This window comes from Hemiscyllium ocellatum, chromosome 31, assembly GCF_020745735.1.
Source record: "Hemiscyllium ocellatum isolate sHemOce1 chromosome 31, sHemOce1.pat.X.cur, whole genome shotgun sequence".
Taxonomy (NCBI): domain Eukaryota; kingdom Metazoa; phylum Chordata; class Chondrichthyes; order Orectolobiformes; family Hemiscylliidae; genus Hemiscyllium; species Hemiscyllium ocellatum.
In genome coordinates this window covers 11,550,401-12,380,136 of record NC_083431.1, presented here as the reverse complement: position 1 = coordinate 12,380,136, position 829,736 = coordinate 11,550,401, and the positions used below count along the sequence as shown (strand labels likewise).

The 829,736-nt window shown below is 46.0% G+C and overlaps 2 protein-coding genes across 13 annotated transcripts; both read left to right on the top strand.

The window, feature by feature from the left end:
• Window positions 1–11,030: 11,030 nt before the first annotated feature.
• On the top strand, window positions 11,031–71,873 carry akap1b (A kinase (PRKA) anchor protein 1b). Its single transcript, XM_060848261.1, has 11 exons — window positions 11,031–11,170; window positions 47,244–49,070; window positions 54,446–54,585; window positions 56,160–56,286; window positions 58,052–58,176; window positions 58,982–59,161; window positions 61,090–61,238; window positions 62,536–62,603; window positions 62,955–63,028; window positions 68,114–68,176; window positions 71,417–71,873. The coding sequence occupies exons 2-11, from the start codon at window positions 47,264–47,266 to the stop codon at window positions 71,477–71,479; spliced, it is 2,796 nt and encodes a 931-aa protein (XP_060704244.1). The 5' UTR covers window positions 11,031–11,170; window positions 47,244–47,263; the 3' UTR covers window positions 71,480–71,873.
• A 96,298-nt stretch (window positions 71,874–168,171) lies between these two features.
• On the top strand, window positions 168,172–724,190 carry msi2b (musashi RNA-binding protein 2b). Of its 12 annotated transcripts, none has more exons than XM_060848361.1 (16): window positions 168,172–168,305; window positions 168,668–168,708; window positions 169,113–169,194; window positions 169,610–169,694; window positions 173,696–173,737; window positions 317,618–317,710; window positions 432,418–432,466; window positions 525,732–525,814; window positions 547,051–547,165; window positions 575,606–575,680; window positions 638,664–638,723; window positions 684,778–684,954; window positions 705,382–705,444; window positions 707,952–708,160; window positions 713,420–713,502; window positions 723,946–724,190. In XM_060848361.1, the coding sequence occupies exons 1-15, from the start codon at window positions 168,244–168,246 to the stop codon at window positions 713,459–713,461; spliced, it is 1,278 nt and encodes a 425-aa protein (XP_060704344.1). In that variant the 5' UTR covers window positions 168,172–168,243; the 3' UTR covers window positions 713,462–713,502; window positions 723,946–724,190. The 12 variants fall into 12 exon arrangements, with proteins under 12 accessions (XP_060704344.1, XP_060704343.1, XP_060704341.1 ...); XM_060848360.1 differs by having other exon boundaries at window positions 638,664–638,780; window positions 708,003–708,160; XM_060848358.1 differs by having other exon boundaries at window positions 638,664–638,780.
• The last annotated feature ends 105,546 nt before the right edge of the window (window positions 724,191–829,736 follow it).

The window sequence follows — 829,736 nt, the reverse complement described above, 5'->3', positions numbered from 1 at the left end:
GTTTAAATTCTTTCAGAAGAATCTCTTCTCTGGTCCTATCCATATTGGTGATGCTGAATAGGATCACAACTCACTTCGACCCCCTCCATTGAAGTTTCTCTTCAGCTGTTGATCTTGACCGGGGTAAGCACAGGGATACACCCTCATGGCTGGAGAGAATGGTGTCTATCCCCTGAATTATACTGTCCCTGAACCACAACTATATTCCTGCTTCCCCTCTCTATTTTAGCAAGGTGATGGCTCATTCTCCCAGTCATTCCCACTCTCACCCGTACAGCTTATAACTGTTTGACAATTGTAGGTTCCTGTCAAACTGTCCTCAGCATCTGCCTACCTGCCCCATCTGTAGTCGGTCACACTCTCCTGTCTGTGGTCACAGACTGCATTTGAATTATTAGATCTGAGGATCGTGCCCCCCTCCACCCCCGTGAGAGGAGTGCCCAGTAAGCTATTCCCTTTCCTTGGTCTGGGTCAGAGTCTGCAGCTCAGATTCTCAACTTGGTTCAGTGTTCTTCATGCTGTAAACACTCCAGATGTGCTCACCCTGGATCACATTAGTGTCTTGTAGCTTCCAATGCAGTAACTGTCCTACTGCTATCTTATTTATTAATCACTCTTCATGTGGAGGTACTGGGGTGGACAGAGTCAGAAGTCAAACAACACCAGGTTTATTTAAAATTGCAAGCTTTCAGCGTGTTGCTCCTTCGTCAGGTGAAGTGATGAAGTCTGTTGTTTGACTTCGGACTTAATTAATTGCTATAATATCCATGCTCTTTACAATTCATGATCATTAATTTGTTTACACCTGTATCAATCCTGTACCTACTAACTGTTTGAAAAATGCAAACTGAGCACTTTATTCCCCTCAAGCAGATGATATAAAAATCTGAATACACATACAAATAGATTCAAGAACAGTTTCTTTTCTGCTCTTTTAGACTTTAAAATGGACATCTCAGACTTTAAATTTAATGTTGATCTCACTCTCTGTGCATCTTCTCTACAGTTGTAATGTTGTATTCCCCGCTCTGTTCAATTACCCTAATGCACTTTGTTAAAAATCACACAACACCAGGTTATAGTCCAACAGGTTTAGTTGGAAGCACGAGCTTTCAGAGCGCTGGTCTACAACCACCTGATGAAGGAGCAGCGCTCTGAAAGCTAGTGCTTGCAATTAAACCTGTTGGACTATAACCTGGTGTTGTGTGATTTTTAACTTTGTACACCCCACTCCAGCACCAGTATCTCCAAATCATGACTAATGCACTTTGTACTGCATACAAAACAAACCTTTTTGCTGTAGGAAAAATTAGGAAATTGAGACAATAATAAATCAAATCAAGATTGGAAATATTCACCAATGCCACTCACCATTCAGTTACTTTCCTGAACTCGTGTTACATTGTCGTTTGTAACATTTCTGCTGCTGCTGCTGATCGGTGTTTCAGTCAACACCTCTCCTCTCCAACTCATCTCTCGCTCTGTAGAATCGACTCTTGCTGTAAACCTGCTTTACTGCACCTCTGTCGCCCTCTGCATGGAATCCCCTTTTGTGAACCCATGTACCCGGGATATTAACCTGGAGTTCTGGACTCAGTGACGTTACCGGTATGCCATTGCAAAATTAACCAATCCGGGTAAAAGAATGAATAGCAGTGTTACAAAAGCCCAGTAATGGTTTGATGGACTGAATGGTGTATTTGTTTCAGAACTTGGACAATTGTTAGCTTCTGTCCCCATGCTCAAGTCTAAAACATGAAATACGAGGAAGAGCTGAACTCCACGCAGTTATGAAATGTTAACGTCAGTAATTCTGTTCACAATTATTTTGCAAACATAGCTGTAATGTTGTACAGGCTTAAAAATTGGAAAACTGTATAAAGCAATTGAGCACACTGACACCTGTACACTGCTCATGGGATAATATGGCAGCGTTTGTTGGCCAAGCTAAAAACACATTCATCACTTAACACATGAAATCCACACCTTCAGGTAATGGCAACAAATAGCAGGAGTTTCTGTAAAAATAGTTGGATCCAAGATGGAAATGAGAAGTTGAGACCCTGCTTGATAGGTTACAACAGGGTCTTGAGTCACGAGATAGGAAAACAGAAAATAAAGGGCAGGACTAGGCCATTCAGCCCTTCAAGCCTATTCTGCCATTCAATATGACTAGTGATTAATCATCCAACTCAGTAACCCACTCCTGCTTTCTGTCCCTTACATTACGGTCCTGTCAATTCGATGAATCATATCTAACATCTTCAATGGTTTGCCCTCAACTGTTGGCAAACTGTGACAGAATTACACAGACTGTCTGCTTTTTGGGTGAAGAAATTTTCCTTTCTCTTAGTTCTCAATTAACTAACCCGTATCTTGAGTCTGTGGCCTCTGGTTCTGGACTCCTCAGTCACTGGAGTCTTGCATTTACCCTGTCTCGTCCTATTAGAACTTTAGAGTTTTCTATGAGATCCACCTCATTCATCTCAATTCCAGTGAATATAATCCTAACTGATCCGGCATTTCTTCATGCGTTAGTCCAGCAATCCCAGGAATCAGTCTGAGAAACCTTCGCGGGACTCCCTCCATGGCCAGCACACCCTTCCTCAGAGAAGGAGTCTGAGGCTGCAGTAGTTTCCATGGAACTGTATAAAAGTGTTAGCAGCCATGAGGTTCCTTTAAAACACAATAAGCAAATTTTTTTGTGGGTTTTGACCTAACTGATCTTTGAGTCCAGATTTGTACTCCACAAAAGCAAATGAAAAGGTAAATAATTTAACATTTCTAAAGGTTAAGCACTTTGCATCCATGTTCCCAATATCTAAACTCGCACACATTCCCCAGTTTGCATCACAACTACTGCTGCTTCAAGGCATTTACTTTCAGAACAGACACAATTCCATCAGTTCTCATCACCCTCTGGTACTGAGTAATGCGGCTGGTGGCCACTGCTCCAGGTCTGCAAACACAAAGTCTTCAGCACTGCTGCCTCACAGTGCAAGTGAGCCAGGTTCGATTCTAGCCTCTGGCAACTCTCGGTGTAGAATCACAGAGCTGTACATCACAGAAACAGACGCCTCGGTCCATCCCAACCAGATTTATCCTAAATTAATCTCGTCCCATTTGCCAGCATGTGGTCCAAAGTCGCTAAACCCTTCCTATTCATATACCCATCCAGATGCCTTTTAAATGAAGTTATTGTACCAGTCCCCACCACTTCCTCTGGCAGCTTATTCCATACATGCACCACCCTCTGTGTGTAAAGGTTGTCCCTTAGGTCCCTTGTACATCTTTCCCCTCTCACCTTAACCCTATGCCCTCTAGTTTTGGACTCCCCCACTCTCAGGAAAAGACATTGTCTATTTTGTCCTATCCATGCCCCTCATGATTTTTACACTTCAATAAGATCACACCTCAGCCTCTGATGCTCCAGGGAAGATAGTCCTAGCCTATTCAACTTCTCCCTGTAGCTCAAACCATCTAACCCTGACAACATCCATGTACATCTTTTCTGAACCCTTTTAAGTTTCACAACATCCTTCCTATAGAATGGAGACCAGAATTGCACACAGTATTCCAAAAGTGGCCTAACCAATGTCCTGTACAGCCACAACATGACCTCCTAACTCAATGCCCTGACCAATAAAAGCAATCATACCAAACACCTCCTTCATTACCCTGTCTACCTGAGACTCCACTTTCAAGGAACTATGAACCTGCTCTCCAAGGTCTCTTTGTTCACCAACACTCGCTAGGATCTAATCTTTGACTGTTTAAGTCCTGCCCTAATTTGCTTTTCCAAAATGCAGCACCTCACATTCACTTAAACTCCATCTGCCATTCCTCAGCCCATTGGCCCATCTGATCAAGATCCCGTTGTAATCTGAGGTAACCATTTTCGCTGTCTACAACACCTCCAATTTAGGTCTCATCTGCAAACTTACCAACCATACCATATCTTCACATACAAATCATTTATATAAATGCCAAAAAGCAGTGGACCCAGCACCGATCCAAGTGGGACACCACTGGTCACAGGCGTCCAGTCTGAAAACAACTCTCCAACACCACTGTCTGTCTTCTACCTTTGAGCCAGTTCTATATCCAAACGGGTAGTTATCCCTGATGTGACCTAACCTTGCTAACCAGTCTATCATAAGGAACCTTGTCGAATGAGTTACTAAATTCCACATGGATCACGCAGACCACTCTGCCTTCACCAATTTTCTTTGTTACTTCTTCAAAAAACTTAATCAAGTTTGTGAGACACTATTTCTCGCACACAAGCTCATGTGGACTATCCCTAATTGTGGTTAGCACTGCTGCTTCACAGCGCCAGAGACACCGGTTCGATTCCCGCCTCAGGGCAACTGTCTATGTGGAGTTTGCACATTCTCGCCGTGTCTGCGTGGGTTTCCTCCGGGTGCTCCGGTTTCCTCCCACAGTCCAAAAATGTGCAGGTCAGGTGAATTGGCCGTGCTAAATTGCTCGTAGTGTTAGGTGAAGGGGTAAATGTAGGGGAATGGGTCTGGGTGGGTTTGCGGGTCAGTGTGGACTTGTTGGGCCGAAGGGCCTGTTTCCACACTGTAAGTAATCTAATTTACTCTAATCTAATCTAATCTAATCAGTCCTTGCCTTTCCAAATACATGTAAATCCTGCCTTTTTCTGGATTCCTTTCAACAACTTGCCCACCACTAACGTCTATAGTTCCCCGGCTTGCCCTTACAACCTTTCTCAAACAGTGGCACCACATTAGCCAACCTCCAGTCTTCCAAGCAGCTCACCTGTGGCTATCAATGATACAAATATCTCAGCAAGGGGTAAGCAATCACTTCTGTAGCTTCCCACAGACTTCTAGGGTGCACTTGATCAGGCCCTGGGGATTTATCCACCTAGCTGCATTTTAAGATATCCTGCACCACCTCCTTGATAATATGGATGGTTTTCAAGATGTCATTATTTATTTCCCCATGTTCTCTCACTTCCATATCCTTCTCAGGTATTGATGCAAAATACTCATTTCGCAGCTTCCCTATCTCCTGCGGTTCCACACACAGAAGTTTGTACATTCTCTCTGTGTCTGTGTGGGTTTCCTCTGGGTTTCTTACCACAATCCAAAGATGTGCAGGTTGGGTGGATTGGTCATGGGAAATACAGGGTTATGTGGGACTTTGGGTGGGGGATGCTTTTTGGAGGATCATTACAGACTCGATGGGACGAATGGCCTCTCTCTGCATTATAGGGATTCTAGTTTCACTACCAAGACAGGTATTGACCTGATCTGAACTCCTGCTGTTCACATTCCAGCTGGAAGCTGAAATTAACCAATGCTGCACAGACCAGAATTTGTCAATGACATGGTTTTCGTCACTAACACACAAGCAACAATTTATTAAAATCGTCCTTATAGCACAGGGGTAGTGTGCCTGCCGCTAGGCCAGGAGGCCTGGGTTCAAGTCCCACCTGCTCCAGAGGTGTGTGACAACATCTCTGACCAGGTTGTTTGGAAAATGAGTTTTAAAAAAAAGTCCTCTGCTTGACTTTCTGTTTTGCTATGTGTGTACAATTACACATGTTCAACACTAGATGGAGCACCTTGATCCATTTTTGGGAGATTTTTTTAAAAATTGTGGGCAGCATGGTAAGGCCATCATTTATTGTCCATCCCTTATTGACCTTGAATTAGGCGGCTTGCTCAGTCATTCTGGAGTCACGTGTGGGCCAGGCTGACTAATAGACAGGAGGTTTCCTTTCCTGTGATGAGCCAGATGGGTTTTACAACAATTGATGATGATTTCACCGGCACCATCACTGAAGCTAACTTTCCATTCCAGAGTTTAGAGTACAGCACAGAACAGGCCCTTTGGCCCATGATGTTGTGCCGAGGTTTAATCCTAATGTAAAATATAGTAACTTAATCTACGCACCCCTCAACTCACTGCTGTCCATGTGAATGTCCAGCAGTCACTTAAATGTCCCCAGTGACTTTGCTTCCACCATCACAGCTGGCAACACATTCCATGCATTCACAACTCTCTGTGTAAAGAACCTACCTCTGACATCCTCTTTATACTTTCTTCCTAATAACCTAAAACTATGACTCCTCGTACCAGTCAATCCTGCCCTGGGGAAAAGTCTCTAGCCATTGACTCTATCTATTCCTCTCATTACCTTGTACACCTCGATCAGGTCTCCTCTCTTCCTCCTTCTCTCCAGAGAGAAAAGTCCGAGCTTATTCAATCTTTCTTCATAAGGCAAGCCCTCCAGTCCAGCCAGCATCCTGGTAAACCCCCTTTGCATCCTCTCCAAAGCCTCTGTATCTTTCCTATAATAGGGCGACCAGAACTGGACACAATATTCCAAGTGTGGTCTCACCAGGGACTTGTAGAGCTGCAGCAAAACCTGGTGATTCTTAAACTCAATCCATAAGCTTTCTTAACAACCCTATCCATTTGGGTGGCAACTTTGAGGGATCTATGTACCTGCACACTCAGATCCCTCTGTTCCTCCACACTGCCAAGAATCCTGTCTTTAATCCTATATTCAGCATTTGAGTTCAACCTTCCAAAATGCATCACTTCACATTTATCCAGTTGAACTCCATCTGCCATTTCTCAGCCCAGCTCTGCATTTGTCTATGTCGCGCTGCAGCCTGCAGTAGCCCCCTATATTATCAACGACACCTCCAACCTATGTGTCATCTGCAAATTTACTAACCCACCCCTCAACCTTCTCATCCAAGTCATTTATAAAACCTACAGAGAGCAGAGGCCCAAGAACAGAGCCCTGCAGGACCCCACTCAACACTGACCTCCAGGCAGAATACTTTCCATCTACAACCACTCTCTGCCTTCTGTCAGCCAACCAATTCTGAATCCAGATAGTCAAATCTCCCTGTATCCCATACTTCTTGACTTTATGAATGAGCCTACCATAGGGAACCCTATCAAATGCCTTGCTGAAGTCCATATACACCACATCCACTGCTCGACCTTCATCGACCTGTCCTGTCATCTCCTCAAAGAACTCAATAAGATTTGCGAGGCATGACCTGCCCCTCACAAAGCCGTGCTGACTGCCTTTAATCACACTATGCTTTGCCAAATAGTCATAAATCCTATCCCTCAGAATTCTTTCCATAACTTTGCTGACTACAGACGGAAGAATTCATAAAACATGGGATCCCTTGTGGGATTTGAACCCATATCCCTGGAGCATTAAAGTAAAGTGTTGCAGGTGCTGGACATCTGAAACAAAAACAGAAAGAGCTGGAAGAGCACAGCATGTGTGGCAGCATCTGTGGAGACAGAAACAGGTTTCAGTGTGACTCTTCTTCAGAACTCAGATCAGGAGCTGGGGCCTCTGGATTACCAGTCAGTCACATTATCGCTAATCCATCATTACATGACTTAATAGTTTTGTAATTTAAATGTTTTTGAGGAAGACATTGTCCTCATGTCCAGGACAAAATTAGATTAGATTCCCTACAGTGTGGAAACAGGCCCTTCGGCTCAACCAGTCCACACTGACCCGCCGAAGAGTAACCCACCCAGACCCATTTCCTTCTGACTAATGCACCTAACACTATGGGCAATTTAGCATGGCCAATTCACCTAACCTGCACATCTTTGGACTATGGGAGGAAACCCACACAGACACAGGGAGAATGTGCAAACTCCACACAGACAGTCGCCCGAGGCTGGAATTAAATCTGGGACCCTGGTGCTGTGAGGCCACAGTGCTGACCACTGAGCCACCGTGCTGCCCTGAAGGTGTGCAATGTTTTAAATGTAGTGATGATGTTACAATGAATGATATTTTCTGATGACACAGTGACCACAATCTCTCTTTTCTTAATAAGCTGTAAAACTCTCTTAAGAAAGTGTCTTTATAAAACTAAATTGGTGTGTTTTTCTTGTTGAAGGTCTATACACATCATTCAAATTTTTAGCATTCAATTAGAGTCATAGACATGTACAGCATGGAAACAGACCCTTCAGTCCAACTTATCCATGCTGACCAGATATCCTTATCTAATCTAGTCCCACCTGCCAGCACTAGGCCCATATCCCTCTAAACCCTTTCTATTCATATACCCATCCAGATGCCTTTTAAATGCTTTAATTTTACTAACCTCCACTACTTCCTCTGGCAGCTCATTCCATACACGTATCACCCTCTGTGTGAAAAAGTTGCCCCTTAGGTCTCTTTCATATCTTTCCCCTCTCACCCTAAACCTATGCCCTCTAGTTCTGGACTCCCCCACCCCAGGGAAAAGACTTTGCCTATTTACCCTATCCATGCCCCTCATAATTTTGTAAACCTCTATAAGGTCACCCCTCAGCCTCCGACGCTCCAGGGAAAACAGCCCCAGCCTGTTCAGCCTCTCCCTATAGCTCAAACCCTCCAACCCTGGCGACAACCTTGTAAATCTTTTCTGAACCCTTTCAGGTTTCAATTATTTTGCTGAAATTGATTTCTGAAACTTGGCAGTTCTAACAGAGTCTTAAAGTACACCATAGATTTTGGCCAAATTATTTAGCAGTTTGAAAAAAATAGGATAGGCAGCAAATGCCATTAATCGAAAAAAAAACTTCAGATAGAAACTGAAGCTTACGTATTTTATGCAGATCTTTGCAAAAAAGTAAGAACAGAATTTGTCGATAGCAGAGTAACTAAAAGTACTGTTAAGTGCTTGACTACAGCTGATTTGTTGAAACAACATTAGAGATTGATGGTGGTGTGGGCCCATTCAGCCCCTCAAGCCTGTTCCATCATTGAATAAACCATGGCTCATCTGATTGTGGCTTCACTCCACTGTCTTGCCTGCCTCCCATCATCCTAAATTTCTTTGTCAATCCAAATTCTGCCCGAGACAAAATTTGAATAGTTTAATGAGCCAGCCTCCCCTGTTCCATGTTGAAGAGAATTGCAAAGACTAGCTTCCACTGAGAGAAAATAAAACTCCTCCTCATATTTTACATATTACAAAAATATACTTTGTTCATGATGATATCTTTATAAACATACATAGTCACTAAAGCAGTTCAGTTCTGTACAGTAGCAAATGAAGAAACAAACAAACATTGGAATTTGACTCTATCAAGCAAACAAACCAAAGGCATTTCTTATTTGTGTAAGATGGTTTTTATTGCATTTGAGGCAATGGGAGGGTCTGGTAACTAAACAGGCCCCCATTTAACTTCAGCAGAAAGACCTTCGAGATTGGTCTTTCCCCACTGACCCTTGGCAGCAGCTACCCCAGTCTTTAGTACGTCTCTCAGCACGTGCTCCTGGACCTCGGAATGTGCCAGTCTGCAACAGTTGGTCAGGATCAACACCTTGCTCTGGGAGACCAACAGGTTTCGGGCAGACCACACAGCAGAGTCCTGGGTCATGGAGCTGCTCGGGATGAACCTCAGCAAAAACCACTGTACCTTTCTCCAGACTTCCTTCCTCCTCATATTTGCCTTAAAGTACTCCTCTTATTTTGAAATTGTACCCTACTTCTCAGTATCTATCTTGTCAACCCATTTGAATCTTATACGTTCCAATAAATTTGAAATTCTTTGAAATGTCAATGAATATGGCTCCAGTTGCTCAACTTTTTCTATGACAAACCCTTCATTCCAAGAACAAACTTAGTGAATGTTCTCTAAATTGTTTCCAACGTAACTATATCCCTTCAGATGTGACGAGATCAACACTGTACAGAAACTCCAGATGCAGTATTGCCAATAGCCTGAACAACTGCAATAAGACCTTCCTCATTCTATATTGTAACCTCTTTGCAATAAAGGCCAACATTCCATTTGCCTTCCAACCTACTTACTATAACTGGAAGAAAGTGAGGACTGCAGATGCTGGAGATCAGAAACGAAAAGTGTGGCATTGGAAAAGCAAAGCAGGTCAGGCAGCATCCGAAGAGCAGGAGAATCGACAGTTCAAGTGTCAGCCCTTCATCACACTTTTCAACTGCTTGTCATACTTGTACACTGACCTCTGGTGATTCAGATAAAGTGATTTTAACTCGGGAATTGAGGTTGACCTGAGAGCCAGTGGGTTGTGGTGGAGTGTGAGGGGAAACTACCCAAGGTGAGTTTGACTTGTGTCCCAAAGGTTGGTGATCTCCACCAGGAAATTACCGAACGTCGGTTGACAAAATTCTTAGGGAGTTTAGAACAGCTTCTTCCAAGAACTAACTATTGACTAGAATCTGAAAGTGAAACAGTGTCAGATAACAGATCAACCGAATGGGAAACGTGGACTGATTAGCCCCTGGACAATGATGAAGAAGGTAACAAGATATTGACTGGGTTGCCATGCAACGCCTGGAAATGTGGTGGAGGCAAGTTCAATGGAGGCATTCAAGAGGGTATTGGGTGCTGTTTCGATAGACATAGGGGCAAGGGCGTGGACAGGAAGGCAGTAGATTGGCACCTTGTCACATTGAGGTGTGGCACGATGGGCTGAATGGCCTTATCTGGCGCCAAAAAGGGTTGATTGCAGGGCAGGGGCGGGGCCAGTGACGTATGGATAGTGGGCGGGGCCTCTGGTGCGGAGAGTTGAAATGACCCCGAGGTTCAAACGACAATGGGCGGGGCTAGGAGGAGGGCCGCGGCCAGAGTGCAGCTTGTGGGCTGGTCCGAGGTGTGGGCGGAGCATTGACGCGAGGTGTGGGCGGAGCATTGACGCGAGGTGTGGGCGGGTCCACGGGCGGGACGCGTGGGCGGAGCATGGACGCGAGGTGTGGGCGGGTCCACGGGCGGGACGCGTGGGCGGAGCATGGACGCGAGGTGTGGGCGGGTCCGCGGGCGGGACGCGTGGGCGGAGCATGGGCGCGAGGTGTGGGCGGGTCCACAGGCGGGACGCGTGGGCGGAGCAGTGGCGTTTGGGTTTGGGCGGGCATTCCAGGGTCGCGCGAGACTGGCAGGGCCGCGCCCCGGCGCTGTGGGCGGGGCCTGGGCATGCGCCGTCAGTACATCGCGGCGTGGAGGGGCGTGTCCGGGCCTGAGATCTCGCGAGAGCCGTTGAATGTATCAGTTTGCGGTGGGAGGTGGGAGCACGTGGGCCGGCGCTGGAGCCCGGAGCCTGTGAGAGACCCGGAGACGGAGAGAGGGACCCGGACCCCGACCCCTCAGCCTGGTCGCCTTGTCTCCCCACCCCCGGGTGAGTTAGTGTCCGTGAATACCCCTGTCCTCCGGCTGGGGCCTGTGTGACTGCGGTGGCTCCGGGCTCTGGATTGATGCCGCTGCTGTATCCCCCCCCCCCCCGTCTGTCTGCGGCTTCTCTCTCCCCTCTGGAGCCGCCGCACTGAGCCCGCCCGCCCCGGCTGCTCTGACGCCGCGTCCTCCTGGGGGTGACCCTAAGCCGCTGAGCCCAAGGTCGGGGCTGCAGCATGCGGGGCCTGGGGTGGGAGGTCGCGGAAGGCCGGCTGAGGGGAGACCCTCCCGCGGGTGACGGTGGTGGGAAGGGAAGCAGCAGCAGCAGCAGCAGGGCCCGGGCTGGGTGAATCGGGCGGCCCCTGCTGCAGTCCGGGGGATGGGCTGGTACTGGAGGTCACTGGGCTCGCCTTCACCGCCATATGGAGCGGGAGGCCCCTACTTTACAATCCCATCAAAAACTGCCACACGTCCCGCTTTTTACAGCGTTTTCTGTGGGCGGGGGAGCGAACGATTAGCGCTTCAAACAACAATAATTCGGGCCAAGTCTTTAGTTCTGTCTGGTGTTGTCAGGAATTGGGTTCATTTCACTGAGAGCTGTCTTGTTTGTTTTAGTTTGTGTGAAGAGTTGTTGTTCTCATTGACCATTATTACTAGGCAGATTCTGGAAATACTTGCAATCCGCAAGAACGTGTGCTCACCCACTTTTGTCTGTGCGCTCCCAGTTTCACAATCAAGACATAAATGGTTTGGCATGGGATGGTGCCAGTCATGCTGCCCCACGTCCTGATCTCTGCCCCCTTTTGTGGTAGCAGAATGAGCTTCTGTGCGTATTGTAGCTGCCTTTATGTGGTTTGCTCTTATTTCAGTTTGCCTCATGGTTCAGGCTTTTTAAAAAAAAACAGTGCAGTAAAATGAATTTTACCGATCAGGGTGCCAGTGTAGAATGGTGCCTGAGTCCTCTTGTGCTTTTAAAAACTAGAGCTAAAATAAAACCATGCGAATCTGACTGGTTTGTTCAACTGCTCTTTTAAGCTTTGTGACTGATTTGTGGGTGGAGTTTCAATTTGACAGTCACTGTTTCAGTCTTGCTGTTCGGATTCATAGTGTTATCAGTATTTGTGAAATTTTCATTGCACCACTTCAGGCAGTATATCTAATGTGATTGAAGTGTACTTTTTCTATATTGTAGTGAATGGATAATAGTTAGTTTTTGAAGTTTCCTGCAATTGGTCCTGTCTCTGCCCAGTGTTAAAATCACTGTAATGATTGTGCTGATAGCTGCATCTCAAAATGACTGCTTTTTCATCTCTTTTTCTTATCAGTGCTGTGTTATCAATACCCCTCCTAAAATAAGTTGACCTTGTTTCTGTGCAAGTATACCTTGTGCCAGATTCGGTTTGGTTGTGGTGTTTGTTCACTTTCACTGGTGACTTTAGATTGGGATGGGGCCAATGGGAGTGGAGTTGTGCTGACTGGGCATAGAGAATGTGTGTGTGTGTAGAGGACAGATTAAGCGTGAAGAGCTTTCTTTGTACACAGTTGTTTCCACCTCTTTGTCAACTGCCAATGCACAGAAATACTTTTAAGTGGAGCAATAGGAAGGATTTAGAGGGATGTGGGCCAAATGCTTGCAAACAGGACTCGATCAGGTTCAGATATCTTGTTGGCATGGGCAAGTTGAACCAAAGGGTCTGTTTCCGTTCTGTACGTCTCTGACTCGATGAACCTATTTGAATAGGTTGGTGGCAGTGCAGTACAGAAGTCATAGAGATGTACAGCATGGAAACAGTCCAACTGAGGTTGGATAGGCTGTAGCTGTTTTCCCTGGAGTGTCGAAGGCTGAGGGGTGACCTTATAGAGGCTTATAAAATCATGAGGGGGATGGATAGGGTAAATAGTCTTTTCCCTGGGTGGGGGAGTCCAGAACAAGAGGGCATAGGTATAGGGTGAGAGGGGAAAGATATTAAAGATATCTAAGGGGCAACTTTTTCATGTAGAGGGTGTACATGTAGGCAGTGAGCTGCCAGAGGAAGTGTAGTGGCTTGGTACATTACAACATTTAAAAGGCATCTGGGTGGGTATATAAATAGGAAGGGGTTAGAGGGATCTTGGCCGAGTGCTGGCAGATGGGACTATATTGGGTTGGGATTCATTGTACCTCACACTATCTTTCTGCAGTGTTCAATCTGTGGTGAAGGAGCTGAACTTCTATAATGACAATTTATATTGGACATCTATTGAGTATTGTGCTTTGCAGGCTCTCCATGAAGAAGACATCTTGTGGTGACCAGTTTCTTTGGGGAGGGAAGTGGTGGGGGTGCATGGTTGTTAAACATGAGGATGCTGTGGTTGCACAGCTGGCATGAGGGAGGGAGGCAATTCCAGTCTCTGCCCATGATGCCTTAAGGCTTGGTGACCAGTTCTGGGTGAAGAAGGGGTGGAATACTCATGTTGGACATTTGGGAGATCAGTGTTATATGGGAGAAAGCTCAGAGTGGAAGTTGGGAACATTGGTTTTGTGCCTTCAAAAACTGAATGTTAGCATGGATGGGCAAATTGGGTTTGTTGCAGGATCTGATGTGGACACCCCAGGTTTCTCGACTCTTTAATATAAGACAAAGAACTGCAGCTGTTGGGCATTTGAAACAAAATTGGAAATTGCTAGTGAAACCTGGCTGTTCTCATTGAAGAGTCTCACGACATTGACTTGCCTTTCTTCCCACTGATGTTGCCCTGACTGCTGAGTTGTGCCAGTAATTTGTTTTTAAACATGATGCTTTTGAAGGGTCAGTACTGAAACTGGAATACTGTTGGGAGGTGGGAATCGGGCATTTGCAATGCTAGCTAATATTGGAGCAGGGAGGAGAAGAGGTGCAAGAGCATATATTTATTGGGCACAAGGGTGAGGGAGTTAGCGGTGGATTTTGTCGACTCAATAGATGTGAAAAAGGACTTGTGCAGAGTTTGACTTGGGGAAGGATAAGTTGAAAGAAGCTCTATTCTCGTGACAAATTGAGGTTTTGCTGCAGGTGTTCAGGAAGATTGATGTAGTATCAGGGTTAATGTGAATATCTGTTACTTTACACCAATGGGAAGTGATGCTAGCTGTATGCATCCTGTATCTAATCTTGGGCTTATAATGTTTTAATAATTGATAACACCCCCTACCCATCAAAGCAGAATGCTTGATTGGCACCGCGTCCACTCCCTCCACTGACACTCAGTCACAGGCGTGTGTACTATATCTACAAGGCGCACTGCAGAAATTCACCAAAGACCCTCATACAGCACCTTACAAACTCACAGCCACTTGTATCTAGAAGGACAAGGGCAGCAGATAGATAGGAACACCACTGTTTGCAAGTTCACCTCCAAAGCACTTGGCATCCTGACTTGGAAGTTCCTTCAGTGGGTCAAAATCCTGGAATTTGTTCCCTAAGGACATTGTGGGTCAACCCGTAGCGGGTGGACTGCAGCGATTCAAGAAGGGACCTTCTCCAGGGCAACTAGAGACGGGCAGTCAATGCTGGCCATTCAACTGTGCTCACGTCCCACAAATTTTTAAAAAACCTAATGCACAGATCTTTTTCATGCAACATGGTCCTTAACTGGCAGGTTGGGAGTGAGGAAGGGATGTTGAAGAAAGACCACTTGTGGGTTGTGACTGAAGCATATTCAGGGCAGAATTAAGGGAGATGTACCTGGTATCTGGTTCTACTCAATGTCACTCTTGAATACTATGAATTCAATACTTGCCTGGAGGACCGCGAAACCTCAAAAGCGCATCTTTTTTCCTAGAGCACTACTTGCGAACTTGAGTGCAGTTCAAGTTATTAAATAATTTTTGGAATCTGAGCATTATGACTAGTCAGTTTAGTTGGGCATGTTCTGAACTACACAAATGCGCGCTGTAAGGGTAAGGTACCGTTGTTGGAACGGATCTCTGCTGTCCTGATCTCCAGCAATGGCTGAGGATGAATGGGCAGCACAGCACTCTATGGATTTTTGTTTGTGTTCCTATATTGTTGGTAACCAATCCAAGTATCATTCCCTGTGAGATAGTGTTCCATGTGTTGCGCACCACATTTTGTTTTTAAAATTGCAAGATTTGGTTTTTTGGTTCTGTTAATTTCAGTGGTGCATGGTGACCTTAAAATAGCAATTAATTCAATAGAAATCTGCAGGACAGATCAAAAGGAGGCCAGGTTGTTCTCTTGTGTGATGTTGGTTATCCCACTTACTTGACAGGTGACAGGGCCCTTCTTCAAAATCAGGTAGAAACATCATTGTGAATTGCTATTGCCACCATCAAGAGGAATTGCCTGATTTACCTTGTTAGGATCTTGTGGCACAGTGGTAGTGTTCCAGCCTCTGGGTTAGGAGGCCTAGGTTCAAGTCTCACCAACTCCAGAGTTGTCATAACCTATTCGAACGGGACGATTTAACAATTGCCTGAAAGGTGAGTCAGAATGCCTTCATGATGGCATGACGAAAGCATTGTTACTCTGGGTGTCCATTGCAAGCACTGGTTCAAGTGGAAAAAAATGGTCCTTTGAACCTTGAAAGTGCTTGTGTCTGGAGAACAGCTCCTGTGTAACGGAGAGAGTAAATTTTAATCCGATATCCTGTGTTGCTGCAGAAAACCTTTTTTGTTCAAGATTTTCACCTTTCAATTGCAAAAACAAACCAACTTAAGTATTACTGTGTGAGAGGAGATTACCGATTGTTTGGCAGGAGATTCTGGTGAACAATGTGCCAGTTAATGATGATTGGCAGTGAACTGCCAGGCTTTGATTTAAATCTTAAACCAAGAAGGTTTACTGTGTTCTGAGTGGCTGTCACCTATTTTGTTGAGTTGAAATAGGTGCTGTATGTACGTGTGTTCCTTTTATCTGCAAGAACTGGCCCTGTAATTTAAAATGCAACTTCCAGTCCACATAGGCTATTGTTTTAAGCACTGCTCAAGTTCTAAGTTCACAAATGACCAATGTTATGTAGACTGCCGGCTTTCCAGTAGCCACTCAAGTGAGTTGATGGTTTTGACTCTAGATGTTTCTCGGTCTGGCGTGAAAGCACTGTTCAGTTGGGAGGTTTGATTTCAGGTTGTTGAATCTTTTAGAGAAAATATTTCCTTTTGATAAGATCCAGAGCAAGCCACTGACAGCTTCAGGTTCGAACAATGCTGTTGAGATTATGTCATGAAGTATATGTTCACCTGAAGGTTTGTGGTTACTTGAAACTTCCTCTGTCAATAAAGAGGGGAATCCCAGTGTTTTCAGTAGATGCTAAAATCAGACATCAGAACCAGTATAGGCACCAAAATCTACACAGCTGACTTTATCAAGGAAGGAAGTGCTCCTATGATGTGAGGAGACAGTCCAGAAATAAGGATTTAAAGTTGGTACAATCTTGGATAAGCTTTCTGTTCTTAGTGAGTGAAGACAAGGCACATGCATCCGTGGATGTTATGGGAAGAGTGGAAATTATGGAGGCATTGGTCATAATTGTCATGCCTGCTTTACACTCTGGGGTGAAGACAGAGCACTTGAGAATTGCAAATGTTGTTTCACTGCTGATAAAACATGTAAAGTTGAGCTCAACAACTACAGGCCGATGAACTATATAGTCATTTTGCAGGGAGGAGCATCCAGATAAGGCAACATCCATGTTAATTGGGTGGCCATTACAATCAATGAGTACAAATAGCAGAGACCAAACCCTTTACTGTTATACAATCAATGTTCTTAACTGGATTTATACAATGGATACTTTTCCCCTTGCTAGCTGACCTTGCATACTGAAGGCTTCCAATATTGTTAAATGATTTTACATAATGAATGCTTTTCCACCTTGTTAGTCCATTACCCTTGCCTCCAGCATCCCATTATTAACTAAGTTCTTATCTGATCTGAGTCATGCTCAGCTGAATCTCTTGTTTCCCAAAACTCAGAACTTGATGCTTTCCCTGCCTGCTTATACCTTCTACACATATTCATTGTGACAAAGTTTGCAGACGCTACAGGACTTGGAAGTAATGTGAGGAACGTAGCGCAGAAATCTCAAAAGGATATCGGCAATTTAGTGGAACAAGCAGGAAATTGGAAATTAATGCAGAGAAGTGTGGTGTGATTCAGATTGGTAGCAAAGGGATAACTCTAAAAGTGTCACAGGCGCTGAGAGACCAGGCTGTGCATGGAGATATTGATCTGTTGGAAAAGAGAAGATTAAGAGGAACTTTGATAAGAGCAGTTCAAAATCCGGAGTGCCTCTTGCAAAAATGCCATCCCGTTTTCCCAATTCCTCTTCCTCTGCCTCTGCCGTATGTGCTCCCAGGAGGACCAGTTCTACCACAGAACACACCAGATGGCCTCCTTCTTAAAAGACTGCAATTTCCCTTCCCACATGGTTAAAGATGCCCTCCAACGCATCTCGTCCACATCTTGCACCTCCGCACTCAGACCCCACCCCTCCAACTATAACAAGGACAGAACGCCCTTGGTGCTCACCTTCCACCCTACAAACCTTCGCATAAACCAAATCATCTGCCGACATTTCCACCACCTCCAGAAAGACCCCACCACCAGGGATATATTTCCCTCCCCACCCCTTTCTGCCTTCCGCAAAGACCTTTCCCTCCGTGACTACCTGGTCAGGTCCACGCCCCCCTACAACCCACTCTCCCATCCTGGCACCTTCCCCTGCCACTGCAGGAATTGCAAAGCCTGCGCCCACACCACCTCCCTCACCTCCATCCAAGGCCCTATAGGAGCCTTCCACTTCCATCAAAGTTTTACCTGCACATCCTCCAATATCATTTATTGTATCCGTTGCTCCCGATGCGGTCTCCTCTACTTTGGGGAGGCTGGATGCCTCCTAGCAGAGCGCTTTAGGGAACATCTCCGGGATACCCGCACCAATCAACCACACCGCCCTGTAGCCCAACAATTCAACTCCCCCTCCCACTCTGCCGAAGGCATGGAGTTCCTGGGCCTCTTTCGCCGCCGCTCCCTCACCACCAGATGCCTGAAGGAAGAATGCCTCATCTTCATCCTCGGAACACTTCAACCCCAAGGCATCAATGTGGACTTCACCAGTTTCCTCGTTTCCCCTTCCCCCGCCTCACCCTAGTTCCAAACTTCCAGCTCAGCACTGTCCCCTGACATGTCCTACCTGCCTATCTTCTTTTCCACTTATCTACTCCATCCTCCCACCGACCTATCACCTTCATCCCCTCCCCCGCTCACCTATTGTACTCTATGCTACTTTCTCCCCACCCCCACCCTCTTCTAGCTTATCTCTCCACACTTCAGGCTCTCTGCCTTTATTCCTGATGAAGGGCTTTTGCCCGAAACGTCGGATGCTGCCTGAACTGCTGTGCTCTTCCAGCACCATTAATCCAGAATCTGGTCTCCAGCATCTGCAGTCATTGTTTTTACCAAAATCCTGAGTGGTCAGGACACAGTAGAGGGAAAACCTTTCCTTTTAGAGAGGGACTGAAATCTGGGGGTGTTGATTTTAAGTAATTCCCAAAAAAAAAGCTATGTTATAATGGGAAATGTTTTGGCGTCATCCAGTGGTTGGAATCTGGAATGCAGTGTGTGCGGGATTGAACCAAAATGGCCATCTCCTCTTTTAAAACTACCAAAATCTGGAATGGGAATTTACTAAATCTGAATAATAATACCTGGGGTGATGGTGCATCCCAATCCCATGGAATGCCCACCAGCCTCTAAAGAATGCCTCACTCTGCGCTGTGATATTTGTGACTAATGCTATTTGGGATAGCAGCGGGTACAAAGGGATGTTGATCCAGGGTGGGTGAATTAAGGTAACATACGTGTGGGGGTTTGGTTCAATTAAAGGGGAGAGTACAAGACATGAGGGTCTGAAGCTGACCATAGAAGGAACCCAATAAGTACCAAAGTTCACAGATAATCCTTGTGTTGTCTGCAAACTACCAATTTTGGAAGCCAGTCTGCACACGTTTGAGGTAATGGTTGCCATGTGCCTGGGAGGGAAGAGGAGGAAGTTGCCAAGTGGTCTCACTTGGGATTTAGAACGAAGATGAGGAAGCTCATACGCAAGCTCTCTTATATGCGGACACATATATAGGCTTATGCCCGAAACGTCGAATTTCCTGTTCCTTGGATGCTGCCTGACCTGCTGCGCTTTTCCAGCAACACATTTTCAGGACACATATATACACACACCACACACCCCCATTACTCATACCGACATATGCACCCTCTCACACATACCCCATCACACTCACTTTCACACACTTAACCAAGCTTACACACACACTACCACGCCCACACATGCACACTCAATCTGTCACTCCTATGTGCGCGCACAAGCTTACGGGGTGAATTTGTTTTTGTAGAATTTGTCTTATTTTGCTCAAAAACTGCATGAATCCATGTAAAACTATACAGAAGGTTTGTCAGTGTGACATAGCATTGGGACACAGACATCACACTCTTGGTTAAAAGCCTGAGGTACCTTGAGAATGTAATTTAAAAGCAGTTCTGGGATTTACATATCAAAGACTAGAAGCCAACATATCCCATTGTAAAAGATGAAAGTTTCAATCTAAGATTGTTTACTGAATCACATCTCCATCACATTGGACCCCTTTGGCTATAAATTCTGTCGTCATGATCTTAACCTCCACAACCACCTAATGAAGGAGCAGCGCTCTGAAAGCTAGTGCTTTCAGATAAACTCATTGGACTAAACCTGGTGTTGTGATTTTTTTAACTAAGTTGAGGAAGAATTTCTTCACTTGGGTGCTGATGTATCTCTTGAACCTGGTTCGTCAGTGCAGATATTTAGGACAGGTTGCTCCATTTCTGGGTAATGGAAACCATCGAGGGACAGTATCTACCTCAGCATCACGTTACTGCAATCAGCTGTGATCTGATTGAAAAGCAGAATGGGCTGAATGGCCTGTGTTTCCCCCTGTTTTCCATGTGGCCACATAAGCACTGCTCCTGTAATTAGTCCTTGACGTCTCCCAGGAGTTGGGAGAGTAATTTGCGGTCGGATCTCTGTGCCAGGTGGGCTGACTGCGAGCAGTTGGAATGTAAAAAATTGCCAGGCTTCTGTAATGTGGAAATGAATTCTTGAAGTGGAGTCCTGTCAGCAATCGTGCTTGAAGTGATAATTTTCCCTCAGTGTGATTTTTCTTTTCCTCAGATGTGTAAATGTTGTCCTCACCTCCTTGAGTTGTTTGTTCTGAAACTTCCATTCGCAGTGCAAGTGTCAACAGCACTTTGATAAAAGCGCTGGGAAACAAAAAGTGATGATTTGAAAGGTTAGCAATTGTAAATAAACAGGGTTCAAAGAGCTATGTATTAAAGTGTTAGCGACTGGAGTTGTAGTGGTGGAGCTTTCACTTTGAAATCGAGTGGGTGGTACAGCTGAGGGTCTTGGTGTCTCGCGCGCGCTCTCTCCCTCTCAAATAGCTTTGCCATCCTTTTGTTTTTGGAAGCTGTTTCATCATGCTCACAAATGATACCTTGTTTCTTTAATCATTGGTTATTGTAGCAGTCATGTATCTGGGTTTGCTACAAAGGCACCATCAATCTTTGAAGCTCCACTTTTATGTGGAGAGGCTGGTGTTTCTATTCAGTCAGTAATTTTCAGAATTGTGGCAGTAGAGAAACTGTTTCTTACGGCACCGGGGTTGAGGTCAAGAGGGCACCAGTTAAAAGTAATTGGCAAAATAGTGATGATGGGCTATCCTTTGCCTGCAGCATGTGGTTAGGATCTGGAATACATCACCCAAGTGTGTGCTGGATGTGGGTTGTTCCAATGATTGGAGAGTAACTGGAGAGAGGTGGGTTTTTGGGGTAGAGTGCAGGTTAAGTGTTCTGCCAGAGGGCTGGCACTGATGTGATGGGCAGAATGGCTGTCTCCTGTGGTGTAACCATCCTGAGATTTTTATTTGTGTTCTGAGCATTCTTTGTCACGTGAGGGAGGCTCCTTCAAGCACCATCTTACACCCCCCCCCCCCCCCTTCCCTCAGTGCTGCCTGTGGACAGGCAGGAATACAGTTCCCCTCCATTATTGTGCCTGCACTTCTCTGCAGTCAGGTTTCAGAGGACAGCACACGTGAACAAGTCACACATGCACTTTCTGAAAAGTTATAGGGGATATTGTTGCCAGCATTGGACGCCACAGCAGGAATCAATTACGTAAACATTATTCGTGTTGTATTCAGCAGACTGGTTATTTTAGACCGTTTAGTAATGACTTAACTCTGTGCAGTATTCAGGGCACAGTCTGAGCTTAATGATTTCACTTGGTTTGTTAAATTTTATCATAAGGAAATTCTGAATGTGGTTGCTAACTTGTGGCAAAGTGAGATTGGCTTCGCTCTCCGCATGTTTGGGGCTGTTTTGGATTCCTGTGTGACACTGAGCAGACGCCAGTCCCTCCCTGCGGTCGTGGAGAGCTTATTTCAAGGTCTTCCCAGGTCGAACGATGTTATGGGGCCACCTCAATTCCAGGCAATTACACTGACCCTCATCTGCAGAGAAGTGAGAGTTAAAACAAACCATTCCGAATCTTGGGCACGGCACCTTCACGGACAGTATTTGTTGCAGTGTCTCGGTGGTCAGTGTTGGTGAGTTTGTCCTTTGCGCCACATTGGGGTGGGAACTGTGGCTCCTCCATTTCCAGTATTGTGCAGTAGCCCAAGGTAGGACTGACTTGAAGCAGACACTAATCCCTATAGTTTTATTGTGGGTGTGTTGCATAACCTGTCCACAAATAAACTTATAATCAAGCTGATGTGAATTACACAGACTTGATTTGTACTTTAGTTGGGGCAGACAGCACAAGTTTGTGGGTACTTGTTCCAAATTGTAGGTATCGGTCAGACTGAATTAAGGCTAACAGTTTAAATGGAATATAATTTGTAACGTGGGTAGTCTGGTTGTGAGGATGGTGTGGTGAGCCTCTTTATCTTTGGGTGGTCCTGAACTGTTTATTTTTAGATGCTGTACATATTCCACAGACAGATGCCTGTCCCAGGTGATCAAGTTGCAGAAGCAGTTATTTTAGGTGCTTTTCCTGTCAAGCAGGAGGAGTGTGTGATGAACTCGTTGCCAGGGTGGGAGATATTCCTGTGCCTGCATGGACAGCCCACACTATTAACTCCCTTGACCCTGTACTGCCTTTCAACACAATCATGCCTGTTTGAACTTCCTTTGGCACATATCCCTTCAGACCTTGGCTTAATAAACTTTTATTGATGATAGATTTAAAATTAACAACTGACCTAGCATCCACTGCCATTTCCAAACTTTGACCACTCTCAGAAGTGCTTCCTAATGTCTCTCCTGAACAGTTTGGCTCTAATTCTCAGGCTCAGTGCCTTAGTTCTCAAATCTTCCACCAGTGGAAAGCGGACAAGACCGTAGATAAAGATGAGCCCTGACTGTCTTGAAGACGTTTATCAGATCACCCCTAAACGTCAAAATTCTAGAGAAACCAGACTTCCTTTGTCTTATCCCTTCTCATAACGTAACCCCTCAAGTCCCAGTATCATTGTTGTAAATCTATGTTGTACTCCGTCCAAGGCCCATTCATCTTCCTAAGATGTAGTACCCAGACATGCTGTCAGTGCTCCGTGTGGAGCACTCCAAGTTAGACCAAGTGGGGTCTGACCAGGGTTTTGTGTAACTGGCGAAAGTGAGGACTGCAGATGCTGGAAATCAGAGTCAAGAGAGTGGTGCTGGAAAAGCACAGCAGATCAGGCAGCATCCGAGGAGCGGGGGGGGGGAAACAATCGGCATTTCGGGCAACGGTAATTCCTGCTTAAGGGCTTTTGCTTGAAATGCCGATTTTAATTTTTTTTCCCTGCTCCTCGGATGCTGCCTGACCTGCTGTGCTTTTCTATAACTGTCGCATAACTTCTACTTCCTTCTGCTCCAATATGCTAGACCTAAAGGCCAGCATTCCATTAGCTTTCCTGATTATTTTCCAAATCTTTGTGGTACTTTAAAGATCTCTGCATCTGAACCCCCAAGTCTCTTTGGACACTTGCTGTGTTTAACTTCATGCTATCGAGAAAGTACAAAATGGATAACCTCAAACTTGCTTGCTTTGAACAAGCATCTGCTGCAGTTTTGCCCATTTTCTACCCACTCTACAACACTGCTGTCATCAGAAGAATTGGATCTATGACTTTCTGTCCCATTATTTGTTAACAACTTGGATCATGTAAATAACTGAGGCCCTAACACAGGTCCTGGTGGGGGCCACCTCTGATCATATCCTGCCAGTCGGGGACCCAGCCACTATCTCTACTTTCTGTTGCTGCCACTTAATAATTTCCCAGCCGCGTCAGTAATTTGCCATCTGTTCCCTAGGCTCCTGCCTTAGTTAACAGTCTCTTGAGTGAAGACATTCTTCCTGAGGTGAAAGGCCTGCACCTTATTCTGAGGCTGTCCCCTAGTTGTAGATTTCTCAGATGAAGGGGGAGATGTAAAATGCTTGTAGATATTTTGTAATCATCTTGTTCAGAGGTTTTAGTACATGTGTCCAGAGCAGGTAAGACCTCAGCCTACTGAGGTCTACTCCAACTGTTTAAGAATGTTTTGTCTCATTGAGGTTAAATGTAGATATGTGCAGAACTAAAAATTGGCCTGGTGGAATCCTTTAGGGTGACCAGGGTAATCTATTTAATTAGAGGCTGTTTAATTTAACCTTGTGTTGGGGTGCTCAGACATGCTTCTAATAGCTGTGCTTGTAACACAAGTGTTTGAAGTTCTCTTTGCTTTGAGAGAAGCTGATCAATTGTAAATGTAAGCAAATAGATTCTTTCAGATTCTCCCTTGGCCTCTAGATGTTTGTGTGTTGAAGTGAGTGTGACAGAAATAGCTCAGGGACAGATGAACTAATATAGACATTGCTGATGAAATGGGGAGATTGGAGCTGCCTTCCCCACTACCATTTCTAACCATGCAACTGGTTGATCTGCATTGGGAAAATACTAGATTCATGCTAGCACATTATTGCAGCCTAGGTAAGGTATTTTGCCAACATTGTTTGTCTTGGGTGGTCTAATGTATTCAATTTCCACCTTTTGGGTGTTAGGCCAAATGCAAATTGTCACATTTAAAATTCTATTCTTATGATAGAGCTCCAAATGCAGAGTCGGTGATCCTGCCCCACACGAGCCTCCACACACTTAGTTTCATCTCTCTCTGTCCATCTGTATGTCCTCCAATTCCTTCCTCCCTGATACCGAATTAAATCCAGGCGATTTCCTGCAGCTGCTCCATGTGTCATATTCATAGAGGTCTACCCAGAGCAAGGCCCTGTGGTCCATTGAGTATGCACTGGTCAAAAACTGCCTAGGTATTAAAAATAGGAAGAGACCTGGATTGGGCAAATGGCCTTGAGGTAGATCAGCCATAATCTTGTTGAATGACAGATCCAGGTCAAGAGCCTGAATGGCTCACTTCTTTTACCTGACCCTTGCCACTTTGATTAGTTGAGTTTCTCCTGCTTTCTTAGTGGAATTGTTTAATGAGTGTGATTAACAGTGGGTGAGTGTTACAAAGAACACATTTTAAATAGGCTCGTGGTCTCGCACTGTGTTCAAAGCTGCCAATGTCGAGGAATGTGTGTTGTCCCAGTTTGTGAAGGCTTCAGTTGGTTAATGCAGTGGGGATCAGAATTGGATTTTCCACCTGAGCTACCTGGATAGCGGCTCGCTGCTAACAGGAAAGTGTGGACTGGGTTGTCTATGACTTATCCAGTGCTACCAGTTGAGAAGTGGGTGTGCGTGTGGGCAGGGCAGGATTGACCTTCATTGGGAGGAAAGAGCAGTTGAATTCCTTTGAGTTTTATTCTGAATGTTGCAATTGAACCTACTGCATAGCTCTCAGTTTGGAAGATTACCAGTTTCAATGATGGAGACAGAAAAGGAGCTATTTGCTCTATCTGTAGGTCAGGAATTCAATCAATTTGTGTTCACAATCAATTTCTCACTGTAACCTCCAGCTGATGTTTCAAGCATTGTGCCTTGTTTCGTTGCTTGAGGTTTGATTTTGTTTTTAGTCCAGTTTTTCATGGGAGTGGCAACTGAGGGCTGCTTGAGTGTTTGGTTTATTTCTTACTGGTCTCTCACTGTTTGTTCTATGCTGTTGAAGCGCTGTTCCAAAGAACTGCTTTCATGGGCTGACTTTATATTTGAAACACATTTGAAGCACTGAAGACAGTTCTGGTCATTTTGTTTGAGGAAAGATATTTCCTCCAGAGACGGTTCATTAGGATAGTCCTTGGTATGGAGGGATTATCTTAGCAGCAAAGGCTAAACAGGTTGGCATTCTACTCACTGGAATGTCGAATAATGAGAGGTAATCTCGTTGAAACAGATCGCCTTAAGGGACTTGACAAGGTTAAGTGCTGAGAGGGATGGGAGAGCCTCAGAATAAAGGGCCACCAATTTAAGGCTGAGATGAGGATTTCGTTCAAGGTTGTGTGTGTTTGGAACTGCTTGCCCCCTGAGAATTGTGGGGGCCAATTCCTTGTGCATATTTAAGGCCGAGACAGGTAAATAGATTCTCGATCAGGTGGGGAACCGAGGGTTACGGGGAAGGGTAGGAAGGTGGGCGTGAGGCATGTTCCTGATGAATGGCTTTTCCCCGAAATCTCCTGCTCCCCAGATGCTGCCTGACCTGCTGTGCTTTTTCCTGCACCACACTCCCGACCAATGAGGAATGTCCGGTGAGCCGTGATGCTGTTGGATGGCAGAGCAGACTCGAGGGGCCGAATGGCCGCCACCTGTTTCTGACGGGTGTAGTTGTGGATTTGCAAGTTGGACAATTGACCCACTTTCGTTATTATTTAGGTTTGCTGTACCATTAACTAAGATCATGGCTGATTGGCCTCAACTGCACTTTTGCACTTTACCCCTCAGTTCACTAAAATCTATCAACTTGAGTTGTATACCCGTGTCCACAGCGCACACTAGGGAATGCCAAAAATTCACAACCCTTTTGGGCGAGGGCATTTCTCCTCTTCCATCCAGAATGCCTGATGGTGAGATCGATATCCCAAGTGTTTACTTGTTAATGTTTGTTGAGGTTTGGGTTCAGTTCTAATCCATTCACTTCTCTCATTCATGGTCATGTAGTCAAAACCAGTCAGGTTTTAGTGATGAAAAAGCTCTCCTTTACAAATAAGTCGCATAAATTCTCAACTTGAGAGAGAAAGAGTGATTAAAGAGTTTTCCATTGGTGAGAAGACCATTTGTAGTTGAACAAATAGCCTTTTCAAAAAAAAATGTCTGTTCTTTGCATAGTTAGAAACTTGAATGAGGAGAAGAAATTGGTCTGGGTATTAAAATCTACCCCTGTTTTTAAAAAAGAGGTTTTCCTTCTAAAATATCACTGCCTCTGCACACAGTCTTTTGAATTCACCAAAAATGATCAAAACCTCTTCAAGGATGGTTAACTGAGAAAGCAGGAGGACCTTGTGAATTCAAATAAGCCTCAGTAAAATTGTCAAAAGGTCTTACACTGTATTTTACATTTTAGAAGTTGTGTGGTACCTTTCCTCAGTTCCCCGTCAGGCTTGAACCATTGTCCTTTGCCGATGATTTCTGTGGGAGTTGGGGAAGAGGGAGATGTGTACTGGGAGGGGCAAAAGATGTGGTTCAGCAGGGGGAGCCTGCCAAGCCTGTGTTTTGGGATAGGCTTTGAGCCTCCAGGGTCGGGTACTGTGATAATTTGAAGATGCCACGTGTCCATTCCGAAACTCAGAGGCTGTCTGAAGCCTTTCAGCTGGGGCCTGGAGCCCAGTTTTGGAAGCTCGGCCTGACTGTGAATGGTGGAGGGGTATGTGACGACCAGCTCAATTTGAGAAGAGAGCATTGTGGTAAAGCTGCATTCCCTCAGTACGGCAGTTTTGTTATTCACTTATGGGATGTGGGCATCACTGGCTGCCCAGCATTTATTGCCCTTCCTAGTTGCACTTGAGATGGTGGTAGTGAGCTGTTCTCTTGAACTGTTGCACTCCGCGTGCTGGAGGTAGACAAATAAAGCCGTTGGAAAGGGAAATCAAAGATTTTCACCCAGAGTCTCTGATATATTTCTGGGTCATTGTTTATGTATTTTTGAGTTTTTGTTGGTTTAAAAACCATGACTTTTTGACGAAGATATTGGTGGTGGAATCTTACTGTAATTTGCACCTGGATTTATAGAATAGTTCACAAAAGGTTGAACATTTTTCAATGATATTTGAGCTAATAGCAGAAGAGGAAATGAGAAGTTCTCTTCCATGCGTGAATGAGTCAAGTTTGAAAATTGTTGCACATTGTATATCTGTTGAGAAAGTGAGGACTACAGATGCTGGAGAGTCAGTCAAAAAATGTGATACTGGGAAAGCAGAGTCAGTCAGGCAGCGTCAGAGGAGCAGCAGAGTTGAGATTTCGAGAATAAGCTCTTCATCAGGAATTGTGAAGAGTTTTATGTTTGAAATGCTGACTCTCCTGATCCTCTGAAGATGCCTGACTCTTTGCCTGTGTCTCTGTTGAGTTGTAACTCTGTGTTGTCCAACAGGAGGGAATGTCCCTCATTGAGAGCTGTTGCTTTGTATCTCTAACTTGCAGTTTGAGGTTTTTTGCCCTTGTCTTTTTGTGGGGAGGGGTGTTGCAACTGACTGACCATGCATGTGTTGCAGAACACTGTAAATTGAGTTTCATTTTTAAAAAAGTAGATCTTCCTTTGGAATTTGTTTGCTATAAAGCATTTAGTTCCTAAACAGTCCTTGGCCTGTCAAGTCAAGACTTGTACACAGATTACAATTGGCATATCTGGTCACTGAAGTGATTAATCATCTTGTCCACATGCAATGAAATGGACTTTTCCCTATTTATTATTTTGATTACTTGTAATTCAGTCTGCTTCACTTGCAGAACAACTGCAGTATTGAAGTTTGTATCCTTCTGTACTTTGTCTCCCAAGATTTGGAGTTGACTTCTTTTCAGTCTAACTTCAGCCTTGAGTATCCCCTTATGCTGGAGGAGAAAGTGAGGTCTGCAGATGCTGGAGATCAGAGCTGAAAATGTGTTGCTGGAAAAGCGCAGCAGGTCAGGCAGCATCCAAGGAACAGGAAATTTGACGTTTCGAGGCTTCTTGATGAAGGGCTTATGCCTGAAACGTCGAATTTCCTGTTCCTTGGATGCTGCCTGACCTGCTGCGCTTTTCCAGCAACACGTTATCCCCTTATGCTGTCATCTTCCATGCAGTAACCACCCCAATGACTTTGCTGAGGTTGCTTGCTGTTAGAGAGAGCCAAGCACATTGGGCTCTGAGCAAACTGATTTCACACAGGGTGGTAGGCAGTAATGGAGGTGGTCACCTTAAGTTGGCATTTTTTAATTTAATCCTGAAGCACAGTGAATGAATGTTGCCCCAGTCCTGACTGGCTGTAGACTGCTGTTTCTGTGGGGAGAGACTAGCTTGAGAATCGGGCGCGGTTGAGAAGGGAGTTGTGATTTTGGCAGCCCCCCTACAGTGGTGCTCCATGGTGATGTATTATAAGCTTGGCTGAACCCAGAGCTGCGGCTGCTGGCCTAGCAACTATCACGGTTCAGTGTCTCCCCAAGTATACCTGGGTTTCCTCTGGGCGCTCTGGTTTCTTCCCACAGTCCAAAGATTAGATGGCCTGGCCATTGCTAAATTGCACAATCATGGCCAGGGATGTGCAGGCTAGGTGGGTTAGCCATGTGAAATGCAGGGTTTACTTGCTTACGGTTGGGAGTGGGATGTGCATCAAAAGGTCAGTTGGCAATCAATGGGCCAAATGGCCTGTTTTTCCACCTTGTAGGGATTCTATTCTAATACTTGCTCCTGAGAGCAGCGTGGGTTTCAGAAAAGTGAATGAGTGCGGTTGAATTGCTGCAAGCTGGCTGTGCTGTGGAATCAAAAGGAAGATCAGGACGGTAATGAGCTTCATAAAAATGTTTGAAAAGCTTGCACCTTGTGTATGCGCTTGAGCATCCACTCGCACATTGTGTTGTAGCAACCTCTCCCTCATGGACAATTTGGCTGTTGGCCAGCATTCCCTGAATGTCTTTCTAGTTGCACAAGCCTTCAATGTCGGTGTACGGTTAACACTTGCAAACCGGAAGTCTGTGCCACAATAGTGTGGCTATTTCTTTGGGATTACTTGGCTGACATTGAAGGGATCATTCGGATGTAAAATGCTCAAGGCTAACGTTACAACAGTGACTACACTTACATACTACCTTGACCATAATGTCTGATGGTCTTGGGAAAAGTGCTATATAAATTCAGATCTTTAGCTCTACAGATCGAGCGGTGGTGTTCAGAACTAAACCCAGTCTTGCATTTCCAAAAGGAAACCTGAGGTAATGGTTGAGAGAATTCTGGGCTTTTCCATTTCATCCTCTTCATAATTTTGTCTCATTGCCAACTATGTTCAGGCTGGCACTGACTACAGCTTAGTTGTGAGGAAGCTTCCCTGTTCAGTGCCAGAAGTTTGAAGAGCTCTGGTTTGGATCGGTGGGGCGGGGTGGGGGAGCGGTGGTATGTAAGGAAACTTTTTTACCTCTGTTTGAAAGCTCTTGATCTGTACTTTAAACTTGGTTAATGTTTAAATATTTTCACATGCCAAGAGCGAAAACATTGTAACTTATTGAACTAACGTCAATTAAAACTCAAGTATTCATTAGTGTTGCCAGTGTCTGGCTTCACGTACCTTGGCACAAGTGGTGATTTCACATTGTCTATTTGCAGCCGACGCACTCCAACACAACTGCGTAAACTGGCTCACATTGGCATCCTGTGTTTGTAGGCAGGTCAATCACATTCTGTCCTCTTCTGTGATTATGATGGAATGATCATAGTAATTATCATATTAATCAGATTCCTGCGCAGGGCAAGGCTATTCAGCCCATCAGGTCTCTGCAAGAGAAGTTCCATTGGTGCCACTCCCCCTCCCTGTGGCATTGCAATAATTTGCTTATTAGATTAGATTCCCTACAGTGTCGAAAAATGCCCTTCGGCCCAACCAATCCACACCGACCCTCCGAAGAGTAACTCACCCAGACCCACTTCCCCCTCACTAATGCACCTAACACTATGGGCAATTTAGCAAGGCCAATTCACCTGGCCTGCTCATCCTAGTACTGAGGGAGGAAACCCACACAAACACTGGGAGAATGTGCAAACTCCACACACAGTCGCCTGAGGTGGGAATCGAACCTGGGACCCTGGTGCTATGAGGCAACAGTGCTAACCACCGAGCCACCATTAGTACTAACCGGGCCCGAGTCTGCTTAGCTTCTGAGATCAGACAAGATCGGGCATTTTCAGACTAGAATGCCCAGATGATCCAGTTTTGTTTTTGAAAACCATGGTTGAGTCAGCCTCTACTTTGTGTCTTCTCAAGCAGTGAATTGCAGGTCCTAACCACACTTTGTGCAAAAGAACATTTTGTTACCATCATTTTGTCAGTTTTTTCTGCTTGTCATGTCCCTTCCACCATTGGTGGGAGGGAAGGATCTTTCTATCTGCTCTGTCTAGTTCCCTCACGATTTATGATAGTATTTTGAAATAATTGTAGAATATTACAGCTCAGATAGAGGCCATTCAGCCCAGTGCATCTATGCTAGTTGAATAACTGTCCAATTGATCCCCAATGTTTAATTGCCATTGAAGGCTTGTGAATCAGCTACCATTGCCTCTTTAAGTGCATCCCGACCACACTTGCTCTGCGTTTTTTATTGAAGTTGTTTTTTGATCTCCGGATCGTTATCTGTAATGGTGTCCTCTGCTTGCAGACCCACAAGAAGAAGCTTCTGTTGGTTACTTTATTGAAACCCTTTGTGACTTTGTATCGATCTCTGCTGGACAGTGAACAACCTCGGGTCAACTGAAGTCAGACCTCCTTCCCTGTGTTTTGAACAATAACACAATCTCCTCCCTCTCTAAGGCTTCAACAGTTCTACAGAGGAGTAGTGCTCAGGTTTAGATCCAATACAGAGAGAAACCTCGATTAGCTGGCATTCAATTATCTGAATTTCGGATTATCTGGCAAGATCGCAAGGTCCCAATGCTCAACTGAACAGTTATCCAGCATTCGATTAACCGAACAGAATACCACACACACACACACACACACCCCACCGTTTCCTTTCGATAATCGAGGTTTCTCTGTGTTTATATGGCTCCTAACCAGTTGTTTTTCCCTAAAATGTCCAAAATTCAGCTCAGTTGACATATTGATTTGAATTATTTACAACAATCTCTCGGTCACAAATTAACATCCTTTTATCACTAGTTGATAAATGTTCTTAGGCTTTCACCAGAAAGCTTCCTCCAAGGTCATTAAGGCTGTTCAGAGTGTATGGCTTGCTGTTCTGTAATCACTTGTCCTCATAAATAGGGTCATGACACGTGTGTGTGTGTTATATAGAGAGATGGGAAAGTGGAGCTCTTCCCTTGGAATGTGACCTTCACGTGCCCTTGTCTGTTTTTTTTCCCTGGGGAAATGCTGCAGATGCCCTCTGCGGCCCAGCTCCAGCATGGTTCACCACCCTCAGTAATAAACTTGACCGAAGCTCGACTCGCCAGCAACCTCCATTCCAGTTTGCGTGACCGAACTTTCTCTGGCTCAGAGGTCTTCCTGTTTGGTTCCTGAAATCTGCTGTGGTATGTAATCTGTTGTAACAAGCAGTCAAGATTAGAATGGTGCTGGAAAAGCACAGCAGGTCAGGCAGCATCCGAGGAGCAGAAAAATCGACATTTCGGGCAAAAGCCTTTCATCAGGTGCTTATTGTAACAAATACCCTAGCAGTTGATTTTTTGACCAGTATTGAAAGCCCTGTAAGTTGGATACTGTATACACCCCTTGGTGCAGTTATGACGTAGCTTTAGCCAAGGGAACTATCTTGTGTTCACTTGTATGGGCGGCATGGTGGCACAGTGGTTAGCACTGCTACCTCACAGTGCCTGAGACGCGGGTTCAATTCCCGACTCAGGTGACTGACTGTGTGGAGTTTGCACGTTCTCCCCGTGTCTGCGTGGGTTTCCTCCCACAGTCCAAAGATGTGCGGGTCAAGTGAATTGGCCATGCTAAATTGCCCGTAGTGTTAGGTAAAGGGGTAAATGTAGGGGTATGGGTGGGTTGCGCTTCGGCGGATCGGTGTGGACTTGTTGGGCCGAAGGGCTTGTTTCCACACTGTAAGTAATCTAAAAAAAACTTCCTTCTATTATTATCTGGATGGTGGGGTGTGGGCCTCTTCTCAGTTTCCTCCCTCTTCTAGCTGATGTTAGATCCCATCGCGTTCAGTAAATACTATAGCAAGACAAGCCGGTCATCCGTTGGACTTGGTTGTGTGTCCAGTGCCATGGCAATGTGGTTGACCCGTTACTGCCCTCAAGTGGCCAGACAACCACTTAGTTCACGGTGCATATGAATGCTGATCTTAGCATTGATGTGTACATGCCATGTAAGAACAAAAACAAATTAATGAAGTGTGAAATATGATCCCATGTGGGCAATAAGCAACTTGAATATATTGTCACCATATCCCTGTAGAGCCCACCTCCCATTAAATCTCAGCTGATTAACACTGCTGAAATTTATTGCTTTTCTCTTGGGCCCAACTCTTTCTATTCACATGTTTATCTTCGCTTCCTCAGTTCTGCTATAGATTAGTGCTGATGTTGAGGTAGGATTGTGATACAGGGTCAAGAGTGCAGTGCAGGCAGCATCCACGGAGCAGGCGAATGTATGTTTCAGGCATAAGCCCTGCCCAAAACATGGGTTCTCCTGCTCCTCCGATGCTGCCTGACCTGCTGTGCTTTTCCAGCACCACACACTCGACTCTGAGGACTGCAGATGGTGGAGATCAGTTTCTCTAGGATTGTGATTCAGATTGAGGGAGCTAAAGACACAACTTCTTCCTGTTCTCCATCCCAATGAAATAACCTGGGCTACGTCTACACTTCCGACTTCAGGGCTAACTGCAGTGTGCCAGGAATGATGAATATGGAAACCTTACTCCATCTGTGAGTCATGTCCCTGTAGTTATATCTGCTCAGTCTGAGGGTTTGCATGTGAAATAACTGGGGAACAGGTGGTGTAAAAGGGATCATTGGCATCTGGGCAATGGTCCTTGCCGTTTACACCTGTACAGGTTGTTCTGTATAACATGTATTTCGTTGACACAAATTGGCTAAAATGCAGTTGACGAATTATGGATGCCATTTGGGTAATGTGAATTTCCTGTTGAACAGGTATAGTGATTTTTCTATAACGCGAGAGGAACACGATTGTCACATTATACCAGAACGCTCTGTTTGTAAACCAGGGCACTGGCCAGGCTTCATGTGTAGGGTGCAAGTAACACACGGAATCTGTCACTTTGGCGTGATGGTGGCTAGGTGTTTCTGAATGGCTTGGTGGAAACAATTTGAATCCAAGCTGTTTCTACAACTAAGACTTAGCATGAGCTACAGAGTGACTTAAAACTGACTTGCTGTGAATGCACAGTTAAAGCCCCCTCCCCACATGTCCTGTACTGCACCTTAAACACAACAGACGCCATGTCTGATGTCCTCTTATGAACAGTACCTTCAGTTCCTGAACCTTCTGATGGTTAGAGCAGCACTGATGAAACCTTTTACACTGGATAGTGTTGTTCAGTGGTCTGCCAGCATATCCATCATCATGCAGCACAGAAACAGGCCCTTTGGCCCAACATGTTTAGGACAGCAACAAACAGCGAACTCCAGGTTTCAAATGTTGAGGAAAGCAAGCAGAGCAGTGTTTGCAACATGATACCAGAAATACACCGCAAACCTTGCAAGGCCTAGCAGGGCAGGTAAAATAGATTCATGTTTTGGTTGAGAATTTTCATTTGATCCAAAATACTTGTTTGGATTCCCTGGATAGATGTTTCTATGCGGTACAGTAGAAAGGGAAGCTGAAGTGTGTTCATGGCTGCAGCAGGATTACAGCTGCAATAATAGACTTTGCCTTGACTTTGTAACCAAGTGAAAGTAATCAGTGCTGTATTTACTCAGTTGGAGCTATTGTATTAAGGACCGTATTCTGCCCAGTAAAGTGCTGTTTATCTCTTGGAGATTGCAACTTGCATCAGCCAGACCTTTTATCAATAACCCATGGTTGAGCTTACATTAGTTTTATTGTTTTAAAACTAATCGTTATGAATGGTGGTTGTTAAGGGTTAGAAGTGACTGGGTCACATCTGCACTTGGCAAATGAGCTATCAGGCCAGTGGACATGAAAGCAATTTATAAAAATACAAGGGAGGAGTCCACCCAGTATCTTGGTTCTGCTTTGTGAAATCAATAGGCTGTAAAGTTGAGTTGCCTTCAGTGGTCTGATGTAAAAACTGAATGTCTAGCAGTTGGAGTGGATGTTCACTGAGTGAGAATTTGAATTCCAAGTGGAAATACAAACTAATGTGTATTGATTGCTCTCAATGTCGTGAAATTCTGGCCAGAGTTGGTGCTTGATGTTAAAACGTTTTCTGTGTTGTGCATGTTCTGTTAAAATAACTGTGCTGAACTGCAGAAAATAATTAACAAACGAGCCAGCATCTACTGCCCTTGGTGGAAGAGTGTTCTAAACCTCCTCTTCTGGTCAGCATTTTGTGGAGGTTTTTATCCCCCCCCCCATTAGAATGTTGTTTGCTCTCTTTTATTTGGTCCAGGTGTAGGCCATTTAGCCCTTTGAGCCTGCTCTGCCATTCGATACGATCATGGCTGGTCTCTCAGCCTTGACTCCCCTTCCCTACCTGCTCCTTATAACCCTTCAACCCATTGCTAATTAAAGATCTGTCTACATCTTAAACTTACTTTAGGTATTATTTCATTTTCTTAAGCCATCTGTGGTGTCTCGCTCTCGCTCTCCCTCTCACTTTCTCTCTCTGCCTTGGATCCCACTTGGCTATGGAGAAGGCTCAGGCCGGACTGCCAGTCATTTCCTAAATTACAGTAGTGACCACATTTCAAGAGTTTTATTGACTGCTAAGTACTTGTATATCCTGCCAACCCCCCTTGTAGTGCTTCACTCTCGAAGGTGCAGTCTTTCATACGCAACATGAAACAGAAATCCCTTGGACTCTGGGCAGGTGGCATAAACTCTTCGGCGTTATTGAGGTGTCTCCTGAGATGATGTTTTATCCTTAAGTGAGCAGGACTAATGCAGATGATTGTTTATCACATAGACTGTTAGAGCTTGCTATGTGCAAATTGCTTACCGTAATTCCTACATTTAAAACAGTGACTATACCTCCCAAGAGTTTGTAAAGCACTTTGGGATCCCTTGAGATTAGGAAAGATGCTATATAAATTTACTGTTGTGACAATAGATCTATAAGTAGGGTATGAAAAAAGGCCAGCTTTGTTTTTTGGTTAAAAGATTTGGTACAACAGTATAAGCAGTAAATATTTTCTACCATTTTTGTCAAACTTGCAGTTCCAACGTTTTGACGTCACTGTTTCAGAAGTGAAACATTCGGGATGGCCAGAAAGCAGATAGAACCTGCTACCAATGTCACCTTATGAGTAGAGGAACAGGAGTAGGTCCTTCAGCCCCTCAAGCTTGTTCCACCATTCAGTTAGATCATGGCTTGTCTGGGGCTTAACTCCGTGCATCTGCCTTTAGCCCATATCCCTTAATATCTTTGCTTAACATAATTTTAAAATGGAGATAGATAATTAACAACTTTAATTGTGGCAGAGTTCTAAATCTCTACCGCTCTTGTGTGGAAGTGCTTCTTAACATCTCTCGTGAACTGGTCTGGCCCTAATTTTCACTCAACTTCTCCAATCTCCCAACAAGTGGATATAGTTTATCTACCCTGTCTTTTTCTGTTCATACCTTGAAGACTTCCATCAGATCTTCCCCTAAACGTCCAAAGAAAACAGGTGAATAGTCAAAAGATGGTGCTGGATAATTTAAAACTTGCTGCGTTGTTGGACTGTCGGCACACCTACAATTCCACTGGACTAGCCATCTCCAGTTGAGAAAGCTGAAAAAAAATTTCAGATGAAGTTGGGTTTAAAGAACTTTTGTTTTGTATTGATCAGGATCTAAGTTTCTGACTGTATTGTTATTTAACAGAGCCTTTCAAAGGAAGGAGGAGGAAATGGAAAGCACTGTGCTTTTTCAGTGCCATTTCATGACTGGCTTTCCCACCTTCTCCCTGTGAACGAGTATTTTGACGACAAGTCCCATTTTAAAGTTCTGCTATTGAATTTGGTTCTGATGTCACCCAGACATTAGATTAGATTACTTAGTGTGGAAACATGTTGATGACAGGCTACACAACCTGTACCATAAAGTGTTTGAAGCCACTTGGTATGCAATTAAAATGGGAAGTGATGCACAGATGGCCAGTGTCTGCTTTAACTGAGGCTATTTCCCATATCTTCACATTGTAACAGCATTTGGCACTGGACATCACCACTTCAAGCAGACGTATTGGCCTTGGATGGGGAAGGTGCAGATTTGTCACAATAATAGAGCTTTAAAAAAGAGGTTTAACTAAGAGCCGAGGTTGCATATTCCTTTGAGTCTTGAAGGTTTGGGAGCAATTGAAATGACTTTGAGGAGATTAAAGATTGCAGTAGAGTAGAGGGGGGAATGAAGCGATTTCTTCAGGCAAAGTGGCACAACCTAAAGCTGTCCAAGGATGAGGTCTAGAAATACTTCTCCACAAGAGGACACTGGAAATCAGGATTTTCCCCACGGAAAGCTACTGAGGTGGGGGAGTTGATGGAAGATGTGAAGGAAGATTTTGGTCAGTACACTCGCATGGTAAATAAGTGTTTGAACTAAATGGTCAAACTGACTGAGGGCTAAATGGCTTAGTCCCTTTGCTATACATTTACCTCTTCCGTAACTGTCAAACTGCTCCTAATTCAGACTTTTGACTGTGAAGCAAGATTGGGAGAAAGTGAGGACTGCAGATGCTGGAGACCAGAGTTGAAAAATGTGGTGCTGGAAAAACACAGCAGGCCAGGCAGCATCCGAGGAGCAGGAGAATCGACGTTTCGAGCATTCCTGAAAAAGGCCTTATGCCCGAAACATCAATCCTCCTGCTGCTCGGATGCTGCCTGTGAAGCAAGTTTGGTGAGTTAGTCCTGGTTGACAGGCAATCCTTCATTGGCACTCAGACTGAGGTTTAGAAAATCCCTTCTGCTCCTCCACTGCTTTCTGTGAAGGCCCTCTGAGCAAAAGCTCACGTCTGCCAGCTTTCAGACGAGCAGCTATAGTTGCTCGCTGTGCTCCTGCAGCTCTGTCAAAGCTGAGTTAAATTATTGGCGGCAGTAGTGAGGGAGAGAATGCGGAACGGCCACAAATTGCAGACAAACCCACATGAGCCTGAGGGGAATCAGTTTGGAGGTAAGTGTATATGAAAATGTGTAGAGTTGCATCAACCAGTGCAAATATTGTCAGCAGATGACGTATATTGTCTTAGCTGCAGACTCCAATATCCTTGAACCAGGATCAAAAGTTGCTATAATTTGTTGAGCTAAAGAATGCTCGGTTAAAAAAGGAATCAATAACTTAAGCATAACTTTGCCTCTTCTCTCAGTAGTGTGTAATGCGCACATGCATCAATATTTAAATAAAAGTGCTCTGAAGAACAGGCAATGCAAATTTTAAGTGGACCTTTAAGGCAACATTATTTAAGGAATTCTGGAGTCTGTGGAGCCAGGAACTTGTTAATAAGGGGCTGGTGCTGATTAGTCAAGTGAAGTCTGTCTTTGTGCTGTTAAGCACACGTTTAGTAATCTCATTTATTTTCAAGACTTGGAGATATGATTGCGTATTGTTATTTTGGAGCACCAGCACACCTCACCTGGGTGTTCCTAAGCCTGGACACAGTCGTTGGTTTTGCATGAAAGCATAGTGAGTGAGGCTTTTGAGTTTTCAGACTCTCTCAGCTTGTTTCTGGCTGAGAGCTGACAACTAGCCAGAGCAGAGTGTCTTTCCCAACGCTTGCTGGTCCAGACATTGGCCACTTGTGACAGGATTACACTGCCTGAAATACGATAGCTGGAGTCAGACTCAACTGGGTTCGACGACAAAAATAATGCAGCCATCAGGAAAGAGATTACCAAGTAGTTTTTCTTTCCTTTATGGAGAGGTGGCTGGACTGGAAGTCATGAATTTAAACGTGATGCAGCTACTTAAACGTTGCATTGTGCTGAAGAATCTGCACGTGACGGTCTGCTTTAACACCAGGCTAAATTCTGCTGCTCGTCCCATCAACGTTACTTCGGGAATGAAAAGCTGACCAACAAACTGGCTTAGGGTTCACAAACAAGTAGGAGATGGATGCTTCATAATTCCGATTATTGTAGCTGGTGCATGTGGAGCGAGGAAATGGGCTTTTGGAGAAAAAAAGCTTTCCTGACCTCATGGTGCCCCATAAACAACTTGTGTGTGTTTTTTTTTGAAGCATGACCACTGTTGTAATGGCTATCGCGCTGGCCAAATCTATTTGCAGGTGATGGTAGATGGCTGAAGGGGGCAGATATGCGGTGAATTCTGAAATCTGCTTAGCAGTTAGTGCTCACGGATCAGTTACGTCTCTGCGTAGGACAGACGAGATCCTGATTTAATATCAAGAGGCAGCATCTCCTTTCCCATGTCAATCCCTCAGTGCTGCACTGGAGTCCAACCTGGATTTAGTGCAGACATTAGATTAGATTAATTACAGTGTGGAAACAGGCCCTTCGGCCCAACAAGTCCACACTGACCCGCCGAAGCGCAACCCACCCATACCCCTACATTTACCCCTTACCTAACACTACGGGCAATTTAGCATGGCCAATTCACCTGACCCACACATCTTTGGACTGTGGGAGGAAACCGGAGCACCCGGAGGAAACCCACACAGACACGGGGAGAACGTGCAAACTCCACACAGTCACCTGAGTCGGGAATTGAACCTGTGCTAACCGCTGTGCCACCGTGCCACCCATAGCAATGGGATTTGAGCCCAGAACTTTGGCTCAGGTGAGAATGTCACGTGCTGAGCAATGCCTGGTACCAACTGAGTTATCAGATCTGTTGCCTCTAACATTTATCCTTTAATAGGCAAGGTTAAACTCACTGTTCAATCTGAGGTGGCCAACAAATGCTGCATTTCAATCTTCATTTATCATGCTTTAACAGCCTAAAGCACGTTTACTTGAATTACTGTCTCGTTTTTTTGCACAAGGGGTGTTAACACCAAACCTTGCTGTCCTTTCTGTCGATTGCGGGGGGTCTCAAGATTGAGACGATTGTAGGGCCAAAGACTTGCAACGTTGTCTTCCTGCAAGTGCTTGCATGCATAATTAATTAACTGCAGAACAGCGTACACTTCGGTTGTCCCCTCTTTGACCTTGTGGAGCTCATTGTGCTCAAGTAACTAAATCTTTCCAAACTTGCCATAAATCGACTGCTTAGCTACACTGTTGTAGTGTAGTTGCATTGCTTCAGTTTATACATGGATGGATCCCCTTGGTGTTAAATATCAGTCACTTTGTACATGTCTGACTTTCTAGTACAGCACATGAATGTTACTTTACACAGCAATAGCCAGTGAGATCTCTGTGCCAGCTGAGAGGGTTAATGAGGGCAGGTGGTGACTGCCCGCACAGTTGTTGAGAATAATTGAAGTTAAAGGATGTGTGTTTGTGGTGGTGTAAACGTTGGGAGGGGAAAAGGTATTGCTATTCTTGGGTGTAAATTTTGACTTTCTACATGTCATATGCATCACACTGAAAGCAGTGTGGTATGTTGGGGTTTTTTTTGGGCACTGCCATTAGTCACAACGCTGGGATCATCCTGACATCTTGACCTTGACAGAAGTGTTTTATGGCAAATCATTCCAAACTGCTCACTTTCATCAACTTCAGCAAACTGAGCTTCCTCCTCAGAAAGCTTTAGGCGAGTTCAGTCATTCTGTTGAACATTATCAGTAAACCTTCCTGGAACCGGATTCTAGGTACAAATGAAATCTTGAAGCTGACAGGGGAAGGTGGGCAGGCAATGGGTTGTGTGGGTTTTATTTTACTTTTGTAGCAACGTGTAAAACAAAACTGTGCGACCAGCCCCTGAAGCACTTGTCATCTGTTTCAGCCCAGCAGTGTTGTGAGCCTGTCCATTAAGGGAAAGGAATGTGTGTCCCTTTTTAGTTTGCTGTCCAGCGTATTGCTGACTGTCCTGGGACTGAGCATGTGAGGCTTTCCTTTAGTACAATGCTTCAGGCTGTGCTCCTCCAAAGTAATTACATCACTATCCGACCACAGTTGGATGGTGGAGTGCCTTAGCAAAAAGGATTATACAAACTTAAGTGGTTTTCACTAGAATGTTGGACACTGTGGGATAAATCGATGAGTGGGAAAGTCGACATTTCGAGCAACAGCCCTTCATCAGGAATGGGCCTTGTGCGTCAGGGCTGAGAGATAAATGGGAAAGCGATAGGTGGATGAAGAGGAGGGTGAAAGTGATAGGTCAGAGGGGGCAGTGATGGTCAGGTCTGGAGGGCAGTTCCGGGTTGGAGGCTTAGGACTGGGATAATATGAGAGGAGGGGAAATGAGGGAGCTGTTGAGATCCACATTATTCCCATGTGGTTGCAAGGTGGAATATGAGGTGTTCCTCCTCCCAGGTGTCAGGTGGAAATGGTGTGGCAGTGGAGGAGGCCCAGGACCTGCATGTCCTTGATGGAGTGGGAGCAGGGAGTCTGCCCAACTCTGACCTATCACCTTCTCCCTCACCTTCATCTTCCTATCGCTTTCCCAGCTGCCTCCCCCAAGCCCACCCCCTTCCATTTAATTTTCAACTCCAACCCACCAGCTTCAGCCTTCCTGAAGGGCTTAGGCCCAAAACTTTGATTCTCTGCTCCTCGGATGCTGCCTGACCTGCTGTGCTTTTCCAGCGCCATACTCTCGTCTCTGATCTCCAGCATCTGCAGCCCTCACTTTCTCCAAGGGAATAGAGGGATACGGGTCACGTGCTGGCAGATGGGATTAGTTAGAATGCCATCATGACCAGCAGTAAGGTGGGCCAGTCCCTATGCTGTACTGTTCTATTCTCTACTGAGACCACAAAATGGGCTGAGAAACTAAGAGCTTGTATTAATATTGCACCATGTGTTGTTGTTCCCAAAGTACTTGCATCTGACAAATCACGTTTTATTTTAGGATTTGGTTATCAGTGTAGGTAAATGCAGCTGCTCAGTTCCCTGTGTGAGATTCCACAAATGGTACATGACACAATTGCTGAGTGACTCTTGGGTATTTTGAGGGGTGGTGCATTGAACAAGGAGAAATAGGGAGGTTTGCAAGTGTCAGAGGGATTGTCATATCCTCCCGCATGTGTGGAGCAAGGCCTCCATTTAATATCCAGTTCCAAAAATGATGTGTCCACTCTCAAGACTCAAGGACACTAGCACTGGTTACAGACTTGGGTGGGGGTGGGGGCGTCAAACCACAGTGAAGCTAATTTCTAAAACATTTTCAACCAACGTATTCAGAGGTACTCTCGCATTACCTCTGGTGTAGGTGAGACTGAGTGCCTCACAATACGAACAGTGAGGGCCCCAAATGTTTTTATTTCCGACTGGTCCAAGGAAAATGAAATTTATCGTGGCCGGTATTCAAGCAAACCGATACTTGTTGATTGCTTGGTTTTATACATAGAACTTGAACCTTGCTGAAAAGAAAGAGAAAGCTACAACTTTTCGTCTTGTGCTCATCAGGGTGAGGAGATAAGAAGCTAAACTATAACAGGGAGCACCAATTTAAACAACACGGGAAGAGAATGTTGATTGGCTCAACCATTGTTGAGGTGGAGATGGAGCAGGACTTGCTCACTGCCAATCTTGGTTAGCTGATTAACCTTCACGCAGGTAAATAGACAGGTCAGCATGTTCCCATGGGGAATGAGGTGAGGACTGATCAACTGCAAGAAAACTGCTCAGTGTATGTGTGAACTCCTTCTGACTACATGGTGCACCATGTGAATACATGACTCCAGGACAAATAAATGATATGCTGAGAGCCTGACTGATCTTGTATTAGTTTCCAGTGTGATTCTTGGCACAGTCTGGATCCTTCTGTAAATGTTGTACAGTTGTAGAATTGTGTCCTGTGCATTTTGAACATACTGCCTACTGCGGGCAGTCAAGGAGGCATATCATTTAATATGGGCTGCTGGTTATTGGGTACCCCCTATATACCTGGCATTGAAACTCTTAAACCCCATTATTCATTTGTGTAGTGGGCAGAACATCTTTTTGGATTGACAGTAGCATTGTGTCCATGGAGGGTACCACTTGTTCGGCTTATTGCAGGTTAGCAGTGTGAGACTTTGTCTGATTCTCCAGTTTTTGAGACCCCCTTCCACATTGAGGGTAACCTGTGAAACACTGGGTGCCTTTCACAGAAACGAGAGTGGTACCCAGAGGGACCTGTCATGAGTTGCCATGGCATAAAGCAAGTGAAGGTTAGGGTAGCCATTATCTCTCAGGACAGTTTTTTTGATGTGTCCTGTCTTGGCATTGGGCAGATGTTTCAGACTGGCTTCGTGTGATAGTGTGTTACTTATGAACTGATTGTTGACCGGTGAGCATTGGCTTATGGTAGATAGTGGAGAACCCACTGGCAGGTTGCTCAACTAAGATGTTGAGGGAAGGGAACTTTTTGGTTCAATTTGTGTGGTACGTTTGAACACAGGATGGAGTTTAGTGATGTGTAAAGGAATTCCAACATGGCTAATACAGGTCGTTCTGCTATAATTTATTTTTCATTAACATGAGTTTGCTACAGCACTATAGACAAATTGGGGACACTTTCTAAAGTGTAAAGTTTTCAAGGGTGTATTGTTATAATGCAATTCCAGTCCCATTGGTTTAAATGGTACTGCTATTACACAATTTTCTTCTAACACTGGATTGCATGAGAACGGAACCACTGCGTTATAGTCAGTTCTGCTATAATGAGTTCTGTGCTCTCAGGTCATAGAATCTGACCTGAGGGTGGCACGCTGGCAGTGGTTAGCACTGCTGCCTCACAGCGCCGGAGACCTGGGTTCAATTCCTGATTCAGGCGACTGACGGTGTGGAGTTTGCACATTCTCCCCGTGTCTGCGTGGGTTTCCTCCGGGTGCTCCGGTTTCCTCCCACAGTCCAAAGATGTGCAGGTTAGGTGAATTGGCCATGGGAAATTGCCCGTAGTGTTAGGTAAGGGGTAAATGTAGGGGTATGGGTGGTTGCGCTTCGGCGGGTCGGTGTGGACTTGTTGGGCCAAAGGGCCTGTTTCCACACTGTAAGTCATCTAATCTAATCGCTATTGTGTGGAAGGCAACCATTTGACCCATTGAGTCCACACCAACCCTGAGAGAATCCCACCGAGACCCCTACTGTATCCTGTACTCCCACAATCCACCTCACCTGCACAGCTTTGGGTTGTGGGCTGAAACCAGAGCACCCAAAGGAAATCCTTGCAGGTATAGGGAGAATGTCTGTGTGGTGCTTGCACAGTCACCCTAGGGCAGATTTGAATCTGCGCCCCTGGTGCTGTGAGGCAGCAGTGCTAACCACTGAGCCACTGTGCTGACCTGTAGAGAGTAGTGAGGGCTTCAAGTGTACATGTGATTGGACAGCAGTCCGTTCCAATTGTCCATTCAAAATTTAATGTTCATTCAGCAAGATGCCTTGTCTGACCGTGGCATCTATAGCAGTTGCTTGTATTGACATTGTCCCTTTTCAAGTTATTGAAGTATCCCATAGCCTTCGTAGGGGCATTATAAACTGAAACCTAACACCGAGGGCATGAAGGAAGTCAAGGAGAAAATAACCAAAAAGCTTTAGTCAAAGAGGTTTTATGAAGTGTCTTAAGAGGAGGTTTGGAGAGGTGAGAAGAGAGAACACCCAGGGCCTGGGGCTGTTGTTGCTGAAGGATGTCCAATAGTTGGGTAAAACTGTGTGTTAAATGTCAGCTATGGATGAGGAAGTTCGACATGGGGAGGATTGAGTGAAGAGACCCTGTGTGATGGGAGAAGGCCCAATGGAAGTGGTTGGAATGAAGACTGAATAGAGCTACATTCGCAACATTAGACCCTCCCTGAATTCGGTTGCATTTTACCGGATGTTCGGTGAAGCAGTGAATTCTTTTTGAAGCAATAGTATTCAAAATAAAGTTAGGTTTATTTTTCTGTCTCTTCCTTGATTTAATCTGGTTATTGATTTGGCGTAGAGGGCAGTTTGTCCTATGTCTTGTAGGACTGATTACTGTCATTCTGACCAGTACAAAGTTGGATTTCGAATTAGTGCTATTGGTAATTGAGAGCAGAAGCAAAGCAAAGCGCCAGTCATTACCTTAATGGCTCCTTTATCTGATTTTGTTTTAACCTCAAAAATGATCAGTGGAATTTAGCCTAATGTTAATTTGTTTGTATGATCTCCTGCACTAATGAGGTTTACTGTAAACTGTTGCTCAGTTATTTGGGGTAATCTGTGTACTTTAAGCTTTTGACCCTCCTGTAACCCATCAGTGTAAGTGCTGGAGAAGCTATGTACACCTTCCTAGATATATGAACCCAGCATGTGCAATCATAGGTTAGAGTTGTTTTGAGTGATGCCATCTATGGTTTTTCAGCGACTGTTCTCTCAGTCCTGCTCTTTACTGGAGGGTGGGAGATTAGCTGCCTTTAGTTTATACCAAGATGACAAGAGTTGATGCGCCTTTCCAAAGAATTGACAATCAATAAAGTAACTTCTCAAACTGCGCTTGCTGTTGCAACAAAATGCAGCACGCTCTAGCCTCTCCCCAGATGCTAGCTTTTAATTTGAGCAGACTCTGTCTGTGGACAGAACACTGGGAATTGGTTTCCATCGCGGGGCGATTGTCATTTGCTAGATGTCACTAGAAACAAATAAAAATTGAAAATCACCCTCTTCCCTAACCCAGTAACTCGATTGATGCTTGGTTTCCCCTCTCCCACAGAGAACTTGGATTTGATTCCTGCTCAAAGCAACTGAGGGGGTATTTGTTTGAGATTTCTAGCATTTCACCTCCTGGCACATTCTTTTTGAATGTTGTGATACCTCCCGAAGCAGTCTCCGATAATTCAGTATTACTGAGCTCACTGTAGGGTCTGGACAGACACACAATCCCCAAATGTCAGACTGAGAGGGAGCAAGAAATAATGGGAGAAAAAAAATAAAGGGGCGGCACGGTGGCTCAGTGGTTAGCGCTGCTGCCTCAGCATCAGTCACCCAGGTTCGATTCCCGCCTCGGGCAACTCTGTGTGGAGTTTGCGCATTCTCCCCGTGTCTGTGTGGATTTCCTCCGGGTGCTCCAGCTTCCTCCCTCAATCCAAAGATGTGCAGGTTGGGTGAATTGTCCATGCTAAACTGTCCATAGTGTTAGATGGCTTAGTCAGGGGGAAATATGGGGTCAGTGTCTGGGTGGGTTACTCTTCAGAGGGTCGGCATGGACTTGTTGGGCTGAAGGGCCTGTTTCCACACTGTAAGGGATCTAATCTAAGCCACAATACTGGCTGCAAATGCTCATCCACTTTTTCTTCCTCCCTTGCTTCAAAGGTTCACAATTGGAATTTTTAATCCTTTTGATAAGAATTAAAACTGTTGTATTACAATGCAAACACCACGGTGGGATTACAACGTTTTCAAGGAGGGGCAATTGTTGGGAGATGCCTGTATCCGGAGTTGCAGATCCGTGAGTGCTAAAACCCATTCCAGCAAAGGTTTTCAAATCCTGAGTTTCTTGGGAAGGCTTCTGTATTTGACCCAGAGTTCTTATTGTAAATTGCACCAAGTGCTGCTTTATAGGTGGCAAGCTTCTGATGTGGCTAATCACCTGTGACATGCAATGTACCCAGTGCTCCAGTCAAGGGGCACTGGTAACAATGGGGGAATTGCTACTTGCACAGTAGTTGTCAACGAATGTGCCGTGAGAACTGCCATTTAAATTTTGTGCAGAGCTAATGAAAAGCAGTGTAAACCCAGTTTGAAATATTAATGGATTTGCTGCTTTTTTTTAGCTTGTTGCATGTACTGTGTTGCAATCCTTTCTCATAAGACCATAATGGCAATAAATATGACATTTTATGAGCAGTCAATTCTGCTGAAAAGAAGTGGGTGTGCCACATAATTGTCTCGTTTGAAGTGTGTCGTGTTATTGAAAAGGGTGGGACCACTGTGGCAGAGGGTTCCCGTGTGGGGTAAATAAACAACATTTAGTTTATCGACTACCTCTGAGGAATGGTATGGAAAGTCAGTTCCTTGCGGATTGTCAACCATGTTCCAATGAATAGGTCACAGGGAGCCCCTCTTGTTTCAATCTGCTCGTCTTTCACAATTGTGCAAGTGTACCTCAAATTCACAAAAATTCAAAATTTGCTGCAGGAATCCTCTCTTGTGCTAAGTCCAGAATAATAACTGAAGGACTGTGGAAAATGATCACAAACTTTATCTCCACTTGTGAATTGTTAGAATGGCTTCACAGGACCACGTTCAGTAACCTCATAGAGCTCCTGCCAGCTCTGCTCAGGGCAGGGAGCCATTTGGCAGAGAACACTTGTACTCTGTATTCTTTAGTAGTTGCCTAATAAAGTCATTTGCTACTGAAGTTAGCCATCCCTCATGTTCAGACTAAACAGTGTCAGAGTAGCCATGGTGGGGAAGATGAGGCAAAGTGTCTGTGTGTGTTGTCCTTCGCACTGCAGGAGCCATGATTGGAGAGAGCAATGGGTACTATTTTTGTGCTGACATGAGGTAATTAGCAAATTAATCTTTTTTCTCTTCCTCACATCCTTTCCCAAAAGGAGAAATTGACTTTAGTACGTTGTCAGTGTAAAGCAACAGGGCACACTCGTCTTAACATGAAACCGTCACTGCAGACAGTTTGGAGGTCCAATGCAATCTCATCCCCAGTGCATGTCCACTATTACATATATCCAGCATCAATTAAAATAATAACACAGTGAGCAATTCCATATATTGACAGCTGACATGTTGGTTTTTCAGATGAGTGACGAGATACCAGGATGAGGTTCCGAGCTATCTTCCCATATACTCTGCCCGGGGTGCTGGCCCTCATTGGCTGGTGGTGGTATATCACCAGGAAGAAAACTCGCCCAGGTGGTCACAGCAAAGCTCAACTTACCCCTGCACCTGAATCCATCGCCAAGGCTGGTGGAGGAGAGCATTACACAGCCCCCAAGGATCTCCAGGGTTTTGGTACAACAGCCGGATTAACGACCACCAGTGAGGAAAAGGCAGATGAAAGTGTGGACCACTCGCTGAAATTGGTGCCAGCTCTCCAGGTTGAAACTTCAGAGCATTCGGAAGGAGCTGAGAGCAGATCGTGCCTATTGACAGATAAATGTGACGCCAGTGCGGAAACCAACGCTCAAACGCTGCTTCTGGACTCCTCACCCCGATCTCAAGAGGTTCTGTTCATGTCCAACGTGCAAGGTCCCCTCCAGACGTCACCCAAGGCCGAGAAGGAAAGCTACCCCCATCAGCTGATGGACAAAGTCAGCAGTGATCCCTCTGAGAACTGGCAGCCCCCAGTATGCAGCGCGGTGAAGACGCCCAGCCCTTTCCCCGTCCCAAAGTCCTCTGTTTGCCCGGACGCAGAGATGGGCAACGGCAGAGCTCTGTCCCATCTCGGTGTCGCCGAATGTGAGCCCCCAGTGAATGACCATCCCAACATGGAAAGGCCTGAACCTGAGGGTGAAAATGCAGGCAACCTGACAGAACCCCCCTGCTTCAAGACTACCCTCAGTAACATTAGCCTCAGCCCGTTCCTGATTTCAACAGGTCCCCACCAGGATTCCAACCGGGAAAGCCAACCTCCCAAAGACCCTGCTCTCATCAGGAATGGCTTGCCTGCCGATTTGATCGTGAAGGACGCTGCTTGGGATGAGATTGAGGAGGCGGCTGCCGGCTTGATCTCCGAGGTGATAACTGCGGCGAAGCAGGAACTCTTCGCTTCTCAGTTGGACCCCTGTGTGGAGGGAGTGTGTGGAACTGGGGCAACAGGAAGTAAATTCGCGAATGCCCCCATCACTGCAGATGTCCTCAGCAGGGAGCCAGGAACCGATGAGGTACGGAGGGTCAGTGAAGAGGAGCACTCGGTGTCCGGGACCAGCGTTGTCCAGAGGCTGGAGAGGGCTGTTGGAGATCTTTACAAACCTGATGGAGAGGGTGAACAGGACGGGTTTGCCATAGAGCATCCCACTCCCATTGTGTCCAGGAAGTCTTCGGAAGAGGCGAACCTGACAGCGGAAGATTCTGGCTGCCATTCCGAAGATGGGGCAATCGGGGAGGACCTACCAGAAGGTAGTGCAGCTTCAGATGACCTAAAGAACCACCAAGACTCATTGAGTAGTCGTGTGGTGTCCAAAGGTCACCTGGAACTGAGCTGTGAGGAAAAGCTTGAGGAGCCTGAAATGGCACTGGGAGATTCTGGGACAAGAGGAAATGTTCCAAAGGATTGTATGAATGAGGGAGACCAGAACCACCACACCACGGAGGAGGATCTGAATAAACATTTGGATAAATCGAACGCCATAGCGGGGGATGCTGGTAGCAGTGTTTGCCACTTAGGGGCAGGAGCAGAGGAGCCTATGCTCACCAAGGTAACACCTGCCGCAGAACATCAGAAAACAGATGCTCTGCGTGACTCTGTGACTGGAAGAACTCCCCCAGAGCAGGATCCCAAACACAGGCACGGACCACTGGGGCATCAGGGAACTAAGGTGACCTATGCCAATGGAGGACGTGCAGAAGAAGGTGCTGATGGGAGTTCCCAATTGGGTCTCGAAATGGAGTTTGATCATTCTGGAGGTAAGATGGCAACAGCTGGACAGAACATGAATATGGTGGGCCTGGGATCAACCTGACTTGCATTTCGAGCGCTTGAGATTTTCTCGTGACTGTTGTTTTGTTTTCCCCGGGCTCTTTTTTCATTCTCTGATCCATTATATCTGGGATGGAGTCACCTAGTGCAGCAGCATTACCTTCTGCAATCTTGATGGGGGGAGCAACAGTAGGTCATTTGGCCCATTAAGACTTCTCCACTATTCAATAAGATTGCAACTGTTAGAATCATAGAAACACAATCATAGAATCCCCAATATTCACTTCAATGCCTTTTCTCATGCTGACAACTTATCCCTATTTATTGGTATTTAAAAATCTCCCCTCATTCTCTCTTTCTCAACTGTGAGCTGTCACAATCCTCTGAAATAGCAAATTCCAAACGTTGACAATAAAAAGCTTCTCCATATTTTGAAGTTGTGTCCCTGGCTCTAAACCCTCTAACTGGGGAAACATTGTACCATTATATATTTTGTAAGCTTCAATGAGATTGGCCCTCATTCTTCAGAGCTCAACACCTAAATACCTCAAAAAAAAAAATGGAGCAGCTCTTATAGCCTCAATTTTCCCCCCCCTCCCCCTTGTCCTCCATCTTGAATTACCCAGAATCCATTTGAGGGGAGACTGGTTAGCAAGGTTAGATCTCTTGGAATACAGGGAGAACTAGCCATTTGGATCCAGACTGGCGAAGGTAGAAGATGGTGGTGGAGGGTCGTTTTTCAGTCTGGAGGCCTGTGACTAGTGGAGTGCCACAAGGATCGGTGCTGGGTCCACTAATTTTCGTCATTTACATAAATGATTTGGATGTGGGCATAAGAGGTACAGTTAGTACGTTTGCAGATGACACCAAAATTAGTGGTGTAGTGGACAGCGAAGAAGGTTAACTCAGCACACAACAGGATCTTGACCGGATAGGCCAATGGGCTGAGAAGTGGCAGATGGAGTTTAATTCAGATAAATGCGAGGTGCTGCATTTTGGAGAGGCAAATCAGAGCAGGGCGTGTACACTTAATAAGGTCCTGAGGAGTGTTGCTGAACAAGGAGACCTTGGAGTGCAGGTTCATAATTCCTTGAAAGCAGAGTCACAGGTAGATAGGATAGTGAAGGCAGAGTTTGGTATGCTTTCCTTTATTGGTCAGAGTATTGAGTACAGGAGTTGGGAGGTCATGTTGCGGCTGTACTGGACATTGGTTTGGCCACTGTTGGAATATTGCATGCAATTCTGGTCTCCTTCCTATCGGAAAGATGATGTGAAACTTGAAAGGGTTCAGAAAAGATTTACAAGGATGTTGCCAGGGTTGGAGGATTTGAGCTGTAGGGAGAGGCTGAACAGGCTGGGGCTGTTTTCCCTGGAGCATCAGAGGCTGAGGGGTGACCTTATAGAGGTGTACAAAATTTATGAGGGGCATGGATAGGATAAATAGACAATCTTTTCCCTGGGGTTGGGGAGTCCAGAACTAGAGGGCATAGGGTTTAGGGTGAGAGGGGAAAGCTATAGAAGAGACCTAAGGGGCACCTCTTTCACGCAGAGGGTGGTACATGTATGGAATGAGCTGCCAGGGGAGGTGGTTGAGGCTGGTGCAATTGCAACATTTAAGAGGCATTTGGATGGGTATATGAATAGGAAGGGTTTGGAGGGATATGGGCTGGGTGCTGGCAGGTGGGACTAGATTGGGTTTGGATATCTGGTCGGCATGGACAGGTTGGACTGAAGGGTCTGTTTCTGTGCTGTACATCTGACTCTATGCAAATCGGATATCGTTACCTTAGTAATTCCATTTGCCAGCACTTAGTCCATATCCCTGTAAACCCTTCCTAATCATACACCTACCCAGAGTCTTTTTAAAATGTTGTTATAATTGGTACTAGCTTCCATCACTTCCTCTGGCCGCCCCCTTGGGGGTCGATTTCCACAACCACCCACCCCACCCCCCACCCGTCTCTCCCTCCGCCCGCCCCCTCGGGAGTCTCGCCCTCTGCATCCCGACAACATGGTAGTCACTCCCACTCCCTACAGCACTGTTGTACACTGTGTACCATCAACACTGCAACCATCACTCCTCTGTGACTCCAACTTCAGATAGTGAGAAGGGCGAGGGCAGCCAATGTATTTTGTGACCACCCTGTTCCCTGAATGTTACCCGCCAAACCATCCTGACTTGGCACTATGTTGCCATTCCTTCAGTGTCACTGGGCCGAAATAGAGTCCTCTCCCCTCAGCACTGCGGAGTGTCCCTCCCCTGCAGTGAGTCAGAAACTTGATTCATCAGTGTGTTCTCCCTGTCGGTTTGCTGCTGACACCCTCCTTTCAGGGTTAGGGATTTACAGGGCCTGCTGTGGTAGAGGAAAAGAACTTTCTAAACTTAACAGACGGACCCTCGTGTCTTGAATGAGATGTTGTTTGTGAGCGAGCACTGACCTGACAGGAGCACCGATATGTGATCAGTGTTGTCTGGGTTTGACTGGGATACTGGGTCTTCCTCGTGAGATCTGAAGCTATTCCTCCAAGTCAAAATGGTGGTGTTAGCTCCACCACCACCAACTATGGGTGGTGCTCAAGGTCCTCCTCGATACTCACCCCTTCAGACCCCTTAAACAGCCATCGCCATCTCCAGAGTTGTTCATAACATTCCCAGAGTGTGGAAACAGGCCATTCAGCTCATCAAATCTACACTGACTCTCCAAAGAGCATCCCTCCCAGACCCACCCTGCCCCTGCATTTCCAGTGACTGATCCTCCTGGCCTGCACATCACCTGGCAATTTAGCTTGGCCAAACCACCCAAGCTGCATATCTTTGGACTGTGGGAGGAAACCGGAGCACCCGGAGGAAACTCGTGCAGACATGGGGAGAATGTGCAAACTCCACACGGACAGCCGACTGAGGGTGTAATCAAACCCCAGGTCCCTGGTGCTGTGAGGCAGCAGTGCTAACCACTGAGTGACTGTGCCACCTGGTAGGGCATGGATGATAGTGCCCATGGTGTTTGAATTTAAAAACATAGGTAACATTTCAACTCCGTTTAGTGCAATGATACTGAACAGCTATGACCAGCTCCAAGCCAGGCCAGATTACATTGACTCGTGTCCACCTTGGGGTGCAATCTGCAGGAGTGTGATTGGGCTTCAGCACTGGAGTCTTGTACTGAGTCTCGGGAAAATCATATTCACTATATATGCACCATCTTAGGGTGACTTACAATGAAAAGTGTTCTATTTTTCTTGTAGAAATACATATGACAAATTCTAATAATAATAAAAAACCGTCTATCTGGGATTCTCAGCGTTTGTTGATTACAGATTTATTGATCTAATTTAAATAGACTCCCTGACTTGCTAAATGGAACTCCCAAGTTCTCTCTCAACTGGAGGTGACTCACTTACACTGGCCAGTGTCAGTTTTGTACAAATGCAGTGGGGGAAGAAAGATTAAATCTTTATCCTGTTTGGATGGCTCAGTAGTTAGCACTGCTGCCTCTCACCACCAGGAACCCAGATTCGAGAGGTGGATTCTGCCAAGTCATGCACATCAGAGTGCAAATGGGCTTCCACGTCCCGTCTCTCTCTCTCACACTCTCTCTCTCTCTCTCTCTCACACTCTCTCTCTCTCTCTCTCTCTCACACACTCTCTCTCTCTCTCTCTCTCACACTCTCTCTCTCTCTCTCTCTCACACTCTCTCTCTCTCTCTCTCTCACACTCTCTCTCTCTCTCTCTCACACTCTCTCTCTCTCTCTCTCTCACTCTCTCTCTCTCTCTCTCACACTCTCTCTCTCTCTCTCTCACACTCTCTCTCTCTCTCTCTCTCTCTCACACTCTCTCTCTCTCTCTCTCACACTCTCTCTCTCTCTCTCTCACACTCTCTCTCTCTCTCTCACACTCTCTCTCTCTCTCTCACACTCTCTCTCTCTCTCTCTCACACTCTCTCTCTCTCTCTCTCTCACACTCTCTCTCTCTCTCTCTCTCTCTCTCACACTCTCTCTCTCTCTCTCTCTCTCTCACACTCTCACTCTCTCTCTCTCACTCTCTCTCTGGGCTTTTTAAAGGCTGTCTGTGTCCAAGATCAGTCCATACCGTTGGTACAGATTTGATGGGCTGAAGCGCCTCATCTGTACTGGATGATTTTATGATCTGTGTGCACCATCTTCCAACTGGTGACTTGGAGATGGTGATTGGGAGCGAAACGCTGACTCCCCCCTCCAAAGCGATCGCGGGAGTTAATCCCCTTGCTCTCACTGCCTCAGCTGGCTGGCTATGAGGGCAGCCAGATACTTTGAGTAAAAAATGAGGTCTGCAGATGCTGGAGATCACAGCTGCAAATGTGTTGCTGGTCAAAGCACAGCAGGTTAGGCAGCATCTCAGGAATAGAGAATTCGACGTTTCGAGCATAAGCCCTTCATCAGGAATAAGAGAGAGAGAGCCAAGCAGGCTGAGATAAAAGGTAGGGAGGAGGGACTAGGGGGAGGGGCGATGGAGGTGGGATAGGTGGAAGGAGGTCAAGGTGAGGGTGATAGGCCGGAGTGGGGTGGGGGCGGAGAGGTCAGGAAGAGGATTGCAGGTTAGGAGGGCGGTGCTGAGTTGAGGGAACCGACTGAGACAAGGTGGGGGGAGGGGAAATGAGGAAGCTGGAGAAATCTGAATTCATACCTTGTGGTTGGAAGGTTCCCAGGCGGAAGATGAGGCGCTCCTCCTCCAGCCGTCGTGTAGTTGTGTTCTGCCGGTGGAGGAGTCCAAGGACCTGCATGTCCTCGGTGGAGTGGGAGGGGGAGTTAAAGTGTTGAGCCACGGGGTGATTGGGTTGGTTGGTTCGGGCGGCCCAGAGGTGTTCTCTGAAGCGTTCCGCAAGTAAGCGGCCTGTCTCACCAATATAGAGGAGGCCACATCGGGTGCAGCGGATGCAATAGATGATGTGTGTGGAGGTACAGGTGAACTTGTGGCGGATATGGAAGGATCCCTTGGGGCCTTGGAGGGATCCTCCCACTTCCTCCAAACTAAAGGAGTTGCCATGGGCACCCGCATGGGCCCCAGCTATGCCTGCCTCTTCGTAGGATATGTGGAACAGTCCATCTTCCGCAACTACACTGGCACCACCCCCCACCTTTTCCTCCGCTACATCGATGACTGTATCGGCGCTGCCTCATTCCTGATGAAGGGCTTATGCTCGAAACGTCGAATTCTCTATTCCTGAGATGCTGCCTAACCTGCTGTGCTTTGACCAGCAACACATTTGCAGCAGCCAGATACTTTACTTTGTTACATTCCCTGCTACAATGTTTCAAAACTTTGCAACAGTTTTACTCTGAGCATTCTGGTGCGGATTTTGAAGGTTGCTGTTCGATTTTCTAGGTTCTGATGTGAACAGCATTGATTCGAATGACAGTGGGTGTACTGCAGGTGGACCACAGGCCCTGAGCAAGGATGGAGCAACTTTAAACGCACTACAAGATAAATCAGAACTCACCATCTGGGAGGTCCAGGTGCCGAAGGTGAAATCTTTAAATCAGTGTGTTTTCTGAGAGTGATTCCTGGGAGTTGAAGCTGTCATTGTTTCCATATTCTGTTCAAGCAGAGCAACGTAAACTAGTTGGAAATTTCAGTAGATGACAGTAGGGGAGTTGCTGCTTTACCCTTGGAGCCATAGAGCTATACAGCACTGAAAGAGACCCTTCAGTCTAACTCATCCATGGTGACCAGATATCCTAAATTAAGTCTAGTTCCATTTGCCAGCATTTGGCCTATATTCCTCCAAACCCTTCCTATTCATATACCTATCTAGGTGCCTTTTAAATGTTGTAATTGTACCAGCCTCCATCACTTCCTCTGGCAGCTCATTCCATACGCTCACCACCCTCTGTGTGGAAAAGTTACCCATTGGGTCCCTTTTATATCTTTCCCCTCTCACCCTACACCTATGCCCTCTTGTTTTAGACTGCCCTGCCCCAGGGAAAAGATCTTGGTTATTCACCCTATCTATTCCCCTCATGATTTTATAAACCTCTGTTGGTTCACCCCTCAGCCTCTGACACTCCATGGGAAAGTAGCCCCAGCCTGTTCAGCCTCTCCCCATAACTCAAACTCACTCTCTTGAAAGTATTGCTTTGTAAGCAAATATTTAACCTGATATAATTGCACATGTTGTCAATCGACCACTATTGTCTTACGAAGCAACCCCTCAGCTAAATTTCTGGAGTTTGATTAGTTTTACAATCTTTAAGTTTCCCGATATTTAGTGTAAGGCCAACTTCATAGCATTTTGACAGGGCACTGAGGTCACCTTGTGGTAAGTTGTTGCCATTGCAATTTACTTTCTGAATCATTCTGGAGTCAGGAGAGTGGTACTAGTTAAGGTAGGCCGTTTTTAGTTAACATAGCAAGAGAGAGGACAGGGGTTTCAAAGATGTATGTTTGACTTTAGTTGTGACAACTTGTTCTTTGGGGAGAGAATGTGAGGGAAAGATTTATCTAAATGCTGCTTACTAGTCACACATTTTATGTACCCAGCTGAAGATGAACTCTGTGTCGACCTATTCAATTTTTAGGTTACTTAGTGTGGAAACAGGCCCTTCGGCCCATCAAGTCCACACTGACCCGCCGAAGCGCAACCCACCCATACATTTACCCCTTTACCTAACACTACGAGCAATTTAGCATGGCCAATTCACCTGACCCGCATATCTTTGGACTGTGGGAGGAAACCGGAGCACCCGGAGGAAACCCACGCAGACACGGGGGGAACGTGCAAACTCCACACAGTCAGTAGCCTGAGTTGGGAATTGAACCCGGGTATCTGGCGCTGTGAGGCAGCAGTGCTAACCACTGTGCTGCCCACAAGAGGTGGCTAAATTCTGTCAGGCTACAATCAAGGACTGAGTGAGGCGTCAGGCAGCCTCCCAGTGACTTTGGTACAAAGGTGTTTGCAATGTAAATGAGAGGAAAACCCAATTCCAAAGTGTGGTAAATCGCAAGCTTTGAAGAATCTGAGATGTTCTTGTGTTGCTTCAAACTAAAGTGATCTTCGTGTGATTTCTAATTCATGCCCCTGTCACGCTTCTGTTTACAGCATCTGGTCGGACGGTTAATTGGTAAACAGGGAAGATACGTGAGCTTCTTGAAGCAGTCTTCCGGTGCCAAGATTTACATATCCACACTGCCTTACACACAAGATTTCCAAATCTGTCATATAGAGGGTGAGTCAAGTCCAAATCTGGGAATTTCTTTCTTGGCCATCATAATTGTTCCAGGAGATCAAATAGCTCATGAGTATTTTCATTTCGAGTCATAGTCACAGATGTACAGCACGGAAACAGACCCTTCAGTCCAACCTGTCCATGCCGACCAGATTTCCCAACCCGATCTAGTCCCACCTACCAGCACCCAGCCCATATCCCTCCAAATCCTTCCTATTCACATATCCATCCAAATGCCTCTTCAACGTTGCAATTGTACCAGCCTCCACCACCACCTCTGGCAGCTCATTCCATACACGTGCCACCCTCTGTGAAAATGTTGCCCCTTAGGTCTCATTGGTATCTTTCTCCTCTTACCCTAAACCTATGCCCTCTAGTTCTGGACTCCCCCACCCCAGGAAAAAGACCTTGTCTATTTATCCTATCCATGCTCCTCATGATTTTATAAACCTCTGTGAAGTCGCCCCCTCAGCCTCTGACACTACAGGGAAAGCAGCCCAAGTCTATTCAACCTCTCCCTATAGCTTAAATTATCCAACCCTGGCGACATCCTTGTAAATCTTTTCTGAACCCTTTTAAGTTTCACAACATCTTTCCGATAGGAAGGAGATGAGAATTGCATGCAATATTCCAAAAGTGGCCAAACCAATGTCCTGTGCAGCCGCAATATGACCTCCCAACTCCTGTACTCAATACTCTGGCCAGTAAAGGATTTGATTTTCAAATACATGTCATCTACTTAACTTTTTCCCACTGACTTTTCCAACTTTTTGAAAGAAAATCTCTCATTTTGGAATGTCTTTTGCAGTTTGACAGGTCCCTGATATGACCCATTTCCCTCCTATCATGCTTTGTGTTTTCAGACTAATTTTTGAAGTCTTGAGTACTTAATTGTCTGCTAGGATTGTCCTGCTATCTGTGTTTTTTGTTAAATTGATCCATATACGAGCTGGATTAAGCAATAAGTGAGGTGTGATTTTTTAAACCAGCTGTTTTGAGTATCATCTCTCCTGGTCAGTCAAGTTCTGAGCTGGAGTGATTTTGTTGAGGTTTGCAGTATTTACAGTGTGGTCCATGAATAGACGTTCGAACGATTGGGTGCACTGATAGCGGTTCTGAGCACTATATTGAATTCAGTAAAGCACAAAACTACTCACTGACTGGAGATCTAAGGCCCAATACTTCTGCTCGGCTGATGTTGGTACAACCGAGTAAATCCTGTCAATACCTGGCACAGTTGAAGGTTCTCTCAGTCACAGTTGCCAACAGGAGCTGAAAGGTTTTCCACTAAGTTTTCTCTGAGAGGTGGATCTCTAGTATTTTTACCACAAGGTAAACTTGGCCAAATTATCCAAAAATTTGAAGCCCCAATGTGGAGTAAGGCTTTTCATCTAACTGATGTCTTGGTGATCCACATAAGAGTGCTACATTGCTGGAGGTGCCATCTTTCAGATGAAACTTCAATGTGACACCAGTTTTTTTTTTGTCGTCCCACTGCTGTGTCAGAGATGTCACAGACAGATTCAGCCGATTGCTGGGGAGTTGTTTCAGTCCCAGCTGTTGTTCCACCATCTCTACCCTAGCCCAGCTCTCTGGCTGCTTCTGCTTTGGAGACTCTGCCATTTGGTGACCAGGTGCATTTCTGCTTCTGTCTAGACACTCAAATTAATTGATTGTAAAGCACTTTGTGATATCCTGATGAGACGATTCAAGTAATTAATGTCAGGGTTTAAATTCATGTGGGTTACTTTCTATTCCATAACAGGGAATCAGCAGCAGGTAGACAAAGCACTTAACCTGATTGGAAAGAAATTTAAGGAGCTGGATCTCAGGAATCTATATGTTCCACCTCCTCCTCTGACACTACCTTCATTGCCTATAACCTCCTGGGTAAGTTTTGTTTGATTTGGAGCACCAGTTGCAGGTTGTTTTCCACTCAACACAGTCACTGTCTATTTTGCTGTGATAATTTGTACAAGTTGCTTATCCTGTCCTTTTCAGATTTATGTTTTGACTCTGAGACCTTAGTTTGTATCACTTTAGCTGATTCTTGCTATCCGATGGGAGGGGAGAAACTCTGATCACAAAAGACTTAATCCCAAAATATTGATGGTGAGACAAGAGACTGGACGGAAACCTGTTTACTACAGGCCAGTTAGTCCCTGTCAAGCTCCCTGCATAGTGCACCGTTAAGACAATTTAAGAAAATTAACAGGTCCAGGCCATTTGAGCCATCGAGCCTGTCCTGTAATTATAACAGGATTCAAAGTTTGAGAGAAGATTTGTAGCTCGGGTGCTCGTTGTTGTGATTCTGTTCGCCGAGCTCGGAGTTTTTGTTGCAAACGTTTCGTCCCCTTTCTAGGTGACATCCTCAGTGCTTGGGAGCCTCCTGTGAAGCGCTTCTGACAGAAGCGCTTCACAGGAGGCTCCCAAGCACTGAGGATGTCACCTAGAAAGGGGACGAAATGTTTGCAACAAAAACTCCCCGCTTGGCGAACAGAACCACAACAATTACAACAGGATAGTGACTGATTTGAAATTCCTCAAGCAAGTTCCTTCCCTTTCCCGGTAACCAACTGGTAGAGAGATTGTACAAGCCAGAAAGTGTTTACAAATGTCAGTGTGTGTGGATTGACCTGGAAGTTTTGCCTTTCCTCCTTTGCATCTAATTTTAAGTTGACTTTCTTGTCCACAGCTCATGCTTCCTGATGGCGTAACCGTGGAAGTTCTGGTGGTGAATATTGTCAATGCCGGACACATGTTTGTACAGCAACACACTCACCCAACATGTCATGTACTACGCAGCATGGATCAACAAATGTTCATGCTTTACTCTCAACCGGGAATCCCAACACTATCGCCTCCATTAGAAGTTAAGTGTTTCTACTCTTTGACAAAGGAATCGGTGTATTTCTGGGCTAAAGGCAGAGGGAACTAGCTGCCTTCAACACAAGGCATTTTTTGTGTGTGCGAGCACATGTTCCAGCCAAACGCAGTATCCGATTAATTCTGTGCCTTTCTTCTAACACCTAACTTCTCTTTGGAAGCCAATTATGACACTCTGGTGATCAAACAAGGACCCACAAATGATGGAGATCAGACAAAAACAGAACATGCTGGAGAAACTCAGGTCTATGGGAAGAAAGCAGAGCTAACGTTTCAAGTCCAGTGACTTAATTAGAACAGTTCTGGGTTCAAATACCACTGAGATAACGGGTGATGGAATTTAAATTTTGGGAATGAATCAGGATCTTTATTTTGAAAAGCTAATCTCAGCAATGGTGACCACAAAATTATTATTGTTATAAAAAGCCCTTTTAGAGACAGAATTCTGGCACCTTTTAATGGATCTGATTTAATGTGAATCCAGACTGCCAGCAATGAGGATGATTCTTAACCACCCTATAAAATGGCCTCACAAGACACCCCTCCATTCAAGAGCAATTAGAAATGGCCACAATGTGAGCCTTTGGTTGCTGTGGCCATGTCCCTTGAAAGACAGAAGATGGCAAATGTAGATTTCCATGTTAGGGCACGATGCTTTTCTCAGTGTCTGTCCCTTGGGAATTATGTTACTAGTAGACCATCTCATTCTCCAATACTGACGAGTTTCAACCTTGACTGTTCCATGAATCCTCTAGATTATCCCTCAGCTGAGGAAGCAGTCTATTGAATCGACCTGGTCTTCCCTCCAAGGCAAGAGTGTGCAATTTGCTGAGGTCTACCTTAAGATTATTTCCTTAACTTGACTTCCTTGCCCTGAACCAATTTAACCCCTCGCTCTGTGGTCTTGAGCTAAAATGACTCCTACCTCTGTTCTCTCGTTCAAAGTTTGTGAGGAGAAGTCTGTTCTCTAGTGACCGAGTTTACAGGGGGCTTCATCCCTTGGGGCAATCTCTTAACTGGCTGCTAACGATACGTAGCCCAGATCAAGTAGAGATTCTCTTCCTTTGCACATTTTAGTCAGCCAGAGTGGGACAAGGCTAGTACGGAGCAACATCTGGGCCAAATGCCCTCTCTTCCTACAGCTGTGGATAATCCAATATCATTGGGTTTTGACAAAATATTATTCCAGAGCTAGCCATCCAATGACCAATTTTACTGCATTGAATCTTGAAACTTTTTTCCAAGGAATTTGAGCTTACAGCCTACAAGCTGTAATGCAATCTCCGCAGGAGTCTTAGTGTAGATGGAGCCTGTTCAGCACATAGTGCCTGCACTCGCTCTTTAACTGAGCCTCATTACCAAGTGTCAGTCCTTTCCCCCAATGTCCTTGCACATCATTTTTATCCGTGTGATTGTCAATTGCACTCACGAGTGCCTCAATTGAACCTGCCGCTGCCTCCTTTTCCATGCAGTGCATTCCAGATTTGTATTAATCAGTTTTTTTTCTCATATCACTCTTTCTCCTTTGGCAAATCATTTTACAAGCTGTGCCCTTTCGTTCTCATCTCTTTTGCAAGGGCAATCAGTTTCCTCGATCCTGCCCACTCATGATTTTGCAAACCTGTGTCACATTTCCTCACTGCCTCCTCTCCAAGGACCTTCAGTGTATCTTCCCCTCTGCAGTGCCCCATCCCTGGAACCATTCTTGTAAATTGCTTCTACGCTGTCCCCAGTGCGTTCATACCCGTCGTGTTCTGTGTTGCCCACAATTGCACACAACCCTCCGGCTGGGGCCGAACAAGGTTCTTGTACAAGTTCAGAGTCGCCTGCTCCCCGCTCCTGAAACTGAAGAACTAACTGTTGTCGGTCATGGGATGTGAGAAGAATTAGTCATGTGTCTTTTTCCCTCCTACAGTTGGAATAATCTGTGCAGCTCCAGCGGTCAATGGCGCCTGGTGGCGAGCACAGGTTGTTGCCTATTTTGAAGAGACAAATGAAGTTGAAATCCGATATGTTGACTACGGAGGCTATGAACGAGTTAAAATAGAAGCACTACGGCAAATCAGGTGATTTAGCTGGTCCCCTCTGTTTTGCGTGTCATTCCACTGGAACTAAACCAGTGTGGTAAAGGTGGAGTTGCTGAACTAATGCACAAGAATTAATTGCTTGAGGTCTACAGTATTCTGATGAGGTTGTCCTAAACTTTGCAGGGGTGTGGAGGTGGTCTTCTGCTAACTAGCTTCAAGTGGCTTGGTGTAAAACTGGGAATGGTTTGAACTGAAGAATGCTTGCTTTAATTTCAACCTCAAGCCAAGTTTATGCATGATGTGGGTGGTGTTCATTCAGACCTATCTTCTGGTTAAGTGAAGGGGGTTGGTTAGCTGGTTAGCTATGTCGTGACTCTAGCAGGTTTGGTTTAATTCCTGCATTGGCTGCAATTACCATGAAGGACCCCCCCCCCCCCCCCCCCCCCCTCCACCAACCCCCACAATCAGAGGCGTGGTGACCCTCTGTTAAACCATCCTTAGTCATTTCTTTATTACTGAGAGAGCAGGACCATGGGCTGGGAAGACTTTGACTTTACCTGGTAAGTGGTAGCAATGCTTTGTGTCCTATCCTACCTCCAGTGCAGCTAATCTGTGGGGCAACCTTGAAAGGCCTGGGTGATTGCAAAAGATCCCCATTGGGGATGCCATCTTTCCCATCAGGTCAGCAGGTTCACACTAAGAAAGAGCTGGACAAAGGAGTGATTGTCACAGCGCATGAGAGTGTATGAAGTAATGACCAGTCTTTTGTGATCTAGTTTAGGTTATTTCAGTGCATGGGGAGTATGAGAACAGTGATTTGCAAGTTTTCTATGCTGCTGATGGGCAGGCACATGAAAGTTTGTGGTTGAGTTTGATTGTCACAAATGTAAGGTGGGAGTTTGAGGAGCCCGAAAATGATTTCCAAGTGTCTTGAGTTGTCTTCAGGTTGGCTGCGGATCGAACTCGTGTAGGAGAATGTTCCAGGGTAGTGCTTGGAGATGACACTGATGGATTGTGGGAATCACAAGGTCAGAAAAGGGTCATTGGAGGGTTGCCTGTGAATGTGGGAGGAAGTTGGGTAGTCGGCAGAGTCGGAGGGTTGTGAACTCTGTAGAGAATTATCACTTGGAGCTGAACGAAATATCAGGGGAATTGTCTTCTGTGAATAAGCAGCTAGAACAGTAGCAAGCTGATCAGAAAGCACAGCTCACCTTTTTGAACATGGATTGCACCAACCTATTCCTTAGCCTTTCCAAGCTTTCACATTCCGAGTGCTTGAGGCATAGAAATTTGTGATCTTTCCTAATGTCTGAATGTTTTATGTCTCTGTCAACAGGTCTGATTTTGTATCACTACCTTTCCAAGGAACTGAGGTACTGCTCGACAACATAATGCCTCCCCCAGGTTAGTGACGTCTCAACTTGCCTTCCAAATTATACAATATGGTCGTTCTTAAACTTTGAGTCTTTCCGATTAAAGGCTGTGATGCTTTCCAAAAGAGACCTGTCTTGAAACACAATTGAAATCCACACTTTAATGTGAAAGCCTCACTTCAGTTAGTTGCACCCCACAAAACTCCCACCCCACTAAGTACTGGCTCCTGTATTATTTGCCCAGCTGGCTTAAACTCAATTAGCTGTAGATTAATATATCCATCAGCAGTTCCCTCATTCCATTTGGTTTCAGCCATTCCTTCAGACCGTATTAAATGATAACTAGTATGCCCTTGGTAAATTGTTATTCTGTGATTGACAGGTGAGGACCATTTCTCTGAAGAGGCCAACGCAGCAATGGACGAAATGACCCGAGGTGCTGCTCTGCTCGCCCAGGTCAGATTTACTGGGAAACTGGTGGTTACTGCCTGCTCAAATCGATGACATGATATGTGTGTTTGTCTATGCGAAGCTGATAATTAGAATGAATTATAGTCCCGAGCGCACTGCAGCCTGGTGAGATAACAGTAGGCTGTTCATCGCAATGTAGTTCGCTTGATGTCAGGTGAGAGGTTCCCAGTTGACTCTGAGTTATCGGATTGTATTACAAGACTCTATTGAGTGAGCTCCGTGTCTACGTTTCGAGCCTTTTTACCTCCATTTGTTCCATCGCTCGTATCTGGACGCTGGAGCTTCTATTTGATCTCTTTGTAACCCTGCCTAGTCACTCCAATGTTTCCTTGTGCTTATTTCGTAAAACAAATGTTTGACAAGGCAACAAGCTTGGTTGAAGGGGAAGGATCTAGCTGATTTGATTTATTGCAGTCACATGTATGTACCTGCGTATAGTGAAAAGTTGTGTTTTGTGAACAGCAGATCATATCTGAGATGGTCTGGGCTGTGCTGACAACATCCTGTAGTTTATGGTCCTGGGCAGAGCACTTGCCGTGTTGCTGTTAACCATCTGGATAGTATGCTTTCTCTGGTGCATCTGTACAGGTTGCTGAGGGTCCTTAGGAACATGTTTAGACAAAGTGAGGCATATGGGGTTACATCTGGCGCAAAGCAAGATCAATATTTGATTTGAAATTTGAGAGTTCCATTCGGCAGTCTAATAACGGCAGGGAAGAAGTTGTTCCTGAACCTGTATGTGTTCTGCCTGACTGAAGAGGTAGAAAGGAGGAGGACGTGCTCCTGTCTACATCAATGGAGCGGCAGTTGAGTAGGTTGAAAGAGACACCCCCAACGGGGGTGGGAAGGGTCTTTCATGTTGGTAGGCTTTCTGCAGCAATGAGATGTGTAATCGGGATCCATGGATGGGAGGTTGGCTTCTGTGATGGTCTGGGCTGTGCTGACAACATCCTGTAGTTTATGGTCCTGGGCAGAGCACTTGCCGTGTGGCTGTTAACCATCTGGATAGTATGCTTTCTCTGGTGCATCTGTACAGGTTGCTGAGGGTCCTTAGGAACATGTCGAATATTCTAAGCCACCGGAGGAAGAAAAGGCATTGTGCTGCCTTGATTTGGTGATCACTCCTAGGAGCTTGAAACTTGCAACTCTCTCAACTACCGCTCCACTGATGTGGACAGGAACATGTCCTCCTTTTTCCTGAATTGAGTGATCAGTCCTTCTGTTTTGCTGACAGTGAGGGCGCGAGTATCTCCCTCCTTGGGTGCAGTAAGGCTAAAGGTAAAAGCTGGAGAATTTGTCTAGTAGGTAATCACTTGCGGGATACACCTTTTGTTGAGTTATCTAGCCCTGGGTAGCTCAGGTGGTGTATGACAAGCACGTGGAGCAGGAATCACTGTGATTTTTATCATGTTGCTGAGTTAACTGGTTCTCGCTGGTGACCGCGGGACAACCACCCTGTCGGGGAGCTGAGTGGGAATAAAATAGTTTGGAGTGTTTTTTTGATATGTTTGGTTAGCTCAATAGAAACACTTCCGGGGAGTCTGGAAGAGGGACATCACCTTTGAACAGCTGAACTCTAAGATTCTGGGAGGGAACACTGCTTTGCCAAAGCAAGCGGTTGTGAAAATGTGGAGAAACAAGTGAACTGTTAAATTTGGAACTAAATTGCAAATCCCAAAGGCTGATTGTATACGATGTTAACGAGTAGTGCATTTGGACAGGATTGTGAGCAGCCATCCAATCCAACCTTTGGGTCCGCTACGTGGATGACACTTTTTGTCATGACTAAACAAAACAAATTACAGGAAACCCTCAAGACCATCAATAATACCCTTCCTGGCATAAAATTCACTAAAGAGGAGGAAAACAACAACAAACCGCCATTCCTAGATGTCACAGTAGAGCGAACAGCCAGTGGGGAACTTCAAACCAGCATCTGTAGGAAAACCACACACACGGACCAAGTATTGAACAACAAAAGAAATCATCCCAACACCCATAAATGAAGCTGCATCAGAACATTATTTCAACGAGCCAACACACTGCAGTGCAGAGGAAAATCACCTATACAGTATACTCAAAAAGAAAGGGTACCCAATGAACACAGTCCTCCAATTTCTCAGCAACAAACCCAAACAAGCCGACAAAAAGCATCCAAAAACCTTAGCCACCCTCCCTGCTTCAAAGACATCTCAGAAATCACTACCAGACTGCTCCGACCCCTTAGTGTCATGATAGCCCACCAACACACTAAAACAGCAACTAATGAACTTGAAAGACCCTTTACAGACAACAAGCAAAACTAATGTCATTTACAAAACACCTTGCAAGAACTGTAACAAACACTACATTGAACAAACAGCCAGAAAACTAGCCATAAAAAGACATGACCCTCTCTCACTAGTATCCTTACATACAGATGAGGAAGGACACCACTTCAGCTGGGACAACACATCCATCCTAGGACAAGGCAAACAGAGACACAGACGAGAATTCCTAGAAGCATGGCATTCCAACCGGAACTCTATCAACAAACAGATTAGACTTGGATCCCATTTACCATCCCCTGAGAAAAAGAACTGGAAATGATGTCACCACAGGAAATGACATCACCAACGCAGGGAAATCTAAACACACAAAGCGGGCCACCAATACCTCATCTGGAGTATTACCTAGTATGGTGACAAAATGTCTGAAAACAAGCCTTCCAGCTCAGAGCAAGCCTATATCCAGAACCTCAACCTGAGCTACAAATCTTCTCAAACCTTGGTGTTGACCATTGTGCAATCATTACACCAAGGACATCTTGAACCGTCAGACCCAGGGAAGCACTGAGGATCAAAGGGGCCTTGGGCTTTATGTTCACCAGCCCCTTTAAGGTATAAGGGAAAAAGTGAGGACTGCAAATATTAGAAACCAGATTCTAGATTAGAGAGGTGCTGGAAAAGCCACAGCAAGTCAGGCAGCATCCGAGGAGCAGGAAAATCGACGTTTCGGGCAAAAGCCCTTCATCAGGACTCCCTTCTCAGTGGAGGGATCGGTGATATAAGGGCAGGCGGATCAAGTGGTTAAGAAGATTACTTGCCTTTACTTATCAAAGTATCGAATTCATGGGCTGGATATGCTGGAACTGCCAGAGTATTGTGTGCAGTTCTGGAATCCACATTCTAGGAAGCACGTGATAGGCACTGGAGAGGGTGCGGAGGAGGTTTACCAGGATGTGGCCTGGGCTGGAGAGTTTATGAAGAGATTAGACTGGGGTAATGACTGAGATGGTTAAAATTCAGAGGGCAGCACAGTAGACAGGAAGAAAGTTTTCTTGGTGGAGGGATTGGTGATCAGAGGATATGGATTCAAGGTAAGAGGAAGGAGGTTTAGAGGAGATGAGGGATAACCTTTTCTATCCAGTGGGTGGTGGGAATCTGAAACACTCGGCCTGTAAGGGTGGTATCGGCAGAAACCTTCAGAACAGTTTAATGTTTAGATGTGCTCGCGCAATGCCAAGTCAAGCCAGGATATGGGCCAAGTGCTGGAATATGGGATTAAAATAGGAGGTTGTTTTTAACTGGCATAGATGCAGTGGGTTGAAGGTAATTTTTCTATAGACCTCTAATTCTAAGTATGTAACTTAGCTCGCTGAGCTTGAAGGTTTATTTTCGGACATTTCGTCACCATGACTAGGTAACACCATAGAGAGTCTCCGGTGAAGTGCTAGTGATGCGTCTGTCCTACCTCTATTATAGATCTTCGTTTCATAAGGTGGGTGATGTCATTTCCGGTTCTCTCATTTCAAGGGAAGTTAGATAGGGTCTAAATCGATGTGTTTATTGATGGAGTTCTGCTTAGAATGCCATGCCTCTAAGAATTCACGTGCATGTCTGTTTTTCGTCTGTCCTAGGATGTATTGTCCCTGTCAAAGTGGTGTCCTCCTTTGTCTCTATTTATGGAAACTAGTGAGAGTGTGTCTTTTGGTAGCCAGTTGGTGTTCATGTATCCTGCTGGCAAGTTTCCTGCTAGTTTGTCGGCTGTAGTGTTTTTCTTTTTACAGTTCTTGCATGATATCTTGTAAATGACATTAGTTTTGCTGGTAGTATCTGTTGGATCCTTTAGGTTGATTAGTCACTGTTTAAGTGCATTGGTAGGTTTGTGGACTACCATAATGCCAAGGATCGGAGTGGTCTGGAAGTCATTTCTGATATATCTTTGATCGAAGGTGATGTGGCTATAGTTTTTGGTTGCGTTGTCTGCTTTGTTTGCGTTTGTTCCTCAGCAACGATACATCCATGAGCGCATCAATTTAGATCCCATCTATCTTTCCTTCAAAAAAGAACCGGAAATGACATCACCCACCTTAAACCAAGACCAATGAATAGAGGCGGGACATATCACCCGCACTTCACCAGAGATACTCTTATGTTACCTAGTATGGTGATGTAATGTTCGAAAATAAACCTTCAAGCTCAGCAAAGTAACTTAAATACTTATCGTCAACCTGAACTGCAAATCTTCTCAAAAATTGCTGACCTTTGACTCTATTGCCAATAAGGGGTGGTTATCTTCAAGTACTGCCTGGATATTGTATCGAAGACTCTGTCATGAGCTATATTTGAAGCTGAATTGGATAGTTTTTAGATTGACATGAGTCAAAGGGTTATTGAGGTTGGGCAGGAAAGTTCACCAAAGATGACAATTAGATGAGACATGACCTTATTGAAAGAAGGGGATGGGGTGAATGAATGACTGGTATTTGCTGGGAGCACTACTGCTGGCCAGTTTTCTTGGCTGTGCGCTGAAGTCAGAGGTGAGTGAATAATTACACTTGATGCAGTGCGATGTAGTGCACTCTGTTCCACCCCCACTTGCATGAAAGTAACCCTGTTATTCCTGACCCAAGCGTCTTTGTGCTCGTCTTTAGTGTTATCTCTCAAACTGAATACCTGGCATGATTGCTCTCTTGTGACTTTAAGAAGAGTAATGTGCAGAAATTTGTTTTTCATTCAACAACATTTATCTTGTGAAGATGCATCTTGTTCACGGTGTGATCCTGATCCTAGTTTTGACTTGTTTCAGGTGACTGGTTATGACAGTAGTGGTGTACCCCTAATAAACCTATGGAGTATAATTGGAGATGAGGTAAGTTGAAGAACCTTGAAACTAGCCTTTTGTAGATGAGATATTTCCAAATAATCTGTACTTGACCAGGTTAAAGTGTGTAAAAGTGATGTATGGTAAAAAGGCCTTGATTTAATAATCCGTCTGATCGACTTGGATATTCCTGTTAACTTTCTCCATGATGTGAAGCATATTGATTTCTGCATGATTTGGCTAGTTCCCTTTGCCCAGCTACCGTACTTCTGTGTTCTCCTTCCCCCTCGCTGGCCCTCTTCAAAACAACACTGAGACAGAAGGACTGGCATTGACCAGTCACACGCACGCCCCCCTCTTATTTGACCAAATTGACCTTTTTTTTAAGATTAGATTAGATTACTTAGTGTGGAAACAGGCCCTTCGGCCCAACAAGTCCATACCGACCCGCCGAAGTGCAACCCACCCATACCCCTACATATACCCCTTACCTAACACTGTGGGCAATTTAGCATGGCCAATTCACCTGAACCTGGACTGTGGGAGGAAACAGGAGCACCCGGAGGAAACCCACGCAGACACGGGGAGAACGTGCAAACTCCACACAGTCAGTTGCCTGAGGCGGGAATTGAACCCAGGTCCCTGGCGGCTGTGAGGCAGCAGTGCTAACCACAGTGCCACCGTGCCGCTGGTCGAAAGTAGAAACTGTCTCTGGGATTTGTTTAGGATTACTGAGGTTTAAGGACAACAGACTGGGTTGAAATTTATATTTTGAACACTGACGTCTGTGTAAAATGGTCTAAGGCTATCATGGAGCTGTAGAGCACAGAAACAGACCCTTCGGTCCAACCTGCCCATGCTGACCATTAATCTAGTCCCATTTTCCACCATTTGGCTCACATCCTTGTAAATCCTTCCTATTCATATTCCCGTCCAGATGCCTTTTAAATGTTGTAATTGTACCAGCCTCCACCACTTCCTCTGGCTGCTTGTTCCATACAGAAAACCACCCTCTGTGAAAAAGCAGCCCCTCAGATCCTTTTTAAAATCTTTCCCCTCTCACTATAAACCTATGCCCTCTGGTTCTCCTACTCTGGGAAAAGACCGTGACAATTCACCCTATCCATGCCACTCATGGTTTTGTAAACCCCTATAAGGTCACCCCTCAGCCTCCGACACTCCAGGGAAAACAGCCCCAGCCTGTTCAGCCTCTCCCTATAGCTCAAACCCTCCAACCCTGGCAACATCCTTGTAAATCTTTTCTGATCCCTTTCAAGTTTCATAACATCCAGAATTGAATGCTTAGGAAACTTTTGGAATAATTCAATATCCTGTCCGGCTGCAACATGACCTCCCAACTTCTGTACTCCATGCATTGACGAATAAAGGCTAATGTACCAAATGCTGCCTTCACCACCCTATCCACCTGAGACTCCACTTTCAAGGCACTATGAACCTGCACTCCAAGATCCCTGTTCAGCAATGCTCCCTAGGACCTTACCTTTAAGTATATAATTCTTAAAAACCTTAGCTTGAATAACTCTTTCCTGTGTCGTATGTTCCCCCTGTTGCCTTTCTTTTGGTAGTGGTAGTTGCATTGGGCTGATAGTCTTGAGGATGTAGGTTCAAGGCCCCTCCTTTCCTCGTCCTCCATATCTCGCTCGCTCGCTCGCGCTCTCTCTCTCTCTCTCGCGCGCGCGCGCTCTCGCTCGCTCTCTCGCTCGCTCGATGCTCTTCTCCCGCACCCACCCCACGTGCGACTTGGTGAAATTTATATTCAGTTGATTAATGATTCTGGAATTATAGCTAGTCTTGGTAATGGTGAACGTGAAACTATCTTCACTTGTCATCATGGTCCACCTTTACCACTAATGTCCTTGCCTGGTCTGCTTGACCTGTGACTCTGCTGCTCTCAGCAATGGCCTAGCAAGTGATTTAAACTTATGGGCAATTGGTGATGAGCCACCAAAGCTTGGTCAGTGACCCTCACATCTCTGAAAGAATGAAGAAAGTAAATACTCAAAATTAATAACTTAAAACTGCTTGTTTATTTGCATCCTCACTTTCTGACTTTTCATCTACAACACTTACTTTTCAGGATAATTTGATTGGATCATGCATTCCACACTTGGGGAGGCATTTATCTATCCAGTTAACCAACTTTCTGTTGAGATGGGTGTATCAGGCAGGCACTTGACAATGTTCAAGAAAAACATTTATTGTTCTGTTTCATATCACTGGGACATACAAAGCATTTCTTGCTCAGCAATTCTGTTTGAAGTGTTAATAAATCTGTTGACAAATTGCCAAGGAACCAATGCAGGTGGTTACAGGAAGAGATTACAAACTCAGTTGGTGCTGTCTTATTGCAAATCCTTTACCTGTTTGAAATGGAGTCTTTGGGCATTTCTTTGACCTATTCAGACCTTTGTTTAATCGTGTCTCAGAATTCTTAGAACGTTCTGTTTCTCAGTCGGAGTTGTTCTGCAGGTGAAATTTGTTTGTCAGTCAATTTGAATTGCTCCCACAAATGATCAAAAAACTTGCTTTTCACAACCACCAGGCATCTTTTTGACCAGTGAAGTATTTTTGAGCTATAATTATTACTGCAATGTTGGAAGTGTCGCAGCCAGTTTAAGTACACTGTGCTCCCATAAATAGCAGATGTGTGTTTGGAAGTATCACTCGAGGGGTACATATCAGTTTGGGTATTGGGGAAGTGTCCCTGTATCATCTTGGAAGAAATGCCACGGAACTTTGTTTCATCCAATCGGGCAAAAGAGACCTCCCTAAAACCCTGCATCCTTTCATCTAAAGCACGCACCCACACAACACAGAGCACCCTCAAGTACTGCACTGGAGTGCCAGGCTTGATTTTGTTCATGCTCAGTTCCTAGAGGAGGACTTCACCCGATGCCTCAAGATACAAATAAATAAGCAGTTTTGATTTATTAATTTTGAGTATTTACTTTCTTCATTCTTTCAGAGATGTGAGGGTCACTGACCAGGCTTTGGTGGCTCATCACCAATTGCCCGTGAATTCACTTTCTAGGCCATTGCTGAGAGCAGCAAAGAGTCACAGGTCAGCTAGACCAGGCAAGGACAGGAAGTTACCCTTCCTGAAGGACATTAGTGATGAAGGTGGACCATGATACCAACTAAGCCACAGCACAATGAGAGTTCAGCGTCTCAATTTGAACAAGGGTGTATTTGCTTTGTGAGATCTGCCTGAGTCTGCCTGCTGTTGAAAGTGCTAAAATCATGTTTTTTCTTTCCCTCCTCTCCAAGGTCCTGTTTTTAAACCGAATTCTGGTGGAGAAAGGACATGCGCAATGGATAGAGAGCTATTAGTCTGCGTCTGGGGCTCTTTTCTAGACTCATTTTGCACTGCATTGTAATTCAATCATTTGCTGGCTGTGCAGATGTATATATAAAGTCACTGTATTAATATTTTGTAAGATCTCGATGGAGTACATAAAGGGAACTTTTTCCAAAAAATGATGGTGTCTGATAGGTAAGTGGTTGTCACTCGATTTAAGTCATATCTGATTTAATTTGATATTTAAGAAATAAAATTAATTGTCATTGTACAGAATAGTTTTGCTAGATTACTTGAATGGAATGATATTGTGATCAAGAACTATTTGCTACTTGGTTGTACAGACCTGTAAAAAGTATCAAGAAAAACCTGGTGGAACTGAGCTTGTGTGGTGGTTTTTTAATTATAATTTGGAGCTTCTCACAATCTGTGTGTTTGTCGTTTTTGGCTCGGATTTGAATTGTTGAGTTTGTTATTTCATCCATCAAAACATGGAGCAGGGGATGGCATAGCAGTAATATCACTGGACCAGTCATCTAGAAACCAGACTTCATTTAAATCACATCGTGGTAACTATGAAATTTAATACAAAACCTGGATTTGAAAGTCAGCCTGTCAGTGACCATGCAACAACTGTGGGATCTTTTTTAGGGAAGGAAACCACGGATGTCCTTTTGGGACAGAAATATGCCATCTTTATCTGGTCTGGCATACATGAGGGTGGCATGGTGGCTCACTGGTTGGCACTGCTGCCTCAGCACCAGGGGCCCAGGTTCGATTCCACCCTCCGCAGCTGTCTGTGTGGAGTTTGTATATTCTCCCCGTGTCTGTGGGGTTTCTTCCGGGTGCTCCAGTTCTCAATGCTCCAGTTTTATCCCACAGTCCAAAGATATGCAGGTTAGGGTGTGTTGGCCAAGCTAAATTGCCCACAGTGTCCAGGAACGTCTAGGCTAGATGGATTAAGCATGGGAATTTATAGGGTTACAGGGATAGGGTAGGGAAATGGGTGTGGGTGGATTCGATGGGCTGGATGTCCTGCTTCCACCGTGAGGGGATTCTATGATGATTCTGTGACTCCAGACCTAAAGCTATGTGTTTAGCTCCAGATGATTTAGGGATGACCTGGCCGAACTAGCAGCACACACATCCCACGAATACATTTTAAAATAATATTGACACTATCTTGACTGTTGGTAGTGCTTCTGCTTCGACATTGCAGGTTCATGCCTCGTCTCAGGATGTGACCATATAATCCAAGGTCATGCCTCACTGAGGGAGTGCTTCGTTGTAAGAGGTGCCCTTCAGATCAGGACCATGTGTGAAGTCTTATGCAGGGAGATAGGAGTGTAAAAACAGAATGGGACTAATTAAATGGGAGTCATCAGCTTTATTTTTGTCTTCAAATACCCATCACCGGAACCACATTCTCTGGATATTGAGCTGAGCGTGCTACATCTGTGCCTCTAGTGATGTTAGACTGAGTGTGCAGAATGCACTTTGGGACATTCCCAAGGGCCCTGTTTGCTTATAGGTTGCCCAGAAACATGGGAATTTTGAATCTAATAACGGTGGGTAGGGGCTGGCTCTTGGTTAAGGAACATTTACATTAATACATTCTCAAGTACTGTTCTCCATCCCTCCCTATCCTCTTAATCTTCCTCAAGCCTGGGCAGTGATTCTGGATGTTTGTTTATTATCCTCTGGTAAAATATAAGTTCTCCAGCCTAATTTCCTCCATCCTGGGTTTATCTTATCCAATTTAATTTTACTGACGTTCATCCGTAGTGGGTTTACCTTATCCAATTTAATTTTACTGATGTTCATCCACTCAACCAGTTTAACTTACATTTTGCTTTGCTAATGTTTTCTCCATAATAGACAGACCCTTCCCTTGTAGTCTGTCTACCCTCGGTCATCTTTAATCCATTTGCATTCACCGTGGCAAACACTGAAAGCAAATGGTTCTGGAGGTCTGACATGTACATTGTAAATCCTTAACATAGTCTTCATCTTTGTACTTTCTCTTGTTCTGACTGTATTTATCCCAGCATTCTGTCTTGTCGTTTTACTGGCTTCACATTTGCTTAGATATTGGAAGTGACAAGTCTTTTACTTGCCCCAGGCCCTTTCTAAGTACATCTGAATTCAATTCATTGTGTGTCTGACATTTTATTTTCATGCACCGTATAACACTTTATATTTCTCAATGCTGTTTCATGTTACTACCTAATTTACATCTAAGTCGCGTTGCCAATTTTGAACTGTATTTCGACTCTGCGTGGTGTTTGCAATTTTCTTGGAAGTAAGCGTTCCATTTGTATAGCATCCTTCAGACCCCCAAGTTTTCCCAGCAGCTGAAGTTCTTTAAAGTGCAGTCACTATTGTAATGTAGGGAATGCAGTGATTGATGCAGTCCGCGATAATAACGAATCATTTACTTTGTGGTTTGGGAGGTAAGCTTTGGTGCAGGACAATTGGAGCAACTCTCTTGCTGTTCAAGATATACCTTCAATGTACACATTAAATCTCCAGAGCCATTAGTTCTTTGTACTTTTACAATAACCTGAGACATGTAGCCTCTGTTCAAAGGTAGCACGTTCTATGTCTACGCTGGAGTTGGTCTTGATCTTTGTGCTTGTTGCCTGTTGACCTTGAACACTCAACTGCTAGATTTCAGGAGAGAATGCTCGTCACAGAACCGTAACGTACCCTAGGATTAGAACCTAGTTCACATGTTGAAATTACTGAACAGTTCTAGTCCTACCTGTGTCCAACCCAACTCAGACCAAAGTTTGTGCGAAGATTTGTAGCTCGGGTGCTTGTTGTAGTGGTTCTGTTCGCCGAGCTGGAAGTTTTGGTTGCAAACGTTTCGTCCCCTGGCTAGGAGACATCATCAGTGCTCTGGAGCCTCCTGCGAAGCGCTTCTTTGATGTTTCTTCCGGCATTTATAGTGGTCTGTCCTTGCCGCTTCCGGGTGTCAGTTTCAGCTGTCCGCTGTAGTGATTGGTATATCATACATCAGGAGCGTTTCAGAACTGACAGCCAGACTACTGCGACCCCTAGGACTCATAACGGCACACAAACCAACAGCCACGCTCAGACAACAACTTACTAGAACAAAGGAGCCAATACCCAACATGAGCAAAACTAATGTAGTTTATAAAATACCATGCAAGGACTGCACAAAACACTATATAGGACAAACAGGAAGACAGCTAACAATCCGCATACATGAACACCAACTAGCCACGAAACGACACGACCAGCTATCCCTAGTAGCCACACACTCAGACAACAAGCAACATGAATTCGACTGGGAAAACACTACTATCATAGGGCAAGCCAGACAGAGAACAGCCAGGGAATTCCTAGAGGCATGGCATTCATCCACAAACTCCATCAACAGACACATCGACCTGGACCCAATATACCAATCACTACAGCGGACAGCTGAAACTGACACCCAGAAGCGGCAAGGACAGACCACTATAAATGCCGGAAGAAACATCAAAGAAGCGCTTCGCAGGAGGCTCCAGAGCACTGATGATGTCTCCTAGCCAGGGGACGAAACGTTTGCAACCAAAACTTCCAGCTCGGCGAACAGAACCACTACAACAAGCACCCGAGCTACAAATCTTCGCACAAACTTTGGTCTGAGTTGGGTTGGACACAGGTAGGACTAGAACTGTTCAGTAATTTCAACATTTGAACTAGGTTCTAATCCTAGGGTACGTTACGGTTCTGTGACGAGCATTCTCTCCTGAAATCTAGCAGTTGAGTGTTCAAGGTCAACAGGCAACAAGCACAAAGATCAAGACCAACTCCAGCGTAGACATAGAACGTGCTACCTTTGAACAGAGGCTACATGTCTCAGGTTATTGTAAAAGTACAAAGAACTAATGGCTCTGGAGGTTTAATGTGTACATTGAAGGTATATCTTGAACAGCAAGAGAGTTGCTGATCAGCTTTAAGCAACACAGCATTTATTTAAACATAATTTAGCACGAGCAAAAATAAGGCAGAATTCAGATTAGGTAAACTGTTGGAAAACTTAACTGACCCAATACAGTGACTTACTAAGGAACTGTTCCAATATTGTCACATCCCATAAACACACCCCTTGGCAAAAAGGTAAATTCAAGCACAGATTCTTGCAGGATGGAATAACATCCAAAGAGATTTCCGAGAAAGTCAGTTAGGAATCATTTACTGAAGTTTACAACCCTTCTGAATCGAACATCTAGTGACTGCTACATCTAAAAACTAGAAACCCCGGAACTGGGAGAACTGGCCACTCCCCTTCCAATATTAAACTCTTCTTGAAAAAGAACATCGTTGATTCAGGTTGGCTCCTTGGTCACTTCAGCACCTCTGCCTTTACAACCCCTCCACAGAAAATACCCAGGACAAAATAACCTTTTTAAAGTGCCAGCATTGTCACAGTTCAGCACATTACAGTTGCAAGATTATTAATTTGAAAACAAATAGCTTGTCCTCATGTTTTACCCAGGATTCAAAAAGTTGTTTAGTTTTCTATTAACTTTGCTTGGACATTTGCAATCATGTTATCAATTTGACTTTCACTCAGAGGCAATTTTCATCTGTGAATTATTCCTTGTCATGTATTTCAATTGTACCAACCCATCGACTGTTGTATCCCTCGAGCAGTGAAGTCTTAGAAGGTGATCTAAGTTTTATTTTGTCAAGTTACAAATCACTTGATAAATGGGCAAAATGGGGCATTAGATACTAAATAGGGGAAATAGTTTCATAAGTTATACATTAGCCTTTGTTGTCAAGTGCACTCAAATGAGTGTGGTGAAAACTTTGTAATATTGCCCCTCAGTGCCATCTTAGGTGTAGAGTACTCAGATAAGTAACTTTAAGTTACAGAATTTAAATAGTTTTTTTTGTACTAGCATGGGAATACAGAGTTTAAAAAGTCCAGAATGATTTTAAAAGTATCTTTACTCAAGTTAGTCCTTTTCCACTGTGTCAGTACATGCTTTGTAACAAGCAAATTTAGTATTGTCTTAAAGGATTGTTCTATAAAGCAGAGAGGGACAGGTTTGTGAACAGTTGGATAAACTTCGGTTTACTGTAGTGTAAAATTGGCCAATAATTTCTGTACTGTAAACATTCACACTTGTATTCGGTTCCTTTTGTATTTCCTGTAAGCAGTAGCCCATTGGTTGCATGTCACATATTTTTAAGCATTTGAATTCTGGAGTTGGATTTCTCCAGGGTTACTGTGTTTTAGGATAGCAAGCCAAAGGTCTTTGAAGAGTTTCTAGTGAGGCTAATTACAGATAAATTGTGATGCATTTCATCCCACCAAAAAACGTGGTTATGCCAAAAGTAAGACGGCACAGTGGTTAGCACTGCTGCCTCACAGCACCAGGGACCCAGCTTCAGTTCCAGCATTGTCTGTGTGGGTTTCCTCTGGTTTCATCCCACAGTCTAATGTGCAGCTTGGGTGGATTAGCAATGCTAAATTGTCCAGGGATGTGTAGGCTAAATGGAGCAGCTGTGGGAAATGCAGGGTTACAGGGATAGGGTGGGTTACTCTTAAGAGGGTGCATATCTGATGGATTGAATGGCCTTTATCTGCACAGTAGGGATTCCATGATTCAGGTTACAGAGACTAGAAAACAGATTATGACTTGAAAGTCCAGGTCTTTAGATTTTTGTTGGGTCAAGTTAGTGAGGAACGCAGACCCATAAGATATAGGACAGAAGTAGGCCATTCAGCCCATCAAGTCTGCTTTGCCATTCAATGTGATTCTCGCTGATCTGCTAATCCACGGCACCAATTTCCTGGCCTTTCCCCATAACCCTTGATTCTCGAATTGATTAAAAATCTTTTTCTCAACCTTGAATATACTTGACCCAACCTCAACAGCCCTCTACAGTAAAGAATTACCCAAATTCACAATCCTCAGAAGTTTGTTGTGGTTCTGTTCACCAAGCTGGGAATTTGTGTTGCAGACGTTTCGTCCCCTGTCTAGATGACATCCTCAGTACTTGGGAGCCTCCTGTGAAGTGATTTTTCCTCCGGCATTTATAGTGGTTTGTCTCTGCCACTTCCGGTTATAGACAAGCCACTACAAATGCCAGAGAAAAGATCACAGAAGCGCTTCACAGGAGGCTCCCAAGCACTGAAGATGTCGCCTAGACGGGGGATGAAACGTTTGCAACACAAATTCCCAGCTCGGTGAACAGAACCACAACAACAAGCACCCGAGCTACAAATCTCCCAAACTTTGAACCTCAAGTTTATAAACTAATGAGACATATAGAGTTAATCGTACTTGTCTTTTCCTAAGATTATGTTTTGCGTGAATGGGTTGAGTTATGGGTCTGATTCTGTGCTGTATAACCCTTGTTCCTCCTCATCAGTCTTAATTGTGTGACCCCTTATTCTAAGATGATACCCTCTGGTCCAAGACTCTCCCATAAGGGTGAGGTACGAGGTACCCTGCAGTAAAGTACTGCACTTTATCCAGGTACAGAAAGTTGGAAATGCTGCACTGGAGGGACATTTAATGTACATTTTACCTCCAGACAGTAAATTTCCTCGAATGAAGATTATCACAGTTGGTGAAAATGTGCATGGTATCATATGACAAGCAAATATATACTGGGCAAAATATGAACAACAAGACTCTCCTGTAATAAAGTTCTATCACCAGTTCAATTAGCCCCCCTCCTGATCGGGGTTTGCTGAAAGTTTTGCTGGCAATTCTAAGAAAAAAATGTGCAACTCCTTACCCATTGTCATAGACTTTCTTTTAAAAGATTAACCAGCTCCTTTTTAAATTTGACCCTGATTTCCTTTTACTGACATTTGAACGCACCAACCTGGGGATTTGTCACCTCTTCCTGTAAATGCTGTTCCCGTGCTCTGCCACAAGATGGATATGTTCGCATCAAAATTAAGTTTTTACTGTCTCATGTAAGACCTGGTAATTTCATATCCTTTGTAATTCTCCTACTTTGTAATTAATGACTATCTCGTTTTCTGTGATCAAGTCTTGGGAGGCAAAGTAAACTGGCTCTTGAATTGGTTACCTTTAGCTGAACTTTGTGAGGGAGAGGGAAATAAAATTGGGTGAAGTGTAGAATGTGCTGTCCATTTCACTGCCCCTTTGTTCTCTTGCTTTCCTGATATGTTTCTGCCCTGAATGTAATGGATCTGTTCAACTGATTCTGCACCAATAAGCTACATCAACACTTGTATTTCTTGTGATTCTTCTCTTCCTATTGAAATGCAACGTTATCTGATCCAGCGCCCTCCTTCATTTTCACAATGGATCTTTGTTTCCCCTATAATCTGAAGCGCACCCTCTCCCACCCCATATTAAAATATACAGCAAACTCAAAGTCGTAATTTCTCTGTAGCTACTGAAAGAGCACCGGTACCTCTAAGTTTGCCATCGTGCATTTGCCATTTTATTTGCCAAAAATCTACATGCATTCATATTGAGAAAAATGTTTTTTTTTCTCTCTGCTCCTTTTACTGAAAATGAAGACATTTGTAAAAATACAAAACGCTCAAAAAGTTGCAATTTCAGATTGCACATAAATATTCTTTTGAAGCCAATTTCAGATTGTCAAACATTCTCATTTTATACCCATTGTAAAGTCATAGGGCACTCTGACATTTTGGTCTTCTCTGTCTTCCATTCCACGCCATTTTGGGGGTCTCATTGCACATCTACCTCACTGACACCACCCCAGCCCCCCCAACCCACCACCGAACACATCATTCGGGATAGAGATTTGCATGTTTGCTGTGTGACTTGGGGCCTCATTGGTTGTGGAAATTGCATGATGCGGAACCATACAGAAAAGGGCCTTTGGCCCATCAGGTCTACACTGACAAAAACTGTTCAAAGTCTACACTAACCTCACTTTCCAGCCCTTGGCCTAGAGCCTTGAATGTGATGACAGTTCTTGTCCTCATCCAAGTACTTTCTAAAGATTTAAGGTTTCCATTCTCTGCTATCCTCCCAGGCAATGCATTTCAGTCCCCGTTGCACTCTGGGTGAAAGTCTTGATTTTTCCCCCAAATCCTCTCCAAACTTGCCTTTCCCCTTAATTATGTCCCCACATTAGGTAATGTCTACTCAACCTGTTCAGAGATGTTATCGCACATCTCTGGAGTGGCTAGGCCTCTGATCTGGGCCTCCTGGCTCAGAAGTAGGAACACTACCACAGTGCCACAAGAGCCCTTGGTGCTGACCCTTTGACTGAGAGGAGCAGCTGCTTTCTAAACAACCCGTACATGCCCCTCATAATCTTACACCTCTCTCTATCAGGTCTTCCTGCCTTCTGACTGTAGTAAACAACTTGAGCTGATCCAGCCTGTTGTCTTGGACATCCAGACTGTTCTCCGAATCCTTTGGCTTTCCTTTAGCAACCTCTGGAGTGAAGAAGATGGGTCAGAAGGTCGTGATCTCTCCCCACTCCCACAACATACAGGCGCACACTTCACCAGGATTTAATTTGCTTTATAATAGATGCTGCTAGAGTTAGACAGGGATATGGTCTCTATCAATCTCCATTCACTGGCCTCTAGGGGAAATGAAGGAATGTGGAGCTGAGGCCTTAGTCAGATCTATGATGGCCTTATTGATTGGCTGATGGGCCGAATGCCCACCTCTTTTCCCCTAATTCTTTTGTTTGGTGACCATCACCGTTCTTGATGTTGGCGTTCTGCCTGTGGTAAATGGAGATTGGATATCATCCCTGTTTCTTTTTTTTTGCGGGTACCCTTTGTTTTGTTTCTCTGAGATCAACTTTCAGTGTTAGTTCGAATCCCTACTGAGTGGAAGCAGACCATTTAGCCCATCGAGTCTCACCCAGAACCTGTAACCCTGCATTTCCCATGCCTAATCTACCTGGCCTGCACATCCCTGGACACTACAGGCAATTTCCAATGACCAATCCACCTAACCTGCTCATCTTTGGACTGGAGGAATCCCACACAGATATGGGGAGAACGTGCAAACTCCAGACACTTACCTAAGGGTGGAATCTAACTTGGGACCATCATTGAGGCAGCAGTGCCAGCCACTGTGCCACCTCTGAAGCTGCAACAGTTTCCCTCTGCTCCGCACGTTCTGCCAACTGCATGGGAATGTAAAATTGTCAAGTGCAGTTTCTTTTACTAAGCAGTCAGTGTAACACAATGTCAAACTTTCTACTTCATGTTGGTCTTTTCCATGAAGATAGAGCATACCTGATGTGCCCTTGAATCTGATGCCTTAATATAGATATTTTTCAAACCAATTATTGATGCCAGTCACTCTTCACTAGCTGCCATTGTGTTTGCTAAATAATTCCAAGTCTCCTCCAAAGTGGGTAGTGATTGTGTGAGTGCTTGTGCTTAGCTTAGTAGGCAGATTACAGTTCCCTTTCATAAAAGCAAAATGCTGAAGAAAATCCCATCTATCTGCTGCCCTTGTCCTTCTAGATGGTAGTGGTCATGGGTTTGGAAGGTGCTGCCTGACGATCATTGGTGAATTTCTGCAGTGCAGCTTGGAGATGGTGCACACTGTCGCTACTGAGCATAGATGGGGGAGGGAGTGGATTCTTGTGGATGTGGTGTCAGTCAAGTGGGCTGCTTTGTCCTGGATGGTATCAAGCTTGTGTTGTTGGGGCTGCACCTGTCCAAAGCATCTCCCTTTGGCATTGACCAGTATCACCATCGCTCAATCTCCCACTATACACCTGCATGTTAATATTGACCAGAAATTTAACTGGACCGGCCACAGAAGTAGTGTTATGACTAGAAATTCACTGGCAAGTGTCTCGATACCTGTCCACTACCTACAAGGCACAAGGCAGGAGAGTGATGGAATCATCCCCCCCCTTTAAAGTCAAGCTCCAGCACCACTCGAAGCTTAATACCAAAGGAATTGCTTGACTAGACGCCCACCTGAAGTATTCATTCTGTCAGTCACTGACATTGTGGTAGCAGACTGTACCACCCAGAAGATGCACCTCCATCAACTCCAAAAGATTCTCTTGCAATCTGTAAACTTAGAAGGATAAGAGCAGGCAGTCTTTGGGAGCACCATCCACTTTCCCTTCCTCGAATTTCTGACTCTCATCCAGATACATGGCTGAGTTAAAGTAACTCATACACAGGCACAGCAGGTGATAAGTACAGCAAATGGAATTTTGGCACTTGTTATTCCAGAGGTGGAGTATAAAGATAGGGAAGTGTTGTAAATATATTAGATTCTAGCTGAAGTCTCGCATACAATATAGCATCCAGCCTTCCCTGAGGAAAGATGTAATTGTACTGGAGGTAGTTCAAAAAAGCTCCACAAACTTAATTCCAGAGATGAAAGCCTGCTCTGATGAGGAAACAGGAAATTTGACCCAGCAAGTCTACACTGACCCACTGAAGAGTGTCCCACCCAGACCCATTCCTCTCCATTATTACTCTACATTCCCATGACTAATGCACCTAACCTGCACATCCTCAAACACTCTCGGCAATTTAGCATAGTCAATTCACCTAACCTGCACATCCTCAAACACTCTGGGCAATTTAGCATCGCCAATTCACCTAACCTGCACATCATCAAACACTGGGCAATTTAGCATAGTCAATCCACCTAACCTGCACATCCTCAAACACTCTGGGCAATTTAGCATAGCCAATTCACCTAACCTGCACATCCTCAAACACTCTGGGCAATTTAGCATAGTCAATTCACCTAACCTACACATCCTCAAACACTCTGGGCAATTTAGCATAGTCAATTCACCTAACCTACACATCCTCAAACACTGGGCAATTTAGCATCGCCAATTCACCTAACCTGCACATCATCAAACACTGGGCAATTTAGCATAGTCAATCCACCTAACCTGCACATCCTCAAACACTCTGGGCAATTTAGCATAGCCAATTCACCTAACCTGCACATCCTCAAACACTCTGGGCAATTTAGCATAGTCAATTCACCTAACCTACACATCCTCAAACACTCTGGGCAATTTAGCATCGCCAATTCACCTAACCTGCACATCCTCAAACACTCTGGGCAATTTAGCATAGTCAATTCACCTAACCTACACATCCTCAAACACTCTGGGCAATTTAGCATAGCCAATCCACCTAACCTGCACATCATCAAACACTGGGCAATTTAGCATAGCCAATCCACCTAACCTGCACATCTTTGGGAAGAACCAGAGCACCCAGATGAAATCCATTCAGGCAATTGCCTGAGTCTGAAGTTGCGCCTAGCTCCCTGGCACTGTGAGGCAGCAGTGCTAACCACCGTGCTGCCCTTTTGAGTTGAGAAGGATAAGGGATTGAGGGACATCAGGAGGACAGGCTAGTGGGAGAGGAGAGTTTGAGGGCATTAGGATGTTGGGGGAGGGATTGAGGAACCACTGGAAGGAGGGGAGGAGGGATTGAGAGGGCACTGGGAGGAGGAGAGGAGGGATTATGGGGGTATTGGGATGATGGGAGGGATTGAGGGGACCAAGAGGGCAGGAGAGGAGAGAAGGGATTGAGGGCCCTCAGGCAGATGGGCAGGTGGTAGAGGAGGGAGGGATTGAGGGGCAGTGGGATGCCGGGAGGGTGGACATAGTGCTCTCATTTTTAGAAACAGAGAGATCAGAATTTGTCAGGCAGCAAAGCACATCGGTATTGGACAGCAACAATAAATCTCCCAAGGCTTCAAGCAGCGCTTCCAATAATCGCTTTTCCTTTCTTTTGTGCTCACGTCTGCTTAATCATTCAGCATTACAATCCAAACAAAAAAAACAGAACGAAGAGACTTTACAGAAGCAGATTAGACGTCTAGTTTTAAAATGCTTCTTGTCACTGTGTGAAAGGTGGTAGGGGATTGATTATATTGAGTGTGCTGGATAAACAAGCTACATTTTAGACTGGATCAGAATTTTCCAATTAACCATTGTGTGACTTGAGGCCAGGAATTGTGCAGAATGAGACTTGGGACCGCTTATTGGAATTTAATCCTTGGATCAGCTGTGTATTGGTCAGACTATAAATGAGCTGGAAAGTAACCTTGGCCCCCTATGTTTTCTTTCTTATCCTGCCCCACTCCCTGCTGTTTCACAGAAGGCACAGGCGAAAAGCTGAGGAAATGGTCAGTGTGGTTCCTGTGTGGTAAAGAGGCTTCTAAAAATGCCAATTGCTAGGTCTAGTACAATAACCTGGAAGTCTATCTGTGTCTTTGCGTAAGACCCCATGCAGCTGTTAAGCTCTGGTACAGTATGCTCGCTGTTGAAAATAGCAACTGAGTAATCGAGATTAAAATAACCGTCACATTCAGGGGCCATCTGTAATTGTCAGTACAATGAACTGCTGCTTATCTCTCCTCTGTGAAGTGAAATCAGTCATGTTCACATGTTAGATGTTTGGGATATAAACTGGTTGGAGATCAGGAATGATGGGGCAAACTGGAAAGGTGGTGGTGATGGTGGTACTGAACTAGCAGATGTAGATTTCTCCAGCTTCCTCATTTCCCCTCCCCCCACCTTATCTCAGTCCCAACCATCGGATTCAGCACCGCCCTCTTGGCCTGCAATCATCTTCCCGACCTCTCCGCCCCCATCCCCTCTCCGGCCTATCACCCTCACCCTCACCTCCTTCCACCTATCGTATTCCCAGCATCCCTCCCCCCTACCTTTTATCTCAGCCCGCTTGGCACACCAGCCTCATTCCTAAAGAAGGGCTTATGCCCGAAACATCGATTCTCCTGCTCCTCGGATGCTGCCTGGCCTGCTGTGTTTTTCCTTCAGTCTAGCCAGTCCAACCATAATCCCAAAGTAAATCTTCCCGTTCCTGGCCCATACCCCTCCAAACCTTTCCTATTCATGTACTTTCCCAAATGTCTTTTAAACACTGTAACTGTGCCCACATCCTCAAGAGGTTCAATCCACTTGCGAACCACCCTCTGCGTAAAACATTTTTGCCGCATTATAAACACTTCTCCTCTCATCTGAAAAATATGGCCCTTAGTCTTGAAATCCTCCATCCTAGGGAAAAGACAGCTACCATTAACTCTATCTATACCTCTTATTGTTTTATAAACTTCTATCAGGTCGCCTCTTAACCTCTATGGTCCAGTGAAAAAGTCCTAGCCTATCCTACCTTTCTTTTTAATTCAAACCTCCCATACCTGGGCGGCACGGTGGCACAGTGGTTAGCACTGCTGCCTCACAGCGCCTGAGACCTGGGTTCAATTCCCGACTCGGGCGACTGTCTGTGTGGAGTTTGCACATTCTCCCCGTGTCTGTGTGGGTTTCCTCCGGGTGCTCCGGTTTCCTCCCACAGTCCAAAGATGTGCAGGTCAGGTGAATTGGCCATGCTAAATTGCCCGTAGTGTTAGGTAAGGGGTAAATGTAGGGGTATGGGTGGGTTGCGCTTTGGCGGGTCGGTGTGGACTTGTTGGGCCGAAGGGCCTGTTTCCACACTGTAAGTAATCTAATCTAATCTACCTGGCAACATCCTGATAAACTTCTGATCTCTCTCCAGCTTAAAGTGTTTTTTTTTAAAAATGAGACTGCTGATTTTAACTGGCGAGAAGGACAATCCAGGACACCCCAGATGGAACAACAAAATATTGGCTGCCTTGCAATTATCATATTAATTAAAATGCATTGAAACTCCATGAGGTGTCAAGAAATCTGCATCTCTTGTTTTAATCTCTCTTGTTGGACATACTGAAGATGAAAAGTTACCTACAGAGTTTTCAGTTTGGAAAAGACAATGAAGCTGGAGTAGACAAACAAACCATATTTCAGGAGCTTTATTTGAACAAGGAGAGAGAAAGCGACGTGGACTGAAAAGAGCAAAGATACAGACAGCTCCTCTCTCTCCCCTTTTTTTAAGATTACTTACAGTGTGGAAACGGGCCCTTCGGCCCAACAAGTCCACAACCCACCCAGACCCATTCTCCTACACCTAGCACCACAGGCAATTTTGCGTGGCCAATTTACCTTACCTGCACATTTTTAGACTGTGGGAGGAAACCCACACAGACACAGGGAGAATGTGCAATCTCCACACAGACAGTCACCTGAGGTGGGAATTGAACCCAGGCCTCTGGTGCTGTGAGGCAGCAGTGCTAACCATTGAGCCACCCTTTCTCTTGATCTCAATAAACTAGCTCTGGTGAAGAATACAAATCGGAAAATCCCTGTTGACTGGGAAATAAAGGGCATCTGTGATCTTACCACTCCTGAGGAAAAGGGATAGCAGCTAAGTATTTAGGATTCAGGTTTTACTCTGGCAACTCAAAGTCTGTTAAAATCTAAAAGCTGCCACTGCTTTTTCTTTCCTGTCTGTCCAGGACATTGCACCCCCTCCCCTGACACCCTCCCCACCACCTTTCCCTGTAAACTCATTACCTGTGTATTGTGAATGTGACTGTTGTGCTCTATGACCTTTCTCAGGTCATAAAATTCCACGTTCACAGCAGAAGACCCCGGAATGGCTACTCCTTCATTTTTGATTTTATTAAGTTTAATTGAAGTGTTATAGCTACATGCTAAGAAAGAGAAAATATTGTTGCCACTGACTGAAAGGGACTTTAAACAGAAGGGAGCCATGACCTCTCCACATCTGAAGGAATAATAGGCAGAGAACCTGAATATTCCTTTGTTCACATTGCACAAATTAAGAATCCTTGTGTAAGTGATGGGTTCAGAGAAGATTTACAAGGATGTTGCTAGGGTTGGAGGGCTTGATCTATAAGGTGAAGCTGAACAGGCTGGGGCTGTTTTCCCTGGAGTGTCAGAGACTGAAGGGTGACCTTATATAGGTTTATAAAATCATGAGAGGCATGGATGGGGTAAATAAATAAGGTCTTTTTTTCCCCAGGGTGAGAGAGTCCTTACCTAGAGGGCATAGGTTTAAGGTGAGAGGGGAAAGGTTTAAAAGGGATTTAAGGGGCAATTTTTTCGCGCAGAGGGTGATGTGTGTGTGTATGGAATGAGCTGCCAGAGGACGTGGTGGAGGTTGGTATACAATTGCAACATTTAAAAGGCATCTGGATGGGTATATGAATAGGAAGGGTTTGGAGGGATATGGGCCAAGTGCTGGCAAATGGGACTAGATTAATTTAAGATATCTGGATGGCACGGAGGTGTTGGACAAAAAACTCTGTTTTCATGTTGTACAGCTCTATAACTCTAATGCCCATTATTTGATGGTCCAATTGGGATATTCTTTATACTATTTCCTATGTTCCATTCTGAAGGCTCCTTGAGTTGGGTACTATCTGGATGAGCAACTCAGTCAGGTCCTTGTGTCCCCTGCCAACGCCCAGGGATGCAGCATGTGAAGGAATCTTGTCTGGTCTCATCATCTTGACGTCTTTATGCTCATGGGTGAAGAATGTGCACATGGGTGAGGTAACAATGGGTAAATAGTGGCCATAAAACTGTACTACTGCAATTAATGAATACCTCAATGTGAGAATTAGAGATACAAACAGCTTTCTAAAGTGAAGCTTTCCTTCTCAAATATCCATGCAGGCATATCACTGAAGGCTAGGGGAGATGGCAGCAAACTGGTAATGTCGCTGGACTAGTAATGTAAAGGCCCAGCCTACTGTCCTGGGGATGTGGGATTCAATCCTGCCCTGGTTACTAGTGGGATTTCAATTTATTTAATCAAGCCGGAATTAAAATCTGGCCTCAGTGATGTTGACCACAAAACCATCGTTGATGATCATTACAAAATAAAGTCTGGTTCACAAATTGTCCTTTAGGGAAGGAAATCTGCCATCATTACCCAGCCTGGCCTACATGTGACTCCATGCCCACAGCAATAGGGTTGACTCTCAACTGGCCTTTCAAATAGTCTTGTCAGCCAATCAATTTAAAGGCAGTCAGAGATGGGCAACAAAATGGTCTCGGAGAAAGTGAGGACTGCAGATGCTGGCAATCAGAGACGTCAGTGTGGTGCTGGAAAAGCACAGCAGGTCAGGCAGCATCCAAGGAGCAGGAAAATTGACATTCTGGGCATAAGCCCTTCATCAGGAACCACTATGAAACCACTACTCACATCCCATGAAATAATTTTTTTTAAAGACTTATTTTGCACATTTACATTAGTTTGAGTACTTGGGGAAGGGATTAGTCTAAAATGTACATATTATGTTGCACATTTTGATGTGCATTAATGTGTTTACCTGCCACTCCCGTGCATGCAGTTTGTATAATTTTCTCCCTTCTTTGAAAGGCTGGTCATGACTAACAGACCCTTACACAGAACATAGACATAGACAAATACAGCACAGAACAGGCCCTTCAGCCCACGATGTTGTGCTGAGAATTATTCCTAATCTAAAATAAAATAACCTAACCTACGCACCCCTCAATCCACTGCTGTCCATGTGCATGTCCAGTAATTGCTTAAATGTCTCCAATGACTCTGCTTCCACCACCACCGCTGGCAACGCATTCCATGTATTCACAACTCTCTGCATAAAGAGCTTACCTCTGACATCTCCTCTGTACCTTCCTCCTAACACCATAAAACTATGACCCCTTGTGGCAGTCATTCCTGCCCTGGGGTAAAGTCTCTGGCTATTGACTCGATCCATGCCTCTCATTACCTTATACACCTCGATCAGGTCTCCTCTCTTCCTCCTCTCCAGAAAGAAAAGTCCGAGCTTCGTCAACCTCTTTTTGTAAGACAAGCCCTCCAGTCCAGGCAACATCCTGGTAAACCTTCTTTGCACCCTCTCCAAAGCCTCCACATCTTTCCAATAATAGGGCAACCAGAACTGACACAATGTTCCAAGTGTGGTCTCACCAGGATCTTGTAGAACTGCAGCAAAACCTTGTAGCTCTTAAACGTGATCCCCCTTTAATAAAAGCCAAATCACCATATGCTTTCTTAACAACCCTATCCACTCGGGTGGCAACTTTGAGGGATCAATGCACGTGAACACCAAGGTCCCTTTGTTCCTCCACACTGCCAAGAATCCTGTCTTTAATCCTATATTCAGCATTCAAGTTCGACCTTCCAAAATGCATCTCTTCACATTTATCCAGGTTGAACTCCATCTGCCATTTCTCAGCCAGGCTCTGCATCCTGTCTATGTCGCGCTGCAGCCTGCAACATCCCTTGATACTATCAACGGCACCTCCAACCTTTGTGTCATCAGCAAATTTACTAACCCACCCCTCAACCTCTTCATCGAACTCATTTATAAGAACTTCAAAGAGCAGAGGCCCAAGAGACATTTAAGTAGCCTCTCTGCTTTGTAGTTTTACCACCTTCATTTACTCAGCTCTGTATCTACATTGTGGTTGGCAGGACAATGGGCAATTGTCAAACCATGTCAAGATGGTCCTTGACAGTACCACAATTTATATTGACCCCTACAGGATGGTCAGGCAAATAAGATTCTGTGATGTGTGTCATTCTCCTTAGACAGCACCTTCCAAACCCAGGACAGTAGATAGGTGGGAACATCATGACCTGCAAGTTTCTCCTCATGCTATCCTGATTTGGTAATGCATCACTGTACCTTCACTGTCACTGGGTCAAAATCCCAGAACTCCCTTCTTAATAGTATTGTGGGGGACTGCTATAGTTGAAGAAGGCAGCTTCTCAAGGCCAGCTGGGGATGTGCAATAAATGCTGGTCTAGCCAAGAACGCCCACCTCCTATGAATGAATGAAAAAATTCTTGAATACAGGAACAGTACTGACAAAGCTCAATTGTTTACATAAAGGTCATGATTCCGTTGGGAAATGGCTGAGAAAGGAAGCTGATTTCGCTCGTCTATATTTCACTTGCAGATCTTCTCGGAATGAGGATCATTTTCAGCGAAATTATTTTCTTTTATGAAAATATTCGATAGCAGTGTCACCATTTGAGTCACGTCCACTGTGGGATATCTTGATGTGAAAAACATCTCTGGGGGTTCCGTGAAAATCAGTGAAAGGAAAATTCTGCCAATTTAAATGTCAATCCACATTCCACCACTTGATTTAAACATGGAATAGCTGTATAATACTGTTTCTTCACCACGTTCATAGGCAGCTAAAGAATTGTTGCCATTAACGTACCCGTTCTATAGGACCTGCTACTGAGACTATTTAGTTCCTGACTGAGTTGTTTGTGGTGGGGATATCAAGTTGAGTTTTTTAAAATTCATTTTCAAGATATGGATCTCACTGGCTAGGCTACCATTTATTGCCCTATTTATGTACTATAGCTCTTATCCATATGTTCAGTAGGTAGTGAAGAGACAATTATGTTACTTATGTGGAGTTACATGTAACTGGAAGAAAGTGAGGATTGCAGATGCTGAAGAGTCGGATTTGAAAAGTGTGGCACTGGAAAAGCACAGGTCAGGCAGCATCTGAGGAGCAGGAGGATTGATGTTTCAGGCATTAGCCCTTCATCAGGATTGTGGAGCGAGAGGGGGTCTGAGAGCTAAATAGGGAGGGCGAGGCAGGGGTTGGGGGGATGTGATAGATGAGATGGCAATGAATGCAGGTCGGAGGTAATTGTGATAGGTCAGTGGGAGGGTAGAGCAGATAGGTGGGAAGGAAGGTGGACAGGTAGGACAGTTCAAGAGGGCAATGCCAAGTTGGAGGGTTGGATCTGGGATGAGGTGAGGGTAAGGGAGATGAGGAAACCGGTGAAGTCAATGTTGGTGCTGTATGGTTGTAGGGTCCAGAGGCAGAAGATGAGGTGTTCTTTCTCCAGGTGGTGGGTGGCTTTGATTTGGCGATGGAGGAGGCCCAGGACTTGCATGTCTTTGGCAGAGTGTGAGGGAGAGTTGAAGTGTTCGATCACAGGGCATTGGGGTTGTTTGGTGCTTGCGTCCCAGAGATGTACCCTGAAACACTCTGCAAGTTGGTGCTCGGTCACCCCAATGTAGAGGAGACCTCATCGCCTTGTGGCCAACCACTTCAACTCTCCCTCCCCATGGCATCCAAATCCTGGGTCTCTTTCGCCAGCCAATCAAAGCCACCCACCACCTGGAGAAAGAACACCTCATCTTCCGCCTCAGGACCCTTCAACCACACAGCATCAACGTTGACTTATCGGTTTCCAAATCTCCCCTCCCCTCACCTCATCTCAGGTTCAACCTTCCAACTTGGCACCACCCTCTTGAGCTGAGCTACCAGTCCATCTTCCTTCCTACCTATCTGCTCCCCCCTCCCCACCAACCTATCACAATCACCTCCCGTCTGCTTCCACCAATCACCTTCCCACCTACCTTTCCTCCATCCTCCTATTTATTTCTCAACCCCCATCCCCCTGCGCATTCCTGATGAAGGGCTTTTGACTGAATCGTTGACTTTCCTGCTCCTCGGACACTGCTTGACCTGCTTTTCCAGGACCACATGTTTCAACCCTGGAGTCACATGTTGGCGAGACCAGGTAAGGACAGCAGATTCCCTTCCCTAAACTGAAACAGTTGGGTTTTTTTATGACAACCAGTAATGGTTATATGGTTGCCACTGAGCTAGCTTTTTCAATTCCACTTCTGTTTTAATTGAAATCAAATTTCGGTAGGTACCACAGCGGGATTTAAACCAACATCCTCCAGGACGTTGGCCTGGAATTCTGGATTGACAGGTCAGTGACATTACCACTACACGACCACCTTCCCTATATGAGATCTAGTGGACAGGAAATGTGGGCGCATGTGCAGTTTGATTGTAATTCACAGGTGGCTAATAATAATCGATTGTGACCCTGAATTTCAAATCCCTCCAAAGCCTTGTATCCCCCTGTCAGTGTGTCCCTGTAAACTGTGTGGCTGCATGGTGACAGATTGGGGAATAAACTGGCCGTTCAGAAATAATATTCCCTTGAAGATACAGAGAGGGTAGACCTGTGACAGTTGTAAAGGGAAGGCGCACTGCAATAAGCAGGCTGGGCACAGCAAACCGAAACAAGACAGAACATTGCACCCCATCTCTGTAACCTCCTGTAGCTCTACAACCCTCTCAGATCTCTGTCTTATAATTCCGGTCGCTTGAAAATCCTAGATTTTCATGGCCCACCATTGACAGCCTTGCCAGCTGTAGCCCAAGCCCTGGAATCTCCTCCCTATAACTGCACAAACAGAGACAGAACACTGTAAATCTGAATGAAATAAAATGCCAGGCCTACACTCGAGCTGTGTATTTTACGATGAAGAATTATGGAACGGAATATAGGAAGGTGGAGGTATACAGGCTGATGTTCTATCTGTGTAACAACAGTGTGACAAGTCTACACAGTAATTTTTCATTATAAATGTGGACACTGGGATTTGTAATGGAGCAGTAGACACAAAGGACCAGATGAACTACACACAGCTGTAAACCCACAGTGTATGGACATTAAATACAGCCATTCCCAGAGAATTCGTTAAGATGCTTTTCTATGTTAAAGCAGATGTACCAATGCCAGTTGTCCTTTCCGGTTTATAATGGTCACAACATGGTTCCTCTATGAGACAAACAAACCTAGAAATTGCTGGAAAAGCTCAGCAGGTCTGGGAGGATCTGTGGTGAGAGAATCAGAGTTAACATTTCGAGCCCACTAACCCTTCTGCAGAAGTCAATGTGGAACATCCCGTGTTTAGTTTTCCATGCACCGCAGGAAGCTGCTTTCTTTCAGTTATTTCAGACTCAGTATTGATTATGTGATGCTGCGTTGCAGCTTTATTTAAGTGGAATGCAACGAAGAATTTATATTGATATAAGAGATTACACTCCAGGCTGCTCACTAACCATAAGCAATGCCAATGGCTTTTGGAAAGAAAACTTTAAGGATCATTAAGACGGATATGGCTGATTTCAGTCGTGCTGTGTAACGTGAGGTGAGGATGGTCCAAACACACACCTACACTCCACCTATTCTCAGATTCCAATAAAGGGCATTGGACGATAGACTTTCCTTCAGTTGAATAGGTGGAGGGTGGTGTTGAGGAAGGTTAGGAGAGTGGATAAGGAAGTGGCTGATGGGATAAATTGTGGGAAAGTGTGAGGTGATGCACTTTGTTAAGAAGGATAGAATCCTTACAGTGTGGAAGCAGGCCATTCAGCCCATCAAATCAACACCAATCCTCCAAACAGCATCTCGGTAATCCTGCATTTTCCATGGCTAACCCACCTGTCCTTTGGTCTGTGAGAGGAAACCCATGCAGATATGGTGTGTGTGTGTGTTGGGGGTGGGAGGAGGGGGGGGTAGCGTGCAAACTCCACACAGACAGTTCCCTGAGGCTGGGGTCAAACCCAGGTCCCCGGTGTTATGAGGCAGCAGTGCTGACCCCTGGTCCACCACGCTGCTTTTCTGGATTAGTTTCTAAATGGAGAAAGGCTTCATAAATCTGAAGCACAAAGCCTCTTAAGAAGTCTTAAGATTTAAGATTAGGAGGGGGATCAGGAGGTACAAGGAAAAGACAGGAAAATGGAATTGAGAAACATGTCAGCCACAATCGAACGATGGAATAGATTCAAAGGGCTAAATAGCCGAAACCTGCTCCCACATCTTAAGCTCTTATTTTTGCTACTCCCATGACAACCACCAGGAGGTGCAGAGGAGCCAGTCACAAAGAGTCAGTCTTGACCTCTGCCAACATTTTCCACCAATGCCCCTTTCTTGAGATTGGGAATTTGCTTCATAGAGACTGGAACAAGCATTTCCTTGTCACCCCGTGTGGAGTTTATTGGAGCTGGGCCACATGGGTAAACCGAGACTCTAAAAAACGGCTCGTCTTTGCTTTAGTCTTCCTTAGCACAACGCAATCTCACATAATCAGACTTACCTGCTTAATGACAGACATTAAAAACAGCTCCAATCAAAGCACTTTAAACATGCTGGAAACAGAAGGTGGAATTGGTGCGATTGTCTGAACAGCTCCATCTTACTAATTAATTAATCCTTCAGAATTTCCATCTAATGAATCCCATCGAGTAAATTTGTGAGGCCTAGCCGTATGTGAAGCTCAATACACAGTTCTTGCAGCAGCTCAAGATGTTTTAACTCATGAAATGTTACTAAACACAGTTTTAATCACTTTTCCTCCAAAACTCATAACCCTAAAGTGCAGTGCTGACATTGGCAATCCCGTGGTTATAATGGTGTTTTAGGATGCTGATTCATTAGGTAATTCTTTCTACTTTTTCTGAAGGGACTCGATAGGCTAGACACAGAGCTTATTTCTGCTCAAAGAGTCATACAGCATGGAAACAGGCTGTTCGGCCCATCATGTCCATGCCCACTAACAAACACCAAACTACACTATTGTAATTTGTACACAGCTAGTAAGTTTGCAGATGACACCAAAATTGGAGGTGTAGTGGACAGCGAAGAGGGTTACCTCAGATTACAACGGGATCTTGATCAGATGGGCCAATGGCTGAGGAGTAGCAGATGGAGTTTAATTTAGATAAATGCGAGGTGCTGCATTTTGGGAAAGCAAATCAGAGCAGGACTTATACACTTAATGGTAAGGTCCTGGGGAGTGTTGCTGAACAAAGAGATCTTGGAGTGTAGCTCCTTGAAAGTGGAGTCGCAGGTAGATAGGATAGTGAAGAAGGCGAGTGGTATGCTTTCCTTTATTGGTCAGAGTATTGAGTACAGGAATTGGGAAGTCATGTTGCGGCTGTACAGGACATTGATTAGGCCACTATTGGAATATGGTGTGCAATTCTGGTCTCCTTCCTATCGGAAAGATGTTGTGAAACTTGAAAGGGTTCAGAAAAGATTTACAAGGATGTTGCCAGGGTTGGAGGGTTTGAGCTATAGGGAGAGGTTAAACAGTCTGGGGCTGTTTTCCCTGGAGCATTGGAGGCTGAGGGGTGACCTTATAGAGGTTTATAAAATGATGAGGGGCATGGATAGGATAAATAGACAAAATCTTTTCCCTGGGGTGGGGGAGTCCAGAACTAGAGGGCATGGGTTTAGGGTGAGAGGGAAAAGATATAAAAGAGACATAAGGGGCAACTTTTTCATGCAGAGGGTGGTATGTGTATGGAATGAGCTGCCAGAGGAAGTGGTAGAGACTAGTACAATTGCAACATTTAAGAGGATGGGTATATGAATAGGAAGGGTTTGGAGGGATATGGGCCGGGTGTTGGCAGGTGGGACTAGATTGGGTTGGGATATCTGGTCGGCATGGATGGGTTGGACCAAAGAGTCAGTTTCCATGCTGTACATCTTTATGACGCTATGAACGAGTGGGTCTCCTGGCTCTGAGTTAGGGACACCATCACTGTGCCAAAAAGTCCCTTTGAATATATTTAAGGTTAGGATCAATGGATGTTTGGCTTCTCTGGGAATTAGGGGATATAGGAGTAGGTGGGAGGGTGGAAATGAAATCCAAGATCAACAATAATCATGTTGAATGGTGGAACAGACTTGATGGAGCACATGACCCGTTCCTACTCCTATTTGGGTGTTGTGTGGCCAGCATCTGTTATCCATCCCAGTAGAGAAGGTAGTGATGGTGAACTGGGTCATGAGTCCCTATAGTCCTTGCAGTGTAGGTCACCCCAAAACCCCCTTAGGGAGGGGATACCGGGATTTTGACCCAGTGACAGTGAAGGAATGCCAATATAATTTTAAAGTCAGAATGGTGTTTGACTTGGAGAGGGACATGCAGGCCCCTCAGAAAGTCTAAACTAGTGAGGTTCACTTGTACACGAGGACTTTGTCCTTCCACATCTAAGGTTTGGAAGGTGCTGGGGAGTTTTTCCTTGTTCCCATTTCCCTCCTCCCTGAAGGTGCTGACTCCTTCTGGGAAATAGTGGAACTGTCATCACCAACACAATGTGACGCTGCAGTAGCAGCTTATCACAACACATGCAGGTGGTTTCAGAGCTAACCCTCAATCCCCTTCCACCCGATGCTGTCAGACCTGCTGCGCTTTTCCAGCATTTTTTGCCTTCGTATCTTCAGTTCCATGATCTTTGGCTTCTGAATTTGCAAGGCCTACTCCAGGGCTGAGCTGTTACCCTGGACTGATGCCTCAATGCGTTCCTGAGGCCAGGGATATTAATGTGAGGCACTGGTTACAAAGGCCCAACAACGTCTCTTCTTCCTCAGGCAGCTGAGGAAACTTGGCATGATGGCAACTTTTATAGGTGTGCCATCGAGAGGATTCTGTCTGGATGTATCACTACCTGGTATGGCAACTGTACCATTCAAGATCGAAGATGGGTTATAGAGAGTGATGAACTCGGCCTGGACAATCACAAAGGCCAACCTCCCACCTATAGAGTCCATCTACCAGGCCCACTGACAAGGAAAGGCCGCCGGCATTTTCAAAGATCCATCCCACCCTGAAAATGTTTTTCTACAACCTCTACCATCGGGGAGAAGGTACAGAAGCCTAAACACACCCACCAGCCGGTTTCAAAACAGTTCCTACCCTCCTGTTGTTACAATACTGAACAGACTCACAAACTCTTAGCATTCGCCTGTACCTTCGCCTGTTGTTTTTGCTGCTGTTTACCTATTATTTACTTATCTCTGCTACTTAACTCTGATCTGCCTGTATTGCTCGCAAGACAAAGCTTTTCACTCTGCCTCGGTACATGAGACAATAAATTCAATTCAATTCAATTCAATTCAACTGGTGATTTTTAAAATCCCATGGTGTCATTTAAACTCTCCCTGGGTCCTAGCCAACACTCCTCTCTCATTCAAAAACCAGTCAGAATGCTGACTAGCGCAGCAGGTCAGGCAGCATCCAAGGAGCAGGAGAATCGACATTTCGGGCATAAGCCCTTCTTCAGGAATGAGGAAGGTGTGTCAAGCAGACTAAGATAAAAGGTAGAGAAGAGGGACTTGGAGGAGGGGCATTGGGTATTCCCAACACCTCTCCCCCAAGTCCCTCCTCCCTACCTTTTATCTTAGCCTGCTTGGCACACCTTCCTCATTCCTGAAGAAGGGCTTATGCCCGAAATGTCGATTCTCCTGCTCCTTGGATGCTGCCTGACCTGCTGCGCCTTTCCAGCAACACATTTTTCAGCTCTGATCTCCAGCATCTGCAGTCCTCACTTTCTCCAGAATGCTGACTAACGTGTTATTCATCACGCTGCAGTTCGGCTGGCCTGTTTGTGTTTGTTAGCTGCTCTGACTCAGAATTAAAGCAATTTATTGAGCGTCCATGAGAGAGGCGATATCCTAGTGGGATTATCCCTGGACTATCAATCCAGTGATCCAGATAATGTTCTGGAGATTGGGTTTGAGAGTGGAATTTGAATTCAATAGATATTTAGAATTGAGAACCTAATGTTGGCCATGAATCTATTGTTGGGATTCTCTGGTTCACTGATTCCTTACCTGGTCTGGCCTATATGTAACTCCAGACCCACAGCAATGTGGTTGACTTTTCATTACCCTCTGGGGAATTCGGGTTGGGCAATAAATGTTAGCCTAGCCAGCAATGTTTTCATCCTGTGAATGAATATTAAAAAAAAGCAAATGCTGGAGGTCTGACACAGGAACAGAAGACTCTGCAAATATTAATATTACAGCTTGATGAACCTTCATCAAAACACAGAGGTTAATTAACATGAAACATTAATTCTGTTTCTCTCTCCACACATCTGCCTGATCACTTCCAAAGTATTTAATTATCTACAAAGTACTTTACCGAGCCTAGTGGTTGTGAAAGGCTGATATTTTCCTAATCAACCAGCCCAAGAGTATAACTGCACACCTCTGGACCAGATAAGACCTAAACCCATAACCTCCTGGCTTAGAGGTAAGGGAACTACCACAGCACCAGAAGCGTGTTGAGTGACTGTGAAAGGTACTGCTTATCTGAATACAGCTAGGTGCTGGAGGGTCCTTGTGGTACAGTGGTAGTGTCCCTACCTTTGAGCTGGGGGGAGAACCCAGGTTTGAGTTCTACCTACTCTAGAGGTGTGTAATACAAGTCAGAACAGGTTAATTAAAAATATCTATTAATACATATCTTCTTTTTCACTCTGGATTGTCTCTAATTGTTGAGCAGAACTGTGCAAACAGAGGCTTGGGAGCAGGTCACATTGAATGGATCTGTAATGGTCATGGAGAAAGACAATGAAAATGACTATTACTTATACTGACTGAAAAAATCCATTGGCAATGCCTCTCTTAGATTTCCCAAGATTGTTAAACTGCACAAGAAGACCAAGCCTTTTCCCTTGTTCTCTCTAATTTATAGAATCTTAGAAACCCTACAGTGTGGAAAGAGGCCATTCGGCCCATCGTGTCCACGCCAATCCTCTAAACCCAGCTGGATTCTTTTTCAAAAACCTTGGATTATGTAATGCTCTTTGTTATTGGGAACGCAAAGAAGGCCATTCAGGCCATCACAGCCAGGCCAACTGTCCATGGAGCATCCCAGTCTGTCCCACTCTCCTGCTCTCACCCCATAGCCTCATAAGTTGTTATACCTTAAGTGCCCATGGTAATGAGTTCCAAATCATTTCCACCCAGTTCTCCCACTCCAATTCCTCGAGAAATCTATAAAGTGTAGAGAACCCAGGTTGCGATTGAGGCAAGTGGCAGCAATGAAGGGGATGGGGAGGGGGGTGGGGAGTTACAGAAATGATGACCCCCATCGCAGCACTTATATGCTGCTTCATCAGGACCTGTCCCTCCAGTTTTGTTTCTTAATTTTTATTCTGAAACCCTCCCAGGTTTTGAAAATTGAAGGATGCTTGCAGAAAGCAAATGGACTTTTCAGCCTGACTTTCCCTAACCAGTGAAGCTAATTGAGTATTTGCTCCAGGTACTAGTTACACAGACAGAAAACAGCTCACTGAGAATTTGCTGATGTCACTTAAAGCAAACACATTAATTAAAACGCTAAGCAGGAACGGACGTGCATTGTCAGTGACTGGCAAGCGGCAATACAGCCTTCTGCCATGAGGTGGCATAATGACACCAGCTGCCAGCGATTCACCAGGAAGCAATGAAATTGTCCTCATCCTTGCACACTCAACAAGCGTGAGACACCGTTCCTGTCCCCTTGATGCCTGATTTAAAAGTTCTGTAGCACAACAGCTAACGTCACCAGCAACACAGATACATTGTGGAATTGCGAGGAATGTTCAAAGGGAATGGATTAAATTTCAGAGGGGCTCTAGAGATACATAAGTTTTATGTGTTTGTGTGTGAGACTACATATTTGTGTGTCTGTCCACATGTGTCTATGTGTGTGAGTGTGTGTTTGTGTATTTATTTCTATTTGTGTTTGTGTGTCTATGTGTGTGCCTATGCATCTGTGTTTGTGTATGTGTGTTTCTGTCCATGTGTCTGTGTCCCTGTGTCAATGTGTGCTTGGTGCTTGTGTTTATGTATATCTGTCTATGAGTGTGTGTGTGTGTGTGTGTGTGTGTGTGTGTATGTGAGTCCATGTTTGGCTGTGTCTGTGCATGTATGCCTATAGGTGTCTGTTTGTCTGTGTCTATGTATGTGTGTCTGTCTATGTGTATCTATGTCTCGGTCTATTGTGTGCATCTACGTGTGTCTACATGTTTGTGCCTGTCTGTGAGTGTCAGTCTATGTGTATCTGTGTGTGTGTCTATGTTTGTGTCTATGTGTGTGTCTACATGTTTGTGTCTATGTGTCTATCTATGTGTGTCCGTGTATGCCTGTGTCTGTGTGTCTGTCTTTTTGTGTGTGTCTCTGTGTGTGTTTGTCTACGTGTTTGTGTCTGTCTGTCTATGTGTGCTGGGTGTGTCTGTCTATGTGCATGTGCACTGTGTATGTCTGTGTGTCTGTCTATGTGCATGTGTGTGTCTGTCTTTGGGCATGCGTGTTCATGTTTGTGTGTGTGTGTATGTGTTTGTATGTCTGGGAGTATGTACAAAATTGAGCTTTACAGTGACGCTCCATCTTGCCTGAGGGTCAGAATACTTGGGGTTCAGTTCACATCCAAAGATTGGCCTCACGGACATCACAAGCATTTCATTGTTGTTTTCAGGAGTCAGGGAGGGAGGGAGGGGAGTTGGTGGTGAGGATGGGCGGGACGAAGAAAATGTTCCTAAAGCTTCACTGTCTAATTGGTTAATTTGCATGTGACGGCAAATGTAGTGAGAACACAGCAAAGGTCAGAAAGTCAGTTGTTGCATATCCCTGCTGTGTATACCTGTGGGTCCACTTGGGCCTATAGGGATTTGGAGTGGGATGTGGCTGTAGATTTGGAGGAATGATTCTGTAATGAAGTGTGATCACAGATCCGTTGTCAGGCCATTCCATGACTGTACAGCTCGATGTATCTTGGGCTTGCCTGTCCCCAGTTATTTTGCTTCCCCTCTTTCATTGTCTCAGAACAAAAGAAAACTGAAAATCTGAGACAGTTTGATTTATTGCATGTACCTGGGTACAGTGAAAAGCTTTGTTTTGCGTGCTGTACAGGCAGATTATACCAGACAAAGATCACAGGGTGATTGAACAGAGCGAGGAATACACTGTTACTGCTGCAGAGAAGGTGCACAGAGAGCGAAATCAACATTAAATTTAAAATTTGAGAGGTCCATTCAAAAGTCAAATAGCAACAGGGAAGAAGCTGTTCTTGAATCTGTTGGTGCCTGTGTTTAAGCTTCTGTACCTTCTGCCTGATGGAGGAGATTATAACCGGGGTGGGAGGGTCTGTGATGATGATGGCTACCTTCCCAAGTCAGTGAGAAGTGTAGATGGAGTCAATGATGGAAGGCTGGCTTGTGTGATGGACTGAGCTGTCTTCACAACTCTCTGTATTTCCTATGATCCTTGGCAGAACTGTTGCTGTACATCATGATGCATCTGGATGCAATGTTTTCTATGGTGCATCTGTAAAAGATCTAAGCTTTGGTCTGAAATCTCCTGACATTGTCAACAGGACAGTAACAGACAATTGGCCTCACTCAGGAGAAGTGCAGAACCATATGAATAAATAAACACAATCAGACTGTATTATTTAAATGGAAAAATCTGACTCTATAGTGCTTCTGTATCCTTTTCCTCCCTTTTATGTTATGGACCACATGTGATAGTTAAAACTTAATGCAGGGGTCTGCACTGTTGGAAGATCAGAGAAACAGAACTGCATGCATCCTGAATTTCACAGCACAGAGAGGAAAAGCAATTGTTTACACCTCATTTCGTTCATGCTTTCGATAGGATTTAATTTATTTTTGTATTGTCTGTGTCACACAGCAGGTGTAAGACAGTTTTGTGTTCATCTGAGAAGGACACAAACCTTCACAGTTTATAAGTGCTTCACAAGATCTTGAGTTAATTATTCTTGGAAGCAGTTGTCTGATACAGATATACCGTATATACTCGGGTACTAGTCGATCTCATGTAAAAGTCAACCCCCTATTTTTGGTCAAATAACCTGGAATTTTCCGTACATCTCATGTAAAAGTCAACCCTTGTTCTTCAAGATTACAGATCAATGTTTATGAGTCAGTGTACCAGCCGTCACATCTCGCTCCAGAGCGCCACTTGTTCTACTCTGCGCCCAGTCTTCCAGTCCACTGGCTGTTGTGTTCCTCTCCAGGTTTTCAAAATTACCATAACTCATTTTATTCCTCCCTTCATTCATTTAGAGATCAGTTGGGCTTCTGCTAATGACAAGGTATGAATTTTGATGAGCATGAATTTCACCCCCTCAAAAATAGTATCCATGTAATAGTCGACCCCATAAATTTAACCTTAAAAAGTAGTTTAAAAAAAATCGACTATTGCTTGAGTATATACAGTAGGATGCATGAATGGACGGATGGACATGTAAGGACAACAATAACTTGCATTTATATAGCACCTTCAATGTGTTCAAGGCCCCAAGGTACTTCACAGTATTACAGATACAGGGATGTTACAAGTCATGTTAAGTTTTAACCAAGGGTGATTCAGAATGGAAATGTGTTGCTGGAAAAGCGCAGCAGGTCAGGCAGCATCCAAGGAACAGGAGATTCGAACGTCGAATCTCCTGTTCCTTGGATGCTGCCTGACCTGCTGCGCTTTTCCAGCAACACATTTTCAGCTCTGATCTCCAGCATCTGCAGTCCTCACTTTCTCCTCGATGATTCAGAATGTTAAGGGTGTGGCAAGGGGTGGGTGGAGAAGGTGATTCTCATTAACCTCTGTCTGAGACAGGCCCACCTGATCTGGTTGACATGGAAGGAGAAAACTGAAACTGGGGTTGAAAATTGAGGTTGACACAGCCACTTTTTGGATATGGTGACATTGAGAAAGAGAGAGAGAGAACGGAGTTACTCTGGGAAAGCAGAAAAATACTGCTTCCATCCGCCTGGGTATCAGCCGCCAAACAGGATGCTGGTCAAAGCCAGTTCACAGTTTGTAACAAAAGAAAATGGAACAGGTAGAACTTTTGGATAATTAGGGGAAGGGGACTTACTGAGGTTGGTCTTCCAGATGGAAGGTGTTTACTCAGACAGAGTTGGACAATATTTGAAGAGAGCTGAAAGGTTCAACCTTGGTAATTGGGGGGATGTAGGACTCTCTGGGATACTACTTCGTAATAGAACATAGAACAATACAGCACAGAACAGGCCCTTCGGCCCACGATGTTGTGCTGAACATTTGTCCTAGCTGAAGCACTTATCCATGTACCTATCCAATTGCCGCTTAAAGGTCACCAATGATTCTGACTCTGCCACTCCCACAGGCAGCACATTCCATGCCTCCACCACTCTCTGGGTAAAGAACCTACCCCTGACATCCCCCCTATACCCTCCACCCTTCACCTTATATTTATGTCCCCTTGTAACACTCTGTTGTACCCAAGGAAATGTTGTATATCTGCCGGCAGTTGTGCATTAGTCAGTTAATATAAAAGTACTTTTTTAAAATTTCAGCTTATTTGAATCCTGTTGCAGTAAAGCTTGCATTCATATAGCACCTTGGTTTACATCACTACTTTACAGGCAATTCAAACTTCTGAAATGTGAGCATTGCCATCATAAAGGAAATATGGCAGGCGATGTGTGCACAGCCAACTCTCACAAATGGGAGTAGAATAATGACCAAATAATCTGTTTTTATTTAATGTTATTTTCTTTGAAGGACAGATATTGCTCAGGACACCAGGGAGTGCTCATTTGCTTTTCTTCAAAATGCTGCTTCCATCCGCCTGGGGTAAGACCTTGTGTCTCATTCAAATCCAGCACCTCTGATAATGCAGCATCTCCTCAGTACTGCATTGGAGGGTCAACCTGGATTTTGGGGGTTAAGTCTCTAGGGTGGGACTTAAACACAAAGCCTCCTGTCTCAAGGACCAGAGTGCTACATGTTCAGCCACTTTAAGCACTTCACATCCCACAGATGCCTGGAGGAGGAGCTGCCTTCCTTCACAGAGCAGGCTCCAAGAAGCGGCAATGAGATGAATTGAGATTTCATTAATTAGATTAGATTAGATTAGACTTACAGTGTGGAAACAGGCCCTTCAGCCCAACAAGTCCACACTGACCCGCCGAAGCGCAACCCACCCATACCCCTACATTTACCCCTTACCTAACACTACGGGCAATTTAGCATGGCCAATTCACCTGACCCGCACATCTTTGGACTGTGGGAGGAAACCGGAGCACCCGGAGGAAACCCACGCACACACAGGGAGAACGTGCAAACTCCACACAGTCAGTCGCCTGAGTCGGGAATTGAACCCGGGTCTCAGGCGCTGTGAGGCAGCAGTGCTAACTGCTGTGCCACCATGCCGCCCACTAATTAATTGGTGCTGATGACAGCAGGATCGGAGTCAAGGGGCCAAATGGCCTAGTCCCACTTCTAATTTCTATGTACATTCTTATCCTCTTATCAAAGAAATACCTATCACTCTAAATAGAAAATTATGAATTGAACTTCCATTGACTATTCTCAACTACCAGGTGTCCTGGACTTTTTTTTTATCATTCATTCATAGCCCTTTCTTAATTTTCCAGAGTTGAGCACATTGCTGTGGGTCTGGAGTCACATGTAGGGTCTGGAGTCACATGTAGGGTCTGGAGTCACATGTAGGGTCTGGAGTCACATGTAGGCCAGTCTCAGATTTCCTTCCCTGAAGGGCATTAGCGAACCCAATGGGTTTTCCCCAACAATGGTTTTCATGGTCAACATTAGACTCTTAATTCCAGATTTTTAAAAAATTCAACTCTACTTCTATGGTGGGATTTGAACCCAAGTTTCTAGAATATTACCTGGTCGCTGGCAAGCAACAACACCACGTGGCCATCACCTCTCCACCTTGTGATGGGCTGAATGGAAATGTCAGTTTAGAGTACATGCTCAACTCCAGGAATTGCTCAAGAATCTAGAACCTTCTGTCTCAGAGGCGAGAGTGAGAGAAGCTGGGGAAAAGTGAGAGAGTGCCTGTTTTTCTCTATATCTAATGATCCATTAACAACATTGCCTTTTCAGAAACCCTACAGTCCAGTATTGCATATTTCTGTCATTCTGTGAAGTGGTTATTGTGAGAGAAGAGACAACCATTTTACTATTTCTCACTAACAGAGGGATCCCATCTGCATGAAAAAAAAATTGAAATGATTTGAAAGCTAAATGGAGAGTCCAGAACATGGGAGAGAACTTTAAAAGCAGGATTTTATCTATTATTCAGGAGAGAAGATGAGAAACACTGCTTCAACTGAATTGTGGTATAAGTGTGGTTCTCACTCTCACAGAAAGAACTTAAGTTCATTTCATAATTTCTTTATTTGGGTGCGATGGGTGCTTCCTCGATAAGAGGACATGCATGTGGATAGATATTAGGAATATCTCAGAATCCCTACAGGCCCTTCAGCCCAACAAGTCCACACTGACCCTCCAAAGAGCATCCCAATCAGACCCATTCCCCTATATTTACCCCTGACGAATGCACCTAACCTACACATCCCTGAACACTGGGGGCAGTTTAGCATGGCCAATTCACCTAAGCTGCACGTCTTTGGGAGGTAACCCACACAGACACGAGGAGAATATGCAAACTCCACACAGAGAGTTGCCAGAGGGTAGAATTGAACCTGGGTACCTGTTGTTGTGAGGCAGCAGTGCTAACCACTGAGCCACCGTGCTATAGGCAGTAAGCTGCCTGTCCCTTCAGTCTGTACAATAAGCCATGGTTGATCTGATTATTCCACCTTCCCATCCAACCTCTGAAAACCTATCACCCCCTCACTTATCAAGACTTTATCTACCTCATTCTTAAAAATATTCAAAGAGTTTGCTTCTGCCACTTTTGGAGGAAGAAATTTCCAAAGACTTAGCTGTGACCTGGGCAAAAACGCTTCTCATCTCTGTCTTAAATGGGCCCCCCCCCCCCCACTTATTTTTATCAGTGACCCTCTACTTGTAGAGTTCAGGTGAAGGGATATAGAGATCAGGTGAACAGAAAGATTTCACACACAAATCAGCCACAATCTCATTGGCGGAACAAACTCGAGGGCGTCCTCCGATTCGCTGATTGATGGAACACTTCAACAAACTGCCCGGCAACATGCTTGGTGGGACTTCCACAAGACTCCAGCAGCAATGGAACCATATCACCATCATTACCATTTCAGTGTCAACCTAATTTTTATTACATTACCTCCCAACCTTAAACCTACCCCACCAGACAAGTAGCCATTTGTTAGACTCTTCTGGAATACCTTCATTATTAGAAACATAAATGAAAAAAGCACACATGATTTTTCTAGTTGGGCTTGTTCACAGATGTACCTTGAAGATTAACCTTCAAAGTTCCAGAGACTTCCAGCCAACGCTGGAGAGTTGGCAGCTCAATGGTCCTAATAGAATTGACGGGACAGTTCATAGAATCATTGAAACCCTACAGTGTGATATCAGGCCATTCAGCCCATCATCCCCATACCAACCCTCTGAAGCACATCTCCACTCCCTATCACTGTAGTCCCTGATTTTTAACCTTGCACACCCCAGTCCAACACCAGCATCTCCAAATCATGCACATTTTTAAATTGTGAAAGGAAAATGGAGCACCCAGAGAAAACCCACACAGACACAGGGAGAATGTGCAAACTCCACACAGATAGTCACCCAAGCCTGGAATTGAACCCAAGTCCCGAGCACTGCAAGATAATAGTACTAGGCACTGAACCACTGTGCCACCCCAACTTGATCTAGTGCATTCAATCCAAAACAATGACAGTCTTGTGGAAGTCCCACAAGTGCCTGTACCTGGCAGGAGGCTGGAAGAACACAGCAGGCAGCATCAGGAAATGCTGAAATCGACGGTTCAGGTATAACCTTTCTTCAGGACTGTACCTCTACCGGAACTGTACCAAGTGCCTATACCTGTACTGGACTGTACCAAGTGCCTATACCTGTACCAGAACTGTACCAAGCGCCTATACCTGTACCGAAACTGTACCAAGTGCCTATACCTGTACCGGAACTGTACCAAGTGCCTATACCTGTACCGAAACTGTACCAAGTGCCTATACCTGTACTGGACTGTACCAAGTGCCTATACCTGTACCAGAACTGTACCAAGTGCCTATACCTGTACCGAAACTGTACCAAGTGCCTATACCTGTACTGGACTGTACCAAGTGCCTGTACCTGTACAGTAAAGATATAATGGCTCTAATTTGTGGTCAGACAGAAAGCAGGAGGCAAAAGGAAGATCTGGAAGCCAGAGGTGCTCATAGCATCAACACAGAGAGGCTATGCTTAAGGTCTTGTGCAGGATATTGCACTCAGAGATGCTGAATGACTCTCAGATCTCTGAGTCCATTTCTTTTTCTGTTTTACCTTTTGCACATTTTTTTTTATTGCTTGGTGGAATTTGGGAATTACTGGCTGGCCCAGCATTTATTGCCCATCTCAAAATGCCGTTGAGAAGGTGGGGGTGAGCTGCCTTCTTAAACCACAGCAGTCTATGTGCCATAGGTAGACCCACAATACCCTTAGGGAAAGAATTCCAGGATTTTGACCCAGCGACACTGAAAGATGTATTTCCAAGTCAGGATGGTGAGTGGCTTAGAGGGGAAACTTGCAAGGATTGGTGTTCCCATGCATCTGCTGCCCTTGTCCTTCTAGATGGTATACACTTTGATAGTGCTTTCCAACACATGCACACATTTCACACGAATGGATCCAGGAATGAGAAACCTCAGTGATGAAGATGGATTGAAGGAGTTGGGAGTGTTTTCTTAGAGAGAAGAATGTTGAGAGGAGATCTGATTGATGTTTTAGATGTCATGAGCGGGCTGGACAGAGTAGATAGAGAGAAGTTGTTCCCACCATAAAAAGAATAAGAGAGCATGGATTTAAAGTGATCTGATAGACAAGCAAGGATGACGTGCAGTAAAACTTTCACTCAGTGAGGAATTAGGGTCTGAAATAAAGGGTCTGGAAATGTGGCAGAGGCAGGTTCAACTGAGGCATTCAAGAGGACTATTGAATGGAAAAGGTAGTAAATTGGCAACAGTTAATGATGCACATTTAATGGACCAGTGCACGTATGATAGAACATAGAACAATCCAGCACAGGGACAGGCCCTCCGGCTCTCTATGTCTGTGCCAAACACTAGGTGAAAGTGAGGACTGCAGATGCTGGAGATCAGAGTCTAGGTTAGAGTGGTGCTGGAAAAGCACAGCAGGTCAGGCAGCACCCGAGGAGCAGAAAAATCAACGTTTTGGGCAAAAGCCCTTCACCAGGACAAACTAATCCCATCTGTCTGAACATGGTCCATATTCCTCTATTCCCTACCTGTTCACATGATTGTTTAAATGTCTCTTACACTTTGCTAACATATCTGCTTCTACCACCTCCCAGGCACTTACCACCCACTGTGTTAAAAACTTGCATCACATATCTCCCTTAAACTTACCCTCTCTCACCTTAAACCTGTACCCCCTTGCATTTGACATTCCAACCATGGGAAAAAGACTCTGACTATTCATTCTATCCACACCTCTCATTATTTTATATACTTTTGATTAGACTTACAGTGTGGAAACAGGCCCTCCGGCCCAACAAGTCCACACCGACCCGCCGAAGCGCAACCCACCCATACCCCTACATTTACCCCTTACCTAACACTACGGGCAATTTAGCATGGCCAATTCACCTGACCCGCACATCTTTGGACTGTGGGAGGAAACCGGAGCACCCAGAGGAAACCCACGCAGACACGGGGAGAACGTGCAAACTCCACACAGTCAGTCGCCTGAGTCGGGAATTGAACCCGGGTCTACAGGCGCTGTGAGGCAGCAGTGCTAACCACTGTGCCACCGTGCCGCCCACGGTCTACCTCTCAGCCTCTGTAGAAAAAACAATCCAAGTTTGTTCCAATCTCTTCTACAGTCAATACACTCCAACCCAGGCAAGATCATAGTATACCTGTTCTACCCCCTCTCCAAACCCTCCACATCCTTCCTATAGTGTGGTGACTAGAACTGTACACTGTACTCCAAACGTGGCCAAAGTTTTACACAGCTGCAACTACTTGCCAATTTTTATACTCAATGCCCGGACAGGTCAAATGCCAGCCTTCTGTGTTGCAGCAGTTCTGCCTCTGTAGTCAAACTGCTGCAGGTAAGGGCACTGTAGGTGTTCGCTGTAGGCTCAGTGGTTCATGAATGTGACTGACTGCACCAACGTCTCACGGGCAACGGTGTCTGGGCTTGGCAGGGCAACATTCACATCCCAGGAACCAATCAAAGGAGAAAGAGGAGCTGTGGTCCCAGAAGAGGAAATTGCCGGGGAACAGGTATTAATCGTGCACGGAGAGGGCAGACAGGCCTCAGTGTCGACTGCTTAACTTACTGTGGAGAAAGTAAGGAGGTGCAAATAAGAGTCTGTTCAGACTGTTCTGTGTTTTAATGTAGTTTGTTTGAGAGCAGCAGAGGAAACAAAATGCAGATTGTGCTGTTATGAAAATGAAATGTGCACAATTGCAAAATCTTTTAGAAAGCTATTATACCAACCACTGAATAGTTTAATAGGTTCTGAGGAAGCTTTCAAATTTGTACAAACCTCATCAGTGGCAGAAACACGATTTCATTGATTTTAGTTTTCTTTTCCCACTTTCTCCAAACCCACTGTATAATATTTTTTGATTACTGCGGCAGGTCTTCAGTGACATCACTTGCAGAAGGCTCAAAGGGATACGCTGTTTCTTACAGATAGGAACATTACCCCTTGTGCTACACTGTGTCACTTTGCTGCTGGAGTTCATTCAGAGCAAGTTCAGTGGAGGACACAAAGAGTCTGCAAAGAAATAGCTTTTACTCAGTTGGTTGAGTGAGTGAAAATTTTGCAGATGTGGTATAATGTGGGGATAAACATTGTCCACTCTGGCTGGAAGAATTGAAAAAAAAACAGAGCAACAGAGAGGAGACTGTGAAATGCTATGCACAGAAGGATCTGGAAGACTTCATGCGTAAATCACATGAAGGTTAGCATTGGAAACAGATGGATCTTATTGTGTTTATGGGTTGGAGTATAAAATTAGGGAAATCAAATTTCAACTGTGCAGGGCATTGGTGTGAGACCATTCCTTAAGTACAGCAGACAGTTTTGGAGTCCTTACTTAGGGAGGTACATCCTTGCATTGAAGGCAGTGCACAGAAGATTCCAAGAATAAAGGCGTTGTCAGCTATAGAAAGGTTGAGCAGATTAGAATGTAGAAGAATGAGAGGTGACCTTATTATAACATACAGGCTTCTTACCAGGCCTGACAGGGCGGATGCTGTGGAAATGTTTCCTCTCGCTGGGGAATGTAGAATCAGGGGGCAACTTTCAAAATTGTGGTGTCTTCCATTTAAGATGGAGATGAGGAGGAATTTCTTCACTCAAAGAAACATAAGTGCTTGGATTTCTCTTCTGCAGACTCTAGCTTATAGAACATAGAACAGTACAGCATAGGAACAGGCCCACAATGTTATACCAAACACAAGACCAAATTAAATTAATGTCTTCTGCCTGCCCTTAGTCTATATCCCTCTGTTCCTGGCATATTCATGTGCTTATTTAGAAGTCCCTTAACTGCCCCTGGCAGTGTGCTCCAGACTCCTACCACTCTCTGTGTAAAACATTTGACCCTCACATCTCCTTTCCGCCTCTCAGCTTAAATGCATGCCCCCTGGTATTAGGGTCACTAGATATGTTTAAAGTTGAGGTGGACAGATTTGTGACCAATAAAGGACTCAAGGGTTATTGTGGACAGATGAGAATATGGAGTTAAGGGCAGGTACAGATCAAACAGGAGAATTGGGAGTTTTGTACAGTCAGCACCACTTTGGCCCAGCATTGCTGTTTCATCTTTGCACAGCTGCAGACAGGACTGCTCCTGTGGTGCTGTTGTGGTGTGAAAACACAAGACAGGATCTGTGTGATGGAATAAAGGAAATCCCACATTGCTACAATGTTCTGCAGTATTGATAGTTCAGTTCAGCTGAGAGTGAGGTGAAAGAAACCCACAGCCACTATTTGCTTGGTGCAGCTGTGAAATATTGGAGCTCAGAGAAACCTGGATGCAGTGCCAGCTTATTGAAGCTAGCTACCAGTGAAAGAGCTGAAACTGTGCCTCTGCAGAAATATTGGAGTGAGCCACCAGAATCCAGTATTGGGGAAGAGATTCAATTACCTTAATTTCAGAAGACATTGAGATAGTCTCTGACAGAATGGCTTTGACGGAGTTTCAAGGCTAGATCTTCAGAAGTGAAGAATTGGATTTAGTGAGCCAGTGTTAATATAGTCAGGGTGGATTACTGAAATCCATGGGTTCAGTCTTGATTCCATTGCCCATTTGATGGGCTCTATGAGATGTTCAACCATAGTTTGTCTGTAAACTGGTATTTACCTCATGTTAATTCTGAATTTTAGTGTTTAAGTTATGTATATAAGAGTTTGTTTTACTTTTCTAACCACTGGTGGCACGGTGGCTCAGAGGTTAGCACTGCTGCCGCACAGCACCAGGGTCCCAGGTTCAGTTCCAGTCTCGGGTGACTGTCTGTGTGGGGTTTGCACATTTTCCCCGTGTCTGTGTGGGTTTCCTCCCACTAACCCAAAGATGTGTAGGTCAGGTGAGTTGGCCATGCTAAATTGTCCATAGTGTTAGGTGCATTAGTCAGAGGGAAATGGGTCTGGATGGGTTATTCTTTGGAGGGTCGGTGTGGACTGGTTGGGCCAAAGGGTCTGTTTCCACACTGTAGAGAATCTAATCATATGTAGTAATATTCAGGCTCAAGGAAATTATAGTTTTTTTCTCTTAGTAATTACCAAGGACCACAAACTTGTTCTATTTTAAACAAGAAGTTATTGTTCTTTACCAGATCATAACATAATTTATTTGTTTCAAATGGGATTGTAACATCCTATAGAACATGAATGTTGCTGAAAATAGTGGCTATTCACTGAAGATTTTCTTCTTGCATTCATCAGGACAAAAGCAAGAATGCCAAAATTTCAAACAATCACACTCCTTTATACTATAGGAGAAAAGGATACTGACTGGCTGGCAAATCGACACTAACTGACCAAGGTATTACCATGGAGAACTCTATGCCTCTCACAGTCTCAAGTTATTCAAAATGGCACAAGGCTTGAACAACATCCTATTGTTTGAAGAGAATGGATCCCTGCTTATTAATTTGTTCCACTTCTAGCAAGCAAAAATGAGCCACTTGACAAGCTTGACGTATTATTTTAAACTGGTTGTTAGTGTATGCAATAGCACACTCTATTTTGTTGAGTGTGTGCTGTCCAACTCACATCAAGCAATTGATGGTTTTGTTTTGATTTTGCTAGTATGGCCTGTTTTAATACTATTGATCCTTTGTGCATTTATTCTTGTATTGGATGTGGGCTTCACTGGCAAAGCCAGCACTTGTTTCTCATTCCTAACTTCCCTTAATCTGAAAGGCTTGTATGACCATTCCCAGAGTAGTTAAGAGTAAGCCTCATTGCTGTGGGTTTGAATTGACATATAGCCTGGATCAGATAAGTACAGCGTATGTCCTTCCCTAAAGGACATTAGTGAACCAGATGGATTTTTAGAACCATCAATGATGGTTTCACAGTCACCGTCACTGGTGCTAGCTTTCAATTCCAGATTTATTATCTGAATTTAAATTCCAGCAGCTGCTAAGAGCCCATTTCCCTAGAGCATTAGCCTGGTTCTCTGCCTCATGACATTACCCCACTTTATGCCATTTTAAGGACTGGCCACTAAATCATTTTGGCTTCATGTTAGAGGCCAGTCTTTACAGACTGGAGGTTAAAGAGCGACCACGGGAAAAAATACAAAGAGATTTCCAACTGTATTACGTCTGTAATGGATTCCTGGTTTCAAATGCCTAACCTCTTAACTATGCTGATTTGGAGATGCTGGTGTTAGACTGGGGTATACAAAGTTAAAAATTACACAACACCAGGTTGTAATCCAACAGGTTTAATTGGGAGCATTAGCTTTTGGAGCGCCACTGATGAACCACCTGATGAAGGAGCGACGCTCCGAAAGCTAACGTGCTTCCAATTAAACCTATTGGACTGTAACCTGGTGTTGTGTGGTTTTTAACTCTTAACTGTGCATCCTCCTTATGTACACCACCATCTTGTCAGGCTAAAAAGACATCTCTCTTCGCCTTTCCTCAGAAAACTTCCCAAATGGAAGTTCCCAACAGCAAGTTCCAGCTTTTGTGGAAGAGAAATTGGTGATGGAGTAATTTAAAATAATGATGACATTTGCACCTAGGATTTCTAATTTAAAAGTAAATGCTTGTTGTCAGGATTATTGCTTTAGGCCATGGCCTACTGTATTCTTAGTGAACATCTCTCCTAATCTAGTGTGTGTCCTAGGTGTCACCAATCTATTACCTAAATTACAGAGCAATAAAATTGTTGCAAGCCTAAGGCTGATCTCCTTAACTAAACACTAGTGACAATTCAACCTCTAAAAGGCACACATTGGCTGATTTCATCAATGGGGATTATAACCCTACATGTTAAAAAAATCTGTGAATGATTCTTGAGCTGCTGTATTTAATAAGAACTCAATACTTTGCTTTGACATTGATGTCAAAGACTTGCCACTGTGATTACTACAACTCTGAATTGATTCAAGCATTGTCAATTAAATTGAGTTGAATTGTGTTAAGTACAATAGCAAACAGGTTACAATAAATTAGAGAATTAGCTGTCGTACGCCCAACTATTGGCTGTGAGGTTAGAATGACTAAGTATGAAGAGAAACCTGCTCTTAACATTAACTTGTAGGCGGGGGAAAACATGTTTCAGAGTCAACAAAGCATTTTGTCTTTCCCCTCTGCTTTTCTGCTGTGTTACCTTAATGGCACTGATACACAATAGGGTGCACACAACTCCATGGTGAAGGCTGCTGTCTGACAGTTCACTCATTGCCTGCGCTGCCCAGTGAGAATGGATTGCCCTCTTAACTATCTGAGATATCACAAGGAGTTGACCCCAAATGAGTGTTGTAAACCAGCTCATTTCAAGATGTAAGGTCTACATGCAAGGGACACAATAAAGCTTAGGGCACCAAGGCACATTGGGGAAAGAGCACTGTGTGAGGGCTTCCTGCTGAAGGTAAATGGTGGTCTGTTCAGTTATCAGACCCTCCCAGTGCCTCAAGTGCATGTAAATGTCATCTCGTACAAGTAAGTGATGCCTTTGATTTGTTTGTTGGTTAGAGTCAAACCCCAATGTTTGTTTCAAAAACAGAAGTTGCTGGAAAAGCTCAGCAGGTCTGGCAGCATCTATTGAAGAAAAATCAGAGTTAATGTTTCAGGTCCGGTCACCCTCTCTCAAAATTTGCTTGTTTCCTTGATATGCTGCTGTACACAACTGAACTGCATTTGTGACTCTGTATGCATGTTTGTATATATCTATCTATATATATAAAGATATATTTTATGAATGAAGTAAAATTAATAAAACTCTGTCTGAGTCTAAGGCAGGTGGTTGACTCATCTAATTTTTTAAAATTCTTGCATGGTCCAGTAGAGGCATGATGGACCTAATGGTCTCTTTCTGTGCTGTGACGAATCTGAAATGTGGATGGCACTGGCGAGGCCAGCATTTGATGCCCATAACTAATTGACCTTGAACTGATTGGCTCCCACAGCCATTTCAGGAGGCAATTAAGAGACAGCCACATTGCTCTCTACAGTCATGTGTAGGCCAGACCAGGTGAGGACACTGAAGGACATTGGTGAACTTGATGGGTTTTTATGACAACAGGCCAGCTTTTTAAGGCCAGATTTTTTATTATTGAATTCAAACTTCACTATCTGTTTTGCTGGGATTCACATTTATGTCTGTCCTTTGTCCCAAAGCCTTTGCGTGAGATTCTGGATTACCAATTCTGAAATCATTTACAGCCTTTGCACAATTCTACACTGTAGGGAATCTAATCAAACATGAACAAACGGGCTGAATCCTAGATGTGAGGTGAGTGTAACTGCCCTTGGTGCCACATCTGACCGAGTGTGGCTTCAAGGATCCCTGGCAAATCCAGAGTCAGCGCAAATAGGAGGAAAACTCTCCATCGTTTACAGTCATACTTTTCACCTCGGATGCTGCCTGACCTGCTTTATTTTTCCAGCAACACTTTGATCTAAACATAGGAAGATAGTTGTGGAAGTCAGTCATCTTAGCTTCAGGGAATTGCTGCAGGAATTCCTCAAGGGAGTGTCCTAAGCCCAGTCATCTTCAGCTGCTTCATCAATGACCTTCCCTCCATCGTAAGGTCAGGAGTGGGGACGTTTGTCAATGATGGCACAATTTGCAGGGCTTTCTGTAATTCCTCAGATACTGAAGCAATCTATGTTTAAATGCGACAGAATTTGGACAATATCCAGGCCTGGGCTGACAAGTTGAAAGTAGTGTTTGCTCGATACATGCCAGGCAATGACCGTCCCCAAGAATGTCTGCCCACTTTGTTGACATTCAATGTCATTGTCAGCTCTGAAAGACCCAGTATCTACATTCTGTGTGTTACCACTGGCCAGAAATTTAATTGGAATAATCTAATAAATACAGTGGCCTCGAGAGCAGACCAGAAACTGGTAATTCTGCAGCGAGTAATTCCTGTCTCCTTTTGGCCTATCAACCATCTTCAAAACATAAATCAAGAATCCTACGGAATACTCCCCACTTGCCTGGATGAGTGCTCCTCAAGCAACATTCAAGAATCTCAGCAGCATCCAAAACAAAGTAGGTCACATGATTGACATCCTACCCACCACTTTACACATTCAGTCTTATTCCCATCTACCTCAATAGCAGCATTGTATACTATCAACAGGTTGCACTGCAGAAATTCATCCGTTCTCCTGAGATGACACCTTTTGAACCCATAACAACTTCCATCTGGAAGAACTAGGGCAGCAGATAAATGGAAACACCACCCCTGCAAGTACCCCTCCAAGCCACTCACCATCCTGACTTGGAAATGTATTGTTGTTCCTTCACTGTCACTGGGTCACAATACCCTTCCTAACAGCTTACACTCCAAGGCCTGCAGACGTTCAAGGAAGCTCACCACCATCTTCTCAAGAGCAGCTAATTATATGCTAGCAAGCCACACGCACATTGTGCAAATAAATGAAAAACCATCTCCCCGCCACACGCGAATAACCTCCAGGCAATGGTGGATGGGTAATAAATGCTGGCCAAGCCAGTGATGCTTACATCCTTTAAACAGATACAGAGGAACAAAGAGAAAACAGAAAACTTCCCAAAATAACTTCTTTCATGGCTTCAGGGCTTCCAAAAACAGTTTACCAATAACCCTGTATCTCTTGAAATGCTGTGACTGTTCCAACAGAGGCAGAACCTGACAGCAAAACTCTCAGGAGCAACAAATAAGCTGAACCACCAGCTAATCTGGTTGAGTGATGTTGATTTAGCGATGTGTTAGCCAAGATCTTTTTTCCAAATCTCTTTGACAGACCTGTACTTTTTATTGTGTTTGCTAACACCTCAGACTCACCATTTACAAGGGGAATGTTTATCTTGAGCTTTGAGAACATAAAAGAACACAAGGTCCAGCCAGGAGAAAAAAGCATAGAGTTAAATCTGACCTGAATTCTCCCTTTAGCCAGTTGTATCACGTTTATATTGGGTGACTCCCTGGACCTGCAGGAAAGCCCAATGACTATAATGTGATTTACTGCCAAGCTTTTGCATAGCACTGTGGCAGCATCTCATTTGCCTAGTTAAAGGAAGTGAGCCTGCTGGTCCAATTCCAGATGAGAATATTATCATGTCGGTGTTGGAACAAGAACAGCTGGCTTTTGAGTATGTTAGAGGCAGTCATTCCCTGATCTCTTGTATAGAAGTATTAATAGCAAGGTAGATTACCTGGTGGTGAATCCTGTTCATGCCCCACCTCAGATTTGACTGCATTAGGTTAGGATAGCTGGTTGGCATGGAGAGTTGGACTGAAGGGACTGTTTCCGTGATGTATCTATCTATGACTCTATAACCCTTGTAGTATATTGATTCAGTCCACACTTTACTTCTGCCACTGTGATACATATTCTTCATTAGAGTGACTTTTATCAGGAACCAGTTAGTGTAAACTGAGATAGTGAAGGTTGTTGGAATTAAGTTCACCAGTATGTTTTGAATTTGGTGGCCGTGACTCCAGTCTTCTAAAGAAATTTTCCTTCCTTGACTTGTACCTTTAAGCTTGTCTCTTTGAGCGAATCTTTTGGCCACCAGGACTAGTGGTTCCTTCCTTGGCTCAATGTCATGTTTTGTCTCATTTCCTTTCAGTAAAACACCACCAGAAAGTTTACCCCTTCAAAGGGGTTGTAAAAATGCAGTGTGTTCCCAGTGATAGCTGCCCAATAAAACTATAGAATGGTCACAACTAGAAAGAGGCCATTCATCCCACCATATTCATGCTAGCTCACTGCGAGAGTTTTCACTTAGGCCTACTCTCCCATCTCACATCTGCAAATCATTATTTGTTTGGATACTTAGCCAGTTCCCATTAGAAAGCCATGATTGTATCTGCCTTTAGTGTGTAGGCTATAGCCATCTCCACTTGATATTCCACTTAATTTAAGCGTGGGGACTGAGATCAGTGACTTCACTGCAATATGGAAGGGCTATTGATGTGTAACAGTGTGATCTCTATCACGCGGTTTGTGTCGGCCAGTCAGGTAAATGGGAGAGATCTGCTTCAGCGCCTCCTGCTTTGGCCTGTTTCAAATTAGTCATCATTGCGAGCATGTGCAGTGGCTTTTGACCTCTTGCAACTTGTCTCCCCAAGAGACAGAACTTAGCGTTCCATTTGTGAACACTGTTTTGTCAGAAACAGGCAGACACTCAGCACCTCCTACAAGGTGGAAAAGAAATCTGTCAGCAAGGTGGGTAAACTTTACATTGGCATCAGGTGTTGCGTCATTTTTGTGGACTCCCAGTAGATAGTCCATCTGTCTAGTGGGATTCACTCTGTGGTACCGTATTGCACGGCCTCAGTGTTACAGTACCTGGGTTTGCCAGTAGAGGGTGCACAATCATCCTGGGTTAAGTCTTGGGAAGTTATTGGGTGAGAGTTGGATGCTCATCTGTCGAGTGATTTCAGCAGACTTACATTAAACTGACACCTCTATGGGTGGTGCCACTTCTGAAAGTGCAGCTCAGTACTCTGCTGGGGTTTCTCTGGCTAGTAAAAGACATTTGGAAGGGAAAATGAACTTGACAGGATGGCTGCAAGAGATCTGGTTCCAGCTATTAGTGAGAACCCAGCACGCAAAGCTCAACTTAATTCCTCACTCCTGTCACAGTTAGAAAACAGAACAAAATGTGCAGTCAAGATCTCCATAAGAGCCGGCTCATTCCCAAACTCCAGCACTTGTTACTGAGCCCGGACCAGGTCCCAACTCCCACCCTGCTCGGCCTCCTTTCTCACTTACCCACAGTAGCTCTTGGTTCCTATGAGGCTTCAGATATCAAAAGGAGTCAATCTATCTCTTTCAGTCTCCTCTCTCTCTCCTCCCTACCACAAGGTTTTGCAGCAAACACAGGTGTTGTGCTCCCTCACCGCACGATGGTTACAGTCCAATCCACAGGTGAGAAGGAACACAATCTGAAATTGCTGGAGAAACTCAGTGGGTCTGGCAGCATCTGTGGAGAGAGAAAGCATAGTTAATGTTTCAAGTCCAGTGCCTCAGAATGAAGGTGGAGAGCCCTCAGGGTGGGGAAAGGGGCTTTGCCAAGGGGAGTGGTAAGGAATTCAATTCACGGAGCTCTTGGAATTAAATATTCAGGTGAGCCCTCTCTATACAAAACGTTGACCCTTCCTCGTGTACAGGACAAGTCACTGTATCTGTGACTGGAATCCAGGGGCTGGACACTTAAATAAAGTAAAGAATTGTAGATTCTGGAGATCTGAAACAAACATTAACAGAAACTGCTGGAGAACCTCAGCAGGTCTGCAGAGAGAGAGAAACAGAGTTAGCATTTTGGGTTCACAGCAATAAATGGCCAGTTTTTCCTAGTTAATCTCCGTTCTGATAAAGAGTCATCGGACTCGAAATGTTGACTCTGCTTTCTTCTCACAAACCCAGCAAGTTTCTCCAGCAGTTTCTGTTTCCTTTCAGATGTCTGTCATCTGCAGTTTTTTTTGTTTTATTTCAGTAATAATGAATAAGCTGAAAGTGAATCTACGTTACAGTGGACATGAAAATCCTGCTGTCAGATCATACAAGGGGCATTGTAGATTGACTCAAATCTTTCCGCCATTGAAGGTTTTGGGTGAGAGTGTTGGGGAAAGGGTGGAGAGACAAACTGGGTAAAGAATGATCACAACTAAGCACAGGTGGGAGGGCAAAAGGAGAGAGGGAGAACCTTATACCAGAGCTGGGCTTGAAAAGAGGAATAAGCATTTCTTACCTTTTGTGATATAATAATGACCCAGAGCCAACCAATAAGGTAACTTCAAAATGTGATGTCTGTTCAAATATGGGAACACACTGGCAGCTTGTGCTACAGCATCTGTGGAGAGAGAAAGCATAGTTAATGCTTCAAGTCCAGTGCCTCAGAATGAAGGTGGAGAGCCCTCAGGGGTGGGGAAAGGGGCTTTGCCGAGGGGAGTGGTAAGGAATTCAATTCACGGAGCTCTTGAAATTAAATATTCAGGTGAGCCCTCTCTATACAAAACGTTGACCCTTCCTCGTGTACAGGACAAGTCACTGTATCTGTGGCTGGAATCCACCGTCTAATGAGTGGGAAACTATTTTTTAAAGTGGTGTTGGTCGAGAGATAAGTATTAGAGACAAAAGAACTGCAGATGCTGGAATTCAAAGTGGACAGGCGGGAAGCTGGAAGAACACAGCAAGCCAGGCAGCATCAGGAGGGGGAGAAGTCAATATTTTGGGTGCAACCCTTCTTCAGGACTCTTATGCAGATCTCAGCTGCCCATTTTGTCCTGTATCCTAACTGTGACAGGAGCGAGGGATTAAGATGACCTTTGCCTGCTGGGTGCTCACTCATAGCTGGAACCAGATCTCTTGCCACCACCCTGTTGAGTTCATTTCCCTTTCCAGTATTGGCTGGGACACTAGGAACATCTCTTCTGCTCTTCTTCAAATAGTATTCTTTAGTATACTAAAGGACGGATTCTTTAGTATCTCCATCTGAATATAGTCCAGCCACGACAGTGCGTCAACCTCCCTCCTAGTCCTGTACCGAGAGTGTCAGCCTGGATGATGCGGGTCCAAGTCTCTACAATGGGCCTGCAAACCATGGTTTAAATGTTCACCAGAGCAGAACATTGAGAAGGACAGAGAATGCTACATTAAAATGGGAGACTGTGGAAGATAAGTTTCCCCACCCACATCGCATACTTGGAGCTTTTAAAAATTAGACAGAATGGTGTTGGCCAGTCTAAGAAATAAAATGACGTACATATTCTGCACAAAACTGAAAGGTAAAGGCTAAGGTTGACAGGCATAAGCTCATCAAAGGATAAAATATTCAACAGCATAAATAAAATAAGGCCAGTTTATTACTTTAAAACAAGCTGGGTAAGACATGGATGGAAATAAGTAAAATGTGCACTGAGAACAGATTGCAGGGAAATGCCTCAGCTCAAAGAATGATGAATACTCTGAATGATCTACCAATACAGATAATAAAGTGAAAGACTTTGAGTTATTCAAAATACAATTAGCTGCTATGATGGGAGAGTTAATATAGTTGAGGGGGAGCTTTGATGAGCCAAGTAGTCTTTTATCATCCCTGACCTTTTTCTAAATGTTGTCGTTCATCCATTATGTCAAGTGGCATCATCGGTTCAGCTTGGAACAGAAATAATCTGTTACTTCTTCCAATCTCTTGCTTACCTTTCAGGTTGTTTCAGGTTTTCTGTCAATGCTAACCCACCTTTGTTTTTGAAAACCTTTGCTGGGCAGGATCTGGCAGGCTATTTATTGTCCATCCCTGGTTACAGGGATGGTGGAAGGAGCCAATTATGCCGTGCAGGAGCCACATGTAGATCAAACCATGAAGGACTCTCCTTCTCAGCCACTCCCTTCGCCTGACCCTCAGGTTAAACTGTCACCAGTTGTCTCTCACTAATGACAGAGCAGTCCTATGGTCTGGTAAGACTATGGTGACTTAACCTTCTAGATCAAACTGGGGAGGGATAGGTGTGAATGAGTTGGTCAGGTGTTTGATAGCATTTAGTATTTTAAGACTTCAGTTTCCAAATTTGTCATTGGTGCGATTTGAACTCCCAACCTTCTCATTTCTTGCTTGAAAGAAACTATACTCTCTGGTTTCTTTCTCCAGGCATAGATAGAGTTTCTCAGTTGGTTACTATACAAGTTGAGTTTGAACCAGTCATAAATGTAGTCTGGAACACAGCTACATTTTAAAAATAAATATTAATAGGATGTGGGCAAACATTTATTGCTCATTCCTAATCAACGAGAACTAGTTAAGAGTCAACTATATTGATATGGTGTGGATTCATATATAGATCAGGATGATAGATTTCCTTCCACAGAGGACATTAGTGGGTTGATGGATTTCTACAACAATAGCTACATGGGCTTTTTAGTTCCTGATTTTTATTGAACTCAAATTTCACCATCTGCCATAATGGGATTTGAACCCAAGTCACTAGTGCATTAGCCTGTGTGTCTGGATTACTAGCCCAATGCCAGTAGCACTCAGCCACTGTTGCCCCAACCTCCCTCAGCTCATGGAATGAGTGGGTGCCTTTAAGTTGCATCAAATATTGGACTTCAATGAATATGATCACAGCTCAAATGACAGTGTACATTCTAACCTAGATTGCTCAGTGATAAACACAGGACTAGTTTTATATCTTCTTTAATATTATTCTCTGATAATGAGATAACTTTTGCACGGCTCTCAAGAATGTACAGAGACAGGGGCACCTGGGGGTTCATGCAGCCATTGGTCTGAAGGTGGCAGGACAATTTGAAAGTGTAGTTAGCAATTAGCAAAGGAGATGGGATCTTGGATTTCATGTAGAGGCATTGAGCACAGAAACAGGGAGGTTCTGTTCACCATGTGGCTCCGGCTGGGCTATAGTGTGAGAGTTTTATCCTGTTCTGGTCACCACACTTTAGGAAGGATGTGAGGCTCCCTCTCTGAGAGAATGCCAAAGAGATTTCCCAGATTGGTTCCAGGATTCGGAGGTTTTAGTTACAAAGAAAGGCTGATGGAGCTGATGCCATTCTTACAGCAAAGAAGATTGGGGGAAGATTTTGTTCAAAATTAGGTTCAGGTAAATGTAGGAAAATGAAGGCAGCTCCTATCAGCTGACGGTACAAGGATTAGAGGATGTGGATTTAAAGTTCTGGGCAAGAGCTACAGGGCCAATGACAGGAAGAATATTTCTTCCACAGCGTGTGGTAATTGTCTGGAACTTGCTGTCTACAAGGAGGCGGAAGCAATGACAATTAATGATTTCAGAAGGAAATCTGTGGGCTCGTGAAGGATGTAAGACTGCGAAGTGTGATAAAGTGGGACATACTGGATTAATCCACGGAGAGCTGTCCTGAATTTATGGACTAAATGACCTTCTTCAGTGCTGTAAGGTTTCTATGAGGTCAGTGGAAGACTATAATACCAAGAGCAGTGTGAAACCAACTTGCTCCTTACCTCGCCAGTTTCCCACAGGTGGTGGCTTGAAATCAGTGACTCCAGAGCCAGCACAATTCTAGAAATAGGGTCATAGAGATGTACAGCACGGAAACAGACCCTTCGGTCCAACCCATCCATGCCGACCAGATATCCCAACCCAATCTAGTCCCACCAGCCAGCACCCGGCCCATATCCCTCCAAACCCTTCCTATTCATATACCCATCCAGATGCCTTTTAAATGCTGCAATTGTACAGCCTCCACCACTTCCTCTAGCAGCTCATTCCATACACGTACTATGCTTTGTGTGAAAACATTGCTCCTTAGGTCTCTTTTATATCTTTCCCCTCTCACCCTAAACCTATGCCCTCTAGTTCTGGACTCCCCCACCCAGGGAAGCAACTTTGTCTATTTATCCTATCCATGCCCCAGATGCTGCAGTTTGGGAATGCAAATCTTAGCAGGGCTTTCACACTTAATGGTCCTAGGGGTTGTTGCTGAATAAAGAGACCTTGGAGTGCAGGTTCATAACTCCTTGAAAGTGGAGTCACAGGTAGATAGGATAGAGAAGTAGGCATTTAGTATGCTTTCCTTTATTGGTCAGGGTATTGAGTACAGGAATTGGGAGGTCATGTTGCGGCTATACAGGACATTGGTTAGGCTACTGTTGGAATATTACGTGCAATTCTGGTCTCCTTCCTATTGGAAAGATGTTGTGAAACTTGAAAGGGTTCAGAAAAGATTTACAAGGATGTTGCCAGGATTGGAGGGTTTGAGCTATAGGGAGAGGCTGGACAGGCTGGGACTATTTTCCCTGGAGCATCAGAGGCTGAGGGGTGACATTATAGAGGTTTACAAAATCATGAGGGGCATGGATAGGGTAAATAGGCAAAGTATTTTCCCTGGGGTCAGGAAGTCCAGAGCTAGAGGGCATAGGTTTAGGGTGAGAGGGAAAAGATATAAAAGAGACCTAAGGGGCAATTTTTTCACACAGAGTGTGGTACATGTATGGAATGAGCTGCCAGAGGAAATGGTGGAGGCTGGTACAAATGCAACATTTAAGAGGCATTTGGATGGGTATATGAATAGGAAGGGTTTGGAGGCATATGGGCCGGGTGTTGGCAGGTGGGACTAGATTGGGTGAGGATATCTATTCGGCATGGACGGGTTGGACCGAAGGGTCTGTTTCCATGCTGTACATCTCTACGACTCTGTGACTCTATGCTTGTCACAGCGTATGGTACATTGCAGTAAAAATGGTGCCTCTCTGATTGGACAGTTAGCTGGTTTGTGATGCAGAATCATGCATACAGTGTGGGTTCAATTCCCACACTGGCTGAGATTACCATGAAACATTCTCCTTCTCAACCTCTCCCCCATGCCTAAAGTGTGTGGTGACCCTCAGGTTAGACCCACCACCAACTGTGCTCTCTGCCTAATGAGAGAGCAGTCCTCCTATATTTCTGCATTGTCCCAATTGCACAATCGCCCCCTTTAAACAAGGAGGCATTTAACTCCTGTTAAATATGTCATAAAGTCATAATCTCAAAAAGATCAAGTTTTTTAAATGGTTATTTCGCAAAGTTCACTGGAGGAGATGTAAAGCACAGCTCCTTCTCAGTACAATTTGTAACAGACATAGAGTCGAAGTCAGACAGCACGGAAACAGACCCTTCCGCCCAACTCATCCATGCCAACCAGTTTTTCCAAACTGAACTAGTCCCATTTGCATGTGTATGGTCCATAACTCTCCAAACCTTTCCTATCCATGCACCTGTCCGAATGCCTCTACCACTTCCTCCTGCAGCTTGTTCCATACACATACCACCCTCTGTGTGAAAAGGTTGCCCCTCAGGTCCCTTTTAAATCTTTCCCCTTTTACCTTAAACCAATGCCCTCTAGGTCTGGACTCCGAGTCACTCTCACTTCTCTATCTCCCTATAGCATGCTGAGGTGGCCACGAGAGTCCCTCCTTCTCAACCTCGCCCCTTGCCTGATGTGTTGACCCCCAGGTTGAAGCCACTATCAGTCTCTCTCTCTCTCTCTCTCTGTCTCTACTGAATTGAATTAGCTTTATTGTCACGTGTACTCAGACAAGTGCAGTGAAAAGTTTGCAAATCACCACTAATGTCACTATCTTCGGTACAGGTTTTGAAATACAAATTAAATTAGATTCCCTGCAGTGTGGAAACAGGCCCTTCGGCCCAACAGGTCCACACCGACCCTCCAAAGAGTAACCCGCCCAGACCCATTTCCCTCTGACTAATGCACCTAACACTATGGGCAATTTAGCATGGCCAATTCACCTGACCTGCACATCTTTTGGATTAGTGGGAGGAAACTGGAGCACCCAGAGGAAACCCACGCAGACATGAGGAGAATGTGCAAACTCCGCATGGACAGTTGTCCGAGTCTGGAATCGAACCCTGGTGCTATGAGGCAGCAGTGCTAACCACTGGGCAACCGTGCTGCCTCAATGACAAGTCCCAATTCTTAGGAAGAAAATATTAGGAAGATAGAGAAATAAGCAGTCCAGCTTTACAGACATTCAAAAATACAACATCACTGTAACAAGTTATAAAAATAAGGAAATAGAGAAATAAAAAGTTCAGAGTAACAGTGCTTCCACCATAATATAATAAAAATATTCTTAAAAGGAGAATTTATGACTGAAAACAGTAAAAGGTTGAAATCACAAGAGGTCAGGCAGCATCCATGGAGAAAGAGCAAGCTAATGTTTTGAGTTGAAATGTTAGCTCTCTCTCTCTCTCTCCATGGATGCTGACCCACTGTGATTTCCAGCATTTTATTGTTTTTAGTGCAGCTTCCAGCATCTGCAGTAATGGGCGGCACGGTGGCACAGTGGTTAGCACTGCTGCCTCACAGCGCCTGAGACCTGGGTTCAATTCCCGACTCAGGCGACTGACTGTGTGGAGTTTGCACGTTCTCCCCGTGTCTGTGTGAGTGTGCTCTGGTTTCCTCCCACAGTCCATAGATGTGCGGGTCAGGTGAATTGGCCATGCTAAAATTGCCCGTAGTGTTAGGTAAGGGGTAAATGTAGGGGTATGGGTGGGTTGCGCTTCGGCGGGTCGGTGTGGACTTGTTGGGCTGAAGGGCCTGTTTCCACACTGTAAGTAATCTAATCTAATTTGCTCTGACAATGAATTTAAGACAATGTCCACTTAGTCCACTCTCCTCTGAGATATAATGGCTTTACTTACTTGCCAGCAGCTTGGGATCCAGCTATGGCATTATCGGCAACACCACAGCTTGTGTTTCTTTTGGAAAAAAAAAGGATGCCCTTTGAATATTTGAGTGCATGAATCTTCAGGGGCCACTGCCTTTGTCAGTGGGAAGGGAGAGGATGGGGAGCAGCTGTTCAGCTTTGAAGCTGCAATAATCATTTTATTTTCCTTGTGATGAAATGATGCATTTTACTCAAGTTCCTTTGTTGTGGCATGTGTTTGGCAAGCAAACAAAAGGTTTGCCAAACATTTTTGAAGACTAATAGTGATGTAGGTTCCCCTGATGGCTGAGTGAGATTATTCTGGTGAGGAATTAATCCATTAAGACACAACAGGTCTCAGGTTCACTTTCCGGTCAGTACTGGATTCAATGGGATCCGAGTTACTTTCAAAATTCTGATGTCCTAACTCACAGACATCCATTCACCCATTGTCCCTGTGCTCACTGATGTATGTTGGTTCCTGATCTGTCATCACCTGGATTTTAACGTTCTAATCCTACGTTTAAATTCCTCCAGGGTGTTGTCACTATAATCCTTTTCAGCCTTAAAACCATTCAGTATTGCTGCATTCCTCCAATTCTAGCTTCCTATGTATCCCCAACTTTCACTATCCAACACCATGTACTCAGCCATCCAGATCCTGGTCTGGGGAATCCCATTGTTAAAAACCTTTCTCTCCCTGGACCCTTCCGGGTCTCCTTCCTTCTCATTGACTTAGGCTTTCAACCACTGAAATTAGAGCAAAACAAAAAAAATCTACTTGGGGATACTCATCAGGTCAGGCAGCATCTGTGGCAATAATACCCTTTCAGGATGATGATGACTTTTCATCATTAGCTCAGCATGCACAGTTAGCTCTGTCCCTTTCTGTCCATTGACGCTACCAGACCTGCTGAGTGTTCCAAACATTTCCTGCTTTTATTTCAGATCTCCAGCGTCGACAGTAGTTTTACTTGTGTGTTGATCAGTGTGGAGAGTGTGGCGCTGAAAAAGCACAGCAGGTCAGGCAGCATCCGAGGAGCAGGAGAATTGACGTTTCGGGCATAAGCCCTTCATCAGGAATGAGGCTTGTGGGTCGGGGCTGAGAGGTAAATGGGAAGGGGATGGGGTTGGGAGGAGGTAACTGGGAAAGCGATAGGTGGATGAAGGTGAGAGAGAAGGTGATAGGTCAGAGGAGGCAGTGATGAATGGGTCCAGAGGGCGGTGCCAAGTTGGAGTCTGGGGATTGGGATAATGTGGGGGCAGGGGAAACGATGAAGCTGTTGAAATCCACATTGATCCCGTGTGGTTGCAGGGTCCCAAGGTGGAATATGAGGTGTTTGTCCTCCAGGCGTCGGGTGGAGGAGGTCCAGGATGGCTTGGTAAGGTGAGTTAAAGTCTTCAGCCACGGGGCGGTGGGATTGGTGGGTGTGGGTGTCCCAGAGATGTTCTCTGAAACGATCCACAAGAAGGCATCCTGTCTTCCTGACGCAGAGGAACCCACATCGGGATCAGTGTCTCCTTACGTGGCACATTGTCAAATTGTCTCTGATAATGCTCCTGTTTTAGTCCACTTTTATGAACTGGTAGCAGAGGGTTTTACAGCTGGATTAGGTCAGACAGAGTGTGTTGGGTCAGGTCTGTGACTTCAACTTGGGATTGTACCACTCCTGTCCCATCACCATAGGCCTCACACGATCAATCAGTGGTGTTGGACAGAATCAAACTTTACAAGCAGCTCTAATGTTACTTCTGGATTGGAAGTAACCCACCAACTTTTTCATTGCATCAGTTATAAGAATAACTTGCTTGTCAGGAACTGTCCAGGTTATTGAGAATAGAATAATTTGTCCCACAATACTGCCGCTCCAGTCAAATCCATTTATATGCAAATTCCATTTAAATGCAAGGTGCTTTTAAATCTTGATTTCTCCCTCCATTCCCCCTCCTTGTGTCAATGTCATCCTAATGAATCTATTACTTAGTTTCTGGCGAATGGAAACAGATGGAGAATGAACATTCAGAGGCAATAAAGAGACCAAAACAGATGACTTTTTTTTATGAAAGCTTTCTTCACACACAATGTCTTTATTTCTGCTCCAACAGCCAGTCCAATTCTGATTTCCTTCATCCGATTCTTTCTTCTTCTTCTCTCTCGCGACCTAGTATCCAAATCGGCACAGTGGCTCAGTGCTTAGCACTGCTGCTTCACAGCACCAGGGACCCTGGGTTTGATTCCAACCTTGGGCGACTGTTTGCATGTTCTCCCTGTGTCTGTGTGGGATTCCTCCCATGATCCAAGGATGTTCAGGTTTGCTGGATTGGCTATGCTAACTTGCCCCTAGTGTCCAGTCAAATGCGAGGCTGGCTGGATTAGCCATGAGGAATGCAGCAAGGTTACAGTGATTGGGAGGGATGCTCTTCAGAGAACTAGTGTGGGCCGAGTGGCCTGCTGCCACACTGTGGGGATTCTATGAAAATGCTGGCTTTCACCCGGCTGACCCTTCTTTTGCCTTTTTCATCCTCTTCCAACACAGGCTCATGCTGACAGAGGTTAATTGATGTCTGGAGCAATTGTCAGATCAAAATGCTGGAATTAGTGAACAGGCCAGGCAGCATCTATGGAGAGAGACATGGAGTTACTGTTTCAGGCTACTGACCTCTCCACAGAATGGCCAAATTTCATTTGTCAAGATTAGAGTGGGTCTGGAAAAGCACAGCAGGTCAGGCAGCATCCGAGGAGCAGGAAAATAGACATTTCAGGCAAAAGCCAAAGTTTGCCTCAGATGCTGCCTGACCTGCTGTGCTTTTCCAGCACAATTCTAACCTAGACTCTGATCTCCAGCATCTGCAGTCCTCCCTTTCGCCAAATTTCATTTGTGTTCACCTGGGGAAGGATTGCATTGCTGTGTCCCAAAACTTCAATGTCCCCAAATAAAAACATATTCTTCTGCGATTGCTGGACATGCTTGGTTAGATTCATTCGTTAACTCAAGACTACATTTTGATTTAGTATTTGCTTTGAACTTTGTTGCAGTGACCCTTTAAGGGGCTGATAACTTTTAATCAACCTGCTCAGACAGGGTAGAGCATACCTCTGGGTCAGGTAGGACTTGAACTGGGCCGCCTCCTGACCCAGAGGTAGTGACACTACCATGCACCACAACGGCCCTAGAAGCACTAACTTTAGCTAAGGAGAATTAACACAACTTTTCATTCAGTGAGCTGAATCATTTCTCATAAAGAAATTTGGTTAATTTAGTTTCATTGGTTATTTTAAAACACGTCCCCATTGAGCTGGGTCTTGTGGTAATGTCCGTATCTTGAGAGCAGGAAATCTACATTCAAATCCCACCTCCCCAGAGGAGTGTAATAACATTTGGAACAAGGTGGATTAGAGAATTACACACACGTTGTATAAGCCGAGCTGAAGGCGATTGGAAACTTGATCATTTTACTTGTACAAACTTAATTGTAATGATTTTACTGTGACCCTCACTGATAATTCAGCTCAAGGTGGAAGTTAAACCTGGTTCCTTCTTGATTCTCCTGGGTCCATTTCACACTGGCCGCAACAGATTTTGTGACGTTCACGTTGTGGCTGGTGTGCCACAGGCTGGTGTTCTGCCACAAGTGTAGTGGCATGACCTGTTGCCATCACCTCACTTACCATGATGAGGGAGTTATTGGCCTGTCTTTCCCTCTGCATCAACAAAACTCCACTGCAGTGTCTCCTCATGGTGACATGGCAACTAGGCATCCAACAGCCCTTGGCTGAGCTGCTGGAGGTTTTGTCCCCCAGAGGGGGACCAGGCCTATCAAGATGTGGCAATGCCCTGGTATCCATCTGAGAGTTAGGACATCAGCAGTTAAGGGTCAAATTGCGCCCACTGCCTCAAGAAATTCAAAGGCATGTGACTCCCATCCTGCAACTCCTGTTCACACACCCGAGATCCTGCCCTTGCTCAGTAAGGCCAAGGTGGAGATGTAGATGTGAGACGCCAGTGTCTCCAAATCCTGCCCAGGCTGTGCAGCAAAAAACCAGGAGGTGACACTTGACCCTTTAATAACAGACAGATAAGGACTTATCAGCTGAACCTTTAGGATAGGAGTCCCAAAATAATAATTGGTAAACATTCTGTGTCGAGAACACACCTATCCTTCTTATAAACATTAGCCTAATGCCAGGAGTCTTCAGTAAATATCATCAGAGAGAATGGACTTCTGTCTGCCCACCCTCCTATCCCAGTGATCTGTCTGATCTCCTCTTCTCTCCAACCCAATGCCATCCCTCACCTTCTGACCAGCACCGAACCAGAGACACACACACACACACACACACACACACACACACAATTGTTCAGTAGTGGCCAGGAGACTGAAAAATCTCGACCTGCTGTCAATTCGCCAGAACCTCCATCCTCCTGGATTTACAATCCTCTGATCCTCTTCCTCCCACCCATTCACACTCTTCCCACCTGCCTGTTCTCATCAGCACCAATCTGTCGGCTAACACAAGGGAAGGCAGTGCTATTATTATTGTGAAATAGTGTCTAATCAGTGAGCAACAACAGCTCTAACATTAATGTTTAACAGCAAACAAATACACAAGTCTAACATCCTGCAAGAATTCTTATGGCCTAGAAACTACATTTTCTGTACCAAGTCAGGTAAAGATAATTCCACTTTAAATAGCACAATATATTGTGGGGCAGTCATTTACATTTATGCTGGGTTTCTGGTAATTAATATCTAAGGTATGTGCTCTGAGCATGTGTTGTGTATATAATGGTTTGTTTCAGAAAATGGATGGCATTAACCCATTTAAACATTGAATTGACTGTATCGTGTTGAATATACAGGTTTAAGATTGTAGAAGGATTTGACCTGAAGAAGGGCTCATGCCCGAAACATCGATTCTCCTGCTCTTTGGATGCTGCCTGACCTGCTGCGCTTTTCCAGCAACACATTTTCAGCTCTGATCTCCAGCATCTGCAGTCCTCACTTTCTCCTCGAAGGATTTGACCAAGTCAATGTAGAGAAAATTATTTACACTTACGGAGCAAATCTATGGGACTGTAAATATCGGATAGTCACTAATCATAAGAATTCAGAACAAATATCTTCACTTGGAGAATAGTCAGAATGGGGAACTTGCTACCACAAGGCGTAGTTAAAATGAAAAACACAGGCAGATTGGGAGGGAAGCCAGACAAACCCGTAAGAGAAAAAGGAATAGAAAGGATTGATAGGCTTTAATAGAACAAATAGGTTCATACATTGAAGAAAGACATCCACATACTAGTTAAACTGAAGGACCTGTTTTTATGTTGTTAATTCTATGCAAATTGAAGCATATTACACCTGCTAGTAATTCCAAATTCCTCTTTTGACTATTTTTTTGAAGTAGAATAGCAGAGACAGCTGCCACAAGGACAACAAGTTTACTCAGAGCACTGAGAAACTGGGAGAACAGCAATTGATTCCACTCCTGTGGAGCACTTTGGGGCATTTTACTGCATCAAAGGCGCTATACAAATGCAAGTTGATGCTCTTGCATTAATATTTTACAAGCGATTCCCAAGGGCACTGTTATATTTTGCTCCATCTACCACTCCCCCCCTCCGTGAAAGAAATGGCTATGCTTCAGTCTCAAATAACCCATTCCTGTCCCATTCTAACAGTTGCATTAGCCACATCAGTTTTTGCAGCCTCTCTGAGAGATATTGTCAATTTAATGCTAATTAGTGTCAAATTACGAGCAATTTGTGCCATGGACTTTCATCCACTAGGGACTGAGCTGTGAGTGCCCAAACTTCAGCCTGCTCCAGCTGTCAGAATCAGCAGACAGTCAAACCCATCACTGTGGTCTCAGTCTAAACGTAGATCTGGGGGTGAGGTTCTAACTATATTGTACCAAGCAACCTCATGCAACTTTAACATCTGAATATGATGAAGATAATCTCCCGAATATCTGATGTATAATTCACACTTCCACATATATTATGCTGTGCAATTAATATTCTCCATCTTTTCACACCACAATATGTAAAAGCTATATCATCGATATGTGCGTACACAGAATGTATGGCACAGTCAATTTGTTGCATATCACTTTGTTTTCCTCTGTCGAGCCTTTTTACAACTCGACCTCCCTGTATTTGAATGCAAATACGTGCTTTGGCTTTTTTTGTTGAGTCCCGCATATGCCCAAATCAGGACGTTCAAGCAGAAAGTAATGTGCTGTTTTACAGCTTATGGGTGAATTTGTTCCCTTTTTGAATTGGTTTGGATGGTGTTCACCATTGTGCTCTTAACTCCAGGACCTGGCTGATGCTGGAGAACACCAGCTAACATCAATGGCTGCCAATTTAGCTGCTTTGTGGTGGTTCACACACACACACACACACACACACACACACACACACACACACACACACACACACACACACACACACACACACACACACACACACACACCCTCAGCAAGAGGCCTGTGTGTGTGTGTGTGTGTGTGTGTTTTAATCTCCTTCAGTTGCCAGCTTCCTTTTCATTCCAAGTGCTTCTTCTCCTGTAGCCACTGGCTTGTTGTTGGGATCTAGCTTCATCGCTGTCAATGGACCCATACTCGGTGCTCCATGTGCGGAATGATTTCAACAAGTTTTTGGATTAGGCTACAACAACTTCACCTTGAATTTATGTAGCACCTTTGACATAGTAAAATGTCCAAAGGCACCTCAGAGGAACAAAGAACAGCATAGGAACAGGTCATTCAGCCCACCAAGCTCGTGCCAACATATGATGCCTTTCCAAACTAAAAAAAACTCTTGCCTCTACACATATCCCTCTATTCCCTGCCTATTCATATGTAAAGATGGCTCTTAAATATTGTTATTGTATCTGCTCCTACTGCCTCCTCTGGCAGTGCACGCCAGGTACTTACCACCCTCTGTGTAAAGAAACTTGCCTCTCCTATCTCCTTTAAACTTTCCCCCTTTTACCTTAAACCTAGTATTGGCGTTTCTTCCCTGGGAAAAAAAACCCCTCCAATTATTTATCTATCCATGCCTGTCATAATTTAGTAAACTTTTATCATGTCACTCCTCAGCTTCCCATATTTAAGTGAAAACAATCCATGTTTGTCCAATCCCTCCTCACAGCTAATATTGCCCAATCCAGGCTACATCTTGGTGGACCTTTTCTGTACCCTTTCCAAGGCCTCCACGTTCTTCTGGTAGTGTGGTGAGCAGAAATGTAGACAATATTCCAAATGTAGCCTAATTATGCATTTGCAACATGAATTGTTAATCTTTATACTCTGTGCCCTGACTGATGAAGGCAGCATGTCACATGCCTTCTTGACCATCTTATCCACTTGTGTTGCCACTTTCAGGGAACTGTGGACCTGTACAACTAGATCCCTCTGTACGTTAATACTTTTAACTGCATGCTTCCTTCCTGCCTTAGACTTTCCCAACTGCATCAAGAAATGAAATGTGACGCAGAGACATGTGTACAAGTTATTGGGACTGGTGCCCAGCAGCTTGGTCAAAGCTGTAGGATATAAAAGAGGAAAGAATGGCAGCGTGGGTTTATGGAGAGAATCCTAGAGTGTACGGCCATAGCAGCTGAAGGCCAATGACCACAGGAGTGAGGGTAAACAACCAAACAAGGGACGGGAGAAGGCCATTCAGCCCATCAAAGCTGCTCCACCATCAAATCCATGTTCCATTCTACCCCAATAACCTTTCACCCCGGTTAATCAAGAATCTACTAAGTTCTGTCTTAAAAATATGCAAAGACTGCTTCCACTGTCTTTTGAGGACAAGCATTCCAAAGACAAAAAAAATTGTCATCCCTGTCCTAAATGGATGACCCCTTATTTTTAAATAGTGACCCCTTGCTCGAGATTTGCCCATAAGAGGAACCATCCTGTTGACATCTAAACAGGATCTTATGTTTCAATGGGACTTGGTACAGGTTCAGGTACCAGCAGAAGAGTTTTGGAAGTTCCCAAGCTCTTGAAGGCTACAAGACTGGAGGCTGCCCAGGAGAGGATTGGAATATCAGCAAGTTCTGGCCGTGTTCACACACATGGGGCAAAGGGCAAGGGTTTCTGGATAGTAATCAGGAACCCCAAACCATGCTTGACATTCTCCCTCTTATAGTGTAAGGTGAAGGGGTAAATGTAGGGGAAAGTGTCTGGGTGGGTTGCTCTTTGGAAGGTCAAAGTGGACTTGTTGGGCCGAAGGGCCTGTTTCCACACTGTAAGTAATCTAATCTATGTACTCAGGAGGTGGTCAGTATTGGCTCGGCCATTCCACTTCCCCAGTACCCACCATGTGTTTAATACAATTGATTTATATTTCTGCAAGAGGCCATTGGAGCAGTGGGTACTGGCCCTGCCTCTGATACAAAAGCTCTGGGTTGAAGTCCCATTTTGGGACCTGATGACCAAGGAAGGTGGGTTTGTGATGTGGCCAAACAAGTTGATCATCAACCTACAAATCCTTCCAACCCACGCCAATGGCAGAAGGTAAGAGTGGGAGAGACTTCTGGTCAACCATGTGATAAGAAAGATGTGGGGCAGACTTTCTCATCATGATCAATAGTGTCAGGCCACGATATACGTATATATATATAGAGGTAGATGCTATCAGAGCATCTCAGATTGCTTTGGGCACCAGGTTGGCTGGATAGTCAGCGTGGCAAAGATTGGTGCCAACAGCATAGGATTTAATCCTCCTTCTGGCTTTGGGTGGCATCAGTTCAGGACCTGCCCCAGAAGATGTCATAATGCTATGGAGTAAACCTACCAGTGGTCAGAGACCTGAGGCAGAGTGCTCGCGCTGCCTCTGGGTGGTATTCAGTGGGGGTTGGGGGTCTGTTAGCTTAAATGGCTGCTTTGAAATACAGAGAGACACCAACTGTATGGGTTCAATTCTCACACTGGCTGAGGTTACCATGATGGACTCTCCTTCTCAACCTCTCCCCTCGCCCGAGGCATGGTAATCCTCAGGTTAAGCCACCACCAGCCATCTCTTTCTCTAATGAAAGAGCAGCTCTACCATCTGGTAAGACTGAGGTAATTTTTATTAAATGGGATACATTAATTCAGTAGGGATTAGAAATTATACATAAGGCCTCTGTCCACCACCTGACCAAATCCTTCAGGAATAGTCCAAAGGATTGTGGACCCATTTGCCATGACAATCTTGAATTTGCACATCTTGACCAAGATGTATCGATCATGGACTGACTAATAAAAATTACTCCAATGCTTTCCAAAGTGTAGTTTCTTGTCAAAAATGGTCGGCATCCATTGTCATAGACCTGACCCCATGAAAACATTTTGTCCCACCATTGATAAGTTGGCCCCTTAACAAAGATCTTTCTTCATAAAATGGGCAATTAGGAATGGGAACAAATGCTAGCGTTGCCTGTGTCACCTACATCCTCTGAAAGAACAAAATTAAAACAATTATAAACATAAAATAAAACATTCAGCATATTTCCCTCTTTCTATAACTAATGAAGGGAACTGCTCCCAGAAACTGAAGAAAAATTTTCCTCTTATTTTAAAAATCCCCATGATTTTTCTCCTGCATGTTGTTAGCAGGAAGAGTCCAGGGGATTGATTTTCACTTCCTTGAGACACCAACACAATCCAGAATTAGATTCCTTCCCAAGTGGGTCAAAATTGTACACAGACAAATATCCTTTTTGCATTTCCTCATCCATTACTTCATGACAACGTTCTCCAAATACAACAGTCAACTAATGAGATTATTGCTCAAACCAGATGATCTGGTTCACTGGTGTTGGAGAGTGTCAATGTATCTCATTCCTCCCAAAACATTTGCCCTTTTTTTTTGCCATCCCTGAGAGCTAAACAGTGGAAATATTGAGCTTCTGAAAGTCTCTGTAGACCCATTGTATATCACCTCTAGCCTTTAGCCATCTCGATCTTTGTTTGTAAAGCACCCAAATGGAGCAAGAAGATAATAGACTCCCTAGGCCATCTGGATATTCTCAACACGAGACATTGTGGAAACTGGGCCTTTATTCACTGAAGAATGGGGGTTGACCTCCTTAAAATGCATAGGGCATCAAATGCATATGTAGATCTTTCCCCTGGCTGGTCAGTCTAGAACAATGGGTCATTATCTCTGAATAAGGGGCTGGCCATGGAAAGCTGAGGTGAGGAGGAATTCCTTCACTCACAGGGTAGGGAATCTTTGAAATTCTCTAACCCTAAGAACTGCGATAGCTCAATCAGCCAGGGCAGAAATCAGTGGATTCAACGGAGTTTGGTGCAATGTTGTGTCAGGTTACAGCTCCAGTATCAGGAAGTAATGCCCCCTGTAAGTGTTCTGCTGTAACAACTTGAACGTTCCAGAGACACATCATCTGCACTGACTGCCCAGGTTTCAACATTCGGATGTCTTTTGGCAGGGCTGAGATGGTAAGTGAGACCCCCTGCCTGCTCTCCCAGGGTTGATGTAAAAAATCCCCAGGTATTAATCAAGGAAAAGCAGAGGTTAGGCCTGATGAAGTTGTCTTCCTTGCCTCCAAACTCTCCTTTGATTTCACCATTTCTCTGTAACCATCTCCACCCATATAACTCTTTCAGACTCGTCATTTCTGGTCCCTTGAGCGTCCTTGATTTTACTCAGTCTGCTATTGATGTCTTCCGCTGTCTGGGCTGAAAGTTCTGAAATTCTCTTCCTAAACCTTTCTACCTCTTATCTCTTTCTCCTCTTTTTCACACCCTTCAAAGCCAAGTAGTGGGTCATAATGTGATTCAATGCCAATTTTGTTTATTAGCATCTTTGAAAACTACCTTAGAACATTTTGCTCCAGTACACAGGCTTTATAACTGAAAAATGTTATTGAGGTCCTGACTGATACTTATCATTCAACTGACATCATCAACTGGGCTATGTAGTAATCTGTTTATGGAATCTTCCTGTGCCACATTTTCTTCCTTGTTACAGTGGCTACATGGCAAACATATTTCATAGGTTGTGAAATGCTTTGGGATATCCTGAGGTAGTGAAAGGTGCTTTATAAAAGCCTTTTTTATTCTCATTGCTTGCAATATGTCATCCCTTCTGAAAATATTGACAAAGCCTTAAATAAAAAATGATGCTCCCCAAAGCACAGAAGGCTTTGCAGATCTGAACTGATGACCAGGTAGGGAATATAGACAGAGAAGGCTTGTCACTGGGGCTGTGTGAGTCATGGTAATATTACATTTAAAGTAATTACATGGTGAGGAAACTGGATAATTTCATGAAAGGAATGACTTCACCAATGGCGGTATAGTCTTTCTTTAACCAGCTAATTATATTTTTTTTTTGCCAGCAGTGTAACAAGTTATCTTTTTAACAAACGTAATGTTGTTCATTACCAGTGAACAAACCACCCAACACGCTGTCTTATTGCGGCTTAGGAAGTTGCTGAATTGTGTCCACAGTGCACTTCCAACATAGACGGCTAGCAGTTGAGAATGAGCAGAGGCAATGAGAAAATCATCTCTCATCTGCTTTTTCAACTTGTAGCCCTTTGGGTTTCAGACTGGACAATATAGAGAACGTCAAAGTATGGAAAGTCAACAACCTTCCCCATCCGTCACACTGCCTGTTTTCAGGGAAATTGCCTTGTTTTTCGGTTGCCTCTGTTTTGTTTTCTCGACTTTAAGATCAGGGTCGATTTCCAAGAACAACTGAGAATAACATCAGCTGTGAATCCCCCTGCTCCTACAACAAGTGGCTTATGACAAAGCAGTTGCTATGTTAATGGAACCAGGAGTCCAGTGGCCAGTCTTAAAAGTTTTTAGAATTTGAATTCAGTTTTGAAAAACAAAAGAGGATTGTAAAAACCTGGCCTTTGTAAAAGTGGCCATAAGGCTGCTGGATTATCATAAAAATTAATATAATGGTAAGGTCCTGAGGAGTGTTGCTGAACAAAGAGACCTTGGTTCATTGTTCTTTAAAAGTGGAGTCACAGATAGGATAATGAAGAAGGTGTTTGGTAAGCTTGCCTTTATTGTTGTTGTGGGCGGCACGGTGGCACAGTGGTTAGCACTGCTGCCTCACAGCGCCAGAGACCCGGGTTCAATTCCCAACTCAGGTGACTGTCTGTGTGGAGTTTGCACATTCTCCCCGTGTCTGTGTGGGTTTCCTCCGGGTGCTCCGGTTTCCTCCCACAGTCCAAAGATGTGCAATTCAGGTGAATTGGCCATGCTAAATTGCCCGTAATGTTAGATAAGGGCTAAATGTAGGGGTATGGGTGGGTTGCGCTTCAGCGGGTCGGTGTGGACTGGTTGGGCCGAAGGGCCTGTTTCCACACTGTAAGTAATCTTAATCTAATCTAAGCTTATTGGTCAGTTAATTGAGTATAGGAGTTGGGAGGTCATGTTGTGGCCTACAGGACATTGGTTGGACCACTTTTGAAGTATTGTGTGCAATTCTGGTACCCATCCTATAGGAAGGATGTTGTGAAACTTGAAAAGGTCAGGAAAAAAAATTACAAAGATGTTGATAGATTTGGAAGGTTTGAGGAGTCGAAAAATGAGGTGCTGCAGCTCAGGCAGCCTCTAAGGAGCAGGAGAATTGATGTTTCCGGCATAAGCCCTTCATCAAGAATGTTGGGGAGGGGGACGGGGGCTGAGAGATAAATAGCAATGTGGAGTATGGGAGGGGGTGAGGTAGCTGGGGAAGGCAATAGGTAGATGCAGGTGGGAAGTGATGGTATTAGAGTGGAGGGAAGGCTGGAGTGGATAGGTGGGAAGGAAAATGGATAGGTAGGGTGGTGCCGAGTTGGAGGGTTGGGTCTGGGATGAAGTGGGCGGGTGGGAGATGAGGAAACTGGTGAAGTCAACGTGATACCATGTGGTTGGGGTTTAGGGACAGGCTGAATAGGCTGGGGCTCTTTTCCCTGGAGCGTTGGAGGTTGAGGGGGTGACCTTATAGAGGTTTATAAAATCATGAAGGACATGGGTAGGGTAAATAGACAAGGGCTTTTCCCCAGGGTAGGGGTGTCCAAAAGAAATAAAACAGGTCTAAGGGGCAACTTTCTCACACAGAGGGTGGTACGTGTATGGAATGAGCTGCCAGAGGAAGTGGTGGAGGCTGGTACAATTACAACATTTAAAAGGCATCTGGATAGGTATATGACTAGGAAGGGTTTAGAGGGACATGGGCCAAATGTTGGCAGGTGGGACTAGATTGGGTTGGGTTATCTCGTCGGCATGGACGAGTTGGACTGAAGGGTCTGTTCCCTGCTGTACAACTCTATAACTCTACACCGTTATGAAACCCAACACGTTCACAAATATCCTTCAGGGAAGAAGACTACTGCCCTTATCCAGTCTAATTGATTCCCACCTTTGACCACTTGTCAGCATGTCACATCCTCAAGGACCTGTGGGAAAAGGAGATGTCAGATCACTTCCAGAGCACAGACCATCAAAGTCATTCAGCAAAATGCCTCAATGCCAAAACTTATCAAAAGGCACCGAGACATTGCTTGGCTGCTGGTGAAACCATGTGCACCGTGTCTCACTCCCACCTTACATTGTATTTGAGGTGTCTGTTTTCCGCCTCTTTGTGGAATGTGTCTTTGTGAGGAAGCGCTGGAGAGTGAGAGAGAGAGAGAGAGAGAGAGAGAGAGAGACATGCAGTCATTTTTTATTGAGGTTCAGCTGAGCAACTCCGTGACAGAGGACCCTGTGCTGTAGCTGTTCCAGAGACACACACATCAACTGCACCTGGAGGACCATCAACTCAGAGAAAGACTCTCATTACTTGTGGAATCTGCTGGTGTTGCAGTGCATGGAGTTGTTCTGAATGAGTGTAGCAGCCTGGCACATCCAGGATCCAGCACTACCTACTGAAGGACAGACGCTCTAAAGCTTGGGGCAGCTGCTGCAGAGATCCCTCGAGAGACTAGAAACAAGACGTCAGTGCAGAAGTAGGCCAATTAGCCTGTTGAGTTTGCTCCACTAGTCAATGAGATCAGGACTGTTCTGACAATCCTCAAGTCCGTCTTTTTTGCCTTTTCCCCAAAACCCTTGATTTCCTTACTGGTTAAACATCTTTCGGTCTCAGTTCTCAATATGCCTGACCTTGACAGTCCTCTGTGGTAAAAAAATCCCACAGATTCACCACTCTCTGGAGGAAGACATTCCTCCTAACCTCTGTCTTAAATAGGTGACTCCTTATTCTGAGATTCTGAGGCTCTAACCAACCTCTCAGCTTCCTCCCTGGCAAGACCTCAGGAGTCTCCAATGTCTTTCACAAACTTCCCAAAGTCAAGCCACTGACCTTATTGTTGTATTTCAGGGAAACACAGCAGCCGCTTTTCATAAAGATGACGTTCCACAAACAGGAATGTGATAAATCAGTGACATCAGCTGAGGGATATATATTAATCAGACCATCGAAGGTAACTCCCCTTCTGCCTTTTGAAACATTGCTATGAGATGTTCTACATCGGCCTGAGAGGGCAGAAGTGACCTCATCTCATTGATGTCTCATTCAGATGCTGGTACCTTCGACAGAGCAGCACTCCCTCATTAATGTGCTCCTGTGACAGCATTGACCTTTAACCCTGAAGGTCTGGAGTGGGACTTGACCACTGACTCAGACATGGGAAGAGCAGTTCTGAAAAAACGCCAGACCGTACTTGAAACATTAACTCTGTTTCTCTGTCCACAGATGTTGCCAGATCTGCTGAGTTTCTCCAGCACTTTCTGTTTCTACTTGTTTTCATTCCTGGCTCTAATTTAAAACTGATGACCATCGTTCAGGACTCTCCCTACCTGAGAAAATTGTTTCTCTTTATCTACTATATCAGTCACTTTAATTGACTTAAATTCTGTGTTGAAGATTTATAACATTATTAGTTTTATTATTTGGGAACTTGGGTTCTGGGGTAGGGTGAGGTTCTGAGAAGAGATTTGTATTTTTTATTAGGTTCAGAAACATCTTTTTTAACCGGTGTGTCAAATAATATTTCAAGAAAAGTTGTTGTTTAAGCTAAATGACTAGAGAAGCTACCTGGTAGGATAATCACTGACATGTTTACGAAGTTGAGCTTCCATGACCCAAAGGGTGGCTTGAACATGTCCAGTTCAGATTGAAAAGATCCATGCCAGAGGGTCCACATAGTAGTCAAAATACCTGGGAAAATCCACAAGCTTTTCTTCAAGTTCATTTAGGAAAAGCCTGTGCTTATGTTTGTATTCTGAAAATGCTGCAGCTTTAAGAGGTTATTTTGTCCTGGTTTCTTTTAAGAGAGAGATTGAACTCCAGGTGCTGAGCTGGCTAGTTAATACCTCTTGTTATGCTGCTTTGGAGGCCTTGGGTTTTATTACAGTCTGAATGTCAGCTGTCACAGATTGGGATTTCTCGGTTTTTGTTTCTTAGTTGCATCAGAAGTTTTTGGGGTCTCCACAAAGTTGGAAGCTTCAGTGACTATCTCCTGGCTGCTACTCTCTCTGAGTTTTATCTTGATGTTTCTTTCCCTCCTGGATTGGAGAACTGCATGTGAGAATCTGTGTCTGATTTTTTTTTCGCCAAGGGGTGTGTTTAGATTAGATTCCCCACAGTGTGGCAATAGGATTCAGCCCAACAAGTCCACACCGACCCTCTGAAGAACAACCCACCCTGACTAATGCACCTGACACTACGGGCAATTTAGCATGGCCGATTCACCTAACCTGCACATCTTTGGACTGTGGGAGGAAACCGGAGCATCCGGAGGAAACCCACACAGGCACGGGGAGAATGTGTGCAAACTCCACGTAGACAGTTGCCCGAGGGGGGGATTGAACCCGGGTCCCTGGTGCTGTGAGGCAGTAGTGCTAACCACTAAGCCACCGTGCTGCCCTATGGAATATTATTAATTAGCAACAGTTACTGTATCTATTATTCTATTAAGTTTTCCAATAGAGCTTAAGTTATTCCAAATTCCTTTCTTTGGTTGTATTTTAACTACAATGTTTGAATAAATTGTAGTTTGTTTAACATTGAGTAGTTTGAACAGTCACATTGCATCTGATCAGACATTTTACATCTGCATTTAAAATAAGCAAACGTTAGGGTCTAGGCTACCTTCTTAAAATATTTGAGGGGATCTGGTCAGGTCCGTATTAGCATCTACATGCCTTTTCTCCAAAATAGTGCTATTAGTAAATTCCCACCAAATAATTCCCAGCTTCTGTCACTCAGTAAGAGATTGCATGTTTTAGTTTGAAAGAAGAAGAAAAGGAAATAATAGTAAAGGGTTATTTTCATAAAAGTGCATTTATTACTAATCTTTAATTCAAGTCAACATAAGACAGTACAAAGCATGCAATACATTGCCTCTAATGAATGACTATGTGCAGAGGATGATTTAATTAATATTTGTCTCCTTCTTCTAGTTTTACACAGAGGTGCAGGTGGTAAAGTTCTCTCCTGGATCTCACCCAAAGACAAGACTCCAATTACTTGTAACAGGGTCTGCTCATACGCGTACTCAATTCCCACTGATCCACGCTGCATGAATCACCTGTCTAACTATAGGATGAAAATTACAAAAAAGTGCGATATTGAAATCCTCTCAGGAAAGGATGTGCTGCTTTGTTATATTTCTCTCCGTGGTTAGTCACTTCAAAGTTTACGGTCACTCTCACACCGTCTCCTTTCTACTCCCAAAGTTGTGAACTCACACTGGGATTTGGTTCTCTGATCTATTCCTCTGGTATTCCTCTCCAGTTATTCACGCCTAGTGTGAGTCTACGACAGACTGTTTAACCAAAGAGGGAAGCTGAATCCAGTACCAACTTTGATTGATACAACATAACAAATAGGCCTAAGGTGCTTCGCGGGAGCGTACTGAGACAAAAATTGACACCAGTTTGATAATAAAGATTGCAGGATTAGGGCGTTTGGATCACTTTAAGGAGGCAACCTTTGGGCTGGGAGTGTAAACCCTAGATAATTGACGCAACGGTGAAGAGAATGGGGGGTACACAAGAGGTCAGTGTTGCTTTATCCTCAACAATGATGGCTGGCCACTTATCTTGCAGAGGTCACTGTATGATGAATATGAGTGGTGGCAGTTTGTTTACTTGCTGACTAGCCTAAGAGACAATGAGGCAATCTCACTACCCAAATTATGAACTTTCTGAATCCAGCACTGATCATTTGAAATCCTTCTGCCACAATGCCTTACAATACAGCATGCTTTCCCTAAACCCCATGGGATAGTGACAATACCCTACTTATAACATTGAACCATTCAAGAGCAATGCTTTAATCATAAATTTATAGCTTTATACGTGGCATCTCAATACTCCAGCATACAGTTTATTACTATCATTGATTCCTTATGAAGAAACCTTTTTTTCTGTAGTTAAGTACCTTTTTAGGCTAGTAGTGTTTTTTCAATTCATCTATGACAATTATTGCAATTATAGCATATATCAGGCTCTTAATTCTCGTATAATTTTGCTTCAGAACTGCAAAATAATTCGCTTATTATAATTGCCTGTGAAGCACATGATTCCCTTGTTCTGTAGGAGTGAAATCACAGCAGCATTGATTTACATAATTTAAATCAGATAGGAATGAGAAAAAGGCATTCAGCACATCCAACTCACCCTCTTATTGTGGTCCATATACAGAGCCATTCAGACTCATTCTGTATCTCTGTCTTGCAGAGTTCTCAACGCCAGGCAAATATTGTTACAGTTTAGAGTGTATTGCGTGAAAGAGCATTGATGCAGACTCAATAGTAAGCTTCAAAAAGGGAATTGGATCAACATGTGAAAATTAAAATTATTTGCAGAGCTGTGGTCTTGTGGTATGGTAGGTAGTGTCCTTTCCTGCGATCCCGAAGCTCCAGGTTTCAGTTTGACTCCAGGACTTGATGCTTATGGAAGGTGTGTGTTTGCAATGTGGCTATAGACGATGGCTCATCAACATATAAATCCTTCCAACATGCCAATGACAAACAGTCAGAGTGCGAGAGGTTTCTGGCCGGTCATACTCAATGCAGAATGGTTTCCTTTGAGCTATTGCCCCTGCCTTCGATCTGACAACCTGTTCCAGGAAAGGGGACACGTGCTTCGTCTATCTAATGCCTCCAAATGTGGGAAATCTTCTCAGGCGAGGAAGGGCAGAAACATGGGAGTAACTGGAAAAAGTCTGAATCAATCCAAATGGAATGGCCCAAGTGGCCACAATGTGTGAATCTATGAAACCAGCTATAGGGTATGACATTGATTGCAAATGTATTTGACTCTATAAAACTGTGCTTACTCTTCATATTGATACCTGTACAAATAGTGATCTTGTGTCTTAACATATCAATCTGAGACGGGTACAGTTGAGAACAGAAGCGAGTCAACAGTCAGGGCAGGCAGGGACAAGGTAGGACTAATAAATTAAACTGCATTTACTTCAATGCAAGGGGTCTAACAGGGAAGGCAGATGAACTCAGGGCATGGTTAGGAACATGGGACTGGGATCTCATAGCAATTACAGAAACATTACTCAGGGATGGGCAGAACTGGCAGCTGAATGTTCCAGGATACAAATGCTACAGGAAGGATGGAAAGGGAGGCAAGAGGGGAGGGGGAGTGGCGTTTTTGATAAGGGATAGCATTACAGCTGTGCTGAGGGAGGATATTCCCAGAAATACATCCAGGCAAGTTATTTGGGTGGAACTGAGAAATAAGAAAGGGATGAACACCTTATTGGGATTGTATTATAGACCACCTAATAGTCAGAGGGAAATTGAGAAATAAACTTGTAAGGAGATCTCAGCTGTGAGAATAACAGGGTGGTTATGGTAGGGGATTTTAACTTTCCAAACTATAGACTGGGACTTCCATAGTGTTAAAGGTTTAGATGGGGAGGAATTTGTTAAGTGCATACAAGACAATTTTCTGATTCAGTATGTGGATGTACCTATTAGAGAAGTTGCAAAACTTGACCTACTCTTGGGAAATAAGGCAGGGCAGGTGACTGAGGTGTCAGTGGGGGAGCACTTTGGGGCCAGCGACCATAAGTCTATTAGTTTTAAAATAGTGATGAAAAAGGATAGACCAGATCTAAAAGTTGAAGTTCTAAATTGGAGAAAGGCCAATTTTGACGGTATTAGGCAAGAACCTTCGAAAGCTGATTGGAGGCAGCTGTCCGCAGGTAAAGGGACGGCTGGAAAATGGGAAGCCTTCAGAAATGAGATAACGAGAATCCAGAGAAAGTATATTCCTGTCAGGGTGAAAGGAAAGGCTGGAAGGTATAGGGAATGCTGGACGACTAAAGAAATTGAGGGTTTGGCTATGGAAAAGAAGGAAGCATATGTCAGGTATCGACAGGATAGATTGAGTGAATCCTTAGAAGAGTATAAAGAAAGTAGGAGTATACATAAGAGGGAAATCAGGAGGGTAAAAAGGCGACATGAGATAGCTTTGGCAAATAGAATTCAGGAAAATCCAAAGGGTTTTTACAAATACATTAAGGACGAAAGGGTAACTAGGGAGAAAATAGGGCTCCTCAAAGATCAGCAAGGCAGCCTTTGTGTGGAGCAGAAAATAGGGGAGACACTAAATGAATATTTTGCATCAGTACTTACTGTGTAAAAGGATGTGGAAGATATAGACTGTAGGGAAATAGATGGTGACATCTTGCAAAATGTCCATGTTACAGAGGAGGAAGTGCTGGATGTCCTGAGGACCTGATCAGGTGACCCCGAGAACTCTGTAGGAAGCTAGAGAAGTGATTGCTGGGCCTCTTGCTGAGATATTTGTATCATCGATAGTCACAGGTGAGGTGCTGGAAGACTGGAGGTTGGCAAACTGTTTATGAAGGGCAGTAAGGACAAGCCAGGGAACTATAGACTGGTGAGCCTGACCTTGATGGTGGGCAAGTTGTTGGAGGGTATCCTGAGGGACAGGGTATACATGTATTTGGAAAAGCAAGGACTGATTAGGGATAGTCAGCATGGCTTTGTGCGTGGGAAATCATGTCTCACAAACTTGATTGAGTTTTTATGAAGAAGTAACAAAGAGGATTGATGAGGGCAAAGCAGTAGATGTGGACTTCAGTAAGGCGTTCGATAAGGTTCCCCATGGGAGACTGATTAGCAAGGTTAGATCTCACGGAATACAGGGAGAGCTAGCCATTTGGATACAGAACTGGCTCAAAGGTAGAAGACAGAGGGTGGTGGTGGAGGGTTGTTTTTCAGACTGGAGACCTGTGACCAGTGAAGTGCCACAAGGATTGGTGCTGGGTCCACTATTTTTGTCATTTACATAAATGATTTGGATGCGAGCATAAGAGGTACAGTTAGTAAGTTTGCAGATGACACCAAAATTGGAGGTGTTGCGGATAGCAAAGAGATTTACCTCAGATTACAACAGGATCTTGACCAGATGGGCCAATGGACTGAGAAGTAGCAGATGGAGTTTAATTCAGATAAATGCGAGGTGCTGCATTTTGGGAAAGCAAATCTTAGCAGGACTTATACACTTAATGGTAAGGTCCTAGGGAGTGTTGCTGAACAAAGAGACCTTGGAGTGCAGGTTCATAGCTCCTTGAAAGTGGAGTCGCAGGTAAATAGGATAGTGAAGAATGCGTTTAGTATGCTTTTCTTTATTGATCAGAGTATTGAGTACTGGAGTTGGGAGGTCATGTTGAGGCTGTACAGGACATTGGTTTGGCTACTGTTGGAATATTGCAAGCGATTCTGGTCTCCTTCCTATCGGAAAGATGTTGTGAAACTTGAAAGGGTTCAGAAAAGAGTTACAAGGATGTTGCCAGGGTTGGAGGATTTGTGCTATAGGGAGAGGTTGAACAGGCTGGGGCTGTTTTCCCTGGAGTGTCGGAGGCTGAGGGGTGACCTTATAGAGGTTTACAAAATTATGAGGGGCATGGATAGGATAAATAGGCAAAGTCTTTTCCCTGGGGTCGGTGAGTGCAGAACTCGAGGGCATAGGTTTAGGGTGAGAGGGGAAAGATATAAAAGAGACCTAAGGGGCAACTTTTTCATGCAGAGGATGGTACGTGTATGGAATGAGCTGCCAGAGGAAGTGGTGGAGGCTGGTACAATTGTAACATTTAAGAGGCATTTGGATGGGTATATGAACAGGAAGAGTTTGGAGGGATATGGGCCGGGTGTTGGCAGGTGGGACTAGATTGGGTTGGGATATCTGGTCGGCAAGGACCGGTTGGACCGAAGGATCTGTTTCCATGCTGTACATCTCTATGACTCTAAGACTCTAAATGTCACTCCAGTTCCCTCACTGCCAAAACAGCAGGCCTCATCAGCTTGTTTATAGTTGCCCATAAGCCCTCATCATTTAATTGTGTCTGCCAATAGTCGTTTTCTGGTTCTACTACACAGCTCATGGGTTGGTTCTTGTTTTGGACCCACTGCCTCATGCTTTGAGGCTACTGGCGTTAGCCACTAAAGAAAAGAATTACATTTCTGTAACAGTACTCACAACCTCAGGACATCCCAAAGTGCTTCACAGCCAATGACAATGTCTTCAAAGTGTCTCTGTGAAGATGTTTGAAATGTGGCAGCCAATTTTTGCACACAGTAAACTCCCAATGTGATCATGACTCAGATCATTTGTTTTAGTGATGAGGACTGAGGTACTGGCCAGGATAGCTCTCCTGTTTTCATTGTGGGAGGATATTAATTTTATATTTATCTGACAGAGCATGTGGTACACCAGTTTAATATCTCATCACTTCTGACAGTGTGGCACTCCCTCAGTACTGACTGTCCGACTTTGCGACACACCCTCAGGACCGATCCTTCGACAGTACGTCGCTCCCTCAGTATTGACCCTCTGACAGTGCAGCGCTCCCTCAGTACTGACTCTCCAACAGTGCGGCGCTTTCTCAGTACTGACCCTCCAACAGTGCGGCACTCCCTCATACTGACCATCCGACAGTGCAGCACTCCTTCAGTACTGACACTCTGACAGTGTAGCATTCCCTCAGTACTGACCCTTTGACAGTGCAGCACTCCCTCAGTACTGACCCTTTGACAGTGCAGCACTCCCTCAGTACTGACCCTTTGACAGTGCAGCACTGCCTCATTACTGACCCTTTGACAGTGCAGCACTCCCTCAGCCCTGCTCTCGGGTATCTGCCTGAACCTTTGGTGCTTGAAGTGTTTGGAGTGGGACTCACACCCAATACAATCTGCCTTGTGAAGCAAGAGTGAGAACAATAGAGTCACAACCAATAGCCATAACAGAAGGAGATACCTTGCCCTGAAAGTAACCTTCTCATCTGATGTTGCAATATACACTATTTCTTGTCATTTTCATGCCATTATCTCTGTACCCCATCATTTCCATTCTTCTGTGACAGTATCAAGTCTGTAACCACGTCAGCTGTACCAGGGAGCAGCAATTCCAGAAAAGAAGAAACAATCAAGTGGAAAGTCATTTCCCTTTAAGTTACTTTTAGCTCGAGGCTGTTTCAGCTTATGAGCATGTCTCTTGGACCCCTCTCTGATACAACACAAAGAGCTCCACTTCCATCCCACTGAAACATTTCATGATTCTGAAGTAACTCAGATCAAAACACCACTTAGTTTTCGTTATTCCCAATGAGAATAGATTTACCTCCATAAGCCTTTCTTCTCAACTCATTGATTTCACACTAGCTGTCGTCCTTGTTGGTTACTTTGAACCTTTCTCGATAAATTTTGTGAATACAATACCGTTCTCTGTATAAAGTATACCTATGTGGCCTCACTGAATGTTAACCTTGCTGGTTAGACCTCTGTGGCATAATATACCTCTAATACACCCTGACACCTGGCAACAAGAGAATAGTTAGGAGAAAGTGATGTCTGCAGATGCTGGAGATCAGAGTCACGAGAGTGGTGCTGGAAAAGTACAGCTGGTCAGGCAGCATCCGAGGAGCAGGAGAATTGACATTTTAAGCATAGACCCGATGAATTTACTGATGAAGGGCCTGAAATGTCAACTCTCTTGCTCCTCGGATGCTGCCTGACCTGCTGTGCTTTTCCAGCACCACATTCTCAAACAAGAGAATAATCTAATGTTACTCATATCTGAGTTTGCACAAACACATGCACTTATTTTTATACTATGACAGATTTGATTATTTTTATGCTAATACACAAAATCATGCTTTTCTCGGTATCAAACTCAATTTACCCTTCCAGTTTAACCGAAATTCCTCTGCGTCTCATTGAAAAATATATCATTTGTAGAGGGTTTGACCGGGGAGATGCTGAGCAGTTGCTTCCTCTGGCTGGCAGTTGGGGTTATTCTACAGGTTAAGAGGTTGGCCATTTTGGACAGAGATGAAGAGAAATGTAGTTACTCTGAGAGCTATGGATCTTTTGGGTTCTCTATCTCAGAAGGCTGTGGATGCTCAGTCATGGAGCATCTCCAGGACTATGTCTGATCTATCTTCGGACACAAATGAAATCAAGGTGAAGTATAGTTGAAGTAGAGGTTGTAATCTTATTGAACAGTGGAGCAGACTTGAGGCTCTTGCGCCTATTTCCAATGTTCTTAAATTCAAACGATCAGGTCTTTCCAAGCAGTTGTCATTCACAAATTCTGACATTCTACTGACTGTACATTTGTCAAACTCATTCATTTTTTTTTGGGTCCTGAGAAGATACAGATTTTTCCCTGTGCTCTCCTTCAGAGTGGTAACTAGGAGACAGATGCCAGGGATCTGGTAGAAACTCTGACCCAGATTCCTAACCTGTGCTCCCTCTGCCCTTATGCTACATGGTGTACCGTGTTTCTAGAAGGCAGATCACTGCCACCTTCTCAAGGGCAACCAGGGGTAGGCAATAAATGCTGGCCCAGACAACAATCCCTGCATCCCACAAATCTCTCACTGGGCAATGACAAAACCTGTGAAGATGTCCATTAAGCATCCTTTGGCTTGGTGACTAATGAGTAGTAAATGAGAATCTTCCAGTTCAAGGGAACAAAAAAAGATTCAAGGTGAAATTTGCCATTTTTCTTTGGAGAGTACGGATGAGCGTATTAGCTGGCACCTAACACACCACACCCACCAATGAGATTGTCTACCTGATCACCCACCAATTGGCCCATTAAAAGCTGACAGATGCACAAAGGCAACTGTCTCACCCTATCAGACGCCCTGACGCTGGTGACCTGGGGTTGCTGTGCAATCAGAGGCCAATACCATCTGGCTCCTAGAGTCCACTGGTTGAGGTCTGCTCCTCAGAGGAGATCTAGTGATGAAAAGGCAAGTCATTTTCTCTTCTTGTCATGGGGTGGGATTTGCAGGGAAAGGGGGATTAAAGTAATGACGAGTACGGGGCAGGAAAAGGAGTTGGCTTTCAGATGCTTGTCCCCTATTTGTACCTTTAATTGCCTCCAGCTCAGGATATTTGAAGGCCTCCTACACCCTCACCATTTGGCCAGTTGGTTGCCATATTTTCATGTTTGGGGAGACAGATGATCAGGGAGATGTGATCTGGTGCTCACATGGCCGTGAACCAACCACGGAAGGGCAATAACTTCCAGCGACCTCAGAAAGTCCACAGTGGACCTTCACACTCAACACATGGTTCCTGAGATGGCAAGTGGGTGGGCAGGGACAGGAGGTGGGTTTCTCTTCCTCAAACTAATCACCCTCCAGAGACAGGAAAATCACAGCCACAATTTCTTTTAAGTGTCTCCACTGCTTTATCCAACCCTGGTGCCTCCCTTGTGTCTGTATGGAACCCAACCTAGGTTTCTTATTCGAAATAACACCAAATAAGGATAGGATGTAATGGGGAGGATTTTTAGATTCCCAAGGTCTGCTCTATGACTGGGGTACGATTCTCTCCCAGATGTAGAACCCAGCCTTTCTGCACAGAATTTTAGAATGGGAGGTTAGAACGGGGGATGCAAATTACAACTTGACCACAAGTACAAATCACGATTTATGTATGATGCAAGTGTGGTCAAAATCTCTTACTTTAGATCTTAAGCTGCGCCATTCAGAAAGCTCTAAACTGGGCAGTACTGCGGTTACACTCACTTTGGGAGTTGTCTCACTGGGAAGTACATGGGCAATGGACCGAAAGAGAAAATTCATGGGATGTGAGCAAGGCCGGCATTTATCGCCCATCCTGAATTGTCCATGAGCTGAGTGGCTAGTCCAATGACATTGCCACTACACCACTGTCACCCTGAGACAGCACAGTCCCCTACTTCCGAAACCTCATCAATAGTATTTAAATAATTGAGAATTTAATGAACTCACCTTGATAATCTAAGTTGTCTGAACTTTAAAACAAAGTGCAGAAAGCAGCAAGCCTTTCATTTTTATTCTGGCAATTAAGGAGACCTGCATATTGCAACATATTGTATTCTTCGTGTATTTAGAAGTTTGCAACTGTGCAATACTTCTATTAATTTATAATTTGCTTTATTTTATTGGAATGATTGTCTATAAAAATGTTCTGAATTATGATCACTTGCTTTATTTGTTTTATCATTACAACTTGGTATCTCTCACTCTGATGGCTTTTTGATAAACCAATTATTGAGGTTCTGCACCATTCCATCTGAGCTGCTGCTGGGTTATGAAGAGGAGTCGTATTGGACTCAAACACTGGCTCCACAGATGTTGAGTTTCTCCAGCATTCTCTGTGCTTGTTTCAGATTTTCCATGCATTCGCAGGACTTTGGTTTTATCCAACCAATTGCATAGCTCTTTCAAAGGTTTGCACCAGCAACCTGGGCTGAATGGCCTCTTTCTGTGCTGGGATATTCCATTATGTCTGTGTAAATCTGTTTGGAAGAGCTAGTCGTAACTTATATATCTTTTGACGAACTTAGGAAACAAGTAGACAGGGTGGTGAAGAAGGCTAGGAGAAAGTGAGGTCTGCAGATGCTGGAGATCAGAGCTTAAAAATGTGTTGCTGGAAAAGCGCAGCAGGTCAGGCAGCATCAAAGGAACAGGAGAACCGACGTTTCGGGCATAAGCCCTTCATTGGACAGAGTATAGAATATAGGAGTTGGGATGTCAGGTTGGGGCTGTACAAGACATTAGTGAGGCCACGTTTAGAATACTGCATATAATTCTGGTCGCCCTTCTATAGAAAAGAAGTTATTAAATGTGAGAAGGTACAGAAAGATTTACAAAGATTTTGCCAGGACTGGAGGATTTGAGCTGTAGGGAGATACTGAATAGGTTGGAGTGTCGGAGGCTGAGGGCTAACCTTATAGAGGTTTATAAAATCATAAGGGCCATGGATACGGTGAATAGCCAAGGTCTTTTTCTGAGGGTAGGGGATTCCAAAACTAGAGGGCGTAGGTTTAACGTGGGAGGGGAAAGATTTTAAAAAGACCTGAGGGATAATTTTATCACACAGAAGGTGGTACGTGTATGGAACGTGGTGGAGACTGGTACAATGACAACATTTAAAAGGCATCTTGATGGGTACATGAATAGGAAGGGCTTTGGGCCAAATGCTGGGAAATGGGAAATTGGAATGTTTGGTTGGCATGAATGAGTTGGACCAAAGGGTCTGTTTCCATGCTGCATGTGACTCTAAGCAAACTTCACAACTTAAGCCTATGTCTCCAACCCCATGTCCTACCCCTTTTCAATCTGCAGACTTGCGTCAAAGGAACTGGCCTTTTTGTATTAGTGAAAAATCACAAAACAATATTTAAAACTGACATCAAGTCATTTGGAAATCAGAAACTTAACTTTGAAGTACTTTAATTACCAAGGGCCTGTGCTCCTGATCACTAGCTCGAATGAGTGGGATGGGGTGGGGGAGGACATTGCAGTGTCAGCGGTGACTGGACATCAAATGGAAAGGACAAGTTTGACTCTGTGTGTGATACCTTGAGCAGTTTGCATTGCTTTTCAAGATAATGTCAATTCGAATCCAAGAAGACTTGATACTAAGTTAAGATAAGAATGCTTTATCCAGAACCTGTTTCATTGTAAAATCCAAAACTTTAGGTGGGGTAAAATCTTGGAAATCCACTACTGTACTTCAGTCACGCAGTAGATCAAGGCTGCATCACATAAACCATCCTTCCAATGCTTCATCTGTTTAGCCTTACGAATAAAAACTTCTTCCTTTCGTTCTGAAGATGAGTCAGGCTGACTTGAAACATTAGCTCTCAGGCCTCAGGCCTGCAGTGAAGCATCAGCCAAAGGTAGGAGCTCAGCCCTGCAGAGGGGCTTGCAAACTCAGAAGCCAAATATCAAAGAACTGTAGACGTTGGAAATTTGAAAACAGAAATTGCTAGAAAAAGTCAGCAGGTCTGTGGAGAGAAAGAGGAGTTCATATTTCGGGGTTCAGTGAACCTTTCAGAAGAGATCTGCAAAAGAATCATACCAAAATCAAAATGTTAACTCTGTTTCTCTCTCCACAGATGCTGCTGGATCTGCTGAGTTTCTCTAGCATTCTCAGTGCTTGTGTCAGATCTCCAGCATCTGCAGTATTTTGCTTTTGTTATCGCCTTAGTAATATTTCACCTTTATAATGAAGCATTATATTATCGCGGCAGATATAGGAGCAAGAATAGCCGCACGTCCTGCTCAAGCCTTCAATACAATAGTTGACTTGGATGCCTTGTTTGCTCCCCAAATGTTTCCCTGGAGTTCAAACATCTACTGATCTCATTCATGACTGTTCTCCATATCTGAGCATTCCCCGGGATAGAAAACGCCAATGATTTGCATGAGGAAGTTCCTCTTCATCTCAATCTTAAATTAGCCGGAGATTATGCCTCTGAGTTCCAGATTGCCATGCCGTGAGAAATAACCTCCCAGTGTCTACCCTGTCAAACCTTTTAAGAATTCTGTAAGTTTCATTGAGATCATCGCTCATTCTTCTAAACTATAATGATGGGCGTGCAAACTACTCAGCCTGCCCAATCTGTCACCATAGGAAAACTTTCTCATCATAGGAGTCAACTAAATCTTTACTTCCCCAAGTCTAAGCAAAATATATCACTACTTAGATAAGGAGACTGTTTGCATTATTCCAGAAGGGTTTCACAAATGTTTGATACAGTTAAAGCGAAACTTTCTTTTCTTATCTTATCCACTGCGTTGCCTCCACTTGCCTGGATGGGTGCAGCTCCAACAACACTCAAGAAGCTTGACACCATTCAGGACAAAGCAGCCCACTTGATTGGTACCACATCCTCAAGCATCCACTCCCTCCACCCCGGGTGCTCAGTGGCAGCAAGTGTGTACTATCTACAAGACAGACTGCAGAATTTCACCACCTGCCAATCCAGCAGCCCATTTAGAAGGATAATGCAATAGATATGTGTGAACACCACCCCTGCAAGTTCCCATCTGAGCCTCATACCATCTTGACTTGGAAATATATCAATTTTCCTTCGGTGCTGATGGGTCAAAATCTTGGAACTCCTTTATTAATGGCACATGGACTGCAACAGTTCAAGAGGCAGCTAGGGATGGGTTAAAAATGCTGGCCTAACGAGTGATGTCCACATTCATGAATGCAATTTTGAAAACAAATCAACATACCATTTGCCTTCCTAATTACTTGCTGTATCACATAATCATAGAATTATAGAATCCCCATAGTGTAGAAGCAGGCCATTCGGCCCATCAAGTCCACACCAACCCTCCGAAGAGTATTCCACCCAGATCCACCTCCTCCTTCACACTTGCCCTGTTACTGTGTATTTCCCATGGCTAATCCACTCAACCTGCATATCCCTGCACACTGTGGGCAATTTAGCATGGCCAATCCACCAAACCTGTGCATCTTTGGACCTGCATACTCATTCAATATACCCAAGTCTCTTTGTTTCTCACCATTCTTGTTTTTCTATTCTTCCAAACAAAATGAATAATTTTACACGTCCCTCCCTAATGGTCCTGACAGCTCATTTCCTGCTGACTTAACCTATCTATTTCCCTTGAGGCATCTATGTGCCTCTCAGTTTGCATTCATACCTAGCCTTGTACAATCAGCAAACTTGGACATTATCCTCTGTTTCTTCTTCGAAGCCATTCATATAAATCGTAAATAGCTGAGGCCCTGGCACAGTAACCTGTACTGAATTTCCATCAAGAATCCTAACATCAGGTTATACATTGGGTCACGTCAAAAGGTGATTTTAAAAGAACTTACCATATCTGGCCTTTCGAATGTGGGCAGGGGAACTATCTGAGTCAATGTGACAAAACACTCTTTGCCAGAGATCTGATAAAAGATTGCTAACTCAACTGGCCCATTCATTCTGCTGATAGCCTCAGTAAACATACTTCAGTTATCTAGCTGAGAAGGAAAGGGCTGTTATCAATGTGAAGGGTTACTGCAATCAATGATGTATATACAAAAACTGATGGCTACTTATGCTGGAGCTCTGTTTTTTGGTTGAAAACAAAATAGAATCATAAGTCACAGGAGGAGATCATTCAGCCCTTTGCGCTTATCCCATTATTCAGTTAGACCATAGCTGATCTGTACCTTCCTCTTACCTGGCCTTGTTCCATTCCCTTTGACATTGCTCCCTGTCAAAAATCAATCAATCGCAGTTTTCAAATCTTTTATAGTCCGAACATCACTCACCTACTGGATGAGCAGAGCTAATTCAGGTGATTTACATATTCCCACTTCTCTCTTGTGTGAAGTGGTCCTTTTTGATTTCCCTGTTAAATGGCTAGCTCTTTTATTAAAATTACGTTCTCTCAATCCTGAGTTCCCCATTAGAGAATATAGTTTGTCTGTGTCTATTCTGCTGAATCCTTTCAACAACTTGAACAATCATGATCCCTCCAATCTCCTAAAACCGAGTAAATGTAAGCCAGGTATGTTCAATCTGTCCCCATAGTTTAATCTTCCAATTCTGTTGACCTTTAACTATGCCCAGAGCCAGGCCAATACACTCTTCCAGACATATTGTGCTCAAATCTGTATACCGTCATCCCGATGGAATCTGATTAAGGCCCTAATCAGAGGCATAACTTGCTTCCCTTTGTATTCCAACACTTTTGAATTAGAGGCCAACATTCCATTTGCCTCTTTAATTTCTCTTTGTGTCATGCTACTAACTTTAAATGATTTGTGTACTGTACTTGAGCTGCAAAATCTTTTTGCTCTTCGACAATTGTAGTCTCCCAACATGTAGAGAACAGGCTGGTTTGTCTTTCTTAGGTTCAAAGTGGATGACCTCACATTCAACTTCATCTGCCATTTTAGCCTGCTCACTTAAATAACCTTTGACCTTCTATAACTTCTGGCCACCATCTGCATGCCTCCTCCTGATTAAACCTGTACTGAGTGGCATATCTCATGTCTGTGAGAACTTCCATAACAAATGTCAAAACTCCCACTGACAGCTGAAACTGCTTGTGTGAACTTTTTTAGATTCTTAGATTCCCTACAGTGTGGAAACAGGCCCTTCAGCCCAACAAGTCCACACTGACCCGCCGAAGAGCAACCCACCCAGACCCATTCCCTTACATTTACACCTGACTAACGCACCGAACATTATGGGCAACTTAGCATGGTCAATTCACCTAACCTGCACATCTTCGGATTGCGGGAGGAAACCGGAGCACTTGGAGGAAACCCACGCAGACACGGGGAGAATATGCAAACTCCACACAGACAGCTGCCCGAGACTGGAATTGAATCTGGGTCCCTGGTGCTGTGAGGCAGCAGTGCTAACCACTGAGCCACCTTGGGATGTGTGGGCATCGCTGGGTGGGCCAAAACTTACTGCCCATCTCTAGTTGCCTTTGAAAAGGAGGTGGTGGAGGCTGGTACAATTACAACATTTAAAAGTGCTCTAGATGGATTCATGAATGGGAAGGGTTTAGAAGGATATGAGCCAAATGCTGGCAAGTGGGACTAGATTAATTTAGGATACTGGTTAGCATGGACGAGTTGGACTGAAGGGTCTGTTTCCATGCTGTACAGCTCTTTATCTCTAAGGTGGTGGGGATCTGCTGTAATTGCTACCTCCTGCCAATGGAGGCACTGCTGCTTCCTGTCAGAGTAGACAGACAAGAGGCTGGAAGAACACAGCAAGCCAGGCAGCATCAGGAGGTGGAGAAGTCAACGTTTTGGGTGTAACCTTTCTTCAGGACGGGTCGGGTGGGTTGGTGTGGAGGTTGCTGCAGGTAAATGGGGAGGCGGAGGCAGGGTGGTGAAGTGGGGATAGGTGAAGACAATAGAGGGTATGACCTGGTTGGTCAATGGGACGAATGAATCAGGTTGGTGGCAGGAAGGAGTGGAAGGGAGGGGGAGGCTGGAAAGAAAGTTGGGGTTGTAAAGGGAGGTGACAGCAGTAATAGCTGCTTGGCATGTTTGCAAATGCCCATTGCAAATATGGATGTAGGAATTTACAATGATAAAAGCACAGAAAATATAAAATTTAAACTGAGTTATATCTGATCTGCACATTTAGAATCAATTTGTTGTGTATGTATCTGAAAGAGTTAACACAAAGAATGACCATCAACAACTATCCCTTGAAGCTTCACACATGTGCAGTCGCTCCAATGTTCCTCACATGGCCATTGCTTTCGTGATAATTGTCCATGTTATACTGACCCTGTCCTGAATACCCGACCAGCCCCAATACTCAATGTGATCTGCGACCTCCTTCCTCACCCACCACCCTACCCTCTCACTCACCCAGCTACCATCCTACTCCCTCATCCATTCTCCTTCCACGGTTCCTTCTTTCTTTGTTCGTCAAAGTGTCTTTGGAATCTCTAAACCCCGTAATGCAGCAGGTTCCTCACATGGCCATTGCTTTTGCATGACGATTCTAAAAATTACTGGAGCACACGGGTCTTGGAGGGTCACACAGCTGATAATAAAATTACAGGGAATGCTGTCTGTTAGGACAACACACTGGCATGATCTCACATTATCTTAGGATCTCGAAGGAGTGAAAACTAACTTCTCATCCTCCTCAAAGTCTCTGTAATAATGCTTATCGTACTATTGTAACCAGTAGCCAGCTGCTAACATGCAATAAATATATATTGTTAATGACAAGAAACTCTTCTAATTAGACCATGAAGTGGCTTGCCTCCATCAGTCTAGATGAAGAAGGCCCTTTAGTTTCCTGGATGAAAAGAGGCTTCTGGCAGCAATCTTCAACATGAACAGCACAGTGAGCTGGCATACAGCACAATTATCTCACACCCACTTCTTCTGAAGACTTGAGTCCCTATGTATAATGTCTGGGGAGAATTTCTCACGCTGTCTTACTTGAACAGTACTGTCATTTTTCTCACCCAGTTTTGGACATTTAGGTTAGACATTCCACAGTCTCAGCAGTTCTTCAGGATCCAATCAATTAGTTATGTTTATCAATTTTTCTGTCCAGATTTCTTGAAGGCAAAGCTTTAGCATAGTGGGCCATTCCACAGTATAACTTATCTTCAATACCTCACTATCTGCTGTGGATCTGGACAGGGACCATTGACTTAGCAATTTCCTGGATAAGGATCACAGGTTAGCCTGCTTGCCCTCAACAACAGTTTGTATTTATTTATAAAGCACTTTTAATGTCTGAAATGTCTCAAGGCACTTCATGGTGGAATTAGAAAAGCAAATATGATGCAGAGCCACTTGAGGAGATATTGGTTTCATTGTTGTTGTTATTCATTCACTGGATATGGTATCACCATCTAGGCCAGTATTTATTGTCCATCCCAGAGGGTAGTTAAAAGTCAACCACATTGCTACTGGTCTGGAGTCACATGTAGGCCAGTCCATGTAAGGAGAAGTCTCATCCATAAGATGGCACTTCCAACATTGCAACACTCCCTCAATACAACGGACATGAGAACCATATGTTTTGTTTAACATTAATTGACAGTGGTTACATGCTGTTAATCTAGCATTCAATTCCAGATTTTATTAATTTCATATTTCACCATCTGCCATGGTAGGATGCTGAAAATGTGTTGCTGGAAAAGTGCAGCAGGTCAGGCAGCATCTAAGGAACAGGAAATTCGACGTTTCAGGCATAAGCCCTTCATGCCCGAAACGTCGAATTTCCTGTTCCTTAGATGCTGCCTGACCTGCTGCACTTTTCCAGCAACACATTTTCAGCTCTGATCTCCAGCATCTGCAGACCTCACTTTTGCCATGGTAGGATGTCAACTAACATCACCAGAACATTAGCCTGGGTTATGATTTACTAGCCCAGTGACGTTATCAGATGCCACCACCTCCCCTTATTTACAGATAATTAAAGAGTGATATATCCTGACAGATGTGCTACAGGTTGACTTGGGAAGCCCTGCCGCTCCAACTATGTAATAATTGTCCCTGTCCTGAATACCCGACCAGCCCCAATACTCAATTCCACCTGCGACCTCCCTCCTCACCCGACACCCTACCCTCTCACTCACCCAGCTGCCATCCTACTCCCTCATCAAATTCTCCTTCCACGGTTCCTTCTTTCTTTGTTCGTCAAAGTGTCTTTGGAATCTTTAGACCCCGTAATGCAGCGGATAGTGATGTAAAAAGGGAGAATGTAGTTTGGCCACACATGTTGATCATGTCCTTCACTGGATGAGAAAACGCACTCCATTGTTTCTGAAAAGGTCGAGATTGGAGGCGAAAAGGGCAGGGTGAGTAAATGAGAGTGCAGTGGCTATTTGGTTCTGATTGCCACTCTAATTCTACCATTAGGGAAATGCCTGATACTAGTCAAAAATGTAGGTTTTAAAAGGAAAAAGGGTGGTCAGGAGGTGGAGATGCTTAGGTTAAGAATTCAAGACCTCAGAACTTTGACAACTGAAGGCACAGCCTCCAATATTGGAATTATTAAGATTGTGATGCTCAAAAGGCATCAAATGTATACAAATAAGTTGGATATAATATCCGAGTAAAAAGTGAGGTCTGCAGATGCTGGAGATCACAGTTGAAAATGTGTTGCTGGTTAAAGCACAGCAGGTCAGGCAGCATCCTGATGAAGGGCTTATGCCCGAAACGTCGAATTTCCTATTCCTTGGATGCTGCCTGACCTGCTGTGCTTTAACCAGCAACACATTTTCAACTGGATATAATATCCCACTATTTCTCTATTTCACTCTATCAACTATTTATTTATGCAATGGGAAATCAGATTGTTGTTTTGACTAACCATTTAATTTCATAATTTAATATATCCTGATGTGTAGACACACCCTAAGGATCAAAATTCTAGCAGCAAGTGAATTGTAAGGGCTAACTACTGCTCTTTAACAACTGTCATTCAATAAAATGTAACTGAAGTGGTAGATTGTCATATAATGTCAATCTGATGAAGGAATATTACTTGAAAAGTAGCACCAGCACTCTCCAGCACCACCATAAATTAAGAAGAGATTTATAAAATTATTTACAAACACAGCCAACTTTTGCCTGAATCAGAAATAATAGCAAATTAGTTAATTTTAAAAGGGCACAAACAGACTCAACCCATTATATCAAGATATCAAATATAGATAATAAATCCATATAAAATCTAAATAAATTCAATTCTTTCTTGTGGGCAGATCTCACTGTGTCTGAACAAGCCATGTCAACTTTGAGATATTGGGATTCTAGTTGTATAAAAATCTAACTGTTCATTATTATTATTTTGTTCATCTTAACTCAAAATCAATCTAGTGTCTGGTGCAGTAACTGAAAAGTATTTGACTGGGGTCATTTTCACTGGATTGGTGGCTGGTCAAGGATATGAAATTGTTGAAGGTTCACATCTTTCTTTTTTAAAAGGGATAAAGTCATTTTGTCAGTTTCTCAACTCACTTTCCAGAATCAACTGAAGTTGCCCCAACTAAGAATACAGGAAACCACAGCATATGAAAGAATTGCATGAAGGCTTATGCCTCCAAGCCCAGGAATTTAGCCCAGAACAGCCTGTCTTGTTTCTGATAAAAGGTCTCATGTTTTCATTTCTCCACAGATGCTGCCTGACCTGTTGAATATTTGCAGCATTTTATACTTGTTTTATTTCAGAAGTTCAGTGTCCGAATATTTGTTTCTGTTTACCGTTTTCCTCTCTCTGATCCCCTACTTTTGGTTGCAGTCTGTACCACCCATTGTTTTACAGGCCCTTGAAAAGAAAATGAACAGTTAACACGTTTGTCTGAAATTCCTCTCTTACCCATTTACAGTCATAGAGTCACAGAGATGTACAGCACGGAAATAGACCCTTCAATCCAACTCACCCATGCTGACCAGATGTCCCTAAGTTAATCTAGTCCCATTTGCCAGCAAATGCCTCATATCCCTCTAAACCTTTCCTGATACGGCTATCCAGATGCCTTTTAAATGTTGTAATTGCACCAGCCTCCACCACTTCCTCTGGCAACTCGTTCCATACACACATCACCCTCTGCATGAAAAGGTTGCCTTTTAGGTCTCTTTTATATCTTTCCTCTCTCACCTTAAATCTATGCCGTCTAGTTTTGAATTCCCTTACTCTGGGGAAAATAACTTGGCTATTCACCCTATCCATGCCCCTCATGATTTTATAAACTTCTATAAAGTCATCCCTTAGCCTCTGACGCTCCAGGGAAAAAAGCCTCTCTCTATAGCTCAAATCTTCTTCATAAATATTTTCTGAACACTTTCAAGTTTTACAACACCTTTCCTATCACAGGGAGACCAGAATTGAAGTCAATATTCCAAAACATGGCCTAACTATGTCCTGTACAGCTGCAGCGTGAATGAAGGTATGAGTTTTTGGGTATAGTAAGGCCTTCACTGGAGCAGCAGAGAGATGAACTAGTTAAGCAGTATCATGTGAGCTCTGAGCAGAGAATCTTTGGGGCCCTTGTTTTAAACTTTCAGGTAAAACTGGCAGGAACAAATTGATTGCTCACTTAAATGCTGCTTAATATAACATGCTTATGATTATAGGAGAGGACAGGAGTATATAGGTCTTCTATGCTTAGGTTGCCTTTGTGCTCCGTGTTCCGCAGGGGAGCCATATCCTCTGTGTATCATTAACGTTATCTTTTTGTAAAACTAAGCTATCATTGTTCTATAATGGCACTTTAGAGGAATAAAGCTTCTATACATTTACATGTACTGTTAACTGTGTCCCTTCACCACTGAAATTGAAGCTCCTTTTAAAGTTACTTCTTAGTGTAACCAGGAAATGATTTTTTTAAGCCAATATTGCTACTGAGAATGGATTACCCTTAGTTACAAAATATTAATGAAGATCAGAACAGACCTCGCCCTTCCTGATTTTAAAGGCACGTATTTTCATTGACATTAGTCTATATTCACATTTCTTTTGGGTGCTCTGGTTTCCTCCCACAGTCCAAAGATGTACAGGCTAGGTGGATTGGCCATGGGAAATGCAGGGTTACAGATATAGTGGGCTACTCTTTGGAGGGTCAGTGTGGACTCAATGGGCCGAATGGCCTAATTCCATACTGTAGGGATTTTTGATTGGGGGCTGCACCTTTAGCTGCTAAAGTCCTACATGAAGGAATTCCTTTATAAGTCTCTCTTACCTCCCTTTTGTCCTTTTAAAATGTTTTTGTTGAAACCTACCTCTCACTTATCCTAACATCTCCGTAAGTGGCTCAGTGTCAAAATGTTGATTAATGCTCCCGTGGTGCATCTTGAGATGCTTTACCACATTAAAAGTGCTACATAAATACAAGGTAATATTGTTGTTGCTTGTGTTTCTGACTGATCAGATGGACTGCAGAATCTTTTTTGTTTCTGCACTAACCTTTTCATATTACCCGATGAGGATGCAAAAGGCATTTGCGTTAGTTCACTCTCCTTTAATGAATGGATTGAGAATCATGAAGCAAAGAGGTTAGAATAGGCATTTGATCATCTGCAGCATTTCAGAGTGTTACGTCCGGGAAAGGGTTACCCGCGTTTACAGTTCTATTTAAAATAATATCTAACTGGCTGTCGAGAACAGTCCTGTGGGCTTTTCAAAAACACCAATAGCTTTAGTCCAATTATTTAAAGCAACATTATCACGAGCTAGTAAATAACAATGGCACACAGCCATCAGTATTTACTAGCTCAGGATAACACTGCTCCCATCACCTTAGACACAATCAGCCACAACATACAAGCTATATCATGTTGATGTCTGGTGACACTGGGCTTTGTGTAAAAGGCAGTGTTGATTTAGATAAGGCTTTGAGAGCTTAACAGAAGGAAGTTGACTTTTTTTTCCCCTTCTCTATATCTGATTCCCTCTATTTTCCCTTCTAATTCTCTCTGTTCCTCACCCTTTACCAGCTTATTGTTCTCTTTGTCTATCTGAGTATCTCTTGTATTTCTTTAATTCACAGACATTTCTTCCATTTGTCAGTCTCTCTCTCCCCCTCTGTCTTCTTAGTTCTATTTTTATCAAGATCTTTGCTCCTCTTGGTTCCCTACTTGTATGAATACAAACATTTTTCTTTCCACCTTAGTCTATCACCCGAAATATAATTTTTTTTGTTATCTATCTTTCCTGTCTCACACCGCTGCTTTATTTTGGTTGAATATAATTGATACAATTTATAATCAACTACGGTGTTAAATAATTCAAAGAGATAATTGTAATTGCCGCTGAATGACAGCATGACTACAGCTCTGACCCCAAGCTCATAGCCTGCATCTCTGATCAGTTCACTTTTGCAAGAAGTGCCTTCTCTTTAACCATGAACCAACATTACAGAGGAGTCATGTTAATTGTCTGCTTGGTCCCAAGGAAAAGAATGAACATCAAATTCTGAGAAGGCAGAACTTTTTTTTGGTACTTTTCATTTTAATTTGTTGCTTTTGCAAGATAATTATACTTGCATTGGTATGGTGCCTAATCAGATTGAAGTGTCTTAACACCCTCTACACAATGCATTACATATCTAAGCACCACACTAGAGTGTTAGTTTATCCATCATTGCAGTCGATACAAAATCCTGTGTTTGACACACAAGTCTTGAAAAGCTTCAATCTGAATTAATAAAAGGGCTAAACTTGGATTAATGCCCCTTTCTGGTACGTTAAAGTGAAAAAGCCAAGGATCAAATTTGTTCCTGTTTTTAGCATTCAGTAATGAAATTGGAGAGTGGGGTTAGGAGGTGAGAATTAATGTGGATAATGTATCTGTACTCTTCCACTACACTGAGGTCTGTCTGCAGTTAACTCGATATGATATTTGTGTTCACATCTTCTGGAATTATGCAATATGCTAGATCAAATGAAGAATAACATACTCTGCAACTGAAACACTACAGATAATTACTGTAACACTCGGAAGGTTTACAGTTGTATGTTGTATTCACGATGTAGAGGAAAAAACTCATAACTTTGTTATTGTGCATCATTCAATTAACAACAAATGAGAAGGTGTGGGTGCAGCAGGGGATTTTTTTTTACTATGATAATGATTATTTTCGCACACAAGGCTCAACCAAATATTAATACAATTACTGGCAGGGGTCAAACCATGGGTGTGATGCTTTGTTTTCATTGAATGGCATATAAAAATAACTTTCTCAAGATTCTTTCACTGTTATATAGTTCCAGCCTGTTTAATACTGCACGCAAGTTACAACTTCACACAGTGTGGTACTACTTTAAACAGTGTTTAAACCGAAAGTAGCTATTAGCCTTATCAGCATCAAGCAGAACAATTAAATAAAAGGGAGTATGCAATGCCGTCGGAAATTTAAATGCATAAGAGCGCTGCCCAGTGTGGTACTGTGCCATACAGTGCAGCAAAAGCCATCTTTTAACCATTGCACAGTTAGTTGATGGTGGTTTCACTGTTGTTTTTGTTCTTCAGTTAAGGATCAGCTTGTGTTCCAACTCCTGCAAACTCCCACAGGCGCCAGCTATGCTTTGGTGGATAGCACTCTTGCCTCCAAGTCCCAAGGTCATATCTTCCAGTGCCACTCTGGGAATATGAACATCTAATCCAGGCTGCATAACTGAAGGCGTGTTCTACTGTCAGAAGCAGATGAGGTTTTCAATTAGTCCTTGCCTTCTCTGTTATGGTGTCATTAAAGATACTATGTTACGGAGAACAGCACAGGGAGTTTGCCTGGGTATCCTGACTTATCCCTCAAACAATATCGCCAAAAATATTTGGGATCTTGAATTCTTGACCCCAGCTATGCATCATGAAATGTGTCAGGACCAAGTGTTCCCCCATGGAACTCAAAGGGAAATTAAATGAGAATTGCTGAATAACACTAAGACAGTTGGAGACAATGGCATCAACATTGCAGGCTGCTTTACCTCATGACCTCATGGTTTAATACGTAATGAAAAGGCCAGAGAACAAAGGTTTCCCATATTCTCATATGTATTGAACATTGAAGTGATTGTTCTAGTTAAACCCCTCATTCCTATTTTAAGGAATTCATCTTTGCAGCAGATCGGTGCTTGGTTAGATTTGGTCAGGATAATTGTGGGCAGTTTTGGTCAACTTGTCTCAGGAAAGTCATTATTGCCACAGAGAGAGTGCATTGAAGGTTTACCAGACTTGTTCCTGGCATAGCAAGACTGACCTTTGAAGGGAGATTGGGGAAACTGGGCTTGTATTCTCTAGAATTTTGAAGAATGAGAAGTGATCTCATTGAAATTTACAAAATACTTAAAAGGATTGACAAGGTGGATGCAGTAAGATGTTTCCCCTTCTTGGGCAGTATAGAACCAAGAGGCACAATTTCATAATAAGAGGGCTGAGATAAGGAGAATTTGTTTTTACACAGAGAGTGGTCAATCTATGGAATTCCCTCCCCCATAGAGCCATGAAAGCTCAGTCTGTACCTAAAATAGAGGTTGGTACAACTTTGATTATCGTTAGTGTAAAGGATTCTGTAAAGGCACTGAAGTGTCTGCTTACTGTGATCATTTTAAATAGTGGAGTGGGGTCCAAGAGCTGAATAGCCTTCCTATGTTCCTAACATAGGCTGAGGAATTACCTTATAGAGGCTTATAAAACCATGAGGGACATGGATAGGATAAATAGACAAGGTCTTTTCCCTGGGGAGGGCATAGGTTTAACATGAGAGGGGAAAGATTTAAAAGGGATCTAAGGGGCAACCTTTTCACACAGAGGGTGATGCGTGTATGGAATGAGCTGCCAGAGAAAGTGGTGGAGGATGGTACAATTACAGCATTCAAAAGGCATCTGGATAGGTATATGAATAGGAAGGGTTTAGGGGGATATGCTGGGCCAAATGCTGGCAAATGGGACTGGATTTATTTAGGATGGTCGCGTTGGACTGAAGGGTCTGTTTCTGTGGCATACATCTCCCTGCCTCTATGACATCTGTATAGAAGATCATAGAATCTCTGGCATTCCTGGAACAGCACCGTGGAATGCACTTAGTAGAGAATAAGGAGAAGGATTATTATTGGGAACACATCACGGTGGCCCATTTCTGAAAAATAATAGAACATTACCACACCATACAGCAAATGACTTTTGTTGACAATACAAGGACCAAAGGTAAGATTCCAAAAGGGAAGGTTTGGGATCTTCATTTCACTCTGTGATATTCATCAATCTGCAGAATCCCTGTACACTACATGAGAAAGTAACGCATGTAGATGCAGAAAAAGGTAGTGAAGAAAGTGGTGGCAGACACAGAAAAAGGAGATAATGAAATAGAGGGTGGAAAACAGTTTCAATTAGAGGATAAAACATCTGTGATGTAAAATATGAGCTTCATCTGCAATAATTAAAGCCATTAACGATTTGTGAATCAGAGTTTGCACAACAGGCTACCACACACACAAAGAATGATATGTGAAGCAATTAATGATTGGCATAAGTCACAGGCTCTTCTCCCTGAACAACCCCAGGAGTGCTGCATTGTTGGGGGTGCTGTCTTTCATTAAGTTAGTCTCTTCTTGCCTGTATTGGAAGTTCTGAAGCAATTATAACATTAACTCTATTCTCTCCACAAATGCTGCCAGAGTTTCTCCACCATTTTCTGTGATATACAAATGCCAGTGCCTTAAATTACTGAAGATCTGAGGACACCGAGTGGAAAAAGGGGCAAGTAGCTCAGTGTCATGGCCAAGTTTCCTCTCCCAGCCACAACTAGTTTAAAAAAAAGGGATTAATTAGATGGTCATCCATCAGTTGGCTGTGCATAAAGCAGTTCTTCAAAAGACACCTCAAAGGAATTGGTTGCACAAATGAATAAGTTGGAGAGATTTCTGATACAGACAGCATGCTGCTAACTAAGTGCCTTAGATTTTCCATTCTTTTTTGATGGTGTGTGGGAGTCGAAGAGCTCTGCGAGTAGAACTCCGTTAGCCTGGCTGAAACTGAAAAAGGAACATAAGATGGGGGGGGGGGGGGGGGGGGGGTGAGTGATCAATCGATATAATAACGTCTGTCCAAAACACTTTCAAAACACATTTCCTGGAAATTGTCACGTTGTCAAATAACAACCAATAACTATCAGCTGATTTAAACATAAATATTTTATTTTTTAAAAAAGAAAAACTATTTTTGTTCTTGAGCTGAGATGATTCAGCACGAACTGACTGCACTTCAGTTTAATGATGGGAACTGTCGAGCGGATTGAAATTGGAAATAGCGTGAAAATAACAGATTTTGAAGCAACGATCTATCCCAACCCCTAGCAAAATCAGGAGGCTTTTAAAGTAAATATTAAAAACATATATTTCTCTTTGAATTAATGCTTAGCAAATAAGTTATCTCCGTCGCGATCAGAGGGAAAGTCTACAGTACTTCCAAAGACAGTGTTGATTCAGCCGAACAAAGTAAACCTGATTCACAGTCGAAAAAGCTGGGATGGTGCAGCTCAAAGGATTTCTCAGTATCGGGTTAGTGCCACAACGGCATGTATCTTTCTGTGGTATCCTCTCTCGGTTGCATCCTGAGCCCCCGAAGGAAACGAGAATAGACTGAAACAAATCGAAAGGATCAAAAGGAGGACAAGCCTTGGGTGGAAGAAAGGAGGAAAGCTGTAAAACCAATGCAACTGAAAGAAAGTCTTTTGAAAAAAGGCGACTGGGATGGGAAGGTGAATTGCACTCACCACCCACAGGCACCAATTCATTTATTCTCTGAGTGTGGGGGCTGCAAATCCAGATGTTGTTTCATGGTGCTGCTAATCTTTTTACAGTGCATTTTATGCCCCCAAAACAATTAGCAAATGAGTTTTCTTTCCTTTTTTTCCCGATCGTACAACACTTGGTCGATGAGTTTCTCCAAATAAAAACACTTTGTTTTTATTTTGCAATGCACCTATCAGTCACTTTCGTGAGAGATAGGGGATAAGACTGCAAGGTTCTTGCACTGAAGTGTTAACTTGTTTCCAATTATTTCCCCCACCCCCCCCCCACCTCCACAATTTTTTTTCCATGCAAAAAGGTTTAATTTAGAAATCTCTGGGCTGGACTGTTGTGCAATGACGTTAGTTGCATTGCTGTGCTTTCCATGACAACGGGGGCGCGCCGCGGCCCGAGTGGCAGGAGGCTCCAGGGCCCAGCTGTCAATCAACGAAGATACGCATGCGCACTGGCGGCCGATGAAGAGGATGGGGTGGGGATTCTAGAGGACGAACCGGCCAATGGCTACGGGGCGAGTGGGAGGCGGCGTGTTAGAAATGATGGACAGACAGACTAGACCAATAGACAGCGGGTGAATGGTGGATGTAGCGGGCGTTAAGAATAATGGACGGGCAGCATTAACCAATGGAGGGGCGAACCGGCTGCAGCCAATGGGACGGCAGTATTGTTTGCAGGCGGGTGTTGTACATGACAGACGAGCAATATTGGCGAATGATATGGGGAAATCATCACGTTAGCCAATGGAAATTGGTAACGTCGCAGCGGGTGGGCGTTGCAGTATGATGGACCTGCAGCGTGTCCAATGAGAACGGGCTTTGCGGGCGGGAGCCATTGGACGATGATGGACGTGAGGCATAAACCAATGGTAGGGGGGGCGGCGGCGGCAACAACCAATGGAAAGGGGTGGAGGGCGGAGGCGGGTCTGGATGATGATTGACCGGTATCTAGCAGCCAATGGTAGGGAGGAGGGCCGCCTGCGGGACCAATGGGAGCTGGTGGAGTGGGAAGGGGCGGAGATCCGGTTTGACGGACGTGCGTCGCCGCCCAATGGCAGCGGGCAGAACGCAGGGGGCGGGGTTGGAGTTGGATACAGAGATTGTATGGAGGAGGGGGCGGGGCTCCGGCTCAGGGCCCGCCCACGTGGGGGGCTCAGGCGGCGGCGGCGGTAGCGGGCGCTCGGACTGAGCTGATCCCCACGTGTGACAGGTTCAGTGCCGGCTGCCAGTCGCTCCTCTCAGCTTTCAGGGGCTTCTTTTACTATTTTTATTGTTTTTTCAAAAAAAAAATCTGGGTGGGGGTGGGTGGGGGTAGAGTGAGTTTGTGTGAGTGAGTGTGTGTCTGTGTGAGTGTGTGAGTGAGAGAGAGAGTGGTTCGCTTTTATAGTTGCCAGAGATATGGAGGCAGACGGTAACCAAGCCACCTCTGGCAGTCCAAACGACTCTCAGCATGACCCAGGGTATGTTCTGATCTGACTTTCTCTTTTTTTTTCCTTTCGCTGCTCTCTTTCTTTCTTCTCCCTTTCTCCGTCCCGTGTTCCCCCCTTCCCCACCCCCTTTCTCTTCCTTTTTCTCTCTCACTCTTCCTTTTCTTTTTGCGCCTAGTTTTGTTTCAACTGCACTCAGTGAAATGGTCAGGTTCTCCTCCCCTCCCCAACCACCTTCCCCCCCCCCCCCCTCTCTCTCCCCCTCCTTTCTCTCTCTCTCTCCCCCTCCTTTCTCTCTCTCTCTCTCTCTCTCTCTCTTCCTATTTAAGCTGCAAGTTACACGTCAAAATGGCCGATCTGACATCTGTGCTTACTTCTGTTGTGTTTTCCTCCAGTAAAATGTTTATCGGCGGTCTCAGCTGGCAAACCTCACCAGGTAAGAGAGCCCGGGCAAGAAAGTATTTCTTCGCTCTGCTCGCAGCGCTTTTGTATGTGCCTCTGTGTACAGATATATCAGTATAACCTTGCAAAGAGAGAGGGGGGTGGGTGCTGTAGGAATGGAAGGAGGAGGTGTTGTGGGATTCAGTGAGCGATCGCTCTCTTTAGTTGCAGTTTTACAAGGTTGCTTTTTGACTGCGGCCGGGTTATTGTACAGCAAACATCATGGAGTTCCAGTTTTGGTCCTGCCCACGACCCCTATGCTCAGTGATTGTTTTTTAAGTCTGCATGTTTTTATTTAAAAAGCTGCCCAGTGCCAGGCACACTAACCTGCTTTTTTTTTCTCCCCCCCCCTCTCTTTTTTGTTTTGCCCCCTCTTGTCCTTCCAATTCATTCTCACAGATAGCCTTAGGGACTATTTTAGCAAATTTGGCGAAATCAGGGAATGTATGGTGATGCGAGATCCGACCACGAAACGATCCAGGTAAGATCGTCAATTGACTACTTTAAAAAAAAACATTATTTTTATTCTTGGAAAGCACTTCGGATTTTAAAATAAGTTTGATTTCGACCGCCGCCCCAATTCTTTCTTCCTTTTGATTCTAATTGTGACAGTGTCTCCAACGAGAAGTCCCTGAGCTTATTTTTTGACATTGTGCTGAGGGTTTGGAGGTGATACTTTGTGTATATATGCGTTGTAATTTTTTTTCTCTCGCTACATTTGTAGCCCGTCCCTCTCTCTCTTTCTTTCTCTCTCTCTCTCTCTCTGCCTCTTTCTCTTCCACACATTTTGGGTCTTTGTACAATCGGTGCGAATATTTTGATACTTGTGTTTGATTTCCTCTTCCCTGTTGCTCGTTATTTACTCATCATCATTTTGTTTCTTTGTGTCATTTCAGAGGCTTCGGTTTCGTTACGTTTACCGATCCTGCAAGTGTAGATAAAGTATTAGCTCAACCCCATCACGAATTAGATTCCAAGACGGTATGTTTGTGTGTTTCTGTATTGATTTCCCTCAGTGTGAAACTGTAACAGACTGGTTTCCCCCCCCCCCCCAAGGTCATTTAATACCTGCTGTCTCTCTGAAATAAAAATAAAACAAAAAAAAACTCAATATTACGACCAAGTGTTTAAAAAATCTATTTCGCTGCAACTTTAAGTCCCCCTTTCTAAGGGAGATAAAATAAAATTGCTACCCTCCTGGTACAGCTTCACTGTCAGCTACATAAATTGACAATCAAACCACCTAGTGGCCGATTAAATTGCTAGTTAAATGGAAGTCTTGCAATTAAATTCTAATCGCTTTTCCAAGCGGTGAGCTCAGAATGAAACGCAAGTGGGAGACGGTAAGGTTTGATTTTATGCATTCTCCCCCCCCCCCCCTTCTGTTTAAAAAAAACCAGCCTCTCCCCACTGTAAAAATAAGGATTAAAAAAAGCGACTGCCGTAACTTGAGGTAGAAAGTTTATTAAAACTCAAGAGTGGTAGCGCACAAGCTGAGTTTTGCTGTAAATCGCATGAATGAGTTTCTTGTTGATCATTCTGTGTATCTTGTGTCTGAGCATCTGTTTGTAGCGTTCTATATACCCTTTCGACTTTGTTTTAACGTTCAGGGCATGAATTCGATCTATTCCCCACGGCAGAAGCTGTTGTTTACGGTTGCATTAAGGCATTATTTAGGTAATGACAACTCCATCAGAAGTAGTTTGTTTTCTGTTTTAGTGACTTCTAGAAGACTGTAGTTAGTACATATATATTTTCTTTAAAATCCACTTTACTTAGAGCTAACTAACTCATTTATCTTTAGTATTAAAATGCCTAGTTTATAAATATGTGCAATATAATGGTTTTAGCCAGTGCTAATTTTTCTGTAGTTTTTTAAAAATTGAATGACATGGGAAACTAGTCATGGCTAGATAATCCAGTTTGAGTTCAGAGTTCTTGTACACTTTCCCCTCATCCCCTCTGACAAATGAAAATTCTTTTGGGTGTGAAACTGGTTTCTCAGGCAACTTGCAATGACACTGGGTGAGATCATTAAAATTCTCACTCTCTCTTCACTCTGGCTGACAGACCAGGTTAGACATCCTTGAAGCACACAAGGTATTAGAGTGCACTATAAAGGAGATAACTTAATGTTGCGAATACTGAAGGGGATAGAGACTAACTCCAAAGCTAACAATGACTTTGGGTTTGGGACTTCTCATGGGAATAATTTAGTGAAATCTATCTGGAACTGTTATTAACCTGTTTTAAACACTAGAAGGTGCAAAATCATAGATATATGTCTTTTGCTAAAATCCTGCAAAATAAACGGAACATAAATTTGCATCATTTTCCTTCCTGGCCTTAACCTATGCCCCAGACATGAGGATTGCTTCCCCTCTCCTGATTTTTATTTTCTTTTGTTAATGTTTTTGTCCACCAGCCAATTATTTTGGTATTTGCTGTGAGATTTGAAGTTTGTCAATATGTTGGGGTCGGCTTTGTCCTGTTGTGGTAATAGTTTTGCAAATGTGTTTTAATTGCTGTCCTGAGTAAGTTTGGACAGATTTAAAGTGGGTTTCAGGGTGGTCATTCTGTGTTGTGGTTTTTATCGCTGGATGTGAGGCGTTTGCTATGGGGCTATAATGGATGTTGAGACATCACACTGGTATTGATAAGTACACAATACTGCCTGATGCTGTTAATAGAAGTGTAAGGGGTGAATGTTGCAGGCACCCAGTGCTGGCCAGCTTCAGGGCAGAATGCAATAACATTACTTATTGTGGCTGGTACGGGCTTTGTCTGCGTGTGGGTTCACAGATTTGTTCTGAGATATTGCAACTCCTTTCTCGTGCAACAGGGGTTGCTTTTAAAATGGCTGGAGAGATGATTCCGTCTGATAGTGCCATTTCCCGCACTGATGCTCCTGTCCGAAAGTGATTCTGCCTTCAGCTGTAGGTGGCAGTTTGCAATTTTCTCTCTCTTCACCCCCCCCACCCATAGCGCACACAGATGTACACCCGTTCAGTTTAGCGTTTTCCCCCAGGGTTTAAAGTGGAAGTGAATAAGTGAAGCAGGAGCAATCTGGGGCAGAAGAGGATGTTTTACTGCACTGCTGCTACATGTTCCCCCTGGGTTTGAACACAACCTGTGCAGGGCCTCCACCAGGTGGACAGCTCTGAAGGTCTTGTCTTTGCCCCTCTATCCCCAGAATCCCAGTTTTTCATTTGGACCCCTGTAGCCTTTCACACCTTGCACTTGACCAAGCTCCATGGAGGATCCAATCTTAAGAATCTTCAAACTCTCTGTCACCACGACTGCATCCCTACATATCTTTTCAGGAGAAGGCTGCTGGATTGTGACCTAGTTTGACCAGCTGGGTACTGGATTTCATCCTCCTGCAGGCTCCCCTCCAATCTGAGGCCATTTGGCACCTACCCTCTGTGCCAGGGTTTTTTCATGCTCTGGGCTGTCAGAGCCTACAAGCAGGGCTGTGGTTCTGTCTGGGCTGTGAGGAGGAATCTCTCTCTCTGTTCTACTTCTGTCTTTCTAGCCTTGCGGTTCAGTCACCTTGCTGACCAAGGACGCCTCAAGTGAGCATAGTCGGTGTGATGTTGATCCCCGTGACGTTTCCTTTTCAATGATATTCACCTGAAACGTTGGTGTTGGCCCCAGTACCTGACGTTTGTGACACAATGGCAGAACTGATGGTCCCGTCGGTCCAGGTGCCTGTTCGAATCTCTAGTCCGAAGTGGGTTAGTGACGTCAAGAGGAAAGGTCCCATTTCCCTGTGCTTCATCTCCTGTTGTGGAATGGGGAAGGTGTCACCTGGAGTTACCTAGTTACATGTAGTGGAGCTTCTTAACTGTTGGGAGTAGGGTGGAAATTGAGAGTTTAGATGGATTTGCACTCAAATCGTGTCTTGGCCTACAGCTGGGAAGGATGGTGATCTGAGTAGGAGTTGCTGGGGTTGGGTAGTTACCGTGTCTGGTTGTTGGACGCTCAACTTGGTGGTTCAGGAAAGTTTGCGCTCGCTTGTCTTGTCTTGACTGTGCAGAGCCAGCATGGTGTTGAAAAAGGTTTCAGTGGGCTGGGGAGAATCACTAGGAGTCCCCCTGGTGACAATTAACAAGTGATCCCTTGCTGGAAGTGTGTTTTAATGAGTGACTGGAGATTCCACCCCCCCCCCCCGTACAACAACCCCTCTCAATCACCCCCATGATAGGCTGAGTCACTGGGTTAGCAGTTGGAGAAGGACTCTGCAAATAAATCCCAACTTTGAGTTGACATTTTGAAGGTGGATTGTGTGGACTGATGATTTGCACTAGAACCCTGTTGGCAGCTCAGGTGTACACACTGAGGGAGCTGAATCAGGATTTTTGGTTTTGTTTTTAAAAGGTGCACCTTGTCTTGCACAGCCGTGCTAATTCCAATTTGCTCTCGATTAGGAAATAATGCATCCCCTCCCTCCTCTTGACCCTAGCTCTGTTTCATTCTCAATCTGACCTTGCATGATTATGTCAAGTGCAGCACCTTGTGTTCGGAGGTGTGTTAGCTATGTGAATGGAAGGGACACTGACAGCCCTGGATTCAGTCACCTCCCAGACTCTGCAACCATAGCAATATCTACGACATTCTGTAGATGTGTGAAAATATATGTGGGCTACAGTGACCACATAAAGGTCAGGCTGTGACAGCCAAGAGGGTGAAAAATAACTATACAGTTTCTTGATTATTAATCCTTTAAGAATTGCTTTGCAACAGTAGCAAGTATAAATAATCCCCAAGAGCACAGCTGATGTCTTTAAAACAGGTTTTTAAAAAAAAAGGTACACGACATGAAATGGTGATCAGTCCCTTGCAATTCTTGGACCTGACCTTAGAAACTTTCTGCTGTGATTCATTGCCTGAGAAACATGGTGTTAGTTTTAAATGGCCTGGGGTGTGGGGATGCACCCGATGATTTTTTTTTTAAACCCTTTTCTGATTTGCTTTGACAGATTGACCCTAAGGTTGCGTTCCCCCGAAGAGCACAACCCAAGGTAAGTAGGAGGATTATTGTTGTCATTTGTGTTCTCCCAGACACGGTGAGGGATTATTTGAGGCAAGTGCTCTGGGAGGGGGTCAGGAAGAAAGATGTGTTGATTCTGAGTTGTTAATAAACCTTTAAGCCTGTGTGCATTGTTTGTTTGACGTTCTGAGCTACGGTAGTGGGAGCGTTTGTTACTGTGCTATTTTGCACTTTGCAATTGCAGTCGAATCCAGTTCTTGAGGCTTTTTTTGCGATTTTACAAGTCGAGCGAGGCTTTTATTTATTTGTTGTTGTGATTTATTATATGGCTTTTTGAAGAGTCGAAGGCAGCATTCTGTTTGACCTTGCTGAAACACGACGACGACGGCGGATGGGTTAACAGTAGATATTGAGGTTTGATTAACACAGAGGCTCAGAGTGGGGGCTGTATGGAGGGGAAAGATGCTGTGTTAACAAGAAGTGTGTTGTGTGTTGAGCTGGGGGCCGTCTTGTGAAAATGGAGATGGCAAGACGTGGCCTGAAACCCTCCAGTGCCCTCTGACCTTTCGATTGAGAGGGTCAACATGTGGAGTTGCTTAATGTTGCTTTGAATGTAGGCTGACAGGATGTGAACGGGCCAAAAGCAAATTATGTAAATTGTCTTGGAGCCTGATTGCATTAACGCTCTGTGACTCTGGTAGCCTGGAATGATCTGGTGTGCTTTTCAGGGAAGCCTGTGTTAGCTCTGTATGCGTTTCTTTATTTATGAATGTCTTTATAAGCCAGATTTCCTCCTGGCTACTGGACGAAAAACTCAGAAACTGCCTGACCTGTGGATGACCACTGAGAAGGACTGCTATTTGTTATAGCACCAAGGTGTTTAGGTGTAAGTTGCTAGAGCTGGTTACAGTGAGTGACAGCATCTGTCTTGCCCACGCAACCTCTGAGGGCTGAAAGAGGCGCTGCTCCCTTTTGTGTGTCAGTGTGGTACGTGGTCATTCTTCACCAGAGCAGCAGAATCACACACTAATATAAACCGGGAAGCCAATTGTGGGGGGGGGGTGGGGATGGCCCTACCTGTAAAATACACTCGTTTAACTTCTGCAATTTGCTCACCATCCAGGCTTCTCTGAGGCAGCTTCTCACTCCATCGCCAGCATTTCTGGAAATCACATCTTTTCTTTTATTTAATGGAACATTTTCACAATGGTAACCTACCACTGAACATAATGGGATGGTAATGAAAAGAAAAAAATATCGCACTCAATAGTCCTTGTGTGAATAGCACTAAAATTATATTAAAATAGGGATGGTCTGAACTGTGACAGAGCTTAATGCACATGGTGCTTAACACAAGGTGTAACACAGTCTGATGTTTAGAATGGTCTGTATATAAACCTGCATTCGGCACTTTGATGAAGAGGTGATTGGCCTAAGATTTAAAAGCGCAGTTTTTGAGAGAGGGTGTTGAGCTCCGAGTGAAACTGCCCTGGTCATTTGGGCTTGGCAGATGACAGAGGTGCACGTTCTTTTTCTGCTGCCCGGTTTCATTTGCCATTTCCAGCAGTTTTGTGGTATTTTTATAACTGGCTTTGTGTTTGCTCATTGCGATCCGCCATGGGGATTGTAAAATGAGAAGCGGGGCAATGTAAGGTCACTTCGAGGAGTAGCCTCAGATGGAAGGTGCTGCTGCAAGTTGCAACTGTGTCTGTTTGTTTGTGGAGGTTCACTCTGGTCTCAGCTCATATACAGATTGTTGGTGATTTTAGCATGAAGCAAACTTTGTCTCTTTTGAAAGGAATATTCTGCCACAACTGAACAAGCTGTTATTGATGACCTGCAGCGAGGCAGGGGTGCAGCCTAGCTGACGGCACTCTGTGTCTGATTGCTGCTCTTTCCCTGCTCTCGTGGGGAGAGGTCAGCATTGCAGGATGTGCGGAAGTCAGGATGTTAGCCCTCGGGGCTCTGACAGCCAGCATTTCCGCTGCCCGTGGACTGGAGTGTGCCCAGGCTGTCATAATGTTTCTGGTACTGTGTCATCGGGGAAAACAGCCCTGAAGTCACCTTGCGCACCTTTTGTAGGTTGGTTGGTGCACAGCAGGATCCCATAACTAGGTTCCCACTGCGACCTCATCTTTGAGTTGCCAGAACGCGAGATCCACGGCAGATTTAGTGACGCCTGTGAAATCTGGTGTACACCCTCAATATGAGACGGTCAAAGGCATGTTCTGCTTGCTTTCAGTTTGACTTGCATTACAGAGACACGAGCAGAGGCCAGCAGTTGTCAACTCTGACTTTTTTTGATTCAAAGCCTAGTGGGGATCCTTGATTCTGAGAATAGACTTTCCTGTTTTGCTCCCTCGGGTCTGAGCCTGGATATGTTCAGTGCATGTGTAGTTAGTCTTTGACTGTAGTCCTTAGTATTCAGTGTTGTCTGCACTTCTCACAGAGTGCTACATTTAGCAGTAGCCCTCACTGGAACGAACATGTAGAACTCCTCGCTGACAGCAGTTGAAATGTGCAGGTTTTTTGTGCGTGGGGGGAGTCGTAGTGTGAAGCAGTTGGCATTTGGAAAATTGCTGGTTAATGCACCGAATCACTGGTCAATAAATTAAACCTTCTCCATTTGAGGTATTGCTGTACTTTGATTAGGACAACTTTGGGTCCTTTTTTTTTTGGAAGTGCGGAGAGGAGTTGTAGATTTGTATTAAAAGTCCAATCAGTCCTGGGAGTATGGGATCGCTGGCACTGTGCGATTACACACAGGTGTTCACTGAGAGACTGCTCATAGCTGTGACCGCCTTCACCCCTGCTTAAATCAGGCCCTGCTCACTCAGGTACATTTATATGTGATTTGCAAGCTGAAATTTCTTTGACAACTGCGGCCTCTTTTAAGTCCTGCTTATTAATCAGCAGTGAAACACCGCTTCCCAATGCCTTACCAGACCTCCACCTTCTACAACTGCATTTAATTTAGATCTGCCTTGAAGTCCCTTTCTTTTTATGCGTGCGTGTGTATGTATTTTAAAAAGGCTGTTGAGAAAAGCTTTTAAAATAAGCAGGGGTGACCTAGACGCATAAATCAGTCCCGTGCAATAAAAGGCACTGCATGGAGCAGCGAGGCACCGGAGACAGCTCTAGTGTGAGAGAGTGTCTGTCTCTGTGTGTGTGTGAGAGATGGGCAGCAAAAGGATAGCAGGGAAGGGAGGTGAGGTGGGGTTCTAATGTTGTCTGTTGTTCAGCCGAATCCTGCTCAGTTTCCCACAGCTATTATATGCAATGAAGCCAGCCTGCTTGAACAATGAGCCAGAACTAGGGCCCCGTGACTAAGTGCTGGGAGAAAACGAAATTTTAAATGACATGAGGTTACCAGAACGATTTTGTAAACATGCTCTTGGGTTGGTTTTTTTTTGAGCTGTAATAAGACCCTTCTTCTCGGTTTCTTATCATTTCCATCTTGCTGTTTCACTGAACACCTTACTCTGCCTCTTTTTCTCAAAGATTCCAATCAGGGTTTTCAGCTTTTTTTTTCTCACTTTGTTCCTGCTGGGAGTGTGTTGATTAGTGTGATTTAAAAAAAATACAGTGGATTGAGTCTGTTTACCTGCGTTTGTGGCTCAGCATTTCCCTTCCCAATGACTACTTATCCCCCCCCCCCCCACCCAGTTCCCCCGCACAGCTCTTGCTGAATGACCACCAACCTTTTTAGATTAGCTCTTCCTTAATTTGTGTTTTCCCGGAATTCCACCACGGTGATGGGTACAGGGATCCAGTTTTGTGTATATAATGGGAGGCACTGTCGCTGTTAGAGAGTGGGCATTGCCTGTATTGTTTTCATGCACTGACCCCTCAGAGGGGGTCAGCAGGAAGATGAAACAGCAGAGTTTTGTTGCTTTCCTGCACCGTTTCAGTGCTGCTGACTAATCTGGTCACGTTTGTACTAATGTGATGTATTTAGCCAATTTTAAAAAAAAAAATCCAAGTAACAACAACACAAAAACATTAATCATCACGTTAAAATGAGGTTGCAGAGGAAATGTAACTCCCCAGGTGTATTCCCTAATAGCCTTGCTGTTGAAATCCAGAGGTTCAGCAGTGGGAAGACTGACCTCCATACGCAAATGGAATAGTTGCTGATGGTAGGATCGCAGTGAGGCATTGTGTACTCTTGAGATTTTTTTTCTTTTAAAACCACCTAGTGCTAAGATTATAAATTAATGTCCTTCTAAACATGGGTTGTATATTTGGAGGGCACATTGGATATAACTGTAGGACAGAGCACTTAGAGGTCTGTCTCTGTCACGTATGGTGGCAATTGGAGCAACTTGAAGTCAGTCAATAAAACAGGAGAAGTATTGGCACTGCATTAAAGTGAATTGGATTAAATGTGATTTCTTTTACCTATAAAGGACTTGTGTCGATATGCTAACTAGGACTAAGTGTCTTGGCTGCATCATACACCAGTCTGAAGATAGACCCCTCTCTGCCTGTCTTTCCTTTTTCCCTTTTTGCACTCTCCTTTCTTTTATTGTCTTTCTCTGTCCCATTGTTTCTTCTTTTCTCTATCTTGCTCTCTCATTCTCTTTTTTTTTTTGCCCTCATCCCTTGAAGGTGATTTCAGCCACTGCACTTACAACTTGTCTAACCTGGAGAGGGCGAGCAAATTAGATCTCTCCTTTCTCCAAGAAAACCAGTCTGGGAGTTGACCTAGCTAAGTTGTTTAAAAATAATGGAAGATTTTGATGGTGTAGGTGCAGAGAGAATGTGGGGAAGAGGTTAACCCTAGCCAATAAAGATTAGGCACCAAGAAGTCCAATATAGGCGGTGCCCGCGTTGCGAATGGGTTCTGTTCTTGAGTCTTAACAACTCAATTTGTACATGAGTTAGAGCACAACACAGGACGTTAGCAAATAGCAGCTCCTCTGTACTGGATATGATTGTATGTCAGATATTTAAAATTAAGTTCCTGTTTGACTCCTACATATGAATATTATCCCAATGCAAGTTGCATGTTGGTAAATTGGGGACCCAGGTAGTGAGTTCAGAGAAAACTTCACTTTTTGGTGCTGGTGACCTTGCTGTCCCTGGTGGTGTTTGGAGCAGGTAATCTAGATGTGTTCAAGGGCACCTGGAGAACACTGAGGGAGGGAGGGAGGGAGGAATGGTAATGGTGACAGACTCGGGTGAGGACAGATTGGTGAAGCATCAATGATTGCGTGATATCCTCCAAAACCTCTCCCTCCCCTCCCAGATCCCAGTTAGCATCGTATACACAGTTTTTAAAAATGAAGTTTAGCTTGTTGGGGACCTTGCAGATGTTCGATCTTGGTTTGTGAACCAGGCATGCAGTTTCCCATCACGAAGACTCAGCAATAAGTCTCCACTCCCAGTGATGTTCCTGCCCAGGGAAATTCCCAGAGGAATTCTGCTTCTCTTCCCTGCTGACCATCTCTGCGTCATTTGTGACGAGAGCTGTGATGCTGTGAATTTGAAATAACTTGACAATTCTCTCTCTGTCTCTCTCTCTCTCTGTCTCTCTCTCTCTCTGTCTCTCTCTCTCTCTGTCTCTCTCTCTCTCTCTGTCTCTCTCTCTCTCTCTGTCTCTCTCTCTCTCTCTCTCTCTCTCTGTCTCTCTCTCTCTCTCTCTGTCTCTCTCTCTCTCTGTCTCTCTCTCTCTCTGTCTCTCTCTCTCTCTGTCTCTCTCTCTCTCTGTCTCTCAAATATTTGGGGTTTAAGCACATCACCTTCAACTGGTGGTTGATTTCTTGTTGCTTTCTTGCTGCTGTTGCCTTGTGGAGTGCAGTTCAGTGACATGAGCATCATCCAGCCATTGTGTTCCTCTTGAAGGTACATCTCTCCTGCACACTCATTTCCCCTTAATCCAGTATTTTGAATTGGTTATTCAGTCTCTGAGATCACAGTACGTATGTCTTAGCACCCAGTGAGTAGGAGCACTGAGGCTGGCAGAAGGCACACAGGGGCGTGGGGACTTGTGTGAGCAGTACCCAGAAGTGCTAAGCCAGAGAAGGCACGTGCCATTGCCAGCTAATACCAAGGTAGACTGTGGTGATGCTTGAAAGCTCAGATAGAAGAGTCATTGAATCCCTACAGTGTGAAAGCAGGCCTTTCAGTCCATTGAGTCCACAGCGACCCTCCAAAGAGTCGCCCACAACCCCCGTCATCCTTTCCTTGTAACCTTACATTTCTCACTGCCAACTTGCACGTCTTTGGACTGTGGGAGGAAACCCACACAGATGTGAGGAGAATGTGCAAACTGCACCCAGTTGCCCGAGGGTGGAATCGAACCCAGGTCTCTGGTGTTGAGGCAACAGTGCCAATCACTAAGCCATCTTGATCCAAATGTTCCCTGAATTCTGATTGGTGAAGATCTGGAGGCGGCATGGAAGCTTTAATAGGAGGAGGTGAGCCAAACAGTTACAGGAACACAGAGGAGGGCCATGGGGGGAGGGCTGGCAGTGGGCAAAAGGTGAATTTACGTCTTAACTGGCCTACTCTTCCTGAGTAGGGAATTTTACTTCTTGGGGATTTCTTCCCACTTTTTAGTATCATCCTGAGTTTTGGATGTTGTTGCATGATTGAGAAATGATCCCAGCGCACATTTCCCAGGATTGTAACCTGTGATTGATTTAAAGGGCACGCTAATTTGATTTTAATTGTGCTTATGCAGAACCAATTTTGTCAAACTTTTCAGTTTTCCATTTAGTGTGCGTTTTTCTGCTAATGCTTGGATCCTCAGGAGTTTTCCTGGGTGTATGTCACCATCTGTGATGTGGCCCATGCAGAGGAAGTACCTAGGGAAACCACTATAGGCGAGCTGGCTTGGGGTTTTGCTATTTATTTGTATGCCCTCTGTCCTGCCCAATCCTGTCACTCTTTTGTGCCAGTGACACTCCCAGTAACATCCACATGTCGCCAGTTCAGTACAGGGATGCAAGGTGTGTGTGTCTGCACAAGGGCTATCCTCTGGCTGGCATCTGTTCTGGCTGCAGACAGATGTGAACACCTACTTCCCTCTGGATAGGAAGTTGTAAACATAGCTCCCCATTCCTGAAGCAAGTTGCACCGAGGCAGGTTTGTGGATTCCTGCCGTAATTGCAATGTTTTGATGGATGTGCACTGCAGCTGCCTACCTCAGGAGATCAGTGGCCAAGATGATCAACTTCTGCCAAGGTGCCTCCTCCATGGCCCAGCAGGTTTGGGGTGGGTGGGGATGGGGGCTGGTGAATAAGCAGATGGCCTCTGCCCTTCTCTGCAAAGGTGCTTGTGGTTGCCATTTAGCACAGGGCCAGTAAATCCATTGACTGTGCTGGTGAGATTGTGGCCTGGAATTTGGCTTCACATTCTTATTGGTAGGATGACCTGTGGCCATGTTTGCACAGACATCACGTGCAGCATTACTGCTGCTTCAGTCGTCATTAGAGGGGACCAGGGATGGGCTGTTCCATCGGTTCCTCATCAACATATGGCTACTCCATTGCTCATTCCACTGACTTACCAAAGGCATCCAACTTTCACCTTGAACAGCAGCAAGCTTTTTTTTGTTTTGTTATTCTGATGCTCCCTTTCAGTTGTCTTTAAATTTGTCATGTGTGCAATTTTTAGCTCCTGTGACTAGTGTGTTCATTCAGTTGCTCTCTCATCTCAGAAGGTTCTGGGGTCAAGTCCTGTTTCTAAGACTTTTTTTAGATTAGATTACTTAGTGTGGAAACAGGCCCACAAGTCCACACCGAACTACCGAAGCGCAATCCACCCATACCCCTACATTTACCCCCTTTACCTAACACTACGGGCAATTTAGCATGGCCAATTCACCTGACCCGCACATCTTTGGACTGTGGGAGGAAACCGGAGCACCCGGAGGAAACCCATGCAGACACGGGGAGAATATGCAAAATCCACACAGTCAGTCGCCTGAGCTGGGAATTGAACCCAGGTCTCTGGCACTTGTGAGGCAGCAGTGCTAACCACTGTGCCGCCCACACAAAATTCTAGCCTGACACTTCATTGCAATATGGAGGGAATGTTGCACTGTCGGAATAGTGCTGTTTTTCCAAAGAGATATTAAACTGAGGCCCAACCTGGTTCCTAGGACAGATATAATATCCTGTGACACGATATAAAGGATGGGGAGTTCTGCTCAGACTCCTGGCTAGTTTTAATCCTTTCGATCAACAACAACATCAGAACAGTTAATCTGAACTTGTCACGCTGTTGTTCTGGGAGTTGACTCTGTGCAAAAATGGCTTGTCGCACTTTGTCCAAAGTTGAAAGGACATTCTGAAGTTGTGAAAGGTTTTATACAAATGCAGCTGTTTTATGTGCACGTGTTTGAATGTGTGCTGCAAACTATAATTATGCTAATGAGTAAGCCTTAAGCTTTCTTGCATTTGGCTTCACGTAATGCTTATTTCATTCTTTCAGACATAAGTTTGCGTCTGTCGTGAAAGTTCCTTGCTATGCAATTTGAAAAGAAATTGAAGGGCTCCATTTCACTGGGACAGAATTTGTCAATTCTTCCTGGCTGAATCCACACGTTTCTTGTCATTAAGGAAGAAAAAGCGACACGTAATAAAAGGGCACTGACTGCAACAGGTGGTGCTGCATCTCGGGGGAAACCATTAACTGCGTATTAAGCAGACTCATTGACTTAATCCGAAAGGAGTCTTTCAAAGTTGTTGAGCCTGAGTAATTTGGTGAGGTAAATAGGACGATGAGTAGCTCCATTGGTATGTAGACATGTTTCTCATGTGTCCAGAGTCTGCTGCATATGTTACACTGACATGCCCATACCCTGTGCACTCGTGCTAATGGTTTGCATAATGACAGTGTGATCTCTGTGTGGTCAGGTGTGCTCAGGCGAAGCTCCCTCTGCTCATCTCACAGCAGAGAGGATCGCAAGGTCTGTAGTATTGGAATGGACTGCCCCAGCCAACAGTCAGTGCACTGTCTGCCACATTAATTGCCAACCCATCTGTATCACGTGAGCTTTACACTGTGAAGTGGTGGACAAAACACTGGAACTGTAGCTGCAGAAGGGTCAAGGGTTTGATAACATACAACAGGGTGCTAGGCTTACCCTTTCAACTCTCACTTGGGTGTGTTGGACTTGCTTTCTCTGTAATTTATGTTGAGAACAATTTTATTCTCTCCTGTTGAATCCCTTTTCTGGTTTCAGGATTGCATGTCCTGAAGAGAGGTCATGAAAGTTGATTTAAGCTTTAAGATCTGTGATGTTATGGAGGCCAGTTGTTTATTCCTAGTGGACAGTTGTTTCCGTCCATTACACCCATTCCCCTTCCTGAAAGTGCTTATTGGAAACTGTGTGACTCATAGTGGACACGCTTAGAAAATTGGTCCCTTTCTGTTGTGACATCTAGTTGTTGTCTAGTGGGATGGTGGGAGGAATTTGGCAAAAGTCAATTCTGAAGAAAGGTTACTAGACCTGCAGCATTAACTCTGCTTTCTCCCCACGCAGACCTACTGAGTTTTTCCAGCAATTTCTGTTTTTTGTTTGACTTCCAGCATCCACAGTTCTTTCAGATTTGTTTCTGGCAAAAGTCGGTAGTGAGGCAAATTATTCACCTTGCCAGCCAGTGAGCAGTGGAAGTGATGAGTTAGGTGTCATGAATATGAGTCAAAGTTGGATGAATGACCCTTGTCCAAAGAGTAACTGTACAGGGGGAATACATGAGCAGAGCAGACTGTTAAAATAGACATTTGCGCATGTAGGGATGGCCTAAACAAAAGTGGGCCCTACTGAGCTGAATGCCTGCACCCCCACCCACCAGTTTTATTTTGGTATTTGTGTGTATTGAGCAGTGTGGAGACAACCTCAGCTGCTTAAATCTTCAAAATGCTAACTTTAAATGATTATCTGCATGGTCACCTTTTCTGCCATCTGACCTGTTTATGTGGTTTCCAACATCTTACCTTTCTTTATTTTAGCTGCACTGATTTCTGCATCCACTTTTATAGACCACCTGAAGTATTTTGGCTACATCATCCGCCCCCACTGATTCCGTTGCTAGTTTTCTCCTTATTCCCAAACTCCTGACTAGGGGAATGTGGCCGAACTCAGAGTGCTCTTTACCTCCTTCCCTCAAGTGATTGTGACTTTTGGTTTTTTTTTGTGAACATCAACTGGCAATTCACCCACATTATTGTCCACTCCTCTGCTTCCCCACTCCCCTTCTGTCCCCACCAAGAGGATCTGCGTGGTGTAGTGTTATTCGGGATGTTTTCAAGGCATTTCCCAGCCAGTCTGGTGTTTTGAGAAAACGTGGGTACCTTGTTGGATTGGTGACAGCCGGTGGATGCACAGCAGGATTCCACAAATAGGTGTGACGGTTGCTTTAGATTTGTTTCTCTATATTTTTTTTTTGCATGTGGGATGTGGGCAACGTTGCTAAGGTTAGTGTCTTAGTGACTTGTTGAGTCACTTCACAAGACAGCGAAGAGACAACCACATTGCTGTGGGGCTGGAGTCACGTGTAGGGAGTCCAGGTAAAGTCAGCTAACTTCCTCCCCTAAAGGTAAACAGGGTGGGCCTTTACAGCAGCCAATAATTGCACAGTCACGTCTGCCAAGGTTAGCTTCTAGTTTTACACTTTTCTTATTAAATGAATTTGAATGCATCAGAAGGTGGGATTTGAACCAGTGTCTCCTTAGCTTTGGCCCCTGTTACTCCGGTAGCATTGTTACCATGACTTCGCTGTCTCAGTCTACAGTAATGTTTTTGCAGTGGTACGTACCGATCAGGGAGATGTCCCAGCATCTTGTTATAGTACTGTCTTGGGATCTGAGGACTGGGACTGAGACCTGTCCTGGCCCGGGCATCTGTAAAACGTATTTGAATAGAGTAAGAGGCCACTAGGGAAGCAGCAAGCTGCTCCTTAATGACTACATGTTGTGTCAAAGTTTGGTCGCTATGCCCTTCTGAAGCCAAACTAAAAGGAGTAAGGAATGGGGAGGCAGAGGCTTAGTGGTAATGTCACTGGGCTAGTAACCTAGAAACCCGGGCTGATATTCTGAGGAGCTAGCTTCGACTCCCACAGGCTGGTGGGAATTTGCGTTGAGTACAAGATTGGGCCTGATGGTGACCAAGTAACCCCTGCTGGTTGTCACAAAAACTCATCTGGATCACCGATGCCCTCGAAGAAAGGAAATCTGCCGTCCTTGCCTGGTCTGGTCCAGTGTGGTTCATTCTTCACAGCCCTCTGTATTTGGGATAGCTAGTAAATGCTGACCTAGCCAACGGTGCCCACATCCCACGGAGAGTGGCAGCACACTACTCTGCCTGATCCTGGTCTCTGTGTCTGCTGGACAGCAGTGAAATGCTGATGGCGTGATCTTTTGAGAAAGTGGTGAGGCAACTTGGTTGGAGCTGCGCAGTAACGGGGCCATTGCAGCGACCCAACGTCCAGATGGTGGTCATACTAATGAGTCTGAGCTCTCTCGAATTGGCTGCCCTCTGCTTTCTTTCCAGAATAGATGTGGGGGGAGTTGTACTGTTAATAGGTCTACACTTTGGCTGCTTTTGGGTTACTTTTTTCAAATAAGGAACTTACAATTGAGTACAATTTTTTTTTCCCTTGAACCATTTCTTGCTTCTGCTGTCGCAGTCTCTTCAATTGTCTTTTTTCCCCCCCCCCCCCCCCCTCCTCTTGTGCAGCTGCAAAGTTTATCAGCCTCACTGTGTGATCTCATGGGGCTAGCATTGTTACCAACTCTACTTCTGATTGAGGCAGGCTGCCACTTGGAGTGCTGTGATTGTACTCTTTGTGACACAGTCTTGGGCTGCATCTCCTACACTGCATATAGAGTCTTTAATAGCACTTTCTGGAGATGCAGAATCATGCAGACTCCTGTTGTGCAGGGTTTTGTGCTCCTGCCTGATTACAGTTGAGTGCTGCAGCCTTATCCCCCTCCTGCTTTCACCTGGAAAGGTGTATAACTTTGTTTAAATAGGTAGGGCATAAGTTTGAAGGTGAAAGGGAAAAGTTTAAAGGAGATCACAAAGTCGCTTTGGTGCAGAAGCAGGTCGTTTGACCCATTGAGACCTCACTGCCCAGACCCCCATCCCCCATCCTATCCCTGTAACCCTGCATTTCCCATGGCCAATCCACCTAACCTGCACACCTATGGACTGTGGGAGGAAACCCATGTAGGCACGATGACCGTGTGCAAACTCCTCACAGTCTCCTGAGGGAACCGAACCTGGGTCCCTGGTGCCGTCAGGTAGCAGTGCTAACCACTGAACCATGCTGTGCAAAGCAAGTTATTTTTATACAGAGTGTAGCTGGTGCCTGGAATGTGCCGCCATGGAAGATGGTAGAAGCAAAATGGTCGCAGGGTTTCAGAGGCATTTGGACAGACACGTGACCAAGTGGGGTGGAGAGGGATGTGGATCTTGCAGGCAAATGGAATTAGTGTAGAATAGCGTCATAGTCGGCATGGACATGATGGGTTGAAGGGCCTGGTTTGTGCTGTACTGTTTTCTATATGATGTGATGTGACGTGGTCTTCATGGTTAAACCCCCACCCCAGATGGTTTGGTTTGAAGGAGCTAAAGTAATGACATTGCAGGGATGGCCGTTTGTATAGATGATACATCCAAGTCCATGGCTTATTGGTTTAAAAGGAGGAATGGAAATCCTTTGCAGTTTGAGGAGAGAGCTGTATCTGCTCAAACGTTTGAGCATGTCTGAGAGGGGAGAGTCTATTCACCTGCCCCATCGAGATTGGCTGCTATTTGCAAGATTGAAATCAGTCAGATTTAATATTAAAATTGCATCTGATATGCAGCAAAGATGGGGTGGGGGGTGGGAGTGTTGCTGAACAAAGAGACTGAGGAGTGCAGTTTCATAGTTTGTTGAAGGTGGAGTAGTGGGTGGATAGGATAGTGAAGATGGCATTTGGTATGCTTACCTTTATTGGTTAGTGCATTGAGTGTAAGAGTTGGGAAGTTGTGTTGTGGCTGTACAGGACATTGTTAGGCCATGTGTGTAATTCTGGTCTCTCCGCTGTAGGAAGAATGTTGTGAAACTTGAAAGGGTTCAGACAAGATTTACAAGGATGTTGCCAGAGTGGCGGGTTTGAGCGAACTCCAAACAGACAGTCACCTGAGCCAGGGCTATTTTCCCTGGAGCGTCGGAGGCTGAGGGGTGACCTTATAGAGGCTTATAAAATTAAGAAGGGCATGGACAGGGTAAATAGACAAAGTCTTTCCCTGGGGTGGGGGAGTCCAGAACCAAAGGCCATAAGATTAGGGTGAGTGGGGAAAGATATAAAAGGGACCTAAGGGGGCAACCTTTTCACGCAGAGGGTGATGTGTGTATGGAATGAGCTGCCAGAGGAAGTGGTGGAGGCTGGTACCATTACAGCATTTTAAAGGCATTTGGAGGGGTATATGAATAGGAAGGGGTTAGCAGGATATTGGCCAAGTGCTGGCAAATAGGAGTAGATTAGTTTACGATATCTGATCGGCATGGACGCATTGGGCCGAAGGGTCTGTTTCAGTGTTGGGCAACTATGAAAGAGGGCTGAGTTCTAGAGCAGTCAGAACTGTGTGGAATAGCAGTACTCCCTCAAAGGTCAGGAGGATCTATTACTGTTCTTACACTGAGAAAAATCTCACTATATAATCGCCAGAGAGGAGCGGGAAGAGTTCATGTGAATGCAGTGACCATGCTTTAGACACTCCAATAAAATATTGTTGTATATAAAATAAATATAGCTATTAGTTTGTGTCCTTTGCAAGGAGTTAAGTCCACTCTGTTACCAGGGTGCAGCACAATGAAGGAGTGTTTTTGATGATCATGTTTGGATGCTAACATTATTCCTTTAGCCCTTGAGGACTCTTCTGCCTGACCTCCCATTTAAAAAAAAATTATTTCCTCTCTCCCTGTGTTTATTTTCTGAAGCTCCGGTATCATTTTAACCCTGAGTGTTTTTCAAGAGCTGGTAACCCTGGTTGCATGTATGACATCAATGTGTCACGTGCCCTGGGACAAGAGAGACCTATTAATCTTGAGAAAGTGTTTACTGCCATGTGCATCTGCCGCACTACGGAATCCAAGTCTCTGAAGGTAGCATTGAGACCAGGTGTTGATGTGGACGTTGCATTGGCAAATGTTGTCTGCAAAGGAGCAGCTTTAACCATTTCAGTACTGGATGTCATAGAACATTACAGCGCAGTTCAGGCCCTTCGGCCCTCGATGTTATGCCGACCTGTCATACTAATCTGAAGCCCATCCCACCTACACTATTCCATGTACGTCCATATGCCTGTCCAATGACGACTTAAATGCACTTAAAGTTGGCGAATCTACTACCGATGCAGGCAAAGCATTCAATACCCTTACTACTCTGAGTAAAGAAACTACCTCTGACATCTGTCTTATACCTATGCCCCCTCACTTTTTAAAGTTATGTCTCCTCGTGTTTGCCGTCCCCATTCTTGGAAAAAGGCTCTCCCTGTCCACCCTATCTAACCCTCTGATTATCTTGTATGTCTCTAATTCACCTCTCAACCTCCTTCTCTCTAACGAGAACAGCCTCCAGGCCCTCAGCCTTTCCTCATAAGACATTCCTTCCATACCAGGCAACATCCTAGTAAATCTCCTCTGCACCCTTTCCAAAGCTTCCACATCCTCCTTATAATGCGGCAACCAGAACTGTACGCAACACTCCAAGTGTGGCCGTACCAGAGCTTTATACAGCTGCAGTGTAACCTCCTGGTTCCGGAACTCAATCCCTCTATTAATAAAGGCCAAAACACTGCGAGCCTTCTTAACAACCCCGTCAGTCTGGGTCCTTTCACTCTTGTCTCCTCCTGTGGAATTTCAATATGCAATGTCTGTTTTGTTTATTTTTTGATCCCTCCTCTCAAAGTTGGTTATTTTAATTCCGAACTTTTCCTGACCAGTTGCCAGGAATGGTTCACTCTCTGGTTTTGGTGAGCTGGTGATCCTGCACTGGTGCTCGCCAAAACTCCCAATCAGCAAGGTTTTCCCCCTCCTTCGGTCTGCTGTCAACCAAGGGGCAGCAGGTAAACGAGACAAACATTGGTCCTCCTTTGTTCAGTGTAGTTATATTCTCAACCTGGTCAATGCCATAGAGCGTTATGTTCTGATTCTTTGACTAATATATCTGATTTGACGGATACAAATCGATTGGCCCACTTTGGTTTTTGGCCCTTTCTGGTTTTCAGCCCTCTTAGTTAAGTCAGTCCAGTGGCTAAACTGAGTCGAGAGTGTGGTGCTGGAAAAGCATAGCCGGTCAGGCAACATCAGAGGAGAATTGATCAGGAAACCTCATCATCATCATTCATCAGGAAACATTACTGATGAAGGGCTTATGCCTAAAACATCGATTCTCCTGCTCTTCGGATGCTGCCTGACCTGCTGTGCTTTTCCAGCACCACTCTGTTCTCCAGCATCTGCAGTCTTTGCTTTCTCCCAGTGGCTAAACAGGCCAGGTGGTTCGTTTGTTCGTTGATCGTCAGTCCTGTGCAGATGTTGAGCATTAGTGACTCCTAGCTACAGTCGGCGTTCACTGTGAAGTGGAGGCTCCAGGAATGATTTGAGAACACGTCTGTAGCAAGGTTAATGTGCAGATAAACTGAAGGTACTGTATAAATACACTTGCTGTTCTTGTATCTGAATGATGAATTCAACCTTATTTGAGGAGAAGTGAGATGCATTCAACGTACCTTTTTTTTAAATTAACTTGTTCAAAGATATTGTGTCACACCTCTGGAGTAAGGTGAGGCTTGAATCGTGGCCTCCTTCAGAGGCTGGGATGTTATGACCTCAAAAAGAGCCCTTTGTGAGATGAATTCTACCATTAATAATGTTGTCCCAGCTGTGAGCGATCATAACACAATGGCAACCAAAATTGAGACTTCCTTGGACTGTATTTGGTGCTCCTTGACCATACTCGGGCAGGCACCAGTGGAGGGTTATTATGGAGAACATTGCAGTTGATCCAATAATATGACATAGTAAAGATGGTGTGGCTTGCAATAATTACAGTTTTGTATGGTCCTGATTGATGCATCATTCAAACTGGTTAATGATCAAGTTTGAACTTTGCCAGAATGCAGCTACTGTGATCTGTCGGGAATGATGAGTGTATTTTACAGAGGAAGTGTACAATGCAAATTAGTGGAAGATTTGCATTGGTTAAATCTGAAGATGTTTTGGACACAAATGATTCTTTGCAATTCCTCTTTGATCGATTTTTGCAAAGCAGGGTAGTTTGGTTGATTTGTAAATGTTTCAAGCAGGAGAAAGAATGGAAGAGCTTGCATTTATATACCGCCTTTTATCACTTCCAGATGTCCCAGCATATTTGTGTGCTAATTGCAGGAGATTGAGAGGAAGTTTGATAGAGAGATTTGAAGTTGTGAAGGACTTGGCTTGAATGCAGAGGCTAAGAATACTGCGGAGAAGTAAACCAAACGCCCCCTCCTCCCCCACCCCCTGACTTGGGAGTGTGATGGAAGAATCCCCACTTGCCTGGATGAGACTCTCAAGAAGCTTGACACCATCCAGGACAAAGCAGCTCTACATCCACAAGAATCTATTCCATCTATCACTGATGCTCAGTGCATATAATCTACAAGATGCGCTTCAGAAATTCACCAATGGTCCTCAGGCAGCACCTTCCAAACCCATGACCACTTCCATCTAGAAGGACAAAGGCAGCAGATACATGGGAACACCACCAGGGCGGCCTCAGTGGTTAGCACTGCTGCCTCACAGCACCAGGGTCCCAAGTTCAATTCCAGCCTTGGGCGACTGTCTGTCTGTGTGGAGTTTGCACATTCTTCCCCCGTGTCTGCTTGGGTTTCCTCCGGGTGCTCCGGTTTCCTCCCACAGTCACAAAGATGTGCAGGTCAGGGAATTGGCCATGCTAAATTGCCCATAGTGTTCAGTGCATTAGTCAGAGGGAAATGGGTCTGAGTGCGTTGCTCTTCGGAGGGTCACCGTGGACTGGTTAGTCCGAAGGGCCTGTTTCCACATTGTAGGGGATCTAATCTAATCTAACCACCACCTGTAAGTTCCCTTGCAAGCTCCTCACTATCCTGCTTTGGAAGTATATTGCCATTCCTTCTCTGTCACTGGGTCAAAATCCTGAAATTCCCTCCCTAATGGCATTGTGGGTCAACCCACAGCAAATGGACTGCAGTGCTTTAAGAAGGTAGCTCATCCCCATCTTCAGGAACAACCGGGGCAGGCAATAGATGCTGGGCCCAGCCAGTGATACCACATCCCACAAAATGAATTTTTTTTAAAAAAGGGGGGGGTCCCAGACTTTTAAATGTCTGATTTACAAATGTGATCCTAGACTTGATTTTAAAACATCAACACCTAACATACAAATATTTCCAGTATTGTACAGCTGCTTTCCATTGTCCTGAATGGTGCTTCACCTTGTGTAGCAATCGACCTTTGCAAAAAAAAAACCTCCAGAATGGAACCCACCTACCACCTGGAGACTTCCTCTAGTTATGTCTGCTAATCAGAGGGGGCAAATCCAAAGTTGTTTACTGAAGGATCGCCTGATTCTTGAGCCGAAACTGTTTATGCAACGTAGTTGACCAGGAATCTCTCTCACTCTTACTACCTGCTATTGGCGTGTGTTGGAAGGATTTGCAACTGATAATCAACCTTCTCATCTAGTTGGATCTGGTGGGGATGCCTGATACCAAAGGGATTAGGTTGGGTGATTAGATAACAGATAATTGGGTGAGCACTTGATTGGGCATATATCTGTGGAGAACAAATATATCCTGTTGGAGTTTTGTGATGTGAGGTGGAGCAGAATTCTGCATCGAAGAATACATGCTTGGTCTCTGTCTATCCAGTAGTTAATCTCTGGTGACATAACAAATTTGTTGGCCATGTTTATTCCCAGGATCAAGTCCTATTCGGAACGTCTGGCTTAGAAGCAGGGATGTTACTGACTGCACCAATGCCATTTTTAAATGTTTTGCTGGAACAATACATAAGGCAGCACCCTGAATGTGAGCCCTGTTAGGTGGGACATCGAGTGAGGACTTCTTGATTGGTAGCTGCAAAGCTGATCGTTTGCAAGTTGCGCAAAAATTGCAACAAAGATCCCACAGAGGGCCGTGGGATTTTGTCCATCTCTACCTATAATATCTTTACTCGAGCAGTAAGGGTATAGAATGCCTTGCCTGCAACGGTAGTAGATTTGCCAAGTTTAAGTGCATTTAAGTCATTGTTGGACAGGCATATGGGCGTACATGGAATAGTGTAGGTTAGATGGGCTTCAGATTGGTATGACTGGTCGGCGGAACATCGAGGGCCGAAGGGCCTGTACTGCGCTGTAATGTTCTATGTTGTTTGAGGAATATATGTTGACCTGGATACAGGGTGGAGCTTCCTTATTGTAGTATGAAGTGGTTATTGTAGAATCGCTTTCCATCCATTGTGGGTATTAGGCATCACTGCCAGACCCAACTAGATAAGGTTGATTATCAGTTGCAAGTCCTTCCAGCACATGCCAAAAGCAGGTAGTAAGAGTGAGATATTCCTGTCAGCTCCTTGTTTTAAAGTTTAGTCTGCGAGGGAGGGCTCACTCAGTGCTATTGTGCGGCTATCAGCCTAGACTTATTCACTGTGTAAACTGGGTACGGTCAGAAAGTGTAGCCTCTCAGTGATGAATGCTCCCACTTGCTGTTATATGTTCCCTGAACTCTGGGGCAAATTAATGATTAAAGGCCTCTGAAAATGTTGGTTGACCTTATCTCTTGGATGTGCTGAATATGTTTTGATTGCAGCAGTGGGTGGCATGATAGCTCAGTGGTTAGCACTGCTGCCTCACAGGACCCAAGTTCGATTCTGGCCTCTGGCAACTGACTGTGTGGAGTTTGCACATTCTCCCAGTGTCTGCGTGGGTTTCCTCCCACAGTCCAAAGATGTGCGGGTCAGGTGAATTGGCCATGCTAAATTACTGATTGTGTTATTCAGGGGTAAATGTCAGGAAATGAGTTTGGGCGAGTTAATGTTTGGAGGGTCGGTGTGGACTTGTTGTAGTCCAAAGGGTCTGTTTTCACACTGTAGGTCACCTAATCTAATCTAATTTGAGAGCTATAGAGTCATGGAGATCTACAGAACGGAAACATCACTTTTTGGTTTGTGTGTCCATGCTGACCAGATGTCGTAAATTAATCTAGTTATACTCTGGCAGTTTGAAGCCCACTGATGTGAGTTTTAATCGATTCTTACTGCCTTCCACTTTAAACTTGCATTTTGAACAATTTCTGGTTTTCAAGTCAGAACGTGCCATGTACATTCAGGAAGGCAAATTGGCAGTGCACCATGCACGCATTTATTACAGGTTAATTATTTTCTGCTGTTTTGCCACTGGTGCTGTTGTCTGTGGGAGTTGCTTGTGAGAAGCTTACATGGTAGAGAAGATCACCAGAGGTGGGCTGATGGTGAATGTGGCAGATACACCATACCAGGATGTCCTATCACTCCATTCATAAACAATTGGCTGAACTGTGCACACCCACCAGGGATGACTCTGCTTTAATAACTGGGGGGTTATCTCGACCAGTGGTCCAATCGGAAAAGCTATTGATAGTCTTAAGTGTACAAAGTTTAGGGCATAGAACAAGGAGGGGGCCATTCAATCTTGAGTTAGTTGCACCATTGAATGCACCATCATGGCTTATTTATGTTTAGACTCCATCCTCTTATGTTCCATAATACCCTTCAGATGGCACGACTGACATATGAAGAGAGACTGGATCAGTTCGGACTGTGTTCACTGGCGTTTAGAAGGATTGTGGGGAGGGCATCTCGTAGAATCCCATAAAATTCGAACAGGACTTGACCGCGTAAATGAAGGAAGGCAGTCCTTGATGACTGGGGAGTCCAAAATCCGCGGTCATAGTTCAAGAACGCAGGGTAGGTTTTTTGGACTGAGATGAAGAGAAATCTCTTCACCCAGAGGGTGTAATTCTCTGCCAGAAGAAATTGGTCGAGTCCAGACCATTGAATTTTTCAAGAGGGTGCTAGAAAACCGTTGATCCCTGTATTCCTAAGAGTTGTATGGGGAGAAAGTGGGAACAGGGTATTGAATTGGATGATCCACTGTGATCATTTTGAATGGTGGAGCAGGCTCAGGGCCAAATGGCCAACTCCTGTTTCTATCTTAAAGCTACCCATCTCCGGTTTCAAAAATTGGGATTTGAAGAGAGTCTCAGAATTGTTGGCGTAGTTGTAATACCACTGGACCAGTCGTCTGGTGGCACGGGCTCTGAGTGACATTACCATTGCCACTTGGGTCAGCCATGATAGGCCCATCAAGTCTACTCCGCCAAATGGCCTAATCTTTGCTTGTACGTCTCATGGTCTTACCCTGCCCCTCCTTTAACAGTATGACCAATTATCTGGAGCATCAACAGGATGTGCAGCTATAACCCGATGTGATGGGAAAATACCTGGGGTGGGAGCAGCAAATAGATGTGACATGGTCAAGGGCTAGAACTTTGTAAAGCCAAACAAAAACTATGTAAAAGGTTAGGTGTTTTTGTGAATAGGGGTGTTAGTGGATTGGCAGCAGTGAGTTCAGATTACCTCAGGAATCTGGTCAGTATAGGGGAAGAGAGTTGGTCACTCTTTTTATAGTAAAATTATAGGTGCGCCCTCGGAGTCTAGAAATGTGGTCACCTGTTTCTCGCAGAGTATAACATCCGTGTCTGAAACAGGTGGTGCAGCACTTTGCATAGGCAAAATAGGAGGTGAGCAGCTGTCTGAGGTCCTTGTGCTGCAAAGTTTGACCTGCCCTTGTTAACCAGCACCTGGAAAGGCAGGCTCACATGTAGCCTAACAGCTCAGCTTTTTTTTAGTTTACTTACAAAAGTCTAGGTTGGCTGAATGAGGAGCGGGAATCACGCTACACAGTGGTTCAACCACTTTGTGAAAATGTTGCTCAACCCTCTTGGCTCCCTTTGATGGGCCATCGTTCCTCCCACTCCTTTGGTAGCTATTTGTCATGACTTGTGCAGATCAGGAATGGACGGATGGAATGGGAGACACAACAGCAGAGGAGGGGGTGGTGTGTGTGCAGATTAGCATGGAGACACCAAGGAGAAGAAATAAGAGTGGGGAGGGTACATCTGGGTAGATATCAAAAGCCTCATGATGCTTTAGGGTGAGCAATAACTGAGTGAGTTTTCCCCAGTGTCCAGGCCAGTATTTCCACTTCATTTGAATCAGGTATTTGCTTGTTGTCAAATTGTGGTTTGTGGAAACTTACTATGTGCAAATTGGCTGCTGTGTTTTTCTGTATTGCAAACCATGACCACACTTCAAAAATAATTTGTGGGCTTTAGAGCATCCTGAGGTGCAAAAGATACTATACAAATGCAGGCAGGCTTCATTTTCCTCAGTCAGCTTGTGTTATCCTGAAGTTGAGAGAGAATTATGCGTGAGGGAGCAACACGCCCCCCCCTTTCTCATTCACTCAGTTTATTGTTTAGACTAAACAAATGAGCTGTCAACAATAGGTAAAGCAAGACTTGGTTCCTGGCCTGTTGCACGGTTTGATTGTATTCTGCGTGGAGGCTGAAAATTGTTTTCTTTCTCTCTTGATGGTTCCAGTCCCCCAACCCCACCTCATGAACATTGTAGGCTCTGTGATGCTTCATTCTTTCCTGTGTCACCCGTTATTAAAAGCCATTCAGCATGCTGGGTGGGCGCAGGGAGTTAAAAGCCTGTAACTACAGCACGTCAAATGTTTCATGACAGTTTATTTATTTATAATAACAAAATCATGAAGTCTAGCAGCTCTGGCGAAAATTAAATCCCAATAGGATGGACACATCTTGCTGGTTAAATATGGAGCATTAACAAAACAGCAAGAAATAATGGGTAGAATATAAAATTCCCATTCCTGTGAAACATCTGGCCTTTTTTTTCCAATCATTTAGAGTAGCCCTTAACTGAAGAGGGCAAAGTCATGTTTCCTGCTACCCCTTGTGATTCCCTGAGCATGTTTCCGTAAAGGGTTCTTGATTGTTTTTCAGATCAGGAATACTAATCTCCTTCAGTTGCAGCATGTCTGCTAGAAATACAAAGTGTCCGGTTGGACTTTGAATGGAGGTGGTTTTGCAACCTTTCCTATGCTGTTGGGGTTTTGTGGGGCAGATTGCATTTTCCTTGCGTTTAAAACGAGCCAAATCTTGCATTGAGTTTGTCCTCAGCCGGTCAGACGCTGTTCAAGTTGTCTCTCGGCCTCCATATGGATTGACAGGTGCATACCGTGTGTTTGGAAGGTCACAGAAGCACAATACCGCAGATGCTGCAACGCTGATAACCAGACAATGTGCTGGAAATGTTCTGGCAGTATCTGTGAAGAGAGACAGATGGAGTTAACAGCTGGAGCAGGTGGGAAGAGGTAAATTTTGGGAGAGATGTAGGGTTTTGTTGCCCCCATTGGCCTCTTGCTGGAAATTGACCCCAGAGATATCTGATGATCTATCTACCTTTTTAACCAATTGTGGCCCTTAAATGGCTAATTAAAGACCTGCACCTGACTCTGATGTAGTGGCATTGGATGCTGGTGCCTGTGTCACATGGGTAAAGCCAGGCAGCCTGACATTCAGCTAGGCAGGTGTGGCATCTCCTCAGCACACCCCACATGAAGTCCAAAGAGAATAGTGTAAAAGTCAGGAAGTCTTACTGCAACTCTAGGACCTTGCATCAGGAGGGCTGTTCCCTGTTTCTGTCTGTGTCCCATAGATAGGATGTAAAGCTACTCAGAGAAGATGCACCTGATTGTGTCCTGGAAGGAAGGCTGTGCCTTATGTGGCGCAGGTTAGGCCTGTACCCATGGGGTTTAGAAGGAAGATCTTAACTGAAACATAAGATGCTGAGAGGATGTTTACCCTTGTGGAGGACTCTACAACTAGGGACATGTTGTTAAAAAATATGAGGGATCCCCTGTTTAAGATGGAAATGAGGAAGGACCCTTTCCCATTGAATATGCTCAAAGTCCAAAACTAGAGGGCATAGGTTTAAGGTGAATGGGGAAAGAATTAAAAGGGAGCTAAGGGCCAAGTTTTGTATGTGTTTATGAAATGAGCTGCCAGAGGAAGTGGTTGAGGCTGGTACAATTAGTATTTAAAAGGTATCTGGATGTGTGTGTGAATAGGAAAAATTCAGAGGGGTGTGGGCCAAGTGCTGACAAATAAGACTAGATTAGTTTCGGATGTCTGGTCAGCATGGAGGAGTTGGATAGAGGGGTCTGTTTCTGTGCTGTACAGCTCTATGACTCTGACTATGAGAGCGCACTCCAAGTAGTAAGTGGCTGCAGGGTCACTGGGAATGGGCAGGAAGGTGACGTTGAGGTTCTAAGCCTCAAATGCTGAGAATGTGTTTCCAGATGTTTTCCTTGATGCAGCGATGCTGATGTTACCTCATGTATATGATAGCCTGGCCTCCGATAGATTGTATTGAGGAATGTAGGATTTATTAAACTATGATGTGCCAACATTACATTCCTTGGGTACATTTTGTGTCTGGAGTAGAATACAGTTATTAATAGCAACAGAGAAGCATGTTTCCAGAGAGGGCCATGCTTCAAGTGCTCTGAGGTAAGATAGAGTATGAGACCTACGTGTCCTTTGTGTGACAATACCGTGATGATATCCTGAGCATGTCTCATTGAGCATAAGATACTGAAACACTGCCTCTCATCTGTCAGTGAGGGAGACTGGATACAGACAGGACAAAGGATTTGAGACCATAAGCAGATCGGTGTGACCTTATTGAATGGTTCAGTTCTTCAGTTCTGTATGTGTTCTGTTAGCAACAAGTGGCTGCAACTTCCTTGGGAGAGTGGCTGAGAGTTCAGTGCCAGATGGAGCCACTGTCATCTGAGTTATGCACGGCCTGGCATCACTAGCATGCCTACAGAAAGTGGTCCCACTTGAAAGGGGTGACTTCTGCAGCTTTGTTCCCGAGTGGAAAGGGCGTGTGACCTGTGTGTTTGCATTTCCTGGAGCTGCCTGGAAAAGCCACCAGACCTCCCACTGACTCCTGTGCTTGGATGATGAATTAGGAACTGAGTTTGCAGCTTGCTGGCACTGCTCCTTTTCTACGTATGCGTTTCTTTTTAAAGAAAAGGAACAGCGAACCTGTAAAGAGAGGCTTTTTAAAAAAAAATTTAATAGCGCCTTTCAGTGCTGCCAGGCATTCTGATATGTGGCCATTGTTGCAGGAAATCAAGCAGCCCTCTTTGTTTTACCTTTCTCTGATGCACCTCCTTGTAAATTCACTCTGAATTTGGTCTTTGATGCAACATTGGTAACTTGATTTATCTTTCTGACATTTTGAAATGATCTACCTGGAAGAGTATTTGAGGCAGGAAACCTCACAACCTTATAAAAAGTACTTGGATGAGCACTTGAAACATCACAACCAAGACTCGGGGCTGAGTGGGACCAGTGTGTATTTTCAGTAGTTTTTGCCATTGCAGACACGATGGGCCGAAGGGCCTGTTCTGGACACACTCTTATTCTTTGCAATTGGAACAGCAGGAGGCCATTTGGTCTCTTGAAATCCACTACGCCAGTCAACAAGATCATGACAGATGATCCATCTTGAATCTACTTCCACTTTCCCAACCAATCTCCACATTCTTGGGTAACCGTGAAGATTCTCCTTTTTTTTTTGTTGAGCTTTCCTGGGGTGGGGTGTGACTGCATTCCTATTTCCTTAACCAGATGGAGGTGTTTATTTATAGTGAGGACATTGCATTGTTTGGGAAGTTCCATTTGTGCTTTGGCTTTGAATGAGGTCAACTGTGGGTTTTTCCCTGTACACCCCCTCCCCCATTCACAATTCTGATGGCCCTTGGGATTGATGCTCTGAAGGAAAGGTGCCTGCTGCTTCTTCCCCTATGATCCTTTCTCCTGAACTAACAGGAAAGCTTGTGTACAGTGGCCCGCTGCTGGACTGATGAGCCTAGAGGAGTCAGTTCAAATTGAGGCCACTGGGGAAGTTAAATTTGTTATTTCATTATCAGTAAAGCTGACTCGTATATTGTTGTGAAAACCCCACCTGATTCAGAGAAGGAACTCTGCCATCCTGGTTTTGGCCTGGCCTTTGTGCAACTCTAGTCCCAGAACAATGTGCCTGATTTTTTCACTGCCCTTTGTAATGAGCAAACCACTTGATGATATTAAAGTGTTGGCCTCCTCAGCACCACCTGAATGTACAATGACCTTCAGTTCACTTCCTCCTTGACTGTGAGCCCAGTGCTTGAGGGTGTTCAGCATGGAATGGGATACAGTCCTCTCCTCTTGTCCATGGAGCCTGAAGCAGAGCAGGATGGGAGAATTTTAAATGGATGTTCTGCACCAGCTAGCAGTGGAAGTCTCTCTCTTTCTGATGTTGCGAATTGAGTAAGAGGTGGTAACAGTGCTTCTACTGCAGGGAAGTCTGGCCTAGTCTACATGAAGAAGGATTGAATTTCTCCTGTGGAACTTCAAACTTGAATGTGTTCACTTAATGGCAGGCATGTCAGTACGTGTTGATAGAAAGTGCTCCCTCTTCAATATTTATTCACTGGACAGAAATAGTTTAATTGAGTAGTTGCTGAAGTGGAATTGATGACCAGGAATGTTCTCTTGTCAACTGTGAAGTCTGCTTATGTCTGTATCTCTGCATGTATACATGTACTGTGTGTGTGTGTCTGTCTGTGTCTGTCTCTGTCTGTCTGTCTGTCAGTCAGTCACTCGGTCTGATTTTTTTTTAATATATACTGAAGGCACAGTATGAGGGCTGGTTTTGAGATCAAAGCAGAGACTGTGGTATCTCCCAAGAGAAACTGGGAAAAGACAAGAGAACAGTCATCTTTGGGTATCCCCATGCCCTGGTATATTGTAGTTTTCTTAATGGAATTGGATGGACATTCCAGAGGGTGAGTTCAAATGCTGTGCTGAAGAAATTTTGAACTCCAGTTTATGAACAGCAAATAAAACTGTCATCAGTAAAAATGAAACTGGTTCACTGATGTTCATTTAGGAAAAGATATAAACAACCCTAATGTGCTCAATTGTCGATTTCCAAAGTAAATTGGCCAGACACTTGAAGGAAATAATCATTGCAAGGCAATAAGGATAGAGTGGGAGAATGGGACTGACTGGGTTGCTTGATACAGAGCCAGCAGGGACTCCGGGCTGAATGGCCTCCTCATGTGGCAATCAAATTCTAAGGACTTGTGTATAAAAAATCAATCTTTTATATATAGTTTAGCTCAGTTGGCTGGTTTGTGATGCAGAGTGACACCAACAGTGTGGGTTCAATTCCTGCACCAGGTGAGGTTAACATAAAGGACACTCCTTCTCAACTGCTCCCCTTACCTGGGGATGGTGACCCTCAGGTTAAACCACTACCAGCTATATCTCAAACGAGAAAGCAATGTAATTGTCTGGAAGGGCTATGATGACATTACCTTTAATAAGCAACTATTGCTGATTTGAAATACCTTTGCATTTTTCAAGCCTGATTGGTAGGCCTCAGCTGGTGCAAGAAAATGCTCGCTAATTTTCTGGTACAGTTGCCTTAAGATTGATTTTAAAATCTCCAAAGAGCCACTGTTTGAGATTCGTTGTGCCACCAAGACTGTTGGTTTGTTCTTAAAGGTGCCTTAAGCTTGATCAGGGAGTTCTGCAGCCCAATCTTCAGATTTCCACTGGCCCTCAGTAAATAGCCTGTTGTTTCTGGAAGGTGTGGGGAAAGCCTGTGGATGTGGTAATTGATGAGAGGCTCATTGTTTGGAATCTGATTATCCAGTGACCCTCCCTCACCACCCTGAAGGTTTTTAAATTTCCAGAATAACTTTCTTTTTCTTCCCCTGGTTGCAGTACAGCTGAAATTTCTCTTTTGAGTGACTTAACGATGTGAGCAACGTTTTGTTTTGTTGAAGTGTTCTGGCATTGTGTGTGAGTGAAGAGATTCCCTCTGTAATTGGTGTGTGTGTTGTTTGATCTCATTACATTCTGTTTAGAATAGATACTGCATGCAGTGACGTTGGCGGATGATCTGTCATCTTCAAGTCTTCCGGGAACAACTGCTCTTCACCAAAGCTGAACAAAAGGAAAACATTTAAATCATTGAGAGAGGCTTATGCATGTGAGGAAAACACCACTGCAATTTGAACAGAGCATTCAAAGATCTTGTGTATATGTATGTGTGTGACTGTCTGTCTCGCTGTTTGAAATCCACCATGCGCGCACACAAAGCTGCTCGCGCTCTCTCTCATAATGACAGACACTCGCACTCTACTTACAAACATACACACACTCATACAAATACACACAGACGCAAGAATGATTGGTCAGGAAGGAGCGATTTTGCTGTTTTGATTTCTATTATGACTGTTCCGGAATGAAAGTCAATGGTTGAGATGTTTGACTGAAGGTGGGGAAATTTCCTATCCTTGTCTGATTATCCAGTGACCTTCCCCTCTCCTCTCCTCCCTCACCGCCCCAAAGGCTTCCTTCCCCCATTACCCGTCCTTACCCCCTGAAGTGTGCGGCTTTAGTGAGGGGAGTAGGTGTGATGCCTTTGTTGCTGGACACTCGTTGATGTCACATGAAGTCTTTGACCAGCATTAGGAACTGGTAGGAGCCTCAGGATCTGTCTGCAGGAAAGCATGCACTGTAGAAACAGTTATAGTTCAGAAAGGAGATCATTCAGCCTATGGTGTCTGCATCGCTTGAATAAACTAACTGCCTGTCTGATCCCAGGCTTCAACTCCTGGTCTGTATCCTTTTGTAGGTTCAACACTTTTGGGCTGCAGATCCTGGTTCCTTTCAAATGAATTGAGGATTTCTTCCTCCCTCCACTACCAAGCAACTGGACAGTGAGTTCCAAACACCTGTCCTGCCCACCTCCCTCCTCACCACCCCCGGTAGACCTTCCTCATGTCCCCTCTAAACCTCCCATCTATCACTTTGGACCTGTTCCAACTGACCAGTCTACTATGGGAGACTGTTTGTTTGTCCCAGTCCACTCTATCCCAGCCCCTTGTTGTGAGTTGGTGACTTGTTTCTTCAATAGGCCTCAGCGTTCAGAATACCTACAGTGTGGAAAAAGATCATTTGGCCCCTCAAGTTTTCAGTGACCCTCCGAAGAGCATCCCATTCAGAACCCCCACTCTATCCCTGTAGCCTCCTGTTTTACCATGGATAACCCGTGTAGTCTATCCATTTTTGACAGTGCAGACAGTTAACCAATGCCAATCTGGCTCACCTGCACATCATTGGTCTGTTGACTGACCCAGAGGAAGCATCTTAGGTAAGCATGATGAGAAAGTTTCTTGTGTTGTCAGTGTGTCTATTGTGTCCGCTTGCCTGAAGGGACTGAACCCATGTGTTTGACCTTGAAGGTGCTGCTTGTAAGGCAGGCTTGTCGCTTAATAGGCTTTCTCTTGGGGAGTGAAGGGTTAAAACAGCTTCAGTCATTGACCTTCCAGGGAAGGGCAATGGGTCATTGTTCAACTGTGGATCCTTGCAGCCGTCATGAGGAACAAGAGGGGAAAGTGGCCCTTTTGCTGACATGTTGTGCTTGAATGCTGGATGTCCTCCCCGTCTTAGCAGCACCGAATCACTCGGAGTCTGGTTTCACCATTGACATTGTGTCTTGTGCCTGGTTTTTTTTTTGGTTGTCCCTCCCTCTCCCATCGTATAACACCGACGTGATGGGCAGTGCAGAACGATTCCAGCTCTCCACATCCTGATAAATCTGATGCTAAAATTAGTGTTCGGGCCGCTGCTGAGGCGACAGTGTTGGTGAGATTATCTCGGAATCCTGGTGCTGCTGTACTCCTGTCAGATGGCCTACATTAGCTTATACAGGAGCCTCCCCTCGCTCACTCTGTCTTCTAGTTCTCATCTGTTTGTCAGCCTGGTTTCTCAAGGCAGTCAGTACTGCCTTGTGCTTTTTAGCAGGAGGGAAAGTTATTCTCCTGCACTGTTTGGAGACTGAAAGACGACATTGCGATAAGCCAAAGGAATAAATGGCTCAATTTCCGAAGTAATGATGCATTGTTGATGGACAGTCTACAGATGGATGGAGACAATTAACATTCCTCGGCGCTCTCTATTTTCAAAAGATATTGAAGCCAAGAGCTAACTCGCAGCAAGTTATTTTGGCCCATCACCTCTGTGCTAGCACCAAAGCCAGCAACTCCTCACTTTTTTTTTGTTCCAAAAGGTCCCTTGTCTCTCTCTGTAATGTCTTCCAGTCTGAAAAGTCTGAGATCTTGACCACCTCCAATTCCCTGATCACCATTGATGGCTATGGTTCAGCTACCTAGGCCCTAACCTCTGGAAATCTCTCCCTTAACCTGAGACCTGTCTCTCTCCTCCTTGGCGCCCTCCCCCCACCTCCTGCCTCAATGTGAGAAGGTGAATCAAGTGAGACGGGGTGGGGGAGGCGGGAACATCGCAACACCATTTGCACAATGAAATGGCAGCACAGTTTGTTTGTCACGGGTCAGAAGAAGTGAGAGGGTCAAGACAACTATTCAGAAATTTGCAGACTCAAAGACTCAATATATTTAGAGTGGGGGGAGACGGTGTTTGGGAGATGAGTGAATTGTCTGCCCCTGATGAAGAGTACCATTTATCCATCTCTTCCTGTAAACGTTCGTTAACAACTGATGAGTAGTGACCTTTTGCTCACCTTCCCCATTACTAATGGACGACATACTAACTTTACAAAACAGAAAAATCAGCTGCTCCATCTTTAAGGTGGCCCCAACCCCCGATGTCGAGTCAAACAACTGAAGTACAATTTATCTGAAGGCTGTCCCTTAGAGGCCACGCTGGGGATTGTGGTGGGGGTGGGGGTGGATTGTGGGAGACCCCATCGCCTGAGTGTTCTCTGTGCGCTGGGTCAGGATGTGGCCATCCTCCTCCTGCTCTCTGATAGACTGCAAATGCATTCTGAGCCCCGGGCCTACTACACGGTGATTGATGGAACCTGCACAACAAAAGAGTGAAGCAAGGTCACCTTTAAATCACTGGGACCAGCCGGAGCAAAATCTGGCTGCTTTCAAACTGAACTCTCCTGCAGGTGTGTGCACTGGCTCCTCTCTCTCTTTTTTTCTCACTCTCTCTCACACTCTCTCTCACACTCTCTCTCTCACACTCTCACTCTCACTCTCACTCTCACTCTCACTCTCTCACTCTCTCACTCTCTCACTCTCACTCACTCTCACTCTCTCACTCTCTCACTCTCACTCTCTCTCACTCTCTCACTCTCACTCTCTCACTCTCACTCTCTCTCTCTCTCACTCTCTCTCTCTCACTCTCTCTCTCACTCTCTCTCTCTCACTCTCTCTCTCACTCTCTCTCTCACTCTCTCTCTCTCACTCTCTCTCTCTCACTCTCTCTCTCTCACTCTCTCTCTCTCACTCTCTCTCTCTCACTCTCTCTCTCTCACTCTCTCTCTCACTCTCTCTCTCACTCTCTCTCTCACTCTCTCTCTCACTCTCTCTCTCACTCTCTCTCTCACTCTCTCTCTCACTCTCTCTCTCACTCTCTCTCTCACTCTCTCTCTCACTCTCTCTCTCACTCTCTCTCTCACTCTCTCTCTCACTCTCTCTCTCACTCTCTCTCTCACTCTCTCTCTCACTCTCTCTCTCACTCTCTCTCTCACACTCTCTCTCTCTCTCTCTCTCTCTCACTCTCTCACTCTCTCTCTCTCTCTCTCTCACTGTCTCTCTCTCACTCACTGTCTCTCTCTCACTCACTGTCTCTCTCTCACTCACTGTCTCTCTCTCTCTCTCTGTCTCTCTCTCTCTCACTGTCTCTCTCTCTCTCACTGTCTCTCTCTCTCTCACTGTCTCTCTCTCACTCTCTCTCTCTCTCTCTCTCACTGTCTCTCTCTCACTCTCTCTCTCTCTCTCTCTCACTGTCTCTCTCTCTCTCACTGTCTCTCTCTCTCTCACTGTCTCTCTCTCTCTCACTGTCTCTCTCTCTCTCACTGTCTCTCTCTCTCTCACTGTCTCTCTCTCTCTCACTGTCTCTCTCTCACTCACTGTCTCTCTCTCACTCACTGTCTCTCTCTCACTCACTGTCTCTCTCTCACTCACTGTCTCTCTCTCTCCTCTCTCATGTTGCTTGGTTGCTCTGTGAAGCATTGTGATGTTCTGGGAGGCTGCTTTCATAGCAGGACTGGAGTGGCTGGTTTGGCCATTGAATGGAAATGTGTGGAGAGATGTTGATGGAGAAGAGGAAGTTAACAACTGTCAGCAATTAAATGGTTAATATATTTGTATATGAAACCTCTCTGCCCCGTCACATTAAGGGAGGGCATCAAATTATTTCTCCTAAACCGGTTACCCCTCCCTTAAGCTTAAGAGGCTTTTGGCGTGGACCTTAATAATAAAGCTTGTTGAGGTGTGATTGTGGATTGGGTATCTGTGGGATTGAGGCAGGCAAACCTTAGGCAGTGCTGCAGCAGTAAGATAGACCCTGAAACTCCAATGTGATTTAGCCAGGCGGTGTTTGTGAAAGTTTATTGATTAATCTGAAGCAGAGATAGCAGAGAGAATGAAGGTGTCCTCCAGCCATTCTCTCTCCCAGTTTACTGCCTGCCTGTGCCTCTTTAACATTTTGCCCTTGACTGTTTATTATTATATGTTTTGTCTACAAATCGCTGTGCCTTCTGTTTTAAAGCAGTGCATAAATGGCGAAGCAGAAAATGATGAGCCAGGCAGATTTCAAATACCTGAGAGCGCAATTGCAGGAGTCGCTGTTCCACATAACTGCTCTCACATCCCACCCTCACGTTGTCTGTGCTCCTGTGTGGTGCTCTCTCTGTTACAACTGAGACAATCACTGTCTACATTGGCCTGTTCTCCCACCTTCATGAACGCATGCACACCCTGATGTGTAGCTGGGCTGCGTTGTTGGTGACCCATACCATACTGGTGGAGCAACCCAAATGTCATGGGTTCGCAATCCACCACCAACACCAAGACATTAAATTCAATTGGTTTGGAAGATTGAGCTGACATCGGTTTAACCTGTCAGAGAGACTCTGCCGGGCAGCTGTCAGAGCATCTCTCTAACTCCCTTCCACTGAGGCTGTCACCTCACCCCAATCACACATCCAAGTGACTCCTGCCCAAGGTTACGTGATTGGCTCGTAAAACCCACAAGGTTGTTCTTGCTTGGCTGTGTGGTCAATGTGGTGAGGACAACGCCTCCCTTCCCCAATCCCAGCCCCATTCTGTCAGGGCTTCTCAGCCTGTGGAGTAAACAGATGCCTTCCTGGTTCGCTTCCTGTGCTGAGCAAATGGGGGAGAAACCTCCCTCCGCGTTCACACAGTCCTCTTATAGGGATGGTGGGGAGAGGGAGGGTGGGGGGGAGGAAGAGGGAGGGTTCACCAGAGGTTCTGGGGTATCTACTGCCAAGTGTCAGGGTTGGAGAGGTGGTTGCCTTTTCTGGTTAAGCTGTGTGGGCCTTCCCCCTCATTGTGTCAGCGATTTTCCCTCAGCACCCTCCCCACCCTGAGTTGGCCTTAGCGTTGCTCCTTGCTCCCTAACCCTCGATCAGAGCTCTGTGCCCTGTGGAGCGGAGCCCTGGTTATTGGGCCATGCTACCCCAGATGTAAGGGGAGGATGTACCACTTAGAAGTGGGACTGAGTGGTGGGAATGACTGTGCATGGATAGTGTTTTTTAAAGAGGCAGAGTTTCTGCTGAAACCAGGTTGTTATTGAGGAGCTTTACCCTGCATTATATGATATTCCTAACTCTGCTAGTTTCAAACAGGTGGTGAGGACTGTTATCTCCTGGTTAAAAATAGCACAGAATGAATGGAGTGCGAGGGTGTAAAGGCTTGTAGCTTTGCCTCGTGTTTCCTATCTTTGTAGCCTCCTCAAGCCTACATTCCTCCAATATATCTGCGCTTCTCCAATTCTGGTCTCTTGTACATCCGCTTGGCGCCATCGTTTTCGGCCGTGCCTTCAGCTGCCAGGGTCCTAAGCTTCAGAATTCTGTTCCTAAACCCCTCCACCTGTCTGCTGCTGCTGCAGCTTCCTACTTTTACAATGCTCTTGTAAAATCTGTATCCTTCACAAACCTGTTGTTTAAGTCTGTTCACTGTCGTGACTGTGTAGAGACCTGGGATGTGTTGGGACATCAAAGGTGCTGTACATGTGAAAGTTATCATGCTTTGAAGGTGAGATTCACTGACTGTAACTTGTGTCCCATCTTCTTGTCGCTGTCTGCAAGTGTCCAGCACCTAGAGTGCATCTGTCACAAGTTAAGTGCTGGGTTCTGTTGTGATGATTCAAGGGCCTTGAGAGGCAAATCGAGCAAGCCAGTTATTTCCTGCTGCTTTCACTGATCCTGATAACTAGGCCTCTCCCTAAATCCTGGAGCTCGGGATTTACAAGCAGCTGCTAGGCTTACAGAAACTTTCCTTGATTATTAGATGCAATTTGACCTATTTTGGCCACTCCCTCCCTGCGTACAGACAAAGTCATGATTTGGAGATGTTGATATTGGACTGGGGTGTACAAAGTTTAAAAATCACACATCATCAGGTTATAGTCCAACAGGTTTATTTGGTAGCACTAGCTTTCGGAGTGCTGCTCCTTCATCAGGCCAACCAACTGATTTAGGAGCAGCGCTCCGAAAGCTAGTGCTTCCAAATAAACCTGTAGCACTATAACCTGATGATGCGTGATTTTTAACTTTGTACATACAAAATGGCCTTAAAGGTGTAGATGCGGTTAAGGGAAGCTCCATAGTGGAGCTTGACTGTTATAATTGTGCTGTAATCCCCTGACCAGAGATTAATCCAGTTGGTGATACTGGCTCATTGCTGTTTCACTGTCCAGTGTGACTGTGAATGGTGGAAGGTGGTGGAGTGAAGTCTATCAGCTTTTGTGATTTGAAATGTTGTTTAGCAGAAAGCCCAGGCGAACGTGATAGTGATTTGGGCTTGCCTAAAGGCCAGGTGTGCATTCTTTTTTTCTCAATCATGTTCTCTCTCACTCACACTCTTTCCCCCTCAACACCAGGTTATAGTCCGATAGGTTTAATTGGAAACACTAGCTTTCGGAGCGCTGCTCTATCAGGTAGTGTCACGGCCACCTGATGAAGGAGCAGCGCTTCGAAAGCTAGTGTTTCCAGTCAAACCTGTTGGACTATAACCTGGTGTTGTGTGATTTTTTTTTTAACTTTGTATGCCCCTGTCCAACACTGGCATCTCTAAATCTTTCCCTCTCACGTGCTTACACTCTGACTCTCTCGATGTCTCTCTCATTCACCCTTTCGTGTGCTTGCGTATGCTGACGCTGTCACTCACTGTCATTTGCCTCTACTCTCCCGCGCTCTGTTTCTCTCTTGGTTTGCGTTGTCTCACTCATGTTCACTGTCTCTTGTGCTTACACTCTTGCAATCTTGCTCACACTAGTGCTATCGCTTACTCACTTTTGTTCACGCTTGCCCCCTCGCTCACTTTTTCACACTTGTTCTCTCTCGCTCATTCACACTTGCTCTCAATCACGGGCAACGCTCGTTCCCAGGTTTACATTGAAGGTTTACACAATCAGTGCTTCCTTAAGTAATACAGGATGAGGAATCCATCTACTTTCCCCCCTCTCTCAGAAGGAGTTTTCATTGTTTCACTGCTACAATGCTTTTCATGTCCTTGAGATGTCCCAGAGCATCTCCTAGCCAATTAATTAGGTTTGAAACACAGACACTTTGTTACGTTGGTAAAAGCAGCAGCAATTTAACCACAGCTAACAGCACACAACAGTGAAGTGATCGATGGCCAAAGTGATCACAACAGGTCAATGACAAGACTCTGGGTTCTCTGTACTTTTTTCAAAGTTTGTCACATTCTGCCACTGAACAGGCAGACTGGACCTCCGTTTAACAACTTAAAGATAGGTCAACCCATCGTTCAGTGTAGCATTCTCTAAATGTGTCGGCTTGGTTTATATATCCAAATTCTAGAGCAGGGTGATTTAATCAGGGTATATAATTACCTCCGGGGAGGTGATGGCCGAATGATATTATCAATCCAGAGACCCCAGCTAATGTTCTGGGAAAATAAAAACCGAAAGAACTGCGGATGCAAAAACAGGAATTGCTGGAAAAACTCAGCAGGTCTGGCAGCATCTGTGGAGAGAAATCGGAGGATGTTCTGGGAATGTGGGTTTGAATCTCAGCATGGAATTCAATTTTAAAAGAAAAATCTGGGATTAAGAGTCTAATAGTGATCATGAAACTGTTGCCGATTGTTGGGAAAGTCCCGATGGACTTAAAGGAAAGGAAATCTGCCATCCTCACCTGGTCTGGCCTATATGTGACCCAAAACCCACAGCAAATTGGTTAACTCTCACCTGCCCTCTGGGCAATTAGGGGCAGGCAATAAATACTGGCCTGGCCAGTCACACCCACATCCTGTAAATGATTTTTATAAAATACAGTGACCCTCTGATTTTGAAGGAAGGAGTACCCCCCCAAACTGAGACTGACTGAGTCAGGCCTGTGCAGTCAAGCATATGTATCTGCTCAGACAGCCTTTTCCCCTGGATTTTTGTTTCTGGATTTTTGTCTGCCTTCCTGAGCTGTTTTGACTGGTCTTGACAGGTGGGAGATTGTAAAGGTGCCCGGTACAATCAGTGTGATCAAGATAGGGCACTGGCCTCATGCAAAAGGAGCATGGGAGACTTACCCAGATGTACCCTGGGCTGGAGAGTATTAGTCACAAAGAGATTAGACAGACTTGGGGTTATTTTCCATGGAGCAGAGGAAACTGAGGAGGGGACGGGGGTGTTGTGCTTGGGATGTATAAAATTCTGAGGGACATGGACAGGGTAAACATGAAGAAACTTTTCTCTGTTCTGGTGGGATCAATGACTGGGGTATAGATTAGATTCCTTACAGTGTGGAAACAGGGCCTTTGGCCCAACTCATCCACACTGACCCTCCGAAGAGCAACCCACCCATTCTGACTAGATTGAAGGTAAGGGGCAGGAGGGGATTTGAGGATTTTGTTTTTCACCCAGAGGGTGGAACTCACTGCCCTGTAAGGTTGGGAGAGGCAGGAAACCCTCATCACATTGAAGAAATGTTTAAATGTGTACTTGTGATGCCAAGGCGTACAAGGCTATGGACAAAGTGCTGGAAAATGGGATTAGAATGGTTCGATGGTTTTTGACTGGCGCTGAGGGGCATTTTTCTGTTGGAAACCTCTGACTCTAAAAGGTTTAACTTTACCAAGTTAGCATTTTGCACAGTTGGAGCCTGGGACGTCAGTGCTCTCACCTTGTTTCTCATTCACCCGGAATTGTGCAGGGCCACCTTTACCCAATTGTCCAAAATACTTTCTTTTCAAAAATATTTGGTCATGGATTGTGGGTGTCACTGGTTGGGCCAATGTTTATAGTTCAACCCTTCTGGCTCTGGAGGTGGGGGTGAGCTGCCTTCTTGAACTGCTGCAGTCCTTGTGCTGTAGGTAGACCCAACAAGGGAAGGTGATTCCAGGATTTTGACCCAGTGACAGTGAAGGAACGGTGATACATTTCCAAGTCAGTATGGCAATTGGTTTGGTGGGGAGCTTGTAGGGCAGTGGTCTTCCCATCTATCTACTGCCTTGCCCTTCTAGTTGGAAGTGGTTGTATTTTGGAAGGTGTGTCGATGGAAGCTTGGTAGATTGTTGAAGTGCCTCTTGTAAATTATGATAGAATCTTTGCACGGATCATGAATCAGAAAATCTCTCTTCAACTGTTCTTCAGTGCTGATGGATGGTGCCGTGTCTTGGGACAAGGGAAGTGGGATGTACATTAGAGGCACTGACCACTTCCTCGACTGATTTTGGTGCCTGCTGTGTAGTCAGGATATTCACTGGTACTGCCATTACCAGAGGGTTGTAAGACAGTGTTGCTGCTACTTGGAGCAGGATAGGAACTGTGCCGGGAGTGAATAAGGTTTTTGTATGTGCCTAAGAAGTTAGTAATGACTGGATTCAATGTGGGCCACGGAAAGTTTTTTCCTAGGAATGAGCATCAAAATAACTTGCAAAAGAACCTGTATAGCTCCTTTCACATCCTTAGGATGTCCCAAAGCACTTTTGTTTTAGTTAATACTTTTGAGAATCAATAATCGTTTGTGAGGTGTGGACCAAGCTCCCAATACTATGAGCTAGTGATCACATAATCTCTTTAATGGGCTCAGGTATCATATTGGCCTGCTTACCAGAGAGAGCGCCCTTGCCCTTAAATGCATTGCATCCATCTCAAATGTCAGGCAAGGCCTTGATTTATCTTCCCCGTTCAAAAGACGGCATCTCTGACATTGCTGCACTTCCCTCAAGTACTGCACTGGAGTGGCAGGTTCGATTTTGTTCTTGAGTTTCTGAGGATTTGTACTCTTGTGTTGTCCAACGTTCCTGTGGGATTTCTGTGGTAAACTCAAGGTCAAAGTTGAACTCCTGCATCAGCTCCGCCTTCCCTTGCTCTCCCAACATCCCTTAATTATATCAGGATATTGGAATCTTGGCTGATACTTGCTCTGTGAGCAAATGCCCTGTTTTGTGAGTGGTGCAGGAAGTTTAATTAAAAATAAATATCTGTCGCCGGGTGAAATCTGTTGTGTATGTGTGTACAAGCGGAAGGCAAGGACATGCCCAAACAGAGAGTCGGAAATTGGAGTTTCATTCTGCTAATTGATTTTCATGAGCTGAGAGATCTTCAGTGGATGGAGGTCTGGACTTGACTTGAATGAGTCATAGTAACTAGAGGAGCTGCAGGCTGCTTTTATTTAAAAACTGGTATTGTACAAGAGGCACCTACTGCAGTGCCTCAGATTGTGCACTGGAACAGCCTGTGTATTCTGACTTTGAACACATGTGGGTTTACACCAGAAAATTACCCTATAAACTGCTGCCCTTCATTAGGAATGAGCCCTTCCTGATGCAGGGCTTATGCCCGAAACGTCGATTCTCCTGCTCCTGGGATGCTGCCTGACCTGTGTTTTTCCAGCAACACACACTCTCGACTCTGACCTCCAGCATCTGCAGGCCTCACTTTTTTTTTCTCCTGATTCAATCCATTGACTCTTTGGGAATTGAGTCATTGAAATGATGCAGCACAGAAGGGGGCCATTCGGCCCTCTTGTCCATTCTGACATAAAGACACCCAGATGCCCTTTCTAATCCCATCTTCCTGCACGTGGCCCACAGTCTTGTCGCTTACAGCACATCAGGTGCCATTCTAGGTACTTTTTAAGAGTTTATGGTCTCTACTCCCTGAGGTGGTAGCAGTGGAGGCAAAGTCCAGATGCCCACCACCCTCTGCGTACATAAACTTTTTCCCATGTCCCCCCTCACCTTTCTGTCACTTTTTGCTTTAATCTGTGACCACCAGGTTTTGAACTTTCTGCCAAGGGATGCAGGTTCCTCCTGTCTACTCTATGCCTACCTCTCTCAATGTTATATCCTCAATTGTGTCACTGCTCAGCCTTCCCTGTTCCAAGGAAAACAGCCCCAACCTCATCAGTCTCTCCTTGGAGCTACAATTCTCCAGCCCTGGCAACATACTGGTAAATCTTCTCTGTGCTCTGTCCACAGGAATTACGTCCTTCCTGTAATGTGATGACCAGAACCGCGCACGATACTCCAGTTTAGCCTCGCCAGTGTCTTTGACAGGTTGATCATTATATGCCTACTTTTTTATTGTACACCTCTGCTGATGGAGAGTATTCTATTTGCTTTCTTTACAACCTTAGCTACCTGTACTGCTACCATTTAGGGACTTGTGCACTTGCACATCAAGATCTCTCACTACTTCAACCCTCTCGATATATTCCCATTTATTGTGTATTCCCTTTTACTGTTGTGATCTCCCTAAGACACAACCTAAGAACTGGGAGCAGGAATAGGCCATCTGGTGTCTCTAGCTTGCTCTGCCATTCAGTAAAATCATGGCTGATCTCTTCATGAACTCACTCCACTAACCTGCCTACTCGCCATAACCTTTAATTCCTTTACTGTTCACAAATCTATCTATCTTCACCTTAAAAACATTCAACGAGGAAGCCTCAACGGCTTCACTGGACAGGGAATTCCACAGATTCACAAACTTTTTGGATGAAGAACTTGTTCCTCAACTTAGTCCTAAACCTGCTTCCCCTTATTTTTCAGGCTATTCCTGTTTGTTTCACTAGTCAGTGGAAACAATCTCCCTGCTTCAATCTTATCTATTCCCTTCATCGTTTTGTATGATTCTATAAGATTCTCCCCCTTCATTCTTTCAAATTTCCAATCACACTTGAACCTGCCAACATGCCCCCTCTGTTCTATTTCACATATGACTCCAGTCCCACCTGACTGACTTGGTATGTGTTTTAATTTCTGTGTGTGGGAGATTGCTGCATGGCCTATATGTGAGGGAATGTCTGATATATTCCCATATCGCTAGGGAAGCCCCCTGTCTCTTGATGCATCATTTTGCATCCAGTCTCTGGCATCACCAGCATTTGTTGACCACTTCTTGATCCTATTTTAAATAACCAAGTGGATTGTTTGATCACTGAAGAGCCAGCTATGATGGTGTGGGATTAGAGTCACACAGGCTGAAAGGGACGGCAGGTTTCCATCTCAAAAGAACTTGAGTGAATCAGATGTTTTCACAATTTTTAACGATAATGGTTTCACAATTGTACAGAACACAGAATTTTCTGAAACCAAACGCTAAGTTTGGATTCAAAGTACGTTCACTCTAGATTGTCGGTCAGGACTACTGGCTCAGAGACACAACCACTGCTCTACCTTCCCTGAGTGAGCACCAATAAATTAGTCTCTGGGAAGCAGGTTTGAAATATGTAATAGCCTTGCAACAGAGTGTAAGTGTGGTGTAATTAGGATTATGTCAGTGTAACTGAGCTGTAATGAAGTATTGTAATGAGGGAGATGTGTGTATGACAGATGGTTCTCATCAAATTGAGATGCTTTTAATGGAGGATTGTAATAAGGACAGGTGAATACTATATTGGGAGTGAGTTGCATCTCCAGTTACAGGAAGGTTGCAAGTACAAAGGAGGATTGAAATGAAGGTGGCGTGTGAATTGAAGCTTTTATGGGAGGTGTATTTGTAAAGAGAGGTTAGGGTGTGTAAGACAGGGGATTGTGAATCAGTAAAGTATGAATTGATATGGGGTGTGTGAGATAGATGTTTGTGAATATGGTGAGGTGTGTTATATAATGTTATTTTAATTGGCTCTCTTTTATATGTAATTTCCACAAGAGTCCACTGATAGAATGGCTTGTAGCTTCAACAAAGGAACTGGTTATGTGTGCCTGTTAAGTAAATCCAATTTATTTAGTAGTTTCTCTTGAAAACTTATTTCCAAAAAACCATTCCAAGTAAATAAGTTAGAAACAGGTGCCCGATTCCTGAAGAGAAGGCTTATGCCTGAAACGTCGATTCTCCTGCTCCTCGTTTGCTGCCTGGCCTGCTGTGTTTTTCCAGCACCACATTTTTCAGCGCCTTTACAGGGGCTGACCACCTATTGGTTTTATTTGTTACGAGTGAAACTGTGAATTAGAGTCATTGAGTCATAGAGATATACAACACGGAAACAGACCTTTGGTCCAATCCGTCCATGCCAACCAGATATCCGAACCCAATCTAGTTCCACCTGCCAGCACCTGGTGCATCTCCCTCCAAACCCTTGTATTCATATAGCCATCCAGATGCCTTTTAAATGTTGCAATCGTACCAGCCTCCTCCATTTCCTCTGGCAGCTTATTTCATATGAACACCATCCTCTGTGAAAAAGTTGCCCCTTAGGTCTCTTTTATATCTTTTCCCTCTCACCCTAAACCTATGCCCTCTGGTTCTGAACTCTCCCACCCCAGGGAAAAGACTTTTTCTATTTATCCTATCCATGCTCCTCATGATTTTATAAACCTTTATAAGGTCACCCCTCAGCCTCTGACGCTCCAGGGAAAACAGCCCCAGCCTGTTCAGCCTCTCCCTATAGCTCAAATCCTCCAACCCTGGCAACATCCTTGTAAATCTTTTCTGAACCCTTTCAAGTTTTGCAACATCTTTCCGATAGGAAGGACACTAGATTTGCACACAATATTCCAACAGTGGCCTAACCAATGTCCTGTACAGCTGCAATATGACCTCCCAACTCCTGTACTCCATACTCTGACCGATAAAGGAAAGCATACCAAACACCACCTTCCTATCTACCTGCGACTCCAGTTTCAAGTAGCTATGAACCTGCTCTCCAAGGTCTCTTTGTTCAGCAACACTCCCTAGGACCTTACCATTAAGTGTGTAAATCCTGCTCTGATTTGCCTTTCCAAAATGCAGCACCTCACATTTATCTAAATTAAACTCCATCTGCCTCTCCTTAGCCCTTTGGCCCATCTGATCAAGATCCTGTTGTAATCTGAGGTAACATTCGTTGCTGTCCACTACACCTCCAATTTTTTGGAAACAGATCATGCTATCAAAAATATACATAAGGACGGAGAGTGATATTAGCAAATCTTTTTTTGTTTTGGCCTAATTTTCAAACAGGCTGGTAGGGGGCTCCAGTGGTGAGGTGGTGGTGTCCCTACCTCTGAGCCAGGAAACCCAAATTCAAGTCCCACCTGCTCCACGGGTGCGTAATATCTCTGAAAAGGTTGATTGGAAAACATCTAAAACGTGTGGATTTCCCCTAATGCCGCTTCCTTCAGACTGTTTATTTTGTTTGAGAGGTGCGTGGCCAATTCTGTTTCCCCTCGCCATTTTGAGGCATTTCTGGGTGCTGGAGCCAAACACTAACTCTCTCTACAACGCACATTATATTTCAGAGGTGGGACTTGAGCCCAGACCTCCCTTACGCAAAGGCATAGCACTACCACTGCATCACAAGACCCCATAGTATCTCTGTCTGTCTGTCTTAATCAGTCGGTTACAGAGATGCTATGACAAACCTCTGGAGCAGGTTGACTTGAACCTCGGCCTCCTGATCCAAGGGTAGGGACACTACCAGTGCACCATAGGAGCCTCTTGCTTGGACTTTTTCTTAATTGTAATCAGTCTTGCTGTGCAGTGATTGCGCCTCATTGATCCCATGAGGTGGAATTAAGGAGGTGCCGCAAGAATCTGCTGTTTGGCAACAACACAAGGTGCTCATTAACAGGGAGAGAGGAATTGGCTGGTTGGAGTGGTGGGGGTGGGTTAGGAACAGCGAGAGAGAGAGAGAGAAAAATCCTGTACTTTGTTTTAAAATTACCTGCACCGGATGCACAGTGACAAGTGTGCATCAACTCCAGAGTTTACATAAAAGTTGGATATCTTTGCAGTTTCTCTGTAAAGAATTCAAAGAGAGATAATATTGTTGTGGAGGACGATTGGAGAAAAAAGGAAATTTAGTTTATACTATGGTGCAAAGTTTATTCATGTGAATCCCAAAGTGTTGCGTAGCCCAAGAATTGTTGGCTTAATGTTTCCCAAACAAAGTCCGTCCTGCAGAGGCCCCTTCTCCCCAAGGAACAGGGACAATTCCTGGGCCTAGTGAACGGGGAAAAGGAGCCAAGTGCCACCTTGATTTGTTTTGTTTGCTTGCACGCACGCACTCACTCCTTGAAGTTAAGTGAACACATTCCGTTGGGGTTACTGCATCATGCATTGGAGGCCTGGCTTTTCTTTGTGTGTGAGGGAGTTTCTTGGTCACCATGGCGACCTAACAAAAGGCAGAACCCTGGCTTGACGTCGAGTGGTTGCCGTGGAGTGTCCGGTTGGCAGGTGGTAGCCCCAGTGAGATTGGCAGGGCCCTGTTGAGATGTGGGGGAGGATCTGGAGGGGTAGCTCTCTCATTGACTGCCACCTCCTCCTGAGGCTCACCAGGCATGTTTAACTCCTTCATTGCCAACTGTCAGTCTCTGCAGAGCCAACCCACACTCACAGCTTGGGATCCCAATTTACCTTTGGGGGAGGGGGACCACAATGCCATCGATTCAACCTGGCTTTGCTCTGCTCTTGAACTCAACATGAACCGGGTCACAGCTTCTCTTCCTAAATAAAAGTAACACCCTTGAACGGTTCTCCATTGAGGTTTTTCTCTCGCTCATTGCTTCATACAGTTCAGAAAGGAGGTAGTTGAGCCTCTCCATGACTTTCCCACTCATTGAAAAGTGCAACCCTGCTCAAGCCCACACCCGCACCTTTTGTCTCTGACCTAGCGAGTTCCTTACTTTGTAGTAACCGTCTGGATCGCCTCCCAAATAATTTACGAGGTCAGCTTCTGTCATCGCTTCAAATGAAGCATTCCTGAGTTCTGGATAACTCTTCTCTGGCTGAAGAGCCTGGAATACACAGCCAGAACGGGATACATGTGACTTGGTGTCACTCTGGAATGTTTAGCCATGTTAAAGGTGCTATGAGGGAAAAAATTGCCAATTGTGGTTCACGTTTTGAGGTATTCCTTACAGATGTCTGCGTTTTTACATGGACAGCTAACTTCAGATGTTAGAGATGCCAACTTTGTGTCCGTTGGGTAGGTTGTTCTGAAAGGTAAAATTGCCAGAATCTCCTTAGCCATGGTTGTTTAAACCTAAGGATCACCACATCTCTGAGGGGAGAGGTTGTGGAGGAGAGTCCTTCCTGGTGACCTCAGGAATTGAACACTCACCAGCCATCCAGCCAGGTGAACAACAACAAAGATCCTTTCCCTAAAGAGGCAGAAGTTCAAAACTTCTGAAGGGAAGGGAGGGAGGAGAGAGAGAGATGTAGTTCCTGTTGCACATTGAGGGGTTGACTGTTTAGGACTGAGATGAAGATACGTGTCTTCATTTAGATGTTTGTGATTCATTGGAATTCTGTACCGAGATAGCTGTGGATGCTCAGCCTTTGCATGTATTCAAGGCACAGCTTGATTGCTTTTAGGGAATTGACTCACTGCTAATCTGTATCTCAACTCCATGTGCCTGCTTTGGCCCCATAGCTGTTTGTACCCTTGTCTGGCAAAGGTCTACCGGTTTCTTTTTACTTTTATTATTGAGCCTTCAGAAGCTTTTGTTTTGGGGGCTGGGAGTAGAGGAAGAATGTTCCAGATTTTCACCATCCGATATGAGGAAATCTCTCCTGATATTCCACCTCCAGTGTTCTTATTCCAATTTTGGATTCTGAGGGGTTTACGCCAAAGGTGAATTGATGAGAGACAGCACAGACGCATTTGACCAAACTTCTGCATGGTGCCCATTCTGTGATTCCATGGGGCTATACACCCTTGATTTGGACTGAGACTTCACCAGAGGAGAGAACTTTGTTTTGTTGACCATATGAATAACTTTAACTGTGATTCTTGGCATTTTTTAAAAACTATTTTGATAGAACTAAGTGGCAATAATGGGGCCTAAAGGGGTCGCAAAGTGTTTGTGTTGATAAAGTGCACTATTAAAATGTGACCATTCTTGCAAAATGTTGGGAAATACTGCAGCCGGTTTGTACACAGTAAGATCCCAATAACAAGGTGGTAGTGGACACCTACTCTGTTTTAACCTTGTTAGTTGGGGGATGACTTTCAACCAAGATGATGCCCCATGCCCCTCCTCTGCTATTGGGGTAATATAGTTCTTGTTGACCCAAGCAGGTGGTTTAGTATCGCCTCCCACAGAGGGCAGACCCTCAGCTGCTGTGGTGATGTATCTGCCTAGATTCTCTGAGCAGTCTTCTGAGTCTCTGAACTTAGGCAGGTCTGACCCATGACCCCACATCCCCTACAGTGGGTAGGGGCATGGAAGCAAGTGTTGGATCAACCCGAGCCCGGATGGGGATTGAACCCAGTGGTGCTGACCCCAATCTGGTTCACACTGGCCAGTCCACCCCTGCAGTCCGTGTTGCTGTGGGAATGTGTATACTTTTTCATGCAGGCGCTATAATGGTGATGGTGAAGGCTTCCAATGTGCTTACCTTTGCTTGGTTGGCCAGGAGTCTCTCCTGCTCTTCCCACATGCTGTTGGCATGCATTAGGATGGATGGTTTCACCTGTTTTGTTGTTATGAATGCACCTTCCTGGCTGTGGTGGGATCAGAACCCAGAGCCTCTGTCTCAGAAGTAGGAACACTACCTGCAGCACCACCAGAGGATCTTTCTCCCCCTCTTCCTTCTCCCCCCCCCCCTCATGATCAAGGGATTTTTTAAAAAAAAAGGGTGGGATGAGGGCAGAGAATTTTTATTCATTTCACTCACACTGTGGCAAAGTCTCAAAATGCTTCGAGGAATTAATTACTTCTCAATGACTTTTTCTGTGGACAAGCATTGTTAAAATATCAATGGTTTGGGTGGGAGGGGGGTTGGAAGGAGGGAAAAGCTTTTTGAAGAACTGAGACCCCAATTCCCTTTGGGGGGGGGGAGAAGAGAGATAAATAATACAAAGAGGTGCACTCAGATTCCTCCTGCTGTACAATTCATATCCTGCTGCTGAACTATTTATTTGATTCTGTTTGACAAATGACATTGTGTCTCTTGTAATCCTCTCCGATGAGCGTAGAAAATATCACTCTCCCGTGCTTCCAACGACAAATGATTTTTACACTGGAGATGAACAAAAAAAACCCATCTTCAGCGACCCATACCCAGGATCAAAGGGAAAGGGAAGTGTTGAGTCAGGTCGCAGGGATGGTGGGAGGTGATTGCTGGGACAACTGACTAGTATTGGATTCTGAAGGGAGTGGGTTTGTGATTCTTCCTCTTAATTCTGATCTCTGGTTTCTATGATCCTTTTTATTTTGTTTTTGGAAAGATATATCATGACTGAGGGTCTGTGGTGAAATTGGCAGCGTCCCTACCTCTAGTCTAGGAGCTCTGGCTTTGAGTCCCATGCCAAGGGTTGACAGCCAAGCAAGAGATGTTCATGTTGCCAAGCAGGTTGAACGTCAGCCTGTGAACCTTTGGGATATGGCTGATGGCAGGTGGTAAGCATGAGAGACTTTCTTGGTCAGCCTTTCTGAAGGTCAACAGCAAGCCCTTGAGGTACTTTGACTTGTTCGTGCTCACTGCCATCAGCTTGGTGCCAAAGACAGCCAGTGAAGTTGGAGGCTACTCCACATTTATCAAAGAGTATCAACTGCTTGCATAAACAGTGGAATTTATCTCACCGCTCCCACCCCTCCAGCCAGACACAGAGACGCACGCGCACAGAGATGTCCGTGCACGCGCACAGACAAAGAAATAGAGAGAAGGCGGAAGAGGTGAATTCTGGTAGTGTTGTGATGAAGGTCATCAGTTGCGCTCAATGATTGCTTGAGGTAGCCACAAGTATACAGGTCTTGGTGATCGTAAGAGGCTGAGGGGTTTTCCTTGTGGCAATTTCTTTTGGTGTCATTGCTTAGAAATGTAAACCCCGGTCAGATTGAAAGTGAAAATTTTTTTTTCCCACATTTACTCACCACCCTCAGATTATCAAACCTTACCGGATCGTCCTGAAGTTTCCAAGAATTAAACTTTGATATGTGTCGTAAAACAAGAAAACTGTGCGTGTGTGTGTGGTTCCCCCTCCTTTTTCAAGGGCCATTCCTGAAACTGGAGAGTCCCTTGATGAAATACTTTTAATCAGACTGTTCAGAGATGTTATGACCCAGCTCCCTGGCAGGTGGGACTTGAACCTAGACCTCCTGGCTCAGAGTTAGGGCACACTACTCTTTACTTTGAGAAGACTTGAATATAAAAGCAGGGATGTACTTCTGAGGCTCTGGTCAGACCATGTTTGGAGTATTGTGTGCAGTTTTGGGCCACATATCTCAGGAAGGATGTACTGGCCCTGGAGTGTGTTCAGAGAGGATTCATGAGAATAGTTCCAGGAATGAGAAGCTTAACCTATGAGGAACGTTTGAGGACTCTGGTTCTATACTTGATGGAGTTTAGAAGGATGAGGTGGGATCTAACAAACATACAGAATACTGAATGGCCTGGACAGAGTAGATGTTCGGAAGATGTTTCCATTGATAAGAGAGACTAGGACCAGAGGGCATAGCCTTAAAGTAAAGGGAAGACCTTTTAGAACGGCGATAAGCCAGAGAGTAGTGGGTCTATGGAATTCATTGCCACAGAAGGCTGTGGAGGCTAGGTCATGGGGTATATTTAAGACTGAGATAGATAGGTTCTTGAGTATCAAGAGTTGCAGGGAGAAGAGCAGGAGAGTGGGGTTGAGAAACTTATCAGCCATGATTGAATGGCATAGCAGACTCGATGGGCTGAATGACCTAATATCTGCTCCAATATCTTATGGTCTTACTACTACCACTGTAGCCCTAGCCACCCCTCCCCCTTGCTTGCAATGGATACTATTTCTAGTTGGTTATTTAATTTTTCCATAAAAGCTTGTAGATTGCTGGGTGGGTGGTTGAAAATACATGGGTGAATGACCAAGTAGTTGGTTCAAGGTGAGAGTACCATGACACCAAAGAAACCCCACCGTCTGAGCTGGAATGAAGTTGGCATTGCCGATCTCACACAGGCCCGAGGACGTGATCCAGGCTGATGCTGAGGGAGCACAACACTGCCTGAGATGCTGGTTTTCAAATGAGGCGTCAAACTGTGGTTCTGTTCACTCTCTAGGGTCGCTGTGGAGGAAAAAGAACTGGCAGTATTTCAAGGCAGAGATTGAGAGTTCTGTCCTTTCACCTGATGTCACCAAATATAAAGCTAATCATGTGGCTGTTGTGTCACTCCTGTTTGTGAAGCTTGTTGTGTACAAAAAGATTTTTCTTGCGTTTTAACAGCGACTGTGCTTCAGAGAAGTACTTAATTGGTTGTAGCTTCTTTGGAAACTCCAGAGGTCACAAAGAGTATGATAGAAATATGCAAGTTCCATTGTTTAGATCATGCTTTCATTCCTCTCTCTCTTCCTTGGCTTTGTATTTCTGCACTCCATGTCATAAGGACTGTGAACTGAGCCATTTTCTTTTCAGATGTTTTTTTTGTCTGGTTCTGAAGTGGGATTATGGTGGTAAGCTTAAAATGCCCTGTGAAAGAGCCACTTCAAACATTCTGTGAGGCAGAGTTCTTGCGCAGTTGTACCAAGCAAAATTTCCAGCTTATTTTTTTTCCTCCTTCTCACTCTTCTTCCTCTTCCTCCTCCTTCCCCCACCCCCCTTCTCCCGTGCAACCTCCATCACTGTCCGTCACTGGGCAGAGAGAGGCTGCTTTTACTCTCTTGTGTCAACACAAAGCATCCACAGTGCCAGTTTGTCAGCTTAAGGAACTGGCTGGAGTGGATTTGATGACATCAGGAGCCAGGCAAAGAGAGTGCCCGGGTGAAGGAAGCCTGTGTTGTGATAATCCATAACAGGCCGTGTGCAAAATGAACTGACTGTCATGAATCCAGGAGGTGGAAGTTGGCCACTTGCTGAACGTTTAGTGCTGCTGAGCTTGGTGTGACTCAGAAGTGTGGGTCACTGTTTTACAGTGTGTTGTAAATATCTTTTTTATCAACAAAAAAATAGGAAGTAAAATTATATTTGTTTGGTTGCTCTTAAAAAGCTTTATTGCCAAGGTCAGTATTTATTACCCATTCTTAATTGTCCTTGAAGGTTGAATCACTGTCGTCCTGCTTGGTAGACTGGCTACCAAGGCTAGATCCCCTCCCCCATTTCGCTAAAAGTGGGGCTAGCCAATTGGCTTGAAAGTAGTAGGTAAAAACAATGACTGCAGATTCTGGATCAGTGGTGCTGGAAGAGCACAGCAGTTCAGGCAGCATCCAACGAGCAGCGAAATCGACGTTTCGGGCTAAAGCTCTTCATCAGGAAGGACAGGGTGGTGGTGGCAGGTTGTTTTTCAGAGTGGAGGCCCGTGCCCAGTGACGTGCCACAAGAATAGTTACTGGGTCGGCTGCTTATTCTAATTTTCATATAATGATTTGGATGTGAGAATAGGGGATATAGTTAGTAAGTTTGCAGATGATGCCAGATTGGTGGTATAATGGACAATGAAGAATGTTATCTCGGAATACAAAAGGATCTTGATCATGTGCTGAGGAGTGGCAGATGGAGTTTAATTTAGATAAACATGAGGTGCCACACTTTGGAAAGGCAAATCAGGGCAGGATTTACACACACAATGGTAAGGTCCTGGGAAGTGTTGCTCAACCGAGACCTTGGAGTGCAGGTTCATAGCTCCTTGAAAGTGGAGTCACAGGTAGATAGGATAGTGAAGGTGGTGTTTGATATGCTTTCCTTTATTGGTCAGAGTATTGAGTACAGGAGTTGAGAGGTCATGTTGCAGCTGTACAGGACATTGGTTAGGCCACTGCTGGAATATTGTATGCAATTCTGGTCTCCTTCCTATCGGAAAGATGTTGTGAAACTTGAAAGGGTTCAGAAAAGCTTTACAAGGATGTTGCCAGGGTTGGAGGATTTGAGCTATAGGGAGAGGCTGAACAGGCTGGGGCTATTTTCCCTGGAGCGTCAGAGGCTGAGGGGTGACCTTATAGAGGTTTATAAAATCATGAGAGGCATGGATAGGATAAATAGACAAAAGTCTTTTCCCTGGAGTGGGGGAGTCCAGAACTCGAGGGCATAGGTTTGGGGGTGAGAGGGGGATGATTTAAAAGGGACCTCAACTTTTACATGCGGAGGGTGGTATGTGTGGAATGAGCTGCCAGAGGAAGTCATAGAGATGTACAGCATGGAAACGGATCCTTTGGTCCAACCCATCCCACCTGCCAGCACCCGGCCCAAATCCCTCCAAACCCTTCCTATTCATATACCCATCCAAATGCCTCTTAAATGTTGCAATTGTACCATCCTCCTCCACTTCCTCTGGCAGCTCATTCCATACATGTACCACCCTATGCGTGAAAAAGTTGCCCCTTAGGTCTCTTTTTATATCTTCCCTCTAGTTCTGGACTCTCTGATCCCAGGGAAAATACTTTGTCTATTTATCCTATCCATGCGTCTCATAATTTTGTAAACCTTTATAAGGTCACCCCTCAGCCTCCGACGTTCCAGGGAAAACAGCCCCAGCCTGTTCAGCCTCTCCCTATAGCTCAAATCCTCCAACCCTGGCAACATCCTTGTAAATCTTTTCTGAACCCTTTCAAGTTTCACAACATCTTTCCGATAGGAAGGAGACCAGAATTGCATGCAATGTTCCAACAGTGGCCAAACCAATGTCCTGTACAGCCGCAACATGACCTCCCAACTCCTGTACTAATACTCTGACCAATAAAGGAAAGCATACCAAACGCCTTCTTCACTATCCTATCTACCTGCGACTCCACTTTCAAGGAGCTATGAACCTGCACTCCAAGATCTCTTTGTTCAGCAACACTCCCTAGGACCTTACCATTAAGTGTATAAGTCCTGCTAAGATTTGCTTTCCCAAAATGCAGCACCTCTCATTTTATCTGAATTAAACTCCATCTGTCACTTCTCAGCCCATTGGCCCATCTGGTCAAGATCCTGTTTGTAATCTGAGGTAACCCTCTTCGCTGCCCACTACACCTCCAGTTTTGGTGTCATCTTCAAACTTACTAACTGTACCTCTTATGCTCGCATCCAAATCATTTATGTAAATGACAAAAAGTAGAGGACCCAGCACCGATCCTTGTGGCACTCCACTGGGTCACAGGCCTCCAGTCTGAAAAACAACCCTCCACCTGGAAGTGTTGGAGGCTGGTACAATTACATTCTAAATGTTGTATCAGGATGGGTACATGAATAGGAAGGGGTTAGAGCAATACGGGCTCAGTGCTGGCAAATGGGACTAGATCAGTTTAGGATATCTGGCTAGCATGGAGGTGTTGGACTGAAGGGTTCAGTGTACGAAAGGTTCCCGCAGTGCTGTTGAAGTGACTTTGGGGGGGGAGTTCTTGTGATATAGGGATACTATCCCTAACTCTGGACCAGGAGTCCCAGGTTCAAGTTATATTTGCTCCAGAGATGTGTCATAGCATCATTGAGTAGGTTGATTAGAACAGTTCTTGAGACAGATGGGATTTTGACTTTGTGGCAGTGAAGATATCTTAATTTTCCACCTCAATATTCTCCTCCTCTTTGCCCTCACTCCTTAAGGAACGCTGTCTCTCATTTTCATGTATCAGTTGTATATGATAGAAATGACAAAGAAAAACTACTTTACTCTCCTATGTATGTCCGTGATTTTAGGATCCTGTATCACCCTTGGGAGGTGTGACCTTTTATAGTTTACATCACTTTTTGTTAATAGGACAAAACTTGAGTATTGCTGATTAAAGGACACTTCCTTTTAAAGTTTTTCATCTTGCCCTCGTCAGGACATCGTGCAAGAATACCAATTTCAGCAACATTATACTCCGAGAGGTGTATTGACAGGTGGACTCTGGTTAAAAACATGAACATTGAGAATGAGCCAGTTAATGATTAACCGTTAACAGCAGGCTTTGTTTAAATTTTAAGAGGCAGGTTGACTGATTTAGTCAAGGCGTTGTCTTGAAAACCAATCTAGCACGTGGCTATCACCTGTTTTGTTGAGCTGAAACAGATGCAGTGTGTGAACATGTTCCTTCTGAAATGGTTACCAATGTAATTCTTGGCAAATTTGTGATTATCCACCAAATATGTCTAATTGCAGAATCATGTCCATTGTTGGACATTTGTTTTGCTGTTGCTGGTATGAGCTATCTTCTATGTCTCTGTCTTTCTTGCATTCCCACTACTCCACACCCCATAAACTTCCCTGGGGTGTTAATCTGTACCTCATTCAACTCAAACCCAAGTTAGATTAAATAGTAGAGAGAGTGCACAGTGGGATTATTGATATGGAAGGTCCCAGTGTTGGACTGGGGAAGGCAAAGTCAAAATTGACACATGGCCAGGTTAGAGTCCAACAGATTTATTTGAAAACTGCAACCTTTTGGAGCCCATGCTCCTTCTGCAGGGAGTTGGGCTATAGTACAGTCAATATTGGGGATCTACCTGAACTGTGTACCATGCTCAGTGAAGTAGACTTATGCCCCTCTGCGTCCGCACTGTGCCGGCCCCGTGGTTAATTTCTTGTTTGTATCACTCTAACAGATTTTGGGATATTACAGTTAGCACACTGTTCCTTAGTTAAGTGTTGGGATTGATGACTAGCCAAGGTTCTTTGCATCTCTCTCATTCTAGCTTCTAGCACATCACTGATTAAAGTGCCACTGTGCAACTAAAACATACCGAGTGAATCACATTTTTAGGGGACCCACCTTAAAGTCTCTTTGTATATCTCTGTCACAGTTTTTCAGTGTTTCTGTGAAGTGCCTTGGGACCTTTCTGTGAAAGGTGTTGTATAAATGCATGATAAGAGTTAGCGAGAATTTCTGGAAGAATGGCATTCCAACCGGAGCTCCACCAACAAACACAGACTTGGATCCCATTTACCACCACCAACCCCTAAGGGGGAAAAAAAAACAGGAAATGAAATCACCATAGGAAAAGATGTCACCGCAGGACATGGCATCACCAACCCAAGGAAACCCAAACACACAAATAGAAAGTGGGCTACACCACCAGTGCTTCATCTGGAGGCTCACTGATGTTACCTAGTATGGTGACAAATGAACCTTCCACCTCAGCGAATAAACCTGCATCCAGTATGATCAGAGTCGCTGATTTTCTAGCTATCTCATTGGGTGTGTTCATGCATGGAGTTTGATAGAGGGAGTATATTGAGTTGTGATGCTCTCCACAGTCAAATAGCCTGCTGTTGCCCACACTAATAGTCATTCAGGCCAGGCACAATGTGGGTGATGCAGCCTTTAGGCTGTGGATTCTATCTCTTTGGGAAAGGGAATGTCGACAGAGCACACTCCTTCCTAGATCTTTTTCTTTAGAGATGTGCAGCCGGATAAAGACATTTTGATTTCTGCTTTCCATGAGCTGGAATTGTTCAGTTTGTGGAAGCTCAGAATGATCTACTCAGGAGGCCATTTAGCCCCCACAGTCTTGTGCAAGCCCTTTCGAGAGAGCTGCCAATCTGATCTGCACCCCTGTTCCTTCCCCCTCATTTTGGAAACTCTCCCCCCCTTTTTGTGACTTGCTTCAAGTTTCTTCCATTCAATCTGCTTCCTCTGCTGTGCGTCCCAGATTTGGTAGGTGGCTCAGTTGGCTGGTCGGCTGGTTTGGAATGCAGAATGGCGCCAACAGTGTGGTTTCAATTCCCGCACTGGCTAAGGTTGCTGTGATGGTCCCACCTTCAAAACCTTGGCCTGAGGTTCGGTGTCTCTCTGGTTAAACCACCACCACCACCACCACTCGTGTGTGTCTGTAATGAGACAGCATCCCTGTGGCCCTCTGGGATTGGGCTGATTTTACCTTTAGTTCACCTTTTGTCAGATTGTATGCCACTGAGCTGGAGTCACTTGAAGAGCTGTGGCACAAACTTGGTTCCCGGTACAGATGACGTAGTGGGTGGCTATAAAAGTCATCCATTTCACACAGGCATCACAGATTGCCCTTTTGCTTACCCTTTTCCTCGTCAACATCTCTCAGACCGCCTTTTCAAAACAAACCGTTGAAAACTGGTCTTTTCTAGTTGAGGATGTGGAGTGCAATCTCCCCTGAGTGCTCCTGGTATTCTTATGAAAATTCTGACATTTACAGCTGGCCCCTTGCTAAGTCTTGATCTCTGCATAGCTGCCTTGCTCATTGGTATCTGTCTCGATCTACTGCAGAGAGCAAGTTTTCATTCTTCATTGTAAGTAGGCCAGAGCAGGAGACTGCATGTTCTATTTAGAGACATTGTCTCGTATTTTTTTTAACAATTTGCTTTGTTCCCTCTTGACGAAGTACCTATCTGCAGTAAAATTCCCTCTCCCCTCCCATCTCCTACAATAACCTCCCCCGCCCATCCAAAAAGAAACCCCAAATCCCACCACCTGGGTACTTCCAGTCAAATATCATATCAAACAATTTCTGTGGGTCAGGGGATATTTGGTTATGACGATGGTGCCAGCTGCAATTTGATGGACAGAATTCTGGCCTCTGAGTCTGAAGACTGTGGGTTCAAGCCCCCTCCAGAGATTGGAGTGTAAAACTGAAGGGGGCGGCACCAGCACAGCCCTGAGGGAGTGCTGCCCTGTTGGGGGTGGCGTCTTTTGGGCCTTTCTGCGCTCGAGTGGCTATAAGATTCTAGAGACGCTGCTTTCCAGAAAAGCAGAGGAGTTCCTCTTGGAGTAAAATTTATTTTCCACCCCGAATCCCCACTACCAAATCTGCACCATCACGTAAACAGATGAGCTCATTGCTGCCTGCAGGAGGTTGCCTATGTTTCTTCCTTTCCATCATTGACGGCACTTTGAATGTGCCCAGTCAGCTGTGAAGGGCTCAAAGGCGCTATTTGAATGCAACACTTCCTTTTTAGCTGTCATCTCTGGCTCCCTGTTTTCGAGCTGGTGATGGTCAGCTGTTAAAGTCCAGGTGTGGGAGAGGTACAGAGTCCTAGCCAGCCAGTGAGAGAGAATAACTCCCCTCTCGCAATATTTTATTCCATTACTTCTAAATGACCTGACGGTTTCAGTGTTAATTTCAGTGTTGATTTTAAATATGAACTCGCTTAATTATATTTTCAGGTTGCTCAAACTGTTGTTTTATCTGGCTTGAATCATTTAATTCGCTTTAGTATAATGTTTATTAAAAATTAAAATTGCACTTTGCGCAGATGGTGACTTTCAAATGGATTTTCAGCAGTGTACAAAGGATTTGTAGATTGGGATTGAGTGGTGAAAGTGAATTCGTCATGGGAGTTAACACAGTGGGTGTCCGAGAATTTTCGAAAATCACTTTTCAAAAATGCCCACTTGAGTGCAGTGGATTATAGAGTGTACTCCAAACTATATATAACATACATCTTTTATTTAGCTGTAATGGCTGGTATTACTGTAATACCAGGTGCTGTGTGCCATTAAAGATGAGGCAGTTTTCGACTATATTGCCGTGAATCTTTCCATCTCCTTTTCTCCTTAGAACATAGCAACACGACTGGGCCTTTAACCCCCCTCCCACCAACCCTGTCTGCCATTTAATTAGATCATGGTCGATTTTTGGCATATGTCCCTTCATACCTTTTGCTGAACAAAAAAATTATCTCACATTTAAAATTAACAACTGATCCAACGTCCACTGCCTTTTGAGGATGAGAGTTCCAAACACCTACTGCCCTTTGTGTGTAGAAGTGCTGCCTAATATCTCATGCAGAGTCATAGTCATACATCACGGAAGCAGACCCTTCGGTTCATCCATTCCATGCCAAACAGAATCCCCCCAAACTAAACTGGTCCCACCCGTCTGCTCTTAGCCCTTATCCCTCCAAATCTTTCATATTCATATTTAGCCAAACTTCTTTTAAACACAATTGTACACACATCCGTCACTTCCTCAGGGAGTTCACTCCACATGCGAACCTGCCTCTGTGTATAAAGAATTTTCTCCTCATGTCTTTTTTTTAAATCTCGCCCTCACCTTTTTAAAAAATGTGCCCGTCTCTCTTGAAATCTCCCATCCCAGGGAAAGGACAGCAGCCATTAACTCTACCTATATCCCTCCTTATTTTAGAAACTTCTATCAGGTCCCCTCTCAACCTCCTATGCTCCAGTGAAAAACGTTCCAGCCTTTCTTTATAACTCAAACCTTCCATACCCAGCAACATCCTGATAAATCTCTTCTGAAGATTCCCCAGCTTAATAATATCCTTCCTATGACTGGGTGACCAGAACTGGATACTGTATTCCAGGACAAGCCTCACCAAAGTCCTGTACAACCTCAACATGAGTTCCCCACTCCTATATTCAAAGGACTGAGCAATGAAGGCAAGTGTGCCAAACACCTTTTTAAACACCCTGTCTTTTTGTGATGCAAACTTCAAAGAATTATGTACCAGAACCCCTAGGTCACTCTGTTCTACAACAAGACGCTACCATTAACAGTGAAGCCTTACCCTTTATTGATTGTACCAAAACACAATACTTTGCATTTATCCAGATTGAACTCCATCTCCTGACAGGTCCTGCCTTATTCTCAGAACATTTCCCTCATCCTGGAATCCCCAACCAGTGGAAATAGCACTGTCTTTCCTGTTCATATCTTTGAAGACTTCAATCAGATCACCCCATAACCTCCTAAATTCTAGAGAAAACAGGCCTAGTTTGTATAACCTCTCCTCAGAACATCAGTCTTGAAGTCCAGGTTGTTATTCTTGTATACCTATACTGTTCTCCCTCCAAAGTCAATCTCTCCTTCCCAAGGTGTGGTGCCCAGGTCTGCTCACAGTACTCCAAATGGAGTGAGCAGATTCTTTCTCTGTTGTTGGCAGACCTTGACTGCATGTTAAAAAGATGTACTTCATTGGCTAGCAGAGGAGGTGAAGCTGTTTCACCATTACTTTCCTCTTCCTTGGGTTATCATCAATGCTCCCTCGTGGAAGCATCATCCAAGTGAGTGCAGGAGACTCTGCAATTTCTGACTCTAGCTTTTCTAGTCTGGGTGATAGCTGCCAGTGGTTAAGCCTCCCTGCCATTTTGACGCAGGTGTTTCCAGAAGCATCTAAGCACTTGGTGGGTGTCTGTGTCTCTGTGTAATTTGTACAGGTGTGCGCACACGTTTGTCTGTGTCATTTGTGTTTAGGTTTTGTCTGTGGGCTCACGCGTCTCTGTAGCTTACGAATGTGTGGGCGCACGCGTGTCTGTCTCTGAAATTTGTGTATCTTTGTCTATGTGTGTGTCTCTGTATAGTTTGTGTATGTCTGTGCATGTGTGTGCACATGTGGGATGTGGCCTCCCATATATTCCAGTGCCACAACCCCAGGGCAGATGTTGCTCTAACAGTGAGGCATCAAGCCATCTCCTGTTGCCAAGCAATGAGTCAGAGTCTGGCCTTGAATAGGGTGAGGGCCTTGGAAAGCTCAGTTGCCGCTGGTCTTCCCTTTGCTTTTCAAAAGGGTTCCTGATGGATCAGGTGAAATGGTCCTGTTTCTCCGTAAGCCACGAGTTTATTTTGGAGTTGCCTTTCCTTGGACGTCCCTTGCCTGTAATCATTGCAAAGCTGACAGTGGGACTGTCTGGTTTTGGGAAGGATTTAACATTGGGACATGTAAGTGAGAGCTGAGCATAAATCAACTCAGTGTCATCATCCTTGGTGCTGTTGTTCATTGGAACATGAATTGTATTTATAATTTTAGTGAGGTGGCGGTCATTCAGTTGTACTTCTATAAAAAGGAGCAGACTGAAATTCAGTCAATGGAATTGGAGGTGCATGCATGGAGATCTCTAAGTAAATACTTCCAAAAGTGGGCAAAGTTTAGGTTCTGTTTAGTTTGCATCACTTGGCTATCTGGAATGGAACATTTTGGTTATGTTGTCACGCCCTGTCGCTCACCCCATCGCTCCAATTTAACATTGCGGCTTTATTCCATTGGGCATCAACCTGAGACTGGTTCATTCAACATAGGCCAGGGACGCAGGCTTGGAAGCTTGCTGTGTACGTGGCAGTGTGTGAGTCAGCTGTTGCAAGGTATCTTGCTGTTTGCTAATACAAGGTGTTTACCAGGAAGGGAACACCGGCATCAACCTTACAGGCACATTCTGTTCCTGACAGATGTTGAACTATTTTAGGAATCCTGGTTTTGTGTGCGCAAGAATATAAAATATTGAAGGGCATGTTTAGGGTTAAAATGCAAGGTCTTTTCCCTGGGGTGGGGGAGAACTAGAGGGTATAAGTTTAGAGTGAGGGGGGAAAGATTTTAAAAGGGACAACTTTTTATGCAGAGGATTGGGGTGTGTCTGTGGGATGAGCTGCCGGTGGAGGCTGGTACAATCACAACATTTAAAAGGCATCCGGATGGGTATATGAATAAGAAGAGTTTACAGGGCTATGGGACTAGATTGGGTTGGGATATCTGTTCAGCATGGATGAGTTGGGCCAAAGGGTCTGTTTTCATGATGTACATCTCTATAACAGTAGAATTTATTTGTAATTCTAAAAGGGAAGAAGTTAGCATTTATAGGATGTCTTTTGTATGTTCTCAGGACAGCCCCCAACTGCTTTTGCAGCCTTCTGTGTGGTGTAAGCTCCAGGCTTGACTTTCTTGTCTTTCAAACTCTGCTTTGCTCACCTATCACTTGTGCTCGCTGAATTAACATCCATTCCTGGATCTGCTGATACCTCTGTTTTAAAATTTTTGGCCTCGTTTTCAAGACTGGCTACATGCTCAACCCATCTCTCTGACATCCTCAAACATCCAGGATCTCTGTGCCCTGGACAAATATAGCCCCTTGTACACCCATGGTGGTGGCTGTGTCCTTGGCTGCCTGGGGCCTAAATTCTGGAGTTCCTCCCTCAACCTCAATTTACCTTGTTGAATGCGCTACATAAATGCAAGTTATGATGTAGAACAGTGTGGTCGTCAATTTTGTGCACAGGAGGATCCCACAGAAAGCAGTGCCTTAATGACAGGATTTTGTTTTTGATAACTTTAGTGGATCAACGTTGGTCAGAACTCTATCCCTGCACATCCTCGAATAGTGTGGTTTGAATACTCAACAGTATTCAAACAGTCACCCCACAGTTTCAGCGATGCAGCACTCCCTCGGTACTGCAGCCCAGTTTCAGCTGAGATTACATGTCTCCATCGCAGGGTGATTAGATGACAGCCTTTGACCCTGGACGCTCGAGTATACCTGAGTTGATGAAATATCCGCTATCTCACAGGAGAAAATGAAGACCTTTCTCATTTGATGAGGAACTGTTGTGATCAGGTCCACGTAACTGGGCATTTGCGGTACACTGTGGGGAAATTAGATCCTGCTATGTGGGAAATGTGTGTGTGGTAAAAAGCCACACTTGAGTTTACCATGCCCTGTATTCCTGCACGCCCTCTCTGAGCTTTGGAAAGGAATCTTGGTCTTGTTGGCGTTCACTCTGTGTGCGTAGATTGCGATGGCCTTTAATAGTGCATTTAGGTTTATTTGTTGCTGATGGTGTGACACTGAGATGTGTCTGTGCAGGGCTCTGTCGTTGGTAGCAGTGTTCACTTTTTTTTTCTCCCCAGTGAGGATTTGCTCTGACTCGTAGCAGACATCCCATTGAGCTGACTGGAGTCTGAAGGTCACCCAGCAAACGAGAAATTCATGCAAAGCTTCCTTGAGAGTGACATCATCTTAAAGGGGAAGTGTATCTCTCTGAAATGTTGTCCTGTCTGTGTTATTTTTCGGAAAGGAACAAAAGATTTATTCCTTGTGACATTATAGTTGGCGCCTTGTTTTGTTTAATTCCTTTCCCCTTGGCTTGTCCCCCTCCTAACTGTGCCTAAGATGGTACCACCTTCACCTCAACGTCCGGACGGTATCAATTCAATTCTGACTCCATAGTCTACAACACAAACTTGAGGCTGACATCTAACTGCAATACCGAGGAGGTGCTGCACTGTCAGGGGTGGAATCTTTTCACTGTTAGCCCCAAGGATTTGTCTCCTCTCCCCAGTGGATATTAAAGATCCCATACAGCTGTTTTGAAGAGCAGGTTTATTGAAAGCCAGTGTCTATCCTTCCCATAATGCAGCTAATTCATTAACTCATCGCTCTGTGAATAATGGCTGTCCTACTTACATATATTGAAGTCAACAAAATACTGAAAGGATTTTAGCTATTTAAAATAGTAAAATAAAGGCAATAAATGTTTCATTGGCTGTAAAACATATCATATACTGAGGTTGTGACAGGTGCTAGTCTAATGCAAGTTTACTTTAACATTTTTTTTCCTTGCATGCGCTAGTCATTTCAGGAGGTGTGGATCTTTGGATATTTGTTTATCAGCTGTTCCCTTGGCCGGGAGTAATTTCTTCCCATGTGTGAGGGAGCTGGGTGGCAATCTTGTCCTCATCCAAAGGCATCACTGAGCACAGTTGCCCATCAGGGATTAGAAGCCTTGGGGGTCTTCCCCTCCCTCCTCCCCCACCCCCACCCCCACACCTCACCTTTCCTCCTGGTTGGGATTGATGTGGTTGCACGCCACTTCCCTTCCCTGCCGCCACCACCACCACCACCTCCTCCTCCCACCCCCCCCCCCCCCCAGCCCCCAGACATGCCAGCTGAGTGCAGAATTAATCCTGGCCCCATATTTGAACCAGGGTCCTATCTGCTGGCTATTGTTCCTGTTGGAAATAGGAAGCTCAGACACTTTTTCTGTTGACATTGATGTTTGGATGGAAGGCCATGGATGGGCATCTGTTGTCTGCCAATTTGAGTCACTGGTGCATCTGCAACTTCCTTCATCTCTCAATCAGTGGACCTACATCAAGCGTTCTGCACTTGGGGTGATTTCTCCACTTGCTAAGGTGCTTCTTGAAAACTCTGTTTGGCCCAGTGTTGGAGGGGAATGATATAACAGGGACCTAAGGGGCAAAGTTTTCACTCAGAGGTGGTGTGTGTATGGAATGAGCTGCCAGAGGAGGTGGTGGAGGCTAATACAATTACAGCATTTAAGAGGCATCTGGATGGGTATACGAATAGGAAGGGTTTAGAGGGCTATGGGGCCACATGCTGGCATGACTAGATTCATTTAGGATATCTGCATGTCGGCATGAGCAAGTTAGACTGAAAGGTCTGTTTCTGTGCTGTACAGCTCTGTCTCTACTTGAAAGTGAGCGTTGCAGTTTAGAGTTGAGAGTGTGGGGTTGGAAAAGCCCAGCAGGTCAGCCAGTATCCGAGAAGCAGGAAAATTGACATTTTGGGCAAAAGACCTCCATCAGGGCTTTTGCCTGAAATGTTGATTTTCCTACTCCTTTGATGCTGCCTGACCTGCGCTTTTCCAATACCCCACTCTCGACTCTGTCTCTAAGTTTTTGGTGACCTGTTCTCAATGGCCCCATCATCCAAATTTCTGTCCATTCACTTGACCTTTTGTCGGTTCTTTTTATCCTCCTCATTGCTTACTTTCCCACGTATCTTTGTATCCTGAACAGTTGGCTACAGTTGGGTAAGTACCTTAATCCTTGCTAATATAGATTGTAATTATTTGAGGCCCCTGTAGCAACCTACTAGTTGGAATTTGATGTGAAAATGACTTTTATCCTGAAATTCCATTTTCTGTTGGTTAGCCAGTCCTCTGCCCATGCTGGTACGTCGCCCCCAAGTAAACCTTGTGCAATGTTTTGGCATCTATTAAATGCCTTTTGGAAATCCACATACAATCACACTTACCGGTTTCCCTTTATCCACCTTGCTTATAACAGAGCTCCAATAAATACCTCAAACATGGTTTCCCTTTCACAAAACCATGAAGACTCTGCCTGATTGTATTACAATTTTCTAAATGGCCTGCTATCCCCTCTTCAGTAATGGATCCTAGCCTTTTCCTGAAGGCAGATGTTAGGTTAACTGGCCCATAGTTTCCTGCTTTCCATCTCCTTCCCTTTTTTTGATTATGAAGGTGATTATCGTGAGGCGATCATGTTCTGTCCCAGCCATCTGCTGGTGCCTGCGTTGGTGATTGCATAAACCCACGTGAAGCCATTTGGAAGGTTTCGTTTGGTGTGTGATGCAAGACCAACTTGCATTTACAGTCTTGACGCATGTATGAAACGTTTACAGCCAGTGCAGGAATGGACACAGTATCTTGGGCCAGAGTAAAGCTGATGCCTTCCCACTGTCAGTGACTGAGAGGAAACATGTCTGACTGAATGAGAGCTAGCTCAAATATTAGGAGCTTTTTAAATACAGACCAATGAACAAGCCCACGATGATTAATAGCTAGGCAAGAGGGAAAATTAAACATGATTTATCGCACAGTATCCTGTGTGAGGTGTTGCAGTACTGGAATGCTCCTCAGTAAAGGAGCTGTGAAGAGTGTGAAGGAGTTGGATAGGAACTGCACAGTGCAATCAATATGTGCATTTGCATGATGATAAATGACCCCTTTTATTTATTGAGAGCGGAGTTCAGATTTTGTTATTAAATCTTCTCCTGCAGGAGAGACAGTAGGAACTGCAATGGGGCCTCTTAGGATGGTTCTACAACCCAGCACAGCTACCTATGTGACTCGTTGCAGGTCAGATAATACCAGGACCTCTGCATGTGCGGGCCTTAAGAACCTGATGTTGGGAGTCAAATCAAAAAAGACTTGGCTTCATGAAGTCCTTTAAAAACACAGATAAGAAATCTCTCTGTCTCGTCCCTGGCATCTCACTTGGTAACACTAAAACAGGAAGATCTCAGCTTGGTCATCCTCGAGTCTGTGGGCCTCCATTTGGCTCAAAAGATTTTTTTAATGAGCTCTCTCTTTCTTTTTCCTCATTCCTTCGTGTGGGATATGGGTGTTACCGACAAGGCCCAGTACTTGTGGCCAATCCAGAGTTGCCCTTGCGTTAAATGTCTTGCTCGGCCATTTCAGAGGACAGTTATCAGCCAAGTCGATTGCTTTAGATCTGGAACAGGCTGAACCAAGCCAGGGTGGCAGATTTCCTGCCCTAAGGAACGCGAGAGAACCAGGTGGGTTTTCACAACAATCTCTCTGCGTTCTGTGGTGAAGCTGTGGTGGGATTTGATCCCAATCTCCTGGAGCAATGGTCTGGGCCTAAGGGTTATCAGACTAGTGACATGGCTGCTGTGTCACTGCCTCTCACTAAGCCAGGTCTGGGCCCTCCTGAGTTACAGAAGAACGTTGGTGCGGGGGATTCTGAATGGCTCTTGACTCATTCCCTCCGTCTTTCTCACTGTGGGTCACCAGGAGAGTGCCCCCAGAACGTTAGCCTACGTCTCAGGATTTCTAGTCCCATGACATTGCCTCTCTGCCATCACCTCTGGATGACTCGGCCAACTTATTTTTCTCTGACGCAGCCCCAATGAGAGAATAGAGCCCTCTGAAATGCAAGTGCCCAGTGTCGACACAGCCACCTGGTGAAAGGGTGCCTAGTGCCAAACCGTCGTCAGTTAGCTCTAGCTGTTGATGGAACTCGCAGTGGGAGTGACGTTGAAGAAAGACGGGGTGGCTGAATGCCTCCTCAAGACTTTAAGCAAATGACCATCAAAACCATAAATAATAACTATTTGGATATTTGTGAATCACTTTACTGACGGAGACTGAAGTCTGTCCATTTGATTTATCCTGTTACGGGCTTTAATTTATAGGGGAGGTGTGATGCAGTGACGATGTCACTGGGTTAGGAATCCAGAACCCCAGGTTAATGTTCTGGTGAAATTTGAATTCAATAAAAACCTGGAATAAAAAAGCAGACGATCTAAGTGCTGTTGATTGTCGGAAAAGCCCATCTGGTTCACTCATCCTCTGTAGGGAAGGAAACTTCCGTCCTTACCTGGTCTGGCCTACATGTGACTCCAGACCCACAGCAATGTGCTTGGCTCTTAACTGCCCTCCGGCCAATAAATGCTCATCAATGACACACCATGAATGAACAAAAAAAACATTTTATGAATGGAGTAGGCTCACAGCCAAGGTGAAATCCCAGGGTGGGCCGAGTGTCTGGGTAAAGCAGACCAGCAACATTCCAAAATCTGGAAGTTTATTTGGAAATGGGTCCCTTTCACAGAGCACTCATTGATCCTTTGTGGTGGTTATGATGGAGAGTAACAGCTGGCTGGGAGTGTGTTCAGAGACTGATGCACCCTCCAGGGGTTTCTGACTGTCATTCAAATCTATCAAGTGTGTTACATCCTTAAACAAAGGCCAAGATTTCTCTTTTTGTTCTGATCTCTGTCTCCTTTTTGCCTGTGTGGCTGGTTTTATTGTGGCTTCTGCCTCAACCGTTGTTGTGCGCTCTCCCCCTTTTTCTGTCAAACGGCTTTCATTTTTACTGTTTCCACTTTGCTACCTTTTGATCTTCTTTCTTTTCTTTTCTTCTCATCATTTTCTCCTTTACTCCTTTCTTTGATCCTCCTCCCCTTTCTCCCTCCTTTCCACTCCATCTTTCTCTTGTTCCCTCTCCCCTCTACTTTGCTACCTTCTTGCCCCCATTTTGCCCCTCCTATTGTTGCCTGTTCTTCTTTTCTCTCTCTCCAATTCCCTGCCTTTCAGCTTCATTTTGATGTCTCTGGGCAATAAAATCAATCCCCTGGACAGTGACTCAATAGGTGATTCCTAAGAGAGCGCTCACGGGTGCATTGAAAAATTATTTTTAAATTGCATGTTTTCAAAATGTTCCTTTTGAGGTAAAAGGATGTTGGACTTTAGTGAAAGATGATGTTGGGCTCATGGTTAAGGATCATTCACTTGGGTGACAGACCATTGGGCGCTGGTGAATAATACGTGGGGCGGTCATTGGTGGGATATTGGGGTGGGAGACAATGGGGTAAGGGCGAGGGGCAGGAAACCATGCAGACAAATTTCCAGGAATGTGTCTCCTCAGAGTTGGCAACACAATCGATGTCTGTGACATTGAGGGTCTCTTCTGTGTTTTTCTGTCATTGGGGGGGAGAGTCCTGTGAGGTCTTCCATCCAGAATGGAACCTTTCAAACCTGTGGGGGTTGGAATGATCGATGTTGGTTTGTAATGACTTGCTGTCCGATCCAGGAGTGTGGCCTTGCTGAAATGTTACCGATGTCTGTATTTTTAAAAAAAAATTGTTTCCTCTGAATTTGTGTACTGTACTGTGATGTGTATCTGCCAGCATTTTGCAGTCCCATGCCAACTGTTCATGTTATTCCAGCTCTGATTGTCCCAAGTCCAGCTCTCTTGTCGTTAACTCCTTTAGGCAGTCTTTCCTGGTGGGAGATTGTTGGAGATGTCTTCGTAGCTTGCCTTCATAACTTTTCTATTACTGTTTATCTTCCCAACCACCACCACCTCTTTCTCTACATCTCACCGCTCCCTCTCTTCCCCACATAGACACAGACACACACCCCAATCTCTCACCTTTCTATCATAAGGCTGTGTCCAACCTCTCTGGGGCATTGAGTGTAAGGTCTGTGCTGATGTTCCAGTCCTGAGGGAGTCCTACACCACCCGAGTTGTTGGTGCTTTGGGTGTGGTGCTTTGCCTGACCTGCAGGTGAATACAGGAGGTCCCACAGCAGCATATGTCTTGGGAAAATAACAACCCTACTCCTGGTGCCCTGGGCAATTGTTATCTGTCAACCAACACCTAAAAGTAAACCCATTAATCGTCTCAATGCCAATCGTGGGATCTTCCTATGCACAGCTTGGCAGTGTTTCCTACACAGGTACTTAACCCATTCAGTAACTTTGAGCTATAGTAATTCAAATCTTCCTTGTAGGGTTTGCCCCTACTCTCCCTCCCCCTCTGGGCTGCCAGTTCCATCAGCATTGCTGGTACCTCAACAATAAACGAGCAGAAATTGCTGGAAAAGCTCAGCAGATGTGGCAGCATCCATGGAGAGAAATCAGAGTTAATGTTTTTGAGTCGAATGACCTTCCTCAGAAGTGCTGGTAGCTCGGAAAATGTTGGTTAATGTGCAGAAGGTGGGGAGGGTGTAAGGTGGGTACAGAACCCAAGGAGAGAAAAGAACTCTCTTTGTGGGCGGCACGGTGGCACAGTGGTTAGCACTGCTGCCTCACAGCGCCTGTAGACCCGGGTTCAATTCCCGACTCAGGCGACTGACTGTGTGGAGTTTGCACGTTCTCCCCGTGTCTGCGTGGGTTTCCTCCGGGTGCTCCGGTTTCCTCCCACAGTCCAAAGATGTGCGGGTCAGGTGAATTGGCCAAGCTAAATTGCCCGTAGTGTTAGGTAAGGGGTAAATGTAGGGGTATGGGTGGGTTGCGCTTCGGCGGGTCGGTGTGGACTTGTTGGGCCGAAGGGCCTGTTTCCACACTGTAAGTCTAATCTAAAACTGTTGGACAGACCAAGGAATGGATAATGGTCTGCTGAGGAAGGTGAATCGCTATTAATGGAGACTGTTAATGGCGAACAACATGTAGTGTGTAATGGCAAACTGGGTGATAACAAGGCCTGGTATGTGGGTGTGGGATAGGGACATGGGGCAGCTCAAGCCCTATATGGAGTCCAGAAGACTGGAGTTCCCAAGCAGAAAATGAGGTGCTGTTCCAGCTTGGAGCTGGAAGCAGTGGAGCATTGCAGCAAGCCTGAAGCAGAAACCTTGGTCAGGGAACAAGGTGGTGTTGAAGTGGCAGGCAACCAGGAAGCTAAGGGTTTTTTTTTTGTGGAACGAGTATGTCACCATAGCACTTGACCAATGTTTTGAGAGATTCTGGGCAGTGTGTATCAGATAGCATGGTGACTCAGCGTTTAGCACCACTGCCTCACAGTGCCAGGGACTCTGGTTCCATTCCAGCCTCTGGTGACTGTCTGTGTGGAGTTTGCACATCCTCCCTGTGTCTGTGTGGGTTTCCTTGAGTGCTTCGGTTTCCTTCCACAGTCCAATGATGTGCAGGTTAGGTGGATTGGCCATGCTAAATTGCACATCGTGTTCAGAGATGTGTAGGTTACGTGCATTAGTCAGGAATAATGTCGGAAATGGGTCTGCGTGGGTTACTCTTCGGAGGGCCGAAGAGCCTGTTTTCACACTGTAGGAATTCTGTGGCATTTTGACCAGGTGGGACATTACTCCCTAGTATTACATTGTACTTTGCCAACGTACATACTTGGGCAGGTGGGGATGCTGGTGTGATCAGTAGTATTTCAGCTTCTTTCTGTAGTTTCTTATGGTCCATGTGTCTTAGATCCCAAGACTCATCAATTAAATACTGCGAAAATGGGTACCGCAGATCCTGGAGATTAGAGTCAAGGTTAGAGTAGTGCTGGAAAAGCACAGCAGGTCAAGCAGCATCTGAGGAGCAGGAAAATCGACATTTCGGGCAAAAGCCTTTCATCAGGATCCATCTGTAAAAATTGGTGAACATCCTTAAGAAGATGCTGATGTTCCTGAGATGCCTGAGGATGAAGTGTTGTTGTTCCTCCTTTACTATCGCATGTACTTGGGAAGTCCAGGACAGGACAGTTATCGTCACTCCCAGGCACTTGACACCCTCAACCCTCTCAACCCCACTCCATCAATGTAGATGGGTCATGTTCTCCTCCTTCCTGAAGTCAGTGATCAGTTGTTTTGTTTTGCTGACATTGTGAGAGAGGTTATCATTGCACCACGGTACCTGATACATATATTTATTTAGAGTTGAATTTTATTTTGCTGTTGGGGAGAGGAGGCCTTATTATTTCTAGACTGGTATTATTTCTAGACTGTTAATTCAGAGACCCAGGAGGTGTTCTAAGGATCCCGGTTCAAATCCCACCATGTCAGATGGTGGAATTTGAATTCAATAAAAATCTGACATTAACAATCCAGTGATGACTGTGAAGTAGTTGCTGATTGTTGGAAAACCACCTGGTTCACTCATTTTCTTTTAGGAAGGAAATCTGACCTCCTTAACTGATCTGGCCTACATGGGACTCCACAACAACATGGGCACTTAGGGATAGGCAATAAATGCTGGCCGAGCCAGTGACACTCATATCTCGTGAATGAACAGAAAAAAAAATGCATCTCTTAATCCAGCAACCACCGTGCCTCTCATTGTCTATATACAGCAGATTCAGAACATTTTTAATCAATGTATTGAAAAGTGTGACTACACACCTTCTGGAGCATGTGGGACATGTGCCTGGGCCTCCTGGCTCAAAGGTAGGGACAATACCACTGCACCACAAGAGCCCCTTACAAGATGCTCAATATTCTTTTTAACATAACATTTTTTTACCTGTTCCCTTAATTATTCTGGGCCTGCCAGTGGCTCAAGTGAATCCTCAGTTAATGTCCACCACCTGGGTACTATAAAACACGATTAATACATCCTTCAACATCTGCGTTACACAAGTGTAGAGTTGGGACCAAAGCTGAGCCCGTCCAGATCTGTTGAATCCCTCACTGCTCTGTGAAACCCACTGCTCTGGGTTGTGTTTTGCATATTCTGAACCGTAATAGATGAAGTCGGGCTTAATTTGAAGGGGACAGTTTGGCTTTCAGACAAAACTGCACATGCCTAAACTTGTCTCAAAGTGCTTCTTCCGTATCCCCAGGCACCACATAATTAAGCATAGAAAATAAATTATGTACGAGTGCACTCACTGCGATTTATTTTTGTGCAGCTTCTTAGTTACCTCCGGGTTTGCTGTTAAATGTGCAATGATATGAATTTATTTTTTTCGCCAAAAAGCTGATGAATGTCACCCAGTAGTTGCTGATAAATATACCTACCGAGGTGATTTTCGTTGGGTTATTATCTAGAAGCAGCCATTTTTCACGCACTTATTACTGTCGTCTGTCACTGGATCGGGTTATCTACTATGAGAACAGTTTTATTTTCCTGTTATCTGGTTTAAATAATTTATTGCAAGGTTAACCTTCTGTATAGGGGTTTCACTGACTCAAGGTATGAGATACTTTACTAATTCTGTGTGCTTGCCCTAACAGGAGCTCACTGGCTGTAGGTCACTGTCCTGTATTGCATGAGGGCTGGTTAGCTCAGTGAGCTGGATGGCTAGTTTGCAATGCAGAGTGATACCAACAGTATGGATTCAGTTCACATACTGGCTGAGGTTAACATGAAAGATCGTCCTTCTCAACCTCTTTCCCCCTCGCCTGACCCTCAGTCTAAACTCACCACCAATTATCTCTCTCTTGTGTTCCCTGTACAATGATAGAGCAGCCCAGTGCTCCTCTGAGACTAAGGTAGATTTACCTTTTTAGTATATTGCATTCTGTCACCATTTGCAGGAAGGTTACTTTCTCACCAACCAGTCCCTTCAGTCTTGGGGTGTTTTCCTCATCAGAGTAGGGAAGGAAAAGGAAGCAAAACTTGCTTACACATAGCACATTCTGTGAAGAAATAAAGTTTGAAACGCTTGCGACCCTTAGCTCACTCCTTTTAGGTCGAGTCCAGTATAAGCTAGGCATCCCTGGGTACTAGTTACCATTTAGAGCTAGTTAGCTGTAATTGTAACTGCGCACAGTATGTATCTTGGTTTTTGACTTGGATTGAAGGGGGGGGGGCGTTCTTTTGGAGGCTGATGGTGTTTTAAGCAAAAGGGGAAGTGTCCTGAGAAATGGTGATGGTTCTAAAGTCACAGAACGATAGGGAGCGAGGTTGGGGTGTTGGGAAGACGGGAATGCCCTGGTGGGCCGCACGTCCTTGCGGCTTCTCTCCAAGAGAGGAGGGACTCCGTTCAGACTTCACTGTGGAAGGTGACTGACTAGGACAGGGTTTTATTTTTAAACCCATCAACTTGATGGCAGCTGAAAGGGATTTCTGGAGAGAAGCAGCTCTCGATCTATTAAGAGAGAATTGAGCAGCTGAAAAATTCCTTTGACTTTTTTTATTGTTTTGGATCAATACGACATTGAGATAAGCTGACATTTTGTCCATTCAAAGAAATGTTGCTTGCTTTGAGGGCCTTGGCGAGAAAGGACTGAGAGCGAGAACATTTTGATAACACGCTGAAGAGAAAGAAAGACTCTTGAAAATAAAATGATCCATTTCTGTCGTTTGTGTGTTGCAAGTAACAGGAAATAGACCAGCTAACCTTGAGCCAGTGACTGTCAACAGAGGTACTGTATGGCCTACTCCAGCAACTATTTCTCCTGTTCCACTGGCAGATTGCAATCTTGGCATTCATTCAGTTTTCTGGTTCAAGGTGCCTTTTGTAAAGTTTTTTTTTATTGTCCCTCTCCCAATTTGAGTGTTTCCCTTTTTCCTCTGTCCCTCTCTCTTCAGTGACGGGCGCTGATTTGCTGAAAAGCACCTTCATGACGACAGTTCCTGTCACCGAATGCTCTTGGGCAGTCTTTGGCCAGGAGATACTCCCTGGGATGGAGCACGTTGTCCTTCAGATGTGGTGACATCTGTAGTTAAGGCTCCTTGTTAAAAGGGAGATTAAGTTGAATCTTTAGGAGGAGATTTTCTGCTTCTGATCAGGGCTTCACCTGGGGAGAAAGTGAGGTTTGCAGACGCTGGAGGTCAGAGTCGCGAGTGTGTTCCTGGGAAAGCACAGCAGGTCAGGCAGCATTCAGGGCGCAGGAGAATCGGTGTTTCAGGCCAGAACCCTTCATCAGGAATGAGGCTGGGAGCCTCTGGGGTTGATTAGACAGTGTGGTCAACTGTTTGGTAGCACTTGATTGATTGATTGATTAATCCCTGACTAGTGACCTGGGGATGAAAGGCACTTTCTTGGGCCTCTTTCTTGAGCTTCCTTCTTTTTGTTAATTTTCTTCTTTGTTTCTTTTAAATTTTGGGGGGGGGGGGGGGTTTTGGGGTGTTGGTGCTGAGTGGTGGTAGAGCCTGGAAGGGAGTAGGGATTTACTTGCAGTCTTGGTCACAGCGATACACATCGTAATTGTTGAGTGCACAACCATCAATTGGTGTGCTTATCTGTAAGTATAGTATAGCCACTGATCACTAAAACACTGTGGTTACGTACAAAAAAAACCAAGAATGGACTGTTATGGAATGTCAACCTCCGTATCCAAAGGGCTTGAAAAGTAACGCAGAGGAATATTTGCTGTGGTTATACATCGCCCTGAGGGCTCACGTTTGAACTGAAGAATTCAGTTCTGTGCACACAACCTCAGGATATAAAACAAAGGCAGAAATTGCTTGCAACACTCAGCAGCATCTGCGGGGAGAAAGTAGAGTCAAGTCCGTCGAACCTGACATGAACACCCCTTCCACCCCACAGGTGCTGTCAGGTTTGCCGAGTTCCTTCAGCAATTTCTGTTTCTTTTGCAGACCCCCAGCATCCACAGTTCTTTATTTTACACTGGTACACTGGACTCTGAGGGAGTGCAGAGCAGATTGACCAGAAAGTTGGCAGGGTGGGGATAGTTAGACTTTGAGGGAATATTAAGTACATTTTGTGTTCCCTAGAATTTATATGCTTTTTTTTTAAAAACCTATTTTTCTAATCAACCTGTACAGCGATGTTATTGCCCACCTCGGGAGCAGGTGAGACTTAAACCCGGACCTTTCTGGTCCAGGGCAGGGACACTACCACTTTGTGACAAGAGGGCCCTCCCTGGAATTTACATAACAGCATTTAAGCTGAGGTCAGGTGTGGGTCATCCGCCCTTTGAGTCTGCTCTGCCAATCAATAAGAGCATGTCCTTGAGCTACGTCAACCAGACTCCTGTCTCACGGCCTCAAATATGTTCAATGACCCAGTTTCGGCTGTTGTCTGGGGAGGAGGATTCTGTGGACCTGCTGTTGTGGATGACTTTGAAAGGGTTAATGTTGAAGAGTGGCATAAGCCCAACCCAGTATGTGGGTGTCCCATGGGTTTGGAGGGAGAACTGCTCAGGAGTTCCATTCAGGTCCTCTCCTTTGTTATGGGGACTGTATCTGTCATAGAGTCATACAGCATGGAAACAGACCTTTTGGTCTAACTCGTGCATGCTGACTAGATAGCCTAAATTAATCTAGTCTCATTTGCCAGCACTTGGCCTATATTCCTTTAAACCCTTCCTATTCATATACACATCCAGATGCCTTTTGAATGCTGTAATTGTACCAATCTCCACCACTTCCTCTGGCAGCTCATTCCATACACGCACCACCCTCTGCATGAAAAAGTTGCCGCTTAGGTCCCTTTTAAATCTTTCCCCTCTCACCTTAAACCTATGCATCTAGTTTTGGACTCGCCCCACCCTGGATAAAGGACCTTTTTTAATTACCTAGCCATACAACTTATGATTTTATAAAGTCACCCCACTACCTCTGATGGTCCAGAGAAAAAAGTAGCTCAAACCCTTCAACCCTGGCAACATCCTTGTAAATCTTTTCTGAACCCTTTCAAGTTTCACATCAACTTTCCTATAGCAGCGAGACTAAATTTGGTCCGGCCACTATTGGAAAATTGCATTCAGTGTCCTGTACAGACACCACATGACCTCTCCACTCCTATACTCGATGCATAGACCAACACAGTAAATAGCTGCTCGCCGAGCCCAGACTGGGGATTACAATAGGGCCAAATAACCAGGAGTCGGTGCTGTAAGGAGTCCTGGATCCTCGAGCCATGACCTGTACTGGGATCCCAGGATTTCAGTCCCTGCTACTGATAACTAGATGCTAATAAGAAATGAACTACTCTCCTCCTGTTTGAGCCAATTCCAGTTACACCCGTCAGTGATTTTTCTTCAGCCCCACTAGTCTCAGCAGGCCCTGTGTATCCCTACTCTTAAAAAATGGTGGCAGTAAGGTGAGGTGCAGACTCTATTTAGATGCACGCAGAAAGACCCATTGCTTTGAGAGAAGGAATTCCTCAAATCCCTTTCTTTTGAAATTATCGCCTAGGTCATAGATTCCCCTTGTGAAGGCTACCAGCTCCCTCAGAATCTTTACATGTTGCTATCAGCTCCCTGCTTGGAAATGACCATGAACTTGGTAATGTTTGTGTGACCATGCAGTAGGTAGTCATCCTGGCCATAGCCCAGCACCAGAGAAGCATGTGACTGCTCCGCAGATGAAAATGTTCAGGGCTGACTTGGCATTGTTGTGAATTTGGGTTCTGCAAAGAGGGTGCAATGGAGACATTTCCTCCTTTCAGACATGATTTATGTTTTTCAGTCTGTACAACAAAGTGTTTGCTTCCTGTGGATTTTTTTTATGTTTTTGTAATACATTGAGATGCTCCCAAACCCTGACACCAGATTCATCATTCTGTAGTAAGTGGCAGCTTTGATTAGTCTGATCCAGTGCCCCTAAAAGTGTCTGTTGACAAGTGGCTGGAGACCCACTCATCATCCCCTAGGCCCTGTGCTGGGAGGCATTGGCGTGTAGTTGGATTTGGCTGTGTTCTCCCTTTCCTGGATAGACGGACAGACACGTGACGTGCAAAAAGTGATAATTTTTCGGTGCATGGGCTTGAAGTCACATGCCAATAGGAGGGATGGCCCGAATGTCACATTCTGTCATGTGACTGTACTTGTCACAAGGTAGTCTGGCTAAATGGGCTAAATCTCAAAATGGCTAACTGTGCAAACAGCAGATGGGACGGTGGAGGCCCTCTATGTGGGACATGGTGTGACTGCTTCCTGCCCATCTCTATAAGACCAGAGGAGCAGGAATTAGGCCATTTGATCATGGCTGATGGGTTTTTCACCCTGTAACCTTTGATCCCCTGAACACCCAAGAACACATCTATCTCAGTGATCAGGCCTCCACAGGAAGGCCGAGTGTTATTGGGTGAGCCTCCAGGTGGAACCTGCCCGGGCATTTTACAAGTTCCTCATCAACCGGCTTCGCTGATTGTCATGACACGTGAAGCCCGGCTGATGGTTGGAGCCACCAACCCCCTGACCTTTCTCCTTTGGGAAAGGGAAGCCCCATTCTGGAGAGAATCATGCACTGTGTTTGAACGGTGACTCAGTGATGTGTGATGTTGCCCATTACTCTTTCTCAGTGATTGTGTGGAGTTTAGCTAACGAGTGAGGAGCTAATTAGAAAGAAGCACCTGATGGGAGAATCTTCACTCTACAGGGAGATGGATTCTGAGGTAAACCTTTTGGCTGTGCAGAGCTTCCTTTTCAATGATTTATTTCCAAGAGCAGATTTTCTGGTGATGTCTTTATAAATAATAATCAGATCATCACAGGCGGAGTAAGGAATTGCTCAGTCAGGACAGAGATGCTGAATTTCTTCTCTTGGGTGGTAGTTAATCTGTGGAATTCTTTACTGCAGAGAGCTGAAGAGGCTGGGTCAATAGGTATATTCAATGCTAAGACAGAGGTTTCTGATCATTGGGGAATCAAGGGGTTATGGGTTAAGGCAAGACAGTGGAGCTCAGGATGATCACATCCACCAATTTCTCATTGAATGGTAGAGCAGACTCGATGGGCCAAATGGCCTACTTATGCTTCTGTCTCCCTTGGCATAAAACACCACCCAATAGGCCTGAGCTCAGCACTGAATGGGCAGTAGGTCTCTGACCACAGGAAGTCTGGGTAAGAGAATATGGACAGGAGGTGATCTAGTCTGGCAGCAGATGAGTGAAGCTTTACCTTGCATCTGTCTTCCTGCAGCTGAACTTAATTGTCCCTTTGAGTGCACCCTAACGTCTTTTCATCCATTTGGTTGTCCACAAAACACAGCTTATTAAAAGTAATTTTTCAAGGGTAATGACATCAAAGCTTTGAGGAAACAAAGTGTTCTTTCTGCAGTTTTATATGTGAAAATATAATGAGTACAGAATGCTCTCTGTTCTTACAAACTGGTTCAGTAAGCTGAAGTTTGCTGCTTCAGTCTAGACCACATGGTCGTGTGCATTTATTGAACTTGACATTTGCACAGCAAGAGGACAGACTTGCTCTGCAGTGACTAGGCTGTGGTAACCATTACACACCGTACGCTTGTGGGAAATGGTTGAACTCCATTTTAATGGATGTTACTTAAACTCCTCATGTGCAGGTGCATGTGGTCGGAGTCTCACGCACTCAACTAATCCTAAAATTTTAAAAGGGCAATGTCTTTTGGATTGTTTATTTCCCCCTGTTCTGGTTGTGATTGTTGAGGTGCCTTATAAACCTGTGTGTTTTTTTTAAAGATTTGTTTGTGAGAGAGATATGGGCATCACTGGCTGAGTCCAACATTTATTGTCCATCCCTAATTGCCTCTTGAGAAGGTGGGGGTGAGCTGCCTTCTTGAACTGTTGCGGTCCACCTGCTGTGGGTTGACGCACAATTCCATGATTTTGACCCAGAGAACAGTGAAGGAATGGCGAGATATTTCCAAGTCAGGATGGGGAGTGGCTTGGAGGGGAGCTTGCAGAGGGTGGTGTTCCCATGTATCTACTCTCCTTATCCTTCTAGATGGAAATGGTTGTGGGTTTGGAAGGTGCTGTCTGAGGATCTTTGGTGAATTTCTGCAATGTATGTTGTAGGTAGTAGATGGTAGCTACTGAGTGTCGGTGGTGGGGGGAGTGGATGCTTGTGGATGTGGTGCCAGTCAAGTGGGCTGCTTTGTCAAGCTGCTTGAGTGTTTTTATTATTCATTTGTGGGATGAGTGTGTTCCTGGCTAGGCCAATGTTTATTGCCTGTCACTGATTACCCAGGAAGCAGTTGAGAACAATATTAATTGCTGTGGGTTTGGAGTCATGTGTACCCAGACTAGATAAGGAAGGCAGTTACCTTTTGCATAAAGAACATTAGTGAACCTGATTTGTTGTCTTTTTCCTGACAGTTGACATGGCTTTGTTAGGTTTCTTCTCAAATTGAATTCAAATTCAAACCTGGGTCTCTGGATTAACAAGGCCTATTGGACGAGTGCGCGTGTGGTCTTGTTGTTTGTGCTTGCATTGTCTATGATGGCCATGATGACTGGGATTCCATGTGCTTTTTGTACAATGTTGGCTCTTGGCAGTAATCCCCACCTTGGGAAGTCCTGCAAATTTCCAATTCCGTTGAGGGGGTTTGGGGTTGGTGGACATTGGAAGTTTGAGGAGTTTCTAAACCAGAAGTATGAGGTGCTTGTAGTGTTTTTCATAGCTCATTCTCATTTCAATTCATTCCAAGTTGGGGAATAGTCATGCTGTAGTCTGTCCAGTCACTAGCATTGTGCCATTTGGAGTCACCATGGTAGCATGGCTGTCCCTACGTCCACGTGACTGTGTTTTGTGTGTTGCTCCCACAGTTGGGTGTGCAGGGTGTCACTGGGCATATCCACACCCCATGTCTTGAGCTGGTTGTGGTTGGGTGATATGGTGATGTCGCCCTCCCCACTGGTTGTCTGCAGTGCAACACTCGAGAGATGCTGCCTTGTGACCAGTACAGGCCCAGTGGGTCAAATGGCCTCCTTCTGTACTGTAACAGTTCTGTGCTTCTGTAACAGCGTGTTCTGGGGGGAGGGGAGGAATACCAGAGGAGCGAAGCATTCAAAAAGTGTGCAATGTAAATAAGCAGTCTTAAAACAAGAAGCCAAAGGAAAGACGTGCATTTGTATAGCTCTTTTAATGACTGCTGGTCTTCTCAACAGATTTTGCATTTCTTCAAGTACATCAAAGTGTTGTTGCTGTTGTGCTGTAATGGGCAATTTGTGTACAGTGAGCTTCCACAGACATCAATTTAGTAATGGCTGGGGAAGTTTTGTTTGTGTCATGTTGATTTGAGGACGAATATAGTTTTGGGCACAGGGGATGCTATGCTTCAGAAATGCACCATCCACCTGAGCAGGCAGATGGAGCCTTGGTTTCAACACTTCGTCACGAAGTCAGCCCCTCTGGTAGAGCAGCACTCCCTCTGCGCTACACCGGAGTGTCTACCTGTCTCTTCAGTTGTACTGAAGATTGTGGACCAGGGTGTGACTGATCGGGATGACCCGAAGGTAGCTGTCCCCTTTCCACCGCACGCGAGCCCCGATTTTTGTCTTTAAAATAAGTATTTTAACTCCCCAATCGACACTATCGAGACTAGAAACAGCATTACAGCTATGCCAGAAAAACTCCTTAGAGACTTGTGCGTCATTGTTGAAGAGTTTCTTCAAATATTGTTTGAGTATCACAGAAGTATATAATTAAACATGATTCAAAGCCAGCCGTGTAGACACTGAGCATATATTTATGAGGGTTTGATCTTTTGTGAGTGTATGACAGAATGTCTAACTTTCTGCAATTTGGGAAAAGGCCTGTCAAGTAGATTACTGGTAGTCCATTACTGTTCCTTTTAAATACATGTCTGAAAATATAAAGTAAGAGTTTTTATCTCTTTCTGCTGTTCTCTTAGAAGTGTAACATGGGGAGAGTTTGAGTCCCACAGCAATGCCTGGGTGAACTGGCCTTTGTCTGTGTGCTACCTGAACCTATTTTACATGTTGCCCTTTGACCTTGGTTGCTATGGCAGCATTTCTGCTGCATTGAATGCAAGAACTTTTTTTTTATTTTCTTGTGCCAGTGTCCTTTTGAAATCCCTCCGAATGGTTGCTCTGACTTCAGTACATTGCTTCAAGTGACCCCTGGTTTGTAACTGAAAACGTGTTGCTGGAAAAGCGCAGCAGGTCAGGCAGCATCCAAGGAACAGGAGAATCGACGCTTCGGGCATGAGCCCTTCCGAAACGTCGATTCTCCTGCTCCTTGGATGCTGCCTGACCTGCTGCGCTTTTCCAGCAACACATTTTTCAGCTCTGATCTCCAGCATCTGCAGTCCCCACTTTCTCCTGGTTTGTATCTGCCAGGTTCCCCTCCTTCCTTTGCGAAAGTTGGCATTATTCACTCCCCACCCCGCTCCACCCCAGTGCATCCTGTACCAGTTCTGGCTGCTTTCCTATATCTGCTGTATAGAGCACTTTGGGGCACAGTGTCCGTGGATGTGAGATTGCTGATTTGCTCTGCTGGTGTGGTTTCTGTTGTGGTGAAGACCTTTTTTTCTCTGAGTGTTGCTGGTTTAAGTCGGCAGGAAAGAGAGAGGAAAATCTTGAAAATGCTTCGAGTGTCCTGGAGGGATATCGAACAAAATAGGAAAGTTCTGAGAATTCCTGGGAGTGGGAAGGGACTGTTTACTCGGGAGCTGCTACCTCCCTCCCTCCCTCCCTCATCAGTGACTGTGAATCCCTGAATGAGATCACACACAGATAACACTGGCGGCTTCATGATGTGGAAAAATAAAATCTAAATTTAGAAAGTTGTCCAATGGTAAATAAATCTGCTGTGGGAAAAGCTCTGGGTGAGTTTTTTTTCTCTCTCTCTCTGCTCTCTCTCTCTCTGCTCTCTCTCTCTGCTCTCGCTCTCTCTCGCCTCTCTCCCCTTCAGATCGCAGGGCAAAAACCCAGAACAGATGACAACCTGTTTATTACAGGTCAGGGGATAAAGGAAAGTAAATCTGCAGAGCGTGCTCTTGTGAAGTTCTGGCCATGATTGTGCAAGTGTTTTGCTTTCATTCAGATCCGGCTCTTATTTGAGAATGATGTGGATTTTTATATAGAGTCATAGGGTCTCTCAGCACAGAAACAGACCTTTTGATCTAACCAGTCTGTGCTGACCATAATCCCAAACTAAACTAGAGTCACTTGACTGCACTTGGTGCATACCCCTCCAAACCTTTCCTATTCATGAACTTATCAAAATGTCTTTTGAATGTTGTGACTGTACCTGGGTCCAGCACTTCCTCTGGCAGTGCATCCCACACATGAACAACTCTGTGTTTGAAACAAAATGTCCCTCATCTGCTTTTGAATTCTTTCTCCTCCCACCTCAAAAAAAAATTCTCCCTAGTTCTGAACACCACCCCCACCCAGTCCCTGAGGGAGAGGACCCGTACCATTCAGCTCTCCATGCCCCTCGTGATTTTATAAATCTCTATTAGGTCACCCCGAACCTTCTATGCTGTGGGAAAAGAAGTCCCAGTCTTTTTGGTCTATTTTTATAACTCAAAACCCTCCATTCCCAGCAACATCCTGTTGGATGGGTTTTATTTTCTAACCTACAGGTGACCTTTTCACCCTGTTTATTGCCAGCATTTGTTTTGTCACCACACGGAAGCCTGGAGATGAAGGAAGGTACTGCCAGCTCTGAGTTTTTTTAATCATCAATGCAGGAGGATTGCCAACCTTACATTTCGGAGCATAATTAAGCGATCCCAGTCTGTGCATGTTTTATTATCAACTGTCTGTCTTTCATTTTGCACTTCATTTGACTACACTGGTCAGCACCTACCCTCTTCTCGTCCAGAAATGAGAGATGGGACTCCATTCCCTGAGAGTTGGACCCTTCGAGGGAAGAGCAAACTTGCGTTTATATAGCACCTTTCCCAACCTCTGGGCATCCAGAACCATTTTTCTTTAGTCAGTGAGGTTGGCTCAACAACATCATCATCGTCACCCTGAGAGTAATGAGGGCTGGGCCTGACCAGGGGACAGCCTGACAAATCCCTCCTCTTTCCCCTCCTCCTGAAGGCACTGTAGCCACGCTGGGCTTTACAGTTCAGGTGGCAGTGGGGAGGCAGCATGCCGTTGGAATGTGGGAGAGGCAGCAAAGTGTGTATCGTTTCTGAGCCCATTCCAATTGTGGTGTGATTACCGTAAAAGTAAATGTTGATTGGGGACCAATAATCCTGGGATCTTGTTTGAAGGAAACCACTTAACACTTGGAGATAAAAAGAAACTAGAGTTTTCTTTTATGTCATATCTTTTACGACTCCAGGACATCCCAAAGTGCTTTATAGCTATTGAAGTACTTTCTGAAGTATAGTCCTGGTCGTAATGTGTGCAGTTGGATGTTTGACATTGAGCTGGCAACAAAGGTTGTTTTCCACATTATTTATGGACCATTTGACAGGGGCTGTTCACCGATAACTCTAAAGAACGTGTGGTTTCAACTTGGCAGGCCTGTTATAACCTCAGTAAGACGTGAGGGCAGCCTTGGCTGTGCGATTACATCTGAAGGCCCTGAGTTGCTATAACATTTCTGTGCTCCATTGTATGTGGTATCCCCTCTCAACATCTGACCAGTCATGGCATGGACAGTGAGTGAATACTAATCCATCTGCCTGCACCGTTCTGGAGACCAGCTTCTCCTCCTCCTGTCAGAAATGCATCTTGGCAAAGACATATTTAACCACATGTGAAATAATTTTAACTTGACTGTTGTATGCACCGTGGTGTCCTGGAGCTTCTCTTTAAATTTGTATCTCAAAATAAATCCGGCCAAGCAGGTTTTAACCTGTACACGCTATTAACTTTACACCCCTTGGAAAGGACCGGTAAGCACGGCACACCTCATCCCTGTGTCCCCTCTGGAGGGGAACAGCTCATGATTATAGGTTAATTGTTAAACCTCTGCCTGTTGACCCTTTAATGCAACATGTGAGGATGGGCGTCTGGTTTATCCTGAGGTCTCTTCTGATCCCAAACGCAGCCACTAGGCTAGGAAAGCACAAGGGAAGAGCCTGGATTGTAACCATAAGGTATATTCATCTGACAGGCAACCCAGCTCTTCTCTCTCTCCGCGCCCCCCCCCCCCCCCCATGTGCAACACCTTGGTGAGCTGGATTATACCCATGCAACACAATAGGGTGGAACGGAGCCAGTTCGCATTATCAGAAAAGTCAGGAACACTGACTAATGTACGTCCCTGAGCCTTCAAGAGTCTTGTGAACTCCAGACAGTGATCTGTTCCAGGCCGCGTTCATGGCTCAGTGTTTTTTTTTAAGAAAAGGTAAAATCTATAGAAATTGCCATGATGGTTATTGAGACAAACACTGATCATCAAAGCTCCAGCTGTAAAACTTGAGTTACTGTGCTGTCTGCCATCAGTTTGGGTGTGTTTTATGTTTGAGTTTTTCTGATTTGCGTAGCCTTCTGCTCTTCTTGCCTGAGCTTGCTGTTCAGGTTGAACCCCGGGCAGTGTGCTGGCCTGCAGGGCCTTCCTGTCACCAACCCCACTCCCCCCCCAACACTCTCAGACACACACAGACACACACACCCCCTACCCCACACCCACTTCTCCCACTCACCCTCACTTTCCCCTCCCTGCTCACCTGTTCTTACCTAGCCCTCACTGCCCACCCTCCCCCGACCCAACGTTCACATGTCCCTCCTCCTCTTCCTCATTCCTGATGAAGGGAATATGCCTGAAATGTCATCTCTTACTCTTACTCCTTGGATGCTACTTGATTGGCTATGCTTTTCCAACACCACACTCTTTGCCAACTCCTCTCCCAACATCATCTCCCCCAATCTCATCTCTCCTCCACTCTCTCGCCGCCGCCTCACTCTCTCGCCGCCGCCTCCTTTCTCTCTCTCTCTCTCTGTCTCTCTCTCTCTCTCTGTCTCTCTCTCTCTCTCTGTCTCTCTCTCTCTGTGTCTCTCTCTCTCTGTGTCTCTCTCTCTCTGTGTCTCTCTCTCTCTGTGTCTCTCTCTCTGTCTCACATACTCATTCATACAAACAATGAGGTATTTGAATCATTGCCAGGGACCTTAACTGTTGGAAGCTACCAGGTTTGATTCAAGATTGCTGCTGATTCTTAATAGATTTAACGTGATCGGGGTGGCACGGTGGCTCAGTGTCTCACAGCGCCAGAGACCCGGGTTCGATTACACACTGTGGTGACTGTGTGGAGTTTACACATTCTCCCTGTGTCTGCGTGGGTTTCCTCTGGGTGCTCCTGTTTCCTCCCAGAGTCCAAAGATGTGCAGGTTAGGTGAATTGGTCACGCTAAATTGCCTGTAGTGTTCAGGGATGTGTAGGTTAGGTACATTAGTCAGGGGTAAATGTAGAGGAATAGGATAGGGGAATGGGTCTGGGTGGGTTACTCTTCAAAGGGTCAGTATGGACTTGTTGGGCTGAAGGACCTGTTTCCACATGTAGGGATTCTGATTTCATTTGGCCATTGGGAATGGTTGTTACTAATGTCCTTAAATCAGTAAATGGAATGACCCCTGTCACTGACCATGATCCAGCAACTCTCCAGAGCTTAACCCTTATCCAACCACTGAAAACAGTGATGCCTTATGCAGTAAATTCGTTGGCCTGTACTTAACACTTTGATTAGACAGGGTGTCAGATATCAGCTGGTGCTTGTGAAGTTAGTGGTTGGGGTAGGGGTGCAAATCAGGCATTCTATCCAATTGGCCACTCACTGTATACCCCCGAATGCGAGCGATATTGGACCAGGCAGGTCAGGATCTGGTGCATTGACCCATCTTTCCCCACCCAAGACCTTGAAGACAGGGAAGCTAAGAAAAGAATCTGACAGACTTCCAGAAGGGCTGTAGGGAGAAGTGAAAGCACAAGAGAGATGTCATGTATCACACTCATACAGCAATATCACAGACCACAGAACACCCACAGCAACCACTGGCAGCTACCTACCATTCAGAGCACAGTCTGCAAGGGCCATTCTCTTCCAAGCTCCCCAACTCATCTGAGCTAATCTCAACTTACAGCACGATCGAACATTTCTGCTGTTGGTTTGAAAAATGGAGTCAACGCTAACACAACGAGAACCTAGCCCATTCCTAAACTGAGAATTAAATTATTCCTGGTTATTCGTCTACTTGAGAATATCTCCACATTCGTTGAGAATTTTGCAAATAGTCAAAATGTTTCATTCACTGAGAGGCTGGTGCCTTCAGCCTCTACAGTTCATGTGCTCTGTGGTGGCACTTACAGGATATCTCTGGGCATGATTGAATTGAATGGAGGAAGAAGCTTGAGAGGCTGAATGGCCATCTCCCTAGTCTTTTGTTCTCTGTCTTGGGCCAGCTGATTCTTGGATGATTTGGGGATTGAATCAACGACCTTCCTGATCTGATAAGTTCCATTATTCCCTTACCTGGTAGTCAGGGATGAGCAATAAAGGGGAACTGATGCTAGTGTGTAGCAGAGCATACTTGAGGGGCTGAGTGGCCTACTTGTGACGGTGTTGACATGTGCATCACTCCATACTGGGTGATCTTGATTTCTCTCCCGTGATGGCACGGTGAGCAACTCGTGGTACAGTAGCAGAAATGGCCATAATTCAAGGGCTGGGCACTGACACACCACCAACTGGACTAAGTAATCTCATATGAGACCAGGGAGTGGAGGAGACACCTTCTCATGAGAATGTTATTTGGTTACTCTGGGTCAGATTGAGACTACTCCAGAAGAGACTTAGATTCACCCTATGCTGAGTGGTCAGCCTTTGAGGGATGGGATGCCAACTGTTCAGAGAAAGATGTGGTGTGGCGGTAATTTCCCAGAGCTCTAGCGTAATGCCCTGGGGGCACAAGTTCAAATCCTACCATGGCTAATGGTGAAATTTGAACTCCATGAACTAAAAATCGGGTATAAGAAGCTGACTTCATGGTGACTGTGTAACCATTGATTGTCGCAAAAGCTCATTTTGTTCACTGATGTCGTTTTATTATTGTCCTACCTTACCAAGTCTAGCCTACATGTGACTTCAGACCCATTGCACTGTGATTGACTTTCTTTGGGCAATTAAGGATGGGCTATAAAAGCTGGCCCAGCCAGTGACGTCCACATTCCATGAACAAACTTTTTAAAAAATGTGCGATGCACATCTCCTGTCATGTGACAGGAGGTTGCACCTTTTTAGGAGCAAGTGAGGAGAAAATGAGACAGTGAGGACTGCGGATGCTGGAAGTCAGAGTTGAAGAGTGTGGGAAAGCATGGGTGGTCAGGCAGCATCCGAGGAGCAGAAGGATCAATGTTTCAAGGATAAGCTCTTCATCAGGAATGAGGGGGTGTGCCAAGGGGGCTGGGAGATAAGTGAGGTGGGGGGACCTTAGGGCTGGGTGGGGGAAGGTAGCTGGGAATGCGATAGGTAAGTGAAGGTGAGGGGATGGTGATAGCCAGAGAGGAGGGTGGAGCAGATAAGTGGGAAGGAAGATGTACAGGTTGTGAGGGTGGTGCCGAGTTGGAAGGTTGAATCTGGGATAAGGTCACACCTTTTGTCTGTGTTTCCCCCACTCCTTCCAGGCTGGGCTGGGCACATCAATGGTCTGAGCAGAACCTCCCTAGATTCAGACCCCCATTGAAGGTGGAAACCAAAGGCTTTGTGGCTGTGTTCTATTCTGGAAAGCGGGTTGGTCAAAAATGCTGGTGGAGCCAGTCTTTATTTAGTTTTATGTTGATTTACAGAGTGCACAATTTGCAAATGCTGATCAATATCCTTCACTGTGTCTAATGAAACACAGTTTGTGGGCTGGTGTAGCTTTGGGTCTTGTGATCCCTTGGGTTGTACACACCTGAAAGATTTGGGATGTCTCCTGATGGATTCACTATCTCCCATCCCCTTTCTTCGTATCAATCCAGATTATTGATGCCATAATGTCTTTGGCAGAAGGTAGGCTTGGTCTTCATAAACAATAAAGTTTAGATTAATCTATTTAATAGCGAGTTACATTGTACCTGAAAGTCCATGTTAAGACCCGAGAGTAAGAGCACAATGTTGCTACTGCAACATCCTGGAAGATAGTGGGGAATTAGTCAGCTCATCCCAAGGAATAGTCACCTTTGTATAGTTCCGAAGTAACTCGCTCAGAGATGTTATGACACGCTTCTGGTCCAACTGGGGCTTGAGCCTGGGCCTCCTGGCTGAGAGGTAGGGACATTGCCATTGGGTGAAAGAGCCCTTTGTAACAGTCCTTTCTTGATGGGTGGAGCTTTTCCCATGATATCAGTTAACTCTTTCAGGAACCAGCTATGATACGAGGTCATTAATCTTTGAGCATGTGAGAAGGACATTGATCTTAATATGGATTTGATGTGGAGGAAAGTGGCTGCTCTCCATACGTTTGATTCGGAGGCTTGTGGATTGGGGGTATTGTTCGAAATGGATGTACTCACGCAGTCACTGATGTAAGGGGATGCAGTAATGGAGGTTACCACCCTTTGGGTGAGGCGCCTGGAGGCTGAGGGAGAGTAAGATTTGAAGAGAAGCGGAGTTTTCTTTTAAATTCATACTCATCCAGTGAATTTCCCATCTCTAATTGCCCTTAGGGCAATTAAAGAGTCAACCACATTGCTGTGGGTCTGGAGTCACAGGGAAAGGATGGCAGTTTGTGACCCAGATGGATTTTTCCCACAATTGACACTCGAAATGTTGTGTGCAGTTCTGGTCTCCCTCGTATCAGAGGGTTGAAAGGGCTCAGAAAAGATTTACAAGGATGTTGCCAGAGTTGGAAGATTTGAGCTACAAGGAGAGGCTGAACAGGCTGGGGCTGTTTTTCTTGAAGCATCGGAGGCTGAGGGGTGACCTTATAGAGATTTACAAAATCATGAGGGGCATGGATAGGGTAAATAGACAAGGTCTTTTTCTTGGTTGGGGAGTCCAGAGCTCGAGGGCAAAGGTTTAGAGTTTGGGAGGAGGGGAGATTTAAAAGGAACCTAAGGGGCAACTTTTTCATGCAGAGGGTGGTACGTGTATGGAATGAGCTGCCAGAGGAAGTAGTGGAGGCTGGTACTATTACAGCATTTAATTCTCTATCTTACAGTTGTGCACTCCACAACCATCTGATTGAAGGAGCAGTGCTTCGAAAGTTAGTGCTTCCAAATAAACCTGTTGGACTATAACCTGGTGTTGTGATTTTTAACTTTCAGCATTTAAGAGGAATCTGGATGGGTATATGGATAGGAAGGGTTTAGAGGGATATGGGGCCAAGTGCTGTCAAATGAGACTAGATTAATTTAGGATATCTGGTTAGCATGGACAAGTTGGACTGAAGGGTCTGTTTCTGTGTTGTACATCTTGATGACACCTGGTCATCATTTAGACTCTTATTTCCAGATTTTATTTGCTGTGGTGGGATTTGAACACAGTTCTCCAGAACATTATCTGCATGTCTGGGTTAACAGTCCAGCGATAATACCACTAGGTCATCACCTTCCCTCACACTGATGACTCTCACTAATCTTGTACTCCTTCCTCAGCATAAGGATAGGCAGCTGGATTCTCTTGCTGTGGTTTGCGGGATGCCATTGACTCTCAGTGGCTGTCGGTTTTGCCCACACTGTTGGCACTGCTTTCCTGGAGAAAAGGAATACATTGTGTGAAGCACTTCAAGGTGATTTTAAATGATATGGTGAGGTATGAATGGAGTCATTGTCCAAAGCTGAGCAGGGGAAACATCTCTGTGGAAACCTGCATTCAGTGGATAATAAGCTGATTAAATGCTGGTTTGTGGCTTGTTGGCCCAGTCAAATGGATTCCTGCATTTGTATGGTTCCTTGTGTTATGAGAATGTCTCCGTTTCAGATCGCAAGTAATCAGACTTGAATTTCCAGCACAAGGACAGGCCATTCCATGTAGCAGATATTACATACCGTATCTTTCCCTCACTACCTTGTTGGTATATCCTTCCAGTATTTCCCTGTGTCTGCAAGATTTCCCCTTAATGCATCTGTTAATTTGTCCCAGTGACTCTGTGTTGATAACAGCAGATGGCAGAATTTGAATTCACTAAAGCTCTCGAAATAGGAGTCTAATGATGACCATGAAACCATTGCAGATTGTCAGGAAAAAAAATCACCTAGTTCACAATTGTCCTTTAGGGAAGGAAATCTGCCATCTTTACCTGGTCTGGCCGACATGTGACTCCAGAACCACACCAAAATGGTTGACTCTTAACTGGGCAATTAGGGATGGGCAGTAAAGGCTGTGAATGAATTCAATAAACATTCCACGGGCTCTGTGCACCTTAGATTAGATTCCCTACAGTGTGGAAACAGGCCCTTCGCCCCAACAAGTCCACACTGACCCTCCAAACAGTAACCTACGCTTTCCTCCGACTAATGGACCTAACACTATGGTCAATTCACCTGACCTACATATCTGCAGAGAACATACAAATTCCACACAGACAGTCGCCTGAGGCTGGAATTGAACCTGGGATCCTGGTGCTGTGAGGCAGCAGTACTAACCACTGCGCCACCGTCCCACCCGTCGTCTTCTCTTTGACACTTCTGCACTCAGGCCGTGGTTCAGTCTGTGCATTATGGAGACATGGTGCTTAAAGTTCTAATCACTTCATTTTGAGCTGAAACTCCTTAAAGTAGACATTGCTTGGTTATTGTGATATGTCCCAAGGTGTCCTCCCCCAGCACCTAACTGCCCTATCCAGCGTGTGTCCTTCAACACCACAGTGAGATGATCAGCAGCATCGTTTCATGTTGCACATCTGTGAAGCCAGCTGATTTGAGTTTAGCAAATCAGATTCCGTTATATCGATGTGTTTGGAGCATTATTAAAAGAATATTTCCACACAATTGATTTTTTTATTTTAAATAGAGAGTGATGATAGATTCATAAGTGCACAATACTGTATCCAAATCCCTTTTAAAAGTTGTGTTGAATCTGCCTCCATCATCATCACAGCCAATCCTTTCCAGATTACAGCTACGCATGCAATGCAATATATACATCTCCCCCATCTTCCTACATATATAAAAGGTGAAGGTTTTGTATGATGTGAATTTTTATATATGCAATGAACATAAAATATTAAGAACATGTTTCTCCTATGGGGGTTTTTCTGGGAGACCAGAGTTCTGGCTATTCCAGCTTTGAATGTAGTCAGTGACAGAGTTCCCACATCCTGCAGGGGCAGAGAATTCCAAGAATGTGCAGCTCTCTGAGGGAAGGCATTCCTCTTCCTCTCAGTCCTAAATAATCATCCCCAGAATTGTACCCCTTGCAGCGTAGAAGGAGCCCAGTCAGCTAATCCTGTACTAACTCTCACCCCAAACTCTCAGTGCCAACCCTTCTGGAAGAGTTATCCAATTGGTCTTGCTTAACTCTTCCATCTCTACAACCCTGCCCATAGCAACTCGGGAGCAGGAGTAGACCATATGGCCCTTCAGATCTGCTCCGCCATTTAGTCAGATCATGGATGATGAGTTTGTGCTCATGTCTTCGCTTTTCTGTCAGTGCCCCCTAATCCTTGGCTCTCTTGTCTATCAAACTTTTGACCAACTGAACTATGATCTCCCTCCATTAACTTCTGAAGGAGAGAATTCCACGCCAACTCTTGAAAGAAGTCTCCTCTTCCTTGTCCTAAAAGGGAGAATGGTTACTCTTAAATGTAGATCTATTCTTCCCAGCAAGAGGAAAGATCCTGCTGGTTCTGTCCTATCCAGTCATAGACTCATAGTGTCATAGTCATAGAGCACAGAAACAGATCCTTTGGTCTAACTTGTCTATGCTGACCAGATGTCCCAACCTGACCTATTCCCATTCCCCAGAATGTGGCCCATATCTTTCCAAACCCTTTCTATTCGAACACCCATCCAGATATCTTTTAAATGCTGTAATTGTACCAACCTCCATCACTTCCTCTGGCAGCTCATTTGATACACGCACCACCCTCTGCGTGAAAAAGTTGCCCCTCCGGTCTCTCAATTTTTCCCCTCTTATCCTAAACTTATGCCCTCTAGTTCTGCACTCCCCTACCCAATGAAAAAGACCTTGTCTATTTATCCTATCCATGCCCCTCATAATTTTGTAAACCTCTATAAGGTCACCCCTCAGCCTCTGATGCTGCAGGGAAAACAGCCCCAGCCTATTCAGCCTCTCCGTATAGCTCAAACCCTCCAACCCTGGCAACATCCTTGTAAATCTTTTCTGCACCCTCTCAAATTTAACAGCAACTTTCCTATAGTAGGGAGACCAAACTTGACTGTAGTATTCCATAAGTATATCTGTATAAGACCGCATCACTATTATCAAGTCCAGTGGATGTTGAACTAACCTATTCATCCTTTCTTCCTACAATCTGCTGTTCATGCCAGAGACCTGCTCTGAACTGTTTCTAAAGTAATTCTACCATGTTCTCCCCAACCCGGAGACAAAACTGTGCTCCAGATGGAGTCTCATCAATATCCTGCTGTAAAACATTGATAATGGTTTAAATGTTAACTGCCTGTATATGGTGCAGCTGACATGCCTTCCAATCTACTCTTTATTGGGACTGTAGAGAATATCTTATCCACTTCTCGCTACTTTTATATTCCATTCCACTTGCAATAAACAGCATTTTATTTGCCTTTCTAATCACCTGTTGCACCTGCACACTAACTTTGTGACTGGTGTATTCGGACACACAGATCCCTTTCTCCCTCAAGGATTCTGCGGAAACATTCCCTTCTTACGTGCGTAATCAATTCCCTTTTAAAAGTTCCCATTTAACTATGCTTCCCATCACACCGTTAGACAGTACTGTCCAGGTGTCCAGATCGATGGCACGGTGGCTCAGTAGTTAGCACTGCTGCCTCACAGCGCCAGAGACCTGGGTTCAAGTCTCACTTCGGGCAACTGTCTGTGTGGAGTTTGCACATTCTCCCCGTGTCTGTGTGGATTTCCTCCGGTGCTCCGGTTTCCTCCCACAATCCAAAGATGCGCAGGCTAGGTGAATTGGCCGTGCTAAATTGTCTGTAGTGTTGGGTGAAGGAGTAAATGTAGCGGAATGGGTCTGGGTGGGTTGCTGTTCGGAGGGTCAGTGTGGACTTGTTGGGCCGAAGGGCCTGTTTCCACACTGAGTAATTAATATCATCATAGTCATGTGCCTTTTAAAGTAAACACCTAACATTTTATGATGTAGTTTTGCTGTTTACCTAAAACCTGTACACTCTGGTTACTGACCTGGTTCAAGCAGTGACATTTGTTGCTTCCTGTGTGTACCCTGTCCCCTCACCATAATGTTTGGAGAAATATATTCAATGTGGCATTCAGGGTAGCACGGTGGTTCCATGGTTAGCATTGCTGCCTTATATTGCCAGGGACCTGTGTTCAATTCCATCGTTGGCTGACTGTGTGGAGTTTGCATATTCTCCCTGTGTCTGCGCAGGTTTCCTCCCACAGTCCAAAGGGGTGCAGATTAGATGGGTTGGCTGTTGCTAAATTGTTGGGCATTCTCCAGCTCCACACTTTATTGACTCTGACTCTGACTTTCCAGTATCTGCATTCCTCACTCGCTCCATTGCTAAATTGTCCAGGGATGTACAGGCTAGGTGCGTTAGCCATGGGAAATGCAGGGTTACAGGGATAAGGTAGGGGGCTGGGTCTGGGTCGGATGCTTTTCGGAGTGGCGGTGTGTATTCATTGGGCTGAATGGCTTGCTTTCACATTGTAAGGATTCTATGATTCTATGGTTAATTGTTGTATTGTGCAGTTCCATGTGGTTGGTTCCTCACCTGGCTCTGCCAAAATGTCCATTAAAAGCAAGGCAGAATTTTTGCTCTAAGTATGTTTGTCTGGTTTGAAGACTAATATGGTGGTTTAAAGGTTAAATATCTGCACATCCTGCCTGTGAAGTGTCTTTCAGCGACCTTTTTATCGTGTCTGCAGAGAGTCTCTTGTCTGCTTCACCAAAAGACTGGTCGGGGACCAAAAGACTGGTCAGTCTCCCTGACCCGACCATGAGAGCATTACGGTACTTGCCCGATGGAAGTGTTCCCTTTTGCCCCTTTCTATTGTCACCTTGAGGTTGTATCTCACCTACTGTTGATCTGCAGTATTCACTCAGACGTCCTGATGCTACTATGTCACAGACTAAGTGATGATCTCCAGTCCACGCTCAGTGAATTGGTCTCTGCCTGAGTAAGGGTCACTGGTGGGGCACAGATTGAGAACAAACAAATTAAGGTTCGCTATGATGAGTGGGAGAACAAGGATGTTGGACAAGGTGGGGGGATGGCTGTGATGTACGCTGCAGGGCAATGTCTAATTACTTATGTATACACAGCACCAAACCAGGCCAGGCATGCTGGCATCTGTGCTCCACCCTAGCATGCTTCCCCCTTTCTTGTATTGCCATGAATGTAGTTATCTATTCCTTTCTCCCTCCTGTATTTAAGGGAGAGGTAGAGAGGTTGTTCACCTCCTTGTGGTAGCCTAGTCCATGTTGTTTGGGTGAAGAAAAGCTCCCAGTTGGATTTGTTGGTGATCTTCCATCGTTATATCCCTTTGGAGCTTGTGCCTAAGGGATGGGCACATTGTTGATGTATTGGAGGGCAGCTATTTCACCCAGCAGGGAAGATGGCATCCAACTTTACAAGAGAACTTAAGACAGAGAATATCTGTGGTGTGGGGGGTGAAGGCAGTAGAATGATACAGGGAGTGAAAAATATTTTGCAGACAATGGCAGAAATAATAAAGTGAGTGTTTAGACCAATAAAGTGTGTTGTTCTTTTGCAATGTACAATTTAGATTAAATCAAAATTGCAAAGTAACTGTTCAGTATTTATTTTGGGATCTGACAGTGATCTTTGAACTTCTCATAGAGGCAGATCCATTGACCCAACTGAAAATATTTCCTATGTCCCACTGAGTTCTCACCAGCTGCCAGGGCAGCTGATCGATTCAAAAGTTAAAGGTTTTAAAATTGGAATACATTTTTCTTTTCTCTTCACAAGTGTAAATGTAATTGGCTTCTGAGTGGTTAGCTGGTTCAACCCTGAGAGATGGAAGATAAGAGCTTTGTTGGCTCCTGGAAGTGGAGTCACCACACTTTGGCAGGAGCCATGGATAGGGGAACATAAACTGATGAAATGTCATCCAAGTTGTGCGGAATATTCCGGATGCTTTCCAGAGCGCACCATGTGTTGCAGAGCTGGCACCCAGTCTGTCACATCAAGAGACACAACGTGTTTGGTTTAATTAGACAATCATATTTTGGAGTGAGAAATGTGAGGAGGAGGAGGGGGTGGGGGGTGTGTGGGGGAAATAGAGAGGCTTGTGTTGTTAGTTATTGCTTTTATTCTGCCTAATATTTTCATATCTTGGTGCCAAGTGCCACTTTCCTGTCTGGAATCAGTGTGTTCCTTTGCCAGTCTTTCACTAGGAGGGCAAGTGAGAGACCAATTTTTGCGTGTTTCGCTTACACCTTTCAGGAGAAGTTCATCTTCCCGCTCTCCCATCTCCATTTGTGTTCCTTTCTTACCTCAGCTGAGGAACAAAGTCCTGCATTTATGTTGCAAGTTTCCCAACATCGGAGTGCTCCACAGAATGTTTGCAGCACTCTGTCCTGAAGTGTCTTTGCTATAAGAACGTACAAAACACGGGCCACCCATTTGCATGTGGGGAGCTCGGGTATGCAAAGTAATAACAGCAGCTAGTGAGGGGAAGACAAGAGTGCAACAGCTGGAATTCTGAATTATCATCAAAATTCTATTGGTTCTGCACCAGACCTCGAGTATCCAGGGAGAGAGCGAGAGAGAATTAACCTTTTGACTCTCTGCAGATTCCACCTTGCCCTGTTGTCAATGGTGTTTGATGGATAAATGTTTGCCCAAGACACTGCGGAAACCTTAGCAATGCTGGGGGATTTTGAATGCCTACCTTGGAGGTTAGGTATGAGCCTGGCTTTCTGTATCACTTGGTCCTGTGCCAGGAATGCTGGGATTGATTGTGTGCTTGGATAGTTTAAATCTGCCTGATATGAAGTTAGTGGTGACTGACAGCACCTCCTGTTGGTTAAAAGATTAAAGCTCAATATGAGTAGAATGAAGTCTCCAGATCATCCTTTGAAGAAGCCCCATATAAAGCATTGCCCTGTGCAATGGGACAAGATAACATTGAATAACTAGAAATATAGGAGTAGGCCATTCAGTCTCTTTGAACATGCTCTGTCATTCAATATGATGGCTGATTGATTGTCTAGCTCAGTAACTTGCTCCCACTTTCACCCCATACCCTTTGATCACTTCAGCTCTAAGAGCTGGAGCGTTACGGTGGCTCAGTGGTTAGCACTACTGCCTCACAGCACCAGGGTCCCAGGTTCGATTCCAGCCTCGGGCGACTGTCTGTGTCCCCGTGTCTGCATGGGTTTCCTCTGGGTGCTCCAGTTTCTTTCCACAGTCCAAAGATGTGCAGGTCAGGTGACTTGGTCGTGCTAAATTGCCCGTAGTGTTAGGTGCATTAGTCAGAGGGGAAATGGGTCTGGGTAGGTCACTCTTCGGCGGGTCGGTGTGGACTGGTTGGTCCGAAGGGCCTGTTTCTACACTGTAGGGAATCTAATCTTAAAAAAACGTGTTTTCAAGAAGCTAAATAATCAATGTTTTGAACTCAGCTGCTTTTAGTGATAAAGATTTCCAAAGGCGCTCTGGGTGGAGAAATTTCTCTGCGTCAGTCCAAAATGGGATAAGCCATGTCCTTAGACTGTAACCCTCAGTTCTCGTAATCTATAGTAGTGTTCACTCGCAGTCTGTCAGCACCAATCTGAAATACGGTTGGAGGACAGTCACAGATGGTAATTGCAGACCACCAGGGAGAGCATTCTCTGCTGCTTTGGCCACTCGTGGTCAGTGATGTGACCAAGTTTAAGGCAGGGGTGCGAATGTCAAGATGTAATGGCTGTGACTTGGATTATGATGGTTTGGTTAGGAGTGACTGTCGAGTGATAGCTCAATGAAAACTCAAATCCCAAATTCCATTCCCTGGTCTGAACTGGATCAGTTGAGGGTGCGTTAGCATAGTTAGCATGTTCCTGGGCAACTCATCCAGACATCTGTGCTAAATTCCAGAGAAATTAAATTTAATGAATTAAATTCTGAAATAAAAGACTTGTACAATAGTTTTGGGCACATTAGGCCAGGAGGATGGAATTCCTGTCTTGAAACGGTTAAAAGTGGATAAATCCCCAGCACCTGATCAGGTGTACCCGAGAACTGTGGGAAGCTAGAGAAGTGATTGCTAGGCCTCTTGCTGAGATATATTTGTATCATCGATAGTCACGGGTGACTTGCCGGAAGACTGGAGGTTGGGAAGGGCGATAAAGACAAGTCCGGTAAGTATAGACCGGTGAGCCTGACCTCAGTGGTGGGCAAGTTGGTGGAGGGAACCCTGAGGGTCATGATGTACATGTATTTGGAAAGGCAAGGACTGATTCGGGATAGTCAGCATGGCTTTGTGTGTGGGAAATCATGTCTCACAAACTTGATTGAGTTTTTTGAAGAAGATTAGGGCAAAGCAGTAGATGTGATCTATATGGACTTCAGTAAGGCATTTGACAAGTCTCCCCATGGGAGACTGATTAGCAAGGCTAGATCTCATGGAATACAGGGAGAGCTAGCCATTTGGATACAGAACTGGCTCAAAGGTAGAAGACAGAGGCTGGTGGTGGAGGGTTGTTTTTCAGACTGGAGGCCTGTGACCAATGGAGTGCCACAAGGATCGGTGCTGGGCCCTCTACTTTTTGTCATTTACATAAATGGTTTGGATGTGAGAATAAGAGGTACAGTTAGTAAGTTTGCAGATGACACCAAAATTGGAGGTGTAGTCGACACCGAAGAGGGTTACCTCAGATTACAACAGGACCTAGACCAGATGGGCCTATGGGCTGAGAAGTGGCAGATGGAGTTTAATTCCGATAAATGCGAGGTGCTGCATTTTGGGAAAGCAAATCTTAGCAGGACTTATGCACTTAATGGTAAGGTCCTAGGGTGTGTTGCTGAACAAAGAGACCTTGGAGTGCAGATTCATAGCTCCTTGAAAGTGGGGTTGCAGGTAGATAGGATAGTGAAGGCAGCGTTTGGTATAATTTTCTTTTTGGTCAGAGTATTGAGTACAGGAGTTGGGAAGTCATGTTGCAGCTATATAGGACATTGGTTAGGCCACTGTTGGAATATTGCATGCAATTCTGGTCTCCTTTTGATCGGAAAGATGTTGTGAAACTTGAAAGGGTTTCTTTAAGATTTACAAGGATGTTGCCAGGGTTGGAGGATCTGAGCTACAGGAAGAGGCTGAACAGGTTGGGGCTGTTTTCCCTGGAGCGTCATAGGCTGAGGGGTGACCTTCTAGAGGTTTACAAAATTGAGGGGCATGAATAGGATAAATAGGCAAGGTCTTTTCCCTGGGGTCAGGGAGTCCAGAACTCGAGGGCATAGGCTTAGGGTGAGAGGGGAAAGATATAAAAGAGACCTAACGGGCAACTTTTTCATGCAGAGGGTGGTACGTGTATGGAATGAGCCTCCAGAGGATGTGGTGGAGGCTGGTACAATTGCAACATTTAAGAGGCATTTGGATGGGTGTATGAACAGGAAGGGTTTGGAGGGATATGGACTGGGTGCTGGCATGTGGGACTAGATTGGCTTGGGATATCTGGTCGGCATGGACAAGTTGGACCAAAGGCTCTGTTTCCACGCTGTACATCTCTAGGACTCTATAGTAGTGTGTGTTAAAACAGAGATCGTGGTAGAATAGGAGGAAATGTCTTGACCGCTTGGGAAGCAGGATAGGTACAGGATTTGAGACCAATGCTGACACTCTCTGGAGGACAGTGAAGGCTGGAGAGCCAATTTCACCTGACATTGTGCAACATGACACCTGAGAAAGTGCAACTGGTACCATAAAGTGAGGTGGAAAGACCCATCTGGTTCAACTGTATTTTTAGGGAAGGAAATCTGCTGCTCTTACCTGGTTTGGCCGACACTTGACCCCAGACCCACTGCGATGTGGTTAACTCTTAATTCAGCCTCTGAAGTGGTCATTGCAGAACCAAAGGTGGCTCACCACCCCCTTCTCGGAAGATAATTTTCAGCATCTTCTGCAGCCATGGAACTAAATAAAAATGACAGCGGAGATTTGGCATATCACAAATAACTTCATTACGCAATGGCTATGGATCAAAGGAAATGGACAGAAGCAGGCTGTTCAAGCCTTTTAAGCCCCTGCTCTGTTATTTATCTGGATTATGGCTGATTATACCTCAACACCATTATCCAGCACTGTCCCCATGTCCCATGATGACTTCCATATCCAGGAATACTACCCAACACCCATTCGGCTGCTGTAAGATCTGTAGGTGCATACAAGATATAAGTGAGCTGAAAGCTGTAACCGTCTGCCTGCATTTCCTATTTCTGGCTTGCAGCTGACAATTATTCGTGTGGTCAAGGTTACGTGGATAGCCTGGGGAGCTGAGCTGTTCCTATCTGGAGCAGAGAAAGTTGAAAAGGAGATTGACTTCCATGTGGCTTTTCAAAGGGGCCTTGATATGGTGGATGGGGAGTGGCCCATTTCCAATGGCATCAGTTCTATAATCAGAGGGACAGCGATTTTTCAGTGATCGGCGAAGGAGCCTCAAGTGATGTGCAGCTGTGTATTTGTGCTGCTCTGGAAGGAAGCGCTGACTATGCGAAGGTGGTGAAACCCGATTTGAGTCCTAACTTTCAGGAGATTTGAACAAACACTTTAAAGTAGAAAAGTGCGGGGCCCTGGGGAACCATCAGGGGAGTGGAATTAATGGAATTGTGTAACTAAACAGTCAGTATATGGGCCGAATGGCTCTGCCGGCTCTGTGTTGCGTCATTGTGGTTCTGCATCAGCATTGTCATTGTCCCCAGCAAGACATAGGCCTTCAGGGAAAGAGTAGAGTGAAAAGAAGGTAAGGCTAGAAGGGAGGCTAAAGACCACCATTAACTGGAAAGGACTATTTGCTGCTTCATTCCGGCCAGGTCTGCACCTCCACTCCACCTTCCTGTCTTTATTCCATATCCTTCACTGTCCTTTACCTAACAATAACCTGCTGATCCTTCAGCAGTGCTCAGCATCTCCGCCTGCACCCCTGCGGAGAAGAACCGTGTTTGGAATTAAAAATTACCCTTCCTTCAGAGCTGGGACCTGCTGATCTTAGTCTTGCCAGTTCCAGATGATCCACAGTCTTTTGTTGGGGAGAAGACCAGATCCTTTCTGCTCTGCGTTTGACTCCTGAATGCCCCTTGCAGCAGAACAAGGGGTTTCTTTGTTTTTATCCTTTTTTGTGGTTCTTAACAGTTTACTTGGAGTAAGTTGAATTTCATTAAGTATTGATGGGAGCCTGTGGGAAAGGGTAACCTCAGAACCAGTACAAATCAAGGCTGCCTCCCTTTCTCTCTCTTTTGCATGCTGTCTCTCTCTATCTCTTGCACGCGGTGTGTGTCTGTCTCGTGCTCTCTCTTTCGAGCGCTCGCCTATGCTGTGTCTCTTGTGCTCTCCTGTCTCTATCACTTTCTCTTGTGCTCCCTCTCCCTTGCTTTCTTACAATCTGTCTCTCGCCTTTTCTGACTTTCACTCATGCGTTCTTTTATTCTTGTGTGCATGTTGTCGTGCACTCTTGCGCTCCCTCTCTCCCTCTCCCCACACACACACACACACACACACACACACACACACACTTGCCTTAAAACCTGCTTTGCTCTTAACATAAGAGATTACAGCTGAAGGGAACAGCTAAGGTCCACATAAAAGCTGGTTTGAAAAGGTTTTGATGGCTGCAGAGAGGGCACCCTGCTGTGAATGAAAGCAGCTCTGAGGGTCCCCTTCCTCATTCACTCAGGAGTGTAGCAGCAGTTGTAACAGACTGTTCCTCCCATTCAGCTCCTCCACGTGCTGGCAGAGCGGAGTGTTATACGCACTGAGTAAAGACCAGTCTGTTCACAGAGGAGTCCTGAAGATTGTGATGAGTACTTGGGCTGTTTGTATCTCGATGTCTGTTATCTTTGGGTGAGGTGCCCTGGCAATTAGTATGTGGTTAGCAATTCAGCCTGAAATCAAACCGATTTGAAAATGCATCTAATAATAGCAAGTTGGCGAATGTGTCGTGAATGTTTTCTGTCTGATCCACATGCCTATTGGCAATGAATGCCTGATGTTCAGTGGTGCCGGTGTTTAGTTCCACGAGAGTTTGCAGCATTTCCATTTCCTGTTGCGGAGGGGAAAGTGTATAGGAGGAGAGACGGTCCCTGGCCATTCTGGAGCCATCAATGTTTTCTCATGTTCCCTGTTGAGGGTGATGTGTCCTTGAATTTGGAAGATACTGAGGGCACAATCGGAGTCCATTGATGGCCGAGCTCCGCATGACTTGGCCGCGTGCGTGACCCCTGGTCACCCTCCTACCACTCCGGCCAATTCCAGGCCACGACTGGAACACCCTGTCTCTGCTAGGACCTATTCTCTTCTTCCTCCTCCTCCCCCCACCGCCCCCAAAAAACTCGCGTGCGCATGCGCACACAGACACGCACACACAGACACGCACGCGCGCGCGCACACACACGCACAAGCATTTACATAACGCCTTTCCTGACCCCCATCCCCAGAGTGTTTGACGTCCAGTGAGGGGGCCAAATGGACCTTCCAACTGGGTAGCAAGATCCCACAAGCAGCAGTGTGAGACCAGCCAGACAGATTGTGGCGGTCTCCTAACAGTCAGCCATGTTGCTGTGGGTTTGGAATCACATGTCGGCCAGACCGGGTAAGGATGGCAGATTTCTTTCCCTCGGATGTTAATGAACCAGATGGGTTTTTATGACAATGAACACTGGTTACATGGTCATCTTTAGACTGCTTTATTATTTCAGTTTCTATTGATTTCAAATTTGATCATCTCCCATGGTGGAATTTAAGCCCATTTAGAGTCATTGAGATGTACAGCACGGAAACAGACCCTTTAGTTCAACTCATTCATGCTGACCAGGTATCCCAACCTAATCTAGTCCCATTGCCAGCACTTGGTAACTATCCCTCTAAACCCTTCTTATTCATAGATCCCTTTTAAATGCTGTAATTGAACCAGCCTCCACCACTTCCTCTGGCAGTTCATTCCATACACGCACCACCCTCTGCGTGAAAAAGTTGCCCCTTGGGTCTCTTTTATTTCTTTCCCCTCTCACCCTAAACCTATGCCCCCTAGTTCTGGACTGTCCTACCCCAGGGAAAATAAATTAACTATTCACCCAAGTTAATAGATGTGAAGCTGGAAAACCACAGCAGGTCAGACAGCATCGGAGGAGCAGGAAAGACAGCGTTTCAGGTCTTGGATGCTGTCTATGCTTTTCCGGCTTCACATCTACGGACTCTGACTTCCAGTGCCAGCAGTGCATACTGTTTCCAAGGTGACTGTTCACCCTATCCATGCCCCTCATGGTTACTTGAAGCATTTGACTGGGAATCTGGATGGCTGGTCCAATGGCATTCTCTCTAAGCTGTGGCGCCGGAACCCTGCCCCCCCCTTTCCTCGGGATGTTTTTTCAGTGGAGAGGCTGCTGTGGGCACCTGTCCATTTCTGTAGCTTGTTTTAACGGTCGGAGCTGGTATTTGGAATGACTGGCAGAGCCACAGTGGGTGTCACAAGCAGCCACTGTTTCAGGATGAATTGTGGTGAGATCCACTTCTCGGGGGGGCCTGCCTGTGGAACAGTGAGCCTTTCAAACTTGTCCAGGTTTCCCACTCGCTAACGTTTGATACTCCAGCCCTGCGCACCCCAAACCACTCTTCCCACCCACCCCCCCCCCCCCTCAACCTTTCGTACTGAATGAACAGGAGGAGTACACACTGGAAGGTCCTGTGTAAGCCACCTCAGGCAGCCTTGCTGCTGCAGCCAGTCTCTCTCTGAGGCTTGTTGGACACAACAGTACACTATAACTGCACCACGGAATGGGTGTAGAATACAGCACTCATGTGTAGATAGCCTTGAAAGAAACGTTACATCACGCAGCTGAATAACCATCTCGTGGGGGAGCAGCTACATTTGTGTTGTATCTTTCACAACCTCCGGACGCCCCAGTGCAGTACTTCCTTGAAGTAGAGTCGCCAGACAGCCCGTTTGCGCACAGCAAGATCCCATAATGATGCTAACAGGATCCCGTGCATTTCTTTCCGAAGAGAGAGAAGCGCTCTGGAAGTAATGCCAAGGGATTTCTTGTGTTCATCCGCGAGGCTCACGCGGTGGTTAGCACTGCTATCTCAGGGAGCCAGGTTCGATTCCACCCTCCGGCAACTGTCTGTGTGGAGTTTGCATGCTCTCTCTGTGTCTGTGTGGGTTTGCTCCAGGTGCTCTGGTTTCCCCTCTTGGTCCAAAAGTAAAGTGGATTGACTATGCTATATTGTCCCATAGTGTCCAGGGATGTGCAGGTTGGGTGGATTAGCCATGTGAAATGTGGCATTATGGGATATGGTAGAGGGTGAAGGGCTTTTGCCTGAAACATTGACTCTCCTCCTCCTTGGATGCTGCCTGACCTGCTGTGCTTTTCCAGCACCACACTCTCTACTCTGATCTCCAGCATCTGCAGTCCTTACTTTCTCCTATGGTGGAGAGTGGGTCTGGACAGGATACTCTTCAGAAGGTTAGTGCGGACTCGATGGGCCAAATGAATGTTTTTTATGCTGTAGAGAGCTACTTTCTTTGTATCTCATTCTGCTTGAGTCTCTGTTCATCTCCCATTATCTTTGGATCATTCCATTTGTTTCTGAACCGGGGCCCTGGGAGAGCCGTCTTGGAGATAGTGGGCCTATGTGTGTGTGTGTTTCCTGTTTAAGCCTGGGTTGGCCAGCAAGGTAATGCCAATCTGGTGGCTCTGACACTGTGAACCTCTGCCCGAAGCACTGAACCATTGTACCCAGTTAGGGACTGGTCTGCAGGGTAACATTAACGTCTTCACCCTGACTTGAGGGTCTGCAAGCCCTCAAGGGAACCTCCGTTCAGCTGCTGGAGTTGGTGGTGGGACTTATTGCTAGAATTCTGATTTATGATGGGGTACTGTCACAGGCTGCGTTGGCTGTTGAACTTTCCCTAATTGTATCTGCCAATTGTAATCTTGTTCCCATTCCTTCAGCTCAAACCTGTGGCAATAAAAGCCAGTTGATTACGCGTCTTGAATCCGAGGGAGTGATTTGCAGTGGTTGTTGGATTTTACCGAGAAGGGAAAGGGGGGGTGCAAGTATTATTGGCTCAGGGAATTCCAGCTGAATCTGACTTACTCCTCAGCCAGTTGGCCCTGGCCTTTGCCAAGGTAACACTGTGCTTCATCAAGGGATCTACTGTACAAAAGCACTTTGAATCATTGTGAAGATATATGATGGATCTGTACACAATAGATTTGCATTGCACCATTGCAATCTCCCCAAAACCCACACACCATTTACCAGTCAGGAGTGTGATGGACTACTCTCCACAGAATGGGTGCAACTCCAACAACACTCAAGCAGCTCAACCCCATTAAGGTGAAGTTGCCATAGTCTTACCAGACCACAGTGTTGCTCTGTCATTTAGAGAGAGAGAGAGAGAGAGAGAGACAACTGGTGGTGGTTTTACCTGAGGCTCACCGTGCCTCATATGAGGAGAGTGTCCTTCATGGTCACCTCAACCGGTGCAGGAATTGAACCCATGACTTCAGCATCACTTTGCATCGCAAGCCAGCCATGCAGCCAACTGAGTGAACTGACCAACACTATTCAGGACAAAGCAACCCACATGATCTGTGTATACCCCATCCCCACAGGGCTGCCCGAAATGGGGGCTGGGAAATCTAAGTGGAATCCAAGCTGCGGTTTTGGGATTGTGAGTTTCGAGGCGACTGTGGAGCTTGGACCATGTGCTAACAGCCAAGAGGCCCTTTTACAGCTTCTTTAACGATGGGCCACAGTCTTATGGAGCTGCAAAAAAATTAGTTTGAAAAGATAGTTTAAAACCAGACCTCTGGTGCCCCCCCCCCCCCCCCCCCCCCGCAAAACCATCTGCACGTTCCTCTTCGAAGCACTCCTCATCTTATTAGCGAATTTACCTGGAGCATCTTGGACACCTCCCTCCCCTCCCGGACCTCTCCCCTCTCCATCTCCAAATCCATAAACCAACTAACCATTGACATCATCTACAAACCCACTGACTCCCATGTCTACCTGGACTACACCTCGTGTAACAACGCCACCCCTCATTCCCAATTCCTCTGCCTCCAATGCACCCAGGATGACTAGTTCCACCATAGAAAATCCCAGAAGGCTGCCTCCTTCCAAATTTGCAATTTCCCTTCCCACATAGTGGACGATGCCCTTCAGTGCATCTCCTCTACTTCCCGCACCTCTGTCCTTGAACCCCACCCTCCCAACACAACAAGGACAGACCCCACACCCCGTTCCTCACTTTTCACCCCACCAACCTCCATTTGCCACCTACAAACACACTCCACCATTAGGGATGTATTTTCCTCCCTAACCCTATCAGCGTTGTGGAGAGACTATTTCCTCCACAACTCCCCACCAGCCCACACCCCACTCCCAGCACCTTCCAAAACCACAGCAGGAAGTGCAAAGCCTGCGCCCACACCACTCCTGACACCTCCATCCAATATTCCAAAGGATCCTTCCATATCTGACAGAAACATATCTGTACTTCTACCAATGTCATCTACTGTATCCATTGCACCCGACATGGTCTCCTCTACATTGGGACACAGGACCCCAACTTACGGATCATCTCAGAAAACATCTCTGGGATACTGGCATCAACCAATCCCACTGCCCCATAACTGAACACTTCAAACTACCCCCCCCACCACCAATTCTGCCGAAGACATGCAGGTACTGAGCCACCTCCAATGCCAAACCCTTACCACCCGACGCCTGGAGGAAGAACGCCTCAACTTCTGTCTTGGGGCCCAGCATCCACACGGGATTAATGTGGATTTCACCAGTTTCCTCATTTTTCCCCTTTTTCCCACTCCCCCCACATTATTCCAGTCCCAAGCCTCCAATTCGGCATCACCCTCCCGACCTCTCCATCATCTTTTCCCAACTCTCCGGTCCACCCTCCTTTCTGACCTATCACGTTCACCCCAACCTTCATCTTCATCTATCTATTGCCTCTTCTCTCTCTCTCTCCGCCCTCCCCCTCCCCCCCCCCCCCCCCCCCCCCCCCCCCAATCCCCACAAACCTCGTTCCTGACGAAGGGCTTATGCCAGAAACGTTGATTCTCCTCCTCGGATGCTGCCTGACCGCTGTGCTTTTTAGCATCACGCTCTCGACTCCCCATCTTAACTTGGAATTATATAATTATATCGCTGTTCCTTCACTGTGGCTGGGTTAAAATCATGGCATTCCCCCTCCACCAGCCCTGTGGGTGTTCCTATTCCCAGAGTGTTAGGACAGACCACTACCACCACCACCACCACCTTGAAGGCGATAGACACTGGTTCAATTAATGACACTCCCATCCCATGAATGAACAGTCTTAAAAAGAATAGTCTTGGGATTAATGCTGAGTTGGAGTTCTGTCTAGAAGTAAAATCAGAAATTGCTGGAAAAGCTCAGCAGGTCTGGCAGCATCTGTAGCAAGAAACGAAAGTTAACAAAGCCTTCAAAAGACCCACAACTTAACTCTGATTTCTCCCCACAGATGCTGCCAGATCTGCTGAGTTTTTCCAGAAATTTCTGATTTCATTTTTGATTTCCAGCATCTGCAGTTCTTTCAGTGTTGTTTCTCTTTTTGGAACTCTCTATGTTGCTCCCATGAGTATTCCTAGCCCAAGGATACCATTAGGTCCATTGTTGGATCAAGTACCCACTGCTCTCAACAGTATGATCAACTCTGAAGAGCATGGCTGGACCACATAGTTTTGTAGCCCACTGTACGAGATCCCTTGGCACTATTTGGTCATTTTTCATCCCTTGATCAACAACACTAAAAGAACCTAGATTTTTGGGAAGTTCCCACATTACTGTTAGTGGGAACTTACCAATTGGCTGCTGCTTTGTCAACACTACAGTAGTGACTGCACTTACAAACCACTGGTTCTGGTCTCCCTAGTGGAGGAAGGATGTTGTGAAACATGAAAGGTTTCAGAAAGGATTTAAAAGGATGTTGCCAGGTTTGAAGGTTTGTGCTATAGGGAGAGGCTGAATAGGCTGGAGCTATTTTCCCTGGAGCATTGGAGGCTGAGAGGATGACCTTTATTCAGGTTGATAAAATCATGAGAGGCATGGATAGGGTGAATAGACAACAACTGTTCTCTGGGATGGGGGAGTCCAAAACTAGAGGGCATAGATTTAGGGTGAGAGGGGAAAGATTTAAAAGGGACCTGGAGGCAATATTTTCAAGCAGAAGATGGTGTGTGTGAGAGGAATGAGCTATGAGAGGAAGTGGTGGAGGCTGGTACAATTGCAGCATTTAAAAGGCATCTGGATGGGTATATGAATAGGATGGGTTTAGAGGGATATGGACCAAGTGCTGGCAGTTGGGACTAGATTAATTTTGAATATCTGGTTGCCATGGATGAGTTGGACTGAAGGGTCTGTTTCCATGCTGTACAGCTCTATGACTCTACTGCGTTGGCTGTGAAACCCTTTGAGATGTTTGCAAGCCTTACTTTTCACTTTTTTTTTCTCTCTTTTTCCACTTGCTCACTGTGTTCACACACCTGTTATTCAAACAAAGTAAGGGCTTGTTATACCCAACACTGTGTGTTATTAATAAACTAGAAGTTAGTGTTGAGCTTTGGTATGGGGAGCAGCTGGCGTGTCTGATAAACGGTCACTGTCCTGCGATCTGTGCTTTTCTGTCTCCAAAGCCAACTCAAAAGTTGGTCAAGGTCCTAGATCTCACGAACCTGCCTCAGAATTTTGTTTTATTTCTGGAGTATTCCCCAGGCTAGAATGTTTTCTGGACGTTGAATTTTATAAGGTGGGGCACTATTCCTTTTCCGTGGCGTGTGGATTTTCAGATATTACACAGCACCGGTTCTTCGTCCAAACAGCACCAGGAAAAAAAAGTTTTCCTCTTAAAGCTTTTCCTCTTGGTCTCCTTTGATCCTGTTCAGAACATACTGACCCACTGGCTGGGCTGGTTTCATCCGGACCCTACTCGACGTTCTTCACAAAGAGAAAGGTGGTGGCCTACTGGTATTATCACTAGACTATTGACGAAGTTCTATTTTCCTGCTCCTCAGATGCTGCCTGACTTGCTATGCTGTTCCAGCACCACACTAATCTCCAGCAGCACTTTCACCTTACTAATCGAGAAAGTCAGTTATCGTTCTGAGAACCCCAGGTTCAAATCCGGTCATGGCAGTTGGTGGAATTTGAATTCAGTAAAAGAATCTGAAGTTGAGGGTCTGCTGGTGATCATGAAACTATTATCAATTATCAGGAAAAAAAAACAGCAATCTGGTTCACTAATGTCCTTTAGGGATGGAAGCTACCATCTTTACCTGGTCTGGCATACATGTGACTCTGGACCCACTGTAATATGGTTGATTCTTAATTGCCCTCAGGGCCATTAGATATGACAAATGCTGGCCTGGCCGTGATGTCCACATCCTGTGAACAAATTTTAAAAAAAACAAAGGGGCAATGAACAAAAGCACCTCTGAAATATAAACAAAATACTGGAGAAACCCAGCAGGTCTGATAGCATCTGCAGAGTGAGAGGGAAAGAGAACAAAGAGCGAGTTAATGTTTTGGGTCTGATATGATGACTCCAGAACTCTGCAGGACTGTCCACTTCTGAAGAGCAAAACATTAACAGTCTCTTTCTCTCTTTCTGTGTCTGCAGATGCTACCAGATCTGAATTTCTCCAGCACTTTGTTTTTATTTCCTGTCTCCAGCACTTGCAATACTTTGCTTCTCTTACCATCGCCCCTGACCCCAGTCCTGTCCGCACAGCGGGGGGGGGGGGGGCTCACAGAGAGAGTGACCTGGTGATGCTGTTACCCTCTCTGGGTTGGATTACTGTTCTCTGCAGAGTCGTTGGGTAGCATTGCAATCCTCTTCACTCCTAATTATATTCCTGCTTTCGTGAAACAAGCCGATGAGTCTGCAAACATCTCCCATAAATTCAGTGCTCAGGCCGCTCACTGCACAGAATGATTAGCAAAAATATGTCACATGCATACTTGTACATACTGGCGCTCACTCCCATATACAGCCCTAGGGGGACAATATTGCACAGAAACGTTGCTGACTGAGTGCAGCAGCCATCACTACCATAGCAATTTGTCCCAGTTATTGGCTCCCTGTTTTGTATCAATTGCTGAGGCTCTAGTCACTTTACCCTTAGTTATTGGGTGCCAGGTAATTTTGCGTCAATTGCTGTTATTTTGTTTTGTGATGATTGCTGGTTCCAACTTGTGTTGCAACTATTAAATGAAACGTGATTTACTTTGCACATTATTTGTTATCATTAGGTGCTTGGCTGTCCTTTAGGTTCTGCTGTTGGTTACTCTGTACTGATTATTGCAGCCTGGTTACTTCAGTGCTGCCTCACTCTTGTGTACCAACGACTGTGTGCATTAATGGAACTCCAATAGTTTGTAACTGTTGGGTGAATGCTAAGATTAGATTGCACCCTTGTAATCTGTCCCTAGTGTCTGTTTTTTTTTTGCTGGTCTGTGCGTTTAATTTTGTGGAGGAACAATATTACGTGTTTTTTTTTTAATCGGATGCAGCCATTAGTGCATCCGCCTACATTATACATTCCAAGCTTTACGCACAAGATTCCCTGAGGGGGAGGAGAGGTAACTCTGACGGTCTGACTGCAGGTTCATTGAGAAACTGTGTGTGTGCTGGGTTAATGGGAGAACTTTACCGGCGATCCAGTGCTGCAATTGGCAGAGATTAAATGCCAGCAACAAAAGCAACTTGCATTTATGTAGCATATTAAATGCGATGCTAAGATGCAGTCTGCTTATTTCTACTCTTCCAACTTGATAGCTAAATGCCTGGAGTCTGAAATATGAGATGCCCCAGTGTATCAGCTGAGCAATCCCTGAAAGGACATGGTATAGCCATTTAACTTTCACACTACAAAAAACAAGAGTAGACCATTCGGCCCTTTTGAGCCTGCTCTGCCATTCAGTATGATCATGGCTAATCGTCCAACTCAATATCCTGTTCCCGCTTTCTCTCTGGTAACTTCTATTCCTTTTACTTCTAATAATAGCTAACTCCTCCTTGAATACATCAATACCCTTGACCACTTTGTGTCAGTGAATTCCACTGCGGGCTCGAGGGGCAGAATGGCCTACTCCTGCACCTATTGTCTATTCTATTGTCAGTGAATTCCACAGGTTCACCCCTGTCTGGGTGACGACATTTGCCCTCATCTCAGGCTGTGGCAATGGAAGGCGATGTCTGGGAGCTCATTTGGAGACAGAGTCCTGCAGCCCATCAGCCCAAACTGGTCCATGCTGACCAAGATGTCCATCCACGCTAACCCCATTTTCCTGCACTTGGCCCATACCCTTCTAATCCTTTTACCATCCATGTATTTGTCCAAATGCCTTTTTTAAATGCTGCTAATGTACCTGCTTCAACCACTTTCACGGGCAGCTTATTCCATATGCATACCACCCTCTGTTTTATTTTTTTTTAAAAACTTGCCCCTCAGGTTCCCTTTTATTCTTTCCCCTCAAACCTTAAACTGTTTCCCTCTAGTCCTCGATTCCCCAACCCTGGGAAAAAGATGGAGTGCATTTACCCTTTCCATGCCTCCCATGGTCTTATACACTTCTATAAGATCCCTCCTCAATCTCCTATGTTCTAAAGAAAAATGACCTAGCTTGTCCAACTTCTCTTTGTAACTTGGACAGTGGCAACATCTTTGTAAATTTCTTCTGCAATGTTTCCATTTTAATAACATCCTTCCGATAGCACTCTCATTGACTGTAAAGTGACATGAGGTAGTGAAAAGTGCAATATAAATGCATGTTTTTTTTCAAAACTTAATTTATCGTGAATTACTTTCACTTTTACTTTCATTCATTGAAACCCGGTGCTTATACAGGCTAAAGAAGTGGGATTGTTTTGTTGGCAGCATGATGAGCCAATCTTGACGTTGACCTGAAGTGGGCCGAAGTTTAGTTTTTTCTCTGGCTGTGAGGTAGGCAGCCTGGGGATTGTTGCTTATTCTGAGAAGCCTCATTCTCTCTCCAAGTTTACAGATTGCTTGCCTATAAAATGAGATTAATTTATTAAAACGTTGAGCGTGGCATACCTTTTTACTTCCCATTTTGCATAGTGACATGCAGTAGATTGAATTTCATTGAAAACTGTACTTTGTTCAGCCATGTGTTTCATGTTAAGTAAACACATTAATAGGTTTAGATGTCACCCCTATTCCTCCTGCCCCAACATTCCAGCCACCGCCACCTCAATGGCTCAGTCCCACTATGAAAGGAGGGATGTAGGCTTGCATGGTATAGCACGTTTCTCACCCTTGGATATTAGAAACTGCTTTCAGCTAATGATGTGCTTTCTGGATGTAGCTCTCCTTTTGTAACGTATCATCTGTGGAAGCCAATTTTCACACAGTCACATCCCATATAAAGGAGCAGCAGTGGGCAGTGAGTCGTCTTTTGATGAAGTTGGCTGATGGTCAAAAATTAACTGGGACCCTGGGTGAGCTTTTTTACATCAACAAAAGAGGATACAAGGGGGTCTTTGATTCTTGGGATGAACGAGTTAGCTTATGAAGGGGTGGCCCGGTGGCTCAGTGGTTAGCACTGCTGCCTCTCAGCGCCAGGGCCCTGGGTTCGATTCCTGCCTCTGGCAACTGTCTGTGGAGTTTGCACATTCTCCGTGTCTGGGTTTCCCCAGGTGCTCCGGTTTCTCCCCTCAATCCAAAGATGTGCAGATCAGGTGAATTGGTCATGCTAAATTGCCCTTAGTGCATTAATTAGGGGTAAATATGGGGAATGGGTCTGGGTGGGATACTCTGTAGAGGTTCGGTGTGGACTTGTTCGGCTGAAGGAACTGTTTACATACTGTAGGGAATCTAATCTCATCTATACCCATTGGTGCTTGAAAGAATAATGAGCTTAGCTGATGGACAAATATTCACCAACACATTAGGGAAGACTCCTCTTCAAACTCCTATTGTGGGAACTCTTACACTCTCCCATTGGCAGCCATCCCGATTAGAATTCTGTTGAGGAGGTAACAAATAGAATAAATGAAAGCAGACCACTAGCTGCAATAGCAACTTGCTGGAAAAATTCAACAGGTCTGGCAGCATCTGAGGGATGGAAACAGAGTTAATGTTTTGGGACCAGTGTGCCATCTTCAGAACTATTCTGAAGAAGAGTCACCGGACACAAAACGTTAACTCTGCTTTCTCTCCACAGATGCAGCCAGACCTGCTGAGTTTCTTCAGCAATTTTGGATTTCCAGTATCTACAGTTCTTTTGTTTTTTTTTGAATAGATGCAATTTAACTGTATTTCCAAAAAGCATTCAATAAGCTAATACACTGAGGTTACTTAAGATCATAAGACATAGGAACAGAAATTAGTCCATTCAGCCCATCAAGTCTACTTTGCCATTCAATCATGGCTGATAAGTTTCTCAACCCCATTCTCCTGCTTTTCCCCCGTAACCCTTGATCCCCTTGATACTGAAGAACCTATCTATCTCAGTCTTAAATATACTCATTTGACCTGGCCTCCACAGCCTTCTGTGGCAGTGAATTCCATGGATTCTCCACTCTCTGGCTGAAGAAGTTTCTCCTTATCTTTGTTCTAAAAGGTCTTCCCTTTATTCTAAGACTGTGCCCTCAAGTCCTCATCTCTCCTACCAATGGAACCATCTTCCCAACATCTACACTGGTCCAGTCCATTCAGCATTCTGTATCTTTCAATTAGATCCTACCCTATCCTTCGAAACTCCAGAGTATAAACCCAAAGTCCTCAAAAGTTCATGTTAAATAAGATGAGAGTCCATGATGCTGGTGTAATATCTTAGATAAAGGATTGCTTACCTAATGGAAAACCAGGCGATGCGATAAGGGGGGACATTTTCAGAGGTGTCAACATGTAACTAGTGGAGTGTCACAGATCCCTCCTGGGGTCACAGGTATTCACAGTACACATTAAGGACTTGGATGGTGGTAGTGAAGGAACTTTCACGGAGTTTGCAGGTGACCATAAAGTAGCTGTGAGGGAAAGGTGTGAGGATGACATGAGGGATATAGATAGGTTAAGTGAGTGTGCTAAAACCTGGCAGATGGAATATAACGTGGAATCCATTCTGCCTGTTACCTCTTCAAAATTCTAATAAATTTGTTAGCCATGATTTCCCTTCTATGAAGCCATGCTGATTTTGTGATCATAGTTTGTGTTCCTTTGTCTTCTGCTAATATGTCCTTTATGATAGACCACCTAACATTTTCCCAACAGCAGTTCATGGTCTAAGTGGCCTATTATGTGTTCTTGTGTCCCTCCATTTTTGAATAAGGGTGTTACGTTGTTTTCTGATCCTCTGGGACTGAATCCGGAATCTAAGGATTCTTGCAAGATTAGTACCAGTGCAGCCTGTATCTTTGTAGCTTGAATCTATGGAATTCTAATCAGTTGTCAAGCTGAGTTAAGTGACATTATTTTATGAGATATCTTAGATTAAATTAGATTAGATTAGCTTCCCTACAGTATGGAACCAGGCTGTTCGGCCCAACAAGTCCACACTGACCCTCCGATGAGTAACCCACCCAGACCCATTCCCCAGTCCTATATTTACTGTGACACTATATGGGCAATTTAGCATGGCCAATTCACCTGGCCTGCACATCTTGGGATTGTGGGAGGAAACCAGAGCACCCAGAAGAAACCCACGCAGACACGGGGAGAATGTGCAAACTCCACACAGACAGTCAACCGAGGTGGGAGTCGAACCCGGGTCCCTGCTTAATCAAAGAGAATCAAAGGTTATGGGGAAAATTCATCAAAGGTTTGAAGGTTTATAAGCCTAGTGATGATCTCATTGAATGGTGGAGCAGACTGGATGGGCTGAATGGTTGACTCCTGTATCTTATGGTCTTACCTGCTGCCACTGTCCTCCTCCTTGGAGGTAGGTTAATGGGTTTAGAAGGTGATATTGAAGTGTGTCTTATCAATGGTGTACATTGCTGCTCCTGTGTATTGGTGGAAAAGGAGGTGCCAATCAAAGCAGGCAGCTTTTGTCCTAGATGTTTTCATTAAAAATTATAATCAAGGGTTGTGGGTATTGTTGGCTGGATTAGATTAATTACCCATTCCTGGTTGCCTTGAGAGATGATTACCTGCCTTTTTGAACCATGATGTGGAGGTGCCAAAGTAACATTTGAAGGAGGATTGGGGCTCCAAAAGCCTGTTTTTTTTCCCCCAAATAAACCTGCTGGACTATACCCTGGTGTCGGGTGATGTTTGATCTTGTTGAACTGCTGCAGGCCACCATTTGTTGCAGGTGTAGTCTGTTAAGTGATGGGAGGTTCCAGGATTTTGACCCTGCACCACTGAAGGAGCGGTGATATATTTTGGAGTCAGGATGATGAGTAGCTTGGAGGGAAACTTGCAGGTGGTGGTGTTCCTATGTATCTGCTGCCCTTTTTCCATCTAGCAGGACGAGATTGTGGGTTTGGAAGGTGCTGTCTGAGGATCTTTGGTGAATTTCTGCAGTGCATCTTGTAGATGGTACACACTGCTGCTACTGAGCGTCAGTGGTGTAGAGAATGGATACTTATGGATGTGGTGCCAATCAAATGGGCTGCTTTGTCCTGGATGGTGTCAAACTTCTTGAGGTTATTGGAACTGCACTCATCCAGGCAAGTGGGGAGTATTCCATCACACTTGTGCCTTGTAGATGGTGGACAGACTTTGGGGAGTCAGGAGGTGAGTTACTCACTGTAGAATTCCTAGCCCCTCTCCTGTTCTTGTAGCCACACTGTTTATGTGGTGAGTCCAGTTGAGTTTCTGATCTATGAAAACTCCCAGAATGGTGGGGCCGGGGGGAATTCAGTGATGGTAACACCATTGAATGTCAAGAGACAGTGGTTAGTTTGTCTCTTGTTGATGGTCATAGCCTGCCGTTTGTATGGCACGGATGTTACTTGCCACTTGTCAGCCCAAGCCTGGATATTGTCCAGATCATGCTGTATTTAAACGTGGACTGCTTCAGTATCTGAGTAGTGGTGAATGGTGCTGAACATGGTGCAATCATCAGCGAATATCCCCACTTCAGACCTTACAACAGAGGGAAGGTCATTGATGAAGCAATTGAAGATGGCTGGGTCTAGGACACTACCCTGAGGAACTCCTACAGAGATGTCCTGGAGGTGAGATGACAGACCTCCAACAACCACGACCATCTTTCCCTGTGTTAGGTATGACTGTAACCAGTGGAGAGTTTGCCCATTGATTTCACTTTCTCTCTGGCTCCTTGATGCCACACTCTGTTGAATGCAGCTTTGATGTTAAGGGCTGTCACTCTCACCCTCTCCTCTGGAATTCAGCTCTTTTGTCCATGTTTGAACCAAGGCTGTAATGAGGTCAGGAGCTGAGTGGCCCTGACAGAACCCAAACTGGGTGCCACTGAGCAGGTGCTGCTTGATAGCACCGTTGATGACACCTTCAATCTCTTGACTGATAGAGGGTAGACTGATGGGGCGGTAATTGGCTGGGTTGGATTTGTCCTGCTTTTTATATACACAGGATATACTTGGGCAAATTTCCAAATTGTCAGGTAGATGACAGCATTGTAACTACAGGAGCAGCTTGGCTTAGGAAGCAGCAGGTTCTGGAGCACAAGTCTTCAGAAGTATTACCAGAATGTTTTCAGGGCCTGTAGACTTTGCCGTATCCAGTGTCCCAGACCATTTCTTGATTATCATGTGGAGTGAATCAAATTGGCTGAAGGCTGGTACCAATAATGCTGGCGACCACTGGGGGAAACTGGGATGGATCATCCACTTGACGCTTCTGGTTGAAGGATTGCTGTGAAAGCTTCAGCCATATCTTTTACATTGATTTGCTGGCCTCTTCCATCATTGAAGTTGGGGTATTTGTGGAGTTGCCTTCTCCAGTGAGTTGTTTAATCATCCACCACTATTCACGACTGAATGTGGCAGGACTGCAGAGCTTAGATCTGATCCATTGCTTGTGGGATCACTTAGATCTGTCTATCACTTGCTGCTTATGCTGTTTAATATGAATGTAGTCCTATTTGTTGGCTTCACCAGGTTGACACCTCACCTTCAGGTATGCCTGGTGCTGCTCCTGGTATGCCTTCCTACACTCTCCGTTGAACCAGAGTTGATCCCCTGGCTTGATGGTAATGGATGAGTGGGGAATATGCCAGGTGAATAGGTTACAGATTGTACTGGAGTACAATTCTGTTGCTGTTGGCCCACAGCGCATCATGGATGCCATGCCTTGAGTTGCTAGATCTGTTAGAAGTCCTTCCCATTTAGCACAGCGATAGTGCCACACAACACGATGGAGGTTATTCTCAGTGTGAAGACAGGACTTTGTCTCCACGAGGACTCTGCGGTGATCACTCTGACCAATACTGTCATGGACAGGTACACCTGCAGCTGGCAGATTGGTAAGGATGAGGTCAAGTATGTTTTCCCACATGTTGGTTCCCTCACCACCTGTTGCAGACTCTGTCTTGTAAATAGGAGATGTAGAACTCTTGAGTATTGTTGGAGTAGCACTTCTCCTGGCCAGTGGGGAGCACTCCATCACATTTGTCCCTTTATAGGAGATGGACAGGCTTTGGTCAGTTGCAGCCTCTGACCCCTCATAGCCAGTGACTAGTCCAGGTCAGTTTCTGGTCTGTGTTGGAAGCAGTGGAGCAGACAGACTGTTTAATTTGTCACCTTGAGTTGCTCTGACTGCTGTCAGCCCTCCCGGCGATAGCTCCATAATCGCTCATCTTGTGCTGCTCAGTGTGCTTTCTCCAGTCCCCAGGCCAACTGGAAGGACAGCATCTCTCACGCTCCAGCATCTGAGCGCACGCACGCACACACACACAAAAAAAATCTCCTCCACCCACCATCACACTTTGCTGAAATCCTGGTGACAGTACAGATTCCTCAGTTAGTGTCTGTGTGAAATAAATCATTCTCGTGTCAGGGAGTTTCGTCATTGCAGCAAATGACTCAGCGATTGACAAGCAGGCGAATGGTTTAACAGGAAGTGTTGATGCTGAATGATTTTAGATGTTCCTGCCCTTGCTCAGGTGCAGGGGAAGAAAGAATAAAAGTTGTGGAATTTGGAGGCCCACCATTTGGGATTCATAGTCCGTGGTATTTGATGTGTTTTTTTTCAGGACTGGATTAGGAGCATCAGTCCTAATCTGCAGTCTCAAAGAAATCGAGGAATGTAGAAACAGTGATGTTGAAGTTGGTGATCTGTTTGTATGGTAGAGTTAGCTCGACGGGCTGAATGGCCCTCTCCTGCTTCTGATTCCCATGTTTTTAAACGGGAGATTTTAATCAATTGTAAGGCCCCTGGGTGACTCTGGATTAATGGACTCCTTGACATGTTGCCAAATACAGTGGAGCGGATGTTTCACTTCCACTGGACAGGCCCTGGTTAGACAACACCTGGAGTTACTGGGCACCACACCTTCAAGTGGCTATGTTAGCTTTGGCAAAAGTCAAGTGTGGTTTTATCAGAATCCTGTCTGGGCTCCGGTAGAGATTAAATAAAATCCTTGCTTAAGGGGTAACCTGATCACTTTGTTTTTAAGATGTGGAATGGAACCGATAGTGTCAGTACAGAAAGAGAGACTACTTCCTGCTGGTTGGGGATCATTGGACTATGGAGAAGGAACATTAGAGGTAGACCTTTCAGGATTGGAGCTAGGAGGCATTTCTGTGCACGCGTGGCAGATGTTTGAACCTGTCCTCCATAAAGAGCCACTAATATGAGGGAAGTTATAACAAAGTCTCAGCAATCACAGTTGAAAAATTTGGCGTGTGTGTTGACACCTGCGATATTGTGTGTCAGAACCTGTTGGCTGACCCCCCCCCCCTCCCCCTCCCCTTTTTAGTAAAGGTGACACTAACCACAGGGACGGAGTTAAGGTAGGAACAGGAAGTTTAGAGGGGATTTCGGGCAAATAAAAATCCCTGGGGATTGAGAGTATCTGGAACTCACTGTATGAAAGGGTGCTGGAGATGGGAAGCTGCTGAAGAAATATTTAAATGAGCACTGTAGTGTACAAGGCTACGGAGAATGGGATTGGAATAGATGGATGTTTAATGGACCAAAGGGCATCTTTCTGAGTTGTGAAAACTCTGGCTGTCTATGGTCACTGCGTTATGTCTCCTCCTGGGGGGCATTAGTGTCAAGCAGATTCATTAGAGCATAGGTGATCCCTGATTATTTGAAATTTGGGTTGCTGTGGCAACATGTGCATCCATGTTGTAGCTTGGACATATGGACAGTAACCACCCTCCCATCACATGGCTAACCAGGGATCCCTCCCCCTGTTGGTGGAGTGTCAGAACTGTTTAGTTGTGTCATGGCACCTCCCTCAGCATCAAATCCTGGAGTGAGACTTGAACCTGGAGCTTCTGCCTCAGTGGCAGGGACACAACCTACTGCACCACAAGAACTCCTTGTCATGTCAATGTTGTAGGGCTAGTACAACTATATTAAGTAAAAAATCTCACAACACCAGGTTATAGTCCAACAGGTTTAATTGGAAGCACACTAGCTTTCAGAGCGACGCTCCTTCATCAGGTGAATCACGTCAGTGAGCGAGAGAGGCAGACTTTGTTTCCCAGTGCGGAGAGAGTGCAGCATGGGAGTGTGGAGGGGACAGGAACTGAACATCTACAGCCAGGCTGTTCAGGGTTGAAATAAAGAAAAACTCCAAACAAAGAGGCTCTAGAACCCTCTTTGCGGAGGAAACTGATGAAAGTTGGGGATCAATAGGATTTTTGTTTGGCCAGGGTTTATGGGTTATATAACCAATGTAGGTAGATGGAGTCTCCAGACAAATTAGATCAGGCATAATCTAATAGACTGGTGGAACAAGCCCAAGGGACTTAATTGCCTCCTCCTGTCGTACAATCCTTAGAAACAAAGTTGACTGAAATTTCAAAGTACTTCCACGATTTATCCTTCCTGGGTTTGCTGCAATAAAATGAAGTGTATGAAAAAGACTGACTTCCAGCTGGCTGCTTTTACCGATTCAGTCTCATTAAATGTGTGTGTGTTGTGTGCTTTTCCTGTCGTTGCTCAGCTAATTATAACTTGCGCAGGGAACTGCATGCAAGCTTGTGTTACACACATTTGGATGTATTTTTGATCCTCTGACGTTAGGAGCTCTAGACACTTTCGCCTCTGCTATGTGTTTACTTTGTTGGAAGTTGACTTTCCAGTCATTAGGCCCCAGGCTGGTGAGAGAGGAGGATTGAAGAGATTGTTTGTTTGGGGGGAGGGGGTTCAGTTTGGGACTACAGGGAAGCTGTTGGATGCCACAGTGGAGGGAGTCTTGCATGGTGCCACCAGTAAGTGGAACTTGTGCAGGAGGGGGGGTTAAATTTGGGCAGTCCCATATAGATTTGCAATTCATTTAAGTTGCATGTGTACACCATATGAGGGGTAGGTTTAGCTCAGTTGGCTGGACAGCTGGTTTGTGATACCAAAAGCGTGGGTTCAATTCCCGCACTGGCTGAGGTTACACTCTTCCTTGACCTATCCCCTCACCTGAGGCACTGTGACCCTCAGGTTAAACCACCACCATTTGTGTCTCTGATGAGTGAGCAGTCATGTGTTCTGGTAAGACCATGGCAACTTTACCTTTTACCACACCATGTGAATGTTTGAATCAGCAGGAGTAGGCCATTTGGCCCTTCGAGCCAGCACCGCCATTCAATAAGATTGCTGCTGATCTGATAACTCCACATTTCCATGCTGTACACCTCTATGATTCTTTATCTGTGCCAACCCCCCCCCCCCCCCCCCCCCCCCCCCCAATAACCATCTCCCCTTGCTTACGAAGAGTCTGTCCACTGTTACCTTAAAAAATGTTATCCCTGTGATGTCCTGTACTGGAATGGATGGTATTGAGCACATCTTATCCTTTATTGCTGTTCTTGGCAAGTCGGTGGCATGCATTTGTATGTGGCCCAGTGAGCTTTGAGACTATTGGATACTCAACTGTGATCCAGACAAATCATAGAGACATAGGAGCAGGAATAGGCCATTCACCTACTTGAGCATGCTCCACCATTCAAAGTGATGGTGACTGAACTCAGCACCCTTCTCTCTTTCTCCACATACACTTTAACCGGAAGAACCAAGTCCCTGAAAACATTGTGTTTCTGTCTTAGCTGCTTTCTGTGGTAGTGAATTCTCGAGGCTCCCCACTCTGTGAAGGCATTTCTCCTTATCGCAGTGTTAAATAACCCACCCTCTGTATCCTCAGATAATCCTAATGTAACAAGCGTGTAGTTCAGCAATCTCAACATTGAAACCCCACACTATAGCAAGGATTCGGGTTCTGCTTTAGCCTGTTGAGTTGTCAATTGTGGGAACTGCAAAATGGAATTCCCTGATTGATGCATTGGCCAGAACCACACTGGGAGTTTGTTTATTCCCAGGGATGTGTTGGGCCTGTTACAATCCAAAGCAATTGGACACTTTGCAATGACCAGGCGCGCATGTCAACATTACTCAGGATCAATAGCTGTTCAGCTGATTGGATACCAAGAGTGGAGCGATGCAATAAGACTGTGATGGGTTCTGTTGATTAGTTTGGAGCTGATTGAGAGTGTCACAGTCAGAACTCTCGAGAGGGGGCTGACTCCTCACTCATAACGTTAAATGCTGTGATTTTTTTTCAGGCAAAAAGAAAATTTAGGACGACTATTTTTAGAGAATATCTTCTGGCTAATTAGCTGATCGGAGCTGGCTGCAGATCCATGTTATGGCTGTCAGTCATTGCAGGTTCCATTTGAGTGGAATCTCTGATTAGCTGATTAAATTGTGAAGTGGGTAATGGCTGCTTTCACCATCACCTGTTCCTGTCCTGTGTGGGCACAGAGACCAAATGGCACCAGTTACACTGTATTTAAGAACGGCTTCTCCATAAAGCAGACCGTCCTTGACTTTAGGTTCCTCCTGACCCTACAAGCCTCTGTCTTGTCCGCATCCAGAGATGGTATTTGTGTTGTCTGGGCACTTTGCCCAAATGGTGCCATCCTTCCCTAGCTGTCTGTGGACTCTGTGACCTTGGGTGGCCAGCTAAGTCGAGATGTTAACATGGCTATTCTGCACTGTACCTTGGTTAGACTATGTTACAAATCACACAACACTGGGCTGGTTGTGGAGGCTAAGATCATGACAGAATTTATAGCAAAAGATTACAGTGTCATACAAGTAAAATGATATACGGTATTTAATAAACCTTGATTGTTGTTAAGTCTTTCATCTTTTAGAATGGGTCTCCCTGTTTTTGACCCCAGACGTTGTTTGACCAGCTCTGTGGTACCACTGATAGCACTGGAAGGATGAGTGGCACAGGCCTCGATGTGTACTGATGAAGGTACAACTTCAGACCCTGTGATATGAGAGGAAGAAGGATTATAGCTCTGACACGGATGATCAGCTTTGATCATGTTGAATGGCAGAAGCAGGCCTGAAGTACCACATAGGCCAGTTCAGCTTCCAGTTTCTGCATTTTGATACGGTTCGTGTTAGTGTACTGACAATACCCTCAGCTGTGGTGCTGTAAGGGCAACAAGGGATCATGCCCCCTTTCTCCTGTCTCCGAATACTGACCAACAGAATTGTTAAAATGCAGGAGGCCATTCAGCCCATCGTACCTGGACCGGTTCTATCCAATAGTGCTGATCTCCTGCCTTTTGCCCCCCTAGCCCTAAACACCATTTCTATCCAATGTCCTCTTGAATACGCCCATTGAACCTGCGTCCATCAGGCAGTGCATTCCAGACACAAGCTACACGTCGTGTGAAAATATTTTTCTTTCTCCCATCACTCTCTCCTTATTTACAACTGTTCCAACCAACTGCACAAACCTCCTGAGCAGGCAGGCTGATCCTCTTCTGCGCTGTTATCCCTCTGTCTCCGATTGACACAACACACAGGCTAGAGCGGCGCTGGAAATGCACAGCCAGTCAGGCAGCATCTGAGGAGCAGGACGATCAACATTTTGAGCAAAAGCCCGAAGGCCCTCATTCAGTTAACTGATCTTGGTCAGAAAGTACTTAAGAGTTTCAGTGCCGACCACTCGGGCAAAATGGCCTGTTTTGCTCCTGTGGGAGTCAGTTCTCGACCTGCTTCATCTCAGTCAGGCCAGTATATCTTTTCGTAATGGCCTGAGTTGCCTGGGCAGTTTGGTCGCGATGCCAGCAGCATGGGTTCAATTCCCACACGGCTGAGGTTTACAAGAACAATACCTGGATTTCAGGGGTTAAGGTATGAGGAGAGATTGGGTCTGCTTTCTCTAGAATTTAGGTTAAGTCTTCAAAATATTGATAGCAAAAGACAGTGTAGATAAAGATAAACTCGAAGGACTCTCCTTCTCAACCTCTTTCCCCTTGCCAGAGGTGTGGTGACCCTTTGGTTAAATCACCTCCAGTTGTCTTTCTGTAATGAGGGCAGCAGCCCCATGGTCTGGTAAGACTATGGTGAATCACTCCATAAAACATAGTACTGCTGATGCTGGAAATCTGAAACGGAGGAACTGTCACTGGACTTGAAGTGTTAATTCTGTTTCTCTCTTCACAGCTGCTATCAGACCTTTTTAAAGATTAGATTACATTACTTAGTGTGGAAACAGGCCCTTCGGCCCAACAAGTCCACACCGACCCTCCGAAGCACACCCACCCAGACCCATTCCCCTACATTTACCCCATTCACCTAACACTATGGGCAATTTAGCATGGCCAATTCACCTAACCTGCGCACTTTTGGATTGTGGGAGGAAACCGGAGCACCCAGAGGAAGCCCACGCAGACACGGGGAGAATGTGCAAACTCCACACAGTCGCCTGAGTTTCTCTAGGAATTTCTGCTATTTCTGTTTGTAGCGTGTCCTTTTATTCCTGTCTCCCTCAGTTGAGTAGGTATTCAGCTTCTGCTTGAATGAGTCTGTTGCATCTACACTCTGGCTGCGTATTACGCATTCTCATGGCCGTTCAGAATGTCAGGGACTGTGCTGCCACAGGCCACTAGGATAGGGAATTCCTAATATTCACAACATAGAAACAGCAGTAGGCCATTCAGCCCCTTGAACCTGTTCCTCCTTCACAAGATCATGGCTAATCTGTGACCTAACACCCCACATACCTGCGTTTGGTCATTCCTGATGACGGGCTTTTGCCCAAAATGTCGATTTTCCTGCTCCTCGGATAATGCCTGACCTGCTGTACTTTCCAGCACTACTCTGCTCGAAACCTTTGTTTAACAAAAATTCAGCTCTGATTTAAAATTAACAACTGATCCAGCATCCACTGCTATTTATGTAAGAGGATTCCAAACTTGTACTACTCTATGTATGTAAAAGTGCTTCCTAACATCTCTTCCAATTATCAGACAATGCCCCTCCTTGGAGATTTCCCAGCCATTGGAAATAGTTTACTTTTTTCTACACTGTCTTATCCAATTAATGATTTAAAGACTTTGATCAGGTTATCCATTAACCTTCTAAATTCTGGAGAAAACAGGCCTCACTTCGATAATCTCTTCTAATAACCTTAACCCCTGAAATCCAATGGTCATTCTTGGAAACCTTGTACTCCAAAGCCAATCCAGTCTTCCTAAGGTATGGTGTCCAGGCCTGCTCATAGTTTCCAAGTGGGAGTCTTTCCAGAGTTTTTTATAACTACAGGAGAACTTCTGCATCCTTATGTTCCACTACCACAGATGTAAAGGCCAGCACTCCATTGGCTTTCTTGATTATTTTCTGTGCCTGTTTGTGACATTTTCAAGATCTCTGCACATGACCTGCCAAGTCCCTTTGGAATGTCTCTCTGAATGAGTGAATCATTTCAAATTCTCTAGCCCAGAGGCCCGTGAGAATTCTCATGTTGAGTTTAATTGGTAGGTTTCTGGAGACGAATGACTTCAAGGGATGTGGGGCTAATACAGGAGGATGGCATGATCTGGAATGGTGAAGTAAGCTCGAGGGGCTGAATGGCCTACTCCTGGGTTCCTAACCCCTCGCTGTGTGTTGGAAACCCCCTGAGTCTCTGAGTCGGGAGGAGAATGGTGGGGTTGCAATTCCTGTTGAAAACTGCATCCCGTTTGTGTGTGTCCGTCTGTCTGTCTGGAGTCTGCGTCTGTGTGTCTATCAATACCCTTGACCTGCAACCCCTTCAGTGGTTGAATGAGCCATTGATGGGTCAGAGGAAAGGTCCCCCCCACCCCAAAAAAAAAGGGCCGGAAGGACTTAGTCATGGAGATGTACAGCACAGAGACAGACCTCTCGGTCAAACTCATTCATGCCGACCAAATATCCTAACCTAATCTAGTCCCAATTCCAGCACTTGGCCCATATCCCTCTAAATCCTTCCTGTTCATATACCCACCAGATGCCTTTTAAATGTTGTAATTGTACCAGTCTCCACTGCTTCCTCTGGCAGCTCATTCCCTACACTCACCACCCTCTCCGTGAAATAGTTGCCCCTTAGGTCCCTATCATGTTTTTCCCCTTTCACCCTAAACCTTTAGTTCTGGACTCTCCCACCCCAGGGAAGAGACCTTGTCTATTTATCCTATCCATGCCCCTCAGGAATCAGTTTAGCTCAGTTGGCTAGATTGTTGGTTTACAGAGCAGTGTGATGCCAACAGCGTGTTCAATTCCCAACAACTGTTTGAGGTTATTAGAAGGACTCTCCTTCTCAATCTCTTCCCTCACCTGAGGTCTGGTGGCCCTCAGGTTAAATCGCCACCAGTCGCTTCTCTCTAATGAGAGAGAGCAGCCCCTATGGTCTGGTAAGACTATGGCGACACAACGACAACATGATTTTATAAACCTCTCAAAAGTCACTTGTGGCATCGTACTCCAGTAACAGTTGGAGCCACAAGGTGAAGACGTAGGGTTGGGAGAAGGGGGTTTGATTTGTCACTGCCGCTGCTGCTGTAGAAAGGTCTGACATTGCTCTGCGTGTCCACTTTGTCAAGTTTTGTTTGAGGAGGTTGGTTTATGGCAGTAAACCTGACAATGGCGTCATGGGGAAGAAGTAACAGGGAGCAGTTACAGAGTCTGCCAGAGTGAATTAACAGAGTTAACAGTCACCAGCCTGGTGAAGCGTCCTGGGTTAATGACTGAATCTTTCCTGATATTAATTCAGCTGCCTTACCCAGTCACTGCTCCTGACCTGTTCCCCAATGACGCAGTCTTCACTCAGCCTAGTAAAAACAGTACATTCGGGGTGGGGGAGGGGGTTTTGGGTGGAAGGTATGGGGGGGTGGGGAAGGTTTGGGCATGGTGGTGGGGGGGAAGTTGGAATGGTAATTACAGAATTCCTGGCAGGGCTGGAGCGGAAAGTGAAATTAGACGATGTGTTTGGTCATAAATCTTTTCAACGCAATTGTTGCAAGAGTAATTCTGAAATCCTCTGATTCCTAATGCATCCTTCTCTCATAGCCAAAAATAGAGCTACATTTTCCATTTCTTCTAGGCCCATGCTATAAATAAGGGTTTACTCCACGTGCCTACGCTGTGTGTTATGTGACCCACACGGCCAGCAATTAAAGGGACGCTCCAGACACACACTCAACAACTGCATCATACTGCAAGGGAAGGAGGGTATTTGTCTTTCCCTGAGCAAGTGTTAACGTTTTCCGGTCAGAGCACAGATTGGAATATTGTGCCTAATTCACGCTGCTCTGTCTTGACTTTTTAAAGAAAGAAATGTTGTTAAAATTAACTGGGAAATTGAGACAGGATTACCCTCCCGTTCGGTGTTTAATGCATTCAACATAACATGCCTCTCCATACCGTTAGTGCTCTTACAGACCCATGACCACTTCCAGCCGGAAGGTCAAGGTCTACAGATACATGGGAACGCCACCCCCTGCAAGTTCCCCTCCGAGACACTCACCATCCTGACTTGGGAAGTTTATCACTGTCTCCTCACTCTTGTTGGGTTAAAGTCCTGGAATTCCCTCCCTTTAGGTATTGTGGGTCTACCTGGACTGCAGTGGTTCAGGAAAGCACCACCTCAAGGGCAACTAGGGATGGGCAATGAATGCTGGCCCAGCCATCGATGCTCACGTCCCAAGAGTGAACTTCCATAGTGGGTATTGAGACTCCCCTTTCCTGATGCTGTGGTCCAGGCTACTGTAGGCTTCTGGCCTCCCATGAACTGAGTCAGGTTTGCCCTAATCCAGAGTTGCTGTTTCAAGTCTATTTTTAGCACCACCTCAAAGCCCTGGGTCAGGGTGGAATCGAACCCAGGTTCTTGGCACTCTGAGGTAGCAGTGCTATCCACTGAGCCACCGTGCTACCTGCAATTTTTTTATTGTCACTAATGCATTTATTGGATGATGCAGTCACATGCTTACCACGGCTTGTGACCTATGGTTATTTGAACCCAGCTGAGAAATGGAATTAGAAGAATTCATCAATGGCCTCAATAATCAATTCTCCTTTTAAACTTAAAACTTCCAACATAGAAGGAAAGTATTAAATTCCTTGATAACTGTTATTAAGTCGGTACAAGACAGCAGGCATAAGTTAGCAACGCACTTTTAAAATAACCTGCATATATTTGTACACCCAAAAAGTCATCACTCTAAACACCGCTTCCACAGACTGATAAGGGTATTTCCCTTGTATCTGGCCTTGTTGGTGTTTATCTGGAAAAACGATGAGGACTCAGGAAGCTGGAAATTTTTAACCGAGCAGTTACTACCCTTTTTTACCGCATTTGAGATCACATTCATCAAATTAAATTTAACAATTACACACTGTTCATTACACTGCGGTCCACTGTTATCTCACCAGCCTCCCATATGTTAGCTCCTTCACTTACTTACGCAGCTTTAAGCTAGAGATTCAGCATTTATTTATAAAGAGGTTGCGACCTGAGTGACTTCCTTTTTGTTTGGGATCTGTTATTTGACAGGGTTAAACTGCTGTTCATTTCAGGCTCCTTCACTCCCACAGCCATGACTCCACCAGCACTTTCTCTCCTATGTTTGTTGTTGTTGAGAGAACCAGTCATTGAGTGGAGGATAAGCTCCTCACTGTTTTCTTCCATTCTAGTTATGGGGGAGACCTGTCACCAAGTCTTTTGTTGATTTTTGTCCATTGTCTGTGCAGCTTTCTCGTGATCACTGCCTTCCAGAGTTTTGGGAGGGAGGGAGGGGGGGGGTGTGGGGGTTGGAGGGGTGTGTGGGATTAATAACTGAAACTGCCTCGAACACCCCCACACCAAACGCCCAGTGAATGAGACTGCCAATCAATTGATGTTTGTGCGCGCGCGCACACACACACACGCACACCCGAACTGCCAAATACCCCCCACCCACCCCCATACACACACACACACACAACTGCCAAACAACCCCACCCCCATACACACACTACCCAACCCACCCCCACACACACACACACCCCCAAACACCATGCACACGCGCGCACACACACTGAACCGCTGAATTACTTTTTACACACGCCCTCAACCGCCATGCGCGCACACACAGTCCCCTCCCCATCGTGATTGTCGCTGCCTCTCGATCGATCTTTGCTTCACCACCAGCTCCCCCCACCCCCCCCAAACACCCCAAACGAATAATTCCTGAATGTGAAATGCAGGAATAAAGTGTGGGTTGGAGGAACTTCGGGAAGTGTACAGGGCTCTGTTACTATGGAGCCTTCGTGGCCCTGAGACCATTCAGCCTGTACCCCCATTCTGTTCCTCGAGCCTGCAACTTTATTTTCTTCAACTATCCACCCAGCCTCATTTTGAAATCATTTATTGTTCCTCATGAGCAGTAAGTTTCTGTTCATTGCCACCTGTTACTAACGTTTCCTCCAATACCTAGTGAGCAGCGTAATGACACATCAACCTTGGAGGTCCATGTAGCAAAATCAAGATGAGACAGAGTGTTGCTTGCTGTATAAAATAGTTCTTCCTCACTTTTCTTACATTTATGTCCCATGGTAATTATGCTATTAGTGAGTATGACCAGCTTTTGTGTGTCTGTTTTCTCTAAGTTTGATTATAATCTTTGTATGGTTGGGGCTGAGGATGATGGTTCAGATGAGTACGGTTTCTTCACGTGTGAAAGTGAGCCCTTTGGTGTTTGGTAAACTCAATCCATCGTCTTCTCGATGGACACAGGTGTGCCCGTTTCTTTCATTTGCTCGTGGGACGTGGGTGTTGCTGACTGGCCTACATTTATTGGCCTTTTGCTGGCATTGGCTTGCTAGGTTATCTCCGAGGCAGTTGAGAGTCAACCAGAAGAAAGAGAGGGCTGCAGATGCTGGAGATCAGAGTCAAAATGTGTGGTGCTGGAAAAACGCAGCTCGTCAGCAGCATTGAGGAGCAGGAGAGTCGACGATTTGAGCATAAGCTCTTCATCAGTTGAGTGTCAACCACATTGATGTGGGTCTGGAGTGAAATGTGGGCCAGACCAGATAGGGACGGGAGATTTCCTTCCCTGAAAGGCATTACTGCCTCCTGGTAGATGCTCTCTGGGGGCTGATTTTGGCATTGTCCTGAGATGACAGATGTGAACAGAACTGCTGCAGAGTTTAGATTAAGCAGAGGTGACCCAGTGCAACAGTTCGGAATCCATGTCACAATCCCAGGAGGAACATTTATGTTCATATGCTACACACGATCTTGTCCAATCTCACCAAAATTCTGAAGGTGCACTCACATAGTCTCTTGCAGCTTGGATGTACGTCAGTTGCACTTTTAATTCTTCTGTGTTGACATTGTCTGCATCTGTTGCCCATCACTTTCAGGGGGACAGTGTTCCCTAGACCTTCCAGCTGGGAGAGATTGTGGGTTAGGAAGGTGCTGGCAGTCATTAAGCCTCAACCAATTTCATTATATAAAAAAAATTATCTGTTAGTTTATATTGGTCTTTGTGGGAGCTTGCTGTGTGAGAGAGTAGGCTGTAGATTCCCACAATGTGGCATCCCGACGGGAAGCAGGAATTGGACGGGAGGCATCCCGTCGGGAAGCAGGGATTGGATGGGAGGCATCCCCTCAGAAGGCAGTTGGTTGGAGGGAGGCAGTGGGTCGGACGGGAGGGATCCCGTCGGGAGGCAGTGGGTCGGACGGGAGGGATCCCGTCGGGAGGCAGTGGGTCGGACGGGAGGGATCCCGTCGGGAGGCAGTGGGTCGGACGGGAGGGATCCCGTCGGGAGGCAGTGGGTCGGACGGGAGGGATCCCGACGGGAGGCAGTGGGTTGATCCCGGCTTTACAGGGCTGCTGAAAGTAGAACCACAATGGTGACGTTTCAGAAGTCACTTTTTAGAGGTACCCCATGATTGGCGGTAAGCCATCTTTCTTGACCACCATGCGTTGGGAGATGCATGGCCAGGCCCTGAGAGGGTCCTGTGGCCTTACATTGTCAGGCTTGACCATCCTTAGACCTTAAAGTCAGCCTGGCTGGGTCTGGGGTGAGGAGAGAAATCAACTTAATGTCCAATATAACTTCTTTCGGGCTGGAATTATCTCTGTTTCTCTCTGTCCACACAGATGTTACTAGCCAGTCAATAATTTCTCCAGCATTCTCTATTTTTATTTCAGTTTTGCAGCACCTGCAGTACTTTATTTTAGTTTAGCCACCCCCAGCCTCTGTCGGAGGAAAGGTGGTGTGTTGCTGCTCAGAAGATTTTCCTACCTCCACAACTATGTGAGGCCATTCAACGGGATCTTGATCAGATGGGCCAGTGGGCTGAGAAGTGGCAGATGGAGTTTAATTTTGATAAATGCAAGGTGCTGCGCTTTGGGAATGCAAATCTTAGCAGGACTTGTACACTTAATGGTAAGATCCTTCGAGTGCAGGTTCGTAGGTCCTTGAAAGTAGAGTAGCAGGTAGATAGGGTAGTGAAGAAGGCATTTGGTATGGTTTCTTTATTGGTCGGAGTATTGAGTACAGGAGTTGGGAGGTCATCTTCCAGCTGTACAGGACATTGGTTAGGCCACTGTTGGAATATTGCGTGCAATTCTGGTCTCCTTTCTGTTGAATAGGAGACTTGAAAGGATTCAGAAAAGATTTACGAGGATGTTGCCATGGTTGGAGGGTTTGAGCTATAGGGAGAGGTTGAATAGGTTGGGGCTATTTTCCCAGGAGAATCGAAGGCTGAGGGATTTATAAACCTTAGAGGTTTAAAAATCATGAGGGGCATGGATAGGATAAATAGGCAAAGTCTTTTCCCTGAAGTGGCTAAGTCCATAACTAGAGGGTATAGGTTTAGGGTGAGAGGGGAAAGATATGAGACCTAAGGGACAACATTTTCACACAGAGGGTGGTATGTGTATGGAATGAGCTGCCAGAGGATGTGGTGGAGGCAGGTACAATTACAACACTTAAACGACATCTGGATGGGTGTATGAATAGGAAGGGTTTGGAGGGATATGGGCCGGGTGCTGGCAGGTGGGACGAATTGGGTTGGGATATCTGGTCGGCATGGACGGGTTGGACCGAAGGGTCTGTTCTCATGCTGTACATCTCTATGACTCTATTTGCCTGATGATCTTGGCCGCAGGACTACGTTGTATCACAGAAGAAAGCTGAGACATGGGCCTTGCTGTCTGAGACTGGGCAGGAGCCACTTGGTGTGGATTTGCACCACAACCCCCAGCCACCCCCGTTCCACCGACTACCAAGACGTTTACCTGTGTACTAGGTGTGCCTTGGATGAGGTAGTAGCAGCTTTTGCTTGACCTGGCACAGGATGGCTTTGTTTCAAGTACTGTACTATGGCTGAATTGATAGTCCCAGGAACATTGAGTACCGTACATAGATGACACCGCGCTGCACTGCACTACAGAACATCGGTTCCCCAAATTCACACTGTTGGTACTGGGCAGCACCAGGCTTGCCATTTTCAATTTTTACTTACGCCTGTGTTATTTTATAAAACAATTGCATTCAGTAACTGCTATTCTGTCATCTTGTGTTGGATTTTTGGCTTGTGATTTGTGTTTGGCTCTCTCCTACTGTCAGCGCTTTGAGTCTGTTGGGATTGGGAGTGGCGAGCCAGGTTCTGTTTTGTAAAATGCCCCCAAACCTGTTTGTTTCTTTAACCCACTGTGGCACTCTGCTACAGACACCACCTCACTCAGTACAGGCTACAAAGAGGTAATTGGCACAATCTCTTCATTTTCACTGCCCCAAGGTCAGAGTTTTGGTTTATCACATTTGGCGGTGTGTATACACCCATGCAAACGCATGTGATAAATGCTTATGCATGCAGACATGCAGACATGTGTACATGCGCACCTGCATTGTCACCCACTCCCTCTCCCTCTCTCACTTGTGCCTTCTTTTATTTGTGTCTGCATGTATTCACGCATGTACTCACATGGGCACATGCATGCGCACTCATGCACACACTCACGCACACATTCTCATGCATGCTGCCATGGACGCATATTTGCACGCACACTTACATGCACGCGTACGCGTGCGCGCACACAAACCATGTGCACTCACCCATACATTCTCATGCACGTTCACTCACATGGATGCGCACATTCTTATGCATGCTCACTCACATTGATGCAAAATGGCATGTATCCACACTTGTGCACATTCATGCTCACTTGTGTGTACATTCACGCACGCACGCACTATCACGTTCGCTGATTTGTTCACTCACTCACTCAGTTTGAGGGTGTAAGTGGTTGCCTCCAGCTCCTCATTTGTGCACACTTTGGGATGGTTCTGTGCCGTTTATTCTTCCCCGACCCATGGATGAGGGACTAAGGAAAGCTGGCCAAGAGCAAATATACAATTTTCCAAAAACTGCGTAAAACAGTATGCTGTGTTTCAAATTAAAAATGCGCGTGATATTTATTTCAATAAGACAGAACAGGCCTATTTCTGTCGCAATTATACGTTCTTTTGATGTCAGTGAATGATATTGAGAGGGAGCTGTATCTTTTCAGGTGCCTCTTTCATTGTGCTGAGCTATTGAATGGAAAGATGTGATTTATGGGCTGTGTAGCTGTTGTTGTTCAACTTTAGTCATTTATCAGAGAGAGAGGGAAAAAAGGGAGAGAGAGCAGACGCCAATGTTGATAATTCTCAAGGTTTTCAAAAACCTGGAATGGCTGTTGTCAGTTTGTCAAGAGAAGTTATTTTTCAGGGATTGTGAGGGCCTCTCGTTTCACTTGCCTGGTCTCTTGTCTTTGATAAAGAACCCCGCCACTTCCTTTCTCTTCTTCCTCAGTTGATTTCTTTTCCTTCCTTTCCCCCTCCCTCTCAGCTGAGGTCCCACATCCCCATCAGATCTGTGTGGAAGATCCCACAGCACTGTTTGTGGATTGACATGGGAGCTCTCCCTGATCTCTTGCCTGATGCATATTCCTCAACCAATGCGATGAGAGCGAGTCATGTGTCATGCTGCTGTTTGTGGGATCTTGCTGTGCACTAATTACCTTGCGCGTTTCCTGTGTTGCAACAAGGAATACACGTCAGACATTCCTATTATTGGCTGTTAAGTGCTTTGGAGCACCCTGGCACAGTACAAGGTGCAATAAAAATGCTAGACTTCCTTTACTGTTGCTGCCTTCTCTCTCCTAAAGGGAGTGAGTTGTCCTGAGATCGAGCTCCATGAAATGTGGAGGTCTTTGGACCTTATCTTCTCATTGAGCTCAGTGGGGGGCGGGGGGGGGGGGGCGGGGAATTGGGAGTGAAGGGGAATGGTGGAAAGGGGCGAGCAGGGAGATTGGGGGGGGGGGGGAGTCGGGGAGGGGGAGCGGGTGTGAGTGAGGGTCAAATGGAAGGGGGAGCAAGTGTGAGTGGGGGTAAAGGGGAGGGTGAGTAGGTGAGACATGAGGTAAAATGGAGGGGGCAGGGGAGAGGGGCAGGAGAGAGTGGGGTAAAGGGGAGAGGGGAGCAGGTGTGAATGGGGGTAAAGCAGGGGTCAGGGGGTAAAGGGGAGGGGGGTAGGAGAGAGTGGGGTAAAGGGGAGAGGGGAGCAGGTGTGAATGGGGGTAAAGCAGGGGTCAGGGGGTAAAGGGGAGGGGGGTAGGAGAGAGTGGGGGTAAAGGGGAGAGGGGAGCAAGTGAGACGGGGTAAAGGGGAGGAGGAGCAGGTGTGAGTGGGGGTAAAGGGGAGGGGGAGCAGGTGTGAGGGTAAAGAAGAGGGGAAGAAGGTGTGAATGGGGGGAAAGCAGAGGTCAGAGGGGGTAAAGGGGAGGGGGAGCAGGTGTGAGTGGGGGTAAAGGAGAGGAGGGAGCAGGTGAGGGGGGTAAATGGGAGGGGAGCAGGTGAGAGTAGGGGTAAAAGGGAGAGGGGAGCAGGTGTGAATGGAGGGAAAGCAGGGGTCAGAGGGGGTAAAGGGGAGGGGGAGCAGGTGTGAGTGGGGAAGCACGGGGGTGAGTGGGGGGGGGGGGAAGGGGAGGGGGGAAGGGGAGGGGGGAGCCACATGAGGTATTTGATCAGATGAGCAGAGGTGTAAATGCAGGGTAATAGAATGGAAGGAGATTGAGAGGAGGGGTGTGTGTATGTCTGTGAGGAGGGATATCCAGAGCATGGATACGAAGGCAGTGGGGAGCCTGGACGTCAATTAGAGGAGCAGTAGGAATTGGTAGTGGTGAGAGGGTCAGGTTTGAAGCTGGGTAAATGTTCTCTCAGCTCTTCCAGTTCCACTTTTAACCCTTTTACTGTCAAACTCCTGAATTGGCTGCACAGCAAGTGTGCAGAGAGAATAATTTTGGCAAAGCAGCTCCCAGGATTTGAGGAGAAATCCTGCAACCCTTAGCTAGCTGTTAAAATAACATCACACCCTCCCACCCTTGTCCTATGTGACCTTTGCCCCCAGTGGCATTATAAATTGAGATTCAGCCAATGACATCAATGGAACATTCCAAGGGCACCATATCACCTCAGGAATTTGCAGCTTTCTTTATAAATATTCAGATTTAGACATTCCAGGCCTATCTAATTCTGCTCGCCTTTGTTTTCCCAACTTTAATTGACCCATCATTAACAGCTGTGCCTTCAATCACATTAATACTAGATTCAGATATTCTCCCCCCATCTTCTTCTCTCTCTTCCCCCCCCCATCTTCTCTCTCTCTCTCCCCCCCCCATCTTCTCTCTCTTCCCCCCCCCCATCTTCTCTCTCTCCCCCCCCCCCCCCCCCCATCTTGTCTCTCCCCCCCCTTGCTCTCTTGCACTCTCGCTCATACACTCTCTCCATCCCTCCATCCATCCTTCTCTTTCCCTCTCTCCGTCCGTTTCCCTCCCCCTCTTTCCTTTCCAGAAACTTATCGTTTTGACCAGGTGAACTCGGCATCATATTTTGTTTTCTAACTTTCCTGTGACAGCGTCCTGGGGATGTTTCGTTATATTGAAGGCACTGTACAAGTTGTTGAAGGCTGTGTTTTCCAATACCTCCCCCAAAGAAGGCCGCTCTGAGCACTGTTGTTCCCTGGGGGAGTCCTGATGGGGTTCTGAGCAAAGTATGTGGGGGAAGATCCAAGGTCAGTAAAATTCAGTCTGCAATTTCGAGGGACCCAGGATACTCCATTGTGGCAGCCAGACTCCTTTGGTAAGAGTATTATATGGTCAATGTACACTATTAGGGAACAGAAATGCTATCCTTCTGAATAGGAGGTACTTGGGCAACTCTATACTCAGATAATAAGCATGTTTCCAATTTAGAATTTGTCCGTGAAGTTAATTCCCACCCCTAAACCCGTGTTAAAAATGATATTTGAAGTTTGATTGGCATCCCATCCACCACCTTGAACATCCACTCCCACTGGTATGCCAGCAGTGTGTTCTATCATCAAGGTTCACTGCAGAAATTCCTGAAGAAAAGCTCCTCAGACAGCTCCTTCCAAACCCATGACCAGTTCCATCCAGAAGGGCAAGGGCAGCGGTTACATGAGCTCCCCTCTGTGCCACCCACCATCCTGGCTTGGAAATATATCGCTGTTCCTCTGTATCCCTGGGTGAAAGGTTTGGAATTCTCTCAATAACAGCATGTGGGTCTGGGGAAAAAAATCTCCTACCACTCGTAACAATATACGTGAATTGTGATGGTTCAAGGAGTCAGGTGGCACCCATTTTATCAATGATGGACGAAATCCTGACCCTTTCTATGAATTGAACAGCTGTGTTGGAATATGCTGATGCACTCCTTGAATCTGAGGCTTAGATTTGGACGTAGCTCAAATTGATGAGTTGAATATTTCCTCAGTTTGGTGATGAGTTGAGTTTGAGGAGAGTTAACCTGGTTTGTGTCAATCCAGCTAAGTGGCATTGAAGACTGAGAATTTTATCTTTTGTCCTTGTTTTATCTTAGCAGGCTCTGAGCGTTTGGAAGAAGTGAGTAGTCTGTTTTTCCGTAATTGTTTTCCTCTCGGAAAATCCAGTTAGTCCTCCCATTAGAAAAATAAAATGGCAGTGGAATTGATACCCAGAGGTTGGCTGATGTTAAACGCATTTAACAGGCCTCGCTTTAAAGCATGAAGTTTCATGCTGGCAGTGAGATGCTGAGGGAATGTTTGGCATATACGTCACTGACCATGAGCTGCTACCCGAAGATCACAAGCCTGGAAGATATTTATGTAAGCAGCATTTGAAAACATTTAGCTATGGAATATTTAACATCCATGGACGTATCAAACAAGTTCCTGGTGCATGTAAGTGGATCATTAACGTTCTCTGTGTGTGGCCTGGTATTAGTCTGATAAATGAACAAGGAAAGGAATATCTGATCTCAATGGGTAGCTTTTCCCCTCTTCACTCGCCTTGCCCACCAAACATCTGATGTTCAGTTTTGAGGTTTTCTTGCTTGGATTTAAGCGATGTTTAAAGGATGCAGAGCTGGGGATTAAGTTGCTTGGTGCTGTGTTACAATTGGAACACCCAACTGTAGTGCAGTCAATACACATTGGTACATAGTGGCACAGGATGTTAGGGTAGGTTAGCTCAGTTGGCTGGATGGCCGATTTGCGATGTAGAGTGATGCTAACAGCTTGGTACAAAAGCAAAAGCACCTCCCCAACCTCTTTCCTCACCTGAGGTGGGGTGATCCTTCAGCTTAAACCCCCCCAACTCTCCACAGAGAGTGGTGTTATGGGGCCGTGGCAAATTTACCCTTTAAACTTAAATTTATCACCTTGCAATGTGGTTAAAAGCTGTATGGACTTTCAGGATATTCGATCCGTTTCTCCCTGCTGCTTGTCCTTTAATGAAGAGTAAAACTTGCACTTTTCACTCATTCTGCACTTTCCAGCTGGGATAGTACTTATGAAGCACAGGAACTGGATTCGAATGTAGACCACACTGGGTAAAGATGGCAGACTTCCTTCCCTGAAGGCATTAGTGAACCAGATGTGCTTTTATGACAATACACACTATCTCTGAGACTGGGTTTATATTCCATATTTATTAATTCAGTTGCCAGTATTTTTATTTTTGTGTCTTTAAAACCTGCAAGGAAAAAGGTGTTTTTAAGAACAGGGATTTACCAGGATGGCTGCATAATTCCACAGCGAGGGATTTGGCACTTATTGTGAAATCTGTACTTGTGGGTTCCTGCAACGTCGAGAGTGTGGTGCTGGAAAAGCACAGCAGGTCAGGAGTACCCAAGGAGCAGGAGAATCGATGTTTTAGGCAAGAGCCCTTCATCAGGAATGAAGGATTGATGAAGGGCTCTTGCCCAGAACGTTGACTCTCCTGCTCCTTGGATGCTGCCTGACCTGCTGTGCTTTTCCAGCACCACACTCTTAACTCTGATCTCCAGCATCTGCAGTGCTGGTTCCTGCAATGTGCAGATCATCAGGAACCGAGGAGTTGTTTACAGGTGAAGTTGGTTGGTTCTCTGCTAAGTGAGCAGGTTGGAACTGGAAACAAGTTCGTGAGAGACAGGATTGTGTGCTGTTGCTCACCTGCAAAAGCTGCCTGTTTTCTACAGTTAAAAACCCAATTTAATCTTGAAGAAAACTCGTTTCTTTCCTGCAGCAAATGCTGAGCATGTTTGCATTCATGAATCAGACATTTTCCAAGTGAATCAGTTGCTCTGTACTTCTTACAAACCAGCCGACGTTTGCAGAGAAAGTATTGAACATCAAGAAGTATCATCTCAATATTGGAAACGGGAAGCAAAGGCAACTGAACTGACTCTCCTGTTTTTCTGCCTCCACCAATAATCTGTTTTCCTTATTTGTTTGTCTGTGTGTGTAAGGCTGAATTTATAAGGGGACTGCTGAAGGTTGAGTAACCTTTATAGAGGTTTATAAAATCATGAAAGGCATAGATGAGGCAAATAATAAGGATCTTTTCCTTAAGATGGGGGAGTTCAAAGCTAGTGGGTGGTATTTTGATGTGAAAGGAGGACGATTTAGAAGGAATCTGAGGGGCAACTTTTTCACACATAAGGTGGTGTATATGTAGAAAGATCTATCAGAGGGAGGTGGTGGATACAGTTACAACATTTAAAAGGCAATTGGACAGATGCATGAACAGGAAAGGTCGAGAGGGGGTAAGGGCCAAATGCAGGCAAATGGGACTAGTTTAGCTTGGGGAACATGGTCGGCATGGACTGGTTGGGCCGAAGGGTCTGTTTCCGTGCTGCATGACTCGATTAGGTAATAATGTTAAACGGCAATAGTTTACATCCATTTTATCTGCCTCTTTGGTCAACTAACCCGTGATAAATAGTGATTCTTGATTCGTACAGAAACCTGATTTGTGTTTGTAGCAACCTTGGTTTGAGAGTCAGGGAAACTGGGACACTGCGCATTCTTCCTAAAACAAAAAAACATTTGGCACAACTCCAGGGATAGTGGGCACACAAGATTTCCAGTGCGTTACCCCAGAGGGCTAGAACACCTTTGCAATTGCACAAGCTGCTGCGGTGGGATTTGAACCGTGGCCTATACTGGCCGTGCGACATGACCACAATGGCAACATTCTACCCGGCTCATGCCTTGCTCCCAGTTCTCCGTCACAAACTGGGCACAGAACTCCCTTGGCAAAATGGTGGAAGCTCTCTGGCCCATTCTTCTGGCCAGTGAGCGGTAAACGGAACCATGGCCTTTCCGCAGACGTGAACACAAACACGATGCAGGATGCTAGCGGCTGTGCCCTCTCAGAGGATCACCCGAAAAGCAGCAATCGCGGCAAGTGGCACTGTTATGTCCACTGGTACCGACGCGGTTAATGCCATAAGCTGCCTTTCTCAGCCTGTGCTGGGTCTCTGCTTGTTCTCCCTGTGTGTGTTGTACCAAACCATTGCCTGAAAATTAAGTCAGACAAGCAATTTAATACCAAGTAGGAGGGAGAATGCCCTCAAACAGACTTTGTAGTAAACCTTGATAATTCTGTTTATTGTGAGTTGTAATGATGTTCATTATGAAGCCTGGATTTGCTGTGCTGTTTTCTAATTTTGTGTTTTGCGATTAAATGAAATGAATAAATTGAGCATTCACTTTGTTTACCAGTGGCCCTTATTCAAATAGCCCACAGGTCGGGGTCTAATTAGTGTGTAGAGGGCTGTCTCAAAGAACTCCCTGAACAACAGCAGCTCCCCCTCATTCCCCCCCAAGCAGCTTCATTCTTCTAGACTTAGACAGTTGTGCACAGCTGAGATGTAAAGGAAAGGTAAAGCTTTTCACTTTACTGCTGTTGTTAATTTCGTGTATTTATAAATCTGATAGTTTGTGTCGGTAAGGCTGATTCTTGTGTTTTTGCATCAGTCACTATGATTCTCATGTGTCTGTCATACACTGGATGTGATTGTCTGCACACCAGCACATCCTCCCCATCTATCTGTCTCTTCCTGCTCCACATCTGTTCCTTTATCTCTCAGTATATCCCTCCCTGTGCAGTCTGTGACTTTCTTGCAGCGCGGCATGCACTTTCTCTGTCTTCCTCAATCCTCTGTGTCTCTTGACATTTGAGTTTTTCACTGTCTTTCAGCCTCTCTGTGTATTTGGATGTATGCCTGTTTCTATCTGTCTGTCTATTTATTTCTGTTTCTTTGGATTTCTGTCTGTGAGAGTTTCCACATTTGTGTGTGTCTGTGTCTATCTTTATGTCTCTGTTTGTTGTGTGTGTGTGTGTGTGTGTGTGTGTGTCTAAATTCACATTTGTCAACGATTTTCACCCCACATCTGTCTACTCCTTTTTATACTCCACATTTTTTTGCCTGCTTGTCTGTTTCTGTTTGTCCCTCTTCTGTGAGGAGCTAATTGCCTCTCTTGTCTTTCATTGCAACTCCCTGTCTTTGTCTCTCTGGCCTGATTTTGACTATCTTCCTCCTTTCTTTGTGATAAGTGCTGATCACTTCCTGTCATTGTGTGTTTTAGGCCACCAGCCAGTTTCCCTTTACTGTATGCCTGCACCTTTATTGAGTATGTAGCTTTGTCACTTTTATGTGTTGACCCCCTTTCTCTCTCTCTCTCTGTCTGTATGTGTGCCTGTCTCAGTCTGCCTCTGATCGTGTGAGTGAACTGTCTGCTTCTCTGATTGAAGTGTACAAAAACCTTGGGGGAAACAAGGTACCCATTTACAACAATTCCTGGCTCTGAGACTGGACTCTCCTTGAGGCTGTTGGGAATGAGAAGATGTACAATTTTGAAAATGAAATACTCTTCCTCTGGTCAAATAGTTCGGTTTTCGTGTTTAATAAAAAGAATCAGTGACCCGTTAGCTGCTGACTCGCTTCTTAATGTCCTTAAAATGAGACAGTGACAGCCGCAGGGCGCCTGAGGTAAAGATGGCAGCCTTTTCACCTCACTGCTCAATATTTAAATCCTGTTGTGTTTCACTGTTTGATCAATGCTATGGGAATATGACTTTGTATTTACACCTTCAATGGCCGAGCCCTCCCTGTTGAACCTCATGACTAAGATCTTTCTCTCTATCCTTGCTATTAGTCGGTTTCTCATGGGGAAGAGTTAGCAGTAAGAGGATCAGGCCATTCAGCCCCTCAATTATGTTCTGTCATTTCAGTAAGATCCCAACTGCCTTGTTTCCCAATTCCCATCCAACCACTTGAATTTCTTTAATATCTATTTAGTAAGTGTGTAGACTTCACTGGGCAGACTTCAAAACTTACCCATGCCAGAATGACGCTATGAAAGAGAAACTAATGCCGGCAATTGTCATCGGGAAGAATAAGGAAATAAAGTAAGGCAAGGTAAAGTGAAGTATGAGGGAGGAAAGAAATCGGGGATACTTTAGTGGACTGAGATGAAGAGTTGATGACAGGTTTGTGCAGAATAGAATAATCGTCAGAGATGGTCAATACAAATGGCCTGTTTCCATTTTGTAGGAATCAATGGAGTCCATGTCCAAAAGCAGTAAGACTAGATAATGTCCAGGTTTCGGCTGATACATTAGTATCACAGAAGTACCAGATAATGACCATTTCTGACCAGAATGAATCGAGATTCTATGACGTTACCACCACGAATTGTGGGGGTTACCATTGACCAGAAACTCAGCTGGACCAACCATAGAAATGCAGTGGCTATAAGAGCAGGTCAGGAAATCCTGCAGCGAGTCACTCAACTCTTGGCTCCCCAAAACCTGTCCACCATCTATGAGGTACTTGTCAGGTGTGTGATGGGATACTCCCTGCTTGTCTGGGTAGGCGTAGTTCTAACAAAACTAAGCTTGATACCATCCAAGGCAAAGCAGTCACCTGAGGCACCACATCTCCTGCCTTCTGCATTCACTCCCTTCACCACCAATGAACAAACGCCACAGTGTGCATCTACATGGTGCATTGAGCCAATCTGACAAGATCTCTATAAAGATATGTGCAAGCATACCATCCCTAATGTGAAGAAGGACGAAGACAGCTGATGCATGGGAACGCCATCGCCTGCAAATTCCCTTTCCAAACCACACATTATCCTTGCTTGGAGCAGCAGCAGTTAAGATGAACAGATCAGCGCACGGCCCAATGCCTTATTTAGATCCTGAAGTGGGTTCACAGTCTACTGGACGATAACAGAGCCACAGGTCAGGTTAGAGGCTGGACAAGGTGGACAGTGAAAGAATTTAGTTGAAAATTGTGTGCTGGAAAAGCACAGCCGGTCAGGCAGCATCTGAGGAGCTGGAGAATCGACGTTCCGAGCATAAGCTCTTTATCAGGAAGAGCTGATGCTTGAAACATCGATTCTCCTACATCTCTGATGCTGCCTGACCTGCTGTGCTTTTCCAGCACCACACTCTTCGACTCTGATCTCCAGCATCTGCAGTCCTCACTTTCTCCCAGTGAAAGGATGTAGCCAGGATTATCAATCCCGATCCAGGAGAGAGTTACGTCTCGGTTATTGAATGTCTCTCCCATCTATGAGATGCACTATGTGGGGAGGCAGTAATGAAGCAGTAACCTCACTAGACTAGTAATCCAGCATCCCAGGCTAATGTTCTGGGGACATGGGTTCAAATCCCACCATTGCCGATGGTAACATTTGAATTCAGTTTCTAAAAGAAACTCCAACAACCAGAACTGTAAACAGTACTCCAGAAGGGGACTGACCAACATCCTGTACAACCTCAACATAACATTCCAACTCAAGGTCTGAATAATGAAGATAAAGGTGCCAAACCACCCTGTCTACCAGTGACGCAAATTTCAAAAGAAGCATGTACCTGAACTCCTCGTTCTCCGTTCTACAACACTACCCAGAATCCTATCATCCTACCAAATCCTGCAACACTACCCAGAATCTACAACACCACCCAGAATCCTATCATCCTACCAAATCCTGCCTTTATTTTTGTACCAAAATGCAATACCTCACATTTAACCAAATTAAACTCCTTCTGCCACTCCTCAGCCCATTTGACCCAATTGGTCAACATCTCTTTGCAATCTTAGATAACGTTGTTCACTGTCCACTGTACCACCAATTTTGATGTCATCCACAAACTTACTAATCATATTTTCTGTTTTCTCAACTGAATCATTTATATCGATAACAGACATGAGTGGACCCAGTACCAATTCCGGTGGGAATTTGTTATGGATCATCTGTGAGTGGTCAGTCAGATTGATGAATTTATACGGTTCATTCTGGTTGTAACCTGTATCCGTTATGCACATCCCTTCCAGAAGTTGATGTTTTACCACACTGATCCATCCCCTTTAAAAAACCATGAAATTGTAGTCTCTGGAGCTGTGCTTGTTAAGAACTGGCTGCTTTGTTTGTCGAGTCAGTGATAGTAACTGCACTCCAGAATTAATCCACTGTATGAAGTGCTGTGCGATGCTTTAAGGCACAGTATAACCTTGAGTATTATTAGAACACGACAGCAGATTTCACCCCAGGGCTATGGCATTAGCGCTGTTCCAATGTGAGCCAGTCAAGGGACCTCAAGCGCGTTTAGTGAGAAGGTTCACAGATTGAGTTAAATCAATCTTGACTGTTATCAAACTGAATATACGTGGGGAGTTGGCAACATCCTGAACCCTGAGAGACTTGATCAATCCCTCTGCCCCACTCCCTCCTCCCTACCCCCTTCCCCTCTGCTTCCCCCGTCTACCCCCTTCCCCTCTGCCTCCCACTTTGTCTCCCTCTCTCTCCTCTTCTCCCTCCCCTCTGCCTCCCCCTCCCCCTCTCTGTCCCTCTGCCGCTCTCCCCCCTCCTCCTCAGCAATGCCTATTTAACGGTGAGGGTGGCTCACTACGATGTCAGAGGTTTCACCTTAAAGCACTGAAAATACAAATGATGCTGCTTGTTGTCTTTAAGGCACCTTTGATCTACAAAATGGACTCAGTTCAGAATCTTGGTTCTGTCTCTTATTATAACTTCACCACGAAGCCTGCTATTTAAAAACATAACACTGGGTTCACATCTTACTCCAGGGACTGAAGCTTGAACAATCTAAACCAGTAGTCTTAGTGCAGCGCTGAGGGAGCGCCGCGCTGTCGGAGGGTCGGCGCTGAGGGAGCGCCGCGCTGTCGGAGGGTCGGCGCTGAGGGAGCGCCGCGCTGTTGAAGGTCCAGTTGTTGGTGTGAGATACCAATATCAGCTCAAGTCTGTCTGACCAGGTGTCCTGGGGTTCACTGAAGAACAAAAGTGTGTTGGTACCTTTGGACTTTGACGTGGTCATTTCGGAAACATAGAGCAGGGACAGGAACGGTTGTTACAAGTTCCGAGATTTAGATGTTTTGGTAAGAACAGAGAAGATGGTAAAAGAGGGGGAGGTGTGGCAGTGTTAGTCAAGGACAGTATTATGGTGGCAGAAAGGATGTTTGAGGACTTGTCTACTGAGGTAGTATGGGCTGAGATTAGAAACAGGAAAGGAGAGGTCACCCTGTTGGGAGTTTTTTATAGGCCTCCAAATCATTCCAGCGATGTAGAGGAAAGGATAGCAAAGATAATTCTGAACAGGAGCGCGACTAAAGTGTAGTTGTTATGTGAGACTTTAACTTTCCAAATGTTGATTGGAAATACTATAGTTCAAGTACTTTCAACGGATCAGCTTTTGTCCAACATGTGCAGGATATTTTCCTGACACAGTATGTAGATAGGCCAACAGGAGGTGAAGCCGTATTGGAATTGGTACTGGGTAATGAACCTGACCAGGTGTTAAATTTGGAAGTAGGTGAGTACTTTGGTGATAGTGGCCATAATACGGTTATGTTGACTTTAGCGATGGAAAGGGATAGATACCATAGGGCAAGAGTTATTGCTGAGGGAAAGGCAATTATGATGCGATTAGGCAAGATTTAGGATTTAGAATGCATAGAATGGGGAAGGAAACTGCAGGGAATGAGCACAATTGAAATGTGGAGCTCATCCAAGGAACCATTGATAAGTATGTTCTTCTGTCAGGCAGGGAGGAAGTGGTTGAGCGAGGGAGCTGTGGTTTACCAAAGAAGTTGAATCTTTTGTCAAGAGGAAGAAGGAGGCTTATGTTAGGATGAGACGTGAAGGCTCAGTTAGGGTGCTTGAGAATTACAAGTTAGCCAGGAAAGACCTAAAGAGAGCTATGAAGAGCCAGGAGGGGATATGAGAAGTCGTTGACAGATAGGATTAAGGAAAACCTGACATCTTTCTCTATGGCAGGAATAAACGAATGACTAGTGAAAGATTAGGGTCTAGATTAGAGTGGTGCTGGAAAAGCACAGCATCCAGAGAGCAGGAAAATCAACGTTTTGGGCAAAAGCCTTTCATCAGGAATCTTTTGCCCAAAACCTCGATTTTCCTGCTCTTCGAATGCTGCCTGATCTACTTTGCTTTTCCAGCACCACTCTAATCTAGACTCTGATCTCCAACATCTGCAGTCCTCACTTTCACCTAGAGAAAGATTAGAGCCAATCAAGGATATTAATGGGAAGATGTGCGCGGAGTCAAAGGTGATAGGGGAAATGCTAAATGAATATTTTTCGTCAGTATTCACTCTAGAAAAAGACAGTGTTGTCGAGGACAATACTGAGATACAGGCTATTAGACTAGACGCGATTGAGGTTCATAAGGGGGAGGTGTTAGCAATTCTGGAAAGTGTAAAAATAGATAAGTTCCCTGGACTGGATGGGACTTATCCTAGGATTCTCTGGAAGCCAGGGAGGAGATTGCTGAGCCTTTGTCTTTGATCTTTGTTGTCATTGTCTGCAGGAATAATGCCAGAAGACCGGAGAGTAGCAAATGTTGTTCCCTTGTTTCCCTTGTTCAAGATGGGGCTTGGTGGGGGGGAGAGAGAGGTGGCTAGAGATATCCCTGGTAATTTATAGACCAGTGAGCCTTACTTTGGTTGTGGGTAAAGAAGTAGAAAGGGTTATAAGAGAGAGGATTTATAATCATCTAGAGAGGAATGAGTTGATTAGAGATAGTCAACATGGTTTTGTGAAGGATAGGTTGTGCTTCACAAACCTTGAGTTCTTTTGAGATGGTGATCAAACAGGTGGATGAGGGTAAAGTGGTTGATGTGGTGTATATGGATTTCAGTAAGGCGTTTGATAAGGTTCCCCACGGTAGGCTGTTGCACAAAGTAAGGAGGCATGGGATTGAGGGTGATTGGATCAGAAATTGGCTAGCTGAAAGAAGACAGAGGATGGTGATTGATGGGAAGTGTTCATCCTGGAGTTCAGTTACTAGTAGTGAACCACAAGGATCTGTTTTGGGTCCACTGTTGTTTGTCATTTTTATAAATGATCTAGATGAGGGTGTAGAAGGATGGGTTAGTAAATTTACAGATGACGCTAAGGTTGATGGAGTTGTGGACAGTGCTGAAGGATGTTGTAGGTTACAGAGAGACATAGATAAGCTGCAGAGTTGAGCTGAGGGGTGGCAAACGGGAAACTGAGAGGTGATTCACTTTGGTCAGAGTGACAGGAATGCGGAGTGCTGGGCTAATGGTGTAGATGAGCAGCGAGATCTGTGTCCAAGTACATAGATCCCTGAAAATTGCCATCCAGGTTGATAGGGTTGTTAAGAAGGCATAAGGTGTGTTAGCTTTTATTGGTAGAGGGATTGAGTTTTGGAGCCATGAGGTCATGTTGCAACTGTACAAAACTCTGGCACGGCCACAGTTGGAGTTTTGTGTACAGTTCTGGTCACCACATTCTAGGAAGGATGTGGAAGCTTTGGAAAGTGTTCAGAGGCGATTTACTGGATGTTGCATGGTATGGAGCGAAGGTCTTACGAGGAAAAGCCGAAGGACTTGAGGCTGTTTTCATTAGAGAGAAGGAGGTTGAGAGGTGACTTAATTGAGACGTACAAGAATCAGAGGCTTAGATAAGGTGGACAGTGAGAGCCTTCTTCCTCAGATGGTGATGGCTAACACGAGAGGACATAGCTTTAAATTGAGGGGTGTTAGATATAGGTCAGATGTCAGAGGTAAGTTCTTTAGTCAGAGAGCAGTAGGGGCGTGGAATGCACTGCCTGCAACAGTAGTGGACTCACCAGCTTTTAAATGGTCATTGTGTAAACGTGTGGACGAGAATGGAATAGTGTAGGGTAGATGGGCTTCAGATTGGTTCCACAGGTCGGCGCACCCTCGAGGGCTGAAGGGCCTGTACTGTGCTGTAATGTTCTATGTTCTCTCTTTCACTGTCTAATGGTCAAGCAGCCCCAATGATGATTCTCTGGGACTATGGTGACTTTGCTTTTACTGTGTGTGTGTGTGTGTGTGTGTGTGAGAGATGTTATCATTGAGGATATCTGTGTGTGTGTGCAGTGTGACCCTAATGTGTACGTGTGTGGGGGCTGTGTATGTCTAGCCTGTGTATGTGTCCCTGAATGTGAGAGATCATGTATCTTGGACGTGTGTGCATGTCTCTGCTTTGTGCATGTGGACACATGTGTCTGTGGTGTATGTGAGCTTTTACAACTCTAATATGTACATGTCTTGGATGGGTATACATGTGTGCACAATGCCTCTATGTCTGGGTGTTCCAGTGTGTATATGTGTCCCTGATGTCTTGTGTGTGTGTCTGGGTGTTTGTATTTTTGTGGGTAACAGCCATGTACAGGTATCTATCTTTGGTTTACTGCTGCATGCCTACATCTGTATCCCATCTCACTCTTCAGCTGTTAATATATTTACTTTCACATGAGTTTCTGCTGTTGGCTCCTAATGTGTGGGTGCTGTGAAATGTAAACTTGTTGGATTCACTGTTCATTGAAAGAATCATTTTTATGTCTTCCCCCCCTACCCCCAGCACAGCATCCTTTACCCCTGCCAACCCTGGTCTTCCCTGTTGTGTGTCTCTTGCCGGGCCCTGAGTCTGAAAGGCAGCAACATGAGTTAGTAAAAAATGAGGTCTGCAGATGCTGGAGATCACAGCTGCAAATGTGTTGCTGATCAAAGCACAGCAGGCCAGGCAGCATCTCAGGAATAGAGAATTCGACGTTTCGAGCATAAGCCCTGTTAAGATTCCTGATGAAGGGCTTATGCTCGAAACGTCGAATTCTCTATTCCTGAGATGCTGCCTGGCCTGCTGTGCTTTGACCAGCAACACATTTGCAGCAACGTGAGTTAGGCCAATCTCCCAGCACATTGGCTGTTTCCCTCACTCTGTTGCTGGTTTCAGATTTTTAGATCAAGATCGCAATGCAAGAATAAAAATAATTCTGATCTCTTGCTCTCTCCTGGAAACTCAGAACCTTACAAGCCAAGGGGGAGGTAATTCAGCCCATCGTGCCTATACTGTGCTGTCCATTTAATCCCACTCAGACACTCTGTAGCTCTCTCCCTCTCTCTCATGCTTGTACTTATGTTCTCCCTCATGTCTACTCTCCTGCTCACACTGACTCGCTTGTCTCACTTACTGTGTGTGTGTGTGTGTGTGTGTGTGTGTGTGTGTGTGTGTGTGTGTGTGTATCTCTGTCTCTCTGGCCCCCTTTGTCTATCTCTCTGCCCCACCCCCCTCGCTGTGTCCCCCCTCTCTCTGCCCTCTGCCCCCTCGCTTTGCCACCTCTCTGCCCCGCCTCTCTGTCTCTCTCTCTCCCCCCCCGCCTCTATTTTTCCCTCTGCCACACCCCCCCTCTCTCTCTCTGCCCTTGTCCCTCTGTTTATTGAGAAACATTACCTCTCAGCAGGATTAAGTCTTAAGTCAACTCTAGCTCTTGGTATTTAAGCTGCAAAATCACATGAAAATGTTTCATTGAATTTAAAAAGCCTTCCATTTCACCCCCTCGTGAGGATTTCCAAACTGACTGTGTTTATTCTTCTCTTCCACTCCATGGAGCACTTGTCTTTTACTGCATTTCCCGATTGGGTTATTTGCAAATTATCCGAACTGGAAAGGAAACTGAACATAATGTTGATTTTTTTTTGTTCCTTCTTTTTCAGATGGTCACACGAACAAAGAAAATATTTGTAGGCGGATTATCAGCGAATACAGTAGTGGATGATGTAAAGCAGTACTTTGAGCAGTTTGGCAAGGTAAGAGAACATAAGGACACTTTGGAATGTACAGCATCTGAATAATTAGCTTTAATCCTCTGACAAAGACGGGGGTTTGGGGGCTTCTTATAGCCCTGGACGAAGCTTGTTGGGGGCTGGGATTCGGAAGGGGTGATGTGCAGAGAGTGACAATTGAGCGTGCATTCCATGTGACTCTCACAAACCACGAAGAAAACCCTTCAGCACATCTATGCAGGACAGAAGGTGATCACGTTCAACAGAGCCAGCATCTACTGTGGGAGTGAGTTCCACACCTTCAACCTGCAAGACTGCATTGTCGATATGTATAGTCAGTCACATCTCTGTTACCTGTATGCGAGTGATGCTGTGTTAAGACAAGTGAGTTGGGATCTTAGCGAGTTTTGAGAAGATTTGTAGCTCAGGTTGAGGTTCTGGATGTAGGTTTCCTCACTGAGCTGGAAGGTTCATTTTCGGACGTTTCATCACCATACTAGGTAACATCATCAGTGAGCCTCCGGATGAAGCACAGGTGGCGTGGCCCACTTTTTATTTATGTGTGTAGGTTGCCTTGTGTTGGTGATATCTGGGATCTGCTGGGGACAGATGGTGAGGGGGATTCTCATCCCTCGTTTCCCCGCTCTCTTCAGTTTGGCTGCTCAGGATCCTGGTTTTGCTTCGGTACATCTTTCCTGTCTGCTTCCCATCCACTGTCACAGACAGCACCCGGACGCTTCACCTCCCACGTTTCCCATGGCTAACCCCACCCAACCTTAAACATCCCTGGACACTATGGGACAATTTCGTGTTGCCAATCCACCCAACCTGCGTATCTTTGGACTGTGGGAGGAAACCAGAGCACCCGGAGGAAACTCACGCAGACGCTGGGAGAATGTGCAAACTCCACACAGACAGTCACCCAATGCTGGGATTGAACTCTGGTCCCTGGCATTGTGAGGCAACAGTGCTAACCACTGAGCGACCATGTCAGTGGGGTCAACCATTTAGGACTGGGATGGGAAGAAATGTCCTCACCCATTCACTGGAATTCACTGCCACAGAAAGCAATCAAAGCTAAAGCGTTGTATGATTTGAAGAAGCAGTTGGATATAGCACTTGGTGCTGTTTGAATCAAAGGGTATGGGGAAAATGTGGGAACAGGCTATTGAGTTGGATGATCAACCGTGATCATATGAATGGCAGATCAGGCTCAAAGGGCCGATTGGCCTCCTTGGGCTCCTAATTTCTGTGATGCCCTTTCTATTAAAGGTGACTAAGTAAATAGAGAGAGTCTGTTTTCTCTGGGGTGAGAGTCCAGAACAGGATGCAGGGTCTGAAAACTGGCACCAAGTCCAATTCAGGGATGATGTCTGGAAGCATTTCTTCGCACAAAGGGGAATGGAATTCTGGAACTTTCTCCCCAAAAACACTTTTGAGGCAGGAGGATCAATTGATTCTCAGCTTGATAGACTTCTTGTTTTGATGACGTTATATTAATGGTCGCCGAAGACAGGCAGAAGACATTAAGGTATGAAGCAGCGGTTGAGAAGTTGAATTTTCCCATCCAGTTCTCATTGTCATAGTCTGGAGGGAATGGCGAATGGGGGAGGGCATCTGATTTGATTCCATGACTGCAAGTGGCCTTCACCTGCCTCTTCACGAACTCCGCAAGTTATGAGCAGAACCAGGGGATCAAACCAGGAACGTTTTAGCATGAACTCACTGAGCCACCAGGAAGCCCTCTTCCTGACAAATAAGTCAGTATGGGCTTGTGACCGCAAAATGTCGGAAAGGCGATGGGGCCATGGAACTACTTTCTTCCACTGATGTGGAATGATTCAAAGGGCGAAGGGACTACTTTCTTCCACCGTGCTCTGGAACATGGAATGTTCCGGAAGTTAAATGGGAAGTTTTAATTCTCTGTAGCTTCTGGAGCATGCCCTGGATAGTCTTTTGTCAGAGTGGCCTCATGTTTGTAGATTTCTGCGCTGGTGCCTTTTGTTATTTGAGTTGTTGGTTTGCTAGACAATCCTGATATAGCCTCTGAAACTAACTTTGTTGTGTTTTTCAAATTGAGAGGAATATTTCTGTCCAAGATGTTACTAAAGCATAACAACTTGAAAGTACTGGTTTCAGTTCTGCGGTTGGCAGTTGTTGGGTCATACGGTGTCAGGTCAGAGCTGTGTTAATTTATAGTGGGTCTGGGGAAGTCTGCTTCCTTCTTGCAACTGAACGCTGTGAAGAGCCAGCTCACCGAAACACCTAACCACCTGTTGTAGTAGCACTCCCTCACCGTTTCTGTTTACGTAGCAAATGATTGGTTATTTTACAAGCCTCCGCACTCTTTCAGGTATGTGGCAAACTCTGGTGTTAACTGCCCTGCCTCACCTTGAGAAGGAAAAATATGTAAGAAAGTATTTGTGCCCTGAGTAGAAACTCCTCAGCACTGTGAACTACCTGAACCACAATGCCTGCAGGCTCTCGATTGGCCTTCCCAGGACCTGAGCCCGAGTTGGGGACAACGACTCACCTTTGACCCAATCTGATATTAGAACGCCTGAACTTAGGTCGTTCAGCCCCTCGAGCCAGTTCCACCTTTCAGTGAGATCATGGCTGATCTGTGGCCTAACTCCTCACTCTGCCTTTGGCATGTAACCCTTAATACCCTTGCTCAACAAAATTTCATCTTTCTCAGATTTAAAATTAATAATTGATCCTGCATCCACTGAAGTTTGTGGAAGAGAGTTCCAAACCCCTCCCACCCTTTGTGTGTCCAAGTGCCTCCGATAGTCCCTAATTAGTGTTAGAGTTGTCTGGCTCAAATTCTCAAACAGTGTGCGCTGGTTTTAGAATCCCTAAATGGTTGGAGCAGTTTATATTTGCCTATCCTGTCTTTTTCTGGTAATATCATGGAGTTTTCGATCAGATCACCTCTTGACCTTCTGAACTCGAGGGAAAAACAGGCCTAGTGTAGTTTTAGGGATTGGCACATCCCAACAGGTAACAGATTTGGGAAAAGGATGAGTCCTGCAGAGCCAAAGAATGGCAGGGTGGTGCGTGGGACAAATTGGTCAGCTGTTTGGAAGATGCAGCACAGGCACTATGGATCGCACGGTCTCTTTTTGTGTTGTGTAATACCGTGGTGTTTTGCTGTGAATTTAGTTTAATTTGACATTGCTTTCTGCATGATGCCATGCCGCACTCTTGTAAAACTGACTGTCTGCTGACTTTCCACGGATACAGCCATGGGAAAGTTATTAGCCATTCACCGGAGATGTCTCTTTTTTTGTAGTACGTGTTCATTGCGCTCCATTCATAATACTTCACATTCTCTCAGACTCTTACAAAGAAATTGCGGGGTGAAGGGGGGTGGGGTGGGTTTTTTTTGAGGTAAAAATAGACCACCAATCATTTCACACCAGTTGCTGCCAACTTAGATCCTGAAATTCCTAGGCGTTTCCAATCATAAAACTCTACTCTTCAAAGAAGCGATTGAACTCAGACTGACCTGAGGCTGTATTTACTTAACAACGGTTAGGGTTTATGACCATAAAGGAAGGCAGCTGCACCTTGGCGGCAGAATGACACAGCGCTATGTGGTACAGCACTCTTATCCTGGTAAACCCTTGCCTCTCAGCAGCTCTGCTGAGATGGATAGATGATGAGAAAGCTGTTCTGTTTATAAGTTGTGCTGAAATCTATCAGACAGTGGCTTATAAAAGCTCCGTGGAGGGTTCCAGTAACACTATCCCCTTGTATTTTGGTCAACTCTTGGAATTGCAGGAATGTAAAACTGCCACCTTCCATTGTGAGCTCCCGTGTGTCCTGAGTGGAGTGGTTAGAGCTGTTGCCTGACATCTTAATGCCAGACCAGAAGAGGTCCCAGTTTTGAGTCTTTTATTTTGTGCTGAGTGGGAATGGGGGGGACACTGGTGCCCGAGTCTAGGGCAGCAGCTTTGTCTGAAACCTGATGAAATTGGGTTTGGAACTATATCACACTCCCCTGCTTCTTTCTCCCCTCCCCCATTCCCCCCCCCCCCCCTTTTCCCTTTTTCCCCCCTCCTCCCCTCTTCCTCCCCCCCCCCCCCCCACCCCCCCCCCCCCCCTCTCAACTAGAGGGCATAAGTTTAGGGTGAGAGTGGAAAGATATAAAAGAGTCCTAAGGGGCAACTTTTTCGCATTGAGGGTGGTACGTGTATGGAATGAGCTGCCGGAGGAAGTGGTGGAGGCTGGTACAATTGCAACATTTAAGAGGCATTTGGATGGGTATATGAATAGGAAGGGTTTGGAGGGATATGGGCCTGGTGCTGGCAGGTGGGACTAGATTGGGTTTGGGATATCTGGTCAGCATGGATGGGTTGAACCGAAGGGTCTGTTCCCATGCTGACTCTATGATTGATTGACCATTCAACTCTACCCCCACCCCCCCCACCCCCCCAGGCCTTTAACTCCTTAGCCCTAAGAACCATATCCACAGGCTCACCACTCTCTGGGTGAAGATATTTCTCATCTTCACTGGCCCAACCCCTGAATCCTGAGACTGAGAGCCCCTGCTTCTGGACTCGCTGGTCATCAGGAACATCCTTCCTGCATTTACCCTGCCAGCCCAACAATCTACTCGGTAGCACAGTTTTAAACTGGACTGCAGGCAGCCGTGCCACCAACTGCAGACTGAGCACCAACGTCAGTAAGTGGCTCGTTCCCTCTGAGATTATTACTCAGACAGGCCTGAGAGAATGGTTAAGCTGGGGCACAGCAGGCATTCAGGAAGCTGGGAGGGGGCAAGGATGAAAGAAAAAAAAATGATGGGGCTGAGAGAGATCGAGAAAAGATGGGGAGGAGGAGGAAGAGAGAGAGAGCGCGCAGGAGACAGAGACACACACAGTCGGTCTGTGATTCCCCAATCTGCAATTATCCTTGCAAACCCACCCTCACCCAAATCTTCAATCACAATCAGACCGAACCTGATTAAAGAAGTGGTTTAAAGGTCCCATCCTCTGGAGGTTACAAATTCTCCCTGGACATTCACTCCTGAATTTTCCAAGTAACTGTCTTACCATAGGAGCATTCCAGCACAACACAGGCTTTATAAAGTCAGTTTCTGTTTAACTCACTGTTTCTGACTATACAATATCCTCACGAGATTCTCAACAGTTTTGAATTAGAGTCATACTGGACTTCAGATGTTAATTCTGTTTCTCTCTCCACTGATACTGCCAGACCGGAGTCTCTCCGGCATTTGCAGCTCTTTCTAATTCTGTTAATGAGAATGTTTTGACAGGTCACATCTCTAACTACCAGTAGCATCTCTGAAATCACAGCCTGTTCATTTACGGTGTTGTCCCTGTTGAAACCTGCACCCTGTAGCCATCCTAATTGAGGTCATAGAGCACGGAAACAGACTCTTTGGTCCAAATTGTCCATACCGACCAATCCAGTCTCATTTGCTAGCATTTGATCCATATTCCTCTAAACCTTTCCTATTCAAATACCCCTCCAGATGCCTTTTAAATGCTGTAATTGTACCAGCCTCCACCACTTCCTCTGGCAGCTTGTTCCGCACACGTACCACCCTCTGTGTGAAAACGTTGCCCCCTCAATACCTTTTAATATTTCCCCTCTTGCCTGGAGCCAATGCCCTCTAGTTTTGGACTCCCCGACTCCAGGGAAAAGACTTTGCCTATTTATCCTATCCATGCCCCTTATAATTTTATAACCTCTAAGGTCACCCCTCAGCCTTTGACACTCCAGGGAAAACAGCCCCAGCCTGTTCAACCTCTCCCTATAGCTCAAATCCTCCAACCCTGGCAACATCCTTGTAAATCTTTTCTGAACCCTTTCAAGTTTCACAACATCTTCCGATCGGAAGGAGACCAGAATTACACACAATATTCCAACAGTGGCCTAACCAATGTTCTATTCAACTGCAACATGACCTCCCAACTCCTGTACTCAATACTCTGACCAATAAAGGAAACCATACCAAACGCCGCCTTCACTATCCTATCTACCTGCGACTCCACTGTCAAGGAGCTATGAACCTGCACTCCAAGGTCTCTTTGTTCAGCAACACTCCCTAGGACCTTATCCATTAAGTGTATAAGTCCTGCTAAGATTTGCTTTCCCAAAATGCAGCACCTGACATTTATCTGAATTAAACTCCATCTGCCCATTGGCCCATCTAGTCCAGATCCTGTTGTAATTTGATGTAACCCTCTTCGCTGTCCATTACATCTCCAATTTTGGTGTCATCTGCAAACTTACTAACTGTACCTCTTATGCTCGCATCCAAATCATTTATGTAAATGACAAAAAGCAGTGGGCCCAGCACTGATCCTTGTCGCACTCCACTGGTCACAGACCTCCAGTCTGAAAAACAACCCTCCACCACCACCCTCTGTCTTCTACCTTTGAGCCAGTTCTGTATCCAAATGGCTAGTTCTCCCTGTATTCAGTGAGATCTAATCTTGCTAATCAGTCTCCCATGGGGAACCTTGTCGAATGCCTTACTGAAGTCCATTTAGATCACATCTACTGCTTGGCCCTCATCAATGCTCTTTGTTACTTCCTCAAAAAACTCAGTCAAGTTTGTGAGACATGATTTCCCTCACACAAAGCCATGTTGACTATCCCTAATCAGTCCTTGCCTTTCTAAATACATGTACATCCTGTCCCTCAGGATTCCCTCCAACAACTTGCCCACCTCCGACGTCAGGCTCACCGGTCTATAGTTTCCTGGCTTGTCCTTACCACCCTTCTTAAACAGTGGCACCACGTTTGCCAACCTCCAGTCTCCAGCACCTCACCTGTGACTACCGATGATATAAATATCTCAGTAAGAGGCCCAGCAATCACTTCTCTAGCTTCCCACAGACTACTTGGGTACACCTGATCAGGTCCTGGGGATTTATCCACTTTTTTATGCGTTTCAAGATATACAGCACTTCTTCCCTCTGTAATCTGGACATTTTGCAAGATGTCACCACCTATTTCCTTACTTTCTATATCTTCCATATCCTTTTCCACAATAAATACTGATGCACAATACTCATTTAGTATCTCGCCGTTTTTCTGCGGCTCCAGTCATGTTGAACTGCAAAACGGACTTGAGGGGCCGATTGTTTTCTCTATTGTTTCTCTTTCAGTATTTGGAGCTCAGGGTTGTTTTAGAGATTTTAAGAAGAAAACTTGGGGTAAGGGTTTTTTACTGATCCCTGCATGTAGTGACATTGTACGTGAGCTTGCTCACCATTAGTATTATAAGGTAATCTCTTAGACTGTATTAATGATATGTAACTACCTGTAGCATAGTCAAAGGATCTCTCTCATCCTGAGGGAGTTAGACAGGTTTCCAAAATGCTGACATCCCTTGAAGGAGTTCAGTTATTAAAGCTATGTTCTCTTCTATCTCAAGCTGCCCCCTGACCTTGGGAGCTAGTGAATTGGAGTCAGTCGTCTAGCAAAGCCTGAACTTATGTAGCTCTCAGTGAAGGCCATGACAAGTTCTCTTCTTACCTTTTGCTTTAATTGGCAATTTCTCAAGACTGTTTGTTGTTAACTCCATCAGTGGAGGAGAGGTGACCAAGCTTTGCCTCTGTAAAGGAGGGTAACTGTCTATAATCCTATTGGTGGATCAGTTGCCAACCCAACAGCCCAGCTGCAGTGTATCTCCATGTGCACTCACTGGGTGAACACATTACTGCTACTCTCTTATTAAATAATGCAGAGTCCTCTGGAAAGCTAACTACCTCATCGCATGCAGGACACAGACACACTGATACGGACACACACCAGCTCACTGACACATACTCACTGATCTACACGGACACATGCGTGCTCACTGACATGTGCAGACGTGCACATTGATACGTACACATGGACAAGCATACACTAGCTGACACTTACGGATACACACTCGCTAACATACATGGACATATGCATGCTCACTGACACGCATGGACACGGACATGGATATGCACACTGACCAACTTATGCACACCAACACGCATGGACACGTTCACCAACATGCATAGACATATGCATGCTCACCGACTAGCATGGACGCTGACACGGATATGTGCACACAGACGAATGCATGCACACCAACACACACGGACACTGATGTTCACACACGGACAAACGCATGCACACCAACACACAGGGCCACACGCCCACGGACATGCATGTACATACGCTGTCCAACATGCATGGACGTGCACACTATTAACAAAGGAAAGACTTATTTGTTGTACGGTAGTGTGAAGGAGGTGAGAGCTGTTGTCTCAGATGAAGAGCTTTGTTTGGCTTTTTTTCACAAACAGGGAGCAACACAACTGTATAGGCACAAGATTACTTTCTAAGATATTCTTGGGCACGCTGAGTGCATCTCTCATGATGCTTTGACATTTTGCTTTTCCAATTGTCGGGGTGGGGGGGATGTATACAGATATTTCTGGCAAGTCTATAGTTTAGTTTCTGCCCCTCGTTGTCCCTGAGAGGGTCCTTTAAGGCACTGCATTCCATATGGTGTGGGTGCACCCACAGCAATGTTCCCTCTAGGCTGCACAGACATGTAGCTGCTGGAGGCACTGTGCACACCAATGCATGGTTCCTACTGCTGCCATGCACCAACTTCAGAGGTTCTGCACCGCAGGAGGGAAATTGACAGGGAATATCAATCCAGGCTGTTATAATCTCAGCTGAATTTATTACCAAGCATGTCAGATCCCAGACAGGAACCTAGCTTGATGGTCACATTTTTATTTGTTTGCATTTTAACAAAGTCACCTTTCACTGTGATGACCTAGGGGCATTATCAATAGCCTGTTCATCCAGAGACCCAGACAATTTTCTAGCATTCCCAGGTTCAATTCATGCCATGGCAGATGGTGGGGAATTGAGTTCAATAAAAATCTGCAATTAAGAATCTAATGCTGACCATGAAATTGTTACTGATTGTGGGTAAAAGCCATCTGGCTCACTAATATCCTTCAGGGAAGGAAATCTGCCATGCTTACCTGGTCTGGCTGGGTATATGTGACTCCAGACCCACAGTAATGTGTTTGACTATGCGGGCAATTAATGCTGGTTCAGAATGAATTTTTTTAAAAAATCACCGAACTATAAAGCAACATTTGCAGCATGGCATGCTGAACAAACAGCATGGAAATGATCAATGCTAAGTGAGATCGATAAAGCGAGAGGGGGAATATTTAAAGGAGATGTGTGAGACAAGTTTTTTTTAATTCAGAGGATAGCCGGTGCCTGGAATGCACAGTCCAGGGAGATTGTAGAAGCAGGTACAATAACAATGTCTAAGAGGCGTTCAGACAGACAAGTGAACAGGCAGAGAATGGAAGGATACAGACCATGTGCAGACAGGATGGGGTTAATTTCGAATGACATCATGGTCAGCTCAGATATGGTGGACCGAAGGGCCTGATCCTGTGCTGTACTGTTCTATGTTCACTAATAAAACAAAAGTTTATTCCAAAAGGAATGTGGATAAAATGGAATAATCTAAACTACCTGATGAACGAGCAGCGCTCCGAAAGCTAGTGCTTCCAAATAAACCTATTGAAGTATAATCTGGTGTTGTGATTTTTAACTTAGTTTAGATTATTCCATCTAGTTATAATAAAAATTCAAAGATTTAGGGCGATACTTTTACGATGTGTCAAAAACACTTTATAAATTGAAATGAAACAAAACAGCTTTTGTATAGTACCTAAAAATAACTCCTTGTACAGGACTTGAAGCACTAGTCCTGATATAGCACCACTATGCTTACAAAACTCATACCAGAATCCCTGTCTCTATCACCATGCTAGATTGATATCAACTGTGACTTCCGTGGCTCAGTGGCTAGCACTGCTGCCTCACAGCGCCAGGGACCTGGGTTCGATTCCAACCTCTGGCCATTGTCCTTGTGGAGCTTGCACGTTCTCCCTGTGTCTGCGTGGGTTTCCTCCGGGTGCTCCAGTTTCCTCCCACAATCGGGTGAATTGACCATGCTAAATTGTCCATAGTGTTAGTCAGGGGTAAATGTAGGGGAATGGGTCTGGGTGGGTTGCTCTTCGGAGGGTCGGTGTGGACTTGTTGGACCAAAGGGCCTGTTTCCATACTGTAGGTAATCTAATTTAATCTAAACTGAACTGAAGATAGCTCTTTCCTGGAGTTGTGGTCTCCCTGCTATAGGAAGGATGTTAAACTTGAAAGGGTTCAGAAAAGACTTGCAATGATGTTGCCAGGATTGAAGGTTTTGAGCTAAAGGCAAAGGATTAATGGACTGGGGCTGTTTTCCCTGGGGCGCAGACACTCAGGGGTGGCTGTATAAGGTTTATAAAATCACGAGAGGCATGGATAGGGTAAATAGATAAGGTCCTTTCCCCAGGGTAGGGGGAGTCCAGAACTAAAGGGCGAGAGGGTGTAGGGTGAGAAGGGAAAGATATAAAAGGGACCTAAGGGGCAATTCTTTCACGCAGATGGTGGTGCATGTATGGAATGCGCTGCCAGAGGAAGAGGTAGAGGCTGGTACAATTGCAACATTTAAAAGGCATCTGGATGGGTATATGAATAGGAAAGGGTTTAGAGGGATATGGGCCAAGTGCTGGCAAATGGGACTAGATTAGATTAGATTCGGATATCTGGTTGGCATGGAGGGGTTGGACTAAAGGGTCTGTTTCTGTGCTGTACATCTGTACGTCCTGCTGTTGTACATCTGAACTTCAATGTAAACCGCTTATTTACTACTTCTAGGTTGTTATCCCAACATTTCTGGTCTCGGGCTAACACTGACTCTACAGACCAGGTTATTGAACTCACCAAATCTAGCATTCCCCTCTCTGGATATAGCCATCCTGTTCTCAAGGTCTTCTCAGGAGTAACTGTTCCCAAATGAAATGTTTCTGTCGATTTAACCATAGATATTTCACTTAAGCTTTTAAAAAAAAAGTCCAAACCTCTGGCACAAACGATAAAGGCTCCATTGGGTCGCTGGGTTGCAAAAACATCTCAAATAAACATAAGTCCATTAGAGCACAAAACCCATTCACTCCATAGCCAGATTCAAATCCTGTTCTTAAAAGAAATCACCATGGTTACAGAAATACTTATAAATTAACTATTAACTTTAGATGTACGGAAAATCCCACTGGTTACTAACTTCAGGCCAGAAGTTTAAGCTTACAGCCACTAAAATGAACAATTACAGAAGTAAATCCCATAGTTTACATCCCATGTGTACAGCTAGGGGTGGGAGGATTTTGTCTTGATGATGATGATGATGAGGGAGCAGCAGTATTGTTCCTAGTCATGACAGTGTGCGACTCTGGGATATAGTTCCTCCAAGGAGCTTCAACCTTTGCCCTCCTGGTTTGTAGAGTTTGAGGGTTCTGCTTTGTGAGCATAGGAGAGGAAATGAATCTTTGACATTGACGGTCTTCAGGAGTACACAAGGGTCCGTTTTTGAGTTTGCTGAAGAGATAGGTTCCCGGACAGTAAAAGATTGGGGTTTGTGAGTGAGGTGAGCAAGGGGAATTCGATGCAGAAGATCAATTGCAACCTCATTGAATGACAGAGCAGGTTCAAGGGGCTGAATGGCCATCTGCTGCTGTTTCTGGCATTTGTACAGAAGTGTTGTCAAGTACATTGTTCCACCAGCAATGCACTGGGCTTTGCATGAACAGTAAAAGATGAGCTGGACATTTCTGGGGGTGTCCTAGTCCATAGCAACACCTATAACAAACACCATTTTTAAAAAAAATAAACCACTTGTTCATCTCTCTCAGTTTATTGGATGTTGTTAACAGTGAAATGGCTTCCCTGTGTAACACCAGTCACAACAAATTCTACATTTGTGAGGAATGTTGAGATGTTTTGACAGAGCGATGTGTCGCTATACAAATTGTAGCTGGTTTATTTCTGCCCACAGATCCAATGTTGGTTTCTCTTTTATTAAAGGAGCCGCCGAGTGGCTCTGTTTGTTCATTCTGTGCCGTCAGACTTCGGGTAGGAGCTACATTTTTGAAATGCTTCCTCAGTCAGTTTGGCTAAAGCAGAGCTCAGATTTGTCTTTGAAATCCAATGATGGAGACCAAGTCTTTCACTCAGTGCTCCTCATCCATGGATGAAGTAGCAAGTGGAATAATTAGATCTGAAGGCCTCTCCTTACTCAGTGTTTTAGCCTAATCGGCTTTGTCTGACCTCAACAAAGTGAGCTTATTCTGCTAAGCTTTAGTAACTCCAGTCTCGTCATTTTTTTTTCAAATTCATTTTCTCTTTTATATTTCCTGCCAGAGCTTTTCTTTTTGTATAAGTCATTTCCAATCCAGTGGGTCACTACAATCGCTCCTTTGTAAGGCAGCTGCCTGTGTTCCCAGGCCTCTTGTACTTTCTCTCTCTCTCTCTCTCTCTCCCTCTCTCTCTCTCTCTCTCTCTCTCTCTCTCTCTCTCTCTCTCTCTCTCTCTCTCTCTCTCTCTCTCTCTCTCTCTCTCTCTCTCTCTCTCTCTCTCTCTCTCTCCCCCCTCTCTCTCTCTCTCTCTTTCTTTCTGTCGTGAACGCTGTCTCTAATTACTCAATCCCCTCCCCCTTTCTGTCTCTCTATTTCTGCCCTCGCGCGCGCGCGCTCTCTCTTCTCCACCCCCAGTTTCTTCCCCCCCTCCACTATCCTCTCCTCTTCTCCCCCCCCACTCTTCCTTCCCCTCCCCCCCATCTTTCCCATTCGTATTCCCTCCCCCACTCTTCCCCCTACTTTTTCCCCCTCTCTCATTCCCCCCACTTTTTTTTTCACTCCTCTCTCTGTCTTTTTTCTCGCTCTCTCTTGCTCTCCCCTTTCCTGACAGTAACCCTAGCTCCAGCCTCTGTTGCTTTTACATCTGTTTTAAATGCAGCAAGGCCTGTTCCCTCTCAGTGTCCATGAGAGGGCCTTTGATTTCATCACATGGGTGAGCAATGGTGTGTTACTGCACATGCGAAGGTTTGAAAGGTTGGTGCCAGTCTGTACAAGGAGGAGGCTTCTTAACACTGATGAACATTCAGTTTGTGCAGGTTTGGTCAATGCATAGTACCTATGTTATGGTATATTACAATGTCAATGTCTTGGGAGTCAGTGTGATTGAGAGATTGAACAGAGGCACTACAGAACAGCACAGGCTGCTGCTTTCACCTCCCCTGGGGGGAATCTATACAGCCTGTGTACTCTAATGTCACATGCTTGATGGACGAATGAGAGGAAGCTATTGTATCTGAGGGCTGCCTGTGAATCCCCAAAGCCTTTCCACCATTTATGAGGCACAAGTCAGGACTTTGATGGAATACTCCCCACTGGCCTGGATGGGTGCAGCTCCAGCAACACTCCAGAAGCTTGGCACCATCCAGGACAAAGTTGCTACAACCTACAGCCATCCATTCCCTCCATCACCGAAGTGCACACTGCCGCTGCTGAACAATCTACAACATACACTGCAACAGTTCACCAACGATCCTCAGTTAGCACCTTCCAAACCCACGACCACTTCCATCTAGAAGGACAAGGAGAGCAGATACATGGGAACCCCACCATCTGCAAACTCCCCTCCAAGCCACTCATCATCCTGACTTGGAAATCTATCGCTGTTCCTTTAACTTGGTGGGTCAAAATCCTGGAGCTCCCTTCCCCCATGGCATTCTGGCCGGGCAGGGGGGTGGAGGTAATGACAGCCCATGGGCTGCAGTGGTAGAAGACAGCTTACTCTCCCCGCCCCACCACCAACCATCTCCAGGACAACAGGGATGGGCAGTAATTTCTGGCTCAGCTGGTGGCACCTACATTCCATAAATGAATAAAAAGGGAAAAAATATCCAGGGAATCCTCATGCCTGCTTTATTTATTGATGCACCATATTTAATTGGCTCATGTATGACTTGTTAACGTAACAGTCTGGGAATCCCCACCTCACTGGTCTGTGTGTGGAGCTGCAGGAGGCAAAAGATTTGGACAAGCTTTTTGTAAAACAGCTCTGATCTGAACGAGATGGGAGGTTTCTCAAACTGTCACCTCCTGTTTTAACCTCCACAACTTTTGGTTAATGTAAACAGTTTTAACTAAAAAGGTGGTGAGGTTGGGGGGTGGAATTCTTAATTTAACCCAGTGAGGGACCTCCTTTCGTTTTAGCACAGAGCAGAGGCAGCAGAGGTTCACCTCTCTCATTCCGGTGTCTCAGACTCTTGCTGCTGCAGCTGACAATACAAATGCAGTTTTAACACTCTTAACATGATCGCTGTAGCCCCTTTCCATTGACTGGCTGTCGCCATTATCCCATGACCTTACTGCCTCACGTTGACTTACTTCCTGGTAGTGGCACATTGAACACGCTGGCCCAGGAGGCCGCGGGGATAAAGGCAGTTTTGAGAGTGTGGCCGAGTGGGCTTGGCAATCGTCTTCGCTGCTTCACCTCAAGTCTTCATTTGGGAAAAAAAATCCTCCTCAGGTCCACACACCCCACCAACCCAACCTCCACTCCTGGCACCTTCCCCTGCAACCGCAGGAAATGCAAAACGTGCGCCCACACCACCTCCTTTACTTCTCTCCAAGGTCCCAAGGGATCCTTCCATATCCGCCACAAATTCACCTGCACCTCCACACACACACCATCTATTGCATCCGCTGCACTCGATGTGGCCTCCTCTATATTGGGGAGACGGGCCGCCTACTTGCAGAACGCTTCAGGGAACACCTCTGGGACGCCCGGACCAACCAAACCAACCACCCCGTGGCTCAACACTTTAACTCTCCCTCCCACTCCACCGAAGACATGCAGGTCCTTGGACTCCTCCATTGCCAGAACATAACAACACGGCGGTTGGAGGAAGAGCGCCTCATCTTCCGCCTGGGAACCCTCCAGCCACAAGGGATGAACTCAGATTTCTCCAGTTTCCTCATTTCCCCTCCCCCCACCTTGTCTCAGTCGATTCCCTTGAACTCAGCACCGCCCTCCTAACCTGCAATCCTCTTCCTGACCTCTCCGCCCCACCCCACTCCGGCCTATCACCCTCACCTTGACCTCCTTCCACCTATCACATCTCCATCGCCCCTCCCCCAAGACCCTCCTCCCTACCTTTTATCTTAGCCTGCCTGGCACCCTCTCCCCATTCCTGATGAAGAGCTCCGGCCCAAAACGTCGAATTTCCTGTTCCTTGGATGCTGCCTGACCTGCTGTGCTTTGACCAGCAACACATTTTCAGCTATGGTTCCTCTACCACTGAGGTCAGACTGATTGGCCTGCAGGTTCCTGGTTTATCCCTTGCTCCCATCTTGAATAACGATGTCACATTGGCTGTGAAAGAGTTTTACAGCTCGGGTTACGAGAAAGCGAGGACTGCAGATGCTGGAGACGTCAGAGTTGTTAAAGTGCGGCACTGGAAAAAGCACAGCAGATCAGGCAGCATCTGAGGACCAAGAGTCCGCACTTCGGGCATAACCTGTCCGGATTCTCTGCTCCTCAGATGCTGCCTGACCTGTGCTTTTCCCAGTCACTCTTCATTGACTTATACAGCCCAGAAACGGGCCCTTTGGTCCACATTGTCCATGCTGACTAAGTTTCTGAAGATGAACTACTCCCATTTGCCTGCATTTGGCCCATATCCTTCTAAACCCTGTCCAGATGTCTTTTTAAATTATATTAGATTAGATTACTTACAATGTGGAAACAGGCCCTTCGGCCCAACAAGTCCACACCGACCCAACCAGACCCATTCCCCTCCGTTTACCCCCTGCACCTAACACTGCGGGCAATTTAACATGGCTAATTCACCTAACCTGCACATTTTTGGACTGTGGGAGGAAACCGGTGTACCCAGAGGAAACCCGCGCAGACACAGGGAGAACGTGCACACTCCACACAGTCAGTCGCCTGAGGCGGGAACTGAACCCGGGTCTCTGACGCTGTCAGGCAACAGTGCTAACCACTGTGCCACCATGCCGCCCGTTATGTTGTGATTATACACACCTCTACCACTTCCTGTGTAGTTTGTAACCATATATGCTCTGTGTGCGTAAAGCGGCCCCTCAGGTCTCTTTTAAATCTTTCCTTTCTCACCTTGAACTGCGCCCTCTAGCTTTGGACTCCCCTCGCTCCAGACCTCCCACATCGCTTCTGTGGCCAGAGAAGAATTGAAAATTATTGGAGAATGGGAAAAATGTTGGGGTTTGTTCTGCAAGTTGTGGTGACGGAGAAGTTAGAAAAACATTTACGGGATTAAGGAGGTCAGCATGGTTTTATGAAAAGAAAATTGCACTTGAACAGTTTGCTGGAGGTTTTTCTTGAGAATGTAGCTCATGGAGTGGGTGGGAGAGAGCCGGTGGATTTTGGGAGGGCTTTTTTTCCATGAACCTCCATGTGGCTAGTGGGAGGAATTAAAGCACATGCATCTTTCAAGAGGGATAAGGGCCAAACACAGGTAATAGAGACTGATTTAGTTTGGGAAACTTTGTTAATATGGACAAGTTGGACCGAGGGGTCTGTTTCTGTGCTGTATGACTTTATGACTGAGCCACTCAGCCAGTGTGGAGGGTCAGCTGCCTTGCTGGGCTGGAGTCACATGGAGGGCAAATCGAGGAAGAAGGCTATATTTAATATCCATTGAAGCATGCAATAAAAAGGTGGGTTTTTTAAAAGTGACAAACAATGATAGTTTCCTTACTGATGCTGGCTTTTAATTTACAATGTTATAAATTAATTGCATTTAACTTTCACTGACTGCAGTGGTGGGATCTGAACCTGCGGTCTCAGGATGTCACTGGATTGGTCATTCAGACATTACAACAAAGCCAGCAATGAGCCAGCCAGTGCGGCCCACGTCACCAGTGAATAAAAAAAATCCTGAAAGTTTATTATCCTGGTGTAAATTTATTATCACAGTGTCAACCTCAAACGCTGTCTCTGGGATTAAGAAGCTGATTGTTATCTGACTGAACTACCCAGGTCTAACCTGGTCAAACATCCCAAACTGCTTCAGTGGAGCAAAACTGAGTCACATGAGGTGCTGTTGGGGCTTGGTCAAAGAAGTAGATTTTATGTTTTTTGATCACCGATCAGGATACTGGGAATGGACGTTACCACGAGCCAGTGCTGAAGAGTCCGCGAGTGGGGATGTCCCTCAATCATCGCTTATTTGTGCTCTCACTCATTCTCCAGTTGTGCACTGCAGATTGTTCACCGAATCGCTAATGGCCAGCGATAGGACCTACAGCACCATTTGCTTTGCATCTTCAGACTCTCTGTTAAGCTCAGTAGCTTTCAGTGTAATAATAGCAACCCGGGTCTTATTGACATGTGAAATAACACAACCCCGAAAAAAAAGAAATTCGAGGCACAAGTCTAGTTTTGAAAACCCATCATCATTTTTGTTACCTGTGCCATCTTCCATACAGACTGCCTATTTGTCTATCTCAGGCTTTATCTTGCCCATCTAATGGGGAATGGCCCCACAGCTAATCGTGGCAGTGTGGGGAGTGTGGGGCTACTGTATGTTGCACACTCGATGCTTCTCAACAGCACGTGCCTTCGAATGAAGGAGGGACTCGTTGGTGCTGATTGAAGGTTAAAGGCAAATTTGGCTGCTTTGGGTTTTTATGTTAAACGCTAATTGGTGGTTTCGCTGAAGGCTGGAAAATGATCAATCTTAATTGCTGTCCAGCGCAGCAACGTTTGTCTGTTTGTCCCCTGTACAACAACGCAAGCTGCTTTGTGAGGGCGTAGGGGCTTTGTGAGCCCTTGGGACTGGGTCTGCTGTGGGGTGTAATCTCAGGGAGCGGTATATCTGGTTGCGAGGGGTGGGTGGTCGGGTGGGGGGTTAGTAGGAGGCGTCCGGTCTGTGTCTGTCTTGGGTGAGGGGTGCCTAGACCTAGCCTGTCGCAGGGAGACAGATTCTATATCTATAACCCGAGGAGCATGTACAGTGCGTTCTGGATGTATTTATGACCCGAGTTAATCAGATCATTTTTTCCTGTGTGTTACTGAAATACTCTGTAACAGGCTGTCAGTTACCTCTCGGTGCTGCTGGTAAATCATCTGGGCTGAACTGAGGGGAGATTGGCTGATCTTAAATTGAAGACCTTTTCCCTAAGATAGACAAATAGGCAGTCGGAATGGAAGATGGCAGGAGGTAATAAAAATCATGATGAGTTTTCAAAACTAGACTTATGCCATCAAATTTTCTTTTTCGGGGTGATGTTATTTCACACATCGATAAGGTCTGGGTTGATATTCAACTGAAAGCTGCTGAGTTTGCCAGAGAGTCCTGCAGCCATAAGATCCTGTTGCTGTTTTTTTCCTCTGCACCTCTCTCCTCCGTTGACCTCCGAACATTGTGATTTTTGCTGGTGTCCCATTTCATAGGAACAGCAGGAGGCCATTCCACCCCTCAAGCCCGTTCTGCCATTCACTCGGATCACAGCTGATCTGTGTCTCCGTCTCACTTGCTTTGTTTGAGAGTGTCAGCAACCCTCCTTCCCAGCCCCTGGTTTGACAGATTTTGGGGGGAGCTGAAAATGTGTTGCTGGAAAAGTGCAGCAGGTCAGGCAGCACCCAAGGAGCAGGAAAATCGATGTCTCGGACATGAGCCCTTCCTCAGGGCTCATGCCCAAAACATCGATTCTCCTGTTCCTTGGATGCTGCCTAACCTGCTGCACTTTTCTAGCAACACATTTTTAGTTCTGATCTCCAGCATCTGCAGTCCTCACTTTCTCCTAGAAGATTTTGGGGGGAGACAACTCCAGATTTTCACCACTGTTTGTGAGGAACTATATCTTTGCATCAAACAAGGTTCATAGCTCCTTGAAAGTATCAGGTAGATAGGATAGTGAAGGAAGTGTTTGGTATGCTTTCCTTTATTGGTCAGTGCACTGCATATAGGAGTTGGGAGGTTATGTTGTAGCTGTACAGGACATAAGTGAGGCCATTTTTGGAATATAGCATGCAATTCTGCTCACCCTCCTATCGGAAGGATGTTGTGAAACTTGAAAGGGTTCAGAAAAGATTTACAAGTATGTTGCCAGGGTTGGAGGGTTTGAGCTATAGAGAGAGGCTGAATAGGCTGGGACTATTTTCCTTGGAACATTGGAGGCTGAGGGGCTTGTACGGGTTTATAAAATCATGAGGGTCGTAGATAAGATAAATAGATAAGGTATTTTCCCTGAGGTGGGGGAGTCCAGAACTAGAGGGCATAGGTTTAGGGTGAGAGCCGGAAGATTTAAAAGGGATCTAAGGGGGCAACCTTTTCATGCAGAGGGTGGTACCTGTATGGAATGAGCTGCCAGAGGAAGTAGTGGAGGCTGGTACAATTACAGCATTTAAAAGGCACCTGGATGGGTAAGAATAGGAACGGTTTAGAGAGGTATGGGCCAAGTGCTGGCAAATGGAACCAGATTAATTTAGGATATCTGGTTGGCATGGACGAGTTGGAGCGAAGGGTCTGTTTCCGTTTTGCACATCTCTTTGACTATGAGTGGGCTATCTCTAATTTTAAGAGTATTTTCACTCCCACTTAACCTCGACTGGTATTTCATGAGCGGTCACTCCTTTGCGACCAGGCCTCGATATTGGGTGTTGTCAGACAAATTCCCAATCACGTAGGAATCACAGTTCATGCCCCCCTGCCCCCCACCCTCTCTATATGCTCCCCTTCTCACTTAGTAGATGTCACTGACCAGAGTAAGTTCTGATATTTGATTTGATTGTGCTTAGGTACACATGATAATAAAATCAATGAAAAGCTTGTTTACGAGCAGTGCAGGCAGATCATAGGATGAGAAAAGCTAGACAGAGTCATACAGGTTACATAGTGCAGGGCATGTGCTAGATGTTGGGAGTGAGCTTCAGTGGAGACACTATATCTACTTCCTTGAGTGGGTCTCAGTGCCACACGGGGCGGTGTGCTCGCTTACCCAGCTACTGATGGACTCCTGCTGCCTGGTGGCATGTCTATCGGCCTCTAGGTGGAATTAAGATGGCAAATCAGCCATGACTGTATTGAATGGTTCAGCAGGTTGGATGGACTGAAAGACCTCCTGATGTTCCCATCCTTGTGTTCTTATGCAAGGGCCAATGAGCAAAACAATTTCATCATTTCCAGAAGCCGTCAATGAAAGGTGACGAGGGTTTCTAGGTAATTCCTCGTCCCTCTGTTGTTGCCCAGGGTTACAGAGGTTAATATCATTTCCCCAAGGACCCACCACTAGTGATGTGAGGGAGTTGGCCATTGAGCCCATCAAGCATGCACCCCGATTCTATAAGGTCACCTGATTATAGGCTTCACTCCACTTTTCCATCTGTCCTGGCTAGCACTTGATTTGCTTGGTCAATTGAGGAGCTGACTGCCTCTGCTCTGACAAGGTTTAACAGCCCAGCCTCCAGTGCTGTCTGGGGAAGAGAATTACATGACCTTCTGAGGGACAAAATACTTCCTTATCTCTGTCTTAAATGGGACAACCCTCATTTTAAATCACTATCTTCCCCCCCCCCCCCCACCCTCATGTTTTGCCTTCCCTACAAGCTGAGATAACTTCCCAGAATAACCCTGTCAAGCCCCTCTCAGGATCATGTACGTTTCTATAAGGTCACCTCTCCTTCTTCTAAATTGTAGTGGCCCGACCTGCTCAACGTTTCCTCACAGAGTAATCCCTTCGCCCCAGGATTCAGTCAAATGAACCTTCTCTGCACTACATCCAATGCAATATATTTCTTATGTAAAGGCACTATTTGGCACATCCAGCAGGACCCTCACCAACTTCTACCGATGCACCATTGAGAGCATACTGTCCGGGTGCATAACAGCCTGGTATGGCAACCGCTCTGCCCAGGACCATACGAAACTACAGAAGGTGGTGTGCACAGTCCAGACCATCACAGAAGCCAACCATCCATCATGGATTCCAGTTACATGGCTCATTGTCACAGAAAGGCTGCCAACATCATCCAAGACCCATCAACACTGGTCATATCTCCTACAACATCTTCTGTCACGCAGAAGCCTGAACACACGCACCAGCAGGGTTCAGGAACCGCTTCTTCCCTGCCATTGTTAGACTGATGAATGGACGCTTTAGCCTCAAATAATGCTGAGCCTGCCGATGTTGATCCTACCTAGTGCGATCCCTGTGCAATGTTACCCGTATGCTTCTCTCTAAGTTTTTTGATCTGTATATCCTTGCTTACTATAATCTACATGTACTGCTCATAAACACAGTTTTTCAGTGTACTTCGATGCACATGACAATAGACCAACTAATCAGTCACACAGTACACCGGATTCTTGGTGCAGTTTCACCGGTGCCCTGTACAATTATAATACCATCTCCCTACTGTAATACTCCACACCCCCTTGGAATAGCATTCCATTTGCCTTTCTAATTTGCCTTGCTGCAAGTGCATGCTAATCCTTTTTGTGTGATTCATGTATGAGGACTCCCTGGTCCTTCGACAGCATTCTACAGTTCCTTTCTTCCTGCCAAAGTGATCACATCACATTTTCCCGCTGCCTAATTTTTGCCATCTCATGCTGTCTAACTTTGCAGACTCTTTGTATGTTCTTTTCAGATTTCCTCCCTCCCAGACTTTGTATTATCAAACTTGACTAGAGTACAGTCGGTTGCTTCATCCGAGTCATAATTAAAAATATTAAATAGTTGGAGAGCACTAATCCCTGTTGCACTCCACTGGCTACAATTTGTGAACCTCAAAATGTTCCCATTGAACCAGACTTGTTCTCCTGTTAGTTAGTTATTCCCTCTGTCCATGCAAATACATCACTTCCAACTCCATGGGCACGCGTCTCGTGTGTCCAGTTTTGGCCCCTGCACCTTCAGAAGGACCTCAAGGCTGGAGGAGGTCAACGCTGTGAAGAACCATCTTTGGTCTGCCCCACACCTGCTGGTTCTTTCAGCACAAAGAGTTGTCCTTGACCATGCATTGCAGTCTGGCACATTCTCTGGTCCAGGAGCAGGTGCTGAGGGACCAATGAAAACAAGGGTCAGCTGTCGCCATGGCGCAGTGGAGAAAGGTCATCTTTCTGCCACAGTACGCCGAGGGACAGGATTCTTTGTGGGTTGAATCTCATAAATATTGCCTCTGACTGTAATCTTAGTGACAAAGGTGTACATTATGTTCACACCTTCTGCGATGACAACTTTGAGTGGTCGGGGGATTCACTTTTGAAAATGCGATAAATAAGGTTGCGGATTTGGGAGAGTTTGTAGAGGAGGTTAGCCACAATGTGACAGGAGATTAAAGACTTCACTAACATAGAGAGACTGGCCAGCTGGACTTGTTCTTCTTGAAGTAGCAAAGCATAATGGGAGTTATGTATAATCACTCGAATTCGTGAGAGGTTTTGGCAGAGTAGATCAGGAGAACTTGGCAAGAAGGTAAATTACTAGGAAAAAGTGAGGACTGCAGTTACTGGAGCTCAGGGTTGAGAGGGTGGTGCTGGAAAAGCACAGCAGGTCTGGCAGCATCCAAGGAGCAAGAGAGTCCTTTATTTGGTAGAATCCCTGCAGTGTGGAAACAGACCATTCAGCCCAAAAAGTCCACATCAACTCCCTGAAGAGCATCCCACCCAGACTCACCCTCCTACCCTATCCCTACATTTCCCATGGCTAATCCACCTAAACTACACATCCCTGGACACTGTGGGCAGTTAGCATGACTAAATCACCCAGCCTGCACATCTTTGGACTGTGGGAGGTAACTGGAGCACCCGGAGGAAACCTACGTAGACAAGCGAAGAATGTGCAAATTCCACAAAGACAGTCACCCGAGGGTGGAATTGAACCTGGGTCCCTGGCGTTGTGAGTCAGCAATGCTAATCATTGAGCCACTGTGCTGCCCAAATATAAGACAATTGACAAAAATCCAGGGTGAGGATGGGATTGGTGAGGCAGAGTTTTTTTAAAATTTTAATGAATTACATTAGGCTGGAAGGCAATAATGGAGAGCTCGAGTTCAAAAGGGAATTGACTAGTTTCTCAAAAAAGGAGAAATCTGCAGGGTTATGCAGATACAGCAAGGAATGGGATTAATTTAGTAGCTCTTTCAATGAGCCAGCACAGGCTCAGTGGGCAGGAAGGCCTCATACTGTGCTGTATCGTGAAGAGGATTGTGATAGACTGCCCAGATTAGCACTCGCCTACTGTCACTGTTGGGGTGCAGGCTGGTGCGGAAAAAAGGGTTCAACTCCCAACTACGTAGCAGACCGGAATGAGACAGCACATTCAGTGGAGGAGGAGGAGGAGGAGGAGAGAAACTGGGACACTTGATAATAAGACAGAGAGCGAGTCGGAAAGTTGTGGCTTGCTCCAGAGAAATCCGCTCCCTCGCTGCTTCACGCAGCTCAGTGACGGTGACAGGAGGCCGAGTGTCTGGTAAAAGCACACACTGGGTTCTATTTGTTTGTGAAAATAGCAGAACAATGGTATATTTGGAGAGGGAATTAAGTGCAGCATCTGTCTGTCTAAACAGCAGATAATGAAGCTGCTCCTAATGTCAGAGCATCATTCCCAAATGCTTAATTAGTTTTTATTTCCAGGTTAATGATGCTGGCAGTACTGAGGCTCGGAGGGGGGTGGTGAGGTGGGATGGGGATGGGAGGGGGAGGGGTAGGTGGGAGCACCAGTATTTAATGTGCTCAATGAATTTTCTCAAATTTATCATCCCGGCCCCTCACCCCCATGGTTACCTCAGAGGGGGTTCAAGGAGCTGATCCTGGGTATGGAGGGATTACATGAGCAAAGCTTTAACAGATTCGCTAGGGTGATCCCAAGTACAGAGACCGTCTCCTCAGCAAAAAGTTAAACAGGTTGGGGCTCTAGCCGCTGGTGTTTGGAAGATTGAAAAGTGATCTCATTGAAAGATATCGGATTCTTAAGGGGCTTGACAGGGTCAATGCTGAGAGGGATGTTTCCCCTTATGGAAACTATCCTGGACCAGAGGGATAGTGCCAGAATAAAGGGGCACCAATTTCAGACTGAGATGGGGAGGAATTTCTTATCTCAGAGGGTTGGGAGTTTTTGGAACTCCTTGCCCAAGAGAGCTGTGGCGGCAGAGTCCTTATGGATATGTAAGGGCTAAAATAGATTTATGATCAATTGGGGAATCAAGGGTTAAGGGGAAAGGGAGGAATGTCAAATCAGTGAATTGGCGGAACAGGCTTGAGGGACTGAATGGCCTACTCCTCTTCCTTCTGTGGGAACTGTGGGCCGTATTTGCCCTTCGGTCCCACAGCTGAGCATCTGGTGATGCAACAAGTCAGGTTTGGCGGAAGTTCCATTGGGAAAATTGGCAGCAATGAAAATGTTCAGGACTCTTGTGCTGTGGGGTGAAAAGCTTTCATCAAGAAAGGAATTCTCCTCCCTCTTTGTTGAACTCCTCTTTCTTGGGAAGTACTGAACCCTCTTAGCTTGCTTGGTCCTGGAACCCTTCCTCACAAACAGGGTCCATTGTCATGTTAGCTGTTGCATACACAGTTTTGGGAGGAGGGTGAAGATGGTCTCACCAGCAGCTCTCCCGTACAGGTCAGCCTTCACCTTTAGATTAGATTCCCTACAGTGTGGAAACAGGCCCTTCGGCCCAACAAGTCCACACTGACCCGCCGAAGCACAACACACCCATTCCCCTACATTTACCCCTTACCTAACACTACAGGCAATTTAGCATGGCCAATTCACCTGACCCGCACATCTTTGGACTGTGGGAGGAAACCGGAGCACCCGGAGGAAACCCACACAGACACGGGGAGAACGTGCAAACTCCACACAGTCAGTCGTCTGAGTCGGGAATTGAACCCGGGTCTCTGGTGCTGTGAGGCAGCAGTGCTAACCACTGTGCCACCGTGCCACCCTTAACTCACTGCACTGGTCACCTTATTTCAAAGGAGGGTGTAAATATGTTAGAGACAGTTCAGAGAAGGTTTAGATTACATTTTATATATTTACGCCTGACTAATAGACCTATGGGCAACTTACCTGACCTGCACATCTTTGGACTGTGGGAGGAAACCGGAGCACCCGGAGGAAACCCACGCAGATACGGGGAGAATGTGCAAACTCCACACAGACAGTCACCTGAGGTGGGAAACGAATCCAGGTCCCTGGCGCTGTGAGGCACCAGTGCTAACCACTGAGCCGCCGTGCCACCCAAATACCTGGATATTCTGGTTTATCAGAATAATACCTGGAATGGGCAAGTTGGCTCACGAGGAAAGGTTGAACAGGTTAAGCTTGTATCTCCTGGAGTTTAAAGGGTAAGAGTCGGGGTAGGTGAAACATAAATTCCTGAGGGTAAATAGAGTGAGAGTATTTCCTTTTATAGTCAAACCCAGAGTTAGGATTCGCACTTATAAAATCAGAGGTCATCCATTTAAAACCGAGGTGGAGCATAACATTTCGTCTTGGAGTTATGAGTCTTTGGAACTCTTCCTGAGAAGTGATGGAAGCAGAGTCCTTGACTATTTTTATTGGGAGAGACCTCTCCCTAGCTAGAGGGAAATAGTCTCTTCTTAAGCAGGTAGTAACAGGTGATTGGGAGTAGGCAGGGACCAGGGATGATCAGGTCAGCCGTGACCTTATTGACTGGCCGAGCAGAGTTGATGGGCTGAATGGCCTGCTTCTGATTTGTATGGTCACACACAGCCTTGCAACAGCTTTGCCTTCTTCCAAGTCTGTTTCCTGGTACATCCCTAATTTCCATTGCTCTGTGGTTGTAGGTTCGCTCGCTGAGCTATAAGGTTCATTTTCAGACGTTTCGTCACCATACTAGGTAACATCTTCATTGCTCTGTGATTGGAGGCAACGCTTGGTTTCCTCTCTGTCTCCCTGCCTCACTTCACCTCCAGTACTTCTTAAAAATCCACCTCCTTGATCCAGCTGTTTGTCCTCATCTCTCCTTCGGTTCTTCAGCACCACATTTGACTTGCTTCATGGAACCTTGGTCACCTTGGAATACTCCACGTTGCCGTTTTTTTTTTGTTGTGTACATCACCTTCCATGACTTTGGAGTGCCTTAAAACATTTTGTGGATGACAAAACTACTGCTGTTGAAAAGTTGGTGACCAATTTGTGTTCAGGAAGCTCCTGCAAGTAACTAGTCACGAGGGTAATGACCAGGCCACCTGCTCTGTTTGAGGATCCCCAAAGGTCTCAAGTTGCAATGCAGCCTGATGCTGACTTGAGTTGGGCTGCAGATCAGAGCCCAGCAATGGATGCCAGTATTTATTGACCTCATTCCCAGGACTAGGGAAATGGTTCTGAGGGCCCCTGCTTCTCAGCACCAATCAGTAGATGAGAACTTTGTGCCTTGGGTCATAGGTGTGCTCAAATAAACCCAGACACAAAGGGTCGGGGACTCCTGCCTGCATCCAAGAAACAAGGTCTCAGCCTGAATGGGGACAGAGAGAAAGAGGAGGAATAGGCACCTTCAATTGAATGGGAGCATTTGGAGAATTAGTGGGGATGGATGTTTGGTCTGAGTGCAAAGTGGGTGACCGTGATCCAGCTGCCGTCTCCTACCCACCCCCGACCCATTCCCGCTCAGCGGTATTCACTGTGCAGGATGTAGAATTTGGGAGTTACAGATTGGTGTCACATTCAGAGCTGCTGTCCCACCAAGTCAAATTTCACCCCAAAAATACAGCCCGGTGTGGGAGAGACACTGTAAAAGGGTCAGTGCCCTTGTGTTATCAGAGCCTGCTTTCTGTTTTCCACTTGTGTTGTTGTTGTTGATGTTGTGACGAGGATAGGTCCTGCGGATGATTTTGACACCAAGGTGGGGAATTGCCGTGTCAGCTGTCAGTACTAAATGTGCTCACAGTGAGTAATGAGGAGGTGCTGCTGGGTGGATTGCGTTGCCATTGGCGATGCCTCTGGCCTTCATTAACTGGATTGGCACTGGCTGGTCACAGTGTAGGCAGGTTGCAGGCTGTACCCCACCGACCGTCCGAACCCGCAGGATGATTCCCGCAGCCACTAACTGCGAATGGGGACGTACGGAGCATAAATCTGAAATGAGCGCTGACATCTGTTAAGTTTTTAACATGCGCATGTATCTCACATCTCTCTTGTTTTCTCTCTCTCTCTCTTTCCCTCTCTCTCTCTCTCTCTTTCTCTCTAATCCCCACTGCTTCAGCACTAATTAAGAACCTTCCTTCCAAGTTTCGGTTAATCCGATCATTACTGAATATATTTACGGGGATTTATCTGAAGCTATAATTACAAGGAAAGGTCCTTTTCTTCAGGAAAGAGGAGACTGCGAGGTGACCTGAGAGGCTCCTTCAAAATTCTGAACGGTTTTGAAAGGATGGGTACAGAGAGGTCGCTTTCCTCTTGTCAGAAGAGTGCAAAGCTTGCAGGAAGAGGGCTTCAATCTAAAATAGTCACTAATAAATCCAACTGGGAATTCAGGAGAAACACTTTTATTTACAGAGTGGAATCCACTGCCGGGAGGTGTAGCTGACAGGAATGGTGTTTGACAGGAAGCTAGATAAACATAAAAAGAAAGGGATATGTCAATGGAGTCTCATAGAATCCCTACAGTGTGGAAACAGGCCCTTCAGCCCAACAAGTCCACACTGACTCTCCAAAGAGTAACCCACCCAGATCCATTCCTCTACATTTACCCCTGACTAATGCACCTAACCTACACATCCTTGAATACTATGGGCAATTTAGTGTGGCCAATTCACCTAGCCTGCACACCTCTGGACTGTGGGAGGAAACTGGAGCACCCAGAAGGGATCCACGTAGACACCGTACAAACTCCACACACGGAGAGGCCTGAGGCAGGAATTGAACTTGGGACCCTGGCACTGTGAAGAAGCAGTGCTAAGCATTAAGCCACCAGTCTGTTGAGAATACATGGGAGGAGGCTAATGTGGAGCATAAATGCTAATTTTGTTGGGCTGCGTAGCCTACTTCTGCCTGTAAACTGGGTACATAGAGTGGCAATGGGCTTTATTCAATGAGGATCTGACTCTGGCTGTGCCTCCCCAGATATGCTCTGCACCCCCAGGAACTATTCTTTGCACCTTGCAGATGTGGTGTGGTTGCTGGGAGCACAGGATGAGTGGGAAGGGGCTGTTGCAGACACCATGGAATGTAGATTGAACCAGATGATGTCACCCCCCACACCAATCCCCGTTCACCAATCTGGCATCTGGTTGCAAAATCAATGGGGAGCTTACGGTCTTCCCACTTTCACTTGTTCTGCAGTGTTCAGTGTTGTTTACTGACCTGAGCCGATCTAATCCTGCAGGAGTAATTCCAAAAAGCAGTTGAACTGGAAGAATCCAGGGAATGGGTTGTATTTGGACCAGGGCATGAGCTGACCCGCGTGGAGGCTAGGTGCATTAGCCATGGGAAATGCAGGGTTGGGGGGCGGGGGTTGGGCCTGGGTAGGATGCTCTTCAGAGGGCTGTTGTGGGTTCAATGGGATGAATGGCCTGTTTCCACACTGTAAGGGATTCTATGATAGTGCAAACGTATAGCCATCAGTGGCTATTCCTTAGAAGTTAACCTTTCAAGCACTATAAATGCAACCTGAATATGTATGGCACCTTTAAATGTAGGTTCCTTACTGAGCAAAATGTGACCCTGAGCCAGTTAAGGAGCTACTGGGATGTGTGACCAGAACTCATCAATGAGTTGGACTTTCAGGAATGGGGAAGCAGGGAGGAATGTCACATAATGTCACATCAATCAATGGTGAAACAGTGGCCATAACTGAAGGAGCACAGAGACTTCCGAGGATTATAGGGTTGGAAGGGTGTTACAGAAATGCAAAGGGAAAAGGCCATCTCAGGATTTGTAAACAAGGATAGAGAATTTTGAAATTAAGGTGTCACCAGTGCCGAGGTCGTTAGTAGGTCAATGTGCACAGCAGAGATGGTGAATATTCAATGCTCATCCTCTGACATACCTTTCCATGGAACAGGTAATCCTGGGCATCAGATGCCAGCTACATTTCAGTGGTGGCATTGACCCACTCCAGAGACGAGTTAAAACCTAGTTGGACACTCCAGTGCAATACCAAAGTGTCAGAGGGACCATCTTTCACAAGAAACCTCAAACTCAGGTACTGAGCCTTTCTCTCAGCTGCTGTAAGAGGTCCCATGCCATTGTTTTGGGGAATGGTGGGGAGTTATCCCATTGTCTTGGCCATTATCTATTCTCAATCAACATCACCAAAATGGACTATCTGGTGATTATCACATCACTGCCTGTGGGAGCTTGCTGTGCCCAAATATTTTACAGCTGCAATCGCACTTCCCTGCTTTACGACATCCGGAAAGGTGCTATGTAAATGCAGGATATGCTTCCTTTGAGGATTTTGTTTAGTTGTCACTACGGTGGTGCACGAAGCAGAAACCTGTTGCATGCTCCAGTCCAGGAACATAGGACAGTCCAATACAAGAAAAGGCCCTTCGGCCCAACATGTCTGTGCCCACCCCTGATTCCAGGGAGGTGGTCGTTTGCCTGGGTGGCGAGTGGAGAACACGAAACGGAGGGAAGGAGACGATTGGGCTAAAATATCTGTCCTTGAGCTGCCAATTGAAATGTTGGTTTGATTTAGGGAGGAGCGCAGAGTGAGTGATCTCGCAGTTCCACTGCTCTTTTAGTCGGCTGTCGGATGTTTCCCGACATGTTCCTCGGGGAATGGAGAGACCTGATTTGTCAAATCAGTGCGGCTGGGTCTGCATGGCTGGTTTCTCTCTGAAACAAGTGGCCTTAATTTGACAGCAGATTTGTCTTTCTCCCTGCTGACAGCTGGTGTCCTCTAGTGTAAACGCACTTCCAACTGCAGGCTCTCAGACCAAAACGCTGTCCTAAAAGAGAGGTTGCAAAATGCAGATCTTAACCCGTTAATTCAGAACTGCTCCCACAGTCCAGGGATAGGCAGACCATCAGTGACGTTGGAACTATTCTCTGAGGTTTATCACAGAAAACTTGCAAATGGATATTGCAGCACAGAAATCAAACCATACAGATCCTGCTGGTAATTCTGAACATTTAAGATATTTACCAGCTCTCTGAGAGAAATCCAACCATATCTTATATTTTATGTTATGTAAGCAACTCTGAAATATTTTCTGATTGATTGCTATGTTGTTTATTAACCCACAGAAGTAATATGCTAATAGCAACTTGTGATACCCAGTGTACAGTGCTGAAGTGTTCCCTGTTAAAACTTCTCCTAACACATGATTTGGAGATGCCGGTGTTGGACTGGGGTGTACAAAGTTAAAAATCACACAACACCAGGTTATAGTCCAACAGGTTTAATTGGAAGCACTAGCTGTTGGAGTGCCTCTCTTTCATCAGGTGGTTGTGGCAAAAAACTAGTGTGCTTCCAATTAAACCTGTTGGACTATCTCCTAACACATGCACGGATCTTAAAGCCTGCAGTTAGTTAGACATGGAGTTAGTGTCTGTCTGCTTTACTGACCACACAAGCCTATGGTTCAACCGTAATCACTCAGCTGCAAAGACATTATGGTCCAACAGGGAGCCATTCAGCCCTTTGAGTTCATACTGCCTCTCTGTGGGGCAATCCAATCAATCCCATTGCTATGCTCTACCCTTATAGCCCTGCAAGTTAATTTCTCTCAAGTGTTCATCCAATTTCCTATTGAAATTATTCATTGTCTCCGCTAACAGCTCTGGGATATAACCACTCACTAACTAAAAAGATCTTTCCTGTCTGTCTGTCTGTCTCTCTCTCCCTCCCCATCCCAATAGCTGCTTCTTTGAGCCTTAAATCTGTGCTACCTACACCATGTACTATCATGAAAACAATTTTTGTTTTGTGGTCGATTTTGATAAGGTTCACAGTCTTATTAAAAAGGAAAACTGCTCTCAGTCTTAATCAGCAAGGGCAGATATTTTAGCTCACCTTTCTATTTGCCACCCAGGCAAACAAACCATCTTCCTAGACTGGAGATTGTGACAGATATCGGTCGTGTTCACCATGGCACTGAGGCAAATACATCACATTACAAATATTGTCTGACTCTGTAAGGGGCTTCGGGTCACTGAGTCTTTGATCTTTTTTACTAGATTGCAGTCATGTTCAGCTCAGCAGACTCCTCGAGAGGTTTGTAGTTGTACAAACTCAGGCACTTCCTAAAAGTCCAAATTGGAATGTGACCTTGAAAGCTCTTCATTATGTTTAGCCTCTGTCCTTTCCTCCTCCTGCTTTTCCACTGTCAACCTCTATCTGCGTCCAATGTCACCTTCACCAGCAGATCCCCTTCAACTCCTATGCTACACACCCACCGTGACCCTGACGACGGTAGTGTTTGGGGTTGCTATGCTCCATGTTGTATCTAACCAATTGCCCGAGGACTAGGTTTTAATGGTTATTATGGAGGTTTCTCTAGATCGGGTTTACATAGAGGACTCGAATGGTGAATGAGCTTGACTTTGATGCCAATGAGAATCCACGAGCTACTGCTCGTCAAGGAAGACTTGGGGGCTGATTGAATTTCCTTAACAATCTCCCCATTTGTCTTCACCCCCCCCCCCCCCCCACATTTTTTGAATAGATGTGAGTGTCACTGCATGTGTTACCCATTCAAAATTGTCAGGTACCCTTCCATAATCCTCCTCCATCCTCCCTGCCCTTCCCTAATCTCCCTCCATCCCCCAACTCTTCCATAATCCCCCGCCATCCCCCCGTCCTTCCATAATCCCCCTCCATCCCACCCTTCCGTAATCCCTGTCCATCCCCTGCCCTTCCATAATCCCCCCCTTCCCTAAACCCCCTCCATCCCCCCTTCCATAATCCCCCTCCATCTCCCTGCCCTTCCATAGTCCCCCTTCATCCCTCTGCCCTTCCATAATCCCCTTCCATCCCCCTTCCATAATCCCCCTTCCACAATCCCACTCTTCCATAATCCCCTTCCATCCCCCGCCCTCCCATAATCCCTCTCCATCCCCCCTTCCAACCCCCTTCCATAAACCCCCTCCATCCCCCCTTCCACAATCCCCCTCCATCCCTTTCCCTTGTATAATCCCACTCCAGATTCCCTGCCCTTCTATAATCCCTCTCCATCCCCCACCCTTCTATAATCCCTCTCCATCCCCCCTTCCACAATCCCCCTCCATTCCCCTTTCCATAATCCCCTCCATCCCCCTACACCTGACCATTTAAGAGATCGGTTAAGAGTTAACCTCGTTGCTGTGGGTCTGAATTCACATGTAGGCCAGACCACACGGACAGCAGATTTCGTTCCCTAGAGGGCATTAGTGAACCAGATTAGGGTTTTTATGATAATTGTATGACAGTGGTTTTATTACTGAGACAAACATTTAATTCCCGATTTCACCAATTGAATCCAGATTCACCAGCTGCTATGTTGGGTTTAACTAGACCATTATACTGGGCCTCTGGATTACCTGCCCAGTGACAAATAGCTCACAGGGTGAGGCACCGTGTACACAATTCAGTGTGCAGACATGTTGATCTCCGGTTCGGGAAGTCCCCATAGTGGCGGGGAAAATTCAAGGAAATGCAGATTACCACTAGACTGCTGCCATCTTGCTTTCTGCCTGGGCCTTGCTGCTTGTGATTAGAGTCTTCGCAAAGGAACGTTGGAGTTTTTAAAGCCTTTAATTCCTGTGGATGGAGTGTGATAATGGGAGGACATGAGAGAGAGAGAGAAAGAAAAAAAACCTCTCTTTCAAAGCACTTAAACGCCACCCTGTCACAATATCAGCAGAGGATCACAGATTGGAATGATAATGGAAACTCCTCCACTTTCATTATAGCACTTCTCAGGAGTCAATTACTTCACACATTGAAAGTGTGTGTTGAAGTCAATGTCCAATAACTGCAAGAAATGTAAGCTGTGAAAAAGCTGGGATTCAGGGTCCAGTAACCTCGGAACTGAAGAGCATTGGAGTGCAGTTACCAAGAGTTTGCTAATGAGATTTGGAGCTAGGCTTCCAACAAGGAGTCGAATTGGCTTCTCTCGTGGTCCATCTTTCCACCGACACATTGGGGTCAGAGTGGCCAGCTGAAAAGAGAACATCGTGATGAACCAATAATGCTGTTGGTGTGATCCTGAAATAGTCGAATCCACCAACCCATTAATGGCCACATATCAATAAATCCTTCTGATAGTGACAGACTTCTACTTTGACCTTTACGTATTGTTGTGTTGAAACATTACACTTGGACTTACAGCTCCGTGCAATGCAGCAATTGGATTTCCAGCTAAATTCTGAAGAAAATAAACAATTTATTCAGCATGTCTTACAACATTGCGGAGCGAGAAACAGAATTAATATTTCAGACTGATGAATTTTTAAATCAAAGTTTCCTGTTGCTACTTATTTCACATTTCTGGCATTTACAGTATTTTGCTTTTGGTGTAAGATGTCACTGGGTGGCACAATGGCTCAGTGGTTAGCACTGCTGCCTCACAGCACCAGGGACCCAGGTTTGATTCCTGCCTTGGGCGACTGTCTGTGTGGAGTTTGCATTTTTTTTTAGATTTTAGATTACTTACAGTGTGGAAACAGGCCCTTCGGCCCAATGAGTCCACACCAACCCGCCGAAGCGCAACCCACCCATACCCCTACATTTACCTCCTACCAAACACTATGGGCAATTTAGCATGGCCAATTCACCTGACCCGCACATCCTTGGACTGTGGGAGGAAACCGGAGCACCCGGAGGAAACCCACGCAGACACGGGGAGAACGTGCAAACTCCACACAGTCAGTCGCCTTGAGGTGGGAAATGAACCCGGGTCTCTGGCGCTGTGAGGCAGCAGTGCTAACCACTGTGCCACCATGCCGCCCACGGTGTCCCTGTGTCTTCATTGGTTTCCTCTAGGTGCTCAGGTTTCCTCCCACAATCCAAAGATGTGATAAGTTACCCATGGTATTAAGTGCATTAGTCAGGTGTAAATGTACAAGAATGGGTCTGGGTGGGTTACTCCTCTTTGGAGGGTCATTGTGGACTTGTTGGGCCGAAGGACCTGTTTCCATACTGTAGGGAATCAATCTGATGTCAAGTTATAAAAATATGAAGATAGTGTTTGTTTCAGTGGTGCAGAGCTCGAAAGGCCTGCTAACTAGACACGAGAGGGACTTGGTTATCTTGCCTTACCTGCAGTAAATTAACCTTGTTCCACTGAGGGTCAGGGTGAAAATCTGCTCAATCAGTTGATTAGATTCCCTTCGGCCCAACAAATCCATACCGGCCCTCCAAAGAGCAACCCAACCAGACCCTATTATTTACCCCAACTAATACATCTAACATAATTTAGCATAACCAATTCACCTGGCCTGCACATATTTTGGATTGTGGGAGGAAATCCATACAGACACAGGGAGAATATGCAACCTCCACACAGACAGTCACCTGAGGCAGGAATCGAACCCAGGACCCTGGTGCTGTGAGGCAGCAGTGCTAACCACTGTGCCGCCCTCCATTGGTTTGCTTCGAGGAACACAATCCCACATCTTCACTTCATCTGTCCAGACTCCAGGTTAAGTTGTCTTTATTCCAAGAGGTATCATTATTGATTGCTGTGAGCAACCCCAAGGAACTTTGGAAGTCTTCAGAAATGTCAAGAGAGGGCTTGACCATTTTGATTCAGTGAGAATATGTGGTTATTTCAGCATTGAATGGCTTGGTCAGTTGTGTCTGTTACCGCTAGAGGCAAAGACATGAAGGCTTGCTTATGGCGAAATCACATCATTGAGAGTGGTGTTTCAGAAATACCTCAGGTTTCCATGTAGTTGCAGTGGTTTAGTTGAACTGTGAAGCTCAATGCCTAGCCCAGTGGTTTAGGTGGACAATTAAGATCCCACGGTATTACATGATGAAGCAAGAGGAATGTTCCAGATGATCTGTGCTCATAGAATTCCCAATGTGTGGAAAGAGGCCATTCAGCCCATTTGAGTCTGAAGGCACCAACCTTCTGAAGAGCATCCCACCTAGACCCATCCCTCTACCCAATTCCCGTAACCCCGAATTTCCTATGGCAAACCCAACTGGTCTGCACAACCATGGGCACTGTGGAGCAACTTATCAAGGCCAATCCACCTAACCTGCACATACTGTCATAGAATCATACAGCATGGAATCAGACCGTTTGGTCCAACCAGTCCATGCCGAACATAATCCCAAACTAAACTAGTCCCATCTGTCTGTGCTTGGCTCTTATCCCTCCAAACCTTTCCTATTCATAAACTTATCCAAATGTCTTTTAAACATTGTAATTGTACTCGCATCCTCAGCAAGTTCATTCCACAGGTGAACTACCCTGTGTATAAAAATTTGCCCCTTATTCTTTTTTAAATCTCTCTCCATAACTATATGTCCTGTAGTCAACGATGGGAGTAAACTCATGCAGACACTGGGAGAACATAGAAACTCCACACAGTCACATGGTGGAATTGAACCCATGTTGCTAACCACCGCGCCACATTTGACCAAAAAAAAGAGATAAATGCTTATTCCTTCTTCATGGGGACTCACCACCATGTTTGCTTGTATAACTACAGCAACAGCATTCCATCAGTAATTCATTGGGAATGGTTGTGCAGGCCAGGTGGGTTTGCCATAGGAAATGCAGGGTTACAGGGATAGGCTGGAGGGATGGGTCTGGATGGGATGCTCTTCAGAAGATTGGTGCAGACTCAAATGGGCTGAATGGCCTCTTTCCACACAATGGGAATTCTGAGTCCAGATCATCTGGAACATTCCTCTTGCTTCATCATATAATACCGTGGGATCTTGATTGCCCTTCTGATTGATTGATAAGTTGCTGTACAGGCATAAATTTCTTGTTTGCATCTCGACATTGTATGGTTTGAATTCTGACAAACTTGCCTCTTGCCCTGATGAATAGGAAACAAACAGTTGAACAACGATGCCTGTCACTTCAGCAAGACTCGGAACATACTGTGTAGGTTTTCCTGTTCCTGATCCCTTTTCTAGACACTGTCTAACAATTCAGTGTTGCTCTGATACTTGCTACGAGTCAGAATTATTCTATGGCAAGCCCCAGGCGTTTGCAACGTGATGTCATTGAATGACCTCCTGGCCTGACTGAAATGGCTTTTGGAGGGAGGCTGCATTGGTCTGAACTGAATTACCATTTGTGTGATTCACAGGTGGAGAGCTCTGAGGGAACAGTCATTTCCTGAGTGCAGCAGCTAAACATCAGACTGCTATGTAACCGAAGACAATGCTCATTGATAGGGGGAGTGATTTAGTCTGTTTGGCTAAAGGCTGGAGCAAGAGAGCTTCCTGTTTGACGTGGGGTTTGAAGGAGTGGTTCTAACCTTGAGGTCACATCACCTCAGGAACGTGAATGTGATAGTGGTTACACAGTCACAAAATGGAGGTGATCATATGCAAAAATAAAATGCTTTTGGATTGGGAAAAGTCTCAAAACAGCTCAACCTATTTGATCTCATCCTGTCTTCTCAATATTTTGTGAAACTTGCTTTTCTTTTCACGGAAATGGGTGTCACGGTAGCTCAGTGGTTAGCACTGCTGCCTCACGTTACCAGGGACTCGGATTCGATTCTAGCCTTAGGTGACTGTCTGTGAGGAGTTTCTACATTCTCCTGTGGGTGCAGGTTAGGTGGATTGACCATGTTAAATTGCCCCTAGTGTCCAGACTAGGTGTGTTAGCTGTGGTAAATGCAGGGTTACAGGAACAGGGTAGAGGTGGTTAATTCTTGATGTCACAAGGAATTAAGGGCTACGGGGAGAATGCTGGTGAGTGGAGTTGAAATGCCCATCAGCCATGATTGAATGGCGGAGTGGACTTGATGGGCTGAATGGCCTTACTTCCACTCCTATGTCTTGTGGTCTTATGGATCTGGGTGGGATGCTGTTTGCAGGGGTCAGTGTGGACTCAATGGGCTGATTGGCCTTCTCCTACACTGTAGGGATTCTGAGCTTACTTGTATAGTTGATTGCTTTACCAATAACCTATGGTAATGGGTTATTACCAAATCTTGTATTGTCCATGTTAATAATGTGAATAGTCTATGTAAACATGTCACAGTGTAATTACATCCTTCTGCCAGTAAAGGCGCTGCAGCACCAAAGGCAGGATGTGGATTTACAGTCTGATCAGTTAACATAGATGAATGCCATTATAAATTGACGGGCGCCATAGCAATAACAACTACATTTATGTAGTGCTCTTAACATGTATTAAACATCCAAACTCCTTCATAGGAACATGATCAGACAAAACTCAAATAAGGTGATAATTCAGACAGGTTAATAAGATGGGTCTTGAAGTATTCCTAAAGGAGGAGATAAAGTTGCAGATGTTCAGGGAGAAGATTCCAATGTTTGAGGCTTGGGCTACAGCTGGCAAGACTATCAGTGGTGAAGGAAAAGCTGGAATTGTAGGAGGACAGAGATCTGAGAGGGTTGTAGGGCTAAAGGAGGTTACAGAGGTGGGGTGCAATGTTCTGTCTTGTTTCGGTTTGCTGGGCCGAGTCTGCTTTATTGCAGTGCGTCTTCTCTTTACGACTGACACAGGGGTACTGTCCACTAGATCTCATATAGGGAAGGTGGTCGTGTAGTGGTAATGTCACTGACCTGTCAATCCAGAACTCCAGGCCAACGTCCTGGAGGATGTTGGTTTAAATCCCGCTGTGGTACCTGCCGAAATTTGATTTCAGTTAAAACAGAATTGGAATTGAAAAGCTAGCCCAGTGGTGATCGTGTAAACTGATTATCATAAAAACTGATTGGTTCAGTTTGGGGAAGGGAATCTACTGTCCTTGGGTAAAAAATGAGGTCTGCAGATGCTGGAGATCACAGTTGAAAATGTGTTGCTGGTTAAAGCACAGCAGGTTAGGCAGCATCCAAGGAATAGGAAATTCGACGTTTCGGGCATAAGCCCTTCATCAGGGCTTATGCCCGAAACGTCGAATTTCCTATTCCTTAGATGCTGCCTAACTTGCTGTGCTTTAACCAGCAACACATTTTCAATCTACTGTCCTTACCTAGTCTGGCTGGTAGGTAACTCCAGATCTATAGAGACATGGTTGAGTCTTAATTGCCCTCTGGACAATAAATGCTGGCCCAGTCGTGACACCGTCATCCCATGAATAAATAAAGCTTTTATGTTGGAACAGAGGAGCAGGAGTGGTCTATTCAGGCCTTTAAAGTCTGCTCTTCCATTCTAGATCATGGTTGATCATCTACCTCACTGTCATATTTCTGTGCTAACCCATAACCCTTGATGTCATTCATAACTAGAACTCTACCATTGAGATTCAAAAGGCTTAATGACCTTCTCTGATTCTTAGGGGATCTGATTGTACAACTAAGACTGTTTTGACCACAAATCATTAAATATATGTTTAAACATAGATAGAGACATAGAAGGTAGGAGCAGGCGTAAGCCATCCGACCCCTCAAGTCTGCTCTGTCATTCAATATAATCATGGCTGATTATTGAACTCAGCACCATAATCCCACTCTCCCCCCACATCCCTTTAGCCACAAGAACTATACCTACCTCCATCTTGAAAACACACAAAGGTTTGGCCTCAACCACTTCCTGCAGCAGTGAATTCCACAGGTTCCCCACTCTCTGGGTGAAGACATTTCTCCTCATCTCTGTGCTGATAGGTTGACCCCTTACCCTTAAACTATGACCCTTGGTTCTGGACTCCCTCACCATCAGGAACAACCTTCTTGTCCAGCCATATTCATCTGAACTCAAGTGAATACAATCCTAACTAACTCAATCTCTCTTTATATGTTTGTCCTACCATCCCAGGAATCAAATGTGGTAAATGTTCGCTACACTGCCTCTCTAGCAAGAACATCCTTCCTCAGATAAGGAGACCACAGCTGCACACAATACATCCTTTTTAAATAAATTATCTGCATGCCTCACTCCCTCTATTTTCTTCCGCCTGACCTTGGAGGCTTGGCTTATGTGAAACTTCCATTTGTAGACCAGGTTATGTCCCAGCTAGCCATGAAACAATCCTTTCACTGTGAGAGTGCTGGCATTAACAAGGATGTACATTAACAGCCTGACCCAACCATGTCCTTTACCCAACATCTGAGTACACACACTCCTGAAAAAGTCCCTGGATTGCAGACACCAAACAAAAGCACAGGCTTGCCCCATTCCTTCTTTGCTCCTGCAGTCGTTCCTCAGTTTCACCCAGCAATGAGTGTTTAAACTGAGGTTAGAGACTGCTCTCTCTGGGCTGAGTGGGCATTGATTGACCCACAGCTCAGTGCTCAGTTGGTGAGCTAGATTATTCTAAAGTTGGGGAAGTGGACTCGAAACATTAACTGTGTTTCTCTCTCCAGAGATGCTGCCAGAGTTACTCCAGCGATTCCTGTTTTTATTTCTAATTTCCAGCATGCACAGTCCTTTGTTTTATTGGAGCTAGAGTGTCTCACTGGTTCAGCTCCTCAGACAGTTTGGGGTTCCAGTTTAATTTCAATGACGCCAACACAACTCCTCGTTCATTTATCATTCAACCAACCGTACCATCAGGAATCAGTTATGGCTCAGTGGGTAGCCGTCACGCCTTTGAATCACAGATTAAGGTCCCACTTAAGTATCTTATAATTCAGGAGACAGTCTCTCAGCTACCTTCTCCCAGCCCCACGCCCCTCCCATTTATCTCTCCACCCCCGAGTCTCTCAGCCTCATTCCTGATGAAAGGCTCCAGCGATTTTCCTGCTCCTTGAATGCTGCCTGACCTGCTGTGCTTTCCCAGCAACACACTCTCTATCTTATAATGCAGACTGACTGTGCTGGTACTGATGGAGTGCTGCATTGGTGAGATGTTGTCTTTTGTTTGAGATGGGTGCGGTTTTATCAATTACTATGAGACATCCCCCCGCCCCATGTCACAAGCAATGTGAATCCCTCAACCAACATCACATGAAAATGATCTGCCTGTTATTGTATTTTATTTATTTTAGTGTTTTAAAAAATATTTTTATTCTTGGAATCCTAGAGGGCTAAGGGCTAGCTTGATCAAAGTTTTCAAGGTATTTTGGACAACACGGTAGTGTAAAACAGTATATACTGTTTCCATTGATTGAAGGGTTTAGGACCTGGGTACAGAGTTTAAGAATCTGATCTAGACCGCTCCGGAGTGAAATCAGAGGGCGTTTCTCTACCCAAACAGTGGATCTACTGACAGCTAATAGCAATTAATGCTGGATTGATTTGTCAATTTCAAAGCTGCGATTGTTAAGATTGTTGATAACTGAAGATTAGCGAGGGATAAAGGGACCAGCCATGATCTCACTGAGTTGCTGAAGAGGCGTGAAATGCTTTCCCCCATTGCTGAGCTCTGACTGGGATCCTGCTGTGTGAAGATGGGCTACGGACTTTCTTACACTACAACGGTACATACGCTCTGGGGTGTCCCGAGGTTATGACAGGTTCTGTGGGCATTTGGTCTTCTTTCTCTTTTCTCTAATTTTCCTCTCTTTCTCGTAATTCAAGGGTACACAGATCCTAACTGTCACAGTGGATCCCAACCCTCATGGTAGATCCCAAGCCTCACGCTGGATCCCAACCCTCGTGGTGGATCCCCATCCTCACAGTGGATCCCTGCCATCTCGGCAGATGCCCACCTTCACGGCGGATCCCCATGCTCACAGCGGATCCCTGCCTTCACAGCAGATACCCAGCTCTACAGTGGATACCCATCCTCACAGTGGATCCCCACCCTTGCAGCAGATCCCCAACCTCACAGCAGATCCTTTCTCTGACAAAGTTTGAATGTGGTGGGTGTTGTAGGGAGGAGCTTGTAGTCCTGATGGTGTGATGCTCAGTGGGAATGTTAATGTAAGGGAGCTGGGTTCCTGCTGGTGCTGGGGCCTGAGTTGTGCAGGGTCCAGGCTTACAGGCTCAAGGGAGTGTCTATGAAAACCCATCACTTTGTTCCACTGCCTGGGGTAGGATGACATTCTCAAATACTGATGAATAACAAAGTAGAGTTTTAACAACAGCAAGAACCTGAGTACTAAGTGCTGAATCTAATTAGTGTGAGGGTGGAGAGGTTATTACTACAACAATGATGATGCTATCTCAACGCAATTAGTTTTAGCCAGGGGTCATTTTATTTTTCGTCTCATTTTTCAGCAAAAGTGGATGAGCATTTTTATTTTCATTTGTCACCTCAAACTAGGAGCACTCATTAAATTTAAATAGATTTATTTTCACAGTCAGTGCTTTAATGTCAAGTGTACTGGAGACCTGGTCTTCTACCCTGTGGTGATGTTTGCACCAGTGGGGTGTGTGTGTGAGCGAGAGAGAGAGAGAGAGAGAGAGCAAAAGACTGAGGGATTCGCAATGCATCTTAGTAAACCTTTGTTGAGAGGTTTGCCTGGTAACACTGTCAGCAGTAGACAGTACTATCCCTTTGTCATCACATTGCCTGACATGTGGGAGGAGGTATGTAAACGTAAAGCAGACCTAGTCCCAGAGGGCGATAGGGCTGCTATCTCATGAGGGAGGGAGAAAGAGAGAGATGAGTGGTGGTGGTTTGACCATAGGGTCACTGTACCTCAGGCCAGGGGAGCGATTGAGAAGGTGGGACCTTCACTGTAACCCCAGCCAGTGCGGGAATCAAACCCACACTGTTGGTGTCACACTGCATTGCAAACCAGCCATCCAGCCAACTGAGCGTACAGTGGTCACCAAGCACTCTGAGGGCCCCAACTGACTGGAAGTGGATATGCTTTACCGGGTAACAACAGGTCTGTTCACTTGTCTGCCCTTGAGAGCCTTTCTGCTTTTGTCGTACATTTTGGTGGAACATGGCTAATTTCCGAGAGAATGCCGACTACAATGGTGGTAATGCTGGTGGTGGTGGGGGTGGGGGGAATTGTGACCAGAGTTAGGGCCTCTGAGAGGATTTAATTGGTCTTGCGCATTGAGCTGAGCAGTGGAAAGTGTGGTTCAGTACTGGCTAATTCAAAAACATAATAATACAAATGGAGCATTGAGTGGGATTGGGTTGAGGAAGGTTGAATTTGAGGTCATCCAAAGCTCTGCTGCCCTGTCACATCAAGAGTGCAATTTTCCCTTCCTTGGGTAGGAAGGGTAAATAATTGGGTGAGTTGGCCCTAGAGAGATACTCATCATCTTGATGCCAACTCTGCTCTCAAAAGCTGGGTGAGAAGCTCCCCTGAGGACCTCCTCAACTGCCCGGTAGAAAGACTGTTTTTTCCCCCAGAAAACCAAGCCACCTTTCTCCGTGGTTGGACTTTATTAATTATTCTCTTTTGAAAATACTCTAGACAGTCTCACATATTTTCTAAATCAACTTTTTCAGTGATACAATTACACCTCTGGACTAATTGGAGCTCGAACCCTGGCCCAGAGGTAGAGACACTACCATTGTGCCACAAAAGCCTGTGGCAGTAAATTCCACAGATTCACCACTCTCTGGCTGAAGAAGTTTCTCCTTATTTCTAAAAGGTCTTCCCTTCACTCGCAGGCTTTACCCTCAGGTCCTAGTCTCTCCTACTAATGGAAACTTCTTCCCAACATCCACTCTGTCCAGGCCATTCAGTGTTCTGGATGTTTCAATTAGATCCCCCCCCTCATCCTTCTTAACTTCAACAAATATAAACCCAGAGACTTCAAACATTCCTCATATGTTAAGCTTTTCATTCCTGAGACCATTTTCATGAACTTCATAGAACATAGAAAAATACAGTGCAGTACAGGCCCTTTGGCCCTCGATGTTGCCCCGACCAAAGCCTACCTAACCTACACTAGCCCAATAACCTCCACATGCCTATCCAATGCCCGCTTAAATGACCATAAAGAGGGAGAGTCCACCACTGCTACTGGCAGGGCATTCCATGAACTCACAACCCGCCGAGTAAAGAATCTACCCCTAACATCTGTCCTATACCTACCACCCCTTAATTTAAAGCTGTGTCCCCTAGTAACAGCTGACTCCATTAGCGGAAAAAGGTTCTCACTGTCAACCCTATCTAAACCCCTAATCATCTTGTACACCTCTATCAAATCTCCCCTAAACCTTCTTTTCTCCAATGAGAACTGCCCCAAGTGCCTCAGCCTTTCCTCGTACGATCTTCCTACCATGCCAGGCAACATCCTGGTAAACCTCCTCTGCACTCGTTCCAATGCCTCCACATCCTTCCTATAGTATGGCGACCAAAACTGCACACAATACTCCAGATGAGGCCGCACCAGAGTCTTATACGACTGCAACATGACCTCAGGACTCTGGAACTCAATTCCTCTACCAATAAAGCCCAGTACACCATATGCCTTCTTCACAGCACTATTTATCTGGTTTGCAACTTTCAGAGATCTGTGTACATGGACACCAAGATCCCTCTGCTCATCCACACTACCAAGTAGCCTACCATTAGCCCAGTAATCCATCTTCTTGTTACTCCTACCAAAGTGAATGACTTCACCCTTAGCTACATTGAACTCCATTTGCCACCTTTCTGCCCAGCTCTGCAACTTATCTATATCCCGCTGTAACCTGCCACATCCTTCTTCGCTGTCCACAACTCCACCGACTTTCGTGTCATCCGCAAACTTGCTCACCCAGCCTTCACGCCCCTCCTCTAGGTCGTTTATAAAAATGACAAACAGCAATGGTCTCAAAACAGATCCTTGTGGAACACCGCTAGTAACTGCACTCCAAGATGAACCTATACCATCAACTACTACCCTCTGTCTCCTTCCAGCCAGCCAATTCCTAATCCAAACCTCTAATGCACCCTCAATGCCATACCTCCGTAGTTTTTGCATTAGCCTACAATGGGGTACCTTATCGAACGCCTTGCTAAAATCCATATACACCACATCTACTACTTTACCCTTGTCCACTTCCTTGGTCACCTTCTCAAAGAACTCAATAAGGTTTGTGAGGCACGACCTGCCCTTCACAAAACTATGCTGACTATCCTTGATCACATTATTCATATCCAGATGTCCTCTGAACCCACTCCAGGGCCAGCACATCCTGATATATAGGGCCCAAAACTGCGCACAATTTACCAGGTTTGTAGAAGGGGCCTCCACTTGTCCCAACTTGTGGTCAGTCAGGCATGGATGAGCGGGACAAGGGGGTAGCTGATAAAATAAACCTCTCTGGCCTTACCTCCAACCTGCTGATTCTTCCTCCACCCCAAAACCTACCCACAAATAACAAAAGAAAAAGACATAGTTTCACACCATTGGGTCTCCTGAAGACCAGGCTGCAAGCAAAGTCTTTCAGACCTAAAGTTCAGCAGCCTGTGGCAAGGTGAGAGTACACTTTTGAAGCTCGTGATTGGGATCAGTTGATTGGATCTCTATCCTGTGAGCTTTCACATTGATTGGGGCAGAGAGTTAGCTGTCACTGAACACGCCCATACCCAGAGTTTGATGACAACTTGGGGAATCACACCCCACTTCTGCTCCCAGTCAGCTCACTGCTCACTGACCCCCATTACTTTATTGTTAAACCTTGACTTTCAGATTTTAAATTTTGTTTTCACCTCCCTCCGTGTCTCTGTCATCACTTCCAGTCCCACAATCTAATAAACAATGATGGTTCCTTATGACCAGGGAGTCCTGAATCAGGGGTCACAGTCTAACGATGTGGGGTTGGTCTTTTAGGTGTGTCAGAATCATAGAATCTTCCGGTACAGAACTGAGATGAGGAGAAATGTCTTCACCCAGAGAGCGGTGAGCCTGTGGAATTCTCTGCTACGGCAAGCAGCCAAGGCCAAACATTGAATGTTTTGAAGAAGGAGTTAGGTACAATTCTTAGAGCTAAGGGGGTCAAAGGGTTTAGGGAGAATGTGGAAACAGGGTACTGAGTTGGATGATCATCTATGGTTGTATTGAATGGTGGAATAAGTTTGAAAGGCTGAATGGCCTGCTCCTATTTTCTATGGTTCTATGTATGTAAATGCTTTAAGATTTCTTTTGCTCTAATTCGAGTCTCTTGAGAAGCTCAGATTTTACTAGCTCCATCGTTGATGGCCATGTGTTTTGGTTGACTAGGCTGCAGACTCCAGAATTCCCTCTGAGACTCTCCACCTCCCCATCTCTCTTTACTCTTCAAGATGCTCCTCGAATCCTACTGGTCTTGACCATGTTTATTTTATCAGATTCCTTTGAAACATCTTGTGTCATTTTTACTGCTTCACCGGTTCTGTGTGGCCTCAGAATAAGGGGTAGGCCTTTTAGGAGAAATTGTTGTCACTTGGTGCAGAATCTTTGGAATTATCAAGGACAGAGTCTCCATTGTTGATTATGTTTAGATACTAGTGACATGACAGGACATGCGGAAAGTGCCATTCAGGTAACACATAGCCATAAACTGGTTGAACAGCAGGACAGAGGGACCGAATGGCTTACTGCTGCTTGTTTTGTATGTTGCTTTGTCAATACAAGTGCTGTTATATAAGAGGTTTGTTAGTTACCAGGACGTACACCAGCCCGCCTTGCATGAGCAACTCTGTAATAAACATCTCCTTGCATCAACATCTCCAATGCAATCACAGTGAGGGTCAATTTACCTCCTTTTCCTCTTGGACCCAGAGGATGTTGATAAAATTCTGAAGCTGAGCTTAGCTGGCAGCTCTCCCACATCCAGAAATTGTGCTTTTGTGGGAATACTGTACCCTGATACCCTTCCACAGCCCTTGAAACCAGGCCGAGGGGTTAAAAATAGCAGATGCCATCTTTTGTATAAATAGCTCCATGTAAATGAAGTTACTCTCGTCCTGGAATGACTCTCCGTACAATCTTCCTCCTGTGGGTGAGCTGAGTTTTACAAGGTTCCATCATGCTAAATAAATAAACTGCCTCCCGCCTCCCTTCCCCTCCCTTCCTCGCTGCCAATTATTTAACGATATTTCAAGAATGTATTTTTATCTGCCCGAGACCAACGTTGGGCTCTCGGCTCTGCTCTTCACACACAACTGCTTCTCATATTTTGTTTTCATCTGGACTTAGACAGGACGGACTGGCATATTTGCCCACCTGAGGCAGCGCTCCCCCACTTTATAAACCCCCCCCATACACACAAACAAATCTGCCTCAACTTTGCCTCTGCATTTTTAAAAATGAGGTGTAGGGGAGAAAGAGCCAACAAATCCAGCCTGACACCAGGTCTGGCATGTTATTGCAGTGTAAAAGTTGGTCTGTTTATCTGAGTGTGATCCAGAGAAACAGGAGAAGCTTTTGTTGGGGATTTGGCGATGGGATTTGGGGGCCAAGTCCCAGGCCAATGTTGAGCAACAACACAGTAGCCCCTTGCAGCCTCTGTGTCTGTTGCAAACTGTTTCATCTGAGTCAGAAAGCAGAAGGGTCAAAGACCACCCATGCCCCTCCCCACCTACAGACACAGACAGACACACACACACACACACACACACACACACACACACACACACACACACACACACACACACTCCTGAGAGGCTGATGTGCACGTGGGTAGAGTGCTGCACACATCCATCTCTGTGATTAAACTCTAAAATTCAGGTTGGCCTTTGGCCCACAGGCCATTTATTGGCCTCTTGGTCGCTCTGATTGTCTACCACTTCCTTTGTTTCTTCCAAAACTGTTATACAGATGTTTCTGTTTGGGAATATTCTGCACAGACCCACTCCCAGAGAGCCCACCCACACCCACAGTAAACACTGTCCCATTCCCAGACACTCCCCTCCCCCATTGTAAACACCGTCCCATTCCCAGACATTCCCCTCCCCAATGTAAACACTGTCCTATTCCCAGAGACTCCCCTCCCCCATTGTAAACACATCCCATTCCCACAGTCCCCCCCCCACTGTAAACACCGTCCCATTCCCACAGACCCCCCCTCCCCCATTGTAAACACTGCCCCATTCCCAGAGAAGCCCCTCCCCTATTGTAAACACCGTCCCATTCCCAGACATTCCCTCCCCCACTGTAAACACTGTCCCATTCCCAGACCCTCCCCTCCCCCATTGTAAACACTGTCCCATTCCCAGACACTCCCCTCGCCCACTAAACATTGCCCCATTCACAGACACTCCCCTCCCCCATTGTAAACACCGTCCCATTCCCAGACATTCCCCTCCCCAATGTAAACACTGTCCTATTCCCAGAGATTCCCCTCCCCCATTGTAAACACATCCCATTCCCACAGACCCCCCCCACTGTAAACACCGTCCCATTCCCAGAGACCCCCTCCCCCACTGTAAATACCGTCCCATTCCCACAGACCCCCTCCCCCATTGTAAACACTGCCCCATTCCCAGACACCCCCTCCCCCATTGTAAACACCGTACCATTCCCAGACATTCCCCTCCCCCATTGTAAACACTGCCCCATTCCCAGACACTCCCCTCCCCCATTGTAAACACTGTCCCATTCCCAGACACCCCCCCCACTGTAAACATTGTCCCATTCCCAGACACTCCCCTCCCCCATTGTAAACACTGCCCCATTCCCAGACACTCCCCCCCCCCCCCCCCCCCCTGTAAACATTGTCCCATTACCGGGAATAATTTAGTTTGGAAACACTGAAGAGTTTCTTGGTAACGCTAGTCTTTCACTGTTATTTTGAACCCCGCCCATTAGCTAATGATCACTTTGCTAAAGGAAATAATTCCTTATAATTTCCTCTATCTGAACCCCTTGTGGTTTTTTTATACCTCAGTCAATCTTCACTCTGCTTCCTGCGTTCCTTGGGTCATGCCTCGAGCCTGTCTAATCTTTTCTCAGAGCTAAGGTGCTCCGGTCTTGGTAACATCCTCGTCAATCACCTCTGTCGCCCCTCACTGTGAAGCAGATCCTTGGTGTTATGTAGATGGTCAGGACTGTACGTTGTGCATTAGTTGTGGCTTCTCTAGTGTTTTAAACAGGACCACCATCACTTCCATTTCATACACTTTGACCAATATCCACATGCTTTATCATAAAGCATGCCATGAAGCAAGTTGTTTTATTGGGTGGATATAAATGGGGGGACATGCCAGGGCTCTTGTGACCCAGCTGTAGTGTCCCCACCTCTGAGCCAGTTTTACTCCCACCTGTCTTAGAATTGTGTAGTAAGTTCTTTAAACAGACTGTTCAGAAAATATCAACAAATGGGAAAAACAAGATCGGAACAAGTGAAAGGAGCAGTCAATAATCTCTATCCACAAAAATAGGTGGCTTGGTTTCTGTTTCACAGACTGGCTTGGATCCGGCAATGCCCTCCTCCTGGCTCACAGCTGTTGAGATAATCAATAAACTTCCAGAAACTGCTGTCAACTGCTGGGTCCCCCACCTCCCTTTTAATATGAGCACACCTTGCACCAGTTACTAATGGACGGGGCAGTCCCATGACTGATTTTATTCCAACAAGTATACATAATTCATCACATTCATCAAAGTACATTTCATGACCGTTTATAAAGTTGATATTATGTAAGGTGTGGAACCAAATTAGCTTCTTTGATGCTGTATGTTACTCCCTACATTCACAAGTTTGCTTATTACTCTCAGGAATCATTCTGTGTCATACACAGCCTCTGTATGTTTTCCCAGTTGCCAGCCTCTTGGTGTACTATGGCTGGCAGGTGTTAGGGTGGCACGGTGGCTCAGTGGTTAGCACTGCTGCCTCACAGCGCCAGGAAGCCCGGTTTGATTCCAGCATCGAGCGACTGTATGGAGTTTGCACATTTTCCCTGCGTCTGCGTGGGTTTCCTCTGGGTGCTCGGGTTACCTTTGGATGCACTGGTTTCCTCCCACAGTCCAACGATGTGCAGGCTAGCTGGATTGGCCATTACGGGGTGGCTCTGGGTGAGATGCTGTCCAGAGGATCGATGCAGCCTGGATGGGCTGAATGGCATTTATCTACACTGTAGAGATTGTATGATGCTGTAAGTACCTTTCCCCACAGCAAAACTGTCACCATATAGTTTGAGGCTGTTAGTCATCAATGTACCTGAAATGTTAATGCAAACAAGTATAGAATGATCCAGGCACTTGATGTCCTATGTGTTGGGGAGGGGGTGGAGTGGTCAGATTTTCTCAGAGACCCTCGTAGCGTCAGGCTGGTTTATTACCTAAACCTCCACTTTAATGTGAATCCGAAGGACTAGCTCTGTGAGGATGAGATCAGACTAGTGAGCACTTGAAACCTGGCTGGGATGCGTGTTTGTCGACAGACTAAACCTCAAAACTGAAGGCAAGTACTCCTTGTGCCAATTAGTTTATTTATTAGCTCTGCAGTTGTTTTTGTGCCTTTTTGTGTTGGACTTTGTGAGTTTTCCTCATCTATTTTTAAATATCACCCTTCTGTGTTAAGTTTTCTTACTTTTATGTCTCTTAATTGCTGAGATAGTTCTGCATTCAAGGTCTGTCTTGCTTCGGGACACTGGTGAAATGTACCATAACTGAGCCAGATTGACCCTTTCCTCCACGCTCCATGTACACTTCCATCTTCCACAAAGTAATCCTGCTGCTATTTGCAATGTTCTTAATCCCTGTCCACCTAGGATTGCTCAGTGGGTGTTGAATCACACACAATTGATGCTTTTGTTCTTGTTGGGAGGAGATGAGTCAGATTTACTTCTCTCAAAGCCAGTAATGACCCAGGTGGAGAGGGGACTTTCATTCCATCTGTCTGGGAGGAACTTGCATCCAGAGGTAAAAGCATTGATCCACAACTCTGGGCTGCAGCTGCTTATTACCCGTATGTATTCTACATGTTTCCTAGCCTTTGCATTGACTTCTGTGAGCAGAATGTGGTCTGGCTTCAGCGTAACCTGACCCCCTGGTCTGACATGTGTGCCCACTCACGTGTGCATGCATGTGTAAGCGTGCATGTGCATTTGTGTGTGCACTCCTGGATGAGTGTTTGTGCAGGCCAGTGCGTGCCTGTATGTTGGAAATGGGTGGAGGAGTGGGGGTGGGTAGGTGTTCAGTTGATTAAAGGTCTGGGCTGTGCAATTCTTAAGCTTTAATCATCTCGCCGTTTCCGCCAGCACTGTCTAAGGAGGAGGATTAGAGCTGAACTTCAAAGCTGGTATTTGTTTGATGTGCTGCTAAATGAAGCATCTATTGAATTCTCAATGCTCGGCTATTGAGAGAGACAGTAAAATGGCTATTTGCTTGACTTCCTTCAAAACTCCAACTTGCTACGTTTTTGATCACCTGATTTCAAGGAGAACCTAGTGTAATTTTAAAGTTTATTTTGCTTATTGGTCGCTGACAGTGCAACTGAAATACAGGGGAACCTCAATTATCTGAATGTCACGGGCAGAGTATTTTTTCTGGATAATCGAAAGCCAGATCACACAGTTTACCCAAGCACTGGGACCTTGCAATCTTGTCTGGATAATCAGATGCCGGCTAATCGAGGTTCCCCTCTCCTGCAGTCCTGCAGTGTTCAGGAAGCCACAGTGGGGTTTGGTCAAGAAATTATTGACACTTCTGCGGAGGACCATGCATTAGTGTAAATCAGTGGATCTAACCATCTGACGAACCGTGCCATTCTTGCCTGCCTTGGCGATGAAGAGGTCCCAAGCTTGGAAGGTGCTGTTGCCGTTGCTGCAGTCAGTGCTGCAGATGGGAGATGTTGCAACCATTGGGGTGCTCCTGGGCGGAGGGGGATGTCCCAGGCTAAAGTCAGTCGTACTCCTTGAGCTGCCCTGGCTGGTGCCAGGCTTGTTAAGTGTTCCCTGCTGTTGTGTCTCACAGTCAGCATACCTTAAAGGGACATGTTCATGAAATCATCACCATCGTAGCATGTGACCAGAGAGCATAAAGCCTCCGTACTCCATCTTACCTCCGATCATTCGAAGCATGACACTCGACTGGAAGACTTTTTAACATTATTTTTATTGGTTCATGGGATGTTGGTGCCAGTGTTCATTGTCCATTCCTGTTTACCCAGAGGACAGTTAAGAGTCGACCTGATTGCTGTGTGTCTGTAGTCACGTGGAGGCCAGACTGGGTAAGAATGGCCGATTTCTTCCCCTGAAGGACATTAATGAACTAGATGGGATTTTTATATCAGTCACCATTAGGTTAGCTTTCAATTCCAGATTCTTATTGAATTCAAATTTGACCATATGCCAGGGTAGGATTCAAACCCATGATCAACAACATTCATCTCAGGCTCTGGATTATTAGTGTAGTAACAATATCACAACATCACCACCTCGCCTTTCAATCTCATTAGCTAATAATGAATTAATCTTAATAGTAGCCTTAATAATTAAAACCTTGCAGTTTAATATTATTGAAGGTCTATGTATGCCTGAGAAATGTAGCATTTTTATATAGTGGTTTTATAGGTTATAAAAGGGTGATATGAGCATTGCTGCTGTTGCAAAGTTGGGTAGTCTACTTGTAGAGTAGGAGACAGGAAGTTAGAATTTGGTGTTTGTAAAGTACTGCATTGGGGGTGGGGGGGGGGCAAGAGTATTGCATGGTCCCTTTAAAAGATAATGTACTTTTTCTGTGTTTAGAGATTTAAAATGGTTGCCTGTGGGCAGCAGCTTGAAAGTTTGCAAGTACGCAGAGAGCCTGGATTGAAACATTGATATCAAAAGGACAAGAAGTTAGCAGGCCTTGCAGCAGTTTTTAACCAAGACAACAGGCTTCTGTATTTAGCTAATCAATTTGAACTAGGTACCTAGATACCAAAAACCTATTAAATTTAAATCAGATGGTTTTGACAACATAGGAACGCTCTTATTGTAAGAAACATTGATATGTCATCAAGGGTATAAAAAGAAGGGGGCAGTTGGACAAAGACCCCAGAGCTAGCTGCCATCCACGGAGCTAATAGCCCTCAGCTGTCAAGAGAAAATTGGTGGTTGTCACAGCCTTCTCTCTGTGAAAGCACCACCTAAATAACAACAGTACCAACGGCACAACTAGTTAATTTTCCTGACAGAAGATTTGACAGAGAAGGCACAGAACATTCTGGAAAACATGTAACCTGGCTGTGATTTTGAGAGACTAAATCGTATTTTTGTTTATATGAGTGGGACTTATATTTATTGGAACAGCATACCATTAGAAGTTTGCTTTATTCAGGAATAGTTAGTAAGTCAAAGGGATTTATTCAGTTTGTAAACAGTGTAGTTAATTTGTTCACTGTTAGAGTTAGATAAATAAATTGTTACTTGTTGATTTTAAAGTGAGTGTCAGGGATTTATTTTATTTAACCACTAGAAGTTGCTGAAAAGCAATTTAAACCACTTTTCATACTCCTTTTACAGATTAAGGGGTGAGATGCTCTTTGTGTGTTTTGGTTTTAGTACTCAGAGGGGAGTCAATCTCTGCTTCATAACACTGCATCAGGTAAAATACCCTGTTTAGGGCAAACTCACATCATCTGTCATCCAGGTGGCTGGGTGTTGGTCTTGTTGGGTCTATGAGGCTTTAGGGAGGTGAGTCACTTAACATATATACTATACAGTGCTTTCAGTCATGGTGATGTTACACTGCGCTTCTGTCTGATCATAGAATCCCTACAGTGCGGAAGCAGGCCATTCGGCCCTTTGAGTCCACCCTGACTCTCCAAAGAACATCCCCCTCAGACCTTCCCCATCCCTGTAATCCTATATTTCCCATGGCTAATCTACCTAGTCTGCATATACTTGGACACTATGGGCAATTTCCCATGGCCAATCCTTGTAATCTGCACATCTTTGGACTGCGGGAAGAAGCCGGAGTACCCGGAGAAAACCCACGCAGACATGGGGAGAATTTGCACACTCTTCACAGACAGTCACCCGAAGGTGGAATTGAACCTGGGTCCCTGACACCTTGTAGGTAGCAATGCTAACCACTGAGCCACTGTGCTGCTCCATGTACAGAGGAACCTCGATTATCCAAATGACACGGGCAGGGAGTATTTTGTCAGATAATCGAGATTCCTTTGTATAGAGTGCTTCAAGTCACGGTGCTGTTACACTGCGCTTCTGTCTGATGGGATTCCCCCCTCAGCCATGGTGTTGCTGTTGAATGTTAATGAGTGGAGGTGTACATTTCCTTGTTTAATGGTGTAAATGTTGCTCAGCCCATGCCTGGATGTTGCCCAGCTCCCTGGCTGTCGGCTCACGAGAGCTTATCAACGGCTTCCGAGCCAAGTCTCCCCATGCTCATTCCTACCAAACTTGGCCAAAATCCTTGTCAGGAGGAAGTCAACTTTACACACAGCACTGGCTGTTGTTGAGTGAAATCCACATTTATTCCCCATTAATCTTGTTCCTTTGAGCTGAAGACAGCATGATGATTATGAAAGAGTTCGGAGAAGATCGATGGGTTGTTTCTGCTTTACAGAAAAATTCCCAAACTATGGGCAGTAAATCCTGCTCCCTCCCCGTCCACCTCCTCAATGTGATTGAGGTGAATAGCATTAGAAACGCTGAAGGGGAAAGCTCTTTCTGGTTCCACAACAGGACGGAAGGATGTATTGATGGTGTGGTGGATGATTGTGGGGTGGGGAAAGGAGCCTTGTTTGGGACACAAATATGGGCAGGATATCATGTTGCTTCTAGCCTCCATTCAAGGGAGACTCACTTGATTCAAACTTCTTATTAATGTCAGAGGGACAGGATTAAAGTGGCTCTCAATGAGTCGCAGTTTTTCCAAGAATAGACAGCAATGAAGAAGAGTTGTGCTGCCCCCTGGAGTTGGAAATAGGGGAACTAGGAGCAGAAGGAGGCCATTCAACCCTGCTCCATCTTTCATGGCTGATAGTCCACATCATTACAATGTTCCTGCTTTCTCCCACATGCTTTGACTCTAAGAACCATGTCTAACTCCTTCTTGAAAACATTCAAGTTTTGTCCTCAGCTGCTTTCTGCAGCAGGGAATCCCATAGGCTCACCACTCTCTGGGTGGAGAAGTTACTCCTCATCTCTGTCCCAAATGGCTTGCTCCATGCCATTAGACTTGAGTGAACTGCAAAGTGGCTGGGCAGGTTTCTCCTGGGTGAGAAAAACCAACAGTGCAATGGGACTGGTGTTCATCGGTGAATGGTCTTAGGGATCTCACAACAGGCCAAGCTTTTGGAGCTGGGGTTTCGGATGCTGGGGGTTGGGGTTTGGGTGAGGGGGATGAATGCAGTGGTGAGAACGGGATGATTGTGAAAAGTCTGTCACTCCTTTTGTTATAATGAGCCGAGATTTCATCGCCCATTGTTTGTGGTACACGCGCGCGCGCGCGCACACACACACACACACACACACACACACACACACACACACACACACACACACACACACACACACACACACACACACTCGGGACTTAGAGAGACTGCCCTTGTGATGTATTTGCTGAGTTTATGGCCAATCAACAACAATAATTTTGTGTTTGTACCACACCTACAGTGGAGTAAAACAACCTAAGGCATTTCAGAGCAGCGTTACCAGACAAAACCCAAGTCACGTGAGGAGCTATTTAATTAGCTGATCAAATGCCTGACCAAAGAAATAAGGTTGGACTTACAGGAGGAGAGAATGGTGGAGAGGTTTACAGAGTCACATCAGAGCTTCGGGCCAAGGTAACAGGAGTCATCAGGAGCAGCGGTGGACCATTCAGGTCATCAAGCCTTCTCCATCATTCAGAGATCATGGCTGATCTGGTAATCCTCAATTCCACTTCCCTGCCCTTCCCCATAACCTTTGACTCCTTTACTGAATAAAAACATGTCTCAATCTTGAATATACTTAATGTCCTAACTTCTGTTGTAAAGAATTGCATAGAATCACAACCGTCTGAGAGAAGATGTTACTCCTCACCTCTGCCCTAACTGTGTCACCCTTTATTCTGAGATAACGTCTTCTGGTCCAAGACACACTCACCCAGTGACCAGAAAGATGGCCTGGTCAAAGAGGTAGGCTTCATGATTTGTCTTTAAGGAGGATGGAAATGTTTACAGAGTGTGTTCCAGACTTGACAGCCAGGGTAGGGTAAGGGCCATGTCCAATAGTTGAAGGATTAAAACCAGAGGATGCTAGTGGTCGGAATTGGAGCAGGCTAGAGACTTTGGGAGCAGTGAGGACTTGAAGCGATTCGGGTAAAATAGTGAGAAAATCAAACTGAGGTGCAACAGGAAATTCCTGTCTGATCTTCTTAACAGGAAGTGGAATGCTCTGGACTTAAAGCTTTGGCAGAGCTTCATATTGATCTCGGTGAGTTGTACATGTGAGCATGGGAGGGGAGTCCTCCAACCACCAGGGTGCAGTCTCGCGTGGAATGGCCCTGTGATAGGCCATCAGCTCTGAGGCCTGTCACAGGTGAACTACCTTGTGAAACCATCGAGGTCCACACACATGAACAGTAACCTTTAGAACACGGAACTGGGTGGGGAGGGCTGTGGCCAATCAGAGATCGAGGAATAGAAATGAGCTTCAGGGGAAGGGAGACAAGGTGTAGATTTATGAACAAGCGTTGTACAAAGCCAAAAGCATTGCACTTCAAACGTAACGGGTCGTTTGAAGGGAAATGAAATATTTTAACCCAAGATCCTACATAACAACAGTCGACCCTTAAGTTAGTGACTGTCTACAGATGTACTTTGAAGAATGTACAGACATCTTGAGGATATGAAAGGCGCTATACCAATGCAAGCTCGGTGCAGCTTGGAAGTGTGACTGATATTTCTGTGGGTTGCATGGAACAGGATACACTTGTCACAATCGTTCATTCTACAAGAGAGCCTCAGAATTCCACAATGGCTCATGTTGGCTTGGCTCCCGGAAAACCTTTGAGATTGTGAAGCCTCGTGAAATGAAATGTGTTTTCTGGGAGGTCGGGGAGGTCTGTGGGTGGGGGTGGCTGGGGAAGAAGCCATTCAGCAAGGTCAATCAGGAGGCTGTCCGCTTTAGTATCTTGAGAAATCATGATTGATCAGTCTCTGTCAATCAGATGCTTTACTGAGTATTGGCTCAAGGTGGGGCATTGAAGGGGGCAATGGGGGTGGACCTGTCCCAGTTATTTCAGGGTTTTTGATCATGATGAGAGATAGCCACCAGTGGTCCTCTTAAATTAACATGTTGGCCACCATTTCTGCATCTGATTAAAATGGAAACAACATGAAAAATAAGAACGGGTGTCGGCCATTCGGTCCTTTAAGCACCACCATTGGATAAGATCATGTTCCCACTTTCTCCCCAAACCCTTTGATCCCTTTGGCCCCAAGAACTACAAGTACCTCAGTCTTGAACACTGGGTAGTTGAGCATTCTGCCACCTATTCACTTGATTGGCACCACATCAATTCCCTCCCCCGCCGACGCTCAGTCGCAGCAGTGTGTACTATCTACAAGATGCACCGCAGAACTTCATCAAAGATCCTCAGACAGCAACTTCCAAACCTATGACCTAGAAGGACAAGTGCAGCCATCCGGGATTTGGTGTGAGGTGGAAGGTCACAAGCACTGGGTAGTGTTCAGTTTGGAGGGGACACATGGGAAGAGAGAGAGCTGGAGTAGAACACCCAAAGCTGCAGGATGGAGCCGGGCAGACTTCCCAGGAAATGCTTCTCTCCATTTTCTCACATATCTGTTTGTACTCTGATTGGTGCCTGGGATGATTTAGAACTGGAGAGTGGGATGGTGGGGGTGAAGACAGCTTCGATGAAAGATAGGGAGCAATTTCTTCATTCAGAGGGTGTGAAGTTTTATTTTAGTTACTTGTGGGTCACGGGTGTTGCTGGTTGGGCCACCATTTATTGCCCATCCCTAGTTGCCCCTTGAGAAGGTGGGGATAAGTTGCCTTCCTGAGTTGCTACAATCCGTGTGCTGTGGACACTGCTGCTACTGAACACTTGTGTTGGAGGGAGTGGATGCACTGCCAATCAAATGGGCTGCTTTGTCCTGGATCATGAAAAACTTCTTGGAATCTTTGACATTGTCTACCCGAGAGGACTTTGATGGTTCAGTCATTAAGACAGTGATTGGTACATTACTTGCTGTTAGAGACACAGTGTAGGAAAATTACATGGATGTCGAAGGTCAGCCATAATCTAGTCACATGGCAGAGCAGACTAGAGGGAGCGAATGTCCTACTCTTACTTCCTGTTGCCCTCACAGCTGGGTGAGGGCCTGAGCACTCTGTGTGGGCCTATTCAGTCAGGGAGGGACCACACCTGATCATGGCCTCACCTGGCTTCCAATTGGAGCTACCTCCCAGTGCAGGTAACTAAAGGGCAGGTAGCTCTGATTTCCAACTCCTCACTGCTTCTCTCACACAGCAATGCTTTTGTTAATTGTAACTGAACTACCCACATCCCGGCTGAACTTGACTTTCTTTCTATTGTTGAGAAAGGTTATTGCTCCTGTCAGGTAACTCTGATGTCCAGTGCCTGTGTTGTCCAATGCCAGTGCTATCCAGTGCCTGTGTTATCAATGCAAGTGCTATCCAATGCCAATGGTGCCCAGTGCCAGGTATGTCCAATGCCTGTGCTGCCCAATGCCACTGCTGTCCAGTGCCAGTGCTATCCAATGCCAGTGTCGTCCAGTGCCAATGTTATCCAGTGCCGGTGGTGCCCAATGCCACTGCTGTCCAGTGCCAGTGTTGTCCAGTGCTGGTAGTGCCCAATGCCACTGCTGTCCAGTGCCAGTGTTGTCCAGTGCTGGTGGTGCCCAATGCCATTGATGTCCAGTGCCAGTGCTATCCAATGCCAGTCTTGTCCAGCGCTAGTGTTGTCCAATGTTACTGCTGTTCAGTGCCAGTGCTATCCAATGTCATGGTTGTTCAGTGCCAGTGGTGTCCCGTGCCAGTTCTGTCCATTGCCAGTGCGACCTCTGCCCAAGGCTGAAATCACTGCTGGGTGGACAGTACTGGTCAAGCAGTACCCAGGGCTGGTACCTTGGTTGGCCACGGCTCATATCACTGCTGCCCAGTCAATGCTGACCAATGTTGCTATCACGTCTAGTTCATGTGTGAAACTCCGTTGCCAACATCCAGAGATAACAGCACATTTTTCACCCAATAAAGCAGGTTCCTTATTCAGTGTAGTGTAGTTCTGAGGGGAGGTCCCCAGAGCTCCATAAAACATCATTATGCAAAATCAGTTACTGTATTAAGTGCGTTTGTAAATGCTATTTAAATCTTTCCTAACATTAAATAATTTATACAAAAGTGCAATTGACTGAATATTACTCCTGCTATGTGGGAGAGCTTTAATACCCTTTGGCAAGACAGGCAGAGAGACCGAGAGAGAGCAAGGGAAGGCATTCCAGAAAGATCAGTTTCAACAGGCTGACATTTTTCTTCCACTTGGCTAACACTTGAGGGAGCACAGGGAGGGAGGGGGCACAGGGAGGGAGGGAGCGTGGAGGGGGCACGGGGGTGGGGTGGCACAGGGGGCACAGGGAGGGACCATGAGGGTGGGGAGGGGGCACAGGGAGGGAGCACGGGGGTGGGGGGTGCACAGGGAGGGAGGGAGCACGGTGGGGGGGGCGATGCAGGGCTGTCTGACAGAGTTTTATTTGGGGGGGGGGGGGAACTGTTCATGATGCATGGCAGTGCACAATGCTGTCGGACATCAGGATGTGGCTGTGTCTGTGTACTTGCTCCTTTGCCTTTATGACTAAACTCAACAACACTGTGCCAGGACACAGCGGAGATTAAGGGTTGGTGAGATTGTGCCCATGCCATACCCTTCTCTCTGACACTATCATCACATTTCACACTCCTTTCTTCCTCTTTCTCTTTTTCATTTTCCTCCCTTTCTCTCTCTCTCTCTCTCTCTCTGCATTTCCTTCTCTGTATACCTTTGTCTATGGCATTCTCTTTTGCTCTCTCCATACCTCTTCCCTCCCTTCCCCTCCCCTCACTTCCCCTCCCCTCACCTCACTTCCCCTCACCTCACTTCCCCTCCCCTCACTTCCCCTCACCTCACTTCCCCTCCCCTCACTTCCCCTCCCCTCCCCTCACTCTCCCCTACCCCTCACTCTCCCCTCCCCTCACTCTCTTCTCCCCTCACTCTCTTCTCCCCTCACTCTCCTCTCCCCTCACTCTCCCCTCACTCTCCTCTCCCCCACTCTCATCTTCTCTCCCCTCTCCCCTCTTCTCTGTCCTCTCGCCTCTTCTCTCTCCTCTCCTCTCGCTCTCCTCTCCCCTACCCTCGCCCTCCCCTCCCCTCACTCTGCCCTCCCCTCCCCTCACTCTCCCCTTCCCTCACTCTTCCTTCACTCTCCCCTCACCTCCCCCTCCCCTCCCCTCACTCTCCCTTCACTCTCCCCTCCCCTCACTCTCCCCTCCCCTCACTCTCCCCTCACTCTCCCCTCACTCTCCCCTCCCCCTCTCCTCTCCCCTCATTTCCCCTCCCCCTCCCCTCCCCTCTTCTCTCTCCTCTCACTCTCCTCTCCCCTTCCCTCTCCCCCTCCCCTCCCTCTCCCCTCCTCCCTCTCCCCTTCCCTCTCCCCCTCCCCCTCCCCTCCTGTCATTCTCCCCTCCCCTCCCTTCCCCTCACTCTCCTCTTCCCTCGCTCTCCGTTCACTCTCCCTTCGCTCTCCCCTCCCCTCGCTCTCCTCTCCCTCTCCTCTCCCTCTCCTCTCCATCTCCTCTCCCCTCACTTTCCTCTCCCCTCACCCTCCTCTCACTCTCCCCTCCCCTCACTCTCCCCTCACTCTCCTCTTCTCTCCCCTCTTCTCTCTCCTCTCGCTCTCCTCTCCTCTCCCCTCCCCTCACTCTCCTCTCCTCTCCCCTCCCCATCCCCCTCTCCCCTCCCTCCCCTCCCCCCTCCCTATTCTCCCCTCCCTCCTCTCTCCTTCCCTCCCCTCCCGTCACTCTCCCCTCTCCCCTCCCCTTCCTTCCCCCCACTCTCCTCTCCCCTCGCTCTCCTCTCCCCTTGCTCTCCCTACACTCTCCCTTCGCTCTACCCCCACTCGCTCTCCTCTCCCTCTCCTCTCCATCTCCTCTCCCCTCACCCTCCCCTCACTCTCCCCTCCCTCCCCTCCCCCCCTCCCTATTCTCCCCTCCCTCCTCTCTCCTTCCCTCCCCTCCCGTCACTCTCCCCCTCCCCTCCCCTCCCTTCCCCTCACTCTCCTCTCCCCTTGCTCTCCCTTCACTCTCCCTTCGCTCTCCCCCCCCCGCTCTCCTCTCCCTCTCCTCTCCATCTCCTCTCCCCTCACCCTCCTCTCACTCTCCTCTCCCCTCACTCTCCCCCGCCGTTCTCCCTCCCTCCCCCAGCCATTCTTCCTCCCTTCCCGCCATTCTGCCCCCTCCCAGCCATTCTCCCTCCCTCCCCTCTCCCTCCACTCTCCCTCCCTCCCTCCATTTCTAACCCCACTCTCTCCCTCCCTCCCCCTGTCATTCTCTGCCCCCCCACCATTCTCCCGCCACTCTCCCTCCCTCCCTTTCAACCCCCACTCTCCCCACACCCTCCCCCCTCCCCCCACTCCCTCCCCCGCCATTCTCCCTCCCTGTCATTCTCCCTCCATCTACTCTCCCTCCATCCACTGTCCTCTCCCTCCAATCTCCCTTCCTTGCCATTCTCCCTCCCTCCCCGTTCCCCCTCCACCCCGTTCCCACTCTTCCCCTCATCTCCCTCTCCTCACTCATCTCCCTTTCCTCACTCTCGCCTCAGTCCATTCTCCTTCCCCCCCACCCCCCCCCCCCACCACCACAAGCACCAACCCCCCACAAAGAAAAAGCTGTTTGTTTTTAAACAGATGTTTAAAGTTGACAGCAGCGCGGGACAAAATCTCATTAATTCTAATTTCTAATTTATACCATGAAACCTTTGCTGTGCCTTGTGCATAATTACCTACCTCCTGTGTATGCATCCAGGTCCCCTCTCTGTCTCTCTCCCTCTCTCTTCAGATGCAGCTTTGTGTATGTTTAACTGCCAATCCCAACCCATCCCTTTCCACGCTGGTCCTTTGTGACTTTCCACATAGAACTCTTTCTCTCTGCCTGCCTCCATCTCACTATCCCTTCTTGCTCTCTCCCTCTCTGTCCATCTCTGTCCTGCTTGGTCTGTCTATCTATTGGTGCGTCTGTCTCTATCTCCTCTTTATCTCTCTCTTGGTCTCTCTCATTCCTCATCTCTCTCTCTCTCTCTCCCTCTCTCTCTCTCTCCCCCCTCTGGTCCCTGTCTCCTTTGTCTGTCTCTCGTCTCTCTGTTTTTTTCTCCCTGTCTTTTTCTTTCTTCCCTGGTGTCTTCCCTACCCCCACCTGATTTCTGTCTACCCATTAACCCATCACGTCTGTTCTCACTGAACCAACACTGACTTCTTGACCATAACATCATCTTCCATGTTTTTGCTCTCTCTGCGTGGTCTCTCCTCTCTCCAGTTCTGTAACCTCCTCTTCTCCTACATCTGGCCACTATATCACAACTCTTCCAGTTTTATCTTTCCACCTTTGGCAACTGTTTCGCATGGCAGGGTCGCTCTGAAGTTCTTTAAATAAGCACTGTGTGCAATTCTGATAGAAAAACATCCCAGTCTGCTCAAACCCTCTCCAGTTTAATAATATCCCGGAGTGGGTTCAGAAAAGAATTTACCAGGATGTTGCTGGGAATGGGAGGTTTGAGATAGAAAGGCAGACTGGGACTTTTTTTTTACTGTAGTGTAAGAGGGGTGACCTTGCACAGATTTATAAAATCACGAAGGACGTAGATGAGGGGAATAGCGAGGGTTTTTTGTCCAGGGGGAGGAGTTCAAAACCAGGGGACAGATTTTTAAGGTGACTGGGCAAGATTTAAAAAGGACGTAAAGGGCAACGTTTTACATGGAGTGGTTTGTGTGTGGGATGAACTGCCAGAGGAAGTGGTGGATGTGGCTACAGTTAGGTTTAAAAGACATTTGGATAAGTTCATGAATAGGTAAGATTTGGAGGGATATGAGCCGGTATCCGGTAGGTGGGGCTAGTTTTGTTTGGAATTATGGTTTGCATGGACTGGTTGGACCTCTTGTAGCCAATCCGGCTCGTCAAGTTTATGATCACCTGTTGTGAAATATCTTCTTGTGGCGATACACCTGTTTGATAATCCCTCCCTTTCGGAGATTTTATGATGGGAAAGCTACTATGTTCATGCAAGTTGTAACATTCTTTCCTATGTATGAAGTTTTAGAAAACCAGTTGATGAAAGATGGATCTAGGGCCAATCTGTATGCCCCCTTGCATTTATTTACAGAGTGAAATATTACAGTTGTGCTGCTCCTAACTCAAGCGCACTGCATTTTGATTAAATGTCTCTCCTGACTTTCTTTTATTTTTACACATGTTATGACACACATACAGCGCAGGTGGATCTTCTAAACCAGAGGTAGGGATAATGCCACTGTTTCACAAGAGCCCTTGTGTCTCTCTAGATATTGCAATTCCAACTGAAGCCCTTCATCTCTGCACAATGTACCATTAACAAAGTGTTGTGTGGTTGTAACTTTCTGCACACCTTTTTCTGTAACTGTGTTTGCCAGTCTGTATCACCCTCACTTTCAGTGGGTGGGAGATAGAATGACAGCATGAGTGAATGGATTGTTTCCTTCGTTATAAATCTCTCTTACAATCCGCTGTAGGGCGAGTGTTCAGGAGATGTTAGTGAGCTGCTCTCTCTCGCCTTGTTCCGTTCAATAATAAATGTCTTTAGTTGCAGTTGGCAAATTCTGGATGAGAGAAGGATGGTTTGAACACTGTAATTAATGTGAGGCTAGGCCTCACTCCAGGGATGCTGTTGCTTTGTAAGATTGGTAACTGCCTCTTCCTCACCCATTCGTTACTAGTCAAACACTGCACACAGCTATAAATCCCATTTAAATCGCTTGCTGTTATCTGTAATCTATAGAATGGAGAATAGCTTAGAGCTCTTTTGGACATCAGAGCTACGTTGTGGGAAGTACGGTGGCTCAATAGGTCAGCACTACTGTCTCACAGCGCCAGGGGCCTGGGTTTGATTCCAGCCTCAGGCGACTATCTACATAGAGATGACACATTCTCCCCATGTCTGTGTGGGTTTCCTCTGGGTGCTGTGGTTTCCTCCTGCAGGATGTGCAGGTTAGGTGGATTGGCAATGGGAAATTGCCCAAAATGTCCAGGGATGAGTAGGCTTTGGTAAATGCAGGGTTACAGGGATAAGGGTTGATTCTGGGTGGGATGCTCTTTGGAGGGTGGTATGGGCCGAATGGCCACTTTCTGACTGTAGGGATTCTATGATCCTTCAGAGGTGTGTGAAGAGAACAGGTATCCACGCTCCTTTGACTGACCAGAACATTGCCAACCTTGGTATCTGATGATACTAGGAGCTCCTTGTGTGTTGCAGAAGGTCGTACCCGTGAGAGAAGGCCTCTTAGTTTGACCATGGAGTGACCGCTCCAGTGGACAATGTGGTTGGCAGTCTGGGAAGGGTGTCAGTCATCATTTCTCCACCCTCTGACTCCTCCCCCAGCCTCACTCATTGCAAAATGACACATGTAGGCAGACACAGGCAGAAGTCCTTGTGACTCAGGGTGGAGGGAAGGCGATGGCCTAATGGTAATATCACTGAACTGTTCATCCGGAGACCCAGGTAACGTTCTGGGCACCCTGGTTCAGATTCCTCCACACCCCCCCCCCCCCCCCCCCCCCAACAGCAGCTGTTGGAATTCAAGTTCTATAAAAATTGGGAATTAAGAGTCTAATGATGACCATGAATCCATTGTCAGGAAAAAAAAACCCATCTGGTTCACTGATGTCCTTCAAGGAGGGGGATCCCCCATCCTTACCCTGGTCTGGCCTACATGTGACTCCAGACCCACAGCAATGTGGTCGACTCTTAACTGCCCTCTGGGTAATTAGGGATGGACAATAAATGTGACCCAACGAGAGATGCCTTCATCCCGTGATTAAATTTTTGACAAATGTCAGACGGGATTGTGAACACCTAAGATTTTTTTTCAGCATGGTTGACAGCTTTTTAAATGTGTAAGCTGGTCTTGCTGAAGGATAGATATTGGCCAGGACACCAGTGGAGAATGCTCCTGTTCTTGATCTGGCATCTGCTGCAATGAGTAGATGTGCCTTCGGCTGCCCACGCCCTAAATCTGCACCCCCCCCCAAAAGACATTTCTTAGTATCTTACCTGGAGAAAGTGAGGTCTGCAGATGCTGGAGATCAGAGCTGAAAATGTGTTGCTGCAAAAGCGCAGCAGGTCAGGCAGCATCCAAGGAACAGGAAATTCGACGTTTCGGGCATAAGCCCTTCTTCAGGAATTCCTTATGCCCGAAACGTCGAATTTCCTGTTCCTTGAATGCTGCCTGACCTGCTGCGCTTGTCCAGCAACACATTTTCAGCTAGTATCTTACCTGACCTAACATCTCCTTGTGGCACTCAGTGTCAAATTTTGTTTGATAATGATCCTGTGAACAACCTTGGGTTTTTTTGTTACATTAAAGGTGCTATATAAATGTATAGTTTTGTGTATGTGCGTATATTGTTAGGACTGACCCTGGAGGGGGAGCACTGTGACCTTAGCCACACTGCTGCACGGGTCACAGTTTAAATTAAAAATACTTACCTCAGTTATAAAAGTGTCCGTTTAAGTATTTTATCCATCTTAGGTTTTACACAAAACAATCTGTCAACCAAGTTTTTTTAATTAGCACAATTATTAGTTTATTATCAAAATGAATAAACGTATTCAATAAAAATGCAATAATTGATTAATGTATACAGTCAGTAGTAGAGAAGTGTAAATATTTATCCCTCTGAGTACACACACGTGCATGCACACACGCATAACTCACACGCATACACTCTCTCTCTCTCTCACACACACACACGTGTGCGCACACAGTCCTCAGGAAATGAGAACACAGACATATTTCTCTGCAGAGATGGATTTTCTGAAAAAGCTACATTGGCGAATGGATTACTCTTGAAGGCAAAAGGGTGATGGATGTACACAAGGATCTGGCAGACATAGGCAAGTCACAGGTTGTCCCTGGAGTTTTTACTGACCCAGTTTGTTCAGGGAATACAATATCGAGAAGTTTCTTTGATCACTCTTTCAGAAAAATAAATAGTTTCCACCCTCAACTTGACAAGAAGATTCTTTTCAGAAACAGGAGAGATGAGCTGGGTAGCCCTTTCTCGCTGGCTTCTCGTTCCCTGACCAATACCAGATTCCAAAGCAGCATCCATCCAGTCATTACATAGAATAGCCTCAGCAGGAGCACTTGGCAAGACATGACAGAAATCAGTGCTTCCACAATCCTTCCAAGCTAGACTTTCTCTGAGAAATATTAAATACGCGAGCGAGTGTATGCGTGTTTGCCTGCGCAATACCCATGCACTACACACATATTTCAGAGCCTATGCCTCAGTACTACACTGGGCAGTGGATTTACCTGCTGCGTCACAATGGGATCTTTCTGTGTGTCATCATTGATCATGTGCCTACTCCTATTTGCAACTTGAACAGTCTGTCCTTGGCTCCTGCATGACACCCTCATTATGGTTTGGTCATCACAGCCCTACATTCGAACACATATAAGTGACTTTGGGTTTAAGACAGCATTCCCTCAGTTATACCTTTTATATCAGGGACCAGTAGGTAAGGTGGGGGTGTTGTTGTGACATGGGTCTTCCCTTTGAGGAGCATGTGGACTCAGTAGGGGAGGGGGGCTTTAAAATGAGGAAGGTGGAGGGATAGATGAATGGAGGGAGGGATGTCCAGCACATGGGTGCAACTGTTGGTAGTGTGAGGAGGGGCTGCAGTCAAACCCTGATCAGAGTGAGGGACTATGTCATGGTGCAGGTCTGACAGAGGTTACAAAGGAGTGAGAACTGGCAGTGTTATGATTGCCCTTGAATAGCAAAATGGGAATTAATGAGGGGACCAGATGTTGGTCGAAATCAGCAAGGGAGCAGTGGGGTACCTTGCAGCAGGATGCAATACTGGAGGAGCAGATGTTGAGGTTGGGAAGTCAGCCAGGAAAGGGTTAAATATTCGAGTCTGTGAAGGTGAAGACGGCAAAGGGAGAGGCTTTCAGCAGCAGAGGCAAGGGGTGAAGGCTGTGGGTGTTTGAGTGACAGGCTGCAATCTGGGTCAATACAGAGTGGAAGTGGCAGACAGCATGGGTTTGTTTATTTTGTATCTTCACACACACTTGCTTGTCTTGAGGGAATAGTGGGAAGTGTTGGAAGCATTAGCAGACTGATTATTGACCTATTTGAACTGTGACATGAGCATTCCTTCCCTGGCCATTAAAACCTGGAGTGGGATTCAAACCTGGAATTTCTGGCTCAGAGACAGGGCCACTACCCGCTGCCTCACAAGACCCTGCTCAGTTGTGCAGTTCAGACAGCACAGAAACAGACCCTTCATTCCAACCAGTCTATGCCGAATGTAAACCCAACTAAACTAGGCCTGCCTGCTCCTGGCCCATATCCCTCCAAATAAACCATACATCTATCTAAATGTCTCCAAGTTCCTCCACCACTTTCTCAGGAAATTCATTCCACATGCAAACCACCCTCTATGTCTTTTTTAAATGTGGAACTGAATGCTAGCGAGAGTCAGTGCCTTTAACAGAAAAGGAACACGTTGAGAATGTTCCTTATGGTACAATCTTTGTGAACAGTTCACTTGTTGCCTCTTGATGCTGAGGAAGAGGTGACTGTAACCTCCATGGTGTCAGCAGCTGGCAACCTGGAGCAGTATTCCACCCACTGCAGGTGACTTTCCTTTTAAATCATTCATGGGATATGGGCATCACCGGCAGGGTCAATATTTACTGTGCAGGAGAAGGTGGGAGTGAGCTGTCTTCTTGAACTGCTGCAATCCATTCAGTGGACTCTCAGTACTTCAGGGAGGGACTTCCAGGATTTTGACCGAGTGACACTGAAGGAGCAGCAATATGTTTGAAAGTCAGGATGGTGTGTGCCTTAAAAGGGAACTTGCCGCTGCTAGTGCTCCTCTATTTGTGACGTTCAGATTCTTTGTAATTTAGTGCAAAAGTAATTTGATTTAAGAAAGAAGTCTGATAAAGATTTATAGGCAGATCCAAATTTGTTAGGCAAACATTAACACAAACTAGGAGGATTGAAGCAGAATCCACATTCTCCAACTGCTGAGTGTGTTTGCCATAGGCACAGTGAGTGTGTAATTGTGCACACGCAGGCATGGTAAGTGTGTAATTGTGTGTGCACACACTAACATGGCGAGTGTGTAATTATGTGTCACACAGGCAGGGCGAGTGTAACTGCATGGGCACAGTAAAGATGTAATTGTGCATACAAACAGGCACAGTGAGTGTGTAATTGTGCATACACACAGGCACAGCGAGTGTGTAATTGTTCATACACACAGGCAGAGTGAGTGTGTAACTGTGCATACACACAGGCACAGTGAGTGTGTAATTGTGCATACACACAGGCACAGCGAGTGTGTAATTGTGCATACACACAGGCAGAGTGAGTGTGTAACTGTGCATACACACAGGCACAGTGAGTGTATAAGTTGGTGTGTGCAGTCATGTCAAATATAGCTGTGTGCAAATTTTTGCATGCGCGTGTAGTGTTGATATTTTCACACGCATGTATTGATAGTTTTACATGTATGTATTGATATTCGTCAGCTCACCTTATATGCGTGTGTGATATTTTCTCACGTGTGTGGGATTTTTGTGTGTGGATGTTGTGATTTTCACGTGCATGTTGTTACTTCCACATTTGTGTTGGTATCTTTGCCTGTGTAAGACTGACTGGATCACAAGTCTCACGTTGAGTGTGTATTTGGCGAAGGGAGAAGTTGAAGGAGGATTAGAGTGTGCTCCATGAGCAGCTGCTCTGTAATGCAGTGAGCTGGACTTGTGCTGTAGCTCACGCCTGCCCTCAGTAATGAGCAGGAGAGACTATCAGAAAGTGACATTCACAGACTGCTGTCTGACTCAGAACAAAAAACATAGAGTGGAGCATATTAATGAACTTGTTTGTCTAGCATTCCTTGATGAGTAATTTTCCAGTATATCATTCCCCAGACTAATGGGTAAACATTGTTGGTTGCACCACGGTTTTAGCTATGGCTGGTCAATAGAGTTTTAACCCAGATGACCAATCCAACAATTCCTGTCTCCAAGTTCCTCCTCCCTGGTCTCAGCTTCAGCCCAAGCCTGGAAACCACAATATCACCCTGTTTCCAGCGGAGAAGTTGCTCATCAATCTGCTGCGCCAAACCCAACCTTTTTAGGTTGTGCATGAAGTGGTTGACATGGCTATTTTTAATAGCTTTCTTTATTTATTCATGGTATGAGGGCATCAGTGGCTGGGTCACCTTTATTGCCCATCCCTAATTGCCCGGGGGCAGTTAACCACATTGCTGTGGGTCTGGAGTCACATGGAGGCTAGATCGGGTAAAGATGGCAGTTTCCTTCCCTAAAAGGCATTAGTGACCCAGATGGGTTTTTCCAACAATGAATTCATGGTCATCATTAGACTCTTCATTCCAGATATGTTTTCACTGAATTTAAATTCCGCCATCTGCATTGGGAACCTGGGTCCTGAGTACATATCTGGGTCTCTGGATTAACAGTCCAGTGATAATACCACTAGATCATTGTCCCCCCACTTTGTGGATTTGATTAATGAGTCCAGGTATCTCCTGCTCTCCGAAAGTAGAGCATTCCTGTGAAACCTTTTGGAAGCCAAAATGGCATAAAGCGAAGAAGCATTAAATTATATGGGAAAAAAATGCACCTTTTTTTTGTAAAAGTCAAAACCTTCTTTGGATTTTTTTTCAGTTAGTGAAAACACGTATACTAGTGTAGGTTTCTTGTAAAAGCAAAGTGACGTAGAGCGAACTTTGGCAAAGTCGGGGGATACCTGTAGTGAGGATAATATTAGGAAACTGCACAAATGACAGTTGGCTGGATTTGCAGGAATGATTGGGCTTAGACAGGATCAATGGACCGGCATTCCATGTGTTTGTGTGTGTGTTTAAGGGAAGGTTTTTGATGGAATGGGGCCTGATGTCCCAGGCTGCTGAGTGTTTGGGACTAGGGGGTGAGGTCACTGACCGTTTGATGAACTGGGAGATTTTCTTGTGGTTTTGTTTTCAAATACCTCTCTTTGGGAGTACTGCATTTACCGGGTGGGTACAATGATGTTGGTTTGCGATCTAACCTTGAAGCTGTCCATGCTTTAAGAGCGTGCATGCAAAAGGAATCTGGAAAGTTCCAGCAAAAAGTAAATTTGAGCACATCTGGTTGCACATTTAAGACCGAGATCGGGTGTAATGTCTTCACTCAGAGGCTGGTGAATCTGTGCAATTCTTTACTGCAGAGGGCTGTCGAGGCTGGGTCATTAAGTATATTCAAGGCTGAGCCATATTTTTAATCGGTACGGTAATCAATGGTTATGGGGGTGGGGTAAAGGCAGAGAAATTGAGTTGGTGGTTGTCAGGTCAGCCATGGCCTCATTGGACAATGGAGCAGACTCAGTGGGCTGAATGTTCTACTTCTTCTACTTCTATGGCCAATGTCTGACCTTTGCAGGTCACTGTCTCTCTCCTGATGGCACCACGTTATCGGTCAGTGCTTCCAATGAGATGGACAGTGGAAGGGAATGTTCCAAGATAAATGTTGATTGTCTTGGCTTCTGGCCCATTAAAATAGAACTTCCTTATTAACAAAGCAAACCGTGACTACATGAGGGAAGGATAATCTTGCATTGTTCAAACACCTAATTAAAAATTCCTTGTTGCATAGTTGAATGTTTAATCATCTTATACTCGTTTGAAGCTTCATTTTCTATGCATTCCTAAATAAATTGAGATTGGCCCTGTTCAAATGGGATAATGGTCATGATCGAAGTTTAATTCCATATAGAGGGAAGCCTAGGAACCATTCTGATTCTACTGGGTCAATAACTGAGCTGTCCAATGGAACCTATCTTCCCGACACCTTCTAACCAATTCTCCCGTCTCTTCATCCATCATACACTGCCTCCACACGCCACACTCAGTAGCAGCAGTGTGTATTATTTACAGGATGCCCTGCAGAAATTCACCAAAGCTCCTTGTACAGAACCTTCCAAACCCAAAACCACTTCAACCTGGAAGGACAAGGGAAGAAGGTATATGGGAATACCAAGTTCCTCTGCACCCTGACTTGGAAATATATCACCATTCCTTCCATGTCGCTAACTCCTTTCAGGAAGGCAGCTCACCACCATCTTGTCAAGGGGGCAACTAGGGACAGGCAGTAAATGCTGGACCCGGCCAGTGAAGCCCATGCCCCATGAATGAATACAGAGGAAAGAAAGATGAACGTTTGGAGGCTTTCTTCACACAGTGTGTCTCAGAGCTAGTGCTCCCGCACCCTCCCCCTCAACCCCAGAAGTGAAACAAAAGTCCCGTCCACAGTTTTGGAAAGCCAAAGACTTTTTAGTAAAAAACAACACTGTCCAATAAACTCTTGGAAAATGCCTTGCCCCCGAAGCAAACGAAAATGAAGAAGCAAACAGCCTTGTTCTTCTCAGAATTGTGTCGGGGGTGCACCATGTGTCCACTGGATGGTGTCACTGTGGGTGGCACGGTGGCACAATGGTTAGCACTGCTGCCTCACAGCGCCAGAGACCCGGGTTCAATTCCCACCTCACTGTGTGGAGTTTGCACGTTCTCCCTGTGTCTGCATGGGTTTCCTCCGGGTGCTCCGGTTTCCTCCCACAGTCCAAAGATGTGCAGGTCAGGTGAATTGGCCATGCTAAATTGCCCGTGGTGTTAGGTAAGGGGTAAATGTAGGGGTAGGGGTGGGTTGTGCTTCGGCGGGTCGGTGTGGACTTGTTGGGCTGAAGGGCCTGTTTCCACACCGTAAGTAATCTAATCTAATCCCTGGAGATAGCTGCACGTGCGCGCACGCGCACACACACACACCTCCAACAGTGTAGCTCTCCTGCGCTGCATTTTGGTTGTTCTTTTTGTCCTCGGTTGGGTCTCGAACCCACAAACTGAACCTCACCCTGGGCCCCACCACTGCAGGAAACCCGAGGGGACAACCCGCCTTGTCATTTAGTCTCGCCCGTTCCTCACTGTGCCTCTGTGATCTGCAGTAAGCCTTTGAGTAGCGTCGGTGGACTCAGCCACGTACACACACCAGAGAGACAGAGAGAGAGAGAGAGAGAGAAAGAGACAAGGGCTGAGTTTCTGAGAGTGAAGGTGGTCCATTGACTATGAGGGCAGCCATCATATTGGTGCTGGAGGTGACAGCAGGTTCTGACAGGAGGGAAAATCTTTGTAAAACTGCACAAAGCCTTTGTGTAAGGATGAAGTGTGCACCTTCATGAACAGCTGTGCTTCTAACCACTAACTCTGCCATCCTCTGCCCCTCATGTCGGGCCAGATTAATCTTTTATCTCTGCATCTGCTTAGCCGTCACTGATTGCTGTCATGTGCAGAGGTGTTTTGGCTATGGTATCCATGGCAACGTTATTTAATTAGGACGAATAATTACCCAGCCATCGCCAAGATGCTGTTTGCTTCTTCATTTTTTTTGTGCTTCAGGGGGTGTTCAAGACATTTTCCGAGCGTTTATTGGACAGTGCTATTTTTACTGAAAAGTAAATGGCTTTCCAATCCTGCGGACGGTGTTTTTGTTTCCTTTCTGGAGTTGAGAGATGAGCAGCAAATTAAACCGAGCGACACTTCCGTGACAATTGCCTCCCCCGCCCACCTGCACAAATTGCCTAACTTGTAGAACTTTGCAGATTGCAGTGCTTGAATAGATTAGCACCAAGTTTTAGAACCCGGTAGTGTCTCACCTAAATGCCAATCTTTGGGACAGAGCATAAGCCGTGATCAGTGAACTGCGAAGGGCATTACTACTGAGCCTAGTTGGGTTACTGTCCAGCTGCCCATCCTAATGCCAACAGTGTGGGTTCAATTCCCACACCGGCTGAGGTTACTATGAAAGACTCTCTCCTCCTCAGTCTCTCCCCTCGCCTGAGGCATGGTGACCCTCAGGTTAAACCCCCACCAGTCGTCTCTGGCCAGATGGTAGTTGGGGTGGAGACCTCCCAGTGTGGGGGAGAGGTCAAACCCTGGTGGGGAAAGCCCAGTGTTGAACAACTGCTGTTCCTCTGCCCTCTGCAGCCCTCCCTCGGCACTGAGCAGGGTATAAAGTCGAGAGTGTGGTGCTGGAAAAGCACAGCAGGTCATGCAGCATCCGAGAAGCAGGAGAATCGACGTTTCGGGCAAAAGCCCTTCATCAGGAAGCAGGGTATAGCTCGACAGATTGTCAACAGATCGACAGATACACCAAGTGTGGGTTGTAAGTAGACCACTGTAGGCTGATAACAGCAGACCCTGGGTTGATGGCTGAACAGGGACTGTCATTTTGAACTTAACTTTATTTCTTTATTTACTACTTTATGCCAAGATCAACTGCAAAGTTGTGTTCTTAACTTTCTTCTTTATTTTTCTATTTGTAGCTAAGATTTTGTACCTAGGTACCTTGTACCTCAGATGATATCGGGAGTGGCGACTTTGTACATTTCCCACTGTATCCCTGTACTTGAGTGCACGTGATAATAAAACCTAATTCCTCATTCCCAACTCTAGTGAGAGAGCATTATGGTCTGCTCAGACTGTAGCGACGTTACCTTGACCATTGCAGTACTGTTCATGCGGAGGCTGCTGTCTGCAAATTGGTTGTGGGATTTCCAACTTTGGGCTTACACTTCAAAAACGTTCCCTCGTTGATAAAGGACATTTGTATATCCTGAGGTTATGAAAGACGCTATGGAAATGCACATTTTTCTGCCTTCTGCACCCATCCTATGTCACTGAGCAGGGTATAGCCTGACAGGCAGTGAGTGATACACCAAGCTGTGGGTTGTAAGTAGACCATTGTTGTCCGATAACAGCAAACCCCGGGTAATGTTACAGCTTATAAATGCAGTGTGTTCTCCATTCTGAAACCTCATGGCGCCCGTCCAACACACACTAACGAGACTGGTCCAACAGTAAATGTGTTGGTGCTGTATTTGATGGGATGATCACTTCCCCTCCCTAACCCATTGTCTCACCACTTCCTGGGCTTGTCCGTTAAGCACTCTTGTGCTCCTGCTGCTCACTTCGAGGGCTTTCAATCTGGCACATCGTATATTGTAATGTTTGACATCTGTGGTCTTCTGCTTGTCTCTCATTGGCTCATTCACAGCTGCTCCTGTAATTTTCTGATGTTATTTTAAAATTCATCTCTCTCTCTCTTTCTTTCTTCCCTTGTCTCCTTTCTCTCTCTCTCTCTTCTCCCCGTCTCTTCTCTCGCTCTCACACCCCACTTCCCACCCTCTTTCTTTCCCTTTCTCCCTCTCTTCTATTTTCTCCTCTCTCCTCCCCCTCACTTTCTCTCTCTCTCTCTCTCTCTCTGTCTTAAACTCAATCTCTGCCCCACTTTTGTGTCTCTCCCCCCCAACTCTCTTTCCATCTCATCTCTCTTCATTTCTTTTTCCACCCTCTCTGTCTTCCTTCTCTCCCTCTCTCTCATCTTCACACACTCTCCCTGTCTCTCCCCTTCACACTCTCTCCTCCTCTCTCACTCTCCCCTTTGTATTCTCTCTCTCTCACTCTCCCCTTCACACTCTCTCTCTCCCCTTCACACACTCTCTCCTTTACACTCTCTCTCCTTTACAATCTCTCTCTCTCTTTTACCCCTTTACACTCTCCTCTCGCTCTTTCACACACTGCCTATCTCCTTCACACTCACTCTGTCTCTCCCCATCACACTCTCATCATCTCTTCTTCACATTCTCTCTCCCTCTTCTTCCCTCTCCTTTCACTCTCTTTCTCTCTCCTTCCCACTGTCAGTCTCTCCCCTTCACACTCTTTTCCCTTCACACTGTCTTTCACACTCTCTCCCTGTCTCTGTCACTCTGCCTTCACATTCTCTCTCTCTCCTTCATACTCTCTTTCCCTCATCACACACTCTCTCTCTCCTTCACGCTTCTCTATCTCTCCTTCACACTTTCTCCCTGTCCCTTCCCTTCACACTCTGTCTCTCTCTCTTTCTCTGTCTCTCTCTGTGTGTCTCTCTCTCTGTGTGTCTCTCTGTGTGTCTCTCTCTGTCTCTCTCTCCTTCACACACTCTCTCTGTCTCTCCTCTGACCATTCCCTCTGGTTGTGACTGGGGTTTGTTACTCTGGCGATATCAGGGATGGGGTATGTTACACACAGATGGTGCTTGTGGTGAACAGAGGTTGAGGAGATGACCCTGTGAGGGTGATTGATTTGAGTGTGCCCTCTCTGAACGGCATCTCTGTATCTCCTTGGCCTCCATTAACACTCCCTTTGCCTTTTGCTTGAGAACATTTGTAGTCTGTGCCCCCTAACCCCATCAACAGCAAAAAAACCTACCACTTTCCAGCCCCTTTCAGGTCTTGAATAGAGTCAGACTGAAATATTAGCTCTGGTGGCAATGGCAGCATTGAGAATCCATCTCGTATTATGGGAATGGAGTCACTTGGGAAATCCGCAGAGTGCGGCGGTGGGATTTGCACTGTGGTTTCCTGGCTTACTGCTCCAAGTTCTGGGACTGCTTGCCTAGTAATGGACCAATATGTTTAACCCCAGTAAGAATTGAACTTGAGCCGTGAAAACCATTTGAGATTTCAAAGCTTACCCTGTCTGGTGATTGCAGGAACAGAGTCGGGCATGGCAATGGGGAACGTTATCGTGCTTTCTATCAGGTACTAGCTGGCTGTGAGGTTTCACAGTGTCCCTGATTGATATACTAACAGGAGGAGGTCTCTCGGTCCTTTGAGCCTGCTACACCATTCAATATGATCATGACTCAATCCCCTGTTCCCACTTTCTGCTTATACCCTTTGATCTCTTTAGTCCTAAGAATTATCTCTACCTCCTTCTTGGAGACGATCAATGTTTTGGCCTCAACCGCTTTCTGTGTCCGAGTCCACAGGCTCTGCACTCTCTGGGTAAGGAAGGTTCTCCACATTTCAGATCTAAATGGCCCATCCCATATCCTTAGACTGTTAGCTCTTGGTTCTGAACTTCCTGCTCATTGGAAACATCCTTTGGTGTTTTTCCTGCTGGAATGTTTTATGTTTGTATGAGATTCACCCCCACCTTTCTTCCCTGGCCCCTTGGTCCTGTGTACTGTGAGACTCATAGAATCCCTGTGATGTGGAAACAGGCCCTTTGGCCCATCGGGTCCACACTGACCCTCCAAACAGCAGCCCACCCAGATTGGGTTGACATTCATGTGTTTTCCTCAAAGGAAAACATCTCTCTCTCTCCGCACAAATGATTTACTCTCTGTGCGATAATATCATTAGCTGCCATTCTCCTATCCCCATTGAGTTTGGAATGCTGCAGGTTGTTCTAAGCTGTCTGTGGTGGCGGGGTGTCAGACTTTGGGTTGTCATGGCAACAAGTATGTTGCAGCCGGGAGCCAGGGGTAGAGATGGGGGGAAACTCCAGTGTCACTGCATGGCAGAGACTAGAATTTCTCCAAACTTTACCATCTTTTCCCTGGGGTCGGGGAGTCCAGAACTAGACAGCATAGGTTTAGGGTGAGAGGGGAGACCTAAGGGGCAACTTTTTCACACACACTGTGGTTGGTACGTGTATGGAATGAGCTGCCAGAGGATGTGGTGGAGGCTGGTACAATTGCAGCACTTAAGAGGCATCTGGATGGATATATGAACAGGAAGGGTTTGGAGGGATGTGGGTCAGGTGCTGGCAGGTGGGACTAGATTGGGTTGGGATATCTGGTTGGCATGGATGGGTTGGACTGAAGGGTCTGTTTCCATGCTGTACATCTGTATGACTCTATGACCTGCCATAATGTTAGAAGGGTTTGCAGTTTGATGTTGGGCCGTGGCATAGGCATACCTCCCTCAGCGTCAAATCCTGGAGTGGGACTTGAACCTGGAACCTCTGGCTCAGAGGCAGGGACACTAACTGCTGATCCTAAAGACCCCTAAGTTGCTAATATCGCTAGGATTATTGGTTAAATTATTGTTTATCAATTTGTGACTCGAGATCTCACATCTTCATAAATGAACGAGATGATTTTCATGAGTGTGAGGTATTGAGATAGAATCTACAGGGAATACTGTACTTGACCAGTGATAATAACAGGGAACATTACAGTGCAGAAAAAGGGCTTTTAGCCCATTGTAACCGTGCTAGCCCCTCAAAAGAGCTCCCCCATTTTTCTGATCTTGTCCCGAAGATGTTTGAATCTGCACCTATGGGCTGGTAACTGGATAGGAACTCACACCTCAGTCTGTCCCTCACTGGTCCCACACCACCTTGCCGAACGGTCCCATGAGGTGGCCCTGGGTTGTGAAAGCAGCTTCGTGAAAGGCCCAGTGTTTCAGTCCTAGACTAAGCACAGAGTCCCACTGTGTGTGTTTACACCACTGTGAGAATTGAATCAAATATTGCTGGGTGACCCTGCCCTGGTGCATTATGCATTATTACTTTGTAAACGGTCAGATTAACAGATGAATTACGCTGTATAATTAGCCTGTGAACTTTGTTTCAAAACAAGCAGTAGCTTTCTATTTACTGCTGATATTATATGCTTCCCAGGATTTTTTCAATAACACAATTAATATAATTTCTAGAGTCAAACTGCATAAGGCTTTGCCACAGTCTAATGCAAGTGTGTGAGTATGTGCAATGTGTAAATATTTACATACACTTATATGGATTTATATATATATATATATATATGTGTGTGTGTGTGTGTATGTATGTTTGTCTATATATGTGTGTGTGTGTGTGTATGTTTGTCTATATGTGTGTGTGTGTGTCTGTGTGTATGTTTGTCTATGTGTGTGTGTGTGTGTATGTTTGTCTATATGTGTGTGCCTATGTGTGTGTCTGTCTGTGTTTGTGTGCGTGCCTGTGTGCGCGTGTATCTGTGTGTGTGTGTGTGTGTGTGTCTGTGCTTGTGTGTTTGTGTGTCTGTCTGTGTGTGTGTCTTTTGCACATAACCTTGCTAGCATTTCTTCAGAGGTTAACATTGTGATTTCCTGTTACCAGCTAATAACAGCCTAAAGAAACTGCTGACTGGTTTCAAAGAATTGGGAGATATAGCTGATGGAGGGGAATTGGCCTGAATTGATGTGCAGACTCTGTGCAGTGTTTGATGTAACGAGGCTGTGGGAGACAGTGTTTACATCCATTGGCCTGCACGTGCGTGATGGTTAAACCAGGGAAAAGAGGGCTGATTTAGGGACGAACGCCCGGGCAGGCCCTAATACATCATCAGTCACAATTAATGCTACATGACAGCGAGATATTGGGATGAGGAGGTGAGTGTGCCTCAGGAGATGGGAATGGGTTGGGAGGAGGGGGGTGAGCGTTGGTTGCTGAGAGAATGGTCAGCTCCAGTTCAGTAAGTGTCAGCCAAGCCTTGGAACATTATAGTGCCCTCGCTGGGTCTGACAGGATACATACAGATCAGGCACTGTGCCAGTGGTGTTTGAAGATAACTTTAACAGAAAATGCCCTCAGTATTTTCTTGAATTTCACAGCACCTCTGCCTCTGCTTACTAAAGACAGTGGTAACTGCTTTTCTTCCTTGTACTCTCATCCTCGATGAGTTGTGTTCAAAGGCTGGGGCTCTGTCTGCTTCCCTTGGGTGGGCGTAAGTGCACCCACAGAAAATCAAAAGAGGTTTTCTCAAGAGTCCTGGGCCACTGTTTATCCCTCAACCACCACCTGCCTAAAAATAGAAGTGCAGTTTATTTGGTCGTGACCTCATTGGTGTTTGTGGGAGCTTGCTATGCAGGCACCGGTTGCTGTGTTTTGTAAACACTGGTCGCTGTGCTTTGCAAGTGCTTCAGCAGCTGCAAAACACTTTGGGCCCTTCTTGTGAAAGGAGCTATATAAATGCAAAATCTTTCATTATTTCATTAAAGCGGCCGTACATTACTTCTCTCAGTGGCTGAGGTGGAATGTGTTACCATGGCGCTGAGACCCTGAGGCCAAAGTGTGAAACTGCTTCTCAATATCTGTCTTGTTAATATTTGGGAATGACTTGGCAGTTTTCCTTTAACCTATGGATAGTTTCTGTTAGAATGATCTCCGCACAAAACACCCAGAGGAATCTTTGCAATTAAGGTGACAATATTTCCTGATTGCTTGCGATCTCAGCTGGGCGAGCACATGCAAATCATTCGACTTCCCTCGGATCACATTTCTGCCTCTTGGCCCACCAACAGCTTACAAATATTTTGGGCCTTTAATAGTGAAAGCTATCCCAAGATGCATTGTGAGAGAAGGTGGAGGGGGATGGTGTGTGCGAATGGATGCTGTTTGTCTCTGTGGAATTATCTAGTGCTGACAACATGGCCTCTTGGTCCAGCCTGTCTACACCAGACCAATCTGCACTGAGGTGAGGTCGTGATTTCATGAAATAGAGGTACTCTAGGCTGGCAGTTATTGCCCATCACTCCTTGCCCTGGAAAAGATGGTGGTGAGCAATGTTCCCATTAAATTTTTCCTCGGACCTTTGAGATTGATCTCAGTGTGCATTGCGTTTCCATGCAGTCGAGAGGGAATATTGATGTCGGACTGTCTTCTTAAACCATTTTAGTCTGTGGGATGTAACTTATACACATTGTGTTGTGCTATTGGGGTGGGAGTTCCAAAGTTTTGACCCAATGTCACTTGAAGAACACAGCAACATAGTCGCAAATCAGGATGACATGTGACTTGGGTAGGAAGGGGGAGGGGGGAACTTGTAGGCAGTGGTGTCCCTGGTAGCAGTTGGGGAGAGGCAAAAGGTAGAGGTAGATCTGACTGGATCACCCATAAGTAAGAAGTGGCCTATGCCACCTTCAATCTTTTGATAGAGTCAGGTTAATTCAGATGACCCATGGACCGAGCGAAGATCAAACCAGACACCTTCCAGCTCAGTGTGACTCCATGCCGTACTGGGTGGTTGGGGAGGGGCTTATATTCTGTCTGTTCAGAGGAGAAATGAATGCCAACAGAATCTTGTACACCGTAAGTCTTGTCAATTCACTCGTCCTCCCACCAGTGCTATTGTTTCTGCCCTGTGCTTTTCCTTTTCCTATATTGAAAGGATGTTGTGAAACTTGAAACGGTTCAGAAAAGATTCACAAAGATATTGTCAGGTCAGGTTTGGAGAATTTGAGCTATAGGGAGAGGCTGAATAGGCTGGGGCTGTTTTCCCTGTCCTTCGTGAGGGGGGACCTTACAGAAGTTTATAAAATCATGAGGGGCATGGATAGGATAAATAGACAAGGTCTTTTCCCTGGGGTGGGGGAGTCCAGAAATAGAGGGCATAGGTTTAGGATGAGAGGGGAAAGATCTAAAAGGGACATAATGGGCAACTTTTTCACACAAAGGGTGGTACGTGTATGGAATGAGCTGCTAGAGGAAGTGGTGGAGGCTGGTACAGTTACAACATTTAAAAGTCAGCTGGATGGGTATATGGATAGGAAGGGTTTAGAACATAGAACATAGAACATAGAAGGATACAGCGCAGTACAGGCCCTTCGGCCCTCGATGTTGCGCCGACTGAATCCTACCTAACCTATACTAGCCCAATAACTTCCAAATGCCTATCCAATGCCCGCTTAAATGACCATAAAGAAGGAGAGTTCACCACTGATACGGGCAGGGCATTCCATGAACTCACAACCCACTGTGTGAAGAATCTACCCCTAACATCTGTCCTATACCTACCACCCCTTAATTTAAAGCTATGTCCCCTAGTAACACCTGACTCCATTAGCGGTAAAAGGTTCTTAGTATCTACCCTATCTAAACCCCTAATCATCTTATACACTTCTATCAGATCTCCCCTAAACCTTCTCTTCTCCAATGAGAACAGCCCCAAGTGCCTCAGCCTTTCCTCATAAGATTTTCCTACCATTCCAGGCAACATCCTGGTAAACCTCCTCTGCACTCGTTCTAAAGCTTCCACATCCTTCCTATAGTATGGCGACCAAAACTGCACACAATACTCCAGATGAGGCCTCACCAGAGTCCTATACAACTGCAACATGACCTCAGGACTCCGGAACTCCGGAGGGAGATGGGCCAAGTGCTGGCAAATGGGACTAGATTAGGTTAGGATGTCTGGTCATCATGGCCGAGTTGGACTGAAGAGTCTGTTTCTATGCTGTATGACTCTATACCGTTTCTGTCACTGCCCTCAAGAATGTGATGTGCTGGGCTATTTCAGGGGACCATTCAGAATCAACCACCATTGTTGGTGTGATTTGCTCTTTGGGCCAATTCCAGCATCAGTGAAATTTATTGATGTTGCAGGAAGCAGAAAGCCATTTCCTGACCTGCTGAGCTCTGTTTGATGGCTCTGTTTTCTAGGTTTCTGTACTGTGGGTTTGGGGGTGAGTCGTCGAAGGGGGAGGGGCAGCCTGGAGCCCAGCTCAGGATCTGGACACAGCTGTTCGATGGAGACCCTGAGAAGGTGGGAGGGCAACAGAATGGGAGCTCAGCAATGCTGGGAGTTCCTGGGCTAAGAGACTGACAAACTTAGGCTATGGTGTGTACCTGTTGTTTCAAAGACCCCTTCCCCATTCTTGCTGAAGGATTCATGCCACATTAGCAATTCTTGGAGATTGACCCTTCCCCATCCCAGCAGCACCGGGTCACACAGAAATGTTTAGCAAGTACCTGTCAGCAACTTGCCTTCAGGAGGCTTCACTGTGTAAGCTCCAGGAAGGAGGTGAGCTGGCTCTGTTAGTGCTGACACACCCATTCTCACACTCACTTCCACGCCCACCTCGAACACTCACTTCACACCCACCAACAGTCACTTCCACACCCACTCGCACACTCACTTTCATACCCACCTTGCACACTCACTTCCACACCCACTTCGCACACTCACTTTCACACCCACTCTACACTCACTTGCTCACCCACCACTCACACTCACTTTCATACCCTCTCGCACACTCACTCCACACTCACCTCGCACACTCACTTCACACCCACTCACGTCACTTTCACACCCACTTTGCACACTCACTTTCACACCCACCTCACACACTCACTTTCTTACCCTCTCGCACACTCACTTCCACAACCACCTCGCACACTTTCACACCCACTCAGTCACTTTCACACCCACTCTCACTCTCACTTACACACCCACCTCGCGCACAACTTCCATACCCACCTTGCATACACACTTCCACACCCACTCACACACTCACTGTCAAACCCACTCGTACACTCACTTTCACACACACTCACCATCACTTTCACACCTACTTGCACACCCACTTCCACGCTCCCTCACACTCACTTCCACACCCACTTGCACACTCACTTTCACACCCACTTGCACACTCACTTTCACACTCACTCACACTCACTTTCACACCCACTTGCACACTCACTTTCACACCCACTCGCAGATTCACTTTCACACCCACTCGCACACTCACTTTAACGCTCGTTCGCACTCACTTTCACACCCACTCAGTCACTTTCACACCCACCTGAACACTCACTTTCACACCCACTTGCACACTCACTTTCACACCCACTTGCACACTCACTTGCACACTCACTTTCACGCTCACTCACACCCACTCGCACACTCACTTTAACGCTCGTTCGCACTCACTTTTACACCCACTCAGTCACTTTCACACCCACCTGAACACTCACTTTCACACCCACTTGCACACTCACGTTCACACCCACTTGCACACTCACTTTCACGCTCACTCACACCCACTCGCACACTCACTTTCACAGTCATTAGCACTCACTTTCACACAAACTCGCACACTCACTTTCACGCTCACTCACACTCACTTCCACACGCACTCTCGCACTCACTTTCACACCCACTCTCACACTGGCTTGTCTTCTCACTTTCACACACCCTCATCTTCTCACTTTCTGACTCATCCTCTCAATTTCACACTTGTACACCTTCACTCCCAGTTTCACATTCATTCCCACTTGCTCTGTCACACTCTCATTTTATCACTCCCACACTACTCTCTCACACACTCACTCTCTCACACATTCGTTGACTTTCACACTCACTCCCTTTCACACTTGCAATCTCACACTCCCAATTTCATAGTCACTCTCCCCTTTGCACACTACACACTCTCAGCCTTGCTGCCTCCCCCCCCCTCCCCACACACACACACACACACACACACACACACACACACACACACACACTCTCACGCTCCTGCGCTGTCATGTCACATCGCTCACAGTCCCACTTTCACTCTCCTCACTCTTGAGCTCACACTGCCACTTACATGTGCACAGTCTCTGACGCACTAACGCTATCACTGACACACTCAGTCATGCAGACCAGTGCCTCAGAATGAGCCTGGGGATGGAGACTCTGCCCTAACCCCCAACAGCACTCACCAAGGCTGTCAGACGGATAAGCAGATGCTGGGGGAGACTGAGGCTGCACCTGCCCTGGCCACTGGTTGGGAAGGAGCCCTTGTGTTTTTATCAACCTGCTTTGAACTCCCAGTCTATAAATAAATAGACTTCAATAGGAATAAAACTCAAAAACACAACACTGTAATCATTTTCAGGCGACGCTTGGGGTTCTGTGAAATTCAGGAACGACCCCTGGTTTGCCTGCAGTGTTTGACAACAGGCTTTTTCTCAGATATATAAAGCCTCCGTTAATAATTAACTCTGAAACTTGGAGCTATGATTCTCGTGGCCGTCCTCCCCCCCACCAACCTGGGTTACTTTAATTTTTGTTTTACGGAGTTTTGTGATGATCAAATAAACCACTCCCGACACCCATTCACCTGGACCACTCTCCTAGCTGCCTGTACCCCTAGCACTCCAACCTGGAGAGGCCTTAACCCTTACTCTGCTGTTAACAAAAACGAACAGCTCTGGAGAAACTCAGTAAGTCTTTGGAGAGAGGAGCTGAGTTAATAATGGAACAGAGGAACAGGCCTCGAAAAGCTAACTCTGTTTTTCTCTCTCAGTTCCCCAAGCACTTTATATTTGTTTCAGATTTGCAGAATCCTCAGGTCTTTGTTTTATTTCAAGTATCCAGCCCCTGGATTCCAGCCACGGATACACTGACTTATCCTGTACATGAGGAAGGGTCAGAGAGGGCTTGCCTAATATTTAATTTCACTTTTAAAGAGCTCCATGAATTGAATTTCACATGCACGCACACACATGCACGCATACACACGCACACACACATGTGCGCGCGCACACACAGACACACGCACGCGTGCACAGATACGCACGTCCACACACACAGATACATACACACACACACGCACGTGTGCGCACACACGCATGCCCACACACGCATGCCCACACACATACAGATACATGCACCTGTGCACACACGTATGCCCACACACACAGATACACACATGCCCACACACACACCAACACACACACACACACCCACCAACACACACACACACATAAAACCCTATACCCCTGGTGGGCTCTCCAAGATGGGTCACTAGAGTCGAAACGTTAACTCTGATTCTCTCTGTCTTGAGATGCTGCCAGACCTGCTGAGTTTCTCCCGTAGTTTATGTTCCTGTTTCACATTATTCCTGGTTCCCTTCTGAATTCTGTGCTTGCTGGTGTGTCTGGGAGAGAATCAGTGGCTGGGGTGGGCGAGGAGGTACATGTGAGTATTCTGTAGTGAGGAGGGAGGGGACAGACTGACAGGTGAAGTCATTAGGGCAAATATTTATTTATGACTTGAACAGATGATGATCCACCCCATCACCTCCTTATCGGACTTGATTGTACTGATGCATTTAAATTCAGAAATAGTAATGGGCCTGAAAATTGGACTGTGATTGCCTATGAGCAACCTTGGAGTCTCCATCAGAATGTTTCCATTTCTTTTGAGGATACTTTTAGCGTTGCCGTGGCAACACTCTGCCACTCTATATACTGACCGAGAATGCAATCTTTGCCCGTCGCATGCTAATCTCAGCAGCCCCAGATCGAAAAGTCCACACCGCTGTGGCCTATCAGCGGTGACCCTTACCCCCACAAGGGGAAGCGGACAGGCTGACAACCAGGCTCCCCTCATGGCCGGGCACAGTGAGGCAGGGTGTGCCTTTGCATAGTGCCTTTTACGACCCTCGTGAAACGCTAGAAATATGAAGCGTATTGATTGGTATCTGAAAGCGAGGGATAACACATTACACTTGAGAGACCTTTGACATGTCATTTGCTGGATACTGGTTCAACATTTTCAATAGTATCTGCTCTTAGCAACATAGAAAATAGAAGTAGGCCATTCGGCCCTTCGAACCTGCACTACCATTCAGTATGATCATGGCTGATTGTGCAAACTCAGTATCCCACCCCCACTTTCTCAAGGTGGCTTTTGCTGCTGACCAAACTCCATAAGCCTTTGAGAGAGAGAGGAACGCGGTAAATACGAATGGGGGACGGTGGGGAAGGGGGGCTCTGTTCTGCCTCTCCCACCGAGAATGCCACGCCGTTCGGTAAGATTCTGATAGCCCGCCTGGGGAAAAGGTGGCTGGGCCTGACCTAGCTCTAGCCTTGGCAAAAAAATTGTTCAGCAGCCCCAGGGGCTTCAACCGCCCCCTCGGGAAGGGAGATTCTCACCGATTGTCGAATCTCTGAGAGAAAAGCGAATGCGCTGCTCGTCTCTGTCTCAAACAGGAGACCCTTTATCTTCGTCCGGTCTGTGATTCCCTCCCCACCAAACCCACCCCCCAGCTCTACTCACCCTCATGAGTAGAAGCTTCATCTCTGGCAAACCCTCTGGCATGTCACTACCAGACTACCTTCCATTCTTCTGAACTCTTAACAGGTACCGGCTGTCCCACTGTTCCTCTCGTTTTTAACACACATCCCCCCCACTCCCCCCTCCACCCAACCTTCCAAAATTAAAAAAATCGTATTTGTGGATGGGATTTTATTTTATTTCATTTTATTTTATTTCAAATGCGATCATTTGAGGTTTTTTTACCAACTGAGATCCACTGAGGAACGTCAGCACGAGTCAATGGTTTCTGAAACTGCCTTGATTATTTGCCAGTGTGTACATTAAAAAGAATGATTCTGTACTGGGGCTTAACACTCTGTGGTCAGCTTGGTGAGGAATTCATCAAGTTCTGTTTGTAAAGATGCCGATTCTTTTCAATTCTGTTACTTAGAATATCGAAACGCTAGAAATATGAAGCGTATTGATTGGTATCTGAAAGCGAGGGATAACACATTACACTTGAGAGACCTTTGACATGTCATTTGCTGGATACTGGTTCAACATTTTCAACAGTATCTACTTTTAGCAACATAGAGAATAGGAGCAGAAGTAGGCCATTCGGCCCTTCGAGCCTGCACTACCATTCAGTATGATCATGGCTGATCGTGCAAACTCAGTATCCCACCCCCCACTTTCTCTCCAAACGCCTTGATCTCTTTCGCCACAGACACCATGTCCAGCTCCCTCTTGAATATACCTAACAAACTGACCCCAGCAGCCTTCTGTGGAAAAGAACTCTCTGAGTGAAGGCATCCTTACTCCTCTCAGTTGTGAATGGCTTGCCCTTTATCCTTAGACTGGGTCCCTTGGTTCTCGTCTTGCCCAACACTGGGTGCATTCTTCCAGCGTCTAGCCTGTCCAGTCCTCATCAGGATTTTATGTGTTTCTGTGCAAACTTCTCCCCCCGCCCTCCCCTATTCTTCTAAACTCCACCGAGTACAAGCGCAGCCCACCAAGTCTTTCTTCTTCCGTTCTGTAAGCAGCAGGTTTTTTAGCTGAATCTTTTTTCTCTCCATCCAGCAGCTTGTGTAGAGGTTCCAAGAGGTTGGAAACTTATTGAGAGTGACCAAGGTCACGCAGACCAAGTGACTGCCGACTGACAGGCGGCCTCTCGGCTTGTTTGTCAGACTGTGCCTCAGGATTGGAAGTGGTGCTGCAAGGGTTCCCGCCTCAGAGACGGATTGTGGGGGTTTAATCCGGATTGGGATTGGGTTGGGTCAATGCTTCCTGAACTTTCTTCCCCTGTGACTTTAATGCAAGTTGGATCTACAATAGTTTTAAAGGCTCTGATGGGGTCTTGGAGCTAAGAATTGTGCATGCACAGGTCACAGAACTTCAACCCCACTCCTGCCATTCACCACAGCGTGCGTTCAGTGTACGCCCTCCATTGGAAGTCCATCACTGAGCTGCCTTGACTCTCAGGACTCTCAAAGAGAAAACAGTCCGCAGAGTGAAAAGCTGCAGTATAGAACTGTCGGACCTGCTGAGTTTCTCCATCAATTTCTGTTTTTCTTTCAGTAATATTAGGTATAGACTTATATAGGAATTTAATCATACACTGTCGGCTTGCAGATTCTGTGTGTAGTGTTTGTGTGTGTTGGTGAGTGAGTATATGTATCATATGTAATGGCCTTATACATGTATATGTCCTGTTTATTGACTCTGCTCGTCTCTCTGTGTCCCGCATATTGACCTGGCCTGTGTTTGTGTTCTATATGTGGCTCGTGAATTGGCTGCCCTTCTGTGTGTGTGTGGCCTGTGTATTAACTCTGCCCTGTGTGTGTATGGCCTCTGTATCAACTGCCCAGTGTATGTGTGGCCTGTGTTTTGACTGCTGTTTTGCGTGTGTGTGTGGCCTGTGTGTTGACTCTGCCTCATGTGTGTGTGACCTGTGTATGGCCTGTGTATAGACTGCCCTTTTTTGTGTGTGTCTGTCCTGTATATTGACTCTGCCTTGTGTGTGTATGGCCTGTGTATCGACCGCCTTGTGTGTGTGTGGCCTGTATATTGACTGCCCTTTTGTGTGTGTGTGTGTGTGTGTGTGTGTGTGTGTGTGTGTGTGTGTGTGTGTGTGTGTGTGTGAGAGAGTGTGGCCTGTGTATTTTTGGATGTGTATGGCACGTGTGCATCTATCCTGTGTGCTGGCCTGGACTGTTTCTTTGCCCTGTGTTTGGGCCTGTGTATTGACCTGTCTGCTAGTCTATAGTGAGTCAATGATCCCCTTGCCCTGTGCTTTGAGATTTTCTAGCGTTCCAACAACTCTCCTCAGAAGAATCTCTTTAATTGGTGCCCGGAGAGTCAAGTCGCTGTTTTTGAAACGCTGATGCTCACAACAGATGTGTTTTTGATCCCTTTAATTCTCCTGTGGGCCCTTAAGTACGTGTCTGGGAAAGGCAATGTTTCTAAGCTAGAAACAAAGCTACTTAAAATGAGAGCAGGTCAGTAAAGTGGTACGAATACAGAACTCCTTAACATTGTGTTTACTCTGTTCGAAAATTGAGCCTTGCCTCTGGTTTCATATAACGGGGATGTGCAAATTGTGGATCTGATGGAGGTTAGAGTTGGTTTTACCCATTGAGACACAAACTGGAGGCTACAATGTTTTTTTGTTTAATTGAAGGGACGTTGCATTTATTGCCTACCCATGATTGCCCCAGAGGGCAGTTAAGAGGTGGCCACATTGCTGTGGGTCTGGAGTCACATGCAGGCCAGACCAGATAAAGTCCTCCCTTATTTAGGACATTCTTCCTCCCGCTCCAGTACCCCTGCAGTTCAGATCTCACTTGATATGCTGTGATTTAAAGGGTGTGTCTGCCACTGTCTTAATCAGGGAAATAGTGAACCATTTCAGCTCCTTGTTTGAAGAATGCGTCCAATATTGTCACTGGGCCCAGCTTGGCTTGGTTGTAGTGCTCCTGCCTATTTGGTTGTATGGCAGCAGGCTCTTACCCCATCCCAGGAGTCCAGAATACATGCTACGCTCATACTTTGGTGTAGCCTCTGAGGACAGTCAGTGGTGAGAGGTTACACTGAGGCCGGACTCCTGGCCGGTAGATGGGAAGGATCCCAGGGCATTAACGGGAGGGTTTTCTGGGCACCCTGGCCTGCTGACGTTCCTCGTTCAACTAAAACAACTAAATCAGTTGTGTTGCATGAGATCTTGTAACACACCCATACTTAATAAACTAATCCATTGGTTGTGAAGCATTTTGGATCATGCAGGGAAAACTGGAAAGTGCTGTTTCATAATTAGTGGTTATTTGTCAGGTGTTGGTGCCAGCCCGCATCACTGCTTCATTGTGAAAGTCAACCTGAAATCATTATCCCACCGCAGACTGGCCCCTTTCGCCATTGTTCGCAGGGTCACACTCTCCCGTTTGGACCATCTCCTGGGAGAGCTGCCAACCCAGTGATTAGACATGGGAACGTTTTCATTTCTGCTCTGCCATTCAGTGCGATGTATGGCCATGATGATCATGGCAGAGTTGAATGTGAGTAGTTTGGTTTGTTTATCCTGGCCCTTCATCCCTGTATCTACATCACCAGGAACAGATCCTTAATTACCAACACTTGCTCATAGTGGCTACCATCTCATAATGCTCTAATCTCCACCAGAATCTTGTGGATTCTGTAGTGTACTAGTAACTGTGTTGTGCCTTTATCCACTTGAGGCTACCATCCAGACATATAGCAGCAGCAGAAGTCTTCTGGGAAGAAATAATAAAAAATGATTCATGTTTAACAGCTTGCGCATTTCTAATTTGGGATGTTTCTGGCTGGGTGTATCAATGTTTTTGCCCCAAGAACTTCGCAGCTCCAAGTCACGACACAGCAGATTCCACACACAGTCTAGCCTGTAGGTCCACCGTCAGCACTGAGGGAGTGCTGCACTGTCAGAGGTACTGTTTTCTGCAAGAGAAGTTAAACTGGGTCCCATCTTTCTCTCAGGTGGATGGACAAGATTGCATTGAGTTCTCTCCAGTGTTCCCTGGTCACTATTTATCATTCAGTTACTGAGAAGAGATTATGCAGTCAGCAGAATATTGTTGTGTGTGGAAGCTTGTGTGTAAGTAGCTGCAATGTTTGCTCTGTTAAGACTTTTACAAATTTGCAAAATGAGCCGCAGCAACTCGGAAACCCCCTGCAAAAGCACCTTCTAAAACCACAAACTCTACCATCCAGAAGGATCAGGACAACTGGTTATTGAAGGCACGGCACAAAGTGGGGTAAGTTCCCCTCCAAGTGACTCACCACCCTCACCTCAAACTGCATCGATGTCCCTTCAGTGTTACTGCTTTAATAACCTAGCACTCTCTTCTTGACAGGACTGTGTAAGTAGAGTGTGCAGCTACTTACACACAAGCTTCCACACACAACAATATTCTGCCGACTGCATAATCTCTTCTCAGTAACTGAATGATAAATAGTGACCAGGGAACACTGGAGAGAACTCAATACAATCTTGGGTGTATGTACACCCAAGCGATGGCAGTGGTGTAAGAAGGTAGCTCAATACCTCCTCCACTGAGGTAGTTAAGGATGGAGAATAAGTCATAGAATCCCTATAGGCTCTTTGGCCCAACAAGTCCACATCGATCACCCGAAGAGTATCCCACCCAGACCCATTTCCCTATTTACTCTACATTTACCCTTGATTCATGCGTGCTAACCTACATATCGCTGAACACTATGGGCAATTTAGCCCGGCCAGTTCACTTAACCTGTACATCTTTGGACTGTGGGAGGAAACCCACACAGATACGGAGAGAATGTAACTCCACACAGACAGTCACCAGAGGCAGGAATCGAACCTAGATCCCTGGTGCTGTGAGGCAGCAGCGCTAACCACTGAGCTGCCCCGAATGTTGGCCTTGCCACTAACACCTCCATCTCATGGCTGGGTTAAAGATCACTCCCTCACCTCCGTGCAGCCTGGATTAGATGGAGACTGGTCTGGTGTAGGCAAGTTGGACAGGTGGATATTCTTTGGGTGATCGATGTGGACTTGTTGGGCCGACGAGCCTATAGGGATTCTATGACTTATTCTCCATCCTTAACTACCTCAGAGGAGGAGGTATTGAGCTGCTTTCTTAAACCACTGCCATCGCTCTGGTGTAAGTACACCCACAGTCCTGTCAAGAAGGGAGTGCTAGGATATTAAACCAGTAACACTGAAGGGACATCGATGTAGTTGGACTGAGGGGCCTATTGCCGTGGCGTCAATGCTACACAATTCCACAGAGTCAAGTGGCATCCATTTGCCTTGCCCCACCATCTCTCACAATGCATCTTGGGATACTTTTCACCATTAAAGGCGCAAAATAATTGTAAGCACCCGGCGGGCTAAGAGGCCGAGATGAGACCTGAGGGAAGTCGAATGATTTGTATGAGCTCACCCAGCAGGTATCATCACCTTAATTGCAAAGATTCCTCTAGGAAATTTTTAGTGCAGGACGGAACAGCAACTACACTCAGGTTAAAGGAAAACCACAAAGTCAATCCCAAAATTAATAAGACAGACATTGAGAACCAGTTTTACGGCTTGGCCTCAGGGTCTCAGCGCCATGGTAACACATTCCACCTTAGCCACTGAGAAAAGCAATGTACATGAACTGACAAAAGTCAAGGGGAGCAGATGGATAGGAACACCACCACCTGCAAGTTCCTCTCTAAGTCACACACCAGCGTCATTTAGAACTATATTGCAGTTCCTTCGTAGTTGCTGGGTGAAAATCCTGAAATTCTCTTCATTGTGGGTGACAGTCAATTTGTACACAGCAAGTTCCCACGAGTAGCCTCTGGAGAATCTGGTTTGATTTAATGATAAGTAGTAGCTAGAATGTGAGGGAACATCACTTCACTTGTTTAGAATGCTGCTGTGGGATCTCTTTCATCGCCGTGATAAAGCAGGCAAGTCTTGGTTTTCTACAGCAACCAGAAGGCTATTACCTCTAACTGTGCAGCACTGCGCTGGGGCAGCGGCCTAGATTTCTGTGTGCAACATTGTAGAATGGGGCTCAGACTGAACCCACAGGGCTCTGATTCAGAGTTAGGACCACAAACCACTAAAGCTGTGCCTAAAGGGTGACTCAGTGGTTAGCACCGCTGCCTCACAGCGCCAGGGATTCGGGTTTGATTCCACCCTGGGGTGACTGCATGTGTGAAGTTTGCACATTCTCCCCATGTCTGTGTGGGTTTCCTCCGGGTGCTGTGGTTTCCTCCCAGAGTCCAAAGATGTGCAGGTTAGGTGGAATGGCCATGTGAACTTGCCCATAGTGTCCAGGGATGTGTAAAGTAGATGCATTAGTCACGGGGTAAATGTAGAGTAATGGGAGAGGGGAATGGGTCTGGGTGTGTTACTCTGCGGAGGGTCGGTGTGGACTTGTTGGGCCGAAGGGCCCGTTTCCACACTGTCTGGATTCTAAAACTGAAGGAGTGGGTTACCAATGGGACTTGGTCAGGGTTTAGCAATTGCCACCCGCATCCCCAACATCAGGGAGAGTTCCAGTCTGAGTCCTCTTTGTGAATTGTTGTCTAATGAGTCCCACCAAATGTGTTCAATAGGTGGGTGTGTGTGTGTGTGTGGGGGGGGTGTGTGGTATAGTGCCAGAGGGAATCTCACAGCTTCTAAAGCACAGGGGTTCCCAGCTGGACTCTCTAACCAGCAGCACATGCCTCACCGCACTGTTGCGACCCCATCCTGTCTCCACTTCCCTGGGACAGAAATCTGGACCCTTTACCCCGGGCACCTTCGTCAATTCCCCAACCCCAGCCATGGGAATCATGTCTCTGGAGCTGGGATTACTGTTTGTAGAGCGGAAGTTGGGAGACAATCTGGCTTACATAGCGTTTGCTTTGAGATAAACGTTTCTGCAAATTCAGTGGCTCAACAACTCCTCCCTGGAACTCCTCATTCAGATTGCAGTCTTCGAAGTTCCTTCCTAAATATATTATCTGTGTGTCTTGTCCTTTAAGCTGAACTGAGCTGCCGTGGGAACAACTAATTGAAGAGTTTTTAAATGCAAGATATGGTTATACGTGCCACTTATAGATGGTGCTTTTCATTTGTTGTTAAGGAGATTGTTGCACTGCAGTGGACTATTTGCATGTGACCCGGTATTTTATTAAAACCTGGATTGCTGCGATAACAAAAGTTGTGTCTGAGGAATGTTTGGTTACAGCTGAGGGGCCTTTTGTATCTCCACAATGGGCACAGTTAATATACTCGGCTTGAGGCTTGTGTAGTAATTTTGTGAAGCTGAACAAAAGGAGACTTTGTCTGGAGCCTGAATAGAAAGGAGGAATTGTAACATGTAATCCTTTTTGAAATCAGATCATTCTTGTGCTGTGTGGGAGATTCAGTGCAGGTTAAGCTGTTGTAGCTGAGAGGTGAACTCCTATTAAAATATGAAACCAGGCAGTCCCTGCTGTTGTGCAGTCGAACTCTGATTCAGTGATGAAAACAGCAGTGGCTGGAAAAGCTCAGCAGGTCTGGCAGCATCTGTGGAGAGAAATCAGAGTGAACATTTCAGATTGAGTGACCTTTCGTCAGAATGGGTCCTGTGTTTCATTGGCTCGTCATTTGGGTAACAGGGAAATTTAATTGGCCTGCAAATTCTTGACTTTATTGCTTCGTTTTCCCAAGTTCTCCAATCTTCTGTCTCTTCCCTCTTTCTGTGACTGAGACCCCTGCACAGCTCCAGTTAGACCACAAGACCATAAGACCGAGGAGCGGCAATAGGCCATTCAGTCCATCAGTAGACAATAGGTGCAGGAGTAGGCCATTCTGCCCTTCGAGCCTGCACCACCATTCAATATGATCATGGCTGATCATCTTTAATCAGTATCCTGTTCCTGCCTTATCTCCATAACCCTTGATTCCACTATCCTTGAGAGCTCTATCCAACTCTTTCTTAAATGAATCCAGAGACTGGGCCTCCACTGCCCTCTGGGGCAGAGCATTCCACACAGCCACCACTCTCTGGGTGAAGAAGTTTCTCCTCATCTCTGTCCTAAATGGTCTACCTCGTATTTTTAAGCTGTGTCCTCTGGTTCGGCACTCACCCATCAGCGGAAACATGTTTCCTGCCTCCAGAGTGTCCAATCCTTTAATAATCTTATATGTCTTAATCAGATCCCCTCTGCAGACCGAGTCTGTTTTTGCTGGTCAGTCAGATCATGGCTGATCCGAAAATCCTCACATCTACTGTATTTTCTTTCCTTTTCCCCATAAACTTTGATTCCCTTACTGGTTAAATTTTCAGATGGCTCATTGGTCACTGCTGTCCCAGCACCAGAGACCCAGGTTCAATTCCAGCCTCGGGTGTCTGTCGATGCGGAGTTTGCACATTCTCCCCGTGTCTGCACGGTGCTCTGGTTCCCTCCCACAGTCCAGAGATGTTCAGGTTAGGTGGATTGGCCATGCTAAATTGCCCGCAGTATTCAGGGATGTGCAGGTTAGGGGGGGTGGGGGTTATCAGTGTGAAATGCGGGGTAACAGGGATGTGGTGAGTCTGGGTAGGATGCTCTTCAGAGGGTCAGTGTAAACCCCATGGGCTGAATGGCCTGCTTCCACACTATAGGGATTCTGTGATTTCTATGGAACATCTCTCAATCCCAGCCTTGAATATTAATGACCCAGCCTCAGTATTTCCTTGAGATAAAGAATACCACAGATCGACAGTTCTCTGGGTGAAGAAATTCCACCTTGTCTCTTAAATGCTCAGCGCCTTATGCTGAGGTAATTCTGGTCTGTTGTGGACCCGATTAAGGAATGGTGGATTGGTGGATGCAGGGTTTGAACCTGGGGCATTCCCAACCTGTGTGGCTCAGTTCCAAATCCGCCCCTCAGCCTCACTTTGGTGAATTGCATCGAAGCCAAACTGTGGCCTCCTGTAATGGACGAAGGGGACTCATGTTGACCAAGGGGTCTTAGCTGGGGTACCTGCAGACTGCTAATCAACACCATTCCCAATGGGTCAGTCTGCAGATGAGCCTCATCTCTGTTGGGGGTGTGTTCATTCCTGAAACCAGGTTTTCCACAGTCTCGGAAGAGAGAATTGTAGAAGTCCTAGAGTGCAGAAAGAGGCTGCTTGGCCCACCACATCTGTACCGACTCCCCGAAGAGCATCCCACCCCATGCCCATAACCCCACATGAGGTTTTTAACCATGGCTGACCCACCTAACCTGGACATATTTGGGCGGTAGGAGGAAACCAGAGCATCTGGCAGAGAGTGTGCAAACTCCACACAGACACAAGAGAGTGAGAGGAGCCAGAACAAGATTTGCTTCATCTTGATGTTTAAATCCTCACTGGAGTCAATTGCTGAGGCCCCCTGCACTTTGGGAGTTGAGATTCAGTCTCTTCAAAGGGAGAGAAAGGAGCGCTGTTGGTATAATTAGCCTAAGGATCTTTGATGCTAAATGTTTCTTGTTTCCTATTAAAGAAAAAAAAGGTCCTTTTTTTTGGTCCGTTAACATGAGTAGGATTGTAAATCTGAAAGCATACCAGGTATCCTAAAGCTCATTTACATGTTACCGTGCCTACTGCGAAATCCGAGGGGATTGTAGAGACTTAGCCAGGATTCTTCATTGTGAAACCCCTGAGCTGATGAAGATGAGAGAATTTGTGCTTACGCTGGGTTTGAATAGAAAGGAAATACTGGGTAAGATTTCTTAGAGCTGGTGTAAATTAGGCTCGCAGACTCCCGCCGCCCACCTGACCTTCCTGAGTACTTCCATTGGAGCCTACAATTGATGGTTCTTCAAGGGTTAATGTTGGAGATGTCATTAGGTCCAACACAATCTAAATGTGTCACACAATGTTCAGCTGGAAGAAGAGCAGTCTATCTTCAGACCCCAAGGAAGGCTGATAGGTCATTCCCGGCTCCTGATCATCTTTCTGATGATGCCTGACTAATTGGTGTAACTTCTTCCTATTGCTATCACCTACCTCTTATGGGGAAGACAAATGCCTCTTCTTGTTAAGACTGGATAGTTTAACACTGCTAATTAAACAGGCCCTCAGTCTCACCATTAAGAGGAAGATTTCTATTCTATTTCGATAAGTTTCCATGAACTGTTTGAGTTTGTTTTGTTACATGGCCCACCAGGGGCATTCTAACCTGATTAACATTTGTTATTTTAAGAGTAGGAAGGAGGAATGGTGACAGCACTCTACCTCAACCATAAGTCACTAGTGATGGATACTGTATAATACCCAGTACCAGTAATTGGTACTGTATGATACCCAATACCTGTAATTGGTACTGTATGATACCCAATGCCTGTAATTGGTACTGTATGATACCCAAGACCAGTGATTGGTACTCCATAATACCCAATACCAGTGATTGGTACTGTATAATACCCAGTACCTGTAATTGGTACTGTATAATACCCAATACTTGTAATTGGTACAGTATGATACCCAATATCTGTAATTGGTACTGTATGATACCCAGTACCAGTGATAGGTACTGTATAATACCCAATACCTGTAATTGGTACTGTATAATACCCAGTACCAGTGATTGGTACAGTATGATACCCAATACCTGTAATTGGTACTGTATAATACCAAGTACCAGTAATTGGCACAGTATGATGCCCAAGACCAGTGATTGGTACTGTATAATACCCAGTACCAGTGATTGGTACTGTATAATAACCAATACCTGTAATTGGTACTGTATAATACCCAATACCAGTGATTGGTACAGTATGATACCCAATACCTGTAATTGGTACTGTATGATACCCAATACCAGTGATTGGTACTGTATGATACCGAGTACCAGTGATTGATACTGTATAATACCCAGTACCAGTGATTGATACTGTATAATACACAGTACCAGTGATTGGTACTGTATGATACCCAATACCTGTAATTGGTACAGTATGATACCCAATACCAGTGATTGGTACTCCATAATACCCAATACCAGTGCTTGGTACTGTATGATACCCAGTACCAGTAATTGGAACAGTATGATACCCAATACCTGTAATAGGTACTGTATAATACCCAGTACCAGTGATTGGTACTGTATGATACCCAATATCAGTGATTGGTACTTTATAATACCCAGTACCAGTGATTGGTACTGTATGATACCCAGTACCTGTAATTGGTACTGTATGATACCCAATATCAGTGATTTGTACTCTATATAAAATCCAGTACCAGTGATTGGTACTGTATGATACCCAATGCCTGTAATTGGTACTGTATGATACCCAAGACCAGTGATTGGTACTCCATAATACCCAATACCAGTGATTGGTACTGTATAATACCCAGTACCTGTAATTGGTACTGTATAATACCCAATACTTGTAATTGGTACAGTATGATACCCAATACCTGTAATTGGTACTGTATGATACCCAGTACCAGTAATTGGTACTGTATAATACCCAATACCTGTAATTGGTACTGTATGATACCCAGTACCAGTAATTGGTACTGTATAATACCCAGTACCAGTGATTGGTACAGTATGATACCCAATACCTGTAATTGGTACTGTATAATACCAAGTACCAGTAATTGGCACAGTATGATGCCCAAGACCAGTGATTGGTACTGTATAATACCCAGTACCAGTGATTGGTACTGTATAATAACCAATACCTGTAATTGGTACTGTATAATACCCAGTACCAGTGATTGGTACAGTATGATACCCAATACCTGTAATTGGTACTGTATGATACCCAATACCAGTGATTGGTACTGTATGATATCCAGTACCAGTGATTGATACTGTGTAATACCCAGTACCAGTGATTGATACTGTATGATACCCAATACCTGTAATTGGTACAGTATGATACCCAGTACCAGTGATTGGTACTGTATGATACCCAATACCTGTAATTGGTACAGTATGATACCCAATACCAGTGATTGGTACTCCATAATACCCAATACCAGTGCTTGGTACTGTATGATACCCAATACCTGTAATTGGTACTGTATAATACCAAGTACCAGTAATTGGCACAGTATGATGCCCAAGACCAGTGATTGGTACTGTATAATACCCAGTACCAGTGATTGGTACTGTATAATACCCAATACCTGTAATTGGTACTGTATGATACCCAGTACCAGTAATTGGTACTGTATAATACCAAGTACCAGTAATTGGCACAGTATGATGCCCAAGACCAGTGATTGGTACTGTATAATACCCAGTACCAGTGATTGGTACTGTATAATAACCAATACCTGTAATTGGTACTGTATAATACCCAGTACCAGTGATTGGTACAGTATGATACCCAATACCTGTAATTGGTACTGTATGATACCCAATACCAGTGATTGGTACTGTATGATATCCAGTACCAGTGATTGATACTGTATAATACCCAGTACCAGTGATTGATACTGTATGATACCCAATACCTGTAATTGGTACAGTATGATACCCAGTACCAGTGATTGGTACTGTATGATACCCAATACCTGTAATTGGTACAGTATGATACCCAATACCAGTGATTGGTACTCCATAATACCCAATACCAGTGCTTGGTACTGTATGATACCCAGTACCAGTAATTGGAACAGTATGATACCCAATACCTGTAATAGGTACTGTATAATACCCAGTACCAGTGATTGGTACTGTATGATACCCAATATCAGTGATTGGTACTTTATAATACCCAGTACCAGTGATTGGTACTGTATGATACCCAGTACCTGTAATTGGTACTGTATGATACCCAATATCAGTGATTTGTACTCTATAAAATCCAGTACCAGTGATTGGTACTGTATAATACCCAGTACCTGTAATTGGTACTGTATAATACCCAATACCTGTAATTGGTACTGTATGATCCCCAATACCTGTAATTGGTACAGTATGATACCCAATACCAGTGATCGGTACTCTATAATACCCAGTACCAGTGATTGGTACAATATGATACCCATTACCAGTGATTGATACTGTATAATACCCAGTACCAGTGATTGGTACAGTATAATACCCAGTACCAGTAATTGGTAGTAATTGGTACTGTATGATACCCAGTACCAGTAATTGGTACTGTATGACACACAAGTACCCAGGTGTACATCAGTGCTCCTTCACCCCAGGGAGAAAGCGAGGACTGCAGCTGTTGGAGATCAGAGTCGAGAATGTGTTACTGGAAAAGCACAGCAGGTCAGGCAGCATTAGAGGAGCAGGAAAATCAACATTTCAGACATAAGCCGTTCATCAGGAATCCTGATCCTTTTCCAGCAACACAGTCTCGGCTCCTTCATCCCAGCAGCCTCCAATCACACAGGAGCTTATAGCAAGTACCTTTCATAACCTTGTCTATTGGAGGCTTCTTCACATGTAAGCTCCAGGCATGGGGCAGCTGAATCTGTTAGTGCTGACACTATCAAATTCACTGTCAGACTCACTCACTCTCTCATGTTCCCACTCACTCACTTTCACACTCAGGGATGTCCCACATCCCAGGTTAGATACCTCTGGGTCAGGTGCTCCCACCACCACTGCTGGGTCAAAGTTGGTTGTTGTCATGTTGAAGGCTGCATGTTATGCATTAGACCCAGTTGGTGAGAAGAACTGTCTGTGGTGGCAACCCTGTTACCTCATAAGGTCTGTTCCTACCAACTGCAGAACAGGTTTGCAAAGTCATAGCAGGGGATTAATTTGGAAATGGATGAGGAAGAATGTTGACTGTGAAATAATAATTGGAAAAGCCCATCTGGTCCACTAATGCCCTTTAGGGAAGGAAACCTGGTCTGGCCTACATGTGACTCAAGACCCACAGCAATGTGGTTGATTCTTAACTGCCCTCTGGGGCAATTAGGGATGGGCATTAAATGTTTGCTTGGCCAGTCATGCCCTGATCCTGAATGAATAAAGGAAGTGACACAGCAGGGTGGGTTTAATCTCTGAGCAGGCTCAGGGAGTACAGGAGGCCATGCGAGGTCATCTTGTCTCAGGCTAACAGAACATTGTCCCTTACACCAACTATCACCAGCTGTCTCTCTCTCTCCAATAGTGAGATATTTCCATGGTTGTTTGCAGACTATGCCTAATCATTTAACCAGGCAGTAAAAGTGGCACCCCCAATAGATGAGAACCTTAACATAAAAATTGCTGAGAGCCATAGAAAGTAAAGGTTAAGATGTAGTGGTGAATCTAAAAAAAAACCTGTTCATTCAGTCCCTGCAATTTTGAGATTGTGCCACAGGAAGGACATTGATGGGTATGATAGACGGACCAGGAGACTACCCTGTCTGAACAAATAAAGATCCATCCAATCTTGCTCAAGGCTTCTGCCTCTTCTGCTCCCAATTAAGTTGCCCACTTAAACCACATCTGTATCTTTGTTTTAAAGACCTGCATCATTTAAGAAGTCAAATGGTCACAATAAGCTTTGATGAACCTCTTAATTACATTTTAATTTGCCTGCATTTTGCAAGTCATTGTATGTCAAATGCTGAGAGTTGTTTCTGAGTGATGTGGTGAAGATTCTTGATGAGTCCAAGTCTGTTTTCAGTGTCCTTTTTCTCCTTGTTTTATTTGATTGGAGCAAGGAAATACTTAGCAATGAATTATTTAAACAGCGAGAGTGGTAGTTTCATTGCAGGCACTCACCCATGTCCAGAGGAGTGAACTGTTATAGTTGTTAGGTGCAGATTGATGTCTGAATCCATCCTGTTCCAGATATCTTTACAGTCGCAGGTTTTCTTGAGAGATGGTGACGGTTAATTTTTTGCAAACACATCCCCAATTTTTTTCCCTATTTCCAATTGTTTCAGATGTACTTGTTTAACAAGATTCAAAGAACAAAGAACAAAGAAAATTTACAGCCCAGGAACAGGCCCTTTGGCCCTCCAAGCCTTAGCCGATCCAAATGTACTTTCTAAACCTGTCGGTCAATTCCTAAGCATTTGTATCCCTCTGCTCCCCACCTACTCCTGGATCTGTCCAGACGCGTCTTAAATGAATCTACCATGCCTGCCTCTACCATCTCTGCTGGCAACGCGTTCCAAACTCCCACCACCCTCTGTGTGAAGTACTTGCCGCGTGTATCCCCCTTAAGCTTTCCATCTCTCACCTTGAAAGCATGACCTCTCGTTATTGTCTCATTATTCCTGAGAACAATACCCACTCTTGAATTGTTCTTCTGTTCGATAAAAAAGAGAAGAATATCTTGCATTTATGTAGCAACTTTAATGATCTCAGGACGACCTTGGAGGGTTTTACACCCCTGAATTACGTTTGAGGCAGAGTTATTGTTGTAATGGAGGAAATGTGAAAGACAACTTGTGCACAACAAGCTCCCACAAACTGTAATATGTTAAGAACCAGATCATTTGTTTCAGTATTGATGTCGATTGAGTTATGTGTTGGGCAGGACCTTCTGAAATTGAAATTTTGAAATTAAGGACAGCAGAGTGTTCTGAACACCAGTAGAGGTGATGTTCCTTTTTTGCACAGCCTGACAAAATCATCCACTTTGTATTAAAGCAAATGTTGCCTCTTATTCTGCTTCTCAAGGTATTTAGTTTTGGGTGTGGGAATATTCAGTGATATTAAAAAATTCCTCTAAATTTTTAATGTAGAGGAAACCCAGTAGAGAAACCATTCCGGTTCCTCATCTGCCTCTGAGAGTCTCTCCGTCTCAGGACATCTCCCTCTCAGGACATCTCCCTCTCAGGACATCTCCCTCTCAGGACTTCTCCCTCTCAGGACATCTCCGTCTCAGGACATCTCCGTCTTGGGGTCTCTCCGTCTCGGGGTCTCTCTGTCTCAGATTCTCTGTGCACTTCTGAAACTAAATAAACAATTGAGCATATGTAGTCCTTGTCTCACCATTAAGGTATTTGAACTCGGAGCAACAAACCCTGAACTATTACCCCAGGGATCATCATCATAAGGACCCTCCCACCTACCCCACTGCCCTGACCCAATGACCTCCAACTCCTGTATCCTTCATTTACTCTGTTGTTGCATGGACTATACAGTGTGTAACATCCAGCCCAACCCATCCTTCCTTATGTAACTCCCATCTCTCTAGGCCCTTCTCCCTCATATGTATATCTGGCCTCTCCTTGAGTGCATTCACAGTATTCACCTTGGCCACTCTGGTAGTAATTATCACATCCTCACCACTCTCTGGGAAAAAGGTGGTTCTTCTAAGTTCTCTGTTTGATTCCTTGGTGACTATCTTTATATCGATGGGTTAGAGTTTTGCACTTCTGAACAGATGGAAACACTCTGTGCCTACCTATTGAAGCCTCGATTATATATGGATCCACAGGGCTCCTCACTGTGTTGCCTAGACACTGAGTGCTAAAAGGCCAAGCAGTCGTAGAGGGCATCACAGCTGGGACCGGTGATGACTTCATCCAATGATCCAGTCACATGTTGTTTCCAGCACAGGTCAGTGGACAGTCTTTGAGAGCAGACACCCTGGCTGATTCTATCCCCTATCAGTCCTTAATTATAGCAGCCTTACCCTGTGATCAGCTAACTCAGCACAGGGGAGATATTGATCTTGTGCTCTGCGTTTCTATTTGCCAAACAATGCATCTTATTGACTGCAATTTACTTGCCTTTTAAATGTTGTGGACCCATGTGAATTATCCACTGGACATGTTATATAAATGAGAACTTGATGTTAGTGTTTTGGAGGTTGGGAATGGTGGGTGGGACGTTTATGTCGGTGATGGTGCCATTCTGCTGGCGGTTCAGGCTATATATTCGCTTCCTGTTAGTCTGCTCTGCCAGACTTCTCTCCTCACTGTCTGTTATCCAAGCTTTTGTCCCCACTCACCTCGTGCTGGATTCTGGTTTCTCTGCCTTCAGCCATGGATTCCTGCTTCCTTCTATCCTTCTTATACCTTCCACTTTCTGGCTTCCATTTTCAGCTCTCCTCCTCCTTAAGTCCTGCTATTCCGTAAACCCCTCGCTCCTTCATCACCACTTCCTTATGCTTTCTCTCTCACCCTTAATCTTCTGCTTTCCACTTTCTCATTCCTACTGTCCTGATCTCTTCCGTTTCTAGTTCCCACCATCCTCACATTCCTCATTCCCCATGCCCCACGCCCCACTTAACATGACGCTGACCTCAGTCCCAAACTTATCCAGTGAAAGGAAGCTATAGAGTTACTGACAATAAATATGTTGCAGTTTTTTTTCTGAGGTTCTTGATTACCTGTTTTGGGAAACAGTGCCTAATCATTCTCCTTTTGGGGCGGCACGGTGGCTCAATTCCTCCCTCGTGCAGCTGTCTGTGTGGAGTTTGCACGTTCTCCCTGTATCTGTGTGGGTTTCCTCCAGGTGCACCGGTCTCCTCCCCAATCCTAAGATGTGTAGGTTAGGCCATGCCAAATTTCCCACAGTGTTCAGGGACGTGTAGGTTCGGGGTAAATATAGAATAATAGGGTAGGGGAATGAGTCTGGGTGGGTTCCTCTTTAGAGGGTTGGTGTGGACTTGTTGGGTCAAATGGCCTGTTTCCGTACTGTAGGGATTCTATAATATCGTTCCTCTGTTAGTGGGTAAAATAAATGTCCCTCAAAGCCTCAAAGAGTCAGTTTCTTCAGAATCAAATAGTAAGGGCCACAATGATGACTCCATCAGTCTGTACATCAGGCGAAGATAAAGCAGGCAGTAAGCTGTCCAGTTGGCCCCTGGTCTGTGCAGTGAATGTTGTCGCTTTAAGGACAGATATTTGAACAGATATCGGGAGAGTGAGTGAGAGGGCTTCAATCAGCACTTCTCACTTGTCTGACCTGATGTTTCAGCTGGAGTTATTTTCTTCCCTGTAAAGTAGGGGTGCATGTCCGATGCCTGGGACAGTGCTAGCCTACCGAGTGACCTCTCTCAGCCATGTGACTCCCTCGTAGTCTCTGCGCTCCCTCAATTCTGACTTCCTTTGCGTCCCTGAGCTGAAGTCGCTGCAGCTTTTGTGCACCCAGTGAAGGCAGGGCCAGAGGTGGAAGGCTGAATAAAATAGGAATGGTATAAGGATCAGGAGGAGGCCATTTGATCTTTAAGCCTGTTCCATAACTCTGAGAAGGCCTAACCTGCCACTGCCCCATGCCCCTTTATATCTCCTGATTAACAAAATCTTTCAGTCCCCAATTTAAAATGAAGAATTGACCAATTGTTGATTTTCAAATTTCTTTAAGCCTTTAAGCAAAGAAATGTTTTAAAATTCTACCCCTGAAGCATCAAGCTCAATGCCTCTAGTTTTAGGCCGTCACACTGAGAGAGATCGTTTTTGTATCTAACCCATGTGGTTCTGTTGAAAGCGCCAATTAAATCACAGTTAACTGGCTAAACTCTGTGGAATGCAACTCTACATTTTGGAAAATCTCCCCATAATTTGGGATGGCTCAGTGGTTAGCACTGCTGACTCACAGCGCCAGGGACCCGGGTTTGATTCCAGCCTTGGGCGACTGTCTGGGTGGAGTTTGCACATTCTCCCTGTGTCTACGTGTGTACCCTCCGGGTGCTCGGGGTTTGGTTTAGCCTTGGATAGCGATCAGAGGGGACTGAGAGGGAGAGGTGTCACTGGGAATGTAACAAAGGGCAAAGCCGTAAATTGTAGACCTCCTCTGATTTTACCGTTTCTGAAGAATGGAGGTGTCCCATTAATTAGGAGTGGTGGTGTGTCTGCTGACAGACCCAGGAGAGTGATCTGGGAACTGCGTAAGGTGTACCTTGGCAGGCAGAATATGTTTGCTCAATACAGAAGTGTTCTCTCAACTGTAACTCGAAGGACACCTTTCCAACCATGTCACAGGATTAGGCTTACATTTATCCCTGAGGGAGTGTTTGTTATTGAGTAACACACAAAGATCTCCTGTTTAGTTTGCGACCTGGGTGTTCATCGCATTGCTAGGAGGGAGGTGATCACCTGCTAGAGCATGCTGGGAAATGCCATCTCAGCAAATTGGGCAAGTCTCCCATCAAACCTGGTTCCCACTCTCGACTGGATAGTGCAGGGGGCTTTGAAACAGCAACAGGACTACACTTGACAGGGTGCAGAGGTGCCTGGGGTGGACTCACTCTCGCATGAATCATGCTACAGACAAACAAGAGGATTAAGTCAGGCTGAACTGCTGCATGTGAGTGTTTTTAATATGGGATTTGCACATTGCTGGCCCAGCCAGCGTATATTACCCATCGGACTGGTAACAATCTGCTTTTGCTGTGGGTCTGGAGTCACATTAGGCCAGAAGATTTCTCATCCCTATAGGGCATTCGAGAAACAGAGGTTTTTTTTTAATGACAGCGGTCACCATTAGGCTGGCTTTCAATTCCAGTTTTAATGAATTCGAACTTCACTGTCTGCTGTGGTGGGATTCAAGCACATGTCACCAGGACATTCGGCTGGCATTCTGGATTACTGGGACAGTGACATTTACCAAGGTGCTATCTCTGCTTTGTCACACTCCAAAGCCTGGCTCATGACAGGAAGCACTAACGGACGGGCAGCTCTGAGCAGGCTCTCTGGTTTCGTTTTGGACCAGGCTGGGACTTCTGAGGACATGCAGCTAGTCAGGCCACCTTCCTGTTCACAGGCCTGACTGGGTCCATCAATTGATGGGAATTTTATTGAGGTCAGGCAATTATTGCCTGGGAAACAAACAGTCATTAAAACATTTAGTCACATCTTTCATCAGCAGAGACATGATGGCTTTGTGAGGCACTGGGCTGGAAACCATTGTATTTTTTGTGAGGGTGAGGGCTGGGGAAATGTGTGAGCATGGTTAACCCTTTATTGCACTCAGCCCACTCACTGAACATTTAAGAGATGTAAAGGGGAGTCTGTTCATTGAAAACTTACAGGAAAAACGTTGAGAGCTTGAGGATTGCAGTTGTTTGGCACCTGACTCTGTAGAATGACTGGATGATCATCCCCAGTCTCTGTGAGAATTACGTGAATCTCATGGGGAGTGAATATGGACCGTCTCAAAGTCCAAATCCTGATGCGTCCGCAACACAATAAGACACCAAACTCTGCACCAATGGCACAGATTCATCACGTTTGCATAATAGGTCTAAGCTAGGGTTCCTGCACCACAAAGGCCTGCTCTGACTGTCCCTCATCAACACATCTTTTTATCTCTACGTTTATTTACCTGGCTACTCCTAAAATACCCTCTGCGCTCATTGCACTGTGAGTCAGCAAGTCCCATAGTCTCTCTGTAGTGAGAGATTTATTCTCAGACATATTAGTCTCTAATGCCTAGTTTTGAACTCCACTGCATGTTTGATGTCCATCCTATCAAACTCTTTCTTAATTTTTAACACCTCTATCAGGATGCCAGGCTTTCCTGTTGAGAGAAAAGGGACCCGGGCTCTTTATTCTCTCTCAAGGGTTATATTCTTTTCAGCCTTACTATTACCTTCACCTCTGCCTCTGTATCATCTCTTGCCCTTAGAAAGGTTTGCTGGACCATTTCAGAGAGTAGTTAACAGTTAAGCATATTGCTGTAGGCCTGGAGTTACATAGAGGCCAGATTGGGTAGAGCAAGCAGTGCCCTTTCCCTAAGAGGCTTCAGTGAACAAGATATTTTATGCAGCAATCTTTATTCACTGTCACTGAAACTAGCTATTTTCGTTTCAAGTCAAGATTTGTTAAAGTGTTTGAATTCCCCCTGCTGCTGCGGTGGGATTGGAGCTCCTATTTCCAGAACATTCAGCCAGACTTTTGGATTACTAGTCAAGTCATATCACCACTAGTGTGATGCACCCATTGAACAAGCTAGTTCCTGACTTGGTACAACTGGTGGTCTGAACGTTTACAGAATCTAACCAGGTGTGGGCTTTTTTCCCAAGTGGAAAAGGTACATGGAGTAGAAAGGTTTAGAGGGATATGGGCCAAACGCAAGTAAATGGGACTAGTTCAGTTCCAGACACTCGTTCAGGTTGGGACGACATGGTGGCTCAGTGGTTAGCACGGCTGCCTGTCGGCGCCAGGGACCCGGGTTTGATTCCAGCCTCTGGTGACTGACTGTGTGGAGTTAGCACATTCTCCCTGTGTCTGCGTGCGTTTCCTCAGGGTGCTCTGGTTTCCTCCCACAGTCCAAAGATGTGCAGGTTAGGTGGATTGTCCATGGGAAATTGTCCCATAGTGTTCAGGGATGTGTAGGTTAAGTGCTTTAGTCAGGGGTAAGTATAGGGTAGGGCAATGGGTCTGGGTGGATTACTCTTTGGAAGGTCAGTGTGGACCTGTTGGGCCGAAGGGCCTGTTTCCACACTGCAGGGATACTATGATTCGATGAAATCTGGTCAACATGGATGAGTTGGACCGAAGGGTCTTCTGCATGACTCACATGAATAAAACCCACTTTTGAGTACTGAACAAGGGAGTGGTGACATCTTTGGTGGCAATTCTTGGGAAAGTCGGAGTCATGGAATCCTGGTGTCTCACCCTTTGAAGAGATAGTGGTAGCTGCCCTTGTTTACTGTAGTGATTGGTGCTGGGGATGCACCTGGACGGAGATCCCATGATCTTGTGGAGTAAAAAATGAGGTCTGCAGATGCTGGAGATCACAGCTGAAAATGTGTTGCTGGTCAAAGCACAGCAGGCCAGGCAGCATCTCAGGAACAGGGAATTCGACGTTTTGAGCATAAGCCCTTCATCAGGAAGGCCTTGTGGAGTAAGGCAATAACTTTCAAACAGTCCTTTCTAGTTTCTCGTCCACCCCACCCCTTCAGTCTACCAGGATATAGGGGGAGAAGCTACGTACGCACGAGCCCCCTTCCCTTCTCAACACGTGGTCCATTCCGAGGCTCAGGGGTGCAGTTTCAGGAACCCTCTGGGCTTCTGAGAAGATTTATCCCACTGAAGTAATCCACAAAGAACCATTCCCCTAACCTATATTTACCCCTGACTAATGCACCTAACCTGCACATCCCTGAACACTTTGGGCAACTTAGGAAGTCCAATTCACCTAACCTGCATTTTCTTTGGGCACAGCAGGGTCACTCCAGTTCAGTGTTTGACATTCAAATAAAAGTAAAATACTCCTAGATGCTGGAAATCTGAAGCATACACAGAGAATTCTGGTTGAGCACAGCAGGTCTGGTAACATCTGTGGAGAGAGAAACAGAGTTAATGTTTTGAGTCCAATATATGGCCCTTGTTGAAGAAGAATCACACTAGTCTCACCATCATAACTGTTTCTTAGAGAATACACAGTACTCCACTGATGTACTTCTGACAAAACAATTAGAATATTTACCTCCTTGTCATTTCAGGACTTCGCCCTATCATGTCAGCTTTGCAAATTTGCACCAACCCTGGCATTAATTTTGTGTATCCAGTGTCTGATCTCCTCTTGAGCACTCTTGACAGCGCAGTTTAAAAAAAATTATCTTTTTAAATGTTTGTGTTCATTGAGGCGGTAGATGTAAAGATGTAGAATGGAATTAATTTTCTATCACAGTTTACATTTTGTGTTCCCAGGTTCAAGTGCAGGCACAGACCATGTGTTGATAAAAATAGTCTCTCTCTTTCCCTTCTCTCTCTCTCTCTCTCTCTCTCTCTCTCTCTCTCTCTCTCTCTCTCTCTCTCTATCTCTCTCCCTCTCTTCCTTTCTCTCTCTCCCTCTCTTCCTTTTTTTTCTCTTTCTCTTCCTCTCTCTCTCTCGCTCTTTCTCTCAATCTTGTGGTGCCAGGTCAAAGTGGATTCTTTCTGTGAGGTCATGGATCACCAAGTAGCACTCTCACTGCCGTGCTGTAATGCTATAGGTTCAAGCCTTGCTCCAGAGTCTGGACTGAGGGAGGTGTTGTCTTGGCGGGTGGAAAGCAATCCCTTGGTGCTTATGAAAGAGCTTAGACACATTCTGACACACCTCTCTGAGGCAAATGGGGCTTGAATCCAGACCTTCTAGTCCAGAGATGTGGGCACTAACACTGTGTGTCAAGATTCCAGTGACACATTTTAAAGACACCTGAGGAAGGGCTCCCTGTGTCAGTATTTAATAGGTTCTGTGAAGGGATGTTAAATACCTAGCCATTGAAGGTAACAAAATAAATAAGGTATTGATTTGTTAATTATACATTGATATGAGGATTGTGGTGTTGCAGTGGTAATGTCTCTACCTCTGGATCAGAAGATCCAAGTTCACGTCCTGTCTGGTCTGGAGGAATGTAAGAACATCTTTGAATAGGTTGCTTCGAAAATATGTAATTAAGGTACACTTGAAGCTATTCATAGCTGGTAGACACTGCAGGTATATGAGCTTGGAGGTCCTCTGTTGTAGTATACTGGATAATATTCACCTCCTAAACCAGTGTCAATGACAACGTGTTATCTACTGGTAGTAACTGAGACTGAATGTTTGCAATCTGCTGGCTGATCATCTGCGTTATCAAAGCCAGGATTCTGATCACCATGTGACTGTTTGTCAGTTCTTGTTGTGCCCGAGCTGTACACTCTACATCTGTTCTGGACCAGAGCAGACCCCCTCTCAATATATTACAAGGCAGCCTGGACCCTAACATTTTCTTATTTTAAATGTAAATATGAGGTGCTATGTTGCAGATGTGATGTGACAGGTCAAACTACTTGACATTAAGCAAACCACAATTTATTCAACACTACAGTTACAATACAACAAAACAAAGAGGAATTTTGAATAACCTAACTCTATTGGAAAACTTCACAGAATGATAGATTATTTTCCTACTAAACAGTAAGTGTTCCACTATAATAACATCCCATGAATGCATACTTGGCAAAAAGGCAAATTCAAAAAAATAGATTGTTGCATATACAGTTCTCCAATCCAGGAGGAAAGAACATCAAAAGACAATTCGGAGAGAGAGAGTGTAGCAGCAGGGAGGGATTCACTGCCTTCCACCCCTGCTGAGACCTCAGCAACAACTGCTGAAAGTGAACTAGAAGTCCTGGATCTGTGAGAGCTTAACCAAACCCGTTCAGGCTGCTTCTATTGTTCCAGCTTTACAAAAACCCAAGGCTTCACAAATTATTTATCTTCTCATAGACGGTTCGGCACCTGTCTCCCAGTCCCTCTCTAAAAGAAATCAGGACAAAACACACCTCTTAAAATCACAACTCTGTACTTTTCTTCATTTCAATAATTGTTTTACTCGGTGTGAAGCACTTTGGGATTGCCTTTGGTTGTGAGAAGTGCTCTATCAATGTATTTTCTTTTCCTCCTGCCTTTCATCATAAATCTGGGAGGGGAACCCTGGCTGTGTATCCATGATATTTCTGCTTTGCCTCTGAGCTCTCTTTTCTATTCTGGAGGTCGTCTTCCTCCTTCAGTCCTAAAGCAGTTTGAACTTGGGTATGCTGTCCTTTCAGACTTGACTTTGTTTAAAGTTTAGTAATTGCACTGGAATTCTGGTGCAATCTTATTCTAATTCACAGCTTCAGGTGCACTCTCAGGTGGTTTAAGAAGACAATTCTCATTGGAGAGGCACAGCACCTACAGGTCAAATTGTACGTGAATGGGACTGTAAGAGGACAGGACAGTTAAAATGGGGTATCATATTGTACGGGGTCTTACATGCAAATCATTTACAAAACTCCCAGCAGTGCAGTGTGACATCTCCAGTGTTAGTTGTGTGTGTTTTTTTAAACATGCTGGTGGGTCATGGCTGATATTTATTGCTCTCCAGAGCTGCTCTTGAGAAGATAGCATCTCGCAGAAGATGAGCAGTTTCCTTGAAGAGACATGCTCAGGGTCCCTCACCCTTCTGTGGGATGTGGGATGACACCTAAAGGTCTTAGTCGGGCTTTGTGTCCTTATAGTGTCACCTCCTCTGTGCCAGGAGGCTTAGATTCAACTCCCACCTCTCTAGATGTGTGTGAAAATAAAGAAACGTCTGTAAGGCTCTCGGTCTCCATCTTACTGAGTCCTCTTGCAGCATAGCATACTGAGGGAAGTATGGTACAGTACAATTGAATGGCTTCGCTTCAGCCCAGGCACACAAGTACCCGTGATTGTAAATGGACCTTTGTCGGTACCTAATGATGTAATAAAAGTTCAGTGAATTCTTCAATCCTATGATTCCCACATCTCAGATGTCATGGGAGCTAACATAAATATCACAGCACATTAGAATGATCATGTTCATAGAATCCCTGCAGTGCAGATAGAGGCCATGCAGCCCGTCAAGTCACCACCAACCCTCTGAAGAGCATCACATCCAGACCCATTTCCTGTAACCTCGCATCTGCCATGGCTAACCCACCTAGCCTGCACATCCATGGACACTACAGGCAGTTTAGTATGGACAGTCCACCTAACCTGCACATCTTTGGACTGTGGGAGGAAACTGCAGCACCTGCAGGAAACCCACGCAGACACGAGGAGAACATGCAGACTCCAATAGTTGAATGTATTCAGCCATCACATCAAACAAGAATCATTTCCCAGGGCTTTGGGAGAGAAATTTGTGAGAGGACCTAAATTCAGTGAGCGATTGATGATGCAGTTCCACTTGACTTGAGTTGGTGCTGCGTCTGCTCAGAGGCTTCTCAGAGTCAACAGTACCTTTGTAGGGGAGGCGTGATTGTTAGCACCATCTGGGGCTCAACACTGAAGAACCACGCCAAGACAAAATAAGGCCTTCGTTATCTGTTCATTGGATGTGAGCATTCCTGGCAAGGCCAGCACTAACTGCCCATCATGAACACCTTTGAGCACTCGGAGTGGAGCCCAACCCTGGCTGAGTAACACCAACAGCGTGGGTTCGATTCCTGTACTGGCTGGGCTCATCATGAAGATCCTGCCTTCTCAATCTCTCCCCTTGCCTGAGGATTGGTGGCTCTCAGATTAAACTAACCCCCAGGTCATCTTAGTCTCTAATGAGCACTCCGGGCTATGTCAACTCCTGGGAGGCTTGCTGAGCCATTAAAAGTTAATCCCATTGGTGTGGGGTCTGGAGTCACATAGAGGCCAGACTGGGTAAGGATGGCAGATTTCCTCTTATGAGCAGCAGCTTCTTTTCCAGTACTCTGGAGGTTAAATGATGGTTAGTCGTGAGAATTCTGTTCTATTCTCGTTTTATTAATGAACTGCAGTGAGATTCCTGCAGCCACCATGGGGGACCTGCGTGTTGGTTACCAGCCCAGTAGCATTGCCTGTGTTGTTGCTGCTGATTTATGCCATAGCGTGTGTGCAGTGGACCTGCACCATTTCAGCGTCAAGTAGAGACCTCTGTAACCGTGAGGAAGAGGAGACATTCAGTTTGAAACCAGTGACAGCTAATTTAATGAAAGATTCCTTTATCAGTTGACTTTGTTCATGACTGCAGTTCCCAAGATATGGCCTTTCAGTCTTCTGTCTGTCTGTATCTCCCTCAGCTTGCCACTTGTCATCAGGTCCCCCCGTCTCTCCAGAGATCTGTTTCCCGCTTGATCCTGCCTGTTTGTGCGTATATCCCTTTGGCTGATTTCTATTCCCGGGCGCAGCCAATGTCATTGGTGTTTGGAGCTGGGTGTCTGAGCAGTTTTCCAACTAACAAATTTCAATCGCCACCTCCCCCTTACTTCTCCATCCCATTCCCCTCACCTTTCCAGCCCTTCGATCCTTATTTATGTGATCTTTTTTCATTCTGCAAGGGATTTTCCGAAGTGGCTGCACGTTTCTGGCTGGGTGATCTGTAACAGAGGGTGGTGGGAATCTGGAATGTTCTGTCTGGGAGGGGATAGCCGAGGTGGGTAACCTCACAACCTGTAAGAAGTACATGGATGAACACTCAAAATGTCATAACATTGAAGGCTGTGGGCCAAGTGCTGGCAAGTGGGGCTGGTATAGGTTTAGAGTAGTTTTCTCAGTGTAGACTTGATGGGCTGAGGGGCCTTATCTGCGCCGTATGATTCCATTCTGTAAAATGCTGGCCCCGCACAGTCCAGGCAGCTGAACCGACCCAGGCTAACAGGAACTGACTGTGACGGGGGGATGGGAGATCTACATTTGCATCAGCTATGAATCAGAACCTTCTAGTGTCGAGCAGGAGAGAGTGAGAGTCTCATCGCAGTACTGTGGGTCTACCTACAGCACGTGGACTGCAGTGATTCAAGAAGGCACCACCTTCCCTAGGGCAACCAGGGATGGGCGATAAATGCTGGCCCCACCAGTGACACTGAATAAATGGAATAAGTCGCTGTGTATCAGACTGACATTAGTATGGGAAAGAGGGGGATGGGGTGTTTGGTAGGGATGTGCTGGGGACCAGCACCCGACCTCTAGAAGGAGACTTTGGGATGTTTCTGATGTGGAGTTTGGCAAAGTCGATCAAGTTTCACATTAGCCAGGGGCTTGGGGGGAGCAGGGGGAGGTGGTGAAGGTTTGTGTTGATGCTGGCGAAGCTGCCTCCTGTTTGATAATGTCAGTCTCAGTAAGAATAGAGTTGGCTGGAGAATAGTCCGCTTAATCCACCCTGGTTATTGACAGCTCAGGAACCTGGGACAGGATTCGGAAGATGACGGTAGACAGTGGGATGCAGACAGTAGCTGACACGCTTGGACTGCAGGTGTGCGCCTGGGATTAAGCATTTGGCAATCCATTATTGCCTCGGTCAGTCAGCAGTGAGATACAGCATTTCAAGATAAAATAGGATTCAGGTTGCAAACCATTGAAGTGAATAGAAATTGAGTTGTTATTTCGCAGTGAGGCTCACAGAAAGAATTGGATTTTTTTTTGTATTGAAAGGTATTCTGTGTTAGTTTAAATAAGAGACCTGCGACTGAACTGTAGGTGGAATTTGACATATGATATGTGCACTTGCCTTGTTCGTCAAGGGTCCTCATTTGGGCTGGAGTCCGTGAGCACCTGCTACCCTCTTGCTGTAGGTGACCATTCCTTGAGGATGTGTCTATACCGTGAGGGTGCATATACCATCTTAGAAAATAGAGCATCTCAGAGCTGTACAGGCCCTTCGGCCCTCGATGTTGCGCCGAACTGTGGAACCAATCTGAAGCCCATCTAAACTACAATATTGCATTCTCATCCATATGTTTGTCCAGTGACCATTTAAATGCCCTGAATGGTGAGTCCACTACTGTTGCAGGCAGTGCGCTCCATGCCCCCACTACTCTCTGAGTAAAGAACCTACCTCTGATATCTGTCCTACATCTATCACCCCTCAGTTTAAAGCTATGTCCCTTCGTGCTATCCCCTTCCAGTAGGGAACAATGTGGAACAGTTGGTTAGATGGATTGACTTGTCCTAACCTGAAACAGCGAGGCTAGGTAAAGCTCCTTTGCCCTCCCCATTCCTTTACACGCACTCCCACGCAAATCCCAAATTAAACCCAACAACTCAAGCCGGGAAGCCTGGCTTCCTCCCAGGCTTGACGTTGTGAAGTCTCCATCATCCCAGAGGACCATAGGGCTGCTCTCTCGTCAGAGAGAAACATGACCAGTGGGGAGGTTAAGCTGAGGGGCACCTTGCCTCGGGTAAGGGGTGAGTTTGAGAAGGTGGGACCTCAACTGGAACCCTCACTGTTGGGGTCGCTCTGCATCGCAAACCAGTGTCCAGCCAACTGAGCTAACCGACTGTGCAGCTACATCGGCCCGATGAATTCCATCCAGTTTTCATGGGTTTGACTGGGAAGGCTGCAGAACAGGACAATAGCTGATTAGTGAATGTACAGCCTTTTCACTGGGAACACCGTCTATGCTTCTTAGTTATCACCAGTTATCACCAGCTTGGGTTAGTCCATTTGACTAGACACACACACGCATGCAGAACACAAACTAGACCCCATCAATGTAAGGTAGTCACTGAGAATCGAAGAGAGGATATAGAAGGAACCTCCTTCAGCAAAGGATGGTGAGAATATGGAACTTGCTGTCACTAGATTCATGGATAATTGAGAAGGGAGCTTTGTGTTTGCTGAAGCTGGCGGTCACTCAAGAAGAGCACAAGCGCTGGCATGGATTGGTTGGACAGGGTGAGCTGTTTCTATGCTGTAGAACCTCTGTAGTTCTGTACAACCACACAACGATTGTGCACTTCCTGTGCGGAGACAATTCAAGACATTTGCTATCGGTTAGCCGTACAGAACCTTCATTCTTCCCCTTCCCCCTGCTGTGCTTTGACAGTGGTGTCATCTGGCTCACCTATGCCTGATATAAAAGGAGGTTTGAGCTGTCCGTCATGCAGGAACAGGACAAACGCGTGTTCTCTTGAGTCACTCGGGAAATAGTTGCTCTCCCATCCAAAACCCCGACTGATTAAGTTGAGCAGAACTTATAGAGAACGTTGCCTGAGCACTGATACCTGTCGGTTATACTCACTGACATTACAGGGTCAGAGAGGGCTGGCTTCTCCATACAATGGAGAGAGAGCTCTACTGCTCCACAACACGTTGAGCGGTTTATGGAGCTGTGTCACTCACTGAAAGCCCTGGGTAAAATCTGCCTCTGTTGGCAAGTCGTTTACTGTTTTCCAAGGTAGTGTGGAGCTAGAGGAATAAGAAATATAGTTGTTACAGAGATACCAACTAGACAGTGCCCTGTCAAGGCTCTACACCATTCCCCCTTATTTAGAGCTCAAATGTTCACCTTGATGAAATTTTGTTCAAGTAAAGAAACCATCATTGAAGATTGTGCAGTTAGTTTGGTGACCGAATTGAAAAACACTAGGAATATTCACCACAGATGCTGCTGGACCTGCTGAGCTTTTCCAGCAATTTTTTGGTTTTATTTCTGATTTACAGCATCTGCAGCTCTTCCAGTTTTTATTTGGAATAATTGTTGTTTTATTTTAGTTGTTGAATTGGGTTGGGGTTGTTAACAGGGCAGCCAACTTTGTGAGGCAGTCCGGGTGTGAAGCAACAAACAATTCTGTAGCCATCAACACGAGACTGTTACGCGATTCTGTGATGGTTTACAAAGTTGCCCGTGAACTAGCCACTTAATTGTTTGAGTACTGAATCTTCTGACATTGTACATTATTGCACATGGATCTAACCTGAGGTGCCTTTGTGTCTTGCAGGTAGAAGATGCCATGCTAATGTTTGATAAGACAACTAACAGACATCGAGGTAGGTGAAAGCTTCCAGAACTAAGCCTGAGATTGGTTACAGGTGAACCCAGAGCCCATCTTGTGTTACAGCATGGTGACATGTGGCCATTCACTGCAGTCTGACTGGGTGCGAGTCTTTAATATTGAGCATCTTGCCTTCAATTATCCCCCTTAAAATAATGTCAGCATGCTACATATTGTAGGCCTGAAACTCAATATGTGAAGCCAACTTTGTTGCAGAGGTTTTTAGAAACAGGTCAGCAGAGTTACAGAGTGCTGGGTGTGGGCAGCTCTCTAAATGAACTTTGCTAACTCTGATACCAACTAGACAGCTGCAGAGTGGCACAAGTTCGAGTCCAGAGTCCATCATGAATAAAGCAGCTTGTATTACTGAAGAGAAAATTAAATCTGTGATTAGCACAAAAAGTTTCTTCAGAGTTCCTCTGTAGCTACAAGGATGGCATGATATGACTAAGGCAACATACTGTGAATGTTGGAAATCTGAAACAAACCTGGAGAAAACTGGAGAAACTCAGCAGGACTGGCAGCGGCCATGGAGAGAAAAACACAGTTAATATATTGAGCCCAGATATGACTTTTTCAGTACCTTTCAGACATTTGAATAAGTACATGAATGGGAAAGATTTAGAGGGTTATGAGCCAAATGAATGAAAGTGAGACTAATTTCATTCTTTAGTAATGGAGAGGTCCACGCTGATGTTCTGGGGATATGGGTTAAAATCCCACCGTTGAAAGCTGGTAAAATTAAAATATAACTAATAGCTTTGGAATTGAAAACTGCTGTTAGAAATGACGACCACGAAACTATTATTGACTATTGGAAAATCCCATCTGATGCGCCATCTGGAAGGAAATAGGCCATTCTTCCAAGACCTGCCCTCAGGAATGGTGTAGCAGTCCACTTGGTTCAAGGACAATTGGACATTGGGACCAAATGACGACCTTGCCAGCAACATCTACATCCTAAATTTTTAAAAAATTGTGTTTGAAACTGCGACCCACCTCAGAGCACAGGATCTCCTGCCCCCAGATCGGGGATCTGCTGCCTTCAGTACCCGGGATCTCCTGCCACCAAACTTTGGGATCTCCTTCACTTGATACCCAGGATCTGTTGCCCTCAAAGCCCTGGTTCTGCTTCCTTCAGAGTCCAGGATCTACTGCCTGAGCCTCTGGGATCTACTAAAAATCTTATGGTCTTATTGAAGATGGTTATCTGAAACTTGCTGATTTTAAAAATTTATTCTTTCATGAGACAGGCAGCATGTTGGCACAGTGGTTAGCCCTGCTGCCTCACAGCGCCAGGAACATGGGTTCGTTTCTAACTTGGGATGACTGTTTGTGTGAAGTTTGCACATCCTTCCTGTGTCCACATGGGTTTCCTTCCACAGTCCAAAGGTTCGGTGGATTGAATCCTGAGATCTGCTATTCCCTCCACCCCAACCCCCGGAGCATGGGATATGCTACTTTTAGAACGCAGGATCTGCTGCCTGAGCCTTTGGGATCTACTATGCTTGGAGCATGGGATCTGCATTGTGTATACTCTGGGGCATTGTTGACAAAGGAGCCTGCCTTTTGATGGGGCTGCCTTGGTTAGTTCGACGTGCCTCATCTGGAGCATTCTGTGAGAGTTCTGTGTTGCAAAAACGAGGCAGCAGACAATGCACAAGGTGAAGTTACAGGGATGATAGTGGAATTACCTGGCCTGGCCTAAATGTGATTCCAGACCTACAGCAATGTGGTTGACACTTAACTGCCCTCTGGGGTGGGTAATAAATGCCTAGCCAGCGACACCCACATCCTGCTACAGAGAGGGCTTGAAATGATATGTTGGAGGACGGGTGGATTTGGTGGTGATTCATGTGAGGGTGGATTTGCGATGTTAATAAGAGAGGATAAAGCAATAGAAAGGGTTGGGAAGGATGTAATAGTAGCCAGAGGATGGCAGGAAGGGACAGAGCATACAACCACACCAGTGCATCAGAAAGGAAGATCAGAGCATGGAAAAAAATGGTTAAACTAAGAGTGGGGGAGGGAGACTGAGGCGAAGGGAGAGGGACAAGGAATATACTGATGCTTAAGTAAAGAAGAAGGGTAACAGGCTTCTGTGGAGCACCGTCACTGGCGTGGATCTGTGATGTTGATTGATCTCTTCCTGTGGTTCTCCCGATGATTTTATTCAAGATCCACAGCAACTCTTGGATCACCAATTGGTTCTACCGCACCGGATCCCATTTGCCACGACTCATACCATTATACAGAGGAACCTCGATTATCTAAAGGACTCGTGCGGGGAGTACTTCGTTCAGCTAATCGAATGTCAGATATTTGAACGCCGGGTAACATAGTTCACCCTAGCGTCGGGACCTTGCGATTTTGCTGGATAATCCGAGATTCGGATAATCAAATGCCAGATAATCGAGGTTCCTCTGTAAATTGTTTACTTTTTTGCTACTCAAGTAATAAAACTGTTTGTTAACTTGTCAACAATCATCTATGTAAATTATTGATTCATTGCCAATAACAAAAGCATGGGCATTTTAACATTATAAACATTAATACTGCCTATTGAATAGCAGAGCAGGCCTGAGGGGCCGAATGGCCTGCTCCTATTCCTATTTCTTATGGCCTTATAGAATTTGGTTATCTGAAACTTTTTAATTTTTAAAATGTAATCTTTCATGAGACAGGCAGCATCTTGGCTCAGTGGTTAGCACTGTTGCCTCACAGCACCAGGAACCCAGCGCCAGGTTCGATTCTAACCTGGGATGATGGTCTTTGTGGAGTTTGCACATTCTCCCTGTGTGGATTTCCTTCCATAGTCCAAAGGTTAGGTAGATTGGCCATGCTCGATTGCCCACAGTGTCTAGGGATGGGTTAGCGGTTGGAAAGGCAGTGTGATTGGGTGGGATGCTTTTTGTTCTGTTTGAAGGCTCTCTTGTCTACCTCTTCGTGCCATATTTGGATGAGGTTGACGAATTAGCTGAACGTTGACAAAAACTGCCAAAGGGTAGTGACCCAAGCCTGGCCTCAGACCCTCCTTCACCCGCCTCCCTTTCCTCAGAACCTCATTACGACATCTCAAGGCCGTTGTTTTGTAAATCAGGGAATTACATTAAAACATGACACTGTTGGAGATGTCAAGATTAGATTACTTACAGTGTGGAAACAGGCCCGCCTGCCAAAGCACAACCCACCCAGTCCCATTCCCCTACATTTACCCCTTCGCCTAACACTAGGGGCAATTTAGCATGTCCAATTCACCTAACCCGCACAACTTTGGACTGTGGGAGGAAACCGGAGCACCTGGAGGAAACCCACACAGAAAAGGGGAGAATGTGCAAACTCCACACAGAGAGTTGCCTGAGGCGGGAATTGAATCCGGGACTCTGGCGCTGTGAGGCTTTGACAAAGGGTCAGTTAGACTCGAAACGCCAGCTGTATTCTCTCCTTACAGATGCTGCCAGACCTGCTGAGATTTTCCAGCATTTTCTCTTTTGGTTTCAGATTCCAGCATCCGCAGTAATTTGCTTTTATTTTGGCTAGATTAGCACATTGTGTGGCTATCCGTAAGCAGTTTTGGACCCTGTATCGAAGGAAGGATGTGCTGGCATTGGGGGGGGATCCAGAAGAAGTTTACAAGAATGATCCTGGGGTTGAAGGCCTTGTTGCATGAGGAGTGGTTGAGGACTGTGGGTCTGTACTCGGAGTTTAGAAAGAGGGTAATCTGATTGAAAGCTACAGAAAACTCGGATGGAGAGGGTGTGGAGAAATTGTTTCTACTTCTGGAAATACTCGGACTCTCAGAGTGAAGTGATGACCCTTTAGAACTGAGATGAAGAGGAATTTCTTCAACTTTCAGAGGGTGGTGTCTCTATGGAACTCAATGTTTCAAAAGGCTGTGGAGGCCAAGTCATTGAGTGTATTTAAGACAGAGGGAGATAGGTTCTGTATTAGTTAGGGGATCAAAGGTTATGGGGAGAAGACAGGAGGATGGGTTTGAGGCACGTCAGCCATGATCAAATGATGGTGCAGACCTGATGGGCTAAATGGCCTAATTCTGCTGTTATTTCTTATGGTCTTAAGGTCTCCTTCCTGTAGTGTTTGTCCCAACGAACTGAATAATCTCAAGTTACAACTGTGCATCAGATGATCACAGTGGCAGCATCAAAACTTTCCCCTCCCCCTCCTCCACACTCTTGAAAGGCTTGACTTGACCGTCCCCAACTCAATGTGGATGCAACATTGGGAGCCTTTCACAGGAGCATTTGGTACCAAGAATGATGCCTCATATGATGCTTCATATTGACACCACCAATCGACACCATCCAAACTTGGCTAGCACAGTTTAGTAGATAAATTCTGTCCCTTTATTTTTGGTCGCTGCTTAATGGAACCACATTATCATACCATTCTGACAGAGGAAGAGCTACTTAAAATGTGGGAATCAAGTGGCAGTGATTTGGCGTTAATATCTGTTTAGTCAGAAGAGCTAGCTAAAGTGGTGCAACTGGGAATAATCTAGGCCAAGTTTGGCACTTGAAAATGCCCACAGAACTTAGTCATGCTATCAAGTGGTGGTTTTTGTGGGCACTGTATGATGCATTTCTCTTAAGTTTACATTAATTAGGCTAAAAGAGAATAAGCAATTGCCCAGGTTAAAAAAAAGTGTTTGAACCCATTTCCTGATACTCAAAGATGAGAAGCAGAGAGATTGCACTGTCAGGTTGGTTGTTTATCTGGATTGAATCTGATATAAGGAGTTGGTACAGACGGTGAAATTGCGTGTTAAAATCTGTTCTGGAATAATCACAGAATTGTTACAGCACAGGACCAGGCCATTCAGCCCATCCTGTCGGCACCGGCTTTCTGAATGACCAATTTACTGTGTGCCCTCTCTCTGTCAACTTGCACGTTCTTCCTTTCCAGAAAATACTCCAATGTCAGGCAGCTTCCAAGGAGCAGGAGAATCGATGTTTTCAGGATGAAGGGCTTGTGCCCAAAACATTGATTCTCCGGCTCTGCGGATGCTGCCTGACCTTTTCCAGCACCACCCTCTCGACTCTGATCTCCAGCATCTGCAGTCCTCACTTTCTCCCGGAAGACACTCCCAAGTGCTATTTGAGAGCTTTGATTGAATCCGCCTCTGTCACATCCTCAGGCAGGTCATTCCAGATATTAACTGTGCAAAGACGATTTCCTTCATGAAACCCTTGCTTCTTGAATCATTACTTTCAGCCTGTGCCCTCCCACTCTCAGTCCTTTCATGAGTCGGAAAGGTTCCTGTTATTGAATCCCCTCTCAGCTTTCCCTTTTCCAAGGAAGACAGTCCAACCTTCCACAACCTCAGGATAAATCGTAGTGTTTTACAGTCAGTGAAGGGCCTGTTTTTAAAATGTAATTACTGGAACGATTTAGGAAATGCCACAGCCAATTTGCATACGGCAGGTTCCCACACAAGGTGATGATGGCCAGATGATCAGATTTCTGAGAAGTTGATTGAGAAGCCAGGAGAACACCCCTGGAGAAACTCAGCAGGTCTGACCACATCTGTGGAGAGAGAAACAGAGCTCACCTTTCAAGCCCAGATAGTTCTTCTTCCGAACTCCTCTGTCCTTTTCTGTGCTATGCTTCCACAGGATCGTTGATGTTCACCCGGGAGAGTGGACAGATTTAACCTCTCGTAGGATGGGGATGTTTTCATGTGTTAATGCCTGGTGATTGTAGACAGGTTTGCTTATTCAGGAGATTCAATATTGGATCAGTAACAGGTTTAATCAATGCGTTGGCTGCAGTTGAACCCAAGGCCAGTGATTAGGGATCTTGATGCCAAGATGTGAAAAGTGAGAGATGTGACTCAGCTTGACAATGTAATCGTGAGTCAAGAAGGCTGGTACCTTCTTAAAGAAAAACACTTCCATTGCATTTATCTCTTGCTTATGTGTTGTTAGCTTCTGTACAGCAGTGCACCACTTTCTCTGTCACTGTCCCAGTCGAGGTGTGGACCTCAGAGGCTTATGTGTGGTGTCTGGATCCAGAAGCCAGTGCATCTGGACACCAGTTGTCGTGCACAGGACACAGTGACTTAAAGGAAACAGTGATGCGCTTTAATACACAGAGACTCCTGTAGTTAGCTCCCTCTTACCATCTAATTGATGAAAAGTAGAAAATAGTAGAAATTCACAATGGGTCTGGCAGCGTCTGTGGAGAGATAGTGAGTCAACGTTTCAGGGAGCAGTCAACAACTCAATTCGCAGGCCCCTGCTGCTTGTCATGAGCTTGAGGACATGCTAAATTTGACATCTGAATTGTGACAGAAGGTAAGTGTGACATTATATGCCAGATTTAAAAAAAAACATTAATTGGCTGCATTTGCTTGCAAAATGAATGTCCCATACAGTCACAAACAGAAACAGCATGTTCCAAACCAGTGCTGACATTTCAGATGATTGAAATGCAGATTAGAGATTGTTTTGCATTTAAACAATATCATTTTATTTTTAGAATATGTTTGATAGCCCGCAGAAGCAGAACTGGCTGAGGTAATTTTGCCATCCATTTTACAAAGGGAAACCTCACTTTGAGCAGAGAAGGAGCAGGCTATAATCAGCCTGCTGTATTATTAAATATAGTCATTTTCCAACTTTGTACTCCCAGAGCAAGAGCTTTGTACATGTGGGAGCACTTGTTGGCAAAAATGATGTAGAGGTTAGTTTTTCCAGTTTGAGTTGATGGCTGTTACATTACAGGATCATAACTAGAGTTTGGGTTCAGGCATTATCTAAAACTTTCCAACGTAGAGAGTATGGAGAGCAATGAATGGGGGTGAGGTGCAACATTATTGTTTCATCTTGACCACCCTGACTGTGTCCCGAAGGAGTCAACTGATTAAAACAATTGAGATGGAGAGGGCTTGGGCCAGGAGCTGGAAGCCATTATGACCAATGTGGCCGATCCTTTTGGGCGACAGGATCCACTGTTGTTTCTATATCGGGTCACACCATCTGAGGGACTCTGTGGATGTATGGTCACTGCAACGTGCCTTGTACATTCCCACACCTACCTTTTCAATATTGTGTGATGACTACCCCCCCCCCCCCCCTCCCTCCCCATGTCATTGCACAGCAGACCCCTCAAGGCACTTGCAAAGTATCACCAGCGATCCTCTCCTCTGGTCGGCTGCCCCAATATCTGTACCCTCTCTCAAGCCACCAGTCCCAGTATTCAATGGGCCATATCGCCTGTAGGGCTGAACCATCCTGCTCCCCTCAGCAAAGCAGGAGATGATGCTTTTTATTTTAAAAAACTCATTCACGGGATGTAGACTTCATTGGCCAGAATTTAGCATCCATCCCTAACTGCAGTTGAGAGGCAACCTCGTTGCTGTGAGTCTGGAGTCATGAGGATGAAGGATGTCAGTGGTACTGGATGGAGTTTTCCCCCAACAATCAACAATGGCTTAATGGACATCACCAGACTCTTATTGAATTCAAATTTCACCACCTGCCAGTGGTGGGATTTGAACCTGCTTATCTGGGTCTCTTGAGTAATAATCCAGTGAACGTACCACTAGGCCATCACCTTGTCTGCTTCTGAAGGTGCCAGTGGTTTTGATGATCTCTGACAGGCTTAAGCACAGATAATGATAGATTTTATATCATGCATTTGCTGTGCAATTTCCTTTGTAGATTCATAGTCATCATGCCATCATGATGTGTGATGGCTTAGACATCTCCACCTCCATCTTACTGGGGTCACTTGCAGCATGACCAGCTGCTACAGTGTGTAACTGCATTGCTCAGTGCTAGGCCACAAACAGCAGTGCCTGTGTTGTAATAGACACCTCGAAGTGTACTAAGCATCTATTGAATCTTTAAGCACCACGTTTAAGCACCATACCTAGTTCATATATTACAGGAGCCAACATATGCACAGCCTCATCAGGTGCCAGTAATACACTGGAGGTAAAAAAAAACTCTGCTGAATTTATGGCACATGAAGGAGTGTACCACTCACCCCCCTCTTCCAATAGTACATGCCCCACCAATGGCTGGATCTTTGGATCCAGTATTGTATTGTGCTGTTCAGTCACCTCAGGACCCACAGGCCTAGTTTGGTAACCCCGGAGAGACGGTCCAATATTAAGAGTAGTTCTTCAGCTTCCCTTGAACTCCTGACGACATAGAGTTTGACACTTAATTAAACGACACGGAGTAATGTGCAGAGTTCTGTAGTCCTCATTTTTTGAAAAGAATGTGGAGGTGTGGGCAATGGTCCCTACAAAACATGATTTGCAAGGATAATTCCGGAATGTAGGGATGTTTAAGTATCAAGGCTAGGGTGAACAGTTGGGAATACTTCGTCCTGAGGAAAAAGAAAGAAGACGGCAGATGAATTGAAGTATTCAAAACTATGAAGAGATTTGATTCAGTAGAGAAACAGGAAATGTGAACCCTTGGTGAGTGAGTTGAATTAGCTGCTCCTGTGCCTAGCGCTCTGCTGATGTTCACTTTCTTCATTTCATATCCTCACACTCCATGGTAGCTCGTCTGTAAGCGCTCAGTGATGTTTGTCATCCAGATTACACCCAAGAAAAAGTGAGGACAACAGATGCTGGGGCTGTTGAGTCGAGCGTGTGGTGCTGGAAAAGTACAGCAGGTCAGGCAGCATCTGAGGAGCCAGAGAATCGATATTTTGGACATAAGCCCTTCATCAGACTACATCCAGGCCTGACCCATCTTCCTGCTACTCTCTGCTGCACCCTCTGGGAGAGATCTCTGTAGCTCTTCCAATTCAACTCTGATCAAAAGGATGAAATACTGACAGAAAATTCTGATCTAGCCGTCACTTTTTTTTTCAGTTTTACAATTTCAAGTACTTTTAGCTTTTGCTAGGGGTTGTGGGCATAGAGTAGTCACTAATAAATCAAACTGGGAATTCAGGAGAAAAGCAGTAAGGACAGAAATGGTTACTGCAGGGAATAGTTGGTTAATAGCATCAATGAATTTAAGGGGAAGCTGAATAAACAAAGAAATGGAGGGGGGAGGAATAGAAAGCAAAATGGGAGAGTGTCAAATGCAAAACCCCCCCAGCACTATCCCATTGGTTGGAATGGACTGTTTCCATGCTGTATATTCTGTGTAATTTTAAGTGGCTGATGTTCGTGGTTGGCTCTAATGCTGAACATGTGGAAGTAGATTGATCTGTGTGAGGCCGATGACAGTAAACAGGACATTTACAAACCAGGACTGACACTACAGATGATCTAAATGTAGATGAGCAATCGTTTTGCATTTAAATAATAAAAGTTTATTTTTAGACAGGCCAGCAGCTCGGAAGGAAAGAATTGGCAGAAATCACTTTAATGTATCTGGCAAAAACACTCGCTCTCAACACACTGGCAAGATTATAATCGTGGCGTTTTTTTTTAAATGAAAATGTACTTTATTGCTATTGAATATGAAGTTACAAATTAAATAGAATAGTGGGCCCGGAAGACCCAAAGCTGTTTCTGTCAAATTATGTGTTTGTTGAAATGTTCATCTGCTATTATTCACAGCTTCAGAGCAGATTCCTTGGTGCTAAATTTAGAATTGTTCCTATTTTGTCAGGTTAAAGGAAGACTGTTATTTGTAGTGTAGGTGAGCTCCTCAAATAGAGCCGTACATTTCCATATGTGACGAATTTTGAAACTCGTGAGAAGTTTTTTTTGGAAAAATGTACTTTTCTCTTCACGTGGAAGGCATCAGGTCCTTTTGGGGTGGGGTGGGGTGGGGTGGGGTGGGGTGTCACGGTCTCCTATACCTTGGGTAACTCCAGCCCTTATATACCCCTGCTGTCTGTCTAAGGTCATGTTCTTGCATTCTGTATTCCATCTCTGCACCAAAATGGTGTGGAGCACCAGAGGAAAAGCCTCCAAATGGTGGAAGATTTCCCTCAGTAGGTGGACCCTGGGCTGGCTTCTGATGCTGTGCTTTGTGGGTCGCGAGGCCTAACACGAAGCACATAAAAGCAAAGGATTTCATTTATTTAGCACCTTCATGAGATTCCAAAGAACCTTACAACCAAAATAATACTCTTTCTTAGGTTCCCTTTTTTGAATTTGCTCATGGGCTGTGGGCCATCTTAAGCCAGGCCATTTGAGAGGGCACTTCAGAGTCAACCATATTGCCATGGGTCTTGAGCCAAGTGTAGGTCAGACTGGGTAAGAACATTCAAGGATCCAGTGGGTTCCTTGCCACAAAGAGCTGTGGGAGCAGAGTCCTTGTGCATATTTAAGGCTGAAATGGATGGATTCTTCCCAGGCCAATTTCCTGGAGGATGTTGGTTCGAGTCCCATCATGGCAGCTGGGGAAATTTGAATTCATTAAAACAAAGTTGGAAGTGAAAAGCCAAGCCAGTGGTGACCATGTAAACTGATTGTCATAAAACAAACCCATCTGGCTCATTTTAGGGAAGGGAATCTGCCATCCTTGCAAGATTACAACTGGAGAAATCTGAGTTCATCCCTCGTGGTTGGAGGTTCCCAGGCGGAAGATGAGGCGCTCTTCCATCTGCCATCCTTACCTGGTCTGTCCTCCATGTGACTCCAGACCCACAGCAATGTGACTGACTCTTAACTGCCCTCTGGGGCTATTAGTAACGGGCAATAAATGCTGACCCCACCAGAGATGTCCGCGTCCCATGAATGAATGAAGATGTAGGGGAAATGAAGGATGTCAGGGAAAGTGGATGTGAGGAGCGCGGGCTCTGACGTGGACAGATTGAACGCTGGAATCCAGGAGCTGAATAGCCTTACTCTTATGGAGAGTAGTCAGTTACATGGTCAGTATTCCAGATTTTCACTGAATTCAAATTGTCCCATCTCCCAGCCATGATAGGATCCAGACCCATATCCCCAGAATATTAACCCTGTGGTGTGTGGTGAAATGACCACTGTGCGACCCTGTTTTGTTTGGAAGGGAGTGAAGGATTTGGGGTCAGGCAGGAAAGTGACTTTCAGGCCATAATTAGATCAGCCATGATCTCATTGAACAGTACAGTAGGCTAGAAGGGCTGAATGGCCAGCTCCCATTTCTTTTGCAGTGTGGTAGAACACGGTTACCAGCTTGTATCAATAAGATTACATTAGATTGGATACCCTGCAGCGTAGGGACAGGCCCTTCAGCCCAACACGTCCACACCAACTCACCGAAGAGTAACCCACCCAGACCCATTTCCCTCTGACTAATGCACCTAACACTATGGGCAATTTAGCATGGCCAATTCACCCTAACCTGCACATCTTTGGACTGTGGGAGGAAACCGGAGCACCCGGAGGAAACCCACACAGACATTGGGAGAATGTGCAAACTCCACACAGACAGTCACCCGGGGCTGGAATTGAACCTGGGACTGTGAGGCAGCAGTGCTAACCACTGAGCCACTGTGCCGTTGTGATAATATTGCTTTCTTCTGTGACCAATGTAAGAGCATAGGAACTAAGAGCAGGAGGAGGCCATTCAGCCCCTTGAGCCTGCTCCGCCATCCAATACCACCATAGCTGATCTCATCTCAACCTCAGATTCACTTTCCTGCCTGCTCCCTGTAATCCTTCAACCCAGAAACTGATTGGGAGCTAAATGCTGGCCAAGCCACAAGGGGAGCTCCCCATTTTCTTCATCAAATGACTTGGGATCCTTCCCATCCAACTGAGAAGCCAGTCAAGGCCAGTGTTTAACATCTTAGCTCAAAGACAGCCCTTCTGACAATGCAGCACTCCCTTGGTACTCCCTCAGGGAGGGTCAGCCAAGATTTAGTGCTCAGGTCCCTGGAGCAGAATATAAACCCCAGCCGCTCGAGTCTAAGGAAAGGGTGCAAATCACTGAGACAAACCCAATACTGGTAATTCTGCCAAGACACAGTCATTGTGTTCCTGTGCGATCCCACGCTATATAAAAATCACGCAATACAAATACATTAAAGTGTTGCTGATGTAATCGTGTTATAGCCAACACACATTTTAAAAGTTTGCATTTTAAAAACAGCGTTCCCTATTCACCCGATCATGTTGCAGCCAATTCACATGAATGAAAGACGCATTATGGCAGCACGGTCTGTTCTGGGTCACAGTGTCGTGGTGAAGGCACTGACTCTGCACACATTTGGCCACTCTGGTATCTTTAAGACACTTATTAGATCTCAGCTGGAGCACTGCGTACAGTTCTGTGTGCCACGTTCCGGGAAAGATATGTATTGGAGGGAGCGCCAAAGAGATTTACAAGGAATAGTACTAAGAATGAGAAACTTCAGCCACGAGGATAGATTGAAAAGGTTGGGTCTATTCTCCTTGGAGAGAGGAATGCTGAGGGGAGATTTATTAGAGGCTGTTAAAGTCATGAACAGGCTGGACAGAGTAGGTATAGAGAACCAGTTCCTACTCCTTAAAGAAAACAGAACTAGAGGGCATAGATTTAAAATGATCTACAAACAAAGCAAATATGATGGAAGAAAATCTTTTTCACTCAGTGAGTAGTGAGGGTCTAGAATACACTGTGTGGAAATGTGATGGAGGCAGGTTCAATGGAGACATTCGAGAGGGGCATTGAATGATTATTTAGATAGAAATGGCATACAGGGAAATGGGTAACAGGCAGTAGATTGGTACTAGGGGATAGAACCAGTGCAGGCATGATGAGCTGAATGGCCTCCTTCTGCACAGTAACAATTCTGAGATTGAATCAATAGGAAATCAAAAGTCAGGACACGCACATGAACACGGTTTGTGTGGGAGATAACTCCAATGTTTTATTTTACAGGCTATTAACGTATGAAGCTGAATTTACCTGTGCAGACCACAGTTATCAAAACCTGCAATATATTTGATCCCAATATAAATATGTGATGACCCAAACTCTTAACCCTGTTGGCACTTGGATATTATAACTAATGGAGTGAGGTATACATTTTTCAAATCGTTATTGCTCTGGGTCACAGTAGAAACCCAGAGGTAAACTAAATCAAAGGAACATGCAACTTTATTGACAGAAAAGGGGAATTATCCCTGTGCTCTTTTCGAGTGGCCAAACAAACTGTTTACTCAGCACTAGTGAATCCAGCTGTTGGCCTGAGAGTCCTGTTAAAGATAACACACAGTCGCTGTCAGACACTCCCAGCTTAAAGGTGGTGTTGCACCTCTAAGACTCCTGGATCTATTTTGTTTAACTATAAGGATCAGCTACCTGCAAAGAGATGACCCCTGCCTGTATGACAAGGCCCATACTACAAAGCCTTCAAGTTAACGTCATTGGAAGTAGAGCGCTCCTCAGCTCATCAGCTGATTGCGACATTTTTTAAAAGAATATGTTTTTGGAGCAGTCTGCATATTGGGGTCAAGGGCACACGACTGACTGAGCTCAGTTATTCCTCCCTTGACGATCGATGGATCCCTCACAATGTCAATCCTAAAATGTAAGTGGCTGACTGAGAGAAATGGGACAACCATTAGCTGGGGATGTCCCTTCCCCCGACAGTGAGGGTCAACAGTGGGGCCTGTTGTGCTGTGGTTCTGGATCTCAGCCAGATGTCGTCATGGTTGATTCTCACCGTGAGAAGCTACGGGCATGGAATCAATACGGGGGTGGGGGGGTGGTGGGGGGGGGGGGGGGGGATTGAGAAGGCAAGGCCTTTATGGTGAGCTCAGCCTTTTTGGGACTTGAATTCGTGCTGTTGATGTTATTCGAACAGAACCAGAGTGCAGGTAGTTGGATAAATGTTCTTAATGAGTCCAGAACCAGGGTCACAGTTTGAACTCAGATTTCTCCAGTTTCCTCATTTCCCCTCACCCCACCTTGTCTCAGTCAAATCCCTCGAACTCAGCACCGCCTTCCTAACCTGCAATCTTCTTGACCTCTCCACTCTCACCTTGACCTCCTTCCACCAATCGCATCTCCATCGCCCCTCCCCCAAGTCCCTCCTCCTTACCTTTTATCTTAGCCTGCTGGACACACTTTCTTCATTCCTGAAGAAGGGCTTATGCCCGAAACGTCGAATCTCCTGTTCCTTGGATGCTGCCTGACCTGCTGCGCTTTTCCAGCAACACGTTTTCAGTTCTGATCTCCAGCATCTGCAGTCCTCACTTTCTCCTCGTCACAGTTTACTAATATAGAGTAGGCCACTTGGGACTATGATGAGGAGAAATGTCTTCACCCAGAGAGTGGTGAGTCTGTGGAATTCACTGCCAGAGAATGTGGTTGAAGACAAAGTTTGATTGTTTTCTGGAAGGAGTTAGATATAGTTCTTGGGGCTAAAGAGTATGGGGAGAAAACAGAAACATCATTCTGATGTGGGCAGTCAACCATGATCACATTGAAAGACAGAGCAGGTTCGAAGGGCTGAATGGTCCCTTTCTCCTGGTTTCTATGTTTCCACCTCCAGGAGGCAGCACTGGTTCTCCTCCATGCTGCCTACTCTCAGAAAAACTGCGACACGTTCAGGCCCAGTGTTAACAACAATGCTCACACCTGTGTGGCTCGAGATAAGACCTCCTGGGGTAAACTGGCTTGATCTCCTCTCAGCTGAGATAACTGACACACTGCACAAGAGAGGGTGCAGTCTGACTTGGTGACAGGCACCAATCCCCACCCTCTCCCCTTTGGTGGTTAGTCCATGTGTTCAGTTACTGGTTGAGGACAGAATTCGAAGTCATCTGTGATGCCTTGTACAGTTGAATAGTACATTGTTGAGGCTTTTGCAGAAAGACAGTTCATGGAACCATGTACTCAGAATGGCAGCCACACTCAGCGGATCACAGGGTCGGGGGAGGCAGGAAGCACGTTGTTTCTGAAGCTAGTGAGTGGGAGATTTCAGGAGCTGCAGCTCTGGACGGGTTGCGGTGAGGGAGTGGGGGGAATGGGGGTGAAGTTGAGAGGGGGGTGGTTTGCCCTGAGCGGGATGAACCCAAGGTGTAAAGTTTCAGCCTCCATGAAGAAACTGCAGAAGCTGCGACTGTCCTCCCTGCAACAAGGAAGGTGAGGAGCAGGTAAAATAAAGGTACTCAGCATCATGTAGGGGTTAGAAAGAGTGAGTGAGGAGCAACTGCAGATACCAGATCAGAAACCGGGGGACACAGGGGATTCACACAGGAATGGGAGGTGAAAAGGGAAAGTGTTTCCTTATTGTTGTCTTTGTGAAAAATTGTTTAAAACTAGAAATCAAAGACACCCCTGATGGGATGTTCATTGTACAGGAAATTCCTCTCTCTGGTTTGGAGTTTCAGCAGTTGCATCTTGCCTGGTGTAGCTCCACCATCCAATCTGTGTTCTATGTTCTCACTGTGCTCTACTCCCTTCCCTTCCCAAACCCTGCCTTTGCCGGAGCAGTGATTGCCATTCCCATCTCTTCTGATGTCTGGTTATCTCTCAGATGTTTCCGTAAGATGGTGGAGATGTGGGAGAGTCCAGAGCAAGTGGATTCACCTACAAAGTAACAGGGTCATTCAGGGGTAACTTCAGGGCACATATCTTAACACAATTCCTAGCGGAAATCTGGAGCTCCTTCTCTCCTCCTCATCCTCCTCACCCACCCAATTAAAAAAAAACTCGAAGACTGCAGGGATCAGTTGAGAAAATCCAAATGGTAGTTTCTAGAATTTTGTTCAGCAAGTGTAGCGATTGCATTGACCTCAAGGCTGGTCGATGGGTTCACGGTCCAGATCAATCCTGACCTCGTGAAATGGTGAAACAGGCTTGAGGGGCTGAATGGTCTCCCCCTTTTCCTGTGTTGTTACTGGCTCACATTAGCACTCTGACACCGAGTTACCATCAGGAAAAGAAGCTCTGCAGGAGCCACGCTGAAATCAAAGGTCCTTGTTTGCAGAGCAATTTGGTAAACATTTGGAAATCATAACGAGCCGCAATATTTGATGATCTCACATTGTCCTGCACGGCGCCCAATGATGCTCATTCAAGCGAGTGAGATTGCAGTTCAGGTGCAGAGTACTTGCCAGCCCTATGATTGTATTTCAGGACATGTGGGCAGCAGGGCGGGGGATTGGTATGAAACAAGCTAATCAATAGTAACAACCAACCCGCCGCACTGAGAAACGATCGGCTCTCTCTTTCAAGGGCTGCCCTTATCCATCGCCTTTGTTTCACAGACTCTGCTGCACCTCAGGCTGTCCTCTGACCTGGAGATTTATCCTTACTCACGTACTCCATCTCCGTTTAAGGAATGACTTGGACCTCTGACAAACCAGCCCACGCTTTTCTGTCCAAATGTCAAGATCGTGATCTCAATGTATCGCAGAAAGTTAAAAAAACTTCCTCAAAATGGGATTGGCAGCAAGAGTCTCAATGCGCAGCCTGATTGGATAACCAGAACAGTGACATGTGAACTTAAGAGAAGACCATTCAGCCTGTGTGAGAGTGTGAGAGCTGAAAATGTGTTGCTGGAAAAGCGCAGCAGGTCAGGCAGCATCCCAGGAACAGGAAATTCGACGTTTCGGGCATAAGCCCTTCATCCTGAGAGTGTGGGAGAACAACCTCATTTCTCCAGAGAGGTATTCCCACAGATAATCCTTGCAGACAGTGAGCTGAATGGTATGTGTAGGGTAGTGCGGTGGGGGGTTATCTGAGGAGTCTATACGAGGGGGATCCTAATGGGATAACACTTTAAGCCAGGGTTTGTCTGGGGTTTGGAGCTAAGGGTCTCTTCCCTAAAGTGGTGGGGGTGTCTGTTCAAAAGTAGGGGGCGTATTTTTAAGGTGAGAGGAGAATGATTTCAAAAGGACATGAGGGCATCATTTTTACACAGAGAGTGGTTCATGTGTGGAATGAACTACCAGAGGAAGTGGTGGACGCAGGTACAGCTTAAAAGATATTTGGATAAATATACAAATAGGAAAGGTTTGGAGGGATATGGGCCGAATGCAGGCAGGAGGAACTAGAGTTTAATTTGGGAATATGATCAGCATGGAATAGTTAAACCGAACGGTTTTTTCCATGCTGTATGACTCTATGACCTGCTCCACCAATCAATAAGATCATAGCTAATCATATTGTAACCTTAACTCCATGTTTTTGCTTTAATCTACATAATTCTTGACTCCCTTATCAATTCAAACTCTTATCTAACACAGCCTCAAAGATATTTAATGATCCAGCTTCCACTGTATGCCGTGGAAGAGAATTCCATAAACCATATGGGGAGGAAAAACGTTTTTCTTCATTTTAATCTTAAATGGAAGATCTCATATTTTACACCCCTGTGCTCTAGCTCTAAGCTCATGTGTGAGGGGTATTATTCCCTCAGCATCTGCCCTGTCACATGCCCTACATGTTCCAATAAGATCACCTGACCCACTTTTCCTCATAAAACAACCCTCTCCATTGCAGGAAACAGCTGATATTTCCTCAATGGCTTCCAGTACTATTCTGTCCTTTCTGAAGTAAGGACGTCAATACAGTCCACAGGACTCCAGGTACAATCTGACTCAAGACCCTCACGAAGAATCACAGAATTGTTATGGCTCAAATGGAGGCCATTCATCCCATCATGACTATACTGGCTCTTCAAACAAGCAGCATTCCCTAGTGCCAGCCTCCTGCTTTCTCCCCACAGCCGTGCACACTACTTAGATCCAGATAATTATTCAGGGTTGTCCAAGGTGCAGCAACATTTCCCTGTTTTTGTTCCCGGTTCCTTTCGGAATGAAGACCATTCCATTTGCTTTCCTACTTGCTTGCATCCAGCATGTAAATGGTTGTATAACAGGGTGGAGAGTGTGAGAAATAGACTTCTTCTCCGATCCTTTGGGGAGCAGGAAGATGAGCGTTAGAACTGCCGGCATCTCTTGTCCTGAGCTCCATCTCCTTCCTTAAGCTGGTTCTTTCTATGGCCTGGCCAATTCCTTGAGCCAATCAGTGGTTCCATTGGCTTCCTCCCTGACGTCCTTTTCACCCCCAGGCACGGCACAGCCAAGCTGTGTTACGCCGTTGTAGGATCACCCCCGGCAACCATTACTCTTTTCCCATTTCACACAGTGAATGCCAAATGGGGAAGCTGATTCCCATGTGAGCAAATCCCCTCTTGCCCTCTGACGAGCGCTGTCCTCCACTGTCCTTCAGATGATTCCCTTTTTTTTCTGCCTCCACTTGCTGACCTCAAGAGGCCTTTTCCAGCTGTGAATCGCACTTTGAATAAAAAAAGGCCACATTTTTCATTTGTGTTGTGTCTTTAATGTTGTAAAATGTCATACAGTGCTTCCTCGTAACGCGGGTGAATAAGGTTTGCACCCAGCCTTATGGGAAGATGTTAAGTGACTGACCGAAAAGCTGTTCAAAGAGACTAGGTTCAAAGGGTATCTCAGAGAGGGAGGGAGAGGTTAGCACCTAGGTGGATCATCAAAGGCGGCACAATGGAAATTGGGAATGTGTATGTGCCAGAGTTGGCAGAGCGCTGAGACTCTGGAGCTACTGACAAAGGTTATCTAAACCATCCTGTGTCTTCTTCTGCTGGTTTGAACTTGTGGGCCCCACCAACTACCCTCTCCCAGCTTCTCTTCAAGCGAACTATTCCAAATCTTCTCTTTGCGTGTTATCCTCGGTTGCCATCCCCAGGCTTTTAGCCACGCAGGGAGAACTTAACCACCCAGTTACGATCTGGAAGTGCAATAGATGGGACCACAAGCAAATGGCTGTGGGGAACAATAGGAAGCAGATGAGATCAGAAAGGAAAGCGTGGATATTGCTAGGATGTGGCGACTGCAGAAACAGGGGTCATAGATAAGGGAAAGGCCATTTATAACTGAGATCAGGAGGAATTACTTTGCTCAGGAGGTGGTGAATCATTAGAACTCCCTACACGAGGGCGGAGCTCCGGGTTCCGTACAGAAATTGCTAAGGCGTCTGGACACTACTGACATTGAGGGATATGGAGATGGTGCAGGGAAGTGCCATTGAGGCAATGATCAGCCGTGATCTTGAATAGAAGGGGAAAATGGCTTCCTCCTGCCCCCATGTTCCTACTTGACAGTAAAAGAAAGCTCATGTATGTTCTGCGCACAAAGGATGGTTGACATTGCAACCTCTTTTCCACACACAGCAGTGGATGCTGCATGAGTTGTAAATTTTAAACCTGAGATGGATAGACCTTTGTTCAGCAATGACATTAAGGGAAGTGGGCCAAAGGCCACAGATCAGCCATGATCTCATTGAATGGCAGAACAGACTTGAGGGCTAAATGGCCAACTCTCCTCCATTTTTGGAAGAAAGGCTAATTGAATGGATAATTGTCAAGTGTATTGTAGCAAACTTAGTATTTATGGCCTTCTCCCCTTCCCGTAAAATAGGTGTGCTGGTTAATCATTACATCAATTTAATTAACTCAGAGGATAAGCCTGGCCCACTGATGTAGCAGGAATGCACAATCAAACCACAAATATCCAGGCAGAGTAACAGTGCGTGTCTGCCAGTTTGGTGCACAGCCAATGGCATCTCACCCTGTGTGCGGGGAGAAAAATGTGGTAGAGACACAGGTCAGTGGAAAGTTGTCATCAATTCATAAATGTTGAGGATAATAAATAAAAACCAGCCTCAGGGGTTTGTCGGCTGTCCATTGAGGGTGTTGCAAAATTGGGCCTTGGAACTCACTGAAATGTTTTTTTGTCTGAGGTTTTTTTTTAAATTCATTCCTGGGATGTGGATGTCACTGACTGGGCCCAGCATTTATTGTCCATCCCTAATTGCCCAGAGGGCAGTTAAGAGTCAACCGCGTTGCTGTGGGTCTGGAGTCACATGTAGGCCAGACCAGGTAAGGATGGCAAAACCAGCATTTATTGCCCATCCTGAAAGCTCCTGGAATGAGACTGTGTGGGGAAAGCACCCAGCGTAAAAGGATTGTAATGTCTCTCTTTTAACCTTATTTCTTTATTTCCAAATTTATACTATGAACAACAGTAAGGGAGAACTTTTAGCTTTGTTTTTTCTCCAATTTGTACCTAATCTATTTTAATAGCTGAGATCCATACCTAGATACTTTGTACCGAAGATGGTGCCATGTGGGTGACTTTGTACTTCTCACTGTACCCCTGTACTCGAGTACATGTGATAATATACTCTAATTCTCATTTTGAACTGAGTGGCGCACTCAGTCATTTCAGAGGATAGTTCAGAATCAGTCTCATTCTTGTAGGTCTGGAGTCACGTATAGGCCAGACTGGATAAGGACAGCAGTCTCTCTCCCGAAGAGGCCTTATCAGATTTTTGTGACAATCACTTTTGTTGCTGTTTACCTTCAAGGGGGATCTGATCCAGCTCTTGACTGGGGCAGAGATGGCATTCAATGAAAGTTGCATGACTACCCTTAGCTTTCAACTCCAGATTCTCATAGAATCCCTGCAGTGTGGAAACAGACCCTTCTGCCCAACCAGTCCACACTGACCCTCCGAAGAGTAAACCACCCAGACCCATTCCCTTACCATATATTTACCCCTGACGAATGCACCTAACCGATGTATCCCTGAACACTGGACAATTTAGCATGGCCAATTCACCTAACCTGCACATCTCTGGATTGCGGGAGGAAACTGGAGCAAACCCACGCAGACATGGGGAGAATGTGCAAACTCCACACAGACAGTCACCTGAGGCTGGAATTGAACCTGGGTCCTTGGTGCTGTGAGGCAGCAGTGCTAACCACTGAGCCACCTTAATGTGCCGTTTTGATCAATTGATTGAATTTAAATTCCTCTGGCTGATCATGGTGAGATTTGAACTGGTGTTTGCAGGGCATTAACCCCTGGATTGCTAGTCCGTTGACCTGACAGCTGTGATACCCAGCTACCTCTGTAAGGAATGGTCTGGCTGAACGAAGGGTTAACCCCATCCAGAAAAGGTGGCCTGTGTTTTGTTGTTATTACGTTTTGCAGCATATTGGTTTGAGGGTGGGAATCACTGAGGCGATGCAGAATGTAGACAGTTCTGGTTGAAAGAAAATTATATATCTAAATGCAGATTGGAAAAAAAAGGGATGGATCTCATTTCCGTGGCACTTAGCGGAGAAACCGAAGGTTTGTTGTTCCTTTTTGTTGTCTGTGTGGAAGAGTGGAACCTGACACTCAGCCAGGTATATAAACGGACGTAGAGGAGAGAGCACAGGGGGATAGGCAGGCACAGACCCCACTGACTGTGTCTGAGTGAACATGTCCGGTACAGGAGGCTAGCCGATGTTTATTCACAGATTCATACCTCACAGAGAAGACCCTTCAGCCCATTGGATCTGCACTGACATAACTAATGCTGAAAGTGCACTCAATTTCCCAATTCCCTGCACTTTTCCAATGTATTGGAATGTTTGTTGAAGGTTGTAAGGTTTCCAGACCCCACTACCTTCCCAGAGAGTGCATTCCAGATTCCCACCATCCGCTGAGTGAAAATGTTTTTTCCCAAATCCCCTCTGAATCCCAACCCCCCCCCCCTTACCGTAAAACTGTGCATCTTGAGATTGACCCCTCAGCCAAGGGAACAGCTGCTCTCTATTCACCCTGTCCATATCCCTCATAATATTATTACACTTCAATCATGTCCCCGCTCAGTATTCTCTGCTCTAAAGAAAACAATCCCAAGCCTACCTAGTCTCCTTATAGCTCAGTTGCTCCATCCCAGGCAACATCGTGGTGAACCTCCTCTGTACCCCCTCCAGTGCTATCAGATCCTTCCTGTAGTGAGGTGTCCAGAACTGCACACAGTGTTCCAGTTATGGCCTGACCAATGCTCTGTACAGCTCCAATGTTACCTCCGTGCCCTTATACTCTATGCCTTGGCTCTAGTTGAGGATAAGTTCCTTTACGTTTGAAACAAAATCAGAAATTGCTGGAAAAGCTCAGAAGGTCTGGCATCATCTGTGGAGAGAAATCAGAGTTAACGTTTCAGGTCCAGTGACCTTTCCTCAGACAGACAGCGAAGCAGAGAGAATGAGAGAAACAGACTGGGAAACAGAGAGAATGAGAGGAACAGAGAGGGGGACAGAGAGAGGGAGAGGGAGAGGGATGGACAGAGAGACAGAATGAGAGGGACATACAGACAGAGAGAGTGAAAGAGACAGAGAATGAGAGAGAGTGAGAGGGACAGACCGGGAGACAGAGAGAATGAAAGACAAGGAGATAGAGAGAGAGAGAGAATGAGAGAAACAAGGAGACAGAGAGAGTGAGAGCAACAGACTGGAAGACAGAGAGGGTGAGAGGGACAGAATGGGAGACCAACAGAGTGAGAGATGTTGAAGTGGGGAAGGGAGCCCCAGCTCCAGAGAGAGAGCTCGGCAGTGAGGGTCAATCAGCAGAACCTGTTAAGACAGAACAGCAGTGTGACCCTGTTGGTTTCTCTGTCACCTCTCCACCTCTGTCCCCAACCTCATTTCCCTTTCCCATCGGGGAGCGGACGGGGAAGATACAGGAAAAGGTTTTGAGCCTGGCAAAGTCTCACCTGATGGTCATGCACAGTGATCTGGATCATTGCCGTACAGGAGAGATTATTAAAAACAAGCTGAGAACCGCAGGGTTTGCACTTTCCATACAGAGTGTGAGGTGAAGTTCGATAATGCAACAGTCCTTCGAGGTGTGCTGTGTAATATCACAATTATTGAGAGATTGCCCCCCCCCCCCCCCCATTGCAAACCCTGGGATTATTGATTTGAAAATCAATATTTACCTAAGATGAACTTGCATTTACTTAGCCTCCTCATCACACTTCAGGGAATGCTTAATTTCTCTAAGATTCAGCAGCTCCTGTTATGTTGGTAAATACCACCAAAAAATTCAACGAGCTGAAAAACAGTTTCATCTGTCAGCTGAGAGGAATATTGCCCAGGATTCTTGGGTATCTCCTTCATCCCCTCAGTCCTGGGATCTTTCATTGGCAGGTTGGATTAAATATCTCATCCAATCATTGACAGCTTCAGTAATACACCAAAAACTCAGAACTGTGCAAAATATCAATCTCTCAGTCTCTCTCTGTCTCTGTCTGTCACTCGCACTCTCTGTCTCCCTGCCCCCTATCCTGCTCACTCCCTCTCTCTCTTTGTCTGACTGCCCCTTTCACTCTCTCTGTCTCCCTGTCTCTGTCTGTCTCTCTCTCTCTCTCTCTTTATTTCCCTGTATATCTGTCTCTCTCTGTCTGCCTGCCCTCTGTCCCTCTCACTCAGTCTCTCTCTCACTGTCTGATCCTCTCGCACTCTGGCTCCCTGTCTCTCTCTGGCTCTCTCTGTCTCCCTGCCTGTCGGTCTCCCCTCTCTCTCCATCTCTACCTCTCTGTGTCTGTCAGTCCCTGTCAGTCTCTATCTCCCTGTCTCTGTCACTCTTACTCTCTCTCTGTCTCCCTGTCTGTCTCTCACTCTCTATCTTCCTGCTTGTCTGTACCCCTCACACACTCTCTCTGACTCCCTGTCTCTCTCTCTCTCTCTGTCTCTCTCTCTCTCTGTCACTCTCTCTATCTCTCTGTGTATCTGTCTCTCTCAGTATCTCTGTCTGCCTGCCCTCTGTCCCTCTCACTCACTCTGTCTCAATGTCTGTCCCTCTCACACTCTCTGTCTAAACATTTCACTCTCTGTCACCCTGTCTCTCTCTCAGTCTCACTGTCTACCTGTCTCTCTCTCTCACTCTCTCTATCTGTCAGTCCCTCTCACTCTCTTTCCGTCTCCCTGTCTCTCTCTCTCTCACTCTCCATGTCTGTCAGTCTCTCTCTCTCTCTCTCACTCTCCATGTCTGTCTGTCTGTCTCTCTCTCTCTCACTCTCCATGTCTGTCTGTCTGTCTGTCTCTCTCTCACTCTCCATGTCTGTCTGTCTCTCTCTCTCTCACTCTCCATGTCTGTCAGTCTCTCTCTCTCACTCTCCATGTCTGTCTGTCTGTCTCTCTCTCTCTCTCTCACTCTCCATGTCTGTCTGTCTGTCTCTCTCTCACTCTCCATGTCTGTCTGTCTCTCTCTCTCTCTCACTCTCACTCTCCATGTCTGTCTGTCTGTCTCTCTCTCTCTCTCACTCTCCATGTCTGTCTGTCTCTCTCTCTCTCTCTCTCTCTCTCTCTCTCCATGTCGGTCTGTCTCTCTCTCTCTCTCACTCTCTTTCTGTCTCCCTGTCTCTCTCTCTCTCTCTCACTCTCCATGTCTGTCTATCTGTCTCTCTCTCTCTCTCCATGTCTGTCTGTCTCTCTGTCACTCTCCACGTCTGTCTGTCTGTCTCTCTCTCCATGTCTGTCTCTCTCTCTCTCACTCTCTATGTCTGTCTGTCTGTCTGCCTCTCTCTCTCACTCTCACTCTCCATGTCTGTCTGTCTGTCTCTCTCTCTCTCTCTCTCTCTCTCTCTCCATGTCTCCCTGTCTGTGTCTCTCTCACTCTCCATGTCTGTCTGTCTCTCTCTCTCACTCTCCATGTCGGTCTGTCTCTCTCTCACTCTCTTTCTGTCTCCCTCTCTCTCTCTCTCTCACTCTCCATGTCTGTCTGTCTCTCTCTCTCTCTCACTCTCACTCTCCATGTCTGTCTGTCTGTCTCTCTCTCTCTCTCTCTCTCACTCCCCATGTCTGTCTATCTGTCTCTCTCTCTCTCTCCATGTCTGTCTGTCTCTCTGTCACTCTCCACGTCTGTCTGTCTGTCTCTCTCTCTCTCCATGTCTGTCTCTCTCTCTCTCACTCTCTATGTCTGTCTGTCTGTCTGCCTCTCTCTCTCACTCTCACTCTCCATGTCTGTCTGTCTGTCTGTCTGTCTCTCTCTCTCTCTCTCCATGTCTCCCTGTCTGTGTCTCTCTCACTCTCCATGTCTGTCTGTCTGTCTGTCTCTCTCTCTCACTCTCCATGTCGGTCTGTCTCTCTCTCACTCTCTTTCTGTCTCCCTCTCTCTCTCTCTCTCTCACTCTCCATGTCGGTCTGTCTCTCTCTCACTCTCTTTCTGTCTCCCTCTCTCTCTCTCTCTCACTCTCCATGTCTGTCAGTCTCTCTCTCTCACTCTCCATGTCTCCCTGTCTGTCTCTCTCTCACTCTCCATGTCTGTCTGTCTGTCTCTCTCTCTCTCTCACTCTCCATGTCGGTCTGTCTCTCTCTCACCCTCTTTCTGTCTCCCTGTCTCTCTCTCTCTCACTCTCCATGTCTGTCTGTCTCTGTCTCTCTCACTCTCCATGTCTGTCTGTCTGTCTGTCTGTCTCTCTCTCTCACACACACTCTCCATGTCTCCCTGTCTGTCTCTCTCTCACTCTCCTTGTCTGTCTCTCTCTCTCACTCTCCATGTCTGTCTGTCTGTCTCTCTCTCTCACTCTCCATGTCTGTCTGTCTGTCTCTCTCTCTCACCTCTCCATGTCTGTCTCTCTCTCTCACTCTCCATGTCTGTGTCTCTCTCTCTCTCTCTCACTCTCCATGTCTGTCTGTCTCCCTGTCTCTCTCTCTCACTCTCCCTGTCTGTCTCTGTCTCTCTCTCTCACTCTCACTCTCCATGTCTGTCTGTCTGTCTCTCTCTCTCTCTCTCACTCACTCTCCATGTCTCCCTGTCTGTGTCTCTCTCACTCTCCATGTCTGTCTGTCTGTCTCTCTCTCTCTCTCACTCTCCATGTCTGTCTGTCTCTCTCTCACCCTCTTTCTGTCTCCCTGTCTCTCTCTCTCTCACTCTCCATGTCTCCCTGTCTGTCTCTCTCTCACTCTCCATGTCTGTCTGTCTGTCTGTCTCTCTCTCTCTCACTCTCCATGTCAGTCTGTCTCTCTCTCACTCTCTTTCTGTCTCCCTGTCTCTCTCTCTCTCACTCTCCATGTCTGTCTTCTCTCTCTGTCTCTCACTCTCCATGTCTGTCTGTCTCTGTCTCTCTCACTCTCCATGTCTGTCTGTCTGTCTCTCTCTCTCACTCACTCTCCATGTCTGTCTGTCTCTGTCTCTCTCACTCTCCATGTCTGTCTGTCTGTCTGTCTCTCTCTCTCTCACACACACACTCTCCATGTCTCCCTGTCTGTCTCTCTCTCACTCTCCTTGTCTGTCTCTCTCTCTCACTCTCCATGTCTGTCTGTCTGTCTCTCTCTCTCTCTCTCACTCTCCATGTCTGTCTGTCTGTCTCTCTCTCTCACCTCTCCATGTCTGTCTCTCTCTCTCACTCTCCATGTCTGTCTGTCTGTCTGTCTCTCTCTCTCTCACACACACACTCTCCATGTCTCCCTGTCTGTCTCTCTCTCACTCTCCTTGTCTGTCTCTCTCTCTCACTCTCCATGTCTGTCTGTCTGTCTCTCTCTCTCTCTCTCACTCTCCATGTCTGTCTGTCTGTCTCTCTCTCTCACCTCTCCATGTCTGTCTCTCTCTCTCACTCTCCATGTCTGTGTCTCTCTCTCTCTCTCTCACTCTCCATGTCTGTCTGTGTCCCTGTCTCTCTCTCTCACTCTCCCTGTCTGTCTGTCTGTCTCTCTCTCTCACTCTCCATGTCTCCCTGTCTCTCTCTCTCTCTCTCTCTCTCTCTCCATGTCTGCCTGTCTCTGTCTCTCTCTCTCTCTCCATGTCTGTCTGTCTGTCTCTCTTGGTCGCCCTTGTCACAATGTTATGTTTTTGAGAGTGACCGTGGAGGAAGGACCTCCACTCAGTGATGGGGATGAGTTTTCCAGCCCAGTTACGTTCTCCTGAGCTCATTCCACAACTCGTGCGTGGGTTAAAGGTCAAATTTCAGAGGCACCAAGATCTGGAGAGGTCAGAGACAAGACAAAGAAACAGTGCCATGCTTTAACGAGGGCTCACACGAGGCTGTTGTGTAGGTTGTCCAGGATGCAACTCCTTTTCCCAGTGGATGGCAGTAAGAGGCCATTCTGATGGGCAGGGATAGACTGGATAAAGATGTCTGAAGGCCAGTGTTCCTGGGCTGGCTGGAGAGACTGGCTCCGGGATACAAGAGGATGAGTGATCCACTGTGCTGTACCAGGGTGTGTCCCACTCTCTCCTCAATGCACCATGCTCCTGAGAGTGTGAGTTAGCATTATCAGGTTGTCAGTGTGGAGAATGGTCACACACATGGGTTAGGTGCCAGACATCTCTCTTGGTTATCTCATGTGCTTTCGTTGTCTGTCACATTATTGCAGCTACGAATGTCGAATGTCGTACCTACTGACACTGCAGTGTTCCTGCCTGTCTGCTGTCTTCATTGTTAATACTTCAAAGGAGCTATCATAGTTCACACACCATCATGTCATTTATCTTTCATTGCAAATAGTAGAATCCTGTCAGAGGGTAGTAAATCCATGGAGTTCTCTCCCTCTCAACTGTCCCTCTCTCCCTCTATCCACTCTCTCTCCCAGTCTTTACCACCTCCTCTGCTCCCTCTCCCTCTCTCCAGGCCCTCTCTCCCTCTCTCTCTCTCTCTCTCTCCAGCCCTTCTCTCTCTCCGGCTCTCCAGCCCCTCTCCCCTTCTCCCTCTCTCCCTGTCTCTCCAGCCCCTCTCCCTCTCTCCAACCACTCTCCCCTTTCTTTCCACCACCAGTCTCTCTCACTCAGTCTTTCCAGTTTCTGGGTTCCAGCTTTTAAACTCCAAATATATTTGTTTGGCCTTTTTCACACAGTGGGTTCTGTAACTGGCTACTCCTTAGCAGAAAAGGTGCAGGCACCTGGTAAACTGTAAATTGAGTTCAGGAATGATAGAAATCAAACCCTGAGGCCTTTACAGAGAATATTGGCATCTGGGTTGGAGGGGTGGGGAGATGTCGAGCAGGTGTGCTCAGCAGCAGAACAATACGTTGTGCACTGCCTGTTGGCCATTCAGCCCATCAGACCCATAACAGCCACTCAAACCTTGGTAAGAAAGTACTTTTTACCGTTAAGTTGTGTGGTTCTGGTTTGCCGTGACTATGTTTATGCACAGCAAGTTCCGTTCCTCCCCACCCAACTCTCTACCCCGGCTACTGACGGTACACAGGATGCACCCATCGATGCCCAGCACTGACATCCACACCTGCCATCACCCACTGAGAGACTGCGGTGATTTGGCAGCGTCGGCAGGCAGTGTGGTGTTAGGAGGGGGTGGTTCGGGTGAGGAGGCAGCAGGAGGTAGGGGTGGTAGTGGTGCTGAACAAGCTGTCTCGTCACTTGTCGCATTTGCTCCCGTTTGGACATGCAATCAAAATGCAAATCGCGCAGGGAGCGAGGGAGTGATATTATTGTAATAAGAAGTTAGCAGATAAGAGGAACAACACGGCGCAGAGTCAGTGCAATGAACCTCATCTCACTTTAATTACCCTGACAACACTTGCTCTCAGAAGCAGGCAATTTAATGATGGTTTCTGCAGGAATGCTTACACTGTTTTGTTCTCTCTGCCAAGAAGGGGAGAAAAAAAATTACCAGTGCCAAGATTTCTATATAAATATATTAATAAAAATAGGTAATAAACTTGTTATAATATAAATGGTCTATTATCATAATCTTCTCTAAAATGGTTATTAACATGTCATGATATGATTTTTTTAAAAGAAAAGATTGAGTTTGTCAGGTCGTGAGGAGAATGATTAGTTGATTATTTTCTTCACTTTATACTTTTTCTTGCAAAGCTGCTGTCTCACTGAGTCCTTTCTACTTTGCTGCCATTTATTGTCACCGCTGTGTGTGTGTGTGTGTGTGTGTGTGTGTGTGTGTGTGTGCGCGCGCGCGCGCCTGTTTGTGTATATATGTGACTGTGTGTGTGCGTGTGTGTTTATATGCATTTTTGTGCATATGTATCTGTGTGCTTGTGTGTATCTATGTGTGTCTATATGTCCATGTGTGTAAATGTGTCTGTGTGTGTGGTATATGTGTATATGTGTCTGTATCTATAGGTGTCTGTATGTATATATGTTTCTGTGTGCATGTGTTTGTGTGTATTTTTTTTATTCACTTGTGGGACATGGGCGTCGTTGGTCAGTCTGGGATTTATTGCCCATCCCTAGTTGCTCCTTGAGGTGGTGCGTTGACTTCCTGAACCGCTGCAGTGTGTGTGTGTGTGTGTGCGCGCGCGTGCGCGCCACTGGACAATGACAGTGTTGAGCTGGGCTCTGAGGCTGCTTCCTCTCCCTCTTCCCACCCATCCCGTTGCCAACCTCAGCACCCTTTCTTTGCACCCACCCATCCCCCATCATTGGCGACTCCACACCTGCCTTAATAGTCATACATCTGAATGCGCCATGCCCTATTTCGATCTGCTACCATTGGCAGACTTAACCTTTACTCTTAGCCCCAAGTATTCATGGGGAATTACTTGTATTGTTCAGGTGAAGGACGTACCAGTAGGGGGAGCATTCATTGATTGGGTACCTTGAGTACAGGGAAACCCTGTATCTGTGGATTTGGTTTCCACGGTTTCGGTTATCCACGGTTTACCATGGCCCAAAAATATTACATGGAACCTTCCAGAAGTAATTTCAGGGGAGGTAAGTTTCTCATTTAAATGATAGGGTTCGCTACTATCTAGGGTTTTGGGTATCCGCAGTAAGTCTTGGAAAGTATCACCCATGGGTATGGGGGCACAGGACACCTGTACGTAGAAACAGAGACTGCTGGGCCACTGGATGTTGGGTAGGGGTGAGGCCAACATGTTCAGTGTTGTATTCTGTAAATAAATCAAAAGATTGGTCATAATGTGGAGGTGTTGGACTGGAGCAGACACAGTCTGAAGCCACGTGACAGCAGGTTATAGTCCAACAGGTTTATTTGAAATCAGGTTTATTTCAGATTGTTGCCGCTTTGTTGGGTGAAATAAAACAAAAGACTGGTTTTCTGCTTTATTATCGATCTAATTCAGAGTGAATTAAACCTCTGGAATTCTCTTCGTCACTGTCAGTGCCTCTCCACTTTGTCTTTCTCCTTTAAGACAGTCTGTAAACCTTACACCTTTTGCCAAGCCTTTGGTCATTTGTCCAAATACGTTGTAGGGCACAGTGTCAAATTCTACAGAGTGTTATAGTCTATCATTTGGACAAACCAGTTTGTATCATTGTTTGCAACCCGCAGCAGAATTTCATTAGTGTCTTGTACATCGTGCTACATCTTTTTCTTTCTCCTTCTCGTCTTCGGAATACATCCAAGCTATTTGGCTCCACCAATTCCTCACGTAGTGGGTTCCAAATTCTAACCACCTGCTTTTTGTAGAGAAAAAGGATTCCCCATTGGATTTATCAGTACCTGTGTTGTATTTACAGTCCTGAATATATCTACTGTCTGGAACCCAGACTTCTCCAATAACTGGCTGGAGACTGTCCTCCTGCATAGATTCATGGAGATCTACAGCACAGAGCAAAGGCTATTCGGTCCATCAAGTGAATGCTGGTCAAAAGCAACCACCTAATTACCCTCACACAATCTCTCAGCATTAGGTCCACAGCCTTGTATGCTTTGGCTTCACAAGTCCACATAATCAGCAAAGGTTCATCAGCCAAAAGTAGAAACAAATTGTCTGCTCCCCTCTCTCGTGAAGTGCATTCAGATAAGCAATGAGTGTAGGTTGAAATGAGGGCTGTAGGAGTGAGGCTGCTAGAGGAGGGATAAGGATATCGCTTAGGGAGTGGGGTGGGGGGGCGCAAGGAGCTCGGAAAGCAGCATGACACAAAAAACAGGCATAGGAGGAGGCCATTCATCCCCTTCAGCCTGCTTCACCATTCAGTAAGATCATGGTCAATCTGATTCCACTGTATGGACAGAAATATACTCCGTGGAGGTTTGAATGCCCAAACTGGGGCATTATTCCACCTAATAGTCACGGTTATTGGCTCTGACAACAAATACAGAGGAACCTGGATTATCCGAAGGACACAGGCGGGGGAGTATTTCGCCCGGTTAATCAAATGCCGGATAACGCAGTTTAGCGGACCATTGGAACTTTGCGATCTTGCCGGATAATCCAATATTTGGATAATTGAATGGTGGATAATCGAGGTTCCTCTGTAAATAGCAACCTCTATGATAGTGATTGGTACTAAACAAAATGTCCTTTCTGGAGAGCTGTTTGTGCACCCATTCCTTGCTGGTCAACACTGCTCCGTCTATTTTATCACATTTAGTATCTCTTACTGTGTTGATGTATACTGTTATAAAAGGTGTTGATTCTGAAAGAGTATGATGTACCAATTGCTACCACTCAATGAACTGTACCTTGTTATGTAAGGTAGTTGTTAGGACACTCCCCTGGTTTTTTTTATTTACCTTTCATAACTTGACTGGCCCTTAGACACAGGACAGGATATGTGGGTGCAGGGCTCTCTGGGTGCAGTCATAGTGTCCCTACCTCTGAGACGGGAGGCCTGGATTTAAGTCCCACCTGCTCTTAATGTGTCATAATATCTCTGAACAGGTTAATTAAAGATATCTACAAAGAGGTTAGCAGAAGCACTGTATCCCAACACAGGGCCTGGCACAAACAAAGCACCTGACAGCACGGGTACAGGCCCTTCGGCCCTCCAAGCCTGCGCTGATCCCGATCCTCTATCTAAACCTGTTGCCTGTTTTCTAAGGATCTGTATCCCTTTGCTCCCTACCCATTCATCTATCTGTCTAGATACATCTTCAATGATGCTATCATTCCCGCCCCTAACACCTCCACTGGCAACGCTTTCCAGGCTCCCACCACCGTCTGCATGAAGACCTTTCCACACGTATCTCCCCTAGACTTTTCTCCTCTCAATCCGTGACCCCCAGTAATTGAGTTCTCTACTTTGGCAAAAAGCTTCTTGCTCTCCATCCTGTCTACACCTCTCATGATTTTGTAAGCCCCAATCAGGTCCCCCCTCAACCACCTTCTTTCCAATGAAAATAATCCTAATCTACTCAACCTCTCCTCATAGCTAGCACCCTCTATACCAGGCAACATCTTGGTGAACCTTCTCTGCACCCTCTCCAAAACTCCCACATCCTTTTGGTAATGTGGTGACCAGCACTCTATGCAGTATTCCAAATATGGCTGAACCAAAGTCTTATACAACTGTAACATGACCTGCCAACTCTTGTACTCAATACCCCATCCACTCTACTGACCGATGTTACCACCTTCAGGCCACAATGGACCTGAACACCCAGATCTCTCTTCACATCAATTTTCCTCAGCGCTTTTCCATTTGCTATATAGTTTGCTCTTGAATTGGATCTTCCAAAATACATCACCTTGCATTTGAACTCCATCTGCCATTTCTGTGCCCAACTCTCCAATCTGTTTATTATATTCTGCTGTATTCTCTGACAGTCCCCTTCACTATCTGCAACTTCACAGCGATCATGTCATTTAAGACACATCTATGAAGGTACCATATCAATTGTATTTTCAGCATAGAGTCATAGAGATGTACAGCATGGAAACAGACCCTCCGGTCCAACCCGTCCATGCCGACCAGATATCCCAACCCAATCTAATCCCACCTGCCAGCACCTGGCCCATATCCCTATTCATATACCCATCCAAATGCCTCTTAAATGTTGCAATTGTACCAGCCTCCACCACTTCCTCTGGAGCTCATTCCATACACTAAACAAGGGCTCATCTGGGATTTGAACCTGGGGCCTCTAGCACCCTAAGCGAGGATCATACCCCTAGACCAACGAACCAGCTGATAAAAGTATTCAGCAATGTGAAACACTTCTTGCAGGATTATGACAATAGCCAGGAGCACTTGCTGATCTCATGTCATCTGGAATGCACGGCCTGAGAGGCCAGTGCAAGAAAAACGGATTCAGTACCATCTTTCAAACAGGAATAGGATCCATTGTTGAAAAGGCAAAGACTGCTGGGCTATAGGGGATGGTCAGGGTGTGTGGGGTTAGTTGTATAGTTCTTTGACTTTGAGGGCATACACTCGATAGACCAAATGTGTCGTGTCATTTACTGATCTGTATACTTCCCTTCAAAATCCAAAACCATTGAAGAGAATCTTTGGTTGGTCCAAATATTTATTGGGCAACATTCAGGCAGGGCAGCATCTGGATTAAAGACAGGACAATAACAGACAGACAGGAGATGTGTCCCACCTGGCCTCCAGGCTGACCCACCCTCCTGACTCCCCCTCTACACCTTCACCTCCTCCACCTACAGGCTTTACTTCACATCTGATCTCCTTTAAAAACTGAATTAGCTGATAGCAGGTATAAACACCGTCCTCACCCTGGGCCCCGGCCCACGCACCTGGTTAGGCTGTGAGCCTCCGTCAACCGCCTCCTTCCCCAGTGACCGGTCTTTGCTGAGTGACTGCAGATCTGTGAAGGAGAACATGTTTAACAAAACACCGCTCCCAGGCCCACACTTTTCACCCAGACATTGGCGTGTCATGAGCATATCCCTGATCCTTTATCACTTATAGGCCCAGATTCCTCAGTCGTACCGTCAATCAATGGAGCAGGCTTCAGGCTCGTCTTTTAAAATGGCCGCCAAGCGCCAGCAGGAATCGCAATCTGGCTTTTTCGTGAGTGATGACCATGGAGTTGCTGGCAGCATTTCACAAGTAGCAGCCAGGATTGGGACTGTTTTCCATCTGCCCTTCCTCATTCTGAGGCTCTGTCTCTTTTCAGGGGTGTAACTCTGCATGAGCCGAAGACGGGCCTGCTCCATAAGGCTCCAAGTATGGGTCAAGACTGTTTCTGGGTAATGACGTCAATCTGATGGCTGGAAAATCATCATTTTAGTCTCCTACCACCCTCCTTTTGAATGTAGGCCCCAGAGGCTTCACTCCTAGTCAGGGAGAGGTGATGGCCTGAGTGCTATTATTGCTGGCCCTGTTAATTCAAAGTCCCAGGTAATGTCCTGCGGACTCAAGTTCAAATCCTGCTTCAGCAAATAGTACAGATACAAAAGAGATCTGGAATTAAGAATCTAATGATGACCATGAATCTACTGTTGACAGCTGGAAAAGCCCATAATGTCTTTGGGGAAGGAAATTACTATCCCTTGCCTGGTCTGGCCTACATATTACTCCAAACCCACAAGGATGTGGTTGACTCTCACCTGCATCTGCCACTCTGTGAAGATTGCTTGGAATGGGAGTGTGCTGGGTTGCTCACTTGACGCATGTTTCTTAGAAATTTTGTGAAGGCCCCCCCGCCACCCTTTGTGAGATCAGCAAGATTTCACCCTTTGACTTGGTTGTGTATGTTTTATGATGCAGCGGTTGGTTGGGTCACCAGGTGAATCTCCCACCTATGTCCACCCACATTGCACGTTGGCCAGGTGTTGCTAGGAACTCTGACAAAGGACGTACCTGGTTTGGATCTCTGCTCCTTGCTTCCAAACGAAGCTCACTGTCAGCTCGGCTCAGTCAGTAGCAGATAGCACTGTGGTTAGCACTATTGCCTCACATTGCCAAGGATTCAGGTTTGATTCGAGTCTGGAGTGTGAAGTTTGCACGTTCTCCCTGTGCTCCAGTTTCCTCCCACAGTCTAAAGATGTGCAAGTTAGATGGATTGGCTGTGCTAAATGCAGGGGTGGGGTTTGAGTTTGGGTGGGATGTTCTTCAGAGGGTCATAGTCATACAGCGGTTGTCAATTTGTACAGCAACCTCCCACAAACTGCAATGTGATAGCGACCCTAGTGATCGGTTTCCCTGCTACTGATTAAAGTAGCACAAATATTGACCACAAAATCATGGAGTCATTTCATCATACATCATGGAAACAGAGCCTTCAGTCCAACCAGTCCATGCTGAACATAATCCCAAACTAAACTAGTCCCACCTGCCTGACCCATATCCCTCTGAATCTTTCCTATTCAGTATCTATCTAAATGTCTTTTAAACATTGTAGTTGTGCCCACATCCACCACTTCCTCAGGAGGTTCCACACACGTACCACCTTCTGTGTAAAACATTTGCCTGTCATGTCTTTTTAAAATATTTTTCCTTATCACTTTAAAAATGTGGCCTCTAGTCTTGAAATCCCCCACCCTAGGGAAAAGACGTCTACCATTAACTCTATCTATATCCCACATGATTTTATAGACTTCTATCAGGCCGCCTTTCAACCTCCTAGTCTCCAGTGAAAACTGTCCCAGCCTATCCAGCCATTTTTTTACAACTCAAACTTTCCATTCACAGCACCATCCTGGTAAATCCCTTCTGAACCTGCGGCAGCTGTAACGGGGTGGGGTTCAGGGCAGATTCGATGGGCAAAATGTCCTCTATCTGCACTGTAGGGATTATGTGAACTCTGCCCTGTTCCATGTTATATCTAGCAGAAAGGCAGATGGTTGTAGCCATTTCAATGCCAGGGTAGTGTCTGAGACCCCACCATCTTCAGCTGCTCCCTCAATGTAGTGATGTTTGCTCATGATTACACAATGTTCAGCATCATTAGAAAATCCCTCTGGTACTGGAGCAGCTTGTGTTTATATGCACCAAGAGTGGGAGGTATAGGTCATGGAGGAACTCTAACAATCATTTCATTTCAACGTGTGGGAAGCAGTTCGAGACATGTCTACCAAGCGAGATAACCATCTACTCCTTCAATCAGTCAATACTGTTGGGTTGTCCCCATAGCAATGCGGGAATAGTGCTGTATTATCATCGTATTTCCATTTTGAATTTCCACGTCCCTTTAGAAGATAGTGAACATCAATTACACCAGGCACTTTGAGAGTAGGTTAACAGAGATGTTCATAGCCTGAAGGTCTGGAGTCAGTCTGGAGAAGTGGATGCTGGCTGCCGCTGCAATGCAGTATTAGGGAGTGCAGCAGTGTCAGAGCTACTGTCTTCCGGATAAGACATGAGCCCCTGTCTGCCCTGTTGAAGGTCCCATGACAAGGTTGACATTTAGATAAGTGCATGCATAAGAACAATTTGGAAGGATATAGGCCAGGAGCAGGCAGGTGGGATAGTTTAGTTTAGTACTATGTTCAGCATGGACTGGTTGGACCAAAGGCTCTGTTTCCATGCTGTATGACTGTATGAGTTCATGATTTTGTGGTCAATATTTGCCCTTTAATCAGTAGCAGGGAAACTGATCACTAAGGACGCTATCACATTGCAGTTTGTGGGAGGTTGCTGTACAAATTGGCACGCGTGTTTTTAATATTACAACCGTGGATACTCTTGGCATATACTACCCTGGCTCTAAAGTGAATACGGGCGTTTGGAAGTGATGGAAGATGCTATATAAATGATTGTTTACTGACAGTAATTTAAAGAAACAAACAGTAGGAGCAAGTTGTTAAAGTTCTTCTGACAAATACAGCAGCACTGAAACACTTTGGGAGAAGTTCATGTAATAAAACAATTTGGTGACTCCAGTGTATATCCCTGAACGGGTATTAGGTTTTGAAAAGCCAGTATTTGTGAGTTGGAAGCAGTTTGTTGAAATGATGGAAAACAAGTAAGTCCATGAGGTTTTACAATTGTGAAAGAACAAACTTGATTGGAATGCATCTGCAGTACAAACTTTCACCGGGAACGATGGTCCAGTCCAATCCTATCCTGTCTCGGCCAATCCAATCCAGTCCTGTCCTGTCCTGTCCTGTCCTGTCCAATCCAATCCAATCCAGTCCAGTCCTGTCCTGTCCTGTCCAGTCCAGTCCTGTCCTGTCCTGTCTTGTCCAGTCCAGTCCAGTCCTGTCCTGTCTAATCCAATCCAGTCCAGTCCTATCCTGTCCAATACAATCCAGTCTGGTCCAGTCCAGTTCCAACCCATCCAATCCAGTCCTATCCTGCCCCGTCCAGTCCTGTCCCAGGTTGGCTGTTTGACCAGAGGCTAATCTCCCACATCTCGATGCTGATGGGCACCTGTAATGTTGTGGGGCGTAGCCTTGGATGACAGCTTTCCCGAAATAAAACAAAGAACTATGGATGTTGGAGATCTGAAACAAAAACAGAAATTGTTGGAGCAACCCAGCAGGTCTGGCAGCATCTGTGTGGAGAGAGAAAGAGAGTTAATATCTCAAATCCAGTCACTCTCCTTCAGGACAAGACTCACTCAACCCGGCATGTTAACTCAGCTTTCTCTCCATACATGCTGACTGGTTTCTCCAGCAATTTCTGTTTTTGTTTGAGAGCTTTCCTGATTCATTTGTATTTCTGCCTAATATTCTGAGGATGCAGGCAAGTGGATCTTAGCATCAGTTTCCGAGATATGAGTACATAAAGTAATGTTTTTGTGGATGCCTTGCAACATTGAAAGTATGACAACTAGTTGGGTACTTTAGGTGGCACGGTGGCTCAGTGGTTAGCGCCACTGCCTCACAGCACTAGGGACTGGGGTTCGATTCCAGCCTCAGGAGACTGTCTCTTTGCAGTTTGCACGTTCACCCCGTGTCTCGTGGGTTTCCTCCGGGTGCTCTGGCTTCCTCCCACAGTCCAAAGATGTGCAGGTTAGGTGAATTGGCCACGCTAAATTGCCCATTGTGTTCAAGGTGTAGGTTAGGTGCATTAGTCAGGGTGAAAAATATAAGGAAATGGGTCTGGGTGGGTTACTGTTCAGAGGGTCGGTGTGGACTTGTTCCACACTGTAGGGATTCTATGTAGCCGTCTTCCTGTCATAAAGTCAATAGCAGCACATAAGGAGGCCATTTGGCCCTTTCTGTTTATGCTGCATCTCCGTAGGACAGTCCAGCCAGTCTCATTCCTTCTCCTGATCTGTGTAACCCTTTGGCTCTCATTCCTTCATATTCCCATCCAGTTTCCTTTTGGATTGGTTGACCGTTCTGCTTCTGGCACCTCTCTGGGTTGCGGGTCATGACCCCAGGTCAGTAGGCATCTTGGAGTTGCCAGGAGTATGGCCGTCAAGAGGGAGGTGGGTGGTGAAGGGTCAGGATACAATTTGCTCATGTGCTAGTGAGAAGACAGGTTTCCTGAGCTGAGCTCGGTGAACAAGGCGGGACTGGGGGGTCTTTGATCTGTCCAGGTGTCCGTCCAACAGCCACAGACTGGGCCCACAATAGGTCTCTGCATAGGAACATCCAAATATCAGCAACGTTCTGACACAACCCACCACTTCAAATCTACGCAGCCCCGTAGGAAGGACATAAACCGGTCAACGGTTACACGGTACTTGTCAATGTAAGCCGTTCTAAAACTGTGAAGAGAAAACTATGTAATAAATTTTCGTTCATAAACCGAGGTACTAACGTACTGGTGTCAAGGTTAATACGAATAAATTTCCCAAGTGGCTGTTTCTGGAGTTTCGCCTCGCTGTTTTAAGTCTGTAGAAGTGAATGGAATCTGAACAGAAGGTATTAGGTAACCTCGGCAGTCAAGATACCCTCAAAGGAACAAAGTAGCACAGACAGAAAGATTATAGATCAAAGTAAACCTAACACTCAACTTAAAAATGCCATTACTATATTCAGAAAGTTGCTGTTGGAGATCAGTGAGCCACACCACCATCATCTCTAACTCAGGTTTGCAATAGTGGTGGAAACCATTTGGCTGTATGCAGTTCACACAGTGTAAGCCAGCAATCTGTGAAAATGGTAGCATTCAGGCAACAGAGTTCCCATCATTGCTACATTCACTGTTCCAAAATATTAGCAACTTTAATGCTAGGAACAAAGGTTCAAAGTTATTGCAAAGTTTTCAATAGGTCACTCAGAACAGCTTAAGGGTTACTGACCGGTCAGTTTGATGGAGGCAGTTGGAGGAGAACGTCATTACCTCATTGTTGTTAATCAGTCAGAACTTCAGAGCAGGGAGGAGAGACTCTGTCTCAAAAAGGTACTGCTGTATTAGATTGGGAGCTGTTAGGACTCAGGTTGAAGTCTGAGGAGATGGTAAATGTGACTCCGTATTGCATACAAGCTCAGGAAAGGCCCTGGGAGCTGTGGGGTTCAGGAGAAACCATGTGCCAGTAATTGTCAGGTGTATTTGAGAACAAAGGTGAAGGAAGTCCTCAAGCAGGTACAGGGTATTTACTCCACACAGCTGAACAAGATTCAGGCTCAGAGAAATGCAGTGTCAGCACTAGCTTGGTGAAGCCAGCTGTCTGTGAAATGCTGACGTTGTTTAAAGTCTGTCTGTGAAAAGCTGACGTTGGGCCTGCCAGTAGGCGTTGAAGTACTGATTCCATGAGAGCACAGTGAGAGTGAGCTATGAGGAAGTTATGATTTGGAGATGTTGGTGTTGGACTTTATATTAGATTAGATTAGATTACTTACAGTGTGGAAACAGGCCCTTCGGCCCAACAAGTCCACACCGACCCGCAACCCACCCATTCCCCTACATTTACCCCTTACCTAACACTACGGGCAATTTAGCATGGCCAATTCACCTGACCTGCACATTTTTGGACTGTGGGAGGAAACCGGCGCACCCGGAGGAAACCCACGCAGACATGGGGAGAACGTGCAAACTCCACACAGTCAGTCGCCTGAGTCAGGAATTGAACCCAGGTCTCAGGCGCTGTGAGGCAGTAGTGCTAACCACTGTGCCACCGTGCTGCCCTCTGGGGTGTACAAAGTTAAAAATCACACAACACCAGGTTATAGTCCAACAGGTTTATGTGGAAGCACTAGCTTTCGGAGTGCTGCTCCTTCATCATGTGACTGTGGAGCAGGATCATAAGACACAGAATTTATAGCAAAAGATTGCAATGTCATGTAACTGATGTAACTGTAATCTTTTGCTACAAAATTCTGTGATTTATGATCCTGCTCCACAGTCACATGATGAAACAGCAGCGCTCCGAAAGCTAGTGCTTCCAAATAAACCTGTTGGAATATAACCTGGTGTTGTATGATTTTTAACTTTGTCCACATTTACATTGGACTAATTCTAATTAGATGTCAAGATAATAGATTACCGTTGTATAGATAGTAGATTGCTGTTCAGTCTTTGTATAGTCATATTCATTGTTATTTCTGCAAAATGTTGGAATCATGTGGGTCTTTTTCCCTCAGTAAATACCTGGTTCTCTCACTTTACTTGCTTATAACGAAGGAAGCAAGTGGTCCCTAGCCACATTGTAATGTCATGGTGTGGGCCTGTAACACAGTGTTGCCCAACTGTTAACAGAAGGCACGCTATCTGCTTTCTCTCAAGTTTCAAGACTCTGAGACCGACAGATTTTTGTTAGGTTAGCGGTATCAAGGGCTTTTGAATCTAGACAGCTCAATGGAGATGAGATACCCATCAGCCGTGCTCTAATTGATCAGCAATTGTGTCTCTCCAGAATATCTCAAAGCATCCTTCATGTGCAACAGTGTTGTTGTGCAGGCAAACACCACAGCATTGCTTTGCTCTCACTGATTGCCATGGGATCTTTTATTTGCATAAAGCAGTTCCTGAGCTGCAACGATTGAGAAGTAATTGCCAGCTTGGAAAAATAATCGAAACGCTGCCAGTTACTCGTGCCAAACGCGAAGGAATGAATGACCTGCAAGTGCCCTCTCAGGATTTTGTATTGCCTCATGGCTGGAGGCATGCTTTTGGCGTACAGTGATGTCATTATTATCCACTGCTAATGGATCGATCAGACCCAATACCCATGAAGTGCAGGACAAACATAATTTGCAAAATCCCGTGCAGCGACTGCATTCAGCACTGAGAGCAAGCATCCTCTCAGCATTTACCCTGCAAAGCTCCTCAAGAACCTTATATGTTTCAATGAGATTGCTCTCCTTCTCTTAAACTGCAATGAATAGAATCCCACCCTGTTTAACCTTTGCTCATAAGACTGTTTCCCCCCCCCCCAAACTCCAGAGACCATCCTAGTGGGCCTCATCCTGTGCTCCGAGGAGAAAGTGAGGACTGCAGATGCTGGAGATCAGAGCTGAAAATGTGTTGCTGAAAAAGCGCAGCAGGTCAGGCAGCATCCAGGGAACAGGAGATTCGACGTTTCGGGCATAAGCCCTTCTTCAGGAGTCCATTCCTGAAGAATGCCCGAAACGTCGAATCCCCTGTTCCCTGGATGCTGCCTGACCTGCTGCGCTTTTTCAGCAACACATTTTCAGCTCATCCTGCGCTGCACCCATTTAAGACTTCTGCAATTCTAAGTCCATATAATGAGGTCCGAGTATACTCATCTGTCTCTAATGCAGGCACACCAGTGTACAAATGTCTGTGCGATTCAGTGCTGAGCTAAACAGGTAGACAGCTAGTGACTTGCATCCATGAACACCAACTCACAACCAAGTCACACGACCAACTCTCCCTGGTATCCATCCACATAGACAGCAGGACCATGAGTTTGACTGGGACAGCACAGCGATACTAAGACAGACCAAACAAAGAACAGCAAGGGGAATTCCTGGAAGCAGGGTACTCACCCTCGGACACGCAACAAGCACATTGACCCCGGACCTGATATACAAAGGGAGCAACTGGAATTGGCACTGACCGGAAACAGCTCAAACAGAAGCACATCAATTCGAAGCAGAACAGTACAGCAAAGCTTCACAGGAGGCAACGCAGCACCGATGGTGTCCCTGAGAAAGGGGACAAAATGTCTGCCAACAATCCCCCCGCCACTGCCCCAACAACCAGACCCATGACAAATCCAACCAGCTTCGAAGCTCAAGATCTTCACAAGAACTTTAGACTCAATGCTGTTCACCTGTGAGCCCTGGGCTGAGGGAAGGTTATGGAGAGGAAAGTGGGGATTTACCATGTGTAGTGTATGAACAATCAGTGCTCTAACACTTCAACCTCATTGTGGTAGAGATGCCCCCAAGGTGTTTTGCCGGGTGATCACCGAGTCCCGTCAGGAGGTGACCAAAAACTGGGTGAAAGTGGTTGGGATTTTAAGGAGCGTCTCGAGTGAGGAGACTGTTAGAGAGGAATCGAAGCTCACATCTAGGCAGCTAAATCTAGGGTTGGACTATGTCAAGGATGCACAAGTGACCAGAATTGGAGTGGGCTCGGAGATTTAATCATAGAATGAAGGAACCCCCCCACAGTGTGGAAACAGGTCATTTGGCCCATCGAGTCCACACCAACCCTCCAAAAAGCATCTCATCCAGACCTACCCCTGTAACCCTGCACTCCCCATGGCTAACCCATCTAACCTGCACATCCCTGGACACTATGTGTAATGTCCCATGGCCAATCCACCCTAACCTGCACATCCTTGGACACTATGGATAATTTCCCATGGCCAGTCCACCCTAACCTGCACATCCCTGGACACTATGGGTAATTTCCCATGGCCAATCCACCCTAACCTGTACATCCCTGGACACTATGGGTAATTTCCCATGGCCAGTCCACCCTAACCTGCACATCCCTGGACACTATGGATAATTTCCCATGGCCAGTCCACCCTAACCTGCACATCCTTGGACACTATGGATAATTTCCCATGGCCAGTCCACCCTAACCTGCACATCCCTGGACACTATGGATAATTTCCCATGGCCAGTCCACCCTAACCTGCACATCCCTGGACACTATGGGTAATTTCCCATGGCCAGTCCACCCTAACCTGCACATCCCTGGACACTATGGATAATTTCCCATGGCCAGTCCACCCTAACCTGCACATCCCTGGACACTATGGGTAATTTCCCATGGCCAGTCCACCCTAACCTGCACATCCCTGGACACTATGGATAATTTCCCATGGCCAGTCCACCCTAACCTGCACATCCCTGGACACTATGGATAATTTCCCATGGCCAGTCCACCCTAACCTGCACATCCCTGGACACTATGGGTAATTTCCCATGGCCAGTCCACCCTAACCTGCACATCCCTGGACACTATGGGTAATTTCCAATGGCCATCCACCCTAACCTGCACATCCCTGGACACTATGGGTAATTTCCCATGGCCAATCCACCCTAACCTGCACATCCTTGGACACTATGGATAATTTCCCATGGCCAATCCACCCTAACCTGTACATCTTTGGACTCTGGAGTACCTGGAGAAAGCCCACCCAGATACAAAGAGAATGTGCAAACTCCACACAGACCGTCACCTGAGGCTGGAATCGAACCTGTGTCCCTGGTGCTGTGCGGCAGCAGGACTAACCACTGACCACCGTGTTACCCCTTATCAATCGGTACAGGTTGAACTCTAGTATTCTTCTTTGAAACAGAAGTCGTGGGATCTTTACCATCGACTTGAGGAAGCAGGTGGCCAAGGTCTCAGTTTTTTGTCTCAGCAAGTGTTGCACTACTGACACCATATAAATGCAGACCCGTCCTTTCTGTTGCTACGTGGATGCCTTCATTCCTGCCACGTTCAGTCAGTATGTTCAAAAAGTTCACTGATGAAGTTTAGTTGGCATGGTGAGGGTGACACTGTCTCGTGTGCGGTAGGCACCATCTTCCCTGAATAGCCAGCTGCCTGGAACTGACCGAAGGCTTCCACGATCAGAAAGCCCGTTGATCAAGTCGGGTGATGCTGGCCATGGTCACAGAGGTGGCTTGAGGAAATGTTCTTTACACAGAATGTCGGGTCCTCCTCTACAAACTGTTCTCAAAGCCGAGTCGGCCGGCTCTTCCAGCAGGGAATTAAGGAAAGGGATGTTGTCAGGTATAGAGAGAGAGCAGAAGGGCGTGAATCAGATCACTTGGCACACATAGGAAAAACATAGGCTTGTGGGCTGAATGGTGTGTGTCTGTTGCCGGAACATTCCGCGATTATGTACCGACAGCTGCGGTCGTTCATACTGGAAGCCTTTGTGGATGTCACTAATGAATGCTCCTGTTTGATGATGAGTTATTGGCCTGCCCAATCACTTCTCTTTAAAAGCTGATCTGCGTATTATTACAGTAATCAATTTCCTGATTATCCTGACTTGGAATGACTAGATGCTGCAATGCTATTGAAATTAATCCTGAAGACAATACAATTTACTACAATTATGGGCAGACAGCTGTGAGCTGGTTCTTTGCTGATGGTGAGTGACACATTGGTTGTGGCTCAGTTGCCACTCTGAAGAGCTCCACATTTCTCTTTCCTGCTCACTCCCCCAAGTCTGAGGTGACTTCCGAACTGCTTCCCACTTCCGAACACTGAATATGGCAACTCAGAAACAGGCTGCTCAGCCCAACTGGGCCAACCGACTGCATCTAGTCCCATACCTTTCTATTTCTGTCTTCCTTGTGTGTTTACCTAGATTCCTCTGCAATAAGTGTGAGACGTGACATTTTGGAGAGGCAAATCAGGGCAGGACTTATACACTTAATGGTAAGGTCCTAGGGAGTGTTGCTGAATAAAGAGACCTTGGAGTGCAGGTTCATAGCTCCTTGAAAGTGGAGTTGCAGGTAGATAGGATAGTGAAGGCAGCATTTGGAATGCTTTCCTTTATTGATCAGAGTATTGAGTACAGGAGTTGGGAGGTCATGTTGTGGCTGTATAGGACATTGGTTAGGCCACTTTTGGAATACTGTGTTCAATTCTAGCCTACTTGCTATAGCTAAGATTTTGCAAAACTTGGAAGTGCCCAGAAAAGACTTATAAGGATGTTGTCAGGATTGGAAGATTTGAGCTACAGGCTGAATAGAATGGAGCTGTTTTCCCTGGAGCATCGGAGGCTGAGGGGTGACCTGGTAGAGGTTCATAAAATCATGAGGGGCAAGGATGTAAATAGCCAAGGTTTTTTCCCCAGGGTAGGGGAGTCTAAAACTGGAGGGCATTGGTTTAAAGTGAGAGGGGAAAGATTTTAAAGAGAACTAAGGGGCATCTTTTTCACACAGAAGGTGGTGCATGTATGGAACGAACTGCCAGAGGAAGTGGTGGAGACTGGGACAATTACAACATTTAAAAGGCATCTGGATGGGTGTATGGATAGGAAGGGTTTGAAAGGATATGAACCAAGTGCTGGCAAATGGGATTAGATTAGGTTGGGATATCTGGTCAGCATGGACAAGTTGGAACAAAGGGTCTGTTTCCATGCAGCACATCTCTGTGACTCTGACAAGGGGATTTGGGAAATAGCTGAAAATGTGTTGCTGGAAATGCACAGCAGGTCAGGCAGCATCCAAGGAACAGACGAATCGACGTTTCGGGCATGAGCCCTTCTTCAGGAATGAGGAGAGTGTGCCAGGCAGGCTAAGATAAAAGTTAGGGAGGAGGGACTTGGGGAGGGGCGTTGGAGATGCGATAGGTGGAAGGAGGTCAAGGTGAGGGTGATAGGCTGGAGTGGGGTGGGGGTGGAGAGGTCAGGAAGAAGATTGCAGGTTAGGAAGGTGGTGCTGAGTTTGAGGGATTTGACTGAGACAAGGTGGGGGGAGGGGAAATGAGGAAACTGGAGAAATCTGAGTTCATCCCTTGTGGTTGGAAGGTTCCTAGGAGGAAGATAAGGCGCTCTTCCTCCAACCGTCGTGTTGCTATGGTCTGGCGATGGAGCAGTCCAAGGACCTGCATGTCCTTGGTGGAGTGGGAGGGGGAGTTAAAATGTTAAGCCACGGGGTGGTTGGGTTGGTTGTTCCGGGTGTCCCAGAGGTGTTCCCTGAAGCGTTCTGCAAGTAGGCAGCCTGTCTCCCCAATATAGAGCAGGCCACATCGGGTGCAGCAGATGCAATAAATGATGTGTGTGGAGGTGCAGGTGAATTTGTGGCGGATATGGAAGGATCCCTTGGGGCCTTGGAGAGAAGTAAGGGAGGAGGTGTGGGCGCAAGTTTTGCATTTCTTGCGGTTGCAGGGGAAGGTGCTGGGAGTGGAGGTTGGGTTGGTGGGGGGGGGTGTGGACCTGACGAGGGAGTCATGGAGGGAGTGGTCTTTTAGGAACACTGATAGGAGAGGGGAGGGAAATATATCCCTGGTGGTGGGGTCCGTTTGGAGGTGGCGGAAATGACGGCGGATGATACGTTGTATACGGAGGTTGGTGGGGTGGTAGGTGAGAACCAGTGGGGTTCTGTCCTGGTGGCGGTTGGAGGGGCGGGGCTCAAAGGCGGAGGAGCGGCAAGTGGAGGAGATGCGGTGGAGGGCATCGTCGATCACGTCTGGGGGGAAATTGCGGTCTTTGAAGAAGGAGGCCATCTGGGCTGTGCGGTGTTGGAACTGGTCCTCCTGGGAGCAGATGCGGTGGAGACGAAGGAATTGGGAATATGGGATGGCGTTTTTACAGGGGGCAGGGTGGGAGGAGGTGTAGTCTAGGTAGCTGTTGGAGTCAGTCGGTTTATAGTAAATGTCCGTGTTGATTTGGTCGCCCGAGATAGAAATGGAAAGGTCTAGGAAGGGGAGGGAGGAGTCTGAGACGGTCCAGGTGAATTTGAGGTCGGGATGGAAGGTGTTAGTAAAGTTGATGAACTGTTCAACCTCCTCGTGGGAGCACGAGGCAGCGCCGATACAGTCATCGATGTATCGGAGGAAAAGGTGGTGGGTGGTGTCAGTGTAGCTGTGGAAGATGGACTGTTCCACATATCCTACGAAGAGGCAGGCATAGCTGGGGCCCATGCGGGTGCCCATGGCGACTCCTTTAGTTTGGAAAGAGAAGTTGTTCAGGGTGAGGACCAGTTCAGTCAGTCGAAGGAGGGTGTCAGTGGAAGGGTACTGGTTGGTACGGCGGGAAAGGAAGAAGTGGAGGGCTTTCAGTCCTTCGTGATGGAGGATGGAGGTGTACAGGGACTGGAAGTCCATGGTGAATGGGAAATAGATCAATCTAGGAATAGGACCTGGTAATTCCCCTTTCTACTGACAGTGGTTAGAACCCAGCAGCCTGATTGGATGCTGCTTCAGACAATGGTCGTAGGTCTGTGGATAAATAAAGTATGATGAGCCAAAGAGACTCCATCCTCAGTCCTTCTTCTGTGACCTCTGGCTGTGTTGTGAACCGCTGAGTCATCCTGAATTACAGGTGGTGAGAATTTCCAGGGACTGTAGCTCCAATGAGCTACACCTTTCGCAGGATAAGGTGTGTCGCTGATCTGCAATCGCCTAACATAACTCAGCCAGAAAATTGAAGAAAGACTAAATTCAGGTCATGTTATCATAGATTTTATGAACCTAATAGCTGAATTTGTTCAATATATCCCACTCTTTGAAACTGTTTAATTGACCCCACTGCCATGTTCCATCCCAATAGTCCTATGGATTTTTCCTTGGATTTCCTTTATTTAAAGCTCCTCTTCAATCTGTTTCCAGGCTTTCTTAACAACTGGCTGCCAATCAGGGAAGTCATATTCTATGACTGCTCTCGTTATAATCACTACAGTTGTGATGTCAAAACTGCTGTGGCTGGCTGCCTGTATCTCCCATCAGGTCTCTCCGTCTCTCCATAGATTGTTTCTTGCTTAATCCCATCAGCCTGACTGCCCATATATCCCTCTGGCTGATTTCTGTTCCTGCAGGAAACCTCAGAACCTGTAAGAAGGACATGGATGAGCCTCTTGAAATGTCATAACATTGAAGGCTGTGGGCCAAGTGCTGGCAAGTGGGGCTGGTATAGGTTTAGAGTAGTTTTCTCAGTGTAGACTTGATGGGCTGAAGGGCTGATGGGCTGATGTGCCGTATGATTCCATTCTGTAAAATGCTGGCCCCGCACAGTCCAGACAGCTGAACCGACCCAGGCTAACAGGAACTGACTGTGACGGGGGGGGTGGGAGGTCTACATTTGCATCAGCTATGAATCAGAACCTTCTAGTGTCGAGCAGGAGAGAGTGAGAGTCTCATCGCAGTACTGTGGGTCTACCTACAGCACGTGGACTGCAGTGGTTCAAAAAGGCAATTCACCCTCATCTCTCGAGGGCAAGTAGGGGTGAGAGAGGTGAAGGGCTATTGGGGATTAGGTAGGAGGGTGGTTTTGAGGTTACAGTCACACACACACACACACACACACACACACACACACACACACACACACACACAATCGAATAGGCTGCCAGAGGAAGTGGTGGAGGCTGATACAATAACAACATTTAAAAAGCATCTGATTGGGTATATGATTAGGAAGGGTTTAGAGGGATATGAGCTAAATGCTGGTAAATGGAACTAGATTAATTTTGGATATTTGGTCAGCATGGATGAGTTGGACCGAAGGGTCTGTTTCTATGCTGTACACATAGAAACATTCACACATCCACAGTCACACACTCTCACTCTCTCTCTGTCTCTCACACATACACCTATCATTCCTAACCATGTCACTGCCGCGTGCCAAGGCAATGTCCCTCGAGTGACTGCATTAGTGGTGACTTGCCTATGACTTTGACATCCTCTGGCATGTGAAGTGATTGGCTAAATCTGATTGGTTGATGGTGTTGGCATTTGTCCATGAGCTATTGATGCCATGTCACTGAGATATAACTTTCTCAGAATCACTGATGACACACACACCGAGTGGGGGAAACTTTTGTGAGGGGCCTCTGAACACCCAGCCCCAGCCCTACAAAGGAAACAAATGCCAACTGCATTATTCAACGTTGGAAACACTTCCACAGCCAGTGTGCTCCAGGGCACTGCGCCATCTCTCTGAAGGTGACAATTGGGTCAATGTTTAAAGTAGCTAATGCAGAGCCTGATTGGAGAGGGACGACCTATGTTCCCTGATGAATGATAACCTTGCGGCTTTCTTTTTCAGAACCTCTTTGTGTAGGCCTGTGCAAGTAAGGGGTCAAAGCTCAGAGTTCAAACCAGATGTAGGGAGCTGATGCTTTGGGGAATCAGTGCGACCAAGGTCTCTCATTACCGCACCCTCCTCAAAAAGAACTGTAAATTGTTAAAAACATGAAAGGGACCCAACCCTGCAAGAAACCCCTTGTTGAACAGATTGGCTGCTAACCATCTTGTGTATCAGTAAGGAGTAAATGCCCTGAATTGCCTTTACTCTGCTCGGATAAAATCATTGATTGCTGATTTTGAAGTGATTCTAAATAATGCTCTGAAAGCTTCCAAAAGGTTGGAGTAAAGCAGGGTTGTTAGGACCGGATGACTAGGTATTTTTTCCCGTTGAGCCTGGCCTGATAGTGATACGTTCTGACAGCTGCTTTCAGAAAATATAAGCAGTTGCGGGACACCTCTGCAGATATAATGGATGTGGGTCTTGTGTCTCAGGGTTGTTTTTTTTCATTACTGCGATGCTTAAATTGGTCCTTAAATTGTCCTCCAGGAACTGACTCGATCGAGAGGAGCCTGCAGTCACTCAGTCGATGAGCTAAATGTTGGCTCAAGCCTTTAACCCCTGTCCGCAGTGACTCAGGGGTCCAGAGTTGTTTCTTCGGGTGCTCCCCGGGTTTCTGGAGGTGAAATCCAGAGGGATTTCAGAGCTGTGCAGCCTGCACTGTGTTGCCCCCATGATGGATGGAACCTCCAATGTAGTCAGTGTTGGGAAAAAGGGATTGGGGTGCTGCATCCATGGTATCACCTCCCTGCAGCAGCTCATGAGGCTTTTGGTGTCCGCTAGGCCTCTGGAGCGCTCGCCAAGAGACCCTCCAGCCTCCCAAACGCTCCTGACCCCCAGACCCTCGTCAGCAATGGTGCCCTGTCTCCTCCCCGGACAGAGAGGGGATAAGGCCTTTTGTTGTCCGGCTGTTGGATGATCTTGACCGGTCAGCCAGACGTTTGCCCCATTCCCAATGTTTCAATAATTAATAAATGCAACTGTTCAAAGAAAACGAAAATGAAATGGGCTGCAGTAACTGTCCTACATATTCACCTTCTGATTCCTTGAGACGCATGTACACGCACGCTCTGTTAGGCACACTCATACACACACAATCTGTCAGGCACACACACACACACACACACACACACACACAAACACTCATACGCATACACGCACACACACACACACGCACACTGTCACACATGTAAACTCACACACGTGCATGCCTTCACACAGACACACATAGACATTCACACACACATGCGCTCTTACACACTGGCACAATCTCACACAGACACTCATACACAGGCACACTCACGTGCACTCCTTCACACAGGCACACTCACACACAGGTACACTCAGACACAGGCACACCCACACACATACACTCTCAGACACACAATTTCACACGCACGCTGTCACACAGGCACGCTCTCACGCACGATCGCACTCACACACATACACGCACACATGCACTCTCTCACACAAGCACATTCTCACACACATACACTCAAATGCATATACACACACACGCACGCTTTCACACATGCACACCCTCATATGCAGAATCACACAGGTGTCCACACACACACACACTCACACACAGGCACGCTCTCACACAGGCATGTACCCACACGCATGCGCACACGCACACACATGCTCTCACGCGCATACACCACGTGCATACACACACACATGCATGCTCTCAGACAGGTGCACTCACACACAGACACACACACACACACATACACATACATGCACACTTTCACACAGGTACGTACTCACACACACCCTATAAAGAAAATAAGATGCTTACAATTCCAGTATCACTTCTTATAGAATCCCTACAGTGTGGAGGCAGGCCATTCAGCCCATCAAGTCCACACCCAGCCCTCCAAAGAGCATCCCACCCAGACCCATAACCCCTACCCTATAACCGTACATTTCCCACGGCCATGCCACATAACCTGCACATCTTTGGACTGTGGGAGGAAACCAGAGCACTCGGAGGAAACCCACACAGACACTGGGCGAACGCGCAAACTCCACACAGTCGCCTGAAGTTGGAATTGGACCCAGGTCCCTGCTGCTGTGAGGTAGCAGTGCTAACCACAGAGCCACCAACAGCAACTTAGGTGTACATAGCAACTTTAACAGGAGCATTATAAACCAAGATATGATACAGAGTATCGCAAGGAGACATGAGAGAGACTGAAATGACATCTTGATCAAAGAACCTAGTTGTACGAAGTGACTTAAAGAAAAAAGGTAAAGTTTTGGGAAGGAACTGCAGAACGTAATGCCCCGGGAGCTGGAGGTATGACTGACTGTGCTGGAACAGTTGGAATCAGGCTGTTCCAAAGACCAGAATGAGGTGAGCATCAAATCTTAGAGCTGGAGGAGATTACAGGATAAGGGGGTGTAAGGCCATGGATGGATTTGGAAACAAGGATGTGAGTTTTATAAACAAAACTTTGTTTGATTGGGAACTAATCAAGGTGAGGGAGCAGGGAGGTGATTACAGGCAAGTATAGACATAGGCAGCAAGATTTTATCAAAAGGTCTCCAAGTTTTTCGTCCAGTAAATCAAAATTTAAGACCATAAGACATAGGAGCAGCAATAGACCATTGAAACTATTCAAACTACTCTGCAATGAGATCATGGCTTATCTGATAATCCCCATCTCTGCTTTCCCTGAAGCCCTTGACTCCTTTGCTGATTAAAAATCTATTTTGAATACACTTAAGGACCCAGCCTCAAAAGCCCTCTGTGGTGAAGAATTCCACAGATTCACAACCCTCCAAGAGAAGAAATTCCTCCTCATCTCTATCTTAAATGTGTGATCCCTTATCCTGAGATGATACCCTCAGGACTCTCCCACAAGGGGGAGACCAGAAATACACTGATTCCAGTTCTGCAGACAGAGCAAGAGATGTCATTTTGATTAGATTCCCTACAGTGTGGAAACAGGTCCTTCAGCCCAACAAATCCACTCCGACCCTCCAAAGAGTAACCCACCCAGACCCATTTCCCTCTGACTAATGCATCTAACACGATGGGCAGTTTAGCATGGCCAATTCACCTGACTTGTACATCTTTGGACTGTGGGAGGAAACCGGAGCACCCGGAGGAAACCCACGCAGACACGGGGAGAATGTGGAAACTCCACACAGACAGTTGCCTGAGGTTGGAATTGAACCTGGGTCCTGGGCACTGTGAGGTAGCAGTGCTAACCACTGAGCCACCGTGCCGACCAGTGATTTAGACCGTGAGTGTGGATTGTTGGAATATTCTGTTCTGTTTGGTCTCTTTCATTGAAGCTTAGTTTCCAGTGAGAACTTAATCCTTCATTTCCGTTTTGGATCGTGTAATTTGATCACGAATGCAGACCAAAGAGCCTGTGTTTGATGTCTCAGTTTTAAAGATGGCTCTGTCTAGTCTCCCTCACTGTGCCATTGGGTGGGATCCTCTGCCTGGGCTTTTGTTGAGACATAGGAGAAAGCGGGCACTGCAGATGCTGGAGATTAGAGCCGAGAGTGTGGTGCTGGAAAAGCGCAGCAGGTCAGGCAGCAGCCGAGGAACAGGAGAATCGATTTTTCGGGCATAAGCCCTTCATCAGGGATCTGGGCTTATTCCAAAATGTTGATTCTCCTGCACCTCGGATGCTGCCTGACCTGCTGTGCTTTTCCAGCGCCACATCCTCGACTCTAGCTGAGACATTCCAAGTAGAGCAGATTTCTGACTTGGGATGAAGGGATGGGCTGAATGAATCAAGCAAGCAACGCGAGAGTTATTTTAGTTCCCCTTGTTTTTGTGTTTTTGGAGGCTCTATCACCCTCCTGTCACTGTGACCATGACTTCATTCTGCTGTGAAGCCTGTACACTCTCAGTAACAGTGCGATGGGGCTCAAGTGAAGGAATGCTCTCCAGTCTGCTGTCCGTTTGGATGATACGTATTCCGCAAGATGCCCGTGAGTCTAGCTGGATAATTTGATCCCCAAATTCCAAAACTGGCTTTTCGATGCCATTCAGCCCCCCCCCACCCCGTGCTCACTGAGCCATACCAGGCAGTGCTTCAGTTTCTAAAGTTCTCAACCTTTGGTTTAAACCTCTTCATAGCCTTCCCTGCCCACTTCCATTCCCCTCCAGCCACACATCCCTCCTGGATCTCTGTTCTCCATCCAGTCCTGACTTCTTGCGTGCTCCGGGCTTTCTTCGGCTCTGCCATGGGCCAGGTGGCTCAGTGGTTAGCACTGCTGCCTCATAGCGCCAGGGTCTCAGGTTCGATTCCAGCCTCGGGTGATTGTCTGTGTGGAGTTTGCACATTCTCCCCTTGTCTGTGTGGGTTTCCTCCCACAATCACAAAGATGTGCAGGTTAGGTGGATTGCCTATATTAAATGGGAAATGCAGGGTTAGGATGCTCTTCAGAGGGTCAGTGTGGGCTTGCTCCCACACTGTAGGGATTCTATGATTATTGGGCATGACTTTAGGTGTGTGGGTCCTGAGGTTTGGAGTTCTCTTTGTAATCTTTCCTCCCCCCCTCATAAATGTAAACTAGCCATAATTCCAGAGGACCATGGAGCCAGTCCCTGATTAGAGAGAAGTGGGCTAGGGGTTATTGAACCTGAGGGACACCATACCTCTGGCAAGGGAGAGTTTGGAAAGTCCTTCATGGTGGCCTCACTAGTGTGGGAATTGAACCCATGCTGTTGGTGCCAGTCTGCATCGCCAACCTGCTATCCAGCCAACTGAGCTAAACCAGCCCCCTCTCCCCCTTCTGCTCCTTTAACTTAGTTTGCTCCCCCCCCACCCCCGGTCGAGCTTTTGGAACCTTCTGTGTCTTAGTGTCAGAATTTCTCTTGTAAAGCGCCCTGAGGCAGTTCACTAGGTGAAAGGTGCTACGTAAATGCAAGTTGACATTGTTGTAGTTAAGGAGCTGTAAGCCAATGTGATCGAGAAAACTCACTGCAAAGCGGGCTACTTTGAATAAGTGTACTGGCAACGCATTCTGCAGTCTCTTATTTAATATTCATTCCTTTTCTGTGACTCAGTGAAGAAGTGCCAGTTCAGATTAGAGTTAAACACTGTCACCTCCGGGGCAAAGGCTGATCCAGAAACTTTGTTGAGCTGTGGTGAGGGTGTTGATTGATGTCATACCTTTGACATTTGGAGAATGACTCTGACAGTGCATTCTCCTGAATTGCTTCCAGGAAGGCACAGACTGGCTTTCTCCATCCCTCCACCAACCTGTGCTCCTGACACCCTGTGCCTCTCAGCTGCTTTGTCTGAACGTTTGAGCGCACCTCTGTTTAGGGTGGAGAGATGCAGTATAAAGCCCTCCCAAAGAGTTGATAAGTTGAGTTGAAGCACATAGTAGTAATTATCGAGTCATAGAGTTGTACAGCACAGAAACAAACCCTTCGGCCCAACTCATCCATGCCAACCAGATATCCTAACCTAATATAGTCCCATTTGCCAGCACTTGGCCCATATCCCTCTCAACCCTTCCTATTCATTTACCCATCCGGATGCCTTTTAAACATTGTAATTGTACCAGCCTCCACCACTTCCGCTGGCAGCTCATTCCATACACGTAACACCCTCTGCGTAAAAAAGTTGCCCTTTCATATCTTTCCCCTCTCACCTTAAACCTATGTCATTTGCTTTTGGACTCCCCTAATCGAGGGAAAAGACCTTGCCTATTTATCCTATCCATGCCCCTCATGATTTTATAAACCTCTATAAAGTCACCCCTCAGCCTCTGGTGCTCTAGGGAAAACAGCCCCAGCCTATTCAGCCTCTCCCTATAGCCCAAACCCTCCAACCCTGGCGACCTGGAAGTGGTTGGTCAGGTCATTGAACTGGTTGATTTTGTTGCAAATGTTTTGTCTCCCTCCTGGGTGACGTCATCAGTGGTGTGTAGCCGGGCGCTGGCAGGTGGGACTAGATTGGGTTGGGATATCTGGTTGGCATAGATGGGTTGGACTGAAGGGTCTGCTCCCATGCTGTACATCTCTATGACTCTAAAAAGGCAAATGGAATATTTAGCTTCACTTCAAAAGGGTTGGAGTTGAAAGGGGGTACACAAGAAACGAGTTACTGAAGGTTCTGGTTCAGTGTGTCTGCAGTTCAAAACTAGGGGACACATTCTTTAGGTGAGAGGAGAAAGATTTAAAAAGGACATGGAGGCAATGTTTTTACACAGGTTCATGTGTGGAATGAACTACCAGTGAGAGTGGTGGGTATAGGTACTGTTACAGCATTTAAATGATATTTGGATATGTACATGAATAGGAAAGGTTTGGAGGGGTATGGGCCAAGTGCAAGCAGGTGGGACTAGTTTAGTTTGGGATTATGGTTGGCATGGACTGGTTGGACCGAAGGGTCTGTCTCCGCGCTGGATGACCCTGTGACTAAGAGTGCTGGGTCTTGCCCTACAGGAAGGATAGGCTGGCTTTGGAGGGAGGATTACCAAAGGGATGAAAGATTATCAGGGATATGCGGGAAGGTGGAGTTGAGGTTAAAATCAGATCAACCATGAATTACTTTATTGCTGTCCCATGGACCTAGGTACAGTGAAAAGTTTAGTTTTGCATGCAGTACAGACAAATCATAACATGGAAGGACATGCACACCATAGGGTGATTGAGCAGGATGAGACATACAAAATGATGACTGTTTGGGAGGTATATATCAGCAAGATCACCATTTGTAGAATGGTAATGGTGTGTGTTACAGTTCGTCACCATCACATGCATGTTGCAGTCTGGAGCTATCTCAGTGATGACGGAGCCTCCAATATTCCTACCCTTTTACTCATTCTGAGGCACAGTGGGTAGTGTCCCTGCCTCTGAGGCAGAGGCTCCAGGTTCGGGTCCCACTCCAGGACTTGACAGCTGAGGGAGGTGTGTTTGTAAGATAACCAAACGGGTTGGTGATTAACCCTCAAATCCTTCCAGCCCCCAGCTGTGGACAGTGGTAAGAGTGGGAGTGGTTCCTGGGCATCCAGACAATGGGGAGAATATTGGATACTCCGTCATCACTGACCATAGCCCCAGACTGCAACATGTACGTGATGGTGAGGAACCGTAACACACACCATTACCATTCTACAAACACACAAACAAAAGTAGGCCTATTCCATTCAATAAGATCTAATGTTGATCTTGCTGTTGTATACAGTCCACGGCATTATTTACTCTGTGAATACTCAGCATATTGTTAGCACTGCTGCCTTACAGTGCCAGGGTCCCAGGTTCGATTCCAGCCTCTGACGACTGCCTGTGTGGAGTTTACACGTTCTCCCCGTGACTGCGAGATGTGCAGGTTAGATGGATTGGTCAAGCTAAATTGCTCATAGGGTGCAGGGATGTGTAGATTAGATGGGTTAGCTATGGGAAATGAAGTGTCATAGGGGTAGGGTGTGGAATGCTGTTTGGAGGGTTGGTGTGAACTTGATGGGCTGAATGGCCTCGATCCACACTATAGGATTCTATGATCTAGCTTCAAGTTTATCACCGGTGTATAATCCTACCTGGCCAGATACAACACAGTATTGGGAATAGCAGGCTCATTAAATAAGCAAATGATCTATTACAAACAGTTTAATTCATTACCCTGCATGATTCCTGATGAAGGGCTTTTGCTCGAAACGTCGGTTTTCCTGCTCCTCGGATGCTGCCTGGACTGCTGTGCTTTTCCAGCACCACTCTAATCTAGAATCATTACCCTGCATTCCTGCCCAGCACTCAGCTTATACACAAGCTGCCCCTTTTATTGCTGCTTTCAACACAGGTGCAGGAGAAGGTGAACAGAGATGGCTCCATGCACAGTTCGTTCTGCAAATTGACTGCATCTTATTTCCTACCAAGTCCCCAAAACAATACAAGAACAAGCAGCCCAGTGGTATAATCCTGGCTCAGAGCACAGTAACAGCAGCAGAACAAAACCCTGGACAGATGCTGCAATGAAATTGCCTCTTCATCAATCGCAACTCTACCTAATAACCCTCTTAAATAAGCAACAACAGAACAACAGGTGTCCTGTCCTGTCCCTGCGTGGACGGTGAAGGGAGACTATCGACAGCAATGAGTTAGTGCCCAGACAGTGCAATAACTCCTACTAGCTGACAGGATAAGCTCATCCCCAGCAGCAGCTCGTCACCAGAGAAACCCGTCACACACACATACACACACACACAAACGTGTAGGGATGTGTTGGATGTGAGACTCTGTGTGCGCGCGTGTGTGTGTGTGACCGTGTGCATGTCTCTGTGTGTGAGAGACTGTGTGCATATCTCTGTGTGTGTGTGTATGTATGTGAGAGAGAGAGAGAGAGACAAGCTAATATGTAACAGGATGAGGTGGGTCTCAATTCTCCAGGATTGATGAAGGGATGGTCTCCGCTGGTACTCTATATTAGAAGGAGGAAGTGATGGATTCTGTCCCGTCGCTTTGACAGATGAGTGTCCAGCGATAGGGAGTACATGGTTCACAGTCCTTGTTGGTGTTGTTTCACGTGTGACGTTCCAAGTGCTCTCGATTTTCCTAACCGATCGCTGTGGGTGACGTCAGTGCTGGAGGAGAGCAGTCGCCTCTCATGAAGGTGCTCGACTCTGTTCCCTTCGAATGTCGTGTTTTCTTGAGAGCGTCTGTCCAAGTTTGTCGTTTTTAGTTTAAACTTAAGAACTTTAATTATCACAACTTTGTACAGATAAACCTTTCTTTGCTGCTGTCTTTCTCATTGCAGCTGTCTTTCTCATTGCAGCTGCCTTTCTCATTGCTGGTCTTTCTCATTGCTGGTCTTTCTCGTTGCAGCTGTCTTTCTCATTGCAGCTGCCTTTCTCATTGCAGCTGCCTTTCTCATTGCTGGTCTTTCTCGTTGCAGCTGTCTTTCTCATTGCAGCTGCCTTTCTCTTTGCAGCTGCCTTTCTCTTTGCAGCTGCCTTTCTCTTTGCAGCTGCCTTTCTCATTGCAGCTGCCTTTCTCATTGCAGCTGCCTTTCTCATTGCTGCTGTCTTTCTCATTGCTGCTGGCGCATTCGCTCTGCCTCTTCGCAAGAATATCTCTTTTCAATGAAAATCACACATCACCAGGTGATAGTCCAACAGGTTTATTTGAAAGCACTAGCTTTCAGAGCACTGCTGCTATATTAGGTGGTTGTCACCTGATGAAGGAGTGGCGCTCAAAGCTAGTGCTTCCAAATAAACCTGTTGGACTATAATCTGGTGTTGTGTGATTTTTAACTCTGTGTCCACCCCAGTCCAGCACCGGCATCTCCAAATCTTTTTGATGAAGTTGAGTGCCCACTTGTCTTCAGAGATGTTCTGCAGTTCTATTGTGCGCCTTTCGTAGGGAGCTAGGCCACAGAAGCCTGGGCCAAATCAGACCCTTCGTGAGCTTGGTTAGGTTCCCTCTTCTGTCTTGAGTTGACCTCTTTCTTGGTAACCTTTGCCCAGGCCAATTGCTTAGGGTATCAAATTTTTCATTTCTCCGGCTCCACGATGGCGCATTCCCATGTACTGGGATCCCTCTAGAAAGCTCTGGAGGTTTGACTTTCTGGTTGTCTCTGGGCATCCTGTAGAACAGGTCCCCACCCTCAGCTTCCCTGGACAACAAGGCGAGGATTTCCCAGGATGAGAGCTGGACACCAGAAGCTGGGTGACCTGACTGAATCAATGAAAAGTTGCTTTTGAAATGAGTCAACACAGAGAAATCGTCTCCACTCGTAAGGGTGGTCGATATAGGATAGGCAAGGGCTTCCCGTAGTCTGGGTCAGGAGCCCCCTGGGGGAGGGTTAGCTGTTTGGAACGCAGGCCCTGAGACCACAATCACTGAATCTCTTGCACACACACCACTGTCAACCCTTGACCCGCACTCCCACCGCCCCCCGCCCCCCCCCCCCCCACACACACACACACACACACACACACACACACACACACACACACATCTTGGAACGGCCTCACTGTGGAGAAGGCGGTTTGGGGAGCACTGAAGTAGCCACGAAAGAATCTGGTCAGAAAATCAGGGCAAAATGTTCAATACCCAGAGAATGAGGGGAATGTAGAGCCCACAGGGGAGTGCTGAGGGAGATTTTACCGAACATTTGGCTGGACATGCAAATAAAGGAGACTAGAAGGATATGGTAGATCAGATGAGGAGACTCAGGTGGCATTTACCACTTTAGAGCTGCCTTTTTTTAATATTCCTTCATGGGATGAGGGCACCAATGACTGGGCCAGCATTTATTGCCCATCCCTAATTGCCCCAGAGGGCAGTTAAGGGTCAACCACATCGCTGTGGGTTTGGAGTCACATGTAGGCCAGACCAGGTAAGGATGGCCATTTCCTTCCCCAAAGGGCGTTAGGGAACCAGATGGGTTTTTACAATAATTAATCATCGTTGTTATTCACATGATCACCGTTGAGCTCAACTACCTTTCCCTCCCATATTCCAGATTTAATTGAATTCAAATTTCTCCATTGGCCAAGGTGGGATTTCAGTCCAGGTCACCAGAACATGAGCCTGTGTGTCCAGATTACTAGCCTCGTGACATTAACATTGCACCACTACCTCTTCTCCCACCACCCCATTGCTTGTCAGGCACTGATGGGTAAGGGCTGTGTGCTGAGAGACACCATGTGATGTGCAAGTCATTGTCACACTGAGCCAACGACCTGCGTCATCAGTAACACTTCCAGCAAGTGTTCAAAATTTACCAGGTCCAGGCTTAAGTTCATGAGCATTATTTTAAAATATTTATGAATATTTTTTCAACTGGGGGCACCAGACTCCATCTAGTGGTCTCCATGTGCACAGTGAGTGGTACAGTATTTTAATAAACTTATACCTTCACCAGTATGTATCCTGTTCACACTGTGGGTATGAAAAACAACACATGGACAATACATGGGTACGAAAAACAATACATGCACAAGTACACACCTCAGTGGAGAGATGAGCTCATTTTCCTCTCCCTATTTCTCTCTCGTTCTCTCTCTTTTCTGCCTCTCTCCCTTTCTCCCTCTCTCTTTCTCTTTCTATCCCTCTCTCTCACTCTCTACCTATCTGCCTCTCTCTCTTTCTTCCTCTCTCTCTCTGTATCCCTCACTCTCCCTGTCTCTCCTTTTCACCTTCTCTCTCTTCCTCTCTTTTTCTCTCCCTCTCTCTGTGGACCCCCTTACTGTATTTCTTTCTCTCCCTGTCTCTCCTTAACTCCCTTTCCCTTTCTATCTCTCCCTCAATTTTCTCTCTCCCTCACCTTTCGCCCTGTATATATCTCATTTCTTCCCCCTATTCCCTCCTTCTCTCCCCCATTCATTGTCTCTCCTTCTCTTTTTGACTTTCTCCCTATCTCCCTCTCACCCCCTTTTCCTTCTCTTCCTCACCCAACCCTCCAGCTGTTGCACCTTCCCCAGTGCCTCACGAGACAATTGGATGAGTTCTCCTTTCTCCACGTAATCCAAGCAGCAACAACTCACATTCATATAGCACCTTTAAAATCATGAAAGGTCACGCAGTGCTTCTCTGGAGTGAAATTTGAACTGGCGAAGGGTTACAGACCTAGAGAGGATGAGAGCCGAGATTGCATTTTGAAACAGGGAGAGAATTTTAAAATCCAGCTGTTGTAACCTGTCTCTCCTCTTGCTCTGTACGGGTTGGCTGCTGGGTCTAATTGTTGGAACAAGCCCAACAAAGTAGTGTAATAAAACAACGAACTGTGGATGCTGGAGATCTGAAATACAAACAGAAGTTGTTGGTGAAATTTAGCAGGTCTGGCAGCATCTGTGGACAGAAAGCAGAGTTAACATTTTGAATCCACTAACTCTTTGTCAGCACCAACAAAGTTGTACACTGAGGCTTTCCTGTGGCTCAAGGGTGGGAGGGAGTTTGACTCAGTTGGGAATTTGTTGCTGGAAAACCACACCAGGTCAGGCAGCATCCGAGGAACAGGAGAATAAACGTTTTGATGGGTTCAATCCTCACACCAGCTCAGGACATCTTGAAAGCCCCATCTCTCATCTTAGATTAAGATCACCTCCTGTCGTCTCTCTCACAGAAGAGATCAGCAAAGGAACCAATGGTTTCTTTTACCTGGACTCCTCAGGATCTAGGAGGAAGTGAGGACTGCAGATGCTGGAGAATCGAGAGTTGTAAAGGGTGGCGCTGGAAAAGCACAGCAGGTCAGGCAGCATCCGAGGAGCAGGAGAGTCGACATTTCAGGCATAAGCCCTTCATCCTGCCCGAAGCATCGACTCTCCTGCCCCTCGGATGCTGCCTGACCTGCTGTGCTTTTCCAGCGCCACCCTTTTCAACTTGACTTCTCAGGATTTGGTGAGGCTCTGACACTCCGACATTACCACAGTATGCTGTAAGGGGAATAGACTTTACCTTCTCCCGGTCCACCTTCGCCATCTTAAATATTCTCCTCCCCAGCCGAGTTTCTATCACTGGAGCTGTTCACTGTATTTCAACAGGCTACCTGGAGGCATTTTACTCCATTGTAAGTGCTGCATCATTTCAGTGATGTCGAGAGATTGAGAGGTTAAGACTGTTTGCCGTAGAGAACAGAAGATTGAGAGAAACTTTGACCGCGGTGTTTTGAATCGTGAGGACATTAGACAGAGCAAAAACAGAAATTGCTGAAAAAGCTCAGCAGGTCTGGCAGCATCCATGGAGAGAAATCAGTGTTAACGTTTAGGGTCCAGTAACCCATCCTCAAATAGATGGATTAGGCTCCCTTTTGGAGAGAGTGCAGAGAAGGATCACCAGGATGTTGCCCGGTCTCAAGGGCATTGGCTATGAGGAAAGCTTAAATAGACCGGGAATGTTTTCACTGGAAAGATGGAGATTGAGAGGAGACCTGACAGAGGTCTACAGCATTATGAGAGGCACAGATAGACTGGATAGTCCGAGGCTTTTTCCCAGGGATGAAGTTTCAATTACATGGGGGGGGAATGGTTCAAGGTGGGTGGGGATAAATTTAAGGGAGGTCTGCGAGACAGGTTTTTCAGACAGAGAGTGGTAGGAGCCTGGAACACACTGCTTGAAGAGATGGTGGAAGGACATTTAAGAGGCATTTGGATGGTTCTATGAAGAGGGAGGGAATGGAGGGGTACGGACCGAATGAGGGCAGGAGGTTTGTTTTTTTTAGTTTAGTTAGTGATTGACACAGACTTGGAGGGCCAAAGGGCCTGTTCCTGTGCTGTACTCCTCTTTTGTTGTAGACAGAGAGAGGCCTGTCCTGTCAGCAGAAGGATGGAGAGCCAGAGGGCGCAGATTTCAGACAGTTGCTAACAGCAGTGATGGTGACCACAAAGGGAAAAGAGTGCATGGGGTCGGGAATGTGTTGCCTGGGAGCGTGGAGGAGGTGGGTTTAATCAGGATTTGGAGTGGAAGAGACGGATGTACTGACTTATGGGGAGAGGGAAGCGACACTGTTTTCAGTTATCTTTTAAGCAGCCTGTGCAGATGCAATGGGCTGAATGGACCCCTGTGCTGTCACCGTTCTGTGATTTTGTGATATAAGGAGCCTTTTGTAGAAATGTAAGGTCTTTGTTTCCCCAGCTTCATACCTGGGACCTGCCAGGGCGAGGGTAATGCAGCTGTGTCATAATGATGATGATGCTGTGTTTGCAGTCACTGTCTTTATCCAGTGACGGACGCGACTTGAACACTCAGCAAATTCAACGTTTTCTCCAAAGACTTGTTGTGTGAGTTTTCTCTTCACACCTTCAGTATAAAATCTTTTTTCTGTCTGAGTGTCTGCTCACTGTCACTCAAACGCATGAAACAGGTGCTGCTGTTCCAAAACCGATCAACCTTGAAGGTCATTCCCAAGACTGTAGCAATACGCTCTGTCGTAGTGTAGTGAATTATGGGAGTGTGTAAGACATTCAGCAGGTAACACACTCTGTCGTAGTGTAGTGAATTATGGGAGTGTGTAAGACATTCAGCAGGTAACACACTCTGTCGTAGCGGACTGAATTATGGGAGTGTGTAAAACATTCAGCAGGTAACACGCTCTGTCGTAGCGGACTGAATTATGGGAGTGTGTAAAACATTCAGCAGGTAACACACACTGTCGTAGTGTAGTGAATTATGGGAGTGTGTAAGACATTCAGCAGGTAACACACACTGTCGTAGCGGAGTGAATTATGGGAGTGTGTAAGACATTCAGCAGGTAACACGCTCTGTCATAGTGTAGTGAATTATGGGAGTGTGTAAGACATTCAGCAGGTAACACGCTCTGTCATAGTGTAGTGAATTATGGGAGTGTGTAAAACATTCAGCAGGTAACACACTCTGTCGTAGTGTAGTGAATTATGGGAGTGTGTAAAACATTCAGCAGGTAACACACTCTGTCGTAGCGGAGTGAATTATGGGAGTGTGTAAAACATTCAGCAGGTAACACGCTCTGTCGTAGCGTAGTGAATTATGGGGGTGTGTAAAACATTCAACACACTGCTGGGTATAACCGTGGATCTAGCTGGGCACTACTGACTCGCACCATCTATTTCTCAGTCAGACGTGCAGCGCTCGGGAACCATTCCAGCATCTTGGCCACAAACAAGAGGCTGATATTCCTATATTGTGCTGACGGACCACTGCAATGAGAGAGTGATGCACTGAGGGAGTGCTTCAGTGTGGGAGTGACGCACTGAGGGAGTGCTTCAGTGTGAGAGTGACGCACTGAGGGAGTGCTTCAGTGTGAGAGTGACGCACTGAGGGAGTGCTTCAGTGTGGGAGTGACGCACTGAGGGAGTGCTTCAGTGTGGGAGTGACGCACTGAGGGAGTGCTTCAGTGTGGGAGTGACGCACTGAGAGAGTGCTGTACTGAGGGAGTGCTGCAATGAGTGAATTCTGCACTACGGGAGTGACATACTGAGGGAGTGCTTCAATGTGGGAGTGATGCACTGAGGGAGTGCTTCAGTGTGGGAGTGACGCACTGAGAGAGTGCTGTACTGAGGGAGTGCTGTAATGAGTGAATTCTGCACTACGGGAGTGACATACTGAGGGAGTGATGTACTAAGGGGATGCTGCACTGTGGGAGTGACACACTGAGGGAATGACACACTGAGGGAGTGCTACAGTGAGGGAGTGACGTACTGAGGGAGTGACACTTTGAGGGAGTGATGTACTGAGGGGGTGCCACAGTGAAGGAGTGCTGTATTGAGGGAGTGACACAATGAGGGAGTGCTGTACTGAGGGAGTAACACATTGGGGGAGTGCTGCAGTGCGGTAGTGCTGTACTGAGGGAGTAACACACTGAGGGTGTGCTGTACTGAGGGAGTGCTGCAGTGAGGGAATGCTGTATTGAGGAACTGATGTACTGAGGGATTAATGCACTGAGTGCTGTACTGAGGGAGTGCTGAACTGAGGGAGTGCTGTACTGAGGGAGTGCTGCAGTGAGGGAATGCTGTATTGAGGAACTGATGTACTGAGGGATTAATGCACTGAGTGCTGTACTGAGGGAGTGCTGTACTGAGGGAGTGACGCACTGAGGGAGTGACGCACTGAGGGAGTGACGCACTGAGGGAGTGCTGTGCTGAGGGGGTGCTGTACTGAGAGTGCTGTACTGAGAGGGTGCTGTACTGAGAGAGTAACACACTGAGGGGGTGCTGTACTGAGAGGGTGCTGTACTGAGGGAGTGACGCACTGAGAGAGTGTGGTACTGTGGGAGCGACGCACTGAGGGAGCGATGTACCGAGGGACTGACAGACTGAGCGAATGATGCACTGACAGAGTGGCACACTGAGGGAGTGGTGCCCGAAGGGAGTGGTGCATGATGGAGAGACACACTGAGAGAGTGCTGCACTGAAAGAGGGCTTGATGTACTGAGGGAGTGACGCACTGAGAGAGAGATTGATGTACTGAGGGAGTGACACCCTTTTGTGTGCAGGGATGTGAACGTTAGGTGGATTGGCCGTGCTAAATTACCCCATAGTGTCCAGGGATGTGCATGTGAAATGCAGGGTTACAGGGATAGAGGAGACGGGTGGGTCTAGGTGGGGTGCTCTTCGGAGGGTCGGTGTGGTCTCACTGGGCCGAATGGCCTGCTGCCACACTGTAGGGATTCTGTGAAAACAGCAAAAAAACTTTATCAACCACCTTTCCCATGTAAAACACCTCCAGGAATGTCTCTGGGGTGCACTCGGGTATGAATGATGGGGGAGCCCAAGGGAGAAGCCGCTGAGCTGGTCAGCATTATCCAAAAGTCTTCACAGAGTCCACCCTCAGGATGTGGCTGTTACTGATGCTCCATCCCTAATTGCTCCCCAGGCAGTGGGACTGTAGTATCTCACAGGAGTGCCTCATCGGGCAGGTAGGTCTGAAGGGCATGAATGAGCCAGCTGAGGTTTTATTGCAATGTGGGAGCTTCCCAGAGGCCTTTATCGAGATTAGCCTTTTATTGCAGATTTATTTTAATGAATTGAGTTGAAATGCCTCCAGTAGCCCTCTTGAGATTTGAACTTCATCTCTGGGGTCATTGGCCATGCCCTCTGGATGACGCGCCGAGTAGTAAAACCACTCCGAACATCTTAGCTGACATCTCGGCCTTGTGGGAGAGGCCCAGAACTTCACAACAATATTCTGTCTAAAGATAAAAGCTCTTTTGAAATAAGCGGTGTTGTTATTTCCCTGGTTGTTGGTTTCCTCAGCTATTGATTGCCCTTTGATCAGCAATCTAACATTGTGGATCTGCCCTTGAATTGCCGGCAATGTTTTGTGTTTCCAATTTAATGGCTGCTTCCCTTGAAATACATCGACCGAACGAAAGCCTGGAGCTTTTCCCCTCTTCACTGTGGACTCAGTAACACCTGTATTCATTTGCTGGGAGATAGCATTGGGTTTCAGATGGAGGCCGTGCTTGAATTATTGATGGGGGAGCAGCAAATTCATTCCTGTTTTGTTAAAGCAAATCATGCGAGGTCAAAGAGGGGGAGAATTGTATTTCTTTTAATCAGGAAATACTAATTAGAGCCCAAACGCAATGCTTGTTCCCTCTCATACTGTTTATCTTTTATTTCTAAAGTTGATGGTCGCTGCACATCACCTATGATGCACGCCATCTCTTTCAAACCTTTAAATCTCACTGTCCCACCATTGACAGACCCTCCCAGTCTCACTCGCTCGCTCATTTCCTCCCTCCTGGTCTCGCTCATTCACTCCCTCCCTCCTGGTCCCACTCGCTTGCCCCCTTCCTCCTGGTCTCGCTCATTCACTCCCTCCCTCTTGGTCTCGCTCCCTCCCTCCCTCCCTCCCGGTCTCGCTCCCTCCTTCCCTCCTGCTCTTGCTCCCTCCCTCCTGGTCTCACTCGCTCCCTCCCCCTCTCCCTTCCTCCCGCTCTCGCTCCCTCCCTCAGTCCCTCCCTCCTGCTCTCGCTCCCTCCCTCAGTCCCTCCTGACCTTGCTCCCTTGCTCCCTCCTGCCTTTGATGAATCAGTCTGTACCCCCTGGGAGTCCCTCCCTGAACCTCTCCATCTCGCCACTTGTCTTTAAAGGTGTGCCTAAAGTCCTACCCCTTTGGACAAAAGACTTGCATTTCTCTCGTCCTTCTGTTCTTTTCAGCGCATCCCAGAGCATTTTGCAGTCAACAAAGTATTTTCAAATTTTTCTGATGTCCCCTTCCATGATGTAGTGTCAAAATGTCCTCAGAGAATGTTTCAGTGCAGTGCCTGAGGATGGTTCCCTGCATTAAAGGTGCTATCTTAATGCAAGAAGATGGCAGCAGTTTGGCTGTTTTATTTCCTATAACCATGATACATGATCGTGCTTGAGGTGTGAAACCCTGACCACCTCAGGGATATTGTACACAGTTCTGGCCACCACACAACCAGAGGGATGTGGTACCTTTGGAGACAGTACAGAAGCGGTTTACCAGGTTTGGAGGGTGTTAGCTATCAGGAGGGATTGGAGAAATGTGGTTTGTTTTTGCTAGAACTTCAAAGGATGTGGGGATGACCTCATGGAAGTTTACAAAATTATGAGAGACATGGATGAGAATGAATAGTCAGCGTCTTTTTTCCCAGGGTAGAAATGTTAAGTTCTAGGTTTAAGGTAAGAGGGGGAAAGTTTAAAGGAGATATGCGAGGCAGGTTTCTTGATGTGGAGGATGGTATGTGTCTGGAATGCACTGCCAGAGGGAGTGGTCGAAGCAAATGCAGTAGCAGCGTTTAAGAGGAATCTTGACAGATGTATGAATAGGCAGGAAATAGAGGGATACAGACTGTGAAGAGGCAAGAGTTTTTTTGGTTTAGAAAGGCATCATGACTCAGTGCAGGCTTGGTGGGCAGAAGGGCCTGTTCCTATCGAACGTTCCCTACAGTGCGGAAACAGGCCATTTGGCCCAACAAGTTCGCACCAATTCTCTGAAGAGTATCCCACCCAGACCCAGTCCCCTACTCTACACCTAACCTACTCATCCCTGAACACTATAGACAATTTCCCATGGCCAATTCACCTGACCTGCACATCTTTGGACTGTGGGAGGAAACCGGAGCACCCGGAGGAAACCCACGCAGACACGGGGAGAATGTGCAAACTCCACACAGAGAGTCACCCGAGGCTGGAATCGAACTCTGGTCCCTGGTGCTGTGAGGCAGCAGTGCTAACCACTGAGCCACCGTGCAGCCTGATACTGTGCTGCTCTTTGTTTGTTGTTTCTTTCTGTCACTCCTTTTCCAATGTAGAAAGATTGCAGCCTCTCGGTCCTTCCTTACCAGAACTGTGCATGGGGCAGAGATTCTCCATCTCGACACACACATCATCTGCCTCTCGTAGCTGGATTCGGCGTTCGCTCATTTGTGAAACCTCTGCTGCCCCCAGGGCCCCAGTGTAACCCTGCGGCTTGCAGGTTTCCTCCTCAACTTTGATTCCCCCATTCAACCTTTCCCTGACCCCTGACCCCGTGACCTCTGAACTATGATCATTGCTTTTGACCTGGTCACCACCCTGTTTGACTGTGGCTGCTGGATGGTATTGCTGGTCAGGGTCACTCCAAACATGTTCACCTCACCCTCTGCTGTTACATATAAGTATAATAGAAGCAGGAGTAGGCCATTCGGCCTTTCAAGCCTGCTCCACCATTTGATATGATCGTAGCTGACTATCCATCTCAGTAACTTGTCCCCGTACCCTTTTGATCCACATTGTAAGTGTTGCTCACTAGACCTCAACCTGAGCTGAAAACCTTTTGATCCCTTTAGGTCTAAGAGTCACATCTAAAACTTTCTTCAAACCATTCAATGTTACGCCCCCCACCACTTTCTGTGTTAGACAACTCCAAAGGCTTGCTGCTTTCTGGGTGAAGAAATGTTTCCTCCTCTCAGTCCTAAAACATTGATCCCCTTATCTTTAAACTATGACCCATGATTCTGGGCTCCCTGTCATTGGGAATGACCTTCCCAAATCTAACCTGTCTACTCCCTTTAGAAGTTTATAGGTTTCTAGGAGATCCCCCTCTTTGTTCTAAACTCCAGTGAATATGGTCCTGACCGATCCAGTCGCTGTTCATGGGTCAGTTCTGCCTCCCAGGACTCAGTCTGGGAAATCTTTGTTACCCCGCCCAAAGTGAGTGCATCTTTCTCAGATAAGGAGACTAAAACTGCACACAGTACCCACGGAGGCCTTGTACAATTGCAGCAAGTTGTCGCTGCTACTGTACTCTAATCCTCTCTCTGAAAAGTCCAACTGACCATTTCCCTCCTTCACCATCTGCTGCACCTGCACGTTTACTCTCAGTGACTGGTGTAAGTCCAACACTTACTGTATCACCCCTTTCCCGATCTGTCACTATGCAGCTAATAGTCTACCTCCCTGTTTTTGCTTCTGAAGTGGATACCCTCACACTTACCACATTATATTCCACGTGCCATGAATTTGCCCTTTCACACTGTCACTCCAGGCCAGGAATGTGATGATTAGTCCACTTCCCACCATTCCTGCAGACTGCTCTGCTATATGTGACTGGGAATGATTGTGCACACAATTTGTATTATGTAAGTCCTCTCCACCCGTTGCACGGTGCTGGAGAAATGATCCAGCTTTCAATGGGAGAAGGTGATGTCCTCTATCTACAAGGCACAAGTCAGGAGTGGGATGGAATCCTCCCACTTGCCTGGATGTTTGCAGCCCCAACAACCTCAAGAAGCTTGACACCATCCAGGACAAAGCAGCCCACTTGATTGGCACCACATCCACAAGCATCCACTCCCCCCCACCACTGACACTCAGTAGCAGCAGTGTGTACTATCTACAAGATGCATTGCAGAAATTCACCAAAAATCCTCAGGCTGCACCTCCCAAACCCGTGACCACTACCATCTGGAAGGACAAGGGCAGTGGATACATGGAAACACCACCATCACGTTTTAAGCTCCCTCCCCAAGCCACTCACTGTCCTGACTTGGAAATATATCGCTGTTCCATCACTGTTGCTGGGTCAAAATCCTGGAATACTCTCCCTAATGGCATTGGGGGTCAACCCAGAGCAAATGGACTGCAGCAGTTCAAGGAGGCAACTCAGTGCCACCTTCTCCAGGGGCAACTAGGGATGGGTAATAAATGCTGGGCCCAGCCATTCACACCCACATCCCACAAAATGAATTTAAGAAAAGCCACAAGTCCTGTTGACTGTAGTTTGTGGGGACTCCAAGAAGCACTCAAGGAGGAGATAGAATGAGTCAAAGTTTCAGAGGAAAAGGCACTGGATCTGCAATGTTAACTCTGTCTTCTCTCTACAGATGCTACCAGACCTACTGAGTTTTTTTTCCAGTAATCTCCAACGTTTTTGTTCCTGATTTCCAGCATCTGCAATACTTTGTCCGTTGTTCAGGTTGGGGCGGCACGGTGGCGCAGTGGTTAGCACTGCTGCCTCACAGCGCCTGAGACCCGGGTTCAATTCCCGACTCAGGCGACTGACTGTGTGGAGTTTGCACGTTCTCCCCGTGTCTGCGTGGGTTTCCTCCGGGTGCTCCGGTTTTCTCCCACAGTCCAAAGATGTGCGGGTCAGGTGAATTGGCCAAGCTAAATTGCCCGTAGTGTTAGGTATGGGTGTGTTGCGCTTCGGCGGGTCGGTGTGGACTTGTTGGGCCGAAGGGCCTGTTTCCACACTGTAAGTCTAATCTAATCTAAAAATAATAAGGTTCAGGGAAAATATTTTCTTTCATTGAAAAACAAGGAGTGACTCCCAAATTGAGAAGCTCTGAATGCCAAGGATAAAGGGAGAAAGGGGAACATTTTTTTATAGACAGAGCTGAGTACTGTGGGAGGGCTAGAGGAATATCAAATAGCAGCGGTGAAATTGAAAAGAGAATTAGGAAAACAAAAAGAGGGTCATTAGAAGTTATTGGCAAATCAAGGAAAACTCAGAGCTGTTGTATAAATAAATAAAGAGCATAAGGCTAACTGAGGAAAGAGTTAGCCTATTAGAGAGTACAGCAGAAACTTGTGTGTGGAGGCGGAAGATGTGGGCATGTTTCTTAATGAACATCTTCACATCGGAGGGGAGAGATGCAAACATTGCAATTAAGGAGGAGAATTGTGAAATAATGGATGGGAGAAATGAAGAGAGGGTGGAAATATTGGATGCTTCAGCATCTTTGACGTTAAATAGATCATCAGACGCAATGTAACATATCCCAGGTTGTAAGTCAATGTGTAGAACAGGGTTTCAGAGGCCCTTCCTATCGCTGGTGAAGAAACATAGCAGATAAAGTATGTGGTTAACTGCCTCCTCTACTCCCAGGATCTTGACTGACAGAGTTGACGTCATTGAGCCAGATATTAATTCCAAGCTTTGCAACATGGTGAGCCCTACAGTGAAGGAACACACATATGAGGTCAGAGCCTCATGAGGGCCTCCCTCCAGTAGCACCTTCCAACCCCATAACCCCTCCCCTCTGGATGGACGAGGGCAGCAGTCACATGGGAACACCATCCCCCTGCAGGATCCTCTCCAAGGCACTCACCATCTTGACTTGGAAATATAATCGCCGTTCCTTCACCGTCACTGGGTCAAAATCCCCAAAGTGGGTCCACCCGTAGACTGCAGTGGTTCAAGAAGGCAGCTCACCCCCACCTTCTCAAGGGGCAACTAGGGACAGGCAATAAATGCTGGGCCGACCAGCGACACCCACATCCCATGAGAAAGTTAACTAAAATGAAGCTCCTGTTAAAGAACATTGATGGGTGCTCCCTCCAGGTTTGAAGGAGAGGGCGAGCACATGATTTCAAAACTGTCCAAGAAAGAAAATGAAAAGTAATAAAATGATATTGTTGCACAGAATTTGTTGGAGATGGAAGGGTGGGGTGCGTGCGTTTTCTCTTCTGCCAGTGTTTTGTGCAGAGAACTGGTCTCCATTTGGGGAGGGCTGGTGTGCTGTCAGCTTAGTGGGCGGTACTCTGACCTCTCGAGTTGGAAGATTGTGGGTTCAAGACTGCCTGCAACAACTTACATTCGAGTAACACCGTCAAGATTGCAAAATACCTCACATAATAAAGCGAGCATTTAACACTGAGCAATGTGATTATTTCTGCACCTTCGTGGGCACCCCTGTCTGGACCAGCATTCATTGTCCATCCCTAATTGCCCCTCAGTCTGAGTCATTTGCTCTGAAATGACAGATTTTCCTTCCCTAGGGAACTAGTGTACTGCATGGGTTTTGCCAACCTGGTTACCATTAGCTGTTAATCCCAGATTTACTTTTACTGAGTTCACATTTTACCATTTGCCGTCATGGGATTCAAACCCAATGTCCCAAGAGTTTCGGGCTGTGACTCTGGATTGACCGTTCGAGTGATATAACGGCTGCCCCACATTGGGCAGCAATAGTAGGCCGGAGTGGCTGCTTGGAATTGATTTGCTAGCTGCAGGAGAGAGTGTGCGCCTGCATCTCCGGAGGTGTCACCGTTTTGGCGATTGACTGGGGCAGGAATGGCGGGGGAGTCGCACCACAGCAGGTGAACAAACACCGGGACCCTGTGCCAGTGCTCGCCCTGCCTGATTTACACAGAACCATAATGCAGTGTGATGCCTTGAATACAGAGGAGGCTCCTGAGAGCCCGTCACCCCGCAGAGATGATTGGGATTCTGCTTGATGGAGTAATGAAATGTCACTCTTCATCACCAGTGACAGACACACAGGAAGTCTAAGTCAGCACACCGGTTTAGCTTAATATGTATTAAACGTGTCATGGGACAATTGCTATTAATTCAGCCGGGCTGGAAACTCAGCAGCAGTTCCCCTGACTGTCAAAATGAGGACGGGTTCCAGGACAGGGTTAGATCAGAAAGAAGAATGCAGTGTTTTGTTGTTTCAAGTGTGAATTCAGGGAGCTGTGAATGTGCCAGAGAGTTTAAATATCATTCTGTCTTTGAGAGAGTGGCTCTTTCCTGAGTGATGGAGCCGACCAGCTGGTCCCTGCCCTGCCGTAGCACAGAGTGGAGGTGGCGGAGAAAGTGCCACAATGTTTTCTGACATCTCAATGCCCAGTGATTCCTCTTGAAATGAGTATGTGGCCTCAGAACCCCCTTGCAGCTGGAGGACACATTCATTCAGCACATGCAACCATTCCCCCCCCCCCCCCCCCACCCAACCCCTCGGATTCTGTGCATTTCCCCCCCCCACCCAACACACACACACACACACACACACACACACACACACACACACACACACACACACACACACACGAATCCCAATCGCAGGGGAATTTGGTCAGTGAGGAGGGTCTGAAGGATGGGTCCCGAAGACGTGGATGGCTCGACACCCCTGTGCGCAGAGGATTTGCCTCTCAAAGCCCCCAAAATCCCAGTAACCTCTCCCAGCTGCAAGAACAAAGGCGGCAGGGGTGTGGGAACACCACCGTCGGTCTCTTTCCCTCTCTCTCTGTTTCTCTGTCCATGCACAGACTGCTTGTCGCACTGTGTGTGTGTGTGTCCGTTCTCTGAAATCTTGGTGTCTGTGCAACCGTCCAGATGGAGTATTGAACTCCACCACCACCGCCCACTCCCCCCTCGGTTATATATCCCTCCAGGCCATGCACCATCCTGATTTGGAGGTGTTTTAGGTATTCCTTCATCATCCCTGGGTGTAAACTCCTGCTGCTGTTTACCAAAGAGCATGGTGGTCACACCTCCACCCTACCAAAGGTTGCAGTGGGTTAAGAGGCCGTTCACTATAGAGAGAGGGGCAGTCAACCATTTCTTGCTGTTTTTTCAGACTTTGATGGTCTGTGATGGACTAGGAACCACCAACCCACAGAAGTGTCTGCTTACAATTAACCTCCAAATGACTTTGGGGATGTACCTGATCAGGGAGCATCTGGACAGCTGCTTCCTATAGGGACATGGCAGAATTAAATCCTGTGCAGTTCAGCAGCTGCCCAGCCTCATGTTAAACCACAAATGATGAGGTGGGAGACTCATACCTTCCTCAACATTGAGAAGGCCATCTTCGGTATGTCGCACATTGATAGAATGCTCAGGAGCTGAACTGGACCAAGTGATTAGACACTAACAAGCTCTTACCCTGAGGAATGTGTGGTTTTTTTTGTAAAGTGCAGGAAATTGACTCATAATTCAGAAAAGCAAAATTATACAGGTCACTGTTAAATTGTCTTTCAAAGTGGGATTAACATTTTCACAGAAAGTGCTGAGACTAATTGTTTCATTGGTGCGATTTAACCTAGTTTTGACCCAGCCGTTTAATGTTTAAGGTTATCATTATTGACGTGCTGTAGTTAAAGCCGTGAACCAGCATCAAGAGATCACTGAGGTATCATTAATTTGATGACAGCACATTAGGAGCAAATATCTTTAAAGTCTCGACATTGTGGTAATTGAAAAGATATTTGATAACATTCCAAATGTTCAGCTCGATAGTGCCAGGTCTCTGAGGAAGGCCTCCATGCCTGCAGGAGGCTCCCACCTGTTGGAAATCTAGGCTGAAGGCTTTGAAGGTGTTCTAGGCCCAAAGGGGCTAAACTTGAGTCAAATATGTGAACCATTCAGTGACCATTACAACCTGAAATCAAAATATGTTGCTGCTGATTTATAGACTGGGAGTCTCCTTGTCTCTCTGGACAGAGGGAGAGAGTCAGGATGGCACTGAAGGAGGCCATTCGGCCCACTGAGTACACATGTTCCTTTTGAATTCCTGATTCTTGTCCCTCCATCTGAAGGTTGAGGGTTCAGTTCCCACTCCAGGCGCCAGGGCAGTGTTGTGTTGAGTGCTGCATTTTCGGGACTGCTACTGGGAGGACATTACACCAAGGCTCCCATGACTTCCCACAGGAGGATGTAGGATACACATTAGCACTATTGCAGCGAAGAGCAGACAAGCCCTGGTCCGTCTCCTGTTCCCTCCCCTCCCCAAAACCTCCTCTTTCACCCCCACCCCCTCCCAAAACCACCTCCTCCCCAGTCCCTGATTGACCGGCATTTCTCAGGCTATATTGACAAGTAAGTGACCCGTGACTGTGCTTCACTTCCTGACCACTTGCGATGCCACCAATTTGGGGTGTCCCAACCCTATGACCCTGACACCCTCTGTTTGCTGCAGGCAGGTAGATCCTGAGCTCAGCCCCAGCTAATTGGCAGGTCCTGAGTACCAGATCCCCATCAGCAAAGAGACAGGGCGAAATGGCATTTTTGTTATACTTTTGTCACTTTAAAGTGTGACAATCTGGGATATGTATCTCGAGATATAGGTACCATTGGTAGATGTTTACTCTCTCCCTATTGCTCTCTCTCTCTGTCTCTCACTCTCTATCTCTCATTCTGAGTCTCACTCTCCATCCCTTGCTCTCTTACTCTCTCTCACTTTGACTTTGATTTTATTTATTATTGTCACATGTACCTAGGTGCAGTGAGAAGTTTTGTTTTGTGTGTACACAATGCAGATTATACCGTTAAAAAGTGCATGAGAGTAATGGAACAGAGCGAGGAAGACAATGTTACGGCTGCAGAGGAAGTGCACAAGGAGAATGAGATCTCCTTTTTCCCTCCTTTTCACTCTTTCCGTCTTTCACTCTCTCTCTTCTCTCTCTCTGTTTTTCACTCTCTCTTGTTCTTGCTTTCTTTTACTTCTCTCCCTCTCCTGCACTTTCACTGTCCCTTTCTCTCTCTGTGCCCCTTGTCTCTCTCTCTCTCTCTCTCTCTCGCTGTCTGTCCCTCTCTAATTCTTTCTCCTTTTTCTCTCATTCTCTTTCCCCTCACCCTGTCTTTCCGTCCTTTTTTCTCTCTCTCTTTTATGCTCCCACCCCAACTCTCTCTTTCTCCCTCTCTCTCATTCTTTCTTTCTCCTTTTCTCTCTCACACACTCTCTTTTTCCCCCAACCCCATCTCACTTGATTCACTGAGACAGCGTTCAACCAGTTTTGTGAAGCATTAAAAAGACTAATAATCCTTGCACCCGGAAAATGCATAAAGTGAACGAGAGCAGATCCTATACATAAAACACCAAGCCCTGATATCTTTATGCAGTACTCCCTCAGTGTTCCATTGCAGGTGGGTTCCTTAAGTGTGGGCTCATGTCTCTACAATGGGATTAGGATGGTACAGTGGCTCAGTAGTTAGCACTGCTGCCTCACAGCGGCAGGGACCCGGTTCAGTTCCAGCCTCGGATGACTGTGTGGAGTTTGCACGTTCTCCCTGTGTCTGCGTGGGTTTCCTCCGGATGCTCCGGTTTCCTCCCACAGTCTGAAGATGTGCAGGTCAGGTGGATTGGTCATACTAAATTGCCCAGAGTGTTCAGGGATGTGTAAGTTAGATGCATTCGTCAGGGGAAATGTAGAGGAGTAGGGCAATGGGTCTGGGTTGGGTACTCTTCGGAGGGTCAGTGTGGACTTGTTGGGCTGAAGGGCCTGTTTCCACACTGTAGGGATTCTATGATTACCCGTTTTTGGGGGGCACCAGTTGACCAACCATTCCATTTACTGATTCAGGGAGAAAGCACACTTTAAACGGATATTCGGCTATGTGTATGAAATGGGACTAAACAGGCTGACTCCATACAATTGGAGAAGAGCAGGTCATCGACAGTACCTTGCTGATAATGAGAGCTGGACAGCCAGGCACATGACTGTCAGTCATGAAATCCCACTTGTCTTGGGCACGTTAAGGTGCAAATGTGTGGTGGAGCTGTTTATCTTGCGTTTCTGCTGTGGGTGATTTTACAGCTTTCTTGATGGATGCCAGGCGGTGTGAAAAGCAGCAGCCACTTCATCACTCGTGTCATCTTTGACTTGTGTGCTGTGACTCCACAGGACTGTAGGCTGAGGCCTACATCAATAGGCCTGGAGTTGTACAAATTGCTTCAGGAACAGACTGTGTTCTCAACACTCGAAGCAGCTAATTGACAAACCCAATCTTCTCCCTTCGTAGATTCCCTACAGAGGTGCATATAGAGACCATTCAGCCCATTGAGTCTGCATCGACCCTCCAAAGAGCACCCCTCCTAGACCCACCCCCTACTCTATTACCATAACCCCACATTTTCCATGAGAAATCCACCTAAGGGGTGGCACGGTGGCTCAGTGGTTAGCCCTGCTGCCTCGTAGCACCAGGGTCCCAGGTTCGATTCCAGGTTCGGGCGACTGTGTGGAGTTTGCACATTCTCCCGTGTCTGTGTGGGTTTCCTCCCACAGTCCAAAGATGTGCAGGTCAGGTAGATTGGTCGTGCTAAATTGCCCATAGCGTTAGGTGCATCATTCAGAGGGAAATGGGTCTGGATGGGTTACTCTTTGGAGGGTTGGTGTGGACTTGTTGGGCCAAAGGGCCTGTTTCCACACTGTAGGGAATCTAATCTAACCTGCACATCTTTGGACTGTGGGAGGAAACCGGAGCACCCGGAGGAAACCCACGCAGACACGGGGAGAATGTGCAAACTCCACACAGACAGTCGCCCGAGGCAGGAATCGAACATGAGACCCTGGTGCTGTGAGGGTCTCAATTTTGTTTCTGAATCATAGAACTACTGTCGTACAGAAAGAGGCCACTCAGCCCATTGAGTCTGCACTGACTCTGTGAAGAGCACCCAGCACCCCCACCCTATCCCTGTCGCCCATCCCTGGACACTATGGGGCAATTTTCCATGGCCAATCCACCTTAGCCTGAATTGAATTTAGCCACGTAACCTATCACAGGACATTGACTCCGGTCATGCTATGATTTCCATGATGTGACATTTTCTTTATAAACTTTAGGCTCCATGTGGGCCCACAGCTGTGTTATTGTCACACTGCACCCTGAGCTGCTGCTGATGTTTCCGTGGTTACCACCCAGCGCCATGAACCCTCTGGATGTATTCGGGGCCATGCCTAAGTTTGGGGGAATTCATGTCGAGAAGCTGGACTTGCCCACTTCCTTCCTTTCCCGGTAGTCTGTTGGCCTCAGACAGGGACAGGGTCCGTTATTTCAGGAGAAGTCTCAGCTCCCCTGCCTGATGTGTAATCTATCACATCATACTGGGGATTAACATCCTGTCCTGAAAAAATTACCATCTTCTGCTGGACGTGGGAAAAAAAGCTCTCTGATTTATAGTTTATTGACAGTCAGAGGCACGGACGCACCATCTGTTGTTGTGCCTTTGAGTCCAATGTGACAGCACAGCTGAGCTGTAACTGGGCACAGAACACACAGAAAGAGACCACAGGCAGGACAGCTTGCTGTCTACGCCAGGCATGGCAAATGCACCGTGCTCTGCAAATTAGCTGGGAAAGAGAAGTGGGCAGAACTGAACCCATCACCTCAGCTTTGAGTCTGCTCTACTAGTCACTAAGATCCTGGCTGATCACCCAACCCAGTGACTAATTCCTGCTTCACCCCATACAGTTAGGTCCCTTTAGACTTCGGCTCTCACCCTATCCATGCCCCTCGTGATTTTACAAGCTGCTATAAAGATCACCTGTCAGCCTCTCCCTGTAGCTCAAACCTTTCAATCCTGGCAGCATCCTTGTAAATCTTTTCTGAACACTTTCAAGTTTAAGAACTAGATCCAACTCCTTCTTGGGGGAAGAAAGGTTTTCCACTTTCCAAGGAGATTCTTTAGCTTCTACCTTTTTCTGACATTGATCACAGCCCTCCCTCTCCTCCCCACACACATCATTCTCTCCTCAAGCTCCAGCAGCTAAATGCCCAGCTTCCGCATCGCTGAGGGGCTATCATTTTGACATTCTCCTCCCTGTGTAACAAATCCCTCTGAAGCCTTTCCATCTCTGCAACCTCGACTCGTCCCTCACCCTCTGGGGAGTGTTGCCAAACAAAGAGACAGTGGAGTACAGGCGCATAGTTCCGTGAAAGTAGTCGCAGGTAGACAGGGTGGTGAAGAAGGCATTTGGCACGCTTGCCCTTCATTAATTAGGACATTGAGTACGGGAAATGAGATGTCATATTGTGGATGAACAGGACATTGGTGAGGCCACCTGTAAATTATAGTGTTCAGTTCTGATTAGATTAGATTAGATTACTTACAGTGTGAAAACAGGCCCTTCAGCCCAACAAGTCCACACCGACCCGCCGAAGAGCAACCCACCCAGACCCATTCCCTTCCATTTCCCTTAAGATAATCAGAGGGTTAGATAGGGTGGATAGGGAGAGCCTTTTTCCAAATATGGTGATGGTGAGCACGAGGGGGCATAGCTTTAAATTGAGGGGTGATAGATATAGGACAGATGTCAGAGGTAGTTTCATTACTCAGAGAAAGGGGATGGGATGCTTTGCCTGCAACGGTAGTAGATTTGCCAACTGTAAGTACATTTAAGTCGTCATTGGACAAACATCTGGACGTACATGGAATAGTGTAGGTTAGATGGGCTTCAGATTGGTATGACAGGTGGGCGCAACATCGAGGGCCGAAGGGTCTGTACTACGCTGTAATGTTCTATGTTCTATTTACCCCTGCACCTAACGCTATCTTTCTACAGATGTTGTTAATTTTGACAGGGTGCAGAAAAGATTTACATGTTGAGGTCCCCTGAACCCCTCTTGTATATCTCCTTAACTTTTCCTGAAATAGAGGACCCTGCCCCGATCTGTTAGAGTACAGGCTGAGAAGGATGACAAGGGCAAATAGCTTCATCATCATAGAATACAATGCAGAAATCTCTCCACCCAGAGGGTTGTGAGTGTTTGGGATTCTACACACTACAGAGTCCGTCGGAAACCAGTACTTGTGTGATTGGGAACATAGAACAGGACAGCAGAGGAACAGGCCCTTCGGCCCACAATGATGGGTAAACCGAAGTTTGACCCCATGAGGTGAACTGATGTGTTGTTGGTGTTAAAAATCAGCTAGTCTTTTTCAAGCTGGAGGGACCGAATGGCTTTTTGTTGCCAGCCTTTCCTCTGTTCAGAAAGGGAAGGACCACAGATGGACAGACTATCATCACCGCCCTTGTGCACTCCCTGTGGGTTTTAATCCAATCACTCTGCATAAACCATCATTTGAATTCAAAGGCCCTTTATTGTAACATGTGCTGGTTCACTGCTGCCAAGAGAAAAGGCTTTCCAGCAAAAAAAAGGACAAAACATTGTGCCATAAAAATACAGAGGATCTGTCTCAGGAACCTCTAACCAAGACTCTGTCAGTCTCCATGCAGGCCAAGACTAGGGGAAAAACAGACGTTTCTCACCGTTACAGATAGGACCACGAACACCTCCATGTTAGAGATGGTATATGCAGCATTAAAAAGTAAAATAGCCAACTCAAGATCTATTCAGTGATTCAGAAGGCTGTGATCTGGAAAGTTTTGTAGAGAGGGGAAATACAGCAGGGACAACGCTTTAAATTGAATTGAAGTGAATGTATTGTCACGTGTACTGAGGCACAGTGAAGAGCTATGTCTTGCGAGCAACACAGGCACATCACAGAGTTAAGTAGCATAGAGAAGTAAATAATAGGTAAACAGCGGCAAAACAAAAACACAGGAACAAGTGAATGTTAAGAGTTTGAGAGTCTATTCAGTATTCTAACAACAGGAGGGTAGAAACTGTTTTGACACCGGCTGGTGTGTGTGTTCAGGCGTCTGTACCTTCTCCCTGATGGTAGAGGTTGGAGAAAAACATTGCCAGGGTGGGATGGATCTTTGAGAATGCTAGTGGCCTTTCCTTGACAGCGGGCCTGGTAGATGGACTCTATAGATGGGAGGTTGGCCTTTGGGATTGTCCAGGCCGAGTTCACCACTCTCTGTAACCCGTCTCCGATCTTGAATGGTACAGTTGCCATACCAGGTAGTGATACATCCAGACAGAATGGTCTTGATGGTGCACCTGTAAACGTTGGCAAGGGTCTTCGCCCTCCTGCCAAATTTCCTCAGCTGCCTGAGGAAGAAGAGACATTGTTGGGCCTTTGTAACCAGTGCTTGCACATGAAGAATCCAAGAAAGCTTGTTGTGGATGACCACTCTCGGGAGCTTGATATTCTCCACACTTCAGAAAGATGTCATTGGCTGGAAAGGATCTTGGGATATTCAGATCCCATGACAGATGCTATAAAAATGCAAGTCTTAATTTCCTTGGAGACTCTAGAAATTTCAGATTGAACTGTGGGATTGTGGTGTGGGCAAAAATGCTGGTGAAGTTTGCCATTCATTTGCTGCTCCCTCACATCTAGTTCAGTTGGTAACATTCTTGCCTCAGGGTTGTGGGTTCAAGCCCCACTGGAGAGAGAGAGACCCCATCAGCATGAAAATCCAGACGGTCCCTCTAGTGCAGTACTTGAGGGAGTGCTGCACTGCATGAAGAGCCATTTTTCAGACAGAAATGTAAAATAGAGGTCCCCAAGATGGAGTTCAGTATCCAGTTTTTGTCACACTGATATAGGAAGGATATTATTAAGATTAGATTCCCTACAGTGTGGAAACAGGCCCTTCGGCCCAACAAGTCCTCATCGACCCTCGGAAGAGCAACCCACCCAGACCCATTACCCCTGACTAATCCACCTAACACTACGGGCAATTTAGCATAGCCAATTCACCGGACCTACACATCGTTGGATTGTGGGAGGAAACCCCACACAGACTCGGGGAGAATGTGCAAACTCCACACAGATGGTCACCCGAGGCTGGATTTGAACCTGGGTCTCTGGTGCTGTGAGGCAGCAGTGCTAACCACTGAGCCACCGTGCTGCTCTTAAGCTGGAGAGGGCTTTGAAAAGATTTACTAAGGTGTTGCCGGAACTGGAGGGTTTGAGATATAAGGATAGCCTAGGAGTTTTTTCACTGGAGCGTTGGAGTTGACGGGTAACCTTCGAGGTTTATAATATCCTGAGGGCTGTAGATAAGGTGGATGGATGTGTCTTTCCCTCTGGGATGGGGTGTTCAAAACAAGGGGGTATTTTTTAAGGTGAGAGGAGAAAGATGCGAGGGGCAATGTTTTACACAGTATGGAATGAACTTCCAGAGGCATTTACATCTGCAGGTACAATTAGTGTTTAAAACTCTGTTGGATAAGTACGTGAATAAGGAATGTTTGGAGGGATATGGGCCAGGAGCAGGCAGGTGGAGCTAGTTGAGTTTGGGGTGATGTTCAGCAGGGACTGATTGGACGAAGGGTCTGTTTCCGTGCTCTATGACTCTATGAGCCGTGAGAGTGCTGCCCAGTCTTTTCTGAAGGAGAGAAAAGGAAAGATTGACCTGACTGTGGCGCATAAGCAAATCTCTCACCACGCGAAGCTCCGAGTTATCTTCCTGGTACAGTTACCTGCTGGGAATGGAGTGAACATCCCTGTGGCTGCTCTTTCTGGACACTGAAAGATTAGTCCTGCCCAGGAAGTAATGCACAGGCAATTGGAATGACTTCCAAATGGATTGGGTTGCACTTGTTGTTTTAAGTTGTCCTCCTTTTACTGATTGCTCCCCTGGCCTCCCGAGAGATTTTTGTTTAGCCAGATTTCATTGCAGTGTCTCCCATCCTGAGCTGAATTTCCCAGTTCCCAGCCTCACGCCGAGCTCCGTGCCTGGACCCAAGCCAGCAGATGCTGCAGTTGCCCCATCATGATCTTTAGAGTGTAACAGCAAAAGATGTATAACAATCACTGGTGCCTGTCTCAATATAGATTAACATTTCGTGATTCAGAGGCCAGATGGCTACTGCAACCAGACTGTCCCATCCACTTAGCATTACATTGAGCCTGCCACTGTGCAATACATCCATTTCAGTTTTGAATTGTTATACTCGGAGGGAAATGTTTGTCTCAGGGACGAATGGCCAGGTTCACTGACCTCCCCACTAGCCCCTAGCCCCAGTTATGGATGTTGTGAAAGGCCTGTAGGAGGCGCCATTGTATTTTGTGGCTCCCTCAGAGTCCAAATTCACAGCCACCCGATGTATATTTGAAACCTCCACCCCCCTCAGGGAGAGGTGGCGGAGTTTTCATCTCACTTTCGGGACGAGCATTGTAGGCAAGCCCAGCGTCTATCGCCTGCCCTCCGTTCATCCTGATGCAACACCAGATTCTGGGTTCAAGTCCGACCCCAGGGCCTGCGTGCAAAAAAAGCCACATGCACACACGAAAGCACACGTGTGTGCACAAACGCACAGTCTGCCGCTTCACACTCTCGCACATACTGATCAGAATGCTCTCTGTCCACACCCACTCACCCGGACAGAAATCACAACCCTCACACACACTCAGTCAACCATAATAACTGCCCTGAACAGAAAGGGATGAATTGCCTTTATTTGTTACCTTTCTTGTTCACTGGAGATTTTGAGTTTACTCACTGTTATGTTGTAGAAAAAGCAGCCACTAATTTTCACACAGCACGCTCCCCCTGACAGAAATGTGATAATTAATAGTGCCCGGGGGATACTTGAGGACCATCTGAGCAGGCAGATGGAGCTTGATTTAACTCAGTAAACTCAAAATACTGCAGACGCCAGCAATCTGAAACAAACACAAAGTGTGCTGGAGAAACTCAGCAGGTCTGGCAGTATCTGTGGAGAGAGAATGCTTTGAGTCTGATATGACTCTTCCTCAGAAGTCAGTTAAATGGCTGATCTGAAGGACGACATCTCTGATAGTTTATTCTTCCCTCTGCAATGAGTGGAAGGGGGGGTGGGGGGGTGGCCTAGATTTTGAGCTCCTGTCCTAGAGTGGGTCTTGAACCCAAAACAGTGGCAGAGAGTGACTAAACAAGCCCCCGCTGAAACAACAGAATTGAATACTGGCATTGATAATGTGATTTGCAAGAACAGAAGAAATACCTACCCTGAAGAGGAGCCCATTTTCCTGCCAGCTGCTTTTGGTGTGGAGGAGACTAAATGCTTTGTCTTCATGGGGTTAACAAAGATACTTAATGTGTAGCTGACATTGGGTTCAAAAATACAGATGATGTTATGGAATATTGGTGGAACTTCAAACAGTTTAACTAAACCTGGCATCTTCCTCTCTTACTCTCTCTCTGTCTCTCTCTCTCTCTCTCTCTCTCTCTCTCTCTCTCCCCCCCCCCCCCCCCCCCTCTCACATACACACTCACATTGTTCCCACTCTGTTACCTTTATAATCATATTCTTTCACACGTTTTCCATTCAGGCCAGCATTAACTTCTGTGTGTATTGTTTATTGGGATTTCTGTGCAGCCCCTTCACTGACACTGTCTGGGTCATCCTAAGGTTACATAGTCCGACTCCAACAAACTGAACAGAGATTTTCCCAGGAACTGTCCTGTCTGCATCAGGACTTCTGCAAACCACAGGGGAAAAAAAATAGTCTGCGAATAAAAATCTTTGTCTTCGCCGCCCTTTAATCATTTGTTTGTTCAGTGATTGGGCCCCAATCCGACCAAAAGCCGCAGAGATTTATCCCTGCGGTGATGGGATTAGATTTATCAATAGGCTGAAGTCATTTGGATTGGTACATTCTGGCGCCAGTGCGGGTGATTGGAGTGTAGGAACGCATAGCTCTCTGTCTATCCCCTCTCTCTCACCTTCCCTCTTTCCTTTCCCACTCACACCCCCAACCCTTCATTCCTATTCCCTCCCATCCACCTGACAGCAGAATCATAGAATCCCGATAGTGCAAAAGGTGGCCATTCACCTCATTGAGTCTGTACTGAACCTAAAAATAAAAGCATCCTACCCAGTCCAACCCTCTTCCCATAACTCCACATTTACCATGACCAATCCAACTAACCTACACATCCGTGGACACTATGGGCAATCCCGCATGGCCAGTCCACCTAAATGACACATCCCTGAACACTATGGGCAATTTAGCATGGTCAATTCACCAAAGGAATTGAGGAAACCATAACACCCGTAAGAAATCTACACAGACACGGGGAGAATGTGCAAATTCCACCCGAGGCTGGAATCCCTGGTGCTGTGAACCACCATGCCACCTCAAATTAGGAGTGAGGGTAGACCATTCAGCCCCTCAGAGCATTAATCACGGCTGATCTGCTTGTCTTTCAAATTGAACATTGCCACCACCCCCAACAATTCCCCTGACTAACAAGAATCTGTGTACCTCAGTCTTAAAAATATTCAGTGACCCTCCCCCACTCCCTGTCACCTCCACCACCTTCTAAGGCAGAGAGCACAACCCTCCCAGAGAAAAATATTCTCCCCTCTCTTTCTTTCTCTCTCTCTCTCTGTCTCTCTCTCACTCTTTCCTACAATGCCAAGCCCTGATTTGAATGGTGGAGTGATCTGAGGAGATGGCCATTAATTGACCATGTTGGTGCCTCAGTTGGTGGTGAGTTGCGGAAGTTGCCGCTCAACCTTCTCATTCCAGCATTTCCTCACTGAGACAGTGGAAAGTGGGCGATGGTTTACTCCAGCACTAACTTGCCCCCAGTAACTATTCTCACCACTTCCTTGGCGGAAGAGATTATGAATCACTCTCTGGATTTGCACTAAAGATTCCATAACCTATCTATGGACTAAAAGCTAGAAAGATGGATTTTGGCTGATTGGCTGTTATTGGGCTTGCACAGGCAAGGTGGACAGAATGGACTCCTGTGCTGTCCAGTTCCTCTGGATTAAAGATAGCGTGGAATTGCTGATTCAGGGCATTGTGCACTTGCGCTGAGGAATGAGGTGATTCTCATGTTGACTGCAATTGCAATAGTCATCATTAGACCTCACTGTCTGGAATCGTGGAGGCACGGGTTTAAACTAATCCCCATTCCCCCCTCAATGGCTTTTTCTTTCCTGGTCCCACCTTCTCATACTGTCCTATGGACAAAACAAAAATCGAAGAGGTACAATCTTCTCCTCCATGGCTTTTTATTTCCTTCCGCAATGAATTCCTTTGCCCTGTTCCTGGAGAGTAAAGTCACTGTAGTGCCAGACTGCTCTCCCATTGGTGGTTTAACCTGAGGGTCATCACGCCTGAGGCAAGGGGAGAGGTTGAGAAGGAGAGTCTTTCACGGTAACCTCAGCCAGTGCAGGAATTGAACTCAGACTGTCAGTGTCAGTCTGCTTCACAAACGAGTTGTCCAGCCAACTGAGCTAACCAACACCCCCTTCCTAGATGCCAGCTCAAGTAAAAGGTCCCATGAAAGGCAGGAGAAGGTCCTGATCTGTCTCCCTGTGGATCCTGTCGGTAGATGCTGAGACATTTAGGGGAACACTGAGGCCAGCTCAGTGCTCAGCAAGATCAAACAGTCGGTCTATCAGTTATTGTTACTTTAGTCACTTCAGACTCTCACAACAGGCCTGCTCCTGACTAGGATTTAATGAACACCTCTCACAATGCCCATCAACTTCCATTTCCAACTGCGAGCTTTCACCTTTGATGAGTACCAAGTAAAGTGGCTTTCCAAAATAAAAAGAGCAGGAGTTAAATCAGAAGACATTGGGTGAGAGGAAAGATATAACAGAGATCCAAGGGACAACTTTTTCACACAGAGGCTGGTGCATATTTGGAATGAGCTGCCAGAGAAGGAGGTGAAGGCTGGTACAAATACATCATTTAAAAGGCATCTGGATGGGTATATGAATAGGAAGGGTTTGGAGGGATATGGGCCGGCTGCTGGCAAATAGGACTAGATTAATTTAGAATATCTGGTTGGCATGTTCGAGTTGAACCAAAGGGTCTGTTGTCCAGCCTCCATCACTTCCTCTAGCAGCTCATTCCATACACAACCACCCTCTGTGTGAAAATGTTGCCCTTTGGATCCCTTTTATATCTTTCTCCTCTCACCCTAAACTAACGCTCCTCTAGTACTGGACTCCCCAACCCAGAGAAACAACCTTGACTATTTACCCTACCTATGCCCTGTATATTTTAGAAACCTCGATGAGGTCACCCCTCAGCCTTGACGCTCCAGGGAAAATAGCGCTAGCCTATTCAGCCTCAGACGCTCCAAGGAAAATAGCCCCAGTCTTTACAGCCTCTCCCTCAGCCTCCGATGCTCCAGGGAATATAGCCCCAGCCTATTCACCCTCTCCCTATAGCTGAATGCAGCAACCTCGTGTCACGGACCCATGATATCCCACTCGCTGCTCACCATCACCAACACACCCCCTTTGACAATCCCACCAAATTACAGGACCGTTGCTTATATCTTTCCCCATCATCAACTAGAGATAATATAAGTTATACAGAGGTGATACACATTAGGCCCATTTTTCCTGGAATTTAGAAGGTTAAGGAAGTGATGTGATCGAAGTCTTCAAGATACTATCAGGAAAAGATAGGGTAGATAAAGATAAACTATTTCCATGGTTAGAGATTCCAGAACAAGGGGTATAGTCTGAGAACTAGGGCCAGACCGTTCCTGAGAGATGTTGGGAAGCACTTCGACACAGAAAGGGTGGTAGATATTTGGCACTGTCTTCCACAAATGGCAGTAGATGCTGGATCAGTTGTTCATTTTAAATATGAGATAAATACGTTTGTTAAGCAAAGGTATTAAGAGGTATGGGCTAAAGTCAGGTGTATGGAGAACAGCAATGATCTCACTGGATGGTGGAACAGGCTCGAGGGGCTGAATGGCCTTCTCTGTTCCTAACATTTACCCAAGTTAAAATGAAATAGCAAATAACTTGCATTTATGGAGCAACTCTCCCAGTCACCATTACGACCATATCTAATAGGACATTACCACTTGAATTAGTGGGCTCAAGCCCTTTCCTTGATATCAGTTGAACGTGTGCTATGAACTGTTTCTAAAGTGCAGCGCTGAGTGAGTGCTACACTTCCTGAGGTGCTGTGCTCCTGCTGACCTGTCTTGTTTAGCGAGAGGTAAAGTATTGTAAGCTGTAATTTGAGGAGAAGCTTGGTCAGGTATCTTGGTCAACACTGTCCCTTTGGTCTGCGCTCCCAGAGAGATATTAACCAGCCACTCCCCTGATTGCTGATGGTGGAATCGCACTGAGCGCAACCTGTTCCAACACTCGCCCACAACAAGTGTGTTTGGACTGACATATGTCAACTGCCGGGTGATTTGGACCATGTGGAGGATGTGAAAGTCGCTATGTCAATGCAAGCTTTCCCATACATTAGAGGTCAGACATGCACGCCTGAACTGACCGAGCGCAAACGTTTGGAATGATTCAGGGAACATCTATGGTCTGTACGCACCAACCAATCCCGCCTTCCTGCAGCCAATCATTTCAATTCCCCTTCCCACGTCCCCCCAAGGCATGTCCATATTCTGGGCCTCCTCCACTGCCTTCACAAGGCCACCCGCAAACTGGAGGGGGAACACCTCATCTTCTGCCCAGAGATCCTACAACCACACGGCCTCAATATTGACTTCACCAATTTCCATAACTTCCCGCCCCCCCCCCCACGCTACCTCATCCCAGGACCAACCCTCTGACTCTGCTCTGCCCTCTTGACCTATCCTACCTGTCCATCTTCCCTCCCACCGACCTATCACCATCACTTCCTATCTTCACCCAACTATCGCCATCTCGCCTCCCTTTCCCCCAGCCTCACCTTCCCTATCCCCCTATTTATTTCTCAGCCCCTTCCCCCTCCCCAGTCCTGATGAAGCATTATGCCCGAAACGTTGATTCTCCTGCTCCTCGGATGCTGCCTGACCGGCTGTGCTTTTCCAGCGCTGCACTTTATCAACTCTGTCCTTTGCACGTAGTAGTCAGCACATCCACAGGGACAATTGTTTGGCTCTGGGCATATAACTTTCTCGCTTGCCCCCTTTCAGGGACCATTCTCTCCCAGACTCTGGCCCGTGGCGTGCCTCGAAGTAAAATGCCCAGTCTTCACTCTGGAACCTGGAGAACCATTGTCCAGGTATCAACGTGAAGGGGTCCTACAATCTCCTGATAGCCACCTGACAATGAGTCTGGCCCAAGTACAGTTTATCACCTCACCTCTCCAAAATTGGTCTGTGTTGCACCCATTTTACAGGCAGCCAAACAAATGCAGCAAGGTCTATGGCAGTTTCTGATTTTAACCCAGTCAGCCATCAGCAAAGAATCGTTTCGACTCCCTGTAAATTGCAGGCGCGTATGGGGTCCACAAAGCAGATTAATTTCCAATAATACTCTGTTGTTAACGAACATGCTTAAAAACATAACCTAAGAGGTTAATCTCCGTTCTGTCTTTCAGAAGCTGTAATGTGCCCTAAATTTGTGCAGTTATAATTAAATGTAATTATGCAGCATGCGGGAAATGTTGTGTAAAAAGTGCTATGTTTAGCTCGTCTGTTGAGTACTTAGTGAAGCCTCACTGCAGAGTCTGGTGAATGCAGCATAGCAGAGATTGTATCCTCCTGCCTGATATCACTGGCAGCTCACAGCACTCTTCACTGGGCTCTCTTTTTGGCAGTGTGCTGGTTGCCAAAAGAAGTCCCTACTTCACAAGCCTGTTGGGACCAGCCCAGGCATGTTTTAAAGGTGCCACTATTGACAGCATGATAGCCCTTTATAAGATCCCGCAGTGTGCAAGCAGCTCATCAAGTCCACTCCATACCTTTGGACATTAAGGGCAATTTAGCACGGCCGATCCACCCTAGCCTGCACAACTCCCCATGGCCAATCCACCCTAGCCTGCACAACTCCCCATGGTCAATCCACCCTAGCCTGCACAACTCCCCATGGCCTATCCACCCTAGCCTGCATAACTCCCCATGGCCGATCCACCCTAGCCTGCACAACTCCCCATGGCCTATCCACCCTAGCCTGCACAACTCCCCATGGCCGATCCACCCTAGCCTGCACAACTCCCCATGGCCGATCCACCCTAGCCTGCACAACTCCCCATGGCCGATCCACCCTAGCCTGCACAACTCCCCATGGCCGATCCACCCTAGCCTGCACAACTCCCCATGGCCGATCCACCCTAGCCTGCACAACTCCCCATGGCCGATCCACCCTAGCCTGCACAACTCCCATGGCCGATCCACCCTAGCCTGAACAACTCCCCATGGTCGATCCACCCTAGCCTGCACAACTCCCCATGGCCGATCCACCCTAGCCTGCACAACTCCCCATGGCCTATCCACCCTAGCCTGCACAACTCCCCGTGGCCGATCCACCCTAGCCTGCTGTGGGAGGAAACTCACTCAGATACGGGGAGAATGTGCACGCTCCACACAGACAGCCACCCAAGGTGGGAATTGAACCCAGGTCGCTGGCATTGTGAGGCAGCACTGCTAGCCACTGTGCCACCCACTCCCAGTGACAGCTTGAGATGTGGGCTTAGTTTCCTGTTTGCTATTTGTAGTCCAGCTGACTCATGTGCCAGCCGTGTATACACTGTTTTGACATAGCTGTTTGAAACAAGCCCGTTACTGGGGTATGGTTAAAATGGCACAGCGTGGAGTTAGCCCACTCTTCTCCCTCAAGGGGATGGGAACCAGGAAGGTATGGTTCTATTGGATGTTCTTTAAATACAGCACCAAATGGAAATGGGATTTGAGTATCTGTCTTCTGAACCAGTGTGCCTCCTATTGCATTGTCTATGTTGGCAGATTGTTTGATCCACAGGGTTGCTGGGATCGTATGATGCACCCCATGGTATAATCAGTATTACCACAGGTTGTTTCCAAATCTGAGTACTGTTTAACATTTCCCTGCTCTGTGTCCCAGCCCTGACCCTTCAGAAAGGTATCTCCTGAATCACTATCACACCTGTGACCATGCACTGCCATCCAGTCTGTGGTTTTAAAATATTCTCGTCCCTATTTTCAAATTCCACCTCGCTTGCCCCTCCCTATCTCTGTTAATATCCTGCAGCCTCATAGAGTCCTCCCAGATCTCTGCACTCTGACCTCTTCATCATTTGTGATGATTGATTGCTCTAACATTGATGGTCTAGCCTGCAGCTGCCTAGGCCCTCCCTCAACCTCTCCATCTCTCTATCTCGCACGCTCTCTCCTGTTCTGTTCCCTCCTTACGTGGCCTGTTGTCTCATTTTGTTTGTCCTCCTCTGAAGGGTATTTTGTGAGATTTAATGTGCTATTTAAATGCAGCTTGATGTTGCTGGCCTCTGATCCTTTCCCCTCCATCAAGTCCAGTGGGTCCACGTTCTCTCCTTCACCCTCCTGAGTACACCACGCCAGCACTATCCAGTCAATCCCCACCCTTGCTGCTTTGGTTAGAATTGTCTTCTTGCCAGAAGCAATCTCTTTACTCTGCACCAGACCCATGTCTTGCTGCAGCCCTCACTGACTCTGGTTACCCGCCTGCGTCCCCCCATCACCTTCGGTTCCCTCTCACCCTGCAACTCCCTTCCCCAACCTCTATGCCTCACCATTGCTTTCTAGCTCTCCTCCTGCACACCATGCTGAGCAATGCAATCTTTTCCTAGTCTGATCCTCCTCTCCTCTACCCCCAATCCTTGGCCCTGTCAGTAAAATGCCTCAGAGCGTGCAGCATTGCGAGGTGAGTGCTATGTCAGAGCTCACTTTACAGAAGGGGCAGACATATGAATGCCATGGGACAGAGTGCGGCACACACTCAGACTCAGGAACTTTCCTTTAGCCCTGTGATGATGCTGTCACTTTGACAACAGAATTTCGTCCTTGGGGTTTTTTTTTTAAAAGAGCGGTCTCAAGGCAGAGGTGCTGAAATGTCTGGACAGACCCTAGTTTAACAGTGGCAGGGGAGTGGCCAGTTCAGGTTTTTTCCAGTTTATTTTAGCTGTATCAGAAGCTGCTGCAGTGCAAACATGTCCCATGCTTCAGCAGATGATTCTTGACTGGCTTCTCTCTCTGAAGTCTCTCCTGCCTGTAAAAACCTGTGTTTGAATTTACCTTTAGCCTAGGGGTGTGTTAATGGGATGTTACAGGAATTGGAACAGATCCTTGGTTCAGTTGCTGTGTCGGGTCAGTTAAGTTTCCCAGCAGTTGCTATTCTAAATTCTGTTTTGTTCATGTTTCAACTGTAGTGTTTAAATAAATTCTGTTTTGCTTAAAGCTGAGTGCTTTGACCAGCTGCACCACACCTGGAATACCCACTTCACATTTACCTTGAAAATAAGGAAAAGTTAGGGACTAGGATACCTTCTTGAAATATTTAAGGGGGCCTGGCCTGGTCCATAACACCCTTCCACAGCATCCCTACAGTGTGGAAACAGGCCCATCGGCCCATCAAGTCCACACCGACCCTCCAAAGAGTGACCCACCCAGAGCCATTCCCCCTACCTCATATTTACCCCTGACTAATGCACCTAACCTAAGGGTGTTCTGGGATTTCAAATGGGATACGGAAACAAACGTTCTTTTCCACTGAAAGCACAAAGTGGCAGCCTGATAGCAGCCTGTAGTTATTACGGGTAAAAAATGAGGTCTGCAGATGCTGGAGATCACAGCTGCAAATGTGTTGCTGGTCAAAGCACAGCAGGCCAGGCAGCATCTCAGGAATAGAGAATTCGACGTTTCGAGCATAAGCCCTTCATCAGGAATGGCTTATTCCTGATGAAGGGCTTATGCTCGAAACGTCGAATTCTCTATTCCTGAGATGCTGCCTGGCCTGCTGTGCTTTGACCAGCAACACATTTGCAGCTGTAGTTATTACGGTACATTCATGCTGATTATTGTCTTCGCGAACAACACAGGGCCTTACAAAGCAACATGTAAAGCTGGAGTCCTGAATGGTCTTAAGGTTCCTGATTCCTGATGTATCGACCAAGGCAGGAGTTAAGATAAATAACGCACCTCCAGGTCTATGGAATACAAAAAGGAAAAGGTAGCAAATGAAGATATATAATGCAATGGTCCACGTTTTGGACACGGTCCTGTCAGAGGACTCTCTTGCTCCAGCAGCCGTTATCAGGAATAACGTCGACTATTGTAGGCTCCATTGTATTTTCTTTTTGAAATCTATTTTATTCAGTATTGACTGAAGCAAACAGTCTACAGAGTCTGTTTTTGAACAGTTTCTTCACGTAGAGAGTGGGCTGCGTTAGGTCACTTTACCAGTTCTGATCTGTTTCAAGAAGGTGCTTTTGTGGTTGGTTGGGGTGATTGATTAGAAGGAACCCCACCACGTGCTCCTTCTCTTACACCTTCACTCAGCACCCCCACCCCCCCCAAACTATTCTCCCCATAATCGTCTCTGTCACTGCACAGAACTCTGAGGTCTGCATTTGGCAGCAGTTTTTGGAATCAGAGGCACAGCACTCAGTGTGGACCCTCTGAGGAGGAACATAACCATACAGCTTTTAGGGAAAATTGCTGCTCCCTTCACCCCCCCAACAAGTCGTGAGAAAGTCCAAATGGGATTTTTTTTAAATTTCAAAAATGTACCGTAATAACAAAAATCTTCATATGCATACACAGTCACTGGAACATTGAGTCTGTATACAGTCTGTCCTGATGAAGGGCTTATGCCTGAAACGTTGATTCTCCTGCTCCTCAGATGCTGCCTAACCTGCTGTGCTTTTCCAGCACCACACTTTTCGACTCAGTCTTTACACATGTAGAATGAACAAACTCAAGGTGTTTCTTACCTGTACAAGATTTAATTTACATACAATTGAGGCTCCAGGAGGGTCCAATAACTGAACGGCTCTGCATTGTACTCAGCAGGAAGACCTCAGGCAGTGGTCTTTCCCCACTACTCCTTGAAGGCAACAGCCCCAGGCTTTAGTACGTCCCTCAGCACATGCTCCTGGATCTTGGAATGTGTCAGTCTACAACACTCGGTCAGGGTCAACTCCTTGCTCTGGGAAGACCAACAGGTTTCGGGCAGACCAAAGAGTGTCTTTCATCAAGTTGATAGTCCTTCAGGCACGGTCAATGTTTGTCTCAGTGTACATCCCAGGTAACAGACTGTACAGCACAGAGTCCTGCATCACGGAGCTGCTCGACAAACCCCACAGCATCTTCCTCCAGACTTCTTTTGCAAAGGAAAAATGGGGTCAGTATGGAGAAGGAGTTGGAAGCCCTGGTGTAGAGTGTCTTATGTCAGCATTGTTGGCAGACAATGAGTTAGACAGAGGTAGCCATGCAGCTGGACTGAGCACAATTTGTATAGTAAACTCAACAGTCTGTTTAAATGGTGCACTGCAACAATTATTCAACAGAGCCTCCTTACTAAAAACAAGTCCCACAAACCCATCATTGACAACAGTCAGGTGTGTCATCTCTAAGTGCCACTGCAGAGTTGGGGTCAGCCAATAATGTTCATTCCATCAGAGAATTGTAGCATCACTGTACCTGTCTGTGTTTCTGAGCAACTTCCATTGAACAATTATCTCTCACAAAGTGAGCCCTACAGAGACACAGGGACAAATATTGCCTGCTGTTTGCACATTCCGAGCATTTGTTACATGTTAATAGCCCTTTGGAGACTAATTAAGTGCCCGAGTGGCTGGTGTTTAATGGCTGGGTGTGGATACCTTATGATGTGTCTGATCTCTGGTCCCTAATAGAGAGGGTAAACAATCTGGGTGGCCATCATTAACCAGCTGAAACTAATGTGCCTTTTCTCTTCTGTCTCTCTTTCAGGATTTGGATTTGTAACTTTTGAAAATGAGGAGGTTGTTGAGAAAGTCTGTGAAATCCACTTCCATGAAATCAATAATAAAATGGTAAGTACAAACATGTTCTGAATGAGTGTGACGTAGTACTCATGATGGTGTTACTTTCTGACTGTCACTGCCCTCACTCTCGTAGGTCCCACGGTGGAATGGAAATGTAGGGAACTGTCAGATGGCATTAGATAGAAATATTCCAGGGAATCTGCTTGGTGAAAGCTAGATATTCCACTTCTCTCTCTCTCTCTTTCTCTCTCTCTCACACACACACATATAAAAACCCATGTGTGCACATAGAAACGCAAATACCAATATGCACAGACACACACACATGTACAAATAAACATAAATACACGCATGCACATATCATACATACACGCGCACACGCATATAAAAACCCAAATGCGCACATAGAAACCCAAAGAGGAATATGCACAGACACACACACAAACATAACTACACGCATGCACACGTGTGCACATACACACAAAGACAAATACAAATATGCAGAGACATGCACACATACAGACAAATATACATGCATAGACAGACAGAAATGGACATGTATACACCATACAGATGCCTGCATACACACACAAGAATGTACACAAGTTAATACTTTGACATAAAATTAAATGTACATAAAAGCCAACAGATATGCAAATATACATAGACACATAAACACACGCATATAAATTCATACACACTCATGCATACACACACACACACGGGTACAGATATATGTGAGATAGACGCAAATACATACACGTTTTCATGGCGGGGTGTGTGTGTGTGCGATGGAGAGAACAGTGAAGGGTCTCATCTCACATTTAATGCTTTAAGTGCAGAATCTGTTGTTATTTCAGTGAAAGAGTAATGGGTTAGAAAATAGAAGGAAAACATGTTTAGTCGTAGGAAGTAATTGAAATGCAGGCCAAGTGAAGAATTGTTGAACTCAAAAACTGCTCTGTTTAGGAAACACCTTTCAGCAGCAAGCACATGCTGCTCAGATCTCTGCATTTTCCATTTAAGTCAGTGCATGATCCTTTTAAACGGTGTTCCACCCGATTTGCTCTCACTCACCTCTATAATTTAGTGACAAAATGTGACTTCTCGAAGAAACCTGATAAGCTGCAGAGAAAAGCTGGCAGGCAGGTTCACGGAGCAGAGCTGTCGAAATTACAACACAAATAGAGGCTCCATTGTGAGACCCTCCGAGGCACGGTGGGGGGAGCTGTTCTGTGAGGTCGGGTGGGGCTGAAAGTCATCGGGTCCCTAGAAAGGGCCATTAGCTGTCTCCATTTAACCCAAGCTGCAGAGGGTGAAGTAAGTGAGGTGGAGAGTGTGCTTTGGCGCAGTATTTGGTGAGCTGGCACTCTGACGTCTCTCTCTGGCAAGCTGAAGTCCAAGCTTCAGAGAGAAAAAAAATCAAACAACTGTGGATGCTGGGAGTCAGAAATTGCTGGAGAAACTTAGCAGCTCTGGCAGCATCTGCGGGAGAGAAGGCAGAGCTAACGTTTCGGGTGGAGTGACCCTTCTTTATTCTGGGCTGCAAAAGACTTTGAGGCTTACAAAGATTTTATTTTTAAGTCTGTGGTTTAACATCAGTCTTTAGCTTTCTCCCAGCACAGAAAGTGATCTCCCCACTGAGGCGGGTCTCAGATCCGAACGATGTATGTAATGGGAATTAATCTGTTTGGAAATGTCGTGACACTATGACAGCACAGGTTGGCGCTGAGCCCTGCCTAGCTTTCTGGCTAAGAGGTTGGGACATTACCACCTCGTCGCAAATGTCCCCAGAATCAGCTGTCAGATATTTTCCTCAACAATCTCTTCAGATATATTTTGACACACCTCTGAGGCAGGTAGGACTTGAACTTGGGTCTCCTGACAGAGAGATAGAGACACTACCACTGCACCCCAAGAGCCCTAAAACTCAACTCTGAGATATTTTTAGTTAACCTGTTCAGACACTTGTCTGGAGCAGGTGAGACTCGAACTTTGAACCTCTGGCTCAGAGGTAGGGACACTACCACAGCACTATAAGAACTAGGACTCGGATCTTAAAGATAAAAGACTGAGGAGCATGACCTGGAACAGATCTGTTTGTCCTTTTAAGAGGTTTGCATTTTTAACTCTTGACACTGCCCTGTCTCCCTTCTTGGTGTGAAAGACCCCGTGGGACTGTTTTGAAGAAGAGCTGCTAAATTACCTTCAGTGACCCGGTCAATGACTAGCACCATCTCTCCAAACGCAGCTCACCTGGTTGTTGCCATGCTGTTTATGTAGGATCTTGCTCTGCCTGGATTCACCTCCCTTTTTCCCACATTGCAACAGTGACCACAAAGTGCTTAATTCCTCTCTAAATTCCTTTGTAATGTCCAGACTTTGGGAAATGTGCTAGGGCATTGAATATTGTCCCCTTATTGAACCCAACCCCATTTGGATTATTAGCCCCCAGCAGTCCACTGTCAGACTGCATGGCTTTGGGTTTGCTGAAAATAAGTTACAACAAATCTCTGACTTTAAAGTTAGAGGTTGCAACAGCTCTTGTGCCTGTTTCCTCAAGTCTAGAGTTGGGGGCAAAAGTGTGGGAAATGAGCCTGAAACTATGCCTCTGTCCTTCCCATTCTGGGTGGTTAGACTTCTAGGCCAATGAGTTCAGGGTCCTCACCAGAACCATCTCAGTAGCTGAGGAGCAGCACTCGAAGATAGAACTGGTCAGAAAATAGCAAACAGTGAAATAGGAGCTCGTGACCCCCATGATTACCCTGAGTGAGCTCCAGAAACTCAGCTGCATCATCACATAAACACAGTGACTACAGGAGCAGGTCAGAGGCTAGGAATACTGCGGCAAGTAACTCACCCCCCGACTCCCCAAAGCCTGTCCACCATTGACAAGGCACATATCAGGAGTGTGAGGAATACTCCCCACTCCCCTGGATGGGTGCAGCTCCAACAACACAAGAAGCTCAACACCATCCAAGACAAACTGATTGGTACTACATGCACAAACTTCCACTCCCTCCACCCATGCTCAGTGGCAAGATGCACTGCCAAAATTCACCAAAGGTCCTCAGATAGCGACCATTTCCATTCAGAAGGACCAGGGCAGCAGGTAGATGGGAACACCTTCACTCACCAATCTGACTTGGAAATATATTGCTGTTCCTTCACTGTTGCTGGGTCAAAATTCTGGAATTCTCTCCCAAAGGGAATTATAGGTCAACCTACAGCAGGTAGACTGCAGCGATATAAGAAGGCAGCTCACCCCCACCTTCTGGAGGGTGACTAATGCTGGCCAGCTGGTGATGCTCACATCCCACCATTGAATAAAAATAAAATGCCCCCTTCACTGTCAGCAGTGTCCTACCACAAAAGCAGTCAGCAACCTGTTAGATTGACTCCTCTTAGAAGCATCATGGAGTGTATGGGAATGTCTCCTAATTGAGGTGGTTGACCTGTGTTCCAGGTTGTTCACAATCATGACGTCACCTGTACCACGTTTTTGAAACAGCAACTCGGAGACTGTTGTGATTATCCTCTTGTCGATGTCTGAAGATCTTTCAGCATCGTACATTTGCCTTGGCTCTTGGACCAATCAGACTCCAACTCTCTGGGCAGGCTACTCCCCCGACCCATCACCCACACCCTGGGCAGGTTACCCCCCGACCCATCGCCTACTCCCTGGGCAGGCTACCCCCCCGACCCATCACCCACACCCTGGGCAGGTTACCCCCAGACCCATCACCCACTCTCTCGACAGGCTACCCCCCGACCCATCACCCACACCCTGGGCAGGTTACCCCCAGACCCATCACCCACACCCTGTGACAGTTCACCCCCAGACCCATCACCCATTCCCTGGGCAGGCCACCCCCAGACCCATCACCCACTCTCTCGACAGGCTACCCCCCCGACCCATCACCCACTCCCTGTGACAGTTCACCCCCAGACCCATCACCCACACCCTGGGCAGGCCACCCCCAGACCCATCACCCACTCCCTGTGACAGTTCACCCCCAGACCCATCACCCACTCTCTGGGCAGGCCACCCCCAGACCCATCACCCACTCCCTGTGACAGTTCACCCCCAGACCCATCACCCATTCCCTGGGCAGGCCACCCCCAGACCCATCACCCACTCCCTGTGACAGTTCACCCCCAGACCCATCACCCACTCCCTGGGCAGGCCACCCCCCAGACCCATCACCCACTCCCTGGGCAGGCTACCCCTGACCCATCACCCACTCCCTGGGCAGGCTACCCCTGACCCATCACCCACTCCCTGGGAAGGCTACCCCTTGACCAATTGCCAACTCTCTGGGACAGTTCACCACAGACCCAACACCTACTCTCCGGGCCAGTTCACCCCCAGACCCTATTCCCAGTCCCGGGACATACATAGATCCAACTCCGAATCTCTGGAACAGTAGTATCCGGAATAAGGTAGATGAGCTTACAGCATGGATAGGTACCTGGGACTTTGATGTTGTGGCCATTACTGAGAGATGGATAGAGCAAGGTCAGGAATGAATGTTGCACGTTCCAGGCTTTCAATCTTTCATTAAGATCAGGGAAGGTGGGAAAAGAGAGGGAGGTGTGGCTTTGTTAGTCAAGGACAATATAACGGTGGCTGAAATAACATTTGACGAGGACTCGTCTAGTGAGGTGATATGGGCTAAGGTTGGAAACAGGAAAGGAGAAGTCACACTGCTGGGAGTTTTTTATAGCCTTCCACAGAGTTCCTGGGAGGTGGAGGAGAGGATTGGCAAATTGATTCTGGGAGGAGTGAAAGGAAGAGTGTGGTCATTATGGGGGACTTTAATTTCCCCAACATTGACTGGAAATGCTAAAACTCTCATACATCGGATGGATCAGTTTTTGTCCAGTGTGTGCAGGAAGGTTTCCTGACACAGTATGTCAAAGGGCTGACAAGAGGGGAGGCCACACCAGGGAATGGGGACAATTGAAACATGGAGCTGGTTTAAGGAACAGATATTGCATGGCTTTGATAGGTATGTCCCTGTCAGGCAAGGAGAAAGTGATAAAGCAAGGGAACCGTGGTTTACTAAAGAAATTGTATCTCTTGTTAAAACAAAAAAAAAATTAGTAAAGCCAAAGTACAAAGGGATCTGGGAGTGCTAGTCGAAGATTCTCTAAAGGTAAACATGCAGATTGAGTCCGTGATTAAGAAAGCGAATGCAATGTTGTCTCTTATCTCAAGAGGGTTGGAATATAAAAGCAGAGATGCGCTACTGAGACTTTATAGAGCTCTGGTTAGGCCCCATTTGGAGTACTGTGTCCAGTTTTGGTCCCCACACCTCAGGAAGGACATACTGGCACTGGAACGTGTCCAGCGGAGATTCACACGGATGATCCCTAGAATGGCAGGTCTAACATATGAGGTACGGCTGAGGATCCTGGGATTATATTCATTGGAGTTTAGAAGATTAAGGGGAGACTTAATAGAGACGTACAAGATAATACATGGCTTGGAAAGGGTGGACGCTAGGAAATTGTTTCCATTAGGCGAGGAGACTAGGACCCGTGGACGCAGCTTAGAATTAGAGGGGGTCAATTCAGAACAGAAATGTGGAGACATTTCTTCAGCCAGAGGGTGGTGGGCCTGTGGAATCCATTGCTATGGAGTGCAGTGGAGGCTGGGACGCTAAATGTCTTCAAGGCCAAGATTGATAGATTCTTGTTGTCTCGAGGAATTAAGGGCTATGGGGAGAACGCTGATAAGTGGAGTTGAAATGCCCATCAGCCATGATTGAATGGCGGAGTGGACTCGATGGGCCGAATGGCCTTACTTCCACTCCTATGTCTTATGGTCTTATGGCTTATGTGACGTTGAGATGAGATGGTCCAGATGGGGTGATGGAGAGTTACAGATTAGCTAGGAAGGATTTAAAGAGAGAGTTAAGAGCAAGGAGGGGACATGAACAGTCTTTAGCAGGTAGAATAAAGGAGAAACCTAAAGCTTTCTGTAGGTATGTGAGGAATAAAAGGATGACTAGGGTAGGAATAGGGCCAGTCAAAAACAGATGTGGGAAATTGAGAGTAGACCCTGTGGAGATTGAAGGGGTGCTAAACAAATATTTCTCATCTGTCTTCACTCAGGAAAAGGAGAATAATGTAAAGGAAAAGACTGTGATAAAGACAATTAGACTTGAAAGGATTGAAGTTAGTAAGGAGGAGGTGTTATCAATTCTAGAAGATGTGAAAATAGATGGGATTTTTCCGAGAATTCTCTGGAGCTCGGAAAGAGACGGTCGAGCCTTTAGCCTTGATCTAGTCATCATTGTCTACAGGTTTAGTACCAGAGGACTGGAGAGTTGCAAGTGTTGTGCCCTTGTTCAAGAAGGAAAGTAGAAATAACCCAGGTAACCATAGACCAGTGAGCCTTACATCTGTTGTTGGAAAACTTTTGGAAAGGATTATAAGAGATAGGATTTATAAGTGCAGGCAACAATTTGATTGGAAATAGTCAACATGGATTCGTCACGGGCAGGTCATGTCTCACAAACCTCATTGAGTTTTTTGAGAAGGTTACCAAGTATGTAGATGAGGGTAGGCAGTTGATGTGGTATCCATGGACTTCACTAAAGCCTTTGATAAGATTCCACATGGTAGGCTGTTGAAGAAAATTGGAGAAGGTGAGGACTGCAGATGCTGGAGATCAGAGCTGAAAAATGTGTTGCTGGAAAAGTGCAGCAGGTCAGGCAGCATCCAAGGAGCAGGAGATTCGACGTTTCGGGCATAAGCCCTTCTTCAGGAATTGAAGAAAATGCAGAGGCTTGGGATTGAGGGTCCCTTAGCAGTTTGGATTAGAAACTGGCTTTCTGTAAGAACGCAGAGAGTGGTGGTTGATGGAAAATATTCAGCCTGGATCCGGTTACTAGCGGTGTGCCACAAGGATCTGTTTTGGGACCACTGCTGTTTGTCATTTTTATATATGACTTAGACACAGGCATAAGTGGATGGATCAGTAAATTTGCAGACGACACTAAAGTCGGTGGAGTAGTGGACAGTGTGGAAGACTGTTGCAGGTTGCAGGGGGACTTGGATAAACTGCAGAATTGGGCTGAGAGGTGGCAAATGGAGTTCAGTGCAGCTAAATATGAGGTGATTCACTTTGGGAAGAATAACAGGAAGGCAGAATACTGGGTCAATGGAAAGATTCTTGGTAGTGTGGATGTGCAGAGGGATCTTGGAGTCCATGTACAATAATCACTGAAAGTTGCCACCCAGGTGGATAGTGCTGTTAAGAAGGCATACAGTGTGTTAGGTTTCATTGGTAGAAGGATTGAGTTCCGGAGCCGTAATGTCATGCTGCAACTATACAAGACGTCACACTTGGAATATTGTGTACAGTTCTGGTCGCCCCATTACAGGAAGGGTGTGGAAGCTTTGGAAAAGATGCAGAGGAGATTTACCAGGATGTTGCCTGGTCTGGAGGGAAGGTCTTAGGAGGAAAGGCTGAGAGTCTTGGGTCTGTTCTCATCGGACAGAAGAAGATTTAATAGAGACGTACAAGATGATCAGGGGATTAGATAGGATGGACAGTGAGTTTTTTTTCAAGGATGATGACATCTGCTTGTACGAGGGGGCATAACTATAAATTGACGGGTGTTAGATTTAAGACAGAGACAGATTCTTCACTCAGAGAGTGGTAAGGGTGTGGAATGCCCTGCCTGCCAATACAGTTAACTCAGCCGCATTAGGGGCAGTTAAACAGTCCTTGGATAAGGGTATTGATGTTGATGGGATAGTGTAGGGGATGGGATAAGATTAGGTAACAGGTCGGTGAAACACCGAGGGCCAAAGGGCCTGTCAGCGCTGTATTGTTCTATGTTCTAGGACACCCCCCAGACCCCACTCCAACACTCTGGGACAGGTCACCTCCAGACCCCACGCCAACTCCCTGAGACAGGTCACCCCCAGACCCCACTCCAACCCCTAGGACAGGTCACCCCCCAGACCCCACGCCAACTCCCTGGGACAGGTCACCCCCCAGACCCCACTCCAACCCCTAGGACAGGTCACCCCCCAGACCCCACTCCCACTCCCAGGACAATTCACCCCAAGACCCCACTCCCACTCCTGCGACAGGTCACCCCCAAAACCCCACTCCCACACTCGGGACAGGTAACCCCCGGACCCCAAGCCCCCTCTTTAGGTTGTCCCTCCTTCCCTGTGCCGTGCTGTCCCTGAGAGTGGGTTGCTCTGTTTGGATATGGACACCTAGGATTCCTTTCTCCCACCAGCTCGGAATCATTCAAAATATCCCGATCTCTCGTCAACAGAAACACTCTGTTTCCAGGGCCTTTGGTTTTATATGAGCTGTGGGCCTGCTTTTATTAACAAATTTGGATTTAGTTGGATTTGAATCTAGCTTGAAGCAGAGAGATCTTCGTAGGTGTCAAGTGGGACCTATCCATTAGTGGGTAATTCCTTTTGTTAAATTGTACAGTTAAAGGAAAAAATAGCTTTCGTAAATAGACTGATGGGAACTTCACTCCAATCTCAATCTCTGTGTGTCCTACATTGGGCTGCTTGAGGTTGCATGGGCTATGACCTCCTACTCATTACTGATTCATTCCCCACTCCCCAACTGTACACATCCCCCACAGCACCACACACACACACACACACACACACATGCTCATACACAGACCACACACAGACACACACATGCATATACACACGCATGCACATGCTTATACACACACACGCATACAGACACACATGCATACGCACACACACACACACACACACACACAGACACATGCTTATACAAACATGCAGACACACACACAATCACATGCGTATACACACACGGGCATGCAGACATACACGAGCACACACATTCACATGCAGACACGTGCACACACATATGCATGTGCACAGTCACACTCACAGGTATACACACATACAAACGTACACACTCCCACACATGCCCACACCCACCGACACGCATAGATATACACAATACACACACACTCACCGGCACGCACCCATACATATAATACATACACACTCACTGACACACACCCATACACATAATACACACACACTCACTGACACACACCCAAACACACAATACACACACACTCACTGACACGCACCCATACATATAATACGTACACACTCACTGACACACACCCATACACACAATACACACACGCTCACCAACACGCACCCATACATATAATACATACACACTCACTGACGCACACTCATACACATAATACACACACACTCACTGACACACACTCATACACATAATACACACACACTCACTGACACACACCCAAACACACAATACACACACACTCAACCAATACGCACCCATTCACATAATACACACACACTCACTGACACACACCCAAACACACAATACACACACACTCAACCAATACGCACCCATTCACATAATACGCACACACTCACTGACACACACCCATACACACAATACACACACGCTCACCAACACGCACCCATACATATAATACATACACACTCACTGACGCACACTCATACACATAATACACACACACTCACTGACACACATTCATACACATAATACACACACACTCACTGACACACACCCATATACATAATGCGCGCACACTCACCAACATGCACCCATATGCATAATACACACATACTTACCGACACACACCCAAACATGTAATACACACACACCCATACACAAGATACACCCACACCCATGCACACACACTGACACACATGAGCAGATTCACACCCACACGCACGCACCCACACACATGCATATGTGCAAACACACACACACACATACAACATCTGTACATGCAGCGAGACTGTAAGTTAAAACGAGCTGTTCATTGCAGTTATTGGGAATATAGTGGTTTTATCCAAGGCCTACTGATAACATCCCAGCCCCTGGGGCCAGTCAGAGCCAAACGTGTGGTCTCCAGTTTGTACTGTGGATAATAAAAATAGGAGCTTAATCTTTCCAGCTGTAGCTGGAAAGGATGTGACCATATGGTTTTTTGAAAGGAGGACATCATTTGATGTGATTCTTTTTTAATTGCAAGCTGAAAGTATTCAATGAAGCAATTAGAAAAATGCCCAGTTTCGGGTTCCCTGCTGACTGGGGATGGCAAGGTTAAAGCGATTGAAAGCAGTAGGTAGCTGCAGTGTTCAACCCAACAGCCAGACTCTCAGAAGCTGCTCCCTCTGTGTTTGAGTTGCTGTGTGGTTCAGAAAGGCTTTTCAGGGCAACACCAGAACCCTACATGCTAGCCCAGGGTGGTCGGTATTCTGGGGAGGGGTGTGAGGGGGTGTGGGGGGAATGCACACAGTCAGCGCTGATCAGATTCGGTGTGATTTTCTCCCTCCCCACTGGATGGCCAGGATGATGGGGAGGGGGGTTAATGTGTTTCCCCCACTCTCTCACATACTGCATCCAGAATTCTCCGTGCCCCTCAATGGTCTCTTGCTGTCCCCTCCCACAGTCTCAGTAAAACTTCAACCTGCAACCCCCCCCCCCCCCCACCCCATCAATCTGCCCCCTCAGTGCCATCCTCCCCACTGACTGTGGTACCCTTCTCACACTCTCTGCAGTTGCCCCCTTCTCTCTGCCCCCCTGGCTGTTTTTGCCATTCCGCCCATCCTCTGCTGCCCCCTCACATTCCTCCCTGTCCCTACCCCAGTTTCTATTCCCCCTTTCCATTCTGTGTTGTCTTCCCAGCTCTCTATCATTTCCCTTTTGCCATCTGTTACCCCCCTCCCAGTTACCCCCCCTCCCTGTTACCCCCCCTCCCAGTTACCCCCCCTCCCAGTTACCCCCCCTCCCTGTTTCCCCCCTCCCTGTTTCCCCCCTCCCTGTTACTCTCCTTCTCTGTTACCCCCTTTTCCTGTTATTCCCCTCTCCCTGTTACCCCCTTTCCCTGTTACCCCCTCTCCCTGTTACCCCCTTTCCCTGTTACCCCCTTTCCCTGTTACCCCCTTTCCCTGTTACCCCCTCTCCCTGTTACCCCCTCTCCCTGTTACCCCCTTTCCCTGTTACCCCCTTTCCCTGTTACCCCCTCTCCCTGTTACCCCCTCTCCCTGTTACCCTTCCTCACTGTTACCCCCTTTCCTGTTAACCCTCTCCCTGTTACCCCACTCCCTGTTACCCCCTCTCCCTGTTACCCCCTTTCCCTGTTACCCCCTCTCCCTGTTACCCCCTCTCCCTGTTACCCCCTCTCCCTGTTACCCCCTTTCCCTGTTACCCCCTCTCCCTGTTACCCCCTCTCCCTGTTACCCCCTCTCCCTGTTACCCCCTTTCCCTGTTACCCCCTTTCCCTGTTACCCCCTCTCCCTGTTACCCCCTCTCCCTGTTACCCTTCCTCACTGTTACCCCCTTTCCTGTTAACCCTCTCCCTGTTACCCCACTCCCTGTTACCCCCCTCCTTTCTATTATCTCTCTCCCCCGTTATCTCTCACCCCTTTCCCTGTTATCCCTTTCCCTGTTATCCCTTTTCCTGATAATACCCCCTCCCTGTTACCCCCTCTCCCTGTTACCCCCTTTCCTGTTACCCCCTTTCCCTGTTGCCCTTCCTCACTGTTACCCCCTTTCCTGTAACCCCCCTCCCTGTTACCCTCTCTCCCTGTTACCCCACTCCCTGTTATCCCCCTCCTATCTATTATCTCTCTTCCCTGTTACCCTCCTTCCCTGTAACCCCCTTCCCTGTTACCCCCTCTCCCTGTTACCCTTCTTCCCTGTTACCTCTCTCCCTGTTACCCCCTCTCCCTGTTACCCTTCTTCCCTGTAACCCCCTTCCCTGTTACCCCCTCTTCCTGTTACCCCCCTCCTTTCTATTATCTCTCTCCCCGTTATCTCTCACCCCTTTCCCTGTTATCCCCTTCCCTGTTACCCCGCTCCCTGTTACCCACCTCTCCCTGTTACCCCCTCCCTGTTACCCCCTCTCCCTCCTACCCTCTCCCTGTTACCCCCTTCCCTGTTTCCATCCTCCCTGTTAACCCCCCCGCCCTGTTACCCCCCCCCCCCCTCTGTGTTACCTCCCCCCTACCTCCCACTCACGGTTTCCTCTTTCCCCTTCTGTTACCCCCCCCCTTTCTGTTATCTCCCTGTACCCTCCCCATCTCTGTTCTGTATCCCCCCTCCTTGTTTGTTTATTTGCTGCTGTACATTATGTTCCCAGTTGCTCACGTTCCCTGTCGTGATGTGATCTTTTCCCTCACTCAGCCTCCTCTGAACTCTGTGGTCTGTACACCTGCTGTAAGATGGGTGTTGTCTCCTGGGTGGGGCTGGTCTCATGCAGACGGAAGAGACCCATCAGGAATGATGAAGGGCTTTTGCCTGAAACGTTGATTTTCCTGCACCTCGGATGCTGCCTGACCTTTCCCCCAGCACTCTGATCTAAACTCTGGTTTCCAGTATCTGCAGTCCTCACTTTTGCCGAGTGTGGAAGTGTATCAGGTCATATTCAGTGAAGGGTTGTAGTGGATTGGATCTGCTGCAGAGAGTAAACCCATTGACAGCTATGAATGGATGTACAAACATTGTGACTGATGAATAGGTGTATTTCTTTTTCCGATGATCTGAATGCAGGTCTCTCCATCTATAAGAGAACTTCAAAAGGCTCCTGTTCAGCTCCCTCTTCAGATGCTGCCAGACTCTATCAAGGCTGAACTGAAAATTCACTTGGCTACGATAGAGAATCTTTTGAGACTGAAAGAGCAGGTTTATTGAATGGGAGAGACCTTGTTACCCTGTGATATCCTAGCACTACAGTCGAACTGCTACCAGCTCCCTTCTCTATCCTGATTTCTCCCCTTCACACTTCTTGCTTCACTTATATGCGACGTTGCAGCAGGAGTTGGCTATTCGGCCCCTCTAGCCTGCTATGACATTCAGTAAGATGCTGGCTGTTATATTGGCCTTTGACATAAAGAAATTGGGTCTGTCAGGGGTGTGTTTTTGGTGAGGCCAGACCTGTGTTATGTGCAGTTATAGTTTCCTTATCAAAGGAAGGGTGTTGTGGCAATAGAAGCAGTGCAGCCAAGGCCTACTCGGATCTGACTGTGGCCTCTACTCCACTTCCTGTCAGTCCTCTGTATCCATCGGTTCCTTTAAGACCATAAGAAATAGTGGTAGCCATTTGGCCCCTTGAGCCTGCTCTCCATTCAATAGGATTGTGACTGATCCAACATTCCTCACGTCCATTTTCCTACCCATTCCCTGTAACCTTGATTTCTTCGACTGATCAGGATTCTATTGATATCCATCTCAAACATACACAAACCCCCACAACTCTCTGTGGCAAGAGCCTCAGAAAACACACAACTCTCTGGGAGAAGAAATTGCTCCTCATTCTCAGTCTCCAATTGGTGAGACTGTGCTGTCTAGTCCTAGACTCTCCCATGAAGGGGAAATGTCTTGCTGATTATAAATCTCCCTTCGGCTCTGGTACAGTGAAAGGTTGGCTGATTGGCCAGCACCATCCCCTGTTTAAATGATGCTGCCATCACCTGTTTCAGAGAGAGAGTTGCTGTCGATGAGTCTCAACACACACACACACTCACATTCACACATACACAAAGACACGCACACATATACATACACGCACACACACACACACACATACCCCCACACACAGACAGACACAAACACACAGACAGACATACCCACACCCGCACACAGACACAAACACACACACATATACACACAGACAGACATACCTACACCTGCACACAGACACAAACACACACACACACATACATGCAGACACGCACACCGACACACAAACACACACAGAGACAGACACACACACAGACACAAACACACAGACAGACGCACACACACACACGCACATGCACATAAAGAGAGACGCACACACGTACATAAAGAGTTACAGATACACACACACACACCCCTCTTGTACCTGAGGAATGTCAGACAGACATTTCCAATTCCTTCCCAGATTTGAGGGAGTGTTCCTTTGGGGGAAATGTTCTCACAGAATGGGAGAGGAGCAAACCACAGGAAGCACTACGACAGTGAAGAAGTGACTGAACGTCAAGTTAGGTACTTAGGCAAGGAGGACCTTTTCCTAAACACACCGACACAAAAGCATGTGTCGCTGTCTTCAGGAGACCCCACTGCCCCATGTCCAAGATTTACCTTCACCATCGTTTGGGTACAACTAGAACACACTGTTTAAAAATTAGGGATCTCCCTAAAGAGAAGAGGAACTGTTGATCGACTGTGGAAACCTTTTTTCCACAGAGCAGTGGCTTATATTTTTTTCTTTATTCCTTCATGGATGTGGGTGTCACTGGCTGGGCCAATGTTTATTACCCATCCCTAATTGCCCAGAGGTCAGTTAAGAGTCAACCACATTGCTGTGGGCCTAGAGTCACGTATAGGCCAGACCAGGTCAGGATGGCAGTTTCCTTCCCTAAAGCACATTCGTGAACCAAATGGATATTTCCCACAATAGATTCATGGCCATCATTAGACTTTTAATCCCAGGTTTTATGTTTACAATTGGATTCAAACCCAGGTCCGCAGAGCATTATCTGGCTCTACAGTCCAGTGATGATACCTCTAGGCCATCGCCTCCCCTTATGTTGAATATGACCAGGGCTGAGTTGGACTTTTGATGGACAAGGGGGTCGTAGGTTATGAGTGACAAGCAGGAAACGGGAGTTAAATTTACAAGGATGTCGCCAGGGTTGGAGGGTTTGAGTTATAGGGAGAGGCTGAACAGGCTGGGACTGTTTTCCCTGGAGCATCAGAGGCTGAAGGGTGACCTTATAGAGGTTTACAAAATCATGAGGGGCATGGATAAGGTCTTTTCCTGGGGTGGTGGAGTCCAGAACTAGAGGGCATAGGTTTAGGGTGAGAGGAGAAAGGTTTAAAAGGGACAAAAGGGGGCAACTTTTTCACACAGAGGGTGGTGTGTGTATGGAATTAGCTCCCAGAGAAAATGGTGGAGACTGGTACAATTCCAACATTTAAAAGGCATCTGGATGGGTACATGAATAGGAAGGGTTTAGAAGGATGTGGGCCAAATGTTGGCAAATGGGACTAGATTGGGTTGGACTGATGGATCTGTTTCTGTGCTGTACTCAATGACTCTTAGTGCCCCATTCAGATTGGCCATGATCTCAGTGTAAGACAGGACAGGGTGGAGGGGCCGAATAGCCTGCTGCTGCCTCTGTTTCTTGTGAAGTTAGCTGGCAGTGTGCTCTTTAACTGTTGCCGACCTGCAGGAGGTGGACTGTTGCACCTTTTTGCTGAGCGTGGGGGTCCAGGGAGGTCAGGCTTTGAGACCAGTTGTGTGTAAGGGCCGGAGAATCCCGAGGAGGAGTATGGAGGGGAGGGGGTATGGAGATACCACTTCCTGTTACACATCCTCGAAGGTGGTGGTGTTCCCTCTCCTGGAGGTCTGCAAACACCCACCTTGGGTGTTCTTCCAGAACATTCCAGGCTGCTCCATGGAAGGGGCATGGTAGTTGAGAAAGTCATCTCTCGCTGGTGGAGAGCGTGGGAGTGGGGGGGTTGAAGAATCAGAGAAGCCAGCGATCCTGCCGTGGGCTCTTCCTTTACACTCAGCGGGAGGGGGGTCATCTTGTCAAACGTGGCGACAGTACCGTCTTTGATATGTGACTCCCAGCCCCTCCATCTCTCCCCCTCACCCCCGCCACTCTCCTACCAGGCAAAACAAAACCCATTGTGGCAATAATTTGGTTTCTGACCTGAAGCCCACCTTTGAGCCTCACTGTGTAATGGGAAAGCCAATGGCAGCGTTATTAGCAAATAAAACATTCCAGGCGCATTGTCAATGTAACTTTGGTGCACAGTATTGTGTAGCCCAACCAGAGGACCAGGTGGTGCTGCCAATTAGGATTCTGTCTCGTAATAGTCTGGATAAGATCAAAGCAATCTTCCAGGTGCTGTTTGCAACCACCCCGCCTCTGTATTTGGCTGTAAATCCTGCAGCACAAAGGGAGACCTGGTTGCCAACAACATTAAATGGTGCAAATGAGAAAACATTCCCCTGGTTGGGTTTGGGTCTCTCCATCTGCGACCTTACCGCGGGCTGAAAATGGGAAATGAGATGTGTCTGAAGAAGGTGACAACACTGGCACTTGAGGCAGACGGTTCCTTTCATCCCCAGATGGAGAAATCATTTCCCAGTCGGCACAAAGCTTTTAATCTTCCCCCTAAGGTTTGCAGGCGAAAGTGAGGACTGCAGATGCTGGAGGTCAGAATCAAGATTATAGAGTGTTGCTGGAAAAGCACAGCAGGTCAGGCAGTTTCCGAGGACCAGGAAAATCGACATTTCGGGCAAAAAGCCCTTCAATCAGGAAACAGGGTTCCTGATCAGGAAACAAGCTTTTGCCTGAAACGTCGATTTTCCTGCTCCTTGGATACTGTCTGACCTGCTGTGCTTTTCTAGCAACACTCTAACGTTGATTGTAACAAGGTCAGCCAGGTGGACCTCATAGAATAGGAGTTCCCTGATTGGGGCTGTTAACCTGGTCCAATCAGGGAGCCCTGGCTGACAGGTATAAGCAGGAGTGTCTGAGGTTCTGCTCACTCTGAGAGCTGGCTGTGAGGGAGCTGGATCAGTGTCATGTACTATGCACGTGTAGATAAAGGGGGATTTGATAACAGGATACCGGCCTCTGTTGGTAGAGTTCCTCATGACATGCATTCGTCTACTCTCCCATTGGTTGATATTTTTCTCCCAGAAACCCTGGCTAAAGATGGAGGGGTGAGTTCAGACACACAGGACCGCCATTTAAAAAGGAATGTTAATCGGGTTAATGCACTTCTGAAGATGTGAGACAGATTATATTGGAAAAGGAGCATTCTATATTCTGCTTAACAAGCCCAGCACACCGAAGCCAAGTGGAAAATGTTAACTAACACTTTGATGCACTTTAAAGTCATGTCCCTTTGTTACCTTTAGTAGTTGGCATTATGAGCTACACACCTCATAAAGTGCGAGCGATTTGACTTTGGAATGTGTATTTCTGAACTGTCAGACCAAGCTCAGGGACTCCTCTGCAGGAGTGAAATTTACAGAAGTTGTTAAGTTCGACATTAATAAGGAAAGCTGCCTGGTCGTTTCTGATACTCTGCTGCAGCATCTCATGATGCACAGCTCATTAGTGATCTAACCATCCAGGAGATGAGAGAGAGAGAAGGATCGCAGGACAGTAATAGGGAGCCTCCACTCCCAGGTGTAGTTGGCAGTGCAGCATAAGAGTAAGATAGAGACCAGGGCTGTGGGGAGAAAATGTACTCTCAAAGAGACCAACATCAGTAACAGAGCGGGTTAGCCAGGCATTCCTGAACATGTGGGGCTAGGATTTGTCACACTGCACTACAGGGCAATGTAGCTGAACCTATTGTTACTGAATATTTGTACCTCTCTAAAAGAAAAGAACTGCAGCTGCTAGAGAACCTCAGCAGATCTGGCAGCATCTGTTGAGAGAAACCCAAGTTCTGTGGGGACTCGAAGCGTTAACACTGTTTCTACGTCCAGATTCTAACAGACCTGCTGAGTTACTCCAGCTTCATGTATCATTGTCATAGAGATGTACAACACGGAAACAGACCTGTCGGTCTGACTTGTCCATGCCGACTAGATATCCTAACCCAATCTAGTCCCACCTGCCAGAACCCAGCCCATATCCCTCCAAACTCTTCCTATTCATATACCCATCCAAATGACTTTTAAATGCTGTAATTGTACCAGTTTCCACCACTTCCTCTGGCAGCTCATTCCATGCACGTACCACCCTCTGCATGGAGAAGTTGCCCCTTAGGTCTCTTTTATGTCTTTCCCCTCTCACCCTAAACCAATGCCCTCTAGTTCTGGACTCCCCCGCCCCAGGGTAAAGACGTTGCCTATTTATCCTATCCATGCCCTTTATGATTTTGTAAACCTCTATAAAGTCACTCCTCAGCCTCCGACGCTCCAGCGAAAATAGCCCCAGCCTGTTCAGCCTCTCCCTGTACCTGGCACTTGGTATTCCCTGCAGTGGCACTGAATTGATTTTCATTCCTTTTACTTTTTGTTATCCTTTGGTCCAGTTTAGATATTCTACACTCTCTTTCTGGTATCCTTTTGATCCAGTTTAGATCCACTGCATTCTGTTTTTGATATCCTCCAATTGGGAGATCACCCTACCATTAGGTATGTGGTTGATAGAAGTTAAGGTGTGAACTTCACTCATCTGTGGGATAAGTTGATACTTTGTGGATGCGTGAAGGCTGATGAAGCGACAACGTTTATAGCCCTCGTCACCATGTGCAATGATATTTGCTTGTATGACATTCCTTCAGCGCATACCTTGTTCTTTCCATCACTCTCATCCTGCCTTCTTCATTTTGTTGGTGGTGGGTCTCAAAATGCTGGGATGCTTCCCACGGATTTGGCCTCCACCTGGCTCCAGCCCAGAGCGATGCCCTTGTAGGAGTGCAGCAAATAATGAGTGGGTTTAAGGCCAGCACAATAAACAGCAGAGGGAGAAGGGGGGATGTAAGGGTTTCTAATTGAGCTGGTTAGAGGAGGGTGGGGTGGGGTGGGGAACTCGTATAGAATAGCATTACCGGTTCGGGCTAGCTCCTGCGTTGTCATTGCAATGTAATCATCCGCGATAATGATTACATTTCTCAGTAAAATTTGTATTGGTGCACTTATCGTGGTGTGCTGTGACATCATTGCCGTAGCAACAGTCGAAGGCTGATTGTTGGCTGGTCCCTACCAGCTCAGCCTGTCACAGACTATCCCCTTGTTAAATCTCTGCTTTGTTAAGATGTTCCAGTCTCATGAACAGGATCACTGCAGCTTCTGTCCACATCCTGGCTGATGCAGACATGGATTTAGAGGGCTATAAATAACACTTGTTGCAATAAACTTGTCAAAGCCTCACTCAAAGCACAAAGCAAGTTGACTCACATGCTCCTATTACCTGAGCTGTTTTGTCAAAGTACAAACCCAATTTAATTTTGTTTGATGTGTGGCTTTTCCTCATTATCTCCAGCTCGCGGCTTCTAGAGAGCTCGGGACTTGTGTCTCCGAGACCGGAGCCTGCTGGCCAGCCTAGCTCTTCATCGACAATGCAACACAGCTCCATAGCAGCCATCAATGTCAACCCTTCCCGTTCAAATTGTGAACCCATGAGGTATTTCTAATAACTGAGCAAAAAAGAGAAGTGGCAATAGTTGGGTCACCCAGTGAAGAAGCTAGAGTGTGTTGCTGGAAAAGCACAGCAGGTCAGGCAGCACACAAGGAGCAGGAGAGTCAATGTTTCGGGCATAAGCCCTTCATCAGGAAGAAGCTAGGACAGGCTCAAAAAGCCAAGTAGCTTCTCTGGATTTTTTTTTGGTGTATCGTTTGGTGATGTTTTATTCTTACTTGTGAAGACTCCCACCCACTTCCTCCCCTTTGAGATCCCATCCAGAGAAGGCCTTGGAATGAGAGAGCACTCCCCTGACGAGAGGTTACTGCAGTGTTTGAAGAAATGGGAGGCAACCTCATTGAAACATGTTAGAGAACACAGCTGTCTAGACACTGAGAGTCTGTTTCCCCTTCTGGCTGAAAGAGAGACCAGAACCAAAGGCTTTTCGGAGATAATGGGGACGGTGCGGGAAAGTGATCTGCACAATCTTACTGAATGGGGGAACAGGCTTGAGGGGGTGAATGACGTCTTCCTTGTTTCTCATTTGTTGGGCATAATCACTTTGCTTTTCAAAAGCCGCCATTGGTCTTTTCTCTGATATCCACTACTTGCCATATTTTCTGTTAATTCTTGGAAATCCCTGTGGCTGTGTTTGTAATGGGATGTTTTTAAACATGCGCCCTGTGTTGTTCAGTGAGGTGTAAATGAAGCCAGCAGCTTGAGTTTACATCACGCCCTTTAATGGCAGTAGACTGTTCCAAGGCATTTCATAACCCTGCTGCATGATGGACAGACTCTGGTGCTGGTCTGTGTTATCATTCACTCTGCGAGTCTGGGTTACTGGGGCAACACTCACGTACTCATGTATCATTGTAGGCCAGCACCATGGATGGTGATGGGAGGGGCTGCATCACCGGGCTGAGCAACAAGGAGCTTCAGTTTGATACTGTTTGACCTCTCCATAAACAACACCTTCCTTGTCCACCAGGCCCACAGAAGGACAGGAACGCTGCCCACAATCCTTTCCTTTAAGCTGCTCCTCAGATCTGAGAGCCTACACATGGGAAACGTACAAAATAAGAGCAGGAATAGGCCATTCGGCCCTTCAAGCCTGCTCCCACATCCGATATGGTCATGGCAGCTCAGTTCCCAGGCCCTTTGATCCCTAATGAATTTTATTTTGTACAGAAGTAATTATTTTCTGTGCTTTTTGTTTTTATATGTCAAGTATCTAAGAGAAGATTAATCCATTCAGCTTTTAAATAGTAAAAACTATAGCCCTAAGAACTATATCTAATGAAATATCTGCTTACTCTGACCTTGCTTTCATAGAAACATACAAAATGGAGGCAGGAGTAGGCCATTTGGCCCTTCTAGCCTGTTCAGCTGTACAGCATGACCAATGTTGATCATCCAACTCGGCCCCCTTTTGCCACTTCCTCCTCCATGCCCACTGATCCTTTTAGCTCGAAGAACTGAGTCTAACTCCCCAGAAAGCTTCAATATTTTGATCTCAGCCGCCTTCTGTGGTGGGCGATTTCACAGGCTCCCCCACTCTCTGGGTGAAGACATTTCCCCTCATTCTCAATGGCCAACCCCATAACCTTAGAGTGTGACCCAGCTTATTAATGCCGTTCCCTGGCTCGACCTCCAGCTGCCACTCACTCACAGACCTTGGAGGTCCGGAAGGAAACAAAAATTGGGTGAACGTGGCTGCCCACACTCTTCCACAAGACCTTCTTTGAACAGACCATCGTGACTGTCAAAGCCTGAACTCTTATAATGTGAAGAGCCAAGTCTCACAGGCAGTGTTACTATTCATAACTGCTCTTTCTATCGTTTTTTTGTACTATTTTACACGGAATGAGTTGGTTGTAAAATGTGCCTCAGTTCAGCCCTCAGGTTGATTTTTAAATAAATAAATCTTGTAGAATTAGTTTGACACCATGCCACACCAGCAGACATTTAAGGACAGGTGCTCAGTAAAGTCAGGCCTGTTTTCCTTCTGACTGAATGAGGCTCTTTGTTGTAACACTTGGCTGATTCTGTCTGTATTTTTCTCTCTCTGCATTGCCCTCCCTCAACAGGTAGAATGTAAGAAAGCACAGCCTAAGGAGGTGATGTTCCCACCAGGAACACGGGGCCGTGCTCGGGGATTACCGTATACTATGGACGCTTTTATGCTGGGAATGGGAATGCTGGGTAAGGCCTTGACTCCATTTTAACTCTGCCATTTTGTGGGGATGGCGGGGGGACGGTCTGGGGGTTGTGGGGCCAGTGGAAGAATGTGAGCGGGTTGAGTTTTGGAAGTTTTCTGAAGAGATTTTAATAGAATTGCTAAGGTGTAACCTGAATGAATAAATCAGCAAAAAGGTTGAATGATTTAATTAACATAGCCGGAGCAAACGCAGTTGATTAATCTTCACTGAGTTTCAGAATTAAATTAATCAGATTAATATTTAAGGTTGGAAATTTATTTATTAGGGACGGGGGAAAATCTCAAGTTTATTAATCTGAATTTATCCTGATTTATTCATTAGTGGCATATGGGCATCTCTGACAAGACCTGATTTTTCAATGTATTCACTTATTTATTCAGAAGTCACACAACACCAGGTTATAATCAAGGAGCAGCGCTCTGAAAGCTTGTGATTTCAAATAAACCTGTTGGACTATAACCTGGTGTTGTGTGACTAGTGACCTTGTCCACCCCAGTCCAACACCGGCTCCTCCACATCATTTACTTATTGACTGCAGTCACGTGTGGGCTTGAGTTTGGAGTGGCCTGGTCCAGGTAAAGACAGCAAATTTCCTTCCTTGAAGGATGTTGGTGAACCATGTGGATTTTAAACAATAGTTGATAGTGATCTCATGGATTTTAATTGTAGATTTTTTGTTTGTTTGCTATCGAGTTCACATTTCAACATCCACCTTGGTGGGATTTGTACCTGGAGCCCCAGAACGTTATCTTAGAGGTAGTCTGGATTACCAGTCCAGTGACATTACCACAATGCCATCACCTCGTCAAATGTGTGCTTAGGAAGCGTTAGCTCCCACCACGGGTGACAGAGCAGAGAGAGAGGAAATCTGTTTTCTGTTAACGGAAAGATCTAGAATCAGAAGGCAAAGACTGAAGGTACTTAGCAAAGGAATCATTGGACACAGGAGGATCCTTTTGTAGTACAATGGTAGTGTCTCTACCCCTGGACCGGGTGGCCAAGGTTCAAGTCCCTCCTGCTCCAGAGTGTGTAATAACATCCCTGAATGGTTTGATTAGAAAAATGAGTGGAGACAAGAGGGGAAACTATTTCCTGTGGTGAGTGGTTAGGGTCTGCTCGATAATGTGATGGGAGTTTGATTGTTCTCTGTTCAGTAAGAATACGCAGGGTCACAGGGAGTCAGGGCCTGGGGCAGGGGCTTCATCAGGGTCCAGTAACTGGCATTGGGGTCAGGGCTACAGGTGGCAGGGTTGCTGCCCTGGGGACAAGGGAAGGGTTTATGTGGGGAGAATTTATGGAGTCAATCAGGGAGAGGTGTTTATGTGGTGGGGTTGGGGAAGGAAGTTATGGGGTGGGGTCATGGGGTTTCTGAGAGGGGTTCTGGGGTGGGGCCAGGGGTTGATGGAGTAGGATTGTGGGAGGGTTTATAGGGTAGGGCTGGGGTGAGGGGTTTAAGGGGTAGAGTCGAAAGGAAGGGGTTTAAGGGGTGGGGTTGGAGGAAAGGGGTTTATTGTGTGGGGTTGGGGGAAGGGGTTGATATGGTTAGGTCTAGGGAAGGGGTTTATGGGGTGGGGTTGGGGGAGGGGGTTTATGGGATGGGGCTTATGGGAAGGGGTTTATGATTTAGGGTCATGGGGAGAGTCTGGGAGTCAAGGGCAGAATCAGCAGTGAGGCCGATGATTTCTGTCCCTGGCCTAGCAGGGAGAGGGTGGACGAATGGTACTCGGTACGTTACTTATTTGGAGAGCCAGGGTGAGCACAGAAGGCCGAATTGCCACTGTCTGTGCATAGAACCATTCTGAATTTGTATGTGCAGCTTCACCCAATCGCACCCTAAAGACCTCATTCCACATATGACCAGAGACAATGAACTCTGAAAATCAGCTTGGACAGAAAATGACTCACAATGGGGCAGAACGGTGGCTCAGTGGTTAGCACTGCTGCCTCACAGCGCCAGGGACCTGGGTTCGATTCCAGCCTCAGACAACTGTCTATGTGAAGTTTCCATGGTCCAAGGATGTGCAGGTCAAGTGGATTGGCTTTTCTAAAGTGTCCAGGGACAGATGGGTCATTCAGGTTTATAGGGATAGGATGGGAGTGAGTCTGGGTGGAATGCTGTTTGGGGGAGGGTCAGTGTGGACTTGATGGGCCAAGAGACCTACTTCACAGGGTTGAGGGGGGGGTGGGGGGGTGCGGAAGCGGGGGGAGGTGGCAGTGATTGCTGTAGTCCACTGGTCCCAGAGTCAAAGAACTGACAATGTGGCAGATCTTCCAGCTTTCAGTCCAGGAGTGTCCCCATTGACATCGGGTTGCAGAGGGATGGGGAACTTATTTAGGCCATGCCAGCATGATGCTTTGGATGAAGCACTTTATTTGTGATTAACCCTTGTCTGTCAAAAAAGACAGCATATCAAAAACAAAATTACATTTCATTCCTGCCTCTGTCCCCCTCTTTCCACTCAACCCAACCACCCCCTAACCTGTAAACCTTAGTGTTTCTATTAATATTAATTATAGGATTGGTCCTTTCTCTCTTTGTAGCTTGATAAGGGTTGACAAATAACTGAGGAAAGCTGGCAGATGCAGTCAAAACCTAGAAGGTGTGTTCATTGGCTTCCCAAATGGGCTCTAATTGGATTGAGATGTACAATCAATTCTCCCTAATCAAATCAGGCTGAGATGCTCAATAGGCCCTCCCTGTCTAAACTCCTAATGCAAGGAGAAAGTGAAGACTGCAGATGCTGGGGATCAGGGCTGAAAATGTGTTGCTGGAAAAGTGCAGCAGGTCAGGCAGCATCCAAGGAGCAGGAGAATCGACGTTTCGGGCATGAGCCCTTCTTCAGGAATGATTCCTGGTGAAGGGCTTATGCCCGAAACGTCGAATTTCCTATTCCTTGGACGCTGCCTAACCTGCTGTGCTTTAACCAGCAACACATTTTCGGCAGTGTCCAAGGCTCAGTCCTCTGTGCTCACTGAGGCAGTCGTCCTTGGCTTGAGGGCTGGAGGACAGCGCACTGTGCTCCTGAGGCAGCAGTGCCAGAGCTAAACAGGAAGAGGTTGATAGACCAACACAAGACTAGGGAGGCATGGTGGCTCAGTGATCAACACTGCTGCCTCACAGCGTCAGGGACCCAGGTTCGATTCCAGCCTCGGACAACTGCCTGTGAGGAGTTTGCACGTCTTCCCCATGTCTGTGTGGGTTTCCTGTGGGTGCTCCGGTTTCCTCCCACAGTCCATACCTATGCAGGTTAGGGCGGATTGGCCATGCTAAACTGCCTATAGCGTTCAAGGAGGTGTAGGTTAGGTGCATTAGTCAGGGGTAAATGTCGAGTAGGAGGGGAATGGGTCTGGGTGGGATACTGTTTGGAGGGTCGGTGTGGGCTAGTTGGGCCGAAGGACCTATTTCCACACTGTAGGAATTCTATGATTCTGTGAAGATTGGGGAATGGGATCCAGGTGGAGATGGTGCAGTGCAGCCCCACCACAAGTGAAAGGAAGGTAGAGAAGTTTTGGTCTCGAAGGTGCATATGAGGAAAGAGTAGGCAGGCCAGGCCCACATTCTCTGTAGTTTAGAGAAGCTGGAAGTGACTTAATTGCAACATAGATTCTGAGGGAACTTGACCAGGGTGTGTCAAAAGGATGTTTCCTCTTAGGGAGAATCCACAACGAGGGATCGCACTTTATAAATAAAAGGGCACCCTTTCAAATCAGAAGTGAGGAACGTGCTTTCCCTCAGAGGGCTGAGAATCTTTGGAATTTCCTTCCTCCAACGGAACTCGGTGTAGAATTTTTAAATCATTTTTTAAGGCAGATGCAGTAGATTATTGATTACCAAGATGGGTGAAGGATTATCAGGGATATGCAGGAAAATGGAGTCGAGGTTAAAATCAGATCAGCCATGATCTTACTGAATGGCCAAACAGACTCAACGGGCCAAGTTGGCCTACTCTTCTTCCTTGTTGGTGTGTAAGTGGAAGCAGCCCTGCATTTGTGTGTCGCCTAGCCTCCAAATGATTGGGGTAAGAGGGAGGGAGTGGAGTGTTTTAATGACTTTTTCTACGTCTCTGTCTTGGCTGTGGGATTGCTGGCTTGCTTCAAGAGCTCAGTTTGTATGTCGGGCCTTTCAGGTGTCAGATGAATGGGATGTACTTGTGGGTGGATGTTTCCTCTTGTGGGAGAATCCAGAATCCAGTGAGAAAATGTTGCAGTAATAGTTTAGATTCATAGCAGAGAAATAGAGACCCTTCAGCCCTTTATATCTGTGCTGGTCAAAAACAACCACCTAAATATCCAATTTCCAGCACTTATTCCAGAACCTTAGTTTCACATCGATATGCTACTTCCCTGTGGTGAGGGTTTCAGCATCTCCCACCCTTACAGGCAGTGAGTTCCAGATTTCCACCCAGCCTCTGAATGAAAAATGTTTTCTCAATTCCCCTCCACATCTTCAACCTATGCCCCCTGGTCATTGATCCCTCCATCAAGGGGAAACGTTCCTTCCTGTCTACCCTATCTGTGCGTAAAAAATGAGGTCTGCAGATGCTGGAGATCACAGCTGAAAATGTGTTGCTGGTCAAAGCACAGCAGGCCAGGCAGCATCTCAGGAATAGAGAATTCGACGTTTCGAGCACAAGCCCTTCATCAGGAATGAGAGAGAGTAGCCAAGCAGGCTAAGATAAAAGGTAGGGAGGAGGGACTTGGGGGAGGGGCGATGGAGGTGGGATAGGTGGAAGGAGGTCAAGGTGAGGGTGATAGGCCGGAGTGGGGTGGGGGCGGAGAGGTCAGGAAGAGGATTGCAGGTTAGGAGGGCGGTGCTGAGTTGAGGGAACCGACTGAGACAAGGTGGGGGGAGGGGAAATGAGGAAACTGGAGAAATCTGAATTCATACCTTGTGGTTGGAGGGTTCCCAGGCGGAAGATGAGGCGCTCCTCCTCCAGCCGTCGTGTTGTTATGTTCTGCCGGTGGAGGAGTCCAAGGACCTGCATGTCCTCGGTGGAGTGGGAGGGAGAGTTAAAGTGTTGAGCCACGGGGTGGTTGGGTTGGTTGGTCCGGGCGGCCCGGAGGTGTTCTCTGAAGCGTTCCGCAAGTAAGCGGCCCGTCTCCCCAATGTAGAGGAGGCCACATTGGGTGCAGCGGATGCAATAGATGATGTGTGTGGAGGTACAGGTGAACTTGTGGCGGATATGGAAGGATCCCTTGGAGGTGTGTGGAGGTGTGGGCGCAAGTTTTACATTTCCTGCCCCTTGTACTGATACATCTCTCAATCATGTCCCCCTTCAGTCTCCTCAGTTTGTCCTACCACTCTTCATAAACTCTTCAGCCCAGGCAATATCCTGATAAATCCTCTCTGCACCCTGTCCAGTGCTATCACATCCCTCCTAGAATGTGGATTCCAGAACTGCATGCGATTCCCTAGCAGTGGCCTAACTAATATTTTATACTGTTCCAGCATAATGTCCCTTAACTCCATACCTTGCCTAATAAAGATGAGTATCCCATATTCCTACTTAGTTGCATTATCCACCTAACACCTTCAGAGACCAGTGGACGTGCACACCAAGTGTTTCTAGGCCCCTCCCGTTCATCATGTATTCCCTTATCTTGTTTGTCCTGCCCAAGTGCATCACCTTATACTTCTCTGGATTTTGGTTCCGTCCTTTGCTTGGATCATTTGGGATTAACGTGGTGACATTAAGTTTGTGAACTTTCCGTGATAAGATGGATTTTGAGCACAAAGTGCAGGCAGGGTGACACTCCAGGGCAGTACTGAGGGAGGGCTGCCCTGTCAGAGGCTCTGGATCAAACCCAAGCCTGAGCTGCCCCCTTCAGGTGGATGTAGGAATCCCAAGGCACTACTTGGGAGAGACGGGAATCTTTTCCCTGGGTACCCTGGCCATTGCTTATTTCCAAACATCATCACTGAAAATACAGGTGAAAGTGGGCTGTATTGAATTTTGGGCACACACACAGGTGAAAGGTCATTGTGTTAAATTGGGTGGGGAGGGTGCGGGAGGTAGGGTGGATAAATGAAACATCATTTATGAATTTTTTTTAATAACTAAAGGAAAGAGAAAGAGCAGGCTGCCTATTTCTTTTTAGGTTACTTACAGTGTGGAAACAGGCCCTTCGGCCCAACAAGTCCACACCGACCCGCCGAAGCGCAACCCACCCATTCCCCTACATTTACCCCTTACCTAACACTACGGGCAATTTAGCATGGCCAATTCACCTGACCCGCACATCTTTGGACTGTGGGAGGAAACCGGAGCACCCGGAGGAAACCCACGCAGACATGGGGAGAACGTGCAAACTCAACACAGTCTGTCGCCTGAGTCGGGAATTGAACCCGGGTCTTAGGCGCTGTGAGACAGCAGTGCTAACCGCTGTGCCACCGTGCCACCCATTTTGTTACTGAGGAAATTAATTTTGAATGAAAACAGCATCAACAATTCAAATTGCTCAAAACCCTACCTGAAGCATGAAATAATTCCTTGCAATTAGTAAGACTCAGGCTGTACCCCAGTTGTCTGATAGGTTAAACAACCCCCACCCCCACCCCCTCAAATCTTTCACCGTCCCCTCGCACCTCACCTTTGTATAGACAACATGACCCTTGACCCTCTTCCCTCTCCCCTTCCTCCACTTCACTCCCTACCCCACCACCCTTTCCCATCCAGCGTATGGCTCCCAAGGACAGTCGGACGCGAAGATCTCTCGGCTCAGCTCTTCCCTGAGTGCGTTTTGCATCAGAGAAGTTAATTACTGTGAGATTGACTGTTCTCTGAAAGAACTGGAGCAGGAAAAAATCAATGGCTTGACGCCAAAAGAGGGGATGGAGATCAGAAAGGTGGCTAATGGAAGTAGCGCAGAGGTCATCGCAAGCCATGATTTGGCTCATGATGAAGCATCCTGGTGTTAATGTGCTGCTGATCTTTGAGGCCAATTTGTCCCCTCAGGTCCCACCTCAGACTCACTGGAGTGGAGTCAGGCATTATCGCGACAAATGAACAGGAAAATTGAAGCAATGTTATGTTAGAAATGTTAAGCCTCGCCTTCCTGACTCAGACAAAATTGTGCAACAGGAGATGAAGGAGAGGGCTGTTGCTGCAGTTGCTGGATTGACCTTTCACCCCTTGCTTCCACCGGGCGGGAACAAATTTGTGTCACGGCTTGGGCGGTGGGGGGGGGGGCTCTCAGTCTGCACGGAGCCGCAGTGCCACACAGCTAGATCACGGCTGATCCATTCCTCAACCGTGTTTGCCATGTGCCATAAGCTTCACAAAATCTTTATTGATCCCAATTGTCAAGTATTTTCTTGACGTCCAGCATCTGTAGGAGGAGAAAGTGAGGTCTGCAGATGCTGGAGTATCAGAGCTGAAAATGTGTTGCTGAAAAAGCGCAGCAGGTCAGGCAGCATCCAAGGAGCAGGAAATTCGACATTTCGGGCATAAGCCCTTCATCAGGAATCTGTAGCCTGTTGAAGATTGTCGATTTCTCCAACCCCTCGGTAGCTTCTGATATATCTGGGATCTTAAGTGATGGTTGCAGAGACATGCTCTGTACGACCCCTCCCCAGCATATGCTCTGAGGCAGGAGGATCCCAGATTTTGGTAAACCCTCCAGTGTCGCTGCCACCCTTCCTGCGTCACTCCAAACCCCTCCCAGAGTCCGCCAGGGAGTGGTTATCTGGTACTGGAAGAGGGAGTATTCTACTCCGTTTGAGAGTGGACTGCACTCCCCCTGCCTCCCACAAATCCCATTGGCTCATGGACTGACCCAGAGATACTGGCTGTGGGTTGTCAGCACTAGTTCTAGAACCTGAATCTACAGGTGTGGAAGAAGTGGGTTAGGGAATTGGAGGAGTGCAGTGGGAGAGATCATGGACAAAGGTGTAGACTGCTATACACAAGGCCAGACTCCCCTCGAATATTTCAAGAAGGTAGCCTAGACCCTAATGTTTTCTTATTTTAAAGGTAGATGTGCAGTGGATATTCCAGGTGTGATGCAGCTGGTCAAACCACTCGGCTTTAAGCAAAACAGAATTTATTTAAACACTACAGATGAAATACAAACAAAAGAAAACAGAATTTAGAGTAACTTAGCTATTGGAAAACTTAACCGACCTGATTGCAAAACGTAACCAATTAACTGTTCCAATGTGTGACATCCTATTAACACGCCCCATGGCAAAATGGTAAATTCAAACACAGATTTTTACAGGCAGGAGGGAACAACATCCAGAGAGAGATTTCAGAGAAAGTCAGTTAGGAATCATTTACTGAAGTTTGCAATGCGTCTGGTACTGAAACCATCTGGTGACTGCTACAGCTAATAATAAATTAGAAAAATCCTGACCTGGGAGAACTGACCATTCCCCTTCCATTGTAAAACTGTTATACTCAAGCCTCTTCAGCACCTCTGCATTTACAACCTCTCTTCAGAAAAACCAAGGACAGAGTAACCTTTTTAAAGAGACAGCATCATCACAAGATCAACTAACACTGCAGTGTTAGTGAGAGGTTTACCAAAAGACCATAAGATATAGGTGCAGAATTAGACCATTTGGCCCATCATGTGTGCTCTGTCATTCAATCTTAGAATCCATTCAGTGCTTCAAGTAGGCCATTTGGCCCATTCAGTTCTCAATGACCCTCCAAAGAGCATCTCACCTAGACCCGACCCTATTCCTGTATTTCCCGTGGCTAATCCACCTAGTCTGCACATCCCTGAACATGTCGGGCAATTTAGCAGTGGCCAGTCCACCCCAACCTGCACATGTTTGGACTGTGGGAGGAAACTGGAGCATCCAGAGGAAACCCATGCAGACATGGGAAGAACATGCAAACACCACACAGGCTGATGTGTTTCTGAACCCCATTCTCCTGCCTTCTCCCCATAACCCTTGATCCCCAATACATACTGAGAACAGGCTGTGTGAGCCTGACTCGGGATTCCTAGAGAACACAAGGTTGACGGGAGATTGAACTGAGGTGTTTAAGGTGAACGATAGATTCTAATGGGGGGTGCGGAGAGCTATTTTCTTCAGTGGGGGAGGGGCAGGGAGTCTGGAGCAAGGGAGAAGAATCTTAAAATCTCAGTTCATCCCATTCTGCAGTGGGATCTGATGTATCGTTTCTTCGTAGGCCAGATACCGGAAATCCGGAATACCCTCCTCACGCAGCTGTGGAGGTTTAGGCTGGAAGTCAAAATGGAAAATTTCCAAGCTGTGAGAGAAGGGAATTAATTGTCTTCCAGTTGCATTGGCACAGAGGGAGACTATTCGTCCCATTGAGTGCAGGCGGCTCTCTGCAGAGCCCTCTATCGGTCCCATTCCTTGCTCCATCTCTGTAATCCTGCAGATTCACATCCCTCGAGAGCAAGTCCAATCTAAACTCATTGATGGTCTCCACTTCCACCAGCATCATAGGCAGCGAGTTCACTTATAGAACCATGAGTTGTACAGCACGGAAACAGAACCCTTGGTCCAATTTGTCTGTTCCGACCGGATATCCAAAATTAATTTAGTCCCATTTGCCAGCACGTGGCCCTTATCCCTCTAAACCCATCCTATTCATATACCCATCCAAATGCCTTTTAAATGCTGTAATTGTTCCAGCCTCCACCACTTCCTCTGGCCACTCATTCCATACACGTACCACCCTCTGTGTGTACAGGTTGCCCCTTAGGTCCGTTTTATATCTTTCCCCTCTCACCCTAAACCTATGCCCTCTCGTTCTGGACTCCCCACCCCAAGGAAAAAACTTTGGCTATTCCCTTCCAATCGCTCTGTTTAAAAAAAAGGTCCTTCCCCTCATTCCCACATATCCGACAGATTAACCCTTTGTAAAGACCGAGAGAGCTGCTGATGCTGGAAATCAGAAACAAAAACAGAAGTTGACGGAAAAGCTCAGTAGGTCTGGCAGCATCCGGGGAGAGAGATCAGAGACAACGTTTCAGGTGACCCTTACTCCGAACTTTACCCCCTTGTTCCTGCACCGTCACCTAAAGGGAACAACTTTCCTTTGTCCACCTTATTGAAATTTATCAGATTTCAGGTTGCAGATTCCACATGGAAGATGTAGGGAGTGGCGATGACTGAGTGAATGTACAGGTTTGTGGGGGGGCACAGTGACAACCCCATATTGCTGGGTTCCTAACTGGGCTTGGTATAAACTGCTTAGCTCAGCCTTATCTGGCAGCACTGTCTCAGAGGAAAAGCAAGTCCACTTTGTTAAGTTCACATTAGTTCCACAAGGTTCAGTGAGAGGCAGCGAGAAAGTAATTTGAGCAGGGTGCAATTTGCCAGGGCTCAGTTGTCACATTTACAGATGTCTTCGGTTTGACAACTCGCACAGAAAGGTGAGGGATTTTGAATTACAGCTCCGAGCTTGTGGGTTGCCTCTGTGTGTAATAGACATGTGGGATCCTGAAACAGCTTGAAATTACTTTGGGAAGACTGTTAATATCTTAACCGCACAGGGAATGGATGAAAGACAGTGATGTGGATCAAGGATAAAGGATGAGTTCCGGTGCCTGCATCCTCTCATCGAGCCCACTGTGTTGACCCCACTGGATCCCCTCCTCCCTGAACTGTGCTGGGGTATCGGCCCACAGTCAGCAGGCTCTCCTCACTCCATCCTCTTGTGCCACTCTGTAAAATCATGGTCATCAGGCTGTTCCATCAGTCTCTGTCAAAGCCTCATGCTCTGTGGAAATCCTTTCCTAGACTCTTGCTCACCCAGCACGGGGCGGGGGTTGGGTCTGCCCTGTAGTCTGACTGACGTCACTCTGCAAAGGTTGGGGAACGTTGCAGATTATCCCCGTAGTGTTCAATTATTCCATAATAAAGCAACGATGCTGGAGTTCTGAAGGGAAAAAAAATCCAGAAATTGCTGGAGAAACTCAGCAGGCCTGGAAACACCTGTGGACAGAAAACAAAGCTAACAATTCAGATCCAGTGACCCCCCTTTCTTTAGAACCTTTCTTCTGATCTGAAGAAGGGTCACTAGTCTCGAAACATTGACTCTGCTTTCTCTCTGGAGAAAGTGAGGACTGCAGATGCTGGAGATCAGAACTGAAAATGTGTTGCTGGAAAAGTGCAGCAGGTCAGGCAGCATCCAAGGAACAGGAGATTCAACGTTTCGGGCATAAGCCCTTCTTCAGGATTCCTGAAGAAGGGCTTATGCCCGAAACGTCCAATCTCCTGTTCCTTGGATGCTCCCTGACCTGCTGCGCCTTTCCAGCAACATATTTTCAGCTCTGCTTTCTCTCTCTCCGGAATCAGCCAGACCTGCTGAGTTTCTCCAGCAATTTCTGTCGTCGTTTCAGTCACCGTAATGTTTGATCGCGTGAGTTCACCTTCAGTGATGTTCACTGTGTTTGATTGGTTAAGATGAGTGTGTGACTTGGTGGGTGGTGGCGATGGGGATTGTTAAAGCAACAAGTTAACAAAGCAGGAGGGGGAGCTGGAAATGTGAGTTGGAAGCCCGGAGCAGATATTTTAACACAGCGTACAAAAAAAGGTAAAAACTAGTGACCTAGCCCAAAAGTATAACGTGTGCAATCATCTCCTCAGTCAGACTTGGCTTGACCTATGACGGTTGTTGAGAAATGGTGAAAGCATTTTCTGCTTCTGCTTCTCGTTTCCCCATTGTGCACAATTCTTGCCTTAACCTGCTGCACCTTCCCGTTCATCATCGTCCCACTACAGACCCCACAGCTATAAAAGTAATTTCAGCCATCCCTGCTGTACACTCACAGGTCAACAGTCGACGTTCAACACATTAAATACTAATAAGCAGAAAGACAATAATATTTCACTTATTAAAGTGTTAGATGTGAATGTCCTTAAATCACTTTCTCGGCCAGGATAGCTGCAAGGTAGTTGGTTTTTACTGTCCAGCCTCTCTCAACACCAAGAAACACAGGAAAAAGTCACCTTGTGTCTCTCCCAGTCTTGTATTAAATCAGATTAATTTTGACTTGTTCATCTCTCTCCTGCTGCTGCATTATAATTATTGTGTTTGCTTTCTCTGTACCTCTCACTTATTCATCTGTCTTCAGTTTTTTTTCTGCCTCTTTCATTTTTCTCTTTATCACTCACCTATCTCTAACTGTCACAGGGACATAGGAAATTGGGAACAGGAGGAGGCCATTCAGCCCCTCGAGCCTGCACTGCCATTCAGCCAGCTCAGCACCACTTTCCACACTATCCCCATATCCTTTGATGTAGCTAATGTCCAGAAATCTATCAATCCTGTCCTGAGCGCACTCAACAGTGAGCTTCCACTGCCTTTGGAACAGAGAATTCTCAAAGATTCAGGAATTTCCTCCTCACCTCAATCCTGAATGTCCTGTGTTTTATTCCGAGACTGCGTCCCCTCGTATTCACAAACCCCCTGCCTTTAGGGGAGACACCCTTCCTGCATCTAGCCTTGTGAGAAATTTACATACTTCAATGAGATCACCTCACATTCTTCTCAATGGTAGTGAGTACAGAGCCAGCTCCTCAATCCTTCCCGAGAGCACAGACCCATCATCCCAGGGATCAATCTGGTGAATATTGGTTGCACTCCCTCTTTGCAAATACGGAAAGAGAACAAAACTGTGCACAGTACTCCAGGTGAAACCTCACTGAGGCTTGAACTACATGCAGCAGCTTCAGTGCAGGACCCTGACCCTCTTCCAAGAAAAACCCGCGATATGTGCCTTCCTAGTTGCTTGCTGCACCTGCCACCTGTCCTCTCTCACTTCCTCTCCTGCCCTCTCGCTTGCCTTCTTTCTGCTTGTCTCTCACCCTGTGTTCTAGTTGCTCCATTCCTTATACTGTATCTGCTGTTGCGCCACCCCCTCCCCGATTATTCCTTTCTGATATCTCTTTATCTCTATCTGCCCTTTTTCACCTACCTGGTTATTCCCTCCTCTCTTCCACCAGCACCATCTTCCTTTAATATCTTTTTTACCTCCTGGGATTAGGTCAGTCGACCTGCCAATTTTCTGCATCCCCCCCACTCAACAAATTCTTGACACGTACTATTTTAGCAAGTTGTTCAAATGTCTTTTCTAATCACAGGAATTTGATGGAGTTGTATTAACCAGTCTGCTAAAAATAGCACCTGTTCTAATGTTCCTCTCGATCATTATCCTCGCTATCCCCATCTCTCTGGATTGCTTCGTGTTTCTAGCTCTCTTCTCCAGCTCTCTCTCTGAACTCAGTCGCTCACTTTGCCTTTCCTTTTCCCTGTCCTTCCCTCCACGCTCTCAGGCAAAGTTTAATGTGTTTTCTTTTTCACTTTCAAGTAAAATTGCAATCAGTTAGCAAAACAAAATGATTGCTGATGTTCTTGAACCAGTGCTAAAGTAGCTTGTGTCAGATTCCTCTCTTGCTGTTTTGGTGGTGTTAACAAGTTTAAAATAAATCTCAATTGAAGTGGCAGTGAGATGAGTTTGATATTACCCTGTTAAAAGATCTGTGCAATAAGGTTGCCAGTAGAAATGTCTCTGCCACTGGTAACAGCTTTCGTTGTGATGTGTGCTTATGGGTGCTGCCTTAAACACTCAAAGACAGCTTCAGCCTAAAGCACTAAAATCATTTTTCAGACACAACATCAGTCTGACTGCATCAAGCCAGTAACCAATTTCTTTTATTGACCCACGTTGTCTAAACAACTTGTTAAATCACAGAAAACAAGACCTTGGCAAGGGGATTTGAGCAGTGAAATATAAAACAAGAGTAAAATTGGATTGTCTAAATAATGACTTGGACCATTGTTTCCTGTTACAGACTCTCCCACACACTCGCTTGCAGACACATGCTCTTGCACGTACTTGTACCCTCGGTCCCTCGTGCACGCTCTCTCACCCACTCTCCCTTGCGCACTGTCTCACTCAGATGCATGCACTCCCTCATACTTTCCCCGCCATTCTCTCATTTTCTCCTCCTCACTACCTCACTCATGCTCTCTACCTTTGCACTTTCTACCTCTCACGTTCTCTCCCCCTCTTACCCTCACCCCCTTCATGCCCTCACCCCCTCATGCTCTTACCTCCTTGCAGTCTCGCCCCCTTGCCATCTCTCCCCCTCATGCTCTCTCTACCCTCTCCTCGCACTCTCTCCCCCTTGCACCCTGTCCCTCTCGTGCTGTCTCCCCCTCGTACTCTCTCTACCCCTCCTCTCTTGCGCTCTCTCCCCCCCATGCACCCTCCTCCTCAAGCTCTCTCTATCCTTCCTCACTCTCTCCCTCCCTCATGCACTCTCCCCCCCCCTTCAGACTCTCTTTTCCCCACCCACACCGGCTCACCCTCTCCCGCTGTCCCCCTCGTGCTCTCGCCCCCCTCACATTCCTCCCCCTCCTTGCTCTTTCTTGCCATTTGGCTCACTCTCTCCCCCTCACACTCTCTGCTCCTTGTATGCTGTCCCACTTGCACGCTGTTCCCCTCACTCTCTTTCCTCTTCATGCTCACCCCCATACGTTATCTCCCTCACACACACACTCCCTCACACTATCTCTCCTGCTGGCTGTGTCCCTCGCACTCTCATGTTGCAGGATTTTGACCCCAGGACTCTGAATCAGAAATTGTTCTATCTATAAGTGGAGTTGGTGTGTGTCTCAGATGGGAATTTGGGGGTGTAGATGCTCCAATGGCCTTCAGTCAGTGTCCTCCTGCCTGACCTTGGGGCAGATGAGGAGAAGCAGAGCACAGGTCTGAATGGAGGGAAGGGCACAGGACCTGGTAAACAAATAAACAGGCACCAAAGACAGAGGGCAGAGAGCAAACAGGCCTTCAGGACTCTGGTGAACAGGGGGTGGAACATCCGAATGCAGATAGACAGAGAGAGGCAGAACAAGCCCACTCAGCCTGCAACCTACTGTGAGTTTCAGTTAGAAGGTGCCAGATATTTGCTTTGTAAACACAAACAGATTAACAGTGCTGGAGCTTTAATCGTCTTAGTCTGGTGTTTCGACATGGAACAGAACGAGCTGTGATCGAGCTGTGAAACTCTATTCCACACTGAACAAGTAAACTATAATTAAAGGCACAGTGTGGCTAATCTGGTCAATACAGCCCTATTTACCCTTATAAACGAACAAAGCCACACAGATCCAGCGTTGCGACAGTGACAAACACGGAAAGAAATGCCTGGTTGTCTAGGAAGTGACATCCAGAGATTGTGAAAGGCGCTGTCTCAATGCAAAGTTAAAAAAAAATCACACAACACCAGGTTATAGTCCAACAGGTTTAATTGGAAGCACTAGCTTTCGGAGCGACGCTCCTTCATCAGGTGATTGTGGAGGACACAATTGTAAGACACAGAATTTATAGCAAACGTTTATAGTGTGATATAACTGAAATTATACAGTGAAAAATTGAGCCCTCCACAACCACCTGATGAAGGAGTGGCGTTCTGAAAGCTAGTGCTTCCGATTAAACCTGTGGGCTATAACCTGGTGTTCTGTGATTTTTAACTTTGTCCACCCCAGTCCAACACCGGCATCTCCACATCATGTCTCTATGCAAGGTTTTGTTGTTGGTCAGTTTGGCAAAATCAGCTCAATCTCTGCAAACAGGGGCCATTAAGGTTTGGTGCGTAGGTGTGAGCCGAATGATTCAGTCTTTGGTCTTTAATCTTTACGCAGTGCTGTTCATTAAGCTGCCCAATGTAGCTTAAACCAGCGACATGGATCTGTGTCCTCAAGAGAGCTACCCTCCACATTCAGTCTTCCAATTCTTCATGGGGCGTGGGCATCGCTGGCTGGTCCAGCTCTTACTGCCCATCCACAATTACCCTGGAGGAGGTAGTGAGGTGTTCACTTGAACCACTCCTGGGGATGGGAAGTATATTCTGGCCCAGTCAGCGATGCCCATATCCTGTGGATGAATAAATAAAAATTGGAGGGGAAGTTGCAAATGGCAGTATTCCTGTGGACCTGTTACTCGCGTCCTTCTGCTATCTCCCACACTGGTAGAGGTTGCAGATTTGGAAGATGAATGCTGGTCTCCACGCTACAGGAAAGATGTTGTGAAACTTGAAAGAGTTCAGAAAAGATTTACAAGGATGTTGCCAGGGATGGAGGGTTTGAGCTACAAGGAGAGGCTGAATAGGCTGGGGCTGTTTTCTCTGGAGCATCAGAGGCTGAGGGGTGACCTTATAGAGGTTTACAAAATTATGAGGGGCATGGATAGGATAAATAGACAAAGTCTTTTCCCTGGGGTCAGGGAGTCCAGAACAAGGGGCATAAATTTAGGGTGAGAGCTGAAAGATTTAAAAGGGTTTAAGGGACAACTTTTTCACGCAGAGGGTGGTGCGTGTATGGAATGAACTGCCAGAGGAAATGGTGGGGGCTGGTACAATTACAACATTTGAAAGGCAGCTGGATAGGTATATCCATAAAAAGAGTTTAGACAGAGATGGGCCAAGTGCTTGGCAAATTGGACGAGATTAGTTTAGGATATCTGGTCGGCTTGGATAGAGGGGTCTATTTCCATGCTGTACAGCCATACACTTCTGTTATCCAAGGAGCCTTAATGAGTTAGGTTGGGGATAGGGTTAATTGAGTTAGGTGGGGGTTAAGGTTAACTGATGAGTTAGGTCAGGGTTAGGATTGATTGATGTGTTAGGTCGGGGTTAGGGTTGATTGATTGATGCATTAGGTCAGGGTTAGGGTTGGTTGATGAGTTAGGTCAGGGTTAGGGTTGATTGAGTTGGATTGGCATTAGGGTTGATTCATTAATGAGTTAAGTTGGGGTTAGGATGATTGATGAGCTAGGTTGGGGTTAGGGTTGGTTGATTGCGTTAGGTTGGGCTTAGGGTTGATTCATTGATGAGTTAAGTCGAGGTTAGGGTTGATTGATGAGTTAGGTTGGGGTTAGAGTTAATTGAGTTAGATCGGGGTTAGGGTTGATTGATGAGTTAGGTTGGGGTTAGAGTTAATTGAGTTAGATCGGGATTAAGGTTGATTCATTGATGAGTTAAGTTGGGGTTAGGTTTGGTTGATTGAGTTAGGTTGGGGCTAGGGTTGATTGAGTTAGATCAGGGTTAGGGTTGATTGATGAGTTAGGTCAGGGGTAGGATTGATTCATTGATGAGTTAGGTCAGGGTTAGGGTTGATTCATTGATGAGTTAGGTCAGGGTTAGGGTTGATTTGTCCTGGAGCACAGGTTTTCCCTTCCTCCTTGTTCAAAAACAACAGCAGTTTGCATTTGCATAGTGCCTTTGACATAGTGGAATTTTGTTTCACAGGAGCCTCGTTGGCGAACATGCAATGCTGAGCCACCTAAGAAGGTGTTAGGACCCAAGCCTGATCAAACAGGGATCAGTTTTAAAGTGTGTTTTAAAGAAGTGGAATTGAGATTTAGGGATTGAAGGGCTGAGGTCACGCCCTTGGTAGTTGAAGGTATGACAGCCACAACAGATCACAGGAGACCAGACATTAATATCGCAAAGAGTGGTGCAGATCTGGAAGGAGTGGAGGGCGAAGGCATGGAGGGATTTGAAAACAAGAGTGAGAATTTTAAAACCACGACATTGCTCAAACCAGAGTCAGTGTAGGTTGGCTGGCGCTGATATTGGAAGGGCTGTGATCTCGGAGGGCTCGAGGAGGTTAGAGAGGTAAGGAGGGATTTGAAAACAAGGCTGAGAATTTCCAAATCAAATTGTTGCCAGACCAGACGGCAATGTAGGTCAGCGAGTAATCCTCAGTATGCTGTTCTAACGAGGTGTTAGTCTGATTGTGAGGCTTTGCTTCCATTAAAATAACTCACCAAGAAACACACACTTTAATGTGTTAAGTGTTCATCTGCTAAATCTCGCTAGCAGTGAGATGTCACCTTTCTCCCCTTGGTACAGCAACTTGCATTGCTCTGTCAGTGCTCTGTGGTGTGGAACATTTAGCACCCATCTCTCAAAGTTGAACAGAGAGACCCCCCCCACCCAAGAGGGGGTATAACTTTGTCAATATTCTGTGAGCTGTGACTCAACAGTGTCATTAATGCAAGGGTTTGGGAGTCTGTAGTTACAAGATGGTCATCAATCAACTTATGAGGAAATTCAGGAGTAACAGCGGGAACTCCTTTATTGGGAGAGGGGTTTCAGTTTATTTTTTCACGGATGTAAGCATCACTGGAAAGCCAGATATTCATTGGCTGTCCCTGATTATTCTTGCACTGATAACTAACCTCTTAAATGGCCCAGTAAAGAGTGGGCCTGGAGTCACTTGTAGGCCAGACTGGGTAAGGATGGTAGATCTCTACTGCCAAAGGACTTGAGTGAGCCAATGTTTTGGGGGAAAATGACAATTGATGATGGCTTCACAGTCACCGTTATGGAGATTAGCTTGCAATTTCAGATTTGCATTGAGTGACCTGTGTTGTAGAGGGGTCAGTTAGCTCAGTAGGCTGGATAGTTGGCTTGTGATGCCAGTGGCATGGGTTCAATTCCCACACCAGCTGAGGTGACCATGAAGGGCTCTCCTTCTCAACCATTTTCTTCATCTGAGGTGTAGTGACCCTCAGGTTAAACTCACTGTCTCTAATGTGAGAGCAGTCCGAAGGTCTGGTTGGACTTTGGCAACTTTATCATTACCTAGAGCATGAGTTTGGGCCTCTGGATTAATAATCAACTGTCATTTCCAGTATTCTCCTCCATTTAACAACCCCTCACACGTGCACACACATACCTCTGCTCCCAGAGGGAGTCTTTGACATGAACAGCGTAGAGGCATTTTAAATAGAAGCTGAATAAACACACAAAGGTATACTGATTGGGTGAAATAGAGCATAAGTACCAGCATCGACCTGTTGGGTCGAAGGGTCTTTTTTTGTGCTGTTTTTCCACCTCCTTTTTACGTGAAACCCAAAATAGTTTGGCAAGTGTAGGAATTCACAGTGACTTCTCTTGGATGTTGCAATGTATCACCTGCTCCCTGCCATCTGTACGTAGGAGGGACAGAGACATCAAAACCCCACCTCTTGTTGAAGATGGAATACCGATGGAGTTATGGAAGTTTGATCTCGGTACTGTTTTGTTTTGTGGAGTTGGTCTGTTAGTGGAGAACAGGAACCAATGGGTGCATGTGTCACTGCAATATCTTGATCGTCCAGGAATAAAGCAGCATCTTGTTCCCTGAGCACCTACAAACAGCAAAGAGCTGTCCAACTGCACACTGCCCCGGCGATTATAATGAAGGGCTTATACCTGAAACATTGACTTTCCTGCTCCTTGGATGCTGCCTGACCTGCTGTGCTTTTCCAGCGCCACACTCTTCAACTCTGATCTCCAGCCTCTGCAGTCCTCACTTTCTGCAGTCCTCACTTTCTGCTATAGTCAAGGGATTATTCGTCACCTTCCATTGTCTTGAGATCAGCATCTCGTGGACCTTGTTCCATCTCGCAGAGTGCTCACTGACATATGCGGGTTCATAACATAACTCCTCAGAGGGTGCTATCACATCACCAAGTCACCCTTTATTTAGACAAGCCACACCGACACCTCACCCATCCCTTCCCGTGACCACCACCTACCCCAAGTGTACTAGAGCCTGTGGTAGCCCCATTGGTCTGTCCAGCAACCTACAGATTCACCCAGAGAGTGGGAGAGAGTCATCCTTGTCCGCGTGGGACCACCGATGACTTACAGGTGGAGAATCATTGATAGTGATCCAGTTCCCTCAGAGTCAGCTCTCAGAGTGAGCAGAATCTCTGACACTCCTGTTTCTATCTTTCAGCCAGGACTCCCTGATTGGACCAGGCTAATGGCCCCAATCAGGGAACTCTTATTCTATGAGGTCTGTCTGGCTGACCTCGTTACAATCACTGCAGTTCAGTTGGGCCTTGCTGGATGCCATCACATTGTTCTGAGCTTTCTGAACACAGTGTAACATGCAGCTTTTGAACGGAGCTATCGAGTCACGCACCAAATGGGGCATCCATTGCCTCGATGATTGTCGCTCCTACAAATGATCACTCTTCCATGACCTCTGTGCTCCTCTGGTTCTGACGTCTTACATGGCCCCAACATCTGCCGCTTCACCGTCGGTGACTGTACCTTCAGCTGCTAATCTCTGGGACGCTGCCCCTGAATCTCGCTGTCTCTCCTTTCAAAAAAGCTCCACGGAGCCCAAACCTCTTTGGCCACCCATCCCAATATTGCCTCATCTGTGTCTGTCTGAAGTTATGGCACTGCTGTGAACTGCCGTTGAACCTTCAGTGGTGCTACACAAATGCACATTGTCTTTGTTAGACAACGTCCTAATTTAGCTGTCTCTTGGCAAGAGCCCAGTTCGGGAACTGGAGACAGCAGACCGGAAAATCCAATACCTTTTTCACTTCTTGGAAATGTTAAAAATAAAAGACTACACATTTCCCTTTACTCCCCACAGTGCTTCAAAACCAGCGCTAACTTTTAGAGGCAGTTCCAAGGCATGCTCTTGACTCCTACAACACTCAAAAGGCCCTTTGGCCCTTTGAGTCTGTGCTGACACACTACATGAACACCACTTTCTAACACTTTAGCCATAGTTTTGAATGTTACAACAATTGCTCAAGTGCTTTTTAAAGGTTAGTGAGGTTTCCCATCTCAACTACCCTCGGAGGCGGTACATTCTCACAAACCATGGCAGAGTGCCAACTGGGTGTCGGAACTGGATGGTTCCAAGTGAAGCCGTCAACCCAGCGATTGTCCCGCAGAGTCTAGGATTCAAACTGGATGCTGCTGTCGTGGAAGAAAAGGAGCAAAAATTAAAATAATGATAGGACTGTTCAAAATGAGAGACGAAAACAGAAATTGCTGGAAAAGCTCAGCAGGTCTGACAGCACCTGTGGAGAGAAAGCAGAGATAACGTTTCGGGTCCAGTAACCCTTCCTCAGAACCCGAGGTCTACTTTCTCTCCACGAACGCAGCCAGAACTGCTGAGCCTTTCCAGCTAGTTCTGTTTTGGTTTCTGATTGCCAGCAGACACGTGTTTCAAAGAAAAAGTGACAAAAGTCCTGTGAACAGCAGGGAGGAGAATGGCTGTTTGATAAGCAAGGCATTGGACAAATGTTTGGTGAAACCTCCAGGAACACACACATTCGGATTTGGCACTCCAGATTAGAGCATCAATTCGGCTCAGTTCATCTGAGTCTTTTCTGGGCTGGCTGAAGGAGGAAACGTGATTGCAAAAGCTGCCAGATTCTCTCTCTTCAAACAAAACCCAACAACTTCACTGGTACCTTTCAGCTTGGGGCCTTGGAAGTGGCTATGACACAGGGCCCCCCCCGAACAGTATCATATGTTTCACTGGCTTATTTATGAGGACAGGTTTCATGGACTTGGTTTGTATCCTCTCAAGGGTCAAACTGAAAGAAAACCGTGTGATAAAGTACACGGACACCTGGGAGAAGTAGGCCATTCGTCCCGTCAAGCCAGCCCCACCGACCCCAACAAAATCATGGCCGATTCGATTTTGCCCACAGCTCCATGTTTCTGCCCTTTGACTCCCTCATCATCAAAAATTCTATCCACCTCTACGTTCAAAATATTCAATGGCCCTGCCTCCAACCTTCTCTGGGGAAGAGGTGTTCAAAGACCCTCAACCCTGTGAGGTTTTAATTCCTTTCTTGGTCTGAAATGGGAAGAACCCTGGTTTTTAAATGGCGGCCTGTAGTCCTCATCCATCCCCCCACACAAGGAAGCATCTGTTCAGCATCTCGGTAGTCCTGAAGAAGCTGGTTCCTCTGGTGTGCGGAAGTCCAGACCAAGTGGGGAGAAACAAACAAAAGTCAGGAAATGCTTTCCACAGCTGGAATTCTCTCCGACAAAAGGCTGTATCTGTTGAAAAGTTAAAGACTAAAGTCTATAGATGTTTGCGACAATCATAAAGTTTGTATAAAATTTTACAGCGTACAAAGATGGCCGTTGTCCTGCAATGCCCATGCTTTGATCGTGAAGCATCTATCTACTCCAAAACATATGCAGGTTCGGGTGGATTGGCCACACTAAAATGCCCACAGTGACCAGGGATGTGTAGGCTAGGCAGGTTAGCCATGAGAAATGCAGGGTTACAGGACTGAGTAGGGCTGAGTCTGGGTGGGAATGCTCTTCGGTGGGTTGGTCTGGACTCAATGGGCTGAATGGCCTGCTTCCACACTGTAGGGATTCTATAATTCGACTCTAATCCTGTTTTATAGCACTTGATCCATATCCTTGTGTGTTAAGGCATTTTAAATCCCCATCGAAGAACGTCCTCAATGTATAATAGTTCCTGCCTCTACTGCCCCCTTCAGGCAGTGAGTTTCAGATATCCACCACCCTTCAGAGGAAACCATTTCCCCTTTGCCCCTCTAAATCCTTTATGCCCACCGGGGATTTGAATTAATTAATTAGTTGTTAGTTAAGGACAAGGTTCAAAGGCTAGGACATGGTGTTGAGGTGTCATTCCTCTAACAGTAAGGTTCAAGGGGCTGAATGGCCTCCTCCCTGTGAAGGGATCCTACTGCTTCTATCCACCCCACCTGTGAATCTAGTTTCCACTCAGCCGTCTGACAGTGTTCAAGGGCACTGACAGTTACACCCAGACATCCATCAGCAAAACAATTAGACAAATCTGAGGGGATTTATTTCCGTTTAATGGGTATCATTCTGTTCCTAGTATTTTCTTCAGATTCGCAGTCTGTGCTGAGGGTGGCATTGAGCAGCGTTGGAAATTAAAATTGGAGGAAGTATGAAAAGATTCAAGTTAAATGTAACAAGCCTTTTTTTTTCCTTAAAACCATGAAAAATTAATAACCCATTAAATGAGCGTTGAATTATTAATACACACCATCAAATGCCTGCTAAGATGGCACGTTCAGCCTGCATGCCCTTTCTCTTATTTTAGTCCCATTAAGAATTACTCTGTCAAATCACACTTAACCTTTCAAGCTCTGAATCACCAGTTGCCCTGCAGTGTAGCCTCAGACTTGTGTTAATTGCTGGCAATGGAAATGATCCCAGCTGATAGTATTACTGGACAAGTCAGAACTGGCTGAAACTTGGCTTGAGAGATCATATATTTAATTTTTGCAGTTGTTTAGTCACAGATATACATTCACACAAGGCAGCAGACACTCTAGAACAATAGGACATAAGTTGCTTACACAAAAGAAAAAGAGAACAAACAAAACTGTGGCCAGCAGAGAGAGAGATTTTAGCACAAGTGTCAAAACAAAGTTTCAACCATTTTCCCAACGTCATCCTTTACAGAGAATCAATCCCAAAGAAATGTCACCCCAATCTCAGCTTTGAAGACTTTACTTTCCTTCCACAGTCTCTTTGTCTCAGAGACAGTTTTGTAAATCATCTCCAAGTCAACCAGCCTGAACCTTTCACAGTTTGGATGGTCTAACCTCCTCGTTGTAAGAACTTGAAGATTTCTATCCAAACTCTCCTGGCTTAGAAGACTCACAGGCTAGAAATAACTTCTGGTGAGGTGACTTGTCTCCTTGAACTGAATTGAACTGAGAAACTTGTTTTTTCTGCGAGGATATGAACTGTTCTCTTCTGAAATAAAACTTAGAATCTTCTGTTCTGAGCTCAGAACTGAAATGATTGCCTTACTGTGTTCATCTGTCATAACCTCAATATTCTAAATATTTTATCCATTAACACCACCGATGTCCAATGGGTAGTTGGACCATGAGACATTGGAGCAGAAGTAGACCATTCCGCCCCATCGAGTCAGCTCTGCCATTCAATGAGATCACGGTGCTTCTGATAATCCTCAACTTTGATTTCTAGCTTTTCCCCCATTGTGTTCCCCATTGGTTCTCTTAATGATTAAAAATCTGTCTACCTCAGCCTTGAAAATGCTTAAAGATCCAGCTTCAGCCATCCTTTTTGGTAAAGAATTTCACAGATCCACAACTTTCCATGGGAAGTAATTCCTCCTCATCTCTGTCATAAATGTGTGATCCCTTATTGTGTCCGGCCTTGGATTCCCCCCGTGGGGAAACAACCTTGCTGCAGCTATTCTGTTAAGCCCTCTAAGAATCTGGTATGTTTCAATATAGTCACCTCTCATTCTTGTATATTCCAATGAGTACAGGCCCAATCTAATAATCTTCACGCAACAATCCCTCCATACCCGGGATTAGCCTAACAAGCCTTCTTTGGAATACCTCCAATGCCAGGATATCTTTCCTTAGATACAGGGCCCAAAACTGTTTCCTGTATTCCAACAGTGGGCTGAGTAGTGCCTTGTGCAGCATTGATCTCTGTGGCAGTCCATTCGTTTCAGATTGTCAGACTGAAACTGTCTCCCTTACTCAAACTGTCTGTCTTCTATTGGTTAGCCAATCCTCAGTGCATTCCAGTAAAGCAGCTCCAGCAACAGGGGCTCTATCTAAATAAGCAGTCTAATCTACTCATTAACCACCTTGTGAAAATCCAAATATATTACATCCACTGCTTCCCTTTAATCTATCCTGCTTGTTATCTCCTCAAAGAGTTCCACTAAATTTGGCAGGCATGATATTCCCTACATGAAGCCATGCTGCCTCTGTTTGATCATGTTATGTGCTTCTAAATGCTTTCCTATTGTATCCTTTATAATAGACTCTAACATTTTCCCAATTAAGACACTGAGCTAACTGGCCTCCAGTTACCTGCTTTTGTCTTATTTCCTTTCTATGTAAAGGTATTACATTGACAGTTTTCCAAGAGAGTCTAGAGTTCCTGTAATGATTATTACCAGTGTGTCCACCGTCTCCATTGCAACTTTGTTTTTAATATCCTATCCATCAGGTCCAAGGGATTTATGAATCTTTATCCCCATTAGTTGCCCTAGCACTTTTTCTTGAGAGACAGTTATTGCATTTAGCTACTCTCCTCCTTTTGCCCCTTGAGTGTTTAATAATTTTGAGATTCTATTGGCGTCTTCCCCTGTGAAGACTGATGCAAAGTATTGATTTGACTCCTTGCCTTTTCCTAGTTTCCCATTATTATTTCCCCAGCCTCATTCTCACCCTATGTTCACTTTGGCTTCTTTCTTCCTTTTATTGACATTTTTAAAAAGCTCTTACTATCCATCTTAATATTACTTGCGAGTTTACTTTCACAGTTTAGTTTCTCCCTCTTCATTTTTTCTTGGCTGTTTTATGTTGGCTTTTAAAATTTTCCTAATCTGCTGGCTGCTACATTGTATGCTTGTTCCTCCTAATCTGATGCTACCCTTAACTTCCCTGGTTAACCATGGTTACCTTATCCCATTCCTAGACTCCTTCCTCCTTCATGGAATATATCTTTGCTGTGAGCCATGAACTGTTTTCTCAAATATCTGACTTTGTTTCTCAATCATTTTCACTGCTCAGCTCTTTTCCCAGTCCACTCCATCCAGTTCTGCCCTCATTGCTTTGCCTTTTCACTTATTTATGTTTAGCTCAGTTGCTCATGACTCAGGTTCCCCTGTCTAAAACTGAAAGCTAAACTCGACCATGTCATGGTCACTATTTCTAAGGGTTTTTTGACTGTGCCATCCTGCAACATTACACATCCCCAGAGATAGTTGACCGAAATCACATGTTGTCTTAGAAATGATGGATTTAATTCATTGTCCAAATGATTTTGTACTCTCTTAGCAAAACAAATCAAAATCCATCCTTATTTTAAAAATCCACATTCCAAAAATCATGAGTCGAGAGTATGTGGTGCTGGAAAAGCACAGCCGGTCAGGCAGCATCCGAGGAGCAGGAGAATTGATGTTTCGGGCATAAGATCTTCATCATTCCTGACGATGCCTGACCTGCTGCGCTTTTCCAGCTCCACACTTTCGACTCTGATCACCAGCATCTGCAGTTCTCACTTTCTCCAAAGATCATGAGAATATGATGTTTACCCCAGTGGTGTTGGTTTGGGTGGTACTGCATCTGGGATTCTGTGGATGTTGGCAAAACTGATTCCTCACTTAAGCAAGGGAGGAGATTGTTGGGGGCCCAGGTGGAGATATTTAACACTTGGCTAGTGACAGGTGAAGTGCCAGAAGACGGGAGGATAGCTAATGTGGTTCCTTTGTTCAAGAAAGGCAGCAGGTATAGGCCAGGTAATTACAGACCAGTTAGTCTGACAGCAGTGGTCAAGAAATCATTGGACAAAATTTAGAAAGGACAGGATTAATCAATACTTGAAAAGGCAGAGATTGATCGGGGTAGCCAGCACAGACTTGTTAGAGGGAGAGTCTGTCTGACTAATTTAATTGAGTGTTTTGAAAAGGTGACTAAATATATTGATGAGAGTAGTGCAGTTGATGTAGTTCACTTGGACTTCAGTAAGGCCTCTGGCAGGGTTCTACATGGGAGGCTGATCCAAAACGTAAGAGACCATGGATTCCAAGGCAAGTGGTGAACTGGATCCAAAGTTGGCTTGCAAAGAGAAGGCTGAGGGTGATGGTGGAGGGTTGTTTTCACGATTGGAAGCCTGCAACCAGCGGCTTACCACAGGGATCAATGCTGGGACCCTCGCTGTTTGCTATGTGCATCAATAACTTGGAAGTGAATGTCGAATGTATAATTTGTAAGCTTGCAGATGACACAAAAATTGGTGGGTGTTGTTGACAGATAGTCTCAGGCTATCACAAGGTTGATTTTGATGAGTTGATCAATTGGGTAGAGCAATGGCACTAATAAGTGTGAGGTGATGCATTTTGGGACATCTAATATGGAAGGATGCACACAATGAATGGCAGGTCCCTAGGGAGTACAAGTCCATTGATCCCTGAAGGTGTCAGCACAGGTAGACAGGGTGGGAAAGCAGGCATACGGGCTGCTTGCCTTCATTAGCCAGTGCATAAAATATAAGAGCAAGGAAGCCTTGTTACAACTTTATAAAACGTTAGTTAGGCCACAGATGGAATACTGTGTGCAGTTCAGTCGCCTCATTGTCAGAAGGATGTGGATGCACTGGAGAGGGTGCAGAGGAGATTCACCAGGATGCTGACTGGGATGAGAAGTTTCTGTTATGAGGAGAGACTGGTTAGGCTGGGTTTGTCATCCCTGGAGCAGAGAAGGCTGAAGGGGGGCAACCGATTGAGGGATACAAAGTGATGAGAGGCATTGACAGAGTTAGGGATGGTGTGATCAGTGTAGAGGCTCACCAGGTTAGGGGAGAGGAAAATTGACCAAGATCCTTCTGCCCGTCTCCGTTACTACCTTGTTGACATTTGCACCAGGTGCTGCTGGAAGCTGCTGCATGGGTTAGAGTTCAGGTCAGTTCAAGGTTAAGGAGCAAATGGGATAAGTGTAGTTGGTGTTTGTTGGTCGACACAGATGTGATGGGCTGAAGGGCCTGTTTTCATGCTATATGATTCTTTGACTCGATTATAGTGCTCAGCCGCTTTCCCTGTTGATTTGCTTCCTCAAGGTACCCCTTTATGACCAGCCACACTGCCTTGAGTTACCTAAGGGATTCTGTGCCTGAGGAGTGATCATTGGGTTGGGCTACAGTGAGGTGCCAACAGTGACTGTACAAGGCATTAATGAGACCGCAGCGGGAGGAGTGCGTGTAGTTTTGTTCCCTGTACTTGGGGAGAGAAGTAGTTGCATTGGAGGCAGTTCAAAGTAGGTTCACTGGATTGATCCCAGAGATGAGGGTTTTGTCCAAAGAGGAGAGATTGAGCAGTTTAGGCCGATACTGTCTGGAGTTTAGAAGAATGAGAGGAGATCTCATTGAGATATATGAGATGCTAATGGGGGTTCACAAAGTAGACATGGAGAGGATGTTTCTTCATGTGAGGCAACCTAGAATGAGAGGTGATAGCTTTAGGACAAGAGGTGGAAGATACGTCACTTCTCTCAAAAAGTTGTGAATCGGTGGAAACCACTGCCCCAGAGTGTGGTGGATGCTGGGACATTGAGTACATTTAAGGAGAAGATGGACAGATTTTTAATCAGTAACGGGTTGTAGGGTGTTTGTGAGCATGCATGAAAGTGGAGTTGAGACTGAGCTGAGATCACTCAGGATGGTAGCAAATGGCGCAACAGGCCTGTGGGGCTGAATGGCCTACTCCTGCTCTTAGATCTTAAGTTCTTATGACTACCAAGTATGTTCAAAAGAGGAGGGACAAGACATTCTTAACATCAATATAAACATCCTGTCTTCCCATTTACTTAACCTGTGCTTTGAGCTTATTTACGTTTGTCTTGAAGTCAGCCTGTTACCATCAGCATTGGTGCACACCTACAGAGGAGTATCCCCTCTGCAGACTGAATAAGTGAGGATTTGAATGAGGAATGAATCACCTCGAACTCAGCAAACAAGGAGGCAGCTGCTTGCTTCTACTTACTAAATAATTAGATGAACAGTGATGTTTGTGACATGATATCAAACTAAGGTGCACGCACCAGTTAACAGCTGTTTCATCTAACCCGACATTTTCTTTCTCTCTCTCTTCCTTTCTAAAATATTGTTTCAAAGGCTACCCAAACTTTGTTGCAACGTATGGCCGTGGATACCCTGGATTCGCACCCAGCTACAGCTACCAGTTCCCAGGTACGTAGACCTTGATCGTAGCTTGCAGCGGCTGCCTTAACTCTCTCAAACCCCACCCCCCAGTCACTGTGTTAGTGAGCGTGTAGCGTAAACCATGATGCTCCTGTCTGACTGGATACCACAGTTTTATCCCAGTTCCCTGTGAGAATCTCTGCTGGTTGTTTGTGAGTCATTAGGTGGTGGAGTGTAGGAGCAGGTCGGGATAAAGTGCTGTACTTGGAAAGGAGGGTGAGTTGGCAGATTGCGAAGCTATTGCTTAAATGTCGCAGATTCAATTTAAAGTTAGTTTTACTTTTACACCTCACCTTGCCGTTTGGTTTCACTCACCCTCTGCCAAATAACATTGCTGTCTAAGAGAGTAGGGCCGAACACTAATGCTGTACCTGGAAACCCCAGTGATCCCTCAATCCTCAACACCTGTCCTTCCCCCCAACCAACTTCTCCCCAGGCTTCTCTCTTCTGTATTGGAGCCTGATCTCTGCTCAGTTCCTTTAAAAGCCTTGTTTCTGCCACCCTTGTGACTTAAGAACTTGCCATCTGCAGAAAGACAGTGGCATATCCTCTTGTGAACGTGTTAAATTTAATGGGGTGTTGGCACTGTAGGCAAATTTGGCATCACCTCCCTGCCATCTCAACCAGTGTCCCTGAGACGCTAGTGATGATGGACCAAACACAGCCAGGTGGTTGGCCAAATTATCTCAATGGGCATCAGGGAAGAGTGAACACATTAACAATGGCAACACCATCACACATAGGCCTGGTCAGTCACGGGCAGTGAAATTCCTTCCCTAAAAGTCCTTGAGAAGACCATCTTTTATTAATTATTCATCCATGGAACATAGGCTTGAACGGTTAGACCAACATTTATTGCTCATCCGTAGCTCCCAGAGGGTTCGTTTAAGAATCAACTACATTGATATGACCCTGGGAATCACCTGCAGACCAGTCAAGGTAAGGATAGCATTCCCTTCCCTAGGGGATATTAGTGAGCCAATTAGGTTCCTCCCACCGAAAACCATTGTCACTTGATTCTTAATTCTAGATATTTATTGAATTCAAATTCCACCATCTACCATGGCAGGATTTGAACTCAGGTCCCCAGAATATCACCAGGGTCTCTGGGTTAATTGCCTCGTGATAATACCACTTGGCGTCACCGCCTCAAGGGAGTCTATGACACATGCTAAACATGAGTACATTGGCTGACAGTCGTGTTCTGAGTCGCCTTACTCTTTGTCCCCATACCTAGGGATTTAGCAAGTGCGTCCACGAGAAACAAAATTCCACTCCCAAGTTTGGGAATGCTGTTTCCATTCATTCACATTGTGCAGAAATTCTAATGGGTAGCGTAACACGTTGACCATCAAAATCACCCCCCATCATTGCGCAATACACTCAGAGTAGCCAGCTAACAACCGTTGTCAGGTCAAGACAGCTCTGTACCTTGTGTCTGTCTTCTGATAATGTGTTAGTTTGCAGTTCATGATTAAATGACTGTGTAGCACAGAGAGAGAGAGGGAGAGAGAGAGATGCAGTCTGCTCATGTTTATCTGCACTTTGTGAACATCCTGATCTATCCCGGATGTTCTTACCTTTCTGAGGATTCAGCAGGGTGGGTAGCCCAGATTTATTTTGTAATGAGCTGACCGAGCCATGTAACCTCCAGTGGGGCATTGAAAGGAAAAAAAAAGACAGACCTTTATCTGAAATCGAATTCAGCTTTACTGCCCAAATTCATACGTCGGTGAAGGGTGTTGTGTACTTTGGAGGATGATTATTCTGTCCCTAGCGAGGCATACTCGGAGAGAAATAGATGCCAAGCTCTCAAAATTATTAATGAGATAGCATGCTATTCTGTGAAATTACACTTTAGAAAGTCAATCAGGTCAGCAATGAGGTCACTCAGACTATCCATTCAATTGGATGATGTTATCCAGCTGTAACTAGATGTAAAATTCATTAACTTCTGACTCTTACGATGACTTAAGTTATTCGTTTCTAAGCTTCAGTCATCATAACCTTACCTTTCGTAAAGTTCCTCTGAGTCTGCGCGGCTGTCATCAGCATTAATAGGAAGAGTTAAGTAAAATACATCTTTTAATTCACTCATGGGGATATGGGAGTCTCTGACTAGGCCGAAGTTTTTCGTCCATCTCTAGCTGTCCTAGAGAAAGGCAAGTATCTGGCTGTGGCTCTGGTAGATGTCATGAGGGCCAACTTCATGTCCTCAATTTCTGGGTCAGCGTACCCCATTAGCCATTCACTTGACAGTTCTTGACGGCACGAGGTGGTTGGTTGCGTTTTTAACAGAGTGCCATTACTGAGAGGTCAGCTCATGTTGATACAATCAGTCGGCCGGCCAGGTATAGCTGGGGCTAGTGAAATCTGTGGCATTGTGGTGCGATCATCTGGACTGAACTGTATGTCCTTTGCAGAAATACTGGGTCGATATGATGGTGTTGAGACACTTGGGAGCTGTTGAGATTATAATTGGCTGACCCTTTTCCATAATATTCAGAAGGTTGCCCTTTGACCTTTAGCACCCACAGGGCCTTTTATAGATTCTGGCATTCTCATTCATATAGTGCAGAAAGCCAGCACCAGCTAGCATTAGCCCTTTAAATGCTTGGGACATTTGACTGCAGAACGACTGTTCTACTAGAGTATAGTTGTTGATAACACTTTGGAGTTTAGCAGAATGAGAGGTGATCCCATTGAAAGATGTCATATACTGAAATAGGGGGGTTGGTTAGTTAACTCAGATGCAGAGTGACACCAACATTGCAGGTTCAACTTCCACACCTTATGAGGTTACAATGAAAGTCTCTCTTTCTCAACCTCTTCCTCCTCACCTTAGGTGTGGTAACTCTCAGGATAAACCACCATCTGTCGTCTCTCTCTCTCTCTCTTTCTCTCTCTCTCTCTCTAATGAGACAGCAGCCCCATGATCTGGTAGGACTTTGGCAACTTTGCCTTTATTCTAAGGAGATTCAAAAGGGGAGGCTGAAGGTGGTTCCCTCCTGGGAGTTTCAACATTCAGGAGGAACAGTTTAAAAGAAGAGGCATCCTACTTCAGATGGCGATGAAGTGGAAATCACCTTTCTCAGAGTTCAGAATTCTTTTCTCTAGAGAGCTGTGGAGGCAGGGCCATGTTATTGCTGAGTTAGACAGGTTTTTCATTGACAAGAGAGACTAGAGTTAAGGAGACCAATCAGTAAAATGGAGTCAAGGCCTTAGTTTGATCAGCCATGATCTTATTGGGGGTAGCAGGCCCAATGGACCTAATGGTCTCCAGCTGCTCCTATTTTCATGTCCTCATTGGTACATCCAGATATTTTCTGATGGACCTGTTGCGAGTGGTTATGACACACTTCTGGAGTAGATGGGACTTGAACCTAGGCCTCCTGTCCTAGAGGTAAGGATGCTACCACTGTGCCACAAGAGCCCATCTATCATTGCATTCTGAATATTTCCTAATCAATGTGTGAGGTCTTGCTGCTACATACCTCTGGATCAGGTGGGACTGGAACCCAATCTCCTGACTCACTACCACAGTGACACAAGTGCCAGTCCATCTATGTATCCAGGCGAGTTGGGAATAAGATTATTCAGGTGTCCACCAATCCTCTACCAAGGAGGTGAAGTGTAATCTTAATGAAGTCACTCCCAATAGGTTCATTAGTACTTAATGCTGAGATGGATGTAGTAGCCTCCTACTTGCAGTGGCGGTAACTCCAATGTAATCCGAGACCCTCCAATCGCAGGGAGCTATACTACCTCCCTTCAGTCCAAAGCTCAGTGTTTGTGTTTTTGTGCGTAGATCCCAGGAAAACCCATCTATGGCTCCGTGCCTGGGAATCTCCCAGAACACTGCTCATGGTGTGATCTGTGAGTGTCGAGCTGTGGGCTGTGGTTGGCACTCTCATGCAAGAAAAATGCCTTATAAACGGCAGAAAAAAACAGATACATCTCCTTAAGGGTTCAGCACTCAGTTGAATCACCTGTGCACTCCAACTAGGAACTGAACACGAGACAACTGTTAATAAAATGCAAGGGGGCAATACTCAATGCTGTGTGATAAGGATGATTCTGATATATAGAGTCTTAGATCAACAGCACAGAAAAAGGCTGTTTGGCCCATTGCACCAGCACCTGCCAAAAACAGTAACCTAATTTTTCTAATCCCATTTTCCCATATGAAGGAGAAAGATTGATAGGGACCCATTTGTTTACACTAATGATCATTTCAATCAAGTGAATGAGTCAACTGAAATATTAATATCTATCATAATTCCATCCTACAGGTGAATAATGTTGCCCTATTCCACTGTATAGAGTGTATGGATGTCTAACCATTCTGTCTGGCCCTGGTGATAACCATACCTGATGTCAATTGTGAGGTATAATTCTCGATTTCAGGCTAGTTTCTGTCAGTACATCAAATAATCTGGGATTGCTAGACCTCCCTTGGTTTGTTCTCCTTTGATTCTCTTATACCTCACTTTGATAAAATCACAGGATGGTTATATTGCAAAAGAGTGTTTATCTCCTCTTCCCTGTCAAAAGCCAGAGTTGAAATGTATTCTTCCACATTTTCAGGTAGGCACCAGATCTCAATTACCCACTGCGTCAAACTCCACTTTCTTCCCAGGTCACGTTTTGGTTCTTTTGCCAATCTGTGCCCGAGTGTTCTTGACTCATCTGTCATTAGGAAAGGTTGTCTCTGCCTGGGTCAGGGTGCCACAACCAGGGGTCCATGCGGGGCAGGGGAGGGGGTGTGTGAGAGGACATCGTGCTCTGGTCTGGAGTTGGAGGCCTGGGGTCAGGAGTCGCACCAAGACCCTGTCATTTCAATTCATACCCCTGGTCTAGACCTCCCATGGCTTTGAGAGACATCAACCCCAAGAAAAACCACCCCAACCTTCCCTAATTTATCTCTGGAACTGAAGTCCCTCTTCCCTGCATTGCAGAATACAGTCACAGAGTAGTGCAGCACAGAAATAGACCCTTTGGACCAACTCGTCCACGCTGACCAAGATTCTTAAACTAAATTAGTCCCACTTTCCTGCATTTGGCCCATATCCCTTCAAACCAATTTCCAACTCATACCAATCCAGATGCCTTTTAAATATAATTGTATGCATCTCTCCCACTTCCTCTGGCAGCTCGTTCCTTATTCTTTCCACAGTCTGTGTGAAAATGTTTCCCCTCAGGTCCCTTTTAAATCTTTCTCCTCTCATCTTAAACTTATGCCCTCTAATTTTAAACTCCCCTACCCCAGGGAAAATACCTTTGCTATTCACCTTATCTATGCCCCTCATGATTTTGTAAGCCTCTATAATGTCACCCCTCGACCTCAGACACTCTGATGGGGTTAATGAGTCTGCATCTTGGTGAAGATCTGCACGTTACAGAATATTAAAACATCCTGTTGCTTAATCCAACTCTCTCACGTAGTTGTGCTCCCTGACTCTAGCCCATGTGCTGATGTATCCTGTTGGCCTGAATATGGATTAAAGACACATTTCTGGAGGCCAGTTGACCCCGTTGCCCCTGGAAGCTAGGCGTGTTCCCCCCTCCCCCTCCCAAACTACCCTCCCCCAATCCTATGATCCTTTGTCCCTGTAAACAAGGCTGTCCACCATCATGGGGCCTTCCAAAAATCCAACCCAGATGTTCCAAAGATCGCCAATCACAGTCAGAGAGAGCTACTCAATGAAGATCACTTTCTGACAAATGACGTTATTTACCAACTTCTTTTGAAGGAGATAGTCATGTTGGGACATGAGGAATTTAAGGACCAAAGGGTTGTCTGAGCAAACTGCTCTGTACTGACGGTAATTGTCATAGTCGTACAGCACCGAAACAGACCCTTTGCTCTAACCATCTGTGCCAAGCATAGTCTCCCCACCTGCCTGCGCATGATCCATATCCTTCCAAACCTTTCCTATTTGTGTACTTATCCAAATGGCTGTTGATCATTGTAACTGTTCCTTCATCCACAGTTCCTCTGGAAGCCCATTCCCCATGTACGGACCACTGTTATAAAAAAGTTGCCCTTCATGTCTTTTTAAAATCTTTCTCCTCTAACCTTAAAAATAACCCCCCAGATCTTGAACTCCCCCACCACAGAGAAAAGATACCTGCCATTCACCTTATCTATACCCCTCATGATTTTTAAAATTCTATCAGGCCATCTCTCAGCCTCGTGTCCACCTGTTTCTCTCTCCATCTGACCCTGTCAACATATTCCTCTGTTCCTTTCTTCCACATATTTATGTTCAGTTTTCCCTTTAAATGTGTCTGTTCTAATTGCCACAGCCACTCACTTTTGGGAATGAGTCTCACTACACTCCAGGTGAAAGGATTTTCCCTGAGTTACCCACTGTATTTGTTAGTGATTGTCTTGTATTTCGGAATCTAAGTTTTGGATCAGGGTAAGATTTGACAGTATTGAGCGTCCAGGAATGTGCCGAAAGCAGAGCAGACTTCCTGTTTGTTTTAGTTTTGCTTCCAGGACTGATACTAATGTTTGATACACCGATATCCATGCTGAATTAGGCAACTTTCAGAAATTTTATAGTAAATCTCTAAAACATACATCAGTTTCCATCTTTCCCTGTCTGGATGCCAATCACTCCCCACTTGGGGCAGTGTAAGAACCCAGCTCTTTTTCAGATTTTTAAAAATAATCTAGAATCCCGAGAGTGCAGAAGTAGGTAATTTGACCCATCGAGTCCACACTGACCCTCCTAAAAGCATCTCACCCAGGTAAACAACCCTACACCATCCCTGCAATTTCATATGGCTAATCCACCTAGCCTGCATGTCTTTGGACTGTGAGAGGAAACCTCAAGCAAACCCAGGGAGAACGTACAAACTGCACACTGACAGTCACCCGAGGCTGGAATTGAACCCAGGTCACTGACGCTGTGAGGTAGCAGTGCTAACCACTTAACCACTGTGCTGCTCCAGGTGTATTCAGATGCTCCTTTGGAGCAAGTCGGACTTGAACCCAGGCCTCCTTGGCTCAGAACCTGGGACACTACTAATGCACCACTGTACCGTTCCTTCCCCCCTACCCAGTGCTTTTCTGATTAATAAACCAATCAATTTTTGGTGAATCATGCAGTTTACAGATTATGGCAAGCGCTGTTCAACAGGGGCAGTATACTAATAAGAAACATCTGATAATGAGAGGGAATAGGTCAGAATGGTGTTGGAAGGAAAAGATGTCTCACTCTTGCTCTGTGCTTATGCCCACCTCTCTCACTAAAGGCATCGAGTACAGAGGGTTAGATCAGGCAGACAGTCAGAGCCTGTATCCTCGGATGGTGATGGCTAGCAAGAGGGGATATAGCTTTAAATTGAGGGGTGATAATTATAGGACAGATGTCAGAGGTAGTTTCTTTACTCCGAGAGTAGTAGGGGTATGGAACACACTGCCTGCAACAGTAGTGGACTCACCAACTTTAAGGGCATTTAAATGGTCATTGGATAAACATGTGTTTGACAATGGAATAGTGCAGGTTAAATGGGCTTCAGATTGGATTCACAGGTTGGCACAACATCAAGGGCCGAAGGGCCTGTACTGCGCTGAAATGTTCTATGTTCGATGTTTGTTTAATTTTGAAAAAAGCCTACTAATGAACCACTCAATGAAACAAATGACAATGCAAGCGCTGCCAACCCCTCAGAAGCCAGCTCTTCTATTGAAAGACCCATCACCCAATTAACTTAAAGCAACTCAGCTAGTAACAATCAAAAGGTACTGTCCACTGACAACCGTCAAAAAGGTGGAGAACACGAAGGACGGATTAAATCACGATAATTCACTCCAGCCCTCACAATGCCCAGCTCTCTCCTGGTTAACACTGCTGCCTCACAGCGCCACAGGTTCAATTCCACCCTTGGGCTGTGTGGAGTTTGCACATTGCTCCCCGTGTTTGTGAGTGTTTTCCCCGGGTGCTCCTGTGTCCTCGCACAGTCCAGAGATGTGCAGGTTAGGTGGAGTGGCCATGCTAAATTGCCCGGTGTGTCCAGGGATGTGCAGGCTTGGTGGATCATTCAGGGAAATGTAGGGTTACAGGGACAGGGTAGGATGCTCTTCGGAGGGGTCGGTGTGGACTCGATGGGCTAAATGGCCTGCTTCCACACTGATAAATGCTGACAGCTGAGCTCTTACAAATGTCCAGGGAGCAACACCTGCTCTATAGATCTGGAGTTGCTCTGTTTTTACCTTAAAGGGGACATGCATTTCTAACTCTGACAGGTGATGTGGTCGGGAGGGGGGGGTGCAGAGAGTGTGAAATGGCCGCAAGGTGCACTCTGAGTGCTTTGTTGGTTAGCTCTCCATGCTGTCAGTCAGCTGTGTGGAAGCAGCCAGGGCCCTGGGAGCGGGTGACTCAGGCATCACCCAGAGAGCTGTTTGACATCACTGAAGAGAAGATGAATATAGTGAGGTTTTCCACTGCTATTTTTAGCTCTGTAACAGGCGGAGGCAGAGTCTAAAAATAAAAACACTTCTCCACGTAAGATTTTATTGTCTCAAGTGCAGGCTATTTTTGGGTCCACTGCTGCATTTGAATTAAATAAAATGAAGTGGAGAAGCTTTGGGCGTGAGAGAAAGGTGGGTAATGTACAGGGGAAGGAATGACTTTTCTGCCAGTGTTTAAACTCCCCTTCGTCACTGTCCCACCATGTCCTTACAGACACATTCTGATGAATGGCTTTGTGCATACGCCCTGCTAATAGATTGTGTCTTGCTAAAACAGTGCAGTTGTGGGCAAATGTCAGCCTGCCTCTGAGGTTCAGTGAAAACAAAGTGGCTGGTACTTTGTACACGGTAATGTTACAGCAAGGCCTGTACTAGCAACATTCATTCAGCATGTGTGGGCTAACCAGGAAACATCTCGCCTTCTCTTCCCTTATTGGCTGTATTCCTTTTTGTTTCCCGCCTGTAGAAATAAACGTGCCTCGTGTATATTTTGGATATTTGTGCATAGTTCCTAATTACATTACAAGTGATCATCCACCCCTGATTTACTTATACCTTTTTTTTATTTAATTGCAATTTCTTGGGTTCTTTTAATCCCTTTGGGGTATCGCTCCATTAATTTCTTTTCTTATTTCACTTTTCAGACTGTTTCCAGATTTCACAAGATATTATTTTTATCAACTAAATTATTTTTCCTCTTGCAAATTAGCAAGGTCTCCTGCAGTGTTCATGAAAGCCTGAATGGCTAGCTGTGATTAACTGTTGGCTTTCGCTGTAATTATCTCTAATAATAACTGCCTGGGCCCAACACCTCTTTTATATATAAATATATATAATACTTTATATATTTTTAATTATTTTTTAAGACACATTCCATGGGCTGTCTGCCATTTCGCTTCCTGCATGATTTAGTTGCTTGTAATTTAAATGCTTGCTTTGATTTTTTTTGCTGTATTGTATATAAACATTTGCTGTTAAATGTCACTTCCTTGATTCTATAAACTGTGGATGGCACAGTTTATCTTTACAGTCACTAAATAGCTCCTCCCCCCTTCTCACAAGGTTTCAGTTTTAAAAAGAAACATTCTTATTTTTAATGGTCCCTGAAGTAAAAAAATAACGAAAAATAGAATAGCGGACAGCTATGAATCTGCTGCGCTATCATCTTCTGGGATTTGTTTTTATTAAGTGAGTGGTTGCCACAACAACTTATTGTTAAATAGCGCCTGTGACATCCCAAGATGCTTCATACCAGCATCCTCAAACACATTTTGACGCATAATATATTTTAGGACAGGTAGCTTAGTCGAAGGTTAGATTTTCACTAACGAGCACCCAGCAGTTAGAGGCCTGGGGATGGAGTCCATCTTTCTAAACATGGGAAGGAAAATATTTTTCTTAAACCTGTTACCACACCTCTACGGCAATGGGACCTGAACCAAAATCCCCTGGCCCAGAGCTAGGGACACTACCACCTTGCCACATGAACCTTAAACGCTGCTAGTGTGCCACCAGTCTGAATTTTCTCATAATTGGCCTTTGGGGAAACCCTGGGTAGACTCGATGTGAGGGCTTAGTCTTCTTCCCCAGTGTTAAAAATCACACACTGGCTTATAGCCCAACAGGTCTATTTGGAAATGCAAGCTTCCTTCGTCAGGTAGCTAGCCCCAAAAGCTTGTACCTGCTGTTTGAGTTTTGACTTACTCCAACACTGGCACCTCCACATCGTGTTCTCCTCCAGAATGATTGTGTCACAATGAGACCATAGTGTCCTCAGGAAGGGAAGGAGATTAACTTTAAAGCAGCTTCCCTCTTCTGCACCAAAGAGTTCACATTGAGTTTCGACTGAGAGGGCTTCCATTGCCCAATAACTTGCTGTTGCCTGTGGCCAAAATGCACTTGACAAATGAGCACTCTGACTGAGTGGCAGGATCTGTGTGGCACTGTGTCCTAATGTGCCCTCATGACCCCAGAATTGGGAATAGGGAGGGGATTAGTGGAAGGAGGGGTTGTAAAACTCAGCCCGTATCTCAGGGCTAATGCCAGAAGCTGCAGGGACTTTTAAAAGATTTAACAAAAAGCACTACATGAAAATTTGTGAGAAGTGTGTTGTGTGCTAGGGGTTTAAGTGTGTTTTTAAAAGGAGAAAGCTCCCTTTTCATGGCTTACCTAGGCTGCTTATTTAACCTCCATGAAAGCTGTTGACCAAACCTGAAAACAAAATGGCTGCCTGATAGGCATGTTGCTGTCATAACAACGTTGCCAATTTTAACAACCAATAGCAGGAGAACGTTATCTTTAAATGGTGCAGATGAACAATAAAGAAATTGTTAATAAAATAAAAATACAATTTTAAAAATTATCCATATTCTAATCAAAAATCCAATTATTTTGGTTAGTATTTTTTTATTTGTCATCCAAAGTTAAAGCTTTTGGGCCTACTTGCTGTTGAAGTACTCCATTCCAGGAGTCCAGTTGAAAAAGGCTGAATGAAGTCAGTCAGCTTCTTTAATCTTTACTGATCTGTCCAGTCTGTATGAGCCAGTGAAAAGAAAGCTTTCTTAACTTCATTTTTTTGAAGGTCACTTAATTACTAAGTCACGGAATCCAAACAAGCTTAAATTATCACGTCACTCTGTTCCTGTTAATTAAACATGCTTGATGTAATTAATTGCATAGCCTGAAATAGTGTTGAAGTCACTGGCTTTCTATTCTGTAATTTTTTTTTGTAATGTGAAGACACTGGTCTCTTTGTTACTTCTTATTCTGTGATAGCAGAACCTCGAATGCTGATTGTTGCTTAGTTTGAAAGTGTTTGCGTTTTTTTTTCTGTTGTGGATTAGAATGATCCCTTTTCTCACTGACCTGTAATCATAGCTCTTGTGTTCTGCTTTAAAATTTCATTTTTTTTTCCTTTTTTTTAAAAAAGTATTTCGCTGTACCTAATTTAGACAGACAAATAAAGAGGAATTCCTTTGACAAATCTCATGCAGTATGTGTGTGCGCACTCTCCTCTCTTAACTGCAATTCCCATTTCTTGTTTGACCATTTAACAGACAACAGACCTCTCCCCACCAAGCCTAAATTGGACAGACAAGGGCGTAGTGCGATTCCATTCGCTACTTGTACCATTCTCGATAAAGGTGTCTTGGTTGATCTGAGTGTCTGTAGGCTAGCCACAGTAACGGAGTTGCAGAGGGGAGTGTTAAGAAGAAATAGACAGAGTTCCCTCTTTCCTATTGCGGTCTGGTAACCGTTTATGTGTCTTCGCCCAGCTCCTCCAGCAGAAAAGAAAATACAGTCTAATGGTGATGCTGTACAAGGTTGAATAACTCGCTGGTACCTCCCGGCTGGGCCCATGTGGGAAAGACAGACAGTCGGGGCAAAATACCAGTGTACCATCTGCTGGCCGCAAAATGACATCCCAACATGAGTACACACCGTCGGGGAAAGCCAGGGTCACAAGCAGACACACCCTCGTGCAAAAGTATTTTCTATCATCATCTCAGGACTGTGTGAGCCATTGAGATGGGCCTTCGCACCAAGACTGTGTGGTCATTAAATGGTCTTACGGCACACCAGCTGGGTGGGCGTGTGGGTGTAGCTTAAGGCTGCACTCGCTCCGAAACCGAGGTGTGGGCCAGAGAGTCAGAGAGGTTTTCCCTTCCACGTCAACCCCTGCCCAAGATTGCAGAATTGAGAATGGGGCACCAAACAAGGAGCCCAGCACATTAATAATCAGTGGTTTAAAGATGATGGTGTTTTGTTTCGGCGAGCCACTGCTTTTGTCGATGTGCGGACATCAATTTTCAGGCTGGTATTGTTTATAAAAACTGACCTGGAAAAGTCTTTGCCTAACTGTTGGCGCTGTCACACACACTGATTCAGAGCAGCAGGTATCCCACACTGTCACTGAATTGCTTCTCTTGTATGGGGAGTGATATGGCTGTTAAATGGTTAAATTTGAGCAAATTACCAATGTGCATCATTTTTCACGCTAAATTTGACCAAATTCATGCTGAATTTAAGCTTCATTTGAAGTTGAAATTTCATAGTTTATTTAATCACTAAACAAACACCCTCATCAAATCTTGCATGAATTTTTCTTGCATGAAATGACAATTGCTTTGTTTGGTAAGAGACCTACCCCGGTGTCTGTTTACGTATTTGTGTTGGTGTGTCTTTCTGTGTTCTTCCTGTTTCTGCTGACTCGCCTGCCTTCTGGTTTCCATACAATAGCCACACAGTGTACACACCTACAGAACTCTGTGTGTCTCCCCGTGCAGGGACATAGGGCCCTGCTGGTTCTACCTTTACCAGCACTTCATTGAGTTACAGGATTTTACTGGTTTGCACCAAAAAGACCGTTTGTCTGGCTATTTGCATCCTAGCAGTTCAAAATTCTACTTTAATTGCACCCCTAGCATATGCAGATAAATAAAATACCACGGCTCAAAGTGTTTGCTCAAGCCTCATAGTATCAACATTTGTCAACTCTCTCACCTTTAACCCGCTGAGTAAAGTGGAGATTTTCCAGGAGCAAACAGCGGGCAGGCTAGTAACAGAGCATTCACCTGGGCTATTGAGATTGCTAGGCCAGTTACATTGCCAGGACACACACACACACACACACACACACACACACACACACACACACACACACACACACACACACACTCGTGTCGTGAAAGGTTAGTAACTGGAGGGACCAGGTTTAAAACAATCCGAGGGAGTACTTTTCCGCAGCACATTGTGGAGATCTGGGAAGTCTTGCCTGAAATGGAACTGATTCAGTTTCAGAAGGTTTGAACATAAATGTTTCAGGGTTGTAGGGAAAGGGGCCAATTGGGCTGCTGCTTTTTTAAAGAGTTTGCGCCTGCACAACAGGCCAAATGGCCTCCTCCTGCGCTGCCTCTTTCTGTGAGTCGCAGCAATTGGGTTGAGTAGACAGAACACCCCACAAAACTGCTCCTTTACCCTGCTGGACCGTAGGGACCTCAACACACGAACACAGTGAGTGACCCTAACCCTGCTGAATGAACTACCTGGGGACCTCTGCACAGTTGCGCAGTGAATAGCTCTCAACCCTGAAAAGACAGGAGCATCGCAGGACTGCGCAGTAAGTAACCTCTAATTACCAGCTTTGTACAATGTTAGGACAATGACCACAAAGAGGAGATTTTAAAGTCTTGTTGAGTGAGTGATACTGCTATGGACACATTGAATTCTGTGTGATATTTGAAGTGTTAGAGAGGTTAAAAACTGGTGCATGATGTCCAGAGTCACCTGGAACAATAACTGCCCGAGGGTCACACTATCGTTGTTTGAGAAAGGAAATGTTAACTCTCATGGTGCTGGTTAACTTTATTGCTAATGCAGGGCACAGTTTGGATGGAACAAATAGGGGAGGGGGTGTGGGCAAAGCAGGAGGGAATAAAATGCGGAGCGTGCACCAAGGTCAAGAAGTGTACCAACAATTATTTTGCAGAAATGTAACTGCTCCGTTTTTCACTTGGGTTAAAATGGGGACAGAGGATGTTTTGACAAAGATTCCCATGAACAGGTTCTCGCCCAGTCTGTCCCAATTTCAGGTTCTCTCCCAGTCTCTCCCATTTGTAGGTTCCCTCCCAGTCTGTCCCATTTACAGGTTCTCTCCCATTTACAGGTTCTCTCCCAGTCTGTCCCATTTGTAGGTTCTCTCCCAGTCTCCGAAAAGACCACTCCCTCTGTGACTCCCTCGTCAGGTCCACACCCCCCACCAACCCAACCTCCACTCCTGGCACCTTCCCCTGCAACCTCAAGAATGCAAAACTTGTGCCCACACCTCCTCCCTTCTCTCCAAGGCCCTAAGGGATCCTTCCATATCCGCCACAAATTCACCTGCACCTCCACACACATCATCTATTGCATCCGCTGCACCCGATGGGGCCTCCTCTATATTGGGGAGACAGGCCGCCTACTTGTGGAACGTTTCAGAGAACACCTCTGGGACACCCGGAACAACCAACCCAACCACCCCGTGACTCAACACTTTAACTCCCCCTCCCACTCCACCGAGGACATGCAGGTCCTTGGACTCCTCCATCGCCAGACCATAACAACACGACGGCTGGAGGAAGAGCGCCTCATCTTCCGCCTAGGAACCCTCCAACCACAAGGGATGAACCCCGATTTCTCCAGTTCCTCATTTTCCCATCCCCCACCTTGTCTCAGTCGAATCCCTCGAACTCAGCACCGCCCTCCTAACCTGCAATCTTCTTCCTGACCTCTCCGCCCCCACCCCACTCCGGCCTATCGCCCTCACCTTGACCTCCTTCCACCTATCACATCTCCATCGCCCCTCCCCAAGACCCTCCTCCCTACCTTTTATCTTAGCCTGCCGGACACGCTTTCCTCATTCCTGATGAAGGGCTTATGCCCGAAACGTCGAATTTCCTGTTCCTTGGATGCTGCCTGACCTGCTGTGCTTTTCCAGCAACACATTTTCAGCTCTCTCCCAGTCTGTCCCAATTTCAGGTTCCCTCCCAGTCTGTCCCATTTATAGGTTCCCACCCAGTCTGTCCCATTTGTAGATTCTCTCCCAGTTTGTCCCAATAACAGGTTCTCTCCCAGTCTGTCCCATTTATAGGTTCTCTCCCAGTCTTTCCAATTAACAGGTTCGCTCCCAGTCAGTCCCATATGTAGGTTCCCTCCCAGTCTGTCTCATTTGTAGGTTTCCTCACAGTCTGTCCCATTAACAAGTTCTCTCCCTGTCTGTCCCATTTGTAATCTCTCTCCCAGTCTTTCCAATTAACAGGTTCTCTACCAGTTTGTCCCATTAACAGGTTCTCTCCCAGTCTGTCCCATTAACAGGTTCCCTCCTCGTCTGTCCCATTTATTAGGTTCTCTCCCAGTCTGTCCCATGAACAGGTTTTCTCCCAGTCTGGCCCATTTGTAGGTGCCCTCCTGTCTCTCCCATAAACAGGTTCTCTCCCAGTCTGTCCCATTGGTAGGTTCCCTCCCAGTCTGTCCCATTTGCTGGTTCCCTCCCAGTCTGTCCCATTTATAGGTTCTTTCCCAGTCTGTCCCATTTACAGGTTCTCTCCCAGTCTGTCCCATTTGTAGACTCTCTCCCAGTCTGTCCCATTTGTAGGTCCTCTTCCAGTCTGTCCCATTTTTAGATTCCCTCCCAGTCTGTCCCATTTATAGGTCCTCTCCCAGACTGTCCCATTTGTAAGTTCTCTCCCAGTCTGTCCCATTTTTAGATTCCCTCCCAGTCTGTCCCATTTATAGGTCCTCTCCCAGACTGTCCCATTTGTAAGTTCTCTCCCAGTCTGTCCCATTTTTAGATTCCCTCCCAGTCTGTCCCATTTATAGGTCCTCTCCCAGACTGTCCCATTTGTAAGTTCTCTCCCAGTCTGTCCCATTTTTAGATTCCCTCCCAGTCTGTCCCATTTGTAGACTCTCTCCCAGTTGTCCCCTTAACAAGTTGTCTCCCAGTGTGTTCCATTTTTAAGTTCTCTCCCAGTCTTTCCAATTAACAGGTTCTTTCCCAGTCTGTCTCATTTGCAGGTTCCCTCCCAGTGAGTCCCATTTATAGGTTCCCTCCTAGTCTGTCCCACTTGTAGGTTCTCTCCCAGTCTGTCCCATTTACAGGTTCCCTCCGGGTCTGTCCCATTTGTACTTTCTTCCCAGTCTGTCCCCTTAACATGTTCTCTCCCAATTTGTAGATTCCCTCCCAGTCTGTCCCATTAACAGGTCCTCCCCCAGTCTGTCTCATTTGCAGGTTCCCTCCCAGTGAGTCCCATTTACAGGTTCTCTCCCAGTCTGTCCCATTTACAGGTTCCTCCCAGACTGTCCCATTTGTACGTTCTCTCCCAGTCAGTCCCATTTACAGGTTCCCTCCCAGTGAGTCCCATTTACAGGTTCCCTCCCAGTCTGTCCCATTTACAGGTTCTCTCCCAGTTTGTCCCATTTACAGGTTCTCTCCCAGTTTGTCCCATTTATAGGTTCTCTCCCAGTCTATCCTATTAACAGGTTCTCTCCCAGTCTGTCCCATTTTTAGATTCCCTCCCAGTCTGTCCCATTTGTATGCTCTCTCCCAGTCTGTCCCCTTAACAAGTTGTCTCCCAGTGTGTTCCATTTTTAAGTTCTCTCCCAGTCTGTCCCATTTACAGGTTCTTCCCCAGTCTGTCCCATTTACAGGTTCTCTCCCAGTCTGTTCCATTTGTAGCTTCTCTCCCAGTCTGTCCCATTTTTAGATTCCCTCCCAGTCTGTCCCATTAACAGGTTCTCTCCCAGTCTGCCCCATTTGTAGATTCTCTCCCAGTCTGTCCCCTTAACAAGTTGAATCCCAGTGTGTTCTATTTTTTAAGTTCTCTCCCAGTCTGTCCCATTTGCTGGTTCTCTCCCATTTGTAGGTTCCCTCTGGGTCTGTCCCATTTGTAGTCTCACGTTTTGGTTGCCGGGTTCCAAAGGTCGTCAGGTAAGAGCAGATTCTCGCGGGCAAGCTGCTTAAAGAATCGAGCCAGTATAAACATAATGGGCTGAGTACCAATCCTCTATATCATTCTTTGTGTCCGCAAACTGATTGGCTGTTCTGAGTCCATTTAAAATTCATGCTGCTTTCTGATTGGAGCTTGGTGGTTTCAGAGGAGTTTTCACCATGAGGCCAAACGATTGGCACATCATTGAGGGAATTTGCATTGATGGAGTCATCCAGCACAGCAACAGACCCTTCGTTCCAACCGGTCCATGCCGGACTTAATCCCAAACTAAACTAGTCCCACCTGCCTGCTCCGGTCCCATCTCCCTCCAAACCTTTCCCATTCCTGTCTCTGAATGTCTCTGAAATGCCATCTTTGAGGGCACTTAAATGGTCATTGGTTGGACATAGGAACAAAAACTGGAATAGTTTAGGTTAAATGGTCTTCTGATTGGTGCATATATTATGTTCTATGTTCTATGTAAATGTTGTAACTGTACCTGCATCCACCCCTTTCTTTGGAAGTTCATTCCACACATGAACCACTTGATTGTAAAAAAAAAAGTTGCCCTTTGTGTCTTTTTTAAACCATTCTCCTCTCGCCTTAAAAATATGCCCCCTAGTTTTGAACTACCCCACCCTAGAGAGAAGACCCTTGTGTATTCACACTACCCAGGTCCCTCATGATTTTATGAATCTTTATGCCAGCCTCCTACACTGTAGTGAAAGTATCCCAGCCCGTCCAGCTCCTCCCATAACTCAGGCCCTCTATTCCCAGCAATATCATGGGAGGTCTTTACTGAGGCCTCTCCAGTTTAACCATATCCTTCCTACATCAGGGCGACCATACTGAAGGTCTTGGACAGCCGTCAAAGACTGGAGTTGGGATTGGGAGCCCAGTTATGAAAGTGTTAAGGATGTCCTGTCAAATTATTGCAGCCAGCCTTCATATTCACTTCAGCTTATTCCTCTAACCCATGACCTCTGTGGGGGCTTATTGTGCTGCCAAGGGATTGAGCCTCCTCTGGGTTTGAAGCTGTTGTCTTCACTCCCTTAATAGCATCATGGTCTGTCTCCTTCCTGTGGACTGCAGCAGTTCAAGAAGACATCTCACCAGCTCCTTCTCAGGGGCAGGAGGGACGGGCAATAAATGCTGGGCCCAGCCAAAAACACTGTCATCCCATAGATGAGCTTTTTTAAACAGCCCCCAGAGGAGAAAACCCATCTGAGTAGTGAGCTGTTGGGATTTGGGAATATTCTGCTTGCAGGGATGGTGGAAGCAGATACAATAGTCACTTTTAAAAGGCAGTAGGATATATGTGTATAATTTCAAAAAGAGGGAACAAATACGGATTTTAGAGGAGTGAGATTGAGTGGAGAATGCTTGCTAAGAGCAAGAACTAAGTGGATGGGCTGAGTGACCTCCTGCTGTGCTTCATGAGCAAGAATGTTTAAAGAACGGGAAATGCCTGTCTTTGGTGAGCATTCAGTCCATGGTACCCTGCATTTAAAACCTGAAATCTCAGTTAGGCCCAGAAACCCCCTTGAAAGTTAAGGATTCAGGGCTTCTCAATTTTAAAAAATTGTAAACAATTAATATCTCGATGATTATTCTTTGAGATAAGAAGAATTAATTCTGTGGAATACCACTGGGGAGTCAAGATTCTTCCAAAAGGCTAACAATCAGATTGATACCTGAAAAGGGGGGAGCAAAAGCAGGGTTTTAGGAAACAACGGAGGAGTGGGATTAAATGGATAGTCCTTTCCAGCTTCACATCTACTGGCTCTGGCTTCCAGCATCCTGGATATCGCAAGCAGCCCACCCCCTCCCCAACAAAAACCTGCAAGTTGCCAGACCTGTCCATGGCTGGTTTCGTACAAGTGAAGAGTAAAAAATGAGGTCTGCAGATGCTGGAGATCACAGCTGAAAATGTGTTGCTGGTCAAAGCACAGCAGGTCAGGCAGCATCTCAGGAATAGGGAATTTGTAAGTGAAGCCCTTACGTGGATATTGATTGGCCACTCAAAGGCCTCTCCATCCACTGGCTTTCCCCATACGGACATGATCAAAGTAGGAGACGTGACTGAAAGATCCGTGACCAGAGGGCAGAGAGTTGAGATGAAAGAACCAAGTGAGAGTGGAGACATTTTATATAACAACATGTGGTTAAGGTTTAGACTGCTGTCCTATAGGGCTGTAGACATAGATTCATTTTGCCGCCTTCAAAGGGGAATGGGATGATAAAGTTCAAAAGGCAAAAGGCAGTGGGGAAAGCATATCCTTGATGGGCCCAACAGCCAGATCCTGTGCTGCTTTCCTCTATGAAGTAATTGCAATGCTTTGGCCATAGTTTACAAATCCCTTGCTCTCACACCAAGGGCTGGAACATTTGGTAAACAGAGTTTTGTTGCTATGCTGGGTTACCCATGCAGATCCTAGGAGCAGGCTCAGGAATGCAGGAGCTTAGGAAGGGGTCTGTTTCCCATCTATTTGGGCCTGTCAGTTAATGAGGAAACCGAGGCAGAGAGGTTTTACAAAAAGATGGTGGGAACACAAAGGATTACGGAGTGCTGTGTGATCATTAATTGTATTATGCTGTAGGCCAGAATGCAAACTGTGTTACGAATACTTTATCCAGATGACACGGATATTCAAAATATCACATTAGCATTTTGTTGAGAGTTCTGCAAAGTTTGCAATCAATATATTTGACTGTGGTTAGTTCTGCAGGATGCGTTGGCTCCTTATTGCAGAGGTGCAGTTGTTAACTGCGGTGTTCAAGAACAGGCAAGAGGTGGGACACCATCACTTGTGTCTCTCCTGGAGTGTCTCTGCAGGCTGCTGTGACCTACTTTGGTTGAGCTATTGTGTGCACACCGATACAGTGCTCAGGGGTTTCTGTGAATTAACGTGACATGGAAGCCAATGACGTATTGGTGTGGGAGAAACAGCACCTCTGAAGTTGATTTTAAAATAAGTTTGCCTTTATATAGTGCCTTCCATGACCGCCAGGTGTTTTGAAACGCCTTACTGCTAGTGAAGCACATGTTGCGTTTATCCTGATGAGTGCAAGAAAAAGTTCTTTACAACTCAAGTTCTGTACTAAATAGCAACAGTTTGCATACGCACCAAGCTAGTGTTTCTTTTACTTTATATTGTAGGGTAACCAAAAACTCAGAGTCAGACAGGATAGAGGACAACAATTTGCTCACGAATGTGGAACTGTGAGACACACCTGATCCTTCTAGTCCTCCAAACTTACAAATTACTGAGTCATGCTCCTTTTTAAAAAAGAAAGCCCAAATAAGGAAAATCCCACAACAAAACAGAAATAGCTGGAGAAATTCAGCAGGTCAGACAGCACCTGTGGACGGAGAAAGCAGAGTTAACCCTTTCTCGATCAGTGTGATGCTCCCTCAGATGTTCTGATTTGAGAGTTCTGATCAGGGGTCATACCGGACTCAAGGCAGCGGCCAATTTTCACACAGCAAGATCCCACAAGCAGCCAAGGCCGTAACGGTCGGGTCATCTGCTTTTGTGGTGTCGTATGAGAGGCAACTATTGGCCAGGCTGACTCCCGTGGTCTTTCCTGAGTCCGTGCCCTTGGTATCTTCTACAAGCGGGCATATAATGTTTCAGCTGAGAGATGGCACTTCCAAGGGTCAGCCTGGGTCCGTGTGCTCCAGTGTGAACCTGGAATCACATGACACTGGGGGGGGAGAGAGAGCTGCTAACTGAGGCACGGCTGATAGAAGAAACATACAAAAACACACAAGGAACGGATAGCAGATCAATTGAATCTCACCTCTCACCCCCTACCCCATGCCCCACACAAAAAGAAACCCACAGTGGAGCTGAGAAGAGGAGGATTGTCCCTGTGCTGGAGTTCTTTCAGGTTTGAGTAAGGTGTTATTTTTGCTGGTTTGTCCTGCTGCTTTCTAGCAGGGTCATAGCTCGATCAAAGCCACAGTCTGTGCTTCTGCTGCTGAGGTCATCTGGAGACAAATTATTTCAGTTGTACCTTGAGATGGTTAGATTTTTCTTAAACGCAAAGAACTGCTGGAGTTTTGGATGAAAGAGAGAATGCAAGAGAATCTCAGCAGGTCTAGTGGCATTTGTGGAGAGAGAGAGAGAGAGAGAGAGATAAAGTTAACGTTTTGAGTCTGATATAATTCCTCATCAGAATTTCTGGGGAATGGTCATACCGCGTCTAAAACATTAACTCTGCTTTCTCTCCACAGTTGCTGTCAGACCTGCTGAGTTTCTCCAGTGCTTTCTGTTACTGGATTTTCTGTTTCAGGGCTTTTGCTTTGTAAAAGTATGACTCAGTAATTTGTAAGTTTGGAAGACTAGAAGGAGCAGGTGTGTCTCACAGTTTCCACATTCATGAGCAAATTGTACTCTATTCTGTCTGAGTCCGAGTTTTTTGGTTACCCTACAATATAAAGTAAAAGGTACACTAGTTTAGTGTATATGCAAACTGTTGCTATTTAGTATCGCCAAATCTTTTTGTTCTGCACTCGTCAGGACAAATGCAAGAATGCCAAATTTCTAATGATCGCAACTATTTATACGGCAGGAGAAAAGGTGATGATAGGTTGGTAAGTTGATTCTGATTGGCTGAGGCATTGCCATGGAGAAAGCAGCAAGGGCCAATAGCGTGCCTAAGCTCCTGGGTAATTCCCGGGAAAAGGCACCAAGCTTGATCGCATTCCTTTTGTTCAAGAGAATGGTTCCCTCTGTGTGAATGCGAGTGAGTACAAATGAGCCACGTGACGCAGATTGACTGATAATATTACACTCGTTAGTGCAGCTATTAACGCACTCAGGACTGTTTAATAAAAAGCTGCCCGATCACAAGGTTACATCTAACCTCAGGCTGGGCCCTGGTATAGGATCAATGCTTCAACGCTTTTGAATGATGCAGTTGTAAGGACATAAGAACTGGGAGCAGGAGTAGACCATATAGTCCTCAAGCCTGCTTCACCATCTGACTCGATCGTGGCTAACCTCATCTCGGACCCAACTCCACTTTGCTTTCTGCTCTCCATAACCCTTAACCTGTTAACTAATTTAGAGATCTGTCTATCTTCTCCTTTTAGATTTGACATGCCTGTCATGGCCTTTGGAGGGTTGGCCGATTCCTGGTTAGGGGTTGCTATGGGGCAGGTGGGGAGGTGTCTGCAGGATGGAAGGCCAATGGGAGGCTCTCCAACAATGGGACATCAGCGACCCCTGCACCTGAAGAGATGTCTTACGGTGGAGGTAGCCTCTAAAGGCAGGGTTGAAAAAATAAGCTGGTTTAGAAAAAGATACAGATGCCAGGCTATGAGGGCATGGAGAGCACCATCATTGACTGGAAGGGTCAATGGCCACCGGCACTGTGGAGATGCTCCCTAGTTGGTTGGAGCATGGCCATACTCACATCCCTGCCATGTCCTGAAGGCTGCACTCAAACATGGGAGAAGGATTGTACTGGGGACTCTCATTATCTCAGTTGACTACTTTCCGCTTGTAAATGAATGATCTTCCTACCGTGACCCAGACTTCCCATCAATGGCTTTGGTGGGGGGTATACATTGTGCTGGAAACCTGTGTGCCAGCCATTGGACCAATGTCCCAAGCTCATACCCACCTCTCAGTCCATCCCTGGCAGTCTTTGACATCATGAATCAACTTGGGAATCCAATTTATCGATAACACGCACCCTTTATCGACAATGGTGACTGTAAAACTACTGGATCGTCCTAATAGAAATCCCATCCGCTTCAGTAATATCTGTTTGCACTTTGATGTTTCCACCTCCTGATGCTGCCTGGCTTGCTGTGTTCCCCCAGCCTCCTGCCTGTCCTCTCCTGATGCTGCCTGGCTTGCTGTGTTCCCGCAGCCTCCTGCCTGTCCCTCCTGATGCTGCCTGCCTTGCTGTGTTCCCCCAGCCTCCTGCCTGTCCCTCCTGATGCTGCCTGGCTTGCTGTGTTCCCCCAGCCTCCTGTCTGTCCCTCCAGATGCTGCCTGCCTTGCTGTGTTCCCCCAGCCTCCTGCCTGTCCCTCCTGATGCTGCCTGGCTTGCTGTGTTCCCCCAGCCTCCTGCCTGTCCCTCCTGATGCTGCCTGGCTTGCTGTGTTCCCCCAGCCTCCTGTCTGTCCCTCCAGATGCTGCCTGCCTTGCTGTGTTCCCCCAGCCTCCTGCCTGTCCCTCCTGATGCTGCCTGCCTTGCTGTGTTCCCCCAGCCTCCTGCCTGTCCCTCCTGATGCTGCCTGCCTTGCTGTGTTCCCCCAGCCTCCTGCCTGTCCCTCCTGATGCTGCCTGCCTTGCTGTGTTCCCCCAGCCTCCTGCCTGTCCCTCCTGATGCTGCCTGCCTTGCTGTGTTCCCCCAGCCTCCTGCCTGTCCCTCCTGATGCTGCCTGCCTTGCTGTGTTCCCCCAGCCTCCTGCCTGTCCCTCCTGATGCTGCCTGCCTTGCTGTGTTCCCCCAGCCTCCTGCCTGTCCCTCCTGATGCTGCCTGCCTTGCTGTGTTCCCCCAGCCTCCTGCCTGTCCCTCCTGATGCTGCCTGGCTTGCTGTGTTCCCCCAGCCTCCTGTCTGTCCCTCCAGATGCTGCCTGCCTTGCTGTGTTCCCCCAGCCTCCTGCCTGTCCCTCCTGATGCTGCCTGCCTTGCTGTGTTCCCCCAGCCTCCTGCCTGTCCCTCCTGATGCTGCCTGCCTTGCTGTGTTCCCCCAGCCTCCTGCCTGTCCCTCCTGATGCTGCCTGCCTTGCTGTGTTCTCCCAGCCTCCTGCCTGTCCCTCCTGATGCTGCCTGCCTTGCTGTGTTCCCCCAGCCTCCTGCCTATCCCTCCTGATGCTGCCTGCCTTGCTGTGTTCCCCCAGCCTCCTGCCTGTCCCTCCTGATGCTGCCTGTCTTGCTGTGTTCCCCCAGCCTCCTGCCTGTCCCTCCTGATGCTGCCTGGCTGGCTGTGTTCTCCCAGCCTCCTGCCTGTCCCTCCTGATGCTGCCTGCCTTGCTGTGTTCCCCCAGCCTCCTGCCTGTCCCTCCAGATGCTGCCTGCCTTGCTGTGTTCCTCCAGCCTCCTGTCTGTCTCCTCTGAAATAGCTGAGCAAACTCCTCAGTTGAGTTTGAAAAGACAGCTCACCACTGCCCTCTCAAGGGCAGTTAGGGAAGAGCTGGTTTTGCTTGCCAAATACCCTGGTGTTGATACCACACCAAACTCTGACAGTGAACTAAAACCCCATAAGGTCATTTGTTGTTCCTCTAAGGCCCGAATGCGTATTTTCAAAATAGGTTGAGAGTCCCAACGAAGAGCCGCCAACTGGCGAGAGCCCTCAATGTGATCAACTAAAGGAGTTTAGATATTGTGGAGCAGAGGGATCTAATCACACAGCATCTTTTATTTCGGTTGCTCTGCAGAAGTAGGGAAGAACAAAGGGGTGAATATTTCAGGACCTAATGGTGATGTGGGAAATGCATATCACATGCACGATGGTTGGTCTATTTCCTGTATCATGTATGTTGCAGATGGCACTGTTCTGAAAGGTGGTGTTAATGGTTCTCTCCTGATTCTGAATCCCCGTGGTAGTGTACATTAGTAATGGTAATGCACACTGGTGTTGCGGTCTGCAGCTTGTGGATAACGCTGGTGAAGGCTCCCAGCTTTCTTGCTGTGATGTGGTTGACCAGGAATCTCTCCAGCTCATGCCTCCCACACCGCTCCCCCATTGTCACCACTTTGGCTAGGCTACACCCACCCCATCCATCCAGTCCTGGAGTGGGACTTGAACCAAGAGCCTCTGGGCTTACAGACAGGGACACTACCCACTGCACCACAAGATTCCAGGCGTCATTTCAGAAAAGGCAGGAGCTTGTATCAGTCTGGCAAGACCATTTTCTTCTGCAGCTACTTTGAGACTGTTTTCCCCTTTGATACCTAATTCCTGTCAAGTATGTATTAGGTTGTCAATAATATGAATTGAATTGTGCTTCTGACAAGAGATCAGGATCCCTCATGAATACCAAACTCTTTTCCTCAAAGTGTGAAGATCAATCCAAATCTTAGTGTCATTGAAAATTTTAGTTTAATAGTGTGTGTGTATCTGTAAAGTCATCTCACTTATAGAGTCATAGAGATGTACAGCATGGAAACAGACCCTTTGGTCCAACTTGTCTATGCCGACCAGATATCCCAAGCTAATTTAGTCCCATTTGCCAGCACTTGGCCCATATCCCTCTAAACCTTTCTTATTCATATTTTCTCTCTTTCTCCCTCTCTCTCTCTCCTCATCACTGACCATGTGCTGTCAAGTGCCTGTCCTTTTCCCTTGTTGCTGTTGTTTTGACTTTATTTTTCTCCAAAGTCCCAAAACAAGGCAACATCATATAAAACAGCAATTGCTGCTCCTGGAATTGGAGGGAATCACCTCCAACACCTAAAATACCTCAAAAAAGGAGCAGCTCTTTCAGCCAGAATTTTTTCCCGCCCTCCATCTTAGATTACCCACCAGACATTAGGGCTGCGCTCTCATCAGAGAAAAGCGACTGATGATGGATCCACCTGAGAGTCACAGTCCCGTGGGTGAGGGGAGAGGTTGAGAAGGAGAATGGTAACCTCGTGGTGTTTTTGCACTTACTTTCCAAACGTGTGACTTGGAAATCTGGAGTGCCACTCACGTAGTAGGCCTGACACAATTACAGGCTGGAAAACCACCATTCTCAAACATTTCCTGTTTCTGTAGGTCTGCTATTTTAGGGCATGGATGTTATATTAGGTCACGGATTATTTTGCTACTGCAAAGCGGTCTCCTTTTAAGTCAACAATGCCTGACTGTCACATAAGTTGAGCCTCGGGTCAGTGGGAGTTCAGTGGGTGCTCAGTACTAGGGCCTTTGCTGATTAAAGCCAGCTTTTCAGCTTGAGACTCCAGATCAAAGACAGCGACTAGTTCAAAGTTGTTTTGTGTCTTAAAAAGTTAACCCACTGTTAGCGAGCGTTTTATTTATTCTTTCATGGGTTGTGGGCATCACAGGATTTGTTGCCAGTGCCCAGTTGCCCCTTGACAGGGTGATGCTGTGTGAGTGTTGGTAATCCAGAATGCATTTACTTGCCATTTATCATGTATGTGTACAAATGTACTTGGGAATGTAGAAGGTAGAAGCAGGAGCAGGCCATTCAGCCCCTTGAGCCCGTTCTGCCATTTGATATGATCATGGCACATCAATACCCCAATCCAGCTGCACCCCCATTATCCCTCAATCCTTTTTGTCAGAAGAGTTACAATCACCCCCTTCTTGAAAACACAGCGTTTTGGCCTCAGAAACAAAAATTAAAAACTGTCAGAGAAACTCGGCAGGTATGGCGGAGTGAACGTTTCGGGGCCCTTCTTCAGAGTGGCTTCTTCACAAATGCTGCCAGACCTGCTGAGTTTTCCCAGCAAATTGTGCTCTTGTCTCCGATTTCCAGCGTCCTCAGTTCTAGCCTCAGCCACGTTCTGTGGTAGTGAATTCCACAGACTCGCCACTCCACAGGGTGAAGACATTTCTCCTCATCTCAGTCCTAAAAAAGGTTTACCCCTTATCTTTAAACTATGACCCCCCCTGCTCTAGACTCCCCCATCAATGGGAACATCCTTCCTGCATCCAACTGATCTCGTCATGTTAGAATCTCATAGGTTTCTATTGGATTCTCTACTTGCCCCTCACTGCCACCATAAACAACAGGTGGCACAGTGGTTAGCACTGCTGCCTCACAGCGCCAGGGACCCAGGTTCAATTCCCAGCTTGGGCCACTGTGTGGAGTTTGCACATTCTCCCCGTGTCTGCATAGGTTTCCTCCGGGTGCTCCAGTTTCCTCCCACAGTCCAAAGATGTGCAGGTGGCCATGCTCCATTTACCAGGGATGTAGGTAGATTGGCCATCGGAAATATAGGGATAGATTATGGGGGGTGGTGGTGGTGAGTCTGGGTGGAATGCTCTTCGGAGGGTCGGTGTGAATTCAGTGGGCCAAATGGCCTGCTTCCATACTGTAGGAATTCTATGATTCATCCCTCGGAACTCCAGTGAATTTGTATAGGCACAGAAAGGAAGGTAGATACTTTGAGGTTACAAAATATGTCTGAGATATTGTGATGTATGTCTGAGATAGTGTCCTCCACAATCACCTGATGAAGGAGTGGTGCTCTGAAAGCTAGTGTGCTTCCAATTAAACCTGTTGGACTGTAACTTGGTGTTGTGTGATTTTTAACTATGTCTGAGATAGATTGTCTGAAATTACAGCCAGTTAACCGTGGCCTGGCTGATGGTGATACTGGGCGGTATCCCGGTTTTGACCTGTTAGGGTGCACTGAGTGACCGAATGCTGGGTTATGTGGGGGTGGGGAGGCTGTTGTGTGGGATGGGGAGGGGATGGGGGCACGCAGAGAGGGGTGGGCTTCACCGGGAGGGGCTGGCTGTGGGAACAGGGAGTGAATGTCTTTCGCTGCTTAACCTGCTTCACTTCTCAAACATTGACCTTCAAACTGCAAAAGGTTCGTCAAGGCCATTCAGTTTGTGTTGCCGAGGTAACAGCAGCAACACAGCTGTGTGGGCAGAGCGGACAAATCCAGATAAACAAAAGTTAGCGCGGTGATGTCCTGACCGATAAGGATCTCTTATAGATTGGATAGTGAGGCACAGTTAAATGAGTAATGATTGGTTTCCAGTCACATCAGTCTCAGTGTGTCTGCGAGTATGTGGCGTGTAATCAACAGGGTTTATTTTCTCTCTTCATTTCAAATTATATCGCTCTAATTTTGTAATAATCTCTCAAAGCTCCGGCATCAGCAGGAGGTTTCGTTAACTCCTTCAGAGCTGGCAGTGATTGGGAGGGATGGACGGGGTAGGGCCTGGTGACCCCGAGGTGGATTGTGAGACATGTTTCCTCAGCCGCACCCTCGAATAGTTTGCCAGCGTCCCCTGCTCAGATTGTGGGGGTGAGGTCGGGTTTGGCGGCGATGCCCCACGCCGTCAAATAGCCTTCAATGCCTTGGCTGTTTCATCTCTCAGTGAATCTAGCAGCGTGAAAAGGTCAGGAGGGAGGGAGTCTCTCATCTGTATTAAGGGCTATTGGGATGTGTGAGTGTGTGGTCTAGCGCAAGACATTGACCAGAGGAAGTGGGGGATTGTGGGTCGCAGAACAGGCCAGGGGAACATATATTGGTTCAGAATCATACAAGGAGGAGAAAGTGGGGACTGCAGATGCTGGAGATCAGAGCTGAAAATGTGTTGCTGGTTAAAGCACAGCAGGTCAGGCAGCATCCAAGGAGCAGGAGAATCGACGTTTCATCATTCCTTGGATGCTGCCTGACTGGCTGCGCTTTTCCAGCAACACATTTTCAGCTCAGAATCATAGAATCCCTACAGTGTGGAAACAGGCCCTTCGGCCCAACAAGTCCACACCGACCCTCCCAGGCAGGTGCCCAGAAGTGGTTAGAGTCCCCTGCCCTATATTTACTCCTGACTAATGCACCTAACCTACACATCCTTGAACACTACAGGTAATTTAGCATGGCCAATTCACCTAATCTGCACACCTTTGGACAGTGGGAGGAAACCCACACAGACACAGGGAGAATGTATAAACTCCACACAGACAGTGGCCTGAGACTGGAATCAAACCCAGAACCCTGGTGCTGCGAGGCAGCAGTGTTAACCACTGAGCTACCGTGCCTCCCCAGGTGAGAGATTCCATCCCCAGGTTCAGATGTTGCAATATCAGTGAGCTCACTAGACTGGGTAGGGTGATACGATGCCAACAATGCCATCTCTTATCCCTGTACCAGCTGTGATAGTTCATGGAGACCTTGCGTTCTCACTGTGCCCGTCAAGGTGTACAGAAACGGTGAGATTGCCCTCTCCCATGAGCAGGGAGAACTGGCTGGTGTCTGTCTGACCACCAACACTCCCTGTTTCATGTTCCTGGGTCAAAGAGGGTGATGGTGGGGGAGGAAGGGGGAATGGTGTAAGGAGCCAAACTTCCAATTAACTGAGCCAGGCTTTGTGAAGGGAATGGATAGAAACAAGGTGTTAGAAGGTAGCGCACCCTGTTGGTGGGATGGTTGTGATGACAAATTGACAGCGCTTAAAACCAGGAGGACTGTACCTCATCTTTCAGCAGTTGGGATGATCTGAGCATTAGGGTGGTGGTGCAGAACTCCCTGAGTTAAATCATCCTGCTCCCCCATCCTCCTGCTGATGTACCACTCTGCGGGTACAGAGTGCCCGATCTAAGCTATTTTCCGTGGCTGGAGTTATTCCAACAGTTGAGCTGGAAAATGCTCACCCTCTCTTCCTTTACCTGCTGTGACCGGCCCAATAACGGATTGGACAGGATCTGTTTAGATCCAACCACCCCCACAACCAACATGTTGGGGAGGTGATGCGATAGTGGTATCATCACTGGGCTGTTAATCGAGAGGCCTCACTGACGTTCTGAGACCCAGCTTCGAAACGTGCCACAGCAGATGGTGGAATTTGAATTCAATAAGAATCTACTGATGACCCTGAGTCCATTGTCGATTGTTGGAAAAATCCATCTGGCTCACTAGTGTCCTTTAGGGAAGGAATGGGGATGATCGATGAATCCTGGATAGTTAGTAGGTTACATGGTGATGGGTTATGCTGTCCCTGTCGTGGTGGGATTCCATTGAGCTGAATGAGCCTTCCAGATTTGGCAGGGATGGGGAGTCCCATGAATTTCTCACCAGTTTTATTCTGAAAGAAAGGTTTCTTGTGAAACCGCCCCAAATGTAGAGGTCAACTCCCAATGAATGCACCCCTGCGTTTCAATCATGTGACTTCTCTCTCTCTCAACATCATTGGTTGTTCAACACCTTCATTCTCAAATCGAATTAGGGAGGGAGGAGGGTGGAATTGTGATCCATAATATCTGATTTCTGGGCCTTTGTGGCATGATGACAATGTCCCTGCCTCCGAGCCAGGAGGCCCAGGTTATATCTGCTCTGCTGCAGCGATGTGTCATAACATCTCTGAACTGGTTGTTTGGCATACATGAGTAGGGTCTTGTTAGTCCAGTGATAGTGACCGTACCTCTGAGCCAGGAGGTCTAGCTTCAAGTCTCACCTGCTTCAGAGGTGTGTAGTAACACCTCTGTAACAGGTTGCTTGTGTAGTGATTGTAGCAAGGTCAACCAGTTGGACCTCATAGAATATGAGGTCCCTGATTGGGACTGTTAACCTGGTCCAATCAGGGAGCCCTGGCTGACAGATATTAACAGGAACGTCAGAGGTTCTGTTCACTCGGAGAGCTGGCTCTGTGGAAGCTAGACTAGTGTCAAGTACTATGCATGTGTAAATAAAGGGTGACTTTGCGATGGGATACCAGCCTCTGTGGAGTTATTTCACAAGAAAAAAAGGAAAAAAAAATTGAAAAAAATTAACAGGAGTGTCAGAGATTCTGCTCACTCTGAGAGCTGGCTGTGAGGGAGCTAGTTCAGTGTCAAGGACTCTCCGTGTGTAAATAAAGGGTGACTTGGTGACAGGATACCGGTTTCTGTGGAGTTATTTCAGTTTGGAAAGTTTGCAATGTTTTGTCAGACATTTCAATTTAGGCCCAATTTCCAGGGATTTTGACAACTGAAAAAACCAGGGTGAAGGAAGACATGCCCTATTGTTTTCATGGCCTGGATCATGAGTTTTGCCTCTCCCCAGTTTCTCGGCTAACTGTGCTGCTTATCACATGATTTTAATTTGGACACCTTTACTGAAAGTTCTGGGGTGACCTGAGTTGGTGCTGGCACATTTGCGCAGTGTAGGAGTGTGAGGTTGAGGGGAGGCTGGGGGTACGGGAGGAGTTAGAGAGGAGGCAGGGCCCTCTGCCACACAGAAGGACGCGTGCAGGTCTGAGTGAGTGGAAGGCCCAATATGCGCAACGGCAGTAAGGTCTGCTGACCCTTACTGAGAACAAACAAAGGGATTGACGTAATCAGGAGGAGAGAGAGAGGAGCACGAGGGAATTATCAGCTGAGTGATTGCATTTGAAAGATTTTTCGGTACAGTTACGCCACTTAATGGTGTCAGAGCCCAATTCCCTGGCCCTTTTATGAGCCTGTAATGAAAGCTGCAGCGAGCTGTAAAGGGATATTGTCCCTCCGTTGTCACGGTTACGCCTGTATGCAGCTGATTCAGAGTAGGCCTCAAGGTCACACTGACCATTACAGCAGGACAGATGCCTGTTTTCTATCCACTAGCTGCCCGCACCCTCCCCACGCCTCACCACAGGAAGGGACCCCATTCCATCCCTGCCCTTGTAGTGACGGCCAGTGGGCCCCACTGACACCTTGCTCCAGATAAAATATTTTTCTTTTTTTTTGAGCGAAGAGTCAACAGGCCTCGATCCTGAGTGAGGAGATAACCTTCCCCCCCTTGCTGGGAAGTGGCAGGGTCAGTGTGTCTGGTGTACGCCTTAGTTAAATAGACTGGCCGCCAACAAGGATTACTCACTTGGGCAAGGCACCTAACCACGAGAATATAGATATTTTGTTAAAAATTCAGATCCATCAACATTGAACCTGAAACCTGTGAGTGTGGCCAGAGAATCGGAGGAGGTGTGTTTATGTGTACATGTGGGGTGGCTCAGTGGTTAGCACTGCTGCCTCACAGCACCAGGGACCCGGGTTCGATTCCAGCCTGGGGCGACTGTTTGTGTGGAGTTTGTACCATTCCTCTGGGTTTCCTCTGGGTGCTCTGGTTTCCTCCCGCAGTGCAACGATGTGCAGGCCAGATGAATTGGCTTTGCTAAATTGCCCATAGTGTCAGTCAGAGGGAAATGGGTCTGGGTAGGTTACTCTTCAAAGGGTCAGTGTGGACTTGTTGGGCCAGAGGGCCTGTTTACACAGCGTAGGGAATCTAATCTATTCAACACACACGCACACAGACAAAGTGCACATGGATACACACAGGGATGCACATATTGTCACAGATGGGTGTGCACAGGTAGACATACATACTCATACATATTCAGGCATGTACATTCACACTCACGTACTTGCGCACACACACTGATACATGCACATCCATTCACACATACGTACATGCACACACATGTACACCCTCACATACACATGTACAGGCATTACAGGCTGCACCTTGCCGTTTGCAGTTGTGCTGTAGGCTGTGTCATGGGAGGGTGTGCTGTGAGGCAGGAAGCTGTGGAGACACCCAGGTCTCTGCTCATGGCAACAGCTCAAGAGCCACAGACCCAGAAGTGAAATCGCCGGCTGTGAATACCTCAGACGTGCTTAAAGTGTGAGGCCTCATCAAAGGCTGATTTCTGTCTTGAGGGCAATCATTTTAGTCCGTGATCATTTAATATCGATTTCCTCAGTCTTGCTGCTAGCACAATCATTTCTTATGTAATTACTATGTGAATGAGACTACAGTAAGTGCAGTCCAAGCTTCTAATGCTCTTAATATCTAATATCCACAAATATTAACAAAACCAAATCACCACTGGCTAATATGGTGGTATTAATGTCTATTTTCTTGGGAACTAATCTGCGTTTCATGGTATTTAGGTGCAATTCAGTGGCAGTGAAGTGACAGCTCCACGTATTCTCTTTACCCTACGGTGTAGCACCAGAGATAAAACATAAGCTTTTCATTTATATAGCTGCACTCTCAAAGGTATCCCCAAAGTGATTCACAGACAGCACTTGGCTTTGAGGTAAAGTGACCGTTGCCAAAGCAAAAAAAAATGGCATCAGTCCCTGGTAAGGTAAGGCCGCCATAGTCTTACCAGACCACAGGACTGTTCTCTCACTGGTGAGAGAGAGGGAGGGTGATAGAGAGAAAAAGAGAAGGAAAGAGAGCATGAGAGTGAAAGACAGAGAGATGACTGGTAGTGGTTTAAAATCCAGAAAGAAGTCACACTGTTCCTCCCCGAGATGCAGATAATACAAGTATTGCCAGGAGGCATAGTGGTAGTGCCCTTACCTCCGAGCCAAGAGGTCCATGCTCAATTTCCCACCTGCCCCAGATGTTTCACAACGTGTCTGAGTCGGTTGATTAAAAGTAGCTATACTTGCTGGAGAGGGCTATCGCGGGGTACTGTCCCTGCCTCTGGGCCGCTTCTGTACACACACCTCATTACACACTCCTCATTACACACACCTCATTACACACACCTCAGAACACACACCTCATTACACACACCTCAGAACACACACCTCATTACACACACCTCAGAACACACACCTCAGAACACACACCTCAGTACACACACCTCAGTACACACACCTCAGAACACACACCTCATTACACACACCTCAGAACACACACCTCATTACACACACCTCAGAACACACACCTCAGAACACACACCTCAGTACACACACCTCAGTACACACACCTCAGAACACACACCTCATTACACACACCTCAGAACACACACCTCATTACACACACCTCAGAACACACACCTCAGAACACACACCTCAGTACACACACCTCAGTACACACACCTCAGAACACACACCTCATTACACACACCTCATTACACACACCTCAGAACACACACCTCAGAACACACACCTCAGTACACACACCTCAGAACACACACCTCAGAACACACACCTCATTACACACACCTCAGAACACACACCTCATTACACACACCTCAGAACACACACCTCATTACACACACCTCAGAACACACACCTCATTACACACTCCTCATTACACACTCCTCATTACACACACCTCAGAACACACACCTCAGAACACACACCTCAGAACACACACCTCAGTACACACACCTCAGTACACACACCTCAGAACACACACCTCATTACACACTCCTCATTACACACACCTCAGAACACACACCTCAGAACACACACCTCAGAACACACACCTCAGTACACACACTTGAGCACACACACCTCAGCACACACACCTCAGCGCACACACCTCAGCGCACACACCTCAGCGCACACACCTCAGCGCACACACCTCAGTACACACACCTCAGTACACACACCTCTGTACACACACCTCAGCGCACACACCTCAGCGCACACACCTCAGCGCACACACCTCAGCACACACACCTCAGCACACACACCTCAGAACACACACCTCAGAACACACACCTCAGAACACACACCTCAGAACACACACCTCAGAACACACACCTCAGAACACACACCTCAGAACACACACTTGAGCACACACACCTCAGAACACACACCTCATTACACACACCTCAGTACACACACTTCTGTACACACACTTCAGTATACACACACGCTCATATGTGTATGCATACTAATGCCCATGGCTATACTGACACTTTAACAAATACAAACTTACATACATGTTCATGAGCTAATGTCCGCGCGTGTTTGTTCACTGGATTCCCACTTCTACTCCTCCCTGGGGCAAAGGTCCGTTGCAAAGCTCTGATGTCCAGAGGGCCATGGACTGGCCACAATGCAGAAGGATGCCAATTTGTGCAAGATCAACTGAGCTCATCTCTCTTCACCCCAGCCCCCTCCAGCAGTCACCCTTCATCCCCAAGCTCTGCAAGTACTGCACTTTGCGGTGGATTGGCCATGCGCGATTGTCCCGTGGTGTTCAGGACTGTGCAGGAAAGATGGGTTAGCCACGGTAAAATACAGGGATTTGGGGGACAGTACTTTTCAGAGGGTTGGTGCAGTCCCTATGGGCTGAATGGCCTCTATCTGCCCCATTGGGATTCTATGATTCGGGAGTTTATCCAACTCTCTTGCAAAAACCTTGTTTGAATGTGCTCCCAGTGTCCCATCAGACAGAATGGTCCTGTTCCTGATCCTAGCCCCGGGCTGCTCACACCAGCTGGGCACTCAGTGTGAAGAAAATGAGGACTGCAGATGCTGGAGATCAGAGTCAAAACGTGTGGCGCTGGAAAAGCACAGCAGGTCAGGCAGGATCCGAGGAGGAGAGTCAAAGTTTCGGGCATATGCCCTTCATCAGGAACGAGGGGCTTGGATCAGGAACAAGCTGTGTGATGGGGCATCGGGAACAGATTCAAACAGGGCTTTTGAAAGGGAGTAGGATAAACTCCCGAATCATAGAATCCCAATGTGGCAGATAGAGGCCATTCAGCCCAATGAAGAGTTTTTGCCCGAAACGTCGTCTCTCCTGCTCCTCAGATGCTGCCTTGACCAGCTGTGCTTTTCCAGCACCACACATTTTGACCCTGGGTGCTCAGAGCTCCAATCCCAGGCCCCGAGAGCACACTTTGGGGGCTGCCGATGAAGGGAGAGACAGTTTGAGAGCATAGCCCCCTTTGGCAGATGAGCAGTGAGCTTCACACACACCCCCACCCCCACCCCCCACCCCCACCCCTGCTTCTGAGGGAATGGTTGGTTTGGGAAGCAGAGATACTAAGAACACTTTCTCCGACCCCATCTTGGAAAAGGCTCGGTTAAAGATCGAGGGCTTTGGTTTTTGAGCCCTCCGCCTCTCCCGCCCCTCCACGGGGCTTCAGAGGTTTGTGGAAGCTGTCTTTAGCAGTCTCTGACTGTGGTTAGTCACTGAACTGAATAACATGCTGATGGAAGCTTTCTGAAGATGTGCAGTGCCCCCATTCACATTCAGTTCCCACTTGGAAACCTGAACTCCAGCCATAACCTTTATCAGAAGCTGTTTGGCACTGTGATTGTGTCCATGCCAGGAGACCGCATTTCCATCAGATAATGAGTGAAGGAGACAGTATCCCTTTCATGGGTCTGAATAGATTGAATTCGATCAGTTCCATGCATTATCCTGTGGAAACAGTCTCATTTCTCCATTCGCTGGTTTTCATCATTGCTGTTCTGTTGAATTTAAACCTATATATGTTTTTCATTCTCCAGGCTCTCTCTCCCCTCCCCCTCACAATTCTTCTTCTCCACAGCCTGTTAACCCAGCCAGCACACTGAGGGTGAGGTTTGATGTACAGGGTAGTGATGAGTGAATTGGCACCATTGGCTCTCTCTGAGTTTGGAGGGTGAGAGAGACAGAGAGAGTGCGAAGGGAGAGACAGAGACAATGCAAGGGGTGGGGGTGGGGGGGGGTGGGGGAGAGAGAGAGAGAGAGAGAGAGAGAGAGTGTGTGTAAAGGGCTACAGAGAGAGAGTGTGTGCAAGGGGTACAGGGAGAGAGAGAGTGCCAGGGGGAGACAGCAAGAGAGAGAGAGTGCAAAGGGAGAGAGAGATTGTAAGGGGTACCGAGAGAGAGAAAGCCGGGAGGAGAGAGAAAGAGAGAGAGTGTGTAAGGGGCGACAGAGAGAGAGAGAGAGTGCTAAGGGAGAGAGAGTGTGCAAGGAATGGCCAAGAGAGAGAGAGAGTGCGCGCTGGGGGGAGAGAGAGAGAGAGCGAGAGAGCGCGCTAGGGGAGAGAGGGAACACGCTAGGGGAGAGAGAGAGCGCACACTAGGGGAGAGAGAGAGTGTAGAGGGGGAGAGACCTTCTGATGCTGCCTGGCTTGCTGTGTTCTTCCAGCCTCCTGCCTGTCTAGCTTGGTCCTATATCAGACGGTGTGGGTGAACCTTCTAGCATGCTGCCTGCATTCATTGGAATTTATAAGAATGAGTGATGACCTTACTGAAGCATCCTTTCACCAAGGGGAACAATCTGCCAAACTACTCTATCAATACCACCCCCTAACCCCACCCACCCCCCCCGGGTTTTTGAGCACCTCTGTCAAATCTCCTCTCGGCCCAATCTTCTCCACGGCCCCATGGGACTGAAGCCCCTCAGCCCGGAAACATTCTCTTCAATCCTTCCTGCCTGCTCTCTGAAGCCTTCACATCCCTCTGAAAGGGCAGTGCCCAGAACCAGACGCAGCCCTCCAGCTGAGGCTGCCCCAGTGTTCTAGAAGGATTCACAGGGAGGTGTGAAAAGACCACAAAGAGTTGTGAGGCTGCGTGAGATTGTAATAACGAGGCCATGGAGGGATTGGACAGCGAGGATGGGACATTTCAAGTCAACATATTGCCATCTCAGTTTAGAAGGATCTCGTAGGAACCTCTAAACTTTTAACAGGGTAAACCCAGAAAGGATGTTCCTGATGACTGGATAGGTGGCGGGTGTCCCTAACTAGGAGTTACAGTCAAAGGATACAGGATTAACCATTTCGGACTGAGATATGGAGAAATGTCCTCACCCAGAGAGTGCGGAGCCTGTGGAATTCACTGCCACAGGAAATGGCTGGGGCCAAAACATTGAATGGTTTCAAGGAGTTAGAGATAGTTCTCAGGGCTGAAGGGATCAAAGGGTATGGGAGAGAAAGTGGGAACAGGGTGTTGAGTTGGATGATCAGCCATGATCATATCACATGGCACAACAGGCCTGAATGGCTGAATGGCCTCCTCCTGCTCCTGTTGTTTGTGTGTGAGTCTATGCACAGGTGTTTGTGTACTTGGTGTGTGCACGCATGCATGAGTGTGTGTGTGTGTCTATATGTACGGGTGTGTGTAATAGTGCTGGTGTATGCGTGTGTGTGTGTGTGTGTGTGTGTGTGTGTGTGTGTGTGTGTGTGTGTGTGTGTGTGTGTGTGTGTGTGTGTAGTGAGTGAGGGTGGGGAGGCAGTTCATTGTGCCTGACTGTGTGTGTGTGTGTGTGTGTGTGTGTGTGTGTGAGAGAGCCTCTGTGTATTGAGAGTGGAGCTCTCTGTGTGCCCAAGGCTGGTGGTGTAGGATCATTTCTAAGGTTTAAGAAGGTATTGTGCGTTCCACAAGGAGCTCATCAGGCAGCGGCCAGTTTTGAGAGGAGGGTTTGGTCCCATTTGGATTCTAGGATTGTCCATGGGCAGGAGGAATTGAACTGACTGCTGTAGCCAGGCTGGCAGGGAGTGGAAGGTTCGGACACACAGAGCTCACCCGGAATGTAGCGAGCAGCTTAAAGACCCAGTTAGAGGGAAACTATGCCTCAAATGTTTGAGTCACCGTTCCAAAATCAGTAGCTGCATAAAACAAGCCAAGACATTGGTCTACTAGTGGTGGAAAAAGTAGGGTATGGAACAGGTTAAAGAATGTGAAAAGAGTTTTAAATGAATTCATTCAGAGAAGATAGGAGATATCTGGAGAAGCAGGGTGTATAAAATGACTTTGTAATATGTGTTCAGCTGAATTCATGAATAGGCTGATTGAAGTTTTTATCCTTCCCTCATTGTGAGGTTCAGCACACGTTGAAGGCATTTCCGATTTGCAGCACGATAGTTTTGAAATCATTCCTTGATACTGCTACAAAAGGCACTCAGGCTCTTGAGAAACAGACCAAAGCCACTTGGGTTCTTTTAAACTGCAGATGTAAGATTTTAACACTTCAGAAGATAAGCTCAGTAACCCACCAACCCCCACCTATATTCTACCTCACCAATCCTCCTTCTAAGATTGGAAGCATTTACATAAATCATTATGTAGGTTGCTCCTGGGCAAAAAGGGTCAGTTCTGTGCAGTAAAGCCACTAAGCAGTTTTTAGTGTTTGCATTATAAGCGTTCACAACTTTAATTAGTTCGGAATCTGCCTCTGATAGTAACTTCCTTTCCAGGCTTCCAAATGAAGCTTTGTTAAACTAGGCCTCATTAAAGATGACTGCTTTGTAACAGGCTCAGTGTCACTAACTCACCAGAGGAACATTTCTTTGCTGTTTGAGAGGAGGCTTTTCACGAATGTTTTGGCTGGTTCTCAGTGGCAGCTTACCGTTGCCAAGCACGGTATTGTTTTGGGCGAAGGAGCCTGTGTTGTGAGGACCTCAGGAGGAGAAGCTACTCCCTGAAGGATCGGGAGAAGGCGGTGGTTTGGTAAGGTCTGATAGATAGAACCTAGAAGTAAGAATGGACGTTTCGAGCCCATTACACCATGCAATATGATCGTGGCTGATAAAACAAAATTGAGTTTTCAAAGGGTGGGGGAATGGAGGTTGGCGTGGTGCTTGATGAAGGTGGGACTGGAGGGGGTAAGAGCCTCAAAGCACCAGGAATGTGGTGACAGAAGATTTTGCACCTGGTGGTGGGTTTGGAAAATGCAGATGAGCGTTCGTACTGTAGTGTCTGACTGAAGCCATGGACGATATCTAAGGATGGCGAGACCTGAAGTTGACACAGTTGGCAGTGAGGAACGAGCCGAGCAGGTTGAGGACAAAGATGTGTCATAGCGCCAGCCAGAAATAAAAGGAAACAGTGTCCAATTGACCTATTCCCATCAAGGTAATGGGAGTCATTTGGGCATAACTAAATTCTCAGTATTATTATCTATTCATAAGCCAATGATGCAGCAGACAGGAGTAGCTGGATTGGAATCATGAGGTACTGAGCACTGTAAGACTGAATAATCAATTCACACCACTGATTAGTGTAATTTTAACCCCCTATCTGTTCATGCAGACGTTTTTGAAGCATCATTGGAGAGTCAATCGCTCTGGCTAATCAACGTCTCAAATCTCCTTTTGCACTCCAGATCTGAACTGTCTCTTAATTGGAGCAGTTAAGCAGTGCTGTGTCTCTAAATAGGGTTTGAAGTCAATCAACTCACTTGGCAAGTGTAATAAAAATGCCATCACATTTTGGCAGCCCCTTCTTTTCCCCGTGAACGATATTATAAAGAGAAAAAAAACACTTTTTAGTTTTAAAAAGTCGCAGCGTTTTTGATTTGAGCAAAGTGACTGTGCTGAGTGGAACTGATTTTGGATAATGGTGATTTTTCATCATGAACAGTTAGGAGCCTCTCTGCTCCAGGTGTGATTCTCCCCCTCTCTGTTCAGGCCAGATTGCTGCCTGCTGCCATAACTGCGAGTGAAGCTCTCCGTGGGAGATTGGTGCGGTTTCTACCATCTTTGTCCACGGTTAACAAAGTGTTGACAGTCTCTAAAAGCCTCAGGCAGCACGCCACAGGGTTAATGCTGCCAATGTGGTCATCAGCATGTTGAAAGAAGCCTCCCTACTGAACGAAATAGCATTGCCTAATTCAAGCGATAGATTCTCTTTTAGTATGGAAATCAGGATCAAATTTCCGGCATTCTATTCGATTGAAATCTGCTTCAGCAGAGGAAGTTTGGAATATATGAGAAGCTACCTAAAGTGCTATTTGAGGGTTGTGTGTTGAAAGTGGATTGGATTCTGTTGTATGTGGAGTGTTGCATGCTGGACAGGAATCGCTTTGTGTTGTGCATTGGAGTTGTGCATGTTGAGGATGGAGTGGTGTGTGTTGAATGTGGCATGGCACATGTACTATGTGGAGCATGTGGTGTGCGTGGCATAGTGTGTGTTCTATATAGAGTGCTGCATGTTCCACATGGAGTGATGCATGTGTGTGGAGTAGGGTTTGTTGTGTGTGAGTGGTGCGTGTTGTGTGTGAAGCGGTCGGTGTGTGTGGTGCAGTGCGTGTTGTGTGTGGATCGGCAGGTGTTGTGTGTAGAGTTGTGTGTGGAGTTGTGTGTGTGGTGTGTGGAGTGGTGTGTGTTGTGTGGAGTTGTGTGTGGAGTGGTGGGTATTGTGTGGAGTTGTGTGTGGAGTGGTGGGTATTGTGTGGAGTTATGTGTGGAGCGGTGGGTGTTATGTGTGGAGCGGTGGGTGTTGTGTGTGGAGCGGTGGGTATTGTGTGTATGTGGTGCGTGTTGTGTGTGGAGTGGTGCGTGTTGTGTGTGGAATGGTATATGTTGTGTGTGACTGTTGCGTGTTGTGTGTGGAGCGGTGGGTGTTGTGTGTGGAGCAGTGTGTGTTGTGTGTATGTGGTGCGTGTTGTGTGTGGAGTGGTGCATGTTGTGTGTGGAATGATATGTGTTGTGTGTGGAGCTGTGGGTGTTGTGTGTGGAGCTGTGGGTGTTGTGTGTGGAGCGGTGGGTGTTGTGTGTGGAGCAGTGTGTGTTGTGTGTATGTGGTGGGTGTTGTGTGTGAGTGGTGGGTGTTATGTGGAGCGGTGCGTGTTGTGTGTGGAGCGGTGCGTGTTGTGTGTGGAGTAGTGCGTGTTGTGTGTGGAGCGGTGCGTGTTGTGTGTGGAGCGGTGCGTGTTGTGTGTGGAGTGGTGCGTGTTGTGTGTGGAGTGGTGCGTGTTGTGTGTGGTGTGGTGCGTGTTGTGTGTGACTGTTGCATGTTGTGTGTGGAGTGGTGGATGTTATGAGTGGTGCATGTTGTGTGGGGTGGTGTGTGTTTTGTGTGGAATTGTGTATATGTTGTGTGTGACTGTTGCATGTTGTGTGTGGAGCGGTGTGTGTTGTGTGTGGAGAGGTGGGTATTGTGTGTGGAGCAGTGTGTGGAGCGGAGGGTGTGTTGTGTGTGGAGCGGAGGGTGTGTTGTGTGTGGAGCGGAGGGTGTGTTGTGTGTGGAGCGGAGGGTGTGTTGTGTGTGGAGCGGTGGGTGTGTTGTGTGTGGAGCGGTGGGTGTTGTGTGTGGAGCGGTGGGTGTTGTGTGTGAAGCGGTGGGTGTTGTTTGTGGAGTGGGGCGTGTTGTGTGTGGAGTGGGGCGTGTTGTGTGTGGAGTGGTGCGTGTTGTGTGTGGAGTGGTGCGTGTTGTGTGTGGAGCGGTGCGTGTTGTTTGTGGAGTGGTGCGTGTGTGTTCTGTGTGGAGTGGTGTGTGTTCTGTGTGGAGTGGTGTGTGTTCTGTGTGGAGTGGTGTGTGTTCTGTGTGGAGTGGTGAGTGTTCTGTGTGGAGTGGTGAGTGTTCTGTGTGGAGTGGTGTGTGTTCTGTGTGGAGTGGTGTGTGTTGTGTGTGGAGCGGTGAGTGTTGTGTGTGGAGCGGTGGGTGTTGTGTGTGGAGCGGTGGGTGTTGTGTGTGGAGCGGTGGGTGTTGTGTGTGGAGCGGTGGGTGTTGTGTGTGGAGCGGTGGGTGTTGTGGGTGTTGTGTGTGGAGTAGTGTGTGTGTTGTGTGGGGCGCGGTGCATGTTGTGTGGGAGTTGTGTGTAGCGTTGTGTGTGGAGTGGTGGTTGTGTGTGGAGCGGTGGGTGTTGTTTGTGGAGCGGTGGGTATTGTGTGTGGAGCGGTGGGTATTGTGTGTGGAGCGGTGGGTATTGTGTGTGGAGCGGTGGGTGTTGTGTGTAGAGCGGTGGGTGTTGTGTGTGGAGCGGTGGGTGTTGTGTGTGGAGCGGTGGGTGTTGTTTGTGGAGTAGTGTGTGTGTTGTGTGGGGTGCGGTGCGTGTTGTGTGGGAGTTGTGTGTAGCGTTGTGTGTGGAGTGGTGGGTATTGTGTGTGGAGTGGTGGGTATTGTGTGTGGAGTGGTGGGTATTGTGTGTGGAGTGGTGGGTGTTGTGTGTGGAGTTGTGGGTGTTATGTGTGGAGAGGTGTGTGGAGCGGTGGGTGTTGTGTGTGGAGAGGTGTGTGGAGCGGTGGGTGTTGTGTGTGGAGAGGTGCATGTTGTGTGTTGAGCGGTAGGTGTTGTGTGTGGAGCAGTGGCTGTTGTGTGTGAAGCGGTTGGTGTTGTGTGTGGAGTGTTGGGTGTTGCTTGTGGAGCAGTGGGTATTGTGTATGGAGTGGTGTGTGTTTTGTGTGGAGCGGTGGGTGTTGTGTGTGGAGCGGTGGGTGTTGTGTGTGGAACGGTGAGTGTTGTGTGTGGAGCGGTGGGTGTTGTGTGTGGAGCGGTGGGTGTTGTGTGTGGAGAGGTGGGTGTTGTGTGTGGAGCGGTGGGTGTTGTGTGTGGAGCGGTGGGTGTTGTGTGTGGAGCGGTGGGTGTTGTGTGTGAAGCGGTGGGTGTTGTGTGTGGAACGGTGGGTGTTGTGTGTGGAGCGGTGGGTGTTGTGTGTGGAGCGGTGGGTGTTGTGTGTGTTGTGTGTGTAGTTGTGGGTGTTGTGTGTGGAGTAGTGTGTGTGTTGTGTGGGGCGCGGTGCATGTTGTGTGGGAGTTGTGTGTAGCGTTGTGTGTGGAGTGGTGGTTGTTGTGTGTGGAGTGGTGGTTGTTGTGTGTGGAGCGGTGGGGGTTGTGTGTGGAGCGGTGGGGGTTGTGTGTGGAGCGGTGGGTGTTGTGTGTGGAGTTGTGGGTGTTGTGTGTGGAGTAGTGTGTGGAGTAGTGTGTGTGTTGTGTGGGGTGCGGTGCGTGTTGTGTGGGAGTTGTGTGTAGCGTTGTGTGTGGAGTGGTGGTTGTTGTGTATGGAGTGGTGGGTGTTGTGTGTGGAGCGGTGGGTGTTGTGTGTGGAGCGGTGGGTGTTGTGTGTGGAGCGGTGGGTGTTGTGTGTGGAGTGGTGTGTGTGTTGTGTGTGGCGCGGTGCGTGTTGTGTGGGAGTTGTGTGTAGCGTTGTGTGTGGAGAGGTGGGTGTTGTGTGTGGAGAGGTGTGTGGAGCGGTGGGTATTGTGTGTGGAGAGGTGTGTGGAGCGGTGGGTATTGTGTGTGGAGAGGTGTGTGAAGCGGTGGGTGTTGTGTGTGGAGAGGTGCATGTTGTGTGTGGAGCGGTAGGTGTTGTGTGTGGAGCAGTGGCTGTTGTGTGTGAAGCGGTTGGTGTTGTGTGTGGAGTGTTGGGTGTTGCTTGTGGAGCAGTGGGTATTGTGTATGGAGTGGTGTGTGTTTTGTGTGGAGTTGTGTGTGGAGCAGTTGGTGTTGTGTGTGGAGTTGTGTGTGTTTTGTGTGTGGCACGGTGCGTGTTGTGTGTGGAGCGGCAGGTGTTGTGTGGGAGTTGTGTGTGGAGTTGTGGGTGTGGTGTGTGGAGCGGTGTGTGGAGTTGTGGGTGTGGTGTGTGGAGCGGTGTGTGGAGTTGTATGTGTTGTGTGTGGAGCGGTGGGTGTTGTGTGTGGAGTAGTGTGTGTGTTGTGTGTGGCGCGGTGCGTGTTGTGTGGGAGTTGTGTGGAGCGGTGGGTGTGGGGTGTGGTGTGTGGAGTTGTGTGTGGAGTGGTGGGTATTGTGTGGAGTTGTGTGTGGAGCGGTGCGTGTTGTGTGTGGAGCGGTGCGTGTTGTGTGTGGAGCGGTGCGTGTTGTGTGTGGAGCGGTGCGTTGTTGTGTGTGGAGTTGTGTGTGGAGCGGTGGGTGTTGTGTGTGGAGCGGTGGGTGTTGTGTGTGGAGCGGTGGGTGTTGTGTGTGGAGCGGTGGGTGTTGTGTGTGGAGAGGTGGGTGTTGTGTGTGGAGAGGTGGGTGTTGTGTGTATGCGGTGGGTGTTGTGTGTGGAGAGGTGGGTGTTGTGTGTATGCGGTGGGTGTTGTGTGTGGAGAGGTGGGTGTTGTGTGTGGAGCGTTGGGTGTTGTGTGTGGAGAGGTGGGTGTTGTGTGTGGAGTTGTGTGTGGAGTTGTGTGTGGAGCGGTGGGTGTTGTGTGTGGAGCGGTGGGTGTTGTGTGTGGAACGGTGAGTGTTGTGTGTGGAGCGGTGGGTGTTGTGTGTGGAGCGGTGGGTGTTGTGTGTGGAACGGTGTGTGTTGTCTGTGGAGTTGTATGTGTTGTCTGTGGAGTTGTGTGTGGAGCGGTGGGTGTTGTGTGTGGAGCGGTGGGTGTTGTGTGTGGAGAGGTGGGTGTTGTGTGTGGAGCGTTGGGTGTTGTGTGTGGAGAGGTGGGTGTTGTGTGTGGAGTTGTGTGTGGAGAGGTGGGTGTTGTGTGTGGAGTTGTGTGTGGAGCGGTGGGTGTTGTGTGTGGAGCGGTGGGTGTTGTGTGTGGAACGGTGAGTGTTGTGTGTGGAGCGGTGGGTGTTGTGTGTGGAACGGTGTGTGTTGTCTGTGGAGTTGTATGTGTTGTCTGTGGAGTTGTGTGTGGAGCGGTGGGTGTTGTGTGTGGAGCGGTGGGTGTTGTGTGTGGAGCGGTGGGTGTTGTGTGTGGAGCGGTGGGTGTTGTGTGTGAAGTGGTGGGTGTTGTGTGTGGAACGGTGAGTGTTGTCTGTGGAGTTGTGTGTGGATCGATGGGTGTTGTGTGTGGAGCGGTGGGTGTTGTGTGTGGAGCGGTGGGTGTTGTGTGTGAAGTGGTGGGTGTTGTGTGTGGAACGGTGAGTGTTGTCTGTGGAGTTGTGTGTGGATCGATGGGTGTTGTGTGTGGAGCGGTGGGTGTTGTGTTTGGAGTTGTATGTGTTGTGTGTGGAGTGGTGGGTGTTGTCTGTGGAGTTGTGTGTGGATCGATGGGTGTTGTGTGTGGAGCGGTGGGTGTTGTGTTTGGAGTTGTATGTGTTGTGTGTGGAGTGGTGGGTGTTGTCTGTGGAGTTGTGTGTGGATCGATGGGTGTTGTGTGTGGAGAGGTGGGTGTTGTGTTTGGAGTTGTATGTGTTGTGTGTGGAGAGGTGGGTGTTGTGTGTATGTGGTGGGTGTTGTGTATGAAGCGTTGGGTGTTGTGTGTATGTGGTGGGTGTTGTGTGTGGAGCGTTGGGTGTTGTGTGTGGAGCGGTGGGTGTTGTGTGTGGAGCGGTGGGTGTTGTGTGTGGAGCGGTGGGTGTTGTGTGTGGAGTTGTATGTGTTGTGTGTGGAGAGGTGGGTGTTGTGTGTATGTGGTGGGTGTTGTGTGTGAAGCGTTGGGTGTTGTGTGTATGTGGTGGGTGTTGTGTGTGGAGCGGTGGGTGTTGTGTGTGGAGCGGTGGGTGTTGTGTTTGGAGTTGTATGTGTTGTGTGTGGAGAGGTGGGTGTTGTGTGTATGTGGTGGGTGTTGTGTGTGAAGCGTTGGGTGTTGTGTGTATGTGGTGGGTGTTGTGTGTGGAGCGTTAGGTGTTGTGTGTGGAGTTGTGTGTGGAGCGGTGGGTGTTGTGTGTGGAGCGGTGGGTGTTGTGTGTGGAGTTGCGTGTGTTGTCTGTGGAGTTGTGTGTGGATCGATGGGTGTTGTGTGTGGAGTTGTATGTGTTGTGTGTGGAGAGGTGGGTATTGTGTGTATGTGGTGGGTGTTGTGTGAGGAGCGGTGGGTGTTGTGTGTGGAGAGGTGGGTGTTGTGTGTATGTGGTGGGTGTTGTGTGTATGTGGTGAGTGTTGTATGTGGAGTGTTGGGTGTTGTGTCTTGAGCGTTGGGTGTTGTTTGTGGAGCGGTGGGTGTTGTGTGTGGAGTGGTGGGTGTTGTGTGTGGAGCGTTGGGTGTTGTGTGTGGAGCGTTGGGTGTTGTGTGTGGAGCGTTGGGTGTTGTGTGTGGAGCGTTGGGTGTTGTGTGTGGAGCGTTGGGTGTTGTGTGTGGAGCGTTGGGTGTTGTGTGTGGAGCGTTGGGTGTTGTGTGTGGAGCGGTGGGTGTTGTGTGTGGAGCAGTGGGTGTAGTGTGTGGAGAGGTGGGTGTTGTGTTTGGAGCAGTGTTGTGTGTCTGGAGTGGTGGGTATTGTGTGTGGAGCGGTTGGTGTGTGTGGAGCGGTTGGTGTGTGTGGAGCGGTTGGTGTGTGTGGAGCGGTTGGTGTGTGTGGAGCAGTGGGTATTGTGTGTGGAGTGGTGGGTGTGTTGTGGAGCAGTATGTGTTGTGTGTGGAGTTGTGTGTGTGTGCTGTGTGTGGAGCGGTGGCTGTGTTGTGTGTGTGTGTAGTGAGTATTGTGTATGAAGTGGTGGGTGTTGTGTGTGTGTTGTGGGTGTTGAGTGTGGTGTGTGTTGTGTCTGTGTGGTGAGTGTTGCATGTAGAGTGGTCTGTGCTGTATGTGGAGTGGTGTTCATGTGAACCATGTGTCGGACTAATTCATCCAAGACCATCTCTCTATCCGCTCACCCCTAAAAATGACCTGGATGTCAAACAAGGACCAGGTGGCCTGCTGTGGCCACATTGCTCAGAGTACTCACCCTTCGTACACCTGGTGTGAATGACCCCTCCTGTAGGGTTAGGGGGTAATCAGCACCTTCAATGGGAGTAAAGTAAGATGAAGCTAAAAAGGGAAACTTAAAGGGGACTGAAAGGTTCTTGCCAAATGATTAATCAGCCAGACAGATTTCGAAGTGAGTGTTGATGCTCAGTGTGAGCAGTGACTCAGAATACTGCATCCCTGTGCTGCAAGCAGAGTCTTGGAACGTAGTGACATTTTACCTGTTTACTGTGCTCCGTCAGTCTCTCCTCTCCCCACCAAGTATCACAGACCTACCTCAGCCGGGAATCACAGTGAGCCTAACCTTTACAAACTTGTAACCTTTCCCAATCTCTTTGTATTCATATCACATGAGCTGAGATAAATAGCTGATGATAAAATTGCATTTAAAGTTCAAGTATTTACAAAGAAATCAGAAATTAACATCTTCTGTTCACTTCTGGCAATCTTCTGGAGAAATGTTTCTGTTGGAACAGGGAATGGTGACGTGGCCTTGTGCTGGAGGAGGGGAGGTCTATTGGTCTAGGAGGGAGACTCGATTTACAGGTGGGGTTTAGCGAGGGGAGGAGGGAGTGCAAGAGGTGCAGGGAGAGTGTGACGACGAGGGAGAGTGAGGGGAGGAGAGAGAGTGGGGGAGGAAAGAGAGTTAGGGTGGAGGGAGAGTGAGGGGAGGAGAGAGAGTGGGGGAGGAGAGAGAGTGAGGGGAGGAGAGAGTGGGGGAGGAGGGAGAATGAGGGGAGGAGAGAGAGTGAAGGGAGGAGGGAGAGTGAGGGGAGGAGGGAGAGTGAAGGCAGGAGGGAGGGAGAAGGGAATTGGGAGAATGAGGGATGGAGGGAGAGTGAGGGTGGAGAGAGAATGAAAGGAGGGAGAGTGAGGGGAGGAGAGAGAGTGAAGGCAGGAGGGAGGGAGAAGGGAGGTGGGAGAGTGAGGGATGGAGGGAGAGTGGGGGAGGAGAGAGAGTTAGGTGGAGGGAGAGTGAGGGGAGGAGAGAGAGTGAGGGGAGGAGAGAGAGAGAAGGGAAGAGGGAGAGTGAGGGTTGGAGGGAGAGTGAGGGGTGGGGGGAGTGAGGGGAGGAAGGAGGGAGAATGAGGGGACGATGGAGAGTGAGGGAAGGAGGGAGAGTGGGAGGAGGGAGAGTGAGGGGTGGAGGAAGGAAGGAGAGTGAGGGGAAGAGGGACAGTGAAGAGGAGGAGGAGGAAGAGAGAGGAGAGGATGAGAGTGAGGGGAGGAGGGAGTTTGAGGAAGAGAGTGCGTAAGAAGAGGAACAGTGAGTAACTCACGTGGAGACTGATGGCCTTCAGCGTGCTGTGTGCTCTGGCAGTGGTTTATTATCTATGGCGCCCACTGCAGCAATTCACCCAAGCTTCTCCAACAGCTCTCGCCCAAGCCAGTACCTCTGTGCTCACCCCCACCTACACACACACACACACACACACACACACACACTCTCACCGACGCACCTCCCCCACCCCTCCGAGAGATCGATGGTAGGAGAGCAGGAATGAGTGAACACCACCACATCACTGCATTCTGCTAAATTTAACAGCCACAACAGGCATTTCCATCATCAAACTGTTCCAAGATGGTATTACACAGCTCTGGACTAGGTGGGACTTATACCTAAGCCTTCTGGCTCAGGGATAGGGACACTACCACTGCACTACAAACACCCATAAAACCCAAGGCAGTAATGCCATCAGATATGGGTCACGTGAAATCCCGATGAATGTCATCCAACTGAGTACCATGAGAAACAGCTGATGTGCAGTTGGGTTTTATATGGACTGCAGCTTAGCAGAATGAGAAGTGAGCTTATTCAAACGTACAAGATTCCGAGGGGACTCAACAGGGTACGTATATCGGGTGGTGTTGCCCCATTGCAGGGGTATCTAGAAATAGGGAAGCAGGCTTGCAAAATTCGGGGTTTCCAAATTCACACAGAGGTGGGAAGGAATTCCCTCTGTCTGAGCATGATTGATCATTGATCCTCAGAGAACATAGAATGTGGGTCATTCAATATGATCAAGGCTGAATTTGACAGGTTTTTGATTGACAACTTTGATTTGAAGTCTCCCAACTTGGCTGGGAACCCATTGCATGATGGGACAGACATGAGGGGCCGAATGGCCTACTCTTCATGTTCTAGTGAGATGTAGAATTTCTGCCAAAAAGCCCATTAGGTCAAAAGCATAAGACAGGAGTTGGATGTGTACCTGCAGTTATGGAATATCCAGGGGTTACAGTTAATGCGCAGGGAGAGCAATGCACATCAGCTGGTGAGCTGAATGGCCTCTTCCCATGCTGGGATTTTCCAGGATTCTGCTGAGTCTGAGTAAACGGCATGGGGGAGTGGGGGTGTGCTGAGCCTGGATCTACACACGAGGTGGGGGTTGGTGGGAGAGAATGGGAGGCGCTCGCATTGGACTGCTGAATAAACGTTGTGCAAACTCCGATGGTGCCATCAAGAACACCAAAGGGGGCTGTTTTCAAGGTGAGATGACCCCATCTGGTGTGAAACTCTCCGAGATGGAACGTAGAACAGCACAGCGCAGGAACCGGCCCTTCGGCCCACACTGCTGGGCTGAGCATGATGCCAAATTAAACTAATCCCTTCCGCCTGCCCTCGGTCCATATCCCTACAATCCTGACTTGCAAAATATGGAGTCTCCAACTTCACACAGAGGTGGGAATGAATTCCCTCAGTCTGAGGGTCATATGCTTATCTAACCACCCTGTATGACACCTACCTCCACCACAATCTCTGGCAGCACGTTCCACACTCCTACCCCTCTCTGTGCTTAAAAGAAAACCTGCCCCTCACATCTCCTTTGAACTTTCCCCCTCTCACCTTAAATGCATGCCTCCTCCGGTATTGGACATTTCAATCCTGGAGATGGTTTCAGCAAAGTCTAGGGGAGTAGAGCCCTCCCTGATAGTGTTGTGAGTGAGGGAGGGTTGGGATACCATCGGGACTGAGTTGCACTCCTTTACCCGCCTCTGCTTTGTGCGATATTCCCCCACTGGCAGCGATAGCTCTTTTCATTTGGTAGAACAGGTCCTTTCATTGCCATGGTGATGCGTTTTGTTGCCCTATCGGATCCCAGAGCAGCTGAGCCCTCGATTTGCACATTCACTCTCAGTCCTGTGGTTTGAGCTTGGGAATAAGGCTCAAGAGGATTGTATCGCGTCAGGGCTCAGTGACAGTAATAAGGAAAGGAAAGTGCAAAAAGGCAGCGAGACACACACAAATAAAATAAAATAAACAAGAAGAAAGAAATCAGGGCCTAGAATCTTTCTGGCTTCTAGTTTCCTCTTCCCAGCTCCAGCCCTGTTTGCTGTTCAACACCAAACTGTTTTCATTGACAATAGATTGAGGGAAGACCTTTTTACTTGGTGAATGGTTAGGGTCTGGGATTCATTACTAGAAACAGTATTGATCGCTGCCTTCCAGGGGGAATTAATTCAATACCTGAAGGGGGTATTAAAATCACAGCACTCTGGGGAGAGAATGCATGCTATAGGAGCGACTGGACTGCTCTTCGAAAAGAACCAAGACTGTCTCGGTGGGCCAAATGGTCTCCAGTGCTGCCTCTTGGTTCTCATTCAAGGTGAGGATGGCCATGCAGGGAGGTGACGGCCGAGGCTGTGAATCTAGAGACCCCGGAATGTTCTGGGGGCCTGGGTTCAAATCCTGCCACGGCAGGTGGTGGAAGTTGAATTCAACAAATACCGAGATTTAAGATACGATAGGGGGCGTTTCAGGGAATTTTAGATAAGCACATGAATATGCAAGGAATGGAGGGATACAGACCGAGGGCAGGTGGAAGGGATTAGTTTAATTTGGCGTCAAGTTGGGCACGACGTGGTGGGCCGAAGGGCCTGTTCCTGTGTGCTGTACAGTTCTAAGAGTCGAATGATTGCAGATTGTTGGAGTGAAAACTAGCCAAATCAGGTCAGGTCGGCTACTGTCCTTTAGGGAAGGGAACACCTTTACCTGGTCTGGGCTCCATGTGACTCCAGATCCTGAGCAGCGTGGTTAATACGTTCCTGGGCAATTGTGGATGGTTAATTAATGCTGGCCTGGTCAGTGATGAATGAAAGTTCAGTACCTGCGCTAAAGAACTGTACAGCACTGAAACAGGCCCTTCGGCCCACGAACATGATGCCAAATTCTACTAACCCCTTCCGCCTGCCCTTCGTCCATGTCCCTCCATTCCTCACATATTCATGTAATAATCTAAAAGTCTCTGAAACACCCTGTCGTCTCTTAATTCCAGGGTTTTGTTGAATTCAACTTGCACCATATGCCATGGTGGAATTCCCGTGGGAGACTGCTAAGTGTGATCTGTGCCTGGAGTTCTGCTGCCAATAAGGCAGGAGACCGCAGGTACCTGAGTTTGGGGTGAGTTTGCTCTGCCTCTGATATGACTCATAGAATCCCAACAGTGCAGCAAGAGGCCATCCAACGACAATCACCTGACAAAGGAGCAGCGCTCCGAAAGCTAGTGCTTCCAATTATACCTGTTGGACTATAACCTGGTGTGGTGTGATTTTTAACTTTGTAATCCAATAACAACATCATTTCTAAGATCAAGAAGGATTTTGCTAGAATAAACTTAAAGAATAGACAATAGGTGCAGGAGTAGGCCATTCTGCCCCTCGAGCCTGCACCACCATTCAATATGATCATGGCTGATCATCCTTAATCAGTATCCTGTTCCTGCCTTATCTCCATAACCCTTGATTCCACTATCCTTGAGAGCTCTATCCAACTCTTTCTTAAATGAATCCAGAGACTGGGCCTCCACTGTCCTCTGGGGCAGAGCATTCCACACAGCCACCACTCTCTGGGTGAAGAAGTTTCTCCTCATCTCTGTCCTAAATGGTCTACCCCGTATTTTTAAGCTGTGTCCTCTGGTTCGGCACTCACCCATCACCGGAAACATGTTTCCTGCTGCCAGAGTGTCCAATCCTTTAATAATCTTATACGACTCAATCAGATCCCCTCTCAGTCTTCTAAACTCAAGGGTATACAAGCCCAGTTGCCCCAGTCTTTCAGCGTAAGGTAATCCCGCCATTCCAGGAATTGACCTCGTGAACCTACACTGTACTCCCTCAATAGCCAGAATGTCTTTCCTCAAATTTGGAGACCAGAACTGCACACAGTACTTCAGGTGTGGTCTGACTAGGGCCCTGTACAGCTGCAGAAGAACCTCTTTGCTTCTATACTCAATCCCTCTTGTGATGAAGGCCAGCATGCTACTAGCCTTCTTCACTACCAGCTGTACCTGCATGCTTACCTTCATTGACTGGTGTACAAGAACACCCAGATCTCTCTGTACTGCCCCTTTACCTAAATTGATTCCATTTAGGTAGTAATACCATCTTCTATATCATTAATATATATTGTAAAAAGCTGCGGTCCCAGTACTGGTCCCTGTGGTACCCCACTGGTCACTGCCTGCCATTCCGAAATGGAGCCGTTTATCACTACTCTTTGTTTCCTGTCAGCCAACTAACTTTCAATCCAAGTTAGTACTTTGCTCCCAATACCATGCGCCCTAATTTTGCTCACTAACCTCCTATGTGGGCCTTTATCAAAGATGGTTTTACTTGCAAGGGTGCCTAAATTAGGTGGCGCCTAAATGTCAGACAAGGGCCATTAATGAATTTAGGAGAAAGCTCTTTAAGCAGAGAGTGGTGGGAATCTGGAACTTGCTACCACAAGGAGTGCTTGAGATAAATAAGATGATTGCATGTGAGCCAATGAGATCACTGTAGACCCACTCTCCCATTGGAGGGAGATGAGTGGTAGGGAGTTGACCACGCCTCAGGTGAGGGATGATATTGAGAAGGAAAGTCCTTCATTGTAACCTCACCTAGTGCAGGGGGAATTGTGCCCATTTTGTTGGTATCACTCTGTGGCGCAGACCAACTGTCCAGCCAACTGAGCTAACCAACCCCCTGTGTTTAAATACTTGAGGGAGAATTGACTAGAAGGATCTGCAGAAGCTATGAGTGTGATGTATAAACACCAGCATGGTCCCATTCTCTGCTGCAGTGCTGCTGATGATGAAGGGTCTGAGCTCATTGGGTAGGCTGGTACTGTTTTCGCTGGAGTACAGGAGGTTGAGAGATGATCTTACAAATGCTTATAAAATCATGAGGGGCAGAGGTCAGGTGAATGGCAGATGACTTTTCCCTAGGGTGGGGGAATTCAAGACTAAGTGGGTATATTTTTAAGGTGAGAGGAGAAAGATTTTAAAGAAGACATGAAATGCAACTTTTTTTACACAGAGAGTTCGGAATGAACTTCCTGAGGAAGTGATGGATGCAGATACAGTTACAATATTTAAAAGAAATTTGGTTAAGTAATTGAATAAGAAATGATTGGAGGGATATGGGCCAAGCGCAGGCAGGTGATGAGTTTAGTTCGGGAACGTGATCAGCATGGACTGATTGGGCCGAAGGGTCTGTTTCTGTACTGTATGACTGTATGATTAAGATTGTTTTGTGGAAGATTTGTCTAATTGTTTGTTACTGCAAGACCATCGGTCATAGCTGGTCCAACGATGCGAGTAGTTTGCGATTAATGTCATGGAAGTGTGTGCAATCTGCCTGACTTACATTCTCGAGCCCAGGCTCTTAGACCACAATTGTTTCATTGAAAAAATCCGGTTCCCAACGGTTCAATCCAGTTTAAGCTGGTGTTAATTTGGCTGTGACAGTTTGTGAAGAGAGTGGTTGGATTACTGTTGTGAGGTAGCTCATTCACCAGTTCAACTAAGTCAACCTGGAACTGTTCCCAAACATCCTCCTTGGAACACATCAGTGAATCGCTGGATGGAATATTTCTTTTCCCAGGGGCCGGGAAACCTTTGAAGTTTCTGCGATAAATCTCCCTTCATCCTCACACTGACTGCTGTGTGTATTTGAAGTAAATATATTAATATGCTTTCATAAAAGGAAAATGTCCAGCTGCTACAGTTGGAGTTGAATTAAACGGGTAGAGCTACCCAGGAAGAAATGTTCAGAAAACTGCTCTTTATTAGAAAGAGTTTTTTTTTGTCTGAAGTTGCCAATGACATTCCAGTGAGTTTCTGTGTAATTTATTCTCAGTAATGTGTAAAAATAAACTTGATGTATTGACACAAGTTCCGTTTCACTTCAGTTTGGCTTTGACAAGATGGCTGAGGAAACATACGTGTCCATTTCTTCAGCAAGATTTTTGGACTCTAAACAGATCACATTCGGGTGACTGAGTAATTCACATTCGGTGACTATTTTTTCCCTTTCAGCAAATACTGGCTGTTGTTGGTTGATGAAGCACTCGTCTCTGACCAGGAGACTGCACTCTCTGTGTGGACCACATTGTATGTTGCTCAATGGGTTTCTCTATGAGATTTTCAGACCGTCCACCTTCCTGTGAAAACCACTTTACTTGCTTTGATGGATTCTTTCTGCTTTTAAGCAGCTGCCCACATCATGTTTTTGCGTGGATCTTTCTTGACCATACTTGAACACAGCAAGTCATTTTTACTCACATCCTGACTCCCCCAAAGCCTGTCCACCATCAACAAGGCACGAGTCAGGAGTGTGATGGAATTCTCCCCAGTTGTCTGGATGGGCGCAGCTCCAACAACACTCAAGAAACTTGGAACTATCCAGGACAAAGTAACTGCTTGATTGACACCACATCCACAAGTATCCATTCTCTACACCATTAACGCGCAGTAGCAGCAGTGTGTACTATCTACAAGATGCAGTGCAGAAATTCACCCAAGATCCTTGGACTGCACCTCCCAAACCCATGACCACTTCCATCTCGAAGGACAAGGGCAGCAGTTACATGGCAATGCCACCACTTTCAGGTTCCCCTCCAAGCCATTCACTATCCTGACTTGGAAATATATCGCCGTTCCTTCATTGTCGCTGGGTCAAAATCCTGGAATTCCCTTCCTTGGGGCATTGTGGGTCAACCCACAGCAGGTGCACTGCAGCGGTTCAGGATGGCAGCTCACCCCCACCTTCTCAAGGGGCAACTAGGGACGGGCAATAAACGCTGGCCCTGCCAACGACTCCCTCATCCCACCAAGTGAATAAATGAAACAAAAGAAAACTTCCTAGAAGTAGTTGGTTCTTCGAGTGACCCTCTCAGTATTTCTGATAGCTATGGGTTCTTCAATTCATACATAGGCCTGTAGCTTTCAGCTGGCTGTGCTCGTGACCTTCTTGTAGACTGGCCAATCCGATTTTGCCACCCACTGAATGTGACTGCAGTGGTGAAGATTTATACATCCAACACAACCTGGAGTTGGGGGGAGGAGAGAGGATCACTCAGCCCAAGGTCCCTCATCCACCCAGAATTGCCACAAACAAGGCACCCGACTGCTTGTTGTAGGAGTCGATTGGCTCAGTTGGCTGGACAATTGGTTTGTGAATGAGAGCAATGCCAACAGTGTGGGTCACCTCCACCGGCTGAGACAACCATGAAGGTGCTTCCTTCCCAGTGTGTCCCCCTTTCCTGAGATGTGGTGACCCTCAGGTTAAACCACCACCTGTTGTCCCTCTAATGAAAGAGCAGCTCTGTTGTTCTCTGCAACAATGGCGGCTTTATCTTTACACGGATCCACTCTTTGGCCCAGAGGTCCATGTCACGGGCTCTTAGTCACTCTTAATACTTTCATTTTGTTCGTTCATCGGATGTGGGTGCTGTAACGAGGTCAGCCAGGTGGACCTCATAGAATAGGAGTTCCCTGATTGGGGCTGTTAACCTGGTCCAGTCAGGGAGCCCTGGCTGACAGAGGGATGAATGCCCGGGATATTGACTGTGTTGGAGACCTGTTGAGAGGCAGTGCTGTTACAGAGAGCCCAGTGAATGTGAAGCCGCAAACAGAAGGGTTACAAGATAAACTGTACAGCTGTAAAATCTTGCGTTGTATTCAGTGTTGCAGGATGACGCCAGACCATGGTGTTTATCACACAATAAAGCACTTTTCACTGTATTTATGTATAACACGTGACAATAAATCGAATTCTAATAAATCTGATTTTAAAGGGTGATTGGTGATGGGATGCCAGCCTCTGAAGGGTTACTTCAGATGTCACTGGCTGGGTTGGCATTTAGTACCCATCCCTAAATGAGAAGGTGGTGTTGAGCTGCCTTCTGAACTGCTTCATAGATCCCTGGAATCCTGAGTCCATTTTGTTTTGCTTTCCATATCAAGCAATGAGGATAAAGATAAAAGTCTGGTCACATTGAGACAGCATTTACATATTCACTCATGTTGTCATGGGCTCCAGAGCTACAGGCCCAGAGCTGGGAAACAGCATTGAGGGAGTCCAGTCTTTGCTATCCAGTGCAGACACCAGTGCTCCCTCTAAAATGGGGTAGCAGGCAGGAGGTAGGTTCGTGCAGAATTCTGCTGAACTGGGAATCGTGCTGGGAATGTGTATCCTCTCCAAGTGCACAAAGCACCTCAGGGATAGCCTCAAGGCCTCACTGGGTGAAGTGCAGCATTCCCGCCGACACCTAGGAATCCCTAGCCCAAGAACATCCAAAGTGGAGGAGTGTCCGAGAAGGAGTCAGTCACCTCGAGACTTGCTGTGGGAGAAGAAGCAGGAGCTGGGTGGATACAGTCTAAGGAGCGCACTGCCACACCATCGCCCCACTCACCCCCTCCCTGCGACCATCGCCTGCCCCTAAGTGTAACAGAGCCTGTGGGAGCCCCATTGGTCTGTCCAGCCACTTACAGACTCACCCTGAGAGTGGGAGAGAGCCATCCTCCTCTGCGAGGGACCGCCGATGAAGGAATGAAATCTATTGAGACAGCCTGACCTCCATCCTGACTCTCTCCCCTCGATCAAGCAGTCCAGATGTTGATTAACTTTAAGCACCAGTTCAGCTCAGTTGGTAGCGTGTTTCATAACGGTTGGTGGGTCAGTACTGAAGGAGCACTGAGTTGCCAGAAATATCCCCAAAGTTAGTGACTGGCCTCCTCAGGTGATCAAGAAAGATCCCACAGTCGCTGTTTGGTTGGAGAGTTGACAGGTCCTTAGAGTCCTTCTGACATCATGGAAAGAACAGATTATCCGGTCATTGCCTCACTGCTGTCTGTGGGATCTTGCTGTGCGCAGATTGCCTCTCACTTTCCCCCCTATTTAACTTCTCAAAAATTACTTTGGTTTTGGGGCAGTTTGGGGAATGCTGAGGATGTGAACAATGTCAAAGAAATTCCATTTCAGATGCCAGAGAAAGTTAGATTCACTTTCAGTAGCCTCCATATCATTGTAAACTCATGTCCAGGGATGCTCGAGGGCATTAGCATCATAGAATCCTGACAGTGTGGAAGCAGGCCATTCAGCCCATCGGGACCACACCAACCCTCCAAAGAGCATCCCACCCAACCCCACTGCCTCTGTCCTACAACCCGTGTCTAATCCACCTAATCTGGACGTAATGGATGATTTAGCATGGCCAATCTACCTAACCTGCACATCTTTAAACTGTGGGAGGATTCAAAGCACCCAGAATGACCCACACAGACATGGGGAGAATATGCAAAGCCCCACACAGACAACCCTCCAAGGCTGGGATTGAACCCAGGTTGTTGGCGCTGTGAGGCAGCAGGGCTAACCACTGAGCCACCGTGAGTAGGAATTGATTATCAAAGTGCAAGGCTACGGGAAACAAGTAGGAAGTTGGCAGCAGCTCATGATGGGTTTGAAAGGCTGATGTTTACAGGATATGCTGATTGGCCATGAGAATTCTGTGATGTTACACTGACATACTTCATGATGAGATTCTTGGAAACATAATACCAACAACCACCTGCATTAACAAAACACCTTTTCATTTGGCAAAATTTCCCAAGGTGTTCACAGTCCCAGGGCTATCGGACACTGTCATGTAAAGAAGCGTTGGAAACAGCTGACCAAAAGGGGCTTGGTCAAAGAGCGAGTTTTCAAAGGGCAGGTAAGAGGTCTAAGAGAAGGGGAGGTTCAGGGAGGGACTTTGAGAGCTCAGGGCCCATGGAGTAAAAGGCACAGCTACTGACGTTGGAGGGAAGAAAGTCAGGGGCTAAGAGGTTAGAGACTGGAGCAGAAGTAGGTGGGGAGGAGGACTGGCCAAGGGAGGAGGTACTTCTGAATGGTCGCCCCATGTGAGCAAGGTTCGCCTGACAACAAGCATAAGGACCAGAAATTCGAGGAGGCCATTCAGCTCCTCCAGCTGGATCTGCCAATAAATACGATCCTGGCTGATCTCATCTCAGCCACAACTCCACTTTCCTGCCCGCTCCCCATTACCCTTCAACCCCGTTACTAATTAAAAGTCTGTCTGTCTCCTCCTTAAACTTAGTCAAGTGTCCCAGCATCTACAAAACTCTGGGGCAGTGAATTCTACAGATTCACAACCCTTCGATGTCTCTGTGGTGAGTTAGTAAGATGGATACAGAACTGGCCTGGTCATAGGTGACAGAGTAGTGGTGGAAGCGTGTTTTCTGACGGGAGATCTATGACCAGTGATGTTCTGCAGGGATCAGTGCTGCGATCCCTGTTGTTTGTAAATGATTTGGAGGAGAATGTCATTGGCCTAATTCGTAAGTTTGCGGATGACACAAAGACTGGGGAAGCGGTGGATAATGAGGAGGATTGCCAGAGGACACAGCAGGATATAGATAGGCTGGAGACTTGGGCAGAGAAATGGCAGATGCAGTTTAATCTAGACAAATGCGAGATGATGCATTGTGGGAGATCTAATGCAGGAGGGAAGTATACAGTAAATGGCAGAACCCTTAGTAGTATCAACACTCAGTGGGATCTAGGTGGACAGGTCCACAGTTCCCTGAAAGTGACAACACAAGTGGAAAATGATGAAGGACTTATGACCAAAACGGCAAATCTCCTGCTCCTCAGATGTCTCTGACTGGGTACAGGTTGTGGGTTTGGAAGGTACTGCCTGAGGAGTTTTGGCGAATTTCTGCAGTGCATCTTGTAAATGGTACGCACTACTGCTACTGAGCGTCAGTGGTGTAGAGAATGGATACTTGTGGATGTGGTGCCGATCAAACGGGCTGCTTTGTCCTGGATGGTGTCAAGCTTCTTGAGTGTTGTTGGAACTGCACCCATCCAGGCAAGTGGGGAGTATTCCATCACACTCCTGAGTTGTGCCTTGGAGATGGTGGTCAGGTTTTGGGGAGTCAGGAGATGAGTGACTTACCACAGTATTCCTAGCCTCTGACCTGCTTTTATAACCACTGTGTTTATGTGGTGAATCCAGTTGAGTCTCTGGTCAATGGCCAGTGGTAACCTCAAGGATGTAGATAGTGGGGGAATTCAGAGATGGTAACACCACTGAATGTCAAGGGGCGGTGGTTTGATTGTCTCTTACTCATAATGGTCATAGCCTGGCATTTTAGTGGCGTGAATGTTACTTGCCACTTGTCAGCCCAAGCCTCGATATTGTCCAGATCTTGTTGCATTTGAATATGGACTGCTTCAGTATCTGAGGAGTCATGAGTGGTGCTGTTATGTAATGTAGTTACCTGTACATTGAGTGTGTCTGCATGGTTGGGGAGGTGATAGGCAGCAAAGCAGAATAAAGTTGAAATTCTCAGATACCATAAATCTCTTTGGGTTTCACCCGGGTGACATTTCCAAGATGCCAGACAAATTTTGAAACAGCCATCGAAGCCCAAGTTGTGTTTCCATCGCTGTGAATTTAAAATTTCCCAGCACAGATGTTGAAAGGGTTTGTTTTTCACTTGTGAGTGAGAGACAGCCATGGGCAGTAGAAGTACACAGCAGGAGGATTTAGCTCCTGGAGAGCTCTCGGCTTATTGCAGCCCGCCCATCCTCCAGATGGTTCCTTCACACGCTCCCACGCTCAGTGGGAGCATCGGAAAAGATTTGAATTTGCCCAACATGATTGCAGATCCACCTAAACCATTTAGACTGCTGGCTGTTGGATTGATTGACAGCTTAGGCCTTGTGTTGATTGTTTTCCTGGGGAGGAGCTGATAAATGTGGATATGCCCCCAAACTCTGATTTCCTGAATATTCCTGTGTGGCGGGAGGGATAGTTGAGAGGGGCTGTGTGTTTAACGAAAAGATAAAGATTAGCTTCGATCTCATTGGCTCATGGAACAGGCCCAAAGCCTACCTCCATTCTGGTACATCTCCAACTTTCACCTTTTCCGTTATTTTTATCAATTTTGTCTCTTTCCCCCTTCCATGGGCTATCTTTCCGCATGTCACCTGCTGAATTAAGGTGCTTTTCTTCACACTGTGTGGGGTATTTGGCTGTGGTGGGCTTCACAACCAAGACCAACCCTTTCCCTGCTGACTGCCCACATGCGTGTGGATGACCGTGGGCCAGGATTAATGAAAATGGCTGGTGTTTTGTTCCCCCAACCTCTCAGCAGTTTATACCAAAGTAACATACTTAGTTGTAACCAGTCGAAGTAGGAGAGGTGACCCCTTAACCCTACCCTCCCAACCTCACCCACTTCTATTTCTGAACTAGGAGAAATAATCCAAATGACTCGTTGTACACAGGGAGACCATTAGTATTGATGAACCACCTTCTTCCCAAAAGGTGTATGTCTTAGAGTGGTTTAGAAACCTAGTTTTGTCTGCCCCTCTAAGGTACGGGAGTAGGTATGCTAGGATCAGCCACATCCCCCACCATCTACAAGAAACCCTGCAACAACTCACCAAGGCACCTTCCAAACCCACGACCACTTGTATCTAGAACGTCAAGGATAGGAGATACATGGGAGCACCACCACCTTCAAGTTCCCCTCCGAGACACTTGCCATCCTGACTTGGAAACATAACGCCGTTCCTTCAGCATGACTGGGTCAAAATCTTAAAACTCCCTCCCCAACAGCATAGTGAGTGTTCCTGCACCAAATGAACTGCAACATTCAGGAAGGCAGTTCCTGGGCTGTTCGGGATAGGTAATACAGTCTGACCAAGCTCTACTAAACTTTGGTTAAACCACACTTGGAATACTGCGTCCAGTCCTGGTCGCCCTATTATAGGAAAGGTGTGGATGCTTTGGAGAGGGTTCAGAGGAGGTTTGCCAGGATGCTGCCTGGAATGGAGGGCTTATCTTACGAGGAGAGGTTGACTGAGCTCGGGCTTTTTTCACTGGAGAAAAGGAGGAGGAGAGGGGACCTGATTGAGGTATACAAGATAATGAGAGGCATAGATAGAGTCGATAGCCAGAGACTATTTTCCAGGGCAGAAATGACTAACACAAGGGGTCATAGTTTAAGCTGGTTGGAGGAAAGTAGAGGGGATGTCAGAGGCGGGTTCTTTACACAGAGAGTTGTGAGAGCACGGAATGCATTGCCAGCAGCAGCTGTGGAAGCAAGGTCATTGGGACATTTAAGAGACTACTGGACATGTAGATGGTCACAGACATTTGAGGGTGCATACATGAGGATCAGTGGTCAGCACAACATCGTGGGCTGAAGGGCCTGTTCTGTGCTGTACTGTTCTATGTTCTACGTTCTAAGCCTAAAGTGCTCACATCATCTGAGCAAATTAAAATTATCTGTTGTCTTTTGCTAGGAAGTGCTGATGCCACACACTGGCTGATAGTTCCACCGTTTCAACTGACCGCAACTAATCACAACCTTAAAAAGCACGCAACAGATTACAGAAGAACATCGATTATCCGAACGAGATGGGCAGGCATTATTTCATTCGGATAATTGATTATTTGGTTAATTGATTTCCTCTTTTCTGTGCCATCTGCTCCCCCTTCAGGAGACTAGGCAGTAGTACACTGTGTGCAAGCCCCAACCCCCATATCCACTCCCTACCCAACCCCAACCCTGTCCAACACCACCCTGCCACCAGCCTGCCTCTACCTATTTAATTATATCACTTGTCCTCTCTCTATCTAATTTGGGCTCTCCCTACAGCCCAACACGTCCACACTGACCCTCTGAAGAGTAACCCACCCAGACCCTTTCCCCTACATTTACCCCTGACTAATGCACCCAACACTATGGGCAATTTAGCATGGCCAATTCCCTGACCTGCACGTCTATGGACAGTGGGAGGAAACTGGAGCACCTGGAGGAAACCCATGCAGACACGGGGTGACAGTCATCTGAGGCGGGAATTGAACCCGGGTCCCTGGTGCTGTGAGGCAGCAGTGTGAGCCACTGTGCCACCACCACCACCAGCACCCCCCCCCCCCCAACATCTCTTTTCTGTGATGTCTGCTAGGACTTCGAACACCTTTCATCTTTCCATATTTTTCTTTCATTTTGGTTCTTTTTTTCCCCACCCTTTTGATCTCTCTATTTGTATTTCTCTTGCTTCTGCCATCTCTTTCACTCTCTCTCACATCTATTGCTTCTTTCTCTCATTGTCCCTTTCTCTCTCTCTCTCTCTCTCTCTCTTTCTCACTCTCTCACTGTTACACACAGGAAGCAGATAAGAAACATGAAGTAAGCCGATTCCTGTTTTATCCTATGCTCCTCCACATTTTGAGTCCATTCTGTGCTGTCCTGAGAAGCTGCTGTATTGTCAGAGATGTTATCTCTTAGATAAGAGATTAAACAGAAGCTTCATCTGTCCGCTGATAAAGATGTGACCAAGATCCAACAGCCTCCTGGAAGCAGAACACAGAGATTTCTCCTTATGTGTGTAGGCCAGTTATTGATTCCCACCCCACCAACCATTGTCACTGATGGGGCCGGTAACAAAAGGTTTTACTGTTTGTTGGATTGTGCTGTGCACAAATTGGTTGCTGGATTTTCCTGACATAACAAAAAAGCACGACTGCACCATCGGAAACAAATTGTAAACTGCTTTTTTGCTCTCCTGTGGATGTCAAGAATCCAGTAAATAAAAGTACTTTGGAGTGAGGAGACGCCAGAAGTAACCAATAGGAGAGCTGAAAGCAGGTTTTGTTTTGTTCTGTGAGTTACTGAGATCTGGGTTATGCTGCCTTAAAGGAGGAGAGGCAGAATCAATCATAACTTACATAGAGGGGTAAGTGTCTGAAAAGGGAGGAATTAAAGGGACTTGGTGTAAGAGAGTGTGGGTTGTGGAAACATTTAGTCAGCACATTCAGAGAGCTGACATGGACCCAGAGGCCTGAAAAGATGTGATCTGGTTCCAACTAGATTTATGCACCTTTTTCTCATTTCCTTCCATCCTCTGTCCAAGCTTCCCAACAGCGGTCTAAGGCCTAGTATCTGGTCATAACTGAAACAGAGTTACACATGATTTTGCTCATTTCCTTCCGTCCTCTGCCCAGGTTTCCCAGCAGTGGCCTAAGGCCTGGTATCTGGTCATAATTGAAACAGAGTTACACATGATTTTTCTTGTTTCTTTCCCTCCTCTGTCCAGGTTTCCCAGCAGCGGCCTATGGCCCAGTAGCAGCAGCGGCAGCGGCAGCACGAGGCTCAGGTAGGGGCACCCGTGGAAGAGGCTGCTACATGGCATACCCTCAGAATGTAGGGGCAGGTAAAGCTCTGTCGGTATTCTGTGTGGCCTCAGCTGTCCACCGTCACTCTCTTGTCGTTACTCTGTCGGTTCCTTGTTCTTCTCCTGGGGGTAGTGGGGATTTGGACAGAGCCTGGTGGGGGGGGAGGGTGGGGGAAGGAGGGTCCAAGGTGGGGAAGGACTACATGAATCTACAAGCAGAAGCCCCCAGCGTATGTTGGCCTGGAGCATGGTGCCAGGGAAGGCTGTAGTTACGAACGAGCTCCTAAGCATATCGTAACGAATGGGGGCGGGGCGAGGGGGATCAGGATGGACATGGGGAATGAGATCAGCGAGCTTTTTTCTAAACAGAGAATGAGGATTAAATTGTCAATCCCAAATTATGTTCCATGCAAACGTGTGTTGCTTGCAAAGGATTGCCTGTTGAGAATGATGTGTGCTGGCTTTATCTGTGATGCTGAGTCTGGTGATTGGCCAGTCGCTGGATTAGGCCCCCATTCAATCCTGTCCATTGCTTTTATGAGCAATTTTTTAAAAAACACATTGTTTTGATGAAGTAATCATTAGTTTTGGGATTGCTACCCCTTTCTTAAGTCTTGTTATAAATTGAAACTTATTCCTTTCCCTGTTTTCTTCCTCTTTCATCATCTCGTCTTCCTTCACTCTCTCTTCCATATCCTCATTTCCTCTCTTGCTGCGCCATGTGCATTCTCTGTCTTCACCTGTGCTCCCCCTTCCACCTTGCTCTCTTTCATCTTCCTCATTCATGGATTTCATTTTCCAACTCCATTCTTAACCTATTTACCTCCATCCATGTCCTCCCACTGCTCTTCCTCCTTCATTCTTGTCCACTCTTCCCTTTCTTTGCCACCTCTCTTTTTGCTTATCATCATCGCTTCCTTTCCCACCATCCATTGCTCCCATCATCCCTTTCTTCCCCAACACCCACTGTTCCCATCATCCCTTCCTTCCCCACCATTTACTGCATCCATCATCACTTATTTCCCACCATCCAGTGCTCCCATCATCTCTTCCTTCCCCACCATCCAGTGCTCCCATCATCTCTTCCTTCCCCACCATCCAGTGCTCCCATCATCCCTTCCTTCCCCACCATCCAGTGCTCCCATCATCCCTTCCTTCCGCACCATCCACTGCTCCCATCATCCCTTCCTTCCCCACCATCCAGTGCTCCCATCATCCCTTCCTTCCCCACCATCCAGTGCTCCCATCATCCCTTCCTTCCGCACCATCCACTGCTCCCATCATCCCTTCCTTCCCCACCATCCACTGCTCCCATCATCCCTTCCTTCCCCACCATCCAGTGCTCCCATCATCCCTTCCTTCCGCACCATCCACTGCTCCCATCATCCCTTCCTTCCCCACCATCCAGTGCTCCCATCATCCCTTCCTTCCGCACCATCCAGTGCTCCCATCATCCCTTCCTTCCCCACCATCCAGTGCTCCCATCATCCCTTCCTTCCGCACCATCCACTGCTCCCATCATCCCTTCCTTCCCCACCATCCACTGCTCCCATCATCCTTTCCTTCCCCACCATCCAGTGCTCCCATCATCCCTTCATTCCCCACCATCCACTGCTCCCATCATTCCTTTCTCCCCAACCATCCAAAGCTCCCACCACCCTGTCCCCCACCATTACATCCCACCATTCTTCCATCATTCTTTGACTCTGTTTATTGTCTGTCTGTGCCTCACCTGCCCCATGTTTCCCCACTGTTTGCACCTCCCTAACCAGCTAATCTGGCACAAGACCCGTCAGGCCACAGAGTATGGATAGATTCGTTTTAACTTTGTTTCATTTGTTACATCAGAGTGCTTTTGGTGCCATTTTTAAAAAAGAGATTAAATTAGAACAAAGCATTTGACGATTCTATGCCTGAATCATACTTTTTTTTAAAAAAAAAGTGTTTGTGGGTATTAATAACTGCAATAAACCAAAATCAAATGGAGATTAAGATGACTCTGGCTGGCAGGTTTGAAGGACAGCGGTAGATCCTTGTGTGTTTTTCTGGGTGCTGAGATTGAGGGCTAGTGACCAAACTCCAAAAATTGCCATTTCCATGTTTGTTTAGCCTCATGAGGTGAAGCACGTGTTCCACACACTATCTCTGGGTAGGTTTAAAGTCTGTTCGATGAGATTTAGCAGTGGTTTGTACCAAATGTTCACAACATGCGCTGCACTAAGCATGATGCAGGTGTGTCTTAGAGGGCAGAAACATCAATGTAATTCCTCCTCCCTGCCACAGCAGTCACTGTCCCCATCCAAACGTAAATCAGTGGTGCAACTTCATCTTCATCTCCAAGGCTGGAGAGTGAATGAAGGAAAACCCTCCCCCAAACTCAAGTTGTTTCGTTAACTGGAGATCTAGGGCAATTTAATGTTCTGTTCTCTTTCCTGTTACCCTCTGCGCTGGGCTGGTGCATGAGGTGAAAGAGAGAAAGGGATAGGCACAATCTATCCAACTTAGGGTTTCCCCAGCCTCAACTCCACCCCACCCCCACCTCCCCACTCCATCCGATCTTCCCGTGCCTCATTGCCATCACATTGGTTTTGTAATGGCTTGTTAATCATCAGATGATGGAAAGTTTCCTTCTCACTGTTTCCCCACCCACTGCTCCATGTGGACATCCCCATTGGATACGACTTTGACCAGTTTTAGATGCTGGCTTCGGATTGGGCTGGAGCTTGGGATTTGAACCCTGTGACATGCAGGCAGGAGTGACAACACACCATGGTGTAAATTCCTAAACTCTCTTTCAAAGCTTTTCATTGACCTCACTGACAAGTCAGAGATGGGGCAGTTGTAACTCCTGCCCGTTGCTCCCCAGGACAGTTCCTGCCCTGAGCTCAAAGTGTCCATTTTGTGATGGCCTGAATTTCAAAGTCACTCAGCAAGGATTGGCCCATCTTTTTCCTTTAGCTTAGAGGGTCAGCTGTCATACTCTAGAGCTCCCACAGAGTAGAAAATGTTCTCCTCTCAGTCAGAAGATTGTGGGTTCAAGACCTCCCTGGACACTTGATCCCAAAACCCAAGTTGAGGCTCTCCAACTGAGGGAGAACTCCACTGTCAAGAGCTGAGGTCTTTCCAATAAGAGGCAGGTCCCTAACGGATTGATGTAACACGTCCAATGACACCGTCTTGAAGACGAGGAGTTTTCTCCCTGGGCCAACGTTTATCCCCAAACAACATCACTCGAGCAGATTATCTGGTTTTACTGTGTAGTTTTTTTTTGTGTGGGACAGATTGGCTGCAGTATTTCCAACAGTACAGCACTGAGTCCAGAAGTGCTCAATTAGTTATAAAGTGCTTGGAAACATCCTGAGGTCATGAAAAGCGCAACATAAATGCGAGTCTTGGTTGGATCTTCACCTCTTGGAGCCCCAAGTAGTTCTATCCTTGCCTCCAAAAGCAGTGAACCCCCCCGCTGCTGAGCGAGCCTGAACTTTAGTGCAGCCTCAAACCAACAACAACAAATCAGAAGCTAGGACAGATCTACCTGAGGGTAGACCGGCAGATTACAGATCATCCCAGAACTCAATCGGACTCTCCCTGTGGGAAGGGTGGCTGGGCTGCGATTAGAAAGGTGAAGAAAGAATGGGATAGCTCCCTCTTTACCTGTGGTCAGTTTATTATTATTACTGTAGCTCAACAATCACCTATGTTGAAATCCATTTGGTAGAGTTTTGCCCACAGAACACAATCTGCCTAAAGTTTGGCGAGTTTACATATTCACTGTGTGGTGCACCATCACTTTTATGTGACTTTCCATTCCCAATTCTAAGTCACTAATCAATATGGCGAATATTTGAGGAATTGTGGTGATTCCTCAAAACTGCGAGTAACACTTGATAAACGATAGCAGCACAGGAAGTTGTTATTTCTCTCATAAAAACTGTGCTGGCCTATTCTGTTGGGCTTTGTCATGACCAGTCCAAAGGTCCTAGTCTCCCCTCCCCTCACTAGACCCTCTCTGATCTTCCCTCTGTGACTTCCCTCAAAGACTCCACAGTCAGTCAACCCTGGTACAGAAAGCTCAATCTCTTTATGGCATTTGACTCCGGTATTTTTAATTAAACTTTGGGGTGCGGCTTTTCATCAATTGCCTCAAAACAAGTGGCCAAGTCGAATTGAAACTTTTCGGAAAGTATTCTGTTAAATTCTTACTTTTTCCCAAGTTTAATCAGTGGCACCAAGTCTAGTTCCTACCTCATGGAGCTGTGAAACGTTGCCATGGAGATTCTGGTGTCTACATGCTGTGGAATTCTTCGGCCTTCTGCCATTCTCACTGTAGGGAAGCACTAAGCGCCTGGTGAGGTGGGAGGGGAGGAAAGGTGTTTCCCCCACTAAACACACCCCTTCCCTACTCCCCACCTCTCGGGCATCGCTGTTACATAGCTTTCAGCACTTGACCTGGAGCCAAGGTAACAGAGGTCTGTGGTCAAATCAGCTGACCTCATCCGCTCTGTCTGAGTTGGGATTTCTGACCTTTCCCACTCCCTGAGTTTGAGTTTCTGACCTTGCCAACTCCCTGAGTTTGGGTTTCTGACCTTGCCCACTGCATGAGTTTGGATTTCTGACCTTGCCCACTCCATGAGTTTGGATTTCTGACCTTGCCCACTCCCTGACTTGGGGCTTCTGACCTTGCCCACTCCATGAGTTTGGACTTCTGACCTTGCCCACTCCCTGAGTTGGGATTTCTGACCTTGCCCACTCCATGAGTTTGGGTTTCTGACCTTGCCCATTCCCTGAGTTGGGGTTTCTGACCTTGCCCATTCCCTGAGTTGGAGTTTCTGACCTTGCCCACTCCCTGAGTTTGGATTTCTGACCTTGCCCACTCCATGAATTTGGATTTCTGACCTTTCCCATTCCCTGAGCTGGGATTTCTGACCTTGCCCACTCCCTGAGTTGGAGTTCCTGACCTTGCCCATTCCCTGAGTTGGGATTTCTGACCTTGCCCACTCACTGAGTTGGAGTTCCTGACCTTGCCCACTCCCTGAGTTGGAATTTCTGACTTTGCCCACTCCCTGAGTTGGGGTTTCTGACCTTGGGAGAAAGGGATTAGAAGAGAAGAGAAAGGGAAGGTGGAGGCGTTGGTGAGGGGACCAGGATTGTGGGTGGTTAAAAAAAGAGAGAGGCCCTCAACCCAGAATCAAAATGATCCATGAGCCCTCTGGATTTGGCATCTAGGTTCATTCCCCCCATAGTGTTGGCCCCGTCAGGATCTCCAGGTCGTCTCTCAGATCTGCCAGCTGGAATATAATCATGCGAGCTACATGACTCTGTCGGTGGGTGTGTGAGTAGTTATGTTTTTTTTTGTTGTTGTTCTTTTTCTCGATTGGTTGGGGCCGCTGTGAGAGAGTGTTTCTGAGGCAGTGTATCCCACCTCTCTTACACTCGGACCTGAGCACCTCCATCTCAAACACTCTTCTGAGCGTGCTGAGCAGGAAGGTTTGTCCTTGCCTATTAATCCTGTCAATGTGAAGCTTCCTACGTTAGTTGCATGTCGCTTGTTCTTTACATAAGACACGCCGCACACAAAATCAAACAAAAAAGGAAACGAGAAATCCATATCTACTCTGAGGAAGTGATGTCGTATTTGTTTTCCATTCAGTTTTAACACCTGTTTCTTTAAACCTTTTTCTGTCTGTGATACGCAATGCCTCCAGTTTCATAAACATATCTCCCACTCTCCTCTGCCTGCATCTCCTTTTCTTTAGTTCTGTATGTTTTTTTTATTTTGTGTGACAATGGATCGGAGTTGCATGCTTGTATATTCGATGTGTACCCTTTGACGGTCGGTGTAGCTGGATCTGCTTAGAGGAGAGCATAGAGTACCCCCACTCGGCCCGTTAAGTCCCCTCTAACTCGACGCACTATTGTCTGTGACCCTTCTCCCAGGTTGTTCTCCCCATCCCCACCACATCCCTTTCCCTGAAGGGGCTGAGATCTCACCTCGATGAGGCTGGGGCCTGTGGCCAGTCTCCATCTTGACAGTGACACTGTACTGTGTAATAGTTATGACTGTATTTGACACAAGTTGGTATTTAGCATGCGGCATGCTGAAGCAGTGTTGTAATAAGTAAACCGGGGCAACTGAGATTTGCTTCGCTTGATCTTGGGGGAATGGTTTTGCTGACATTCCCCATATTTCCAATCATCTTTCTGCTGCAAATTTAATACACGATCCTCTCCCATGTTTAATCTTCCTTTGCCTCCAACCCCTCCTCACCATACTCTCACAATATTGGTCTGCACCATTTATCCAACCAGCGCCAACTTTGTATTGAGGGACAAGTTTGAAAACCTGTGTACTGATGATGTTTAGCAATCCTGTGTCAGTGGTTCATCTAACAGGACAGTATTACAGACCTAACCCTGAGGTACTGAACCACATTAATGCCACTTCTTCCAAATACCTTATCAAACTGCCACAAACCTTTGGGTTTTGGGGAGGGGAGCCGCACTTCTCAAAGCTTTGAAAACTGTTCCACCACCACAATTCACCACTGCCGCTGCATTGGTGACGTGACTGGATGGTGAGCATTGTGCATCTGTGCAGCCTCTGTAGAGGGTCACCGATGATCCCCATCCCAATCTCAACCCCAGGATGCCATTGTGGAAGCATGACTCTCCCTACCTCAGGAATGTGGAGGCCAGCTGTAGTTCAGTTGATGGGGATTCCCTGGATCCAATATAGACTGGGAAGGGATAGGGCTTTCCTTTGGAGGGCGGGAACAAGGGATGACGTGACAGGAACATTCCAACTTTTACCTGCTTGAATTTACACGTCGTTTTTCTTCTTTCAAGTGCAATATTTTAGCGAAGTCATTTCTGAGAATTGAGATAAACAATTTTCTGAATGTTCTATCACCTTATTGGGGTTCTTATTTTAGCATGGTTGGACAATCTTTTAATGGATGCCAAGGCCTTTTTTAAAATTAGAATATCGTCCTCTATTCGCCGGAATGCAACCTCCCTGCAAAATGTCAAATTGGACTTGTATATCCCTGAAGAGTGCTCAGATGTTAACCAGACATTATTGATATGATGCCACGTACTGCTGTCTGTGAGCAGGCCTGCACAGTCTCCCTGAGGGTTTCCATTGGTAACCAGGACACAAGGTTCCCTCAGAGGATTCCCAGAAGAAGCCACCCACTATCTCCCAATGTCTTGCATTGGGTTTATTCCTAACTACAGGGGTTGGCATTCAAGTCCCTTTAGCTGAAATCAGAATGATCAGAGCAGATTTGTTGATGAGGAGCCTGTCTGGCAGAAGAGGTGTGGTGGGAGTTGAAGGACTGGTGGAAGGTGTTTCAAGGAATCAAGTGTTTTGTTCTTTTTCTTTACCCAAAATGGAAACTGGTTCCTCGAAAACATTCTCTTCCTCATATCATGTTGCAGCTGTACAGGACATCGGTTAGGCCACTGTTGGAATATTGCGTGCAATTCTGGTCTCCTTCCTATCGGAAATATGTTATGAAACTTGAAAGGGTTCAGAAAAGGTTTACAAGGATGTTGCCAGGGTTGGAGGATTTGAGCTATAGGGAGAGGCTGGACAGGCTGGGGCTGTTTTCCCTGGAGCGTCGGAGGCTGAGGGGTGACCTTATAGAGGCTTATAAAATCATGGATAGGATAAATAGACAAGTCTTTTCCCTGGGGTTTGGGAGTCCAGAACTAGAGGGCATATATTTAGGGTGAGAGGGGAAAGATATAAAAGAGACCTAAGGGGCAACCTTTTCACACAGAGGGTGGTACGTGTATGGAATGAGTTGCCAGAGGAAGTGATAGAGGCTGGTACAATTGCAACATTTAAGAGGCATTTGGATGGGTATATGAATAGGAAGGGTTTGGAGGGATATGGGCCGGGTGCTGGCAGGTGGGACTAGATTGGGTTGGGATATCTGGTCGGCATGGACAGATTGGACTGAAGGGTCTGTTTCCATGCTGTACATCTCTATGACTCTATGGCTCTATGCCACGGTGGCATATGTCCCATGTTCTTGCCTTCCCTTTCTCTTGCTTATTTTGATGATTTATGGTAACTGCAGATGGTAATATCTCAGCAATTCCATAGTCACATCACTCTCCTGTCCCATGTTTCTCCATAAGGGCACAGTTTCTTGAATATCGCCAGAAGAAGCAATATGTTGTGAAACCTTTTTGGTTGAGCTCAATACCTGGCTTTTATGTTTGACCAGTATCATATATTCAGGGACCCATCCTCTGCAAACAAAAGGGATACGTTCAGACTTTTTGAGACTCTGTAGTTACCCATTGTTTTCTCCATGGCAACTTGCTAACCAGTCAGCACCTTTTCTCTTTGCTGTACATTGTTGTGATCGTTTGAGATTTGGCTTTGTTGCACATGTCCTGATGAGTGCAAGACAAAATGCTTTGGCAACAAGTCTTCCTTTTCAACAACACTGAAGTTTTATACAGCTAAGCGATGTATTCCCTTGCTGTTGTTCAGGATCAGGTTGTTTCATGATTACAGACAGTGGTGGACTAGTGCCTCAAAGGCCAGTCAGACATCTTGTCAGACCACATGCTTCTCCGTCTGGCAACAAAGCAAAAATACCAGGATGTAAACGCAAAGAGCACCTCTACATTTGAGCAGCGTATCAGAGGATAGGAGTGGGCTAGGAAGTGTTCCGAGGGAGCAAGGCTTCTCAAGATTGGCAGTGTCCTGATCTGGAAAGTTGCTTTGTGTGCTCACACATCTGAAATTACAACTAGCAGGTTTGACCTCTGATTGCTCAGTGCATTTGTGATATGCTTTGAATTTAAAGCAAGTGTTTAGGTGCCTCTTTTGAAATAGAACATTGAGAATTTCCCACACAGCTCACATAGCGTCACTCCAAAATGGTCATCACCTCAGATCAACACGTTTTGGAAGGAAACATGAAAGTGTGGCTGAAGGGCTCTCTTTCTTTCCTGGTATCGTCACCTGAAGTAATTCTTACCAGCTTCACCTCAGAGGCATTGGAAAAAAAAAGTGTAAAACAATGATTTGCTGGGATGATGTCAGAACTGAGAACTGTCAGGAAATGACACAGCTGGAGTGAGATCCAAAAGGGATCTTAAAAGTTATAGAATGGGGTAGATTTTCTTTTTCTTCAATCATTCACAGACGTCATTGTTTATAGGCCAGTGTTTATTGCCCATACCTAATTACCCAGAGGGCATTTAAGAGTCACCCACATTGCTATGGGTCTAGAGTCACATGTAGGCCAGACCAGGTAAGGATGGCAATTTTCTTCCCTAAAGGACATTAAGTGAACCAGATGGGTTTTTCTGACAGCTGACGATGGTCATCATTTCTCCCCTTGCAGGAGATTCTAGACCCAGAGGGCATCATCTCAGAATAAAGTGGCATACAGAAAAGACAGAGCCACTGGGAAATTTCTTCTATCAGAAGATTGTGAATCGGTGGAATTGTTTTCCACAGAGCGCTTTTGGGGTTAGGACATTAGGTATATTCAAGGCTGAGATCGACAGGTTTTTAATTCTAGATTTCTTTTTATGAATTGGTGTAGGGAACATGTATCCACTTGGAGTCAAAACTGGACCCTGGGGAGTAAATATAAGATAGTTCCTAATGATTTCAATGGAGAATTCAGGAACAAACTCTTTACCTGTGGAGTGGGTAGAATGGGGAGCCTGCAACCACTTGTTTGAGGTTAGTAGTTGTGATGCACTTAATTGAAATCTTGATGGGGGCAGACGATAGAGAAAGCTAGAAAAAATGTCTTGATATGGTTTGGAGAGAACATCTGAGCAAAGACTCACATGAAGCATAGGTGTTAGCATGGATCTGCTGGGCTGAATGGCCTGACTGTGTGCTATGAATTTCAAATAAATACACTGCCACTTTTTTTTTTGTTTGACTATTTCGGGAAGCAAGGACTTGTGCTTTTTGTTGCTTTTGACCAAAACCAGAAAGACAAATTGCTAATAAACTCTCCAGGGGCAGGCAAACCTCAGCGAGGTGCCCAGTCTTGTCTAATTGGCTTCACTCCTACATGAGTCTGTGCAAGCTGCCTCAATAACACGGGCAACAGCACTGCGACCTCACAAAACCCTGGACGGCTTTAGAGCAGACTCCAAAATTAGAAGAAGCCACGAAAGCTTGACAGACGCAGACCTCCTGTCGCAGTTATTCCATCTCGCGATGGAAATCAAAGGAAACGTAGACATGCAGTAAAAATGTAATCCAGAGAGGAAATTAAAGCCATGTTATAACACACACAGCTTGAGGCGGCACCTCCCTCCATATGTGTTGAAGCAATACAGATAGCTGCTCATTAAAACGATTGGCTCTTCAGTTCAAGGTCATGACATGAATTACATCAAAAATGCAGTGCAGAAATAGACCGCTCGGCCCCACTGAGATACTAGTCTTTCATACAAAGTCTCCTTCAATTCCATCTGCTTCATCTCAGACTTAAAGTGTAGCTCCTTAACTCCTCTTCCATCATGTACTTAATTCGTTACCTTTTGAGAGCTGTTCCTGTCAGAGGTGGGCACCTCACCTGCCAGGTGACAGCGGGCACCCCTTCTGTGCCAATCTGCCGCAGGGCATAGCTGGAAATTGTGCCAATTTTGTGCCAAGTCCCTGAGGATGTAAGAACCCTAGAGTAGAGAGTTCCCTGTCTCCTCTGACAATGCCAATCTTGTACAATTGGTTCTGCTTTGTCGACGTTTCTTCAACATGAATTGGCGGTGGCGTGATTGAAGCAGTTGTAGTACGCGAACTTTCCTTTCCTGTATTGGCGATTCCGATCCCATTGGGTTTAAATGGTGCTGCTGTTACCCGATTTTCTTCCAATGTGGGATCATCCGAGAACAGAGCTGCTCCGTTATATCGGAACCTTTTATCAAACCAGATAGGGAGGGCTCTGACAGCCAACGCCCACTCTCAAGTCTTTTCCAAGAGGTTTTGCCTGAACTCCTTCAGGAGATTTGACAGAGGAGAACAGAGACTTGTTTCCCCTTGCGCGAGAGTGTAGACCCAGAGGGCATCATCTCAGAATACAGTGGCAGACCTTTGAGACAGAGACGCGAAGGAACTTCTTCTCTCAGAAGATTGTGAATCCGTGGAATTGTTTTCCACAGAGCGCTGTTGGGGTTGGGACATTAGGTATATTCAAGGCTGAGATCGACAGATTTTTAATCAGTAAGAGGCATTAAGGATTGTCAGGAAAATGGAGTCGAGGATTATCAGATCGGTCGTCATTAAGTTGGATGGCAGAGCAGATTTGATGGTCTGGGTGGCCTACTTCTGCTCCCATGTGCTATGGGAATAGGAGGAGGCTGTTCAGCCCTTCCAACCAATTCTATCGTCCAGTCAGATCTTTGGTCCTGTGAGGTCTCTTTATCTTTAATAGCCTCACCCAATCAATAATGTAAACCCCAATCCTCCAAGTGGAATCGGCTTGTAAATCTGACCCCAATAACTCCGGGATGAAGTAATCTGGTATTCCTGGCTTGTTCAGATCTTGGACTCAAAGGATATTGTGTCCAGAGTATGTTTTACCAGGGAGCTGATGTGAATCTACACTGCAAAAAAGTAAACAATTTACGACAATCAGTCGAGCCTCTAATGTGACTAACCTTTTAGCTGACAGTGACACATATTCATGCACGAGGATCTGTTCACGATAAACAAGAGAAATATGTTCAAGCCTTACACTTCTGTTGTAGTACCAATAGTTTGCTGGTGTTTTCCTCATGGTAACATCTCAGCCAATCAGAGTCAACGTGTCAACAAAGTTTCGGCAATTTGACTTTCCTCAACAAAATGGAATCCAGTCGACAGGACACTTGCAACTAGATCAGTCATCGATGCCATTAGAACAATGCTCATATGATGGACCATATCCTTACCTCCAAGGGTGCCATGCCACTATGTTAAAAGTGTAGATATTCTGTCACGAGAGAGAGTGTTTGATTTCCTGCATGCCTGTCCTCAGCACTGCAAAGGCAATTATTTTTCTGTGAATAGCTAGCTTTTCAAAATCTTCAGGATGTCTGTGTCTAGTTCTGGTCACCTCGTTATAGGAAGGATATTATTGAGCTGGAGACGGTTCAGAAGAGATTTACTGGGATGTTGCCGGGTATGGAAGGGTTGAGTTATAAAGAAAGGCTGGATAGGTTGGGACTTTTGTCACTGGAGTGTAGGAGGTTGAGAGGTGACCTAGTACAGTTTATAAAATCATGAGGGGTGTAGATAAGGTAAATGGTAGGTGAGTTTTCCCTAGGATGGGGGATTTTAAGACTGGGGGCACATACTTAAGGTGAGAGGAGAGAGATTTAAAAAATACATGGGGGCAATTTTTTTAAACAGAGGGTGGTTCGTGTGTGGAATAAATTTCCTGAGGAAGTGGTGGATGTGGGCATAGTCACAACATTTGAAAGACATTTGGATAAGTACATGAGTAAGAAATGTTTGGAGGGATATGGGCCAGGAGCTGGCGGGTGGGACTAGTTTTGTTTGGGATTATGTTCGGCATGGACCGGTTGGACCAAAGGGTCTGTTTCCGTGCTGTATGACTCTTTGACACTAAATAGTGCCTCCAGTGTCACAGAGCTGGGGTTGCCAGCTCTCCAGGAATGCCCTGGAACTTCCAAAAAAGTATTTTCAGTCTCTGTCAATGAAGGAAGAAGAAGATTCATGGAGGGGGAGGATGGCATTAAGCAAGTTGTTTACTTCCCGTCATTTTCTTTGAATGCTGGAGTCTTGTTAGTTATTGGGATTGGCCAGAGCTTTGACTGATTGAGAAGTCAAGAGTTAGCCAAATGGGTCACAGTGTTCCCGTTTGCTTTATGATTGGCTAGGGGAAGATGGAGCTTTGTGATAATGGGTGTGTTAAGTGTCCAGTGATGAAATCTCCAATCAGAGGTGACCATTTTATGAGTAGAATTCTATATTGATGCCTCTGGGGTTGAAACCAAGAATGCAATTAATATCAGGACTCTTATGGTACAGTGGCAGTGTCCTTACTTCTGAGCTAGGTTCAGATCCCACCTGCTCCCGAGATGTGTCATGATATTTCTGAACAGGTTGTCTCGGAAAATAACTCGAATAGACATCACTGTAAACAAAACACCGTGAATTATTGGTGACAGGGTAGTGGTAAGTCACGACCATTCAGGAACGCTTACTAGTAAACAAATTCCATTGAGCATGTTAAAAATTCAACTAGAGCTTACACAACCCCACAGAGGCTGTTGTTTTACCAGTGATGAACAGCAGGAGGTGCTGAAGCATTCTGTACCTTAATGATGAGGTTCTGCCCAATTATCAGTGTCCCAATATTAGAGGGTGGAAGGATCTAGAAATGCACTGTCTGGGAGGGTAGCTGAGGCGGGAAACCTCACAAACATTAAAAATTATTTGGACAAACATTTGAAGAGTCATAACATTCAAGGCTAAGGGTCTAGTGTAGGTACAGGTCATTCTCCTATAACACCATAGTTGCATTCCAGTGAAACCTTGCTTATTAGTAATAATGGAGCCTACGGGAAAAGTGGGGCTAGGGACAGACCATCCAAAGTATCTTTCTTGATTGCTCAAACATCACCCAAAACTCTAAAGCAAAGTATAATCCAGCCTGGATCATGGATGAAATCATATTTATTAACAAAACTAAAGTAAGTTTAACACTGTACATATAAAACTATGGAAGGAAGTTGCTCTCTGTCCAATACCCCTCAGAAAGCTGATGTGTTGGCAGCTGACATCAGAGCATACGCAGAACAAAGTGCACTGTCTATTTACCCTATCCTGTCCCTCATGATTTTATAAACCTCCATAAGGTCCCCCATCAGCCTCCGATGCTCCAGGGAAAACAGCTCCAGCCTGTTCATCGTCTCCCTATAGCTCAAACCCTCCAATCCTGGCAACATCCCTGTAAATCTTTTCTGAACCCTTTCAAATTTCACATCATCCTTCCTACAGCCGGGAGACCAGAACTGAACGCTGTATTCCATGTGCAAGTATCCAACAATCCCTGCTGGAATCGCATGATTGCCAATGGAGGTAAACATCCTCGAAAATATCGTTCCCTAATTCTTCAGTGATGTTATAGGCAAACCACACTGCTGAAACACGTGTTATCCCAGCACTACCTGTAGTGATATACTTTTGGTGATCCAGACTCAATGGGCCAAAGAGCCTGTTCAGTACGTTCTGATTCTATGTGTGGAACAGAGCAACACTACTCAACCCTAATGCTCTGCCTGTATTTGTCCTTTAGTGTTAGAGATGTGATGAGATAAACATAGAAGTCAATCTCATGGCCCAGATAAGGAGCCACAGTCAAAACACAGACCTGATGGTGAGGATTATAACGCTACACTTGTCAGTATGGAAATGTGCATCTTGAGAACAGGTATACCAGTGTAATCCAGGAACAGGATTGTGATTCAGTGTCATTGTTGACACTGCTTTGAAGTATGTTTCCGGTTTCAGATACTTCTGTGGCTATCCTTTGAAATCTGAAAGATGTTTGTTGGATAGTTGGACATGGAATACTGCGTTCAAGTTCTGGTCTCCCTGCTATAGGAAGGATGTTGTGAAACTTGAAAGGGTTCAGAAAAGATTTACAAGGATGTTGCCAGAATTGGAGGGTTTGAGCTATTGGGAGAGACTGAATAGGCTGGGGCTGTTTTCCCTGGAGGGGCTGAGGGGTGACCTCATAGAGGTTTATAAAGTCTATGAGGGGCATGGATAAGGTAAATAGACAGGGTCTCTTTCCTGGTATGGGAGAGTCCAAAATTAGGGGGCATAGGTTTAAGGTGAGAGGGGAAAGATTTAAAAGGGAAGTAAGGGGCAATTTTTTCACACAGAGGGTGATGCGCGTATGGAATGAGCTACCAGAGGAAGTGGTGGAGGCTGGTACAATTACAGCATTTAAAAGGCACCTGGATGGGCATTTGAATAGGAAGGGTTTGGAGAGGGACATGGGCCAAATTCTGGCAAAGAGGACTAGATTAATTTAGGATATGTGTTCGGCATGGATGTGTTGGACCGAAGGGACTGTTTCCGTGTCGTGCGTCTCTATGACTCGATGGGTTTTGTCTGAGACCATTGAGAAAAGAAGAGAATTCTCCTCAAATGCACACAGTAACTTTTTGCTGTTGCTGAGGAATTATCCCCGGGAATAGCTGCAAGTCAGTGGAGTTGTTTTGTGTTTGGGATTGTTACCGGGATTGTTATGGTGTCAGTCAGAATCTGATAAACTCATTGCCAGTTTAATAAACTTATTGTCAGTTTGTTAAATGCAGCACCCGTTTGATTGTTGGTTTAATAAACCCATTTCTCATTTAATCAACTCATCGCTCATTTAGTCAACTCGCTGTTGCTTGATACATTCATTGCTCATTTAATAAACTCATTATTTATTTGATTAACTCATTGCTGGTCTAATTAACTCATCGCTCAATTAATAAACCCACTACTGGCTGGATAAACGTGACGTTAGTTTGCTGGTTTTATGTTGAATTCAGGCTTAATATAATGCAGAGACAAAAATAACCCATTTGCACATTTTTCAGTCTGTTTAATCAGTGATTCAGATATTGACTTTTAACAAATTCTCGGAATAAAACTCCACATTTTACATTTAATTAATTCACCCTGCAATCTCTGAACAAATTTGTGAAAGTGGATTTGAGGGTATTTAGTGCATTGAACATTAAAACCAATAGGTAATATTCTGGGACACATTTTATCCTTGGATTAGGAACTGTGTACAGTACCAGTGAGCAGAAAGGTTTCAGACGGTGGGGGTAGGGAATGATTGGAATGCTGAACAACAGCAGGACTCATACAGTAAGCTCCGTAATTGGAATTCTCTGTTGCTTTTGTGAAAGGTTGAAATCCATTGGAATTCTGTAGCTTGGGGAGATCGGGAAATGGACAGGGATAGCAGAGCAGTGTAAATTGTGGCCAGAAATTGCTGCCACAGGCACAATGTTGTGAAGATGTCTAAGAGAAGTCAGCCCTCACTGAGTGACTGAGCTGTGCCTTAATATTTCCCAATCTGTTGTCCCTGAACACCACCCGCTGTGTGCACTGTAGGCTGAGTCTAAGTGGTGGCCAATAAAGACCCACATTTTTAGAAATAAAAGTTTATTTTTTTTCATTCATATTGCTCTCCCGTTCACCAGCAGTGACTCCACATCATTCAACATTTACTAATCCCGAATCTGAACATTGTATTGTCAGCCATTATTAAGCGTGATATGAAAAATAGGTTGTTCTAAACATAAAATATTGAACTTGTTTTGTATTCACTCACATGGGCCAACATTTATTGCTCATCCGTTGTTGCCTGGAGTGCCCTGTAGGGCACAGGAGAAGTCCCATTTGATCCATCTTCTCCATGCTGCCTGATTCTCCTTATGATTTCCTTGATTGGTCAGAGTATTGAGTACAGGGGTTGGGAGGTCATGTTGCACTGTACAGGACATTGGTTCGGTCACTTTTGGAATATTACATGCAGTTCTGGTCTCCCTCCTATCGGAAGGATGTTGCGAAACTTGAAATGGTTCAGAAAAAATGTACAAGGATGTTGCCAGGGTTTGAGGGTTTGAGCTACAGGGAGAGGCTGAACAGGCTGGAGCTGTTTTCCCTGGAGCATCAGAGGCTGAGGGGTGACCTTACAGAGGTTTATAAAATCATGAGGGGCATGGATAGGATAAATAGACAAAGTCTTTTCCCTGGGGTGGGGGAGTCCAGAACTAGAGGGCGTAGTTTCAGGGTGAGAAGGGAAAGATATAAAAGGGACCTATGGGGCAACTTTTTCACTCAGAGGGTGGTGTGTGTATGGAATGAGCTGCCAGAGGAAGTGGTGGAGGCTGGTACAATTACAACATTTAAAAGGCATCTGGATGGGTGTATGAATAGGAAGAGTTTAGAGGAATATGGGCCAATTGCTGGCAAATGGGACTCGATTAATTTAGGATATTTGATTGGCATGGACAGGTTGGACAAAATGGTTTGTTTCCATGTCGTACAGCTCTATGACTTGCTGTATGGAAAATTTAACAACTTCTGTATCGCTGAAAATGGATCAATCTTTGTCAAAGTCCTTTTTAACATGTAGTTATCAGGGCTTTGAAAAGAAATACAAAAGTTTAAAAAAAAACAACATTTATACTGTGTGAGGTATGTTGTTTAGTTAGGAAGTGGACTCTGATTGGTAGAGGCAGTACAGTGGAGAATGCACCTGTTAATGATGACCAACAGTTAACTGCCAAGCTTTGTTTAAATTTTAAACAAGGTAGGTTCACTGATTGGTCAAGGCATTGGGAAATGAAACAGAGAATGGCTGTCTCCTTTATTCAAGTAAAGCATGTGTGCATGTTCTCTCCTCCTGCAAAGAATAGATCCTGTGCATTAATTTACATAGCTTCCAGGATACCCAAGTGCGCAACACTGAATCCAACTGACAATCCTAAACTGGTTTTCAGTGTAGGTCCTTGCACACTCAGGAGTATGCAGCATATATTGTCCATTTGTGGATTCACATCTGATAATGGGCACTATGTTGTGAATATGTCATCACTATTTATTTTATTTACCAGCGCATTGGTAATAAATGGCAAAGGGAAATCAACCTTTACACTGTATGAGAACAGTGCTGTCTGGTTGGCAAGTCACTCTGATTCGTAGAGGCATTACTATGGAGAATGCACTGGTTAGCAACGGCTGACAGTTAACTACCAAACTTTGTTTACATTTTAAGCAAGAAAGTTTCCACATCACATCTCAACGCCCACACGAGATTTGCTGTGGATGGGAGATGGCACAGATTTGGACTTTAAGTTCATGTGGGCGTGGGGCCATGGATGTTGGGGTGGGGAGGTGATCAAAGATTGTGGATTGTGAGTACAAAGGAGGAAGGGGAAGGGTTGAAAGAGGGACAGAGGGGGTAACTGCAGGGACATGGAGACAGTGCCAACAGGTCTGACCTTGGGACAGTCAGCCAATGCACACCTCATTAATCGTAGTGCCATGCTTTACAAAACCCCACCCGGCTGTGTTGTCACGGTTGCATACTTGGTACGGGATGGAAGACAGCAGAGCCTGTGTGCATTTTGTGATGTACCTTAAGCTGCTGAAGCCAGTAAATGGATTTGGACAGCACCGTAACAAAACCTGTCAATAGCCCTATGCTTTCTCAAACACTGAAATTTTGACAAATCATCTGTACTACAAACCATTAGAAATGCTTATGTGCACAAGAAATGGGGTGATATCAACCGTGAATTATTTAATAAGAATCTTCAATCTTTAATGAGAGAAAGTGTGTCATAAGGCACTAAATCAGAAAACATATTCTTATCTCCGAACGGATAATTTTTTTTTAATTAATGTGGCTTGCATTTGCAATTATACATTATTAAAGGCAAAAAAATGAACTAATTACCACATTTTAGTCCCTGCCTGCTGTTAATCTTGAACAGGATGCGTATCAGTCAAGTCCCCTTGTTATGTGATTGTTAAACAGTGTCTGATAGAAAACATTCTCCCTCCTCTGATGCCCATGGATTGAATTCCTTTCTCTCAATCGCTCACTGCGTTGATGTGTTGTATTCGATGTTTAGCACTTTGGGATCTGGCTTCCTCATCATCTGGGTGATAAATTCCCAGCCTTCATGGCGTTCCTCCATGGCTGGGACCAAGCATCAGATCCAAAATGGTGGATGGCAGAGAATCCTGGGTGTAAGAGCTGTTCCTCTTTTTGAGATTTTTCTCAGAGCTAGAGCTGATTTCCTCGATTTCTTGGAGCAGTACTTACCTGCTTTGTTTTGGGGACTTAAAAAAAAACAAAAACAATGATATTTTAAACTGCAAGAAAGATAGAGACTAGGAGACATAGTTTCAGGAGAGACCACATGGGAGATAAAATCAGGAGGGGCATGGATAGGGTGAATAATCAAGGGTGGGGGAGTCTGAAACTAGATGGCATAGGTTTAAGGTGAGAGGGGAAAGATTTAAAATGGATCTGGGGGGTAACTTTTTCACACAGAAAATGGTGCGTGTATGGAATGAGATAGCAGAGGGAGTGGTGGAGGCTGGTACAATTACAACATTTAAAAGGCATCTGGATGGGTATATGAATAGGAAGAGGTTAGAGGAATATGGGCCAAATGCTGGCAAATGGCGCTAGATTAATGTAGGATATCTCGTCGGCATGGACGAATTGGAATGAATGGTCTGTTTCCTTGTTGTACGTTTCTATGACTCTATGAGACCCAGTGAAATGGGCAGTTTGCCGTGTGTCCCTGCGTTGACTCTTCCAGACATTTGGAAGAACAAGGAGAGGGTGAGTACTGCAGATGCGGAGATCAGAGTTGAGAGTGTGGCGCTGGAAAAGCACAGCTGGTCAGGCAGCATCTGAGGAGCAGGAGGATCAAGGTTCCACGCAAAAGGTGCCCGAAACATCGACTCTGCTGCTCCTTGGATGCTGCCTGACCTGCTGTGCTTTTCGTGCACCACACTTCCGAATTTGGAAGAATGAGAGGTGATCACATTGAAACAGGATTCTTAAGAGGCTTCACAGGGTCAATGCTGAGAGGATGTTTCCCCCTCACAAGACTGTCTAAATCCAGAGGGTACAGTCTCAGAATAAAGGGGCACAAATTTCAGGTTGAGATGAGGAGGAAGTACGTCTACCAGAGGGTTAAGAGTCTTTAGAACTCCTTGCACAGAGAGCTGTGGGGCAGAGTGTTTTATATATACAGGGCTGAGATCGATAAATTCTTGATCAGTTGGGGAAATCAAGGATTATGGGGAAATGGTAGAAAAGTGGGAATTAGAAGTGTCAGATCAACTCTGATCCTATTGAGTGGTGGAGCAGGTTCGATGGGCCAAATGACCTTCTCCTGTTCCTATTTCTTACGGTCTTATGGCATTGGGGCAACTGGGTGAATAGGAAAGGACAATGATGGTGACATTGCATTGAGGAGAATCTTTGTCAAGCCACCTCACAGGAGCAGCTGACAAACACTGAGCTACACCATGAAATACTTGCATCAGTGACAAAAAGCTTAGCCAATGTTTTAAAGGTGTAGAGAGAGCTATAGAGGCTTAGTAAAGGAATTCTTAGAGATTTGGACTTTAGGCTATCAATGGTATGGCCAATAGGAGGAGCTGAAAATGTGTTGCTGGAAAAGCGCAGCAGGTCAAGCAGCATCCAAGGAACAGGAGATTCGACATTTCGGGCATTTCAGGAAGAAGGGCTTATGCCCGAAACGTCGAATCTCCTGTTCCTTGGATGCTGCCTAACCTGCTGCGCTTTTCCAGCAACACATTTTCAGCTCTGATCTCCAGCATCTGCAGACCTCACTTTCTCCCCAGTAGGAGGAGGTAACGGAACGTAATATTGCACAGAGTTGGTGGAATGCAGAGGGTCATATCTGGGGATGACTGTCGAGATAGTGGAAGGTACTCACTCCTGCAGCAAATTGAATACAAGGATGAGAACTTTACGATGGAGGTGCTGCTGGATTGTGTCGTTCAACAGAGATTAGGATGTACCGAAGCTTATGGACAATGGAAGGGAGGAAGCCAACCAGGTCAGTATAGGAAGAGTATCAAGATCATGGATGACATGGTCATAGCAAGAGATGAGTTGAGGTTGAGATGGAGACGGAGGACATTTTTGTGATGGGAGGAGACAGTTGTCCTGAAGGAGTGGACAGCAGGCCAGGGGAACAGTCTGATACAATCTGATTTGGTGGCCGGGGCGTATAGAATGAGCTGCCAGAGGAAATAGTGGAGGCTGGTACAATTACAACATTTATGAGGCATCTGGATGGGTATATGAATAGGAAGGGTTTGGAGGGTTATGGGTCGGGTGCCGGCAGGTGGGACTAGATTGGGTTGGGATATCTGGTCGGCATGGACGGGTTGGACCGAAGGGTCTGTTTCCGTGCTGTACATCTCTATGGATGAAGCTTGGTTATAGACAAAAAAAAAAGCTGCGGATGCTGGGATCCAATGTAGACAAATGGGAGGATAGAAGATCACAACAAGTGAGGTAGCATCAAGAGGTGGAGAAGTCAACGTTTCAGGTATTTACCCTTCTTCAGAACAGGAAGGGTTAATACCCAAAACATTGACTTGTCCACCTCAGGATGCTCCCGTTTGTCTAATTGGATGAAGCTGGTGACTGTGGAACAGATGCAGTGGTGGGGCATTTAAAACAGGGGCTTTAGCAGTCACAGTGTTTAACTGAAAGAAACTTTAGCTCATCAAGATCTGACTGAGGGGAAATGGGACTTCAGTGGCAATGTGGCTGGACTAGTAGTCAAGAGGCCCAGGCAAATGCTGTACTGACATGGGTTCAAATCCTGCTCTGGTAGATGATGAAAACTTAAATTGAATCAGTAACAGGAAGTCTGGAATTGAAAGCTAGTCTAAGTAATGGGGGCCACAGAATTATCATTGATTGTTGTAAAAATCTATCAGATTCACTGGTGCTCAGTGTTATACCCTATAATGGTACACAGCTCACTGGTATAAACTGCACTGATATACCTCGCAATGTATACAACTCACTGTTATCCAGTAATCGAGAGTGTGGTGCTGGAAAAGCACAGCAGGTCAGGCAGTATCCGAGGAGCAGGAGAATCAACATTTCGGGCATAAGCCCTTCATCAGGAGTGTAGGTTCTTGATGAAGGGCTTATACCTGATACGTTGATTTTCCTGCTCCTCGGATGCTGCCTGACCAGCTGTGCTTTTCCAGCACCACACTCTCGACTCTGCGGTCCTCAGTTTCTCCCACTGTTATACAGGACACTGGTACACAGCTCACCGTTATATTTCACTGCACTGCTGTACAGTTTAAGCATTTATAACAGGCAGAATGTACGACCAGGTAGTTTTTCAACTGTTTTCATTCAATGAAGTCTGAGTGCTTCACCAACCCAATGTTATATTTTACTGCAACACCCACAAGGTTATTTGAAATGGTTTGTTTGTGTAACGGGACCATGTTATCGAGAAAGCATTTGATTTATTTCCTGCTTTAATGTGGAATCCACAAACGTTGTGACTGCTGCGAGAGGTTAGGGAATATCAGAAAGCATTGTATTGATGAGTAAGCTAAAGACAGCCTGTTTTCTTTAGAGTCTTTTTTAATGAGAGGCCCATGACTAGTGTGCACTCATATCTGAGACTGCGTAGGAAGACGGAACACAATGTCTGTAATCTGACTATCGCATGCCGCGTGGCTTTACAAGGCAGGTTCACCTGAGACGTTTTAAATTACAAACACCCCACATTTCGACTCGTTTGAAGTGGAATCTCTTTTCTCAGTTTAAAGGGTACACGTACTACAAGCAAATGGTGCCTCACGTAAACATATTATGAGATGTGCGGAGCAGTGTAGGTTCCTGAGCTAGTGTCCATTGTACCCCAACAGTGGGGTCCCATGTCGATTTACACACACATGCCAGAGGTGGAGTTTAACTGATGAACCATCTACCTCTCTGGCCAATTGAAATGACCCCCATGGCCAATACCATGATAACAGCAGGAAGGCAGGACGTGCTACAGCTGAACTACTGGCCAATATTTTTATGCTGGATCAGTGGTGCTGGAAGAGCACAGCAGTTCAGGCAGCATCCAAAGTGCAGCGAAATCGACGTTTCGGGCAAAAGCCCTTCATCAGGATTAAAGGCAGTGAGCCTGAAGCGTGGAGAGATACATGACATGGTTGAAGAGCTTCAGGGCAGAGGAAATGACCTGGGAGTTGCAGTGGGAGAGGGACTCCCTGAGATTCTTGTAGAGAGAGGAGGAAAACTTCTTCAAGGCAGGCATCCTTGCAAGAGGATTCGCAGTAGGGTTAAAATCAACGAGGTAAAAACAATGACAGCAGATGCTGGAAACCAGATTCTGGATCAGTGGTGCTGGAAGAGCACAGCAGTTCAGGCAGTGTCCAAAGTGCAGCGAAATCGACGTTTCGGGCAAAAGCCCTTCATCAGGAATAAAGGCAGTGAGCCTGAAGCGTGGAGAGATACACGACATGGTTGAAGAGCTTCAGAGCAGAGGAAATGACCTGGGAGTTATGCCTCAACTAAAAGTCTTCAAAGACCATTATCTGGTCATTCTCACTTTGCTGTTTGTGGAAGCTTGCTGTGCACAAATTGGCTGCCATGTTTCTGACATTATGACACTTCAGGAAGTACTGCCATCCGTAGGTTGGGTATTTGGAATATCCTGATGGTGCCACGTAAATGAAAACCATTCCAACTTTCTTCTCCAGGCTTGGCCCTTGCCTTCCTGCCATGCTTTAGTCAAGCGATCTCCGAGATCTTGCGAAGAGACCATCCTTAACGGAGTAGCATCTTCATGATAAAAAAGGTTTTGCCCAATTTTGTCCAATTCTTTCAAATATATCCGGTGGGTGAGGTGGGGATGCAAGGGAAACAGCCTTGAGATCAAACACTGAGAAATGGTTGACAGGGTCCTCCTGATTTCCCACTTTGGCTTTGGGAGACTATGGATCCTAGAGGAGCTGTGCTGGAGATCCAGACGTTTGAGGCCAGATGCAGTGAGACTCAGATGGATACCCGGTGTGGAGGTGGTGGTGGTGGTGGTGGGTGTGAGTCAGAGGACCTCCTTATGGGTCTGCTCCTGGGTGTGTGGCCCATCTACAGGTCCAGGCAGCGGGCTGTGGAGGGGACCGTGGTTTCTGACTACCTGCCTCTCCTGCACCCAGGCTGAACTGGAGCAGTTCATCAACTTCACCCACAACTTCCACCCCGCCCTCAAATGCACTTGGTCCATCTTGGACACCTCCCTCCCCTTTCTTAACCTCTCCATTTCCATCTCCAGTGATAGTCTCCAGACAGATGTTTACTACAAACCAACAGATTCACAACTACCTGGATTACATCTCCTCCCACCGTTATCCCAATCCCTCTGCCTCCGCCGCATCTGCTCAGATAAGGAGACATTTCACTCCCAAGCATCCCAGATGTCCACCTATTTCGAACAACGTGCTTTCCCCTCTCTGTCATCCAGACAGCCCTCCACCACACCATCTCTATTCCCTGCTCAACTGCTCTAAACCCATTCCCCTCCAAATGCAATAAAGACAGGGACCCCTTGTCCTCACTTACCACCCCACTAGTCTCCATATCCAACGCATCATCCTTAAACACTTCCGCCAACTCCAACTAGACCCCACCACCAAGAACATCTTCCCCTCCCCACCCCTCTCTGCCTTCTGCAAAGACCGTTCCCTTCGACAGTCCTTGGATTGCACCTCTGTCCCCCAGCGACCACCCCCCCGCCCCCCCCGAACCCTCAGGTACCTTCCCCTGCAACAGGAAAAGATGCAAAATCCGCCTGTACACCACCACCCCCCCCACCTCACCTCCATCCAGAGCCCCAGACACTCCTTCCAGGTGAGACAGAGGTTCATCTTCCTCTCCTCTATCCTAGTTTACTGTATCCGGTGCTCCCGATGTGGTCGTCTCTACATCGGGGAGACCAAATGTAAACTCAGGGAACATTTCACTGAGCGTCTCAGCTGGGCCCATAGGGGCTGACCGGTCCTCCCAGTCACCGCCCATTTTAATTCCCTTTCCCACTCCCTTTCCAACATGACCATCCTTGGCCTCCTCCAATGCCATAACGAACCAAACCGCAATCTGGAGGAAAAACACCTCATCTTCTGCCTGGGCAGCCTACAGCCGAATGGACTCAACATTGAGTTCTCCAATTTCAAATAACCTCTCTTTCCATCCTCCAACTCCCCTCCCTTCCACTCCTCCCATCCACCAACCAGATTCATTGACCAACCAGATCGTACCCTCCACCTGTCTTCACCTATCTCCACTTCACCACCTTGCCCCTGCCACCCCCTTTATCTGCAGCTCCCTCACACCCCGCCCCAGTTCTGAAGAAGGGTTACACCGGAAATGTTGACTTCTCCACCTTCTGATGCTGCCTGGCTTGCTGTCTTCATCCATCTAAAGCTTCTTTGTCTCTGCTTGTTTTTCCCGGCTCTGTTTGAGCGAGTGTGTCCTTGGAGAGGAAGTACATCCATCAAGACTCTCAATGTCTATAGAGAGAAGTGGGTATCGCAGGGTTAAGAGTATATTGTTTTACTCAGCAACTTCATTTTAATTTTGTTCCCTCAAGCCCTTCCCTTTTGTTGCTGTTGCACTGCCCCTGGTGGTCAGTGTCGGTAATTGTTGAATTGGTGACCCTCGTGCTTTGGTGATGGTTTATCAGAAACCACAGAGCTGGGTTTTGAGGGTCATGTGGCTCAGTGGTAATGTCTCTCCTGAAACACCGATGGTAGACATAAATAAAGAGATAGATAGATAATGAATTCTCCCTGTGCGTTGTGACAAGTGCAAACCCCTGGCTGTTGTCAAAGGATTGACTTCTGTAAACTAACCAAGAAAGATCCCACCGAACAGGACTAGTCAGTAAATGCATGTAGGATATTCCCAATGCCTGCGGAGTCCATAACTGGGGTTTAGAATCTAAGGATGTTGAGTAAGCACTTTAGACAGAGATGCAGAGAAATCTCTTTATCCACAGAGTGGAATTCTCTGCCACAGAAAGCAGTTGATGTCAAAACAATGGAAGTTTGAGGAGTTGGATATAGTTCTAACAGCTATATGGGGAGAGGTTTCTCACAGTTATGGGGAGAGGTTTCTAAGGAAGAAATATCAGAGCGAGCAGATGATTCATTACGGCTGAACTCCACTTGGAAACCAGCATTCCATATGATGTCGTGTCTGACTGGGCCTAGACATTTACTCAACTGTTCATCCCACCTCAGTCTCACCGACACACACCCTCCACAGCACGCATCGGGTTCCTTCTAAGAGGTCAAAAGACCACTCAACCCAATCCCTATTCACTCACTGGGAATGCAGACAACAATTCCCATCATGATTATCGTTCCCAGTTTTGAGATTAATTACCTTCTCAGGTGCAGTTGGCAGATGATTGTTAGGACACAGTGGATACAGGACAGGCAGAAGCCATTCCATTGCTCGAGCCAATAAATGCTGCTCCTGCACACCTTCCCCACAACCTTGCTGGGTTTTGTTTTAATCCTTTTAAAGATTCAATTCATTCCCCTTTTGTTGAAAGTTAATTTTGAATCCAATTGTACCACTATTTCAGAGACAAGTGTGGCAGATCTTAATGACTTGCTGTCATAAAGAATTTTTCTTAGTTGTCCTCTGGTCCTTTTGCCAATGACATTAAATCTGCCTCCTCAGCTTAACAAGTCTGCTGCTGGTGCAAACAGTTACACACCGTCTACTCAATAAAAATCCCTTTATGGTTTTGATCAGCTGCAACGTCACCAGCTTTATCCTGTCTGCTTTTAAGGAGATCAGTCTCTGCAGAGCAATCCAAAGAGGTCGATTTGACCCTCAGCCTATTCCACCACTTACTGAAGTTGTGCTGAATCTGTGACCTGACTCACCTTTGCCTTACACCTCTCAATATCTTTATACGTTCCACGGGTCTGCAGGAGGTGGGACTTTTCTTACATTGAGAGCAGTAGCTGCTGTTCTCAAGGAAAATGTCAGACAATGGCAGGAGATGAGAAGGATCATGGGACTGTACTGGTGGTGGATGGGAAGGGTGTAGACCATGTGACTGTATTGGTGATGGATGGGAAGGGTGTAGACCATGTGACTGTACTGGTGGTGGATGGGAAGGGTGTAGACCATGTGACTATTGGTGATGGATGGGAAGGGTGTAGACCATGTGACTGTACTGTGGTGGATGGGAAGGGTGTAGACTATGTGGCTGCACTGGTAGTAGATGGTAGGGTGGCAACCATATGACTGCACTGGTTGCAGATCAGAAAGGTGTAGACCATGTGACTGTACTGGTAGTGGATGGGAAGGGTGTTGACCATGTGACTGCAGTCATGGTGGATGGGAAGGGTGTTGACCATGTGACTGCAGTCATGGTGGATGGGAAGAGTATTTACCATGTGACTGCAGTCATGGTGGATAGGAAGAGTGTAGACCATGTGACTGCAGTCATGGTGGATAGGAAGAGTGTAGACGATGTGACTGCAGTCATGGTGGATAGGAAGATTGTTGACCATGTGACTGCAGTCATGGTGGATGGGAAGAGTGTAGACAATGTGACTGCAGTCATGGTGGATGGGAAGAGTGTAGACCATACAAACTGCAGCAAGGGATCATCTATGACTGAACAGTTTGGGTAAAGTTGCAGGGAAACTGTTGGACTGGAGGAGCAATGGTCTTTTTAACTGAGTAACATTTTAATATAAGCAACATTATCAGGGAGATTGTGGTCTCTGTTTCCATGGCTACAAATTTTATCTCATTTGGTTTACAGATGAGCAATGACTACCCAATTAGAGAGGTCTAAAAATAATACAACCGTTTGTTGCAGATCAGTCATTAATATTAATGAAAGAGCTGTCAAAACTGTTGTAAACATTTGATGTAAATTCAGTTAGCCGTGGCAATGGTGGCGCAGGGTTCATTACAGATTACAAAATAAATAGATTGCTAGTCTAACTGATTCATTTTATTACCTCACCCTCTCCACATATATAGGTTTTATGTAATATATACCATGTTGAGCCAATCAGCTATAGAGCCATAGCTGGAGATTTCATAAATAGTCACCGATAAGTATATGAAAGCCAATGGACATTTGCAAAACTATTTACTCCAACATGCTCTAAAGAGGCTATTCAGAGAAAGGTTCATGTTACTCTGACCTAGACTGTCTCCTGCATAGTTCCAGCATAACGCTCCGTGCTTGTCTCTTTGTTCCTTTCTACCAAGCTCTACCATTCTCTTTAAAAAAGGTTGCTCCTTTTTGGGGAGCAAGTCCAACTCAGCCACCATCTCAGAGTAGTTGGCCCAATGACAGTATTAGCATCCATGGGGTATAACACCCCCACAATCACCAGCCTGGGACTACCATTGACTAGATTCTGGGTTATTTTGTATCAGAATATGAAGAATTTAGAGGGATATGGGCAAATGGGACTAGATTAATTTAGGATATCTTGGATGAATTAGACCAAAGGGTCTATTTCCATGCTGTGCAACTCTGTGGCTAATTCCTTTCATGATCAATTCAGAAAACACTGGTTTGGGATTCATTGCAACAGGCTCCAGGTTCTACTGCGTCAGACAATGACCATGCTTTCTCCAAGTGAGCTCCTCAAGAAACCTGACAGAATTATTGACGTGAGCCTGAGGCATGAAAATCTCCTAGACCAAGGGTGCATTTTCATAGTGAGGAGACTCACAAGTTGATTCTGGTTTTTTTTTCTGTATTTTTTCTTTTTCTTTTTTTACTTTCTCCTTACTCCCACACTATCACCTAACTGCGGTAGTGCTTATTTTTACCCAGCACCCATGTCATGTTTGTGCAGGTGTGAGGCACAGTGAAAAATCTTTATTTAGTTTCCACCACCAGGAAGATAGGAAAACACCCGGGTGGCCAGTGGCAAGCAGTGCCCTTCACATCAAAGGGCAATGCTGTGTGATCAAACAGTGAAGGGGTGGGCAGGGATTAAATCAAAATAGCGTTGGAGGGAGAAATAATACACTCCACTCCCTGCGGCACCCACCTCTCCCTGAAGAACTCCAGAATGTTGGTGGAGACCACATGCTCCTTCTCCAAGGACACCCGGGCTCTAACGTAACCGCGGAAGAGGGGCAGGCAATTGGCCCTAACGACCCCTCCACAGCCCGCTGCCTAGACCTGTTTATGGCCAGTTTTGAATCTGGTTATTTCTTTTTTAGACTGAACAGGATGTCTAACACTCCTGTTCTTTTTTTTCTTTTTTTTTGCCCCCACATTACTGCCTAACTGCGGTAGTGCTTATTTTTTCCCCAGCACCCATGGTGTGTGTGTGCAGGTGTGGGACACAGTGAGAGACACAAGGTGCGCGAATCTTTATTCAAATTTCCACCACCAGGAAGAAAGGAAACAGCCAAGTGGCCAGTGACAAGCAGTGCCCTTCACATCAAAGGGCAATGCTGTGTGAAGGGCAGGGGTTAAATCAAAATAAAATTGGAGGGGGAGATAATGCATTCCACTCCCTGCGGTGCCCACCTCTCCCTGAATAGCTCCAGGGTGTTGGTGGACACCGCGTACTCCTTCTCCAAGGACACCTGAGCTCTAATGTAACCGCGGAAGAGGGGCAGGCAGTCAGCCCTAACGACCCCCTCCATGGCCCGCTGCCTGGACCTGTTTATGGCCAGTTTTGATTCTGGTTATATTGGTCAGCCAAGGCTTTCTGATTGGCCCAGGTTAAAATCCCCAGTCAAGGATCTCATAGTCAGCAGGGTCCGCCTGGTTCCAATCATGACAGGAGCCCTTTACTCATGAGACATACATAGGTTGTTCTGATTATTTGGCATTCTTGCAATTGTCCTGACATTAAACTTCAGCAACATCTCTTTCTTTATCATTTATATTTAAATTCTGCACCGACTGTTTTTATAGCAGCAGAGCACTGCAGATGCTGGAAATCTGAAATAAAAAGAGAAAGTGCTGGAGAAACTCAGCAGGTTTGGCTGCGTCTGTGGAGAGAGAAACAGTTAACTTTTCGAAGTCCAGTATGACCCTTTGTCAGAACTAATAGACTGTTCGCATACGTTGGTAACTGAGAACGGAAGTCCTGTGCCCACTCCCTTGGTGGGCAGAAGGCGGATTTAATTTGGCAGAAGGGTGGTATTTGGGATTCCCACTCAGGCAGTTAGCAGAATTTAAATAGGATTCATAAAACCTGGAATTGAAAGCAAGTTTTAGTAAGGGTGGAAGTAGCATTCTTATTGTGAAAGAAATTGCCGGAAATTGGGCGTGCTTACCTGGTCTGTGTTGCTGGAAAAGCACAGCCGGTCAGGCAGCATTGAGGAGCAGGAGAAGCAACATTTAGGGCAAAGGCCCATCATCAGAGCTTTTGCCCACAACATCGATTCTCCTGCTCCTCAGATGCTGCCTGACTGGCTGTGCTTTTCCAGCACCATACTCTCGACTCTGATCTCCAGCGTCTGCAGTCCTCACTTTCTCCTAGTGCTTACCTACTTGTGAACGACAGCGGCATGCTCTCGGAAATGGCTAAGCAATCCACTTAGCCCAAAGGGCAGTTAGGGTGGACAGCAAGATGCTGGCCTTGCTAGCAACACCAAACATCCCGTGAATTAAGAACTGTTTAAAATACGAGATACATAGAAGAGTTAGAGGGTTACAGCGCTTCATTGAGATAAAACTAGGCTGGGAGGAGGTTCGAGTAGAGGCGTCAAGTTGGACTGTATGGCCTTTTTCTGGGTTTTTCGCTCCATGTGACTCCATGTTGTGTGACATGGTTCCCAGGTTTGGTTGGATTGCTGGGCCCAAGCACACTCTGATGAGCATGAGAATAATGCACCCTGGAGCGAGTCCTCCAGGCCTCCAGGTGGCAGTAGTTCTTGATCACCCAGCAAACCATCGCAGGAAACCTCTCCCCCCACTGCCCCACCAAAGCTCTGGCACTGCTCAAACCCAGGGCACCCCTCATCGGGTTACCAAATTCTCTGACATGCCCCTCAGTGGGATAAAATAATCTATTTTGGAATACATTTCACCACCTTTAGTTTCTTTAATCTTTCATGGGATGGGAGTCTCTGGCAAGGGCATTCCTCAATTGCCCTTGAATTGAGTGGCTTGCTTTGCTTTTTCAGAGGATGGCAAAGAGTGAGCCATGTTGCTGTGGGACTGGAGTCACATATAGGTCTGGCCTATATGAACAGCAGATTTCTTTCCCCAGAGGGGTATTAGTGAACCAGATGGGTTTTTACAACAGTGGATGAGAATTGCCATGGACATTATTCATAGGATCCCTACATTGTGTGAGCAGGCCATTCAGCCCATCGAGTCCACAGCAACCCTTCAGAGTATCTCACCCAGACCCAACTCCCTACCCTATTCCCATAACCCTGCATTTCCTATATCTAATTCACCTGACCTGCACGTCTTCGGATTGTGGGAGGAAACCGGAGCACCCGGAGGAAACCCACGCAGACACGGGGAGAATGTACAAACTCCACACAGACAGTCACCCGAGGCTGGAATTGAACCCGGGTTCCTGGCGCTGTGAGACAGCAGTGCTAACCACTGTGTCACTGAGCCTAACCTTATAATTCCAGATTTTATTATTGAATTCAAATTATATCAGCTGCCATAGTAGGATTTGACCTTGTGTTCCCAGACCGTTAGCCTGAGTCTTTCGATTGCATGCCCAGATATCAGTTCTTATGAGGAGAGAAGGAGCAGGTGAGGTCTCTCTTCACTAGAATTGAAAAGAATTTAAATAAATCTAATTGAGGTATATAAGATGTTAAAGGGGATTGACAAAGTAGGCATAGAAAGAATGTTACCTCATGTGGGACAATCAAGAATGAGAGATTATAATTTTAGGATAAGGGACGGGGGGCCAAATTGAAAACAGAGACGTGGAGAAATCACTTCTCCATAGGGTCCGAATGTGTGGAATGCACTATCCCAGAGTGTGACAGATGCTGGCACGTTGAATAAATTTATGGAGAGGGTAGACAGGAGTTTTAATTAATAATGTGTTGAACGGTGATAGGGAGTGAGCTGAAAATGTGTTGCTGGAAAAGCACAGCAGGTCAGACAGCATCCAAGGAACAGGAGAATCGACGTTTCGGGCATAAGCCCTTAGGCCCGGAACGTCGATTCTCCTGCTCCTTGGATGCTGCCCGACCTGCTGCGCTTTTCCAGCAACACATTTTCAGCTCTGATCTCCAGCATCTGCAGTCCTCACTTTCTCCTCAGTGATAGGGAGTGGGCAGGAAAGTGGAGTCGAGGCTGAGACGGGATTGGCCATGGTGGTGTCAAATGACGAAACAGGCTCCTTCTACTCCTGTTCCTATTTCTAAAGCCACTGTTCCCCCTTCCAGGGCATGTTAAGAAGAAAGCTCTTTTGGCCCAGTTGGTCGGCCTAGATCAGTCATCCAGGCAATCCTTCCCCCACCTCGTCTCCTTACACCAATTTCTGACCTTTCAGCAGCTCTGAGTGCAGTTAGAGTTCTCACCCCACTGAGGGACCAGGCACGCTGCTCTAGCTATTCCTGGTGTCATCAGCAACATTGATTTGTATAGTTGAGCTGTATAGTTAACTAAGATATCAGTAAATAATAAAGCACAATACCGATCTATCCTTTCTGTCAACTGGATCTAAACAAATGGACAGGAGTGAGGAAATAGACAAACTGTCCCAAACAAAATATCAAATGCAGTGAGCAGTGAGTAATTTAATCTACTGTTCCCAGGAGGAATCGCAGAAAGGATGGCGTCTGTCTGGCAGAGGGATTACTACCAATAATTCCCTGACACACATCAGCATTGTTTATATTATAAGAGGAGTTTTTAAATAGCTTTTGACAGAGACTACTTCTTTTTATGTCAGGGGTCAGTGCAGAATGACTAGGAAAAAGCTTTATAAAGTATTCCACTGTGGACTAGGGCCTTGTAGGGTATTATATTCAGCTGAAATCTTTTAAAACACCAGGCTTCAGTCCGGGCCCCATGCAGTGTGGGCCCTATCCATCAGACTGCAGTGTGGGCCTAGTCCATCAGGCTGCACTGTAGGTCCTGTCTCTCAGGCTACAGTCTGGGCCCTAAATATTAGGCTGCAGTGTGGGCCTAGTCTGTCAGGCTGCACTGTAGGTCCTGTCTCTCAGACTGCACTGTGTGCCCTGTCCATCAAGCTGCAGTGTAGGCTGTGTTCCTCAGGCTGCAGTCTGGGCCCTGTCCCTTGGGCTGCAATGTAGGCCCTTTCTCTCAGGCTGCAATGTGAGCCTAGTCTCTCATGATACAGTCTGGGCCCTGTCTCAGGCTGCATTGTGGATCATATCAGCACGTTTGATGGATGTCAATATTGCATTACACTTCCAGCTTAATTAATTAAGCTACTTGGTATAACTCCACGTAAGAGTTGAGCAATATTTCTAAATATCAAAGCTATATAATTGTATTAAACAGCGTAACGTTGGCAGCATAGGTTATGTGTAGTTTGTGAAAGGTAGTGGACACCAGTCAGACCCACAGCAATCAGATTTGGAGCCTGTGTGTGTGCAGCTGGAGGACCTTTGGATCTGAATTGATGAGCTGGGGCCTGAGTTTCAGACGCTGCGACATATCAGGAATGGAGGGAGTTACCTGGACTCCTTGTTCTGCGGAGAAGGAAGGCGCAACCACTCCCCTCAGGCTAGAGTCTTCAGGTTTGCTGTGTGGTCAGAGGTAGGAGGGGTGAGGCAGGATGGAGATGCAGAAGGTAATACTGTGGGGTCTCAGCCCTTTCAATTGTCCAATGGGTTTGTAATTCCAGAAACTAGTGTGGACAAGAGCCGGAACTGCAGAGAGGATAGAAACACAGACAAAGCATAATGGTGCAGGGGGCCATTGAACTGGGGGTGTGGGTGTGGAGGCAGCTAAAAGGAAGACTGTTTTAGTAGGGGATGTGGTTGCGGGGATGGTGTTGTCATCAGCAGCAGAGCGCGAGAGTCCAGGTGCCCGCCTACTGCCAGGAAGCAGATTGTTTCCTCAGGCCCGGACAGAAACCTGGGTTGGTAGTAGAAAGACCTGGTTGTCATGGTCACCATGAGGACTAGTCACATGGGTAGGACTGCTGAGTGATGTGATCTACACCAAAATGGAGAACCAAAGGATTTTAATCCCTGAGGCACAAGCAAGTTGACAAAGGGTGACTAGGATTAGAGAGCCTAAAAGGTTGGTGTGTGAGAAAAAGGTTTTGATTCAGGGGGTGCACTGAGGCAGGACTGCACAAAGTGGGAGCTGCATCTCTGAGAAGGTGTCACCAGAAACAGAAGGGAACAGAGTTCTGGGCCAATTAAATACCTGAGGCTGATTGGAGAGGACTGGGGTGAGGGGTCATGTGACGGGAGATTGGGGTGTTAAAGAGAAAGGACAGTAATGCAGGGTACTGCAGTGGGTAAGGGTAACCCACGGTGACTGGTAGGGACAGAGTGGACGATGATGATAGGGGCCCTTGTGTTTCAGTGGTAATGTCTGTGTCTCCAGACTAGAAGGCCTGGGTTCAGGTTCTACTTGTTATGGAGATGTGTAATAACATCTCTGAACAGGGACAATACAGGAACCTATAGCAGTGATAGGTGAATTGAAAGTGTAAATGAGTACAGTACGACACTCCTGAAGTAGGGGGTTTCACATTACAGGCACACTGCTGGGTGTGTTTTGGGAATGGGGAGGTGTAATAAAGGCTGGATACCAAGCCCACAATCCTCCCACCTACTCCTCAGCTCACTGCCAACCACAGATTGTGAGCAAGTGTCCGAACTGGCAGACCACTCACCGTTTGGAAGTACATAATGAAAAATCTTCTGAACTTGTTAAAAAGCTTCCTGGATCCTAATATTATATTGTCCACACCATGATACGGTGGATCGTGAATGGGTGGGCTTTCTTACTTTGCATGGAACCCTGTACCAACAAATGCAGACCATTGGTTAGAGCAGAGCTGGGGTAATCATAAAATCCCTACACTATGGAAACAGGCCCTTTGGCCCAACAAGTTCATACCGACCCTCCAAAGAGTAACCCACCCAGGCCATTCCCCTCCCTTATATTTACCCCTGATTATTGCACCTAACCTACACATCCCTGTACACTGTGGGCAATTTAGCATGGCCAGTTTACGTAAAGTACCCATCTTTGGATGCTGGGAGGAAACCGGAACACCCGGAGGAAACCCACGCAGGCATGGGAGGATGTGCAAACTCCACACAGACAGTCACCGAGGCTGGAATCGAACCCGGGTCCTTGGTGCTGTGAGGGAGCAGTGCTAACCATTGAGCCACCCATGAATCCATATGGTGCCCTGAATCCATATGGTGTTGGTCTCTTTACCTAAGGAGGTAACACACTCCCATTCGAAACAGCTCAGCAAAGGTTCACTCAGCATGGTTCCGAGGAAGAAGTGGGAATTATGTAGGGAAACATTGAGCAGGGCCTGTGCTGACTGGAGTTTCAAAGAATGGGAGATGATCTTTCTGAAACATTTGGGGAGGGGGTGCTTAATGGGGTTGAAGCTGGGAAGTGGTTACCTGTCATGAGGAATTGATAACACAGGGACACAGTTTCAAATTGCTGTTTAAGATTGTGAGGGGGCTGGGTTGGGGTCGTGGATGGAGAGGAATAACCTTTTCCTGTGAAGATTGTCAACATTTGACATTCTCTACATGCCCTCACCCCACCCCCTCCCAGGGAGCAACAGAGGCTACTTCACTGAATACATTCAAGATGGAGTTAGCCAAAGTTTCGGTCAGCAAAGGAGACGAGGTTTATTGGTTCGGTGGGGGAAGCAGGGAAGTGTCAGAAACTAGAATGCAGTTAAGGCCCCTAATCAGGTCAGCCGTGAGTTTTCAAATAGTGGAGCAGGTGTGAGGGTCCAAATGGCCTACTGTTGTTTCATCAGATCGGGATATTAGGCTGGAGTGTAGGCCCCAATGATAGCGCCAGGGATGGATACTGAATGCCAGACACTGTCTGAACTCGATCCTTTTGTTTTCTTGACCTCTGACCCCGATGGTGGGGTGAGGGCAGCTTAACGTTGCTAACACTGACCGGCATACTCTTGACCTTTCTGACATCTGACTTCGTTCCACATGCCACCCCACTCAGTGAAACACCACCTTCATACGCTTATCATTAGCAAAAACTGGTTTTCCAAGAAATTAGAACAAAAAAAAATGCACAGTATCTTTTAAGAGCGACGGTTTTACTCCTGGCCTTTGTCTGTAGTGGGGCCTAGTAACTCCTGGAGACTTCAGGTATGTGGATAGCTGGCAATCCTGGGGACAACATCAAGGGGGAGAGCAGAATAAAAATATTGGAGGTTGGGAGGGTTTTGAGAGAGAAAGAATAGATGGCCCAGATCCACACTGAAGATAAAATTCCTTCCCACTAAATCATCTCAGGGACAGAAAAGTCACTTGGAAAATATGGCAGGTTTAAAAAAAAATCGTTATGTTTTGGATTTTGTCAAAGCAATGTGTAAGTTGTCTGACATTGTGGTGTCTCAATTACCAACAAACTCCCACGCAACTCGAGATATCCAAATATTTGCCCTATTTTTTTTAATCTACAAAGGGAGAATGGCGTGTAGCCTCCTGCTGAGACATATAAAGTACCTCTTACGTTTACATCCTATTCTCATGCTGCTGCCTCAAGCATCTGACAGCTTGACATAATAACAGATCCCTGGATCCTGCTTGTTTCGAGAGCATTGTGAAGGAGAAAAACCAACGAAGGTGTGCTTTTATATAGTGCCTTTCACAACCTCAGGACATCCCAGAAGCACTTTATATAGCAGTAGGCCATTCGGCCTATCAAGCCTGCTCCGCCAAACTTGCACAATCATGGATGACCATTCACTTGAAAGCCTTTTCCTCACATTATCCCCCTACTCTGTTATATCAGTGGGATTTTGACTCTGACAATCTCTACTTTAAACACATTCCAAGACTAAGTTTCCACAGTGGTCTGGGCTAGAGAGTTCCAAACGTTTACAACCCTCTGAATAAAAACAAATTATTCTCCTTTCAGTCCTAACTGGTTTCCTCCTTATTTTGAAGTTAGAACATAGAACATTACTGCGCAGTACAGGCCCTTCGGCCCTCGATGTTGCGCCGACCTGTCATAGTACTCTAAAGCCCATCCCACCTACACTATTTCATGTACGTCCATATGCCTGTCCAATGACGACTTAAATTCACTTAAACTTGGCGAATCTACTCCCATTGCAGACAAAGCATTCCATACCCTTACTACTCTCTGAGTAAAGAAACTACCTTTGACATCTGTTTTATACCTATCTCTCCTCCCAAGTTGTTCCTCTTGGGCTCCCTGCTACAGGAAAAATGTTGTGAAACTTGATGGGCTGGGGCTGTTTTCCCTGTAGTGTCGGAGGCTGAGGGGGTGACCATAAAGCGATTTATAAAATCATGAGGGGCATAGATAGGATGCTTAGTCAAGGTCTTTTCCCCAGGGTAGGAGAGTCCAAAACTAGAGGGCATAGGTTTAAGGTGAGATGGGAACAATTTAAAAGAGACTGAAGGAGCAACGTTTTCATGTAGACGGTGCATGTATGGAATGAGCTGCCAGAGGATGTGGTGGAGGCTGGGACAGCTACAACATTTAAAAGGCACCTGGATGGGTAAATGAATAGGAAGGTTTAGAGGGATATGGGCCAAGTGCTGGCAAATGGGACTAGATTAGTTTAGGATATCTGGTCAGCATGGATGGGTTGGACCAAAGGGTCTGTTTCAGTGCTATACATCTCTGTGACTCTATGATTTGAGACTACCCAAGCCCAGTGAAACCTCTTACCTACATCCACTCCGCGTGTTTTGTAACTTTCAATGAGATGACCTCACATTCTTCAAAACTCTCGAGAATACAGGCCCAGTTTCCCAATAGGACGGACCTGCCATCCCAGGAACAAGTCTGACGAACTTTCACTGCACTCTCTCTGTGACAATAAGACACCTTCCTGAGATCAGGAGACCAAAACTGCACACACTACTCCAGGTGTGGTCTATTGAGGCATCTATACAACTGACGTATACCGTTAACTGGTGAAATGCTTTTAAAGTGTAGTTCCTAATGTAATGTAGCCCACTTCCCAAGAGCAAGATCCTGCAAACTACAGTGTGATAATGACCAGAGAGTCTGTTTCATTTTGAAATGTTGATAGGAGGGTGAATATTGGTCAGTGAGACCTGGCCCTGTGAAACTGAGCCTCTTCTATCCACTGGCGAGGACTGACAGGCCTTGGCTTTGAATTGCTTCATCTGAGAGAAGTAGCTGTGACAGTGCAGCACTCCCTCAGTACTGCACTGCACTATCAGCCTTGACTACTGTGCTCAAGCCCCACTTGAACCCACAGCCTTCGGATACCAAGGTGAGAGTGCTACCCACTCAGTCACTGCCAGAGTGAAGTTTAGGTAGAAACGAGACAATGATGAATGGAAAAAGATGGCCTGGTCCACACCGTCAGAATAAATACTTCCTCTTAAACCCACTGCACAACCATGTGATCACCTGAGAGCGGCAAAAAAAAATTGAGATAATGTCCAAATATGGGGAAAAAATGGTCTGGACAATGCCTCTCCCATCTACTCCCCCTCAGTGATCAGAGACTCTAGCCAAGGGATGACATAAGGAAAGGAAGAGTCAGGATACTTTTAATTTTTTTTTCCCTTTCCCAATATGAGGTCATCACTGGTTTGGCCAGCACTTATTGTCCAGAGGGCAGTTGAGAGTCAAGCACATTACTGTGGGTCTGGAGTCACATGTAGGCCAGAACAGGGTAAGGATGGCAGTTTCCTTCCCTACAGGGGATGAGTGAACCAAATCACTAATGTTTTCCCACAATCGACAATGGATTTATGGCCGTCATGAGATATTTTTTACTGAATTCAAATATCATCACCTGCCATGGCAAAATTTGAACCTGCAGTTCCCAGAACATTACCTGGGTCTCTGGATGAACAGTTCAGTAATAATACCACTAGGAGAAAGTGAGGACTGCAGATGCTGGAGATCAGCGTCGAGAGTGCGGTGCTGGAAAATCGCAGCAGGTCAGGCAGCATCCGAGGAGCAGGAAAATCAACGTTTCAGGATTAAGCCCTTCATCAGGAATATGCTGTCTGACCTGCAGCACCACACTCTCTGCCCATAATAGCGCTAGACCATCACTTTCTCCCCGTCTGCTCAGATGTGCTAGAGAGCATGTATCTGGGGTAGATGGGATTTGGTCCTGGCTGTGATCGAGAGATAGGGCTTATACCCGAAACCTTGACTCTCCTGCTCCTCGGATGCTGCCTGGCTGGCTGTGCTTTTCCAGCACCACACTTTTTGACTCAGACTCTGCGGCACCTGCAGTCCTCACTTGCTCTCAGACGTTTTACTGCACCGCAGGAATCCTAAATGACAGCCTAACCAAGAGGTTTGATGAAAGCCCGGGCACTGAGGGGAATGGGACAGGACAGGCTTGGCATTTGTTTGTTGTTAAGAATCTTAATTAGAAACATGAGAGACTTTGAATAGTTGCTTGCTTGCCTAATTAGCGACATACACAGAGGAAAGTCCAAACTCCCAAGGCCAGGGAGCCATTAACACTTGTAACAGAGATGGATTAAAGTCACAGAAACCTTTCATAATGATTAAAGATGAGCTGAGAGCTTCCTTTTGTGCAGCGACCCCCTGACTGTGAAAAAGCTGCAGCCAAAGTGGGACTGTTATTTTAGTTTGAGTCAAGCCGAACCAATTCCACAAGCAATAAATAACAGAACTCGATCTGTGATGCTATTATCTAGCAATCAGCCAGGCCTGATTATCAATAACATGAATGACATGACTCTTGATTAGAAATTGACAAAGAGATTATGTGACGCAAAAAAAATTACATGTCATGAAAAGCAGATAAGGGGCCGTGTTAGAAAGAACCCAAAAGATAAAGCGCCTGCTAACTGGGCTCAACTCTTGGCTTCCCAATTTAGAAAAGGTCTCAGGGCCACTGAGAGGGTGCAGGAGGCCTCCATTAGATTGGTGGCAACTGTGAGTGAACTTGAGAATCTGGGGTTGTCTCTGCTCCTCAGAGCAGAGAAGGAGCAGGAGGAGGTCTGAAGGGGGTGTCCAAAAATGTTGTAAATGAGGAGGAACGCTTTGTGAGGCTGGAGAGTCGATAACCAGAGAACACAGCTGGAAGATGTCTGGCAAAAGCAATGTTCGAGGCTAATGAGGGTTGGGCAGTAATTGCTGGCCCAGCCAGGGACTCCCATATCAATTTTTTAAAATAAAACAGGAATTGCCAACTTCTGCTTTGGGAGGTTCAAACTCCAGTGACGGATTCTTTTGGTGCACTGTCTCCTCAGCTCCCACCTTCTTCACTTTGAAAAGGTTGACATCCTCCTGCACTCACTGACTGTGCAGGCCTTGCTGCAACTTTCCATTCTCTCCTCCCACACCTGTATCACCTGTTTCAGAGCTGTCTCGTGGCCTCTATACCTATGCCCTTTCTGAATCCACTTTGTTTTTTTGGATGCAGTCACCACCCCATCATAGTTTCCTGGCCAGAGCCTTTGCTGAATTATCACTTTTGACCAAACCCAGCTCCTTTCACAGGGAGTACAGGCTCTGGCCAACTCCAGCATTGCCTTAAAAGTCATAGAATAGAATCCCTACAGTATGGAAACAGGCCATTCGGCCCAACAAGTCCATTCAGACCCTCCAAAGAGTAACCGATCCAGACCCAAACTCCATTACTTTACATTTACCACTGACTAATGTACTCAGTCTATACATCCCTGAACACTATGGGTAATCTATGGGCAATTCACCTAACCTGCACGTCTTTAGATTGTGGGAGGAAACTGGACCACCCGCAGGCACAGAGAAGATATGCAAACTCCGCACAGACAGTCACCCAAGACTGGAATCGAGTCCAGGTCCTCATGCTGTGAGGCAGCAGTGCTCACCATTGAGCCACAGTGCCACCTTTTAAAAATGGGTCATGACAAACCCAGAATCCTTCACTCTGACACAAGTACACCACGCACGGGAGTTGCTCTCACACTCTGATCTGGTCAAACGAGAAGTGTGGCCAGCTATCCACGCTCTCAGGCAGGAGGTTTCAGGTTGGCAGCTGAGACATCAGAGAGCTTTCATTTGGCCCTGGTACCAACACCCAGACCAAGCCCACTCCCATATACCCCAAGTCACCAGCTTGTGAGACCTCCATTCACTATGTTCCCTCTACACCTGCCTGGGTAGGGTGTGGAGATTCAGGCTAATACCCACAGCTCTCCTCCTCCACCAACAACTTACATTTATATAGCACCTTTGATGTCATGGAATAGTCCAAAGTGACTTGCAGGAGTGTTATGGAACACGTCGTGTCCCACTAGGATGTATTCAGTTGAATGACCAGAAAGTTATAGGTTTTAAAGGAATATCTCAAGTCTCCAGGAACAGATCATTATTGTTGTGGTTCTGTTCGCCGAGCTGGGAGCTTTTGTTGCAAACATTTCATCCCCTGTCTAGGTAACACCTTCAGTGCTTGGGAGCCTCCTGTGAAGTGTTTCTGTGCTGATTCCTCTGGTATTTATAGTGGTTTGAATCTGCCGCTTCCAGTTGTCAGTTGCTGTCCGCTGCAGTGGCCGGTATATAGGGTCTAGGTCGATTTGTCTGTTGATAGAATTTGTGGATGAGTGCCACTGCAGCGGACAGCAACTGACAACCGGAAGCGGCAGATTCAAACCACTATAAATACCGGAGGAATCAGCACAGAAACGCTTCACAGGAGGCTCCCAAGCACTGAAGATGTCACCTAGACAGGGGATGAAATGTTTGCAACAAAAACTCCCAGTTCGGCGGACAGAACCACAACAACGAGCACCCGAGCTACAAATCTTCTCACAAACTTTGAACAGATCATTATTGGATAAACTTTACAAACTGAGCTAATGCCACTTCTGGGGCAGGTACCACTACCTGATTCAGTGTTGGCAGTGAGTTAGGTCTAATATTCCTGCAGTGGGCACTATCCCACCATCTCATCACTTACCATGAATTCAGGGCAAATAGAGGTCAACTATGGCATCCTCATGCCCACTGCCAGTTGGAATCTATCTCTACGCCAGAGCATGGCCAATGCCCCAAGTAGATTTTGCCCGAACCTTCCTCCCGTTACTCTGATTGTGCATTCCTGCCCTGACAGTGGGCAAGAGATGTGAGGCAATTTTTGGAGTTGGGTTCAGTAGGCAGTTGAAGGAGCTGGAGGTGAAGCAACAGTAATGGTAGGTGCCTGTTAGTTCCAGATCATTTGTTGGCTGTAATGAAATAGTTAATGGTGCTTTGAGGACGACAGCCACTCTGAGAGAGCGTATTGTTAAGATGAGAGCGTACTTCTTTTCAGTGACCTCCAAACAGCTTTCTGGCAGAGTTAACAAATGCAATGCCAGCAAACAGGGAGTCAGGGAAAATTTGCCTTTTCTGTAGGAAATTGGGTGCATGCCGAATCTGGGGTCTGCTTGAAGCATGTTTTCTGTGAGAGCACACCTGGGGTATTGTGCACAGTCTTAGTCTCCTTATCTCAAGGAAGGATGGGGGGAGTGCCCTCAAGGCTGATTTGCAGCATGGAAGGACTGACATATAAAGAGCTTAGATTGGTTACTCGATGGAGTTTAGAAAATAAGAGGGGGTCCTCATAGAAATGTATTAAATTTTAACAGGACCAGACTGGATAAACACAGGAAGGATGGTCCCGGGGATAACAGGGGATCACAGTCTAAGGATATGTTGCAAGACATTTAGGACTGAGATGCAGAAGAAATGTCTTCCCCCAGAAAGCAGGGAGCCCGAGTTCTCTGCCACAGAAAGCAGTTGAAGCCAAAACATTGAATGTTTCCAGGAATGAGTTGGATATAATTCTTTGGGCTGAAGAAACCAAAGGATATGGGGGAGAAGGTGGGGACAGGGGACTGAGTTGGATGATCATCTTTCTGAATGGCCTACTCCTGTTCCTATTTTGTTTTCGTTGTTTTATCGCGCAGGTGAAAACTATTTTCCTGACTGAATCTTTGAACATTTTTTAGAGTGACTCAACTTGGAAAGGTTTAACCCGTGACAGACCAGGGTCTTGTCATCATTTTTGTTCAACAGCATTCAGTCACCTAACCCTCCTCACCCTCATTTCCTGTCCAGAGACATTCACCACCATTGATCTTTCTGCAATCCACTTTGGGCTCCCAGACCATCAGCAGCTCCTGCTCCACTCTTGCTGACTTTTGGAACTTCCCCCTCAGCCAGCTACTATGACCCATGAACTGACTGTGTCCAATAAAGGGACTAATTCCCTTCTCTGAAAATAGGCACAATATTGAGGCCAAGTCTTGCCAGGGCTACCTGCTTTCAAATCTGCAATGCCAGGGGAATTTGGGATGGGAAGCGAGGAGGGAACAAGTCAGGATCTCATAGGAATCCCTGGCAAGGCAATCAGCGTGAGGGAACTAATTTGCAGGGTTTTTTAAAATTACATCCTCCTTTTTGGGATGCATCATTTTAGCTTGGCACTGAAAGCACTAGCAACCAATAGGTGGGTTTGTTTAGTGCCCCTCAGTTTTAGCATTGAGTACAATTTAAATGCATTATGCACAGCTCAAAGGTGTCTTCCCTCTCAACTCTTGGTCAATCTCAGGTTCTCCTTTTACATGAAATACAGTCTCTTGAGTTTGCCCTGCTGTTCAACCAGATGTTGGCCACTCAACTTCCCAGTCTGACCCTCTGACCCCTGCCCCAACCCCTTCCATCCTATGAAAGACCAAAGTATTTATCACTGCCCCATCTTCAGTACGTCGAACAATTGAATTTCCACAGCCCCCTGGTGTAGAAGGTGTTGATGGTCCACTGGATTTGAGATATTCTGGGTCCCCATTAACAGTAAGCCCCTTTCCCCTTCCCACTACCTGCTGGAGGCAGATGATAGCCCAAAGCAGGGGAAAGTCCTTAGTACCTATAGACCTCTCCCTTTAGTGGCATGTTTTAAATCATACATCAATACCAAGAGTAGTGTGTGTGCGTCTATATGTATGTATCTGTGTGTGCGTCTATCTGTATTCGCCTGTGTCTGTGTGTGTGTGTGTGTCTCTGTGTGTATCTGTATATGTGTGTGTGTGTGTGTGTGTCTGTGTGTATCAGTATGTGTGTGTGTGCGTGTCTGTGTGTCTGTCTGTCTGTCTGTGTCCCAGAGGCTTCACAAGGTCCCTTTGTCCCTTCCCTGATGAGTGGGTGGTCTTTGCAGTACAGTAACTTGCCTGCCTGCTGAAAAAAGTACCCTGTGACAATTATACAGACTCCCTAAGGGAAAGGTACCACATAGAATCATAGAGATGTACAGCATTGAAACAGACCCTTCAGTTCAACTCGTCCATGCTGACCAGATATCCGAACCCAATCTAGTCCCATTTGCCAGCGCTTGTCCCACATCCCTCTAAACCTTCCTATTCATATATCCATCCAGATGCCTTTTAAATGCTGCAATTGTACCAGTCTCCACCACTTCCTCTGGCAGCTCATTCCATACACGTACCACCCTCTGCATGAAAAGTGGCCCCTTAGATCCCTTTTATATCTTTCCCCTCTCACCCTAAACCTATGCCCTCTAGTTCTGGACTCCCCCACTCCAGGGAAAACACTTTGTCTATTTATCCTATCCATGCCCCTCATCATTTTATAAATCTCTATGTGGTCACCCCTCAGCCTCCAACGCTCCAGGGAAAATGACCCCAGCTTATTCAGCCTCTCCCTATAGCTCAAACCCTCCAACCATGGTATCCTTGTAAATCTTTTCTGAACCCTTTTAACTTTCGCAACATTGTTCCGATAGGAAGGAGACCAGAATTGCACGCAATATTCCAACAGAGGCCTAGCCAACATCCTGTACAGCTGCAACACGACCTCCCAACTCCTGTACTCAATACTTTGACCAACAAAGGAAAGCATACTAAATGGCGCCTTCACTATCCTATCTACCTGCGAATCCACTTTCAAGGAGCTATGAACCTGTACTCCAAGATCTCTTTGTTCAGCAACACTCCCTAGGACCTTACCATTAAGTGTATAAGTCCTGTTATGATTTGCTTTCCCAAAATGCAGCACCTCACATTTATCTGAATTAAACACCATCTGCCACTTTTCAGCCCATTGGCCCATCTGGTCACGATCCTGTTGTAATCTGAGGTAACCCTCTTCGCTGTCCACTACACCTCCAATTTTGGTGTCATCTGCAAACTTACTAACTGTACCTCTTATGCTCGCATCCAAATTATTTATGTAAATAACATAAGTAGAGGACCCATCATCGATCCTTGTGGCACTCCAGTGGTCACAGGCCTCCAGTGTGAAAAACAACCCTCCACCACCGCCATCTGTCTCCTACCTTTGAGCCAGTTCTGTATCCAAATGGCTAGTTCTCCCTGTATTCCTTGAGATCTAACCTTGCTAACGAGTCTCCCATGTCCCTACATTAATGGCCAAGGAAGTGACTTGGTCATTTTCCTGCCATGGGTGCGGGCATCCTGCAGAACAGACCACGAGCAGGAGATGGCCTCAGCTGGGCACTGCCTTCAACACAGTGCAAAATGCCACAACTTCCCTCGGGCATGGGCGGGATCTCAGATCCTCAGCCGTTGCTGTGAGGCTGCTTGCCACACCGTTCGCCAGTCGGTGATTTCCAGTTGGCTCTTGGCTGGCAGATGGATGAGGGCTGTACAACCGAAGAAAGTCCTGAGCTTCACCCAGAATTGACACAGTGAAGCACTAATTCAGAGGGAGATTTCCTTCCTCCCTCTGAAGGAACTGAGCTGTACCTGATGCGTCTAAATGGTGGAGAGGGCGCAGTTGGAAGGAACTAATACAGAGTTGAACCCGGGTTCAATAGAATGTTGGGGGGGTGGGCAGAGTAGTGGGGGTGGAGGGCATGGGTAGTGTCCACAGGCAGGATACAGAGGAACCTCAATTATCCAGCATTCGATTAACCTAATTTCGGATTATCCGGGCAAGAATCCCAATGCTTGGTTAACAATTTGACATTCGGTTATCCGAACAAAATACTGCCTGCCCGTGTCCCTCGGATAATTGAGGTTCCTCTGTATATGGGATGCCTTGATTTCATAGTCTCTGCACCTCTCTGGGAGCAGGGCCTCAATTCTGTATTCCTGGTGGTTTCAGTCTGCTGTGTGTCCTCGTACACTACTTTTCTCAAACCTCGGAGTCCTAGACTTGCTGTTGTTGTACTCGGTGTGTTGTACGTGGGCCCTGAGTGTTGGCCCCTGTTTGTAATGCTGTGCCGGGTGGACAATGATAAAGGCTCCCCCCCTGTGTCTCGCAGGGTTTGCCGATTATGGTTTCTATTCCACGCCCGGCGATCAGCGGGCCACTTTCTCGTTTGCGGACTACGGCTCGGTTGGACTGCGGGCCACTCAGATGCTTCGCAGTGAGCACGCTCCGTCAGCAAGCAGTCCCTCCCTGCACCATCTAACCAATGCGGATCAGTTTAAGAACCCAGGTTTGTGCTCCACATTCATTTCCTACGGTGTGGCGGGGTGGGCGGGGAGGTTGGGGGTGTGGGGGAGTTGGGGGGTGGCTGAGGGATGGGAAGATGGTGGAAGGGGTGTGGGAGGTGGAAGGTATGATGGTGTGGTGAGGCTCAAGCAAAGTGGGAACCACCTAATCTAATCTCAAAGCAATACTGCGGAGGAGCCGGTGTTGGACTGGGGTGGACAAAGTCTAGAAATCACCCAACACCAGGTTCTAGTCCAACAGGTTCATTTGGAAGCACTAGCTTTCGGAGCGACACTCCTTCATCAGGTGGTTATGGAGTATGGCCCACAGCTACCAAACAAAGGAGCGACGCTCCGGAATCTAGTGCTTCCAAATAAACCTGTTGGATTGTAACTTGGTGTTGGGTGATTTTTAAACTTTACTCCAGGTCAATGCCATGTCTCCATGTGTGTCCCATGTCGCATGTTGTTGGGTGGATGGTGGGGACTGTGAGCTGGGGAAGGGGGCCTCGTAATTATTTCTGTCTTTTTCACAAGAATGCAAAGATTTTATACCTCGTGTGATTCCAGTCCACCCACCCCACCCCACCCCACCCAAACAAATGGCCAGCAATCAATCATTTTACACATCGATGACAGTGAATAATTATTTTGACCTGCATCTCAGATTGTGTGCAGAATATGAAGGGGTCTCTCTCTCTCTGGATAGTTTCTGCGCTTTTTAGAAGGTTTACGCACAGATATTTTGAGCGGTCCTGTTTTTGTTTTCTCCCAGAAACATCACAATTTGTAAACTTTTGCAAAACACATACAAGTCTCGAATCACTCTTCCTGCCTGTCAGTAAGCTGTCACGGTGTCGGGGTGTGTGAGCTCTGTGGTTCCCTTTACTGAGGGTTTGGTTCTCCTAATGCGCCTGCCTTGCCTTTTATCTCTCTCCCTCCCCCAACTTGCTACCCATCATTGTCAGTAGTAGGGAGGGGGTTTTAGAGCTGGTATCCCCATTCCTGAGCCAGTGCTGCAGAGTGTCACTAAAGAGGAGACCATTTTGCCTCCTTCCTTGGATCATAGAATCATACTATTCTTACGCTTTCCCCAACTGCCATCAGTTCTGAGGAAGGGACGCTAGACCTGAAACGTTAACTCTGATTTCTCTCCACAGATGCTGCCAGACCTGCTGAGTTTCTCCAACAGTTTCTGCTTCCGTGCCCAGGAATCACACCTGCTCAGTGCGGAAGCAGGCCATTCGTCCCATCGAGTCCACACCGACCCTCTGAAGAGCATTCCACCCAGACCATCCCCTCCACCAACCCCCTGCTCTGTCCCTGTAACCCTGCATTCCCCATGGCTAATCCACCTAGCCTGCATATCCCTGGACACTGTGGCACAATTTAGCAATGCCCAATCCGCCTAACCTGGATGACTTACAAAATTTATTCATTTATTTATTTTTCTTCTACATTCTCCCTGAATTTTGGAGCAACTTCCACTCAGGCCCATTTGCCCCCCCTATTCCTTGTGGGCCTGTTCCTGGTCAGAATTGTCCTCTCTGTGATAAGCAGTGATTTGACAGGCCGCTGATCGCCATTATACTTTGACCAGGGATGAAGTGAATTACTTTTTCCTCAGTTCAACACAGAATATGGGATGGGCCTTGACATTCAGCAGCAGCAACCAAGTATTAGAAATATAATGAGGGTTAGGCTGTGGATCCTCAGCAGCATCTGAGGAGAGGGACCTCAGAGAGTTGACCTCCCTCGGTTAATGATTTATCATCAGAATGAACGTTTGTTGACCTTAGAAACGTTAGCCTTGCCTCTGTCTCCACAGGTACTGCTCATCCTGCTGATAGTTTCTCACATTTTCTTTTTGATATCAGCCATCCAGTGTCTTCAGTCTTCTGCTTTTTGTATTGAGGGCGGAATTGCTTCAGCTCTGAACAGAAACGCTTAAAGGGACCGCGTTGCCTCAGAGGGAGGGGGGAGAAATGAAGGATTTGGAAATAATTTGAAGCAGCCTGAGAAATGTCTCAGTTGGGTGGCACTCCAGGGTCTGATTCTGTGTCTTCATGTAGCATTGCAGAGACGTGAGCCTATAATCCAGGCAGATACTCCAGTACGGGACTGAGGGGGTGCAGCACACTCAAAGGCACTGTCTTTCAGGCATCCTGTTAAACTGGAGCCTGATCCACTGGTTCAGGTGGCTGTAGGAAATCCAGAGAAAATCCACCATTTGCAGCAAGTGTCCTGGGTGCTGATCAAAACACGGTTCAACTCATTTGTTATTTATGGGATCTTCCTGAGCACATGTTGAACGCTATATTTTCCCAGTTTGGGAGAAGATTTGTAGCTCGGGTGCTCGTTGTTGTGGTTCTGTTCGCCGAGCTGGGAATTTGTGTTGCAGACGTTTCGTCCCTTGTCTAAGTGACATCCTCAGTGCTTGGGAGCCTCCTGTGAAGCGCTTCTGTGATCTTTCCTCCAGCATTTGTGGTGATTTGAATCTGCTGCTTCCGGTTGTCAGTTGCTGTCCGCTGCAGTGGCCGGTATATTGGGTCCAGATCGATGTGTTTGTTGATAGAATCTGTAGTGTAGCCACACACGCAGATGACAAGCAAAATGAATTCGACTGGGACAACACTACTATTATAGGACAAGCCAAACAGAGAACAGCCAGGGAATTCCTAGAGGCATGGCACTCATCCACAGCTTCAATCAATAAGCACATCGACCTGGACCCAATATACCGGCCACTGCAGCGGACAGCTGGAACTGACAACCGGAAACAGCAGATTCAAGCCACTACAAATGCCGGAGGAAAGATCACAGAAGCGCTTCACAGGAGGCTCCCAAGTACTGAGGATGTCACCTAGACAGGGGACGAAACGTCTGCAACACAAATTCCCAGCTCGGCGAACAGAACCACAACAGCTACATTTTCCCTTTAACACAACAGTAACGGCGCATCGAAGAGAAAAAAAAATTGCTAATTGCAAAACACCTCAAGAAGTGCAACATGCAGCAATAATGTAAGTGCTATTTGGGTGGGGAGATGTCCATGAATAACATATTGGGTGGTGCCAGCTGCCTCTGGGCTGCAAGCTCCAGGTTTGAATCCCACTCCAGGACTTGACACTGAGGGAGGTGTGCTTGTAACATAACCAAACGGGTTGGTCGTTAACCCTCAAACAATTCCAGCACCGCATCCCACCCTCCGCCACCCTGTGGGCGATGGTAAGAGTGGGAGTAGTTCCTGAGCACAGGAAACAGAAATTGTCAGAGAAACTCAGCAGGTCTGGCGATATCTGTGGAGGGAAAGCAGCTTTAATGTTTTGGGCCCATTGACCCTCCTTCAGAACTGATGGTAGCTGGGCATGGTTGGTATATATGCTGAAGGTAGAGTGGGGGAAAGAGAAGGAGTAAACAATGGGTGGAGCCCAGAGAGAGAGAGAGAAAACCTGTGGGCCAGACAAAGGAGTGGGAAAAGATTAGCCTGGGAGAATGAATGGCTGCTAACAGGGACTGTTAATAGCTGTCAAAAGGTGTGGTGCTGGAAACGGGGTGGCACGGTGGCTCAGTGGTTAGCACTGCTGCCTCACAGCACCAGGGTCCCAGGTTTGAATCCAGCCTCGGGCAGACTGTCTGTGTGGACATTGTACGTTCTCCCCGTGTCTGTGTGGGTTTCCTCCCACAATCCATCGATGTGCAGGTCGGGTGAATTGGCCATGCTAAATTGCCCATAGTGTTAGGTGCCTTAGTCAAAGGGAAGTGGGTCGGGGTGGGTTACTCCTGACTGGAGAGTCAGTTTGGGCCAAAGGGCCTGTTTCCACACTGTAGCTAATCTAAAAAGCACAGTCGGTCAGGCAGCACCTGAGGAACAGGAGAAGCGACGTTTCAAGCATCAGCTCTTCATCAGGAATGTCGATTCTCCTGTTCCTCGGAATGTATGCTTTTCCAGCGCCACACCTTTTGACTCTGATCTCCAGCATCTGCAGTCCTCACTTTCTCCACCGTTAATAGCTGACAATTTTGCTAGCAGCCCATGTGATGATCAGGCCTGGTGTAGGAGAGATGGGGTAAGGACACGGGAGAAGTGCTCAGGCCCTAAAATTATTGAACTTGATACTGAATCCCGAAGGCTGCAGGGTCTCTAAGCAGAAAATGAGGTGCGGTTCTTCCAGCTTGCGCTGAGCTTCACTGGAGCACTGCAGCCTGAGATGTTGGCCAGGGAACAGGGTGGTGTGTTAAAGTGACAGGCAACTGGAAGCTCAGGGTCATTTCTGTGTGCTGAACGTAGGTGTTTTGTGAAGCGATCACTCAGGCTGCAGTCATCCCGTCAGGATTCCTGGTCAGCATATGATGGGAAATGAGCAGGAGTCTCCACCATCATAGAACAATACAGTGCAGAACAGGCCCTTCGGCCCTCGATGTTGTGCCACCCTGTGCACTATTCTCAGCTCATCCCCCTACACTATCCCACCATCATCAATATCTCCAGACTGCAATGTGTTGTTACCGCAGCTCGGACACCAACTGATCTCAAATAGGTCAACCCATCAACCATTACAAATATAAATTTTTACTCAGCTCCTTATCAAACTTATAAAAGTGACAGAGCACTTCAGACCAGCTGCTCCCTCCCCTTGGCTGAGACACAGCTCAGAGTGATCAGAACTAGAAACTTCCCAGCTGTCCTCCCATTCCATAAACACACAGAAGTGACAGAAATACAGGGAAAAGTTCCAGGGCCAGGCAGGGAAAAAATATTCGGGGAAATTTGTCCTCAATCCACGCCCCCTCTCCCACTCCCCTTCTCAGGTGATCAAACCCACTGCAGGACTATGCACATCCCACAGCAACATCTCAAAAGCGCTTCACTCGTTGGGATGTGTTGGCCTCTGTTGACATTTTCTGTTGTATTTAGTGGAATTTGACATGAGCCTGGGATTAATAGTTCAGTGGCATTACCACTATGTCAGCACTTAGACAGAATCTCAGAGTTTGGGATTGAATTAGCAACATAACTATTCAGTAAAATGACGCCACACAATTCCAATTCCCCATTATCAGTGAGCTCATGTTTCACTGTAGGAACCTGTGTACACACTCCATGAGCCTGACTGACTGTAGAAGTTGATAACTTTCCAGACAAATTAATTTCCCAACTGACCAATGGAAGTGAACTCATGGAGAGGATTCCACTTCTTAAGATGTTTACCGTGACAAGCAAATCATAATCAACATTGATCAAACAATTCAGCCAGAGTGCATTTGAGAAACTTAGCAAGTCTGGCACATCAGTGGAAAGAAATCAGACTCAATGTTTCATGTCCAGTGACTTCTTCCTAAAGGAAGGTCATAGGATTCAAAACATTAGCTCTGTTTCTCTCTCCGCCAACACTGGCTGACTTGCTGAGTTTCGCTTGTATTTTCTCAATTTGTAAATTCTGGTATCCTTTGACAATCATTTCTCTCCTCTGAAGTGTCCTTAATTTCTGCAATCATTCTTGTAAATCTTTTCAGTCATTTGAACACTGTAAACAGTGATCAAACTTGCTGATCTTCTGGACATGAGTGTATGACGTTGCTTCAGTTAGTTTGCTTCAGAGAACATATCTCTTCTGTAGTAACAGCACAGTGGCTCAGTGGTTAGCATTGCTGCCTCACAGCGCCAGGGACCCAGTTTGAATCCACCCTTGGGCGACTGTCTGTGTGGGATTTGTACATCCTCCCCGTTCTGTGTGGGTTTCCTCCGGGTGTTCCAGTTTCCTCCCACAGTCCAAAGATGTGCAGGTCAGGTCAATTGGTCATGGGGAATGCAGGGTTAGGTTAGGAGGGATGTGGTTCTAGATGGGATGCTTTTTCAGAGTGTGAATGTGGATTCAGTGGGCTGCTTCCACACTGTAGGGATTCTGTGACAGATATATGTAAATTTGTTGGTGGTTACTGGACAGCAGTGACTTTAGCTGGAGTCAGCTATGAAGCCAGAAAGGGGCTGAGTGACCTAATTCTCATTTTGCTTATAAAGATCTATAAACAGTGATTTCACAATGCTGATATTCCTGTCCTTTTCACCACCATCCCCGCTCCCCCCAGAGCTGTCCCCATCTCCACCAAAAATCTCTTCAAATGTTTAGGCAGAAGATTGATTGTTGGGGTTGAGTTTGGGTTGAGTTTCTCGTTCAGTGTGATAGTGCTGGAGTCAGATTAAAGCCAGTTACACATTATTCCCCCAAGAAAGAGGCTATTTTAATTGCCCAGTCAATAAAGTTCCCTTGTTGTGCTATTCAGTTCTCTCTGAACTGGTTGTCAGCAATGGCACCTCCATTTCTTCATCCAGGAGTGCACTCCTTGTGTGACAATATTGGCCTGAAATTTACCATGTGTCTGTTTGACCCCAAAGGTCACAGATTTTTTTTAAATGTACCTTAGTGGGTAGCCCCCTTGCTTCTGAGTCAGAAGATTTTTGTGATCAAATCCTACATCAGGTCTTGAGTGTAAAACTCTAGCCTCGATTACTGGTGGCTATTTCCCTTCTGCAAATTGGTTGCCACACTCTCTCTGATGTTGATGGTCATCAGCTAATATCAGTCGTCCATCAGGGATTGATTAACTCCACGGGTTAGTTTATTAAACACAGTAAAACACTTTATAAGCAGCCACGTAACTATGTTTAATGCTACCATTAGGTGGCGTAATGCTCCACAGAAACACAGCTATGCTGCGCATGTGACTGCAAAGTGACAAAATGGCTGCTGCCGGGGACCGCATCTGTGTTTTCTGCTTTAAGGTTATTTTCTGGGGTTGGCAGCTCACACAATGCACTTCCAAACTGGCCTCAAGCTCTGCCCATCCAAAGTCCCCACGGACTGTGAATTCGACAAACAATTAGCTGTCCATCGCCAGTTCTCACACTGAGCATGCTCCACGTGTGGAATGAAGTGACGTCAATGACATGTGCGCAGACGCTCCCTGTGACTTGCCGTGACCAGCAGACGGTGCAACTCGTCACTGTCTGTGCGTGGGAGCCCACATCTGACACTGGGAGGGAATAATCGCTCTGTTTTCAGTTTTCAGACTCATAGCAGAGTGACCACCAGGCAGAGTCATAGCATTGTATGTAATTACAACCAACCTGTTCCGAGATGTTATTACACACTTCAGCGGCAGTGAGATCTGGTCCTGGGCTTCCTGACCCAGAGGTGGGGACACTACCAATGCTCACAAGAGCCCCGTGCAACATTGTACCCACATGGCCCAGGGAGTTTTTAAAGGAGAAATCTCTTTAAGGGCAGGTACACATGCACCATTATATACGACAAAACAGTAAGCAATACCATTTCAAAGGTATATGATTGGCTGGATTGCCCTAAGGTTGTGAAAAGCACCATAGAAATGCAAATCCTTCTTTCTTAAATAATCGTTTCCTTCCTGTCGTTAGTCTTGACCAACCTTGTGAGGTCACTTCTCCAACAGCACCTTTCATGTGTTCGGCCTGAACCTCCATCAGACAGGAGACACTCCCTCACTGCTCCACCCCCAACATCCCTCCCCTCCCTGCAGACACTGAAGGACAGAGTCAGAGGCAAGGGTTGGCAATCACTGCCAGGCAGCACTGGCTGTGGTGAAAGGCAGTCAGGAGTGGCCATGATCCTGGGGTTAGTAGTCCAGAGACTCCCAGCTTAATGCTCTGGGTATAGGGCATAGCAGCAACCGGTGGAATTTAAATGCAGTCAATTAAATCTAGAATTGCAAGCGAGTTGTAATCATGGTGACCATGAAATGACCTTCATTGATTGTTGTGAAAAAAAAACTCATTTGGTTCGCAAGTGCCCTTCAGGGAATGAAATCTATCTGGTCTCGCCAACATGTGACTCCAGATACATAGCAACCGCCTCTGACATGGCCGAGCAAGCCACCCAGTTGTGGCAATTATGGATACGCAGGGAAGGTTGTATCTGACAGATGACTTTTAAAAAGAGCTCAGAAAGTTGTCTCACCCCCTGAAGACACCTGACCCAGCACTCTGACTGAAATGAAGGGGAAAGTCCCTGGCAGCGTTTCCACTCAGGGACCCCTCAGCCTGTACTCCTCTCTCTGATCATCCCTCGCATTTCTTTGCTGGGAGGAAGATGGCCCTTTGGCTACATTCCCTCATTCTGCACCCATTCTGATATCTCTGTTACCTCATGGCCCCTGCCATCCTTCCTGTAGTGTGCCAACCAGAACCAAATGCACTAGTCCACTTGTCAGCTCCCCAGAGCAAATTGTATATGAACAAATATATAGATAGATAGATTGTACATCAATTGATTTGGTATATATCAATATACATCGTATTTTAATATATAGTAGATTATATACATATCAATGCATTGTATACATATGTACATATATAATATGAATATATATTGTTCATATCTCAATATAAAACCATAATAAAATGTAAGACATTCGAACAGAAGTTGGCCCTTCAGCCTGTCAGGGCCGCGTGGTGGCTCAGTGCTTCACAATGCCAGGGACCCGGGTTCGATTCCAGTCTCGGGCAACTGTCTGTGTGAAGTTTGCACATTCTCTCTGTGTCTGTGTGGGATTCCTCCCACAATCCAAAAATGTGGCAGTTAGGTGGATCAGCTGTGCAAAATTGCCCACAGTGTCCAGGGACATGTAGGTTAGATGGATCGTTCACAGGGATGCAAGGTTATAGGGTAGAGGGTGTGTTGCTCTTCGGAGGGTCGGTGTGGACTCAGTGGGCTGCTGCCACACTGTAGGGATTCTATGAGTCTGCTCCACGATTCAATGAGATTGTGACTGATTTGATTATCCTCATCTCCACTTTCCCACATAATCCTGATTCCCTTACTGATTCAAACTTTGTCTGTGCATGTAATCAACAAGGAGTCATCACAATTGTGCTGCGCTCTCATTAGAGAGAGATGACTGGTGGGGAGTTCAACCTGGGCATCACTGTGTCTTAAGTGAGGGGTGAGGTTGAGAAGGTGCAGGAATTGAACACACGCTGTTGGTGTTACCCTGCATCACAAACCATCTGTCCAGATTAGATTACTTACAGTGTGGAAACAGGCCCTTCGGCCCAACAAGTCCACACCGACTGCTGAAGCACAACCCACCCAGACCCCTACATTCACCCTTTCACCTAACACCATGGGCAATTTAGCGTGGCCAATTCACTTCACCCGCACACTTTTTGGACTGTGGGAGGAAACCCACACAGACACGGGGAGAAGGTGCAAACTCCACACGGACAGTTACCCGAGGCGGGAATTGAACCCGGTCTCTGGTGCTGTGAGGCAGCAGTGCTAACCACTGAGCCACTGTGCCACCCAACTGAACTTAACGTTGATGGTCTATATCAATGTCTAGTATGTATTTCCCTCTCTATATAAATATATACCATCCCCTTGTAGATTAAGTATGCTGGCTGGATTGAACAGGAAACTGTGTTCACACAGTGGCTCCCCAAGCTCCCACTGCTGCTTATGTAAATGGAGTTTGAATCAAGGGGTGACTCCCAAGGTAGGTGCTAGCCGGGAGCTCTCTGCGCTGTTTCCATTCCCATCGCACAATATGAATATCAGAGAGACGCAGCCTGGTTAAACTGCCTCCCATGAAACTAATGAAAGCCCCCTGTCCATTGGGAGGAGGTGGGGGGGATGGAGTTACTGCTGCACAATTTGACAACTGTCAGAATGGGTGAAATTGAAGAGATTCACACAGGCTTTGAGAGCACAATGGACGGCACAGTGGTTAGCACTGCTGCCTCCCACCACCAGAGACCCGGGTTCAATTCCCGCCTCAGGCGACTGTGTGGAGTTTGCACATTCTCCCTGTGGCTGTGTGGGTTTGCTCCGGTTTCCTCCCACAGTCCAAAGATGTGTAGGTTAGGTGAATTGGCCATGCTAAATTGCCCATAGTGTTAGGTAAGGGCTAAATGTTGGGGAATGGGTGGGTTGTGCTGCGGTGGGTCAGTGTGGACTTGTTGGGCCAAAGGGCCTGTTTCCACACTGTAAGTAATCTAAAAAAAAACTTGAATTGATGTTTATTATAATTTTAGTTCATGTTTTCTTTTCACTCCACTCAAAGAAAACCTCTGTCGTTTTCGAACAAGAGAGACGTTTTCTTTGTACATGACGGATTGCATTCCCCGTGTCCTTTGGGAGGTTTTGCATTTATTTCCTGCATGTGCTAAGTGTTGAGGTGTAAGTGGGCTTTGAGTGAATGTCTTTGTGTACTTGCAGTGAGAGCATTCACTCCCCCACACCCGCCAACCTCCCTTGCCATTGACCTGTCTCTCGTGTGTAGGGGAAGATAGTTCAGACAGAGGCATTGCACAAGGGCACCATACAGTGACTCCCCAACTTACTCACAAACACCATGTCCTCAGATCCCCTTTTACTAGTCATGTTCTTTGGGATAAAGTCACAGTCCAATGACTGCATGGTATTACCATCTCACCACGCCCACCTCTCAAAACAGAATGTGACCTTTGACCCAAGTAGAGGTTGCCAACCCTCTCCCCCCAGGATTGCCTTGTAGTTTCTGGGGATAAAAGATGACTGTTCTGGATATGGTGGAGAAGATCACAGAGCAGTGGAAAGACTGGGGTATTTTGATTTTAATTATCTTTGAGTACTTCAAATGATTAGTTGTAAAGTCATCATTGGATAGGCTGGGAGGAAGAATTTTTTGACTTGGTTGGCTGGAGATTCTGTGGCAAAACCTCCAGGAATATGTCCAGTCAGCGTTCGCAATTCTAGATTCATGGCTAGGCAGTGTTCCCTGGTGAGACAGCGCCTCCTTCAGGGTGTTGTTGGATGGCAATATGGTCACTCAGAGAACTGTCAGCATTGATCATTGGTAGCATTGATTAGAGCTCAAACTGAGGGCCTTCCTGTTGACGCATCATGGTGTCATGATAAAGCAACAATATTCACACATTGTGTCTCTGGGATCACCATGTCTCTCTGTCCTCCACTGCCATAATGCTGCTGTATATTGTCCTATAAAGACCTAAGTGGATTAAAGACTGTACACTGCAGTAAACAACAGGCATTCAGGACCCAGTGCTCCAAGGTTCTAGCATTGCTGGCACATGGTTAGACGGTTACAGCAGCAAGTTTTGGGAACGAATCCATTTCACCAGGAGTTGGGAGAAAGATTCCAGCTCCATGTTCTTGCGGCCTCCCATTGCAGTGTTCAGGGCCATCTCCCATCCACAAGTGTAGTTAGCACATAAAAACTAGGTGCAGGAATAGGCCATTCGCGCTCCCCCTCCCAACATTCAATACAATCCTGGCTGATCTCAGTTTGGTCTCAACTCCACTTTCCTTCTCACTCCCCATAAGCCTTCAGCCCGTTATTAATTTAAAGTCGTTTTATCTCTTCCTTGAGTTTATTCTGTGTCTCAGCATCCAATGCTCTCAGGGGCGGGCAGTGAATTCCACAGACTCGTGACCCTTTGAGGGGAGTCATTCCTCCTTATCTCTCTTTTAAGTCAGCCAACCCTTATTCTAAAAACTATCACCTCTCGTGGTGAATCATGATATTTTGCCAACGAGGAGGGAAGGTACAGCAAGTGAGAGAGAGGACAAGTGAGGGAGGTGTCTCAGAGGACTGCTGCCATTGAGGCAGGATTGGGTGCATGATCTTGCAGAACTCCCTTCGGTGCTCCGACTCTCTGTAGAACAAGGAGCTACGCAGCAACTTCATACAGACTGAAATAAGCAGAGCTCTGCACAGGCCAGGTGGGTCGGCTGACCTGTTTCTCTTCACTGAATTATTTTTCGAGGAACATGGGTATTGTACATATGAACATGATTATTTTAACATGTTTCCTGTCCTCCTTTATTCTCCAGCATCTCCGAACTGTCATACAATCTCTGCATCCATCCGCTGACCAACGATATTGATACTGACCCCTTCATTAGGAGCTATTAGTCCATAAGACATAGTTAAAAATCACACAACACCAGGTTATAGTCCAACAGGTTTAATTGGAAGCACCAGCTTTCGGAGCAACTCTCCTTCATCAGGTGACTGTGGAGGACACAATTGTAAGCCACAGAATTTATAGCAAACGTTTATAGTGTGATATAACTGAAATTATACATTGAAAAATACCTTGATTGTTTGTTAAGTCTCTCATCTGTTAGAATGACCATGTTAGTTTCAATTCTTTCATATGTAAATCACAAAACATATGAAAGAAGTGAAACTAACAAGGTATTTTTCAATGTATAATTTCAGTTACATCACTCTGTAAACATTTGCTCTAAATTCTATATCTTACAATTGTGTCCTCCACAGTCACCTGATGAAGGAGCGCTGCTCCGAAAGCTAGTGCTTCTAATTAAACCTGTTGGACTATAAACTGGTGTTGTGTGATTTTTAACTTTGTTCACCCCAGTCCAACACCAGCATCTCCAAATCATAAGACATAGGAGCAGAGATTAGGTCATTCAGTCCATTAAAGTCTGCTCTGCCATTCAATCATGGCTGATAAGTTTCTCTAGCTGAAAATGTGTTGCTGGAAAAGCGCAGCAGGTCAGGCAGCATCCAAGGAGCGGGAGAATCGATGTTTCGGGCATGAGCCCTTCTTCAGGAAAGTTTCTCAGCCCCAGTCTCCTGCTTTCTCCCCGTAACCCTTGATCCCCTTGATACTTAAGAACCTATCTATTTCAGTCTTAAATGTCCTCAATGACGTGGTCCCACAGCCTTCTGTGACAGTGAATTCCATCGATTCAACACTCTCTCGCTGAAAATGTTTCTCCTTATCTCCTTTCTACAGGTCTTCCTTTCACTCTAAGGCTGTGCCCTCAGGTCCTAGTCTCTCCTACCATCTTCCCAACACCTACTCTATCCAGGCCATTCAGTATTCTGTAAGTTTCATTTAGACCCCACCTCTTCCTTCTAAACTCCATCAAGTATAAACCCAGAGTCCTCAAATGTTCCTCATATGTTAAGCTTTTCATTCCTGGGACCATTCGTGTGAACCTCCTCTGGACCAGCTCCAGGGCCAGTGCATCCTTCCTGAGATATAGGGCCCAAAACTGCACATAATACTCCAAACGTGGTCTGACCAGAGCCTGATAATGCCTCAGATTTGGCGTTTCTGCAGTATTTCCATTGAATTCCTTGTTTTCTTAAGTGGGCTAGGTCTTTCCAATCCAGTCTGTTTTCCGTCTGACACAAACTGATGGTCCCAGAGAGTGACAGCTGTCTCTGTCCAAATGAATTCCAGCCTTTGATCACATCTGTCTGGAATTTCCATTGATGTTTTCCCAATCCCCCACTGTAATGCTAACCAGAAACCCTGGGAAAACACAGGTAGTTCTGCTCAATGTTTGTGGAACTGACAGTCAAATGTTGGGAGGGAATGTTCTTGAGAATGCTGGGAGATCACAATGATCATGCCCACAACCAGAGGTTCAGCAGGCTGATGCAATGAGTTGGATTTATTTACAAAATTAGAGAGGAGTTGTAACACATTGGGGATTTAGAATGTCCAGTTCATTAGAACTCTCACCAGCCCTCCCTCAGCAACACACCGTGGAGTCAGAGCCACCCTTTGCAGTGATACAGAGCTGACGGGTTCCTGTACCGGGAGCTTTGGTTGAACTGCCTTCTGAATCCTGCAGGAACAAAAGCGTCATTAATTCCTGGTTTCTTTGAGGAAGTTATGGAGGTATCAGCCAGGAATAATGGAAATACCATATCAGAATTTTGGACTGGCCTTGATGTATGTTTTGGGCGGCACGGTGGCACAGTGGTTAGCACTGCTGCCTTACAGCGCCAGCAGACCCGGGTTCAATTCCCGACTCAGGCGACTGACTGTGTGGAGTTTGCACGTTCTCCCCGTGTCTGCGTGGGTTTCCTCCGGGTGCTTCGGTTTCCTCCCACAGTCCAAAGATGTGCGGGTCAGGTGAATTGGCCATGCTAAATTGCCCGTAGTGTTAGGTAAGGGGTATGGGTGGGGTTGCGCTTCGGCGGGTCGGTGTGGACTTGTTGGGCCGAAGGGCCTGTTTCCACACTGTAAGTAATCTAATCTATGTGAGGTTGAACACAAACCCAGCAACGAATGCCTTGTGAACTTCACCACGTTGCAACCAGATGAACACAGTGAACATCTGTGGCCAATTTAATGAGTTATACACTCATCCTTGATATTGATACCTTAACTCTTTGTGCAAATTCTCAAAAACAAAGCCCTTTCACGGGTAAATTAACATGTAGCCACTTCTGTTTGAAAGGATAGGGCTGTGTTGTATTATTGCTACCTTTAAAAATTAAGATAACAAATTTGGTGAATTGATATTGAACTTAGCGAAACAGAATGTTGGTGTTCATGTACCACACTGGCACCCTGGCACCCTACTTCAACTGGCATATCCTTCCGTTCCTTTCTCCCTTGTGTGCTTAGGGTCATAGAGAGTTACAGCATGGAAACAGGCCCTTCAGCCCAACTTGTCCCTGCCGCCCAGTTTTCACATTTTAAACTAGCTCCATTTGGTCCACATCCCTCCATATGTATCCCATCCATGTGCCTGTTCAAATGTTTCTTAAATAATGAAATTGTACTCACCTCCACCAATACCTCTGGCAACCTGTTCCAGACACTCACCACCCTCTGTGTGAAAGTAATTATCCCCCTGGACCCTTTAGTATCTCTCCCCTCTCACCTTAAACCTATGCCCCCTCGTTTTAGACTCCCCTATCCTGGGAAAAAGCTGCTGGCTCTCTGCCTTATCCATGCCTCTCATAATTTTCTCGACCCCTGTAAAGTCACCCTTCAGTCTCCTACGCTTCAGGGAGAAAAATCCCAGCCCATCCAACCTCTCCTGATAATTCAAACCTTCCAGTCCAGGAGCATCCCAGTAAATCTCTTTCTGGTTTAATAATATCCTTTCTCTAGTCGGGAGACCAGAACTGCACACAGCTGAAAATGTGTTGCTGGAAAAGCGCAGCAGGTCAGGCAGCATCCAAGGAACAGGAGAATCGACGTTTCGGGCATAAGCCCTCAACCAGAACTGCACACAGTACTCCAAATGTGGCCTCACCAACATCCTGTTCCTCCTCAGCTTACATTACTAGCCCTTAAATGGATGTATGCTACTGTCCATAATCAATTCATGTAGCATCAAATTTCACATTGGCATCACTCATTGGGTAAAAAAGATCCTCCTCCCTTCCTGAATGGATTTATTGTGCGCTACCTTATACTTAAAGGTGTTCATATGGATTACACTGTGGTGCACATCTCAAGAGTAACGTGTGCACTTTGTTGCAGGATTTAATCTGCCTATTTTATATGTGTGATCTATCCTCAAGGAATCAAGTTTTAATCCATTATTATTTTCTTTACCTGTCCCTGAGATGAAGGTGTCACTGACAAAACCAGCATTGATTGCCTATCTGTAATTGCCCTGGAGAAGGTGGGACTGAGCTTCTCCACGTGCTGCAGTCCACGTGGTCCATAACGCTGGTCGGGAGGGAGTTCCACGGTTTTGACCCAGTAACACTGAAGGAATGGTGATACATTTTCAAGCCAGGATGCTGAATGGCTTGGAGAGGGACTTGCAGAGTTCCCATGTATTTGCTGCCCTCGACATCTACGTGGAAGAGGTCACGGGTTTGAGAGCTCCTGTTGACTGAGGCTTGGTTAGTTGCCGCAGTGCATCTTGAAGGTGGTCCACACTGCTGCTAATATGCCCCAATGGTGTAGGCATTGGATGCTTAAGGTGCTGGATAGGGCACCAGTCAAATGGTCTGCTTTATTCTGGACAGCATCAAGCTTTAAAGTTCTGCTGGGGTCTCCACTTTGTTGGCAACTAGGGAGTGTTCCATCACACTCCTGACTTGTGCCTTGTAGATGGTGGGCAGGCTTTGGGGAATTACTCTCTTGCTATATTCCCAGCTTCTGCCCTGTTGAGGTTAATGCTCAGCATTCTCCTCTCTGTAGAGCTGGTTGAGATGATGCAAGCCAATTATTGTCCCACCCAGAGACATTTTTCAGCAGCCTTTTCAATGTGGCTGCACAGGAGAACTTCCCCACCCCCTACTGCCAATACCACCACCTTCTGTAAGTGTGGCAGCAGTAGTCACTTTTGCCTTCAAATGGGTTGACCCAGTGCTAACCATCAGAACCAGTCACCTCAATGCCTAGACAATGCTTTATTCAATCTTGCACCTTTGTCATTCCAGTGCTTAATGTACCTTTGATATTCCTGTAAAAGAAAATGTGATGACAATGTTCAATAATAATGACAATGTTCAATCTCCCTGACTTCACACTACGGTTTCCTGGAGGAACCTATATTCAATGTATCTGGTAAAGGCTGGTGACTTCTCAAAGATCCAGCAGGCCCCCAAGGTCATTTTGCTTCCATGGTTACCTCAGAAGAATCCCAAATTCTTTCTTCCTTCCTTGCGTTTTCTGTACCATTCATTATGACGTTGGTGAGTCCTTGCTGAGGTGAGGTCCCACTTGTGTCGCTATCATCACTGCGCGACACAGTCTAATAAGTTGACGCTTTAGTCAAAAGAAGTTGAATGAAGAGCAGGGGTTAGTGGGCAGATAGATGCCCAACATATTCACACAACGCAATTCACACCAGATGAGAAACCAACAATGGCGGAGGGTGGAATGAGTTGCATTTATTTTGACACAATAATAATACGCTATCTCCAGGAAAGTATAAGTGATGGCACCCCTACAGGGTGCCACTAGCGGTAGAGTCACAGTGTTTGGCATTAAGAGTAGGTTAGCAGCTAGAATTTCTGCCTGTTTAATGAATTCTATCTACCTATTAATATCACGAAAGCATTTAAGAGTTGACTTTAATTATATGCATCTATGATAACTGCTGTGCCTGTGCTTTTGTGATTTAATCAGGCACCTCTGAATGCCTAATGAGTCTGTGTGGGCATGTTTCCCTACTGTTTGGAGGTTTAACAAGGTGGTGATGCTGTGGCTGTGATACCTGCACTGCAATTTATGTTAATAGCCTTTAAAAGTGTGTGTGAAATTCAGAGTGGAAGCACAGGAATCCATTTACATATTGTACCAATTAATAATGGCACGAGGGGTAAGGGAATTTCTGTTAGTTGGTAATTGTCCAGGAACACACGTAAAATATGGTGAAAACCTTTGATTCCACCTTGTGCCGGTAGATTTGGATGGTGCTGCTGTCGACAGGGGGGAGAAGGGGTGCAAATGGGCAGGAGCCAATGGTAGCTGCTAAAGCTGGAGAGATTTCCATGCTCACAACACGGCCAGTTGGCCCTTCGTGCGTTCGTCACCTCTTCAGATGAACCAAACTTAGCCACTTAGCAACCCCCTCCCACCCCACCGCAACAATCCCTGCACATTAGACCCCTTCAGTTATAAGTCCAAGTGCCTCTTGAAAGCTTTAAGCCGTACGCTTTGAAAATTGTAGAGACAGCCCGCGGAGCTCTTGCTTTTAACCTGGCCTCCGCACAGAAAGGTTTGGAGCAGTTCTTTCCTTGTTAATCTTCTGTAGCAGCTAGAGTGTGGTGAAGCAGTATCGAGTGCTCCTTCTGCAAGCCTCATCTCCCCAGCTCTCGAACTTGTACCAGATTCGTCACTGTGCAGAACTAGGTGCCTGCAGCTCCAATAACCTGGGACAGAAAATAGTCACCCTCCAGCCCCAACCCAAACCCCTTCATATGTCCCAACACATTTCCCAGCAAGTGGGGGAGTGAGGGTGTGACATGGAATACGATCTGTTTCAGCATAATGGGCATAAATAAGGTGGAGAGCCAAGTTTCTTTCCCCAGGGTAGGGGATTCCAAAACTAGAGGGTCTAGGTTTAAGATGAGAGGGAAAAGATTTAAAAGGGGCAACTTTATCACACAGAGGGTGGTCTGTATATGGAATGAGCTGCCAGAGGAAGTGATGGTGGCTGGTACAGTTACAACATTTAAAAGGCGTTTGGACGACTACATGAAAGATTTAGAGGGATCTGGGCGGGTAAATGGGACTAGATTAGTTTAGGAAATTTGGTCAGCTTGGACGAGATGGACCGAAGAGCCTGTTTTCTGTGCTGTGTGACTCTATTTACCGTTAGCATGACTACCTTTTACTGGCAAGTGTAGCGTGATGGCTAATGGAAGCTTAGGCTAGGAGTTGGCACGTTTCCACTTGTGAAGAGAGTTCAAAGCTTGGCATCCATAATCCAGTCATGAATAAATTCACTAAGGAATTCAGGAGAAGCACCTTTGATTGTGAGAATAGGGAACTCCACCAGGAGATGAACAGCATGGAAGTCAGATAGAGACAAAGAAGCATCATTAAAAGAAGGTGCCAATGATGGGAGATGGGATAGAGACACTTGTGTAAGTGTAGACTAGGTGAGCTGAATGGTCTGTTTCTGCTCTTTTTTATTTACCCATGGGGCATGTGCGTCACTGGCTGGGCCACCATGTATTGCCCATTTCTAGTTGACCACAAGAAGGTGGTAGTGAGCTGCCTTCTTGAACTGCTGCAGTATTAGAGCCATAGAGGTGTACAGCAAAGAAACAGCCCCTTTGGTCCAACTTGTCCATGCCGACCAAATATCCCAACCTAACCTAATCCCATTTGCCAGCATTTGGCCCATATCCCTCCAAACCCTTCCTATTCATGTACCCATCCAGGTGCCTTTAAATGCTGTAATTGTATCAGCCTCCACTACTTCCCTTGTCAGTCCATGTGCTGTAGGGACACTCAACAGTGCTTTTTGAAGGGGAGTTCTGGGATTTGGGAACAGTGACATTAAAGGAACAAATATATTCTTACAGGTGGTTCCCACCTATCTGCTGTATTGTCCTTTGACATGGTTCTGGTCTAAACCCTATGTGAATTGAAATCGATGATGTTGAGCGCAAATCTCACTGTGCTAAGTTGTGAAATTCCTCACAACTCATTATGATCATAGATGATCCTGTCAGCTTACAAACCCAAGAACTCTTACTGCCATGACACACCCAAATGACACATTCAACACTATCCTCGGTCATGAACTGACCAACAGCACCCACTGCCTTCCATCAGTTTTGGTAAGAGATATTGCCCAAATCCTGTGATCAGGTAGCACAATCGCTGTGATCCAGGACTACAAGGAATGGGGTTGGACAGTTGACTGATACCAGTGTTGTTTCTGTCAGACATTGTCACATAATTTTGGTAAGGATTTCAAAAGGGAATGTGTATCTTCTTGAACTGTCCCTCTTCTTAAGTAAGGAATGAGACTCCCATTGGCATGCACTGCAGTGACACTGCTCCCAGCACTCTGGTGTGAGTGGGCATAATGGTCTCACAGTATTGTTAATACTCTGCCCCTGTAACGCCACCTCTAGGCCCTCTTTCTGCTCCAAAAAGGCCTCTGACCTCCCCAGGGTTCAGCTGAAGTAGTTCTGTCCTTGACGGCCCATACCTGGTGGAGGGGTTCTGGGAGATGTAACATGTGGCAGTGGGTTAATTCTGTTTGGGTTTGGGTTTGGGCTTGGGCTTATGGTGGACAGATAGTTGGGACCTGGTATTGCAACGTGACAGAGTGGGAACAACATGAGCAGGCTGGCCATGTTTCAGAGAGTCTTAAGAGGTTTTCTTATGTTCCTATCAAAAACCACCTTTAATTTATATTATGAGCAGTTTGGTGACATTTTTTAAATAGGGGCTTGCAGCCTAGGAAGTTAGTTATTGGGGTGCAGAGGGGTAGGCAGGATGAGGAGACAGGGGAGGTCCAAGTTGCCGGGGTTCCTCAGAAAAGTGTAACCTTCCCTCTGTCCAGAATCAGAGGTTGGTTACAGAGCTTCACGCTCTAGTCAGGTTAGCTGAAGGATAACAGGATGGCACGCTGGCTCAGTGGCTAGCACTGCTGCCTCACAGCGCCAGTCACCCGGGTTCGATTCCAGCCTCGGGCGACTGTCTGTGTGGAGTCTGTATGATTTCACCCCCCACCACCCACCCCCCACGTCCCCGCATGGGTTAGCTCCAGGTGCTCCGGTTTCCTCCCACAGTCCAACTATGTGCAATTTAGGGTGGATTGGTCCAGGGTTGTGCTGGCTGGGTGGATCAACCATGGGATATGCAGGTTGATAGAGTAGGGGGCTGGGTTGGGAGGGAGCTCTTCAGAGAGAATCGGTATGGACCCTAATGGGCCAAATGGCCAGTTTCCACACTGTAGGGATTCTCTCATAATTGGTGGAGGGTTCAATGAGATGATGTGGACCCATTAAACTCAAAATGTGCACACGTTGTGATTGATATTATTGGATGAGGAGGGGTGGGGGAGTTGTGGGTTGGGTGTGGTACTGGGTACAGTCAAACCTGTCCCAATGGTCACCTAGATTGAAGTCACCTGTCTTAAGCAGCCAGTTCTTCTGAGAACCAACAAATTTCTAATTTAATTAAATAGGGTCTGCACCCGGATTAAACAGCCACCTGCTAACGTGGCCACAACCACTGGTAAAAATGACAGGTAAGCAATGTAAGTAAATTGGAACCTGCATCTTAGAAATTAGTTTGTCACCCTGACACACAGTCAGGATCTCTGTCCTTGTGAGGAAGAGGGTGGGGAGGCCGGGGAGGGGGGTGGGCAATGGCACTGTGCACAAAGATCTGATCTTCTTGATTATTCTTCCCCCCCCCTTTCCACTTCCTTTCCCCATCTTCCACCCCCCCCCTCCCCCCCCACCACACTAACTCAGGGCTCCCCAGCCCCCTTGCGGACTTGGTTCAGGCTGGAGGGTGACTGTCTAATGCAGGTTTCGCTGTAAGTGGAATTTGGAATGTCCTTCAGCGGGAATCGTTATTTCCAGCTTTACTTTGAAGCAAGTGGCCCGGGTTGGGTGGACAACGTCTCCCCCACCTCCCCGAGTCTAATAGTTCTACCACTACTTGGTAAAAACTCCCCCTCCACTTCCCTTGGCATTGAAGTTGGTAGCTGGCATTCTGAAGGGTCAGACGCTCCATTGGATTGGATGCTTCCTTTCACCCTCCTTTGCTGCCATGATGTCATCAACACCACGTGCAACACCCGCTTTTGTGAAAGTCCATGTCCTCGAAGTGGGTTTAGATGTGATGTAGCCAGGTTGTAGTGAGGAGCTAACCTCACAGTTGGAAGAGACTTGTAAGAGTTAACAGTCAGCCTCGGAAGATGGATATCTTGAGATACTGCCGTGGAAAAATTAATATACAGGTATCTCAAATCGACCTGTTGTGGCACATCTGCAGAGCAGGCGGGAATTGAATCTAGACCTTCTGGTCCAGAGGGAGGGACACTTGGACTGCGCCACAGAAGCCCCTCAAAATTACCCTCTCCCTTTACAGGAAAACGCTGATGTTGCGATCAGAGTTGTGACAAAAAAACCAGTCAGTTGTCACTTATAGAGCTCGCTTCATCCCAGCACCCCATCCTGGCGTGACCCTTTTGCTTTGATTTGCTTTCTCCCCCTTTGCCCCCATCACCACCTCCAGTGGAAAAGGTCAACTTTGTTGCATTGCGGTTGTTATAGTAAGAGAATTATCTTCTTGTGTAAGCCGTCACCATGAATTGAAGCCCCAACTCTGAACAGATACTTCTGACTTTCCCAAGCCGAGACAGGCCACCTTAAAATCTGAGAAGCAATGCTTTAACTGACAGCGGAAATTTGGAAACATGAGGGAGGTGGCTTCCAAATGCACATACTGCCTTCCCATGGGGTCTTCCAGTGAGGAGATGCTGTCCCTCATGTTAACCACAAACCATGTGACAATGTCAACCAGAGTGGTTCACTTTGAGAAGAAAGACCATTAACAGGAACTCAGTGTTCAAAGGCTGCGTTCAAAGAAAGGGCCATGTACCTCACCGTGATTCCAAACTTCCACTTGTCTGAGGATGTGGTGGCTGTACCTGCCCCATCAATCACCAAACCAACACCATCCAAACCTGAAACAAACACCATCCAAACCTGAGTCCACCACGATGGAAATTCTGAAGCCTTTTGAACATCGCCAAGTGCTGTTTTACCATCGACAGGGTGGAGGGGAATGGGGGAGTTACTGAGAGGTGGGAGGGGATGAAATTAGTCTCTAGCAATTGCAAACAGTACCCAGTTTTACTGTCACATCTGATCTTTACTGTCGACTTGAGCATGGAAGGGGAGCTGATAGGGTGGTGCCTGCAGACTTATAAACTGGCCTGACAATTTGCTATTAGTTTATATTCATTTATATATTTTAAATCTACTCGTTCAGACGTACTTTTGGAGTAGGTGGGACTTGAACCCAGATCCTCTAGCTCAGAGCTACGGACACTACCACTGCACCACAAGAGACCTTTGACTAATTGTATATTTTCTCCAAAGACCAGTTTCACTCCCAGTGTTCTCGATAGTACTTTGGGATAATCATTTCTTCTCCTTTTTGTTGCCGAGCCCCCATGGTGACAGTTTGTTTTTCCTGTGGGGTGTTTCTCTCCTCATTTTGTTTTTGCACTTGATCCAAGCCCTCCTACAAAATGACCAGTTTCCTCACGAGGCCCTAGACTTTCCTAGAACTGTCGGCTCTTTGTGTCTAGACTCTGGATATCGTTCACTGTAGCTGCCATTTTATTAACATGCTGTGTGGTAGAATTCTAGCTCCTTTGTAGTTTGCATGGGTTGTGAATGCTGTCCCGACACGGCCTGATCTAGAGATTGTTATTTCTGCATGAGCATCAGATCTGATGTGACGGAAGGTGTCTCAACATGTGCCTCTTGGTCTTCTCTGTGTTGGATGACTGTGTTACTTGGGGATGGTTGATGGAAGTGGATCGGGGTGCCTCTGAGCTTCCTAGCTGTAGTAATGAGCTGACTATCTATCTCTCGTAAGTACTGCTGTTGTCTTATCGCATGGCCTTGGATTGAGTGTTAGAAAAATGAGGCCTTAGGCTGTCGTAGTGTTTGGCTTTGATTTTGTGCATGCCTTGCTCGTGCCTTATACCCAGCTCTATTCTCTACACACCAGTCCTGAATAGCTACAGTGCTCAACCGAATTATGGCGCCCCCGCTTCCCCAGCAGGCACCAACCCACCCCGACCCGGTGGATTCCCTGGAGCCAACAGTCCAGGCCCGGTCGCTGATATCTATGGTACGGCCAGCCAAGACTCTGGTGTCGGTAACTACATGAGCGCCACCAGTCCCCAACCCGGCTCTGGCTTTGGACACAGCATTGGGGTAAGTGAGGTTTTGATTCACCCCTCCTCTCTGTTCTCCACCATCCACCTCACCCCTCCACTGCCTTCCCTTCTCTCACTTTCTCTCTCTTGTCTCTTTACTTAGCACTTGTTTTCCACCCCTGGCCTAACACAAGCATTTGGTCTGAAACTAAAACCATAAAGAGCTGAGAGACAATCCAACCCTAACCTCTGACCAAGGCTTCTCCCTTCAATAGGTAACCCCACAGGCCAGTGGTCATCTACAAGTGTCATAAACTTACCCAATATTTGAGACATGAGGCCCCAGGCTCTTCTGAGAGGGTCAACAAGGACGTTTTAAAGTATTTGGTTAAATTGGGTGACAATCTAATACAAGAATGATTACATCGAGGAGCTCAAAGCTCCAAGATTTCTGATTGACAGAATCACAAGTGCAGCCTTTAATATCTCTGAAATGCTGCTTAAATTTGCAGCGCACCCTGAAGTGAGATGATCCTCGTGCTAACGATTGTCCCCTCAGCCCACCCCTCTTTGCGACTCAGTTATCCATCTCCATCAGAGCGCAGAGGTGGCCAATCTCCACCTCACAGACGCCCAGGTCAGAGGTTGGGTTGGCTTTCATCTGGAGTGTGTTATCTGTGTCTTCTGAGCAAATGGACATTGTCACATTCTCATTCTTTTTATTTTGTCTGGTGTAAAGAGGTGAACTTTATTGGAAATTGTTCATTTGAAAGGGGTGGGGGTGGAAAATGGGGCTATTTTGAACAGAAAAGTATAAGTGATGTATGTGTGTGGATTTTAAAAGTTCCATTACGTACATTTTGTCCTTTAGCTGTTAAGCCATGTAACAGTAATAATTTTCATATCCATGGCACAGGCGTCCTGTACAGGTATATAAGAAAAAGTCCACGAAGTACAGTTAGGGCACATCATCCTATTGTGGGTGAATCACAATGTCACACTCCAGAAGGTTCAGTAACTCTAATAATTAATACTGAATGTTTGCTGTTTAACTTGCAGTTTTTTTTTAATTAAATGCATGGTTAGCAACATTTGCTTAAAGAAAAGTGAAACAAAAATATTTCTGTCTGAAAATTGCTGCCCGAGTCCCGGCCATGAAACGCAAAACGAGATTTGGAATATTCGGTGGGGTCGTGGGTGCCCTGCTTATTCCATTGCACAGGATCTACAGATACCACAATATTACATGCAACAAGAGAGGGAGGGAGCATGAAAATGTTACCCACAACAGCCCCAGGAAAGCAAAAGACATTGTAGTCAACAGGATCCTGGATATTATACATTACATCCAACAGAACTCGAGGTATATTGAATGTTACACACAAAAAGACCAGGAAAATCTTCAATATTGCAACAGGTTATTCATTACCATAGGACAGTGACATCAAACATATCAAGAAAACCAGGAAACGTTTACTAGACAATAAATCTGGGCTCTCAGACATGTTATCTACACCACGATCATTCTAATTAACTGCTTCAGGGTTGTATGAATGGGTATTGAGATGCTTGAGCTTAGTGTTACTGTGGTTCTCAAGTTGTAGTTGCAGAGGGGGACATTGGGATTTTTCTGATGTAATTAAAAATGCAGGAATAATCACAATCCTCGATCCAATCTGAAAAGAGTATGTTTATGTCATGGGCCAAATCCCCTGTAATATTTCATCAACACAATTTGGAAAATTTGAATTGGCAAGAGACAGAAATGCTTTTGTTGCATTTTCCTTAAGGCTAGTTTAATGAATGATCTGATACTGTGTGCAGCATGTCTGGCTGGAAGATTGCCTTAATGATGATCCTAGTGGGCAGTGTTTGCGTTGGTCTGTGGAGGCTGCGATGTTTAGCCTTCACCTAGAAATGGTTTCTGTCCCTTCCCTTGTATGGTCTTTCTTCTCTACCCTTTCAGTGGCCTATTTGCCCCTACAGTGTCTCGTGCTGGGTATGGTTCGACCGAGGGTGGAGGGCCGGGGAGAGGCACCAATGTCCAGTAGCTGGCATTGTCCCAGCCTTTTTTGATGTCATGTGCACATCTGTTTTACAGCAGGATCAAATGATGAGGGAGTCAAGGTCCTGTCTCATTTTCATTTCTCTTACTCTGGGGTACTGATCACCACCTCCAAGCTCCTTCCTCTCCATGCTTCCCTCACACACAAACTGAGACCTCTGAATTCAGACTCCTGAACTTCCCATTTCGTGTCTCCTGTTGAACTAGGAGCCATTTCAGCTTTTCAGTCAACCTAAGACAGCATCCCACAGTTCCCCTCTTCCCCTCGGTAGGCCCCCGGTGATGACCTCTTTTCCCACCCAACTAAAACCGTTTGAAACATCTTGCCAGAAAGCAGTTCTGCCAAGTCTTGAGCTACCCTGCTCTACATCGAGCCCACGGCTGTCTCAGCAGTCAGTAGCTACTGTCATTTCTCACACAAATAGACAATGAAGTCTACTCAAGAGTCTCATTCATGCACAGTCATCATACCATTAGCTAACCTCTCTGATCCCATCCCTCAACAAAATTATCCTTCAAATAAAGCTGCAGTTCAGAATGAGTCTCCCTGAGGTTTATGAGGAAGTAGCCTGACCTGGAACTGTCAGCTCATGATGTGAATGCTGATATTTCTTTCCTAAATGTTTTCATTGCTAATGTGAACAGAGGACTTAGCAGCAGCAGTAAACCACACAGCCCCAGCTGATCACCCTGCCTTTAATGACTGATTTTATGCCCTCACACATCTTCCTTTCCCTATCCCTATGCCCTTTAATTGAACATCTAATTTGGCTTTGAACATTGTCAAAAGAGTGAAAATCCCTGAGGCACACAATCTCAAAGATTCCTCGTGAAGAAATTTCTCCTCATTTTCGGTTCCAGTTCTAAATTCACCAGTGAAGGGAAACAGCCCTTTTCAATGGCTACCCTATCAAGGTCTTTAAGTGTGGCGCACCTTCCAATGAGACCACCCTCTGTGCATCTTGACTCTGGAGAACGTAGAACCATTCGATTGAATTTTGATCCAGCCAATATAGACCAATGAAATGAAATGCTGTAGCTTTGGAGTTGAAACTTGCCTTTTAACTGTTATGTGTTTGCGTCAAGATGCTGTGCTGAAATATTAGATGTGTTGGCATGAACCCATATTAATCCTGAAGAGAGGCTGTCAGTCCGAGCAAGATAACTCATTGCCAAACCCCAGCGTATCTCAACTGGGCTCTCACTCTGTGGTGACCCCGAAGATATGCGATGGTACATCGGTTTATGACAGAGAGTCTGAAATTCCTCTGCCCACTTTTCCAAGAGGACCTTCGGCCCATTCATTTTGCCAGCATTGAAAGCTGTGCGGGAGGAATGGAGTGACATTTGATGTCTGCTCATTTCCCAGTTGCATCCTATCAGGATCAGTGCTTTGTAAATGGTGTGGTCACCTCCTGGGACTGGGGAACAGCAACTGCTGTTTCCCAATCCCCTCCCCCATCCCTTGCCACAGATTGATTCTGACTCAGGCCCGTGTCCTCCCCACTGCCCCTTCCCATCTCATCCCCATGATGAGTTAAACCACCAGAATCTTTCTGAGATTTTTTGAATCCACGCTGGGCTGCAGGATTTAACACTGAGCTTCCTGGAGGAGGGGGACTCCTGCTGTTTGCTGGGTTTGCCAGCTTAGCAGTGGGGCTGGGCACCAGACTCTGCTTTCTGTTCTGTGCAGGGGGGATTGTGCATATGTCCAAGGGGAGGGCGGAGATAGACCTAAGAGCTCCTTTGGTTGAAATGGCCTACATTGGCTGCCTCTGCAGAATGGACCTTTTGCCCAAATATTGGAGGGTTTTTGACACCCAACAGCAATGTAAGATCCTAGTCACTAGGGTGGGACATAGGGCAGGATGGAGTCAGTGTACGGCAGAAAGACTAGTCAGCCTTGTCCATCAGTACTGAACTCAGCAAGCCCAGAGTTCATTAATCACCACCCAACGTCTCTCCCCACGAACCAGGCCAAAAGCTGATGGTTTTAAAGGGATACATTTACCAGGACAAGTCGGTCCATTCTATAACCCCACAACTGGTCATCACAACTGAGAATACAAATTGGGAAAACAGATCAGGGTAGACTGGGGATTGACAGCCTCTCCAAACTGTGATGCAATGAAGAACTGGTCAATTCGAATACAATATGTTCCTGGTCCAGATCCCGATATTCCATGTTTCCAATATATATGTGAGCTTCAAAACATGAGTTGTGTGTAATATAATTTGTTGCTTCTATTACTCTTGAAACAGAGATTCAGGTCCTTAAAATTGCAGGTCCCTAATATACAGTGATACAGGTCTCTAATACACAAAGGTTCAGGTCCCTAATGTACAGATGTTCAGGTCCTTAATATACAAAGGTTCGGGTCTGTAATATTTGGAGGTGTATGTCCCTAATATACAGGGGTTTGTGTCCCTACTGCTCAGATGTTCAGGTCTCCAGTGTACAGAGATGCAAGTCTCTAAAACACAGATGTTCAAGTCCCTAATATAAAGGTCTCTTTGCACAGAGGTATACCTCCCTAGTATAGTGAGGTTATAGGAACAGAATGTAGAAATTATACTCTATACTCTTTCCTTAAAGAAAGAGTAGCAAGTTATGGCACGAAGAGCCACTGATCCCGATAACAAAGATGCTGATTGTTAAGGATGTATATAGTGAGAAAGCAACACTTAAATTGATATCTATTTCTAATTTAATGTTGCAATTGTTAACTACTTGGATTATTGTGAGAAGTTGTCTGTAAAAACTGATTTACATACCTGCCTCCCTTTAGATAACAGAGTATCTGTAACTGAAGAGGCCAAATGTATTACATCTGTTGCATTACCTGATGAGTTGGTGTAGAGTTCTACTTAAAATAACATCTTTCCCAAATAGTAAGCAAAGAGTTGAATGGGTTGGAGGAAGATGGTTCAAATGACGGGGATAATATGGATGCTGACAAACTGGGCCGTTGAAACTTCCCAACCCACATTGACTCTTTGAGCTTTTTGAGAGTTTCCCTCATTCCCCTCAGACTTTGCTGGCTTATTTCTGGCTATTCAGTCAGGGAGGAAGATGATTCTGAGAAGGCCATCACTTAATTGACCCAATTCAAGGTGACTTCCTGTAGCGAAATCATCACTTTTGGTGTTTGCAAGTTTTTTCTTGGTTAAAGAAAGTAAAGAGAAAGAGACATGTTTCCTTGTTTGCATTTGTATCAAGCACTGACAGACATAATAACTGTACAATTTTAGGGACCCTTGATCGCGACGGCATTCACAAATGGATACCATTGAAAGCAAACAGGTGGTTGGTTGGTTACCATCTCAGGTTTGAGGTATTGCATATTATTTCTCTATATGTAATATATTCCATCCCATTTCCCCTCCTTTGCTTTTCCCAAGGTAGCTAATCCATCAGCACACACCCCCCCACATTTCCATCCTTCCTTGTAACCCTCATTTACCTAATGACTGCTTTTCCACTGAGACACGATCTGAGGGCAGAATGCAGCAAGGGCCTTGGTTAGTGATAGGTTAGTGATCCAAATCCCTGCTCTCTCTGTCTCCTCTCTCTCTCTCTCTCTCTCTCTCTCTCTCTTTCTATCTGGGTGTGGATAGCACCTGGGCAGTAGATATTTTCTCTTTGGGAAAGGACAGCAATGCTTGCATTGATGTAGCACATTGCGAACCTCCCAATAGAGACAATGGAGAGGCACCGTTGAAGTGTAGTCACCGATGCACTACAGGAAATAAGACAGCCAATTTGCACAAAGCTTGTTCAGGCAGCAGTGGGGCTGAACCTCTTGAGGGATAGATGCTGGCCTGGGCACAACGTTTTCTGCAGTTGGCGAGCGCTTTATTTACATACGGCCCCTTAAAATTTTGTTTTTGCACAGCCACACACGCACGAGACAGATTTGTGCACAGGCAGTGTGGCACCCTTTGGCCAGGACAGTATGGGGACTGAGAATGGTCCGTTTGGCATCCTTGGTACCCATTGAGAAGTCCACAGCTCTATACTTACGGTCCAATTTGGCGCATCTCACCTTGACTAGCAAACAACGACGGACTGATGTGTGATAATTTGATTCCATCTCGGGCGACTGTCTGTGTGGAGTTTGCACATTCTTCCCGTGTCTGGTGGGTTTCCTCTGGGTGCTCCAGTTTCCTCCCACAGCCCAAAGATGTGCAGGTTAGGCAGGTTGACCATGCTAAGTTGTCCCTTAGTGTCCAGGGATGTGCAGGCTGAGTGGATTGGGCATGCTAAGTTGTCTCGTAGTGTCCAGGGATGTGCAGGTTAGGCAGATTGGCCATACTAAATTCTCCATAGTGTCCAGGGATGTGCAGGCCAAGTGGATTAGTTTATCCATGGGAAATACAGGGTTACAGGATAGGATAGGGGTTGGGTTTGGGTGGGATACTCTTTGGAGGGGTAGTATGGACTCGATGGGCCTGCTTCCACACTGTAAGGATTCTATGAATAAACAAAATCATAGTGATTGAACATTGAGGGAGGAGACACTATTGACGTTCACAATCCCTTGATGCTGTATTAAAGAAGTAATCTCTGCAGTGTCCTGAGTCAAACTTATCCCAGCAGCAACACCACCAGAAACAGCTCATATAAAAAGGTAAAGTCACTTACCAGGCCAGAGGACTGCTCTCTCATTAGAGAGGGATGACTGGTGGTTGTTTAACCTGAGCAGCAGTAGGTACCAGGTGAGGGGAGAATCCATCATGGTAACCTCAACTGGTGCATGAATTGAACCCACACTTTAGCATCACTGATCAGCCATCCAGCCAACTGAGCTAGCTGCCCCCAAGAGCTTATACCTGATGTCGTACCTCACTCCAGGTCAAGACCACTTGTCTCTGATTGGCTGAAAACAAAACACTGCGAACTCTGGAAATCTGAAACAAACACAGAGAGTACTGGAAAAACTCAGCAGGTCTGGCAGCATCCGTGCAGCGAGAGCCATTGTCAGACTTGAAATGTTAACTGTGCTTCTCTCTTCTCATGTGCTGCCAGACCTGCTGAGTTTCTCCAGCACCTTTATGTTTTCATTGCTCTCTGCTTTTCCTTTCTCTCATTTCGATGACTGACATAAACATCATTTATTTTTAATGCAAGGACCAGTTTTGTGTCCGGGTCCATGTATTGAAGGTGCTGGAAGTTGCCTAGTTGTACCGGTGAACACGCACTATCTTGTCCTAAAACACTGGCATAAGAAAGCCCTTCAATTTTATCCATGCTTTCTTTTGATGATGGGGAGATGGTCCCAAGGTCAAAGGACATTGAGAAGGTCAAAAGGCCATTGTCAAGGTTCAAAGATATCTTCCATACAGACTACAAAATGGGAAGAAATTTTCACCCACCATCCACCTTCAATGCTCTGTAGGCACACTCCTGCTTAGGGGAGGCAATGGTCTAGTGGTATCGTCGCTAAGTTAGTAATCTAGAAACTCAGCTGGTGCTCTGGGGGATCTGAGTTTGAATCCTGCCAGGACTGATGGAATTTTCGTTTAATTTAAAAAGAAATCTGGAATTATGATTTGGCTGATGACCATGAAACGATTGTTGGAATAACCCATCTGGTTCATTACTGCCTTTAGAGAAGGAAATCCCCCATCCTTACCTGGTCTGGCCTACATGTGACTCCAGACCCACAACAACATAGTCAACTTTCAACGGCCCTCTGTAATGGCCGAGCGAGCCACTCAGTTGTATCAATTGCCACTAAGTCTCAAAGAAATGAAACTGCTCAGACCATCTGGCAATGACCTAGACACCAGAAAAGACTACTGCAGAAATAGCCTCGTCAACCCTGCAAAGTCTTCCTTACTAACATTCGGGGGCTAGTCAAGATTAGAGTAGTGCTGGAAAAGCACAGCAGGTCAGGCAGCATCCGAGGAGCAGGAAAATTGACGTTTCGGGCATAAGCCCTTCATCAGGAATTCCTGAAATGTCGACTTTTCTGCTCTTCGGATGCTGCCTGACCTGCTGTGCTTTTCCAGCACTACTTCAATCTTGCTTCTAATCTCCAGCATCTGCAGAACCCACTTTCACCTATTTGGGGGGGTTATGCCGAAACTGGGAGAGCTGTCTCACAGACGAGTCAAGCAACAGCCTGACATAGTCATACTCATGGAAGCATACCTTACAGACACTAACCCAGACCATACCATCACCAAACCTGGATATGTCCTGTCCCACCGGCAGGAAGACCCAACAGAGGTGGTGGCACAGTGGGATACAGCAGGAAGGGAGTTGCCCTGGGATTCTTCAACATTGGCTCCAGACTCCATAAAGTCTTGGGGCTTCAGGTTAAACATGGGCAAGGAAACCTCCTGCTGATTATCACATACCGCCCTCCCTCGGCTGATGTATCAGTACTCCTCCATGTTGAACAACACTTGGAGGAAGCACTGAGGGTGACAAGGGCTCAGTACCTATTCTGGGTGGGGGATTTCAGTATCCACCATCAAGTGTGGCTGGGCAGCAGGACTACTGATCAAGCTGGTCAGGTCCTAAAGGACCTAGCTGCAAGACTGGATCTGTGGCAGGTGGTGAGGGTACTAACATGAGGGAAAAATATACTCAACTTCATCCTTACCAATTTGTTAGCTGCAGATGCATCTGTCCATGACACTATTGGTGAGAGTGACCACTGCACAGTCCTTGTGAAGACAAAGTCCCACCTTCACATTGAGAATAACCTCCATCGTGTTGTGTGGCACTATTACTGTCCTAAATGGGACAGATCTTGAACAGAAATGGCAACTCAAGCCTGGTCATCCATGAGGCGCTGTGGGCTATTAACAGCAGCAGAATTCTACACAATACAATCAATAGATCTCATGACCCGGCATATCCCCCATTCACCCATTACATCAAGCCAGGGCATCAGCCCTGGTTCAATGGAGAGTGTAGGAGAGTGTGCCAGGAGCAGCACCAGGCATACCTGATAATGAGGTGTTAACCAGCAAAATTGAAAACAGTGGGTATCAGAGGGCAAACTTTCCATTAGTTGGAATCATACCTGGCACAGATGGTCGTGGTTGTTGGAGGTCAGTTATCCCCGCACCAGGAAATCTCAGCAGGAGTTCCTCAGGGTAGTGTCCTCGGCTCAACCATCTTCAGCTGCTTCATCAAAAGCCTTCCCTCCATCATAAGGTCCGAAGTGGGAACGTTCACTGATGATTGCACAATGTTCATCACCATTCACAACTCCTCAGAGACAAGAACAGTCCATTTCCAAACCAAGTAAAAACTTGGACAACATCCAGGCTTGGGCTGACAAGTGACAAGGAACATTTGCGCCACACAAATGCCAGGGTATGACCATCACCAACAAGAGACAAACTAACCACCGTCCCTTGACATTCAATGGTGTGACTATCACTGAATCTCCCAGTATCAACATCCTTGGGGTTACCATTGACCAGAAATTCAACTGAACTGACCACTAAGCACAGTGGCCTAAGAGCAGGTCAGGGGCTAGGTATACAGTGGCAAATAATTCATCTCCTACTCCCCAAAGCCTGTCTATCATCGACAAGGCACAAAAACTGTGATGGAATACTCCCCACTTCCCTGGATGGGTGCAGCCCCAACAACACTCAATAAGCTTGACACCATCCAGGACAAAGCAGCCCACTTGATTGATACTACATCCTCAAGCATCCATTCCCTCCACCACCGACAGTCAGTCACAACAGTGTGTATTATCTAGGGAAGATGCACTGCAGAAATTCACCAAAGATCTTTTGACATCACCTTCCAAACCTATGACCACTTCCACCTGGAAGGACAAGGTCAGCAGATACATGGGAAAGCCACCATCCCCTGCAAGCCACCCACTATCCTGACTTAGAAATATATAGGTGTTCCTTCACTGTGACTGGGTCAATATCCTGGAATTCCCTCCCTAAGGGCATTGTGGGTCAACCCACAGCAGGTGGATTGCAGCAGTTCAAGATGGTAGCTCACCCCCACCTTCTCAAGAGCAACTAGGGATGGGCAATAAATGCTGGCCCCGCCAACGATGCCTCCATCCCATGAATAATTTTTTTTTAATTTCCCTACTCAGGAAGGAAATCTCTTATCCTTACCAGGTCAATCGTTGATTTCCAAAAGAAATCGGATGAGCGTTCCAAAGTAACATTGGGATGTGAGGGTGAAGTGGGGGTATGGGACTGACTGGATTCCTTTACAAAGAGCCATCATGGGCTGAATGGTTCCTTCTGTGTGATAATGACACTAAGTAGCAGCATATTCGAGCCAAAATCTTTGACTTGTGGGACTGAGCATTATTGGTGTAAGACATGGATCAGGCTCCCAAAGACCAGTGAGGGTGTAAACAATGTGGAAAAATACTGGTGAGCAGGAAATGGTTTCCCATACTTACTGTACATTTTTAGAGTGGATCTTCCAGAGACTCCATTCGCTTTTGCACTCTTGGAAAATCAAATAGTTGGGAATCAATCGATGGAAAGCCAAGCTCAGGCCATCAAATTCCTAGACTCCCAATTTATGCAAGTCCTGTATTTGCAATTGATTCAGATAAAGTTGTCTGAATCCTACCATATCATAGGGCTGCTCTCTTTGTTCAAATGGGTGATGGTCACTAGGCCTCAGGCAAGGGGTGAAGTTGAATCCTCATGGTAACCTGAGCTAGTGTGGGAATTGAACCTGTGCTGTTGGTGTTATTCTGTGCTATAAACAAGCCATCCAGCTAACTCAACTAACCAGCCCCAATTAGTAGAGTGCACAGAAGTCCAGCAAGGTGATGCCTGCCCCATCTTTTAGACTTTGCAAAATGCTTAAATAATATGAGGAAATTGTCCCGCGCTGCTGATCCAGATTGAATTCTCACCTCATTGTAACAATAAGCAACCAATTTTTTCTTCTCTATGTTGCATTATCTATGGAATAACAAGCAACCGTGTGTTTTCACAGCCTTAGAATGGAATAGTCTCACAGAAGCCAACATGTCTTTGGAATCCACTCAATGCCTGTCATGTTCTGTCATATCCCCTATTAATGCATTGGCCTTTCTGCCAGTGTCCTGGCTATTAATATCAGAGGAAAAAGTGAGGTCTGCAGATGCTGGAGATCAGAGCTGAAAATGTGTTGCTGGAAAAGCGCTGCAGGTCAGGCAGCATCTAAGGAACAGGAAATTCGACGTTTCGGGCATAAGCCCTTCATCAGACCTTAATATCAGACCCATTTTGCTCCTCCTCCTTACGATCTGGCCTAGTTTTTCTTTGTTTTATTCACTTACAGGCTGTGTGCATCTTTGGCCAAACCAGCATTTCTGGCCCATCCTAAAACACAGCAAGTGTTATTCCCTAATGCCCATTAGTGAACCAGATGGGTCTGTATGACAATTGACAATGGTTACATGGCTATCCTTAGATTTTTGGTTCCAGCTTTTTATTGAATTCAAATTCCACCATCTGCCGTGATAAGATTCGAACCCAGGTCTGCCGAAGATTTCTGGATTAACCAACGAGCGACAATACCACTAAGTCCTCACCTCCGCGTTTGCACGGCACCGGGGCTCAGTGCTGTCCAGCAGTGGACACTCCAGCTCTGAGCACACCACATGACAATCCAAAACAGAAAATGCTAGACACCACAGCAGGTCAGGCAGCATCCATGGAGAGAGAGCGAGCTAATCAGGTGAAGGAGCCATCTAGACTTGAAATGTTAGCTGTGACTTCCAGCATTTCTTTCTTTTCAGTACAGATTCAGCATCCTCAGTAATTTGCCGCTATGCTACTGTCAATGGCCAGCCTTGATCAGAGAGGCATCCTTCAATTTCCCAGCTCGGTCTGTGCTCATGTCTGTGTTCTAACTTGACCAAGTGCATGCCCTTTTGGCTTGCCAGTTAAGATGCTTGCTTTGCTTTTACTGTGTGGTTGCGCAGCCCTAGTCCAAGTCTCATAAAAGCTCACAGATCAGTCCAAGTCGAGCTTCTGGTTGCCATGGTGAATTTCTGTACCTCCCACACTGTACCTTCTGTACCACAGGCTGAGATGGACTAAGTTTTGTCTTCCACTTGGTTTAATTTCCCAGATTGAAGCCCGTTTCTCCATTCCAAAGAGCCACACTTGCCTCCTCCTGCGAAACACATTTGTGAAGAAAATCCAAATTCATGGCCGTCATCGATCGTGTAGTCCAGTCTTTGCCATCCCGGGTAACCATGCTCTGGGATTCCCAGAGTGCTAGTGGCGGAGGCTGCGATATGGAAGGTTACCCAAAAGCTTATCTGGCCCAACTGAACCCAGGCCCAACTGAACCCAGGCCCAACTGAACCCAGGGCCCACTGAACCCAGGCCCCAACTGAACCCAGGCCCCAACTGAACCCAGGCCCCAACTGAACCCAGGCCCCAACTGAACCCAGGCCCCACTGAACCCAGGCCCCACTGAACCCAGGTCCCACTGAACCCAGGCCCCACCTGAACCCAGACCCCAACTGACCCCAGACCCCAACTGACCCCAGACCCCAACTGAACCCAGTCCCCAACTGAACCCAGGCCCCACTGAACCCAGGCCCCAACTGAACCCAGGCCCCACTGAACCCAGGCCCCAACTGCACCCAGGCCCCAACTGCACCCAGGCCCCAACTGAACCCAGGCCCCACTGAACCCAGGCCCCAACTGAACCCAGGCCCCAACTGAACCCAGGCCCCACTGAACCCAGACCCCAACTGAACCCAGGCCCCAGTTTTGCCAGCTGAATGCAGGACTATTGCCCTGAATTTGAAGCTGCAACCCCATACTGGGAAATGCTTAACGTTTACATTTCTGGGTGGCAGAAGCTACAAAGAAAGGCTAATCTACTTCTCAATCAGAGGGACTCCAACTGTACTGTATTTAACAGGAGACCATTGAAAGATTGAAATGCTGCACCGTCAAAATATAACAAGGATCTTGCAATAATGCCAGGAGTTAAGGGCATATGAGAACAAAGAAAACTACAGCACCGAAGGAAGACCATTTGGCCTATCGAACCTGTACTTCTTCTTAGAAAGTGCTCCCCAATTAAACATATTCACTTTCCTTAATTTAGTCGAGGTGTCTATCAAATTATTTAAAATGACTCTGTCACAATAAGGGACAAAAGTATTAGACCAAAGCAATATATTCACACACTGGTGTTACACAATGTCAACACAGGATCAAAATATGTGGGGGAAGGAACCATTGGCTACCTATCAAACTGAAATTGCCTTCATTTATACTGGATTTGTGTAAAACAGTTACACATTAAACTTATCAGGAAGACATGCAGAATAGAAAATAATTAATGCTGTTACATTATTTGTATAATGAAAGCACAATGCTCAGTATATTAATTGTATTCCAAACTTTGGCTCCTTGCCACTCACTCTTCACCCAGATTGTCTGCAGATAAAAATTCCAGACAGATAAACTGCCAAAGGGAAATGGGGTGTTACATCAAGTCAACAAACAGGATTTGTAAAGGGGAGGAAAATGTGATGGGGGTGGGATGAATTGCAGAAGTTCCCATCCATGCTCACCCACACAGGCAAGGAGGTAATGTTGTGGCTTTGTCGCTGGACTAATAATGCAGCAAGCTGAAAATGTGTTGCTGGTCAAAGCACAGCAGGCCAGGCAGCATCTCAGGAATAGAGAATTCGACGTTTCGAGCATAAGCCCTTCATCAGGAATGAGAGAGAGTAGCCAAGCAGGCTAAGATAAAAGGTAGGGAGGAGGGACTTGGGGGAGGGGCGATGGAGGTGGGATCCCTCCATCGCCCCTCCCCCAAGTCCCTCCTCACTACCTTTTATCTTAGCCTGCTTGGCTACTCTCTCATTCCTGATGAAGGGCTTATGCTCGAAACGTCGAATTCTCTATTCCTGAGATGCTGCCTGGCCTGCTGTGCTTTGACCAGCAACACATTTTCAGCTGTGATCTCCAGCATCTGCAGACCTCATTTTTTACTTAATAATGCAGCAATCCCAGAATAATGTTCAGTGGAGTCATGGATTCAAATCACACGGTGGCAGATGGTGAAATTTGAATTCAATTTTGAAAATTCTGGAATTAAAAGTTGGCTTAATGGTGACCATGTAACCATTGCTAATTGTTACAAAAAAACCCCAACTGGTTCACTAATGCCCTTCAGGGAAAGAAATCGGCCATGCTTACCTGGTCTGGTCTACAGTGATGCCCCGAAGAACAAATGCTTAAGCAAACCCACTATAGGTCTCAGTCACAGAGTTGGGGAGATGATGGGTAGCTACAATAAGATTTTCAACCCTTCCACCCCACCATCAAGAGCAAGTAGGAAATCACATGTCAGACCTGGACCATGCTGGTGAGCTATTAATCTGGTCCCTGACAGATGGTAGTGCCTCATGTTATGGAGGGTAGGTAGGAAGGCACAGAACAGCAGAGGAGATTTGCAAGTAAGGAATCGTCATGACACTACATTACCAGTGGGGGAGCCAATGAGGCAACTCCAGGCCATTTTGAACTTGGATGTCAGTTTTCTCATGGTTAGAGATATTCATTGACCCAAAAACGAGGGCAACAATGAGGGTCGACTATGAGGCTCAGCTGGCAAGAATTGAGAGGTCAAACATCAGACCCACTGAGGGGCCTCTTGCAGTGCCTGATAATGTCCCTATCCCTGGACCAAGTGACCCGTGTTCAAGTCCCACCAGCTCCAGAGATGTGTAATAACATTTCAGAACAGGTTGGTTGGAAAAATCAAATCAGACTCTGGAGGGTTGGGGGTGTCGTGACGCAGTGTAGTGTCTCTCCCTCTTTGCTAGAAGGCCTGGATTCAAGTCATGGCACGGTGGCTCAGTGGTTAGCACTGCTGCCTCACAGTATTAGGGACCCAGGTTCAATTCCAGCCTCGGGTGACTGTCTGTGTGGGGTTTGCACATTCTCCCTGTGTCGGCATGGGTTTCCTCCCACAGTCCAAAGACGTGCAGGTCAGGTGAATTGGCCATGCTAAGTTGCCCGTAGTATTAGGTGCATTAGTCAGAGGGAAATGGATTTTCAAGGATTACTCTTCGGAGGGTTGGTGTGGACTTGTTGGGCCGAAGGGCCTGTTGCCACACTGTAGGGGAATCTAATTTGTGGGTGGCACGGTGGCATAGTGGTTAGCACTGCTGCCTCACAGCGCCTGACACCCGGGTTCAATTCCCGCCTCAGGCGACTGACTGTGTGGAGTTTGCACGTTCTCCCCGTGTCTGCGTGGGTTTCCTCCGGGTGCTCCGGTTTCCTCCCACAGTCCAAAGATGTGCGGGTCAGGTGAATTGGCCATGCTAAATTGCCTGTAGTGTTAGGTAAGGGGTAAATGTAGGGGTATGGGTGGGTTGCACTTCGGCGGGTCGGTGTGGACTTGTTGGGCCGAAGGGCCGTTTCTACACTGTAAGTCTAATCTAAGTCTAATCTAATTTAAAGACCTGCCTACTCCAGAGGTGTACAATAATATCCTTAAAGAGGCTGATTAGAAAATATCTCAGACCCACTGAGTGTATCTTGACTTGCTTTTTTACAGTATTCTTTCCCTCTCGGTTACTCATGTAGCATTCTGTGCAAAATACAGTCTACCCCTTCTTCCCAAAGTCCCATACATCCTCCATTGCGTTTGGTTTCCTTGTCTTGTGTAGTGTCGTGTCTAGTTCTTGCTGTTGTTTAAGTAGCACGTCCGGTACTGTGAGTTAACATAATTCTGCTCTTCTCTCTCCCATCCTGTCCCCCTCTTCCTCACCTCACCCTCGCCCCCTCAGAGTTTATCAGGAGCACCTTGCGAGACCGGCCGAACTTTCTGACTGGTCCCATATTCAGGTGATGCCATTAAAGCGAAGAAGAAAACTTTTAACAAAATACTCACAAGCAGGCACTACATCATCACTGAGCAAAGAAAACTGGAGGTGGTAGTCTGTGGACTAATGGTGTTTTTTTTTAATGAAAGAAATTAAATTGCATCATCTCAGTGATCTACTGTATTATAATAACCTTAAGATAAAAAGAATATGGCATTTTAAATGATTAATAATAGTCTTTTTAGTGTTTCTTGATTTATTTTGAAATTTATTTGAATCACAAATATTATTTTTTTCCTGCTATTTGTGTTATGGCTTAGTTATGTAGTTCTTAGACTGTATATGATACATTAATCAGCAATGTAATCTCTTTAAACTTTGTGTGTGTGTGTGTGTGTGTGTCATTTTGACTGGGAAAGAGCCCTGTTTTCCGTTCACAAGAGCCCTACCCCCCCTCCCCCCCCCGTCCCAGATTTTACAAATTCTGAAGACTTGTAAAAGTTTAAGGAGGGGTAGTGATGGGAGGGAGGGGCTGGTGTTGGTGTTTGGAGGGGGAAAGGGAAGGGGAGTGGTGCGGTGTGACTCAGCTAAAACAACAGAAACAGAAGTGAGGAATAAGACAAAAAGAGGTGTTGGGAGGGATGGAACTGGTGTCTCCTAATGGGAAGACTACTGCCTAAAGTCAGTGAAACAGGGCAACGGGGGAAAGACTGTTTCTGTTATAAATGTTACTGTCTAAAAGGAGCGGAAAAGTAATGATCAGAAATAGATCTATTTTTTTGTCCTGCAATTGTATCTTGTTTAGCTCCACTTTTGGCAATAAGGTCAGGACTGTGAGATTTATTTTCCAAGTCCTTTTTCTATGAGTACTGTTTTCACGGGTTTGTGTTTAATTTTCTGGGTCGTCGTTTGAGGCGGTGATTATTGTATAAGGCGTTTATTTTTGTCGTTGAAGTTTGTGAACTCTCAAATACTGTAAATAACTATTCCAAGTGGCTGCACATATTCTATTCGGAGAGAGAGAGAGAGACTGAGAAAAAGTGAGGGGTACAAATGTTTTGGTTTTTTTTAAAACTATGCTTATGGTGCTGCTCAGGGATAGTGGCACATTTGGTGAAATACAGAATCTGTAAGAGGGAAGTTGGAAATGCTATCACGCCTGATTACCTGGGCGGCACTGTAATAATTCTAAGTGTAACACTGTTCAGCTTGCTCTGTAGAAAGCTCCTGATGGAATTACTGACTGTACTCGCGTCATTACCAGTATGTTAATTTCTAGTCAGCTCCAAAAAAGCATCTTCAGTCTAGGGTTGTCTCAATTATAAATACGTTTCTTATTTCACATCGAGAAATGAAAAAAAAAGTTTTTTTTTCATTTCACGGACTGAAGAAATAATCCACGAACAAGTTTGAATTACTTGAATTGATTTTTGTTTGTCAGAATGAACAGGCTGAGAGTTCTGTCTCCAGCCTCGAAATTATAAGTGGCTAAATATTGTCGCGTTTCAACCAGTCGCTTTTCTCTCCTTAATCTGTTGTTAGGCAAGTACCCTGTCAGTCACTGTATTGCCTGAGTGGGGATGTACAGTGAGGCAGTACAAAAGCAGGACTCACACGAGCCTATTATCCATTTTACTCTGTATTACTGAATTGAGAGCAAAAAGAAAGGTTCTTTTTCACGAATACCTCAGTGCTGTATTGGTTTCAGCATAGAAGCATTCTAAAGATTAATTTATTGTAGACTTAAAGATAATTAAAATAACATTTTTTAAAAATCGTTGCACTGTGATTGGTAGGGAGAAACTGACAATTCCTATTTGCACATGTTAATTATTTGGCATTTTTTTATGGTCCTGGATCCCCTTAGACTGGGGGAGATGTATGAAGGATAGTCTAATTTCTTTTTGTTACATTTGTCTTTTATTTTTAAATTAAATTGAGACAAGTAGGGCTCCAACAGCCAATAGATTGACATCTTGTTAGGTGGTGTGATGATGAAGTGGGAATGTTAGTTTATTGTGTTTTACTGTAAGACAAAGCAACAAATCATCTGGGTTTTTTTGAAGAGAAATAGCAGTATTTCTTCAACATGTGAAATTTGGTACTCTAGACTCTTTGTTAATACACTGATTCATAGCTGCTGCACTCCTGGATTATTGTTTCCAGATAGGTTACAGAAGAGTTAGCAATTAACGTACGGCCTGACTAGACACAGAAGCAGGTAACTGTAGAGGCAGTCAAATATTATGACATTAAAACGACAGTGGATCCTGTCAGGGTTGTTTTTAAAAGAGAAAAAAAAACACATTTGTTTTTACTCCCTGTTTTATTTTTGTCTGGTTTGTAAAAACGCTGGATGCGAAGAGATTTTTATAAGTGAGAAAAGATTTGATTGAGGCACGAAATTGACATAATAACACACATTTTAAAGGAAGAAATTGTTCTTGGGAAAAACAAAAAAAACATTAGTTCCCTAAGATCTGATTGTAATCAGGGAACATTTGTATTAATAAATAAATATATATATATTTTTGGGGGGTTTGTTGATAATTCTGAACTGTTTTTCCTAGTTTATTTTATTTTTCCCTCATTCCCTTTCACCTCACAGAGATACATTTCCACATCCCCTCCACCTCGCTTCATTGTTAGTCATTGATGTATTTTTGCTAGTGTATACAGTTGCTATTGTCCTGGAGTGCTGTCTTTGATGCTTAGCGTAGTGATTTTTAAGACAAAATAATTCTCTCGCCAATAATAAATCTTGAGTATTAGTTGTAGATGTATTGTAAGTTAAAAAGAGGAGAAAAAAAGTTTTAAAAAAATTTTTTAAAGGAAAAAAACATAAATACAAGTTATTAGATGTAGTTAAATGAGATCTAGGACCAGTAAGGATAGGATTTCCTGTATTTAATAATTAATAATTAAGAAAAAGGTAATTACTAACCATTATAATGTTGGGGCAATTCTGCTGATCTGACATGGTTTCAACTAACCAAAGCTTTCATGACATTTTAATGCTGGTATATGGAAGGCATTAAGTGGATTCCCCACCCTTGTCTTTTTAAAGGGGTTGCCATACTACCTTAAATGCTAATGCTAGATATGCAAAACTGGGTTTTTATTATTTTTAAGAGGGACACAAGCTATAATTATGAAAATGATTTTATTAAGAAAAGAATCCATATTTTTTTAAAAGCTCAGATGAAATTGATAAAAAAAAGTGATTGTGTGATAAGTTTTAATGTTTATATACACATAAACCACAGTCCCAGTGGCCCACTGCACAGATATTTTTGACGAAATAAAATATGTTTTAATGTGTCTGCCTATATAGTAAGGTTCACTTTAGTTCTCACTTGTCTAGAGCGTTGGATTTGTTAAGGTTTTTTGTGACTGAATATTCCGTCACTTTAAGAAGAGTCCATACAATTTTTATTTTTTAATTTGGTCTTGTAGCTTGGACTTTAAGGTAGCATGGCTCTGTTTTGCTCAAATTTTATTTTTCATTGTACAACAGTTTACAGCTGATGAATGTTACACATCTTGCTTAGACTAGTTTCAATTCATTGGGCAAGTGTTGGTGATTTTTCTGACCTGAAAGCTGTTTGACTGAACTCGGTGCATTTAAGGCACTGCTGTTAGAACTTGAAGCTGAGGTGAGAAGCTCGGGGAGTGGGTGGTGGACGGGGAGGGGGGAATGGGGCTGGGGCTGGGAATATGTTGGGGGGAATCAGGGATGAGCCACAGTGATGGCTGCAGGTTCAACCTCAGCCCCAGGCTAGATGCGGTCAAGTTATGTGCCACCTGTCAGTTTGCCATCACTCTGCAGTTCCCTTGATAGTTCTACATGGAGAATAGATCACCCCCCTCGCCCCCGCTCCCCACCTCACCCGTTTAAATTGGCAAGTAGCTGGGAGGGGAGAGAAAGGGAGAGGACCTAAGATCCACATGACACCATGAAAGGTAGCCCAAGGCACTTGACTGGCCTCATTAGCAAGAGTGACCATTGCCACCACACGTGGGATATTGAAGGAAGATCTTGTACCGATTAATTTCAAGTACTCATGCCACCTTCTCCCTGGCAAATTGCTATGCTGTGCAGATAGGGGCTGTCAAGTTCTTTAGGATGTCCCAGGTCCACTAGGGATATAATTCTTTAATTTCATCTCGTTTCTGAATTTGAGACCTCATGACACTTTGACCTCACCTCGACCTTACCGATAAGAAATAGTAAAGACTCAAACGGGAAGGAAAGGGTTGGTCCTGCCCTCAGTGCAGTGCTGAATCAGTCTGCCTCACACTGTATAAACTCCATGGTCAATCAAACCCAGAGAGGAACTTACACATGGCAGAAATGAGCAATATTTGCACTTTCCAAATTGTGCTAAAACCCATTGACGCGTTTGGCCGTTGGCTCAATTATTTAATGTCTTTGGAATTAATTTGTTAGACCAGGATTTGCTTTAATGTGGCAATTGCAGCCTCAGGCAAGAACCACCAGTGCTCAGCACTAATGCAAATTGACAGAGTCAACATCTTTTTCTTCTTTGCTTTTTGGGAATGCCAAGGGAGGTCAGGAACTAAGGTGGCTGTGATTTAGTTTTTGGGGATAGGCATGGGAGCCATTGTTAGGAGGCTCCCTTTGGATTTCAGTCACCAAGTAACTCAATGTAGATGGGATACTCCATCACGAAGAGATATGGACCGAAGCAAGGAGATTACTTTTATCTGTTTGATCACTCGGTGACACTGCCCTCTGGTCGTTAGGAATTTAGTTCATTCTCAGTCCTGCCACTGAACTGTCTACACGTGAGATGGCCAGAAACAGACAATCTCCAATTCTGACAGCAATTTGAAACAGAGAAGGATAGCTCTGACATGATAGTTATTGCAGACAGAGAATGTTAATGGGATGCTGCACTACATGTCTATTGTAGCTCTGCTGTCAGGAGCTCACTGCCCATTGTAACAACACTACTGCTGCTGTCAGTGCTGCAGATAATTACAGGATATGAGAACCTAGGGCACTAGTTAATTTTATCAATGGAAGATCATTCAGTTGGCTAGTTTAGTTTTACTTATCCAGTTAATGTTTGTAATTAGATATTGTTCATCTTCAGAGTGAAGACTGTTCGCTGCCAGATTAAAGTGTTATTGGCATAGATATTACGGCAAGTGGACAGTGACCACACCAGAATAGACAGTAGTGACACCAGTTGATAGCAAATAGTCCATGGCCACACCCTTTGGTGATGAATGGACAGTGGTCACACCCCTTGGTGATGAATGGACAGTGGTCACACCCCTTGGTGATGAATGGACAGTGACCATATCCCTTGGTGATGAATGGACAGTGACCACACCCCTTGGTGATGAATGAACAGTGACCACACCCCTTAATGATGAATGGACAGTGGTCACACCCCTTGGTGATGAATGGATAATGGTCACAACCGTTGGTTGAGATGACAACACCAGGTCTTAGACTTGGGGTGTGACCAGTTGATCTTAGCAGCTTTCTTACTGAAATTAACATTTCTGGGACAGTTCTTAATTTATGACTCATCAGCCCAGTCTTCTCTATATGTGTCTCAGCACAAGATTGCAACCCATTATACTGCTACACAATTCCTGCAGCAATTTACTTGGCAAACAGTTTCGTGAAAGGGAGAACTGTCAGCCCAGATATGACAATTTGATCCATGATTCCAGATAAACATAGGACAGCCCAGAATGTACACATAGTGTACAGTGCAATGTTTGTACAGACACCGCTAAACATAAAGCAGTCAGTCTCTGCCTCGGGTCCAATTTGGCTCTTGACTGACTCATGGATGGTTTGGCCTGGGAAGGGACTTGAGATATTCCCATGCTGCTGTGCTTTCTTTCCTAGTTTGTTACTGGGAACCTCATTGCTACAAGTCAGTCAGAAGTCAAGAGTTGGTTTTTGAGGTGCGGTTTGAGTTGCTTGCCAATGCTGACTTCAGAGACTGCCATCCCTTGCCGCATCACTCTTCCATTGGTCTCACCTTAAAAGGAGCGGGTGTAACAGGAGGGCTGACCCTGAAACACGAGTCAGGATGGCATATTTGGGATCTGAGCAGAACACTATGCTAGCTGACTCCTTGATGCAGTGGGATCACAGATGTCCATGTGGTTTCTCCAGTGGCACTAGGTGGATCAGCAGCTGAACTGCTGGGTTTCTTTTGTCCTGTGGATCTATTCCTGTCACAGCCGTGCATACAAGACTCTGTGAGTGTTGGACTGATCACTGTTTCATTATTCGATCCACGACACTTTTTACCTCTTCAACAATCTGCCTACAAGTTGTGATTAAGAAGTTCTTTTTTAAACGGTCAATTGGTTTGTGAAATTGACCTGAAATGTACAAATATAAGTTGTTTGCAGTGGATTGATTGGAGATTGGAATCTGATTATGGCCCTGCTGATTATTGTGCTGCTGTCTGGTAAAGACATCTTCACTCTATCTTTAGCTTCTCCTTCTCTTGTTGTTTACTTTGGAGATTGAATTGTAGACTATGTTGAGAAATACAGAGGTGCTTCAGTGTTCCAAAGTCCGTGCAACGTCTCAATAAAGTCTGAAACGACCCAATAAACAGATGGGGTGGAAGGGAGACATACAAAATTTGGGACAAAATAGGCTTTACTTCCAGCATGCCTTCCGCGTTCTCCCCTCCCCCTCCAACCCACATAGCTTTAGGATCACCACAATGAAATCCAGACCCAGATTGAAATTTTCACTGGTATAGTCCCTCCCTCCATAGTTCAAGATTTCGCCCCCTCCAGTCTTGATCCTCTAGTCCAGAAACTACCCCATTTCTTGCTTTATTTAGTGGGGGTACTGGGCTGTTCCTCATGTTCCCATTTCTGTATTTCTCACTGCATTGTTAAATACTCAGAACGAGTGGTTGTGGGGAAACAGAACTGTTTTTTTTAAACACTATCATGGTCGTTGATTGAACCACCACCACCAAGGCTGAGAGAAAGGCAACTGTGGCCAAAAGGGAGCCATCTTTCTCATGTCATTACCAAGTCCCTGGACAGAGACATAACCTTGGGCACAACGGCAAGAAATATCAAGCACACTTGCAGAAGGCAATGCTGGAAACTGGGCACCGAGTTGTGTTTTTAGATTAGATTTGATTAGACTTACAGTGTGGAAACAGGCCCTTCGGCCCAACAAGTCCACACCGACCCACCGAAGCGCAACCCACCCATACCCCTACATTTACCCCATTACCTAACACTACGGGCAATTTAGCATGGCCAATTCACCTGACCCGCACATCTTTGGACTGTGGGAGGAAACCGGAGCACCCGGAGGAAACCCACGCAGACACGGGGAGAACGTGCAAACTCCACACAGTCTGTCGCCTGAGTCGGGAATTGAACCCGGGTCTCAGGCGCTGTGAGGCAGCAGTGCTAACCACTGCGCCACCGTGCCGCCCATTAGGTTCTATGTTCCTCACTATTGTAATGATGGTGCCTGTAAGGAGCATTACCCACACCCCAATCACTGCATCAGTACATTCACTCTTCCCATTTTTGAACTGCTTTTGGAAGAACCTGATTTTCTTTGTGGATATGTCACTCTGAACTACCACCAGCTTCCCGTCTCAAGCTGCATATGATTGTAGCATGTCAGGATGCTTCAGGTGTCCTGTTGAGAGATGGGTGGCGCTCTGCCGGAATACCACATCAATGCAGTGAGTGTACCAGTCTTCTGTTCGGCTACTGACCTGTACATGATCCAGGGCTAGGGCATGATGGCCAATCGCAGGTCAAGGCAGCAGGCTATTGTTCAGCCTGACCACCTGCCCTTCTTCTGCAGATATGTCCCTGGAATGGAAGCATCTGGTGTCCACCAGTGCACTTCAGACCACCCGCCAGTGTAAGGCGCCAAGGGGGCCCAGATCACATCACTGACTCTGGAAGTATAATGAATTTTGATTATAAATTTCCTTTGAAGCTTCTTTGTGCTGCAGTGGGGTAATAGTGGCTCCTTTCTAAAGGTTGGTTCCAGGATCTAAGAAGAGTTAGAAATGAAGAGCAGTGATTTTGCCTTCACTTTGGGCAACAGTTTTAGTTGGTTCTGCAAAAGAGCCTTTTAACATGCTCTGTCCCCTTGTTGGCAACCTCCATTTCAATATTTCTTACAACAGTCTACATTGACTGTAAAGTGCTTTAGGCAGCCTTGAGATCACGAAAGGTGCTATATGAATGCAAGTCTTCCTTTCACAGAGAGTGGGAAAAGCTCACTTTTGGCCTCTAGGTTCCACCTGCAGCATTCAGTGCAGGCAATTCCTTTGTGTGGATGTCTTTGATTTACTTTAATTCCTGGCCGTTTGTTTAGTTCAATTGTGTTTACCATTGCCCTTCAGCCTAACGCAGTCTCCCTCCATATCTCCATGTAAACTGTTACCATTCTGCCCTGAGAACTAAGCAACGTAGCTGTCCTCATGTGTAGGTCACTTTAAACTGTCTTGTCAACACTTTTGGTGGTCAGTGTGTCTTACCACTTGGTCAAAGCCTGAACATGCAAGGAAAGCCTTCCTCTTTTTAAAGTTCCATATTTCAGGCTGCATTGCTTTCTTTCCTAGTTTGTTACTGGGAACCTCATTGCTGCTAATTCAGACAAAGAGAAAGAATTTCAACGGAAAACATTTTAACCAATTTCCCACTGATGGTGATTTGAGCAATGCCCAAAAGGGTGAACGATGGATTCTGTCCAGGCAATATCACAACCTCCAGAAGGATACCTCCTTGATGTGAAATTGTTTTCTGTTTCCAATATTAACTGGTATTAAACAAACATCTTGATGAAGGGCTTTTGCCCGAAACATTGATTCTCCTGCTCCTCGGATGCTGCCTGACCGGCTGTGCTTTTCCAGCACCACTCTCTTGACTCTGATCTCCTCACTTTTGTCTTAAGCAAACATTGCCATTTTGTGCCAGTCCAGTACTGTCGTTCCAAGGAATTAGACTTGAGCCTCTCAAAGCCATTTCTCTTGAGACAATTTATAGCCCCACCAAAACCATTTTTTCTTGTTGGTGCAGAATTGATGGGCTGAAGGGCCTCCTGTGTATTGTAAGACTCTACAACTTTGGCCCTTTCAATCATGGCAGTATGATTTCAGGTCCAAGAGGGACAGGTGTGGCTCATCTCGCCCAAGTTGTGGTCCTTTAAGTCATATTCCACTGCCTTATGTTAAAATCTAGGTTTACTGCAATGCTGAGGGAAAGCTGCATTGTCAGCGGTGCTATCTCTCAGACAAAATGTCTTACTGAAGCCCTGTTTGGCCACTCATTAATGATTCTAAGGCAATACTTTGAATCGGGTTTGTGGGAGAATTTTCCCCTGGTGTGCTGTCCTTTAACTAGCAGTACTGAAAGCAGCGATCCTATTATTATCCCAGCGCTGTTTTAGGACCTTGCTGTGTTTCCATTAATAAGTGCATTCCTTACTTTACAGCAATAACTTCACTTAAAACACTTTATCATCTTTGGGCTGTGAGGTGGCAAATGTCTCCATAGAAATGCCAGTTCTGTCTTCGTGCAAAGTTACTTTACTTGATGCCGTTTCATGAACAATATTCTCAAAAAAGCTGTTAACAAATCAACACCAAGTACAATTACACAATGCTGCAAGCCAGCATTCGTTCAGCGTGTATTGTGAAGACTGAATTGGCAGCGTAAGCAACAACACTCAATGATAAGGAAAGGAGAGGGTTTCATTGTGACAAAATAAGACTCCTGCTAAAAGGGAATAATAAGCCAGACCTCAGGATGAAAGGTCCACTCAAGCTGTCTGTAAAACCAGTCACCTGCTGTGTGTTTCCACTGTCTTCTGCTTTGTCTCATTATTTGTGTTTTGATTTTTACGTCCTTGGCTGTTCTATCCCAGTTGCCTGGTCAGGCACCAATGTCCATACTTCACATTAAGACCGTGTAGCAAACCGTACTGCACTCCAGAAGAAAGCCTTGATCTGGAAAGTACTTTAAGACATTGCAATATGATAGAGGAACATTTCTGTTTAGACAAGGAACTGTCTTATACTGGGGCAGGTCTCCACACCCTGTCCACAGGCTGGCTGAGGACTGATAACTGAGAATTTGATGTTTACACTTGATGAGGCTTGAGTTATTGGAAGAGCAGGGTCATTGACCACTTTTCAACGGAGGTTAGACTTACCGAAACGTGGCATTCTTGGACATCCTGAGACCCTGTACACAGTCTTCCTTCCTCCATGGTTAAAGGGTTTTGAATCCCCCTTCCTTAGAAGGTAAAAGATAAAACCCAGATAAAATATCCCTCAAGTATTGAGTTTCCTACCATTGTTTCACCAAGTGAAGCTCCAGTCTTGGCACCTTCTCTTGTGATTAATGAGCCAGTCCTTGCCTTGAGAGAGGCATTTGCAAAAAGACCTTGTCTTTCCAACTGATGTGGGATCAAAGGGGTGGATGGGTGGCTGGGGATGATCATTGAGTGGTGGGAGACCGAAAGGAAGGATCCCTTTACACATACCACATAGAGTCTTGTAAACTTTGGCCGCAGATCGGGGTTTGTAGTGTCACTGGTTTAAGGTCCTCATATTAGATCAAGGTGGCTTCCTGGAATACATGCCTCAGCTCCATCTTAGCCTCCCAATCGATGGAGAAAAGCAATAGCGTTAGATGAGTATGTGGGCAATGCAGTTATTTGCAGAGAGGCGCTCCTGGTGTTCAGGGTCACTGTGACTCACTCCTCCCTCCCCAGCTCTCACCTCACCATGAAAATCCAAACTGTCAACACTGTAAACACAACTAGTTTTAAAACAAAAAGCATCTTTCAGGTCCCTGTGTACGGCTTACTAAGCCCTGTTGTAAAATATGTGGATGGGGCTCTCTCACATCACAGATGTGGAAAGTATAATTTTATATTTGTATTTTCAAAATAAAAAAATGTTTGTGAAAGGTTTCCATCCTCTACTGTGGTCCAGAAATCAATGTGTTTGTCTGAGATAATAAAAAAGTTTCAAAAATAAATTGTTTTGAACGCTGTTTTTGTCGATGTGTTTTATATTAACCTTGAGAGCCAGTAGGAATATTGCCACATGGAACTGAATCTGACATTATAGAATGGCAGCACACCACACAGTGTTGGCTTCCCTGATAAAGACCATTATATTATTGGCAATGCCCAATATTGATGGACAATATCTGTACAGTATTGACACCACTGTACAATATTGATATGCCCTCAATAGACAATGCCTGATAGAGGCACTCCCCAATGTTAACATGGAATGGACGCCATCCAATACTGAGGCACTGGAATAGACCCTACCTGATATAGACCACACCAGATATAGACCACACCAGATATAGACCACAGCTGATATAGACCCCACCTGATATAGACCCCACCAGATATAGACCCCACCTGATATAGACCCCACCTGATATAGACCCCACCAGATGTAGACTCCACCAGATATAGACCGCATCAGATATAGACCGCACCTGACATAGACCGGACCAGATATAGACTGCACCTGATATAGACCGCATCAGATATAGACCGCATCTGACATAGACCGGACCAGATATAGACTCCACCAGATATAGACTCCACCAGATATAGACCCCACCAGATATAGACCACACCCAGACCACATCAGATATAGACTCCACCAGATATAGAGCTGAAAATGTGTTGCTGGAAAAGTGCAGCAGGTCAGGCAGCATCCAAGGAACAGGAGATTTGACATTTCGGGCATAAGCCCTTCTTCAGGAGTCCAGAAGAAGGACTTATGCCCGAAACGTCGAATCTCCTGCTCCTTGGATGCTGCCTGACCTGCTGCACTTTTCCAGCAACACATTTTCAGCTCTGATCTCCAGCATCTGCAGTCCTCACTTTCTCCACCAAATATAGACCACACCTGATATAGACTCCACCAGATACAGACCACACCTGATATAGTCTGCACCTGACATATACCGCACCAGATAAAGACCACACCTGATATAGACCATACCTGATATAGACTCCACCAGATATAGGAGAAAGTGAGGACTGCAGATGCTGGAGTTCAGAGCTGAAAATGTGTTGCTGGAAAAGCGCAGCAGGTCAGGCAGCATCCAAGGAACAGGAGAATCGACATTTCAGGCATGAGACCTTCTTTCCTGAAGAAGGGCTCATGCCCGAAACATCGATTCTCAGAACACAGAAGATAGAAAAATACAGCGCAGTACAGGCCCTTTGGCCCTCGATGTTGCGCTGATCCAAGCCCACCTAACCTACACTAACTCACTATCCTCCATATGCCTATCCATTGCCTGTTTAAATGACCATAAAGAGGGAGAGTCCACCACTGCTACTGGCAGAGCATTCCATGAACTCACGACTCGCTGAGTAAAGAATCTACCCCTAACATCTGTCCTATACCAACCACCCCTTAATTTAAAGCTATGCCCCCTCGTAATAGCTGAATCCATACGTGGAAAAAGGTTCTCATGGTCAACCCTATCTAAACCCCTGATCATCTTGTACACCTCTATCAAGTCATCCCTAAACCTTCTTTTCTCCAATGAAAACAGCCCCAAGTGCCTCAGCCTTTCCTCATACGATCCTCCTACCATGCCAGGCAACATCCTGGTAAACCTCCTCTTCACCCGTTCCAGTGCCTCCACATCCTTCCTATAGTATGGCGACCAAAACTGCACACAATACTCCAGATGCGGCCGCACCAGAGTCTTATACAACTGCAACATGACCTCAGGACTCCGGAACTCAATTCCTCTACCAATAAAAGCCAGTACGCCATATGCCTTCTTCACAGCACTATTTACCTGGGTGGCAACTTTCAGAACTCTGTGTACATGGACACCAAGATCCCTGCTCCTTGGATGCTGCCTGACCTGCTGCGCTTTTCCAGCAACACATTTTCAGCTCCACCAGATATAGACCGCACCAGATATAGACCACACCTGATATAGATTCCACCAGATATAGACCACACCTGACACAGACCACACCTGATATAGATTCCACCAGATATAGACCACACCTGACACAGACCACACCTGATATAGATTCCACCAGATATAGACCACACCTGATATAGACCACACCTGATATAGACCGCACCTGATATCGCCTGCACCAGATATAGACTCCACCAGATATAGACTGCACCATACATCGATTGCACCATATATAGATATCACCAGAAGTAAACATCACTCAATATATGTATTATCAGATAGGGGCACCACCCACATAGAGTCCAGCTGATGTAGACACTTCCTGATATATACACCAGATAATATTCACATTGCATAATATAACACCATTAGATTATAGACACTGTCTGATTTAGGTGCCACAAGATATAGACCATGCCCAATATATTAGATATTGTCTGATATATAGACTCACCTCAGATATAATCACTCTGATATATACCGTGTCTGATATAAATACCACCAGATATATACACTTCCTGGTACAGACTCCATCAGATGTATACATTGCCTGGTATAGACTCCGTCAGGTGTATACATTGGCTGGTATAGACTCCATCTGATGTATACACTGCCTGTTATAGACTCCACCAGATGTATACACTGCCTGGTATAGACTCTACCAGGTGTATACACTGTCTGGTATAGACTCCATCAGATGTATACACTGCCTGGTATAGACTCCACCAGGTGTATACACTGTCTGGTATAGACTCCATCAGATGTATACACTGCCTGGTATAGGGTCCACCAGATGTATACACTGCCTGGTATAGACTCCACCAGGTGTATACACTGGCTGGTATAGACTCCACCAAGTGTATACACTGCCTGGTATAGACTCCACTAGATGTATAGACTCCACCAGATGTATACACTGCCTGGTATAGACTCCACCAGATGTATACACTGCCTGGTATAGACTCCATCAGGTGTATACACTGCCCTGTATAGAGTCCATCAGATGTATACACTGCCTGTTATAGACTCCATCAGATGTATACACTGCCTGGTATAGACTCCACCAGGTGTATACACTGTCTGGTATAGACTCCATCAGATGTATACACTGCCTGGTATAGACTCCACCAGGTGTATACACTGTCTGGTATAGACTCCATCAGATGTATACACTGCCTGGTATAGGGTCCACCAGATGTATACACTGCCTGTTATAGACTCCACGAGGTGTATACACTGCCTGTTATAGACTCCACCAGGTGTATACACTGCCTGGTATAGACTCCACCAGATGTATACACTGCTAGTATAGACTCCACCAGATGTATACACTGCCTGGTATAGGGTCCACCAGATGTATACACTGCCTGTTATAGACTCCACGAGGTGTATACACTGCCTGTTATAGACTCCATCAGATGTATACACTGCCTGTTATAGACTCCACCAGATGTATACACTGCCTGGTATAGACTCCATCAGGTGTATACACTGCCTGGTATAGAGTCCATTAGGTGTATACATTGCCTGGTATAGACTCCACTAGATGTATACACTGCCTGGTATAGACTCCATCAGGTGTATACACTGCCCTGTATAGAGTCCATCAGATGTATACACTGCCTGGTATAGACTCCACCAGATGTATACACTGCCTGGTATAGACTCCATCAGATGTATTCACTGGCTGATATTGACACTGCACCATATAAATGTGCCAGATATAGCCTCCGCCCAATTTAAATCTGATATAGACATCAGCCAATATTCGCAGTAAACGATATGGACTCCACCACCTGATAAGACCCCATCTGATATCATCGGATTATAGACACCAGCAGGTGGCTGCCAGTATAACCACCACAAGATAGTGACATGATGTATAGATGCTGCAAGATACAGACATGGCCCAACACTGGAGAAGGCCTGAGATAAATGTCACCTAATATTGATGAGCCTGCTATAGGTACAGCCCAATATCAGACATGGGCTAATATAAACTCCAGAATAAGTATTACTCAGATATAGACACTGCCTAATATTGACACGCCCATAATGAGCACAGCCTGATATAGATACGACCCCATATATGTACCACCTGAGATTACACACCCTCAGGACAGATTCCTTCCTGTAAAGAACCAACCAATGTTGACACTGCCCATTTAGACACACATGATATATCAACATATACAGCCATTCAATATTGATGTTTCCCGATGTAGACCCTGCCGGATATTGACACTACCCATTTCAGATAGTGCCCAATAATGACAATGTCTGGTATCAACCACATCTAATGTTGACGGTCATTGTAAATTGGGGAGACCAATTAATGGCCGGAGGATGGGCTCACCATCCAGCTAAGAATGGCAGTGAGCTCTTAAAATTCGTAATCCAATCAGAGAGAGAGGCTGTGATAGAAGCTATTAAAAGGAAAGGATACATTAAAATTCAGAAGGTCCAATCTGTCTGTGTGGAGTTTTCTTCGGGTGCTCTGGTTTCCTCCCACAGTCCAAAGATGTGCAGGTTAGATGGATTAACCATGTTAAATTGCCAAAAGTGTCCAGGTATAGGGGTGGGCTTGTCCTGGTGAAGACCCCCATATTGGGTGGGGAAGGTAGGATGCTCTTTGGAGGGTTGGTGCAGACTCAATGGGTTGAATTGCCTCTTTCTGCACTGTAGTGAGTCTATGATACTGCCCACTGGGCCACAAAACATCCTTGCCATGGGGTATAATTCATAAAGTTAAGAGTGTGGTCTTGGAAAAGCACAGCAGGTCAGGCAGCATCTGAGGAGCAGGACCGAAACTTCAATTTCCCTGCTCCTCGGATGCTGCCTGACCTGCTGCGCTTTTCCAGCACCACACTCTCGACTCTGACCTCCAGTATCTGCAGTCCTCACTTTCACCCTTCATACAGTTCATAAAGTCATTCAGCACAAAAATAGACCCTTCGGTCCAACTTGTCCATGCTGACCAGGTATCTTAACCTAATCTAGTCCCATTTGCCAGCATTATGCCCGTATCCCTCTAACCCCTTCCTATTCATATACCCATCCAGATGCCTTTTCAATGTTGAAATACTAAGCCTCCATCACTTCCTCTAGCTTTCGTATTTGATACACACGCCACCCTCTGGGTCAAAAAGTTGTCCCTTCGGTCCCTTTTAAATCTTCCTTCTTTCACCTTAAACCTATGCACTCTAGTTCTGGACTCCCCCACCCCAGGGGAAAAGACCATGGCTATTCTCCCAAACCATGCCCCTCATGATTTTATAAACCTCCATAAGCCACCCCTCAACCTCTGACGCTCCAGGGGAAATAGCCCCAGCCTAGCCAGTTATAGTGAATCGCACGGATTACATTAAAGGATGGACACATTAGAAATAGTGGGATAAATTAGGAAGGTGGGAGGAGGCTTCTGAGCAGCTTAAACACTGGCATTGATTATACTCCACCAGGGTCTACACCAATCAAGCCCACCCATCCCTGGACATCTCTGGCAATTTAACATGGTTATTCCATCTAACCTGCACACCTCTGGACTGTGGTGGATAGTGTTAAGTCTTTAGGATCACATAAAAACAAAATGCGAGATCTGAAATAAGCACAGAGAATGCTGGTGAAACTCAGCAGGTCTGTTTCTGTGCTGTATGACTCTATGTCTCTGTGAAGTATTCCCCATAACAAGGAGGTCTTGTGGCATAATGAGTACTATCATAGAATCCTTACAGTGCAGAAAGAGGCCATTCAGCCCACTGAGTCTGTACCAATCGTCCAAACAGTATCCCACCATCCCCCTCCCACCCCATATGGGGTTTCAATGAAGGCTAATCCACCTATCCCTAGATACCACGGATTAGTTTTTATCACGGTCAATCCACCTAACCTGCACACCTCTGGCAACTAAACAGAAGTTGCTAATAAAACTCAGCTGGTCTGGCAGCATCTGTGAAGAGAAATTAAAGTTAAGGTGATCCTTCCTCAGAACCGAGGATGAAGTTAACTGTATCTGTGAAGGGAGAAATGTTTCAGTGTGCTGAAAAATATTGGACTCAAAATATGAGAATGTGGGGACACAGTGGTTAGCACTGGTGCTTCCCAGCACAAGGGACCCGGATTCAGTTCCAGCCTTGGGTCACTGTTTGTGCAGGTTTCCTCTGGGTGCTCCGGATTCCTCCCACAGCCCAAAGATGTGCAGATTAGGTGGATTGACCATGCTAAATATCTTGTTTTGTCCAGTGATTTGTGGGCTAGCCAAGGGAAAAGCAGGATTACAGGGAGAGTGGGGGCCTGGGTGGGACCCTTCTTCAGAGGGTTGGTGTGAGCTTGATGGACTGAATGGCCTGCTTCCACACTGCAGCGGTTCTATGATTAATCCGGTTTCTCTCCATGCAGACTGTCTGATTTCCTACAATATTTTTTGAGTCTGTTTCTTGATTGTATTCATTTTCATATTTATCCTTGTTAACTTTCTTACAGCAGCCAGCTGCATATACAGTATTATCAATGTTACATTGTGCATTCTGTTAGTGGCATGTGTAGAAAGGAACCTTATATCGCCTCTCCCAGGGCTGCTAATTTCCCTAACTAGCTTATGCAATTATTATCACACTGGCCCTACCTTTCATTTAATTAACAAAAGACTTTTGACTGTCTATTCCCATGGAGTATAATTAGTCAGCACACCTACCAGTTTATAGTGATGACTCCAATACCCATTGTTGGCTCAGGGGGCAAGTGGTTAGCTGTCAGGCACAGTATCAGCTCGATGTAGTGAGTATGAACTTGGGAAGCAGTCCGTGGGCAGATGGGTATATCTACACAAAGACTGGGTACAAGGTAGGTTCTTTCCTCAGAGAGTGGTAAGGGCGTGGAATGCCCTGCCTGAAGCAGTAGGGTACTCGCCAACTTTAAGGGCATTTAAATGGTCATTGGATAAACATATGGATGATAATGAAATAGTGTAGGTTAGATCAATTTCAGATTGGTTTCACAGATTGGCATGACATCAAGGACAGAAGGGGCCTGTACTGCGCTGTAATGTTCTATGTTCAACCCACGCCACTTCACATTCTTACATCAATCCATGTGGAAGTCCTTATAGCAAGATTGCACTGTCTATCTTTTTAGCTTTATTTCTTATTTTCCTTCTAGACTTAGACTGTCTATATCTATAATGTAATGTAACCTTTTTCTTTATTTTCTCTGTTTATTTGTACCTAATTTTTGTATCTAGGTACTCAACATGTGTTGGCGACATTGTACATTCACTGTACTCCTATACTTTTGTAATTTGAATACACATGACAATACATGTATTTCTAATATCGTTTAGGCCCCTGTTGGAATATTACGTGCAATTCTGGTCTCCTTCCTGTCGGAAAGATGTTGCAAAACCTGAAAAGATTCAGAAAAGATTTACAAGGATGTTGCCAAGGTTGGAGGGTTTGAGCTTTGGGGGAAGGCTGAATAGGCTGGAGCTGTGTTCCCTGGAGCGTCAGAGGCTGAGGGGTAACCTTATAGAGGTTTACAAAATGATGAGGGGCATGGATAGGATAAATAGATGAAGTCTTTTCCCTAGGGTCGGGGAGTCCAGAACTAGAGGGCATAGGTTTAGAGTGAGAAGGGAAAGATATAAAAGGGACCTAAGGGGCGACTTTTTCATGCAGAGGGTGGTACGTGTATGGGAATGAGCTGCCAGGGGATGTGGTGGAGGCTGGTATAATTGCAACATTTAAGAGGCATTTGGATGGGTATATGAATAGGAAGGATTTAGAGGGATATGGGGTGGGTGCTGGCAAGTGGGATTAGATTGGGTTGGGATATCTGGTTGCGTGGACAGTTTGGACCGAAGGATCTGTTTCTGTGCTGTACATCTCTATGACTCAGTGTGTGTGTGTGTGTGTGTGTGTCACAATAGGGCACCCAGCACTGATCCCTGTGGTAAGCTACTGGACACCAGGCTCCAGTCACACAAAGAACCTTCCAACACCACCCTCTGTAACTTGGATCCATCTTGCCAAGTTACCCTGAATCCCATGTGATTTTACTTTCTTTTTCCATTCCCCCCTGTGAAACCTCATCAAAGGACGGTGAAGCTGACTGTGGAGGGAATTGAAAATGGAGAGGGCGAAGACCATAACTCTGGGAGGTGGGAACCCAGGAACCAGTATAGATCAGCCAGCCACAGGAGTGATGTGTGCATGATACTTGGTGCAAGTTTGGAGACAGAAGCAGTGTTTTAGAGGAGCTCAGTTCTATAGAGGCAGAATAGATAGAAGAGCTGGCTACAGTTCTCATTTGCAACTATTGAGCTAAGAAAATGTTGAATAGAGTTGAGGCACCCTCCTTCCTTGCTCAGTCAAATAAGCTGATTGTAAAATAATTGTGTGGTATGGGCTAACATAGGAGGGCAGAAATCTGATGGGAAAACAAAAGAAAAATCTAATTTAAATCAAATTAATAATTTGATTTGCAAAAGCTGTTAGAAGAACATTTTGCTGAGGGAAATGAATATTAAAATGAAATAATGTGAGGAATCTGTCGTTGGATAAAAATGGATTTAAAAAAAACTTGTTAGCAAAGGCTCCCCAAAAAAACATTTTAAATGAGGGGATAACAACAGCAATATTTCGGAGAGAGGCAGTTTGCTGATTTATAGATCTCCTCTCCTTCTGATAAAAAACTTTGACTTCACAAGAACCAGCGTTGTATGCAGCTCCATTGATTTTAGTGAAATGTAACGCGGGATGGAATCACGGGTACCACCTTAAACACCAAGCCACACATTATGGTCAGAGTGTGGAACACAGGGGTGTTTTGAGGAGGTGGGATAGCTGGAGAGGTGCAGCAAAGGGATGTCTCGGAGTGAAAGCTAGGCAACTGAATGAACAGCGACCAATTGCCAGAGTTGGAGATGGTCAAGAGGAGAGAGTTGGGGCAGCACAGGTATCTCAAAGAAGCTGGGAGGATGTCAGAGGTCACAGGGGAAGACATTGAAGATACTTGAAAGCAAGGTTGAGAACTTTAAAATTCGTTGTTGGTCAGAGAACACAAGGTTGACTGGGACTGAGTGCAAGTTAGGTTATGGGTAACCGTTTTGTTTACATCAACAGTGTGGGAGCAGACCATTTGGCCCATTGAGCCCATACTGATCCTCTGAAGAGCATCCCACCCAGACCCATGCTCCTACCCAGTAATTCCCATGGCTAACCTACCAAACCTGCACATCCCTGGATATTATGGGGCAATTTAGCATGGTCAATTCACCTAACCTGCACATCCCTGGATATTATAGGACAATTTAGCATGGCCAATTCACCTAACCTGCATATCCCAGGATATTATTGGACTATTTAGCATGGCCAATTCACCTAACCTGCACATCCCTGGATATTATAGGACAATATAGCATGGTCAATTCACCTAACCTGCACATCCCTGGATATTATAGGACAATTTAGCATGGTCAATTCACCTAACCTGCACATCCCTGGATATTATTGGACTATTTAGCATGGCCAATTCACCTAACCTGCATATCCCAGGATACTTTGGGACAATTTAGCATGGCCAATTCACCTAACCTGCACATCCCTGGATATTATGAGACAATTTAGCATAGCCAATTCACCCAACCTGCACATCTTTGTGACTGTGGGAAGAAACCCACACAGACACCGGGAGAATGTGCAAACTCCATGCAGACAGTTACCCGAGGCTGGAGTCGAACCTGGGTCCCTGGCGCTGTGAGGCAGCAGTGCTAACCACTGAGCAAATGTGAGTAAGTTGTTGATTCTGTCCCACTCCAGCAGTTTGAGGACATTATCTCAGTTGACAGTCCAGTGCAATCCTGGGGGAGTGCTGCACTGTCAGAGATGCTATCTCACAGATGGGGCATGAAACTCAGATTGTATCTGACCTTCAGCTGAGTAGAAAAAATCCTATGGTACTGCCTGAAGAGAGCAGGGAATATCCCTTGTGTTCTCACCAATGTGTAGCCATTCCCAAAAATAGATTGTCTGATCATTATCTCACTGTTGTTTATGGGGGGGGGGGGGGTCTTGCTGTATGTGAGTTAACTGCCATATTTCCTACATTACAATAGCGTCTTAACTCCAAAAACAGAGTGGAGGTCTGTTATGATGTGATTCAAAATATGGCATGTTTGCTCATAATATAGGCCCATTGTGGTTTTCAAAAGAATCTTTAGTGAAATCTTTATTTTGTCCATTAAAAATAAGAGTTTTCTTATTAAAATTTCCCATTTTTGACTCTGACATCCTCATTATAACAGATCTGCACTGAGCACCATAGGCTGCAGAACACTGTGGGAGGTCATAATGACGGAGCATATCTTAACAACTATTAGAAGAATTGAGATGTATGTGAGAGGTCTGCATAGATGTGATGGGCAGAATGGACTCCTTCTGCCTAGTATTGATTTGTGGAGACCCAGCAAGATGTTAATACGAGTTCTTTCTTCAGCGGAGGGCACTAATGTTTTTGAATTTATAAAAGCGCTGAAAGTCTACACAATCTTATCAACTTATTAATAAAATGAAGACAAAGCCAGCAAGGGGGGAGATTTAATGTTAAAAATTACCTGCCAGATTTAGCATTTAAGCATAGATAAGAAATCATCTTAAAGACATCATTTATTGATTTTATGGGCGATAGACTTTGACATCTAATAACGGGTAACATGTTCTGCTGTCAGGAGGTGAAAAGAGCTTAAGATTTCTCACAAAGTGAAATGCTAAATTCAGTCAGAATCTGACGGGTATCTGTTATGAGGTGAAGACTCCCATCGCAATGGGAGCTGTTCATTTTCCCTATAATCCTTTGAAGGATAATCTTATAGAATTCCAGCGTCTCTCAGCTATTCATCTTTACAAAGTAACATTGCAAACAAGGATTAAAATGTAATGCACCAAGACAATATTCATCAACCATCCCAAGCTCACTTTTAAAGTCTTGCGTTGTGTAGGTGCCCCAGTTGAAGGTATGCTAGGGAGGAGAGAAAGCCTAAACTGGGGATGGATTTTAATGTCTATGTACTGTCTATTATCTTTGTGCGTTTTGCCTCCTGCAGCACATTTTTACCAGAAGTGACAATCCTAACGCTATCCCTTGTAAAAGAAGAAACTATCTGTGGACAATATGGTATTGAAAGATCCAACAGACATTTGTTAGTTTGCTGATATATACAAAGATTACATTCAAAGGCACGTCAGTGTCTAGTTAGTATTTGGTTATATAAGAATATAGAGGTAGGAGCAGGAGTAGGCCTTCTGACCTGTCGAGCCTGCTCCACCATTCGATATGGCTGACCTTTATCGTGGGCTCAGCTCGACCTACCCGCCCTGTCACCATAATCCCTCATTCCTTTACTGGTCGAAAATCTACTTATTTTTGCCTTAAAACATTCAATGAGGTAGCCCAAACATCCTCACTGGGCAGGGAATTCAATGAAGAAGTCTCAACTACTTCACTGGGCAGGGAATTCCATAGATTTATAACTCTCTGGATAAAGAAGTTCCTTCTCAATTCAGTCCTAAATCTGCTCCCCCTAATTTTGAGGCTAAGCCCTCTTGTCCTAGTTTCACCCACCAGTTCAACTCACCACCTTGCTCTTGTATATTCTGCCCCTACTATTAAAGCTGAGATACTGAATGAAGGAGTCCTTCCTTGGTGCTCCACTGCTAGTCAGTGAGTAGCTCTGGTCCCTTGAAAGTTGTGGCTTTGAATTCTCACCCAGAGACGTGAATCTAACGTCTAAGCTGGCATTTTGCGTGCAGTATTGAGAGAGTGCTGCGCTGCTGTGGTGCCATCACTCAAATGCAACATTAAACCTATACGTCACTTACAAGTGAACATCAAGGAGGTTCTTTGTAGAAGAACCAGGGATTTGTCCCACTCCTGGACAATGTTTACTACTCAAATGATTTCACAAAGGAAAGTGATGGTCTCTTATCTCATTGCAGTCTGTGGATACACAACCCTCTGGGTGAAGAAGTTCCTCCTCAACTCAGTCTTAAACCTACTCCCCTTTGTATGAAAGAAGAGTGTGCCATGCTTGAAGTGATCAGAAGTGAGATGGATCTTGAGATCTCATACCATCATATGGCTCACCTGGAATTTTTTCCACTCTTGCCAGCTAACGTTGGCATATTTTACAGGAATTTACAGATTGTCAATCAATTTATGTTTGCAGTTGTGAGGGGCATTGACAGGGTGAATAGAAAGTAGCTGTTCCACTTAACTGAAGAGTCAGTAACAAGGGGGCACTGTATTGAAGTGAAACAATGGAAGGTTTAGAGGGGATTTGAGGAGAACCTATCTTTCACCCAGAGGATGGTGAGGGTCTGGAATGTACTGCCTGAGAGAGTAGATTAGATTAGATTCCCTACAGTGTTAAAACAGGCCCTTCGGCCCAACAAGTCCACACTGACTCTCCAATGAGTAACCGATCCAGACCCATTTCCCTCTGACTAACGCACCTAACCTATGGGAGAAACCTCATAACCTTTCAAAAGTACTTGGATGCACATTTGAAGTATCATAATATTCAAAGCTGTAGGCCTAATGCAGGGAAAATGGGGATAGTGTCTATAGTAGCATATGTTTGACAGTACAGACTTGATGGATCAAAGAGTCTCTTCAATGAATTCTCAGTTCTTGTGTTCAAACACTCAAGTGGGACTTGAACCTAGAACTTCTGGATCACAGGCAACACTGCTGTGCATTGCATAACCAATCCACTTCCCCCAAGCCTAGGAACTTATAAATGGCAAAGAGCCATCTTCAGTAACTTGTGAGACTGTGCTGAGGGAAGTGGGAGGATGAGGGAGTCATTGTGGGGCCATGGCATGAGTTCTGATTCTGTAGATTTATTTGAAAATCTGAATTGATAGTCTCAGCAATGTGGGGTGGCAAAGTGGCTCAGTGGTTAGCACTGCTGCCTTACAGCGCCAGGGACCTGGGTTTGATTCCAGCATTGGGGGACTGTGTGGAGTTTGCACATTCTCCCCATGTCTGCGTGGGTTTCCTCCCAAGGGGCAAAGATGTGCAGGTTAGGTGGATTGGCCATGCTAAATTACCCATAGTGTGCAGGCTAGGTGGGTTAGCCATGGGGAAATGCAGGAGTGGGTCTGGGTGGGATGCTCCTTGGAGGGGCAGTGTGGACTCAATGGGCTGAATGGCCTGACTCCACACTGGAGGGACACTGATTTAAAAATGAAACACAATGGAAGGAATCTATGTGACAATCAGTAAAACTGGGATCCACCAGCAGTCATCCCAAAACCAGCTCTGTTGATGAAAATCCATCCAAGTGTCAGCTGTCATCTCCTTGCGTTTCACTCGTCAGTCCTTTATTACTTTTTCTGTCTGAACTTGTCCCTTTTTTGACGCTTTCTCTTGATCCCTTACACTTTATTCCTCACACTCCCTTGCTGCCTCACAATCTGTCACTCTTATTAACCGTCCTTCCTCTTCATGCACTTGGCTTTATTTAACCCCTTGCCTGCGAGAAAGTGAGGCCTGCAGATGCCGGAGATCAGCGTTGAAGAATGTGGCGCTGGAAAAGCTCAGCAGGTCAGACAGCATCCGAGGAGCAGGAGAATAGACATTCAGGCATAAGTTCTTCATCAGGAAGGGAACCCCTTACCTGCCTCGCCTGACCAACTATCTCAGGCCTGCAGTTTTCATCATTGTTGTTTTATAAGGTTACTGTTCTGAAAGAGTTAATTTTGAAGCTGTACAGTATTAAGTTCCACCCAGTCTGAAAATGTAAGATGGTGTTTGAGTTGGGGATTGGTGAAAGCAGAAGCTGTCATCTCTGATAGTCTTCAGAAATTAGATCTAACTTGTCGATAAAACTTGTACTCACTGCTGTCCTGCAGTAAACTGTCTCTTGTTATGTGAGACAAGTGCTTCTCCTGGTTAAGATCCACCAACTTTTAACCTCAATTAGAAGGAGGAAGAACAACAGGAAGTGCTGGAGAAACTCAGCAGGTCTGGCAATGCCTTTGGAGAGAGAAAGCAGAGTTAATGTTTCGGGTTCAGTGACCCTTCCTCAGAGGGAGGATTGCTCTGCATAATGTTATTTTGATTTTGTGAGTTTCTGTTGACCATTAGTTTGTATTTCTCTCAGAGTGTCTCATTAGAGGCAAAGTTAAAAATCACACAACACCAGGTTATAGTCCAACAGGTTTAATTGGAAGCACACTAGCTTTCGGAGCGACGCTCCTTCACCAGTCCAACACCGGCATCTCCAAATCATCATTAGAGGCAGGTTAGCCTGATTCTAAGTCTATTTAAAAGTGTAGAAGGAGACTTGTGGTGGATAATGTTATTTTGGTTTAGTAAGTTTCTGTTCATTCTTTATAAGTTTTCATTAACCCTTTTGTCATGCTTTTCTCACAGCATCTAACATGATTAAAGGTTTCTTTAAAAAGAATCATGAATGAGTGAGCAGGGTCAGGGCTCCCACACACCCAGGTTGACAACACTCCACCTCAACCAGTCAGTGGCCATTACATCATCAGCCTGTCTCTCATTGTAAGTAAAATGGAGAATTAGGGATGCTAGAAATCTGAAGGCTTCCAAGACTGGGAATGTTAACTCTACTTTCTCTCTCCACTATTGTTGCCAGATCTGCTGTGTTTCTCCAGCACTCTCTGTCCTTCTATGTCTCTGATTGTAAGTGGGTGGCACGATGGCTCAGTGGTTAGCACTGCTACCTCACCGCGCCCAGGACTTGGGTTTGACTTGGGTCCTCAGGTGACTGCCTGTGTGGAGTTGATACATTCTCCCTGTGTTTGTGAGGGTTTGTTCTGTTTCCCTCCCACAACACAAAGATGTGCAGTTTGATGAATTGGCCATACTAAATTGCCCATAGTGCTAGGTACATTAGTCAGGGGGAAATGGAGGGGGGATGGGTTACTCTTTGGAGGATCTGTTTGGATTTGCTGGCCAAATTGCCACACAGAAGGGAATCTAATCTAGTCTGGTTATGCAGAGGGCAACCTTACAAATATTTACAAATCAATTACCCCAATAAGGCATGGTGGTAGGGAACATGGGGAAAAGTGCAATTTTTAAGGCAGGTTCTTTGGCAAGACTGTGACGAAACTGTGATCTTTGAGAGAGAGGTGTCCTGTGTTGTTTCTCTTGAAGAGGGGTGTTGCCATAGTGGTGCTGGAATGTCTCCTGCAGATGGTAAACAGTTTCCGAGTTCTACCCCAGGTGTTTCCTTTAAAATGAGACAAAAGAATCATGAATGAGTGAGTGGGATCAGGGCCCCCACACACCCAGGTAGAATCATGAATGGGTGAGTAGGGTCAGGGCCCCCACACACCCAGGTAGAATCATGAGTGAGTGAGTGGGGTCAGGGACCCCACACACCCAGGTAGAATAATGAATGAGTGAGTAGGGTCAGGGCCCCCACACACCCAGGTAGAATCATGAGTGAGTGAGTGGGGTCAGGGACCCCACACACCCAGATAGAATAATGAATGAGTGAGTGGGGTCAGGGCTCCCACACACCCAGGTAGAATCATGAATGAGTGAGTAAGGTCAGGGCTCCCTCACATCCAGGTAGAATCATGAGTGAGTGAGTGGGGTCAGGGCTCCCACACACCCAGGTAGAATCATGAGTGAGTGAGTGGGGTCAGGGACCCCACACACCCAGATAGAATCATGAATGAGTGAGTACGGTCAGGGCTCCCTCACATCCAGGTAGAATCATGAGTGAGTGAGTGGGGTCAGGGCTCCCACACACCCAGGTAGAATCATGAGTGAGTGAGTGGGGTCAGGGACCCCTCACATCCAGGTAGAATCATGAATGAGTGAGTGGGGTCAGGGCTCCCACACACCCAGGTAATGAGTGAGTGAGTGGGGTCAGGGCTCCCACGCACCCAGGTAGAATCATGAATGAGTGAGTGGGGTCAGGGCTCCCACACTCCCAGGTTGGCTTTTGGTTTTGCTTCCAGTTAGTGAGAAGCTCTCTGCAGGCTGCTGAAGCTAAAAGCTTGAGTTCCCGGCTGCTGGGGTGAAGTCTTAGACAGCGAGGCTTCCTCTTAAAAACCAAATGGAGATGTTTGTTTCTTTCTTCCAGGCTGGAGAGAGAGAGACAGCATGTGAGAACCGTCACTGTTTCGCTGGATTGTATTTTTGTCAAAGGAACTGTCTGTGGGATGCTGTCTATATTGGAACAGTTGATAATCAACGCTTAATAATACATTATCCTGTTAAGTATTTAAATAGAGTTAAAGTTTTGCCAATTCTTCTCTTTTTGTACTTTAACTGCACTGTAAGAATAAAATGTGCTTTGATTGAAGCAGAGTGGAGAACCAATCAAATCACATCTGGAACACAGCACCTTACTCTTGCCTATAAATAGTGGGCGGCTCAGTGGTTAGCACTGCTGTCTCACAGCACCAACAAAGGATAGCACTGGGTTCAATTCCCACCTCAGGTGACTGTCTGTGTGGAGTTTGCACATTCTCCCCGTGTCTGCGTGGGTTTGCTCCGGTTTCCTCCCACAGTCCAAAGATGTGCAGGTTAGGTGAATTGGCCATGCTAAATTGCCCGTAGTATTAGGTGTAGGGGAATGGGTCTGGGTGGGTTGCTCTTCGGAGGGTCGGTGTGGACTTGGGCTGAAGGGCCTGTTTCCACACTGTAGGGAATCTAAGTTATGGTCAAGATTATCTCCTTACGATATTTATGGTGGTCTGGTCTAGTCTGGTTTCAATAAAGGAGAGATAGCCCCTCTGGGTAATTGACCAAAAGCCATTTTGTGGCTTAGAGAGAAGTGAACAAGGAAGTGACAGAAAAGAGTCAAGCTAGCCCCTATCCCATCCTCCTGGTTAAAACCCTTACCCAAGCCCTCCTCCCATCACTAATCTGGCAGCAGGTGGCTGCTCACTGATGGCTCCATTTGTCCCTATCTACCATGGAGCTCCACTGCTCCCTTTACTGGGCAGGTAGAGGCTCACTGCTGGGAGAAAGTGAGGACTTTCTGATTCCTGATGAAGGGTTTATGCCCGAAACATCTACTCTCCTGTTCCTCGGATGCTGCCTGACCGGCTGTGCTTTTCTAGCACCACACATTTTGACCGGGACCTCCCACTGTTCCTGCTGGGGCATTCAACATCCCAGTTTTAGATCACTCCGAGGTCAAAAACGCTGTTGTCCACCTCTCGATTCTCCCACTCCCTTTCTCCCCATCTTATTACTCCAATGATGCTCTCTTCTTTCTCTCTCTTTCCTACTGTCTCTCAGTCCTTCTTTCTCTTCCTCACAATCAGTAATTTCCTGATGGAACCACCTTCGATATCCCATCGCTCTGTTTACAAGGCTGGGAGGAGATGAGGCAAATTGAATTGAGCACCTCCTTTTATGCCAGAATTTTGTGAAGAAAGCACACACAGAGGAGCAATAGGGACTATTTAAAGTCACGGCCCCTTCCTACACACTCCAAGCCACAGCTCCCGAGGCCCTGGCCCTGAGCCCTTACCTATTTACAATTGCTGCAATCACAGAGGTTTAGAAGGGTGGCACTTGGTGTCTCAGTGGTTATGCACTACTGCCTCATCGTGCCAGGGACGCGGGTTCGATTCTCACCTTGGATGACGGTCTGTGTGGAGTTTGCACATTGTCCCTGTGTCTGCATGGGATTCCTCTGGGTGCTCCGGTTTCCTCCCACAGTCCAAGGATGGCCATGGGCAATTCAGGGATACATGGATGGGGTAGGAGGATGGGATGATCTTTGGAGGGTTGGTATGGGCTAAATGGCCTGCTTCCACACTGTAGGGATTCTGTGATTCTAAACGTGAAAAGTCCAGTCAGATGCATTTCATCAGCAAACATGTTTGTGAATGCAATTGACAAAAACTAACATCTTCTTGATGTGTTTGGATTTCCACACAGCTTTGACAATGTCTCACATGAAAGGTGTCTCATTAAACTGAGAGCTGCGGTAAAGAGCCCATGGCACTGAATAGGCACAGAAATCTCAATGGTGAGCTGTCAAATTAAGGAGCATTGGAATAGGCATCATCTGGAGATTCCCCCTCCACTCAAAATCAACTTCATTAGAACATTGAGGGCGGCACGGTGGCACAGTGGTTAGCACTGCTGCCTCACAGCGCCTGAGACCCGGGTTCAATTCCCGACCCAGGCGACTGTCTGTGTGGAGTTTGCACGTTCTCCCCGTGTCTGCGTGGGTTTCCTCCGGGTGCTCCGGTTTCCTCCCACAGTCCAAAGATGTGCGGGTCAGGTGAATTGGCCATGCTAAATTGCCCGTAGTGTTAGGTAAGGGGTAAATGTAGGGGTATGGGTGGGTTACGCTTCGGCGGGTCGGTGTGGACTTGTTGGGCCGAAGGGCCTGTTTCCACACTGTAAGTAATCTAAAGAAAAACAGAGGACATGGAGGCCATTCAGACCTTTGATTTTGCTCTGCCTATCCGGATACATCGCAGGTTGGCATGGCAACTGCTCAGCCTAATTCCGCAAGAAACTACAGAGAGTTATGAACACAGCCCAGTGCATCACACAAACCAGCCTTCCATCCATTGACTCCATCTACACTTCCCACTGCCTCAGGAAAGCAACTCACATAATCAAAGACCTCTGCAATCCCGGTTATCATCTCATCCACCCTCTTCGATTGGACAAAAGTTGTGTAAGTTTGAATACACATACGAACTGATTCAAGAACAGTTCCTTCCCCGCTGTTATCAGACTTTTGGATGAACCTCTCAAATATTAATTCTGATTTCTCCCTCTGCGCCTTCTCTGCAGCTGTGACACTGTATCCTGCACAAAATTAAAAAGAAAGGACTTGGATGCTGGAAGTCAGAAACAAAAACAAGTTGCTGGAAAAGCTCAGCAGGTCTGGCAGCATCTGTGGAGAGAAATCAGAGTTAACGTTCCAGGTTGGGTGAGCCTTCCTCAGAAATCCTTTGTGTTTGTTTCGGATTTCCGGCATCCGCAGTTTCCTGCTTTTCTTCTTGAAGAAGCTGCCTGGGAATAGGTGACGCAAGGAAAAACTTGGAATGTTGCAGTATTTTTATTAGAACACACGATGGAGAACTATAAAGGCTTGGAATTAAGAAAGGACGGGACAGTAATGAATCAGTTGGCAGTGCTGTCACGCTGCACTGAAAGTGGATCTAACTATAGCCCAGAATGACTATCAGTAACATTAACAAGTGAATAGTTCACCACTTTCAGTACTCTAATCCATTGTACCCTGTTCCAATACAAATGGCAACTCATTTAACAGAGTTATTCAAGTGACTAGGAGGCAGTGAGAACTACAGATGCTGGAGGTCAGAGTCGAAAAGTGTGGTGCTGGGAAAGCACAGCAGGTCAGGCAGCATCCGAGGAGCAGGAGAGTTGACATTTCAGGCATAAGCCCTTCATCAGGAATGTGATCACCAAATGTTAACGTTGATTCTCCTGCTCCTTGGATGCTGCCTGACCTGCTGTGTTTTCCCAGTGCCACACTTTTCGACATTTATTCAAATGTCTACCCCCAAGTGATAGCTCTGATTTTCATATTTCTGTCAATGTTGAAAACCTTGTGAGTTTCATCCTCACCTTCTGAAATCCTTCCTATTTGATTTTATGAGCCATCAGGGCAAATTATTTAAAGAGAAGATGGTTCCCGTGTGGAATGAGCAAGTGGTGGATGTGGGTACAGTTACAACTTTTAACAAACATTTGGATGGATACATGAATAGGAAAGGTTGGAGGGATGTGGGCCAAGTTGCAGGCAAGTGGCACTAGTTTAGTTTGAGGTTATATTCAGACTGGTTGGACCAAAGGATTTGTTTCCATGCTGTATGACTCTATTACAAATCCTATGACATCTTTGTTTCTTACTAAATAACTTCTTGCGTTTTGCTTCCAACATGTACTGCATTGAAATGGCAACTGGGATGTTGCTATCCCTCCCTAACAACACTGTAGGGTCTACCAACATCGATTGGACTGCAGCAGTTGAAGAAGGCAGCTCTCCTCGACCTACTCAAGGCCTGCCAGGGGTGTGGTCATAATCCTGACCCAAACAGCAACACCCACATCCCATGACTGAATTTAAGAAACTTTAAATACATTGTTCATGTATTCTGAGCTTCCTTCCTTTTCTGATGCCTAGACATCGCGTCATAGGTGACAGAAGTGGATTCTGAAAATGCTCTCGAGAGGGAGTCAGCTGTTTACTTGAAGGTTATGAATTTGTAAGGCTGTAGAAAAAACATGGGAACCCATAAGCAAGACTGCACAGAGATAGTCTTAGTGATAGTTGTAGAGATGTACAGCATGGACACAGACCGTTTGGTCCAACTTGTCCATGCCGACCAGATATCCCAACCCAACCTAGCCCCATTTGCCAGCACTTGGCCCATATCCCTCTAAATCCTTCCTATCCATATACCCATCCAGATGCCTTTTAAATGTTGTAATTGTATCAGCCTCCACCACATCCTCTGGCAGCTCATTCCATACACGTACCACCCTCTGCATGAAAAGTTGCCCCTTAGGTCCTTTTTAAATCTTTCCCCTCTCACCCTAAACCTATGCCCTCTCGTTCTGGACTCCCCAACCCCAGGGAAAAGACCTTGTCTATTTATCCTATCCATGCCCCTCATGATTTTATAAAGCTCTATAAGATCACAGATGGATCAAATGGCCTAATCCTGAGCTATAAGTTTCTAATATTCTGCAGGATGTGAGAGCTCATTGAAAATCCCTTGTATGGACAATATTTACTACTTAAACAACATCACAAAGGGAAGTGATGGTCTCTTACCTCATTGCAGTCTGTGGTTACACGGTCTGCCCAGATTGGCTGCCATGTACCCTGCTTTACAACCTTCACTTCAAAGTACTTTGGAACATCCTGAGGTTATGAAAGGTGCTCAGCAAATGCCAGTTTGTGTTTTCCCCTTACTCCCATCCCCAATGTTCCTATGTAACAGCATTCTGAAACTATATTTCTGGAAAAGAGGTGGTGCCTTCAGGATGTTTAACATAGGGACAGGATAGGTCATTCAGCCCCTCAAGACAAGTACAACGGTTCTTGATAGATGGGCCAATGGGCCGAGGAGTGGCAGATGGAGTTTAATTTAGATAAATTGAAGTACTCTATTTTGGAAAGGCAAATCAGGGCAGGACTTATACACTGAATAGTAAGGTCTTAGGGAGTGTTGTTGAACCTTGGAGTGCAGGTTCATTGCTCCTAGAAAGTGGAGTCACAGGTAGACAGGATAGTGAAGAAGGATTTTGGTATGCTTTCCTTTATGGTGAGTGTATGAGTTGGGGGATCATGTTGCTGCTGTACAGGACATTGATTAGACCACTTTTGGAATACTGCATCTCTGCTATAGTAAGTGTGGTGAAATTTGAAAGGGGTCAGAAAAGACTGATAAAGGATATTGCCAGGGTTGGAGGAGAGCTGAAAAATGTGCTGCTGGAAAAGCGGAGCAGGTCAGGCAGCATCCAAAGAGCAAGAGAATCGATGTTTCGAGCATAAGCCCATCTTCAGGAATGGCTTGTGTGGCCATTCTTGAAGAAGGGCTTATGCCCGAAACGTTGATTCTCCTGCTCCTTGGATGCTGCCTGACCTGCTGCGCTTTTCCAGCAACACTTTTTTTTAGCTCTGATCTCCAGCAACTGCAGTCCTTACTTTCTCCCAGGGTGGGAGGAGAGGCTGAATAGACTGGGGCTATTTTCCCTAGAGTACCGGAGGCTGAGGGGTGACCTTATAGAGGTCTATGAAATAATGAGGGGCATGGATAAGGTAAATAGACAAAATCTTTTCCCCAGGGTAGTGGAGCCCAAAACTAGAGGATTTAGGTTTAGGGTGAGAGGGGAAAAATTTAAAATGGGCCAAAGGGGCAAGATTTTCATGGAGAAGGTGGTGCATGTATGGAATGAGCTGCCAGAGGAAGTGGTGGAGGCTGGTACAATTACAGCAGTTAAAAGGCATCTGGATGGGTATATGGATAGGAAGGGTTTAGAGGGATATGGGCCAAGTGCTGGCAAATGGGATTAGATTAATTTAGGATATCTGGTCAGCACGGATGAGTTGAACTGAAGGGTCTGTTTCGTGCTGTACACCTCTATGACTTTATAACTCTATTCAATGCAATCAAGTCTGATCTGTGACCTAACATCAATGCAGTGCTGAAGGACAAGTAAGGTCAGAGAGAGAAAGGTAAGGCCCATTGACTTTGAAATTTCATGATGTATTGATGTGATGCCACTTTAGTGGCAGTGCTAACCATTGTAAGAGAGGAACTCTCTGTAATCACACTCGATGATGTTAATAAATGAAGGCTGTTCTTTGGCAGTAGTCCCTTGTCCACTATTTTAGGAGGTTACTAACCTGTTTACGTAACATGGACCCAACACTTAATAGAAGAAATGGACAGAGAAATGTCAAACAATAGCATGACGTATTCACCACATTGGCGAAAGTGAGGACTGCAGATGCTGGAGATTAGGGTTAGAGTGGTGCTGGAAAAGCACAGCGGGTCAGGCAGTATCCGAAGAGCAGGAAAATCATTGAGCTTTTGCCTGAAACATCGATTTTCCTGCTCCTCAGATGCTGCCTGACCTGCTGTGCTTTTCCAGCACCACTCTAATCCTGACATATTCACCACATTCGCTAGCCTAAACGTTTCCAGAGAGTGGGTGGGGAACATGAACTTGTCTCCCAGGAGGTGAATAGTGGAGATGCATTTAAAGGGACCCCTGTGAACACGGGGGTGAAGGGGAATGCTGGTTCAGTTAATCATTCCAGATGAGGTGGTGCTGGGAATACTGTGTGTGTTGAGAAGATAAATATCCACACATACAATCCTGAGAGAGTGCTGCTCTCTCAGTGCTGCTGTCTTCTGGGAAGTACTGAGTGGTCCTATAAAAGAAGAGAAAGGGTGAGTGTGTGTGTCTATGTGTTTGTGTGTCTATATCTTTGTGCTTCTGCGCGTGCTTATGCGTTCCTGTGTGTTTTGCTTGTGTGCACGTGTGTTCTGTGTGCATGTGTTTGTGTGTGTGTTTATGTGAAAGGGTGTGTGTAAATGTGTGTGCGTGCATTTGTATGTGTCTGAGTGTGAGTGGGTGAGTGTGTATTTGTGTGTGTGTGTGTGCATGTCTGTGTCTTTGTATGTGTGTGTGTGTGTGTGTGTGTATGTTTTAGGGGCGAACATGTCAGATGTTGTGGGTGGAGATCAACCTGGTTAATAATTTATTTTCAATCAAAATGCCAAAAGTAAGAGGTTATCTATTGGAAAATAAAGGTTAGACAGGCAGTGTGAATAATCCCTTGCACAGTGAAGATGGACGAGATTGCTTGGAAAAGAGACTGAGAGATAGAGAAACATTATGTGTTCAGAGGAGTTTGTCACAGATCTGAAATCTGCATGTAATTCCTTCCCGTATAATGATAGTTAATGAACAAATTACTCCTCAATGCTCAGAAATATTTCTGAACTAGACTAACCCAACACACCATTTGCTGTTTGAGGGAGTTTGCTGTACAAACCTGGATTGCCTGTTCCCCTAATTAACTAAGCTTCATTGGCTGTGAAGGGCTGTGGGAAGTCTGGCACTTCAGAAAAGCGCTATTTAAATGCAAATCATTCTTTACTTGCTGCCAACCAGTAAAGGGAGTGTTCAGTGCTGTACGTTTTACCCTCTGTCTATAGATTCTGTTGAATATTGCCACCGGATATTTTGACATTGCGCTGTTGAGAAAGCTTGATTTTCAGAGCGGTGAGACTGGAGCCTGTTGTCTGTGTGTTGGCAAGGACAGATTCAAGTGCATGAAATTAATAATGTTGGAAAAGTCATTTGATCTGCGCTTATGTAATTTTCCCTGAAACAGCCATAAAATTAGCATTTGCTTTAGTTCCTCATGTTGACTGTGAACTGGAACAAAAAAGGGAGGGACCTGGATCCGTACTGTGTTAGGGAGACAGCACTGGGAATGGTAGCTATTTAACCTTGTCACTCATATCAACTGAGAGAATTATGTGCACATTATGTGTTGGAGCATGCCTGAAGGCTTTATGTGGGAGAGTACTTGAGGCTCTCATATCAGCAGTCAAATTTCAATAAACTTTCAAAAAATGACGTTTTCCAAACTAAAGAGCAGCTGGAATTAAAATGCAACCACAGTGCATTTGTAGACTATTTATTCCTTCTTTTCCCAAGACTCTGGCTCGATATTTGTCACTCGCCATCTCTCCTCCAGGCACTTACTCCTGCTGGGTTACAGTTCCATGGGATGTACAGGGAAATATTTCAAAGTTTGCAGCTGATACAAATCTGCAAAATGGCCCGTCAAGAGTGTAGATTCTGTTTAAAAAAAATCTCAACAAAAATATTTAAAAATCCAGAGAGAGGGGAATAAAAGACTCAAACATTTCCTTCACATGTGCCTCGCTTATCTTCAGCCAGGCTGTTTCCTGGTAGCTGGGCTCCTTACACCTGTTTTATACTGATCGTTCACCATAGTTTTTTAGATTAGATTACTTACAGTGTGGAAACAGGCCCTTCGGCCCAACATGTCCATACCGACCCGCCGAAGCGCAACCCACCTACATTTACCCTTTACCTAACACTACGGGCAATTTAGCATGGCCAATTCACCTGACCCGCACATCTTTGGACTGTGGGAGGAAACCGGAGCACCCGGAGGAAACCCACGCAGACACGGGGAGAATGTGCAAACTCCACACAGTCAGTCGCCTGAGTCGGGAATTGAACCCAGGTCTCTGGCGCTGTGAGGCAGCAGTGCTAACCACTGTGCCACCGTGCCGCCCCCTTGTTGCATAGATAGTGGTAACAATGATGGATATCCCCAGGATTGGTTGGACATTGGGAGAGGGGAGAGTGCAGTGGGACCTGGGTGTCCTTGTCCACCAGTCGCTGAAGGTGCAGCAGATGGGAAAGGAGGCAAATGGTATGTTGGCCTTCATTGTGAGAGGTTTCGAGTACAGGAGCAGGGATGTGTTGCTGCAGTTATAGAGGACCTTGGTGAGGCCACAGCCAGAATATTGTGCACAGGGTTGGTCTCCTTTTCTGTGGAAGGATGCATTTCTGCTCGAGGGAGTGCAGCGAAGGTTTCCCAGGCTGGTTCCGGGGATGTCCGGACTGATGTATGAGGAGAGATTGGCTGGGTTAGGATTGTTTTCACTGGAGTTCAGACAAGTGAGGAGGTGGTCTCATAGAGATGTATAACATTCTAACAGGACTGGACAGGATAGATGCAGGGAGGATGTTCCTGATGGTGGGGGTGTCCAGAACAGGGGGGTCACAGTCTGAGGATTCGGGCTGGACCTTTCAGAATGGAGATGAGGAGACATTTCTTCACCCACAGAGTGGTGAGCCTGTGGAATTCATTACCGCAGGAAGTAGTTGATGCCAAAACATTGAATGTATTCAAGAGGCAGCTAGATATAGCACTTGGGGCGAACGGGGTCAAAGGTTATGGGGAGAAAGCAGGATTAGGCTATTGAAATGGACAATCAGCGATGACAGTATTGAAGGGCCGAGTGGCCTCCTCCTGTTCCTATCTTCTATCTTTCTTTGAAAATACTCCTCCAAATCTCATGTCCCTTAATCTTCAGGCCACCATTTTTTTCCTAAACAGTACAACTAATCTTTTAGAAGTTTCAGGCCAAAGGTGAATTGGTTTCCAAATGAATCGTTGCGTCTGTTTGTCCAGGGCTGACCCTTACCAGAAATCGGCCATGTGTCATTTTCATTGAAGGCTTTCTCTCTGAATTAGAGTTTGGTTTTAGAATTGGGATCTGATTGTCATGTGTATTGAAGTGCAGGAGGATTTAGAAGGGCAGTGGAAAGTGTACACTGTTTCCATTCTTCGGTGCCATCTCAGGGACAAAAAAAAACCAAAATTAACAGAAACAGCCATCTTAGATTCAAAATCAAAATGAGGTGGAGTGCTCACCTCAAGCTCACCTCTTTATTTCGCTTTTTTTCGCATCAGAGAGTGAAGTTGGAGCGCAAAGCCGATCGGGAAGGTAAGTGATTGTTATTTGAGTGGGTGTGTTCTAGACCCCAAGTCCTACAAAGTAGGGCCTCCCCCCCTTCCTCCTCCTCTAACCACAGACTTGCCCCAAAAAGAGGGTCCAAGGAAGTTCCTGTGGATTGAAGAGTGAGGCTTTAGCTCAGGGGTCTTTGACAAGGAGGTTGAGTGAAGTGATTATGCCACAGTTGGAGAGGATGAAGACATGACTGCCAAGCTGGTTCAGTGTGCTACGTGCTTGATGTGGGGGGTCAACGACTCTGGTGTGTCTGGCTCGTATAAGTGTGGAAAGTGTGTGCACATTCAGCTGCTGACAGAGCATATTGCAGCACTGATGAAAGAACTCGAGGACCTTAGGCTCATCTGAGAGAACGAGATCTTTCTGGACAAGACCTTCAGCGAGGCTATTACACCGACCATACCAGAAGAGAGCAGACGATGAGGAAGGCAGAGAGGAGACAGGTGCAAGAGACCCCGGGAGAAGTACTCTGTCAGGAACAAGTTGAATCTTTTGGAAACAGTAGAGGCAGATGACACTGCCAGTCCGCGAGGCAGCCAGGTCTGTCAATCAAATGTTGGCGTGGAGACAGAGCGGAAGAGTCAGACATCGCACAGAGCCGTGGGAATAGGGGACTCCATCGTGAGAGGAACTGACCGGGGTTTTTGTGCCAGCAGACAGGACTTAAGGATGGTGTGTTGCCTTCCTGGTGCCAGGATTAAAGACATCACAGACAGCGTGCAGGAAATCCTCAAGGATGAAGGAGAAGAGCCAGAGGTGGTGGTACATGTCGGCACAAATGATGTCGGGAAGAAGAGGAGGAACATACTACAGCGGGACTTTGGAGAACTAGGAAGAAGGCTGAAAAGCAGGACGTCCAGGGTGGTTATCTCCAGTTTGCTTCCAGTTCCTCGGGCTGGTGAGGCCAGAAACAGGGAGATAGTTGACTTGAACATGTGGCTGGGGAACTGGTGCAGGAAGCAAGGATTTAAATTCTTGGATCACTGGGGTATATTTTGTGGTAAGCATAAGTTCTACAAGAGAGACGGTTTGCACCTGAATAGGTTAGGGACCAGCATTCTGGCAGGCAGGTTTGCTACTGCAACACAGCTACGTTTAAACTAAGTAGCGGGGGGGGGGGGGGGAGGAGGGGGGTGGGGAGGGGGGGGGGAAGGAACAAACTGGATGTTTAAGAAGGAAATTGGAGGGAAAGTTAGAACAAGGGAAGTCAAGAAAGACAACTGTATCAATGAGGCAGAAAATTCAAAAAGGGATCATGCTGTCAGGTTGAGTGAAATAGGAGTTGATGGGAAGGATGAGGGCAGTAACAAATTAAAAATATCATACATGAATGCACGAAACATTAGAAATAAGATGGATGAGCTTGAGGCTCTTTTGGAAATTGGCAGATATGATATTGTGGGGATAACTGAGACATGGCTTCAAGTGGACAGGGCCTGGAAAATGAATATTCAAGGCTACGTGCCTTCGTAAGGACAGACTGATGGGCAGAGGGAGTGGGGTGGCTATGTTGGTAAGGGATGATATTCAGTCCCTTGCACGGGGGAACCTCGAATCAGGGGATGTAGAGTCAGTGTGGATAAAGCTGAGAAATACTCAAGAGAAAGACCCTCTTGGCCCCCAAACAGTCGTCTGGATGTTGGATGTAAGTTTAATCAGGAGCTGAAATTGGCCTGTCGCAAAGATGTTACTACAGTTGTTATGGGGGATTTCAACATGCAGGTAGACTGGGAGAATCAGGATGGTATTGGACCTCAAGAAAGAGACTTTGTGGAGTGCCTCGGAGATGGATTCTTAGAGCAGCTGGTGCTGGAGCCGACCAGGGAGAAGGCAATTCTGGATCTGGTATTGTGCAATGAACCAGAATTGATCAGGGACCTCGAAGTGAAGGAGCCATTGGGAAGTAGTGACCATAATACAATAAGCTTCAATCTGCAATTTGAGAGGGAGAGGGTACAATCAGAAGTGACAATATTTCTGTTGAATAAATGGAACTGTGGAGTTATGAGGGAGGAGCTGGCCAAAGTTCAATGGTGCAATACCTTAGCAGGGATGACAGTGGAGGAACGATGGCAGATATTTCTGTGTATAATGCAGAAGTTGCAGGATCAGTTCATTCCAAAAAGGAAGAAAGATCCCAGGAGGAGGCATGGGTGGCCGTGGCCGATGAGGGAAGTTAAAAAACATATAAAGTTAAAAGAGAAAAAGTATAACACAGCAAAGATAAGTGGGAAAATGGAGGACTGGGAAGCTTTTAAAGAACAACAGAGGATTACTAAGAAGGAAATACGCAGAGAAAAATGAGGTACGAAGGTAAACTGGCCAATAATATAAAGGAGGATAGTAAAAGTTTTTTTTTAGGTATGTGAATGGCAAAAAAATGGTTAAGACTAAAATTGGGCCCTTGAAGACAGAAACGGGGGAATATATTACGGGGAACAAAGAAATGGCAGAAGAATTGAATTGATATTTCAGAACTGTGTTCACTGGGGAAGACACAAGCAATCTCCCTGAGGTAACAGTGGCTGAAGGACCTGAACTTAAGGGAATTTATATTTGCCAGGAATTGGTGTTGGAGAGACTGTTAGGTCTGAAGGTTGATAAGTCCCCGGGGCCTGATGGTCTACATCCCAGGGTACTGAAGCAGGTGGCTCGGGAAATCACGGATGCGTTGGTGATTATTTTCCAGAGTTTGATAGATTCAGGATCAGTTCCTGCGGATTGGAGGGTGGCTAATGTTGTACCACTTTTTAAGAAAGGTGGGATAGAGAAAGCAGGAAATTATAGACCAGTTAGTCTGACCTCAGTGGTGGGAAAGATGCTGGAGTCTATTATAAAGGATGAAATTACGACACATCTGGATAGTAGTAATAGGATAGGACAGAGTCAGCATGGATTTATGAAGAGGAAATCGTGCTTGACTAATCTTCTTGAATTTTTTGAGGATGTAACTCTGAAGATGGACGATGGAGATCCAGTAGATGTAGTGTACCTGGACTTTCAGAAAGCTTTTGATGAAGTCCCACATAGGAGGTTAGTGAGCAAAATTAGGGCGCATGGTATTGGGGGAAAAGTACTAGATTGGATTGAAAGTTGGTTGGCTGACAGGAAACAAAGAGTAGTGATAAACGGCTCCATTTCAGAATGGCAGGCAGTGACCAGTGGGGTGCCGCAGGGATCCGTGCTGGGATTGCAGCTTTTTACAATATATATTAATGATACAGAAGATGGTATTAGTAATAACATTAGCAAATTTGCTGATGATACTAAGCTGGGTGGCAGGGTGAAATGTGATGAGGATGTTAGGAGATTACAGGGTGACCTGGACAGGTTAGGTGAGTGGTCAGATGCGTGGCAGATACAGTTTAATGTGGATAAATGTATGGTTATCCACTTTGGTGGCAAGAACAGGAAGGCAGATTACTACCTCAATGGAATTAATTTAGATAAAGGGGCAGTACAGAGAGATCTGGGTGTTCTTGTACACCAGTCAATGAAGGTAAGCATGCAGGTACAGCAGGTAGTGAAGAAGGCTAATAGCATGCTGGCCTTCATCACAAGAGGAATTGAGTATAGAAGCAAAGAGGTTCTTCTGCAGCTGTATAGGGCCCTGGTGAGACCACACCTGGAGTACTGTGTGCAGTCCTGGTCGCCAAATTTGAGGAAAGACATTCTGGCTATTGAGGGAGTGCAGCGTAGGTTCACGAGGTCAATTCCTGGAATGGCGGGATTACCTTACACTGAAAGACTGGAGCGACTGGGCTTGTATACCCTTGAGTTTAGAAGACTGAGAGGGGATCTGATTGAGACATATAAGATTATTAAAGAATTGGACACTCTGGAGGCAGGAAACATGTTTCCGCTGATGGGTGAGTGCCAAACCAGAGGACACAGCTTAAAAATACAGGGTAGACCATTTAGGACAGAGATGAGGAGAAACTTCTTCACCCAGAGAGTGGTGGCTATGTGGAATGCTCTGCCCCAGAGGGCAGTGGAGGCCCAGTCTCTGGATTCATTTAAGAAAGAGTTGGATAGAGTCTCAAGGATAGTGGAATCAAGGGTTATGGAGATAAGGCAGGAACAGGATACTGATTAAGGATGATCAGCCATGATCTTATTGAATGGTGGTGCAGGCTCGAAGGGCAGAATGGCCTACTCCTGCACCTATTGTCTATTGTCTATTGTCTTTATTGAAGACCATGTCACATAGGCGCTAGAACAATTCTCCCACTCTCCGTACCCGTCATTGCCAGGATAGCATGGGGATTCCTGGCACCAGTGACCTGTATAAAAGGTCATTGCACACCCAGTCACCTGCTTCGTTCTGGAGGTGACCATTGGTGGCCCCACTTTGTGGAGAGGGGCCTGGAGGCCAGGCTGCAGGGACGGCCTAGAGGAGTGATGTACTCTTCACTCAGGGCCAGGAGAGGAGGCACACAACATCAGACCATGCCAGCCTGGTCCGAGGGCACCGCCCAGGTTAGCGCAATGTCTGCCGTCTGGGAGACTGTGGTCTACTCCTGTTCAACGTTTAGACACGGTCACTTGGTTGATGAACTCACAGTGTGTTTGCCGTATAGGCACATGCTGTAGGTGTGACATTAAGCTACAACAGTGGCCGTCAGCAAACTGCTCTTTGCCTTACCTGATGACTCCTGACAATCGTGACACGCTGTTTCATCTTCCTCAAGAACCTTGTTTTTTTTCAGTTTGCTGAACCTTACATTTACTTCCTTTTTCTTTTCGACTAAACTCTCAATAGCTCTGTTCATCCTAGGTTCCTGAATCTAGCCATCCTTATCTTTTACCCTCGCAGGAACATGTTGGTCCTGAACCCTGATCGACTGGCCTTTAAAAGGCTCCCACACGTCTCATGGTGATATATTCTCAAACAGCTTCTGCAATCTAATTTCTCTCGTTTCTGTCTAATGCTGTTATAATTAACTGTCCCCCAACTTAGCATCTGCACCTGGGGACCTGTCTTATCCCTATTTATAACTATCATAAAACTTAAGGAATTGTTCCCAAAATGAGTCCCCACTGAATCTTTGAACGCCTGGCCAGGCTCATTCCCAGTACAAGGTCTAGTATGGATTGAGAGCTTATGCTCGAAACCTCGACTCTCCTGCTCCTCAGCTGCTGCCTGACCGGCTGCGCTTTTCCAGCACCACCCTCTCGACTCTGATCTCCAGCGTCTGCAATCCTCACGTTCCTCCAAGGTCTCGAATGACCCCATCCTTGGCTGGACCTACATATTATTTGAATATGTGGTTATAGATGGTCTAGCATGACTTGACAAAGAGATTCTGGAGTTATGACAATACAAAGTATCATGAAGTACCCAATTAACAGATACTTTAGATTTTTACAATTCATAAACGTGTACATTTTTATGTACTTATCTACCTTTGAACATTACATTCTTGGAGAGTTTTCATTTGTCTCTGAACAATGAGAAAGAAAGTACTGGATCAGAGTCCTACTGGATTCCTTCAGGACACTCACTGCTGGTGATCTTTCTGAGCTGTTTCAGCTGGTCACTATCTGACATCGTTTGCTCAATCTCCTTTGCTCGGCTGCGATCAAAATGTAGGAGCTCAAAGTTACAGTCTGGAATCTCTGCTTTTGATGGGTTTATCACCTCATGAATCACAGTAATATGTCAATCCGTGCATGCTGGTAGATCAATGATGGAAGATTAATCTGTTTCAATGATGTGAATGATATCAGGTGCCTATCCCAAGGGATCGTGTTGACAGTTAAGATGGATAATGCCAATGCATTGACAGCTGACCATTATCTTGTGTGAACTGTGCTGTCGAGGTTCCCCTGTTTGCAAACATTTGACTTACAAATGTTCAAACACACAAATATTTCCTATACTTACAACTGGCTTTTTTATATTGTCCTGTATTGTGATCTGACTTGTGTAAATCGATGACAGAATGCACTCCAGAACAGAGTTTAAGAGCTGCCTGTGTATTCAGCCAGTTTCCTGAGTAAAAGGATAATATTTACATCAGTTTTGATTTTGGAATATAAATCACACTGTCCAGTCTTTTTGGAGATATCACTTGGAAGGGGGTAAAGGCTTCAGCTTTTTTTATGTTGTCTGTAATATGTCAAGTTTACACATATACATTCTGACTGTGGTGTGTATGCAGTAACATTGTTGTTACCTCTTAGACTTTGTGTGACATGTTTGTGTGCTATGCTTAAAGGTGAGGGTTTGTTCATTATCAGTTTTCAGATGATCTATCAATTAAAAATTGGATATCTCTTTAAACAACTGAAGTTCCAGCAGAATGTCAATGGATTGCCAATCCATAGTGAGATGTTTACCTTGCATCTTTCTTGTATAGTTTTATGCTCTATCAAATCTAGTATCAAGGTCACTAGTGCATTGTAATGTTTTCTCTTTCATTTTTTAGCTTTGCTGCTGTTTGAGTTGTCTGGGGTTTTGGATATCCTGCACATATTAGCCCAATGTTATCTTTTTGTACATTGCTTGTATATGTCACAAAATAGTAGACACTGTCTTGGTGGGTGGAATAATGAACAAGTTAAATGTTGAATCTGTTCACAATGGCAATAGTTGTTCCAAAGTCAAGCATTGACAGATGCCACTGATTCGGTTACATTGGATAGACCTTGTATTTCTAGCAGATGATCAATTTTACATTTCTTAGGTTTGACCAGTACATTTCTGAAGGAGTTGATGGATCTAGATGCAATGACCAGTCCCATAAGCCTTTCAGCTAAATTAGCTTCAATGAAATCACATTCTGTAGCATTGTGTCACCATCTGTCTACAAATTGGTCAATTGTTTCACCTGGTTATAGGCTGGTCAACAAACTAGCTGAAAATGTGTTGCTGGTCAAAGCACAGCAGGCCAGGCAGCATCTCAGGAATAGAGAGTTCGACGTTTCGAGCATAAGCCCTTCCTGATGAAGGGCTTATGCTCGAAACATCGAACTCTCTATTCCTGAGATGCTGCCTGGCCTGCTGTGCTTTGACCAGCAACACATTTTCAGCTGGTCAACAAACTGTCTATCTTAAAATTGACTCATACTTTGAATTGATCTTCTAAAGTGTGAAAGATTTTGTCATAATTTTTGTGCTTGTTGTCAGAAATATCAAAGTATGTTATTCTGTTTAACCCTTCAGTGGCCATCGGACGTTTGACTCCCTAATGTTCTTTATCAGCTTTCAGATGATCCAACAAGTAAAAATGATTATATATTTAAACAACTGAAGTTCTGACAGAATGTGAATGGATTACCAATCCATGTTGAGCTGCTTGCTTCCTTGCATATCTGTCTGCTCTATAAAATGCCAATATAAAGGTCTGCATTGTACTGCAGTGTTTTCTTCTTTATGTCTTGTCTTTAAAATTTTGTCTCGTCTCTTTCATTTGTTGCTATTGTTTTAAAAGTAACAATTGGCTTCTCTTTCTTTAGTTGTTGTGGTTCCAAAGTAGCTGATGGCCTATCGGTTTCTTTTCTCATTATACCTTCAGAAATCGCACCCTTGTAGTAGTGGGTTTTTACCCATAAGGTGGCATTCATGACAAAAGATGGTTGTTGAGAGGTTTAGTGCCCTTTTGAAAAAAGAGAATGGCAGAATTGATTGACATCTAGATGCAGAAAAGGGGCAATGACCTCTTTAGTGTCAATATGTTGTTTGTGTGAGTCTTTTGAAGCCATATTTTCTTCTGGGTGATCTATGGAGCTCAGCGGCAGGAAATCTATGATTGTCTAATGAAGACAAATCATTGCAATGATGATCATGTTAATGGTATTAATTATGTTCGTTATTAGAATTACCATGATTGGCTAATAGAATGTAAAGTTTTTTTTTATTAATCTGTATATTATAACCCAGCCTCTCCATTTCCCCTCCTACATAAGGACATAAGAACAAAGAACAGAGGTAGGCCATTCGGCCCTTGTGCCTGCTCAGCCATTTGATATCATCCTGGCTGATCTCACCTCAGCCTCAACACCAATTTCCTGCCTGCTCCCCATAACCCTCCAACCCAATACCAATTAAAACTCTGTCCACCTCCTCCTTAAATGTACTCAGTATCCTGGTATTCACAACATGCTGGGGTGATGAGCTTCACAGATTCACAATACTTTGAGGTATGCAGCTCCTCCTCTGTTTTAAATCTGACACTGTTTATAGTTAAACTATGACCTCTTGTTCTCGACTGCCCCACCAATGGAACATCTGCTTCAATCTAAACGCTGTGTACGTTCACTGAACTCGGAGGTTGTATAGATTGGGCCTGTACTGACTGGCATGTAGAAGAATGCGGTGGCCTTCTGAAACATATAGGATTCTTCGGGGACTTGTCAGGCTGAATACACAGAGATTGATTCCTTTGTGGGAGAGTAAAAAATGAGGTCTGCAGATGCTGGAGATCACAGTTGAAAATGTGTTGCTGGTTAAAGCACAGCAGGTTAGGCAGCATCCAAGGAATAGGAAATTCGACGTTTCGGGCATAAGCCCTTCATCAGGAATCAGGACTCCTCTATTCCTGAGATGCTGCCTGGCCTGCTGTGCTTTGACCAGCAACACATTTTCAGCTGTGATCTCCAGCATCTGCAGACCTCATTTTTTACTCCTGATGAAGGGCTTATGCCCGAAATGTCGAATTTCCTATTCCTTGGATGCTGCCTAACCTGCTGTGCTTTAACCAGCAACACATTTTCTCCTTTGTGGGAGAGTCTGAGACCTGAGGACATCATCTCAGAATAAGAGGTCAGACATTTAAGACAGAGATGAGGAGGAAGGTCTTCTCTCAGAGGGTTGTGAATCTGTGGAATTCTTCACCTCAGAGGGCGGAGTTGTTAAGTACACTCAAGGCTGAGATAGAAAGATAACAGTCAGGGGTAGGAGGAAAAGGCAGGAGTTGAGGATTGGTCGGTTAGCCATGATCTCATTGAATAGTGGAGCAGACTCAATGGGCTGGATGTCTTTTAGTCTTATAATTGCAGGGTCTGAGAGAAAGCGGAGTGGTCAGGTTAGAAGCCCACACAGCGTTACAGCAGTGTAGGGAGGCTGCACTAACTCTGAGAAGGACCTCTACTCCTCTCAGGGAGTGAGAAAACCATTTTCACACAACAAGTGGTTAGAGACTTGAACAGACGGTCTGGAAATTCAAGAAAGGCATTGGATGAGTATTTCAGATAGAAATAAACAGCAAGGGTATGGAGGAAAATGGCAGGAGATTGACACTGAGTAATGATGGCTTCTTGAAGAGCTAGTGGATTCTGGATCCAGGTCAGTATTGGGGCTTTGGGTTAGGGGTGGTGTTTCAGCTCTCTGGAGGGTGGTAGGAGGAAAGGCATAGGGTGGACTTCAAAGAACATGAGTGTGGGAAAGAGGGAAGGAAGGGGAATACTACATCCTCCAGGTGGTAGCACTCTCCCCCTTCCCTTTCAGGTGTCAAGCACCTGAGAGTGACCATCCACAACAAGCTCTCTTGGACTCTTCATGTGGACGCACTGGTTACAAAGGCCCAACAACGTTGCTTCTTCCTCAGGCAGCTGAGGAAATTTGGTATGACGGCAAATACCCTTACCAACTTTAAAAGGTGCGTCATCGAGAGCATTCTGTCTGGATGTATCACTACCTCGAATGGCAACTGTACCATTCAAGATCAGAGACGGTTACAGAGAGTGGTGAACTCGGCCCGGACAATCCCAAAGGCCAACCTCCCATCTATAGAGTCCATCTACCAGGCCCACTGTCAAGGAAAGGCCCCCAATATTCTCAAAGATCCACCACACCCTGGCAATGTTTTTCTACAACCTCTACCATCGGGGAGAAGGTACAGAAGCCTGAACACACACACCAGCCGGTTTCAAAATAGTTTCTACCCTCCTGTTGTTAGAATACTGAATGGACTCACAAACTCTTAGCATTAGCCTGTTCCTGTGTTTTTGTTTTTGTCACTGTTTACCTATTATTTGCTATCTATGCTACTTAACTCTTCTCACAAACTTTGAACTTAACTCTGTGGTCTGCCTGTATTGCTCGCACTGTGCCTCAGTACACATGATAATAAATTCAAATCAATTCAATTCAACATATGTCACTTTAAGCATTTCGAGAAAAAAATACACCAATCCCAATCCGAGCTGTATTATGGCATGGATGGATTCATATCAATTATTTAGTGACTGTTGCAAATTTATTCCTGATGAAGGGCTTATGCTCGAAACGTCGAATTCTCTATTCCTGAGATGCTGCCTGGCCTGCTGTGCTTTGACCAGCAACACATTTGCAGTTGCAAATGGGTGGCTGAGTTTAGCATCCATCTACCCTCCTAGCTCTGGGGCTGAGTTTGGAGGCGATGTGAAAGTGTTACTCGATAGACCGAATGGCCTTACTACCACTCCTCTGTCTTATGTCTTATGTTAGCCTGGGCCACTCTCCTCTGTTACATGCTCCCACTTCCCATTGCCAAACTGCTCCTGGTAGTGGTGGTGGTGGGTGTGGGGGTGTGTGTGTTGGGGGGCGCGGGTTATGTAATATTAAACCCCTCATCTCTGTTTCTTTCCCCACAGGTACTGCCTGACCTGCTGAGAGTATTTCAGATTTCCACCATCTGCAGTAGATTGCCTCTGTTCATGCATTTTAACTTTGAATGAAAAATTATTTTCCGTTCAACCTCACAAATAGATAGGTATTGCTGGAAAAAACTGTTAAAATCGAAAGAACTGCAGTGCTGCAAATCAGAAACAAAAACAGAAATTGCTGGAAAAGCTCAGCAGGTCTGGCAGCATCCGGGGAGAGAGGAAAGGGATCACTCAGCCTGAAGCGTTAACTCTGATTTCTCTTCACAGGTGCTGCCAGACCTGCTGAGCTTTTCCAGCAATTTCTGTTTTTGTTTCTGATTTGCAGTATCCACAGTTCTCTCAGTTTTTTAAAAAAAATATAGATATTAAGTTGCTGTTTCTCTGTAGACGTTGCAGTAAAGACCTGCTAATTTAATTTAAGTGGGTTGAAGTTGTTTTTGCAGTCCGTGCACACAAACAATAAAGGCCCTCATTCACCTTTCCAAATGCTAATCTGTTAATTGCTTGTCTAACTGGGTCACTTTAACAGCTCATTATTCACAGACTTCTTGTAAATGTCACACTTCGGAATTCTTTAAGATGCCGTAAACTACTTCATTCAGCTTGTAAATTGAATAGGGGGCCAGACTTCTGAAGGAGTGCTGACTCATTTATATTGCAGCCATGACTCTGCAGCTAATGGTGCAGAGTCCGACCCACTGGGCCACCAACGCCTGCTAAAGGATGAGAGGAGGCCACTCAGCCCTTGTAGCCCGCCCGTCCGTTCTATAAGATCACAGCTGATGTGATTTCAACTTCAATGCTGCATTCCCGCATATCCCTGGCAATCTCTCATCCACTATGAGGTATCCTTGCAGAGGGGTATTCATGACTGCAAGGATCAGGTGGGGGCTGGGTGAGGCTGTGCCGAGTGCACAAAACCACCAGGAAGGTTAACAGCAGCTGCCATATACAGCATGATTGAAAGTCATGCATATAAGCCCAGATCATGGGCATGTATGTTTGTGGTGAAGGTGGGTGTCTACCTGCACTGCTGACCCCAGAGTGTTGTTTGAACGTTGCTGGAAAACAGGGGCTCATGAACCCGCAGAGTGGGCTCAATTAGGCTGTTATGCAAAAGTGAGGACTGCAGATGCTGGAGGTCAGAGTCAAGATTAGTGTGGTGCTGGAAAAGCACAGCAGGTCAGGCAGCATCCGAGGAGCAGGAAAATCGATGTTTCGGGCAAAAGCCCTTATTAGGCTGTTTCTCACTGCCCCCCAACCCGTACACTACACTGTCTTCAAACGCGACATCAACAAAACCAGAAGGTGCAGTGCAAACTCCACAAATTTGACACCATAGAGATGTACAGCATGGAAACAGACCCTACGGTCCAACCCGTCCATGCCAACCAGATATCCCAACCCAATCTAATCCCACCTGCCAGCACCCGGCCCATATTCCTCCAAACCCTTCCTATTCATATACCCATCCAAATGCCTCTTAAATGTTGCAATTGTACCAGCCTCCACCACTTCCTCTGGCAGCTCATTCCATACCCATGCCACCCTCTGTGTGAAAAGGTTGCCCCTTAGGTCTCTTTTATAGCTTTCCCTTCTCACCCTAAACCTATGCCCTCTAGTTCTGGACTCCCCAACTCCAGGGAACAGACTTTGTCTATTTACCCTATCCATGCTCCTCATAATTTTGTAAACCTCTATAAGGTCACCCCTCAGCTTCCGACACTCCAGGGAAAACAGGCCCAGCCTGTTCAGCCTCTCCCTATAGCTCAAATCCTCCAACCCTGGCAACATCCTTGTAAATCTTTTCTGAACCATTTCAAGTTTCACATCTTTCCAATAGGAAGGAGACTAGAATTGCATGCAATATTCCAACAGTGGCCTAACCAATGTCCTGTACAGCTGTAATATGACCTCCCAATTCCTGTACTCAATACTCTGACCAATAAAGGAAAGCATACCAAACTATCTTCTTCACTATCCTATCTACCTGTGACTCCACTTTCAAGGAGCTATGAACCTGCTCTCCAAGGTCTCTTTGTTCAGCAACACTCCCTAGGACCTTACTATTAAGTGTATAAGTCCTGCTAAGATTTGTTTTCCCAAAATGCAGCACCTCACATTTATCTGAATTAAACTCGATCTGCCACTTCTCAGCCCATTGGCCCATCTGGTCCAGATCCTGTTGTAATCTGAGCTAACCCTCCTCGCTGTCCACTACACCTCCAATTTTGGTGTCAGCTGCAAACTTACTAACTGTACCTCTTATGCTCGCATCCAAATCATTTATGTAAATGACAAAAAGTAGAGGGCCCAGTTTCGAAATCAGTGAGCCTTTGTCAGAACTGAGAGCAGCTGGGAAAGGGAAGTAGTTATAGTGGTGACCGGAGAGGGGTTGGAGTGTGTGTGGAGAATAATGAGGAGAAGGCTTGGAGATGTCAGGGAGAAAGAGAGAGAGAGAAAGGAGAGGCAAGCAAAGGAATTATTGATGTTGAACTGAGAGAGAGATAATGGTGAGAAGTCACAGAACACTTGGTTATAACCCAATAGGTTTATTTGAAATCACAAGCTTTCAAAGCACTGCTCCTTCATCAGATGATGGATAAAACCTGTTGGACAATGACCTGGTGTGGTGTGGGTTCTGACTTTGTCCACCCAGTTCAACACCAGCACCTCCACAACAGAGATAACGATGAGTGGGGTGCCTATGAGAAGTGTCAATGGTTGAAACTGGGTTGGCTGTGCTAGGAGCAATTCAGTCAAGGATTGAATGATGTGAGGGAGAGGAACAAACGTGGAGGAGGGTGTTCACCCTCTGAAATCATTAACCTCAATGTTACGAACTATGGAAGCGATGTGTAAGAGGAGGTGCTGTTCTTCCAGCTTGTTGAGCTTCACTGGAGCACTGCAGGAGGTTTGAGATAGGGTTGGGGGAGGTGAACATGGTGGTGTGTTGAAGTGGCAGGTAACTGGAAGCTTGGGAGTCATTTTCTCCGATGGAAGGCAGTAGGTGTTCTGCAAAGTGGTCACCCAATCTGCATTTTGTCTCCCCGCTGGAGAGGGGACCAAATTGTCAAGGAGACCACGTTGTGAGCCATGAACGCAGAAGACTTGAATGCTCAAATGGAAGGGAAACTAGGGGAATGACCACCAGTGGGAGGTATTCTTGTGACCCTTTCAGTGTGCAGTGTTGTTGCAGTGGTGTTGGCAGTGAGATCTGCTAACTGCCTCACACCCAATGATGCTGTAAAGGAAGACTTTAGAGACAATCATTATCTGGATGTAAGTTTGCTCACTGAGTTTGCTTTCAGATGTTTTGTCACCATACTAGGTAACATCATCAGTGAGCCTCCGGAGAAGAATTTTTTTTTAATATTTTTATATATATATAAATATAAAAACTAGAATCCAGAATTCTTGGACATCACAAGAACAGGACATAGACTTTTGACGTGTATCGCAATAAACATTAGTCAGTGCAAATCTTGACATTCGCTGCATTCAGTCTGATTGAACCTGGATAACCCTGCAACTTATTTATTATAATTCCCCAAGCTGCAGCAAATCCTGTGTTTCCCTCCACTAAATCCAGATGTTTCCCTGAGATTCCTTTAGTCAGCTTTGACCCTGACCCAGGACACAAGAAATATGGGCAGTCCCTAGGTTGTGAATGGGTTCCATTCTGGGGTCCATTCACAAGTTGATTTGTACGTAAGGCAGAACACAAAGCAGGACAATGTAAAACAACTAGTTGCAAGAACAAGGAAACTTCCATTTGTCGGATATTTAAAATTACACCCCTGTATGGGATCAGGTTTGTAAGTGTGAGCATTCATATGTCGGACATTTGTAAATTGGGAACATCCCCTCCAGCCATCTAGTAGACACGGTGGCACAGTGGTTAGCACTGCTGCCTCACAGCGCCAGAGACTCTGGTTCAATTCCCGCCTCAGGCGACTGACTGTGTGGAATTTGCACATTCTCCCCGTGTCTGCGTGGGTTTCCTCCGGGTGCTCCGGTTTCCTCCCACAGTCCAAAGATGTGCGGGTCAGGTGAATTGGCCATGCTAAATTGCCCGTAGTGTTAGGTGTGGGGTAAATGTAGGGGTATGGGTGGGTTGCGCTTCGGCGGGTCGGTGTGGTCTTGTTGGGCCGAAGGGCCTGTTTCTACACTGTAAGTAATCTAATCTAATCTAACTAGATTTGGTTTCCCAAAGCTGGTTTCTGGCACCTAGTCCTGATGAATGCAAAGTGAAAGACTTCCACTACACACCTCTTTTTGGCAATGTTTCCACAGCGAGATAACAATGGAGAAAAGTTCATTCCATGCATAATTTATCCGGGATTTTCAAAAGCTCTTTGATGAGGTGGCCATGACAGACACTGAGGGCTGCAGGTGCTGGAGATCAGAGTCGAGGAGAGTGGTGCTGGAAAAGCACGCCGCTCAGGCAGCATCTGAGGAGCAAGAGAATCAGCATTTCGAACATAAAGCTTATGCTCGTAATGTTGACTCTCCTGCTCCTTAGATACTGCCTGTCCGGCTGTGCTTTTCCAGCACCACAGGTTTCGACCATGATAGGCTAATCAATAGAGTGAGGGAACGTGGAGTCAGGAGGAAAATAGCAGAACAGAATGTTGGCTGGCTTCAAGATAGAAAGCAAAGAATGGGAGGAAAGGGAAGAAGGGGGTTTTGTGCTGCACGGTGGCACAGTGGTTAGCACTGCTGCCTCACAGCGCCAGAGACCCGGGTTCAATCCCTGCCTCAGGCAACTGCCTGTGTGGAGTTTGCACATTCTCCCAATGTCTGCGTGGGTTTCCTCCGGGTGCTCCGGTTTCCTCCCACAGTCCAAAAATGTGCAGGTCAGGTGAATTGGCCATGGGAAATTGGCCATAGTGTTAGGTGAAGGGGTAAATGTAGGGGAATGGGTCTGGGTGGGTTGCACTTCAGCGGGTCGGTGTGGACTTGTTGGGCCGAATGGCCTGTTTCCACACTGTAAGTAATCTAATGTAATGTGTTCTGCAGGCTTTAGTGGTGGGACCATCATTGTTCACAATTTGTATTAACTATTCAGACTTTGCAATCAATACAACAATATTTGAATTTGGGGATGATTCCAGATTGTGGGGAGGTAATCAACACTAAGAAGGCATGCAACAAATGACAGGAAAGTGATAAGCTGGACACATAATTAGCAAATGAAATGGCACTCAGGGATTTACAAATGTACATTTTGAGGAATACAGAGGGGTCACATTACTTGGAAAGTGCCAGTGTCAGTGTGGTAGAGGATCAAAGGGACCCCAAAGGAGTACATCCAAACCAATCACTTGTTCAATAGGTTAGCAAGGCCATTAAAATGAAGATAAAATGAAATACACTGCTTTATTTTTAAAGTGGTAGAATTGAAAAGTAGGAATGTTAATGATGAACTGTACTGAATCTTGGTTAGTCCTCACTGCAAGATTGGTGTGCAGTCCCGATCAGCAATAATATAAAGGATTTTAAAAGGATTTATGAAAAGGAGGCACTGGGGAAAATGTTGTAAAGGTTTATAAAGTCAGTACCAGAAATGTGTTGGTACACATGTCAGAAAGGATTGATAGACTAGGTCTCTCTTCTGTTGAAAACTGAAGGTTGAGGGCTGAGCTGGTAAAGGTTTTTAAAGTTATGAAAGATTTCATTAGAGTAAATACAGACACCATGTCAAGATAATGATAAAATATGAGACATCAGTTTTCAACTTTCAATATCTGACTTTAATATTTGGGGTTTTCATGGACTGAAATTGTTCCAAAAAGGGAAAACACTGAGTTAAAAGTGAATGCATAAGAATCCATCTGGCCCCTTGAGCCTGCTCCGCCATTCAGTAAGATCATGGCTGATCTTTTCATGGACTCAGCTCCACTTACCCGCTCTCTGCGCCACCTAATTTTGAGGCTACTGCAGATTAAGCTCAAGAAGGCAAGAACTAGCCTCAACTGAAACCAACATTTTAATCAAAAGAACTTGAAACAAGCCAGCTTGAAGAAACCTCTATCTCTTGATTGGTTTACTTTTCTGAGAAGTTGGCATGTTAGGGATAATAATTTTAAAACGCCTACAGTTATCTAGCTGGGAGATAATGAACCCAGGCACAGGAATGCACAAATGAGCTGTGTTTTAAGGTACTACTAAAGCAGAACAGCAAGGATTTGTGACTGAAACTGGAGAAAGTCCCCTCTCTCTCTCTCTCTCTCTCCCTCTCTCTCTCTGTCTCTGTCTCTCTGTCTCTCTCTCTCTCTCTCTGTTTCTCTGTCTGTCTCTCTGTCTCTCTGTCTCTCTCTTTCTGTATCTCTCTGTCTGTCTCTGTCTCTCTGTTTCTCTCTCTCTCTCTCTCTGTCGCTCACTCTCCGTCTCTCTCTCTGTCTCTCTCTCTGTCTGTCTCTCTGTCTCTCTCTGTCTCTCTCTCTGTCTCTCTCCCTCTGTCTCTCTGTCTGTCTGTCTGTCTCTCTCTCTTTGTTTCTCTCTCTGTCTCTCTCTTTCTGTCTGTCTGTCTGTCTGTCTCTGTCTCTGTCTCTGTCTCTCCATCTCTCTCTGTCTCTCTCCCTCTCTGTGTCTCTCACACTCATCCACCCTCTCTCTCTCTGCTCCTTCTGTCTGCTGTCTCTGGAAGGACAAAGCTTAGGGACAAAGCAATTGGTGAAACATCCAAATTGCAAGAACTGAGCAAGTCCTGCGATATACATGGCTGCTATTGCTCCACGATGAGCTGTGTCTTAACTCCTTGAGAGCACTTTGAGTACTGTCATCTGCATATTCTTTTATCTTATATTTGTAAGGCCCTGTTGAATATCCCACCTGTCTTTGAGTATGTGTGTGCTTGTCATTACAACAGTATTGTTTTTTCTCAGGGTTATCAAGAAAACCCTGTAATTGGCTCCTTTACCATTTCTGGTGAGCTGGTAACCTTTATACTAATTGATGTGGGGTATAGCTGTTGTGCTAAAATGAACATAAAACCTTTGTCACACATGAGTAAGGAGATCAAAGAAAGAGGGGATTGGCTTCAGCCCTCCTCACCAGGTCATGCAAAATTTCCTCTCACTGGTTTATTTGGAAGCACAAGCTGTCGGAGCGCTGCTCCCTTATCAGGTCACGCTGCAAAAGCTAGTGCTTCCAAACAAAGTTGTTGGACTATAATGTGTGATTTTTAACTTTGTCCACTCCCCCAATGGCATCTCCAAATCATCCTGTCATTGGGGAAGAGAACAACAGAAGTCATGAATATAAGACCAAGAATTCCAACAGGGAATTCAGAAAAAAGCATATTTACCCAAGGAATAGTGGGAAGGTGAAATTTGCAACCACACTGAAAGGTTAAGGCCAATAATATAGATAAACTTAGATAATATAGATATAATATCCTATACAATAATATAGGAAGGCTAAAGAATCTATGAGGGAGAAGGAAATAGAGGGTTTCAAGAGTAGATTTACAGCAGAAAATATGAGAGGAGGCTGAAGTGGAACATGAGAGCAAGGGGGTGATGTTGACCTTGTATAAGATACTTAATAGCTTTCTGCTGTGTATTTTTCTGGGTGTCACGTTATTATTAGAAGGATACTGAAGAGAGTGCAGAAGTGATTTACAAGAATGGTTTCAGGGACAAGAACTTTCAGTTACAAGGATAAATTGAAGATGTTGGGACTGTTCTCCTTGGACAGAAGAAGGCTGAAAGAAGAAATTTTCAAAATAATGATTGGTCTGAATGCAGTAGATCGGGAGAGGCTGTTCCCGCTTGTAAAAGGAACAAGAATACGTGGGCACAGATTTAAAGTAAAATCCAAAAGAACTGCAGATGCTGTAAATCCAAAATGTAAGCAGACGTTGCTGGAAAAGCTCAGCGGGTCTGGCAGCATCTGTGAAGAGAAATCAGAGTTAATGTTTCCGGTCCAGTGACCCTTCCTCAGAACTGGTTCTGGACCCAATGTGATACCCCTGATTTCTCTCACAGGGGCTGCCAGACCTGCTGAGCTTTTCCAGCAACATCTGTTTTAGCATAGATTTGCAAAAGGAGTGAGAGTGAAATGAAGAAATAACTTTTTCACAGTGGGTAGTGAATGCACAGCCTGGAACCATGATGGAGGCAGGTTCAATGGAAGGACTCAAGAGGGAATCAGATGGTTATTTGGATAAATATATTTAAGGGTATAGGGGAAATGTAGGAGATTGACACTAGGTACTGATGCTCTTTTGAAGAGCTGATGGGCTGAATGGCCTGCTTCTATACTTAATACTTTTGCGATTCCATGATAAATACTGGCATTCATTGGTGGGGCTGAGTGGCCTATTATTTCAGAATATCTCCTGTCTAATTCAATATAACCATCCTCGAGACTCTGTTCAATGACCTTTCGTTCCTTCCTTCATTGTAGCCCTTCCTGGGTCAAGTCTCCAGCTTGTGGGCTCCATATTGCTGTTAAGAAGTAAACCTTCCTCAGCCCGATCAGTAACAAATGCTTCGTCTCCTTCCCTCGGAGGCCGTGGAAAGAGCTGCACATCGCGGACTCCAGTCCTATCGCAGGTATTTTATGTTCAGATCAGCAGTTCTTGGAGACAGCTCACATTTAACAAAACAAACACCATTCACATACCTTAAGCAATTTATTCACTCACATGTGCTAACATGATCTAAATTTAAATACTGTCCAATAAGCAGAAAATAAGATGTCTTACAGAAAGTTAACCAAGTGCGAAAGGCAATCAGACAACAGAGAACAGGATGAATGAGAGAAAGCGGTTTTATACTTTTGTCATTCAATGGAGAGCCTTTTCAGGCTTAGAACCCTGAGAGCAGAGAAGGCGAAGAGAAGATTTGATAGAGATGTTTAAAGCCTTGGAGGGTTTGGACGGACTAAATAAGGAGAAAATGCTACTCATGGTTAATGGTTTATAACCAGAGGGAATAGATTGAAGATAATGGGCAGAAGACCCCAGGGGTGAAATGAGAAAAGAGTTTATCCATGGTAGGTGTTGGGACGCATTGCCTGGCAAGTTGGTAGAGTGTGGAGGAGAACACGATAAACCTGGAAGATGGTAAATGGTGTAGGTGGGAACAGGACAGCAACAGTGTGGAGGGAAGTGGACCTGGAGACCAGAGTGTGAAGGAGTATGGGATATCACCTCCACGAGCGATGAGAGGACACTGGCCACATCGGAGAAAAAGCAAAACTTAACATCACACAAGAAAAAGTAATGGTGAGTATTTTTCTCAGTTATTTTATGAAAACTCAGGAGAATTAATCAGCAATAGTAAGGCTTACTGGCAGTAGGAAAGCAAATTAAGAGTATTAGCATTTATTACCTAAAATAAATTAAGGCTACAAATAAATCCATTAACATGTCATAAAGATGGTAGAGCAGGTGAGTTGTTGGAGCTGCAGTATGTGGGAGCTGATGGATGTCAATGTGACCCAAGGTGACATGATCTGTAGTAAAGGGACGGGGAGAGGCTGAGTAGGCCAGGGCTGTTTTCTCTGGAGCGTCAAAGGCTGAGGGGTAATCTTATAGAGGTTTATAAAATCATGAGGGACATGGATAGGGTAAATAGACAAGGTCTTTTCCCTGGGATGGGGAGTACAGAACTAGAGGGCATAGGTTTAGAGTGAGGGGGAAAGATCTAAAAGGACCTAAGGGGCAATATTTTCACGCAGAAGATGGTACATGTATGGAATGAGCTGCCAGAGAAAGTGATAGAGGCTGGTACAATTACAATATTTAAAAGACATCTGGATGGGTATATGAATAGGAAGGGTTGAGAAGGATCTGGGACAAATGCTGTCAAATGGGACTAGATTAGTTTAGGTTATCTGGTCAGCATGGATGAGTTGGACTGAAGGGTCTGTTTCTATGCTGTACATCTCTATGACTCTGAGTGTCTGTGACCTCAGTGGTTTTGCCTTGTTATCAGCAGAAGGCTGAACAACTGTGATGTAGCAGGGAGGGGAAAATTACCTGAACACATCATCCCTTTAGGATATGATCACACGATTTGGTCAGTGATGAAGGATTGTGAATGAGACAGTTTGGGAGACTGAGAAGGTAGATGCAAAAGAATTTCAGCTTTTATTTTTATTAGATTAGTTTTCCTACAGTGTGGAAAAAGGCCCTTCGGCCCAACCAGTCTACACCGACCCTCCAAAGAGTAACCCACCCCAGACCTATTTCCCTCTGACTAATAAACCTAACACTATGACCTGCACATCTTTGGACTGTGGGAGGAAACCCACACAGACACAGGGAGAATGTGCAAACTCCACACAGACAATCACCCGAGGCTGGAATTGAACCTGGGATCCTGGTGCTGTGAGGCAGCAGTGCTAACCACTGAGCCACCTTGTCACCCAACAGGCTTGAACTCCTGACAGCTGATATGGGTGAGTGATCTGACCATAGCACCACAGTAGCTGTTTGTGTGGGAAAGACGTAAATTGAAATCATAGAATCCTTACCGTGTAGAAGCAGACCATTTGGCTCATTGAGCCCACACTAACCCTCTGAAGAGCATCCCATCCAGAGTCACCCTCCAACCTCATCCCTATAAGCCTGCATTTCCCATGGCTAACCCACCTAGCCTGCACATCCTGGCAACAATGGGCAATTTAGCATGACCAATCCACGTAACCTGCACAATCGCTGGATTGTGGGAGGAAACCAGAGCACCTGGAGGAAACCCACACAGACACAGGGAGAATGTGCAAACTCCACACAGAAAGTCACCTGAGGGTGGAATTGAACCTGGATCTCTGGCACTATGAGGCAGCAGTGCTAACCGCCGGGCCACCATGCTGCCCTCATGATGCAGTGTTCAGGGATAGTATAGTCAGTGGGATAGACACAATTCTTTGCAACCAGAGCAAGAATCCAGAAGGCTTTGGTGTCTGCCCAGTGCTCAGGTTTAGGTCATCTGCTCTGAGGAACCTACAGTAGGCGATGGAGGATCCAATGAACATGTGCAGGAACAGCATAGGCAGAGGTAGGAGAAAGGTTATGCATGAGTAATATAAGCAACCAGGGACTAGATTAAAGAGCAAATCATCAGAAATAATATTTTCTGGGAATAATTACAATCTGAGCCATGAACAAATTGGTGTTGGGTAAACAAGGAAAAAGTGGTGAATGGATGACTCAATGAATGGATTTGGGAGAAATGAGTTTTGATCTTGGTAACGAGCAATGAGATAGGATTTTCCAGTAACCTCATGATAAAGGGCCATCTAGGTGACAGCAATCATAACTCAATACAATTCCACACTTAGTTTGAACAGGAATAGAATGGGTCTCATACTAATGTTCTAAACCTTCATAAAAGTAATTCTGAAGGTGTGCAGGCAGAGCTGGTTAAAGCAAACAGAGAAACTAGAGTAAAACATAAAACAATAGAGACACAGTGGCAGACTTTTAAGGAGATTTAAATTCTCTCGCGAAGATTTATTCCAGTGAGGTAGATAGAGTTTGAGAAGAAAGCATTGCCTGTGGCTAACTAAGGAAGTTAGGGATAGTGTTAAATTGAAAAACAAAACGCGCACTCAATACAAATCTGCAAGAGTTAGTGGTATGTCAGTAGTTTGGTCAGATTTGATGAACCAACAAAAGATGATTTTCGAAAAGGAAGAAATAGACCTGGAGAGAAAGGTTGCTATTAATATAAAACCAGTTAGAGTTTCCAGAAGTATTTACATTTTCCTTTTTAGTCATTCACAAAATGTAGACATTGCTGTTTGGGCTAGCATTGATTGTCTGTCCCTATTTGCCCCTTGAGAAGGTGGGGGGGACTTTCCTCTTGAACCACTGCAGCCTATTTGCTATCGGTAGATCCACAATGTGTTAGGGGAAGGATTCTGCATTAAAGTGGTGCTGGAAAAGCACAGCAGGTCAGGCAGCATCCGAGGAGCAGGAAAATCGACGTTTCGGGCAAAAGCCCTTCCTCAGGAATAGAGGCAGAGAACCTGAAGGGTGGAGAGATAAATGAGAGAAGGGTGGGGGTGGGGAGAAAGTAGCATAGAGTACAATAGGTGAGTGGGGGTGGGGATGAAGGTGATAGGTCAGGGAGGAGGTTGGGGAGAAAGTAGCATTGAGTAAAATGGGTGAATGGGGGTGAGGATGGAGGTGATAGGTCAGGGAGGAGGGTGGGGGAGGGTAGCAAAGAGTACAATGGGTGAATGGGTGGGGATGAAGGTGATAGGTCAGGGAGGAGAGGGTGGAGTGGATAGGTGGAAAGGAAGACAGGCAGGTAGGACAAGTCATGGGGTCAGTGGTGAACTGGAAGTTTGGAACTGGAGTGAGGTGGGGGAAGGGAAAATGAGGAAACTGGTGAAGTCCACATTGATTCCCTGGGGTTGAAGTGTTCTGAGGCAGAAGATGAGGCGTTCTTCCTTCAGGCATCGGGTGGTGAGGGAGCGGCGGTGAAGGAGGCCCAGGACCTCCATGTCCTCGGCTGAGTGGGAGGGGGAGTTGAAATGTCGGGCCACAGGGCGGTGTGGTTGATTGATGCGGGTGTCCCAGAGAACCTAACAGAGTTCCAGACTTCCAGCTCAGCACTGTCCCCATGGCTTGTCCTACCTGCCTATCTTCCTTTCCACCTATCCACTCCACCCTCCTCTCTGACCTATCACCTTCATCCCCACCCCCACTCACCTATTGTACTCTATGCTACTTTCTCCCCACCCCCACCCCCCTCTCATTTATCTTTCCACCCTGCAGGCACGCTGCCTCTATTCCTGATGAAGGGCTTTTGCCCGAAACGTCGATTTTCCTGCTCCTCGGATGCTGCCTGAACTGCTGTGTTTTTCCAGCAACACTCTAATCCAGAATCTGGTTTCCAGCATCTGCAGTCAGTGTTTTTACCCTGTTAGGGGAAGGAGTCTGGGAGGGAGTTCTAGGAACCCAGTGTTGATGAAGGAATGGTGATTATATTTTCAAATCAGGATAGAGGGGACTTGGCGTTCCCAAATATCTGCTGTTCTTGTCCCTTTGGGTGGTAGATATTGTGGGTTTGGAAGGTGTTGTTTAAGGAGCTTTGGTGAATATTTTCAGTGCATCTAGTAAATGGTATACACCGCTGCTACTGAGCATCAGCAGTGGAGGAAGTGAATGATGGATTAGATGGAGTGTCAATCAAATGGGCTGCTTTGTCCTGGATGGTGTCAAGCTTCTAGAGTGTTGTTGGAGCTGCACCCATCCTGATAAGTGGGGAGTATTCCATCACACTCCTGACATGTAGATGGTGGACAGGCCAGTGGCTACCTTAAAGACATCAGAGAAAAGTTACCAAAGCTAGTTGGGAGTGAGTCTGGGGATTTGATAACAGAAAACCAGGAAATGACAGAGGTGTTGAATTGGTATTTATGTCTGTCTTCACAAAAGAAGACTTAGAAAACTTTCTAAAGGTACTTGAAAAGCGAGAGCTGAGTTGGAGGGAGAGATCTTCCACAAGCTGCATCACCAGGGAAAAGCTGCTGGGAGAACAATGAAACTGAAGGCTGACAAGGATTGCCTGCATGTTGGGCTCTTCATAGAAGTGATTACAGAGGTAGCATTACTTATAACCTTCCAAAATTCCTTCGATTCCGAAAACATCCCAGCAATAGAAAACAGCAAATGTAACATCTTTATTCCAGAAAGGAGCAAGACAGACAACAGGAAACCAGCCTTATAAGCCTCAAAGCTCAGGCAACTGTCTGTGTGCAGTTTGCACATTCTCTCTGGGTGCTCCGGTTTCCTCCCACAGTCCAAAGATGTGCAGGTTAGGTGGATTGGCCATGCTAAATTGTCCATAGTGTTAGGTGCAGGGGTAAATGTAAGGGAATGGATCTGGGTGGGTTCTCTTGAAGGGTCAGTGTGGACTTGTTGGGCTGAAGGGCCTGTTTCCACACTGTCGGGAATCTAATCTAATCTAATAAAAGGAATATGCTCAAATCCATTCTTAAGAAGGTTATAGGAGGAAACATAGAAAACAATAATATGGTCGGACAGAGACAACTGAAAGGGAAATTGTTTTTAACTAATTTATTGGAGCTTTTTGAGAAAATAACATTGTGAAAAATTGTCGATATTATGTTTTTGGATTTTTAAAAAGCACTTGATGAACTGTTACATTAAAGGTTATTGCACAAGAGCTGTAATATGGGGCTCTAATAATATATTAACATTCTCATTGACAAAGGGTTGGTTAGCTTTCAGGAAGCAGATGTAAATGGATTATATCCAGGTTGGTAACTGATGGAGTGACTCAGTGTTCAGTGATGGTCCCTCAATTTTAACAATATCAATGTTAACAACTTATGTAAGCAATCAAAAGTATGGAAGCCAGTGTGAGACTAAAATGGGCAGGTGAGTGCATTGTAAAACCACAGGTAGGGAGTCTGCAAAGGGATGCAAAGGGCAAACATTTGGCACATGGACCATAGCATGGAATTTGTGAACTTCCTCACGTTAGCAGGCAGGCTGGGGAAGCAGTATACCACTTAAATGGAGATGGATTGCTGAACTTGGTGATACAGACAGATCTGGGTATCCTGGAACATGAATCACATCGTTAACTTACAGGCACAGTAAGTGATTGGGGAGGGGAAAAGGGTGTTGGCATTTATTGTAAGGGAAATGAAATACCAAAGTTGGGAAGTTTTTCTGAAGCTGTGCAGGGCCCTAGTGAGACCCCATCTGTACTAATGTGTACAGTTTGATGTCCTTATTTGAAAAAAAATTGACTGCATTAGAAGCAGTTCAGAGAAAGTTCACTCAATTCATTCCCTGGGATGAAGGGCTGATTTTATAAAACCAATAGGGTAGCTCTTATTTCATTGAAGTTTAAAAGAATGAGAGGCGATCTTATTGAAAAACCCATGTAAGTTGGAGAAGACTAATGGAAACAGGAATGATGTTTTCCTTTATGAGGGAAATGAGAATTAGGGGACACAGTTTAAGAATAAGGATTCTCTCATTCAGACCCGAGGGTCGTAAGTCTAGTCTGTGGAATTCCCTGACCCAGACTTAGACAAGTTTTTGATGGACAGGCAAGTCAAAGCTTATGAGGAGTGGACAGAAAGTTGACCAGAGACCACAATCAAATCAGCCCTGGTCTTACTGATTGGTGGAGGAGACTCAAAAGACTAAATAGGCCCCTGTGTTTCTACGGTGGAGATTCAATTGTCACCTTCGAAAGCAAATCAGGTTAAGACTTGAAGTAGAAAACATTGCAGTGCCATGGGAAATGAGTTGCGGTAATGAGGCACGCCCAGTTATGTTTTGAAAGGGTAGGCTTGCAGTCAGTGGGCAGAATGGCCTCCTTCTGTGCTGTCCTGCTCTATGGTACTAGAATTTCTATTATTCTGCTGCCTGACCTAATGTTCAATGTAGATGGGTGGATGAAGCATGTTGTACTCATGTGCTGGTTCGTGGGTCGTGTTTGTTTACAGTCACCCTTACACCTAATTGTGTTTAAATGGAATAAATGAATACAACCTTCTCTTCTGACCTAATTAAATGCAGTGTTTGCAGCCAATCCGAAAATCCTATTAATCTTTAATCGCCAGGAGTGAGCTCCTGGGCAGCAGAAATCCTACAGATCTATTGATTATCGTGGTTTAAATTAATTAACGTGATTGTAGCTCACCGTAATATGTCAGGTTTACAAACCCTGGGCAGCCTTCCTCCTTAATTATGAGGTTTCACAGCTTCAGTGGTAACTACTATTTTCACGATTCAAAATCGTTTTTTTATTCATTGAAAGACGCAATTTGCAGGAAAAAAAATTAACTGTCTTATTTCTGGGCCGTACGAATGGGAAATTCAGCGTTATACAAAACTCCTGTACAAACTGTGGCTCTCCATATTTCCATCATTCCCCACCTTCTTCCGAACACCCCCCCCCATCTCCTCCTGGAGGCTCAGACTGAACTCTTGAAAACGCAGCTCAGAAGGAGACCCCCACTGGGAAATGCTCAGCGGGTGTAGAGAGCATCCACAGGAGAGAAACATTGAGTGGACCATTGGCTTTCATTGCCTGTCTAGTGAACGGTCACCAATCTCAATTAATCCAATGAATTTTTTTCCACAGGCTGGGATGCAAGGGGGATCCATGCCACAGTGGGACTAGCTCTGTGATTGCACAGGCGACAGTGGTTAGCACTGCTGCCTCACAGCGCCAGGGATCTGGGTTCGATTCCAGCCTCGGGTGACTGTGTGAAGTTTGCACATTCTCCCAGTGTCTGCGTGGGGTTCCTCTGGGAGCTCTGGTTTCTTCCCATGGTCCAGGTTAGGTGGATTGCTGTGCTAAATTGCTCGTAGTGTCCAAAGATGTGCAGGTGGATTAGTCATGGGAAACACCGAGATCCAGGGATAAGGTGGTGGGTGTGATGTTCTTCAGAGAGTCAGTACAATATGATTGGCTAAATAGCCTCCGTTAGCACAGAAGCGATTTTACTGTTGGCTGGATGTGCTTCTGGGGCAAGCAGAACATGCCTAACTTCAGTCTCCCAGGTTCTGCCCTGCCAAATAAACAGGGTTGGTGCCACAATGGTAATGGCATTGGACTAGTATGCCGGGGGCCTAGGCTATCGATCTGAGGACAGGGGTCGAAATTCATTTGGAACTTATGGAAATATAAAAACTACTCTCAGCTCTGGAAATTGTCATTAAAACCATCTTGTTCACAAATGCCAGTGGATAAAAAGGGTTAACTGTACCTGTAGGAGAAAGTGAGGACTGCAGATTCTGGAGACCAGAGTTGAAAAGTGTGGTGCTGGAAAAACACAGCAGGCCAGGCAGCATCCGAGGAGAATCGACGTTTCAGGCATATGCCCTTCTTCAGGAATGAGGCTGGTGTGCCAAGCAGGCCGAGATAAAAGGTAGGGGGGAGGGAATTTGGGGGAGAGGCACTGGGAATACGATAGGTGGAAGGAGGTGAGGGTGAGAGTGAGGGTGATAGGCCGGAGAGGGGGTGGGGGCGGAGAGGTGGGGAAGAAGATTGCAGGTCAAGAGGGTGGTGCTGAATCCGGGGGTTGGGACTGAGATAAGGTGGGGGGAGGGGAAATGAGGAAGCTGGAGAAATCTACATTCATCCTGTATGGTTGGAGGGTTCCTAGGCGGACGATGAGGCGCTCTTCTTCCAGCCGTCGTGCGGTCAGGGTCTGGTGATGGAGGAGACCAAGGACCTGCATGTCCTTGGCGGAGTGGGAGGGGGGAGTTAAAGTGTTCAGCCATGGGGTGGTTGGGTTGGTTGGTCCGGGTGTCCCAGAGGTGTTCTCTGAAACACTCCGCAAGTAGGCGGCCTGTCTCTCCAATATAGAGGAGGCCACATCGGGTGCAGCGGATACAGTAAATGATGTGTGTGGAGATGCAGGTGAATTTGCGACAGGTATAGAAGGATCCACTGGGGCCTTGGAGGGAAGTAAGGGAGGAGGTGTGGCTGCAGGTTTTGCATTTCTTGCGGTTGCAGGGGAAGGTGCCGGGAGTGGAGGTTGGGTTGGTGGAGGGTGTGGACCTGATGAGGGAGTCGCGGAGGGAGTGGTCTCTCCTCCAAACAGACCCCACCACCAGGGATATATATCCCTCCCCACCCCTATCAGCGTTCCGGAGAGACCACTCCCTCCGCGACTCCCTCGTCAGGTCCACACCCCCTACCAACCCAACCTCCACTCCCAGCACCTTCCCCTGCAACCACAAGAAATGCAAAACGTGCGCCCACACGTCCCCCTTTACTTCCCTCCAAGGCCCCAAGGGATCTTTCCATATCCACCACAAATTCACCTGCATTTCCACACACATCATTTACTGCATCCACTGCACCCGATGTGGCCTCTTATACATTGGGGAGACAGGCCGCCTACTTGCAGAATATTTCAGAGAACACCTCTGGGACACCCGCACCAACCAACCCAACCACCCCGTGGCTGAACACAACATCCCCTCCCACTCCGCCAAGGACATGCAGGTCCTGGGCCTCCTCCATTTCCAGACCCTGGCCACACGACACCTGGAGGAAGAGCGCCTCATCTTCCGCCTAGGAACCCTCCAACCACACGGAATGAATGTAGATTTCTCCAGCTTCCTCATTTCCCCTCCCCCTACCTTATCTCAGTCCCAACCCCCGGATTCAGCACCGCCCTCTTGATCTGCAATCTTCTTCCCGACCTCTCCACCCCTACCCCCTCTCTGGTCTATCACCCTCACCCTCACCTCCTTCCACCTATCGCATTCCCAGCACCCCTCCCCCCTACCTTTTATCTCAGCCCACTTGGCACACCAGCCTCATTCCTGAAGAAGGCCTTATGCCCGAAACGTCGATTCGCCTAAGTGTACCTTTACTCTGGTTATACCTACTCATCACGTGTAAAAGAAGTTACAACATCATGATGTTGGATGATTGGAATAAAAGCAAAATATTGCGAATTCTGGAGATCTGAAGAAGAGTTATACTGGACTCAAAACATTAACTCTCTCTCTCTCTCGCGCTCTCTCTCTCTCTCTCTCTCGCTCTCTCTCTCTCTCTCTCTCTCTCTCGCTCTCTCGCTCTCGCTCTCTATAGGTGCTGCCAGACCTGCTGAGTTTCTCTAGCTTTCTCCACATTGACATAGAACTGGAGATTGAGTCTGCACAGTTCAGGAGGTGCTCTTTCTTACTGTGACTTGTAAGTAGTTATGATTAACAAAGTTACTTCCTGTTCACTCACAGCAGCATAAACCCCATCATGCTACATGATGGGAGAGTGACCAGACCCAAGGAACCGCAGGTGAGTGACAATGGGTGTCTGAAGTGCAGCCCACAAACAACACAGCAAAACCACGCGGCCACCCAGTGATCCAACTCTAAACATGGTGGAAAAACATGAAGTGAAGTCTCAGAATTAGGGGGCACCAATTTTAAGACTGAGATGAGGGGGATTTCTTATCTTAGAAGATTGTAAGTCTTTACACCCTCTTGTCACAGAGAGCTTGGGGGAGGGCAGAGTCCTTGTGGATCTTTAAGGCTGAGATAGGTTTTTGTTCGGTACAGGAATAAAGGGTTACAGGGAGAGGGCAGGCAAGTGGACATGAGGAATGTCGAAACAGTCATGGCTCCGGGGGCTGAATGGCCTGCTCCTGTTCCTGTTTCTTATAATCGTATGGCAACCCAGTGGTGAAGGAAGCAGTGAGGGACAGATTAATTTTTTTGTTGCACTTCTGCCAACCATATGGGTGAAGATCAGAGAAAAATTCACCCTCCGACAGAGACTGGAGTTCCACAGGAGACTTCAGCAGCATCTGTCAGCGGTGACAGAGGATGGAGATTGTGATAATAAGGTTGGAAATGTATCAAACTGTGTATAAATGATTATAAGAATAGCCTGCCCCTCTGTTGAAGGCAGTTTACATTGCCCAGACTTGGGTCAGCATTGTGAAATCTGTTGAATTTCGCTCTCACCATTTGCAATGTCTCCCCGAAACCCCACTGACCCATCTTTGGAAGTGTTGTCCTGCTCTCTTGAGTTGTTCAGTACAATTCTGACTGACTCTTTATTCAGTGTCAGCACAAGACTGAGAGCGTTGATGTGACAAAGATTATTAATCATGTCATTCTGAATTATAAATCTCGATAAATCACGTCACTACCAGGGATCAGTCGGGAGGCAGCATTAGTGATGCAGAATGAGCTCTTTATTGAGCCATGAAGCCAGCTCCTCAAACAGCTGCGGCTTCATCTCATCCTCACACACGTACTCCATTAATAACATAATCAACAGACACAAGCCCCAACCTTGCCAGCTATTGAGGATGCTCAGTTAGTCAGACTGATGGTGGGGTGTGGGAGGGGCACCAGCCAGAGGAGAATGTGCTTCAGAGTCGAAATCAGTGTCAGCCCCTCTCAGTTAATTCAAAATTCCCTCCCCTATCCACTTCCTGCAGTGAACAGGAGGGTTAGACTTATAGCATCCTGATGAAGGGCTGATGCCCAAAACATCAACCCTCCTGCTCCTCGGATGCTGCCTGACCTGATATGCTTTTCCAGTACCGCACGTTTCGACTCTGACCCACAGCTCGCCCTGTCCACATACAGATGCGGTCAGCTTCATCTCCTTTATTGCTTTCAACCATTTTTTACTGAATTTGAGCTCGTTCAGTACAATTAATGACTGGTTTCTATTTTGCCGACAAGAGACCGGTGAATACAGGTCACCCGAAGGCCACGGGTTGTGTCATGTCCACTGCAGCGTTGCCCTCAGATCTGAACTCCAAGTTCCCTTACTCTTTCTTGTTGCAATCATCGAGCTGATAAATTACACAGTGCAATCTGCAGAAAACCGCAAGGAGACACAGGGTCATTCCAGTTTTGTTTAACCCTGTGTTTTTTTGAAGAGCTGAAAATGTGTTGTTGGAAAAGTGCAGCAGGTCAGGCAGCATCCAAGGAACAGGAGATTCGACGTTTCTGATGAAGAGCTTATGCCCGAAACTTCGAATTTCCTGCTCCTTGGATGCTGCCTGACCTGCTGCGCTTTTCCAGCAACACTTTTTCAGCTCTGATCTCCAGCATCTGCAGACCTCACTTTCTCCTCGAAGACTTTTTTTGAAGTGAGCAAGCTAATAAAGGATAAAACCATAATGCAAAGGAAACTTGTAAAATTAAATTCTTTAATTACCATCCCTTGTCTATTTTATATCTCTCAGAACAATGCAGAGATTACATTAAGTTTGAACTGTGCACCCAATTTATTTACAAGTTTGAAAACATCTCTGTGATTATAAAACATTTGTAGCATGTTTACAGCTCGGTTTCTGGTAACTTCTATCATCTAAGTTGCTCTGAGTCCACATCCAGGCTGCATCAATCAAGCAAAGTGAAGATAGATCAGTTATGAGAGGCATGTAATCGAACACAGAGTACTTGAACACCACCTATGGTGCAGGCAAGTCCACAGAAGAAAAACAAACAAAAAAAAACCCAGAAATTACTGGAGAAACTTAGCAGATCTTGCATCGTCTGTGGAGAGAAATAGTTCAGGTGCAGTATGAGTCTTCTTCAGAATGGATAGCGGATGTGAAAAGATGTCATTTATGATGAGTACAGGGTTGGGGGAAAGGAATGGGAACAAACAGGTGATTGGGGACAGACCCAAGACAGAGAGATTTGGGTGGTCTTGTTGCAGTTGTGCAGGACATTGGTTAGGCCACTGTTGGAATATTGTATCCAATCTGGTCTCCTTCCTATTGGAAAGATGTTGTGAAACTTGAAAGGGTTCAGAAAATATTTACAAGGATGTTGCCAGGGTTGGAGGATTCGAGCTATAGGGAGAGGCTGAACAGGCTGGGGCTGTTTTCCCTGGAGCGTCGGAGGCTGAGGGGTGACCTTATAGAGGTTTACAAAATCATGAGGCGCATGGATAGGGTAAATAGTCAAGGTATTTTCCTAGGGGTGGGGGAGTCTAGAACTAGAGGGCATAGGTTTAAGGTGAGAGGGGAAAGATATAAAAGGGACGTAAGGGGCAACTTTTTCACGCAGATGGTGGTGCATGTATGGAATAAGCTACTAGAGGAAGTGGTGGAGGCTGGTACAATTACAACATTTAAAAAACATCTGGATGGGTATATGAATAGGAAGGGTTTAGAGGGATATGAGCAAAGTGTTGGCAAATGGAACAAGATTAATTTAGGATATCTATTCGGTATGGAATAATGGGTCTGTTTCTGTGCTGTCTATCTCTGACTCTCTGAGAGAAAAAAACATAGGCAGACAAAGGGATTGCTGATGGTTACCAGTGAAGAAGAGAAGCTCGATAGGTGACAACGTGGAATATGTGTGGCTGAAAATGGGTTGGCTAAGTTGAAACCAACCCATTTCATGGTAGGCCCCAGGATGTGGGGGTGGGTAATAGACATGGAAGGAGGTGCTCACGCTATATTACAGTTAAACTCTGTGATGTCCCCAGACTGAAGATGTTCACCCAGCTTGTATTGGACCTCTCTGTAGCACTGCAGAAGGCTCAAGGTAAAGCCTGGCATTCATGGTGAGCAGTGTGGTGCTGGAAAAGCACAGCCAGTCAGGCAGCATCCGAGGAGCAAGAGAGTCGATGTTTCGAGTATAAGCTCTTCGTCACGAATGAGGGGCCGTGGTGAGCGTCCTCCTCCTGTCGATGTGCAGCCAGGGTCTCAGATCAGCACTTTGGCCAGAAACAAGCCCAGACGCAGGAGATCCCATCATTCCCTCAACTGCATCAGCCTACATCAGGTGGTCCAATACCAGGTAGGTGGCAGTGAAGGGACGACACCGTTAATGGGTGCTTTGCCCTGGTACATTGGTTGGTGGGAATGCCAAATGTCTCACAATCATACATATCCTCTCAAAGTCACAGGAGGTGCCCTGAGTCTGGGAGCCAGCACAATGGCTTGAAAACATGTTTGACGGAATTGCATTGTGAAGGGTCTGTCTCCAGGTCGTAGGACTCTATGCCTAGAGGAATTCTCTCCCTAGAGGCATTGTGGGTAAACCCACAGCAGGGGGACTGCAGCGGTTCAAGATGGCAGCTCACCATCACCTTCTGAAGGGCAACTAGGGACGGACAATAAATGCTGGGCCCGGCCAGTGACACCCACATCCCACTAAATGAATAAGTAAAAAAAGATTCCGAGGCCCAAACCTTGAATCCACATCATGTTTTCCCTTTGAGTTAGTTAGCTGTGAGTCTATTGGCAGAATGACAGAGAGATATTAGATATTAATACCTTGGCAGTTCAATTACAGCATGACAGAGCTGGAGCTGTCAGTGTGATGAACCCAATCCATTGGTGTACCTGCCAGCATCTCATCAATCATTTCTGTCCATAAATCACCAATCCCCCACTAGCCAATCAAATCCATGATATTACCTGTCAGGCTGTGTCACTGGGTAACATCCACTATGAAGGGAGAGCCAGGGATCAGACCAGTTTCCCTAACCGAAGGATGACACAGCTGGAGATGTCTCCACCTTGTCTCGTTGTGAACAGTGCCGGAAGATTTTCACTTTCTATATTTATTGGTGGGGGTGGGGAGCTGTTACACTCTGGTTACGATCCCAAGAAGCTGGGATTTTGGTTTGGGAATGGCTATAAAACACCTGCCCCACCCTGTTTTCTCCCTGTCCCCACCTTGTATCCCCCTCAACAGCTGCAGAAATAGGCATCAATATTCAATCCTACAGTTCAAGAGTGGGCTGTTCAGCCCCTCTTTCAGTACGCTCCTGGCCAACCTGTTATACCTCTGCCTACCTCTCATTACCGTTCCATCCTCTTGCTTTAGACCAACATAACCCCCTTGGCTTTAAAAGGATTCAAGCTCTGCTCCCAGTGACCTTCCAGGATAGGGGAAGAGTCCCAAACACTGCTCTGGGAGAAACAAATGCACCTCATCTTTGTTTAAAAAGGGTGACCCATGGTTTGTAAACGATGATCCTAGTTTGAGACTCCCCTCCACAAGGAAACACCCTTCCCATATCTACCCAGTCATGACCCTGCAGGATTTTATATGTTTCAAGATGTTTGCCAAACTCCATTCAATACAAACCCAGCCTGTCCTCATAAAACAATCTGTCCATTCCAGGTATTCGTCCAATAAACCTTCTCTCACCTGTCTCCAACACTCTACAGTGTAGTCCCGATGTGGTCTCTCACTGGTGCCCTACACAAATGAAACATAACCTTTTGATTTCTGTATTCAGTCCCCGCTGTGGTAAGTGGTAACATTGTATGGGCTCTTCTGATTACTGGCCGTATCTGCACACAAGCCTTTTGCAATTCAGGTACTGGGAGCCCCGGATCTCTCTGTATCTCAGAGTTCTGCAATCCCTCATCATTCATACGCTTTTTTTTATTCTTCTGGCCAGAATGGACAATTTCACACTTTTCCACGTTACACTCTATTTGTCACATTTTTGGAAGCCAAAGCTCTATTTCAACCAAACCTTTTGAATGAATAATAAGAACGGCCTGTCTTGTATGTCTGTATGAAAAGCCTGACTAGTACAGAGCACAGAACGACCCGAAATGGTCCGACATCACTTCAAACGGATTGCAATTCCACTCTGCAACCATAGGAGGAGCATCCTGGGAACATTCCACCTTCAACAAACAACAAGAAACCCATATATGGGCACTTGCCCTCCTGCTGTTGATAGGAATGTTGGGATAGGATGAGGCCATTCAGTCCATTGAGGCTATCCGCCAATTCTCCGCAGCATCTCCACATCCCCTGATGTATGAGTTGCTGCTGTGTGCAAAATAAAAAGACTTGCATTTATGTCGCATCTTTCAGAGCTTAGGGTCACAGAGTCATAGAGATGTACAGCATGGAAATAGAACCTTCGGTCCAACCTGTTCATGCCGACCAGATATCCCAACCCAATCTAGTCCCACCTGCCAGCACCCGGCCCATATCCCTCCAAACCCTTCATATTCATATACCCATCCAGATGTCTTTTAAATGTTGCAATTGTACTAGCGTCCACCACTTCCTCTGGCAGCTCATTCCATGCATGTACCACCCTCTGAGTGAAAACGTTGCCCCTTAGGTTTCTTTTGTATCTTTCCCCTCTCACCCTAAACCTATGCCCCTCTAGTTCGGGACTCCCCGACCCCAGGGAAAAGACTTTGCCTGTTTACACTATCCATGCCCCTCATAATTTTGGAAGCCTCTATAAGGTCACCCCTCAACCTCTGAAGCTCCAGGGAAAACAGCCCCAGCCTGTTCAGCCTCTACCTATAACACAAATCCTCCAAACCTGGCAAACATCCTTGTAAATTTTTCTGAACCCTTTCAAGTTTCACAATATCTTCCTGATAGGAAGGAGACCAGAATTGCATGCAACATTCCAACAGTGTCCTGTACAGCCGCAACACGACCTCCCAAATCCTGTACTCAATACTCTGACCAATAAAAGAAAGCATACCAAACATCTTCATGATCCTATCTACCTGCGACTCCACTTTCAAGGAACTATGAACCTGCACGCCAAGGTCTCTTTGGTCAGCAACACTCCCTAGGACCTTACCATTAAGTGTATAAGTCCCGCTAAGATTTGCTTTCCCAAAATACAGCACCTCATATTTATCGGAATTAAATTCAATCTGCCACTTCTCAGCCCATTGGCCCATCTGATTACGATCCCGTTGTAATCCGAGGTAACCTTCTTCGCTGTCCACTACACCTCCAATGTTGCTGTCATCTACAAACTTACTAACTATACTTCCTATGCTCGCATCCAAATCATTTATATAAATGACGAAAAGAAATGGACCCACCACTGATCCTTGTAGCATTCCACTGGTCACAGGCCTCCAGTCAAATGTGTTGTACAGACAAAAAAGTACTTTGAAGTGCAATCACTCTTGTAAAGTGGGAAATAAATCAGCCTCACCCTAACCCTAACCCTAACCCTAACCTTAACCTCAACCTTAACCCTAACCCTAACCCTAACCCTAACCCTAACTTTAACCCTAACCCTTAACCTAACCCTAACCTTAACCCTAACCCTAACCCTAACCTTAACCCTAACCCTAACACTAACCCTAATCTTAACACTAACCCTAACCCAAACCTAACCCTAACATTAACCCTAACCTTAACCCTAAACCTAACCCTGAGCCTATCCTAACACTAACCCTGACCCTAACCCTAACCCTAATCCTGAGCCTATCCTAACCCTAACGCAACCCCTAACCCTTACCCTAAGCCTAACCCTAACTTTAATCCTAATTTATACCTTTACCCAGGCTTAATTTTAACTTTAACCCTAACCTAATCTGAACTCTAAACCCAACCCTAACCCTAACACCAACCCTAAACTCAATCCTAATCCAAACTCTAATCTTAAATCCAACCCTAATCCTATCCCAACATTAACTCTAACTCTAACCCAACTCTAACCCCAACACAACCCCAATCCAAACCCTAACCCAACCCTAACCTTAGGCGAAAGTGAGGACTGCAGATGCTGGAGATCAGAGTCTAGATTAGAGTGCTGCTGGAAAAGCACAGCAGGTCAGGCAGCATCCAAGGTGCAGGAAAATTGACATTTCGGGCAAAAGCCCTTCATCAGGAGTCCTGATTCCTGATGAAGGGCTTTTTTCCTGAAATGTTGATTTTCCTGCTCTTCAGATGCTGCCTGAGCTGCTGTGCTTTTCCAGCACCACTCTAATCTAGACTACAACCCTAACCTTACCCTAACCCAACCTTAATTCTAACTCTAATCTTAGCCCAATCCATTTTAGCACTGCCAAAAGCAGTGAGATAATATACCTTTTATTATTTGTTTTCAGTGATGTAAGTTGAAAGGTAAATATTAGCTGAATATCATTATTTGTGCTGGGCTTGGAAATGTTTTGCATTCATTGGAGAGACAGATTTGATTTAATGGTTTCTTTGAACGACGACACCATCAACAGTGTAGCACTCAGTTCTGCACCGGGACTGTCAGTCTACATGCATTCTCAAGATATTGGAGTGAAACCGATTTCACAGTCTCTCACTCAGAGACGAGACACACTTAGTTAGATGCTATAATGATTGCACTTCTTAGAACAGCAACGTGGAGGTGTTTCCAAGAGATGTGATAAGGTGCGACATAAATACAAATGTTTTCAGCCTCTTTGTTTTCCCATCTTCATGTTTCAGGAAGGGAAGGTCACAGAGAGATCAAGAAAAGAGTTGTTACCCTGAGGCAAATGCACTGCTCACATCAAAGTATTAATGATAAGCCATCAATGCAGATACTCCAGGAACTAAATAGCAAGGACAAAATAAAATGGACTCGGTTTGTATTCTACATATCTTTCCTGCTGAGGCAAATCGGTACATGGATAGCAAAACATAGAAACCTAGAAAATAAGAGAAGGCCATTTGGCCCTTTCAGCCTGCTCCACCATTTATTATGATCACAGCTGATCAACTACCTCAATACCCTGTTCCCACTTTACCCCTACACCCTTTAATCTCTTTAGTCACAATGCGCAATCCAACACCTTCTTCAATTCACACAATGTTTTGGTCTTGAACAGGTCTCTGTGACAGTGAATTCCTCAGACTCACCGCACTCTCTGGTTGGATAGAAATATTGATGAATGTGTTCACCCAGAGAGAGTAGGTGATAGTGAGGACTGTAAATGCTGGTGGAGTCAGAGTCGATAAAGTGTGGGGCTGGAGAAAGTGCAGCAGGTCAGGCAACATCTGAGGAGCAAGTGAGTCATTGGGATGAAGGGTCACACCTTAAACATTGACTCGCTTCCTCCTCAGATGCTGCCTGACCTGCTCTGCTTTCTCCTGCGCCACATTACATCGGCTGTGACTCCACCACAATCTCCTACTCTCTCTGGGTGAACACATTCATCCTCATCCCAGTCTTCATAGCAGATATAAAATTATATTTCCAGATCAAACAAGTTCCATTGGCTCGAGGGTGGAGTGGAATGATGCCAGTAACAACCTGGAGCAGCCAAGGCAGCTCATGAAGCCCTATCCCCTTGCCTTGCCCCATGCTGGAGTGGAACCCCTCATACATAATCAATGGTCACCCTCCTATCGGAAGGAGGTTGTGAAACCTGAAAGGGTTTAGAAAAGATTTCCAAGGATGTTGCCAAGGGGTTTGAGCTACAGGGAGAGGCTGAATAGGCTGGGACTGTTTTCCCTGGAGCATTGGAGGCTGAGGATGACCTTATAGAGGTTTACAAAATTATGAGGGGCATGGATAGGGTGACCAGCCAAGGCATTTTCCCCAAAATGGGAGAGTTCAGAACTAGAGGGCATAGGTTTAGGGTGAGAGGGGAAAGATATAAAACGGACCGATGGAACAATCTTTTCATGCAGAGAGTGGTACGGGTATGGAATGAGCTGCCAGAGGAAGTGGTGGAGGCTGGAACAAATACAACATTTAAAAGGCATCTGGATGGGTATATAAATAGGAAGGGTTTATAGGGATATGGGTCAAGTGCTGGGAAATGGGACTAGATTAGGTTGGGATATCTGGTTGGCATAGATGGGTTTGACAGAAGGTTCTGTTTCCGTGCTGTACATCTCTATGACTCGAGGACTCAAATGGAGAGAGCTGTCTTTGGGTTTTTTTTTGTGATTAGTGACTAGTGACCTATCAAACAGAGATTGACTGTTACTGCACAGAAGTCTAGATTAGAATGGTGCTGGAAAAACACAGCAGTTCAGGCAGCATTCGAGGAGCAGGAAAATCGACGTTTCGGGCAAAAGCCATTCATCAGGAATACAGGCAGAGACCCTGAAGGGTAGAGAGATAAATGAGAGGAGGTGGGGGTCGGGAGAAAGTAGCATAGATTACAATAGGTGAGTGGGGGAGGGGATGAAGGTGAGAGGTCGTGGGGGGGTGTGGAGTGGATAGGTGGAAAAGAAGATAGGCCAGTAGGACAAGTCATGGGTCAGTGCTGAGCTGGAAGCTTGGAACCGGGTGAGGTGGGGGAAGGTGAAATGAGGAAACTGTTGAAATCCACATTGATGCCCTGGGGTTGAAGTGTTCCGAGGCAGGAAGATGGGGTGTTTTTCCTCCAGGTGTCTGGAGGTGAGGGAGCGGCGGTGAAGGAGGCCCAGGAGCTCCATGTCCTCAGCAGAATGGGAGGGGGAGTTGAAATGTTGGGCCACAGGGCAGTGTGGTTGATTGGTGCAGATATCCCAGAGATGTTCCCTAAAGCGCTCTGGTAGGAGGTGCCCAGTCTCCCCAATGTAGAGGAGACCGTATCGGGAGCAACGGATACAATAAATAATATTGGTGGATGTGCAGGTAAAACTTTGATGGATGTGGAAGGCTCCTTTAGGGCCTTGGATAGAGGTGAAGGAGGAGGTGGGGGTGCAGGTTTTGCAATTCCTGCGGTGGCAGGGGAAGGTACCAGGATGGGAGGGTGGGTTGTAGGGGGGCGTGGACCTGACCAGGTAGTCAGAGTCTTTGTGGAAGGTGGAAAGGGGTGGGGAGGGAAATATATCCCTGGTGGTGGGGTCCATTTGGAGGTGGCAGAAATGTCGGCGGATGATTTAGTTTATGTGAAAGTTGGTAGGGTGGAAGATGAGCACCAGGGGCGTTCTGTCCTTGTTACGGTTGGAGGGGTGGGGTCTGAGGGCGGAGGTGCGAGATGTGGACGAAATGCGTTGGAGGCCATCTTTAACCACGTGGGAAAGGAAATTGTGGTCTCTAAAGAAGGAGGCCATCTGGTGTGTTCTGTGGTGGAACTGGTCCTCCTGGGAGCAGATACGGCAGAGGCGGAGGAATTGGGAATACGGGATGGCATTTTTGCAGGAGGTAGGGTGGGAAGAGGTGTAATCCAGGTAGCTGTGGGAGTCGGTGGGTTTGTAAAAAATGTCGGTGTCAAGTCAATCGTCATTAATGAAGATGGAGAGGTCCAGGAAGGAGAGGGAGGTGTCAGAGAAGGTCCACATACTGCACAGAAGTATGTGGAATTTAAGGCAGAAAGCAAGGCCATTCAGCCAACTTGCCCATGCTGGCCTTTATGTACTTTGTGTCCTATTACATACTCTTCTTTTCCTTTCTCCTTCAAGTGTTTACCTAGATTTCCCTTAACCACATCGGGTATCCACATCAAATCTGACACCCAGTGCCCAAAGGGTCAATGATCTGTGGGCAAGGAGTTTCGAACAGCTGCTGTATCGAGACTTGCTGTGGATCAAAGATCGTATTCCCTGAGGGTTCTTTGGGATCCTGACACCTCCCTCCAGGACAGTTTTGAATTTTCAAAGTGCTGCAGGTGTTATTGGTGAGGGGTGTGGGGTGAGGGGTGAGGGGTGAGGGTCTTGGGTAGGAGCTGGGAATCTAGCTGTAGCTAATTGACAGCCATTTGAACCTTTGTTAGGGACATCTTTAACGGTCCTGACGTTTCAGGAATGAGGCTGGGAGCCTCGGGAGTGGAGAGATAAATGGGGGGTGGGGGTGGGGGTGGGGGGCTGGGGGGAAGGTGGCTAAGAGTGCAATGGGTGGATGGAGGTTGGGGTAAAGGTGATAGGTCAGAGGGGAGGGTGGAGTAGATAGATGGGAAAGACGATGGACAGATGGGATGGGTCAAGAGGACAGTGCTGAGCTGGAAGGTTGGAACTGTGGTAAGGTGGGGTCAGAGGAAATGAGGAAACTGGTGAAATCTAGTCTGTTGTGTTACCTCAGCATCAACAACAATGGGCAACGTTTCAGATTTGGGTAATCCTTGGACAACACAGCGGGAATTCTAAAGGTATGAGAATTCCAAGCCTCTGAGAAAGAAAAGGAAACTGGAAGGATTCCCCAACAGAACTGACTTTGTTCTGTAGACCCACATGTTAGCAGAGCAAACATTTTAGATTTTGATCTGTAGAGGACAAGATGTGAGACATTGTCTTAATGCAGAAATCCGAGACGATCCCTGAGAGATACGGACAGAGAGAGATCATGGAGTTAGACGACCCAGCTAAAAGACTGCTTCGTTAAAGCAGGCTGCTCATGGAGACAGAAGCTGCAGAACAGTGACAGCAAAATAAAGGAGCCTGTTCTCCCTTCTGGAACCTGTGCTACTCAGTCTGGATAAACAAGCCACAGCTCGAATATTGTGTACAGTTCTGGAATCCACATTCTAGGAGGGATGTGATAGCACTGGAGAGGGTACTGAGGAGATTTATCAGGATATGGGACAATGACAAGAAAATAGATTTATGGTGTGGATCTGACAGAATGATGGAGCAAGTTGAAGTGGCTGGACTGAATGGCCTGCTGCATTTCCTAATTCCTGGAATTTAGATGGTTAAATAGAGAAATTGATCCAGGTTTTTGAGATTCTAAAGGAAGCAAGTAGAGGAATTTAGGAAAAGAGAACAACTTCCAGTATATGGAGATTCTGGGACCAGGGAGTGCACAGTCTTAAAGTTAGACCAGACCTTTCAGTAATTAAATGTTTACACACAAAGTTTGGAATTCCCTTCTGCAGACAGCAGTGGATGCTAGATGAATTGGTAATTTTAGACCACTCAGTGGCTCAGTGGTCAGCACTGCTGCCTCACAGTGCTAGGGACCCAGGTTCAATCCTAGCCTCGGCCGACTGTCTGTGTGGAGTTTGCACGTTCTCCCCGTGTCTGCGTGGGTTCCTCCAGGTGCTCCAATTTCCTCTCACAGTCCAAAAATGTGCAGGTCAGGGTGGATTGGCTATGGGAAATGCAGGGATACAGGAATAGGGTGGGGGTCTGGGTCTGGGTGGGATGCTCTTTGGAGGGTTTGTATGGGCTGAATGGCCTGTGTCCACATTGTAGGGGTTCTATGTCAAAGCTCAGATGCATGGAATTAGCTTGTGGATTTGTCTTGATCTCATTGAATGGCAGTGGAGTGGATTTGACAGGCCGAGAAACCAAATTTCATTCCTACGTTTTTGTCCTCACCAAATCAAAGCCCAGCAAAGGATTGTTGCTCCTCAATCATTCCCATCCCCATACCCTCACAGAAAGCTGACAATCACACCAAAGCCAGGGTCACAGCATGGAGAATGGTCACTGGACTCGAAGTGTTAACCCTGCCTGCTCTCTCTCGTTCCCTCTCTCTCTGTCTCTGTCTCTCTCCCTCTCTCTCTCTCTCCCACAGAGGTTGCCGGACCATCCGGGATTCTCCAGCACTTTCTGCTTTTACTTCAGATTTCCAGCCGTGCTGTCCCTTCGGGACAGGACGCTGCGCAGTTAGGGAGAAAATGGTCCATTTTATCACCGTGTCCAGTATGCATCCTCACTATCAACAGTTCACAGGGGTGACATTGACAGAAGTGGCCTACTGTCACATTCCTCTCTTCCTTGGAAAGGAAGAACAGAATATAAAACGGATTTGAGCAAAAGCACTACAATCACAGCACATCTATTCTTCACACAGATATCTCATTAACAGGACACACTCTCAATGTACTACAAGATACTCTAAACACTTGCAGTGCAGCTTGCATTGCTGGTCCCTGCACTGAATAGATTAAACCTATTGGAAAATGCTGAAAATGGCACTAAACCTAATAACTGAAGCAATAACATGCTTCTCCTCAGAGTGGCTTAAGGAGTATACTCAAGCACCCTCTGCTGACTAAAGAGCGTTGCACATCATCATTCATTATTCCAAGGTCAACTGCGTCCTCCTGAAGGTGACTGGACTGTACTGCTGCTGCAGTTCCCTTTGTTACCTCCCGAACCACTCTTGGAGTTAACCTGCACGCTGCCCAAAATCAGACCCACATTCAATGAAGCCCTTTGTTCCTCCATGTTCTGTACACGACTTAGAATCCCTACAGTATGGAAGCAGGCCCTTCAGCCCTCGAGTCCACACACCAGCTCCCTGAAGACCATCCCATCCAGACCCACACCCCGACCCTAACACCCTGCTCTTTCCCACGGCCAATCTACTTAACCTGCACACCCCTGGGAAACTATGGGCAATTTAGCATGGCCAATTCACTTAACTTGCTCATCTTTGGACTGAGGGAGGAAACCCACACAGACACAAGGAGAGTGTTCAAACTCCACACAGACAGTCGCCCAAGGGTGGACTCGAACTCAGGGCCCTGGCGCTGTGAGGCAGTAGTGCTAATCATTGAGCCACCATGCCAACTGTGGGTAAGAGATTTTCATGTTTTACCTCCTGCCAATTTTCCTTTCCACCTCCACTCTTTGAAGATTTTTGCCTCCTCAGAACAACATTTAAGAAACTGGACAGTGAGTGTCAGCAGATCCCCTGACCCTCCTTGGACAACTCAGCTGAATTCTGCACTGGTATGGGTAGGAAACCTCCCGCCACTCTGCTCCACCAACACCCAAAATCTGAGTCAAAGGATCGAGAGTTCAATTCCTGTCACAGAGACCTGAGCAAAATAAGCCAGGCTGATGCATACATATATACCTGAAAGCAATTAATCTAGAGGGCTATGGAGATAGGGCTGGAGAATGGGACAAACAGGATAGCTCTTTCCAAAGCCAGTACAGGCACATTGGCCTCCCTCTGTGGTGGAAAATTCTATAGCCCTTCCAGTCCAGATAAAGTGAGGCCCTGATTACTCCCTCAGGGTGACATTGAGGTGCCATTTAGAATAAGAGTAGGAAAGATCTCCCTGATCAACAACTATCCATTAACCATAACATCATCTAAATAACATCATCCAGGCATTACCACAGCATCATTTCTGTGGGACCCTGCTGTGCATGGGATAGTTGACGTGTGCGCTATCAGGCAATGCTGGTTATACAGCACCCCAGATGGGTATCATGCGCTTCCTTTTGCATCCCTTCACCCATGTACACCACATCAATTCCCAGGTGAACCTACTGGCAAAAAACCCAGGTAATGGTGAAGGGGATGCTTGATGGACCAAACAGTGGCTGTAACATTACACTCTGTGGTACCCAGAATTCTGGTGCAGTGGGCACGGTTTTGGCGCTGAAATGGCCTATGGGCTACATGGACCTGTCTCCGTGACCATCTAGTTCAAATTTCATCTTGGTGGAGATACATGTGTGAGCACCATGAGCGACCTCAGTGTATGTGGATTGGCTGATTGAGTTCTCAGCATGGAGTACTGACCTCATGCTAGTATTGCCACGTTTGATTTCACTGCTCCAGCTCATGCCCTCGTTTACCCTCGCACAGCAGAAGGAAAGGACAGCCAACATGGGAGAAGGGTGGCACGGTGGCTCAGTGGTTAGCCCTGCTGCCTCACAGCACCAGGGACCTGGGTTTGATTCCAGCCTTGGGTAACTGCCTGTGTGACGTCTGTACGTTCTCCCTGTGTCTGTCTGGGTTTCCTCTCACAATCCAAAGATGCGCAATTTAGGTGAATTGGCCATGTTAAATTGTCTATAGTGTTCAGGGATGTTTAAGTTAAGTGCATCAGTCAGGAGTAATATGCAGTAATAAGATAGGGGAATGGGTCTGGGTGGATACTCTTTGGTGGGTCAGTGTGGACTTGTTGGGCCAAAGGGCCTGTTTCTACACTGTGAGGATTCTATTCTATGATTCTATGAAGAAGAGTCTCACCGTTCTAGAAACATTAACTCTGTTTTTCTCTCCACAGGTGTGCCAGATCTGCTGAGTTTCTTCAGTTTTCTCTGTGTTTGTTCAGGCAAAAACATGTACTGACAAGAGAAAGCAAACAACTACTACAACTTACCACTTTATCTGGTAAGTAATTACACTTCAAGCAAAAATTCCGCATTGAAACCTCTCAGCTTCGTTTTAAATTCCAACTGAGGGCCACCAACGTTTACTCTACAGTTCCTAGAATATTAATTCCATCCATTGGAACCAAACCCAGTGTGTCTCAGCATTTGGGAAGTTACCATAGTTTCCATCCTTTCCCTAGTTACCTTCCAAGGTGTGGAGATTTTTGGGGATATTCTCACTAGAATCCTCCAGCTGGACTTCAACAGCTCACAAAGTTGGGTTTCTCATTCTGATTTCTCCAGGCTTCGTATGCTTGAGTGGTGATTCCACTCCCATTCGTGCATCGTGACTCCAATTCAAAAGCATTCTTGCTTCCTGATGGCCTTCTATTCTTTGTCCTGAGTGTGTGAGGAATCTTTCCCTGCCTTCTCTGAGACCCTCTTGACATAGTACCAAAGAAACCCAGTGATATCTGAAATCCAATAGCCCAACTCCTGTTCTAACAATACCTGGGCCTCCTTCACTGCCGCTCCCTCACCACCAGAAACATGGAGGTCCTGGGCCTCCTTCACCGCCGCTCCCTCACCACCAGAAACATGGAGGTCCTGAGCCTCCTTCACCGCCGCTCCCTCACCACCAGACGCCTGGAGGAAGAACGCCTCATCTTCCGCCTCGGAACACTTCAACCCCAGGGCATCAATGTGAACTTCAACAGTTTCCTCATTTCCCCATCCCCACCTCACCCTCATTCCAAACTTCCAGCTCAGCACTGTCCCCATGACTTGTCTGGACTTGTCCTACCTGCCTATCTCCTTTTCCACCTATCCACTCCACCCTCTCCTCCCTGACCTATCACCTTCATCCCCTCCCCCACTCACCCATTGTACTCTATGCTACTTTCTCCCCACCCCCACCCTCCTCTAGCTTATCTCTCCACCCTTCAGGCTCTCTGCCTTTATTCCTGATGAAGGGCTTTTACCCGAAACGTCGATTTCGCTGCACTTTGAATGCTGCCTGAACTGCTGTGCTCTTCCAGCACCACTGATCCAGAATCTGGTTTCCAGCATCTGCAGCCATTGTTTTTACCACACAAAAACAATGTTAACTTTAAACCTGCGCTTTGATCTGAAAAGCATATGGATACTTTAAAACCTTCCTTTGTTCACAAACCTTTACTGATCTGGGGAGATGGCATTAATAATTTAATCCCAAACATTAACATCTCCTGTCCCAAATCATATCTTAACTTCAAACCCTCTTCTCTGAGTTAGCCTCGATACAGACCATCTCCTCTGAAGATATTCAGAGGGGCCATTACAATTCTAGTTATGAGTATCATTCAGCATCATTCCAAACAACATAGCAGGACTGAAGAAGTATTTTGGCCTGAAACATTGACTTTCCTGCTGCCCTGATGCAGTCTGATCTGTTGTGCTCTGCCTTCTGCCTCTGCCTTCCAGCATCAGCACTCCTGACTGTTTTCTATAACACTATGGCCAATCCAACCTCACCTGCACGTCTTTGGACTGTGGAGGAAACCCACACAGACACAGGGGGAATGTGTAAACCCCACGCAGACAGTCACCCGAGGGTGGGATCCCTGTAAACCCACATTTACTATAGTTAGCCCACCCAGTATGGGGCTGTTTAGCATGGCCAATCCACCTAACCCACACCTCTTTGGACTGTGGGAGGAAACCCACACAGACACGGGGAGAACGTGCAAACGCCACACAGACAGTCGCCTGAGGCTGGGATCGAACCCGGTTCCCTGGCGCTGTGAGGCAGCAGTGCTAACCACTGAGCCACAACGCCATCTCACAGGTATGGTAGGTAATTGGGAAAGCTATTAGAATGTTATCATTTCTTCCAAGGGGAATTTAAACTAAAGGTTGGAGGTTTTACAAGACATTGGGGTGCGACCATATCTCGAGTACTGGTCACAAGACTGGTTTCCTGGCTTAAGGAAAGGTGTAAATGCATTGGAGGCAGTTCACAGGAGGTTTATTAAGCTAATACCTGGAACAGACAGGGATAAGGAGAGACCTATATTATGTGCAGTTTAAAAGTGTAAGAGGCAGCTTGATTGAAATCTAGAAGATCCTGAGAGGTCTTGACAGGGTGAGTGTGAAGAGGTTGTTTCCCTTCTGTGGAGTAATCAAACTAGAGCTCACCATTTAAAAATGAGAATGGAATGACTCCATAGCGGCCATGTCACCCTTTATTTACAAGGGGAGATTCCTTAACAGGGATCCAGCTCCCTCAGAGCCAGCTGTCAGTGTGTGAGGATATCTGACACGCCTGTTTTGAATCTGTCAGCCAGGGCTCCCTCATTACAATCACTACAGGGGAATCACCCAATTAAGACAGAAATAGGGAGGTTTTTTTCTTCCAGATGGTAGTTAGTCTTTGGAACTCTCTTTCTTGAAAGGCAGGGCCAGAGACAAAATTATAGTACTTTTTTTAGGGATAGATGGGAATTTTCTGGGTAAGTAACTGGCAACATGGCTGCCTTCGCTAACAGGAGAAAGTGAGGACTGTAGATGCTGGAGATCAGAGTGGAGAGGGTGTTGCTGGGAAAGCCCAGCAGGTCAGGCAGCATCCGAGGATCAGGATTCTGCTGCCAGACCTGCTGTTGTTTCCCAGCAACACACTCTTGACACCTTCACTAATAGTCTTTACGATAGACAACAGTGCCATCACCCTCACTATACTGTCGCCAACTACCTGTACACTCCTCTTTACTCCTCCTACTTAAATGGTTTCCAGCTCCACAGTGCCATGATTAGTTAGCTCATCCACTCTACATTCAAACTAGTTGAAGGAGTCTCAAACTACGGACTCATTAAAAAGACTGAGGTTCCTGCCCTCCATGTCATCTTACTTGTTACATATGTCTCTCTCAAACCACGGATCAATTCAGAAATCCCTATCCTTAGGCATGTGAGTGCCTCCTGGTATAAAGCAACCAAGTAACCTCCTCCCCTTCCCTACACTCCCCTGGCAAGTGGCAGTGACTGCAGTTTAGCCTCCAGCTCATAAACTCCAATGTCAAACATCTCGGGCTACTAACACTGTATACTCACTGGCATCCAGGAGCTCCCACATGCTGTAGCCGTTACACATCACCCTGACTGCCATCCTTAACGAATCTTAATTAACTGCTTACTTACTTTATTCATTATTTGCTTCTTGGAATATACTTTGGTCATGTCACCACTAGTTCTTACATAATATTTTATACTTACTGATAGAATAGGCATTAACCACTTTACAGATACTCACCTCCCAAACAGCTAGTCTCTTCCCTGTAGTGGAAGATGAACCAACTCAAGATGCACCAACTCAAAAGCTTTAAAAATCCAAAAGCAAAGACAAAAATAATCACATTTTCCTCAAGCCCACAGCGCTCTGTGAAAATGCATAGTCAAGTCAAAAGTCACACTGAGATGTCCAGTTTTATAAAACAGCCAGCTGACCCCAGTTACAGAGAAACTGGTTTCCCTACTTTCCCTATAACAATGCTCCTTTTTAAAATGGATGTTGTTGGCTGAACAGCATTTCCTTGTTGCCCTTGAGAAGTAGGTGGTGAGCTGTCTTCTTGAATCATTGCAGTCCATGACCCACAATTCCTTTAGGGAGGGAGTTCCAGGATTTTGAACCAGTGACACTGAAAGAATGGTGATATATTTTAGATAGTGAGTGACATGAGGGAATGTTGTAGGTGGTGGTATTCCCATGTACCTGCTACCCTTGTCCTTCTCCATGGAAGTAATCGTGAGTTTGGAAGTGGCTGTCTATGTTTTTTTTGATGAATTTCTGCAGTGCATCTTCTAGCTAACACATATAGCTGCTGCTGAGCAGAGGTGCTGCAGAGAATGGGTACTTGTGGGTGTGGTGCCAATCAAGCGGGCTGCTTTGTCTTGGATGGTATCTAGCTTCTTGAGTGTTGTTGGGGCTGCATCCATTCAGACAAGTGGGGAGTATTCCATCACACTCCTGACTTGTGCCTTGGAGATGGTGGACAGGCTTTGGGGAGTCAGGAGGTGAGTTACTTGCTGCAGTATCCCTAACCTCTGACCTGCTCTTGGAGCCACTGTGTTTATGTGGTAAGTCCAGTTGAGTTTCTGGTAAATGATAACCCCCAGGATGTTGATAGTGAGGGATTCAGTGATGGTAACGCCATGAGTGTTAAGGGGCATTGATGGAGGAATGCTGATTCATCAGCCAAATGAGTTAGATACATGGCAATCAGCAGGAGATCTCCTTGCCCATGTTTAACTTGAAGCCATGAGATTTCATGGCGTCCAGAGTCAATGTTGAGGAATTCCTGGGCAACTCCTGCCTGTGAGACAATTCTTCCGATCTTGACACCAGCCCCCAGATCTCAGAGAGGAGGGGGTGACAGGGCTGCTTCTGCCAAGGTCGATGCCAAGTTGTCTGTCCAATTTCATTTCTTTGTTGAGACCCTTAACAATTGATAATATTGAGTGGTTTGTTGGCCCATTTCAGAGGGCAGTTGAGTGTCAACCACGTAGCTACAGCTCTGGAGCCAAATGTCGGTCAGACCAGGTGAAGATGGCACACTTCCACCCTTAAAGCTAAAATGATTTCATGGTCACCTGTAGACTCTTAATTACAGGTATGTTTCCCTGAAATTCCACCAGCCACTGCAGTAGGATTTGAACCCAGGTCCCCAGAACATTAGCTGAGTTTCTGGATTAATAGACCACCTCACGCAACACCTACATTCTGTCCACAAAAAGGACCCTGGAGCTTCCAGTTGGCTGCCATTTTAACACTCCACCCTGTTCCCTGGTCAACATCTCTATACCAGGCATGCTGCAGTGCTCCAGTGAAGCTCAGCACAAGCTGGAAGAACAGCACCTCATTTTCCTCTTGGGAACTCTGCAGCCTTCTGGACTCAATATCAAGTTCCACAATTCTAGGGCTTGAGGCAACTTCCCCCATGTCCTTGCCCCAATCCCCACACATACTAGGCCTTGTTATCACATAGGTAAAAACAATGACTGCAGATGCTGGAAACCAGATTCTGGATCAGTGGTGCTGGAAGAGCACAGCAGTTCAGGCAGCATCCAACGAGCAGCGAAATCGACGTTTCGGGCAGAAGCCCTTCATCAGGAATAAAGGCAGTGAGCCGGAAGCATGGAGAGATAAGCTAGGGGAGGGTGGGGGTGGGGAGAGAGTAGCATAGAGTAGCTTCAGGGCAGAGGAAATGACCTGGGAGTTGCAGTGGGAGAGGGACTCCCTGAGATTGCCTCACAGTACCAGGGACCCAGGTTCAATTCCAGCCTCAGGCAACCGTCTTTGTGAAGTTTGCACATTCTCCCTGCACTCTGCGTGGTTTTTCTCCGGGTGCTCCGGTTTCCTCCCACAGTCCAAAGATGTGCAGGTCAGATGGATTGGCTATGCCAAATTGCCCGTAGTGTTAGGGGAAGGGGTAAATGTAGGGTAATGGGTCTGGATGGGTTGCGCTTCAGCGGGTCAGTGTGGACATGTTGGGCCGAAGGGCCTGTTTCCACACTGTAAGTAATCCTTAAAAATGATCCCACATGTCCACCTGATGCTGCTCTCAATCTCTTTTTGGCTTCTTTAAACCCTTCCATGTTATTGTAATTCTTATTTTCAGGGGTTGGGATGTGAAGGTGAGGTGATGAGCTGAACCATTGGCGTCCCTGGTACTAGGTCAGCAATACTGGCCTTGGAGCTCCGACCAAGTAAAGCTGTGTTCCTGCTTTAACTGGTCCCTTCTCTCAGAGCTCCCTTAGCCCAGTCTCACATTCCTTTTTGAGAGGTTTACAGGCCTTGGTGAGGGGTCACTGTGGGGAAAGGTCTGCCTTATCAACTCTCTGGACTTTGCCATGGCTTCCTAACCTCTTTAGTTGCACAACGGACACTAAGAAATTTCCTGCAATCTCCTTGTGAAGGGAATCCTGTGCTTTTGTACTTCAAAATGCCAATTACTCCCCACCGTCTCTCAAACATGTGCCTAACCTCCCCTGACCTCTCCAACTGGTGTCACCCTCACTGGAACATCCCAGTTTCCAACTGTGGCTTTCAAGAGACTACTTTGTCCTGGTTACTTTTTGAGCAGAGGTTGTAAAGCAGACCTTGTAAGCTGCCTCTCAGAAAGAAAGCAGTTTGTGAAGCTATTCGGTTCTCAGAAGCATTGGAAGCTTCTTTGACTGTCTCCTGGCTGCTACTCGCTCTGAAGGTTTCTCTTAATATTTCCCTCCTGGATTGGAGAACCGCATGTGAGAATCTGATGCTGAATTTCCCTTTGTTGCCAAGGGGTGTTTAAGAGATGTTACTATGTTGGAACAGTTAATTAGTAATTGTTATTGTATCTATTATTCTGTTAAGTTTTCCAACAGAGTTAAGTTATTCTAAATTTGTCATTATTTTGTTGTATTTTAACCACAGTGTTTAAATAAATTGTGTTTTGTTTAACATTGAGTAGTTTGACCAGTTACATTGCATCTGGCACATACCACCTCACATTTACCTTTAAAATAAGAAAATGTTAGATCATAGAATGCCTACAGTGTGGAAACAGGCCCTTCGACGCAACAAGTCCACACCGACCCTCTGAAGAGTATCCCATTCAAACCCATTTCACAAGCCTACATTTCCCCTGACTAATGCACCTAACCTATACATTCCTGAACACTGTGGGCAATTTAGCATGGCCAATTCACCTAATCTACACATTGCTGGATTATGACAGAAAACCAGAGCAAACCCACACAGACACAATGTGCAAACTCCACACTGACCGTTGCCCAAGGCTGGAATTGAACCCAGGTCCCTGGCACTGTGAGGCAGCCGTGTTAACCACTGAGCCATGCACACTCTTAGAGTCTAGGCTACCTTTTGAGGAGCTCTGATCTGGTCCTTAACACTATGCTGAGCACAGTAAGTACTGGAGAAACTCAGCAGGTCTGGCAGCCTCTGTGTGAGAGAGAAACAGAGTTAACATTTGGGCCCCGCTCTGAAAAGGGGTCAGACTGCACTTGAAACATTAACTCAGTTCCTCTCTCCACTCAGAAGCTGCCAGACCTGCTGAGTTTCTCCAGCACTTTCTATTTTTATTTCAGATTTCCAGCCTTTGCAGTAATTTTTGGTTTCCCAGTGCAGTAAAGTCCTCCTGACAGACGTACCTGCTGCCTCTGCTAGTTCACACCAACATACACTAATCAATGCAACAAAACCCTCTGTCATTTCTCTCCTGGTAAAAGGCTGGGACTGAGTATACTCTTTGGTTCCCATAAGTTAAATAATCGCAGAAGAAGCAGCGAGGGTGATGTGAGAAGGCAGGAGATTTGGCACTGGGGAACAGAACCAGTGCAGACACAATGGCCCGAAAAGCCTCCTTCTGTGATGTGACAATTCTGTGACCTTTGACTCCAATAGTTGCAGCTTCATTGAGAATATTTCTCCTGTTTTCCATAGGCTGGGAGTCTGACAAACTGATACATTGCTGCTCAGCATACAACTACAGCGTAACAGTGAACATGGCTCCTCGGGATATATATTCATACAATGATTAGTTGCTCATTCTTTATTAATAACATAAGAATATAACATGGCCCAATCCTTCATGTCACTCTGCCTCGATAATAATTAGTTATTTAAAAGTACTTAGACAGTGATGATGACTGGAATGCACATTAACCAAGCGACCTCTTCCTTTTCAAAAGGTACAGCTGAAATAATTTTAGAGGATTTCACAATTGTCACTTCAAATGTCGTTAAACATTAACCCCCCTTCACCTGTGAAATTAAAAGGCAGGATCTGAAAAAAGAGTGAGGAGGAAGTGACACAAAGGGCACTCGTGTATTAACCACTTTCTCTGAATACATCCATCATTTCAAATAAACAGTTTTGCCTGCCTCCCACCCAACTCTCCTGTTTGCCTTAATGATAACTATTCAGTAATTTCAAGCTGCAAGCTGACATTCTGTTTCAATTGATATGAGGAGTGTGATGCCACTCAGACTGTGGTTAACACCATGGGACCATTTGAAGTGCATTGCGGAATTCTTCCCACATTCTGCCTACTGTTCAGCCACCAATACCACACACGCGAATTCCCACAGCCTGCTCTTTCCGGGACTTGTTGGGAAGGAGGGGAGAATTGTTACTGCCTTTCCCTTCTCCTCTGAGAGCGTAACTCCCAGCCGGGTTAATGAATTTAACCTCCTACCTCATTGTTGACGGTGATGGAATGTTGCGTGAAATATGAGATTGCCTGCTCTGATTGGAGGTATTTCTGGAGATCGTAACACTCTCCTCCAACTGCCTCCATCTTGGTTCTCTTGTCATTGGAGTGGCATTGTGGCTCAGTGATTACCACCCTGCATCAGGGACTCGGGTTCAATCCCACCCTCAGGCGACTGTCTATATGGAGTTTGCACATTCTCCCCGTGTCAAAGTAGGTTTCCCCCAGGTACTCCGGTTTCTTCCCACAGTCCAAAGATGTGCAGGTTAGGTGAATTCGCCATTGCTAAATTGTGCAGGGATATGCAGATGGGTTAGCTGCGGGAAATGCAGGGTTACAGGGGTGGATGGGTTTGGGTGGGATGGTCTTCAGAAGGTCAATGTGGACTTGGTAGGTCACATGACCTGGTTCTATACTGTAGGGATTCTATGATCTGACACATCGGTTTATTTTTCCATGATCTGCTTATCCATACCCCAATTACAAAATAATTCCTTTCTATTCATTCATGGGGCAACTTTTTCACACAGAGGGTGGTGCGTGTATGGAATGAGCTGCCAGCGGAAGTGGTGGAGGCTGGTACAATTGCAACATTTAAAAGGCATCTGGATGGGTTTAGAGGGATACGGGCCGGGTGCTGGCAGGTGGGACTAGATTGGGTTGGGATACCTGGTTGGCATGGACGAGTTGGACCGAAGAGTTTGTTTCCGCTCGGTACATCTCTATGGCTCTATGTGACGTGAGATGTGGATATCACTGGCTGGGCCAGCATTTATTGGCCATCCCTAATTGCCAAGGAGGCAGTTAAGAGTCAGCCACATTGCTGTGGGTCTGGAGTCACATGTAGGCCAGACCATGTAAAGATGGCAGTTTCCTTCCCTAAAGGGTATTGATGAACTGGATGAGTTTTCCTGACAATTGACAACAGTTTCATGGTTATCGTTTGACACTTAATTCCAGATTTTCGATTTAATTCAAATTCCACCATCTACCAGTTGGATTATTTTTGACTTGTGAACAATATTTTCTCCCATTCCCTGTGTTTATTTCACAAAAAAATGAAGTTTTCTGAGAAAAAAAATACAAGGAAACTACATCTTTCTCCTATCATTAGTGTTACTTCTCATAGTTTTCTGGAGATTATTTTTCAATTCGTGGAGACACCAGGAAAATCATGGAGTCTTGGAAAACAGGACTGAAAAATAGCTGCCGTATTTACTTCAGGACAGGAGCAGACCATTCGGCCCCCTGGAACAGGGGTACTGTCCCTCCAGACAGCGAATGGACCACCAGCCTCTTTACCTACCTTTGTTTCATATCCCATTATAGCCATGTCTATCAAACATCCATTGTCTCAAACTTAAAATGTGCCAATTGACCGCTAATATCCATAGCTTCCTTAGGGCGAGTGAGTTTAAAATTCCCACTACCTGCTGTGTGACAAAATGTTTCCATCTGCCACTTTGAAATGGCTTTCTTTAGCTGTTGAGCCCAGATACAAAACAGCTGTATAGAATTGTAGTCACCATTTATCCCAAAGGACTATAGGGCTGCTCCCTCATTACAGAGAGAGAGAGAGAGAGAGAGAGAGAGAGAGAGAGAGATGACTATTGGCAAGATTAATCTGAGAGTTATAGCAATATGGCCGACTTTTAACTGGTCTCTGGGCAATTAGGGATGGGCCTGACCAGCAACCCACGAATGACTTTAAATCATTGAACCAAGTTACTGCTCTAAGCAGAAAGTCAATAGCTAGCTGGAAAGTGGATTGTCAATGTACAGTTGCCCATTCTGTGTGTGCCTGTCTATCTTGGATTCCACCATTTGCAGTTTCTTTGTCTCTAGCTGAGGATGTGGGCATCTGGGAGGTAGGACAAAATGGCTGAAGAAGCTGCACAAAACTGCATTGAAACTGGACAGAAACGAGAAACTGCAGACTGACGTAGATTCGATTAATTGCAGAACTAACAGTTTAACCCTAACCACAAGGCAGGACAAAGACGGTTCTAAGAACAGATTGTTTGCAAGAAATCGTGGCAGGCTAAGGCAAAAATGCATGAGGACCTGGCGCGATTTGATTGATTACTACTATGTGATCATGCTCCATGTCTGACTATGAACAATGTATATAAACCCTAATGCAAACTTGGTAAATCGTAGGATTCTTTTGGTGGTCTCGGAGTTGATCTGTACGTCTGGGCTGATCAGAGTCTCCTGACCCAGCCATATCAAAGAATAAACGATTGCTTGTGTGATTGACAAGGAGTCATTTTCAGGTGTGTTTATTGACCGATCGTGCAACCGAGAGACCATTCGGATCTTCATGACCATTTTGTGCTCTTGCCAGAAGACTGGTTTTACCCTCCCTCTGACTTGGTGTCACAATTACCAGCTGGACCATCAACTATTCCACCCAACGGATTCTTGAAAGAGGTCACTGAGCTCCTTATTATCCGAAAAGAAAGGCATGCCTTAACCTAAAGTTGATGGGACCATGTTGGTGCTAGTGACGATGATGGACAATGGTGATGACCATCGGTGCTAACCTCCCTGCTCTCCGTATGCAAGGAGACAGTGAAGGAGACAGAGTGAGAGTAACCCACCTGGCAAACTGAAACTGCAGTTATTACACACACACACCTATGTGGGATAAATCTAATCGCTCGGATACAATAACATAAACTATATTACATGCAACTTGAATCAACGTGAGTGATGACAATGGAGGAAATCTCATTAATCTACAAGCTGGTCTATGCATGTAACAGAGTCCTAAACTAATCATGTCACTGTGAGATTGTTATTGTTGCCAGCCTTATTAGTTTTGGGTGCAACTCAGTAATGTTTAACAATTTCAGGTCTCCTTTCAACTCTTGGAGGTGTGAGCTGATTTATACGTACTTGGTGTTCCCATGTTATAAACAGGGTTCTCTATGTCACCTCCCTCTCTGGAAATTTACTGCCATTGTGAGTGAGCACATTGAATACAACAATGCCAAGGAATTCCATTCTAACAAGGGGGGGTAGGGCAGGAAGGGCAAATCAAAAGAGAGGACAGCGCTCATGCTCTGAAGTAGTTTAAAATTGCACAGGAGGAGGCCATTTGGCCCATCAAGCCTGGCAAAATTGGCTCGGATGGTTACAAAATGCTGAAGGAGATCGTGAGGAGCAGTTCCTCCGGCGAATGCTGGGCTTTGCTGGAATACTTCAGGGCAGAAATGCTAGCAAGAGAGCGAGATGGGTGATTCAAGTGGCAAGCGAATGGAAGGTTGAGGTCAGTCTTGTAAACAGAGTGGAGGTGTTCTGTAGAGTGGTCACCCAGCCTGCTTTAGGGCTCTCCAATGTCAAGGATATCGCATTGTGAGCAGCAAATAGGGTAGATTTAGATTGAAGGAAGAATGAATAAAATGGGTGTGCTCGTGGTCTCGCACAGGGCAGAAGGAAGAGGTCAAAGGGCAAGTGATCCACCTTCTATGATTGTACGGGATGGTGACCATGGGGCGCGGTGAGGGGGTGTTAGAAGTGACAGTGGGGTAGACCAGGATGCTATGGAGGAAATAGTCCACCCAGAATGACCAGGGGAGGAGAGGGGAGGGGAAGATATGTTTAGTGGTGGTACCCTCATGGAGTTGGTGGACAAACCTTTGAATGTGGAGGGTGGCAGGGTGGAAGGTGAGGACAAAGGAACCCTGTTTTATTCTGGGAGGGAACGAGTAGGATGAGGACAAAAGTGCAGGAAATGGGTTGGACATTGGCTGAGGGCTCTATCGACAATAATGGGAGCGTTGGGGGGGGGGGGGGGGGGTGGGTGGTGAGGGGGCTGGAAGTGTTTGAAGAGAAAGGCAAGCCTTAAAGGTATGTCATCTGGTCACTGACATTCTGCCACTTTCCTTTCATTAGCTTCTTTTTGAACATCTCTGTAAAATATTTCCCTAACCTTTCTGCTCTGGGGAGAATAATCCTAACTTGCCTGGAGAGACCTGCACACGAGTGAATGATGAAAGTAATGGCCATTTGACACTCATCCATCAGAAATGGTTGTTGGGTGAGCCATGAAATGACTATCCATTTCCTATGTATTGGTCAATGATTCAATCGTTCTGTGTTTGATTCTGTTAGTTGGCTACTCTCTATGCTCACTGGCCCTCATTCCTGGTGAAGGGCTTGTGCCCGAAACGTCAAATTTCTTGTTCCTTGGATGCTGCCTGACCTGCTGCGCTTTAACCAGCAACACATTTTCAGCTCTGATTCATTAACAACAGCCCTATGGTAGGGCTATGATGACTTTATCTCTTCAGACCCCATTGCTTGGGCAGAATGAGCAAACAGACATCTCTTAGCCCTTATTACAGGAAAGATATAGCTTTGTTGGAGACATTTCAGGCAAAGTTCATAAGGATGATCCCAGTGTGGAGGACTTGTCTTCTGAGCAATGACTAAACAGGTTGGGACTCTACTCTCTGGAGTTTAGAAGAATGAGAGATGTTCTCATTGAAAAATTACGGACTCTTAAGGGGTTTGACAGGGTAAATATTGAGATGGATGTTGAGGAGTAGAGGGCATACTTTCAGAATAAAAGGGCACAAATTTAAGGCTGCGATAAGGAGGAATCTCTTCTCTCAGAGGGTTGTGGGTCTTTGGAACTCCTTGCTACAGAGAGCTGTGGGGGCAGAGTCTATTTAAGGCTGAGATAGGTTTTTGATCAGTACGGGATCAAAGTGTTACAGGGAGAGGGCAGGAAAGTGGGCGTGAGGGATGTCAGCTCAGTCCTGCTCCGATTGAGTGGTGGAGCAGATCTGAGGGGTCGAATGGCCTGCTCCTGTTCCTGTTTCATACCGTCTTCAGGTCTTACCTCAGAAGCTGAGATGTCAGAATAAAGGCAAGTATTTTTCGGTTGCCAAAAAATGTTAAAACGCTTTTGAATATATCTGTTGCACACTTAGAAATTATCATCATCTCCGCATTGCTCTGAGAGATGGGAAACATGTCAGAAACCTACAGAAGGACCCAGCCGTGTGTGTGTGTACCTCTGGGTGAGGGCTGGGATGAGAGGAAGAAAGATGAAAAGACAGAAAAGTGCCCATAAACCTTTTGTTTTGCGAATAGTCTCTGTTGCACACTGTTTATCAAACAGTGTACTTTGGAGTGAAGCTGGTCAGCACAGCTGGAAGTGTGGTTCTACCACTGAGATGTTGACGAGCTGTCTGATGAACTGACTGCCATTGCTATAAATAAAAGAAAGTTGTAGCAGTGTTTGATTAATAAGGTCAGAGAGCCAGGCAGTTGGCATTCCAATGGTACTGAACACTTTGAACAATGTCAGTGTTAATTAAAGGTTTTCCAGACTAATCCTCTTGCTGTTTCCAAATATACTCACCCTGGCCCAAGTAACTCCTGGGACTGTGCAGTGCTACTGCTGTAAGATTATTAATCTCTGCTCTTTACATCAATGGTCTTTGGATCAATTGCCATTTCTAGTTAAGTGGTGGGATTTCCTGACTTCTGCGGTTCACAGTTCCTCCGGTCGGGGCGACAAATAAAATCTATTTTCCTTCCTTTTGCCTCCTGACTCATCCACTCATTGTCAGATTTTTCTGCAACAAGGTGCTGGGAGTTGGCCCCGTCCAGTGGCTACTCCTCCCCTGTGAGAAGGAACAAGAAAGAGTGAAAAGGAAAGAAGGAAGACAAAGGATTACCTGAGAATACTGTATTGTGATGACAATATAATGAAAATGAGCAGTGGTAGTTAGCAATATTCCCGGAATCCCTACAGTGTGGAAGCAGGCCATTCGGCCCATCAAATCCATACTGACTCTCCGAACAGCATCCCACCCAGGCCCACCCCCACCTCTACCCTATATTTCTCATGGCCAAACCATGTAACCAACATACCCCTGGATTCAATGGATAATGTCCCTTGGCCAAACCACCTAACCAACACACCCCTGGACTCAATGAACAATTTCCCTTGACCAAACCATCTAACCAACACATTCCTGGACTCAATGGACAATTTCCCATAGCCAAACCAACTAACCTGCTCATTTTTAGACAATGGGAGGAAACCAGAACACCCAGAGGAAACCCACGCAGACATGGGAGAACATGCAAACTACACAGTCACCCTAGGGTAGAATCGAACCCAGGTCCCTAACACTGTGAGGCAGCAGTGCTAACCACTGAGTCACAATGCTGCCCAGGGAAGTCTAAAGCATGTAAAATATAAGGAGATTCTTTAATTATAATCATTTCAGCTTCAAAATAATGTTTTGTTAAAGACCGGTCACCTTTGTGATGAAGGACATCAGCTGCAAACCCAGTGACTGCACACAGTCCATTGCCCAACATCAGGGAACTTAGGGAGGTGACGATGTGACTGATTTCTCACTCTACCTAAGTGTTGGGGACTGCAGAGATAATGTCACCATCGCCCTACCAGACCATAGGGCTGCTGTATCGTTACAGAGAGACGACTGGTGATGCTTTAACCAGAGGGTCACCACGCCTCAGGACGAGGGGAGAAGGAGAGTCCTTCGTGGTAGGCTCAGCCGGTGTGGGAATTGAATCCTCGCTGTTGGCATCACTCTTGAGAGGTGCTGGAAAAGCACAGCCGGTCAGGCAGTATCCGAGGAGCAGGAGAGTCGACATTTCGGGCATAAGCCCTTCACCAGGAATGTTGGTGTCACCCTGCATTATTAACCAGCCAACTGACTACCACAGCTGCCTGGTTGTCTCCTTAAAGGAAACTCTCCCCCACCACCTGCCCTGAATGTAAATGGATCATTTGAGAATTAATTCACATAGGAAAGGGCGGGACATTGATTAGATGCTTCCCTGACATGTAAAAAAAGACACTTCCTGACACAGGAGGAGAGTGGAGTTAGGAGCAATACACTTTGAGTTATACAACACAGAAGAGGCCATTCAGCCCATCAAGGTGGCGTTGACCTATCTGAGTGAGGACTGCCTCTGATTACTTTCTTTGCCAGCTAGCAACCAGGAGTATAAAATCAGCAGCCTTCCTACCTGCCTCCCAGCCCAATCCGACTGGCCAGGAATACTCTGCTCCAGGAATCCGGGATTCCAACTGGAGTATTCTACTAAGACCTCACCGCTGGTACAGTGAGAGGCTGGTAGCTCTTCAAAGAAACTTGGTCTCCACTAGTGTCACTGGAACTGATGTTCAGCTTCTCGTTCAGCACAGAAAAGGTACAATCAGAGGTTCACTGAGGATCGAGGGTCTGACTGGCTCAGTTGGCAGAGAGTCAGACTTTCAATTGTTGGATTCAGGGTTCATCACCCCAGCTGGCTGTGTTTTGGGATTCTGGTAGCTCAGTTGGCTGGACAGCTATGCAGAGCGACGCCGCCAGTGCGGGTTCAATCCCCGCACGAGCTGACGTTACATGAAGGACTCTCCTCCTCAACCTCTCCCCTCACCTGAGGCATGGTGATCCTCAGGCTAAACAGCCACCAACTCTCTCTCGCTATCAAAGGAGAAAGCAGCCCTGTGATTCTCTGGAATTATAGCAACATTACTATTGTGACTATGAATGGGGACTTGCCTGATACACTGGGCAAATGGAGTGCACAGGCATCTACAAGGTGTGTATTTGGTTTCCATCCGTGGGTCTGGCAAACAAAAATGACCACGTCGACACCATTCCTTCATCAGGTTGGCTGTTTGCTCTGCCGCTGACACCATGTGTTGCAAGTTGGATCTCAAACAGCGACGAGATGGAGTACAGGAAAGAGACTGAGTGCTTAGCAGCGGGGTGTAAAGACAACAATCTCTCCATCAACGTTAGGCACGGTGGCACAGTGGTTAGCACTGCTGCCTCACAGCACCAGAGACCTGGGTTCAATTCCCGCCTTGGGCAACTGACTGTGTGGAGTTTGCACGTTCTCCCCGTGTCTGCGTGGGTTTCCTCCGGGTGCTCCGGTTTCCTCCCACAGTCCAAAGATGTGTGGGTCAGGTGAATTGGCCATGCTAAATTGCCCGTAGTGTTAGGTAAGGGGCAAATGTAGGGGTATGGGTGGGTTGTGCTTCAGCGGGTCGGTGTGGACTTGTTGGGCCGAAGGGCCTGTTTCCACACTGTAAGTAATCTAAACGTCTGCAATATGAAGGAGCTGGCCACTGACTTCAGGAAGTGGAGTGGAGGACACACCCCTGTCTGCATCAATGGGGCTGAGGTGGAGATGGTCGAGAATATCAAGTTACCAGGAGTTACGATCACCAGCAATCTGTTCCTGGTCCACCCATGTCAACACGATGGTAAGGAAAGCACAACAACATCTCTACTTCCTCAGGAGGCTAAGGAAATTCAGTACATCCACAAGGACTGTTACCAAGTCTTATAGATGCACCATAGAAAGCGTCGTATCCAGATGCATCACAGGTTGGCATGGCAACCTGTAAGAAATTACAGAGAGTTGTGAACACAGTCCAGTCCCTCATGAAAACCAGCCTCTCATCCATTGACTCCGTCTCCACTTCCCACTGCAGCCAACATCATCAAAGACCCCTCCCACCCTGGTGATACTCTCTCCCACCCTCTTGCATCAGGCAGTAGATACAAAAGTTTGATCGTCATAACAATAGATTCAAGAACAGCTCCTTCCCCTCTGTTACCAGACTTTTGAACAGAGACCGTTCTAACATTAATGTTGGTCTCTCGCTCTGCAGCTTCTCTGCAGCTGTAACACTGCATTCTGCACTCTGTTCTGCTACACTAATGCACTTTCTGTGGTCCAATCTGCCGGTACAGCAGGCAAAACAAGACTTTTCACTGTATCTCAGTACATGTGACAACAATAAATCAGACTCAAATCCAATTCAAACTGTTAGGGTGAGATTTGGAATGCCCCTCCTGGGAAGGCAAGTTTTGGAGCACGTTAATGAGAATGTTAACACTGTGGTTCTGGACACAAGGGGCTATCAAGGTCTAATGGAAGCAGAAAACCCTTGCATTTATGTTTCCCACGGTGTGTCATTGTCACGTTGAAGTGCAAAAGCACAGGAGAAGTAGATTCCCTTCACCAGGAAATTTCTTAAAATTTATTCAGTAAATAAAGAGGTTAGAAACGCACAACAAATTGCAGCTAGCCAATGAGGTGGACCTTTCCACACTGTGACTGCTTACCAAGTCTGTAAACGGGTCAGTGAGGAATGAGAGGAGCCTGGAGAGTAGGGACAAGGTAAAGGAGGAGCATGGATGTTACTACTTGCCCAGAGCTCCATGGCAACCATTGCTAACTTAATGCTGGGGCCTCCAACATTTGAGCCAATGAGCCACTCATTGAAATGTTGTCACCTGCACTGGAGAAGATGCAACAGCCAATTTGCAGGCAAAGCAAGGACGATAGGGAAACAGGAAGATGGGCTTGCTCTGTGAGCACTAACGATTAGTTCAGAGACAAGGAAAGGAGTAACTGAACACCATTCTGCAAACTACATGGCGAGAGGTCAGCAATGCATGCACACAGTCCTTCCTATGTATTGTATCTCAGGAAGAAATTCAGAAGGATCTAGTTCAATGCCAAGCTACATGTGGACATCTTTGTTTGCACGTAAGACCTTCCTTACCACAAGGTTTGGACCCAGTATAAATCCTCATCTTTGGCTTCCCTAGGGTTTTAAGCTGCACAACACACTCGGAGGATGCTTCACTCAAGGCAGCTGTGTTGTACGATAGCAGTGGAGGACATGTATAATACCAGCAAGCAGCACTTCACACATAACCAGCGAGAGAAGACTGCCAGGGAAAGCGAGAAACTCTGGCACAAAGCAGGAGAGACGCAGGGTGGGTACTGCTCAGCGTGCCCAAACACTTGCAAAAATCTTCATAAAGGCACTTGCTTGCTGGCCAAAGCCAATTTCACAGCCTTTTGGAGAGAAACAGGTGCTGAGCCAGCTGCCTGACCTCACCACATGTACTGAGTACCCTGAACATAACCCGAGGCACTGTGGAACCTGAAGGACTCGTAGCCCTCACAAATTGGTCTCTTCTTCAGATTTGGCAATGTCAGGGTCAAAGGGGATCTCCAACATTCCTAAACCATGTCAGTAATTGACAAGGTAAGACTTCTTGCTAACCCCAAACATGGGATTCATAGAACACAGAGTAGTACAGGCCCTTCGGCCCTCAATGTTGCACCAACCTGTGAAACCAACCTGAAGTCCATCTATCCTACACTATTCCATTAGCATCCATATGTTTATCCAAGGACCATTTAAATGTCCTTAAAGATGGCGAGTCTACTACTGTTGCAGGCAGTGCACTCCATGGCCTTACTACTCTTTGAGTAAAGAACCTACCTCTGACATCAGTCCTATATCCAATACCCCTCAATTTAAAACGATGTCCCTTCATGCTAGCCATCACCAACCGTGGAAAAAGGCTCTCACTGTCCACCCTATCTAACCCTCTGATTATCTTGTATGGCTTTATTAAGTCAACTTTCTTCTCTCTAACGAAAACAACCTCAAGATTCGGTGAACTGGGCTTACACCATCACATGTGGGCACAGTGTTTGGAGCCCTGTGTCTTCTGACCAGTCCTCACCATTAGTGAGATTACATTCCGACAGTAAAGCCTCAGAAAACTGGAGGTTTTAGTCAGCAGTCTGACCCTCAGGTTAAACCATCATCAGCTCTCTCTCTCTCTCTCTCTCTGTCTTTCTCTGTCTCTGTCTCTTTCTCTCTCTCTCTCTCTATTGGGAGAGCCAGCTATGATCCTCTGGAATTATGGGAAACACTACCACTTTGACAATGAACGGAGACTTGCCTCATATACTGGAGGAATGTGGGGTACAGGCATCTGCAAGGTGTCTGCCTGGGCCTGGCTCTGGCAAACAAAGATAACCAGGTTATCACCATTCCCGCTTCACCACAGTCCGTTTGCCTCTGGTGGGGTAAGGTTTCGAAAGGGACCTCTCTCAGGATGGGAGTTTAGGTATCGCACTATGGGGAGGTGAACATTATATTTCTTGGTGTTAAATAAGCTGCTGCGAAGGAGCTGAGGTAAAGAAGAGTTGAGGGACGTTAATTCTCTATCTGACCTCTACTGCAGTCTTAAGGAGGATTGATGTAGGTGCATTGAAGAGGAAGCTGGATAGACACATGACACAGAAAGAAATAGGAAGGTGTGTTGACTGTCAGAAACTGGGAATGTGTCCTCTTGACCCCTCTGTGTCTGAAATTGAAAATTTCTCTCATTTCCAGTAAGAAAAATCATTCATCTCTATGAACACAGGATTCCTGGTTGTGATTGATGTCAAGGTGGGGAGTTTGAGATTGACCCACAGGGCAGGAAACCCAAGGGATCAGGTTTTGCATTTCACCCAATATCACATTAGATTGGAAGCTTAGAAACAGGCCATTTTGCCCAACATGAGTATTCTGTTGTTATAATGAATGTTGGCACCCTCTCATCCTTCTTTATCTTCCTCTGTTCACATATCTTTCTATTCCTTTCCTGCTCACATGTTCACCTGGAAAAAATGGGGGAGTCTGGCACCATCTGAGGGGTGATAGATATAGGACAGATGTCAGAGGTGGATTCTTTACTCAGAGAGCAGTGGGAGTGCACTACCTGCAACGCTAGTAGACTCACCAACTTTAAGGGCATTTAAATGGTCATCGGATAAACATATGGATGCTAATGGAATAGTGGAGGATAGATGGGCTTCAGATTGGTTTCACAGGTCAGTGTAACATTGAGGGCCGAAGGGTCTGTACTGGGCTGTAATATTCTATGTTTTATCTGTGGTGAGTAGGAGATCGTGAGGACTACAGATGCTGGAGAGTCAGAGTTGATAAAGTGCAGCTCTGGAAAAGCACAGCAGGCCAGGCAGCATCTGAGGAGCAAGAGGGTAGACATTTTGGGGATAACCTTTCATCAGGACTCACCAGCTGGGGAGAAACAGGATTAACGCTTTGAGTCCAATGTGACTCCTTTTCAGAACTAATTTATCAAACTTCCCCTAAAATGCACATACATTATTCACCTCAACAATTCTTGCAATTGTTGTATTTGGGTCTGAAAGGTGTAAATAACTTGATTGTGTGCAGTAAGCACCGCCCACCATGTGGATGGCATGGGAGCTTGGCAAGGAGGTAGAAAGGAGGACCTGGGGCTAATATGCTCCTGACCTTCTCTGTCACAATGTGGATCCAACACCAAGCACCTCCACATCACAATGTGGATCATACGCATACAATCCATAAGCAATGGCCTTCCTAATGTTTAGTCAACAACGCTGTTCTGGTTAGACCAGAAAGGTCAGTATCCTCATGTATGATCTTGCATTTTACACACACACACACACACACACACACACACACACACACACACACACACACACACACACACACACACACACACACACACACACCCATAGAGTCATAGAGATGTACAGCACAGAAACAGATCCTTTGGTCCAAACCGTCCACGCAACCAGATATCCCAACCCAATCTAATCCCACTTGCCAGCACCCACCCCATTTCCCTCCAAACCCTTCCTATTCATATACCCATCCAAATGCCTCTTAAATGTTGCAATTGTACCAGCCTCCACCACATCCTCTGGCAGCTCATTCCATACACGTACCACCCTCTGTGTGAAAAAGTTGCCCCTTAGGTCTCTTTTAAATCTTTCCCCTCCCACCTTAAACCTATGCACTCGAGTTTTGAACTCCCCTATTCTGGGGAAAAGAGGTTTATTAGTGACCTTACTGTTCAGAGATTTGATGAAGTGTGAAATTGGACGCATGTGAAGACGGACAATATCCGCAATTCTGTCAGTTTTCTGACAAGGATGCTCAGTTAAAATCGCTCCCTCAACAGCTCAGTATTGTAATGGAACTAACACTACTGTGCTGATGCCAGTGCCTGCCTATTCATGTTGTAAAAGCTCGGATGAATAACGTTTTCCATGTTGATGACAGGCCCTTTAAGGGAGTGTGTTAGCTGTTTTCCAAGGCATCTGACGTTCGTTACACTTTCCAAGCCTCATCCGTGGTTTTTTGCCAATGGTTAACTTACGCTTTTCTGGGACCCCTGTGACCTTCATGTCAAATCACTGCACTTGTTCTGTGAACCACATTAGAGCTTATAATCCCCAGAGTCAAACGCCTATCCTTCAGAAGAAATGCAAGCTATCAGGACATCAAGAGACTTAAGACACTTTGACAAAAGACTGTCAACTGAAGAGCTGACTGCAATTTAGTCATCTTTCAAACTGCCCTGTCAACAGCAGTGGAGCAACGTCGTCTCACCTCAGACAACACAGCCATCACCATGGTAACCGAAAGAAGCACAAACAAAGTACAACTAAGCATTAAACTATTTATATAGGAGTGAATGCTCAATCCTTTCAACACATAAAGGAAGCAGGTTAACCAGCTCTTCGGGAAACAATTATTTCTTCAGCGGAACTGGGTTTACCTTTGTATCAGGTTTTAAGCTCTAAGCCAGGACTTGAAGGGAAAATTAATTACTTTCAAAGACCTTTGTCACTAAAGATGATTCAAAGCTGAAGGGACTGAAATTGGTCTGAGCTTCACAATGTGCATGTGTGATATGGGAGAAATATATCTATTCCCAGTTGAGTACCAAGGCTGGAACTCCTTGGTGGAGGGGAAGAAGCTGTAGGATGTTCTGAAGGGACAAAACTAAATGGGCTGAATGGCCTGCATTAACAGAAACAAAGTAAAATACTTCAGGCTACCTTCTATAATTAAGTCTCCGTTCCAAAACACAGTCATATTGAACTCAAAATGTTTCTGTCTCCACAGATGCTGTCTGACCTGCTGAGTTTCGCCAGAACTAGCTGTTCAGTTGGGCCTCCTCGTCAATATGTCTTTAAGATGCACACTTGTGTTATCATCATTGTTGGGCATGGGCATCACTGCCTGGCCCAGCATTTATTACCTGTCCCTAGGTGCCCCTTAAGAAGGTAGGGGTGAGCTGCCTTCTTGAACAGCTGCAGTCCACCTGCTGTGTGCAGACCCACAATGCCCTTAGGGTGGGAATTCCAGGATTTTGACACAGCAATAGCATGTGACCAGAAGAAATAAATGTTTCATACTCAATTCTATGTTTAAATGTTTTAGTAGGGTCAGAGGTAGGGGTAAAAGAGGGGGAGGTGTGGCATTGCTTGTCAAGGATAGTATTACAGCGGTGGAAAGGACGATGGATGAAGACTCGCCATCTGAGGTAGTTTGGGCTGAGGTTACAAATAGGAAAGGTGAGGTCACCCTATTAGGAGTTTTCTACAGGCCTAGAGCCGTAGAAGAAAGGATTGCGAGGATGATTCAAGAGAAGAGTGAAAGTAATAGGGTGATTGTTATGGGGGACGTTAACTTTCCAGATATTGACTGGGAAAGCTATAGCTCGAATACGTTAGATGGGTCGGTGTTTGTCCAATGTGTGCAGGAGGGTTTCCTGACACAATATGTAGACAGGCCAACAAGAGGTGAGGCCACACTGGATTTGGTTCTGGATAACGAACCAGGCCAGGTGTTAGAATTGAAGGTAGGTGAGCACTTTGGGGACAGTGACCACAATTCGGTGACTTTTAGTCTAGTGATGGAGAGGGATAAGTGTGCACTGCAGGGCAAGAGTTATAGCTGGGGGGAAATTATGATGCGGTGAGGCATGACTTAGGATGCGTGGCTTGGAAAAGTAGGCTTCAAGGGAAGGGCACAATCGACATGTGGAGCTTGTTCAAGGAGCAACTATTGAGAGTCCTTGATAAGTATGTACCTGTCAGGTAGGGAGGAAAGGGTCGTGTGAGGGAGCCGTGGTTTAATAAGGAATTGGAATCCCTTGTTAAAGGGAAGAGGGCAGCCTATGTAAAGATGAGGTGTGAAGGTTCAATTGGGGCGATTGAGAGTTATAAGGTAGCCAGGAAGGATCTAAAGAGAGAGCTAAGAGCAGCAAGGAGGGGACATGAAAAGTCCTTGGTTGATAGGATTAGGGAAAACCCAAAGGCTCTCTATAGGTATGTCAGGAATAAAAGAATGACTAGGGTAGGAATAGGTCCAGTCAAGGATAGCAGTGGGAAGTTGCGTGTGGAGGCTGAAGAGATTGGGGAGACACTGAATGAATACTTTTTGTCAGTATTCACTCAGGAACAGGACATTGTTGCCGATGTGAATATTGAGTCACCATTAATTAGAATGGATGCCTTTGAGGTATGTAGGGAAGAAGTGTTGAAAATTCTGGAAAGGGTGAAACTAGATAAGTCCCCTGGGCCTGATGGCATTTTTCCGAGGATTCTCTGGGAAGCAAGGGAGGAGATTGCAGAGCCATTGGCCTAGATTTTTATATCCTCGTTGTCTACAGGAATAGTGCCAGAAGATTGGAGGATAGCAAATGTGGTTCCCTTGTTCAAGAAGGGGAGTAGGGATAACACTAGTAACTATAGGCCAGTGAGTCTCACTTCTGTTGTGGGCAAAGTCTTAGAGAGAATTGTAAGGGATAGGGTTTATGAACATCTGGATAGGAATAATGTGATCAAGGATAGTCATCATGGTTTTGTGAAGGGCAGGTCGTGCCTTACAAACCTATTGAATTCTTTGAGAAGGTGACTAAGGAGGTGGACGAGGGTAAAGCGGTAGATGTGGTGTATATGGATTTTAGTAAGGCGTTTGATAAGGTTCCCCATGGTAGGTTACTACAAAAAATACG

Excerpts from the sequence above, each read along its gene's own strand:
- msi2b (XM_060848359.1), top strand. The coding sequence starts at position 168,244 with ATGGAGGCAGACGGTAACCAAGCCACCTCTGGCAGTCCAAACGACTCT. Across the intron at positions 575,681-638,663 it reads CTACAGCTACCAGTTCCCAG|GTTTCCCAGCAGCGGCCTAT; the intron begins GTACGTAGACCT and ends TCCTCTGTCCAG. Across the intron at positions 705,445-707,951 it reads ACCACTGGTAAAAATGACAG|TCCTGAATAGCTACAGTGCT; the intron begins GTAAGCAATGTA and ends TCTACACACCAG.
- akap1b (XM_060848261.1), top strand. The coding sequence starts at position 47,264 with ATGAGGTTCCGAGCTATCTTCCCATATACTCTGCCCGGGGTGCTGGCC. Across the intron at positions 63,029-68,113 it reads GTGCTGCTCTGCTCGCCCAG|GTGACTGGTTATGACAGTAG; the intron begins GTCAGATTTACT and ends GACTTGTTTCAG. Across the intron at positions 68,177-71,416 it reads GGAGTATAATTGGAGATGAG|GTCCTGTTTTTAAACCGAAT; the intron begins GTAAGTTGAAGA and ends CTCCTCTCCAAG.